The following is a 1153433-nucleotide window of genomic DNA, read 5'->3' as shown; positions in this document are numbered from 1 at the left end:
TCTTTATTTTTTACCTGCATAAATCAAGGTTATCTAGTAAAATTTATTTAAATATATTTGAAATTTATATTATGTAGGTATATTTACCATGTGTTCCAAGTGTTGTGCAACCAAAGGACATCAGAGCAGCAGGGAGGTAGGCCAGGCTGCCAGGAGAGATGGTGGTTGGCATATTCCTTGGATGCAGCAAGGTTAAAATGAAACCATTTTAGTTCAACACAATCCAGAGTTGTTGACAAAACTTGAAAAGAATAAATTGCAAGCTATTTTTTGGACTAACCATTGAAAGATTAGCTGTAATCTTTAAGTTTTAAGATTATCTGCACTATAACAAGCATTTGAGGACATCTAGTTGTTTGCTGAAATAATAACTTCTCTGATCTCTTATTCTGATTTTTTCTTCTGTTGATGACATTTTCTTTCCTGTTGATGACATTTTTCACCACCAAGCTTTGTCTTTGAGAGCAGTGGTTTCTTTCCTCCAAACAATTTTCTGGATGTATTTTACTTTCTGTTGGGTATTTTTGGCCAAAATTTCTGGGACTTGCTGAATTTTCCTCTCAGCTATATTTAGCAGCACATTTATGTCTTCTCATCCTCATTCTCTTTTACTCTAAATTTGGCTACAGAATTTAATTCTTCTTCCTTTAAATGTTTTTCATTTTGATTCCCTAATCCATTCCTCCATCAGCTGATCCAGGATTTCTTGGGATCTTTGAAGCTTTTGTTCTGTAGCAAATCTTTTGCTGAAGCTCATCGTCTTTGACCTGGTGATTAACTCACTTCTGGTGCCTGTGTCTTGTCCCTTTGTGCTGGATCAGCTCCTGTCTCTTCTTCTTTTCAGTTCCTTTCAAAGATCTTTTCTCAAAAGCCCATGAAGCCTTGCATCTGAGCAGATTATGGTTCAGGTCTGAAGTATCCTTCTCCATGATCTGCTTCTTTCTCAGATGTTTTTCATGGAAACATTTCCTATACTCATCTTAGAGCTTTGATCTTTTAAGCTTTGCCTTGTGCTTTTATTTTTTTTTTTTTTTTTTTTCTTTCTTTCTCCTGTGCCAGTCTTTGTCATCTTATCTCTCTTAAGGCCGTTTCTTTCAGCCTGACCTCCAGAAAGTCACTCCCTGTTCAGACTGTTGCCACTCGCCTGGGTTTTGCCTGTCCTTCCTTCCTTCCTTCCTTCCTTCCTTCCTTCCTTCCTTCCTTCCTTCCTTCCTTCCTTCCTTCCTTCCTTCCTTCCTTCCTTCCTTCCTTCCTTCCTTCCTTCCTTCCTTCCTTCCTTCCTTCCTTCCTTCCTTCCTTCCTTCCTTCCTTCCTTCCTTCCTTCCTTCCTTCCTTCCTTCCTTCCTTCCTTCCTTCCTTCCTTCCTTCCTTCCTTCCTTCCTTCCTTCCTTCCTTCCTTCCTTCCTTCCTTCCTTCCTTCCTTCCTTCCTTCCTTCCTTCCTTCCTTCCTTCCTTCCTTCCTTCCTTCCCTCCCTCCCTCCCTCCCTCCCATCCATCCCTCCCTTCCATCCATCCCTCCCTTCCATCCATCCATCCATTCATCCATCCATGGGGCTTTTTGGGCTCAGACCTAGTGTTAGCCACAGCTGTGAGTGCTGCTGCAACTTAATTCCAACAACTTAAGCACCTGAGGAGGAATTTTCAGCCTTAAATTCCTTTGTGAGTATAGCCTCCAGTTATGGTTAACATCTCTTCCAGGAAGGAGCTCTTGGACCATCAGCTGAGAAAGCTCACCCTGGAGCTCAGCACTGTGCCACAGAAGGCTGATTGGCTTCTTTGCTTTGTGCTAGGGAGCAAAGTGCTGGGGGATCATGTTCTTCAAGGCTGCCATCACAAGAGATTGCTGGGATTTACACCAGCAGAAGCACTTTTAATCTCAGCATGTGCATTAAGCAGTATGATGAGGAGTATTGATCCACCCTGGAAGTTATGGAGATGTAGGTTGCTGTGACTGTCTTTAATCAAAAATCAAGAGCCACAGTCTTCTCAGAGACGGTTTTCTCTTAAACCTCCACTGAAAAAAGCTGTGTTTTTGTTAGTCCTATATAGACTTATAGCTGATTTTAACAAGAAACATTTTATTTTAAATATTATTGAAATATCGCCAGTTTTAAATCTCTGAAAATCAAAGTATTGTATAAATTTTCTTAAAGTTTTAAACTTTATTTCCTTGCTTTTTCAATGTAAGTTCTGTTTTGTGGCTGAGGAGTCTCCATTGGACATGTTCTTAAACTTGTCTTCAACATTAAATAAATTCTGCATACTCTCTTGGATGCTTTGGTGTGAGTTTTCTTAGGAAATACTCCATTGTTTAAAATTCAACTCAGAAATCTTGACTATTTCAGTACTCTGGTACAATTTCTTTTCACATGCATATTTTTTTAAATATGAAAAAACTTCCTAAAACTGTGAGTGAACAATAATGGTGGCTTATCCTTCCATTTGATGTATATTTTTCTCTGTCCCGCAACAGATAGAATGTTTCATAATGAGAAGAGATCTTGTCCTCACGAGTAACAGAGATAATTCAGTCTTGGGACTGTGCATTAGGCAGCTGCTAAACTTAACCTCGGATCAGAGAGCACACGGAGAATGATGCAAATGAAAGCAGACTGCCTTCTCAAGCTATTTATGTCTGAATTCATACAGTTCTGTGTGGAAATGCCATGTATGGAGATGAATTACAGAGGGACCAGTTGTGTCTTATGTAAAAATCATGTTGATGGAAACAAGGGGAAGAAAATGCAGGGTTACTAATCCAAATGCTGTCAGTGTGTTGAAAATTCAAGCATCTTTATCCTGAAACAGCAACATTCCTTGTGGAAAAACAATTTCAATGAAAAGAAGATATTTATACCAATGCTTTTCATATTGTTCCTAAGGTCCTCATACATCTCTCTAATGTGTAAAAAAATGCATTCATCTCAGTTTTAGAGATGAGGAACAGAAGAGGATGAATGAACCCAGCAAACCTCTGCTGAGCAAAGAGAGATCCTGTGTTTTCTGACAGGTTAGCACTGATGTGCTCTTCCTCTCTGATGTGCTATCTGAACATGTGTATTTGTAACATAGCTTTGACACGTATAACAACATAACTGCACCCTGAGTTACTTGCCATACAAATGTTTACATCATCAGTGATGGCACTTATCCTGAGCTGAATTAGTCTCCTTTCTTCATGTTGTGACAGGTGGTGGAGAAATTTGGCTTCAGGTTGACCTAAGATATACATATTTCCTCTGCACAATATTTTTGTCTGAAGTGTTGAAGGATCAGCATTTTGCTGAAGATACACCTTTGAAAAAAAAGGTGTGAACATGAGTTCCTTGGTCCCTCACATCATTTAGAGGAGACAGCTTCAGAAGGGATGCTGGACTCACACACAGTGACTTGGCCATTTGTGAGAGAGCACAAAAGATCCCCTGCATCTCTTTCTTTAGCCATGGTATATACTTCACTGATGTCGATATTTTGGCCAGAGTTTGTGTGCCCTATTCTTTCAGTAAACTACAACAGTACATTAAATAGGCAAGAACATGTTATTTGAAGGTGATATTAATGGTTGGAATAATATAATTTACATAATAGTAGCATTTATTAAGGCATGCAAAAGTGCCACTGTGCTGCCTATTTAGTCTCTTAGACTATAAAAGGGAAATGGTCCTATGCTGATGCTCAGAATGCACTCCTAAAAGTTCATCAAATCACTGCCTTTTTACTCTTCTTTTCTGTGGGCATGGCACTGTATTATTGAGATGCAGAATAATTTGTGTAGTCGATCATACAACAATGTCTGTAGGTACTTGAATATCAAAATATCTGTACAGATAAAGTACCAGCCTAAGTAAGAGGCAAAGACAAATATTTTGTGATATTTCATTGCTTGTACCCAGGGTGGCTACATAAGTAGGGAGGTCAGGCTTCCTCCTTACCTGTTTGTGAGTTGCAGCCATTCAAACACATTTATCTCTGAACGGCATTAGTAATGTATAGCTATGAGAGCTAAAGGAGAAGTGGTTTATTGTTTCCTGCTGTCACTGTTTGCTACTCCTGCAGTTTGGCTACAACCTTTGGCTGCTGATGATCTGTGTTTGTTTTACAGGATCTGAAATAGAGGTGTGGGATTCATACTTTGGGTTAAAAATAGCTGGCCATCAAACTTCACTGTGAAACCAGGCCACAGTTAGAATGCACCTTTCATGATGCAGTCAGATATAGTCAGCGGGGCTGAAGGAGATAAGAGAATTAAAGACACTGATATACTTTTTTTTTTTTCATATCTTTTCCTGAGGAAATAAATTAAGTATATGAAACAATGGTTATCTGTTATGAGAAATGCTGGAGGTGAAGGATTTCCCACATTCAGACCCAGGCAGCAGTTCAGGGTGGATTGCTTGTGTGACATGTAGTAAACAGCAGATGGCTGCAAGCATAAGGGAAAAGAACATGTATTTGACAACCTTATATTAAAACTAAATAAGCCAGTTCTTCAGCTGGTATAGAAAGGTGTCTGTCTATTGATTCTGACAGAGATTTACTGGTGTACATGCAGCTTGCCCTGAGAAAATGTTTATCTGAATATCAATGGGGGGTACGAGATTTTACACAGAGAGAGAGAGCTGATCAATACAATAAATATTTAACCTTCAACAGAATATTTGCAGCCTAGATGTTGGTTCAACTGAGGCCAGAGAAGAAGCTAACTTTGACATTCAGATCCCAGTGTCTGAGGGGTTTGAATCTGCTGTTATAAAGGCAGTCATTTGAAAGCTGTCCTATGTTAGTCCATCTTCTGACAGAAAAGCCACCAACCAGAGCAAAATGAAAATTTTGCCCCTTGATGGTACACAGGTATGAACTGTGAAAGCAAATGCTTTCATTGCTGATGCTTACATTTGTTTTGACTGTCTCAAAGTTCCAAAAAAAAATCAAAGTTTTGGAAGACAAGGCTGAAGGGTTCATGGAGCAGGAATTCCTGTTTCCTAGTCCAAGCAGCTCAGCCCATGTGGGCTTTGCTACCATACCCACCTTTTTCCCTGAAAGCTGCTTGTGGAAGCAGGAGGCATTCTGGACGGACTCCAGTAGGGAGCACTAGGAGGCTATTGCACATGCAGCTGCTGGGGAATTGCACTGGGATCAAACAGCTTAAGGATTAATTTGTTTCTGCTGTTTTTTCTTTTAAAGGTGACTGTATTAATCTAGAAAACAACAGTACCTTTTATGAGTGATCAAAGCTGTCATGTAAGAAATTGCAGGGAATTTAACATATTCCGGTTATCACCATGCTGGGTCGGACTGCTTTCCTGAGAGAGGCACTTTAAATACAATTTCAGTTTGAGAGCACCCTATGATTGCAGCAGGATCGTTCCTAACGTGATTGGGGTCAGAGATTTTATCTCAAAATACGTCCCAGCAGTGACTGGGTTTCGTGTATTATTGCTTGTGAGGAAGACTCTAATTGCGTTTCTGCGCTGTGTGGGGACTGGTTAACACAAAGAAAGCTCGTCTCCTTTTGTGCTGTGCTCAGCCCAGCAGTTACTTTTGTTCTAAATTGGGTCTGGCAGCCTCTAGGGTGGATGATTGACATGTCAATGTGCTAACAGAAGCCAGAACCAATTCTCTTGTCTGACACCTCCTTTCCTCCTCCGAATATTAATGATGAGTGACCCAGCTGAATGAATGAAAAGTGCACACATCCCTTGTGGCTCCGTGCAGATGCTCAGAGATGACAGCAGGATTTGCCCAGGAGAGGACACAAGCCCATAAAGCCATCTGGTATTATGTAGTGAGCTTAATGTGTTCATTGACTTGGCCAAATGTTTGGTAAATCAAAAGTTGACAGGGAAGAATTCATAATATTTATGCTTAAAATGCAGTCAAAACATCACAGAATAAAATAGGAGTCCTAGATGAATTCCTAGAAAAACAGAAAGAAGTGCAGCTCAGATTTTGAGCTGGGAAGATGGGCAAGGAAAATATAAAAATATTTTAGTTAAATATGAGTCAGAAAGCAGTGATTTGCTCCAAAAGTGCCTTCAGTTACCCTGTGATTGATTTCAGATAACATGAGTTATTGATGATCACCACAGATTTTATAGCACAATTTCTCAAAATGTCTAAATGAGTCAGCCTTGGAAGACATTTTGCAGTCACTTGCTATTTATCAGTTCATTATTCTGATTTGGTTGAATCATATCTGCTCTTTCTTTGTCTGGATTATGTAATATTTATTGTTATATTACAGACTGACTCTATTAAATGTACAGTCAGACTGTTAAGACTAGGTGTTATAATGCAATGCCAAGGAACAGATTTCTTTATTTAATCATGTAAATTTTATTTATTTTTTCAATGAAATAGATTCCCTTTTGTAGTCTATGATTGAAGATTTTCCATGTAAATGTTTCTTTTATCTCTAGTATGTCATCCAGCAATTCTGCCCCAATAGGTGACCAGAAAAAATCCCTATTAACATGCAATAGACATTTTCCTCTTTGTGAGGTTTAGATCTGGTTCAAAGACAAAAAAATCTTTTCTCACTCAATTTGGCATATCATATTTTTTATCTCCACTGCAGTAAAAGTGCAACCCATTTTCACCTTCAGCGTCTTCCTCATCTTTTGAAGACACTGCAGTTGAATACCCTTTGTATTTTCACAATATCCCAAAGATTGGCAATTCTTTTGCATCCATACAGGAGACTCTTGTATCCATGCATTGAGCAGAGCAACTTTTGCAGCTATTATTGCAAACCTTTTCCCTAATCACTTTCTCTATTTTCTTTTATACTGGATGACAGCCCAGTCAGATTCACCTGGTTACTGCGAAACCGTTTTGTCTTGCTCTTCAAATCCTTTTGTGTGACCCCACTTGATTACCTAATTATGTTATTTCCCATCTTCCACATTTTTCCTATTACCCCAAAGGCCCTTCGCAGTTTCCTTTTATTTCTCAGCTGCTGATGTTGCTCCCATTTTTACTTTGCAAGCCATATATCTCACCTCACTTTGCTGTCAAAAACCTATATATCTAATTTAAACCATATCTTTCAGTTCCCCTATAGTTAATGGAGAGAAAGGATACTTTCAGAGCACATTTATTTTGTCTCAGTCTAAGATAAACTCCTAAGTAGATTGTGATGAATTGCCCTCTGGGTATTCTTTCCATACACAGGAAATCTAGACAACCAGTCTGGTTAGTACCTTAGGAAGTAGGGAAAATGAATCCCTGTTTTAATCTGTTTGCCCAGAGTTTTCTCAAGTGCCTTATTCCCTTCTGCCTCTGTACCTTAACCCCCTCCCTGGAATACATTTGATACCATTTTCTAAAAGTGTGCTATTGAAATTTAAGCCTTCAAGGAAATATGAAAACTGTTATTGTAAACATCCCCTTAGGAAAATTTAAAGAGTGTAATTTCAAAATAACTTTTTGTTGACTTCACAATGCTTCATACTGAAATTTTGTTTGTGAGGCATTGGGGTATTGCCATGTTTCTGTGAGAGGGTGCCTTTCTGCTCTTGTTGTACAAAGGCTTTATTGGCAGAAGGGTGATCAAGCTTACAAATTAAACAAGTAATTTGCAACAGGAGCCTGAGTAACAGCTGTTACAACAGTCCCCCAGAGATGGGGTACACTGATGGCCAGCACTGTCACATGCAGACTGATGATTCTGGCCTGAGTTATTTAAATACAGCATGGGAAATATTTTTTTTGTGTAAGTATCTGTTTAAACAGAACTCTTTCTCTTTCTACATTACAGTGGTAAAATCAATAACTTTAAAAAACTGCCTGTTACGTTTGGCTTAATATTATTTTAGAAGAAAAACCTGACAAAATATTTTAAGTTAAAAAAATTCTTTACTCTTACATCTTAAAAAAAGCCAAGTAGTTAATTTCTAAACAATTGCAAAGAGAATCACTCTGGGATTAGACCTTTGAATGACAAAATTCAGCTGCAAGGGGTTTTATTAATTTTTTCCTTTTATCTATGTAAATTAATAACTAAATAATTGTGCCACAGAAACGGTAGGTCCAAGGTTCATGAAGAAAGTAGAGCTGCACTTCACAGATTTATGACAACTCAATGATCAGTGTCACTGAAAAGCAAGGATGAACTTTTCATCTGTTGTTTGCAGTTATATGGGTTGTGCCCTCCAATCTGAAGCAAGACAAGATGATATCTTTAAATGACAAAATAATACAGAAATTCTTCTGTTAATATAGCTTCTTCTACTAGAATTAAAATATATATAATAATTACCTTATTCCAAAGGGCAGTAACTTCTTTCAATAGAAATTTTTAGTCTCTCTCGTGCATACCAGTTTCAGCTTTGAAACTCATAGAAAGGGCTTAATTCCATAGAATCACAGAATGGTTTGGCTTGGAATGGATGCTGGAGATCATCTGGTTCTAACCTCCACTGCCATGGGCAGGGACATCTACCAGACCAGACTGTTCAGAACCCTGTCCAACCTGACTCTAAACACTCCCAGAGATGGGGCATCCACAGCTTCTCTGGGCAACCTGTTCCAGTGCTTCACCACCCTCACAGCAAAGAACTTCTTTCTAGTGCCTAATCTAAATCTAATCTTTTTCAGTCTGAGGCCATTCCCCCTTGTCCCATTACTGCATGTCCCTGGGAAAAGTCGCTCCCCACCTCTCCTGCAGACCCCTTAGGTATTGGCAGGCTGCTCTAAGGGCTCCCTGGACAGTGAGCAAGTTCTCTGTAGGCTCTGCCTCCACAATGTTCAGCCAAAGTAGTTCTGGCGCTGGAAACTGAATAGAGATTGCTGGGTTTTCTCACACTCATGTGGACAAATTCTGACTGTGAAAGAGCGAATGGGTGTGTGTACATATCAATTCTTCTGGGTAAGCCACTCTCAAAAATGAAATACAAACAAAAAAATCTGGCAGGAGAACAAAGTTCAGTCTGGGAAAGTTTTTGTCACAACAGAAAGTCCAGACCCCTCCAACAAAGAGAGTTAGTATGAGATTAGTGCCAAATTATTGAAGACTCAGCTGCATTGTTCCCCTATTGAATGCTGAGAGAATTTGTCCTATAGGGTTAGATTTAGGGAGTGGTGGGAGTGGGGGCAGGCTGAGTTTCCAGCTGCCATGGCCCAAGCAGAGAACCTGTGCAGGTGGGGGAAGGTCTCAGCTGGATGGCAGCATGCTTGCTGATTGCTGATGCATTTACACTGTGGGAGGCACCCCTGCATCTCTGGGGTGTTTAGACTATGAATGATATTAGGTGTTTTACTGTCCACTGCCGGGGGAGACAAAGAATACCTGTTGTAGCAGAGAGAGAGGGATGGCCCCCAGAATGGAATTAAGACAGTTTCAAATGGTCTGAACCACCAGAGAAGGGGTTCCTCTTCTATAAAATGAGGTCTTAATTTTAAACTACTTTTTGTCTGCTAAATTTTCCCCTCAAACATATGACTGTGAGAGCAGGAGGAGCAGTGCAGGAATACAGCTTGGGGGCAGACAGGAATGTAGCTGCGGCCATGGCTCCGCATGTCTGCTCACAATGAACTTGGAGACCTGTGGGAAGCCTTCCCATGCCACTAGGATGCTCACTGCTCCCAGGAGAATGCCTTTCACAGGCTGCTGGGGGGAACAGGAGTCTGTATGTGCCATGCCTAAAGCCAAGGGAGTTTGAACAAATCCATTCAGGTATGGGTAAAGGACACAAATCCAGGAAAGGAAAAATGAGTAAGTATGTATTACACAGGCTAGAGAGAACTGCTTCTTCCATACAATTTTCTTCTGCTCAGTAAATGTTAATTAGGGTTTGATGTGGGGCCGTTTCAGGATATGAATGAGTATATTAGCCATTGACAGCTATGAACAGACTATTTGGAGTTATAAATGGAAATAATTTATTTACTGGCATGATGAAACCTGGAAACCTTTGGTGAAAGGAAGCAATTAAGGGACACAGCAATAAAGCTGGCAGAGGGAAGGAAAGAAGAAATATTACTTGAAAAAAGGGCTTTTTATTCTACATTTCAAAAGGAGTAAACATGAATGATAAAGCACGCAGCATGGATTGAAGGGAGATAAGGAGCTTAAGCCTGCTGCATCAGCACCAACCTGTGCTGCACATATGCTCCTGTGGCATCTGATGGGGCTGAGTTTGTGTGACTGCAGAGCAGACCCAGGCACCAGGCAGGGCAAGGAGAGCAATCCCTTCCTCAGCTGGGCACACCACAAACTCTGGCGTTCCAGTTTCTCCTGCAGGTTAAGTAAGAGTAATGAGAGCTTATCAGTGCCTTGATTAGACACAAGGCCAAGCAGGGTCCTCTCCCTGGCACAATTAACCTTTCTGGTGAAGAAGAAATTCTGCCTTAGCTTACCTTAGTGACTTGCTTTTATTTACAGCTAAAGTCAATACAAGAACCACTGTGAACATTTTTACTCAGGTGGAAAGCAGATTATTTCAAACATTTAATTTATGTTTATTTCTAAGTAGAAGAAATCCTACTTTAATCAAAAAAACTCTTAACTCCTCCATAAGCAACGAACAAAAATGCTTAAAAAAGCTTGGTTTTTTTTTTTTTTTTTGTTAAACTGGTGTAATTTTGGGAACAGAGAGGGTCTCATTCAAGGGAGCAATGTTTCAATTTAATGAGTGCCCTCATGCTAGCAAAATTCTTAACAATAAATTACTCAGAATATAAGTTCTGCTTGACTAATGTTTATAGAAGCAGGCTCTGGGTTTCTCTGCTGACTGTGCTAACAAGAGTGTCAGCTGTGATTTTGCTTCTTGTGATATGGATTAGATCCAAGCTGAATCTGACTTTTTTCCAAGTCAATTATGAATTATCTGAGAACCAAAGCAGCCAAATTAAATTGCCCTGAACTTGAAAAAGAAATTAAATTTCTTGTACGCTCCAGAAAAAAGAGAATTTTGCTATTTTTAAGAGGTAGGAAACAAATTTATTTTGTGGCTCAGACTGTTCATAAGAAGATGCTCGGACATTCTGTTGAAGAAGAGTCAGTTGAATAAAGAGAATAGAAGCAGAGAGGAAGAAAATGTGCAACCAAAAAATTTCATAGGCCAATTATTGTGTAGCATTTCAGGCCATGCACTACAAGCATGTTTCCTTTAGCAAATAAAAAGCCAAGCAACAAATCAGCAGTGCCCAGAGAATGGTGTCTTGAGGCCTGGCTGTATGAAACAGCTGTGAAGCTTGGGTTTACCACAGATGAGGAAACCAACTTCTGATTCCTTCCCAGCTCTAGTTTGCTCTGTGTCACACCACTTTCCTACCTCAGGTTTTACAATCAGTACAACTGGAATAAATAAAGTGTAAAACTTCATGTTAATACATTTGAAGAACATGCATCTCTGACTAAAATAATTTTAATCTAACCTAGCTACATGGGCAGAATGACATGAAACAACAACAGATGTCTTCATCCCACCCACAGTGCCATTTTCTTTGTCTGCTGCTCTGCCACTGCAAAGCAAGTGAAGCATTCTACAGTACTTTCTATTCTGAACATGGCTAAATGGCTGAAAACTTGTTCAGAGATGTGCTAGTGAATTGTATTGCATCAACAATTTTTTTATGTCCACAAAGATAAAGATCCAGTTGTAGCAAGAGCTGAGAATAATGATAGTCCATCCCAGCTGAAGGCAGTGATAAAATGCCCTTGGACTTTACTGGGTGAAATTTTTATTTTAAAATGTTTTTAATTAATTTGGTTTTGGTTTTGTTCTTTCAGTGGAATAAAAACTCAAGAGAAATAAAAAAAATATTCCTCCTGCAATTTAACTTATGAATCCACCAAATCTGGTTACCTTCATTGTATTTCTTTCATATGATACTTATAAGCAGAGTTTTATTGATCATCTTTTTACCATCCTCTCTGTATTTTCCTGGGAATAGATCTGCTTCTAAATCAGGCAGATATTGCAACTGTCATCAAATACTTAATGATTTTTCTTATCCTTGTGTCTTAAAATAATTCTGAAAAATATTTATGGGTCCATTAATATATTACTATTTGTTCAATGGCAAATGAAAGTTCAAATAATGCAAGTGAGGCAGAATATTGAGAAATTTTAAAAGCTGTAATTTTTCACAGGTTGAATTACTAAACTGCTATTTTATAAATCCGTATTTATTCAAATTCTCCCTCTCCTTGCGTGGTGGGCTATGATACCCATTTTTCTCCTCCTCTATTATGCACAAAATGTCATCAAAGTTTATTATGATTTAAATTTTGGTTTTATCTTGAAGAAATTACTGCTTTATTTCCCTTTTGGTCTTCATATAATCTTTTCTTCTTATTAGACTTACAATTATGAATGGAAAAACTTCCTAATATTGGAATAAATGGAATAATGGATCTATTGAGCAGTTTATGTCACATGAAATGTGACAGAAAATACAGTTCAGGAAGGCTGCATTAAATTACCTCTGTCCACTGATGCTTCCTAGTAATAGATATTAATTTCCAAATTCATTCTGTGCATTAAAAAAGAACTAATTATGCCATTAATATCCAGGTAAAATTGCCAAGATTATGGCAGTGATCCTATTACAAGACAGGGAGGCAATACAGACCAGCAGCAGTAGCAGCATTGATTTATGTGCAGATACCAACTTTCTTTTCAGCATAGTATATTGTGAAGTAAAGCCAGTTTTCACATTCCCAAACTCAGCCAATTCTATCATTGAAATGGATTTTATGTCTTGGTCATTCAAGACAGCCTTTTGATTTGCTGGGAGAGTGATAAGTATAAGAATAAAAGATTCTTTCACTTCAGAATACAAGAACTTTTGCCTGTTCCAAAAGGATGAGACACCTGTGTGAGGTGGGATCAAATCCTTATTTTTATTTTGAGTGAAAGAGGCGATAAATAAGGATGGATTCCTCTTGGGCTAAACTTCTTTTATTTATTATAGATATAGATCTAGATATCTAGATATCTATCTTTAATGTCATCAGTGTCTGAGTGAGGGAGTCTGCGAGACAGAAAAACACAGCATGAAGTCTCCTACATTCCTGTTCCATTTGGGGGTAATGAACATGGCATGACACCTTGTAGGTTTTCCTGTAAAGTCTCTCAGTCCCAGTAATGTGATGATCAATTTATAGAAGCAGAGAAGACCCCCTGCATGGGCTTGTGCTGTTTAGTCCTCATTCGGCTGAGATGTTTGTGTAATGATTTTTGGCTGAACTTGTTCAGTGAACAAATTTTACACACAGGCTCGCATTGCTTGTGCTCTCTCCTTCCAAACCAAAAGGCAGATGGTAACCAAAAAGATACCCAGAAGAAGCAGCCAAAGGCAGAGCCTGGCAACCTTGTCCAAGACTTATGGAGGATGTAGATAGTGATGCTATGAGATGAATGACCCCACAGCAGTAAAGGGAGCCTTAAAGGTGTGGACAAACCCCACCCTGTCATTGCTCTTCAAGAGGAAGGCAACGAACAGAGTGAGGACCCACAGTAGCTGTTCTTCCTTTCCCCCTGGGCTGCACACAAGAAATCCTGAACATACACCTTCCTCTGGACACATTCCTCTTGATTCTTGTGGGTGTTTCAGCTTGACAAGATGAGCAAGTGCCACCTGTGACAGATGTCACTTCTCCTCCATAAGGTCTTGCCCTGAGTCTTGTTACATTAGCTGTTGAGACAACCATGAGCATAACCTAGACAAACAGTCCATGGCAAGGCAAACATGAGGAGGTCTTGCTCCAAACACAACAAATTGCTTTAGAGCAGTTTTGTGCTATTTCTTTAACTCATTTTGGAACTGAACAGGGTGAAGTTTTTACTTGCATATTTCAAAAGCAGTCCTCAACAGAGAACTGCTGAGAATGTGAATGTGGAAAAGTAATGCTTGGGAAAGTCAAGAAGACACTGTAGCAGCTACTGAGCTTCATTAATGCTTCAAAAATGGCTGCTCCCATTACTGGGCAGTGACAGATACTTTTGAGTTCATTTGCATGTCTTTGTCTTTCAGCTTGATTCCAAAATTTTCCTGAAAGCTGCTGCTCTTGGTTTTTGGCAGCACAGTGCTAAACAAGATAACCCTTATAACTGATTAGAGTGTACATGGTCACTGAATGAACACTAATTGAATATTACAACCATATTTTTGGTTAGGTCAAAGTCAAAATTAAAGTTAGTCACAGGATGTTAGGAGCAAGGATGGATGGAGAGATGGATGGAAGGATGGACGGATGGATGGATGCTTTTTCATAATACAGCAGGAAAGAGTAAAGCACATAATAATCCTGTCTTTTGCTATTAGAATTTTCTGTGCTTTTTCCTTTCCAGTGCCCAATTTTTTTTCCAAACATGTTCAATCCTTTTTGCTTCATTGTTTTCCCCTGTAAGTATTCAAGTTTATGCATACAAAGGTAGTACAAGGGACCTAGAGAATTTCTGCATCTCTTGATTCAGGAGTTGCTGTCTGAAGCCCTATTTCTAAATCCAAGATTTACTTTCATTCTCTGCCAGACAGTGTTGATTACCAAGTTAGAGAAATTGATTCACGAGGAAAGGTTAAGGAGCTAAATACAAATAGCTTGGCTGCATGATGACTAAGACAGATGGGAACATCATAACAGGCTGCAGAGTACGATTGCACTGAGAAGGAAGGGCCTCTGGGGGAAGGCATAAAACATAATCTGGCTCATTTTGAGTCTTCCAATTGTCACCAGAACCATTATTGTGAAAAGGGAAGCAGGTGGCTACTTTACATACTGTTTTGAATTTAAACAAGTCTCAGCAGAAGCACTTAGTTAGTTATGGGTTATCACAAGAGTGTAATATTTACGCTGCTCCTTTAGATCAAAGCTCTGTCCAGCTTCAAATCCTGACTCCTTCAATAACAGGAATCTGATGCTCTGGAGCTGAGCAAATGTGCAGGGTTTCCCCTCTTGTTCTTCTCCCAGTTTTCAGCCTCTTGTGGCAGGTTTTTTTTCTTGAGGTTTTATTAAGAACATTACATTTAACAATTACAAATTAACCCAGCCCTCCATTATTCCTCTACTTTCAAGCCCATTATTATTTTTGACACTGAAAGTGATTTCCCTAGTTTAGTTATGCATGGAATGCAGCTGTTGTCTGATTAGTAGATTGTACATTCTTGGCTGTTATGTTGAAAGATTCAATGGTTGTTTTTTTCAGACTTAGAGAAAAAAAAAGCTTTATTTCACTTGCTTTTTTTCTAGACTGTGTGGTCATGGTCTTGTTTGTTTGTGGTTTGTTGCCTTTTATTGTCTCCTTTTAAAAATCAACTATGCATTTTATTATATTGTATATCTGGGGGGTGTACCCAGTGTTCAAGATGTGAGGCTGCCATAAACTGTGGTCCCCTTATTTGGGGATTTTTTGACTGCTGCTGAGCAGGGATGACATTCACAGTGCTATACTGTGACACAGCATCTCTTTCCTACACAGTGGTAATAAATCATATTGTGTTTGTGTCAGTGTGGTTGTTTTGTCCCAGGTGTTTTACCTTGAAGCACTGAATATTGAAAATGGGTTATTTTCTCTCACAGGCTAATATTTGGAGATGTGCAGCAGAGGGAGATAATTCTTTCACTTCTCTGTCACCAAGTATAAGAAAAAATAATTTTCTTTCCTTGTCCAAAGTTAAGCTTTCATGGAGATGGTGGATTTTAAAAGGGTAATTCTTGCCTTGGTCCAAGAGCCAGAGCCATGTCATTATTGGACAGGCAAGAATTCTTATTTTCAATGTTCTTTGTGTGCAACAGCTTGCTGCATTCAGGAATAGTTCTAATGTGAGAAAAACGAAGACTGGAGGATTTGTATAGGAGGAAAAGAGGGAGAAAAGGAACAGAGGGGAAGACAACAACAAAGAAAAGGCAAGTTCACTGCAGCCATGCTTTTGGTCAAATATCTACAGGTTATTTTTGACCATGTGGGATGCACAGAGCATTGATAGGGTCAGAAGCTATTCAGCACAGATATAAAAGCAAAGTTCAATTAAACCCATGTACAAGTTGCCAAAGTTTGCAAGGAGCTTTGTCAATCAGTGCGCAAACCTTTATTTTGTAATGAATGTAACTTTAATCTACAGAGTAGCATACATGACTTCTAAAATCTCTCTGATAAAACCTCTTTGAAACTGAAAGGACTCCAAGTGGCATTTACATCAATACCTTCCTGAACAAGCAGGACCTGTAGAAGAACATATTCTTGCTAAAAATAAACAGTTTCTGGTCAAAGATATTCACAAAATTGGAAGAATACAAGAATCTGAGAAAAAGTGCATTAGTATACATACGTAGTTTGTGCTATTCAGTAGCTGTCATATTATATGTAAAAAGTGATGTTCAAGCAATTAACATAATGCTAAGATCTCAAACTATAATTTAACTGAAGCTCTATGGCTGAGACACAATAAAGATAAGAAATTGTCAGGCACTTACTGTTCTTTACGAAATGTAAAAAAGAGAACATAACTTGAATATGTCATGGTACTCATTTCACTTTATAATCTTCAGGGGCTTTCCAGAAAAAAAACCCCAAATATCTGTATTTTGATCCTTACATATGTATAAGAATATCTCCTATTGTTATTATTGTGAGCTGGAAAGCTGTAGCTGGATGAAAAAGATTTCCCTAAGTAAAAACAAAACACTGCCCAGTGTACTACGATGTGAGATTGTTCATGAAAAGCACTTTTCATATGAAATCCTAAATAAAAATTATGATTTTCAACAAAATCATGACATGAATTTAAACACACAGTCAAAATAATTCAGTTTGAAAATATTACACACAATGTCCACTACGGTGGACATAGTGTGCAATATTTTCAAAACCACTGACAAGCAACACTCAGTGATTTAGTAAAAACTAATAGAATTGCACCTTCATATCCATGAAATATATTAAAAATATGGATTTTATCCAAGCATTTTGACATCCATTTTTAATGAACTCCCTCCCCCCCCACCCAAAGAAAAATCAACCTACCAAGCATTGAGTTGCAGGGTATCAACTGCCACTTATGACAAACTGCTTTCTCTACATCTCTGTTTTCCTGTAATCAAATTACAAATGGAGGTCATGGTTTTTTTCATAATATGCCATTGTAATTTGATATGCTCTAAATTTCTGTGCTTTTTTATCTAGCCTAGTGAGGAAAAAGACAAATGTTACATAATTTCCATTTTTTTTTCTTTATTTTAGAAGGAAATTTATCTCTACAGACCAGGATGTCTTTAACATTATGATTTTGATTTGGAATGGTGAATTAAGACACTGATGAATATGAACCCTTTTATACATGAAGGAAAAGATGCATGAGCTTTTTTTCTGGTTTGCTCTATGGGAACAATTCCAAGCTCTCCTGGTTCATATACAGCACTGTGAAATAAGGCAGTTTGAATTCTGAAGGCAATTGCTTTCCTTTTGCAGTATTTTTTTTGTGGTATTCCTCATTGTCAGGATTCATGGACTAAATGATAAAGAAAAAAGAAAAGCTAAATATTACTTTGTAACTTCCATTTTAAAACCACTTGTCCTTTTATACAATGCTTCAGAAGGAAGATTAATGGAGCTGCCTTCTAACTAATGTCTGTCATGTTCCTGGAACTACAAGAAATGCTGAAAGACGTGATATTGGGATACATTTGCGTATGCCATATGCATGACTGGCTTAACTGTTTAACTTATGATTTTTTTAATGTCCTTGCAAATTCTTTTTTGTTTGACAGAATATCAGCCAATAAATGAGGTCAAAGAAATCAATTATCCACTGTACCACCACAGTACTTTGCGCATTAAATTTTTGCTCCAGACAAAGTCATGTGCTGTTTTAATTCTTTTCTTGTGCATCAGGCTTACATTACACATTCTTGCAACCAGTCCCCTAAAAGTGTAGCTTGTTTGCCATCTCTCATTTGCACTGACAATGTCAACAACTGCTTTTGCTGAACCCACAGTCACAGCCTCCATTAACCTGTAATTTAAATTTACTGACAAGTATCTTGTGCTGCCCTCCTTCTTGGAATAATACAATTTTTAGATTACCTCTGGATTTTTAAAGATTATTTTTTCCAGATCTGTGTGCAAAGCATTTTCATTGCTCTTTTTCAGTCTTGCTTTTGCACCTGGTGGCTACCAAAGCCTACAGGAATATATAAGGCACTTCCAGCTTTTTCCATTGACCTTTGCTTTGAAATATTGAACGCCTTTGCAAGGCTCAAAACATCAGCCTGACTGACAATTGCAAACAAAAACCAGAGTCAGAGCAAAGTGACTTTCTTTATGAACAAAACACAAAATTGCAGTAAGAGCGAGTGCTGGTGAATGTATTGGATGAGACTGACAGAGCCAGGGGGAAGTACCTTGGAGCGTTGCTTTTAAAGCCAAGTTGTTGGTTAAGTTTTGAGTGAAATCTGGGGAATTCAAAGGAGAGCATGCTGCTGGCATATTGACCTGTGGGCTGGCCCAGCCAAACCTCCCTCGAGCTCTCAGGAACTCGTTTAATAACTGACAGGACAAAAAGCACGAGCTGGGACAAAAAAAGCACGTGTCTCTAAGTAAAGATGTTTGCTTGTAAGAAAAGATGTTTGTTTGTTCTTCCCAGGACGTTCTCACGCTTAAAAGACAAGCACTTAAAGGCTGAGCACTGTTTTCAGCGTCCAGCTTTACCGCAAGCAAGGCCAGACAGATCCACTTTGGCTCAGGGAACAGTAATTACTTTTTCTACCATAAAAGCAGCTCATTCAGCTCCCTTTTCCTGAGATACAGAGAAGCAGTTTTTCTCAAGTAAAGGGAACTTACTTGTCTGTGTGTAAATGCACCGTATTTTTCCCTGAAGCTTCTTTTCAAAGCAGCACTTGCTACAAACAAAAATCATTAGTGTTCACAATATCTAAAAGGATCATTAAGGATTTGGATTTTGAATATATTTTTCTGGCTGCTATTGAAGCTGCATGCAATGTTCATAACCTGAAGTAAAAGATCCTGACAGCTATTTTGGTAGTCATGCAAGACCCAAGGAAAAGAAGTGAGCCAGCATGGATGCACAATGGGAAAAACCTGAGGCTGCTGCTCTTAAGGGAGCTGAGTAATCAACAGAGCTACAGTGAGCGTGCTTTCAGAGTCAGTGGCCTCTTTTCCAATGGTTTTGATGGAAATCCCACTCAACCTCTGAGAGGAATCCCACGTAAGAAGTTGTTAGCATTTGGCCTTCCTATTGTACTTACGTACACAATGACTGTCACATGAACAACATGAAAACCCTGGGAAAGATGCAACTTTATTTTGAGGGGGCTTAATTTCACCTAATTGTATTCTAAAAAGTCAATATCTCACCCAAGCTCATTGTCTGGTCTCCTTCTAATCAGCAGGAAAAGCATCAAGATAGAATCTTCTCCAAAAGCTGACCTATCCTATATACCTTTGACATCCATCTCAGGACAGAGGGGGTGAACTGCCTGGAGGTGCCTCTTTTCCCCCCTGTGATTAGGCTGCTATTCCAGGCATGATTTACATTTCTGATTGGCTAAAGTTAAGTGGATGAACACCAGGGATATCTGTCTAAACAGCAGAACACGTTTTGCCGTGTTTCCTACCATAATAACTCTTTGCACCATGCATTTGTACCATTCACTCTTCTACAACTCCCTGAAAGGGGGATGTACCAGGGTGGGGGTTGGCCTCTTCTCCCCAGTAACAAAGGATGGGATGACTGCAAATAGCTTCAAGTTGTGCTTGGGAAGGTTTAGGTTGAGTATTAGGAAAAATTTCTTTACATGAAGGGTTCTCAAGCATTGGGACAAGCTGCTAAGGATAGTTGTTGAGCCACCAGCCCTAGGGGTATTTAAAAGTTGCATGGATTTGATGTTTAGGGACATGGTGTATTGGTGGCCTTGGCAGGACTGGGTTAATGGTTGGACTTGAGGATCTTAGAGGTCTTTTCTGATCTAAATGATTCTATGATTTTGGTCATATTATTGCTTATACAACATTTAAAAACTATTCTTGCACTTAGTCTATTTTTAAAAATTAAATTATAGGGAATAAAATATTGATTCTTTATTTAGCTTCTTAGATGGATTATATAGTGTGTTTTAATGCAGACAAAGGCTTAACAGGAAGCAAAAATTATTGTGATGTGTGGAACCAGGCAAATTATGCTTCCAGGTGTCAAAAATACAGAAGATTTATTTATAAAAGTAAAGAAAACATTCCTCTTTCTGAGCAACACATAAATATATCCTGTTGTCTACTCTAATAATTGCAAGATCTCTGGAAGCCTGGAGGCATTTTACAATAAATACAAAAGATACAAAGCATTACAGGAGCAGTATTCCCTTTTATTTCCCTAAAAAAATGTTTATCCGTTTCATTTTTAATGAAAAAAATCCTCTCTTAGGCTGACTGTGGTGGATTTTGCCATTCACTATGATAGGACAGAATGCCAGATAATCAGTCTCTTGTTGCAGGCAGTCCAATGTGGTAAGCAACCTTGGGAAACTGAATTTGCTTTCCATCGTCATGTGCCAGCAGATAGAGCCTGGTAAAGGGGCAAGTGATGGGACCATGGTTGGGAAGGATCACCAACAACTGGTAAGGCAAGGGAGCAAAGAAAAAATAAAAACTAAAGACCAGGAGAGACTGCGCAAGGGCTGATTAAACTTTTGTGGGTTTTATGCCTTCTAAAGGGTAAAGGTGTAAGCAGACAGTCTCCTGTGGAACGTATATTTGGGGAGTGAACAAGCAGCAGCTGGATTCCAACAAGCTACTGGCATTTTGGCTGGGGTTTTCCAGCTCTCAGAGGCCACAGGGGTAGGGTCTGTCCTGAGAAGCCACAGCCAGGTGCTCTGGCTGGTCCATGAAGTAGTGGTGTCCTGGGCCACCTGCCTGTGTATTTGGATCTCTTGGCAGAAGTGTTGTAAAGGACCTAGAGCTGATCCCAGCCATACCACCTTACACCATACAACTGGTGAAATATTTTATAGGTCAACCCCTCAATCCATGGCTTGATACTTCAAGGGGCATCTCTGATGACTTCAGTAGTACCATAGTCATGCTACAGGTTTGAAAAGGCAAATGATATAGTGTTGCTATTTTATTGCAAAGGTTCCATATTGCTAAAGTTTCATGCCTCATTGATATGTCTCATAGGCATCTCCTCTAGGCACTGATTCCCCCTCACAACAGCCAACTACTCCAACTCCCTACAACCAACCAACCAACCAACCAACCAACCAACCAACCAACCAACCCTTTTATAGCACTCTTCTTCTTATTGGCTACAGGTGTGGCCTGTTAAAGTCAGGCCTGCTCCTAATCTTTAATAATTAACCCAGATGCAACTCTTTAGGGGGGGTAATATTACTTTCTATACTACCTTTATTTACTTATATTCTGTCCCCCTTATAGTATGGAAGCTACATCTGAACTGGGAGCATCAATGCTCCATAGAAAACTGTGTATTGCTAGACTTCACAGCTTCCAGTTTGAGGGCCATGGCCACTACACACTTTTATCTCCAGTTCTCTCAGATGTAACTTTTTATAAGGATCCAACTTACTCAAGAATCCATATTCCACTCACTTTGAAGTGCCTGGAGTACCTGCCTGTGTCATTTCCTTGACAGCAGGAAGAACGGGGAGAGAAGGGGCAGCAGTAACTGTGACTCTCAGAGGGGGATTGTTATTACATTCTTTGAATGTTTAAGTAATGAAATAACCATTGCGATCAGTTTAAAAATGTATAAAAACCCTCTTGCCTCCAGGAAAGTAATGTTCAGCTTTTATTTCCTCCAGAGACAAATATCAATTCAGAGGAGCAGAAGATAGAATGGAATGAACCAGGTTATTGTAAGGCTGTGGGGCTTTCACCACGTAATTCTAGATATTGTTGCAAAAGCTGGAATATTAAATATCACTGGGTGTAGAGATGGATGCAGTCCAAGGGCAACCTAGAGGGAAATAAGACTGAGCTAATGAAAGTCTGCTCTCTCAGTAATATGTAAAGAATGTCTCCAATATTGTGCTCACTAAAATAGTGTCTCTGGTCAATGTGAGAATAATCATAGGTAGAAATTACACTTCCTTCCAAAAAAATCACATGAAGAAGAATGAAAATCATGTCTGAGAAAATGTGATCTGTAGAATTCAGCAAGCTGTCTCACTCTTAATGACATTTGAGTATCTTCTGAGATTTCCTGACATAATGAGATTTTAGACTGGGTTAGAGGATGTCTTTATTTCCTTGAATTCTGTGGAACTGTTGATTACCATCTGATTTTCTTCCCTGTTCATATTTGGTTTTGTGGAGGTTCTTTATTGAAGTTGTTAAAAGAATATATTTGACTACATCTCTTTTGACAGAGCTATGAAATATACTTTCTTTGAAAAATTTAACTGAAGTTTACTCAGGTGAAATAACTCCTGAGGATTATCCCTTCAATTTTCAAGATAAGACTAGAACAGTAAATTTTATGATTCTCCTTAGGAAGTAGGACTTGTGGGAATTAATATCATCCTAAAGCAAAGATCTGAGATTGGAAGGGACCTTTGGATGTCATCTTCCCCAGCCCCTCGGCTCGGAACAGGACTGGACAGACCACAAAGCTCAGGACCCCTTTATAAATACCTGCTGACTATGCCCAATCACCTTCAAATATATTTGGAAATGATTTCAGGATTAGTTGCTCCAGCACCTTCCCTGGGTGAGAGGTGATGCTAAAAAACCTTTCGTTCTCATAATCCTCCTTCTGGCTCCACTTGAAGACAGAAGTGACATTTTCTTTCTCCCACTTCTCGGGGAGCCTCTCCCAATTGATATGGCTTTCATAGTGGCTTCTTGATGTCATCTGCCACCTCCCTCAGTGTTCATGGGAGAATGGACTTGTGCATGTTCAGCATTGTCCAAATGTTCCCTATGCTGGTCCTCACACACCAAGAGCAGTTCTGCCTTTTTTTTTACCTCAGGAACAAGATAACTTTGATTCTGGCACTGTTCAGCTGTGTATGAACAGCAATACAGAGATATGTTTTGTTTGCATCTTAATAACTCCTATTGCAGTAGTGTGCACATTTAGCCCATTCTGACACAGGTTTTCAGCCTGTAGGCTGGCATGGCTTACAGATAACATCTATCTTCATATTCACATGTAGACTAGACTGATGAAAAGAAAGAAAGAAAAATACTGAAAACAGGAAAAATACAAGTTTTAGAAGTGAGTTAATAAGAGACTAGTTAGCATCTTTACATTTTTGATAAAGGAAATGGCCAAAAATGCTGTATCAAACTGGCACAGTTTGAGAAAAATAATTCAGGGTCTTGGTCTCAGCTAGAGGCAAATACTTATATGACAGGATCATGAGGCATCTAATTTCTTGGACATCTGAGCAGAACTAATAAGCTTAAATTAATTGTTCAATGTCATTTGGTGATTTCCTGGACCAATCTATAAAAATTTCTTGATTATTTGCCACTAGTCATATAAGTGTGTTTACTTATCTTACTGAAAATATCTGGTGAACTATACTTTGTCTTGAGTGCCACTGTTCACTACACCACTGTACTATGCTGTTGACTAAAAAAGAAACCTCAACCCCTCTTGAAAAAAACTTTTAGCATTGTCTTTCTCATATCTGTTTTATACACTTACCCATGCCACCTTATCCTTCCTCACTATATTACAGTTTATTTCCATAATGTATAGGTGAAATATACTGCTCCATTTATTTTTAGAGATCATAAGGCACCTTGGTAGCAGCCTTCTTATGTCTGCTAGAGCCGAGTTTTGGCCAGCAAAACTCTCACAAATGGAAGTTCCTTCCTAGAAATGACAAGTGTTTTAACATTAATTGCTTGCTGTGTAATACAATGAAATCTTTCCTGCCCTTTCCAAAGGAAGAGGCCACTAATGGCCTTTGTGCACCTCTCTTCCCAACATTTACAGGCATTCAAAATGGGACTGTAGACAGAAACACTGTTTAGTGGTTCATTTCCAGCAGGCACAATTTAAATTTAGCTCCTCCTCCTTGTCCTGCAGTGGTATTTCGGATATGTCGCTATCCTGATGTTTGCAAATTGACCAATATTGACAAGAAGTGAGAGTGGGGCTTCTGCCACCAGAAGGTTTTGATTCCAGATGAAATGCTAATTTGTCCTGATAAAAGCCCCACCTATATCTCCTTGCATAAAACTTATTTCCTCAATGTTCTTGGGCCGCACCAGGGTCTAGAATGGTATCCTTGAGCCACTTTGGGCATACAAAGTGTTACATATTATGTTACGTATCCACATAAAGGATATACATGTCCTAAATAGATCAAAATCATAGAAAGTGTTCCAAATATTGCCTGAAAAAGATTGAAGTAAATCCAATTTAAAGCTTCACTAACTAGTTTAGCACAAAAACTTGGAAGAACATGGGGAAACATTGCTGCAATCACTTTGACACTGTGCATTCATCTTCCTCTGATTGCATGAGAGCTCATTTACCTTGAAAAGAGAGTTAAGAATCTTGATTATGAGCTGTATCAGGCCCTTGTCCTTGCAAGAGGTACTGCCTTTAAATTACTGTGTGCTGAGAAAAATCCCAAGAATCCTATACAAATTAAGAATGTTAGAGTTGGTCCCTTCCAAATGTTCTGGAGCTTAGGGTACTCTTTGCCTACTGAGCACTGCAACAGTTCTAAAAGAGAAGGATTTCAAGCACATCATAGGACGTGAAATAGATATATAATCTAAAATTCTAGAAGTACTAAAAAAGAAAAAAAAACCCCACACATACACACACACACACACACAAAAAAAAAAAAAAAAAAAAAAAAAACAACCCACAAAAAAAAAAAAAAACCACCCAAAAAACAAAACCAAAAAATCCCAAACCATTTAGCTAGCTTGTATCCTGTCAGGGAAGATTTTCCAAGGAGAGTTAATTTCTCTGCACAGAGAAAGAGCCTAACTCCTCATGATGCCAAATAAATTCTCCTCCCTCAGTTTTCCCTCTACTTCGGTAATTTAGCTGTGCTAAAGGACACCTACAAGAGTCAAGTGTCAGCTTGAGACCAGCTAGCAGAAAAAACATTGAAATGGAAAAGTGCAGTTTCGCAATTAATCTTAAGTCTCTCCTTTTGCGTTGTCTCCTACATTTCTCTTTCTATAATTCTGCTGGTATTATTCTGACAAGGACTTCTGTAAACTCCCAAGATGCCAACCTGAAGCTGACAAGAATGGTGGCAAAAATACCTAAAGCACAAATTCTTTTGACAGACTAACAGGAGTCTGTTGTCTGCCAGAATCACCTTTCATTTCTTCTGCTCTGCCCTCTGCAGACACCTCAGCAACAGCCTGAGGGTGTCAGGCATAATTCTGCAAAGACACAGAGAAGAAAAAGAAAATGCCAAGTGTCAAGTCTATCCCATGACCTCCCACTACTATATACACTGAAAAGAGAAATAATGGGAAAGTGGCCAGTTGGCTCCTCAAGTCTTGACAAGTTTAATTGATTTCCAAGTACTTTCATAGCTATGCTGAGAGATATGTGTGTTTAGGATACGATAAAGTGCTCATTGAATCAGTCAGACTCTATTCTAACTTCAGTGGGCTGAAGGTTGACTCTGGTTTCTATCATCAGGGCTCTCTAATATGCGTTTTTAGAGGATTAATACAGAATCCATCATTCCACTAGCATGTAAAAAAGAGGCAACAAGGGACATTCTGAAGTTTTTGTATTAGAAACACAAGATCTGTAGAGCATGAAAGCTCATATATGTGCTCTTATATAATAATAAAATAAGATTTTTTTTTTGGCAGTTACTGATGAGGTAATTTCTACTGTTACTGATCCAAGTGCTTTATGTTGTTCTGAAGAAAATGTTCACTGGCATCACTAACCCTGATCATTCAGTTATATTGCCAATTATGTCCAAGCATAATGCTCAAAGGAACTACAGATCAGCACACTCTGAAAAAGGCTAACTATCCAAAGACAAACCACTGACTTTGATAGAAACTAAATCAAACCGCAGCATTTAGCTAACATATCCCTTTGAATTTTTGTCATTCTGAGTGGGTTTTATTTTAAAACAGAGACTCTCCACTTCAGAACTGGAAAGCTGACATTCTGTATCTATGTCCATGCCATTTGACATTCCTATCATGGCAACTTACCTTCACTGCCATTTGTCACAAATGCTGATGTGGATATGTCAGCTGTCTATGCAGATATGTCATAGAGAATAAAAACAACTGAAATAAAAGTAGATGTCAATAAAGAAACAATGATGCCTCTGTGAGCATTGTGTTAAATTAGTTGATGTTATCTGTGCTTACTCATCATCAGTAGCTGGAGCTTACATGGCAAGCAGTTGTAGTATGAAGTATGATGTTCCACAGGTTTGAAAGGTCAAGTTTAATTTTCCAAACATCTGTAAGTTTATTTTCAACACTTCAATGGCAAATCAAATTCACTTGAGCAAACCTGTCATATAAATAACTTGTAGTACTGAAGATATAAATTCAGAGTAAAATTGGGAAATTCATAGCCCCTGCTAGGTAAAAAGAGTTAGCACACCCTGGAAGTCAGAAGCAGCTGGCCTGAGTGGCCACAGCACTCTTAAATGGGATTTTTTCTAAGTAACCAAGAGAAGCACATATTTTTGTGGGAATAATGCTAATGTGCCTAATGTTATTTGTCAGTTTAATATTTATTATTACATAACATTTGTGGAAGGAGCTGCACAAGGGAGGAAAGAGTGCAGTAGCTCAGATTCCACGCAACAACTTTGGCACTGGGGTTCACTAAGTAACTGATCACTTTGAAAAGGAGAGGATCACTTGGAAAAGCACTCAGCTCTTGGGAAGTCTGAATGCAAATGGTGCCACCCACTCAGGATGACAATCAGGGGCTCTGGGACACTTCCTTGTGGCCACTGGCTTCAGTACAGCCATCACTAGGATGTCAATTGTCATCAACTGGGAGTCCTCTTACATGGGGTAGTGGGTTTGGAGAGGGATGTGCTGTCCAGAAGGAATGGCAGCACATCCCATGTAGCCCAGCCAGTGACAGGTGTGCTCTGTTTTCCTAACCCAGGACTTACTGCCTTTTGCTCCAGCACCTTATGATACTTACGATACTTATTATAGTGACTCACAGAACAGAGAAATTGAGGTTAAATGACCTCAGAAAATACAGCTGACAAATTTTTCAGGAGATTAGGCACTTTGTTTAAAAAGATCTTTTATTTTCCTAATTTAACTTGCACTATAACATTGACTCATGCATTATCTTTTTCTTTCTTCTCAATTTTCCTTTTCTCATTCTTTTAATTTTCCTCCACCTTCATTCCTTCTTTTCCTTTGCAAGCCACCAGTCTAACTGCAATAAATAAAAGTGGTGAATGGGGTGAGAGTTAGTGACACAGAAAAGAAAGGAGTACGGGATAAAATATATGAAATAATAAAAGAAAACATGCACATTTCAAAATCAACACTTTTCAATAAAAGGCACAGTAGAAACTATTGCAGCTATTACAAAGAAATAAAAAAATTGCCTAATTATACATCAACAGAATGCAAAGAACAGAAAAAAATAAGGCTCCTTTTTCAAGTTTCTCATCATGAGTACAAGGCTGCTGGAGAATGGACTCTGCCTTGTATTGAGGAAATTTTTTTCAGTATCCAAACTTTAACAAAAGGATCCATATAAGAATGCTAGTGGATAGAACAAGATTTCTTTCACTTGTGATTTGTATGGCTGATGAAGGAGCATTTTCAGCATTGTCCACCATTTATTACCTGAGACATTCAGTTAATGCAGCTCATCTTCTCTTGCGTCAATTTTGATCAAGAACATGTTCTGGTTTGTCTTTAATCTAGATTTATGCCCAAACAGAACATATCCAGTTTTATTACATTTAGTCTGAAATAGCCCCATGAAATAGATGGGACACATATCTAACTTAAAGAACCAATCTTTGTCTTGATTCTTATCTCTGGTTACTAAAAATCACAGATAATTCTTCTAAGGTTAGTGTAGTTACATGAATAAAAATTCAGATAACAGAAGAAAGTGCTTGCTCCTCTTAAGCATTTGTGACTTTTTCTAGGCTTTGATAATATAATCAGGAGCAGTGATAAACCCTTAACAGATACCTATTGTTTACAGTCAAATGCCCTTTTAGGTCAGCTGTTCAATTACCATGACTTACCAAACAGTGGTATCTCTTCCATTCAGTGCCTGGTGTTGAGTAGTAGGTTCCTGACAAGCAGAAGAAAATCCAATTATCTACTTTTCTTTCTTCCTTCTTCAGGCAACGTTAGCATTTTTAATATAGCATGTAGCCATACAATACAGATGATGGTAGGGAACCTTTAGGAGAATTATATTTTTGTAACTCTTTTTCATAAAGTTGTGAAAGACAGAACCAATTTTCTGCTGCAGCTATCTGAAGAAAACAGCTTTAAATCTGTGCCTGGACAGATTCTGTGGGATAATGTTGTGAAAAAGTAATAGAGAAGATGCTATTGCATTTCTTGTTCCAATCCTTTTGGACAGAGTGCTACTTCTTTGGAGGTTGCTGTGTATTAAATGGCAAGAAATGTGAGCTATCTGTCATATAGTAATTGTTTCTCTGAAGAGGAAACTATGGCATGTCTTTCACGACTCTTCTGAAACCCATTGCCAAAAATCCTACAGAACCAGATAAATGGCCATATTCAAATTATAGGACACATTCAGCTCCTGAGAGCAAAGAGACTTCTGTGACATCCTTTTCTCCACACAGTCTACTCTGGAGGTTTAAACAATGATTTTCATAAAACCCCACCCAAAAAATCTCAGAACCACTTAGGGGCTGTCCACTTTATTTTTTTTTGGCTTATATGTATGTAACAGCATTGCAGCGTAAATGAGTTTCTTGACATCTTTTTTTTTTGTTGGTTTTGCCATTGCTTCACAGTAGAAACAGACTTGGCAGGTAGAAACTTGTTCAAAACCACCCGTGTACCTCACCGAAATTTGCAGGCTTAGAAATGCTTCTGTATCACTCATTTTTCTACAGACTGTTTGCTTTTGTGGTTATTTCTGGAGTAAAGTGCAGGAGAATCTGGCTGGATTTCTGATATTTTAGCAACCAGTGTAGATTTCTGTTCTTTATAAACCATGAGAAATGCTACTGGGGTGAATTTTGAGTCTCAGCAACTTGATTTTCTGTGGCAGAATAAAGAGTGCCCTGGGAATATGTTTCATTGCCGTCAAATGTCATGGAAACCTTCTGACCTTTAAATGTAAACTTTCCAATTTGCAGGAAGAGGTTTAGTCAAAAGATTCTCATTAACATTTGTGGCAGCTAAGAAGCTGAATGCTTTTGTGCTAAACTGAAATCTACCTCTATGCCAAAGAGTATGAAACTGTATAAGGAAAGTCAGAAATGCTGCTTGTGCCAAATGCCCTTTCAGAATTAATTTTGAGAAGTTCTCTTACAACAGGCATGGGCATATCCTGGACTCATTTTGTGTAGTCCTGATAGTTTGAAATCTGATGGCATTCTGACTTGAGGTATTCAAAGATTTACTTAACACTTCTATGGTGCTAGAATATCAAATGCCTTTTGTCCAATAAACAAAGTTCCTTTTTTTATATGATACAATGCCCATTTTCTTGAAAGGCAATGAACCTGTGGAAGTACGCCTGCTGCTTCATCAGTACCACTTTCTATTAATTCAAATGCATTTTCTATGAACTTCTGACAAAATATTCAGACTCTGAGAAGATGCTCATTTAATCTGATGATTCAGGTTTTACCTTTCTCTGAATTTTGTCAATTCCTTAGCAGTAGATTTATTAGTTACCACTGTGGTATATACGTAATTGTTTTTGTTTCACTATCAACAGTAAGACAGTTAAACTTTTCATGAACATTATGCTTTAGACAACCAAGGTGATGGAGACTGCTGTGCTAGTCTAAGCTGTGTTGCAAGTATTCCTAGAGAAGTTTAGGAACTGAGTGAATTCCCTTACTTCTCAAAGGCAGTATGAAAAGTCCCTCTGACTTTGTGGACCAAGACTTCATGTGGGTATGGTGTTTTCATAGCACTCATGTGTGAAAACAAGTAAATTAGTTCCAGATTTGCTGCTACCACCTCACTAAGGTAATCCACTGAAACAAGCTGGGAACTAAAGGGCAGAAAAGAACACCTGTGTTCAAAAGAACTTAGAGAGGTGGAAAAGGGCTTGGGGGAGGTTTATGCCTATACAAAAGACTGGTAAAATGCAGATCGTATTTTATTTTTATTTACAGAACCTATTGAGTTAGGGCTCAGGTCCTCTCTAGGCTCTTTGGTAGACTTGGTGAGACTGAAAGAGAAGATAGCAAGGTACCTCACCTTGAGTATTGCTAGTGCAGAAAAGGCTTGGTGAGGGCAAAGCCTGCTGAGCCCTGGCAACACCATGGTGTTACCTCTTGACTCCATTTATTTTCCTGCACTTCCAACTGAAGACAGAGAAATGAGCTCACAATTTCTTCTCTCAGTCCTGAACATGCTCAGTCCTCTGATAATCTCAGCAGTTTGAAAGTGCATCTATTGTACCCAGTGGTCTCTCAGTCACCCAGAACAACTGTAGAAATGTTGGGGTTTCTCTCTGGGTGGGCTGAGTTCAACAAAAAGGGTTCCCTTTGTTGCTGCAGATATGTCTGTGTGCCTCAGTGCAGCCCCAGCTCTTTTTGCTCCTGGCTTCTGGGCAAAGTCACTGCAGAGAAGAAAGGTGAGCCGTGCAACCTATGAATGTTGTTTAGCCTCTAGCAGAAATCAGAGTGCCTGGAAAGATCTTGGGAGTTTATTAAAAGTGCTTGCCAGCCACTCTGCACTTGTCCTCCTTTGAATTTCTCAGTGATAAAGCACCTTAGACTTAGGCAAAACTAAAAGTAGTCACTTGTCTCATTAATTAACAGGTCAGGCGTAGGTGTCCTTTTCCCCTCCTACCATTCCATAGCTCCAAAGTCTGACAGCCAGAAGACAGCTAAGTGATTAAGCTGGACTGAAAGTAAACGTGCAAACCTACATTGTTGCTATTTAATAGCGCTTAGTTTGCTTTTCAAAAGGCAGGTGTCCACCACCAAGTGAGATTCCCTGAGATACAGATGGCACCTGCATAGGGCTGGGCTGAAGACCAAGTGCCATTACTGAAGCCATCTCAAAATACCTTAAATGCCTGTGCTTTGGCAAAAGAATTGAATCCTAAGTAGCATTTTTAAGGTACTAAAATCAAATCACCTGCGGCAGTAGCAGAATGAACTTAATTTCCAGAACTCAAAGTGTCTACATTTGTTAGCATTGAGCTGTTTCCATCAGTGTTTTCAAAGAAAACTGAATTTTTGTTGCTTGCTACCATTACTGTCTGTAAGATGCTGCGACAACAAGCTCTCCATGTGTGTAAGTTTACAAAACAAGGCCACCTTTCTTCCCCTTCTGGTTTAATGACTTTCAATGGCTCCATTTATTTTGAAACAAGTAACAGCAAAAGGCAATTTTCCCACTCGATAGCTTTTGGGTGCAATCTGTTTTTTTGACTCAGTAAATAGATGAAGCTCTCGAACAGTCTGAATTTTTTTAACCAAAGGAAAAAAGGCTAGAGACACATTTAAAAGGCAGAAAGCTTCTTCATCCTTCATGATATCTTCTAAAAATAAAATAGAAAATCACAAAATATATGGATGATGTACCAACTTTTCAAAGAAAGGAGAAAACTAGAAAATCCTAATGAAATTATATTACTAAAGAGAGCTTATGGTAGTTACATTATCTTATGACTGAAGTATTTGTGCTGTGATGGAGTGCAAGTACTTTTTGCTGAACAAGCTGAAAATGCTGCCACAGAACAGGCTGACTTCAGCTTTATTCAATTGCTTTGCTTTCAAGCAGTTTCTGATATTTCAAAGTAACTGACAGAATCAAGCCAAATTCACAAACTCAGTCATTCAAAAGGGTATAAATGATGACCTTTAAGATCAGAATGGATGTTTCTGTCCATACTGTATTGTTGTAGTAGATGAAAATAATCGACTTCTACAGAAAGGAGGTAGTTTAAAGCTGCTGTGTGTGAAAGGGTGACGTGAATGTTTACCAAGAGCTCACCTGCAGGTTGTACCAAGTAATCTCATCAGTGGCTGTAACCAATTCAACAATGACAGATTTGTTATTGCATCTAGATGTTGGGGATCAAACAGTGCCAGAAATGGTGTGGTGATACTGTAGGATTAATGTCAGAAATTGCATCCAGCTTGCAACTGGCAGAGTCACATATATCATTATTGCAGTGGGTGTGACTTGAATTAAGGTTACTCGAGAACACTAAGAATAATACTGTACCAATAAGTACCTATGGATCTGTTTATGAAACTATACACCATGGGAAAAGTGTCCTTCAGGAAGGTGCTATGTTAAAGAGAAAAAATTGCTGTGTGCCTTATGAAGAAGCATGATGGGGTACAAAGTGCCACCTCTAGAGATAAAATGTGTGATGCTGTGTGTGCCAGCAGGGATCCATGTCACACAGCAAGCAAAACAGACCTCCAGTGAGGAACTACAGAGTTACCTGACCATGTGGACAAAGCAGGAGCTAAAAATATTATAAAGAAATATCAGGAAATGAGAGCTTGAAGCCAGGATGTAATTGGAAATGCTTACTTGTTTGGTAGAAAATGAGCTCTAAACAATATAAATAGTTAGAAAAACACACAGACAGACAGAAAAGTAAGCCAGGAGAGTAATAAGCCAGTGACAACTTTTCAAAAGCTGTATTTTCAGGAACAGAAGACCATTTTTTTTGAAACAAAGCAAGGTAGTATTTCCAATCAGATGAAAGCTGTAACTTACTCTAAAAGAAAATTCAATGGAAGATTTTAAAGTTGGAGATACTGAAGTTATACAGAAGAAAACATGTCCCCAGATTTGGCAAAGGAATTTTCTGAGTAACTTCACAGCACTGAATCCATCCTACAGCATCTCTCCCATCAGGATTTGAAGAAAACAGCTGATACTAGCTGGGAAGGCACTCAGATTCCTGAGCTGTAAACTGAATGAGGCACATGGAAATCACAAACACATGCACTTTGTGCAGCCAAACCAAATATTACCTGGTTTTTCAATTACAAGGATTTGCAGTTATTCTGGCATAGGTGATGCCAGTTCAATGAAAGAACTGAGATTTGTCATTCTACATCTCATCTGAAGCTGTGCTTCTCATCCATCTGATGCATGTGCTGGGACTTGTTCAAGGACAAAACTGATCACCTTCTACTTTGGTATGCAAGCCTGAATATCGAATTCAAGAAACCCAAGGCACAGCTCATCACTGAAAGCTTTTCAGGCTTATATGTCGTTCTCATATCTGCATTAAAATGATTTAATGAATAATTTTGTTCCAGGACTGCATTCATACATTTTTAATAAAATGTACATTTATTCCAACCTTAGCATTCTTCAGCATTCTGTATTAATTAGGTACCAAAACTATGGAATGTTTATTGTCCTAACTCATCGTTTGACTAAGCTTACTGGAAGTATTGGCTCAGTTATGAATTCATTATCTTTTATCCCCTACATATCTCTGTGATGCAAATTTCTGTAGCAGTGAAATATGTCTAAGTGCTTTGCTCCCAGTTAATGTGGTATTAATATAACAATGAAGTTCATTACATTTCTAGGTACCTTTTTTACTAACACTAATTTGATGTTTGAACTTGCTTGACAGAATCCTGCAGTTACCTAAGTTTAGTTTGTTTTCAATTTTTTTTGCCCAGATTAATACAGCAGTTAAGATATTTGTGTTGGCAATATTGCCCAGTGAAACTTTTACTTTTGTGTATCATCTGTTTGTGAGATGCCAGATTTTCTAAATAACAGATTAATTATTGCTACTTACAACTACACCTCTGGAAGTCCATCTGCCCCAGCAGTTAGGATTGCATAAATAAAGACCTCTTGTAGATAGGAAAGGCAAGCCCATCCAAATGCTATTCCCAGGATGTTAACGCCCTCCTGATACCCATCTCCTCCCCATGTACATCTAAGGTGTTTTAAAAGTCAGAACAAAGGCTGTGCAACTAAAAAAAGGAGGATATTTTACCTTAGACTTTATACCAGTCTCCAAATAAAGAAATAAATTATTCTGTCAGTCTACAGTAGATAAGATTTAAAAAAAAGGGGCTAAATTGCAGCAATTGATAGATAGGCCCGACATTGGGAAAAATGTCCTGAATGGATAGTGAAACTCTGGGACAGACTGTCTAGAAAAGCTGTGGAGTGTCTGCTGCTGGAGGTTTTAAATGCCATTCAGACAAACATCCATCAGGATGGGGGATAGATAAACTAGGCAATCTCTTAAAATACCTTCCAGTTTTGGGTTTTTTTTATGATTCTGTGAGCAGGCTTGTCATACTGAAATATTTCTCTGATTAGGGTCTGATGCTATGCCTTGGCTCCTGTAAAGCTATTTATCCTTATGTTGTTAGACACCTATGATGATGAATAAAAGACAGATGCCTAGCATGTTCTCAGAAGCCAATTTTTCAGCCAGTTGGCATCTGGAGTTGCAGCCAGATTTCCTACAGAGCTCAGCTCTAGAATTTCCTTTGTTTCAGATATAATGGGACTTTCTAGGTCAAGCATCCTGACATTTTCTATGAATATGCTTAAGTAAAGAACTCCCATCATGCTCCAAGACAGGGCTGCATTCCTGTAACTCACCTAGTTACAGAATGGATCTGAGCTGATCCTCAGCTTCAAGTGGCTTCCACTGAGATTAGAACTGTGAAGATTTATTAGTTATTTGTAGTGAGACAAGGTCATGAATGAGATCATTAAGGTTCTGGGAAGACCTTACAGCAGCCTTCCAGTACTTAAAGTAAGAGCTGGAGAGGGACTTTTGGCAAGGGTTAAGGATTGCTTTTCACAAGTGATAGAACAAGGGGTAGTGGGGTTAGACTGAAAGAGGTGGGTTTGGATTAGGAAGAAATTCTCTCCTGTGAGGGTGATGAGACACTGGAACCATGTTGTTCAGAGATATCACGGATGCCTCATCCCTGGAAGTGTTCAAGGCCCATTGGTGAGGGCTTTGACCAACCTGATCTGGTGGGTGACATTCCTGCCCAAGACATGAGAGTTGGAACTAGAGGATCTTTAAGATACCTTCTGACCCAAGTCATTCTATGATTTTATAATCAGTTGCCAAGTCCCGGTGGTAGTACAGGAACTTGTTAAGTCACAGCAGACTTCAAAGATTAACTCACACCAAATTAAATATTTCAGGAGTCACAGAGCCTAACATTAGCTGGCACTGTTCCTGAGGCATCCACATTAAATCATTTTGGAGGCACACTATGAACTGAGAAAGATGATTGTTCAGACCACCTATAGTTGTTCTTATGCTCTTAAAATATTTGAATTAAGTTTCTAAATTGATTCTGCAAACGGGACCTAGGCTTTGAATTTAGCTGGTTTTGATTTAGGTGTCATTTAGGTGCTTTCGACAAAGTTGTATTTAGCACTTTTCAAAAGCTTCAAGGACACACAAATGTTCTTGTACCCACAAAACACTGCTGAAGAGGAGTGGATGCGAGAATTTACATTCCTGGCTATATGTACTTTCAAATATATTTCTCAGCTCTTTAGCTCTATCACAGCTATGTAGGACAAACTGTCTTGGAAATTTGATCTTAAGTGAACAACTGTCCTGAAGGAATGCCCAGAGCAGGATGCTAAGGACAATGTTACTCTAAATAAAAAACAACAGCAAGAATTGTCTAGGATCTTAAACCCGTTCAGAGAAAGCGTAGTACAAGCCTTGATCTTAATACAGTTATTTTCTTATCCAGCAACATTATTTTTTTCTAAGTTTTATTTCTGCGTTCTATTTTCGGTCCTGAACACACTGCTCTATTGCTGATTTTAAACAATGTAATTCTGAATGTGAGTTAAGATCTCTGATATCAAACACCTACACAAACACCTCTGTGCCTTATTTGTGTTTAAGTTTTATTTCAAATCAGGTACCTAACTACAGTGCTTGTAGAATTACAGAGCACTTGGATTTTAATTGTATCAAGTTCAGGCAAAAGTGACTATAAATGCCTCAAAGAAAAATAATAGTTTTTAAGTGCAAGTGAAAAGATGCTGAGATTTACATAATGGATTTAGTCAGACACTCCTACTGTTTTATAGAGGGAAAAGTGCATGTGCACAATAAATAAATTACAATCTGCCATCAGTCGGTTGCGTCTAATTGCACTGGTGGCTCCATTTTTTCCCTTATGACTTAGGTGGGGTAACATGTTGGAAAGCACATATTTTTTCATTATCCTATTTAATTGGTTTGATAAATCTGCTTACAGATGACAGTGTTTTTTATTCCTTCTACCAAGTTATTTAAACCAGATCTTTTGTGTGTTTACATGCAAGATCTCAAAATGTTGAAAAAAATTATTATTGTCTGTGGCTCAGATAGAACATGACCAATATCTTATTCTTTCACCTACTCTGCCTTCAAGCTGCCTTGCTATGTGTGCTTTTCATAGTGTCCACCTCCTAAATGCACTCACTTCAGGAAAGAGCTGGCTAAAGCACCTCCTTCCACCTCCATGAGGGTATTTTGATCTGTCTTTCAACAATTCATTGCCAAAATTAATTTCTTGAAATGCTGTTCAAATTCAGTGAATCTTATTTTAATACAGCAAAGTAAAATGTACAAATTGTTACATGATTAAATCAATTTTTATGGAGAATGAATCTGTCTTTAAAAAGGAAGTGTATAGAAAATGAAGAGGTTTTGATTAATTTAATTCATTTGGCTTCAACATTTCTTTATTCTCTTGCTTCATACTTTTTCCTGTGTTTTCTTGGACGTTTTTAAATTTTAAAAATTGTAAGATTGCCTTAAATATGGTCAAAATGGGGAAAACCAAAAAATGGAACAATAATGAAAGTTTCCAGATAAATTATCCTTTTTTGTTGTTGTTTGTTTGTTTGTATTTTAAATTAAGAACCTTTAGAAATAGCCTTTCCTGTCAAAATTTTTAACTTTTTAATTTTGGCTAGCTTGCTTCTTTTGTCTATTCAGTGCATTTGTGCTCTGGAGTAAAGGAGAAAATCTAATATAGGTGTTATATATTCATTTGCAAAAAAAACCTAAAGCAGATTAAGGATTGGCTTATAGAATTCTGAATTGGGTTTGTACAGCCAGGTTTTGGTAGCAGGGGAGCTACAGGGATGGCTTCTGTGAGAAGCTGCCAGAAGCTTCCTCCATGTCGAGCAGAGCCAATGCCAGCCAGCTCCAGGATGGACACGCTGCTGGCCAAGGCTGGGTCCATCAGAAATGGTGCTAACACCTCTGGGGTAACAGATTTAAACAAGAGAAAAAGAAGTTGTTGTGAAGATGTAATTGTGGCCAGAGAAGAGCAGAGCGAGGATGTGTGGGAGGAACAGCCCTGCAGACACCAAGGTCAGTGCAGAAGGAGGGGCAGGAGGTGCTCCAGGCACCAGAGCTGGGATTTCTCTGCAGCCCACGGTGCAGCCCATGGTGAGTCAGGCTGTGCCCCTGCAGCCCATGGAGCTCCACAGCAATGCAGAAACCCACCTGCAGCCCACGGAGGAGATCCATGCTGGGGCAGGTGGATGCCTGAGAGGAGGCTGTGACCCCGTGGGAGGCCTGTGCTGGAGCAGGCTCCTGGTAGGGACCTGCAGACCCGTGGAGAGAGGTGCCCACGCTGGAGCAGGTTTCCTGGCAGGACGTGTGATCCCATGGGGGACCCACACTGAAGAAGCGTGTCCTTGAAGGACTGCACCCTGTGGAAGAGTGACCCACGTTACTGCAGTTTGAGGAGACTGTGCCTGTGGGATGGGCTCACACTGGAGAAATTCATGGAAAACTGTCTCCTGTGGGAGGCACCCCACACTGGTGCGAGGAAAGGACTCCTTTCCTCAAGCAGTGGAAATAACAATGTGTGATGAACTGACCATAATCCCCATTCCGTTTCTCCCTGTGTCACTGGGGGAGGAGGCAAAGCTAACAAGGAAGGAAGGGTGCAGAGAAGGTCTTACTTTACTTCTCATCATCCTGCTCTGATTTTCTTAACAACAAATTCAATTAATATCTCTAATTCGAGCCTGTTTTGCCCATGACAGTATTTGATGAGTGATCTCTCCTGGTCCTTATCTCATCTCATGAACCCTTTGTTATATTTTCTCTTCCCTGTCCATCTGTGGGGGGGGAGGGAGAAGTGGCTTTGGTGGTTGTCTGGCATCCAGCCAGCGTGAACCCACTACAAGGTCACAGACAGGATACATCATGGACTCGATTTTGCCAGACACTGGGTGCCTGCGGCTTGCCTCGCACCGAGCGAATTTAAGGCACTTGTCACATGACCTGCTCTTTCATTGGCTTAGCTGCAATGGAAAAGGCAGAGGAGAAGCATCAGAAATGGAAAATGATAGCAGCAAAAGTCTGGCAGTTTGTTCCACAGGGGTGATGGGAACTGCTGTTCTGAAAGGCTCTCTGAGGAGGTAATGTAGAGGAAGATAGTAAGAGCAATGGGAAATGAAGATTTCAGAATAATAGAAAATAATAAAAAAAGCGCACAAACTATTTCAGGAGCAATAACTGCTCTAAGAAAAAGGTATCAACCCAGATGAATCACATCTACAAAAGGGGGGTAATTTAAAGTCATTTTATCAAAGAGAAATAAGCATTTTTAGAGAGTGATTCAGTCCTTAGATAGATAGCACATCTTTCTCTCTTGTGAGACATCTCAAATCACATAATGAAATTCAGATTGAACAGAGCTGGGGCACAATGACTGGGCATTATTAGACTGGTCCTTCCAAAAGTTTCTCCCTAAACTAGGACATGGGAAGTCTGATCCCAGCGCAGGAACTCATACAAAATCCAGTAAACCCCAAAAAAAACCTCTCTTTAGCCTCCAAAAGAATGCCAATTTGCTACTGAAGCATTGCTCACTGCTCGGACCTTGCTCACTGCAGAGGGCTCCCTCCTGCTGCCAGGCACCTGGTGCTGGCCTGCAGCCCACTCAGCCTATCTCTGAAATGTTTCTGTGAGCCCTGCTATTTGTCTGAGAACCCATCCTACACTTTGTTCTGGTGCATCCTCCATGTATACCGTCTGAACGGAGCAGGGGCCTCAGTGCCTTTTCAGTAATTCAGCCTGTGTGCTCTGGCTTTGTCACCTTGGGAAAGGAGCCCGATGCAGTACCAGAGAGCTGCCCTTCCCATAGGAAGGAGGAGGAGGAGGAGGTACATGTTGCAGCTTTCCCGGGTTTGCCATGTCTTTTGTGTAAGGTTGATTTTCACAGGCACATTTGCATCGGGAAGGTCCAGTCCTACAGACGAAGGTCAAACGCTTTTCAGTGGAAACTTTTCCCCAAAGAGACTGCAGCATCAAACTTTCCTGCATGAAAAAAGACGTCTTTCCTCAGGGAAATATTCTGCACACAGAAGTAAGATATTTTTGCCCTTCACACTATAAAGCAACTAAAGACATGCCGCCTCCAACACGAGGCCACAAAAGAGGCTGCTTTTTTTAGTCCCAGAGAGGACTGCTCAGAAAACCACCGCTTGATGAACAACATCTCGCTGTTGTCACGACCTCGACGCCGGACGCTCGGTCCGACTCCCGCGGGATGCTCCGTGGGGGCGCACGCGTGGCCCCACTGACCCCGCATCGCCCCGGCCACCGCCCCGCACCGGGCCACCACCACCGCCACCACCACCACCACCGCCGCCACCACCACGTCCTTCCGCGCAGCCCCGGCGCTGCAGGCGCGCCCCACTCCGCCGCCGGGAGCGCCGCGCCCCGCGGGCTGCGCTGCGCGGTGCGGAGAGCGGCGGAGCGGGGAGCGGAGCGGGGAGCGGGGAGCGCCCGCCCCGCGCTGCCTCCGCGGCCGGGGGCGCGGCGCGGCGGGAGCGCGCCCGGGCGGGAGCGGGCCCGAGCGGGGGCGCGCACAAGGCGGGGCCGCGCAGCGGGCAGCCCCGCGCCGGCTGGTGCCGTCTGCGAGCGGGGCGGGGAGCGGAGGAGGCGCGGGAGGGGGGCACGGGCATCCTCCAGGCCGAGGCTCCGTTCGGCTCTCCGGGCTCCGCCGGCGAGCGGCAGGCGCGCTTCGGCAGCAGTACCGGCGAAGTACCTGCGGATCGGCTTTCCTCCTCCTCCTCGCTGGCTTCTTTCAGTTTGGCGGTGGTGGAGCTTTTTTTTTTTTTTTTTTCCCTCCTTCCCAACCCTCCCTCAAATCCAGGGAGACGCTTCTGAAGCGGGGTGAGCGCTGATCTTACGTAAATGGTGCTGCTCCGGGGAGGGCATCTCCCCTGCCAGCCCCGGGCCAGGGGAGCATCCTCGGGCGCCGCTCGCCCTGCCTAGCGAGCGGGCTCCTCGCTGCCGCCCTGCCCGAGATCCGCACCGGCAGCGGCACCGGCGGGGGCGGGCGCTGAGCAGCAGCCGGCAGCCCCGCAGCCCCGCAGCCCCGCTCCCGGCGGGTTTCGGCGCCTCCGCGGAGCGGCCGCGGGGATGATGCGGCGCGTTGGACCCCGCGGCGGGGAGGGCGCTATGTCAGAGAGATAACGCGCCTCCGCCCGCAGCCCGGGGGCAGTGTCGGTGCCAGCCCCCCCGGACCCGGCTGCTTGGGAGCCGCTCGCAGCTCGGCGGACGGACTGGCCGCGGCGGCGGGGCCGGGCAGCGGCGGGGCGAGGCCCGGCGCGGCGGGGGAGCGGCGGGCGGCCGTGCCGGGGCAGCCCGCCTGCGGGGGGCGAGCGGCCGGGAGGCTGAGGAGCGCAGGCAGCGGAGCCGGGGAGAAGGAGGAGGAGGGCAGCGCCATGACTCATTTGCAGGCAGGTCTCTCCCCGGAGACTCTGGAGAAAGCCCGGCTGGAGCTGAACGAGAACCCCGACACTTTGCACCAGGACATCCAGGAGGTGCGGGACATGGTCATCACCCGGCCGGACATCGGCTTCCTCCGCACCGACGATGCCTTCATCCTGCGGTTTCTGCGGGCCAGGAAGTTTCAGCACTTCGAGGCGTTTCGCCTCCTGGCCCAATACTTTGAATATCGCCAGCAGAACCTGGACATGTTTAAGAGCTTCAAGGCCACAGACCCGGGCATCAAGCAAGCGCTGAAGGATGGTTTCCCCGGCGGGCTGGCCAACCTGGACCACTACGGCAGGAAGATCCTCGTTCTTTTTGCTGCCAACTGGGACCAGAGCAGGTAAAAGCAGAGCCACTCGCCCACCTCAACCCCTTCTCTCCCCGGGCAGTGCGTGGGGAAGCGGTGCCAGCGCAGAGGGAGAGAGGGTGGGCAGCAGGGACACACCCGGCGCTGCCCACTGGGGGCTGGGCAGCAGCCTGGAAGGCAGAGGGAGAGAATAAAGGAGAAACACGTTTTGTGGCTTAGGGCCCTTTCAAGCGTCTCATCCTTTGGGGTGTGAATTTTGGGAGGCAGGTAGACACTGCTGGAGTGCTCTTCTCAGCTGTCAGCTAGGAGGTTTACACCCTTCTGCCTCCCCTCGGTTTACACCCTTCTGCCTCCCCTCAGCCAGAGTGAGCTGGCACGTAGATGATGTGCTTATCCCCCAGACAAAGGCTGGTTGCACTTTCGGCTGGTCTTCCCGTTTCAGCACACACAGAGCTGCTCAGGTGCCATGGGAGAAAGTGGGAGATGCTGTGTGTAGAACAGGAGTATGGCTTTTAAGCTGAAAAGTTTGCCTGTGCAGGAAGCTGAAACTCTGAATCCTTTTCCTCAGCTGAAGAAAGCTCTTCCTGAGCCACCTAGAAATGCCAGGATGGAAGTTCCTGTAACCACTTCTTTTTCCACTCATGCTGCTCCCAATGTCAATTCTCTGCATAATAATCTGAGTACACAAAGCTTTGACCACAAATTGTAGACTGGTCTCTAGAAAATTTCTGATCTTTTTTTTTGGGACTACTCTAACCTGAAGATGATTTAGTAGGGTGACCCAAGAGCTGTGTCACATCAAGGCCCTTTTTAGCAGTTGGCTTGATATTATGTCACACTATTTGTTTATTCTAAATACATTGTGGGAGTGTCATGCTCAGTTTCTCCTGCAGTCTAAAATTATATCCACAAAAATGGCTTGATTTCAGTACATTTAAACTCTTAAAACCTGCTTCTGTGAGCACTGCACTGTTTTCTTCGGCTCCCAACCTGAGTAGAGGTGTAGGATCTGATTTCTCACTTTTTTAGTGAGAAAGCTTAGAATATTCTAAGTTGCCATCCTTATTGCCACCAACATAGTGCTGAGTGCTTGGTGCAGGTATCCTCAGCTCAGCTACTTTGAAACTCTGGGGGAGACTCAAGGTAACTGTCAGTGTGGATAGAAAGGACAGGATCTGGGGGAGAGGCATGTTTAAGTTTGCCCTTCAGGTGTTTGTTTAGCTGTCCTCTTGCAGGTTGTGTGGATTGCCATCACAGGGAGCATTCCCACAGCTCCCTGACCTGGCTGGTGTTACAGCTATGGACAGGTCTCTGTCCTGAGGGATGCTGGCCCACCTTGGCTTTCCTTTCCTTCAGGCATGTCAGCCACACCCACACTGTCTATGGGAGAAGTTTCCTGTCCCTTGCTAACCCATGAAATCGACTCTTTGGACTAGGAGAAAGCTGTCTGGCACTGCCCACAGCCAGGGTAGCGACTAGAAAGGGTGGATGAATGTATCCAGAGCTGGGGCCAGTGTCCTTTTTCTGCTTTGCTTATCTAGCAGATGAAGCATAAAAGCTGACTGAAGAGCAGTGGTGAGGAGGCTAAGGACTCACTGAGTATGTTTCCTTTCTCTGATAAGGACCTTCTTTGTTTCCCACAAAAGGACCAGTTCAACTTTTAATTTTAAAAACAACTTCACAAACTGTTAAAAATCCCTGAAGGAAGAATTAGCAAAGAAATACAGGTTTAGGACTTTTATTAAATTGTATGTCTATGATGAAGAAGTTCCCATGTTCAAGGTAGCATGACCTACTGTATACTGTTGTTTCTTATTAATAGAAAAATCCTAAAGCTTTGGGGGATACTTGTCATATTACTTGACTTGATCCTAGTGACTTGATCCTAGTCAAAAGAATACCAAGAATTCAAGTGCAGAGATAAAGTAGCATTTAAAATAATAATTGCCATGTAGAAAGAACAGGTTTATTTTCTGTTTAAAGTACATGGGCTCAGCTGACACAGCAATGAGTTTATTGTGCTTTTTTTCATGAAGTCCTATCTGTATGATGAATATTATTTATGCTATGGCACCGAAGTGGCTGGGGCACACTAGAGTACTTAATGGACGTGTTTGCAGTTGGGTGCCTGCTGCTTTTGAGCCCTGCATGCTCCCGGCACGCCTCTCCTCCCGAGCGAGGGGTTTGTTTTCACACAGACCACTCAGACAAAGCAGAGAGAGCTGGAGCCCAGCTGCGGGGAGTGGCTTGCTCCAAGGCACATGACAAGTCAGTGACACATCTGGGAATGGAGCTAGGTCACTTTCTTTTCTAATTAATGTAGTGCCTTCCATTATCTGATGCTCAGTGGCTGAACCTGGGGAGCACTGTGGAACTTAAGCCTGGCTGCTATGCAATATGTCTCAAGCTTATGCCTTAACTGACTTGAGATATTGCAGTATATAACCCAGTGCTCCTCTTACAGCAGCAATAGGAGGATTACTTATTGAAGCCTGTCTGGTTAGACTCTCTTTGTGTGCTTCATGAACTAAGTTAATAGAGCACAGCAAACCTCCACTTTTATCATATATGTGCAAATTGTTATGGCCAGGATGTAACAATTAGAAAAAAAACCTTCCAATTTGTTATTTAAATGAATAGCAGACATACTGGAGATGATTTATATAGCACTGTCAGCCTATGATTTACATAGCTCCAATTAGAAAGAAAAGTGTGGGAGGCAAAAAATTTCTGTGGTAAAACAAGCCTGTGTACTAGATGTTAAATCACTAAATTAAAGCAGGGCCTGAAAACGGTACCAGATGTCCTGCCATCTGAACAGCCCAATCAGACATGTTATTTAAAACAAACAAACAAAAAAGGAAAGGTGAAAGATGATGCACTCAGTAGCTCAGCAGCTTTCCAGTGTGACCCAGCCTAACTCTCTACCATGTCTGTTCTATGGGGAAAATGAAGGTCAGTGGCATTCCTGCCAGGAAGCTGGATAGCACTCAGGGAGGGATCAGCCTTCCCTATTAGCTTCCAGATTGTTGATTCTTAACTGCATTTGGCTTGTAGGTGTCTATGTGCATTTGAAGACTCCCTTTCTCCTAATGTGTCCAGCTGGTGAAGTTTTTTTCAATTAATAGTGCAATTAACTTCAGCTCTCAACTTCAAGGGATCTGTTGTCATGCATGGTGTTGTCTATTCTTCCTGGCACCTGGACACACATTCCCCAGGAACATCAGTCTGTTTTGATGCTATGTGTTTGAAACCTTTCTGGTATTAGTTATATCAGTTTTTTTCCCTAGAAAGTGCATTAGAAAAGTGAAATGGTGCCTAGTTCTGTGGGTGTCACAGCTCACACCATCCTCAGTGAACATGTAAATCCCCTGCACTCGTTTACTGCTGGTTTTGCTGTTGCATCAGACAGTTTACAGCAGGGCAAAGAGGAGTCCACAGGTTTGCTTTCTAAACTAGGCTTTCACGTGCACAAATGCTAGAAACTTTTCCCCCTGTTAAATGAAAATGTAACTTCTGTAGCTGTGAGGAGACTGGTCTGCTCCTCAGCTCACAATAAACAACAGGCAAGATGGCAGGGTATTTTTCAGACTCTGATGGAAGCAGTATGACAAATAAATAGCAATGCTAACCGTAGTAACATATTAACAGTAAAAAACCCAACTGTTTAGCAGAGCCAGTTTTTGTTTGGAAGTTATATCTTCCAAATGATAACTATTAACTATTGTAAACACTGTCATTTTTGCTACAGTTATTTCTGCTGACTGATGCTGTTTTATTGTTTCCTAGTTTTCTCCCAGGTATCCCTATCTGCCTATCATCACCTGTATTTAGACTGTAGGGGTTTTGGCTAGGGAGCTTTACGATCAATGTAAAATTTAGACCAGCTGAATCTTCATCTGTGGCTGTGACTGTTAGCCACTGGGCTAATATGTGGCGTAATTAATGGTATTAAATCTGAATCTAAAAGCTAATCTGGTAAAATACTTGAAATGATTTCTAGTTTTTCTTTGTATTTTTTCTAACAGTGGTGGTGCTTTTTGTATTTAGAATAAGATATCCTCAGGGCATGCTGCCACTATTTCAGCAGAATAGCCATAAGAGAACTTTCAATCCCCCATCTGCTCAGCATTCAAATCTATACCCAGACTGACAAACCAAGGCGATATGAGGCACCATTTCAAAGTACTCCTTTGTATATCTTCAGGGCTCTTGTTTTGGTGAAATTCTAAAAATATTGAGCCAGAGCAGTACCTTAGAGATGGCATGATGGCTCAGAGACTTGACCAGCTTTCTCTTTTAAATCACAGTGGCACAAGAGCTCATTTGACAGAAGCCTTTTCTTGTCCAAATGGTGAGGAGATTAAAATACAGACTGTGCATTCTTTATGTGTCTCAGACCTTCAAGAGACATATGGCTGAAATTCAAGCAAAGGAGACTTTCTATTTATCTCTTCTATTTCATGTCCTGAGAGGCAGATTGATGCCATTCAGTCCTAACTCTCAAAATTACTTCAAATTTCTTTCTTTTAGGGAGGACATGACAAGTAGCCATAGAGATAGTAGAGTAACTCTGCTGAATCAGATTATCTGTTATTCGGGGCAAAAGTGAATTGACTGGAACCAGAATCTGGTTAAACAGAGGATATGGCTGATGCCACTCATCATCAAGAGCATAAGGTATTGAAAACAGCTGACACAGCTGAGTTTGACATGAGACATCTGTACCCTGCACTCTCCCTGTCTCTTCTCTTCATGTTGGCCTGGTGGAGGTCACAGTGGATGCACACAAGAGGATGCTTAGACCACATAACTTAGAGGTAAAGGTGAAAGTTCCTGGTGAAGTATTACCAAGACTTGACAGCCATGTCTGCCAGACTGTTTTCCCCAGAAATCCTTGGAAATATGTTGAATCTGTTCATGTCCCACAAAAAAAAAATTCTCATAACTTTTCTTTTCTGCAGAAGGGAAATTGTTGCCACTGTTAAATTACAAGAGAGTGGGATGCTCAGTAAATTGTTTGAGGTCTTCTGTTTTTGACAAATGTAGACCCCAGTGAGGCATTTCCCTCGAAAGCTGTGTCACTGTTGGGGTAGAAATGGTAGCTGTCCCAAAGCATTTGAAAGAATCACTGTCAGTGTGGTTGTTCACTTGTCACACCTTCTCAGGCTCTATTATTTGCAAGTCAACCTAATGAAAAATTTCAAGAGGTAACAGAGTATGTCTTGCCCACCAGTCCCTGCTTCAGTCAGTCTCAAACTAGGACTCACATAAAAAAGGAACATTAAGAGTGCATTATATATGTGCTAACATATTTCCAGCATTTGTTACTCACATTAATAACAGGACTGAAAAACTTGACCAAGTTTTCTGTTGAATTAAGCATGGTTCTATAAATAGAAGGCCTTAAATACATTTAAATTAACTGTGAGTTTTTGATTATCCTAGCAATTAGTAATATCTTGCTAGCTACAATATGTCCCATAAGAGTCTGTTTAAACAAGTGAATGCAACTGAATTTAGCCATAAATATATTAGGATTTATTTATTCACAGAACTTCAGGCTGCTACAGAACATGCACTGCAGCCAGTTGGGCCCAGCACATCCTACATATCTGACAGCACTGGAGCAAGTCATTAGAAAACTGGTGCCAGGGCAAAATGTGTGGCTTGCTGTTCCTTAAGTACATGTTTTTACTTAGCACAGTAAGAATAAAACAGAACCATTTTCCCCTCAGACTGTACACCATAGTCTCTTCAAATTAAGGGCTAATATTTTCTTTTTTTTTTTTCTTTTTCTTTAAAGTAGAAAGGCAGTCAAAGCTGCCTTGGACCAAATATATTTCACACTTGTCCTGGTTTTCTCACTTTTGACTGGTCATATTTCTGTATTTGTCTGGAAAGTAATTTCAGTGTGGAACAGAAGTTTTGGCAACAAATTCCAGAGTAATTTTTTCCATCTTCTTTTTATATAGGATTTTGATTTCCCCAAAGTCCAGCCAGGGGTGGACTGGCAGAGCCTGTGCATCCTAGCGGTAGCAGTGAGGTGAAATGTCCGAAAAAATGGGGCTGGAATGGATTAAAGATGAGTCTTTACACAAATAACTCTGTTCTGTGTGAAAGCTTCTGTGCAGTTTCTTCAGCCATGGTTTTTTGCTTGAGCTGCTTAGCTGATACTTTCAATACTCAGCATTTTGCATCACCGGAGATTTCATCTACCACACCAGGTTGACATTTCTGGCGCCTTAGCATGTGTTCAGAGTAAAAGCTGCTTTAAATACTAATGGATTTGTCTCTGGTGCTCTGCACTGTACTTAAGTAAAGTATTGAAACCAAGAGAAGAGATCCAGTGCAGAAGGAAGAATAGCTCCTATCTTCACTAATTGCCCTGAAGGGTGTTTGAGGTGGGAAGCTTGATTGTTAGTGACATGTCCCTGTGTACTCCTGATGTAGCTTTTTAGACTTTAAGAATACTTCAGGTACCTCCCTCTGGCAGAAAGTATTCTTGATTGCTTTTAGCTGGACTGGTTTTATGCAGGGCTTCTCTCTTATTTTCACTGAGTAAACATAAATAGTATTGTTATTGTGCACTGTATTTCTTACACTTAGACCTACAGTAGGAGTTATGGTGGTGGTGAATATGGCACAGATTGGTGGAGACCCAGCCCTGTGACTCTTATTTAGTCTCTGTGGCAGGTGAAATCCTGTTCCCATTGGTGCCTGACAGTTTTCCCATTTACTTAAATGAATTAAACACATATTTCTGTTTACGTGTATACATCTTGTATTGGACTCTTAGGTATACATAAAAAAAGCATTTTTAGGTCAGTCTTAGAGAGCTGACTGGCCTCATAAACAAAGAATCTTTATGTCTGATGCTCCAGATTTCTAGCAATCTTGTGCCACTAGGAAGCTGTTAATCCAAGGCATGTGAAATCTCCTTAAACTCCTTAGGGAGGACAGTAGAGATGCACATCTGGAACTTGGGACCCTCATTCCAGGACAGAATGTAGGGTTCTGCACTGTGGAGCCCTTCTGGAGAATGAGATCTTTTGAACAGGATAACCTAAATGTCAGGTGGGGTTGAGGCAAATTTTAGAATTTGAACATTTTTAAATCTATTCCTTGTATGAGCTGTGGTCAAAACCGTCCTCAGACCAAGGCATTCCAAACTTCCTGTAAACCTTAGATCTCATAAAAGTAAAGCATTAGAAAAGAGTTAAATCTCAGAAAAGTTTAAAGGAGTGAATATGAAAAATTTTATCCCTGTCAATTGAACAAAAATAAAAAAACAAAGTATCTCTAAAATGAAAGGAAGAATTTTGTTTTTATAAAATTACTTTTAACGCTTCCCTTTTTGTTTTCTGGAGAAAACACACTTTCTCCTGTTCAGACATTAGGAGAGTCCTTTATTGATCCCTTTCCTATGAATGCATTATTGGAAGTTCACTGAGTTTTAGATGGCTAAATAAACAAAGATGGAAAGATGGGAGGAGTCAGCTACGACAGATAAATTTCACTGGTGTTATTTCCTTTTGCAGATATTTTCAAAATGTCCACAACAGAGCAGTATACTCATTGTATTAAAGCAAGTCAAATTCAGTATAATTTAATTTAATTTCTAAGTAGGCACACATGCTCTTTGCTACATACACAGAATGGTGAAGAATTCTCTAGGGGACTCACAATTTTGAGAACTTCTGTTTGATGTCATCATGGAAGGCATTTAAAGAGCTTTGCTTAAAAATATCTGTACACTGAATATTTAACTCTTTCATTTCTGGAATATTTGTATTTCTGATATTTTTCAGGTTTAACTTTCTAGTGCCTCATTTGATATTGTGGTGTGGACTGGCAAATTTATGTCTGTTTTGATTACTGTTTATAAAATCCCACAATCCTAGAATGTTTTAGGTTGGAAGATCGTCCAGTTCTAACTCTCCTGCCATGAACAGGGGCACCTTTAGTAGACAAACACCTCAAAGCCGTAGTGTGTGTTACCATCTGCTTTTAAGATCCTTGAGTAATCAGCCTTCTGCACTTGTGGATTTAAGAGAAAAAATTACACAGAGAGTGGGATAAGGAGAGCATGTGGAAATTCCCAATATCAGCTGATAATTTTTTAGGACCTATTATTTCATTTCCTTAGGAAAATATAGGAAGAGACTTTGGATCTACACTTCTAGTATTAGTCTCAGGTTTTTGTACCATTATGATTTTAGAAAAATACAATTTGTGTAGAAGTTCTTACACAGATAATGCAATTATTTTCATTAATGCAATTCCACATAAAGATACTAAGGCAGCTTAGGATACTACGGAGAAGTTCAAATGTGTTTTTGATGTGTTACATTCTTGTAGTTTGTTCTGGCTGGCTGATGATCTATAGGTACATAATTCTGCTCCAGAAGATGAGCTCCAGTAATGGAGCTTTTGAAGATTTCCCAGCTTTAGGCGCATCTGAGGGCACATTTGCAATCTTTGATGTAAACTTTTAACAAAGGGTAGAGACTGCTCAGAACTTCTCCACCTGTGTGGTTGTTGCTCCTTTCCTAACCAAATCTCCTCTTCCCATTCTCAGGTACACGCTGGTGGATATTCTGCGTGCCATACTTCTTTCTTTAGAAGCCATGATAGAAGACCCTGAGCTGCAAGTGAATGGATTTGTTTTGATTATAGACTGGAGCAACTTCACCTTCAAGCAGGCCTCCAAGCTCACACCAAGCATGCTTAGATTAGCCATAGAAGGCCTTCAGGTACCATTATTATTTTCTTTCTTTTCCCAATTCTTCTTCGTTTTGCAGTTCATTACAAATCTAGGTTGATAAAAAAGACCCAAGCAAAACAAAATTCCAACAACTTATGAATAGCAAGGCTATTAACACCTTAACGTGTGGGTGTACAGGCAAGCTGCTTGTGACAAAAGTGTGAACTCAGTCAGCTAACTGCAGTAACTCCTGATGTGTAGGCTCCTTCCTTGCTATAAATATGAGGTAATTTTTTTGTCTTTGTTCCAAAGTGCGTGTCTCTCTGTAAATTCAGATGGTAGCTTCTGCCACAGGAAGTTAGAAGCAATCAGTTTATGTTGTAGTTATGCACAGGGCTAATGACATTGGGGTTGCTGCTGCCATGCCAGGTTGCTTTTTTTTGTTCATTCTTTTGGGGACAAGCTCTACATCATTTGTCATGAAAGTGCATGGCCTGTGATTAGCTGTGACTATTTATTTACTCAAAGTTCAGCATGTGCTTGGCTCTTTTTCTGGGTCAGGATTAATCTGAGCAGCAGCCTCTGGGATTGAGTATGCAGTGATTTAAATTCTTTTCAGCTCATTGTAAATGCACTTTACATGGCACAGGCACATTGGTGAAAAGGATACTGTGTAACTCGCATCTGTTTCCCATGGTATTTTATTGTTGTTAAAATGAGAAACTAAGGTACTTGTTTTCTACACAAGCCTGAGTTGCCATTTTAAAAATATCTAATTCACTCCTGTGGCAGTGTGCCTTGCTTTTAGAAGGACATATATTCCTCTTCTGTAATGTTTCTATAATTTATACATTTTTGTTACTCATAAAGAAAAATAACAGCCTTACCTTTGAACTTTTTTTCACTGTGATAGTGAGATTTCTGAAGAAACTTGTATAGCAGTAATACGGAGTTTTGATCGAACTGATGAAATGGCTCAACTAGTATTCAGCCTGCTGTTGCACACAGAAGGGTAGTGACATGAGACAAAGATCTCAGGTCTCACTTTGTTGTGTTTCCTTATGCAACAGTGTGATTTCATCATCTTCACAACTACCTTAGAAGGCAGCAGAGAGACCTGTGCTCTAGAAATGCTGCATTTCCTTTTTTTGCTCTCAAAGTTGCTTTCTTTTTTGTGCTTTTTTTCAAAGTTAGCCATTGTTTTCTGGTTTAGAACATGAGCAAATGCATTAGTAGTCTTTGTTTTCAAATGGTGGTGTTTCTTCTTGGGCATTATTCAGAGATGGTCATTTTGCATCTGAAAATATGAGGGGTGACCTACCAAACTTCAGGTGGGGCCTGAGACTCAGCATTCTCCTGCCATCAATTGGTTCATGACTGAATTGAGGAGAAGTCCTTTGGCTTACTTAACTTACCCATGCCCCCAGCTTTGTATTTTCTAATATCCCAAGGCTGATGGTGGCCAGCACATATGGCACCATTTTGTGTAAAGAGTACTGCCTTCAATACTCTTTACTGCAGAGATGCAAAAGTGGGTGTGAAATACATCAGAAGAAAGAAGGAAAAGGCATTTTAATGACTGCCTTTTATTTTGGAGAAAAATGCATAGCGAAAACATCATTCATTTGATGATGTCAAAGTAAAAAGTGCTTAATCAGGTAGAATGAAAGAGAACAAGAAAAACTCAGACACATTATTTATTTATGATTTTTGTAAATACTTTCTATTTAATCAGAGAAATGAAATTTGCTTTGGCTTATAAGATTTAACAGGGCTCAAGATGCTGAACTTTACTATTTGAAGAATTTAAATATTTGGGTTGCTTAGGCACAAGAGGACAGTGAGAGTGGGATTAGTGACCACTGAATTTGATGTTAACCAAATCCCTTTGCCTCCTGAATGAAATCTACCGAATTTGCCTTATATTTGCTTAGCTTCCATAGTGAGCAGAATATTCAATATGATATGTACCAAAGGCTTTACAAGCTATGGCATTTTTTGGCTTTTCACAATGGCCTAATGTTTAAGAAATTGCTTTTGAAATAAGAGAAGTAAATATACACTTTTCTGCTGTATAGAAGAAGATGAGTTCTGGTACAAACTTTGTCTGCATATGTGTTAAACAGGAGTGTGGAAAGAATAATCATACCCCAAACTTACTTGTATAAATTAGAAAAACTTCCTTGGTAGCTGTTTCCAGGAAAAGAGGCTTTTGATCATGACACTTACAGGACAGTGATTGTCTGTAATCTGACGTGAAATTCTAGCATACCCATCACAACAGTGCTTGCCAAACAATTGGTGCAGTGTAGGTCAGGGCTGACTTGTAGGACAAATGGTTTTGCTAGACAAGGAAACTTTATGTGGAGGTGGGGGCACTCAGCTGGGACTCTTGATGCTCCACTCCCAGCTCATACACTGGCTGTGTGCTTTTGGAAAAAAGAAACAACACTTTCCTTGCAGATGCTTGTGCCCACAGCATTCCTGTTGCTCCTCATCATTGAGAAAAAGAATTTGCACTTAGAGCTCCTACACTTTCCCTAGTTTAAAGACAGAAGGAAATTATTTTTTGAGAGCTGGAACATGCCTCGACTTTAGGACTTTGTGTTGACTCTTCCTACTGCATTCAGTATGTGGATGTTTGTGTGTTCCAGTCTTTAGGTGCCCACTTTTCCCCATACATTGATTTCTGTAGCCAATCACTGATTTAGGGCTTGTGAAGATGCTCATGTTACTCAGCAGCTGTGCTCCTGAAAGCAGGTGTGGGGGGGTAGAATGTAAGAAAATAAAGGTAGTGCAGAAGGTAGTCTCACCCCTGAGGAGTTGCAGCTGTGCCAATCACCAAAGATTAGGAGCAGGCCTGCCCTTAACAGGCCACAGCTGTGTCCAATGAGGATGAGCGCTACAAAAGAGTGGGTTAGCTGGGTGGAGAGAGAGTTGGAGTTTGTTGGCTGGGCTGTGAAGAAGAAGAAGAAGAAGAAGGTGGTGGTGGTGGTGGTGGTGGTGGTGGTGGTGGTGGTGCTGCTGCTGCTGCTGCTGCTGCTGCTGCTGCTGCTGCTGCTGCTGCTGCTGCTGCTGCTGCTGTGAGGAGCCGACCATGAGAAATCAATGAGAAGGTGTGGAAGATGTGCAGTATGATGGCAACAAGTAGGGAATGTTACAGCATTGTGTGCATCAATATCTGAGTGCCTCTTAAGATTTCTTTCAAAAACTTTACAAAATTTTGCCTCCTTCACTAGTAATGGGCTGCAATCTGTGTGCTTCGGCTATTTTTCCCATAGAAGAGAGAACTTTTGAGAGCTCTGAAGAAAACCAGTCCTAAAGTTCTGTAGATGGTGATGAACTCTGAGCAAAAAGCCCAGAATGTATCAGATGGTTTCTGGGTAAGGAACAATTAAATTGGCTGGAATTCATCTGGATGGAAGAAGAAAAATTGTAGAGGGAAAGTACAGAAATCTGTGAAACCATAAAATCATTCAGCTTGGAAGAGACCTCAGAGGCTTGGCAAATCTAACCTCCTCCTTAAAGCAGGGTCCCTTATGGATAGGGATACAGAGGTCAGACCAGGATGCAAAAAAGATCATGGGTGGCTGGAGAGAGTGGACAAGCTGCAGTTGCTATTTGTTATTTACGTTTTAAGAAATGGGCACCATCAGGTGATACTAGGAGGAGGCCTGGCTCTTTGTAAAACACCTTTGTGCAACATCTGGGTAACTTGTGGAACTCTGTGCCATGAGGAATTCTGGAAGCTTAAATAGCTGTATTTAGGGAAAATGAAAAGAGAGATGAACTGAGGATTGGTAATATATAAAAGCCAAATCAAAGTTCAGAATTCCTTGGGCTGTACAAAGTTGTAAATGAGGTGGATGCTGACTGGAAATAATCACATATGTTGTCCAAGTTGTAGCTGCTCTAGCTCTCTGTTTTGGCCTCTGTTAAGGACAGGATATAAGGCTAGGTGGACTTTTGGTATGGCATGATGAAGTCAAGTTTTGTATATTCCACTCCCTTGCCCATTCTGAAAACCTGCCTTTTGTTTTTCTGTTTCTGGCACTGCCCTGACCACTACTACCAAAACATCTAGCTGAGAACCGCTTGGAAGAAGAGAGAGAGAGTTCTGGGTATGATTATTTTTTTTGGTGATAGTCCTTTTTTACGTAAATCCTTATATGGATTTTTAAAAATTTTTAATTTTAATTATCAAGACAGTAATGTTTTCATAAGGCAGGTGAAAACAGTTTCAAAGACTGAAAATTCAATTTGAAAATCATATTGAAAGTTGGAGTTATTAACTCGGACAGCTTTGGGGGTAATTATAATTGAGTTTTGCAAAATGGAACACTATATGTATGCATGAATCACATTAACTGATTAACTGGTATTTAGTATTCTAAAACCTGGGCCACTAATTCCTCCTTAAATATTGATTTCTATTTAGTGCATAATAGTAGTTGCATCATGACAGATTTTTTTCATGCATGTTTTCACTCAGGCAGGCTGTACATCTCAATGCTTTGTAAAAGTGTGTAGTTGGCTGAATGCGAATGCTTCTCCTCTAGTTAAAAAGCTGGTGGAAAAGAGATGATACACATTTAAATGGGGAGCTGAGCATATGTGGACAGTCAGCATTGTTGCAGAAGACAGAAGACTCTTACTTCTGGGACAAGGGTGTTTGGCAGAAACAGTGATGGTGTTATGGGGCACAAGGCAGGTCTTTTGACTGTGTCGTTTTTCTTTTTGTAACAGAGGAAGGCTTCATAAGCTGAAACAAACTCAGTCCTGTAAAAATGAAAGCAAACCAGAAAGTTAATGAAGGCAGCATCCTTGCAGCTAGAATTGTTTTCAAAAACGTCTTTCACACAGCTGTTCTTGTGAGCTGTAGGAACAATATCCCCAGCCAGATTTGCTGCAGCACTGCAAGGTGGAAGTACCAGACACAGACCCTGTACAGTTTGGGGATGACAGTGACAGGACTTGCTACTCCCATTTTCTTGAAGTGTGAGCTCTATCACAGGGTCCTGCAAGGAATCTGGCTGAACATTGGGGTTGGTTCAACAAGCACAGAGTGCTTAAACTTTGCCACCTGGTTCTGGGCTATGCCTATGCAACCAGCATGCTGCAGTGCCAAGGATTCCTAGGACAGGAACTTCCAGAACTAGGGATGCCTCTGGAAGCAGTATCATGACTTCATATAATTACATGGTCACATGCTCCATGCAGTGCATGAGATTGTTAATAATGAGCTGAAGGAACACTTTGTGCTAGCAGTGAGCTGCAAAGCACAAAATAGAGCTTTAAATGTTTTTACATCCAGACTTAAAACCGTTCACTCCTCTCATTCAGTGCTTGAATTGTCTACTATTTTTTGAGAACAGGGTCCTGACACATCACATACTGCTTGACAGAATATTAAAAAGTAGCAGACTCAAAATTTTAATGGGAGTATCTTCCATTTTTAGGAAGTCTAGTAAATAATTTAATTCAGGTTTGGTTTTTTTTTAAGCAAAGAATTAAATTATTTGTAAATGCTAGGGTCCCCTGAGCCCAGAACCTCCCAGAGAACAGAAGGATGTGCTTGCAAACAGCATAATTTCATACCAGTTCAACTCATGTTCTGCAGCAACAGCAGTTAAATGGGATATTTTTCCTAAGAGCTTGTTAATTTCAAGAGTTAGCATACACTTGGTCTTCCTTACTTGTAAAAAGACCATAAAAATGCTTAGCAGCAATTTCCTGTGGAAACTGGGTAGACTGGAAGTGATTGTTATTTCTAGCTCCTCGCCTGCTATCTGGATGAGCTTGACGAGCTGGGTGAGAAAGGACTTTATGACGATAGCTTGAGTTCAGCTGCAAACAGGCATGTCTGTGTAGACACAGACACCACAGATGGTGTGGTCCCAGTTTTTAACCTGTTATCTGAAGACAGAATAATTAACTCCCTTGCTAGATTCTTTTATGATGCTCATGAAAAATAGGGTTTAATGCCTTTGGACTGTTGATTTATGTATTCTCACAAATACACTCTTAAGATGAGGGGATACCATAATCATTTTTTCTTATTTTTCTATCCCAAATAATTCCACTGAAAAGTTACTGTTAAGTGTTTCCTAATTTGGGGTGCCTATTGTGACAGGCTATAGTGTGATTATCAGTCACAGTTTATGTATTTGGAGTCCAGCTGACATTTATTTTTGATCAGGAGGATTCAAGACTTTAGTCTTGATCTTGAGCGCCCAAGCCAGGAGTCTGAATTCTAGCATGGCTAAATTAAGAGCTTCTCATTAGATTCTCTTTGAATGCACATACTGCCACGTGGGCTGCCACCCCTGAAAGAAATGAGAAGCAGCAGCACACTAAAATCTCCTTTCCTCCCAAGAAACTCTGCTCTGTGGCATCTTACTGAAAGCTGCAAGGAAGCTTAATGGAGTTAAATATCCACCCTCCGAACACTGCTGCTGGAGCTAGTGGAGTATCTGCCTGCAGTAGGTTGTCATCCTCCATGTGAACCTGAGCAAAGACAGACAGAGGGCACTTTGCCAGTGGTTTGCAGATATTTGCTGTAAGCAAGGCGTGATTAGTTGTGGGGAGCTTGGCTTTTGTTCAGACACTTTGATCTAGCTGGCACAGACTCTTCTGCTGTTCCTCCTGCCCTTTCTCCTCTGAGCAGGCTTTGCCACAGTCCTACTGTTTCCCCAGTTCCTCAACCCACTCCTGCTGATATTGTCTTACTTTGTAGGAGTCTTTACTCATGTGAGTATTTTTGTCTCTATTCTGATGGCATCCTCCAAAACCTCAGTCACCACAGATGACTGCATGGCACATTAATTTCATCTTAGACTCCTTAGGAGATTTCAGCCTTTTGTAATCTCACTGGCCAAATGCTCTCCACATCTGGCTTCCAATCACCTTCAAACTCAAATGTTCCCATTGCTCTTCATAACAGTAATGAAAGTAGCACTGGAGAGCGATTCCTGATCTGTTCACATGCCAAGTGAGTCCTTTAGACACCAGGCTGTTAAGGAAACTCTCCTTTTAGTTCCTCAAGCCAGAGGAACTGGCCTGCTTGGTACATGTGACTCGCCCCTCATGGGGCCAGGCAGGAGACATTGGCAGCTTCTGAGGATGTTACTGGAATTACATGGCATGATCTAGAAAAAAAGAATTTTTGTTTTAATCTGATGTTCTCTTCTGCTCAGCAAAGTATATATGGTTAGTCTAGAAACCAATGAAAATGCTCATAGTTTACATTTTCCCATCAGTTTTGTCAATAGAGAAAAATATCCAAATAAAATTATTGCATCTTAGAAGAGAATCGTACCTGAAGGTTGCTTCTTTCTTGAGCTTTTGCTAAATACTGTCCACATTTCTGTTTTTCTTTTTATTAGGAAACTGAATCTATATGCATTAACTAAAGAGAGTGACTTAATTGCTCTGATTAGGCTGAAAAATGAATACAATACTAAGGTGACACAAACATGAAGGGCTTGTAGCACAAACTCAGTATAGGCAATTAATTCTTGTCACTGTGAATGACTTTCTGTTGTCTCTGGTAAACCACACTTCAACAACTATGTGGTTATAACCATTCCTCAGCTTCAGGATATCTATTTATTTTTGAAAGTGATTTTTCTCAGTCAAGGTCTAAATATTTCTCTTTTCTTCAGTATCTTAAGGCAATAAAGGGAATAAATAGTAGTCTTCCTTGTAAGGTCACTCAGAAATAAAAGTAATTTGTTGTAAGTTGTAATGTTAGAGACAGAAGACATGTTTTAAGATCATAGTTCACCTTCCTGCTAAGGCAAGATTATCCTGTGCATTATGTTTTCTAGTGCTTCCCACAGTTTAATTTAAAAGCTTGAAGGCAAGTCTGGCACTCACTTTGGAAACCCCTCTAAGACTTCTTGCTCTTCAGATTTTCTCTCGGCATTAGTTCTAATTTTTCTATTTCAAAATGTCAACTCCTATAAAACTCTTTGCTATTTCACTGTGTGCTGTTGGGTCCAAAGTAGGAATTGGTTTGTGACTCTCAGTAACCCATAGAAGGGAATTGTTCTGATGCAGTACCTATCTGCAGCAGCAGTGATTTGTAATCAGGACCTGGAGATGTTCCTCCTGACTTCTTTGGCGCTGGAGATGTTGAGATGTAAAAATCAGTGGGATCCTCTTTATGTGGAGAGCCTAAATATGTTTTTTTAAATAGTGTTCAATTTACCTGTGTTATCAATCCATTTTATATATGCATCTTTCACATTTACCTCAGAAGTACACACTAGATAATTTTGTAATTATTTTCTGAAACCAATCTAACCTTTATTTTCCATGATGCTAATAAATACTCCGTGATCTTATTTGGCTGTTCACAGTTGTCTTTATGTTAGTGTCTTCTGCACATACTGCCCATGCATGTGGTACCTCTGCCAGCAAAGTCATAGTGCTCCATCCACAAAACAATGCAATGTATTTTTTTTGGTGATTTTGGTTAATGTTCCTTAGCAAGTGTTCACCTCCTTTGACAATTATTTTTGATGAATCCAATTTGCCTTTGGTTATAAGCAAAATTTTGACTTTGTTTATAAGTGATTGCTGTGCAGGAAGAACGCTGCTGTCGTAATTCACTGATGTTTGAAAACAACTGTGGGAAACTTCTCTGGGGGAAGTACCGTAAAAAATTAGAAATTATATGGCTAGTAAAGGTTTCTCTCATCTCATGTTTCCTAATCATAAAACAATTTAGAAAATTCAATTTTTGAATGTTTTAATAGGCATAAATGTTTAAATTAGTGATACTTTGGTGGTGATTTAAAGCAGCTCAGGAGCTCTGAAACTTTGGATATATAACAAATGAAGAAAATTGTGTTTCTGAAGAAAAAAGTATTAATTCTTTCTAAAATATCATATTACAGTGTGGATAATATGCTTAAAAAAAAAAAGCTCCCTTCCCCAAAAAGCATTTCTATAGTCTTTTCCTGCATATTTTGCAAAAGTCAGAATATATTCTTAAAAAAATCTCTTCTTATTAAGTAGAAAATTAAAATACTGTTTTTAATCTTTCCCAGTGTTTTCTGTAATGAAAAGGATTGGGTAGTAGTGATTTGTTTTCGCATAATGAATATGCAAACATGGATATGGACTGAAATCTGAGGTGGCTGAACATATCATCCTTTTTGAGGAAAATAAATTTACATTCAATCAAAAAGAATGAATTTCACTCCAGCGCCTGACACTGAGTCAGCATCTCCCCCAGCACAGTTCTGGCTGTGCCGAGGTGCTTGCTTGTTCTTTTGGATCACGTTTTAAGTTGTCCCTCACAGTTTAGGTTTTGACTATGAAATAGTCCCTTATTTTATAGGACTCACTTAAACTTCACACAGTGCCATTGGAAAATGCAATCTTTAATCAGTGATTAAAGACTGTGTTTTCAAATGTATTTGTTATTTTCCTGCTCTTTTTAGTTGGTTCTCATGAATCCTTTATAGCTGTTAAAATCTTTTGGGGCAGAGCTTTCTTTCTGAGAATTGGATTTCAACCCTTGGCCATGTCCACCATTAAAAACACTTCCTGGAAGGAGAAGGTGTTTCTGCTGTGATTCAGGGGAGAGCCTCCCTAAAGGTGTGTTTCAACTGCAGCTTTCACTAATTCTTACCTGACCTTGCACTGGTTGTGCCTTATTACCTACAAAAGCTTCTGAGTTTGCTGGGACCTGCCTTCATCTCGTGCTAAGCTACTTGACTGAAAGTATAGATTAAATAGTATAATATAAATTTAGAATACTGCATCTTCTGGCTGAGGGCCACTGTGCAAAGTATACAGAACCCAGGGCGAATCATCAAGTACTGGTAGTCCTCCAGCATTCTCCTCAGAAAGTCTTCGCAAGGTACAGCCAGTCCTCTGAAATCTGCAGTGGATCTTTCTGGTCTTTACGCAGGAAACCCATGGAATATGCTCCAGGCACAGTGAGTCCATGCAGAAACACTGGATACATTCGCTAATTTAAGTGCAGTTATAAACCCAGCCTTTGCGATAGGGGTTTTCAACCTGCAGAAGAGTATATGGTGAAAATCTAGGTTCCTTCTGCAAGGAAGATGGAAAAGATTTTGAAGGATAGTGCTTAACAAAGGGAAAAAGAGGACACTAAGGATGTCAGGAGAAGACAGGATAATTATGAAGGGATAGAGCAAGGTGTTGGGCAGAAGACAGACCTAAAAACTGCCCTTCAGTTTAGATTTTGAAATGTTTCAAAGTAGATAATTATATTTCCTCTCTTTTGGTTTTATCAGTCTCATTGACTAAATTGTCATCTGTAAAACAATTTTTTTAAAAGCTGTGTAGACGTACCATTGGAAAATAAAGATTAACATTTTTGAAATCATAGCTGTCACACATCTGCTGCAGTAACTGAGCTTTACCACAGCACCAGATATTATCATTCCCTTCTGATTTTAGTCAGTGAGCACACCACCATAACGTGGTGACTTTGACAGGCACCAACCGTGCCTTGAGGCTATGTTCTTCCTCAAATTCTTAATTCATTTTACATGGGTTACATTGGTTAACTGCATACCCCCAGCAACATGTTTCCATTATGAGGGGATGCAGTTAAATAGTTGTGATTGATGAGGGATTATGTACCAGTGAGAAGCTGCCTGAGCCTCTTAACCACTTATTTCCTCATCCTTTATTTTTCAGGGGTTTGGGGATGCAGATCTGCAAGCAAGGTTTGACATATGTTTTGGGCATTAGCTGAGATCCATTGGGTCATGCTTTTCAAAGCATTTTGTTAGGAATATTGAGCAATTGATTTTCTCTGGAAAACGCTAGGACGTCTTCATACTATTGCTATCAGTATGATCCAATTCTGTTCTCCACAGAAATTCAGCAGGAGTGCAATTTAATGAGACCAGTGAAAGGAATCTGACTGCTCTATTTATAGCACACTAATTGATCAGGGTAGCCATGGTAGGAGGAAACTTCAGAGAAAATCAATGCAGTATCAAATGAAAGTAGCACACAAACCTTTAAAGACAGCTGTGTGAAAGCCAGTTAAGGATGAATTAGTTTGAAGATCCATGGGAACATGTTGGACCATGTGTGTTCTTGCTTTAAGTTGTAAGAATGAAGCCAAACTAAGCAGCATCTTACATGCGAGTTGAGCCTTACTGTGTATTTTTTTCTTTGTCCTCTTATACTTTGTCCCATTAAATCTTCTTGGTGGATTGTTTTAGTCTCTTATGGGGACTGGAAATGTCTTCTTTTAAGAGCTCTCCTTTGACAACCTTGCCCTGTTTTTGTAAGGAGGATGGCAGCCACGCTGGGTAGGAGAACTGCAGAGCCTCTTGGCTGTGTGTCCAGCACTCAGGCACAGTTCCAGGTCTCATGGCTTTCACTTAAATGCCGGGAGAAGATGGTCTGTCTCCCTCCATCCTCATTCCTGTCAACAAAATCCTAGTAAGTAGTAGATACATGAAGCGTAACTGTTTGTACTCATCGCTAGTGTTTCTTAAATCTGTGTAATCAGCCTTTGCTTGCTCCCCTAATTGCATTGTTTCCTCATGGAATCTGCTAAAGTCCTGAACTGTGGGATCTCAGCACCTCAGGATGGAGGTGCAGAGAGGCTGAGACCACCCTTGGGGGGCTCGGGAATCCTGGAATGTTGCCAGAAGTGTCTGGTGGCAGGATTTTGATCCTACACAGGAGATGAGACCTGTATGAGGACTGGGAGGATTCCACTGGGTGAATGGTGAAGGGATAAGTTAGTTAGAGTGTAAAACACAGGGTTTAGGATTTTGGTACAGGGGGGGTCTAAAGAAGTAAGATGGAGGAATTGGGGCGTGTCCTGTCCTTCTTCTTCTTGGCCTCCATCTTCTGTGGTGGTGGTGGCACTTGGGGATTGGTTGTTACTAGAAGTGCACAGGTTAATAAGAGTAGAAGGTATTGGAGAAAAATGATAAATATTGTACACGTAACTTAGGGTATAAAGATAAGTGACCGCCCAGGGGCTTCCGGAGTGTGCCCATGGCTGACTTGCTGTGCAGACCTCTGTCGGGCTGAAAGAAAATCTTTTAGATAAACAATTAATAAACACCAAGACCGAGACAAGATCAGAAGTCTCTCCTCGTCCTTTGAAGCGTCGGCTCTCCAAGGCCATCCCTGGGAATTCCCTGAGAATTCCAGAACACCTAAAACACCGCAGAAAACCTTACAAGCCTAAACAGCCGAGAAACAGAGCAAGCGGCGTCCCTGAAATATCTCTGGCCAGACATAAATCAGCCGAGCAAAGAGAAAATTTACACTGAACAGCCCGTTATTCGCCATCCCTGAAGGTTATGGGTATGTGGCAGATATTCTCCTTTACTGGGTGTATCTCCATGCTGTGGGCTGGCTGCCTATCAGTACATTGCGTTTGAGCTGCTGTAGAAGGATGAAATAAGCAACAAACTACCATGGAGGCATTTTAGCAGTAACTTGTTACAGAAAGAGTCAGAAGGGGAACATATGTACACTTCAGTTACTTTGAATGTGCTTTTTCTTCTTGTGTTCGTACATACACAAAGGTTTTACCTCTTCCCTAAAGGATGGCAAACATGGCAGTGATTACCAGCAAAGCTGTCCAGGCTGTCAGTGTGTCTCCTTTCCTTCAGTACTTGAATGTGCTTGCAATTAAATGAATAAAAAAAATCTTGCTTCATTTTACAGCGTGTAGGATGCAGCATTTAGAATGTACATACTTTTTTCACTAGGATTATTAAAGGCATGGCATCATGAAGTACATGTATGAATAATTCTGTTTTTCTGCTTCTTCATAAGAAAGGAGTAAATAATCTACACCTTCCATGAACACTTAATTTCTGTGGGCTAGTTTTATGTAGCACCAATAGCTAAGCATATGAATGGTGCTACATCTTCTGTTCATTCAGTTCTGAGCATATGTGGTGGCATGGAGTTGTGGCTTAATTAGGTAGATGAATAATGTCAGAAATATTGTCAATTATCAATATGGTCTTCATCTTTCTTTAAGCCCTGACTGTGAATCCAGTTCCCAATGACATCAGCAGTTGCCGTGGTGAACTTTCATAAGCTAGTCTTTAATCTTTCATTAAATTACAGCCTAGGAACCAGACCTGAGGATTGAGATGAAAGAAATGTGCATCTGCAGCACTGATGTCTTCCGTGAAAAACAGGAAAGCCACACTTCTGTGTTTTTGGAAAAAAAGATAATTTGCTGCATTGGTGAGCACACTTTCTCAGCCAGTTACGTTGTCTAAGCAACACCATGCAAGAAGAATTTGTAGAATGTAAACAGAGGTGGGATGTGTGGGGCTTGAGAGCAGCTGAAATCAAATATGACAGGGCCTGAATGTGATGAATGACTCAGCTCTGTCATGTGCAAGGCTTGAGAATGGTGGTAAGGCTGGCAGGTTTAGGATGTCTTTTTCTTGCTACATTGGGCTTTAGCTGGACATTTCTAAGAACAACACACTGCAGATTTAAATTATTTCTCAGAAGGGCACTGGGGATGTCTCCGTGTGAGCTGCCAGCACAGAGGTGATGTGTGAACTCACACTCAGACTGACACATGGGGAAAAAAAGAATGGGACAGAGGGCAGAGTACTTGAGGGCCCATGTGAAGCAGGGTGGGTATTGAGAAACAGTTCTTGAGCTGGGAGGGCAAATGGAAACTGAGTTGTTGCTGACAAGCCCCCAAGTGTTTGGTGTACTGAGCTGAGACTGGAAGAGTAGAAGTGTCTGTGTTGTAAGGGACATAAAGGTGCAATATAAAGCTTTTGTTGTGGAACAGCTCCCCAGAATAGCACTTTGGTCTAAGATGTAGCTGCCGCATTCTGTGCTGTTTTGTCTAATAGGAGAAAATTATTCTTCCCAATGAAGCTTAATGTGCTTATGTCATTACAGCACTGTGTCTCTAAGAATGCCATCATAGGAGCTGTTACTAGCACAGGTCTTCTCAGCAGCTCATTTGTGCCCAGGTCTTGGTCTACCAATACAAAGCTCTGTCCCTGTTCTGTTTGTCCTAAATTAGTCCTGCCTCCTGTACGTGACCAGATGTTGAGCTGGTGTTTCCCTGTGTTTATGCACTCAGTGCCTGCTTTTGGGGAAATAAGTGCAATAGCATTTTTTTCCCCACAGTAGAAATTGGAAGCCATTATTTTGCACTTTGCAAATGGAAAAAAAATTAAAGAGGCAGGAAAAAGACCTACAATTGCTTTGTTCTATTTTGCAAATACAGTAATTGAAAAAAAAAAGCCAGAAAAGAGAAGAGCAGAATCTGGAGGTTTGTTGGCAGTATTTTTACACGTTTTAAAGTTGGGATTGATTTCCTTTAAGGTTATGAAGTCTTGCTCACAAATCTTTTATGTTTTCCCCGAGGCTTTTTATTCCTGGATAGGTTTTTGACAATTTAAAGTTAGTCAGAAGAAGTACACTAAGCTGTAATTTATGTTGCCAGGCGTTATTACCCAAGGCCCTGCCTTCTCACACAGAGGAGCTCACAGGTGAAACTGCAGAATAGAATTATCTTTGCCTGGGCTGCAAAAAGAGAGGTTGTCTGTGAAAACACTCTGTCACGTTTTGCTACCAGCATCAAGTTCACACTTAAGTCCTTGAAAAATATCATTTGCTCGGATGACAGACTGTCACAGGGCCAGGACATAGGTCATTGCTGTGAGATGAGAGCCTTTTGGCATTCTTCTGAGTCACTGGCACCATCTGTCCCTCTTCCTGAGGTAAGGCCGGATGGAGGCCCTGGCAGGCTGTTCAGCTTTTTATTTGGCATTCCTGACCTTGCATCCATCGCAGTCTGATGGGGGGGCTGGTTTGGGATGACTTGCTTTGTTCCATGTTCTGCAGCAAAGCCTCGGCATAATCTGCTTTGACTCACATATTGTATTGCAGGAGGCATGCTCTGCTGCAAAGCAGATGGTTTCAAAAGGAATGTTTTTGGTATTTGTGCATCATATTGGGACAGGTGTTGCTTGCTTCTCTCACCCCTCCTTGTTCACAACCTTGATGTTCTTTTCAACACACAATAAAAACTTAGAAGGGAATTCAGTCAGGATTCACATAGATCACAATTTGGTCACTCAAATAGTGTCAGCCCAGTTTCCATTTTTTGCTTTTCTTAGGTGGGTGATGTTTCTTGTCCTTTCTCTTGGGTTTGATCCTTTCAAAATGGACTGAAATTCACAGCCCTGGGCTCATCAAGCACATATTGATTAAAAAAACCTCCACTCAGAATAACTTTTAGGCAGCACAAAATGTGGCAGTAGGATATTAAAGATAAAGGGTCAGGTTTCCCACAACATTGTATGTGGAAAGACTTGGTAATCCCTGTTGATCTTGCAGATACAGTGGTGTCAGAGGAGAACAGGACTTTACAGAGAAACCCAGGGCTGTGAGTTTGGCTGAGTTCATTATGAGGATTGCTGCAACACTAGAAAAAATAAAAACTGAGTGAATTTGAGCTTAGTGCTGTTAGTGAGCTTTCAGACAAGTAGTAATGATGGGTGAGGCTTGGCAGTGGAAGACATAGGGTTATATGTGTATTGACACAGGAATGACACTGAAATGCTCATAGGAAAAGGGAGTTCTCTAGGGATATGATGTTCAGTGTGAAGTGAGCAAGGAAAAAGCACTGAAGTCTGCGGGTGATGAGGTGAAAGGTAACCCACAGCACCCAAGGCACTGAAACCTGGGGAGGACAGTTGGCATGGATGAGGGAGACTGGGGAGAAGGCAGAGAGGATGGAAAATGGCAGTAACTGAGGGCATCCTGTTTCTTGAGCATTAACTGTAAAATAGAAATGGGATGAACAGCAAGTTCTTTTAGAATGAAATGTACTGTAATGCATTTATATGTTAATGAGAAGGAGCAGGAGGGGTGAAAATAGGAGCTGTCACTGCAAGAAAATGTCATCAGGCATAGAGTTAGATAAGTTGGTGCTAGAAAGTAAAATTTTCATGTTGTTTCCCAGGTAACAGGTGAGTGTGTTGAGGCTGGGAGATGTCCAGGCTGTGAAGTGAGACCTGGGGATAGAGGCTCATGTTTGTGTGTGCCATTTGTTTTGCGCTCATTTTTAGAGTCCTAAAATAGATCTAATTTCCCTTAGTGTTACATAATATTGATTCAAACCCAGATTTTCAATATCTTTAATTAGTTTTAGCAATTAAATTTCTAGTTAACACATTTAAAGTAATGAATGCAGCTCTTCATCCTTGCAGAAAAGGCTCAGTTGTTATCTGCAGTGAGTGTGCAGGTGACTTTCACCAAAACTGATCCAAACCCTATTTCCTCTTGAGCTAGACATGATGTTCCAGTGCAGGAGGTCCAAACTTTCCCATCCATGATGCTGGTGTCTTTCTGTGCCTTTGTGTTCTCTTTATTCTCTGTGCCCATCTTAATGGTCCTGCAAGCTCTGGTGCAGCCTCCTGTGCTCCCAAAGCCCTGCAGCTTTGGAGAGTTGGCAGCGGTCGCCTGTCCATGGAGATCATCAGAGTTGGTGTCAATTTGATGTGGATTTGAACAAAGCTAGGCCTGCCAGGTTGGACAGAGAGTTACTTGCTTGAATTTCAAAATTTTGACTTCTGATTTGATTCTTGCTTCAGGCATAATTTCAGATCTCTCATTTGAAGAGAAAATATCTTCCCTACCTGGCTGGAAGCCATGTCCAGGGCAGTGCAGTATGATCCTCGCTGGCAATACTTTTCATCTGCAGAAATTGTAGATGATGCATATACTTGTGCACATGCTTTGATAGTAAATAGCATCTCTACTTGTTATTGCTTTGTGTAGTACTGAAAAGCACATATCAGTATGATAGGTAGGGATCAGGGAATAATTATAGCTTGTGTGGACTATATAAAACTATATACAGCCTGCTGATCATGCAACAATGCATCTCTTTTATAAACTTTGTGCTCTATTGGAACAAATATTGTAATGTCTTTGCTCACATTCTGAACTATATTGATCTGTCAATGCTTGTTTAAAAATAGTGTTGTACAAAAGATAATAATTTTTTTGCAAACATATCTACAGCTATATTTTTGTTAGTGTCAAAGAAAACCAACACAATGATGGAGAGTTTTATTTCAAAAGTATAAAATGCTTGTAAATATTTTTTTCTCTTTGAAATGCAAAACCATGCAAGGTCTTGCTTACATTTTTTGTTTACTATGAATTCAGCTTGTCTGTTAATCTAGCTCCTGTTCCCACTGGTGTTGTGCTGTTCACCCAACTGATGATAGGGAATAAGTTGTTTTTATTACATGCATATGGAGCCTCTTACATAGAAAAAGCATTCAGTAGATACTTAGCAGAGGAGAACTGTTTTCAGACAGGTATGTTCTAGAAAAGGAGAATGACCTAGCCCAGATGAGTTATTCTTTAAGACTATCAGAAATAGTTATTACCATCAACATTTACAGCTCTGCATGTGGATTTTTTTTTTATATTGGATTTATCACTTTACCCAGAGTGGACTTGATTCTTACCTGATGCAGAGTCCAGCTCCTCACAGGCAGATGTGTTGCTGTGACTGAGGTTCTCCAAACCCCTGCATGCTCTCACTAGATCTGCTTATCTGTGAGTGAGTTCTGAGTCCTTCCCTTGTGACTGATATTTAGATCTGGGCTATTCTCCCTCACTTTCCCCCTTTACCAAATGTTGTTACTGATCCCAAGGTTCTTGGTTAAAACCTTTGAGTTGCCTGCTGAATTAATTGGAATATGGACAGAACTTATAATATATATTACTATTATAACTTATTATTATATAATTATAACTTACCTTAAATGTAAATGGCAATACATTTCTTAGTGATGTTGAAAAGGAACTCAGATGCTGAAGACCTGACATCTGAGAAAGTAATAATGATGCATATTTTGCATGGAGAATCGTTCATATCTTGCAGCCATTTCTAATCACCATTACACCAGTACAGAATATGGACAGTAAAAATTTCAACAGGGATGATAGGAACAGAAGCATTGGTGTAATACCAATTTTTGTAAAAAAGCGCTATTCAGTAGAGGTCACTGTAGTGAGCAAAAACATCTCTCAGGCATCCTTACTGTGTATTTACACAATAGACCTCATAGTGCTTGAGTAGCCACTCTGTTTAATTAATGGTATTTAAAAGGTTTAATCTGTGTGATTAATAGAATTTTAAAAATCCATAGCTAACTTTTGAAAGGGAATATGTTTATTTTTTATGAGGCATAATAATTTAAAATTGCTTTGTGTTTTCCTGAGTTCCTTGCTGAGTATAACTATGTACTAATAAAACAGACATGCCTAGGGCTTCTCCCTTCTGCTGTAGAGGCTGTGTCCTGACTATTATTATTTTTGTTAACCTACGCATATAGCTAGATTCAAAGGTCATTTTGGAAACAGTGTTTGATTTCTGTTTACCTTCCAAATTGTTTGGTAGAGGGACGGTGGCTATGACTTACTCTAACAGTTTCACAGTATAGATAAATGAGTTTCTCCTCCATGAATGTTTCTGGGCACTGTTAATTGTGGAGCATAGATGCTGCTTGGGATTTTGTAGAATGTTACTTTGTGTATCTTGGTGTTTCTTATGGTACATTTCATTAGGGAAAATGCCTGGCTCTGTAGGTAGAAATGATGGAGTACACCCGATACAATCATACTGCAAGTCCACAGTGAGTTGAAGCAAGTGAGCTGTATGTGAAGAACATTGCTTTGGAGATCTTTGATGAGCCTGCACTCACCCCTGCAGGCTGATGTGGCAGGATTGGAATGTCACAGAGTAAGTCAGGCTCATCAGACCCGCTTGCTATAAACTCTTATTCATAGTGATGACATGATCACATTTTACATTGGCTAAGTTGTCGTGTCTGGTGTTTTCTCATTCTTGATGACACTTTGAGGCAGTTAAATGCTGCTGTAAAATGCTGGAGTCAGCTGGAAGTACAGAGTGGATTTAGATATGTAGAATGAGATTTCTTGAGTTGTTACTTGATGAAGGCATTGATGGTACTGCTTCTCTGTCTACAATGGCACCATGAGACTTTATATACCCAGAAATGGTCAAGAACCTTCAGTACTTTTTTCCTGCTGTGAGCTGGCAGCTTCAATGAGCACACCAACTGTTCAGTTGTGCTGGAACTCTGGGGCAGAGTTGAGCCAGAGGAGAAGAACCAATTACTGAAGTGCCAACAACCATTGGGCATCACCCCTGGAGGTTGTTCTGCATGGCCTCACTTTGCAGGTGAGGTCTGTCACAGTCACAGGACTGGGTGATGAAATTTTGCAGCAGTGTGACAGCTTAAAATAACAGAGCAATCTGTTTGAATACTGAGGGTGTCTTGGGATACACAGGATTGTGCTTGTCTGTGATTTATTGCATCACATAACTTTCCATGTCAGATCTGCATGAAATTCAATTCCTTATTCTGGTGTAAGCTTGTGTTGTGTAAGATCCCAGCAAGAAACAGAATGATATCTGTTAGAATAGCTCCAAGATGCTGCATTCTTATCCACAGAAACATAGGCCATAGTTCTTCTAAAAATTTAAACAGAAACATTATAGCCTTTGACTCCAAAGCCTTTCTAAGAAGAATCCCAATCCATAACAACTAAAATTTTGCATAACAACTGTAAAGTATCTCCCTTCTAGAGATGTTTTTATTTGAAAAGTATCAAACAGGTCAAAATGGAAGTGTTTAATTTTGGGAAAGCTGCCAGCATTGAGTGGAGCATTCAGATCCTCATTTACCTCTAGGCTGTACCTGTTCCTGTCTCCAGGAGACACGGTTGTGCACTGTAGGAAAAAATATTTCAACCAAATAACATTGACTTTGTAAGGAAATGGAAGCTTAGAGCACTCAGACTACAGCTCCTGGGGGGCAGTAGCAATAGCTAGCAAGAATTCTGAGATAATTTCCCCCTTGCTTTTTTTTTTTTACTCCTTCCTTCCTTCCTTCCTTCCTTCCTTCCTTCCTTCCTTCCTTCCTTCCTTCCTTCCTTCCTTCCTTCCTTCCTTCCTTCCTTCCTTCCTTCCTTCCTTCCTTCCTTCCTTCCTTCCTTCCTTCCTTCCTTCCTTCCTTCCTTCCTTCCGACACTTCCTTCCTTCCGACACTTCCTTCCTTCCGACACTTCCTTCCTTCCGACACTTCCTTCCTTCCGACACTTCCTTCCTTCCGACACTTCCTTCCTTCCGACACTTCCTTCCTTCCGACACTTCCTTCCTTCCGACACTTCCTTCCTTCCGACACTTCCTTCCTTCCGACACTTCCTTCCTTCCGACACTTCCTTCCTTCCGACACTTCCTTCCTTCCGACACTTCCTTCCTTCCGACACTTCCTTCCTTCCGACACTTCCTTCCTTCCGACACTTCCTTCCTTCCGACACTTCCTTCCTTCCGACACTTCCTTCCTTCCGACACTTCCTTCCTTCCGACACTTCCTTCCTTCCGACACTTCCTTCCTTCCGACACTTCCTTCCTTCCGACACTTCCTTCCTTCCGACACTTCCTTCCTTCCGACACTTCCTTCCTTCCGACACTTCCTTCCTTCCTTCCTTCCGACACTTCCTTCCTTCCTTCCTTCCGACACTTCCTTCCTTCCTTCCTTCCGACACTTCCTTCCTTCCTTCCTTCCGACACTTCCTTCCTTCCTTCCGACACTTCCTTCCGACACTTCCTTCCTTCCGACACTTCCTTCCTTCCGACACTTCCTTCCGACACTTCCTTCCTTCCGACACGTCCTTCCTTCCCTCCCTCCCTCCTCCCCCCCTCCCTCCTCCCCTTCCGCCACGCCCTTCCGCCACTTCCTCCCTCCCTGCCTCCCATGAACTCAAATTCTAAGGTAGCCTTTGCATTTTGTATTCTGGCAGATTTAACTGCTGCATTCTTGTCACACAACATTTAAATATTCATGCTGACTTTAATTTTAGTGCTGAAAGATTGTAGTGCATACGATGATGTGGGAATTTGGGCTCAGAAAATGGAAGACTTTTAATGCTTCGGCTACATGTGAAGGTTTATCAGCCAGACTCCAAACTGAGCAGAGCTGTCTGAAGTACTGCTTTAAATTATCTATTTCAGTAAATATGCAGCCAGGATCTTCAAATGGCTAAGCATACAGCTGGTGTCTGATGTCCAGAATGTGGCTCAAAATGTAGTTTATTCAGGATGAGAACAGGTATTACAAATCTCTAGTGCTACACTGTACACATATATAGACGTCAGCAAATTTCTTTGTCTGAGTTGCCAAAAACTAAGGTTAACAAAGAAACGTGTTAAAAATCATCTTATGGTTTTTCCAGGTTGGATTTAATTACATTTAAGGAAATTTCAGTGATTTATCTGTGTTTCTTATTTCTCTGTGTGCTGGCAATAGGCAGCCTGTCCCCTCACTGCCAGCATCTGACTGATTAATTGGTCTCTTGCTTGATCTGTTTTCCTTTTTGTTTATGTATAACTTGTTCTAGTGCTTTCCCTTTTTAATATGGTAGCATCAAATTTGTTTAAGGTCTGTGAACTAATGTGGATTAAAAGTCAAGCAGCAGCAGCTCTAATACATAATTGATTTACCAGTAGGGCACAAGGAACTGATTCTCGTTCCTAGATAGGAAATGCCTTTTTTTCCTATGCTGATAGCCTGAGCTCTTAAATCTATGTTAAAGTGAATAGACTACTGGAAATTGCCCAATTATCCGTGTTAATATTTTTTTTAAGAGATTAATTTTATGTTTGAGGCATAATGATTTTTATACACATACACACATGCACTGTTTGACACGTTCCTTTTAGATTTCAATGCAGTTCTGTTCATCGGCAATTGAAGATGTCTTATCACTAGAAAATGTGGTGCATTTTGAGTCTGTATCTGCATCCTGCTGTGACCCCACACCTGGTAATATCTAACAAAAGATTTTGCTTGCTTAAACTATTTTTTCTGTACAGGTGCAAGAGCTTTGTGACACAGTCTCAACAACAGCATCCATTTGTGGATGGATAGGTTGGAAGAGACCGTGTCTGCTTATATTCACATTAGCTCTGATTTTATTTCAGCTCATCCTGTGTTGCTGAGGAATGACTCCTGTTCAGCTAGGCGGAGGTAGAGGCTTGTTTACGGTTTAATATTTAATGATACTCTCACTGAAGTGAGGAGCTGTGTATTCTCAGCCTCCCTCTGAGATACACACAGTGGTCACAGCAGGGGCCTTTACAGCTGCAGCCTGCACATCGTGGATGGCGGCTGCACGGCTGCGGCGCTAATAACGCGGGTGCGCCGGACAGCACGGCACAATGCCCTCTCTGGGGCGGATGGATGGGAAGCAAGAGACAGCCAGCAGGGCTCTCTGCCTCCCATTCAGTCCACTCACGCATGCCATATGCCATCATCCCTGTGCTGGGGATTTAATTCTCTGGGTAGCACCAACCACTAGCACTGGAGTGACAGGAGTAGAGGAAAGCAGAATATTTAAGCCATGCTGTAGAAGAGGGCTGCAAATCAGAATGTGGCTAAATCAGAAAAGTAGAGTGGAAGGTGAGGGAGTGTCACCGTCATATTTTCTGGGAAAAGTCCCTTTGCCCAGGATTCTTCTACTGAGAAGCTGAGAAGCCTCAGAGAAAAAGGAAAACAATAATTATCTGATTTGCTTCTCCTGTGTTTTGCTGCTTTGGAATGTGTTTGGACATTGTTTAGCAACAGGTGATTACTTCATTGGTTTCATGTGAATTGTTTTGACTTATTGGCCAATCAGTGCCAAGCTGTGTCAAGACTCTGGAAGGAGTCACGAGTTTTCATTATTATCTTTTTAGCCTTCTGTAAGTATCCTTTCTGTATTCTTTAGTATAGTTTAGTATAGGATTCTTGAATATAGTATCTTAAAATAATAAATTAATCTTCTAAGAACATGGAGGCAGATTCGTCATTCCTTCCTTCGTCTGGGAGCCCCACAAATACAATAAGGGAGGGAGGGAGGGAGGATCTTTTTTACATACATTCTTATGCTTCGTGGAAAAAGTAGGTTACTCTGGTCTAGTATATTGCATCGCACTTAAGATGCTACAATTTGAATAAGGTTTTAGCAGTAGAGCAATAAACATTTTGCGATCTCTAGTTATAAACATCTAAAGATGTTACATATGCAAAAGCAATATCTTTGTAAATAATGCTGTACTTAGAAAAAAGACATATTTTCAAATGCAACCACCCTTTGTTATGTTGCTAGAGCTAAGAGCAGAGCAGCAAATTGTCAGTTGCAAAAAGGAAATTGAACTTCTTTCCTCGAGGTGTGGTTAATGAATGGAATTAATTTGACTGTTGCTGACTTTCCCTGGTCTGTGAGCTGCCCATGTTGCCTTCTGACATTTCTGAAAAGGTGGGCTCACTGGTGGGTGCCAGAATTGGGGAGGCAGCTCATTCCCAGCCTTTGGAAACTGAACTTGTTCAGTGTTGAGCAGACAGCTTTGGTGGTGGCTATGTTTTGTAATCCTGTTTCAAAGAGTGTGATGCATGAAATGTCATGGTTTGCAGGTAAGGTAAGCCTTTGTTTAGGTGGAGAAAGCCAAGCACATTTTTGACAGTAACTTGTTAAGGTCAGTGACAATCAGCCAAGCCAAGTAGCTTGAGTAACTTGCATAGTGTAAATATTAACATCTACCAGCAAATATTTTTTTAATTGCCTTTGAGTCTGTCATCACACTGGTTATTTCTGCTGGTAAGGAATTTCAAAAATACCACAACTGTGATAAGTGGTTTGGAAAATACCTGGTAAAAAGACTATTTAACCTCAGTAATTTTATGTTTTTCATCAGTGTTGTTTAGAACTGTGTGCTCTTATATGGTTTCCTTATATTCAGAAGGACCCTTCTGTGTTTCAGTTTGTTCCTATGGCCTCTGATCCTGTCATTGGGCACCACTGAAAAGAGCCTGGCTCCAGCTTCTTGTACCCTCCCTTCAGGTGTTTATGTACATTGCTGGGATTCCCCAGAGTTTTCTCTCCTCCAGGCTGGACATTGCCAGCTCTCTCAGTCTCTGTCCATAGGAGAGATGCTCCAATCCCTGAGTCATCTTCCTGGCCCTTTTCTGGACTGTGTCCAGTGTGTCTCTGTCTGCTGTGTACTGGGAAGCCCAGCCCAGACCCCGCATTCCAGACAGTTTCAGAGTTGAGTTCTTTTCTCTGTGGGTATCCATGTGATGTAAGCTGAGGCTACTGTTGTTGTCTCTTGCTGGGAATACATTCACATGGGTTCCACTTTTATCTTAGCAGGAAGACATCTGCATTTCTGGTTTTGATCTCCCAATTCCTTGCACATGAATTTTCAAGAGTTTCCAAAGTGTGATTTTAAGAGAGATACAACCATCACATTTCTTCATTACTGGCATATCCTGATAGCTCAGCAAACACATTAGCCTTGTACTAGATATGTAAGGTAAAACATGTAACTATTTATTTTCCCAGTTGTTGTGAATCTCTGGTTTTACTGGAAGATTTCCTCCATAGAAAGGGTGTCTCTGTCCTCCAGAGACACCCATGTTTGTATGGCTTTACAAAGACAGGGGGCTGATGTTTGAAGTTAGAATTCAACAACAGTGAGTTATGGTCCTCTAGAGTAATAACTTGAATGACAGTTCTCCCTCAAACAATATTGAAACTCCCTGGACTCCCAGGCACACATTGCATGTGTGCACCACCAGCAGTCGTTCAGGAGTGCAGAAGAAGAGGGAAGCTGGAGTTAGTATGCAGGAAGTAATATTTTTTAAAGCACCTTTGTAAAGATAAAGTGTAGCTGAGCAGTTCAGACTAAGGCTTTCTTTAAAGCTGAAAGGCCGAAATAAATCTTCATTCTGTACTATGACGAAGGTATTGGAACTCTTTTTGGAACTCAAATTAGATTTGTCCTGTGGGGAACTGACCTCTTGAAACTATGTATGCTCCATAGTTCATGATACCTCTACTCTTAATAAAATATAATACTTATTAATGGATCTCAAGTCAGTTATTCAATTTCCTCAGTAATTTAAAGCTTAATTATGCTGAATTCTAGATCTCAGTGGCTGTCCTCAGCTGATTTTCCTCAAATCAGTATCACTCTAATTTTACGGTTCAGTTCAATTCTCAGGACTGTCATTTGCATGGAGTGACAGATTAAAATTGGATGGTTAAAATGATTATGGCTCTTAGTGCTTACTGCAGTGATGGAGATTGATTCCTCATAGTATGAGGAAACACATGGCTCATTAAGTAACTCTTGAAACACTATAGTTTTCAGTTTATTGTATTGTTGTAAATTGAAACTTACAAAGGGCTAATCCAATTTTAATGCATCTTGTCTGAAACTGAGAGTTGCATTTTTGGAGTAGCTTTGAATAATAAATTTGTAGGCACTAGTTCAGAAGTTCTCCATTTCTAGGGGAGAAAAAGTGAATATTATGGTAGGAGAAATGGTATCTTTTAACTCAGTAACTTACTGGCACTGGATAGCTATGCAGTGCTATTTGAAAACATGCATTTTTGCCTCTGTGCAGGATCTTTCTTCACCTTATCCATCAGCGGACCTGTGTGCCCCATTGCTTGGACAGGTTCAGATTAGCTTCTTGCAGATTTTGACAGAAGTCAATCCAGAACTGAAAATCCTTAGGCTGGGTCCGGTCCTAGGAAATTGTGAGCTGGAATGATACATGAAATTACATGCAAGATATAGGATTTGGTGTTTATTTACCCTGTTTGCGTTCAGGTTTGCACCTAAAATCAGTCTTGACATGTGACTGTAAAACATAGGTCCTCCATGCAGGAATACTTTCTATTTCTCTTTCCCTACCTTCCTGTGAAAATTTTGAAAAGGGGTAGAGAAGGAACGAGATGAATGGTTTTCTCTTGTGGATCATAGTAGTATCTTGATATCTCTCCCTGAATTGCTTTTTTATTTAATTTCTTCCGCTCCTCGCTTTTATCTTATTTGTATGGTTTCTGCCTTGCCTTGCTTCTTTCAGTCCCCATCTTAACATTATCCTAAAATATCCTTTTGTTTCCAGGTGCTGTTTAACCTGCTCATATTTGAAAGTGATCAGGTACAAGGAAGGGGGGTGGTATCTGATAGCTACTAATGCTCCTCTTTGAAGTGTCCTCAGGCCTGTGGGAAGCTTTCTGCTTGATGAAAAGCATCCTGACAGTAATCCTGTGGTCAGCAGTTTGGCAGAGACCAGGGGCTGTTTGGACAGTCTCACTGACAAAAAGAGGGCAACTTCGGGACGTGGGTGGTACAAGCTGAGATGCTGGTGTGGCATTTCAGCTCTTGCTATGCAGTCTCTGGCCAAAGAGTTCTGCCTTCAGGAGCTTGGAGTATGGAATCCTTTATGGACAGTAGTTTTCCACATTATTTTTATTCCACCAGTATTATGAAAGTATTGCTACTGTATTTATTCACAGCAATTTGCAGTATAGTGTTTTTTTCTCTTTGTCTGTAATCTTAATCTAATAAGACACTCACAAGCTGCCTGGAAAACAGGCTTTTTTTTTTCCCTATGGGAATTTGCATAGAAGAAATCACCATCTGATAATTGTCTATTGTAAAGAATAATTTTCATCACAGGGTAGAAAACAGAACAGAAGAACCTACTTCTACCCTCCTTCTTACTCTCTTTCTGGCTTTGCTTATTTGGAAAATAGCATCAGGCTGTGAAATTTTTTGAATTCCTTTCCCTGTTTTTAATATCTCACATTCCAAATTAAGTGTTAGAAAAGAGGCAGTCCTGATCGTTGAAAACGGTATTGTCCTTGAAAAACAGCATTTTTAATTTCTTCTTTAAAATTAAAGCCTTAATCTTCAAGGTTTATTTTAAAATAAACAAATAGGGCAAGGACCAATGTTTAAAACCCCAAGTCCCCTGTCAAAATGAAGAAACATTTCTAAAAGAATTTCCAATTTCTAATTAAAACTTAAATAAGGTCAAAACCTCTGGAAGGTAATTTGTAAAGAAATAAAGTAATTTCTAATTAAAGTGAAGGTTTTGCATAAAATACTTTCTTTATCAAGCCCACCTAATTAAAAGTTGGAGTGATATAATCCCTTTATCCAAACAGTGAAAGCACAAAATCTATGTAGGTTTTAAATTTTATTATATTTATATATAAGCATGCAGACACATATGTCAATGAATTTTAAATCCCACCTAATTAATTTAAACAATATATAATTTTTATGAGTAGCATGTTGAAATGAAAGGTGGAAGACTATTTGAAATTAAAACAGATACTTCAATAAAAAAAGCAATATTCTCACTGGATGGATACCACCCTTCTTCTCTTTTTATTCAGCTTAACATATTTCTATATGAGTTGTAAGATAAAATGATTAATAGAAATGAAAAGGACTGCCAAAAGTCAAATTGCTTCATTGGAAGCTTCTTAGCCAAATGACAGCATCCAGTTCTAGATAATTAAATCTTATTTTGTAGGAATATCACTGAATGATGCGATTTGCCTTTAGGTACTGTCCTTTTGGTTGAACACAGTAACAAAAACTTATTTGGGCACTTTTTGTTTGTCTTAGAAATGGCTCAACATTGTGTAATAAAAATGAAAAGCTCAGACTAGGAGAAAACAGCATGTTAGTCTTACAGAGGGAAATCACTAGGGCAGCTGTTCCCGGGTCAAGCAAAATTTCACCACCTGAGTCTTCTTTTTTGGATCTGAATCTTAAAAGCACCTTAACAGAGAGGTAAAGAAGGAATGTCTCCTGTTGTTAGACAAGTTGAAGCTTAGCTTCTTGAGAATTTACTAATTTTCTCAAAATGAGTTAGGGTGCCAGTCTTGTTACATGTTTGGTGATTCAAAGCTGTCTACCAGCTTCCAGTCTAGTTGTGTTCCTGGTCAGCTTTCTCTCCTTTGTTTTGAAAGGTTCTTTCCTCAACTGTTATTTATTCTTCCTGGTGTGTTTAGCATCTGTTTACTTAAAAAAATCCAACCCAAATTCTTTCAGATGTCAAATATTCACTTTCCAGTCTCCTAATCATCCAGTCTCACCACTGGTTCCAGTCATGTCTTAAGCATAGGTGATCAGTCTTGACAAAGTTTGTTTGTTTGAGGCATTGCAAGTCCTCATGTCATGCTGGCAGGATATTTGGTATTAGGAATGCCTTTTTCTTTTCTACCTTTGGTGGAATTTGCAGTTTGGTAGGAAGATGGGTGTCCTTTCCTGATGTAGATGGCTTGTCTCTTGGTTCCTTTGGTAGTTCACCTCTTGGATAAGGATGTGAACTGTTCCTTCTAGTCAGATTCTTTTCTTTCCATGAGTTTCCATAGTTTCCTCTTTAACATGCTAAAAATGAAGTTTAGTTGTGATGCATTTTGTAGAAGAGAGAATGTTTCAATTTCTTTCTAGTGGAGTTTTCCATTATGAAGATACTATTTTGGTAGTATTTTTTTTTCTCCCTGAAATGCTTGACTTGGCAGAAGAGCTAAAATAGGACTAATGTATTATCTTGAGGAGTAAGTCTTAAGTCACAGTGAAGATATTAGCAGTTTTGTATGCTTTCTTTGAACTTGCAATTTTTGTTATGAAGATACAGCTGTTGGAGTTTTGACTTTGTAACCTCTTGTTGTCTATAGATGCAACAGCCTGATTTCATCAGAGCGCTCAAGTGCAGCCTTAAGTAAAGGATGTGAGCATATTCATTATGCTTGTCTAGACTGTCCTTTGAAGGATGTCTCTAGACTGTCTGCAAAAACAGTTTCACTGCACAAAAGGACAGCAAACCCTCAAAAATAACCCCAGAGCACACATGCCCAAGCAGTCTCTTGGTGTTAATATGTGGCAAGGTGTGTCCAGACAGTCTGTTTGCTGTAGATGTGCAGCATACTTTTAAGGCTCTGATGACAATGGGCTGCCAAAGCACCTTTGGGCACACAGTGGACTCAGCAGTTTCTGAGACTACATTTCTAAAAGCTGTGCAAACAAATTTGGTTACAGTACGGGGTTCACCTAGGAGGGCTGCATCATTTAAACTAGACTTCAGAGATTTAAATGTCAACATTATGCTCAAGGAGTGAAGAATGTTAAGAAGTTCTTTGATCTTTTGCATTTGGTAAAGATGGGTCATTTTTATGATAACAGTCCTGATACCATTAAGACTCACATTGGTTTTCAGTAGAAATTTGGCATTGTATTCCCATAAGTACTGTTGAAAATGTCCTATACTAGTTTTGCTGTTACTGCCTGTGCTGTGAGAGTTCCTTAAAGCCAGAGCAGAGCAGGAGACCCTCGGTGAAACCCTGAGAGCTGGCTCAGGTGATGGCTGAGCCCAGCACAGGGTGGAATGTGGTGGCTTGCAAGTGGGAACTTGGCTTCTTTGTATGTGCCAAGGGTGGTAGCAGGCAATAGCAGCTGGGCCCTTGGAGAGAAAACTTGTAAAGATAGTTTGTATAAATTATGTTTGGCAGAGAGGGTAGAATTGGTGTGCTGCGAGTGCACAGAACCATTTCACAAGATTTGCAAACCCAGTGAGGGATGGTTTTGTGATGCTGCAAGTGCACTGGTAGTCCCCCAGTGCTGCAGAGAGTAGTGTAGGGGTGTGCCTCTTCCTTGGCTGTTAATTGTCACTTCTGATAATAACTGCCTGCTTGTCTGTGTCTATGGCATGGCCATGTCACAAGCTGTGCTCACCAGAGAAACGAAAAAGTTACGTTCTGCTGAAGCAAACGTTACAGTGAATGTGAAGAAAAATCCACCCACTGTGTAGATATAATTAGTTCTTTTTTGCAGTTTGGTAATACCCCATCAGATTTATTACTTTTCCAATCAGAAGCACAGCTCACTTTACAGCTGATCTCCATTTCTTACTGTTTTCTGGCAAGAGATTCCTTTTACTTAGAATTCATATGATTCATGGGTTACAGGCTCATCTGTTGAAGTACAGTGTGTCTGCAGAGGCAGTTGTGACTGCCACTGTGCTTGTAACCTAATCTACATAAATCCCCAGAAGAATCACTGATTTGAAAGAAATTCCTACCTGCTCTTTATGTAAGGATGACCATCTGTCTGGCAAATCCCCATGTGGAAATCAGGTACATCTGAGAAGAGCAAGACAACCTTCTGACACCTGTTTCTCCAGCAGATGTAGTTGCTTATTCTGCTTTTTTATTTTTCAGCAGGTGCTTTTGAGATTTGCTTTTGGATCTACTTTCAGTAGCTTTTGAATGCTAGTTTAAGCACTATGTACAAAGCAGGATCATTCTGACCAAATCACCCTTTCTGGTTTTTGGCACAAAGTTTTGGGGGTCCTAATTACACCTTAGGAACTGCTTCTGAATCTGGGCACCTTGGTTCAGTCACAGAGACTGATAAATACCCATCTTCTTTAGTTCCAGAAAATGCTTTCAGAATTTCTGAGAAACTGAAATAAACTGGCTTTTAAGATCAAGTGGCATCATCTGTTTGAGGATCATTCCACATATATTTGTGATCCTCCATGTAAATGGTTTCCAAGATGCAGAAAAAGATGGTAGATGTGTCAAAGTGGTAGTTTTTAAGGATAATCTTTTTGTCTGCTGGAAATTGTGTATCTTTAAAAAGATACAGAGCATTCTGAGGCCACATTAGAATACAAATGCCATTGGCAGTCTGCTCTGAATCTGTGTCTGTACATGCCAGTTTGCCCATTGAATGTTCTTCTTCACAAATTATCCTCGGTTTCTGTGTGACTCTCAGCTCTGCTGAGATTTCTGCAGCTCTAAGTGTGTGCTCTTTTGTGCATGGTATGCAGCATGGAGCACCTGTTTTCTTTACTGGAGAACCAGCTGTGATAATCCAAATAAACACAACCTTCTTTAGATGAATTTTATCACCTGTAACTAAAGGTTAAGGTGTCATCTGGTGATTTATCCTTCCCAAATGGATTTGTTGGATCACTATGATACAAACATAATTTACTGCCTTTTGCACATCATAGCTGTGTCCTCAGAATGGTGTCTGGGGATTTACAATACGGAACAGGGTGAATTATGTGTCAAATTACCAACCATCCTGTTTGACATTAAGTTAGTGCTGACAGGAATTGTGCATTTAGCAGAATGAGGCTTCTGCAGCAATCTTTTGATAGGATTGTTTTCTTTCAGAGCTGCTGTTAATCAAAAGTTTCAGGAGAAAAGCTGCAAAACAGACCATTGATTGTATTGACTTGTGCTCTGGCCAGCCAGATGTGAATAGTGTGTGTTGTGGTTGTCATCCTCCCTGTAAATTATTGTCAAGGTGCTGCCTCCTTGATGGAAAATCCAGCAAGCTGTTACAATTGGAAGGCAAGGTGTACCTTGCTGTAAAGAGCCCCTGGGTTAGGCATGCCTGACAGGATGTGGATGGATCCTTGGAGAGGAGTAAGTGACTCTTTACTTTGTTATTCCCACAGGGCTAAACACATTTGCAGAGCTAAAGATGTTCTGTGGATATGCAGACAGTTGCACTTTTTCAAAGTATATTCCTATCTGGAATATGGAAGATTTCCTTCCTGCAGTTTCTGCTTTTCTTTTGTGACAGTTCTTGATTGGCTGTAATAGTTTATAATTCTTTTCTTGGCCATTTTGTTGGTGTGTGCTCTATTGCCCTATGCTTCAAGTGGTGCTTTGCAGATTACATCAAGGCTGCTGGGTGCTTCTATAGGGCCTCCTCTCTTGTCTCCAGAGGAGGCAAAATAGGTCTGTTAGCACAAAGCACTATGTCAGACCATTTGATTGCCTCCTTTTGAGTCGTTCATCCCAGTGGCACAGACCTGAAGTTGTCTTTATTGCATCCACATAGGAGGAGGAAGAGGAGGAGGTGTAGCTGGAAAGGATGCCCTTGTTTGTTACCTGTATGGTCAAACAGGAGCTGCTACTGCTGCAGTGAGGAACCTGGTTGTGATCTAAGAGACTGCCATGGCTGCCTATGCTGTGTCTCCTGTTGAATTAAGCTTCAAATGAAAGCCATTAATTTAGGGAGTCTGTATAAGTGGGAGAAGGTTCTTCACTGAGAAGGTTCTGACCTTGAAAGCCATGAAAACAAAAGGGAGCATACATCAACGGCACCTGTTTGCACCTCTTTCCTCCTTCCTCAGTGGTGCAATTCTGGGAAACAGAGGAGCTGACTTATTGCGTGGTTTGTGCATATGATCAAGCAGGCAAAGACAAAATGAGGACAACACAAGGAACTTAGCAATTGTATTCCAGGACAGAGTGGCTGCCCTCCTGAAACTGCCAAACCCTGTGGCATATTCTCTCGACTTAGAAATTGAAAATGCATATCAGAATCTTTTCCTACTGAGTTATCTGCCCCGTGTGATTTTCAGCAAGTAAAAAAGAAAAGCCATTGCTTCAATACAAATATGCTATCCTTACATTTGAGTTCCCAGAAGGCCTCTGACTATGTGACAAGAATTACTGTCATGGATATTGCATAACGGTTTGTGCATAATGTTCAATGCAGCCTCAGTTTTATGAAATATGGAGAATATTGGAGACATTCTGAATAGTAGCTTAGATTTACACTTTCTTTTTAAGGAGGAGACAAGGGACATTTTTAGCACTCTTCAATGACATTGGAAGAGTTGAGATTGTTACTATTAAAAATGAATAAAATCCATAGAAGTGGAAAAGAGAAAAAAATGTTGTCTAGATGGATTATGGGCAAATCATAAATGTTTAAAGCATTTCTGGAGGTTAGAAATGCTGTGCCTTTATTTGAATAGCAAAACTGTCTCAGCACACTTCCTCCACACTTACCCTGTCCAAGGTGTGTTGCTCCTTGGTGTGGAAAGCTGGAACTCAACTGAGAGGATGCAGTTTTGAATAATCTTTCGTCTTGTTAAAGGCTTATTATTAAGATGAAGGCATTCAGAAAAAAAAATGGTATTAGATGCATGTGCTACATATGTTAAGAATCAGCTCACATTTTGTGTATTTGTTTTGTGGCACACAGGACAGCTTTCCAGCTCGGTTTGGAGGAATACATTTCGTCAATCAGCCGTGGTATATCCATGCCCTCTACACAGTTATCCGGCCCTTTCTGAAGGAGAAGACACGAAAAAGGGTATTCTTCTTTTTAATTGTCCATTTCCTGGCAGTCATCATCAGCAGATGCATCATACTCTAATAAAGTAGATTAACATGAGATATCAGCTTGCTATTGGTGGAAAATGTTTAAATATATCTGTGTTGTACAGGGTACCTTCAACTGTTTTAGAAACTTGTACAGCCTTATTCTTTAAGGACACAATCAAGCAACGCACTTAAATGTATTTTAAAATGTAAGCATATGCTTGCTCCTGGGGGTTATATAAAAAAATACTGCCAACATTACAATTTCTATTAAGATTGTACTCAATTCAGTTCTGTTCAATTTCTGTTAAAATTATTTGTCTTTCTTTTAAAAACAGAGTTAGTGACTACAAAGTCCTTTCCTAGTGTGTTTTGCTTGACATTAGCATGAGCTAAAATACCCAGCTGGCATCTAGTAGTATTAGATTGCAAATACTAATTTGAATGAAAACCAATAAAAGGGAATTTGTGTGCATGCATCTGTGCATAAGCATGAGCAGCCTCTGTGATGTTGCTGAATTTATACCATTTGCATCAGTGCAATTAAATTAGAGCTTGGTGGTGATAGCGTATAGAATGATATTATTTCTGTAACAGGAAATTTGTCATCCAGGCAAACACAATCAACATCGTGTACAATGGCACTACAAAGAACGTGATTATTTTTTTTTTCAATGGAATCAGCTCCTTAAGCAGCTCTGTATTTTTTCTCCTCAAACACACTCTGCAAGGCCACAATGATCCTTGGTGTTGAGCTGTTTTTTACTGACAGATTATGCTTGAGAGGCCTCTGGTATTTACAGATTTTGAACTATAGATCACAAAGCCTTTTATGTAATATCTGTTATAAATATGCAAACGAAGCCCCATTTTGCAGGATTCAGTTGCACTCAGTTGACTGCAGCTTCTGCAGAGAACATTGCCAGATATGTCTGAGGCCTTTTCAACTCAAGTGCTGCGTATGCATAACTAGCAAGTAAAGTGCAGCTCATGGGAGGGTTACAGCATTAAAAATAAGTGACAAGGCTGTTGAACAAGGAGGCTTACCAGTTAGCATCTAAATTTTTATTTAGACACCTGAATCAATGGCATATATTTTCAGAAATGCTGACCTTTTACAACAGTTTTTTGTCAATACCAAATACCTATAAAAAGTAGTCAGGTGGTTAAATATTGACTTACAGTTCTAAACTTAGTGTCAAAATGTGAAAGTTATGACCAGCACATAAAATTTAAAATCAGCCTTAAAAAAATTATTAGATGCAGAACAAATGATTGGGTAAAAAACCCTTCAAACCAGAAGAATTCTCTTTATAATTTTTTATCAGGCTTATTATTTATCTGTTGTTTTTATCCTGAATTATTATGTGCTTTTTTAATTTTTCATATAGATTTGCAAGTGATAGTTAAAGTCAGATAAATGCAGTACTAGGCATATATAAAAACAACTGCTAAGAAGTGAAACACTTAGCTGTAAAGGCACCATAAAGCAAATAACTTTCACCATTAATCAATGTTCTTTCACAAAAGGATAAATTCCTTTCTGAGATGGAAGAAAATCACTGGTTTTGCACAGTCATATTAACTTTCCTGGGTCCACAGCTGACTGGAAGGTGGTCTGAAGTAAGCAATAAAAGACAAGCATATATTTGGTCTTTGTCTTTCTGCCTTTTGAATTTAACTCTTATAAATCATGCTAAGGGTATACCTGCCCAGAGGAGTCCCTGCAAGGTGAAGTGGAACATGAAAGATCTCTGAGGGGAAACACTAAAGTTAAACATAAATACGAGTATTCATATCACACCATATTCATATACAGATATATAAGTGTAAAGTATATATGAATATCAGTCTACCAAAACGTTGATGGAAGATATCAAATAGTCCATCAGCTATTCCCTCAGTGTTGTCACACTGGTTGGCTATTATTACTTACTTCATGTATTGTCAAGTATAAATGGCAGCTACTGGTAAGACTAGGTTAAGGAGGAAAATATTTCCAGCACTGTTATCATTACACTGCACAATTTGTCTTATTTATAGAACTCATGGCTACATGCTGAAAGTCAATATATATTCCTTGTTGTATATGGTGAATATTATTTTTATTCATTTGTTATAATTTTAATTTATTCACTTAATTCACAGGATTAGGGAGAACAATTGGCAAGAGATTAACAAGGCAGTTTGTCTTGCTAATCTAATATTCTGTCCATCTACCTACCAGACACCAGTTCTTACCCTTTCTCTGCATACATTTTAAGTTATTTATGCTTTAATCACTTTGGAGATTTATGAACATAGTATGACCATGCTTAAGGCAGAGATGATGTGTGCCTTCCTCTGCTAGCCCAACACAACCAGAATGTTTAAATTGTACAGCATCCTTCAAATAATGATGATGTCATTTGGGCTTTGATGTTTCTTGGTGATACCCGTGTTTTTACCTGCCTGCCTACGTACAGATATTCCTGCATGGTAACAACCTCAACAGCCTGCATCAGCTCATACACCCTGAGATCCTGCCTTCAGAGTTTGGGGGAATGTTGCCCCCCTATGACATGGGCACGTGGGCACGAACACTGCTCGACCATGAATACGATGATGACAGTGAATGCAATGCAGACTCCTACAACACTCCTGCAAAGGACATAGAAAAGGACCTCTCTCCCAAATCCATGAAAAGGTGAGTTAAAGGTACTGTTGTCTTCTAGTATTGCCATAAGGTTAACATTTGCCTTCTTCATCCTTTATGAAGCTGTAGGTAGTTCAGTCTATCATATAGGATAACAATTCGGTTTTTTTTCTTTTTCCTAAAAAGATCTGTGTTGATGAGAGATCATGGCTGTGATTATTACACATGTGAGTTTTAACTCAGTGCAGCTGATTTTTTCTGTGGTGCCATATAGGTTGTGTACACAGCACTGTCTTTGGAATAAGCTGCTATCTCACCTCAGCCTACAGTACTTATTAGAGAAGTGCTAGCTGGAGTGAGCTTCTGTGCAGAGGGTAAATTTGGGTCAATTATCTTTCTGGGTGGTGATGTTAGCTCTTATCTTCCTCTATCTCATAGCCCACTGCCTGGTATCCTATCTACCAGCCTGTAGGTGCCAGGACATTTATGGCATCTGGACCTTCAGTCACAGCGACTGCATGCCTGAGAAAATATGAGGAGAACCAGGATCAAAATTAGTGCCAATTGTTATACTCAAGTCTGGTAAAGATTCTGGCATTCTGATATTCTTCTCTTTTGAGAAGGTGCAGTGTAATTTCTTGCTGCATTTTGCCATTCAAAGTAAAGTATAGGAAGAGCTTAGTTACCTCTCCAGTAGCTGTGGAAGCAGTGAGGTCATTAACTTGGAAGGAGTGAATCTTATCCAAGCTTGCCAGGGCAGTAGGAGAGAAAAGGGTAAAGATTACAACTGTGATAGAAAAGGTAGCAGAAAGGGCAGCAAAAGTCAGAGTGCAGCTTATAAGGGACAGGCCTAGCAATGGATCAGAAAATAACAAACAAGGCAGAAACCAACATATAAAGTCATTAAAATTAAGTTAGGATATGCTAGGCTGAGAACCCAGTTTCAGGAGACAGCATGGGATACAGAAGGGAAAGAAACTCTGGAAAAAGATCAAGCAGGATAAAATATTTTCAGATTTCTCAGCCAGGAAGATTATTTTGGCTGGAAAATATTTCCTAGACTGGGAAGGACAGTGTGGTTTAAAAGGGAGTTATTTTTGTGGAAACAGAGGAGAAAACATAAGATTGCTAGAGGAAATCTAAAAAAAAAAAAGAAAAAAACCCCCAATAAAGTTTAAGGATTTTGTGTTGAAAAAGCCTCCACTTTATTTAAAGTGGGAAATAGCAAGAAACTGGACAGGAATGAGCTAGGATAAGAAGTTAAAAAAGGTTCTGAAACTGTATGACAGGGCTGGTGGAACGGCTGCAAACCTGGTCTCAAATTCCCAGTGAGGGAGCTTTGGCCATAAATTCCCAGAGCCTCCAAAATCCCTAATGCCCAGATATAGGAAGCTAGAAATGTGTAACTAACACAATTAATGGAGAAAATGGGACAGAGAAAAAGAGCCAGGAGAGGGGAAAGGTGAACAATGCACTTACGCATGATTTGCACATAATACAAGAATTATGAGACAACAGAGAAGCTGTCTTAGACAGAAGGATGGAATTAAGGAACTGAAATGCAGAATCTTTCTGCTGTAAAATGATGTTGTGAGAGTAAATAACTTCATCCAAGGGTGCAACAAAATAAAATCTGAGAAGGCCTGTGACAAGTCCTTTTGAAGTATGCTGTTTGTAGTAGAGTTTTCCAGATTGTCCTGGGCAAGAATATTATTAAGTGGAAAAGCAGTGAGTTGACCAGTTTCTTCATTCTTTCTCAAATAATTTTTATTTTCATTTAACTTGTTCTTGAAAAATCTTTTCATACAGTATTACACTTCAGTGTAAGCTTCAAATTGATATTCTTTCATTCTGGTTGAACTAACACAGTAGGAGACCTAATGCAGAAAATAAACATGTTGAAATCTGTATCTATATAATGTGCTAAAATTTGTTCACCTTCTATGTATTCCTTCTCAGTTAGCATGCCTCCAGCATCTGCTGGAATCCTTGTTCCCTGCTGCTGGACATAAAAAGTACTAAGTAGACTTACTGTGCTAATACTAAGACTGATAGAAAGTCCCAAGACTTCAGTGTACTAAGTGCACAGACTCTGCTAAGGCAGGAATAGAAAAGTTACAATAAAACAGATAAGCTCTATTTCATTAAACATTAATTTTAACTTGTATTCAGCAACTGATGGGTTGTTTCTCTCAGTTTAAACCCACAATCAGTATATGTTAGTCCATAACATTTTTAACATGTTAAAAAATGCTAAGGCAATGAAAAGTGCTTAGCTTAGAACAAATTTCACAAGTGTCTAGCAGCTCTCCAACAATTATCTTGTTTAATTTGGCTTACCATTTTTAAAATTAGTTTACTTCCTGAAAGAATGTCTTTCTAAAACCAAACTGCTACTGAGAATTCATTTCTTTCTTACCCCTCATTTCTTTTTGCCCCCAATGTAAACCACTGACATTCCTCCAGACCTCCTTGAATTTTTGGTGAATTGGATGACCTCACCTTGAAAGGAAGGTTGACTGGGAGGAGGATGATGGATATAAGGAAGAATTAATGCCACCTCTAGCACAGACCTCTGAGGAGAACTTGTTTTTGTCACCTGGCACCATTGCAGCAGCCTCAGCAGTCAGGTTGAGCCTGTGGCCGTGTTCACCCATGGCTGTCATCCTGAGGCACCCAGCTGGAGACCTGCATCCTCCTCTCACCTAACGCAGCAGGGCAGGTGTCTGTGTTGATAAACTTTGCAGAGGAGCTGTGGTTTGGTTCCTCACCTCTGCAATGAGACTTCGTAGTATAACTCAGGCCCATTGTGTTTTCTCAGAATGTATTCAGTAATGTCTGCAAATTTATCTGGGAGATGTAGGCAGAAGAGAAGGAGCTACAGACTTAAACAAATGTTTTTCCTTTCACGTACCTTCATTTGTGAATTGCTGCTGATGAAGCATGACAGTAAATTTCTGTTTAAAACTGAGTGCAAACTATATCTCCTTCTTCTTCAAGGCTTTTGGGCATCTGAGTTTACAAACCATAGATCAGGATTTGTGCAGTTGGATTTTCACGCCTGCCTTGGCACTGGGGGCTTTGGAGGCCCTGGGAATTTATGGCCAAAGCTTCCTCACAGGGAACTGGAGGCCAGGTTTGCAGCCATTCCAGCTGCCCTTCAGCTCTCCCCAGATGAGAACTGGAAACCCTGTCTGCTCAGTCACTGGCAGGCAGGGAAAAGGCTCAGTTTCAGCACTTAGTTGGCAAACCTTTGAAGTTAATTTGCTTCCACAGCAATTTTTATCATGATGAACTGGATTTTCCATGAGTACATCTTTCCACCAGCAAATTTTCAATCAGCTTTGCATTGGCATGGTACCTTGTGAAGATTTTTAAAAAAGCATTTTTAATTCACTGGTTTAGATTTCTGCCTGAGGAATTGACTAGTGTTCAGGATAAGTATTATTGTACACTCCAATTTAAAAAGTTTAAAATATGCTTATCACAAGAGAGATGATAATATTTTTCAAGCTAATTTTCTTGATTTTAGTATTAGTATGAGAATGGGATAAATATAATTAGAAAATATTCTTGTGTCTAAAGTTTTCAGCTGAGCTTTAAGTCAGATGTTTTTCTTGTGTTTTTGCAACCTTTCTTTAAATTTTTTTGAGAAAGACCTCATCAGCCTCATTCATTGGTTTCACTGGAGGATGACAGTTTATAAGAGGGGGGAACTGAATCCATATGCTTATCTTCGGAAAGGTTAGAATTTTTAAAGGTTTTTCTCTGCACTGTAGCCCTCTAAATGAGCAAATCTGTGTCAATGCTGCAGGCTCAGTGTGCTTCCACTGATCAAAAATAAATGCCTGCGTTGTAGAGATGCACACATGCTCTTTAGTTATCTCAAATCTTTACAGAAGGAAAGAGAAGGAGGCATTTCCTGCTTGAGATTTTTCTCACTAAAGGAAAAATCTAACTAGGGTTGCAGTTACTGTAGCCCAGAAGTAGCTGTTTTTTGATGAGCTGAGAAATGGCTGATGTGACTTAATATTCCAGGCTTTGTTTTCAATGGAACATTTTGATTTTGTTGGAGACTCAGTTTTCCTCTTTGCCTCTCACATATGGCTGTTGCAGGGCACTGGTATCATGTTATGCTTCTGGGCTGAATCAGAGAATCTAGAGAAATTTTACAATTGTCAGTGAATTTGCTCTGCCCTGTTGAGTTGAGCTGAAAAGTGAGTTTGACACATTTGTGCTGCTTCAGAAATCCTGCTAACCATGGCACCATTCCTAGGTTTGACTTAGGATTTCGCGCTGTTGAATTAAGATGCTATTCAGAAAAGGAGCAACCTGTGCTTCCAGCTAACACATCCTGCTAATTGCAATGTGTGATTAGCCAGCTGGGTGGCTGAATTGTGCCTTCTTTGCCAGCCCACTGCTGTATAACCTTCTGGAGAGACAGTCAGTGCTTAAGTCACTACAGAGGACAGCTTAGTTTGCTCTTGTGGGCGGAGGATACTCCCTGCTTCACAATCCACTTTATTCCACCTTTTGCTCCCATATTTACAGATCAGCACTGAGCCCTGTTATCCCTCTATGAGGGTATTTCCTGATGATTTGCAATGATCAGATGCTTGGGTAATGCTGTATCCTTGTTTTTAAACCTTGACAGAAATTAAAATAAACAAAAGAAAGCTGAGGTTTACCCTCATTTGTCTTGATCTAGAAATGTCACATAAACATGTTGTCCCTCTGCAGGTCTCAGTCAGTTGTGGATCCTGGGGTGCTGAAACGCATGGATAAGAATGAGGAAGAAAACATGCAGCCCTTGCTTTCACTTGACTAACAGTTTTTGAGCATTGGACATGAACTGAGGTGGAAGGCACTGCCTCTCAGCAACAAGAAAATCACTGGGAAAGAGTGTAACAGCTGGAACCCTATTTACTCATGTTAATGTAGCATATTGGCAGCAGGTGTTACTATTCTGCCTGAATTCTGGAAGCCCTTTGGTGAAAAAGAAGTGGAGAACAAAAGAAAATTAAATAAAATTTAAAAAAAGGAATCAATAATTTATTCTGTAAGTGCCAACTTGTTGTAAATACAATATAATCCTCCAATTTTACTTTGTAAGTTATGATAAACAAGTGCTATGGAAATGAGTGACTATTAAATATGTCAGTGAAGTGCACCATAAAAAAGAGAAGAAAACGTGTGTATTCTCACATGCACACACACACATGCACAGCGAGAAACATACTGAGCAAAGAAAAACATCAGAGGCTATTAAGAGTTGTCCTTCCCATGGGAAGCCAACTAGTATATTGACTACTGGATTTCTTTCTGCAGTGATCACATAGTGTGCTAAGATAAAGAGAGACTATAAGTGCTTGGAAGATGCTGTAATCAGTGCAATGTTTCCTAACTGTGGGAATTCGTTTCTCAAATAACACTAGGGTCTGGGATTGGTATTTAGCATAAACAATGTGCATTGTGAGAAAGATCACAGGTGACTGGAACCAACTCTTGGATAGCTTTGTCATTTAGCTGTATGGGTCTCTGAGGTTTCATCACTAACTTTTCATTTACACAAGTAACCTGGATGGTGCCCTAATCTGGGTGTTGTCATGTGGGACACATTGGAGTTACTTCTCTTGCATTTTGGGTGCACATCAAGGATCTTTCCAGAACTCTATTCTCCCTTGGAGTGAGACATTAGTCCTCTAACTACAGTGGAATAACCAGTACCTGAAATTAAAGCCTGGCAGCAGAGGTTAGTCACTGAATCCTGTGCACTGGGAGACTGGATACATATATATATATTTTTACCAATCTCTGACAAGCATACAAGGTGACATCGTTAGATAAGTATATTTCATTGACGGTTTATACAAGAAATCATACCTATTCAATGTACTTAGATATATTATAGATTGTATATTGAGACACTGTCATTATTAATGTAGTAGAACTTTCCATAGATCAACAGCATCCCACTCCAAGCAAAGATTATTATGAATAAGTTTTAGTCAAACATCTCAGCCTATAGTTTGGGACACCTTTGTTTTGGTTGTAGTGTAACTGTATATACTGAACATGTGCCATAATAGAGAAATACATTTTACCTCAAAAGGGCAACAGCTTTCACTAGGGATTGGGTAAATCTGCTGAAACATAGGGGCTGTGTCATCTCTGTGTGCTGGCTGATGTGTGTGCAGGCAGTGGCATGCTGAGGCGAGAATGTAATTTCTTATTAGGACTTAGATTGACAGCCAGAGTGGGAAGACACACAGGGTGCCCAGCAAGGCATCTGAATAACTAAAGGCATTGTAAGAGCATGTTCAGGCAGTGCAGGGATTAGTTATGAAACCACTGACCACACTGGAGGTGATAGTTCACAGCAGCCCTGCCTCCCGAGTGCTAGAGTTTAAAACATTTCTTCCATCACTCCAGTGATAGGTGAAGTTTCCAAGTTACTGATTGTAGGTCACCTTTTCTCATCCAGGATGATTACAGCTGTAAGAATTGGTAGGCTGAGATGGGTTAAGAGCAGAGAGTGAGAACTTGAAAGTCTGTCGTCTCGAGTTGAGCTGTAACTCCTGTGGTGGCAGCTCCAGCGTTTCTCAGGGCTGGGACGTACCTGACTCTTCCAGCATCACCTTTGATTAGCCCAGGCCAATCACAGATAAAGCTTTCCTACTTCACAGGTCATTAGCAGCACTGATAAATAGTGCATGCCCTAATATGCCATCAGCCTGCAGGAACTTATCTGAACAACTCATTGCCTTTCTGCTTTCCTAATTCTGTTTTCATGGTATGTGTTAGGAAATGCAGAGAGGAAAGATGGAGCCTGAACTTCTTATCAGTCTGTTCTAAAGGTTGTCAGTAGTAAAACTGTCCTAATGCTACTTCTGTGGTTTGAGAGACTTGAAAAAAATGATCAGTTCTTTTGTACTCTTTTATTCAGTTTCATTTTTCACATTCCTTGTAAAATCATGCTGTAAAAGTGAGTTGTGTCTCCAGTATTCGCATAAGTGCCATTTTTGAATGTATGTTTTATATTTCCACACTTCTGGTTAGTAGACTATTATATTGCCATGGTTATGAGTTAAAAATTCTTATCAGATAAAACTAAAACATAAGTAGAAATGTTTTCCTTATAAGGGCTTCAGGATTTAGTCAATACTCCACATTTATACAAGCTGTGACACAGTGGTGATCAAAATCTTCACAGATCCTTTTACATACATGGGCCAGACTGGTATAAGAGAGCAGAATGCTGATTTCAGAGTACACCACCTGTGTAATCACAAAATGCAAAGCTGTTCCACTGTATGAAGCTTGAAATTTGTTTTGAAGCTTATAAATTTTTGTTTGAAAATCCTTTATTTGTGCACTTAACTGTAATTTATTTAATATTTTCTGATGTCTGATTTCAATTTAAGGTAATGAGTATGAATATATTTTTTCCAGAAAGTGAAAGTAGGATATATTATAATTTTGTGCAACTGGGACCTCATCTTTTAGTAAGAACAAAATTGCTTTTTCAATAAGATCCTCTCTCTTGAAGAGTTGGGCTACAGGTCATCTTGGCTGCAGCTTTTATTTCACTGAATCAAATTCTGACAGTGGTAATTGCGATTGTGACGTTGAAAAAGAATATGGAAATGGGTAAAAGAAATAAATATATTTTACCTGCTCTCACTATTCTTTGAAGGCATTTCTCTTTTACGTATCAGGGTACATAAAGGTTCCACCTTTCTTGTAGAAAATCTTTATAGGTAGTTCAATTTTTATTAGATGAATTTGGACTGAAAACTTTTTTCAATCTTTATTATCATAGGAATTGCTGTCTAATTTTTATAGCAGAATTGAAGTGCTAAAACCAGAATGCACATGCTTGGGAGGAACTCCTCTTAATTTCTTACCTTTCTTGTGTATTGGGTAGAATAAAAACTTGTTGTAATTATGCATGCTGATATGCATATAAAAATATCCTGCAATATAAGGAACTTAGTGGAGAAACTGGATATACCTGTCCAACTATGTAAGAAGAAAAGGAGAATTAAAAAAAAAAAAGTGTAAAAATTGATAGTTTGGGGCTTTTGATAAGATCTAAAAATATCCTCTTACATAATGACTTTTCCAAGACACAAATGTTTAAAAATATATGGAAAAATTATGGAAACTTCCATGACCAAAATCTACTTGTAATTGGAGATGTCAATAGACTCTTGGCTTTATAGAGACAGGTAATCAGACCCACTAAGCTCCAACAAATACACAGACACCCTCCCAATAGTTGTTAGTTTTAAAATAGTTTGAGATGTCTTTACAGTAATGTAAATTTGCTGTATAGCATATTTAAGAAGATGTTTTGCACTCTACAAAGATGCTATGCCTAGTCACAAACTGAAAACAGAATTAAAGACAAGAAGAATAAAAGGGACCTCAAGAGGTCACTGATGTGTGGAGGAGCAGATTCACTTTAATGTCGCTCTCAAATGTTTTGGCTCAGTACCTTGCATGGAATGCTCTTTGTATTATTTAATCACAGTCACAGCCAAGCCTAAGCACATTACCTGACAAAATTGTAACCTGACAGTATTTTGTTCATGTCTTTTATTATTTTCCTGTTCTGTTTGGGAAATTAAAGTTTGTCAAGCATCATAAGGACTACCATTTAGCATTACTTGGAAAACACTTTGCAATAAGCTTTGGTCATATCCCTGTTATTATATTGTTTCTGTTATGTTTATTGATGTATGTATTTGTCAAGTTTTTTGATTAAGTCATGTTTGAAAGAGCATGCAAGAGAAAAAAAACCAAAACCAATCAGGCTTCAGGATTTTATTTAGAATATTAAAATGGAATTTTAGGGGGAGTTTTGATTTTATAATCTTAAATTGTGTCTGGGGAATGTCCTGCTGAGCTATTAGCAGTGTTGGGTTCCAAGAAAAATTTGGAAGATAAATATCAATGTGAAAGACAACAGCAAAGGTGTCAAAGCATTGTACTGAAGAAAACACTTAATCACATTGCTAGCTGGATCAGGTCCCTCTAAAGAAAGGTATTTTGCAAGTGGCCTGTGAGTGTGTACTTCTGGTGGTGAGAATAGCTCTTTTGTCCACAAACTTCAAAACACTCTATGAAATTGAGAAAATAATCATCATCCCGTTTCTCAGGTAGTAAAACAAGGGCACAGCGAGTTAGAGACATCTCTCAATGGAAAACATTTTTCTGTGTGGAAAAGATTACACTGATCACTCAGTCTGATTTTAACAGGAGATGTGTCCGTGTTCTGTGTAAGGTCTTATTGATGATTCACTCATGTCTAGTTTCTTTAAACACTTTACCAAGACACCTTTGCAAACCAGGGGTGATCTGCTTTCCTGTGGAGTTAAATCTGAGTGTACATTTAACCATTACTGCTGAGGAAATGGCAAAGAGAGTGTATGTCCTCCAAATGAAATACCTTTCTTCGCTGTCTCATTCTTGGAAAAAAAGGTAGTTTAGTCCAAAGACTCACACAAAATGAAGTTTTCCTCACAAAGAAATCTGTCAGGGGCAAAACACGCTACTTATCTTCCATTAACTATACAAGGAACATTTTGTTTAGAGGCATGCTCTAGTGACCCCAAATGAAAGTGCAAGCTAGGTAGATAGAATCCCATGTCCTGTATTGCCTTGTAACTTTGAATGATCCTGTGTCAAAATCTGTATTTAGCAGATCACCTTTCAGTCTGCATTTCAGCTTTCAGTTGTGTGGGAATTTTTTTTCTATCAGCTTTTGGGATCTTAATTTATTTCCTTCCTAGGTGTCTGTTGGCACAAAACAGCATTGATCCCTGTTGGATTGCATAATTTGCAAAGTGTTTTTTTTTGTTGTTAAAAAATAACAACTTCTGCAGTGCTGGGCAGTGGTGAAGTTGAAACATGGGTGAGAAGTCCCCACTCTTTTGTCACTCCTCCTCCGGTGTTCTGTGTGTGTAAACTGCTTTGATTGATAAAAGACATGTTAACACTTGCATGGTATGAATTTAAAACTAGAGAAAAAAAGTTTCTGCAGTGAGTTCAAAATAAGAGTTGATCAGCTATTGCTGTGGAATCCAAAGCCAGGGGGAAGCACTGCACACAGGGGAAATAGAGAGACCTCCAAAGGAAGATGCTGACAATTCCTTATGGTGCATGTTTGTTAAAATGTGGCCAAAGGATTTTGTCTGCAGAGACTGTGGTCAGCCAGATCTGTTCTCTCTGAACCACTGGCTCACAGTAAGTCCTCTCAAATAAAGGTTTGACAAAGCTTCCTTTTGCAGAGAATTCACTTCCAGTGAATTGACATATCTGTCAATTTGCAGTAGACAAATGGCAGGAGTTAATTAGGATTTTTATTTGATATGCAAATGCGTATCAAAGCCTTAAAGAGGCTGTCGCATCATCAGCAACAAACAGCAGTGCCTAAAGGCAGGCATCTCAAATCAGGTCCCTTGGTTAATAAAAATTTAGGAGTAGAAAAAATCAAGGGGAGAGATAATAGAAGATGATAAAACACAATAATTAAAAAAACAAAACAAAAAGAAGCAAGCTTGCAGTGGAAAGCTGTATGAATGGCAAAAATGATGTGATAGAATTTGCATTAACACTTCCAAGTAATTAATCAGTAGCCTATTATGAGTCCCCCCTCTACATTATGAGCAGAGTTTCCATTTTTTGTATGGTCTACCATGTATGGCCACAATGGAGTTTCCCAAATCTTTAGAAAACGAGTTACCGTGTAAATTAGTAGGTGCTATAGTTGAGCTTGGGAATATAATTTTAAGGGTTCAGAACAAGACAGCAGAGACACCTGTAGATGGGTCCCAGGAATATGAAAAGTGCTGTGTCCTGCCTGAGTGAAGAAGTCATGGCAGGAGATAATGAAAAGACCCCTATGGCTGTAAGGAAAGGTGGCAGGCCTAGGGAGAAAACAACATTAGGTTTTGGAGTGAACTGGTTAAGCATTTTAATTATGAGGGAGGCTTTCACCTGCTCAGTAATATTAGAGAGGACTTACAAACCCCATGACGCATCTGTCATCAGGAAGGAGAGATAACATGTTTCTCACTTTCCCACACAAACTCAGTTTGGATATATTTAAAGCTGATGCATATGCTAAACCTGAAGTGCCTCTGGTGCTGCTGTTTCCACAGTAGCTCTCAGGATGTGGTTATCATGTAGCATGCAGGAGCTGGAAGTGCAGAGCCCCCCAACCTGTCCATAGGAAGAGAAGAGAGGGATGTATTCTGCAAAACCCTGCTGCAGAGAAAATTTTTGGGAGAATTCAGCACTTGCTCAAGTTGCAGCCTGCCTTGCCCTGACATCAGTATCAGCACCTGTTCTGTGGAAAGCTGTGAGTGGAAGTGGTGTGGGAATCTCCCCTGCAGACCTCTCTGTCTTGTGCTAATTATGCAGCCTTGGAGCTGTAGCTGGTGATCTGTGTCCTGTGTCTTTGAACAGTGCTGCTGGTGGTGTTAATTGTAGCCATTAGTCACTCAGAGCAGAGATGATGTAAAGGAAACTGACAACTTTAAGCATTACACTTAATGCCTAAGAATATTAAATTGGTGATTGTTACAAGTACTGCCTAAGATTATGATAACTTAAAGACTTCCAGGGTTTGGTTGCATTGTATCCTTGATAGGACTTAGTGTAAAATCACTTTCCTTTAAGTATGGTTGTCTCTTTCACATGCATTTTTGATGCAGCAGTGGTAAAAGGAATTAAACAGTAGAAAATGAAAATTTTCTAAAGCTATGAATATATTCAGAGTGACACATTTAGATTACCTGACAATAATAAGAAAAATTGTTTTGCAGTTTTCTAGTGTTCAAGTTGAGAATAATGGCTCTTTTAAATTATTTGCTTCTCTAGCTCTTTCACCGTAAGGATTGCTGTGTGAAATGTGCTCTGCAAAACATTCCCAGCTTTTCATCCCTTCTCCTAACCCTCTTGTGTTCAACAGCAACCTGTCTTCTGTGTGTGCTTTATTCTATGAATAACTGAAGAAAACTGTAAACAAACCCAAACATACTGATAATCTGCAGAGTAGATCTTGAGGATCAGCATTTGAAATATTTCCCTTCTATAAATCTCTAGTTAACAGGGTGAGATGGAAAATGAGACCAAAGCCAACCACATCATAAAGGAATACAAAACAAGAGAGTCTGGCTAGAAGTGTAGGTGAAACAACTCCTGTGATTTAAGATGTTACCTTCCCTGACTGTTAGTTGTCACTCTTCACATAGGAACTGCTGCCCCAACTTTTAATCAACAACATATTATGGAAGTACTCGTGTCCCAGTGAAGGCTGTGCACAAATCATGTTAACTCTGTTGATTCTGCAATCATGCAAATACAAAAGCACTCACATAATCTGTTAATACAGCTCTGTAATGAGAATAATGATTAACAGCTAGTCGTGGTGGTGTCTAAAATTGCAGATTGGCAATCTGTGCCTTAAGGCTCCTGTGATCCGTACTACTTGCATAGCAGTAACTACTGAATAATGTTCTTTTTGCATGCAGCAATCTACTTTGGAGCCTTATGGAAAATATTATAGCACCATATCAAAATTCAAAATTAAATTGCAGGAGTAATTTAAAAAAATAATATTTTTTAAAAAATTAAAAAAAAAATGCTTGTATCCTCAGGATAAAATTTGTTTGTTTCTCAGTTTAGTATTTTTAGGACTCAGGAGGTCTGAGATTTGTAAAGCCAGGACAAGTTTATTAATCATGTTCTTTCTCTGTAAAGTTTCAATAACTATTCTCTTTTCACAACTTGTTGTCAGTTTGAATTTTATTCTTGGACCTAGTGAAATGGTTAATTTTGGTCTGTTGTGTTCTAACCTAAAGTCTGAAGATAAAGCAACTTTGTGAACATCACTCTTTATATTGTATATTAAAGTATCATCAGTTCTCTGTGATCAATGGGCTGCTTTGGAGAGTGCTACTACTTTGAATCATCATTGGTTATTGAGGAAGAATGACATACTGTTAAATAAAATATGACCAAATGAAAATTAAAATACATATATATTTTCGTGTTTGTACACGGGAGTGTTTGTCTGGCTTCCTTGTGGTAAAACATATATGAAGACATACTTTAATTGTGTGAACTGAATTTTTTTACCAAGATATTGAAAGAAAAATACTGAGTGGTATGTCAGCATGAAAGTCTGGTAACACTGAATGTCTCTTTCCACCCATCAGTAAGTTTTAGAGAGTTAACATATTTCACATTTACAATACCATTTTGAACTGTCACTTGGAAGTCTCTCTTATCTCACAGGTGAAGATCACCAGGGGTGCCACACAAGAAAAGCTCATTTCCCCCTCCAAGATAATTCCTACTCTCCTGCCTCTGAGCTTTGTGTGTAGTGTGTTCCCTGGCATCATCTCGTGTTCATTGACTTTTCTTTTGATGCCACATCAGGGAGAAGTGGTCTTAGCTCTTCACAGAGATGTCCCTTTCTTCAGCAAATATTTCTGTTCTCAGGAGAGATTAACCAGGGTAGGGTAGAGCAGGCTGTGTGACATTTGAGCACTGCCTGCTGAATGACCATATTTCATTCTAGATTTTTATTTTCCCATGAGAGGCGAGGCCCAGTAAATTACAGTAATGTGTTTATGTGCTTCTTTAATGTCATTTTTGTAGTATGTCTTGCTTTAGACACAAGGACACTTATTCACCTCTTCTGTACATTTTCTGTATCTTTTCTTTGGTTTACAAAGATTGAAAAAAAAAATAGGCTGCAGTAGCTTCCTGTTTCACACACAATTTCAGTGCTGTATGCAGATGCATTCCTTACATCAACATGTTGAAAAAATGTTGATGGGTTCTCATCTCTGTGGGAATATAGTCCCTCAGCTCCCAGGTGCTGCATGGTTGTACACAGTATGTAAGCCATTGCTGCACAATGGTACATTTCATCATGACATAACTATACAAGCTACATGCCGATACAGCTCTCTGTTCCCTTGGAAATCCCTCACTTGCATCCCTCTGACAGCAGAGTTGAAGCCCCTATTATGGTGTGGTTTGCAATGCCAGTGTTCTGGGTTATAACCACTACCCCTTTGTGTGCTGCCAGGCTGCTTTTCCCTGCAAACAACATGATCTCAGTGTGTCACCTTTGGGGTCTGCTTGTCTCACCCCACCTTCCATGCTGGACCTCTTTCCCTAATGTTGGTTTTCTGTGGGAAAAAGAGGCCTCAAAGCTGGCATCTTGTGTTGCCACATGTCAGCATGTTGTGGCATGCTCAGGTTGCCTGGCTCTGATGTGCAGCTGGCTGGAGCATCCTGCAGTTCCTGTGCAGCTCCAGTACCTTCAGCTCCTGCCAGAAGAGACCACCAGCCTGTGGGGGAGGATGGGGGAAAGAGTGCCAGACCTGCCTTTGTCCTGAGGGAACTGGGAGGCAATGGGGACCTACACTAGGGCTACACAGACATTTTAGACATGTAGTGCCATAAAAGTAGGTAATTGGGCAGAGGAATGCTTTTGCTGCCTGTGGGCAGGAGTTCATAAACAACCTCCAGTCAGAAGGAGACTGGAGTCAGTGTAACTCCCATCAGTGTAGTGGCATGGCCAGGAGGATGTGCAGGAGTGTGGAAGCTTTGTCTGTGGAGTTAATTACCTATCATGCTACCACAGCTCTGGTGCAGCCCCCAGTAGTGCTGCAGTGATGAAGGGTAGAGGAGTGGATAGTGAAAGTGGGAGCTGTGCTAATAATTTCAATAGTACTGGCAGTTTTTACACACATCTCTGTCTGTTGAGCACAATATAAACAAAGTAAGTGTTCACAAAGCCAAAAATTCTTTTGTCAGTAGCACATCAAGTATTTTGTTGCATTGCCTGCATGATTCCTTGCAGTGCTGTTTTCATTCCCATGAGCTGAGTAGTGGGGAAAAACTTATCCCTTGGCCTTTCCAGACGTGTCCAGATGGTTGGCTAGTCAAAAGCCCTTCCAGTACCTGAACCCTGACCAACAGCATCCTTTCCCCTCTGGACAGATTACTGGGCTGTCAAGAAATCCTCTTCCCATCATCCATCAGCTTAACTGCTGAAACCCCTGAAGATTAGCAACTGAGAAAGTGCCTGTGTAGCAAAAATATGTCACACTGGTCAAAATGGAGATAATACTATTTTTAAGCTATCACTCTCTCCTATTCAGATATACAACTTTGCAACTTTCACCATTAAATTTATAGAAAAAATATTAATGAAGAAATGTTATTTAAACATGACTGTTTAAATTTTATCTCCAGAAGCAGTAATGCTGCACAAAACAGATAATCATATGGTTTGATAGCATTAATTTTTAGTTCAGTCTCTGAAAATAAAAATGTTTTTTTAACAGACATGCAATTTCTTCTTAATGGAGTAATGAAGTAAAAATGAGACTGATTTGAATTGTATCCCAATGCTACAATCACCAAATAAAGTCTAGCCCTGATGGAGAAGCAGTTGGGATGCTGATCTTAGTGAAATTTTTTTTTAGATTTTCATGCATAAACAAAATTTTATAAAATTTGAATGTGAAATATGAAGCCTCAAATTATTTCTAAATAAACACAGTAGTGGAAAATAACATATTCAAAGCTTTACAATTTTTTCTTTTTCTTTAATGCATGTACCCTTTTAAAGTTCAGATCAAGAGACCACAAACTGAGAATATACCCTGAAATCTGAAAGTGCTCAGAATAAAGTATGAGGTGCAACTGTGCATTATACAATCAACTGGATTTTTTCTATTAAGGCTCTATATTATCATTATTAATCCTTTTAATACTCATATAACAAAGACCTCAAGGAGAAACACATCATCTTGTTAGGAAACAGGGACCTGGCACATCGCATGTTATCTTTTTTGATTTAATTTCTTGTTCATGTGACTTTCTTTTCTTTAAGAAAACTGTAGCCATGGATCTCAGTACACGTGCTGCATCAAGTTGGTGCACCCCTGTGCAAGCAGGCTAAATCACTGTAGTCTCCTAAGTTGTTCTAGTGTCATTAAAACCCTTTGACATATAGTATCTTTTGAAAAAAAAATTACAGACTAAAGTTAATAATGGAATAATGATGCTGCTCTCAGGAGAGTGTTTGAAAAATGCTTGCAAACTTACCTTTCAGATACACAGTCTCTTAAAGAGATGTGGTTTGCAGTCGCTTTAGGGAATGATGGTCTTCAACCTCCAGAATGAAAGACAAGGGAAAAGGAATATGTCTTCTAGTAATACAACTTTCTACATGAGCAGATACTGATTGTACAAGAGTTTAAAACAAAAAAACGAGAGATTCAGGTTAGATGTAAGGAAGAAATTCTTTACTCAGATGGTGGTGAGGATGCTCCATCCCTGGAAGTGTTCAAGGCCAGGCTGGATGGGGCTCTGAACAACCAGGTCTAGTGGAAGGTGTCCCTGCCCATGGCAGGGGGCTTGGAACTGAATGATATTTAAGGTTCCTTCTGACCCACTAATCACCATTTTGTGATTCTAAGATTTAGCCTGCTGGTAATTTCTCACTATGATAAAACTGCTTCATTATAAGAATTTAGTAAAATACAGAGACAACTACAGTGCAGTGTGGATTAATTAAAATTCAGTCATTAACTGAGATTGACCTGAAGCCACAATTCCTGTGAGTAATATCCTCTGCCACTTGATGTTTGGTAGAAGATCTTGCAGGGGTTTTCAGGGAAGCTGGGAATGTGAGTTGGTATCTTTGCTTTTTTTCTCAAGTTCATTGCCTTTAAATTTCTCTGCTAATGTCCTGAATTATGAAAGGAAGCAGATGGATCTACTAGAGAAGAATTTATTTAATCTTCATTTGTTGCTATTTTCCTGTCTTCCAATTTTATTGATGAGGTGATTTTTGTGTGAGGGTTTTTCATTTTTTTGGTTGTTGTTTCTTTGGTGGTTTTTTTTTTTTTTGAAGGGGAGGTGATGAGTCCTTTCTTCTCTTACAAGGTAATTCATCAAATGATGTTTTCACAGTCCTGCACCTACAAAAATTCATTTTTGACTGTCTATTCCCACCAGTTCATTATTCAAATATTTGCTGGTTTTAATGATTAAATATTAGCACCTTAAAAATACATAATGATGCCAATTTCCTGTCTAGTCTTCCTTTCCTAGATGCACCTTAGCAGTGCAATATAAAGCCCAAGATGACAGCAATTTATACCTCTGCAGAGACAATAAAATGCAAATAATGCAGTTTGTCTTGAGTATTTTCTGTTGAGAAAAAAAAATTATCTTTATTCTCACACATGGAAAAAAAAAGCACTAATAGAATTTATCTACTAAAAAAGGCTGTCAGGGAAAGTTGTGTATTGGTTGGGCACCTGCCTTCTACCTTTTACTGCTGCTTGTTTGCAGAGTGATATTTGTGGGTTTCAGACTGGAGAAGTAAGTTTGTGTTTGGCTGAAGTCATTAAATAATGAGGGGCCATAGAGACCGGTTACAGCACAGCTCCTTGGTTTGCATTTCAGATATGGAAACCTCTTCTTTATAAGTGGTGCTTTATATGGGTTTTAGTTTCCATGGGATTTTTGTCACACAGCTTCACTGAACAGAACTGCTGCACCCTAGGGAGAAAAGTATCAGTGCCATCAGAGAACTAATTTGGGGTAGGCAGAGAATAAAACTGTCAGCTTTTTCAAGCTGAGAGAGTTTCCCAAGGGACATTTTATTTTGTGAGGAAAACTACCAGAGGCTAGTAGAAGTACTGGTATTGATTTTAATGTTCAAGTTTGCAGTCATTATTTGCAAGAGTATTTTGATTAAAATGACCTGATTTTGATTTTCCTTCTCAAAATGACTTTGATTTTGAAATTGATTTTCTGTCTGTTTATAACCTATAACTAAAACAATGTATTTTTTTATATCAAGCCTGCTATTCTGATTATTAAAGTGATATCATGAATCTGAATGATTAGCATTGCACTTTTTAAAGGAAGATGTGTTCTCATATCCTTTTTGATTTTGTGTCTTGTGCCAAACTACCACGGTTTTTCATGGAAGAGAAGATCTTAAATTGAATGTGCTTTGTTGCTTTACTTCTGTCATATAAAGTCATAAGTTGCAAATATATATTGGTTCCTTTACCAAATTAACTGAAATAAGATTAGATAGCCTAAGAGGACACTAAAAGTCACTTACTTCCTGATTTACTGAACTAGAAAATAATAATGTGATTAACTCCCATCTTAAAATGCAAGACTAGTCTTCTGAAAAGTTTAGTTAATGCTTGCACCTGCTCTATAAATCTATGCTACGCACTGCTCAGCTTTATTGCCTCCATCCTCAGATAGTGAGGTCCATAATTCCAGGGCACAGATGACTGATGCCACCCTGTTTGCATTCCTGCATCTGTGTGATGAGTCATGCTGCACAGGAAGGAACAGTTTTAGGCCTATGAATTTTTCCTATCTTTCTCTATTTTCCTGAGTGAGACTGGTCAGAATTTTTCCAAGGAGCTCTTTTCTACTGAAGATTTTGGATACAGCAAAGTTGAAACTGTAAAACATTTCAATATCATCTACATTTTTGAAGTAATTTTTAAAAACAGTTTAAATATATTTATTTTGACAAAATTATTCCTTTGATGATGTGTTTGCTAAAACATTGGCATAAAATACTTCTATTCAACTTGGATTTTTTTTTTTGTTAAAACCTTTGGGATTTTTACAATTAGTTATAATATGAGGCAAATATAATTTCAAAATCCATATATTTTTCTTATGAATTAAATTTCCTTTTTTATCTTTTGTTTGGATCAGCATCTTTTGCTTGCTCTAGGTGTCTTTCAGGAATGTCATGATTTGATCAGTATGTGCCTCCAGTCCTTCAGAACTGTCTTTATCCATTCAAAGGTTTGTTCTTTTATTTCCTTTTCTCTTCATCCATCCTCCCCAAAGCTTCAGCCTCATCCTCTGTCACCTGATGACAACCAAAGGCCCCAACCTCATATCTTTTGAGGTGCATGTGAAATAAATAAGTTTGTGGTTTTGCATCTTTCTCTTCAAAATCCTGCAATTCTGTTATGGGTGTCAGAATCACTTTCTAATTTTTCAATTTCACATGTGAAAACCAGCAAATTTCTCAATTTATAAGAGGAACTAAATCTACCAATCTACTTCTCCATCTATCACCTATGGAGGGGTAGATAAGAGAGAGGGAAAAGTGAAGATCTAGAGCAACAGTGATAGCAAGGAACTAAAGCATTAGGATAAATAATGCCATTCTCAAAGTACTATTCCAGCATGCAAAGGTTCCCTTTCCTTTCTGATCAGCTCTCAGCTAAAAATCAATTTACTTTAGCAGAGAGAACATCATGTTATTTTGTTATTTATTAAAAAAATTATATTCTCTTTGCAGCATTGTTGACTACCACCAATAGTCAGTCTAGAAAGTACAGTATTGAGCTTGCTTGCACAGAGAGGATATAATAAAGCTTAAAGTTTTTAATAGAGTGATAACAAAGATGGTGTAATGGTATTTGCACATGAAGAGTAAATGTGCTAAGACAGTTCAGCCCTGAAAATAGCCAGTGGGGTTTGAAGTATGATAAAAGCCTAAAAACTCATGAGTGGTTTTTAGTCTTATGGGTTTTCTTCTTTCCTTACATGAGAAAAGAATAACATGAGAGACATGAAATTATCAGGCTGCAAAGAGAGAAATGAAAGAGACATGAAATTATCAGGCTGCACATTCAGAGTGCATAAAAAAAAATGAGTCTTCCTTCACCCTGTAATTAATATATTTTCACCATTATGACAGAGCACTGTAGATGCTGAAAATATATATGACTTCCAAAAAAAATATTCATAAAAGCATTATTTATTTAGGGTCGTTAAACACAAAAGGAGTATGTCCACTGTCTCTTGAGGCACAGGGCTCCAAGTATTCTGACAGTTCACCAGGGGAACATCCATTCCTGCTTGCAGTATTCTCATATCTTTCCTGGGCAGGTGCCCACTGTCAGAGACAGGACTAGGCAGAGTTTTATTCTTCCCTAGTATGGCTTTTCCTACCTTCACTAAAATAGCTTGTGTGCTACAGGCTTTTTTAGTGTCCAACACTGCGATGGATTTGAGATTTGCTGGTTGCAAGAGCTGTCCTCTTTTGGGATTCTTCAAAGGCTGTTGTGCTGCAGGGGCTTGCTATCATTAAGATAGATGTGGGAAGTTCACATTACCTGACTTTAGACATCTATATGTGAGGTAATCACCTGAATCCCTGCTCTGACCAGTGGAGAAGAGAATTCATGGTTATTGTCATGTCCCCTAGGAGAAAAGCTGTGCACTATGAAACACAGAGCTCTCTGTAAGGGCAGCCAAGAGATTAACTCTCACTGCCCTTGACTGGCATCCACGCTGGAGAAAATGTGAGGGGAGAACTGGTAAGAAAGGGAAGTAAGCAGAAAGTTGTATTCTGGTTCTGCTTCCTCCCCCTTGGAGCACATTGCAAAAAAAAAGCAAGAAATGTGGCTTTTAAATTTTTTTTCAAGGAGAGAGTGGTGTATTTTCTAGAAAAAGAGTGCAAAGGCAAGTCAGCTGGAAAATCTCTCTGGCATACCGACTTCAACTAATTTTGGGGTCCACAAAGATGTTAAAGACATCTTTTGTTATCCAGAAAGATACTATTCTTCCTTTGTGAGTGTAACACATCCACAAAAGATAAATTTGACTAGAAAAAAAATATGTTAATTGCCTGATCATCATGGATTTTTCAAAAATCCCAGTTCTACAATTCAGCAGGCTAGCTAGGACTGAGGAAAATGCGTTTAAATCACTCCTAAATCTAAAAATCGGCATGATGGAAATGAAATTGCCTAAGAATCATATCAGACAGGAGGTGAACGCAGAGCGGAGCATCTGAAAGGTGGCACAGGGAAGAGTGGGCTGCTATCACTCAGGTTCAGAGGAACTGGACTGTAGCTCCTGGTGGTTGAATTCATTCACAATAGAATTGCATCAAATGTATGACACATTATTTTGGGTATTGTTTCTGTATTCAAGATAAAGTCGTCTGTCTTTCTGCCATATAGAAAAAGTTTGTTACATCAATGTTTTTCCTATCACCAGTGAAAAACAAGTTCCCAAATATCTGTGTCTATACTTACAATTATACCTACACCTTTAACTATCTGTATATTATTTTCAAAGCTGAAAATCATTCTCTTGTTGATCTGCATCTATAATAAGTCATTGTTTCTTCATGATGACACTTAAATTGCTCACCACTCCTTCTTCAGACAAATTAAATGTACCACAATGGAAGATACTCCATCTCCCTTGAGCCAGAGTTCTTCATATAATTTATGCTCCAAATGCTATGTTTTGCATAGTTAATCTGTGGGGAACTGCTTGCTGTTATGATGTTTTGATGCAAAATGAGAGCTGCTGGACACTTACATGAAGGAGAACATACAATAAGAGCAGCTGACAAATACCTACTTGAGTCAAAATGGGTGGCATTCATGTGACTAACCTTCATTTACATGTGACCTAACTCTATGCACCCTCACCAATAAAGAGGAAGAGTCATTTCTAAGGCACTACTCATCCTATCCCAAAGCAGAAACCTTGGCTGGGGAAGCCCCTGGTATGACTGGCCGGGGAGGCATAATGGGAACCTGAAACAGCTTGTGCACTGCACAGAGGCAGGAGAAGAGAATTGTTTCTTTACAAGTTATTAGCAAAGAAAGAAGCTGCTTTTGCACCTTTTATATGTAATTAAGAGGTAGGTCTCTAAAGGACAATACTTGCTTAATAAAATGCAGTTAATAAGGCTTGCATCACCCTGCTGCACACTCTGACCTCTCCTTCACCTCCTTCAGAAGATGTATCAGCTCATGCTGGAAGAACTGAAATGTGCTACTCTTCTGAGAGACAAAGCAAAATGAACGGACTGTGATATGACAGGAAACCTTTTTGCATTGATCTTCATTATGGTGAATATTCAAGTCCTCAGAAGTGCAAGTAATATGAGTTCAGGTTTCCTGAACAACTGGTCTGCATTGAGATGGATCAATAAAGGACACGGCAGAGTCTCTTAACAAAATGTGCCTCTTTACATTTAGAACATCAAACTAGCTTATGAGATGGGTGTATACAGTTTGACATTTTTCTCCTTCCCTTAATAATAAAAAAATCCAAAAATCATAGGGTCCTCTGCTGGATCCATGGACTCATTACCTATGAATCTGGAAAATACTGCTTGTGTGGTCATGTAAATCTCTTCCTTGACAAAATCAGCCTCTATTCAAACAGCAATGGAGACCCAAAGTCTTCTTTCAGGAGCTTCACTCTAAGGTCTCACCGCCCTTTTGCTGAGGGGTATCATAACCCAGAGATCCACAGCTATTTCAAGGGAGCAGTTGGAACTTACCACATGCTTAAATAAAAAATTACTCTATTTTTTCACAGAGTGAAGGAAATCTTCAGAACACTCATTTGGGATTGCAGTTACTTTTAACTTGGTTGGGAGATGTCAATAACTCAGACCCTTACTTTGAGCAATGAATTTTTGTGTTTGAGCACTAGCTGAACATTAACTCATATGGGAACAGGGAGTGGAGATGCAGCTTTGGTTCTCTTGACTTACCAGTCAGCAAAGGAAGGATTGTTATTTGCTGCTTGCTGCAGCCAGGAAAAAGTTATTTTGGTACTCACTTGGTCTGTAATTTAAAAAGACAACTGACTGCATGTGGAGGTTTTAAAGCAGGCAGAAGAGTAAAAGGGAAGTGAGAGAAGGGATGGCAGCAGTTTTTAATGTATTAGGATGTCTGTCTTGATGTGTCTTTTGGAGATTTACCATATGCAATGTTGGAAGCTGCTCTCAAATGTAGTAGTTCTTTAAGCAGCCATCTACAGTAAAATCAGGGTGCCCCGACGCAGGGAATGATTGGAATCTGATTCCATTGATTCAGAATTCTGAGCAATTGCTTTATAAACTGCATTATATTACATTATACTGTACTATAACTATACTACAAAGAATACTAAAGAATACTAAATAAAACTCATGACTATCTCCTGACAGTCAGGACACAGCTTTTTCTAACTGGCCAAGAAAACAAAACAATCCTCAGCAGAATCCAATTGACAAATCACTTCAGGTAAACAATCTTCATAACACATTCCACATGTGCAAAACAACAGGAGTAGGAAGTAGAGATAAGAATTGTTATTTTCTTCTTCTCTCTGTGCTTCTCTAGGAAAAAGTCTTGAGAGAGAGAGAATTATGTCTCTCTGTTCAGAGAATATGAAAGCCACAGCCACCCACCCTTTTCCATGGGGTATTGAAAGCAGCCAGAGGCACTGGTAGCTGTGCAGACACAGGAAGCTGCAGATGGACCAAAATGTGTATGGCTCTCCTTCAAAAATGACAGGATGCATGACCGGAGCATAAGTCTGTGTATTGCTGGTGTATCTGAGTCTGGCTATTCTTTCCTGAATGACTGAGGGCAGCGTCAGAAAATTTGAGAGCCTGAAAACCAAGTGTGGCCTGATAGTATCCATCTCAACAGGAATCAGAACGCTCTGTGGCCTGAGTTTATTTCAGAATAACAACATGCTTCTCTTAACAATTTAAAAACCCCCTTCTCTCTGTGTTCCCATGAACAGTCTGAGCTTGTAAGACGTGGAATAGCTCTTACCCTCTCTTCTTCTGGCTCTAGCCATGGAATTGTCTATACATTATATAGTCGATATATTGTTTCATTATACAGTCACATTTCTGTGAAGTGTTGGATGGTAACAATGTTGGTTATAAAGGTTTGAAGGATGTTTTCTTGTTTGTTTTGAGAATTCTGTGATAGGGCCACCTAAGACTAATGAATGAAAAAGAAATGCTATCAGTAGCAGTTAAAAGGTAATTTAAAGAATTAACAGCAGGAAAAGAGAATGCTATACACAAACTACTTTATACATTTCAGACCTTCTTTTTAAACAGAAGCTGCTGGTAGCTTTTCTATTGTGAATCCAATGCTTTTTACTGGAAATCAATCACTCCTTCTGTGGGAACCCATTAGAAACTTTAATAATAGCAATCTATTGCACCTCACTGATAGGTTTTCCAGCAGTCTAATCTTCTGGACTTGTGTTTAGCAATGATTTAGAACGGCTGGCTTCTCTAAAATACATTAATTGGTTGTAGTCCTACTGTGTTTAAAGTCTTGCAAAAAGACATTGTATATTGGTCATAGTCTTCCTCTGGGATTCTGTGGAATCAGCCTTGTGTGATTTGGAGCTAGCTTGATTTCATGCTAGAGGATTGGTGCATTATTCATGAAAAAAAAAAGAAAAGAAAGAAAAAAGAAAGCAACTGTAAATGTAAGAGAAGGAAGAATTTATGAGATATCAGATTTAGGTGATTTTGGCACTTCAGACTACAGCTTCAGGCCCTCCTTTGAGAAAGTCTGCTTTATTTTCCCCATCCCCTATGACATTGCAATCCTCTGCTTCAGACCACAGTCTCTTGTATTGTGTCTCCAAAAGGGATTAGTGAGAAGAGCAGGCTAGAGCTTGAGGCTTCAGTTTGGATGGCATGGAGCTCCTTGGAGAACTGGAAGGCTATAAAGGACAACTCAAAACATCTCTTTTAAGGAGTGATAGACATTCTATTCCCAGACATATCTTTAGTTTTCACCATGATTATAACTTGCATGCACTTGTCTCTGTCTTTGGACGTGAAGGCAAGGCACCCTTTCAGCTGGGTGGAGAGGGTCCTTCTCTTCTGCCTGCTTTAGGAAGAGAACAGGGTGTGTGCTCAGTGTGATGCATGTGTCTGCCCGCTCTCACATATGGTATGGGCTGATCAGGGGTCAGATATCTTTTCTGATATAGGGATGACCTGAAGGAACCCTCCTGTCAAATTCAAGTGTATGAAAGAGAGTATAAGGACTGACCATGCTAATTTATTTGTCAAATTTTGATATTTCAATATTTTAATAAGATATTTTTAAAGGGTGTTTCAAATATTACATATTCAAGCAGAAAGCAGGCATACTTTTGGATGGGTATCTAAAAGTTTTGAAGACAGTATTTGGGCATGGGGCACAAGTTCATTTGGTGGGGAAAAAAGTTCCAGTTAGTAGAGTAACGAGACTAATTTATCTAATAATGTATTTATGCATGAGTCTGAAATGTTACTGTGAGCAGTCTAAACTAGTTAATTGGGAAGTTTTAATATCAAAAACCTTATTAGACATTTCTGTGTTTTCTAAGCAGCTTGAATTTTAATCTTCAGTAGCGCTGTGACTCCAAGGGTGGTAGATTTGTTTTCAATAACTTGTTATATGCTTAATCAACAATAGTAGTTTCATATATGCCTATTTCGGCTATGTAATCTGATGAAAAGAAGATGTTGAGAATGGGTGAAGTTGTCTTTATAGCATAAATCTGTAATATGTTGTTTATGCTGTTTGTAGTAAGAAGACAATCCTTGTGAGTCTAGATTTGTTATTGTTAGAAAGCTTATTTGAAGATTTATAAAATTTTTATCTTATTGTTTTACTATATAAACATAAGTATTTTTTAAAATATCAAGAACGTGATGGGTGTGCAAAGATACATCTTACTGAAAAAAAATGCGTATCTGATTTATGCCACTCCAAATGTCCAAAAACATGCAGCCATACATCAGGCCTCATTGGTGAGATAAATACTCACATGTTTTTTGATAAGAACTAAGAGAGTTTTCAGGCTGTGGGGAACGTGGATATGGGGTTGAGTCTGCTGCTTCATCCTGCTGGGATGGGGTTCTGGGCAGAGCTGATAGCAAGAGCAAAGGAGCAGGGGCAGAGGGAAAGGGGCTACAGGCACAGCAATGCTCTGCTGCCCAGAGCCTACAGCACTCTCCTAGTCCTGAACCAGCTTGGAGGCTTTGTCCAAAGGATGTGACGCAGGAAAACAGGATGTGATGAGCAATAGACTGTGAGCAAGGTTGTTGCTTGTGTGTGAAGATAGTGGCAATTGTTGGAAATTTCTCCACCAGTACTCATGCTGTCACCAGTGTCACATAACAAAGTACGCTCCTGTCCCCAGCCTCAGCTCCCCTATTTGCATGCTGACAGTGTCTTCATTAGCCCCCTTTCACCTCATCATTACTCTGGAATCTCATGCTCAGTTGCTAATTCTGTCTGGTTCTCACAAAGTCCCTGGTTCATATGCAATATTTAGTTTCCCAGGCATGGTCTAGATGCTTTTATCTAGAGATACTTGGCATTTAAAAAGATCATTTGTTTGAGAGGGCCCAGACTGACAAGTTAGATGTCTACATCATTATTATCCACTATTCTGACAATCTATGTGTCATCCACACATTTTACCAACAGTGATATTGTGTATTATTAGAGAGCATTAACAAAACATTATTGAATTAATCCCTGTACAGGGATCATCCTGTTAGAATATTCCTCACCTCGGTATAACTCTCCATTGACAGCTGCATTTGGGTATCTGCCAATTAGTGCATTCGTAATCCATTTAACGTGTTCTCTACTGGTGTATAAGAGACTAATTTTGTAATAAGACTCATATGTGGCACTAAATCAAACACTTCATGAAAGGCAGACTTTACAAATTACTTTTGTCAAACAAGTTAGAAATCTCAGAAAAGGAAATCATAGCTGCAGTCATCTTGGAGAATTAAGTTACAGAATCAGAATCAAAATATCTTTTAAAGAGAAAAGTACTAAAATATTTCCTTAGGGCTAATGTCACTGAGGGAATTTAGAATCATGAGTGTGACCTCTAATCCAGGTACAGTCCACTTTCAGTTAAGTTCATGAAAAGTGAGTTAGTATAAGGTCTAGCATCTCCAGGAGAAGGGAAAAAAAAAACCTTTTGCTCCTTCCTTCCTTCCTTCCTTCCTTCCTTCCTTCCTTCCTTCCTTCCTTCCTTCCTTCCTTCCTTCCTTCCTTCCTTCCTTCCTTCCTTCCTTCCTTCCTTCCTTCCTTCCTTCCTTCCTTCCTTCCTTCCTTCCTTCCTTCCTTCCTCCCTCCCTCCCTCCCTCCCTCCCTCCCTCCCTCCCTCCCTCCCTCCCTCCCTCCCTCCCTCCCTCCCTCCCTCCCTCCCTCCCTCCCTCCCTTCCTCCCTTCCTCCCTTCCTCCCTTCCTTCCTTCCTTCCTTCCTTCCTTCCGACACTTCCTTCCTTCCTTCCTTCCTTCCGACACTTCCTTCCTTCCTCCCTTCCTTCCTTCCTTCCTTCCTTCCTTCCTTCCTTCCTTCCTTCCTTCCTTCCTTCCTTCCTTCCTTCCTTCCTTCCTTCCTTCCTTCCTTCCTTCCTTCCTTCCTTCCTTCCTTCCTTCCTTCCTTCCTTCCTTCCTTCCTTCCTTCCTTCCTTCCTTCCTTCCTTCCTTCCTTCCTTCCTTCCTTCCTTCCTTCCTTCCTTCCTTCCTTCCTTCCTTCCTTCCTTCCTTCCTTCCTTCCTTCCTTCCTTCCTTCCTTCCTTCCTTCCTTCCTTCCTTCCTTCCTTCCTTCCTTCCTTCCTTCCTTCCTTCCTTCCTTCCTTCCTTCCTTCCTTCCTTCCTTCCTTCCTTCCTTCCTTCCTTCCTTCCTTCCTTCCTTCCTTCCTTCCTTCCTTCCTTCCTTCCTTCCTTCCTTCCTTCCTTCCTTCCTTCCTTCCTTCCTTCCTTCCTTCCTTCCTTCCTTCCTTCCTTCCTTCCTTCCTTCCTTCCTTCCTTCCTTCCTTCCTTCCTTCCTTCCTTCCTTCCTTCCTTCCTTCCTTCCTTCCTTCCTTCCTTCCTTCCTTCCTTCCTTCCTTCCTCCCTCCCTCCCTCCCTCCCTCCCACCACTTCCTTCCTTCCTTCTCTGTTTCTGAATGATTACTTTAGGTGTCTCCCAAGTCTGCTTTTTTGCAATCCATTTTTGGACAGCTGAGAGGATATCTGCACAGGTTGCTGTCTGTCCCTGTGCATGTGCAGCCCCCTGGCTAAACCCAGCAAATTAAGTTTTCCACTGGTCAAGCTTTTATTTATCACAGAGCTTTGCTAGCATTAATATACTTTAATTCTTCAGAGGGAGCAACATTACGTTGCACATAGCAGCTCTTTGCCTTCCTGGCCCTACTGCCAGAAGTGAAAATAATGAGCTCTGGGGTCTTCAGCCTAAGGACAGGCTTTCAGTGTACTAAGGTTTTTGTGCCTCTAAGTATCACCATTTGGTAACAGAAGGAAAATCTACCTTGTGTAGTGTAATATGTGTAAAAAAGTGTAATATGAAATCATTCAAAATAACATCACGTTAGACATTTTTTTTTAACTTGTCTTAATTTAGCCTGTGCCTACAAATGGAGAACAGTAGCTGCACCAATCCTATAAATTTTAATTAGCCAGAAACAGCTCTTAGGATATTCCATACTAATAGTGATATTATGCAAAACAACCGCATAGAAGGAAAATCATATAGACTTTTGGGAACCATAACATTTCATCTTTCCAAATCTATCATGACATCTATATCACAATTTTAAAATGCTGTAATTCCCTTGTATATGGCATCAGTCAATTTTATGATCTTTAAGGTAATTTTATTGTGCAGGTCTTCAAAGGTTTAGTGTTACTGTGTTCAGTCATTTCTTTATGTAATCATTGATACTAGAGAAGATGAGAGGAAATTGATTTAAATATCATGATCTTGACAAGCTGGAGAAATGGTCAGAAAATCTAGGTTACAGTTCAGTAAGCCTGAGAAAAAACACTGTACTTGAAAAAAGAACAGATCACAAGACAGGGAAAAGGCAAATAGAAGTTCCCTAGGAAAGGATTGAGATATATTATGAATACAAACATATGGACCAAGGTCAACAGTCCAACAGTGTCTATGTCTGACAGTAAGCAACATTTCATGCTGAGGAAAAGGCTACAAGATGCAGGAAGGACAGAATGCCACCTCTCCTGACATGTTCTGTACTTCTGGCACTTGAGATTAGAAGCTTAGTGGATGGACATCTCCAGCATCATATTTTAGAATACCTTAGTGTAACTTCCAAGTTTTATTAAAAAATCTCTGGACCTGTTATTATTTGTGCTATCCAAATCATCCTGTGGCAAAAGGTTTCACAGTTTAATTGTATGCTTCATAAAACTTCCTTCCTTTTGTTAATGTTAAACCTGCTGCCTCTAATTTCATTTTATACCCTTTATCTTATATTCTATAAAAATAATATACCATACTTTTCTTATTCATGTTTTCCATGACTTTGTTGATTAAAAGATTTAATTTTTGAATTTAAAAATTAATTAATTTTTTAATTTAAAAAATAATCCATATGTTCTAATTGTTTTTGTAACTATTATTGAGTGCTGGATTTACATTCCCAAAGAATTGTTCACAGGATCTCCACAGTCTCATTTTTGAGTCATAAAATCTTATTGCAAGCTTCTGCTATACATACAGAATTACAATTACTTACCTTCATGAGACTTACTTTACATTTATTGTTTCCTCCTGAAATCTTTCGTGCTTTATTATGAGACTCTTCTTCAACTATTTTCAGCAAGATTAGCTGTGACTAACAGCAATGTGAGTGCCTGTACTGCACCCCAGGTATTAACCCCTGTCTGACTTAGGAGTGGATCTGTATGCCCCTATCACTTTGCCTATGAGCAGAGCCACTCAATGTAAGTAGGTATGTGTGCAGGTATCTGATTTGTAATGACCCAACTGACATTTATGCACATAAATCAGGCATCCACAAATATCTATATTTGCCTGTCACCAAAATTCTGGTCCCCAGTGAATTAAATGTCATCCTCATTAGAAGCATAATTTCCTGGTGAACAAGCATTAGGTGCATGTAGTTCAATCCTTAAATCTCAAAATTGAGAGAAAAGTCAGTTATAACCTCTGCATGTTGGTGCTATTGATATTGAATTGTTTTAAAAAAATTTAATAGATTTTTGTGGAATGGAGTCTGCAAAGGGATTAATGACAACATGAACATCATGGCCTGGACCTTGTATAGTTTTCAGACAAGACTGAACTGGAAAGAAAAGTAGAAAAAAGCTTACAGGCAGTGCTGCTGTGTGTTCTTTGAGGACAGCTGTGATTACCCTTTGCTCAATTCTGTAACTGTGAAAGAATTACTATAGAGCCTTCACCCAAAATGTTAAAGGTAAACACAAACCTGGGAAAATAATTTCAAAATGTAATGTGCCCAATTAGGCATGAGTCAGCTGAATGCCTGACTGCACACCCAATTGGCCCATTAAATTTGTCATGGTTTCTTGTTCAGTTTGGGTAATTGTGCATGCAAATGAACAGGTACGCATATAACCTGCAATTTCCATAAGTAATTGACATATTTGCATGTGTAATTACTTTCTTTGTAACTGAAACTCAAATTTTGACTATCTTAATGTTCATCAAGAGCATGAGCTTTGGTCCTTTCAGCAGGAAATGAAGTTCAGTGATCCACTGACAAATCGAATTCACCTCAGAAAAGTGGAAAGTTATCTCACCAACCTAGATAATCCTGAATTGTTCTCTTTCTGATTTAGGAAGGAGGGGTATCAGACTGCATCAGCAGTGATATGTGACAAGATCCTAGCTAAATACAAACAACAAGGTTCTAGATACAAAAATATTATTCCTAGTAGCCACTAAGTCCCTAAAGGTTTTTTTTAGAAAGAATAAAAATGGGAACAGTTGGTTAATCCATCAAAGCTTTCTAGACTACATACCATAGACACTATATAGGCATCTATGTATGGATGCAAAAACCTTATCATTGCTGTGAAATAAACAGCATAATAGAGATTAAATAACTCATTACTATAATATGAACAAAAATTGGTATACTAAGGTCAGGGAGGACAAATAAGGGAGAAGCAAAAAAGTATTGTCTTGCATAGACAAGATAATGTACTTGGGAAATGAAAGTGCAAAGTATAACCCAAAAGTCTCTGGTTAATAGCTAAAAAGAACAGGGATGTGACACTGCAGGTATGTAGACAGATCTTCCCAATGTAGTCTGAAATACAAAGTTGGAGCTTAATGGCAGATATGAAAAATGGTCAAAATAGAAACAGGTTGAAATACTTGTTCTTTGGGACAGAATGTGGTTTGTGGTGGACCACAAGCTAAACATGAATTAATGGGGTTGTGCAGCTCTGAACATCATGTCTGGGACATACTATCAGCAATGCAGCCCACAGGGTGTCTGCTCCTCTCAGGCCTCTCTTCCCTAGCTACATTGCTTTTTTTGTTACACTTTGAGAAAGGCATGAGAGAGTCCAGGAGAATCTCTAGAAAAGGCCACATTTGGGAAATATTTCAAAAAAAACCCAGGATCTGGGTAAGACAGAAGATGTTTGGGACAATGCAGTAGAATTTAGGCATATGAAAGTGTGCTGCAAAAAAAGAGAGGATAAATTGTTTTCTGAGCTTTTGGTAAATAAAGAAACAATGATAAGGTTTGTTTTCATTAGGAAATGATCAATTTGGATATTAGGAAACACTTCCTCCTTATAAAAGAAAGTGACACTGCTAGTCATAGATTTGCTCTGTATGAGCAGGCATCTGCAGTGGTTGTAAAATCTTAATTGCTGGAGATATTAAAAACAATTTAGCCATATGTCTTTCATGAGCGACACAGGGATAATTGATCCTGCCAGAGCTGGGCTAACTAATATTCTCAGGGTTGTTCCCAACTGTTCTTTATATAATGCTGCTATTTTATACTTGTATTTGGAATTATGATTCTTAGTAGTTGCATAGCCTTTTAAAAAAAGAAAAATCGAAAAATTTTAATGAGCCAGCAGGATATAGTTTCACACATATTTACAGTTCCTCTTTGTCCTCTGGCCTCTTTATTTAGTTTCTGTACCCAGAAAAACAGTGGCTTAGTGGCTTAATATGCTTGTCCCTTTGGAGGGTCCCTGAGGACAGTCTGCAGGTAATTTCAGTGTCCAAGAGAGAAACAATCATGAAGGCTTTAGCCCTCTGAAAGTTGGCTAATCCAAACAGTCAGGGCTGTCAGGGTTGGATAATCCTCAAGGTCTTTCAAGAACAAAATGACTCTGACTTTCAGTCTATTTTTTTGTCATTTCTCATCCTGACTTTAGGCTCTGAGTGTTTCTGGGAGGTGACTGTGGAAATGGTGCTAACCCCCAGACTCATATGCTGCACTTCTGATAGGAGCTCATTCTGGCTCTGCTCCAGACCCTGGGAGGCTGGAGCAGGTACTAGGGAGGGAACACAAGTCAGTACTCATAAAGGCAGAGTCTCCCATTTTCCCTGAAGTTGTATTCATAAAAGCCATGTGCTGTGTCAGGCAAAAAAGGCTGGAAGAACACCAAAAAGTCAAAATTTTAATAAAATGGGTGTGACACATTTTAATGATTTTAATCATTACTTGGTGTAATTATTTTTAATAATTTGGTTATTTTAATGAAGATTTAATAAAGAAAATAATGAAGATTTATGCTTCTGAATCCACTACCTCTGACTCAGATAAATAAGACTCAACTTTGTCTTACAGCAAAACCTGCCTGGTATTGGTGAGGGAAGAGAGACTGAGTGAAAGCAGGAAACAAAGGGGACTGGATGTAACAGAAGCAGCCAGTGAGCATGGGTTAAGGTGTGTTGGCAGCTTGGAGGCATCCATCTCCATCCAGTTCCTGGCAACTTGCTCAAGTGGCTGGCATCCAGGGACCAGGCTGCCAGACAGGGCAGGGAGTGGTGATGAAGTTTATATTAGCAAACATGTTTGTATTCTGAGTCTGCAGAAAGAGGTTTCTCTAGAAGTGATAAACAGAAACTCTGTCTGCTGGAGTTAGGCAGCAGTAAATACCTGTCAGCCTGGTACATCACCTGGGCTCCCAGAGCCATACCTGCTGACCACTGTGTACCTGCATGACACATGCTGGGAGCAGTGACCCTTGAGAATGATGTGAGTCAGTGGAAATTAGTGGTGCTCTGCAGAGGTTTGCCTCACTGAAGGCTGTGGTTCAGTCAGACCAAGTAGGTACCAGTGTGACTCCTAATTTCTCAGTGATGCCTGTACAGCAGAACCTGACACAAACCAGGTTCCTTCACTGGAAGGAACTGTGCTACTGCTTCCTTTGGGAGAGGGGAAGGGAGGTTGACACATTCACCATTTATATGGATAATAAAAAAGATCATTGATCTTTGCAAATTCAGATTCAAAGTCATAGCCATATTATTCTAGCTGTTTTTGCAAACTCTAAGGATCTTCACAGTGTTAAATGATGAGACATACATTCACACAACTGCTGTCTTCAAAATATGAAGCAAAACAAAATGGTGTTTAAAACTCAATTTTGCAATTTCTATGAGAGAAAGATCTTTTTATTTGGTATTTTGATATTTATTTGGTTTTATTTTAATGATGCTATAAGACCCGTTTACAGCAATCAGGAATTTTCCTTGTAAGTATCTCTCTTTCCTAGGCTAAAATAATTACCTTTAAATCATGTTTTTCCCTCCAGAATGCGCAGAAGGACAAATATTCACAATGCAGTGGTTTCATAGTAGTCACATTTTAGTTTTACTTGCAGCAATCTTGATTGTTTAAGAAAGAGCTGAGAACAAAATTGTTCTGTATCTTTAGAAAACACATGAAGATGCTGCTTTACTTCTAATATTTTAACAAGGAGTTATTGCTATGAATTAAATTTACTTTTATGTCTCAGTCTGTCATATGTATCTATATGCCCATGGTCAAATCCTGGGTCAGGTTTCTTGTCATTCAAAGAAGTGGTATAGTGTGAGACCTCTAAAATTTCTTAATAGTAGGCAGCAAAGTAGGCTGGGAGGCTGCAGGTAAAAGGCATCTTGAAGTTTTCTTTAAAGGAACCTTTACTTCGTTTTCTACAAAAAGATGTCAACAAGCGTCTGTCCAAAATACAAAGAAAGTAATATGACTGTCTTAAAATTTAGAGCTTTTTAAATGTAAATAATTCCCAGATTAAAGTGGTGTAAAGCAGATCTCCTGCTAAAGGAAGTATTTTACTTACAGGCAGCTGATAAGAATTTTTGTACATTACATTTGTAAAACTTGTGTGGCTCTAGATGTAATGGTAAGAACTTGAAGCAAAACTTTCTTTTCTGCCTTCATTTTGCTAGACTCATGTTTGTGTTAAAATGTTTCATTGATAGGATGGTTTTCTGAGGTCCTTTCTTCCCAATGTCATCAAAAGGTAAATGGAAAAGACCACTGACATTTGTATTATGGCTAAGGAACATATGTCCTCTCTTTCTCTAAATTTTTAGAATATTCCAGTTTTAAGGAGCCTAAAATGATCATCAGTTCCTTTATGGTAGGAGGTTTCCTGCTATTCTGAAGTACTGCATTAGCAATGGCAGTGACAGCTACTGGTGCGGGAGATGTTGGTAAGGTTGATGCAGAGATAGTGAAGACCTGGAACAGGAGACCCAGGAAAACTTACATCTCTGTCATTAGAGGGATTAAAAAATAAGACAGGCAAAAATCTCTTTGCAGTAATTTAGGCATAGTTTATCTTACCTACTCAAGATTCCTTCCAGTTTAATTTTCTGTTATTCATTGATTTTTACTACATATCTCAAACTGGATTGTGTTTTCTTTCTTTTTGTTTGTTTGGTCTTTTTTTTTCTTTTGGTTTTGGGTGGCTTTTTAAAATTTTAGTTTATTTCTTTCAAGTTCCATCCTCCAGAACTGTGAGAATGTTAGCGGTCAATGAGAAAACTTTAAAGTGACCTCCTGCCTTCAGAGAAAGGCTGGAATACTTGACTGCAAGATGGCCTGAGGACACAACAGAAGGAGGATTTAACAATAGAACTCCATTCTCTGTGAACAGCAGAACTGAGGAAACCCTACTTTCCCTTGAATTCTAGCACGGCATTTCATGCTCCTTCACCATCATAATTCCAACTTTCTGAAACTATTCCGTGTTCCCTACCATTACACCGCCCATTTTCCTACAAGCCCTCCTCAGTTGGTCAGAATAGGACCTTATTTTTTCCTGACAGACCAAAAGGTGCTGATCTTCCTCAGGGACCCCATTTGCTCACCCTGTTTCTTTATAAGGGTGCTTGGACAGGCACCAATTGATCCAAAGCTGTTGAGAAGATGACTGCTGGCTGCTGCTGCTGCTGTGGGGCAAGAAAGAGAAGTGTCAGTCACCCCCTGCCTTTCCACCACATGGTGCACCTCTGGCACTCCACCTGACTGGTGGTTTTCCCTGCACTTGCAGGAACTTGGTGAGACCCCAGTACATGTGTCAAAATGTGATTAATATTAGTGAATGTGCAGCAGTGAATTGTGGAGACTGATGGACAGATTGAATGATGAAGGCTCATTTAAATTAGATTAAATTAATCTGTAGAGTTTTAAAGATATTGAGATTTTGGAAACCTGGGTCATGGTTTTTGAACCAATTGAATTGTTAGATCTGAACAAAATGTGCCTTGTAATAGATGACTTTACAATCTAGTCTCTTGCAAGCCCTGTCACTGGCTGCTTTAAATTAGAGTCTTTCTTTGCCAGGAATGTAATACCTCTCTTTTATTTTAACCTCAGTGATGTTAAGTTAGTTAACCTCAGGAATTGTTCTGGTAAACTAATCTATCTTTCTCTGGAATCAAGAAAACTACAACTGGTTCCAAGTCACATAAAATAAATTTTCTCAGAGGTGATAAAATATGTCCTGAAGATCTGATTCAGAATTTAATCACCATAGAGCTTGATGTCCTTGTACCAGAGGATGTTTCGGAAATATGCATGTGTATTTATACCACCTGCTCACCGGAAAGGACAAAACAACCTGATACTGGTTCTTGTTAGAATTAATTTGTATTTTTCAGCTGATGTGGATTTTTTAAAACCATGCTTTCAATTATTTTGCCCCTGAACACAGTGATTTTGAACTTAAATATAATATTTGGAATTTAATAACCTGACTGTAGTTTAATAAGTGTAGAATCTTCTAAAATATTTTGTGTATATAATATTAGTTTTGATAACTGTACAGACCAAATACTGTATTATCACAAAAGACATACATGAAATATTCATTTCCAGCCTGATATTAAATAAATAATATGAAATGATGACTTTGAAGACTCAGAAACAATACTCAGAAAGTTATTCAAATGTAATATTGCCTGAAAGACACTCATTCACATGTCTTTTATTATTTCCTTGCCATGGTTTAATATGACAGCAAAGAAACCCCAAAGACTCCAAAACAGCATGAATCATGACTTTGCTGTGCTCGCCTAACCAAATCCCATTAGAAAAACAGGTCTGGAAATCAGAATTCTAAGGCTTAAAATTGGAGGATTTTTATACATTTGATGGTGATCTGTTCTTTTTTGATTGCAGGTATAAAGTAGGAAATGGGCATGAAACAGACCTGTTATCAAAGGCCAGCCTGAAAAAATCATATTTTTTGAAGGCTGAGGTTACCAAAAATAACATTTCTTCAATGCTCTGCTTTTTTCTGTAGTTAAACCAGCAGTAAGAGATAGTGGCCTTGACTGCTGTACACTAATCTCTAACCTTATCTTGACTTTATGTTCTCAGCAGTATTTGGTCACTTTCAGAACAGAAAAAAAGCTTAAATTCTTTTTCACAGTGAGGTGGGGATTTACTGCCACCACATTCTCTGTCACCTCCTGCTGGACAGGAGGAGTGGAATGAGTCCTGGCGTAGAGCACATGCCCTGGTGGAGCAGTGCTGCTGTACAGGTGCCTCAGCAGCTCTCCTAGCAAGTTTGGTAATGTGGAAAGACAAAGTCAGGTCTTTTTTATGCATTGTCTCCTCTCAGTTCTACAGCAGTTGAAAATGTATTTCTCCCCTGGGGCCAGGGGGGCAGAGGTGTGGGGTGCCCAGGGAAGCTGTGTCAGCTCTGGTCTGGGGGTTTCCAGCCCCAAGGGGGCACAGCCCTGAGCAGCCCCCTCTGACCTCCATGCTGAGCACACTGGAGCAGGGCTGGAGCAGGAATATCCAAAGGTCCCTTCCCAAAAATGCTGGCATCAGTTTCCTAAGCCATTGAACTGCAGTGTAAGGATATATGATACTCAGTAAAAAAAACCTGAAAAACTTTTATACAAGAAAATTTCAATTACAGTATTTACCAGAATCACTTTTGTACCAGTTCTATCAATAATGGAAAAATTTGTTCTGGGCAGAAACAGAGGTAAGGGGTCTGCCTGGGCTAGACAGTATAGACTTGTTTAGCAGACAATGGATGACTACAGTTCATCTCTTTCAGATGCTTGTTTTATAACTTATACCTTTGACAATGCAGACAAATTCTCCATTCATGAGAAACGAATCCTGTGGTGACTTGTAGCAAAGATAGCTGTTTAGTCAGGTGAATCTCCTCTTTTAGCCTCCTCCTCTGGGAGCCTTGTGAATGACTTTGCAAACTCAAATTTACCTGCACAGAACACAAATTGTCTTCAAAGCCTAACTGTTACTGCAAGTCATGGAGGTGTTCTTTGAAATATATTTGCATACCCTGCCAGCAATGATTTTCTCCTCTGCAGAAAACCTGTGCAGATTAAGGAATTTTCTCTCACAAAGGGAGATTTCTGGCATTTTATCTATCATTTTCATAAGGAAATGGGTCAAATAAAACTCATATATTTGAAAGAGAGGCAGGTTTTTAGGGACAGCTTGCACTTACTGATATTTGTGCGTTCAGCACTTCACATTTTAACAGACATAGGGAAAAGCAAAATGATGGGCATGGCTAACCTGATCTCAATGCAGAATTTTTAAAGCCTCTCTTCTCCTATCATATTTTTCTCTGAAGCTATAAAATGGTGGGTACTTTAGAAATAATTGTTGGCACCAGCCTTTTGATTTTTCTTCACATCAACATATTACATAGGAACAAGTGTGTCAATATTGTAAGGAATGTGGTTGATTACAGAAAAGGATTCTTGTATCTGTATGGATTTTTTTTCATCACAGTAACATAGGATTGCTATATCAGATCAAAACACTGGCTCATCACACCCTACAGCCTGCCTGTTGCCCTAGCTTATACCTAATGGTTTTTAAAAAACAATGAAAAATTCCGTAATGCACCAAGGCTGTGGAGGACTCTGGATCCAAGCTGGATATAGACAGGATTTCTGACTGATGTCTTTACAAGATGTGTTTCTACATCTATGATTTTTTTATCTGTTACTCAGAGGCATGATTGCGATGGTAATATAATTCACCCTTTTGTACAAATAAGTTGCATAATATTTGATGCAATATAAGGCACTTAAAAAAATCTGCAAATCAATGTGAAACTGCAAGAGTTTTAATTAGGCCCTAATGAGAGAGACCAGGAGTTATGATACTTTTGCATAAAGACAAAGACAGAAATAGAAAATGCTTTAATTATTATTATATTGCTCCTTTCCTTCTAAAACATCCCATCATTTTAATCTCTGTTTCTCTGACACTTGGTCAGGGTCTTTTTTTTACAGCTAAGATCATAGAAGTTTGCTGAATCAAAATAACATCTCTGCTGAAGGGGATATGAATGCATTATTGTTATGCTTCTGACCTTTTGCCAAGAACAAAAATACATACTCAAAGACAAAGAAGAACTGGACATAGCATCAGGGTTTCTTTTGTTAAGCTTCCAGTTTGCTGAAACTGAAGATTTACTTTTTAATGTAAAAAGTTTTGGTGTGCAGATGGAAGGTATCACTTCGACAGGCCTGTTTCTGTAGAAGCTGCTGCTACCATACTGTGAATGGATAGCTGATTAATCAGGGAGCTGGCTGGAAAGCTGTGTTTAGTTCTCTTTCCAGATCTCCTATAGACTTGCATGACCTTGGGTAAATCACCCTTGCTAGGTCCTTGAAGGAACATCTGCCATTTTATGTGTTTCACAACTCCTGTGCAGTGAGTAGGAAGACATATAGATCAGCTTTTATGACCTTGATAATGATTTACTATGGTAGCAACTTAATTCAGCACAGAGCAGGACCAGGGCTGGAATTTAGGCTGGGGGACTCCCAGGGCAGTTATGGTTAGGAGGAAGCTCTGTAGGTGGTCTGATACTGCCTCCTGCACAGAGCAGGACTGTTTCCCAAATTATATCATTTTACTCAGGAGCTTCCCAGTGAAATATTGAAAATCTCTGAGGATGGATTTTATGATGTATCTCTGGGCACCTGTTCTGGTGCTTACCATTCTGATGGTGGTTTTCTTGTTTTTCCTCGCTGGCAATTGTGGTAGTTGTGTCTGTGAGAAGATCCTGGTTTTGCCTTTCCTGTAATTGCACTTTAGGTTGTGAGAGAATGCAGTTAGTCTCTACTCTTAGTCTTCTCCAGGCTGAAAAAAAACCTCTTCCTTCAGCCTTTCCCCATGCAAGCCCTTAAGCATGTGACTGACCCTGCTCTGGCCTCTCTGCCAGTCACACCTCTTGTACTGGGATGGCAAAACAGGGGAACAGGCCAGCACATACCTCCACAAAAGTGTCAAGAAGAAGGGAATAACCATTTTCCCCAACTCCCTTACTGTACGCCTGTCAATACAGCACAGCATGCTGTTAGCCTTCCTCATTGCAGGGATGCACTTCTGCCTCATATTTAACTTGTTTTCTAACATGTTTTTTTCTGCAGAATCATTACCCAGTCAGCCACTTTACTAGCCTGTACTGTTGTACTTCCTTTTTCTGTTCCAAGGCATTAAAAATTATCTTTGTTGAAGTTTGAATATTTGATCCCAACCTTGAGCTAGTTTTTGGTCCACTAAGTTATTTATCCATCTTGTAGTCTGTTCATCCAGTCCATATCCCCAGATCTTACAGTGAATATTTTTAATTTGTTTTCTGTATTCCTAGTTCCATTGCTATAACTTAAAATTTTGCTCTCTGAGTGAAGGACAGCAAAAACACACAGGGAAAGCAAGTTTTTCATTTATCAGTGAAGAAGAGTGATTTTTGTGTCTGAATACACTATCAAGCAGAAGCTGTTCTGAAAAATGTCTATAGCATAAATATTGTAATGTTATTACAGGGAGAGAGAAATACTGAGTCAGGCTGACTGGGTAATAAATAATGCCCACCTCAGCTGGTGCCAGAAATCACTGCAAAGATGTTTGTGAAGATGAGAGAGGAGTGCTGTGCATCTGCACAGGAGGTCTAGTTCTGAGTACTCTAGCTATGAACATCCTGGCATGTCCTAAAGGCAGCAGAATGATTATTTCACAGGGTAAAGTGGATGCCAAAGATTAACTGTGTCAACCATCTCATTCACTGCTCATTTGCTGCCCTCCTTCCCTGTAGGACAGTTATAATTTTGTGCAGGTTACTGATTAAGCATTAAACTTCCAGAGGAATAATCTTAGCAGGAATCAGCAGACTCAATTTCCTTGAAGCAGGAATGATGAAAACTTTTACATGCAGTTTATTAAATTTTGTTCTCATTAAATTAGAATTCTATTAAGCATATTTGAGTCTTATTGCTATTTATCACACTTTTTCTGGAGCAAAGTATTTTCTGGAGTCAAACATTAATGTTATCAATCAAACCAATTAATGTTATTGATCAAATTTTCAGTGTTATTCCTACCATATATTTAATTCAGTAGGAGTTCTGACCTCGAGAACAAGTCAAACAAATTTAAGAGCAGTGGTCTGTTCACTCTAAATGAAAATTAAATATTTGATTTAAAGGAGTAACTTCAACGCTATATGCACAATTTTTGACCATATTTCTATTCCTCCATAATGGAAAAAGATTTTGTTTGGAGAGAACAATGAAGTACTTTTTCCCTTTTGAAGGGAAGAACTTTAAAGAATCATGTTAGCAGACAGAAATGGAATATACAAAAGCACAGCTGCCTGAAGGAAGAGGCCAAAGGAGACAACCATTAAGTAATTGGATTAACCTCTGTTTGGCCCTTTTCAGCTGAGTGAGATTTATTTTGATAACATGTTGTTTCCTTTCTTCCAGGTTTGCACACAATGTAGCAGCCATTCTCAAAGACTGAAAAAGGAATTGAAGCATGCATCTCAGTGAAAGTCCCTGTCTGCATAATAAAATAATACATCTTTCAGTAACTTGAAATCTGAAACAAGATTGTTCCAGTAGCCATAACCTGAATAATACACACATGGAGATATTTTTTACATAAAAATTTATAAATTGCAGATGCAGGGACAACCACAGGAGGAAATGAGAACTTCTCTCATTTTACTTGAAAATGGATTTAAGAATCAAAATAAATCTATTTTAAATTAGAATAAAGCATCACAAGAGTTTGCAAGCTGGAAGTCCAAAGCATCTTTGATTCAAATAAATTATGTTTTACATTAATTTATAAAAAAAATGTAAAGATCTAAAAAAAATGATTGTGCTTAGATCAACTATATTAAGTCTAATTTAAAGTTATTTCCAAGCAGAAAAATGTAAGGATTTTGTTAGGAAACATCAAAACAGTTAATTTGGACAATTTTTATAGTTAAAACCCAAATATTTTCTTCTAATGTCTTAGCTTCTCTATAGATACATAATTTAAATATTCTCTAACAAATATATTCATTTTATAGGAGCTGTAGGAATTGCTTATTTTTCTCAGAGCCTCCGTCCTAATTTATCTAGTTTCTGCATACGTTGCTTGAGGAGAATTTCAGCAAGGACATGGTGCATCTTCCATCTCTGTGGATGAGGTGTTATCAGCATTTCCTTTGTCTTCTCTGCCCATAGGTGTGGTGTGAGAGTGGTCCAGCCTGTGACCTTCAGCTGTGTCCATGCAAGGCACCCAACCCAGCCATAGCAACTGCATCTCTTATTGAGATAAGGTAGGGTTTGGGGCCAAGGGGAGGCTGGATGATGTTTGATTTGAAGTGGATCAAAGCCCTGCCTCTGGAACAGATGGCAAAGAGAATATTGGGACTTTTGACTCAAAGCAGCAAACAGGAATGAAGCTAGTTCTCTGCTAATACTAGAAAATCAGAGGGCTGCTATGGAGGATAGGATCTAGTTTTTCTCCCTGTCCTTCACTCTCATTTAATTGTGCCGTTGGGCTTATTTCTTTAGTCATACATTTAGTATCTATTACTTTGAGCTCAGACTGCAATCATTTTTACCAAGGACTTTACTTTGCAACCATCTGAAGACTGAAACTGTAACCGAATTCAAGTCTCTGCTCATTCAGAGCATATCTTTCTGGAGTGCACACACTCATGTTTCAGTAGGAACTAAATAGGATTTTGTTTAATTTGTTGGCATTGGACCAACTTTTCTAAAGCATCCTCTGTTTCCTCAGGCCAGACTGTTATTGTTGGGGTCAGAAGGACACATGTTCCACTCGTCTCTGAACAGCCCAGCTGCCCACAGAGGGCACTGCAGCCAGCAGCCTGCCTGGCAGCGTCCTGCCTTCCAGAGGTGAGCATGGTGATGGACAAGACCAACTGTGACAGTGTTCACAGGGGTCTTAGGATGAGGGAAGAGATGAGGATTGGACTCCATATTTCAGAAGGTTTGATTTATTATTTTATATATTACATTAAAACTATACTGAAAGAACGGAAGAAAGGATTTCATCAGAAGGCTAGCTAAGACTAGAAAAAGAAAGAATGATAACAAAGGCTTGTGGCTCGGACTCTCTGAGCCAGCTGACTGTGATTGGCCATTAATTAGAAACAACTAACATGGGCCAATCACAGATCCACCTGTTGCACTCCACAGCAGCAGATAACCATTGTTTACATTTTGCTCCTGAGGCCTCTCAGCTTCTCAGGAGGAAAAATCCTAAGGAAAGGATTTTTCATAAAAGACGTCTGTGACAACAAACAAAGCACAACCTCTCTTCCGTGCTGTATAGCCACCTGATCCACTTTCACATGTTTCTACAAACTGATAGTTTAAATCTCAAGATCTTTGAAATAGTGTAAGGACAAGGAGTTTGCCCAAATATTTTGTCCAAGCATTGAGAGTCAGAATTTATATGAAATTGTAACAGATAGTATAATGGTAATTACTGTCCCAATATCACGACTCCAGCAAAAAATCCTTTTCATAAACCTATCAAACTTCATCTTAAAACCAGATAGTTGTTTTTGGGTTTTTTTCCCTCCCTAACAATATAACATCTGGAATGGTTGGTTGAGAATCCTGATTCTACTGTTGTTTAAAGTTAATGACAGTGCCTTCTTTTGTTTTCCATAATGTACTGGAGGTTTTCTAGGCAGTTGTCCTCCTCCTCCAAGATTTCTTGAAGATTTTCTTCAAAAGCTTGAGTATTTAATACTGTTAGAAACTTTGTACATAACTGTTTATTTATATATTTTACAGTCCCGTCCCCTTCATTGAGAAAATAGTCATTTAATCACATACAATGCTTTGAATGAAACTGGTGTATTTTTCTCAGGTAAAAGCTTTCTGCTTGAGTTGCCTGGGATAGGTTTTCCATGAGAAGCTGTATTTCTGGAACTAAAAGATTATAAAATATCTAGAGACTTATGCTTCCTTTGTGTTCTCACAGGTTTAGGCATAACATTGAGCAAAGTCACTGAAATATGATAATATTTTTCCATTCTGCAGCTTTTTTGGTAACACTTTATCACCAGAAACTGTCACGCTTTCTGATTTTACGCTGATGATCCAATGCTGGACTAATTATAGAGTCTTCAAGGAACACAGAATGCAAACCAGAGAAAAAACATTGTTAGAAGCTAAGTTAAAGATTTACAATTCTTCTCCCTCAATTATTGTAGAATTTCAGCTCAGAAGAAGCAAGACAGTAAAAAATGTAATTAAAATGCCATAAATCTTACAAATAGTGCAGATTCAGTCAATAAGATTTCCTATTGCAAAGTCACTGATAAGCCTGAAGGAAATTACATGGACCTATACAAGCTCTGCCTGTCGTTAGAAATGTGGAGCAAGACCTGACCTTAACTTGTAGAAAAATTACTATCTATGTGCTTAGTTATGAAGCAAAATCAGATGTAGCTTCAATAGGAAAGACATGTAAAGACATCTTTGAAACAGCCTTTTTCTACTGTCCTTATGTTCTGCATGGAAGTGCTTTGATATAGGACCAACAACACAGAGATTTCCGCCTCTCCAGTGGTTTCTTGCCTTGAACCTGATGCATTAGGGAGTGAAAACATAGAATTTAAGACTAATATCAAGAAGAATTTTCTCAAGTTTGGGGACTTTAGCAGACCCTTTGGCCCGAAGGATCTTACTTATATTCTCACCATACCATTTTCGCCCATCAGAACCAAGAACTGGGGGTTCTTGTTTAGAGCCTCGTGCATCACCTTTTGCCTGGATGCCAATCCTATCATTTCACTGCCAATCCTCTCTCATGTTTTAATCTGGAATAGGAGTCACTGATGCGTGACGAGAGTGAACTGGTCACTTGGCAGGAATGAAACATTCTCTTTTTCACTCTTGCTTACCCTGTGCCTTAATTTTCCTTCCAGAATGCTGCTGCTGATATCCATCTATGCTTCTCTCCAGCTAAAGATATCTAATTTCCATCTAAATATGAAATATCTAGAAGGTGTAGAATAATCTGCAGTTCTGAGCCTTGCCAATAGAGGCAATGGGTCATTTCACCTGTTTCTGCCTTTGCTAGCTTTGCAGAACAAGTCTCCACTAGAAATTCAGGAACTGGAGGTTAAGAGTTGATACTTTGATGCCAGGAGGCAGCACTGAACTGTTTGACTGTGGAATGATTTATAGGGAATGCATGAGTTTTCATGAGGAAAGTAGAAAGAGTATTTTTTCCTGGTAATGTTGTGTGTATAACACATTTTGAGAGAGAATAAAGCAGAGCAAGGTCCTTACCAAAAATCTGAGAGTGTGTCACTGGAGAAAAATTTGAGGTTTTTTTATCTCCCTCATCAGAAAACCAAAAATGACTCTGTTCACCACTGTCTCTCCATTTCTCCACTGTTTCAGTGGATGCTTTCCACAATGTAGCCAGGTCATTACTTGTTGAATTATTTATTTTTCACCAGAGGATGTGAAGTCACAGTGACCCCAGATTTCTCTTGTGAAATGCTCTTCACAAATAACTACTTTGAAAGTCAGTGCAGTACATAGGTGAGATGGCCTAGGTATGTTTAATAATTTAAGTTAACTTTCATCCTGTTTTCTCAGCAGTCTTAGAAATTTTAATATGCACTTTTAAGAGAGACTGTTACAAATGTATCATCTCTCTTTGCTCTGAATAAAATACTGTTTTCCCTCATTTTGAATTTTTTTTCTGATTTCAGGAAGTGGAAAAGGACAGATTCATATCTTAGAGAACTCAAATTTGGCTTGGATTTAATTATACCTAATAACTGAATAATGCATTAGGAAAGATCTTGTGAAAACCCACTAAGGGGAAATTGACATGAAGTATGTGGCCACAGTAAATAAAACTGCTTTTTTAATGATTTATTCCAATGCCCAAATTGCTCTGCCCTCAGGAGCTGAAATCTAAACCACAGGAACAAATTTGGGTGACTTTTCAGCAAACAATATATAGGTTTTAATAGAGAAGATAATGGATTCTGGGACAATTGTTATTTATTGTCATAATTTTAAATCTGACTTAAAGACATATTTCATTTAGATCAGTTCATACTTCAGATGAACAGCAGATGTTGTTAGGAGAAACAATGTAGTCCAAATAAGAAGCTTGAAGTGTAATATTTGATTTATAATTTGCTTTTTCATCTACAGGGAACTGCTTCAGTATTTTTTGCCTAGATACATTCTTTTGTGTATCTGTGCACAGCTGCATCATATGGAGAACCATTCCCTCAAACATCAGTCCTCATTCTCATGCCTTTTCATTTCAGAATTATTAGCTATCAGATCACAGTCTCTCTGTGAACAACCTTCTACTTTGTAGTCCTCAGTAGTAGTCCTCAGCATTCCTTCCTGTTACTCCAGTCTTGAGGATCATCTAGTTCTTTCCTATCATCCCTGAATTGATAATGTTATTCTTTATTAGCCCTTATAAAAGTTTCATTATTACAGTCCTAGTTATTTTGTTCTCAACAATGTTCTTAGGAAATTAAATTAATTTTGTTGAAGAACTTTCTTCTGAACCATCATTTCTCTAAATGTTCTCCCCAGCCTGGCATATTGATTTCCAGTGGGTTACAAAAGGGATCTTTTTCACACATGAGAAGAAATTATAGTTTCATTTTATGTTTCATCAAAGTTCTTTCTACTAGAAAATTGAAGAAATTCAAGCTCCCCTAGCACAGAAGAGATCAGATATAAAATCAAGTAAGTATCTTTCCTGTTTGGATAAATTGTCTACATATTTTAAGACATTGTATGGTGAAACAATTACATGATCCTAGAAAAAACATTAACATTCAGTCACTGGGATCTAAGACTTAAAATTTAAATTACAGAGTGATTTGTTCTAACATGTAATAAGCAGAGATGTCAGTGAGGAACTGAGAAACCAGTCTGTCACAGTTAAAAGCAGCATAATATTTGAGAATTTTAAGAAGGCATCATGCTGCATAAACACTTTTCTATTATATAAAAAATATTATATACTACACAAGTTCTTTATAAAAGGTAGCAATTATATGTCACAGCTGGGAATCGTTTCACTGCATAAAAATTTAAGAAAAGTACTTTTTTGAGTGCACAGATTTTGTGCTTTAGCCCTTCATTTTGAAATTTATCCTGGGGAAAATTGCACAATGCTTTTGGATTGCAAAGAAAAAATTGTTTGGTTCCAGAAATTATAGTTAGATAGGGCATCTTTCCATTCCAAATGAAATAGCTGGAAAATTAATAAAATAAGAAATTGTGACTGTTTACCTGAATTTGACTGATAAGGACAAACCAATAAAGACATGAGAAAGGAGAATTGTGCTTTCTTAATATGTTACAAGAATATATCCAGGGACATTCTTAATTTCTTATTAATTAATAATTTTAAATTACTAATTATTAATTATTCATCCAAGCAGGCTATCTTGCTGTTTCCAGAGGCTTTAGAAAAAGGGATGAGGAATCAAAGAGAACTATTATTGTCCCAATGCTGATACTTTCAACCTAATAAAAATTACTATGGGACAAATATGCTTCATTAACTTGTTCAAATATTTCCATTCCCAGTCAAGAAATTACAATTTAAACACCAAATGATGTCTAATCAACAGCTTTTCTGATTTCCACCAAATAGCTCCCACAAAGCATGATGACAAATTACTTCTTCTAAAATCAATTTCTTCATACTTGTGAAGCTTCTGTTCTAGTGAAGATTGTACTTGGATAGGCAATAGTGCTACTTCCATTGTCATTATTTCTCTGACATTCCATAAATAGAAAAGAATTGCTTGTTCAGGCAAACACCACACCTCTGATGCTGATTGCACAGTACCAATATGATTCAGCATCTGTAAATGCTTTCTCTCATTTCACCTCTATATGGGGTTGTAAAAGTAATTAGTAATTGGACTAAAGTCTGTTGGATTTTTTATGGTCTAAAATGACTATAAGTATTTCTATTTGGAAACCATTGGTCTGTAAATTATGAGATAGAGAAACCTTGTTTCTCCAGTTAATTCAGTGGAGTTAGCCCACTTCCATGCTAGCATAATTCCACTTAACTAGCCTGTAGGAGTCATACCTAACATTTATATTATTAGAACAAGTATTTTGTTATTGAACAAATATTTTGTATGAACAAGTATTTTGAAATAGCAATATTTTTGTTATTTCAGAAAAATTGTCTTAAATTTAACTTGAAAGGTCCTTGTATTATTTTAGTTTAACCATTTATTTGGTTGCAGACCCCACAAATATTTTTTATTCAGCTGGATTTAAATTCAACCTTGGAGTACTTTCAAAATCAAAGTTACTTGAAGAGAAAGCGAAAGAAAGAGTCTCCTCCACAGAAGCTGTTCTTTTGCCATACTTTACTAAATAAGGTGCAGGAGAATCAGGAGAGGAAATAAGGAAAATTAAATATTATTAAAAAGCCCCCATTAACAGGAATTGTCGCAAGAAAATATTTGAGGTGAAAGGTTTCTTTGATAAGTATCAGAGTTGGTTTGGTTTTCATAAATTAAAGATTTTTAATTTATTTGTCATTAATTGACCAAATAAAAAGAAAGGGAAAGTAAAATTATTTAATGCAACTGGAAATTGGAAAATTACCAAATTCCTGAATTTTACCTGGTATTTCATTACCTTTTTAAAAAAAATATTATCATCCAAAGAGAGCTATACATTTGTGCATTTGGCTTAGTGTACATGTTGTAGTAGATAGCAATGTGAAAACAATGAGGTAATAGCAATATATTATGTCTTCAAAAATTCCCAGTTTGGTGCAGAAATATTACTAAACCACAAATCTGATTTTTATAGACAGAGCTTAAGTACTAGAAAGCCTTCCATAAAGCAGAGTTGTATGAGCACTTTTTTGAGATCAGTTTCTTAAAGGTCGTTGATCAGACTTTATGACTGCTCATGACTGTTTTCTTTATGCAGTTGTGAATGGTTAGGCCAATTTCAACAAAGTTTTTCAGAGGAGTTAATTCTGAGATTGACTTTCTTCCAGCAAATGTCGCATGAAGTAGTCTGTAAGTAGAAGAGATGGTGCTTGTCTTGGTGCAAAAACATGTGGAGATGGGAGCTGCACTAAGCCATCCAGGTGGTGGTGCTCTTCAGAACATCTTCAACAGGGAGTGTCTTGAGCTCCTCTTAATTTGGTGGAAAAATGCAGTGTGCCATGGAGTAGGGCTGAAGGGCTCATGACATTGTGGGAGCAGGCTATAAAGGTTTGGCAGACATCTGAGACAGGGAAAATTACAAGACTATGGAAGGGAACTACTGTCATGGAAGAAAATGGGGGTTACATTTATTCAGCTACTGCAGAGCAACACTAGTTTTTGTCTCCTTTATTTAATCTGTTCATTCTGCATTAATAATGCTGCTCTCCATTATGATCTCTAAAAAATACCTTTGCCTTTCTATTCCTTTGCTCTTATGTGTAATAATGCTTTCTTTCCATATTTTAGAGAAGCACACAGTTTAAAAAAAATGTTAATAATCTTCTGAAGAACATGACTCCAGGTGAGTCTATTTAAAGTAATAGGGCAATGTGCAAAGCCAGTTTTGGCAAAGATGTCTAATGAAAATTTTATATAGAGAGAATTAACTCCATTAATGTGTTGCTGAACTAGTGAAAAAGAAAGTCTGATGACAAAAGTGTTTTGGAAAGAATCTCGGAGATGGTGGAGAATGGTGGGCCCTTTTAAGAAATAAAAAAATCTACTACAGATACATTTAAGAATGGAGAAGAGTGGTACTGGAATGAGTGAATTAATTGCACAGTGTATATCATACATCAAATGTCAATGCAAGACCTAGGAAGTTCCAAAAAGCATGTAAATAATCACACTGATGAATCATTGGCATTACTTTTGAAAGGACTGGCTTAGACTTTTGAATGTTTTGACAGTGATTCTTCATTCATCTAGTTCAGTTTCACAAACCACAAGAATCACATTTCAGACCCTTATTTGCAGACCTTGTATTTATTATTCTTTGGGAATAAGTAAGGAACTTCATATAGGTAGCTAAATTTGCCTAGCTACCTCTCTAGTCCATGGGGAGTGATGAGCACTTTGAGAAGGTGATTCAGAGCAATCAGAATCAGTTTCTATCTTCACTGACTACATTAAATATTTGTACATGGATGGAATAGATATACCCCACTCAGGATGTATCTGGTGGGAGGCAATCATTGTAGTGTGGTAACTTAGTTGTTGATGCACCAGAATATATCAAGGAGAAAAGTGGTACAGCTGTCGGACCACTTCTTAATATACCTGTTCTCTAATGGAGAGAGGGTGAAGCTGTTGTGTTCTTGATAGAAAGGAGCCCAAGTGTTCCTGTGCCAGAGCCATATGAGAAAAAATGATGACTCAGGATCTCACTTCAGATTTTGTCAGGGATTTCCTAATAGCATCTCATGAGAAGTTTATTGAGATATATAGATCTTGATGAAAGCTGTTAGTCCAACACATTACATACACAGTATATGTTCAGATGATCAGTCTTTTTCTTCTTTATGAAATCTCTGGTTCTATGATACAATTCTCATTAGGCAGCTGATTCTAACATTAATTATGAACCAGATTCTAAGGGAGAGTCAACAAAACTATCTGATATGAATGAGCACAGCTGAACATTGACAGGCTCTTAAACATTTGGGATCTTTGCACTGGGATTTCCCAACAGAAGATGGACTTAGCTCTGCCTTCACAGCGCTAAACCTGAAGACACTTCCCTCTGGGAGCATCAAGATGAATCAAAATCTAAAGTCATTTCACCTTGGAGCCTGCTGAAAAGGTGCTTTTCTCATACAAATGAACATTCTTTTCCTGATAGCATGTCAGTGTTATCTGTCTTACAGAGGATACTGGATTTTGGCTTAGTGCATTTGGCTTAGTGTACATCTGTAGTACCAGGAATTGAAATATTACTGTTAGCTTCATTTTGGTATTTGTGTGGTCATTGGATGTATCACTTACAAGCACCTAATTAAGACAAATCAATTGTGTCAAGGATCACCACATTTGCTTTAGTCATAATTGCTTGCAATATAATGGGTGACAGACAACAAAACTTCAACAAAGGTCAGTGCACAGAATGGCCAATGGTGAATACAACTATATTCATCCAAATGTGCCCTCTAGATGGAAGTATTTTGCTAATAAATAACCCTGGGAGAAATGAGGATACACTCTGATGAGTCAGAAATTGTCCTTGACAAGCTCAAAGATCCAATAAGCTTTGAACACTGGGGGGAGGTGAACTTCTATAGAGTCAGCATGCACTTAATATTAGCAGATTGCTGCTAGTCCAAATATGTGACTTTTGATTTAAATCAGCCTTTATCATGTCAGTACACATTCCAGGGCCAAACTGAAGGGTCTGACGTAGTGCCTGCCCTGTAAAGCATGGTAGATGTTGAACTGTAAACCCCATGTGCTCAAGAATGGAGCAATTATAAATATTTGTAGGCTTTCCTCTGGAAGCTGAGAATTTGGCTATGCATAAAGATTTTTTAATCACAGAAGTACGTGTGAAGGGCTTACTCAGCTATCCCATCTCTGGAATGTGCTTATTATGTGAGCATTCAGACAGTCCCCCTGCAATCCTCACCTGGTGTTCTTTGTACAGACCATCTGCCCACCAGAGATGATGCAAAGGGAGATGGTGAGTACAGGTAATGTGTGTGTGTATGTGGATGCATGTGGAGACCTGAATATCTGGCATTGTCATACTCAGGAAGGCAAGTGTGACAAGGCAATCCTTATTTCATTCACTGAAAGAAGAGAGATGGAATTTATGCACAAAAAGTTTAAAAAGTACTGATGATCAAATCAAGAATGGCCAGCAGTGACTGGCTTATGTAATGCTGGCTTTTTTCTTCAGGAAGTGAATTGAGAAAGCAATTGCTGTCTCAGCTGTCTGCACTGTCATGTGGAAATAATGCTCAGCCAGTAGCAGACAGGTCTGGCTTGAAATCAGCTTCTAGCACCGAGTCCTGTTATCCCCCATTGCTATTCCCTTGATCTCTACAGCTGTTTCATTATAAAATTTAGTCATGTGGCAATAACAAGTTCTCTGAATATCATGGTGTGGAAAATGAATGGTTAAGTTCTCAACAGATGTCTGATGATGGATTATTTTTGTCAGGAGATGAATTGTTTTATTGGGTTCTGCTGTTCTGCTGTGCTCTTAGTCCTCATATCTCATTAATTCATACTATACTTTTTATTTTCACAGCCATTAATTCAGTACATTAATCTGCTAGATAGATACAAATATTTATCTAGATCTCCTGTGGTTCTCCAATTTGGTAGAGGGTTGTGCGTCTCCATTGCAGAATAGTTGGATGTTGTCAATCTGTATGTTTGCAATCTCTGTATTAGAAGTACTCAAGCATTTACTGAGGCTTCCAGGCCTGACATATGCAAAAGGCTACTCTATTTCAGTTTAATGGCCATATTAAAATTAAGCCACTTGGGCACAGCCAGATTTTTGCACAGAAGCTGTCTCTATGGAAAGAGCTTCTAAAAGGGAACCAGATGTTTAATTCTGAATTATTTCAGCACAGACCTTATTTGTAGTGTTTATTACTAGACCTGGTAACAAAGTACATGCTTTTTAAGAGTCAAGCAGCACTGCATATGTTCACTGGAGTCAACAGTCTGCAGCACATTAACCTTGCATTCTAAACCCCTGATATAAAGTGCGCCAGAGTTTTATTGAAAAGCCACTACCAAAGAGATCTTCCATTTTCTTGGGAACTGCAGATCTTCAGAGCTCAGACACCTGTTCTAAAATAAACACTTAAGCAAGAGTACCCTCACAGGAAATCTGCGTTTTAGATTGTTTGCGCAAGTACAAGTGGAAATTAACACATTCATTTCTTGCCAAACTTTGAAGATAAAAAAATTATATCAGGAAAAGATGTGAATGTTTAGTGCACTTTTGCTTTATTTCATTCCTCTATAAAGTGGCACAAATAAAGATAGTCCAGTTTTAATATTTCTTTTCTGATGAATGACAGTGTAGGCTTGGGCTCTTCAAGTTGTAAAATATTGTATGATTTGAGATTCAAGAAAAAGCCATGAAATCAGGAGTATCATAAAGAACAAAAGTAGGAAATAACTGTTCAATACCTTCTAGTGCACAAATGAGGTCAAGCAAATAAACCTAGCAAGTGGCAGGTGAAGACAAAATAAAGGCTATGATTCCTCTCACAGCATGCTACTAAACAGTGGAGCCCATTCACTCCTAAATGTTTTGGATGTTAGTATTTTACAGAGTTTAAAAATTGGTTAAACTAATGAAAGCAGAATTTGTTTAAGATTACTAATTAGAAAGAGAGCCTCAGTTCAGGAAAGTTATTTCTGATGTTTTTGATTTTCCAAGGAAAATATTATTATACATCTATTCTAGTCTTACTATTTCCTAGGCATCTTCTGCCACTGGTCAAAGCAAAGCAAAAATATGTATAATTTTCTATTTGGGTGGGAAAAGTTTCTAGTCTGGTTAACTGATGTGCTGTTTTATTACCCTAGAAGAGACTGTGCTTACTTTACCCATCTTTGGTGTGTACTGTGTGACTTTTTCATTTAGATTGTTAATTTTTCATGGAGTAGACTGGAGAATTGAAATCCTTCTGACTTCCCTTTCCAGGTTATATCTCTCAATCTAGTTGACCCTTCTGGTGTAGCTAATGCAATGCAGTGCACTGCAGAGTTACCCAAGCTATTTCTAAATGTACTTCCAGGATCCAAATCCTCTCATTCACCTAGCTTGCTCATAGACTTCAATACAGCTGTAAGCTAACAAGTATGCAAAATGAATTCTGCCAAGCAACTCCTTTGCTTTCAGTAATTTCATGACGTTATGTGATGCTTTTTTCCCCTTTTTCATGCATCATCTTTCCTGTGGGTTCATCCTAACTTCATATCTGGAGAGTATTTGCAATTGCCAGGGAAACAAACAGGTCTCACCACTTACCTCTCTTGACTGACCAGGCCACTCTTACAGCATTACAATATGTGATTCTAATTATATGCAAACACTAATAACTGTAATGGATAAGTGCTGTGATCTGAGAGTTCATCCCATTTATACTGTTTAAATCATTTACATGTATGTGGCTTTCAGTACTGTCAGAAGGCTGAACAGAAATTGCACAATAGATGTCAATTAACTCCAGAGAACAACCTTTGTAAAATAATACTCCTTATTTATGTAATAGTAGAAAAAAAAAAAAGACACATAAGAAGGTTATCTACGGGAAATAAATTATTCCAAATTTGAAAAAAGGCATTGCATGAAATATGATGTATTTGGTGCAAGAATTCACTAGGGACATCTGAAGAGGCATTCAGTGTGATCATGGTGGCATGGAAAGTGAATGGAGGTTACTTCAATCTGTTAAATAGCCAAGAGACTGAAGAAGAAGTTAGAATGTAGGAGTTAGTCCAGTTGGTGTGAGATGAAAGCCCACATATTTTAATAATATAGAAATAAAGACACATCTCATCATAGATGCCATGTTGGAAGGAGAATATGTGGTGGTTAAAATGCTCCTGTTGGCTAGATAGGACTTTAATTTCCCCATCACAGAAAAAGGAAAAAAGTAATTTCAATTTAATTATTTAAATTAATTTTATTTTTTTTGTCTTTTTTGTCTGTTGCACTCAGAGCAATTATAAATTTGGACATGTCCTTTGACTCACTGACTAGCTCTTTATTAAAACATACATAAAGAAAAGAAACAAGAGAAAGCCAAATTTTAGGGACAAGATGATGAGAAATTTAAGCCCTGAACTTCACCCAGTGATAGAAGCACTTGTATGTGATGTCACCCCTTTCAGTGGTGCTGCAATTCAGTAACTTGCAATGTGGTTCACTATTAACCCTTCACGTACATGGTTCTCTGAATGCACTCCATATGTGAAGTATTTATGAAGAATTTTAGCATGGCTATATGTGTTATCACAAAAATGAATAAGCATATTGGTATCTACACATAAAATTTTGCATAATAGAGTCTTTTATCAAATGCTAAATGAAGCAGACAGAGCATTCATAAATTATGTGTCACTTGCCTGCTTTTTATTAATAATTGCTGTTTCATTGGAACTCTTCCTTATCTACAGCACAAACATGCCAAATGAAGTTTATTTTGATTTATTAATGAAGTATTGCTAATTTCATTTTAGTTGCAATTTTTCATTTTAGTGAAGTTTTCACTCCTTTAATTAACAAATTCAGGCAATAAAAATAATTAGTAATAGAAATCCTTTAACAGTATTACCCTATATCTTTATTATACCTTAATCACTCAAAAAAGGTGTGTGCAAAAAAACATTGCAACCACAAATGCATTTATGATGAATAACTGAATCATATAGTTTTGACTGCATTTTCATTATGATATTTTTTGTAAGACAAAAATTGCCAACACATGGAATCTTAGTAAAAATCCAAGCTTATCTACAAAGTGTGAAAAATATTGAAAAGGATGAGGAAAAACCTGTAAATTAAGACAAAGATAAAACTTTTCAATTTTATTTTCCTATTTTCTCTTCATCAGTGGGTTTACAACCTTCTTTTTTTACTGCTTTTTCTTCTGAAATGTTTAGAAGGCTGTTATTCATACACAGTATTTCTGATATAAAAATCTTTTATAATAGAAAGGTGATTTCATCTGATAAAACCGTATATTTGGATAGCTTGTTAAAAAATAATTCAAGAGTATATTTAGTTACAGGCAAAACTGTGGGGATATGGTGTCCATGAATTCATGCTGTCACATTGCAGTATCTTGTGTTGGGATGGTTATTCAATTCCATAGACCCATTTAGAGTTTGTGTATAAATATAATGTGACCTGACAGCTAAATCTGTTTTTTAGAGGAAGCTGATTCCTTCAGACATATTCCAAACATGCTTAAGAAACATTGATAACAATGTCAACAGTATAGCAAAATTGAGAGGTATAATGCCTTACTCAGTACAATAATTAAAAAATCCAGAGTTTTTTTTATTTGGTTTTTTTTTGTGTGTGTGTTATTTATTAAAACTTAAACATGCTGTGAGTATGTGTGTTGGTTTTGGCTGGGGTAGAATTAACTTTTTTCACAGTGGTTGGTATGAGGCTGTGTTTTGGATTTGTGCTGGACACAGGGTTGATAATGTAGAAATGTTTTTGGTTTTGCTGACTAGGGCTCACACGGGGCCAAGGCTTTTTCTAGTTTTCATACTGACGCAGTGGAAAGGGAAGTTAGGGATACGTGGAAGATTGGGAGGAAACACAGGACAGATGACTCCAACTGATCGAAGAAATATTTCAGACATCATGCTTAATATATAAAGTGGGGGGAAGCAGTGAAGTAATTCCTTGTTTTGCTTTGATTGTATGGGCAGCTTTTGCTTTCCCTATTGAGCTGTTTCATCTCATCCCAAGAGTTTCCCAGCTTTTACACTTCTGGCTCCCTCCCTGATGCTGCTGGTGAGGGAGTGAGTGACTGGATTCATGGGGCTTGGTTGCTGGCTATGGTAAAACTGTGGCAGTATGTGTGAGACCTTGGGTCCTATAAGGGTCTTCTGTGTGCTGGAGCTTGATTGTTGCACAGTAAGCATGAAACATCAAAATGTTTTGACTGTTTTACACTTTGTCAGAAATAAACTTGTAGGTGTGTGAAAATATCAGATCAAAAAGAAAGGTATCTAATGAGTATACCATTTATAGCCCTAAGTTTTTCTTAAAGCAGTTTTCATGTATCTAGGTCCTTCTTTATGGTTCAACAACTAGAATAATTATCTTCATAGCATGTTGTATATAGAGAAATATATTATTTCTTTGTTCTCTACACATTCAGTATCAATTTAAGTGCTTCTGTTTTATCAGGATATTGAAGGATGGTCAAACAATTGTCTCCCTTTATAACAAAAAAAGGTGATATGTCTTCTGAGGTCCAGTTTTCAGACTTGCCTTCCTCATAACTTGTCCATGCTCTTGATCCCTCTTTGTCTATCTCAATATGATATATCTGAAGAAGTAGGCTTTTTTTTTTTTTTTTTTTTTTTGCAAGCTGAAGAGAAGAATTGGAGATCTACAGTGGGCATGGCACAGTTTTGTCTAAAAATAGATTTAGAAAAAAAATACAGTGTTGGCACTCTATGTGCTATCATAGGTAGGGGTAAAGTATGTTCACTTTCATTAAAGATGTAGGAAGCACAAGACAATCATGTACATGGTAGACCTGAAGGTCCTTTCTGTTGGGCCATAACTGAATCAACCATGCTGATGTACGAGGCAGCTGTACTGTACTAGAAGGTGTCATAAAACATCAAAGACTCTTCACTTGATGAGAAGAAAAATACAATTAGAAACTGTAGTGGAATCTCAGTTCACTAGGTGGCATGGAATTAAAAGGGTAGAGGGAGTGAGAAGAGAAATTACACTAATGTACCAAATCTGATATTAATACTTTTGTTTAGACATCTAAAATCAGACATAAATACACGATATTGCACTTTTTGTACATCAAGATTATTGCCATATACTAAAACCAAGTCCATTTCTAGCTTTACTTCTAGTCACACTGCATCACAGAATCATAGGTGAGTCTCACATGGCTTTAGTCTTGTGAAAGCTATTGAGATCTACTCTTAACAGCAAGTGAAGAAAGATTTGTTTCTCTCATGGGTGATTCATCCCACCCCTCAGATTTTTATTTTAGATTAGGTGAACTCATCAGCAGTTACCAGTCTCTTAAATTGACCAGACTTATCATTAAATGCCTTAGACTGGACACCTGACAAAACAGAGATAAAGTGAGACAAATCACATTCAGTGCCTTTTGAGTGATAAAGTTTTGTATTCACTCTGAGATTTAGCTTTTCTTCTATATAGTCACATATCTTCACTGTGACCCATTGGGAAATCAGAAATACAGCCTCAGAGCCTGCTCACAGTTTGTTTTATAGATTTATTCTCATAAAGACTAAAGTAACAGAAATATATAATACACATGGATTTTTTTTTTCATTCCTTTACAAATTAAAGCAGCTCCAGATGCAGAAGTTTGTCCATTTGCAGGAATCTTCAACAACAGGATTTAATTTCTTTATGTTGGTGCTGCTCAACATTCCTGAAAGAGCAGTTGTGCCAGTGGGATTTGCGAAGTTTTTAAGTGAGATCTGACTTATCAGAAAGAAGCTTAATGCATCCCACTGCTTTCAAAAATATCTGAAAATATGCCGTAGTGTTGACTGTCAGAATGCAATAGTTTCAATCCTCAAATGCTGCTTTAGAAGCTGGTTAAATTTAAAGGTGCATATAATTTCTTGTCACTTCAGGTATTCCTTGCTACAGCAAGGAAAAGAGTAAGGATATATACTAATTCAACCATAACACTTAGGGCTAGAATGGGGCTATGAAGTGATCATCCTTGTTGCTAGGCAGGATCAGCTATTACAGTGTCTCTCTTGACACGTTTACCAAACCTAAAAGTTATGAAAATTCTGTGGGGTCTAAAATTTTCCCACTTATTAACTGTTTGTACAACTAGACAGGGGTATCTGACATTTAACCAAAACCCTGAAGTATTTCTATTTTTTGTCTTGACAGTTGGAGCTAGGCAGGGAATCTAATCCCATTTTTATTTCTGCAGTGAGAGGAGTGTGTGCATTTTCTTCTTTTTGTCCTCACGCATCAGAATTTTATTCAGCAGCCACAATCACATTTCTGGAAGTAATACACCATTCAGATGAAAAGACTTGGAGCCTACTCTGCAGGAAAAAATATTATTAGATATGAATGTTTGTTTCACATAGAGAATTCCTAGTATTGTTATATGAGGTTATACTTTTTTTGCAACATAAAGGCAGAATTATTAAGCCCAGGGTTGCTGTTTGCAAGAACATGTAGCAGTTAAAAAGACTGAGTTAGTTTCTGTTCTGTCATGAGTGACTGGAAGATGCAGGCAATGGGACAAATGCTTCATAGAATCTTGTGGAAAGCTGAGGCAGGAGCTGTGGGAACAGGAAAAGTTTTTCTGGTGTAATATCACGCTCTGCACTTCTCTTCCTGAGCTTAGATACTCATCTCATGGGATAGTAGTATATTGAAGTGAAGGGAGACGACCCATCTTTGTTGATCAGCATCGAACTCCAGTTTATTGATCTCACTCACACACTTTTATAGTGGTGTTAATCAAGCTTATACATATTACAAAATCCGAGCTCATCATAGGTCACAGATTACACACCAACCCCTCCTTTTGTTTTCAATACCTGTGGTTTGTTATTGAATCCAAGATTTGTGTTCTCACCCTGATATGAACGGTTCTCAAGGCCTCCATGTTTGTCAACTTTTGCTTTCCCAAAACTTATCCAAGGATAAGATATTTACTTGTTATTAAAAACAACCTGAGAACTTCTGCTGTTTACATAAACATGCCTGAGAACTTTTGTTGTTTACAGAAACAGGCTGTGAGAATTTGCTCCTCACAGCTGCCTTTTACTTTTCCATCAGCTGTAAACGATTATGGCATGTCTGAACAAAACTCTATAAGCCATTTCTGAGCAAAATTGTCCAACAGTAGTATTTTTTTCTTTGACAAAGAAAGAACAGTTCCATAATCTTTTTTTCCAATATAAAAGAAATTAAACATATGAAGAAACCTTTGGACAGATTAAAAGAGCAAAATTCATTAATTTTGGTGAGGAGATAGTTTTCTGTCAGACCCAATGATGAGATGTGGGGCCTTCTGCTTTCCTTTCTGGTACCAATGAGAGTACAACAGAAATTATTTCCCATTGAAGTTGAGTTAGAGAATAGAATTCATTACATTTTTTTGTGTAATCCCACATATTTCTAAGTTTTAATATTAGATGAGTTTAGCTGTTACTGTTTTGTTTTTGTCAGTTTTCAGATTAAGAATTAACACAATATTATACATTGGAGTCCTGATAGCTAAAGATAAGATGATTTTTTAATTATCATAGTATATAATTAATAATAAATATATATATATTTTTTTTTAATTATATGGTTTTGAGATGTGTGCCAAAATCCATGCAAATATGTTGCAAATGATGGTTACCAATATAACAATTAACAGAGGAACCAGACCAGAGGAGTTCAGGAGCACCCTGCTTGGGTGTCCTGTTTGGGCTGGGCTCTGACAGATTCATGAAGCAAATAATTCTCAGTCCTCACACACATGATGAAACTCATCTCCATAAATTCTTTGAGGCCATATCTAGTGGGTGAGCTGGTTACTTGCCTGTGAGGTGACAGCAGTTCAGTGCCCATGAAGAGCCAAACTTTGCAGCACATCACAGATGCAAGCCTCCATAGTCTACTATCCCATGCATGGTCATCAGTTCTCCAAAGAGCACTGGGATCACACTGCACTGAGGCATTTTTTTCCCCAGAGGAACTAACAGTCAAAATTTAGGGTGATGTTTGTCCATCTACTGATGACAGAAATCTTGGTGTATTTGGGTGCTTGCCAGAAAACAGAGAAGGAAGGAAGAGAATGCTAATTTTTTAGAGGGTCAGCAGATTCAGCTGCAGAGCTTGCAGATTTATGCTGGCTAGGCCAGTTGATTTGATCAGGGATTGATATCCATCAAAGCTATTACAATAAGAAAAAAAATTAAACAAAAGCAGACACAACCTGCTTGTGGTTTGCAAAGGAAATGGCTTGAATTCCTGTTTTGAAAATCAGCACTTGACATCCAAAGATAGCCCCTCAGAAATACTTGAAAAATTGAATGCTACTGCCCCAGAGAGGAACAGAAAATGCTTGAGAGTAGTAAAGTCTAACTTTGTTGCAGTGACTTTATGGTTTCTTGGTTTCAATTACCTCCAAATCACCCAGAGCATCCTGTCCCTTGTGCCTTGACTTTGCTCTTATCTGCTTTCATTGTTCTCCTGCTTCTCATTTCCTCCGGGGGTGAAGAACTACTTGCAGACCTGATCTCTCAGAGAGAGGGGGAGGAAAGCAGTGGAAGAAGGACTTTCTCAGGAAAGAGAAATTCCACTAGCACTCACATTTGTGTCCTTAATCTCTCACTAATGTGTGCGAATTTCCACTCAGTAGTTTTTCTTTGGGCATTTTTTTCATAAGTTTAAAATTGGTTTCATAAACCAGTGCCTAGTTTGGCTATTTTGGAAGCTTTCTATTAAGAAAAAGTCAGTTTTCAAACTTTTAAATAATTTAAGTTGGTTAATTTTAATATACAAACCTTAATTTTTAATGTACAAATATGTGCATATTTAATATGATCTAAGTTGTTATCCTAGCTAAACATCTCAGTACTCCAAAATTAAAACTATTTACAGCTTTTCCACTTTTTCATCTCCTGGAGAATAACAGTGATGGGGTTTATTTGAATCTGTGTCTCTTGAAGATTTTCCCAGTAGGAAAAATCTGATTTTCAAAATGAAATACAATAATAATTAGCATAGATTCATCAATGCACTACATTGAAGTGATTTATTCAGATCTGTGAGCCTTCATCAAATTTCAAGAGTCACATCTAACAGTAAATTGGCATCGATTCATCAATGTTGATGGGAGAACAGTAACATAAACCATTACTAAAGTGACTCTAGTTGTGTTTGTGGGAAGAAGAGACAGGTCTCCATCACTGAAGACTGAAACCTCTTATAATTACAGACAGCATGGGAAAAAGAGAGTGCTTAATCTACAAAAATTTCTTTAGTTTGGCTGGAACAGATTTTAAAGAGCTGCACTATATTTGAGCTTGAGTTATTATACTCCATATAAAAGGTCACAGGTTAAAATGTAAGGGCGTATTTCAGCTCTAAATTCCAGGGATTTACAAATGTGTGCTGAAGGGTTTGCTTAGGTCTCTGCAAGGGCACATCCATAGGAGTCCAGGCGCTGTGCTGCATCCACACTCACAGACATTTCTTCTCACCAGTTGTCTGCTTTTTTTGCAATGACTGTCAAAGTGCTGGTAGCTAGTTAGGGTGTAGCTCCACTAAATGGATTTTTCAAGTGATACCTGTTTGAGCCGTCAACAGGTAAGAAGTCAGACACAGTGTGAAAATCATTCATGGCTGGCATCTCAGAAAATAGCACCTCTGTCGTGTATTTCTGGATTTAATTATTGTTTGCTATCTTTTAAAAACAACATTTAAAGTGTGTAAAATGATTGGAAAAGGTCTTCGTTTGATCTCATTAAAAGTATCAAACAATTTAATTTGAATAATTTTCAGTCATGTAAAAGTTTTGGTTAAGACATTTATATGACCAAAAAAAAAGAAGGGTCTGATCTAAATGTTTATACCAGAACTTCCTTAAACTGAGAGTTCCATTACAAGCCTAAAGTCCTCAGTTCCATCCTACAACTGAGTTCTTTGCATATTAGCTGATGACATTATTTATACAGTATACCAGTATTAGAGAAAAAGTGTTAGAGAATGACTTTAACACTCTAACATATGTATTTATCTGAATAAAAGCAGAGAATTACATATTTTTGGAAGAAAAAGAATGACAATGATTGCATGTGATAAAAGACCCCTTCATAGCAGAGGTCTCAATATGAAGGGTGATAGCTGTCAAATGGGATCATACCCAAACTTGTTAGCTGCTCTATTTCTGTGATATTTATTTTTAGGGAATTTATCAACTATGTTGCAGAAATCCTTTTCACTGTAGTCTACCAATCACTCCTGTCCATGACACAGCTGCCCACAAACAGATAAATCTGTAAAATATCCCCATGAATATGTGAATTTTTCTCCCATACCTGGATTAATTCTGAAGTATTCTTGCCCTTGATTTCATTAACTTGTCATTTTCACTAATTGAAATCCACTGAAACTGTAGGACATCAACAAAATTCCTATCAGCTGAAAATGCTAAACTATTTTCTCCTTTAGATCATTAACTTTTGAGCAAATTAGAGTCATGCTGCTGACTATATTTTCTGGAAGCTGAAGCACCCAGATGTTTCATTTTCATGACATTTAGCATTTAATAAACCCACTGTTACTGGTACTAATTTTTAAAATGCCTTTTCAGCTTTTGTTTTGAAAATAAATACATGACAAAATGCTTTGGTACTTTAATTTTCTCTTCTAGTCTTTGGGGAAGATTCCAAAATAATTAGCTAAATGATCAATCAGTTGAAAAAAAAGTGAATTTCGAGCTGGATCCAAATGTCCCTATAATGTATAGGAATCTATTAACTGCTATTACATCTGCCCAGAGATGATAAATCACTTGGCAAGGCATTAATAGGAAAAAACTCTCTTGACAATAAACTAAAAAGTGGGATGATTTGTATGATTTAAACAGTAAGGGGTTTAAAATCTTAGAAAATGGGTATTTTAGTTTTTACCTTTGACATTGTTTACATTTTTGTGAATTTAAAAGAACTCTTAATGCTATTTGACTCATCACTCCAACTCCTTGTTCTAGTTTACTAATTTTAAGAGAACATGTCATCATTTAAGTTGAAATGTAGGTATGCTAGTATATCTATGTAATCACGTCTATGTGTAAGACAGCAGAACACTGTATTGACTTTCACACTCAAAAAAAGCCATCAAGCAGTAGTGATTTATTCAGATTTTTTCAAGGCAGACTTATACATATTCACATCAAAGCAAAGGAGGCTCAGCTGTTTTGGGGAAGGCTGGCTGTATGACTTTGACAGGAAGAGGCAGATTAGAGAGGGGCAGGAAAGGTTCTCATCAAGTTGTCTTCATCAAGTTGCCTTTTCTTCACTGAAATGCTTCTTCTAAGCCCTAATTTAACAACATGGTACTCAGGACTTCTCCTTTTCATTGTTTCTTTTCTGAAGGAAAAGAAACTCCACAGGAGCTGGGTAGCACAATAAATGTGCATTTATATCTTTGTCATTCAGCCGGAAAGTATGCCTGGAGTATTGATAGGTAGCAGCTTTATTTTCCCATTTCTTTGGCAGGTTCAAAACCAAGAAGACCTCCATTTTCTAGTACCTCTCTTTAGAATTAAAAAAGCAGGTGAATTAAATGCTTCTGTTACCCTTTACCATAATTAAAATTTTTCAGTTTGGTGATTCAGTATCAAAAAAGATTGCTTTTTCTTCTAACTGGAGCTAAATGTGGGATTAATGGGAAAACAAATTAATTTCTGAGCAAAATTTAGCACAAAAAATGAAAAAAAAATAGAATTATGAAAGCAAATATCACACTGAACAGGAAGAAACTTCTTATTACCTCTGCTACTGCCCAAATACAGCCGTTTCCAGATTCAGCCACCAGCCATACTATCTAATACAATTTTGTTGGTGACTGGGACAAACCCCAAAGGCTTAAGACATGGGCATGCTTATTACCATTCAGCATTCTGAAAGAAAATTAATAGAACATTTCAGGTAAAATCAAATCTGAAGTTTACCTGTTGGCAGAGTATCTTTTAGAATTGCAGAATGATAAAATGGTTAGGGTTGGAAGGGACCTTAAAGATAATCTAGTTCCAACCCTCCTTCCATGGGCAGGGACACCTTCCACTAGACCAGGTATCTCAAAGTCCTGCCCAGCCTGGCCTTGAACACCTCCAGGGATGGAGAGTCCACAACCTCTCTGGGCAGCCTGTTCCAGAGCCTCACCACCCTCACGGTAAAAACTTTCTCTCTAATATCTAAACTAAACCCAACCTCCTTCAGCTTAAAGCCATTCTCTCTGTCACTACATGCTGTTGTGACAAGCCCCTCTTTAGCTCTCTTGCAGGCTCCCTGTAGGTACTGGAAGACTGCTATTAGGTATCCCCGAAGCCTTCTCTTCTCCAGGCTAAACTGCCCCATCTCTCTCAGCCTGTCTTCATAGGAGATGTGCTCCAGCCCTGGGCTCAACTTAATGACTCCCTCCTGGACTTGCTCCAACATGTCTACATCTTTCTTGTGCTCGGGTTCCCAGTCCTGAACACAGTACTCCAGCTGAGGTCTCACTAGAGCAGAGTACAGGGACAGAATCACCTCCTTCGATGTGCTGGCCACGCTGCTTTTGATGCAGCCCAGGATGCAGACAGCTTTTTTCACTTCTAGCACACACTGCTGAGTCATGTCAAGATTTTCATGTACCGGCAGCCCTAGGTCTGTCTCCCCAGCCCTAGTCTCTTTCCATTCTCTGCCCAGCCTAAAGCTGTTTTTGGGACTGCGCCAAACCAGGTGCAGGACCTCACACTTGGCATTGTTGAACTTCATCAGAATGACCTGGGCCCACCTCTCAAACCTGACAAGGTCCTTCTGGGTGTTATTCCTTCCCTCCAGCGTGTTGACCGCATCGCACATCTGGGTGTCATCAGTGTCATCAGAGTCATCAGTGAACTCACTGAGGGTGCACTGAAACCCACTTTCCATGTCAGCAATAAAGATGTTAAAAAGCACCAGTCCAAACACTGACCCCTGGGGAACACCCCTTGGCACTGCTTTCCATTTGGACATTGCACCACTGACTTCAGCACTTTGAGCATGATCATCCAGCCAATTCTTTATCCACCCAGTGGCCCACTCATCAGATCCACGTCTCTCCATTTTAGAGACATAGATGTCATGTGGGACAGTGCCCTTGTTCAAGTCCAGGGAGATGATGCCTGTTGCCCTTCCCTCATCCACCACTGCTGTAACCCTATCATAGGAGGCCAAGAAATTTGTCAGGCATGATTCGACTTTAGTCATGCCATATTGGCTGTCACCAGTCATCTCATTATTTTCCTTGTGCCTTAGCAGAGTTTCCAAGAGGAGCTTCTCCATGATCTTGCCAGACACTGGGGGGAGACTGACTGACCTGTCATTCCCTGGTTCTTCCTGATCTCCCTTTTTAAAAATGGGCATTATGTTTCCCTTTTTCAAGTCAGTGGGAACTCCACCAGATTGCCATGACTTCTCAAATATGTTGGATAGTGGCATAGCCGCTTCCTCAGCCAGTTCTTTCAGTACCCATGGTAGTATCTTGTCAGGTCCCATGGACTTGTACACCTTCAGGTTCCTTAAACGGGTTTGAACTTGGTCTTTTCCTGCAATGGGTGGAGAAGAAAAATGGAACAACTTAGTTTATTCTTAATACAGAGCAAGAATCAAGCCAAAGGGAACACAAGGGCCACAATTTGAGCAAGAACATATTTTTCCCTTTGAGAATAAGCAATTCAGCCAAAGAAAAAGGCTCAAAGTTGTAAAAAGATTTTATCTAGTGAGTATTGGTAAAAGAGCTGTGTAATAAAAGTGGTATCTGGAAAGTGCAATTTTTACAGTACTTTTCCCAAAGGAAGCATTACTGAACGAATTGCTAGGTTTTTGGACCAGGCAAAATAAAATGTATTCTAAAATTTTTACTAATATCTATCATAATAAAAGACAAAACTGAAAACTGAAGAAAACTCTGCTTCAGTATAAGTATTTACAACAATAACTAACCCAGTCCTTGAGATGTGAGGACTTCAGAACAAATGGTTGTGTGGAGTATGTATCACAAATGACATGTGTACACAAAAATCCATAAACCAAGAGAAAGCCCAAAAAATGTTATTTCATTGTTTAATCAAATGACTAAGAATTCAGCATTGGGAGGTATACTCAGTTTTGCTTACAGGTGAATAATATGACTCCTTATGTATTTGGCTAATTGGGAATTTCTGGAGAACTTCATTCAGGATAAAGGGATAGTATACAAGCTAGAGATCTAGTGATCTTTCAGGTGTATAAATAATACATGTTTCATATTTTCAATTTCCTTTGTATTTCTTCTTTCTGGAGAACTAAAAGGTGGCAGAAATATCCTTTAAGATGAATATTTAGCAAATACTACTTTTATATGTGGTTCCTGCCTAGAAACCCTCATAAAGCATTTTTAATTTCCTTTTATTTTGTCAATTACCAGCCCCTCACATCTTCAATTTTGACACTACTATTCATGTAATACTTTCAAATTTTTTATTGGCTTCCAAATCTTCAATCCCTGCAAAGAAGTGCTACCAATGGCATGTAACTGAGGGAAGTCAGATGCTGACTGTCTTAAGTTCAAAGCAGCTTAAATGACCAGAATTCTTCCTAAGGGGGCAAGTCTCTCATTTCTTACTATACTGAGAGGTGGAAGAAAAGTTTTAAGATAGGAAAGGGAAAAGTGCTTCAGCTGCTCTCCTGAGTCACTGTGTCTTAGCAGATAAAGGTATCTAAAACTGTGCTTACTGAACTTCTATTATGCTGTCCTAGAGTTTTTATCATGGAAAATTTGGCATCTAAACAAGACTACAATAAGCAGTCAGTTGTTGTGTATAAAAAAAATCTAGCTGTGAAGTTCTAGAGTTGGGGATTGGTGGGATAAATTTTTGTGGCAATGTACAATTCACATATATTCTGTCTTGTGTTCTAAATGGTGACCCCAAGCGTGGGACAAATAGCATTTTGTTGATTTTTAGTAGAACATGTATAGGATCTGTGTAACAACCAGCTGTGGTGGGTCAGCCTTGGTTAACAGCCAAATCTCCACCCAGCTGCTCACTCCTGCCCTCGGGAAGAGAAAATAGGAAGAACAAGAATGAGGAAGATCATGGGTCAAGCTAAGGACTGGCAGATTGTTTACTAATTACTGTTGTGAACAAAGAAGATTCAGGGAAAATAAGCTCATGAAAATGTACGGTTTCATGATTTGGATAGTGGGAAACAGAAAGGCAAACATTAAATTAACATCTTTCCTCCTTTTCTCAAGCCTAAAGTCACTCCTTCACACCAGTAATGGCTGGCCCATGGTGGTTCTCCTTCACTGTTTTGTCCTTCTCAGGTTCTCAGCCTGCTCTGGCATGGATGTTTCATAGACTGTAGAGGATCTCTGCCCTGGTGTGGAGCAGCTCCTCTTCCTCCTCGTCTTCTGGTCTTGGTGCTCCACCTTCTGCTTCTCACTCTTTTTGTTCCTCCCCTCTTTCTCTGTGGCATTTCCAAACCTTCCTTACAAATGCTTTCCCTGGGGCATCACCATCATGGCAGCAGGGCTCAGCTGTGCCCTGAGCTGGGTGTCTTGGAGCCATCTGGAACGGGCTGTGTTCCAGATGGCTCCAAGGTTCCAGGGCTGTGTTCCAGGGCTGCTCCTCACAGAGGTCACCCTGCAGCCCCCACCAGCACCTGGGCACCTGCAGTGCTGTACTCCAGCACAGATAATCACTAAAGAAGACCTAAGTCTTCTTACCCAGACTTTCTGAGCACCCCCTCACTCACTGCTGCGTTAGAAACAAGCCACTGAGAAAAGCTCCGTTTTGCTGGAAGTTTTTAAAATGGACAAAACTGGACTCCAGCTGTGACATAGGTAGAAGTGTGAAACTGAACAGGGACTGAGGGCTGTGGTGGGGTCTGGGGACTGCACCAGCAAGAGTGAACGGGTCAGGCAGCAGTGATCTGTGACCAAAACTTATCTCACTGGTCTTGCTGGAAATTCACCACTCCTGTAGACTTTATCAGGATTTTAGCACCTCAGAGAGAATTGTGCAGGCAAACTGCTGAGTGACACACTTCACATGGGATGGCTCACCAAACTCTGTGGGGCAAAGGACTCTTGAGGCCCAGTGCAGAGCTGAGCAACTGCAGCTGTATCACCTCCAGGCTGTAGTCTGTTTCCCACACCAGATCATCTGCCTTAACCGTTGCTGATACAGGCAAGCCATAGTTCCTGTGGGGTGTGGAAATTGGGGATCTCACCATTTTTTGCGCTCTCAGTTTCTTGGTGGCCATTTTCCTAATTGTCTGAACTATAAACTTGTCATTGGAGATCACAGCTTTGTCTGTACTTTTTGTACAGTTGTATTATACATAAATAAGCACTTTGATGAGCATAAATTATTTAGTGTAGATGAAGTCCAACCTTGAATGACTGCAGCAACCATTTGGCTTTCCATATGTCAGAGCGAAATCAATAAAGTGTGTGATAAAGATGGCTAAGTATTACTAAAAGCCCATTAGGACTAAATACAATGCTGGATTAGTAAGTTTCCCAGCCTAATTGCATCTTTATAATCAGAAGGTTTCTAAAGCTTGCATATGTAAACCCTTGTCCTGCACTTTTGAATTCACAGAACAACATATCACAGCCAATGAAGCAGGGTTTATATTTTTTATTTTCCAAAATATATAACAAACAGCATAAGTTTGTGCAATATTTCAGGCTAATTTTAGTAAAACCATGCAAACCAGGAAAATTTTTAAAGTTTCCAGGTGAATTTAAGGAGAAGAACGCTTGCCCCTCTGAGAGTGGATCTGTTTTTTTCTGTTTTTCTAGGCAATGACATAGATGAGGAAACAAAATTAAATTACTGATTTTACATCACTTATGCGATTGTATTTACTGTTTATATTTCCAAAGCTTTCAGATATCTAACACTGAAACATTCCTAATTGAAGCATTATGGAAATGAGATCCAGAACAAATTCTTGTTATCTCCCATCTCAAATGGGAAGGAAGGATTAAGGCTAACTATAATGACTATAATGAAAAAAAAGTTCCAAAAGACGATGACAAAAATAAAGGCTTATAGTATACATTTTTTTGTCCTGATTATTTGCATTAGATAAAATCTTGAATTAAATGATTTTTCAGAAAGTTAAAAACTCAGTTTTAAGACAGCTTTCACAGTTAAAACCTAGGGCAATAACACCCATCATAATATATACAAAATCACAAATTGGGAATAAGAAGTTGCTGGAAATATAAAAAGAGATACCAAAAGAAAATTGAAGATCATAATTCTACCATCAAAAATTCTCTGTTGGCAGTGCTATCTCCAGACCAGATCTTTCAGGGTCTGTGGGGACATTCACCATGAACACTCATGTTTATGGTGTGATTCTAAGTGGGAATAGCTGCTTCCAGAGCAGGACCTGCTCCTACCTCTTTCTGGTCACCACTGCTTAAACTTCTTGTTGCAATGACAGGTTTTGCAGCACATGACATGTGCAATATCAGAGCACATTAAGACCAAGAATCCAGTTCATGTAAGGCCATGACCAGTAATCAGAAAATACCAACTGGACCCAGCAGTGTAACAGCAAAGCTTTCTGAATTGCAGTAATCTGTCAAAGAATCAGCTGTCCAAAACTCACATGAGTCAATTATTTGAATAAAGTAAAATGGATGGGCAGGGAGAGTGCAAGAGGGAGGAGGCCAATGCTATCTCAGTCTATACTAAAAATAAAAAAAATAATATACAGTTTTTGGTGTGTTCAGACTCAACAAGTAGTGGGTTTGCACAAAGGGGATCATGTTGCTTCAGCAGGCAACTACATAACTAAGGTCACTGCTGTATATTTCCCAGATTAAATGCAAAAAAATATAGTAATGAAATGCAAACAAATAGCAGCTTGCAAAAAGGCATTATTTACATTGCCAGACATAGACTGGTGAGATACCAATTTTCATTCATGTGCCTTTAAATAGATCAAATGCCATCTTGTCTCCTTTTTAGGGCAACAAATTCTTCATTTCTTCATAAATGCACAAAAGAAGGTTGAGGACAAGCACATCTACTTTCAGTTCTACTGTAAGCCACTTACAGTAGTGTGCTGTGAGGAAGTTCTTTCATTTAATCTAGTAAAATGAGATACCTAGATTATTCAATGTGTTTAAGTTTCATTTTTTTTCTGATTCTTTGTTTGGGTTTGGTTTTGTTTTTGTTCACTGATCTGAGACAGCATCAAAATCACATAATTACTGCAAATTTGTGTTGCTTTAGTTTCATGAATGTCATCTCACATCCTAGCTTTTCATCTGGCTTAAGCTAATAGCAACTTGTTGGCTGTTGTATTGTCTCCATTTACGTGGCTTTTGCTGCAAAACAATCTGATTTAGCCATGGAAGAAAAGTGGAAACACTATAATTACTTCATTTGTTTCTCCGAACCTCCATGTTGGTAAAGCAGTGTTTTTCCTAACCTTTGCCATCTGGTTTCACTTTCTCTTCTCACTTAGGGCCTTAGGAAGAGAAGAGCTTGTATTTCACCAACAGGCAGGGCAAACAGTCCATTTAAGTTTCAGATTGAATAGAAATATTCATCATTAACATGACTTGTGGAGTCAACGTACTGATAGTGTATTGAGCTGCTCCGAATAAGAGTGAGCTTCAGGCTACACTGGTCAATGAGACATAAAAATAGCACCAGTCACAGAGCACATTTTCATGACTTAGTGAGGCATTTTCCTGTCAGCAATTTGATTGAACATTAAGAAGAAATGGTTTAGGATTGCAGCTAGTCTTGCAATCTTGCTGATATAAGAGCTACGTTCAACCTTTCACTCCTTAGATAAGATTAAATGGAATACAGACTCACTTCAATGCTGAGCATGTAGGTAAAGAAAAACAAGAGCGAAAGAGGCATGAAAACACACGCACATGCTCACACACACAATCACATCAATGCCTTGTTAGCATTGCAGCCTTTCCATGAGAAACTGGGCACTTTTACATTTCTGTCTTTGTTAAACACCGTTCATTACTGCTTGTTCTGCCGCTGCCCCATGGAAACAGTTCCAGGTACATGCGTGCAAGTGGATCGCGTTCCTGCAATGACAAGTACCACTGTAGCTACTGTGGACCTCAGCAGAAAAGATAAAGTGCAAAATGTCAGTGATCACAGGACTCAGTCTCTCTACTGCCCCGGTTTCCTTGTCTTTCTCTTGGAAGTCTTTGAGTGAGTCTTTTCTTCCTTGTTTGAAGGGGAATTAATTGGAAATTGCAGCCCAAATCCATTAGGTCCATTTAGGAAGACACATTGAAAGTAGCGGACAGGAGCTAGGAAAACAAGGAAGAGATGATTAATGTTTATGGTTTCCAAACTGGGGCCATGAGTCTATTCCATGTTCTTTTGAAAACATCTGCATGATTTCACTCCCATTAAGTCAGTTATAACATCACAAATCTCTAGTGTGATCACAAGCCAGGTTTCACATATCAACAAGATTTTAACTAAAAATCTCAATGAGACATCTTGTAGCACAAGATGAGAAATCATGGACAATTTCACATTTCAATACATAATTTTTCTCAGAGTTATACTACTCCTTTTCCCAGAATACTTGCATTTTGGGATAGCTGAGTGTAAGGCCCCAAAACTCAAACATATATTTTCTGGTTTTTATATTTCACAGTGACTTTCAGATACATTGAAGAGTTCCAGAAAGACTCATATTTAATTAGTATATAAATAATTTCTATTTTATTAGACTTCAGGTGAATTATCTTTTATTGTGAATAAAGGGATCACAAATGACTGTACCTATTTTCTGTCCTTTCACAGCCACAGATTTTTTCTCCCTTTTAATTTTTGAGTACTATGTATGTGGTCATACTTTCCATCATGTTTTAAAAGCTCTCAAGAGCACAGATGGAATTGATATAATTTGCTTGAAAAGCTGAGTTTTGCACTGTGAGATTAACATTGGCAAGATTTTAAAAGACAGGTATTAATCGATTAGGTGTTTGGGAAAATGGCTGGAGGAATGTTGGCATCGGAAACAAGTCAGTTTTTATTCAGATGGTTTTCTGATGACTTTTTCTTTCTCCTGCTGTTCATGCCATTTAAAAAAAATAAAAATAAATTGTTCCTTGTGACAATTCTAAACTGAGATGGACTCTATGGCTCCCTGCATTATAAACTGAAGTGCAGGCTTTATTTGTTGACTTCCAAGTCCCATTAAATGGTGGAAAACAGAGCAGTGTGTCAGAAATGCTGGTATATTCCACCCAGTGGAATTATCCTCTGTGGTTTTCTTGCCTGACTCATGCAAAGGTTGTCTTTTTTGTCTGAAAACCCACTTTAAAATAAAATTGGAAATTAGATCCTTCTGGATCTAATGACTTACTTTTTTTTACTAAGTCTTAGAATGTATTTTTTCCCCCCAAATTCTCAGTGTTTCTGTTTCTCCGTGAGATGGATCTCAGCTTTTTTTAGAAAACAGAGATAAAGCAACTCCCCTGATTAGAGTTCACAGCCCAAATGTGTAGGACCAAGGTTCTCCTGTGAGGCTTGACAAGCCACAGACTGGGTGAATGTGCTAAGTCCTCCACCACTGACCTTTCTATGTACACACTTGGGCAGAACTAGAAAGCTTCTGAGACATAATTTCAACAAATAGACTTACTCCATTCTTGAGCTAAGAAAACTTTTATGAATAAAATTAACTAAAAACAATGTATTGCCACAAAACCCACTATGATTAAAATCGGTATTGTCCTACCAAAATACTTAGTCAGAGATTTTCCAAGCAGATCTTTCAAAAAAATCCCACAAACACAAAATCCCCTAAAATTTAATCACAATGGATGCAAGATTGACAAAGAGAAATTCCTTAAAGGAAGAAAAATGCCAATTAAAAATTCACCTTTTACTGTGAAAAGGAAACTATTTCTGTGGATTTCTTTTATGGATACAAAAATGAAAATAAGAAAAGTCAATTACAATCTTCTTCATGAAGAAGGCAAGTAGGGCACCATGCACTTTCTAGCCCAAATAAATACAAATAAATATTTTGTGGGTAAAAAAGTTATTACCCCCTGTGTTTTACATGTTATCAGAATGCAAAAATGCACCTCTTTTTTCTTCACCTGTATTTGCAAAGTTCTGTAAAAGAGTAACATACACAGCTATATACTTGCAAGCATTTTTAACATGGTTAGGTTATTTATGTATTGCAATTATAGCATGCCTGACACCACAGTGTTTTCCAGAAGTGTTACTTGATAATTATTCTAAAACCACTAGTAGAAATAACTGCTGCAATCTTTCATTTGAAAACCTCATGTGCAATCTCTTGCCACTACATTCGTGAAGACGAAGGGAAAGGGCAAACTTAAGGATTTTTGCAACTCAGCCAGCAGCTACAAAATAATTATGTGGCCCAAAATTCTAAATTGGGAAAAAAAAAGAGATGGAAATGAATTAATTTGAAAAATATTGTCTAGGAATCATGTTTACTTGGAATGTGTAATGCAAATATCACTGTATATTTTTTTATTTGGAATGTTAATGCTTTGTTGAGTTATTTCTATCTGCAGTGGTTGTGAAGTGATACCAGAGTTTTTTGGCTGGTATGTACTCATGTTGATTTCAAAATGGTGAAGTGATATTCAAATGTTTATAGAGCCTATTACTTACCATCTATCTTTAGAAAACATCAGAAAAATGTTGCATAAAGAGGAACCGCAGGAGAAATAGGGATAGTAGTAATGAATTTTGTTAAATTTTCCCGTTATTTTCATAAGACTAACATAATTAGTTTCCAGTTTGTGAAACTTTCAGTGTTGAATTTGGCTGCAGGCTATATATATATATATTGGGGTTTTTTTCTGCATAGATCACCAAATACCCTCAAAAGGTATATATAAATAAAACCAAAACTCCCCAAAACCCTCACCAAACAACAGGGTGTTTTGTTTATTTCCCTGCCTGAAGAGTAAAACCAAGATAGGATAAAGAGTGCAAATGGGACAGGAACAAGAACAAGGAACTAGAAAAGGCAGGATATGTAAAACAGGTTTTAAGGTAAGGAGGAAAAAAACAGTCATGCTTCTTCCAGGATGTGCTGGTTTTGGCTGGGATAGGTTTTGTTTCCTCTGTAGTAGGTAGTATAGGACAATGTTTTGGATTCCTTCTGGAAAAAAGTGTTGATAATTCAGGAATGGTTTAGTTCCTGCTGAGCAGGATTAACTCAATCGAGGCCTTCCTGCCTTTCACCCCACCCCAACAGTGCAGGGATAATTCCAGAGGGATAATTCCACAGGGAAATTCCAGATCATATGGCATCCTGCTCAGCAGAAACAGCTGGGGGAGGAAAGAAGAGGAGGACATTTGGAGTAATGGTATTTGTTTTCCCAAGCAATAATCATGCATGATGGAGCTCTATTTTCCTTCAGATGGTTGAATGGAAAGGAGCTTGTCTGTGGAAAGGAGTGAATGAGTTCCTTGCTTTGCTTTGCTTTGCTTGAGCATGTGGCTTCTATTAAACTATCTTTATCTCAACCCAAGAGCTTTGGAAAAAACTTTTGTGTTTTTTTTCAACAATCTACAAATATAAAAAAAAAGTTTGTATTAATAATTTTTAATTGGATTTCCTTGGAATTAATCCAAAATATTTCATTCTGAAAAGTCCCCATTTTCTTCAAATGTTCTTGTGAGAGTTAGACAAACTAAAGGCACAATGTTTAAGGAGTTTATCCTGATACTAAGGCAATGTTTACATGTGTTTTAAAACTTAAACAGATTCACTTGGTAAAAGATTGAACTATTTTGATATGTTGTAGAGTATGTGGATCTAGTGGCTACACTTATAAGAGAATAAGGTTTGATAAGCAAGGTGTTATGCTTCCAAATGTAGGTAGAGAAAGATGTAATTTTCAGGTTTTGGAAATAGTCAAACTATTTAAAAAGTCTTTTTCCCATACTGTCTTTGTAGATTGTGTCTTATTAATTCTCCCAGTGCAAAACTACTCACTTAAAAAAGCAAATTTCATCATCATTCCATGATGGAATGGATCTTTTCTATTTTAGCTAATTAAACAATCAGAGCTTAGAAACAGACATACTGCAAGTTTCCATATTTTGTAGCAAGTATCTCATGTTTCTTTTATTTATGGCCAATGAATTCTATACATTTTAAAAATTGAACTGTTTTCTCTATCATATTCAAACTTTTAGGTAAAACAAAATCAGCTGTCCATATAGTAAATCTATACAGGATGAAACAGTTTCAGTATTACACTTTTTATTATGGCTTCTTTGCAATTTCTGTTTCATGTTACCCTTCTTAGGCTGCTTTATCTAGCAAACCTCAGCTACAAAACATGCAGATAAGAAATTCATTCAGAAAATAATGATATCTTTGCTACTGTGTCTGCAACAGTGTTATGATACAAACCATAGTCAAAAGAACTATTTGAATTTTGGCATGCAAATAAGAATACAAATACATCCCACACTGCTTTTGCAATTCCCACATTCAATATGAATGCAGAATGTGCCTTTTAAACTGCAGAGGGTTCTCACTTTGAATGTATTGTCTCATGTCTTCAGAGTAAATGTTACCAAAAAGAAAAAAGGAATAACAGTAGGAGAAAAATGTGGTTTAACAGTAGACATATTAAATAGATATTGTTATCAGCTTAAGCAGGAAGAAAAATAAAAAAGCCTTATATGTGGACTATAGTTTAGGATGTAGTTTATGAGAATTAATATAATTACTTAAATTCCCCTTGTGAGTGCTACTGAGGAAACAAAAATGTCAATACTGGAAAAGTGTCATAATGCTTTTTAAGACATTAGAACTGGTGCTCTTATATGAGGACATCTGGTACCTAAGATGAATTAATTTCTAAAAGGCTGGAGGAAGGGATATTCAGGAACTTTCTCAAAAGAAAAAAAAAAAAAAGAAAAAAGAAAAAAGAAAAAAGAAAAAAAGAAAAAAGAAAAAAGAAAAAAGAAAAAATAAAAAAGAAAAAAGAAAAAAGGAAAAAGAAAAAAGACACATTCCTTTAAGTAATTTTTGCCAGGATGGAAATCAGTCAGAGAGAGAACAGCCACAATGAGTTCTAGAAAGAAAAGAAACAAACAGAAACCCCCGGATTCAAGGAGTATGTGAAGTTGTTTAGGGTTTGTATAGTGGAATTACTAAGTACCTTCCACAGTTACCCAATGAAGTATACAAATGGAGCTTATTTCTGCTCTTGATCTCTAAATGATATGCATGTTACATAGAGGGCTGGGTTCAAGAAATGTGAGGGCTGGGTTAAAGAAATATTGCAAGCGCACTGTCCTGGTGTTTTCAGTTCTTTAGCAGAAAGGAGGAAAGCATCCTATAATAAAACTTAATAATCCTAAAGAGTATAAAGGTGTTCCTGTTTATGTATTACAGTGATTAAATTCTCCTTTCTATAAGGCGATAGCTGTTTTTAATGCAAGTCACCAAATTAAATATTCATTAAAAAGAAAACTCTCTTAGGCAATAGCAGTTTGGTTATTAAGGGAAAATTACAGAGAATGTGTGACAATTTTTTTCTAGTTTGAATCCAATTTCTTCACTCAGAGGCTGTCCTAATAGAAATAAACAATTCAAAAAACACAAAAATTCAGACAATCATAGCATTAGAAACTACTATTTGGTAAGTAATTGCAAATAAAAGAAAAACTTTAACAGCTACATTCATTTACTTGTGAGTGCTTCTCAGGAATGCACTTGAAGTGCAAACAAATTTCAGCAATCAAAACTGAACCACACAGAAGCAAAAAATTTTGTTGCAATGACTTGGTAACCAAAGATGTTTTTCGCTTACTAAAGGGTCAGGAATAGAAGCAAGGAGTTCCCCCTTTCTCCCCTTCTTTTCCTGTCTATTTCAGCCCTGTTATGTAATATTTCAGTAACATTACAGTATGACAAAGTGACCAGACAAAGCACAGGACAGATAGGAAAGGAAAATCATATGGAATCTTTTAAAATATCACAAATTTTTGCCTTCACACTTGTTAAAAAGAAGACTGTAAGTCTCTTTGCTTAGTGGGCCTGTGCAACTTTTAATTACGTCTTAGTTTAATCACATTTAATTGCATTTTATTTCTTCAATAGAAAAGCTGAATGCTGAGGGCCTCTGCAGGAGACTAAATACTGTTTTCTTAGGTTCACAACAAACATGGCCCATAGATACCTGCTATTCAACATATTTGGGTCAAAAATCATATTATTTATTTTTTAATAAATTTTTTTCCACTCCTTCCTTATTGATCATGCTATACAGTCATACTACTGTCATTCTCAGAAATTACAATGCTTAATGGGAAGAAGGATGGGAAAAAGAAGAGGAGAAAACATTTATATGTCCATTACAAATAAACAAGAAATATGACTACCACTTTAAGTCCATTCTATATATCTAAAAACATCCTCTTCAAATGACATTTTTCTAGCATTGTACAGAAAATATATAGACAGGAAACAAAAAGCAATTATACCATGAGGATACTTATCTTGCATCTAATTTTGTGTCTTGAATAACAAAAGAAAATGAAGAACATTTGGAAAGTAGCTCCCAAAGCTCCTTTCAAAGTGTCTGTGATGCAATGCAATTAATTGCATATCTTTGCAGAGACTGTCCAAGTTTTCATATCTGTTTTATCAAGGGGTTTGTCAGATAATAAGTTATTTAATGAAAAAGGGCTAAAGATGTTTGAGAAGCAGAATTAAATACTAGCAATAACATTGTTATTATAGCCATGAGAATTCATATTAGGGGACCGCTGCAGAAAGGTCTGGAGAAGGTAAAATAGATTTATTCTATAGGAGTTAATATGCCTTTTCTCACAAAAAATGCTCAAAAGTGAGAAAAAAACAACCCAGAAGATTGCTCCATAATGTGGAGTGTCTGTGGTCCCAGTTTGTCCCCAAATTTTGCTGAATACACAAAAGAAATCTGCCTTTATCAGTGCTTCAATGTGGAAAAAAAATAGTATAACTACAAAGTCAGTAGTACATGTCTCTAATAACACTATCTTAGTATAAAATATTATGAAAATGTATCTAATCAATTGCACTAGAAAGGCACTCTCATTATAGTTTATGTCATTAGAGGGGAAAATATCACCATATATAAAAATATATATAGGATTAAAGGAACAGAAATGGTTAAGAACAGTTATGATCTGTCACTTGTCAAAGTCAGTGCTCTTTTTGAAACATAACAACAAAGCTCAGTGAATGTGATCTTTGTTCTAAGAAAACCGATTTTGCAATAGGAGGTGAATTTATTATTTCTGTCTTTAACTTGAGTGTGATAGATTACATCTAACAACCATTTAAGGAAAAAAAAATTGTATTTTGTTAACTGGCTTTTGCCTTGTCTAGTAAGAAGGCTAAATGGATAAATGAGCTGTATATTTATGGACTATTGTTACATTCCATGTTACGGTCACTGCACGCAAACCACGTAATTCTCCCGTAAATGTGTGAACATCCCCAAAGTGACATTCCCCCAAGAGTCATTAAAAAAATTCTTTTTGTTAGACAGTAAAACCATGCAAGATGTAACAGTGCAACACGTATGTGACAATGCAGACATTTCCAACAAAGCATAGCAATAATCAGAGCACACAGGCTTGACAATTTTGCTAGCATTGAGTTTTCAAAGGAGTCCTGTGCTGGCGTGATTTGTTTTATTACTGAAACATAGGAGCAAATGGATGAATCATTCAAAAAATTATATATAAGAAGGACCAGAAGTTATTGAACTTTCACAGTGCAACAATAATAATAATAATAGTACAGTGGTTTTGGTGGGCAGCAAAATTGAATTGGATTCTCTTGCTATTGCTCAAAAAATACTGACAGTGTCATGGTAGGACATTGTGTACTGGACAGGAAATTTAGGCATGTTGACATGGCATTGTCTCTGTCAACTTATTCCTATGTCCAGTACATTCAACTAATGTAATTTCAACATATCACAAGTAAATAATTGTTTTTAAATAACTGTAATTCACATTTAAAGATTGGTTTAAATTTTATATACAAACAAATTTATGTGCACAAAAAAGGATAAAACCAAAGAAGAAGGAATAAACAGTCAGGGATCTTTTTATGTTAATAAGAATGTATACCAAGTAACTGGATGTTAATACCATATATTTATTTCACTGTAAAGACATGGGATAGAGAAAGGAGGGAAGGAGAGGAGAAGAGAAAGGAGAGGAGGGGAGGGAAACAGTGTATGATAAGGCAGTTAAGCAGCTAATGAAAGGGAAGTTGGTGTTTGAATGATGCAAGTGATTTCATTTCAGTTATCATTCTAACTGAAATCTTTATTAAATAAAGGTTTGGGGGATTTTAGGATTTTGTGTAGCATTATGTTTCCACACTTGTCTTCCTCAATAACAATTCCTCTGCTGGGAATAGCAGGACTTCTTTTATGACAATTAAAACCCAGTAAAGAGACAGTGTTGAACTATCTGATAAACTTGAACTGCTGGCAAACCCAGGTAGAACCAAATTCACTGTGCTTAACAACAGGCACTGGAGGCATTACCTTCTGGATTTAGCTCTAGCCATGTGACATAAAGCTGGGATGCAATTCAGATTCTGAAGGGATGAGTAACCCTTCAGATGAGAAGTTCCTCTCTGATTTACCATGGAGAAAATATGCTCTTTTCTAAGTGCTTAAGATTAGAAAAGATCAGATCTGTGCCTGCGTGCTACTCACAATGAAAAATGGAGCTAATTTAGAATATCTTCATCCTGAATTTGCACAGTTCTGGGAATAAGGAAAGACAGGAAGAAACTGTAGGCTGTCTTCTTAAAATATTTCAAAACATCTGCTGCCACTGATTTAAAAATTGTATCACATAATTGGGATTTTTCCACTGGATTTCACTATACTGATGATAGTCTGGAAATATGAACTCACTCCAATATCAGGAAGCCTGGTTTCAGCTGATAATTTTTTTAAAAACAAAACCTATGCTGATGAAAAAATATGACAGCAATTACTTTCCTAAAGCTGAAGAGGGATTTGAAGAAATGGCCATTTATCTGAAACAAAGATAAATAATCTCTGACTTGGAAAACTGCTGAAGAATTACATTTTGTATATAACTTTACTTCCACAAAGTATGTAATGGGAATACATAATATGTAATTTTTTCACTTTTCTTGCAATGTGATTTAAGAAGATATGCCAGTCAAACTAAAGGGCAAAATGAACATAACAATGTTCACTAAGATACTAAACATTTATATTCTGTTTGTGGCAAAATTGTTCAGAGACTTATATGGATATATTTTTGCTTCATTTGTCTTGAAATAAATTTTATATATATTTAGAAGTGTTTGGAGCCTTTTAGCTTAGTTTTAAAAAAATGTTTTGACCCAGTTAAAGCAAAAAGAATGAACTCATTGTTAAACAGGCATAAATAACATTACTAATTGGGTTCATTTTTCAAATCTAAGCAAAACAACTTCTCTCTACTGGACTTAAACCAGTGTGCAAAATAATAATTTTTTGCATAGTGGTTCTTCTTTTCCCATAGGCTTGTATGTTTAGTTTCACCAGTCTGGCCTGCATTTATAGAAAACACAGGTATTTCTTTAATAATTTGCTAGACAAATAAATTTTGGGATTAACATAAGAAGGAATCAATTAATGAGTTAATTGTAATAAAACACAGGTTTGATTACTTTGTGCATTTTAAAATTTTGCTTATCCTACAATTAACTTTTTTTCCAAATGTCCCTTATTTACAGGGTTGCTCTCTGTGAGTTTTCCCTTGGTGTATTCTCTGGTAGAACTTTTTTTCATAATATTTTAATATAGAAAAGCACTCCTAGCTCATGGGGCACATTATCAAGTGTAATGGGTGAGGTCTAATACTGTTTGTGCACCAAGACTTAGGGTGGACTTCAGCCACTTTGATCAAGATTTAGGTTGAGTACCAGTTCCCACATTTGAAGTCATGTTCACCAAGCAGATCCTCAAAGACACCAGGAAAAATTGTACACTGCAGAGCTCTCCAAATATTAAACTTAGTGCTGTGCATATGCATGAGCCACATGAGCCATCTCCATACACTACTGGGTGTGCCTGAGAGCACAAAAATTAATCTGGAAATTATTTCACCTGGTAATTATTCTGAAGTATTTTACATAAAGAGGTTTCTGAAACAGAAACAGACCTATCAAATAGATGTCTTTTCTATTAACCTCAGGTACCAATGACTCTTGTATTGATGGATCTGAAATTGTGCAAAATCGAGAGGAACAAGCAGCTTGCACTCCACCTACATTATTTTGTAACTCAGAGGCCCTAGTGCCCTCCTGGAAAATAGAAGCTGTAAAACTGAGGCTTTCCAGTTGAAGAGGGCTGTGAAAGAGTATCATCTTAACCCCTTAGAGGCTGCACAATGACTACAAAGGTATAAAGAAACTATCATTGTCTCTATCATTTTAAAAGCAAAGTACCTACAGCTGCATTTTGTCAAGGGTCTGATGAAGGGACTTGGTCGTACTCAAAACATGTCTGGCAGATAGGAATTGAGATTCAATCTCAGTAATTCCCAATTCTATAAATCTAGACAATAAATAAATTCTAGATAAGGTAATTAAATTACAAAATATAGTCAAAAGTAAAAAAGATTAATTCAGAGCAAGGGATGGATGTTGAAGAAGCTCCTGTGGGAAAAATAACATGAACCCAAAGTGCTTGTAGATTCTCACTGTGAAATTGTTTTGTTTTGAAAGCAAAAACTTAAACCTTTGGACATTTAAATAGAATTTCTGTAATTCATAATTTAATTTATAATCTCACTATGCTGAGAGGCTGTTTATAAATTCATTGTTAACATAAAACCCAATATTTAGTTCTCCTTTTGGCGCGTCTTTATAGATTTTGAGTTTCCAAACTTATTGCAATCTATTAGAAATTTTCCAGTGACATTTAGTTTCAGGACAGATCCTAAAGTTTTTATTTTAGCTAGTTACCAAAATATGGCTGAAATTTCCCCCTTGGATGTCTTTTCTGCATAGAAAAAATAAGCAAGATTATTTCAAGGTAAATTAAAAAGAGATTAATTAGTCCATATAAAATGTTGTGCAGATGCTCATTCAAAATTAAAGCAGCCTCAGTGAAAATTCCACAGTAGGTTAAATGAAATTAAATCAGGGTCACCTTAGTTCTTAATAAATGACCACTCCAGCATTTAGCACTGTTTAACTGTGCTCTCTAACCATATGCATCTTCTAAATGGGCAGTATTCCTCCATGTCTTCATTTAGACAAGTCTGATAAGATTTAGTCTCCAAGTATTTGCTTAAAAGCCAGCTTCAGGATAATGGAATGACTAATAGCAAGTTGCTGGAAGGCCTACATATACAGGCCCGGTCCTCACAATTCTGACCAACGTGAAATGTTGGGACATTCGTGTATATCCACAGAATGGAGGATGTTCTACATGGACTCTCCTGCAAGCAGGCCTAGTGCACAATTCATCCCGCTCTATTGCTGAATTCTTGTACTGGAGTGTGATGAAAATCTTAATAAGAATAATCTACAGAAATACAGGTCTTGTAAATAAATGAGAACAGAGTTTTTACAAGAAATTCTGAAACTTCTCAGAGTGTCAGTTCCTTCTAAGAATATTCTAGCAAACAGCAGACTTTCTTATGTCCAGAAAACAACATCATAAATATTAGTGATTTATTGCTGAATTCTGCTGATTAAATTCTAGTCAGTAGAGTACAAGTTCATGCTGCTGAATTTTTGGAAGAAACTCCTGAGAGTATATCAGAACCATCAAATATCTGAGACACAGAGACTGGGTGGCAAGGAGAGCAGAGAATATAGCATCTGCAGCTCATCACCTGTCTATAGGTGAGAGCTACCTGCGCTGCAAAGTTTTTGCCTTCTCTTTTGACCACTGCACATTGTTTTTTAAAGTCGTTCAATGCTTCTGTATTATAGAATATTACCAATGTTTGTGCCTAAGGAATTTGACAAAACTTGCTACTTCAGAATGATGAAAAAGATCATGTTTTACTCCAAGGTATTCAAATGCTCCAGAACAAAGGAAAAAAATGAAGCCATCTTACTCTCTTTCAAAATAATTATATATGGGAAAAATCTCACGCATTGCACTGCTGACAAGGTTACATTCTCTCTGCACTGAGGAAACCTCCTTCATAGTCTCCCAAATGGCTGTCATATCAAACCTCACACCAAATAAAACTTTCTGCTTTTCCAGACTTGGAAGTCATCTTAACTTTGGAAAATATATTACTGCACTGAATACATTCAGTGCAAAGGACTGAAACAACTTCAGTAATAAACCAATTCCCACATGGTTTTAAGGCATATAATGAATTTGCCCCCAGCAGTTCCTGAGGTTTTCATGTGGTGATTAATATGTAGCATTGAATATATATTGATAGTATGATGAAATGATTGCTCTTTATTCTAGAAACTATTTGAGAATATATATTGTATTTGAGAATCTCTATCATTGCAGAAATTAGTGAAAAATCTAGGTGAGGTGCTTTTCCTTCCATCTTTCCTTCTTGCATAGTGTGTTCATATAAACAGTGTTCCAACTCTGCTTAATGCTGATTTCAGTTTTCACAGAAGTACAAGTTCTTTAACTAAACAGTAAGTATAACAGTTCCCACATTAAGTTTCAAACCTCTAATAATGTATGAGGGTAGATGCACAAATTATGTAAGTCTATTTATGACACATCTACAAGGAAGTTATCATGACTGGTTTGGTTTCACTTGACCTTGAGAGTAATCCACACTCTATTCTAATTAAAATAAAAACCAAACCAAACATGTGGGAATAGTATCAGTTTAATGAATTCTCACTTTTCATGCTCTTGCAATGCAGCCTCTCTTTATTTCTGCCACATTTGCACATCTGTGGGCAGTAAAAACGTCAACCCCTTCAACTCACTGTATTATAAATGCAATATACATTAGTTCCACAGTTTTCATTCAAGAGAGCAGTTGGAAGGTAATTAGGATAAATATAATGAACTTTTGATCTATTTAGATTTTCTTTTTCTGATGTTAGCCTTGAAAAAAAATTCAACATGTAGAAGTGTACAGCTGTTCATATAAAGATTATGGTAGATAATCCTCACTAGAGAGCTGAATTTTTACTCTCCTTAAATTTCATTCCAAGAGTCAAAAAACCTGCTTGTGTGTGCTTTCAAACACATTTGTTATAAGATAGAAATAAAAATGAAGTTCCAAGAATTGTCTTTTTTTTTTGCTGTTGGTAAATTTCAGCCTCAGTACAGGTGTCAACTGTGACATTTAGGGGAGGAAAAAGAAGGGGAAAGCATTCTAATTAATTGCTTGCAGATCTACAGGAGAGTGAAATTTAGTGTCTACTGCACATTGCATCATTATTTATGACAGGTACAGTAGTGCTTAAAATTCTGTTCAAATGTGGCCCATTCTAAATTTGCACCTATATACAGCTTTTAAAATTGCTTAATCTTTATCTGATTGCTTTTTAATATCAGGGAAAGGTTGAAGAGTTCTGATCAAAATCTAAGAACATGGGAATCTCTTCAGCTTTTGAAGGCTGACTGAAGATTTACCATTTAAAGTTTTAGATTAGCTCAGAATATGTAAATCCTTTTCTACTTTCATTTATCAGAAAAATAAAATTAGTACTCAGTGAACTGGGGAAAAAGCACTGTCTTGATCTGCAAACAGAACAGGTGAAAGTCATCAAGTTCCAATTCAAGTATACATGACCTAGGACTTGGTCTAAACTTTTAAATTCTCAATTTGAGCAAATACCTAAAAGCAACATCCAAAAGAGTAACTTTGATGTTCTTCTGGAAACCTTTTATCCATGGTCAGAAAACTAAGTATTCTTTTTGGTGGAAAATTAATATTTTAAGAACACTTACATAGTAAGTTCTGTTTGCAAAGCCAGTTATGAAGAATTGATTTTTCAGAGCTGCTCATGATCTGAGAAACATCCAGCTGAGAAAAATTTCCCAGTGACAACATACAACTGAATTAAACAATCATCATAAGTAATGTAGATGAAAGTCACAGAAACACAGTTTTTGAATGATGAAAACTTTGTAGGAGGGTGGTGGGCAAGAGAAAGTCCAGTGAGAGAAAATTTGTAGTAAATTTTTGTTTTACACTAAATTTGAGATTTTGATGCATAAGAGAATTCTTTTCTCTCCTGGCAAAGTCTTTGGTTTGATGTAGTGGTTATATATTATGGTTAACATTTCCTGATCTATAAAAAATTCAGTGTTATTGTAAATAGCAATAAACTTTTGACAACATGGATTCTACCTTCTGTATCTGTCAGTTGATACCATAATAATCAAGAGCAATAAAAGTGTATATCTTATCGATGTCTATATCTTATCTATGTCTATATACAAATCTTATTTAGTCTATATCTATATCTATGGACTCCATATCTCTGTGTTTCTGATTAAAGAAAATAGGATGAAAAAAAAGTGAAGCTGTTCTTTTTTGTAGATGTAGTTATAAAACAAAGTGAGCCATGTGTGCAAACATTTTTGTATAATACACATGGTAACCAATCCAAGTTTTATTTAGCATGTAATTTGTACTCTCTCTTTCTTGAAAACAGATTGTTCTGCACTTGTTTTATACTTAGGTATCTTTTTTATTTTTCTATGATTTAAACTTTCTACATATGGATAAATAGATATTTCTAAATAAATATATACATATAACTGCACATATGTTACACATTTTATATCATGATTGTAGGACTCTAAATCATTCTACTTACAGTAAAGAAGTCAAAAAAGCATATACAACAAAATAATCTAGATAATTAGAAGTGAAACACTTTCCTCAGCAGGTTAAGACTACAAAGTTGCATTAAGAAGAACCATATTCATATGTAGCTCATATTTTCTGTGTCAGGTGAGATTAAAGACTTTGATCCCTGTCTGTCATGAATTAATGCAGTTCCACTGAAGTCACAGTTATTAATTTAATTTATACTAGTCAAGAATCTGGAATACATATTTCCTTTTGTGGTAAACTAGTAAAAACATGATTACACTATGGAGGGAGATTTTCTCCTGACATGCTGATCTTTATTCACCATTTTTGCTGGAGTGGAGTGGGGGCAGAATGTGATGGGAGACAATATTTATTAATGTGGGAGAAAAACTTTGAACATGTTTCTCCCTGTGTGACTTTGTTACAGAAAATATTTTCTATGAGGAGAAAATATTAATTTTTTACACTGCACTGCCATATTAATTACAGACCTCTTGTTTTATAAGGTAATCAGATAAATATATGTTTAAAAATTTAGAAAGGTGGTAAAGCAATACCATTTCAGCAATTCATTCTTCACAGGAACAAGATTTATGGATTTGATTTGCCTGATTTGCCTGGCTTGTCTCACATCTTGCTCCATAGACTTGAATTAGAAATGTGAAAATATTGCATGATCTCGCTTAAAAAAAAAAACTACCCAAAACCAACCAAACAAAACCAAACAACAAACCAACACTTTCCTGAATCCTTTACAATAAAGAAAAAATCATGTACCTGATGTCAGGTTTTGATGTCGTGGATCTTCTTTTACTGATGGGGCACATTAAAAAAACATAGATAATAAATTAATCTACAGTTTCAAGTGAAAATACTGAAATAAATTTCAATAAGAAATATGTTTGTTTCTTGGAATCATCTCTCAGATAAGAATTTCTATAAACCAGATTTTTTTAAAGCCTGACTCTCCTAGTAAGTAATTTAAACAGATACATTTTCTGTCCAGTATAACCATATAAGCAAACTGCTCCTAGATAGTAGTTTAGGGAACTGGCGCCAGTGCTATTGCTATCCTTTAAGGTTTGAGATTTAAACGTGCAAATTTTATGTGCAAGTCATTGCATTTAACCAATGTAGAGAGGATATTTATGCCTTCAATCACTTACCTAATAAGATACTGTCATGTATTGTTATTAATTATGTTTAGAGGTATAACAGGAAGCATTTCTCTATCTGCATATTACTGCGAGGAAACAATCAAGGCAGTGCTGTGACCAAGAGGTTAGCCAGAATATGGGTGGTCATGAAGTCGGTCTATTGTGTATCCCTGGAGTTATTTTGTGGAATGGATGGTGACCTAAGGCACCAGACAAGCTCTGCAGATGCACTTTGCAGTCCCTGATCAGGGAGCACAGGAGCAGACTGGGGGGGCCCTGCTGCTCCTGGGCTGAGTGCTGGGGGCTGCACAGGTCCCTGCTGTGCCAGCCAGGGCGGTCACGGGCAGGGCACCGCCGCAGCCACACTGCATGTGCTGAAGCAATCCTCGATATTCATACGCAAACGAGGCACCAGACATTCAATTACTGGCGATTTGTGTACAATTTCATCATTTTGGTTCACTTGTATGTATGTAGAAAGACTAAAAAAGATCCTCTTTCTAATCCCATAAAATCCCCCAAACCTGAATGTTTGCATTTTTATTGCTGTTTGCAGAGATTTTCATCCCTTTATTACCTTTAGGTTTTTCATCTTTCAGCTGTTTCTTCGTAGTTGTTTTTTCTACAAAGAAAAAGTAGAACAGTTAAAGTTTGGTAAACTGACTGTTGAATAGATTTTACCTAGAGTTTTCAAGTAAAATTCTTTGAGAATTAACCCAGATATTTTAGGCGTTGCCTCAAACATGCAAATTTGCAATCTCATACTATTTTTATTGTGATCTTCAATCTACATACGAACACACAGAATAAATTCCTACCTTCTTTTTCCTTAATTGTCTTTGGTTTTTTTGTGGCTAGAAAGATTTGAAAAGAAATAACATTAAGTGACAGGCATCAGAAATACAGGGCTTTTACAGTAAGTACGTTGTGCAAAGATTGTCTCACTGGTAATTTCCCCGGAAGAATTACTGTGGTAAATGTGTCTCATGGCATGTTTACAGTGTCTGTAATATTGCAACAGTGCCTGCTACTCTTAGTGGCACTAGCAGTTCTGGGCTTTGTGTAGAGTGGTTAGAAATTGTTTGAATATTGCTCGTTGCAGAGTAGTTTAGAAAATTCTGATAAGGACTTTAGCAATTGAATTCTGCAATTCCCTAACTACTGCCAGATTTACCTATTTGTTTGTTGCCAAAATACACTAGGGAAGGACTCTGCCTATTGCTTGCTTCTTACTCTTTTTCCCAGAGTGATCTCAAACATCTGAAAGAAATAAATAAACAAAAATCTCCACGATATGGAGCTAGATGGACCTTTTTAACTGCCAAATGTGATAATTTAAAAGTCTTGCAGCAATAGATTGTGATTTATTTTATTGGGGGGTGTTTTTCCTAGTCTAAATTCACTTTGAGCATGTGCTGTTTCCTTTTCTGCATCCTTTTTCCCCAGCTGCAAAAGCATTTGGTCTGTGACTCCATTCAACCAATCAAGGCAGATTGAAATTAAGCAAAGTATGTCACTTCAGGCACCTGAGCCCTTTTCAGTATTCCCTGTTGACTACAGCAGAAAAATAGCTGGCTGCCTTCAAATGGTTCATTTGCACTTTGCATCATCCAACCAGTTGTAATAACACTTTCTTCAGTGTCCTCTGGCACGTGTCACTTGATTCACACCAGCTCTTTCTTTCAGTGAGGACCACCTGGGTGTAGCTCACCAAAACATGCTGCAGAAGGTGAGCAGTGAAAATCACATAATCAGATGGAAAGAAGAGCCTATGGCAGAGCCTATGGTAGCTGCAGGGCTGTCACTTCACCCATGCTGCTTTACGTTGTCACTGCTCCTTGCTCATGAGCAAAGTGCATTAATCAACACTGGTGTGTTCATTAGTTCTTTCCATGAGGCATACTGGAAAAACGCAATATTTACCTGATGTTGGGATTTCAGCTGTTGGCTCTCCAGGAAAATAACCAGCAATGAAGAGAAAGGAGGCAGGGAAGGGAAGGAAAAGAAAAAGAATTTCAGTACCATGTTTTTTCAGGGCAAGCAACCATTTAAATAGATGATCTCTTTCATCTGCAACTTTTCTGCAGGGTATTAATTTACAAACAAATGTGCCTTAACAATGGCTGTGTATGTAGAATTTCACACTGAAAGCTAACAGTTTCACTCTTTGAAGTACAATAATCCAGCATACAACATACAATTCCTGCAAATGCAAACACTGCACCAACCAAAGCTTTCCAGCAAGCTAATATTTAAACAGATTCATTTTTAAGTGTGCCTTTAAGGTTATAGCTGACTATGCTATTTTCCAAAAAATGTATTCAGCTTAAGTGTTACCTCTCTTTTCTTATCATCCACACTTCCCATCTAAAGACTGACACTGACCTTGAATAGCTGACATTGACCCCTAAGTGTTTCTCCCACACTAGCAGTTTGACTTGCCTTTTACGAATAGAGTCTCTTGAGAGATTTTGACTAAATCTTTCCACACCACCTAGCACAAGAGAAGCATATATTCCTGTGCTATTATAATATCCAAAATAATTGATGAAAAGTGGTCAATCCAATAGAAATAGAAATTCTCTGGCATAAATCATCATCACTCATTTTAAATCAAAGAAATTAATTACATTGTCATTTCTAATCCAATAATTTTTTACCCATCGCTGCTTCTTTAGTCCCACTTTTATGTAAGAATACAATTTGAAAGAAAAAGAAAAGCCTCTTTTCTTAAAAGTTAGACCAGGACAAAAAATGAATAAGATCACAAAGCATTTAAGGGTATTCCTTTGACTGAGCTTTCTCTGTACTTTCTTCCTGCTGAGATTTGGCTTCAGATTAACATGAGCTCACATGAAGGTGAAAATGTTTCAGTCAATGCTTTTTCCACAGGAAGACTAAGCAATTAATCATCATTTTCCCTAATGCATCCCAGGAAACTTTCACTCAAATCTTGGCCCATAAGGAGACCTGTAAATGTCAGTGCTCAATGCTTAGGAACCACTGGCATTCAAAAAGGCCAGTTTTGCTGCTATTAAATGCTAACATGCCAAAGTCCTTTAATATTTACCTTTTTGCTTATGATCTTGCTCATAGCTTCCTAAAGATGACACATTACTGCATTATGACCCATGGAATAATTCATATGTTTTTTTCATTTTCAGAAGAAAAAAACTAAGGTTTTTTTCTGAGGTACTGAATCTAGGAAAGGGTTTCATGCTCTCACTTCTTAAGTGAGGGAGTGTCTCTCTGAGGAATCTGGATGGGCCCAGTTATGTGCATGTACCCTAATTTAGGATTAATTTATTTCCTTGGACAGTCATGCAAGACTGTTGACCTGAAGGGCAGTAGGTTTGACCCTCTGTTTTATGAAATGTAAGGGCCATTTCCTATTCTCAATGCATCAACAAACTCTGACTTACTCTGAGAACACTGGGACACATATTACTCCTATTATGGAGCTTTCATTTTAAACCTAAGTGGGAATATAATTTGGCAATTCTTAGGGTCTTTTTTAAGTATCAGCCTACATGTTCCTCTTGACTGCAAAGTACAGTTTGGCATTCCTGCATATGTAAGATTTGCCACCAGCTTTGTTTTCTGTTCAAGGTAATGTCTCACAATTTGTGAGACATTAGTCGGTATGCAGGGAGTAAATTCTGTTTCATTACACATTCAAGTTTGATGCATGGTCAATGGCTGCCAAAGACCCTCCTGCACACTAAAACAGAAAGAGTGGAAAATAAGATGATTTACTAATTGCTTTTAAAATTGAGTAAGTGACTGTGTGATGTATACCTGCCTACAGGTTAGACCATGGCAACAAGCTCCTACTCTGAAATTGTCTGTGTGATTAATTTGGGTTGTTCTCAAACTCAGCCTTGTCTTTCTGTTTATACCTGCATTCCCTAATGACCCAATTTCTTTAGCAACTAAAACCACATTTGCTTTTCCAATAAGACTGAGCAAGATTAAATGTGTGAATGAATTCAGCCCAGGACAAATATATTAATTTATTCTATATTCCACTGGACCTGAACTCCAAAATCAGTGGGTATTTTGTGTCTATTGCTCATACTGAATTACATGACAGCTACATTCATGTTATGGTAAGTACACTGCAGACCTGACTAAGAAATACATGAAGCAAAGCTATATAGACCTCTATAAATAAAGAAGGCAGTGATCCAACTAAGTGCTCTCCTTTAAGTGGAGAAAATCAAATTGAAATAGAGAGCTCTGGTGTTTAAAATCTTAATCTTGATCTATTCAAGGATGGTTTACTCAAAAAGGGGCAGTGTATAGAGGATTACTTTTGTAAATGACCATAGGTCTGCTTGTTTCTGCTTTTTTTCCTTCTTTTTCTTTTTTCTTCTTTTTTTTTTTTTCCATTTTTCTAAAGGTACTGTTAACCTTTATAATCATTTCAAGCAGCAGAATATAAGCTCAGGAGTGTGGTACAGACATCCTTCTGCAAAGGTCAAGGGAAAATATCCTGGCTATTCCTTATATCCACAATATACCAGGGTAATATAGCTCTCGATAAAAAAGCATTGTAGACAGTGATGTTTATGATGAAAGCATAAGGAATTAGTCACTTAAATATGTGATGAGCCTCTAACAGTAGTGAGTGCCATCACTGGGTCTCTCAGATAAATCACTGCAGAAGACATTATGTGTCAGTAAAAAGATCCAGAGAAACCAAGACTGAGCAAAAGTGGATAATAGAATCAAATAGAGCAAACTTTTCTTAAAATACTGGCAAAAATGGAAATAAGCCCATGGATAGCTTCCCAGAAAGTAATAATTTTGCAATAATAACTAAAAAATGGAACATTACAGTTCAGGGCTGAAGGAGATCCTTCAGTGTAAGCACATTTCAGATACCTTGTGCTCACACTTCCACTTTACATCTGGGTTTCAGAGTAATTCTGTTTTCCTAAAGGTAGTTCAGAGCAGGATTCATCCTCTCTAACTTTAAGCACCTAGCACAGGTGACTGGCATGGAAAGTTAAAGTGAATTTGCTTTGCCTTGTCGTCAGCTTACTTTCCACCAGAATAACATGTGGTTTGGTCTTGAAATGCCAGGCACAGCACCAAAAAGCCCCCACAGATCCTGTGCTAAATTCCTCTGTGAAGGTCCACACTTCAGCATTTTCACAATTCAAAGCACGCAGTAGAAACACTGTCCTTCTGATTCTTGTCTGATCATGCTTTTCAGTATGTAATGTGCCACAATAAGCATAGATCCCAGTCTTCATCTGTTCAGAAGCCTTCCTTAAAAGCAACCTTAAAAAGGACATTATCCCATGACTTCAGTGGAAGTTTTTGCAATGCGACAAGTTCCTCTTGAATCCTCCTTAAAACTAATCTAAATTGGAAATATTTCTTTCTCTTCTTTAATTTAATTTAGGTTTTTTTATTAAAAAAAGCTTTCATTGGGACAAGGCCAACAACGTGCTTAGTGAATTAATGATGTAAGTAATTTCCAAATGGTAAAAGAATTAAGGAAAAGGTTGTCTAATTCAGTTAGGCTACATGCTATTTTCTTGTTTTCAATAAACAGTATATTTGCATAGATATAAATTATACATCCACACTCATCTAAACCCACTAGAATATCAGTTTTGCTACCAGTGTAATTTACATTATTTTCTAGGGAGCAAAAATTACAAACACAGTTTGAATCTTGCATCTTCACAATATTGCATTATAAATGTGCTTGATTTTGTTGTGTTTGGCTGTCAGAAAGCAGACAGAATACAAGAGTATCTGTGAGAATAGGCAAGAAAATAGCATTATCTAACATGAGAAAATTGCAAAAATGCAAATTTAGAGAACATGCATCTGAAAAGAAGGTTTATATTCCATAAGAAATAAGTCATTACACATACTTGCAGTGTTTTTCGGTTTGACTGGGAAGTAAAAAGAGGAAAGAAAAATGGTCAAAACAGTCAGGTTTGGCATAATATTGTTATGGCAGAGAATGGCTTTATTTATTCTAGATGTTTCCATGTATCAAAACACATTTTTACTAATCTCACAGCAATTAACAACAATCTAATAATGAATTATATTAGTAGAGGTGTTCTCATTTATGGACCGAAATTGTTTTGCTAGAGTAAAGGATGACTAATATTAACAATAAAAATTTTAATTCTTCTTATTTCCTTTCATGAAGAAGCATGGAGCAGACATTTTTTAAAACCATGATGACAGTCCACAGTGAAACTGAACAGTGCTCCTTCCTGTACCAGCATCAATTTTGCTCTGTCATGTGCAAGTGCAATTGTGCGTGAGCTGTGATATCAGAGACATTTACCACAGATTATGGATGGTGCCAGATCAAGATCTAAATACTATATCATATAATACCTGCAATGGATGAAAATTTAAGTATTGCTTTTCCTGGGAGGTTAACTGTTTTCTGAAGTCCAAATGAAAGGCAGATCCCCCCAAATAATTAGAAAAATGGAACCATTTAAAGTAGGCAGTTTCAGACAGCAGTTCAAATTCTTTGCTGACATATGCCTTTGACATCAACGGAATTACGGAGGCAGAAATTTGACCTTTGATATGTACATATACATATATCTTAAAATGACAACCAGCATTACAAGTATGTACTGTGCTATTTAGTTTGTGGTATGGCATGTCAGGGCCATTCTATGTATCAAAATAGATCACAGGACAAGGGTTTTGACATTGGTCATATGCAATTGTATTTCCACTATTTCTTTAAATAACATTTTCAAAACAAATATGCAAAATAAAATGCAGGAGTGCTTACCTGGTTTTGTAAGGGGAACATCTTTTTCATGTCTGATTGCTTCATGCTCTAAACAAAAAACAACAGCATAACAAAATTGCCATAATGTTTCTCAGTTACATTTTGCACTTTTTTTTTTTTTTTGGTTAGAAGAATTGCATGTATTTTTTTCAGGATTAAACTTTCCCCTTCTCTTGCTTCATGCTGTTATTTTGAAAAAGAAACCCACAAATGAATGGTTATTAAACGATTATCCACTGAGGGATCTGCCACAAAATAGCAAAGTTCATTAGTACTGCACAAAGCTTCACAAATATTAGTATTAATCTACTAAGAGTCATGCATGTGTCTTAAGGAAGAAATATGTTAGTAGGGTCTTCTGTAATTTCTTAAATGTAATTTTTATCCATTTTTAATTTTTATTATTAGAAAGGAGAGTGCAGAGTAAACTCAGCAACCATTCACTCATCCTTTGTTCTTGATTCAGATATACTTGAGCAGAATTCCCAAAGTCTTGGACACATAAGATTACATATGAAGAAATTATATTTAGGCATGGAAAATGCATCTCATCTCCACATGCCTGTTTCCCTACCCCTCCTCCCATCCTTCAACTTCATAATTACTCCTGAAAAAATTACAATTTATGTTATGTTGCTGGAAATAGAAAAGTTGAAGCAGATTTTTTTTTTCAAATAGGTCTAACAAACAAAAGCCAGACTTAGGAAAAACCCCACCACACAGATCTCATAGCACAGTAGCAGCTATACAGTGGAAACTGCATTTTATGGCTGTGGAATCAATGGACAGCTCTCCTGGCCTTGTTTCCAGGTGAAGTTCCCGCAGCTCAAGGACTGTGCATCACTTTTCCTTTTGAGAAATGAGGACCCAAAAGCATGCTGTAAATTGGAAAGTGCTGAAAGTGTGAATGGCCTCTGAAAAAAGGGCAATATGCCTCAGCCTTTCTGCTACTCAGATGAATAATTGAACTCCTGGTAGCTGTGATTTCAGGTGGGCAAGTGGAGAAATGCTGAGATGAAGATATCATAAGGAATTTCAAATGGGAAACGCTTTTATGAAGCATGAATGAAAAATTGGTTCAGTGAAGAGTGATTCATTTCCCACATCTGGACTTTTTTGATCATTTAATTATTTGGGCCATTAATTGACAGTTTAAATTATTATTATTGTAGTTGAATCTGCATTCTGAAGGTGTGAAAGGTGTAGACAATCAATAAGCAGGCTGTGTGGTAAGTTAAGGTACTGACTCTCTTGAATCCTTTTAGACTGAGAAGAATTCAGGATGCAGTTATTATTAATTTCTCTTTTTTCTTTAACTTAGCAGGAGCATTCATTCAAGTCAGGTAAATTTTAATAGTGGTTTTTAAAAGACTTTAACTACTATATGAATTTTTGTTGATGGGACTTTTGATAGGGGAAGTGTGGAATGAATTCACTCCTGCACTGAAGCAATTGGTTATGTCAAATGGGCTTTTAAATAGTAATGACAAGACATTATATTAAATGAAAGGAATGGGAGACATGGTGATAAAGACACTATAATTTTAAGCAAAACTAGAAATTGCCAAGGGCATGCTTTCTTATGTAAAAGTAAAAAAAGATACATGTATCCAACAATTTTACAGGAATTTTTCTAATTAAGGTAAGAATAACATACTTGCTGGCTTTGCCTGGGCTACAGAAGATAAAAGAGATAAAGTTGTAATAGTTAGATACTTAAAGAAGAAAAAATAAACTCTTTCCCCCCCCCCTTTCTTTTTAACATTCAAGCATTTTATTGGAGTCAGTTCTCACTTGTTCTTAGCTTCCCCTACTTGTGCAGGCATGCACAGCATTCAAACCCCTAAAGTTCAGACAGCTTAGTGTTGACTGCCAGTGATGATGAGAATGTTCTAATTCCTTGTCTGACACTTCACAGCTTCTAGAACACTCATTGTTACTTGACTTTTTTTTCCTGCCGACATTGCATTAAAAAACTATACTCTCTTAATCACACATATGACCCAAAGATTTAGAGTTTAGTCCCAACAACATTTTCTCCATAGCACTGATCCAAAGTCCTAATCCATCTGGTGATTTATCCCTATATTTGGGATCCTTTCAGAGGTCTGATTTACAGCTAGACCTCACTTCATTAGCCCAGCTCTGGCTAATGACAGGCTGGAACAAGCAGCTAAGGAGCTGAAAGACCTTGACCTGTCTTCATCATTGGAAAGACAATTCTTAATAGAACAGAAGCTGCAATTTGCACTCTGCTGGTTTTTCTTTGTGATCAGTTACATATTTCAAAACACTGTGAAAAATATTGCAATGCAAATATACTACACTAGATGAGTGCTGAATAGTGTTTAGTACCCCCCTCCCCCTCCATCAGTCAGGGGAGAATCACTTATTCTTACCTGACTTCTCAGTGGGAGTTGTCTTTTGTTGTTTCATTTTCTCCTCTGTATCATGAAAGCAGCATTAAAATAACGATGTGTTAGCACAGGTTCATATAATTGGAAATATATTTCTATAGGTGATATTATGCATATTGTTCACAATGATAAAATAAATGCATGTCTTCACCATCACTATCCCATTATAGCACTGTAAAACAGCATGCAGGCATTATGAGTTCTGACTGCATGGTGAGATCATGTTCATGGAAAAAGTAAATTACTGGGCCTAATGTCTCAGCTGCCAGAAAGCAGCTGCATACCCTTCAGCATCTCTCAGGCAGGCACTCAGGCAGAAGCCATCCTATTCCTGCATCCATTGCACCTTTGCCAACAGCACCTTCCTGAACGTCTGAGTCCAACAGCTTGGTATTAAACAACACGAAGAACAACTAAATATCTTCCAGAACTTTAAAGACTAACTACAAACATGGGTGGAGGTATTCATGTGTCTACACTCTGAAGATGGAAAAAAGGTATGGGGATGTCCAAGCACATAACAGGTCACAGAGGGACACATGGGACAGTCTGAAATGCCAGTTCATACCACCCACTACTGGAGAAACCTACCTCAGCCTAGCTGGACATCTGTCACAGGAGCAGCCTTGAACTTCTCTAATCTCATGGGAAAAGTTGCCCAAGCCCACGTGCTCTTGAGCTGCCTGTGGATTTGCTCAGCACAATTCTCAGATGATGTAGACCCATGCCAACATTGGCCACTGGACCTGAACTTCCTCTTCTCCACATAACTTGGTGGGATTACACTTTCTGATCAAGTGGGGTTTGTTTTACCTTCCCAATGCCCCAGTCAGGTGGAAACTGAGATGTTTATGTTCAGATTTCTGCTCTGCCCCGTGTAGTTGATTTCAAATTCACCCTACCTCATCCTTTTATAACTTAACACCATTTTGTGTCTTTTTCCATAATTGAATTCAAGCTCCCCTCCTAAACTCTACCTTTCAACAATCATGTACATTCCTAAATTTTTCTTAAATATGCTTAAGACACAGTCAGACTATATTTGCCATTCCTCTTGCTGAAAGCAGTTTGCAGCCACTGCCTCTTTCCACTGCCTTCCTTTCCACTAAGACCTCTGGAAGGCATCAGATCAAGGATGACAATGACTGTGTGGAGGTCAGGTTGGGCAGACATCTCTTGGTCCCCTTCTCTTGCTTGTTTGGTCTATTTCTGGAAGAAAATCAGTACTGATGGGGTCAAATATAGGGAGGGATAAAGCTCTCTGGTTACTAATATTTTCTATTATTTGGTAAGTAAACATAGCTCTGCATTTCTATGCTTTTCATTTGTTTTCTAGTATGTGTCAATTTAATTTCTCTTGATTTGTATTAAATTTAGGGCACTATTATTGCCCTTACTCAGCTATTGTTACTGTCAGTTTCTTATGAAAGCCATGAATTAAAAATCTCACCTCCATATTATGATTGTCTGTAGAGCTAGAAATGTTTTATAGCACAACCAGCAGCTTGAAGATGCAACTTATTGAGAGAAAGTGTCCTTTTTTCTGCTGTTATAGGAGCTTTAATATATAACAATCTATTTCACTAATTTAGATTGGGACATTAAACTTTCTATGTGACAATACAGAAGAAAACCTGGTATGCTGCCTTTAAATAATGGCCCTGTAACATGCCCTGGATTAATGACAAGTAAAAATAAAAGGGGTTCTCTTTCTTTGGATTTTATCCTGACACTTTTGAGCATGAAATAATATATTTTTCCTTTCCTAATTCTGTTGAGAATGTATGGCAATGTTTGCTTTGTAACTCTGGGATAACAAGTCTGTGAGGAAATAAGTAAGGAAATAAGTTTGTGAGTGGATGGCACATCTGATTGATTTGAAAGTAGGGGCAGTGTTTCTTCTCAGAATGAATTTCTCTTGAAACATGGACAGGCCTGTGGATTTGCATTCATATGGGAATAAACACAGTAACTCTTGTGGCTGCTTGCTTTTTCTCTGAGTTTCCAGCCACTGGTTGTAGCCAGAAGGGAAACTGAAGGAGTAGAATATCCAGACTTAAGGAGAGCTATCTTAGAAGGGAATACACTTTAAGACATCAGGAAGCTTCATAAAATCGATCTGTTCGCCACATTCAGTATGAGGAAAAGCAGAGAAAAACATATGATGAGGACAATAGATATTATTTTGCCAAGAACAGAAGTAATAGTTCTAAATTTTCCTGTATTCTTTTTTTTACCATCTTATGGGGAGTCTCCCAAATAAAAAATTAAACAATTTTGAGGACTCCATAAAGCTGCAGAGAGTAAAAATATAAACGTTGTGAATATTAAAAAAATACTGATTTTGAGTGAGCCCAAAGTTTAAAGTTCTGAAATCTTTCATTGAAGAGAATTTATTTGCTCTGCAGGGCTCCAGTTTTGCAGCACTACAAGCATTAATATTAATTTTTTCCCTGATGTACCTAATTTAAATGGAAAAAATAAGGCTGTAAACATTTCTCTGCATATTGCAGGCAGTTTCAGCAGAATTACATCAGGAATGGATTCCCTTGCTTTACTTGCCTCCACTGATATACACAAAACACTCTAATTTAAACTTTTCCCTATGGGATCAATATATTTTCTGAAATTCTATAGTATTTCAGTCATGTGATACTTCTAAGTCTGATGGCAGGAGGCATAAGAGAAATGGCTTGAAGCTGCACTGAATCAAGGTGAAAAAGAAGGCCACTGTTTTGTTCAGAATGAAGCTTTTATAATTCAAGCTGTTAACCCAAGAGCACTCCTTGGCACACAGCAGGCAGAAGCACTATTACCACCAGTGCCTGCAGATTAATACTTCCAGTCATCAAGTGAAACTCAAAACAGCCACTGTTCTCCAAAGCAACCATTTATCATCTGAGAATAGAGATTTTATGCTAAAGGAAATTTAGCAAGCATTTTCCTATTTATTTTCCCTTCAAGCACCTAAATACCAAGGGCTTGGGGTCTGGAGTGTGCTGTAGCATGCGAGAGTAAAATCCTAATCAGTCCAATACACTGGTTTGTGACACAGGGCTCTGATGTTCGAGAATGCCCTACCAAGGAAATTTATTTTCCTGCAGCTATGTGGATGAGATTGGGCTAATTGTGCAGCAGGACTGATTTCATTTAGCAGGAAAGGTGAGTGGTCATGCCATCCCTCCAGGCAGCTCACTTTCTGGCCACCACTGTGGCCACCAAGCTTGGATTCCTTGTTCCTGCTTTGGCTGAATTCACCTAATGCCTGAAACATTCTACTAGCTCTTAATACACAAAAAGTGATCAATGAGTTAAATGAAAAGCTTGGCCTATGTGTCTTTGAAAGAAGGGGAAATATTTTTTCCCTATTGATTCAAAACCAATACACGTTCACTAAATCAGATCCTCAAGGCTTCCAGAAACCTGAAAATGTCTATGAAAATATTTAACTTACAACTTATTGTACACTAGAAAAATGAATGAGAAAAGTACTAAATACATAGGAGAAGTTTATTTCTTAAAAAATAGGGAAAAATTAATGAAATAAAGCCTCCTTACTTACCATTGAACACATAAGGTTTAAATGTTTTATTTGATCACTTATTCATGAGCACTTCATTTCAATGTGAAGTTCAAACAGCAGCACTTCCAGCAAAGGTCAATGGGATGTCGATACTTGCTTTCTAGTCCCCACTGCTTCTGCAGTGGGACTGGAAAACCACTCAGGAGTGATGTAAGCTAAGCATCAGTAGCTGAGTTTTCTGTGAGGTTACCCTCTTAGTCTTGTTAATTCACACCAGACCCAGCTGCGGGTCCTTTAGGGCCTTCCTCCTCAAAAAACATGATTAGAACAGAACCCTGGTTTGAAAGGGGGACGCTTTGTCCTGCTCACAGCAGCCAGGCATTACTAACAGTTTACCCAAGTGCACAATCAGCCCAGGATTAGTATTGCTATTCTTAGTTCAGCTCCTGTTACTTTTGAGATTCAGGAGCTGGAGACTGACTCTGCTGCAGAGTGTGTACTCAATGAGATTGTAGCTTCTCTTTTTTGGGGGGCCCACACTCACTTAATGTGATAACTAATTTACTGAAAGGGTTGAGAAGGGTTAATTCCCAGTGCACCTCTTTGATGTAGTGCAGGGCATTAAAGCACTCCTTCATCACACTCTGGGAAATGGGTTTTGCTAGTGCTTTTTGCTACACCAGTGAGAAAAACCACAAGAACAGTCAAAAACTGTGACAGATTAATCCTTTTAGTTAAATGTCACCCTCATATTTGTTCCTCTCCAAGACACTGAAAAAACCCAGTGGCACGAAGCAAAACATCTGTGCCCAGCTCAGGGAAGTGTCCGAGTTTTGCAGATCACACATATCCTGATTAAGTGGAGCTGGGTGTAAGGGGAGGTTCCTTCACCAAACCTACCTGGCTTGCTCTGAGAGACAGCTTTTTCACGTTTAGCACGTTCATGCTCTGAAAATAAGAACCCCTATATTAGAAGGCTTTTTAGTTTTTAGAAGATTTTAAAAAGAAAAGATTCCCATTATAGTTTAAAAAGATAACTTTGCACTACATATTCCTGCTAGACTTGAGAAGAATTGATAACTATATTTCTCAAGAAAAGATGTTGAGCTATTTTTTTCCTATAAAATTAAAATAATTAAAAGTATTTTTAAACTTTTTAATGTGGTTTAATTATTTTCTGTGGATTTTTAGAAATATAATAGAATTTATAAAATTATGAATTGCTTCTAGTACTAATTGTGATTGCTATCACTGATCTTCTGTATAGAAAATTCCTCCTTTATGTTTAATATAGAAACGATGGCAGATTTTATTAAAACAAAGTGGGATTTTCTTGTAAAGAATGACAAATAAGTGTTCAGTATTGTTCATAAAGGAAAAGACAAAAAAGCTTCTCATGTTTCTCTTTGTCCTGGATTTGGCTGGACTAGAGCTAATTTTCTTCACGTTAGCTAGTATGGGGATCCCGTAAATATACTATGAGTCACTAATAGTAAAGGATATTATTCTGTATCATCATAAACATGTATGCAATTTTGTGCTATTTAAAAACAGCGTGCTATCCAGATCCCAACATTATAATACAGAAAATATTTCAGAGGCACGTTAAAAGTATGTTTAATTCTGATTTGTAGCTCTGAAGTCTAAGCTGTGCAGCAGGTGAGCATTGCAGCATACCAAGAAATAAATCTCTAAAACTTGGGCCAGAGACTTGGCAAGAGAATTGCAGAGATCCTTCCCCATCTGTGGCCCCCTTGATTGTTTCCCAGTGCGAAGCTGCCATGGAGACAAAAGGCATAGGTGGGTCTCAGCTGAATTGGAAAAGGGTTTCCATGCAAACTGGAACCTGTGAAACACACCTGGTCCTGCATCAGCAGAGCGAGTCATTGAAAACCAGTGTCATAAGTCAAAATATTGTGTGAGTTTGCGTTGGTGAATTCCAGCTTAGGCTGCAAAAACTTTGTAAAAATAAGAAAATACCTTCCTTCTGAAAATTATAATAACATGTTCTATATTGCCTTGGTACTTACTGTGTTCATGCGTGTTCTCTGAGGTAGCTGGAAGTAAACAAAAAAGGCATATTTTAATAATTTTGTAGCTGTGATGCAGAATTTACTTCATTTCTTAGTGTCATTTTAGACATATAAAATTTCAGTGAAATCTATTGAAGTGTGCAGCACTTACTTTGTGTCTCCTACACTGTCCACCCCAGATGCATAAATGGGACACTTAGCTAAGGAACACAGGCATCGTGAATTCCTCATTTAGCCAAAATTTGGTACAAACATCCCTGGAAGGCTCTGCACCTCTTCTGAGGGCTGAGTCACCCTCTCTAAATGCTGACCATACACCAAACCTAGGGAAACTACCTGGCTAAGCAAGGTGCTTACCTTATTTAGTGCCCACTAAGAGACAGGGCAAATTCAGACCATAAGGTCTCCACCAGACAAAGACAGAAAATGAATTTTAGCTTGAGTGAGGAAACAACACCTAGGGCAGTCTAAAGATGACAGACCCTGACAATTGCACCTGCTCTATGAGGGCAATGAATTTCAGATGGCTTCAGTGATACTCCAAGAAGCAGAAAGACATTTGAAAATGTTCATTAACTTCATGAGACCACTTCTAATCCAAAGGATTTCAGTGCTGTGACTTCTAAACTTTGTGCCATTTCCTTTTCTGCATTTTTCCAGAAAAAAAAAATCCCAGAGGACATAAAACTGAAAACCAAATGAATACTTTCCATGGATGTTAAGACAATATTTCTCAGGTAAAGAAATGAGAGTTTGGCAGCTGTACCCAATGCCATTATTGGTTCTGCAGAAGGAAGCAAAATGTCAAGACCCAGCCCTCCAGCTGGATTTTTCTTCTTGACTTTTGCTACGCAGCTGTTGTTTTTGAGAGAAAAAAGGCTCTACCACCTGCATGTCTGCTGTGTGTGAGAGAGAGTAATCCCACAGAGAGATGCAGCAGGGCAGGGGATGAGCTGCCTTTGCAGCCCCAGCAGCACAAGCAATAAAATTGCTGCTGTGAGCTCCCAAGCTGTGATTCACTGAGCTCCTGAGCTCCCCAGCTCCCACTTGGGACAAAAACTGCTGTGCATGTGGGTTTCTGTTTCACTTGTTTCCCCTGCAGTATAAAATCCACTCCCATTTTATATCCAGTCTCTAATCCAAGTTGTTGGACATTTAAGGAGACAGCAACTGGAGATGGTATACAGAACAAAGTGAAAAAAAACCTACAACATTTTTCTGGGTAATAAAGAGTAAAGATACAAAGTAAGTGTATATGCTTGCTGCAAACTGAGGAATCAGAAACAGGAGTTCAAAAGAAAAAAACATATGGACAAAGCCACATTCATTATTTTTATATGTGTAAGTAAAATGTTTTGTAAATTTAAGCTCATTTAACATTGCAAAACCAACCAAAATGTAGTTCCCCAAGCATCATAAGCTGAGGCAAATTCTATTGCAATTGAGTTTCCATTAAATATGTCAGAAATTTGTAGAGGAAATTAATTTTTTATTGTGTCAAAAGACATAGTGAGATATGTTCAGGAAATATGAATTTAAATTTTAAAAAAGGAATTTCAAAGCAAATATTTAACCCAAATCTGAACATTATACCAGTAGCTAGTGTAATGACTTACATAACAAATACAGAATATTGTGCCATGTAACTCTTCCAGTAATCACCCATAATAATTAGAGCTAGGCCACATATGAACAGTGTTAATTTAAATACTCTCTACTGATGCTGCTTAGCAAATTTTACAAGCAAACTTTTGTAATAACATCCTTTTCTAATATCTGACTAAAATCAAAACAAAACCATTACTCCTTAACTTTCCAGTGAAGCCAATACAATTATTTCCCCTTTTATGCTGGTAAATATCAGCCACAGAGAATGTTTAAAACAATAGAAACTCAGCTAAAGTCTGGTCCTTGAAGTTTGTGAAAGTATCTCCATTGTCCTTTTCCATCTTTTCTGTGGAAGCATTAATTAGACTAATTTGTATAATGTGGGCATCAAGACAGACTGAAGACTGAGATTACTGCTATCTATGCTTTGCCTAAAACTCCAGCTTCCTTATTTCTGGCATAACACTCAGGGATATTTCTACCAGATATTTTGATGAAATAATGAAGATATTCTAAAGCTAAGTCTCTAGAGTGTTGGTTATTCTAAAAAATATCTATAGTTTTTCTATAAAAAAGCCAAAATGAAACATCGAGGCAAAATTTTGAAATGGTATTTGGGCCATAAAAATAAACCTTTCTGTTTTGCTAACTGTTATTTCAGTCAATTCAATATTAATATTATCCTTCTTGTGTGTCATGATCTCATTAAAAAATGCAACTCAAATGACATATAGACTAAGCAGAGAGTTGAAAAATGAAATCCCAACACCATTAGATTAAGTTTTATAGTATCGCAATTATCTATAGCATGGGTACCTTGATTTTTATTCTACTTAGTGAAAATGGCAAGATGATAGTCCAGGTCAGACTCTGCAAAGTGTGTAATAATATATGTAATTTCGCCTAAAGGGTGAGAAATTAAAGGTTGTGTTATGCACCTCTGGGAATCTCACCCACTTCATGTAGTATCTTGCACTGGAAGTGCAAACAAGCATTTTTTGTTTTGGCCGTTGATGGCGAGAGGGTTTTGGGCTAAATCAAATCTTTGTCTCATTTCAAACGGTTGTTCTGATGTCATTAGCTAACAGGACTACCTACTGGGTGAAAAAGTACTTATTGTTCACAATGGCAGAAAATTCAGTCCTAAGTAAGTGTTTTATCTTCATTTGTTTAACATTTAAATTGTACTAGAGGAGGTCAGATTTGAATCAAATGAAAACAGTTGGATTTTTGATGAAGTATTTGAAGCTACATAAGAATGGATCAATGAAATTATATGGTTCTACTCCCAGCAAAAATTTGCAATGTCTTGTCTGCCATTCTAAATTAAACTTGGAAAATAGACTTCATAGATATCTTGCTGTTTTTCACTTCAATTTTTTTTTTACTTGCCTGCAATTCTGAATGCCACAAGGGTATTAATTATATATGGCAAATTTTTGTAAATTAGATTCTGATACAGGTTCAGAAATGAAATCCTGCATTTCATTGAACCATAAATTGGTAAAGCTAAAAGCAGAATGTGCTTTTTGATTATAATGTCTATTTTCCATCTGGATAACAGGTATTTGCCATTCAGATAGCAAATACCTTTGTGAGTGTGCACATTCTGTAAGAAAAGAATATGTTGTGCAGGAAATAAAAGCAATGCCAGAAGTACTTTTTTTAGTTAAGAAAACCAGAATAATAACACATGCTGTAGCTGGGAAAAATTATTTCCAATTAGATAGTTACAGGTGTATTATAAATAAGGAATTTACTTTCCATTAGACAAAGTAAGAGCCTGGTTTATTTCCCTTTAAAGACGGCACAGAGATTGTTTATCATGTTTTGGACTGGACATTGCATGAATACACAGCACACCATGTTAATCTGTAATGACATTACAGGCCAAGAGAGAGATCAAGATCAACAGGAATCTTCTAATATAATTATCAAAATTTGAAATGCATACTTTCCAGTTTATGCATCATGACAAAGCCAAAATTTGTTTTCCCTACTTAATATGAGTTCATTCTCCCTGAAATACAGACCAATGAACTATTTGTCCTTTGGACAAATTAGTGGGCATTTTTCCTTCCAAATTTAAGTTTCAAGATCTAAAGAGACCACATCATTGTGCATAATTTAAATAAGACAGTTTTGGTCTAGTTAGGTCAAAGTTTTTCAAACTGTAGCGCAACTGTATTATAAAAAAGTCAAACAGAATAAAATACATTCCTTATATGTCTCAGAAAATAAATTCAGAAAAACAGGGATTATTAGGATTTACCACTCTGTTAAGGAGCAGTTCCCTACATTTGTGAAGTTGTTGTCTGTACTCTTTGCCATTCAAAGGAGAAGTCAAATGTTTGCATAAATTTTTTAGATCAGCAGACCTGATCTGTCATATCTGCCTGTGTCTTACTCAAGTTCTTCTGGCTAGATGAGGAGCAGGCAGACTGTGTTGCAAAGCCAGTCTACTGAGCATATGTCTAAAAATGTGGCTCAAAAACCAGATTAGCTGCAGCAGCATTCCTAAAACGAGAATGGCTTGTGCTCATCCTGATCTCTGCTCTACATTAAAAAATTGCCTTGACAGAGTATGACCAAGAGTTACCCTGTGGACGAGTCAAAATAAAGCAAGCAAGAAGTGTGTGGTGGTGACAGAAATAGGGGAAGCTGGTATATGATTAAAATACACTGCATGCTGCAAGAGCCTTGTCCTCACAGGATCTCTTAATTCCCTTCAACATCCATTTTTAATTTCTGGTTTGCTTTAAACCTAGTATTTTCCAGGATATTTTTCCAGGCTTCTAAACATTAAGGAAATATTATACCACATCAACATGACAAGTATGAAATGCTAAGTGATTAAGTCTGTCTGGAATATTTGTAGGGAAGTGGAGAGCTTGGTCTCTTGGTCTAGGAATGCTCCTCTGACTCTGTGCATCTCCACAGATTTCCATGGATCACTCTAACAGCAGCGGCTGAAGTATAGTAATAGGATAAGTTGTTGAGACAAACCCTCCTAAAATGCCATGGTTTTCCATTATCATGAATACTTAAGCATTGATATTAGACCCTATATGGTATTCACTTGCAACAAACTCATCTTCCTATTGCCACTTTCCATTAAAAAAAGCTGTAAGGCTGCTCTCACAGTTCTTTCTGCTTTGTTTTCTTTACCAGAGCAGCCTAGCCCAAGATATCTATCCGCTTTCCTAGAGCTGTCGTGTTTGTGTCCTTGCTGTTTGGTTTGTTTTATACCTCAGGGCTGCATATTGGAAAATGAGCTGACTTTTGGTTTTGGAGGATTTTGTTGACGTTGTCTAGAACAACTTGTTTTTTAAGACTTTGTCTTTAAATGGCAGTTCAAGAGTACATTATATAACAGGGAAAAACAAAAAGTAATAGGGAAGGGAGAAACTTTATCATAGTGTAAATATAATAGGAGTAGCAAAGAAGTAGAGACATTTCCAACATTTTTAAATGACTTTTAATAAGAGGAATTGCTTTAGCTTCAATCTGAGATGCATGCCTTTAGGAATCATTAGTAATGATCCCAATCTTTCTCTCTTTCCCAGTTTGTCACTTAAACAATAGAAATGCTCTGGGAAATGTAAGTTGTTGAAACAGCAATCTTGCATGATGGCACTGAAAACTAATATCTTTAAAGTAGTATAAGTCCTACTATCCCAGGAGGACAAATCTTCCATCAACAGAGCTGGAAAGAATAAAATTTCAGTCAAATGTAGATGAGGTACATCTGCTGCATTAATGCATTTCATCTTTAGGCACGTGTGCTGAAAGACCTGAAGAGCTTCCTCTCAATATCATCCTCAGCTTCTGACGTTTTCATGTGCTGTTCCCTGAAACTTGGAATGGGAACATAGAGATGAGGGAAAGTATGCTAACAAGCTTTCACTTTTAGAAATATCAGTTTTACATTTGCATATAGCTAAGGCAAAACACAGTGGAGCTTGGGATGTCTTTATTGCAACATGAATTATTGACTCTTAAAGGGCAACTGAGTGAAATCAGGCAGACTGAAGTTTATAGTATGTTAGAATGATTTTTCAGAATATAGACGTTAGTTTATGCAAAAAATGTTCACCACTCTATAAAAAATTGGAACCAAATGTAGCACCTCTTGCTGATGTTAATATTTGTTATAATTCAATCTTCAGTCATAATGCCTGTTATTGGTGAAAGCTGGCAAACTAACCCCCCTAGGTCCAGAGTCCATGTTACCACTTTGAAAAGGAACTTCTTAGCTGAGGTCCTTCTTATCTATGACTGGATTTTTAAGAGCCTAATAATGGCTGAAAATATATTTACATATGTTATTAAATAAATGTGAAACAATAATAAATTAGAAAAGAATAAGATGACCATGGAAATCTTGAAAAGAAGAATTTTGAAGGAAAGATTAGTTGATATAAGGGGTGGAGAACAATAAAAATTAATTGACTTTTGAAAAATGGACTTTTCCCAGGGTGCTACTAAAATCAACGTGGTGATTAAAGTACAGGGCTAATGAGTAACTTCTAGAGGCAGAATGTACTGAACCATCTTTGTTCCTCATGAAATGCTGCTGATCACAGCTTTTGCTTTAATTACGACGCTGTAAAAGTACATTTCTGCAAATGATGTCTGCATAGATAAGAAAAAGAAAGGTAGATTGACGGTAGAAGAACTATTCATTCTGGAATTGTATCTGAATAGAATACCTCTGAGCATTCATTTGCACACATCTTTGTGCAGAGCAATAAAGTAATAGTTTATCCCATGGGGAAATTTTTAGCCAATTAAACATGTGTTGTGTGGATATGCAGGTGTTCAAGCATATTACACTGATTGACAGATGTGTTTCTGAAATGATGCCAATATATATGTGTTATACCTAACTTACAGTAACAACCCAGGCCACCAATTACACAGAGCTACACTCTTTCTTCAGAAATCACAGCTGTTTCATAATCATTAAAACAGTAGTTTAACTGACTCCAGTTTTTAGTAGCAGGGGCTGAATAAATTACTGTTGTGCTTTAATGCAAGTAAGAGCAATTAACACAAGCTGTAATCATAACTGCAATTGAAATGTTATGCCAGATCTATCAATATGAATAATATTACAGATTTGTTATTTTATAAAATTTAAAAGTAATCTTAATTTGACTTGAATAGATTACAAAGTTGTAACCAATCAAGGTTACAATTGTAACCAATTGGTCAACTGTAACCAAGGTTACAACTGATTAGTTGTACGGTTTTTGTAAATCCTACTAAAAATTAAAGTATCGGCATTTTTTGTAAAAACATGGATGCAAGGTAACATCACTAGTTTTATGTGCTTCAACTGAGAGTACATAGAGGTGTTAGGTAGATAAACACGGAGATTTCACCTTATTGTTAAAATGCCTAGATTAAATATTTGCATTAGATTCTCCATCTAAGTACAGTGAGAGTGGATATTCAATCAGTTTTTAAGATCTACAAATAACTTGCTCCTTCTTCTCACTTCTCTTTCGATGTCAGATTTTAAGAGAGGGAAAGTTGTTAATTAGCAACAAACAATCCTAATATTCACTGATGTTTGTTCTCTATTCTTGTTACTAAACCTAAACTATGTTCCCTTTTATTAATGGGTGAGAAATATAAATATCTCCAGAGGGGCAAGTAATTGCATTCTGACACAGATACAAGACAGATTAAACACTCTTTGCAGATGCTTATTTCTCTCTATCAGCCTTAAACTGAGACTAGGGTGAACAGTTTCAATGCAGATTTACAACTTTAGACATAAAGTTTGCATGAGGTAAAGTTTCTTAATGATTACATTAATCTGAGTATCTAAAAAAGTTGTTAAAATTTATGAATTCAGTGAATCGTCATGAGCTTCAGATAGTCATTCCTCTACCTACTTATATTGAATGGGTCATATCTTATCCCACTGAAATATCTGCAACATGGGAACTTCTGTCCATCACTAACCAGAGATTGTGCAGATCATTAAGTCTCACATAACCCTGTAAAACTGACATAAATTATTTATATCCCTAAGAAAGTAGAGACAAGGCAAACAGTGGTCCAGCAAAATTCAGTTAACTGATTTAGTCTCCTCAGATATTTTCTTTATTTAATATAAATTACATGTTCATCAATATTCCTTGAAAATGCTGGGGACTTGATATTTTAGCATGGGAAATCAAAGCTTATTAGTGCATGGGCAGCCATCTATCAAATTGAAAACATCTTAAGTCAAGAGTGGATTTGCATTGAAAAATGTCTTGTTTGCAGTTCAAGATTCCTGTCGAGTGTTCTTCAGTAAAATCACTTTATTTAACTCTTAATCTGATGCAGGATGACAATATTATCTTCAGTTTGGAAGATCCTTTGGGCTCCATCTTGTGGCTATTTCAGTGACTGTTTCCTTTGAGAGAGCTGCCTGCTTTCAGCTGGTCAAAATATCACTAATAGTTTCAACAGCATACTAGCATATGGCTGTATTTATTATTTTCTAGAACATAATGCAGAATTTTTGACCCTAATTTAAGAAAATTATTTTAAAAGTATTTATAATGATTTGGGGTTTTTGATTCCTTTGTTCAGGACTAAAAGTTCTATTAAGAGTCTATGTAATACACTTTGCAGTTACAGAATCAGATACTTTACGTTCTTATCTTTTGACTCTTGTTAGGAAATGACATAGTGAGGCTGTGATTCATCTTGAACCAGTGGCATCTGCAGCTGAGCAGAAATCCCATGCTACCATGACCATTTGCTTTATGAATAAGATGGCTGACTTCCAGTTTTTCTGGTCAATTACAAAACTAAGCAGCTCTGAAATCCCCCTATTTTGTTTTGTTTTTTTTTTTTTTTTTTTTTTTTTTTTTTTTTTTTTTTTTTTTTTTTTTTTTTTTTTGTTTTGTTTTTTGCTTTTGTTTTTTTTTTTTTCAATTTGGAAAGCATCTTGATTTTTATATATATTGAAAAGGGATGCCACTGTGCCTTGGCCAGTTTATTGCATGCTCTGTATGCAGAGCAGCATCTTCCAAGCCATACAGTACCATTACAAGGAGTACTAGAAAGAAATTGTTCTGTACTGAATTGACAAAAAGGTATAGTTTGGAGCTTGAATGTTCATGGCGTGCCCATTTTCTCCTTTTGTTTGATTTTAGCTGCACTCAGATGTTATACATTTTTACACCACAATGCATTTATTGAGAAAAAGACTAAATGTAATCCTACATACTCTCCTGTCAATTTATTTTGATGAAACTTGTTACATGAATATGATTTTCATTTTGCTTTCTAAAAACTAGTAAATGAACTTAAGAGCAAGGTGTCAGAGTGTTAACGCTGAAAATCAGAGTGGGAGTGCTGCTACTGACAGGCAACCAGGACCTGCATCTCACTAACTTGCAAGTCTTCCTAATATCTGACTGTAGGCAGTCTACAGAGCAGGTGAGACTCACAGAGGTCTTGAATTGGATGTGCTCTCAGGAGCAAGGCAGAGTTTGCTCTCTGTCTCTTGCTCATTAGCTCCAAGGAGGATGGAGAAACCAACTCCCTGGCAGCTTAGGTTCACTTTCAGAAATGAGAGTGTTCTTACATGTGCTTGTGAGAATGAGCAACCACAGGGATTGGCTGAATCCTGTTTGGTCCACTAGAAACACAGATGTAAAGAATCTTTACAAAACAAGACTTTCTGACACTGACATCTGAGTTGTCTGAGAGACAACTCACTGCTCTTACTTGCTTGACGTCCCCAACTCAGTCCATGTCCACTATAGTCAGAAATAAATAGGATATGGGAGATATGAAATGAAATAAGAAATTCTACTTTATGCAGAACTAGGAAAACTTGACGTTTTCTTTGATCTGGCTCTATTCCAAACAAGGATTTTTGTAACCCTCTGTAGTTATAAAACATTTTTGAAATATGAAAATACTCTTTTCGTTTATAGAAAAAAAAAGTAATTTTTAATATTTATTTAATTTAAAAGTGACAATTAAATGTGAAAAAATGCTGAAATATTTCAGCATGTTGCATTTCTGTTTACTGTTTTCTGGAGATGCCCTGGAAATTATGGGATTTATATCACTTCACCAACCCCTGGGTCTATTTAAATTAGTTTGATTTCTTGCTCACATGCTTTGAATTATTAGCAAGAGTTAAAAATTTTTGTGTACTGGGAGCCAGATTTGCTCTTGGGAAATTTTGCAAGTGCCTTCCTCATGCTAAGGTTTTCTGCCTCTTGCCCTTTTAGAATTGACAACATTTACACATTTCTGTGACAGCTTCTCTATCCCACACATGTTGAAAGAAGGCATAACATGATGTTGGAAGGTAAAGCTGCCCATTTTCTAGGACTTTGGTCACAAAGTCCTAGAGACCTAACCTTTGAAAGAGAAATAGTGAATGCCTAAATTTCATGCATTAATTGTGCCTCAAGGTTCCTGTTAGTATTATCCATATTTGGAGAAATCAGCACAATATGTAATCTTTCTCCAACTTAATTTTGTTCTTTTTTGTCTCTTGCCAGCTCCTTCAAGTCTGATTTATGCTATGCACAGAATGTACCATTGACTGAAAGCATCATTCCATCTTCTTCTCTTTTATGATGGCTTGTCACTCTGTATGGCTCATTATTCTTGTTTTTCTAGATGAGGGATGTATTTGAATAGGACAAAATAATTGGAGAAATCTTCATGTAGAGTACAGTGTGTGTGCTGTATGATTCACAGGAGAAATGGTAAAGTGCTGTTTGAACTGTGCATGCTACCACCGCAATATATTTTGGATAATGAGCCAGTCAATTTAGAGCGCTGCCTGGCTACTTCTATTATTTTTGCAGCTGTGCAAAAAATACTGTGTCCTTAAGCAAAACCAGTGAACATTACCCTTTTTTATTGCCAGTCAGAGGAATACACATGCAGCCTAGAGCAATTTCTTGTGACAACAGAATAAGCAGAAATAAATAAAACCTTATCACATTTGGAGTTAGCTAGTAGCATGCAATATTTTCTGTATGAGGCCTGCAGAGACGGGGAAGCTAGATGAGAAAGCATGGCAACTAAAGCATGGCGTGTTCATTTTTTGGAAGAGGCCTTATTATTTCTCTCCAGTTTTTCAGTTTAGTGCATATTTACTAAAGGCATGAACATCACTGAACCAGTTCGCTTTAGTCACTGGAAGATATCATTTCTCTGGCATTTTTTTCACTAGAATCACTACCTTCCTTGCTGACAGTGTTGGTTATGATCTCAGAAAACCAGAGGGTGGTATAATCCAAAAAATAAATAAAGGGATGATAATCATAAGAATTTCTAAAACTGAATTTCAGTTCATACTTCCATGTTTCTGTGAAATACGTTGGTGGTAACCAGCAGGATGAGATACAGCCCGAGCCAGGTGCATGAAAGTAGCCTAGACATACTTGTTGCAAAATCCTTTCAACTAAGAAATCAAAGGAAAATTTTTTAAGCAAAAGAAATATAGAAAAGAAAATGAAATGGAAAAATCAATCTAACTTCAAAGATTGTTCATGAAAAATGCATTTTTCAATCAGTTTTGCTGGGGAAGATTTTGGTTAAGGGGGAAGAAAATCCTAGCTGATGGAAAATGAGCACTAGATGTTTTAAACAAATTCCCTTGGTGTTCTTCTGTAAAAGAATGGGCCCACAATCTGACAAGGGTGGGAGAAGTAGCGCCCTTAAAAATTACCTCATTCTTTTCTTTCCATCAAGGATGTAGCAGCTCATGTTTTTGAAAACTGCAGAAATTTTGATATCTGAAAACCAATGGCTCTATGAGTAGCTGCCAGTTTTCTGATTCTCCCTGCTTCATGTGCTACCTTTCACGCCTCAGTTGCTGCAAATTAATCTTTGAACAAAATATCCTGCTTAATACCTATTAAGCAAGGTTGTTTTTGATAACTGAAATTAATTTTATTGTTCTGTTAAAGACATGAAGTGAAATTTTGGCCTCAGTGGAGTGAATGGGAATTTTGCCGCTAACATCAACGCAGCCAAGATTTCACTCATGAGCTGATAAAACAGTTGAGACCGTAATTTTTTTTTTCCAGTTCAGTTAACAGCTCTATACAGGGATAACAGAAAAAACCAATAAATTAGTAGGATTGAAAATGTCTTCATGTATGGACAGTAAAGATTGGCTCCATTGTACTATTACAATGGAGTAATCATAGAATTTCCAACTGGCAAATGACACGCCCTAGGCCCCCTCTCCCCACACCAAATCTCCCATCAATAATAAAGAGCTATTTTTTTTCTCATTGAATAAAAAATCTTTCTCATAAAAAAAGAATCCTGAATAATCCTAAGAAATATATGGGTATGTTCTGAAAATGTTCCCATTGCTCTATTTAGTGAGAAAGACAAGATTTATAAGCCCAGTACTCAATAAAGTTGAACTGGTTAAAAAAATACCACCTCAGTGCAATTATTTCAAATTATTTTTGCTGTTTGAATAAATTAAGAAAATTAGGAAAAAAAAGTTTTAACTCAGCAAATCTTATTCAGAAAGACAACATATAAATAGAGATTTAGGTTCTGATAAATACATTATATTTATCTTTAAATAAAAGTAATATCTTTTGTTCTGATTTAGGGCAAATTTTTCCACTAATCTGTTAAAATATCAGAGAATGACTTCAGCAAAGGTTACATGCAAGCTCCATATATATGTGAAAAGAGGAAATTAAATGTGCCTAGAAAAGCAACTTCTGCAAAGAACAAGCAGCCAGGTCAGCATGCATGGTGAACTGCAAGTTTTCATCTCTTTGACAAATCCTAACGTGGTAACAAAGGCCTTTCATTTTCCTCCCAGCCAGAATGAGGAAGTGTCTGACACTGGTCTGTATTGGCCTGTTTTAAAAAGGAGCTACCAACAGTGGAAATGACAACAGTGTTATCCCGGCAGGAGCAGATAAAGTTGGCTGATGGTAGCACACGCGGTGCTGTATGTCATCACAATGCTGTAAATCATCACAATTGTATCACTGAACGAAAGAAACATTTCTCACAGCAGTCACAGCCTGAAAGATGTTTCAGTCAAGGGAAGAGATTGATTTACCTTTCTTCTCCCCCTCCTTTTTCACTGCAGCTGCAACAGAAACAAAAATACAGTGTTTCCAAAATTGAAGTTAATAGCAGTATCAGTAGAAATAATTCAAGCACCTATATGAACATTTGTGCACATATATCAAATCATACATATATTATGCCATAAAGGAAAACATTTCTTTGCCAGATGAAGAAACAGAAACATTTCCTCACAGACACCCAGCTCTGCTATTGATAAGAGCATATTCCAGCTTTCTGCATCCTCACACAAAATTTTAGTCATGGTCATCTTCCTCCCATACATTGAGAATGGGAGAGAGTCATAGAGCGAATATTTCAAAATCAACAATGAAGGAGGAGGATAGATTGAAATGTCAAGGGGTAAGAGGAGTATAGAGAAAGGTTATGAGACATCATCAGTTTAGGACAAATACGTACTTTTGTGCTATTAGAAATTGTAATGTTAAAAAAGAGCATAAAATAAGACATAAAAAACTGCCTGAAATTATGTTTCTGAGCCTCTGCCCAATATTGAGACTTTCAAGACCTGATTATCCAGCAATCCCACCTATAAACCCCATAGCATGAGTTTTGTGGGAAGGAAAATGGGAAAGAGACTGGAAGAAAACTTATACTTTAAAATTTAAACCAAATTTTAAAAACCTGGAATTAGTTCCTCACTGGAAGCTGTGATGTGTGCCCAAGATTCAGACTCTGGAGACAGAATAAAAGGTCCCTAAAACTCAGCCCAGTATTGCATTAAGACCTTGCATACATCTACAATGAGTGCTGTGAAACCATAACAAAATTTTACTAAAAGGGATGAGGTGGCTAAAATGAGTTACCTGCATTTACAGATAACTGCTGCAACTCTGATGGAGATCAGCCAAGCTTATCCTTAAAGCTCTTCAAAATCCATGCACTACCCATTCCCCAGCCCACATTTATAGGACCAAAACTTCTAAAAATGTAGTTACAGATGTCACCTTATTTTGAAATGTATGATAGAAGTGGTCTTAGTAAGCCTCTGCCTTAGGCTAGCATTTGCAGGCAAAAGAAGAGAGAGAAATTAGGATTCAGAGCCTGTACTTTCCCAGAAAAGGGTGTTCAGCACCTGGCTGCTGATATGAATGGGTCTGATATGGCATTGGAACTGGAAATGAAACAAGCATAAGTGTAATTCTGCAATTATTGGATAATGTGCCCTGGTATAGGACAGAAATCAAGGAACATGAAGTCAGAAGAGGGCAGACACTCCCTAGTGGTTTCAAATGTTTGCATTTTGTGTGCTGGTCTCCGTCTCTTCAGTGTTCTTAAAATGAGAAATCATTTTACTGCAAACTGTTTGTACATTTAGATATAAAGGGTCAAGAAGGAGCTGGTTAAACCTTGAATTACTAAAATGCTATTTATCAATGGCCTGTGACAAAAATATTCTGATTTCAAAATTTTTCATGTTTTGTACTACCTACCCTCTTTTAGAGAATTAGATAAATTTTAAGCATCTCAAGAATGTGCTCAAAAAAAAAGGTTTCGTGACTAGAATCAGTGAAAATCTGGCATAAGGCATCCAGGATCCAGTCCTCTTTGCAATCACTTCCCTTTTTTTAGGTAATGGGTGTATCAGAGCTGTGCTGTGCACATTTCCCAAACTGTGGTTACAGCAGAGTGAGTAGCTTTTACCCCCAGAGACCGCTACAGGAGCCTCAATGGCTTTTGAAAGGCATACTTATATTGCCACTTGTGGTGTTTTGAAGCGACTCCCAAATCAACAGAAACCCCAAATACTGAGACTCTGGGAAGGGCTTATAGGTGAATGTGCAGTGCACCTCTGTGCTCCTGCTGCCTTCTGTGCTGCCGTCTCATGGCATGTGGCTCAGTGCCCTTCTGCTCCCCAGGCAGAGCAGGGCCCCTCCACGCCTGCCGCTGCACTTAGGGCTGGCCAGCTTCTGCTAGCATGCTATTGTAGCCTGTTGGCGCATCTGCTGGAATTGTCACCTTGGCCACAGTCTTTCTGATGGGATGTACTGTAAATACTCAACAAATCTCATGAGGCAGAAGAGGCCTCATTTTGACCACTGTAGCCAGTAGCATTGCTCTGGTCAAATCCTGCTGCTCAAATGTAAAATGATAAGGAATGAATGAAAAGGGGCAGAACACTGTTCTTTACATTGCTCTTTCAGAAACTGAACAATGTGTCTGAGTCTGAAAAGTGGCAAAAAGATGGACAGTTTACCCAAGGAACTTGGTTTTCAGGTGATGAAAGGCCAGAGTACCTGCTGCATAATGCATGGTAGCTATTGAGGGAAGGGCATGAAACAGAGTGATGAGCTAGAAAATGTGATGCTCCAATGTAAGAGATTCCCTTGGCTGTGTGCTTTTTACCCTGATTATTTGGAGAAAGAGCTAATTCTTGAGTCAACTTGTTTTTCTCTCTGTACTGAAGAGACCTGTCTTGTTGTTCTTGAATTACGAATTTGTACACAGCGCTATTCAAGGAGGGCTCTATTAACAACCTTAAATCATAGTCTGTCTTTTCTAGGCCTATCCAAATCCAATCATACTTTTTCAGTTAATATAGATGGTATACAAAGCAAAATACATTTATTAAGAATATACACACCATGTTATGGAATTACAAATTTAGATTGACAACTATTGCAGAAACCAGAAATGAGCATTGTAATATTTTAGGTTTTGTGAATAGGTTAAAAAAATTATTACAAGCCATGGAGGACCCTGTGAAAATTTTTTTTTTTTTTTTTAGTGTAGAGTGGGAAAAGAAAGGTAAATTCCAGTGGTGGAAAGGTCAGAAAACTGTGATAATGCAGTAAGTATTTTCAAGGAGGAAAAATATTCAAGTTTAAGACTGCTCCATTGTTTAAGGCTTTTATCAGAAACTTGAACCTTTATCACCAGCAGTCCTTCAATCTCTTACATAGTGGTGTTTCCAAAGGACTTTTTTCTGAGCTGTTGAGCAAACACAAACCTTTTCAAAATCGTGAAGATACCTTGAAAGCAGCAATAAACTTCAAAACACTGGTTCCTACTCAAAACCAGTTTTTCTATGTAGCTTTATGACCCAGAAATAGCCAGAAACAGATGTTTAGTCTAAATACTGTCATAAAAGTGTCTTCTTCTACAAATATTCCCTTTATTTTCTTATAAGAAGCAGTTGGTTTCCATCCTGAAACAGGAAGTTTAACTTTATTTCTAAATGTGCAATTAATGATGAAAATTACATTTCCATACAGATATCCAGTTCCTCTGTGTCATTTCTAAAGAGCCCTTGACTTAGATTTGTGATTTTCAGTCTTATCATGATCATACTAATTAATCTCAGAGGAAATCTTGAATCTTTCCTATTTCACCTTGTATGAGACTTTTGTTGTTTTTCCTAGCCCACTCCAGTGCCACGTTATCATGTAAGGGTTTTGTACACAACACTCTAGATGAGTTGCAGCTTTGATTTATGCAATAGCTTTAGAACATTATATGTCTTTTTCCTAATGCATTTGCATATGGAAGAAACTTTTTCAGTGACTTGTCTGAAGCAATACTTTGGTACTTTCCTGGATTTACATGGTGAATTTAAGATAAATATTTCTTTAATATTTTCCCTCTACTTCATATTTCATTATATTTATGGACACTAAATTTACTTTAACATCGTGCTGTCTGTTCACCTCGTAAATTCAATGTATCACAGCCCCTTCTTATCCTGAATTCTTTAACTGATTTTGTCATCTGAAAATTTCATTACATTGCTATTTCTATCTTATCCTGTTAATTAAGGAATATAACATGAATCCAGACATGAAATCATAAGCAATTCTTCTGTAAACAAGATGCAAGATGAAAATTAATCAATTGCTCCCTGATTCCTAACCAGATATTTATTTTCTTTAATACTGTAGGTCTTAGGCAGCAGCTCCTTGGCTTCTGCAGTAATTTTTATAATGAGACTTTATGAGACTATATTTAAAACATTAAATAAGTGTTTGGTTTATTACTTTATTAATATATTGGAAAAAGTTATTGTTAAGACATAGTTTCAATTTCTAGATACAACACAGGCTGGAACACAGTGTTTTTCCAGTTATTTGACTTTGTTCTTAATTTAATTATGGATTCACCAGATTTCTGACAGATTTTTATTTTCTGAATAACTCTGCAATAATTTAAATCTATTTGCCCTCACACAAAGGGCAAATACATTTGAAAGTAATTGACATTTTGACTAAGTTCTAGTACTTATTTTGCTTATAAACATGTAAGCTGTGGTGAAACAAGATCAAATGCAAACTCATTCCATGTGTCAGGTACTCTGTGATAACTGTTCATGTGCGTGCTGTTATGCTGAAGTGAAAGCCACCTCATGTAGACAGTTACAGCAAAGCATCTGGCATTCACTGAGTTGATACTGTCTTTGCCCATCTCACCATAAATTGTCCATCTGTTCATAGCTTGAGAAGAAGATACTGTTTTAAAATATTTAAGAACAATTTACAGTGATATTTCTCTCTCAGACCTTCCTAGAAGGTATTTTCTCTCTCTCTTTCAGTCTTTTTGAATTCTGAATTTCTCTTATTCATGTCAAGTGAAATCTTACTCATGTTAAGAAACTGCAGTTAAAAGAACCAGTATAGTGAGTATCAGAGAGGAGAATTTAGCCTTTAAATTGGCTGAAGCATCTGTTATTTAGAATGATTCTCATTCAGTAGCAGGAAAAACCTTTCCTGCCCTTTTCCTCCTCTGGTCCAGATTTTAATGAACAGTTTCAGAGAAATAACCTCTTATTCAATTATATTCATGCATTTTATCACTAATGGGCAAGAATTATGTTACATTTGAACTCCCTCATAACCTGTCTATCCCTTTTGCCTTAATTTGTAAGACATGGCTGCTGACCTACTAAGAAAAAAATTATTTGCTAGATAACCCCCAAAAAGTTGACAGTATTTTTCTCTTTATTACCAGCAGTGCCTTAATAGAATACAGAAGGATATTGTCTAGAAGGAAAGTGTGCAAACTCAGTATAATTATTAGATTATTAACCACATGTGCTGGATCTGGCTACAATAGGCTTAAATTTTGCAGTAGTCAGAAGGGAGCATAGCCAGGACCCAGAGGTAATTCCATACCATGTCACATCATTTTGTGGGGATGGATTCCAGGTTGGGTAGGTGGTGGACAGAGAGGTCGGTTGTTAGTGTTTCCACAGGCAATATCATCATGTGAATCACTCGCTCTTCTTCTTGTACACTTTGCCATTAATATTGCTGCTGTTACTGGTCATTGTCTTGTTTCATTGCTGTTTCCAGACACCCTCATGAGGCACCTTTTGGGCCTCCAATTCTCCTCCCCACTTTGCCAAAGTGGGGGAGTGAGGGGAAAGTGACTGAGCAGTGCGTGGTTTGGAGTGTTTTAGTGGCAACACTAAATTGAGGAATAGCATTCCTAAATCCCCACAATCCTCTTCTGTAAAGTCACTTGGTAGAAGAGGCAAGGGTATGGTAATATTCCTGAGCAAGTTCCCTTTGACTGTGTGTGGAGCCTGGTCCAGTGCAATTGGGGCCATAAATCCAGAGGAATTGTGACACACTTGAGAACTTGTTTGAACCTCATGAAGTTCAACAAGGCCAAGCGCAAGATCCTGGCATGGACTGGGGCAATCCCAAGCACAAATACAGACTGGGTAGAGAATGGATCAAGAAAGCCCAAAGGAGAACTATTTGGGGTTGTTGGTGGACAAGAAGTTCAACATGACCCAGCAATGTGCATTCAGAGCCCACAAATCTAACCATATTCTGGGCTGCACCAAAAGCAGTTGGGCCAGCAGGGCGAGGGAGGAGATTCTGTCCTACTCTGGTGAGATCCCAGCTGCAGTACTACATTTAGCTCTGGGGACCACAACTTGAGAAGGATATGAAGAATTCCAGTGAATCTAAAGGAGACCATGAATATGATCAGAAGGCCAGAGCACCTGTGCTATATAGGCAAGCTGAGAGAGTTGAGTTTGTTTGGCCTGAAGAAGAGAATTTTTTGGGGACACCCTCTAGCATCCTCCAATAGCTGAAGTAGCATACAAGAAAGATGGAGAAACACTCTTCACAAGAATATATAGTGACTGAACAAGGGGAAAAGGCTTCTAACTGAAAGGGACTAAGTTTAGATTAGATATTAGGAAGAATATTTTACTGTGAGGGTGGTGGAATAAGTAGAGGGTCTGGAATAAATTGCTCAAAGATATTGTGGATGACCTATCCCTGGAAGTGTTCAAAGTCAGGTTTGATAGGGCTTTAAGAAACTTGGTCTTGTTTGATGTGTCCCTGCCCATGCCACGGTGAGTAAAACTAGATGATCCCTCCTAATTTAAACTGTTCTATAAGTCTATAAGAAAAATGGCAATAAAACAGATTAAGCCTGCTTCATCAGGCTTATGCTTGAGAAACAGATTATCCCAGTCAGAGAGAATCCTTGTTTCTGATTTGAAATAATATGTGAAAAAATAATATTATGCATCAAGAATTTTGATTTATTGCATAAACATGCAAAAAAAAAAATAGACTAATTTCTGGCCCCTCACTTCAAGGAGGACACTGAAGTTCTGGAGTGTGTCCAGAGAAGGGCAATGAAGCTGCTGAAGGATCTGCAGCACAAGTCTTAGGAGGAGCAGGTAAGGGGTGTTTAGCCTGGAGAAAAGGAGGCTCAGGAGAGACCTTATTGCTCCCTACAACTGCCTGGAAGGAGGCTCTAGGCAGGGGAGGGTCGATCTCTTCTCCCAGGCAACCAGTGCCACAACAAGAAGACACAGCCTCAAACTGCACCAGGGGAGGTTCAGGTTGGAAATCAGGAGGAATTCTTCACAGGAAGGGTTACTAAGCACTGGAATGGACTTCCCAGGTTGTTGGAGTCACCATTGCTGGAGGTATTCAAAAAACAACTGGAAATGACACTTAGTGCCATGGTCTAGTTGACAATGAAGTGTTTTGTCTAAGGTTGCATTCAATAATCCTGGCTCCTTTTCCAGCATAAATGAGTCTGTGAGTCTGTTATTTTGTGATTCAGAGGACTTTTCAGGATGCTATTATGGAGTTCTGGTTGTACCAGCATTTAGCATCCCTAAGTCCAGGAAATACCTGAAGTATCTGTAGATATACTTTCATTTACATACCAAAAATATGTTTCTACATATCTATGCAGGTAAATATTATTCAGCTTGAATATTTTCTTTAAGGAAAAGTAATAAAAAGATCAAGTATCAAGCCACGAGGACAACTTCATACTTTGTAGTTTGCCACGAAACATACCTTACCTTTATGTAACCTACTTTTTGGAATTAAAATTTCAATTCTCTTTTCTAATTTGGTGTTCATTCATATTATGCTACTTCTGTTCTTTTTTTCTTATTTTCTAGTGTCTATTGAAGAATATTTACAGAGAAATTCTGACTGAAAATGGGAATTTTATACCCGCCATTATGACTCAGTCTTGGTTAAAAATGTGTCATTATGTTAGTCTGACTTTTAAAGCTCTGGCATTTTCTTGAAGTATTTCTTACTGACAGTGTGAAGCAATGATGTTCTGTAACGGATGGGTCATTTGAACAGGCTGATATTGAGATTTTTGTATACCAAATCTATCTACCTTACATTTCAGTTCTCTATTATTAGTTCTCTATTAGTTCTCTATTTTATATTATAATTCTACACTGAACTTCTGTGAATTTGATTTTCACATTTCAGCAATGTACTTATCATAACAAAGGGGCCACTTCTGTTACTGTAATTTACATGGGATTTGACATATTTCTGTAAAGTAGCAAGTGCTAATCCAAACACTGTTATTTCTCAAGGCATTTTTGATTGGCTAGTTTAACCTGAGATGTCCTCTGAGGAAGCGCCCCATGAACTCTCAGTTGGCTAAAAAATACAGCACTCATAAAGGTGACCTCCTGCTCACACTTGGTTACAGGGCAATGGCCAAAAAATTTCTGGAATACTTTTTTCCAGAGAGGCTTTTCTCAAACTGTCTGCCTGATGTATGTGACATGTCACTTATCATTGTTAAGAAAGGGAGGGTTAGTGATGTGCAGCATCCCACATGAATGCTTAAAGCCACTGTACGCTTTGGGGTTGCACTCTTCTGACAAAATGTCAATGTCTTGTCATGCATATTCAGTGTCACTGAGTTAGTTGTATTTGCTGTTGGAAATGTTGTACTTGTTTGAATCCCAGAAACTAGGAAATAGCATATCTGTCGCATGAAACAGAGAAGACAGAAACAACTTTTAAAAACCTGCAGCCACTGAGCTGAACTGTCTCCAAAGGAAGATTGTATAAGATTTACTGTGTCATGAACTTTGAAGACTAGCAAATTACTGAATCCTATTGTTGACATATAGTGGTTTCATTATGTAAGAGCATGCAACCTGAGATGTTCCCACTCAAGCTCAACTTTCCTACTCAACTTTTCTGTTGCAGTCCTGCTTCAGGGCCCTGAAGGATCTATAGTCCTGCTCACTGGGCAGACCTAAGATACACAAGACTTAGCAGGCAGTTGGCCCAATTGTGTGTCTGACAGAATCTAATCCAAGTATTTTAAGTTCTTATAGAGTCAGCTAGAGTCAAAGAGAAATGCTGTCTCAGGTGTGAGACATCACTTTTTCTCAGCGCGCTGTGCAAGGCATCAGGTACATCCATAGATGACATACAAGGCTGTATGCAATGCAGTAGGAATAACTGAAGTGAGTAGTGCTCATCTCGCTTGGGAAGCTGGTAAAAGCTGTGTAAACCCAGGGCTATCACACTCCACTAGAGCTGATACACTGCTTTGACTACTACAAGGAATTTCAAACTATTTAAGCCCTAAGTTCATTTTCATAGAAATATAAAATGGTTTGGGTTGGAAGGAACCTTAAAGATAACCTCCCATGGCAGCAGGGACATCTTCGACTCAGCCACATAAATCAGAGTCCCATCTGACCTGGCCTTGAACACCTGAGGGGTAGATGCACTTCTCTAGGCAACCTATTCACCAACCTCACAGTAAAAATTTCTCCCATATCTAATCTAAACCTACTTTGCTTCTGTTTGAAGCCATCTCCCCTTGTCCTGTCACTACATGTTCTTGTAAATAGTCTCATTCCATCCACCTTGAAGACTCCTGTCTGGTACTGGAAGGCCACAATTAGGTCACACCAAAGCCTTCTCTGCTCCAGCCTGAAGAAACCGAATTTGCTCAGCTTTTCCTCATAGGAGAGGTGTTCTATCCCTCTAATTATGTTGGTGGCTTCCTCTGGATTTCAACAGGTCCATGTTCTTTCTGTGCTGGGGACCCAAGAGCTGGGTGCAGCACTACACCAGAGGGAAAGAATTACCTCCTGTGACCTGCTGGCCACACTGCTTTTGATGCAGCGCAGAAAACAATTGCCTCTCTTGCCTGCAAGAGCATATTGGTGGCTCATGTCCAGCCTCTTATTCAGCAGCACCCCCAAGTCCTCTTCACAGGGCTACTCTCAATAGCACTTTTTTTTTCTGGTAGCACTTAAGCCTTTACTTTAAATCAGTACTATACAACAATACAAAGTAATAGCTGATGTCTGCTAGTCTGCTATACTCTAGGTGAAATAGCTGCACTTAAAAACTTGTGAATGTTGTCTCTCATAACTTTGTCAGAGAAAATATTACCTCAATACTTCTAGCATTCCTTAGGGAAGCTCTAAAGATAGGAAGCAGTATTATTCAATTATCTGAAACAGTTTTCAAAACTGAGTGGAAGATTTTAAAATAGACTACTACATTTCCATGACTCAAATGACTGTTATTAGCTAACAAGTTTTTACATATTTTTATCCCTATTATCCATTATTTACACAGTTAACTTGAACAACTGTTTTATAATGAAAAAGTGCATTTAGTCCATATGCAAAAAGGATAAAAGTAAACTAAGTTTTGTTTGAATTTATTTGATATGAATAAATAAACCTAAACATAGTTGGTTAATTATAATTACAGTGTCTAAATATGCCTAGTATTTGAGATGTACTATAAATTGTTATTGATTTTTATTTGATAGTTAGTGCTGATATTTCAATATAAGAAAAGAGAGAAAAGTGCAATCAAATAATATGTAGAAGAAGTAAAATGCAATCTGAAATGACTAATTTAAAAAGAAAGAATAAGACAAAAATCAAGAAAAAGTAAACTAATTCCTTTTGACTTTAGAGACTATAAAATACCACAGCTACAACTTTGTATAGCCTCATATGCACCTGTCACTTGTTCAATCAGGTAAAAAAAATGTTCAGCAGCAAAGGATACCATTCAAGGACATTCAGGAATAACTAACCAAAGAAACAGGGACTTAATTTGTGACACCTTGAACAACAGATTTATTTTCTCAACTGAAACTTAGGTTAAGGTTCAGTTCAACTTGGGATTGTTACCTTTTTCCTTAGGATTATTTGAAGCCTTAATTTCTTTTCGTTTTGAAGAGTCTGAAAGAGAAATCAAACAAAAAAATGAAAGAAGAAAATTAGCAACATAAATATACACTGTGCTCATTGGTACTGTAACAAATGTGCATAACACCAGATCAGCCAAATGCATAAAAGAGATGCGTTAAGAATTAGAATTTCCATTTAATTCAATAAAAGGCACAAACTAACGTTGAAAGCAAACAAAAAATAAGTCCCATTAAATTTTCTGGCAAAGTTTCTGCAGGTCAAACCACACCCTCATTCCTGTGCAGCCTATCACTTCAGCATTTAGCAGCAGCTCTGTCATAATTCACTCAGAACAGACTAGCACTCCCACTGCAGCGTTGGCTGTGCAGGTCAGACAGCAGTTAAAGAACACCACAATAAGAAGTGGTATGACTTTATTATTTCTGAATCATGTCAGACACTGCTCCTTTCAATATATCAGATCTTTTAAATGAGAAGAATCTAAGCTTGGTCCCTTTTTGTCAACAGCCTGTAATTCAAAATATATCAAAACTGCACTGAGATACCAGCAGAAGACTTGTTATTTGCCAGCCACATAATTATAAGACATTACCTTTTTCCTTAAAGGCTGTTGGAGGCTTCACATCTTTTCTTTTTCCAGTCTCTAGAAAGAAACATTTAACATTTATCACAAGTCAGGTTAGGGAAATGAGATGACACTTGAATAGAAAACAAGTAAAAAAATTTGATATGTGGAGAGCAAAAGAGATGTGATAATTGAATGGATTTAACAGCATGGAAATAAAGAACAGGACAAAAAAAACAAGGTCATCCATTCATCTTTCTAGTCTTGAATATGCAAAATAATATGCCTTCAAAATGTCATTAGGTTCTCTGAATTCTAAGGAAACTGTGGAGCCCTCTCTCAAGCAGGCAATGAAGAATTGCTTAAAAAGAAGAAAGAAATTCTACAGAGCAGTTGGCATCAATGATTTCTTCTTTTGCTGAACCCAAATAAAAACTAATCCACATTGATATAATTGAAATATTAGGAATATTTCTCTTGAAAGCCAGAGGCTGCTGACAAAGGTAAGTGGGAGTTTTTTATTCAGGAGTGACAAAAGGACCAGCTACTCATTCAGGATGCCAATACTCTTTTAATATTGAAGAGGCCATATGGGTATTGCCTGTGAACAGAATTTCACTTCCTATGCATATATAGCCTTTTAAAATGACAGGCACACGGGCTATAAAAGAAGAGCAGTGCTCATCCTTCAAATGTACATTAACATATTTTATGTCAAAATGAATAGTCCAGGGACTTAATTGTATCTTTAATTTTTTTTTTCTTCAGTACATGACAAAGTGTTAAAGGAGATGAGAAAAAAAATCAAACCTGAAATTCTAGTTCTCCCTTTCTAGTAACTGGCAAGGCAGAACTCAGGGACAAAAGAAACCAAACCAAGCAACCAACCAAATTCCCCAAAAGCCCCCCAAAAATTCAGTAGTTAGGTAACCACAAATAAAGGAAAATTATGATCTTCTTTTGGTGTCCAGGTGAGACACAGGGACTGATAGCAGTGGCATAGAGGAGAATTCTCAGCCACAAGGGACATCCTGGCTTCATTTCCTACAATTTTTACAAGGAACAATACATTCCTTGCAGAAGTGTGTCATTTTGTTCTATATCGATTCAGCAGTCATAATCTGGACTGCATCCAGTATCTCAGGTTTCCAAAAAAAGGGGGACTTTGTAACAATTTGGACTTCAGATGTGCTGCTCCAGCTCAGGAACCAGGCACAGTACGGACAGCCTTTGCTGTTTCATTTAAATTTTTCAGCTGTTTTAGTACTCTACAGAAAGAGTGTTCCATACACATCACATTGCAACAAATAAGGTGTGCTCCAAATAGATGCTATCAAGCAACCCATGACCCCTGTGTGAACCGTTAGCAGTGGTCTTGCAACTGAAAGGATTAGACACAGAGATGTATGTGCCCACATTGCCAACAAATTAAGAAAAGAAATTTGTCCTATCAGTCACCCTCAAACACCTGGATGCATCAGTAGCCTCAGCCAGTTTAATTCTCAGACACCCACATTCCTGAGCTGTAGCCACATGGACCAGATTCAGTCTAGTTCCCTTCAGTAATGTTCTCACTGTGGAATTTAAACAACTCATTTTTGAACAACCAACATCCAAAAATGGTATAAAAGCAAATTTTAGTATTTTCCCCAAGACATTATTTCAAATATTCACATTTAAAAGAAGCCCAGATGATTTCTAGGGATCCTACTGGGGTCTGTACAGCACAAATATTATTAAAAACAATATCATGGTTAAAATAATCTAAACAGGATCAAGGATGGGTTTTGTTTTCCACACTTTTATATACCTACTCAAGAACTCTTTCTAGACTGACTAACTGTTGTGATATTCAGGTCTGGATTTCTTAATTTCTTCACTTACCTTTTTCTTTTATGCTCTCTGGATTCTTGAGATTTTTTACCTTCAGGGGATCTGTAGGAAGATAATTATGTTTCTGAGACTTAGGAGTACCCTTCTACATTTAAAAGACGAGTCAAGAAATATTTAGAAACCAAGACCAAAATTGTGAACATAAATAGATGCAAGCTTGATCTCTCTTTATATACTCTCTAGAGACTGTCTCATATTTTTAAGGTGAAATAAAGTTAGTAGCAAAAGCAAGAACAGAAATTGCTTTTGGTGACTGTTTGTAGAGACCACATAGAAGAGAAAAATTCGAAAGACGAGGAAAATGAGCAAGCAATGACACAGGATTAGGAATTCTTTGGGTCTTATCCAAAACTTAATGAAGACAGTTTATGCTTTCTTCCTCTGAAGAATATATCTTTACCTCAGTCCTTCAGGGAATATGCATTCAGGGTCAGCAAGCACAGGAAAAGCATATACTATGTTGTGTAAACAACTAATGTTTAAATATTCTTTTTTTCAAGCAACAGTTGCTTGACATCCTAAGTGTATTTATCAGGGAAATTAGGGGAAAATAGTTTTTTCCAAAGTGAAGAAATAATTTGATAGGCTTTTGAGTGTATGCTATTTGAGTGAGAGAACATCACAGCCTGCAGAATGCTAAATAGACTCAACTGCATTCCATCTGACAGGATATAGCACCTAAGCATATAGAAAAAACCCATGCCATTTATTCCAAATGAAAGTAAACTAAATCTTCAGCAAAACAGAAAAAGCTAAAAGAAGATTCTTTAAAAAATAATTTTAACTCTGAACATCCTCCTGGCTACCATGGTACCAGGAAGTGATCCCACTTATCCATCTGGATTTAAGTGTGAGTTGTAACAGAAAAAAACAGCTTTGGTTTCTCCACCAGCTTCAGCCCCCACTTCCAGGGTGGCTAAAGCTGGTAGAGAAACCACATTGCACAGGGATAGGTTATGAAATTAGGAGCCTGATCTTCACAGCAGCAGGTGGATTCTTCTTCAGGGGACTGAGAGAAAACTTCCAGTGTGAAGCCTGAAACCCTTTGAAATTGCCTCTATATTGAATATATGAAAAGGCTTGAGGGAACAGCTGCCTCACTCTGGGCACACTGGTGATCTCAGTGATCAGCAGCCACCCTTGCAGCCACAGCACAAATCTTTGGCCTTGTGGGTTTTGTGCCACATACCCATGGTGGGTTTTGTTGCCATCCATGTAGCAGATCTCCCTTAGATTTCCTATAATATGTAGCTCCTAAAGAAGGTTCAGCACTTTTGAGCCTTACAACTTTTGGATGCAACTCTCAGTGCAGGACACGTTACCTGCTGCACCAAGTTCCCCACCCTCTGAGCCGAGGATACTGAGATCACCAGTTCTGCTTTTCTTCCAGGGAGCAGGTTTTCATTTTCAGAAGTTTAAACATGTACTTACTGAGGACTTATCAAACTTCTGCTCTGAAATGACCACTTTATTGCTGATCCCAGCAGGGGAAAAACATAAAGCTGGCTTAAAGTCAGCTTTCACCATAATGCTTTCCTCCCACATTCTACTCCGGGGGTGAAGCTGGGTCAGGTTAGGAAGATGGTATAGAATGGTGAAGCAGCAGCAGTGTGTGATATCCTCAGGATAACGATATAGTTCTCATGCAAATGACAATGGCAGATAAATAAATAGAAATAGACAGAAATGTGAACTGCTACTGTTCATGATATAACTCCATTTTTAAGGGGAAAAAAATATTACAAGTTAAGAAAAAAAAAATGCCACAGGCAAGATAATATTTCATGTTACATTTGCTTTAAAGGAAGTGTAAGTATTGCATAGCAAGTACAAATCAGCTCATTTGTTTCTTTAATGACAGTATACTATAATATATATGGCATGAAAGAAATGCACACTATTGAATTATTTCCCCTATCAATCTGTGTATGAAAATAAATAGGTTTATTATCCACACATAGCTGACATAAGGAAATATTCAAAGATATCCCAAAACATGTCAAAAGCAAGGAAGAAGAAAAAAGGGTATTTGTTTGGAAAATAAATCACAGAACACAGGGTGAGAAGGAATTTTTGTTATCTATACAGGATAGATGCTGTCAATAACTCAGCACAATGCAAATATCTTAGAAAAAACCAACAAAGAGTTGTATATTAAATATTACAAACTTTTAGTGCCACTGTTACACCCTCTGAATGAATGAACTTCTACTCTGTTATCTGGTTAACATACCTACCAAAAACCATGTGGCAAATTATAACTTAGAGTTTCATTGGCCTCAAGTTATTTGAATATGCTTATGTCAACAGAAAATCAGTTTCTATATTTGTGAGTATAAATAGGCTTCTTTACTCTTTACTGCAGGGAAGAGCTGAAAAGCTAGTTATAAATTCAGACAGAGTCCTGAGGTGTCCTGTATCACTAAGAAGTGGAAAATGTACTATTCCACTGTTCTCTTTAACTACTCTCAATAAAATTGGGCTCCAGGACTGAAGACATTTTATTCACCTCATAAAATAGATAAAGCAACTTTGTAGGGTTATGATCTATAAAGTATCCCAGCAACAACTCCAAATTCAGGGATTTAATTTTCCTCTTTCTGCTTTAAATAAAACCACTATGCTTCAGTTTATGAAATATAGCCTGCTTTAGGATAAGATTTTTGGTCTGGACATCATCTGTGTTCATTCAAACTTAGCCCATCCTTCAAAGGGAATGAGGTGTGATGATAGTTCCTTTATTGCATAAGGTGCCAGACACACATTAATCACCACGAGTATTTAACACTTCACCTAGAAGTGTTCCTTTACTTTGTTTACATGAATAGTAACAAAATTCCAAGATACATAAATAGGAAGTATATGCAGTCTTAAAAATCCTTCATTTCCTGTGTCCTTTGATATATTTTTATTTTCCAGAAAGATCCACTTTAAGAAAAAAATTGTAAAACACCAAGTCCCAAAGGGTAAAAAAATGTCCCCAGTGACCTGGTCAATAACATTTATAGAGGCCCACTCATGAGGCTTGAAGAGGTGGTGGAGAGGGGAAGGAATGACAAGCAAATAGGCTTTGATTAATTTATGAACCACAGTTTGGGCAGATATGATTACTGAAATGGGGAACAAATAATGTGAAATATAGGTTTATGCAGTAGAGTGATCCGTAATGCAATAAGAAAATACACAACTAAGAAAGGCACCAAGGTTTCTAGAAGTTTCTCCCCACAGCTTTATAAGTTGTCCCTATAGTCTTTGATGTTGATATATTTTCAACTGAGCTCTACAGCTCACTAATCAGCATCCTTGTTTTTAGGCACAGGCACAGAATTTTGCCAGTTTGATGCCTATTATGGGAAACAGTGATGGCTGCATCAGCAAGAGCTCTCAGCATCTGAAGGACAGGCTCAGCTGGGCTGGATATCAGTGCTACTGCAGGGGGTCAGGAGCCTGTGATGTCTTTGCAGATACATTCAGCAGCAAGTTTTCAGCTGTATTGACATTTAAAAGAAATTCCTACCTGCTCTTTTCTGAAGGCTGGGCGGAGAAAATCTTGCCTCCTTTGTCACGTTAGAAGGACCTGTAATGACTAATTACTAATAACTTAGTAATTGAAGTTGCTGATAAGTTAAACAGGAGCATAGGAGACAAAAAAGCAGTGATGCGGCCACTCTCAACAAAGGACACACTATGGAAAATTTTTCAGTGCTGGCAAACCACTATCCATTTGCTCTAAAGAAACTCTTATCAAAGAGAAAAGAGTTTTGGGTCTTCTCTCTTTTTTTTTCTCCTCTCCCCGCCTCGCTGTAATCCTTTGAAAGGAGCAGCAGGCTGAATACACATGCTCCATGCAGGGATAGAGGGGGAAGGGTTGTCACTCAAGTGCTTCTTTAAATTTTCCATCACAACACCATCAGGCAGACACAGATTATAGGCAGTCTTTGGGGAGGGCCATAGGACTCCATAGAGTTTGGATATACAGTTCTGGTGCAGGTAACTAAGCCTGTTTAAATGGAGCATGTGTACATCAGGAGTAGAACACGCACAAATTAACAATATATGCACCAAGAGAATTTGCGGATTGCCATAATTTAATTCAAATTTTTGAACAAGGAATTAACTGAATGAACGTAGCTTCTAGGATTTTGAAAATATATCTAGCAATAAATTATTCCTCCTTTCCTGTATATGTTTTTGTCATCTTTTTGCTTGAATTGATCTCCTTCAGTTCCTTCTTTGAAATCACATGCAATGACTATAGCTTGAAATAGCTATAGATTAAAGTCTATATATTGCAGACCATATCTATCTATATATAGTTATAGGCTTATAATAGTTAGAGACTATAACTTAAAATAAATATTAACTCAACTAAAAATATGGTAAATCTTTTTATTCTGAAGATGTCAAATAAGACTTATCCCTAAGTAACTGCTTCCAAATAAAGTTACTTCTAGAAAGGAGGGAAGATATAAAATGTGTAAAAACCACCCAATAAAACAGTTGATGAAAGGAAATTTAACTGCATTAACCATCTACTCTGATCAAATTGCCAAAAAAAAAAAAAGATAAGGAATACAAGAAAGATTCAGACCAGCTCTCATGTTGCAGATGGTTGACTGGAAGAAGCTCTGGGGTTTTAGCTGTAACTTTTACAGAGTATAGAAGGCATGTTTCCCACTCATGTGCTCATAAATCTTACTTTCTTCTTACTTAGTTCACACATTTGTGATTCAGTTCAGAATTTCTTAACTGGCCCCTATTAAAGACTTAGCATTGTTCAGACCTTCTTTACAAGGTACTTAACTATTACACAGAGTTATTAATGATATTGATTTAATTAATTTTGAGAACTCTGAATTTTAATTGTCTTGATATATTCTATTTATATTCCCCCCACTTTTTTAATGCTGTAGATACTATAGAATATTTTAACTAATTAAATTATGATTGGTTAAGATTTATAATGAGAAAGACTGCTAATGATTGTTTAAAAAATTAGCATCTTCATTCTACTTTGTGTGGTTTTAGCACAGCCTATATTTTATTATGTGTTCTTACCTTTTTCTTTTAAAGATGTAGGATTCTTCCTTTCCTTTACTTTAGCATGTTCTGTAAAAAAAAATGTATTAATTTTCAAGCTAGAGTGTTAAATGGTTAACATCAAATGCCGCTAGGATAATGATTGATTGAATAATCAGCGGTTTCTAACTGACACAAGATATCAATTAAATGTATTAATTAAGTGTAGCACAAAATTAATATTCATCAGTTTTAACATGCTCACAAAGTGAAACCACAAATTTTCTTAAATTTGAAGAAAGAATGAAGATCACTCAAAACTTATTTCACTTTGCAGCTCATAATAACTGTTAACAAATGTTCCTAAATTCTGGGTTTAGCCTACTAAATTTTTTTCATAACTAGTGTAAACAGTGCACTCTTTGCACTTCTAATTCAGGTAATGCCAATTAAGTTTCATAGTAAATTTACTGAAATAGTATAATGGTTATAAATTCCTTACAAAACCATATTTTAAAAACTGAAATGGCAATGCATTCCAAGGCTTTTTTGTTTTGGATGCACATAGATCTTAGTTATATACAAATTCATCTTGCCATGTTACCTTTATTTTTCGTGGCAGCTGGAGATTTCAATTCTTTATCTTTTCCAGGATCTGTAAAAGAATTAGTCACACCAATAAAGTGAATAAAATTCACCAGGTATCATTCAGAAAGTTCAGTTCCACAAAATGTGTTTTATTGATCAACTATTATAGATTTAATAATAAAATTTGCAAACTTCAGCTTAGTATGAGACGAGGACAGTGCTCTTTTCAGTGCTCGTAACCAGAAAGGTCAAAACTGATGCTTTGTCAAATTTGTCTCATTGGAGCTGACTGGGATTGCCCATTTTTGCTGAGCAAGGCCAAGGGTCTTCTTTTTATAAAAAGATCGGAGACTTGGATTTTGACTTCCTGCATTTAAAGTAATGTAACTGATGGTTAAACTGTTTTATATATGTCATCTGAGAAATTCTGATAGGTGGTTTCTGGGAAAACTAAAAATACTAGGTTCTCCACCACATATGAAACAAAAATTCCTTCTATTGAAACACTCAGCAGCAATTCAGCGCCAGGATATATTAAACAAAACAGTTAGAAGACCTTCTTGTTTTCTACACATAGGATAAGAAGTCAAGACTCTTGATGAGGAGGAGTTTGTGTTTAGGAGGTGGAGGTTGTGTTTAGTAGACAGATATGAAAATTGTATAAGCTACAGTAGGTAGTTTTAGTGGAAATTGTTTACTGCCTTAATGACACACAGTTCACAAATTGTCTCTTTTATTATAAAAGCATAGACTGTGTAGCAGTCTAAATAGCAATTTATCATGATATCAATAAAGCTTCTTGTTCATGGCTTAATATTTGTCTCTGACTAAGACAAACTGAGGTGCTGGGGAATCTGAATTGAAGGAATCCATAAATAATAAGTTTTTATTTATGGTAGAAATAACCATCAAGTGGAAAAACCTAATTTGCTGTTAACATTGAAAGACCTCATCTGTTGGGACTGATGTCAAGAGATAAATTTTTCATTATTTTTCTCCTTCTACATTGTGTTTCTAAAAAGGAAATACTAGATACTTCCATACAACGTAATATTTAAAAGAGAAGACTTGGGAAAGAAATCTGTTGAACAAGGTCAAAAATGCAATTTTAGTGAAATAAAGTTGTCTCTTCTATTCCTCATTACACTTCAGACTGACTGCTTCAGAAACTACTCCTGCTCTCCTGCTTTGACCTTCATGTTTTGTGCTCACCAATTTATTATTCAGTCCCTTATTTTCAGAATGAAAAAATACACAATTTACTGCAGATATCTGTAGCCATATTTGGCAGACATATTCAGAAATATTCATAGTCCTAATAAAAAAATAATTCCAATTTTTAAATATTAAGTTAATCACAGAAGACTCTGCAAAGAGAAATAAAATTCAGTGGAAAGACTGAAAAATATTTTCTTCTATGCTTGTGCATAATGAAAAATTCCCACAAAGTTTCATGTTCAGTGCAATAGTGTCTGCAAAAAAAAGAAGACAGCTGAAGACAGAGCTCCAGCCAAAATAAGTAATTTAAAGCATAACATAAAGGCTCTACTTTCAGAAGCCCATCAGTGAGAAATTAAAGCTGTTGTACAGCTCCATTATTAAGAGCACAGTTACACAAACTCTTGTGGAAGATGTTAATTTCATAAGTGAAACTATAGCTTACTTCCTTGTTTCATCTTTGGTTTATCTGGAGAAAGAGAGGGGAAAGAAAAGTGAAAAGAAAAAGAAAAAGGAAATGTTAGAATACATGTTCATATGGGAAATTTTTAAAAATATAATCAACCAATGAAAATGTATTTAAATGCGTGTTGACCCTAAGTGCTTTAATATATCTTGAACCTCCACTGTGTCTTGACAGAATATGTGAATAAAGGTCATGATTCCCACCTATTGCCTTTCATACATGCGCAAAGAACATGACACCCCCTAGTCTGATATGATCTTTTTTAACTGATGGCAAGTCTCATTTCTTAGTTCTATTGGATACCACCAGAAAAAAAACCAAAAAAAACCAACCCTTTTTATCATCTCTTTTAAATATTAATTCTCAGTAGCAGGCATTAACTTGCTGGAAACCATCTGATATTGGTCATGACATTTTTCAAACAAATAGATCAAAGAATTAAAGTTAAGTGGCTTCTTGCTCATCTTCTACCAGTTAAAATATTACCTGTAGTTTGGCTTTAAAACTAACAGAGGACCATTGAACTGAGATGTTGCTACAAACTTTCAGCCCATTTCCAGATGTGGGAGTTTGAGGTCAAAGTTGCGATAATCACTAAAACCTTTTTTTGGAACAATGAAGTTATGTCCTGGTTGCCAAGTACATCCAGCCTACAACACTCCAGATTTTCCTGCAAGTCTTACACTCTTTTTTGTAGATTGCAAGTCCCAATTTTGACCAGGACTGAATCCCTCTACTTTCTGATGTGTTTTCTGATGCAAATTCTTTGAATAATAACAGTACATAGTAATATTAAAAAAGCATGCAGAAAAGTTTTTTGGTTTTTTTTTTTGGCTTGTTTGTCTTTGGGTGATCAATGTGTTGGCAGGAGCTCCATACATATAAGGTTCAGAAATGAGAAGCAGAGGGAATTGCTGTGTAAAAGTGTTTGTGCTCGCTTCTGTGCATCAGAGGAACCGAGCTGCTGCCAGCACTGGGAAGTTGTTGCAGTGGGGTGGAAGTAGCTGCAGAAATAGTTGTGACAGACATTATATTTTGCTCTTATTTCTTTGACTTGGAGACACCAGATAGTGCTGGCATGGGGAGACAGCGCTGCTGCTGCTGACTGCTGTCATGGGAAACAGTTTGCCCCCCTTTTGAGTTCCTTGGGTATCACAACCCGTGTTTTAGAAAACCCTGCTCCATGCCAGCCATGTGTATCTATAGCTTGTACTGTTTAGTCTGTGCTCTTTATGGCACAGTTAAAATGTTTGGCAGAAAAAATCCCAGCTAGTGGTGGTACATTGTAGAAAGGATAAATCTTACAGCAGCCGCACACCTCATTGCTGCCTGAGACAGACAAAAAGAGGGGAAGAAGCATAGATATCTGAAGAAGGTCTTGTGTGGCAATGGAAAATTATGTGAAGATACCCAGCCTAACAATGCCTGAAATCTAGGCCAAGGCCCACCTAATTATAACATTTTCCATGACAACTACCAAGCAGCTGACAGCTGCTGCAGGGTGTCTGTGCTGGCTTGAGTAATTCTGAGTAAAGCTAAAGCTGAGCAACTGAAGAAAAGGAAGGGATAATAGCTCAACTGACCAAAGCTACACCAGTAAACAAGTTTTACACCTTATATTAATGGTTACTGGCAAGTTCATCATCAGGGCTCTAGCTGCCAATTTGAGCATGACGAAGTATAAAAATCACCTCAATCACATAAAGGAAGCCTGAGCTGATGAGCTGATAAGCTTTGGGGATTTAGACATACTTTTTATTACTTTGCTTCTTACCATACTAACCTAAAAAAGAATGGATTGCGTTTAACAAGTGTACAAGAAGCAAGTATGCAGGATATAATGCTGAAGGTAATAATAACAAAAATAAATAATAGAAATGTAAATAATAGGAAAAGACACATCTTCAGATGGTTTAAGGTATCAATCCTTCTCTTTTTGGGTTCACTTGAGTTGGTGGCTTGAGTTTTGTTTTGGCCTTTGTGTAGACCATTCCTTGGTATTCCTGCTGTTGTTGGCTTGGGACACTGGATACAGACTTTGTGCCCCTCTGAACTATGTGCCATCCACACCTGGTACTTGCAGCCTTTCTTCTGGTGTTCCCACTCAGACATTCCCACTCATGCCTTATCCATACCAATCCTAAGATTTTTGTGAAAAATTTCTGCAAGGTCTGGTCTCAAAAGTTTTTGAGATTCTCTGCAGGGGACCTTTGTGACTCTTCATGGGGCTGATGTTTCATCTGGAACAAGAAGGGTGGCTCAGCTGACTTCGGAGAGCCTCTGCCATCTTGCATCATTGAAAGTTACTCTCTCAGACTGAGTAGCAAAGGCTGATCCCTGTCCAAGCTACAGGGGCAGGAAGATCTTGCAAGATCAGTGGGACACTAAGTGCCAGCACAGAACCTTTCATCTGAAGTGGGCAGCCATCTGAAGCTTTTGGCTGGGGTGGTAGTTTTGTGGGACAAAGCCAGTTTTATAATGGAAATTCCCTGTTGCTCTGACAAATGCAGCAGAACTCTGAAAAAATACTGGTGAACCAATGGATTTAAAGGTTGCTGTCATCCAGCTCTGAATCTGAGGTTACTGTTTCTGTGCCATTGTGTTTTAAGAGAGATAACGCCAACAAGTTTTGTTTTCTTTTTACCTTGCACTGCTGCCTTAGTTGCTTTTCCTTCTTTTTTCTCAAGTCCTGCTGCAAATAAAAGATACATTTTAAGTAAGATTTCTAATCAGAGCTGTTGCTACATCAGACAAAGCTCTTCTTAAATGCTTACGCATTATTTTGTGTCAAAGTATTTCAAAGATTTCCAATCATGAGATTCCCCCCAACGATATGAGCACATAATAGATATTTCTTATTTGTCTGAAAGAAGAGTGATTGTTTTTTAATTTTTTTTCCGAAAATAGTAGGTCTGATCAAGCAGAAGTTGTGGCTGCCCAGTGCAGGGGGCTTGGAACTAGATGGTCTTTAAGGTTGCTTCCAACCCAAACCATGACACGATTCTGTGATGTCAGGTGAAATAGGGGCGAAACTGCAGCACATATTTTGTAACAGAGAGGAGATCAAAGCACCTCCACCCCCAAGCAAGCATGGCTTTCTGTTTGCACCAGCAGAAACCTCCACTCTGCACCTCTGACACAGCAAAACATTGCCCCATATTCTCAGCTTTAAGCACGTGGTTGGATTCAGTGAAGGTGGCAGGCCACAGATGGGCTGTATGTTATAGCATCTGACTTGATCCTTCTGAATACTGAGATTTCTCTGGGCAAGCAAGAAGTGTGAACCAGACCACTTGTGCAGCAGCGCTGCTTAACCTTTACTGACACCAGGGGAAGCAGCTATAACAGCGCAGGTCAGGATGCATGGACATATCCAAATGCTTATTCACAAGCTTGGCAAGCACAGTTTTTAAATTCATTTACATATCTTGGGAGATGGGATATTAAGGATGAAACTATCTAAGAAAAGGTGGTGCAAGAAGAGGTACCGTTAGATTTTGTTCACAGAAATATGGGTATTTTTCATAGTTTCTGACAATTTACACTGCAGGTTTGGTGATATACAAGATTATATCTTTAGGACAACCTATATATTTCTCATTTCATTTAGTTATTTGGGGTTAAATATTGTAAATCTATAAATATACATGTTTAGCTCTAAATGGCACTTCCAATACTTCATTTCTGTGAAACTACGCTTATTTAGCCATAATTTATAACTATTATGCGAAATAAAAAACCTTGCTTTAATTTAAAAGGCAATCTTCCTACAATGGTTGAGACAAAAAATGTAGCATTAAGAAAATAAGATTCACTGTCATTGTTTGAAAGTACTCTAAAGAACAAACAATCAGCATAAGTGTCAGGATGTAAAATGGACAGTGAAAATTAAGTTACATGTGATGAGTATAGAAAATGTCTGCAGCTTTGGGGTCATGAGCACATATAACAACCTCTCAATTTGTTATGTCACCCTGTCATTTTATTAGAACCAATCACAGCTGAAAATTAAAAGTCTGGCTTTTAGAGTCAAAGTAAATTCTGAGGGTCATGTTCTGTTATCACCATTTATGCTGGGAAAGGCAGGGAATTCAAAGGACCTATGAAGTGCCTCCATGTGTGCTCACTGCTTCCCTGCTGCCTGGACTGCAAGTCTGGCCCCAGGGGAGCCACCAGGACATCCTTTCAAGAGCATTCTGGAGCTGCTGGGCATGATGGCTCATGCAGATCAGCTCAGTTAATAAGCTATGGCCTGTCTTCAATGTCTGCTGGTGGGCTGGGGGCCAAAGGAATGATCCTCTGATCCCAGATTCCCTGACCCTGAGATTCAGTGAAAAGTCAGGTATCGATAGATGAACTGTTTCATCTTGAGTGGGATGAACCCACTCACAGGCATCAAATATTCCCTTGTGATGTGAGCAGGTGTTTGTGAGCAAGCTCCATGTAAACAGTGCAATATTGCACTTCTGCACCTTGGTTACCTCAGGGAACTCATTTTATTAAAGCTAATCTTCCATTTTCCTGAAAATAAAATCTAGGTTTAAAATATGTCTGACTCAATACTCAAGAAAAAGGGGAGTATTCCATTTCTATCCAAGTACCTAATTTTTAATTGTTGCTATTATCATCCATAGTACCTGGGCCTTGATCAGCAGTATTACTTATACTAACCATGAACTAGACTCTGACAAGCCAAGATGAATCTAAAGAGTGAGCCCTGCCTTTGAGTAAATCAATATCACAGTGCCTCTAAAATTCTTACTGAAATGGTCAGTATCTTGAAGAATAAGCCTATTTGAATATGGAAAGAAACATATGAAAAGGGACATGAGAAACATGTCCCATACTCATTTCAAAATATATTTTTATCATTAAAACTGCAAAAGCAGCTATGACAAGAGTTCAATGAGCTATTGAGAACTGTTGTTTTCTTCAAAGCATTTTTATCCTTTTTAGCTGGAATGAAACAGTTTTGGTTTGTAAAACTTCTGTAAATTTTTTCACCTGCTCACATCACATCATTTTAATGGAATAAAAGTATTTTTTTTTCTGGATACTGAACTGCATGCAACTTTCTGAGAAAATCAGGTGTTTAGTCATCAAATGAAAGTGGTGACGGTAGACCACGAGTGTGGTGATCATGAAGGAACCATCCATCCTTGAGAAACATCAAGGCTGCTCTAACAACTAGTTATAGATATATTAACAGTATTCTGGTTAGCCATGCATTCAGTAAGGCAACACCACTTGCATGAGTGAGTGAGTGCTTGTAAAAGGAGAATTTGCTCAGACAGAACAGAGCTCCAGTAACTTTTGGGAACTGCCAAGTAACATCATCTAGACATGGCGGAGCAGTATCTAGGATGACAAACAGGACATTCTGTTATTCCCTTTGCTTTTTCAGAAGAGGGCAAGAGCTACTTTTGTGATGCTGAGAGGTCTTTTGTCATCAAGGTAAGAGTTGTCACTTTGAAGCCCATCCATGTAGAGTCAGTGTTTGGAATAAGATTCAGAAGGTCTGGTTTTCTTTGTTTCTATCAAAACAGAGACAAGTTTTCTGAGTAGGTCAAGATGCCATCCCTTCCACTGGGCATTTTTAAAGTTCTTGTCACTTCTGAATGGCAGCCTGAAAGATTATCTCTTTGTGAAAAAATGATTCTGTTCCAACTATTCTCTATTTGAAAAGCTGATCATTTAGCCATATGACTTAGGTAATGATTGTTGTAATGCATTATGATTTTCTCCTCTGTAGAATGGCAGACATTAAAAAAATCATGAAATACAACCCCCCCATCCCAAACCAAACCCACAAAAACTCCTGCATGAAAAAACACAAAATAAAATGAAGGTAAAATCAGGAATTCATCAGGGATCTATATTTTCAGTAAAACATAGTTTCAAAAAATAGATTAAATAGAGTAATACTCCCACATATATTTTGTCATTTCTCAGCAAAATTCTTGACAATTTGGCACAATATAGATCAAATGGGAAATTTGCTTTATAATTGTTTCTCTGATTAAATCATAAGCTCTTAGGAAACAAATGAGAGACAATTCAGCAAATATTGTTTTATGCTGAGAGTGGCCAGGAGAGCAATTCATCAGTCAAATATTTGTACAGTCTCAATAGTTGTAGGCTATAATCAAATTTGTCAGAATATTTTTATCCCAAAAGAGACAGGTTGCATAACTAGCATCCACATCAAAAATATGCATTCTAAAATGTCACTGATTTTAAAGCTATTTTGAGATATTTGCTCAGTGTGATGGAAGACTGAAAGAAATCATTCCCACTGGAAACAAAAAACATTTCACTCACTGAACCCCGAGGCCAGAGGCTCCTCATTGTGGCATCACAAAAATCAAGAAATCATTAACCTAAGAAGTGTATGTTATGGTTTAGGAACTGTTCTGTTACATGGAGAAATAAAAAAAAATCATGCTATAGTAGCTTGTGAAAAAATGCAAGAAATGTCCATGTGAGTTTGATAGTTCATAAAAGGTAAAAGTCGATGGGAATGGCCCAGAACTGCTTTTATGCCAGCAGATTAATTTTGTTTAATTAAAAAAGAAGAGAATTTCATCAAAAGCCTGGCTTTTTTTTCAGAACAGAATTGTTTGCTTTCCAAGAATATGCTTTAAAAAATTTACATTTGCCAAAACCTACTGAATATTGAAAACTACATTGTGTCCAGAGAGCTGCTAAGTCTCTAAGGACTAACAGCAGAAAAATGAGAAACAAACAAAGAAATAGCAACCATGTAGAACAAAGAAATATCAATTTGATATCTATGACTTCCTTCAGACTTAAAGAAAGGTTCAACACGACTAAATGATTACAATTAAACACTACCAGAATTTGTCTGCATCACAAAATAATATAGAAGAAAATAACAGCATTCCTTTGTGATTCATACTAAGTAGCAGAAGGAACAGCTGTAACATTTTCATATAAATATGATTTTCCCCCTGGAGTACAGGCTGTGTTTGAGTTTCAAAATTAGCAACATAAAGTTAAATTTAGATGACGTCCTAACAAGAAATTTTTAAGAAATCAACAATTTCCCCAGAGCTAAAATCAGCTCATTTTTATTTAATGCAGAATAAAACAAAGTTGTCTTAGACAACTTAGACACTGGGGAACAATTTCAGGTTCAGTATTAGGTTGATCCTATGGTAAAACTAAGACGGCTGAGGCCAACACTTCCAGTTGTGAGACTGTTCTTTTGACAACAGAAATAACAGAATTATTCCTATATTATATGATGGAAACCTACTGTTCCTACTGTCCTTAATTAAATGAACTTCCTAAAACTTTTTCTTTCCCCTCATTTGTCTGAAAGGGAATGCTTATAAAAGTATGGTGGTCATTGACATGAATAAACATGCACTAAGAGTGAAGGGCAGTTTGCAACCTGACGTTCCACTTTCTTGTTTTTGTTTAAGTTACAACTGAGATCATTAATGTTCTTGAGGGCAATTTGGAGCTAGTAACTTACACTGTACAAATGTAAAAACTAGACACTGATATAAAACAATTAAATGTTTGCTATATTTGCTCAGCTTGAGCTTACATCCTTGATGTTTCTCACCAGTCCCAGTTCCCTGTGCCTTGTGGAAAGGAGGAACCTTTGCAGCAAGCATGGATCTCTCACACCTCCTACCTCCTGCCACCAACAGTTCATGGATGAAAAGCAGGCAAAACCTGTTACACCAAACCTCCCTGCAAAATCCCCTAGACTCCTTAAAGACAGCAACTGTTCAGTCACTGGGTGTGTCCTGCAGTTAGAATTGCAAAAAGAGAACTATTACTTTGTGTCATGTCTCGGTAGAAGATTGGTTACTTCTCCTTTCTGCCTGTCACAAAAGCCTTATGGCTTGAGTTAGGGTTAGAAACTGAATTTCAGATTTTTGGAGAATTGTTGCATTGCTAGTCCATGAAAAATTTGAGGAAACAATGCCTGCTTTGAGACGCTACAATGAAGACACTATTATCATTTAAAAGGCTGTTTGCTTCAATTAAACCATACTGTTAAAAGTTTTTTTCACAAGCAGTTTTTTTTCATTACAGTTAAGTTAACAGCAGCATTCTTCCATTTAAATTTTCAAAACCAATCAAATTACTCACCTTTTGACTTTGGAGTTTCTACAGCTGCTATAAAATAAAACATTCACAGAAACAAATTGCATAAAATGAATAAAGGAATTAAAATTGTTCCTAACACCTCCTCTGTTTATCGATATGCTACTAATCTATGCAGAGCAGGAATTCCTTTTTTATGTAGACAAAAAATGACACACAAATGTGTTGCTTGTTTAGATAGTCTCATGGCAGATGACTAATGAACCTGCAGATTAAAAGCAGTGGAAAACAAGGCCAATAGATAAGTTATATATGGAGCTTCAACCACTCTGCTACTTTCAAGTGTAAGGATGAGCCAAGGAGTGAAATAGGCTCCAGAATGGGCAGATACTAAATATAGGTGGAAGGTATGCAATAGAAATTATTTTTTTTAACAATTTCAGAGATTTGCAGAAGCCAGGAATTTTTTCACATTTTTGTTTTGAGTTTATTGAAACTTCTAGAATTGATACAGAGGAGGATCCGGTTCCAAAACTCTTCCTTTATATAAGTTTTCTCAGATAATTTCTTTACTATTCTTCACAATTGCATTAATTAAATCCAAATTAATTGAACTATCACATTTCTCTTTTTTTTTCATTATTCGCACCTTCATTTGAAGTACGGTGACAAGTTTTTATGTTATAGAAAAGGACAGATTAATTTTTCTACAAATTGACTTTCTACTGTAGGTATTTCATGCTCAGAATTTCTATCTGAGAAAATAGAGTCATCTGATGAATGAGTCATCAAGCTTGGCTGTAAAAGGAGAAAATCTTGATGCTCTCCCAAATTTGAATAAACTGGAGAAGTGGGTTCCACTTGGGAACAAGAGCACCTTGCTACAACAATAAAATGCATGGGTACTTGGCATAAATAAAAATTAAACAGCCTACTTTTTTTACCTACCATCCACATTCTGAATCTTGTATTTTGTGTTTGTTTCTCTGTCCATTTACTGTAACTTCCTTTGGAAAGTGAAACCTTTTAAAAGATTAAATAAAGAATTCTTTCCCTCTTGTTCTTCTCAACATTTAACTAGATCTCAGTTCCAGAAGACCAAATGGTTGCTCCACATCCATTCAATTGCTTAAGTAACTTTAATTAAACCACCAAAATTATATTCATGGCTTCCTTTTTTTTTATCCCTCTACGTAATCCTGTCTCAACTGAAAACCAAATCAGATAAATGATACTCTAAAACTTACAGTCTTTTACAGGACTTACCATGTACTTTTGCTTCTTTCTTTGTTGTTTTGCCTGTAAAAGTAAATTTTAAAAAGTATCAAATATTAACTTCTGACAAGTATTAATTTAAAATATTAGGATTGTTTAAAAGTAAGATAAAAAGGAGAGAATATTCACCAGATTCCATTATTTTTTCTTTTTTATGTGGTTCTGGAAAAGAAAAAAAAAGTAAAATGTACATTTCTCTTCTTGTAATGCTTTGTTTGATTGCCTTGGACAATGATTTTTCATGTTACTATTGGCCATTGGATGTGACACATTCCTATGGACTCTCAGTTCAGTGATTCCTTCCCTGCTTTTCAGTAGGTCCTTTATGTTTGTGATCTATCTCTTCAGTGGTTTTTCACGCTGGATAAACAGGGTCAGATTAGCTGTTAATAAGGGAGAGCAAAGGATTCATCTTTTATAAGGTGCTAAAAAGAAACCATAAAAATAGTGTAGGTAAAAATCTGCAGTTTTGCTTCGGGGTGGTTTAAATGGAGGTCTGCAACCCAACTATATGTGCTTGAGGACAACTACATTTTAATGTTAGTTTCTGTAATATCTCTTTCCATGCTGCAAGAATGTGCTTTAACGCCCCCTCAGAGAAGGAACAGGGCAGCCTGCCACAGATAGAGACTGAACAACATCTACCAGCCAGTGCTGACATTCACAGTAGCAAAAAAAAAAAAAAAGTTAAGATTTTTCTGTCTGCAGATGCTTTTAAACAGCACATGGACAGGCTGTGCTGTGCAAGTTTGGATCTACACAGGAACATTTCCTAAATTCAAGAATATCTGGGCTGACTGATCACAAGATAGATGCCAGAATCATCAAATTCAAATCAATAGACTATCCTGAGGTGGAAGGGATATTACTGAGTTCTAACTCAGGATATTCTATGATTCTGTGATTCACAAGGATCATTGGATCCTTCTCCTGGCTCTCCACAGAATAACCCCAACAGTCACACCACATGCCTGAGAACATTGTCCACGTGCTTCTTGAGCTCTGTCAGGCTTGGTGCTGTGGCCACTTCCCTGGGGAGCCTGTTCCAGTGCCCAGCCACCCTCTGGGTGAAAAACCTTTTCCTGATATCCTACCTAAACTTCTCCTGATTCAGCTTCAGGCCATTTCCTCAGGTCCTGTCGCTGTCAGCACAAGGAAGAGATCAATGTCTGCTGCTCTGTTTACCCTCAAGAGGAAGTTGCAGACAGCAATGAGGTCTAACCCCAGTCCCAGTCTGCACAAACCAAGTAATTTCATCCACTCCTCATATGACTTCTCCACTAAAGTATCTTCACAGTCCTCCTCTGGATGCTCCCTAATAACTTTATATCTTTATATTGTGGTGGTCAAAACTGCACACAGGACTCAAAGTGAACGCTTTTAAATACAAGCTCATTGCTTACTGGTATCTGATGACTGTATTTTCTCCAGGCTTATTATAGGTTATATTTGTATTAAAGCTGTGATATAGAGTTTTAAACTAATGTTTAAACAGTTTCCATTCTAGAATCAAGATATAAAGTTCCATGTTCAAAGTGGTTCTGAATGTTGCACCCTCACTAAAAGCAACCTTATTCACAGATGTGACCTATCACTCAATTGAATAAGAAAAAGGAAACAAGACTTGCCAACATAAAATTACTTATCAACAACATTAATATAATATTTCCATTAAATATTAATTTCTAATCAATGTTTATACTGACTGCAAAGTGAGTAAATAAAAGCCATATTTCATGCAGAGCTATGAAAATAATTAATATTTGAAAGGACAGATTGATCTTAAATATGAAAGACCCCACAATTGTTAAGTTTTAAACAAAATTACTCCATATTCCCACCCCAATAAAAGCTTATACTGAACAACATTTCAAAGCAACAAGATTGACTGAAATCATGAACGAGTCTTAATATAGTTATGTAAAGAACAGTTTAGTGTATTGATTACATAACAAGTGTTCAAAATATTGTAGGCTCTTTAAAGACACATTTTATATGAGAAAAGAAATTTTTAGTAGAAATGATGATGGAGCAGTTTTGTGTCATCAAAAAAAAAAAAGTCATGACTGTGATTTTCCCTGCAATATGAAAAAGTCATGGAAATAGAGAGCAAGATGGTATTTTATTACCTGAATAAATGTACTTTCTTGATGGCATCCTACCCTGGGTTGCAATTTTACTAGGTCAAGGAGGAAAACTATAGATAAAACTGAGAGGACAAAAGTTTGGGACTCAGTGGTTTGGCCACTTCAATGCTCTTAATCATGACATCATCTGCAGCTTTGGTTTTGTGTAGCCTGAGTGCTCTTCAGACTCTCCACTTTCTTGCAGATATTTTAGGACTTGTTCTGGAAATTATAATTTTCACTGGTATTGTGGGGGTTTCTATTTGACTATTGCTCAGGACAGCTTCATGGAAACTAAAGAAAATGGAATTCTACCTTTAGTGGTTCTGAGGCAATTATTTTCCTCTCTCATTCTAAGATCTCTCAGCTCTCAGGAGATCAGGGAGCAGCATGATCCTAACGACACTCAAGCAAGTGTTTTCGCAAAGTATAAAATAATCCATTAATTTAGCTTTATTTCACAATTTTTGTTTCCCTAAACTGCAAACATTAAGGAAGACCTATAGAGCTTCTTTCATATTAGTTTTATTTTCAGAGGCATATGAAATAAAATCCCTTTCCATAAGAAAATTTATAAAAATGAATAACAGAGAATTTGACATGAAACATTTCTGGGAAATCTGATATGATATGAAATTTCAGGTGATTCACGTCCTGATATTTGAATGGATTGAACTGAAAACTTTTATTGCATGAGCCATAAACTGCAGGAAATTTCAGACCTAGATCTTTCCTGGTTGCTAAAAGTTATCATTCCTTGATGTCAATGTCTTATTCTTTATTTTTTTGTACTTTCAGTAGTTAATATGACACATGAAAGGATATTGCCAGCTGTAAACACATCAGACATTTACCATGGCATTTGTCATTATTTTTATATTTAATCATTTTTGCATGTATATGCGATCGTACAGCATATTTTTATTCAGGGAAGTTTTGCTGGTAATATAGTAGTTTTCTACCATGCATGGAATTGAGATTTGATTTAGTTTGACATTTTACCATCTTTATTTGCTCTGATGCTTTAAACAAATGGCTTTTATTTTTTATGAAAACTGGCAAAGTTTTTTATAAAATGCTCATAAAACCATACAAATGTGGTTTTTGCTTCATTACTAGTGACATACTCCTAGGCAATTCAGAGTAGGTGGAAGAGAGAAGAAAACCTGAACCTTCCTCTGTAGCCCTTCCCTAAGCCACATAATTCCCTAAAGGAAAAACAGTGCTGAAAAGCATCTAGGCTGGCAAATTTGCTGAGGTGTATTTTAATTTTTAGTTCCAGAATAGACAGTCACAAAGTGTGACCCTCTGCCACCTGACAGGAAATAACAGTTGATTTCCTGTCATAATTTATGTAGGAATGAGCGTGTGACATTGGTCACAGGGGTCTTAGGATGAGGGAAGAGACGAGGATTTGACTCCATATTTCAGAAGGCTTGATTTATTATTTTATGATATATATTACATTAAAACTATACTGAAAGAATAGAAGAAAAGGTTTCATCTCAGAAGGCTGGCTAAGCTAAGAATAGAAAGGAAAGAATGATAACAAAGGTTTGTGGCTCAGATACTGTGTCCAAGCCAGCTGGACTGTGACTGGCCATTAATTCCAAACATCCACATGAGACCAATCACAGATCCACCTGTTGCATTCCACAGCAGCAGATAACCATTGTTTACATTTTGTCCCTGAGGCCTCTCAGCTTCTCAGGAGGAAAAAAATCCCAAGGAAAGATTTCTTATAAAAAGATGTCTGCGACAATAAGTGTTTCTGTGAACCTGTTATTTCCTAATTCAGATAAAGCATTCATGTACAAGAATGGTTCAGGAAAACAAAAATTGTATTGGGAATGACACTGATTGGAAAAGTTTAAATAAATGGCATTCAAAGTGGATATGAAAAAAATATGCTGTTGTGTGGGATGCATCACATGTTAACTAAACAACACCATTTTGTTTGCACTCAGTAGCTGAATAAAAATGGTGCTTTCTGTAGTTTTGTTTATCTTTCACCACAAATATTTCAGTGAAGCCTGTTGTCATATTCCATGCAGTGTCTCAAATACTTAAATTCTTAGCAGAAAGTTAGCTTAGTCTTTTGGTTTTGTAGTCTTGGTTTTATAGACTAGGCATAAAACATCTCAGAACTTCATATCATGTTGGTTAATTAAAACCAAGTAAGATAGAGTGGTAAAGCTCTCCAAGTTACCCTGTCATTAAGAATATTACAAACATAACCATTTAGATAAAGAGAAGATCCCTTTAGTCCCTTCTGCTGATGGGAAATGTTGCAATATGTGTGCAACTGTGTTGTTAGACCTGAGCTAATCCACATGAGAAATTCTGGCATCAAACTAATATGCATGTGTCATATTAACTACTTGAAAGTACAAAAAAAAGTAAAAAATAAGACATTGACATCAAGGAATGGTAACTTTTTCCTGTTCTCCTGCTTCCAAGGAGTATGTGTTCTTCTATATTTCACTGCTATTCTTATTTTCTTGCTCACTGTAGAAAACCTCACCACTGTTTCATGCTTTGATTTATGAAGATCATGAGCTGTGCAAATACATTTCTTTCTGGAATAAGAACACACCAAGGAAACCTCTTACATCATGAAATCATGCCACACATATATTCACTCCTCTGTATCCTCTATATATAATCATCTTTTGAGGAAGGCAACAGTTTTTCCAATGGATTTTTGTGAAGAAAAGGAAAGCGGGTGACAGTTCGCTGTATCAGTATCTTTGTCAGAAATCTACTACCTTTTTGGGAAATATCTGACAAAAATTTTGTGCAAAGAAAAGTTTGGATGAAATGCAACTGCATTTAGTTCCATCTATTTAGTCTGAGGCTTTTCATCACAGGCAGAAAGCAATGGCATCAAAACTGTCCATCATAAATTGTTGGTGTAATATAAGCACATATATTACAGAAAAGTCTAATCCACACCACTGCTCCCCTGCAAATCAAGAGCCATTTTCATAATGATCACAGTGAACTGGATGAGGCCCTTTTATTCCCATTCTCGCAAAGTGAAGTTGGTACCACTTCAAAAACATTAATGCCTGGAAAGATAATTATATCTGTAGTGAAAGTGATAGCCTGGATTCAACAAAGCTTAAGCATGCCCTTGAATGCTTTGCTAGGTGACTCGCATGGTGGATGCAGGAAAGGCTGTGGATGTTGTCTATTTGGACTTCAGCAAGGCCTTTGACACTGCCTCCCACAGCACATTCCTGGAAAAACTGGGAGCCCACAGCTTGGACAGGAGCACTCTGTGCTGGGTTAGGAAGTGACTGGATGGTCGGGCCCAGAGGGTGGTGGGGAATGGTGCTGCATCCAGCTGGGGCCAGTCACCAGGGGTGTCCTCAAGGGTCTGTGCTGGGGCCAGCTCTGTTCAATATTTTTATTGATGGCACAAATGAGGGTTTAGAATCTTTTATTGGGAAATTTGCAGATGACACTAAGCTGTGAGGGTGTGCTGATTTGTTGGGAGGTAGGAGGGCTCTGCAAGGAGACCTGGAATGGTTGGATGGATGGGCAGAGTCCAAAAAGATTAAGTTTAATGAATCCAAGTGCTGAGTCCTGCATTTTGGCCACAATAACCCCCTGCTATGTTATAGGCTGGGGACAGTGTGGCTGGACAGTGCCCAGGCAGAAAGGGACCTGGGGATGCTGGTGACAGCAGCTGGACATGAGCCAGCAGTATGCCCTGGGGACCAAGATGGCCAACGGCTCCTGGCCTGTATCAGGAACAGTGTGGCCAACAGGAACACATTAGAGAATGGAAGGATTAGAGGGAGGTGATTCTCCCCCTGTACTTGGCACTGGTGAGGCCACAGCTTGAGTGCTGTGCCCAGTTCAGGGCCCTCAGTTTGGGAAGGACGTTGAGACGCTCGAGTGCATCCAGAGGAGGCAACGAGGCTGGAGAGGGGCTTGGAGTACTAGGCCTGTGGGGAACTGAGGGAGCTGGGGATGTTCAGCCTGGAGAAAAGGAGACTCAGGGGTGACCTTATCACTCTCTACAACTCCCTGAAAGGTGGCTGTAGTCAGGTGGAAGTTGGTCTCTTTCACCAGGCAACAACTGACAGAAGCAGAGGACATAGTCTTGAGCTGTGCCAAAGCAAATATAGGTTGGACATTATGAAAAAGTTTTTATGGAAAGAGTGATAAAGTACTTGAATGGCCTGCCAGGGGAGGAGGTAGAGTCACCATTCCTGGATGTGTTTAAAAAAGATTGGATGTGGTGCCATGGTCTAGTTGAGGTGCTAGGGGGTGGGTTGGATGTGATGATCTTGAAGGTCTCTTGCAACCTAGTAATTTCATTCTGTGAATTCTGTGATTCTGTGAACTCAAGATGGAGTTAAAGATATGTTAAATCCTTGTAAAAATTGGGCCCAATTCTAACCAAAAGTCTACTCAAATAATTGAATAAGTTCAGAGCTATGACAGTTTGCCAGCATTAGAACAAAGCACCTTAAAATGTCTTTTCTGTAAAGAGTGGACAGAATTCTAGAATCCTTTTAGCTCTGACTTTTTAATTGCACTTAATTTGACCCTCTTTTGGTGATATTATTGTTACTTTCATGTATGAATAAAAATAATTTTTGTAGTTAACTTGCTCCCCCTGCCTTGCTCTTAAAGTAGTGCTGTCTTGGTGTTAGCAATACAAAAGTACTTTGATACATAGCAAATATTTGGTGACAAAAAAAGAAACAAGACTGCATTTACAGTACATGTGTCTTCACACACACTGTGATCTGAAAGGAAATACTGAAAATTATATTAACTCTATAGTTTCCTGAAACAGAGAATACTCTAAGGAAAGCATAAGTGCAAAATAATGTGCCAAGCTATGAGACTGGGAATTTCAACATCCTAGCAAAAGCAGAAAAAAATATCATGAATTTTAGGCCATTTACTCCAAAACATTTAAAAAATTGGTGAATTAATACTGGATTTCAGATTAGAAAGCTTAGTGTAAAATGAGCTATTTCATGCTCTATTTAAATAAATCCTGTGCCTAAAGAATTCATGGTTGTAAAGTAAAATCTTCTAACGTCAGAAAATTCTTCCCCTTACAGGGCATCATCTATTGTGACTTAAGTAAAGAATTCATTTTTCCTTTCCCATTCAGAGTCGGATAATGGCTCAGTTTACATAATCCTGTGGACAATTTAAGACATCATGTTCTGTAATATTTCCTCAGACTTCAACTGGGATGAAAATGTCAGTGGGTTGAAATGATTTGTGGAATACATCTCCATCCACATAATGGAATCCTGCAGATATTAAGTGGCTGAGTGATGGACTACTGCAGCAGCAACAAGGTTTTAGCTGCTGAGGGTGCAGTGCATTCCTGGCAGACCAGGAGCAGAGGCTTCAATAAATTCCTGGCAGACCAGAGCTTCAATGAAGCCTAGTGGAAGCACCCTGGGATAAACAGTTGAGGACCAAGACTCAGTTTCTCCTGTCCTTTGGCATATTGCAGATAATCTCCAACTACTGTGCAAAAACAGGCATGCCTGGAACCATCCCTTTGAAAACAGAAAGAAAATTACTAAAATATATGATACTTACCTTCCCAAAAAGCTAAGGTGGGACAGAGGAAGAATTATGCTAAAATGGACTGAAAAGAAAGCTTTGGTCATTCAGAAGGACTGCAGAATGATCTTGGGTCTAAATCCAAACACCCTGACCAGCAGTATTAATACAGGTAGGGCTTCATTATTTTGTTTGCTACTGCATAAACACCTGCTATCTGAGTGAAGATTTATTTTGTACAGAAATAAACTGCAAAGCTTGTCCTTCTGCATTCAGTAAGTTACGTCTAACATTTTTCACCAAAATGATCGACTGTAAACCCAGAATATAAACCCTGAGAATGGCTGTGCTTATGTTCTGAAAAAATCTGAGAGGGTTAACTTCAAGAAACAGAAAATTGAACTGTCTAGTCCAGCTACCAGAATAATTTTCTTGGTAACATCAGTACGACAGAAATACATGCAGAGATGCTTTCACCCAGGCGCAGTGGCTGCTTATGAAGAGAAATTTCAGGGCACACAGAGGCTCTCAGACATAATATCCTGAAGAAAATGCAGGATGGAAAACTTGACTATGTCCCTACAGAGAGAGAGACAGGTGCCTTTTCCTTTCTCCAAAAGTACTTGCAGGGGTGTATAACATAAACTTGACCCTGATTTTCGAAGTCTCTCATCTTGGGCTGACTACACATATCTACACAAGATGGGAATACATAGTTTGATGGATGATGCAGGGGGTGTGGTGCTGTGAGTAAAATACCTCCCTTGCATGTGACTTGAATCTGAGAAACTTGACAAACAATCATGATTAAGTTTGGCTGTTCCACTCTGTTGCTAAATTATGCCATAGAATTGCTGAATTTTATTAATCTTCTGTAACATATGGGTTTAGCTTTCTATATACTTGTGTTCTACAGGTGATAATTAAAAGATAATCAATAATCCAGCTCCTTGATAAAATTTCTCTACGTTTCAGACATACCTACTGTGCCATAAACTCTTGGGTTCCCTTTTCATGTGGAATAAAAGCTGGTTATACTATATGGCAATAGTTTTCCTGCTGCCATTTTGATTACAATCATTTATCTTGAACCAGGAGTTAAAATAACTTCTCTGCTAAGGAGATAGCACCCGTTACCAATAAAACCAGTAGTTCTTCCTGCTTTGGACAGAGTGATCTCAACTATACAACTCATCCTCTAACCAAATTTTTCAGTATAGCCTGCATTTTAATATTCTGTACTTACCCCATGGACCCATTTCCTACATTATTTCATACAAAATGTCCTCTTTCTGCTTCATACAGTGAAAAGATTGGCCTAATAAAGTAGTAGTAGCTCTGGTACAACTGGCTGTCAGTCTGGGAGATTGGATGCAGCTGACATCTGAGCACTTAAAATTAGCTATTGTATGTCATATTTATTTTATTCTTTCTGCATCCAGACTAAATTTTATTGATTTTCAAGAGGGAAATTGTGCTTAAAAAGAGTTTCTGTTATGAACCCAAAGCAAGTGGTGAATAAGATATTTTTTGCATGTGTGTGGAGAGGAAGATGGGGAAAATTAGGCATTAAGAACCAGTAATTAGGCAGTTAAGTGACAGTACAAAATCTGTTAAACATACTGTAAAATTAATTAAAAATTTCAAGACCATTCCAGGGAAATTCTAAGGATTTAATTTTTGCAGGGTTGAAAAGAGTTAGAACTGGCTTTCAAATCAGGCAAATAATCAGGGGAAAGCACTGTCACTGGTGCTTAGGGAAGGTGCAGGAGTCTTGCCTATGAAGGAGGCCATCTCCTGAGAGGGACTCAGAGATGAGCTGCTCCCATCCCTCTCCCTAGCTATGGGAGTGCCACTAACCAGTGGCACTGAGGCTCCTCACTGCCTGCCAGGGAATAGTCAGCCTAAATCAGGAAATTTAGCTGGAAATGCTCTCTACATGGTTTGAGCCTGTGCTCCCTGCCCTGTCCTGCACCTCCATGCACTAGCTTTTCCCACAGTGTCAAAACAGACCCAGCAAATTTACTAAACCGAGGTGTGATGCCTCTGCCCCACCCAGCAGAATTAGCTGCAGCTGCGGGCCATGGTAAGGATTGAGGCGTGACCCTCCAGAGGGATGGGAATAAGAGGCAGATTTCCCTTCTAGCTGCTCACCACCTACATCCCTGGCTCTGAGAAACCCTTCAGAGAGAGTCTGCTGGGCCCAGCACATAAGGGGTGCCTCAGGAAATCCTGCGAAAGAAACCTGTGTCACTCCTCAGGGCAGAACGACAGACTGATGTTTTTTAAGGGTGGGTCACTCTCAGACCATTTCTGCTTGCACAGCTGGGGGGACAATGCACTGTGCAGAAAAAAAGGAGGGGGTGCTTGCAGGATTCAAAATGGGAACAACATAAAACAGGGTTACTGAGGAAGATGTGTAACAAAACATCTTCAACACCGATTTTTCCCATTAGAATATCATCAATTGCTTATATCTAAGAAACTGTCCTGCTTTACAGCCAAATACTGGGATCTCAAGCCCAGTTTCTGATGAACACCAGAGAGGTGATTTTTTTCAAGTTAGAGAAATCTGGAAATGCTTGAAAATACCCACTTGCAAAATTAAGGGATGGAAATGTATTGAGGCTGGATTCCTAGAGCAGCTGTCATCTTACAGATCCATAAGTTCTCATAGACTTCCAAACACCATATTAACTTTCTTTGTGTTCTCTGTATACGTGTAGGGAGATTAAAATAATGTATGTTGAATTAGGCAGGGATTTCTCAACCAGTGACATTAGGATCAGGAACATATGTGATGTAGATGCACTGTGAGATGACCAGCTGTGCTCTCAGTCTGTTCAATCTGTTAAGAGGAATAAACCTTGAGCTTTAGGCATTCTTGGGTACAGGTTGTGATGTAATAAGATATGTGGAAGAAAATGAAATATGAAATTGGATAATGTATTTAATTTACTGTGCTAATAGGAAGCAGTCTACTTACGATGTTGCCAAACAAGCATATTTCGTATTTTGCCATGGTGAGTTATTCTGGTGGTAAATTAATTTTCAGAGAACTAGAGGGGAAGCTAAAATGTAGACCTCAAAACCTACTGCCCTTTATAATTTTTAAGGCAAACTAGATATTTAGAAATGTGTCAGAACAGACAAATTTATTTTATTTTTCCATAAGAAGCCATGCCAGTTTTCCCCTTTTCTTTTTCTTAAGCAGATTACTGTCATCACCATTCTTGCCAACAAGCAGACTCATTGGAATATTTTTCAAACATGAACACAAATATTGGATGCAAGCAGGTGGAATGAATTAATTATAAGCATATGGTTCTAACATAACGATTTTTACAGAGTACTGTTGAGACTTCTAAGGGTCTGGCAATACAACACACTGTGGTAACAAAGCTGCTTTAAGAAATTATCAGTGACATGAATGTAAATGTTTGTGGAGCCAGCCTCACTGACAGGCTGAACAACCTGCCACACACACATTCCTAGCACAGCTTTCAGCTGTAAGCCATGGTGGTTTGCACTGTTGTGTTAGCAGAGGTGAACGTGGTGTCAAACACAGCAGGCAGGGATGGGGACCGCTGGTGGGGAAATGGTGCTTCCCAGGCTGGTGTCACACAGGGCATGGCACAGCCACACAGTATGTGCTGCAATAGCCCACATGCTCTGGCATTCCAGGCTATGAGTCCTTCTGCGGTAGAGACAACTGCAGGTCTTCCTGGCTTGTACTGATCCTTCACCAATTCCCAGTCACCCCTACTGATGCAAGACATTATTCCCTTTTTTGGTGGAGGAATGGAGGAGAGAGTCTTCGTCATCCACAAGAAGACATCTCTAACTACCATTACATGTGTTTCATATGATTAGATAGAATTTTTGTCAATATGTTTTGCTCTATGTGTGATTGGCTGAAACCTAGGCTGAGATGGCTTTATGCTACGCTGTAATGTAACGCCTCTTTGGCATTCCATTTGGATCAGAGAGCTGAGAACATGCTGTCTCCATTGTCCTAACAATGTACTGAGACTGATGTGTGAAATAAACAGCTCAGGACGCTGATTCGGATTGCCCCGTCTCCGTTCGTGATTGTATATAGCTGCCGCAGCAGAGAGCTCTGAGACAGACTACTGAAACAACCTGAACTAGACAAAGATAGCCAGAAAGCAATCTCAAAGGAAAAAAAGCAGCTATCTCAGATCCATACTGGGGGATCAGCTGGAGGCAAGAAGCAGCAGAGGAAGTGTGGGCTGGCCACTGCTGGGATGCCAGCACCAGGCACAGCTCAATGGCACAGTCTGGTGCAGCACCAGCTATCCTGCTTTAGACTAGAATAATATTATGGTTTTATACTCTCCGCATTTTCGTTTTGGAATTCCTGAGGGGGTTTTTGATAGTTAATATAAAATGTAGTCAAACTACAAATACAATGACTATTCAGGTTGTTATTCAATATATTGGGTTTTATTTAATTAAGAAGAAATGAGATAAGGCATTTTTAAAGATGAGTGTGAAGCAGATGGGATAATAAATAAATAAAAAATATTAGATTTTTACAATCAAATCTAAATTCAGATAGGAATTTCTGCCATTATTTGTTTAAAAAAGTTTGCTTGTCTTTTCAGTGCATATTTATGATTATCCAGGAGCTCCATTTTGACAACCTACTGTGAGATCAGTACTTTTAAATACCAGGTTCCCTTCTCAAAGGCTTTGAACACAGCTTCTCACACAGAAAATAGTTTCTATAAATACTGCTTTTAAAATCAGACTTTACATTCAGATTAATTTTTTTATCTCAGGCCCTATAGAATGGCCCAATGTAGCACCTCACAGCTGCCATGGGAGGACAAGAAGCAAACATAATGTTAGAAATGAGCGCTAAATACTTTTTTCTTAGCAAATATTTCACATACACATATTTGCTCTTTTCTTAGCAAATTTTCACAATGATTTAGAGCAAAACAGGCAAAAAAATCATCCCAAAAACTGACAAGAACCACTGGTTTATGTGCAATCCAGCAGATGGTGCTATGATGCAATAAACTGGTTCACGAGTACAAGAAATGACATGCAAACATTTTCCTTCTTTACCTGGTGCTGCTGCTTTTTTGATGGCTGGGTTGGCTGCAGGAGCTTTTGCTGGCTCTTAAAAAAAAAAAAATTAACCATTTAATACAAAGCATTGTATTTTAAAAACTCCACAGAAATCTGAGGAAAGGCTTCCAGGAACATATTTTTTAACTGAAGAGTTAAACAAAGAGATTACCAAAGCGAGAAGGGCTGAGTTGTTTTCAGTAAACTCAAAGGCAATGAAAGAATAACCCGCTGAAGGGCTAGTAAACTCTGGTTGTTAGGCATGGAATCCCTTCTTTCAGCTTTTTCTGCTCTCTAGTTGGCAAAGCAGAGGAAAGAAGGCATGCAGGGGTTCCAGCATGGCCTTGCCCCTCAGGCAGCAGCTGTGTGCTGGGAGCCTCTGCATCTGATCCTGCAGCGAGGAGAGCAGAAGGTCCTGAGCCAGCCCCTGGCAGCTGTTGAGGATTCACTCTTGTGCATCCAGTAGTGGCACCTCAGGGGATCCCACCGCTATTCACAGTGGCATCCTTCCCCCTAGTCTGAAACTGGCCCTGGTTAGAAGAGATGAAATTGGGCTGCTTCAGCAAAGCACATCCACTGAGTTGGCTACACCTGGAATATCCCTCCATCCTGAAGAATGAAGGAGCACTAGGAGAATGCCTTCATGTTTGATCCTGCAATTTGAAGAGCAATTTCTGTATTCTCCTAGCAGAGAAATGTGCCCTGTCTGGCCATTTAAACGCTCTTGGTCTTTTCATGAAGGATTTGCATTATACTGTCTTTGTAGAGTGTGTCCTTGGAGAATGAAGGTCCCGATGATATATGATGTGTGCATCCCCACGTGGATTTGGGGAATCTTCGCCCCATACAGAACATAAGTAACCTACTACCTAAATAACCTACTAGATTTAGTCACTCTTTATTAGTATTTTGTTAATTGCTTTTATCCTCAGGAACTACCAAAACAAACTACTTAAACCGCAATAGTTTAACAAATATTCATAAGCTAAACTTCACCAATGGTCATAAAAGATGTTTTCGTATCAACTAGAAGGTTCTTTAAAATTCACATTTTCACATCTCGAGAGGAAATAACTAATAATGTTAATCACAAGCTGAATTACAGAATGCCAAAAAATGTTAGTTAATCCTGCACATCTGTCACTGTATTATTACAATGAAAAAGAACATGGCTAAATCAGGAATGTAATTTTGAGTCCTTCCCCTCCAGTCTTTTGAGAAGTTCATAAAAGATGCATCAGATTGTCTTGTGAAACGGAATGAAAACAAAATATAGTTTGCATGTGCAATGTGGACTGCTTTATTTCCATCCACTTAAAAGCCCACAGCTGATAATTATATCCTAACTTAGTTATTATCACTGCATTGTAATTATTTGGGGTGCTCACCCCTCCTTCAGGCAAATTTGTAGAAGACCTTGAAGAAGAATTTACTCAATATCCCTTTTCTGAGTGCCTGTTTTTGCACAAGAGGTCCAACACACATGTTCTACAAGTGTCAAATGGACCTAACACAATATAGCAAGACTCTTTCCTTTATCCTCCTCTGAGTTCTCAGCTAGAGTATGCTTGACATTGAATTTTTAAACCTTTTTTTATAACATCTGTGGAAAAAAACCCTAAGGATTCTTTGTGTTATACAAATATTTTGATTTTAAATATTTAATATCTGAGAAATTAAAATAACTTTGAGAAAAAATAAAATTAAGGATATATTTGACTAAAAAATTCTGTAATGTATTTAATTTTTGTATAGTTTTTAAGAAGCATTAGAACAAAAGTACACCAAGTTTAAAATGGCTTTTGCAAGCATACTATTTCCAGTTTGCTATTCACAAATTATTTAAGTGCTAATGATTCTGCATCTTTACATGAGCTACCTTCAGCTGAAAATTTCACTCATGTGGCAGAGATAGGAAATTTTGCTATGAGAGCTGCTGTGGAATTCTCCCATGAAAGGAATCACAGAATGGTTTGGGTTGGAATGGACCTTAAATATTATCTCATTTCAAACCCCCTGCCAGGCAGGGACACCTTCCATGAGACCAGGTTGCTTAAACTCCATCCAGCCTGGCCTTGAGCACTTCCAGGGAGGGGACATCCACAGTTCTCTGTGGAACCTCACCACTGTCCCAGTGAAGAATTTCTCCCTAATATCCAATTTAAACCTACTTTCAGTTTAAAGCCATTACCTCTTTTCCTGTCACTACATACCCTTGTGAGAAGTCCCTCTCCAGCTCTCCTGCAGGTTCCATTTAGGCACTCAAAGGCTGCTCTGAGGAATTATGTCTCCAAATTAATAGGTAAGTGAAGACTGCTTGAAAACAGGTTCTTGTTTCACTAACAGGACATTACTTGTAGAGTAAGTGTATGAAATGTTTAGTTAAATATTTCTGCAAAATTTGCATAAGAATGCAAAGTATAAGCTTTTTTTTTTTTTCATTTCCAAAAGAAATCTTTTAATAAATTGCTGCAAAACTGAGGATGGCAGGAGATTGTTCTGCCACAGTGTCACCGACATCCTTGCATAAAAATCCTTTCTTTAGGATTTTTCCCCTTCTGGGAAGCTGAGGCCCCAGAAGAAGAATGTAAACAATTGTTCTCTGCTGCTGTGGAATGCAACAGGTGAAGCTGTGATTGGTCTTCTGTGAGTGTTTGGATTTGCTGACCACTCACAGGAGAGTTGTCCTTGCTTTCTGCTGGACACAGAACTTTGTTATTAGATTCCTATTCTATTCTTAGCTTAGCAGCTTCTGAACTTCTCTCTCTATTCCTTTTAGTATAGTCTTGACGTATTTTATATCATAATTAATAAATCCAGCCTTCTGATCATGAAGCAAGATTCTCGTCTATCTCTCTCACCGTGAGGAACCCTTGCAAACCCATGTAACACCATAGAAGTCATGAAAGTTCATACGTGGAAATGAGAGTCAGTGCACTCTTTAATTGTGAATTTGAATCAGATTTTGAAGCCCCATATTTTTCCTAATTTTTTTATATGCTGAACTTTAAGAACAGAATACTGAGCAGATGAAGTCTTACCAAAGATACTGTCTTACTGTCCCCACTGTGTTGAGGCATTGACACTTGAAATTTGCAGAAAAGGAAGATGTAGCTCTTCCCTTTTAAGTGATACCAAGTTCTCAGAGCATTTTTGGCTATTTTCTCAGAAGAGTATAATTCTCATCTCTCTTCAGATGTAGAAGCTTCTTAGTTGGAACCAGAGCCACCTAGACAGGCAGGACCCTTGTTTTGCATTTGTGAAGATAAACTTGGTCTTCCTTGGCATGTTCAACTCTGGGCCTTACCAGCCTTCTCATGAAAATTGCTGCCGCTGAGATCACATTCAGCTGAGACCTCAATTTGACATTTCCTCCCCTATGAAACCTTTGTTTTTAAAGACAGTGATAGGAAAGAGGGGAAGGCAAAACTGTCAGTCACAAAGAAGAGTGTGCAGTTAGAAGCAGGATAAGAATGGATTAAGAAAGTAGGAGGCCGCTGAAGTGTAAACATGTCATTTTTCAATTATAAATGGTGTAGCTACTTTCTTCTTTGTATTTTCAACAACTCAATAAATATTATTTTTGGAATAATGAAACGAACTTTTGAAACTGCATGGCATATAAAAGAGATAGTAGTTTCTTACTTTTGAGTTCTTTGGATACAGCAGCTTCTTTTTTATCTGTAAGAGAAAAAAATGCAAACACATAAGCATAAACACAGTAGAGAAAAGGTAGACAGAAAAGTGCAGCATGTGCTTTGGAGGTGAAACAACTTATTTGCTATAAAGTGCATTGCAATGATACAGTGATTCATTCCACCTCTGTTTGTTCCATGGAACAGTGGCACTAATTTAATCCTAAGGGTAAATACAGGAAAGCCTGTGTGACCCTAAACACTTTTGTTTAATTTTGGTGTGGTAATCTGTGGTGTTTGATACGTGGCTGAGTTACCATGGCTTACATGCAGCAGCTGAGCTATGGTTACTCACCATGAGCACGTGGTCAGGTTGCAGGAACACAAGGGAGGACGTGCTAGCAGCCTGAGAACAGAGATGTAATGAAAGGCACCCTCACTGCAGCTGTGGATCACACAACTGAGGCCTACTTTAGTAGATTTTCCACCTAACACCTTTTGAACTTAGAGGTACTCAGCCCTACATATGGTCCATGTGTAGCAGGCAAAATTCACCCCTGGTTGACTTGAATAAAATTGAAATTACTTAGCTGAATCAAAATGCAGCATGGCCAAGCAATCTACCAGAAATACTTAAATAGGCTGTTCAGTCTCACTTAAGGTAGGATTTTTGTGCAACCTTTTTGCAGGACTTTTTTTTCTGATTGCTGAGAGATTTGGCATCTTTACTGGGGTGATATAAGCATGCAGAAATATGCAGAGATAGCTTCACTCTCCATTATAATTTTTGGTGCTATTCTACCTCAGGGCTTTTAACTGGGTACAAAATTACCCATCTTTAGAAAAATTCTTGGTGTTTCACATAGCTTTTTCACTAGTCTCACCTGTACAACCAAGAAATTACTCGTGGGGATCTTGAGAGGCAGGAGCCAAGGCATGCATAGAGCAGTGGTAAAAGATGCTCCTCTGGATGGTTACAAGGAAACCAATTCCATCTCTAATTAACTACAGTGTTTCTGGAATATAGGCAGGATTATTCTTCTGTCCACAACATATCTGAATAATAAATGAATTGTGCTCTTAAACACTAATATGAGAAATACTTTGGGGCATAAGCTGTCAAGTTAAATTGCTTGCAAATCCAAGACTATCCCATTACTGCTAATAATACAAAGTTGCTTCTTTTTCTGCTGCTTTCTAAATTGCTGTGGAGAAGGTGATACGAGATAAGGTAATGCAAATGACTGCCAAGTAGTCTAATAATCTTGAAAAATTTGGAAGAAAATATGTTTCTACTTGGGTGATATGTTGCTCTGAACTGAAATATTTCTGGGTTAATCCTCTGCTTCCGCTAACTCTCTGTGAAAGCATGTTCTGCAGGCATTACTTCAAAGTATGATAATTACCACATTTGGATGAAATTAATCATGAAGCAGCTTCCAGCCACGTTATCTGGCTGAGGAGCCTATTGAAGTCTTCAAGAAGTGCCTATTAGTTGCCAGATATGGAAATTTTGAAAGGTATATATTGCAATGATATGAATCATTTATCACAATAATCTTCCATTGCTGGAGGTTATAAAAAAAAAAAAAATAAATTGACAGCACCATTTACAATAACAGACTGGATCTAAATAAAACCTTCAAGTTATTTATTTCCTTTTTTCATATAAGTTGCCATTTATTAGGGCAACATACTTTCGTATATTTTAAACCCATAATTTATTTTGAAAGAATCGATGTGTTTTCCCATCATCTGAAATATATAGCATATAGTAAATAGCTGGACAATTTTTCCAGTAAGAAAATCTTATAATTTTTGGGAGTTGTGTATTTTTGTTTGTTTGTTTTTAAAGTGCAGAAAAATTACCAATACCTGATTCCAACAGCACTTATTAATATGAAAATGTAAATAGTATCAGGATATTCTTTTCAAGCCAAGGTCTCACTTTTGACTTCTAAAGCTGTATTTATCCAGCTAGGCTGGAGTGGTTAACAGAAAATTGTCCAGAGGAAGCTGTGTAGGACCTTGAACCCTGGAAGTACCTTTGAAGGTGTATACAGCAATTGCATCTACACACTTCAATGAAATAAATCACCAAGTTGCAAAGAAAGAAACAACTGGTAGATCTTGCAGAAGGAAGGACAGCTGATCAGGACTTCTGAAGTCCCTAAATATGGTTACCTGCTATAAGGCACAATTGAGACATAGCTTATCAACTCAATGGAAAACAATACCAAAAATTAATTGGCCAAGAAGTTATACTGGTGCAGTTTGAGACAGTGAGAAATGGCTCTCATTCATTGTTACTTTGCACAGGTCTAGGGTTTAACTTTTAAGCTATGTGAGTGTGGAAGACACATGTGAAGACACATTTGATATTTAGGTCTTCTTAAAGGGCTCCAGTAAACCATGCAAATACTGTGCAGTTCAAAGATTTGGGTACCTCTGACATCCCTATCAATTTCCTTTCCTTGAAAAAGCCTGCAACAGACTTTAAAAGGCTAAGCTGATGAAATAATTGATCATCTGTGGAACACTGTAAAGCACCCTTTTTACAGTTGTTCTCTGGAGTTATTAGAAGACAATTGTATTCTGGTCTATATTCTTAAAAAGTAAACACACTTGTAAAAGCTCTCCTCAGGTGAATGAACAGGTTTTTCTTTTATTGACTCTTGTGAAGGACTAAAGTACAGTAATACTTAAAATATTATTTTATTAAAAACCACCAAATATTTAAACAAATATGGTCTTTGTTCTTATCTCTACAGGCTATAACAATCAGCTTTGAATTCAAACTAGGAACAAGCATTTGGCAGCCAGCACAGATGTATCTCAGTAGAACAGCAAAATTGTATTTTATTTTTTTTCCTCTTTTTAGCACACAGCTCGATTTTTTCCTCAGGCCTCGATCAGCATTCATTTGAAGTAAACTACCAGTACACATTAACTGCAAATGACATCTAAACTACACATGGGGCAAGGAAAAAAATCCCTCTAAGCTTATACAGTGCCTTTCATGGCAGTGAGTCCCTAGGAGGTTTGTAATAAGCTATTAGACAAGGATGCCCCAGTGCTCTGGTACAGAGTTTGGTTGTTTGAGTTTAAAAAACTTCCAAAATGGAATATTTCAAACACTGCTATGAAGTGAATTCCAGATATGGGGTTCACAAAACTTTTACAACTTTTTAACAATGGATTTATAATACAGTGTGCATTGTACATTTCAGAACAGATCTCCTCCATGCAACCTATAATTTTGATAACTAAAAGGAAGTTCTGGGAAATTAACGAGTCTCAAATTGTATTCTGATGAAAGACTTATCTGTGTCTTTTTTCCTAGAAATCTTTAACTCAAACATACCTAGGGGTATTAAGAAAACCTTAAAGTATTGTTCAGATAAATGAGTATATCACAGACAGTATATTGATAGCTCAGATAATGATGTACCATGCTAAAATAGTAGCTAAAACCCTCCTAATTAGAAAACTTCTTGTATATGTTGTATCTAAAGCAACCTTTCTATTTGGAAGCTTAGAAAAGAACATGTTGGTAATATCAAATTTGCAAACAGAAAATAATTTCAACATCAGTGGGCAACCACAGCGTCCAAGTTGAATGGTGGCTAATATCCTAACCAAATGTGCTGTTGCCCCATAGATTCTTCCTCTGCTGATCTGGACTAAGCACCAAGACCCCAGGGAATTACCAGATGCTTCTGGAAGATTTGATTCACGGAATCAAAAGAAAAAAATTAAGATGTTAAGCAGTTACTGAAGGAGTAATTCTCACCCAAAACCTTAGCTAACACTTTCAACTTCTGTTTTGTACCTGATGATCTCGTACTAGAATGGACTTACTCAAACCCTGCTGACTGGCTAGTGGTCTGCACATACCCACAGAAAATAGGTTGTGTGATGAAAATGCCTCACACAATGTGACCATAGCTCTCCAAGCAGAATGTTCCTAGTGAGACTCACACATATCTTGCCTCATTTCTTGGTTCTGTTGTTATTTTGACATAGGTATTCAATTAATCTAGTGATTAAAAGTCAGAATAAAAAGAGAAGATGGCAGAAAAATGAACAGAAACTTCAAGAATCAGAAATAATTGTGTTGAAAATAAAAATAATATTTTCCAGTGTTTTGAAGTCAAAACTCTGTTGGTTTTTCAAAAATAAAACCAAAAACTCCTGGCTGTTATTACCAACCAAAGCACAGTCAATCAAGTGCATGCTTTGGGAGCTTGGTTCTGGCTTTGCAAGTGCAATGCAATAGCAGAGTTTTCATGACATTGCATCTCACAAATATGACAGCTAAGGTTCCCTGTGCTGCCCTGATCAAGGGTTCACATGACTGGAAATAAAAATGATAGCAGGTGGCCTCTGATGGCTGAGAACTTCCATCATGTGAATGGAAAACATAATTAAAGTCGCCTAGAGACGAGTCTCACTACTGTCTGCTCCCAAGCTAGCAGATGTACCAGAATTTGGAAACAATTTATTAAGTGGCACAATTTGTAGCTAATGTGATTTACAGAGGTAAAAGAGGAACAGACACTGGATGGCTGAGCATTTTTCAAAATGAACTGCTGTTGAGCATATAGTAATTAAACAAGAATTTTCAAACCTTCTATTAAAATATACTGTGGTTTAATATTTTTTTTCATTTACTTGGAGTTCTTAAAACTATTTTCCACAATATAGTATTGATTTCATCTAATATTCCAAGAATTCTGGGAAGTGTTCTTTCCTGGGATGCCTTTAAGAATTTCTTATTAAGTTGCTTTTTAACTTATTTTTCATAATTTTTCCTTAATTACATGGCATTATTGAAGTGATTTTTACTTTACCACATCTAAAAACTTTTTAGAGTATTTTTAAATTTTGATTTCAGGCACTTCTGAAACAGCAGATGCCCACATGTAGGGGTGTTAGAGTAATTACACCTTTCTGGTGTAATGTGTCCATTTTACAATAAAGATTTTAAAAACTCCCTACAACATAGAAATAAAGAAATAATATTTCTTTCCTTATCAGACTTAAAAATCTATGAAGGTTCTATCAAAATTGCTCATGCTAATCTAGGATTAAAATTTTAGTATTTGACAATTTGACAGAATAAAAGAGCTATTTAGAGATATCAACATTTCTCCCACATGCAAAGTTCTGTGGTTCGACCAACACTTAATTTTGTTCTCTGTCTTAATCACTGAGCATGGCATTGCCATATGCTCTGTGACAACTTCTGACAAAATCTCTTGCCTTTCCAAAATTACATTTCTTGGTGGGCATGAGAAAGGTACCTCATTTCACCAGTGAGGCTGAAGTTGTGCGCAAGGGAAAGCAAGGTACAGTGCCACCTCTGCTTCAGAGCTGTTCCTGACCCATTACATGACAACAATAAACTCTCTGACCAAAGTTTAACTATCTTCCTTTGAGAATAATGGGAACGACAACGAAATTCATTGGCAGAGACCAGTAAGCCTTGAATCCCAGACTACAGGTTTTGCATTGCTATCTTTTGCCTGCAGAGATATCTTCATGTAAAAAAAAAAAGGGAAACTGCAGATAATGTTATTATAGCTGAGTAAAACGGGCAGATGCAGAGCTTCTGGGTGTTAAAATCAAATTTCCTGAAGCAACATGAGACTGGACTATAAGATAGAAATTTAAAAATGAACTGATAACTGATACGGTATGTAAAGGTTATGAATAATGTAGAAAAAGGAGTTAGCTAACTAAAATTCCTCTGTTGTTGATTACAATGGAAAATAAATTGGTGATAGCACTCTTAAAGGTGGACAGATCATTTTTCACTGAAGCAGGAAAAACACAAAACTTTCCATCCATTCTCTGAGAAGGGTGTCTTCTCACCTCAGCATTGTCCATATTTCCTCTCCACTCAGAGTAGCAGGCTTTTTGATAGTTTCTAAATTTCTTTCATGTCTCCAAGTCCCTTCTGATCACCAGCCCTTGGAGGTGCTGTTTTGTCTCTGCAGTGTCTCCTCACACCACCATTTCCAAGGCAGCTCTATATTCAGTGCAGCCAATGAGTGCCTGCAAGCCCTGGGCACCAGAGCATCAGAAGCAGATAGTAACCTAAAGCCCCAGAGCTTTTCAGAAAGTGTTTTGGCAATGCACATAGATGAAATACTAAATGTTATCTCAAACAGATTTCCCAAGATCATTAAAAGGGTTAGCTCAATAGAGCAAAAAATAAAGCAAGTAGAGGAAGGATGTGAGCAGACAAGTGATTCAGTTACAGTAAGGAAAATGCCTGCACTTTGGGAATGGCCAATTTCAAGTATAATAGTGGTTCGTGGTTCCACTAATTGGTGATTTCTCCTTTCTACTTTGTAATTCCTGGAATGAATTCAGTCTCGCACACTGCAGAGCAGGTAGAAACTTGTTCACGTTAAATACATCCTCATGCATGAACAGTATCCTTGCTTGTATCAGAATTCCTGCGGCCAGACAGACTATGGCAGGGATCATCTCCCCGTACTCAACACAGGTGAGGCTGCACCTCAAATCCTCTCTTCAATTTTGGGCTCCTCACTTAAAAATCATTGGAGGACTGGGATGAGTCCAAAGATGGGCAATACATCAGGTGAAGGGTCTGAACCACAAGCCCTGTGAGGAACAGCTGAGGGAGTTGGGCTGATTTAACCTTGAGAAAAGGAGCCTCTGGGGGTGCCTTATCGTTTTCTCTCCCAATTACCTGCAAAGAGATTGTAGCAAGATGGGGATTGGCCTTTCTCCCAAGTAATTAGCAGTAGGACAAGAGGAAATAACTTCAAGTTGTGCCAGAGGACATTTAGATTGGATACTAAGGAAAATTTCTTTGCAAAAAGGATGCTCAAGCATTGGAAGAGGCTGCCCAGGGAAATGGTTGAGTCATCAACCCTGGGGGTATTTCAAGTGTTCTTTTGGAGACTGGTTTAGTGGTGGACTTGGCAGTGATGAGTTCAAGGTTGGACTCAATAAGCTTAAAGGTCTTTTACAGCCTAAAAAGATCTTCATCAGGCATGGTTTAAAAAAGCAAAACTCAGGAGCATGATATGAGATTGCAGTCATCCACATACAGAAAACTGCAAGTGCAGCTAATTCCAGAAACTGCAGTACTTTCAAGAAAAGGTAGCGGTATTTTATGTAGCAAATGTGAGTAATAACATTACTTCCTAAAACTTAGGAATCAGATATTTTCCTGGAATAACATGTTGTTTGAATTAGCATACATATTATAAGAGATGAGAATTTTCTTTAGCATTTTTTTTGTTGCTTAAAACAGATGGAGGATGCACTCTAAACTTTTTGTAATAAAGCTCAGCACCAATACTGTTTGAATGATTCAGAAGAGAATTTTGGGTTAGAATAGGCTTTGTTAAGTGCATGCATGCTATGCATCCTTGTGATATCTCTTTCTGTACTCTTCAATACAAGTCCATTTCTTTCTGTCTGTTGGATAGATGTACAGATTGCATCTATAGGCATTATCACTAGGAGGAAGATATTTTCTTATGTCTGAACACAGATGCTGTTAACATTCTCAGTCTTTGAGAAGGTAAATCTTAAATAAAGAAATGTCCATCCATTAATCTTTACAGGTGACACAATAATCTAATTACACTCTCATAAATGAGACAATCTATGAGAAAGCAACTCCATGCAGAACATACTGCAATCGAGCTAAAAGTCAATGATTTTCTAACCACAGTTATGTATGGCTCTTCCGTTAAAGAACATTTGCCTATTCTATTTTCCTAATCATTCAATAATACTTTATCTGACTTAGGCTCTCAGAGTAACATAGCAAACCACAAAATTGGCTCTGCTTCTTGGAAAACAGGTCAGGAGAACAAGCATGGCCATTGGGAACATTTACTGAAAGGATCATAACCAAAAGTGAAGGGTAAAGGCTTATATTTTAAAAATACCTCTGATCTATGAACCTTTATAGGGGAAAGGCACACAAGAGACTGAAGTATGCTTCTAATTCAGTGACATGAATGTCTTTATCCAATATGTGCTCATCAAAACTTAGTAAAAGCTTTTAAAGCTTTATTTCAAGGTCAAGGGAAAGATATTTTTTCTTTTTAAGTGCAAAGCAAAAGAAAAGAAAAAATCCTCCTGATCTCAGACTCTGAAGATTCCTCCTGACTGCCTGTGAGCCAAGCCATGAACTTGTCTATTTAGCAACAGCAGAAAATAATACTGCATAGTTATGTCATTTCAACCTGGTAGATGTATCTGTGCCTGGACATTTAACATAGAATAATTATCCCAAATATCAGGCCTGTTTACTCAGATACACATCTTATTTTGAGGGCATAAAACAGTTTTCCTTCATTAAAGAGATTAACTTTGTATAGTTTGAGGCATAGGCATCTTCTAATCCTGTTGTTTCTGGATGTGACTGGAAAAATAAACATTACATTAATCCCCAGACCAGCACAGAGTTAAAGAAAAAAATTAGGTTCTTTAATTAAAGCTATGCCACCCAGCTGCTTGCACAGCACAGGTAGGTCTTTCTGCACACCTGAAAGTCTAAAGGCAAACTGTTTATTTTGTTGCCTGTGTGGGTTTTAGATTATTTGTCACATTCATGCTTGATTATTTCTAGTATCATATCTCCCCAAGAAGTTCTTTATGAGATTGACAGTACAGTGTCAAAAGAGGTTGCCTGTCAGACACTAAATTACTCTTCTCTGCTCAAGTTCTCTCGCCAACTCATGAAAAAGTGAGTGGTAGTGCAAACCCAAGCCCCCTCCCTTTTATCTATATTTATTAAAGGGTTGACATTTCTAATTCTTTGTCAACCAGGTCTTACCAACATCATTCACCATTTGCCTCTCTCACATCTCTCCCTACTTTGTATATTCCAAGATAGAAAAGAACAAACACAAAATGTCAGATCTGGATGGAACAATACTCAGTGTTGACTTGGAAGCATTCAGCTCCTAATACTCTACAAAAGAGCCACTGAAAAGTGCACTGCATTTATTCACCTGCTACTAACATTTCGTGGACAGGGCATCTGCAGCAGACAGTGAATGGTCACCTTTTTCTGTGCTGGAGATCTCTTTGCACAACATGGGGGGGGGGGGGGGCAGGAGGGGATGGGAAGTAAATAAAAATATTTCCAATCTGGAAATTACAGGGAAAAATACTGTTGCTACTTCCCAGATGGAATGTGGTCAATATACCCAACCTCTCTCACACAACACAATCTGAGGGGGACTAAACAGAGGGTGGAGTGGAGACTGCAGCCAGATTCTGTCAAAACCATTGCACAGGAGGGAACTCAGTGGTACTCTTATGTGGGTACTGGCTTACCCACATAAGAGCTGAAAACCAAGAGAGATTAGGGAAGAAGACCTGCTGTTAAGTCAGCAGCTCTGGTAAAATCACTTTCCTTGGACTGATGCATGTCCCAGTCCCAAGATTATCTCAGATATTATACTGAGATACCCACCACCAAGGTACCATCCACACCTCACTGAGTAAAGGCATAGATGCATGACTACACTCACTCAAGCTTTGCCTGAATGTACATAAATAATACAAAAGAAAATTAAGAATCACCAGAAATTAGGGAAGACTCCATCATAACTTCTGAGCTCAGTCAATGGCCTGAACCTTTCTTCTCCCCCACAGGGACACATATTGGGTAAGAGCTGTATTCAATGCATGCTGAATGATCATCTCCTTCATACACTGCTTTGAATACATTTTTGCAGTCAGACACTACCACTGGCAATCCTTCAACCTAAAACTGTCACAATTTTATTAATGGAGTGCTATTCTGTGAGCTGTTAATGAGAGTCCTTAATGGGTGCAAGCAGTCACTGGCAGAGTTAAGGATGTGGGGATCCAAGAGGGGGTCTCTCTGTTTGGCATGTGACCCTGAACAAGTCAGTCCAAGCACCCTCTGATCTGGAAATGAACAGTCCCCATAATGGGACACTTGTCAGCATTGGTGCTTGGCACCAGTTGACAGCGAATGGGAACTGACTATCTCCTTCAGTTTATCACCCTACTGTAAAGCTTTCATACCTTCTCTCTGTGAGTTCTCACAGGCAGATCCTCACAATACTGACTCCTTTTCTCTTTCTTCCACATGGCCAGCTGACTCCTTCCTGTCCCTTGCCCCTCACAACATGACCAGCTGATCCCAACTCTCCTCTCACACACCTAACCCACTCTTTTATAACACTCACCTTATTGGAAACAGCTGTGACCTATTACGGGCAAGGCTGTTGCTATTCTTTGGTAATTAGTACAGCTGCAACCCCTCAAGGGCAAGATTGCCTTCAGCACTATCTCTATTCTCTTACAATTCATCCCCCCACAGACACTGCCAGGCTGGTTGGGCACAAGGGTCTCAGTTTTCCTGGGACATGGACAGACTAATCAAACATTAATGGTTCAAGAAAATCTTCCTTTTTTACATGACAGTGAGCAAGAATGGGAAAGGATCAATTTCCACTAAAGTGATTCCTAGTAAAGTAAACTGGAGTTGAGTCTTCCACCTGAGAGTCACCTCATCAATTGCAATGGAGAGTCAATCTTAAGACTAAGTCAGTTCTTATTGTGAGGTGAAGGAGAAACAAGGGGAAGGTAGGAAAAACATTTTTCTAGCTTGTTCTCTCTTTCATCTAATTTCTTTCTTTTGAACATTGAAAGATACCCATGCCCTGGAATGACACAAGTGTTTGGTTTTGTTCTGGTATAGATTAATGTTACCATTCCCAGGTGAAAAACTCTTTCAATAGGTAATAGGGCACAGAAACACCATGGTGACTTTGCAGCCTCAGTCCTTGTTATAAAAGCAGAAGAGGTGTTTAGGAGCTCAGTTCTCACAGAAAATCAATGGGAGTTATGTGTCTGGCCTTCTGTGATGTGTTTGTATATCCACCAGGATATATATGCTGCATCTTTAGGCATACTTTAAAATCATGTTGTAAATCATTGGTGATGATGGAGCATAGAATTCAAAGTCCACCAAGTGCTTTGAAGGACATGTTTGAGCTGCCTTTTGTCTTAACAACAAGTTGTATGAAGACCACGGCAATTGCCTTCCTGCTGTGTTTGCATCTCTATTCTGCCAGAATTTTTTCTCTTCTCCCTCACAGTGAACCTATTTTTATTGTTATGTTTTTATCTGTTTGGGGAGATACAATTTGATTTTAACCAAATAGTCATATCTGTCTTGGGGATTTCTGGAAATGTCAATTAGGAAAGCAGGCTTTTCTATTTTCCATGGAAGACTAAATACTTAGAGGATGACTACCAGTCAGGTGCTCAGCTTATAAAAGTAATGCAGAAAGGAATTTCTGTTTTTCCTAAGAAACTGCAAGGCAGTTGTCTCCAGCTGCATTCCTGCATTGACTCTTCACTACATTCTCTTTTAGTTTATTATGTATATCTCTGAGGGTTTCCCTCTGTAATGCTCAGGGCTAGAACACACCATCAGGCTCTCTAGACTGACATTTTGTTGTCACAGACTCCTATATTTCAGCTAGGCACCTTTTCAGCTGGTGTGTATTTTTCATTAGGTAAACAATCATCTTCTGCAGACACCAGGGAAAGCAATATCCACCCTGTGCTGCGGTAGTTTATCACTCTTAGTGTTAAGAACCTGTACCTCATTTTCAGTTGAGATTCAGTTAGCTTCAGCTCCCAGTCATTCATTCTTGTTTAACTGTCCCTACTATGTTAAAGGGAGCTGTTGTAGCCAGAATATTTTTTCTTTTTTCTTATTTTTTCTGCAAAGGTACTTAGTATCCACAATAACCAAGTTACCTCTTTCTGAAGAGATGAATTGAATAATTTATTTTTCTATGTGGAAAAAAACTAAAAATCCTTACTTTGTAAATAACTCAAGTGACTTTTTTTGCTCTTCCTCCAATTTTACATGCAAATTCCTGTCTCTTCAGTGCTTTATAGACTGGTGATGTGTGGCCACGGTCAGTGTCCCCTATTACAAGGTTTATAATTTCATGTCTGTATGAAAAAGTATCAACCTCGATTTTCCATTCACCTTGTCCGTTATAAAGCTACCTTCCAGATGTAAATGTAAGTGTCAATAAAACATGAGACAGTAGGGAACTGGGCCCTAAGGTTAGAAAGACTATATTTGGGTGTCACAAGAGAACATAACTCTGAGTAATGGGATAAAATTAAGCAAGGGAAAATTTAGGCAGACTGGAATGAAATACTTTTAACTGTGAGGTCTATGAGGTTGTAGAATAATCTTCTGTGGGAATTGATGGAGGCCTAGTTACTTCAGACATTTAGAACTAAACTGGTTAAAGCACTTGAAGATATTCTGTAAGGAATTATCCTGCATTGCCAGAAGGAAGGATTAGATGACCTAGTAGGTCATTTCCATCTCCTCTTTCGGTGATTTTGTTGTACAAGGCCCCATGAACAGGAAATTGTTATCAAAGTTAAGAGATGCCCCTAAACCCCATTTGTGTAAGAGAAAAAAGAATAAATTACATTTCTTGCTGGTAACTGTGCAGGAATCCTAATCCAGCATTTCTGTGGGTTAGTAAATGCTACCAGTGCTGCTGGCCACATGCATAGTTTGTGAAAGCAGAAGCATCTGATAATGGAAAAATGTCAGGAAACTGCAAGTGAATTATGAATAGGATGCCAGAGAAGAGCAGTAGGAAGGGAAAAATAAGAATGGGCCTGACATGCAGAATAGGGTCATGAGCAAGTTATTAGTCAGGAATGGATTGGCCTGTAGTAGAGGAGATGAAACCTGAAGCTGTAGTCATCCATCTGGGAAAATGAGGTGGTTTTATAGGCTTTTGTGTATGGCCATTGATTCACATAATGATATTACCAATTGGAATCATAATTAACATGAAATCAGAGCCAGGGGCTTTGCTAAAGGTTGCATGGACTCACAACAAGCCAAACCTCTGCAGAAATGTATAGATGGATGAGCAGTCTAGGAGAGAAAACTGTCAGAAGAATATTGGTAAGAAACAACTTAGAGAAGGATCACACAGTTCTAAGGTCATTAAGTTCCTCCTTTGATTTGTGTGTGTGTCCTTTAATGTGGTTTGTTCCTAAAACAGGTCTCAACTCATAACAGATTGTGTTTCCTTAATTATTGCTCTTATACATTGATCTGCAAGAGGAATCACAAAACAACTCATTGCTTATTATTTCTGTTCCTTAACTTTTACATTTGTCTCTTCTCCTAATCTTTCTAAATTTAGCTGCAAATAAATGCAAACTGTAGCTTCCTGTTCTGGGTTCACCTGGGAGGGAGAAGGTAATTTCCTTCATAGCAGCCTGTATGATGCTGTAGTTTGGATTTTTTTACTCAGACATTGTTAGCAAACTTGAGTTTTGGCTATTGTCAAGCAGTGCTTGAACAGCATCAGAGCTTTTTCTTTTTCCCACTCTGTCTGTGCCTACTACTAGGAAAAGGTTGGGAGAGGACACAGCTGGAACATCTGAACCAAATTACAGGGAATATATGGTAGGGAATACACCAAATAGAGAGGTGTACTCCCTACCATATAATACTATGCTCAACAATAATAGTTGTGAATAGAGGAAGAAAAGGGAAAGGGTGTCCTCTGCTTCGACTGGTTGGGCATTGGTCTGCTTGGAAAGGTGGTGAGTGATTACAGAATTTGTATTTCTCCTCTTTATTTTATTTATTAATCTGTCTTTGTCTCAACCCATGAGTTTTCTAATTTTTGATCTTCCTGTTCTCCTCCCCTTCATGTTGATAAAGGGGAGTGAATGAGAGGCTGTTTGAGTGTTTAGCAGCTGGCCAGGGTCAAATCAATACACTGTCTTCTCATCATTAAAAATAAAAAGGTAAAAAAAGAGTCAGACAGGGTTCTACCACTTAAAACTCCTACCTTCTGCTTGCTGTAGCAGCCATTCTGAAAACACATTTGATCACTCCAAAATGCATCATAGCACTTACATGTGCGCCCCAGTTCCTAGGTGACTCAGTTTTTACCTTTTCCTCAGAATTTGTTTAATAAGAAAGAAAATTTGTGAATAAACATGTTTCATTTTCTTTATGTGATCAGCCACTTTCAAAATACCTTAGGTTCTCTTGTTCTAATTTCACAATTCCATTTTTTCCTTGTAAGCAACCTAAATTGTGACAGCCTCTACATCTCACTGGCTGTTGCAGACCTTACATTGTGGCCTCCTCTGAAACACACATCATCCTCCCATCTGCTGGCATCTCTCACACAAGGGAACGTGAGACACACCACAGTGTCCAAGCTGGGCTGCTTAACGTTGTCAGACACTCAGCTGGAAATACACTCCTGGCAGTGGGCAGGGTAGGGTGAGGAGTTTCAAACTCTGTTCTTGAGAGGCAACAGAGACATCTTCCTACAAATGTCTTCCTACAGCCCACTTGCTCATCAGGAAAAACCTAGGATCAACATTTGTATCCCCAATGAAACATTCAATTTATTACAGTTAGATCAGTCCAAAGCTTTTCAGGATGTGTGGTATGCATCTACTTCTCTAGATCAGTGGGTTAGCCAAGCATGGTTTTTTGCCTATTTATAGCTTCTGTTATATTATAATATGTATATAATATAATATGGTATATTTTAATTAATTTTTACTTCTCTGGCTGTACTGAAAGTATTTACGTTCCAAAATTATTCTTCTGAGAACAGTGTCACATTTAGATGACATTCTAACATTTTTCTAGCCATGAAAGCAGTAGGATAAGCAGCATGGGGAGGTAAGTAGTAGGTTCATCATTACTTCAGCAAACTCTTTTTAAATAGCCATATTTGAAAGCAAACAACGAAAAACCCCTTAGGCATATGGTTTGAAATAAAAAGATAATTTGCCACCAGGTGTCAGTAGCAGTTCTTTTATTGTAATGGAAGGTTTAATATCAAGATTGAAAAGGTAGAAGCTGAGACAAGGTAGTCACAAAATTAAAAGCATTTTTTAAATTGCTGTTCAGACCAGGAATTTAAAAATGATTGAGGGAATTTTTCTTCCTGCCAGAACAGGGCAATAACAAAGAAGATACTATTGGTGTATAAAATTGTCTTTGCCCTCCATTTCCTACTAAATCATTGTGGGTTTCTTTCCAAATTACAAGGACTATCCTTTAAAGAAAATGCATCTGTGATCAACCCATGCAAAAATTTGCTGGTACATGGTCAGTCATGTTTGCTTCTTGTCTGGTCACCTCCACTCTGCTCTACCTACTAATAACATTCTTCTTCCAAGAAGACAAACTTAAAGACAGACTTTCTTGCTGTCTTCATCTCACTGGGCAATAGAGTAGTGAGAATAACCTGGTTATCCCAGTTTTGCGGCAGTCATAAGGTACTGTTTTCAATTTTTATGTCCAAGATAAACTTTTAGTTTGCTTTTTTCATGACTGCAGGTAGACTTCCCTTGGTTGTTACAGTGCCATAATTAAAATGTAGCTTTGTGTCTCTAATTTTAATAGGCTTTACCTATTCAGGAGGCAAAGATTTACTGTGGTATCTAAAGAAGACATCACCACTCCCCAGCTCTGCTAACACAGCCTGGTGTGAAACATATGACACATTATCATGCGTCATAGATACATCTTTACCATATTAATATCTTTATCAGTGATCTGGATGAAAGGATCAGGTGCTCCTCAGTCACCTTTTTGGACAATACCAAGTTGGGCAGGAGTGCTGATCTGCTGGAGGGCAGGAAAATTCTGGAGAGGGATTTGGGCAGACTGAATTGATGGGCCGAGGCCAATTGTATGAGGTTCAATGAGGCCAGGTGACAGGTCCTGCACCTGGGTCACAACAACCCCATGCAGTGCTACAGGCTGTTGGAAGAATGGCTGGAAAACTGACTGGCACTAAAGTACATGGAGATGTTGGTTGACAGCCAGCTGAAAGTAAGCCAGTAGTGTGTCCAGCTGGCCAAGAGGGCTGATGGTATCCTGACCTGCATCGGCAATAGTGTGGCCAGCGGACTAGGGGAGAGATTGTCCCTCTCTTCTTAGCATTGCTGAGGCCGTACCTTGAAACCTCTGTTCAGTTTTGGGCCCCTCACTTCAAGAAAGTCATTGAGGTACTGGAGTGCATCCAGAGAAGAGAGACAGAGCTGGTGAAGGGTCTGGACCACAAACTTTATGAGGAGTGGCTGGGGGTTTTAATCTGGAGAAGAGGAGGCTCAAGGTAGGACCTTATTGCTCTCTACAACTGCCTAAAAGGAGGTTGCAGTGAGGTGGGTGTTGGTCTCTTCTCCCAGTCATCAAGCAATAGGACAGGAGGGAATGGATTCAAGCTGTTTAGGGGAGGCTTCAATTGGATGTTGTGAAAAATTTCTTCACCGAAAGGGTGGTCAAGCCCTGGAGCTGGCTGCCCAGGGAAATGGTTGAGTTGCCAGCTCTGAAGGTATTTAATGGATTTTCAAATGTGTAGGGATACAGTTTAGTGCTTAGACTTGGCAGTGCTATATTAGTAGTCGGACACAATAATCTTAAAGGTTCTTCCCAACCTATATAATTCTGTGATTGTGTGGGAGATGCATCCAAAAAATATATGTGCAACTGCTGCAAGCTAATTCCTTTATTTATGGAGTGATTCCAGTGCTCCTTTGTAGGGGCTTCTATGCTCTGTGGGGAGCATGCATACACCAACACAGCAAAATGGAAGTCAGATCATGCTCCCTGATCTGGGACAAGTAGATCTGCACACCAGAATTGCTCAGGGTGGTATTTAAGTGTGGTGGTCTTAAAATATATGTCCCTGAGGTCAGAACCAAGGGATTCTTGAACAGTAGTCCTGCTGATAAGGCTTTATGATTTTAGCAAAATAATTTTCTTCCTAGACATCAGTTGCATTGTCTGATGTCTCTGGGTTATCACAAGGGAATTTGTGAAAGTTTACCAAAATTTGGGCTCTTTAATCCATCTAGCACTGGTTTCTCTTTCAGAAGATATGTATAAACAGAAGATAAATATGTGGACAACAGGCCTGGATTGCATTCTGTACCTGAATTTCACCATATGGAAAGTGGAGAAAATGACACTGACTATCTTTCTAAAGTAGTCAGTTACAAGATCTGTTATCAAAATTTCAAGAATAACAGGAAGATCACTAATGACAGTTGAAGCAGAATTTTAGGTAGGAAATGATGTGATGCTCCTGGCCACCATATTTGCCTTATTTTTATTGCTCATTTTACATACGTGATTTGTTTTGAGAACCAAAATAAAGTGAGAAAGGAGTTTGCAACAAAGACAAAAGCTGGTGTGGATATAATTTCTAGGAAAGTTGATTCAAGAAAGAGAAGAGAAGCTTCGGACTCTGGGAAAGGGACCATCAGGAAAAAATCTGTGAGTAAACTATTAGTGCCTGAAAGCACCAGACTCTGTATATTCATTTTCATGTAGGGTTGGACACTAAGCTTTAACATAGAGGGTCCCTTTTCTCAGTCAGATTGCAGACTGGAGCCCCCTGGGCTGATGTGTCCCAAGCACCAGAACAAACTTTGGGAGAGCCTGGAAAAGGTTTATATGTGCTGAGGTGTAGCAAGCCCCTTAAAGTGGATTTGGGGATTTGGAGATGCAGCTCCTCCTCTATCCAGAGTAGCACTGGATAGATTTTTGTAAAAGGTTTTGGAGTCTGACTGTGCCAGACCCTTGTTTCTGATGGTTATGTTTGTTTAAGTTAGACCTCTGAGTTTGTAACAATGGAATTATCTATTTTTCAGGACAATTAACACAATGCTTTTGTCTGAGCTGAAGGTCAGAGGATTAATGTGGTTTTATCTATAAAGCATTTTTAAAAGCTAATTAAGAATCATCCAGTTTGCTCTGTACTAAAGACTGAGGACATTTCATATTAGACGACTCTTGATCCTCTGCAGCAGCAGAGGGGGCGGGGAGAGAGAGAGAGAAATACAGGGGAGAGAATTGGAGAAAGAGTGAGCTGGCATGCAAATAAATATATCACAGGGATGTAGTTAATGAAGTGCAATAAAAAAACCTCCATTCCGGTAGCAGTAGAGATAAAATTGTCTCTTGGACCAAAGGACCAATCTAAAATATTAATCTGAAAATATATTCAGTATTTGCAATTACAAGCATTCCTTGTTAGACCAGGAGAGATGGAGAGGAATATAGAGAAGTGCTTCTCTCAGAACATTATTTTAGAGACGTTTTTATCACTTAGTGCTTTCAGAGCACCTCTTCTCTCTCTCTCTTGAGCCTGACAGCCTGTCCATGCCACCATTCCTCCATAGGGAATGCCTGGTTAATGGGCCTCCAGCCAGACATGAGTCTTCTGGGAGAAAGTGTGCAAGGGTGTGGAGCAGCAGTGGGACTTGGGTGCAAGGAGGACCTCGGAGCAGAAGGAGCTGCCCACTGGTGTGGGGATGAGTGTGGGTGGCAGTGAGAAGGCAGCTTGCCCTGAAATACCTCAGCTTCATGGATTACAAAGGTCAGGGGACCCAAAATGCGACACAAACCAGAGACATTCAGAGGCAATGCAAGCGTTTGAAAACCAGGGTGAGGAGTTTGTGCTCAATGCAATGGCCTCTGCCTAGCCTTTTAAAGGGAAAAGGTAAGAAAACTGGAAGGTGTTTTTTGCTTTTGGATGCTTATGTACTCAGCTGATTCAAATGTTCTGAGGTTGATTTTCGGTGTCCAAATTATGTAAAGATATCGAGGTGCCTCATTTCAAAACTGGGCTATGCGCTACTATTCTGTTGATCAAATATGGCAATTATTTCAGGCTTAAAACATATTAGGGATAACAATGGGTGCTGCCAAAGGTAGAAAGTCCATATGCATTCAAAGAACAATCTGAAAGAGGAATAACAGCAACACGTGCAGCTAGAATACATTATGAATTACCATCCTCTTACACAAAGGCTAGTAAACTCCAAAAATGCAGAAACTTATAGAGCTAATAAAAGGGACAGAAATGTGCAGATATCTTGGTTTGTCTAATTTGTGTCTTTCTAGCATTAGGCTACAAAGGATGACTCACTGGATTTAGCAACTGCTTGTGAAGATGAACATATTAATAACTTCATGCTGCAGCTCTGCCATAAAATGTAATCTTTTACAATTCTGTATTCTCAAGTGAAAAACAAGCTTAGGACCAGAATAAAATGACAAAAGATTTTTGAATTGTTAGCTTATGTTCTTTTTAAACCTGTGTTTATGCATTAAAATATGCAACTTAACTAGTAAAAGATATTCTCTTTCATCCCTATCCCTTCCCCACTGTGTACAACTCCCTACTATAAAAGACATATTTAAATATGGGGCTACCAAGATAGTTGTCCCAGGTAATCTGTGCACTTTTATGTTTTCCCAAACATAAATTACTTATTTCTTCCCATCCATAATCACTTGAATAAGAAAACTTATGCAGTCCACATATGATTCAGTGGGAAAGAAACCAGTTGCTTACTGAAATTTGTATATGTAAATCACAATATTAGAAAAACAATGGGATATAGATACTTTCAACTTCTGATAACATTCAACAGATTTAAATAATTAGAAAACAGAATGCAAGGTTTGCCTTGAGGACATACTAAATATAGCCCTGAATATTTACATATTATTTTGAACCTTTCTCTGGGTAGGCATTGCACAAATCTACAGAAAGGTTAATCTGAGTACTTGAGGGCTTGTAGAATGTTATATAGAAAGTGACAGATAAAGCATCAATTGGAATCAGTGTTTCTAGATATTCAGATGGTGACCAACCACTGAACATTTTGTTTCTCCTTGATTTTAATGAGACAGTTTTGCAGGCTGTGTCATTTACTGAGACACTTTTGCATTTCCACATTAAATATACTTGCAGATTTACTGAAATAATGGGGAAGAAAAATAAAGCATTTTTAGTGCAGACAAGACCCAAATTGCTAATTTCTAATCTTACTGAAACATTTATATTTCCATGCATCAAACAATCAATTAGGTTTAGGATATTCACTAATTTAAACTTTTAAAAAATTCTTTTCTGGGCATGAGTAAAAATTCAGAAAATAACCATCTATTTTTACGTGGTAATATTTCCGTTTATGACTTAAAAAAAATCTGTATTTTTAAAATAATTCATGCAAAAATATTTACTCTCCTTTCAGTCTTTGCCATGTAGCTTTTCAAATTATGCTCTTGATAAATTTAGTGTATGAGTGAAAGCAGTGCTTGTAATTGATTTTAAAATGTATTTATATTTACACATTCTATTTGTAAAAGTCTCAAGATCATAGAACAGGAAATTGCATATATCATATATACAGATATATAATATAATATAATATAATATAATATAATATAATATAATATAATAATATAATATAATATAATATAATATAATATAATATAATATAATATAATATAATATAATATAATATAATATACACACTGTGATATCTATCTATCTATCTATCTATCTATCTATCTATCTATCTATCTATCTATCTCTCCACTCGGATTCTTGAATGATAATGAGCTACATACACCCTTATCTCAAATCCTTAAAACTTGAAAGTGATTACACTAAATAGTCAGATATCATTGCAGAGAAAGAGTTCAATTTCTTACCTGCTTTTTTAATTTCAGGGACAGATGTCTTCTCATGAGCTTTCTCCTTTTTTCCTGTTTTTTCTAAGATTTAATTAAAGAGAGTAATTTGATGTGCTAGAACTCTGAATCATACACTCAAATATGCAGTCATCCAAGTCCTGGTGGGCTCATACTGAAAAAAATATTACTTATTTGGGAGTTCAGATTATTCCCTTAAAACACTTGCACCCAACTAGCCACAGAGCAATCAGCTGAGAATGAAAATTAATCAGTATGCATCAACTATGGATGATTTGGACGCTCAATAATTCATCAAAAGTTAGGCAAAAATCATCAGTGCATGAATGTGGCAGCTTCTAGCTTAAGTTCCAGTGGCAATAAGATTATTAAAAAATAATGAATTACTTAAATATTTTGCATGAAGCAACACCTTAGTGGATTTTAGATTCTTTCTGAGAATGTATGAGTGGAACATTATTTAGATGGATATCATGACTTTGCAGTTTGGTCACTGTAAGTCTCAACTGTGATTGTATAAAATAAACAGATCTACCCCACCTTCAGAAACTGATGTGCAATCGAGTGATATCTTCCTTGAATTTTGTATATTGCAGTATAACTATGTCCTGTTAAATATGGACTCCATTAAATTGTTTAAAAAGCCCCTGGATGGCCACCAAACAGGACATTTCATTTGTCAGAAAATAAGTTTAGGTAATATTGGATGCTGAACGTATTGGACACATAAGACATTAGATACAGAAGAAGTAGAAACATGCAAATAATGACTGAGCAACCAAGAGAAGTACAATGCAGCCAGTAGCATAGGATTCACCTAACAGAAAACAATGGGAAATGAGCCAGAAGTGTGAGTAAAAGCTGAATGAGGCCAGTAAGAAATGTTTCCAAACCATACCTTTCACCTTAGTTTCAGTCATAGTCTTCTTTTCATCACTCTTTTTCTTCTCCTCTTTTCTCTCTAAAAATAGAAATAGAAGTTCAGCTGGTTACTTTTACACAGAAACACACAAACAACCATGTATATATGCATGTATGTATAAATGTGTTTGGGATGGGGCATCCACTAACTGCAATATGTTCAAGATTTGACAAGTTGGTCACTTATTGTCAGCAGCTCAGAAATACAGCTTGATACCCAGAGAGTGAATGTGGTGTTAAGGATAAAACTGGAACAAATATGCACACCAGATTATTACTTAAAAATTAATTGAAGAAACTATGCCCATTAACCTGGTCTAACTAAGAGTTTATTGTGGTGACTCAAGAGCCATTCACTTGCTGTGCTTCTTTTGTAAGACCTGACTGAACGACAGCAAAACTTGCACATGGTATTTGGGAACAAGTGTACAATGCCATGAAAAGCCCGCATATACAATATACCTTTATTACACTTTTTACTAATTGAATCTTTGAAACTGTCGTTACAGAACTTCTCTTATTCATGGAGAATTGTTGTTAAAGCACCATCTACAAAACAACATGACATTATTTCAGAAGAATCTGCCTCGATTTTGGCAGTTATTGGGGCAATTATAGAAATAAGGAGAATATTTTAAAAAAAAAAAAAGCTTAAACAATTTAATTACTTATTTCATGAATGTTTTGAATTATAAAATTGAGAGTTTGGTAAAGGATATGAGAAAGTTATAATTCTTATTTTTCCTTTGGGAAATGAATCCCCTTTTTGATGGGAAAGAATTTAAGAGTATAAAAATAGCTAATCTCAGTGCTTTTTTAATTGTTCATCCATGAAAAGACAAATTTGTTACCTTCAGTTTGTGCTGCATGCTTCAGATATTGATACCCAAATATAGTTAGTGAAACTATATTTTTCTTTTTGTGATCTTTTACTATTACAAATGTGGATAAGAAACCAAGATTTATTATCTTACAAAAGATAGAACCATAAGACTTTAAGCAAGAGACTTTTCTTTAATTGAAACTATTTAAAGAATAGGAATACTTTCAAATCCAAGAAAAAAATATATTCCTGTCCCTTGCAGAAAACTAACATGAAGATAAAGGAAGCAAAGCAAACCAAACCAAAAACAAAAAGCAACTTACTTTTCACTTCTCTGGGTACCACAACAGACTTTTCTTCTGCATGGAAAAAATACATACACACAGGGGAAAAAAATTAAAAATTGTAGAACATTTTACCTAAACTAAAAGATATCTGTGTGTTTGAATTTTGAAAAATTGAAAAATTGTTGTGTTTATAGAGTATACCTGAATTCCACAGTGTTTCTATGATGATTTCATGAATAAAGTTTTTTTGCCTATTGTGGAGGCAATGCATTTATCAATATTCAGGGTCTCCTCAAATGATACTTCTGCTGATTTTCTGACAATTGCTTTAAACATCAAGCATAATATAGATGTTTGCCACTTCTTTCTTGTTTTAAACTGATTTGTTCAATGCCTTTCTCTCGTTTTTGTCTTGAGAAAATTCTCACATACATTCTGCAGAATGTTTCCCTAAGTTTTATGTGCTTAATTCTTCCTCCTGAAAATCTGAGCACTACACTACACTTGAAGCTACAAATTCCTCTGTGTTCTGAGGTTTCTTAGGTATGTGTAGAGCATCAGAGTAGTGACCATCCTACACTAACTTAATTAGAACTTCATAGTCTTGTATACTTTAATATTCTTGTTATTGCCTATCTCTCTCTCTCTCGCTGACACACTTCTCCAGAGACTTGTGCTAGGGATTGTGCCTCTCTGGTTGAAATGGAAGTCTCTTCACCTTCAGATTTCACAAAAGCTCTTCCACAGCTCCACTTTCCTGTGCCACCTATGACCCTTCAGTGGATTATTTCCACATGTAATGTGGATCTCCTCTAATTTCTAAAATGTGGTTTAATTACTTGCATAGTCTGCCTGAATTAATCAAACTGTTAAACATACTAAGTGTGTGTCATTTACTGACAGAGAAGAGGTTCCTTCTGTCTTCCTTCCATGAGGCTTTATCAATAGTAATTAGATGTTGAAGTGCTGCTTGGACTTCTGTAATGTCCATTTTTTTTCTGAGTGCCTCAGTTCTGGCAAGTTAGATTTTTTTGGTTTTTTAAATTTCTGGTGCTAGGTGATGCATGAGAATAATTTGTAAGCCCAAGGTCCTTACAACAAGATTCTCTTTAATCCGAGACCATTTCTGCCTTAGAACTTGCAGCATTTTGCATGCCTCTGGGGCCCAGAAAAACCACATGAAATCTGCCTTAATTTGCACAGCAAGGTTTGGAGCCATATACATCTTGAAAAAGCTGAGGCATTGAGCTTTGAGAAGTGAAACTTTTTATAGAAGATATAAAAGAAGTGGAAGGAATGTCTACTGCCAATAACCCAAGCTAAGATGATGACATCCATGGCTGCAGAATCTTCATTGCCAAATCATTCTACCAATTAAACCCACTGACATAATTTTCTTCCATCAAGCTCTCAAGTTGTATTATTCAGCGTCCAGGAAACTTTGAGATGTCCATATTTGTTATGAAGTTTCTGGGAGATGATTATATGGAAATATTAAAGGACTGGGCCCCCTATTTTGCTGCCTAATGCAAGATAAGCACTCTTGCTCAAGTCTGAGGAAAACAGCCCCTGAGCTTCCATTCACATCTCAGCTGCATCTAGCCCCACTGGTGCCCCTCACAGCTGCCACTGAGAGAAATTTCTGTAAATAAGAGCCATGGTAAATGGGTATTATGGAAAGAGCCATTTCTGACTTAAGGAAATAATCCCATTTCTTGAATAAATATATTTCCTCCCAGTTTGAACAGCTCACATTTAGAATGTTGTATATTAAGTGTATATTTAACACCAGCAAAACTTGTAATTCTGAAGCAGTAAATGTAGTGGGCTCTATGCAGATATGTACACAGCTAAATTAAGAGGAAGAGCAAATAATTAAATAGGAATTTAGGCTGGTCTTTTGTGCTGTAAAATATGAACCCCATCTGTTAATTGAAAGAACTTACTTTTTTAGCACAGAACATTACAGAACTACAAAGGGCCAACTGCATAAAGAGGGATCCTCATATGCACAAATTAGGGGTTACACAAGGAAACACAATGTGCTTTGGAGGATTTGGCATTCACCACAATATGAAATTCAAGTGCAATTAAAAATTGAAAAAATCTATTGTTATTGCTACTGTTCCTTAGTTAACGGGATTTTTTCACCAGTAACATTAGTCCTGAGTCACACTTCATGGACAGTGTAAAACATACGAGTACAAAAAGACCTCACTTTCAAAAGCCTGCAATGCATTTACAAGAATGAAATAAGGATATATGCATCTGGAAGAGTACTTGACACAATCAGCCAGCAAGGCCAGCAAAGGACTTTTCATTTAGTCAAGTTTTTTTCTGTAGACTCTGTGCAGAAGCTGAGCTTCATGTAGCATAAGAAGGAGTCCAGTGAACATGAGTATTGTGAATTAAAGCAGTGATGTACTACTGAATGAGACATTCAGGTAAAAAACTTATTCCTGGGTGAAAAATAAAAAGAAGCCGCATAGAATAATTTTTTTTGTAAAGTGACTGGATTGAACAGAACAGACCTTGCAGCAAAGTAACCTCTGAGATGGAATTATTTACTTTTAATAAGGGATGAAGGACCAAGGCCAGTAGAAATCCAAGTAAGATTCAACAAAGACCAAGAAAGGGGTGTTTCAATCTGAATTTTCTCCACCCATCTTGTCAGCACCTTGTCTTTGTGTTATTCTCATAGGAGAGCAGCAAATTCTTGGACAATGGTGGGAAGGGAGATAACAGAAGCACGCTAAGAACGTGGCACTTGAAATCAGGCTTGGTAAGACCACTGTGCTACTCTGCCAGTGCTGAGTGGAATCTAAATTTAGAGATGCACATGAGTTACAGGACATAGTGTCACAGGAATGCTGCACAGGAGCTGGAAGAAGAAGGGGCTCTTCGAGCTTCTTTACCATACTGCTCCAGATGGTCCATGTTCTTATGGAAAGTCTCATTCTGGAAGGAACTGTCAGCTCATCCCAACGTGTCAGAGAAACTGAGGTAAGCAGGGAAGCAAAATATAGCCACAGGTTCCTTCTGCTGGAGAGGCATGCATATAGCAAACACTAGTGGGACTGAACGCCAGAAGTTTGGAGATGTTGGGGTTCACATTAGCTTTCTAAAGTTCAGATCCTTATATGAGGCTTATCTGCATTTATCTAAAATCCTCTTGTGAGGAAACCTCAGGAGGAAAGCTCCTGTGAGAGACTTGGGATATTTATTGCCTGACTGTGAAATGCTACAACAGCTTTTCTTGCCTACAGATTCCAGTCCTGGCAGAGCTCAAGATCAGCAGAGACACATGTATACTCACTGACATACAAAACAGAACAAAACAAACATTAATTCATCTTTTCCTGAGAAACCGTAATTCAGACTGAACACAGTGACTTCATTCAGGATAAGGCTTAGTTTCATTTTTGTCCAGGCAGCTCTGTACACCTTAAGCTATCATTGGCATAATTTTAAAGGACCATTCAAGCAAAACACAAGCTGCCTTTTAATTTTTTTTTCCTTATTAATTTTGAAGGGATTACAGTTCCTCTTTGTTTTACTTGGTGACTGAAATCCTTTCTCTGCTGGACTCAAAAAAAGTTTTATTGTTGATTTTAGTGTGAGTTGGATATCCTTTTAAATATTAGAATGACTCATTACATTTCAGTTTTTGATGATATTTCTTTTCTTTCCCCTTGGCCTGTTGCTTAGGGTAGAGACTGAAAATGACTGATCAGTTGCACTTTTGGCCCTAAACAATTTAACACCCATTGACAAAATAGGATCCCCTAAGAGTTACAAAGCTTTTGAAGAAATGAATAAAAAATGAAAGGAGGTATTTTTGCTTCGTTTAGGATGTCATGGAAACTCATACCTTTAAGGTTAAAACTAAATTTCAAGTAAAAATTGACCTTAGCTGTCTCTTTGAAAAAAAAAAATCTCTTTCTGGGGTAAGAGAGTCCTTGTTGGTCTGGTTACTTTCTCTATGAGAAGTAATTCTGTCTTTCAGCCAAACTACTGAAAGGCCAAGAAAGATCAAAGAAACCTAAATAGTATTATTCTAAAGTTCCTAAAGTTCTTAAAATTGCTTCTGTTCACATGTAAAAACAAAAAAGTGCACACACACATGCACAAATGTGCTCTCTCTAATTTACAGGTGAGTGTTTAGGCCAAAATGAAGTGCATAAGTGCATTTATTTACAAAGCTCTGTTTAAATGACACTACCTTTTCTTTTTATTTTTTTTCTGCAGAGTAAGGAAATAGAATTTCTTTTCATATTGGGCAAGTGAAAGACTCTTGGGGCACTCAGATCACTGGAGATATAGCACACCCTGAAGGCCTAGGCAATCTCTCCAGCTCGACTCTGTTTTTTTTTGAAACTGCTTCACTGTTTTCAAATCCCAGCCTGAAACACTGTTTGGCAGCTGTGAAGATTGCTTGTGGAGATAATTTTGAGGTCTGCAGAATCTATGGAATAGAAATATCATGCTTGAAATTCCTAATGCTTTCATGTGACCTACATAAATGTTTCTTATTTCTTCCTGTAGTGATTATAGACTTCTTTTTCATGGCTCTGTTGCATTAAGCACCAGAACTCTTAGTTAATAGCATGGCCCATATGTTGCCCTCACTAAACAGCACAGTGTGGAGCAAAGGAATAAAACCACAAGAGAGATGATGCCAGAGTAGGCCTGGCAAGTCAAAAAAGATGACAGAACAACTTCCATAACAAGATCAGCAAAAGAAACTCTACTGGACAATGGTCAATGGTAAATATGATGCAAATATGATTTTGATAATTACTTAAATTCCCAGGGGAGCACTGATGTTTTATGGTACAACCATTACTAGTGAGAGCCAAACCAACAAAGCTAAAGTAGTTTGGCTAGGCTCTCCCTCCCTGTGACTGAAATTCCTGCTGGACAACAGGAATCAATGTCAGGCTCAATTCTGTTACCAGAGCTGGGAAGAGTTTTGCTGATGCTCTTTATGCAGTGTGCTTTTGGGCAAGCGTGTCTGAGCCTTAAAAATGGGATGATGAGGTTATGTAGGACTTCTGTAAGAGTTTCATGTTTCTTTCCAAAGAAACATCAGAGTTCTTCCTGATTAACTTAATTCCAGTAAGTGTTTTCCATTTGCAGGTGCAACATATGCAAAAGACTATGGTTTTTCTATTACATTTAAAAAGCACTATGAAAAGTTAAATGAATCTTCTGAGGTATTTGTTTGTGTTTTATTGGGTAAACCTTGGGGAATATTTATTTTCAAATGCATACTCTAACATTTTAAATTGTGTTATTATAAAGGTTGAGAAAATTAATAGTATGTCTAATCAAAATATACATATCTTTATGCATTTTTTTTCTTACACTAATATGCTTTTTTCTCATGTCTGTTTAACTTTTTGTATTTTATGATAGAATATAAGAAGTACAGAAGAGCCTCATGTCATTAAGGAAAATGTCAAGGACTTTCTGAAACAGTGAAGATTTAGGGTTTTTTTCATCATTGCTAAATCATTAGAATTTACTGCTTAAATGTCTAACTTAAATCATTAAATAGTTCCCTTTGCAATGCTGTTCATATTATTTTAAAGATTTTATTGTCTTCAGTAGAGACTCATGGAGATATAAGGCCCATATTTCTCAAAAAACCTTTTTATGCTGTAAATACAGCAATGCATTAAAGCTAACTAAACTGTTCATCTATTAACCTAGATTAAACCTAACACATTGTATTACAACATTTCTAATATAAATATTTTTCTTTTTTCCTCTTTATATTCTCCCTTGGATTAAAATTTATCAGAAAAATGGATTTTCATCCACAACTCCTGTCAGTATTATTAAGAATATTCTAAATAGGGAGAAAATTTTCAAAATTATGTCTTTTTTTAAGGGTTCTGTTGTGTCTTGAATCACGATCTCTCACTGAAAGGATTTTTTAAAGGTAATTGATTCTATAGTATAAAAGGAAAACAGAGTTTTTTTATAGAACAATCCATGCACAGAAGAGAAGGCAGACATTGACAGAGTGTACAGAAGCAGATTGATTTGTAGAAGATTTATACACTCCTGTACATCAAGGGAGCTTTGTCAAAACCTGTATTGACTTCAGTAATTTAGATATTCTTGGTTATTATATTCATGAACAGAGATACAGACTAGAAATTCTTCTTAAGACAGTCTGATAGTGTACATTCTATATAGCAACACAGATGCAGTTGCCAATTAAGCCTCCACAGGGGTTTTGGGGGAAGTTAAACACATTTCACAGCAACTCACTTTACTGCATTCTGCTAAATTTGTAATTAGAGGATTCAATGACCTAGAGAAAATACTCTTTTTCCTCATAGATCCTCTGAAGATGTTATAGATTTTTTTTTCCTCCTCACTTAATATCACAGATACCATCAAGATGACAGGAATGGCCAGTATACTTCAGTCAAGGAAGGGAGATATTTCAGAACTTGTCATCATGCATTAACAGATCAGAATGGTTATGTTGATGACTCTTCCATGATAAATGCTCTCCCACTCAAAGATACAGGAACAGATTTTAGGACAATACAACTGGGAAAATCATACTCAGATACAATGCTGTTCAAATGTTTTTTGTCATGCCGTGCTCTTCAAAGTGGTAGAAAGCACAGGTCTGCTTGAGATCATGTACCACATGCATTAAGATTCTTTCCACCAGGAGAAGGATTTTGATACAGGCTTCTGACAAAGCTGCTGCGATCTTGCGAGAAGGCAAAGTCAGGATATTCTGCAACAATTAACATGAAGATTCACCAGTAACTAGCTAAGACTCTGATCTTAGTTTTTACACATGTCTAACTGCAGAGTCTTCCTGAGTGATTACCCTGCCATGTCAGAGAGGGAAACATGGGAGGACTATCAGAAAGGAAGGGCCTTTTCATGTGAATGTGGAAATGGAGGAAGGAAAAAGCTGTGTGAGCTGAGCAAAAATTCAAGACCTAAGAGAGAGAATCTCAGAGAAGCAGTATACACTGCAGAGAAGTTTTAGGTTGTCAGTGAATAACAAAATAAAAGAAATCTAGAGTTAAAAGTTGTGTGGAAGACTACCACCAAGTAAGAAGGAGGATATTACAGTCAAAGTTCAGATAACCATGGAGAACTGATCTGTCAAATTACTGGTGACACCAGTGTCCTGACATGGCAGCATCAGTGTCAGCTGAGAACACTGCTTCCAAGTACTTGTGAAAGCTCCATAAAAAGATAAGATAAAGAATTTAAAATTAGTTCTTTAGTTCCTAGTTTACCAAACAAGGTTTCCAAGCTTGAAATACAAGTAGATGTTATATATCAATGCCTTTATCTTCACAAATTCCTTTATCTTCTTTCTCTTGTTCACTGTTACAGGACAGGATCCTATCATTTGTTTTATTATTCTCTGCTGCTCGTGATGTGAAAATTCAAAATCTTCATTGAAGTTTTGTGGTAAGATCTTTGAAAAAGCCAATCAACCATGAAATAAGAAAGAAATTATTTTTTTCTTTCTGACCAGATTAATACAAAACATTTTGCTTTTTGACCAGGAGATATCTGAAAATTTCAACTCACACACTTCAATGCCATTTATTGCTTTGTACACTAGAATCTAGTGTACAAATTGAGATAGTCTTAAATAATTACCCCCTTTCCAAAAGATTTACTGTGGAGCTGAAGGAAGAGAAAAAGGCAATGACAATGGGAGGAAGTGTGAGATTTAATATATAATAATGATATGCTGTTTTTCTAAGGCCTCAAGAATTCAGCAGAGCATAATTTCTACAGGACATTGGATAGTATCCAGGAAAAGCATTCCATTTGAAGGTATCAAATAATCTAAAAATTTTAGACATATGTGGCACATACACATCACTATTTCTACTTTATCAGAAAACAAGAATGGTCCAAGATTACCTAAGGCAGCAGTGGGGAAATGGAATGATACTAAAAACATGTCACTCTAGAAAAAGAGTAAGATCCTTTCAGTCTTCACCAGCTCCATAATTACATATACAATGTCTGAATATCACTGAGTTGGAAAGCCTAAGGTGTAAGTTCATTGGTTTCATAAATTTTTTGTGTGACAAACGTTCTGTTACTTCCTACAGTTTTACCTTTTTTCAGAGCTGGTTTCTTCTGTCAAAGGCTAAACCAGGCTTTGATGTTATATAAAGTATATTTTTCAATTAAATAACACTTCTGTATGTTCTCTATTCTAACAACTTATGATACTACTTCCAACTATATTTATAAGAAGACTCTTTTGTTTCAATCTGTCCCTTCTACTGATAAATGATATTTAGTGATGTACCAGTCATAAAAGTATCTAAGCACTAAGAAGTCACATGCACATGTCTCTTCAGCTATTTTAAAGATTTAAATTTCCCTGCCTACTCCTCTTTTTTCCCTTCTGACATTTTGCCAAATATTCTCATAAATTACTTTTTTTTTCCTCTAGGGCTGAAATAAAGCTTCAGGGTTTAGGGCTCCTCAAGGCACTGTGGCATATTTTCTCATATATGGAAAACAGCATAAGAGCTTTTCATGATAACATTTTACAAGCAATTTTGCCTTCTTCATGTCTTCTAAATCTCATGCATGAAAAGTATGTATCCTAGTGACTGGCCTTGAGCCTTAAAGGGAATTTAGTTATATGGTTCTGAGCAGATAATCTCCCCCAAATTTGTTTGCCAAATGGGTGTCTAATTTACAGTGCCAATTACCTGAATTGCATGCATAAATGAGCTAATGAAAAACAAAAATGTGTAACTGGTCATAAATAGTAATTTCTATGTGCAATTGCAGTAATTGCATTCTCCTCATGATTTTGAAAATCAAGAATCTAATGTTAATTTGATGTTAGTTCATCTTGCGTAACAGTTATATTTAAAGATTAGGTTTATCATTCAGCAAATGTGTCAGCCTTGCTCTATTATGTCTTTTTCCATTATGGTTAATTGACGGATAACAGAGTTTAACATTGCAGGGAATTCTTTCTGCTGATAAGCAGGGTTTCGACATTTTCCTAAAGTAAGCAAGAGTGCAAATCTATTTCTATACTGTCTCAAAATAACCATAGTTTTATACTCCTTTAAACAGCATGTTTAAAAAGAAATAATCATTTGAGGTAATGATATTTTTGGGGAAAGACATAATAAGTCACATAACTATTTTTATCCAAATGTTCTGATTCACAATAATCACGTTACAGAAATATCTAATTAATGTAACACTTTGTTTCAGTCACGGGTCCTGGCAAAACCTAAGTCTCATTTACTGTTTTCAAATGCAGGAAATCTTGCAGCTCTTGTTACTTACTCTGCTGCCATCCCATCTGTTCCTCTCTAAGACTGAAATTGCTTTCTGGGTAACATAGAGCTAAGACCTCTATGAGAGAAATTAGCAAATTCCATGGCTTGACTGAAGGACTCAAGTATCATATGAAAACTGCTACATAATTACACTAACCGACTCAGATGTTTTGTACTATTAAATTGTATGGTATAAAGACCAAGTACATATATTGCAGTTGTAGTTCTAAGTCATCAGGCATTGTTCATTTTAAAATCAAAATGAGTATTTCAATCACTTTACTGTAATGATCAGACTATAAACAATATAATTCAATTGCAGGGATTATGTTTTAATCTTCTGAACGTAAGATCTGACTTTGTATTTCTCTTTCAGTGGTTTTAACAATAGCAATAGGGTTGATAAATGCAGAGCCAGAAATATTACATTCATTATTACAAACAAGGCACAGAAAAATTACTGAATAACAATAGCTGAAAGAATAATCCAAAGTATATTAAGAGGATAATGTTGATTATGTTTATAGTTAGATAGCAAGTTATGGCTGAATGCCATTCAAAGCATTTTACATATTAGGCCTAAATTCTGTAATCTGTTTCACTCAGGAAATCCCCCAAGCCATCTGTAAGGAAAATTTAAGTTTTGTCACGCCTATGTCACTGTGTCATTCTTGTCCCAGGCCTAGTAAGGTGATCACTTTTGTAATATAGACTACATTTACAAAAAAAATTTTAAAAAAAGAAAAAGCCCCATTAGAACAAACAGTCAAGTTAATAAGTAGAAGCCAATAAAGGTAGGAAAACTCGAACTTGCCTTCAATAGCTGCTGGTTTCTTTCTTGGACTGTGTTCTAGAAGAAGACGAGGTGGTGCAAATTCCTTATGTCCTGCACCTAAGACAGGTTATGAAGTATAGAAGACATATTCACCAACAGGCTGAGCAGTTTCACTGGGAGGATGAGCTCCCCTCAAAATGGTTCATGTTAAAAATGTTACATTGTGCATAAAAGCTAGTATTTTTCAGACACTATAACAAGGAAATTAATTTTTTAACAAATAGAGTAATTTATTTTTAAGAGTCACATTTGAGACCAATGAAGTCCACGTGACTCCAACATATGCTGAAATTCTACACTTCTGGTTTTCTTCCTTTGACTCAAAAGATAATAATAATACTATAATAATAAGGTTGCATACTCATGATGCCTGTTCTACAACAAAGCCTTATTTTCTCCTGTCAAACAAATGATCTTCAGTTGCTCCCTAAAGTCCACTTAATGAGCTCCTGGAAACACTAGTTAAAATTATGATGTTTCTCATCGTTAAGGCTCATTCTTAACTAGCCAATACCAACCAGGTCATGCATTATAAACACTGATGAGGTTCTGATTCCAGCTGCTGACTGAAACACCTCTACTCTCTCAAAGTGTTCAGCTGGGATTTTCTGTACTGTTTTAGCCTATGTGCAGATACCATGTTTTGTACAAAACACTTCTCACTTCACTTCTCCACAGATTCACAAACATATTTAATGTACACTTATATTACTTATGCTTATTTTCTAGTTTATGACTTATTTGAAGTCTCCTTATTTCTTTTTATTTCACTGGCATTTAGCCACAGTAGCTATCCTGTCACTGTCATTTGGAAAGTGCATTTTTTGTGACCTGAGAAATAAAATTAAATAGTTAGATATGATATTGATTCAGTAATATGCACCAGCATACATTCACTGTACCAGAGTTCACATGCAAACAGACTTAAAACTCAGCTCCAGCTTCACATCAGAAACTCAAAGCCATGCCTCATGCTTGATGGTAGACTCAGAAAAGGAATTAAGGCTTTAATGGGCCTTGGAAACAGCAGCATCTTACTTTCCCCTCTCACTTTGCAAAGGTGTGTATACTCATGGGGAATGCATGAGAAAAATATCATCTTGAAGACAGCAGTGGGATTTGAGCATCATGAACTAATTGTTATTGCATCTCATCAACACATGCACAATTGCAGACACAATTTGCGAGCACGTGATTCAGTTCATCCAGTAATTTGTATAAAATATCAAACATAAGCTGCTCAAACTTGACATGTCCCCGAGCCACTGACAAAATATTAACACATTGATAAAACCAATGTATTGAAGGTGTTTTGCCACAAATGGTAATAATCCTACATTTTCCATGTATTTCCTGTCTTGGCAATATACCAAAGTGCATATTTACTGATAATATCACAGAATAACTATAGCCTTGAATGTTAGGCAAACTTCAGGAATCCAGATATTTAGCCATGATTTTCCAAATGCTTTATGTCCGAAAAAAAATAAACTTGAAGTTGCAAACTGAGCTGAGGAGCTGCTGATTACCTTTGTTGACAACTGGAATAGAAAAATTACATTCATAACCATGTCAACACACAGAATCTGAAGCAATTGAATTTCCAGTTCAGAAGAAAACAACATAGCAATTAATGAACAATGGGTAATCTATTTTTTTCCTTCTACATTTCTTCAAAGTCCTAGAATAAACATTAGGCTTTTTTTCTCCATTTTTCCCCCTTTTTTTTTCCCTTTCCAGAACTAGACCACCTATTCCCCAGTTAGAGAAAGTGATAAGTTTTATTACTTGGGTGAATATTTTGTGTGAAAAGGGACAAAGGGCAGTGGCTCAGAACGTTGAGTAGATGAGTAATGATGAAGGAGAGTCGATAATTTGGACTGCAGAGTGGTATCTACAGTGTGGGGCAATGATCTAACTCCTCTAGGTCAAATTGTAGGCTGGCCCCATTATCTCCCTGTGCTTTGCTGTGGCAGCAGTTTTCTAATGATACCACCAGTGTGCGCATAATGCCAGTATGATACCACTTATTGCTAATGACTTGTCAAGTTCTATTTTATAGCTTTACAAGTTTTAAGCAAATCATTTATTTCATGCAAATTGACCACATGATCCAATATGAGAGTGTTTTAAGTTTAAGCTTCACAGATCAAAAACTTTCCCTTAGGCCAAAATGTTTGTTCTGAGCAGGTTCCCATCCACTCTGATAAAAGGCTTCTTTAATGTTTCCATGTCTTATTAAATGTCTCTCTATTCACTTTGATGGGAATGTAAAGGACCGTAAATGAATAAATATTTTATCCATTCTTTTGATGAAATATGTTAAAGGGGATAACCTAAGTCAAATTTCTTTTCTTTTCCTTCTTCTCTCTTCTTTAAGTTATAAAGCACAAGTGGTTTTCTGTAGTACAGACTGATAAATAGAACTGAGGAATTGGCTTCAACAGATCAGACCATTCGTATTAATGATGTCTACTATCTTGACTCTGGCAGTGGCCAGTTGGACACATATCCATGATGTAAATGAGAGGAAGGCAGGATGTATTTAATGCTCTCAGTGGACAATCAGATTAGTCCGTGAATTACGAGAAGTTGTTATCCAGATTACCACTATTATTGCTGGACATACACTTATCTCACGGCTTTTAAAATGCAGCCACAAAAAGCACTGCACAGTTATTTGCTTCTCATTTCCAACATAGCCTCCATTTTACTGCTAGGAGATAAGCCACTAAGGTTCATTTAAGCTGCTTAAAAAAAAATAAAGTAAGCTTTGATTTATCCAAAAGATGTAATTGCAACCACAAAAAAGTCCATGCATTTTTGCCAGTCTGTCCCTAGAGTTGATCCACAACATTTCCATGTGTCATCTGTCCATGCAGCTGTGCTTTAGGTATCTCTTTCATATTATGATATTGTAAAAAGCTGAAAATATATTACATCTGATGAAAAGAGAAAGAGTGAAATATTTTGGATTTAGGCTCATGGGAATGATCTCACCAGGAGAAAAAGTGTCACATTAAGACATGAGTACCTTCCTCCACAGCCTGAAAGGAAAGAAATAGGCTTCAAGGATGAATAGGTTTAGGACTCTAACTAAGTAACATGAACACTTCATTGAAAATCAGCTACAGTCCTCAAGCTCTGGGAAACTTCTGTCATCAGTGTTTATCAAATTGATTGAGATGTCTTGAATGAATTAATCCTGACTTGGTTTATTAATATTTTAGATTTTTTTATTGCATGATAAGGCATACAAGACAAACTTTAATTACCTTACTTTTCTCAATCTAGGAAATGTCTCTGTGTGTGTGTCAAAAATGTCATATTTAAATATTGTGTATAAACTGATTTATGATAATATCAAATTATATGAGTTTTCCTTCTTTCCTGATCTTCTGAGTTCAACTTGTCTGCAGCAACCTTAATAAAGTGTCTAAATATATCTTTCAGGATAAAAAAATTAAATTAAATTAAATTAAATTAAATTATTATTATTATTATTATTATTATTATTATTATTATTATTATTATTACTACTACTACTACTACTACTACTACTACTACTACTACTACTACTACTACTACTACTACTATTCCAGCATTCCAGACTGGTGAATATTCCAATTGGATATGGAGAGAAATAATGCCATCACAGGGTGCAATATGTGGAAATACCATTCCTATGACGGTTCATTTCCTCATATCCATATACCTGAACAGCAGGAATCCTATGGTCCAACAGCACAAATACTTTGTTATAGTTTCTCTGTTTCTACAGCAAAATGTCTTCAGCTAAATCTCATTCTGCTCAGATATGACATCATTCTCTAGTGATAGTAAAAATAATTCAAATAAAGTAATTGTCTTTGCAGAGTCATTTTTTATGAAAAGTAAATTCCAATCAAATGTTTAATGAATGTTGGAACAAGGCATGGATCAGCAGAATGAGGCAAGACTGCCAAATTTGCTTTTAGAGGACTGAAAACGTAATGAAATCCAACCTTTTGCCCAGGCTTCCTGTTTTGACGTGCCAGTTGCTACAAGTTAAAGGTGAGTCTCTCCCCAGCTTTCAATCATTAGGCTGTGACTGTTCTGGGGAAAGGTTTCTCCGCTTATTGTATGTGCATGAAAGGAGCAAACTGTTATTTCATTAAGAAAGAACAGCTGAGGATCAAGAGGTGAGATTATGTAACTGTACTGAACAATGCAAATGCTCATTTTCTGGAATGTATTACTTGAAATAAAATACTGATTCCCCACATAGGCATTCTTTCCTAAGGAACACACTGTGACACAAAGATTTCATGCACACTGGCAATTAAATGGGGCCTGGGAACATTACTGGGCTCTGGAATTCAGATTTACATATCCTGTAACATATTTTTGGATAGCCTCTGACAACTTTGACTTGTGCCAAGCAGCAGTGTCTCAAAAAATTCATTGGCTCAATTCAGGAATTGGCAGGGGCCAGGGACCACTCCCAATAGATAGCTGAGATAAATCCAACCCATTTTGACCTTGAGGAAGTGTACTGGATGTGGCTCTCTCTATGAGAGAAAAAATCACATTCAGAGAGAGAACAGTTGAGATGAGTTTGATTTAGTAATCTAGATGTGGCCACATAACAAAGTTATGTCAAATGGGAAAAAATACTAAACAGGATTTTAATGACCTATTTAAAACAAAATTTTTGGCAGGGGAGGATGGAATTAATGGATAATAAAATGAGACTTTTAAGAAAGTATATTTTAGTAGCCAACATATATTTCCGTTTTTCAATTGCACTCAGAAGGTGACTCTTTATTAAATGGTTAATTGCCCAACATAAAGTGAAACTCTGATTTGGCATAGGCTGATGATATTATTTAAGAAAAAACTACACTACAGTATATGCAGTGATTACCAGTAGCAATGCAATCTTTTAAATTTTAGTGTCGCCACACTATCAGCCAATTTCTTTTATGATGCATAAGAAAAGAAGAAAAGGGGAGATTACATGGGTAATGACAAATCTAGCTATGTTCCACTATATCTATGTATTTGAAATCCATTAAAAAAACACAAATAATTTTGTAACTCTACATAGAGTCTAACTTAGAGTGAAGCACATTATTGTGAGATACTTCCCCAACACACAGGCAATGAAACCAGGCCTGTACAAATAACCCAGCAACTTTGGGTGTCCATCCATCTATTAAGCTGAAAGCAAGGACCACTAGGTTAAAATTGAGGGTGTAGGAAGGAAGGAAGTAGACTGATATTTGAAATGCTCTTTTGAAAGGGAGTAAGGGGAAGGATTAAATTTCTCTTTTCAAGACACCAAACATAAGTAGCAGCAACTTGATATACTTCTATTTTTAATGAATAAATATTTGAGTTCATCCTTTGTTGTTGATAATGGATTCTTATATATGTTTCTATGTAGTAATAATATAATATATGCTATATACATGTATATGCATGAACATATAAAAACATAACAATATTTATTTAGAATGAATTAGAGAAAGATTAGGGTTCAAAGGGACCTTGAAGATCATCTATTTCCAAATTCCTACCATGGTTTAATGATGTTTCTGAACAGAAAATACTTGACTTGGCAATTAAACAGGTGTGAGAATCATTGTTGCAGACTCCTGGAGACTGTGTGAACATCAGTTGCTGTGTTTTCACTCAGACACCAAATCCAATTAAAGTCACAGCTGGGAATTTGTTTGATATATATATAATTTTTTTCCTGTGCATTTGTATCTCACACAATGCAAGTGTGCATAACAAGTGTGCAAATGAGGCAGGCAAGACAGGCATGGCTAGAGCTATTGGTGTTTTGGGGTTTTTTTCTGTTTTAACTTAAAGCAGATACTATGGGTCCAGAAACACATGCAATGTATTTTAGATGCATGACAGAGCTTTCAGTTTAATCTGTTTACAAAAGTATATCTGTGAGAACTCCCTTACACAGCTTTTTCACCACAAAATCCCTCTTCAGTTCAATCCATATTTGTGAAAACTGTTCTAATTTTTATGTTCAGAAGACTGAAGTCATTTAGGAGTTAAGAGCTAAGCATTAACAGTTTTGTCATTATACGTTAAGAAGTCACACAGACTTTCCTGACATTAAAATAAAATTGAATTGAAAATATTGAATATTGAATTTGCTGACTCCACTTCCTCGCATTATTTATCACAGGCAGTTAGCAGGTAAAAATAAACCTACATGTTGTGTCTAGAAATATCAAAAGATGGATCTCAAAGAACTAAGTACCAGGACAGTGGAAATTATGGGTTATTGTGTGGTAATGATGGGTTATTATAAGCACAATGTAGTACAAAAGGACTGTAGAGGCAGATTACAAAATGAAAAGACTTATTCAGTCTTTCTTTCTCTCCCCAAATAACCTTTAATAAATTGGTATCATATACAGTGACCCCTAGCATAATTAACATGAATATCAGGAGTTGGCATAGATGCTTTTTTTTCACAATATGAAATATCCAATTAAAACAGAAAACACTGCAACTAAATACTTGCAGCTAACAATTAAACAGAACAGAGGGACCTTATAAACTGTTATGATGAAAAGCAATAGACACTGACTATGCCATGTGAGCACTGCTTAGTAATTTCTGTTCTTTGCATTTGGTTTATCTGTACATATAATATTTTCAACCATCCTTAGTCCAACTACATGTAAGAAATATTCAGTGCCCAAGTCCGAAAAGCGATAAGTGATAGCTACAAGAATGATGATGCTTTATGTTGTCTTCAAAAAAGAATGCATATGCCAGTTTTTGCAAAACAAAAACAGCCTAACGTGGATAAAATCAAATTACAGATAAAATTCTGTAAAATTACAAATTTTGATAATCTCTCACAATTACAGATATTTGTAATTGATAATGAATATACTTATTAAATAAATCACTGGAAGTCAAACTAAATCCAAGTATCTCTGTCCTGGAGCCACAAAGGTTTTCATATCTCTGAGTCTTTTTGCTTGAAGGAGGAAAACAAGGATTTAATGATTATGTTACCTATCTTGTCTACACTTGAAAATCACTTAAGACAGTGAATCCATAGCCATTTTTCAGAAGTTAAAATTTCAATAATGCAGTCTGAAGTTAGAGGGAAAAGACCTGAGTGGTTTTATTAGACCAAATATCAGAGGAGGGCCCAAAGCAGCAGAGGTGTTGGCTCCTAACTCCTGTTTATTCACTCCCACTGAAATCACTGGGAGCTAAGTTCCATGGATGTAGATATGAGAAATACTGGAAGAAAAAACCTGCAATACTGGAGATCATGATTATTTTAAACCAATAATGCTTTGATAGCTACTGATTCTTTTTTCCCTTTGGTTTTGCCAGGAAAGATGCTCTATGCTTTAAAGAAGTTATTTTTAGAACAAAGGGTCCTGGGTTTCACTGTCATGAGTTTTAACCCTGGTGCTCAAGGCATCCTCCATGATTTTTGGGTAAATGACTTAACTTACCAAGTCTTTCCATTGAACATATAATTGGATCGCACAGAAATTAAAAAAAAAAAAATTAAAATTGTGAGCGTATGACAACTAAAATTCTAAATCTTAAATTCTATGAAAGTGGAAGCTCTAAAGGCTGAGTTTTTGTTCTGATGCAAAGATTGTTTAGGTTTCTTTTGTTTGAATCATTTGGATAGGGAATATCTTCCACATTTATTCAAGAAAATATTTCTCTCCATTTTTCTTTATCCCTTTCACTCACTCTCAAAACACTATAGCAACTGGAATGATTTTTTTTCCAAGTGGCACCACTATTTCCTTGATTACATCAAGAGCTGCTCCTGATAACATAATTTCAAATTTTATAGAAAACTTGTCATTTCAAGTCTTCATTTGAACAAAATTCTTGCTTGCACATTTGCAGCATATTTCTGGAATGTATGTAGGCTGTCTCACTACCAGACATTTAAAAGTTAACTTTCAGACAGTTATATCTTGATAAGTCACCCAAGGGATCCATTTGTAGTCAATGGAGAGAAATTGGTACCTTCAAAGGGTGATTCATCTTTTCTATCTTAGGCATCTTTCTTAGGATGAAATTGTCCTCTGGAGGCCTCTATTTCATACCACTGGCTATAAAGACAGTTAAAGGTTAAAGCTGGGCAATTAAATTTTGTGTATCTAAGTGAGGTGCAAAGAATTGCAAACATTTTATTTTGCAGTTGTCCATAAAGATGATGCTTCATGCCACCAAAATATTCCAGGACTAAAGAGCCATGCATGGTTTTTCACACTGTAGATACTGTTGGTAACACATTGCTCCCCAAACCACCAAAATTGTATGAATGAATCTCACATATAGGAAGAATTCTGTTTTTAAACCTAATTTTTAAAAAAATTTTAAAATTTGTTTAGGTATCATGTATGTGGGCATTGAACACCTTTTGAAATTTCTGTTATTTATTTTGTGAGACAATACTGGGGGTATTGAAGGGCAAAGTGAAACAATAGGAAGGAAGGTGAATTTTCAGAGGGAGGAATAGTGGTTCCTGATGAAGAAAGAATAAAGTCATTTTTGACTCACTATAGGTATATGTCATAAGTTAAACATCTTTTTGACTGGGCAGATACATGCAGGAAGAAAGCTGACATCAAAAGAAAGTTGCACCTGAAGAAAGAATGGTGAAAGGAATGGATCTGCCACAGCTTACAGTCCCAGTGGCTGCAGATGAGATGCATGAGTAGGTGGGCATAAAACAAGGTAGGGATGTGTTGTTTAGGCCAAAGCCAAACACTCCTCTGTCTACTGCATTTGATGTTCTCAGACCAGAAGAGGAGAGGAATTCTTGCTAAGCTGAAATGCTTCATGATGGAATGTATTTTGTCAAAGTACTTTTGGATCCTTTCTATGCTCTTTTTATCTATGTGATATGGTAAAGTAATACCATTACTGTTGTTGAAAGTGATCCTCCTCATTTTCCAGCAGAGACAGCATAGAATTCTATATTGGGATTAGAAGAGTAACTTCTAGTTTCATAATAGAGATACAGGTTTTTCATTTTTAACAAAAAATGCATGAGAAAAGTGGAAGGCCCTCAGAACACATTTTTTCCTTCTTCATAATATTTCAGTGTATTCAGCATCAGGAGGTGTTTAAAGGCACATTGTATAGATGTCAGGTATTTTCCTTCTTGTTAAAATTGAGAGATTCAATCTATGGTGGCTAACTTCCCTAAGATTTTTCAAAATTATATTTTAAAGATAACAGATTCATTAGCTCAGTTATAATTTTAATAACCTGGGCTTATAAAACTGTCTGAAGGAGAAGATAGTGGGTTATCATGTTTCATCAAAGACAAATGTTCGCTTGTAACCCATGTAGGATTCCTGCTTTACTGAAATGGTAGGCATTTTAGATGCTGTTGCCTGTCTTGTTTACTTTAAGGAACTCTATGATAGAGCCTTGCCTCCAACTTACTCTGATAAAAACTCCCTGTATTCATTCCAAGTGGCATGACCCTGCTTCCATCTCCTGCGTATTTCCTGCTTACACTTGAGTAATGACAGGAGTTCCTTGTTCATACATGCAAGTTTCTTGCCCTCTTTGTTTTCTTGCTCACTGGGGGTGCATCATTCTTGAGCCTGGAGGAAGTGATCCTTGAATATCAACCAGGTCTCTTGGACCCTTCTTCCCACAGGATCTGTTGCCGTGGGATTCTTCCAAGAAGATCCCTAAAGAGGCTAAAGTCATCTGTCCTGAAATCCATGGTTGCAATCTTCCCTGCTGCCCTGCTTCTCCCCTGCCCATTGCTGGACTCCACAGTCTCAGGGTCACTGTGGCCAAGGCAGCCCCCCAGCCTTCACATCTCTGACAAGGCCTTCCCTGCTTGTCACTATGGGGTAACCATGGTAACCACGAGGCCACCAGTCCTTGTGGGATCCTGCACTGCCTCTGTCAGGGAGCTGTCATCAATTTACAGGAGCTTCCTGGACTGTTTGTGCCTCATTGTGTTACTTCTCCAGTAGATATCAGGGTAGTTACATTCCCTTCCAAGAATCTGTGCCTGTGACTTTGAGGCTGCTTCAAGCTGCCTGTAGAATGCCTCCATTTTTAAACTTTTTGTAGCATCAGTATCTGCTGTAATGATTCTAACTGGAAATCAATGATGACAGTGAGTCATTAAATGCAATTACTATTTTACAAAGTCCCTTGCTAAACTTAGTTTTACATTTTAAAAAGGAAACTATTTGTTTACTATTAGCTGTTTAGGAGGGGTGTTTTGGCATAAAACTTTTACCTTTATTTTCTAAATTGCTTACTTTTCAAAACTAAAGTAGTTGAGTCTTTTGATGATCCTCCATTGAAATCACCCTTCATTTGAAACTTGCTTACTGAACTATGTGAAATATTTTTAATACTAAATTTTAGCAATAAACATAACGCAGTTGTGAGAATAATTTGGTTACTCAAATTTCTCTGCCTTCACAGCTTAAATTGGTTTGTTTCCATTAAAATTGAAGATTTAGACTCATTTCAGCATTTTTAGACTCATCAGCAAATGTTTGTGTCTTTCTCTTGTATCTCATAATTTTGATCCTCAGAAAGCTTGCAGTGAACTATCAAAGAAAGACATCCATTCCTTTCTGCAGAAGCAGAATACCTCACATTCCCTTTGTAGCTGTTTCCAAGAGAGTGAGTAGTTTGAAATTTTTTGGCCAAGTTACAATGAAGTGCCATAAGAGTGTTGACAGATGCAGCTTCATGTGCCAGCATCTGGCTCTGATTCACAGTGGGATGATACAAACTGGGAATAATGGGTAGTTGTTTTGCCTCTGTGGGATGGTGTCAGGATTGTGCTGATAACATCTCCTTTGAGAGACCAATGTCATTTCAGAGTTTGACAAAATAGACAGGTTTTGGGATGGGAAGAGGAGCAGTCATAGACAAGAGTCTTGTTAAAATGGGATCAGTGGATATCCTCTCATAGTTTCTTGAATAGAAGTTTAAGGAAGCAATATTTAACTCTAAATGACAGATAATGTTTATTTTAAGAATTGCACATTAATAAATTAGTTAGAAAACTGAAACTTAATTTTCAGTTTCTCATACATGTATTTAAAATTACTGCTCATTAATTCTTTCTTTTCAAACTCATTGAAAACTCTGCCAGGATATTACTAGAGAAATAAATAGTTCTTTCATTCAATCATCATCATTTATGCCATCCACAGAAACAAATGGGTTGGCAAGGGTTTCATCATGTGAACAGTTTTTTGTTTGATAAACTGATGGACAGTTAACTGCCATCTCTGAAGAAAACTCCAGATGAGTCTTTTCAAATTTTTAGGTTACAATATTTCCCTCAGCAGGTAGTAAAAAAGTAAAAAGTTTAAAACGTAAAACTGGAAACATCTCACTGCCTCCCATATTTTGCTTTAGTATTTCTCAAAAAAAAAATCTGGCTTGCTTGTTTTCTACCACTGGGGACAGGGCTATTGAGTAGCTTGCACCAGAAAGCATCTCTCCATAGAAAAAAAAAATATTCCTTTAGCATTTACTCTCAAATGTGAAAGCCCATAACTCAGTTGAAAGATTTTCATGCTGAATTTCTCCAAACAGCAAGCTAATAATATTATTTCTTATTTTTTATGACAGATTTTTATTTCTTTTTCTAATTGCACTTCATTAAATATATCCCCAGGGAAACTATATCAAAGTTGTCTCCATGTAAATGTAATGTAACAAGTTGAAATGTTACTCCCTGTCATTGAGATATCCATAACACATCCTAGTCTAATCAAGTAGGAGTGACACTTAAAAATAGTTCAAGAGCCTAAAGCGTTTTGCTATCTGAACAGCGGAGGGCAAGTATTTAGTTCCAGTGCTACAGCCCACCCACGGCAAATACAGGCATTTTACTTTCTAAAGTAGTCTTTATCGTTCTAGGTTGTGGGGTTTTTTTTCACAGTAATACTGTCCATGATCTTTCAATATTGATGTACATTTATACCAGTATCTCCATATTTTAAGGATATTAAATGGCAAGTATCATACTGATAGTCTTGAACTTCTCTTGTCATATTGTGTAATAACACTAGTCCCTCCTCTTTGACAGAATATTTCTTGGCAATGAGGAAGAGGTAAGCCTTGGAAGAATATTGTAGACATGATGGATTTTCACTCTACACTTTCCAGGACCAAGCAATCTGTAAGATTCCCCATGGATACTCATCACAATTTGCCTTAATTTCTTGACTTTTCATGTTTGCCAGAGGGGGCTGGGGTGGTTAGAGGTGCAGGGGGAGGGGGTGTTTATGAGCATGTGTGCAAAAGGTGAGGCTTCAATGATTATTTTAATGAGAAGGTGAGATGACTCTTTTACCCTATGGGATACTCTCTTGCAGCGTACACATGCCAGAAATCCTGGTGAATTTGTCCAAGTCATACATGTTTTTCAACAGTATAAGATAAGTAAAATTGTCTAGAACACATTGGCTTTCATATTGGCTTTGGGACTGGCTTTGAGACCCTGGAATGGAAATATACAATAAATATAAGTGTACATTGATGAAAGGAACTGATATGGCCACAGTCCTTTGCAATATAGCTGTTATTGGAAACAGCTATGTAGTGGTACAATCCCTATAGGGCAAACATGTTCTTCAGTGCTAAGGTTTTAGAAAGTCCAAATTGTGAATAATACCACATCTGTGTTCCCACTGTCTTTGTTGTGAATTAAGCAACTGTAAAGATCCTCCATTAATGAGTCGAGTATACCGTGAAATGCAAGTGGTTTAACCAAAACCAGAACAGAGTAAAGGTATGCATGCAAAATAAACGTCTAAGTGATTAAAAAGAAAAGAAAATCACATCACATCACAAGTAGATAACATGCCCATGAGGAAAAAAAAAAGTGCATTTCATTACTAAATACCCAAGACATGCTCATCACTCTTAATTCAGCATGCACAACAACATGCTGAGGCGCCATGCAGAAGATAGACATGCAAGAATCCAGTTTCAGCAGTCACAAAACAAAACAGGCATTTCATCAGAACAGCTCCTTGATCTGCCAGACTAGTGCCAGACTGGCAAGCATTGCAGGGAAGGCAGGGGAAGAGTAGGAAACAGGCTTATGGCACAGGGGGAAGAAAATAGAGTCGATCCAGTTAACTTAAAGTATCATGTGCTCCATGCTAAAAGAGTGACCAAAGAGTGCCCTTGAAATCCCTCCACATGGGTGAGGATTTCCAACTCTCTAACATAAAAAATAGTTATGAAAACAAGTTTTAAAATTTCCACTAAACTAGAACCCTTTCTCCTACCAATAAAAAATAAACTATAAATAAGAACATTAGAAATACTACTGAGAAAAAAAAATAGGAATATCAAACAAATTATCAAATACATGGAATAGAATATATCCATTAAACTATATGTTTGTGACCTTCTGCATTAAAAATGCTATCTTGGACTTAGGAAATGCCAGTAGAAAAATAAAGGTACCACAGTCAGAGCTAACGTTCTTAAATAATCAAGCTTTCTACCTAAGGTTTTAATCTTTATAAGGAAAACTTGGAAAACTAATCCTGAAAGAAATGCATATTAATTCTTTCTTTACAGGCAGACAGAAGGAGTACAAAGCAGTTTGGGCAGAGTAATTTGTTAATGATGCTGAGACAGCACTGCCTCGGCTGAGCAACTGTAGTCCAGGGACAAATAGGACCAGAAAAGCTATGAAAGGTGGTTCAGCAGTTCCTCTGAGAAATTGTCACTTATCATGATCATTTTAGACAGACGGTAAAAAAAATATTTTTAAGGCCAATTTCTCAAGAGATAAAATCAGAAAGCAGTTTTTTATACTGTGTGCAGTAGGCCGCAAGTGGTCTACCTCTAAATGTATCGGTAGAACCCAACTGGTCACTGTTGCAGTCATGATATTCAAGGGGAGGACTTCTGGATTAGGAAAAAACAGTTTATGGCTAAAACTCCACTATTATCATTGTAAAGTGCTGAGAACCTCAAATACTTCTCTTTCATAAAGAGAAATAAATAAATTAAAATTCAATTAAATAAATAATTTAAATAATAAATAAATTAAAATATTAGTCTTAGAACTTACTTGATATTCATACAATTATTGTGGATTAAAGGAGGACATCCATGAAATTTGTCAGTATCAAGGACAAATACTACCAATGAAACAAGAAAACCAGCTAATGCTGCATGAAGCATCTTGGCAAAAATTCTTCCTTATATGTCTTCCTTGAATTCCCTGTGTACATTTCATTCATTTTTTATAGCTAAGACTGCATTGTCATGATGAAACTTTGAGCAGGTGAAGAATATTTCAGCTTCATTTGTTAAAATCAACATAGGAGCATTAACTGACCTTCAACAGATTGATGTGACTGAAAAAATGCATTATTTGATGTATTTTAAGAAGTGTATTTATTAATGAAACCTAAAGAACTGAATTTTACTTTTAATGTTAATTGTTTGAGCACTATAAAATGCCATACAAAATTAACTACTTTTCTATAAATTCTTGCTTAATATTTATATAAAAAACCCTAATCTTATAGTAATTTATATGATTTTTTATAATAGTAACACTGCAAAAGTACTTTCTAAGAAAAAATGCTGAATGATATAACTAAAAATGATATTATAAATTTTGCCTAAGGAATCAGTTATTCATGTTTGTTGCAATCAATCACAGAAAACCCCAATATGTCTGTTCAAAGGAATTTTCTATGACAAAATTTTTTTCCCTTCACAAATGGTAATGTTGAGATTGATAGAAATTATTCCATGTTTGAAAGAACTGTAGAGTCAAGGTGACTGTAATTTAATTCCTCAGCTGATTTGCACTCAGAACTCTTTGTCTGGACAAAGTTCCTTACCATAAAATATATAGACAGATAAAAGGATAAAATATACCAGATTGTAACTCTAATTGGATATTAGGGTTATTAAAGGGTGTTTTCCCCACATTTATCTATTCAGTAAAATGAATTACAGTAATACTTCTGTTCACAAAAGGATGGTGTAAAATGAGCACTTTGTCTGAGAAAGTCAGTAACAAACTAATCGAGTAATGTTTGGTGGCACTCTTCTCAATGATTTCCATAAATCAAGGCTGATCATACCTGACCTCTACTTTGCTTCTCAGAAACACTGAGTAGTGTTTCTGGAGTCTGAATGTTCCAGCATTGCCTTTCACAGCTGGTGGGTTGAATAAAGCTTGTTTTCAAGGCAATGGTTTTTTTTCCCCTCCCACAAAAATGCATCTGGCTTCAGCACAACAACCATTTGCAGCATTTAACTTCAGGGCTCAACAAGTGACTTGAGAGGTCAAAAGGCAGTCAGTTTACAGATGGAACTCCAGGTGGACTTTGGGAGATGTTAAGGAGTAGTCCATTTCCACTTCACCTAAAAATTAGATTATTTAAGATACTTTAAGACTTATTTCTACTTTTTGGAGTCTAAACCTGTCACCCTAGTTTTTTATCCACTTGTAAGGCCATCTGATCACCCTATGTCCATTTAATGTCTTTCAGCTCTTTAACCTGTGGTTTCTTGCACTAGTCTGTCATAGCACACTGGTATGACACAAGGCAAACACTGGAAGAGTCATGTCTTTATCTTCTGAAATTCAAGTCACTACAGTCTTCATTCTCTATTTCACTGCTCCCCTTCATGGATTTCCCAGTTTCCTTGTAGCTGGAAAAGTCAAAACTGGAAAAACCCAAGCTGTTCCTTTCCTACCGCACATTTGCTCTGCCTCAGGAGAGGGTCAAACAGGCCAGGGAGCCTTCTGAGAAAAAAAGGGGTTTTTTGCTGCTGCTTGTAAATGTCAGAACACCTGTAAGAAAGATCCTGAAGATCTGCATGAAAGTATTTCTTATGTGAATTGTTGATGGTACAGTTGTGTAAATCCAGAAACTAGGTCATTCACATTGGTGCAGGGTGCTATTTTTTAACTCAAACCATGACTGAATCTCTGTAAGCTTTAGCTAATCATTTTCCTCCTCTGAGCCTAAAGCCGTCCCTCTGTCTATAACTGCTTGTCTTTATAAGTCCTAGAGCAGATGCAGTATTTTACTCTCTTTTGATGGAACCCTCTCCCTACTGAATCCCAAGTTTGTTCATTTTCTCTCTACAAAAATCTGTGTCCTCCCGCTCCCCTTTGTGAGAGTCTTTCTTTCTCAGCCACGTCCTTATGACTTCCCAGCTCTGTCTGAGCCTGGGCACGGCAAGAGAGGATGTAAGCCACAAGGCAGAGATAAGAAAAACAACAACTAGTTCAGAGGTGTGCCTGTGGAGAGCTTGTTGAGCAAATAACTGAACAAACAAAGCTGGTAAGGTTTAGAGTGTCCTTAAATATTCTCTCCTTAACTCTTTTCATGAATATTATTGCTTTTCACTCCTAGGGTTATGTCTCTTTACATTATGTCTAGATTTCAGCAGGAAGAGTATTTATTAAATAAGGTCAGGGTCGACTGGCTTAATATTATGAGATGATGCTCATTCATCATCAGTAGCTCTATCTTCTTTTTTTCAGTGAGGAATTAAGTGTCTGTGTTAGAACAGATTAGCATGGAGATGTGGGAAGAGAGAAGATAAAGCACAGAAGTGGTGGATCAGCTAAGGTATTTTATATACTAGCAACAATGGAAGTTCTATTTTTGAAGCATTCTGAAGTTAAGCCTTGCTATTTGTGGAGAAAAAAAGCCCCCAGTAAACCAAATAATCAGCTATTAACAGTAAGCTCCTTCCTCTTGCATCTCAGCCAAAAGAAGCATGGAAAATTTCAGCAATTTCTACAGCCTTCCATTGACTCTACTTTTAACATAACCTTGATTTTAATTCATGCATTGTAGACAGAAAATTAGAAGCTTTAAGAAAACAGCCATTAGCTCTTATGCTTTATTAAAACTATTTGCACACTCTTTGTTGCTCTTGTGAGACCTTTCAATAATAAAAAACCACACTTTTAATACATAAAGGAGCAAAAACTTGCAGGGAAACAGAATATTAGAACAGAATTCAATGATAGAGGAAAGTACCTGGATAAAAATCCCCTTGTGCAAACATGTCAATCACATAGCGACAGAATGCATATTGATCTAACAGAGCAAAAAAAAAAAAAAAGAGTAATGAAGAAAGTGAATTTAGAATGTCATTTTTATTTAACAGTGAAGATAAAGTTTGGCAGTGCAAAGTCATCTCAGTAGCCTTTTCATAGGTGGTCTTACTTATTATATATTTCTGGTTTTTCTCCTGACCTTTGAGTGGTTCAGGTGTTTAGAAAGTGACAATTTGTTCTCCAGATCTAACTCAAAACCTCTAGTCAAGAAGTGCAGAGCTTCCAGTGTCCCAGAGCTTCCACCTCTTTTGCTGGGCCAGCTTTGCTTGGCATATATCCTAACCCCATGCACAACTACAAGGCAAACAAGCACAGTGCTAGCCACAGGTCTCATAGACTTTTCATCATCCACGAATATCAATTTCACAGACAGCTGATAGAAAATTTAGAGAAAGGTTTTGTATCACTGTATTTTGTTAATATGTTTTTACCTGTATAATAAATATGTATATTTTGTGAATGGGAATATAAAGACAACTCTGTGTACTTAACACTCCTATGGCAACAAGATTTTCCACAGAATTCTACTGTTTCACTACAGAATCATTTTCCAAACACTGATCTTTAAAAATACATATTTATATATTACATTTGTATAATGCATCTATCAAATTTGCGTGTATATATATATATATATATATATATATATATACACACACACATTTTTTAAAAATAAAGGCTTCTGAATCTAAATAAAATCCTGATTTCAGAAGTGTTGATTGTGATTTCTCCTATACATAAACAGAGCTGGAGAGCTTAATAAAAATTTCTAACATTAGGAATGGTGAGGAAAAGTTATCAGCTTTAACTGAGCACAAAATAACTTCTATATTGCTGCATTCTTCAGTAGGTCAGAAAAAAAATCTTGTCATCCCAGTGGACTCTAATGGGCATTTGCTTTGAAAGCTAATGTTGATGTCTAAATACCAGTTGTGGTTAGCTAAGTCAGTTCTCAGTTTTTCTTGAGTGAAGCATATTAATCCCTGTGTCCAAGACCCTTCTAGCACAGTTCCTACACTGTAGAAGTTACATCTCTTCCTCTCTCCACCTCCTGTGGGATCTCTGTCCTACTCACAAATCCACTTTCTCTCCCCATTGACAACTCCAAAATAAAATTATGCTGCCTTTGGAATAATTAAAGTTTTTTAAAATAGCATTGCTGTTACATTTAAATGCAAATTGTAATTGCCAAATTTGTGACACTCGTTGCATCATTGACTTTCATACATAGGTCACTGCTACATCAGTATCACTTGATGCTGAGACATTTGTGTGACTGCTGCTTTGTTGACTGATACAACAGTCCTTGGATGAAGAGCTACTGCTTTCAAGTCATTATTTCCTATGCAGATGTAGAAATTAGGAAAAGGTTTACCAACTCAACAAATATCCAAACAGTTTTTCTAGTTGATAGAAGCCTAACCAGCTGTTTTGTGTTAGTGAGGTGGCAAGAGCCATACTAATAAGGATTGTAGAGCCTGGGGCAAAACTTGCAGCATGTACTCAGGGCTGTGGCTGTAAACATTGCCTTTAAAACCTCTGATGAATATTCATAATAATTTTTACTTTTATATTTGGGAATTCACATTTATCATTCTGGCTGACTCCAACTTTGCATTCCTTCCTTAAGGCTACAGTATCTGCCCTAAGTCTATATGATACTTCTAAAAAAACCCCCAAAAAACAGAGTGTGTGTGAGAAAACACATAGAGATTTGTTTCCTTAAGCTCACCAAAAGCTACTGAAGCCAGGAAAGTGTTTGCACTGACTTTGACACACTTGCAATAGGGTCTCAGTGAGTATTTATAAATAAAGTGGAGCAATGCCAACACTTTAGCCCAGAAAGCAAATTGCAGGGCACAGCTCTTGCACAAAACCCTGTTTCTCTTTAGCCAAAACAAGCCGCCCCTATCCTTGCTGCCTGTCAGGAAGATTTCCTGCACCACTTGGGCCATGGTGCCAAAGACTGCAAGGGGATACAGAACAAAACGATGGCAGGGGACACCACACTGCATGGACAGTGCCCGGGCAGAGCACAAGCCTGCCCTGGTTCTGTTTGAGTTGTGATATAGACATAGCCTAAGGCCCTAGAATCACACCATTGCATTGATATTAAAATAATTTATTCTTTAAACTTAGTAGTATGGACCAAAAATAAACCAGACTGTGTTGTTGATTTTGTTTATCTGTTTTTTGTTGTTGCTGCGGGGGCTTTTTTCTGGGTTTATTTTGTTTTGTGCAAATGTGATTTGAATAAACTTTTAAAAAAAGGCTTAATCTTGATTGTACCTCAGAAATAAGATTTTATATTATTTTCTCCTTATATAATATCTTTAGCAACTCTACTTAAAAAATTTGATTTAAAAAAGAAATTGGAGGCAGAATGTAAAACTCTCAATAACAAAAATATAACTTCTATATGGCATAGCAAGGTGCACTATAACATCCTATTTAAGTTTATAGGAATGATGCCAATCAGTAGAGATTGAAATCTAAGGAATTTTAAATGAATATGATTTTTCAAGTGCCTCTTCATGGCTAAAAATCCATTTTAATCTAAAGTCCTTTATTAAAAGGGGAATTTCACACTTTAGTTTTCACCCATAGCTCTGTAATGATGACACAAATATTCATATAAGTACTAAAAGATCATGTCAAAATTTGGGACTAGATTCTTAATGATAAAAATACTCATTTTTTTTGTCATTGGGCTTAATGTGATTTACCCAGGAAGATGACCTCTCTTTTTAAATTTTAATTTCAGTATGAAACTATGCAAAAACTCTTATGTGATCACTGCTGTATTTTTTACAGTTTCAGATAAGCTGGCAGAACTACTCCCTTGAGCAAGTAAAGATTGCAGGATCAGGAAATCTCTGAAAAACTGCATTGGTTTTAAATCTCTGAAAAACTGCATTGATTATGTTCACCTGGGGTCACAGTGGGACTGAAACATAAAGATGAATTTTTTAAAGCATCCAGCAGGGCAGCAGTGGTTTTTGGTGGGAAAAGGAAGCACAACAGTAGGAAATGCAGCTTCCACTAGATGTGGGGAGCCCTGTCTCCAGTAATAAAGGCAGTTGAAGAGGCTCCTTCCTTCCTCCACTCCATCTGCTTATTCTCATTTTCACCTGCTGGGATTCCATGCACAGTCACTGGGTAACACTCTAAAGCAGACTTGCAAAATTATCTGTTAATATTTGATGTCAAGATGGATCATTTTGCTAATATTTATCAGCTAAAGTTGTTGGGAATCCCACAGAAAAAAAACCCCAACAAACAAAAAACCACCACTATTCTATTGTAATCTTTGATCCCTACTTAAAATATTTTGTTGTCATCTGCACAGCACTTTTTTGAGAGCTTTATCCTGAACAGTATGGAGCACACCCCACTGTGCACTGAAACTCTTCCAGAGCAAACAAAAAATTGAAAGAGATTTTCACCTCCCAAGTGAACTGAACAATTTGCTGAACTTTTTCCTTGGTCACAGCAGTCAGTGTGATAGATGCTGCTTTGATTCCATGCCTCAAAGGTCCCAATATCTCAAGTGAAGGACAAAATTAACTGGAATACAAATAAATGTTAAAAAATACTAGTTCAGCACACTATGTATGTCAGAAAGTGGGCTATGTCTCAAACTCTCTCAGTTTTCTAGAAAAGTATAATTTAGGCAACTCCTAAGGGGTCCAGGGCAATGGTTATGAAATTCTGAGAGAATCTGATCAGGCAGACTCAGATATCCAGGCAGGGACAGCTTCTTTGATGTTCAGGCACAGCAATTTATCACTGGTTAACAGCTGAAAGGATCAGATAGGTGCTCTATGCAACACTGAGCTGCCTCTTTCAATGTCAGAATAATCCCGTGGCTGCAGTGTGGCACTTCATACAGAAAGCCAGGTCCTGCTGCCTTCATTCATACAAAATTGTACTCAGTGCCGTGGAAATGCCACAGGGAAATCAGTTCTGTGCAACCTGGGACTAGAAAAATGCAGCCTTGCTCTGACAAAGTGGAGCACACAGTTAACACCTTGTTAACCATCTGGTGTTGATGCATGTTGATTCTTTGTTTAATCACTTAATTTCTTCCTTACACTAGACCAACAGGATTTCTTTCCTTTTTGGAAGAAATTTGGAAGCTAATCACATTAAGTTATATGAGGCAGGTACATCACTATAATGCACAACACCTGACAACCTGACTGCCTCATACAATATGATGTTAAATAAATTATTACATTCCTTTTACACTGTTGTTACTTTCTTTATGGTTACAGAGGGCACATGCAGATGTAGAAAAAAACCTAAATTCCCAATAGGTTATTGGACAGTCTGAATTTTCAAAAATAACTCTGCTTGCAATCTACTACGTTAGATGCTACTGAGCAAATCCACAGTCTCAGATCTATCTGAAGAGAAATTGGTCCTTGGTAAAGAAGGATTTAAATGAAAATGAAACTTTAGCCATGAAAACCTTACTGAGCCTTCTGATTATATACCTTAAACTTATTTTATTTTCTGTAATCATGTCCTAGCAGTGTGAGGTTCAAGTGGAATTTATTTGTACTGTGCTTTTGTTTTTCATGGGTGCACTTTGGTCCTTGACAGATCTAACTCCATTCTCTCTCTTTCTTCCCTACTACCTTTTTAGGATCTTCATCTGTTTCCTCCTCATTTTGTTTACCTTTCTTGTCCGATTTAGTTACAGTCTGAAGAGCTTTCTCCTCCTTAACTTTCGTTTTGGCCTTTATTAGCCCAGTTTCTGTGGTTTTTGTCTCTGCCTGCTTGACCTTCTCTGCCATCTTTGCTTCTCCTTTTCCATCCTTCACTTCCTTTTTGACTTTTGCTTCCACTTTAGTGCTCTTTACTTTCTTCTCCTCTGCAGACAATAAAGAAAAAGCTTTCAGTGTCACTCTCTGTCCCCAACATAACATTCAGTGCCACTTTTATTCTCACTTTGAAATTCAACAGATTTTGAAAGGGATCAAGCATAGACTTAAACCCTGGATGTTCTAGAAACATTTTAATTCTGATTATATATTCATTTCATTTTAGTTTCATGCAGCTGATTTCTCACACACATTTAAAATCTCTGCTTTAATAAAATAAACTTTATGCATTTCAATGTCAATTCAGCTTAAAAACCTGTAGTATAGATAAATAAATACCTTTGGGAGGAGTTTTCTTTTCAGTCTTTTCATGTCTTTCGGGTGCATCTTTTTGAGTTACTAGAAATGAGAACAACTGTATATTAGTGAAAAATCTCACAAAGAACAAGAAAATATTGCCAAAACACATCATCACTGGAAATTTCACATTTCCTTACAATTCCTGTTTTCCAGTTTTCAAAATTGTTTTCAGTTTCATATAGCAGGGTAAAAAACCTTCAAAATATCTGTTGAGGCTCCCTTACAAGAAGACAAGTGAGTCACACAGATCTGAAGCTTCCTAGGGAATGTTTTTACGACATAGTCCAGATGAAACAAACTTGCTCATGTCAAGTGCTGAGCAGACACGGAATTGGCTTTGTGCTACAGCCAACAGGAACCCATGTGGCTGTATTTGTCTTACACAAAGGTGTTTTTCTTAGCTTGGGCTCATTGTCAACAAACACAGCCAAAAGTCTGGTGTTCACTTCAGAGCCCAGCTTGAGTGAGTTCATGTCTGCATAAGATACACTGTGTAAACACGCACACACACACACACACACACACACATGACTGTGTTCCAGAAAGCCTGCTAAAATTTTATGCAGACCTTGATCTTTGCCCTCCTGGTCACCATCCAGACAGAATACCAGTACAAACCAGCCTTGAGAGTTAATTACACTTCTTTCAACAGATAACTACATAATAACAATCCTCTCTAACTGAATTCCATCCTGGAACTCCATCCTGTGCGAGACATGATTGATACTTAGACTTGGTTTTATTTTTTTTAAGATTTTTTAGATGATGTGTTTAAAAACCACTCATATCATTGAGGCTTTCTGGAGCCTTTACCAGAGTCTCAAGAATTATCTTGAGCCTTTGTATTGAGCATAAAGAAAACCTGCTGACTGTGTGGGAAGTAGCCACACAGTTCTCAGTATGTCCATTCCCCCGAGCTGGCCAGAACCTGAACATTTTCATTTCCTAGGGACTGCAAGTGGTTTGAAGCAGCACCTCAGCACTGCTGGTAGCTAATCCAGTTTAGAGCAGATCCCTGAGAAAAGGGAGGTGGGCCTGGCAATGGAAAACTCAGCAACACAGTGCTGGCAGAAATGCACCTTTGGACATGCTGAGGAAAACTGACCTCAAGCCCTGATGCCATAGGGGCTCACGGCAGGGAAACTACCCAAGAGAGGGCAGCATGGCTATGTCACACTGCAGCCACAAAGATCTGCAGCTACAGTGTCCAAATCCTTCATAAAATTTTCCAGCCAGTGACTGGAGTCATGGCTGCTATTAAACACATTAAGGCTCTGAGTGATTATTTGGGTTAGCTAGAAGAAGATAAATGGGCAAAGAGGCCAGCTGCTTATTAGGACTATCTCAGTGATTCTTGGAAGTTATTTGCTTTCCAAATCAACACAGACACTATGGGCATTTATTTTCTCTGGCTTACTTCAGCATGATTTCATTTTATGAAAAAAAATCCCACACTTTCAAGCTATACACTCAAAGTAGACAAAAATGAACAATATCCCTGTAAAAGAGAGACTGGACGATGGCTACCCTTCAGAGTTTTTTTAAGGCTTTAAGTCTTCATTCTGCTTTCTTTCTTTCTTCACTTTTACTTTCTGTTTTACATTTCTCCTTAGACTATGATCAAGTAAAAAAAAGAGTGATTTGAACATTTGTACCGATATTGTCTGAACATATTCAAATTAAACCCAGATAATTCATGCATCTCAACATGGGATTAATCTCAATGCCATAACAAACTGATATGAATTTGGTTGTACACTATTTCTTCAAGAGTCAACTGAGTAAAATAAAAAGAGACAAAGACTGAAAATGAACTTCGTTATAGAAATATCTGCCATGGAGAAATATCTAACCTCAGAGAAAAACATTCAAATGCCAAGCGATAATAAATGTTAGTCTTTTAAAAATGGCATAATAGAGCAAGGCTATTGGATTTTTAAATTTCCCTGCCCAAAACATAGCCAAAGATGGAATTATCAGTCAAAAGAATAGAAAAAACCACCCCTCACACACCCACAATATTGCTTCATAATGTATATGATAATTATTAGATGTGTAAATCTTAACCAAAGCCACTGCTGCCATAGAAGACAGTGCAAATCATATACTGAAATTAAAATGTTTTTGAAAAAAATAAAGGCAAGAAAATGAAATTTTATTTTTGGATATGATGGAAGACCCAGATTGAGAGATAGTAAATACTCTTGCATTAGTCTGCATCCAGATGAAAACTAATAAACAAGAGAAAAAATTCTTTTCAGGCAAATTATTGAATCCTTTTGTGGAGAAAAAGGCATCAAGGAATGCAAAGAAAATAGTCATAGGTTTCATTCTGCAGGTGTGTAAGGATGATTTGTAATAAACTCTGTGCACCAGAACAGGAGAGTAAGGCACAAAAAAGTCTGCTGAGCAAGGTTTCACTCGGGCTGATCAATACCTCCTTAAGCAAAAGAGACAACACCCAAAAAGCATTCAACATGAACTAGAAGAGCTTTGTACTTTAAATACTTATCTCCACACTCTCCCAAGATTTCAAACACCTAAATTGTACAACTCTTAATAATGATCACCAATACCTTTAGGCGGTACTTTCTTTTCTTGTTTTTCTGGCTTTTCAGGTTTCTCTTTGTGAACAGCTAGAAATAAAGCCAATAATCTTAATGGTCATTATAAAAAAAAGTTGCATTTGAATGAGAAAAAGGGTCAAGAAACACCAGTAGGCGCAATGGTCATGCATGCAAAGAATGAGAAAGATTGATTCAGCTGCTGCTGTTTGTTGTTGATGCCAAAACATGGAACTGGAACTTTCAAAATCTCATCTGCCATCGCTGAGGTCTTTGCCATTGTCTGGAGGAGCAGCAGCCTTTCTAGCTCCAGTAATCCCATGAAAGAAAAGAGTCCAAAAGAGTCATACTTATTTCTATTGCTTTTTTTCTTTTTTAATATATTTATATCCTGTATTTTATTGGTTTATTTTGGTTTATTGTTATTTTTTGGCTTTCTTGTTTATTACTTTGGACACTTTCTGAAGGATTTCTGAACTCCACAGAACTAACAGTTTTTCCAGCTATGAATGATTAAACACTATAATTAATTACAAATATAATTGCAGTGACATTATAACTAATGTTCTTTGGGGCTTTTTGTTTGCTTTTAATTTCCACCTTACAAATTGAAATTAACTGCTCTCTAGGTCCCAGATTTCTGGCTCAGGTTTCAGAATACAGCCGAGTTATGCAGTAGTCACTGAGTAGTGGGTAATATGAAATAGTCTCCTGTGTGGGCTCTGATTTGCTAATTTTTGGGAATAAAGTGTGCACAGTAACTTCTCCATGGATGTGCAGAACTGATATATGCACGGGCTGATGTGCCCTGAGGTGACTTACAGGGATCATGTGTGTGAAAACACACAGTTCCCTATCTGAGTACAGGGTATGAGATTACCCTAGGAACAGAAAAATGTATGCATGAGCATGGAGCTGGTGTTTAAAAACAAAGTAAGACCTGGGGAAGATAAAACAGTGCTAGATATCTGTTCACTGCAAGTAACTACTGAAAGAACTGGTCCTGGCATACTCAGTGGCTATTCAGTGGCCCTTTGCAGTATTTTATTTAAAATGCATGTTTTTTCCACATGGCCTTCCTGATTACCTCTGTGAAAGGGCTGTCAGGTGCCTTTTTCTTGGGTGACCATAGTCTCTTAGCAACCATTCTTATTGCAAGTGTTGGAAATACTTAGTGATTATCATAAGATTACACTAATCCAGAGTACAAAATTTATTGTCTCCCTTCCCCAGGAAAAAACCAAACCAACAAAAAACATGCAGAAGGAATATTAAATGCTACTTAGTGTTTAAGACTGCAAATTTTTTATTATTTCATTATTTTTATTCATAATATTTCATAACTCTTTTTTTTCTGCAATTGAAGGGATACTTAAATGAAAATTGAGTAGAGAATAAGCTTTAGGGTACCTCCTAATATAAAATAAATTCTGACATTAAATAAATACCTGCATGCCTTTCCTTTTTTTCCGGTTTTTCTTGTCTTTCCAGTTTGTCTTTACTTGTCACTAAGAAAGAAAAAAAGTGTTATATATATACCCAAAAAGAAAAAGTGGGAAAAATTAAGAATTTAAAACAATTTCACCAAGGATGCCTTGGGATACTAAGTGGCAGAGTGTGTTACTGCTGAGCTGCCCCGTGCATATTTTCCCAGTGTACATCATACTACAGGGTGAGAGCAGCCAGCTCTGGCTAACGAGTTACTGCCATGGTAACATGCCTCAGCTGCTTGCTGCATAACATCAGCTCTTGCAATTGTCTGTCAATTCCAGAAGAATTCCAGAAAACTGTTGGTTACTAAGGCACAGCTCACAGTAAATGCTGCTGCCTGTGATAGGAAGAGGGCTTCACCTTGGCCACCCATACTCAGTCAGACACAGGTTGTAAAAACCCTGGAATCAGTCTCGGAGCAGGAGAGAATCACATGTGCAAATGATACATCTGTGGCTTGCCAGCTGGCTTGAAGTGGATAACCAGTAAGGGACAGGGATGGTAAGTAATGGATACAGACATGGACACTAGCTGAGATCAGTCCCTGCAATGATGATAACAGAACCATAATTAGGTACCCAGTATGTGCAAAGCAAAACTAACATTATGGCAGTGGAAACTGCATTATGCTATCCACTCTTTCACAGAACATTTTCCACTCACTTTTCTTAGGATTTTGCAATTACACTGTAATGTTCCAGAAAATGAAAGTAAGAGTGTGGGTTTTAGAGCACTTCTGAAAGAACAGCTGTGAAAATGCAAGCCTAGCTTAAGTCTAACTCCTGTGGAGATTTCATCCAAGTTTAGGGAAACTCGTTTTGTCTAACATGAGGAGATTAAAAACTTCTTTTACAGTACCATGGACTCCATATGTAACTGGATGCAAAAAGAAGAGTGGTAGGCAATATTCAGGCTTCCGCATTTTTAAGCAATACAGTGATTAAATGCTTGAGAATATGGCTGACATCTCTGACACAGTGCTAAGTGACTGAGACACTCCTAATTACTCTCTGTGTCATTAAATAACTTTCTTAAACTTCATCTCAGAAGCTGATTATAGATTAGAATAGGATGCTATTTATACACTCCATTATCTCAATCTTGAAAAGGCAATATATTTAATGCAGAAAATAAGCAGCAAAAATACAGGGATGCAGTCTCTAGAGTCTCCCAGTCACACTATAATGAAATGGACCTTAGAAAGACACACATTCATAGTCTTAGTTTTGAAATTTAATGTACAGTCTGAAAGTAATGTTTATTAGCACTGTGAATACAGAGAATCTCTATACACAGTAGTGTTTCCGTAGCAGTTTGGCAATAGTTCACTACATGAAACAAATAGTTCACTTCAAGAAAAAATACTACTAGGTATTCAGAATATTAATAGGATTTATGGCAAGCTAAGGCAGTATAATTATCATTTTCTTTCACTGACTATCTGAGTTTGGCTGTGATAATCTTTTTCTTGTTCTAAGAAACTTAATAAAACATTAAATATTGTTCTCCTGTGAGAAATCAGGTTGAAGAGTTCCACAGATTTTCCACATTATAACAGAAGTCTTAAAGATAAATTCATGTTTTAATATGGGACATTATTGCTTTTGCTTTGTAATTTTTCTAAACCCCATAAAAAATTTCCCATGTTATCATCATTCTGTTTTCTACCAATAAATATTCATTCTAAGAGACACGTCAATTTATATGCCTGCCATTAACTTCTAAAATCAGTCTTGTTAGCCCAAGGGACTTTGAATTGCTTACATGAAATGGAAAAGCTCCAGTCAGAGACTGTTAGAAAGGCCTTGTCAAGCACAGCTTTCAGGAAGTTCACCTTCACTTGAATTTTTGGCCTGAAGAAGTCTGCTGTGGCTGGATATTTGGTCTTCCCTTTTCTTGTTTTGGTAATTTATTATGATCATTGGCCTGTTTGCTTTTACAGAATATTTTCCTTCCTCCAGCCCAAGACTTCATTAGCCATAGGTTAGTGCAAAGGACATGTTCTCAGAAGAATTGTTTTGACAAGTGGTTGCACTCCACCAAAATTTCATTTCACTAAAATATCCTCACAAAAAGTAAAATAGACGGTGGCTATTGTAACCCAGAGATAACTCATGAGTTGTGGGTGGAGAGCAAGCAGTATCCTGATTCTGACTCCTACAACAGATCTGTAATTTGTTGTTGGCACACACCACTAGGAAATTATTAAATTCTCTCTAAAAACTCTCCCCGGTGTGTCTGAAATTAAGAGAGGAACTTATTCTTCCTCTTTTTTTCTTTTTTTCCCTTTTTCTCTCTATTTTAAGCAGATTTCCAAAGCAGAATGTCTAGATGCACCATTTCCAGTAAGTTATAATTTACTAATTACATTCTGGTGGAAAATATTCTCAAGGGCAAATAATATGCTTGGATTTATTCAAGAAAAATAAAAAGAACACCAATTTGAGCTCTAGGTACTTTTACCTAACTTACTAGTACAGTAAAGACTATCTGAATATAATTTCAACTATTCTGTAGAGTGATTAATTCAAATTGTTTTTAAAAACCTCATTCTCCTTCCAGCTGGCTTTCACAACACCTCCTCCATCCTGAAACATTATTGGGATTTACAAGAACAGTCTAAGAGTCAATAGATTAGACTACTTTGAATCACTGATAAAAAGGCAAGGAATATCAAAAGCTGAATACATACCCTTTGGGGGCTCCTTCCTCTCAGTTTTTTCTTGTTTTTCAGGTTTGTCTCTCTGTGTTGCTACAAATAATAAACAAATAAATAAACCCCAGCTCACAATAAATCTTTAATCTAGATGTATTAAACACACTTATTATCTCACGAAAATGATCAAGGAAAAGCATTCATAAACCCAAATAATGGATTTTAGCTCTGAGTCACAGGTACTTGATTATGTATAGACCTTCTGAATGTCAACATTTAATTCCAGGTCCAAGAGAAATATTTTCCTTGAATAAGTCTTCAAATATCAGACCATATTTTCCTGAAAGAAGTGATTATTCAGCAACCTCAATCTAATCTGTCCTTTCTGTTTTGGTCTCATTACACAACCACCCTGACTCTTAGATTTCTGGCAGAGGAAATTATTTTCAGCCCTTGACAGCATTGCCTTCTATTCTTAACAAAAAAACTGACCAGCATATTGCTTTCTATGCTACTTTTTTCTTTATTTTTAGCTGTCACTTCCGTCACAGGATGGATTAACAAGAAAACATCTCTTTTAATCAGAGTGTAACCTCAGGAAGAAGAGCAGCTGTTCAAAACACAACTGACTCCATGTCCTGCAAGAGGCAGGCAAACACGAGTCCTTCTAGACTCTCTTGCCCACCTAGCTCTTAGACCATGGTATGAAGGGGTTCAATCCCACCTACTCATGGTTTCATTCCTAGTAAACCCATACTGCTAAAAGACTAGAATTTCATAATTTCAGGGAAATATTGTTTTCTTTCCTGTACCTAGGTTTCTGGGAAAAAAGTAAAACAAATTCTGATTAGAAGACAGTGAGCTTTATAAACAAGCATATTATGCTTTTTTATCTATTCATTTCACCAGCTCTGCAGTGAATGCCATTTCACAAAAGGGCAAGCACTTTTTTGTTGGCTGAGTGTTTCCACATTAAAAAGCAAGTTGTAATGATTAAGAAAAATAATTCAGAACATTCAGTAAATTCATTATGTCTTACATGTGTTTGGATTATCCAAAATTCACTTTCAGTCATAACAAGTAAATTATTGTGATAACAAACAGCCGTACAGATGAAAAAGATTGAAGAGAGATATTTCAAAGTCTTTAAAGAATGTGGATAGCAAATTTACACTAAAAAAACAGGCTGTGAAGAAAACAGCAGCACCAGCAATGTATTATTGAATGAATTACAGACTGCAACTCATCCAAATGCTTTAGCAGACCTAGGAGCACACCAAGAAAATAAACATTCTCCAAACTGAGTATTTTTGCAGAAATTGTAGCATGCTTTTACATCTTGCATTTGTATTTGCAGATGCTGGCTCTATCCTAAGCACTTTTTTCAGTTTTGGCAGGACCAGCAGCAGAGTTTTGCAAACAATGTGATGGTCAATGTGAGTGAAACATGAGCTTCTGCACACTCAACAAAAGCTCTTGTAGTCTCTATGCCAAAAAATACAGCTGAACTATGCAGAACAGATTGATAATCAGAAAGCTTGTTTTTATCCACAGGGCATCTTTCTTGTGAAAGAGAGATTATTGTCGGTTTTTTAAAATTTGAAGTAGTTTTTCTATAACATTTCCTTATTTCATGATTTGAGAAAAAAAACCCACATAACAACAGGAAAACAAGCCAAAGAACCCAAAAGAAATCAAAACAAACAAAACCCATACCCACAGAGCAAACCCATAAAATGAGCCTTGAACAACACTAACTGAATTGAATGTCAGTAGAACTGAAAGTGGATAGAAAAATCTAATTTAAATTTGTTTCACATTCTCAAAATGATGTAAACAGCAAAAACGCAAGGAAATACTAATATTTTTTTGTGGACTACAGTTTAAAACATGGAGAAGGGATAAGTTGGCCCCTTCTTGAGAAAGAAAAGTAACTTGATGTATCTGGGCAGGGAGCCTGGAATGTGGATAAGCAGAGACCAGGCTGGCATAAGCATAAGCTATTTTTCTCTTCCCAATTATAGGCTGAAGGTGATCTCTGGTTAGTTTGAGAGCCTTATCCTGTGTGCTGATATCCCCATAGCCTCAGAGGTTGCTAATCTCAGATTGTAATGTTTATCATTACCTCTTATGGGCACTGTCAGAGCCATGGCTTCCCTTATTTGGGAAGGGCAGGTGCTGCCAAAAATTAAAGTGTTCATGTTTCAGGGCTGTGATCACTGGCCATTTTTGACGCTTCAGTCACAAGACCAACAAAACCCACTGAAGCTTTTGTTCTGAAAAATGTAAATCTGATGTTTCTTAACATATTAACTCTCCCCTGAAATATTTTCATGTTCAATTTCATATGTAGTTATAAAAGTTCTGTCATAGAAAATACATCACTGTCTACAGATCATTTCCATATTTTGTCATTTGGATATATTTTTCTTTGTCAAGAGCTTAATACTTGCTCTTTCTCAAGCCCAAAATTCCAGGTGCAATCATTCAATTTTAGAATTAGCCAGGCTGGCCATATTGCCATGTTTCTGTGAAAAAAATTAGAGTTGATTGGATATTTTTTTCCATAATAAAAAAGAGGAAAAGAAAGAGCACAAACATAAAAAAAGTTTTTAGGACTACTTACACACTCTTCAGCTGAAAAATGCTGAAACTAAAACTGTTCATTCAACTTGAATTCAACCATTTTATTAGCTTTATGACACACTTTGTAGTTAAAAGATCACCTCTTTTATTGCTTTTGCTACTAGGATGCTGGTGACATCCATAAGAAAAAATAGACTTAAAACCAAGTAGATTGATTGGCAATGGTGGAAGCTAAAATTTTTCCCCAAATTAAAAGGAATTTTCTTGGACTTCCTTGCGAATACCAAAAAGCCATGGGCTCAGACTGAAGTCTTATTAACATTGGAAAAAATATAACACCCCAACCTAATTTTCACTAACCTAGATTTTGGAAATTGTTGAAACATTTTTGCATGTCTTTGAATGAAAATTCAGCCTGAGGCAAAAAAATGAACATGGGAAATCTCATCCTAAGTGACTGGAATGCGATAAATATATAAATAATCTACAATAGAAGCTTATAATGGAAAATTTTAAGGTAATTTAACTATGTATTCCAAATTTAATATTGCTATCTACTTCACAGAAAAATAAAAATAAGAAGGGTTTCATATATGTAAGAGGATTTTCCTAATTTCAATCAGCATCACAGATTTTATTTGCATCAAATTGAAGATATAGTGAAGGGGGACGTGATTTAGTTTGTCTTGGATAAAGTTCTCCAACAAAGGCATTCCACCTTCCAAAACAGAAAGTGTGAAAAGAAGAGGTGTAGTAAGGCACTACTTCTGTACCTAAAAGAAGCAAAAATAGTTTCCAGCTGAGTAAGTCTTAAGTCTGCTGCTTAGCGCAAAGCCAGGTGCTGAGTGCAGTAAGCATGAAGCACAGATTGCTTGCTCCAGCTAACAGACTGAGTGCTTGTCTACAGAGCAGCACTCTCAGGAAAGTTAAGATAAATGAACTAATACAATGAAGTTGGAGTGCATTAGTCAGAGAGCATTAAATCTCTGCCTAGATGCTTTCATTCGGAAGCAAAGCAATTTTAGATGGCTACAACTTAATTCTTCCTGAAGGAATGCTGAAAAGAAAAAAAAAAAAAAAGGGTTTGGTCTGGAAAGGGGCACAGACTTCCAGATTCAAATACATAATTTAAGGAAACTACAGCTATGTTACCATCTGTACCATGTTCTCCAGGTTAAAGTTAATGCAGGCGTAGTTGTAGCTGTAATTTGAGAAATCGGGTGAGACAGATTTGTCTGTGCACGAAATATGCATTTTAATTTATTAACTTGGTGAGATTATGTGGGTTTCTAGAACACTAGGATTTGTATGATCTAGCTCTATTTATCTATTTAGCTGTCTCAAATACTTTGTCTTCAGCTACAGCAAATTAACCATCATTACATTGTTCTCTTCCATACCTCACCCCAACAGTAATGTATTAGTGAAGTGATTTTGGGAAAAGTCATACCATAAATAAACGTTTTCCCATTCCTTCTCAATGCCTGTTTCAATTAGAGCTATTTCCCAGAAATGCAGGGCAATTCATTTCACTGGTGAGATCAGTTTTCCATAAAAATCAGAAATTGTCATTGGACCTTCCATTAGACAGAAATTCTGTACTTACATATACTTTTATCTTGATATTTTTTACTATTGTTCTAACTTTTTGCCAAAATAATGTGTAATTAACTCTTATTGGTAGTAATAGTAATAACAATTATGTCACATATTTCTTAAACAGACTCCAGAAGCAGCTCATAATCTGCAAAATCTATCTGGAACACAATATCTAGATGCTCAGGAGAGTTTTGTAAAGAGAGATAATCAATCCCTTGTGCCTCTGCTGGATTATCAAGCTCCTGGTCATGCAGTCCAGGTGCCACTGCATTCGTGAAATTACTAATACCTCAAATACCAAATTGGAAAGACCCTAACTTGTATATGTTATCATGAAATAATTTGATTTCAGGGCTCTTAAGCATGACCAATGGCTTTGTGAAGTTATTTCTCAGAGTATTTCTTCTTTCCAAGATTAAATTGGTTACAATAATTGGAATAGACATTATTGCTAGTAGTTTATCAAAATATTTAATTAAAAGCAAATTTTAGGGCATCAGTTTGCCCAGCTCTCAATACTGCTTGAATCTTTTAATTTCAGTCACTTCCATCTGGGATTTTTATTCATTATAACTGTTCCTCATATTTCACTTCAATCTTTCAAAAATGAGGCTTATAGATTGAACTCCCTTGTAAATTGTGGGACTTGTACTCAGAGGATTTGACTATTCAAAAAAATACAATAAAATTACTTTTAAAACTCCAGTGTTCCCACATGTGGGGCAGAAGACAGAAATGCTTTTTCCATTTCTTGCTATTAAAAATATTAATTTTACTTCTAAATTTTTTTTCTGTTAAAAACAATAAAAGACTATTTGTGCATATTTCCTGAAGGTACTTTAGAAGGTAACAGTAAAATTCCTTAAGGATTCATGCCTTTATCACACTGTAGACAGGGGCCAGACAGAAGTTTTCTTGTTATTGTTCCTCCTATGTACAAGTTGCATTGTTAAGATAAAACATGAAAACAAATTAGAGGAAGAAAATTGTTTTGTACTTCAGCAACTGATTGTATAACTAGAGACTGCATTATCAGGCACATAAATAATGGGATTTAACTAATGACAGCTGAACACTTTTTTTTTTTTTTCTGGCATCTTATAATTTCTTTGCAATAATTTCTGCAATGTTAATATTTTGTGTAAAGAAATGCACTTTTGTATAGATTAAATGGTACACAAGAGGCTGTTTTGGCCAAGATTGCAATACCATTTGTGTTCTTAGATTACTTTGCCTGAAAAGACCTTAACTGGAATCCTTGCTTATGGATGTGGGTTCATTATTGTCTGGCTTGCCCACTGGTATCCTAAAAAATTCATTTTGATAAAACATGATTTATTAAGTAGTTGGGAAACCATTCCAGGCAGTTCAGATGACCCTGATTAGCACAGAACTGGAGCTGAAAAATACCATAAAAACATTTTACAGAGGTGTAAAATACTATAAAACCACACTAAGAATATGTGCAGAAATGAATCTAATTGCATGAGGGAAGGTGTATGTGTACACACAATATTTTTAATAAGCCTCCTTCTTGCTTCCTCCTGCCACTATCAAGCTGAGCACCAGTGTGTTAGAGGGATGCTCATGAAGTTTTATGTGGCCTAGCCTTTATGGAGGAGCTCTGTTAGGCCAAAAAGCCCCTTCAGATATCCCAGAAAACACCTTTGTTTGTATGATCTCTGAAAACCAGTCCAAACCAGTTCCTCTGTGCATTTTCGGAAAGTGCCAGTTATAGGAGATTAAACAGTTTGAAAAAGAGCAGGTTCTTAAAATGGAACTTTTCTTATCTCTGATACACACCTGGCTCACTCTTAGCTATGACTTCCTAACTTGGATGGCACCCACTGGCCTATAAATTTACTTTTTTCCTTGCCCAACTCACTTCATGCCTTTTGCACCAGAGGAAGTTCATCAACACTCAACTTTCTTGCACTTTTACTAGAAAAAAGATTTCTGGAAAAGTTTGGGCAGGAGAATCTTATTATGAATGTGCATTTTCAATCTAGCTACACAAGCATAAAATTACATTTTTTTTCTTGTTAATGCTTAGGTATACATGAATTTTTGATCCTTTGCAGTCTGTGCCAGCTGACGTTTGAATGTTTCTATGATACAACAGGAATAGTTAACCAAGCTAACAAAAATTATGTTTTTGTTAACAAAGATACTGTATGTTACACAAATATATGTGGACAAAGAGACAAAAAAAAACAGTTACCTTTTGCTGGTGTTCGTTTTTCAGGTCTCTCAGTTTTCTGTTTTTGAATTTCTGAAAAAAAAATGCAACGCAGATTCGTCAATATTAAAATAATTTTCACACACAAAAATATCAGATGCATTCTAATATTAAAAAAATTATTTAAAAGTGCTTAAAATATTATGGCTGCACCACAGCTTTATCACCTGCATAGTCAGTTACATACAATAGAGTTCAATTTTATATATATACATAGAAAATATATTTGGATAAAAATCACAATATTAAGTGTCTTTGATAATTTTGCTGTTTTTAATTGAGCCACACAACTACTTTTAAAAGCAAGAATAGGTTTTGTTCATCTGTAACAGTTATGCAGTAACATGTGTTGGTCATGATTCAGAAAAACATTATTTGCTAAACATTTTTCGTATTTATCTTGAGCTGTTTACCAAGATTAATATTTTATGTTTTCCAAACTACCTTTAGAAGGAAAAATGTTCTTTTCACTACACTTTCTAAAATTTTTAAAGCTCACATACTGAATCGTTCAGTCCAACACACAATAAAAGGTAGACTCAATGCTCTATACAAACTAAAAGATAAAAAGTTCCCAGGTTAGGGATTGTTGTCTTGGAGAATGACTCATTTTGATCATGCTACACCAAAATCTGAGAACTCTCTTCCTTAGAGGAGGAAGGGGCACAGTATTTGTCTGCCCTTGTTATGCCATTACTTTTGAACGAAATTTTTCAGTTGCAATATTGATATTAAATTGCTGCTATATACCTCCATGTAAATCTTTTTCCTACTGTCCTTATTGTGTCAAAACCAGGATAATATAAAAAAAGGTAAAATGCTGAATTTTTGAAAAAGCAAACCAAAATTAAATTAAATGTGTGTAGCTCTCTTTTCACACAGTTGTAGAAATTTAAAGAGCATTTATTTTAGCTCTGCAGTGAAGTCATTAAGACTATACAGAGTGCCTGGGTTATCATATTGTGCACATATTTCCTGCAGAAGGAAAGCACTCTAAAATACTGTATGAAATTTGTTTTTGACAAAACCAATTCCAAATCTCACTAGACTCTGTGGGAGATGACTTCTTGTATTTCAGTGTTACCTGTGGTCTGCAGGGTCTAAATAACAAGAACCCTGACCCCAAAATTAATACAACAGAGGGAAAGCTATGCATATTACATCTCAAGTCTAAGCTACTCTAATGCCTATTGAAGACAATTGAAATATTTCACTTACAACCTTAGTCATTTTCTCAGGATACACATTGCCAAAGCAATCCAGTAGGAAACAAAATTTCCCCATCCCAGATATTTACCTAAGCCCTTGAAAATAATGCAGAATGTTTTTATTGTACAGTATTTGATATCTGAAATAATTATTGTGTGGTTTGCAAAAACATAGCTATTCTATGACATCAGGCTATGTTGTCTTCAGATAGAGAGAATATTTTTTCTCTCTGAGATCAAGAGTAATAAAGGGTAAAAAACATCACTGCTAACCACTAATGTATGGAAACATAACTAAGCTAATTATATGATGTCATTAGGCTAAAAGAAGTTTTTATTCAGTTCTCCTCTTGCTGTTTTCAGCCGGGGTGGCAGTTCATTTAAAGTTCTATAAACCTCAAAGGGTGAGAATAGAATATACTCTACTGATTTACTGTGTTTCAGCTGAGCCTGGATTATTTTTATTTCAAACATTTGAGGATATTTTATTTCTGTTGACTGAGAGAATCCTGCTGCTGCATTTTCAAATGTTTCCCACTTGTTTTGCTGAAATGGCTACATGGTCCAGTTTAGGTACCATAAGTGGTAGGAATGGTGCAAGACAGTAAGAGATGGAAGATTGCTCCCTAATTCTGGGCACATCTGAGCAGTTCTCCATGCCACTGCCTTCAAACACTGACTCAGGGGACTTAAAGAAAGCTGAGTCACTTCCTCTGCACTGCAACATTCAGTGGAGACATATCTCACCCAGTTCAAGAGGTCACCTTACATACTGGGATGAATATGAATAAATCATATTCTTCAGGCAGAGTCACACAGACACATATTCCTTCCTTGCTTTAAAATGGCTCAGCTCTGCTGCATTTCTACCCTATATTATGTGTCTCACTACAGAAAACAGGCCTATTTTTCTTGAAAAAATAAGTATAAAATAAGAATAAATCCTTGTTATTTAAAAATAAAGTTTTAAAATTACTTTTGATTTAGGGAAATTACTGCTAGTTTGACTGGAAAATATGTATGGACCAATGGATCTAGAGCTGGTTATTTAAATCAGGCTCACACTGTATCAGTAGTGAAGCTTGCTTCCAAGAAATATTCCAGTAAATTCCACAAAAAATATACCTTTTTAGATGGCCACACTGAAAACCTCATCTAATTTTCTGCTACAATTAGGATACCACACATCACAAAGAAAGCATACACAAATTCCTTGAAGTGAAGTACATCTTAACACACAAGTGTGTGCATATATGCATTTACACACTTAAAGTCTCTTCACAAACTTCCCATTAAAGTCTGAACCATCATAAAAAATTGCAGTCTGGATCACATCAATTCTGACACATTACATCCCAAATTTTTCCAGTACAAATAAATCTAGTCTTAATATAAGCTAAACAAAATCAATTTACAAAACAGAAAATAACAACTATTTGTTAACTTCAAAGTATTTAAAATCAGGAAACATATTAGATTATTGGAGATTTTTTTTGTTGTTTTATGAGAGTTCTGATACTCTCTGCTTCATCTTTTATGACAAATAGCTTTAATTTTGTAGTAATCACATCATATCTTATTGCTGAGTTGACAAAGTGTTTATAATATCATAGAAGACTTACATGGCCAGTTAAAAGCATGTAATTCATCTCTATCAGTGTGACACATTGTTAATAAGTCCTAAATATTATGAATTCATGTTTAGAAAAATGACAGAATCAAGCAGCAGCAAGGATAATCTTTGTCACCACAGCAACCATTCGGATTTTTTATGAGATGACAGTGCAGTTTATTAAATTATTGTAAGGGAGTGTGTATTTTAAAAGCTGCATTTCATTGTTTGTTTTTTTAAATTATTAGGCAGACATGAAAAATTATCTTTCCCCTTGTGTTGCTTGGGTTTTGAATAGATAAGTATTTCCTTAAATATGGATACTGCTTGATGATAATTTCTCTAGACCTCAGGTCTTGTGCAGCTATACAGAACATACAGGGTGATTATTTTAAATAGGTCCAAGAAGGAAAACTAGGAATCTTCTCACTGACCCTTTCAAAATGCTGAAAGGAGACACACTCAACTATATTGCTGTCAGGCTGATTTATCTGTGTCCTGCTGACCCAAAACAGACCTTACCAGCCAGCTGAGGATCAGTATTGCAGGAAATCCCTGCTGAGCAAGAGAGCCTGGGCAGCAGCTTCCCCACCCCTCACCCAGCTAATTCTCATTAACAGCAGTTGACAGTGTCTAACGAGAGCAGAGCCCTGGCTGTGCACTCTAGCTCCAGGAAGATCAGGATGGGAGAAAATAATTTCAGTCCCTTGAATCTGCGTGAACTAAAGGGTCAGCACTGTGCACGTTTGCATCAGTGTGAATGAAGAGCACAGCCCCTCATGCTAGGGCATGAGGAGATTCTCCTGGCTCCTGGTTCCCTTCTTTGTCTGCCTTTGTGCTTCTGATTTTGATTTTTTGTTATGCCCTTTTTTATAACAGTAAAATGGATAGCATTATTCTCAGCTATTTCAATTTTACTGTGTTATAATAGCATCTATGAGCCTTAGCCTACATGAATTACTTTAGGTACCACATGGAGCTATGACATGATATAAATATCTCATCTCTGTAACACAGGAGTTCAAACTCAAGAGGGATGCATTTCTTCTCTTACTGGGAAAGCACAGCCTTGCATCTTGTTTCATTAGAGGACAAAATGATGAGTAGCATTCTGGTATTGTTGAAGTAGGACCTACACCTCACCCTCCGCTGAGTTTCCATCTTACAGATTAAATGTACCTTTAAAAAAAAAATCCCCAAAATCATATTAAAAATGTTCGTGATATAAGAGACATGTGAGGAAAAAAAAGAGTCTCCATTTGAAACACAAGAATGCTTTACCCAAGGTAACTCAGAGAGTCAGCAAAGGAACTGGGGATATACCTCTGAACCTGACATTCAACATCACCCTGCATGCTTAATGCCAACCTGTTTCTACTTAAATACTGCAGTGAAGAAAGAATGTAGTTCTAATATATCTAATGTTTTAAAGGTATAATTAAGCAGATGGAATTTTATATGAAATGAGAATAGATTTTTTTCCCTAACAAATTTTACCGGCTGGTCTTCTTTTTCATCAGCTGTTACAGGTAACACAGAGATTTACACCCTCAGTGCTTTGACATTCTCTCTCTTAAAAATATCTAAACGTGAAAAGGAAAATTAGTCCAACTCAGAGTCTGGTGAGCCAGAGGTTAATAATTTGCTTTTGAGCAGTTAAAATCCTTACAGCTATTGCCAGCAATTCAGTGGGGCTATATCCTTGCTAGTTTATCAGGATTAATTGATAGCAGGCAGCTGATTATCCTGAAGAGTTGGTGGAAACAGATACTGAGGGCAAGGCTAGAGTGAGTGGTGTTAAGAGCTTTAGAAGATGGGAGATGTAATTTCTAATGTGTTTTTAGAAGTTTTCTGTGTGAAGAATTGTAGTCTACTCTCTTGCTGTTTGTATCCTCAGGAGAAATTTGCAATTGTGCAGCTGATGTCTATTTTTAATCTAGATAGTACCAGCTGGTGAGGGTGACAGCTATCCTTGCGGGGCTAGGAGGAGAAGAAAGGAAGTTGTGCATGAGAGCAACTTCTCTCTGACTACTAATACATCAACTAGCTGTGCTCTACAGGCAAAAATACCCACAGCAAAACCAAAAATCACCTTGCAACAGGAAAAAAAGTGCAAGGAAAAGACAAGAATCCAAAAAACCCCAAAAATAAAAGGCAAAAAAAGAAAAAGCAAGCAGGAAATACTTGATTGGGGAATAAAATTGGTGTATTTTTTTATTGTGCCACTATCCAGGAACCAAAGGCAGTGTAACAGAAGGCCTTAAATACCAGCATTCAGTGTTGGAAAGTCTGAGTGACATATATGGCTTGTCCTGGTGATTTCCCTACCAGCTTGCCAGTAGCATAGTCTCATCCTCAGTATTTTCTTAGATCTGGCCCTGTTCTGGGGTCTCAAAGCAACTTCAGGCTGGGGTATATCATAAATTTTCCTGAAGCCATGTATTATAAGAGCTTTCTTGAAAATGCATCAGGGACACATTTCTCTTATCAATGAAAATGCTGAACAGTTTGTGTTCTCATCCACGACATAAGGAACCAGATCACAGCGCCTATTAAATATGATTTCAGAATTTTTTATCCAGCTCTTTGGAAATTACAACTACATGTTAGAGTGAGAATGAAGGTTTCTTCTTTCTTTTTGGCAAGGCAAGGCAAGGCAAGGCAAGGCAATGGCCATGTCAAATTCCATTTGTCTTGTTAAACTGAGAATTCTCTTCCCTTCATTTCCCTTCCCTTCCCAAATACTTTGTTGTTTTTGTTTGTTTACTATTATTAGTATCAGTATTAGTATTGCTATTATGTTGAGTCGTGTTTTTATTCTGGTAAGGTTTCCATTTGAAACAGAAAAGCAATATCTTATCAGAAAGGTTTTTGCAGGGAGCGAGGTACTTGCAATTATCTTTGACTAATTGTCCTGTAAGCATGACTGGCATTCTTCATGAAAACCATATGCAGACTTTTATGGTGGAATTTTAATGACTGAGATTTTGAAAGAACTGAAAGTGGAAGACATTACAAGTTTTCAATTCTATAGATTTTAATGTAAAGTTTTATTTTTAATATATATAAAGATGTTAAGGCTGTGTTTTTCCTTCCCAGACAGCAGTCCTGTACCTTTAGATTCTAAAATCAAAAAAAGAATGTTATTTGTACTTTGATTAAAATCAAGAGCCAAAAGACAGACAACCTCTTTACTCAAACAAATCAGAGATAGACCACATGATCAAAACCAGTGGAACATTAAATTGTCTTGACATGCTTCTCCTTGTGGATGCCAGTCTGCAAGGTGTTGCTGGTCCAGTGGTAAATTATGTTTTTCAGAGCCAATTTTATCAGTCTGCATTTAATTGAGTGCAATTTACTCAACAAAAAAAATGCAGGCAAGGCTTGTAGGCCTCTTAGAGCAAAATTATATATACAACTATACCTAAAATCTCTAATCTTGATTAGCACCAAGGAAATATTTTTCCATACAAATCTATTTAATTGTTGTTTAGTTGGGTCTTTTGGATTTGTCTCTTTGTTTTTGAAAGGTTAAAAATACAATAAAAAGAGATCACAGACTCAGTTACTCGACCAAGATTTCAAAAACATGAACTCTGCAGATTCTATGTGACTGCATTAGGCTGTAAATAGTAATTCCTTGGCAAATTCAATCACATTTGGATCCAATAGATTTTATTTCAGGGGTTTGGCATGGAGCGAGAGAAGTTTCTGTGGGTCATGAGCATGGGCTCCCTTTGCTACATCCTCTCCTTGGCACAGCAGTAGCAGTGCAGGGATCTGAGCTCACTCAGAAATACACAAGCCCCCCAGTTTTGATGCTGTGCCTTTAACTGAGTTTTGGAAAAGTTGCTCATTTTCCAGGTCAGGCACAGCAGACTCCAGCCAGTGGGGATCTGCTTAACACCCTCTCCTCTCAGAGTGAGAACTTCCCAAGAGCTCCATTCCTAGGGAACAAATTAAGATTTCCATAAAGATTGCATCATTATCTTCACTTAAGGTTTTCCCTGATTTAAGAGGATACCTTCAACAGCTGCAAACCTCTCTTTAACACTTCTGTCCAGGGTCCCTACCAGCCTTGCAGGCCAAAATTCTTTCTCTTTTAAAATATAGCTGGATTTGGATTGAAAAGTTTCAGCTCAAGCTGAAAACAAATCACTATTCTGCAAAAGGCAAGAGAACTACAATTGAATATCCCTGTACCCTTGTGGTACATTGCCTTTTTTCATCTGCATAATATGGAAAATATTTTCTTTCTTTTACAAAATGCTATTTTATGGTGGATATGCAATTGCTGTACTGATCAATGTAAGTAAAACCAGATGAAATTGTTAAAAGAACATTATAACAGAAATGGATGCCACAAAAATAAAAGTGCAAAAAAATCTCATATCTGGAAAAGCACTTTAACATCTGAGAATTGAACCAATCAATGATTTCCATCTTTTAACACAGAAAGTACTTTACACAAAAGTATGCAAAATGCTTTATAGTAAAGTGTAGCCTAGGGAAACAGCAAAAGCCTTTTAGTGAGATCTTTAATAGCAACTCATATTCAGAGAAGTGAACATTACTATACAGCAACATAAAAGAAACTGAATTCAGAAGGCATTATCAGTACAAACAGGTATATACTTTAGGGATGAATGGAACTGTCTAATTATTTTTAAGACACATATATGACAACTGCACTGGTAACAGTTTTCAGCTTGCATTTATAATATTCTGAATTTATTGTCTCTTGTTCATTTTAAAACTGCCTGTAGCCTTGGGTTCACAAGAAGTTGTAGATGGATTACAGCCATGCAAAGACTGTGTCCCTTCACTGGGAAAATGCTTGGAGTACGAGAAATTATAACTATATTTTTAATAGTTCTGATATATTTCCTGAGGCATTTGCACTGGCCACTCTAGGGCAGCATTAAGGACTTCTGTCCCATCCACTGAGTCACCTGGGCTTTTGGTCTAATCTGACATTCTTAGGTACTTTAATAGTTAAAAACAGTCTGACACACATGATAAATAGTAGGACTAATAATTAGTTTACTTAATCATAGCACCAAAAGCTATGCAGGAAATTGTCTGGTCTGAGAACCTTTCCTTTTGGGAGCACTTTGTTTGTTATCACAGATCAATAACCAGGTCTGAACAAGCCAATAGATTGTGCTGACTAAATTCTGACTGGCCTTAACCTTGTGGTGGAGAAGGGGTTAATAGGAGTGGGTGTCTGGCATCAGGTCTAGGGGAAGGACACCTTGCCCAGAGCTGCTGAGGGTGAGTCAGTGTAGCTGACAATCCCCTTAGAAGCTGACATGTCTTTTAAGAGCATGATGTGTCTTCAGCATATTAATAACCAGCCCAATACTCTGGCAATGATACTCTCATTTGAGCTGAAGACAGATGGATAAGGTGCCTTGCCAAAAAGTTTATTTGTCTTTTACAAAATTTCTTGAGACCTTTAGCAGAAATTTCTAGTCTGTGTTGGCTTCTTGTCGCAATTTATGATTTTTTTAAATCACATTTTCCTAAGAAAAAAGTAAAAAACATATTTTTCTGTCTCACATATAGACTAATTCACAGAAAAATTAAAGATCCATCACTACCTGAAGGAAATGTTTCTTTTGATTGTCGGTAAGAATAATCTTATGCCAATAATAGAATTTTTCGGTAATATTGAGATGGATAACTGTCAAAATGGTGCTTTATTTATTTCTCTGCTTTTTAATGGAATAGTATTTATTGAAACTAAAATTATTTTCAATTTAATAAAGACCTTTTTAGGCATGGTTCTCAATGTTGAAGTGTTTGTAGTTCTTTACTATTTGCACATCTTTATTTACAAATTTGTGTTTTGTCAACTCTTTTCCAAACTCACAACTGAGGCCAGTAATGCCTACAAAAACAAAGAAACAAACAAACAAAACACCCTCCACTTTCTTTTTTATAGCAATAATTTCTAGTAAAAGCATACAGGCATGCAGCTCTCAAATAATAGAATGTGTCTCTTAAGGTGAAACTAACCCTGAAAAAATTAACAAGATTATTAGTCATAACTATTATAGAAAAAAAAAAAAAAGATACTAAAAGCAAATTAAGCCTGAAATAATTAAACCTCTCTGCCATTTGTGAAAATGCCCTATAGTTTTTGTATGTCGAGAATATGCATTGTTAAAGACTGCAAAGTCCCCTCCAGCATAATCATTCTCTATGTCCACTGAAGAATACTGCTTTTCCAGACAATATTAAATGTTCATTCTTTTCCAATTATTGAAGATAAATATTAGTGATAAGGGTTGGACTGGCAAAAATAATTGCAATGAAAAAAAGGGGCTTGAGAGATATTTTCATATCTTCAAAGGATTCTGAAACTGATATTAATCCCATTGCCTGTGGAAGCCCATTGTCATTACTTGTACTTCTATTATCTTTGCTTTTAATTTACATCTCTAGGAAAGTGATCTTTGCTTTCTTTGGGATCATAATTATGATTAGACTTTTCCTCTTTCATGGCTAGACAATGTCCTTGCCACTTCCCTTGAATTTTTTCCAATATACAATTGTACTGTGATATCAGCAATCTTATTATTTCAGTTTCTATATTACATTATAAAGTAAATTTTGTGCAAACATTTTAGGATTCAAGAAAGCTGCTAGAAAAAGGCTTGTCCATTCACTAAAAATAGACATGGAGATTTTTCAAAATTCTCATTCTATTCATGAATACCACAATAACTTTGAGTTAAATCCAATACAAACACTTAAATATCAGCCACAGCAACCATATTGCACATTTCCAGAGTGAAATTTGAGAGAGGTTTGCCATAAAAATGTGAAAAAATGTCAATTTATTCATATTCTGGAGACAGTAGTAGTGTACTGCAAAATCTCACTGGTACTTTTCTTTTGTTTAGAAAGTTCAAATGCCAGTGTCACCTAAAGAAGGATCCTTCATAAAGCTATAGATTAAATTGCTGCTCAGACTTAAAGGGAATTTGATGCAGAAATGGCCCTTTACAAGTAGGCAGAGAAAATTCCATAACCAAAAACTTTGCTTCTAATTTCATGAATCAAACTAATGTTTTGACATCCAAAAACCCCCTGATCTATTTGTATAGATGGTTCTCTTTTGGGTCCAGCCCTGACAGCAGCAACATGGAAAGAATCGCCAATGGCATGTCTTGCTTTGTTTTGGAAAGCTTTTCTTCTGGAAGTCTTATTTATGGACCATGTAAATGACAGCACAAATTTGTTGAGAAAAGCTGCTTGGAGAGCTCTGCACCTTGTGCTCAGGGGAACAGATTGTGATGATTGTGAGAGTGCTACCTGCAGGAGCTCACCTCAGCCCTCAGCCCACCTCCCAGGGCTCTGCCTTCTGCGCTCGTGACCTTCAGCGCTGGGAGAGAATTTCACTGAGCCTAAGCAGTTCACTACACCACACCACAGAGCTCTCAGAAAGCTTCTGTTCAGCCTTAGACCCCAGAAATTGAGCTCCTTGATGTTTATACAGTTTTAAGAGGAGTCTGCAGACAGACAGGAACAACTCTGAGGGGCTGAGAGGTGTCGGTCTCTGAGGAGACACGTGCAGGACTCTGAACTGGCATTTGCAAGGGACTCGTGGCTTTAGGCCACATATGTTGTATTTCTGTAGCTCAGTAAAAGAGGTGACAAAATCAAGCATTAACAAGGTCAGATCCTGGCTGCCAGGATGAAATGGAGACCTCCAGTCACCTGGGGATGGTAAGTTATTTGAGGATGTTGCTATGTGAAAGCTTATGGCAATACTTATGACAGAAAGGGGCACTATCCTCAGCAGGCACAGTCAAGAAAAAGTGTTGTGCAGGGACACAATGCTTGCACTCTAAAAGACAGAGGGAGAATCTTGAGCACACACTCAGGAAGTGGAAAAGCCCACTCAAAATTTGTTTTACTGTTCTGGAAGGTGAAACCTGTTTGAATTTGGGCCTTTTCACATCTGTGTGGCTGCATTATCCTGTAAGGTACCAGATCAGGAGAAATCACCAGGTTCTTGTGCATTTCCTTTATACCAAAGATAGAAGACCTTCTCAGGATTCATGTCCAGGGCCAGAAGCTTTGAATAGTGAGGAAAACATTTCCAGCAGGCAGTTGGATACTCAGCTCCTGGGATGGAGCAATTTTAGGTCCAAACAACCATACAGTAACTTCCAATTGCTTACAATTTACACAGCCTTGAGCGTGTTTAGATGACTTCTCCGAATTCTGTTTCTACATCTTTCTGTCCCGATGCAACGGGTGAGGCCTATGTCACTGATTTCCAGAGAAGGATTGCAATGCTGAGCATGGTGCTATCCATGTGTTTTTATGGATTATGCCTTCCTAGCCATGAAGTAACAGCACTTTCAGCCTGGCCCCTATGCTGGAGAAGACACATTCCACCCATGGACATCCTTGCCAATAATGTGCTACACCTTCAGACTGTGCACCTTCTGTAAAATTAAAAATGCACCTGTCTCTATGGGAAAAGACACAAGGCTGAAGGTTTTACTGTTCTCACAGAATAAGTAAAGAGAGGGAATCTTTTCCTACACTGTCTGTAATTTTTCCTAACATGAGGAGTCGTCAATAAAAAGATAACTGCTCCTGGTCTCCAAGTCTATTAATCAATTGGATTACAGATTGAGATTGACACATTATTTCATTAAATAGAAGCCTGATCCAGTTCCATTTAACTTCAGAGAAAACTGAATTGTAATCCCAGAAGCAACTGGGGTGCTAGATTCATCAATATGGGGATTTACCCCTTGAGAAATTGATGGATTCCAAATTCAGTTCACATAGGGCTGCTTACACATCCTACTATTCTTGAGCTTTGCTAAATATGGAGAAAAAACACACCCTAGTTTTGAAAAGGTTTACATTCTATCATCAGTAATTCCAGCCTTCTAATACATTTGCATTTTGATTTAATAGAAGTTGAATATAAGTTTTATGTTTCAGCAAAACAATTTCAATATCCATAAAGATTATAATATAAATCCTACTTCCTTCACTTGTCTGCTTTAAAAATTCAACGATAACTAAGTAATTTTTTCAGGAGACTAGGATACAGTCCTTTCTTTAGGGGCCTGTGCTGGCTTCAGGTAAAATGCTTGACAGTACCTCATCATTATTTCTCAATAAATATACTTTCCATATTATTATTCCTGAACTTTATTTATATACAGACATACATATAACTCCTTTGCACTAAGAGAAGTCCCACAAGCATGGCAAGGACATAAATAACATTTCTCTAATTTTATTTTCATATTATTTTTTTCAGATTTTGTGTAATAATTAAATAATAAAGAATAATGAAATAGTAAGTTAATAATGAAATAGTAAATAATTCTTACAAATTCTTACAACAAACAGCTCAGTAAATATTATTAATTGTGTTTTGCATTTAAGAGGTTTGCTAGAGGACAACTGAAAAGGCTAGTACACTGCCATGCAACTATTGTCAGAATTTATATCACAGATATACAATTAATTCTTAAAAAGATCACTAAATATTTTCCCTTTATTATCAAGCAACTGACCAACCTTTTTTCAGGGAAGGTTCCACTTCACCTAAACCAAGAGAAAAAAACAGGTATCAGAGAAAAGATTAAAAAAACCCACAAACCAACAAAACCCAAAACAAAACAAAAACAATTCACAAAACAAAACCAAAAAACCAACACCTTTTTTCATGTTGGCTCATTTTATTTCAAAAAATATTAGTTCTTCTTTTTTGCTAAATGACAAGCATCAATTCTGAGATTTTGGATTTTTCACTAAAAATCTAAATTGCCATAGAGTTTTGGGTAGATAAATTCAAGGTGCAGTAGTAACTAAGGAAATATCCAAATCTCTATTCGTGCTTCTGAATATTAACTTGTGACTACAATTAAAAATGTACTTTATGCATGTTTCCACATTTTTAGGAAAGGCTCACTGGTTCTTTTTTAATTCCAAATAAAGTATGAATGAAATTAAGCAAGATTGTAAATCTATCAATGGCCAAGGCAAAAAAGAATCCATTTCAGTGTAACTATGAGCACTTGTAGGACATGGAATTTGAAGGAGTGATCTCGAATGGCTGGCCAGGGTGCAGCCTCAGCTGCACTGACTGCAGCACAGAGTGGGCAGGGTGCTTAATGCACTTAATTTTTATGATGTAGTGCACTAAGATGCCTTGCTGCTTATTCACACTCCTGGCTGGTGATGAAATTCCACTTGAGCAAAACACTTCCAGAGCTAAGGTTTCCAAATCTAGTGAACATCAGATCTCGAATTTTTGTCTGTCAGGTATTTCATGACTTTTCCTACTGCCATTAACACTTATACACTCGAGTGTTTGAAAGTTGGCACATACTTTGGGAGCTATTAAATCCTAAAAATACACACTGATCAAATTTTACAAAGCTGTCTATTTTTCATCTTTTCTGTTTGTCAGCCTGAGGAGAGACTGGCTTTCTGCTAGTTATAAATCATATCTCAGAATAGGATGCCCAATTCACAGACTCACGTATAGCAGCCTATCTATTAGCATTCATATACAAGTTAATATAAAAAGCTCATGCACACATTTAAAAGGTAAACACTTGGTAATATCTCAGATTTCTGAACAAATGGGTAGAAGTCAGTTTCAGTACATGTCACTTTTTAATTATATTCTGGTGTAGCCAAATGGAATGTAAAATAAAGTACCGTGAAATGAAGATGTCACTCCTACACTTATCGCTTGTCAGAATGACCAATGTGATGTGACATGATGATCCACTACTGACTGTGAGCAGTCTCTGCTCATACTGAGGAACTCAGTTTTCTTTTTTTGTTTTGGTTTAGTTTTTGTTTTTTATTAACAGAAAGAGAGTTATTTCCAAAATCAAAATATTAGTAATTTACTTTCTTTTATCTGATTATGTCATGAAGAATGGTACCATAATAGCAAAATAATTTCTAGTAAACTGAATTATTTGCAATATGCCATCCAAAATCCCGTAAGTTCAGTTGAAATGTTATATTCTTTTTTCCTTTCAATATATTGCTCCATTATCAATATGTCAGTTTGAAAAAAAGTTCTAAGTTTCTTGGTATGCCTTGAATATTTTCCAGGGTTCTTTAGATTCTTGCTGATTAAAAGAAAATAGTCATTTCCATTCTCCGAAGCAATATCCTGATGCATATTTTGGTTGTGGCTTTGAAGTCCTATATAAATTAGTGTTCTTTTCTTCAAGATGTACTAATGGTAATATTTAATTCTGACAACTTTTCTGTAATAGTACATTAAACATGAGATAAAAGCTAACAAAGAGACCAAGTTACTGATTAGAATAGCCAGTGGATGCTTTATTAGCAGTAATGTTCACTTTTCCCTTTTGTTTGACCTTCTTGTCTGTGATGTTAAAAGCTGAGTAAGCCATTTTAAAGCGTGTAAAAAAGCAGAGCAGTTACAGAAGTCTTTACATTACAAATACCTTCATCACTGTCATCATCATCACTCCATACGATGTCAGACAGTAAAGAAAAAAAGCCATAAATCCAATCAGAAGACTCTTCCAGTGTCTCATGAATGATTCTCAGTGGTTCTGTGCTGAGCTTGTGAACAGATCTTCCTGAGTGCAGAGTTTAAAACAAAAGCGATTTGAAAAAAGAAGCCAAACCAAACAATCCTTCAGTAGTAAAAGTTCATCTTCATTTTATACAGGGCTTATTATACTACCTCTTTCAGCAGAAACGAGGATTGTGAATGTTAATTTTTATTATTCAAGCATTTGAGGACAGCTCTCCTTCCTGTGGAAGGCTGGTATAAACTTCCTCTTATTGCACTTTTTGTTCACAGAGCGATTAAGGACCCAGTGTACAATTTGGTTTGATGTTGTACTCCAAGTTCTGGCTCTCCTTCTGGGGCTTGGCTGGGCAAAATATAAGTATGGATTTCATTCTAATATTCTCCATTTTAGATAATTGCTTCATTTCAGCCCAGTTTTTAATCTCAGATCCCCTGCCTCTTGATGCCCACCTAGGATTCAGTCCCAATTATGTTGTATCTCCCCACTGAGCTCCTTCCTTCCCACAAGTCCTGGCTGAAGAAATTCAAACATACAGGATGGGAAGAAGAAAGCTGTGCATACTCAGGCCAAAATTAACCTGATCTCAGACAATAATAAACAGGGATGCAAATCGTGGCACAGAGACCGCTGCTTTCAAACTCATACTCCTGTGACTCTGGTTCTTCTCTCATAACTTTTCTAGAATTTCTTTCACGTACACTTGTGCACGAGTGCATACCTAACTTGTTCTGTTCTTAGTGCCCTGTAGGCAAACAAATGGGAAACAAGGAAACCTTCCTGGAACCTCTGGTGGAAGCGAGACTTCTGCTCCCCACTGTATCCACACCCAGGCAGTGCAGCCATCAGTGGCTGATACTAGTACTCCCTTAAAGGCTTTTCCAATTGGGATTTCACCAGATTTCTCCACACCTGACACACTACTTCAGAGGGACTTCCCCAGCTCTGACAGAATTCTGACCATTCTGTGCAGCAATTTTCTATTTTCTTGAACTTTGTACCAAACATTGCTTAGGAAAAGGGAAAACCCCCATTCAGTCTATGTTACTGCTCACTGTACTTGAAACTGCAGACTGAGCAATTTCCTGGTCTGTGCAAAGTTTTTCCACAAATATAGACTACTGAAGGTAGACTTCAAATGTGATTTGAGCTTTTGGTCTAGTCTTGCTCCCAGGAGTTTTGATAGAGATATGTACCCTGAATTTAACATTATCAAGGTGGGAAACACACATCTCTTGTCTTTCTGTAGGTAAAGATTTTGGTAGGAAGCTAAAGACAAGTCTATTTAGAACTACTTCTGATTGCAGTGTTCTGACTCACAAGCCAAAATCAGAAGCAGTCTCACATGGACTTGCAGGCTAAAAATCATGCAAGGTGCAGGCTTAGAGGAACTTTTTCAGTGATAGCAGTAGGAAAAGTTATTTTCTTAAAGTGCTGTAACAAAACTTAGATGTAGCTTTATTTGAAATAAAAATGCATCACTATTCGTGTTCATTTTATTTCTAATTAATTCTTCTGATACACAAGAAACCAGGCTGACTTTCTATTGGTTTGCATCTGCTAGTTGTTAATGCAGACCAAAGAAACATTATAGCTAATATTTTGTCAATATTGTATTATATAGGTATGTGCTGCTGAACAATCAGACACATCAAAGAAATTAAAGGTATGACATGATTGCGATGACAGAGTTATAAAGAAATTAATTTAGTGCACTATTGTGCACACTATTTTATTCAGAAAGATTGAGTAGTAAGCCAGCAAATGTTTACTTTGTTTAGCATGACACTTATTTGCATTGTCTTCATGCACTGAGATGCATAAATTTAATTTTTTCAAGTGATTTGCCAGAAATTGTCTTCTCAAGCAGTAACCAGGAAAAAGAATACCTATACTTAGGTATTATATACTTTATATATATACTATATATACTTTACTCTTAAAAAGTAAATTTATGACCTGACCCCTGATGCCATTTATACTTTACTCTAATCTAGAGGTGCTAAGGAGTCAAAGTGGACTAATAGAATGGACATGGCCAGAGGTGTCTTAGCATAATCAAGATTTTGATTCACAAGCAGGGATGGTTTAACTTTGGACAGCTGCCTTTATTTTCAGTGTGGCTATCCACTCTCCTTTTACCCACTGGTGTCTTAGGGAGGGCTCAGTTACTTTTACAGCCACAGGTTTTTACAGCTGCAAGGACTACAGCTATAAACTAAACAAGAATTGGTATCAATTTATTTTAATTAACTGGTCTATCAACTAGCAGCTCAAAAACTGCTTCTGCTTCACAGGTAGCAGAGCTGTCCCCCCTGGGCAGGCAAGGGAAATGCTCAGAGAAGTGCAAGATCAAGAGCAGAGGAAATTATTCCAACCACCCCAAGGCAAGCCATCTTTGCTGATGAATCAGTCTTCAACATCATATCCTGGTCTTTAATTCATAACATCTTCATACCACACTATGAAAAGGGATTAGAAATTATAAGTGTCTAGAGGCAAAATTGTGTGTCCAGTCATGCCTGTGCTAACAGGTCCAAGTTGCAAATCCTGTTTAACATAGAAAGTTTTGAAAAATCAGTTTTTAGCTCTGTAGAGGATGTTTAATTGGTATTTGCAAAATGAAATTTTGTATTAAACAGATACTGTGAGCTCACTTATGGTCTGATGCAAGTGGCATGTACCTGGAAAATTATGTCTTTGTGCACTGATCTTCTGTTTAAATTGCATTTCCAACATTTTTAAGAGTAGTGCTAATAATAATGATGTGTTCTAGAATTCTTAAGAATACCACACCAAGTAATGCTGAAGTGAAAATTAAGACTGATTAAATCCATGCTTTTAGTTCTCCCAACAATTTTGACAATACCAGGTGCTACAAGGTCCCTAGTAGAATGAAATACAAAGGAAATTAAACGATTCTGGTGTTAACAAGTACAGAGAAAGATTCAATTTACCTCACACGCATGCAAAGAAAGACAATCTTTTCCAGAAGATTTGCATACTCTTACTTCAAGAGTGAAGCTGAAAGAATGCAGATTTTCATAACAAAGTTTGAGCTTCATATTTTTAAATTTAGAGATGTCCAGCAATTGAAAACTTGATGAGATTTTTGCAATCATATTGTAGTCAACACATTTGACTGGATTAGCAGTCTTCCATCCAAATTCTCATTTCTTAGGAGACTAATTATTTTAAAAGTAACTCACAATATATTTATTTTTCTAACATATAATGTGTAATATAGAATTTGTAACTAATCTATAGCTATAGCTAATACTATTTTAGATTAATATAATTGACTTAAACTGTAATTGAAACATCATATATCACATAAAATCCATTGCTCTGAAAGTAGAGGGGGCAGGATTTTGCATTTAAATTGTAAAGAGGTTATTTCTCAGAATATTTATCAGATAGATATAGACTTGTGAAGTTTAAACTTTTAAATAGAGATTGAACCAACTTTTAAGTCTTAGATAAAATAGTAAACAATTTATAAATGCCTGCTGAAGGAAGGGAAAGGAAGTAAATGGTTACTTAGGAGGTAAAGCTCGGAAAAATACAATTAATATTGAAGAATTTAGTTGACACTACATAATTACTTTTAATCACAGTTTAAGTTCAGATTATCCTATTTAGTGAAATATACCTGAAAGGATATTAATCCCTGGTGTTCCTAAACTCCCTGAAAAGCCAGTGCAGAAAGACATATTGCAACATTCAGAAGGCAAGTGTCTCTCTTTCCTCTGAAATCTGTCTTAGGGTTACATGAATCAATTTCCAAACATACCCACTCCTTTCCATTGACTAGAAAGGAAGCCTGAAAAATTAGGATGGATGTGTTATTTTCCTATTACTGAGATATGTGACATGGATCCTGCTAGTGATGTTGTTTCATATTTAAATCCTTCTTGTTATGGCACACTTTGGCTAAGCACTTAGATTTGTAACTTTACATTCACAATTAATGCCAGGACTATACAACTATTCCCCTTGATAAATTACTTACATTCCAGAACAGCACTGATTCCAAAAAAATGCATTGCTAGAATGTTTTGTTTGTCAAAGTATTTTATTACTTGCTGCAGTATAAGAGATGTTTTACAGATCAATAAAAATTCCTCTTTCTTGTGCTGACATGTTCACTGCTGTGAGCATAGTAACAGTTCTGGTGTTTTGTTTTCAGAGGAAACATCAGAATTCCAGAACCTTTCTGGAAAATGATGAAATTTGGAAGAGTGAAAGCTGACAGAGGAAGAATTCCGATCAAATAGAAGGAATTTGTGTACCACCTTTCAAAGAAATCTTATCCTAGGACAACTCAATTGAATTTGATTGGAGAATGTTTGTTAGCTATTGGAGATACCTGGAAGAATATTTGGATTTTCCATGCTAAACATACGCAAATATATTTAAACTAAATATCTAAGAAATTGTTTCAAATGTGTTGCAGATACTTCTAAAAAATTCCTATGTAATTTGAAGCAGCACATCAAGTGCCACAGTTCTTTGTAGCTCTCTAACATTAGTGGTACAGAAACAGTAACTTGATTAAAAATGTGAGAACAATAGTCCTGATCAATTAATTAGTTCATTTCTGAAGTGTCTCTGGCTCAAAATCTTAATTCCAAATTATTTTAAAATCAAATTTTTAACCTTAATGGTAATTAATAACCCACACTTAACACAGCTCCTTGAAACCAGGCACTGGCAAAGTTCTCAAGTCCTACAATTGGCATTAACAAGGAGATAGAAGGAAATTTTCATAAAGCAACAAAGTCTTTTTGAACAGAAAACCCCTTTTTTTAAAATCAGGGCGGTTAATGAGTACTTTAAAAGTGATGTTTGGATAGAGAATTGAGTAATCACATGGTATGATTTACTGTAGCCTCTCCAGCAAATTTGGTTATGTTTAATAGTCTGTGACATTTATTCCTGTGAAGTGCACAACAAAAAGTGACTAATTGATTATCTGTGCAAATCACTTTGGTCATTAGCTGAATCTTAGTAACTCTGCCAGAAATGTAGTTTCCTATCAATCTTTTTTTGCCTGTCAAATGGTTAAATGTATACTCAGAGTTCAACTTGTGCTAAGGTGGCCCTTTTTATTTTAAATGAATCACAGCAAATAAGTTAATAATTGTTAGATTTTCATCAATTACATATTTTGACTCCAGTGAATTGAATGCAATTAAGTTACAAATGATGGCAATTATCTGGTGCAAAGATTGATCTATGAGATATAAAGTGCTTCATTGACACTGACAAGGTACAGCTGATGAAGACAGAGAATTTCTGTTGTATTTGATGAAATACAGACGCCTAACACCAGCTTTTGGTAATAAAACATATTCTATTCTTAGTAAAATATTCTATTATATATAGAGACCTATATTTTAATTTAAAAGTTTATATATTTTTAACTTTCTTTCTTTCTATTCTGTGATCTTTTGAAAAGTAGCATCTAAGATTCTGAAGTCAACATACACATAGTCTCCTATTAGTAATGTCCCAGTTTATCAGCATAACTGTCCTTAGGTCTTACGTTTCTCTTTCATGGACTAACAGTTTTGCCAAGCTTATAGCTCTAAGCCATAAACAGGTAAAACTCTGGTTGGTACCACTGAATTATTAGTGTAAAAATACTGAATTTTTAATTATATTAGATATAAAAACTGTCCAAAAATGCAGAGTCAGCTTTCTCAGTAATTTCCATGTAATAAGTACATATATTGTAAATATTAAGACTACAGCCTGTAGGTGTCTCTTTCGAATATCAACCTTAGATAATAATATTGAGGTCAAGTTCATAGAGGAAACCTCACTTGAAAGTGAACAAAAAAGCAGTTATAACAAGAATTTACTTGCCAAAATTTAGAAAGAAATCCACTAACTCCCACAAAGTAATTGAGTAATTTAAGGTCCATTTGATATAGCCCTACATGGGGATAGGAGTGCATGTTTGGGATGGGCTTTAAGTGTAGTTTATGTGACATAATTTGATATCAACTGGAAGGTTTTGATTTGATAGTTCAGATCTTCATTAGATGGTGTTTTCTGAAACACATCGAAAATAATTTGAAGCTTTATTTTTTCTCATTCTATGGGTTCCGTTCTCTGACTAAGAACACAGATCTTCAGATCTGTCAGGGCATCTGTAATGCCCTTTAAAGGGCATTCAAAGTGTAAAATTAGTACCTCAGTTTGACACCATTTCCTGGCACTCTCCTGGCTGGGGGCATCTCTTAGCTGTCAGATCTACTTCAAGCATGACGAGAAAATGAGGAACAGGCTGCTGCAAGCCCCAGCCCGGCAAGAGTTGGGGTTAGCTGAGAAGCAGTGCTGCCCTGTGCTGGCCTCTGCTCGTGCCCGTGCTTTGTTATCAGCCACACACATCTTCAGAACACTGCAGGCAGAAGGTCTTTACCAGGTGGGAAACAGGGATCATCGCAATGTTGTGCTATACCTGGTGGCAACAGCATGAACCCAAGAAAGGTCAGCAAAAAAAAATGAAGAAACACCATTAGCAATAACAAATGTTCTCAGCTGTCTCTAGTTAAAGGAAGCACTTAAGGAGTGAAGTTTAATCTCTGTGGGGCTGCTGTCATGCGGCAGAAATTTGAGTTCATTAAATGGAGAAACAATATGCTGTAGGTGTGAGATAATACAGTGTGAATCATAGCAAGGTAAAAACGTGGTCAAACAAAGCACAGTATTTTCACAAATCACAAACAAACTCTATTGCTGAAAATAATATATTACATATAGGTGATTCTAGTTGAGTTACTTCAATTTCTTCAACGGGAAATAACCAAAGAATTGCATCACTGCAATTGTTACCGGAATGAATTACTCCTTTGATTTGTTTGTTTAAAGTTAGAAATTTCACAGATACCATTATGCACTGGAAATTCACTTTGTGTTTTGTGTCCCATGAAGCATATTTAACCATGAATTCTCCTCTTGGATCCTTCCCTATACAATGAGACAGTCTCTGGAATTTCATATTTTCAACTGCATAATGTCACAAAGTTTAATCTATCAAAATTTATCATCTTTTATACACTGGACCTTTTGGGATGAAAGCAGCACTTGCAATACTGCAATAGTTCATAGATTGTCACTCTTTTCAGTATAAACTCATTTTCTAGGGGTTTATAACTCAACTATGAAATCTGCTGCAGACTGAAACATGAGAAACCAGATGTCATCTGAGCAGCCCTTCTATAAACTGGAATTGGGCTTAAATCCCTTGAAAGGATTTTTTCATGGAAGAGAGAAAAAATGTTTTGTAGGTTTTAGGTACATTATTTGAAGTCTTATATAATTCAATTAAGAACTTCATTAAGAACTTTGAAACAGATAAGGTGTTCAATCATCCTTTGAATTTACATTTATAAATACGGTAAAAAAATATATTTCAGAAGACTATAGCGCTGTTTTGATACATTTCAGAGTAGGAGGTTTGTCTAAGGCTTTGCATGTTTGAAAAAGAGAAAAAATTATATGTTCCATTAAGTATGCTGGTGTTTTAAACTAATCCAGAAGTTAATTCTTTTTCCTGACTAAATGCAAATATATTTTCAGTTTAAAAACTGGTGTATATAAAGTCATAAAACACAGGAGCAAAAATAGCTACACTCTTCTTTTTGCAGTTCTTAAAAATTTCAAGTAAACATTAGCCCAACAGGGTGACTAAAGTGAGATGATATTGCAGAGAAAAATGTATGTGTATATTCCTTATAATGATTATATACTCCCCAAGGCCAGACAAAATCCATCTGTGATTGCAAGGCAATAATGAAAATGACCACAGATTCAGGCAAGGAAATGGTGACTTCAGACTTTGTTATTCAGAAGCTACTATAGGAAGCCTCAAAACATTTGGCCAGGTGTTTTGCATTAACTTAAAAAGATTGCAGATATATACTGAAAGAAATCATCTGCCTGGATGGGAGCTCCATGCACTGCTAACTCCTCATTGCCAGAGGAATTAGCTCCACAAAGGTCTGCCTTTGCTACAGGTCTCTAAAAAGCCTCTTTATTTGAGCAAAACAAATTAGCCCCAACAAAGAGTGTACTTATGTTTTGGGCTTTTTTACTTATCAAAACAACTTAGCAAGCTCATTCTGCCAAGTGTGTCTGTGTGTGTTTTCTATGTTTTCACATATATAATTCTGTAGGTAATTTTGGGTTTCATAGATTTGGTGAGGCTTCATTAGGTTTGATTTAATCTGGCCTTTAGGTAACTGGCTAAATTACTGTCAATTTACTCCTAATATTGAACACTCTGGATCTGAAATTAGGGGGATGTTAATTAGCTGTAATTGGTCACAGAGATGGCAGGGAATTTTGAATGCTCTATTAGCCCATTAGCAAATATAGATTCCTGGGCAATCAGTCTTAAGGACTAAAATAATCTTAAATTATTGAGTTGCATTTACCAATTAAAATGTATAATCCAGTTATGTGTACAAGAAATGCATGAAATACATTCATGAATTATGAAGCCTGTTAAAAAGGTGTGTTTTCTAACACAAAGGATGGAAGTAATGAACTGTTGCAAAGCCTACATAAAGCCAAAATTAATTTTTTTCTTCATTTCTGAAAATATTGAAAATAAATGAGGTTCTTCAATGTGGTATACTACTTATTTCATATTTGTATACACTGTGTACTGCATGAGATTTGTAGTTTCTTCTCTCAAGCTTTTGTAATGCATGTCACCTTCATACCACCTTTGAAATATTTCAGTCATGTTCACAGTTGTACAATACAGCATGATAGGAATGCAAGCTTTCATGTGATTCCTCAAAGGAATGAACATAATGCACTAAAGCACAACACTGCAAAATTTAATTTCCTTCTTCTGGGTAGATAGAACAGGAGTGAAACTTTCAGCACAGATCTAATTCTTGTCTCATACCTTCCTTGAAATCCATTGCTAAAGCTAAATCTGATTTGTAGATTCTATCCCCGTCCTAACTTCTGAACAAACTGACACATAACCACTCAGGAAACAAAGCTTTACACATGCAAACTGTGACACAGGACCACCCTGCCATAATTTATGTCACAACCAGCACCTCCTCTATAATACAGAGTGCTATAGAATTTACAGCCATCATGTACTGGATGTAAAATTACACCAAACTGTATATTAAATCTTGCTGCGAGCAGACCTTGAATTCATGTTATCCAACTTCACTTACAGAAACCCTAAGTTTTAACCTTCCTCAGCCTCCCTCAGTTCCAAAAACTACTTTACAAATGCTGAATAAAGAGGGCCAGCAAAAAGCAATTTACCACATCTACTTTAGGATGAAACTAAATATCTCTTTTTCATATCATTCCAGGACAAATGTCATCTTATATAAATTGTCAAAATTTCAAAACTTGATAGTTTACTGTTAAAAGGATGTGGAACCATAGCAATCAAGAAGCAAAACATAAGGGTTGGCACTCTAATCACAGAGGCTAGTGTGAAGTTCAAACCGATAAATTAAAAGAATATATAAGAGCTAAAATACATATACTGATAATTTATGTATTTTTGGAATTATTTGCCTTTCAGGTAATGAGAGTAAAATTGTTAATTATTGAAGGGAAAGAAAGCTCAGGTTCAAGTTTAAAGTACTTCCTTCTCAGGTCACGTGTAGTGTTTTTACTGAGCTCCGTGAATCTCTGTGTACTCTAGGCAACTCATAATCCAGGGCATTGCACTTCCTGTATTTCCCAGAGCTTAGCAGCTCTGTAGTGCAATCAGGGGGAAAAGAATCCATGTCTATTCCTCAGCCACACAGTTCCCTGACTGGTTTACCAGGTCAGCCTGCTCCTGCTTTGTGCTGCGCTCACTCCTGTGTGGCACAGCCGCTGCTACAGCTCTGCCATGGAGATGGTCATTTCTGGCACAGAAACATAGTGGGAGTCCCTGTGTAGGGAGCCCCCAGACCAGAATCCTCTGGCAGCTCTTTAACTGCCCTTCAAAATGTGCAGCCTGCTCCTCGGTCACCCTCCTGTCTCCTCTAGGCTGAGTTCATCTCCCCAGCCTGCCTCATTCATACGCCATGCATCATTTCTGAGCATGAACTTCATGGAACTTCAGGTAGAGAAACAGGAAAGAGATTGAAAGCACTGGCTTATGAAAGGCAAGTGTTCTTTGAGGAGAAATACACTGGTTTTTTCTGTGGTTTATGGATTTACAAAGCCCACAGGTGAATATAAGTTTTTGGGCATCTTTCATCTGCATTTGAAAACTAGGAAATTAATTTAAATCTTGCTTGCAAAACTAAATTCACAGCCCCGAATATAACTATTTATTCTCTTTATGTAGGTCTGTTTTTTCAAAGAGCAATATCCAACCTAAGACAAAAAATTTACTGGGTTTTAAATTTAAGGAGCCACTTAGAAATATGCCCTAAATTCTACTTTCTATATGAAAAAGAGGCATTATTTCAATTGTAGGCAAACTGTCTAAAAGTGAAAATAATTCTTGCATCAATAATGCCAGCTATGTGATATGTACAATCTTCAACTATTTCCATGTTTTTTTTACAAATCACTGGATTTAACTCAAAAAAAAAACAAACAAGAAATCAGGAGTGGAAACTTAAGGGTTATGATAACAGCTATGAAACTATTCTTATATGTATGTAAATACATAAAACAGTTTAAAAAATCCTTGCCTAACGAAGTACAGCAGTTCTGTCTCTTAATGTTTGACCATCAAGACCTGATTTGAATGCTGGCCTAATTAATCACTTAGGAACAAAAATATTGCTGGGAAGGAAAAGATACAAACTCATGAACTCTAAATACTGAACTATCTCTCAGAGATCTTCACAAAATAAAAACTCACCCTGTAGATTAAATTTAGCATTGCTTTATTTCTACATCCAAGTCTGAAAATGGCATTTTCCATCAACATTTGTAAGATTTAAGTTCATTTAACCAGTAGAATGTGAGCAGAATTCCATCTGCTTCAGAAGTTTCCTTCAGACTCTGGTACAGATACAAATTCTTATTGCTTAGCATTACCCTTGTTTATTGAGCAAGTGTGACCTGATAGCAAGTTCAGAAGTTTCTGAGTTTTAGAATTTAGTCTGAGCTATGCCCTGGTTCTTGACTGTTCATTGAAAACATATTAAGAACTTGATTAACTGTTTGACTGATTGATTGGCTGATTAATATTGAATATGGAAAACTAAAGTTGAATATGAGAGTTTCTTTCTTGGCTTGTCTCTCTGTTGTAGCATCAGCTGTTTGGTGTCCAAACTAAAATCTGATGCTTATTTTGGAAGGAGGTCTCAAAAATAACTTTATATTTTCCTGGTACTCCACAGATGTCCTTCTGAAAACAAAGACATGAAAAGAAATTTAAAGAAAGTTTTGTGGTACATTTTGTCCATATTTGAAGCTCTGTGACATCTATTGATCCATGATTTGTTGGTCTCTTTCAAGATCTATATTTGTTTCAAAAGCTTTCTAAGTAAATCCTGAAGTCGATATTGATATATAGCAGGACAAAAAAAATCTATTAATTTATCAATAAACGAATAAAGTCCAGGAAATTTACTCCAAAACATCAACTCAATTTCTTTTGAATTAAAAGTCTGAAGTCCGAATAATTCCTAGTTAATTATTGTGACAGATGCGATCACTTTAGAGCTGGAATTCCCATTTAAGGAGGACAAGGACACTAATAATTTGTTTTCTGGTTCACATACATGTTTCTCAAGTGTTAACTGCTGTTAGCCTCCCAAAGGTTTTACTACTGAAGACTTGCTAAAGTCTACATACCCTTTGCAAACATAGGTAGTTAATTTATTTCTATTTCATATCATATCCAGATAAAAGGCCTAAATATTCTATTTTTTTTATTTGCCCCTCTTTTTTTCTGTTCCTCAATTAGAATCACAGTCCTTGTACCACCCACTTCATTGTCATCTTTGTCCCCTGTAATCAATATATATGTCATCAATCATATTTATGTTTGTCCTAAATGTTTGATCTTGTTCATTTGTCTATCCAAGTCTTAAAACTAGGTTAGATTATCGACGACAAGGGTGTGTTTTAGCTAACATTAAGAATCTGGTCCTCTGTACTTATTGTTTTTGAAGATCGGTTTTAGGGTTAGCACATTCTTCAATATTTTTCTGATCATTGAACCGTGTAAGTAAATATCAGAATACTCAAGGCAACTATTAAAGACTATATTTCTGAAAATATTAATTATTACTAATTTCATTTTTCTAGAAAAAAAATTAAATAGAAATTGGAAAACAGGAATCTGACCTTACATGCTCATATATATTTTATGTTACTGTCAACATATTCATTTTCCAGGATGAGGATGGGCTGCAAAATGGAGAGACTTAAATTATAAAGGTGCATGTGGTATAAACTAACATGTTCTGACATTTCTCACAATATCTTCTCTCTTGGTAAACTCAGCAGAGACACTGTGCTGTCCCCAAGGAGGTGAGACACTGGCATATTTGTGTAATAGATGCTGCCTAATAAATTTTTAAATTTGAATATACAAAGTGTCAAATAGAATATGCTAACTTTTACCTGCTAAGTCTTTGTAATCCACCAAGTCAAACATTACAATAGCCACTGCTGACCAGGTGACAATCAGAGCAACAACAAGAAGCCATGCTGCTGGAGAGCTGAAGGTGTTCACAAAGTCTTCTGTCACTGACTTCTTGCCCACTCTCATGGATGACGAAGGAAGGGAGCCGTTCTTACCATCTATTATCGTCGTGGTTGTCGACATGTGTCCTGTACAGACAGACAAAGCAGAGGAAAACAGTGTAACAGCTGGGAGCCTTAAAGCCAAGAATATGAATGCTCTTTTAAAATTGTTTTGTCATCAGAATGTTTAAAATAAATATAAATATTTTATCACTGAAAAATGTTCTTGGATTTCTGGAAGAAATTGTCACAACCAGCCTTTTTTATTATATGACATTTTTGAGTCTGCCACAAATAGCTACAGGCCTAAGAGAGTGATTGATGAAAGCATAAAATATTATTACCCTCCAAAGGATTGTCTTGTTATGGGCTGTAGGCCAGATTCTCAGGTGATGTGATTAAGTGAACTTCCATTGACTTTAATGGAGCTAATGCATCTATGCCACCTGAGGTTTGGCTGGAATTCTGCTGTGAAGGACATGTATCAGTAGAAATAGAAATAAATATATTTAATTTCATGTAACAGAAAAACAAATGATTTCCATGTCCAGGATCCTTAAAAGTCATGAATAAGATTGTAGCTCATTTTTAAATACCTTTGTAGAATTTTTTACTTAATGAAATAATCTCCTAAATTATAATGGCAAAGCAAACTTTGCAGAAAGCATAGGTTTGGTAGTGAAAAGCTGGTAGGAAGTTGAATGTTCCTTAGCTAAGTGACCAACTGACACACATTAACTATGTAATGGACAGTCAGTAACAACAGTGACTTAACCTACTTCCCAAGGTACTAAAAATGTTAATTCTGGACATAAACGTTAATTCTTCACACAAACCAAAACTATGGTAACAGAAACCTAACTGTATTTGAAAGTTCTCAACTTAATCTGCTTCATAAAATACATTTTGATAAACTAAACAATCTAGGGACATACATTTTTTTCCATTATATACAATGTCAATAGTATAAATATTCTGAACACCACACTTCAAACTAGTAGAAGACCACAGTGTCTCCAGTTAGTTTGCAATATCTTGTATGTTAGAGTTAAAATCTTCAAAGATACATTACACGTGTTCTTGGTCTGACATCAACTTGCATAAATTAATTTCAATGATTTAAGAGACCCTTGTCCATACAGACATCTAAACTTTCAAGGAATCGGGTAGCACCTGTTTTGTGCAGATCTTTGCTTTTTGTTTGTCTTCCGTCACAGTTGATGCAATCTATAAAAATGATATTTTCTGTGTGTCAGAGTTGCTCTGCATGAAGGTAAGCACATTCAATTTCACTTTTGACATAGAAAATGACAAATAGGCACTGAGAAAATTTTGCTGGAGCTAAGGTACAGGCTGTTGAAGACTTTCCAATATTTACCATCACAATCTCTATTTAGACTCTTTGAGAATCACAACATTTATATTCCTAAAGAAATAAATGAATGAAGAAAGGATAAAATCATTAATACTACCATATATACATACATTTTTCCCTTCCTGTTTTGCCCAAACAATTCTGCTGATCCTTATGCTAATGAATAATGGTTCCTTTCCTGTAGAATGTTAAAACAATATCCTAATGTGGTACTGAAATGCCCCTTTATGCATCTGACAAAAACATAAAATTGGGAAGGATAATTTTGTTGGAAGAGATTCCCTAATTCTTAATCTGTCATACCTGTTGAGTTTTCAAATTAATGTCTTAATCAGTTCTAGAATTCCTTTTAAAATAATTTCTTATGCAGTGCATTGTATTAATGAGTAGTTGCCTTAGCTCTGCCTTTTAATTTTGCTTCTGCACAAGCATCTTGGTGCTGATCAGTGCCTTGCCTCAAGCCCTGAAAAACTGCTCTGCTACACAGCAGAGCTGTAAAATCAAAATTGCCATATTACATGTTTTGTGTTACTTATTTGAAATTTGTTCTTATTTATAGAATATTTATTCTGCTCATAAATAATATCAATCCCCTAGGATAGAATGTATACAATTAAAAAAATATTATAAAACCATCACTGCATCAATTTCTCCAAACAAAAATTTTAGATCAAACAATTCAGAGCAGGAGGAAAAATCTGCCAAGTGACAACTAAGAATAAAGATCAGCTTCCTAAGCTAAATTCAAAATCAATAGCATTTTATCATCTTACTGCATACACGATGGAAGTAATTTGTGCATGTAACAGGTCATAAATGACACATTATGCATTTTTTCCCCTTGCGGATATCAGTCAGAGTTTATGATGTGTAAGAGAGAATAGAAAGGTACTGTCTCATCTTGACAAATCTGATTAGTACCACAGCATGTCTTCAAGGACATCCTAGTGGCAGATATTCGCAGTTATAATACAAACAATTAAAACTCTATGTGTGTATACAGATATAGACTTATAATTACCAGTCAAAGGATCATTCCTCTAGGTTTGTTGTTATGTGAAAATAGTTCCTTACTATTTAGTGTACCTAACTTTTCAAACTCAGACCACTACACGTCTTTGGTGAAGAAAATAGTAACTGATGATTTATCAATCACAGCAATGCTGCAGAGACAGAGATCAAGTATGCTAGAAGGTTATCTATGACAAGCTTTTGGCTGTTGATGTAGTCAAGTCAGATTTCCCTCTAAAAACTCAGGATGTTGTACAATAAAATCGCTGTCGTTGCATTCATTAAAGTGTGAGTGAACAGTTATTGATTCAAATTTGACTGGAAATCAAGCTAAGAAAGTACTGTAATACTGCTGGAGGTTTCTGATACAGGTGCTTGCAGTGTGATTCAGGGGCCTAAGAAAGATTTCCAGTGTTGTTTTAAAGGCTTTACCTTATCAAAAATGTCCTCACAGGACTGGCAGGCAAAATCTAGAGGACAGTAACTTTGGAACTTCCCAAGAAAAAAAAATAGACAGGATGTCCTAAAGCAAATAGAAATTAGATTTTTATGTCCCTAGATACCTATATAAACAAAATTGACTGGAGGATTTTTATCTGATGACTCCTCAGAAAGACATTGTTTGCTGCTACGTAATCTCATGTAGGGTGGATTGTATATTGATACCATCACCATTTCATGACTCCAAAATGAAGAGGCAGTAGCACTGAGATGATCTCCCTCTCTCCACAAGCATTCCATTATTGTAGTACCCAATGTGTTTGCCGCGTGCCTTTCTCTGATTCTTTCTCGCTTTCAGGTGTCTTGGTGCTCTGTTCATTTCTATCCACCTTCCACCAGTTCTAACTTTCTCTGCAAACCTTCAGTGATAATATTTATGAAGCTAGACAACAGAGAAAAAGGGGATGTATATACAATGTTTTCATCAGTTCAGCCAGCAGTGACTCTCCTTTTTCTCAGAAAAGCGCCAAAGTTAGCAGAACTCCTGCCCAAGTGGTCGGTGGAGATTTGGGTGCCCAGTAGGGGACTGAGGCACCCAAACAGGCATTTTTGTTGCTTTGAAATCACCTGATGGAGCCTATTGAGTTCTACATTTACAATTAGCAGAGATCATTCAGCAGCAGGTTAAAATCAGATTGCGGAAATTTCCTAGGTATCCTTGCTGTCCCTATAATAAACATTTTCTCTCTCAAGACAAATTTCTGTGTCCGTGTTACAGCCAGCCTGAATCCAAGTCAGTTTACTTTTGATGAGCACTGCAGTGGATCAGGAGATTCATGAGCAGATCAGTTGTCCCTGCTCTGGGAGAGGCAACATCCATCACAGGATTGGAAGGTGCAGCTGAAGGCTGCTACAATTTCAGCCATCCAATTTTAATCCACCACCACATGTCTGCTAGAGCCTCTTGGCACTTTGGGTTGTGATTGGTATTGATTTTCAATGAGGATGGGAACTTAAAAAAGTTATATATATATATTTCCATAAAAAGATTACTCCAGGGATATATACCTCTGACTGCACATCACAATTTCTCATGCACACAGAACTGCCCCATCAGGTCGCAAATGTCACCTTTACATCAACAGATTGATTTGCTAAATTCCAAACAGCTAAAACTCTGAGATTCTTACTATTCCTCTGGTTTCAGAGTTGTCACTTAGAATACAATCTGAAGACCCATAAGGTCTCGTAAGTATAAATAAACCTTGACAATTGGTGACAACTTTGAGGAGAACACCGTGTGACTTTCAGAATCCAGAGTGAGGTTGTAGTCCTGGCAGCTTAGGTAAAATACTCTTTTTTAAGGCTTTATCTCCTTAAAACTTAGTAAGCATAGGAGTCCATGGTTAAGGATGGGGACTTGATTTTAGAGTTCAACAGCTACACCTTCTCCTACACTAGTAAAAAAATGAAACAAAACAAAGCTAAATATCCAAAATTAATAATTAAACCGATTCTGCTCAGACTCATTCAGGTAAAAAGAGTAATTTTCTCTATTTATATCACTTCATAACTATTTTATGTATAACAATCTTATTCTTCCAATAAGACAAAAAAAAGGTGAAATATTCAATGTGCAATGCCTTTTTAAGGCTAAGTATATTAAAAGCAAACGACTAGTTACAATACTAAAAAAAGCAAAGAGGTTGTTCACTTTTAAATAATAATATTGTTGCTAGGGCAATGCATTGGGATGTGAGAAACCTCAGTGCAGTGTGCTCTAAATGAGAGCTGGTAGATTTTGACATGTCTTTTGTACTCCCCAGATGAGCACTCCAGTAAATAGGCTACAGAGTATTCTGGATTCAGGTCATTAATGGCTTCTGTTTGACCTATTCCACTTCATTGGGAATATTTAAATACTAATTAAGGAAGCAGGGAAGAGAAAAAATGGCTGTAAAAATCGACACTGGATGTTAAGCACCAGCTCAAGCCTTGGGCTTTAACCTGGTGACCTTCTCAACCCAGCACTGCTGGGATCAGGCAGGCAGGAGTCTCAGCCCACAGTAAGTAGGGCACCACAGGGAGGAGAGGACAAGGGATTAGAACCCTCCAGTGAAAGAGTGGGCAATGGATATAAAATTATCTGCTGCATTTTTTTCAAGCTCAGTACATCACCCTTAGTGAGTCCACAGACCTGCAGGCATCACAATAATCACTCTTTCCCCACATGAGGAAAATGATTTCTACCACAAGAAAGGATTACACCTACAACTGTTGTTCAGGGGATGCTTATGCCTGGTTGTGACATCCTCCTGCTTCAATACCTCTGCTACGGTTTCTCCTTCCTTGGCTTATACAAACATAAAGGAAAAGACAGAATTATTTCTGTGGTCAATAATTAGTACCTTACAATAAAATATTAGTAATAATATTTTTTTCCTAAAGCAACCTAATGAGTTTTTTCATGCTTTTTGTCTTGTATATATATTTCTGTGGAAACAAAATGCTGAGCAAAGAGAAGAGAAACCTTCAAGACCTATTGTATGCACTGAACAGAGAGCCTCTATCATCTTATCTGACCAGCACCAGGGGACAAAAATGCAGATGCTGGACAACAACCAACAGAGTGCAGAATATTTCCGAGGAGCAAGAGCACTGCAGCTGGTCAAAACCTTTTGATCTCCTACAAGTATTGCTAAAGGATGCAATTAAAGTGGATTTAAAACCATTTTCTGTGGAAGATCTGTAGCCCTGGAAAACTTCAATAGGTTAGAAACTCAGCTAGATGCACTAACACAGACCATGACTTCAACTGGACATACGTGGAAATATAGATACAAGATCTTTTCTAACACAGAGAATGTGGGGGGATAGAATGTAAGAAAATAAAGATAGTGCAGAAGGTAATCTCACCCCTGAAGGTTGCAGCTGTACCAATCACCAAAGATTAGGAACAGGCCTGCCCTTAACAGGCCACAGCTGTGTCCAGTGAGGATGAGCGCTACAAAAGAGTGGGGTAGCTGGGTAGAGAGAGCTGCTATTTGTTGGCTCTGAAGTGAAGAAGAAGTTGGAGTCAGTGCTGGGAGGAGGTGCCTATGAGAAATCACTACGAAGGTGTGGAACTTTTGCAATAAGATGGTAACAAGAGAAGGAGCTAGAAACAGGGAAAGAAAACTTAAATAGGCAAACTGAACTTATCTTTGAAAGATCCTCACTCTCATGATTATCTGCAACAGATTGTGAGTAGGACAAGGATCCACAGTGCAGCCCAAAAATGGGTGATGGGCAACTAGTGTAGGTTTTCTGAGCATGAACAAGCTTCTACAAGTTTTTGAGCAGAAATGTGGAAATTTTAAGAAAAGCTAATTTATTTAGAGATAGAGAAATCATCTCTTGAAATTACTTATGTTCAGCAATTTCTTCTCTTTTGTATCAAATTATATCTTTGTACATATGAATGAACAAAGGCCGCTGGAATACCTAAATGGAAAAAAAAAATTAATGGAGTTTCACAACTGATACAAGAATTTACACACTTTTAAATTCATTATGCAACGTACTAAATTGTTGCTTTAGTGTTTGTGTAATTAAAGTGCAAAGAGAAAAAACCTCTCAACACCTATGTATATTCACAATTTCTCAGACTTTAAGGTAGTCCTGCTGCAGACTAGAGGCTTAGAAAGCTGTGTCTGGGAATTTATATGAGAGAACATATGCAGATTTATTGGTGACTGATAGTTATAGAAATGTAATAATCTTTATGAAATGCAGAAAACAGGGCTGGAGATTATGCAGCAACCAATTCTACATGACAAAAGAAATAGAATAGACGTTATGGAATATGGAGAAGATGGTGTATGAGAATTAGTTGAATGATTAGATTCAGAAAAGGCACTTATAATTACTATGGTGGTTGGTCTCTGTGCATTTTTAATTTCCTCTTCTGTTATTATATCTGTATTGGTTTTATTTTTGATCAATACAGAACATCTGATAATTTCAGGAAGTAGGTAGTATTAATCTTTCTATTCATTGTCCAAGAAATTATGTACACCAACCTTTTCATTTTGTCGATTTCAATAAGCAGCTTTTAAAAGAAAAGATGTATTCTCTCAAGCCATTTCATTATCAAGTCCAAAGAAACTGTGTACTTCATATAGCATCATTAAATAATACTAGTAGCACTACTGTGGGGTGAAAACTAGAAATTCTTAATGCTGTATGCATGTTAGTACTTGTGACTTACATTTTGGGATTGTAATAATTGCAGGTGCTTGTGATACTGTGGTAGGTTGACCCTGGCTGCATGCCAGGTACTCCCTAAAGCCCTAATACTCCTCTCCTTCCCTAGACAGGGGATAAAAAATATGAGAAAAGGCTCATGGGTTGAGATAGGAACAGGACAAAATCAGGCATCAGTTATTACCATGGGAAAAACAGACTGGACTTTGGGAAATTAGTTGAATCAATCACAATTTGTAATTAGAAATATAATCTAAATCTTTCAAAAACTCTCTTAATTTCACTTCAGGATTTCTCTGCATCCTCCCTGCAGAGGTGCAGGGGGAGAGGGAATGGGGGTTGCGGTCAGTCTGTTCATCACATGCTCTCTCTATCTGCTGCATTTTTTTCCTCGGAGGAGGATTCACCCTCTTCCCCTTCTCCAGCATGGATCTCTCCCATAGGAGACAATCCTCCAGGAACTTCTCCAACTCGAGGCCTTTCTGTGGGCTGTAGTTCTTCACAAACTGCTCTAGGATGGGTCCCTTCTCTGGGGTGCAGTCCTTCAGGAAAAGGCTGCTCCAACACTGATTCCCCAGAGGGTTGAATTCCTGCCAGGAGCTGCTCCAGCATAGGATTCCCATGGGCTCACAGCCTCCTGTGGGCACTCACCTGCTCTGGTGTGGAGTCCTCCAGGGGCTGCAGGTGAACATCTGCTCCCCTGTAGGACTGCAGGGAGCCAGTCTGCCTTACCTTGGGCTGCAGGTGTCTGGGGCACCTTCTCCATCATTGACCTTGCAGTCAGCAGAGCTGTTCCTCTCACTTGTTCTCTCTCCTCTCTCTGGCTGAAGTTTTGTTTTTTATTTCTCCCCTTCCTAAGTCTTTTCTCTCAGAGGTGACACTCTCATCATGATGGAATCAGTCTTTGCCAGTGGTGGGTCCATCTTGGGGCCACAAGATATTGGGTCTATCAAACATGGGGGAAGCTTCTGGCTACTTCATCCAGGAATCAACTCTGTATCCTCCCCCACTGCCAAAATCTTTCCATGAAAACCCAGCATGGATTCAGTATGCTACCATGGGTTATGTGGAAAAAAGTAAAGTATCTCAGTAGAAAATAACTAATACTAACTAGAAAACCTCCATAGGTGTATAATCAGAAAATTACTTTCCAGTGATGTACAACCAGGTTGCAGTAGGTGCTGGACAATTACATGCAAGAAATAAGGACTTTTGAATAAGAAGATATGATCTCTGACTCAGGAATTTTCTTTATTTAATTTCTCTGAATGCTGAGCAAGTACATTGGCAGGGCAGTGTCTAAACGTTTAAAAAAAACTTTTTCCTCAATAGTGGCTGCTGAAAACGACAAGATACTTTCAAACCTTCATTTTTTGTCTACTAAAATTATTTGAATGCATGTATCTGGTATTTTTTTCACTGAGGAAAGCTGCAAAGATTGCCTTAAAAAAACTTTTGTATATATAAAAGATTGGTTGCACCTCATGTAAGAAGTTGACATATGTGGTTAACTCCTTGCCATGCAGATTCAAATGATAGATTTGGACCTTTGCTGCACAAAAGCAGTCAGAATTCCCTGAAGGAAATCTGGACTTCACCTCCCTACTGATCAAGGAGAGAAATTCAAGCAGTAGCAATAGAGGATGGTTTGTCTAGAAAATCTGAGAGAACAGAATGGGTTAGAAAGGAGGAAATTCTGGGAAGCACAGCTGGAAAAATCAATTTGTTCTAGCAACCAGTGTAACAGATAAAAAAGATAATGGGAAGATTTTGGAAAGGTAAAAGTATACATAACTGCAAAAAGGTCTCTTTGCTCCAATCATATTTTCCCTGCAGGAGTGAAACTTGATTTTTCAGGAATGCATCACTGGGTCCTGTTGAAGAAATATTAATACTAGCTATTTCTTGTTCTGGAATAGAGCCAAGGTAGGAAATGTAGAATTAGATAAATTACATATAAAGGTCTACCTTTTTGTGCAGATGTCTTGAAACAATCCAAGAACTTCAAGTAGGAGAAGTGAAAACCAGTTTCAGCCAGACCGAAATTACACTGTGCTTTAAAATACGATCAGCAGTAAAATAAGGTAACTCCCTCTCAGCTGATGTACTTCTAAGCTGTGTTCTCAGAGCCTGGGTAGGTCAGCAGATAGCTGAAGGATTTAGGTGTCCTCATCCCGTTGAAACTTCATACAAAATGAACCCTAAATCACACTAAAAGTTGAACTTCAGAGACTTGGAGCTGAATTTTCATCTTTCCTTACATGTTTGAATTTCATACTCTAGTAGAGCATTGGTGACACTTCAAATTAAACAGAAGAAATCTTGTCTCATACTTAGCAAGGAAGTGTAAAATATTTTTCACTCCAAAATTGCTTCTAAAGAACATTAGGCTGATATGAGCTTTAACCTTCTGCTCTGTGGGGTTGTTTCCTGTGTGCATATGCATTTCAGCAGGCTTTTACAGCATTCTGATTATTCCAGTACCTCAGACAAAGAAGGCATTAGCAGTAATTAAAAGATCTTCTGTGCTGTTAGTCTTGTATGACTGATTGTATTGTGAACCTATCTGCAAATAATTCTTACCTGAAATTATTTTAGAAATAATAGTAAGGGGAGACCTGAGGACCAGGTTTAAAAGATGTTTTATTGGGAAACTTTACATATTTTAATTACAACTATATCACTTTTTGCAATCATTTCTTGAGACCTTAGCAGACCACAGGAATGAATAATAATAAAAAATAGGATAAATTACTTTATAAAATCAAAACTGAAGGATGTGCAGTTGATAATAACAAGAGAAATGTAATTTACTGCAGTTTAAAATCGATACTAAGATATGGAAAAGGGACACTGAGCCGCTTCCTTTCAAAAAGGCACCAGATTTCACCTTTTCATGATCTGAAAGTTGGAAATTTACATTTTTCTCTTTTAAGTATCACTTCAGTTTGATATGTTTTCTTATATTGTCTTAGAAATGTGATTCTTTAAAAAAATCAAATGTTTCATTTCTAGCTTCTCAGTATGCAGATGAGATAAGAATGCAACTGAATTCTGAATACTCAATCCTAAACTAGCAGCAGCCTGAAAAATCCATTATTTGTTTGATTCCACATCTGAATTTTTTTTATTGATTGGTAGAAATACCTTTCTTTCTTTGGAAATAAATTGGTGCTCTGAAACAGAAAAAGTTTTACCTTCCTGTTCATCTTAGCAACCTGACATTTCAGAAAGAGATGCCAAAGGGATATTTAGACACACTTCTGAGTTGATATAAGCTGAGAAGTACATCTTATCTTTTAAAATGTCAAAATGAAAGTTGGAGAAAAACGATTGCCATTTATCTCTAAATAGCAGTAGACCTTCTGAAGCAACAGCAATGTGTGCAGTCCCCTTGTTATTAGATTTTGGAAACTCAACTCTACACATCCTTGAAATATTCAGAAGGGATTAGAAAAAAAACCACTGACTTATTTTTTATTGTTGAAAAAAAATCTGTTCTCATCTGTAAAATGATGACAGTCCTAATAAATAATGAAACTTACTAGAATAAATAGTAGGTTCCACATATCTTCATTCTGAACAAGTCTACCAGTACAAAGAAACTCTATAAATACAATTGCAGATCTGTGCTTCCTCTGATGGAACTACTACTTTCTCAAATAAGTGTATTGAGGAATATTTAATATGATTATTCACTTGATATCTTTTCTTTCAAGCTAACATGACAGTAAAAGTTAGACCAATTTTATGTCTAAATGCAATGGCATTTACAGATTCTGAAAACAAAAGTAGTTCTAACAATAATTTACTATACTCTCTGCAAGTAATGGTGCAAGTCTGACAAGTCTTCCCTATGGAGCTACCCAGTCACCACTGCACTCAAATATGGACTTCAACACATGCATAGTTTAAATGTATATACTCATAAGACATACTGAAGAAATTTGGTTGCAGGTCATTTACCAGAGATAGAAGATAAAGGTATGTTTGGTAAACAACAGACATTGCAATGGTAAATTATATAGTACATGTATATACATAGGGAGAGAAAACTTTGTTCAAAATTGGAGCAAAAAATTCTCATCTGACAGAACGGGAAACCTAAAATAAATGCTTGTGGCAAGTTAGCCTTCTATGTTACTGTTGGATCTCACCTGTAGGTGGCAATTTGCAACAACATTATAGGTCATCCTGTCAGTGAGAGAGAAAACTGAAGGAGAGCAGCTGAAGAAAACTTGCTTAGTATAAGCAATTTCCCAAGAGACAGTAGTTAGCTACAGTAAACAGGTGAAGCAAGGTCTATCTTCTATCAGGCAGTTATTTTCAAATTAATACGGGAGTACTCCATCTGTACACTTACAGAACAGCTGAAGCCAAGTCCACTACCTAGGTACCTAAAATACTAGGGAAATTAGGTTTTCTGAAACTCGATTTTAGTTATTTTCCTATCCTATTTTATATCCTAAAATATAAACCCAAAATTATTTCTGATATGTTCTTTGTATTCAGTGTAAGGAAAGAATTCTAGGAAGCAGTGGCAATCATAGAAACGGTTCATCTGAAGGCTTTGGGTTGGTTTATTTTTTTTTTTTTTCTGCTTTTGGTCTGAAAAAATCCTTTAGAAAATATCCTTTCAATTTTAGGACACAAGAGAAATCTTAAATTGACACAGAGGAATAGAATCCAGCATTTAGATAAAAATTATTGGTGTGTTTCATAATTTTCTTTCTGCAATAACAATTCCTAAAATTGTAATTTAAAGTGGAAGTTTAACCTTGATAGACCAAATTAATAATATCGTTTATCTCCAATCTTTATTTGGAAAAAGGCATGATCTCTAAGGGCAGCTGAGACACGTAGGATATGCTGTCACACTGAGAACAGTTGATCTTTGTTGAGGGTTCATATTCAGAACACACCTGTTATCTAATGTGTATTCTGAAATCCTCAAGAGCTGAGAAATCCTTACACTATTTTAAAAAGATTTATTTAATAGAATCTTATGTCAGATGATCACATCTCAGAAGAAAAGTTTATTTCAAATCAATATCAAGTAATCTGGAAAAATGGGATATTTATGAGATGTTGAGACCCATTTCTGAACCAGCTACTGTAATTTAGCCATACTTTAATACATTTTACTCAGGATTATACTCTGAACAAGTTTTAGAATGTGTGAAAAACTTTTCAATGTAAGTTTAATGAGGAAAATCACTATATAGTATTCATATACAGGTACAGAGCCCTAGGCACCTTTTCTTTTCTCTTTTTCTCCCTATGCAGATGTTTTTGTGGAATCTCATGTACACACTGAAAAAAACCAAGAAAAATTACATTCCTTGAAGGCTACCTGAGGAAAAGACAAAGTCCAGAGACCATATAATATTGCTGATTTTCACACTGTTACATCCCAAAAAAAGAAAAAAAAGCAAAAGAGTTCCTTAGAAACATAATGAATATCCTGAAAGTTGGTTTAGGGACTCATGTATCTGTGACCTGGATATCAGGTCCCAAAACCATTTATTGTAATGGGAGAGAGATTTACAATTTGCATTTTCCTATCACACCACTTCAGACCTCAGAAGAGTAGGCAAGATGTTATAATAAAGACCTCAACAGACCACATAAATATGAAATTTGGGTCTCTAACTTATCCCACTGATTAATGCAAGAAGTGATTAGCTGCCTACGTTATCTGGCTTCAGAAACTGAGCCAGTATTTATAATAATTTATAAAAATATTCCCCATTAGTAAGTGACATAGTCATGTGGCATTTAAAATAAAATTTGAAATTACAGGAAAGTCTGGATTAAAATCTATGCACAAGTAAGTATTGTTCCACACCTCTCAACTCCTGCTTGGCAAAAGAAACTATGGAATGCAAATTCAGCTTTTGGGTGTCTGTTATGAAATTTTCTTGCAAAAATGAGTACTTGAAAAGGAACATTTTGATGTGTGCACCTAAAAAGGCTATTTGCTTTATTTCCAAACTGTGAGTTTAGAAGTTCCAATTGACTGAGGTTCCAATTTCTATGTCAATTCTAACTTGAACTGCCATCTAAATCGTATGATAACCATGGGAATATGCATGTAACATATCAAGAAATGCAAGTTGATTAGTTTATTAATTTTTTTTGGTGTATGTTATAGGGCAGGATATTATCTTTGCTTAGTCTTTTCTGGTGCATGATAATGGTTTTATACAACTTTTGTGATTCACAGAGAAAGAATTGGCAGAGTTATCAACTGATTATTACAGCTCAAGGTTTTCCTGTTTCCTACAAAAGATGCTAACTCGATTTTCCATCTGACAGAGTAGATACAAATCCCAAATTAATTTTTTTCAAGTATATATGGCATAACATTCAATATTATTAATTTTCATATAAAGAAATGAAAAAAAATAGTTTTATTCACTAAGTAAAAACTTGTGAATAGTACTACAGAACAAATTCCTAATGTTGTGAATATATCCATTTTTTCAGTATTAATTTGCTGAATTATAATATTTTAAAAAATAGCTTTTTCTCTATGTCTTTGAAAATGTAAAAATTTTATCTATATAAAAGATATAATCAAGGAGGATATTTTTAGTATAGGATTTAGGCCTCAGGAGAGGAAAAAAATTTAGATCAATGGTTTAGTTAAGTGTCTCAGAGGAGTGCCATCTTAATTTTGAAAATTGTTCACATGAAAGTTTTACTTGAAGGATAACGGTCCTTTAAACTTTATTAACAGTCCTTATTCAGTGATACATAATATAAAAATATTCTCTCAATGAAAAGATTCTACGGCAGAAGATGAGTTATTTTAAAAATCTATCCATATAGACTATGTCTGAAATATTTCTTTACCCTACTTACATTAAGCTTCTAAACATATAACCCAGACCAGGAAGAATACATTAATTATAAGCTTATGTGTAGTAAAAGTTGTCTACTGAGAGACATATTTGTGAAATTATCTTAGTATAAGGTTCCAAATTCTAGAAAAGAAATTCAAGCTACACATTCTTGGTCAGAGCATAGAATTAGAGAATCATTTAGGTTGGAAAAGACCTTTAAGATTACCCAGAGCCCAGCCATTAAGTCTGAGGGCTGCCAGGGCCATCACTAGAATGTGTCCCCCAGTGTCACACCTTTTAAAGATCTCCAGGAGTGGTGACTCCACCCTTTCTCTGGGCAACATGTTCCACTACTTAACGTCTCTTTCCATGAAGAAACTTTTTCCTAAAATCCAACCTAAATCTCATCTGGCAAAGCTTAGGACCATTTCCTCTCATCCCATTCCATGTTACTTGGGAGAAGAGACCAAACTCCACCTGGCTACAGGCTCCTTTCAGGTGGATGTCAAGAGCAATAAGGTCTCCTCTGAGACTTCTTTTCTGCAGGCTAAATAACCTTCAGTTCCCTCAGATGCTCCTCATAAGGCTTGTGCTCTAGAGTCTTCAACAGCATAGAATGTTGCAAATTTAGCAATAATTTTAATTGACTCTCATTGCACTTTTCTAGTCAACACTGGCATAAAAATGAAAAAAAGTGTTGCAACTCTCTGTCCTATGTATGGATAGGTAATCCATTTCCTTATATTTTTGGAATGTGAATTTTTCTGAAGTTCATAGCCCTCACAATTCCTGTGTCTGCTTTATAATGTTAGACATAGGGTTCAGCCTAATTTGGCAGTGGAAGACTAATTACCATGTAAGAAGGCTTCAACAGAGCAGTCCTCAGAACTCAGTGATACGAGAAGAAAAACTTTCCACTTGTTTTAATGATATGATCAGTCCTGAAAGGTTTTATAATGTTAAAGCATTGCCTCAGCGCAGTTCAAAAGATTTTATTTCAAGTTTAAAAAAAAAGCTACCATCTTGAGAAGGCCCCTCGATGTTATTATTGCTAACTGGAACTGAAAGTGAGCTGCATCAAGGAAAAATTTTGACCCGGTTGGAATGATAGTTTCCTTATTACCTCCCATGGATTCTAAATCAACTAATCTTTATCATCTGCTGTAAACATGCACAAAGTCATCACAAAGACATTCAGCCATGCTTCACGAGCTGTAACACCTCCCCACATTCTCTGTAGAGCAGATCCATATAGCTCCAGTATTCCTAGCCCACAGTAACAGCAGGTGCTGCAAAGTTTCCACCCAGCTTGAGAGCCTTGCATGAACATCAGACACTTGCAGGACCCCTATAATGTTCCTGGCATCTTGCCTTGACCTTCCTTATTTTGTGCTTTACTCTCTGACTCTTGGTGGGATAGGAGAAGACAAGAACAAAGTTGCATACCTATGCCTGAAGTTCAATCACGAAAAGGATATTTATGCATACTTGTCCTAATTTTGTCCCAGTGGTTTCCATCTGACAGAAAATTCCTTTTGTTTCATACAGATGGAATAGAGATGGTAGCTGGTATTGTTTCCCAAACAACCTGTCCTGTGTTTGCAAGTTTTCTAATTAGGCTCAAACTTGTCTATATAAACACAATGTTCTCTTTTTTACTAAATCTTCACATAGTCTCATGTCATATTCAAATTGTGGAATTGTATTTTGAGTATTTTTATAGATCATCAAATCTGGATGTAGTTGTCCCTAGTCTTCTAATATTTATCTCCCCTCCAGTTCCCACTCCTTGCAAAGCCATATTATTTTCCTTCTGAAAAAAAGAAGTAGTGGGAATCTCCTAACTTCTGGCTTTCTACTCCTCTACATTAAGCATAACACAGGCTTCCCATGAGTGTGGTTTTCTTCTTCAGTTTTTTTTAAGCTTTTTCTACTCTTTCAGCATATATGTATAAATTTCCTCAAACATCTCCTGCTTGGATTTTAATACCTAAGATACTGCTACTTCCTGATTTCAGGAAACTTTCAAGAAATCGTCTGATATTTCTTTGGTATTAGTCCAGCAGTTTCAACTCATAAATTTGCCAGTATAATGAAAAGACATAGAGATGTCCTCTGCAGCAGAAGTTGATTGTCTCCTTTCTAAATTTTTAATAAAGCTTTTGAGAGTGACTTGGTTATTCTGCCTACATGTTTGTGAGATTTTGCTGGCTGTTATATTCTAGTCAAAGGCCTATTCATCATCTAACCTCTCTTTATTAATTTCCTTTCGTATTATATCAATAGAGTGCAGCTTCAGCTGTAATAATGAAATAATCTAATAAATAAAAATGCATACTTTCACATCTATTGAAAATTAACACTTACTTTACAGTCAATATTTCAGCCTTACATCTTACATTTACTATATTCGTATGGTCATGCAACTGATAATCTTCCTCTCAGTAACACAATCCATGCCCCCAGAGCTACAATACATTCACAAAGCTATTAAACATTCACAAAGCTATTAAACTCTTACTGTGGAAGAAGACAAAAGAACAAGGGTGTCTAATATAATTGAATGAGTAATAATGAGTAGCATTCACAATATCAATAAAGAAGGCCTAAAGAGATTGCACTAATTGTTTTTCTGTGTTTGGTTTGTGGGTTTTGGGTTTGGTGGGTTTGTTGTGTTTTTTTTTTTTTTTTTGGTCAATTGGTTGGTTGGCTGGTTGGTTGGTTGGTTGGTTGTCTTGGGGTTTTTTTGTTTGTTTAAGATAGTGCTTTCGTTAGACCTTAGACCAAGCGTTATGTAGATGTAAGATCATCTATATGATGATCTTAAAGAACTTTACTTACATACTGCACAGTGTCCTGTGCACTCCTCAGGACCTGAACGGGTATTTCTGACAGGTAAGTGGAGAAAAGCTTAAGTGTTTTTATGGTTCTTACATAATTGGAAACTGTGACAATAAGGCATCAGTCTCAGATCCAGCTGAACCTGAACAACAGTCCAGATCAACACTTTGTTTTTACTTATCTTGCTGATCAGGGCAGGGGCAGTATTTGTTTTCAAGGGACATCCATGAGATATGTGTTATAAGAGAGAACTGTAACATTTTTCCTGACCACAAATAGGCATGCATAGTTTGGGTGGTCTTCACTCCATCTGCAAACGTTCAGACCTGGAGCATGACATCATGAGAAGTCTCTTTGGTATTTACTCTTCAGAGGGTGCTATTCCTCAGTAAACCACTACACAAATGGACATAAAGGACCATTAGGCATCAAGGACTTGTTAAAGTCACCATTCCCATGATCAAGTATTGAAAATGTTGATAACAAGTATGCATGTATAAAAAAAGTGTAAGATCTATTTGTCATGGAGAAATATTGGCATGATTTCTATAATTTCTGTATTTCTGTCCTAACTGATCCTTCAATTCACATCACCTTTAGTCAGGAGCCACTATTTTCAGAAAGAAATAAGTATAGATTAAAAAGAATTAGATTGCTGAAGCATTTGCAGATACATATAGTGGATATTTTGGCAGGTAACTTCTATACAGAATAAATTCTGATTATACCTTCAGAAGCATACAGACATTAAAATGATATTTGTACAAGAGATCCACAGAAAATTAATGGTCTATGTGTTTGGAAGTTCACATTATTAATATGTATGTTCAAAAAAAGGTCTTCATTAATCTCTGGTTATAAAATCACTGAGGAATAAAATAATTTACTATTTCTCTATCTTCCCTCTTTATAGCCCTGGCATTTAAGTAAGTCGTAAAGCTAAAACAAAAGTTATGTTTCTTCAACCAAAAGTAAATCAGAAAGGTACAAAATGTTAATAAAAGACTCAAAATATGTGCTTTTTCACATAGAATATGTACTGTTCTTTTTCAGCTGATGAGACATCACTACAGTTCTAGTTCTATTCAAAGTGATTCAATCATTGTGAGAATAAAAGGTAATATTTCTATATTTAATGTGGAAAGGATATCAAGGAAACCTTGATTCTTTCAATTAAAATAATGAAAGGCATGAAAGAAGTGGAAAGATTGAAAGCCAACATAGATAGTCCTGACTGAGGCTGAAAACAGGTGAATCTTTTCCAAAACCAAATTCAGAGTTTTAGAAAATTAATGCAGACAATATTCATTAAAGGCCTATGTAAGTGCATCTACTTTTTGAAGACATATAATTAGGCAAAGTGAAATTCTCTACAAAAACCTTAAAGACAACAAGGATTTTGTTATTAGTAATAGTAACAAAGGCTATTTTAAAGGCATTGACTGGAAATATTCAACGAGTTGGGAAATGTAAAAGAGTTTACAGTAAATACCAAAAGCGGAATAAAAATAGGACCAAGATAAGAAAAAAGCTTTGAATGTTGTCTTCAAGAATTGGAGTATAGAGAATGCACTCTGTGAAAGCTGAATACATTAGCTGAGTTTTCATTCCCACTAACTTGAACCAGTTCAGCCTATGGGGAGGTGGGTCTCACTTGTATATTCCTTAGAGACAACTGAAAAAAAGAAATTTTTTTCAGTGAGGAAACTACTGAGACAGCTATTATATTAAAATATGCTTTAAAAAAACTCTGAAGTTTCTGAATTTTGCAATATGCTTCTGAAACCTAAACTTTAAGACTGGGTGCAGTTCTTCAGTGAAGAGCATGAAGTCTGAAGATTTTAACACCTTCATTTCTCTGTCTGCAGAGAAACAGCTATTAAGATTTAAAGTTTGTTAATGGAGCTCATGCTTATTTCATATTTACTTAATTAAAGTATACCCTAAAAGAGAAGGAGCTTTGGTATTGCTTGGAAGAGAAGTGAAGAGAAGAACATCATGTACAACCAGGACTTCACAGGATTTTGTAAACACTCAATTTTTTAGCACATTTTATTTTTTTTTTTGTTTTGATACCTACTATTGTGCAAAAGAAGAAAATCTATTGGTGTTTTTGGGTTTGCTGCTTGGTTGGATTTTTTTGCAGGTCAGAGATTGATTTCCATTTTACAAAGCAAAATACAAGCTGTTCACCAGGCAGCTGAGAAAATGAGTAGTCACGGTGGGAAGGAAATCCAGAGAATTTTTTAAGGACTTACAAGCTTTTATTTCACTATTTCTTTCTAATCTTTAACACTGGGACCTAATATTAATCATAAATATTTTTATGTCCTGTATGCCCACAAGACCCAGAATTCAGACTTCTGCAGAATTTTTTTTTGCAGATGTTGTACAGGAGAAGAGGAAAAGTTTCCCTTCCAGTGTTTTTCCATAAACATAGAAAAACAGGGATATGTGGAACTGGCTAAAAATTAGATTTCTGTGCTAAAACAGACACATGTTATAAGGTGCTTTTTTGGTCTTAAATAGTTTCACCTGAAGAACAGCTGCTTCCTCCAGTGGGACCAGACTGACACTGGAATTGCTCCAATGCAACCAATGTACATCTGTTTTCAAAAGAAGATGTAATTCATATCTGCCTACCTGGGCATTTTCAGGGGAAGATGGAGCATCTGGAAATTAAAATTGTATTCACATTTGAGAAATGCCAAGAATATGTAAACAGCTTGATGAAAGAACAGAGGGGAAAATGGTAGAGTCTGCAGATACAAGGAATCGATGATTACAACTTCATGATATTTGCAAATAAATATTCTGCATTCACAGCTCCAAGTGTCTCAATGCCATAGAGAGAACAATGGAGAGGGTTAGTTAAAATTTAGTATAAATTTTGCAATATCTAAGACAAATTTCTCCTATGCTGAAAAACTATTTCAGAACATTAAAATTTCTAATATTTTATAATAAACTCAAAAACACTGTAACTACAAGAACTAAGTACTGTGCTGCCTGTTCTGCTTGAAGTAGCACTGATTTGAGGTGGCAGAAATAAGATTTATTAGACAGGATGATTAATGGGAGTACAAAAGTTGGGGAAAGAGAGGCATGAGTGTGGGTTGGAGAGGGGTGTGCCTGTGGGGAGCACCAGCTCAGCTTCCCCCTTCCTTGCACCTGGGGACGTGGGACCACCACGGCCATCCAGCTCTGGAAGGAGAGGCATCCCACTGCAAATGGCTCTGGCAGGGAGTAGTGAGGAATCTCATAGGTCCTGAAGCCTACCAGATGTGGTCATCTCCAGGAGAAAGAAGAGTGCAGTAATCACTTTTCTTTTTCTTTGTGTTAGTCATGTAAAAAACCCAGTCATCAAACAGAAAATGTAAAGCATGATTTAGATATCAGAACGGTACAACTAAGCACTAAAAATAAATATTCTCCAGAATTTAATCACAGAATAATTTAAGGTTAAGATCTCTGAGATGATCGAGTTCCAACTTTGATCACCACCTTGGCAACTAGACCGTGGCACTGGTTGTCATGTCCAGCTGTTTCTTGGACACCTCCAGGGTGACTCCACCACCTCCCTGCGCGGTCCATCCCAATGTATTACAATCCTTTCCATGAAGAAATTCTCCTGAGGTCCAGCTTGTACCTCCCCTGGTACAGTTAGAGGCTATCTCCTCTTGCCCTGTCACTTTTTGCCTGGGAGAAGAGGCAGAACCCCATCTCACTACAACTTCTTTTCAGGAAGAGAGAGATAAGATCTCTCCAGAACCTCCTTTTCTCTAGGCAAGGGAGGGTGCTTTTGGACAGTTGTGTAGTTTAATATTCACTTTAGTAGCATATTGAAGCTTAAAATCCTTACTAAAAGGATTTAATTCTGTAAAATATATCAGAAATCAAGGAATCTTTATATTATTTTAGGATTCTAGTGTAAAGACTGTTTCCAGCTGCATGAAGTAAAGTCATTAGACCACTGTAGCTCTGACCTGAGCACTAACACAGGGGAAAAAAATTAGGGATCCAGTGCCACTTTATAGTCCTGACATCCTCCACAGATGTGGCTTTATTTCTGATCCATACTTAGAACGACATACTGAAGAGTGGATAGCAACACTGTTGTAAAAGTTAGTTTTACAACTAACTTTCCCTTTTGTAAAATGCCCTTAGCATTCACAGTATGAAATGCATTTGCCTATCCTGATTGATGAATTAAACAATGGCAAATGTATGCCTAAAAGGAATTTTCTACTAATTAGTTTTTAAGACAAAATCCTACTTCACATCACTGTTTTCTCTCTATAGTTAAAATTATCTTAAGTCATTAACACTGGCAAAATTGCTGATTCCCCTTCCCAATGCACTAGTATCTGCATATGCACACTTTTATTCATATTTAATTTTAATTTTAAATGTATGCTGAAACCTCATCAATATTTGTGGCTAACCTTGCCAAGATTTCTCAAAATTGTGTTCTCATATATCTGTAGTGGTTTTCCATATCATTTCCAAATTTGCTTTCTTTCCAGAGTAACAGTGACCTAGTAAAATTTCCCTTGTGGTTGTTCTTACATGAGCTCTGTATAAAGAAAACAACACATCCCTGGACACTTCTGGTTCGATAGGAACTTACAGACAAAATACAATCAAGTTGTATTACAAAATCTATGGATATCTCCCTCATGACAAATGAAAGGAATAGGCATGGAGCTGTGTCTCTGAGCAGAGGGACACACTGCACTTATGTCTGGAAGGGGAAACAAGGGAGGGAGTAAGCTGGGAGCGTTTTCACTTCTACTCATCTGGAAATTCATCACTTCATCTGGTTTGCTACAGCAGAGTAGAGCATTACATTCTCCAGAGCATTTCATGTGGCTTCTATGTAATCAATGAATGAAAAATCACAATGTTACAACAAGAGATGCATTTTAGGGTAAATATCTCTCACATGGATTCTGCTTGAGCATCTGATAATAGGGCAGGTTTTGGGTTTATTTTTTTTTTTGCTGGAAAACAAAAAGCTTGTATTTAGTTTTAAGTTGTTGTGCCTCTTATTAAAGTTAAAAATTTATCAAGCATATTTACTGATTAAAAACAAAATGAAAAGGGTTTTGTGCCCTTCCATTTCTGAATCAGCAAAAAAATTATGTCCTCAGAATTCACTTTCTAGTGCAAAAGAACATCTTCATGGACTTTAAAAAGTGTGAGATAAATTTAGGGTAAAGCAGTAGTTGTTCTGCTCCAACTCATAGGATGCAGTCAGCCATCTAGTCATGGAGCTGGCCCAGAGAGGCAGGGTTCAAATTCAACATCTACCACAGATATTTTGCTATAAAAGTGTTATACTAACACTCCTGGTAAAAAAAAGCAAACAACCAAAAAAACTCCAACAAACCAAATCAACAATAAATATATAAAAGAATCAATCTAATTTTAGATGCCTCCCTGTAAAATGCTCACATTTTCTACTCCTATCATGAATGGTGATGCAAAGAACTTCCAGGAAAAAGAGAATTTTAACATTTTCCTTAGAAAAAGCCATTGAAATTATAGTAAATTTTTATGTTGTAGTTACAGTTTAAATATTGGGATTCTAAACTATTCAATATATATAACCTGAACTGTACCATATACATGGGTTGTCACCTCTTTGGGGAGTTAAGGTGTGTCCCACACCAGATGTGTTCAGGTACTAATACAGCTGACTTCAGTAAGAGTTGCACGGATAGACCTGAAGGCAAAATTGAAGTCCTACCTGCTACAGGAGGAAAAGGTCAGTGCAAAATAAGGACCTTAACATTTGAATAGCTGTATTAAATTATGCCTCTAGAAACAGTAAAATAGTTACCAGAAAACTATATTTATGGTAATTGTGTCAATTGTGATCAGCCTCTCAGCAAGGACTGAAACAAGATTTAGCCTTCCTGACATGCACAGAGAGCCACAACTTAAATCTACATAATGGAATATAGGAAAAAAATTGAGTTAATTTACATACCAAAGGAGGCTACAAAGGTTTAGATTCATTGTGCCTTTGACAATTTGACTCCAGGCAAAGGTACAGAGATACTTTTGAAGTTGTGAGAACATAAGCACGTAGAGGGAGTAGCAGATCTTTACTCATTACATATTTGTAAAGGATTTTTTAAAACTATCTTTGAAGATACAAAGAGGAGACTTCTCCAGTGAGAAAGTTTTTCTGTGCCTGACATTTAATAGTTTCCTTTCTTATGGTAAATGCCTTTGCATGGCACCAAGCAGAACTTCTAGACCAGATACAAGATCATACTGTGCTCTCAGACTTATTCCAAAAGAAGGTCAAATCTGCTCCTGGACTCAAGTGAGGCTTATTCAAGACTTAAAGGCACAGCTTTTTCATTCTGATTTGTAAGGAGAAAGCTCAGCACTGACTATGATTTTGAGCAACTGAACTGATTTGAGTGAAAGTATAACATAGGTAAGTTTTAGCACATGACCTATTTGTGATAAAAAAAAAAAAGGTAACGCCTATGGTTTTTTTCTCTTTAGCCTCCTCTACATTGCATGACCTGTTTTGTTAGCTCATCTCTTTTACTCAAAATATACTGAGTCTAAAGAATAATGCAGCTACTTACGGTGTGCTTTATGATTTTGTCTCATTATGTTTTGCATTTAGAGGAGGGGGACAGAAATGAATCAGAGACAATGAAGAAAAGGAAAGAACATGGGACAAAACAAGATCTGTCAGCAGCATCCTCTGGTATTTCTGCAACCTAGTGGTGTCACTATCTCTACCATTAGTCAAAGATTTGGTCGCCATGTACTTGCTTCACAATTCCCAAAATAGACTTTCTTACATAAATCAACTGTGCTGTAGGCACATATTAGGAAAAAAAACAGAAGCTAAATCTTGCTGGTCCCTTTTGACCACATGGAGCTTAAACACACTCCCACTCAGGAATCTAAAGTCTGAATGGCTTGTTCCAATGCACTGAAGGAAGACATACTATATAAAGGTACAGGGATATGAGTAAAATATTAAATATTTTTAAAAATGTTTTAAGTTGACAAGAGAACATGGTAGCAGGATCATATGAATAATAAGCATGGCTGGTTGTCCATAGCTTTAAGCTAAGTGTTTATATGTAATGACTTTATATCTTACTTCTTGCTGGTCTGCTTCATGTGCTGTGTGACCATCTGCTCTGTCAATGTAAAGCAGCAAGGATATGAAGCCTCTCTGTCTCTGCAACTTCTCTTTGACCATACCTTTGGTTTGCTTTTAAATCAGTAAAAAACTGTGTTCCTCTTTTACACATCTCTGAAGACATTTCAGTATTATTGCTCAACAATCCTCCTTTTTAAGATCCACTAAATTGAGGCTGCAGTGGGGGAATATAGGCAGGGAACAAAATTGCTGATGCTTTCTGAATCATAAAGTAAAGTTTTCTATAAATGTCATTTTAAAAAATGTCCTTTAAACTTTAAAATAAATTTAAGAAAACCCTGTGCTAAGGACCATACTTTCACAATATTACAGTTTTCCATTACTATTTATAGAAATCACACTTATTTAAACAACAAAAAAAAGCTATGATCAAGTGTAAGTACTTGCACATTATTGTTGTGGAAAGAGTTAAATCACTGAATTGTTGGAAATCACTGGCTAAGGAAATGCAGTCAAATTAGGGCAGCCTTTTTTTTTTGAGAGTATAGCCTGTTTGCAAATGCAAAGAATCTGTTCCTAATTTCAATTTATTTTACTATTTGTACTCAATTATTATCTTATTTATACCGAGGCCTAATGAGGATTTAAAAAAAAAAGTAGATTTTTTTCCCCTACCCTTGAATAAACATTACATGAAAGAAAATGAGCTCTCTCAGTTATATATTCTTACAGGATGCAGTGGCCAAGAACCTCATTTAGACATAGCACTATATTTGTTTAATAAATCATTTAACTTATCAAGAGAATTTATATTTAAAATACATTTTTCCTATTTAACCTATTTCTATTATCTAAGTATGTAAATATAAGCATATAAGCAATTTTTAACTGCTGGGTTTGTACCATTTTAATTGAATTAAAATTTCCATCCTAATGAAGCTTGACAGAACCCACAAGTAAAAATGAAACCATTATGTAGCAAAAGAGAAATGCACCATTTACCATTCTCCAGCATTAAAAAAAAAACAACTACAAAAAAAACCCAGTATGAAAAAGCTAAGAATCAAGATAAAGGACTCCCAAAATACAGAATGTTTTATTAGACAGATATTTAGGGTATATTTTTCTCTAAAAGGCACAAATTCAGTGAGAAGGGCTGTATTTGGTTGCCATATTGGTCACCTTTTGGAAAAAAAATGATAGATGACATTTGCAAAAATCTTGAAAATTGCTATTTTGAAATCCAGGTTTCTTGTTTGTTGATTTAAATCATGACTAAAATTAGCAATCTAAAAGTCCTTTCAATCATTTAGGTTTAAAGCAAATCATTAAAAGTAAGCCTCTACTACTGTAATATGGTTTACCTGGTAAAATTTGTAGTTTGCATTAGTTCAATCTTTTTAAACAGAGAAGAAACCAGTGACTGTCATCATCAGAAAGGAAAAAGCTTTTCATTTCTGTAAATGGATGAGCTGCTTCAAATGGGGTAACTCTGATTTGTTTCTCTCTCCTCAGTATGTCCTGAACTGAAACCAGACCTGTATTATGAAACATTTTAAAGTAAAACAGTTTCTGCTTTCCAGAACTGAGCAGTAAAAAGAGAGTAAATCTGCCTCTTACTCAGTATTTATATTGCAGTCAGTGGGTGAAAGTACTCAAAATATTTCTAGACTAGATTTTTTTCAATGTTTAGGTCTCTGAAGATATAGGTTGAGACTTCTGAGAATGTAAGTAGTTGCACAGATTTCATATTTAGGTCAGTGGTAACTGATTTTCCCAATTACTTGAAAACACTAGTAGGATTTTAAAAGCATTTCTCAATATATAAGTAACATTAAAATATGCTCCAAATACTTCAGATCACAAGGTTCTGTGTGATATTAAAAAAAAAAAATTGAATAAATATTCAAACCTACAGTCCAGCTGTTTGTCCACAACAGGAGCTAACTGAACACACACAGTTTTAGCCTGTCATGTACTAGCACGATGCATTAGCTTGGTTCTCTGGTTAACAGGTTTTCAGTCTTCCTGCTCTCCAGAGCTAAAATCCTGACTGGTGTATAGGTTTTTAGCCTTCCTGCTCTCCAGAGCTAAGCCCCTGACTCTTTAAGGGGCTACCTAAAGTAATGAATTGTGTGTAAGAGTTGCCTTGTACCAACTGAAGGTGCATAAATACTGTATCAGCTTTCAGTAGAGTTGTCCACAAATCCTTAAAGTCAAGCTAACCATGCTTGCCTCAACAGGCTATGTATGAGAAAACACCAAGGCTGAAGCCAAACCAGCATGGTTGTACAGGCCCACAGTCACAGGAGAATATGATTTTGAAGGAATTTCGGTAAGAATTTGGAGCTTCTGTTCTCCACAAAGATTTTTCACTGGCAGACCTGGGTTTTCTGACATTTTTTTTTTTTACTTAGTGTAATTAGGCTGTTGATTTTACCTGGTTGTTCTGAACTAGAACAGATAGATTCCTTCAAAAACCATAGCTAAAATTGTTGTATTTTCCTTACCCTGCTGTAATAGGTATACAATCTTCTTCTTCATCAACATTGAAAGGCATAGAAAGAAGGCATCTTTTCATTTTGAAAATTTGCTAGGTGCTAACGTATTCTATATAAACATCCTAGCTCCAAGCATAAACAGCAGTAAGAAAGGAGGGTAAGAAACACCTCTCATGCCTTTAGTCATCAAAATGAATCATCTAATCCAATTGATTCATCTAGGCCCCTGTTGCAGTCAGCACAACTGGCACATCTAGCAGCAACTCATGAATTATCATAAGTAGCTATCTGCCTCTTGCTTCTAGTGTGCCTTCATTAAACATTTTGCCAATTGATTACCTCTGTTAGCTTCTGACCATCACACTCATTAAATAATTGGGATTTTACCCTCTAGCTCTTATGTGTTATTTCTCATACCTTAGTAGTTTCATGTCTATTAATATTCAAGCATACACATCTTTTTGCCTTTTAAAATGGTTTATATTTTAAAACTTTTCATAGTTATCCAATAGCCTGAGAAAAGGGCTGAAATGCAGAAGCTAATTTTGATTTTGTCACTGACAAGCTGTGTGTAGCCTTGGGGCTAGCCTGTCTCCTTGCAGCCTGCTCCCAGACAGAGGAAATATGTAGTTGCACGGCTCTCAGCAGCAAAATAAGGACCAAACTGTGACTCATTGTCACATTTCTATTTGACTCCTGCTTCTCTCTTGCTCCACTGGGGAAATAAGTTGTGGCAGACAAACAGCTGGCACAGAAACCTTGTCTTTCTCCTCTCCTCACCTTCCTGGATTAGATCAGTGCACAGTCTCCAGAGCACTGCAGCAAGCAGAGCTGAGTCTCTGTTCATTCTTCCCTGCACGGGAGGATGAAGTGTCAGGGGACGCCCATCAACCTTGCACTGTGACCTGCAGGAGATTGGACTAGAAAGGACCAGCTATAGGGCTGGTGCTGGAGCTGCTGTGCACACACAGACTAAGCTGTACATTGGCAGAAGCCATTTCCCAGAGGTGTCAGCCTTTTGCTGTTCGGGTTTCAGTGGTGGCAGCTCCAACTACATCTGCCACTGAGTCCAGCCCAATCCCTGTGCTCACAGACACAGTGGAGTAGCATAGTTTGAGAGCCATGGCTTTTCAGACAAAGCCTTAAGTGGACTTCAGAAAGATCCTGGCTGCTACAAGAATACTCAGTAACTGCTTAAATGTAATAATAACGAGAGCAATAATTACTATTAATTTTAATAATATGACTAATACTAATAATAATATTAGATCCTGAGAGTATAGCAAATACATAGTACTTATTCCCTGTACTGAGTTTTTGTACTTTTTTTTATACAATTTTAAGGACTTCCATTTTTTAATAGTACATTTCTGTGATGGCAATGACATGTAATAGGAGAATGCTGAAGATAATCCTCTGGAATCTTCTCTTAAATACTTGACAGCTAGAGACATAGGTCCTGCCAACTTTCTACGGACATTTATGAATTGCTGTCTTCAGGGATCTCATTTTGTCTTTCACAGTGTACATTTCACCAGTATTTCCACAACTAACAATTTGTAGCTGTGTGAAGGAATAAGTAGCACATGTGGGTTTTGGTGCAAGTAGGCAGTGGAGGGCTTATTGGCTACATATTTAAATTACTTAATCTCACTGTCATTATCATGCTGTTGACCTGAAAGAGCTCCCCACTGCCTCTGTTCATCTCTAGGTAGATTGTTAGCCTGACACAGGCTGTCAGAAAGAGAGCCCTGAGATGTGCAGCAGCACACCCTGCCAGCCCTGGGCCAAATCTCTGAACCAGAAAACTCACTGTCCTGCATCTCTGTTGTGCCCTGCTCTCTGATGTGTCGGGATGGTACCCCCAAAGGCAAGGAGCCCAAGAGTCTGCCTCTGTGACTGACAGTGGAAAAAAAGTTATAAATACCTATTGCAAGGAGCAAGTGGTTTAGTCGTAGCAAAGTCATGAAGAGCCCAGCAAATCATGGGCTGGGAGGTGGTATGGAAAACAAAATAAATTGTGAAAACAAAATAAATTTTGTGAAGTAACAGGTAGTTAAATAGCTTTTTGTTTTTCCAAACTACATGTTGCTGAAGTTTATATCTAAACTTTCAGGTTGTGAGTGCCAGTACTACCCCCAGAGGAAAACAAACCGCAGTGAAACATTAGCTTCAGGCTGAATTCTTACTTTATGCCATAAATAAAATTTCCATCTTGTGGATACAGTGTCTAAAAATCAGTCAATCACTACAAGTGCATTCCAAGTACATGAAAACAAAATAAAACTAAGCCAAATATTACTAAATTAAACTAATTATATAGTTTATTTCCCTGTCACGTGGAAGGTCAGTTTACTGGGGAGCTGATGTCCCTTATCATCTAAGTCTATGCTTTGTACAAAAAGCCCCAGAGAAGACACATACTGTTACAGCTGTAAAAATACTCCTGTAAAAACACTACAAACTAAATTTTTAAAAATTCAGACCCTACTTTCCTTATTCAATGGTTTTTTGTTTAATTCTAGAGTCTATAATTTTCTTTCTTTAATAAGCTCAATGACTAAAAAGTCAGATTGGTTGTAAAGTTTTATATTTTTTTTCCATTTATTTTGGACAAAAAATCTCACTAATTTGGTTATTTCACAGATTTGCCTCATAACAGCCAGAAAATAACCAATGTTTCCAACAAACCTTGTTAAGAATATCTAAATAAACCAGTGTTAGTAGTTGGGTTAGGGCTGTCAGGCTGAGCCACCTGTTTTGGCAGTACATGCAGCCAGAAGTAAATTATAGATCAGTCCAACTGCTGATTAAAAATCACATTGCTTCCCTGATGTGGCTAACCAGACATCAAGCAAGGACTATACTACTTGACACAGTCCTAACAATAGCCCTTAAGAAGGAACAGGATCACTTTCTAATAGCACTTAATGCAGATCCTCTTACATGAGCATGAACAATAAAAAATGGAAGATGAAAACAACACCTTTCATGCACTGAAACACCACATAATCTTGAGAAGCAGAATAAAGTAAATCTCAGAAGACTGTTTAAAAGCATTTCTTGTATTTTTGTCATTATTAAATTCAGATAAAGAGTGGAAAAAAATTTGGAGTAAAATTCAACTAAAATATTCAGTATTAAAGAGGGTTGCATTTAAAATACATCCCCCCTTCTGACTTCAGCTGATAAAATATTGTTATGCATCTAAAATGTACTTTAAATATGAATGGTCAGGAAATGTTAAACTACATGAAACATTCACATTTTAGAATATGTATTTGTTGGTTAGTACAATTGCTTTTCATTTTTGCAGGCCGACATCTGGCATATTTATTTCAGCACCATTTTCACTGACTCCCTTAGAAGTCTACCTAAATAAGGATAGAAGAAGAGTTTTTTGCCTTTTACCATTCAGTAACTTCACATACACTTCAAAAATACTCTGTGCTCCCTATGGAAAAATCAGGGCAAATAAATTAAGCTGTTCTGACTCTGGTAAATCTCTGATTATAAGGGACTACCAAAGCTTTTTACTGAGCAAAGGCTTGAGAATAAAACTCTGAACTTCAGACATTCCCTGTTTGTATCACTCTGATGGAGGTGCCTAAATAATGGTGTTCTGCAAATGAAACTAAGGTTATTTTTAGAGGTGTACAGAGAACTTTTTTCAGTAACTCGTAAAAACTCAGGCTACAAGAGTGAAAAAGTAAAAGAGAGAAGAAAAACAGGAAAGAAAAATAGAAAGGAATGCAGAAAACAAAATTAAATGATCCTGGAGCGAAAACATAATTTGCTAAGAACAACAAATCATTTTGACAGGCCACTTCACTTATACTGTTAAATCACAAATCATTTTTTGTTAATTATATTTGAAAAGAGTTACTGTACCTTCTGCTGTAATCTCGGCCATGATGATGGTAAGAGATATTCTGTTTAAAAGGTCAAGATTTACTGTGGCACCTTAGATAGTACTTCTGGGCTGCTGACTCTCGCAGGACTTGCAGGATGAGAAGGAGGGAGGTCCTCTGCTTTTTCTAATTGTGTTCCTTCTTCTTTTATGCTCTCTGAAATGTCTGTTTCCTCTGCAGACCTGGCCTCCCAGAACAACCCAAGGCCTTCCAGAGGCAACACTTAAAGCTCAGTCTAAAGTATCAGCTTCTAACAAAAATAGCCATGCCTCAGAGTGAACCTTCAGCACGGTTTTCTAATATCCTCAGAACCATGCACACCAGAAATAAAATACAAAAACCACAGCTCTAAACAGGACAGGAATGCATAGAGAGGCAACAAAAATCACAAGAACTGGGAAAGAACTGTTCAACGCTCCTACAGCCTTGCTAGCATAATTGCAGTTCTTTGGGGGGTATGTCAGGAAACATGAAATATAGAGTTCAAAGTAACCTTATCCATCCCAGTACAACTTTATTCTTAGCACACTCAGTGCTTAGCACATTCTTCCTGGCCTTATATGGCTTGGGGAGGGTCCTATGAAGCTCACCGCTGACTAAGGGGGAGGGTAAATTTAGGTGATTTTCTCCACTTAGACTCTTAGTTGCAGTTCAGAACCAATTAAGATAGCAATTTGAACCAAGAAAATTGGCTTGGATTTTTTTTTGTCCTTTTCTGATTTGCTGTAATTATCACATATACCTGTGGAGTTCATCTAAGTATTACAGAACACTGTTAAAATTTTAATAGTAATATTTTATGTAGTCTAGATACAGGAAGGCAACATGTAAAAATATTAAGTAGACAAGACTTGATTTTATGGGTCTGATTAATGGAAATCTTTAAGTAGCTCAAAAATTCTATAATTTTTAAAAAGGTTTTATAAAACTGAAAGCAAGTAGATTCTTAAAAGCATTCAGAGAAAGTAAAATGTTAACAATTCAAATAAGAGCAATTAGTTGAAAACCTGAGCAATCTTTTCCTTGGACTGCTTGTGATTCCACAGCTGTAGAATTATCTATGGGGTCAATAGGTTGAAAATGAAATTAGCAGAAAAGCCAGCATACCTTTACGTAAATGTCATGGTCACATGAAACCAGAAACCACCTTTAACAGCTCTGGCTAGAGAACCTATAGTCACCTTGTCTCTGCTACACGAGCTGGCATTTACACTTCTCATCTTCCTCCCAGGAGATATTGGCACCTGGCTCTGTGGCAAAGTGTGGGGAAAGGAATCTATTTATCCAATGCACAAGATGCAGAAGCAAAGGTTCATTGAACAGCAAAATCACCACCAGGTTTTTCCTCTTTCCTCTACCACTAACACATTTCATACCTGCCACCTGTCTGAAAATGCTAGCTTTTTCTAGACAAAGCTTGCAATCAGTGCTTGAGCCTCTTTCTTCTTTAGCTCTACTAACCTAGTATTTTGCACTGACAAGGTTTGATTACTTGATGTTAAGTACACAGTGTTTTTCTGATCATCCCTCTAGCCCTCTGTTTGCTCCTTTAGCCTGTTCTTCAGTAGATCCTCCTTACTAAAGCTGATAAAGAGATTTTATGTAAAACCTTATTTTTTCAAAAATACTCTTTCATGAGTACCAGAATGGTCTGAGGAGTCACATTCACATATCAACAAAGCAGCTGCCCACAAAAGGTCAGTGGTTAGTAAAGGATGCTAAGGCAAATCCCTTGTTCTTATTCATTATATCTCTTCTGCTGAAGCAGTTCCATTTTTATGAACAGTTAAATATTTGGGGTCACCAATGTTTTGACAGCTTTACTACTTGCTTAAGATGTGAGATAGATCATCTGAATACCTGAAGCACAGAGCTAACCAATCCTGAGAAGTCAGGATTTTTTTTCACTTGCATTCCCATTCAAATTCAAAACATAATAAAGTCTTCATTTTGGAACATGGGGAGAGAGATAAATGGGGAAAAATTAATGTCTGAATCATTTCTTGTTTTATGTAGCAAGATCCTGAGATTGTGGACTATGCCCATGTCACTATAGGACACAAAAGAACACAAGCTCACACTGCTGTTCTTAAGGTGAAGAAAAAAGGGAGGTTTATTTTCTGACTCCAACATTTATAGTTTTCTAAAAGTGACAGTGGATTGGAGGGTGACGGTGACACCTCTCCAATGACACTGGTTAAACCAACAGTCTATCAACTCTCTCCTCCTCCATAAAGGAATGTAAAACAATGAGTTATTTACAGAAAGTGTGCGAGAAAGTTCACTAAAAGAATTTCAACATCAGAAGGCTTAGAAAATCTTAAAAAACCAGAGTGACATGGCGAGACATAGGTGTTTGTATAACTAACTATATGTGCATGATTGCCTGTCCCTCACCACTTTACATTGCAGCTCCTACCACCTGCCCTGCTTTCCCCTCCTTACTCCCTTGTTACTATTTATGCTTACCCTCAGTCATGGCCTGTTGTTCTGAAATCAAAATATAAGAGTAGAAGAAGTGAGAGAATCCAATTTGAAACCAATTTTCCACAACATCAGCCCAGCAGCCGAAAAGAGAAGTGGTTGGTACCCTCTCATACCCTCCCTTGTATGCACAAAATATTCATTCTGGGAAGCAGGCTAAAGATGACATATGCACCAATATCTTACATATATGTATATATATGTATGTATATCTTACACATATATATGTGCATATACTTATACACACATAAAGTGTGGCTTTAGGTAAATGTATTGGAAGTTATGCAGTTGCTCCCTTTAAGGGATCTGAGTGTCATATTTACTAGAAATAATCACAGCCTTCATGAAAATACACAGAAATAAATAAAAGAAGTTATGTGTATGTGCATGTATGTTGAAACTGAGAAACAAACATTGCCATCTGGAAATTATAAAGAATATGACATTTATTCTTTAGAAGTCTAAGCAACCGAAAAATCTGAAAATTTTTTAAGGGCAAGTTCAAAGTTTTTTTCAAAATCTAAAAACTTTAGCTCCTGATTCAATTTAGGAGTTTCTTTTAAACTAATCTGTGAAACTCACAGCATGCAGAAACTGAAAAATTTATACCAATCTTCTTGCAACAAAGTAAACATATTTTCCTGACCTAGTTTATATGTTGAAAATTTCATTTTAGTGGGAACCTTTTCTGCCTAACCTGACCAGAAATATTCTTTTGTAAGATGTCCTGTCTCTCTCCTTGCTCCTCAAACAACATGGAAATGAAAAATCTAAAACTACTTTGGTTCTTGCAAGTGATATCTAAACCTGGACACACACAAGTTTCTCATAGTTTCTTCTGATTAAGCCTTGGGCATAATGAGAAAATGCTCTTGCCTCAAGTTAGCAATAAATATCCTGCTGCTGCTCACAGGGGTTACATGGTAAATGAACTGTCCTGGGATCAGTTCTCACGTTCAGTGGTGGGAAGAGAGGGAGGGAAGTGTAGAAACAGCTACACCCTCGCACCAGATTTCTCAGATACACAAGTCTGTGTTAGACAAAATAAAATGACAGTTCTCTTTTCTCTATAGTTGCCTGATAGGGAAAAAAGTGACAATACTAGGAAGAGGGGAGAAGGACATACTATATACTGCTACTAATGTCTGCATGTAGCCACATGCCTTGATCTCAGATAATGCATATTTCACTAAGAACCCTGACTGATGGAACAAAGTGAAGCACTTATTTGAGCAATTTTTTTAGGAAAATGCCAGAGGTTTAGTATTTGTCAGACTCTAATGCAAACTCCTGCTTATTTGTGAAAAGTTTGCTTGTTCATATAATCAAAGTAGGAATGTACAAATACTTTATGAGGTCATTTTTGGGTTGCCTTGATGATAATACTAAAAAGGGAATTAGGAGAGACAATAGTCCACATGAAATTATGAGGTAAGAGAGGAGAGACTTTGATACTGATATAAGAAAGTATTGGAGGAATTGAGTACAACAGTCATTCAACAAGAAAATGCAGGACAATATTTGAGTTGTCTGCTAACATGTTACTGATGAATTCTCAGAGTTCAGTCCTACTGAGAATCAAACTATTCCTAAGAAAAGAGTTCTGTACCCCAGTGCATGCTCAGTAGCAGAGCTGGGTCAAGGAAAGGAAACTTAACTTTAACACTGATACATCCAATGATCTCCCCAGACCGCATGGGAGTATGTTGTTATCAGAAACACCCAGCAATCAACTGATAAGAACTAAATATAGGATGAAAGTATAATGCCAAGGAGAGGGTGAATGTTCCTGAATCTAGTGAGTAACAAAGACATATGCAGAAGCAAATATAGGATTAGAATGATGTCTGCCAACTGAGCTTTGATGTGCGTATGAAGCTGGTTTCCCCTGAAATAGACTTTTACTTTTTATGCTTTATTTTTGTTTAGGAATACTGTTACTTCTAGATGAGATTTTCATTCAGCCCCACTAGTAATACCGTGTTTTCCAGTGTGAATAGGAACACACATTCTGGTGCCTTTGTAGTCTTGATCAGTCAAAGATGTAGCTGTGACTTTCTATGGACCATTACACAACTCTCAAGTAATTTTTTTCCCTGTGTGATTGATATTTCATAATTAATGGTTGCAAGATTTTTTGAATCGACATGGCAAATATATAGGCATATTCTGAATATTCTGAAGCACACACAAAATACAGATCAAAGCAAGACCTTGGTATCACATCAGATCTAGGTTAAATCTTGGCACATATATGTTTGTCTCATAAATCAATGTTGTTGCACCATTTTTCAGAGAATTGCATACACAGTACCTTTAAAAAGTTTTTATTTAATATGTAGGAGACAGTAGGTTGAACTCCATAGTAGATCTGTCCTACATTTAGTGTGAACTACTGACAGACAGATAAGGAGCTCTGTCCCTGTAGGCTGACTGGTCTGAATGCAAATCAGCCTCTGCCTGGGGACAGCTGATAAGCACACTGGGGTCACATCACCTTGGCACTCTGAGCTCATTAAAGGACACTTCCAAAGCTATATGATAGAAACACAGCAGGTACAAAAGAAAATATCTATAACACTGGCTGTTCTGCTTTACTATGGTTGATATCACTCTTAGTCATTGTACTGCAAAACTGCTGAAGTAGCTTCAGTCAAGGTGTGTGAATAATGAACATTTTCTAACGTCCAAGAAGGCCAACTGATTATGAAACTACTTCCAGGAAACAAGAACATCCTACTTAATCTTCTTGCAAGCTGGCCAAGAAGGCAGTCTATGGCAGGCAATCAGACTAAAGCAGCCCCCTAGCTTAGGAGAGTTGGGTGTTTTAGTGTTCTCTGCTTTAACTATAAAAATTATATTATATTACTATATAATAAAAATTATATTATATTACTATATTATTTACATAACTTATATTACTGTAAGATAAGTTCAGGGAGGGCATTTATTGCAGTATGTCAAGGTAGACTGCATTTGGATGACCTTTAGCAGCTCCGTGTAACACGCTTTTCCTTTTCTTTTGATTATTGCTGTTCTTAATGAGTATTGTTTTTAGCACCTATGTGGCTTTACTTTCACATCTAGAAAATTACTCAGAAACTGTTTCACAGACAAGTTCTATGACACTGAAAAAGGTATATCTGGAGCTGACTCTTTTAAGAAACAATGACAAAAAATACACCATAATCATCTTTTTTTCAGGACAATCTCTATCCAAGCTTGACCATGGACAGAACATAGAAAGTTGCCCAAGGTTTATTAGAGATGGGGATTGGCTCTGACACAGAATATATAAATGCTCTGTCAAATACTGATTGAGAACTGTTCAAATATACCAAAGTATTTGGTGTTTGGTAAAAAATGTCCTTGCAAAGCAAGGTGACTTCAGTTCCCATAACCTTCCTTGAGAACAGGAATTTTCTGAAAAAAAATCACTGACTTTTAAAAAATTATTTGAAACCAAGTTTTTATGATGAAAAAACAGGGCTCAGAAATATATCACACAGAAATACCTAGACAAAGAGCAAAATTGCTCCTGAACTTCAAATTTCAAAGCCAGCTCCAAATTTCCAATAATACATTTTAAAATTTCTTCACATCTTAGACTTATGAAACATTTCAATAGAAATCTACATTTAGTGGGTTTTTTCCAGCTATGACCATAGTCAAGCCCATTGCCAAAAACAGATGGAGAGAAAGAAAATTTTGACCAGAAGTCTGCTGTGAAAAGACAAAGAAATATAAATGTTTTCATGCCAAGTACTTGAGAAAAAAAACATGGAGTAAAACTAAGCATCAAGTATCTTCAGTAATGTGAACCCTTTTTGGGATGCTTTAAACTATCTGCTCAGCCTGACCTTCACAGCCAAGGGGAAATCTCATCTTCTTTTCTATTTAATAGCTTACTCTTCTTCTTGATATGGTACATTATGTATCACATGTTCTTAGACACTCAGGCTAGACTGGACCTCCCCTAGTCACATTGGCAAAGTATTTACCTTGTAATAAACCCAGTCAAAGTGTCAGGAGGTCCATCTGGATTTTGGCACTTTCATACTTTGAGAGCTGACACTCAGTATCTAGGCACAGTGAATTAAGTCATTTTCAAACATTTTTTGTCCTGGACATCTCTGTGCAATACAGCTGCAGGTCTAAGAGGGGTTTTGCTGAGAGTTTGTGTCTCCTGCATTTTGTGTTTGTTTGGGTTTTTTTAACTTCATGTTTTTCTGCTATTCCCAGGATCCTGTTTGCCCAGGGATATCAGGACCTGCTTGAGCTATGCATTTCCACAGACACAATAGATATCAACTCCTGGCAGTGGAGAAACAATTTTCTAATGAAATAAAAGTCCTGCAGATGAATTAACTCTCTGTGTGCCACAGTCACCCATCTGGCACTACAGAAACGTATGACGCAAAATGCTGAAGAAGAAATTGAATCTGTTATTTGTCAAAAATATACGGAGAGACAGATAGAGAACAAAGGAGAAAAATATAAAGCACACAAAGTATTTCAGCAATTATTATTTCTAAGAAAGAAATTACATGAAAGAAACCAGATTTATAAAAAAACTTTGTTTCTACAACAGCCATAATTTTTCTTTGTGCTTCCTCTTTCTTTCTCCTACATTCTAGTCACAGTCTTGGAGAGATCAAAGCTGGAATTGCAGATGAAGAATCCACTTTATTATTATTACTATTATTATTATCATCATCATCATTACTATTTAAAAAGAAAATCTAATCTGGGAGCTTTTTCATTAGGCAGTTTAGCTTCTTTACAGAGTAGAAGTGGAAGACATGAATTAGTAAATTCAACCTTGTCAGTGCTGACAGCTGTGACTGCACTGAAAAAAGTATGTCTAAAAATTAAAGGACCTTTTAGAAGGAAATATAATTTTGAGCATTGATGTCTTTACAACTCATCAGAGCACATATATTTCAATTTTCCTTCAATAATACACCACCATTTGTCATTGTCAATCCATTTAGATTCCTGTCCAAGCTCCAACACAAGTCCACAGTCAACTTCCTAAGGCAAACCAAAAAGAATATTTCTCTGCAAAGCACTTACTGAAAAGAATTGCTAGGTCTTTCTTTCTCCTCTCCAGAAACCCTGAAAGAGCAGAACACAAATAGACCAAATGTAGAGGACTACAATGATCCTAAAAGGACAGCCACACCATTTCTTTTTCCAAATTCCCAGCTTAAATGAAAATAAAAGCATTACCCCAGAGGCACCAAGCAGAAGCTCCTCAGCTGCGTCCCCAGAGCTCAGAAGGCAAGGCAAGGGCACTGGGGACTTTTGGAAGCTGCCGGGTGCATTCCCAGGGCCTGAGGACAGCGTGCAGCGCTGGTACAGCTGGCACGGGGCACGGCTGCCAAGGAGCTGCTGGCAGGTGCTCCCTGCGGGTGCAGGGGCCAGCGCCGCCAGGGCAGCACGTCCGGCTCTTGTTGTGCGAGCCTGAAACAATCCAGGCCGGGACGCAAATCTTCTCTGGGGGATCTGGCCTCCGCTACAAGGGTTTGTGCTTGAGATCATTTTGTGGGTCTTTCAAGTAGTTATAACTGCACTTGTGGTTTTTTTTAATTCATAGGCAGTCTGTGAAGCGGACATTTGACTATAAAATCCTATTTTATGTGCCTTGTACCTTAAGGATTTTTCTCTCTGGTCACCCCTGCCTATTCCACTCTCCTCAGCTAACTGGAAAGTTCAGGCGTTTGTGCAAATTAATGTCAGGAGAAAGGTTTTGGGAAGGAAAAGTAACCTGAATATTTGGATTCCGCTTCACCTAACAATGTTGCCTTATGATGAGCAAGGAAAAACATGTTTCTTGTTACAGATAATTGAGAAAGGGGTTTTGGTTTTGTTATATTGTGGTTTTGTGCATTTTTCCTTAAGAGAGGGAAAGCAGATAGGTTTATAGTCAATCCCTCAAGAAGGCAGATATAACAATACTTCTATTTTCCCCATTTTCAGAGTAACAACAAAAAAAATGTTATTTGCTCTACAAATAAGAAGCAGAGCATGACAGCTGAATGGGGCAAACCTTGGGTTCAGCTGCAGAAATAACAAAGTTCACATAACATCAGATAAACAAACACAGGATTGAAAGTACAATCCACCAGAACATGCATTTTGCACAATCAACCAAAACATATACTTTCCACACATCACTGAACTTGAGCTAATGTTCAAAATCATGTTTGTGGCCTATATACAGCAAAGAGATGCCTGACAGAAATGTGGGTGTTACACAGCCCTGGGAAGGTTACGCAAAGGCAGAAGACTGCAAGAAGTGAGTGGTTCATGCCATAAGCAGAGTTATGGTCCCAATTCCCCTACGTAACCTGAATTGACAAACCTACTCTGTAAATAATGCCATCCCACTTCCTTTACAGCATTTGTCAAATGAGCCCTTCTTACCCCCATTCTGCCCACCAGTAAATTTTGGTTTTAGTAAAAACCCCACAACTTTTCATCTGTCACAGTAGTGCCCTGACAGCAACAGGAAAACGCTTCTGGCAGACTAAATCCTAATGGTCTTTTTAAACCACTTGACTAATATTTCCAGTTTTCCACTCCATACTAACACCAGTGGACTGGAACAGAAATTTACTCTTGCTCTTTTCCTCCTAAAAGACCAGTATCAGTGCATAACAGAAAGACAAAAAAATCCCCTCTTTTATATTGTCTGAGTATACAATATCTGTCAACCCTTTTATTGGAGTCAAAAAGTATGGAGAATCAGGCAGTTAAAGCTGGTGGTCCTGAAGCAAATTCATGTCTTGGATGGTCTGGGTGTTTTCTGAGGGGTTAAACACACCTGCCACTCTTAACTACAAGACAGTTGGAGTATATTAATATTCTGCTGAATTATTTAAAAGATATGACTAATGCTTCGTGTACCATAAGACTGTTATCTGCAAAAATAACATCTGTGTCAGTCATTGCTGAGGGGTTAGGATTTCATCACTGGCATTTATCAGTGTTTCTGAGTCCTCAGTGTGAAGGATTCTGCCAGGTTACCAACTCTCCTGCGCCTTCAGGTGTAAAACCCAACCTACAGACTCTTCCACATTTCCTGTTTTAATCAGGGATGAATAAGAATAAAATTTGGAGTCTCCTTCCTGAACAAAATCTAATAAACTTTCTGATAAATCAAAGACTGTGGAGTAGATATGTTAGACAGTCTGGTGTAATATAAGCATTCTTTCAAGAAGGTAGAAAATGATCCCACACTTTGTTTTTTCCTGAGTCCTGGGAAAGAGCAATATTATCTAATGAAATAGCTCAGGGACTGAACTGAATATAATCTACTAACTAAAAAAGACTTCTCACAGTCCTGTGGCAGTGACGTTGTGTCCTCATATGTATAAAACTTTTCTTCACCAGAAATCAACCACCACTGAAAAGAAAAAAGAGCAAACACAAAATCTAATTTATGGTACAACATATCTTTTCCCTATGGTATCTCTCTGATGTCAGATGAAGAATCTTTGGCTGTTCAAGTTATTTCTGATAATTATCTGGAAGAATCTTTCTGTTAGTTGTTGATCGTGCATTGCAGTAGAAGTTCTGTCACCAAAGAACCTCTTTCTCACCCAACTTGATCAATTAAAGGCCAATTTTCAGAGTTTTCAAAGATCTCAGCTAAAGCAAGTGAGAATTGTAGGAATTTTGAAAACCAAAATGTTGATTATGTACTTTATTGCTTGTGTATTTGCATTGCATCTGCAATCAATAATTGTAAATGTAATTATTTAATTGAAAATATGTATGTACCATGATTATACTGAAAGATAATTTTATTGATTTATTGAAAGTTTTTCAGTCCCTTGATCAGCTGTCCTTCATCAAATACACCACTTAGCTGGGAATTTGAGTCAGTTTATGGAAAGAATGTGTGAATGAATGAATACATGAATGAATGAATGAATGAATTGTAGCCACACATTTTATTCCTTTATTATTTGCTATTCTCAGTGTAAGAGGGCATATAATATCAGTTACATTTCTTTACAAACCTTGTGGCCTGCTTTTATTTATTTATTTATTTATAAAATAATCTTGCCATACGTTCCATAGAACTGAAACCTTATTTCCACAACCTTATTTCCATAACTCAATAACCGAGTATTAAGACATTGCCTCTCAGATTTTAGTTTAATTTTTTAAACTTTTCTAGTTTGCTTTGTTCTTCTTTGGAGTACTACAGATACACTGTACGAAATCCAGTAGTTCATTATTTGAGTGTTAGCCTCACACAGTGGTAGCAGCCTACCTCATCATTGTCAAAGGTTATGTAAATCCCAGGACAAAATACTGGAAGAGTCTGGGACTCAAAGCATTCCATCAGTTGTGCAGATGTAAAGCTGTAGAGAGCCCCTTCTTGAACGGTAGCAGTGGTGTGGTACCTGCGCCTAAATGTGCTTGAAAGCAAAGGTCTACTGCTAGAGCACCAGCTGTGGGAGGCGCAGGGAAGTGGTTATATCTTGCTTTTCAGGTGGTGCTACCCTTCACCAGAGGAAGTATTGGACATAAGAATGCCTTTGGGAAGCTAAAAATATATGGATACGTCAAATAATTTATGAACTAAACATTCTGATCCAGGTGCATACCAATGCCCTGGTCCTGAGCACTCTTTTCTGACAAATTTTCAGATTGGGCAGCAATTTATGTCCACAACTCTAAAGAAGAGGTCAAGAGTCTCACTTGAATATGTCTCTCTTAGTTGCTACAATTTTTGCATTTCCATTAGCATTATTTCAGTTGTGCCACAGGCACATAAATTGAAACATTAAGATGTGAAATGTAAATGATTATTTAAGAAATTTGTGCAAGAATCTGGAACCCATGTAACAATTTTGCACCTGTAATTGTCTCTTGTGTCAGTTGCTCAACATTAAAATAGTACAGAGAGAATTCATCTGTCACTATTAAAAAAGAAATAAATCAGAACTATTAAAATGTACACTCAGCATGAGAATTTTAAATACTTTGACACAATTTTGTAAAAAACCCCTGCACCTAGATGCTATTTTTCAAGTAATTAACATTATTAATTCACTGCTAAAAAGATTCTTTGCATAATTTTTAGGATATATAATTAACACAGTGATTTGTATGAACACTTTAGTCTCGAAAGGGTTTTAAAAGGTTCTCCTTTCAAACTGAGCTTCTATTATTACAGTCACAACCAACAGGGCAAAATTAAATACATATGCCTTGCTCTCTATACTGTTCATACTTCTGTTACACAGAGAATAAGAGTGTATTTTGAGGCTGTTTAGAAGGAACCACTGGTGAGAGAAATACTGTGCCTCAGCCCTCTGACAGCCACACAATGTAATGTCATTGAGGTGGAGGAATTCCAGTGGCAATTGAAATTTTACTCGTTGTTACAGCAGATAATGGCATCTCGCACCTTATGACTTCAGAGACAATTCCCACCATTTTGTACCAGCTAAATTCAGAAAAAAAGAACCAAACTTTGCTGCCTGAAAAGTATGTTTAGAAAGCATGAATGCCGAAATTCAAAATCTAAAGAACATTATATACCAGCACATGCAAGATAAGGGTGGCAGAAGTATTATTGTCTTATCCTTCCTGACTTGAAAATAGAAAAATAATCAGAATTTGAAGTTTTCTTTGTTATGCACACATCTATTTTAAGATAATACAGGGTTGGAGCCCTGGTGGTCTCAATGAGCCAAAGCAAGCTTGTAACAAAATTCCCCTCACTTTCTTTGATAATTGCATCTCTGGTTGCTGTGCAATTAATACACCAATTTGCAAAGAGAGAAATTTTTGAAGAATCTCCTAACATAAAAGGGAGCAAATCTAACACATGAATCGAGCACAGTATAGAAACATACTGTCTGGTCAATACCTGCCAATGAAATACCAAAAAACCCAGAAATAAAAAAATGGTACTTGATGTGAGCAGACTTGTATTTTTCTTCTGCTGTTAGAAAAAGCATTCTTCAGCCAAAATGTCATCTCATTGTTCAGATTGTGTCAATATACTGCAGCTGTTTTACAAATCAATATCTACTTTACATTCCCTTCCTATAGTGAGCAGTAGGATTTGTTTTGAAAGAACAGGTACAGTCAGAGGTTCTTACCTGATGTGTATTTGACAAAATGTACTAGAGAATAGTATAAGAGATCTTAAGATCTCTTGCCTCTGAAACTGGGCAGCTGTTTGTCTTCTGACACCAAAGAAAAACAAAATTTTAAAACCATCACCACGTTTTTGAGAGTCAGAAACTCTACTGTCACTGCACTTGATGACTTGTCAGCTGAAAGCTTGGCTTTTTATTGTGAAGCCAGGCACACACATACTTGATTGTAAAGAATTCCTTTAAAAGTTATTTATAAAATGACAGCCTCTTTTCTCTCTCATTTCCCTCTGGAAAACTTTGCATTCACAAATTGGATCTTTTGTCGTCCAGATTTTCAAACATTTCCAGAATCTTTGCAATGTCAGATTGATTCTGCCGCTGAGTTTGAGGTGAAGTTAGGCACTTATTGATAGCCTTGTTTCACTGTTCTATCCCAAAGCCCTTATTAAAAATAGCTTAAATTTATCATTTTTTACTTCAACTTTAGAGATCTTCTGCTGCAAAAGAAGCACTGAAACTAAATATTTTCCTGGTATTTTTCACACATCTACTGTCCTCTGGCAGTTTGCATACACTGCAAGGACACAGAGTCATCCTGCACTGCAGACCCGCTCCGTCTGCTCCCATCAGGTTTTGCCCTTACTCACCTTGGAGCACCAGTCCCACCAATGACAATCCAAACCAGTGAACACAATGAGACTTCTATCATTTTGAGACCCATTGCTCCAGTGGAAGATCCCTACCACCCCAATGATTCTATCCCTTAGCTGTATGGAGCTGAGGTGGATAAATGGGCTGATGAATAGCAATGGACCGCTTTGTGTTGCAAGGATCATCAGAAATAAGCTGCACAATTGCCATGTTGGAGTTGCTTAGACTGAAGATGATAAAAACACAACACAAAATATCTCCAAGTCTTTCAGTAGTCAGACTATGCTGACCATTTCTTGGTGCAGAAGAAATCAGTTATCCTAATGCAGTTCATTCAGTCTCTACCACCAAAAAATCCTGCTGTAGACATTAGCCAGATAAAGGCAGAAGTAGCCACAGGCCTTTTGTTCCCTTGTGAGTCTCCAGGTACTGTTTCTGACCACATGGAGCTGCGCCTGTCACTTGAGGCAGGGTTTTTTATTACTTTAATACATTATATCAGGGAACTTAGAAGCAGCTACTGACAAACAGCTTCCCTCTGGATGCACCCAGCACCAGGTAGAGAGCTGGCAGCTCGCCCTTTATGTTTATAATGGTCTCACATAATGCCAATAGCTTATTTGGTAATTGCAAAATCTCCAGTACCTGTTGCAGATGTAAGGTTGAATATAAGCCAAAATCAAAACCCACTAAGTATCTGCTGCCTTGATTTGAAGGTTTTTCCCATTTTGACAAACGAAATTATGGAGCTGATAATCACATCCATCCTTTGATGGATGTCTTTGCACACCTACCTGCTTCCAGCTGACTTGACAGCTTTCCTGATTTATGAGACAGTTGCATCAGCATTTCTGCTCTTTCCATTTTAGGGATTCAGCTCACTCATCTCAGTTATTCCTGCCAAATCTCCCTAAGGATCAAAATTCACGTGCAAGATATGGACATCTCTGTATTTCAAATTTGAGCCTAAAGCAGAGACTAAAAACTAAATAAAGGACAAAGCCAATGGTTAAAATTTACTGAAGAAGGAAAGACTTATTATTGTGAACAAAGTATTGGAGCACTGATAGTCAGTGGTGGGCTGTAGTGAAAAATTCCACGGAAAAGCTTTATTATAAAACCTCTAATTAAATGTACAGAGTTGTGCTCATTTTCCATTGCAAAGACGTAAATACAGTCTAGTTACAAAAAGTATAATGGTGCATATCAGGACCAAAGGGAGCTGTGAAACTACTTCTAAGTAGTAGAAGCTCTCACTCTAGAGGAGCTGAAATGTACCAGGTTTTAACTTGATTGTGAATTAGCAGTGATATCAATTTACTCATGTCACAGTGGTTTTAACAGTGTTTTGGAAAGAGAAAAAGCTTTTCATGAGAATTGTGATAAATAGAAATATTCCTTTCAGAAATAGTCCTGTGGTTTTGTCCTTCATTTAAGCCTTTTCTCAGGACTCCAGACTGTTACATGTAGTTTACAATTTACCACTGAGTGAAATTATCCTTGTGGCTCAGAACATAATGAAGGTACCTCTAATATTGGCAAAGTTCCTTTTATAAGTTTATTAATTATTTTGGTAGTTTGCCTATTACTGAAATCACTGAAGATTTCAACTTGACATGCATTTCTTTGCACCAAGATATAATGAGTTCATGAATTAATTTACTTCTGCTGTATTTCTTCCTAAAGTAAAAGTATATAATCTCTGTCTCTCTCCCCCTCTCTCTGTTTGCTTTAAATAAGGATGGTTCACTTGGCTGAAAACTGTCTTGGGTTTTCTGTGAACTGAATAAAAATAATTCTACTAATTTTCACTGACTAAAAACTAAATAATAAGATTCTCCTCCTACCTACTATTGAAATTTATATGATATATAAAATGATATGTATTATTTTTATTGTAACTATTACTGCAACTAAAACAAAATTTAAAAGTTACTTAGAATGAAAAGGAAAGTTTGAAAGCAAAGGATTAGTTTTTAGCAGTTTCTTCTCAGGCCTGTATTGAACAGCTCAGACCTAAACACCCTAAAAGGATTTTTAGAGTATAGTGACCTTTGTACTGCTCCTGACCTGAATTCAGAAAGGCAGTGTTTCAGTAAAAAGGCTGGTTTCAATACCCTGCAACTGAGCCCTTATTTCTATATTTGGCCTCTCAGGGAATATGAGAGACGTTGCAGAGGGAACAGAAAGTGGAAGCCCCCAGAAAAAAGCAAGAAACCAAATAAACACAATTTCTTAAGAATTATTGAAGTCGGATTGTCATAAAATGCAGTTTTAGAATGCAGTGCCAGATATCAACAGGAAATTTAATAACAGAGAACACAGGGAATTAATTTTGGAGGGAAGATGCTGTATCCTCCATCTGCATTGCCATTAGAGAAAACCATTTTGAAGGTTTTTTCCTACAGACACCCCACTCTCAGAGATACAGTGATATTCACTTTCTAGGAAAGAGCACTTGATAGGGTCAGTAAAAGGTGACAGCGCCAAAATACAGTAAGTGTCTGAATATCACTTTTAAAGCCAACCCTTTTGCATCCTGAATTAGACTCCTAATTTTTATTCCATTGGTGAATTCTTACATGTTTTTTTTTTCCTAGTAGCATAACAGCTTGAGTAATAAGAAATTAATTCCTCATGTGTTAGTGACAACCAGATGTTCAGCCCTAGACAGGCAGAAGAAAGAAAAGCAATGGCAGATATGAAAAAAGAGTTCTCCCTAGAACTTCAAGCACCCTGATCCTTCTTGTTCTGCATATGTTCTGTATACTTATTCCCTGTAGAGACTTTTATCATGTGTAAGGCACAAAAAAATAGGAAATACCTTATGTCACATTCACTAAAGTGTATTTTACATGTATTTGAAACTGGAAATTTTGAAAGAGTGATTGTTTTTTGAGTAGGTATAAAATACAGAATTTTTACCTTTTTCCCACAAATATTATCAGAACTGCATTTTTTGCACAGATAATGGCTGATTTATAATTTTTATTATAACTATAGCTTTAAGTCTGCAAGCACTTTCACCTTACAACACAAAGGAACAGTCTAAAAAAAAGGTAAAACATGAAAAACAAAAATTAATATTTTGCCATAAATAAACTAAATATCTATGTCTTTTCAGTGCTTCAAACAGAGAATATTTCAGTATTGAACATTTCTTCTATGATCAAAGTTGTAGACATGTTTCATTTGCTGCTCAAGACTACAGCATTGTAGATATGTTGGTATCTGAAGTGTCTGCATTCACTTACACTGGAAAAGGGATTGTATTGCTCACTATTTTTTCTCCCTGCCAACTCATTCCACAGTGCACTGGTACAAAGAGTTTGTTTGTGGAGATGGAGTTTTGCCAAAGTGGTCATTAATGGCCATCATCATGTGCTCTCTGTCCGATACACAGGCTGGAGAAAGAGAGGAAAGGATTCCCGCCCCCCTCTCACAGATGTGCAGTACAGTCAGTGACCAAACCCTTTTTAAGAAATCAGCCTATATTAGGCATTTTAAAGATCATCACTGAATGGGAAATCTGAGAAAAAAACAAGCATTAGTCACTTTATTTCTCATTTTTGAGCCATAATAGGACAAATTGTAACTTACTGTGGTAATTCCCAAGTAGGAGGGTTAATACTATGGAACAATGGGAGGCACGTTGGTATTAAGGAGTTTTTGTCAACCCTATAACAGAAAGAAGTTACTCAATTCTTATAAGATTGATGTTGTCTAATCTTCCATTTGGAATCAGGATCAGGGTCCAGGGAGTGCTACAGGAGCCTCAGAAGGGAAGATTTCTCTCCTCAACAATCCTACTATGCCTCATTAAAGAAGTAATATATATAAAGTCTTTCCAAATATGGAATTAATGATTGAATGGCAGGTTCTGAAGATGACTAAAAGTCCTTGTTGAGATGTCTAGCAACTCTATTTCCAGTTTCATACTAATTTGGAGATTTTTATAGCTAATAATAACACCCTGAATACCTTTGACACTGTTATAAGATACCCCAAAATTGTCCTTTTCTCACTTCCAGCGGACCCCACCATGGGCACTGAGATAGCCAAGATCAATCACATGCCTGCCATTCTCCATCTGCCTCTGTCCCCAAAATACCTCAGGACTGCTGCAAAGTTTGCAAAGAGCCTTCCTATTTCGGTTTTCCTCAGTTTCTGAGTCACAGCATCTGGAACTTTCATAGCCTTTTTGCATCACTAAACTCAGGTTTATCTCAAGATTGGGGAATAAAAGTGGAGGTTAGCTCATGTCAAATAGCCAAGATTTAATATTCTTCTCTTCAGTTTTTATTTTTTATCATTTTTTCATTTAATAAGTAAATGAAATTATATTCACAGTGGAATATGCCTTTTTTGTGAAAATTTCTTATATTTGATTAGCACAGTGTTATTTTCTATATATTCAATGATCAATTAAAATGGTATAAAACCAAATAAAATACCAGATGAAATAGATATAAATCTTGAAAAGATACAAAAATATCTAAATAACAATACATAAAAGAAATTGAAAAATAACTTCTAGAAAACTTCCTTAGATTCAAAAAAAGGGGAAAAAGGGGGAAAATTATTAATCAATGGCATGCAACAGGGTGTTTGATTATAACATGATGATAATTTTTCCAGGCCTTCCCAGCAGTGTTCAATCCAAGTTATAAATAACATCACAGTAAATGCTAATGGCTGAGTTACGCATTCACTTTCCATGTTATCACTGTGATCTTAAGGGATTCATTCTGGACAATGTCCATCATGCCTGTCTTACAAAATGAACAGAATTCCAGATAGGAAGCTAAACAAGCAATTTTAGAGAGGAAAAGCATTCCTAATTTTTTAACAAATCTTGAAATAAAAGGAATTATGGAAGAGCTCACACTTTCTTTCATATACAGAGTGTAAAAATGATTTTCACCTCTGAACCACGTCTGTGAGAATAACAGCACTCTAATAATAGTCATCATATTTCCATTAGTGTTTATATTTTCTATCTGAATTACAGAACATTGTGTGGCAGATGGAAAGGATGCAGATTAAAAATGTGTTAACAGTAACCCACCATGCTGTCAAAAAGCTTTGGGAATTCTTGAATCAAGAAAAAATCATGAGCTTTTAATCAATTTAAAAAAACTGATAGGAATAGGTTAAGGTTATTAATAGCTGAAGGAAATACGAAATTTGCAGTCAAATAAGCAGATTTCAAAGAGGGTTTTGTATACAAACTATATTTTAGTAGTTTTCACCAGTGTATATTTTCACCCTCAAATTCAAATTAATTTAGGTAACAAGGTAAGGCTGTTAAATACATAAATACATTCTGGGAAGGCATCATTACAAACTGAAACTCCTTAGAGATCCAGCATACCATGTGTGATCCAACTTGACATATTCTTGTTAATAAGCAGTTTCAGTAGATTTCAGAGGCAATGTTTGACAGGGTCCAGTGGTCCTGTTATAATCTTTCAACTGGCACCTTAAGCATGGACATGTGAAAGGTAGCCCTACTTACTTGTTTGAAGTTTCTTCTTTCAGCAAAGATGCCAGAAGAACTACTCCTTCCTGGTATAAAATTATAATTCTGGACCTAAATTATAATTTCATAATTATAATTTATAATTTTAATTATGAAATTATAATTTAGGTCCAGAATAAATGTCCACTCAGAACAAAAGTCCAGCCAAAAAAAAAATGCTTCTACATGGCTGTATATAACTGATGAAAGCACTTTTCAGGAGCTGATCTTTGATGATCCTTGTAGGTCACTTCTAACCAGGATATTCCATGACTTATGATTTTCATATTCCCTGTCAATATATAACATCCAATGCTCAGGATTAACAAAAAATAAAGTGTAGAAAGTATGCAAACCTTAGCCATGGCCTCTGTTATAGGTCGTTCTTTGTTTGTGGTTCTCTGTTTGTGGACAGCTCTGTGTGATGAAACAACCTTATTGCTGTTATTTCCAGGCATAAGAAACAAAATCACAGAGAGAAAAATATATTTCACAAGATCATCAATTACTCAACAACATAATTTGGAATATAAATCAGGTTTCTTACGTCTCAAGCCTCCACACTCTTTCTAATTATTATTTTTTTTATCACCTCTATCTCTTCAAGAAACACACAATACAAATACTTTGTCATCCATGGCTCAAATTATCTAATAAAAACTATGCACATTTGCTGTTTTGTTGTAGTGTAAAGCTTGTCATAGGATCAAATCTACTTTAAAATCATTTCCATTTCTCTTTTTTAGCAAAATACCTGCTTATATTCTGTAGTAAGTTTTAAAGAAAAGTAATTCAAAAATATTCAGAAAATAAATTGAAATAATCACAGGGAAAACATAATTTCCTGTTGCAAAGACATCTACTTCAGATATTCTTCTTCTATTCTTATGCCAGATGTGAATTTGGCTCACACGCCCTTGCATACAGCCCTATTGCAACATTAATCAAGTGATTAAGAGAGCTGTTATTTCTTTGTACATCCTTTTACTGATCATTGTGACACATTAGTCATAGATAAAAGGAATATCAGAGGCTTGCTTCAAAAATTGTGTATTGTCATTTCCACTGCAATGACAACTTCTGCCTTTCAGTCTGCAAGAATGGAATAGCACTAAATAACCTGGCCTAGAAACACTTCCATCTCTGTCTAAAGGGTGTTTATTCCAGAGCAATAGCATTTCTTTTTGAAAAGAGAGAAACAAAGAGGGGGAGAGAGAAAGAGAGAAAAAAAGAGAGAGAGAGAGAGGAAGGAAGTGTCGGAAGGAAGTGTCGGAAGGAAGTGTCGGAAGGAAGTGTCGGAAGGAAGTGTCGGAAGGAAGGAAGGAAGTGTCGGAAGGAAGTGTCGGAAGGAAGGAAGGAAGGAAGGAAGGAAGGAAGGAAGGAAGGAAGGAAGGAAGGAAGGAAGGAAGGAAGGAAGGAAGGAAGGAAGGAAGTGTCGGAAGGAAGTGTCGGAAGGGTCGGAAGGAAGTGTCGGAAGGAAGTGTCGGAAGGAAGGAAGGAAGGAAGGAAGGAAGGAAGGAAGGAAGGAAGGAAGGAAGGAAGGAAGGAAGGAAGGAAGGAAGGAAGGAAGGAAGGAAGGAAGTGTCGGAAGGAAGTGTCGGAAGGAAGTGTCGGAAGGAAGTGTCGGAAGGGTCGGAAGGAAGGAAGGAAGGAAGGAAGGAAGGAAGGAAGGAAGGAAGGAAGGAAGTGTCGGAAGGAAGTGTCGGAAGGAAGTGTCGGAAGGGTCGGAAGGAAGTGTCGGAAGGAAGTGACGGAAGGAAGTGTCGGAAGGAAGGAAGTGTCGGAAGGAAGTGTCGGAAGGAAGTGTCGGAAGGAAGGAAGTGTCGGAAGGAAGTGTCGGAAGGAAGGAAGGAAGGAAGGAAGGAAGGAAGGAAGGAAGGAAGGAAGGAAGGAAGTGTCGGAAGGAAGGAAGGAAGGAAGGAAGGAAGGAAGGAAGGAAGGAAGGAAGTGTCGGAAGGAAGTGTCAGAAGGAAGGAAGTGTCGGAAGGAAGTGTCGGAAGGAAGGAAGGAAGTGTCGGAAGGAAGGAAGTGTCGGAAGGAAGGAAGGAAGTGTCGGAAGGAAGTGTCGGAAGGAAGTGTCGGAAGGGTCGGAAGGAAGTGTCGGAAGGAAGTGTCGGAAGGAAGGAAGGAAGGAAGGAAGGAAGGAAGGAAGGAAGGAAGGAAGGAAGGAAGGAAGGAAGGAAGGAAGGAAGGAAGTGTCGGAAGGAAGTGTCGGAAGGAAGTGTCGGAAGGAAGGAAGGAAGTGTCGGAAGGAAGTGTCGGAAGGAAGTGTCGGAAGGAAGTGTCGGAAGGAAGGAAGGAAGGAAGGAAGGAAGGAAGGAAGGAAGGAAGGAAGGAAGGAAGGAAGGAAGGAAGGATAAAAAATTCAAATGGTTTTTTTTTTTTTTTAAGGGCCTCTTACATAGAGAGGGAAAGATTTGTTGTTAATAATTAGCCAGATACCTCCTCCATCACCGGTGGTAAAATTGATCTAACTACTTAAAAAAGCCCTGTGCTGCAGTTTTCCTTTTCCTACATTTGCTGACTAATCTACACAAATCACTGAGGACAATGGATATAAGGAACTGAGTATTTTTTGTAGTGGATTCCAGTAAGAAATGGACTTCATAGTGTGATTGTTGTTATTAATAGTCAGAAATAAAGCATTTGATTTACCAAACATCTATTTTTGAGCTGTAAGTGAAAAATACCAGCAGTTTCCAATAACACAAAGACAAATTATACAAAACCTAATCCTTTGGTGAATGACATATACATCAGATTTTTAAAATTCAGAAGTCTGTAAAATCCATACCCTCTTCCCAGACACCTTCAGCTTTATTCTACACCAACATAGTTCATCATATAATGACAGAAGCCACCTAGGTATTCACCTACAGCCACAATTTTGGCATTTTGGAGTATTTTGACCAAGAGTTTGGGGCTCAACAGCCCCACAGGCAACCTTTCTGTCCTTCCCAAGGGTCATGTCACAGCCAGTGACTCCCAGTTTCCCAGCATGGATCTGTGACTATTGCAGTGCTGACATCTACAGAAATCAATTCAATGTGACAGTGGAACAGTGGCCAATATTAATCCTTAAAAGGTGTATTCAAGGAAGAAATTTTAGTAGGTGAAAGCAAAAGCTTTTTTTTCTTCTTGTACAAGCAGCTACACAGCTCAGAGACCAGTGGGGAAAAAAAAAAAAAAGATTGAGTTTTTTTTCCAAAATTGGATATGATCTAATCTAAGGAGTATGTCATATTCCTTCAAGACAGACCTCTTAATTTTGAATCAGCATGGGGGCCTAATTGAACAGACTAATCTTTCCCCACAATATTTTCACCAACTCAAATTTGTAAGATAAATGGATTTGTAAATAGTTGTTCATTCCACCAAGAAAAGATAGCTTCTAAGACTGCTATGAAAGAAGTGTTTGACATCTATTATTACAGTCTAATTGCTGCACATTCACAATGCCATAAAAGTGTGAAAGGGTGTGCTGTTACTTTTTACTGGCAAGTGTTCTGTGATGAAAAATGTGTGGAAGTATAGGGCATGAAAGAGTTATAGTGAAATTCAACACCTGTAGCATTACATGTAAGCTTTGAGAAAAACAGAAACATGCAACTCTGTTAGTGACAGGTAATCAAAGCACAGGATACTTTTCACAATTTTTGTAAAAAGATTTTTAAACAAATCTTGGGGTTTTTTAAAAGCATAATATGTACTGCTTCTTTAAAGATGACACAAAAAAAAAAAAAAAAAAAAAAAAACAAGAAGAAGCCAGAAGAATGAAAAGTATTAACAAAAATCATATTTAGTCTCTTGTAAATCCTCCTGCCTCCAAAAATTGGAGGATAGCCCTGCATGTTATTATAGGTTTCATCAGTAGATTCAGATCCAGAGCTGTGATTAAGACCTGAAAATCTTAGGCTGAAACTGACAGATGCACTTCACCAACAAACATGTAGCAATAATCACAAAATTAAGTTCATTCCACGTTTTAGCTAATCACCATGGAAACCTATATTCATTGGTGCCTAATTGGAAATGTTCCTGACCTGGAAAACTCTGTAGGCTTAAGACTGTATAATTTCTTATTTAAGCAATTGTACTATTCTGTGTTTGTGACAGTACACCCTGACAACTTTGGCAATAATCCCAGAGAAAAATATTTTCCTGAGAAGCCTCCTTCTTGCAAGTATTTTTCACAATCTAGAGGGACTTCTGCCCCAAAAGGTGGCTTCATCAAGCCACTTCTACTGTTTGTGACATAAATACCTGAATACCCAGTCACAGGTGTTACAGAAAGCTGCTGTCCTAGTAACTCCAAACTGAAAAGCCACAAAAATAATAATGAAGGTTATGTCTTTCTGTCTGAAAGAAAACTGTGGTGCCGTGACAGCATTAGGAAAACTCCTGCAAAAAAATGTTCTTCAGGGATTATTTAGCTTGCCATAACAGAGTAGAGGGGAAAGAGTAACTACAGACTGGAAAAAACACTCTATGTAAAGGAAATTTTAGCTAAGAGTCATGCCTAGACTGAACTCCAGAGTACTGCTACATTACAGAGGTACTGGTGTCAGAACTAGCTGTTTATAAATCAGTTCTGGTTCGTCTGCAACCCACTGTTTGATTACCATGCAAATGCTCCCCCAGCTGCTAACAAAAGCATTTTTATATGCATTTCTTTCATCCATTACTGTCTTCAAGAAGTAAATAATTAATCCTTGTTAAGCAGTTAAGAAAAGGGCACAAAGGACTTAAAATTATTGGAGATAGTTCTGGGGTTTTTTTTCTTTCCATGAATAGAAGGATTTAGCAAACTAAACTGTTTACTGCTAGAAAATTAATTAAATGATGAGTCAAAAGAACATTTTCCTCAAAATTACAAATCAAAATTACAAATCTGAAATTAAATGTGATTGTTTATGAAAGCCATGATCTTCAGATGGAACATAATATCTTTATCTCTTTTTCAAACACATCTTCAAGTAAATAACTTAAGAAATACACAATTCTTTTTAATTTTCATGGGACTAAGACTTGGTCTTGCATATTGGCAGGATATTGTGTGATGAAGACATTGGTTTGGATTTTGTCTGTGTATAATCAACTTTCTCGATTTAGTAGCGAGTATGGAGAAGTAATGCAAATGTTTCAGCATTTTGTGAAGGCTTTTTTGGATCAGCTACAAGAAAGGTGTGGAAGCACAGAAAACACACCTTTACTCTTTCTATTCTCCAGTTCCTGGTTTGGGCTTTGTCTCTCTGGCTCTCATCACATATATCCTACTCACTGCCTTCTGTATTTCATGCTCATGAGCTGCTGAGTATGTACTCCTATTTTTGCTATGCACACTGCTTGCCACAAAGAGTCCCCTTATCATCAGGTTATTTGCAGTACCCATCTAATTCTCTCTTTTTCTTACAGTGAAATTTGCTCAGGTTCATGTTCAGTCTTTGCTGTTTTTGCCTACTGGTGGTGCTGCTGCCTCAGGTTAGACGTGGCTGAGTCCTGGATATCCAGGTCTCTGAAATGCAGTATCCAGGTCCATGAAATGCAGTGCAGCCTCTTCAGTATTAAATGCTGTTGCAAAAAGCTGCTCCCATCCCTGATCCCTTCCACTAATGAAAGCAACCTCCTGCTGTCACTCTTGGCTGTTTTTTCCCCTATCCCTTCCTCTTTCTCAGGGAATAATCAGCATATAATCCCATCTGACTGTGTGAGCATGAGATGATAAAATGGGGAGCCCATTTTCCTATCAAGACTGGGGTTTAGCATTGCCATATGAGAGGTTAATGCTCTTTTTCCAAGAAGTGCTCATTGCAATACTCATTGCACCACACTCTGTATCTTGTTTGCTAAATTTAAGTTTTCGTCGGGGTTTTGCCACCTTAATAGCTAAAACCCCAAATATTTCTTATTAGTTTTTTCAGGGAAGCAGCTTCTTGTTGGCTATTAAAACCTTACATTTGAGATGTGTTTAAACAACTTAAGTGCTTTATGTATCTATTACAGTGACTTTAAAACCTTCCAAGCCTTTGGAACCATTCCCATGAGATATCTTGGCCTGGGACATTAATTTATCTGCCATGTAGAAAACTTTCAAATTTTGTTTTAACAACCTTTGAAGTTTTGATACACCTGATAATTGAAGTTTGGGAGCATAATTGTTCCCTTGCTCTTCTCCCGAAAGCATTACGAATTTCCAGTCTTCAGATAACTAAATGTATTCATTCAATTTTTTAATGTATCTCTCTCTGAATAGAGTTCCTTTTCTCCTGAAAATGTTTGGCAAACTTTGAAGATTCCTGTTATCCTAACAGGAATCTTCATTTAAGGAATCTAACATTTAAGAGCATTCAGAGTAATGTTAGCTTTTGCCAAAGTATACTCCCCAAGTCTTACTATTGCCCTCAAATCAGCCATTTCACTCCTGCAAATACTTACATGATGAATAAATGCACATTTAAAGCAGTTGCATTACAAAATGAGCATTTTTTGAGTTCATGGTTTTAATTCTTGTTCTCTATCATCTATTCCCATAAATGGACCTCCAGAATATAAATTAGAGCACATATATTTTAATTCTGATGGCTCTCTTAATGTTTGCATGACTGCCAGCATCTTCCTTTCTATATGCTTACTGTACTGTTCTGTCAGAATGGCAAAGGGATAGCAAATCATAGCTGGGAAATAAGGATATTTTTTCACTTCAGCTGTGCAGAAAATGAATGCAAGAAATCAAAATTAGAATCCATCAAGCAAAAAGAAAAAAAAAAAAAAACAGGGTAAAAATAATGTTAAATATTTATTATTGATTATGTTAATTGTTAACAGCAGACTAATAGACTTTGTTTTCTTAATTTATATAGAAGACAAATAAATAAAGGGCCAGTATGTAAAAAGTATTTGTTGTTGTCAATTCTTTCCCAGAAAATAAATGGGTGAGAGATTCTCCTAAGAGGTATGAGAGCAAGATTTTCAGTGCTTTAAACAGTAAAGGACAGACTGGGAATACCAGGAATAATACACGAAGTTTTCAGTTTTCATGTCCTATATAATATGACCAAGTACTTTAATATTCATCTGACTGTGGACAAAATGACCAGACTTTGCCTTTCTTAATTTAAAAGCCATCAGAAATATTCAGATTACATCATTCACCATCTTGGAATTTTCTTCCCATTGGAATAAAATGATCAAGAACTAATTTTGAAGACCCTGTTTTTCTGCTGGGAGCAGCTTCCAGAGGTTATCTGCAGATGGGAAGACTTCTCATTGAAACTGAACTTGAAATTTAACATTTTGAGACTAAATATACCATTTAAAAAGGTAAAAAGTTAATTGAGTCAAAAATAATACTTATGAAAGGAAACAGCCCCATGTGCTCCAGAATATATCCTTCTTTGTACTTCCTTCTGGTGTTTAATCCTTCTGAGAGTTTTGGTTTAGGAATTGTGTTCCCAGTTCAGTATTCTGACTCAAACATTCCAAACCGTGTGCCATTCTCTCATCACTCCCTCAGTCTCCCCCTGAGGCTGCTGGAAAGAAGAATTGAAGACAAAAGATAGAAATTATGGGTTGAGATAAGAACAATTTCCTGGAAACAGTAGTGAAACAAAAATGAAACAGTAACAGCAACAATATTTATAAAAGGGTGTAGAAGAAAAGTACAGCATTCTCCTTACAAATAGTCTGTCACTTAATCAGAGTTTTGCAGTTGTTCAAGGGTGTACTTCCAAACCATTGGAGAGAGTAGCCCTTCAAAAGCTGGACTGTTTTCTTCCACCTTTCATGCTACTCATGATTATCCATCCTCAGGACAATCTCTGAATTACCTTTCTGGAAATCTCTGTCCAGAATCTAAACATGGAATTGACTGTACCGACTCCAAACCTGGTCCAGACCATACTGAGAATATGTAGCACGCTAGCAACAATAGGATGCTTTCCTTAACATCCAAAGAGAATTTGGAATTCTCAAAAGCTGAAGTCTGAAGGAGAAAAAGGGTGAGAAAAGCTGGGGAAAATCATCCTCCCTTGCTCTCTCCATAGGCTGAGTATGGCATCAATAGGTGTCAAAAGATAGCACCCGAAGTAAGAGTAGGAGAGCAACACTGCACATCCCAAATGACCCTCATTGGCCCTGATGTTCTCATGTCATACGTTTCTCATGTCATAAGCTGATATGATATAGTACAGCAACATAGGAATCCTGATCCTTTCCCCTGCTCTGAAAAATAGCACAGCTTTTGTCCCATGCTGCATATATGGAAACAGAATACAGTGTTGGGCACCACGTGAACAGTCCAAGCAACATTGTGAGCAATCTCTGGTCCTAACACAACAACAGCTTAGATCAGATACTTTCCAGCCCTCTCACTGGGTAAACCTGCCATTATCTTAACACTACATGCCACAGAATGGGTGCCAAATAAAGCTGTCATGGATTAGGAATGGTGTTCCCAATTTAGTGTTCTCATTAAACACTCCAAACCATGTGCTGGTTGCTCACTCCCCCCTCTCCCTCCTTGTCCCCCTGTGACGGGATGGAGAGGACAATTGAAGGCACAAAAGGTAAAGGTCGTGGGTTGAGATAAGAACAAATTACTGGAAAGAGAAATTAAATAAGAAACAAATGGTAACAGCAACAATATGAATAAAAGTGTGTACAAGAAAGGAGAACAACTCACACAGGGAAACAGCTCACTACGCGAGAACCTGGAGTTCCTGAACCCCTGACCTGAAGAGAGTAAGGACATGAGGTGACATACAATAACCTGTGTCCTGGCCATGCCCGCTCCTGCTACTGCAAAAAATTTACCCTGTCTTGTCTGGAACCAGGACACTGAGCATAACTGAGCTTGATTTATGATAGAAATGTGTCTTCAAATAATGAAGTTTTCCTAAAATCAGAATTTTAATTCCAGAAATTGGTTCTGGGGATAAAAAGTTGTTGTGTGAACAAAACACACCTGTATCCAGCTAGGGTAAATTGTATCTTCTATGGTGGACAAAGAAATGCTGACAGAAGGATTGAAATCACTGTATGCTTTAAAGAGAGGAATTAATTTTAAATCCTACAAGGAAGAGACAAAAGACATATTAATAGAATTCTGAAAACAGAGAGCAGATGGCAATTTAAAAATCTTAAAATACCCATTTTATAAGGTTAATTTATATCCATCCTGTTATTAAATTCATTTAATGGCTTTTTTTTTTTTCCTAAAAATGTGTTTAGGAGCTTGCACAGTACAATGAAAGGTGTTAATAGAAAACCTAGAAAAATATAGTGATGCTGCACTAATTTAGATGCAATAGGTTGACTGGACTTTACAAAGTTGTTCTTGTACCACTTGCTTTATAATACTGTGAACAGTTAAGTAAAGTTCAGAATATGAGTGTCATGATAATAAATACTATCCAAAATCTTTTTAACCTTTATTAAACATAGAGAAATAACCAGAGAAAACAGTTAAGCTTTATGGCATATAAGGAACTAAGCAAGGCTCATTTTAAACAACATTTTTCCTATTATTTTCTTCTTTTGCTCTACAGCTTTTAGAAATAGTCTTATATCATCGTGTCTGGATGGTAATAGCTGTCTATTTGCGATAGACAAAAAAAAAGGAAGAGCAGTTTAAAATGAGATTGTTGTTGAAGTCTGTGTCCTTCAGAACAAAAGAGGACAAACAGAAGCAAAGGCAAGATAAAAAAGAGCAGGGAAAAAAAAATAAAAGGAAAATTCAGATTCTGTTTCTGAGCTTCACTTTTGAATTATAGATTAGATTTAGATTATAACTACTTTTTAAACTATGATGAAAGGCGTGCTCTCCTTTAGCTGATCTGAAGAGGACACATTCCTGCATTGGACTTGCATAATCCAGGGCAAGACTCAAGTCCTGCACTGAGGCTTCCTTTCCCTATTTGTTTTTGGCAAGATGTCTGAGTAATCTGTAAGTTTATTTGCCCATAATGAGAAGAGGTGGTCCAGTGGCCTGGACAGAGGCCGTGCAGTTCTAATCCACACTTCAGAAAGTCGATGTGGACCCTCTGTAATAGGAAGGTTCCTCAAAATTATTAGCACACTTGGATAGACAGATAGCTGGGAGGTTGCCTTAGCTAATCCACAGTGTTCATCCCCCCACCAGACAGATGTCCTTTTCTGTTCACAGCTGTGCTGCCTGAAGATCCTTTTGTCAGCCAGAAAAGGATGATGTATTTGCTCACTAGAGAGTCTCTGTGTGGGGTTAATAAAACTGCCATCAGCAGCAGGATATTTCTTCAGCAGCATATATGAGATGAAGCTGTAGCTGGCAAAACCAGGCTCTTTTTAATACAGACCAAACGAGAAAGGAAGAAAAGAAGAAAAAAAGCAGAAAAGGAGAATGGAGATAAACATATGAGGGAAGGGATGGTGGTATTAATGCTTTAGCTCATACTGAGAAGATGGCATTTGCACTTAGTTGTCTTCATCTGACATGGTATGTTCAGGGAATTTTTCACAACTCATTCTGAAAGTTTTGGGTGTTACAATGGAACCCCAAGGAACTTGGGTGTGGGACCCTGGAGAGTGGATCTCACCTCTTTCAGTAAAGAAATTAGTACACTGATGGGATTATCCTGTCCTCTTAAATTTTATTTTTTTTAATCCACCAAATGCAGTAATATTTTGTCCCACACTTGTCATATGCCTATGTGTCAGACATGAATTTGACACACCTTGTGGATAGTGTTTGTATCTTTGTGTGTCTCTGGGTTTTGGTTGGGATTTGTTTGTTTGTTTTGAGGAAAAGAACAGCTTGACACAGTCAGTATAATACTGGTTTAAAAATCTCTGCATGAGGTGAATTTAGAGAACCACAGATTTTGCATAGTAAACCAATTGCAATAATTGCACTGACAAACCAAACCCATTAATTGAAGAACGTGTCAGAAGATAATTGTAATGAGGTTAAATACTTTTGACAAAAGTGAATCCTTTTGTCATATGACATGACTTGGGAAGGAAATGTCAATCCACATTATGTTCCACAGCTGTAACATTACTCTTCATAGACTCAAACATATGCAAGTGAGCTATATCAGAAGTTGCATAATACTGATCTTTTTACCCCTGAGACTATTGCAAATGTCTATCATTAAGGCAGCTACAGCTAGCCAGTCAATGTCAATCAAAGCCTGTGAGGCATTTTACAAATCAGTCCCTACTGATACATAATGATATATGAATTAAAAGCAGGAGATGGAGCCATTTTTCATTGTAACAGCTAAATTTCCAATTAGCCTATTTAAGTACTTTTATTGTATGTGCCATGTGTATGCCATGCAGATATTATTACTCAATACATTTTAATTAAATAACACAAATGCTAAAAGGAGCTAACACTAAATCAGAAATTTTGCTTAAGTATGCTATATGTATGGAGGTAGGAGGAAAATAACATTTCTTACTTTATTGTTTACTTCATTTGACCTTCATCATTTGCTTCCCATTTCTTCACACACACACACACAAACACACACACACACACACACACACACACACACACACACACACACAGAGATTAAGTTATAGCCAAAGCATTTCTGACAATACTTTAGGGCTAAATATGGAGATTTAAAGAAAATTCTTGGGTAGAGAAAATCCAGAACAGAAATATCTATCTCACTCCTGTAGGTTAGCTAAATCTCATTATGATAATTGACTTACTCCCACATTTTACCAGAGACGCTGAAATGAGAAGCGAATCCACACTTTTCAAACAATTCCTTGGGGTTACTACAACACTCCTGTAGTGAGCCTAGCTGAAAGTATGCTCCTTTTAGGTGTGTTTGTGTACCCCAAACAAAAACACATGGTCAATTTCCTCTTCAGGATATTTGACAGAGGACAATGGAGCAGAAGAGAAGTTGGTATGATATTCTTGCAACTGTACTGCAGCTTCTCTATTCTCTGTCTAGGCATCCCCCAAAGCATAAAGCATCAGCTCAGTAGCTGGCTTATAAACTACAAGAACAGCAGATTGATGCTGTGTGAGGAGCTGCTTTGCTCTAGTTAGATTAGAAAATTTTAATTATTTTAATTATTCTTTATTGCTGTAGATTTTAAGTAGGGAGGTATCTTAATTTATCTTAATTTCTAAAATGTATCTCTTTCTTAGGAGATCAGAACAGTAGTAGTATCCGTATCTGTTTCCATCAGAACAGTAATCTTACCAAGATTATTGTAGAGTTATTTTCATGCTACATGCTGATTTTTGCATATCAGATCTTAAGATTTTCAGACATTGATTTTTCATTTGTCATTTGTTTGACCTCTTGTACTCAGAGAATATGATAGTTCCATTAATTAACACTTAGATGTTTATTCATTTTAAAATTATATAATAACATGAAGAATAAGATGATTTTCAAGGAACAGGAATAAGGAAAACTTTAAAAAATAGACGGAAATACACATTTCACATAACTATGCCAAGTAGTTACACAAATCTGTGAGACTACAGAAAAATAATCCCAAGTAAAAAAAGGAATTGTTAGAAATACTCTTTTTTATAAGACTTCCATTCCAGAGTTTCTTGACACATATTGTGTTTTGAATCTTCAAAAACAGTCAAGGGATTTACACATTAAAGTCCCCCTGGAAGTGTCTTTGAAAGTCCTCCCCAGGAGAACAGCCTGGAAGGAATTTTGTGCAAGGCATAATTAGGGGCCACGGTGTACCTGCAAGCTGAGCAAATGCAGAATAACACCATCTGTGTAGCAACTCTCACTCTGCATTGGAGTTAGTCCCATAATGTCACCTTTCTTCTATTATTAATCTGATTGTCCTCATTCCACACTTTACCTACCTCTGTGTAGATTCTCCATCTACAGGGAGAAAACTTGGACTTAACTGATTGACTCAGGGTGTTTTTTTAATATTATATTTATTTTTAAATTTATTTTTTAATTTTAATTTTAATTTTATTTTTATTCATTTTTTATTTTTTTCTCTTTTTCTTCTTCATTAAAACCTATTTAATGAGAATTAAGCTATTTGCTAACTCTTCATGAAGTGACATTACTTGTTTAATTTTAACATCCTGCTACCAGTTCTTCACATAAAGCTGAATGTTATATGAATGTGATGGAACACAGGTGCTACAGTGTGCAAACTGACCAGAAAAGGTATAAATAAGGCAAGTAAGAGGATTCACAGGGATTTCTAAAGTCATGGGACAATATAGAGTAATAAGTAGAACAAAAGGAGGCAAAAGAATCAATGTGAGTCAAACTCTTTTGGGGAAGGTGATTTAAAATGTTTTACAGCTGTTATCTACATCACTCTAGAGAACTTTGTACTGTTAATAAAATAAGGGCAAAATTCCTGAAAGGCTTTACAGGAGATCTTTCTTTTCCAGATATAAATTAAGAATAAATGCCATTAAATTCAAGAGTCTGAGAAGAGAGTTAATTGTTCACTCACAGGGTAAATACAAGAAAGAAGTAAAAGTGATTTACAATGAAGGACAGAACTGACATAAAACAAATTAGTGTACATTGGTGAGGAATTAATTCAGGCTGGAAATTAGAAGCTATCTAACGATCCTGAGAGCTGGGTCCCAAAACGCTCAGCATGTGACCGGGGAAAATAATTCATTTTATTCTGGAATTTGAGAAATTTATGATGGCAGTTGCATGATATTTACATATTTCAAACTGGGGAAAAACGTACCAAATCAGGAGCAAACACCTCCTGTCAACTGTTTGGTTGACCTGCTACTTATTATTACATACTTAAACTTTAAGCAGCAATTATCTTCTCACTGTACTTTTGGGCACTGCAAAGGAGAATCCAAATCAAATGCAGCTCACATGGTAGAAATAATAAGAGAGTAACATTGAGGTTTAAAGAGGGCTATTTAGTGAAAAAATTAAATTATGATAGTGTCTGCCATAGAAAATTTCAGAATGTCAGAGCCAGGTGAGTTCAGCATTAGTGAGACGAGGCTCAATTATGACCAACTTATTATGCAGAAATGACCCAAGTGTGTAATTTCTGAAAGAAGGAAAACTAGGGAAAAAATGGGAAATAGCATTTTGAAAAAAAATGAGAACTTAGAGTTCACTCAAACCAAACATTTTCTCTTTTTATTTTTCCCTAAGCAAAATAGTGCAGTTTAACTCCTTACTTTTCAAGCATCAAATTATCCTAGGTGTTGTTTGAGATCAGAGTTACATAAAAACATTGGTGCAGTAGAATTTATTAGGGCCAAATAACAAGAACCATATAACGAGAAATATCTCTTTGAAAATTAATGGTATAGGGTGCCTTTAACATTGTTTTATTCAATCTAATGCCTTAGATTCATGTAGAGGTAAGGGATTATTATCATGTGACTGTCCTGTTTGATTCATATTATCTCTTAATTACATTAATCCATGCTGTAACACAGACACTTGTAAAAATAATTGTTTGGTAAAACAGGGCTATCATGGATATAAACATTCCAGTCATGTTGATGCAATTCAGAGATCTTTGCTACTGAATGACTTGAATAAAAGTCTGGATTTGGCTCACACTCTGTGATAATAACTTGGAAATTGGGCTGTGTTGTTATGCAACTTATTTAGTAGGCTTATAAACCTAGCTAAAACTATAAAATTAAAATTAAAAGGAATACCCTGCAAGCATAAGGTTTCCAGACTCAAGCATCTAGGCAAAGTTTCCATTTATACAAAGCAAATACAAGTAAATGAATAAGAACTGCCTCAGAACAAGATCCCACAGGTGGCTGGGGACAGGTTTTCTCTGGAGTCATGAACCTGAACCTCCATGGTTGACATTTGACTTAAATTCATCAATACCCTTGAAATATTCAGCATCTATGTTTGAGACACATGTACTTGATTAAGACTAACAGTAATGTACATTAACAGGACATCTTCCAAAACAATGACATGGAGAGTCACTTCTTTGAAAATTTTTATTCCTCTCTTCCCAAGGCATATTTGAACTGTCTGAAAATTAGTGTGCAAACTGTGCAATTACACCGAGAATCTAAGAGAAAACAAGTGTTCTTCTCTGTATGTAGAGGTTTCCTTCAATAAATGGTAATGTAATATTAGATGAAGAATTGTCATGACATGTTCTTTGACTGGTATTGAAAATTATATTATTGTTTTCAGCTTCAACTCAGACTTTTATTATAAATAGTGCTTAGGAATCAAAGGCGGCCTTTGATGGAACACTTTTCTTTTTCACTGAAGTGGATATTAATCATTTGGATTCCTGAGCCACTCTTGTCATCTGTAAGCTTTTCTGATGTCTTCTATGCAGCCTTGATAATCTTAACCAGACCCTATTTTCAGACTCTTGCAAGACTGGATCTAGAAACACTCCAAAAGACTATTACTGCTAAATTATACTATCAGTGATAGCCTTGAAATGAGAATAAAAACCCAATTTCCTTATAGACTGGTATAGTGACTTCAGTCATGTTGAAGATACAGAATTTCCTTTTCATATCAACTGCCTTAACACAACCAAATTCATATTTCTAAAGTTTAGGATTTTACTGGATGGCTCAACTGGCCTCATAATACTGGAAAAAAAAAAATCCATAGAATTACTTGTATATTGTGGAATTATCTCCCAATTCAGGAAGAGATTGGTTGATATGGCTGCTGCCTGTGAAAGCAGCTGGCTTCTTCATCATCTGATTATTGTAATATACTAAGTGGCAATATCCAGTAACCCGAATTAAAAAAAAAAATTAAATAAAAAATGCATAGGTAGCAATAAGGAAAGCAATGCTTGTTTGAATATTTCCTGTCTCTACATTCCTCTTTTTGTAATGTTTCAGCTTCTGGACTCAGCCAGACATACTTTATAGGACTTGATGGACAAATTGTCCCAATATTTTAAATTCTATGCTCCTACTTTAGATAAGCTCAGGTTGATGCCATGGCATTTTCTTTCACTTGTAAGCAGATGTAGCATGGTTCATTCATATCTATTTATCTCAGCAGTTGCTTTTTTTTTAAACTGTGAAACTGGAAGGTTAAAAAGGAAAATTAGGGATTGTCTGTATTCAGGGTTACTATATTTTTAATATGGAAACAAATTATTCACTGCTAGCATCAATCCATCTCTTAAGTAACTTTTGCATACTGTCCTAAGAGTATTCTCAATTTTTCTTCAGATAATTCTATGGATCAAAGAAGAAATTGCAAGTGAAAAATGCAACATTACAAAAAATGCATATAAGCATATCAGAAAATAAACTTTACTTCATAATGCACTTAGCCAAAACAATTGTCCCTTATTTTTCCCCTATTCCAGAACTAAAACAAACAGAAGAACCTTTCTTTCTTTGGTGCACAAGTCCTTATTTACACTTGTGTGATGTCAACTTGCTCTACTGTTGCAAGAATTTCCATGTTCAGCTACAAAGACTTTCAGGAGGAATCAGTTGTTCTCAAGGCTAAAGCTGCAGCTGAAGAAGTTCCAACTTTATCTATTTTTACATTCTATTCTGTCTGAAAATGTAGTTTTATAAATTTCCAGCCTTGCTGTGTTTCTTTTGAAGTCAAAAAGTTTTTGCAATTGACTTCATTGTGAAAAAAGCATCCTTGTAGTTTTTAAGGGATAACTTGAAGTCACAGGATCAGTGAATCACAGAATAGACCAGTCTAGAAGGGCTATTCAAAGACCATCAGATCCAGCCTTCCATGGGAAACAGAGAGGAAGCTTAAATGAGATCAATTCTTTTCCCCTGTTAACCTGCTTAGATATGCCTCATTGTCTATAAATTTTATTTTATTTTATTTTATTTTATTTTATTTTATTTTATTTTATTTTATTTTATTTTATTTTATTTTATTTTATTTTATTTCTAAACGTTTCACATGTAGAAAAGACCTGCAGTCTTGCAGTGGATGGATGGTTATGGACATAAGAGTGATGTTCTCTCAGAGAAAAATCTTTTATGCATTTATTCTGAGACTTACTTCTTACATTTGAAGGGCAATCCAGCAGCCAGTAAATGTATGTAGAAGCTCTTTTATAGGAAGACACAGAGTGAAATCCTGCTTCTCTTAATCATCAGGTAGAACCCTTCTGAACTAAAGCACCTGCCTATTAACTCTGCTTTGAAATGGAAAACTTGGTGGGCAGAATATTTCACCACTTAAAAGAACAAGGTATACTGATATCAGTTATCTTGGAATTCAGTTCGCTTTCTTGCTGCAAAGGTTGTACTAAATATAGAAACAGTTTTGAGCTGAGGACAAAAACCTAAAAAAAACTGCAGAAAACTGTGGTATAGAAAAGGCTTTTTGTTGTGAAATTTCTCACATATTAGAAATGAAACAGATGCCTAATTAAGGTGAAATTCCACTTATTTACAGAAATCCTTGTTCGACTTAAATCTCGTGATTTAGGAGAACAATAGTAGCCAGATTTGGCTGATTTGTACTGTGAGTCAGAAAGAACAAAAAAAGAAACACTATTCCTTTTTTTCCACAGTCATTCTCACACAATTTTTCTCTCCCAGCTTAAGAGCATTAGTTGAAGAAGCAGAGAAAGAAAAGGAAGCATTCATCTAAAACAAATTTCATTATGTTTTTTGGCCAAAAAGACAGGTTAATATTTTTGGCAACTTGCATTTTTCCTTCTGCAGCTGGAATTCAGCAGCTCATAGCTGTCTGCCAAAGCAGATGCATAATCTAGGCCACTGCTTCACAACAGCTTTTGTGAGTGTTGTTAAAAGAAGCACTTTCTAGATAAATACTGTGAGAATCTTAAAAGTAGAGAGTTTGAATAAAAATGAATAAGAATTCACTTGGGTTGGAGTAGAGGAAACAGCTTGTTGCAGAATTTAGGTCTGGAGATAGTTTTGCTCATTTCTAATAAATACATATTATTATTTCCTCACAAACTACCCATAAAATAAAGATCAGCCTGGTAGTTCTAACTCTGAGGAGGATCTATTGATGAAATCAAGCATTTTTTACCATATTCTATTAATATGAATGCAATCATCATGTTATCTTGAATATGAGAAAAATTAAATCAACATAAAGTTTTCTTATTCACATTCCTAAGTCTTTTTCAGTCAGAGTATTGATTTTGTAACTTTCTTTTTAAATAGATTTACAGTGTGAGCATGATACTTTCCACTTCCCTCTTTGATTTTCTATTTGCTTCCCTCTCTTTTTCTCTCTGTCTTCATGCACACATATGCATGCATATATCTATCTATTCAAGAAAATACTGAGAAATGTCCTTCTATTTTTGAACTGGGTGGAAATGAGTGATTTGTCTTGAGGATTTGGGATTGTCATTTACTCAGATGTCTCCTTTGAAAGCAGAAAGATTATTTATGGTAAACTGAAACTATTAAACTCATCAGTTTCAGTCATGTTCTATCCAAATCCACAAGTGTTATGGAGCTGATCAAAATCTCCTTCAAATCAGAAAAAAATTGTGAACTTGTAATCTTGTTACGTGCAATTAAAACAGTCCTGCATTTTGCTCTCCACCTCTGGAGGCCATCTTTTCTCTAAAGCAGCTTTAGAGAAGGTGGTTGAGGGCAATCCAGTGTTTGATTGCACTCACTCTAGTATTGTTCTTTCTTTTACCTTCTGAGAGTTTTCCCTGCTGTGACTTGGGACTTGTCCTTTCACCACTGTCTTCCAAGAACAGTCTGGCTCCTTTGTTTTCTGCACACTCTCATTAGATGTTGAAAGACTAAGAACCCCATTCAGAACACAGTTCTCTCAACCTCCTCTCATATGTCATGTGCTCCAGTCTTTAATCATCACCGTGGTTCCCAGCTGAATTTACTCCAATTAGTCAAGGTCTTTTTGGCAGCAGTGCTGTGTTGGAAAGCCCATCATAAAGAAAGCCCCTTGGGGCAGACATCACAAGTACTATTTCTTGCTCTTCCACAAGCCAGCCATTCTTCTTTTTGTTCCAGCATATTGGATGTATTTTTAAATAGAAATATTTCAGATCCAGAAGTAGTCTGCCCTCTGCATAGTGCAGTTCCCAAGCTGATACTTCTTCCTGGAATCAAAACAGCTAAGGATGTTGCTACAGATAGATCCAACTAGCAATTTATTAGTCTGAGTGTCTGCAAAATAGTGAAGCTGGTTAGAGCTTCTTAATTAGAGCTGGTTTCTTATGGAGTAGCTTTTTGTAGCTTTTTACATTTCCTTTCTTTTTTTTTTTTTTTTTCTCTATTAATTCCCAGGCCTCTGAAGAAAGAAGAAAGAAGCTGTATGAGGTGATCAGTCATGTCAAACTTCACTCATTCTTCATTAGGTCAGTTCAGGGGCATTTATACCATAGATAATCTCTGATTTCTGCGCTGTCCAATAGTCATTTTCTGCAGATATATGGATTCACATACTGTGTATTCATCCATCCATCCATCCATCCATCCATCCATCCATCCATCCATCCATCCATCGGTCTATATAGTACAGTTAATTTAGATGTAAAAATCCACCAACACAAAAAACTCCCAATCTAAACCACAGATTTATTTCTTTGTGGCCCTTAATGGTAAAATTAGCGGGACATTAGATGTGAATTAAACATGACTTCCGTGCCAGCTGATGCAAGGAAGAACTTGGCATCTGGTTTGTTGTGCTTTTCATGCTAAAATATTAATTCTGTTTAGACATGGTGCGTGGAATGACTCTGAGACTTTATTCTAAAACAGGCAGTATTGTCTAAAAGCTTCCCTAACTAATAACTATTTTTGACATCAGTTATGGAAAAGAATCAATAAGCTTTAATGCAACATCCTCTCAAAAAAATAATTAAACACACATACTCCTACATCATGAATAAAGGCATCAGGAGAGGAGAGGAGAGGAGAGGAGAGGAGAGGAGAGGAGAGGAGAGGAGAGGAGAGGAGAGGAGAGGAGAGGAGAGGAGAGGAGAGGAGAGGAGAGGAGAGGAGAGGAGAGGAGAGGAGAGGAGAGGAGAGGAGAGGAGAGGAGAGGAGAGGAGAGGAGAGGAGAGGAGAGGAGAGGAGAGGAGAGGAGAGGAGAGGAGAGGAGAGGAGAGGAGAGGAGAGGAGAGGCTTTTTGCTCACTAGTTAATACTCACCAAAGTTATCAGAGAAGAAATCAGAAAGTCTTGAACATGTGTTTGGTAAATCTTAACTATGTATAAGAGTTAGTTGGCCAAATTCGTGGCTGCATTCATCAAGCTCCTTTCTCAAGAAATACTTTATTGAATATATTGTAGTTTAAATTGTTTAAGACAAAAAGAAAAATAACTATAGTGAACACAGTGGACATTATTTAATGTTTTTATATTCCTGCCATGAAGAAATGTGTTCCTTTTGTACTGCCTGACACATGTATCCCTGAAGCAATAGCCACTTGAGGTCACTGTTGTTCATACATGAGTCATATGCTCAAATCACAAAATTTTCACTTGAGTGAAACTAAAATGTGTGACTGAAAAATAAAGTTGTCTGTTTTATACATTAACAAAAATCTATGTTTCACAGTCTGCAAAGAGATTTTATTAACGTGGAAAATACTAAATACAAACATCATATGCATAAAATGCAAAATATACATTAATAGTTTCTTTGCATTTGAAAAACAGCTAACATTATCCCACAATGGCTGAAAAAAGCATGGGCATTACCAACTATATCTTCTGGAACTTTCTCTGTAGTAGTTATTCAGCTGTGTTGGCATAATAGCATCAAAAATTTCAAGAGACTTAGAACTTTGTAATTATTTAATTGCTTATCTTTCATGAGATTTTTTTTTCTATTTGCTTTTATATGTAAAGTTTATTGTCTTCAGAAGCATAAAAAAGCAAGAAGTTTAAATATTACAAACCATGTGAGATGGTCTGGCATTAGGCAAACATTGTTACAGCAAACCTGTGCACAGAACTGCAGTGCAAAGCCATCCTAGCTCTGAATTTGCTTACAAGTTTTTTGTCAATTCTTAAAATATATTATACCTATTATGCTGATAGACCCTCTCTGAATGATTCACCCATTCATGTGATTATATCAGCATACATTATCATAACAACTTCTCTTAAAAGATTACATAGCATATATGATGAATTCAGTGTTATGAGATTTCAGAGAGAGTACATTTCTTTTTTGTCGAATTCTTCTCATAAAAGAATAAAGTGTCATATTCACCAGTGCTATATAGTCATGAAATTAAAAACCTTATCACGATCAAAATCATCAAGAGAATAGAACAGAAATAGCAATCAAAAATGTCAGCTGAATTTGAAGAACTGCATAATTAAAATCTTACTCCCCAAACTGAATCAAAGTCACATTTGTATGCTAAGATTCTTTCAGGGAGGTGGATTTTTTTATGCTGGTGTATTTATCAGCATTCATTTGGATGCAAAAGCACGATTTGTTATACTAATAAAATAAAAGATAACTTTAAAAGTTGATTAGTTCTTGCTACATCTTTTATCAAAATACCATGCATATTAATTTCTACATCTGAGCATTAAAACCCCTCACTACATAATGTAATAACACACTAATAGAACATTAACACAGTAAAAAAACCCATGTATGTGCTCAACAATTCTTGCATTTATTTTTTCATCTGTAAGCAGGTGAGTAAATAAAATTCCTCATATTATTCAATTACTTCATACCTTTGGATTCCCATATGGGATTTTAGAGATCATAGAGAAAACTTAAACATTAAAGGTAGCCTTCTTCAGCAAAAGAGCAACAAAACAATGAATTTTAAACTACAGAGACTGTATATAAAATGGATGGAAAAGTGGGTCAATACAGGACAGTATCCCCAGTTTCTATTGTCAGTGTGTAGCTTTAAAACTGAGAAAAAAAAGTTCTCATAATTAAATAATCATTAACTTAAACTCTACAGCTGATCTGACTACACATAATATGACCACCATATTTACAGAAACAAAAGAGGGTATAATTACAAAATATAATTAACTGCACTAATTAAGCTATAAAATAACAATAACTCTCAGTAAGTATATGACTACAATTTGCTGCTTAACTGAATTAATTCATGACTGTAAAGGAAAGCTAAAAGAACTGGATGCAGGAGTGACAGAGTTCATCCAGCCTCAGAAATCAACTAAATTTTGAAAATCTGTCAGAATAATTGGTGACTGACCAGTAGCAGCAGCAGCAGCATGTGCAGCAGATGGATGTTCAGCAGTGGGAATGGGTGTGAGTGTGCTCGGCTGCAAACACCATGCCAAGAGCTGGGGGCCCTTCTGTGATCTGAAAGGACAAGTAAAGTTTTATCTCAAAATTCGTTATCAGGACCCACAAAACAGCAGTTCAGCCAGCTCTTAAAGAGGAGTCAGATAATTACCCACTGAAATGTCTGATTGACAGAGAAGCAACAACGGGGTGTTTTCACTTGCAGAGCGCAGTACATAAAATTACTTAATAGTGCATGATAGTGCCATGATGCGGGAAGAAAGGAACCTGTTTCACTCCCTAGACTCAGATCACTACCATGGGACAAATGAATACTTCTATTTTGGCTCTTATGATCAAATAGATCTTGATACATTGTACTAAAAATTGTCTTAACCTATCCAGCCTTTTGAACCATACCATCTGTCAATTGTTGTACAAGATAAATATATGAGATATATTTTCAGGAACAAGTTATATGACAAAAAATTCAATTTAATGTTTATTAGTTGCTTATTAACTACTGTGTCCCTTCTATCTTTTGCTATTTTTTTCTAAGAAAGTATTTCTGTCTAAGCAAGCAAATGAAGATACCTCCTGCTACCTTGCCTTTACTCAGTAATCAAAATCCTTACTGAAATAATTCATCATAGTGTTAGGAGCATGTTTTTTGAGTGGAATCCCTTCAAGATATTGGCAACACACCACTGGGTTTCCCAGGAAAGAAAGTATTTTTTAGTAGAAATACATATTATTGCACCTACTACTACTCCACCTAAAAACTCAGCTATCCAGGGGATTACTTTTCATCACTGAATTTAAGTGTCCCATGTGACACTCCAGCAGATGATGACGGGGCAGTTGGAGGGCTCTTATATGCATTTATTTCAAGTGAGATTTAATTCATTCTCCACCTATTCTTTCAGCAAGAACTTCTCTCCCTTGCCTTTATAACCCACTCCATTAGGGTGCCTGGCAAGTCAGTGCAGAGGAGAGAGGGTAACAGAGTTTTGTGTGAGTCATATGCTGGTAACAGTCTCAGCTACTTTACTGTCTAAAGTAGCACAGCTCTTTCATCTCACAGGTAGCTTTATTACTGCTGGTTAAAGGTGTAAAGGAATGTATGGCCTGTCTTTTTTAGGGGCAGCTGACACACGGTCAGAAAATACATTGGGGAAATTTTTGTCCAGTGATGTTCAAATCTTATTTACAAGCAGCAAGCAAAAAAAAAAAAAAAAAAATCCTTTCACCACCACCCTGCGATTTCAAATGTAGCTTTAAAAAAAAAACCTAAAAACTCTATATCATGTGACTTCTAAGGTATATTTGGTAGCATTGTTTAAAAATCTTTTGGATTTCATAATTTTAGTTGTTGAAGATTACATTTATAAGATAAAAATAAACAGAGTTTCACCCATAACTCTTTTATATGAATCCACATAATTTAAACATATCTATTATATATTTTGCCTTCCAAATTCATCATCCATCCACAGAGATGTAAAGATCAGTGCTGACATACACAATCAGGATGCAAAATCATTCAGAAGTCTATCAGGAGGTAATAGCAATAATGACATAATAATACCATTATAATCATAATTAAGCTTGTGTGTATTAATACGAAGTAAAACTGTTTGTTCCAACTGTTGTGTAGATTTTTGAAGAGCTTACTCTCTGTACAGAAGATTTTCTTCCAAACTATGGAATACAAGGTTAAGAGCCACAAAAGGCAGGTGTGTCTGATGACCTATCATCACCATACGCACAACTTGTATGTATCTTTACTTGAGTTTTTAATCTCCATATTACCAAGATTCTGGAGACATGGAAATAGACAATTACACATCATCAAGGCATTTTTAAAATCCATTTTTACTTGGGAAATGTGTGTATGCACACACTTTTTGGGGTTTTTTTGTGGGTATAAATAAGGTCACAGAATAATTTAGATTGGGAGAGGTTTCTGGAGGTCAGGTTGTCCAGACCTCCTTGCTCAAGGCAGACATACATTCACTAATTAGGCTGGAAACAGCAAGTTATTTATTTCTATTAGCATGAGAACAGCTATGGAAAAGAAGCACTTTCATGAGAAAATAATCCAATACCATGCAATTTTATACTTTAAAGAACATCATATCTCAGTTACCTTTCTCATATCTAATATGCCTTTCTATATATCTAATTACTTTTCTATATATCTGATATATGCATTTCTCTTTACACAGATGTATATACACATACACATCCCTCCTATAAATATAGAAACAGGGAAGTTGGAAAGAGAAAGAAAAGAATGTATAAATATTCATATATATATTCATATATATATAAATATATGAATATATATATATGAATAGAAATTGCATTTATACAAATAATATTCTTATATTCTTATATTAAATGCTCTAAAATAATACTCTTTTCATCCTGAGAGAAGGGCAAATCCACAGATCCTACCAAGAGATATAAAAGGGGTCAGAAAACCTCTTGTCTTTTACTTAGACCAACCTTTTCAAACAGAAGTATCATGAAATGGAGCCTGGACACAAGATGTGACATTTTGAGGACACATCAGCTGCCCCTCAGTGATTTCTGTATCAGTTTAACAAGTCAAGGCTAACCTGGGTGACAACTAATTAAGACCCTACTAATGAGGCTGTAAAAATTGGTGTCCTTAGAGATTTCTGATTACTGACCTCTATTGCTCTTTGGTCATTTTACAGGGAGAAATGTCCCTGTGTGAAAGCTTGAATGTTTCAAGTAGATTTTACAGAGCACAGCTTTCTGTAATAAATAGAAAACAAATGTAGTTAATCAGGCAGATATCAGCAAAACATGGTACATTATGCCTTTGTGTTCATGCAGAAAGAAAATGTGTCTGATGTAGATGTTTAGATTTACAATAGTTTAATAGAACCAATATTTGGCATATTCAAATACCAGACTACAAACAAATGTGCTGTCACTCTGAAAGCTTTCATATGGTTGCAATTTTCAAATTAGCAAACTGAAAGTTATCTAAAAGGCAACATATTGTTATACTCTAATGGGCCACTATGGCATAACTTATTTAGTCATCTGTTCCAGCTTAAAATCAATTTCTCCAGATTTTGGATTCACAATCCCCATAGAGGTTTCACAATTTGGCTACTCCTTTCTCTTTCTTCCTGGCTATATTAGAGGAGCATGTATACCACAGGGCTTGGCAATGCATCTGAGTAAGTGTGACCTGTATAGGTGGTTTTTTACTGAACTCATCACCCCTGTGCAACAACAGTGTAATGCAAAGACTCCTTTGTCGCAGTTTGTCCTTGCACACAGGAGTGCAACAAGACTGATCTGAGCCTGTTCACAGAGAAAATATCTGATCTCAGCACACAGGGAGAAGCTGAGTGAGGCCAGATTGCAGCCAATTGACCTGAAAGGAAAACATCCAAGCTCCCATATTAGTTCCATTGATGCTCTACAGACTGAAAGGCATTTATATTCGTGATAATTTCCCTGTGTTTTTTCTCCAGACATTTTACTTTCCTAGTTAAAGCAGAGAACATGAAAAAGGTTGCCATCTTTATTCCATGTACATAACCCTGCCTCAGAAATGTTATTTTCCCAAATTCAGGCATCTTTCCCTGACCCAAACTTTAATTGCCCACAATGTAAATGTCTATATATGAAACTGTTGTTTTAATCAAACTGGCTTAACTGTCAAAGGAAACAAAGCTGTGCAGTCAATACAGAGTTTACTTGAGAAAGTAAATGTATCTATAGCTTCTCTTCGTTGTTATTACCAGATTTCTGTTGACTACAGAGATGCTGCATGATGATTTTTCAGATGATTTCTAGAATTACTTCAATTTTAATAATGACACCATCGCTCAGTGTAGTTACATCTGGAAAAAATAATTTGAAACCATGATGTTATTCCTCTGAATTTTCTCTGAAAAGTTGTTTCTTTCAAGCATCAGACCTTTTACTCTTACATACCCAAGTGACTCTCAGATTTCATTTTGATCTTCATTCACAAAATAAGAATACACATAAGTGAGGAGGTAAATTTCTCATTCATGAAACTGAGTGATAATCACAACTGGAATATTAGACTCAATTTCATCTTTGAGTTTTAGGCTGAGTCTACTGCTATCTGTTGAAAAATTGGCATTTGTGTGCACAATCATTGGATTAAGTTGCAGATTTAAACTCCTTTACAATTTTGAGGAGGAAAAAAAAGGAATTCTGAACTAAATTGGGCATTTATACTGGTCAGATTTTCAGTGCTGCTGAATGATATAGGTGTCTGTGCTTTGTACATGCATACTGCATTTGATCTGTCACTTTTCTTGGTGACTTTTTTTCAAAGCTGCTAAAAGACTTTTAAATTATTCTTTTCAGACCTGTCTTAACTTTTTTTCAATATAGTTCTAGTACAGAGATTTCTGGAATTAGTCATTTGAACTAATACCACAAGAGGAGGAGTAGTTATGTCCTATGTTAATGCATTCTCTTTACATATGTCAAGCAAATATTTGTTCCACTTCAAAATGCAGTGCACTGTCTCCTAGATCAAGAATATGACATTTATTACCCTTATTCTAAGATCTTATTTTAGAAACAAACCCAAAAATATTTATCACTGATTCAGTAAGAGCCATCTCAGTAATCTTAGCTGTGTATAGGTAACATTTTAATTTCATGGCTATGACTTTTATATAATCATCACATAATTTTATATCTCTCTTTGTTTTAAAACTAATTATATCATAACAAGTAAGAAAAAATAAAACACAGCTGTGATTATATTCAAGTTATTTTCACATTATTTAGGTAGGGTTCGTGGTTCCTTATGTAAAATTCTAGTTGAAATCCAGCACAGTGCTCACAATAGAGTCGAAGATTTAAACCTCTCTGCTTCCAAGACTGTATATTTAATAATGCTGATAATGACACAATGCACCAAAATTATTTGGAGCAGGAACCAGAAGGTGGAATCACTTCTCTCCCAAGTAAGGACTCTTGTCAGGGGTTTCTTACATGTGGTTTTCCCCTTTCTCCCATACCTTTGCAGAATGTCCCATTTTTACCATGAACATGAGAAACATCTTACTACTGTGGTTTAACTGGTGATTACGAGAGTTTCCTTGACAACAGAGCAGTGCATAGCTGCTTCTCCAGATTAGTCTCACAAGACCTAGCAGCTACCAGCAAAATACGAAATTATGTGATTAACAGAGGTGAAAAAGTTTATTTAGCCAGGCTATATACAAGAGACATGCAATCACATTTTCTTCATTGGCTCACACTTTATAAGACATCGATGACCAATTATATCTTCCTAAATGAAATTCATAAAAGACTAATTGCAGAAGGACATTTTTAATTGCTTGTTACCATTTTCTTATATCAACTGAAATGGTGAGGAAATGACTATTAGCAAGATTTCAGATAATCCACTCTTTATAGTATTTCCTGTTGATTTTTTTATTCGTATAAAAGCTCTAAGAAACTGTTGCTTATAACTGTATTGTGTGATCTGTACAGTAACTGCCTCTTTTATACATCTTATTGAGCCTCTTTTTGAGGCTATCAGTGCTCTGTTCTGGAGGTATGGCATTGAAAAGGAAAAATCTTGATCAGCAGCCCAGGTTATTCCCTCTGGTTACCAACATTTGCACAAAACAGACCTGTGAAATCTTCAGATAATAAGAGTGAAGCAAGACTTTTCAGTGTGCTGTCTCACACTGAACTTGTTGCTCCCTGAAGCACTCATAAATAAGCAGGCATGACCCAGTGACCTCTCTGGGGTGCTCCTCTGCTGTCCTCCGTTGTCACAGCGCGTGGAGCCCTGAGGCCTGCAGCGTGCTGGCTGGTATTGCTCGGAATGCATCAGAGATCCCATCTGGAAAGCGCACTCATTTCTTCTGCAGAGAAACTGGAGCACACGTGGAAGTGCGGGGAGAAGAAAAGTTTGGAGAAGAGGTGGTGCATGGCCTTCTCTGGTCTCATCACAATAACCTGATGCATTTATGCTTAGGCTTTTCTTTCCACAATGCAGGACTCCAAGCCTGAGTCATAATGCAGCATTCATGACTCATACCTCATCTCTCACTTCTTTCTGCAAATGGAAACCTTAAAGCTTTTAAATATGTACTTCAAGATTGACCTAAGAATTAAAAACTTGGAAGTCCCAGATGCATCCTTTGTTACATCTGCATTGTGTATTGTATCATGCTGTTTGCTACTGTTTTCCTTTCCCACATTAAATCTTTTAATCTTATCTAACTGTAAGCAATGCATCATACAAAATGCACTTTTATTCACTATGCCAACAAATACAATAAAAATACTTCCCTGTTTGGCACACTAAGCATGTGTCACATCTTGTGACCTATAACAGCAGCACTTACATATAAACAAGAAAATAAAATCCCTTGGCAATTTATCAGTCATCAAGTACAACCTTTCTCCCAAGACAGCGTAATATAAAATTGCTTACTAAGCACCTGCTTCTTCTTTTTGTTTTTTTTTTTTCTTCCAATTAATAAGCCATATTTAAAAGTTCTGTCTTAAGATATAATGTAATTCTCCAAAATTTTCTCATCATGACTCAAGGAAATATCTGAGAATTATGTGAAAAGAGGTTTTGGCCTATTTGAACAGAAGCAGGTTTCACTAGTACATCTCTTAGCAGCCACTGATGAAGGAAGTTTAGAAGCAACCAAAAGAAGATTTCAATGTCTGTATGTTCTTTGACCCAATCTGTAGGAAGCATAAAAATCCCTGTTCAAGACTGCAGCTTTTGGAAAATACAGGGTGTACTGTGGGGTAATTTTCTAAGATGTTAGAAATCTTCACATTGCCTGTATTACCATATGAATAGAGGGAACACTCTTAAAGATAAATATAATGTTTATAGACATTTATATGTCAGGTCAAATGGAAAAATTATTCTCTTTCATTGAGAGATAATGATTAGTTCTTATGACTAAATTTTATAGTGCTGCATTATTTACAAAGCTTTGAGCAGACATTAAAATAGTCATTACCAAGGGGAGGATTCTCCTTTCATTCTGTCTCTGTTCTTTCACATAAAAGAACATATTGCAAATGTAATCACACTTTGAGCTGAATATTTACAGTATTTTTAACACTCTTTCTGGCATCTTGCTGGCAGATGACTAGCTGTGATGTAAAAAAAATGTTTTTGTGACAATTGTTTTATGTGCTTTTTAGCAAGATTTTCTTCTGATACATGCGCTGTCAGAATGCACATGCACAACATATTTATGCTCTGTTGACCACCCAGATTTAAGATATACCAGCTAAATATAGGAAAATGGATGCAGTCAATCTCAAATGTCTATGAATCTCAGCTTGGACAACTGAAGAAATCCAGGTAGCTTTCTAATACTTACACCTTGACCCTTCTGTGTTTCTCTTCTCTCACCTGTATCTATTTACTCCATTTGCATGGACAAGAAGGAAAAATGAATCATACACAGGCTATTCATGCACAGGCTATTATTACAGGCAGGATTATTTTCTATACAGGTGATGTACACCCTTTGCAGCCCAGACATCCCTTGAAATGCTCCTAAAGACAGCTTCTCTGAGATCCAGTTTTATACTTGTTTCTCTCCGCAGCCCTAGAATCCATATGTGGAATAGGCTAACAGCAAATGTTAGCCTATACAACCAAGAAGGCACTTTTCCCCTCTGCTGGTTGCTCATCTGATCTAATAAAAAAGCCTGTGAACCAAGGAAAACCAGATGCTAGCTGCTATCTCTGTGCAGCTGCAGATGGGTTAGCCCAGAAACTGAGCTCACCAGTGCAGAGTTACTTTCTGCTTCCCAGCACATGAAGGCAAAACGCTTAATCAGAAGTTTCACTTGGATGCAATTTTGTTGGAAATTGTGTGGACCTGCATGAAAAGAATAATCAAGACTGAAAAGGGTTGTGAGGCTGAGCTCCACACATCTGTAAAATGTAAAAAAGAAGGCCTTACTCCTTTGCAAAAGCCACAGCCCACAGGGGAGCAGATTATTGCTGTGCAATTGATGTATCCATAAGCCGATTGCATGGTGTGTGGGGTGGATGTGCACAGATAGAAGGGAGGGAGGGAGGGAAGGGAAGCCTGTGGTCTTACAGGCTGACTGTGCCTCTGCCCCACAATGCTGACTGAGATGGCTACTGCCATATGTATGCCCTAAAAAGATCACTCTGAATGAATCACCCAAAATAAATGCATCAAGGAGAGATAAAGCAGACAAATGCATGGGAAAATAAATTCAACTCATACAGGCTGGTGTTATAAAAAAAAGAGGTAACACTGATCATATTCCTTTATTTGTGATGATTTGCATTATCCCAGTCAGCTCTATCCACTCCTAGAATCTTGTTTGATGAAATGAAAATCACTTTAGTAATATAGTTTGCAGAGGGCATGGAGAACAAGATTGTTTATTCCTATGTTATAACTTTATTACTCTGCATATTTACAGGAGAGGTTGCTTACTGTAAGAAGAAAAATGAAGGTTTATAGCTTGGGTATTCATTTCAGATATTTGGGGTTTTTTTCACTTAGATTTCATTTCCCATCTCATTCTTAGATAATTAAAAAAGAAAGCTACAAATAGAAGCAAGTTGAAGATACACATGTAATAGGGAACTTTGGCAATGTCAAAACCTGGATGACTGAAGTATTTTCAATATCTTTTGATCAAATTGATATAATTAACAAACAGCAGAAGTGGGAAGAATATCCAGTATCTCTGAGTCTTCCTCTCTTTCACCCTGTAGACAGATGTTGAATGTGCAGCTTATATAATTTTTCCCATCAGTGCTGTTCAAACAATAGTAAGTCTACCCTGACTAATGTTTTGAGAATCAAGAAAAACAAATAACTGGGGAAAAAAGCCCCAGGACTAGCAAAAAAGATCAATTTGAGAGTTTCCTGCTGGAATTATTTGCAAATGAACCTCAGAGTTCTTAAGAAACTTTGGGGTATGGAAGGGATTTTAGCAAGTGAAGAAAGAACTTCAGTGAAGCAAAGAAAGCTTAGTGACAGAAGCAAGACCTAGAGGCAGTGAGGCCAAAGAGAAAGTGAGTCAATATGTGAGCAAAGAACATGTTCAAGAGTATCAGGGAGTAAAACAACCAAAGGAAAAGTGATGCAGAAAGAAAGAAGAGGAACAGGAATACAATGTAATTGCAGACTACAGTTTTACTCTGGATGATTTATTTATGTGAAATCTTCCTAACATGTATTGAAAGATTACTCCAGGCTGGTTAAACCTTCTTAGGCAAAATAATCCTGAGAAATAGACTGAAGGGGAGATTTATTTTGGCCTTTTACTGAGTATAATGATAGAAATGGTGCTGAACTCTTGCCCTCAGAAATAAAGTCTTTTACATTATTTACCCTCTTATTCACTATCATCTACTGCTCTATTTCTTGGAGGTCAGTAAAAATGAGAATGTTTTTCCATTATGCCCAAAGAACTGTAGGAAAAAAGTTAGCAAAATTGGCATTTTCTCAGAAGTCATCAAGTCAAATTTAGTCTACCTTGTGTGCTTCTAGGATAGGTGCATGGGATAGTAAAGCCCGGTAGGTGGCTGGAAGGACGGATGGGAAACACATGGGAGGCATATGTGCATCGTTAGGTGAGAGCATAAATGGAAATGTAGCACATAAACTTCAATGCCAAAGAATAAACAATACACATATTTTCCTAAATGCAAAAATAGAGATGAGTCTTTTGCATCCACATAGCAAATAAAATAGGTCTCTCAAGCAGGAAGGCTTTGCCCAGAGATAAAGAAACACTCTGGACCATCAGTAAAAGACACGGAGAAGGGAACAACAGCAAATCTTAAATAAAAATATTCCAAACATAGAGAAAAGTATAGGAACAACAGCAATAAAACGCCAGATTTGGTGGCTGCAGGAATTGACAAACCCTTCTCGCTCAAATCTAACCTTAAGGCAGAACATGAAAAATTGGTAAGAGCATTAATTGGAAGAAAACTGAGAGCTGACATCTGCCACGGCTAAAGAAAAAAACAAAATTAAATCCCTTTGAAATACTCAGTGAATTTAAGAGCAACTGAAAAACTCTGCAATAAATCTTAACAGGATACACAAAATAGGAGCTTAAGGAACACAGTTTTTAATGGTCTAGCCTATTTAATGTCATTTCTTAAATGCCCAAATGTATTAAACATTTTATAATACAGTTAAAGGCCCAATCTCTATCCTGAAGAATTCAATTTATATTTAAAGCACAGCTTAGGAAAAAAAATTAGCATTTTATAAAAAGAATTGGAATTGGTAGTTTCAGGCTGCACTGTTCAGCCGCTTACTTGTTGAACTTACAGGTGTCTCAGTAGTGTGTGAAACCTATATTTCATGTTGGAAAAAACATATCAGAGATAAATTTTAAATTCAGATTTAAAGAAGGAGAAGATAATGAAATGTGTGAGAGAGAACAAAATAAACCCTAAATTTCTAAAAATAATCACATAATATTACTTCTAAATAATCAGATTGTGGGACACTTCAGGAATCTGTTAATGAAAAGAAAAAAAAAAAACAACCCAGAATTTTACCTGAGGCATGAATTAGCTTCACAGGCCTGTGAAGTTGGGTGACAGCAGGGAAGTTGTTCATTTCACAGTTTTTATGATATGATATGATGATAAGTTTGTTACAGCTTCTTCCACCAAAAGATCTAATTCTTGTCCTGAGGAGGTGTTTGACCTAAACTTCTTTTATGTTAAATGTTTCTTTTCAGCAGAAAAAGAAAATAAATGTGAAAAATCCAAACAAAAACCAAAACCAATCCCATCAAAACAAAACCAAAACCCCAAACTAAGCTGAAACTGTTTGGGAGTTATTATTATAACTAAACTAATATACATTATCTATAATTTTTCAACGTGTATCTCCTTCTAGCACAATAATATCTTGCACTATCATCTCCATATTTTAAATCTGTCTCAAATCTCTGTATCAGCTATATAGTTGAAGAAAATCACCATTCATGAAAAATAAATAGAAAGGATCACCTTCAAGTAAATATAAACCGGTTTGCTGTTATCTGAATGCTGAGACCCAAAATGTGACATTGCTATTTGATAAATATTTTAAGCTAGTCAGCACACTTTGATCCATTAAAGCCCTTTCCCAACTGTGTGAATTATGTCAACCACAGAGCTGGAAGCTGCTCCTGTGCTGTTTGTACCAGCTTTCCAGGCACAGATGATCACCATAAGAGAGACCTCTTTGCTTGTGTCTTCCCCATCAACAATGCTGAGGACTTCTGCCTAAGAGCCAGAAGGACCTGAAAATTCAGATGGCCACCCCTGTTTTCCCCCAGCACAGAAGGGAAGTGTGCAGAAGTAAAGGTATTTCTCCTGCCTCTGTGCCTCTGACCAGGGAACTTCCAGCAGCCAGCCCTGCCCCTGCCCTGGGGCAAGGACTATCAAGGGCCCCAGTCCCACCTGCAAGCTTGCTGTCTGGCTCTCCAACACACTTCCCCAACACCTCAGCCTGCACAGGGCAGGGCTTTTGGAAACCTTAATTTCTTCTCAGCTCTGATTTACAGCCTGATTCCATGCAGAATTGTTCAGTATCTCTAGGAAGATGGTCCACCATGGGGAATGCCTTATTGAGAGAGAAAAACAGGAACTCCTTTCACTGACCGTACTACTAGCAGAAACATAATGAGAAATTATATGCTAAGACTTGTGAATGAATGTGAATCATGGCCAAAGAAGATGCCAGACTCTGGAAAAATTCATACTGCCTATCTTTGGCAGCACTCTGGCACTTGCTGATGTAAATTCGCTTTTTGCCTCTTGACATACATTGCATTGGGAACTTCCACTGCACATTTCACCAAGCAGTAAGGCACCAGAGCCCTTTTGCAAGTAGTGTCTGAGGATGACAAACTAATAAGAGGGAATAATGAAGATATGAGGGGCAGAGAACCATCAAATTTAGCAAAAAATGAAAACACTTAGGACAAAATTAATCAAAAATCCAAAGGATATGAGGAAGAAAAAAACTTTAATTGCCTATATTGCAAAGCTAGGAGCCTTTTTAGTAAACAAGAGCTGAAATGGCTCATTTATGAACATGAATTTTTCCTTGAGACTTGATTGGGTAATCTGCATGACTGGAATACTGAAATCCCTGGCTGTAACCTATTTAGGAAAGAAGTTGGGAGAAGGAGTGCAAAAAGACACTTCATGTCAAAAATGGCTCTTACTAAGTGCTGACAGTGTAGAAGTGAAAAATATTGGAAGTTTGGGGGTGAATATTTAACTGGCAAAGTGCAAAGTACCAGCTGGGATTGGCTGGAAGTTACCATATCACAGTAGGAAGCCCCGGGCTCAGGTGAGCACCTGTCTACAGTGAAGGAGAACTAAATGCCTGTGTAATCACACGAACTTCAGCCTGAGTGACAGATGCTGAAGAAATTCTGATGCTAATGTTAACATTCTTCTAGAATTCAAAGTCATAGGGAAAAAAATCCAACACACTACTCGGTAAAAATCATGGTTACATTAGTAAAAATTCTTAGATTTGCTGTTTGCACAGAAAACAAAACCCAGTCTGCAGTAATCCTTTTAATAGGTTGATTTTAATGAATTGATAGCAATTAAGAACCAAATTAAATGGAAGGGGAGGGAAATAGTACCACAACATAATGAGCCTACATAGAAGTAGGAACCAGAGGAAATAGATAAAGGATACAAAAGTAAAAAAAATACACAATCATTTAATAATGGACCTCACCAGATTCAAGTAAATCACGATTAATCAATTACAAAATTGAAAAGTCAATAAGACCTGGCATGGCTGCTAAGGTCAATAAGAAGAGAGACTATTTGGCTTTTTAAAAAGGATATTAAAAGCAAATAAAAGAGAAGAACAATATTGGTTTTGCACTAGCAGATGGGAAATACAGAATAAAGAATAATAATGCAGACAAACCATGTGTGCTCAGTGCATAGCCCCATTCTCTGTTTAGGAGGGGAGAAAGTAGAAATTTTATCATAAGGTAAAGCTGAAGTACTTTCCATTCCAGGGGTCACTCCAGAAAATCAAAAGGTAGTTAATAACAGCACACGTTTCCACATAAAAAGATCCAAGTAATTTTCATTGAGAAGTTTTAGAAAAATCTGGTAAATAAATTCTCCGAACCATTAATGTTTATTTTCAGTAAGAACTGGAGCATCAAAAAGCCCCAGTGAAAAGGAGGAAAAAAACTAATGTTGTGCCAATATTTTAAGGGGTAAATGAGAAGACCTGCCAGTCTAACATTGATTAGAGGAAAAACTATATAAGACTGATATAACAGCTGATATAGACTCAATTAATAAAGAATTAAAGGTGGATAATGAATGATGGTCATTAATAATAATTAATGCTGATCCACATGAGTTTATGGAACACAGACCGTATCAAGCCAACTTGATGGCTTTTATTGATGAGATTACAAGTTTGGATGATGATGGTAACCATTTGGTTCAAAAACTTTATATTTTTTCAGCTCATATTGATGACCATTTAACGAGGAAAACTAGAAGGGTGAAAATTCAGCATAGAGCATAAGTTAAGCAAGTTAGCATAAGTTATTAACTTAGCAAAAAATGTAGCTAATGATACATCTCAAATTAGGAACTTTAAATGGAAAACAACTTCTGAACATGTCAATAGCACCTTGTACTATCTGCCATTTAAAATTTTTCTACAGAAAAGGAAAAACAAAGAAAATTGCTATCAACATAGTTTGAAGATGAAAAGATAGTTTCAGTGGCATGCTGTGAAGAGGACGGGTTGTTTTATGTAACTTGGGTAACTTGGCAAGCTGAACATAAAGAAACATTTATCTGAGCAGGGAATACTGCAAAGTCCTGTAGCCAGGAAAAGACAGGGCAATTCAGAGGGAATCCATGGAGAAGCCTATCTCAGGAAACAGAACCAGAGAAGGAGCTCTAGAGGGCATAGGAGATGAACAAGATGGACAGGACATTTCGTGAGGATGATGAAAGCAAATCTGATATGAGGCTTTTTGCATTTGAAAATGTTGCATTCCTGAATAACATACTGTGTTTACTTCCACAGTCCAAATTTCCAGGACATATTGAACTGTTAGGGAGGATTTAAAAAAATAAATCTGTGAGAGTGATTGAAGGACTGAAAAATCTACCTGGTAGTATAACGCACAGGGAGTCCAAGGTCTTTATCTTATCATAAAGAAGATTATATATTAAAATGGCAAGAGTCAAGACAAGTTTAGAGAGAGAAGAAAACAACCTTTTTGATTTCTAAAGGGAACTTTTCAGTGTTACTGTTAGAAGTTGAGTAACAATCAGTTCTTTAAAATTAAGTTTTAGACTAGAGATAAAATGTAATTTTTTGATATTATTTCTTCTACTGAGCCTCTAGGATTTATTACAGAATGCTTTATGCGGTCCTTGTTTTTAGAAAAGTCTAAATAATGTATCAAGCAGTATTTCCCAAATTTAGTTCAAACAGAAATCAGCCCAAGGAAGTCCTATCAGCTGTTGCAGAAGGCCAGTCTGGATAAATAAAGGCATTTCATTTCACCTAGAAATGTCCAGAAAACCATTTAAATGTTATAAACAAACATAACTCGGGTTATTCTTCTCTCATGTGTCCTGTGAGTTACAAGGCCACCCATGACCTTAGGAAAACAACCCTGTTGTTTTCCTAAGGTCATGGGTGGCCTTGTAACTCACAAGATCAGAGTTCAGAAGAGATCATTAGACCGGCTGCACTCCTTTGCCTTTTCCTTCTTGCAGTTCACTCTTCAGGAAGCCCATTGATTCCCTGTGTGCCAAAGGGAGACCGCGTTAGGCACGGCTGCCTCTTGTACCGTGGTATCCACACTGCGGATTCCTCCGTGCCTCGGCGGGCAGGGCAGGGCAGGGCAGGGCAGGGCAGGGCAGGGCAGGGCAGGGCAGGGCAGGGAAGGGAAGGGAAGGGAAGGGAAGGGAAGGGAAGGGAAGGGAAGGGAAGGGAAGGGAAGGGAAGGGAAGGGAAGGGAAGGGAAGGGAAGGGAAGGGAAGGGAAGGGAAGGGAAGGGAAGGGAAGGGAAGGGAAGGGAAGGGAAGGGAAGGGAAGGGAAGGGAAGGTACGGCAGGGCTGGCGGGAGCGGTGCGAGCGGGAATCTGCGCATCCACAGCAATCCGCAGGAGCGGCCGGCGACGCGCGCCGTGTGTGCATGAACGCAGTGCCCTCTCTTGACGGGTTTCAGTTCGCAAAGAATATCAAGGTTCAGCTGCAGCTGGGCGCTACCAGAGCTCTTCCAACTGCTCAGAGCTTCGGAGACTGGCAGTACGACGGTTCATTCCACTTCTTCTATTTGCCCGTAAAATCTCCTCCTTGAATACAAGCCATAATTTTACCCCTTTCTCCATTTTGAAGACCGTAGTCACACTTCTGTCACAGAAGAAAGCATCCTTCTGTTTGTCAAATGTCAGGATTGTAGTTTCACTAGCAATCAAAATATTTGCTGAAAACAGAGCCTGTTTATTTAAGAATTAAAATATGTTAAAATATTTTTAAATAGATCACATTAAATACAAATTTGATAAATGAAAATTAGATTTGACAGACTTAAGGAAAAAAGCAATGTTCAATAATATTAATAGCAGAATGCTTAAAAATATAGTTTTAATGGATATGCATCCATCATTTCATGTGATAAGGGAAACAAACAGTAAAAACAATGGTCACAAAGAAAAATCTGACCTCCTCATAGGCCAATTTTAAATGTGAGAAGAAATTTCAATGCTACGAAAATGATTTCTCCCTTGTGTTACCTTGCCCTAGGCAAAATGAGAACACATTTATTTTCCAGATGAGGTATATAAGAAGTAGAATGTTTAATCGACTTGCTAAAGGTTACACAAGTTTATAGGAGACAGATAAGAAAAATCTACTGTGTGGATGTCCAAAGTACCTAACATATGAAGTGTTTCAAATCTCTGTACGCAGATCTACTGAAATGCAGGATCAATAATATTAAATTACCTATACAATGCTTTAATGTCCACAAGTGAGAAAACATTGACTAAAAATAAAGCAGTGATAGCATAATTAGACTCTTTTTTTTTTTCCCCAGAAAGACTAATAAGTGCACAGAAAATTACAGTGTTAGTTAAGAAAAGCATTGTACAAACTGTGTCCACAGAGGGCAATGATAAGCCTTCAGGTTGACAATTTTCTTAACCATGCTCCTTTGTGAAGCAAGACAACATGGCAACGAATTCCTCCTCCCCTCCGATTCCTATTTTTCCCTTTCTCCCCACAGAAGGTGGAACAGTTTGAAAAATGCCAAAGCTGTTGCATCCTTAATGTCTCTCCAGCCTGGGTGGAAAACAGACTCAGCAGCAAGGATGCAGTGACAGCACTAGTCTGCCACTGATCTGTGGCCCCAGAGCAGGGTTTTTGCCACTTGTGGCGCTCTGCAGTTGGTGGCCCAGGAAGGTCACGCACCCTTGGACACTCCTGTGCTGATCCCCGGCCGCACCCTGTGCTGCAGCCCACTGCAGGAGGTCAGCTGAGCACCTGGGTGCAGCACCCCTCCAGAGAGGTTCAGCATTCATCCTCATGTATAATTCACTGTGATTTTCTACCAGCCTTTATAATGGCAGGTATGTGATGGCTCCATTGTCTCCAAAGTCAGTATATGACAGAGTGCCAGGGACACATCATTCTCTTCTTCAATCTAACAGCTTGCTGAGCTTCCCCATCCCATTCCCTTCTCATTTTGAAAACTGGCTTGTCCTTTGCCTGCACATGAGAAGGGAGATTGCTACTACCATTACTCCATCCACTCATTACTAGAAATAAAATGCCCAGAGAATTCCCTTACTGGTTAGTATTGCTAAGTAGAAATGACACATCACATTATTTCCAAAATCTAGTCACTTAGAATCAGTCAAGAAATTGAATACATTAAATGAATGGATTATCCTTATTACTGTTGTCACTTATATCTCATCTAAGGTATGCATATTGTTGAATAAGAAAGTAAAATCTTATTATTTTCTTCACACCAGGTCCAGAGACCCAATATTTCCCACCATAAGGGAAAGGGAGACTGTTTCTGTTTCCAGTAGCCAGAGTGCATGACATGGCCTCAGATCTTCAGCACAGGTTGGTAGGAATAACAGGTTTTGGAAACAGGAGCCAGGGACTTTTTCATCTTTGTAGAAGCTATGATGTATCACTAGGCTTTCAATTTCTATTTTTCATTTCATTCATGAAATGATGTCCCTCCTAATTTATCTCACCCTCTAGCTAGTTGTTGTCTGGTGACTTTTACAAGTCTTAAATTCATGCCTGAAAGGGATAACACTGCTCTTCTCATTCAGTTAAAACAAAGACTTACTTAGAAAATGTACACATTTAAACCCACTTAATGTTTCAAATATCATTATTTTCAGTAGTAACTGCTTCTTAGTTAAATGGTTTTTCAGGCATCAGACTATTATATGACAGATGATTTTGTCACTATGCAAAATGTGAAACCTGTAATCAACTTGTTATGGCATTTCACAAAAGTATTTGACAGTAAAATAAGTAAACTGTCATTTGGGCAATCAAGTCTTGAAATCCTGCAGGAGGTAAAAAAAGTACTTGACACTCAATCTTTATGGTAGAGATGATGTTAAAAAAAAAACGTTTAATACTGCTACAGTCTTAAAGGTTTGAATAGAAGTTTTATTGCAGTGTGCTTAAGCCTGCAATAATTTTGTATTATGTTTTAATCACTTATTTTTTCCCCCCTAATTGATTCTTTCCCCAGAAAGTCAACATGCACGTCACACAGCAACATCTGCTCTGTTAACAAGGTGTTGGTTGAATTGAAACAATATTTTCCCTTTACTATTGATGACAATATCATCAACTACAAAGCATTTTCAGACTGGTTTGATACAAGAATGGAGGCAGTAGGTAATGAATGAATGCAGCAGGTAAGAGCCCATGCTGATTTACTGGCACCTGGGACAGCCTGGGGAGGTGGTGCTGGGGGCAGCAAGCTCCTACATGGCTGGAACGCTTGGGATGATGTGCCACTGAACCCACACTGCTGGCTAAACAGATTTCACCTGAAAGGCTTATTAAAGGAAAGGGATACAGAAGCTACAGTCCACAAGCCATAGGTGGCCCTTCCTGCTGCTCTGTTTGGCCTGTGGCTTGCTCTCCCAGGTCCTTGTTCTCCTCTGTGGCTGCTGGTTTGAGGCAGCAGGCTGGCAGCTGCAGCCCTCCTTGGGCTGCCCTTTGGCCAGGCGCTCCCCCGGGCTCAGGGAAGGAGCAGGCTGGGGTTAGGCTTAAAATCAGTTCGTAAGCCCTGTTAAATCACAGGGAAGGCACTCAAGGGGAGTGAGCATTTCACCATTATGCTGCCAAAAAGCGTGTTCCCCTCTTGTCTCCAAAGAGAGAGGAACACCTGTACACACATCCTGGGTGTACAGGCACTGGCAATGAGCTCCTATAACTGGAAGTGTAAAATGAATCTGTAGCCTCCAGTTTCCAGTCATTAGTGACAGTCACAGATTTTGGAACTGATCTCCTCCCAGAAATAAGTTATAGAAATAGGAATAAAATTACACTTGATTGAGAAGACTGGAGGGAAACAGGGAAACCTATTTTTATCTGGCTTTTTTGTTTTGTTTGGTGTGAGAGTTTTTTTGGTTTGTTTTTTACCACTTTATGATTTCAAATCAACTGGTGAAACACTGTAACCTGCAAGTTAATGTTTTGCATGGAATAACCTTCAGTGAAGAGCACTGCACAGCCTGCCTTTGAAGAAAATTGGTTTTGTTTTGATGAAGTTATGAACATTTGGAAATTACTCACTGAGCACACATAACAGGCCTTTTGTTAAGTCTAACCAGGAACCAAAAAACCAGTATTGCTGTGTGTACACAGCTGATTTTGCTGCATGCTGAAGCTGCAGGGCCCCAAGAACAGGCTTAGACTGGACTCAAAAAGGCCCTGACCTGAGCATTTGACCCAATGAGAGCTCAATCCTGTGGCTCACTTCAAGTCCTCTTGATAAAAGAGATTAAACAGATAAAAGTGACATGGAGAAAGGAAGTTTGTGTGGACAGATAAGCCACAGACCAGGGGGAAGTGGATAACAGCACAGAAACAGAGACATTTTCTTTAAACATACTTAGGAGAAGGCAAACAAGTTGAGAATCTTTTTATAGTGGAAAGGTATAGGAGAAGGTGTTGAGAAGAAAAAGGAGCAGGGAGCTTTGGGAAACTGTTAAGAGAGTCCATGGAGATTGTAATTTTGGACTCTTCCACTACTGCCCATGTTTTCCTTAGGAAACCTCCCACTGTAATGAACAACCAGATCAGTTATGGGCACAGAGAGAGAACCCTTTGCTTCCTCACAAGGGTCCAAAAGAGTACAAACTGCCCTTTCTGCTAGCTTCCCAGCTCCCAGTCTCAGATGAGATACACTGTTCTTGCCACTGCCATGTGCTATAGGATGACCCTGTTTGAGCAGGGAAGTTGGACCAGATGACCCACTGTAGTCCCTTCCAACTCTACCCATTCTGTGATCCTGTAAGTGTAAGCATGACAGGCTGAAGAAGTCAAGAAAGACTTTGAGTTCAGAGGTACCTGAACTATTCTCTGCCACTTGCTGGACAGCTCTGCTTCCTAAGCCTCAGCTGTTCCACAGCTTTATTTGTCCTCAGCTATGGCTATCCCTAGTAGCTGCCTCCTTAGAGCCTCAAGTGATTATGTTCACTGTGTTTGGTGCCCAGAGATCTGACTGGTCCATACTGTGTCTGACAGCATGCAGGCTGACAATCAGAAGAATGTACTTTTGGAGCAGAGGACAAACACTGTCACTTTTGTGCATGTTTTGCTTCCCTGTGAAGTGCCCAATACATTATAAGAATTTTAGGAGTCATAACTGCTCATCTGACAATTTTCCAACGATTTTGACAAACTTGCTTATAGAGTGAGAGCAAACTACATGGGGTTATAAGCTCCCAGAGAGCTTCCAGTTTTACAGGGCATTTGTGCTGCAAACAAATATCCACATGTGCTCAGGAAACCCAGTGACATTCCTTCAGTTCATAATTGTTGACATCCCAGATAAATCTACTTCTGTTTACGGGCAGTGAAGTAAGAGTGACCCGGTCCAAATGCAATGTCAAGGTGGTTGGTGATGACACAGCAATTAACAACCTTTGGAGGCTGATTGACACAGCAGATCTTGACACACAATTTACCACCAACACAATGTATTCTGAATGCTTTTAACAGCGGAGGAATGCCGGATCAAGCCACTAAGTGCAAACGTTCCTCATCATTATGGTGGGCAGAACCAGTTCCCTGACAGCAATTTTTTTTTTTTTTTCTAAATAAGACCAGTCTTGTCCTTCTTTTCCTGCCCTCACACTCCTAGCCTCTGTCTCGGACCTCTCCCAGTGTTGCAGGTCAGACTCTTTAGATCAGCCTCCGCCTGTGAGCTCCGCTCAGGGTGGGAGTGACACGGGTGCGGCGGCAGGTGTTCCCGCCGTGTTCCCGGCGCTCCCGGGGAGCTCTCCCGGGTGCCGGCAGCAGCGGCGGGAGCGCGGCTGGGGCGGCTTCCCCTGCACCGCCGCCCGCGGCCCGCCAGGCGGCAGCAGCGCGCCCCACCGCGGGGCTGCGGCCGCGCTAGCACCGCTCCGCGCCCGCGGCCGGGCCCCGATCCGCTCCGCTGCCTTGCCCTGACCGCGGGCCGGGCCGGGCCGGGCCGTGCCGTGCCGTGCCGGAGGGGCTGTGCCTGTGCGGCGGCGGGGCTGCGGAGGGCGCCGTGCGGTGCGGGGGAGCTCCGCGCAGGGTGGGCGCGGAGAGGGGTCCCGCCGAGACAAAGGCGCCCAGGAAGGTGCAGCCGCGCTCGCCGCGCCCGCGCAGACCAAGCGGAGGCGCCCCCCGCCGCTGCGCCGCCTCTCCGCGCCCTCCCGCGGGGGAGCCCCCGGGAGAGGGGTTCCCACAGCTGGGGCTGCCTGAGCCCTACCGGGAGGAGGAGAAGGAGGAGGAAGGCGGGCGGGGGAGCAGATATGCCGTGGGCAGGAGGGAAGCCGCTCTGCGAGCGTGAACCGAGCTTAGCGCCACCGCCTGCCTCGCCTCCCCGTCCGTCCGTCCCTCCCTCCCTTCTCCCCTCCTCCCCCCGCCTCCCCCCCGCCGCAGACGGCTGCGAGCCCGGATGGTTTGCGAGCGGAGTTGAGGGGGCAAACTTTGAAGCCCAGATGCCTCTGGGGCTGCGCGGCAGAGCGCGGCTGCTCCTGCAGGCACCTGCCGCCGCCCTCCCCCCGGCGCTGCCGCCCTCCGCGGGGGCGGCCGGCCCCGCTGCCCGCGACCGCCGAGGCGGCGGGCGCTGCGGCCGCGGCTGAGGGCGGGCGGCGGGCGCGCCCCCATGCGGGTCCCGGGCTGGGGAGCGCCGGCGGCAGGCGGGAGCCGGGCGGCGGCCGGGCGGTGCTCTCCCGCCGCCTGAGTGGGCGCGGCGCGGGACGGCGGCGCGGGGTGCCGGGAGCCATGGGCTATTGCAGCGGCCGGTGCACGCTGGTGGCCGTGTGCGGCGCGCAGGTGGTGAGTGGCGGCGGGGGCGGCCCGCGGAGGAGGGGGGGACGAAGGCGGGAGGGAAGGAGGGGGCGGCGGGGCGGCTCCCCCGCCGCCCGGAGTGGGGGCTCGGGGAGGGGCAGGGTGCGAAGGCAGCGCCCGCGCTTTGGGCGAGGAGGGGCCGGGAGGGCCGGAGTGGGGATGCGAGCGGGGCGGCAGGGTGGGAAATTGGGGCTGTGTTACAGGTAGTTTGGCGGGGAGTCTGCGGTGGGCGCACGGCGGAGTTAATAAACTCGGGCAGTTCTCCCAAGCGTTGAGTCAAGTTGGTACCTGGCTGCCTTTGACTGGCCCTGTGTAAGGCTGAGACGCGTGTCGGGGTGGTGCGCAGCTTGCACACAGTTTGCCATACAGGTGTGTTTCTGTGTGAAGTTGTCACGCCTGAGCTGTTCTGCGGATGTGGGGTTTTTTTGTTTGTTTTCTTTCAGACTTGTTGTCCAGTGTATTTTAACACTGTGTCATTATGTTGCTACAGAACTCAGCCATATATTTATATTTACCTTTGGAGGAGACATGTGGCAGCACTTGTAAGCTCAGCTACCAGCGAAACTAGATTGAGTTTAAAAAGTCGGCACTGAGATACAATAACAAAGAAGCTGCCTAAAAATAGATGTGCTTAGCAAGATGGTTAGGCTGTGCAATTGTATTGTGGCGCTTTGAAAGAGACTGGGGTTAAAGTTAAGAAACTCATGTCCCTTTCTGTAATGTATACAATGGGTTATTTCATTGTCGTGGAATCAGATACATGATGTAAGAATTCCTGTGGATTTGGATGCAACGACATACAGATAAAGACTTATCAATGTAATATGCCCCATTTCTTATTCTCATTATGTTGAATGTTCATGTGCGGGCAGAACAGGTGCTGGAAGCACCTTTTTTAAGCAGTTAACCTTATGGCAGAAATGAAATATTTCATGTTACTCCATCCCTCTACCTCTTAGTGAATAGTTTTGCTGAGAAAGTGTAAGTCAGTGTCAATAGCAACCAGCATTGTTGCCAATTTCTTTCCTGGAGGCAGGTACTAAGAGAACTACAAAAGAAGAAAAATAATAGATTTCAGGAACCAAATCAGTAAAACAGTACATAAGAAAGAAAGATGTGTTAGCAGATCAGAAATTCGAAATGCCTGTGATCTTTTCATCAGTTGTCATCAGTCCTTAATAATTTTGTATTCTGGAACACATTTTATTTCTATATGCTGTTCCTTACCTCAGTTATTTAATTCTTTGTAACTGGATGTATCTTATCAGGCATGATTTATTCATGTGTATTGTCTAAAAAGAAATCTTGAATAGTAGGAATAGAGTGAATCTTGAGTGGAATGGTAGGAATGTAGCCTTTTCCAGCAATTTGGAAACAGTTCTTCAGATCCATTTAAGTTTAAGAAGCATACTTTTTTTTTTCTTTATTTCCTCCAAAGGGGACAAAATTTGTTTAAATTGTGCCTCTTGCAGAGCTTTTTTTTTTTTTAATGCGTTTTACAACCAGGAGGTAATGATGACTATAGAATGTGCTAAGATGTTAAATTGTTATTTTTTTGAAAGTCTGTGAAGGAAAGCATATTTGCTAACTCATGGTGACAAAAAATACATGCAGAACTCATAAAAACATCAACAGACAAGCCTGTAGGAATGTATCAGCAGGTGGACGAGCAGGTAAGCTAAGCAGAACTGTAGCATTACTTTCTACATGAAGCTTCCTACAACTGATTGTAAAACCAGAGGGTCAAATAAACATATTTTTTTAAAATAAATACTGTTTTCTGGAGTACCTTAAGGAAATTTTAAAGATAATTGTAAACTGAAAGCCAACTTGAAAATTTTTATTTGGTAAGAAAAGGATGTACTAACAGCAGTGAAAACTTCTGAATCACACTTGGCCTGTGTCATGACATTTAGATAGGTTAAAAACAGGAGCAATCATTTAAATGAGAAAAAGGAGACGGAATGGAAAAAAATACACATTTTATTAAAATCACGTGTCATATTCCTTCATGTGCCATATACCATCAGATGGGAATAGGTAATGAGTTTTAAGTCAAGGACATTTAACTCTCCTCAGTAGGCCCAAGGGTGATTAGTTGGTTGTCAGTACTTTTTTAGGTAAAGACTACTTAAAGGAGCAAATGCTGTCAAGATTCATCCTGGAATTATCTGCCACGTTAATGAAGATGCAAATCAAAAATAAAGGATCTAGTAGTTATCTGGCCTGAGGAGATGGGTGTGGGAAGCATTTCCACACTGATAACGACACTTCAAAAAAAAAAAGTGTAAAGCTTTAAGTGTGAAGACTATGTTTTACTGGTACCTGGAATTCAGTTTTAAAATGGTCATATTTAAGTAGAAAGTATACTTTTATTTTGAGAAAAAAGTTGGTAAGAAGAAAGGTTTCTTTGTTTTTTTAAATGTAAATATGTTCTTCCATCTCTACAAAGCTAGGGTGTGGTGATCTAATTGGTCTTTGTAGGCACTGCACAATAAACAGTATTGTGGAATACTGCAGTTCATTAGAGAAACTGTTGCATATTGTACATACAAAAATGATGTAGATGTCAAAATGGGTAAAAAAGGGGGTTGTTTCAGACACTGGTGCAGGAGTAGAGCTGCATTAGCTTGAGAGACCCTGCACAAGCAGAATTATTTTCATAAATGCATTTTAAGTGCTCATAGTTAAGGCAACATACTGTATACCATCAGATTATCAGAAACCTCAAGGAATGCTTCTGCTCTCAAGGGCATACTGATCATTGCTCTCTGCTTATTAACATACATATACCTCACTGTTTGTGCTCTCATTTGTACTATGGAAAACAACCTTTGACAGCTCATTTTCCTCTGCATTTGTAGCCAATGAGAAAAATTAGCAGCAAGCATTGCTCATGTTAGGAGCAAGGCATTGCTTTCTGTATACAAAATTTGTTATCTCTCTCTCTCTCCATATATATATATATACATATATATATGCATGTATATATAAAGATATTAGTTTTGGTCTCTTGCTCATTTCCCTTCTGAAGAGAACCTTCAACACAGGGGCTCTGGTGATTTTTGTTGTATGGTAACTGTACTGGTTGCAATAAAAGACTTCACCACTATTTCATTTTGTCCTTTAAACCTCTCTATTTTTGGGTGTTTCCTTTTCTATTAATAGCTTGCATCAGTAGCACTAATGTCTTGTTGCCTAGTCTTTTTAATAGAGCAGCAAAAGTGAAACTGCCAAGATTGTTTTGCTTTCTAGAAGTTTTCAAGAGCCCCACAGAAACCAGTTTGAAACTTTCTTCTTTCCCATTGTTGCTGCTTGGGAAAACTTGGAGCACGACAAAAACAAGAAAAAGTACAGCATGTTTTCTACTTAGAAGGTCTCCCCCCAAGTGCAGTGATGAGAAAGGACAGTACTTCATGAGGAAACTTTAAGTCCCTAGTAATCATTGCCTATTGTTTCTCACCATCTGACAAAGATTGCCATATTCCCTCAAAGCAAATTAGATAACAGATAATTCAGCTTTTACTCTCCCTTCTCTCAGTTTCCATCTGAATTTACTGAACTCATTTATATAAATATTTCTGTAAAATTTGCCTGTTCTGCCTGTCGTTTTTCTTTTCTTCCTCTTTCTTTTTAAAGTAAGCTATATTGCAGTTCAGATAATCCAACTAAGTATTAAAACAATACAAAATTTTTAAACAAGCCATATACATATATATATATGCGCAAAGGGTCAGTTAGTGGTTGTGAGGTACTCCATCTGATGCTCTAAATTATGTATTATAATGTAAATACATTATCTGAATCTCTAAAAACTGCTGTCTTTCACAAGCACCAGTATCTGATGCTTGTAAAGTCTCTCCTTCTTCTTGCTGACACTTTACATTTGGGGCTATGTGCACACCAGCTCGTGGTGACTTTCTGAACTCATCCTCTTCCAGGTCTGGCTGGAGCCACTGTTCAAGTCTGTCATGCTGGCCAAGCAGAATGAAAAAGATACCCAGATTTGGTTGGATTGCTAAGAGGCCAGCTCTTTTGAGCTAATGAAAAAAATTATCAAAATGCAAATGGTTTGTATAGAATGTCCTCGTTCTGTACTTTCCCACAAATGAATAATGCTAATTAAGAGAAAATTAAAATACTTTGTTTCAAAAACTGTTTCAGCTGAGGTAATTTCTATACTTAACTGTGATACTGGTGTCCATAAAGACATACTTAATTGCGTGTTGGACATGAGGATACATATTTGAGCTGCAGCAGGTAGAGTGGTGGAACCCAAGAAATGAATTACATAGATCTTAGTATGGAAAGAAGTATTTACCATATTTCTTCTATGACAAGAGTTGTCACAAGAGATGTCCATAATCAATATTGCACACTTAATATAAGACTGAAGAGTTGATTGTACTCTTCCAGTTCTCGCATTATTAAAAATCAGCATATGTAACTAAAGAGAACAGAGTGTGATACTTGGGAGAAAAGTCTGCCTTAGTGATCGGCCCTGTAAAGTTTAGGTTTGCCTTTTTAAAATATGAATAGCAAACATTCTTATGCTCATTCAGGAATGGTGATCATGACGGGCTCTAGTCTATATCACAAATCTAGCTACAAGATTTAATACAGTTTAATATAATGAATATTTTTACTTGGAGAAAACCTCATGTTTTAACAGTTTGGAGGTTTAATTCTCAGGACTTTCAGAGAGTGACGTTTGCTGGATTAGAGCTCAGTTCCCACTGAGGGCAAAGCAAAGGCAATCACAGTAGATATTCTTTAGAATTAGCTATCCTGGAGTATTATGCAATAAAGAACATATTTTTTGTTAATATAGGGTCTTACACCAAGCATGGTGTCAGGTACTTTGCCATAGCACACCAGAATACATAACTAGTGAATGTAGAATGTCTCTTTTTTTTCATTTTTGTTAAAGGGAAGCAGTAGTGAAATTTTGGGACTTTGCTTTTAATTGCTGCGTTTGGGGGAGAGGTTTTTTTCTTTTTGCATGTGTGTTTTGGTTGTGTTTCATTGTCACTACTGCCTATAGTTTTCTATAGCAGCTTTAGGAGAGAAGTGTCTGCAGTGGAAAATTCTGATGACATGTACATGTTCCTACATTTTCTGCTAGCAAAAGGGAAATGAAAAACGTGGGCTTTTCACGTGGAATGGGAAGTGATGTTACTGCACTAAGCCTGTGGATCTGTAGTTTTATCAATCTGCAAAGAATAGAAAGAACTGGTTTCAGTTTTGGGTAATACTTAGGTGCTAGTATTAAAATTGTGACTAAGTCAACAACTTGCATGTGTCCCTTCTTTAAAGTCCTGCTTTGTTTCCTCCTTTAAAGTTGCTTTGTTTCAGATTTGATAGGAAAGTGAAAGTTTCATTGTATGCAAAAACATGTGATCCTACTAGCAATGAAAAGGAAACAGTCTGTGAATAGCAGACTTTCAGCACATGTGTTTGAGAGCTATTGTATAACACTAAGGAGTAGAAGGAGTAAATTTTGAGGTGTTGCTGGAAATAGATACGCCAGAAATGTGGTTATGAATTCAGAGAGCTAACATCTCTTGTCATGAGAAAGCATGTAGTAATGTTTTTAAGTTTGTGAGACCTTTGTAGAAAAATGAGCACTTTTATGTCTAGTTTTGAGATAAAATACCTAGGATTCATAACCAAACTTTGTTTCTCATAACTTGAGCTCAAAAGGGGTGATGAGTGCAAAAAATGGATGCCTGAGGAAACAGTCCGTTATATAATTTAATTTTAGTGGCTTGACATTTGCTGAGAATGGGACAGTGTTATTTTTTGTAGAAGTGTAAATGAATAATAATGTGTAATTGGTTATGCACTTTAAGAAAAGTGGAGTGTGTTAAGTTACAGGGGTAAAAGATTTAAAACCAGCTGGATAAAAGTTTTGATTCACTGTGTTTTGAAGCTCCTTTAGAGTTCAGTTAGCAGACTCAACATTCTGATACTGTAGTGTTTGGTAGGAAGGAAAGGTTTAAATAGATAGAAGTTGATTGAACTACCTGGTTATAGGCACCTAGAATATCTAGCAAAGTTACTCTTTTTGTGTAGCCATGGGGAAAACTTGTGACAGTAAGAATTAATTTCATATTGACAGAGACTTGAGCTAGCACCTTGAGCAATGAGTGGTGGTGTGGTTTTAATTTTGGAGTTTCTCCTGTTTTGTTTTGTTTTTCTATTGCTTTACCAAAAGCACTAAGTAAGCATTTTAAAAATACTCCAGAGTTTCCTTCTAGTCACTCTGTGGTCAGTGAAGGGAAATATCTCATTTTGTAGTTAACAGAAAGGAACAGGTTCTCTGGTTGAAAACAAAAACATAATGTTTTAAGATGGTAGTGACTACTGTCCCAGGCTGGGCCATGAGAATGTACACTGCAGTGCAAAGTGCAGCAGATAAGGTGTGGAAACAAGTACTTGATGAGTTGTTCCAGAAATGCATCTAAATCCATATGAGATCTTCTCAATATTTTGCTGCATTTGATAACAGAGATGTCAACATCCAGTTTCATTTAGCATGACGTTTTTAGAAACTCCCCTGAGCTTAGGGACTGGTGAGATTCAGACAGTGTTTGCTCTGGAGGCTGATGTCAGTGAGCTATTTGTGTATCCCAGTACACTCCAGACTTCAGTTTTGGTCCCATTGTCCCACTGAGCTCAAGAGATTATCCTGGTGGAAAATGACAAAAGAGACAGCAGATTCCAGTGGTCTTTTGTAAAAGGTATGTCAGAAATTTTGAATTTTTACAGGATTTCATGTAAGGTTCTGAATTCAAATGACATTTTATAGAGAATAATAATAGTGAGTATTTTCAAATTTGGATGAGGACAAGACTATTGATGATATGACTAAATCAGAATAATCTCTCTAGGCATCCCCGCAATCAGAAGAGGGAGTGCATCAGGGATAGGTCAGATTGCCTAATGTTGTTTCTTGGCTTAAGGTGACCATTAGAATTGTGCCTTAAGTAAAGTGGTCTTTCAGCTAATGTAGGCTTTTTGGGAGTGGGAGAGAAAAGAAAAATCACAGACCCATTGTATGATGTTAGTAATTCACAGTACTTATTATTTATATTTTCCTTACTCTTGCATTTTCACTTGTTATTTTGGTGAGGAATGTTTGATTTTAAGGACAATTGTGATCTACAGATTGAGCAATGCTGTTTTGGGAAAGTATTTGTGTCTTCATTGACTATGAAGAAAAATTAAGGAGCCTGCTTCCACTAGAACAATGTCAGCCTTTGTGCATCCTCCCTTATGATCCCCTAAAATATGAGGCTAAAATCACATGGATAAAACCAATTTATGCTCACTTTGGGGTTTGGATGATTTTTCTGTAGCTTCCAACAGGAGTGAAGAAGACAGGGAGCATTGTAAATACTGTGTGATCAAAAAGAGTGTGCTGAAAATGTAATAACTTTAAAGAATCGGATAGTTTATTGTCATCCAGATTAGCCTTCATTCATTTGTTTTATCACAGAAGTGAGGGACTGTTAAGTGCCACCTGACTTGTAAAGTAGAATGGGTGCAATAGTTGAAATGACATTTTCTTGCCCCTGTGGCAAATAAACATTTCACAGTTCATTATTTTATGTCCTCTCCCCAGTTGTACATGTACCAGCTGGATGGCATCTGAGAATCGTTTAAGCATTTTATCATTCTATAACCCTCTGATGGAAATGACATTTAGAAGAAATATTACTTATTTCTGTGTTCACTAAAGAGTAAACATGCATAGCTAATGGTTCTATTCACCACAGATCATACTTATGCATTTTTAATAAAAACTTGATTTTAATTCATACATAACTTATGAGAAATGTTTATCAGTTTGGAGATCTGCTGATTCCTACTTAAATGTTTGCATGTATCTGGATACCCTGAAAATATCTCTCACTGATGCTTGGATTAAGGTGAATCTTTAGAGACAACTTGCTTCTCTGCTGCCTACGTGATGATGTAGCATACGTAGGAAATGCTGATTATTATACTGATTGCTGAAAACAGTAAAAACCCCCATTTATTTGACTTAAATGAATCTCATATTTTCCTATGCTGTTTCTAATATTAGGTTGCTAATATTAGAGTTTGGGGTGGCAGTGTGTGTGTGTATGGGGAGTATTCTTTTTCTTTTTTTTTGTATTTGGAATGTTAGGCAGTATCTCTGGTGGAAAGTCACCAGTTATGTGTAACTGGCAAGTTACCAGTTGTGTGAATGGGAATAAGAAAAGTCTGTCATATTCCGTATTCATACCATAACAGATTGAGTTCTGGTTTTCTCCTGACTCTTCTTTTCTTATGAAGGAATTGTCATTAGTGGAGTTTGTTACAGAAAGCAGCATGTGAGGTTAATTCTATTATTTCTAAGAGGTATGTTGAAATGGTGATGCCTGTCATGTTTATACATTACATCACCTTTCAGAAGGCAAAAAATGCAGCACCATTTGTAGGTAGTGGGAGAGAGACTCATGCTATCTCATTCAAACATGTAATGAATAGGCTCTGAACCAACTTCTGGAAGTGGCTGCCTCTTTTTATCGACTGCATAGGCCTCTCTTCTGCATGCACATTTATTAACCTCATTATACAGTTAAACCTGTTTATTTTTGATGATATATTTGTACTAAAGAAGATTAGATAGACTGTCAAACTCTTTTTTTAGAATTCAAGCAGAACATAATTCAGTGATGCATAACATTTCTTCTGGATGAATGGAAGTCATGCTAGAGGCCTAGAACAAGGGTCAGAGGGTTGCCCCTGTTCACCTTGAGTAGCATTTACTGTCATTCTGAGTGATGCTGCAGTAGTGAATTAAATTGGTGTACAAGAACAAGGTAGTATTAAGAGCTAGAGGGTCTTGAATCTAAGGTACTGACTCATATCTGTGTGAGAAAGTTTAACTGTCTGAGGAAATGATGTCCTTCTTCTCCAGGTGACTCATAATATGGGTCAATTTACCACTTAAAAATTCCTTTAAACTTCTTCATAGACAGACAAGTAATTGGCCCTCAACAAGTATATTCTTCTTGTTTGAAGATAAAAAGCTTTTGTGAGGAGAGGAAGATAGATGCTGCGATGCCTCTTTAGAACAATGCATGTCTCTTTGAAAAGCCATTCTTCAATAATTAAACAAAATGTAAAGTTTGCAAATTTTTGCCATGACTGGCAATGGCTTAGCATTTTTTATTATACTCTGGTCACAGTCTTTGTGGCAGGGTGTTCTGTTACAGAGCACAGAAACAAAAGGAGAAAAAACCCATTGTGTGTCATTGCTGCCTTCACAAAGCCACAAATACATTAAACTCAAGATACTGTTCATTGTGCTCTTGGGCCACCAGTGACAAAGGTGCTGTGAGTACCACTGGATATGAGGGAGTCATATGTCATTACATCACTGTTCAAATTGGCAGAGCAAATAGCATTAAAGCAAATTAAAACATTAGCGGCTAAAGGAATGCAAAACAGTAAGAGCCTTGACTGAATAAAATACAGTATAGAATTTGGATATAATTTTTGTCACGAGTTATAAAATTGATTTTACCTTTTCCCTGTCTTTTCTTTTTAATTTACATTTAAGTTATTGTCCATGCCCATTTCATGCCCTTGAGGCCAGTTTGCTTTTATTTTCTTTGACACTTGCAGCAGTTGCAGACAGTGACAGCAGCTTGGTAACAAGCCAGATGATGGCACTGGTTGTGTTAACATAAGATATGGGCTTCAGTGTATCCTGAAAACAGAGTTCACTGTCTTGGATTTTATCAGACGGGCTTTCCTGAGTGTGGAGCTGGCAGTAAATTTGGTACTTCTAGAAGGAAGCTCACAACAAATTGGAGTTGGATGCAGTGTTCAGCAATATTCCTGATAATGCCTATTTCTGGTCCTGACAACCGTTCAGACTGTTTAGAGGGCCTACTGTCTGGTACAATTTTTTTGTTTTTTCTTTCTTTTTTTTGTAAATGAAAGCCGTAACCCAGTGGTGGGGGTCAGAGTGGCAGGTACAGAAGTAAAGTTATTGGCTTCAACGACTGGAAGAAATGTCTGTTGTGCAACGAGCTAAACTGTGCTGTTTCAGATGCATAATAAAAGTTATTTATGGACACCAATAAAGTGGTATCTGTTGTATAATATCGCAGATAGGCATAAGGATAATAACAAAAGGCAGCTGGTTTAGTAAGCTCTATTTGCTGCAGAAATGTGCTGTTCTTTGTGAACTGAAATTAAAAAAACCATGAGAGAGTGTTGGGGTTTTTTCCTGCTTCCTGTCATTTGCCATCATTATTGCTTTGCAGTGTGCTTTTAAAGAAAATGATGTGGGTCCCATATCAGTATTATATTTGTCATGACTAGCACCTTATGAGAGGATAACTGCTCTTCTCTGCCCAGCACATGTATATAACTACCACTGATGATAAAAGAAGTTGTGAGTATAAACCCTCCTCTTCATCTTACCAAGAGGGGATGCTGGAGCTCTCGTTGTTTCAGTTAAATAACTTAGGTATGAAAACCAGGAATGAAATAGTTACAGATCTGCAACTATTCAGTTGCTTGTTCAGAGTTCATTGTCTGTAAGGAGGTTTTGAACTTCCAGCAATTATTAGCTGGCCTTTTTAACAAGGTGAGTAAGAAAGGCACTGTCAAAATGCACAACACCTGAGTTTTTCAGTGCATGCTGAGTGTCTACACTAGAAGGCCAGGTATTCAGGACCCCATCAGCCCAAGAGCAGTCCGAGGAAGCTTGGTGTGCAGGAGATATTTTCAACTTGTAAGCATTTTGTGGTAACATCAGGATTAAAAGAAAAGGAGTGACCAGCAGGTTTTTCCAAAGTTACTCAGATCCTGTAATGATGCTTTGGTTGCTGTCACTTCTACTGAGAAATGGACTGAATTGGAACAAAGAACATAGCAATGGCACAGTGCCATCATAATGCTGTTAAGAACTAATGTAAACTCAGCTGGAGGAAACCATTTGCAGTGAACAGCAAGGTTTATTGACCATGGCAAGCCCAAGAACATATTCTCAAGAACCACCTCTTGGCATTTTAGCTGTTGTACTGTGCTGCATATGCAAATCTGTAAGCACTTGCTTCTCTCGGCTCAGAGCTGCCTGGTAGGCAACCCAGACTGGCCTAGAGAATGTAAACACATGCCTCAATGTTCATTCAAGTTTCTCTTTTGTTTTTTGTTCGCTTTTCAAACTTTGAGTAAATTTAAAATTCTGCACTAATTGGGCTGACAAATTAGATTTCTTGGTGAGCACAAGCCCTGTTTTTGGAAGGTGAAAATTATTCATCTTGAAACTGCAGCATCTATTCCAGACAGTTTCCTTACTAATTTCAGACAAGATACAAAGCTACAGTGATGAATGGATTGAACAGGTAATATTTGACATTTCCTTTTATGCTTATGCCATTTAAAAATAGCTGACTTTTGACAAACTGCTAGTACGTTTTTATATGTATTAGAAAACCTAGACTTACAGTAAGTTCACTGCTACCTTTCATTTTGAGCTCTCTGGAAAATGGCTATGCTAAAGGTTCCCGCTGCTTTGATGTTCAGCATGAGCACAATGATACTGAATTGGGTGAAGCTGTTGACTCCCTTGAAAGCAAAGGCCCTGCAGAGAGACCTCGACGAATTAGAGGGCTGGGCACTCACCAGCCATATGAAGCTTAGCAAGTACAAGTGCCAGATTCTGAACCTGGGATGGGGCAACCCTGGGTATTTGTACAGGGTGGGGAACGAGACACTGAAGAGCAGCCCCACAGAAAGGGAACTGGGATCCTGGTCAGTGGCAAGTTGAGCATGAGTCAGCAGTGCCCTGGCATTCAGGAGGGCCAAGTGTGTCCTGGGGTGTATCAGGCACAGCATTGCCAGCCTGTCCAGGGAGCAAATTGTCCCACTCTGCTCTGCACTGGGGTGGCCTCGCCTTGAATATTGTATTTTTGGCACTAGAGTATAAGAAGGATATAAATCAATTAGGGAGCATCCAAAGGAGAGCATAAAATGGTGAAAGGCCTTGAGGTGAGGCCGTATGAAACACGGCTGAGGTCACTTGGTCTGTTCAACCTGGAGGAGACTGAGGGCAGACCTCACAGCAGCTTCCTTGTGAGGGCAGGAGGAGGAGCAGGCACTGATCTCTCCCCTGTGGTGATCAACGACAGGACCAAAGGGAAAGGCATGAAGCTGTGTGCTAGTAGTAAACTTCAAAAACCTTATTATCTTTTTTTTTTTTTGTTGTATGAGATATATTAAAGAGTGAAAGCTGGCGATACCAACAGGTGCCAGAGGAGCACTTCAGAACAGCCCTCTCTGAGGCAGTTTGGAAGGTATGTCTCTCATAACAAGTTGACAACCTCATTTTTTTGCCTCTACAGATTTCATGAGAGCATGACTCTAATCTCTGCACCCTAGGCCCACCTGCACAATTTAAGACAATTTTTTTCTGCTCTCATAGATGTCTCCCTGTGTTGATAGTGCCTTGTGGTGTGGACATACTCAATGTGCTCCATGTAACCTGTGAATGGTGGCATGCAGGGGACTGAGCCATGCTGGCACCCTTCATACCTCAGTGCAATGATAGCCACTAAATTGCATTCTTACGGTGTAAAATTATTTCACACTGAATGACGTCCATTTTGTACCCACATAATTCAGCAGGAAGGTGAAGGAGAAAGCTTGTACTTGCACAAAGACCTGAGACTCTTGCATTGCATTGTCTTTGGTCTTCTTTAGTGGTGTGTTGTAACCTACTTTTATCCCATTTATCTTGAAGATGTGAAATTTGTTAAGGAGTGTGCTGGGACATGCTTGCTGAGTGAAGGAATGATTAATCTTCCAGGAGTGTTTCCATATAAAGTGTCAAATTACATTTATGAGGAACCTCTACATCATAGCCATCCTAGGACTTATATAAGGTCACTATACAAACACAGCCACCAAAATCTCTTTAGAACATCAAATTTGATAGAGATAAAATGTGCTTAGTGATTTTTTTAAAAGGTCAAAAAGGTAAAGATCGTGTATTTACTTCAATTGAAATTCAGCAGGTCTTAGGTTAAAGTGAGGGATAAGGAAAATAAATCTCTAGAATTATGTTATACTTGACAGAATATTGATCAATAATTGTCTCAGCAGGAGCTGATGGTGAGCTGAAATTTTGTTTACGAATTTATATAGATATTTCTGGTTGGCACATCTTGTGCATAGTTGCACATAGCTTCACCCTATATTTTTGTTCCACACTTTGTCTCCACATTAATGCTTTAGCAATGTTAGACCATCCTTATTTTTGATTTAAAACATGTTAGAAAATTATGTATTTTGGATAATGTCCCTGTGGTGTAAGAAAATAAATATTTGCATGGACATTATTAGCTTACTAATTTCTTGAAGAAGAATGTTTCACACTGTAGTGGTTTTACTGGGTTTTACCCCGCAGACTGAGTGCTGCTACTGTAAGGAAGTTGGCCTTGGAAAGGGGAAGCATTTTCAAAATGATAGATAGGAAGATGCGTCTGTGAAGTCCTTCTAAGCAGAGTACTCATACTTGAAAAATTTAGGTACAGGTTTATAAAATAAAGGTATTTTCTAAAACCTTTCTTCTTGTATCTACACAGTCTCCCTATGCTTGCAGGAATAATGCAATGCACCCTTTCTCTTAAGGGTGGGTCATCACAGTCTTTCACTAGTCAGCTAGTATAATCTTAAAGTAAGTATTTCTAGTGCACCTTATTAGAGATCTGTGTCATTTTCTGCGCTGCTTGCTTTATTTGCTGCCATACTCTCCCATGCATGCAAGCACCTGAGAGGAATTCCCTCCAGGTACCCACCCCAATGCCTAGGCTGCCTTTCAGGGTGATGGAGGCAGGCAGGTGTCTCTAGGGGGGTAATTCACTACTCTTTGTTAGCATTTAGAAACTTTAGTTAGGTGCTTTGAATCACGCTCTGAAAGAACAAGTATTTCCATGAGCTTGGTATAGAATATTGAGTCATAAAGTAGGTGTCTGGAATCCACAGAATAATTGTGCTTTTTTGCTCCCCTGCACATTTGATGTAAGCTTGGTGCTGAATATAAAATAATTTAAAATATGGATAATTTTTTTTTTCTTCCCCCCCCCCCCCCTTCTCTTTACCCCCTTTTATATTTCACAGAATCACAGAATGGTTGGGGTTGAAGGGATCTCTGGAGATGATCTCTCCATCTGCATAGTCCAACCCTCCTGCTAAAGCAGCCTCACCTAGAGCAGCTGGCACAGGATCATATTTGGGCGGGGTTTCATAATCTCTCTGGGCTGCCTGTTCCAGAGCTCTGACAGCCTCAAAGTAAAGAAGTTTTTCTTCATGTTCAGGTGGAACTTCATATACTTCAGTTTCTTCATGCTGCCCCTTGTCCTGTCACTGGGCATCACTGAAAAGAGTCAGGCCCAGTGACAGGACAAGGGGCAACATGAACACACTGACAAGCACGTGCTTTGCCATAACTAGATTGTTTTAAAGTTATGTTATCTCCTTATGGATCTGCAGAATACATCAAGGAAAAAAACACACAAAAAAGAGGCTATTCACTGTTTCTTGAGGTTTACTCATGCAATAAGATGAATGTAAATTAATTGCAAACAGGAAAACTGTAAAATAGAGCTAATAAAGTTCATCTCCTCATAATGGTGTCTGAGTCTGTGCTTTCCAAGAGCTGACACGCACTAATGGAGTATGTGACTGTGGGTTTTTTTCATATGTTCTTTTTGTCACTGTTCATATCTTTTCACTACTCAAGTCCTACTTGTTTTACTTCCTTGAAATGTCTTAGAAGGAAGAAAAGTTACACGGAGCCACTTCTTAGTTGGTATTTTTTATATTAGCTTGCCTTCTGCTGCTGCCATGAGCTATAAGCTAAGCTATATAAACAGCAAGGATTGCTTACTTAGTAGCTACTAATAAACATGAAATATTTCTGGGTGGAATCACTCTTTCTGTTTCTTTCATAGGTTACTGAGTCTGCATGAATTTTCTTGGTTGCAGTCAATCAGTGAGTGGTCCATTTGGTGACAAGGCAATGCGTAGCCAAATACACTCATCTGTATTTCACTGGACTATCATCTTTACTCCCACAGGTATTCCCATTCCCAATGTGAGGGAATATCAGTTCTGTTGCAGCATGACAGGAGAAAAAGAGGCAGAGCTGTTTTCCCCAAATACTGCACATCTTAAAGAAATTCACCTTTAGTGAAAGAAAATCCCCTGATAATAAGTGAATGAAATGACAGTAAGGCTTATTGAGTTCAAGTGCAGGTAGGAAAATAAGAACTAGTCTCTGCTGTAGTAACAGCTTCCATGAGATGTGGGGGTAAAGGAATGGGGAGAAGAGATAGAGGGAAGAGAAAAGGAAGAAAATAACATCACTGATGGAACTAGTTTTTGAATTTGGGGAATTTATTCTCAGAAGGGTTTCTTTCCACTAGACTAACCTCTTTTTATACTGGTCTGAAATCAAAAAGGACCACAGTTTTCAGGGATTCATGGTTCAGATGACATGAAGAGGTTGAAGGAAGCAAATCAGTTTGAAATATTTGTTCAATGCATGTAAGTATATATACAGGAAATGTATGCTTATGTGTTTATCTAACAGGAAAAAATATGTATGTCTCAGTGATGTGGGAAGATGTCATACTTGACATTGAAATAATGTTTTAAGCAGTGATGTGTCAGGTACTGCAGGTGTACTGCAATGCATACATGATGACACTAAATGTGTCATAGAATTGGGGACTTACAAAGAAAAACATAAGTTTGCCACTTGAGCTGAGAAATTTGGCTTCTGGGGAAAAATAGATGAAGCTTAGGCACAGGCAGAGTCTTAATATGTTGAATAGAGGGTGCATATAAGCAATGGATTACATATCCATTTTCAGCTCAGTGTTGCAACAAAGGAGACAGCAGCTTAAGAAAATATGCCTGAATGAAGTCACAGCTCTGAATGTGTGTGCTGTGCGTTTTTAAAATAGAATCCTGTTGAATTGAATAGAATCATAATCTCCTACGCTGCATGGGTGGTACTCAAGACTTTAGGGGAATGGATGATAAGTCTGATACTAATGGAAGTCTATTAGAAAGAGATATGAATTTATCTTGCATGTGTCATGAGTGAATTTGTCTTTAGCAGACCTACAAGTTGAGTAAATGATAAATGTTTCGTATTTATGTCATTGAATTAATTGAGAAAAGTCCTTCATTCAGCTACTTCCTACGATTATTATCAGTGTTGGACTGCTAATTTGGAGGAAAAAGGGAGGAGAGCAGAAGAAAAAAAATGACCTGGGTGATGAGTGAAGGTGTCAAGACTCAGGGTCAGTCTGGGAACACAGAAATACAGAACTGCTCTTCAGAGGTGATATAATCTCCAGGAGCAAACACAGATGGAGGGCTTCTGCTGCTGGATCTTGCTGACCAGGGATCTCTGGACATTCTTTAGAGGCTTTAGGACTGCAGTCCAGGGAAAGGAGAGCTTTGTTGCTAGAGGGATGGACAAGATGTTGCATGCCCACAGAGATGGCTTTATTATGCTAGTAACCAGTATTGGTGTCCATCAGAAATTATGTTCCTTTTGGTGGAGAAATACCTTACCTTTCTGTTAATTCCAATCACCCATGGCTTATTCAACTAACACAGAAATCAGTTCAGGTGTTTGAGCAATGGGGGTATAAAAACCCCATACTTTTAACTTATGTGCCCTATCAGCAAGCAGACATATTTAAACTTCATTTTGGTAAAAGAAAAAAGACAACTTAAAAGTACTTAGCACAGTAGTATAAAAATTGTGATAAAGTCTATAGGTTATATTGAATATATTTAGAAACTTTTCTGAAATTTAAGCTTCAACTCAGATTTCACAATAAAGGAATCAACATAAGTTAGGCACCCTGATAAGGTCAATTAGACACTTTTATTCAAAAATTGTATAAATCTTGCATTTTAAAGCCCACACAAACAAGACATATGATAGAGGAAAGAATGCATTACAGTTGGACAACTATGGTATTTTTAAGACTACCCACAGTGAGGGAGCATTTGGCTAAGACAAGGTAATAGTTTGCAGGTTTCTTCTACTTAAGAAACCTGCTATTTTTTGCTTTTTTACTCACTTAGCTTACAAAAACATAAAATAAATGTCCTTTTCCATTTTTACTTTCACTTTTTGTCAAGCAGCACATGCTTTATAGTTGCTGAATGTATAATAATTAATGTTATTTTGATTTTGTGGGGGGTTAATTCTGGCTGACACGAGCTTTTAATGTTGCTTTTTCCTAACTTGGTTTCAGTAGTCCTTAAATATATTTGTGTTTGTTTCCTGGAGTTTATCAATCATCTCCAAAAAAATTTGATCAAAATTTAAGTATGTACTGAACTCCCTTGAAGCATTACTGATATCATACTGTATTTTGATGCATCTAAGCTAGATCATTCCCCCTTAATTCTCTTTCCTGCTCTTCTCCTTACTTATTTTAGCTGCTACTCAGACCTAAAGATTGGATACTTTCCTGCTTTACCTGCTTGGTAAGCTAAGAAATAGTCAGTAGTGGAAGCTGTTTAGATCAGTTCCATGGATGTGCCTTAGGTCCTAACATGGGCTGCTTGCTTTGTTTGTCGGCTGTGAGCAGGGCATGCAGAGCAGGCAGAAGTACCCCTGGGTCATTTTGAGGGTGTGGAAGGTTTCTCGTTCCCCTTCCTGGCTGGGTTCAATTGAGCACCCACTGCACACATTAGATACATGGGGTTGCATGGGGTTAAGATCCACCCTTGCAAGGTCTGCTTGAGTCAGGAACTGAGGTTGCTCTGTCATCCCTGACATGACACTTGGTCCTTTCTGTCATGGTGTGTCTGGAGAAGGAATAGTGGTGGCTGTAGCACTGCCCAGTTTTCATATAGTAAATGTTAGTTTGTGTGTGCAAGAAAAAAACATCTGTTTGTTTGCCCCCTTGAGAAGTCAGGAGCTGAAGCCTTCATTTCTCAGCCCTTTTCAGAGGGAGTACCCTTGCCAGCAGCCCAGCGCCAATGGGAACTATCCAGCTCTTACTCAGCCCAGACCAAGAACAAGACAGAGAAAGAAGATGCCTGAGCTCCCTCTATGTAAAATGGAAGAGTTCCCTAAAGAAATGTACCTGGACTCAGCTCTTTGGACCACTCTACTAATTTTCTGTGATGGAGTTATAAGATGCATAAACAGTATTAAAAGCAGCTCTCTTCTGGGAATTTAGTGTGGTTTAGAGTCAGGTAGAAGCAATCTTAGTAATTCACCCATTCACCATTCACAGTCATGACATCAAGGAGTGAGAACTGGATCTGAGTCCTTAACCCTTGATGCTTTTCATTTCACGACTGATCTTATTTAATTTTTTTCAGTAAAGTGGTTCAAAGATTAGCTACATTAATCATCTCTGTTACCAAAAGAGTAGATTCAAACTCAAGGACAAAAGCCTCTTTATGAAGCAAAAGGTCTTATTAAAATATCAGCTAAAGTCCCTGGAAGTTCCCTTATAAAGATTACAGTTGCTACAACACCAAGTTGCTTTGTCAGGGAAAGCAAGATTATGGTAAAAAGATCAAGCTTAACTTTTTTTTCTTTTTTTTTTTTTTTTTCCTTGCACTCTAAATTATGGTTTTTTCTATCATCATCAGTAGTTATCTAAAAAAAAGCTTCACAAGGGGAAAATGTCTTAAGCTTGCTTTCTTCTGCTCAGTTACTTATTGTGGTCTGATTTTATTCAGTGAGACATTAAGTCAGTTTCAACAATAATAACAAATAATTATACTTGGAGTTCTGTGTGCTTAGGAGAAATACTGAGTAAATTTTCATGTGGACAGGGTGATAATTGTCATAATATTTCTACTTTCTGCTCATGCTCTTAGCTTTGCACCCCCTGTGCAGGGCAGTGCCATGGGTGTGTCTCCTGCCATAGACTGTGTGAGATCCTTCAGGTGTGGAATGCCACACGGGAGCGGCTGGTGGCAGCGCCCAGAGCAGTGTCACTCCTTGCCAGAATGTGGCATTTGCCTTTGAGTATCCCTCCATGGCTGTTTGTTTCTCCTTACAGCAATGTCCAGACCTGATGAAAATACTCTGATGTTGGAGTTAAGATTTTTTTTTTTAGAGTCATCTTTCCTAGGTATTCTTTTAAACATAGCTAGACAATGTTTTGCACAAAATGGTGTTTTTCTTGATCATTGTCCCATATTTTACATGATTCTTGTGGGTTCCTTCCAACTTCAGGCATTCTGATTCTATCCATGGTATCCCACAGACAGAGCTGAGCAGTTCATTTGCTGACCCCTCCTACTCTTCAGCTGCACTTTTCTTTGAATCTGAGGTAGAAAAAGGATGTATTTTATTTCTTGCCTGCCCATCTGATTGCTTTGTTTTAATCTTACTGAACAGAGAAGGGAAAAACCCCAAACACCATTAACACCACAAGAGAAGCCCCAACCTCTAACAGTTGAAAGGTATCTCTTTATGACCTACAGTCTTCCTAAGTACAGTTCTGGTACTGTCAGGTGGGTGTTGTGCTTTCTGGTCTTATCAATGGTCAGTGATCTTCATGTTTCCTGTGTCTCAGTCCAGGCAAGTGTGCTTTCAGCAGACCAGTTCTGAGTTTGTGAAGGCAACACTCAAGTTTTTGAAAGCTGCCTCTGTTTTCAGTCACTCAAATTTGGTAAAATTTAAATGCAAAATGGACACCTGAATGCCTTTCTGACAGCTTTGAAAGTCATAGTTTATGGAGTCTCTATTGCAATTGCCAGTCCATGAAGCCTGACAAGTGATTAAAGGGAATTATTGGTAGCCACCATTATGGTTTTGTTTTCGTTGGCAAAAACATTAATGTAGTAGCTTTGCTGTCTTGCCTCAGTTTTTCATCCAAACTACCAGTAATAAAAAGTATGATTGCTTCATTGGAAATGTGCTACTTGCTATAATTCCTGTAATTACATCTGTTTTATTTTTTTTTCCTTGTCTTAGTTTTATTTCTCTTATTATACAAATAAAAATTAATCAGAAGATGATGTTTGCCAATTGTAAAACTTAGGCTGCTTATAACTTTGGCAAGCACCTCAATCAGGGATCTTTTCCAGTTTTGATTTTTTTTTTTTACTTCCCATTGCTCACCTATATTAGCATTTTTAAATATTGTCAAAAAAAAGAAGAAATGTGGCAGAAAACAGTTTCCTGGCGACTTTTAATTTCTTCCATTTTTTTTTCTATACCATCTCCCAATAAAATTTTGAAGCATACATACCTATCTGACTTACTTTTCTATATGAAGGGATTAAATATTATGTTAAATATAATTTGTAGTAACAGATGGGTAATTATATGCATGATAGGTGCTATCTCAGTATCTTTAAAATATATCCTTATAGGATTGTTTACTCATGTACAAGTTAGTCTCTCTTTAAGGAACGCTGATAAGTAATAATTTGTGGATGCCAGTTGCCCACCAAAGTATCTCTATCACTCTCCCTCCTTTCCTGGACAGGGGAGAGGAAATATAACAAAAGGCTTGTCAGATAAGATCAGGACAGGGTGAGATCACTCAACAGTTACTGTCATGAGCGAAATAGACTGGCTTGGGGAAATTAGATCAATTTATTACCAATCAAATCAGAGTAAGATAAGGAGAAATAAAAAGCAAATCCTAAAACCACTTCTTTTCCCCAGCCATTCCTTCTTCCAAGACCGACAAATTCTCTTCTACCTCCCTCACTGTAGAGGCACAGCAGGAGAAGGAATGGTGGCTGCATTTAGCTCATCGCACATTGTCTCTGCTGCTCCTTCCTCTACAGGGAGAGGATTCCTCACTCTTCCCCTGCTCCAGCCTGGGGTCCCTCCCATGGGAGGCAGTCCTTCACCAACTTCTCCAACATAAATCCTTCCCATGGGCTGCAGTTCTTTATAAGCTGTGCCAGTGGGTCCCTTCTGTGGGGTGTAGTCCTTCAGGGACTCAGCCCCCCTTATCCTCTGGGGATATTCCATGCGGCCACAAGTCCTTCCAGCAAGCCCGCTCTGTGGTGGGCTCCTCTCTCCATGGGTCCACAAGTTCTGCCAAGAGCCTCTTCCAGGGTTTCCACAGTCACAGCCTCCTCTGGGCACTGCTGGGGTCCTCCAGGGAGTGCTGCACTCCAGGGACTGCCCTGCTCTGCTGCCCCACGGACCTCCATGGGCTGCAGGGGCACAGCTGCTTCACCATAGTTTGCACCATGGGCTGCAGGGAATCTCTGCTCTGGTACTTGGAGCACCTCCTTCCTCTTCACAGATCTTGGGGTCTGCAGAGTTGTTGGTCTCACATATTCTCTCTCTCCTTCTAGTCAAAATTGCTCAGGTTTTGGGGTTTTTTTATTCTTTTTCCCCTTCTTAAGTATAGTAACCACCCCTGTTATTGATAACTGGTTGGAAAGCAAAAGTATCCTTTGCCCTTCATGTTGCCTTATCTTTTGCAGCCTACTACATGAAAGGTTTGTTGCAAACAATAAACTACAATAAACTATTAAGAACTTGCTCTTGTAGATTTGAAAATTTCCTTAAGCACTGTAGTTTGCTGCCAGTGATGCCTGCTGAGGGATGGAAGTTCAGATGATAGCAGTCTTGAAAACAGAGTTGAGAAGGTGACTTGGCTTTGAAGTGGTCATCCTTCAACTAAAGGTTGAGGGAACAAGTCACCATGCCTGTTCATTTTAGCAATCTCTTCACATGGGCCAGCTTGTTATCTCTAAGCTCAATGACAGTATAAAATGGCTTTGTTTTTCTACCATCTATGTGATGTTGTAACTGACATGTAGAGTTTAACTTCTCAGGGCCAGTCTAGAAAAGTGTGAGTTTCTGTTGCTCACAAACACTGTCGCTCTTGTTGTGTATGTATACTCTTACAGTGCATTGCATCCTCAGACTCTTTTGCAATGCTAATCTAACTCATTACAATATTTAAAGGACAGCCACCTCTCTGCATTTCATATGAACTGAAAATCTGAAGTTGCCACATTGATTAAGCTGTAACAAATAATTGTACTGAAGTACAGTGTCAATTGATTTCTAAATGCAAAATAGTTGTCTGAGAATTTTTTTCTTCAACATTATTTTCAAGGCACAGAAATAAATATTGTTGGAATGATCAAAGTGAATCACCCATGTTTTCCAATTGAAACAAGTATTTTGAAATTCTCATTGCTAAGCTATATGTGAATTTGGTCTGGTGTGTTAATTTTCAAAAAATATACAGACATCTTAATTTAGATCAACAGTGATCAAATTTATAGCTATTCTGGTAGTGAAACACAGTTTGGGTTAACACCTTTATTTTGGGCTAATCAATCGATCTATTTCAAGAAAACTCTCAGAGGGTAGTGTTCAGATTTTAATTAAAGATAAAAATTGCAATTGGTAGCATTAATTTTAATAGGTACTTTTTTTCCCACCACCTAATGCATATCTAAACGTATGCTTAGCTTCAAATATTTTCAGTGTTTCATTTATTCCTTGACTTTGACCTAGAAATTGTAGCACATACTATAAACGTTATAATTGATTAATATTGTATTCTTTTCAATTACAACTCTTCTTTAAATAGTACTCAGATATTCTTGCCAAATTGTTATATACTCTTCTTAAAATATTTACTTTTTCTCAATGATTGAAGTGATATTCAGGAAAAATTTACTTCTAAATTACATTTCTGACTTTAAAAATGGCAGAATACAGAGGACAAAAAGGAAAAAAAAAGTGAATCCTCAAGTTTGCTCTTCTATTGAAGGTAATGTCAAATTTATCATTAAAAAGTCCTCAATTATGAAAAAAAATTAAATTTTTAAAATTACTTTTATTTTTCCTAGCAAGATTCTGACTTGAAAAGGTAGCCAGAGCTTTTGATACACAGGGATACAAGAATAAAGAGACTTCTGAAGCAATAATCCAGAATTCTGTCCGATTATTTTGGCTCTCTTTTTTTTCTAAAGGTAATCCACCTACTTTTAGGATGTTTTAAATACATGCTAAGAACTGTGCAATCATGTTATTCAAGACAATATCATCATGCATGTCTTAATGATGTATCATAATCTCCATTATGACACATATCATAATCTCCACAACACTACATGTTGTGCACTGACCACTGACATGAAATTCCTCCATTTCAAGCCCTGTTAGCTGTTAGTGGGGTGTGCAGAGTCTGTTGTGTGCTGTTTGTCCTGCCTCATGTCACTCATTAGTCCTGTCCAATGCCTGCAGAGTGCTCTGTGGTTGGGTTCCACAGCCGTGTGCTGGCAGCTGAGGAGCACTGGAACATGCAAGATGTATGGTTTCATTGATTCTGGGTCATGCAGAGATGTCCATCCCAAGCCAAACGATGCTTCCTGTGAAACACGGAGCTTGACTGTGGAGCTGTAAGTCTTCACCATTTTACCTGCGCTCAGCAGGCACTTAAGAATCCTTTTGTCAAAATGTCCTTCCTCCAGAAATAGCTGCTAGAAACAGCAAGTTCTTGCCACTGATGACATGCTCTGTTCATTCTTCTGGCTGTCATATGATCTGCTATTAGTAACCTTATAACTTCTCATATGAGCCGAGGGGCTTAGTGGAGACTTGGGATGGGAAAGAAAGCTTCCATTTCCTGGATTGGCTTTAATATTAGTTATGATTTCAATTTCCTGAGTTTTCAGCCTCTTCAGGGTCTAGAATATTGCTCAGTGTATTGCAAACACACTGGAGGACAGCAGGACATCAACACCAGCATCCCAGCCATCTCCTGTGACATCATGAGACTTACAGCATCCATACCGTGTATCCTGCCTCATACTGCACCAAATGTCTCCCTCCTTCATCTCTCTGTGCTGCACAGAGTGTCATTTTCCCCTTCCCACTTCTGTACTAGGTTTGTCCACGTCCCATCTGTTGTATCCTTGCAACCCACCTACTCTTAACTCACTCACTTTCCTAATTTGGCCCCCTTAAAATAAAGAGGCAAAGAGCTCTGCTCCAGTATATGGTTCAGTATTAGAAGTGATAAACTATGATGTCTCTCTCTCTCCTGTTATCAATTTAGTCTATCTGGACACACCATCTGAGCCCTTTTTCATACCTTGCTGTATCTGTTCTTCGTTTTCTACTTTCCTCATTCTCACCCACCATGATCCTTCCCAATCTTCCAGGCCTCCTTCTTCATTTCAGTCCTGCCTCATTTTTCTTCTTACAGCCTTTTTTCTTCCCTGTTCCTTGTTCTGCTTTGTGGGTGTCAGGCTGCCTCTTCCTTCATTTGGTATCATTTGGCATGACTGAAAGCAAGTTAAAACAACATTTTATTGCATTGACACAGAAAAAAACCCAAGTGGATTGAAGTCAGGTGGTGCTGTCATCTGTCAGCCTCTTCTGGATATTGCTCTTCTACCTCAGAGACACATTTGAAGCAGCTCCTGATACTCATTGCACGTAGGCACATCAGGTGGGATGTGTGTTGGAAAGATTCTGGTACCATTTCAAGTGAGGTCTGACATCCTCCCTAGATTACCAGCTCATGTATGGAAGAAAGATGTGGCTAGTGGAGCAGAAACCATGTCAGGAGTCCAACTTTTCCTCATAAATCAACAGCCTTGGAGTGAAAAATGTCTGATGTCTAACCTGATAATGCTGTTGTAAATGAAGAAGGTTTGACTGGTGAGACCAGTGGTGATTTAGAAGCAAGAGTAATTTCTCATGTGTACTTGTAATCTCTGGCACATGATTTTGTTCAGTTTATGAGATGTGGTTCTTCAAAATGTGAAACAAACATGAACTTAAGCTGTTAAACTTCTAATTGCATAATTAATTTTTGGAGAAAAATGTAATTGTTGGAATGTATTTTCATCTGACTTTACAAACTGTTAGGCAACATTCCAGTCCACATTTTGAAATAAAGATTACTTTGTCACTTTCTAAATAAGACAAATGTAAATTTTTAAAGAGTGTATATCAAATTCTGGTAGTTCCTGCATTCCTGACAGAGTGATTAATAAAATCACTGTGTGATGTTACATCACACAGTCTTGGATAACATCTTTTGGAAGAGTACTTCATACTTACTCAAATTGAAAATACGTCTGTGTGCCTTAATGTACATTTTATTCAGAGAACTTTATACTGTTTGTTCTATTAATTCTTGACTGCAAAAACCTCTGGTTACACTAAAGAAATAGGAATAGCACTGGATTTTCTAAGATACTGGCAGTCAGGCCAACAGGATCTGTTAATGAATGAGAGTGATAGCCATAGCAAGTATTTGTCATGGTCCCTGGCAGTTTCCTGCTCAGAGAGGGGAAGTGCTTAAATGCTCCTGAGGCCAAGGGAAGTCACAAGGGAAGTGTCCATAGTGGGGGTGAGCCATGTGCTATGAGGTCCCCATCTGGCTGGTGCTTCTCTGATATTGGTGGAATTAAGGTTGATTCATGAAGCAGTTACTGAGTTCCTGAGGGTGCTGTTGCTGAAATGTTCCTGACATTGCCTGGGGTACCCCCCCAATAGCACAGCAGATACACAAAGGCAGTTCAGTCTCTGTTAAAGTGATTGGTTTGAATTCTGGGCGAAGAAAATCCTGAGTCCAGAATTTCATCAACAGGCCCAAAGTCTGTAGTCACGGTTCCTTCCATGAGCCACTCAGGGATTTAAGCAGCTATGGAATTACAGAGCAATGGCCACAGGCAATACTGCAGCTGTCATGCTACCTGAATATCATGAATTCATTAATCACAAAGTTTGTCATAATGTGATTGTCCCTGATCTGGGGATGTGTAGTTGCCTGCAAGATTGTCAGGACTGCACTTTGACTCCCCATGGAAATAGTTTTTATTTACTGTATGATTAATTGGTAGGTTAAACAGCTGAATAATACAAGGCCTGACATTAAGTTTGATGCTGGTTTTCTGGCAGCCCTTCAGGGCAATGCTCTTCCTCTGAGTCTTCCTAGAATAATTAAATATCATTAATCCTTTGAAGGACTTCCCAGGTAGGAAGGAAAGGAAAGAGAACAGTAGGAGCAGGGAAGATGCAGGAGAAACAGAGCAGAGTGAGAGTCCTTGTGTGGGGGAAAGGGGAAAGTGGGAACAGGATAGGGACAGTATTTGGGGCAGCTGGAGGTGGTTAACGCAGGTCTTTCACAAGTAGCTGAGAGCAGCTGAAGATTACAAGTGATTCAAAAGCACAAGCAAGTTCTGGTGTCAGCTGATGTATTATGATCATATACTCTGTATATTTAAGAACACAACCCTTTGTCTTTCTGGTACCCTTTTTTGGTAGATATAATTGTAATAATTAGAAAAGTGTTTTAGGAGGATGAATGACCATGTTTTCAGAAGTGGTCATTGCTTTCTAAAAGTTCAAATTTAAATGTATGACTTGAAATATACCAGGATGTAATTTCATTGTGATTTATAGCCACAATTCTGTTTCCTGTACATTTTGGATGCAACAGTTGATTTTAAACCACAGATTTACTTGGTAAGATCCATGAACTTGTTGCTCCCTTGCAAAAATACTGGCCTTCAAAAATGAACTTCCAGTCCCCATACGATAGAATTAGGAAAAACCATTAGTTTTTGAATGAATGCAGTATGTGGATTTTATTAAATTCTGAAAGAAAGTAAAAGAAATATACTGCAAGAAGAGCATATGATGGTAATTTGCATCACTGAAAGTTTGTTCTACCGGAATTTACAAGTTGATTATGAGACTGTAGTTTATAGAAATTAAAAAGCATTTTGTAGGTTACTGACAAAGTAAGTTAAGAAAAACAACTTTGCAGTTTTCATTGAGAGTCATTGATAATAACAAGAGTAGAAATTTACTCCTCACTGAATGTCTGTGTAATTCAGGCTTTTTTCCCTCCCAGCAGGGATGAAAAGGAAGGCAATGGGTGGTACAGGATGTGTTAAATTAAGAATTTAAAAATACAGAAGTGAGTGTAGAATGGACCTTAGGGCAACAATCAGAAAGCATTCAAAGAACAAGTCTGTTGATGAGTTTATATCTGAAAGGTTGGTATTTGTAGACAGATAGATTATATGAGGGATCTGATACTTGAGCTCATGGATTTACACTAGGTAATTTGTAGCACAGAGGGCTTGCTATTCCTTTGGGGGTCTGTTTTGCTGCTGTTCTCCAATGCTACCTCTGATCATTTACAGTGAATATTATTGGCAACATGTGGCAATCCTGACAAGGGTCTGGTTATAATTTTATGATAATGTGTGTTTTGTGTAGCTTGCTGTTGTCATCCTTCATATGTCTGTTTAAAGTGCCTGATTTTTGCTGCAAGCGTAAGTGCTCGGAGCTAAATTGGGGCTGACTGCTGCTGCTGCTGAGGGTGGGAGGGCCACAGAGCAGAATGTTGCTGCTTTTGACCTGAAAACGTGCTGAGCATGATCTCCTCAGGGAGCCACAGCTAGAGGTCTGTGGTGCCCCGAGCCCAGAATGCCACAGCTCTGGCATACATGTCTTTGTGCCTTGCTGGGTGTGATCCAGAGTAGGGGGCGGAAGAACCCTTTACTGCATCTTGCTTTTTTCACTTTGTTACCTTCTTTTCGCTGCTCTGATGGAACATCAGTGAAATGCTCTACCATTTATTTAAAATGCTGTATGTATTCATTAGATGTGCAGAATAATGTAGATATACAGTGAGTCTGCAGGGAAAAAAAAGTAATCAGGGAATCAATAGCTGGAGAAGCACTGCTATTAGGCTGTCAGCTGTTCTCAGCAGAGTATGGCAAAGCAAACTTCAGCCAAGTGACCTAGAAAGAGGGATGCTTTATCAAGGAGTCAGCCTGCTTCTTGGCGATAAAGTATTGCAAGTGAACGGTCACTGGCAGCGTTGCTGACCTGTGTGCTCGCTTGCCCTGTTTTTCTGCTCCTGCCTTGCCGCTGCTAAAAAAACCACACAAGCTCTTACTGCTCAGATGTACAGGAAAGAAGTTATTTCACTGGCACAATTTTTATTTAAGTTGGCCTTTTCCATATCTTTCTATACAACCATTGAGGCTGTTGCTAGTGTGCCAGCAGGTAGGCTGAGGCTGCAGTCTGCTGTGCTGACCAGGGTTGTAGCTGTCTGATTCACTGAGGTATCTTGACTGTCTGTACCCTTCTGCTACCTTCCTTACATGCTATATGCTCTTTGCTTCATTTACTATTATATACTGTGTTTTCATTGTGCTGAGTCCTGAGATCTAACATGGGTTTTACACACTGCAAAAACACTGCTACTGCCAGGCTCTTCCTTATATTGGAGTTGATGTGGTCATCTCTCTGTCTAAAACTAAATTTTCAAAGCAACACTGTAGTATTTAATGCTTTGAAATTAGGCTGCTTTCAAAGCTCTTATGTCATACATTATGTCACTAATAGTGAAACATTGCTGGCACTAAAAATGGGGAGGAAAATATTTCAGGTATCTTTTTCAGGATATGGATTCTCCTAATTCATCCCTTCTGTTGGTTTTCAAGCACAATAGCAATTCTTAGATCCTTCAGAAATTCAGACATGGGGCTAATTCTGGCAGGAGAACATGCTTTTCACAGAATAAGACATTACCAGTAAAAATGCTTTGATGATGTAAGAATTGGAGCCTGCTTTGTCCCCAGCCTACTGGCTGGTGCTCTCAGGATCTCAGTGGCACCTGCAGTCTTCTGAACACATGCATTCTTTTCCAAAATACATTATTGTGTTCAAAAACACACAAATGCTGCGTCACACTATTTTCTACTGACTTGCTTTGAGTAGTAGGCATGGTTTATCTTGAATGCTCCAGAAGCCTGCTTGAAGGATTAAAATGCAATTAATTAACTAAAAGGAGTATCATGATGAGTAAAGAACAAGATGTTGCATGTGCATCTCCTAGCTTTAATGTGGACAATCTGAGTATTCATTTAATGTATTTTTTTCCTTGGCATTTCATTTTCCCTATTTTTCACCTGCCTCCAGAAAGCTCATAATTTAGAAACATAATGAGGCCCACATGTTCATCACTACTACTGAAGATGCATGATTTACAGCAGGAGAAAGATGTTAAGCTAAGTGCAGAGCAACTGCTACTGGTCACCAGAGTTTTGGAGACGCATCATCAATGGTACAAAGGGACTCAGAGTTCACTTTAATGCTTTTCAAGTAGCACTTGAACAGTAAGAAAACCAACTGGTGAAACATTTTTGCTCTGTAAAAACAAGAGTGTAATCAATAGTGTAATGCACACATATTGATGTATAGGTGCATTGAAACATGTATCTGTGGGCACATGGGTTGGGGAAGTTCCAAATCAAAGCAAACCAAAAGGGACAGAATAAATTTTGACATGAAACCATTGCACATTGCTTTCTTTGGCTTTTCAGAGCCTGGCTTATTTCTGCTCTGACTGGTTAGTGATAACTCTTTGCCAGATTGCATATGTCAGACCTTCAACCCAGCTCTTTGATCAGCTTATGATGATATTTTCCTCCTCACCACCTACCCTTATGGTTCTGGATATCAGTGAGTCTGTAATATTTTCCTTTTAAATTTGACATTTGAGCATTTTCACATTGACAGTTTGTTTTTATGTTGCAAGAATGGATGGTTTTGCCCCCCTTTTTGGCTTTTTGGTTTTTTTAATTACCACCCCTGACTAGCCTAGCCAGCTTGTTTCCAGCAGATTAGTTCTTTATCTGCCAAGATAGCGGCAATCAAAAGTGTGCAGAACTTCTCTGTACAAACTGGATTATTATTACATCAAGATCTAGCTTTCTGTTTTATAAAAGATTTCCTTCCATAGCTGATTTACTTCCACAGCCTTTTGCTTCCTTCCCTCCCTCCCTCCCTCCCTCTGCATTCCCAATCTTGTTTGTGGGACGGACAAGCTTGCTGGGGAAAAAAAACAATCCTGTCCTTCATCGCCCTTTTAATTAATACTCTCTTGTCTGCAAATGACTGAAGCAAATAGTACTTATATTAAAATCTGTAGCCCTGTGGGTTCTGATGATTTTAGAATGTTCAATGCACAATCCTGGGAAACCATCATATCATCTTACTGGGAATCAACTTTTTACAGATTTGTTTAATGTTTTTCAGAGTGGAAACTTAAACAAGGATCAAGTAAAATCATCAGAAAGTTGATGATCTCTTCATTAATACACTTAAAGCCTTTGGGCTGGCCTACACATTTATTTGTTCTATTCATGTCTTTGCAATTTCAGAGACGTTTTGTGAAATTTCTAAACAAGGAGGCTGATATTACTAATATGTTGGGGTTTTATTCAATTTGGTTGCTTGGTTTGTTTGTTTATTTGTTTTTTATGGAAGCTTTTAGCTCCATAGTTGAATGTCACCTGTTTTATTAGCTTCTGGTAAAATAACTGCAAATATCTGTTTTTTCAGTCTCTCTTATTCTTTATATATTCTTCCTTTGGTTCGCGAATCTGGTGTGTAAATGTTTGATTTTCATGTAGTTGTCAGGCACTTGTCCTTTTAAATTATTTTAAAACTGTATTTCCATGTTGTCTTTTCCAGATATTTATTTAAACTCTTATTCCAGCAGAATTTCACATTGTCTTACCTGAAGCCAGATAGTATGTTTTGGGGTTGTTTAGGGGTTTTGTTGATTTGCTTGGTTTTGGGGGCAGGTCAGATTATTGGCTCTTGTGCTCTTACTGCTGTTTGTGATGATACTCCTATCACTGGACTAAAATAAAATCTTTAAGCAGGCTTACAGTGGAAGCGTTTTTTGTTGTCATCTGTCCTCATGTACTACAGACAGGAAGAGATGTTATGATTTGTTCTGTTTTCTCTTTGCAAAGAGACACCGGAATGAAGGATTACATTCAGGGTAATATCAATTTCCTGGTTGTTTTGTAATAAGATTAAGGGAAGGGGTGAGGGAAGGCCAATCTACCTACTCCAACTAATGACTATCTCATACCCACCATTAGTGAAAAAGAGCATAACATGGAGAGCAGTGATTGAGCAGAACAGCAAACTCTGGTGAACAGTATTGTTGTGAAATTTTTAAACTTTTGGAGAGTTCCCCCCTGAAGAAGACGAAAGGCAAATGATTTTTCCCATAATATGAAACTTATGGTGTAGGAAATTGTTCTGCCACTCAGTGTTTTGCTGAGTGGCAGAACAATTTTCATTTTGGTTGTTTACTCCTTCAGTGCCATGGCAGAGGATCATGTGCATGACTCCCATGGGTTGTGATTTGCAGGGGCTCAGAAGCTGCTGTGATGCTGTCCCCTGGTCCGGGCCCTTATGTGTGACCTGGTCACCCAGAAGCAGAGCTGCACAAAGAAGCTGACTTACCCCAGGGTGCCATTTGTACCTCACAGAAAAGCAGAGATGTGGTAGCAGCGATAAGGGTTATCCACATCTTACAAACTATTTCCTTTGGCTCCCTGAGGTGTAAGGTCTGACTGTTATCTCCTGCCTGGGTAACTATTTTGGTATGAGTCTTGGAGGCAGGGGGCTTGGGGCCCCTTCTTAAATGTGTATCATAGCTAGCCATTTGATTCTGTCATTTCCCCCAAGTGCAACTTTTCAAAAGGCATGACTTCTTGATCAGACCAGCCAATTGCCAGAAATAAACCAGATCAACACCTTAGTTTTCTGTCCTTAATTAAAATAAAATCCTCAGACCCTGAGTGATTTCAAACATCAATAACAGAGGAGTCAGAAAAATTAATTACCAAGAAGGGCATGCATAGAGTAAGATGGGAGACAGATTGTGTGCATATGTATTAGTTTTGGTTTGGTTTTTTTTTTTTTTCTCCCTAATGGAGGTAATAAAGAGGCTAAGATGAAGTTTAGTAGCTGATAGGATGAGTGAGGAAAAGGGAAGTTTGGATTTTGTCACAGGCATTTTTAGATTGAGATTTAGGGAAAAGGTATCTGACAAGTTACAAAATGGTAGCATCTCAGTGTAATATGGTTGATAATTTAAACATATACATTTAAAAGTTCTGATCCATAATAAAGTTGATATATGAAAATGGGAAGTTTGGCACTTTCTCCCTGTTAGATTTTCCTCTTGAGGGATTATGTTTTAGAAAGCAAAGGTGTAATTATAACATAAATTTATTATGCCAGTTTCCATACTTAAATTATTTGTCATTCCAAAGTAAATGGCTGTCACAGAGAATTCTGTATTGAATTAATATGTTTTAGGTTTAATTAAACTTTTGTTATGTTTTTCTTTCAGCTTTTGATTGTGGTAATTTATAATTTATCTGCTCTATGATAATCCAATAGGTAATCCACTTAGAATAATATTCTTAATTAAACATGGATGGATGGGTGGGTGGGTGGGTGGGTGGATGGATGGATGGATGGTGCTTTCTTACTTCTCAGTGACATCACCTATAGGATATGTCTGAAATGCAGATGTCTTTATCTAAAATACAGCTAAACATAATTTAACTGATGAAGTTACTAGTTACTCCTAACATCTGTGAAAATAATCTCCCTCCAGGCTGTTTTAATGTCAGCTTGCTATTTGGGATAATTGTGAACATGTGATTATCGTCATATATTATGTAGTATGAGAAAGCAAGGACAAGGTATACAAGGTCAATTGAGTTGATAGCCTGAAATGATTTGCTCTTCAATTTTGCTTTGTCACTTTCTTTATTCATATATTTTACAGTTTCTATAAATAACCCATGTCTGTGTTTCCTTTGGCTTGGTATTCCAGAGAGAAAAAGAGAACATAAAATCTTTGTATGAGAGGAATAATTTTCTTTTCCAGAGGAAAGTAACTTGATTAAAGTATATAACAGAGAAAAGCCAATTTTCTGAAAAGAATATAGTCTCTTGCAAATGGCCCATAGGTATTCTACTTCTGTTTAGTATGAAAAGTATAAATTCTTGGTCTGGTTTTGGATGTGTGCACATTAATGTGTTTGAGTCTACACTGAACTTTGGAAAGTTCAGTGGTGGAAACAGTCTGTGTTAGCCATCTGAAAGAATGATTGTTCATCTAATATGTGTGCAAATCTAGAGGAATGGTGTTACTGATGGTGGAAGAATGTACATTAAACTCGTTGCTTAATAGCATGAATTGCACTTGGAATGGGGCAGCCCTGGTTGTGTGTAAAGGCTGGGGAATGAGATGCTGGAAAGGGACCTGGGGGTCCTGGTCAATGGCAAGTTGAACATGAGTCAGCAGTGCCCTGGCAGCCAGGAAGATGTCCTGGGGTGCATCAGGCACAGCACTGCAGCTGGGCAAGGGAGGGGATTGTCCTGCTCTGCTCTGGTGTGGCCTCAGCTTGAATATTTTATTTTTGGCACCACAGTATAAGAAGCATATAAACCTATGAGAGAGCATCCAAAGGAGGGCAACAAAGGGGAATTGGGGGGGGGATAGAATGTAAGAAAATAAAGGTAGTGCAGAAGGTGGTCTCATCCCTGAGGAGCTGCAGCTGTACCAATCACCAAAGATAAGAAACAGGCCTGCCTTTAACAGGCCACAGCTGTGTCCAATGAGGATGAGTGCTACAAAAGAGTGGGTTAGCCGGGTAGAGAGAGAGCTGGCATGTGTTGGGTGTGCTGGGAATAAGGAGGCGGCAGTGCTGTGAGGAGCTGCCTATGGGAAATCACCAAGAAGGTATGGAACTTTTGCAGTAAGATGGCAACAGTTGAAGCTGTACGAGGGCTGGCAGAGGTCACTTGGTGTGTTCAGCCTGGGGAAGAGGAGGCTGAGGGGAGACCTCATTGCAGTTACAACATCCTTGTGACGGAAGGAGGTGAGGCAGGTACTGATCTCTCCTCTGTAGTGACTAGTGACAGCACCCAGGGAAATGGCTTGAAGATGTGTCAGGGAAGGTTTAGATTGAATATTTGAAAAATGTTTTTTTCCCAGAAGGTGGTTGAGCAGTGGAACGGGCTCTCCAGGGAAGTGCTTACAGCACAAAGCCTGACAGAGGTCAAGAGTTTGGACAACACTCTCAGGAACATGGTGTGATTATTGGGGATGGTGCTGTGCTGGGCTAAGAGTTGGATTTGATGATCCTTGTGGGTCCCTTCCAACTCAAAACATTTGAGGATTCTATGAATAAGAGCATCACCTTATTGATAGGCAAACTACTTTCTGAAATAACTATAATAAGCCAAAATATAAAATCTTTTTTGTGTGCTGCTTCCAGCTTTCCTGTGCTGTGAATGTTGAATTTTATGTAGTTCTGACTTGAAAAGCAATTCTCTGAAAATTACATAACAAAGTTCCCTTTTGTATTCTCTTTTTGCCTCTCATAAGTGTGCACTTTAAAGTAAAGCAGTATTATTTTTTTAATGCATCTTCAACTGTCTACCAGCATATCTGGGACTGAGGACTGAGATTCTGACCACTAGCTTATATTACTAGAAGGTTTTCCAGGTGAATCATGTTCAGGGCCTTTATATTTGCAACAGGTCAGAGCTAGCAAGCTGTCCTATTGACTCAAGAATGAAAAGCTCCAGTTTGTGCTGTGTGTATTAGCTTGGGAGGTTTCATGGGACCAAAGTGCCGTTTTCATTTTCATATTGGTTGACTACATACTGTGCTAGTGCATGTGATATGTAATACTGTGCTTCACCTTGGTTCTGCAGTGGTATTTCTTTGACAGTCCCCAGTGGAGAGCTGTGGCCTGCCTTATGGCCAGTTTGCTGCCACAAACTGGGCTGGGGTCATTGCAACTGATTCCCGCCTGAAAAAGGCGTCAGGGAACATGAGGCTATTGGTAGAATGATTGTGCTGGAGGAGCACAATCACGGTAAAGAGACTGCACTTTCTCATCATCCTACCATTTTCCACAAAGACAGATGTCTTTCCAGAATTCATGGGGCTGAACTGTGGTGCAGACTGCAGTTTGTTGCTAGAGAGAGTGGTCATGATGCTGGTTACTTAAGCAGAATGAACCTGTTGAGTAAGGACAACTTTCTCACAATCAGTTTTTAAAGGTAATTAAATGCTGACCTGCTACTGATTTCACTGAGTTAAATGCTTAAATAACACATCTCTGTTATTTAACACATGTTGATGTCTTTGCTATCTTGTGTGCTACTGTTATCTGCAAAGGCATCTAAATAGTGGGAAGAACTGTGCAAATAAGGATACACTGAAAGAGAATATCCTCATTCATTATAAAAATGACCTTTGGAAAATACATGATGCATTAAAAAATTGCTGTCAAGGTAATATGACCTACTACACCCATGCTAAAGACCAATTTAAGCAGAAATTCTGGTTAAATTCCATTTTAATACCAGGATGAATTTTATTCCTACCTTTCCTATGTATTTGTCAAGCAGGGATGTACGACTGACAGTACTACTCAATGCCAGAGAATTTTATTGTTAAGCATCAGTGTCCTGGCTAGAATTCTACGTTCTCCATCAATCTTTGTTTTCAGGTTATTATAGATTATCTGTGGTTGTTGCAGGGTTCTGTTATTTAATGGCATATGGTAATTATGACACAATATCTGATGTGACGGTAGGCACATGCATTTGTGTTGTGCATTAAACATTGCCACTGCCTGACATTTTAGGTCTCTCAGCATGTGGATTGCAAATGTTGCTATTCAATGTCTTAAATTAATGTGAAGCTATCCTAAATAGGTGTTCATTTGAATGTCATTACTTTAATTGGTCTGCCTAGACTTCTGTCAAAGTTATTAAGCCTATTGTAATGTTGCAGAGGAGCAGTAGGTTGAATGCAGCGCTTTTAACCTGTGACTGTAAATGTGTTCCTAAACAATTTCCAAAGATGTATCGTGTTGGAAGTTTAGGTAGAAGTATACTATGATCACCAAAGTACCTGAATTATTGTAATGCCAAATGATCCACAACTTAATCATGAACTGTTGGGAAGAAAAAAGTGGAGAAATCTGGTTTTTTAATCATATGAAGATTAAACTGAGCTCTCACCAGTATGTGTGATAGTCTTTGCAAGTTAAAAGGATGTCTTTGATCCCAAACCACAGTTGTTCTAGAAGCATTCACTCATGTTTTCTTCAGGATTTTTATGTGCCCTTACAAAACATGAAATGTTCTCTTAATCTGGCGAACAGGCTTTTGTTGTTGTTTTACAACTATGAAAAATGATTGCTTAATTAGAATACAAAATATGAAGAAAGGAACAGAAATGCTGTTTATTTATATTTAATATAGAAATTATTTTTAACTGAATAGTCTGTCACTTTTACACCATGCATTGTACAAGCATGTATAAGAAGCATTTTTTCTGATACAAATTGTTTGCAAATACTTTGAAGGCGTGTGAGTGATGAGTATCAACTCTAAATTGTTTATCTGCTCTATATATCTTCAACATATGAAAAATACATGGTCAGTCCCATTATTAATGGATGCTGTTGGTTTTTTTTACTCTGTGTTTTATCCATGGACCACTGTATCAAGCTAATACAATTTCAGTTTCAGGCCATATTCCATCTATATGATACAGTCTCCTAAGTCCTCAAATTCAAATTTGTACGCAAGGCAGGGATTGAGCAGGCTGGTTTTGCAGCCAAAGTTTCTGTTTGACCAAGGTAGAGCAGCTGTAGCTCTGGACATAGAAATGTGCTTCACAGACAGGGGAATGAGTCCAAGACACAGGTCTCCAAAAATACAAATATTGGGGTTCCCAGCTGACTTAGCTAAAAGCATCAAGCTATTTAATTCTTTACCATTTGGCACATCTGAAATGCAAAATGTATTTAACTTAAAATATTAGACTTTAATATTTAAAATATTCAACTGACATCTTAAAATGTCATCACTGCATATAAACACAGACTGTAACTGTGATTTTTTTTTAAGTCTGTTTGTTCTGTAGCTGGTAGTCCTTAGTGGCTGTAAAGGACTTATAATCATGTAAAAAATTTGATTAAGGATTTTTTTTTGAAAACTACATGCACTTTTTTAGATTGCCCATAATGGCTCCAGTGTGTAAACATGTAATTATGGAGTTTTCTTAAATGCTTACTATTTACTCAATAGGCCGTGAGGGCTACGGAAGAAGCTCTTTATTGCTTTGCAGATCATTGAACTTATAGACTGCATAATAGCTCCTTTGAAGCCAACATGTGCTGTTTTAATGTAGGTGCTGTGTGGCGTCCACATGCCCACATCTCATTTTAAAGAAAGAATAGTAAAATGATCTTTTCTTAATAGAAAAAGCAGTTGCTTCACACTATGGGAGACTTCAAATGTTGTTTTGGATTCAAGAAACCCTTACTGATTTAGGCAGATAGGATTTTGGTTTTTGTTAGGTATTTTATGATTTTTTTTTTTTTCCAGGCTGTATGATCCAGTTCAACATTTTGCAGCTAAATATGGCTAACTGAATATATAGCTTCATGAAAGAAAAGATTTACATGATTTAACGTTTGGAACATGAATAAAGCCTTGCAGAGAGACCTTGACAAAGTAGAGGGCTGGGCAATCACCAACCATGTGAAGTTGAACAAGGGCAAAGTGCTGGATTCTGCCCTTGGGATGGCACAACCTGAGTTGTGTGCACACAACCTGGGGAATGAGAGGCTGGAGAGCAGCCCCATGCAAAGGGACCTGGGCGTTCTGGCCAATGGCAAGTAGAACAGGAGTCAGCAGTGCCCTGGCATCCAGGAAGGCCAAGCATCTCATAGAGGGCATCAGGCACAGCATTGCCAGCCAGGCAAGGGAGGGGATTGTCCTGCTCTGCCCTGCCCTGGGGCAGCCTTCTCTAAATTTTTGTGTGCAATTTTGGGAGCCACAATATGAAAAAAAGACGTTAAGCTATTGGAGAGTGTCCAAGGGAGGGTCATGAAGCTGTTGAAGGCTCTGGAGGAGAAGCCTTATGAAGAGTGCCTGAGGACACTCTTCAGCTTGGAGGAGACTGAGGGGAGACCTCATTATGGTCTTCAACATTCTCATGAGGGGAAGCAGAGGGGCAGGTGCCAATTTCTTCAGTCCCATGACCAGTGACAGGACTTGAGGGAAGGGCGGGAGGCTGAGGTGGGGAGGTTTAGGTTGGATATCAAGAAAAGGTTCTTCACCCAGAGGGTGGCTGGGCACTGGAACAGAACCCCCAGGGAAGTAATCACAGCACCAAGCCTGACAGAGTTCAACAAGCTTTTGCACGGTGCTCTCAGGCCCTCTTGGAATGTCCTGTGCAGAGCCAGGAGTTGGACTGTGATGATCCTTGTGGGTCCCATCAATCTCAGCATATTCTATAATTTTATGATAAGCTTTAGGAATCTGGTGCTATTAGGCTTTCAAATGCTGGTAGGGAAAAGTTGCTGAGCTGCGGATCAGAAAGGACAGGAATGGTTTTGGGAGGGAGTCTCTTTTGTCTGCAGTTACTGATAATAGTCAACACTGTTTGTCTTCTGTGGAACTTCCCAGTTTCAGTCCTGGACCTGATCACTCAGGTGCCTGACGTGCAAACCACTAGGACTGTGTTCTTAATAAGCCTCTTTCACCTCTTTCTAGGCCAGAGGAGAACAGGGAGATGGCAGGTCCCATTTTCTGCATTAATAGGGGAGGGAAGTGCTGTGTAGATATGCAGAAAAAGCTGAGCATCAAGAAGAACCATGTTTGAGGCACTTGCTGAAGTGGAGGGTGAATCTAGCTGGCAGTCCATGGTGGGGAAGAAAATCATCTGGCAGATGGTGTGGAGACAAGAATGAAATGTTTTGTTAGGTCTTCAGTAGTCACAGTATGGTTTCTGTGTTCTAAAATCTGTCAGCAAATAGAAGTTAGTTTAAAGAAGTTATTTCTCCAGTAAAAAGGGGAGAAAATGCACAATATTCTGAAGATCTCAGTAGTGCTCCTGAGTAGTGTAGGAGCAGAAGATCAAAGCTTCCATTTTCATAGTTTCATTAGACATCTCTTATATTTAATTAGCTACATCCAGATGTACAAGAAATTATGTCTGAAGAGTAAAAGTAATAAAAATTCTGAGTCTTACAAGACTAATGAGCTAAAAAACAGTATCTATTCTGGCGACTGAGAAGAGGGTATTGTTCTGCTCTTTAATAAGAGCTTATGTCTACCAAGTACCTGAAAGCAAAATCAAACTCCATCACAAACCAAATCTTTTTGCAAGGGAAAAGAGAGAGGTAATTTCAATGAGGGTATTGCAAATATCTGAATTTCATGTGCAAGTTCAAAGAAAAATGTTTCTCACAAATGAAGAATGGATGAATTTGGAGAGTTACTGTGGCTAAATAAGAAAGCTAGCATTCAAGTAGGAGAATTTAATTAAGAGTTCTTGAACTGCAACAATCTGTTAAGATATTTGAGATGAGTGTGTTACATATGAAGAGTTTGTTGTAATTTCAGCATGGATGTCACAGTTATATACAGCACCATCAATTAGGAATAACAACACTGTCAGACTTTATGTATGCCTTTCATTTTGTTTTATGATGTAGTGTAATGATGTTTCGTTAGCTAATTTGTTGATGTTCTATCGTATACAAAAGGACCATTAGATGCACCAACATAAAAACCTTTTCTATCAGTCATTCACAGAAGAGTTTATTAAAAGGCAACATTGTAAATATCTGATTGGTTCCTGATCCAGTTTGTAGTTTGTTACTAGTGGCACTAATGGGCATTGACTTGGTAGAGATGAATAATGTTCTGTCTCTTCTCAGCCCTCGAACAGGTCTTTTCCAGAACCAACAAATCAGCCACAGGCTGTGCTGATTTTACCTTTATTGAAATTGTTGCATTACATCAGGCCCTTACAGTCTAGAATGTTACAGAATTGCCCTCTTTCCAAATATGTAACATGATCATCAATGCAAAAAATAAAAAGAAAAGAAATAAAAGAAGACAAATCCTCCTATATTCAGGTTTCCCCCCCTATAATGAAATGAAAGTCATTGAAAGTGAAAGAGGTAAACAAAAATGACATTTTAGTTATCAGAATTCTAACTCTATATCTCATAGGGACAGGTGGGTAGACAAATTCATATCTTTTAAGATGATACCTTCATTCAGAAGAGCATTGTTAAAAAGATTTTGTGAAGAGAGAATAGAGAAAAAAACCAAAATATCCCTTTCCCTAGGAAGTGGCATGTAAAATAGGGCTGCGTATTTTAAGATGACCCATCAAAATAAAATTGCTTTTAGGTGCAATGGAGGATGAAAAAGCAAGTTGTTCTTTGGAGGTGTCTGTCCAGTTTAGGCTTCTGTCTTACATTGAAATGAATTGTCCACAGGATAGACCTATTTGTTTCCACTCACCATAGGCAGCATGGAATTTCTAGTTCAGAAATTTCTAGTTCAGCTCAAATTATTTATAAGAGTTTTGAAGTCAGATGACACAGTTTTCACCATGACTTTGTTAACTGTGAAAGCCCTCGTGCGTCACTTTCATTCATTTTATATTGAATGTATTGCTCAGAAATCTCCGTAATCTTGTGCACAGCAACTTTTAGAAGTTAATTCTATTGCTCTTTGTAAGGCGAACAAAGAAAGTCATTGTATGTTCAGTATGAAGCCTACTGTGTCAAAGTAAGCAACATTTCAAAATGCCTCTCAGTTGAACACACATCAGTAGAAAGTGCATGGAAAAGCTTTCATCCTAGCAACGTACATTTTGCTAATCTGTTGTTCATTCCAACACTGATTCTTCTTTCAACTGCATGGATAAAATCATACTCTGTACCCCGTGTCTCAGCTCTGTTAATCCTCTATTATTTTGTAAACACCTCCAATAAAAGAGATGAAGTTGTATTTCCAGTGTCACTTAAATCAATCCTGCTTTAGAATGGCTGTTTGAGGATTCTCTTTTTGAAAAATAGAACAAAAAAAAAACCTTTGCAGGAAACTCACATTCAAAGTCCTCAGGCTGCACCTAGTTTCAAAATACTTTTGTTTGTGTACTCCTGTAGCATATGAAAACACCAAAACTACCTCTAAATTCTTCAGCTATGAAGTTTTGTGTCATTTTACAAAATGAATATTTTTTTTGCAGAGGGGAAAAAAAAACTTCTCTTAGACATAATCTTTGCTATCTATAGCTGTAGAAGTAGACAGATGAAACGCCCTTTGCAGTGCACATGGTAAAATAATGTCATGGGGAAGGTTCATTGATCAGGCAAGGCGTGTGGCCTGGAAAGTGCCAGGTCATTGGACAGCACTCCAGCTGGGGCTGGAGCTCTTCTTGGAGCAGGTGGTCATCCTGGGCCACAGGGAACTTTAGGAAATGCTGGAGATTTGTAGGTAGAGCTGCATATGCTGAGAGTGGGGTGATTCAGTGAGACAGACTGACATGGCGGGGAGAGGGACTGTCATTAAGCATACCAAATGGTCAGAGCTGTGTGAGCCAGAGACATTATTGACATTTGACATTTCTGCTTGCTATTCCTACATTCCCCTGTCTCTACTCTGTGTCTGTTCATCTGTTCCTTTCCTACTGTAGTCAAGTGGAGAATGGATGGGAAGAAGTAGTTGAGGAGGGTCAGTAATTTCACAGAATTGAGATTCAGCATCACAATGAGTCACTACATTTTATACAAGTGAAATCGGAAGAAATTTTTTCTTTGGGCTGTGCGCTAAGATTTCCTGAGATGATTGTTTCCATTCTGCCACAAGCCCAAACTTGTGGACTTAGTATAATGCAGAGTAGTTTGTGTTCATTCTTATTTTACTTTAAGAATTACTGATCATTACTTTATTCTTTCTCTGATTCATCCTTGCCTTTTCAGACCTATTGATTTTGAAAATGGCAGCCTGCTGCGGAGCTCCAGCCATACATCAGATTTGTTTCTCCCTGTTCATGAATTACAATCGTATGACTCACCCAGAACTGCCAAGGAGATAATTGAATCAAGTCACCATTAGCTTCTGGAGTATAATTCTCATCAGCACATATTGGCAGTTTTATGAACTTGCTTAAAATGCAAGACAAAGAAATCTGAACCTGTTCACAAAATACTGAGATTAAACCCAGTCCCCAGTAAATTAAAAAAAAAAAAAAATTAATCAGCATCTTCCCGTGCTTTGAGAGTCTTGAGGGAAAAGACATGAAGTATGAATTGGTTAAAAAGGAGAAAGAACTGGGAGAGATTTGCAAAGTGTTACTTTATAACCCAGACTACATGAGTGAATGGTTGTGAATTCCTGCAATGTGTCCAGCAGCAATGACTAGGTAATGAGGTGTGGCTTGGGAGTGTCAACAGTAAATTTGTAAAGGCCTTTTCTGTCAAAGTGGTTTTTCAGAAAAGAACTTTTCCTGACCAAAAAACTTTTTCATAATTACAGTTTTGGTGAAATTTGTGTAATGAACCATATATGAGTGCCCATACTGTTTTACCAAGATGCATCTTCCTGGGATAGTTTGTGCTGAAACACAGTTCACTGGAGATGGAACTCAGGTTAGTGTCTCTGCTGTGCTTAATTTAAAACTTGGACTCACAGGTGTCAAGAAGGTGTGCAGGTCTCAAGATTATTTTCTGCTCAGTATTTTTTCCTAAGTTTATTTTAAGATTTTAGGTTAGTTCCCATGCTGGTAAAAAGGTTTTGAAACCTTGGTATTTTTGTGGAGTAAAGCTCTGCTTCTCTCTCATTCTATATTTGCCAGCTGGTGTACAGCAGAGTGATCCCAAAGCTGTACATGCAATTTGCCAGTTGAAAAGACACATTTCGGCAGTCCTTCTCTTGTCCTGTGCCACTTGGAACCAAGGGACTGCACAGTATCTGCCAACACTTGTGTTAATGCTCTTGAAGAGGCATACAATTTTGTTAATTGTGTTTTGAGATTGTATGAGACTGAAAGAAGTTGTAAATACTACTGAAGTGAAGAAAATGATTATTAAAAAGAAGATCAAGGGGTGGTGATATAATTCAATTTGACAGTGGGACAGAAACTTGCTTTTGAGCAATGTACCTAGAATGGTTGTAGTGTTTTGGCTCAGGGAGGTGACAGTTCAGTTCTATACGTGGTGTACTGGGGTGTGGGCACATTTGAAAAGGTTGATTAATTTATTGGTATGCTTTAACAAGCTCGCCATGAAGCTCCAGAGCTTGGAGTAGGGAAGAGTTGCCATATAGTGAAAAAGAACTATATTTTGACAGAAAAGCTTGCACAATGTTGCTGAGCAGCACACAGAACCCTATCTTCATATTTTCCACCTGAAAAATTTTTAAATATTCTGGGGCAGCCACAATGTTTTTGTTGAGGTTTGTTTTTCAGTTCTTTTCTAAAAGTGATCTGTGAAAACAGGATAGAAAAGTTGAATGTTGTGGCCCTAAACTTCCATTAGCAATATGTAGAAATGGAACTATTACAATTAACAAGCCTCATAAATTTACCACTAATGTGCATTCTGATCTGCATTATCTTACCAATATTCCTGTCATTAAACTGGAATGAGTTTTGTCCTTACACTGTTTCAAGGAGGACTTGAGTGATTCATAAGCTTTGTAGTGATTCTCTGCAAGATTTGCTTTTTCCTCCAGCAGAGAACAGGTTAGATAGGTAAATAGATAACCTAAACAGGAACATGTTGAAATGCTATTTTGTAAGTTTTATGTTGGGTTCTTAGTCTTCAGGTTGGCAGAGAACAGATTATCATATGTGCAAGGCATCTAGCGAAGGAACTAGTTGACTTCTGACTGATTATGCCAGAATGTATTTTTTTAAGACCCTTTATTCAGTTTCATCTCATTAATTTCTCTATCTTTGTTATATCTACAATAGAATTTATGAAGAAGACAACAATTTTATTTTTTTTCCTCATTGTATATGTGGCACATTCAATCCTGAATCTTTTTAAAATAAAAACAAATGATATCATTCCAGTTAAGATTGAAAATTTCTATTCTCATCTTCAGTTTTAAAGTTTACATTCCTTTTGCTTTGTAGATCTCTTATCCTTTCAAATCTTTCGGAATTTGGCAGTAAAACATTTATGTACAGAGAAAGGAAAAAACCCAAGCTCCCAAAACTTCAACAGAACTTAACAGAAGGTTCAATTAACATCACCCAAGCTTCAGTTAATCCACCCTATACAAAAGACATTAGTGTGCCTAGTATCTGGAAAAACCATCTTCTGCTTTTGGGAATGTTGTTTTACCAATCATTAGACATTTTCTATTGAAAGAAAAGCATCATGTTTTAAAAACTCATAGACTGAACATGCTGCCAGTAGTCATAATAGGATTTCACCCTCTTCCTCAACTATCTTTCTCTGTAATTGGGACTGGATTTTAAAACTAAATTATTGGGTTTTGCATTTGTGTCAAATCACAGGAGCTATAAAGTCAAATAACTTTATCCTGCCAGGAAAACATCGTATCAAAACCAGTAGACAGCCATCCAAGTGCTAGTGAGACTGCTCACATGGATATTCAGGTGAAATTCTTGAGCCACATAAAATCACATCTGATGACTACTGTGGGAATTATGGCACAAACCTCAGCAAGAGGGTCAGATGGACACTAGTCTGGCAGCCCCTGGGTCAGAGGCGAAGAGGTGTGTTCAAAAAGGATCTCTGTGGAACAAATACAGACTTCTGAAAAAACACAGGATTCTGTATCCAAACAGATGATGGCTATTATAGAAGATACAGCTGGGACAAAACTTGTACCTTATTACTGATACTGAATATCCTATAAGAAAATGCTGCTCTGTTAAAAGATAATTAGGAGCAAACACTTTAAGCTGCTATATTACTCAGAGCTAAAATGATCTAGTGAGATATCATATTTATTATGCAAGGAGTTTAATAAAAATTTCATAAAAATTTGTGTAACTTGGCAAGAGAATTTTTCCCAAATGGAAGGAAAGATTATCCTCTAATCATTAGTTAAAAAATAAAATTGAAATAAATGTAGGATACATTCAGGAACTGTGCAGCATATCTTAATAGACTGTTACAAGGGAGAGGTTATATGTCATATACTTAGAACAGTTAACCTAAGAAAACAAAGGAATGCCTTTCTAGCTCACATTTCAGAGATTTTCATCTGTTCTGGGTACAACCTGACTAGTATTTGTGAATTGCTCTAAGCCTAAGAGGGACTAATGACTTTAAGCAGAAAGAGGGTAGATTTCAATTGGATTTTAGGAAGAAATTCTTGACTGTGAGTGGGGTGAGGCACTGGAAACGATTGCTCAGAGGAGTAGTGAATGCCCATCCTGGAAACGTTCAAGGCCAGGCTGGATGGGGCTCTCAGCATCCTGGACAAGTAGAAGGTTTCCCTGCCTGTGTCAGGGGGGTTGAAATTAGACTGTCTTTAAAAGTCCCTTCTAAACCAAACCTAACCTTTCTATGGTTCTGTGTATCTGTGATTCTAAGGGTCATTTCTGGGGAATACTAAAACCAGAATGAGTTATTAATCTGAAAACGGGCCACAATGGCATTTGCACTAGGAAAATAAGATGATGAAAAATCTCACCTCGTGAAGATGGCAGAGGTGAATTTGACATATAGAGTGAGCTGCTTCTGATTCCCAAAAATAGTGGTTCTTCTCTTAAGAGATTGCACCCTGCATTTTTAGAATGATTTTATACCACCAAGGAATTAAAAAAAGGTCAAATCCATGAACCATACAGAGAGTACTAAAATGACATTATTCTTTAAGACAGTGTTTTTTTTCTCTTTACATATTTCAAATAATTGCTTTGGATTTATTTTTTTAAGAGCTCAATAAATTAAATATAACCCACCTACACCTTAATGACATAAAAATATGACAGAAGCATAACATAATAACAATCTATCTTGTTAATGTATCTCATCATATTGTCTAAAAGCAGTAGCAGTATAAAAGATAAATTTAGGGAGTGTTAAACATTAAATGGTTCAACAGATATTGCATGCATATGCCAAAAGAACACATATTCTTCACTGTTTGTGATATATATATTTTAATGCATGCTGTTGAAATATTTGTAGGAGTTCCAATATACTTTTTTCAGATTGAAAATTTTACTGTGTGGACTTTTCCCTGGGAATTTTGTTACATTAAAAAAAAAAAAAATCAGGATATCCAGCTGGTATTTCAGCAGTAGCTAATGAAACAGGCATAAAGCATCAAGCATACAAACAAACTGTTAAAGAGCACCTGTGTAGTCAGTAACTCTTCTTGCTATCTTCTTGTCAGGAAAAAATAATAAAGAAATACTTTTTTTTTTCCAGTTTTGAAGTAATTTGTTTTGTTCAATTGTTCTGTCCATTACACTAACACAGGGTGTCAGTTATGTTTCTTGGTTAATTACTGCCTCAGAATGGGCAAGTGGTTAGCCCATGTGCTTGATCCAGAGAGGTGATGTAGCAATAAATGTGATTTTTTTTTTCCAGTGACAGAACAATAAGTATCTTTCAGAAGCTGCTGTGGTAAATACTTTCTATGGCCTTTCCAGAAATGCTGCTTCTCTGAATTTTTGGAAATCTTTCTCAGGACTGATTTAAACACAACTTTTAACTACCAAGGAGCTTGAAAGCTCCCAGAGCTGTCTGTATTTTCTCTTCAAAATACTGTGTTTGAAATCCCTACAGATTCTTTAACTTTTCTCCTTCTGAAGCAAACAGGAATTATATATTCTGGTTTTCAGGACAAGTCAGCAGAATATCTCTGCGGCTCCATACAGACACCTGAGATGATCTCACGGTTTTCTAACCATGCTGCATGGTTTGTAGCAGGAAAGAACTAATTTTTTGGTCACCATTACACTGGAAGTAGATAAATACAGATGTATAAACAGAAGTCACTCCACAGCAGTACACTGCTATAAGTATGTAATAAAGCTGCATTTTTGCCATGCCCATCTTGACCATTTTCACCGTTGTCACTATCTTCTTTTTCCTCCCTCAGTAACTTCCTTTAGATTAATGCTCAGAAATCAATCTCTAATGTTAATGTTCTCTCCACATCTATATTCAACTGTTTGTGCATATGTGAATTTCAGAGTCTGACTTTCATAAAATTCTGCTAGTAATGTGCATTAGCAATCCATTAGCCTTAATCATCTGTTTAGCCCAATATGGGTTTCCATTAGCACCCTTATGGAAACTAAAATGGAAAAATGGTTTGCTTATGAAAGACAGAAAAGGAAAGATTCAGAGAGATGAATTCTTTCATGATCTCTCTCTGATCAGCCAGCTGGAAAGGAGTGGTCATTGAAAAAGTTAGGATTGCAGACTGCTCACATTGTTTTCCCACAGGACTCTGTAGGGGTTTCATTCTCTGATTCCAAAATGATTTTTTGTAGATACTCATGACATGAGGGCATTATTAGTAACACATCAGCCACTAGTTAGTTCTCTAAATTCTTTCATAGTTAATCACCAATAAGTTATGATGGGTGAAGGTGAATCAGAAATTTCCTGTAAGAGAAGAATTTACCAGTCTTTCAAAGGGCTTGGATATTTTTGTCTTTTCATGCTCAAACAGTGCTTTTTCCCCTTTAATTTCTTAAGTATTTTTTCTTCTCTGTATTCTTATTACTGTTTTCTGTGCTAGTTATAACTCTCCATGAGATTGCAGGCTATTTGTGAGGAGAAAGATTGCAGGGTTGTAACATGAAATTGTCAAGGATCTACTGGTACTGGTGTTTTGCCCTCCTTCAAGACATTCTGTTTTCTCTCATTTGGCTTTCACTAGAGAACATCTCTACTGTAGGCTACAACTAAGAGTCAAGAAAATTGCACTTGAGGTTTGGGTGTACCATGGGCCTCACGATTGACCATATTATCTAATGTCCTGTGTGGCTGTTTATGAATCTCTGAGAGAAAGAAATAATTTTTGCCCAAATTTAGTTAATTTTGAGATGTGTAAATTAAAATGCAGACAAAACCTTGATGTTTTAACTAGTAATTTTCAGCCACTTTGTTGAATGTATTCTCTGTGTAAGAAGAAACGTGCCATATAAGAAGATGACGTTTTATAGAATACTGAGTAAATACAAAAGATTAAAAAAAAAAAAAACAGGAAACGTAGGCAGCTTACTACATGGTTTTATTTATCTCACTTCTCTAATTTTTAGTTTTTCCTCTTCAATGAGAATAGATTAGGGAAATTATGTAGTCAGTTCTGGTATGGCTTCAAAGAGTATTACCAAACATTAGCATCATGATAAAAATGTCTGGAAAGGGATTGCTACTTTGCTAGAAGAAATAAAAGTAGAATCTTCTTGGCCATTAGGCTTTAGTTCCAAGGGAAGGAGTACTTTGTAGGTTGCAATGATAGAAACTTTGTCATCTATCTGTGGGTTGCTCTGGGTGTATTTGCATTTGGATATCTTTCACTCCTTGGGGTTTTTTGATGCATACCTTATGAAATTAATAGCATTATCTAACATACATCAATTTAATATCATAATTTAACATACATCCTTGCCTTTATCTCTGTGGGGAAGTTGGAACTCACTGGAAATTTCACACAGACAATGCTGAAATAAAGCAGCTGATGCTGGTAGAAACAAAAGCAATCTTTTCTCATTTTTTATTTTTTTTTCCATGTGAAATTATGGGTACTGAAATAACATTTCAGCAATAAAACATAAAAGTGATACGCAGTGGGAGATCATTAAAAAGTATCCTGTCACTTGAATCAGACCACGTATTGTAATGCAGATTATATTGATTTGCTGCAAGTTTCACATTAAAACTAGACTTTCTGTCAACTGAGCACAAGTACTAAAACTCTTTGAATTACAGTGGTGAGCAGCAGGGTAGTTGGTACAACGTCTCTCTTACCAAAACTTGAGATCATAAGGATATTAGCAGGAGGTTTTCAGATTTTTTTCTGAAAGCTTGATAAATTATTAACCAAGTCTGTTTCTACTATTTGCACTATTGCTGCTGGATAGTTTTCTTAAAAGGAACAGTGAGGTGCTGTGCTTTTATTTTTGTTGTAAAGTAGAATATTATTCTTGTTGTTCTTTTCAAAGATTAAGAGATATTATCTCAGGTAGAGGCAAGATTCCCTTTCCCCAAGATCTAAATTCAAATCCATGTTATGGTTCCCTGCGATTACCAAGGCTGTAAGAACATTCCTTGTTGCTTTTTGAAAATGTCCTAACTTTATCAACTTTCCCTTTGGTAGATACTGAATCCCACAGCCTTGAAGGATATAAGCAAGAATATGGAAAGCCATTACATAAGGCTAGGGCTGTAGATGAGGCTGCTGGAAATATTCTCTCAAATCATCTGCTGTGACATTTGAAAGTACCAAATGCGATAATGAACTTTTCAAAGTTAGTCTGATTGGTCTGAGTCATGCAAAATAGAGATTTCCTCCCCTTTAGGTGCAGTGATTCTTCATTTATGAACTGAAACCCATGAAAGTACAGCCCATCCCTTTTTTTCATGAGTCAGAAAAGGTTTTGGGAACATCTGTGGTGGTTAATGTCCTGCTTTGGGGAGCTGAGGGACAAATAGCTAAATAAATCTACTTCTGAAAAAGGCAAGTGGCAAGAAGCCGTCTTGCTACTTTTCAGTTTGATTAAGGTTTCTTTAGGTTGCCCTGCTAGCATAAAGGAACCTGATGGTCACAGAAACAATCTCTGTGTGTGCAAGAAGTAGCCTTGAGCCAGAGCAGAGTGCAGTACTGTGTGAATCTGCTTACAGCCCCTGAAGTGTGAGCTACATCAAAGGCTTAGCTCAGGGAAGCAGAGACCATTAAAGAGAGAATGAATCAAGGGCTGTACTGGGCACCACTTTGGCAGCCTTTGGCAAGGAGAGGTCAGTTGCTGAGGACCACAGGAAGCAGAGCTTCAGGCAGAGCAGGCACAACCCCCACTGGCTTTTGCTGCTGAGGGCGTGATCTCAGCCTGTGTGAGAGTGCTGGAGTACAAAGTACTGGTGATTCAATGCTCGTCTTGTCAACTCTTCCTCTGTCACAAAAATCACATATCTGAGAGCTGGGACCAGGAAATTGAAAAAGACCTGAATTTCTCAGTAGCTGCTGGTGATACCTTTGAGGATCAACCACGACCACTAAAAATTACTGTACATTTTCATCAGTTTTCAAAGAAATTCCATTGAGTTTCTGCTTTGCCTTGATGTATCATTTCAGATCTGTCACATTCTGTTCCACATTAGATCTGGCTTTTAGATCAGTATTACTTTTCCTGAATTTTCAACTAAAGAAAAGGAATGTGTTGTGATTTCATTTTTTTTTTTGCTTGAGTTCATACTCTAGAGCAGGCTTGCTATGTATTTGTGTTCTTGCTGCTACTGAGTTTAACCCTAATAGAAGAGTAGCCTTTCAGGCTGCATGCCCCTATAGGAGAAGAGATACAGCATGAACAACTGCTTTCCTTCCCTAGCATTACTTTCTCAGCGTACTTAACTTCCATCTCAAGGAGCCCTATTTAATATGGTGAATGGCTCTTTCTCAAAGATGTGTTTCATCCTGGGCAACTTTGCTATGCCTGTTGTGACTGTTGTAGAGATGGGATTTTTTCTTATGGTATGTTCTTAACTGGGTTTTGGACCCTGTTGGCTATCTTCTGTCAAACAAATTTTATATGTAGGAAACGTGATGCAGGCAGTTCAAATCATCCTATGGCCTTAAGTACCAATTTCTGTCAGTTCCTGTCAAAATTCTACCTTTTGTGATTTTGGAAGGATTTTTTATACTAAAAATGTAACTGCGCTCTACCCCCAATATTGTGCCAAACCTTCAGCTGAATGTGTATTGCTTTATGCTTACATGGTGATTTTGCATAATTTTGTGGATTTCTAAAGAGAAGGAGGGGAGATTTCAATACAGGTTACTGAACACTAAAAAGTATTGAAATTGAAAGACAGTTCAAAAGGATTACAGAAAATGCATAATCTAAATTCCAGACCTTAATGTAAGAGGTTTGTTCTTTAGTGGTGTAGGTATTTGTGACTATAATGACATCCATGAGGTTAGGTGTTTTTTAAGTCGTTTCACCTGAAGAGCCTTTCCTTTTAGATAATGCAGTTTCCTGCAAACACAAAGAGAGGAGAATTAATACTGTTTAAAAATATTTTTTTTATTTCAACTTGTCTTCTCCTATGTGATATTCTGTGTCTCTTTCATATTGGTTTTATTTTCTCTGATATTCAAAATTGCTAAATAAATGTTGTAGCTCTTGCCTGGTTTTAGTATGTTGGTGCCTTTTCCAAATGTTAGATTTTCATCACACTATGCCAAAAGTAATCATTGCCTTTTTCAGTGTTAAGATTGTGGATTTGAATTAATTGCTGTTATGTTATTTATTACAACCCTTTAGAAGACTTAGTAATATATTTGTATCATGTCATAGCACTTCTGGAGTAGAGCTAAATTAATGGCAGATTTGTGGAAGAGAGCTAACTGGCAAGAGGTCTAGTTGGCAGGAGAAACCACTGAAGGTATCAGTCTGAGTTACAGCTTGGGGTGGACTGTTCAATATGGAGTTCATACACTGCAGACTTAGATGTGCCAGTAGCCCAAGTGATGTTAGGGGTTTTTGTTCAGTAATTCTTTGATGTTCAAAAAGAGCAGCTTGATCTGTACAGTTACAAGTTATAAATTATTTTTTCAATCAATGTAATCTATGTTTCAAGCTTTCACCCCTGATAGCCCTGAACATTATTGAGAAAGAAGCTCATATTTTAGATTCAGGTTTTCCTGCACCATATTTCTATCAGCTAGGTTCACACTTTCCATCTTTTCAGTAGTGTAAACAGAGATTCTTTTCACCTGCCAAGTTCTAGAAGCTAATCATCTCATCCCAAGAGACTCACTCACTTCTTTTACCCAATGGAGAGAAGCAGGTACATCAAGTAATGCCAAGCATCTCATGTCCTTGCGATGAAATGAACATATTTCATACGTGCCTGTTTCTCTCATAGAGTAAAGATTAATTAGACTAGAGCTCTGCTAGTCTTAGCTAACCTGTCACTGTTTAATTTAGGCACAATCATTGTATTCTTTATCCCTACTTCCAAGCTCATAATTTGTCACTGAAGGTTTTTAGAAGAGTTGAACCAAATTGCAGGAATTATTATTAAAAGCAGTGTTTGACCAATCTTGAAATTGCAAGAACGTCACCATATTATTATGAGATCATGTTACTAAAGTGAGAGAACTGAAAGGAAGGGTTAAAGGAAAACCAAAACACTTAATGTGGGTTAGCTGTTGGAACACCTTAGACTCAAAAGAGATGTAGGTATCCAGCATAGGCTGTAAACACACCCAATAAGAAAGAAGAATGAGAACCATCCTGCGTGATATGATGGTCAGTCATGCACGATGACCAATATCTTACTTATTAGTTATCCTTTAAGAAAAGATTCTGAAAGATTTTGTACTTCTTTTATTCTTTCAGCGAGCTAACTGTCAAAGCCTGTGAAGATAGAGAACTTTGTCAAAAGATTTGTCACCAAACAGTAATTTTGCTCATGTGATTGCCTCCAAAATGTTTCTCATTAATAAAGTGAAGTATACAACTTAACAGCTGAGGGTGGAAGCACTAAAGCTCTCTACAAATGAAACCTATACTGAGAAAAAAATTAAGCAGCTTGTTGTAGACTTGTACATATTTTTGAAAAGGTAGAGGTATAATAAGTGTGAAGGTCACAGTACCTTTCCTAAATTATTCTGACAGTTAAAAATGATGGAACCTAAGAAATCCAGGCTTGCTTATTTGTTGACTAGCTAAGCTGAGGATGTTCTTTTGCTTGGGAGTCATAAAACAAAGTGCACATTGATAAATGGGTAGTGCATTTTCACAGTTGCTTTCTATAAATAAACAAGCAAAGTCACGTTAAAATATGGCAACAGCAGCACCAAAGTTTTACAATGACTTTTTTTTCCGCGTTCCTTAGCTCTTTTCTTTCAGTAATTGCATACCACATTGCTTAGTTATATGGAGAGAAAAATCTTTGTTTCTTTTATATCTTGAGTAGACATAATTTCATTTGATATTCCACCTGTCCTGGAAGATTGCCTTTCTAGCAATAACCCAAGGAAGCTTTCCTACTTCTGTCATACTGGAGTTCCTTTTTCAGCTTTTTTCCATGTAGAAAATACTCTTAATATTGCCAGAAACCCAACTGCAAAAAATGCTCTCGCCTTGAATTCAGAAAAAGAAAACAACAAAAACCAAACCTGCACCCCATAACAAACAACACCCTAAGAACAAACCTAAAATATCAATTGAGCAAAACCGTAGAAAACCATTGATGTTTGAAAGATTTTCGTGTCATAATTTCTGGATTGCTTGTCAAGAGACTGGCATGTTCTACTGGGGATTTCAGTAGGCAGTTACAACCAAAAATTTCATTGACAGCCAGAGAATCAATCTTGTCAGCTTCATTTGTGTTTAGAAGGAATTGATGTAGAAGATGTCTGTGCAAGCTTGGGGAATTCTACAATTTCCCTTGTTTGTTATCTACCATGTAAATACTTTGTAGTTCACCTTCCCTGTCTTGCCAGCGTTGCATTGTTGGTGTCAGTAGCGAGGTCAACCCGAATTGAAAGTTCAACAGAAAAACGTGGGAACAAAAGCATAAGAATTCCTGCCTAGCAAAACAATCCAGCATAAGCATATCGGCAGGCTCTGCATGACATGAGTTGGGATGAAGCTTCATGCAAGGCTGAAGTATGTCTTGTTTGGTGAGTGGCAGTAGGGCTTTATCGTCTCAGTTGCTGAAAGTGTTTTGAAGTGCAGCCTTAATCATAAAAGCAATATTAATGTTTTGTGACAAATTTGGAGTTGATTAAATGTTTATTTACTTTTCAGGACACACAAAGAAGCTGTGTAAGTGGCTATTATTTATCCCAAAGGTCTCAAAAGGTACAGCAATCACAGGAAAGCAAAACACAAGAAAATGCTAGACGAAGAAGGCAGAGGCAGTTTCAGCCTTCCTCTAGTATTTCCTATCCTTCCTTTCGATCCTCTGTTGCTTTCTTTTTTTAGCCTCTTTTCAGCTTCACAGCGATATCTCTATACTCATACCTGGTAATTTCTAGCAGTATTTCCTCATTCTTTTGCTTTCAATAGCCCTGTTTCAGTTCAGACAGTACAGATTGCTTAGTTTTGGGATGGAGCTTCAAGCATGACAACTGGCAGAATTTAAACTCTATCATTGAACTGCCTTCTTTATGAAGTATATCACCTATAAAAGAGCTAAAGAATATATGAGAGGGTACTGATTATTATTATTATTTATTCACTTGGTTTATTATTTCATAGGCACCCTTCTGTGCCATTCAGAAAGCAGCTGTCAGACTAAATAAAAATACATGATAAGGAAGCCCTCATCTTTTTAATTGATATTAATCTAGTTGCATCCAGCCATAAAATGCTCACCATTGATGATATGGCAAATAATGTGACTGCAATTAGTTAGCAATTCAATGTGCCTTTCAGAAAACAGTCTCCAAACCTTCCTGAAAATAACTCCCTTCTGCCAAAATGATTTTTTTTTTGAGACATGTGCAACTACTAGAGTCTACTAGAGTCTACTACTTTTAGAGTCTCTTCAGATCTGAATTCTGAAAATTTTTTATGCTCTTGCTGAAGTTAATATAGAAGCCTTGGTGAGTGAGGCAACGGATGCTGTTTTCAAAGGGAAATAAATAAGAGTGAATATAGATAAATATGCTAGCTTATAGAAGCTCTTCTGAAAACATTACTTAGGGGAATGTTTGCACCCTTTGTTTTTAGCTTTTGCCAGTCTGACAAATGGATTGTCCTGTAGAGTGGTATTCACTGTAGAACTAAATAACTTGTTTCACATTATTTTAAATGTGCCCATGTATATTGTAACGTTCCCATAATTTTAATGTAGTCTTCTGTTTGTGTTTCTATATTTTTTTTAGTATTTTGTGATAAAAATGAACATTTTATTACAATTATTATTATTAAATTTTAAGCCACAAGTGGTAATCAGGCCACTACTGCACCACATGACTTACCTAAGTGATTTTGGAGCATCCTTTGGTAAAGTCTTCTTCTCTGCTTCTGGCTAAAGATGTCAGATTGACTGTTCAGGTTACTCTTCCAGCACTAGATCCATTACAGTCAGGATTTAAGTATCCTCAGCCACTTTGCAACCCTACAGAAGTTATTTGATCTGGATGATCACAGATTATTTGCTGCATGTTTTGCTATATTCAGGTGGAAAAAAAAAACCCTAAAATATAGCAACAAAGCTAAGATTAAAAGCTACAGCTGATAAGAGCACTGAGGTAAGTGGAGTGTGACTACCTCTAGTTAGCTTTCTTCTGTTTCCCCACCAACCCACCACCTACCTTTCTGTGGTGCAAACAGCCTTGTCATTGCTGTTGACATGATAAGCAACGGTTTATCATTTCCAACCTGGTGCATCTGGATTTAGATTGTTGGATGACTATCATTACCCTTATTCCTTTTTTTTTTTTTCACCCGAGTCACTTTGACTGGTGGGAACCATGGTGAAACATGAAGGCAAAGCTGCCATTCACCTTTTGTGGCAGCAGATGGGCCCCTCCCAAGCTCTTACTGAAGGGTCAAATGAAATTGTTCCCTTTGTAGCTTTTATTTTACTGTGCTTGAGGTACCAGTGGGAAAAGGCACATTCCACAAAATGACTCAGACACACAGTTCTGAGTGTGTGTAAAGATCAATCCCCATTTTTCAGCTGGTTCCCTGTCTCCCATCAGGTTCTAACAGACCAGCACCAGGCTGCAGCTGATTCACCTGGTGGGTAAGAGCCTGATACATTTTAGGCTGGTGTAGGAGCTTGGCTTCTGGTTATCTCATGGCTTTTGTGCATGTTCAAGGTACCTGCCTTGTCCAGTATGCTTCAGGGGCACTCTGGCGCTTGAAATAACCCCACTGCAGATATTTTTGTTGCTGCATTGACTGGGATACTTGAAAGTATGCTTAATTATTGATTTTGCCTTGACTGAAGACCATTTCTTCCCTGCTCTCATAAGGGGGAAATACCATTTGATTACTGCTTAATCTCAGTTAATTTATGTGGTGGTATATCTCTACTACAAAAGATTTGGAATTTTTACTGGGAAACTCTAGTCTTTTTTCATCAATAAGCTTTTGCAGCAGAGTGAATATATTTTCATATTCCCAGTGCCCTCTAAGATTTCTTGGGCTCCTGGTTTCTGGTACCTCTGGAATCATGTAATGTTGTTCTGTTGAATCAACTAAACATGGTTTAGTCTATGTATTTCTTCTAAGTTCTCATTAACTTAATTGTGGTTGTGCACATAAGAGAATATAAGGCTTCCCTTGATTTGCTAAATTTATTTTTATGAAGAAGTGAATGACCTTTATTAATGTGGTACTATTGCACATTTTTCCTTTTCAAGAAGTTTCTTTGAAAGTAAAGTTGCAGGTGCAATATGTTACTGTGACTAGGCATAATGACATATCACTTTAAGAAAAAATTATTTTTAGTTGTCACCTAATGATCCCTACCTTTACTGTAAGTACTCTCTATGGAATAACATGAGAATATTTTTGAGCAAAACCATAGAAATTTTTTAATATCTGCCTGAAGGCTATTTCTATTAGGTATATCAAAATTATGTGTAATTTATATAAGCTTGCTTCTCTCTTTAATAACTATTTTTACCTGTAGGATTTTCAGCACTTTTATGTACTTCTTAAATTTATTGATAGATTTAATCAATCCTGATCAATTCCTCTGAATCCTCTAGAAGTCAGAGATAATTGAAAATATTTGAAAGTGTTTGTTTACTTCAGCGATCTTTTGAACTGTAGGATGAATACAGTGCTTATGGAAGAAAAAAAAATCTGATTATGAATCTAATGAGGATTAAGTGCCTCTAAAAGGCAAGTAATGGATAACCACAGTATGACTTCTTAACAACAACGAATAAGTGTAACCAACTGCTTCATTTCTGTGAGTTTTCAACTGTTGAAAGCAATGAGAGATTTTCCATCTTTTGTGTGATACATTGTCCTTGGGTGGAAAAAAGAAAATATGGAAATGGAAGATATTTTAAATCTAAAAGCATGAGCTTTCACTAGGTCAGTGAAACTGTAGCACAAAATTGACTGTAGTGACTTCATATAGAGTGCATTTAAGGGCTCAAAAGTGTGAAATCTTACTGCTTTTATTTTTTACCCTTGAGATTTAAATAAAGCTGTTTGTTAATTCATTTGGGTGTTGTTTTTTCATTGGTTTCGAAACATTAGGGTGTTTTGTTTTCTATCTCTTGAGTATATTGGGGGAGTGGGGGTGGGGAGAGTTGGGTTTTTTCCCTCTGTAGGAATAGGTAATAGATGTAAAAGAGTATTGTTTATTTTGTAAAGCAGAGCTTCTTCCCTGTCCTGCATGGCCCTTAGTGTCCATTCAATGACCTATTTTGTGTTAACCAATTTGGATTAAGAATGTGACGAAAAAAGCTACAATGTAAGATTTACATTAGAATGTTTCCTTTTCTGCTAATTTCCCAAGTTTGCATAGATGAAAAAATCTCTTTCTGAGGACAAGTGAAAGGTCCTGAATGTTGATTTTATTGGAGTAACTGCTCTGGTTGAAGACAAATGTATTTTTTTTCTTTTTTTTTGATTCTAGTAATGTGTATTTATTTTAGATTTATTTGACACTTTAAAGACCACCCATCCAGGGTTAGAAATGCCTTTGACATTTGTGGAAAATACAACTGTATTCTAGGCAATTGTTAATTTTTTTTGCCATAATTATAGAGGCTAGGACTCAGCAAAGCATGTATATAACTAAAACCACACACTTAAATGCTCAGCTGTGTCATGGCAGTGAGGAAGAATGAAATGGAAAGGTCATGGTCTCTTCTCTGTTTGAGTCAATCTGCCTGGGCAAAGACACCAGAAATTGGATACATTTTGCTATGTTGATGTGGGGCTAGCAGAGCCAGATTTTCCTTAACTCTCTCAGAACTTCGTCAGAGAGATGTGAAAAGACACATGGCAGAAACACATCAGCCTGCAGCACGTCCTGGGACACTGTGGTGTCTGGGGAAAATGAGAGAACGGAATGAGGAAAAGACCTAATGTGATTTGTGAGAGCTGGGGAGCTGAGCCTGATCAGGGAGTGGCAAAGGCTACCCTTATCCTTACCTTAAGCATTGCTCAAACAAATGCAGAGTTAGAGTATTCAAAGGTAAGAAAATTTGTATCACTTTTTTTCCCCCCTGGCTGATTTATTGGGAAGAGACTCTGCGCTCCAGTTAAATTGATGGATTCTTGAGACCAGTTTACTGCTTTAAGAGCCTTTGTTCCAGTAGTCTTACTTAGATGAATGGCCCAATAAAAAAAGGGGAGGAAAAATTTTCCCAGTAATATTCCCTGTAGATCTTGGATTTTCTTAGTGACCTACATATCTTTTCCCACTACTTTATGCTTTTATTATATATATATAAACATGGGAACTCAGGCCTCCTCCTAAATAAGAAAAAAGAGTAAATGTGCTAAGTGTCATGTTGCAGCTCTGTGAGGGATTAAAGTGAGGTATAGGATCACCTAAATTATAATTTTTAAGGAGAAAAACACAAGTAGCATTGTTTTAAGTTGCAGCTTAAAACAGGGACCTGAAGTTCTTAAAACTAGCAGCTCTGTGTTCACTTCAGGCTGTGGATTATGAAAAGCACATGTCTGAATTGTCAGTAACGATCACTAAATAAAGCTTGTCATCTGAAAGTGAGGAATCCACAGATGTATCTCACACTTGTAAAGTAATGAAGCCTTCCAGCATATGCTGGCCAAGCAGGTGTTGGGTCCCAGCTCTGACCACTTTTAGTCTAGGGGAGGTCAGGGCTGAAGCAGATGGCTTCTGCTGAATAACTGAGCTGAGCACAGGATGTGTCGCAGTGACCCCAAGACTACAGATAAATATGCATCCATGTGGGAGGCTGACATTTGGTTTGGTGCCTCTAACCAGTCTCTGTAGAAAAATAAATAGCTTTGCAATTAAAGAAGGGAAAAGAAAAAGAGACTATAGGATTATGTTCTCATTTTGTTGAGAATTTTTTAGGTCACAGAATCATACAGTAGAGCTGTAGTCCTCCTTGACAGAAAGGAACCATTTTCAATTTTGTAACTTTTTGAAAGTATGTTTTTAGTACAAAGTTTTACAGGCTTTCAATAATATATTCAGCTTTAGCCCTTTTAAGGAGGAGGAAATAGTGCAGGCCATCCTCAGTTTATAACATTTTGCAAAAGAAAGAAGAGCCAAAAGAAAGGCATGCCTGTCAGGGATCCTTAATACTATTTTCTGTGTGAATTTCATGACTGAAGATTGCATCAGAGCTGATCAGTTCCTGTTGTGTAATTCTACCTACCCTACATGTGTGCAGAAGCATAAATGGATATTGAAATTCCAGCATGATTCCTAGAAGCTCATTAAAATGGAAATAACCAATACCTCTAAAATGGTAGTGCAAGTAGTTTGTGTTGTTCTGTCACATTGCCAGGAATGTTTCTTATAAATTAACATTGTGTGTTCCACTATGGACTGAAGCAGACAATAAGGATATATAGTCATGGTGGGAAAGAAAGATATATTACTAAGTATTGGAAACAATAAAATGAGAAATTAAAAGAATTGTATTGCCTTTAATGTTTTCTTAGAACAAAGATTTTGATAAGGGACAGCCACAGGTAATATTGAGGTTTGGTCATCATCTACTCATTCAACAAATGATATAAGAAAGGATTTGAGAAATGGGACTCGGAGCCCTTCAAAGATTCTATAGCTAGAGAAGAATATGAATGAAAAATAATTATTTGATCTTCTAAAAAACAGAAGTGCATTAAAAATAGTAATGTACAAAATTGGGATAAAAACTCAAAACTTTAGTCTTTTCCACAATATTGGAGTGTTCTTGGTTTGAAATAGAATGAAATAATTCTGTAATATTGTTTCCATTTAGTGTATTATTGCATTGCTATAGATAAATTCCCCCACCCGCCAAATGGTATTTTAAATCAAAAATTGAACTTTTCAGTCTAAGAAATTAGAAATGAGATTCTTAGCTACTTTCTGGAGTTTTGAATGTCAGAAGCTGTCTTCAAAAAAACAGCCCTTTTCTTTGAAATAAAATGTTTTATAAAGATATTGTGTAGCACCTAGCTAGATTTGCAAACTTTAGTGTTTTGGAATAAAGCTTTTCTATCTTCATCTTAAAGGACACAGTAGACTGGCTTTATCAGGAAACTCTGCCTCAGGTATTAGTACAACACTTTAATTTGTTAGAAAGCTTAAGGGAACAGGTAACAACTCAAGCAAAGAATCTGAGATGCAGAGAAGTAAATACTGTATACCAAGAAACAAATTCTGAAAATGAATTAGAGATAAGATTTCTTGTACTAGAAATTTTGTATCTCCAGGCTTTTTCAGTTCAATAAATATAGACAGAGGCAGCTTCAATAGTATTGGTATTAAAAAATGAAGACAACTGTATTCAAGTACACTGAAAGCCTGAAAGTCATTCCCCTCCTTAAAGAAGATATTGATAAGCAAGAAGAAAAGCCTGCAGTTTTTTAAATACCTTGAAATGTTGAGGAGACTCCAGGCACTGCACTTCCATTGTTCATTTAATGAAATAAGCTATTGCCTACACATCCATTAGAACATAAAATAGAAATAACATCTTAATTGTTAGGCAGAGTACTAAGTAGCATAGTAGAAGCTGGAACAAAGTGAGAGGTTGACTTAGAAGTTTCATGCTTATGTCAATGCTTATTGCCACATGGGGTATATTAACACAAAACTGTTTCTTAGAAGTGTTTCTGCTTGCATTATTTTTTACTCTTTTTCTTCATCTGGTTGGTTCTGGGTTTTTGTTGTTTTGTTTTTGTTTTTTTTTCTGGCAGTGGTGTAAGTACTCTTGTAATGCTGCATCACTTTCCTGCTGACATTATCTGCTGTTGGAAGTTCGTATGTTGGGAATTATGCATGTTTTCAAGGAGTCACATTATACACTCTTTAGATATAGATGTAAACTAATCCCTCCCTGAAAACCTAGCTCTTTAGGTCTCTAAAATAGTCTGTATAAGACAGCTGCAAGTCCTCCAGAGCGGTACCTATGTGGAAAAAGGAGAGTAGAATTATGCCATTCCATTATATAGAATTGACAGTGGCTACTACCTAACTTTTTGCAAGGAGTGTGTTTGTGAAAGTTGCTAAATGGGAAAGTAACTTAGCTCAAGCAGAGGAAGACATTTATAATGAACAGTCTGAAGTGATATGCACATTTTCTCTGTTTTCTGACAACGTAGTTGATTGTGTCATGGAGATCTGGCCACATCTGTTCTTTCAAGTGAACAACCCAAAACCACTAAAGGTAAAAAGCTCTTGAAACAGAGAAAATTCAAGGCTTATTGATCAAGATGAATTAAAATAAAAGGTCTGACAGCAGATATCTCTTACCCCTCGCAGCCTGCTGTGATTGTTGCGTGAATTCTGTCCTGCCGTGATTCCAGCAACTTTCATCACCTCTCTGAGGAGCAGTGAATTCTGCATTGCCTCTTCTGAACTTCTGTGAAACCTCTGTGCATCTTTTTTATCATCAGCTCTGAGGTTTGGATTTGAGCCTGTTCCCTTGTTTAAGGAGCCTCTTAATCGTTGATTTTGCTGGATGCTCCTAGCTTACTGTGTGTTCTGCCTGCCCTATGCTGCAGTCAAACACATCCACTTCAGGATGATCATCTACTCCCATCTGAGAGGCTCCACACCCCTTCTCAGCAGAAAACATGCAGTGTACATGCTGCAACTGGCAAATGCATAAATCAAGACGGGTGCCTTTAATCAGCCTCCCTTTGGCCACCTCAGCAATGGGTTAACACGACAGCACTGCAGGCAGCTGCACTGTGAGTTTGAGAAGCCAGGTGGTACCAGGAGTCAGAATGGTTGTGAATTCAGTGGAATTACAGCCTCTTGTTCAGCCCAGAATTTAAGAAGTGGAAAGATGGAGATAATAACAAAAAATTAAGGAGATAGATCTGACCTTATAAAAGTCTGTTTCCCCTTTGTAATAACGAATATAATTTGTTTTAAAGGGGTTTGGTAGTCATTCCTGTGGATTTACTGAGTGTGGGAGGCAAAGCCTGCTGTTTAAGGAAATGGTGGATGATGAATGGCTGCTTCCAGGTAAAATCTTCAGTCCTCAGATGACAGCAGAAAGGACCAGAATGATGTGCAGAATCTGTCACTTGGTGATTTGCTTCTACTAAATAAACAGAATAGTTCACCTCTCTTTTGAAACATAGCATCTAACAAATAAAAATAACTGAAAAGCATCTAAATATTCTAAGCTTGATTGCTCATTAACATTTATAAAATATTGGGATAAAAAAAAGAATAAAACACTGAATAAAAGTAGAACCAACCATTAGAATAAAGAAAAGTGTGATGAAAAAGTGATGTGGAGTGAAAAAATTTACGGTTGACCGAAGTATGGCTGCCACCTGTCCTTCAAATAAAGGCGAATACATCTTCTCAGTGATGTTACTTTAGACTACTGCACGAAGGACTACAAGACTAAATGATGACATCTGAGTCATGTGGCATATATAAAATAGACATTGAAATAAGTCACTGTCTTGGCAAAAATATATCTTTGAAAACAAATAATTGTGGCTCAGCATTTATTCTTGATTAGTTCCTTGTGCCCACCTCTGTTCTGTGGCTGTCATTCTATTGTTATAAAAAGGCATGAGTGTGTGTGCCCCACACATGGTGTGTAGATAAAGCAGAGGCACATGATTCACAAAAGAGCAAAGGGACTTAGTAAAAATCGATGTGAAAGTGAGTGGGTCACTTTTAGCCATTTGACAGTTCTGACTTTGTAAGTAGGTCACAGCATTGTAATATTCACGTATTACAGTGAACTTAATTACATGCAAGAGCAGGATTGTAAGGAAAGGATTTTAACTGTAGCTTCTGGATCTGCATTGAGTTCTATGAGCAGAAAAACAGATGATTGATTTCCTTTCTTATTTTCTTTTGTAAAGAAGCCAAAATCATTTTATCCAAAGTTGTTTTACTTGGATGTATAGACTACAGATACCATTTTATAATGCTAATCTTAATGGTTAAGTGGAGGGTATCTTGTTGAATTTATGTGTGTATAATTGGTTTTGCTTTCTGAAAAGCAAATGGAAGTAATTTGAGCGAAAGAAGATTACAGAGAGAACCTGACCTGGACTTCACTCAAAACCACAAACCTTGTGGAGAAGATAAAATCTGTGCTTTGAAAGATCTTGCTTTAAAATACAAATCTTTCTCCCACACTGATGTCAGCAATGAAGAGCTTATTTCACAGAGATTTCTGCTTTTAATTGTAGAGCACTACATCAAATTCCAGAAGATAAATGAACATGGAACAAATTTGTTCTGGCTCTGTCAATAACTAATCTGACATCAGCATTTTAGCTCGTGGACAAAGGCAGCTTTCAGATCAGGAGAAGACTGCGTAAGAGCCTTTTCTTGGTGTTTAATTTAAATGTTAAATTTTTATCAGCTCAAGCTCTGTTATTAGTTAAAAAAAAAAAAAAAAAGAAGAAGAAAGGAAGAAGAAAAGAAGCTGATGTTTGCTTCTTTTCCAGAATGTGCACACATGCTGTTTTACTGAGACCTTTACAAGCTGTTGTTGGCTAGCCATACACTCCTGAGGCTGTTTTATTATTGTTCACTCTTTCTACAGAAAACAAAATACAGCAACTTATGCCATGACATTTTGTGACATTTCCAGATATGAACATCTGGGAAGTTTAGTGTGACAGTGACAGCAAAGCTGACAGTGATTTTCCAGTGCCACATACAGCCTGGGCATCTGCAGTCATTGCCTTTTCATTTTATTTTCCTCTCCCTCCCTCCCTCCTTATCCCACCTAAATGCTTAATGCAGCCTTTCTCTGTTTTGGCCTTGAAGATAGGATAATATCCCACATTTATTTCAAAGCTGTACATAGAACATTGTACATCAAGTGCATCACAAATCGGTTCAGAGCAAAAGGGAAGAGCTTTCCAGCTAGCAAGAGGAAGCGCAGCTGCACAAGTTGCTCTAATTGCAGACATTGGGTGGATTTGATCATCAGATGTCTACTCTGCATAAAATCGAAGTTAAACAGCTAAACATTAATTACTTCTATTATTGCATTTAGATATTGAGATAAAAGGGGGGAAAAACACAACAACCTACACATCTTGGGTAGTAAGCCAAAGCAAGAGAAGGGGGGAAAAAAAAGGAAAAAAAATCACTGAATAGTTGTTGCATTTGAAATGAAAAATATCTTGTTTGTGTGACAAAAGGTGCACTGGAGGAAGGCAAAATTTTATAAATGACCCAAAATACAGCACTAATATGGTTAGTTAATAAAATAATACAAAACAAATAAAGGTACATTGTAGCTGTCTAAAGGGATTGCTGTGACCTAATGGTGTGAGGCACAAACACTTAGTCAACATGTTCTTATGTCAATTTCATTTTCAATTGATATTATTTATTTGCTTTTTTTCTAGTCTCTTAGACATCTACAGAAATTGTGTTTTTTAAGGGATATTCTCTCTGTTGCTTTGAGAGACAATACTGGGTAGCATTACTAAGAACAAGAATTGCATAATCTATCTGGTGTGTTGCAACATTTCCAGCCGCAAGACCCTATTAAAGCCTCAAAAAATTGTAACAAAAGGCCTTTAAAATTACATACTATGTTTTAAAGATAATATTAAGAAATAATAACTCAAATAACTCTCTATCTTAAAAAAAATATTCAACTGGAAGATTTAGTATCCACCAAAAGTCTTACGTTATACAAAGCTGTACTTCAGTATAGGGCAACAGCAAAATCATTTACCTGTAATTACTGGTAGTGGAATCACTGTTCCTAGAGGTGGATGTGGCACTTAGTGTCATGGTCTAGTGGTGTTGGGTCATAGGTTGGACTCAATGATCTCAAACATCTTTTCAAACCCAGCTGATTCTGTAATTTTTGTTTGGATTTACTGCAGTCAAACACTGTTCTGTGTTTGGCTGTGTTTAGATGCAACAACCTTACATTTTTTTCTGTAATTAGTAGCCTTGAAATATTCATAGTGTTACTTTAACAAAAAGGGCTAAGATGAAGAAAAATACAAGATAATAAGGGCAACAAGTAATTTTCTTCACTGAGCACTTTTTTCATATCCTCTAGGAAAATTTATACTCACTCTTTTACAGAATTGCTTTATTGGAAGAATAGAAACACCGTATCTAGTTCAGTCCACATCTCTGTCCCAGACTGGACAGTATTGCTAGAAAGAGTATCAGCTTTTTTAGATGGAAAATTGTCTTCTTAGCCTTTATTAACAGATACCCCCCAAAACACAAGGTTTTACTTTCCTTATCTTCCTTGGAAGATCCTTTTTTTGTAAAAATCTTCCTAATGAACTTATTTCCTGAAGGCAGATGCTGAAGTGCCAAGGCTATAACTTGTCAATTAAAAACCAGAGAATTGAGATATTGGACCCATGGAGCAATTCCTTACTCAGACCAGGGAAGCTGGGGCTCCTAGAGGATGTTTCCATGCTGCTGGCTGGTGAATGTTTGCCTGGCCAAGAGACAGCAATGACTTCCAATAGGTGGATGATTTTCTGCTTTCCCCTATAAATATATATAATGAGTCAGAGGGAACGTCTGGGTTTTATAGACTGCCATTAGCAGTTGTCATTTCAGCCCAAGACAATTCTGATTGAAATAAAGTAATTTCCTGAATATATTAAAATAAAGGAGATTGTTATAGCCTTAACAGGAAAATAGTGTGATGAATCAGATTCCACGAAAGGTTTCTTTTTCACCTCTTCCTCCTTTCCATCCTCTCCTCTTCTCCCAGGTTTCTCTTCATTGTAAACTCCCAGACATCTTCCATTTACTCTTCAGGATCTTTGTTTTATTGTACTTTGCCCCTTTTTGTCCTCCTGAAAACCTAAGCAAATTGATAGAGCAAAGCACAAATACAGTGCCAACGGCTTGCAGAGAGCTTTCCTTAGAAAACAGCAGGCAGTAGACTTGGATTTTCTGCTTCACAGTACGGGGATGCAGCAAACACGACCAGCTGTTCCATGGAGAGTTTTGGCTCAGTGAAACCATTTTGTACAATGATGCTCTGGCCTGGCCCCAAAGTTTCTGTCTCCTAAGCTCCCTTATGCAGCATACCGGAGAGGTCAGTTGGCTGAGGGATGCAGTGTCCCACTTCTCCCCACCCCAGCCCCAGGCATCTCCTCTGCAGTTTGAGCCACATGTGGAGAGAAATATTCTTTCTGTTGCTTTTGGCCCCCACGCATCAGTATCAGTAAACACAAGGTTCTTTGTGTCCTCTTCCTTGCCTAGTGGTTGGTTTGTAGTGTTGCATCATCCAAAACACCTACTCTGCATTTCTGGCTTGGTTAAGTGACCCCCTCTTCACCCTGACCTTTTCTTCCTTCTCTTGTGTCAGGAATAGCACGTTTAGTCCGGTCCACAACAGCTCTTTTTTCTCCATTCTTAAGCATTTCTCCTGAAATTTTCACCTTTTTGAACCAGCAACTTCCTTTTCAGCTTCTCCAATGATGTTACTGCTCGTACATCTTTTGTCATCTGCATTAATGGCAAAAATCTGTCCATAGATTTTTTTTAATTTAAACTCTGAATTAGTTCTCAAATTGTTTCTCAGGTTTTTCTGTGAATGTTGCTACGAATACTCAGCTTTTTTCCATGTGACTCCTGTGCTGTAGCCTGACTGCAGACTAGTTTGTGAATGTACATTGCTGGAAGTTTAAAAAATCCTAATGAATTATTTGTGCACTGAATATTACCATAGCCTTGTGTGGGTATTACTGATACCCATGGGTGACCAGGCTGTTGTGCCACTGGCACAGACAGAGTTTAAAATCACCTTAAATTGTGTAGGAAGTTGCCATCCAAGGAAGAGCCAGGGCTGATGATATACCAGAATTGAATCTGAAAGTAGGAAATCTTGTGAAATAGGAAATAGCTCAAGCATTCTGGTGATGGAATCCCAGCCAATCTGTTTCAGATGGACTATGGAAATTTTTGGGGTTAACCAAAATATAAAGCTTAGAGGATATTTTGGCATCTGATGTAGTCTGAACGAGAGAGGGTTCACTAGTCATCTTTTTGTTACCCTTTCAGGATGCTGGGCACAGTATTTTACATTACTTCAACTCTTCAACTCAACTCTGTGCCTTGCTTTTGAGGCTCCCATAGACTTTTGGATTTACCTTGATTCTCCCTCCCTACCTCAAATAATAAAACCCACACAGACTGGTACTAGAAGTGGGAATTGCATCCCAATGCTTATAAACCTACATAGATTGTGAAGGATATATTAAGATAGTTTAAAAATTAAGAACTTGAATGTTAATTTTGCAAACACTTTAACAAAATACACTATAAGAACACATGAATACTACAAAAATCAGGTAAAGTTAAGAAAAATAATCTGTGGTTTTTCAGGCCATAGCACAAGAGACAACATGTTAATTTTAGTTTGTGTGCCTGATCTGTCAATACATTTATTAGGGGTTTGAGCTGCCTTACAAAGCCCCCGCTTGGGACTGCACACATACTGTTACACTCTGATTTTTCCCTCTGACATGATGCTAGCTTTCACCCTGAAGCTCAGTATTATTTTATGCCATGTGTTAATTTCCTGCATGAATGCCTTATTTACCTTCATTTAGAGTATGCTGCAGGTGGAAACAGAACAGTACTTACTGGCAATATTTTTGGTGGCAAAACACTGAAGGACAGCTCAGGGTCTTGCATAGCTCCAGGGTATCACACTGTGAAAGCAATTTGGAGGTGTGATTTGTCATTAAGGAGGACTGGTTTCTTAAATACTGACTCTTTATAGGACTAACCATAAATATGAAGTTTTGCAGTCTCTTCAAAGAGAACAGATCTAATAATTCCTGTTCTCCATTCAACAGCTACTCGAGTCAATGGGGGTCTTTCCTGGAATTTCAGCCAGTGTTTGATATGGCTCTCAGGAACATTTTGTTTTGTTTGAAAGTGTCTGGTGAGAACAACTGAACTCTTGGGGATAAAGTTACAGATTTATGTAGTAATTGAGTAGGGTTCTCTTACTAAATTGTTATTAGGTATCAGTAGCTGTTCCAGCTATTTTTTTCTTTCCTTGTAAGATACAATAGTTACTGCACATTACTCTGTTTTATGAGCATGTTGCATGTATCTATACAACTTATATTGGTTTTCCTGTAAATTGGGTGCACTGATTTCAGTACTTGTATTTTTAGTGTATTCCACTTGGATTTTTAGTGTATTTATTGTGTATTCCACAAGGGCAGTTCAATAAGTAAATTCATTAACACAACTTTACCCAATGCATCAACCTTTGTAAAAGATCCATTCAGTACTGTACCATATAGAGGGATCATTCCTTTGCAGAGTTTCTGCTTTTTTTCCTTTGTTACTTGGGTAGGTTTTGATTTTTGATGTTGTCTTCTAGGGACTTGCACTGTATGTATGACTTTTTGATTGTCTTGGAGATTTTCTATTTGCTTTGCTCTGCAGTCAATGGATCCTCTGTTAGTGAGCTTCCAAACAATTGAGCTGGTGGTTTTGAAGTTGCAGGGTCCACATTTCTTCAGTTGCATTTAATGACTAAATACGTGGCTAAATTTGTTAGGCAGTTTCAGCAATGTACATTAAATTTTTTATTTTTTCCATTTTCTCCTTCACTGTTCTCTTCAAGGGCTAATGAAACTGCTTTTCTATGCTTTTCTAAAACTGAATTTAGCAATGGAGAAGACTTAACATTATGTGTGAGTTTATGCACTTGTGATATTGGCTTGTTATTAGAAATAAATATTCACATGTATATGAATGCATGTATACTATAATTGTGAGAGAGTAGAAAGGGGATGTAGCTAGATGTAAAGTTTTTTTTTTTTTTAAGATTTTATGTTATGTGCTTCTCTTCACTTCTCCTAGGAGCACAGAAACATGGTTTGTGTTTGCTTTGAGCACAAATACGGGAGCTGCTTAAATTGCAGCCACAAAAACTTCTTATTATCTTTTACATTTCCAGAGCAGAAGTGCAAGAAAATTAAAAGCAGAAGGAAATGCTGTTGAAATTAAGCGTATACAATAATAGTACAGTAATACATTTGAGCAGCCTAGAACTTGCTGCCATAAGAAGCAAAATGAGTCAGAAGTTTAGCACAATTTCTGTGGATGCTCAAACTTTGGGGCACTTCACATCTAAATTCAGATATAAGAAGCGACTTTACCTATTGAAAGATAATTCCATAATTGCCAATTTCATGGTTTCTTGCCCTTTTCTCTGATGCTGGTCGCTGTCAGAAAGGGTATTGGATGAGGTGAATTGGTCTGAATCACTATGACAATGGCTGTTATCGTGGGGAAAGGATGATTTCTGCTTGTGTCTTACCAATAAGAGCACTTCTAACACGTATGCACTAGACTGAGAAACATTCTGTGAAAGCTCACAAACATTGTGTTGATTTTAAAATGCACAATTTTAACATGCAAACTAATCAGTCTATTATTATTGAAGAAAATTAAATAATTCTTTGTGCCCTTTTAAAACAAACATGATTCACAGTTCCGCTCAAGCTAATGAAAGTTCAGGGTTAGTAAATAATGTAGAATACAGGATGGATGAGGCATTTTAGATGAGCAGCTTATGACCTTTGCAGTAAAACAAATGTGAAACTTCTCCCAAATTTCGAATTTTTCTCATGATGATTTTAGGTCTATAACTTGGGCTTCTAGGCCATATGGTAATATAAATAATAAACTGTAACAACACTGGTAAATATTTTCATGTTGTTTACTCTTTTCCTAGCTTCAGTAGTAGCAGCAGAACTTACAGTCCTTTTAAAGTAGTGACTGGTGCACCAGAGGTGAGTCAATATGCTCCATGGGAAACCTTTCTGCAGCAGGTTACACATAGGACTTTAGCTGCTTTTTTTTTTTCTCTATATTTTCTTCTTCTGTAAAAACATTCTCCATTAGGTGTCCCAAGTACAAGGAATTCAAGATTAATGTCTTCTAGTTTTAAACTTTGACTATTTTCCCCAAGTCAAGCATTCCTCATACTGTAACATTTTCTTATATTTTAAAGATTCCTGACTAAGTACTTCTAGAAAATTGATAGCAAAATATGAAAAGGTACTTTAAGTAATCTTCTTGATTCCTGCCTCATATCCACTTAAAATTGATCTCCAGGACATCACCGAGTTGTCTATAAACAGCTGCAGAAAGAATTTTGTTAGGGCTGTCCTTGAGACTTAAGAACAAAAAGCCATATAAACCTTATTTTAGAATACAAGCTGATCCCCCTAGTACACTTTAATCCAAGATAATTTTTGGTGTTTCTGGAAATTTCCGAGAAAGAGAACCAAATTTTTCAAAATTTTCCATAAGAATGTGCATCAAACCTGTAGATTGCTGAACATGCTGCACACTTCTCTGCTGTGGAGAAAAGAGCTTTCATTAATGAGGCCTCATTTTGGAATCTATAAAAATATCTGGCAACATCCTTGAATTGTCATTGCAGATTCAAAGGCAGGAAACAAGAAAATATATACATATACTGTGTGCCATTTGTAGGGACAGAACAGTCTGATGCAAACTCCTGCTGAGAGGGAGCCAAGATGATAAGATCTGCTTGGTCGTAACATTTATTCATTGGCAGGCTTGCAGTTTAGAATGTCAAATTATTAGGTCCTTCTGGCATGTTGTGATTTTCTTAATTATAATAAGTTTACAGATTTTGTTGATGAGGTCACCACAGGAGCATAGAAAAGAATTTGAATCCCTAATTGCTGAGGGACAGTGAGCAGCAAGAGCACCTTTAGAAACAGCTCTGGAAGCTGCAGTTACTCTGTTACAGCCAATGGAAATTTGAGTGGTAATGAGCCTCTGTCTTCTTGGCTCTGGAGTTCTGAGATCCCAGGAGCAGTGTAGTCATCAGAGAAGGATCTTCTGTTTGGATGATGCATATTAGTTCTGCATGAAAAAGGGCAACGTCCTTCACACTTTGGACGATTTATTTGCTATTTTTTTCCTTTCAATGTGTATATGACTGCAGAAAAAGAGAACAGAATTTTCTGAGAGCTGGTCCGTGTACAGGGTAGGAAAAAAACAGAGAAATTTCTTCTTTGGGATGGCAGAAGACCCTAGTACCTGCTAAAGGTATAATGAAATACTCCATTTCTTATTGATTTAATCTAGTAACAATCTTGAGAAGTCTGTTTTGAGTTACCATTTTGCCATGTTTGTGGATTTGAGTCACTTTTCCTTGCATTACAAACTACCTTTTCTCATTCTTGGTATTGACATACTCAAAAGCATACACTTCAAGGTCAGAGAACACTGTAGGTTGCCTCATACCTGTCCCCAACTGTTTTATCCTCCACTCAGAATTCTCTTTTCCCAGAATTTGTTTCTAAAGGAAGTAGATCTTTTCTGTAATCTTCAAGAGGGGAGGAAGTTACTCGTGAATAAGGTGGAGTTTCTGTTCACACAGTTTCATGATTTTCCCACCCAAAGGAGGGCTTGAGAGCTATCCCTACCTTCATTATGCTGTTCTAATTCAGAAAGACTTCCAACATTTTGTTTTATTTTCAGATGATAGTAAATACTTGACAACACCTACAGATCCATTTGCATTTTTTTTTTGTATGGCAGGTCTTCCTAACTGTGTCTTTGCTAGATAAGCAACATTACCTGAAAACATCTTACAGACAATTTAGAGAGTTGGCAGTTCTCTCCTTATTTACTTCTGATACAAAGGTCCTGGCAAAGTAAAGACAAAGAGAATACTTTTTTTTACAAAGACCATGATTACCTGTGTGGTTTATGAGATGTAAGCCTTTCTGATATTGTCTTTTTATATGATTGATATAAGAACATAATGTCTGTAGAAAGACAGATCTAAACTCTAAGTAGCCTATAATGCTCTTTCCAACACCTTAGCAGTGGGAACAGTGCAGTTAAAGGTCACCCATGTAGTGATACTTCCCCAGAGTATTCTCAGCCTCCAGGAGATGACCCTGAGACCACCTCAGTGGTTTAGAGCATGGTGGCAATAGCAGCAGGGTTGTGAGTTCAATTCTTGTATGGTTGGACTTGATGATCCTAGTGAGTCTCCTCCAGCTGAGAGTATTCTGTGGTCTCAGTTATAAATCAGAGACAGCATCTTTATAGTTAATATGTCTCCAAGGATTTCTTGAATTGGTAAAGGCTTTCCTGGAATTCCTGGAACTTTTGTCATTGATCCTATTTTTCTTATCCAGGTCTTGAGTTCTTGCTAAAAAATGCATCCCTATAGAGCTCATTTGTTTGCATAATTTCACTAATAATCTGTTTAGAGAGACCCTAATCTTAGTGTTTAGATGTTTCAGGTTTTTTTTTGTTAAAAAAAAAAAACAAATAACCCTTCTAGATTTCCCATCAGATCCATTTTTTTTTTTTTGTTATGAAGTTTATCTAAAGATTACCTATAAAGTTTTCAGAGATTATAAAGCTATGTGTTAAGGTAACTAGGATAGAGCCTCAGGGTGATATGGTTCCATCAAGTTGGAACAAGAGCTTTTCCTCTCTCTTTGAGAGGCATCTCACTCACCAGCAGATTTATTTAAAGTTTTATGGGCTATTAATTAGAAGAGTCTTCCATGATACATACTCATTCTGTAAGAGTAGTATTTTGCAGTCTATTTTTAGGGTAGCTCCAAATCCCCACAGTGTTTACCTGAAGTCTCTGCATTTAAGTCATTAAGCAAGCATTACAAACTGAATGAGAAAAAAAGCCTACTTGCTTATACAGCACCAAGAGTTCTTGTGCATTTGTTTTCTGAGGCTTTATAATAATGCATACCATATTGTGGCTGGCTTTTCTTTCCCTGTATTACAAAGCATGGTGAAGATTGTGTTCTGCAGTGGGGAAAGACCTGAATGTAGCTTTACCTTTCCTCTTCCAGGCACAGAGATCCCAATGCCACTTTTCCCAGTACTGTAGCATACTTTGAAACCTGGTAGTACTTCATGGACTATTTCATCTTTGAGATGAAGAGCAAACACGTCAAGAAGCTGTATTCATCTTTTCTATTAATCACTAAAATCTATTTTGCTTTCCATTCTGGGCATTTCTTTAGTGCGTACCAGTTCAGCCACTTTTGTGATTCTTTTGAATGTGTTTCACTTTGCTTGACTTGGAGAAAAGTGTAATTGTTTTCTCAGTCCTAGGATCACTTATAGCTTCACATACAGAGGAGTAAGCAAAACCAACGATATGTAAATTAACAGCTTGTTTTACCCCAAAGAAACCATATTTGGATGAAATATCATTCCAAGTATTCTAATTTCACTTAAAGCTCTGCTGCAGTGGTTAGGAGAGTTAAATGGTATAGTCTTCAGTTCTCATCAGAAGCTCCGGGCAAGGAATGAACATTTTATGGCTTATCAATCAGTGACTGCCACAGACCTTGCACAGAAAAACAAGTTTTGATTGGTTAATGCATGCAATTCTTGAGAATTCTAACCCTCTGAACATAATATATGGTACTGAACAGGTGAGCAAAGTACCAGCTACCACATTAAGACAAATCTGACACTGCACCCTCTACATTTTTTTGTAGAAAGTACTTACAGCTTTTCTTTCTAAATAGGCTGTATAGAATATCTGTATGAAGAATGGCTCTAAAGTACTCCTGTGCAAATATGTTTCTCTGTCTAGCTAGGTCCTGATTTCAGAATGACTGGGGTATGTAGAACTAGCTTCCCCATCATTAATAGCAAAATTTAAATATCTCCTTAAATCCTGTGGATGTGTGGAGGTAACTTTCCAAGCTAACTTCTGCAGCCAGTGCAATTCTTGCTAAGACATTGGTGTTTTTGGGGCTGGGTTCACTGGCACTCCCTTCAGCCTCCTATCAAAGCAGGATTTGATTTCTCTGGATCCAAACAGACCTGTCTTTACAGCTGTATCATTATAAGTTATAGGAGTAGAACTACCAAAATGACAGTGTGTGGACCAGCTGCACCAAGTATCTGCACAGTGTGGCAGGGAATGTCACGCGGCTCGTCCTTACAGGCAGCAGCATCTGCTCAAATTAGAGCAGTCAAGTGAAGTGTCTCTACAACTGAGGCTATTGTCCCTTTACTAGGAGGAGTGTCCTGAATTGGGGAGTACCTAGGAATGATACTCCCCAGTTCAAGGACCCCACACCACTCACTGGAAACAGCAGTGAGATAAGGAAACAAACAGTAACAGCAGCAATACTAATGACAGAGGGTAAAAGAAAACAATTATTCACATGGGGGGAAAAAACCCCAATAGTACACAATGATGGGCTAGGTAAATGCTACATGTACGAGATAACATTCTGCTTGCAGTTCATTAATATGAGAGGGATAATCAACTGGTAAGATTTAGATAGTCTCCAGTATCTTCACCCCACCAAAATGATAAAAAGTTTGTAAGAGAATATTTGATCCCATCGATCAAATCCAATACATCCAATATCTTAACTCATTTAAAAAACATTTAATAAAACATTTTTCTAAAGAAATGGTCAGCATGTGAGTGTTCTTTAAAACAAAAGTTTTAGAAGATTAGCCTGGTGATTGTAACAGCCATCGTCAAGGTATAAGGAGCTCTGACATGGAAGTACACTAGCTAGAATTTTTGAAAAATTAAACTATTGTATTGGATTTCAGCATAAAATACCATATAATAGAGTAAAACCTATTACTCAATTTCACCTATTAAGTTATTTACCTTATACAGATGAAGTATCACACTGGAAAAACATTCAGACACTTAAAAATATAATGAGAAGTTATGCCTCCCTAAATTATTGTGTTTGTATTTAATATCATAATTTTCCTATCTTATGCTGATGCATTTCAGAATTTATAGTCACACCAGGTAAGGTAAGCCAGAGGTCACTGGAGACAGAAAACTCTTCTGAGTGTGGACATAGGTAATTAGGAACTCCAGCTCATTCCAAGATTTTCCTTAGGAGGGAAGGATGGTGCAGCTGCGTATCACGTTCAGCAGCTGTTATTTTGGAACTAATCATCCAAGACAAGTGGGATAAAATACTTACTTCCACAGGGATATGAAGACAAGATCATTTCGAACAAAGATTTATCAACTTTCAAGGGAGATAAATATTTGAAAAACAAGGTGGGGAAAAAGGCTAGGTTGAGATAATCTTGTTGAAAATATTTGGAACAATGAAGTTGTATTAAAAGATTGAGTCTGATGTCTTAAGAAACCTAGAGCCAGATATATGCACATCTTCACTTTCACAGTTCTGTTTTCTTCGATTGCAGCTATCACTTTCCTCAATGGAAAATGCATTTTGGTAATTGTAAATCCATATGTGATATTATCGTGAAGAAAGACAAAGCTGGAAAAGCTTAGTGCCATAAATCCACTGATTTGCCTTCAGTCTTATTTTCAGCAACAAAAGGAAATAAGTCTTAAAACTTTACATAAAGCTCTCTTGCTGTATACTGCTATTGTTCCTGATTCATTAAACATTTTCTTGCTAAATCAAATTTCTGCTAAAATCAAACTTGGGGATTTGTGCTATGGTTGCTGTAGTATCTGGAGGGAGACATTATTCTTTGAGTCAGTAAGCCCGTAAATACAAACTGTAGCCTTATGGCTCTTCCATGAGAAGAATATCTGATTACAGTAGATGAAGGAAGTAAGTGATTAGAAGCTTTCCTTCCACTTTGATTTAGGATTAATTTTCCTTGATTGGTTTTGGTGTGTCTTCGCCCCATATTAGCCTAAGTAATTTGTAGCCAAATGTAAAGGTTTTAACTGACTTTTGTTCAGTGCCAGCAGGGGTTATAAAGGAGTTATTGTAGGTAGGTGAACTGCTTGTGTGGAGAGTTGTTGCTTGGGTTATTTTGTACAGCTGTTAGCTCAGGTGTTTTGAGGGGAATCACTTGATGATTTAAAGAAGAGTTAGTTCATGCTCCTGAATCTGGTGAAAAAAGAAGTGTTGTGGAGAGGTATTCAGGTATTTTCAATCTTTCAGTGATTTAGTTTCATCATCCCCACAGAACCTAGACTGGTTACCAATCTGAGTGAAAACAGAATCTAAAGGCTATGAGGTGCTTCCAGATGACCATGACTAAAAGCTTCAGCAAGCTCAGGTTAGTGATTTTCTATGAGGGAATGAGAAAGGTGAGATTCTGCTTGTATGGAAGGCTAGCAGTGCAATGGTTGTAATGTCATAACTTTATAAAGATATTACAGTGGCCAAAGGTTTACAAAAGTTCAGGTAGTTCTTCACCTCTGGTAAGGGTGAGTGGTTTGTGTGGGTGGGTGAATTAAATTGAATTCCATTGTGAGTTATTCTTCTATCCCTCTCTGGAAAGTCTCTCTTATTATCTCAGGTCTGTTACTCAGAGTGTGTGGGATGATGGCTGGAGTAAAATGACCTTTTTTTCATCTGGATGTAGGAGGTTTACCACTGGGTATGGTTATTTTATATGACTTTTTTAATGGTAGGTAGTTGATGCATGGGAATAAGGAGAAACCTGTTGAATCTTAAAGTTAATAGAGGGTTAAGGACTTTAGCAGGTGTTACTGTGCAGTGCCATCTCCCCCATAGACTTGTAGAGCTGATTTGCCACAGGGAGACTGTGTTAAATAGCCTGGGGCAACAAAACCAGGATATGAGTGAAAATCCAGAGTAGTAATGGTTACTGGGCTTTTATCTTGTTATGGAAGTTCCTCTTAGTGATAAAGACTAAACTAGAACTCTGATCCCCTGAGCTGAGCTAGTACTCTAATCTCTTGAGGCATGGAGATACAGCAACTCATAGCCCACGCTGTAGTGGGAAATCCTGAATAATGGTTCTTAGAGTCTTAATTGAAATAAATTTGTTTCTCAGTAGAGTGGTAGGAAACAGATTAATACAGGACAAGAGGAAGTGGCAGTGAAGTAGTATGTCCTAAAGAAAATGATAAATAATCTATGCAAATGTGCAAGATTAGTGATCTTTTCCTCTTTAAATGCAGTCTTTTTATGTATCTCTCTCTCTGTGTATGTATACATAGCATGAGGGTGGCTTGTTTGCTTATACAGGCTTAAAAACGGTCTCCCCTGAAGTCAAGGGAAGAAGTTTCTCTGACTAATAGAATTAAACCTTTTTCATGCTGCATGGTCTGTACACACTCAAATATTTAAGCACTTTTGCATGAAGGTTTCTGTGTGATTTTTAATATAGGGGTGATGTATTTTGAGGTTTGCTTTCAAATAGTCTGTTGAGTACTTAAAATTATACTGCATTGATGAATTAAGTTGTCAACTTGTTCTTGCAAGTGTTTTGACTCTTATGGTCAGCATTTACTTATTGTGAGAAGTCAGACTAGGCTTTGCATAAGCATAGACCAGGTTTTTTGGATGATGCAAGCAATTTCTGCATATAGAAAAATATGTAGGAAATCATAGAATGTCCTGAGTTGGAAGGGACCAGCTAGGATCATCATAGTCCAACTCCTGGCTCTTCAGAGATGACCCTGAGAGTCACACCATGTACCTGTGAATATTGTCCAAATGCTTCTTGAGCTCTGTCAGGCTTGGTGCTGTGACCACTTCCCTGGGGAGCCTGTTCCAGTTCCCAGCCACGCTCTGGGTGAAGAACTTTTTTCTAATGTCCAACCTAAATCTCTCCAGACACAGCTTCAGGCCATTCCCTCAGGTCACCACAGAGAAGAGTTTCTACATTTCCTCTCTCGAGAAGGTTGTGGACAGCTATGAGGCCTCCCCTCAGTGTCCTGTTCTCCACTTGAACAAACGAAGTGACTTCAGCTGCTCCTTGTATTTTTTTCCCTCTAGACTCTGCACCATCTTTGTAGCTGTCCTCTGGATGACCTCTAATAGTTGTACATAATTTTTTATGTTGTGGCACCCAGAACTGCCCCCAGCACTAGAGGTGAGGTTGCCCCAGTGCAGAGCAGAGCAGGACAATCCCCTCCCTTGCCCGGCTGCAATGCTGTGCCTGATGCCCCCCAAGACATGGTTGGCCCTCCTGGCTGCCAGGGCACTGCTGGATCATGCTCAACTTGCCATCGACCAGGACCCCTTCCAATGGGGCTACTCTCTGGTCTTTTGTTCCCCAGTCTGTATGTACATCCAGGGTTGCCCCCTCCCAGGTGCCAAATCCAGCACTTATATTAACATCTGCTAGTTTGAGTGTGCTTAAACAATGGAGTGTATTTTGTTGATTCTGCAGTAAAAAATTTCTTGCTTTCAATGTGCATTTGTGAATATGCTATACATCATCTTTGTTTTCTTGCAAATGAACTGGAGATGCAAATGAACTGAAATGCAACTTCTTTGCATCAGAAGAAATTTTGTTCTCTGTTACTGGTTGGTTGTACCTTCAAGTGAACCACAGAGTAGGTTTAGGTGGCAGCGAAGAAGGGAAGCATACATAGTTTGACCTGAGATTTCATAGTGAGAGCAAGAAGATATCAATATAGAATGCCAGCTTGGGAATTCTAACTTGTGAAGATGTACAACTTGTGACCATGATGTTAGTTACTTGATGAAAGATAGTAATTTTTTTCATTTTTAAGAAATTGCTCAATGGCTAGTGTATTAAAAGCTCTTCTTTTAATGAGGAATCACTGGGTGAAATTCCTTGGCCAGTGTTGTGGAGCAGGTAACTCAAGTTAATCACGCTTAGGGCCTACAAAACCAAAGACAATTTTTCTCCCTTAGGTCCAAGCTAGTAAAAATATCCTTGCTGAAGATTTAGCAAGTAAATAGTTGTGTACAGATTTATTGAAGCTATGATGATTTTTTCAGAAAGCAGAGAAATAGAAGCACCGGACTTTGCATTATTGAAGTCTATTGACCTAATACCTCCATTGCTGGTGGTCTAGAAGGTGATCTAAAGAAATAGTTATGTAGAAAGCTAAATAAAGTAAAAATTTCCAGCTTTATGACAAGCCTCTTTATGTTCAGGAGAAAAAAAGAAATGCTTCTGATCAGAGTTTTAGAAACAATAGATTTTCTTTCTTTGACAGCAGAAAAGATCACTTAAAATTTTTCATCCTGTACACTTAGTCCTTGACTTAACAGTCTCAATCAAGAAAAGCAGGGGTTTTTTTTTCCCCTAAATTAGCTCACTGATTAAAGGAAAATTATGATCTCTCCAAAATGCAAGCTAGTGTTAGAAAAAGCAGTCAGATACTGAAGGACAGCTGTGGAACAAAGAAAATGGGATCAATTGTGATTGGAAAGAGAGTCTTGGTTAAGAACTTCTTTCGGTCTTTCTTGCTTAGCTTTGTGAAATAGAGGCAGGTCTGCAAAATACAAATCTACAGCACAATCTATAGTAAATGGAGGGTGCTGCATTTTGAGAACTTGTTTTTGTGTGCTGGAAGACAAAATTAAAATATGAAGTGGCTCATCTGCTGATCAGTCATTGTAATGTGGCTCCACTAAAATCAACCAGTGAAAATCATTCTCCTGTTAATTTTTCCAACTGGGACATGACTGTTTTTTGTTTGTTTGTTTGTTTGTTATAATTTTGTTTTATGTATATTGCAATATTTTTGAGAATATACTGGTTACAGCTGCAGAACATTTTGCAGAACTCTGGAGTTAGTGTTCAATTTAAGAGATATACTACACATAAGAAACATTTTAGATTAAAAGGTTTTATTTTGGCCAACTAAATTACTATAGCACCATTTAAATCTGTAACAGTGTTTACAATATAAAATAAAAATCTTTAGGGTTTTTTGTGCTTCTGGAGGCCAAAGCTTCAGGAGGCTTTATAGCGATACATTTTCCAAGGTAAAACTACTTTTATAGCTGAATTCCCAGAGTGAGAGCTGCCTAACTCTCTGAATTAATACTGTCACTAAAGAACTATAAGAGATGGGAAGAATAAAGTTCTTGGAAAATGAGGATGATTAACAGAGCTACCCTTCTTCGAGTGTGTGCAGTTTCTAATCAGCCTTAGGATACATGCTCTTTACAGGGTTACTCAGCCTATAATCATATACATTAGTATTTATAATCTGACAATAATGCAAGATTAGCTGTAACTGAGAAGCATTAATTTTAATTGTGACTCCATTCAGATGAGGGGAAAAACATCTACCCTTGGATGTTTTTGGACCATGCTAGGTAGCAGTGTGGGCAGCTCCCCTAACACTGCGGGTGTTGTGGCTTTCTGCTTTCCACCTGATTGCTTCATCCTGCTCTTTGCTCCAATTTTGTACTTTGCTGTAGTCATAAAGTGATTGCACATAAAAAGAGGCAAACAGGTAACATATTCTCATGGGGCTTTTTTATTTCTTTTTTTATTTTTGTTTTACTCTTTGCTTTCTGAGTAGGACCAGTTGAATAACTGTTGTCAGTACTTTGGTGCAGGTTGGGAGGATGTGCTTTCTGATATCTGAGAAGAGAAAACCCTTGTGAGTTTTCGGGCTGATTGGAGGTGCCAGAAATACCAGAGAACTGATACTCAAATGTATTTAGGAAGCTAAAACCTAGTAAATATGATTACAAGTGCTTAAGCCCTTTGTGAAAATCTCAGCTTTGTGATTTGAGACATGTTCTTCTCTCCCAAACACTGTATGTGTGATGGAAGAGAAAGTATCCTGCTTGATATGAATAGGGAAATTGGCAGAATGGGATCCTCTCTGATAACAACATGGTGAATTGAAGAGGCCATCCATCAACAGATGGAAGTAGAATTAGGGAGAGGGCAAGAAAGCAAAGCTGCAGGCTCTAATACTTGATGTTTAAAGCTTGAATTCCAGCATCAGCTGGAATTCTACGTATTGTCTTGTTCCAACTCCCTCCTCTAGTTGATTGCTTGAGGGCAGGAGACACCCAAAAGCAAATTAGCTCTCAGGTCAAAAAATTTAGACAGTGCAGATTGTTTCATTCAAATCAGTGGAAGTGAAAAACAAAACAGAAAATTATGTCAGTTTCAGTGCTGCTGTATTTCCCATATCATCTAAAGTTCATACTGTTTTTAGAGTTCCTACTTCAGCTGTCTTTTCAGAGACAATTGTGAGAAGAACTGGCAGTTAGGATGAAATACGGGAACATCAGTGTTTGTGTGATAGAAGTTTTGGGGAACTAGAATTAATTTCAGCCATGATGTTTGTATTTGCTTGGACTATTTCTATTTACCAAACTATTAAATCTGTGATTTTATTGCTGTTTCTGCTTGGAGAGATGCTTGCAAAAGAATGCCTGAATGAGATCCCTCATAAATTTGTGCCCTGTTTTCTACTTGATACTTAAAACCACAAATACCCTTTTGTCTTCTGCTGCTATCACACTATACTCAGCCTATTGCCTGGCTATATGGGAATTTTCAGTTGCAGTTGGGAGGAAGTTATGGCCCATTGTGGGCACCAACAACATCAGATAGAACAGTTTGAAAGAACTGTGGAAAAAACATCATTGAAGTTTCCTCAACATCCCTGACATCAATCTTAATTTCTCATATTTGTTTCCTTCAAGCCTGGCTGAGAAAAAGAGAGTATTGTCTCTCACCAACAGAGGACTGTTTGCCAGCCCTTTGACTTGACAGGAATTTTGAGCTTTTACAAAATTTGCAGCTGAGCAGATGGACAGCACACAGGAGGCCAAAATGACACAAAGGGAGCCCTTAGTTTGTAGAGCACAGTCTGGATCTGTCTCTAGATTATCAGCTTTGTGCCCTCTGCAAACAAGACTGATACCAAAAAAAAAGCACAGGACTGAGACTGAAAGAAAATACTGTGATGTAGAAGAGCGCAAAATGTGGGTCAAGACTTTTAAACATCCTCCCTAGTTCTTCAAGCTGGATAGGGAATGTGAAAATTGGAAGACATACACAAGAAGCTTTACTGTGCTCTCTTACTCAGCACATGCCTTGCAGTTAGCAAACACACAGATCATTTTTGAATTATTTCCACCAAAAAATGTCGAGGCACACCACTATGACCTTGCAAGACACAGGGTTCCTTTCCAGTACAGCTTCACTTAGATTTTCTGAGCAGAAAGCACTAGCATGTGGAATCTGGCTCAGACTTCACAGTGACCCTGAAAAAGTGATTAATGCAAAAGGGTAGCCTTTCCTTTTCAGAATTAAGAATAGAGAAGAAGTTAATTCATGGGAAAGGGAGGGAGAAGGAAACAAAAAAAAGAAAAAAAAATTCAGAAGCACACTGAGGCTTAAGAACTCATTTGGTCATCTCCCTCCTCAAAGGCTTCTTCCTTTGTTGGAGGCTGAGGTATTGGCATTTGACCCACAGGACTTTAAAGGAGAAACTCATGACAGATTGTTCCCAAAGGACTTCTTTGATACTTTAGTCAAATAGTCATAAAAATTCCAGACCTGCTGCTGGAAAAGTCGGGGGTGGGGGGAAGGGTAGGAAATAGGCTGAAAAAGGAGAAAAGCTAATAGTAAAAAGGAGTCTGATTCTTTCCCCTTAGGACAAGACATGTAGATAAATTCAGAGGTCCTTGAAGGAAAACTTTGAAATGTCAATGATGTGGCATTGAAAAAAAAACCTCACCCAACCAAATCCACTGATTTTACTAAAGCATTGCTCTTTTGGTGTAATATGTTAAAAATAAATTTAAAAAGTAAGGATTCAATTGACAGTATATTTTATGTCTCCCTAGAAGCAACTCCCTATTCAATATTCTTCTGGAGATAAGACATTAGCAGTGGCCTTGGCAGTGAAGCATTAACCCTGACCCTCAGTGATCTGGCTTCTGCAGCTCTAGAAGGGCAAGGTCTGTGGGGAAATATATATGTCAGAAGAAAAACAAAAAGTTTTATGTAACAATAAAAGAATATCTAAAACATGATATTTTCTTTCTTTCAGCCAAATCATGTAAGGCATGATTACTGTAACACCAGGCAGATATTAGCCCCAAGGGGAAAGATACTAGGAAATTCAGTCATCATTTTTCCCCCTTTCTGTTTTATGGAGAGGCTCCCCAGGAATAGAAATTGGCCTGAGTTAAGTCAACAGGAGATGTCATTTTTACTCAGCAAAAGGAAAGCATGCCCAAAACTGGAATGAGATTGCCTACATAGAAATTAATGAGCTTTATTTTAACATGATGTGCACAGAAGACTTCACCAGTGAAATGAGTTACCATTATGACATCATAAATTGAATCAGATCTGGCAGAAAAATTTCTACATCACATATAGAGGGCGCCCAAGTCTCTGCCCAGAGGCCTCATAATAGGATTAATTTTAACTATTTCCAGATACCTACAGTGTGGAGATTTGTCTGCAACACCTGATTTATTAAAAGATTGCACAATAAAAATAATTAATTGGAATGCAATTTGATATAATTGATTATTGTATTTTTATTTGTATTTTATTATAATTTGACAAAATGAATTGTTACCAGATAGTACCTGTTTCTCTCTCTGATATCAAAAAACCCCAAACACAAAACAGCAAAACAACTCAAAACCTATGGTGAGCATCTTAAATGTAGTCAACTACAATAACCTACAAACAGACTTGTTAAATTTATGTGTTTCTGAGATTTAAATCAGTTATGTTCCATATTGATGCAGAGTAAAACCTGCTCCCAAGTTCGTTTTGAGGAACATAAACTTCCACTTTAGGCACCTCAAGGACAGGCATTCAAGGTTCAGCATGGGTAAAATTAAAAATCTGTGCCCTGAAGTACTTGCAGTGTTAGACAGCAGTCCTATCAATGCATCCCCATCTCGGTATTTTAGGGTTTTGGGATTTAGTGGATGTTTTACTAGTTTGGTCAGCAAAACTTTTCTTAAAATCTTCTTTCCAAGCTGAACTGAATCTCCATAAACATTTTCTGAGCCTGCTTCGTTCTGAGGAACATTCAGTAATGCTTTTGCTGGCCTCTTGATATCGTGGCCACATGTTTCTCAAGCAGGTGTTGGTATGCTGGAAATACTAATTAAAATTGATTATCAAATCACTTATCCTTCACAGAATATTGGGTACAACTGTGACTATTGCAGGAAATTAGTCAACATTTGTGTTGAAGAACCTGAAGCACTGTTTCAACACATGGTGTTAAATCCTCAGCAGCAGTAGTACTGCATTATTTGGCACTTGCAACCTTTGGGTCAGGGTCAATACCTGATTGTGATCTGTACAATACATCCTAGAAGTTATAGGAAGAAAAGTTACTGCATGATTCATAATTCTTCCTTAAAGTATTTGTAAAAGCTTAGTAAAGTGCTGCAGCAATTAAAATAGCCTCTAGGTTTACTAGTTGAAATTAAGTTTATGTGAGCTAGGGTTCCATTCGAAACTTCTGCTTTGTTGCTTATAAACTTCTGTAATATTTTCCTCCTTGTCCTGACTTTTTCCAGTGTGAATGTCCTGAATGTGGTTCTGGTGGTGTTTTATTGTGGATTTTTAGCCACATTGACAGTTCCACCATTTATAGTGAATGAAAGCTAAGGGAAATAGCCTTTCCTCTTCAGTGACTCTTTGGATTTGTGCTTAAATGTTCCTCACCTCTAGTGAGGTGAGGGATAGAAAGCTGAAATAGCTCCTACTGTGGAAAAGCAAATTCTTTTTTTTTCTGCTGAAAACTGGATTTAGTTGGAGCAAATGAGGAGGAAACTGCAAAAATACACACATGCAGTTTTTGTGTATTTTAAATAACCATTTAAATGTGATTTTTATCGCAGAATATACTCAAATAACTGTGGATATTAACCAAGGATTTTGCAATGGAAATGCTGTCAGTTTTATATCCCAAATAGCACACACAAATACTGAACAAGAGCTTTTTGCTTAGCGTTTCCACAGCTCTTATTTTATCAGTGTCAAATAGCTCGGTACATTTTCAATATGTAGCTGTCCCATGTTAACCCTGGATGTAATGAGGCAACTAAACTTTGTACAAGAGGGAAAGCTAATATCCATGACAACATATCTAATTTTCATGTGAGTTTACAAGCGTTTAGTCCTTCTTGTGCTAGAAAACAATCTTTATTTCATTTTTGTAAGCTTCAAATGCAACTTTTTGTTAGATTTTCCCCAGAAAAATATTGCAGGTTTCACAGCATCTCTAAATCATAGAGTGGCTTGGATTGGAGGGGACCTTGGAGATCATCCAGTACCACCCCTGTTCTATGGGCAGGCACTCCTTTCACTAGATCAGTTTGCTTGGAGCTCCATCCAACCTGGCCTTCAACACCCAGGGATGAGAAATCTCCAGCTTGTCTGGGCAACCTGTTCCAGTGTTTTACCACCCTCACAGTGAAGGATTTCTTCCCAACACCTAATCTAAACCTATGCTTAGTTTGAACCCATTCCTCCTTGTCCTGTCACTAAATGCTCTTGTAAATACTCTCTCTCCATCTTTATTTTAGCCTCCCTTCAGGTACTGGAAGGAATTAATTCACCCCATAGCCTTTTCTTTTCCAGACACAACAGCCCCAGCTCTTTCCTCATAGGAGACGTTCTCCATCCCTCTGATCAACTTGGTGGCCCCCTTCGGAAATCTCCAACAGGTCCATATCCCTCCTGTGCTGAGGACCCCAGATCTGGACGCAGCACTCTGGTTACAGCCTCATGAGAGCACAGTGGAGGGGCAGAATCACAAGCTGCTGGTCATGCTGCTCTTGATGCAGCCCAGGATGCTGATGTAAACAAGGTTGTAGAAATTCATATGATTGATGTGAATTCAGTCCTTGTGCCAATGTTCTTAAAATTTTAGCTCTTTGGTATCATGGGAATTGTAGTGGAAAGTTTAGTCAGTGTGTTGAAATTAATATAGTGCTATTAGAAGATACACACTGATGTTCTGACCGTTGATGTGTTTTCTTTCATGCAGTACATTGATAAAAGATTTATTTTTTATGTACTTAAAAATCTGTGTTCTGAAAAGTTAGAGTTTCAAAGTGAGCCTTGTACAACCATGGTTAAAGTTCTGTGTTTGAGATTCCTGGTCTATGATCAATGGTGTGTTTTTGAAAATGAGATATGAAAGCCAAATAAGTGAAAGAAGCATTGTTTAACATCTCTCTTTTGGGCTTCTGATTATGTCCTGAGGTTTCTGATAGGACCTATGACAGTAACATGATCGGTTCTTTTTAAAATGCAATATATTTCTATAAATCACAATGATAATTGTTTTCAGTGTAAAAATAACATGGTGAAATGCTTTTTTATCAATTACCCAGATCTTTTAATGATAAGTTTGGGTTTTTTTCAAGATTAGGAGGACAGAAGGCAATGGAAGTGGAGAAGGCCCAAAATATTCTGCAGAAAGAGATGGGTGTATCATATAGCAACATCCATCTTTATTGACCTACAACTGAATACCCCTTGTCTTTCATTAACTTCAAGAGGAAATTGAAAAATTTCCAAATGCCACCAGAAATAAAGAATATGAACTGGTTGATACAGTATTTTGAAGAATAGAGTGCAAAGCTGTTAATGAGCTGTTGTGGCTCCCTTCTGTAAGAAAGACAAGTTGCTTTAATCAGAAAGGTCATGCATGTCAGATAGCATTATTGTTTCCTGTGTTCGCTTGACTCTACTTCAGTCTGGGGGAATTAAGCTTTCAATGAACATTATTAATAGTTAAGACACATGTCTGGAGATGTGGACGCTTCTGCATTCAGCTCTGCTGAAATTTCACTTTTGATTTATTGTCATTGCTGTTAAGTACTGCTTAAATACAGCCAGCTTATAGGTGTCACCAAACCCCCTAGAGTCATGCAAGTGTTAAATTTATAGCACAGAAAATACCTTAGGGATCAGTGAAGCACAGCTAGTTCTACCTTGGACTTGAACTCTAGGAGCACTTTCATCATCCCTAAGGTTTAAGTGAGATAGTCATATTTCTTAGATGTGCTGGAAAGAGAATGGAAGAGTTGTGATTCACTTAGGTTGAGACTCAATTAGTTTGGGGATTGTCTGTAGATAGCAATTCCCTGCAGGTGGTCAGGCTGTCCCAGAGTTTATACTTGTTTGTTGATCCAAGCACCATTTTGGAGGGGGGCCTCCAAAGACACTCTAAATAAAGACTTTGCTCCTTTTCCTCTGCCCTTGTTACATTCATCATTTTTGTGGATCTGCATGCTGTGTTAGGGCTGACCATTATTGGTCACTGCATAAAAAAAAAAAATTATTAGAAATATTAAAGACATGAAATTTTTTTTAAAAAGTGTTATGAATAGTATTTCATAATATGATCCCCCAAATAACAGAAAGATGCACATAGGGTAATTTGAGAGAATATATTTATTTTTTTGTTGTATTTAGGAGGAGTTTTTTATGCTTGTAATTTTATTATATATGTGCATGCAGAAAAAAGGACATATTCATCCATTAGGAGCTCAGAAAACTGGTTTTGCACCCAAAATGGAAAAAAAAAAGTGAAGTGGGAGAAAAACCCCACCACTGTTCATTGATCCTGCAAATGTTTGGTGGATTGTATCCTGATGAGTGTTTCACCAGTGCAGACAGACCATCTTTCTGCAAACTCCTCCAGCCAGAGCAGGAAGATGTCTGTCAGGTTCCACAGGGATCCCTGCCCTAGCAGAAACAGTGGTGCTGCTGTCTGAGTTCTCTTGATCTGCAGTGAGCCTAGACTGGGTAAAAAGTCCTTTATCACAGCTTGAGTGGAAAGGAAGGAGAGTCATCTTGTGTCTGTTATTTCTATATAGGTACAGGGAAGAAAAAAGGAACAAAAAAATGAAGTGGAAATATATTTAGCTCATTGTTACTGTGTAAGCCTTTTTACTGGACTGAGGTCAAGATTCTGCTACAGGAAAGGTTGATAAAGGCTAACACAGGAAATGATTGCTTTCAGAAATTACATGGCAATCTTGCCATATTGTTTCTTTTAATTGTCTGGGAATTGTCTGGGAAAGGCTGTGTTTGGGTCTTTTTTTTTTTTTTTTTTTCTCTTAATGTTTACATTGGCTGTGTTTTGCCTCTTTGGTTCACTGCAGTGAAAACTGGAAGTTTCATTGCTTTTTTATTTATTTATTTTTAATCCTATAAAGTTTATTCTGCTCCCCCACATAAGCCCTTTCTTTAGGTGCAGTGAAAGTTGGGTTTTTTTGACTCACCTCTTGAAAGGCACATTATAGAATACAGTTTGGGGGTTTAGGAAATTAGCTGAAGGTCCATATATCCAAGTTTGGAGCATGGTCAGTGCAGCTGTGAAGGAGCTTAGAGCTTATAAGAATAGATAAAAATTATGAAATCTTTAGCTGTTGGAACTATTGTGCCAAAGTGAGGTGTGCATCTAGAAATCACTGAACTTCCATTCAACATCCCTTTTTAAATAAAAAAACGCACACATCAGTCAGCTCTTTTTTTTCTGACTTTTTTGCTGTAGCATTGCCTATGCAAAAGCTGTGGAGAATAAGAATGCTTTTCAGAGGTAGGGCTGTCCCAGCAAGATTAGTTGGGCAGGCCAGAAGTACAGCATCTTTTTCATCAAGGACTATGAGAGCCTAGAGGAAGGCCAGTAATCCTTTTTCTTAATGTGAACTCTTGTCCACATCCATTTTAAGGTATTCTCACAAATGTTTGAATACACAGTGAAGATGATTCTTCTTTTAAAATTCTCTTCTTATCTGAGCAGTTTGCAGCTCTAATGAAGATCTGTATTCTCTATACAAATTTTCATCTCTTTTCATCTTCCCCAGGAAGGATGGGGTAGTAGCTGTGCAGCAACTAATTACTGAGAGATTAAAACAGTCTCTGTGATAAGAAAGGAACCTCAGTACTATTTTTTCAAGCCAAAACTGATAAAGAAGCTAGAAAAAAATACTCATTTTTGGATGGCCAAGAGGTAGCACCATAATTGAATGTGCTACTATCTCAACACAAGGGCAGCTATAGGATGTGACAACTCTCATTATGGTGAAAAGCCAACAGGGTTTTAGCATCTGCCAGCTCATTCCTGTTTGTGATGTGACAAATATCATTCCCAAAGGAAAGCTGGAAATACCTACATTAACAGTACCCAATTCTCTCTCTAATTGATTTTTGATGCTGAAGAAGAGGAACCATACCAGCATGGATGCCTATAGGTTAACTTTTGGAAGGTGAAACTTAATATTATACTGGCAGAGTGGAAACTTGAAGTTTCCCAGTATAAATGCTTTAGATGAGGAAGGAAAAAGAAAAAGTCATAAACTTCTTCCTCATTATATCTTATGCAAGAGTGGCCTGGCATAAATGCTTAATGAAGGAGAAGACTGAAGATTAAAAATAGTAAAACTTTTCTTCTTTTTTTTTTTTTCCTTTTCCTTTACTTGCATAGTTTTTTACAGAGGTATGGTAGTTAAATGAGGGCATGCTATCCAATAGCATTTCAAACCTTTGGAAGAGAGATGCCAAAATGTCACTGTTAAATCTCTGTAGCCTTCTATTGTGGCAAGACAGATAGAAGGAAAAGCAGCATTTTACAAGTAGCCTAAGAACATCCCTCAGGGCACCTGAGGTGCTACACGCCAGATTAGACTTGTCCCAGAAATCAAAACTCTGAACTTGAATGGGTGTTAGCACAAGTATCAATCTTGTACCTGCAGAACAGGAGAAGGAATGTGATAATTTAAAATATAATTGTACTCTCATGTCCTTTGTCTTCAGTGCAGCTGTTATTAATAATACACAGGTGCTTATTGTATTCAACTATGTTCCACTAGATTCAAAGCTTAAATAGTTACCATTTTAGTTTTCCTCTGATGTCTGTAATTGTTTGTGTTGTACTTTATTACAGTAGAAAAGTGTTAATAATAATAACAACAATAATAATTCTGTAAACAAAAGCCTTAATAATATTTCCCACCCAATCAGCCTTAAGCTACATTTATCTCTGCCTTGTTGCTCTTATCCCTGTGACACGTCCAGATGAGCTTGAGTGCAGGTGAGGTGCCAAGGCTGCTGCTGGAGCCCTGAGCATCCCTCGGGAGCTCTCGGGGCTTTCTTGCCCTCCAGTGGCATTGGAGGGCTGGGGGTGGCCGAGGGGTTACCCTGCTGCCTGACATCCCCAATCCTGGGGGTGCTCGCCAAGGAAGAGGCAAACCCAAGCAGTTTTGTTAGCAGAGCGTCTTCCTTCTGCCTTGCGTTTGAAATTGCAATCTGTTGGGTACAGTAAATAGTTTTCATACAAAGAACTTTCTTCTCTTGCATGCATCCCAGAAAATTCTTTGACTGTAAGGGGGAAAGCTATTTTTCCATATGAAGTTACTATTTACAGGGATGCTCAGCACATGAGAGAAAGAAAATTGCAATTAAAAGAGGTATGAGCATTGTCTCATTCTTGTGTTATTTGAATGTGAATGTTACTTTAGTTTTATAAGTGACACAATTTTTTTTGACATTTTTGCTTCTGTGATTTCTGTAGAATAATGTCTATTACAATTCATTAGCTGTCTTTTAATTTAAAATCACGATGAAATTGCAATTGCATCTCAGGCCAATTTCCTTAGCTGAGTCACAGAGGAGATAAACATTTGTTGATTTGCCTTGACATAGTATCCTTTTTCTGTAAATTGTATTTTGATACATTTGATAGCTTTAAGTATCTTCTGCAACCCATAATTAAAATTTTCTGTCTACAGGAAGATGGTTACACTCTGATTTCTAGAAAAATGATGAAAATACCAATGTGATTATGCAGCAAAGTCAGCTGTAGAATGATGCCTTCCATTCATTACTCTTTGTCACTAGATGCAATTTGTCACAGCTACAGATACTGCTATTGTTATCCTTCACCTTCTTTTTTTTGTATTGTTTATTTTTCCTATTTTTTTTTAAAGTTCAGTCTTTATAAAATTGACTATGTGCAGGTTGTCATTTCTTGCACCAGCACAGGCTGTGGTCTGTGCACATGTAAGTCATACTCTTAAGGACCTTTTTTTTTAATAAATACGTCTAAATTCCAAGGTATTTTCAGCCCATTCTCTCTCTGCAAGTATAAAACCTCTAAGCTGTACAAAGCTTGTTTGTAGCCACTCAGGTTGTTTTTTTAGGATGGATGCTATGATTGTGTCTATATTAAAAATAATTTCTCGGTCTTTGCAATGAGACTATGTATTTCTTTAAAATGTTTACACAATTTCAGGTTCTCTTTTTGCCTGTAACAGCTAGAATTCTCAAGTATTTGTGTTTATGTGTATGAAGAGATCAGGAGATGAGGTGCTTGGATGAATATTCCCAGTAAAAAGTTTGCATGCAGTCACCTGTTCAAGTAACCCAGGAGTTTTTTTTTTGGGTAGGTTCCTCTGTGCCAGTAATTCCTTGAATATTTATAACCAGGATGGAAATTGACAGGAGCCTGTTTACATTTACCTAGCAAAGAATTGTTGTGCCTGTGTTTAACACCAACAACAGACTACCTGGTTCTCCTGAACCTTGAAATATTCAGTCACTTGTCAGCTTCTATCTCACCATGAGGCTATACAGGAGTAGCTCCTTTGGATAAATTGTTCTAGCTAGGGAAATTAATTTTTATCCTGAGTGAAGGCTGTGCTGTTCCTAGTGCATACACATTCAAAGCAGTACTCAACACTTTCTTTTTAGTTGTTTTCATCTAATCACCTCTCCTTCTGAGTATTAGGTGACATTTACCTGTGAAATCAAGTCCTGTGACCTGGGGAGCTAATATGGAAATGCAATGGATTTGCATGTTTTGTTTAGTTTTCCAAGTCTGTTGTATTCTTGATTCATTAATAAAAATTCATTTACATGCTACCCTGTTAAATTAGTTTTTGGAAAAAACAGAAATAAAAGTGTGGAAACATGCTTTATGGTATTGCATATCTTGAAGCTGTTTTGCCTCAGAAGTGTACTATTCCCTTTTGTCACTGCTTTTCAGAGAGTTTGCCTTTCTTTGTGTGAGATATAATGCTGAGTTAGACTTAATACTGAGAAGAGTGAAGAGATTGCTATGTAGAAACTGAAAAGCCAACTAGAATTCTTCATAATAGCTCTATTACTACTCCTATCATCATCTGAGGAATATTTTTCCTCAGGGAAAAAAAGTCTTTTGTCAGCTTAGTTAAAGGAAGATGCCTCTTGAAAAGTTTTATTACCAGCCCTGGTAGCCCTTTTCATTGCTGTGTTTGCACCTTTGGCAGCATCTGCTTGGCTGCATAAGAGTTGGCATGTCTGTATGAGCTGTAACTGCATATTCAATACTGTGTTGAAGTACTCTCAAACAGTTCATTGGAATTATTGGAAAATTACTTCTTCTTTTTGAAGCTACAGGTACAGAGCCTTCTCTGTCCTAGGCAAGTGTATGAAAAAGCATGGGTTTGCTATGTGTATAGAAGGTAAAAAACTTTTGTAAAAGTTTTTATACACTTTTGTACACTTTGTAAAAAGTGTATAGCAGAGCTCCTAACCCAGTTTACTAGCTTCAAGCAAGTAGTTTGCATGAAATGTTGAATATGGCATCCCAGCCTTTATCAAAAATTGTGTAGTCATCAGGACGGGAGGAGTGCCAGGGCTGGCACTGGTGAGGCTGCATCTTGAGTATTGTGCCCTGTTCTGGGCCCCTTAGTACAAGAAAGACATTGAGGTGCTGGAGTGAGTCCAGAGAAGGGCAACACAGCTGGTGAGGAGTCAGAGAGTGAGTTTTATGAGGAGCAGCTGAGGGAGCTGGAGTGATCTAGCCTGGAGAAAAGGAAGCTCAGGGGTGACCTTCTTGCTCTCTACAACTGCCTGAAAGCGGGTTGTAACCAGGTGGGGACTGGTCTCTTCTCCCAGACAACTTGACAGGACAAGATGTGGTGTTGAGGTATTCCAGGGAAGGTTCAGATTCAACACTGGGAAGAATTTCTTCACTGAAAGGGTTGTCAAGCATTGAAACAGGCTGCCCAGCAAAGTGGTGAAGTCACCATCCTTGAACGTGTTCAAGAAACAACTGGATGTGACACTTAGCACTTTTGTTGGTTGACGTGGCAGTGTTCACTCAAGGTTTGGACTCAATGGTCTTGGAGCTCTTTTCCAACCTTAATGATTCTATATAAACCCACTTTACTGGAAGATTTGAAGTTGGCATGTGATTCACTGGTATCCATGTATAATTTATGTGGGTTTTTATATGGAACAAATGTCATTCTCTTAGATTCATTTTTCTGCTTATGAATTGCCCTCTTTAATGTCAGTAATAGACATATGAATAGAAAAATGTTGATCCTTTGGTATGTACATCTTTTCATAGCAATTTTTCATAGCAAATCAATTCCAACTGGCAACAGAACCTCAAATCAAATGACAAGAGAAAGGTGACAATGGACCGAGTCTGCTTGGAATAGATCTTCCAGCCATAAAAATATGCACACAATTCTAGAAACTAATTGTGCTCTGTCAAAGGAGAGCCTTGGAAGGAGGGCATGGATGAGCATGGAGAGACTGCTTAGAATGCAGTAATGGTTTATGGGGAATGCCAAAGTGCACTTACCTGTCAGAGCTTATAATTTCATCCTGCAGTGGACAGTGCTACTAGAGTTTACACTTGTGGGGGGATAACAACAGTGCAATTTCCTTTGAAGAAATGTAGAAAAGCATCACATGCAGTGAAACTGAGCCTTACAGGATGCATGTAACTGTCATCCTGGTTATAAATAAAATACAACCTAGAAGAAGGTAACCTGTTATTAATGAAATACCAGTGTTGTGCTGGAGATGCTCAGGGGGATGGACAGTAGGAGTAAGTTCAGCCTAATGAGCTGAATCTCTCTGAATTGACCATTTGCTGTAATTTATATTAGTAGGCAAAAGGCAGCCTTCTGTGATTATCTTCCATCTTGTCTGAGAAGCCTTTAACAGATAACAGAGAAACCAAGAAAGGAGATAATGGTAAACTGCATTAACATGGACAGCTTCCAGTGCTGCTGCTTGGGCATCAAAACTCTTAAAGGATCTTCAGTCAGGTCCTCTGACAGACAATGGGTAATAAACACATTTTGTGCAGAAACAAATTATTTCTTCATGATGGCCTGGGAGCTGCCTTTCATACCTTCCTGGCATTACCATCATGCATTGCCACTGCAAAGCAGCAGCTTTGAAGGTAAATGGACAAGAGGTCAAGTTACCAAAAAAACCCAGAAAAACAAAGACAAAAAACCAAACCAAACAAACAAAAACCTCAAACAAAACAAAACACCAAAAACAAACAAAAACCCCAAACAAACCCAAAAAACCCTCAGGACTGTCATTGTAATATCTACTGAGTAGTGTGATTTGGTGGGAGGAAGGTCCTATTTGTGTTGTATCCAGTAGTCATTGTACAGAATTCAGATGCATAAAGAACACTTTGTTAAAATGAATATTAATGAATGCATATATTGATAGATGGAAAATTTTCTAAGTTAAATACTTATTTAAAGTATTTCAAGCAGACCATGAAATTAAGTACAGCATGTAGTCAGCCATGTGGGAAGTCCTCTTGACCCTTTAGGTAAAACTTAGAGTGTCTTTTATTTCTGTGTCAATTTATATGGCATGGCACCTGACCGCTTTACAAGTTTGAAATAATTTTAAATACTTCTGTGAACAGGTTTCTTTAGATTTTTATAGCTTTAGTCACAGTGTGTGTTCTGAGCACAATGAAGTAGAGAATAGAGAATTTTTTTTGTTTTTTTTTCATAAGTGGTCTCCACAAACTGTTTTTTAAAAATGCTTTACAGAATGGCTTTTAATATTTTTTTTCTTTACAGGGAAAAATAGATTTCATTTATGGCTATATATTTACATCACATCTTAAAATCTGCATAGTAAGATGAGTTTCTTGTTTATGTTTTACTGCTGGGATTGAAAGTTTAGTCACTTTTAAGACTTGAAAGCTTTTCAGTTTGTGAGATGTAAATCATGTTAGTGTTTTCACACCCGCTACATTTAAATAGATTTAACAGCCACACTATCGAAACTGCAGATACTTAATAATGAGGCTCCACATGAGTTTTTTTTTTCAGTCATCCGATAAAAAAAATTATCTTTGTCTATCATCTGATTCTACATTAACAGGGAAGTCTTGTTTTTTTCCCTTGAGACAGAAGATGTGGGGTTTGAGCATTTATTTTGATATGTTAAACTAAATTCCCTTGTCATCAGAGTTAGTGCAGGACTTGGTACCTCACAGGATTTATTTACATAAAACAAAGGCGAGAAGTGAAGATGAGTTGTCTTAGTTTGATCTTTTCTTTTAAAATAACAAATGAAGCGAAGCTTCAAAGAAGTGGAAAACCAGTGCTGAAGTAACTTGAGGCTGGACTGTTCACAGAAATTGCTAGCTGGTAGTCTGAGCCATTAAGAGTTAACAAGGTTGAAAATCTCCATCATGTAGAAATTCTATTTGAAGTGCATGCAAAAGCCTGTAGGTGCAAAGTTTGAGAGCCCACAAACTGAAACAACAACCTTTTCCATTTGGGACGTACTACTACATCTACATTTCCTTCACACTTATTTAGAAGGTAGCAGCTTCCTGGTTTGGTTTTTGTATTCTTATCCACGGTTGGGTAAGAATTGAAGAGTACTTCAATGTGCTTAAAAAAACCAAAATCAACAACAAAGACTTCCTAGGAAACAACAGTAGAATTGATGCTGGCATTTGTTGTTCTCCCCAAATGTCAAGATATTCAATAATACACTCCCTGAGAAATCAGAAAGTGTAAACTGGGGAAAATAGCAGAACAGACAGTTTCTACAAGGCATTGAGGATAGACCCACAGAAAGGGCCTAACTGAGGTGGGAACATAAATGTCCTCTGAACACAGTGTCTGCAACAGCTTTTGAAGCCAGCTAGTACATCTGAGCTCTAGCAAGCCATTAGCTGAAAGGACAACTGCATGCATTTTTAATGTGCCTCATTTGGATCCTTCACATCCTGACCAGTGTTTGTGACTCCTTGAAAACACTTGTAAACCTATTATGGTATTTTTGTTTAAAAACATTATTTCTGTTTGGAGAGAAGCCACTGAATAGAATGGGAATGTTGTTCAGATCTTTTTAACATGTTGCAGATAATAGAATTAGTCCAAACTGGCATTTTCAAAAAGTATGCAGATACCTCTGCTTGAATCTTACCTGGAAAATAATGTCTTTCATGATGCAGTTTGCAGATGTTTATGTGTATGCAGACGTAAACATTCTGGGGGTTTTTTTGCTGAATGCCTGTGTCATTGACATATTGCTATTTTATAAGACTTTACAGTGGTGGGGCTGGGCAGGGGTATAAGTGCAACCCAATTTTTACCATCTTTGCACATCATTAGAAATGAGAAAAGAGCAGTGTCCGAATATATTTACTGTAGTATGACAGAATCTCAACCCTGCTGAAGCAAATGGAAATTTATAAAGATTACAGTAGTATTAGGATTTGATTTTTAAGTATCAGTACTTACAGTTTGTTCACACAATGCTTTCCCTGTATAGATTAGTAATTGCTCACTGCCTCCAAAGCCTTTGTTCAATTATGTCTAGGAGAGAGGAGTTCCCTGGAGCAGCTAATATGTGATGAGCTCTTTTATAGAAGCTGACCAGTGCTGCCAAGGATTTCACTTATGCTGTCAGGTCTGATTTTTAAAAAGGATCAGAACCCAGTGTGATAATCATGTTAATATTTGGTGTTGAAATGAAGCTGAACATATCTGAAGATCTTGGCCCAAGTTTGAATTGCAAACTGTCCTGTGAATTGTTCAGGTGAGAAGACTGCCAAGTGAGAGGAATGATCTTTGGAAACTAATGAAATGAAACATTCAGTAAGAAGCAAAAATATCTCTACTGCCCAATTAAAAGGTTTTACTTAAAAGTAATCTTTTTCCGCTTGAAGTTAATCTTAAGAACATAGAAAAATTCTTCACAAGTGACAATATTTTCTATACCTAGCATTTAGTTTAATAATATTCTTATTTTCATAAAGGTGAGAGACGTGAAATCCCATCCTGGTGAAGTGAAAGGAAATCTCGTTAAGGTTTTGTAGGGTACTGGGGTGTTTGGATTTCTGTCTTCATCATGGATTTTGTTGAAAATCATAGGGAGGAGAGTGCTTGGTGAGTTTCTTTTTTTTTTTTTTTTTGGTTTGCTTTTTTTAAAGCTCTTATGTCCTGGAATGTGTAAGATAAGGAGAAAGCAAAGTTGTCTGAAAGAAAAAAAGACAAAATTGTTTTTGATCTATTCCAATAAGAGCTTTATTTTCCAGAAAATTACATGTTCTTGAATGTTGAATCAATGAAAACAAAGCATGTAAGGATAACTGTATATGCACTTAAATGACTCGAGTGGTTACTCAGGTACTAAATGGAAAGGGGAACATAAAATATTCCAGTCTGGAAAGTTAAAATATTAATGAATCGTGAGTTTCAACATCATGAGATGCCTAAAAATATCTTCTATATATATTTTATTCAGGTTCTGTTAACAAGATTTTTGGTAGGAAGTCAATTTCTCTCTAGCCTTTGGTGCTGTCAAAGTAACTATCAACATATGTATAATTTTATGCCGTCATCACAAAGTAGCATCATACTTAAACCAATAAAGAATCTTTGCATTAAGTTTCTGTTCCAAATATCAGAGTAATTATGGAAACTTCCACAGTATAAAGTGTACTTGGGTGTGATGAGTTGGACATGTAGTGTTGAAACTTCTCTTATTACTTAGAGTTTTGTTTTTCCAAGAAGCACAACTGTTGTGAGAGAACAGAGGAATAACACTAAGGATATGTCTTGGAAAGGGTTGACAGCCCCTGCAGTTTTATACTGAATATGAATTCACAAACCCACTACAGATGAGAAGGTGCGTTCAGTTGGATTATAAATAGACTGTAGTTAGCTTTGAAATGCATCCATTTTATTCTGAGCTTCCAGAAAAGTCCTACTGATATGTAGCTACAGTGAGAGCTCTAATGTTGGTAATAAAGAGAAAATGACAGGAGTTTTATTTGGAGTCTTCTGACAGCTGTAGAAGAAAAAGAAATCCATATGTTGTTGTGATGCCTTTTTTTTCCCCCTACAAACAGTGACGGAGTAGATTAAAAAACTTTCCATTCTCAGAAAACAGATCTTTGTTCCCAGAGAAATGTGCTTGGTGTGACTAGAAATGTATACAGTTCTTGGGTCGTTTTCTTCACTCTTCCTTTCTTGTGCTCAGATGCAGCAATCCCAATGTAATCCAGTAGAAACCAGGTGCTGTTCTCTCTTGTGGTCTAAGGCAGGTGGAATGGCAATCCTACGCTTTTGCTTTTGTCAGAAGAGCACTCAAGTACCTCAAGGTGATACTCACCTGAACACTCTGGTCGATGCAGCATTTTTGTGATGCCAGCAGTGAAGTCAGTGCTATGTGCTGCCCAGCCCGAATTAGTAAATTTTGTCTTGTAGGGGATGACTTGGATGACTTGGATCCAAGCGTCAGCGGAGTCTGTTTAGAGTACCTGTAGAGTTGCTATCAAAAGAATATCAAACAGTGTATCCCTGTTCTAGGGATGGATGTTCCTAGGTGGAACAGAAGTGCATCAAATTAAGTCATGTTACTCTTTGTGTATTAAATAATAATTCTGTGTAATCTCCCCTGATTGCCACCTGGAGCAGACAAACATTTTTTCTGCCTCCTTTTAAGTACATATTTTACTGACTGAATAAAGAGTCTGTTCTTCTAACACATATCTCAAATGTGGGAAGTTTTGAATTCAGGTGGTCATTTTTAGCTTTTTATGATGTGACTGAAACAGTCCCATCACCAAAGATGAGAAATGGTAATGTGTGTGTTTTGCTGCTAAACAAAATCAGAGCACAGCACTGCTAACTCCAAGTAATTTGATGTTGCATCAGAAGACAGATGGCAATGATAACCAGTGGAGAGCTAGGAGTCTTCAGCTTGTGTCAGCAGCATGCTGGTCTCCAGTTTTGGACTCTATCTAACCATGAACTATTTTTAGTGAGAGCATAAGGATGCAAGGCAGTGCAATTACTGCCTTTGCATGGAGTGCAGAGGTCTTCAGCATTTTCACAATTTATTTTCTACACAGCATGATGGGTTTCCTCAACATGGATACATGACTGCTTGCACACTCTGGGATTTGTCTTTGTAAAGTTAGGAGAGAAAAAATATATACAGTCTAGTCTTGCAGATAGTTTGTAGTGGAACAGAGAAAGGATCAGTATGCACCAATCTGGTGGTCAGCCAGATTCAGTGTGTGGAGGACTTTCAGGCAGCAGGTGCACTGGTGTATTCCTAGGTAGACACTGCCTGATAAACTCTGAATCTTGTAGGCTTTCTGCAGCACTGATACAACCACTTAGACATAAATAAAAACAGCTGAGTTAATCTGTAAAAAGGAGAGACTAGTGGTATTCTTTCTAAGAACATACGTACTGTTTAACTGATGCCATGAGAGCTATTCACCCCTTGACATGATCACAAAATACCACATCACTATATGAATCCAATTATCAACATTGTTAGAAAAAAAAACAATATGAAACATTACAAAACTAATACCAAACAAAACCTAGCAATAAGTGCCTGTGTTCTTTCACCTCACATTGCATTCTGAGCAATTTTTTACTCTTCCTCAAGTTTCCAGGCACTGTTTTTTTCTCCAAGTCAGATCTCCATTCTTTCTGGGTGTTTATCAGTCTCTGTTATGATGCCTGTCCCTCTGTCTTGTTCATAACAGATGCCAGAGCTGTGAATTTTTTAAGGCAACTGCAGCCATTGTAGTTGAGGAAATGTTTTGGGGCAATATCAGGTCTCACATACTAAAGCAAGAATGTGGTCTTCAGTTTTCTTATCTCAAAACACTGAAAACAAAAAGTTACTGTTATTGCAAAATATTATACCAGTCTGCACAAAGGTCATATTAGCTTGAGAGCATGTTTCTTGTGATTATTTTCCCAAATTAACATTTTCTTTTGCATACCCATCTTCCAGTGTGACTGTTCTAATGCCATTGTGCCACTGCTGAGTGTAGTGCACATTAATGTAACAGCCTCCCTTGTAGAGTCTACTTTGGAAGTTAGACAAAAAAAATTATATGTAAATCAAACACATTTGGTCATTGAGATACAATGAGCATAGACCTTAATGATACCACTTTTATGGCCACATTTCAAAGCACAAGTACACTTCATCTCTTTGATCCCTTTGTTCTAATGCTCAAAATAAATGTTAGCTACTGAATGAGATTTTATAATGCCACATGTAAAATTGGGGTTTTTTTTGTTTTTTTATAACCAAGGATCTAAGAATCTTTTTCCATTAAACAAAAAATATTAACAATTCGACAAAGAGGACTGGAGCTTTGAGATTTTTTTTTCCACTGTTGCAATAATTAATTGCAGTGGGGCATCAAAGAATTCTGTTGTGCAGTTTGCAAGGAGCACAGTTGTCATTCAAGACAAGTAATGAATTCATATATTTGCATTGCAATAGCTAACATGTCATGATGATACACATATTTTCTCTGTAAAAATGTTTGCTTAGCTTCAGAAAACCTTCTCTCCTTCTAGGAAAAAGATCCTCTATTTTGGTGGTCTTTCTTTGACAGCATGCACAGCAAGATATTTAAAAGAAAGTGGTTGTCCAGGGTGGAAATGAGAACCAGAGAGTTCCAGTAGTGAGATTTTTTTTACTGGGATCTTGAAGCTTGTACTAATGAACCGTAGACACTTTGTATAAATTATCCAAACACTGGATGGTGGGAACTCCAACTGCTTTGACTACTTGGAGTATTTCTCTTCTCAGTGTGTGACTTTTGGAGAATATTTTGTATTTCCTATAATTTCCTCTCCCCTGCATGAATTTCCTTTTTGCTTGTACAAGTTAAACTAAGCTGACTTGAGCCCACTCATGCACTTTTTTTTTGGCTTTTCCATGCAAACAATCTCTCATCACATCTGTAGGGAAACTTGACAAAGGAGTCTGTAAAACTGAGGAAAGCCAAACCAAAACTATAAGTGCAGAGTAACTTGTTTTAGTATGCTAATCAGAAATAGAATTTAAATTAGAGGCTGGCTTATAGATGCATTGACTCTACTTAGCATCTGTCGTGAGCTATTTGTCTATTATATGTGTATAGTTGCATATTTCTTACATAGGTCCTATACTTAGTTTTATTTTAGAGCTAATTCTCAAAATATCTCTAAAACTGAAAGACATCTCTTTGAAGAAGTTTCTGTCCTTTATTTTACACCTCTGCTCACACCTTTCCACCCAGTCCAGCCCCCAACCAAGCAAATCCAGCATATGCAAGCCTTGTGAATGTTTCTCCTAGATTAGGGATTCTTTTGTGTCCTGTTTCCCTTCTTTTAAATAAGGAAAACTGAGATGTGGAGAAAGGTTAAGCTGGTTAGTCAGCAGGGAAAAACACAGAGCAATGCTGCACTGAATTTTGCCTAGCAGTGTTGCATGATTTGGCAGTGTCGTTACCTATTGGGTAGTCAAGGCATCGTCAACAGCCTTTGATAAAAAGGCTGGAATCTGGTTGGGTTTTTTTCCATTCTCTCCATTAATTGACACAAACATGCCCTCCAGAATGTTGATCACCCTTTCTTTGAGTTAGGAAAAGTGAAACAGCTTCAGCAGAAACTGAAGCTCTCCTGAAGTACCTCTTGATAAAAACTTTTAAGTCTTCCTATGCTTATCTACTCCTGAGCATACTTATCTTTAAATGTGTAAGTTGCTTAAAGTGATGTTTGCTGTCAAGAAGGCAATTTCTGAAATTTGTCAATTTTATACTGTTTATTGTATCTCTGTCCTCTGCCTTTGCCTCATAACCTGTTGTGATTCCTATCATTACTATGACTGGCCCAGGAAGGTATGACTTCGTTGAATATTTTTACATGGTTTATGAGTTTGTAAAGACAGAGTTTTAACTTCCTTTGCTTACTTTGTATTTTATCTGGCAGAATTCATGTGTAAGGAAAAAAAACTAGGTGATCCAATCTGTTCACTGTCTCTACCTTGTACTCTGATATCAGACGACAATTTTATGCTATATTAATGTACAATTAATCCGAATGTACTTTCTCAAAAAAGAATTATAGTGTTTTTCACCCATATATTGGGTATTTGTAATTGTATATTGTAAACATAAACTTGTATTGTATACATAAGCTTTTATATTGCAAATATTGAGTTATCTGAGACTATGACAGAAACGCCTGATCAAAGCATTAAGGATATGTTCAGGAGTGTTCTTTTTATTTTCAAGTACTAGAAATGTTCTTTCTCTTTTTTAAGTAATAAGGATGCTTCTGCTAGAAAGAGCCCAGCCAGAACCTCCTTACACAGAAATGTCTGGTAGTTAGAAGCAGGATCTGATTTATGTTGGGGACCCAATTTTGTGTGGAGTCGCTAAAGAAGAGAAATGAAAAACCCTTCCCTTTCTCCCACCCCTGCTGTGCTTTCTGCGAAGTTAAGAGCAATTAAATATTTTAAAGCTGTCCTCAGACACCCTCATTTGCCTTGGAAAGCTTTTATTGGTAAGTGCCTGCTGGTGGATCCTGTAGCTGTGCAGGCTGAGTTCACTGCAGCACAGCAGGCTGAGCAGCGCCCTGCACGTGTGATATATCACCTTGATGCTAGTCAGCCTGTCTCATAAGCTGGAGCGTTTTACCGGTTGATTTCATAGTTCATTAAAAGACTTGCATTTTCCTCCAACAGCTGAGTGGCAAATAAAAATACCACTGGGTTGCAGAGACTGTGCTGCTAAGTAATTCTAGCCTAACTGGCCATGCCTCTAGTAAGCAGTAAAATTGTTAACTGTGACAGCACCATTATTAGTAACGTCTCATTCATCTTGTATCCACGTTCCTTGAATTGAACTCCTTTTTCCTTTGCCTATTATTTAACATTATTTTAAATTATTCCCTAAAAAAGAAAAAGGAATGGATTTAGTTCATTTCCTTATGAAAAGTTTGATGCTCTGTCTTCAAAGAATTATGTTCTCAAAATGTAGATGGAAAATAAAACTGAATAATTTACTTATTTCTGAAAGGGATTCTTATGCAAGGCTTGATTTACCTTGATTAACAGCAATTTACTACACATTTCAAAATGTGTTGCTAGTATTTGTAGCTCAAAATAGAGATACCTTAGAATTCCCTACTGTATTGAACACTGCATTGGAGGCTGCAGGAGCTGTTTATTTTTGAAGATACAATAAGATTTCATTTCAAATAGCTTTAGATAATAACCGGTGAGGTGATTTAGTGTAAAACCTGTATTTAGTCTTCTCATTTTTTATAATCCCTTCCTTGGCTAACAACTTCAAAGTGCATTTTTATCAAAGTAGTGTGAGACTTATGAAGTAAATATAATTTTCTTCTTTTTCCTGGAAAGGTTTAAGGTTAAACTCAAATGGTATAAGCAAAAAGTTGGCTTCATGATGTTGACTAAAAGCATTCAATACTTTTTCAAAAACCTACAAGCACAAGTAACAGTCTAAAGCAGGTCTTTTAGGTATGTTTTTCTATAACAATAGGAGGAATTTGGTTTTATTTTTGGTTGTCTTCCTTGGAAAAACACCTCCTAAAATGGCTTCCAGAAATCATAAATGCTGATATAAATTTGTAGAATTAAATAGCAGGTGTTTTCTTGTTTTTAATAATTCTACTTGTCCATCTAGCACTTATAAAAGATCAACCAGAAGAAGGGTCACAGTAAACCATGCCTATAGTAAATTATATTTCACCTTAAGGTTTTGAACTATTCTTCTGCAGATAGGAAGGATCTTTGTGCCTGTTGTCAAGAACAAGCCATTGACTATCCTTGGAGGTTGTGCAAGGCACACAAGCTATGGTGTAATTCTAAGTACAGCAAGGTTTGAATTTTTTACACATTTTCAGGGAATTAGTTAGTTATGTCCTAGGGCTACCCTCCTTACTGAACTTCTTCCATTTACACTAAGCAAAGTTTGGTGGAATCAGGTATACATGAACCGAGGAAAGCATTGCTAGCAGGTTTGGACATAATGGCAGGAAATGTGGTGATAATTCCTCTGCCTTCCTGCCCCAACAGCCACCCTCAACACAAAAAAGAAAAAAAAAAAAAAACAAACAAAAAAAACCCCAAAGCAAACAAAAAACCAAACAAAACACCAAACAAACAAGAAACGTAAACAAAAGCAAACCTCCCTCTCCCAAAAAAAGCCAAAACCCTTCTGAAAACAAACAAAAAACCTAAACAAAACAACCAAAAAACCCACAACCTGCTAACCAAACAAAAATCCACTTAACAGATAAAAATTAAGATATTTATTTTGAGGTCTGAAAGGAACAGAAGAAAGAAGCAGACACCCCTGAAACCTTTTTTCCCAATTTTTTTTTTTTTGGCTGTTGTTTTGTTTTCTGAGAGAGTACAGAAACATCTTGACTAGAACCACAATCTGTCATGACACTAGGTACATTTTAGTGGGTCATTCATTTTCAGAGGCACCAGCCCTTCCACTGTGTATGTGACTGCCATAGAAATAAGGTAGCCTGCTAAGCTGCCAGGTGCCAGGGAGATTTTGTGGCTGGGTGTGTTTTAGGACCCAGTTATCTGTACATGCATGGGCAGGAATAATGATCAGGAGCCAAAAAAATCTACTTGATCGCTTTCCTTTTACTTCCTTAGCATTGGTATGCTTAATAATTTCTACTCCACAAACTTCCATAGGATCAAAAAAAGTGAGATTGACACAACCACCTTGCTGTCTGTGGATAACAGATTTTTAAATGCAGCCCATTAGAAAGATTAGGGAAATATTGGGCAAATGCTTTACAACAGGTTGGTCTGTGAGCAGTGTGTCAGGTTTTTCTGGGTAAAACACAGTGACAACAAATGAAAAAGTTTCTGCAGGAATTAAAAATTGACTTAAGGTAGGAGTTGAAGCACATTTCCTAAATTAATATAAAAGCAGGTGCAAGACTGGCGCATGAGAAAGTTCTACAGGAGAATGAATTGTATGAGTAGCAGGGTAAGTTCAGCTGTTCTTTTTGGTTGGTTGGTTTTGTTTGTTTGGGTTTTTTTGGTTTTTTTTTCCCACAATTTTTACAATGTTGTGGACAGATTCTGTGAACCAAAGCTTTACTGTGTGAGTCAAGGCTGGATACAGAAGTGTCCATTTAGAGCCTGTAATTTTTTTTAAAGATTAAACAACTCTTTAAAATGTGTAATACCAAGCCTATCCAGGATTGCAGCTGGGTGCTTGGGGTAGTGGCAAGATCAGGGTGCTCTTGTGAGATCTGAAAGATAAGCCAGAAGGAAGCCATCATCCAACCAGGACATCATAGCAGAAAAATGAAATGGCAAACTGCCATAACTTTTATTGCTTAGAAAAGGTACCACAGCATAGAGATTCTGTAAGTAATTGGCACACATGCATGGTTATAATGGTTAAATACTTAAAAAAATATGGGTAATGCACTGTTTCTTAGATGTTCTTTGGCTGGTTTTTTTTTTTGTTTCTTTCTACTGTTGCATATAATGAGCTTGATTTTTTCAGATTAGATAAGAAAATACATTTTAAAAGTGTCCAGGAATAGCACTGCCACTGTTTCAAAAGTCCAGGTAGAATTAGAGATTTTGTATTCATGTTTCTCCTTAAAATGCTGTATAGAAATATGTGTATTTTGTGATAGAGGATAAAACATTGTATCATAACACCTTTTCATGGACTGCAATTGTCTTATGAAATTCCCTGTTGCTTCAGTGTATTCTGGATCAGGCTCACAGTAAATAAACTTGGAAAAAGATCTATAAAATCAGTCAAATGCATAATTTTTCCTTTTTAAAAAGAAAAAAATACTTTTAAAATCCAATATTATTTGTTTAAACCTCAGTTGTTTTGGTTTTTTTTTTTTTTTTTTTTTTTTTACTTCAATATCAAACAGGCATTAACATACATTCCTTTGAATGAAGAACTTAGGAAAAAAAATCCCTTCAAAAATGCTACCCTGTTCTATTTCTATAGTTTGTTACATCCACTTTAATTAATCTAATTTTATTAGTATATTGAATGTTAAAAGAAAAGTAGGTTTTTATGATTTCATCCTGATTCATTGAGCTGCATCTCATAGGTCACTGTCAATACAGAAAATGTAAAGCTGTTCCTGGGGTCATTCTGTCTTTTCATATCCTCTTAAAATTGTCTGTCTGCACTTAAGAGTTTTTCTTCTAGAGCTCAGTTGGAACCACCTGCCTGGGAGATAAAGTGCATTTCCTTAGGCTCAAAGTCAGCTTCCAATAGACTGCAGCCAGACCTCATTTCTTACAATTTTTTCAACTTAATTTTTCCTGATGTTTCTCCAGATCACAATTTTTCTTATTAACTCCTCTCCTAATGGTACCACACCACCTGGGGTGCTTCAACACTTCATTTCTACTTGGGCTGTGTATTCTGGTTCAGTGATGCAGGTTATTCCCATTCATCAGCTGCACAGTATAATGCCTTCCTGAACAAATCCCCTACTTTCCTAATGTACCAAATTACTGAAGCCAATTTTGGCCGCCTCTTCACATTTCTTAGGCTGATCAGTGACTCTTGAAACCTCTTTTTGGCTTTATGGAGCAGCAGACCTTCCTACCTGTCTTTTTTTTTTATACAGACAAACTAAACTGAAAAAAAGCAATCCTGGTGCCTAAGCAGGAGCAGCCCAGGTGCCTAAGCAGAGGAATACACAACCTATAATCTAAGACATAACAGAGGTTGGGCAGCTAGGCTCTGTGATTAATGGCAAACACTTCAGGACTGGCAGCTGGAGAACACTCGGGATACTTTAAAGCACTAGATACATGTTTTAGGCTCTCAAATGACTCTGCATAATTCCTGCTCTGAAAGAAAGTGTTATTGCAGTTAAATGAAACTAAAACCACTCAGTCCAAAATACACATTTGATTTTTTTTATTCAGTTATTTTAATGGTCATAGTTGCAATGTCTATTCTAATTGCAATCTATAAATGTGTCTGTGAATGGTTAGGTCTTCTGAAAAATCACAAGAAATATTTGAGGTATGGCAAAAGAATTTAAGGCACAGGATGTCAGAAAAGAGCCCATTGGTTCTAGTTAACATGGAAGAAAAACTTTTAACACAGTCATTTTTCCTGAATATGCTGTGGTCCTTCACTGGGGGGAGGTAAGGAAACATTATTAAAATATACACACTCATGCACTTTAAGCTTTACTTCTCTTTAGGCTCCCTTCAGCCAGAGGAGTTAAATAGCACTGTACTATTATTAGAGAATTTAATTTTCTGGTCTTTGTACTGCTAAGCCGTTTTAATTTCCTGATAGTACCAAAATACAGACACTTTGAAATTTCAGGTTTCACTTTCTTGAAATTGTGGAAGTATTTTTTTGTAGAAACCAGGCTTTCAGAGGATGTCCTTTTTTTCATAAAAGAAGATCCCAATCTTGAAGGGAGAGTGCTGGCGGAATGAATATTGACTTGTATTAATGTTGGAAATAAAGTAAGGCTGAAGCATAATTTTCTTTCAGTGAAGCAATGAAAACGAGAAGAGATGCTTAAAAAATGCTAATGAAGGACTCAATTATGAAGAAACTTCAAGACTCAAAGCACCCAGGAAATTGCCACTTATTCATATTGCAGTGAAACACATTTGGTCCTATTGGGTAATTTTTATTTATTTATTTATTTTTTTTTCATGAGCCAAAGACATCATTATTTCAGCTATTTCATAGCCTTGACTCCCACACACAGCTGCACTGGTATTTGGGGTTGAATGTGCAGGAATAAGCAGCACTGTGGCAAATATCTCATCTTTGCCAAACATGGTTAGAAAAAGAGAAGAACCTGGTGTATCTCAGGAGAACAAGGAAAATAAGTAGGAAAAGTTGGACACACAGTGACTTCTGCGCTCAAGGTTTTGTTTATGAGTGCTAGCTGCCCTTATATGTTGTTTCATCTGTTCTGCTTAATGGAGAGATTACACACACAAAAAAGTGAAGCATTATGCTCCTTGGAGTAAAATTTTTGTCTGTGAAGTGACATGTCTGTATTAGACAAAGCCCAGTAACAGAGGCAATTTGCTGATAACTTTATTCTGAGTATTTTCACATCCAAGTTTGAAATAAAACAGCATTTAAAAAGGATGAAGCTACTAATGATAACTCTAGGTATGTTCATGGCATATTCTTGATAAGAGCAGAGCTCTTGTCCTCTGTTTCACTGTGGTTCCAAGCAAAGACATCTGAAAAGTTTTGGCTAATTTAGTGACCGGTGTTGCCTCACACTTGTTCCATTTATAGACTAGATGAAGAACTCTTTGCTACTGGCTCTATCATTAATGACAAACACAAGCCCACAAAAGAAAGAAACTTGTAAATTATTAACTGCCTGATCAGCAACTCAGTGGGGAATTTCACTGGGTCATGAATGCTGACAGGTTGTCAGGGAAACAGGAATATCTTAAACAACTGCCTAGGTTGGAAGATGAAATCTTTTTACATAGTTTTGGTGTCTATTAGCTGAGCTGCGTCTGCAAATGGAAAACACGATAATGTGTTTTTCAATTCGATACAGGCAAATTGAAGAATCGCAGAATGGTTGAGGTTAGAAGTAACCTCTGGAAACCATCTAGTCCAAATCCTTGCACAAGCAGATTCACCTAGAGCAGGTTTTCACAGGATCACATCCAGGCAAGTTTTGAATATGTCCAGAGAAGGAGACTCCACAACCACTCTTTGCAGCTTTTAGCTTTTAATTTAGAATCTTGATCTGGTTTGATTAATGAGAAATTCCTTGGCTTTTCATCATTATCCCCCCTTCCTCATCTTTTTTCCTGTTCTAATCATTCATTAAAATATTCCTTTGGTATCCTGGCAATTTGCAAACAATTAATAGTGTTATGAAGCTCTCTTTAGCTTCCAAGTGTGGTGAGCCAAAATTCAAGTTGATTCAGGTGTCATCATTTCTGCTTGGACTTCTACTTAGTCTGCCTCCTTTTCTAGCCATGTGCCCTTCAGGACCAGTAATTGGTACTTCCAATGGCTGAGGCAGTTTCCTTTTGTTCTGGGTCATAAACAACCACCTGGAAGGGCAAATTGAGAATCATAGGCAGGAAATTAAAATGCTGTGTTTGATTGGAAGTAGGATTTAGTCTAGGATTTGGAGAGATGGGGTTATGAATGGCAGGTTAACATTCCTGCGTGCATTAGCGCTAAGGCTGTAGAAAGCTGTGAAATGGATTCTATGGCTCTGAAGCTCTCAAAACTCTCATTGACATGCTCATTTTTTATGCTCATTTCATCATTACAATGATTGCTGGTCCATAAAGCTTACCTGTTCTTCTGAGTGTTTGCTTATCTGGAAACCATCCTTCTGGAAGAGAGCTAAAACAACTGTTACAAAAGAATATTTGTATTTCAGAACTTTATTTGCTAGGATAACTGGTCACTCTTCATCTGTTTTTGTTTGTTTTGGTTTTTTTTTTCCCTGATTCTTAGTGTGTATGCCAGCACTAGTTAGGAAGATGAGGCAAAAGTTTTGCACTCACTGGTTTTTCACTCATTTTGGCCCATGACTGGACAGGGAGAGAGTAAGACAGTATATGACCATCAGTGACTATAAATCAGTATTCACTAAATATTAAAGGATCTGTTATTTAGCAACCAATCTCTTGAAGTGAATTTTTCTGTGTTAAATAAGAGCAATCATGCCATTGAACATTTATGAATACAGGTATAGTTCTCAAATCTCAAATAGAGTAATCTAGATTTTCTGTGACAGTTTGCAAGGAATACAACTGATGGGAAGCCTGGAATCAGAGGGCATGCAATAACCTCTGACTGGCACAATATCAAAGATGAGGTTTTAAAGTTTTAGCTGTCTTCAGATTTTTGGATTTAACCATGTTACATTTACACAGCAGGCCCTTATGGTACCTGAAGCCAGGTTTTCCTGAATTGTCATCATTGTAGATAGAACACTTATCAAAGTACTTTTTTATCTTCCTTATTATTTGTATAAAATTTTGTACCAGTCTGATATTTTTGGAGGGGACAGATTAAAATACATGGGAAAACTACGTCCTTAGAGCTGATCTTTACCACTCAAAGTACAACAGATAAAAGATTGCATTGCTGTTGGGACTATTCCAGGTCACTGCTTCTCTTTTCTCACGCCTTTATGTACTTCCTTTAAAGTGCTTGAATGGCTGAGCTTGCCATGAGCATGATTGTGCTGTATTTCTGTGTCTTAGTGTTGCCCTAACAATGGAGAATAACTTGATTTATTTCACTCAACTGGTTGTCTAGAGCCCCTCTGTACTTACTGGAAGGAAACAAGGCCAAGGAAGCAGTTTGTTCATTCCCACAATGTAAATACCTGCTTTTGGAGCAAGTCTACTGACTTCATGGAAATGCACATTTCCTTCTATCAATTCAGATAACTGAAGTGTTTAAATCTTTATCTGGGCAGATTAAATGCACCAAAATGGCAAAGCGTAGGTAAAATTATAGCTTTTTTTGGATAGGAAAATAAAGCATTGCTCAGTCAGACTTCCTCAAATCCCAAAGAATTTTCTTGTGGGTTAGAAAGCTTGAAGAAAATGAATATCCCAGATAGAAATCTACTATTGCACATAACATGAATCTCCTTTATAATATATTGTGATATGTACATTACTGGATCCTCCTTCAGCTGGTCTTCTTTACTGTTAATATTTTGGGGTTTTGTTTGTTTGCTTGTTTAAACAACCTTATCCCACCCATGGTCACTAGAAAAAAATTCACTTTCTTCCCTAGACTTCTCAAATCATCTTCTTCTAGAAAAAGTGTACTTCCTCATTATTCTTAAGTGTAGGAACAAATTCCCTTTTACATTTATTAGAAGATAAAAAAAAATCTGCAGCTCCTTTGGGTTATATTTTTTTTTATTCTTTTGCAAGCAAACCTTTTACAAATGTAGCACCAATAAAATAAACTCTCTATGTTGCCTGTTAGTAAAATGGGGAAGCAAAATTATACCCCATAGTATTCAAGATCTTCAAATTCATTTTTTCTCTATTTCAAAGTAGTGGTTTTTAACTGCTCATGAAAGCATTATAAAGATGGGTTTCTGAAGGGGGAAATAAAGCTTTCATTTTTTTCTGCTCATATTCTCTCTGCCATCAGTTTATGGTTCAGAAACACAACCATTTTGCTCTTCAGGACTAAATTAATTTGATGCACTATCACAGTGCATTCAAATTATCAAAGTCTCTTTCTTGCCCTAAAATATGGTATTGAAGTGAGAATACTGATCTGCTTGCATTTCATGGATAGCTTGAAAATACTAAACTACAAAACTGCAGATGAAATTACTCAGTTTCTTCTTGTCAGTGATTATCTTTTTTCCCTTCCTAACATGTATTAAAGCATTATTTCCCTGTAGGTTGATTATTTTCCCTCTTTCTATCTAGTCAAAAGCTTCACTTTTTTGTTCTCCATAGTGATCACTTAAACTTGGGGCACTGGAGCTTTCACAGCTGAAGAACTGCTTTAATATTTTATACATTTAGAGGAAGTTACAAAAGCCTTGCACACAATGGGGACTCAGGAGTAACTTGAGTGATAGAAAAACATGGTAATAGAAAAAGATCATTAAATAAAGGAAGTTTTTAAACAGTAATTTAAAGAGTCATTTTATATGCATTACTAGACCTTGGTGGATGATGATTAGGGAAGAATTTTCTCTTTTGTTTCTGTTTATATATTTGCTGCAAAAAAAGAAGGTACTGTGAAGTACAAACTGATGATTGTAGGTCTTGCAAGGTCTGCATGAAAAGCATGATGTGTAATTAGCACGAGAATGCTAGTCAAATGTCTGAATTTTGTATGGCAAAGACTAAGAAGTTGCACCGATGAAGAGAGATAACAAGAGGAAGGAATGTTTTCTGTACCAGCATTTAATAGTTAGGACTGCTTACAGTCCAGTGAACTCTAAGAACCAGCAGTATCACTTTTCTAATATACTGAAAAAGTGAATGGTGCTATTAGTTCATAGCTCAAAAGCTGAGTCATCAGCAGCTGGAAGATTTCAAGGGAAAGCAGTGGTGTCTGACAAATATTTGTATTAGAGGGACCATTGGTGCCTTGATCCATGTGTGCTTACTCCAAAAAAGGCTCCCAAGAGCTTTTCTTTTACTTTACAAAACTGCTGAAAGTACTTTTATTTCTATATTGTACTGCTTAGGCAAAATAGAGAAATAGGAGTTTTACCAGTTCAATATTTACAGATTGAACTCAATAATTATGTATTTATATCATCATCAGTAATTAATTTTTGTCTACCTAGCATAGTAAAATGATCAAGCTTGGCATGTTTAATGTCTTTTACTTATGACTAATTATCAAAGTGACAATATTCACTTATTTCAGTTTTATGCAGGGAAGTGGCATTATGGCAAAATGCTCATTTATCATTAATATGGGTAGTTGAGGAGGCTGTTTCTTTATTTTATAATCCTTTCAAATTACATATTACATCATATTAATAACATGTTACACTGCTATTCTTGCAGCTACTTTTGGGCAGTCAGGAGACATCCCAGTTTAGAGTCCATATACTCCTTTATTCTTGGCACTCACTGAATGACAGCTTCTCTTCCTGGAACTCATTTGGAGGGTTAAAAGGATCAGGATCTTTGCCATCATTTGTTCTACTATATTAAAGGATAAATAAATGAATAAAATTGTGCTCTGGTAGTTTTCAATTCAGACCCCTATGAAAGTGATGTGTTCCTTGCTTCTCTCAAAGTTTGGAAGTTTTTAACTGCTGGAGTTCCTTAACTGCACTACACATCTAGGCCAATAGTAAGAAGTTTATGGGCTGAGGCCTGTAACAAAATGTGCTGTTTATTTTACGCTTTTTTTCTCATTTTCTTGTATAGCAAGTAGTATTGTGTATTTATTGAAGACTTTGGGAAAACTTTGACAGTGAGGAAAAAGGATTTTTACTTTTGACTAAAGAGGCATTTTCTGGTGCTGTGTGTGTCTTTACTTTTTTTTTTTTATTTTCTTTTTGAACTTCTATGAGAGCTTAGCAACCATCAGACTGAGGATGTATCCTACTGAGCAGTTGTACTTGCTTTTAAATTTAAATTTTTGTTTATTTGTTTTCTTTTTCCCCTCAAGGGTGACAGTCATAGTTACATTCTGCTGTCTTTACAAAAGCTTCAGTTGGCCTTCAGTTTGGCTCTAGTCCATACAGCCAAGCTCTTTAGCATCTGAGAGGAACAGCCTCAGGATATCCAAGAACACCTCTTGCATGCAGTTTGCCTCCTAATCTCCCATTTCCTCTATAGATGCCCCTTCAGGAAGCTTCTTACATCTGTAATTACCTAAACAGAGATAAAGTGGGGTAAAAAAAATTAACATACTTGTTTTGTCATGCCAGAATGGCAATGCTGAAGGGCAATTTACAGAATGAAAATGCTCTCTTAGGGCCTAGAGCCATATTCCATGGACATACATTAAATGGTAAGGCTCTGGCCCATGTGCTTTCTCTGTTCAACAGAAAACCAGGCTTGGTTCATGGTGGTGGTTGGTAGCAGTGAGATATGGACCCATGGAAATGTACCACAGTGCTAATTGTTTATTTCAGTCTTGTCAGAAAAATTACATGATATTGGCAATGAAATTCATACTTTGGGTTGTATGTGTTTGGACAAAATGAATTAATTTCTACTTTGTGTTATCATATATGTTTGTTCTTGTCTGAACAACTACTGCAAACCTCAGGCATAAGAGCTTAATTCTTTACTGATAAAAAACATGGATGGTAACCTAGTAACTTTTGTCTCAGAGGCTTAAAAATGAGGCTAAGTGGTTCTTTTGTTGTGGTAGTGATTATAGTGTTCAGCTTATTCTTTTAAAATTGCATTTAACTCATTTTTAAGGAATCAGAATTTATATAATGCAATACTCAAAATAACTAAACTAAGATCAGGGTTGCTACACAAATTCGTTTCTTTTTTCACCTGTTTCTCCCCACCCAATATGTAAGTAGTATATAAAACATGTTAGCATTGCCATGAAAATCCACCATGTGCCTATGTTCTGTTTACCTCATTGCAAATGCAATAGAAGACAATGCTTAGCCAGTGAATGCTCTCCTTTCTATAGATGTCTATATATACTCAACGAATATGGAATTGTTTTGTTGCTAATTCCTCAGATATTTAATTCTCTTACTTGTATAAGTAATTAATGAATTTATTGGGGTTTTCTTTCTTTTTTCTTCTTTTTGCAAGAGTTGGAGACTTTAAAAATCTCATTCAAGACAACAGCATGACTTTAATGCATTTCAATAGCTACACAGTCTTTAATCTTGGAAGAAGCACCCAGATTTTATTGCTAACAAAATTTTCAGTACAAAAACTTGAACTACAGTTTCTGGTTGTGTCCTGTCTTTAAAAATGGTTTGCCAAGTGTGGTGTCCTACAGTAAGACAAAACTTTTCATTTAGAAAAAATGCATCTTAACATACTTTACTGAGAAAACAGCCATTTCTAGGAAAATATTTAAGTCTTCCAACAGTCGCCTTCACCTAACTATTTTGTTGTTATGTTGGAAGCACTTTTGGAGAGATGCAAGGATAAAGGAGAAGAGAAAAACCCTTTTGAATACTTGATTTTGGGTATTTTTCCCCTTTGCCCATTGCTTCTTAGACATCAAATTTTCTTCATAAATATTAATTATTTTTCTTATTTACATGACTAAATTAACATCATCTAGGAATTAATTAATAGTACTGAATAGAAGGACTGTTGAAGTACAGACACTCACCTGTGTTTTGGAGCTCATGCCTTGTTTTATTTATGAGTGATGACATACAAGTAGAGATCGTGTTGTACTTCCCAACTGATTGTCATGGTTTAGGAATGCTGCTCCCTAGTTTGGTGGTCCCATGAAGATTCTCCAAACCACCAGAGCATGCCACTTCCTTGCTCCCCCACATTCTCCTCCCTCTGCCGGGGATTGGAGATGAGAATTGGAGGCACAAAAGAAAGACATCATGGATTAAGAGAAGAATGATTTACTGGAACAGCAACAGTATTGATGAACTATACAAGAAAGGATCAATTTACACCAAAACCCCCCAAAAACCAACAACACGCAATGGCTTTGCCTGCCAGGCTCACTGGAGCAGAAGGAACTCCTTCTCTCCACACCTGACAGTGGCCTGAGGTGGGATAGAATAACATCCAAGCCACGTACCCTGGCTGCTGCAAAAACGAACCCAGACCTGGCCAGAGCCAGCACACAGATAAACCAAATAATTACTTCTTAAAGACAAGAAAATAACTTTTTAAAGGCATTTTGGCCACTCATTCATTATCTATCTTGTTTAGAAATGGTGAAAGGTTAATTCTCCACACCTTCCTGCCCTGATATATAAGTTACATTAGAAATGCTACTTTTGTAGTGTGTAAAGCACCATAAGAGTAATAAATTTTCATTGCAGTATATTTCTAAAAGTGATTAGAGAACTCTAAGGAAACTTCATTGCAGTATCAAAATAATAACTCTAATTTATATGTATGCTTATAAATGTGCTGGGAAAACTCTCTGCTTATAGGTAAATAGCTTGCCTTTCTAGACTTGAATGAATAATAGAAGCTGCTGTGACTGTGAATAAAATTAAACAAAGATGTTCATTAACAGATGAAAAATAGGGAGCAAAAGTAATTCATCTAGGTCATAAAGGAGATAACCATATGTGGAGAACAGTAAGAATGCTAAGACCAGTAGCCTGATTTTACTTGTGAGACAAGTAGTGTCATAAAAACTAGCAGAGCATTAAGTGCATAGACATGAGAAATATCGAGTTTAAAGCAGTGTGAGAGGTTTCATTTATGGAGGGAACAAACCCTTAAAAATCTAGTTGTTTTTTTCTCTTACTAGAGCAAGACTGTGAAATCTTGATGAAACAATATTTTGGTAAAATAATCCAACACTGAACAATGGTAATGTGAATTACTACAAGACAGACCTAGTGATGCAACAGCAGTTCTATAAGACTTATTTTTTTGTTCTATATGTGATACAAAGCTAATAAATTTTACAGTAACTTTAGATTTTACTGATATTATCCACATTTTGCCTACTGGTTTGATGATAGTCCAGACAACAGTAAAGGAAAATAGATGATGCCTATTATCCAGCCTTTGTATCCTTAAAAATAAAACAAAGACAGTTAAAAAACACCACAGAACAAAACCACAAACAAATCTAAAATAATCTAAAAATTATAATTTTGAGGTTTTCTTACTAGAAATTAGTATCTTCAATTCATTCTCCAATAAAAATTAGACATATCACTTCACTGTAGATTGAATGTCATTCTAGGCAGTAAAAATACTTTTGAATTAAGACCTACTGTAAAATTTTAATAAGTGAACCAGTAGCCTTACCTTCCAGGTCCTGCTGTGCTCTGAGTCCAAACCAAGTTCTGGCAAATAGCTGGCAATCATGGATACTTTAAAGGTTTTGGTAGGGGTTGAGATTTTAAATATATTTTTAATGATTCCGTAGTTCTGGCTATGGATTTTTGAATTTACTAATTCTTAGACATTTGGGACAATGAAGTGATTAACATGTTTGTGTAATTGTAATTTCTGTTTGGGTCTAGGAAAATGGAGCATACAGTATCTCTCTTTGAGAGGTACCTCTTCTGAGTACATGAGATTATTTCTGAGAAAGAATCTTAAATATTAATCAGCAAGAGGAGAACATAAGAAGTGTTTTCTGTCAAAGGTGTTAAAATTTTTTTTTGTCATATTTGAATTGTGTTCAGAAGGCATGATGCTGGTTAGTTTCATGAAAGTTCTAAAGCATAGAGATTTTTTTTTTTTTGGAATGTATATGTAGTGAAACTTTGGGGTTTTACTTTCTACTAATACACTAATTTATACTTATTGAATCTACTGGATGAAATGGAAAAACAGCAATGACTTCCAGGTCATTAAATAGAGAATACTAAGCAAATTAACAAGTATGTGCTATTCTGTCCTCATTTTCCAAGTAAATCACACCTTGACTGTTCCACAAGCATAGCAGCCATCAGGCTTTGGGCTCTGAACATTTGTAATATTCAGATGACAATGAACAACCAAAAATTATTTTTTTTTTTTACCCAATGAGTGTGGTAAAGGAGGTTTGTGTGCATATACCAAACAGCTGCTGAGGTGGGATTCTCAGGTACTAACACAGATAAGCAAATTTAAATATGACATATCTAGTGAGGGTGCAGGACCCCTGACTGTGTTGTATGAAGCAACGGGGCTGCTGAGATCAGAAATAAAAACAGGTAATTTCATACATTTTTTAAAAATCTGAAATCCAGAATATTTGAAAATTTCTATAAACTGCACAGGTGAAAGGATCTTTCTAAGGGCTAGATGTCAGTACTAATAGCAACACCAGCATATAGCTATTACTCTGTGTTTGTTGGGGAATTCTCTCTGAATCAGTGAGCTAATACATAACTGTACTTCATTCAATGGCTGTATTTCCACTGACTTTAGTGATTTCTGGATGCAGCCTTCTACATCTGCCTTAATCTCTGCATTGAATTAATTTCCAATTTTTCTAATTATCTTAACTTTCTTCATTTCAGAAGGGCAGTTCACCTTGGACCTCATGAAGTAATGATTTTGTTATGGATCAAATTAACATTTCCTGTCACATAGCTCGTTTGCTGAAAAAGAAAAAGTTCTTCTAGGATGAATGAGATCGAGTGTCCATCTGCCCTACTTTATGGGCAGAAATCTCCCATCCTTAGGCACATTCCAGCTCTTATAATATCTCTGGACCTTAATTTTTTCTCTTTGTATGGGTATGGTATATTTAAGCAACATGCCTTTAGCATTTCTCAATTTAAAATCGAATGTGCCACATAGAAATTGACATGTAAGTATTGAAAACCTTGCATAGCCACTCTTACATGAAGTTCAACTGGGTAGTCAGCAGATCCATATGGATCCCTATAAGGAGCTCTAATCATACTTCTTCATATAGAATAAGCTCAGTTTTTTTGTGCATTCAGAAAGTATATTTGGGTGAAGAGGTAGAGGATTGTAAATGTATATAAGCCATTTGTGCATGTCAGCAATTCATACAGAAAATATTTGTGGCCACTTTCTCAAACAGCTTTTGCTCCCAGGGTCTCATGGCTTCTCTCACTGTGTGAGGCTTGTCACACCCTACGGTCAGGGCTGGGTGACAGCACTGCTGACACCCCAGAAAAGCACATTTGTAGTCCTGGTGCCTTTATCTGAGGGAACTTGTCTTCTCCAGGTTATGTACAGTTAGGATCTGTCCCTGGGCGAAAGAAAGATCAGAAAATCCTGCTGCTTGCAAAATTTTAATCCATTAAAGACATAACACAGATTTTTTTTTTTTTTTCTTTCAGCTCAGAATGTGCTATATCTAACACAGGCAAATAATAACTGTATCATTAATCATTAATAGGCCAGTAGCAAAACACAAGATCAACTTAATCCTTTTGGACATTGATGAGTGCACACTGCCACTTTAAATAATGGCATAAAAGGCATCATTACTACCCAGTATGGATTTACCACAGTAAATGAGTTTGAGTTACTGTATATATTTTGCACTCCATACCCTGTTATCAATAATAGTCCTCATGCCTCACAAAGGGCAACATGAGCAGGAAAAGAATAATTGCCATTCTGCATGGAGGCAGTTTATTGATGAGGTGGACAGAAGTAATATTTTTAGCCTGCTGGGTGTCCATCTGTAAGCAGTTTCCTGGAGCTGCCACTTCTCCTTTCTCTGGAAACTGTTATGGCTTTTTCTGTCCAATGAAAATAATGAGATCCATCTATCAAACAGAGAACAAACAATAAACTCTATACCTTCCAATTAATTTGTTTTTCACCTCTGTTTACCAATGTGCATGCAGTTAACTATCCATCGTATTATATGCATGTAAAGACTACATTTCTCAAAAGGTTGAATCTATTAACTGTTTTGCTAGCAAAATATATCTGCATGCCCTCCAGCTAAACAGGAGACTTGAAAAAAAAATCAATCCTTTTGAAGTGCCAGAATGTAACAACATAGTGTGCTATAAAATCATACCATCCAATCTAAAGTCTGTATCCTCTGTTATGTTCATAACTTATAGTCCATAAAAAACCTTTTCATGGCAAAAAAATAATGCATTTAAGTCAAAATATGCAGTAGTGAGTCATTTCAGGATAGAGTATGTTTACATTAAATGTAGAGATTCCTCAAAAATGCATAGCTCTGGTTCTTGAAGTCGGAGTGGCTTTGTAGTAATTTACTTTGTCCTAGCTGTATTTCCCTCTCTTAGATGGCTTTCCACTGCACAGCAATTTTCAAAGGCTGTGAGATTGGCTATACCACATGATGAACAAGCTGTGTGCTCCTTTTGGCCACTGATGTGCTGATTGTGTTGTTTCTGTCAGTGTGTTTCTTGGTTTGGATTTTTTTTTCAGAACATTGCTCTGTTATGGGGCTTTGCTTTTGTGTCTACAGCGTTTCCATTTGTTTCATTAAGAGTTGCTTAAATCTGGGTGTTATTAATTTCCTTGAAGGAGTTTGTGTGCTATTTCCATGTGTAAAACATGTGAGTTCAGCTTATCAGGACACAGATGGCACATCAAAAAAACCTAAGAAGCCAACTAGACAGAAACACTGATTTGTCTACCACCACACAAGCATACACACACACACAAAACAACTGAGGAAATCAGCTCTAAGGTGCCAATTTTTTTGCGCCTAAAAGCCTGGAACAATGAAGATGACTCAGTACAGTACAGTCATCCTTCTGAGACTATGCCTAAGGAAATTCTTAGTGTTAGAAAAGCTAGGAAAGGAGTCATGCTTCAGATCTTGGAAACCTGGCTGGCTGATTATTAATAGTTTTGTATGAATGGCTTAAGTACTGTATCATTGCCATTAGCCACTTTCAAATACAGTAAAATTCCACTAGGGAAGGACTTTCTTCCTTTTTCAAAAAGAGAAGAATCTGTTGTGAAAGAAAGGGTTAAAAGGCTTCAGAACTCATGTAGCAAAAGAAAAAGAGAAAGCAAGAGAAAGAAAGCCAAGAAGAAAATCTTTCTATGTATTTCTGTCTAAATCAAAGCAATTTCTAGCTGCCCTAAGTTAAACAATTGGTGGATGACATTTTATGCAGATGAATCAATGTGTTCCCAATTATAGTTGTATATTCAATATCTAACATGCAGTCAGCATCTTAACTAGTGTTTTTTGTCAAGCTGCTCTGAGCTCACCCACAAATATATCATAGAAGTCTGTACTTTTTGAATAAGTGTGAATTAGAAAGGCAGATGTATAACCTGGGAAAACTTGTAGACTCACCTTTCTTAAAAAGAGATGTGTTCAGCTATGCTGATCAGGATTGTTCTTTGTGCCACAAGCCATCATCAGGATGATAATAATTCAGAAATGAGCCCAGGTTCACTAGGAGATTGTGTCTAACTGGTCCTGGCCTCTGCTGTTGGAATTGGTACATCTTTAAGGAAGGAATGTCTGATCTGGTGTTCTTCTGTTATTTCTGTCTTGATATTGGGCAGCTACACATACTCAGCTAGTATAAATTGGCACAGATCTGTTCAATTTAATGCTTTCTTAATGATCTACATTTAAAAAAAAAACTACAACCAAAAAATAAAAGAAAAAATTTTTTATGAAAACCAAAATATGAAACCAACAACCTTCTACAATACAGAATGTCTATTAGGCATGAATGTTATTGAACATCTGATTTATGAAAAGTTCTCCATTTCTATGCATTCTTGGTTTTTTTTTTTCTCCAATCTGGTTGAGGTTTTAACTTTTATCATTTACTAATGCATTGGTCACTACTGTCACTCTGTCTTTTTCTCAGGCAAGTATATATATTAATATATTACTATATATTAAGCTTTTACAACAGTCCTGGAACCCAGTGTAGTTCATTCAATCTGAATTTCAGCACAGTTCTTTTAAAGCCCACCTATACAAAATCCTTTCCAGTAAGATCACACTATTTCAGTAGGGCTGGAGGTGTTTAATGACATTGATAACATTACTAAACCCACCGTGCCATCTCCCATATGTAAATTGCAATGTATGTAATGTGCCACAGAGGGTTTTAACATTCTTTGCTGTTGTGTTTTTGTGATATCTCCCTGGGTAAAGGTTGCTAGTAACACAAAGTGCATGAATACTCTAGAGTGACAAAAGGCAATTAAGCTCACTAAGACTGCTGTGGAAAGGTGTTTTCAAGCAAGATGTTTGGAGCATCCAAGTACTTGGGTCCTAGCATTTCAGTGTCAAATGGGGGGGATGTAATTTACTGAATTTGCTTGTATAAATTTTATATAATGTGTGAGTTCTCACAAAATGAAAGCTAGAAAGTAAATGTTGATGGGGCTCTTTTGCTCATATAAAAAACTACAGCTGAATTAGGTGAATCTTACTGAAAATCTTGTTCAAAGGAAAAAGATTTTAGGACCTGATTCTTAGCTGAAATAACTGAAAGAACTTTACTGAAGCCTGCAGAAGATACATGAATTAATACTTTCCTGGAGTATGAATTACCTTTTGGAAAGACTTAAAATAGGACCTAGTGAAATAAGAATTTGGCTAAAAGATATTTCTATAAGATAAATCTGTTTCATATGGTCAGCCTCTTTAAAGCCAGAGTGTTTAACAATTCGATTCTCTTACTATTTATAGTTCACTTCAGACCATGAGCCATCAAGTAAGGACAAGCATTTTTTCTTGAGTTACTCTCATCTGACTGGTTGCCAAGATATGGAAGGGTTTATGGCACTTGATGAAATTTTACACAACATGTTTTATATCCACTGCTCAAGAGTCTGACTAAACTTGCATGCATCTACTGTTGGAATGTAAAATTATGAGCACTAGATATATATTACCACAAAGAAAAGAATATTTGGTGTGATTTGTTTGGGGTTTCTTTGTAATTCAAGATAACTTAAAGAAACAGTGCTTAATAGGACAGATGTGCTTCACTGCTGCCTAGAGACAGTATGTAAAAGCACAGTATTTGTATAAAGGTTCTCTAAAGAGAGAATTGCATAATTTGAGGAATCAATGCTTGTTTCTGTGAGATTATTATGGTAAAGGCTTTGCAGAGAATTTTAATACATGTCACAGGCTTTTCAAAAGAAGGCAAACTATGATCAACTGGAATAGCTTGGTATCTCCCCATACTGTAATGGCATGCTGTGGGTTTTTGTTTGTTGGCTTTTTTTTCCCCCCAAATGCTTCAAATGTTTTGTAATTGAATAATACGGCTGACAAACTTCAGCAAGGAAATGTGTAAAAGAAAGGTTTTCAAACAGAATGCAGACTCTTCAAACTGTGCATGAGATAAGCTGCCTGGACACAGACCACTAAGGCCCTTACACTGCTTCATACACCTAGCAGTTCCCTCACCTGGTGTTTTAGACATGAAAGCACTTGCATCAGGAACTTTTTAATTTAACATGCTTTTTTAATTTAACATGCATATATTTGTTACTAGATTGGGATAAGTTTTAGGATCCATGCCCAAAAAAGTGCTTTTTTTATCGAGAGAGTTCTCTGCTTTGGAAGTGGGATATGACCACATATTGATCATTTATCTTCAGAATGAAATAGAAATTTTCTGTGGATGCTACAGGAAGAATTTCTGTAGGAAAAACAGATCAACTGTTAAAAAATGGATTTATGGGTGTACCTGCTGTTTTTATTTTAGTTTGATCTTTTTAATTAGTAGCTCTAAAGGATACCTTAAAAATGTGTCATGAATGATCCTTAAGCAATATCTATCCACTGTTGCATGATTAATAGGAGATTAATCTAGAAGATTTAAACTAGAAGATTAGATGTGGTATTCAATGTGTGATGAACTGTGAATTGTCAAGAAAGAGTATTTTAGAATTAAAAGGGCAAAAAAGAGCATAATTTTGTTATGAATAATATTCAGATCTGTTTCAGATAATATCATAGTATATTAAGAAAAAATGAATTGACAAGCATCTTCAGTGACTGTTTCTTTCTTTTCAAGTTTGTTTCTTGGAAATGGAAAATATTAACCTGTTGGAAAAATGCTTTCATAGAAAAAATAGATTCTTCTATGAAAACGGAATCTGATTCTTATCTCCTTTTTAGTGATGGTAATTGTAGAATGCTTTACCTAAGGGTGGCCTGTCAAGAGACACTGGAGAGCCATGGTCCACAGCATATTTGCAGGAAACTGAGGAAATCTAGTGAAAAACACAACAATTAGATAAAAGTTTTGTTTAGTAAAGAAAATCCTTAAACATTTTGTAAAAATATTTATATATGTAGAAAGTATGACTTTTAGAAGATGGGAAAAAGTTCAGGCATCAGATAAGGTGGTAACAAGACAGGCATTGCAAGATGGAAGAAAATCCACGAAGAGCCACATCCTCGTGGTCCTTTGTAGTGCTTTGTGTTTCCATGTAGGTTGATACTCATACATCTGGAAAACAAAATCCAAAGTAGAGAGTAATTGTAAAGAAAAACAAAAAAATTACTTTAAAGGTAATAGTAATCCTGATACTATGACTTAATAAATCAGGTCAGTAATGGAATTAGGAGCTGTTGCATACCTACATACGTCTACTTTTGGGTTTAAATGTTAAACTGCTTTTCAAACCATATAAAAGTCATAAAGTGCAAGTGCTCACAAAAGGATATGTAGACATGTAATACAGAACCTGAAATTCACATTTTGCTGATACAACTTTGTCAGGTAGACAAGCCCTGGCTAACTTTTTAGTAGATGTTAAAAATGACATAGTGGGACAAGTTTTGTAGCTGTAATTCCATCACCATTTAGGCAACAGAGGTAGTTTTCAAATCAGTCCAAGCTGATGTAGAATGGTTAACTCACTTTAAGAAAAAGTCACAGGAGAAATGACAATGCTTAGCAGACAAGTGGAAAGTAAGATGTCATAAATGCACAGACAAGAGAACATGTATTTTGTTAAGGACATTAGAAGCAGGAGGGCAAGGCAAAGGGCTCTGGTTAACAGCTCTGCAGTGTCCTTACTTTTGTGCTTCATCATTATATCTTGGAGTAGCCAAGGCTGTACCTTACTGGTGATGATTCACCAGTATGTCAAAATAAATTGGTTACAAGGAATGAAGAAAATAAAGTGCTATAAAAATCGCCCTAATGACAGTTTTCTGCATTAGTTAAATGTTCAGAAGGAGCTACAAATTGCACATATCTTTTAATATTTTTTTTAGACATTAACACTTAACCTAGAAATTAGGCTATTTTGAAGTTTACTTCTGTGTTTCTGAAGGTGTTAGCAAAAAGAAAAAAAAAGCCAAAAGATTATTTAAATAAGAGGAGAGTAAAATTCTTGAGTAATGAAGTAATGGAACTATGATTTATAAAAATTATCCTGTTCAGATTAATTTAAGGCAAGTATATTTATCCAAGTTACAAAAAAAAGAAAAAAATTATGATGTGAGTATGATCAATACTCCCTGCAATAATTTTTGTTGAGAAATTCAGTAGCAAAACAATTCTGCACTTAAAGCTGGAAACACAAGTGCCTAACTTCCTGTGAGGGAGATCAGGTCTAGTCTCCACAGCTGTTGTCCAGAGATATTAAAATAAACAGAGCTTGGTTTGCAAGCACAATATTTGTATTTGTTAAAGAACATAGAAATCAAATTTTTCCTTTGGAGGTGTTAAACTTGGCTGCTTGGTTAACAAAAGTGAATGCCCCTGCTATTCCCACCAGGGCTCAGACTCCTTCTAGTCACCTCTTAAAGTAATTAGTTTCTCACACTTACAACTGAGACCTCATCTGAGTTGAATTTCTCCTTGCAACATCCCTGTTGAGATCTGGTGATCCAGACCTGAGTTTACCCCCAAATCATTTTAAATGTTGTTGATCTGCAGGAGCCCTGAGAGACTAATCCTCCCTTCCTGCCTAGAGGAATCACACTGCTTTTTTTGCCTGTTAGCTTTGATGCATGAGAAATACAGCAAATTTTACCCATAGGGTTTGCTTTTTTTACTGTGCAGAAAAGATGAAAACTTGTTACGGAGCATATTTTAAAGTCATTCTTGTATCCTTTTTCTAAGGTAGACTTTTCCTGTACAAAGCAAGGCGCAATAAACATTTTATTTTGAAAGAATGAATGCTATAAATTTGAAATAGTGCCAATAATGTCAGTATTGTGTTATAGAGTTTTGAAAAATTAAATAATATACTCAAAGCAATTAACAAACATCAAATTTTTATTCTAGATGCTGAATGTGATTAGAAACTGTAAATGAACAATTCTTCATTCCAGCTGTTCTGGGAGCAGATTTTCATGCACCATAGCCACCCTAAGCATAACTTTACTGCTATTTATTTGCACAGTCCATCAAAACAGCATTTTGATTAATAGGCTTTACTCTGTTAGAGAATCGCCATTATAAACTATAGATGTCTTTACTAAAACAGAGAAATCTAAATCTGTAATGTACAGTAAAAGCTGTAGTGATTCTGTTTGCACCAAGAAAGTCTTTGGACAAAATTCTTATCAAGCTTCTATTTAGAAATAATGTTTCAAGGTTCATTTTGGTACTTTCTTTCACAGAATAGACTAGTTTTTATGTGTATAGCTTGCAGTGGTAATTGCAAGGGGAGCTAAAGTTTATTGCCTTTCAATTCTCCAGTGCCGTGTGTTTTTACTCATTTAAAAGTGGTTTGTTTATTGTTGGGATTTTTTTTTTGTTTGGTTGGTTTTGGGGTTTTTTATATATCAGTTTCAAACCCTACTAAAAGAAAAAAGAACAGCTTCTGGCATATTTTTTTTTCATGGTGAAGAGTCTCTGCTCACAGTACACTGAAGAAACTGCTTTTAGTAGGAAATTGAGGAATGTAGCAGTCTTAACAAAAAATCATGGACAAGCTCTTGGCATTGTCTGAGATATTTCAGGTTTTAGTGCTAATCTACTGATTCTAGTAATTACTAGTCACACCCAAGTGATAAAGTCGTGGTAGTTTTTTTATGCTGTTTTCTTTCCTATTGATTAAGTGATAATTAAACTACCAAAAACTATATTCCTTTTTGAAGTAGTGCTATCAGTTTGGAGACAGGAATGAAAGGTTTTACTCAGAATTTTTCTGCATGTACTTTTTCTTCATGTTAACTCTATAAAAGAGCTTTGGTGTGAATGTGCTTCTAGGATTTTAATCATTCATGGGCTTGCTTGGAAGCAGCAGCATCTCACTTGATCACGTATTATCCAAGTGACATGAAGTAATTTCCATATTAGCTTTTCCATTTGCTTATGATATTTTTATGAATGGCTGTTGTGTTGATTCTCCCGTACTCCTTCTCTCCCTTCTCCCAACCCATCTTCTCTTTTTTTAACTGAGAACCTGGCTCCTAGCACAGTTGTGCTGCTCCAGAAAGAAAGCTAGGGCTTCCCTTGTCATGGAAGCTAAAGTTTTATGCCATTAACTGTTTCTGCTCATTGATAGATGGAATCAGTAGAGAATTGCAAATGTGTTGGGATGTCTGCACCCCTCTGTGCTTTGTACTAAGTCTTTATTCTTTTTTTCTCTTGTCATCTGTTATATCTATCACTACAAATAGAAAAGATGTACCTTACAGATGGAAAAAAAGACTTATTTAGACATGTAAAGTCATAGAAAAGGGCATGATTGACGCTCATCTAGTCAATCATTCTGTCCCTGGAAAGCATCATACCTTCATCCATCTTACTTGCAAGATCTTGAAAGCCTCTGTTGTTGGAGGCAATTATAACATTTCCATGTAATCTGTTACAGTACTTCAGTGTGTTTGTCAGCAGGACATATACATACATATCTATTTATGTCTGAATATGATAATTTATCCAGGCAACTTAAAACTCTTTCACAGGATTTACAAGACCCTTTGCTACTTGTCCACAGTGGATTGAGACAGCAGTTAACTCTCCTGAGTGATGCAGCCTTTACATGTTTAAAACTGTTATATTTCCTATTGACATCTTATGAAATGGCCAGCCCCTCTCCTTCATGTAATTTTATCACAAAGATGGAAACGCCAGGGCATATTAGGTTTCAAATTGTGGGGTTTGTTTATGTTTTAATCATTATTAGCACAAAGCTGGGGGGAGTGGCCAGTCCCCCAGGGGATATGCGGTCCTTCAGAAGAACTGCAACAGGCCAGACAGATGAGCAGAGAATAACTGTTTGAAATTCAGTAAAGGAAAATGCAGGGTCCTGCACCTTAGGATGAATAATCCCAGGCACCACTACAGGCTGGGGGCTGATCTGCTGGAAAGCAATTCAGCAGAGAAGGACCCGGGAGTCTTACGGCAACAGGTCCATTGCTGTCCATGTGGCAGTAGTGTGCTCGTGTGGCCATGAAGGTATCCTGGGCTGCACTAAAAAAGCATTCCCAGCAGGTTGAGGGAAGTGATCCTGCCCCTCTACTCAGCCCTGGAACAGGTTGCCCAGAGAGATTGTGGAGTCTCTGTCTCCACAACTGGAGATATTCAGGAGCAGCCTGGACACAGTCCTGTGCAGTGTGCTCTAGGATGACCCTGCCTGAGCAGGGAGGTTGAACCAGATGACCTACTGTGGTTCCTGACCCATTCTGTGATTATTTTCGTACTGCTTTAAAAACTGTGCTGTGTTATAATAATTTGTTTATTATTAAAGCTTTGACAAGCTATTTGTAAAATTTTACTTCATAAGTAACAATATAGAGGTTAATCTCACTGATCAAAGATCTTGAGGTTTCTTTAAGAGATTCTGCTTGACTCGGTTATACTAATTATATTTGCAAAAATTAGAGTTTTAGCACAGAGAATAATTATGTGCTTCCTGGCATTTATTTATGCATACACACATACATACAATATGGTTCACATTGCTTCATTTTCATATTGAGTTGGACAATTAGTGAGTCTGAAAAGAGAGAAGCATAACCTATGCGCTCCTTTCTCCAAAAGTAATTTATATCATTAAATGCTGGCTCCTTGTTCCAGTGGTGTCTTGGGCGAGTGCAGCAGATGAGGCACCAGGCACTTTATGGATGTGGGGTTTCTGAGCTCATTTAAAGCATCTGGTTTCCTCATCATTCCCCTTCTCCTCCTGGGCTTCCCAGCTCCGCTGTGTCTGGGAGCCATCAGCAGCAGAGTGAGGGGGTGTCAGTGGTGCTGGGGAGCCTTGTCTGGGAGGTGGAGGAACACAGCACAGGCACATCACTGCTGTGTTTGTACACCTCAGCACCCGCCTCTCCCCAGATGACAACCTTTCACTGTATGAAGAATTATTCTTTAGAGGCTTGCCTTTCTTATGCTAATCAATAGAGCTGATGTTATATTCTCCCCTTTTTGCTTTTATCATCATCTGCTTAGCTTATTTTCCTCTAGCATCAAACTCTCTCCAGCTTTAATTCTTCTCTCACACAGATAAATCGAAAGCTGCAATTATTTACTGAGTGAGAGGAGGAGGGAGGAAGCACATTAATTTATAAATAATTTTAAATTTACTATTCATTGAAGGAGGAGTATGAAGAGCTCTGGCCTCTATCCACTCAGCATGACCACAAAACAACAGACCTGTTTAGTCAGAAATAGTGCCAACTATTCCAATCTCTTACTGAAGCCTTGTTCTGCAGGGACCATCTGAAAGATGAGGTCTGCCTTTCCCTGACCCTGCACAGTTTGTGGCTTTGCTGCTGGAAAAGTCAATACCTCTTCTAGTTCTTACATTGATGCTTTTTTTCCTTCTAGGGGACTGGGTTATGACTGTCAGTCTGTTTTGCCTAGATCAGAGAATGCCCTCAGTGTTGCTTTTGGAGAGGAAGGCTGGGGAGTGGTGGCCAGCAGACAGACATTGGAATATTTTTTATAGGGTATTAAAACTGCCTGTGGGGTTGCTCAGTGGAGCTGAGAGGTGGGGGAAGAAATTAGCACATCTTCTTAAGACTGTGTACCATCAAATTATAGAAGACCAGATGAGTAATTTTCTGAGATAAGCAATATGTAATGAACATGTGTGGAAGGGAGAATATGTGAGTACTACCAAGGCTGTGGTTAAGGTATGAACCAAGGAGCACAGTGGTAGGAATGGTTACCGAAAGTATTTGTTAAGAGCAGGTAGAAGTACTTCAAAATTGCAAGCAAATTTCCTTGTATTTGGTTTGTGTGGCAAGGTTTTAGTACTGGGAGGGCTAGAGGGTTGGATTCTGTGAGAAGCTGCCAGAAGCTTCTCCAGTGATTGGCAGAGACAATACCAACAAGCTCCAAGATGGACCCACTGCTGGTCAAGGCTGAGCCTGTTACCAACAGCTAGAGTTCTTCAGGGTCAGGGAAGAAGGAGGGGAAGGAGCTGCTCCAGACTGGAGCCGAGAATTCCCTGCAGCCATGCGGACCATGGTGAGTCACCCGTTCCCCTGCAGCCCATAGAGGTCGATGGTGGAGCAGAGATCCACCTGCAGCCCATGAAGAACTCCATACCAGATCAAGGGGATGGTCAAAGAAGGCTGTGACCCAGGAGAAGTCTGTGGGTCAGGATCTGTGGGGCCATGGAGAGAGGACTACAACATGGGAGCAGGTTTGCTGGCAGGACTTGTGACCCCATGAGGAACCTATGCTGGAGCAGACTGTGAGAAACTGCAGCCTGTGGAAATGAATCACACTGAACAAGTTGGTGGAGGATTATCTCATCTATTAGGGGCCCCATGCTAGCATGAGAGAAGCATGTGAGGAGTCCTCCTGCTGAGGAGGAAAGAGCACCAGAGCCAACACGTGATAAACTGACTGCAACCCCCATTGCCATTGCTCTTCAAGGCTGGTGGAGAGGAGGTATTGAATCAGCAGTGAGGTTGAGCCTAGGAACAAGGAAGAGGTGGAGGCAAGGTGTTTCATTATTTATTTTTCATTTCTCATTTTCCTGCTCAGGTTTGATTGGTAATAAATTAATTTCCCCAAGCTGAGTCTGTTTTGCCCATGATGGTAACTGTTGGGTGGTCCTTCCCTGTTCTTACCTTGTCCTGTGAACCTTTCCTTATACTTTTCCTTTTCCAGCCAAAGAGAGAAGCTTTGGTGTTCACCTGGCATCCAGCTGAAGTCAACTCACCACGGTCCTGTAACATACGCAATAAAATTACAAATATAGAGCTTGCATGCATAAGGAGCAGAGGTGGATTGAAGTGAACAGCTGTTTTCCACCTGGGTTTCACACAAACCCCAGAAGACATTAAGAAAGATACAGCAGAAATAATCATTAGCCTTGGCACATGCAGTGTGCTTATATCTGGATAGTTGTGTGGCCTTGTGCAAAAGATCAAAGACTTGCATGCCACTTTTAGAGCATATGCCAGGAACCTGTGCCCCTTTGGCAGCTTTCTTAGACTGGGTTCTGGTTCTGGCAGCTGCTGGAGGCAGGGAGATGTCTGCCAGCCCCGCACCCCTGTGTCAGCACATGGTGTGTAGTGAAATTGGAACTTTGAAACATGAAAATGCATGATAACAGCTCTGGTGTTACTCATGCTGGTGATCACTGTGACAATCTGGTTCCTTCTTCCCACCTTTAGGTCTATGCCAAAATGAGTTTTAATTATTGTGTTTGCTTTGGGGTAGTCTCTTCGATGGCAATGCACCAGAATGCAGTGTACCAATGCCTATCCAGTTTTCCAAGCTGTATCCTAAATGATTTTTTTTCTGTCCCAGACTTATGTGGGTGATGGTGAGGGATGGCCAGGGCCCTGCTCTGTAGTAGTTAAAGCTAATTTTTTAATTACTTGGATTTGCAACATTTCATCTCTAAATAAGCTTAGAAATTAATACAGGGACAGGTGCAGTCTTCAAAATTCAGCTGTGTTCACTGCAGACAATACTCCCCAACTGCTGGTTGATATTGAGTGCCTAACTTTTACCACCCTTGGAGCTCTACAGTTTAAAATTAGCTGATCTGGTTCATTTGTGTCTGCTGATAGAGTAGATGAGGCATGCTGGTGAGATTTCTCCCTGCAGAATTGTGAGCCTCATAAAGGACCTCTAGAAATGAGATAAACATGAAAGAACATCTTCTCCCTCTTTAGTCCACATGCCCTTATGATCTCCCACTCAGATGTGGCTTTTAGTAAGCAAGGAATTCTTATTGTGTAACTGAGGGATGGTGCACATTTGTGTTATGTAGTTCTGAAACTGGTCTTTTTTGGACTGCCTAGAAGGTGTGCAGAAGCTTTTGGGAAAAGCAGGGTAAAATGGAGATCATCTTGATGCTGAGACTTACAGAATCAGTACTGTGAAAATGAATTTCTGTGTATATTCATTACAGGAGCCTACTTTGCAGCTGTGCCTTAATAACCATTCTCCTCTCTTCCCATCAACAAGCACAAAATACATAAGTAATGCTCTGGAAAATGGAGCAGTGGATTCTGTGGGAGTTTTAAGCCTAGACACCTAGTGCAGGAAGAGAGCTTTGCAACTCAAACAGTGCACTGGTCTTTTCTAGATGGGTCCCTGTAGTGTCATAATAGGAAAAGAATGACCTGCAGTGGACAGCAGGGGTTTTCCATGAGGTTTAAGTACTGCAACTTGTAACTCAGTAGTATTTTTTGAATGCTGTTGACCTCTGGACAACATTTTCATGCTTTAAGTACAGGACTTAAATATCTTGCAAGAAAAATAGGGATGTATGCTCAGCATGTATTAATTTCAAATCTTGGATCAGTACTAATATTAAACAAATCCTTTTGTTTGGTTGAGTATTTTGAGTTCCAGACTATTTCTTGGAGGATATGAAAGGGAAGTAGTTTTCAGCCTATATTTTGGGAACTGTGGATTTTTTTAACAACATGAGTGCTGGGGTGCAAAAGGACTCACTTGGAAATAGGTAAGTAGATTGATGGGGGAAGTCAGAGTATTTTTTTAATTAAAGTGTTGTTTTATGGTGCAAACATTTAGTTTAAAACCAGCTAATTCTCAGCTTACCAGATTAGAATTTCTATAGAAAAATGTGCCTTAGAGGGTGTATTAGACTCTAGTGTTGCAGCATCTTATTTTATAACTAAATTGCTAATACTGGTCATCTTATAAATGCTGTTAGAGAACTGGTGTAGAAGCATTATTATTACTATTTTTTCTTTTAGATGGAAATCTAAATAGAACAAATTATCAGCTGTAGTCTCCATTAGAGACTGTGAATGTGGGGGAGGCTACTATTTTCATGTACTGAATGGGCTTTAAAAGTTACTATATTAGTTTTCATTTTAGCTAGTTCACCTAGACCTGGAAGTTAATTATGCCAACACACAACTGATCTTGTAAGTATACAGTGATGCTTCCTGGCAGAAACCTCAGGACCAAAAGATGAAACATTCTTTTCCATTGTAAAGGGAAATACTTTCTATGGTTTTATATAAAATCTGATAAGATGACAAATTTTGTTTTATAACTAATTTTACTGGAAACATCAGTTGTACTGAAGTATATTGACAGAAATCACTAATTGTCTGTGCTGATAGAAAGCAAATTCTAACACTTTTAAATGTCATGAAATTCAAAACAGAAATCTAATTGACAGCCAACAGCAGAAATTTCAGTTGTAAAACACTGAACTATAAATTCTGAAGAAAAGTTAATATATATGGAAACAAAACTGTTTACTACAGGAACTAATATAGAGAGTATGTCTTGTTAGAGTTGCCCATTAATACCATTTTTTTAATCAGTTCTACATCCTGTTTCCACAAACTAATAATTGATAAAATTGTAATAGTCACCATCCAAAAGTATACAAGTTTAAAAAAAATATTGGAATGAAACTATATTTTTTAAAGTGCTTTTTAATCATAATCTCTAAAGGTTTTGTTAAATCAGAACTTTTAACTTACCATTTTGCTTATGTAGGCAAAACCAACAAATCTCCTCCAGAGTGAATACTAACTGTTAAAATGGATTTAATACAACAATTTAAATCTGCTTAAGGGACAGGCAAAGCTACTCTCTCCCACTGCCTCGGTCTTACACCTTGTGGACTTCCCCCTTGCTTGCTCTGGAACTTATCATTGGCTTTACTGGATGCAATTCAGCTCACTAACTTTTTTCAGTTTTTGTGTTCAATATTATTACTAGATGAGCTTTTAAGTTTTGTTTCAATGCAAACCATTCTGTGATCCTATGAAATCCTAACCTTTGAGAAGCTGTATCTTAGGGGGTTGCCCTTACTTGTTCCCTGTACCTTTATTCTTCTACCCTTTCTTTTCTACTACTGCATAGGCACCTAACTGTAAGTGCTGCTGCCTGCAGCATAACTCCTTGGTCTTCTGAAGCATCTCCGAATTTGAGGCACCAACCTATAATTCCTTCTGTAGGCTTCCTTGACCTACTGTGGCTGCTCTGTCACTTGAGCTGCTGTATTTGAATCTGATGAACATAAACAGCATTTGGAAGAGCATCTCTGAGTTTTGAGACTCCTTCCTGAGGAACATAGGCTCCGTGTAATACCCCTTTCATAGAAGGGTTTCATGAGACACTGATCTGGCACTAGCTTACACATTGCTCAGCTGACTGAATGACTGGCTGCCCGCAGAAGAAAGAAATTTCTCTTCCCACACCTGTCAGAGCTGTCCTACCCAGTGGGCTGTTCAAGTCCCAAAAGAGAAGCAGCAGAAATTCACCTGAGGGATTGTGGCAAATTTGAGGGTAGATGGATACATAAAATTCAAGCACTTTGTTAAATAAACATAGATAAAAGCAAGTGTCAGTAAATAAGCAAATTTGTTGAGGTACAAGGGTATAAGGAGTGGAGACGACAAGGGAAAACCAGGCAAGGTAGTTTCCTGTCATACAGAGCCATGAGCTCAACTTCAGGAGACACTACATCTGAAAACAATGTCCATGCTCTTGCATCTCCAAAGCAACATTTTGCAAGGTAGAGTGCTCACTATAGCAGGAGGCAAAGCAATCCAAGAAGCAGCAAAAAGAAAGAAAATCCTGCAAGTTAAATATTTCCTCTATGTTTACCACTCTGATGCATTCATAATATTTTTTCAGTGTTTTCAGATACTCACTCTCCAGTCTTCTTATTCATGCCTCATATGCCCTGTCTGTACAATGCTCTCTGTGTAGGACTTGTACTTCAAGTAGTAAAAATACATTCCTTTTGGTTACTGTCTTATCTGAATATCCCATTAGCTATAGGGACTTATTTTAGTGTAAGTATGAGGAAACAGCTGGGAGTATTTGTGTGCTCATTTTCCATTCCTCTCAACTCTCTCTTTTTCAAAAAAATTTTGGTGATCATCCACTGCTTTAACTCATTCACGGAGCCAAGATTTGTATGGATTGTGCTGTCCTACTGTTAGTATTTTTCTTGCTTGAAAGTGTGACCATCTGGTGAATCATGTCCATTGTTCTATCTTGGGAGACAGTGGAGCACAAGACATTTTGAAATTTAGGTAATACAATGCTGCCATCAGAGACCCTTGAAATAGAGGTGGCATTTAGAAATAAAAAGAGATTTGGCAATTTTATTTTGTATACATATGCATAAATTTCTGTGACCGTGTACGTGTGTGTTTACACATCTACACAGCTTTTTAAAAGTCATAGATGTGAGCACCATACGTGTAGACACAGGGCTGCTAATTTGTAACAAAACTTAATGAACTGGCATGGTCAGCAGCTCTGAAAATAACCTCCAAATCACACAGGCTTATTTTCTGACCTTGCTCTTTAACTAAAACAAAGAAAAGCATGTTTTGAATAGAAGGCTGGAGTTTTCAAAGGAGTTTTGGATGAGCAGTGCCTCTGAAATTCAGAGACTGGAATAACTTATGCTTTTCTAATGAAACATTTGAATTAGTTTAGTTTAGGTGTTTGAATTGGAATATTTGTCTTAGTCTTCCTTTATCTCTCCAAGATGTATACTAGCACATTTTTCAATTAAAAATAAAGACTCTTGGGCTGAGTTACGAAATTTCAGCATAAATTCTTATTCTGAAATTATAAACCCCCAAAAATAGCAAGGGGAAAGATTACAGCTCTCTGACACTACCTTATCTGTATAGCTGAGAACAGCATCACTACAATAAAAGAAGATAGCAGTGTCTCCCATTGATTGTTGTTTGATGAATGTAAAGCAATTTACTGGAATGCAATTAGCATTTGCAATCACATTACCATGGGGATTTTTTTATCCTGGCTTTGAATTGGAAAATCTATACATTTTCTGTCCATGAGTCACTTCTTAGGAAGCTTCCTTTCATTTGCTATGCTGTGCATTGCTGTGGAATTACTTTTTCAGAGTTTTTATAAGAAGAAATACATGTCTTGGAAAAAAAAAATAAAAGGCTTCTAAGTAGGAATATCTAAGAGTTTCTCTCTTATGTGTTTGACCTCAGAGGTCTTACAAGGTCCCATTGTCTTGTATACCTTAATTTCTGTCTAGAAAGAATTGCTACTGAATTCCTGGAGACTATATTAGCTTTACCAGTGGGACATTCTCTTCTGAGCTTTCTAAGGATTTTTATGTATTTTTAAATGAAAACCTTGAAAGAAAGGAGAAACTCCTTTGTTCCTGTTCCTGTTATGTCTTTATACATATAATAAAATGCTAGACCCAGTCAGTTCTTTTTTTCCACTGAAAACTTCCTTCAAGTTTAATGGGTACAATGGCATTTTTAACTGAGGTTGGCATTAATATTTTAGTAGAGTTGGAATTGTCTGTGTGCCCTGTCACTACTTTGTTTAAGAAAAAAAGTTGTTGTCCCCATTTATCCACATTCACTGCTGTGCTCATGCTGTGTACTGGCATGCACATTTAGGGAGAGGCTGAAGGTTTTGGGACACATTTTTGTGCTGGTAATAAGCAAAGCACTGCATTTCTACCCTTCACTGGGGTGGCAATGCAGTGTCCACTTCCTTCAGATTTTACTCTACTGCCCTTTTATTATCATCAATAATCAGTTAAATACTTCATAGTCTCACATTTTGTCCTTGAGGAAAAGAACTGGATACTTTTGCCACACTGATACAGCCTCCAGTTTTCTGTTATTTTTATGAAGACATAAATTGACCAATATGAAATGCAGGATGTAAGGAACGAGATAAAATTTTGACTGTATGAATAAAAAATTAGATTTTCTGTTTCTCTGGCTGAAGTACCAGAAACTTAGTATTGCTGAGTTTGAAGGCTGGATATGTTCCTAATACTATAATTATTATAGCTTTCCTGAGGAGGGAGATTTGTGTTCTTTCTATATTACCTTCTAAAATTAACCTCTTTATGCCTCTCCTCCTCTGTATTGCAGTTTTTTTTCAGGTTGCATTGCTGTACCCTTGGTTGCCTATCCAAAGAGTGCTAAGGCTAAAAGCAGATACTGGCTTTGTCCAGTATGGGGCAAAATGTTGTTCTTAAGTGCTGTTTTGTGTTTGTAAGGCTGCTCTGGCACTTTCAAATCCATTCATCTAAATTCTGTCAATCTTCATCTGCCGTTTTTTTGAAACACAAGTATTTCATGGGCTTTAGCAGCCTTCAGTGTCTGAGCAAGAAACTGCTGGGACTGCACTGTGTGTAATACTGGTAGTTTAGTGCTGGTGATATCTACCCAGTTTCCAGATGAGGGAAGATGCTGTGCCCCTGTTTTTTTCTATTCGATAAGCAGTGACATGTTGTGGCAAGTGTTCCAGGCAGCTGTTGAAGTTACTCTGCTCCTTTGGGATCAATGCCTCCTGGTTCCTGTTAACTGACTTCCCAGGAACCGGTGCACCGCAGGAGATAGGAGCCACTGCTTGTTGTGATATTGATTATTTGATTACTCTTGTCTTGTCTCTGTGAAGGCAACAGTTCGTGTTCCATGAAAGGATGGGACTTGTGGCTTCACACAGAGCCTTCTCACTGGGGCAGAGGCTGGTTTGTGGCACTGTATGCGAGCTTGCTGGCGTTTTGGGAGCTTCTAGCTGCCTTGAAAGAAGTCAGTAATCAGTGACTTCCTGCCCCTGCCATTGTTTCACATGGAGGCAAGAGTGTAAAGATCATATGGAAGGAATATGACAGGCAAGCAAGAAGCAGGAGATCTTCATGGTACAGTTTAAATTACTCCAGGAGCTTATAAAATGCCTTCCCACTTGCGTGTGAGGCAGCATCTTAACTTATGAGGTGTAGGGTCACTTTTCTTCCACCCACCTCATGCTCTTGAATCATTGTGTACAAGGATCATTTTGACTTTTTTGGGTTTTAATCCTTTTAGGGATGTTTACTGGAGGTTAAAGGGTGACAGCTTCTGGTGCCCTTGTAAGAAAGTAAGTCTGTGCTGAGACAAGGCAAGCTCTTTATAGTGTTTTAATTTCATTTTGACTCTGGTTTTAAAATCATTGGCAATTACTCAGAGGAAAGAATGCATTGGGTCTTGCACCTCACTGCCAAATGCTTCCTGCTGAAGCCAGGGAAGGATGTTGTACAAGGAGCTACCAGATCAGAGGTATTTAATGTGGAAGCTGGAAGATTTTCTTTCAGACTAAGTGCTCGAAACAGTTCAGTGAGTTGGGTGTTTTAAGAAAAGATTGCAGCTGGAAAAGTTGGATTTGGTTAAATATACATGCAAGACATTTATAACATAGTAAATAGAAGAATCCTAGTGGGTAAAGAATTGCTTTGTCTGTGACTTTGAAAGTATGTTTGGTTTGCACAGCCAGGCTTTGGTAGCCAGGGGGCTATAAGGGTGGCTTCTGTTAGAATCTCCCAGGGGCTACTTCTCTGTCTGACAGAGCCTGTGCCAGTTGGTTCCAAGGTGGACCTGCCAGTGCCAACCCCATCATCAGTGGTGGTTGTGCCTCAGGGAAAACACATTACAGAAGGAGGAAGAGTTATTATACTGCATTGACAGTAGGAGAGAGGATTGACAATACATGAGAGGAACAATCCCCCAGATCCTTCAGTCAGTGAAAAAGGATGAGAAGTGTGTACCAGGTACCGGGGCAGAGCCCTCTGCAGACCATGGTGAGGAGCTGTGTCCCTGCAGCCCAGGGAGGGCCATGGGGGAGCAGAGATCCACCCCAGCCCATGCAGGACCCCAGGGCAGAGCAGGTGGGTGCCCAGAGGAGGCTGTGACTCTGTGGGGAGCCCGTGCTGGATCAGGCTCCTGTAAGGATCTGTGGCCCCAAGGAGAGAGGAGCCCACACCAGAGCAGGGTTGCTGGCAGGACTTGTGACCCTGAGGGGGCACCCACTGGAGCAGGCTGTTCCTGAAGGACTGGGCCTGTGGAAGGGACCCAAGCTTGAGCAGTTCATGAATGAGTGGATGAAGCCTGTGGGAAGGACTCACATTTAAGAAGTTGGTGGGGGACTGTCTCCTGCGGAAGGAATACCATGCAGGAGCAAGGAAAGAGTCTGAAGAGTCCTCCTCCCTCTGTGGAGGAAGGCACAGCAAAGACAATGCATGATGAACTGACCACAACCCCCATTGCCCAAAAGAGAGGAACACACACCTGAATTGCCGTCTCCTAAAGGATCATGGAACAGGTGGAAATCTTTTAAGGAAAGTAAAGTATTTAACATTTAAAAATGTTAAAGTAAACAGAAATACTAGAACAATGTTACACAGACATGAAGGGGAGGCAGTGGCATAGCAGAATGCTGCGATATTAGTCTTCACAAATTAGGTGTCTGCAGAGGATGTGGAAGGAGACTCAAAGTGTGCTCCAAGAAACTGAGGAATTTTTTTAGGAAATCGGTTGCACTGAGACATCCTTGAATATTTTTATTTTGATATAAACAAATGAAATTTCTGTTAGCCAGTCCTTCTCTGCAAAAAAGCTGAATATTTGCTTGATTTTTCAATGAATTATCTGTGAGCATGGAAAGATGCAGTAGTATAAACATATGAAGGCTTTTGAACAGGATGTAATTTTAGAGGGTTTAGGATAGAGTGTCATTAAGAACAAAGGATGACAGATCCTCCTTGGCACAATACTGGTTTTCTTAAGGTTTCCAGGGTAAAAGTTCCCAATAAAAATAAAATAATGAATAGACCAATATAATAGAATTGTTGTATTTGAACTTGAAAATATGCTTAATTCTCAATTTGCATTGGGTTTGAGTTTTTGTTTGTTTTTGCTAGAGATTTTCTTATATATCAAATCTTTTCCCAGCTTCAAAGATTTTTGTGTTTATTTTTGTTTCTTGTAATGGTTACTGCTTTAATTCCAGGTTTAGCTGTATTTCATATCTTAATGACTGAAAAGACACATGCCTTAGTTGTTCTTGGTCTGAGTAATATGAATCATACAAATATGTAATATGAACATTACATGAATTCCAGTATTATGAAAATATCCATATCATTATCCAATATACAAAAAGACTGATCACTGTGTAGCTAAGAAATGCAAAACATGCTCTCAATTCCACATTCTTGAGCTTCTACATAGCTTAAAAAAATAATTTCTACCTTGATTACAAACTAGAAAATTCTGGTTCCTTTGGGATTTATACTTCATTAAACATAATCTTCTTCTTCAAGAGTATAAGCTCGCACCACTTGAATGGTGTTGGCTTTTGGTTTTGTTCAGGTTTTATTCTGCAATATCAAAATTGTGTTTGAGTGTTCTGGGGTTGTTTGGACGGTTTTTAAGTGTTTATTTTGTTTCCTTATTGGGTTTTGCTTTTGTTGTTTCGGGGTTTTTTTGTTGTTGGTAATATTTAAAAAAAATAAATCTTTGTTCCCAGGAGAAAGAATACGTGGGCTTTAAAAGAAAAGGTTTAACATGTGGAAACTTTTTTGCATGCAGAATATGTTATGAAGCTGTTTAGAGTGTTGAAATGTTAAAACATTTCTCATGGGAATGAGTGAATGAATGAGCAGTTGATTTTATCAGGCAGGTAGGAGACAAAAATTGTACAGATGTGGTTAATTGTTCTAAATGCACCCATATCCTCAAGCATAGACTATCTTATTATTGTCTCTTCTTGTAAATCTGCACTCTATTGTTTAAGAATATCTACATATTTTACTGAACACTCCTTCTGTAAGAGTAGTATGAGAAGTGTTCGCTCTGTCAGTATACAGGAAACAGCTGTTAAGAACTCCAATTTTATTCTCTTCCTTTTGGAAAAAGTGTAGGAAGTGATCAGGTTCTTCAGCAATCTGCTTTGTATTAAACATCAAATTGAGGAGTTCCCAGGGGTGCTGTTAGATGTACTGTGATAATGGCTGCTGTGCCACTGGAAATAGCAGTTGGTGGAGCTGCCGCGTGTACACGGCAAGGTGAATGTTCCTCTTGGTGTGACTGCTGAACATTCATACCCTTGCACGAGCATTTTTCAAATCTCTACTTGTCCTTTGGTCATATAGCTTTCACAGGTAGTTTGTGAACCTCACAAGATCATTTGTAGGAGCTGGAAAGGCTTAGTTTAGAAAGCACAAAAGAAAAAGGAACACCATCACCTGTGCCCCACTCTCATCCCCGCCCCAAAAAAATCAACTCAAATACAAACCAAAACAACCACCATGAAAGAAGTAAATTATTAACTAATGAAGCAAACAAAGATGTTTGCATGAATAAGTCATTGCTATGTCTATTTGTTAAACTGATTGACAGAGGAAATGAAAGTGATATACTAGAGCTGCTGCTTCCCTCCTACCTCTGATGTCTTACAGTGCTCTGCCTTGCATTAGATCATGATGGATTGTAATGTTGTCTTTGGAAACTCTCCAACCCTTTGCGAAGTTGTGGAGGTTGTTGTCTGGACTTAAACAAATTAGGATACAGAAAGTGATAAGCAACTGTGTAGCCCCCCCTGTCTGTTTTTACAATTAAAAAAAAATCCTGATGACTAGGAAAGCAGCTCATGGTACCATATATTCACAGCTATTTTTTAAATGGAAAATTACTTTATGCTAATTGTCCTGTTACAAGACAGGCCAAGCCAGTTGTTTGTTTTACTGCAGAACATTCTGTTTCTTTTTCTATGAACTTATGTGTACATTTTCTTTGGCATCCTTGATTGTACCATTGAATTAAGAAGAATGTCCCACCAGTGATACTTTTGCTCAACAATTCTTTGCGTTCCCAAACTGTTGCAAAAATAGCAAGTATTTAAGATCCATATAAACACTTTTTCTAAGTGGCATTGGGATGCTTTCTGACACGGATTTTCATCTTCAGATGCCCCCTTGAAGATAGGAGAAAATTGAGAAGAAAGTATAGGTGTAAAGCATAATTCTATTGGCCTGGATAAAGGACAGTTTTCCTACCCAGTTTCTATTGCATGTGTATTTTTTGCAGTTCTGTAAAGCCTTTCACTTAAGGAAAAAGTCTGACCTTTTAATAAGTGGATACTGACCAGCAGTGTGTGAAGTTTATAAAAGGCTTTGATGATAATCAGACATAAATTTTCCTACTTGTTAAGTATAAAATGAAAGGGCATCAATTTAAATCTGTCAGATATTTGTTGAAGTGTTCTGAGTGTTTAGAAAGACAAAGTTGTTTCTAGATAACTTTATCATGTCTCATTTCAAGACAACTTTGGCTAGGTATAAAGAATTCTTTTGGATTTTGCAAAAAATTCCTGAATTGGTCCCAAGCTGAGAATGGAAGAACCTGGCTTGGTTTCACAGAGAACAAGCTGGAAGATACCAAAAGGCTCCCAAGTCTTCAATACTGTTCCATAAAAGAGAAATAAACTTCGAGGTAGATCATAAGTAATTTGTCATACTGACTTGCTGTGTGCTGATTGAGACCTATTGAAAACAAAGCCTTGCAGATCCTTTCTGCTTCCAGCTCTTTTTCTAGTTGATCCAAGCTCCCTTGCTTTCTGTCTGTTCTCAGGGCCATCTCACTACTGCAGGAAACCTTTTACATCTCAGAGCAGTGTCCCAATGCTGACAAAACAGCACCTTGCCTGCCTCCTTTTCCCTTCTTATCAACAGCCCCATAGGTTTTACAGAAGTTTCTCCCAGTCCAACATGCTGTTTCCTTCAGAAAAGAGGCGTTTGCTTTCTCCCACTAGGAATATCAGCCTAGCAAAGAGAGATGAGAACAAGGTAAAAAAGACAGCTGGACTGCCTTGTTGCATTGTTTTAAATAATATATAGCTAATCAAGCACTTGTAAATTTTGTACTGGACATGAAGCAGATTTATATTGCACCAAATTTTAGCTAAATGTGGAGAACATATTATTGTTGATTATCTGGCTCTCTTTATCATTCATCTACTGTTTTTGGTGGTGGTGTTCAAAATCCTTTGACAACTTCCTTAGCCTGCTGTGCTCTGAGAACAGCATGCTTTATAGTGGTAGTGTGATCTTGATCCTTTTTTCTATGTTGTGCATATCTTCTTCAAATAGAGACCATCACAATCATTACAGTGTACTATTTGGTGCAGGGCTTCTGGAAAGAGTCAGCAGTTTTAGTCTTATTTCCTATTTAATGATCATTTTGTATGCCACGTAATTTGTCTATTTTTTTCCCATCTGCAGTTTAATTTGTTTACCTTTATATGCTTTGAAAACGTGTCATTATCTTATTGTAATCGTTAATTGAATAGTTAACCTGTAACTGATTTGTTTCTTCAGAGTATCTGAGGTTTTCATGCTGGTTTCTTCTAGATGTAATTCATAATCACAGGACCATTGAGCCTTGAAGATCATCTAATTCCAACCTTCCACTAGTCCAGTTTGCTCTAAGCCAATTACCTTGAATACTTCCAGGGTGGGACATCCACAACTGGAAAAGAAAGCTGATACATTTCTTAAAAAGTTATATCAACATGGTGCTTCTTCTCTTAATCTGCACCAGCTGCAGACAAGGTGTGGTATCGCTCCACAATGCATCCTCTGAGTTGTGCTGATTTGGTGTTCTCGTGCACCATCCTGGGATTGCACCAGCAGTGGCTGTACAGCAGAATCTGCAAGCAGCAGGCAAACCAAGTCTCAGCGCTGGTAACTCCAATTCTAGCATATATATTCTGTGCTGCACATCTTAGTCTCACTCATGTTTTCTTGGTATGGCAACTGTCTGATTAGTATAATTAGTGAACTGAATTTGAAATTATAAACATTGTATCATTGAAGGGAGTTTTCATTTTCAGGTAACAGGGCTGCCTTTGAGGTGTCTCTGGTGGTTGGAGTGGCTGTAACAGCCCCTGACAGCCTGCCTTGCTCGGTTCTTCCCCTGGAGCAGCAGCTGTGCTGCTGCTGTCATCCCCAATGAGGGGGCATGTTTTTTGTGCTGATTGAAGACCTGCTTTTGCAAAGAAAATGCTCTAAAAATCTGAAAGCTGTTTGTCTCTCTTCTGCACCTGGTGTTTTAGACTTCCACTGTGTAAATTGCAACCTGTTTTTGCAATGTCATTATTTTTTTCCTCCAAAGGCTTAGCCTTTTGAATTTGAATAATAAAAATCATAGAACCAATTTGCCAGCGTCAGAAAAAAATTGTAAACTCTACAGAATATCTGCATTCTGCATATGTCGCCTCTAATTGCATAAATTAAAATGAGCATAACTACTGGTAGTTGTACTCGTAAAACAGTCATTTTGCTATAGTTAAATTATTGTTTTGAATATTTGAGAGTTTTGTTGTCTTTCAAGTTCACTCTTTGGGGGGATATTAATGCTATACTTAAAGAGTAGTACCTATAATAATTACTATAGATTCACAGCCAGCTTCCCTGCAGTTCCAGAGATTAGGTTAGAAGAAGGCATCAGTGTACTTTCAAGTCTCAATGAAAATTGTATGCTCCTCCTGTTTCAAAAAGGAACCAAAATAATCTAAGGAACTGCAAACCTATATCTAATCCTTACATTATCCTTGAAGATTACAGTGAAATGCTAATTTTTAGCTGGCCTACACAATTTTTCCCAGATATCCTACATCCTTCATAAATAATACAGAAACACTCCCTGATTTCTCTGTAGAGTTGCTCTCTGCCTGTGATAGTTGTATTTTGATTATATTTTTTTTCATAGTACAAACCTATGATCCTTTTGAAGTAACAGAGATGCAGTGAAATCTGTGAGCAACAGGAAATTCTGAGTGAGCTCATTTGTACTTTCCAGGAACGACCTTACAACTAGACTAGTATTTTTATAACTTATTTAAATGATGATTTATAGTTTATTTGGGCAATGTTTTAGTGATGAGAAAGCTTTTCTGCCTGATCCAGAGATGGTACTGCACTAATATGATTTCATGGAACCTCTAACTGGATAAAGAAAATACAATCACTTAATTAGACCAGCAGAATTTGAGCTGTGATGAAGTTCTGAAAAAAAGGAAAAAAAGCGTCTCTCACCCAAAGCATTCAGGTAGTTGAAAATGTTGGTGTAAATAACTGCTAGAGGACAAAAAGCATTATATACTAGAGCCATCAAAGAATGGACATCTGAACAGATGAGGAGAAAGAGTAAATGTCACTGAAATAGAACAGATAATGGCTTTTTTCTGCTGCATAAAGGTTGAGGCCACTAGGTGAATCAGAAGAAATTTCAAAACAGGGAGCATTGATCCCGTGATAACAGTCCCATTACCATGATTTCATTTCTATGACACTGCTTGATAGATATAGATGCAATCATTTAATTTCCCATTTGCTGGTGCAACAGAAGGGTGTTTCCTTAATGTGTGCACAGTACCCCCTTCCTTGCACAGTCAAAGCTCCCACTCCTATCTCTGTACCAAGGATAACACAGCTGGACACAGCCTGATGAAAGAATTAATCTGTATTTTGCTTTGAGGCAACCATGTGTAATCGTGTGTTGTGTTTTTATTGCATATTTTTGCAGCCAACCTAGATGCTTCCTGAAGTTTCATAATCCTTAAGTTGTACTGTTAGTACATTATGGATGTTCATCTACCAGTATGACAAGTCATAAATACTGAAACTGCTAAGAAATATAATGCAGTATTTTTGTCAAAGCCAAACCCAAACAGTTTTCAAATGGAGGAAGCAAGTTAAACCAGAGAATTCACACCAAGCTATTATGCTTCATTAAAAAAAAAAAAAAAAGTTATATTTGGGGAATATTTTATTTTTATATTTTATCTTCAGAAGTCCAAAAGTAAATATTTTCTTTCTAAGAAATGTTGTTGTCCATCATGAAAGCAATAATTAAACATCAGACAAACATTTAAATGAAATATGGATTGGATTGTGTATGTGTTAATGTCTTTTTGTGGAGTGAATAATGATTGTATAGCTGTGATTGTTTGATGAAGTAAGTTGGGAAATGCCTGTAAGGAATCTATATTTTATTAGAACAGCTGATATAGTTGGAGGAGGGAGTCAGACAAGATTTCTGGCACACAAACCCTTTTTCCTGCATATGTTTCTTCTGTCACTCAGAAGTGTGGTTTGGAGACTAAAAAATATGCCATATATCTTTGCCAAAGTGATTATAGTTTTTCTTTAAATTTCATTTCTCTAGACTTTAAAAGCATTTTAACTTCTGAAGGCGTTCAAAATATAAAAGACCTTTTCGGTCTAAAAAGAATTTATTTAATATTTTGCCTTATCAAAATGACTAGTAAATATTATTTTTAAAAATTTATACTGTACTTGTGCAATTATTCTGGAGTTCCTGTTCATCTAATAGTATTTCTTGAATATGTTTCTCCAAACAGTTTTACTGGTACTGCTCTGGAACAGGACTAGGAGAAAGAGATCACTTTTTGTTCCTTAGTATAACTCAGATATATTTCTGATATCTCTCAATGGCATCTTAGAACCAATGAAATCACTACACAAGAGACTCCCAAGTAGCTTGATAGATAAAAAATCAGAATAAATAACAAAATAATATGAACCACTAACTTATAAGTGATAAGTGTACCTAGTTGTCCACATTTCCATTATTATAAATAAAAAAGGCATTAGACAATTAGAATTCTATGTTTTTTCTCTTTTTTCCCTTGCAGTGGGGAAAATGCTTAATTGATGCATCAAAAGCATTGTCTGGATTAATTAGTTAGTGATTATTCAGTTCTATAAAGACTATTATTGATAGTAGCCAAGCATGAGACTGAAGTTATTTAGCATTTCTGTTCACTAGAACATTTACAGAGAGAATTTATTGTGAGTACATATGGTCACTTTGAATTAGTTCTCATTCATTCTGGACAAACCAATCAATGAATGGAAGATTAAGGAATTTGGTGTGTCAGAAATTTTTTTGACGCTTTCACACAACAAAGTTGAAGTTAAATCAGTCTGGATTTTAAAGTCCATCTGTTCTGGATGTTTGTCATCTCAAGGACTATCTACATCTCACTATATTACTGGAATTCCTGTAAAACAGAAGGCATTTTTGCTGTTCAGGAAATGCATACACCATGGTTTTAATTTATGTGAGGCCTCACTTGCTCTTATCTTTTTGCGCATCCTTGACATCTAAACTTTATTTTTTATACAGATGCCAATCTGACCTCAAAAATAAATATATTTTGAAGATAATCTGCATTATTTTGTCACTGAATAAACCATCTCTGTTTACTTTATACATATGTATATAAACCACTGGCCAAACACTAAATTGCAAAGTCGTTTGCACCTTTGTGCTTTGTGCCACCATCTTCCCCACACGCTTTTTTTTCCTTTTTATTTTTTTCCTTTTCTCCTCTACATTTTTGTAGTTTATTAGGAAGAACATTTCCTTTAATTCTACCTTTCTCAAATCTTTTTTATTCCTTGAATAAGACTCCTTCCATCACTACAGGTCCTTAATAATTAGGGGCCATTTACAGATGCCCAAACCAAAGCAAAAAACAGTGAGTTTTTTTCCATAAGTTCTTCTGACTGCCCTCAGTTCTTCCAATTTTTCTTTTCCCTGCATCTGTGTCAAGTGCCCTAGTCCCATTCAAGACTGTGTATGGTCAAAGAAGTTTTACTCCCATTTAATTATCACCCCCCACAATCTCATTAATGGCAGTGTGAGTGAAGCGGGGACAAATTTCCTTGCCTTGCAGCTTTGCCCATTGCCTGTTGTGACTTGCATGGAAGAGCATTTGAGGTTTGGCCCTATCTGAGACAGCTGAATCACTAATACCTGCTGAAATTATCACTGGTGAAGTTTGTTTTTCTCCCTGTTCAGTAACAGACATTTTACTTAAAAGCTGGTTAAGATTCACCATATAATTACTAAAGACAGGCTCTAACAAGAAAATTAAATTAAAACAAAGCATCTCTTTTTTGCCCCCTATCATAGTCAAGAAACTTTCTTTTAGTTGAGCTAAAGATTATTATGGCCTTCTACAGTAAACATTCTACCTACAAAAAAACTATTCCAGATTCACTTTTCATTGAAACTGAATTCTTAGTGTTTTGTCGTATTCACTTTAGGGATTCAATTTAATAACAATCTCAAAACTAATTCATTGTCAGTTGTGGGAGGGAAAAACCTGAAATATTTTAGCGGAATCTACCACAACAAATTAATTAAAAAGACGGGTAGCATCAATTTTCCTTTAATTAGGTATAGTTAAAGATATAGTCAAACATTAATTTGAATACATGCTCTCCATTTTTCTTCTGGTGGAATCCTGAATTTATCTTTCATCTAACTGAAAATTTGAATAGATTCTGACGCATTTTTCTCAAGACCACCATGCCCTAAAATGCCTTTTGCATCATTGTTGCTATGGCATTTTTGGGGCTGACATTAAGTCCTTTTGCATAAAGTAACTAGAGCACATATTTAAAAGGCACTTTATACAGATAAGAACAGAGTATAGTGTTGAATTTGGTATACATTTTAAAAAACATTTTCCTGTTTTCTAAAAATAAAAAGCAATATTAATTATTAGAAGCATACTTATAAGGAAAATCACTGAATTCCCATAGAGTGTTCCAGAAAATTCCTGTTGCCGTTTTCATAAAAACATAGAAGTTGTGTACCTGTTGCTTTGAGGTTTGCATGAAATGTGTGATTATTTTCACTAATATTAATGGCAATTATAAAGAGCAAACACCTACATTACCTGGAGATAAGACTCTAAACATAAATCAGGACCTGCAGGCTTAGAGTTAATGAAGTATGTACATCTGTATGTTGCACAGCATAAGCTGAATGTGATAAAGAGCTTGCTGAGGTTTCATCTCATCAACAGAGGAATTTTTGGAAGGAGATGAAGCTTTGAACTAATATCAGAGTATGTTTTGCATGCTTTAATGGAGAGGGTTAAAGAAAAAAAAAACATGAAAAGAACTTAAAATATTTCTGAGGTACAGAAATAGAAATACACCAAAGGTATTTTAATGGCTTTCAGTACATTTTCTGCCTGATTTTTAAGACTGATGCTGTGTTTTAGCAAATGACAAGCAAAACAGATATTTTACAGAGCATTATTACAGAAAAGAATGAAAAATATGTTGCCAGGACTGCTATAATTTGAGATAACTCTTCTATATGAGATTTCAATTTTCCCCTGACCCCAGCCTCATATGCTGCTAAAATACATAATAAATGGAAGGAAGGAAAAATCACCAAATTCATGGTATCACAGTAGCAAAGCTGTTTCAACTTCCAGGCCATTGTTTCATGGAAACAAATATAGTGGGGCAATAGGCAATCATTTTCTCATAACTGCAATATTTCAGAGAACTGGTAATGCTTAATTTGTTTTGCCTGTTTTATGACAAAATCTGAGGACAAAGAAGTCACAGTCAAACCAGGAGAGAAATCAGTCTCAAGGCAGACACAGTGGCGAAGACTGCACATGGATGCTGAGGGTGAAAGTCATTGGAATAAACCTGCACCTCCTCAAGCTCACTGTGTTTTATTTGTAGCAGTCTCTGGGAAGAATTTGTAATGTTTTTCTGTTGTTTTAGTAGTGTTAATGAAATCATAAGTAGAATTAACTCATTTAAGTAAAGGATTAAATTTTCCCACAGTGCAAGAAATTTTTCCCACTAGTCACCATAGTACTGTATTTAACAAGAAAATATAAAATAATTTTTATGCTGAATGTGTTGTACTAGGACTTGATTAGGATGCAAAACAAGATCCCTGTTCTGCAGATGTTTTTCCTTTTATAATGTGACCTGTTGCACTGGTTAAGAGCTCAGGTTGACAGGTTCGTTTTTTTTTATTGATTCCAGGTTTTTAAGTTATTATTTATACAACATGTGCTAAATGGATGTAGATGAAAATCCAGCTAAGTAATGAGGCATGCATATATTCTTCTTAATAATCTATATTTAAGATCTCCTTCATGAAGGCAGGTTGCTGTATTGCTATTTATAGTGGGGTTGAAAACCTATGAATATTCATGATATCTAATATGTCTTGTATCTGATTATTGTGCAAGAAGTACAGTTCCCATAAATAAATATTTTAATAAGCAGATGAACTGCAGTAGAAGTATAATGCATATCTGTGTTCTCCAAATAACAGTGAAACAGGCACTTCTAGTGAAATATAAACCTCTGAACAAAACTTCTTCTTTTATACATCTCTTATTTTCTGAGCAGGATTATGACTGTGACCTGTCTAATTAAAAGGTGAATATAGAAAAGTTGTCTAGAAACCCATAAACAGAAAGAACACAGATATTTCCTGAAAAGCCCTAAACTTGTTTTTTTAAAAATCTATATTCTCCATGATCTCTATTATGCTTCAAGTTGTATCACAGTTTATATCATAAAGAGGAGTTACATGGATTTTTCATACCTTAATAGGCCCTAAATGCAAATATTCAAGACTCAGTGGGAGATGATGTCTGGGACCAAACTGAAAGCAGATGAATGTTTTGAAGAAGTGCAGTCACAAATAAAAATAAAAGAAACTTCTTGTATGGTTCTCCAAAATAGTATAGAAGGTCATTTAGGAACAATCTAAACTGTCAATTTGTAAACAAAAATTCAAACATTGCAAAGAAAAATGGATCTCAAAAAGCTGAATAAAGAAATTATGTTCTTGTGGGTGTTCTGACTACTTAGGGTTCTAGTAATGCACTACAAATTCAACTTAATTGTAGTTCCTATAGATGCTTTCAGATCAAACAAACCTGAACTAATGGAAAATGCAAGTTACTTTCAAAATCCTTTCAATGATTACCATTCACACCACACTTAAAATATAAAAATTTCTCTCCTTCTCAGTACTTACTTAAAAGAGGTATTTGGAAAAAAACTTATGGTTTGACTTTTTGCTTCCAGTGACCTAAGCACATTCCTTTTTGCTCTAATGACTGCAGAATGAAGCACTACAGTAACTTAAAGTGTTTGGAGTGTTTTGGTTTCTTTGGTAGTTTTTTTTTGGGTTTTTTTGTTGGTTTTTTTTTTTTTTTTTTTTTAAGGAAGAAGAACAGGTTTTTTGCTTTGTTTCTTGCCCATTGAATCTTGTGAATGAGATTATCACCAGGGATGCCCGTGTCACAAATGGTTTACTGAGGAGGAGCAATTTTATCGTTATTTGTGTTGAGTTTGGGCTGTAATGCTCCCTAACATTCTGTTGCCCATTTCTGGTGGCAGTGATGAGAGGAAACTAGAGAGTGTGGGGATAGGTGCCCACCAAACAGCTGGCTTGGCAGCCCCTGTGGTGACTGCACTCTTCCAGTATCCCTTTCCCTTGGGTAGCAAAGTGCTCCTTTCTCAGCTTGGTGCTTGTAGGACATTTCCTAAGAGTTCTCCTGTCTCTGTCCCATTCAACCCAGCACTTTGTGAACCTCAAGCAGAAACCTCTGCAACTACCAGTTCAGAGTGCTTAGGACACATCCTGAGCAAAAGCCCTGGATATGTACAAAAATAAATTTAATTAGTTAGTTTTTTGAAAAATCTCTGCTACTGCTGGCCAGATTGGGCTATTGGCTGATGTGACATCTACTTGAATCTTACTGTTAGCTTGACACAATTTACCTAGCATCAATTTAAATACTTCTGCCAAATATAATAAACAAACAAAAAAAAAAAATCAGAAAAACTAGTACAGTGGAATCCTATTTTAGGGAAACAACAATTTCTTTATATTTAGAGTATCTAAAGGACTTGTTAATCTGAGAGACAAAAATTTCTTATACAAGTTTCAGGCAGGTTTTATGAGAAAAGTATTATGCAATGGAAGAAACGATCACTGAACTTCTGATACCAATAAAAGCATTAGTTTGTGTTGATCTCCCCTGCTCTGTTGCTTCTTTCTGCATTGTATCAAGTTTTTTGCTAATATGAAAAGCAACATTTTTTAGATTTTATGTCTCTCTTTGTTTTGCTAATGTTCAAGTCTGGGTCCTTGATTTCTCCAAGGTGGTTCAGCAAACGTATTTTGGGATCATATGAAACAAGATTCACTGCCTTGTGTCTTCTCTGAAATTATTCCAAATAGGATTCACTCATCTGACCTTTGTCAAGTACCCCAACCTAGTCCTGTAGGCAGCAACATATTGTCCTTTTTGGGTACAGAGAGAGTCCAGAGGTCAGGATTAAAAGAGATGCCTCTCTAGGAGAGCTGAATTTAAGATCAATCTCTTATTTTTCTTCAGTACTCGCTCTTTCCTGATGGATCTGACTTGTAGTGTACAATACTGACATGTAGGGGTAAGGGCAGCTCATTTTTATCCGTGGAGGTGCTCTTAGGAATCGGGCTTCTCTCCCACATTTGAGCTCTCAGTAAGGCAACTGTTTGAAGAACCCCAACCTTCCCTGTAGGCTGTGTCTTTCACACTTACCTGTGTTGTCATTGTTAACAGCAGAAATCTAATTGTTCTTTTAACTGTGGTCCCCAAGTGCCACTACTGCTGTAACATCACTCCAGTTACATTTTAACATTCAATTGTTAATTACTTGCCTCTCTTATTCCTGCATCTCTTTTTTCTCAGCACAACTTGCCTTTTCTACTCCCTGTTTGCATACATCTGTTTTAAACATGGCCACAATATTTTGTCTTTTTTTTGGTCTTTTTTAATATACTTGCATTAAAAAAGTAACATTGAAGGGTCTTAAACATAAATGTAAAAAAAAAAAAAAAAAAGGGAACCAGTTATAGTATCTTTCTTCTCTTGCTTAGGATTTTTTTTATTTTCTACCACTTGATTCTGTGGTTCTTTTAATGTATTATTTTCTTCTTGCTTTTTAAAGATAAATGCAGCTGTCTAATAGACTACGTTGCCTTCTTTTAGTACTTTAATTGGCATTATACCTCCTTGACCCAGAAGAACAAGGGCACTTTTTCTAAAGCAAGCAAATTATATACTTCAGGTTGTGTAGCAACATGGTGCTGGTGAGCAACTCCTTTAAAGCAGTTCTGCAGAAAGCATTTTGAAACTACAATATACTGGGATAATAAAATCTACATTTTCTAGCATGTTTTTCTTATGTTGCTGTTAACAAAGCAAATCTAATCCCATTTTTAAAGTCCTTGTATACAATTTATTATTCTTAAATTTAGATCTATCACATTTCAAGTAATTTCCAAAATAATTTAACAAAAGTAATTATTATTAATCTTTTATTTCCATTATTTAAAATCTTTGGGCATATTAAGAAAGTGCAAGATAAAACAGGATGATAATAATAATAAAAAAAGACAATTAAGTACAGGGACAAAGATAGCTGCATAGAACATTTTATAGAAATTATCAAGCAAAAGCTCTAAACATGTGCAATTGGGAGTGGAAATTAATGTAAATTGATGCTTCTTATTTAAGGAACAAAAGCAATGTTGGTTAATCCCAAAATGTTGAGGTGGCTTAGCAGCAGCATGAGAGTTCAAACCATCTCCTAAATTCCATGGGGATCAGGGCAGTAATTAAAGTTGCCTTCCATCCCTCCGAGGTCTAACCATGAATTCCTCTTTCATTCTAGCAAAGGCACGATTCTCCTTCATGTTGCTCATAGGCAAAGACCAGCAGAGCTTATGGTCTCTGTAACCAGGGGACGGGGATGTGGGAAAACAAGGGCTTTGGCCACAGGAATAAATTGCCTGCCAGCATGGGACCGTAATTGAAGCACAAAGCCAGACAAAGCTCACCTTCCCTCTGCCCAGCAGAGAGTCATTTGCAGTGCTCTGTGTCAACTAGCAGGGGCGTGGAAGAAGATGTCAGCTTCCCCTTTGTTAATGAGGTGCTGAAGGCTAAAAATATTCCCCTTGTATGCGATGGAAAGACAAGGTACACATTCTGACTCCCATGTGCTGCAAAACTAGTAAGGCTGTATTTGCTGAATGGCAATTGAGTCAAAAGTGGGAAAATTTAGTCTCAATGCAAGCTTCAGAAAAGGAAGCCGGAAAGAACCGTACATTTTACTTGCATACAGAAAATTTCACCTCCCACACAATGAGCTTTAATGGCAGCAGCGGGTCCTGGTCCAAACCTACAGATGGGGTCATAGGGTTCTCTTTAGCTCTCTCCAACTGCAAACCATTGAGAGAGCTGAATAATACCACAAAGGAAAGAGAGCTATAGTTCTGTTAGCAAAGACTTTCTACCACCTTTTGAAACTATGTCTTCTTGTAGCAATTCAGAGACAATTGAAGCTGGGAAATGGTATGTGTATTTTGGAAGGAATTAAACTTTCTAAAGATGTATAGCATTAGGCAGCTAGCAGAAACTCCAGTATTTCAGATTTTTAGAAAAGACCAAAATAATTGTGCAGCGGAAAGTCACTTGGCAGAAACACATTTAGCACTTTCTATTCTTGCTGTTTTTTGTCTCGTTTAAAACCATCTCAGCTCTGTATTGAAGGCACTACTATGTTTGAAACTCGAATGTTGCTTTATTTGCATTCTGTTCAAAAATGGCCTAAATAAAAAGCAGATTAATTTTGAAAAAAGCAAAACCCAAGCCTCCTTCCCCCACCTCTCTCACATTATTGATTCCTGTGGGAGACTTAAGCAAAGTTATGAAAAATTTAATGTGTTGATGGTGATCTTTTCCCTTTTCTGACACTAGCTGTCTGGTGACATCAGTGTAGCTACTGTGTCAGAAGGATGCTGAAATGTGTGATCTTTCAGGTCAGCTTTCCAGCAGATAAGTGATGACATTAGCTTCAATGGTCCTTTTCTTTAATAGTATAAAACATTAATATTTTATTTACACACAAATGTCTGTGTTTGACCAGAGGTGGCCCATTAGGATGCAGGGCAATAGTGTCATCTAGTACACCCACGTTATATGAAATAGTCATGAACACTAAAGCTAATAATAAATTCTGTTTATATATATCTCTTTCATGCGGAACAGCATATAACCCAGCTAAAAACCAGGACATGCCTTCACTGGCATGTGGCAAGGAGGAAACCACTAAGCTATCAAGCAAATTAAACTAGTTATCTTCATATGGTGTCACATCCCAGATCAAATGTTATAGACCAGTGTGTGCAGCATGTATTTCTCATGGGAATGGCTGATACATTCAATCCTTGATGTATTTTCTACCTTTAACACTTAGTAAAGAAAAATCCCCTGAGAGAAATATGCTTTTCAGGCATAGAAGTGGAAGAGTTATTTGAAACTGGATTTATGCTGATGCCAATCCTGATGTTGGTTTTGTTTTGAACGGCTTTTTTTTCAAAGGTGTGGTAGGGTCCAGAGTTGGATGGATTAGCACAGGAAGTTCCGAAGTTTACAGCTAAATAGGAAATGAGAAGCAAATGTAATCAGATATCAAAGGTTTGAGATTAGAGGGAAATCTCTGTCTTAGGGCTCAGCATTGGTTTATTCGTATGAAATGCTGTTTCTGTCATCTGTTTTCATTAACATCTTGAGGACTTCCAAAAAAATCCCTATATTGTCCATGTACTTAACTAAGCAGATTTGGTTTTTTTCCTACATCACTGCAAGTTCAAACTGTAAAGTACCTGAATCTACCTGTGGTGACAAATTCTACATACATTCTAAACTCTTTTCCAATATTGATAGTTCCACCTACTTTGATTAAAAAATGCATTTGAAAGCATCTTTAGCTGATTTTGTTGTCAGTGATGGTCAGCCATATATATGATGGTAGGATTAAGCCCTTCAAAGTGCCTGTACAAGGTTTTCTGATTGTTTGGAACTTGCAGCATCCATTACAGATATAACCAGTTGCACAGTCAACATTTTTTGATACATCACCTACATGTCCTCTTGTCATGGAGACCTTCATACATAATAATGAAATCTTTTCATTGCTGGTAATCTAAATACTTGTTCTCTTTCCACTCAAACCTTCTTTGACTAGGTGATTTTTCGCAACAAAAATAAGAATGTGTTTAAAATTTTAAGAGATCTATAGTTATGATGAAGAAAGAAGCATTACAAAAAAATAAAAAACACCATGTTTTATGTAGAAGTTTTCTTTATATACAGATTAACAATAGTACTTAGGACTTAAAATGAGACATTCAAGAACAAGAGAAACTTAGTCTAAGTTATCTAAGAAGTGGAAGCAATATTAATAAAGGGGTTGCTGTCAGTAAAAGGCTAAAGTGAATATCTTCAATGCCATCTCATTTATTCAACACACAGAGAGATACAAAAAAAGGTGCTGGAAGGATTTAGAGATCTTTCAAGATGAACAATAGATTTTCCAGTAATTGGAGGTACATGAATTATAAAAAATTCATATACTTCCTAAGATGATGAATGAAAGATTGTAGTTGAAAAAAATGATGCATATCATAGGAAAAGAGTATAGATTTGCACTCAATAGCCAAAACAAAGCAGACAAAAGAGAAAGGAGCGGGAATCTGATGGAGAGGGAGAGTGTTCTATTCAGATTGAAAGACTGGTATATACGCTAAGTTATTACCCAATACAGTAAAGAAAGCCCTGGCAGGTTTATTAAGGAGTGTTCAACTTCAATGTAAAATTTATCTTTTGGAGTCAGAGTGCAGCACCACTAGAGTTTTTAAAAATTTAATTTTAATTTTTAATAGGCGCTTGAAACTAGGTCTTAAAGAGAATTTTTTAGAGGTGTATGGCCTCTGAGAAAGTCTATGACTGAATCAGTTTCATAAAGAGAATTGTGTGACAGAAAACTATCAACTAGAAGGCAAGTCAGTAAACTGAGATTTATGATGAGATGAAAAAGACAATCAGTCAAGGATACCTGGATGAAGAAGAGTACAAGTGCAAATGAAGAGGAGTTAATGAAATTGATCACCTGTCACTCAGAAAGAGTAGTGATAATTAAACTATTGTCCTGAGATATGATTTATTAAAGCAGCAAATCTCTGAGCAGTTATGTTTAGTGATCAAAATAATAGTTAACAAAAGTAATGTTTACCTTTAGGAAATGTTTGCCATAAATTATGCAATGTCCCTCTTGCTGCTTGGTGCAGCCTTGCGTGCCCTATATCCCATCGTGCCAACATCCTTACATTGTGTCGCTAATAGAGTCTGGCACAACCTGGAGAAAGAAGGACAGTGTTGATATATCATGTTCTGATACTGTTCTAGGACTGTATATCTATATTTTCTGTTTGCTGGTAATGAACGTGGTGCTAGTTGCTAGTCTTAGGTGCAGAAGATGAATCTGCATCCAGCAGATGAAGCAAAGTAGATTTTATGCAGCCCTCCCAGATGACTGTCCCCATTGCACTTGCTGTTACTAAGAGAAATCATGCAAATGGATTGAGTACACTGCTGGAAACCCTCTGAGAGGATGTGTTTTTCTCCTGAGGAAGGCATCATCTTGTTTCTTAGCCTGTGGGAATCACTCTGCCCTGGCATGTTACCTCAGCCTTGGTTGCACATCAGGAGAAAGCATTTCAAGTGCATTTCAAGATGCAGTTAAGTCCATACCACAGGACTGAAATCCAGCTATATTTCAATGCTTTCCTGTCATTGAATGAGTGAACAGGATGGTTCTAGTGCACTAAGTGGGTTATGTAGATGCACCCTGTGCATCCCTCCTGCACCACCACTTTCTTTGACTTTTTGCCAGACCTGCCCGACAGATTAGGCTCTGATTAAATTTTGGCTTTAGAAAATGTTATGGTTGCCTACAGAATGCAAGGTTTATTATTATTCTGACAGGCCAATTCCCAGTTTTACATAGTTTATCTGTAATGTGCTGTATTCTACTTTTTCTACATTTTACCATAAAAGTCCATCCAGTGAAGTGTCAACACAAGATGAAGGACAGATTTATTTTTGTTACACTAAACCAGATTGTATCTACGGATATGTGCATAAGGGGTGGATTCTCTTTGGCACATACAATATTTAGATCAGGATAGCTATGAATGGCAACTTGAGCATATAAACATCTTATCTATGATGATTTCCATCTATGGCATGACACAGTTTTCAGAAAAAGCAGTACATATTACCAAAGTCTTAAGTATGTAACTGTCCCCATTCATTTCTTGGATGAAATCTTTTAAAGTGTGTGTACTTATGGTGACTCTTCCACCTTTTCCAGGGCATCATTCATATTTTGAAAGTAGCACTGGGCAGAGGCAGAATCTCATAGGCGTAAGTATATTTAATCTGGGGAGCAAGTTCATTTGTGTCAGATTTATTTTTCCCCATGGTATCTATCTACCATCAGTGATTCGTTTAATGAATGCATTTTAGCTGTTGGTTACAAATCTCGCAGGATCAGAGTTCTTAAATATTTTAATGTCATTAGCTACCACTGGAAATCTCAGTGTAATTTGGAATAAGGTAGTTGTACCAAGGTGTTCAGTGTTCTTTTCAGTCATATATATTTTTCCTGAATATGCATTTTAAAGGGAGTTTGACTTCTCCTACATACGCATTAGAAGCTTGATGTCTTTCTCCTCAACTGAGTAACCTTCCTTAAGCCAATAGATAGTAAGTGCTGTTTGCAATCACCCCTCTATGGGTTATGCCTTATTTATGTGTCCTTTCTATCAGAGTCTTTGGGGTTTTTGCTCTGTGGAGCAAAACTATTCTTGATCTGATATTTTATGGTTTTTAATGTGAAGATTTATATTTTTTATACGTAGGCCTTTACTACATTTTTCTTAAACAGTACAACATAACACTGCCCATGATATTCCTATATTTGGCAGCAGAGAGGATCATGAGATTATTTGCTTCATTGAGGGATTCCAGTCAGTGTCCCTGAGAGCAGTTAAGAGTATCCACGCCAAAGAGATCTCTTCGACATGAAGAGATACTTGCTCTGACATCTGTGCAGGTTAATGCTGTTGATCATCTTCCCAGAGGCTTTATTTTCCAGTTCTAGTTGTCTTTCTTCAAATAAGTAGAATAAAAGGTTGAAAACAGCGATAGTTGCAAGAAGCAGGAATAATGTCTCTATTAATAAATCTTTAACCATGGGGATGATATTCTGTATCTCTACTTGAGAGGCTGAACCTGTCCAGGGGGTGATTTTTTGAGCTTCACAGATGCCACGATAGGGGCCATTGGGTATTCTGTCTTTGTCTTGGAGTTTTTTTGGAGGGGTTTTTGTTTGTTTTGTTTTGGTTTGTGTTTTTGGGGGGCTTTGTTTGTTGTTGTTATAATTTTGTTTGTTTGTTTGTTTGTTTTTGTTGTTGGGGGGTTTTTTGTGTTTGTTTTTTTTTTTCTTAGTTGATTTAGAAAATAATTTGTGGAGAAACAGAGTTCGCTTTTCTTGACTTTTACATACCAGATAAGTTTCCATGGCAAATTGTGCTCCTTTCACTTAAGAGACAGGACATTCTGCTAGAAATGCTCTTCATGTTCTTTTTGTATGATAGTGTAAGTTCTTCAGAGCTGTAAAGACTAGAAATCTAACTTTATTCATGACAGGAAGTAGAAAAAGGGAGAAAAAAAAATCAGTAACATTTTAAAAAACTGTTTGCTATGTACAATTTGACAGTTACCTGTAAACATAGTACTTGACTATATCATTCTATCTCTCTCTCTCTCTTTCAATTTATAATATATATAACAAAAGCAGGAATAACTTTCAGTTTGACTTTTATGAGTATAATTGCTCAGGACTGAATGCAATATTCATAGTTTAGTGCAGCCAGTGCGTTGTTGACTACCTTTAATATTTCTTTTACCAGAGCCAGAGTAAGGTTTAATTTCCAATCTTTGTGCCCACATTACATTTATTACTTATAATTTACTAATCCACCAAATTTTATCATCTTGTATTTTTCTTAGATTTTGGATTTGTCACATAAATTTTCTTGGCTATTAGTTTATCTTATTCAGATTGTCATTTCTATTACTTTTGCTTTTGGTTCAAATGATTCCTCTCATCTGATTCTGAAATTCTCCTCTGAATGTTGCTCCTGTTGTAATTTTTACCAAAACTGGAGTTCTGGGAAAGAAACACAAAACAAGCGCAAGAAAGCAAGTGACTCCAGATATTCTCTGTCCGTCTTCTCTGAACTGGTGTCCATATTTTGGTGAAGAGGGCTTGAGGAATGGTTTCTGCCATCTAGAGAGCTCTTTTGATAATGCACAATCAATATGGTAGTTGCTTAAACTGCTAAATCCTTTTTTTGCTACACGGCAAAAAAAATCAAGAGTGAAGAGAAAATTCTTGCTGTAGTCTTCTGAATTCTCATTTTAAAGTCTTAGTTGAAAAATTATACCGTTTTTTTAAACTGATCATGTTGTTGATGATGAAGATTGCTTGGCATCTGACAAAATCAATGTGCTTGTATGCACTTAATGTTTCATTTATGGATTAATTTGCTTTATTTAATTACCTATGCTCTTGTATTCATACCCCTGAATCGGTACAATGTAATGTTTATGGAAGTGCAAGTGACCTTGGAGATTTACTTCTAGCCATTGTCTTGTCTTCTGAGAATACAAAATCCATATGGTGCCATCCAAAAAGAAAAGTGTTTATGCTGCCTTAATGTCAAGTTAGCTGTCATTACATTTGAGTAAAAGGTGAACAGTTTGAGGCAAAACTAATTGTAATCTATTGCTGCTTATATTCTTTGTGCAAATTCAACATTTACATTTTTTAATAGTAATGCAGAAGATCAAAGTATGCCTTTGTTAATTTTGCTTATTACTGCCATCTATACTGATGTCATAAACCCTGGTACTGACAGACTAGCTGAAAAAATAGCTAGAGAGCTAACTGCTTGAAATAGGTTTCATGAAACTTATTAGGTGGTGTTGTAGTTACCACATACAAAAACATGAAGTGAGTGCTGTATTGGACAACTTTTTTTTTTTTTTTTTTTTTTTTTTATTGAAAACTGTTTCTTTTGAGCAATAAACACAACCTGACTGAAGTTATTTGCAAACTTTAATGAATTTTTAATTTAAAAAAATTCATTGAGACCGTGGATAGCTTATATACAATGAAGGAAATATTTTCAAAATGCACTTTTAAAATTATCAAATTTATTCTCAAAAATTTATTTCTAAACTGAATACAGTATTTGATTCCTAAGTAGGCAAATTTTGTTTGATACAAACTGGTTGCTTGAAAAAGCACAATTATTTCAAATTGATGAAAAAAAAATTCCTCTTCCTTTTAAACCTACTCAATCAAAACAATTACACTAGAATAGAATTATATTTAATATAATATGCTGTTCATGGAAGAAATGTTAACATTTAAGAATGCATTTGAACAGTAGTTATAAAATTAATATGAAAATTGGTAGGAATAGAAGGCTGTAGGAGATTGCTAAGGAGATCTTTACATTGAATACTCTACAACAGCAGACAGTCATCAAGCGACTACACAGATCATGATGGTCCATAAAACATCTGCCTCTACATAACTGGCCACAAAGCATTTTCCACTATCTTACATCAATTCCAGTACTTAAAGGGTTAAAGATAGAAATTAAACTAAAACCAAAAAAAAAAAAAACACCCACACAAACAAACAAACAAACAAACAGTCCCAACTAGTGTGCCCCAGAAGTAAAGAAGAGAATAAAGGGCATTGCTGGTGTCATAACCACCTCCCTGCATGCCTGCAAGTCTGCTGGCCTCATCATGCTTGGACTTTGGAGACAGCCACTGACATGACAAATTCCATCCCATCCTCAAATCTGGAGATCAAAGACCCTAATCAAGTGATCTATACATTGACCAGATAACTCTAAGAGCTGAAATTCTGGGCTCTTTATTTTGCTTTATCTGGTTGACAGTATCCTGGAGTGCCTGCTGCAGCTCTCCAATCCCACAATGTGTCATTGAAACAAAAAAAATCAGATTATGAGAATCCTTTCTGATAATTCTGGTAGCCTTAAATATTTTTGGAGAAGCAAAAGGTTCCAGTGGAGTTTAGTTTACTTCAACATTCAGACAGGTATTTGTGATTGTTTTTTCTGTTCTTGACTCCTGTCTGGCCAAAGAAAATTCTTTTCATTGACATTTGAAATTATGCATTCAAAAGGGTCCAGGGCCACATTTCTAGGCTCTCAAAGTCCATTTATGGGTCACAGAGCTTGAAAAAGTTAAATTCCTGTTTTCAGTTTATCAAAAGTGTGGCCCATGGTGACACTGATGACCAAGTTTTTTCAGAGGTCAGCAGCTGACATGCAGATTTTCCCTTGAAAATTCTCTCTTGAGTGTGGCAGTCAGAGAATTCTGGCGATGGTGCATTCTGCAGGATGTACATGCTGGAGCTTCCAAGCAGAATTCAGTCTGAGTGTTTTTTACTTCTAACTTGGCTCCATCAAAAGATTTCTAGAGTGTGTTGTGAGCACAGATGGTTTCATCAACAGCTGCGTTAGTGATGAGTGGACATGATAACCTGTTTATGTGTGCTTTCACATTAGAACAACATGTTTCTAGAGAAGACTATGGCTGGACCTCACTGTTTTCAAGGAGCTAAGAAAATTTTCAAGCTGAGCATATTTTGTGTGAACACCAAATAGTCAGCTGCCAAGTAATGACACTTTAGCTTGTAAAACATAAATAAGTCTGCAAATAAAAACAGAATATTCTTGGTAATATTAAATAGCTACTATCTTGCTTGAGCTCCTGAAAGCCACATTAATATCTTTTACTTGTAAAATATGTAATTGGATTCATTCTTAATATCTCAAATACAACCTTGTAATTTAAATGGATTTTTTAATATCTATTAATTTTAATGAATGACTGGGAAGTTTATTGGAGGGAGGTAAAGTAGTGTCTCTGAAGCCTCACTGGTTAATCAAATTGCTATAAATAACCTTTGATAGTCTAAGGCTATATTCCTAGATGATTTTCTCATCATTATCCAAGATGTTAAAGAACTGACACGTGCAGAGGTTTGCTTTCAGATGCTGGTAAAGGTCAGGAATGTAACTCTTCCTCCCACCCTGCTCCCCCCTCTCCCCGAAATTCCTCTCAGTAGAGGGTGTAACTACTGTGTAGTATGTCAGATCTTTGCTCTGTGTGCATTTGGCAGTGAAAAGTCATCTTATTTAGATTGCCATTCTTGGTACCACTTCAGTATCTCTTGGTCGTTGAAGGAAGATTGAGGGGAAAAAAGTGTGTGACCTTACTCAGAGGCCTGCTTTGTGCTTTCTCCATGAGCAAAAATAGAGAAACTTTCATACAACTATCACAAGGATTCAAAAGGAATGAAACAAAATATGAGATATTTCAAAAGCAAATCAGAAGTACGTGGACTAGGAGACTTATTTCTTCAAGTGAATGTTGCTGAAAATGGTTATGAGCCCCTTGACATCAACTCCAAACTCTTTTCTTCTTTAAACTTTATCAGTACTGTAGTTCAGTTTTTCTGCAAAAAACCTAGATAAATGTACTGCAAACAACTGCAATTGCAGTTTGTGTTTTGAAAGCATGGTTTTAATACCAAGAAGTTCATTCAGTTTTCCAAATTATTGAAAAAAAAAACCAAAACAAAACAGCATGAAAGCTCTGCAGGAGCAGGAATCACTCAATCCTATGTCCTACAGATTCTAAACAACCATCTAAATAATTTTGCTCCTAGTTTCTATATTCTTTATCTTGGATCATTCTGACAGGCTGCAGCCTGGTCCTGTTAGATTGTTCTTATCACATTTGTGGCAGTCCATGACTTACTCCTACTTTGTTTTATTTATACGTTCATGCTTTCCTGAAAATCTAACTAAGCATATTAAATGTGTGTGTGCATTTACATGTGCATGTGTGTACATTCACATTTCTGTGCAAGTACAGGCTATTGGGAACTTTGGATGGATTGCAGCAAATTTAGAGTAGGTCCAATTAAGTTGATCTTTTGTATTAGTATGACATTAGGGTATTTGATCTTTCGAATTTTGCTAGTTCAGGACCAGAGTCACAAAACTCACTCTCATTTTCCACCTTTTTTTGCTTGCTGTCTTGGCTGAGAAATTGCTTATCAAATAGGATGCAGAATAGAAATTACCTATGCCTACTAGAAATACCAATTTAAAGTTCAAGATATTTTGTACTGGTGGACAAATGTGAGTTGATTGGCAGCAAGAAGGCGTGTGAAGGCTGTTCTTCAGTTTGCACACCATCTTAGTATAAATTCAGCTCTTAATGGTCCACACTTAAAGTTAGAAAACAGTGTCATTGTGTATAGACCATTGTATCTGTCTGAATGAGAGAGGGAAAACGCAAACCTATTTTGTAGTTTTCTTTGTGACAGCCTTGGGGTTGCAACTTTGAAATCCACAGTTCCCTCTGGTCAATATGAACTCTGCATTTCCAAAAAAAAAAAGGTTTTGAGAGTAGGTTTTCCCTGGTGTACCTAGTTAAATACCTTCCTTCTCATCTTGCTTTGTTGTGCTCTGGGCTGCACACCAAATTGGCTGTATTTCAGTGCCACCAAATGTGTACAGTTTGATAAGCACATTGTAGCAAATCTTCAGGACCAAAGTCACTGTATAAACGTCAAATTATTTGCCCATTTTAAAGCATTTTATCCTCCAGAGCTATAAATCCAGCACCATTTGCTAACACAAAATTAGGTTTTTAATGCTGTGGGACCCTCTAACACTAACACATATAACAACATCCACATCCTTGCTAGGGGGGAGGAGGGGAAAGCGAAAGTTGATGTGTCTAGGTGAAGCTTCAGCAATTCAAGTGCTTTATTCACACTGGATTTAGAATCAGATTAACAGGCCATACTAGGTCTCAGTTCAGCAATTCTGTCATCCTGTCTTTTCTTATGAGCAGCAGAGACCAAATATTCTCATGTACTCACCACTCACAGAAATCAGCAGGAGCAGAAGGGAAGAATGGGGCACACGTGTGTGTATTACTGTATTTGCTTCATAGAAGATTTATGACTTCTTTTTTTGGCAATTAGTTGTGGTCACCTGAAAACTTGAAAGAATTGTGGAAAGCCTACTTGTGTATTTCCAGACTGGTGATGTATTACACACTTTGTGTTTTCACTTTGTTGGTGTTCCACTATGAATTACTCTTTTTTTCCCTTAGGTCAGACTATTTTCCTCAGCTCTCTGTTGCCTAATTTTTTCTTACTACTTTCACATCCTTTTCTTAGGAAAAAAAAAAATCAATAACTGCTTTTAGCACTGGCACAGCACAGTGGTTTGCTGCAGTGTAGAGGCTGGTGGTGCCAAGACTGCTGACCTATATATTGGGATTTTGGTTAAGCAGCAGATAATCATATGGTGTTCTTTTAATATGTATCTTTATCTGGACATGTTTGGAGTTGGGCTTTGTTAACACATTTGATTTAGGTTCTGAAAGAGGACCTAATAAAGAATTTTGTTAACCATTTCTCAAATGCTTCTCAGACACTATTTTTTTCACATATAAATTTCTATTAACAAGATAATGCTGTAAAACAGGGGACAGAGAAATATCAAGTATAAAAATATATTCTGTCTTAAATGGATTTTTACTTTTATTGATAGTAAGGTAGGATATTACTGCATGTTCCTCACTTTAGACCTGTAAATATACTTCATGTTTTGCCACAGGGTTCATTTCCCATTCAAGCAACATACATGAGATTTAAAATTTTAAGATGGAAATTCTAGAAAGAATTTAGGATGAATTCAGAACTCCCCACAAGTCATAGTCAAAAATGCAACCTTGCTTGTCTATAGCCCTACTATTCCTTTCCCAGATTAAGTGCAGTTTGGCAGAAAATAATGAGAGCCTCAGTCTCATTAGTGAGATAAGGGAGATTTCTGTCTCAGTTGGAAGACCTCAACTTTCTTCAGCCCTCATGGGCTTGAATTCTTGCCTCAGATCCCCTGGTGGCCATGCAGTTGCGGGCAGGACAGGAGTGAGGTCTGTCCCTGTTTGGAATTGGTAGCCATGCAGCTGGGGCTGTAGGGGCAATGGGCAGGGAAGGGAGGAGCAGCAGGGAGCCCGGATTCAGCAGTGTGCAAAGGCTCTGGCATCAGTGGGACCCTGGGCCAGTTTCTGAGCACAGCTCTACACTTTGCATAGCACTCACTGAGAATGAGGCAGCAAATTCTGTCTCCCTGCATCTTGTTAGTTGCTTCTCCACAGCAGAGTTAGACAGATTCTTGGCTTCCTTAGAGATGCCCAAGAGGTCTTCAGAGTGAGGAAGAATGTCTGCACTAACGTGATACTTAAGATCTGATTTTAATCTGGTTTGTTTGATTAATCTAATCATAGCTTTCATTACCTGCCTTGAAAAACGTTTAGGAATGTGGACTGCAGATGGAAGGAAAGGGTAGCCTTTGTTCAGCATTGAAACTCAAAGAGTCAGGCTGGGTTTTCCTGTGTGGTGAGAATCTCATTTTTTCTCTGCTCAGTTCATTCTCTGCTATTACACCTTTTTTTATTTATTTCTCTTTCATTATAATTATAGCAGCCAAATATCTTTTGTCTTCCTCTAGTGTTGTAATGTCTGACTGAAATTAGGAGATGTCAGTCTCCAGATGGTTTGAAATTTTCACAGGCTTGCGTTAAGTTGTAAGAGAAAGAAATTCTAAAAAATATTGTCGTAGAAAGACAAAATAGAGCGCAGTGTTACTACACCTGATAGAATTCTTGCTCTGTAAGGAAGATGTAGCTTGTCACAAAGCTCTGCGAAAAAGCCTCACAAATTCTAGAGCCTTCATGTTCAATCTTTTTAATTGCTGAAGTTCCCTGGGATTGATGGCTGCAAAGGCAAGCAGTAGAAACTGAAATGCTGAATGGTAACTGGGAGGTTTCAGGGAGGTTCCACGAGGAAATCTACAGTCTCTTTCTGGAAGAAAAGAAATCTCAGTAATTCAAGTAAAAATGGCTACCTGAAGTCATCTTTTGAATACATTTGATAGTGAATATAAAGTCATTTGAGAGATTACTTAATATTATAATTTTGCCTTTTTAATTTCCACCTAATGAAGATAGCTTGACTTCAGACGACTAATTTTAGTAAGTGCTTTCTATGCAGATATATGGGAATACAAACAATTTGAAGGCCTAAGAAAAAGCTACACTAATGAAATGCCTAATATAGATAAATGCAGAAAGCAGTTATTTGCATTTTGCCTGCTTATTTATTGTTCACAGAGACAAGTAAAGGTCATCTTTTGCTATGCCATTATAACCTTGGCCTCCTTGGTATCAAAATGTTAAATATCGTAAAGAAATTTTTCTGTGTGATGAGGATATTAATTATAATATCTCTTTATGTTTTCATTCTAGCATCAGTCCATTTTCTTTCCATGCTGAAGTTTTCTGTAATTTATTCATGACCTTTAACTGCTTTAAAGAAGCATAGATTGGGAATTATTGCTTTCCTTGCAATTGGAAGTGCCAAGGCAGAAATGCCTTGAGAACCTTCATGGGACTTTATTAATGAGATACACATCTCACATTAGAATAAAACATCTGAAGCTTCTGGGTTTGCTCATCCTGGTGCTATCTGGAGGATCAGGTTTAAAGTCACTTGGAGACTTTTGATCTAAGCTAAACAAGTGATCAGACCACATAAGGGTATGCAGTTTATGATGAATAATCTGGTTTCTTTAGGATTCATTTTTACCCTTGCAATTCTGACTTCCTTCCCCCTAAAAGGTGAGTTAATACAAAATAACAGCTGAGTTCAAAGCATGAGCAAGAGAAGGAAAAATTCTGCACATGTATGAATGTAGGATAGGATTATAAAGGATATCCACCCTTGTATATGTGATATATGTTCAGAAACACAGATTTTAAATTTATTTCTTCCCAAACTGCCTTTGTCATTGTGACCACTGCAAATACAAAGAAAGATTCTTTCTTCTTCAAAGAAAGATTTAGGAAGTCGATACTTAAGAACTGTTAAGACTTCTACATAATTCATTTTATCACTATGCAAAGCTGGACAACCTGGCGGCCTGACTCAAATGGAAAGGTCAGGAACAATGTCTCCTTTATGTTTGTATTACTTCCCATACCCTCATCTACTCTGGGTAGTTCCACAATCCTCCAGTGGAATAGACTTGGAGACAAGGGGAAAAAAGGGGCAGGGAGAAAGAGATGGATGCCCAGTGTGAAGATAGAGGCCATGAGAGGAGGGAGGGAGATTGAGAAGCACCTTCGTTCAGTTCATGGGCCAAGACTAGCAGAACAAGCACTCATCTCTTCAGAGACATGAATTTGTGTGTGTCAGATTCTTTGGCATTTCAACAGGTGTTGAAAGAACCTCACAAAAATCTGTCACAGCTGTGCACTCCCTACAACTGCAGCTCTTGTCATGTGCAGGAGTGCTAGGGGCACGGGAACTGAAACACTGGGATTCGTGTCCCTTAGTGTTCTCTGCAAGATTTCACTCTGCATACATCAGGAAACAACTTCAATAGGATATTGCAGGATGTACCAGATTATAGTTATAAACCTGCTTTGAAATGATGAATTCAGATTAGGAAGAAGCTAAATTTGCATCTGTGCCTCTGATCAAGAGAATGGCAATGGGAGGATTTCAAAGTTAGGGTCCCAGAGATATCAAAGTTGGGGTCCCAGAGAAGGATGCTGGAAATAAAAAGCGAGAAAGCGATCAGGAGGGCTAAACAAAGCACATGCTATCTCAAACCCTTTATGTTAGCAAATAACTGTGAAATACTGACAGTGTGCACATTTTTCAGAGAGAATGGCAGAAGATGGCAACCTCTTGGTTTACTTTGTTCCAGCAGAGCTTTCTCTTGTGAATGTGTACTAGATAACCTCTTTGGTGACCTGCACCTCATATGGATTGTTTGAGTTTGTGAAATTAATATTTTATCTTTGGAGATCATAGCAGCATTTAGTAAGTTCATCAAGTTCAACTGTTAACCCAGCACTGACAATTCCACCACTAAACCATGTCCCCAAGTGCCACATGTAAATATCTTTTAAATACCTGCAGGGATGGTTACACTACCAAATCCCTGAGCAGATGAAAGGAAGGAGTGATTTTAATTATTGCCAAGTGCAAGTTCAGATCTCTAGTGTTTAAAACATTCTGTAACTGTTAACTCTATTTAGTATGCTTATTTTAATAATAAATGCTTTTTAACATAATTTGGTGTCTGCATTTTGTATAGAAAAATGCAGTTAACCTGCCTTTTAAATTTATTCTATTTACTCTTTTTCTCTATCTACTTACTACTCTGCAGTAATGTTTCAGAAACCTCTTCAAGTCTCTGCAAGTTTTGTACAAAAATTTACTTAGGTACTAAATTCAATTTATTGCTGAAAGAATAATGTATTTTTAGGAAGGATTAATTTAGAGTTGTGATAAACTCAGTTGCAACCTTTTTCCGGGGAGTGGCAGTTATTGGCCTGTTGTGGTAGAGGTCATGAGAAATTCATGTCCTATTTCTTTTCTAATGGCTAGGGGATATGCTCCTTGCAAGCAGCAGAAATAATTTTTTTTCGGTGTAATGTCTTGTGGCTCAAGTAGAGATTTATTATTTTTTTAATGTAAGGTGTGATACAATGGAACTGAAGGATAAGATATTGATCTCAGCAGTATAAATTAATAAACGCACTGTAGAAAGTAATTTACTGTGATGTGCTGTATTCCTTAAATATTTGTATGGCTTCTCTCCCCTCATAGATTCTTTTCACAACAGGGTTACCTTAATATTGTAACAAGTAGTTGAACAGTACGAGGCCCATGTGATGCATGATATCACTAAGTTTTGATGTAGTTGCAAAATTTAGCTTGAACTTCCAGATTGTAACGCTTGACAGGCATGCCTAAATCCAAACATACATTGTTGAATTGGTTTTGCACAATCAGTTTTTACTGTATTAAATCCATGACCAGTAAGCATTTGCCATGAGATGCCTGGCACTTTTAGAGTTTACCTCAAAGAAAATCTCATAACAAGTCAATTGAACTTGACCCCTACCTGTCTACAGCCTCCTTGCAGGTAGTTATAGAGAATTCAGCCACTGCCAGCCAACATCCCCAGGTCCTTTTTTCTGAGCTGTTCTCCAACCACTCTGCACCCAGGCTGCAGTACCAAGGAGGGTTGTTGTGGCTGAGGTGCAGACCCCATCACTTGGTCTTGTTGCACCTCATGCTGTTCATCTCAGCCCATCCATCCAGCCTGTCCAGGTCCCTCTGCAGAGCTCCCCTACCCTTCATCAGACCAACACTCTCACCCAGCTTGCTGTAGTCTGCAAGTTTACCAAGGCCCCACTCAATCCCCTCATCCAGATTTTCAGTAAAGGTATTGAACAGCTCTGGCCCCACACAGATCCCTGGGGGACACCACTCCTGAGGAGACAACGAAATGTCTTCACCATTCACCACCTCTCTCTGGGCCTGGCCACCCAGCCAGTTCTTGACCCAGTGAACAGCACATCTGTCCAAGTCATGGGCTGACATCTTCTCCAGAAGCTGGAGAAGAGGCTGATTGTAAAAAGAATGGAAGGAAAGGTCAGGCCTGTGAAGATAAGGAAGAAGGATCTGTTCCCTAGATGGTCAGTGTCTTGGGATGGCCTACAGAGACTGAACACAGTTGTTCTGGTAGCTGTAAATGTTTCTAAAAATCTCCAGCAGATTCTGGACTGATGTTTCAGTTGGTAGTGACCAGCAGTCACCTGTCCAGTACTGCTGCTACTTGCTCTGCTACCTTAAGTAACAAAAACTATGTGGGAGATGTAAAAGTTCCCCAAACGGCTGATTCTGGAAATAAATTTGAGTTAAATATCAGGCAATGGGCTATTGTTTTGCACTCTGCTTCTGAAATCAAACTAGACAACTCAGAAGTCAGTTGCAGGAATCAGGTATAAGAATACAACTAAAGTGATGAAAGCAGAGCTTAGCATTTAGAAATTACAATGCTCCAGATGCTTCTGCAATGTCAGTGTCCTCCCCTTCTAATACACCTGTAAGGTTTTTTCTTGTTCACACTTCAGGCAAAGAGAAGGATGGGCCTACTCTGGGAATTCAGCAATACTGGGTAATGAAACCAAAGTATATTTTTTTAAACTGACTTCTGCATCACTTGTTGCAGAAGTCACTTTAAAAGTTGGAAAGCATAGGCTAAGTAGACAAAGGAATGCAGAAGAATGGGGTTCACTTCAGGATAGAAGGAGATGACACTTGCTCTAAGAAATTGTATTCTTAGCCTGCCACTAACACCAAGTTCGTATCTTATGCCTGACAAGAGATGAAAGCAGACTTTTCTTAGATATGATTGTATGTTCCTCATTTTAAGATTCCTAACCAATGATACAGATTTGAAGATTTGGAAAATGGGCTTCAATGTACGAAATGCTGTATATGCTGAGACCTTGAAAATCAAGTCTTAAGTATCTCATCCTGACCCTCAGCAAATAAGGGAAGCCTTGACCTTGACGTCTCTGTGCTACAATTGTAGTAGCCAGTAGTGTAAAGGCTACTATGAAAATTAATAAATTAATTTTTTAAAAATATCATGTGGAAAAAAGCACCAGAAAAATAGCTATAAGAAAATTAATAACTCTTAGGAGAAATTAAAAACTATGTCTTTAGAGCAGGATGTGAATAGTGTGCTGTAGGTAATGAATGGAGAATGAATGGAGAACGTGTGCTGAACACCAAAAAGAAAACAAAACATTGAATTATTACTTATTCAGGTGTGTAGTGTCCATGAGGAGCCCCAAATAAAGTGGAGGTTATGTGGAAAAAAGCCAGCATGCAGTCAAAGACATAATCATGTTGATATGCAGAAGGGTCTAACGGAAATTCAGCCTTTGGAATTGCCTTGCATTTGAGTACTCAACCTTGCAACTATTTTAATGTCCTTTGATTACAATTTTGTTTCATAAAAACTCATGTGCGCATAAATCTGTGTATATTTCTGCACAAACGTTTATTACACAGATTCTAATTGGGTGATTACATTCTATTTCAGTAACAAACTCGATATTTTCCTATTCAAGCTTTAGTTTTAGTAGACCCTTGGGGCTTAATCCAGGCTTGAATTTTACTAGTCAAGCATGATTATAACAGCCTTTTCACCACAAGTGTTAATACTGTTATAAATTATTTGGGGCTAACTTTCAATGCATTTTGTATTAAGTTTCTTAATGAACTAAGTTGGCTTTCTTAGTGTTTTGACTGTTAAGGTTTTGTCCTGCCACTGGAGATAACATTATGCATGCCCAATGACCTTTTTTGAACACGGTGAAGTCTCTAGTTTTCAGGTTAGTATTATTATTATTTCTCCCTTTGACATGTACACGTTTGAAAAACAAGCTGTGAATTGTCAAGGTAAGTGTAGATTCAATACTATTGCCATGTTTATCTGTGGGTTCTGCCCCAAAAGCAATTCACACAAAGTGCTGAATGGTTTTAAAAGCCACACTAAAAGCTCACACAGGATTTGAATACAGATTGGCTTGCAGCAGAACAGCAGCTCTCTGCAGTTTGAAATAGTGTCAAAGAAAGGAAACTGAAAGTTACTCTTCTCTCTCACTCTCTGTGTGTGTCTCCAGGGTGTTAGTCTGTCTTTTCTAAGTGCAGTAGAATTAGAAAGAGCTTAATTTGTGCAGATGATGCAGAAGAAGGTTTGGGCACCACTGTTACAAAAATTAATTCAGAGTTGGACAAAAATTTTAAATGGCTGCGCTAGACATGGGCTTTGCCAGAGGAAGGGCACATCCTGCCCTTTTTTTGAAAACATTGCAATCCTGTCTTTTGCCAAGTAGTCATAACTGCCATTTATTGCAGAGCCTGCCAGAAATGCATGAAGGCTTTTCATCTAAGTCAGAGAAAGGTTAGCAATCAGTATTTCCACCCATTTTTATTCCCAGTGTATGAGGACTCCCAACCAATACAGCTTATAAAAATGTATAATAGCAGTACCATGTTTTGATGCTTAGAAACTGACAAGATTGCTTGCAGTGACTGCTATTTCCTCTTGAAACAGGTACTGAAGAACCTGAAAATCTACTCTGACTGGAATTGTAGCAAACTAAAATTTCTATTTTGCATATTATTCAGCAAAGTCTAAATAGGCAAGATTCAAAGGCAGAAAATTGAAATTAAAATTGCAATAAAAAATTCAAAACATAATTAACCTTTAAAAAGACATTTTGCTGTTACATAGGAATATGCTGAAACAGGAAGCTTACTGTGAGCTTAAAAATAGGTGTTCCATTCCCAAAATGAAATTTGATCTGAAAGTGTGCAGTGGTGTAATAAGTTTCATTATTGACAGCACGCCTTTCTATGTAGTTTTTACGCAGTCATATTTATTTTCTGATGGGAAATTTTTCTGTCGAAAATTTTCTTAGCTGTTCAAGTTGCACCAGCCCTTTATCTAAGCCATAGAATAAAAGTATTTGTTTGATACAGAAATTAATTTATAACAAGGAATAAGATGTCTCTTTCTGAGCATATAAAGTTTCATCAAACGTTATGCAGGTTTAGCAGTTGTACTGATGATGTATTTGAGCACAGTTTTCTCAATCCTGTCAAATTGTATGACAAGATTATGAGATGAAAATGTAAAGGAAGTCCTGTTTTCATCAGAAATATTCAATTTTCCTGTGAAGTTGAAGTGAAGTAAAAATGTACAGTAAAGATTTTGGGTTTTAAAGATAGAGTTCATTCCAATATGGAATGAAATATTAAAAAATAATAAGTTCTGGATGCCTGAAAGCAGAATTACACATTTCAGATTCACAGGACATGGAAAATGCAAAACTGGTGGTTTCCAACTAGGTTTGAAGTCTTGAGCTTGTTCAGAAGCACATATCCAGAGCTGCTGCATTTGCCAAAACTCATCCTTGGATTTTACCTAGGCTATGGGATAAGTTAGCACTTTTGAGACAACTCTTAGTGTCTCAGCTCATGTCTTCTTTTCTGCCTAGTGTAAGACCTGGAAGATCAAGATATTCAGTTGAATATCAGAAACTGGCAGGTGGAATTGGGAAGCATGTGTTCCAGTAAATTGGCAAAAACTGAATAATCTCCATGAGGCAGTTTCAGTGAACCAGAATTCTTCTGCAGGAGAACACACAGTAGAACCTTTTTTGTGGCACGGATATTTTGACAAAGCTGTCTCCTGAAGCACTTTTACAGCAGGTGAGCTATAACCAGCCAAATGTCTCAGTGCTCTAACTGTATCTCTTTGGCTCTCTCAGATGTGGCTGACTAGGAAAAATAGGCCCAGTTTTATAACTCATAAGATTGCAAGCCAGTGCTGGCTAGAATAGACTATGGAGAGGCATGTCAGAGACAGCTGAATGATTATCTCAGTGTTTACATCCTCATAGTTGACAAGTGAATGTTAGGGCTCATTGAGAGGCATAATTTGAGCTAGCCACACACATTGCTGTGTTCTAACTGAGCAGCAAAGACTTGATGTTGTCAAAGATTGCTCAATGGCTATAGCAGGAAGTGAAAAAGCAAACAGGGTGCTCAAACAGACAGAAAATAGTGCTATGTTACATATGAATCAATTATAACTCAGCTGGAATAAGACAGTTCTGGTCAAAAAAGATAATTCAGAAAAGAGAGTGGTATATAATAGAATCATAGAATGGCTTGGATTTGAAGGGACATTAAAGACCATGTAGTTCCAACCCCTCTGCCATGGGCATGGATGCCTTCCACTAGATCAACTTGCTTAGAGCCCCATCCAACCTGGCTTTGAACATTTCCAGGGATGTGCCTGCACAACTTCTCTGGGCAATCTGTTCCAGTGCCTCACAGTAATTTTTTTTTCTTAATACCTAATCTAAATCTTTGCTCTCAATTTGAATCCATTCCCTCTTGTCTGTCACTACATGCTCTTGGAAATAGTCTCTCTCCATCTTTCTTGTAGGCTTCCTTTGGGTACTGTAGGGCCACAGTTGGGTCATACTGAAGCCTTCTCTTTTTCAGGTTGAACAATTTCAATTTTCTCAACCTTTCCTCATATGGGAGGTGCTCCATACCTCTAATCATCTTGGTGGCCCCCCTCTGGACTCTCTCCAGCACATCAATGTCCTTCATCTTCTGGGAACCCCAAAACTGAATGAAATACTCCAGGTGTGATCTCACCAGAGAGGAGCAGAAGGGAAAAATCACCTAGTTCAACCTGCTGGCCATTCTTCTTTTGATGCAGCCTGGGATATGGTTGGTTTTCTGAGCTGCAAGCACATATTGCCAGCCCATGTCCAATCTCTCATCCACCTCCACCAGCATCCCCAAGTGCTTCTGGGCAGTGCTGCTCTTCATCTATCCATCCCCAGCCTGTGTTGGTATGGAGTTGCCTTACACCAGGTTCAGCACACATGGTCTAGTCAAACCACGCAAGATTCCCATGGGCCCACTTCTTGGCCTTGCCCAGGTCCTTCTGGAGGGTACCCGATCCTTCAGGTGTGTCAGTGGCAACACTCTGCTTGTCATCATCTGCAAATTTGCTGAGTGCATTTTATCCCTTCATTTATGTTAATAATGGAGATAGTAAATAACAGTGGTCCCAGTACAGACCCCTGAGGGACAGCACTTGTCACTGATGTCCACTGTGACTCTGAGCCATTGACAACTAATCTCTGGATGCAACCATCCAACTGATTTCTTATGCATCTAACAGTCTGTCAGCTGAGCCCATTTGTCTCCAATTCAGAGAGAAAGATGTTGTTGCCCTTCCCTTGTCTACTGATGTAGTTACTCCATCAGAGAAGGCTGGTTGGTTTTTGAAGGGAGGCTGAGTATAAAGTCTTCCATACAAAGACTTAACATTATTTTTATTTAGAAAGGATTAAAGAAAACAAATGATATAATGTAGATACACACAAGGAAGATAAAGTCCTCTCTCATACCTAATTTTTTGTATGGTATAAAAAAGAATGGGTAACTAAAAGAAAATAAAGAACAAAAATGTGCTTTTCTAAAATACAAATTTGGTAAGCACAAACTATGTGTAAATGTCATATTCACAGGCCTAGTAGAATTGAGGCTAAGATCTTCATACAATTTGTAAATGAATTAGACATTTGCATGCTTCTTTTGACTTTGTATCAAATGAAATAAAGATTTTGCAAGCAAATGCCTCCAGGCTTAAGAGTTAAGAAGAAACATTCCCAATGGGCAGATTATTCTATAGCTGTTCATTACTTTCCATAAGGCATCTTGTTATGTTCTCTGTTTGAGACAGGTTTCTGCAATTAGCCAGTGTTACAACTTTTTAATAAAAGTACACTGTGCAGTGTTTTGAATGTAACATTTTAATGACATTAGGGCTGACTATGTTGAAGCACTTTTCAGACACTGTAACTTGAGCTTTGAGACAGGCATTCCTACAAATTCTTGCCTTGCCTCCTATCAAAAATGGAGCTCTGTTCTAGTTCACTTGCTGTATATCAGTGACACAGATAATGGAGAATAGAGGCAAGAAGCAATACAGAAAGCAAGAAAAAGGTTCAACAGCCAAAGGAAATACAACTCAATATACAACAAAAGGACTGGCTTGACTTCCCGTTTTTGAATATTCTTCAACTCAAAATATTTTGAATTTAAAAAAAAAACACTCAAATATTTCACAAATGAAAAGGTCATTTTTGAAATGTTGTCTTAGCACTTATTTTTCTTTAAAAATTGGCTGAGAGACTAAAAATATTGTTCACCTAAAACATGAAGGCAACCAAAATATTCAAAAACATAGTGAAGCATTTAAGACACTTGCAATTAATTAGCCAATCTATTGATGAGAGACTGAAGAGCAGTCAGAAATATTTGAAGTGTGTTTAATTAATTGTTTTTATGATCCCTTCTTTCTTCAGTGTTATTTCAGAATTTGAAATCAAAGCTTTACAAACTTGTTGTACTTTGCATATTGAATTCTGCAACTGTTCATGTGGGCTGCTCCCCAAGAGCAGAAACTCTGGTGGTCTGTGGCCCCTTACAGGAAATATTTCTCATGTGACTTCGGTACTCAGGAAAATAGGGTCTCAATTTTGTTCATGTTCCAATACTAGATATAACATAGAAAATTTGGAAGGTTATCCTGCCTGCCTGAATTCAGTTGAGTGTCAGGTTTTTTGGTTAGTTCCATGGAATCAAGATCAGATAAGAGGTACTTTAACTTATTAGAGTCCAACCTTTAGTGGTTATCAAATGTAAATGGACTGAGTCAGAATAAGCAGGCCAAAACAGTTCTTCAGAATAATATCAGCCATTATGTTTTAGGGGCTACCTTTCTATTTACTAGATCTGAAAGTTCTTTCTCTCTTAACTTGTATAGTCTCCCTTTATATTCATCTAACTAATTATCATCTATTTATTTCTAAAAAGTATTTCCATGGACTAACTACACATTTCATCAGAATTTCCCTTGCTTGCTACTTCTTAGGTTTCATTTGTTACTCCCTAGTTCCTGTATTTGAAAACAGGGTTAATGACATAATGCTACCTGCTATGGTGAGGCATAAAGCAAATTAACCACCTCTTGGTTTTTTTTCTGACAAAAAGGGGTAGTTCTTAGTGGAAAGATGCAAGTTACTTGACTAGTTTTAGTCTGAAATTATCACTGCAAGAGACTGTTAGTGATGTGATAGGACCTTGTAAGTTCCTTTTATTAAAAAAATTAGGTCTTAAAGTCTCCAAAGTACTTTATAATGCAGGGCTTTTCTTTAGGGGGAAATTATAAAATGGCAAGTACATTTATTGAATTGCATTTGAGCCTGTGCAGGAGTTCTGCTGCACCCTTAGCACTTGTTATTGGTTTACTGTGGGTAGCTCCTCTGTCACCCTACTGGTTCTTCCTAATTACTTACCTGGAAGCCTCCAGTTTTCCTTAAGTGTTGCAAAGGCCAAAGAAGCAGCTAATGCTGTCTTTAACATTTCATTTGGGTGGGTAAGGGAATAAATTTAAGTATTGAAGTACTTTAGATCAGCACGTTTAATGTCAAGGCAATTGTAGTCATTTGATATGTTCCACTGGCATAGTCAGATCACCAGCTGGGGGACCATGCAGAGGGTGATGGGACAGTAGAGGAGGGACAGGTTAGGGACAAAATGCAACTGCCTTGCCAGCTCTCCTGTGTGCGAGAAACAGCTAAAGGTGCAATGCCATAATATTATGGCTGACCAATAAGAATGGGATACAGGTGTCTATCGATGCATAATTCACAATGTGATGCGGGGTTTAAGACTTGGATGTTGTCAGAATTGAGTGGGAGTCCTTCCATCAACTTTAATGAAAAGTAAATGAGACTGCTATTCAGCAAGTAGTGAAGAACAAGCCTAGTTTTCAGGCACAAGTGGTTGATTTCAGAGGCACCTAGTACATGTGTAAGTACCTTAGAGAATTGAGATTATATTGAATCATACATTGTCAGGACTAAGTAGCAGGCAAGCACCATAAAATCTAATCAAAACAGTAATATGAAAGTAGCAGACATTAGTTTCATTACATTTTTTACTAACATGCTGTGTTTATTATCACCATTGCCATTCAGCTAAAGCTTCCTTAGAACTCTTTTCTAGTACCCAAACGCATTAAATGGTTAATATTATTTTGACAGAATTAAATATTCTCTAAGAGGCTCAAGAGGAAGCATGTTCCAAAACCAAAATCCAAAGATACAGAACCCAGTCTTTACTCCCCCAAAAAAGTATATGCTGGATTTTATGTCAGGTTTATTTTCACCTGGTGAGAGATGTCAGAGGAGATAAGCTTTGTAAAACTAAGTGGGGGGAGGTGTTGGATGTTGTTTAGTGCCTGTTTCTATGCTGCCTGCATTCATCTCTGTTGTAACTAAACAATGGAATACAGTATCTGTAATTATTCAAATAGGCACATTTGCAGTTATAATGTATTCTTTCACAAGCAAAGCTATTATTTAAAAATTAAAGGGAAGAAATGAGCTCTTTATGGCTTTAAATTAAAAATACCACATAATATGATAGAGCAATTTATAATTGTCAGAAAAATTAAAGGTTTTTCTTTGATTTTACTGGTCTTAAGTTGATCCAAAAGTATCAGCCAGCTAGCAGCATCTTAAGACAGTAATGGTGATTCTGTTATTCTGTCTTTTTTTTTTTTTAATAAGGATTTTGGAATTGAAATTAGCTTGCTAGTTGATTTGTAATGTTGGGACAAGATGTCTAGCTCGTACTGTGTTCAGCTCTTACTGGTCAAAGCTTTTAGACTTTTTGCCATATCTGTAAAGCCTTTAGCTGGCAGAACTGTACAGTTTCTATTCCATCATTTTTTCTGTCTGTCATGGCATGCTGTGTATTAGTTTAAATGCTCTGGTTGAACTTTTACTTGATCCTGTTTTAGAGAAGCTCTCAAGCTCTTCTAAAATGCAGAGCCTCATTCTATTTGTTAGAGAAATTCAAGTGCTAGAAGCTTAATAATTTCTAGTTTTACAATGGGGTAATTTTATGCAGTGACAGACACATAAACCTTGAAGAACACAGCAGTGGTTCACGTGTTCCTCATTGTTAAATTTGCAAGACATAGATTCTGAGTAAACAGGAGTTCATACATTGTTTATTCAGTTTAAAGTAATAATTTCCATTGAATTTAACTTTCCATAGGTAGTTATTAACTGTAGCTGGAATCAATTTGTAGAGTTATTTTTACCAAAAGCCTGAAATGGACACATTCATTCCTAGGTGCTGTTTAATTACAGTTGTATATTGTTTACTAACCATCTGGGCATCTGATTAGATGCTATGACCATAATTTGATTTGAGCTTCTTTACTTGCACTAACTGCTAGTTATAAAAGATAATTACTTGGAAGTGAAAATATGCAGCTCACATGGGTAGCTCAAGCAATTGTTTTAGCTAGCCTTGCTGTTCTTTGTATTTTAATCCTTTGTGTTCAGAAGAGGAATAAATCCTCAAAGTCTCATACCTCACAATGAACCTGGAGTATGTTTTGTGAAGGTTTACTGGGTTTTGTGCACTCTTTATGACCAAATCTGCAAGAGGAAAACAAAGATAAAAGCTTTACTTTCTCCTGAGCATTTTCTGTTCATAGAGACTAATAGCCAATTAAGATAAAAGGAAATATTTGATGGCTAAAATCCAATATTATTATCTGTCCCAGGTCAATTTGACATTTAATATGTTGTTTCCTCTTCAGCAATTTTGCTACAAGGGAAAATTCAAGCATTGAAAGCGAAGGACTCATCTGTTCTATCTATTCTATCTTGCATAGTTTTTTATTTTTTTTTTTTTTGCTTAGGTGAGGCTTTATCATTACAGTAGTTAGTTATTTATGTACATAGATGCTCCATAAAAAAAGATTCATCTGTACAGTAAGGGTTTTATTAAGATTGATAATGACTTCCTAAAGAATTATAATTAGTGTAAATATTTTAACACTATTGATCTGTTGGATTCTTCTTTCCAGAACTATCATTAAAATAAGAGGGCAAAGCAGATACACCTTTTTTGTATGTAAATATAGTTTGGTAGTTTAATGCAGGATTATTGAATAGCTTTTTAAATTAGCTAGAATACCTAAGGTGTCAGAAATAGATCTAAGTTGTCAGCACCAATAGTGATGTAGACTCATGAGCAATCCATAACTGCTCAAGGCTTTGATTTTTACTGAAATAGTTTCTCTGAATCAATGCCAATACTTGCATGGACCATAGTCACAAGTATTTTCTTGATGGACCCATGTACTAAAAAGGAAAAATAGATCTTAGTAATTAATGACTTTTTCCTCTTATGAACTGGTAAATAGAGAGTAAATGCAAAACTGACCTGAGGCATTTATCATGAACTTTTGCCAGCTGAAATAGTGATGTGCTTCTTTAAGTACTTTCATATCACAAGCCACTGCCATTTAAGGCATTCATTAGATTGTGATAAATAACTGGTTTATCTGTAGGGTATGGAAAATTGCTGCTTTTAAAATCTTTTTATAGCTCACTGAAAAATTGTTTGTGTCATGTATCTTGTTTTTTTAATATTTAAGAGAAGACTATGGAAGATTATGACATCGCTTTGGGTTTTTTTGGAGTTGTTTTCCTTTTTTTTTTTTCTTTTCGAGAGCACACTTTTCTTTGTTTCAGAAAACACTTGCAAGTTATCATGGTGAAGAAGAATTAGAATCACATTAGCTCCTTTGTTTTCCATTGCATGTCAAGTTCTCTGGTTTAATAGTTCAGGTCTGATTTGCAAAGGCACCTCTGCTTTTTCCTATTACAGACCGAAAACCAAGATGTATTCAGATATTTTTTTGTAAATATAACAAGTAAGTAATTCATATATATATAGAACCTATGAATTGGAAACTCTGGCTTCTATCCTATAAATCCAGGTGTCATTTCAGATGTCTGCCTTTTGTTTGTTACGCTTCAATAATTGCATTCCTGTTGCAAGACATTTTTTCATCCTGGGACAATGAAAGACTCAGTGCTTCTGTCTCATTTTCTAGCCAGTATAAATGAATTACTTTGGGCATATTCTTTCATTTCTATCACTTGTGCTTATTAATACTGACTTATGAGAGCAGAGATTACAAACAAGGTACTGGCAACATCTGTGTCTTGCCTACCTATTACAAAGGGATTTTTTCACATTGCCTTCTAAGTAACTTCTTTTGACAGAGCAGGACAGACAAATATTTTGTTCCTCTTCCAGTTTTGAAGTACAGATCCTCATGGAAACTTAGCGTACCTCTGTGTCAGAATGAACAAGGTCATTTTTCCCTCCTGTAGTAAGGAAAATCCTTTCCACAGTGGCAATGGAGTGAACACATTTCAGTTTGGTGCCAGAGGGCTCTTGTGGGTCCTGGTTGGCAACTCTTGAGGCAAGGAAAGCATATTAATGTACCACAGGTTAAGTCCTCTGCATTTTCTGTAGTCTGATGATAATGAGTTCTGTAAGCCCTACCTGAGAAAAATTCCTCTCTGTTTGCAGTTTTATACAGACTGTAACCACACTTTATGCAAAACCCACAGCCCTCAGAGAACAGTGACATTTTACAGCCAAACTTGCTTTCATTCACTCTGTGGTGCTGAACATTTTACTTTAATTAGGAAAGAGAAGTTTAACTCAAAACATCATCACTTTTTATTTATGCATATTTTTATGAATGTTCTGTCAGCGTTTGATCAAACTTACATTCTCACGCGTGCATCAGAATCCCATTGCACCAGGTTGTACATCAGCATGGCACGAGAATGTCATTCTTGCTCAGATAGGTTTATGAGACAGGAGATGGCAGGTTGGTGCAGACAGCGGGCAAGGATGCTGAAACAATGAGGTGGACCTGTTTAGATGGAGGGGTGGCATTACCAGCCTGCCAGCAACTTAATCACTCTGGCACCAGTGTGTTTCAAGGAAGAACTTAAGGTTTAAGAGAAGTCTTTGTGGATGCTTACAGTGAGCTCCTATTGGACATTAGAGAGAATTTTGAAGACTTTGAACGTTTGAAAATAGATATAGTGGGAATGCAGTGTCATAATTTAGTCAGGGATAGAAACTGTGACAAATTAAAACAATGCATAGGAAAAGAATTGTATAGGTAGGGCTTTGAAAATTGAATGAAGACAAGTCAAATAGAGTTTATGCTTGAATGGGCTGCATAGTGATCAACCCAGCAATGATCAATGCAGTGCCTTGGGAAAATAATCATAGCAAAAGCAGTAGATATTTGGAGGATGCAATTGACTTTCTTCAAGCAAGCCTTTAGTTCCCTGCTGGATAGCTCTTCATTGTTGTGAAAGGGGTCTCTGATAAATCATGGGTGAAATGTAGGAAAAAATCTGCATACCGTTTTTATTAAAAGTACCATTCAAATAATTGTTCTTATTTCTGTTTTCTGTCAAATCAAACATCAGTTATTTTCCTGTGTTATTTTAAAATGTCAAATTAATGTATTTATATTTTCCCCTCATAGTAGTACTACATTATGACTAAGGCCATAACAGAGACATTCTTATCATTCAGCTGTTCCTCTAAGATCAGCATGAATACTTTCATAAAGACCCTTTTGACATATTTTATAGAAGTAAATTTCTGACATAGCACTTTCCATTGAAGCTTGGTGCTCCAATTTATTGAGGTAAACAATTGTTATTGAGTTTAGCAAATTGGTTTCACAGGATTTGGAAAAATGAAAACATAAAAGCTCTTGAAAAAGGCTATTCCCATTTCTCATCTCAAAACACTTTTTTCTAAAAGAAGTCATTATTTCTCAAGTTTTTGACAAAAATAAGTGAGTTTCAGATTAAATAATATTAAATATTTTCTTGACCTTTTTTTAACTCTAATTTTCTTTTCCTAGTTTGTCTGTTAAGTTTTTTTTTATTTTCAAAATTTATTATAAAGTAGAGTATTGATCTGCCAAACAGTGCGGTCATGGTTGAAATTTACATTGCATGCAATATTGCTATGTCTATTATCTAGATTCCTACTGTATCAAATATCTTTGGATACTAAAACTTTAAGGAAGATGAGTATAATGCTTCTCTAATAATCATATGCTCCTTTTAGGTCTTTGTACTGTGTTTTGGGTGACCTAGAAGTTTTATAAGGAAATGAAAAGCACTTTTATATAAACTACTTATTTTTAACTTCTCGTACTTATTTTTATCTTCTTGTCTTTCTATCGTTAGAATTTCCTTGTTACTCCCAACAGTGAGAGTGCTTCATAGTTTTTAAACTTCATTCATCACCATATGGGATATATATTATCCTAAACTGTCAATAGAAAAAGTAGTAATTTATTACAGGACTGCTTTTTAAAGCATGAAATATATTTAAGAATATCTGACAAGGATCCACAAATCTATTTTTATAGAACTAAGGGTTTTTGTAAATGGTATGAAAAATTCTAAGCAGCGTAGACCTGAGTACTATTTCTCATGTTGTAGCCCACACAGTAATAATGTCTATGTTAAAAACTATTCACTCATTATAAAAGGCCACCTCAGAGTTCTTCGACAAGAAAATCAGAACTGGTCTCTTTGTTTGTTTTTAAAGCATCCACGTTAATTCCAAGATCTTCTCTTGTTCCAAATACTGTATTTTTGCAAAAGCTCTTTGAAGTAACATCATTGCCTTCTTTGCTATTTTTTGCTATCTGTGAAGATAGTTCTGCCTCTTCTAAGCTATGCACAGGAATAGACTTGATGCAGTGGGAATAAGGAATGCCATGTCTGATTCATTAGTTGCAATTACTTATGATTATTCATTATTTATTTTGATTTATAATGGGTAAAAAGAACCTACCCAGGGCCATTTTAACATGAATGATAAATGGAGTCTCATAAAACGATTAAACTGGCAACTGCTGCTTGTCTCTTAAGTGGACAATAATTGATGTAAGATTGAGAAATTCCAACCAATGCCTAGCCTCAGTCTTTTATTTTTCATACAGTTCTAATTACAAAAGCTGGCCAATCTTCCCCAAAGCCAGGAACATTTTCAGAAACTTTTAGCAAATGATGAAAAAGCAAATTAAAGCCTCATGTACAATCAGTCACTTTTCTCAACACCGACAACAAAACTTATTCTTAAAGATCAGCCGTAAATTTAGTTCGGAATCTGTAGAAGACTTAAAAAAGTCAAGGAAAGGTTTGAGAGAAAAACTCCTTTGTTCTTGTTCAGGATATTGATCAGAAGATCAAGAACTTCTTCTACAAGCTGGAAATCATCCTTCATGATAATAATGTATTACAGCTACTCTCTGAATAATTAAAATTCTCTACAAAGAACAGGAAAGTACATAAGCTATTAGGATGTCAGGAACATTGTTAAATACAATAAAATGGAATACCGATCATTTCAATGCTCCTAAAGCAGTTGTATTGGAAATAAAATAAATGTATATATATACACACTAGTATTTTTGAGCAATTCATATCAAATTTGTACTGGAAAGGGACAGCATGTTCATAGTTACATGTACTTTGGCTGATTCTACCTATTTGCTGTCTACCTACTAATGCTATTGACTTTGCTATCCTTTGTAAAAGGAAACCTTAGTGCCAAGGAAAGCCTTGCAAATTTAAACATAATCGAACATAATTAGTCTTGCAGTCACCAAGAAAACACTTCTAAATATTTTAGATTCCGAGATAAAAAAGTTTAATTTACCTATTATTATGCAAGTATTCTTTCTCTTTTAGGAAGAATATATTGAAAAGGGTTGCCCACCTGTCCTGTGGCAAGCATGACCTGCCTGAAGGAAGTAGCTAACTTCCTTGAGTTTATTGTTTGTTGCAGTGATTTGTGAGCACAGCAGTTACCTATATTGACTCCCAGTGCATCTAAATGTGAAGCACGAGTTATCCACGGCAGACAGTCTCCAATGAAGCCAGGCCTCAGTATTTTGTGCAGTTTTAAGACCTGGAGATCTTCATGTTTGCGCCTTGTAGAGAAATTAAGTTTAGTGACCAGTCATCATTCCCATAGGAGGATCTGGGCCATGGAGTCAGTCGAGCTGTAGATAACAGGAGTATAGATATTGTTGTTCAGTAAATCTTGCAGGGGACCACAAAGCCCCTTGTGCTTCTTTGAGTCTTTTCTGTTGTCCAATGTGGTCTTCAATGAGAACTGTAGGAATACCTCTCAGTTTGAGGGAGCACCATGTGCCCTTCTTCCATGGCAGCCACACAACAAGAAATACTGTGATTATCTGCCAATGTACACACATCACGGGCCATTAAAAGGTTTCTACTCAGACACCTAGGAAGGTGTCTTAAGCATGCCACTGAATATGCTGCTGAGTGTTGTTACTAGTTGTTGTATCAGCTGTAGGGCTAATGACAGTGCCTGGTTTCCTACTGGCTTTTGTCCTTTAATCGCTCAGATCTGTCTTCCATGGAAATAACATCTGTTCCTCCCTGAATCTGTCTGTGACACCCCTGCAGATAAAGCATTTTGTCATTAGTCTGCAACTAGATATGTCCAGATTGCCTGGCCCAGCTGCCTTCAGATGAGGAGTGTAGCTGTTACATTCCGCCTACCTTCCTCTCAGGATATTGTATCTCAGGATGTAGCTGTGTCCACAGTTATCTGTCTACCTCCTTGTTTTCTAGTTTCCAAATTTATAACATCTTTTAGACATTTTTTAGGAGGTCCAATTCTCTTTGAGCCTGTACCCATTTGCTAAATCTACCTAAAATTGGTCCACCCAAAATTTATTTGAGGGATGACAGGGAAGGAAAAGTAGTTAGCATAAGCATTCTGTCTTGAGACATTTTAAAATGAGAGCTATTTCTTAAAAGTCAAATTTCATATGTGTATTTGAAATATCTTAAATTTATTTGATAAAATGTGGTAATATTTCCCTAATGTCCAAAAAGAAACTTATTGGTATTCAGTACCTTAGCGAATGCATGTAAAATTCATTGTAATCTATGCAATCTTCATGATATTAATCACATAAGTAAATTTATGAAACTTGTTTTCTCAAAAGAAGTACCATAATATTTGAAACTTTTAAAGCAGCATTTTGGATGTTTTTACTAGCATTTATTGAACAAAATCCAGGATTTTGATTGTTAAACACTATGACAGGATTTGCACAGATTTTATATGAGTGACAGCAATGTGATAAATAATGTTCTAGAATAATTTTAGAATAGACACTCAGACCTCTGCATTTTTTATAGCTTCTTGTAATGTTTTCACACTTGCATACTCTAGGACTCCTCTGTGCAAAGGCTGGTGTTGTAGACTTCTCAGTCACTAATTTTTCTGTCCGGAGTATAAATTGAAAAGCTACTAGACTTTTATTGTACATACCTAACAGTGCAGATCATAGAGGAGGTAAAAAACCCTAATGCACATGAGAATAATTGGCTGTATTTACGCTTTTCCAGCTTCTGAATTAAGAGTTAAATTATGCTTAGACAACGTAAAAGATTACTCTCTGCCCTGACACTTCATCACTTAATGAATAGATAGGTGGAACTTCAGAAATGAATTATTACTATTAAATAAAATTTAAAAAGTGCAAGAACTTGATTACCCCCGCAAGACTTGTCCTGATAGTAAGTCTGTCTCATGTGCCACATAAAAATGCCAGGTCTGTGAGGTAAAGGGCAAGATGGACATCTCTGTGGCCATGTGCTTGCTAATTAACCAGCACTGAAAATAGCCTTGTCACGAGAGAAGAGTCATCTCCTGTACGACTAGGAACCAAATGATTTTGCTGCTTAGACCAGAAGATGAATACAGAAGCAGGCTGGATGCCACTGGAACAAAAGGAAAGCAACTCACAGAAGACTGTTAGGTACCAAAGATGCTTTTTCATTCCATATTGAGAAGTTGGGCACTATAAAATTACTAGACTTATAGGGTTTTTTTAACTAGTAGCCCTAAACTGAATGGACAATGAAAAAATGAAGCAGAAAAAAAAGAGAGACTAACCAGACAGTGCTGCCAAGGTTCATTAGCTTTATTCTATGTGATCAATTTTCTTCTATTCTTCCAGCACCTTATTTAATGCTTCCAACACTTGCAATAACTTTTGTTTCTGCCTTCTCTTAAAATGCATCTATTTATATGCAACAGTGAAAATAAGTTGGGGAATTGTTAGAAAATTAGGGGTTTATGATCAGTTGTGATAGTTCTCCCTTGTTTTACTTTATGAGAACATCCTTAGCTGAAAACCAGGCAAATCTAATGCAATTCTCTCAGACAGTCTCATTTTCTTTTCTGCCTCTAATAACACATTTGTGTGTGAACACCTGTTTTAATAAATAATTGAAGCTGCTGAACTTTTCCTTTTCAGAAGTGTCACACTAAGATAATTGATACTGGAAGTGTACTGTGAAGCAACCCTTAGATTTTAAAAAGCCAGCTATTATAATAGCTTTTAATAAGAACCATAGACGTTAAAGGAAATTAGCTATCTATTGTTGGTGGCATTAATTTTGGAGTGCTGCAGTTGTCTGTATTATAAGTCTCAGTACATACAACTCCATTTCCCAGTTTCTACCTCAAGCAACTGATAAGGCTTAATAATTGAAAATTAAATAATACAATACACTTCTACTTGTGGAAGATATAAATAATTATTCTGTTTTGAAAATTAAAAAGTATTAGAAATTACAGTAATTTACCCAGTGAGGAGGCAGATTGTAATGATAATTTCTAGAAAAATTGTTGGTTTTTATGTAAAGGGTATGGATGCCTCAAGCAATGAAATAAATAAGACTTCTTTTTTTTCAGGTTTTTCCATGACAAAAAAAACAAGTCTTTTTTTTGTAGAATTATAATTCAGTCATTGGCAGTGTAATGCCTGGGCTACCCAGTCAGAAACTCGAGGTTCCTTACAAAACAAATATACCACAATGCAGCTCTGCTCATGTTAGGGACATCTCCAGTAGCACTGGGATGTACTGTTGGGCAGCTCCTTCCAGCCTAGTGAGTTTGATTCAGGTGAATTTGTGTGTAGTATTCAATGGATGCTTAAAAAGAGTCTTTAATAAAGTGTAATATTTTAATAGGGAAATTATCAATGTGCTTAGATCTAGGATGATCTTTATTTTTATTTGTGTAGCAGTATGGGGAAGATTTTTGGCAGTAGGAAAATTACTCGCTATAACTACAGTGTAAAGTAGCATGTGCTCTTCCTGTGAACACTCTCTCTCTCTCTTTGCTGCCACAATTAAATATCACAATCTTTTATCTTTTACAATGGATTTCAATGCTTGTTGTATTGATATTTACTCCTGAGTTATTCCTGTTTTACCCCGCCCTGGCTTTGTACAGCTGGTATAAGAGTTAGTAAAGCTGTGTGTCCACAGCAAAAAGATCTGTGCAGTGTGTCCTTCTTGTAACTTGACTTCCAGCCATGGTTGCATCAACATGACTATCAGCCACAGACAGGAAATTTGGGTTCATCAGCCATAAAGGAACCATGATGTAGTTTACTGCTCCAACAATTAAGGGACCAGAGGAGAGAGTCAGTTTCGAATCATACATCTGAATCTTTAGATAGAGCCTTAGAGAATCTTCATCTGTTGCTGTTGTTGCATTCATTACCTTTTAAAATATTTCTCTGTTCAAAACAGAAATGATGGAATGGCCATAGACATTAACGTTAATCAGTGATTAAAATTCTCCAGCAATTTACAGTGGAAGCACAATGGCTCCATTATTATCTTTGAGCAAAGTTTATAATTGTTATGGAAATTTCAGCTAGTTAAGCTATAAAATGGTAAGCACAGAAGTGTTGCAGGTGCAGGTTGCATGTCATATAAATATTGTTTAACTCTTGAGAAATAGCCAAGAGAAGAAGGGAGAAAATAAACCACATGAGAACCCTGTGAGTTGAATCATAAAAATGTTTCTACTCCTGGAGACATGCAGTTCATGCAGTTCAGGCAATAGGAAGAGGCAGTCCAATCTTTTTTAAGTCAGGTGCCTATCTCAAATATAGAGAGCCAGGAGTCAGTGTTTGGTTCATGTCTCCTTGAGCTTTATTTGGCAGAACCTTCTACTATGAATGTACACCCGTTGGGTGTGGTACTACTTTACTGCTGCTACTTCTGACCACCTTCACTGTCTGGCAAGAGAAGCCCCACTTGTCTGGAGTAGCAACCTGGGCTCTTGGCACTATTCATTTCAAGAAAGATTGAACTCATGACCTTAGGTCCTAATCCCTATTCGGAATGAAGATGTGCTTCTCTTTCCACTTCATGCCACAGAAGCAGTGATTGACAGCTCATTGGAGAGGGGAGATTCTCTCCTTATGACCACAGACACTACTGGTTTCCTGGTCAGTCCCATGAACAGGAACATTCTCCACTGAAGAGTGCTTTAGACAGAGATAGTACTGCAGCAGCATCCAGGAGCCAGTTCAGTGCCATACACTTTTCTATAATTATGTTTTTGCTTGATACTTCTGATTGTCTGGCTCTTGACTTGTTCATGCCTGGCTGTCCACAGTCTGGCTCAAAGAGGGAGTGGAAAACACACTCATCCTAAGTCAGAAAGTGGAGTATATTGGTGTTGACCTAAGATGGATCTGAGGTACTTAAAGTGCAATTTAGATAGCAGATCTGGTTTGTTAAATGAGCAAGGGATGATGACTTCTCTCCTACACCTGGAAATGCATCTACCTTAATGGCATTACAGCAAATAGGTGCTGCCCACACTCTCTCCCACCACTGCCAATGATAAGGAATTTTTTAGGCCTGAGCAGATGGTATAGCACCTTGATGGATTGCTGAATTAATATTTACCTGAATATTTAACTGCTTTTTTAACATCATCAATGTTTTATAATATGTCCTGTATTAGAAACAAAATAAACATATTGGTTAAGATTAGATTAGTAGAAAAGGCATTTATTTATAGAAATTTATCAGGAATTCATAGTAACTGTAAGATACGATAAACAGTGTTAGTGATACACAGAAAAAATCTTAATATGAAGGAAATCAGAAAACACAATAGTTAGAAGAAATTTAATGCATGGATATATTTTGCATCCCTTTTTTTTATTTATTTGTATATATGAAACAACCTTTGTGTAATAGAAGACGCATAGTAAATATTGTAAATCACATATACTTTTATGTCTGTTCCTTCATTTTAATGCATTCTAGAAAATTATTGCACAATTTTAATTTTATTTCCTTAGACAGTTGCCAGAATAACATAATAGGGAATCAAACACGTGACTCCATGTGTGCCAGAAAAAGCCATCAGTAGCTAAAACCTGTCCAGTTTCTTTGACATTCTTAAATTTACAACAAGTAATATTAGCATTAGACTTTTATCACTTTCTTTGAAAAAGACCAGCATATGTCAGTTTTGGCCTAAATAATAAATAATATTTATTATTATTGCTGTCATTTCAAGCCATTGTTTCTAGAAATCTGAGCATTGTGTCTCCTTGGTGTATGTCTGATGGTTACAACTGAAAGGAAAATCTGAGTGAACTGACAGCTCAGTGAGTGCACTTGAGTATTGTACTGAAGCTTCACACCTGTTGAAAGAGATTGCTTACAAATCAATTTTTATATTATTCCCTGTGATTATCTTGGAAAGATAAAGAACAACATTCCCTTTAAATTAATTGGGATTTTTTTGTTTGTAAATTGTACTAAATTCCTTTCCTTTGAGCCAGTATGAAAGCTCCAGAAGATTAAGAAAAATATACAGATAAATCCCTTGTAACATACAGGTTAAATTACTTAGTAAAAAAGGTGTGAGTAAAGGTGCTTGCTAATTATGGTGACAGTTATCAGAATTATAGATTGGTGCAAAATAGAACAGAGGCACCTGGCAGAGATGAACACTAGTGGGTGAGAAAAAGTCACTCTGTTGGATTTTCTCGCAGGTTAGTCTGATAGTTACAAGAAATATTTTTCATATTAGTCAAGCTAAAATTCTGTGGGGTTTATTTTTGGAGTGTTCATGGTTTATTTAGAATTAAGATCTATGATTTCCAGCAGCTGTCATTCTTAGTATAAGGATGCCCATGCTTTTGCCCAAGTGGCAGTCTCATTAACAAATGCTCTGTTCATTTGCATATCAGCATAAATATACTATAAATCATTTTTTGGTGTAGTCTAGATAATATTTTTAAAAGACTGTTGCTATCTTGGGTGGAGGAGAAAATTCTTAAAGAATGGTCTGTTGGGACGTGTTACCATGGTAACTAGAGCTCCGACTCGCTATAATTTGTTGTAAGTTAAAAGATCTAACACTGATTTACTTTTTAGTTCATAAAACATAATGGATTCTCCAATAATGAATCCATACAAATAAGTGCTGTGCTTCCATGTACTGTTGAAATTCACCAAGAACATCTTTTGGGAAAATAATCTGCAATTTAAATAAGTCTTTGTTTTCAGTTGAAAGTCAAAAGATTGTAACATCTTGATACTACCTATGAAGTTAAGTTACAGTGCATAGGTCTTTCTCCTTCCTTATGATTATCTATGAAATATTTGTGTATGGCAATTTTTGTAATGCTTTTATGACAGTTCTGAGTGCATGTGCTTGTATGTTCTCCTTACACCATTGACAGTGCCCTATTCTTCCATGTCATCACTGTATTTCCACTTTATGTAGTTGTTTTGCACCAGTACCTGAAACCCACAGGTAGAAATCCAAGACAGCTAGAAAGGGTAAAAACTAAATTTAACACTCATGTAGTTCTACCTCCCTAAGCACCGTTAAAGGAGCTAAATCACAGGGAGGGATTCCTGCAAATCAAGTCTCTTTTGGAAGCAGGGAAAGAAAGGAAACAGAAATGTGAAGTCAATGCTTCCAGTCTGGAAGAATGAGTTGCTCCCTTTAATTACATTTTAGATTTGGGGGTCTTTGAAGTCAAGGATTAACAACCTTCCTACTTTGAGATTAAAATAAAATAGCTAATTAGCCCCTAAGAGAGAAAATAAGTCCCATGAAGTTGAGCTTTTGGCTTTGTTGTATGTTTATGTGACCTCTGAGGATTATCAAGGTTTTGTCTTTGGAAGGAAAGGCCCATTTTGTGGGAAACTGTAACTCAAGGGGGATTCCTGCATGAGCTGATTAGGACCTGTGGTGTCTTTGTACAGAGATTCTCTAAGTCCTATGTCTAAGAATTAAGGCCCAGATACTGAAATAAAATTACTTCTGTCAAATTATTTGGCTTTCAGTGCTTCCTGAACGAGACGCATATTTTCCATATACCTTTCAGCTATAGTAATTGCCGTGTTCAAGTAAAGACATGTTCGTATTTTGCTCATAATTCCAAGCTAAAATGACATTTACTGTTAATTCTTGAGGAAAATACAGATTACAGTCTCTTCATTTGCTATTCCTTTCTCTGACATTCTTTGTAAGATGTCTCTTCTATGACAGTTGTGAAACAATAGCCTTTTTAGGTGTTGAAAGCTGACGGGTGGGTTTAAACAGCATGTACACATCCCACAATTTGAATATTTGCAAATTTAACAGGAAAAGCTTTTAAATATGCTGAGTTTAAAAAGGGTGAACTTCATATCACTATTTGTCATGTCTGCACCAGTTATTGATGACAGTTTCAGAAAGCCACCATTAACTTAGAATATCACAAATGGACTGGAGTTTGCAATATCAATCAAAATTTGAATATAGAAATAGATTAAATAGTTTCTATTTTGAAGCCTATCCATTTGAAGAATTACCCAAAAAGCAAGCTGTCTTTTTATAGAATTTATGTGCTTTGAAGCATCTTTCTTTCTATCAAGAGTGAATACATGATGTAAACTCATGAAGATCCGTTTCTATAAAATGCATCTAAATTTTATGAAAGAGTCATAATGGAAGAAAACAAAGTGATGCAATTAGTGCAAATCAATTAGCCTGAAGCAAGAAGAGCTAAGAATATCTACCACCCATATTTCTACTCTTCAAAATTTAGCACTTTCTCCAACACAGTTTCATTTGGGATCTCCTTACAAATGATCTTTTAAGTGTAGCTCAATCTCATCTATGACATTTTGTCAATAAATATCTTTGAAAATCAGTATGTTTGTGAGGGGAAATGCTAGCAGGCTTTCTCCTGCAGGTGCATATCTACCATTTTACTAGGTATTGTCTCTTGGAGTTCCACTTGGAGTTTGTGTTTTATTATATTATTTCTAGGGAAAAAGCTTTCTTCTATGGGAATTATAATATTGAGACAGCTCAAAATATTGAATTGGTTTAAAAATAACATTCTTTTAATAAAGAGTGACCTGAGTCAAAGGGTAGTATATCATTATGTAATTAAAAGGTACATAAAATATTCATATGCTCAAGAGATAAGACTTCAGAAGTTCAAATTTAACTTTCGTATCTCTGATTTTTGATGAAGGAAAATTAATTTTGCATGAATGTAATCTCTTACTTGACCCTTAAAAAAGAAGAAAAATATTCCCCATTGTAATTTTACAATAATAGCTGTAGTTCCAGGTTTAGAGTGTCTTTGGAGGCTTTTGGGGGTGATTTTAGGGATTTTTTTTTTGTTTGTTTGCTTATTTTATTTTAACCATTATATTCTACTTTTATGCTGTTCTTATCTCCTCTCTGACTGCATAGTTAGAGTTAAATTGTTCTAATTTAAAGTCAAATCACCCTTCTTTTCTCTGTTATGATACAGCCTCTTTGCTGCACATAAGCTTTCTCTGGACAAAGTTTAACATTTCTGAGTGTGAATAATGGGTCTGGCTTCATACAAACACAACATTAGAAACAGCAACAACCAGAAGCTTCATAAACTGCTGAAAGTACTGATTTGTCTACAACTAAAGAGGGAAATCTAGACATATCTAGAATTGGACTTGGTCCTGACAGTATTGCATCTGAAACAAAATACAATTGGAGAATACAAGGTTTTACCATAATCAGTTTCATGAATTATTATCAATTCAATGTTCTGTCAACCAATTATCACTTTTTATCAAAGTCTGCATGAATGTATTATGTTTAAAAAGTTAATTGTGTCTCCACAGGGTGCTGTCTTTGCTCCTGTATATTTAAACCAAACCACCATCCTCTCTTTTTTCCCTCCCTCCCTCCCTCCCTCCCTCCCAATTTTCAGGTGCCAATACCCACACAAAATCTAGGATATGTTATGATGAGGTAAATATCAGAAATAATTCAGGTGAGATAAATAGGGATAGCATGAAAGAAAGGTTTTATAGCAACACCATTTTTTGTAGTTGTGGACAAGGTATATAGGAAAGGAAAGGTCAGATAGCATGGAACAAGTGAACTTGAGAAGAGGACTGGTGTCAGGAGAAATGTTGATTCCAGAGGGTGCAGAAAGATAGCATGTCTTCAAAAAAAAAAAAAAAGAGAGAAAAATTTTTTGTTTTTTTTTTCTTTTTATCAATTGTGATTGCTAGCTGTAACTCCATACATACAAAATTCCATATCTCTGTCAAGTGAGGTGTTAAAACTTTAGTCTTTGCACATGCTAAAAAGCAGTAATTGGAAAACCTAATTTGTTTTAGAAAGCTGCTATGGAAGAGCTGAAACTATTCTACATTTCTGTGATAATGTGTTTTAGTACTTCTTGCCTGAAGTATTTAGCTGTTGGAATTATACTTTGCCAAGGGCAGAGTTGCCATGCACAATAAATCCTGCTACTTGGCTGCATTGGCAATCTGGAACTCTGACACTGCACAGGTGGCACTGTGTTTCAGATAGGTATATCATGGACATCTCAATTTTTTGATGTACAAGAAATTTTCTTTAAAAAGTAATAATCTTTTTCTCTACTTTATAACATACTACACAAAAATATTTTAGAAAGGAACTTCCACCAGACAAGCAATGATGGTGTATCAGATTCTCATGTTGCTGTAGGATACACACATCACTGACTCTGACCACCTGAGAAGAGTGAGTTTGTTCATACTGTGGAGTATCTATAGTAAAATTATGACTTTTATTAAAACCAACTATTTCAGAATTTTATTTCTTTTTTAATATATGCTAAATTGTTGTTCATTTAGTACTGTGCAAGTACTTCTGATTTACTCACATTCTCAGTATGTACCATATTTGTTCTCTACTGAACCAAGCCATTACCTCCTTGGAGCAGGCAGTCATGCATGGGATCATGCAATAATAGAAATTTTGTGGTTAGGAGAGACCTGGAAGATCATCTAGTATCAACCACCCTGCCATGGGCAGGGACACCTTACACTAGACCTGGTTTGCTTACAGCTCCATCCAGCCCTTCAACAGGCCATCAAGGCCATCCAGGGATGGCCTTGAACATCTGCAGGGATGGGACATCTACAATTTCTCTGGGCAACCTGTTCCCCCTCACCACCCTCACAGTAAAAAATTTCTTCCTCATATCTAATGTTTTCCTTAGTCTTTGGTAGTCTGTTTTCCTAGAATGATGCCATTTGAATGGGAGCTATTAAGGTTTTATTATTCCTGGTCCAGGACACCCATGGCATTGCCTTGATATCATATACTCTAAGCCATTTAATGATGCAGCAACTTCATACCCTCAATTAGAATTCTACTTGAATATAGAGACATTCTCTGAATTGTTATATCCTCAAATCACATCTCCTGTGTTACATAAATGAAGTGTAAAAATGGCTTACAACTCCTGCAAGATGCACTGCTGTACAAAGAACTGCTCATAAAATTACCAGATAAAATGAACGGATTAAGAACATTCATGCTGTTATTTTCAGTGGATTAAATATCCATGCTTTTTATTTCAAGTTAATTAGTCCTTTGTACTGCGAGACAGAAAAAAAAAAAAATCCCAACCCTGTCCAGTAAGCCTCAGCAGCAAGAATCATTATAAAAACCTTCATTGCTGTAAAGGAATTGCTGAACTTTTTAATATCTCAAATTGCACTTCCTAAGTATGTACTACGCCAGTTCTTTTGAAACTGAACATAAAGGTTTATTAAATAATATATTCAAAAAGTTGAGTTGAAAAAGTTTCACAAATATTCTAAGTTGTGTTATTCATTCTGCCTAAATTGTAGCATGCACTCCATATAATACACCTTAAAATACTCCCACACATGATACTAATTTTTGCTGAAGGAGACTGGATGACATAAAGAGGGGTTTTTTTTTTTGAATTGCATGTCTTAATAAAGAGATTTTGCCATTGACTTACTGAATGCACAAAAATCCCACACTACTCTGTGATTTACCCTAGACCAGTTAAGAAGCAAGTAAGGCATAGTTTTCTTAAAGATAGAGCACACACAAATGTGAGCACATAATAGAAACCCTTGTGTGACATGAACTTGAACATTCTATATGAAGTGCCTCTTGTTACTCTTATATTTGCACAATCATAAATTTTCAATTGTAATCTATATTGATGAACTGTAGGCAGTTTTGAAAAATAGATACCTGCTAGTTCTTGCTAGCAGGAGGAAGTATAACTGTGATGGTGCCCTTTTAAAGAAAGCATAGTAAACCTCAATAATTATCTCTAATAAAGGTTCACCGATGTGCCACTTCAATAGGAAAATGTGAAAATTATAAACGGATGATGAATAGATGATTCTAAACAAATATCATGTGTCTAACACCAGTGGTATTAAACTCTGCCAGGACTTTTCAGGGTACTGCTTATTTTATCAAAATAATTTTTAAAAAGGGTTGAGGTCTTTTATAAACTTTAAGTCAACATATTTTTACAGCAGCTAACGTATTATAGAATTACTGTGGGAGTTGGCATCATTTTTGCCTCACCAGTGTGCCATATTCCCCTTGTCCTCTCATTTTTCTAGAAATAGTTTCCCTTGTCAGACATATTGTTGGGAAATCCCTGTTTGAGCACCCAAACAGATCATGTTTCTTCTGTCAGTCTGTACCTTAAGCCACAACATGAAAGAGACCAGGAAATTCTACAGCTCTTTCTCCTCATCATGCATAAGTAGTTATTTCAAGTTACCTTGAGCAAAGTTTGAGGAAATTGAACCATCCCAAAACTCTCATGCAGCTATTACTAGCTACTTTTCCCAGGTGAGTCTTTCCTTTTTGCTCTGTAAAGTGAAATATTGCTTGTCAAGGTTACCAGTTACCACAGTTGATTGTGTAGACTTAAACTAACTTTTTTTTTTACAGTTTCTAATATATTATATTTTATTTAGAATATTTTCTTAGCTTGAAAAATAACCTAGGCTGCAACAACAATTTTTTTAAAAGTCTACGAATCTGAACTATTTTATGTATAATCCAAAGAAAGCTGTGTACAAGTCCATAATTTAAAAGCTATTTATCATTGCAAGTTCCTGTCAGTCAAAGTAAGGGCTATGGCTATATTTCATAATAATGGCATAACTCCTAGCTAGCTAAGAAATAGTACCAAGTAGTCTAATAGAAACCCCATAACATCATACATTTGGTGTGTGAGGCACTGCATGAGACTGCTGGCTTGAGGTCACATTCAGCAGAGTTGAGAATTCTCTAAATTCTCAGTTTAGTTGGATATTAGTTTCCTCATGCAACACTGCAAGCTAGTACTAACGTGAGGCATTGGTGATCAGCCTTTTAGCCCCAGCTTACCCTCAACAAGCCTTTTCATAGAAGTATAAACAGCTTCCAGGAAAGTTAGGAAGAGAATGCATTCTTCAGTGTGCTTCCCCTAGGCTACAAGGAATTTGTTAGAAACATGTATCTGAAGGACACCAATTTTGTCCTGAGTAGCCAGACAATAGGCAGTGGGATTGACTGAAGACCTGATGCTTCAAATTGTGAAAGCCTTGATGTATGTTTTCCTTGAAATCTTTAAGTGCTTATGCTGCATTAAGCACAATTAAGCTTTTGAAACTTTTTTCTTTATCTGGGTTTGATGTAGTATCCTGCTAAACATTTCCATTGTGGATAGGAAATAAAGATCAATTCTTTCCCCTTTTTGCTTTATTTTATGCAAAGTATTTTTCTTCTATTGTTCTTTCCCTTTCACATCTCAAGGGATACAGTATAGCAAATTTTTCATGGTGAATTTTTATCTACTTGATTTTAACTTGTCTGTCTGAGTTTGTGATGTATCAGTAAAACTGTTGTTAAAGCCATGACAGAAAGGATCCATTATATTACCAAATCTGTGGAAGGTCAAAACTGCCTTGGAATTCTTTGTCACCCTATCACAAGCCATAGCATCAACCTCAATGAAAGGTGTTAGGTTAAAAAGTCAGTTTTGCTGTTCCTGATTTTAGCAGCTCTATCTGGATGTGGGATAATTCTTGACCCTCCATCATGCTGCTTTCCAGAAGCTTGCTTGCTTTTATATCTGACAGCATAACAACATAGGTTGCTGCTCTCTAACCCATTTCTATCAAGAAGAGCCGCATTGACCCTAGGGCCGCCCCGAACTCAGCCATCTCTCCAATTGAACAACAACCTACAGACTTAGATCCACAAATCCATGCTGTGCTGTGTTTGTGACAAAGGGCATTTTGGCCTGTATCTCTTTAACTCAGTTCAGCATGTAACATGGAGCACAGCTTGATAATCACAGCGTTTCTTTGCATGTGTGCTGGTTTTGGCTGGGGTAGAATTAATTTTCTTCACAGTGGCTGGTATGGGGCTGTGTACACAAGGTTGATAATATGGAGATTTTTTTGTTTTATTTCTGAGCAGAGCTTGCACAGAGCCACAGCCTTTTCTGTTTCTCATACTGCCGTGGCTGACAAGGGACGTTGGAGGTTCAGCAGCAGCTGGGAGGAGACACAGCCAGGGCAGGTGACCCCAGCTGCCCAAGGGGATATTCCAGACTACATGACATCATTCTCAGTATATTAAGTGTGGAGGAAAAGGGAGAAGGGGGGGGACATTTGGAGTGATGGCATTTGTCTTCCAAGTAATCATTACAGGTGATGGGACCCTGCTCTTCCGGGAGATGGATGAACCTCTACCTGACCATGGGAAGCAGTGAATCAAATCCTTGTTTTGCTTTGCTTGTATGTGCATCTTTCCCTTCCTCTATTAAACTACCTTTGTCTCAATTCACTTTTTTATTTTTCTTTTACCTTTCTAATTCTATTCCCAATCTTACTATTGGGTGAGTGAGTGAGTGGGTGGCTCTGTGTGGTTTGGTTGCTGGGTGGGGTTAAACTGTGGCAGCTTGTATGCTTAAAAGGTGACCTTGTACTTATGGTAAGTGTTACAATAGGTCAAGTAATGCTTAATTGTGTTGCTTTTGCATCAGTTCTTCTTCCATCACTTGAGAGATCTGGTGGTTCTTAACCAAAATACCCAAACATTTCTGTATTTGAGAACAGGAGCTCTAGGACATCTAAAAGCCATTAGGTCATGGAAGATCCTGTTTAATTCAAGCTTGAATAGGTCTCTAATAGGACATGTCATTTTAGTGCCATGGTGTTGATGAGATAGGGAAAGAAGCTGAGCTGTTGCAGATTAGTCAGGGCAGCTTATGGCCTTTATGCTTCAAAGCATGTGTCCAGTTGCCAAATCAGCAGGACAACTTTTTTTTTCCTTTCCTTGCCAGTGGTCAAGATGCCAGAAACAAATAGCACATAGTGATCTAAGTTGAGAATGAGAAAGTTGTTACCACAAATACTTTGAGGAATGAGCTAATACCCATCTGTCAAAAAAAAAATCATAAAAGAGCTATTTTCTGATACTTAATATCAAAAAGAAAGCTTGGTTATTGTTTGCAATAAATCTTTCCTTTTTAGTGCTAAATACCTGAGTGATTGCTTACTCTAATAAACATCGGACAAATACCAATGCAAGTATCCTCAACCAGATACCATCTAAACCTCATTCTCATTAGTTAGAAAATAGCAATATTTTCTTCCTGACATTTCCATACTGCTGAATGGGTAATTTATTTAAATTTTTGGTAAAATAGACTTCTCAGATGATAAAGAAATTCCTTGAAAATTATTGTCGTGAAGATAGTCCCTTTGTTTTAAAGTGTTCTTTTGCGTGCCACCCAGCAGAATTAGCACCTTGCATTCATCCACATTTCCCATGCTTTGCTGTTAAGGATGGCTCATGTGGCAGGAACTGATCAACCCGTGTGCTCCTTCCCCTATGCTGAACTCAGCAAATGCTCTGTGCAGAGCTCCAGCAGATGGACATATTATCTTCTGAGGACACATGTTTCTCTTATGGTCCATTTTATAGCTTGTGCTTGTTCAGTTTGTACTTTAATGGATACACTAATAAAGAGATTATCCGTGCAGTTCAGCTCTTCACTTCAAAAAGGTGAAAGGTGTAATGAAAAATAAATAATGAAGAAGAAGATGAGGAGAAATGCTTTATTTCAGTGAGACCATGAAACCATTTAGGCCTGCTGATGTACACCCTTTGTCTGTAGTAACCCCAAATAAAGAATGGCTTGTATTCTTTTAAAAATAAAACCCGCAGTTTTATATTCTACTTAAATAGGTTTTCTTGGTATGAGTTACAGTCCTAAGCTGTAGTCAAATCTCTTTCCTGGATAAACTGAATTCCATTCCAACAATCCTTTTCTGAGGAGTCTCTGAGATGAGGATTAAGCTCACCATGACACAAAGATCTTAATTAAAGGAAGTGTTACTTAAAAAACACTATGTATAAGACCTAGTCAGGATGGGATTTAAACTGTAGTTGGTGTGCTTGCTTCTGTGGTCAAATGTAAGTGCACTTTGCAAGGAAGGATGACAATGCTAGGGAAATTTGTACAGTAGATGTAAAACAAAGATTTAGAAGACAGTAGCTGATAAAGAATAGAACAGGAATATAAGAGAAAAGCATGCAGGCATGAACTTTAGAGAATCTGATCTCAGATATGCCAAGCAAAAAAGATTATTCAGCTTTGCATGTATCTTTGTCACTCAGAATATTTTGACATATTTAAAGCAATTTTCCCCTGTTTGAAAACAGAAAAAGCCCCATGTGAGTAAGTTCCTGAACAATCCAAACACTATTGTTTGAAATAATGTCTTTGAGAATTCAGCAAAAATAAAAGGATTAGACATTTCTTAATTAAAGGAAACTTTGGGTAAAATTATGTTTTGACTCTGGCTTTGTGGTAGTTGGGCTGTGTGCCAGAATATAGGTTTGGGAGCTTAGTAGCTGACAGCTCTCTAGTAGCTACTGTAAGCTCTGATTCATTCTGCTTTGCTAGTAGGGATGTACTTTCATTACTTTAACTTGATGTTAAAGAAGCAGTCCTATAATTGGCAGCATCAATTGTCTGGGGACTGAGAGGGAGGAATTTTAAATACATCTCTTCAGGCTAAAAGGATACTCTATGTTTATTCAGTTTTAACACAGATAAACTTACAGGCACCTTTATTCTGATGTTTTGGAAGATGCAATGTTTTTTAAAAGGCTTATTTTTGAAGATTCAGAACGTCCAAGCTCTGAGCTAATAGCTTACAGCCTGGATTGCCATCAGATATTCTGCTTCTGTGGAATGTGGGAATTTACAAGGCTGAGATTTACAAGTATGTCTCCTGTTTTGAAAGAGGGCAATAATTTTGCTCACATCTAACACCCAGAGTCATGCAGTCTGGTGTCTTCAAGTCAAGGAGTGGAAGGACACGCAGAGGGAAAAGCCTTTCAGGGTTTTTCACAGAAGCCCACTGAATATTGCATAGTTGAGAGAAACAGCATTTATTGCCAACCAGCTTCCTGGGTGCTCCTCACTGTGCTGGGTGGCTGCAGCAGCAGTAGGAGAGAGGACCTGGCATCCTCTTCCTTCCTCTCAGCTGTCAAAATCCTCCTACATCCTGATGTTTACACCAGAATTCTCTACTATATACTCACCCATCACCCGGCCTCTGCAGCATATGTCCTTCTGTGAATTATGGAGTTTTCTTGGCTTCCTTTTCATGTTTGAATCAGAAGTACCAGCTTTTCTGTCTTTCTAGAACAATTTCAACATCTGTAAAGTTCTATTGACTGCATAAATATGAAATATAATCTGACATGAATCAGTGAGAATCCCTGTGTGTACAGAGAAAGAAAAAATAGGCCTATTTAAATATCAAAATCTTTGCTAAAATGATGTGAAGGGACAGTTTAAAGAAAAAAATAACAGTTAAATAATTTAAGGCAAAAGGATTTCTGTATTTCAGATGACAGTATGACTATTACAGTGGTGTAATTCAAGAACCAAGGGATTTATTCAGAAATGTGGTAACTGATCTTTCAATTTCTTCTTTATGCTCTGAAGAAAAATAAAGAAATGAGAACATGTGAAGAAAAAAGTTTTCAAATCAACTTGGTTGCATATTTTAGAGTATTTTTTACTCTCTCATGATGAATTTAGTTCTGTATTTCTTCTAAATTTAAAATTATATCTAGAAAAAAATTGTATGAAGTGCAACTACATGCACTACAAGTTATGAAAATGATCATAAATTATTAGAAGACTTCAAATATAAGTGGTTCAGAAGTTTTTTGACAGGTTAAAAACCATGGAGGCCCTTTTTCTTCTTTTCCCAGAATCTGAAACTGACTTTACATTGAAATTCAATATTGATCAAATCAGGAGGTAAAGATAACAAGAGAGTAAGAAATGTCAGAAATTGTGATGGTTGGATTACTAGATTCCCTTGCACACCCCATGGAGAGGGATGTTTGCATTACACTCTTCAGACCACTAAACCAAATAACCAGTGAGGAGTTGTTCTTCTTATCATGGTTTATTGGCCAAGCTTCAGTGTGCCCATAATGGAAGGGGGCAGAAAAGATACAAAGGCGGAGAAGTTGACAGAATGATTTGGAAAATCTTTGCTTGGTTTCCTTACTCCTAGAAAATTGACTCTGTACCAGAAAAAGGTCAGTGTTAGTTTGAGACCATTACTGTCTATGAATTTGAACCAAACGTCACTTGGATGGGTTAGTTGGGGATAAATAGCAATCTTCTGGACCCAGTGTTGCCAGTTATTAATCCATGAGTTGCACAGGTATTTATGCTTTCAAGATACCCAACTTTGAATCACTGGCAGCATTGAAATTTATCTTGTTTATCTATTACTGGCTTAGCTAAATGCACCATGTAAAACTTATTTTTTTTAATACTATGTGTTTAATGTGATAGCTTTATAATCAGTTCCTTCAATAATTTCCTAGTGAAAATTGGACTGTAGACTTTGCATCATAGCAATCAATGCCACAAAACTTAAAATTTGTCAGGTTGCAATAGGATGCAGAGTTATTCCATTGTTTCACCTCAAACATGCACTCTCTAAACGTAAAAAGCGCTATTCACAGAAATACCATGAAAAATATTCTCATATAAGGAAGTTTACATGGTGAGGGAAAATTCCTCTTTCTGGCAAATTATTTACAGAAGCATCACTATTTATCAGTTTGTGATAAATACTGTGCCTCCAGTATTTGCTATTTGCAGTCCATGACTACCATGCTAAGTCATATGATAATTTCCTGTAATTTAGATTTTTGCGAAAGCAAAAGATTGGACACAGCATCTGTTCACTGGAAAAAACATATTGCAATGCTTCTTATTGGCTGGGAGAGGAATACTATTACTTAGGCTGGTTAACTACTAGCTATAAGACTTAAAAAATATAATGGCAATAAAAATGAGGGTGAAGGAAACTCTTGAGGTTTCTTGCATGTGTGTGTGTCTCTCTATTTTTCTAGGCTTATTTGTTTATTCTCTTTAATATTTTGTAGAAAACTCTGTCATGGATTAGGACTCTATGTGTGAATACCAAACAAAATGACATTTGGTGCCGTAAAGGTCTGGTCTTTAGGGCAGGAAACTGCCCTATCAGAGATGAAAGAGGAAAAAGATGATGAGTATGATAGGTAGGATGTCAACAATCTAACTTTGTGATGGCTTAAAGGAAAAGAAAAAGGAATTATGAAAGGGCATGAAGGAGAATAATGAGGTCGTTCTGCCTGTGTTTACAAGGAAATCTTCCAAAATCTGAAAAGCAAAACAGGGAGAAGAGAAACAGCTTTTTTTAAACATAGTAACTGGATGAAGGCTTGGGTCATGAGCTAATCAGTGGCAGAACTCAGTCTTCATGGCTGATGAGAGAGAAATGGCCTTGATAATTGAGGCTGGTACTTGAGTCAACAGTGAAGGAAAAGACAAGTGGGATGGAGTGAGCTGGATGCCCCTCAGCAGCTCACTGGATACTGTGATTGAAACTTCAGATGTCAGAGACTTTTATACTTTTTATATATGCAGGTGCAGATGAAAAGGTACAAAATATCTACGATACTTTGCAGTGAGAATCTGCAAGGTAAAAATAAATAAGTACAAAATATCTACGATACTTTGCAGTGAGAATCTGTAAGGTTAAAGATCAGTAAGTACTTAGGGTTTTGCAGGGCACTCTCTGATTTAACATCTAAATTAATGATTTCAAAGAACTTAATGACATGTAAGTGAAATTCATAGATAACTAAAATTGATAGGAAATGAAAACATATTTAGCAGAGAGAAGGCATCCAAAAACTGGAAGAACTGGTTAGTGAGAAAATATGTAAATGCAAATACACTAAAGCAGGACTATTTACAAAGTGCTGGGGTAATAAAGGCCAGTGATCATTAAAAATTGAATATCTGTAGGTCAAGATATGTGACAGAAGTGTGGAAAAGACTCAGAGGTCTAATTTGAGAGTTGTTACAGATTGCCAGTGTTAGGTTGTAAAAGGTTTGGTGCAATATTGTTAGTATTACAGGAATAAATTTCCTTTGGGATATTTGATGTTGCCTGATTAAGGAACAACTGCTCTAAATTATAGTAGGTTTTATGTAGTTTTACACCACATAATCAATTTCCCAACAAAAGAGTACTTTATATCTTACACTGACCAGTCATTCTGTAAAACCTGTTGCTTTAAAACAACCCTGCATGTGAGTGTTGCTAAAATGGAGCTATTTCCTGGATTATGTAAACAATATATACAGTATAGTTAATTTTAGAAGAGGAAATGTGAATAATGATGTAGACTGTCTAGTAAAACTAAGTGGACCAAACAGTTCCAAAATCTAAAAATTAAGAACAGTTAGAATTTCCTTAAGCATGAATGTAAAAAATACTTAAGGGAAAACATTTCATTAGGAATAGTTTAAGTTCACGACATATAAATAAAGAGCTCCTCATTGTTTATACTTCTTTTTTTTAAATTATTATAAGCAGACAGTTTTGGGTTTTTTTTAACTTTTCAGTATGAGAGCTACATATTAGAACTTGGCACACACTCGGAGTGTGAGAATTGTCAAAATTCAAGCCAAGCTACAGCATACAAAAGGTAATCAAAACAAACAATCTTTAGCCATGTAAAATTAAGAATAAAAAAGAAAAAATAAGGTTTTATTCTAGGATTAGACAGATGGAAAAATGGTTCTTTTTTCTCCAAATTCTGAACTAAAATCTTACCAAAGCTTTCTATAAAGACAAAGGTCCTTAATATTGAGAAAATTCTGAAAATGAGGGCATGGAAATGTGGCTTACTGTTTCACAGAAGAAAAAAAGCTTTAAAAAATCCATATGATCTAGATGGGGAAGATTAGAAAGTATTCATTTCAGAATTTTGAAAAAACGTGTTTAAAACCACAGATCTATTCAATTAACCTATTCTTAGTCAACCTTTCCCAGCAGATATATACTCAGAGAACAATGCTAAAGCCTACACTTTAAATTTAGTGAGGGTTTTGCATGGAATTCAGAGATTTGGGATACTGGATTTCAATGGCAATTATAATGAAATATATGAAGGCAATAAGAAGTAGGACAAAATAGGACATGTTTTTAACTGCAATTTTTCTTTGGTAAATAATTTTCTAGGCAAATGACATGCAGGAAAACTCATCTATTTGGACTTCTGTTAAATATTTGATTCAGTGCCAAAGAGTAAATTAAAAATAGGATTGTTATAGGAATTTTCATGTCTTGGAAGAAAATTACTAAACGGGAGAAAATCAGGTGTGATATTAAAACAGATAGGATACACTGAAGGGGAAGGGGGCTGTTGCAGGTGATTTTTAGCATTTTTGTTGCATTCTCATTTAGTATTTTCCTTAATGATCTTGGTCTAAATAGCAAAAGTATGTCATTGGTTTTGTCTACAGTACATATGGGTAATTTTAAAAATAACTACCATAGGGAAAAGAAATAATTTTAAAAACTTGAAGGCTTAAATAATAAAAATGGGTACATGGAATTAAATTCATCAGTGCAATGGATAGTAATATATTTGGGGACTCTTACAAATTTTTACAGTAGGAGATGTTCAGTAGGTGAAGGGGGAAATAATTGGATGTATTAGATGATTGAATCTTCAAAATCATTCAGACGAGAAGAAAGCAAATTTAGTTGAGGGGTTGGTTCTGAAAATTAAAAAATGCTAATGTCATTGTGTAAGGAAGTATTAAGGCCTCCTCTGAAAAGCTTTGTAAGATTGAGGTTACTAAATCGAAGAAAAAATGAGTTCACAGTGTGATCAATGAATGAAAGCATCCCAAAAGAATCAATATGGGGAAAAAGGCAACAAAGTAGAAGGTACCAAGAAGCTGGAGAAAACCTAAAGCTGAAAGCATACATGATTGTTTTCTATAAACTCACACAAAAGATATGTACAGGAAAGAAGAAAATTACAACATTAGAAATCAGTTTTACCGAGAGAGTTAGTTGAATACAAACTGTCAATTATTTCAACCTGGAAATTAATAGATTTCTAACCATGACAGGTTTGTGTTTAAAGCTTTCTATCAGAAATAGAAAAGCCAGAAACTAAGTGCTTTGAAGATAATAAAAATTATATATATTTACTTTACAAAATAAATTACCTGAACTAGCACTATATTAAAGTCAGTGAGCCATAAATTCTTACAATGTTCCTTTCATAACCAAAGGGAAAAATGGTATAAGTATCTGAAAGACATTTAATTTTTCTTTTCCATTATTGTTTTTAATGTGGTGCTTACTGATAACATTACTGTAAGAGTGCTGGTATACAATATCAAAAAGGATAAAATTAATTTCTTCCTTTTGACTTAGAGATAGCTCTTTAGAAAAAAAGGTGATAGCCTCAGATCTTGAGACATTTAAAAGCAGATACAATGTGCTACTGAAGAAAAATACTCTAGGGACCAAACTGACAGTGAAAGGATGAAACTTAATAAGCATTTTTCCCCTCTGTGCTTCTTGGAGTGCCAGCCCTTCTGCTGTTCTTCTATCTGGTATGGCATCTCCAGAACTACACACAGTGTGGCTGCCCTTCTGAATGCATGGATTAGCAAAGTAGCTAGTGAAAATGTTCAGTAGCTATTTTCAGATTTAAGTCACTTTCTATTTCACTTTTTTCTTTTAATTACAACAACTGCTCACCCGTAAATTGTGCATACCCTTTGATTGTTAATGGGATATTTAATTTTCTGGTTGAACATTCTGTTGAATATTCATTCTGATTGAATATTTGACTCTAAGAAATTAGCAGTTTCTGGAAACTAGTAGTATATATCCAAGAACTTTTGAGAAAGATATAGAACTAGAGAAGTATTTTCTTTTTTTGGTACAATCCCAAAAAATAGACAAACATCTCTGTGAAAAATGAGTGCATTCAATTTTCTGTGATAAACTTTACTTGCAAATAAAATCAAGGCATCTTCTGTGACTTTTCTGAATGTACCGAGTTAGTGTTGCTTTAGGGGTGGAGCAGAAAAATCTCCAGACTGTTGCATCAGGAATGTGTGCATTTGTTCTCATGGAGAAATCAGTATTTAAACAATAAAATATGCCAGGACTGTAGACTTTTGGATTTTTTGTCTTTTAGGTAAATATAGAATTTTGCAAGTGATAACTTGCAAGCAGACCATTCAACATTCACAGAACCTTTTAGATTTAACAGTGTTTCACAGAAGCCAAGCATTCCATAAGTACATTTTAGCTTTCAGAAACATGCATGCTGTTGGAAGCAATTCTGCACTGGGATGAAAAAGCAAGTATATGGTAACCTAATAATATTTCTTAGCATCACACTTTTTTTTGTGAATTTGCACCAAGCTTTTGGCTGAAAGTTTTACAATTGTTACTTAAAAATGTGTATATATATAAAGTGTGTGTGTGTGTCTGTCTGTCTGTATAGATTAACCAAGTTAACAGTTTGCACTAGGATGATTAAATTCTCACTTTGAAGGCCTAATTTTGAAAGAGGAAATAAATCAAATGTGAACTTTTGCTATTACGAGTTGGGGTAAGAAGAACATTTTGCTTCCTGTGTTCAGCACCAAACCACTGAAATTGCCTAGTTTAATTTAAATAATTTTAATAATTTACTAATCTGGCACAAAATTAGAGCAAAACTTAACTCTTGCCTTTACTGTACCTGTTGCAAAGGCAATATGACTTCCTAGCAAGAAGAGAGTGTTGCAGTTTTAAGACAATGCTTGCTCTAGACTTTTGTTTAAAGTGTATGTTTCTCTTTAGAGAAGTGCAGTAGCACAATGCTAAGTTTAACATTCTTTACAGAGCACTAAGGAGCTTGTTGAGGTCAACAGGAAATAGAGCTGCTGTTATTTAGTGACACCATTTTCAGAGAGACCAAGTTGCTAGGCAAAGTATTGTTAGGTGTACAATAAATTTAACAATAACATGTTATTACATGTGTAAATTGCCCAGAAATTCTCCATTTAATAAGTACATCTTGTTAGTTGACACACAATTATGTTAATGCAATGGAATTGGAGAGTAATTTAAATGTAATTATCATTTTAGGGCTTAAAAGATAAATCGTACTGAACATGGAACTTGTTCTTATAGACTATGTCTGAAATACCAAGTATGTCTGAAATACTGTCTTACTGTTTTACCTTTGAAATTCATTTTTATCCAATGGAATAGAATAAATGCAATTTGTAAATCAAAATACAATCGTGCTGCTCAGTGGTTCAGTTCCAAGTTTAGACTTGCACAATTAAGGCAATCAGAAAACATATCCTTAACTGAGGTTCAGTGTAATCACGTATGTTATCATGGCTTCAGTTTTTCTGTTTTACTAATGTATAGTCTAATCATAAATTATAAATAATTAATCTGCATTTGTAATACTACATTAAATTTCTTATCAAGCTTTCTTCAGTATTTAACTGTCTGTCTGTCTATGTATACATATTCATGTCCTATTTAAGGGATAAGATTAATTTTCTGCCATCAATATGTTCTAACATCAGTTTAGGAAAAAATAAACAATAATAATTGTTTGTTAATTTATTGATTTCACTAGGTCCTTATTTTTTTAATGTTAATATTTAGGATTTTTATGGATTTAATTATTATGAGATGTGTTTTTATTTTTTATATTTCATCTCTTGGTTTTTATTTAAAACTCCTCTGTTCCTATTAATGCCAGCTGCTTTCTGGAGCAGTGCTTAACCATCAAGCTGTTAAACAGGTGATAAGCTCAATTTTAATTGAATTTAAATACTGTCTAGTTGCTTGATTCTAGACCATGATGGAGTCTTTGGTAAGAAATGTCATCTCCCATACCTTCTGAGGCAGTTTTGAGCATGCAAAGATGAATAATCAGGATAAGCCAACCAACTTTAACCACCTCCAGAATTAGTCTGCTGGAAAAAGGAGTTGTTGGAACCTGGTTTGGCGACCACAATTGAGTTGAGGCAAAATAACCAAGCCTTTGCTTCCAAGGCAGCAAAGTATCATCCTAAACATTTTTTTCCTGGTAACTCCTCAAACATTTCTAAATCCACAGATTTTACTTTCTTCTACTACACATTGAGACAGTAAAAGAACAATGCAAGGACCACCCCACAGTTTTGAGAAAGCTGCATTTTCTCCTGCAGTCTTCAAACAACTGTGTAAACACAGTAAAAGAATACCAATATTATTGTTCTGAAATCCTTGGAATATTAAGCAAAGTCTTCTTAATTTAGAAAAAAAATATTTATAACTGTGTGAAGGTGTACTGTGACAAGTGTTTCAAAAATCTGGAAACATTGGTCAATATCCTCAGCCTGATGTTAAGGCTGCTCTGCTCTATTTTCTTTAGAAAGTCATTTGCATCACATGCTGTTTGGCAAATGGAGACATTGTTTTATGTGTTACATTCTTGTACAGTTTTTTAAGCAACAGGGATCTCTGGATGTCAGAATGGTCTATAAGCATAAGAGTTCTTCACTAAGGGCACTGGCATTATTCCAGCCATCTGTTGTAGAATAAATTCCATCCAGTATGATTTTCTAAAATCAGTATGCTTTTTGCTGTTTTGGTTATGTTTGACTGAATATTTTATTGAGAAGTGTATGTCACTAAGTATTGGTCAAAATAACCCAAGCTGCCATTCTTCTCAGCAAAGCTTGGTTTTATTCAGGTTTTGTGTTGGAGTAGATATAAAATGAAGTTTAAGACTGAACTTTTATAGAATCAGCAATTTTGTTACTGAGAACATAAGAGGAGGGAAAGTGCAAAACAAGAAATCTAAGAGTAATTTAATAATCCCAATTGTTTAGAACAAGCTCCTTCAAATGACAGAGCATCTTTTAAAGGATATAAATTAACATTGCACATGAAATTTTGAATTCTGTTTGAGGTGCATATCTTGATCTGCTAAGTATTGCTTCCTGCCTGGTTGGTGGCACTAATTCAGCAATACTCATGTGCACCTTTCAGTGCCAGTATAGCTCAGAACCACCACAGAACAATCTTGTCTTTTACTCAGGTCGTTGCTGGGAGCCCTGGAAGGGAGACACAGAGTGCTTTTGAAGACTCTGGGTTGACATTAGTACCTGGATTTATTGCTAGACAATCAGAAGGTCATAAAGGGCAGAACAAGGATCAAGGCTATTGTGGCAGTAGTGGTTTAAGGACAGTGATTTAGATGGGCTGCCCATCCCTACAGTTGGTCAGGTTTAATGTCTACATATCAATCCTTTTGATTCAGGTCAGAGAAGTCGTATTGAAACCGAGGTAGCAGTGTGTCACAAAGAAATCCGTGCTGTAAATGTCAATGCAGCAATGGTTTTAAGGATGTTTCAATTAATCTTCTGTGCTTGCTAAAGGTGTGAGTTAGGCCTGTTTGGAAAACTCTGAGATGGGCATGTTTTGGTTACCCTTTTTCAACCCTATGAAGTTAAAAAAAAAAGCAGAGAGAGAGAGATTTTATGGATTGAAAGACAATTTCTGAAATGCTTGGCTGAGGGCTTACCAAAGATTCCTTGACAGCAAACTATAATTACACAATGAACTTATTTAAACAAAGATTATTTAAAAGTTGCCATTTTTACTAATACAGAGTGCATACAAAAGAAAAACACAATTCTATATATGTTGATCTCAGGAAGAATTCAGAATTGAAAACTGTTTTCATGCTGTGTCACTCCAAGGTACTAGTACATTTTTGCTGTAAGGTATTTGCTTTCCCAGTGAAGGGAAAAAAGTCACAAAATCTCTTGTCTTCACAAGAAGAGCAAGACAACAGGATTTTTTTTGTTCCTATTTCAGATGTTAGGTTAATTTTTTGATCCGTTTTCAGCAATAGCAGAGACAATAATATCAGCTGTATGAGAATTACAAATATGATTATCCTCACTCTTGCAGTTCTGCAAGTTGTTAGAGTGATCTGTATCCAGAAAAGTAATCTGTAAAACCTATTCAGGGAATCTTTTTCCAAAAGAACTATTTCAAATCCACGGACTTCAGTCTGTCAAGAAAAGCACTGCAAAATTTTCTAATTGTTGTGCCACAGATTTCTTTTTATCTCAGCTCTTTCATCAGTTTGTGAGTTTGCTTTTTCTTTTGTTTTATAAAGTTACATTTTCAATCTTTTCTTGTCTTTTCTCCTTGAAGAATTATACTCATCTACTGTTTGACCTTTTGCCAAAGAGCTTTGTAGTCCATAAACCCTTTTCTCTCCTTCCTACTTTCTCCAGAGTGATGGATCTCTGGGAAACGCATTGCTTCCTTCCCAAGCTATCAGGACTAATCCAGTCTGAGACTCCCATCCTTGCTAGGACAAAGGGAAGGTGCTGCAGGCATTTAAAGTGGAGCATGCCTCACCCTATTGACAGTCTCTTGGTTTGGCATGTGGGAATGATCATTGATTTATCTCAAAGTTCTGCCTCTGGCACTGACTTATAAAACACAGTGCCAAAAAAGACATCATACACATGGCACCTGAACAATTGGGTTATTCTTAGTGAAGTAGGATAAATTGATTCTTTCAACTTGATTGTGAATATTTTTTTAAATTCTTTTTGCAACTGGTGCACCTATGACTGCAGCATGTCTGAGAGCCTGTTGTCTGGATTTCCTTTGTCTGAGGTAAGAAAGATGAAGAGCTGGTGTTATGTGGTAACAGTGTATTGTGGAGAAAGCCAGACACATGACAGGGGATTGATCCCATCAGAACCTGGCCTCCATGCAAGGTGCAGGGACTGCAGCATGCTTGATAGAGTGCTTTGCAATCACAGTATTGCCATAAAGAGCACTTTTGGCCAATCACATTGGAAAGATCTAGTATGTTGAAATTAGTAACAATAGGGAAGTTTAAATAAAGGGGGCATTCAGCTTCGTATTTCTTTTTGTTTAAAGATACAAGGTTTTATATGCAATAAAATATCTGACCAGAAAAAGATGCTGTTAGCTGTGTGTATTTAAAAACATTTCATCATTTCATACAGCTGCATTTAAAAATATATTCAAAACCAGACTAATAATTTGTGAGTGTCAACTGGAGTAATCACTTATGCTTTTTTCTGATTGCAAATTGAAGGTTTTATGTTTACATACAAGTCAGGTTTTGATTTTGGCTTTATTTTTCTCTTATTTAGTCTTGTCATTTGGGCCTTCAGGAAATAGCATGGCATCATGTTTCCAAATGTCAGAGTCAGAGGTATTTTATTTAAGTTGGAAATTTTTGGTTTGCTTTCTTTTGCTTTGTTTTTTCTGGGGGTGGGGAGAGATGGGCTTAGGACTTAAGTAATTAAAAGTTATTTGTTTTCATGATCTGGATGAAGTGTTTTTGCCAGATGCCTAACATACCTCTGAGATCCAGGCAGAAATTTGTCACATCAACCAGGAAATCCTTATCAAAACACAGCTTGGATCTCTGGTGGCACTGAGTGTATCGTTTGATAAGTGAGCCCTATTTTCTTGTCTGCACACCAGTCCTTTGTAGCAAAGGGCATTTATTAAGGAAACAGATGGGGAAACATCAGTTATCTTTTGTGCCTTCTGTTTTCTATAAAAGGCCAGCAAGACAAGGCAAGCTCAGCCAAAATAATTGAAGGCTTCATAGAGTAAGTCAGGTGAGTCAGGGTAGAATAGAATAGCTCCAGCAACATTGTAGTTCCTGATTTTAAAAATATGTTTGTCATGCAGATTGGTAAAACAGCTCAAATTTTGAAAAGCCACAGAAATTATCTTTCAAAGACATTTTGATCAATGATATTACTTTTACTAATACAAGCTGTTGTGCTATGTATACATGTAATTGGTATGAACCATTTCTGAAAAAAGATTTTTTTTTTTGATATTTGGGAGCTGCAGAGGTGCTGAACCACCAGCTGCAGTTTTTATGGGCTTCTGCAGAAATAGTGAACCACTATAAAAATCCTAAGATATCTTTAATCAAAATCATAGATATTAAGAGCAGGTTTTTTTTGTCCTGGTTTTAAGTTTGTCACAGCCATGTGGAGGGCTGACCTTGGCCAGCTGCCATGTGCTCACCCTGTTGTTCTCACTCCCCTCCTCAACAGAACCAGGACAAAAAAAATGAGATTAAAAAACTCATGGGCCAAGATAAAGGCAAGGAGATCACTCACCAATTATTGTCAAAGAGAAAAGAGATGCAATTTGGGAAAAAAATTATCTAAATTTATTGCCAATTAAAGTGGATTTGGATGGTTGGAAACAAAAACTAAACACCCATTGCCTGGCTTTATTTCCCAGCCTCAAATTCACTCTGTCATTCCCAACTCGTCTACCTCCCCACCCTGACTGGTGCATGGGCATTGGGAATGGGGATCAGCCCATGACAATCCTCTCCTGTCTCCTGCCTTGTGCTGTTTCCCTGCTCCAGCCTGGCCTCCCCAGGGACTGCAGGGCACTCTGTCCAGGCACATGGAGCACCTCATCCTCCCCACCTCCATCCTGGGCCCCAAAGGGCTGTTTCTCACACCTTTTTCCCCTCATTAATTGCTCGTGGGCTGTGTCCTGCCCATCCCTACACTCACTTCCCTAAGGCACTGCCATCTCGTCTGGGGGCCTCAGCCTTTCCCTAGGATGGGAGAGTGGGAGCCCACTTAAACTAGCCATGTCCAACACAGGGCAGGTCCCCCACTGCCTGGCACCCAGCACAGGATTGTGAGTAAAATGTGAGTTAATTAGCTATACTAGAATGAAAACAGTATGAGTTATAGACAGTTTCTTTCATCTGATTTTTTTTCATGGCTAGGCTTCATACTTCTCATAACTATGAGGCTTTTAATTGCGTTCACTAATGGGATATTTCTTAATTTATAGTAGGAAGTTAAATAAATTAAAAAGTAATCACCAAAACCTGAGGAATTACTCATAAAATTCTCCAGAAGAAAGTATGTAGAGAGTGAATAGTACCAGGTTCTGTTTTTTGCAACAATTTCTGTTTTTGTAACAATGGGATTACAATAGTTTAATCAGGTTTAGTGATGAAATGCTGCCCCAGCAGTATTGTAGAGTCACGCAAACTTGTGTTAGGCAATATCCCATAAAAGTTGGGCCTCCTCAACTCCACATAGTTTTGCCAGTGAAGGACAGAACGAGGAGCACAGTGACATGGTGGAACAGCACAAGTTAAGAAACATATTGGAAATGAAAAATATCATGTTAACATATAAAATAAGATCATAAATATCTCTGTGTCTTAATACTTTCTCAAGTATTCAGAAAAAAAAAAGTGACTTTTTTTTCTACAGTGTAGTATATTGCTTCATATTACTTTGATTCTGTTGAGGTATCTGATGATATTATCCCTCAGACAATATTAATAGCTTGCCTGTTATGGTAGTTATAATATCTAGATACAAGTGGAATTATGTTTCCCATTGCCTAGATTAATGAACTGAATGGGTAAAAAACTACAGTCATAAGCAGAGATTTGTAAGCCCATATTATACATGTACATAAATCACTTTTTTTGCAAATGCTAAGTGTCAGCCTGGTTCAGCTTAAATCCATGTTTGCTGCCTTTAAATTGCAGGAAAAGAAGTTTGATTCCCTACCTTAGTACTTTCAGTTTCCAGATTTGTGCTGTTATTAATCATTACCTGTTTGCCATTGATAACATTGCTGCTTCCCAAGGCAATGAAATTGTTGTATTATTGCCACAATAATGCAGTTTTTCTATAGACTTGTGATACCAACTGCGTTTTCTGTTATCTTTAATCACTTCTGTTAGTGGATTCACAAGATGAAAGAGCTGTTTTGGAGGTCTCTTAAAATAATCTTTTTTCATTTTAATGTTTTTGTTCTTCTAAGATATGTATTGTGTAGCATAACAAAATGTAATTTTACAAAGCCAGGGAGTCTAGACCTCTTAGCTACCTGCATCTCAAGGAAACTGTGCAAAGTCCTAGGAAACTCCCTTATCCAACCAACTTATGAGTTTGTGTTCATTCATTGAATGTTCATTCATTTTCTCAGGCCCAAAGCAAATGGATTGCCAGTTTAGGTATGAAAGCTTCAAGTTTAGGATTAGTTATATAGAAAGACTTAAAGGGATGGTTATCTGCAATGTCTTGTGTGCCTTGCCTCAAACTCATTATTTCAATTATGTCTGTCCTTTTCAAAGCAGAACTTGAATTTCTTTTGTTTAGAGGCAGCTATTCATAAGTAACCAAAATTATCGCACTTTCACACTAGTGCCAAATTCACCTTTCCCTTTACAATTGAATAAGGTGTAGCTTTTTTACTGGCCAACATTCAGTGGTTCGTGAGTGGCTCATGAAGCATGCAGTGGAGTTTTCCATCTGCCATTCTTTTCTTCCTATCGAGACTTAATAGAGTATATATTTTCTTTCCAAAATATTGCACTTTAAGCTTGAAAAAGACTTTTTCTGTCTTGTGCTCCAGCTTTCATGATGTGGCACTAATCTGCCATATCTGAGCAATATCTTTTCGTTTCAAAATACACTGACTGGTTTGTTCTTATTGCAGTGTCAGTATTGAGTGAGGGTGTGTCCTGTAGCAGATGTGTCACCTCTTGGTGCTATGCTGATATGAAGGGACTCATTAAAATAAGGAATTGTTCATATTTTGTATGCTTTTAAAGATTCTGGAACACCATCAATTTATTGTTAATATACCTGACAGTCTTGTATTTTTTCATGACATACATTATTAGAGCCAGATAATAATATTAGTAACAGATGTTTATTATAAATGGATAGATGGCTGTCTTCAGGTTCTTGATAACAAAAGAAAAGTGCCACTTAACAGCTGTCTTCAGTGCAAGTAGAGACTGCATACTTCACTGTCAGGTCCATGCTGGTGTATTCAGCTGGGTGATTTTTGGTGGATCTATAGCCTATTTGTTCTTCAAGTCCTTATTTTTAAAATTAAGATAGTGGTGTTTCTTGTCCTTTTATAAGAGTCTTCAGATAAAAGGCACAGTTGCTGAATTGCAAATTTATTTAATTATATATGTAGGCTTGCTAACAACCACAGAGGATGTGAACAATTGAAGAGAAATAGCTGAGAAGGATCAGCCCTGCAATACCTATCCCAGGATAGACAAGAGTTACCAATCACAAAGGATTACCAAATCCAACTTGAGGTAGATGTCTTGTAGCCTCATTTTCTCCACAAGTAAAATGAGTTGCTCCTTAGCTTTGTCCTCCCTCTTTGCCCCCCTGTATCTTGATGTGTAAGTAAATGGAGCCTTTTACAGTATTATTCAAAAATTTTGAAATAGTGCTGTTCAACATCATGGCGATGTACGGGTTCAATAAGCTGAAAATGAGAACAAATGAATAAGGATTTGTAAATAAAGGAAGTGATTTCATTTTATACTCTCCTAATTCTTGGTCTTTCCCATTAGCCACTAGAGAGCAGCTTTCCACAGGACCTAAAAGAGATGACTGTACTGCAGAGTTCCTAAAATGTAAACAGGGAATGTCTCCAAAATTGCCATGTTTGAAAGTCATTTTATAAATAAGTTCAGGCAGTATGATTGTAGATCATATTGAGTTTGTTCCTGACCCAATTTAAATCTTAGCACTTCATACTTCGTGTGTCTGAAGGCATAATGTTCTGTGACGTAAGCATAAGTATACATATTCTCATATGCCATCAATGGGCATAATTTTAATAAGGTTTGTGATTTTGCAGTCATGTCATTGCAGTTTAAATTGAAAAAAAAAACCCAAAAAAACCCAAAAAAACAAAAAAACCAAACAGTCAAGCCCCAAACTGTAAGCTATTTCAAATGGAAAATAAAAAAGCCATATTAGGTGAGAACAAAAGATCACCTAAGCACGGAAATCTGCCTCAAGCAGCAGCCGGTTGCAGTTGCCTAGTGAACAGTGCAGGACCCTGTAGAGCATGGTCATTCCTTCAATTTACCCTCTCAGTTTTCAGCAGTTGGTAATTATGAGACTTCTTAAACCAAAGGCTCTAGCAAGACCATCATTTTTATCTGATATCAATGGACTAATTTTCCATGAAATTATCTGCATTTTTTCTGTCTAAAACACAAAAGCCTGTGGAAATATATTTCCCAGGTTCATTATTAACCCTGTAAAAATATATTTCTTTTTTCTTTTCAACTTGTCTCACTTTATTGCAGCCAACTGCCTCTATGGCTAGTGCTAAAAACGTAATAAAACCTGCTCCTTACCTATTTACATTATGTAATCCTTGATTTTTAAGAGTTTTTCATATTCTCCTACAGCTCTCTCTTTTCTGACTTCAAGAGCCCTAATTGATTATGTCTGTCCTCAGTAGAAATCTTCCACTATTCTGATAATCCCTGTCACATTTCTTTGTACTTTTCCAGCTTTACTGTATCTATTGTTGCAAGTGTGGTGCTCTCTTCAATAGTACAGTTTTCTGTTTCATTGCCCACTCTTTCTTAATGATTTCTGAAATTTGGGGGTTGTTTATCTTCAAGATGACATTTTATGCTAATTTTCTGGAATAATTTTATAATTTCCTGAGTAGTGATTGTTAATTTAGAATCATCCACTGTGTACGGTAAATATTCTTTCCCGTGGAGGTACATAATTTTGCATTTATCAGGACTTTATTTCATTTGTCATTTTGATGCCTACTCATTCACTGTTGCAATATTCTGGAAATTTTACTATTGTCTACCTTGCAGATTTGGATAGACATAAAGTTTCTGCATCTTCCCACATAACTTCCCATTAAAACATACTTCCTTCAAGTGTTCAGTTTTTCTGAAGCTTTATGAAAGAAGTTATACTAGGAAGGTTCAGTCACTGATTCTTAACATCTTTTAGCAAAAATATTGTTAATTCTCCCTAACAAATTGCATTAATAATTTCCCCCCCCCAATCTAACCTGTAATCTTCCATACAGGAAGAGAACAAACTGGTCAAATAGTATTTGAGCAAATTTATATCCATCACACTGATTGTTGACAAGACATTTTTTATCTCACCTCTGACTCCTGACATACTTCTACAAGAGTGGAAGAGAAAGTCCAGTGTATAATAATGCTGAAAGTTAATACTTGCCTTTGAATAACTTTCACCTTACAGATTAAACAAAATAAAATATTCACAGTTGCTTAACTAACATAGTAACTTAATTATTAGAGAAACTTAGTGAAATCTACAGTGCCACATGGAGATTTTGAGATCAGGATTTAAATACTGCCTAACTGCATTATATTGAAGCTAAAAGATTTTGTCTGAATCCCATGGGGAATCTGTGGCAGTCCCTGGAACAGCATAGACCCCAGCAGTCTATTCCTGGTCTATCACACATATTGATTAATTTAGTAATAATTATGGTTCTTTTAGATTAAATGGATGGATCACATTATTTTTTTCTTGCTTAGGTGTCTGCACTTAGTCAGAATGGATTTGCCTCTGGAGGCTGACAGTGACACACACTTTTTAATTTAGTATACCAGAAATTTGGGGGGGATTCAATAACTAAAATGTGGATAGAAGCTGGAGTCCTACATTAGGTAGATTGGACTTCACCTCTGCTTTCTAAATAGAAGGTACGATTGGGGTGGGCCAGTGGCTTCTTTTCTAGGATAGTATCCTTACAGGAGGAAGGTCCATTTGTTTAGCTCAAAGGGTTTTACAGCCATATGTGGGGTGAAACCTGCTAGGCAGGGGATGAAGGAAGAGACTTGCAGTTTAGCAGCACGCCCCACAGCAGGGAAGACAGTTGTATCTAGAGGAGAGCACCTATGCATGAATCAATGGTTCCTACCTGAGCTTCTCACAAAGAAAAGACATGAACATCCCTAAAAATATTATTGGTGCTGACAACCATTGTCAGTTCTCAGCAGAAATCTGAGAAATCTTTGATTAGTTTCCCAGAATAAGTTGTCTTTACCCTAAAGTTTTATTTTTCACCATAATTTACTTTGTATCGTGAGATACGTTATTGGAAAATTTGATGACTCCCGTTTTTTCCTCCTATATTCTCAGATGTGCACAAGTTTTATCTATTCCTTCTTCTCTCCAATGTACAATTGCCTGTCAATATCAGGGCATCTTGAATGGGCATTGATCCTTTCTTTCCTTGGCTGAGGTAACAGATCAGCAGGGGTGAGAGAGGTTGATTCTGTTTCAGTTACTTTTTCCTGCTTGAAAGAAGGCAGCTCTCGCTAACCAAAGCTCCTTTTCCACATAACTGCATTGTTTGCCAGGGAAAGCAGCTTCCTGTATCTTCACTGTAAATGGAATTCCCGTCAGAATGTCATCAGGCTAGAGGCAAACCACTGGGTAAACCATTACCACAGTCAAAGCTGTGCCATGCAGCACAACGCAGGAGCCAGCAGGTGCTGCATTCATTGCATAAAGGTGTGCTGTTGCCTTAGCAGAGAAGCAGCAAGCACAATATTATCAGATTATCTTTTCCTTGAGTTAGAAATACTCTCTCTCCAGAGAGGTCACCTATACCACTAAGAAGCGCTCAAGCATTTGGCGTTATGTAAATGTTATTTTTTTCCTATTTTTCCATTAATAATAGGAATTTGCTTCAGACAAGATGCTGTAGTTAGCTTCAAATAATTGTATTAAAATCTGCTGTCTAGCAGGGATTAGAAAGTCATGGACATGCATCATTTCAAACATTGACTGATACATTTATAGGAAGAAAGGTTAACTGCCAGATTTTTTACAATTTTGTGTAAGGTACCATGCGATATGAAATTAAAGTGAACACTGTTAGCCTTCCTCTCCTAGTGTAATACACACAAAATTGGTCAAAACTAATTATAAACACCTCTTTTTTTTGACAGGTCATGACTAGATAGAACATTGGGTTTTTTTGTAAATTCAAGGCAGTAATTTACTGACAAGATGGGGAATTTAAAAGCCTAGATTTAAGCAGCTGATCCAAAATTGTCAGGTTCAGTTTTGCTTCTGGGATTTGCTGTTGTTGTTTTGGTTTTTTGGGGGTTTTGTTGGTTTGGGGTTTTTTTTTTTTTATTTTTGCTAGGCACTGTAGAAAGCTCTGGCTCAGGCAATGTAATCTGCCTTTCATAGTCTATCACAAGGCTCATGATTATTTCTTACAACAGAATATTCAGTGCAACAAATTAGTAGATTCTGCTGTGTTGGTTGGGCTGCATTCCAATTCCTGCCTTAGTGATGTTGGCTGCCTTCAGCACTGCCAGCACAATAATTATTGCTGCGTTTTCTAGACCTTATGAAACCAGCAAGGTGATCACCCCCTTGGAACAGCTGGGGATATGAGGGATGGAAAAGTGGAAAGAAATTGCTGCAACTCTGTGCTATCTTGCCAGCAAGTGCCACTTGAATGATGACAGCTATTGGCAGGGATAGGCCTCTGCTGGGGGAGAGCTTGCAGCAGTGCTAGATTATAGCTTTTCCTGCTTCCAAGAGGAGCTGCTGTGGGCACTGAATTAAAGAAAGCAAACTGGGAGGTGGGGAACACAAAGATTCGAAGGCATATGCAGAAGAGTAGAGAATAAAATCTGACAAGGAGCCAATTTTTGGTTTACTGTATGTGATTGACTCTCCTTATGAAGAAAAAACCTGCCACAAACACTGTCATGTCAGCCATGCAGGTTTGTTAGGCAGCCCTTTCCAGCCTTCCTCACAATGTTAACGTACCGACTGGTATCAGCAAATGGATGCTATTCTTTTTTCAATACAGAGAAGTATAATATTTTTGTCCGGTTTTTACCATATGAAGAACAGGAAGACAGTTTAAAAAGCCTTATTTTAGTTATTTAGCAAAATTTTCATCACTAACATATCTTCTGAGAATGTGCTACTGTGCTTGAGTGTATAATTTGAGTAAGCAAATGAATTTAATCCAGGACACAACACTAGCCTTCAGTACACAGAATAAACACCCAGTAAAAATCTGATTTTAGTCTCAAATTAGTAGATGTAAATTATTCTCAGATAAATGTTTTTGACTGCTTTGACTGGTTTTGACCTTCCCTTCTTTTGAAACTTTTAATTTTATTCCAAATACATTTTTTCTGGACAATCTACTTGCATGGAAGTGTATATTTTTTACACCATTCTCATCACTACTAACACCTAGTAGCTCTGTATAATATATCAAGCATTTATCTTGTGTGTTTATTCTTTTGTCAGAGTTTTGCATTTATCCTTTTCCGTGTCCCTCACATTTTAACTTCTCTGTATAACAGACTAGGAGGAGAGCTTTGCATCTCACCAAGTTGGAACTTTATTAAAGTTTTCCCTTTTCCTGTATTTGTTAGTTTTTAAGTTGATAAAGCTTGAAAGCAAATAAACAGTACTTCAGAAAGAATGTATTAAGAGAAGGAAATATTTGTATCCATACATGAATTGGCTACTAAAAAGGAGTTCAGCACACCTAATTAGTACATTACTCATTACCTACTAGCTTTATATTCATTGCATTTGTAATAGGGGCTAGGGAAAAGGACTGAACAGACTGCTTCTTAATTTTATTGAAGTGTTAATGTTGGAAAAGACTAGAGAATGAGACTATAATCTGTACTGTTTACTTATATTGCAGAGGCTGTGTTTCCAGGGGCAGGTGATAGCTTTTGTATTTTTTTTCAAAACAGAAAGCATAAAATCAAGGAAAACCCATCTCTTTGTGTTTTCCTTGAAATATTCAATGGGAGCAGTGTCTGACTGAGTCACTCTAGCTGTCCATGGGACCTGGAACGACCTAGAGTTTTCCTACAATGACAATGACAGCAGAGAATGCTTCATGTGCTGCCTTTTTTCCCCTTATAATCATGTTCCAAAAAAGATTGAATAAAAATTATTAAATATTGAAATATGATGCAAATTAACCAGTTCAAATCAAAAACTCTCAAGCTGAATTAAGTATTGAACTAGCCTATAAGAATACGACATTTTCTTTATTAACCAAAAAACCCCAAAACAACCAAAAAACCTTGATGCTTTGGATAGAAATGTATGTTCATAGAACTGGGTTGTAGACAGTAATCAGTGTTCCCCAGCTGCCATTGAATTTAAAGGTGCTGATCCTGGGAATTGGGAACGCTGGACATCTGGAAGGTGAGATCTGAGACCTTGTGCTTCTCCCTTGGACTCTGTGTAGAGACCAGATAACAAGTCTGACCCTAAGGCAGCCATGTTGCAGAAAAAATGCCTTCATTCCTTCCACAGTACTTGAAGCTCTCTGAGGATGGATGGCTTTATACACAGGTAATAGGCAAAGTTCAGCAGGTAGAAACTTTTCTGTCTATAACTGATGTCAATTATCTTTCTTCCATAAAGTGATCAGTATAGTTTATATATCAGTTTCCAGGTGATGCCAAGGCATGAAAATGTAGCAGGTGCTTCAAATATTCCATGTAGTAATAATGATTACTCCAGTAGAAGCATCTTGAGAGAGATTTCTGTAAGGACAGTAAAGTCAGCATTCTGCTTATCCAGGTTTAGTTGTGGAATGAGAGATTACAAAGGAGCCCTCTCTGCCTTATAGTTCTGACATGGGCTGCTTGACATTCTCTCACCATGTCATTCTCTCTCTTGCTTTGTGGACACTTATATACCTGCATACAAATAAAACCATCAGGACACAACAACTAATGACTCTAGATTGGCTATTTTCATTTGATTTTCACTCTGATACTAAACGCCTCGTTATTATTTTTATGATGAGACTCAGACCTGATGAGATAATGAGTGATCCCTGCCAACTCCACTCAAAATAATTTGGCTAATGAGGTTTCTTACAGATGTGCCTTTCCTGCTGAGAACTAGAGAATAATTTTTTGTTGTTGTTATAGGGTAATTTTTTTTCGGGTATTAAAACAGAGTTTGTCCTGGACTGAGAATCATACATAGAAGTTAGGTTCACTACCTGAACATACCTGAGATACTTCCTTCTGTAAATTCTATTACAGCATTATCACATCTTTCTTGAGTTTAAAAATGTAATATAGCATAATATGAACCATTGTGTAGAAGCTAGTTGTATTTTTTTTAATGAAACCAAGATCTATTTTATTGATAAATATCTCCATAAGGACAGAAACAATTTGAAAGTATTTGATCAGGCTAATCTTTCTGAATGATCTCTGCATGCTTGATTTTGCCTTCAGGCTTTACTGCAGGCCAATTCAGATTATTCAATCATTAATTATTATTAAATCTTAATTCAAAAGCATTTTTACATTTAGAATTTCTCAAGCTTTCTCAGCAGTGTCAGTAAAATTGAATTTTGCCACCTTAAAGTGTGGGTGCCGGTGCTTCGATGTTCTTGCTAGAAGGATGTGAACAGGGAAGAGAGAGAAAAAGACTAAGAGAGAGAGATGGAGGGAGAAATAAGGGTCAGCCAAAGAGGTGGAAGGAAACTCTTTGTTTGTTGACTGTATGTTGACAGTGTTTAAACCAATTCCCACTGGTGGTCACTAACCCATCTGTCCTTTGGCCACAGTCACAGCTAGCCTTCTTGTTACACCTTCTTCTTGGCATTCGGCAGCTGAGTATTTAGTGCTACAGCATTATCTTGGTTTTAAGGTAAAACAGAATCTCATACCTTGACCTAATTATCAGTTTGAGAGCAAACCACTTTTATGCACCTCTCCCTGTGTTTGGTGGCATGCAAATATGTCATATTAAATAATTTGCGAATCGTTAATTCAAGTGTTCATGAGCAGGAAATAAAATATGCTACAGGGATTAAAACTTAGCACCTGTTGCTAAAGGTCATCCTGTAGCTGAACTACTATTTATTGATAGTCTCATGGGTAGAAGAGTTTCCATTAGATGGATTTTTTAAATTTTCTTTCAGACACACAAAAAGAATGTGTTCTGACAAATCTCTAATTCTTGCTACTGGTGGCCAGCCAGAAACAAGAAACTCTGTTCTCTAAAAGCATACACATATGCACACACACACACAAAATTTGCTGTACCCTGATTTTAATATTTGTGCTCTAAATTGTGTCATGAACTTAAGACTCTTACCCATCTAAGCAAGTCTTTGGGATCGAGTGTGCAATTGTATACAAAATTTAGAAACAAATGAATTAACTGAAATGTTCTGCTGGTTTCAAGAGCTTTGAAATGTAATATGCCTCACAAATTCTGGATTTTTGTTGTTGTTTTAAATATTAGTAAAAGCGAATTTGGTCTTGTACAGTAAAAACTATAGCCATTTCAGGCACAATTATCTCTACAATGCTGTGTAGATATGCTTCTCACTACTCCGTAACAGCAAACCTACTGTACAAAACTTGTACTTGCCATTTTTTTATTATTGCCATGCTCAGTTAGGGAAGGCAGCAACTGAGACTAAGAATGCACTCTGTACCTGAGGAGAGGTTTGTTGTCCTCAGTAAGTCACAGCAGAATCCACTTATACAAAATATGATGCAGGAATGTGGTTCTACACAGGATTTTTAAAAACTATGATTAGCTTCTTATCAAGAGTGGTGAAGGCCTATTCCTTTTCTCAGAAACATCAAATGGATTAAGGATGGTGGCTTAGTATTATATATGTGATTCCTTTGAGGAACGAATGGACAAGTGGAAACTAATTCCTTCTTGATTTTAACTTGAATTACCTGTTCTTGCTATGGTCTTGATGGTTTATATTAGATGCACCAAGAACACCATTGTGTCCACAGCTCTTCACAGCATTTAATTTCAGTGTTGCCTTTTTTACCTTTCTTCTTACAAAAAAAAAAAAGGTTTTTATCTACCCTGCTGTCTTACAGTAAAAGACTTGACTCACATGCGCATGCACGCTTGCAGACATGTATGTGTATTTCACATAGATTTGACTTTCAAAATATTAATCTGTTTTTCTGCTGGGTGACTGTGGAGAATTTTCTGAGTAACTGGGCTCTCTATCTCAGGATACTATCTGAAATTTTGATGAAAAATTAAATGAACCTCTCTAAGGAATGGCACAAATAAATGCATTCTGCCTCAAAATGATGGAAGTGCTGGGGGAGTGTTAGCTGGGGATATTGTACTCATGCAGGCAGGCTTTAGCATTAGAAATCCTTCATAAGCTAAAGGCCCAAAAATACTTGTGTTTATTTGACTCTTTTAAATTTTCTATGCCATAGAGCATAGAACTGAAAGTATTTTTAAAACTTAAAAGCTAACATAAACAAGAAGGGAATTATTAGATGGTGTGGGCATCTGATACAACACAGTTTTGCTGAGGGGACTTAATGACTTAGTGATTAGAGCTTAATTTCCTTAGCTCATTCTTAGTGTGAGCCATTCAATGATAGAAACCGTGGTTGTTTGATTCTCCTGCACTGTAATTTAAGCTAATACTCTTCTTCCTTTGGATTTTGCTGAGAGCCTGTTACCACCATTCAGCCAGTTGTGTGACCCTGCCCCAGCCCTGGCGTGCTGAGCGCCTGTGTGCTGTGTTTGCTGTCCAAGGACCTTGGCTGGCAGGGGCTGTACAGATCCTCTTGTGTGTCTCTGCCTATGTGAACTTTAATTTATATCAGTGCAAAGTTTAGATTCTGTATCATTGTAAAGTAGTCGTGGTTGAGTTTCTTCTCAAGGAGATTTCTGAGCAAAGGCACTTAGTCATTTTCTATTTTGGAGTTTGTGTTATAAATCATCTTTTGACTGGTTTCTTCTTTGTGGCTCCTTTCTGAAATTCTAGTCCAATCATATAATTTAAGAATCATCTCCAGATGTTTTTCATTTTCCTCTGGAAATTCAGCTCATAGATCCCTCAAGGTCAGTAACACTGTTCATCTATTAACAACAACCAGCCTCTGTGAAGAACATGGAAATAGTTTTTGAGCTATACCAATTTGGCACTATATGGGTTCATTTTATTTTCTGTTTATTTTTACAACAGTTTGCCAGAGTCTGGAAAAAAATAATGTGTTAGTAAAATAGTCCCCTTTAAATAAGGTCTTCTGTAATTTTATCAGTGAATACATCAAATCTGCCTAAGAAGACAATGTGGTGAGTGATTATTTTCTAACATTAGAACCCGATTGTCCATAATCCTACATTCTGAGTTCACTGCATTATTAGCGTGGAATTGAATTAAAACATATTTTTCTTTTTCAACCACATTATACTTTTTCATCCAAAGCAACCTTTTCTCCTTTTTGCTTTTCTCAATTTAAACTCTTTCTCTGAATCATAGAATCACAGGATGGTTTAGGTTGGAAAGGACTTTAAAGATTATCTAGTTCCAGCACCCCTGTCATGGATAGGGACAATTTTCACTAGACCACATTTCTCAAAGCCCCATCCAACCCGGTCTTGAACACCTCCAGAGACTGAGGAGTCCACAGCTGCTCTGGGCAACTTGTTCCAATACCTTGCCACTCTCACAAGAAAGGGTTTCTTAGAGTTCCTAATATCTAATCTAAATCTACCGTCTTTCAGCTTAATGCCATTTCCCCTTGTCATGTCATTACGTGCCCTCGTTAAAAAAATCCCTCTCCAGGTTTCTTGTAAGCCCCTCTTTGCAAGTGGGAGGCTGCTCTAAGGCCTCCCTGAAGCCTTCTCTTCTCCAGGCTGAAGAGTCCCAGCTCTCTCAGCCTGTCTTCACAGCAGAGGTGTCCAGCCCCGTGACCAACTTAGTCAGTGAACTCAGTGGACTTGTTCCTACCAGTTTACACATTTCTTGTATTGAGGACCCCAGAGCTGGATGCAGCACTTCAGCTGGAGTCTCACCAGAGCAGAGTAGGAGAACAGAATCCCTTCCTTCACCCTGCAGGCCATACTGTTTTTTGATGCAGCCTAGGATGGGGTTGGCTTTCTGGGCTGCAAGTGCACTTTGCCAGTTTGTGTTTTGCTTCTTGTCCACAAACAACCCCAAGTCTGTCTACCCAGGGCTGCTCGCAATGCACTCTCTGCACAGCCTGGATTTGGGCTTGGAATTGCCCGAATCCAGATGGAGGACCTTGTACTTGGCCTTGTTGAAATTTATGAGGTTCACACAAATAGACCTCTGAAGCCTGTCCAGGTCCCTCTGGATGACATCCCTTCCCTCCAGTGTGTCACCTGCACCACACAGCTTGGTGGCATCAGCAAATTCACTAAAGGTGCATGAAACCCCAGTGCCCATGTCAATAACAGAAATGTTAAAAGTGCCAGTACCAATCCCTGAGGAGGAAGAAAGAAAATTCCTTGACTTTAAAGATGAATATTTCTTTGTTAGTTCTTTCCTTTATCTCCATAATATCCTTGAAACATCATTAAACATTGAAGCTAGTAGGTATGATTTGAAGAAGTGCAGTTGTTTAACCAAAAATTTTGCAGCAAAGGGATAAAATGCTTTCAAAATCACATCTATATTTTCTCTTGCTATGTAAGGAAATCCCTTATGATTCTGACATCTGTGGAAGAGGAGGAAGCTACATAATACTATTTTTAATAGTCTTTGTTACTACTTTGTCCTACTTTCTACTTTTCTCCTTTTGGAAACACAGTGAGATTTTTTTAGAAAGTAACTCATGTAGAAAGTCTGTATTATATTTTCATTTGTTTGTGGATAAGTTTTAGTGTCTCTTCACCTTCATCTCTTCAGGAGTTAGTAATAAAGATCTAGTTCTGTCCTATAATTTCCATTTCATAAATCCACAATGCACCTTGCCATGTTAGTGTGATCTTCTAAGGAAGACTTGCATTTCCACAGCATTTCATCTGTACATACCTGACAGAGTGCTGCCATTTCACATATCCAGCGGCTCCTGCACACAGCTGATTCCTTGAAGTGACGTGAGAAAATTTAATAGCAATTCTGCCCATGGCAAATGAGAGGTAGATATACATGGACAGAAGTGGTGCAGACTTGTCCTTTTCTTCTGTATTTACCCCCTGCCTTGTGTGCCCTGCTGTCTGGTATTTACTCAACTCAACTTCAACATGACCACAAAATCTGAGTGGTTGCTTGGTACTGAAGGAATTACTAGCAATGGGAAAAAACAAAGAGTACACTGATTTATGAAAAGGAAAGATTCTCACAGAATAGCCATTCATCCAATGCAGTCCCGCAAGAAGTTTTGGTGGAACTGCATCTTTCACCAAGACAAGCAAACAAAACGTGTTGATGCATGGTAGCACAGTTTCATTTTTGACTAAAAGTCATGTCAGGAATATGAGGTTTTCTACTTTTTATACAATTAACTAGCATGCTGCAATTTTCCTCTGTAATTGGCATACTTAACTGGATGATCTCCTGCTGTTTGAATGATTTACATCTTCCCATGCATTGTTTTTTGCTCGCTGAATCTCTACTGTTACTAAACTAAAAACAGTCTAGTGTACAGTCTACACTCTTTTTGCTACTGCTTTGCTCCTCTCATTTACTCTTTGTTTATCTGATGAAAATAAGAGCTCTGTCCTCAGAGGGATAATTTTCCCTTTGTTATCTGTTTAACAGCACTTAGATGTAACAGGTCTTTTGCTGATACACCTAACAGACTTCACACTGACCTATGTAATACTGCTTCATGCCACATGTTGGCATTTTTTAATATAAATTACTGTCTGTAATCAAGGAAATATTTCTTAATGATAAACTTAAAAGCACAGGCAATCTGAGTTTTCATGAAGTTCCTAATACAGTTTGATCTTCCTTTTGCTTCTTCCCAATTCCATTGTCACCATTAGACATGTCTTGGAATTCTGGGAACTCTTCTGTGACTTTCCTCTGCTAGGGAGAGTTGTAGGATAGCACAAATAGTTCAGAAACATTTTGGATCCTGTAGGAACATAATTTCTTTCAATAAATATGTAAAATAAAATGGTAGTCACAATACTAAGACTGGTTATAAGAAGGATGAATTGTGTGAAAGAAGTCTTTGTTGAAAAGAGAAATTCAGTGTTTGACCTGAAATCTGAACACTCAAATTTGAAATTACATGGCTGGCAAACTTTCCCAGGATTATTTTGGCAGTCTCCATCTCAAAGTTCAACAAATGTCAGTACATAGCATGTAATTAACAGCCTTTTTACATTTGCAATGCTGATGTGAATGTAGGCTGTCTTTTAATGAAAAGTTTTCTTATTTAATTTCAAAAAGAAAATGTTCATATGATAGTGGACTGTGGCATAAAAATTGAAAAATTCTCCCATAGCTGTAGCATACAAAAGCAGTAGTTAATTACTCATTTAGTACTTGATCTAAAAGGTGTTATTTTTTAAATGAACAAAGTGGTTGGCACATAAACCTACTTCAGTTCATACACAGCATAATATAAACTCAGTAAAAAGTTATTTGTTGTTTAATGAAATGTAATCAAGAAACAACCACCTGTTCTTTTTTTCTTTCTCTTCCTTTCTCTCTTTCTCTTCTCTTTCTCTTGCTCTTTCTTCTTTTTTTTTTTTTTTTTTGAGTGTGTGGTGTCTACATTGCTGTTATTTTAATTATTAATAATAATAATTTAATTTTAAAATTTTATTTTCATTATTCCCAATTTTGTGAAATTCATCAATTTACCATTCAAGTTAGTGAAATTGTTGGAATGCTGTCAAAGAAACTTCCTGATCTTTCTGTCTAAATTTACTTCACCATTACATTGCCTTCTAATATTAACATAAATATTATTTTTGTCAAAACATGTCATTCTACCTATGGGTTGGGCTACAGTGCTGTATTTTTACATAATGTTAGAATACCATTTAAGGGACATCTGCTATTGGAATTGTGAAATTATTTCTACTGGTACTGTTAGGGAGGCATTTTTTTCTAATATCTGATCTGTCTGTTTGGAATGATATTAAACATCAGACTGGGATTGTTCCCCAATTGATTTTTAATAATACTTTATATTATTTATCTAGAGTCTTGGAGAAGTTTATACTTCAGCTGATGTTTCTGACAGTGGAAGAATGTAAACTAGAGTCATTATCAGTAGAACCTGGTGAAAAAGTTGCATGTATTTGGTTACAGGTAAAAGCCCAGTGACAGAATAGCTAGGGTAGAGAGAAGAGATAAAAATCAAAATGCAGTGAAATTGTGGAAGAGACAGGACCAGGCTAAAGGATGGTGTTGTAAATGGAAACAGTGTAGATGAGAAGAAGTCATAAACCTATCACAGGTATTCAGCACTGATACCCTAAAACATTGTAATAAAACACTGATAAAAACACTGATACCCTAAAACATTTGCTGTTGTATGTAAGAGTGATTTGTGTTTCTCCTCCTGCAAACATACCGTTCTAGGTGAACAGTTTTGTATCTTGGTAGAATATAACTCAGTAACCAGTGAGAAGTGCAGCTTTCATTGAAACTAGAAGTTGAAGCATTTCAAAGTCATCCTATTTTACTGCTGACAAGTATTTTTTTTTAACTAGAGTAATTGTCTTGGATATGGGAAGGGGAAATACCTCTATATATGATTTCTGGTTTGTTCTAATCTATTTATGCTTTTGCTTTTTAATCATAGGTTTCTGTGCTCGAGAGGCAGATATTTGACTTCCTTGGTTATCAGTGGGCACCCATCCTCGCAAATTTTATACACATTATTATAGTCATTCTTGGCTTATTTGGAACCATCCAGTATAGACCTCGTTACATAACAGGAGTGAGTATTTCATTTCATTTACTTACTTTGATGTGCATGTGGGAAAAAAAAAAAAAAACCAAACAGAAAAACACTCCAAACTGCATCATTCTTAAAGCAAATAGAAATCTTATTTGAGTTTAATTTTCTTCTGTAGCATTTTGACATTTACTTACTGCCATTTTGGGACACCTGCAATAATCAACTGGTAACAGTCTCCAAAATTTAAAAGTCAATATGGTCATTAAGTGCATGACAATATGAACTTTCAAGTGGAGTCAGCTTAAGGAATTACAATGTCTTCAGTATTAGGGGAATTTAGAGCTAGTCTAAATGTTAGCTGTAACTTTCCTAGATACACTGGACCTCCCCAACAGAGGCGTGATTCATTATAGTTACTCATTATTGTTATTAACTTCTATTGCTAGAGTGCTTATCTGCTATGTACATGCCTCCTAGAATTTATAATCCAACCTGAAGTATGATGTTATTGTAAGAAATAATGGACTGAGGGCTCCAGTATGAAAATAAGGATTTGGACCTCAATTAATATTTTTAGTCCATTTCTTTCCTTATTCAGCTACCCCTTATACACAGACTTAGTATGTCTGTACTCTCTGGCACAATGCAGTAATAATTAAATTCTCTTTTCATACTCTTGATTTTTGGGGTTTTTGCCGTTTGTACTTCTAAAAAGAGAAAATAACAGTAACTCTGAAAATCATCATTCAGAATACCTTTTGTTAGATTTTCATAAGATTTTTTAATTACTGTCAAAATTGTCTATTAATTCATGGAAAGCTTGTATACATTTGAGAGACAGGAGTTGAAAAATTTGCCCATACACAACCATATTTTCATGTCAGATGAAAACAAGGGGATCTTAAAATGATAGAATGGTTTGCATTGGAAGCAAGCTTAAAGATCACCTTGTTCCAGACTGGCAGGGGCACCTTTCAGTAGGCCAGATTGTTTTAAACTCAACTCCAACCTGCTCTTGAGCCCCTTCTGAGAATGGGGAATCCACAACTTCTCTGGAAAACTTTTTCTAGTGTCTCACCAGCCTCACAGTGGCGTGGATTTCCTAATATCTAATCTAAACCTATTCTCAGTTTTCTCTTTCATTTTAAAGTCTTTACCCCTTGTCTCTGTTAACTCCACTGAATCTGTACCCTCTTCTGCAAAGTGTCTCTTTTAAATGTTCCCTCATACACCAGTAGTCACTCAGAATACAGAAAAATTTTGCTTTTACCCCTGTGCTACCATCCATATTACATTACTGTGATGCTGGGAAAAATACATTAACATTTGTGTCTGTGTTTCTGTCTCTGTGATCTCCTGTATGCAGAAAATTTGTATCCTCATATGCGATGCCTTTATGCATGCACACAATTTAATATGCTCCGAAAAATTTACTATCAACATTGAAGAGTATGTTGAAAGCCTTAAATATTTAGTTTTCCTTCAAGTTACAAAACTGGCAGTCATTTGAACTAGAGTTTCCTTTCTTTTCTGGTACTTTGACCAGTACAAGAAACTTGAAAATAAAAATGCAAAATTCAAGCATCTCTTAAACAAAAAGGGTTAAATGTTCCATCCCAAGACTCTTCTGTGGCATAAAACGAAGCATGGACATAAATTGGATAACTGAGCTAAACAAAAAATTGTATATAAATGGCCTGCTACTATGATAAGTGAATTGTGAATGGGGAAGAACACCAGCTTTATAAAGTGAGTGCGTTCACATGAGTTTCTGAATGATGTGGTTGTGCAACACTGTTCTAACTAATTTTCACACACATCTTTCTTAGAGCTCACCCCAACTTTGGAGCCCATCTGGCTTTGTGAGTTTGCCTCTCTGCATCATCTCATTGATTTGGATAGAACCAATCTAAGATCCAACTGTCTTGTTTGGAGTTTATAAGACACCTGAATGTGCCAGTTATCACAGACTGTTTGAATAAGAAGACCATGATAAAAATTTCATCCTTTATTTAGTTGAATCAACAGAGGAGCTCTGTGGCCCACAGTAAAAGAAAGACATAAACCTGTTAGAGCAAGTCCAGAGGAGGACCATGAAAACAGTCAGTGGGGTAGAGCATCTGTCCTCAGGAGGCAGGCTGAGAGAGTTTGAATTGTTCAGTCTGGAGAAGGGAAAGCTCTGGGCAAACATTATTGTAGCCTTTCAATATATAACGAGGACTTATAAGATAGACAGAGGAGGTCTTTTCTCCAGTGCCTGTAGTGACAGAAAAGGGAACAATAGGCCCAAGCTGAAAGAAGGCAGGGTTAGATTGAACATAAGGAAGAAAATATTTACAATGAGGCTGGCTAGACACTGGAACAGATCAGAAAATTTTTATATGTCCCATCCTTGGAAGTGTTCAAGGCCATGTTGGATAGGACTTTGAAAAACCGAATCTAGAGAAAAATATCCATGCCAATGGCAGGGGACTAAAGGGTTTTTAAAGGTCCCTTCCAAGCTTGTACCTGGTCACATTAAGTCTGTGAGAAAAGAATAGATTATTAGTAGTACATTACTTAACATGTAATTGCTACTATACATGTGGAAAAAAAAAAAAAGAGAAAGAGGCAATTACCTTTTGTCTGTGCTTCTTGCAGCATCATCAGTCTGCCAAACCATTAGGGCCCAGAGAGTACGGTTGAGCTAATCTATGTCTTTTTAAAGACTAGATATGTTCAATTGCTCAGCACACCTGGTGAGATCTACTTAATGTCTTATATGACAAGTATCCCTGACTCTACCAATTCAGGTTTGGAATGTTTCTGTTTTAAATTGAAATTTATTAGCTTCCTTTCTTAAAAAATGTTTAAAGTAGCACATGAAAATGTGCAGCAGATCATCTCCCATATGTACATACCAGGATACTATCTAATGACTGTAATCATGCCATGGGAAATTGTGAAGCCTCTGAGTTACCTTTCTGAATTTTAAAGACAGTAAGTCTCCATATGGTGAATGATTTGGCCAGGATTTTTGGGGAGAAAACATTTCAGACAACTGTTTTGCTAAATCTTGTTAAGAGAACCAATTTTCAGATGAAACAGTTATAATAAAAGGATTCTTAAGCTTAACATTTTTAATAAGTGAGTTCTGGCATTAATACACCTTATTGACATAATTTGATTTATCTTCCAGATAAAGGTTTTATTTATAATAAGAAAATGTGTGTACTCAAGCTCAGCACAGAAATTGTAAAAAAATATATTTTCACAGAATCCCATAATGGGTGAGGTTGGAAGGGACCACAGTGGATCATCTGATCCAACTTCCCTGCCCAAGAAGGGTCATCCTAGAACTCATGGCGCAGGATTGCATCCAGATGATTTTTTAATATCTCCAGTAAGGGAGACTCTGCAACCCCTCTGAGCAACTTGTTCTACTGCTCATTCATCTGCACAGTAAACAAGTTTTTCCTCATGTTTTACTTCTGCTTTCTTTATAATGGTTAGGGGAAAAATTATGTGTAAAAACATTTAACAAAAAGGACAATGAAATTAAATAGAATGGTCATTTTGCATTCTTGTCAGCCTGCAAGACACAAAATTTTGAAGTCTGTGAAGTCAGACTCCTACCTGAATCTGCTCTCTGTAAAAGGTTTTCTTAGGAAGTACTTTTCCATTCTGAGAGAAAACATTCAGTGCTTCTGCTTAATTGTACTTGCTGTGTTGCAACTGAGATGTAGACATTTATTTACAGAAGGAGGCACACAGACATTACTTCTCCGCTCTACAAAAGTTTTCAGAGCAAATGATAATTTGGGAACGTAAGCAATAATTTTCTGCATAATCATTTTGAGCTAATGCCCAATAATATTATAAGTACAATTAAGTAAATGACCTTGAACATTTTAGTAGTAACTCTGTCTGGTGGCTGTCACAGGAGGCTGTGAATCAAGATTCTGCTTCTGTTTCAAGCTGTGCCATTGGAAAGATGACTTGTTTGTTCAAGTTTGTTCAAGCACACATAATAATATTCTTCACTTTCTTCCTTGATTCAGTAGTTTGTCATGGATAAAAATGAATGGGAAAATTTTTTCTGTTGTTTTTAGAATCATAGAACCATAGAATGTGCTGAGTTGGAATGAGCTCATCAGGATCATTGAGTTCAATTTCTGGCCCTGCACAAGACACTCCAAGATTCACACCCTGAGCCTGAGAGCATTGTACAAATGCTTCCTGAACTCAGACAGGCTGGTGCTGTGACCACTTCCCTGGGGAGCCTGTTCCAGTGTTCAACCACCCTGTGGGTGAAAAACCTTTTTCTGATATCCAGCCTGAACTTCCCCTGTCTCAGCTGTGTGCCATTTCACTTAGTCCTGTCACAGATCACCAGAGAGAAGAGATCAGTGCCTATTCCTCTACTTCCCCTTGTGAGGATGCTGAAAATCAAAATGAGGTCTCCCCTCAGGTTCCTCTTTTCTAGGCTGAACAAACCAAGTGACCTCAGCTCCTCTTTAGAAGGCACTCCAGATGCTTCCCCATCCTTCTATCACTTTTTTGGATTTTCTTTAATAACTCAATGTCTCTTATATATTGTGGTGCCCAAAACTGCACATAAGGTTCAAGGTGAGGCCTCCCCAGTGCAAAGCAGAGCAGGACAATCTCCTCCCTTGCCCAGCTGGCAATGCTGTGCCTGATGCCCCCAGGACATGCTTGGCCCTCCTGGATGCCAGATTACTGCTGACTCATGTTCAACTTGCCATTGACCAGGACCCCCATGTCCCTTTCCATGGGGCTGCTCTCCAGCCTCTCCTTCTCCAGTCTGTGCACACGACCCCATCCCAGGGTTGCCCCATGCCAAGTGCAGGATCTGGCATTTGCCCTTGTTAAATTTCATATGGCTGGTGATTCCCCATCTCTCTAATTTGTCAAAGTCTCTCTGCAGGACCTCTCTGCCCTTGAGTTGATGGCTCCTCCCAGTTTGGTGTCCTTGCCAAAATTAGTATTCCATTGTCTCCTTCATCCAAGTCATAAATGAAGATATTGAGGAGCACAGAGGTGAGGATGGAGCCTTTTGGAACCCCAGTAGGGACAGGACACCAGCCTGATGTCACCCCATTCACTATAATCCATTGTGCCCAACCCATGAGGGTGTTGCTCACCCATCACATAACACAATCATCTAGCTGTGAACTTGATGCTTTGTCCAGAAGGTTGCTGTGGGAGACAGTATCAAAATCTTTGCTCAAGTCCGAATTTCCTTGCATTTCTAGATCAATGAGATGGATTACCCTGTTGTAGAAGGAAATCAGGTTTGATAAGCAGGATTTTCCCTTCATGAAGCCATGATGGCTGTGACTGATGACTGTGTTGTTCTCCAAGCATTTTTCAATATCTCCCAGAATAATATTTTCCATTATTTTAACAGACACCAAAGTGAGACTGACAGACATTTCCAGGGTCCTCCTTGCCATTTTGAAAACTGGGACTATATTGGCTAGCTTCCAGTCAACTGGAAGTCAACCTCTATGGATTCCCAAGACCACTCAAAAATCATCCAGAGAGGCTCTGAGGTGTCATCAGCTATCTCTTGGAGGAATCTGGATTAATCTCATCAGGCCCCAAAGATTTGTAGGGATCCAGCTGGAGCAGCAGATCCCACAAAAGTTCAGGATCAACTGGGAGCTAATCATTCTCACAGTCGTGGTCCTCCAGCTCAGAGCACTGAGACCCTCTTGGCCCATCATCCATGTTGAAGACAGAGGAAATTAATGCATTAAACACCCCTGTCTTGTCTCTGTCCCTTTGTTGTTCATACCTATATATTAATTTCTGTATTTCAATGTATTTAATGGATAAATTATCTCTATTACTCACATAGATTTCTGATAATTTTATTTTAATGTAAGTAACGAAACAGTTAGCTATTATATCTACTATATTTCAGAGAAGACCGGCCCCTTAGACTTCTATTTCTGGCACAAATGGGCTTGAAAAAACAATTTCCTGCACCTATCACCAATTCCAGCAACCAAATTATTAAATTTTAGGATATTCTGTCACTCTATTTACTAAAATCTTTGCTGAATGTGAGCTAGAAGGCAAACTGAACAGGACTGAAGTAAATCCACCTAAAGCTGGAAATGTTACTTGTATGAAACATCTTTCATTATCCATGCTGTTCTCAGTATAAAAAATTTCAGGATTTATTTGTTTCACTCTGGTAGAAAATAGTGTGATGCAGGTGATTTATATTTTAGTACTTACAAGCCAGATCAACCAGGAGGTGTGTGACCACAGTTATATTTCCATCTTAGTAAGAAAATCTGTGTCAGTGAAAAGTAATTACTAAAATGTCAGGAGTAATCCAAATATACACCTACCCAATGAAAAAGTTAAATCCAAACAAACAAGAGAGGTATCTCAGGGATAAGCAATGAAAGATAATGATGACAGAATAGTAATTTCCCCAGATTTCATAGAATTCCAGGAATTAAACTTCACATGTGCCTTAAATAGGGAGGACAGAACAGCTTTTTATTTGAGAACTGCATGTTTATTATGCTCTTACACTTGGGAAGGAAAAGAGAAGGTCATCATCCATTAGTTTCAAGTGGCTGTATCATAAGCACACTACCATTACATTTTCAATCAGAAAAATCAAAGAGATTCAGAAAACACAAATGATGCAAGATTGAGGAGATGACAGCAACCCCCAAAGTGGCCATTATGGAAAGCTCTGCCTACATCTAAACAGAACAAATGTTAAGGTGAAATTTTAACAAACTAGTTCCTCAATGCTTATTCATTTTATTCTTGAGGCTGTTGATTAAAAATTAGGTATGTAAGTAGTTTTTCTTCAGCTGAAAGAAAACCAGATAGGTTTTTAAAAACAGAAATATAGCTAGTCATCAACTAAAAGTGTCTAAAACATTAGTGGTCACTGTGCCTCAGGAACTATCAAGAAACAAAACATTTTTTGTTAATCCTCATCTTCATGAAAAACCAATGAATGAGAGAATCACTAAGATTGGAAATGACCTGCATTATCATTGAGTTCAACAATTAACCTAGCATGGCCAAACCCACCACTGAACCGTCTCCCCAGGCACCATATTTACATGTTATCTTTGAACACTTTCATGGATGAAGGAAGAAAATATTGCTTTAAGATCCCTATAAACTCCCAAATTAAAGAGTAGAAAAAGCAAGGGAGAAGCAGAACACTTGTATAGCTAGTTGGTAGATATAATTAACTATAATAAACATTTCTGTGAAAGATTGTGTCTGATGAAGTAAATGGAGATATAAAGTTGCTAAAACTATAATGCAGCACAGAATTTGAAGTGCAAAATGTGTGACCAAGAGGATAAGGACAAAGAAAAAATACAAACTTAATTAGAAAACTTAAAAGAGCACTAGTAAACCTTGCAGAAACATGCTTGGGATGCTGGTAAAACTCCATAACATGAATTAAGACTCTAATGGTGCTGGAGAATCAGCCCTGAATTAGCTTTGGTTCATTCATGATTTAATTTTTGTTATGCCAGATAAATTGATGCTAATGAAGTACTGATATTTTATGATGTACTTGTTTCTGCATTGGGGCATTTTCTTGAAATGCTTTCCATACCGTGAATAGCAGCATAAATTCTCCTTGGCATTTTCCATGATGAGTATTCAATATGTTAGCATTCTTTTCATTCCAGAATTCATACTTAATATTTTGGTTGAGGAATGCTTTCTCATTAATATGTTTGTTCAATAAAAATGTTTGTCAAAACTCTTCTTCTTAAAAATGTCCTTTATTCTGGTCACCTTTTCAGTAGTCCTTCCTCAAGTCTTGTCAGTGTTTTCTGAAATATTTCTATGTTCAGAAATACCAGGAACAAGAGCACATTATTGCAACTTTTTTCTCCTAAAAATTCTCATAAAAGATTAGTGATAATTTGGATGCCAAGGAAGAGTAGAGTTTGGGATTCTTTTTATAGTCTGTCCTTTTACTACTGATGCTGCCTCTATACAAATGACCTTTGTAAACTTGGCTGACTGTTATTTTATTGGAGGATTTCGCTCACGTCTGGGAAATGCTGTGAAAAATCAGTAGGGATGTAAGTAGAAGATTGCCCTTTGGACTTTGAACAACATATGCTGAAAGGGATTTGATTCACAGGGAGGTATGCTGTTTAATAGAGTGCTTTTGCTGCTGTTGTGTTAAAAGACTAGATTTTAGTATGCTGTGGATTCAAATATACTTTAATTTATACTTAAAAGGACAAGCTCAGCAGTTTACTTTTGTAACTGAATCTAGCCTGCTTTAGGGTAGGGATGAGAATGTGAAGGGAATAGAAGTTTTAAATAGCTGGCTGGTCGGTGTCATTGCACTAATCCAAATTTTGAGTCTAATGGCTAACACGTACAGAACTTGATCAAACAAAAGCTTAACTATTCCAGTGATCAAAAATTAATTCTTCCTGAATGCTTATCCATTAGCTTTTTGGTGGAGTATTAAATACATGTTTTAAAAAAATGATCTTGTTTTTTACCTGATAATCAGTCCAGAAAATTGATCTAAGATTTGATGACCCTGGGCTTTTGACCTCTCCTTTTAGATGTATTTTGATACCTTGCAAGAAAGCTCTATGGATTTCAAATTCTTAAGTCCTGGAGATTCAGCTAAGCCTTGAATAAATATGTTCAAGAATCACTTCCAGTATAATATTATACAGAGTGCATCTGTCTTGACTGTATGGAAGTTGATGAAAGAAGATAGTCTACAGTAAATTTCTCTGCATTTTCTGTCATTTTTTGGCCCTTGATTTTAAACTTCTCTTATTATTTAGGATAGAGTATTTTTTCCTGTAATTGTCTGGGTGAAGTTTGACTACTTTCATCTGCTCTCTTCACTGGGACTTATTTAGGTGTGAAGTATTGAGGGTACAAATAATTAATCTAAAGGAAATTATGTAAAGGATGGCTCTTCTTTAAAAAGTGTAAAATAGTCTTTGAAGATTAAAGAGTACTCAGACAGTAAATCTGCCAGCCCTAGGAAAGCACAATGGAAAAAAAAAAAAACCACAACCCCCTGCTGATCAGAGAACTAGTCAAGACATAAAAAGGAAGTGATCCCCATATAAGAGCTCTTTAGTCTCTGATTTCTCTAAGTTTTGTGTAGGACATTACTTTCTCAGAAGTTCCCTGCTGTCAGAAAACAGTTCTAAAGAGCAAAAGAGAAATGGCCAGACTCCAAGAGGCTTTTTAAAAGTCCGGCATTTTAAAAACCACAATATACTCTTTTCCCTTATTTGAACATGAAATCTATTTGATTCTTAGAGACACTGATTCCTGAAAATTAATTGGATATATTTTCAGAAAGTATGATTAAAGACACTCTGGACAAGACTCCAGTACAGAATTTACTTGAACAGTTCTGCATGGAGTTTTGTTTTCCTTCAGACTGAGATGGATTTTCACTAATTTTCAGACTGTTTTTTAAGTTTTCAATTTAAAAAAAATCCTTTTAAAGACACTTAGCTAATACTGTTTTTTAAAGTGATTAAAATGCTGATTATTAGAAGATGAAAGATTATAATTTGCATCATATAATTAAGTGCAGCTTTGGTTCCCAGGAAATTTAATGCAGAACCTGTTCAGTGACTGATACTTTTAATTTAAATCCACACTTATTAGTCTCATGACAGGTTTGACTGGTCCAGAATTCACCTATTTTCATCCTTTCCTAGAACTGTTATTCTCTTACAATGAATTGTATTCACATTTAAAAAGCAGACATTCAAAGTGGCTCTCCCTCTCCCATTCCACAGAAAAGGAAGAGGTTTTCCAGGGAGTCACTACTGAGAAGTAAAGTTCCATGTAGAACTGAAAACAGTGTATAATGAATATTGTACTTTATTTGCATTCAAACCAGAGACATCACCATGGCAAGCTGAAAACATGAAGTTCCTCTGCATTTAGTTTTTTTTCTTTAGAATAGATCCTCTGTTATGTCACTGTAATAACAAAAGGATTTTTTTCTACAGTGGGGTCTGTGCTTCGGTTTCTTCTTTTTTTTCTCTCTTTCGAAGAACTAGCAAACCTTTCTGTTAAAATAATATCTAATAGGCTGAAATAATGTCTAATAGATTGAAATAATATAAAGAGCATGGAGAATGAATGATTTAGCTGATGAAGTCTTTAAACAGATAGGTAAAGGAAGAGATTAGAGATGAAATCCATGGGGTTTGCAACCTCTACCTAAACTGCAGTGGAAAACTTTAAAATTCTCTTAAGTACCCAATAGCCCTGGCCAGTTAGACATAATTAAAAATAAAGCAAGGATAAAGTAATGTTTTCACTGCTCTGAGATGACCTCTGTAATTCAGTGCTGAATATTTCTCTTTTTCTAGCGTAATCAGATTTCCTTGTATTTCCCAGACTTATACCTGTATTTGTCACTGTGTGGATTTTCACATTGTTTATTTAGTATTTTTTTCTACTTGCTGTATATCAATTATGCTGACATTTGATTGTCTAAAAGGTTATAGCTCTATCTTGTTATCTTTTATGTGTTCATAGCATGCATTCATGGAGATATCTGTCCACCTCAGAGCTTTTAATGTCTCTGCCCTTGTGTCACACTGCTGGAGTAGGGAAGTATTCCCCCACAGTGCTTTAAAACGTGGCAGCTGAAATACTAAAGGTCTGAGACATTTTCTCACTATCAGATGAAAGGCTGTGACAGATAATCATGTGAATCCATTTTTCTCAAGTTACAAGTCTGTGTTTTACCCAAGGCATCCAGCAAGCATAGGGGTGCTGCAAACTGTCTATAAAGTCTTGGAATAAAGACTGGAATCACAGCTACCTAACAGTGTGGAATACTTCTGTGAGGATAAAAAAAACCCAAAAAAAAGAAAAAAAACCCAGTCTTTGGACAGTATCTCTCTGTCCCAGCTGTTAGCTGTGCCCCATTAAATCACTCCCCTCTGCTGAGATGTGGAAGAGAATTGAAAGGGTAAAAGTGAGAAAACACATGGGTTGTGGTGAAGATAGTTTAAGAGATTAAACAAAATCTGCACATGCAAGCAAAGCCAGCTAATTCATTTGCTGGTTCCCACGGACAGGGAGGAGCTCAGCCATTCCCAGAGAAGCAAGGGTCCATCATGCCTAAAAATTATTTGGGAAGACAAATGCCATCACTCCAAACATGCCCCTCTTCCCCCACTTTATATACTGAGCATGATGTCATATGGCATGGAGTGTTGCCAGGGTCACTTGGGGTTGGCTGTCCTGGCTGTGTCCCCTCCCAGCTTGCTGTGCACTCCCAGCTTCCCTGCTGATGGGCTGGGGTGAGAGGCAGAAAAGGCCTTGAGGGGCTGCAAGCTCTGCTCAGCAGCAACAAAAACATCTTTATATTAACAACAATGTTTTCAGCACCAACCCAAAAAATAGCTTCATACCAGCTACTCTGAAGAAAGCTGTCCCAGACAAAGCTGGTACCTTCTTTCAGCAAGGGAAAAGATGCTGATGCCTGAACCTGGTTTTGTGATAACTTTTGTAAGACTCCGTGGCTGTTGCAATGGCTACTGGTATCCCTTGTTTTGCTTCTTCCAAGGGATTAATATATTTTAACTAACATCTTATAGCACAGTGAAATATACATTAGAAAAAACAGGAAACATTGCCTTTAGTCCAAACTATCTGCTCAAATCTCACATTCCTGTGTTGTGCTGCCTCTCCTCTTTAACTGGCTCTGGGCTTGTTGTGAAATACCACCACAGAACAAAAACTCTGCTCCTGCTCTTCTTTCTATTCCAGCTCCTTCCCTACTTCTATGTCTCCCCCTAATCTCTTCACCTTGATTCAGTTGCTCATCTCTACATGTATATTTAAAAAGGCATTTTACTGCATGTAGCTAAAACGGAGATTTAGCTTTAAATTAAATGAAGTCTGAGCAGCCCTGCTTACCAGTACTGTACTGAAATCAAGTTCTTCTGGCCAACTGATTAAGATTTATGCAATCTTAGTAATTTGGATGAAGCTGACTTTAGTGATAGTTGTCTTATATCTCTGCACAGGATGACCTGACAGTACCTGGAGTCCACCCTCATATTTTTTCCAAGAGGTTTTTTTTCTAAGAAATGTGGCTTATTCATTTTGTGAGCTTCATTGTCACCCTGAGGTTATGCTACAAGAAAGATGCATTGAGAATCACACAAAGCTATACTACCCTATTCATTTACAAATCCTCATTTTCAATTCTGAGAGAAGATGGAGATGCTTTTCTTCAGTTATGTTCGAAATGTGGCCTTTTTTTTCCCATCTGAACAAGAACCTACTTAAAAATCATTTGTAAATCTTGTCACAAATCTTCCTTTCAGAACTTCAGAGATGTTTTTCTCTTTCATCTGTACTTCCCTTTTAAAATTTTTGCTGTTTTCATTGTTGTTTTCAGCTCCCAAAGCTCCACAAGAAACAGGGCATGGTACTTTTTTCAAGTTTTGCCTGTTGCTGTGAGAACATTACCAATAGAGATGCATTTTCTGAATGACGCTGAAAGGCAGGATAAACAATGAGTAGAGTTGTAAAATGCACTATTAAGCATGTTCCAAAATTTCCAATGCTCCCTACCTCTATAATTTAGCTGTCAAGGGCGCTATTTATTTGCATTTTGTTTTATGGGTTATTATGTATATTAGGCATAGAAGTTAATGCTACATACAGTCATATTGGTTAGATCATAGTGAAGCAACATTTTATGTGCTATGAACTCAGCAGGTAAGATTTGAATTATAAATGCCTCTAAGGACAGAATTTTGCATATCAATATAAATTTTTCTTCCATACAAGTCTAGTAAAGTAACATTTTAGTTCTACAATTAAATGGTATGATTCCCCCTACACCAGTTCAAGCAACCAATAGTGCTGCTGCTCAGTTTGATTCCTAGCTGTAATTTCTTAACCATTTTCAATCATCCTGTTTGTTAGATTTCTATTTATTTTTTTATTATATTAAGCTCTGCAGCTGTTTTCATTGATTTCAGTATCAATTTTGGGTGAACAAGACATAAATAATTTTGGGTTTCATGTTGTTTTTTTATCAGCTAGTAGGCCAGTTAAAGATTCTGTGCTGATTGTACTCTGAAACTAGTGAATGTTTTTCCTTTCATTTATGGCTCACAAAATCAAACATTTAGCTGGTGGGTTTACTGTCCAACTAGAAAAAAGGCAGAACTCATTAGAAATATCTACAGAAGTTTTTAAGTTTATTAAATCACCATCTTTTGGAAGAGCATATATGTTGTTCCTTGGATAAAAATTTTGTTAAAGGATAGCATAACGTAAGTAATGCATAAACAAGCATGTGTCCTTTGCTAAATTGTTTGAATAGGTGATAAATTTCATAACAAAATAATGAATTTTAAATTGGCATAATTTATTTTATCAGCTCAGTGTTAATCAGTTTGACTTTTTTAGTTTAGATCTAAAGTAATCTTCAAAATGTTTCTGTTGTGAGTAAAAACAAAAAAGTTATTCATAGCCTATGGCTCTGAGCACTCTACATATTTAATTTTGCATCTCCCTGAATAGCAAATTCCTGCTTGAAATTTAATGTTGAAACAAGCCCGTCACTGACTTTATTTATGAGTTTTGTTTTACCTAGGTACTGCTTCTACTTTCTGTGAAACAAGAAGCATTCTCCTGTCTTTAGTCTTTTTGAAATACCTATTCATAGATTTGAAATATTTTTAGTGACATAAATGGTACAAAGGTTTTGGGTCCTACACCTCTTAGTTGTCTTATTAAGCCAATTTTTTATTTCTTACCGATACTCTGAATTCTGTGGCAAAATTAGATCCTATTTCTGTCTTGAGAGACTTACCCTTATAATAAATTTAATTACTACCAATATTAATGCATTTGTCTGAATGTCTTAGGGTGATTGACAAAGCTTTTCTCTCATAAAGATGTCATTGTTAAATTCACATAGATGTAGACACGGTGTGAATAAGCAGCCTTTTGTGATGTGTCTGTTTCTAAAATGCATTGCTGTTTCTGTGTGAGTAGTCTCTTTGACGACTTTATTGACACTGATTTTTTACCATTTGATATTTGAGTTCTAGGATAACAGATTCTAAAAATGGCCAGCTTTATTTATGGTCACAAAAAGCCTGGAAACAGGCACTGGCCATGGAATGAGATAAAAAAGTTTTGATCCTTGTATGCTGTGATTTGCACTCAATTGTACTGTAAAAGATGTGCATAGTAGGAGGATTCCTGCACAAACCACATCACAGAGAGTCTCTAGAAACTCAAAAGCTCTGGTTAAGTCAGGGAAGTGTTGTGAATGTTCATGCATGACAATGTCTGGGAATTTTAAATACAATGTTGCCTTTCTCATAAAACTAGTCTTCATTCCACTAGTAGGAGAGGTGATGAGACTCAGATTTGTCCTTTTCTGTCATCTGGGAAACAGAACTGCCAAGTTCTGGCATTAAAAATCATGAGGATTTTTCTTTTTTTTTATTGCCTTAAAGGAGTGTGTATCACCAGAGTGATCCTGAGAGTAAAATCAAATAAATAGAATATGCACATGGTTACACTTATTATTCCTGGCCCTGTTTCTCTATAGAAAACCTTCATTTAGTAGTTGCAAAATTTAATGGATGTTCTCTCCTCACTGTTGAATAGCTTAGGTCACTGTATTAGATCTTGTGCTCCTTAATGTAGGCAATAATGAGATATTCTGTCATCTCTGCTCTCCTGGACTTTGCTGTGGTGCAAATTCTCCATTCACTTCCCATTCTCAAAAATGGAGTCTACACTGTACTGCTGCCTATGGACCCATGCTGTAGTTAACATATCTGTAAATATTATTATTTCAAAGTTCAACTCTGGGAAATTTTTGTGCATTCTCTTTTTTCATTTCTTTTAATCCTCTTATCGGCCTTTGTGTCTCTGTTGAACTTTTCTTACAAGTTCCCATGATAAAGTATCGTCATTTTTCATCATCTTTCAGCATCAGTTGTGTTTTGGAAATTCAAGTTTTCCTTCCTATCTCTACAAACCAAATGGGATAGCAATTTTTCTGTTTGATTGGTTTGGGGTTCTTTTTTGTTTGGTTTGGTTTTTGTTTGTTTGACTGCCTCCCTGGCATAATTACTACTTCTTATGACTGGCTTATTCCCCACTAATTTCCTCTGAGTCTGGTTCAAATATATATTGTACATGTTGAACATAACTGACTTCAGTTCCACTTTTGACTTATATATTCTGGACAAAGTGTTAGACTCCTTGAGTTTCACATTGTTTTAATCCTCAGGTCATTAAAAGAATTCTGATGAGATGAGCTGCAAAATATTGTCTTATGATCAGAAATCTAGAGTGCTCCAGTCACATATTCCCAGGGAGCTTGGGGTACATTAGAGAATAGTATGTTGGACAGACAGTATTTTTAATTTAGTTGCCTAATAGTACCTAAGTATTTTGACACTATTTGAATGGCAAATTATTTCAGTATGTGTATGTGCTTTGTGCTGTTTCAGTATGTGTATGTGCTTTTCAGATATCCCATATCAGCTTTGACATCTAGCAAATATACAGGTTTAGCCCAACAAATGCTGCAATTGGCTTTTATTACCTGTAGCAGATACATTTTCACAGAAAATGGCACGTATTGGTGTTAATGGTTAGGATTTGCTTTCATCAGTCTCTCTCTGAAATCTGGTTGGAGATAGGAATGCTTCAAGCTGCATTTGTTTGCTAATTGAACCATGAGTTTACCTCATGACAGAGGCAAAATAGTTCTCATTCACCAGCATTTTTAATTTGGTTTTGTTATTGCTTGAAGCCTACTTTTATTACAATTCAAATTTGGCATGGTAACATATTTGTTTTGACAATTAATTACTTTCTACCAAGATAATTCAACTCTACCTATGTGGGGAGGCTAGTAGGGGAAAGTAGAATTAATCAATACAATAATAACCGTTCAGCTGAGATATGAGGGGAAAAGGTCTAAGGCTCTGTAGGCTTTGAATTGCTCCTACACATCCTGGGCTGGTGCTGTATTATAAGGCAAATTTCTTGATGACTTCTGTTTAGTTACTTTTTACACTTTTTGGATTTAGTTTGTTGGGTTGGTTTTTCTTTTCTTCAATACATTTTGAAAACAAACCTCAAATGTGAGATCTCATTTTGCCTAATTGGAAAGGGTTGTTTTTGTTCTTTTTCTTTTTCTGGGCGCCGCAGGGCAGTTTTGGTGTTAAGTATCCTGTGGGGAATTGTTTGCAAGTTTGAGTGGATTTTTGAGTGAGGTTTTAGACTAAGTAACTGTAACATTTGTAGCTTCTTATTTCATTTAAATCTATCAAGTTGGTCGCAGTTGGATCCTGCTGTTACTTGAATGGGAGGACAGTTTCCATTTCTTCACAGTGTAACCTTTATCCTGAGGGAGTACAAAAATCAGAGAAATGTTAACCCTCTTTCTGTAGGGCTTGACTCTCAATAAATAATCTATCATCTGTCTCTCCATCATTTTTATGTAATCTATTTGAAGCTGCATGGTGAGTGCTGAGTGCTGAATGTCAATGACAACTGTGTTAAGACAGCCGGAAATATTCATTAATATGCTTGTGCATAGTTTGCTATTTCATTTCACTGATACTTGGAACTATTTCTTCTCACTTATTAGAAAGCATTTACACTTATCAATGGATTCTTTTTTGAGAACTTATATGTGAAAATTAATGACTTAGTGGAATATATTTATTTATATTCTTCAAAGATCTACTGCCTGTTAGGACTTGTTAGCTGATCAGTATAGCATAGACAGGAAATCACATTACTTTTTTATTTTTCTTTTATACCAAAAGTAAAAATGCTTTTCAAATTATTCAAAGTGGTTGAGGTTTGCACCAATTCTTGTGAAAAGAGGATTATTCCCATATTTTTAAGGACAGGATTGTGGCAGGATGAGTAAAGACCTTGATAAGATCTGGATAAGAGATTTGCCAAGAAGACCAGTGACATCCTGGCTTGTTTCAAGAAAGGTGTGGCCAGCAGCACCAGGGAAGTGATTGATTCTCTGCACTCAGCACGGGAGAGGCCACACCTCCAGTATCATGTCCAGTTTGAGGCCCATACTTCAGGGAAGACATTGACGTGTCCAAGTGTGTCCAGAGAAGGGCAATGGAGCTGATGAAGGGTCTGGATCACAAGTTTTATGAGGAGCAGCTGGGAGAACTGGGGTTGTTCATCCTGGAGAAAAGGAAACTCAGGGGTGACCTTGTTGCTCTCTACAGCTGCCTAAAGGAGGTTGTAGCAAGGTGGGCGTTGATATTTTCTTCCAGAAAATTAGTGACATGACAAGAGGACGTGGCCACAAGCTGCACCAGGGGGAGGTTAAAGTAGGATGTCAGGAGGGATTCCTTCACTGAAAGGGCTGTTAAACATTGGAATAGACTGCCCAGGGAGGTCGTGGAGTCACTATCCCTGGAGGCATTCTAGAAACAACTGAGAGTGGTACGTTGTACTATGGTCTAGTTGACAAAATGGTGGCCAGTCGAAGGTTGTACTCAGTGATCTTGGAGGTTTTGTCCCACATGATTCCGTGTGTCTCTGATACGAGAGCCATGCTGAGTTCTGTCTTACTATATCTCCCTTTGAAGCTAGAGTGCACTGCTTCCAGTTATACTTCTAATTACCAAACCCAAGAAAACCACATGACAAGGGGACATTTGGAAAAGCATTTAATGAGTGTGCTGTGTTGCAGCGAAATCTGATTCTCACCTGTCTAAGGCTTCCCTGCTGTAAAGCTTCTGTGAGAAGCAGCATGGTAAGAGAATGGAGAATGACATTGTTAACAGTTTAACTATTTGAAGTCTTCCTGAGCTACAGATGAAATATTTATACCTACAAGAAGGAGAAATGCTATTAATCCACTCCTTATGAAAGGCTTTTAGTCAATATTTTTGTGTATACTGTGGTTGTCACCAGTGAAAATGGAAAACTTTTAATGTACATAACAGATAACACTTGTAATTGAAATTCTCTTTATTTCCTTTCACTAATCCAGGGAACAACATCTTTAGTGATAAATAGCTGCAGTTTGGCTAGCTACTTATATTAAAATGCTTCTCCAATTTTAAGTTTTCTGTCTCTGCATGTCCTTCCAGAATAAACACTTATCCAAAATTTGGCCTCTGCTTTTACCAAATGAGGAGAGTTTTGCTGTAACTAAATTATATGTGACCTCACATATTATTTGATTCTAGTAAAAATTGCAGTCCTCAAAATGCCAGGCATTACTTGAATATTAACTTCTACCTTTTTATTTAAAAGTTCCTTTCTTTTATTTGGAAGAATAAAATGTGTACAGAATATCACTATTTTACTAGTTTCCACAGCCTTTAGCAAGTATCACGAGTATTGTAACAAGCTACTAAGAATGTTAAAAGTAAAAAAAGGTTAGTGTTGATGCTAATACAAGATCTAACTAGAAGTTTTTAATTTCACTTCTACCTGCAGTAGAACTACCTGTTCTTTAATTTTCTATGAATAGACAGCTGTGTAGAGTCATGAGATGCTTGCTGAACTGAACAAAGATATTCAGACAACTAAGTAATCAATCCTACATACACCTACATGCACCTTTTAACTTTCTGTTTATCAGCAAAACACTGAACTTAGCAGAATTACTTAGGTATGAAGATAAGTGTTAGGATGTTTGGATAATTGTGGTTATAAATTCTGATCCACAATATGATTGACTGAAAAGAGAATTTCTGCTGGAATTTATTATAAAACTAACACAGAACAGAAAAAACAACTTCTCTTTTTAAATAAAATCAAATTTAAATGCAAATCTACAATGTGACAGGATTTTTTGCCTACTGAGTTTTCTAACCCTCATAAACAGAATGATAACTTTGCATTTCAGATATATGGAGGATGTGCACTTGTAGCAGGAATTCTGAAGATATCTTACCAAACAAATATATCTGGTCAATCTTGCAAAACCCCTTTTGATAATATTTATGCAACATATGAAATAATTTATGTTGCTCTGCATGCCTTTCCTTCCTGGGAATATTCCTTTAGATTACTTTAATAAGCATGAAATTTCAAAACTGAGGGACAAAACAATCTGATTATTATAATCCTGTACAATTCAATATTAATTGAAGTTGAAAGCAAATCCTACATTCATGTGGAATATTCTTAATTCACTGTATTGATTGTTCCTATGAGTTCTGAAACAATCTGTACAACAGAACTAGGTACTATCTTCACCAAAACTACAGAGAGAAATAAAGTATTACTGTTAAGTTTGGTATCTAGCAGCCAACATATCAAGAAATTGTCTTATATGAGTATGTTGAATATATTTACAAAAGTACCTTTTGATTAATTGTGATGTAAAAATGTCCAGCATACAAAATTTTGTTTCTGAGCATTTTCAGTTTTGAAAAGGCATTTCTGAGCATTATCACCTACTTATATGAGTAATAAATTATACATTCTATGGAAAATTGCAGACTAATTTCACACCTTTTAGTTTAACTAAGCCTTCTTGTCAGAATGCTGGGATTTGAATTATCACACAGTAAAATGCACAGTCTGTAAAGTTGCTCCTGTTAATGTCATTATTAATCACTTTTGTTGCAGTAAATTCTAAGCACTAACCAAGAAGGTGCTCTGTTGTGCTAAGCAGTGTATAAATGTAGCAATGGAGGGATAAGACAGTCACTGGGAGAGAGAAGTTAAAAGTGAGAGAACATAGCAGTCACAGAGAGAAAGGCAAGAGTAAACCTGAATGAGGAGGCACCTGTGTTTTATGGCAGCTGTATACCAGGCTGCCATTTTGCAAAGGGATCCCCCATTTAGATCCTAACACCTAATGACCATGCGCTAGGTGAGACTGGATTTTTGTTATGGTTTCCTGTGACTGTCTAATTCCCTGGGGACTCTGGAAGGGGGATCATCACCCCATGCACACTCTCAGCATGCTGAAAGATGCTGCTGGAACAGAAGAGAAAAGCATTGGCACGCAGAGGCTCAGCACAGGGGATTCTAGTCATAACTGTAGAAAGGTCTGAGAGTCTGATATTCCCTGTCTGGCTTCTTTCCGTGATTGTAAAGGCAGGAGAGTCCCTCTGAAGTTTTACCTCATTTGCCTGGGGAACAGAGAGGGATCACTGTGACTCTGTCCAGTGTCTGCTGTTTGAAGCCTGCAGGGGTACAATTATTATGGAAGAGTTTATTGATTATCTTAAAAATAAAAGCTTGCAGATAAGCGTCTTTACAGCTTTGTCTCCTTTTCTAACAAGATGCCATGTTAGATGCCACACACATTATTAAATGTCTAGCCTCTATCATACAGGATGTCACAAAGAGATGACACAGTTATCACAGGCCAGCAGACACGAGGATTTAAAATCCTTGTCTGGATTATAGCCCTGGTGTAAATACATGGGAAGCTATTGCTTTCAGTGAAACTTAACTGAATGTACTAGCTAGGAATTTGTTGTTAAGGACTAAAAGTAATGCTGATAAGAAGGGATTTTTTTCCCCATGGTAAATGAAAAGAAATAACAACACCACCACCAAATTAGCAGCATAACTGGAGGAGTACTTGTTTTAGAGCCTGAAAATAACCAGTATCTATTTTGTCAACACCTTCCTCCCTTTCAAAAATCTCATGGTATTTCAGGTGCAAAATTTAGTTCAGGACTTGATTTTTATTTTTGTTACATGAATTTAATTATCATGGAAAGAGGCAACTTGATAGCATTAAAAATTAAGTCATGTTTTTTTATACTCTGAACAGCCACGAGAATACTGTAATTGACATCTGTGTTAGCATCTGCATTATAACCTGACAGGTAGCTCATCCTGGGCCAATAGGTGGAAGAGTGGATTAGTTCCGATAGTAATGTATGTAAATTTTCCATGACAGAATCTTTGGCCTGTCTGCCACATATAATCTGATCAAAACAGGTATTTTTACGGCACTCCATACTGTAGTTGCTAAGTGCTTCACAAATATTTCACATTATCAGCATTTTAAAACTGAGAAAATTAGGTCATATTTCTGAAAAAAAAATATATAGATAGAAGCATAACATCTTTCTTCCAGCATAATCTGCTACTTTAGGAAGGTTTTTAATATATATTTTTCTTTGTCCTTGTTTTTTCTTTTCTGTTTGCTTCTTATTCTATTTTTTTTTAGTAGAGGAGGTTTCATAACATCATTACAAACACTGGTAAAATAATTAAGTTTTGGTATGTAGTGTCTGTTAGACAGCCACTGAATTTAATAAAACCAAAACCCAAAGTTCCTTATTCAATAGCATAACATTTATCATTGCATTTTGTTCTGCCAGCTATCGCATGCTTAGTGAGTACTTAAGTTTCAATGATTCCAATGGACTTTGCTTGAAGTTAATAATTTATATTTACATGTATTTTCAAGTGAGGATTAAATTTATCATGCTAGTTTAAAGCATTCGATAACAAAAAGTATAGAGGATCTTTGCCCATGCAATAGATATTACCTGATGATGACTCCAGAATTCCTACATTTATTGCTGTTAACTGAAGCTGTTTGATCCTGTCATAGAAGAGAAATGTTTAGGAAATCTTTGATTTGTCCTCTTTAAATCTGTTAAGGCTTGGACCTACATTTTGGATCCAGTGTGAAATTCCTGAGCATGCTGTGTAAATCTTTTCTAACAGTACATAGAAAAATGTACTGTTAAATTTTGCACTGTGTGGAGTTTGCTGAAGGGTAAACACAAATGGACATTCAGCAGTGATGTATGGCACAGAGAGAGAGTGTGTGTAAACACAAGTAAACAGTTCCACAGCAAGCCCACTATGGGTCATTAAGAAATGAGAACTTTGCAGAGAAGTCACCATAAATTGCAGCATTGTGTCTCTGATTTTTAGCCCTTGAAACCAGTGAACTGTGAGTCAGGCTTTATCATTAATGCATTTGGGTGGCAAAAGGCAAAATACTGGGTGACAAGAAATTAAACAAAACAAATGAATGCTTGTGTGGGTGGTGAGAAACACAAGGGTTCTGCTATGAAGGTAGAAGCCATCATCATCATTTGAACCTTCGCTGTCTTTAGAAAAGGCTTGAAGAATTCCTGCCAAGAATCATAATAAGATGATGCTGAGGTTGTTGTTTGGTTGCTTGTTTTGTTTTGTTTTGTTTTGTTCTGTTTTAATTTATGGAGGCTCTTTAAAAATACGGCAACATTTTTTTTTTCTGGTTCTTGTGCTTGAAAATGAGACAAAGCTTCTCACATACTTTGTCACAAAGAAACAGAAGTTTTAAGGTAGAACTGTACGCTTTTGGGGGAGGCAATTGTTGGGATTTTTGATAAGGAAATTACAAGAAGAAAGTAAGAAGGCATCATTCTGGGAATAAAAAAAAAAATAAAAATGAAAATAAGCAGTTACTAAGACAGTGAGAACATTGAAGACTGCTTACCTGATCTTTCTTAGGAAGCAACACAAAGCAGGAAATTTCATGCTGCTGGGAAATCTCTAAATATGCCAGAAGCAATTGACAAGTGTAAAATTATTCTTGGAGTACAGCAAAGCTAAAAACAAACTAAAAAATATTTCAACATCATGTCTGACAACAGAATAAAAAAAAATTAAAAACCAGTTGTAAACTCAGTGTTGGAAGGAAAAGGTGTTAGGCTGATATTTGAATGTCATGTCTGCACAGGTGATGTTTGGAGTCCTTGCTCTTTATATTTGCACTGTTTTTGTCATATCATTTAAAATGAAACTGAACTAAACCAAAAATATCCTTATAAATAACAATGAACTAGGAGCTTTGTATGTATAATTTTTTAATACTTTTTTCTTAACTCACAATAATGGAAAGGAGGATAGCATTGTAATGAAACAGCATTTATATATATATATATTTATATAATCAAGGTTGGTCTTCATAAAGCTGTTCTTTAATAAGTGTTAATCTATGAAAATGCCACAACCCTTGTGATAAAGTTTTCAAAATATAACTATGTAGCTTATAGTCTTGGTGTCTTCCAGTTGTGGAACTAAATGAACCCAAGCCTTGTCTTCTGTTTAGAATTAATATGAAATGAGAAAATTAGCCATAATTCTATACTTTACCTATCCACTTTAGCATCCATTTCTTAATTGCTTTCTAACATGTGAAAAAAAAAGGTAGCAAACTAATTATATAAAAATTTTCAGAATTGCTGGACAATATATTTTCTCTTTCCATTTAATTCCTGCAATTTATTTATTGCTACATTTTATCCACAAGGTTGGGTGTCAAAAAACATATGGAAAGGAGCTCGCCACACCAAACAGATCTTCTCACTTGATCTGTCATATCAGTGATTTATACATGCTGGCTACATATTATTTTGAGGAAGAATTCATAGCACTGCAATTCATGCCAGAAACAAGAATTTAGAGGACTAACATGCTTCTTTAAGTTAAAGATTCAGGACTTTTCTCTGTTTAGGTAAATGTTCCCATGTCTCTGTTTCATCAATAGAAATGTTGCACTGGAGGCTTTACAAGGCCTAATTTCTGCAGATTTATATATATAGCAGTCATTTATTTTCCACAGCAAAATAAGATATTAAGACAGAAATCCCTGCTGAATCAAAACAATTGTACAGACCAGTAGTCTTTTCATTGAAAGTTAGGGGATCACATCTGCAATCTGCACTTGACACCTTCTCTAAGACTTGCCATCTATTAGTTTGAATGTTCTGCAAGTATATCCCATGGGATGACTAGGAAAAGATCCACTTCATTGCTTCCTAATACATGTTCAGTAGGCAAAATCTTCAACACACTTAGAGCAGTGCAGGGGAAAATAGGGAATGTAAGTTAGAATTTGAGGCTACATAGCAGCCTCTTATGCTGCTTCATCTGCTTTCTGCGGAGTTTTGTTCCAAAATGAGTGCCATGGGAATGTCACCACTTATGGCAGCAGGTTCTCACTTAAACTGGGAGTAGACAAAGTGGCTACAGAATTAATTCAGCCAAAGACACTGCAAGTGTGAGAGCTCAGAGAGTACCAGGGTGCTCTAATTATCCTTTTCTCCCCGTCTGTGCTCCTGCAGGCAAGTGCGATCTGAGGTTGGGTGAGACAAGAAAGTGTTTAGTAACGGGAAAGGACAGAGATTTCTAAGTATTTTCCTCTTTCTAGGTCTACATCTGCTAAAAGTATCAGTTAATACAATGAGCATTTACGTAAGTTTCCAGATGAGTCCATATTTATACTGCTCAGCCAAGACTTTCTGATTCCTTTAGACCAATTCTGTCTGGTAGGGGAGAGGTTTCTAATTTTATAACTAGATGTATGTGACAAGTCTATGGTTGTTCTAGATTTCTTTCTTTTCATTTTAATGCCAAACTTCTTTGCTGATGATTTCACTACATTTCTACTGGAAAGGTAGTCCTGCAGAGATTGTAAACATAACCTCTCTGTTCTTTTAGATTTCTTGCCATTTCATTAGTGTTCTGGGACAGAATCCAGCTGCTATGGAAGTTTTCTTAATCCTTTTGGTCTAATTTTGAGCTGATCACTACTGACCTGATAGTGGTACTCTAACAATTCTTTTTCACTTGTTTTTTCTTTCTTTTTACCCCTTAGAGTTTTGTAGTTTTATAGTTATCTTTCTGGCTTTTGTTCCCCAGTGCTTACGTGAGACATAGATCCTGTCTACATTTTAGAATTATCTTTTTCTTCTGACAGTAAAATTACATTTTTTATGCTTTTATTCTTTAAAATGCAATCATATTCTCCAATAACCTCTTGTGGCTTATATATTTGAACATTATCTTATTTACTTAACCTTTCACATGCTTCTTTCTGTTTTGAGACATTATATCCCTTTGCAGTATTAATACTTCTATCTGCCTTACCCTCTTTGCTTTGGAAGTTCTCCTGTTTGTTCTCTCTATGACTAATACTACGGGATACATTTAAAGTAGAAATAAGGGCAAAGGAATATTTAACAATGTGGAGAGATGAACAGAAAAGAGCGGCAAGATTTGGTCAACTTATTGAAATTTCTTGTAGAAAAGGACAGCAGATCTTTTTGATGAGACTGTTTCTTTTAAGTATCATCAATGAAAGGGGACATATCACCTAAATATTACTGAAGTCCCAGCAGTGCATTTGTTCATCATGTTCTGAACAAGGCTGGGGAAAAATAAATTACTGTATCTATTTAATGATTTCCAGAGTGATAGTCAGGTTTAGCAATAAGTGTTTATATGTAAAGTTGTCCAGTGGTTTCCATTACAGAACGTTGATATTTAACCACTTTTATAAACAGGCTACATTTAAACACTTCAAACTAAAGTTTTTCCCAAATCTATTTATTATTTTTACCATTAAAGCTACTCAGTCTTTCTGATCATCTAGATCTATAGAACTAAAAGCAAACAAAACAAAAAAAAAAAAAAGAGGTTTATTTTTGTTTTGAACATAAATATGTTCTAGTACTTCTTTCTTGCAAAGTCAGTGTGACATTTAACATAGAAAGAAAGAGGGAGGAGATGCCACAGGGCATCATTTCAGGCTGTCTCTTGTCCACATTACAAATTCAGCTGGATTTGTTAGAATGGGCAGTGATTTCAAATCAGGGGATGGCAACAAACTCTAGGCAGGAGAGCCAGAATGCAGCCATCCACCCTGCAACTGAGCCACAGTGCTGAGGGAGCAGGCTTTGCTTCTGCTGAACAAAGGGATGAACCCTGGGGGCTGCTCAGGCCCTTACTCAACCCATGCCTCTCCTGGCTCAGGCAACTGGCACCTTTGCAGAAGGGAGAACAAAGAGGAGCATTTTTCTTCGTGCCAATGGTGAGGGCAAGAGGCAGGAAACCATCATTCAGTTTGGGGAAAGAGGGGAGGGCAGAGCACAGAAGCCTCTAGTCCATATAATCATGGGTTATGGCAACAGAAGGCTGTTGCCTTCTGTCGTTTTGTTGCCTTGATTGGCACAGTTTTGTTTTGAGAGGCTGAGAGTCTCTAATGGCTCACATGTTGATCAACAGCTCTGTGTAACAGTGGTTTTGGGACTCTTTTTGTTTTCAATGTGTCCTTTAAAAAGCATAGAAGTATTTATACCTATGTATTAACAGCAAACTCACCTGGGAGCTATTATCAGCTCATGTGGAAGACACTGCTCATCACACATTATTAACTGTGGCTACTTGACTGCATAACACCCACTATCCACAGTGCAAGTTCAGCTGAGAATATGCTTACACATACACTTTTTCAAGCACTGGAACAAGAATCTATTACAGCTGCAAATGGGGCATCCGAGACCGAGAAACTCCCAAAACTGATGCTGCCTCTGTGACCTTTATTTAGCCACCTGTGTTTTTGAGTTATGCCACAGTCCTTAATTGCGTGATCAAAGTGAGCATCTCCTTATTAGTGCACAACATGGTTTTCTGGCACTGGTAATGAATAACATGCTTGCCTTCAGCACCCCAGACTCATTTGTGGCGGAAATTTCTCATCTCTAACATGGGACTAATAACTATTATCCTGCCCAGCCAGTGCTTTAGGAAGGTAATCCATGCTTAAGATGCACTCAGAAGCTACAGTAAGTCAGCTAGCCTAAGAAAATCCAACAAACAGCTGAATTTGGATGATATTCAATAATAAAGCACAAGTATGGGCTGGGTGATGAAGGCAAAAAGAAATGTTGAACAGCAACATCCAGTGAACCTCTACTGTGATACATGAAAAAAAAAATTGGATGTTGCTGTAAATTACCATGGGTAACTTTTCATTCTTTTATAATTTTTCCAGGACTTGGCCTTGGCTTGTTTTTATTCTTCGAAATATCTTCTTGTTTTCCTTTTTCTTTAATTTTTTCTTTGCATAGAATACATTTGTGCTTGGACAGAAATAAAATGTTGAAATACCCAAGCAATTAGGCCAGCAGAATATTCTAATTTAATTCAAGCATGCAATATAAGCCTGAACTTTACCTTACATAGATACAAGATTTTTCAATGGCCACAAAATCATCTTGCTGATTTTCAAACAGCAGCAATTAGAAAATGACATTATTTTCCTACTGGATGTTTTAGTACTTATTTCCATGTACCTGGTGGAGTATGCACTCTTTCTGGCACTTTGAAATGAAATTGGAGAGCAGGAGAAACCCATTCAATTTTCATTATAACTTCCAGAATTTGGAATAATTCAGTCTGGTCGCTTAAAAACCCAAAGCTTTTCCAAGCACATTTATCAGTTTGTCATGCTGTTGTCTCCTGTCATAAAACTGTCATCACAGTCTCTCTGATGTGGCAGCGCTGGGGGCACTGGCAAGGGTTCTTGGCTCAGCCGTGCTCAGATTTTCATGGCAAGTTGGGCTGCTCCAGTGAAAGTCACATGGCTCTTCTGCCTCAGTGTGGAAGCTACCGTGCCTTTCATTGCTAGTGCCATGGACTGCCATCTTGACTTCTGGATATATTCCCACCCCATTCGAAGTATCAGCTCTTTATTCCCCCTCACTGTTGACCTTTCTTACCTTCTTATAGTTTTTTGAGCTGTCATCCTTTCAAACAACCTGCTATTTTTACTTTTTCTGAAAAGTGCTGGGAAAGGATCTGTGTAGCACTGAGTGTTTATCAAAATAATGTGTATACTTTCCTATCTGAGCTGTGCATAGGTCATAATGCCAAGAAAGATACGAAAGAATCAAAGAAACTGAAGAAAAGCTGGGTTGGGAAAAAAACATTTTACCAAATATCCCTCTAAAAGTGAAGCAAAGTTCAGGGATCTGATGTTTCAAGGCAACCCACAGTTGCACTGTTAGTTTACTTGACTACATTTGCTGTATCTCCTAATGTTCTTATATCAGAAATTTTGCTGCAATTGATTGTATTTATGATACATGACAAGCTCATATGCATCTTGTACACTGAAAGTCAATTTAATTTCCTCATCATGTTTTTCTCAAGAATTTTTTTTAAGACTTGTTTAATTTAAAGCTTAAATAATATTCTTAGATTCCAATTTGCTGAGTTAGAAGTGTTATAAGAAAAATATGAGGTCTAGCCTTAGATTGAAATAATATCTCCTCTGAACAATGGTCCCGAAAACAAAATCAACAAATGATGTTTAAATTTCTTTTGGAATTGTGTGCCATATCTTTAGGATGAACTAAGTTTATTCTTCTATCTCAGCTCGATGATTTCATATAATAATTTGTATGCTTTCCTCTCAATCTAATCCAGTTCCATTTGCAAAGCTTTCCTTGTTTCAAATTTTGTAAAATGGGATGAGTATGTATTTTTGCCTTATTTTTTTCCTTAGAATTAGAGGCATATGGTACACAATACTTAAACTATACTCACTACCTGCCCTACTCTCATTTTATTTCATAGTGGCTTTGTTCATCAGTGTCTTATCTGCTTTTATTCTGTTTCACTCCCAGTACCACATTTTTGTTTGTAAAAGAGGTACAAAAATGATGATGACAAGACCCATTTTCAGTGAGTGAAAAATGAAGGGAAAAAAAGCACAAAGACAGTTTGTTAGTATCTCAGCTCTAGCATTTCTTCCTACAAAAGAAATGGCACTTTTGTGGCTATACAGGCTACCCATGTATAACCTTTTTTTGGCACCTCTGTGTACTGAAACCGTCCAACTAGCTGATAAGCAGGCACCATGCCACCAAAGCAGATGGGCATAGCTGCAGAGAGCCAAAAGACAATGTATGTGCATCAAGTGTGGATGTTGGTGGCAGGCTTCCCAGTCAGTGATGTCTTAACGATTAAATGTCTCGAGTTTTTTGCATCTGTAGTTACAGAGATGCCAGCCTTACTTCTGAATGGCGTTTGAGATTTTTCTCCTGGTTTGTTTATAAATTATAGGGAATTTTTTGTGAATGCTTGACCTAGAAGATACATGGAACAAGAGGGTTACCAGTAAAGGAAATAGTACCAATAACTTTCCCCAACCCTAAACAGCTGCATGTTCTCTCCCAAAACTAAGCAAACAAAAATTCCAGAAAGTGAGAGTGTTTTTGGGTATGTAATAGGGTAGTGATAGGGTATTTTAGATATGCAGAGGAGAGAAGTAACAGGTACTTTAAAAGAAAGAAAATCAAATACAATCAGAGATACACATTTACCATAATATTACTAATAAAAGGATTTGGAGGTGATGCCATGAAAGAAACACTCTCAAAGGCATGAATAAAGAGCAATATGCTATTCTTTGATCATATCACATTTAGGGAAACAGAATTTGACCAGTCTATGTATATTAAGAGGGCTGGACCACAACATTATCTGATTTCATTTCTAGTTTCTTCTCAGAATTGCAAAAACCTAGGGCATGGAAAATTTTTAGCTAAAGTTTTTTTCATGCCAGTTGAAAGAAAAGGGAAAGGCAGTTTCCCTAATATCATCTAAGACAAGGAACTTTCTTTGTTTCCTGAGTGATACAGAGCAAACTTGCACACAGAGTCAGGTATAAACCTCCTTGAGGAAGGCCCTAATGCATTCAATGAGCAAAAAAAGTGTAATGTGTTTTGGTGATTTGAGAAAAAAATCAGAGATTGATTGATTGATAAAGAAAATGCTTTTAAAATAGTACTTTGTTTGAATACATGCAGTCTGCTTTCAACACAAAATGATTTTTTTTAGACAAACATAGTCCTAAATCTCCCTGAAGAAACTATAAAATTAAATCCATTTTGTATTTTATCTCCTTTTTGGAAGTGATGTTTGTGTATCAACATTCATTGTTAAAACTTCAGATTCCTCTTTTGTTTAATTCAATAAATTCAGGATTGAAAAAGACTGAAAAAAACCCATGTTGTATTAAAACATACTGATCTTGTCGATCAGGCAGTCTTGCCCATCAGATTTACTAGAAGGGAATAAGGGAAGATCATTCTTTGTCTTCTCTCCCTTGGCTGTGGCTCATTAGACTCACTCCGAGTCCGTCCCACAGAAGTGGGAGCAGTGATGCTCTCGCAGGTAGGCGCCCCCTACACAAGGAAAATGTGTCTGTTCCATGAGGCTGGGTTTTCTGCCTCCTGAATTTGGCTCCCTCTCCTCCAGCTACCTTAACTCCTGAACAAAATTCAGTCTGGCTCCATGGCATGGCTGGCTGGAAACACTCTGCAGATCCAGTTCCTGTGTGTTATCTCCAAAGAATGGGAAGTGACCTTTGCCATTGGCTGCTACTCTCAAAGCAGCTACTGACCTCCCAAAACAGAGTTGCCAGCCAATGACTTTGAAGGTCTGTGTGCTCCATTCTGCAACTCAGAAACACAAAGTTTCCTAGTATCTTAGCCACGTCCCAATTTTTTTCCAAAATTTTGGAGTGGCCAAAGAATTTCTTAAAAGTTGTGCTACAAAAAACAGTTTGGAGAGAGGCAAGAAAGAATTTGATGGTCCTCATTTTTTTTTCCTGTGGTAAATCTTTAGTTAAAATTATATCTGCTTTGGAATGTGAGCATTAAAGACCACACTCAAAGCTCTATGGACTCAACCACCAGAATCCTCATGACTTTGTCTGCTAAGGCATTAAGACAAAGAAAACTGAAGGAGGAAAACAATACCTGGGAAGCTGAATAAAACCATCTCAATTTATCAAAAAGATGTTATTATAAATGGCTTTGTTTTAGTTTTAGGAAGCATTTCAGTATATTCTCTGAGGAGGATGGATTCCCTTTATAAATAGTTGTAGTTGGCACTCAAATACTGAGGCATCAATAAAAGAATCTAAATAAATGTCAGTAGACTTCTGTTCCTAGCAACAGTAGCTATTGATTTTATTTTTTGCACTCTGTTAAAAATGAACATTGAAAGAATTCTGATTGTCCTGATTTGTATTTTTAATCGAGAATTCAAACGGGAACAGCTGCTAAATGTTCCATTAAAATAAACTGTTCAATGACTGAATTATAATCAAGATTTTTCTTTTTGGGTGTTTCTGAAAAGCCCAGAGACACCAAGGAAACAGTCAATACATGTCTAGCTCCATCAATTGCTAATGTCTGAAGCAAATTACTGCTTCCCACTTTTCCAGTGAGAAACCCTTCTCGTTAGATTACAGTGAAGTTATGTGTCTTAGGTTTATTTTAGCTGACAAGAACACCTTTCCTTCCTCACTGCACATTGTCCAGCTCAAACTGGAGGAAGCGAAAGTATTCCTGCCAAGGGCTGGCCACTCAGCAGAATGGGCAGATTCCACCTGGGACTGCCTCAGGCTGGAAAGGGCTGGGAGAAGGGGTCCCAGCTGGTGAGCCTGGCTTACCCTGGGTGCAATGCAGGCATGGGGTAAGGTGAGCACGGCTCAGAGCCCACGTGGAGGAGCACTGCTGCCCTGCCGGGGACTGGGCCATCAGCGTGGCCTCCTGAACTGGCACCATCAGCAGAGCCTCTCAGTAGAGTGGTCCTTGTCCTGGACTGGGCAATGGCAAGTAACAGGCAACCTCATTTCTTGGCAAGGGAGTATTCACATATTCTGCAGAAAAGCAGTTACATAATCCTCTTGAGCACATTTTCAAATATTTCGTAACAACTGAGGCAAACTTGTATATGTAAAACCATTCTGCCACCTATCCCTTTTCATGCTAAATTTGTGGAAATTTTTTAATTAATTTTTTTTTCCATTTTGCAATGTGGTAATTCCATAGCAGTATTGACTCTTAGATTAAGCCTTTGATAAAGCAGTTTATAATATCCAATGATCTTATTCATGTTTCTTTTTCATTGGTAATTAATTGGTAAAATGTTCCAGAGAGCCACAAGATACAGTGGAATTTTACCATTACAATTTCTACAACTTTCCCCTAAGATTTCTTAAAACAAATATATCCATCAGAGAGAGTTTGGATTCATTTGAATGCAATTTCTACACTGATAACTATGTATTACCTCTAAGGAAATCCAGGACTTGAAATTCTAGGAGTGTTCTAGAAGGTAGGGTTTGAAAAAATTATTTCAAAATATTTATAGCAGTAATTGAAGAACCAAATTACAAAATCACATCATTTTGGTTTCTATTTTTTTTTCCTATGTCAACTTTCATATAAATTTAACAGCTGATTAGAACTGGTCAAAAAATAATGTCATTTCAAAGCCATTATTTCAGGTTTTTATTTCTTGAACAGCATTGATTTCTACTGCTAGTAGCTCTTGAAGTAGATCCTGGTAGATTATTATTGGAATTGAAGCAGAAAGGTTAAAAAAGGTTCAATGCACTGCTATTTTAAGGTTGACTGTTGTGTAACCAGCTCAAGTTATGTCTTGAAATACAGAGATATAACAAGAATTCTGTTATAAAGGAAGTGTTTTGAGTTCTATTTAAATGAGAAGTATCATTTTCCTGTTACTTACATTTAATTAGTAATTTCTATCTTTGAGAGACTTTATAATCTGTTCTACAAACAAAAGAAATCGTACTGAAAAAGTATGGAAATAATAAGAGGAAAAAATATCAATCCATCTGTGAATGTATGTATGTATATTCATGTGTCTGCAGCTGGTTGGATATGTACTGTGTTGCAGTATACTGAGTATTCAGATATTTGAAGTTATTTCCTGCTGATAAATGTTTCACAGTTAAGATGTGATCAAAAGATTTACAGGAATTGATAGATGAGTGAAGCCAAACCAATTAAATTTCTACTGCTATGTCAAAAGATAAAATAAATATGTCCTGTTAAAATTTCTGCCGAACCTTACTTTCTTTATACATTAGGTACACTTTTGTTAAAAAGCACAACAATTGTAACATACTGATGCAAAAGAAGCCTAAATCCGCATCAAACTGCCCCCCAAAACAAAACAAAGAAACAAACTAAAAACAAAACCAAACCAAAACCAAAACAACAAACAACAACAAAAACCAAAAAAACCCTCTGACCAAGACAATAAGAAAATATTTGAGATGAAACGAAGAAAATTTCTTTGCTCCTCTCTTGGAAGAAGAATGAGTTTTTAAAGAAAACTTATTTTTAAAAGTAACTTCTTAGTTCCAGAGTACTTTCATCTGGGGAGCCAGACTATTTGTAACTCCCTATTGTAACTGACTGAACAGTGCTACAGTGCTAGAATGTAAACAAAGTTCTTCTGCATTTTGTCCATTTTTGTCACCCTTCTAGCATAATATTGAAATAAATTATTATTATTATTATTATTATTATTATTATTAATAATAATAATAATAATAATAATAATAATAATAATAATAATATTATAAAATTGTTATAAATTATTATTATTATAATTTGTAAGAACAGAGTGACTACACTGAGAAATGTTATGTATCTTCCTTAGGAAAGCTGTATGACTGGGCTGATGTATCTCGAGAGTTGTTTGTAGTTTCTTGGAATGGAAGTTTGTAATTTAGTGTTGTGGGTTATATCTTCAGTGGTGTAGTTGGACACTGATTTAGAAGCTGAAGGACAAACGAATGTGATGCAGTACCAAAAACCACTTTTCTCAATCTTTTGCACTAAAACCTAAAGAGCTATGAATCCAAGAATCAGGAAATTAACAAATTAACAGGAAATTAACAAATTAATTATTCAAACGTAAGCATTAATGGACCATCAGGAAGTGTAGGATATAAACAACAGTAGTTCTCAGAACATTCCTCTTCAGCAGTCCATCAGTGATATTTTACCCTCGTGATGTTTAAATTACTTTGGTATTTTTGTTGTGGGGAAAAAGAAGGAGCATATATCTGCATAGTGCAGTGTTACTATCTTATTCTTTATGTCACCAGTACAAGATTTTTAATGGGCTCTGTGACACTGGGAATTTCACTTCTGAAAAGTTTGATTTTCCAAACAGCAAGGGTAGAGTGATCTGTGTCAGACACTGGGAAATGAACTGAGCCCTCAAAGTGCCTTTCCTCTGAGTTGAACGTAATGGAATCTAGATGCTGCTCAGAGGAGGACATTGCATTGCAGACATCTAAATATGGACAGATGGATAGTACTCTGACAGTAATGTGCTCTGTAGAAATTCAACTTATTTTATGCAAAAGGAGTTGGAGCCATGTCTTCAGAACAAAAAGCAAATCTCTGCTGTGCTCTCTGGTCCCACCATAATTCTGGCACAAAGAAGAGGGAACAAAACAGAAGCAGCCAAAAGAAAGAAGAAACCCAGTGAGTCCCACTCAAGGTAGAATCCCTTGGCTATGAGTAGATTGAGGTCTGACTGCACCTCAAATCAATATACTGGGCCCTGGGCTGTGCCTCTATCCATTTATGACCTGACCAGAACGTGCCTCAACTTTCCTCTGTTATGTTCCAATAAGCATAACTGTCTTTTATGCTTATGAATCCTTCTCATGCACATCAAGGGGGAAATAGAGTTAATAAATAACATAAAATCATAGTTTATAACTGAGTTCAAGGAACTTGAAAGTTTCTACATAGCCATGGGGTGCATGGAAGCCTTTGGAAAGAAATTTTAAGCAGCATTTGCTTTGTATCTGCAAGCACTGATTGCTCAAGAGGAAAAAAAGCATTCCAACAGCAACTTTCTGTTTGGTAGTGACCAGTTCTGATACACATGACAGTTCAGTGTCCTTCAGTCAGTCTTGGCAGAGGACACTAATTATTAAAGTATAATGACAAGGAAATAAAATATCAGGCAGATTTTTTTATCTGAGGGAACAAAGGAAAATAGAAAAAAATGTGTGACTGAGAAAAGACTGAAGAGTCAAGGAATCACAATGCCAGTGGGTTAAAATATTCCCTGATAAACACAACTAGACTGTCATTGCAATTTGAGACAGAAAACTGCAGCAACTCAAAATGGATGCTACAGAATCAATTCATATTTGCTTAGAAGAAGATGCTCACAAGGATGGACAGTACTCTGATACTCTAGCCATGATTAAAAATAAATTTAAAAAACCTAGCAAGAAATATCTAAGTCTTAATGATAGGAAGAATTCAGCCAAGCAAAACTAGTGGAAGCTGCATGCTGTGACAAGCAACGAGCAATGAAAAAAAATCCAGAGAATTATGTCATTCTGCAAGAGCTTCCCAGTACATTCAGGAATGTCAATGAACATTTATTGGAGTTGAACTGGTTGCACAAAGTCCTCTGCTGCCAGGAATATTATTTATTATCAAGACTACTGGTTTTGGCCCTGAGCTCTCTTCAAGTGGGGCCTGTAGATAACTGCTGGGCAGGGAAGACTTTCATGTGAATTATTAGTAGGCAACATCTCTGGTTTCTACTTCAGATGGACTTCTCACAGGGGAATTGAAGGGATTCTATCAGTTCCAGCCATATGGAAACAACAGGCAGAGGTAGCATATGGATGCCAAGTATTCAGAATTTCACTTTTTGTCATATTTGCTGGGGAAGAGATAGGTTTGAAAATTGTATTTCTAAGTGATATTATCTTCATAGACTGGGGAAATTAGGGGAAAATAATTTTAGAAACAAAGATAATTACATCGTAAACAGTTCTTACTGCATTACTGAAAAATCATGTTCTTCCCAGATATGCTGGACTCTAAGTAATCTTTGAACAACTCAAGTATTGTTGTCCAGATAGCATAAATAATCACATATTTAATGACTGTGGTAAATTTGCTAATTATAATTTTAGAAATTCCTTCAGTTTCTTTTTCCTGAATGTAGCATAGAAGGATCTTGGGGAATATTTTCAGATTTGGAAGAATCTGAAATTAAATTGTGTAGATTTCTAAAAATAAAATAAAATAAATAGCAAATTGTTAATGACAAGGACAATTCAATTGCTTTGAATTTCCACCATGTAGGTCTCAGCCCTTGTATGCCCCAGACAAATGTGTTTGTAACTGATTCACATATCACAAAAGAATTTGGAAGCAAGAGAAATGCCTTGTAAAGTTCTTTGGGAAAAAAAAAATATTTAATTTAAAATACTTATAGCTATCGGAGTTCATGGCTATTTATGCTCGAAAGGTAGGGGACATATTTCTCCTTCAGGCAAAGAGTGACAAGAGTATTAGATGTGAGTTCTGCTGACTGTGTTTATATCAAAGGCAGTTGGCCTACCTGAACATTTGCTTCTTGTGCCCTTGTGATCATTTTTCCATTTGGCTTAGGTATTAAGTGAAGTGATTTGATTTCTTTGACTTCCAGTTTCCCTGTTAGTAAATTGGAGATAATGTGACTTAGCCAACTTTGACAGAAGTGTGAGGAGAAATGTATGGGTTCTGAGTAGTGGTACAAGTATTTTAATATCTTAGTTTTCCATTCTCCAAGAAAAAAATACATCCTATATTCATTTGTGATGGTTCACAGGGAATGTAACTACACAGCATCAATGAATCATGAAATACCTGATTCTTCTGAAAATTCTTTGCAGAGGGTTATAAATTCATGTTTACCATTCAAGTCTTCAGCCTTAACCTAGTTATACCTCTTTCCAGTGTGGATCTCCATAAAAATAATAAGCTACATTGTCACTGCTGTGCCCCTTCTTAGTATCTCCTGCTTGGTCAAGTGTGTATTCATCAAAGTTCTTGTCTTGCTGTTATGTGATTGCTGTAGCCTCTATCAGATAATGCAGCTGTCGAACTCCCACATATAAAAAAAAAAAAATAAAAATACAGCTATAGCCCTTTGAAGAACTCTTATAAAATGTGCTTCTAATTAGATACATATAATAGAGAGTGTCAGAGGGATTTGTTCACTGTCACAGACCTTCAGTGCTGAATTTCTTCAATAATTTGCGGAAGCACATAGAAAAAAAGAGGCATTTATGACTGAACGTGATGCAGAGATAAGGGATGAGCTACATCTGAAGCCTCTGAAATAAGAAGCAATGGGGAGCAGAAACATCCTTTTATTTAAAGACAACTAAACTCAGTGTTTATCTGTCAAATTCAGGTAACAAGCACTTAATACAGCATTTCAAAAGGAAGAAGTTTAAAACATACTTTTAAAAGACACTTTTAGCCTTATCTGTAGTCCAATAATGAGACATTCTTGTTAAATGAGTTTCTCTAAATGGCAGAAAAATGTGTCCATTTTTTGGTGATAAATTAGCAGTAAAAAAAAAAGTTTTGTTTCTTCATATAATAAGGTTGTCTGCTGGCACAAGCAGTTGCAAAGTTCCTTGGAGTGTTCTGTTAATTGTCCTGTGCACGTTGAGCTTTTTAATTACTATTGCTTACATCCAATGGTAGATGTTGTGCTATGAACAGCTGACCTAATGAAACCTGGTTTCCAGTGTCTCTCTCCCATATTTTCCCCCTTCTCGTTGACTGATAAATGATGATTTTTTAAGTCCTTCTCTGTATAAAGATTTAATAGACTTAATAGTTTCTATTGCCATTTGTATGCCCATTTTCCTGAAACCTTTGTGGGAAAAGTATCTTCCAATCTTCTTTTATTCTTTAGTCCAATTTGCTTAAAAATGTTCTGGAGCACAAAAATTTTTCAAGGAAACAGAAATTGCACATTTTGTTTCTTTAAGAAACCAATCTAAGTGCAGTGTTTAGAATTTTCACTATAAGGAATCCAGTTATCTTCACATGTCAGAGGGAGTGTTTTTATGATCTACATAAGAATATATAACACTACAGTTTTACAATAATTGGCAAAACCCAACAAGTTAAAATGCTGCAAAGTTGGTTAACAAAGACAAATTAGGGATTTTGAATCTAAATTTATATTTTCTTCTCCTTTTTGTAATTATAAATCTTCATGTTATGTGTGAAGAGGGGTGTATTGTGAGAATGTTACAGGAAAATGAAATGCTTGATATGTTCAATGTCTCAAAGTTTTGTTTAAAAAAATGAGTTTTTTAAGACTCTCCAGTTGAACAAGGTTCCTATTTTCCAAAGTTTTACTAGCAGCCTGCATTCAAAGGGTAGATGTGGATTAGCTGGGTCATGTCTGGAGATATTCTGACCTCAACTGGATAAATCCCTGCAAAACTTGATCCATGCTGGTTGTGCTTTAAGCAGAGATTGGACCAGGTGACCTCCAGAGAGGCCTCCTGACCTAAATAAATCTGTCATCTTTGACCAGAAAGAGCTGACCTATAAAGTATATGTAATCTGTATGCTTTAAATTACCTGAAATTACTTCTGTAAAAAGCAATTCAAGCATTTATAGCTGTATTAGCTTCCATTAAAGCAAAACTATTTTTATCATAACTATTTAAAATCTGACCATGGTCCAGCTAATAGCTAGGCTGGCTGGAAATTACTTTGTTATCTATAAAAGAAAGAAACTTAAATAGGTCTAAATTTTGGTGGTATTGGGTATAGTCTCACTTCAAATTCTGGGAAATGGCAGAATTGTTTTATTTTCACAGTAGCTCATAGATTAGGTTGAAAATGGCATGTTGAATAATAGACAGTGTAATGCAGAACATCACTTGCAAGGGGAATACATGAAGAATCCTGCATATGTTGTTAGTAAAAGAAGAGAAAGAGATTGTCATTCATGACAAACAGCTGTTTATCATGGTTTTTTGGGTTTTTTGGGGTTTTTTTCTAATGGAATGGATAGTATTTAGTCCAAAATATAGTCTTATTGCTTATTCAGAATGTGAACTCTTGGAGGTGTGCAGAAAATAGTCCTTCCTGATTTGGAAAAGGAGCTATTGACATATAGTCAGTAGGGTTTGTAGAAAAGGCTGCAAAACATGAAAAGTAAGTCTGTAGATACCTGTGAGAAGTGGGGTGGTGATATAGCAGGAGAAAGCAGCTCTCAGCTATAGCAGGTAGGGAATGGTGTCCTATCGCTGTTATACTTCGCATGTATGCAAGGCCTTGTGGAAAGAAATAAACAAACATGCAGAATTGATTTGTGGACCTAGAGGATGGCTACAACAGTCAGCAGAAAAACATTTGAAGATCCTGATGTTTATTAGGTGACGGAATAATTTGTCAAGGGAAATTCTTAAATACAATCATCAGAGAAGATTAGCAACTGCAGGTCAGCCTTTATTGTACAGGATCCTCCAGAATTACAGCAGGGGAATTTATTTTCCAGTCCTAGCACATAAGGTTTTATGAGTACAAAACAGAAGCAGAATAGTGGACAGAAGGAGAGAAAAAGTGTACTCCATTACTCACGTCAGATACATGAATAAGACATTTGGCAACTACCAATAAAAGAATATTGCTTAAATAAGAATGCTTCTCCTATACATTCTGAGACAAAAAATATAGAACCCCAAAGAAAGTGGCAATTTAAAATGCAGTCTGTCTTCTGAAGGTGTTGAATAATTATGAACCTTGCTTTGGAAGGTCACAGAATTCTCCCATATTTTGTAGAAATACTGCAAAAGATAGGTAGGTAGGTAGGTAGGTAGATAGATAGATAGATAGATAGATAGATAGATAGATAGATAGACAGATAGATTTTATTTAGGTTATATATGCTTGGTTTCTTGAGACTAAATCTGAAGTCTTGAAAAAATCCAGGGCTAGTTCAATTAGGCTGTTATTTCGTAAGTTATAGTTGAATGATCAGGTCTGCACTTCTAATATAATTAATACAATTACATAATAACTACTACTAATAACTACTATAATTGATATTACACGCCTCTCTATTGCAGCATTACCCATTTGAACAATGAAAGAGATAGAGATTAGTCTCAAATTTAAGTGTCAGATTTATCAACTGTTTGCTGAGATGCAGGTTTTCTGCTGGGACTGACTACTCACTAGGTCACTAGACCCTGTCAGGGAAAGGGAAGAATTTATTTGTAATTCTCTCTTATGTGTAACATTTTTGTTCATAGGCACCATACTTATAATCTGGTTTTGTCTCAGATTGAGCTAATGAACTAAGTTTACTTCAGCTGAGAGTGGAATTGTTAATTCTGTGTTTCTCTCTTCCTCCCTACAGTATGCTGTCTGGCTGGTCCTTTGGGTTACATGGAACGTGTTTGTTATCTGCTTCTATTTGGAGGCTGGAGACCTTTCAAAGGTAGCTGGATATGTTTAAGCCATCAACTCTTTGTTAACATGCCCCAGACTGTGCTCTGTTTTACTCATTCTTTTAGTGTTACCTAAATGAATGTCGTAGTATGATGTAAATTTGGAATATTCTGGATATGTTGGAAACTTTTAAACCAGACAGTAATGAGTGTATACACTCTGATGCCCACAGCAATAATTGCATATATTCTTTAAAAGAAAATTACCTTTCTTTGTCCCCCTCAGTAGCCCTGCAATGCAAATTCCACCCATGTGAGAGACATTAATTAATGGTTTCATGAATAAAAAACATTGCCATCTCAGGAGCAAACAAGTATTTATTGTACCTTTTAGCTTGCAGTTACTTAGCTGGATTCCTTTCAGGGGTCTTATACATTTTATAGTAGTTGTAAAACAAGGAGTTTTTCATTAAATTAAAGATGTAAATTAGGTGCCAGAACAGGTTGCCGTTTGGCTTCATCAGTGTTTTTAAAGTTTAGGCTTCTGGTATGAAATTTTCCTTGAACACTTATACATAGTAAAAATCTATAGCAAAAATATATTTTCCTAAGAATTACATGTTTATAGAGTTTTATTGACAGTGGGATAATGCATAAAGTGGCAGTTGCTAATGGCCTCATACCAGCACTCCTACTTTCCAAGGTGTTCCCAGAAAGCTGGGAATTTGTGAGATAAAAGATTAGCAGTGGCAACAAATTTTTTTAGGGTAATATGCTCCAATTGAGTCTAGTTATTGCTGAATTATGCTCACAGTACCATGAACTGACCATCAGGGAGAATCCCTCGTGTCGAACACATCACGTTGTCTTCTTGACTCAGATCTTCATTTTTTTTCCTGATTATAGGGAGTTTAGCCCAACGGTGAGTTACAGATGTAATCCTCTGATCCTTTGTGAGTTACTGATACCTTTTTATGCAGAAGGTTAAACACAATTATAGGAAGAATAAATGAGGCAGAGATACATCCTTGCATGTTGTTTCTTTCAAATCACCCCCAAAGTACAAAAACTACTAGAGACAAGGTGTGTCATCCCCATGTATTCTGTTTCTTCAAAGATGCTGACTTCAAAAGGATGAAAATTTCATTTCCTGAGGGTGTAAAGTAATTTTCTGCAGGTAAAACGTTACCCTTTCCTGGTTTTATACTTTCAGACAGGCCAAATCTCATTAAAAGCTTGGCAAAAACATAGCAAATAAAAGGACTTGCATATATTATCCTTTATTTGGTCAAAATTCTTTCTTTGTTGCCAGGATAACTAAGATGTATAACAAACCTGACACATGTACATGTTGTACAATCATGCTCTACCCAATCCACTCTCTTTCCATCTGCTTGTTTCAGCCACCTGCATTCCTAAACTTGTAAATGTTGGGATGCTTATCCTGCCTCAGGAAGTGAATGGGGGTGGGAAAAATGGAGGAAGGAGAAGTAGCTGTTTGAGCAGTGGGTGTAAAAACAGGGTAAGGACACAGGTAAGTGCTAGTTGGAAATAAAATAGGCCACAAATAGTACCTAAACCTTGAAATCATTTTTTTCTGAAGTCATCATCTAGAATGTTTCCCAAACAGTCATAGAGTTCAGGTCTATATTTGAATGCAGTTTAATCTTTTATTTGGTCTCTAGAGGTATTATTTGCTCCAGTGATATGGTCTGCCTTGAAATACCCAGTAGAGTATATTCTTTCCACTTCAACTGGCTTTCAGAGCACCAGAATTGGTAAAGAGAGGGAGAAAAGGAAAAGTTCAGAGAAAAATGGATTTTAAAAAATGGTACAGATCCACTCATTATCTACAAAATATCTAATTCACATGTGGGGTATCATTCTCCTCTCCTTTTCAACTCAAATGCTGCGTCAAGATTTCCCCACATGGGAAATATTCTAGAAGATCTAATGCTTGGAAATATACATCTAATGCAAAGATACCCCACTGTTCAGGTTGATACAACATATCCCCTCATTCTAGATCCTTCAGAGGCTCTGGCTGTTTTACACATGTAGGCATCTTACAGAATAGATCATTTCAAGTGTAATGTTTCTCAGGCCTACTCATAAATCTTGCACTGAATCTTCTTTATTATTTATATTTTCATCTGGGAATAACTGCAATTTTAAATCTGTGGTGATAAACCTGGGTATTTTCTTTGTTTGAAATGGTATGTAGAATCTTGAGAAAAGCTCTGGGCCTGAACTAGTTCTAAATAGAGAATAAAAACCAACCTTTAAGCAAGTACCATAGGGATGCCTCTGAGATTATAAAACATGTTCCCACTATTGCAGTACAGGGCAATATAGGAAAGGAAGTAACATGATTTGAATGCATTTTTTTTTTTTTTTTTGCTGCCTGTGCAGCATGGCTTTAAGAATTAATAGGTTAAAATTACAGCCTAATAACAGTTCAGATTGGTATAGTTTATTTTTATATGTATTATTTATAGCTTGCTACAAAATAAAATAAAGAGAAGGCAAGGGGTTTTTTTCCAAAGTTTTAAGAAAGCTTTTATTGTATGTGTACAACAATTTTTCCATCATCACCTGCTGAGAAAATGGAGAGGACATATTTCAATTGTTAATATACTTATTTTACTTGTGGGGGTGGAGGTCATGACATTTTTACAGCTCCTCCTTATTATGCTGAAACAGGTCTGTAAAGGCTCAGAAATTTTCAGAACAATGGGATAAGCATCTCTAAAGAGACTGAGGAGATTCAAGGACTATTTGTGAACATCCATGTAAATCTGTTTGCATTATACACCTTTACAATCACAGATATCTTGTGAAAAATGGTGTCACACCAAGTATTTTCTGTCCTTGAGGCACAGTTATTTTTGCTGAAACTCTATCACAGCAAGATGGAATATTTATGGCTTTGTAAGTATGGTTTGTAACAAAGAGGAAGTACAATCACTTGTTCTTAACCTTGATTTTTATGTGATCTGTGAATAAATGCTTAGAAAACCCACTTCACAGACTTCCTTTTCAGTATTATTCTTCAAAAATATTTAATTAGTTTGTGTGTTGCTTTGCTTACTGACGACTGCCACACTTTCTATAAATAGGACTTAAGGGTGTCAGGACTGGTAGTATTTATTTTGGCCTGTGGCTAACCAAATGTAGCACATGAAAAGCATAACCTCTTATCTTGAATGAGGTGCATCTGAAGTACACTATGAAACAAAAAATAAACCAAAAAAGGAAAACATAATAGAAAGCATTTCTGAGAAAATGTAATATTCCTGTGATTTTTTTTAACCCAGGAAAGTAGACAAGGAGATAAATTCATCTATCTCAGAACAGCAGAAAATACTCATGTGATTAAGAACAGCACTCTTGATTGAAGGCATTTGGAAGCTTCCCCTAATGATGTCTAATGATACCACAAGCAGAAAATAAGCAGAAATAGGAACTATCGTACTCCCATTTTTAGTTTTGAAATGAGTAAACAGTTTTTGCTGCAAGAAACCCTTTCCTGAAGTTGCACTGGTGCCATCACAAGCATGGGAGTGGAGACTGTTGCTGTCAGCTGATGGAACTCAAGGCAGAGGCTGAGTTTGGGGTGCTGGACAAGGGGGACCTGCTGGGCCTCAGGGTCCAAAGCAGCCCTTGCTGCACAGGGCCCCATCCTTGAGTCAGAACTTCTGGTTCTCTTTGCATTCAGCCCTATTTGTCTGACCAGATCCAAGAATTCTCCTCTCACTGTTGCCCAGCTGAGCTCTGTTATCACTTCACCGTAGTCCCCACAGTACTGTGTGAATATGACCAAAAGTTCACATCTGAAAAGCTCCTTTGAACTGTCAAAATTTACTTAGTTTCTATTTTTAAGGCATTCCTGATGTCTTCCTTACTTATGAAAAAAAAATTATGTTTACTCTATTAAATCATTAGGTTGTACTTACATATTTTTTACACAAAAATTAGATGTTTGAAAGTCAAACAGTCTGATATCAAGAAATGCCAGAATTAAGATTGCTTGACTTAGCATGATTTAGCTCTCTTCTACATTCATTTTTACATACCTTTTAATGATGAAGTCACAACTGTGTATTTTTCTTTAATCTCTGTAGCACATAGCCTGTTTCAGAGATGAAGTTTAGGCAGTTGAGTGAGGCTGCCATACTGCATCTTACTCCATATACTGCAGCTGTCAAAAGAAGCTTAATAACAATAGAAATGTAAATCCTGCAGTTCAGTTCTGATCTGAAAACATGTAGAATAAGAATATAAAACGTTAGGTACAGAACTTTGGCACCTAAATTGTCTAAGCAGAGAAGTGATATTGTGTATGTAGCTACATAGATCACTGGGTGTAGTCAAACTGTGGTTCCTCATTATTCATTATACAGGTCCAAGCAACTGTTCTTAACAAAAAAAAACCAAAAAAATTGCATTCAAATCATGTTACTTCCTTTCCTACATTGCCCTGTACTGCAACAGTGGGAACATGAAAGACTAAGTTTAAAATATGCACTTACTTAAAATTGAAATTTTTAAATATAATGCAAAGAACTGAATTTTCTGTAGTTATTAAAATGTAAACATAAAGGAAAATGTGTAATCAGGTTGTTTACTGCCAGAAGTTTTAAGGGAAATGAAAGGTTTCTGAACACTTTCTCTCCTACCCACCACAAATAACTGGAAATATAAGATAACTTAGATTTACAAAATCACAGACTTATTTATGCTGGAAGAGCCTCTCAAGGTCACTTAATCCGGTCTCCCACTCAAAGCAGCACCAACTTAAAAGTTCTATCATGTTGCCCAGAGTTTTAGCCAGTCGAGTTTTGGAAGTCTTCAAGGATGGAAGTTTCACAACTTCTCTATTTCTTAACCATTCTCATTGTAATACATTTTTTCCTGACATGCAGCTGAAATTGCCACGGCTGCAGTTTGTGGCATTGTCTCTTGTTCTTTCACTGTGTGCCTCTAGAAGAGTCATGTTCTACCTTTTCTAACATTCCTTTTAGGCTTTTAAGTGAAGCTGAGTACTTCAGTTTTCTATTTGTTTTTTCTGTAGTTGACTTCCTATTTTCTAACCACAGATAGTTTGCTGCACTTCATAAGAAACATGCTAGTTATCTTGTAATAAATAATCAGTTCACTTTTCACACTTTTGCCTTACTATGGGAGAAAAATTAAGGGTCTTTGCACATATGTAAAGCTATATAGTATCTTATGTATATAGGTTGTCCATGTTTGGAAAAAGTAGTAACACATTCAAAAAGAATTAGGGTCCTTTAGTTCAAAGACAATTCAACTTATGCTAATATTTAAGTTTCCTTATATTGTATTTAACAAACTACTGACAATATTGTGTATAAACCCTGCAGTCTAGTAAAATGCTGCAAGTATGTAACTCTTCCCTATTCCTGCTGAGGTAAGCAAATCAGGAGGATTAACCAAAACTTGGTGAAGGCTCCCAAGTAACTGCTAGGGAGCAGTAGGAAGTCAGTATCATGGCATTTTTGGGGAATAGACTTGGGGGGAGAGTCAGCTCTGCAAAGCTGGAGGAATGAAGATTTAGTGAGAGAGTTTGCTGCTATTTCATTATCAGCAGCAAACTCTGTAGCTGGAGTGCAAGCTAGTCTGTTTTCCATATCATGAAATCACAGGAATAAAGACAAATGTAAGAAATCTTGTCCAGCTGCCAATGAGCATTCTGTTTAAAGTCAGTGTTTGCATGCTCATGGCCATGGTTCACAGTAAAGCCAGAAGGGACTTTGGGATACGACCATCAGTTCTCCTGCCTCCAGCCAGAGCCAGCCAGCAACCTGCACTGTGAGAGAGCAGCTGATGCAAATGATCTCAAGGAGGAAATGAGCAGTGTAGAGATCCACCTACAAATGATGCTCATCCATTTGCAAATTTTCATCACTGAGAAATCCTCCTTTGCCTTGTTGATCTGAGATGTTAGTCCAGGATTAGACAGATACAGCTGACATTTAGTCGCTGTAGGGCAGCCCATTCTTTTTCTTATCCTTTCCCATTGGGTTACTCTAATGAGAAGAGGAAGAGGCAGCAATGGTCATAGCACCTCCTGTCTACAAATTAGCACCAGTAGAGATTGCTGGTGGGAATAAAATGAGAGGATGGGAGGAAATATGGGAGGGTGGGAGGAAATATGGAAACTATTTTCCCTCCAACTGTTCCCATTTGTCCCTTCCATCTTATTGCCCAAAATTATAAGAACCAGCCAGAAATACACCTTGTAGTAAGTAGTATTTTTCCATTTGAATATCCCAACCTTGGCAAGCACACATCCACCTATGTGTCTGACTTTCACATACCACTGCTTGGATTGATACCTAGTTGCTCTGAAATCCAGTTTATATCCATATGCAAATTAACTGCAATAATGCAAATTACTTCAGGATATGATTTGCATAGCTTGTCACTCATGCTGCTTAAAAAACATGCTGGCTATGAGTGCTGAACACTTTATGCAGCTAATATGCTCTGATTTTAAAGGGAGGGCTTCATTCATAGATGAAGCTGAGGAAAGAACGAAACAAAAGAAATGGGTAATTCATCTGCAACATAACTCAGTTGTAACAAAGCAATGAACTTGGCAAAAAAAGATTGAGCTTACACCAGTTATGCATTCATTCTACATTATTTTGTGTCCATTGGTATTATTGTTATACTTCTTTAATTCCATATTTGCTAATTATTTTTGTAAAGCAGTGGTCATTAGCAGTTAAATGTCAATGTCATACATACTCTAATAAAACAACCTGCAGGATGGTTAATTTTGAACATATTACCTTCCTTGGATGTTGTTTTAACAGATGTCCTGTTAAGATAACAGAGAAATTAAATTAGTTTTCAACTCAAAGCATCTGGTTAACTTTGTAGGTAAATGCCTTTGAGCAGTAAATCTGACCAGGGTTTTCCGATAAATAGCTATCAGAATGTTTAAAGTAAATGACTTTATTTTTTCACTTCTATTACTTAGGGCACATTTGACATGCTTGATCATATATCTAACAGATGAAAATTGAAAATAGTGCTGGCAACCAGCAGTGTTAGGTTATTCAGGGAGTAGTTTCATGGGTAGATACTATTAAGCATGCTTATAGTTTCAGAAAATTTAGTTCTGCAGCAATTTTTAAACCTCAAGATCTTTACCAGCTGGAAAATAACTGATTATAAAATGTAATCTCTTTAATACTGTAGACATAGCATATGGTGGAATGCATTTAGATAAAAGTGGAGTTTTTCATCTTTTTAATGGTGAAGTAAATTGTGATAGCAAATCATTCAAAATATAGAAAAATATGAAATATGATAGTATATATTTTGCTAATTGTAACAGTTTTATCTTTTAAAATCCTGGGACATATTTTACATTGAGTTTATGAATAAACATACATCTTCCTGTTGATTTATTTATGTTCATTTTTCCCACAATTCAATAGCTTTGCACCGAATACAGGAACACATCAAAATAACCACAGTGACTGGTTAGATCATAATTCCATGATGATTTCCTTATGTGTGTGTTTACATATATATTGAGTACCTTAGTTATACTATTAAGATTGGGAAGCATGCACTTTAGCCTGTACCTTAAAGCTGCATATATTATAGTTACATGAAGGCTTTCCTGTACATCTAAAGGCAGTGCCATGAATATTTCTGCAAGTCTTTCAGACGTTATAGCCAAGACATTGCAGAAAAATATCCAAATAAATATTTATGAGATTACTTTTTAATATTTATTAATTATATTGCAGTACCATCTAGTGGCCCCATTTTGATATCAGGGTTCCATAATATTGTGAACCTTAAACACTCAGAATATAAATAAACCTTGTCCTAAATGGTACATACTCTTACTATGTGATTCTACAAGAATGGGAGATGGAAACCAAAATAGAGTAGATTGCAGTGAAAATCCAAAACAAAGTTATATCTTTGGAATTCCTCATGAAGTCTGGATTTTCACAACTTTCTTGTCCTATTTTTCCCCATGTTTCTCATCTCTGTGAGGACTGATAGTTGAGTGACACAAAGCCCTACTCTTAGAGCATTTTATGGTCCACTTCAGTGAGGAAAACACTTTTGTATGCTGCAGTGCACCATTGCTAGCACTTCACCAGTTGTGTAAGGCACTGGGGGAAAAAACTGTAGATTTTGCTTAAAATGAAAGATCAGAACTAAATTTATTTCTAGTCAGGCAGATGCTCAGAAGATCACAGCTGCAGAATGCCTGTTTTCTGTGACAGTTCATCTGGGCATTGTCCATGCCTCTCATACACAGTACCTTTACTATGGCTATGTGAGTCAGCTGTGGACAAGGGCTGAAGGGGATTTACCATACTTAAAAGCAGAGAAACCATTCATCTTTTGTGAAAGTATAAAATAATGCAAAAATATGCTCTGCTTTTTAATATTCATTGTCTCATGTTGTCAGCCTTGTGACATTATTTATTTTTGTGGTACGGGTGCAATACTTTAATATAGACACTAGCAATTTTTTTCTAAATATGCAATGGCTAGAATATACTTTTCCCACATCTACTATTCCTCTAAATATAAGATAGATTCTAATTAGAATCTACCAAATAAACTCCATCTTGTGAATCAGGGGTCCACCAAAAATTTCAAGGCAGCACTAAACCCACGCATTTTCTGAGGAGCTTTGTGTTATTTGGAATTTCTGAAGGAAGCCATTCTGATCCTTATGCCACTAAAAATTATGCCAGCGTTAATCCAATAGGAAAATGAAATTCTGAATTGCCTCCAGCATCTTTTTTCATATGGATAAGCGTTTTTTGAACCTGGGAAAGCAGTGTGAGCTGTGAAGTGCTCTACATTTTTGATCCTGTTCAGTATAGAAACCCCATACTCCTTTCTCACCACTGCAATGGTAGCAATGGGCTCACAGGCCACACACTGAACATGGCTATGGTGGCTAATCATTTGTTACAGCAGTTCATCATCTTGTAGAACTCTATCTTTGCTGTTTCCCTTCTGCTGGCAGCCCCCACTCCCCACTCCCTGCCCCTTGAACACTCATGATCTCTCTCTGGGCTGAAAACACAAGTGTGCCTTAAGGCACTTCGGGCAGCCACATAAAATTTGTTCTTACACAAATTTCACACTTTACACAAAGACACAACTTTGCACTGGAGCATGTGAGTAGCTCCTACAAAAGGCTCTACTAGAAAGCTAAGGAGACAGTAATGTGTTTAAACTGTCACAGATATTTCAAAGTGAATGTTTACCCTAGTCACAGAGCCATGCTACGCTTTCTGCACCGTGAGAGAATTTATAGTCACTAGATAAATTTCCTCGAACATTTAAACAGGTATTTCAAATTTCAAGAAGCATGTTAGAATGTAGCTATTCAAGGCAGAACAGAAATTAATTTTTCCTCTTGCAAAACTGTGGAAATATTTTAAATATTATTAATCTTTTTCATGTCATTTTCTTCCTTTCTCATTCCCATGAAAAGAATGTCTCCAAAACTGGTACTGAAAAGCAGTGATCTGTGGTATATGGATAAGTGAATTAACTGATGTCAACTTCAATAATGGCGTGGGGTTCGCTGATGATTTTTTGATAATTTTCAGTAATAAACAGAAAAAATATTTTCTCCCATTGACTTCAGCTGTCACACTGCAGTTGACAGTAGTCACAATTGGTTTTATTTTGCTGATTCCCTACGCTCAGAATGAAGCACTATATATGAAAATATTTGATGTCCTTTTCTAATAACCCACTAAACTCAATGATTACCTTAGTGAATTTATCCCCAGAGGATAAATTTACTCTAGTGTTATTTTCAAAACTTGCTGCCACTACTTCAATTACAGTCATTTTAAGGGGCATCCTATCTGTTCAGGAGTGCTGCAGTATGGTGCCACATCCCTCTTATCAAACTACCACAAATACCTGTTTGTTTAGAAATTGGATTCCCTGCTTTGAGGGCAGGATTTGATTGATTGAGTAACCTTAGGAATTGAACTGAAGTGTGGTTTATTGTGGGTTTCACACTAAGAGCCTGTTCTTCAGCAGGCCACAGTGTAACTCAGGCTATTTTTCTTCCACCCTACAACAGGTGGGTAATTCAGCAATAATGAGGAGATCAGTAATGTGCTGTGTCTAAGTATCTCACTGGTATCTTTAAACTGCCAATGAATCCTTTTATAGAAAAACTGCTGTTTGCAATGCAGAAGGATAATAAGATCAGAGTGTTAAAAAATATCTGAAGAACCTCATCTATGAATAATTCGAGATGTACCTCACTACTCAAATGGAAAAATAAAAGTGCTTAGATTTGTCAAGCTTTTTATCATATCAAAAAAGTGAAGGGCTCTCCTTTCTTAGGGCAGCCTCATAGAAGGGGTCCTTCTGTGACTTCCAGTCAGATGCACAGAGCACACCCTCTCTTTCTCTCTTTTCTTGGCAATTTATACTTGTCACTTCTCTCTTTTCCTCTGTCAGTTAATTAAAGCTGATCACTTTTTATCTTGCCTTTTCTCACCTCTGGCACATTCCTCTGACACTTAGCACATCCAGAGGTATTCTATCTTGATTTGGCTAAACTGGCCAGGGTTTTTCTTATTTAGGAGCACGAGGAAACACTGTATTTGAGTGCAAGTTCATTTAGGTATTTCTTATAACCTCTATTTACAGAACACACTAACTGTTGTTGTTCTTGACTGCCCATTGTAACCAAATGCACTGATTCAAAGTGTCCTACAAATGCTCTTAAATCACAAGTACAAGACATTAATCCTGCAACTGCAATGATGGAGATTGATTTTCATTGGGTGGAGAAGTTAAGCAGTTGCAACATATTTATCTTAAAGTTTGACTTAAAGACATCTTTTTTTCCTCATTGGAATGCCAATATGAGGTTTATGTCTTCATAAACTGTGTATGACATAATAATAGAAATTGTAATGAAACATTGTTAAATATATTGCTGATATAATTGAAGTAATATACAGTATAAAAACTACTTGCACAAGTATTCACATAAAAATTATGTAAAAATTGATACTGAGGGTTGTGCAAAGCTTATCCATTATTATCATCTACCCAATTGTATGCAATCCTAGGTGTTCAAATGGCCATGTAGGAAACACTGCCAAGAGCAAAACTGAGAGGTTCCTCCACTGGAAAGCTTCTTCTTAAGCCTTGAGATCTAACTACTCACTTTGATTGAAAAACAGACTTATATATGCATGCATACATACATACATACATACATACATATTAGATCAGTGTTTTCCAATTCCTTTAAAATATTTCAATCACAAAACTACATCCAACTCAGCACAAGGATATTCAACGCAGCATAATTTGCACAGAATTAGAAATCTTTGCAGCTTCCAAATGTGCATTTCTCATGGTTGACAAACTATGACAGGGTTAAAAGCATGAGATGTTTCCTAAAACTACAACTTCTGGCGTTTGTGTTTTCCTTCATGAATTCTGTGGTTTTAATTTTTAATAAAGGAAAAAGCCATGAGCTCAGACAGCTGTTTGGAAGAAGAGGCTACAGGAGAGCTCAGTAACAACAGACTTTGATACTATATAATTATATTTTTTTCTCTTCATTAGCATATACAACCTGCTACAGGAATGAGGATATAATGATAATTGCCACTCTTGGGTTTTCACACTTGGAAATAGTGGAAAGTACAAATTTAAAGTAATAGGGATTACTTCAAGAAATGTCTCTGTCTGCATAGTGAAAGCAGGAGCTTGTAGCAGACTGGAGATTTAATTTTGATCCTAAATTTCGGGCAAAACATCTCCAGGTGATAATAGCATTTATTCTCATTCTGGTCTCAAAGTGAAGATGAGTGTAGCACTCATTCTTTAACTTCCCATTAAAGGATGTTTGTCTGTGTCACAGCATGTAGCATTAATGATAGATTCTGCAGAGAAAAGTTGCTGCTATATGAAAAATCACTGGAGACTAAAGTTTATTGAAAAAGCTTACATGGGAAATTTCTTTGATTCCTGTACACATTTTGTTTAGCTTTAGGCAATGTTTTCATTTTTTCATTAGCGCAGTAATGTGTCTGTTAAAAAGAATTTATAAAAGTAATATCTTTTTTACACTGAGATCTCTGTGTGCTGTACAAGACAATACTCCTTTGTTTCCTTTCATAAACAGTCATGCTTTCAAAGTTGGTAAGTGTCAAGTACCATCTCATAGAGGCAGTGCAGAATACTAAGAGAACTTGTGGCAAATTGATAATAAGCAGAGTGTTGTTTCACATAGAACTTAGGTCTTTGATAATCCTAAATCTAAAAATTATTTTTAAATACTCAAATAATCTTCCTTCTCAGCAGGACATGTCCTGGTGTCTTGCTAAGCTCCCATACCCATAGGATGTGCCCCTTTCCTGTGTGCAATCCTTCACTCTCTCTTACTCCTTCTTTTTACATTTCCCCTGTTTTCCTGGACACCTGCCTGATGCAGTTGGTGAAAGGCTGAAACATTCTTTGGAGATCCCAGCTTCTCTGCCTGGACTTCCACCATAGCTCAGAGGGCATCCCTGACTTCTAGGCAGCTGAAGTTAAGTCGGCTGAGTCCAACCCTAAGTGCTTATCACCCACTGAATTCGTGGTAGTTAGGCACCAACAGGATGCCTTTCTTTAACAATTAGCTCCTAATATATTTAAATCTGGTGGCATGAAGCCTAAATTGCGTTTAAGTAGAAATTTAAGTATTTAGTCTGTTAGTAATTTCTGAAAATTGGGCTTGAGTTCTAGCAAAAAAATCCTTATCCTTTCTTGATAATCATGCATTTGTTGATTTGCCTTCAAGAATAGAAGAAAGAATGGCAATGGTGGAGATTCCATTTATAGACATTCTGAAAAACTGCTTCTTGTTTTCAGTTCATATTATTTGATTCTCTTCCTTCATTGATTATAATTTTGTTTCAGAGTAAGGCAGTGATGCTGCACGTAAAATAAATTAAAAACCTGCCTACCATACCCATGAAACAGTGGGAGTCGGTTTTGAATACTGATAAAAAACATCACTCTGACATGCATATGAATAATAAGCTTTTGGTTCAGAACATGGAATAGCTGAATTTCAAAACCTGAAATCCTTAAAAAGGCAAATGAAGTAAAGTACATGCTTCAAAGCAAAGAGCAGTGTCAAGAATTTGTGGCTCTGTATTGATTGGTACTATAGAAGACACTTATAACAAGAAAAATTGAAAGACTGCATGAAAAATTCAAAGCAAAAGATATGATATGAAGATTCCCAATACTGAGGAAGGGGCATATATTCAGCATACTGAAAAATTTAAGACTAAATTTTTATTAATGGCTGTTCTTTTTCTGTAGTATTTCTTTTGTGATGAGCTGCATGGTATATGTTAGATCAGGTAAAAAGGAGAAAGAGGCAAACTTTTAAATATGTAAGTCATTGACTGAATAAATATTTTATTTTGCTTTTTTAGAATTAAATATCGAATGTCAGAAATGTAGAACTCCTGTATTTTATACATGGAAATTCACGTGGAATTATGTTAAGCATAAACTCCTTTAGGATTATTTACTTTATCATTTTTTTACCACCTGCATGTTAAAATATATTATGTTGATTCATTTTTCTTCGCTGCTGTTGACAAGGTGTTTTTTTTTCATATTTTCCTATTACTCATATTTTCTATGTATTTTATTTTTATTGTAGTCCTCTGTATTCTTCCCATATACTCTGCAGTCTTTTTAGTATGGAGTATTTTTTTTAAAAAAAAGCTATTTCATTTAAGACTTCCCCAGAACCAAATAAAGCTGACCCATAGGACCTTTAGTGTTTTATTGTAAAACTTCCATTAAGTGTTACTGAATGAGATTCTTGATTTTGCCCAATGCTACAGTGTTGGTTTTCATTTCTGTCTCACTATTACAATCTCCTTCAGTTCTCTGCAATATTTTACTACCTTGCCAAATGTTACTTGCTCGCATTCTGTCTGATTTCTCCTGCCTACTGGAAGCATTTTGCTCCTTATTTAATTCACCTTGTTGTTCTTCATTTGCTGAGATCTGCCCTCTGCAGTATTTGCTATCCTTTTTCTGCACTACATAAACAGTGTTAAATCCTATAATCCAATAATTACTGAAAAAATAAATTGAGTTGAATTGAGTGGATGTCCACCTTCCTCTTCAAACGTTTTCTCAGCTTAACACCCAAACACTGATGAATTCTTTTTTGTGAATAGTTTTTAAACCAGCTGTGGAAGTTGTTCTGGTGATTTACATGCATCTATGCAATTTCTTTGTATATAAGGGACATCATAGAGCCCAGTATCATAAAATGGAATAAATTAGATCCTCTCTACTGTTCTGCCTCTCCAAAACCACCACATCCAAATTACCTGTCACAGAGGAAGGACAGTGATTTTTAGGAAGAAGTGCTCTTGATAATTCATATTTATTTTACTATTTCATCGGTGCATGGATTAAAAGTTTTGTTACAGAACCTCAAGATCAATTACTAATTCACTTTTCTATAACTGTGAAAAAGTGGCTTTCTTTCTGATACTCTACGGTTGCTTCATCAGCTTTTTTTTTTGTTCTGCTTTTTTTTCCTTTTTTTCAGTCAGAAACTTCAGGTGAGATCATGTCCCTGTTGAAATCAATACATGGGGTTTTTTTTTATTCCATTTATTACAATGAGGCCAGTAGCTAACACAGACTTTTCAAGGGCTTCTCAAAGTGCCAAGTTTGAACCCTAAAAGCATAATGATATCTCAAGAATTCTGCAAATCAAAAACAATTTCATAATGGAAGAGAATATTTTAGTTTCATTGATATGGAAATTATGTTATGGAGCACACATCATGAAAGCATTCATTGTCTAAACTGACACTGTGTAAGTCATTCACAGATAATTTCCATCCTCACCAAAATGTTGTTAATTTAGATTTAGTGAAAAAGATGTACTTGTACTTATCATCACAAAACACAGATAGACATATGAGTAATAGGATGAGTTCTGTTTTTGTTTTTTGCTTTCATATTTCTATGCAACTGGAATATAAAAGATGTGCAAATCTTAGAGGATCTGAATATGTACATGAAGAAGCGAACATTTATTAAGCTATTAAATGTAATCTGCTCACCAAATAAGCCAGTTATTTAACTGTGGAACAGGAGCATGACTTTGTAGTTCAAATCACTTTACTGAACCTTGAGAGATTTAAGTCCACTTTTCAGCTCTAACTCAATTTCCTGCAAATCACAGCTTTTACCTCAGCTTTTGCTGTCAGCTCCTGCTACTGTAAAACAAGATGCTTGCAGCTGCCTGTGTGAAAAGGAAACCGCCATAGTGAGGTTAAATCAGTATTGCTCAAGTGCCTCACAGTATTAGTGGAGACACCCCGCTCTGCTGGTTCCCCATGTCTAGGCCTGTTCATGAAAGTGGAATTACTTAAAGCCTTCTTCATAGAAACAGGTCCCTTTAAGTTTTCTCATGTGTGAATTTTTCCCTTCCTCAGTACATCTTCAGCCTACTGCTAATAAGACAACTAGTCCACAATATAATTAATCTATCCTGTGCTAATGTTTGTGATGACTTTATCATACTTGTATATTCAAATTATTTTTTGAACTTTATGGGGAAAAAAAAAACTTTTTTTAGAAACTGTTCACCAAATGACTGATAGTTTGGAGTTTGTTCCAAAATATTTTTTGGTTTTAGTGATTTGATTACTATAACTGGATTACATGAGTCTATTTGGCACATAGGGTTTACAAGAATGACAGTCAATGAAACAATACAGGCAGTAAATATGTGGCAGGGTCCTTGTAATGGTCTTTCATCTTTTGCCTGGGCAAAAGTTTTGGGTGATCAGTTCTGGAAAAGAGAACTGATCAACACTGACTCAGAGAACAGACCAACATTTCAGTCTTTTTATATTAAGTACATGCATCTGTAACTGCACCTTTTCTTGTTACAATTGTGTTTTATGTTATAGAGTGATATGAAAAATATTTTTCTGGAAACAGTATACTTACTTAAGTAAAGATAAGAAACTGGTTCATGATGCAGTCTTCTGGGTTAAATGAATCCTTATATCTAGGATTTCATTTATTTTTTTGTGGCACAAAGGAAAAAAGAGGATGATGAACTGAACAAGATTCTTTTAGAATTTCAGTGACAGTTGCATAAAGCTATTAAATTATATTTACTTTAGGGATTATGCAAGCTGAACATTTGTACAATATTCTAAGTTCTTAAAACAAATATTCTGTCTTAAATCATGAAGATCAAAAGCAATCAATTTAAATGAATATTGATTCATTGAAAGTTTCTGCTTGTCATTTTTTAAGGCATCGTATTTTCCTATGGAAAAGTGATTTCCCCTGATAAATAATATGGAAAATAATTTTGAGAAAAGGAAGTTTAATAGTCATTCCTCTGGCATGAAATGAAGTACAGCTGACTTTTTAAACAAGAATCTCAGGGGGAAAAAGAAAATCTGATTTATGCTTAGGCATAACTTTTTATTTTGAAGTATTGTAAACAGATATAGAAATCACACAATCTGTATCTGAACCATAGCAGTATCTGAAGGCAGAGGTATGAACAATCCTTTTTAGATTAGAGAAGAAGAGGGATATCATCAGAAAAAGAAATTAGATATGCAGATTATGATCTGGCCATATTAGATATGATTAAATGTTTCTGGTCATCTGCCTTTCTACAGAGGCCAATACCTCTCTACAAAAATATGATGGGATCTTTAGCAATCAGAAATGCTTAAGCATGAGTCAATTTATCACAACCATCAGTAAAGGGAAAATCTATCAGAAAATGGATTATTTTTCAGCCCAGTCTGGTCTCCACCTACAGTTACCCCTCCAGGAGACCCGAGGGTTTTCCATGGGAAGGACCACCTAGAGAGTAATGTCATTTCAGTGGTGCAAATGTTATCTATCAGAGAGAAAGCCAGGGACTTTGCTGCATAATTCTGTTTATTTCCCTTTTTACTTATTTTTTAATTAAAATATTAATTGGTAATCAAATATCAGATAGGACACAAAAAATAGAAAACAAAGAGAGAATTACCACCAGGGTAGAATTGGCCAATGTATTCTAGCAAGATCTGTGCTAACCTTTTCTCCAGCAGAATATTCAGCACTGCTCAAGCAAAAATGATGAATAAAATAAAGTTACAGAAATAGCTGATCATATCAAGAACTTCAGGCTTGCCAAAGTTGAGTCTGGTAGAATTACAGAACAATCTCACAATCTTTGTATTTTGCAAAGTAGCTGATAGGACAAGTTGGCCCTGATAATAAATGCCTCTCAATACAACAATCTATCATGTGACTAGTTCTTTGAAATCATCAATTCAACACTGAAAAAACAATCTTAAAACTTGATAGGAAAGGAACAGATCACCAGGCAAGTAATGTTGAAATACTGACAAACCACAGTGAACTCCAGTGTTCGGTAATGCAACCAATTCTGCTCGTTTGTAACAGAAATAATGTGTGAAATTGTCCAAGAAGGAACAGGGATGCTAGATTGGTTTCATGGTGGATGAGTGACTGTCACAGCTTCTGGAGTAAGGAATATTTTCCTGGAGTATCTCCGAGTACATTCTCAGGGCTATCATTTCAGTTTAGGCTATGGTTCTCATGTGTTTTGATTTTCAGGAAAGAGAATGTGTTCTGATTTGTTGCTTCTAAATATTGTCCTCTTAAAATAGCAATAAAAAATACATTATAAAAAAAAAAAAAAGGAGGATAAAGACAACTGAACCAAATTATTTAGGAATTTACTAGTAATTGGATTTTTGTTTGTAGCTGATGAATCACTCTGCCTGCCTACCCTCCCTCTCCTCTTCTGCTCCAGTAAAGCAGAGAGGAAGACAGTGGTGATAATCCTTCTGGATGGAAATATTTTACACTTGTTTGGTAGGTGATAAATGCTTCATTCCAAGGGGATTAGCACAGTGAAGATTCACTGAAGGAGTGAGTGTTTCTGCATGCACACTAAACAATCAGAGCCTTGTTGTTGAATCAACAGTAATAATACTTTTTCTGTAGGAACAGCTAATACAGGAGCAACAACGACTTTAAGTTAATTTTTTAAAAATTTTAATATTCTCCTACAGCCTCTGTGTTGTGAACTAGTTTAATTGTTGTGAGGATTTTTCTTTCACTAGTTCACATTAATCTTTATAGTTAAATCTTAATGAAGTAAATAACAAATATTTCATTTTCTCAGGAAACTAAGGCAATTTTAGGCAACTTAATGTTTTAAGCCAGATGAAGCATTTGTAATGATCAGCATTACAGCCACCATAAAATGTTAATAAATATATATCCTAATGCATGCAAAGGGTATAATATTGCCAGTGAAACATGTCTACTTTTTGTGGATTCCCATAATTTCTAAATTATTACAGTTTCATTTAAGCCTGTCACTGAAAGAACATGCTTAATTTTCAAGAAAGGCAACTGTACGAGGATTCTATATTTCTTATCTAAATCAACGCACATTCTAAAATACTTTTGAGAACGTTCAGACTTTTTCTTACATTAATGAAAATAATGGAAAAAGAACTGCAAGCATAAAATGAGAAACTGATTTGATGATTATAAGCTGTTTAAACTCCCCTCTTCCAGATATGACAAATTTATGCTTAAAAATTCTGTTGCTTGGAATTTCTTCAGTCTCCACAGAATAAGAAGGCAAATAACTTATACTAACATTGAATCCAAACAATATGAGATTTAAAGGATGGTATTAAAAGAGTAAAGTAGAATTGTTTTCTGATTCTTGATTTTTAAGCAGAGATTGTAATAAAAATCCTTATAAAAATGTTAGTTTATGGACATTTTATATTTTACTTTGTTTTTCCTATTCTGTCATGTACTATCCATAGTTATGTCCTAATGTGCAATCAGAAGGATGCAGTGGAACACCAGGAAAAAAAGAACCCATTAACCTATCTAATGCTAGATATTTCTGCTACCAGATGGTATCACAAGGATGTTTTTACATTGTGAGCTTTCTGCTAGAGCTGAGTGCTCCATCTGTGACAGATTAGCTCCCCAAGTTGGAAATACTGCTTTCAGTCCATTTCCCTACTAGAGACTGAATTCATTACATTTTAAAAGGCCGTGCTTTGAGCATAATTATCTTTGAAGCACCATTGCAAGACAGGGTCCAGTGAATTCATGCCAACAGACTGAGCCATGCTTACTCCTGCTTGAAGGTTCTTTGTCTTGGTAGTCTTTATACAGGTTATTGCCATTCATGTTCTCAGTATTGAAAGTGTTGGGGAAGGGGGGATTTAAACAATTGTTTTTTATTTCCCTCCCTTTAGTTTATGCAGTTCTGCCTTCAACAACATAGGATTGCAGGCTAAGGAAATGGAGCCACCTTGCTGATATGTGGTGTAGAAGAGAAGATGAAGGAATGCTAGGCCAGAGTGATAGAGAGCTTGGATGTGAACTGATTGCTGGGGATCTTAATATATCTCCCCTTCAATATTAAGATACCTTCCCTTCACCAGTTCCTTCTGCAGGTTTTGTGCCTAATAACTCCAAGCATACAAAGCACTCAGACTATCAATAAACTGTAGCCTGGTTCAGGAGGAATCTCAATTTATTTTTATAATTTCATGGAAATGTTAAAAATATTCCAAACAAACTAATGAAGGTAGAATTCTGAAAACATTGAATTAAGAGTCTTTTCTGTTTTCCGTACCTTGATATTAACTGCACAGCTTAAATGATAGGCAATGCATTTAAAATAACTATTAGCTAAGAGAAGAAAATCCTAATAAGTCACACTATGGTATTTTTCTGAATAAAATGTCATTTTTGCTATTTGAAAAAAGGTACCAGTGATGACTACTTAGATATTGAATTTAATGCTGAAATATTGTAATTTTTGAAGTCATCATATATAAAAAGCCATCAAAAACTGCATTTTCAGTGCTTGGCTTATAATAGATAATTTTATGGCTTTGTTTAGTCTTTCCAATATGCAATGCACTTATGATGGCAGAAGATAAAATGATGCCTCCTCTGCTGATTTAGGCTATAACATTTAAATGCCGCAGTAACTGGAAAAGCTATCTGCATCTTAGTGGCAATTTTTAGTAATTTTTTGGACTGCTAAGAATCTTTGTGTCATATGCAAAATAGAAGAATAAAATTTTTCTATGCTAATGGTGCAACACTAAAAATATCTAAATATTTTCAGAGAACTGATTTGGTGGTTAACACCAAAATTTTTCTTTTTCATGGAATGTAAGGTTTTAGCACTTTAGACATAAATAACACTTGTGGCAATAAAAATGCACAGCATTGGCAAGTCCATTGAATATATTTTCATGTAGATTAAATATTTTGTGAATTTTTACTTTCAGATTTCTGCTTCTAAAATTGAAATATTTTTTTTAACATTGGATGATATCTCACAGCCAAAAGTAGAACTTCATCATCAGCCTCAAGACGGGGGGGGATCGTTTGGTTGAATTTGTCAAAATCTTCTTGAGCAAGTCATGTAATAAAGAAGTTTACATTTTTCATCTTTGCTTAAGACACATTTCCAAGTAGTTCAAATGATGGATTCTGGTTATGCGTTGTTTGTGTGAGGATGATGGCGGTTGTGCGTGGGGTGACTTGGGTGGTGTACATACTAGCCCAAGAAGTATGTAGAGGGCAGGTGTAAAATAATAAAAAACTGGTGTATAAAATATTATATGCAGAAAAATAAAAAATATTTTTCTTCAATAGGTTTGATATTTTAGGGTATTCCTGTTTTATTGACAAGATTTGTGTATGTTCCTCTTTTGTTGCCTCATTACAGTGTTGGTACAAATAGACGAACGGGTTGAGGGGTAAGTCTTTTCCTTGTCTAATCATTGGCATTATTTAGTGAATTATACTTTTAAAATTCTGGAACATTATTAGATACCACTTTGGAGACACCTTTACTGACAGGTCTGAGATTTAAAGGGCATAAATTTTCTCAACAAATCTTTGCATGGGTAATGGCATGATAAAAGAAGGTACTGGTTCTGTTCAGATTCTATACTGAATTTTGTGTTCTTTTATTCTTTTATCTAGAAAACATTTAGAAAAATTATAATTCGAGCCATGTATTTTGTCTTTTGTAATTCTAGTATTAAATCTTGAGAGTTGTAGTAGATATGTACAGATCTGTTGTAGCACATCTTTTTGTTGAAATACATTATGGTTCTCTTTTTAACTTAAAGCACATAGAAAACGATGTTTTGTCAGAATATGAGGAAAAGTTTTACTTACGAGGACATAAATTGTGATTATTGAGAAAGTTCATTAAGAAACACCTTGTTTTTCTTGCTCTTTTCAAAGGTTGCAGACATAAATTGAAATTTAGAATATTCTCAGTAATTATAATGTAATAATTGTAAAAATACTGCGAGCAGTCACCTGCTTTTGAAAATTTTAGTATATGAAATGAAAGGAAGTTAAGGAAAAAAGAGAGTTGGAAAGTATTACAAGAGATCTTTGATGCTGCACAAGAAGAGCTATAAAATTATCTTACTTGAGAGGGAAATACATTTTTACTGTTACTGTAAAGATAACATATTTAAGTAACCCAGTTTAAAAATAATGGGACTTGTCTTAAAAAAATATTATATTCATGGATTTGTGGGGCTTTTTAATGGGAAAAATCTTTTAATTTGGCCCTGCTTTGCCTCAACATATATACTGTCTGTCAGAAAAAGTCATTAGAATGATTACTTGTACTGAGGAAGAAAACAGACTCATATTTTGTGGGGAAAGAGTAAAAGGGTCAAGGGTATTTCTTGAAATGTTAGGGCAATTTTGCTTTTACAATTGCTACATACTCTTCTGTTTAAAATTGCATACTTGTAAGCAGAGATGTAAGTAATCCGTTTTAAGACTCTGAGAGCCTGTTATGATCCTCTAGTTTGATCTCTTGAATAACACAGTCCTTTGAATTTCACGGAGTAATTTTTCAGATTCTGATGGAGCTTCTTTTTTCTTATGGAAAGAAACTCATTGTAGTCTAAAAAGATTTAAAATGATGGAAAATCCATTGTTCTCTGTTTTACTGAGTAGGTGTCTCTGGGACTAAAACAGTGCTCCTATCTCATCTGAATTTATTTAGCTTCTACTTTCATCCTGTGCATCTTGTTATACCTTTGTCTGCTATACTCAGTGTCTTGTCAGAAATGTTCTGTTCATATTTGTATTGTCTTCCTTCTTGTACCACTTGTCCTGTATCATCTTTACCAAGTTTCAACTATAAAATTACTGCTATTAAATGACTAAGTGATATGGATTAAAATTCTTAAATTTCTCTCCGTGATTCAGATCCAGAATAACTTTTTGAACTCTTCACAGAACTATTTTCTTTTTCAATTTCCATTCTAAAAAGTCCAGTTCAAACATACACATACTACATATATTTTCAGGGATTTGCATTTTATTCTTCGAGATTTGATTCTGTAAATTCTAGTTCATTGATCACTATAGATCTCAAAATCCTTCCTGAGAATGATTTTCCTACTCTCTATGTTGGAAAAAGATTTTGTAAATGGACTCTTAAATGGATAAAGAAATGGTTGTATGGTTGCATCCAGGGAGTAGTGATCAATGGCTCAGAATACTGATGGACATCACTGACAATTGCTGTCCCTCAGGGGCCTATAATGGGACCTGTGCTAATTAATATCTTCATTAATGATGTAGATGAAGGTGTTGAGTGCCGATGACACCAACAAATTTGCAGATGACACCAAGCAGAGCAGTGTTGTCAACACACCTGAAGAACGCGATGCCATCCAGAGGGACCTGGGCACTCTGGAGGATTGGGTCCATGGGAATCTCAGGGTTTAACAAGACCAAGTTCAAGGTGATGTACCTGGGTTGAGGCAACCCCAGGTATCAACACGGGCTCGGGGATGAACAGATGATGAACAGATTGAGAGCAGTCCTGCTGAGGATTTGGGAGTGGTGGTGGATGCGAAGCTGGACATGACCCAGCCATGTGCACTCACAGCCCAGAAAGCCAAACTTTTCCTGGGCAGCAGGGCCAGGAAGGGGATTCTGCCCCTCTGCCCTGCTGAGACCCCCCCTGCTGTGCTGCATCCAGCTCTGGGGTCCCAGCACAGAGAAGAAGGACATGGACCTGCTGGAGTAAGTCCCGAGGAGGCCACCAAAATGATTAGAGGGAATGGAACACCTCTCCTAAGAGGAAAGCTAAGAGAATTGTGTTTGTTCATCCTGGAGAACAGACGGCTTTGTTGTGACCTAATTGCAGCCTTACAGTACCTGAAGGGAGCCTACAAGAAAGATGGGATAGACTTTACAAGAATAGGTAGTGACAGAAAAGTAGGGAATGGTTTCAAAGTGAAAGAGATGGGGTTAAATCAAATTTTAGGAAGAAATTCTTTTGTGTGATGGTGACAAGACACTGGAACAGGTTGTCCAGAGAGGTTGTGGATGCCTCCTCCCTGGAAGTGTTCAAGGTCACATTGTATGGAGCTCTGAGCAATCAGGTCACCCATGCTGCCCATGGGAGAGGTACTGGAACTGGATCATCTTTTAGATTCTTCCAACTCCAGCCATTCGATGATTTATGGTTCTATGATTCCAAACTTCAGGCATCCATCAGAAAATTTGTGATGTGTGTTCCTTCTTCCTCATTCTAAAATATTTCAAAATGTATTGTTTTGAAAATTTGCCTTAGACTGTAAAGTAGGTATATGTATAAAAATGTCTGCTACTCATGTGTGTTCATCATTCCACCATGTTTTTGTCAACTGCAAATTTTTGCTACCATAAATGTGCAAATTCTGGAATAATGAATATTATATAGATCAAAATCTTTGAACTAGCCTACTAAAAATTTCTTTTTGCATAATGGTTCCCAATTAGCAGCTGTTTTCTGAGATTAGCCAGTGAACAAGTTTTTCAAAGGATTATTATGTGCTACAGGGAATTTTGTGTAGTACTAATTTTTAATCTGAATGTTGTGCAGACAAGTGCCCTTACAGAAGCCATATTATGTCAACACCCTTTCCTCTGTGAACTGAACTTGTAGCCTCATCAAAAGTTCTGATGCGATCTGTTTTCCATAAAACTGTGCTGATTGGCACTAATTATGCCACCATCCTTTATTTCTTTAGTACTTTTATGTTGCATCAGCTTTTCTGCGACTTTGCCGAGAACGGAAGTTCATCTAAAGCAGACCATAATTATTTGGGTCATCTCATCTACCCTTTACAAAATACTCTACAATAGACAATTACAGCTCTTTTTACTTTCCATTATGTTTTACAAATATAGCCTGAGATCTCCATACAGAATGGAAAGTAGAATTTTGTGTAGTACGTCCTTGGAAAGGACTTGGGTTGCAGGCTGTGGGACAGCTTGTCTGACACAGGGCAGAGTATTGGCAATCTGTATGCAGAGGCTGAAGATTGCTTACTTTTCTCATGACAGAGTGCATACTGACAATGCTGCTGGAAAGGTTACAACCTGCTTTAACTCTTCTCTGCTCCATTAAGTTGTTCCATATCTCAAATAGTATCTTTCAGTGGTACATTTTGAAAGCCTTTGTCACAGCTCAGTATCACTGCCTTGTCTGTTATGGCAGGACATCACAGAGCACACGTCCCAGAGACACCATGAAGATGGATGAAGGTCACTACACAGCATGTGTTGCTTTCAGTGATGACGGTTGAGACAGACTTAAATGTACTTAGAAAATAGAATATTTATCCATTATGGATCTGTAGTTCTCAATCTCATGATCTTTTTGTAGTTATAATCTCAGGGCCAGATGCTCAGCCAGGGTAAAGCAGTGCCAACAGGCAATGCCCTTTTAAATTACATGATGCCATTATGATTTCTCCAGCAACCGAGCAGCCATGATCATTCTGAAATGCCATTCACACAATATTTTGCTTTTACTCCTGAAGAAGAGTTACCAGAGTTGCATGGTATTGCCAAAACCTTTCTGAGATCTTTCAATATTTAGTATACATTTGGACTATTTCCAGTGTTTTTCAGATTAATACATCAAAAGGTTCTCTCTGAACGAACCCTCTTTCATACCAAAGAATAAAACCCAGAAAAGTAGCACAATCAGAAAAAGAACATTTTGGGAAAAAAAAATCTAATATTTTCATGCCTGCTCTTGCCCTTTCAGAGGAGCACTTTTAGGAAAAGAAAGCTTAATTTTTCCACTTTACAAACCCAGTCTTCTCTTGTGCAATAAATGAGGTTGGTGTATACAAAGGAAATAGCTATGATTTGTAACATAATTTTACTAGCAAATCAGATACACATTTTGTTGCCATTTTGATCTTGGAAAATAATTGGAGGACTGAATATTTTTGAAATGTGCCAGCAAAAAATAGTATGCTGGGACTCCTTTTATTTTGAGGTGGCACTTCAATACATCAAGCATCAGCAAAACTCTAGAGGGATTGAAAATACAGTGCAATAACCCTGGTTTCTGTATGAAAGAAAAAAGTGTAAACAAAATCTATTTGATTATGCATATTTATAAAAAGTGTATTAAAATGTATAAGAACCATAAATAAATTTTAGAGAAAGTAAAATATGATCTGCATACTATGCCACAGTTGAGGATTCATAGCAGATGTCACCTTGAGCAACTGCTATCAAATGTTCATGCACATGTACATGTATGAAGCTTAATCAAGATATTTTTGCAGACAAAAATACTGCTAACTAAAATTTTTCTTTGGAATTATAGGAAATAGTAGGGAATTTTTTTTTTCTAGTTTAGTTCACATTGCTCTGCAAGAAGTCTACAAAAGGTCTCTGATCCAGAATTCTCCTAAGGAGATTTCGTCTTAGGAAATTTCTAATGCCAATTGATTTTAGGAATCAAACAAGTTACTTTCTTTGGATGTTTATGTAAGTTTGCTTCCAAGAAGTGAAAAAAACCCAAAAACAAGCAAACTAAACTTCTCACTTATTCTGGAGGCAATATATTCAAGTTTGATTCCATGACCTGGGAAAGGCTCAGATATTGTACTTTCAAAAATGGTACCTGAATTGATTTGCATATTCCTCAAAATAGATTTGAGGTGTTTTCTTTTTAAATGATTTCACTAAATATTAATTTATAATAGATAAATATATATATTTATATATATATGGTTTTAGTAAGAACATAGATATTATCAGTGTGTTAAAGTAGTATCTGTGAAATGTGTATGTGTTATCTGTGATCTGGGCCAAAGCAACTTGAAGATTAATTAAGACTGATAAATTTGAATCATAATGACTCTCCTTCCAAGGTATTAAAATTTGGTTTTGAAGAATCCTGCTCAGCTTCGTAAATCTGAGACACAAATTTTCTTTAGCCTATTCAAAACAACATAACACATATGACTGAGAAATTCAGTTGCTAAATTATAAAATGCCAAAAAGTCCTTCAATTTTAACTTTTTTTAAAGTAAGTGTATTATACTGATCAATCTTTAGAGAAGTTCTAATTAACTCCCAGCCTTAGCTGAGACCTAATTGCAGTTACTCTGTTTATAGGTTATGTTTGCCTACTTCCACCTAGAATTGGTCTGGTCTATACTTAGTAGTGCTTATTTGTGGCCAGAGGCTGTTGTGAGTCCTTAGTAGTAGACCTCAGTGTGGTGTCTGACTTCCTGTAGGTGTGCTTTGCATTTCAGTGGACAGTTTCACGTTTTGAAGACAACTATTTAATCTGGAAAGACAAATACAGTCTCATCCTTGTTTCATCACCTGAAACTGTAGCTCTGTGTTCTCCATGGAAACTGTATGCCACAAAAATCTGATTTTTTTTATCAGAACTATTAGCATACTTTCTTTTAATTATTATCTTATGATAATAATTATCTTATGATGATAGAGATTTATCTGCAAATAGCACCAAAAAAACATGTGTTCATATGGTGATAAGGTGATATGTGAATTTTGTGAGGCGCTTTTTTTTTTAACATTACTTTTACTCAGCTTTCTTTTATTATTTTCTTCATTTGATTATACTGCAAACTTTGAAGGTTATTTTCCTGATTTTGGCTAGGATATAGTTAATTTTCTTCTTAGTAGCTGACACAGTGCTGTTTCTTGGATTTATCATGAGAATAATGTTAATAACACACTGATGTTGTGATTGTTACTGTGCAGTCCTTACTCTAAATTGAGGCCTTTTTAGTTTCTCAAGCTCTGCCAGAGAACAGCCAGGCAGCTGACCCAAACTGCACAAAGGGTTATTCTATATCACAGAGTATCATGTCCAGGATATAAAATGAGGGTATGGCAGGTAGGGCTGTTGTGGCTTGACCTCAGGTGGCAGCCAAGTACCAGGCAGTCACTTACTCTCCCCAGGAGAATGAGGAGGAGAGTCAGAAAAAACGTAAAATTATTGTTTAACATAAGGACAATTTTAATAATTGAAACAAAAATGCAGTACGAACATGGCTACTACTATTAGTAATAATAGTAATAGTAATAGTAATAGTAATAGTAATAGTAATAGTAATAGTAATAGTAATAGTAATAGTAATAAAGAGGAAGAAGATAATAAAACCCCCAAAAGATGAGTGATGCACAATGCAATTTCTCATCACCTGATGTCCCGCCAACACCCAAGCAGCAGCTCCTCTCAGTTAACTTCCCCCAGTGCTATGGAAAATTCGCCATGGGGTAAGTATTGCATCTCAATGCAGAAAAGAGACAGAAAACTATTGTATATTTTCCATTCTTTTCTGTAAGACTAGTTTCTCTTAAGTAGACTAGTTTTTCTTGTCTCATTTATTTTCATTAATGATAGTTGGAAAAACTGATGAAAAGCTTCATTAACAAAACTAATGGTATAAAAATTGCCCACAAAAGATTAAAAAGAAGTCCTAAAAGTGGACTAGCTTCCATAAGCTACTGTGGTCATATATTTTTAAATTATTAGTCTAGTTTTTATAGTTATACTTTTTGAAGAGAAAAAATATTTGTGTTTGCTTTTTTACTGATAAAAATTAGGAAAGCTTTTCCTCCCTATTTTCCTTTATGTAGAAATCCAGTGTTTAGAAGGTATTTTAGAGAATTGACAGCATTATGACATACTAGGTGTGGAGAAAACTTAATTAGTTAATATAATATGGGTTTTTTCTTATTCAGATTTCAGTCATATCTGCTTATAAATTTCAGAGGAAAGGTGAAGACTTATCATGTCTCTTGGCTTCATATCTAAGGATAGGAAAACAGAGTTTTGAGGGAAGAGAAGGGTAAAAACACTGATAAATGAAATGAAATGAAATAAAATAAAATAAAATAAAATAAAATAAAATAAAATAAAATAAAATAAAATAAAATAAAATAAAATAAACAAACAGATTGCAAATAGTTGAGGAAAGTGGTAGATGAACAGACAATTTTTTCACTGATAAAAATTTGATTAATTATTTACTTTTATTCCTTCCCACATTTTATTGTTTGGGGTCAGTTTCTAGCTGTTGGAATGTGGTTTATCATGTTTCTCTATATTTTTGTGTCATAGACTCAATTAATTTCATTTTTGGGAGGTAGATAGGGGAAGTGCAAGGAAAGCAGGAGAAACAGCCTCTGTGCTCATTTTCAGTGAGGCCTTTATTCCTGTGCTCATCTGGGATCCAGTTTCTGAAGAAAATTTCCAGGGGTAGGTGGAGACTTGTTACTTTTACTGAGTCTTGTGTAGAATACAGAGAAGAACTTCAGCTGCGTTAAATTTTTTATCTTCACTGGAAAACAGAGGCAGAGAAAAGACATTAATGTCAGGGCAGAACTCTTCTTTTACAGGGCATCTTACCTTTTTTTAGCTTTTGAGATGTAGTTGCTCAAATATGAAATTCCATTGTGCATATGCAACTTTATGACTTGAAAATGTTACAGTTCCAAATAGTTTTTCCAGAAGCACGTAATTTTTTTCTCTGCCTTTTTTCTTTTATTTTAATAAGATGACAAACCTTAATTTTGATTTCTTTTTCTGAGAGACAAGAATATTGCTTTTTTAATGAGAAAAAATTGAAGGATTAGGATGAGCTTTTTGAGGAACAGTCACAAACTTCAGCAACTCTTTCTATGACTGTACATCTCACATTGTTCTTTCTTAACATCAATACAGAGGATATGCACATATAACAATAAGTTTCAAATATAACAGCGATAATACTGCCAAAAAATGATACTCCATTGCACATTTATCTCTCATTTCCCTCTTCCTTTGATCAAGGTGATTAGAGAAACACATGGGGTAGCTGTTAGTTGCATCGCTTAGAGAATACGCACAGAAAGAATCAAAAAGCATGGAAAGGCTAAAATTGTGTTTCATTTTCTTCCCCCTGAACATTTATTTCTATAATACATGCATATAATTTTCTCTTAAGAAAATAAAATCCAGAGAAGTGTTGAAATTATGAGGCTAATGATAATTCATATTTTAAATACCTGTCTTTTCTATGGATCACCTTTTCATGCAGAAAACATGTACTCTTTGTTTTCAGTCCTTAAGAGTTATGCTCGCTGTGCTGCTATCAAGTAAATGGTCTACTAAATGTTAAATCCAGGCTAGATTATAATCCACAATTGCATTCAAAATTTTCAATTCCATGTAGTTTTCGGTATATCCAGAAAAAATATATGGCCAGCCCTACCATATTGCAATTCATGTTATTGAATTATGACGACTATTATTCAGGCATTTGAAAAGGGAAGCCCTCAGATATTGTCCTTTTGTGAAGGCAGTACTACACAGAATGTGATTCAATGTTTATACACAACATTTACATCAGGATCATAATTACATTAAGTGTAAAAAGTGCACTTTGCTGTCTAAAATAGAAGCATGTTATTTCTGTTTGTGACATAATTATTTGTCACATATTTTGCACTGGATACAGATTTAATATGCATTTGCATATTACACACTTGACATTGCAATGGGCTGACCAAGGGAGGTGGTGGAGTCACCATTCCCAGAAGTTTCCCAAGAAATGACTGGACGTGGTGTTATGGTTTGGTTGGCATGGTAATGCTGTCAGTCAAAGATTGGACTTGATGATCTTGGAGATCTCTTCTAACCTAACTGATTCTGTGGTTTTCCAGTCTCTACATAGAGTAATAGCAATGTCCTCTTGAAGACTGCCTTTAAAAACACAAACTTTTCTTACAGAATAGTCAGCCCTTTGATAGGAAGAGTATGTATAGTGCTTAGCCATAATAAGGACACCTTTTTTTCCATGATAGACTTTTATTTGCAAGCAATATAGTAACTATTAATTAAAGCTAATTGTATGTCAGAAATTAATGCAAAGGTACCCACTGAAACATCACATGAATAGATTAAAAAAGCATCCTGATAAGGCAGTCCAGTTTTCTTTGCAAATGGTTTGCCACAGGCACAGTATTAACAGAACAGGAAGACAAATCAGGCATTTCAGCTCCCTGGCTACTCCTTGATCTGATGGGAACTGGTTTTTTTATCTAAATTAATTATTTTAAGGGTGCCTAATAATCCAATTACACTGAATCTAAAAACTCTGGCCTATCTTTCTAGGAAGAGTGCCAGGAGTAGTAACTAGGAATTAATGCCAACAATAGTCCAAAGCAGTTTTCACAAATTGTCCACAAATATTTCATGGAAGTTTGTGTGTTAATGTTGTTCATTCAGTGCACTAAAACGGGTTTTGCAATGGCACGTACCAAATCCTCCCTGCCAGTTTAGCACTTTACTGCACAAGCAAATCTTTGGTATATATCCAAAAATGCTATTTTGTCTGCTCATATTGCAAGAAATATCCTAGATATTTTCTAACTGCAAGTCTCGTCTGCACTGATTGTATCCCCTCCTGGAAGGTGGCACACAGAGTTACCAAATGGTTTCTCTGTTTTATGCTGAGACAATGGTCTGCTACTGAACAGGGGGAGGAGTGCCAAATATCCAATCATCGGTGCTATTTTCCTTAGCACCTGGGATTTTCTTTGGAAAGGTCCCAACCAATTATAATGCAGGTCAGAATATGCTTACCTTATGAGATCTGACGAGATCACAACCTGAGGAGACACAGATGGTGAGACATTCCTGTCATTACCAGCATTACCAGCATCCACAAGCAAATGAACTTTTCGTTTAGATCTGCTTCCAAGGAAACTTAATATTTGATGGATATAATTAGGTTAAGTGAGCCAGAATCCAAGACTAGATATGGAACTAGTGCATGGATAATAAATCTCAGTTATGAACACATGGCAGTCCTAATATCTAAAATTGGTGTAAACAGCAGAGGGATGTATAAGAACACTATAACTCATTATATGGTTGGCCACTGATAATAGGGGAGAAAAAAGAGCAAACCACATAAAGAAAAAAACCAACAAAACACCACAATCGTACCAAATGAAAATACAAAACAAAACAACTGTTCTTTGTGAGAGAGTTTCCATACTTTCAGAAATATGGAAATAAGAGCATATATCTATGTGTGTGTGTATATATATATATATATATATATATGCATATAAAATGTATGAAATCGAAGGCTGCAGACCTAAAAGAATCATGGGAGAGATGGAGATCTCACTATGAGAAAAAAACAAAACCCTAAATCTCCCCTCTGAGACAACTGAACTAACAGTGAAGCCCACAGGAGTTATTCCACTCAAAAGGCAGAGGAGAAATAAGAGTAGATACACCCTAGGATAACAGGAGAAACCTAATCACAGGGTCATAGCAGTTATTCCCACTTTCTGACTCTGTGAATTCCATTTTACAAACTGGAATAGCTCCCAACTGGAATAGTTTCCAGCTATGAACTTACAAGGAGATATTGCTATTAGATCTACCTGATATTTCAGCCATCAAGTCTGACACTTGTGTTTTAGCCCACATCATATCTGATAAAAGTCTGTATCTATCTGGGTGATGGGAGAGTCTAAAACAGGTCAAGGGGATTTTGCATTCATTTTAAGTCTTCTAATCATTATACTATGAAATACAGACAAAGAGGCAAAAACAATATTTTCAATTTTGTAAGTGATATATCATAAGACTACTACTTGTTAGGCAATGCTGGAATCAGTTGTTTAAACATGCTTCTCATTTGATGTCCCACAAACATGGATTCTTGGGTTCTGCAGCAAAGATAAAATGCAACAATAAAAAAAGTGAATTAACAAATCTGAAGAAATAAAACATGCTACAAGTGAAATGTTTCTGTCCAAACTGCATATACATGAAGTCAAGGATTTGTATCATCTGCCTCCTCTGTTTTTTTGAACTTCAGAAATTCCCATCTTTTCTGCCAGTTGTTGCTTTGCAGTCTTATAATCTTTCCAAAATCTCTCTTGATTTTTCTTTTTTTGAAAGATCTATTTTTTCTTTCACAGGCAGTCATTTTGTGATTCTTGTCTCCCTCCATATCCAAATGCTTTTCTCTTACAGTTGAATTGCAGTGCTTTGGCTCAGAAATGTTACAATGCTTTTCACTGATCACAACCCATGACCCTCATGGAACACCTGCAATTCATCTACAGCAATAAAAATGAGTCTGCCTTGATACCATTTACCTGCCTCCTTTTTTCAGTAGCTTTGTTGTGTTTCAGGGCTATCATTTCAGCAGCAGTGCAGCTTTGCTTGTAATATGCATATTTCTGTCTGGAATGTAGATGAAAGAATATCAGTCTGATTAATATGCTAAGAAATGTTATCTTTCTGACTCACTTTAGGGTGGGAGCAGACAAATGTCTGAAGAAAGATGGTTTTTGTTTCTCCTGCGTGTTCTCCAATCCATAAATAAATATAGAAGAGAATATAAGCAAACCAAAGGAAGAAAACACTCCCATAAAATGCTAAGACAGGCTTGCTTGCATACCATTGTATGATAGCCAGCATCTCAATCCTGTCTGCAATTATGATAACATTTTGCTTTACAAAGCTGCTGCAATTAGCATATTTAAACATAGTCATTTCAAAGTACGCTGTTCAGCTCAAATTTATCAGCATTTTCATTGCATAAAATTTCATCTTAATAATCCATGAAGGTCAAGCTATTAGCAAGACACACACACAAGCTCACAAAAAACATGCCTGAAGCACAGTGGAAAATTCATGGCACTTAAGTGACTTGGCTATAATTCCTTTTCATCTCAACAGCCTTTAAAACTCTCCACATGAAAACAGCAATAGCCTTATGACATTTGCAGGGCAGTGTGTTTTCTGAACATTTTACTTTCTTGACTTTTTTTAACCTAAGGGTAATGTTCAATGTCAGCATATTTGTAGAAGTTAAAGACAGAAACAGAATCCAAAACTGTAATAATTTCTCATAAGAGATTTACAATATTTATTAAAAAGATACACCTACATAAATGCACTAAATTTGCATTTGCACAGTATTTTCTGTGGATAGCCTGGATTTTTATGAACAGAAAATTGATTTCAGTTTTTAGGTCCTTTTTTATGCCCCACAACATTATTTCTCATACATATTTGTTCTGTTGACTTTCTGAAGTTCTTTCTGTGAAGTCTACATGAGGCTATGAACTTTAGAAGTTAATTTATCTAAGAAGAGAAGTTGTATCAGGATTATTTTGACAATTTGCGCCTCAATAGTAAAGTCAGAAAATTAAAGCATTTGACCACTAGGGCTCCTCGTGTTTTGATTTTTGTAATGTAAACAAACAACACCCCCAAATACTCAACAATTTTTTATCTACTCTTCTTCTCCTACAACTGCACCATTGAGGACCCAATTGCATTCAAATTTCACTCACTCTTGGTTTAGCTTCATATCATGGATATAAATTGCCTTCTCAATGCCTTTGGCATTGGATTTAATGAGAAACTTTTGAAACATTTCATGATGTTCTATTTATGGTCCTAATGTTGATCTCACAGGGACCCCCCATGCTTTATTTTTAGTTTACATTTAATTCAGATTCATCTCAGATGTTTTGCTGAATACTGTGTGCACATTTTTTCTACCTTACTGATCCATCAGCTGTGCAAAATTCCATGTCATTAGTGGAGTTAATGGGGCAAGCAAGTGTTCATTGTCTAATGATAAATGTAACCTGATACAAAAACAAATGAAATAACATTTAGTGGAGTTTAATAAAGAAAGGTGGGGGGGGGATTCTGCTGCACAAGTGAGTGTCAAGAATGACAGTAGTCAGTGCTAAGGGAGTAGGAAACAGGCAGCTGATGTCAATATTCAACCATTTGTAATAATTAAGACACATGCTCATTACCTGCTGTGTTACAAGTATTTAGAATCAGAGAATCATTTAGGTCAGAGAAGACCCCTAAGATCATTGAGTCCAGCCATTAACCTGACACTGTCAAGTCCATCAAATTAAAATACCTTTTCCCTTGTAACTTACTGGTATTAACATGCCTTCTAAGGGGAAAGGGTTGGTGTTGCATGAGGTTTTTGCTCTTGTTGAACCAATTTTAAGCTCAGCTTAGGAATGCATTACGCTGTGGCCTAATCATTAATGACAAAATGGTTTCAATTTTGAGCCATGTCCTGTACTGCAGTGGCTTTTGCTTATTATTTAGTATAATGTGTTCTGCTGTGAATTTTTCCACAGTAAGTATAGTTGGTAAGCAGGAAGAGCTGCATTTTGACAAAATAAATGCAGAGAACAGGGAACATGTTTGATTGCTTAGCTTCATTATGTCACCCACCTGAAGAAATTATTGCCTCCTGTCCTGTCACTTTTATAGAACAGTTTACATTCTAAAATACCTACCCACAGGGATCAAGAAAGTAAAATAAAATTTAATTTATTACGTCTAAAGCTAAAAATAATCAGTTGGAGGAATTTGCTTGTCCTAGAGCCCAAAAGAACCCAAAATTCAGTTATTTCAGCTTCGATCATCATCTGTGCACTAATTCCAGGGGTGCAAAGAAACAAGTTTTAGTTCAATGTAATCAAAAAAAAAAAAAAATCTGACTCCAAATAATTGCTTGTGTTCATAGACATTATTTATGATTATGATTTTTCTTCCTTTGGGCATCAAATCCAAGTTTCCTTGAAGTTATAATGACCAAGGTCATAAGTTTAAGTCATTGTATTTCACATGCTTATATATGTTTCTAAGTGTCTTCATCTTTTGTTGCTTCATGCAGAGGGTCTGTGGGCCTAGCTTGATGTTGTTTAACCTTTTTAACAGAAATAACTATTTGTTTAAGTACAGCAAATTTTTTAGTGCTAGAATTAATCAATAATATTTACACAGTAGTCTTGGTTTGGGTCACCTCAGGACAATAGTACATATCAACTCAGAGGATTTTTGAAAGAAGAGAAATCATTCACTTAACTGTTTTTCTTGTGCTAACTAATATCTTTGACTTTATGTAATTCTGATCTATGGTGATCAACTTTAATTTTTTCTAAATAAAAAATTCCTAAAAATAGTTTCTAGATTAAAGGAACTATCTACATTTATCTTCAGTATACCCATCCTATTCTTCTATTTTGTACCTTACTAAGAATGAAAGCAAACTAGAAGAGAAGGTTTCTTTTCCAGTGAAGTAGTATTGTGTTGAGAAGGATTTTATTATTTTGTTGGTTACAGAATCTATTAAGAGACTTACAAGTCAAAATAAGGAATTAACATACTAAGAACTGAAAGTGATTGTAAATTTGAAGTTCACATGAGTCATAAGCTTAGGTTATTTGCCCAGTAGAAGTGAGCCTGATTAGCTTTCCCTTTCTGTTGCATGTCAAGTGTGTGTGTGTGTATGTGTATGCATGTGTATGCTTAGTGGAAGTCAAATTGCAATTTTTCGTAGGATTGTTAAATCTTGCAAGATGCAATGCCCTCCAACAGCAAGATTGATTGTAAGTCTTATTTCTACCACCAGCCTCTATGACTTCATATAAAACTCCAGAATTCTGATAAACTGTCATGGGGAAAAATGATAAAGTGATTTATACTCAATTTCGCTGGAAGGGCGAAATGCAGAGGCTGTCAGTCTGGGTCTTCAGAACAAATGAGTTACAGTTCATGAGGCAGCTCAATAAGGCTATCATTTCCCATCAGCTCCTATCACTGACAGCCACAGATTTACTGGATGGGGAAAGAGAAAATGGCTGAGTTTTTGTGCAAGGTGAGTCGACACTATTACTCCATCAACCAGACTTGTGTAGACAAGAAGCTACCATGAATATTTGATAGTAGCTTCTTCCTATAAGTGCCTGTAGAAAGTAGTAAAGCCGTTCTTTCTTTTATATAAAAACAGCCCTTCATCTCTCTGTTTGGATCCAGTTGAAAATGTCCATTTGTAAACTGCTAAGGTTTTTTGTGATTTATTTTGTGGGTGTGCATTTGTTTCACTCAGCAGTCTGTTTTGTGCCACATGCCTTATTTATGGCCCTTGCTGAAAAAACAAAAGAATCCTCAATCTGCTGGGATTTTGTATACAATGCATTTGTCACTATCCATCTCACAAGACTGCAATACAAACACAGCCTCAGAGCCACCTGTGCATGCCCAGAGGAAAGAGGATTTTCCTCTGCCACAATTGCAAATTGTTAGAAATATCTATGTTCCAGTTTCAGTAAGAAAAATATTCAGGGCAAAGCTGAAGTACTTGCTCTGTATGTGCTCATGTTAAAATAGATCAGCATAAATGACTTCTGGACTCTGCCAGGTTTCTCTTGCACAGAACTTTCCTGTCAATTGTTGGTGTCTGTACAAAAAGCTGCTATGAGGATGTTTGCACAGCCAAATTTCTTAACAGAAATACAGATTTGCTTTACTGATTCATGCTAAAATATTTACTTTTTCTTTAAGCTTTATTTTCAGTAATGAATTTGGTCCCTAGATGTCAGCATTAAACATTCTCTTAGGCTGGACTGTTGTGTTACAAGGGTGAGATAATAGAATTATAGAATCATAAAATATCCTGAGTTGGAAGGGACCAATCAGGATCACTGAATACAGCTCTTAGCTCTGCACATAACATCCCCAACAGTCACACCGTGTGCCTGAGAGCATTGCCCAAATGCTTCTTGAGCTCTGTCAGGCTTGGTGCTGTGACCACTTCCCTGGGGAGGCTGTTCCAGTGCCCAAACACCCTCTGGGGGAGGAACCTTTTCATGATATTCAACCATAACCTCCCCTGACACAACTTCTGGGGAAGTTCCTGTCCTTTGGTCCCTTTGGTCCTGTCACTGGTCAGCACAGAGAAGAGATCAGTGTCTGCCCCTCCTCTTCCCCTCACAAGAAGTTGCAGACGGGAATGAGTTCTCCCTAAGTCTCCTCCAGGCTGAACAGACCTCAGCTTCTCCTCACACAACCTCACCTCAAGGCCCTTCCCCATCCTCCTGGCCCTCCTTTGGATACTTTCTAATAGTTTAATGTCTTCTTTATGTTGTGGTGCCCAAAGCTCACAGGTGTTATTGTTAGGCTGCTTTTTGAGATAGAGATATACTCCCAAAGGAGAATTTTATATGACAGTCAGAAAGAAGGCTGTGATGTTCTCACTCTCCCTGATATGTCTTGTTTATCTGATTGTCTTTGCAAATCTATGTTGTGAATCAAACACTACTGCACCTGTATGAGTCAACAGAATTATATCTCTGTCCCTTATTTGTCTGCAGAAATGAGACAGACTCCAAGTCTTTGCTTGTGTCCACAGATTAGACAAAACAAATTTAAATACCTATTCAGTTACATAAACTCCTTCCATCATATGCCCACTGACAATAAAATTTAAAGAGTTCACACAGAAAAAAAAAAAGAATTTAAAAGATTATCAAATATGTCTTTCATTATGTATTGGGTCTGGCTGAGATGGTGTTTCATTTTACAATCTAAGAAGAACAAGGCTATGCAGGCATTGCAGGTATGACTAACCTAGTGCCAAAAGAGTTAATGATGACAGATTTTATTTCATTTCTTTTTATCTTGCTATGAAGATTTAGAATAACAATAACATTCTACATTTGTGGAAAAGTACAGATAAGAACAAATATTACTAATATTAAAATGATGGTTTCTTACCTGAATTTTTAAACCGCTGCTAGCTGTTTGTTTTGCCTAGGTTATTTTCCCATGTGCTTGAGCCATTCCTGTCATTACTAATAGGTACCATTTATTTTTTCAAATATTGCTCTGCTTTCATTTGCTTAAATGACTGAAAGCTGTGTACCAGTTCTATCTTTAATCTTTTTCTCTTAAGCTTTGAGAATCTCAGTAAATACACTTTCAAAAATAGAAAAAAAATTTCAAAGTCAGATCAGATTAACAGGTTTGTCATTTAATAGACCATTTTCCATCTAGGAATAATAAATATAAAGGAACAATTTCTGATTTATATTCCTCTCTCCTGGAGCAGAGAGGGCTGAAAAGCAGAGTGTGTCATAAATGGATCAAACTCTGTGTAGACAGAGTAAGGAAAGTACAGAACAATTACAATCATAGAGTCCTTGTGTTTCATATCAGTCATCTGTCCTCTTAAACGCTAAAGAACATAAGGAACTACACATTAATCTAGTCTTGAGAAATCCTAAAAACCTATCACCACGTGTTTTTCCACTCCTTTTGGTTTTTCATTTAGCTGAACACACAGGATAGTGATCCTGTGGGAGAGACTTAAAATTCTCTATGCAAGGAGCAGGAACTCATAGGGATTCCTGCATCTCTTCTGTTTTTGTCTTTTTAAGTTCACATAACTGACCATAAAAAGGGGTAGCAAACTAGCATACCAAGGCTCCATGAGTATTATCTCACTGCAACTGTTTCCTGCTCTCTCCAGGGGCTAAAGCATGGAGCATGAACTGGAACTGCATTTTTTCAGAATATCAAATGGTTTTTCACATTCTTGATGATCCTGTATCTCTGTGTGGGAATATTATGGCAGAAAGGCAAGGCAAGGAAATGGAGAAGGGGATGAGGAAAGAAGACTAAAATGGAAAAAGCAGGAGGGAAGAACTGGAAGAGGAAAGGTGGAAAGAGAAGGGGAAATGGAAAGAGAAAACAATGCATGTCAGGTTTCTCATCTAGCAGATATTCCAGGAAGTTAAATATTACTGGAGTTGAGGTTATTGTTCAGAAGTGATTGCTCTTTGAATTTAATTCAAATTTAAAGTTGATTTGTGTTTCCTGTACCCTCAGCTGTGAAGCATGAACTACAAGTCATGGGTTTATAAAGACTTCCAAAATTTGAGGTGGCAATAATTTCTCATTTGAGCCAAGATTTTGTCTAATTTTATCCTGTTTTCCACTTCACTAAATACATGTCCATCTTGACTGAGAGTGCTAGGAAAGTATTTTCCTATCTTGCCCAGCTATAACTGACTATCAGACACATTGGTCTGAAATGTTGTGAATAAGCATTTGAATTTGAAGAATGTTCTGGAATATTCTTTATAAAGCTCTGATGGTAGCTGGTACACCTTTAGTCTTTTGTCATATTTCCCAACTGAATCTCCAGTTTCAGTCCACGTTTCACATTTGAAGGACTTTTGTGTCACAGAACCGCTATGAAAGCTGGCAAGACCAGCAGCAGAAGCAAACCAGAACTGAGGTAATCAGACAGGATGAATGCATAGCTGAAGAGTATCACATGGGCATTTCCACATTGCCTGCCTGAGCGCCTTCCCGCGATTTCTAGCACTGGTTCTAGTATTTTATTAACATCCTGTTGAAGGAGAGTCTTATTCTTTGCCTCTAATTTTGTACTTGCAAGGATAAAAACCCACAAATGTGTGGGGTTTTAACCAAAATCTTTGATGAGAACCAAAGGATTTGAAGTCAGTGCAACAATGCCCTGACATCTGTACTTGAATCAGCCCTTCTGTACATATGTTACATATTAAAATTATCTTCAGAAAGAAGAAAGTGTTTTGTGAGTCTCTCACTTACAGAATTTCAGGTGAATATGTGCATGATTATGTAACATTATCACCATTTTATTTTCTAGTAAAACTTTAGGAGCTGTTACAGGTTGAGAGCCTGTGTAAAAAAAATAAGAACTTACTAGAAGGTATTAATAGCTGTCACAGTTATTCATGGATTAATTATATAAATTCTGCTGTAAAACTGAGCTTGTAAGAATGCAGCTGAGCCATTTTCAATCTCTGTGCAGTTGTACAGCTAGTAATAGGTGAATCTGTCACCACATTGCATCACTCCACTTTTCTCACATGGGCTAACATGAAAGTCCTTTACAGGGTGAGGAATTGTGTACCTTGCTCAGGGATCAAATAATTTAGTTTCTAGTAGTTGAATCACTGCTCAAATTTCTTATTATATTCTCTGTTTTTCAGTAATGGAGTGCTGTTTCTGTACAGCAATTCAAGGTGTAACGTGACAACTTTTCCATTTCTTGAAGTAAAATCGTAATGGATAATATCTAAAGAAGAAAATTGGACTCAATACATGATCCAGCTAGATGAGAACCACAGTAGGGATGCTGTTGCTTTATTTATTTGAGCCTTAATCTAGATTTTCCAACAGTGTTCAAGAATTAGAGTAGAATCAACAGTGAGGAAAAACTGAAATGTTTATAATAAAGTTGAGGAAGTCTTTACATCATACCATCCTGGTACCAACAGAAACTTTGAATGTTAACAATCTAATGATACTATCTTTCTTTTCTTAAAAGGAGCCTGTCAAAGTTACTTTCTTTTAATCCATAATTAAGAAAAAAAATGAGGCCACAATTAACAACAGATAAACATTAAAGGCAAAAACATGTCTTGACATGGAAGATTTCTTTAAGGCTGCCATCATGCTTATGGCAGAGAAAACTCCAGAGAAATGATAACTTTTGTTTTTTCTTTTCCATATCACCTGATCAATAAGCTAAGGAAATTGCAGAGGGCTAGATTTATTGAATTGTACATATATTGAATTGTACATATATTGAATTGAGATTGAGTTGTACATATGCACATCTCCTCAGACACAGCTCTGGCAATAACTGGATGGTGCAAACCATTATGAAGCAGCTCTCTGTGAGTGTAATCCACTTGAGCATTGCAATGCCATACATGCTGCACAGCCTAATGAATAAGAGTCAGGGCCAAAGTGGAGTCCACACCTCTCAGCCACATTTGCTGCTTAGGCTAACATGTTTCTGGAGATGAAATGAAGGATGCTGACCATCAGCAGGAGGCAAGGGACAGTTCCAGCCGTGGGTTTGTTTTAGCTAGTTTCAGAGATGCAGGTACAACAGGTGCAGAGGTAACAGCACTGCCTCCCTCCCTCTCTGTCTCCAAACCCACAGCCCAGAGTACCCTGTGGAACTGGCTCATGGTCCCTGTTGCATGGCTCCACCATGTCTGCTGCTTTCTTGTCCACAAGAACTTCTGCTCATTCAAACATTTGGGTTGACTCAATGAACGTCCATAGTCTGCTTGGGGAAAAGATGTGAAATGCCTGGCAGTCCTCTGAAATTCCTATCAGTAGGGTTCTCAAAGCATGATCCAGGCTCCATCAAGGGCAGAAGGGAGGAGGATAACTCCTGTATTACTGATGATATATTAGAGGGGAGGCAATATGTCACTACAGCTTTGATGTAATTTGCTGATTTAAAGCATATGCCACCCTGGGCAGTTCTCACTGGGTCAGGCAGAGAGCCAGTCCACAGGAACATTGGCTCTTCATTTAGCACAGTAGCACTGGGGTTACAGGGTGATATGGCAGTCACCTGCCTTAGGGAGTATTTCAGATTTTCCTTCTCTCTTGGGAAAGTCAACCCTAAACCTCCAGCCATACTAGAAAGTGGTTTGGCAGAAATATTCTCTTTTGAAGTAATAATACTCTTTATCCTTCAAGCATAACCTGTTATACGCCATAAGATTCTTGATCATTTATACTTAAGGTAAAGATATGGCCCAATAAAGATATGGCCCTGTGATTCAGAGCGTGGATACCAAGAGTGTCAGATGCCCACAGGGATCTGAGGAGCATTGTCTCCTTCCTTATCTTCAAAAGTTTTAGAAAAAAATGGTGGTTTTGTATGAAATATCTTGATTTCTTCAAATTGATGTTTGCCAGTGGCAAACTTTTCATTTGGAGAATTTGCATCCAGCTCCCTTTTGCAAGATGCTGAGAAAAATTTGACAAGAGACCAAATTCATGTCAAACTTCTTTTGTAAATGAAAATCTGTCACTTCTGTTGGCAACAAGAACTAATGATTTGATTGTCACATAGAATTTGTAGCAATCCAGTTCCAAAAAGCTGGAAAATTCACTGACATGCAAGAATTCTTTCTCTGCCTAAACATACAGATACATCTAGAAATCATTGATGCATATTATATTCCATTATCTTGATTTGTCCAAAATATGTATTTAAAAAAAGAGAGATTGAGGGTCCCTCTTGTTCCACAAAATGACAGTCTCCAGCCACATCTTTTAATTATTCACTGACTGGTTGGTATTTAGCATGACTGATTTCCTTCCCACTTGTATCAAGAAATAAGTCTTTACCCTAACCAAACTGTTCCTTTTTAGGAGTAGGCTGTCTTAATAATTTTGATTTCACCAGTACCATAGTGCCTCTGCACGTGCTTGGCCATATTGATATAAACTACCAAGTTTATTGAAGGTCTTACCTGAAACACTCATAACTGTTCTTGCTTATAGCTCTTAACTACTAAAAAAAACAAAACAAAACAAAACCCTTTTGGTCTTTATTAATGGGATCATGGGTTCTTTAGTAGTTATGTCTGTTCTTTCTCAGAAAGCTTGCTACACATTGCGTATATTCCCAGATCTATGAAGGACACAGATTTTCACTGCTTTCATAAATACTATACTATTAATGGTTTGTTTCACTGGACACTGAATAAGAACACTAACAATCTTTTTTTCAGTTGAAAATTTTGTTTCCTAATTCAATAATTTATTTTAAATGTTTATTTAAAAAAAAAATTATTTTAAATTTTGTGTTAATGATTTCTAGTAGAAAACATCAGCTGCATTTCAAATCAACTAAAAATAAAGATATTTTTATTTCTGTCTAAAGCAAGCTTTCCTAAGTCTGCCAATGTTTGTGTGGAACACTTATATCATAGCAAATTAGTATATTTGTAACACAAAATGTTTCCAAAATCTTGGTATATTTTAATTGCCTTTGTGTATTTCTGACTGTGTTACAGAATTTTGTGAAGCTTCTCCACCTTTCTCTGAGTTTTTGATGATCCCTTTATATTCTGCTTAGACTTTATTATCCTACACTGTGTACAAATGAGTAAGGTAGAATTATACTCTTACTTATGCTGAGTTAATTGTGTGCACTTTCTACTGATATTTACCTGCTGAGTTTGCAGAGGATAATTTGTGTCATTATACTAAAATTATGTAGCTTCTTTGTGATATGTCTTTTGCTTTTGTATTTTTATTTTCATAATGGCTTTACTATGCTTTGCTACTTTTACTAGTTTCTCTTTCTTTAACTTTGTTTTTCTATCTCAAATCATCATACTTTTAAGAGAATGGTACAAATCCTTTCATTCATTCATTTTCTTTAACTTTATGATTATTATTCTAGTCATTTCACTTTTCTTAATTCATGACACTTTCCTCATTAAGGGATAAAACTTGACTACTAATACTTGACAAGACAATTAATGCAGTGTTTTTGGGAAGATAAACTTTACTTCTTTAATATGCTTGGCTTGTAGTAGTTGGAATTTTATTTCTCTGATTACATTGGCAGTGGAAAAAAGTGAGTATTAAGTCTTCAGTGCAATGTCAAGTTTTACTTATCTTTTTATGATCTGTATCTTGCTTTGCTCCTTATATAAGAAAAAAATAAACCTCAGTGAAGTGCACATTTATTGGACTGTACTAAATTTTGAAGGTTTACACTTTTTCCTTTTAGTGTGATTTAAGCTATCAACATAGATGGTCTAGTTGCTCAGCTTACCGTTCTCTGACTCACATAGCAGGTGATTGACTGAAATGTTATGAATTTTCATCCCAGTACTTATAGACTACTTCAACAGTGGTATAAAATGGCTTGTCTGCTCAGAGGAGACCCAAGAGTTATTTTTTCCACACAAGAATCAAACAGAAGTTCAGATAAAGCTTGTCGTTTTTTATTTTCTTGATTCACGTTACTTTCTTCCCAATGGGATGGAATAATTAATTTTATTCCTTTCTTTAAAGGAGAAAATTGTTTTGATTTCCCAGTTGGAAATGAAGATCTCCATGAATGTCCAAGCTTGTATGGGGCTGTGAATCTTGTTCTAAGAAACCTATTTCCCTGTTTTGATTTGACTTCAGGGAAAGGCATCAGATTTCCTAAGATTTACTTCAGTACCCTTGAAATCAGAATCATGCTGTTTTTTAGAACTAGGAGACTTCAGCTCATAGAACCACAGTATCTCAGAAGAGGTGAAGCTGGGAGGGAACTCTGGAAATCATCTAGTCCACACATCCCAAGCACCACACCCACCCTCCCCATTCAGGCAGGGTCAGCTGTAGCAGGATGCCCAGGATGAAGCTGTTCCTGATGTGCCCCAGGACATGGATGGCCCTCCTGGCTACCAGAACCCTACTGACACATATCCAACTTTGCATCAACCAGGACCCCCAAATCCCTTTCTGTGGCACTGCTTCCCAGCATCTCACTCCCCAGTCTGTCCGTACATCCAGGGTTAGTCCTTCCCAGGTGCAGAATCTGGCACTTCCCATTGTTGAAAATTGTCATTCAGGTCCATTACCTCTTGGTCTTTCACTTGGTCCTACAGAAAAGACTCTGGCTCTCTCATCTTCCTTCCTTTCCATCAGGTAATTTCCTTTCCTTGCTTCTTTGATGAGAAGTCTTTTCCTCATCTCTCCTTTCTTGGGGCTATTATGGAGAGGATAGGTCTCCACAAGTGCCTGAGCTCATCTGGCACCATGAATCAGATTTTTGGCAATTGTTAATGCATTGTGGGTAATTAGGAAGCTCCAGTCTTGTAACAAAGGCAGTGCCCTTTTGGAAAGAAGCTAAAAGGGAAAACATAGCACATGAATCCCTTTTTTTCTGAAATATAAGCAGGTTATAAATATTCTTAGTGTGCCACTGCTCTGTAACTCAGAAATTATAAACATTAGTAGAAAGTAGATTTAAAGCCATGATATTGCCTGCTTGTACTTGACTCATTCTAAACTGCCAGTATTAAGTTCCTGTTCTTTAAATTTAGTTTCAAATCACAAACTCAAAAACATGCCCTGAGCTTAAGAGACTGGAACTTCTCCTAAAAGTAGGTCACAGAAAAAAGGATCTGAATCATTAAATGATGCTATCCATATCAGAAGAGGAAAGTCAGAATCCTATTATGTACTGTTCCAGACTTTTAAGCGCTGAAAGCTGAATTTTAGTTAACTGAAAATACCTTTCAAATTTGGAGTAAACAATAAAAAAAATAAATCTGTCAGCAAAAATATATGAATCTTTGATAAACTCATCTCTCAATCCCAATCATATTCTACATTCAATGCATACATAGACTTATAGAACTGTCACACAAATATTAAAGGAGAATAGAAGTATCAATTTATTTTATGTCACTGAGTCCAATACTGAATATTCTGATGCATTTTTAGGATGAAGCATTTTATCAGAAAATATTCATCTGGTCGGTAAAATAAGCTGAGGGATATATTAATACAGAAAGAACACAGGTTTCATGATGCAAAATTCTTTGGAGAAAATATTGGAGGTTAGTTAACAGGTAAGAATGGAATGGAGAATGCATAGTGGGATGAAGAAATAATTAAAATTTGTTTTTATAGAACAGATTGTTAGAGAAAATAAAATATGTATGCTATTTATTTGATAATTTGCTAATTTCAAGAATTTCATTCAGCTTTTTCCATAATGCAAAAGTATTTATAGCAAAAGGGTTTTTTTATTTAATCTTCTTGAACATTTTAGCAAAGTCACTGGACTTTCTAAATTGCTTTATGGTGTTTGAGAACTTCAGGTGTGTATGTTTCAAATTGCTTAAGGGTTGGAAATCTACCACTTAAGAGCACAATGTAGGAGTTGGTAGTGATGCATGAAAAATAGATGTAGCCCAGCTGTGAAGCAATAGAAAAGGCCTCTCAAACACGTCAGCAAAACTGTCAGTGAAAAAGCCAGTTAAAACCATGATAACCACAATGCAACCTGAATTGTTCTGTGTAGTAGTTTTACTGGGATTTTTCACGTTCCCTCTCCGCATGTATAAGCATTGAAATATGATCCAGGTATGTCCAAAATTAGAACATATAGAGTTCTCCACAAATTATGGTATATATCTTCCTTTATGTAGACAAATTCTTTTCATTAGCACCTAGGCCATCTAAAGATGTTGGGGAACAAGTCTCTCTTACTGTTATTATTATTCTTTTTATTATTTTGCTGCGGCTTGATTTTGGGAAAATCAGCTAACACTTTGGATGAAAATTTTGAGGAAAAGTTCTCTGAAGTTTGGCTCCTGCACATTTAAGTGGTGGTGACATGTTTTTTGAGCTACTGAATGCATCTGGTTATTGTACCATCATTTTTATCTCAATTGATTATTTTCACATAAACAATCTATTTTCTAAAATTCATAGAGGAATGTTTCATCTTCACAGTGAAAGACAGGAAATACAACTTTTACTTGGTTGAAAATTGGGAAGTATTTCCAAAGAGTAATTTTATGGATACACTTAATGTATATGTTTGCCTAAATATTGGTTTTCCAACTAGAAGGGTTTGAGGCTTTTTTTTTTTTTTTGCCATGTCTGTGTATTGATCAGTCCAGGAAAGATTGGTCTTTCTTGGCTAGATTTTTCTCTCATATGGGGGAAAGTTTATACTTGCATTTTTTCAAACTTCTTGCATATTTCAGAATGCTGTTTGCTACAGGGGCTGATTTATGGCAAGAAAAGGAGAATATAATGCAGAGATGCAAAAGCATTTCTTGTCTGTCTTTCTTAACACTGATTCAGATAGAGTTCAAAAGAAAAGAGAGTTCAAATGAAAACTCAGTCGTAGAAAGTCTAGTCAGCCATACTTATGGCAAATAATGTCTAACACTGTGCCAAAATTAATTGTGTATGTAAATGAGAATACTGTAATAATAGTCTAGTACATGGAGCACTGGCATGTTACATCTATGGTCATTTAAATCTAACCTGAGGTTTTAACCACAATTAGAAGAGTGGTTTAGGGTTATTACCTGTTAGGCAGTAGTCCCCCATTATCCTCAATAAAGAGAATATAATTTATCACAATTAAGCTTAATTGGCAATTCTCACTCTGTGTTCAGCAGAGTATCAGGACTAAGACAGCATGGACAATTACTTTATTCCTTTCATACTTGAAGGTGATTTTCCTCAGCTGAGTGATAAACAGTATGACCATCTAATTTTAAAAAAATAAAAATTATAAATTCAGAATCTGTCACACATTTCATTCTTCTTCAAGTTAGACATTCTAGGCATTTCAGTTAGGAGAATGACACTTAGAAGATACCTCAAATTATATTACATTATATATGCAGAAATTGAAAAAACATGCTTTACATTACCAGCACTCATTATATTGGCAAGTGCTGCTGAATACTATGATGACAAATCTTTATATGTTTAGAGAGAATGAATAAAACCTAACACCTCTGCAAGCTCACCTGTCCCCCACTCAAATTACATATTTTGAAAAGCTGTACCCCCATTCAGGCTTTTTCCTCTCTTCTTTAAGGTTTGATATCCCATTCTACTGTTGCTAAGTGTTACAAAACTGCAACTTATGCTTAAATTTGATTTTTTCATGGGACATCCTTCCTTATCAGCTTGTTTTGGTTTTGTTTGGTATTGGTTTTGTTTTGATTTTTTTGTTGGTATTTTTTTTTTTTTTGCAACAATCTCTATGACCAGCACTGCCAAATGCAAAATGTACATAGGCAAAAAAAAAATTCTGGCACACATCTGCTCTTTGTGCAGTGGTTTTATGGGAATAAGGAGAAATATGGGAAAATTAATAAATTTAGGTTTTCTTCTTTTTATATATGTAGCTTTTCTTTTCCAAAATCCTACCAAGTGTTGTAGTTCAAGATCATTGTTAGGGTGAAGTATGCAAGGATGGCTCTATTTCAGCAGTAATTAAATAAAAAAATAAACTCCCAGCCTAGCCTGTGATTTGTTCAGGTCAAACTGATCTAAAAGTAAATTATATTCCTAAGAATATGACACTAAATGTAGACAATTACCTTTCTCTTACTGGAAATATGGGAATTACTCTCTTCTGGGAAAACTGATGTGAAGTGACTCCGAGGTATACAGGGCTTCCTTACTGAATTTGGTGTTTAAGATACCATAGTGATAATATGGTAGGAAGAAAAAGAAAATCTGATAGCCTTCCCTCATAGTATTTAGCAAGGGCAATATTAAATCTCAGGAGGTTTTTTGTTCAAATTGTGTGGTGTTGGTTTGTTGGGTTTTCTTTTCAAAAACAATGAATGAACAGAACAGAGCTGAAGTGTTCATGGGGCATTTTGTTCTTTAAGGAGAGAGAAGTACACGTAGAGAAGTAATAATTTCTTCTCAGGGTTAAGCACAGTATTCACTTGCAGATGCTGTTCTCACCAACAATCCCTTTCCATTACACCAGCATCACCTCTTCAGCCTCTGTAAGGACTCTTGTTCAGCATCAGAAGCTTATACTCAGTCTCTAGGAAAAGTGAAAATAGATGCAGATGTGGTGAATGTAGCCACATATTTTGATAAGCATTATTTATGCCAGAATGTATTGTTTTGTAAATTTATGGAATGGGAAAGGAATAATGTCCCTCAAAGCAACATAGTGCAATATCTCAACAAATGTATGTAATGGAGAATCAAGACTTTGCTCTTTCAATTGAGATATACGATCTGCGTCTCAAAATAGGCTGGTTTTGACCTAGGAGCAATGGAGAATTTAAACAGTCTCTTCAGTGCAGTAACAATGTAATACATTTGTACAACATCTTTCCTGAGTCACAAGGGGCCTATCTGTGATCTTTCAACATGTCAGGCATACTGGATCTAAAAAATTTCTTATGTGCTGAAAGGAAAAATGGATGTTGTTTAGGTCTCCTAGACAACAGACTATGCTTCAAAGGCAAACTATGTAATAGGTATTTATCTGACTCAAATCTAAAATTCAATTTAAGAGTGAAATAACATGACCATCTGGCATTGTTTTACTGGGCTGCTTCAGATGGACAAATAAAACTCAGCCAGGCTTCAGTACTGTTCAGTTCAAATGTTGTTCAGTTTGTGGGGGTTTTGGTCATTTGTTTTTTCTGTTTATAGTTTTTGTTTTGTTTTGTTTTCTTTAATAGATATCTAGACAGAAATATTTCTCCTCCATTTTCCTTATAGAAAGCATAATTCCATTGATTTGAGTGTATTGATCTTTCTTCTGACAGTGATTTTGCTTGGTGTAAATTATATTTTCCAAATGGACAAAATCTTACTATAAACCAACAACTAGTAATGTATTTATTTGTGGCTCCTTAAATTATTATTTTCCTAATTAATTAAATTATTAGTTTAATTATTAAATTAATTAATAATTAATTTAATTATTATTTTCTAAAAAATATTATTCCACTTTCAGACCTATATTTCCCCTTATGAATAGTTTACCTTTACCAATAAATGTCTGCTATCCTCAATTGCCAACTCAGGCACCAAAGTAAAATGAATTAGACTGAAATTTGTGTGGCTGGCTGGAGAAAGAGGAATATTCTTTACAGAATTTTTTTAAAAAGTAATTAAATCAGCAGTTCTTTCATATCTACTCATGATATCTTTAAAATCACAACCAATTATGAAAAAAAATCTCAGTGATTTCTCACATATATATTATCATATATAAACTTGGTTTGCGGTGTTGAGTAAAGCCACATGGATTAAACAACAAAATGAACTCATTTTCAGCTACATCAGATTTCAGGTGGAAATCAAATTAGCTGAGGCAAATTTAGCTTAACTTTTTTCTAGGGATACTTCTTGAAGAAAGAGGGGAAAAAATGAATTAAAATGCTTTGAATTATAAAAAATGAGAACAACCTTTTAACAGTATTTTATCCTAAAGACATAAATTTTCTACATGAATTGTTGAATTTTGGCATTGGAAACTCATTCAGAGTCTCCATTCCACCTATTAAACAATGCTAAACTAACATTAAAAAATTTAGTTTCTCTTCAAATTAATATTTGAAGTCCCATAGATTAAGGAAAACATTTTATTATTTGCCTCCCAAGTAATATTGCTTTTTTCTGTATCAGGAAAAATAATGAGTTTGCTTCTTAATTCATTCATTGCTCTTAAAATTTGTCATAGCCACAACCTTGAAAGTTTAGGAATATTAATTGATGATTCCATAAAATTTAAATTATACCTTTATAAAATTAGATGGGCCTGCCAAGTTATCTTTAATTTAAGCACCATATGTGAATATATAAGTAGATATGCTGTTTTGTAAATTAAAATGTAACACAAATAGACATTTTAGCAAGTAATCTGAATAGAAAACAGACTTTTTACAGCCAGTTCTTATTTTCAGAAGCCAATACTTGCCATATTTACATGTCTGAGACAATCCTGATACAAAATAATAAGATAATTGTAATTAACAGGTATCTTTTTTCTCTCATTAAAAGACTTGATATATCTTTCTAGAGCAGCTGTTTGGCTGTCAAAATCAGCCATGTAGCTTTCTGCTGTTAAGAAGTGTTTGCAAGAATCTTTTCACTGCTGAAAATAGTTTGAAAGTTTTTTCAGCTGTTTCATCTCAGTGTTAACTGCACTGCAGTTATCCATAGGAAATAAATGTAAATTATTTGGTTTGTATAATTTTAATTGAAAAGTATGTGCACTTTAAGATGAGAAATTAAAAGATAAAGTCAGAATAAGAGATAAAATTTAAGTTCTGTGATCTTGCGACTATAAATTGCTAGTAATTTTTTTAGATGATATTGCTTTGGGATGTATATATAAAAGGAACATTTTTTCTTCCATCGTGCTGGTTTACATAGTAGTGTAATTCTGTGGTATTTTAAGGATTTTTATAAAAGCATATCTCAAGCTTCTGCACCATAAACCCCTGACATGATGAAAAGAAAACACAGATAACTTCAGTGGGACTCTCTCCTGCTATTCTGATATGGGACTGCATCTTTGCAGGAAGGGGTGGGGAAGGGCAGGATATGGGATCAGTGTCTGGGTAAGGAGATCCCAGTGAGTTAAGGATTGCGAGGGGTGACAGACTGTCAAGTCACACCGTTGCTCCCAGCTGTCATGATCCAATTATTAAAAGATGCCTCTGCCTGAATTAAGGTGCAAACAAGATCATAGGCTGAAGTCAATAGTATGGATTTTATTTAACAGCAAATTTGAGGCAGAGACATAGAAAGAAATAGGAAAAAGAAGGGGGCTAGAGGGGTGGGGGAGGGAGAGAGAGAGAAATGGAGAGATCAAGCAGAAGATAATTACCTCCCATGGATGCAGTGGCATCCTGCTGGTCCTCCTCCACCCCGGTCTTCTCAGTGATGGGGGTCTCAGACTCATTCTTCTGGCAGTACTACCTGTATACAGTTCAAGTTCTGGGTCTCCTCAGGGTGGTCTGTCACAGTTGTTCCAAAAACATGGGCTCACATGGGTGTAAGCATTGGTTTCCTTTCCCACAGTCTGCACAGTGGGAATTTTTGTCAAATGTGCTAACCAAATCTTCACCTCCATTAGGCCAGGAATTAGAACCTTCCTGATGCTGCTATCTTGCTTATCTCAAGTTTCTGCTATTGTGGTTTATCTTGTAGCTCCTTCTGTGGCCTTGACTATTCTTTGAGACAGGAAATGCATGCTTTAAATCCTCACACTATCCCATGGTGTTGCATGACCTGGACTGTAAAAATGCTCTGCATTCTTCCCCGGTTTTCAGGTTTCACAGTTGGGTGACAGAGGGTCTTGATGCCCAGGAGCAGATCAGTCTGTACTATACTCAGTGTTCAAAGCTGGAAGAATGCACTAAAGGATGACTGTATATATATATATGTGTGCACATGTTCTCTTCTGAAGCTCCTCTATGTCATAAAAAGAGACACCAGACGTTGTTATGCTTGAGTGTTGTATGGATGGAAAGAATTTTGTTTTACTCTCTGGAAACGGAGAGCACAGAGCTATAATGTATATTTAGTTGCCCAAATGCCATTAAAGGCTTTTTCAAGGTAAAAGGCTTTGCAGTAGCACAGTCTTCATCTCATATTGGCATGACTAAAATTTTTTCAGGTTATACTTAATGCCAGACTGTTGGAAAAACTTCAGAGTACACATGGTTTAAGTACTGACATTTGGCCACAGATGCTACTGTGAGATCTCAAATTGCCATTGCAAATAGCCAGAATATTAATGGAGAATTTAATCTCTATACCAGTAAAAGATGGAGAGAGCGTCTTCTTTTATGCCTCCTTGCCCTGTCTGAACTACTTCTCTTATAATGGCTGCATTTCTGCCAAGTGCCTCTTCTTTCCAGCAAAGAACTATAAAAGCAGACTGCCCTTGCCATTTAGGAAAGATGTTGACAGGAGGCAGATGCAGTGATCCTCTGCATACTTACGACATCAATTCTCTCCCATCAGCATCACACATGAATAAGTGACTAACTGCCAAATGCCATTCTCCAGAATGGAGACATTTAGACGGTGCTGGAGAGTATAGTCTGGATCTCTAAAACAACAAAACTCAAGGTCTCATCTCTGCAGAAGAATGAGCTTAAATAGTATCAAACCCGAGTTTATTACTAAAGGAAGTAAATGGATTTAAATAAGGCAGTAAAATGAATGAACTTTTATCACAGGTGTTCCTGTCTCTAAGTAAAAAAGGTCATAATCTGTAGACCTCATAAATACCATCTACCAAGTGAAAGCTATCTTTTCTCAGTGCTAAATTTGGGTGTGACATGTGTATGTAACTGTAATGCTTGGCACACCAAGCAGGTGCCCCAAGAAAGCTCTGCAGGTGTCAGTATATGAAAAATACCATGGTGGTGGGTCTAAAGAGCCGAGAGCTCCTGCAACACACAGGCAGTGAAGCAGCACCTGAGTTCTTCAGGCCACTGTGCTTTACATGCTCTAGTATGTTTTCAGATTAATAATGAGCTGCTTTGCATGAATGAGAGTAATGTGAATGATAATAGCTGAAAAGTTCTAATGTAATGTAGGTACAGTTTCCATGGGAGTCCTTGAAGCTGGCATGCTGTCTGCTAGGACTTATTGGATAGCACGTGCCAGGCGGTGCTGTGTAGCCATGAGGCACTTCAAATGACTCTGCAGAGACAGCTGTTGCAGAAAAAATATGATGGTATCCTTAGGCTCCCCCAAAGTGAAATGATGGTTGTCCACTGGAAGCAAAATCACTCTCCTTACAGGAATTTGTGTAGCTTCTGTTTCTGCATAGTGTTTTACAGTGTCAAAGCTAAAACTCCTCCCTTTTCTCACTTTCTATGTAGCCTGTGTTGCCTCTTAAACAACTGTAACTTTTCAGTGAAGAGAGAAACAACTCCTTAGAAGATGAGTTTTAGAAATAAAAATGGCAAACATTTCACACTGTATAGAGGTGTGATATGTTACAAGTAATCTTGGAAGAAATGCAGTAGTGGGCAGAGTGCAGGTGGAGTGTTCAGAGCTGCATGTGTAATTCACACTTAGTGTGGTGGGTGCTATAAAAAAATCAATACATAAACTGGAAGGCGGATGGGATTCATCACATATCTCTGCTGTTTGTCACCTGAATATCCCCAGTATGTATAGAATGCATCTGTATAATTTAATCCTGTTTTACTTCCAAAAATACATGTTAGATGCATATTAATTTCTATACACAGAACTAGAAGTGTTTAGTGTAAAATATGCCTAGGATGCTTGGAAGTTTTAATTGGAGATAACTCACACTGTGCCAGAACAAAATGCATCTTTTACAGTATCACACTCACTCCTCATCAAGAGATCTGTCATATCAGTGCTTCATTTTGGGTAGCTTGTTCCGTTGAAATGTACAATATTACTTAACCTGTGACCAAAAAAAATTACATGAAAACAAAACCTATTAATAGTAGTAATCATTATCCCATCCTTATTAAATATATTATCCTTCATTTTCATAGCTATGCCAAATGCTAATTTCTGACAAGTAAATATTCTGGTTTTGCCATTTGATTGACATCTGCAGTGGAGTCCTAAAAGAAGGAGAAATGATTGAGGTATCTTTGTATGCTCTTGCTATGGTAAATAAAAAGTGGCCTTCAGGCCTTTGATATGATATTGAGAAATGATTTATTAAAGGGAACAGTAGGAATTTGAATTGCAATATAGAATTTTCAGTTTTCTGAGAGGTACCTTCCTGCTAGTTTAAATTGTAAACATCTGAAAATCCAGTGTAAATTGATGTTATATTTACTGTGTAGCAGTCACTTCAATATGCTTGCCTTGAAGCCTCAAAAGGAAAATCCTGTGTATTAATCCTATGGCTTCAGAAAAGCAGGGAGAAAAATAACCATTGATGCTTATAAATATGAAGCCTGCAGAGTATAAGTAAAAGAAATTTATACAGAAAACCTTGAACAATTCCTACTGCAACATCAGCCGAGTTTCATTCTGAGCTGTTGAGCCAGAAATGTGAGAAAATGAAGTGACTGAAGCCTGTCAGAAAAGAAAAACAGCTAGTGGAGTGATGATATGAATCCACAGACGAAAGCATTGAATCCACTATCTTCACTGCATTGATTAAAGACTGTTACTGGTCAGGTGAATTGAAACCTTCACAGAAGCCATGGTGGAGATGAGCACAATAAAAAGTTGTTTTTCATCTGTAATTCAGTAGGACTCTGAAGTAAGGAACTGATTTTTTTTTTTTTTCTTGAATTGGGTTATACTATATGGTTTACAGGAAGAAATATATATCATGTATGTTTCTCCCAGTAAATACCTTGGTTTGTAGAACATGTTAGCGATCAGATTAGGCAAAACCTGCAACTCAGCTAAACTTTCCAAATATAGCTCTACCTTACTGGTATAATTTATATCTTGAGTTCCACCCAGTTTGCATAAAACATGCATCACATTTAGCAGCTTTGTTTGAAGATGAAGCTGAGCTTTGAAAATACCACAGATTTCAACACACTTTGGTCTCTCCAGATCCAAATGGATACTAGTATTTCATCCCAATTGTGACACAAAACCATCCTTTTTCATGACAAAAAAAAAAAAAAAGAGATTTCAAAATTTTTCAGGATTTTGCACTGTTGTTTATGTTGTGGCTTTTGGGCTTGATTATTTAGAGTTCTTTGGAATTTGTTTTTTGGGGTGTTTTGTTATATTTTGTTTTGTTTTGTGAGAAGATGGCAATTTTTTTTAAACCTTCATCTTTACAGCATTTCATTACAGCTTGTGGACAAATTAACTCATCAAAGCCAGAGACATCACCCCTGCAATACTCCTGAGGCACAGATGACTGCCAAGGAGGAGGCATTTACATGGAGCTTTTGTCCTGACTCAGAGCTGAGTACTTAATCTGGGTCTCCCACACCTCCTACAGACACAGTCACTAGGTGCTTGTCAGCAGGTCTTCCCAGCAGCTTGAGTAGGAACTTCTCAATTTCAAATAGATAATTCAGGGAAGTTATTTCAAAAGTTAGATTTCCTGGTCTGCTTACATTACAATGAAGATAGTATTTTTGCCATTAAAAATCCTGTAATAACATTATTAAATACATTAGTTGTGGCGGGCCAGGACTTGTAAATATCAGGTATGTGGAAAATGATCAAACAGACTAAAAGAATTATCTAAAATTGGGGGCTTGTCAGGAATTTGACACACTTTTAAGTGAGATTCAGCAAAACACTATAATAAATCTTTCTACTTCCTTAATATGAAAAGAGGTCTGCATTTTACAGCATTCCACAAGGAATGACTTGGCTGTACTCTCTGGAAAACGTCAGAGCAAACCTTTGCTCTGTCACTCATGTATGCGTAGTAGCAGGAATCACTCATTAATCAGTTTAAGTTTAAAATAGTTATTTCTTCCAACAGTTCTTAAATTGACTTGACGCTATTTGAAACCCATGAAGTTAAATTAATTCAGAATCCTTTCTGTTTCTCAGTCAGTTATAAAACAAAATATGGATTTTATTCCTTATGCCTCAAAAAATATGAAAATGTACAAAAACCACCTTCTAATTTATGTGAAACTGATTTGTTACTTGTAGTTGTAGCATTCAACAAAGTATCCTTAGCCTGACAAAATCAAAAAAACCACTGTATTCTGCTATGTTGCTTCTTGTTTCTACTGAAAAGCTTTCAAAAATCAGGGGAGAAATCCCTGGTGGTTTTAACAGTAGAGAACTCAGCTTTTTCTGTATGCTTTATCCTCTCTCAGTACTCTTTTGGCATACTCTTTTGCAGAGGAGAAAAATATTTCAGGAGATATTTCTTAAATTATTAGAACATAAACTGTGTTTTGAGTTCACAATATGAAGATATAAAAGTCAATAATTGTTCTGGGCTTTGGATGGAAGGAGGTTTTATTTCAAATGGCATCAATTAACAATACCATGTGATTTCAGTAAGTAATCTTTATGGAATAAGACTGTAACTCAGCATTCTCTGATATATGTTAATTTAATTAAACATGATTATTTAAAATTTATTAACTCTTTGATTAAGAAAGGTCTCTCTAGCATTTTTAGGTTGTTGATAGTTCCTTTATTTTACTGCTTAAAATTGTTTGCATCGTTGCAGTTAACTCTATCCACCCTTACACAAGATGCTGCTGCTCTTTTCAAGAACAGCAGAAAAAAGTCAATCCTACTAAAGCAAATTCATATATCAGGCATAAAGCCAAAACAAACTAGCTGTTGCATATTTGCAGCTTATATCTGCTGCACTGGAACATAATGAAATACAAACTGTTAGTTAAAACAAAAGTACTGATAAAAGAATATCCCTTCAATGTAGTTTCCTCAGTCACAAAATTTGGCAGGTTTTTGCAAGACCTTAAAGATGAAAAATAGCCAAAAAGAATGCCTGATTAGGAACTTTAATCCTGTTGATTCTCTCCTCATGGGCTGACCTTGCTTCAGGAATTTAAGAAACTCATTACCACAATGAGTTATTCCCATGGTAGCAACAGATAACACAGATTGCTGGCCTTCACAGGCTCTGGAATGTCAGCCATGTACTTCAGTGGTGCTGCTTCTTTTCTTTTCCAACAAGTACCAGTTAAATTGAGGGGAAATTCAAGGTGTTTGTACATAGCCCTTACTGTTTAACATCTCATTTCCTGCCATCTCTAACTGCTCATACAACGTACTGACATCTATAGGTACTAAAAACTATTTGTCTGGTGAGCTCTTCTAATGAATCAAGGGAAAAAAAGGCTTTTTCAGACTTTAATGCCTTTACAAAGTACTCCCTCACACTTTCTTTTAGGCCTGCGTTGTCATGCTTTTGCATTTATGTTCTCAGATATTATATTATTTTTCTGTTCTTCTAGTCTGAATACAAATTACAATTTCTTAATTGTAAGATATCTTTCATTGAAGATAGCTTCTTTTTTTGTTGGTTTTTTTTTTCTTTATTCTGTTAAAAATCTTAATGATGAGTGTCCATTCTACAATAATAGTCTTTGACAGCAGAGAGCAAGCCAAGAATAAATCACTCCACAGGCCCTGGATTGATGCACCACACCACAGTTTTATGGCTAATATAGACATATCCATTGCTTACTTTGAATCTCCTTCCTATGATTTGAACACTTCCCATGATAACAGCAAGCATTTTGTGTCTTAGGTTTTACCTTTTTATTTGCTCTTATAAAACATCCTTGCTTTCTCTTTTAGAAATTCTTACCGGGTTGGTTGTATGTTTTTAATGTGTTCCTTCAAGGATGCAGATAATGAATATTTTACCATGTCTATTATGAAATGGCTCTTATGGCCATTATGCCTTAAATCAGATTCTTCACAGCTGTACCATTTACCACAAAAAGCTAAATAGAATATTTATGTATATGTAGTCTTATATATATAATAAGAATATAATTAATTGGAAAAAAAACATTTACCTAGCAATGGAATATATCAAAGACTGAGGATTCCACATTAAAAATTGGGTATAAAGACTCCTAAAATGGTAGAACATCTTCAAAGCAAAACATTTTTAATAAAATCAGTTTCACATTGATCTACTACAGGCAAAATTCTAAACCCATCATAAATATAACTGCTATTATTGTATGATGGAACAGTGAAAAGCAGATGGACCTTATTTGCAATAATGTAGTTGGGCTGAAGGTATTTTTCCACCTCTCTTCCTGCATTAATAATGACAGGTGGTGTTGAAGATAATTTTAACCAGATTATGATGAGCTGTAGTTCAAATTCAAAGACTTTTCTTTTCGGCTTCTCATGCTTGGTGTATGAATGAACATACTTTTAAATGCAATTCTTCAAAAACAACATTTGAAGATTTATGTGTGTGGGAGCTGATGAGGTTCTTGGCTTTTCTGAAAAGAATTCTTTGAAAACATAAAAAGGACATATTTCAAAAAAAGGCTCTTCTGACTTTCATGTGAAGATATCTATTTTGATATGAAAATGCTTGTAAATGGAATTTCCAACTAGCAGATTCCCTCCTTCTGAAAAAAGGATCACAAACTAGGTGGAGAACAAAAAAGGATTCTGTGCTTAGTTTAGACCTTGCAAGCTGACAAGGTAGTGTGTTAATTGCAATCTGCTTGCAAGGCAGCTTCTCTTTTTAAGAAGAGAGTTAGTGTATACATTTATGTGGTACTTGGTTTTCCTCACAGGTCGGTGAGTTACCTTCAAAGTTAGCACAGCCCTTGAAGAGAATTTCAGTTTCTTACTCGCATTCTTTGAGTTTCACCTTCTGTGTTATCTGTATTTATGCATATGGATGTATGCAGATATATGCAAATGACTGCATAAGTTGGAAGTTTCTAGAGTTAACTCTATGTAGTGGGAAAGCAAAGCACTATGGTGTTTAGTTTATAACTTAAGTGGGCAAAGAAATGCTTTGGGAATGGGTTGATACTTGTAGCAGCCTTATCCAGCTGAATGAAAATACATATTAGTGAAATATTAAATAGAGAACTCATGTTTTCTGTCATTTCTTTGTGATGAAAAGTTTCATTTTATGAAAAGCTGAGTATGTTTTCAAACTGCAAATATAAATACCGCAAAACATGCATTGAGTCTAGCCACAAATTTGTTTTGAATGACATCTGAATTACAGGGCTTCAGTAGTTGAAAAAATGCTAGCTACAGGTATTATTTGATCATTTAAAAAGACTGCTTGGGAGAAACACTATAAAGAATAGTGGCAATTGACCATGTAACCACTCATAGAGTTTGAATAATTATCATTTCTGTGAATGTTTATTTTTTCTGCCTGGTAAAGCTAAATTTTTATGCAGTTTGATTCTGGTATCTGATGTCCCTCTGCAAAAGTTTGTATCTCTGAAAATACATTGGAGTAATAACAAGGTGCTGCCTCAGCATGTGCTTGAATTCATTTTGGTCATCAAGAACCCGAGGGAAAGCTGGAGGCAGATTCCATGGGAGCCCAGATTCCAGGGAGCCCTAACATCAGGGGCTTCTTTCTCCTGTTTGTAATCATCTGACTTTTTTTGCTGACTGTTTTGCTCAGCTGAATCCTCACCCATACTTTCAGTAAGCTTTAAATCTGGTTAAAAATGCAGTTTAAGCACCAATGAGTCACATCAGTAGTGAATTTTTATCACCTGGGCTAGGGTTATACATAACCATAACTTCAGAAAATCCTTAGAAAGCTCAAAGTAATGCTCGCCCTTTTCAGTGTGAGCTCACTGAGACCAATGAAAAAATTATTCAGAAAACAAAGATGTATTTACCAGATCAATTCCTTATCATAAAGACAATCTACATAAGACTCAGTTTTTTCTTTAAAACACCTCATTTCAGGACTGTTGAGTATTTCAACTTGATATGATATATTTCGTAGATTTTTGTAACATGCTGTTAGGTCTCACATGCATAGTACAATTGCTTTGCACAGTAATTATTTTCAGACTCGGGCTTTGTTACTTACTGCCCAAAGCAGCCAGGCAATTAGCAATACTGGCAGATATCTGCTGCTGAAATTGCAAAATTTGTCAGATGACATGGTGCATGTTAGCCTAAAATTTCAGCCTTAATTCTACCATACTGTTGTCTTGGTTCAATCAAATGCAATAAATCCAACTAGTCTAGCTAAACCACTAAATGAAGTTGTGCAGCTACTTTTATTGCAGTTTAAATGGGGCATTTTTCAATGTAATATAAATTAGGATCTGTTTAAACTAAACAGAAACAAACTACTTTTAAACTGAGTTATACATACACACTGGAGTTTAACTAATTCACTTTATGAAAAAAACTTAATAACCCACAAATCTCTTGTGTGAACAAAAATTTATTCTTCCTATACAAAACTGATAAAAGATTATTAAATATGGTTTCCACATCTTGGTAGAAAAATACAGAACAAGTCACATTTGACACATCTGCCCTTCCCTGATCTATATCAGATAGAAAGTTATGAAAAAAAAATTTGGTTTTGCTAGAATACAAGAGCAAGTGTAAACACTGAAAATCTATTTTGTTAGAAAATGTAAATAAATTCATCAAGTCTCTGAAAAGCAAGTCCTTCTATCATTAGGGAGATGTAAGAATAAAATGTACAAAGTATCTTGGTTCAGGTGATAGGTTCTTCACTATAATGAAGACGGTGGAACTGCAATGATATATTTATATTATCTAATGATCTACATTCTTCTAACACACTACTGAAATGTGATTATTTCATACACAAATGTGAATGCAGACCAAGAAAGTTTTAAAGAAAAACATTAAAGATAAATCATTAATATTCTTCAAGCATGTGCCGTGCTTCTATCAAACTCCTGAGTAAAGAGAGACTTAAACACAAACTTATGGACTTCCTCCCACTGGGACTCTGCACCATGATTATCTCTAACCACGTAAGCACAGGTTCTCCTGTGTTCTAGTGGTGTATGACTGAAAAAAGAAATTGCTTTTGACTTCAGAATAACAGAGTACCTTGGAAATATTTTTATTTCAGCAATTGAGGCCTCTTTGTGGACAAGAGGCATTTGGAGTAGTATAACTCTGCTGCAAAAGAAGAATATCTTCTACTGGTATAGATAACATTCATGAATCAGACTTAATAGGAAATTTTATTGAAGACCACTTTCATCAGGCTTTGATATATTTTTTTATATCTGACTTCACTGAATTCTTTCCCAGCAAACAGTAAACACGTTTATTGTAGGCAGCTCAACAGCACTCTCACATGTGCCAAATGCAGCAGGATAGGTGTCCTCAATGTGACACCAGGAAATGATAAAGGAAAAAGAGGTGCTTCACAAAAATATCACAAATACTTCATGTCTGGGGCCAGGGAATTGTTCAGGCACCATTCATGACTTAGATTTATATTGAAGCCTTCACTTGAGAAGCCCTGTCTCTGATATTGACTTGCCAAGCAATCCAGATCTTCTGGACTTGTTTACACGAGAAAATACTGGAGCAGAAAGTGGTGGACAACTTCTCAGCAAGATGAGAGTCTCCCCTTCTAAAAGGGGAGGCTGCCCTTGAAGAATCATGGAGCTGGAGACTATACCAGGGCAGAGGAAGGCAGGACTGTAGTTGTATGTTATGATTGCCCTGTAAGACTGTATCAGACATTAGGGAGGAAAGGGCCTGAGGCCATAAGTTAGATCATCGAGAAATTTTGGTTGATTAGTGATGAGAAAACATTCGAAAAAAAGGGGTCAAGATCCATCTTAAATAGGCACTGTGTTTTCATAGCAGAGGGCTGACATGGAATGTCTAACTCTTTTTTAACTGTGTGTTTTATTCAGGATAGAATGTTGCCAGAATTCAGTTATTTAAAAATAAATAAGCAGCAGCTTGAATGCAGATAAAGGTACCCAACTCCATTAGGAAGGATTTTTTTTCTGCAAGTCTGAAAGCAGGCATTATCCTTCTTTGATAGAAAAACACAGCTGTGCAGTGCTGAGATACTAATGTGTTCTGCATTCAGCAGATTGTAGGGAAAACAGACATTCTTATTTTGGATACAATTCAAACTTTTGGCAGTGTCTTCCAGCTTCTGAGGTCATTTGCATCACTTCATTACAATGCAAACACATTGTTCGTACCTTGTTATATGCCAATTGAGTATAAGTAAGTATTTGCATATTATTGCTCCACAGCTTATTGAGAGGCACTTCATTTCAGAATTTTAAATATTTAGTGACCAGGTGTTTAACTGCCAAATAAAAATAATCATGTCTGTTTCTTATGAGGAAGAAGTATAACCAATCCAGTAAGACATTCTCAGTACCAAGCCATTGAAGTGTATAAAAATGTAGTGAGCTAAATTCTTTTCTCATTTAAAACAGCATAAATGTGTAATTATTCCTCTGAAGCAAAATGTACACCACCAGATATATTTGATTTTAATTAAAATTAGAATGTGGACTCTAGCAATCAGTATGTTAGTGATGTTTTGTGTTAAAACACAAATACAATGGAAAAAATCATCAGTCATGCAAAGAATAAAGAAAACAGAAGAGAAAGCTTAATTTAAGCTTCTTCTCCATTTTTATTTTACCCTTTCTCCAATTATTCACATTTCATATTTTTTCTGCATTGTTGTCAGTGGTTTTGTTTGTTTGTTTTTAATTGATGGCTGACTGTTAGACTCGTTAACATGTACCTAAATGAAAATAGATTGATTTTTCAAAGTCATAAAGCATCTTCTGTGCTCCTTGATTCAGTAGCTTTCATTATTTGACCATAGAATGACTATTAAGAATGTAATGGGATCATAAAAAAGACAGATGTTGCACTGGGTTATGTCAGGTAAGGTATCTCCACTAGAACTAGAGAGGTATTGAAGCTGTTTTATAAGACATGGCTGAATTTTCATACAAAATGCAGAGTATAGTCCCAGTGTTTGCAGCCAAGAACCAAGTATTTGAAAACAAAAGATGTAAACAGAAGCTTTTGGGATGATCAGAGGTTTGGAGAACTTGCAAGAAATGACTACGAGGATCCAAATTATTCAGTTGAACACAGAAAATTGTAAGAAAGATGGCTAGAGGAGGGTGTAATTTTCCTGATATCTCTTTGTGCCTCTGTGACTTAAAGTATTAGAAACCTCCTAAGATATACAAAGCTATTCCATACTACCAGCCATCCTTGCCACTTTATGTGTACTGTGAGTAGTATCATAACCTCATGTCTGAGATAAGGGGCCTGAAGTGTGCACACAGCAATTGAGATTTCCATGCATTATGTATTTGTATAGTAGCATAATTTTTTTTTAATTTGTCCTTTTTTTTTGGCTTCCTACACTCTCTATAGAAAATAATCAATATCTTCTGTCTGTCTTTCCATTGTTTTTGACTTTTTTAGGTCTACAATCATTCCAAAGGCTCTTTTCTGACTAGTTACACCTAACTCAGTCATCAAAGAGTTTATATAAGCAGAGATTTATATTTTTCTTTGTATGCTTTACTTTTCAGCAGTTAACCCTGGATTTCACTCCCATATTATTTATTCAAAGATGTAACTGGTTCTGGTTCTGGTATGCAGCCTATGTCTATATTACTAAACCTAAAAGAACTCAGACAGAGACTGAATTCCTGGTTCAAGTCCATATTCTTGCATTGTTTAGCCAGGTCCCCAACATATTTTTGGCCTATGCCATCAAATCATTGCCTAGACAATTTACAGGCACCATTTTGGTCCTCAAAACTGGGCTTTTTAAATGCAGCTAAAAGGTAGGAAATAATGTTTATTGTTCAAAGTTTATTAAATAAAGTTTATTGTTCAAATCATGACTGTATAGCTTACCTCTACATTTAGAAGATATTTATTATATTAAAGGGAAATATTCTACTTAAATCTGCTAGGTTTGTCCTGTTTTTACATAGAGGCAATAGGCCAATTGCTTAGCAGCAAATTTTGCTATGCCCCCACTCAGATTTGCCTTTATGTTTCCGAAAACCTTGAACTTTCTCCTCAGATTCAGATTTTCATGATTGCAGCTCTTCATCTCTGCTCTGTCATGGGCATCTCTGCCAGCCCACAAATTTTTGGGGACCTGGTGCTCAGAACAAGTGTTTGGAATGCACCAGTTCTGTCATTTCCAGTGCTGGGGTGAGAAAAGGATCACCTTGCATGTCTTTCAGAAACTCTTTTTGCTTCTTAATATGGTATTTGCTACTTCTACAGCTGTTTAGGGAAAATCTTTTCTATTGGTCTTATGGTTCTGAGACCTCCAGCAAAGGTAATGTATATTTTGTTTGTGTCCTTTAAATATCCCAACCATTTAAAGGAGATTTTCTAGGTGCCAAGACTATAATTTATTTTGAGTATCTTATCAGATGCCAGTATTTCTTTGCAGTGTATAGATATTCCTTCTTTATTCATGGACTTTGAAAGAGAATGATTGATGAATGGAGTTGCTCCATCAGAGGTAGTGATTAAAGCTTCAGCTTTTAATACTCACTCTAGATTATTTCTTTTACCATTTTAGCTTAAAGCACTGAAGTCATAAATGTTTCATTAGACAAGTTTAGAGCCTTCAAACTAGAAAAGTATTCCGTTAAGTCAGACGACAGATAAAAGTTTGAAAAGTTTCTGATCGAAGTGCTGAGGACAGGTATATGAGCCTTCTGCATTGTGATACCTTATTTTCAGCCTAAATTTCACCTAAATAAAAAAAAAGGCGGGTTTTGTTCTGAGAGACTTCTGCACATTTTCTTTCCTTTTGTCTAAATCTTTGAGAAAAATAGAGAGGAGAGTTTGTGCATAACAGAGGAATTGAATTCTTTGTAAAATAAGCAACCCCTCTATGAATTCACAGCCTTATAACTATGACCCCTAATGTTCTCCTAAATATTGCAAACATAAGTGAGTAGAGATTTGGTTATTATTAAAATAACTTTTCTACAGTGTTTTAATCTTTCTTTTCTGCATTTGATGTTCTCCTGCTTGAAAAAATAAATATGTTTAAATCTTCATCTGCTAACAAGGCATGACCTGGTCTGATATATAGGCTCTAGCCTGCATAGAGAGGATTGCCAGTTGTTTCTTTTTGGTTTATTTATATCTGGGTTGTTGTTTTTTGGTTTTTTTTTGCTATCAGTATCACATTTCACTCTAAGTGTTCTATGCTTTTACATATCTGCAGTGCCGAAACATTTTAACACTTAATATTTTTTAAAATATTTTTTTAAATTTAGAATTTGTCTTAAGAGCTAATATCTTGATCATTGTTTAAGAGCAAAACAAACCTAAATCAGTCCAGATGCAGGCAATTAAAATCAGATTTTAAGACAAGCTAGATAAAGGATCCATAAGAAAGGCTGTAAAAGCTATTTGAGCACCAACATGCTATAACTAAATAGGTACTGAGAGTTACTATTTTCAACATTTTTTCTGTTTCCTGTAGAAAGTAATTTTTAAAATACATTTTACTTTTCCAATTTTCTTTATTTTTCAAATGCAGAGTAAAATATTTTAAAAATATATGCAACTGGATTCATCTTCATGCATCCTGTTTTCCATACATTTAGAAGTGTACACTGTTACATACAGCACAGAGAGAGCAGCTCACTGGCCAAAGGCAGGTTATTTGAACTTCCATAAAATTTTCACCTCTTCTATAAAAAGTCATTTAGAAATTAAAATTAAAATGCTGCCTAAAGCTTGCTTCCTACCTTTTAATTTTAAAAATACAAGATCCCAGCATTCTTTGGGCTCAGGCAAAATTAGGGTTCCGTTTTGAACTAAAACAACAAGGGTGCAGTGTTGTAAATATCAGACTGCCAAAAGCACGACTATTTCCATGCTCAGCCTTTACCCTATCTTGATTAAAATTATAACTCCTGTAAAACTATAATTTCTGTATATTGTGTTATAGTATCTAAACTACTGTATAGTATCCCATCTTCTAGCAGAGTTATTAAAAGCACCCAGAAATTTTCCCTGTGACAACAAATACTGCTCTTAAATGTTGGAATTAATATGAGTCCTGCTTTGAAATGTTTGAAGTTTGATGGCTTCAGCAACAATTCATGGCCACAGAATGCTAGAATATTGATTTGAAGAAACAGAAATAGATGTTCACATTAGCTATTTGTCTACTTCTCTGTCTAGAATGGAAAAAATACAAGGGAAAATAGAAATGTCAGCAGGTGTGCCTAGGTCTCTGGTAATTAATTTGCCATGTTGTGCTATCATTTATGCCTATTTGATTGCCAAAATAAAGAGGATGCCCAAGTTAGGTTATGCTTTATTTTTATTTTATTAACTCCAACCTTGGTCTCTTGTTCCCTTTTTCTTGCTTAGTGCCATTACAGACATTTCATTTATGAGTACTATCAGCAGTTATGAAAGAGCAATAAAAATGATTGAGGGTCTGGAAGAGACTGATTTATGAGGAAAGGAGAAGAGCTAAATATGGAGTGCCTGCCTAAATAATGATTCATGAACGGCATGCTAAATATCTGTAAGTGTTTTAGGGGGCTAAATGAGAGAGGAATCAGGTAGGGTGGCTCAAAGAGAAGTGACCAGGAGTAACTGAATGGAAGTAAGAGAAGGATTTAGGCACATTTTCTTTTATAGCCATATTTTTCTAACAGTAAAACTGCATGCAACAAGAAACAATCTCCTGGGGGTGCTTAAAGCAGTGCTGCCACTTGACTGGATCAAGTGCTCCATCAGGACACTTTAAAAAAACACTCTCTGAATTGTCCATAGCTATAGGAATTCCTCTTTTACACATATTTCAAGGGTTTCTGCAGCCAGTAATTAACACCTTGGGGCACCTTTTTTGGTGATGAGCATTAGGGAGCAAAATCAATATAGACACAGGTCTTTACAAATTATGATGTAAATCACAACTTTAATCTCCAATGCTTCAGTTTGTATCACAAAGCTAAGAAAGAAATGCTTTGCCTTGCAGTATAGTTACAGGGATCAGGAAATCCCAGTCCTTGGTTCCATCCTTCATTTATGGATATTTGAAAGAATGTACCTAGTCACCCACACTGAGACGTAATGACTATGAACTTTTTGAGGTGCATGATTCCATAGCTGGACTTGACATGTATGTCAAATTTCCCTGAGTAGAGCAGGAAGGGAAACTTCCTGCTGATAAGTCATCTGATACTGGCAATTCTGGTCATATCCCATGGATATTCTTAAGTGTAAAAGGAGCAGAGAGAAATAAAAAGTTTCATTCGTTCCCAATGACATTTTATTTTCTGTTTTGCACAAAAAATTATATTCACTTTCATTTGAAATGTCATTAAATTTGTCAGTTCAGCTCCTAAAAAAAAATCTGACTGACAGCTTCCAATCATGTGAAAAAATGCGTCCATTCGTTTTGAATCCAAATATCCATCTACCTGCAAAGTTAGATGACTTAAAAACATTCACAGCACTAAGATTAGGGAGAGAAAGACAACCACAAAATATCTCACAAGAATAATAGTGAGACAAGCAGGAGAGGAGGACTTTGAATGGCAGGGAAGTTGTTCTTCTCTTTTTAGAAGATCCAGCATTCTTTTGTTATTACTATGTGGAGTTAGAAAGACAAGGATTACTGACTGTGTTTCCCCTACTCTGACATTTTATAACTGATTTCTCTATTAGAACACCCTGCTGGATTTGTAATGATTCAAAAATGTAGTTCCATTTCAGCTCCTTCATAAGATGCATTCCTCAGGAGGTGAAGGAATGGTAGAGTGCATCTATAAAAGGATATGAAGCAGAATTGCGGAAACACAGAGTAGCTAAGGTTGAAAGAAGACATTAAAGGTCACCTGATCTGTCAACCCTGCTCAAGCAGGTCCACCCACAGCCAGTTGCCCAGGACTCCATCTAGACAGCTTAAGAATATCTACAGGGATGGAGTCTCCACAACCTTCCTAGGCAACCTTTGCCAGTGCTTGGTCAACCTCTTAGTGAAAAAGTGCTTCCTGATGCTCAGAAAGAATCTCCTGCGTTTTGGTGTGGGCCCATTGCTTCTGGTCCTGTCACTGGGCATCACTGAAATGTCCCTGACTTTTTGTACCCTCCGTTTATGTATTTATATACCCTGATAAGACCTTCCTGAGTCTTCTCTTCCCTAGGCTGAAGAGTCACAGTTTCTTAGACTCTCCTAATTTGATAGCTCACTCTTGATCAACTTTGTGGCCCTTCTCTAGAAGCTCTCCAATATGTCCACATTTGCCTTGATCAGGGAAACTGAAAACTGGACTCCACACCCCAGGAGTGATCTCACCAGTGCTGAGCAGAGTGCTGAGTGCAGGAGTTCCTTCAACTGCTGACAGTGCTCTTCCTAATGTAGTCTAATCCTGTTACTTACTGTCAGCCAGCTTTGCCATGAGTGTCGTGCTGCTTCATATTCAGCTTGATGTCCACCATGGTCCTTCTTTTCTTATAAGAGGCCTTCCAGGTAGTCATCGTCCAGCATATACACTGGTGCCTGGAGTTGATCTTCCCCAGGTTTAACTATGAAGAGGTCAGAGCAACAATGCTCGATTTCTAAAGGACAGATGCTTTTGCTCCTTTTTCAGACATCCTTTCGTCAGTTTACACTTGAAGTTTGGTCATGCACTATTAATAAAGTTGTATTTTTGCAATTGGTCTCCTAGCATACACCCATTCAAATCTTGCCATGGAACCTGCCAATTTGGACTAGAAGATATACAGCAAACATCTGTGAGCCAATCAGGAATCACTTCATTTGGTGTGATTTTTGATTTCTTCAGAGAAAGATGATAGCCAAAGGTTTTTGGATTCTTAGCATGCTAAGACTATTAACTTTCTTTATGACTGCTAATTTTGTGTCTTGCAGAAGAGACTCTCCATTAGCTTTCATATTTTTCTTCTTTTACATCACACTTCTTACAAGAACTAGAGGAATTGTTATTACCATAATAAATTATGTCTAATAGTATCCATGAAACAACTTTGAAGAGAAGAATTTTTTTTTAATCATCCATCCTGAATCCTAAAAGCTATTTTGGACTTGCTTGGGTTTATGTACTAGTGTTAATTACAGAACCAAGTAAAATATTAATATTTCCTTTCGAGAATACCGCAGTAGGTGTAGAGGTTGCACCATATATAATCTGTGTTCATAGATAAGTATGACTAATGCAGCGTACATCAAAAAGAAATCTGTCCTAAGGCACTATGCATGAGTCACAAAAACCATAGTATTATGTTCAGACTAATAATCACACGAGAAATAACAGACTCCTAAAATTTAATGAGGTCATTTAGTCAAAAAGTGTATTCTTGCTTTCTGTTAAGCTACAGACCAGGGCTGTATGTGCTTGGTTCTTTTTCTTTCTTTTAAATTCTGTTAAACAACCACATGCAATGGAGCTATAGATTACCATAACATTAGTCCATAACCTCAATGAGGTAATACAACGTATCTGCAGTCTCTGTTTTGTAGTCATGTTGCCTGCATATTATGGGAATCATTGTGATGAAAACAAACATCTCTGTAATAGATTGCCTTATAGGTGAATAATCCTTATTGTATCACTGTAGGTGATAGGGACAACATAAAAACCCCCAAAAAACACTGCTTCAGACATGGCTGAGTCCAGATACTCAAATAGAAATAGGTAGGAGATTTACCTTTTAAGAAAGGTTAGGAGTCAGCAAACCTGCACTACTTTTTTCTTCTGCTTGTAAGGGAAGGAATAATACAGGAACTGCTGTCATAGGTTCCTCACAAATCACACAAGTTTCTTTTTCCTTTTCTTTCTGGAGTAGTATGGCTTCTAAAGAATGAGTGTTTTGAATTAGCTGATTCTTTTTCATGCTGTCCTTTATATATATATCTGAAAGAAATATCTCTCTATTTTTCCTTTTTTAAATTTATTTTTTTCTTTTTTCCTAATGTGGTGGACTACCAATAAGTGGCTATAATTTTTTACTATAGTCTGCAGTGACATGTTCTTTCAGTTTGGTTTGTACCTACCTCTAGTGTGAAGGAAAAGCAACTACTGCAAAACCCTGATATTTTGAACTGTTGGTAAAATTTTATATGGAGAGGAAATGAGGGTTTATTCAAGAACATGTTTGCTCAAACCCAAACAATCTACTCTAAAAGTAAAGGATCAGTAAATTTTAATGACAGAATTTCTTTATACATTCCATAAATTTGAGAACTGTCAGGCAAGAGTTTCTTCTGTACAAAGATAAATATATTTCAACAAAGGTTTTGAAGTAATAATGGGGCATATTTCTTCCATTTGTCATTTGTGTCTTGTTTTTTGTTTTTCTGAGATGTCTTTCATCTATTGATAGCATAACCATACACACAGGGCAACATAAATTAATGATCCTAATATTTCAGTTGCAAATTACATTCTTTTCTGCTCCAGTCCTGGACCTAGCAGCCAGTCCTGAGTTAGTTGAAATTGTTAGCTATTATATAACACTACAGAGCTGGAAAAATTGCTTTAAAATCAATTAAGTTTTGCAATTGCAAAATTTCTAAGTTAAGCAAAACAAACAACCCAAAAGTGGAGGGTGGAAAAAAAGCAGTTTTTTTTTCTAGAAAGGTTGTCTATTTAGGCCATTAATTACCTCATAAAATAAATTGTAAGAAGTCACCTTTGTGTTGCGGTGTTTGGCTATCCTTGACACTGGAGATGCAAAACAGGAGGCTAATTTGAAGATATTTTGTTTAGTATGCTCTGTATTTTGCATAGTGTACTAGATATACAGAATATGACTTTATCCTGTAAGAGAAAATAAAATGCATTAACATTAACAAAGTACTTTGTTGATACTTATCTTATTGAAGAAGAGGACTTTGGACTGATGCCAGCAGGTTTGGTGATTAACTGTGGTCAAAAAACACAATGCTGTCAAAGACTCGACTTCTTTATAGTGCTGGTGTCTTTTTACACCCCACAGAGATAATGACTGGGTTGCTAGGAAACTTACTTGAGTTTAACAAAGGGTAATGTAGGCATCTTTTCTATGGAAATGATGCATGAATCAAAAGCTGTGCTCCTTAAGGAACTACTTACCCTAAAATGCCTTTATTTTGTTTTACAATGAGTGGACAGGTGCACTTGTCTCTTCACAGAAACATTTTAATGTATTCTACTGCTGCTAGAGTGTATAAAGGTGCCTTAATCAAACTCCAAGGAGGATATTTCCCTAAGACTTGATGGGATCAGTCTGTTTTCAGAAACACATAAATGTTCAAACTATATCAGTGAAAGAACCAAGGCACCTTACCTTTCTTTCCTGAGTCTGTCTCTAACAAAGCAATTCTGCAAATCCAACGTCATGCAAGCAGGAAGTTGGAGGGGAAAGAGTTATTCTTTGGTTTTGTTTTTATGAAGGAGAGCCTTGGTTCTGAATTCCTTTTCCTTAAGACAAGCCTGCTTTTGTGAGTTTTTTGGTGCTGTCCCTTCACCTCTACAGCTTCGAAATAGAATAGGCAGCTGCAAAAATATTCTTGTGCCTTCCTCCTCTGAGCTACCCAATGCCCAGAATCACTCAGGCAGCTCCAGGGGTAGGGGGCTCACCTCCGTTTGGGGTCTCTTAGATGCTGCCCTTGTTTCAGCACCATCCTCTACACAGGGTTTAGAAAGAGTTTCTATCCTGGGATTAACCTATATGAAGCCAGTGAAGACACTAATACACCTCTTTTCTTATTTTTAGGGGCATTTCCCACCAGGCCACAACTTTACTCTGATTCATATCTATTGCCCACAAATTTAGGCAGACTTTGCAATGTTTTCGTGAAAATGTTCTACACAGACATTCTATGTGTTGGTTGAATGCTATTGGTTTTATCCTTTTTGAATTTTATTAAAATTTGCTGTGAGCTTTCTCTTCTCAAAGTAACCATGGCAGCATAATTACATTACCTGCTATTTCTTTCTTCCCCTGTTATCAATATTTTTTTCTAGGGTATCATAAGTATATACAAAAATAAACCCCCACATTGAAATAATATTAGGAGACTTTGCTGACATTTTTACCCTCACAATTTCATAACCACTGAGAGTAGATTTGCTTTTCTCTTTAGGAGTATGGTAGCTATCGCATCCACTGTGCAGGCCACTTTAACATTGTTGAGATCATAGAAATATCATCAAAACTGATGCCTGATGCTCTGCAGCAGAACAATTTATTTCTTGCTGTCAAAAGAATAATGATATAAGTTTAAAATAACAAGTCAAAAAGAAAATAAAAATAGATCTTTTGGACTTCAACCTATAATCATGGTTCCTGATTACAGTGAGTATCTGAAATTGTAGATATTCAAAATACTGAGCATGGGTTCCAAGTTTTTTAGTTTTAAATTTCATCTCATAAGCAAAATTATTTATTTTAATGTCAGTCAACAGTTCTCACTTTACCTATGAAACAGGTTATCCTAAAGACCCCAGAAATTCCTTTGTAGAACTCAAATCACATTATTATTTATGGCTTTTTGGTTTGGGGTGGTTTTTTGTGTGTTGTTTTGTTTTATTTTGATTCAGTTTGGGTTTTTTGCTTTTCTTTTTTTGTCTGTGTGTCTGTGTGTAATTGCTGGCATTAAACGCATGTTAAAGTCAGGAATAGCTCTTTTTAGAACACATATTTCTATTGTGAGCAAGTTAATCTAAAACAGTGATAAGAAAGAAGTATTCTAGCCCTTGGGCATCCCAGAAAAGGTAAATATAAGACTAAATCAGTTTTTTATCTATAAAAGAAATTCACCAATTAAAACTATGAAAGTAATGAGAGCAGCATTTTAATGTTATAAAAGCAATTGTAAAACTGGGATTTGATTAAGAAAATAAATGTAACTGTCCTGACTATAAGAGAAGGAAATTAAAAAGTGAGAGAGGGGAGACCTGTAAAATTTTGGGGAATTAAGTCTAGTGAACTCAGAAAGGTCATCTGAAAAATAAGCAGTTTATATCACACCACCTGTCTCTATATAATTCATGCTATGCTATTTTTCAAATTTTATATGTAGGTATGTAACAGTTCTAACTGTAAAAGCAATAATCAATATTATAAATGGGATTTTTTTCAGTGATTACATAAAAAATCATCTTTGAATTTAATCAATTCTGCATTACTGAGTTTGAAAGAAGGAGAAAGAATCAAGGGGCTATTTTGAAGAAGAACTGAACTAAGAAACATGGATCCTTCATGAGACTTACTGAATTTGTGTTGAACTCAAAAAGCCCAGAAAATTGGTTTCTTTGAATTCCTCAAGATCAAATATGCTGCTGACTGAAATTTTGTCTAGTGATGAGCAGAAAATTAATGGGTCTGATGATCCTGCAAGACACTTTTATTTCATTGTCTTTATTGAAACATAGTCACATGTTAATAAATGTTTTTTCTCAGACCTTTCAGCAGCAGTTTCACATCTGCTGTATTCAGTAGTAGTTTTTATTCAATTCTGCATCTAAAACACTGCAGAGATCAATCTGTGGTGTATGATATAAAAACAACTAGAAGGCAAAAGCTTCAACTTGATCAAAAAGTTAAAATTTCCTTTTATATTAATGAAATTGTCTTCAAGTGAACAAAATCAACTTTAAAAATAGTGACTGCAAGGCTTACATTCACAGATTTGCTAACAAATTTGGCAAACAGAAAAAATATAGGCAGTGATAACAGAAGAGCTGCAGCTTAGGTCATGTGAAGATTGTGTTGATCCACAATGTCTATTGAGCAACAAAAGTGAAAATTATGGCTTTAAAGAAAATAATTATTATTCATGTTCATCTGACCACAAAGATATCATCAGACACATCACTGACTTAAAAACTCTTTGGTACTCAGCGATCCTGCAAATATCCAGAACTGCTGTTTTTTGAGGATCCTGCTTCATACCTGAGCTCTGTTTTGTGTGCCTGTATTCTACATAGAAAGTAGGGCATCTGGATTCAGTTCTTTCCTTCCTGTAACAGCATTCAAAACCAAAATGTCTCCCAACTCCCAGATGGTGCCCTAGTCAACAAGCTAAAAAAATCTCCACCATTTTGAAGGATGGATTCTACAATGAAGAACTCAACAAAGGAAATTTGTAGAGGAAGATGCACAAAACTACAGCCTTGCAAATGATGCATTCCTTTTATAAGAAAAATATACTAATTATGTTCTGTTTGTGCATTTTGTGTTTCAAAGTCACTGCTAAAATAGTGAATAATATCTTTCAGAGAACATATCCAAACCCTGATCGCTCTGGATGGTCATCTTATTAATGAACTTCACAAAGCCCTGTGAATCCATACACTTTCCTGCAGTGATACAACTTCAGAAAGAAAGAAGGAACTTATTTCTAGCATAAATAGCATAACACCTGGTGCTTTTTATGGAAATGCAAATTTTAGGTTGGACTCCCTCTCACTTTTACATTGAAGACCTGACAGAAGGAGGTGGATATCAAAGGGGGAAGAATGCTTAACATAGGAGTGAATATAAGATTAACACAAGGTGTTTTTTTATATACAGCCTTTTTTTTAACATATGACCTAACTATGCTTGTTCATTGTGTGAGAGTTTTAGGTTACACTTCTAGTACTGAACCCAGTAAGGCCAGCTTTTATTTGTGATAAACATGCTTAAAATTTAAACACTTCCAACAACCTGTAGTTAGCCAAGTTGTTCATTAGACCTATCACCACATAACTCAACAACTAAAGCAATGCCACATGATTAATCAGGCATGACATCTGAACTAAAAATCCATACTGTGATCCATAGAGTTAGCTGTTCTCACTCCTGAAATACCCCATGCAAAACTCAGTGTCCAGGTTTCCTAGGACCTATTTTGTAACACAGGGGCAGCAAAATGAGCTCATTCCTAATTTGGCCCTACAGCTCCATTAGCCACAAATGCAGCCCAGTAGGAAATTTTCAGAGTAAAGTTTTTGGTGCTGGAGATCTGACTCATGCAGTATGGAGGGCTCAGGGTCAGACTCTGTGTCTTCAATGCCTGCAACAGTGAGAACTCATTGGAATGCTTCTAGAGTACATCTGGGTTTTTTTGCCCAAAAGGGTTCCCTTGCAGTATTTCTGGGCCTGCTCTGCAGTGTAAACTGAGGCCAAAAGTGAGGTGACCTGCCGTTATGTCCCAAAAAAATTCCCTAAATTAGTGTCACCCTCATGATGTGAAAAACCTAGGAAATTGGGGGATTTCAAATCTAAAAGGATTCTTGGATTTTGAGCAAGCTACATGAAATCACATGCCCTTAGAAATTCCCTGGGGCATCTGGTTACCCTGTGCTGGCTTGGCAGCTCTGACACAAGCAGCACAACCCCAGCTAGGTCAGGGGAGCCCTGCCACCCCCTGGACAAGGCCTTTAGCTCAATATCATGGCACCAGAATTTGAACACCTTTTATAAAGAGGTGTCTTGTGTGCCATGTTATGCAACTATGCTGGTGATATTGTCAACAATGTGGAGGCCACTGTGGGATCAGAGCAAGGCTTTTCCTCCAAAAGCAGACCTCCATCACTTAGTCATCTAAATCACTCCTTGGGCTCCACTGACTCTGTCTCCATCCGCTGTAGCAGAGCCTTATAGGCCCATACAGTGGGACTGTAGATATTTATCACACAAGCAGACACATACATGAGACACAACATTAGATGTCTTAATCTTGCACTGGATTTGTGTCTTGAAACCAGAACCTGGCCATGATGAATCTCTCAAAGGGCTTTAGAAGTACCAGCAGAGTATTCTTGTTCAAATCATTCACGTTAGGATTATTCAGATCAATGTAAATCTTTATAAACTGATCTTTTAAGAGGGAGTATATTTTGAAAGGGCAAGTGACTTCAGCAAGAGAATGTCAGGGTCTCAGAATAGACTCAAAAAGCTGGCATCCCTTTGCAGGGAAACCAGATTACTTAACACTGGCATTACTGGCAGAGTGGCAAGTTTTAATTTACAACATGAATTTATTTTTGGTTTTGGAATAAATATGTTTATGGAGTAAATTTAGGATTTTGAGTTCTACAGGAACTATCCAGTAATATAGTAAATTTTAGAAAATATCAATTTGCAGGGAAATCTTGCAGCCAATGAATAATTCTCCTCTCTCTTGGCCTGTTGTTATTAATTCCTCTCTTGCAGAAGAGCAGCAACTCATTTCTCCATGTGCTTGAGGGACAGATTTTTCCTCTTCTCATGCACAGACACAGACAGTGCCTCACAGCTGAGGGCTGGGGTCATCTTGCTATACTTAAATCACTTCTGTTAGCTTTACAGCCCTCATTTTACTCCATCCACTTTCTTTTACTTCTTTCTGCATCACTTATGGAAACTGAAGGACAAGATCTACCTGCTTTTCAGTGACAAGAGTCCCTCTGTGACAGGCAAAGAAAAAATTTAAAGATACAGATGGGAAAAGGCAGAAAGGCTGGACGATCATTAGCAGGCACATCTGTGTTTTAAAAAGAAATTAAATTTAGGAGATTTGAACATCAACATAAATGTACTCAGCCCTCTGAGCCAGAAAGCAGGGATGGGGAGCAGAATGAAGCTCCCATAATCCAAGGGAAAATGGTCAGTGGTCTGCAACACCACTTAGACACACACATAAGTCTGTGGGGCTGGATGGGATTCATCCAAGAGTACTGAGGGATCTAGCAGAAGTGCTCCCTGAACCACTTTCAAAACAAGAAGTAAAACTATTTTGAAGAATAAATTTTACCTGAATTACTACCTTAACACTTGAAGACAGTCTGAATATCTTTCAGAAGTTTTGGTTGTCCTCTCCTCAAGCCTTGATATAATTCTATGATCTGATACTCAGAAATCACTTCTACTTTGTATGGAAAATCTGTATTGCTGGAATGATGAGAACTCGTTGCAGTGCCATTGGGGTCTTTGCATTTTTAACACAAAGAGTAATGTTGCAACTAAAAAGTCGATTTGTCATTTTTTTCTCTGCTGTTTTTATAAATTATGCAAACCATAACCCATGACAGGTCACAGCACAAGATTTAGAGAGTAAGGGTCTTCTCTGTTTTCCGTTCCTGATGATCCAGACTTTGATTTCTAGCAAATTTAAAACTAGAAATCTGAGATAATTTTAGGTTCAAATTGTTCTGATAACTGAACTACATTCACTTTAATACTGAGACTGTAGCTGACTAATTTGGTGCGTATCATTAATTTATATAATTTAGTTAAAAACTGCATTCTATGTCCATATTAAGAGGTAGATCAAAAAAGCAAATTGTTTTCATCAAATCAACACTTCTGAATTTATATTTTTAAGGGTTTTTTCCATTTTTACTTTTTGTTTTGAAAAAAAAGATTCTAAAGTATCTTTTCAGAAGTTTTAATCAACTATTCAATATGAAACAAATTCTTTCGATTTGAATCCCATTAGTAAGTAAAATACTAACTAGGATTTGATTCTTAATTCCATTTTTGGTGATGAAAATCAGATACATTACTTTTGTACAATTTCAACTACTTTTACACACTTCTTGGATGTCAACGCTTTGCCACTGATTTGAGAAGTACTTTTCAATTTATTTTTCCAACTGATACCTATGTAGAAAATTCACATCTTCATTTCTCCAGATAAATATAGACAAAATATAATAGAAAAGAAAAAAGTTTCTTTTCCAGAGTGGAATTACTTCAAGGTATCATTTTTGCACTTTGCATACGTAATAGGGATGGCTAATACCATTCCTTGCTTTCAAACACTTCATCTGTGCTTGACATGGAGAAAATGTCATTCATTATGTGGCTGCTAACACAGTTTCTGTTCATTGACCCCAATTATAGAAGCTATCACTTCTCAGGCTTAAGAAAGCACTTAGGCACACACTTGAGTTCCATTAGAGGGACTTGTTGAGTGGGCAAAGGCAGACAGAGGCTGGAGTGCCTGCCTGAGCAGGGCCCATCTCACCACTGGCCCTGCCAGCGCTGATGTCCCGTAGCACACCAGTCTCTCATTGACTCCAGCAGGGCAGCTCGTGCAAAGAAAAGGTCAAAATTAAGTACAACTCTGAAAATTAGCAGGACCAGAAGATGGATGTCTTTGTAGTTACCTACAGGTGACTGAAAGCAAGCCTCATCCACAATGCAAACTGGCCTCACGCCTGCTGTCTCAAAGCCTGGGTGTTGTGTCAGAGCTGGAGGAAGGTGTTAGACTATTCCTTGGGCAGCCACTGTGGCTGCTGCTGTGGGCCGTGGTACCCTATTGCACAGCTGTGGTGATAGATTTGGGATGCAGGACAAAGAGAAGCCCTGGCAACAGAGATGTCCATGTACCTGCATTTAGCAGCTGTATCTCAGTCACAAGGAAAGCACAGTGGTTAAAACATCGTTCACTACTGCACAGTTCACACGGAGCTGTCAGAGCAAAGACATTGGAAACAACTCCCCAGCTTCCCTCACCTACCACTCACTGACAGGAAGGATGCAGGGACATCAAGGTGCTTCCTTATGAAACAGAGAAATGGTGTCCATGTGTGATGTGGGAAATTAAATTATTTTATTCACTTCTTTTTCCTCCAGAGAAGGGAGCATCTACGGTAAAAGAAAACCAGCTTGTGTCTGCACAGAGCACAAAGTTTTCATACGGGTGAGGGATTTAAAGAGAGATGGTACCTGTAATTCTACATCAAACCATGAGCCAAATTTACAGTATGTCATTCACTTCTCTTTGATTATTCTATGGTTTGGTCTTGTTCGTTTGTTTTTTTTTTTTTTTTTTTGCTGAAGTGGGTTTTAGTCTCACATGACACTCCATTGAATTTAATAGAAACATCCAACTCCTGTCATTCTTGACAGACTTACATGTCCTTGTAGATCAGATTATGAAAACAACCTTTCTGTCTATTATGTCACTAACAAATCAATGCACTGATGCTTCAGGTGAATAACTTCTTGTTAAAAATACAGCCTGCCAACAAGGAAACAAATGTATAAATTACCTTTGGGCCAGCCATTACATGTATTTTTTTTCCTAAACTGTATTACCTTCTAGGCACTTGCTGCAACACTCTTGTATCAGAACAGACAATGCAACATCACGATTTTTCAGGATGGAGAAAGGAAATGTAATGAAAATGCCACTTTTAATAAGAAAGCTCAATAATATTCAGTCTTGGTTGTTCCAGCTGAGATATTAATGTCTTTTATGTCTTTCTGGAATTCAATAACAGAGAGAAAAAGGTAGGGATCGGGGCAGGGGCGTTAAAAAATACTTGGCTGTGCTAAGCATATAAGGTCACTGGAATTATTGCTAGAACTGATCTAATAACAGTTGCTCTTTTGACATTTTCTTGCAAGATTGTTCAAGGCAGCCGGAAGGGAACTCCTTATCTGGCTAAAGCATAAAAATGATAACTCATTTTTTTCTGCAAGATTGAAGCTTTATCACACGGAGACCAAAAAAGTTCTGAAATATTTGGAGTGAAACATTTTTGTAAGACCATTACCTGTACACAGGCACAATGATTGAATGCAACCACACCTCTAAGTCATGGACTAGTATTGGGAAGGACCTCATAGTCAGATATTGAAAGATGCAGTTTTTGCATCCACAAGCCATTTTCTGCTTTAAGATCCTCTATTGGCCTAAAAAACCACTGTAGAGATGTTGTCATTATAGTGCAAGGGTTCCATTGTCATTACATTGCAAGGGTTCCATATTGCTAGAGCTTCAAACCTCCTTGATATTTCCTGTAGGCAGCTCCTCTGGGCACTGACTCTTCCTTGTCCTCACAGCAGCCAACTGACTCCAGCTCCCCTTCAACCAACCAATCCACTCTTTTATAACACTCTTCTGATTAGCCACAGGTGTGGCCTGAAAAACTTGAATTTTTCCTTTTGAGATTTTTTTTCACATTATACCCTTCGATTATAAAAGGAAAATTAAACAAACAGTAAAAGAAAGCCTGAATGTTTTGAGTTATTTTAAAATACAAAGGACCAAGCAAAATCTTATACCAAAAATCATGATAGCAAGTAAAAAAAAAAAATTAGTTGGAATGTAAGTTTCTTATTCAGGCCCAAAACATTTGTTAAAGCTAAATTATACAGAATTTAGGTAAATGCCCAACAGACCATGTTTCATTGATTTAAAAAAGTCAACTGCTGGAAAAGGATATTTGGGTAATGGTGATTGTCCTTATCTTTTACAAATAGTGTAATAATGAAGATATTTTCCTTGTTGAATCTGAGTAAAAGGTCTCTAATCCGATTTCAGTTTCAAATCCTCATTTGCTACTTTCATTGAAGATGTCTTTAGTAGATGGGATACAGACCAGCTGAGAAATAAATGGGTAAACCAAGGCAGGGAAAGAGAGCAGCAAAATATACATGAGTCAAAAAAGAAACAAAAAAGCATCAAACTCTTCAGTCAAAAGGTTAGCTTACTCTCCTTGAGGGAAAAGACCAATTCCAGCCCTTGTCCCCAGGCTGGTTTATATATTCTCACTAGAGAATTATTGCATGGAGAAAAAACCCAAAATCACCACAAGATAGATAAGGTACTTTGAAAAAACCCTGCTATGTTCAGTTTTATTTTGCTTTGGTTTTTTGGAGATTTTTTAATGAAGGGAAAATATATGATTGTTCATTAGATTGGCATTGCAGGATGGCACAACCTCAGTGTTGATGATGCACTTGATCTCCATCCGTACTGTATTTCAAAGACAGTTGTCCTTTGAAAAAGCGTTGTTTGGGGTTTACCTAAAAGTTACAGAAGTAGAAAGTCTGAATGGCCTAAGAACAGAATAACTTAGTCTGAAAGGGACTTTTGGGGGATGATCTAGTCCATCCCTCTGGCTCAAAGTAGAATCAGCTAGCACATTGCCCAAGACCATGCCTAATGAGTTTTGAATATCTCCAAGGATGGAGGTTCTACAAACTCTGGATGGTCTGTGACAGTACTCTGTAAACACAGTAAAAAGTGTTTCCTGATATTCAGAGGGAACCTCCACATTTCAGTTTGTACTCATTGCCTCTGCTCTTGTAAGTAAGCACCACTGAATAGCCAGTGAAGCCAGTCTCAATCCCATTGCACCTTCCCTGCAGGTATTTGTGCACCCTCTTCCCCTTGAGCCTATTCTTATCCATCCTGACCAATCCCAGCTCTCTCGGTCTCTCCTCATATGACAGATGCTCCAATCCCTCATCTTCATAATATCTGCATGTCCATGCCTGTCTTGTGTAAGGGAGCCCAAAACTGAGCCCAGAGCTCCAGGTGTGACTCCAGCACTGCTGAGTAGCTGGGAAAGGATCACCTTCCTGGAACGGCTGGCAGTGCCCTGCCTAATGCAGCCCAGGATTCCACTGGCCTTCTTTGGTGGGAGAGTGCACATGGCAGGGCCTCAGGTCCTCTTCTGCAAAGGTTCCTTCCACATGGTCATCCTCCAGCCTGCACTGGTGCTTTGGTTTGTTCCTCCAGAGGTGTGGGGCTTTGCCCTTCGCTTTGTTGAACTTCATCAGGTTTCTCATCATCCCTTTTCTTTACCATATATACAAAATATAATTATTCTCGAGTTACAGCACTCAATCTTATATGATTGCAGCTTTCCAAATGTGTGAAATAACAAGTGCTCTGGTGAATACCATTGAACCCTTGTTGCAAAGTACAAACTGATGTTTTATTTTTCATATTCTGATCTCATTTGTCAAAATACAGAAAATTGAACCACTGAAAGTTTTTGAGCTTTTCAAGTACAGTATGGTTTTATGGATGACTCCTGTTGGCTGATTTAGAATTCAGAGAAGCAAAGAATATCTGCTGCTGCTTTTTTATTGTTATTTTTAACTGTCTCTTTTATCAAATGCAATAATAAATTGACTTGTCTGTAGCAGTGAAAATCAAGGATCAAACTGAAGTTCTTGTAATGATGACAAACAGGGTAGTCATTGAAGCAGAAAGGCTCCCCTGCCCCTATGGAAGTGTTTATACCTAAATAGAACTGTCATCCTCCTCAGGATTTCATATTCTAGTGCAAGTAGTGATCCAGTTATGGTGGCTTAATCAATCCCATTCTGACATCAGTCTAGTTTTATGAGCTCCAATAAATGTATTTCAAAAACAGATTCATCAGCTGTAGGATTCCTCAGCTGTAAGGTTCCTCAGCTTCTTATTCCCAACATCTAGGCCAGTGTCAGAAATGTACATGAGCAGTATGCTTGAAATCTGGGTGAAGAAACAGCAATTGCAAAAAAAGAAAGAGGTTTGGAAAAAGAGGCAGGACACCAGTCTGTGTGCTCAGGGTTGGAATTCTTAATCTAATTTTACCACTTTTGTAAAAAGCTCTTATAAATAAAGAAACAATTCAGACTTATAAAGAATAGGTCCTCTAATATAATTACATAGTGCACAATGCATGAAGAAAAGTAGAACTTCTCACAGCAAGGAAGAGAGGGTGATTAATAGGAAAAGAAAGCAACAGATTGGAACAGAGCAGGAGGCATTCAGGAAAGACTCAAGCTACCTGTAATCCTTATTTCCAGGAAAATAAAGCAATCTTGCATCAACAGGAAAGTGATGGTAACAAAAATTAAATTTGAGTTTGTAGCAATTATGGGGGGTGAGGGTAAAAATGGAGAATATGAAGTTCATTACTACCCTTTTTAAAGGACAAATTAGAAAGTCAATGAGACAGTGTGGCTAGACATAACTTTCTATCAAATGGCTGGCAAACACTGGAGTGTTGCCACACAGGAGAGAATAAATTGGATGTGAGCTGTTTTCTAAGAAAAATTGGTCTGCTACTGATATCGGGTGCCCCGTCTAAATGTAAATCCCTGCAGACTCCCTCTGTAGTGACTAGTGAGAAACCTCTTCAGAAGCAATTTATCATATTTAAAAAAAAAAAAAAAAATCAAATATTATTTATTTCTTATAGAAGTCTTCAATTAGTTCAATGCTAGTGAAACTAAAAGGCTGGGTGGAAGAGATTTTATCAATAAAGGCCAAATTGATGACATTTAAAAAGAAAAACCAAACTGTCCTTCTTTAGAACCAGAAATGGATCTCAGGAAGTTACTGATCCCTACAGCTGCCACAAGGCTGTACCTAGGAGGTTTCTAACGTGTTTGTCAAAGCTGTTTATTAGTTTTTCAAGTACCTCAACAGCTCTAGATTTTTTCTCCTAATTTTCATTACTTTGAATGCAAAGAAATTATTTTCATGGAGAATAAATTCTGTAAGGATTATTGAACAAATATAATCTACTGTGCTGTAAGAGCATTTTAGACATTAAAGGCAATATGCTCACCCCTTCTTATCTGCCTCCCAAGGCACCTGATTCTGGCCATTGACAGAGACAGGACACAAGTCAGGATGCATTTTTCGTCTGACTCATTACAGCCATTCTATCTTTCTAATATTGCTTCTTAATATTATTTTCTTAGTTAGGATACACTGCACCAGTTGCTGCAGAAGAATAAAAAGTTTTCAAAAAGTCAGAATCAGATGTGAGATTTGTAACACCAATTTCTAAGAGGCCTTTTTTCAAAGCAACGAGTTTAGCTACACTAAAGTGACTCCCAAACAAGACTGACCAAGCTGCAAAGGGTAAAAGTTAAAAGGTGATGATCCCTGTTGGAGAACAAGAACTTCTGGCTAAGCTTCAAGAGCTCTAGCAGCAGGACAGAAACACTGAGTGTTTAGTCATACAGTGTCCACTACAGTTATCACTAAGATCAGCATGTCTGGAAGGAAAACAGTCACTTGATATCCAGTGGTGGGAAGAGAGTGAGAAATAATCCTAGCCATCTCTTCAAGGCTTCCTGTATTCTGATTATCCCAGCAGAGCTGTGTGAGACCAGCACCAACAGCAGTGCTCCTTCCAGGCAGTGTCAAAGTTGGTCAGGCTCTTAGAGCACAGCATATATTTTTCAGAATGAAAGAAGAGAGGAAATAGATCACAGAGCAATGAGCAGCTTACAGTCACACCTTGCCTTCCTAACACTGGCTATTGCACCTCTAGGAAGTAATTTTCTTTAGTCTGTGATTTATTTGTTCTGATTTAATGTCTCCTATCCTATCCTATCCTATCCTATCCTATCCTATCCTATCCTATCCTATCCTATCCTATCCTATCCTATCCCATCCTATCCCATCCTATCCCATCCTATCCTATCCTCCCCTTTATGGAAGTTATAGGAGCAGGTAACACCCATGTGCTGTAGTACATGTATCTGCACAGAAATACATATAACTCTTGTAGTACATTGATGCAATAGTTTTTGGATGTTTCATCATGTTCCCTGCATCTATGCAAATAGAATATTTATTATTGCATTCTTCCAAAACATCTCATCTGTTACAAAGGATGAAATCCTTTCAACTGCTGCATTTTGCATCTATGCTATTAGATCAGTGAAAAATTGCATTCCAGCTGATTTGTGGAGGCAGATGCATTGTACCCCCTGCCACACTGAAAAGCAGAAGTCCTATGTGAAGGAGTCACAGTGTTTTAGAATACGAAAACCTTATGATGCCAGTGGCAACATGCAGTAATTTGATAAGAAATTCCTGAAAAAGTCAAGGTTTATAGATGTTTGCAAACATCAGTGGCACCAAGCACTAAGGAGCTGGACAAAGAAATCCATTTATTTAATTTCAATGCAGCACCAAGATATTGTCAAACTGAAACAGAGTTATAAGGGCCTTGTAGAATTTGCAAAAAGAAAACAAAGGAATAGTGCTAGGAAATAACCACTAGGACAGTAAGAAAAATATGAAGTAGATCCCACAGTGCAGCATAAGATACTACAATATGCAGTACTTTATTGTTTTTAATGCACCTCAGAGGAAAAAAAATGGTAAATCAGTGAAGAAAAGGCAATGCTGGCCATGCTGGAACTTCTAATACCTTCTAGAAACAGTAAAGGACTCACATGAAGTGAGGTTCTGCCCAGCCCATGAGCAGTTTCTCAAAATGTGCAGAAGATTTCAATGGGAGTCCAGTGATCCTCTTCACAGCTGTCAGCCCCTTCAGGAGAAAGTGGTTTCTCTATGTGAACAAACAAGCTCAGCTGGGTAGGTAGAGTGCTCCAAGAAGGAGGAGAGCACCCCATACTGAAAAAGGAATATGGGGAAAGTTCTACAATGGCTGTCAGGAGTGAACAAACAGGCAAAACATTTTCTCATGCCAAAGAGTATTACGCAATGTCTATTGGAGGAATCACACACACTGCAAAGAAGCTGTTGAGATAATGTCAGGCTAAGCAGGCACCCTTTAATGACAAAGGAGCTGAGGTTCTGAGACTGAGGGATCCTGATTGGTTCAGTCACATTTGAGCTAAAACAAGTGAAAGACAACAGGCTCAGCCTCAAAGGCTCCTGATTGTGTTATACCACTACACACTCCAACATTAAAATTGGAAAAGCTGTCCTAGACTGGGAGCTGTCTCTCCTCAGTGGCAATAGCACAAGAAAAAGGATATTATTTTGATCAATGCAGCAGAAGAATGGTTTTGGTTATTAAAGGAAAAAAAATTGAGGATGAAGGTAATTTTGCTGACTTTCCCCTATGGTTGTATATCTGGTACCAGCAGGTTAGTCCAGACATTTCAGAGCAGAACTCATTTTCAGGAGGGCAGAGAAGCAGAAGGTAGGAAAAAGGATTGAAACTGGTACTTGGAAAACAGATTACATGTGTAAACAGCTGTAATGATAGGCAACTGCAGTATCTCTGTAGATAGGTTTTATTTTATGAAACTTGTATTTTAGTCTTGTACATTCTTCTACAATGCAAACAAGAAACATCGAGATGGAGCTGAAAGCTTTCAAAACATGAACATGGAAACATTCAGAACTTCTGTCAATCCCTTGCTATGCCTTAGGCAGGCTGTGCTGACCAAACTGTCCTCTGGTACAGGCTGGAGAAGGGGGTAGCACAAGCAGGGCTGCCCTGGCATGGGAGGATGAGCTGGGGGAAGGATGATCTGGGTCACCAGAATACAAGCAGTGCCCTCAAGGACCCGGGCACAGCTCCAAGCAAGGCCCACATGGCACCAGTGAAAGGTCTTGTTGACAGACAAGAGGTAATGGATAATGTCCAAGGTCCCTCCAGGTGAGCAGCAGAACTTGGCCGCAGTCAGGGTTGAAGGCAAGGATATCCAGTTCATAACCCTGCAAGCCAAAGATTTAGATGTGGTCTGCCCTGCACCTGTGTGTGGATCCAGTTTCTTGCAACTTAGGGTATTTTGATGCAGGGTTATGTTCATTACTCCAGAAATGTTTTGGTAAATGCTAGCAGTGCTCAGTTTTCTAAATGTACAGGACCACACATTTCAGATTCAAGCTAGTGGCAGATGGCTCTACCATGCTTTACTGAGTTTCTTGAACTGATGAAGATACATTATTTAGAAAAATGTAGTCAATAATTTATCACAAGTCATATGGTATTAAAAGGCCAGTGTTGCAATAGTGCACCAGAAAGCTTTGCTTTCCCTGGGTTAAAGTACACGAAAAGTGTGTTTTATCAATATTTAAGACTGTTCTCTAATTGGCTAGACCGAGTTTTTATTCATAAAGTGTAACAGTATCAGACATAAGGGGTAAGGATCCTCAATGTATTCTGCAGTTTGTAATGTTAAAACAATGGCTTTTCAGTTCTGTGACACTTTAATTCAACAAAATGAATAATTTGAAAACTGTGTAAAAGCACAGATTTTATAGCTTTTTATGGTTGGTACAGATTAGTGAAGTGAAAATCAGATAGGTTTCCACTTCATAAACTTATTCATTTGTGTAGGCAGAAAACACAGCCAAAGAGCCCTCCTGGGGGTTTGTGGCACTTCTGTTGAGTCAGTGGAAACCTCAGACTTTCCCAGAAGAGGGAAGGATTGTGGCCTGGGGTGGTTCAGTTGCCATCCCTGGAACAAGTGAATAGGAAGCTGAGTGTTATGCAAAGATGGATGTAAGGATTTGCCACTATAAAGCTTTACATTTATCACACAAAATTTTATTTCTAGCTTGTTGTATAGCAGCCCTGAAAGCTATCTAAAAAACCCTTTACATTTGGCTACAAAAATATGTCTCAAAAAATTTATTTTTCTGTTGCTGCAAACTGGAGCAGCAGCAGAGCAGCGGTGTAAACTTACCAAAGTTTACACAGAAGCTGATAATATCTTCTTAAGACTTTTATTTCTTCTTTCTAAAGCACATTCTGAATTATGCTTGAAGGCTGTATTTAACATCTCATTGAAAATTAAGAGCACCTCGCAGCAGTTTCTTACTTTGAAAGCAAGATTCTCTGTCTGCATTAGATTCTTTTCAAAGAAATTACTGGTGATTGTATAAATTACTCTAGATGAAACATACTTGCAGTCACTAAAAATAGGAATAGATTCCAGAGATGCACCTTAGCATCCCAGTGGGACTTAAAAATGGAATTCAAAATTAGCACCAAGCTGGTAATTTATTAAAGAATCATTTGGTTTCTTACCTTACTGAGCCTCACCTGCCTTCCCTTCACCACTAGAAATGTTTGTTGTCTCTCTCTTACCTCCCCTGCCAGTTGAAAGTAGAATTATACTTATGTGCTTAGAAGTTGAAACCACCATGTGCTGCAGCACTAGGGAAAACATTTATGATGTTAAAATATTTATACAGCTGGATTCAGTGAGATGCAGCATCTCCTTTTAGGTTAACAAGCTTGTCAACTGCTAGTTAGAGAAAAAATATAAAAGATGTCTTCAGAGCCAAAACTCCTCATACAATTTTTGTCACAATCTTATGAACCATGTAATTCACAACATCATTTAAAACTTTTTGCAGCACCACATCCCAAATACAGACCATGACATGCACAGAAATGCATGTAGAATACACATATATTATTCTTAAGTCTCTGGGCCTGGAAAGATTTTCCTTTAATTCTAACTCTGGGAAGAGAAAACAATTTCAAGAGAACAGGAAAACTGGGTTCTTGTGAAGGTAAAACCAACATTACCCATTTGTTGCTCTTTATAATCTGGTAAGATTGGAGAAAGCATTTTCCTTATAGTAGCAGTCAAAGCTGGATTGCTTTGATATGTCTTAGATAAAGCTGTTATCCCAGGAGTAAATTAAAGGTTAATATACAGTATTAATTCCAGTCAGTCATACCATTATTTTTGAATTGACAATAACATCTGAAATTACTGATTTCAAATCACTAATTTAGAAAACAGAAAAAAAAATCTACATGCATGACCTTGTTACTGCATAATATTGCTGGAAAACATGGTCACTGGAAGCTGGCAAACCCCCTATGATGTGTGCCTGTCTGTCAGACAGGTGCACATACAGAAATCTCATGGTTTAGGGAACTTAATATCCTGTTTGAGCAGCTGGGAGGAGACAGCCTTGCTAGACAGACCCCAGGCAAGCCACTGCCCTACTCTGGTTCAACAGCAGCCAGTGGTTGAGTTCCCTTCCATTCCCTCTCTGCATACTCTAAGACAGAGTCTAAACATCATAGTCTGTGCCTGATCATTGCTGCAAGCACCTGGGAACACTTGATGCCCCAAGTTAGCTTCCTAAAAATAATTAGCACAAGATTCTCAAGATTAGCTTTTCATTTTTAACTCCATTTTTAACTTTTCTGGAGTTAAAAGTGGTTCTGGAGTTATCAGTGGTTCTGGAGTTACCAGTGGTTTTGATAATGGGGTCTGGCCAGTGTTTAGTGCCCATGAATTTGTTTTCAGGGAGGTTTACCTATTCCACAGACAGCCAAGGGCAAGTACTTATGCAAGCTTTCTTCTCTGTGGATTTGGACATTGCTTCTTATTTTAAATGCTGAAAGGTTGTATAAATTTTGACTTTGGGATTTAGATATTATTTCACAAAAATGTAATATTGTTAAACCTTCCCTGAAGTTAATAGACCAACTATTTCTATATTTTAAAATTGTAAGGGTGACAAATAGGTGTACACTCAAAAAACTGACACTCCTGACATTTCTACTGCAAACAAAGGTATGAAAAATGTCTGTTTTATTTAAAAGCCATAAGAGGTCACTTGTGGGATCAGTGCCCTGGAGCAGACCTTCCAGTTCCATGTCTAATTTGGGCACAAATTGGGATCTGATTAGGACTGAAACCAAATTATAAGCAAACAAATAAATTTCCCAGAGTCAAGTGAGCTTTATGGGTTAATGTGGATTGCTTGGTGAAGATTCATCTGAAAAATGCAAACAATACAAAATCCAAGATCATGCATCCAAGAGAAAAAGATGTAAGTTGTTCCCGTGAGGTGAGAGGATATTTTGGATTGCATTGATGGTAGACACATTTTGGGGGTACAAGAGATAAAGGAAGAGATAAAGTCTCAGATACTGTAGCTCTGAGGATAAAGACAACCTGTGGGTATGGAACACTGCAGCTGTAAATGGCTGCTGCTCTCCTGGATGCGATTCTGCTGTTGACATTTTTAGAAGGGTAGCAAACAACAGGAGAGCAGTGGGAAAAGAGTGATTAATAAAACATAGCAAGAAGTATAGGAAACTCAATTTATTCAGTATGTTCACTCCAGTATAATGACCAGAAAAGAACTAGGAGATAATTTTTAATCTAGGAGAAACCAAAGTTGCAGTAAAAACTATGATTGAAAATTTTAGGTAAATAAATTCAAAAGGCTTGTTTATGAAACAGAAATAATTAACCTTCCCTAAAGAACTGGAGGAGCCTTCATCACTTGAAGTGGTTAAACACTTGTATGCTATTTTGAATTCTGTGCAGAATGTCACTGAGCAGTGTCTTTCTACTTGGTGGAACAGTCTGAAGTTCTTTGTCCTGTTATGCATAAAATCCCATTAACACTCCCCTCTGACTTTAAAAACTACATTTCTGGTAAATTAAGATATTTCTCCAAGGAGCAAACACTCTGCAACTTCCTGAAATCCTGGTGGCATTTGGCATCTCCTTTTTCCCTTATATTCTGTTGCCTAGTGAATAGAAGAGTAACCAAGTTCCAAAGGAGAGACGTTGATTGTCTGTACATATAGGGGGGCTTGTCTACGGATGTGTATGACAAATGAGGATGTACAACTGTTTTGATATCTTACCTAAACCCCTGAATCATTGTTCATTCTGCATATTGAGGTTTGGTCTGCAGCTATCTGCATTCAGACAGGAATAATTACATTTACATATGCAAACAAAATCATCTTCACTAACCTAGGTCTTAGAAGCAAGGTCATTGTATTAAACTGATTACTTTTATCAAACTATCCTTACAGAAAGAAAAAAAGAAAGAGAGAAAGAGAACAGACTCATACAAACTTATCTGGGATCTGGGCTTCCATAGCCCTTCAATAAGTGCTATATTTAGAAGCAGGGATCAAAAAGTTTGGGTGTGTATTACATACTTGGTTGTGGAGTCTGATTCTAATTGCTTTTACTGTCTTTGGGGAATATTTTCATGAAGTGAGACATCATCTATCATAAATAACAGTGCCACAATCAAGCCTTTCAACAGCAGAGTCAGCAAGAAGAATTATCCATAGCCCAGTGCCCAGCATGGAAAAAACTGCCTTTTTTAAACAGTTATATAGATATTTAAAAAAAAAAAAAAAGGCCTGAATTTCAGGCAATAATTTTGATTATAAAAGGGATCATAAAAATATTTTTGCCAGATTTTACTATGACTCAGGAGCAGGAAAAAAAAGAGCAAAATATACTCAATTTTAAAATACTTCACAGATTAGCCAGATTTGTTTATTTATTTTTTTTAGGAAAAAAAATAACAGGCTTTGTTTGATATTCTTGAACACAGAGACCCTTGACTTTGTATCCTTAACTAAGATGTTGGGCACAGCAGTGGTCTCAGGCATGTGACATTTTAACTTGTGTTCATTGAATAAAGCATCAGACTTCAAAAATGTAATTCTTCAGACACGTTAATAACTGATTTAATGTTAATGAAATGTTACAGTTTTCATGTCCTTTTTATAAAGTTATAACATCCTGTCATGCTGTCCTCTGTGTGTTAGAAGTTCAGAACTGAAAGCCACACTTACATTAAGCAGTCAGGCTCACAGCAAGGTGTTCAACTTGACATTTTGAGGAGCATGGATATTTCTATCCCCTGTTTTTTCAGCTTAATGCATAATAATTGTGCATTTTAAAGCATTTTTATTCTAATTTTTTGCTCTCTTTCCAAACAGTATTCCTCCTGAGTCTCATAGAGCACATATTTCATGACAAGTATAATATTTTTTTCAAATTGAATCCTTTTTGTACACTCTGGTGTACCCACTGTTATTGCTCAGAATTTAATATAGACCAATTTTTTTTTTTTAAGTGCCTCTCAGATTCTTGTTTATCTCGTGCTTTATGCAGACAATAGGAACAGAAAACTCTAACAAGTAGCCTCATACACGCTACACATTTTTCAAATGCAACGTGTACTATAAGATACTCTCACACTGTGTGCTAATGAACAATGCAGGGCTGGGCTTCCTGTGTAACTTCAGCTGTGAAAAATTCCAATTCTCTCTGTCCTCTAGGGCTATACAATGGTTCTGCTTTCCTACTTTTAGGAACTTTAGTTTGTTTAAAATAGCCAGCAGGATTGATCTCCCACTGTGTTCGAACTGGAGGTGCACCAAGTAACAAGATATTTGCCTGTGTTTTGTGACTATATATGCTGATTTATTTCAGTCATACTCACAGAGTTTTTATTCACAAATGGGAAGACCTTATTCATGTGAATAGTCCAAGAAAGGGAATGAATTGTGAATATTAGAAAGAATAGATTTATAGAGTATTCACAGCTAGTGAAAAGCATCATAGCCTTTTTTTAAAGCCTCTTTTTTTGTCTTTATCACAAGAGCCATCAAAACCAGTGGATATTCATGTATAATTCATTAACAAACAAGGCAATTTTCCTGCTTGTAATGCATAGGTCACTCATTCTTGGAACAGAAATAATACCATCTGATTTGGTGATTAATCAAAGTATGCAGACTAAACAGAAAATAATCATACTGACCAGTTATGAATAAATTCTACAGGAGGTTTAAAACTGTGCATATAAACTACGACAAATACACAAATACAGAAATTTAATTAACAGCCTGTTCAGGCATAGTTGGCAGAATGACTGTATTCATCGAGAAAAGTTGTTCTCCATAGTTAGTAACCACAATAAATATCCACTTTTTATTGCATTGCTTGGACAAGAAAAATATGTTCATACAGTCTCAGTCCTCCATGAAGTTGGGAAAGCTTTTTTTTCTGCTGATAGCTAAAAAGGGGAACAGGTTAGTTTGACCGTTTAGAATTTAATCTTATATGTAGAACAACAAAGCACAAATGCAGAATCCAAAAAAGACAGAATATAGATGAGAAAATGCAAAAGAAATTGTTAACATAGGCAGAGTAATTAGTAAGATTTTACTTCCTCTGATTTTGGCTCCCTTACAGTTATTACTGTGCCTGCCCTCTGCCCAGAAGACTTATTTTTCCACAATACTCTCATTTTTTTCCTTTAGTGGCCTCCAGGAATAATTCTGGCTCTTCCCCACACCATCTCTACCCTCACTTCTCTACTGCAGTAATACTTTATTTGCCAACAAAAACAAACAAAATAAAAATGAAAACCACACAACAACAACAACACCCTCCAAAAAAAGCACTTACACAATGCCTAGCATCTTTTCACATTTGCTACCTACCTGGCCAGACAAGAAAAGCTGGTTCTGCTGAGTTGCAAGCTCTGTTTGTGCTGCTTCTCTGGTCCAGGTACATGGGCTGCTTGGTGGACCACCAAGCCAGCCCACAGATAGAGCTTCAGACACATTTTAACCTTCCCTCTGTGGATGTAGTAATAGGCTGTTTCTCCTCTTCTCTGTTTTCTCTCTTCGTTAAATTTGCATGATTTTAATATCTAGATGTTTCTGTTAAATTTGATTAAAATCTGCCAGCAGGCTCAAAAATTGCATAGGAGAAGGAAAAAAGGAGTTATGCAGAAAGAGAATATATCAAGTCAGGTGGTAGAATGCTGCAAGCCTTTCTTTTTCCTTATAAAACTAATCTAAAGTTCCTGTAGCACATAGTTAAGTACAGAGCTTTAAATATTTATTTACTGGCTAATTGATACACAAAATATGGGATTCAGAACACCCTCAGAGTTTCTGTAAAACATTAGCTGTAATTGAAAATAGCAGTTTTTCAAAGACAGATAATGCTGTGTAGGATCCTGGCAGACACAGCAGGAAGGTTGTAGGCATGTAGCATGAAAAGCCTGCAGAAAAGTTACTACTAGTGGCCTAAGGAACTCATGTAATCTTCAGAGTGGTGGGAACTCAAAGGGACATTTAACACATTTAGCTCTGGTGGTTTTTCATTGCTTGGCAGCCAAGAAGCCCAGGAAGACCTGAGGAGCCCTGGCTATTGAAAGCAAACGTGGGCACAATCTATCATGTTCTCCATCTCTGTACTAAGATGTCCTTTGTACCAGTCAGTGAGGTGTCTGTCTGTCTCTGTGTTATAAATTTATGTGCATTTTCTGAAGGTAAAAAAAAAAAGGCAGAACCAAAAAAATAAAAAAAAAAACCAACACAACAATATATTCTATTACTGGAACTGCAGGTAAACTGTTATAATTCTTAAAAGCAATCACCTTCTGTGTGATGAAAATGCCTCCCAGTGTTCTCACCTAGCATGCTGAGAACTCAGAGATTTTTTTTCCACCTGTGATAACACTTTTCAAGTTTCTTACTGTTAGAAGAACAAAAATACAAAACAAGTTCCTTTTTGGTTCCCTCCAAAATACCCAAGAACTCCACTTCTTATAAATAATAAACTAGCCAGATGCTTTCTTATTAATGGCACCTCTTCTATGTGTGAGCAGATTAGCCAGGAGTATCAGCCACCAGCCAAGTCTTTCTCTGCCAAGTGCTCTACAGAAAGATAGTACCATGTAGTAGTGTTCACAATTTCAAGTATAAGACAAAACAAAAAGTCAAGGAAGCATTAGATAACAGTAATGCTGGAGATGTGGAGCATTTATTTCATATACTTTAACTCTGCAACTCTGTGCTACCTGTACTCCACTTTGGCTGGTTGCTTTTTTCTACTTTTGCCAACGTTTGTGGGTTTAAGGCCAGTACTGTATTTGATGCCTCTTGCTTTATAGATATGTATTTGCTATCACACTCAATTTTAACAAAGATTAGAGAGACAGAAGTGGTCCAAAAGTAATACTTCCTTCTGGTTCATGATTTGTATTTCTTACCCACTCCCAGCCCAAGACAATTTTCTCCTCGGGCAACAATCCTTAATATCTTCTATGCAAAAATGCTGCACACCTGCAAGAGAACAGCATATCTAAGAATTACTATCCTGCACACAGGATTAAGTATAAAACCCCTTTACCTTCTTGCAGCATGTCTTTAAAGTACAGAAGCCCATTAACTTCAAATTGTGATTCTGTTGCCTTTTTTGCTCCAGCAAGGACTGCAGTAAACACAGCACTGCTAAAGCTTCTACTCAGCCCAACTTTAGATTTCCATACTTGTGTCTTTTAAGCTAGTTTCTCTGCAACATACAAGGTGTTAACAACTCTTTGTGTGTTCCAGTTTTTTCTACAGAGCTGGAAGAAAGCGTGGATGCACTTTAATTGTCATACAGTCTATTCTGCATTTGGTTCCCAGTGCAAGCAGTTACATTTGCTGATAACAAAATGCATTTATCTTCAGTGACATTTTAGATAGCTCCACAACCTGCTGCGTATTCTAATGAAACCAGTATCACTACCAATTAGACACCTGCAGAAGAAGTGGGCCATGCAAATGCCTTGCCCCACAAATGCTATTTTCCCTCTCTCATTAAGTTTTCAGACTAAATTATATCACAGCTAATGGCTAAAGACCTGCCCCTCAAATTTCAGTGTTGTGTGGAATTTTGCTAAATACCTCACACAGACTTTAAGGAGTTGTGTGCCTGCAAGTCTTTCAATATGTATTTTCCTTGCTTCACATATGCTTAACCTAGCCCTGCACTTGTCCACCTTCCTTTTCTTTCACTGACACACAGGCAGAAATGTCCTCCCTCCCACCCTCCATCACTGTGACAAGGTATTCTGGTGGGCTTGGAAAACTGTAGATTATTGCTTTGTTTTTCATCTCTGGAGGTCCTTGAGTTCAAATGTATTAGATGTAAGTCAGACTTGCTGTAAACAAATATTTGTTGATTGGATATACAAGATAGAGATTAAATAGAGGAAATCTTGTATATGAGGTTATATATCCATCAAGGGTTTTCAATGACATCATAAACCATGACAGAAAAGCAAACATGATTTACAGAGTTGCCACAAATCCCAAGATAGAACGGTATCTTGGTAATTCACAATTGCCAGTTTGTTTCATGCCAATCTTAGGACCTGTTCTAAACCCCGTCGGGGATATAGTCCCCATCTTGTTCCCAGGAATGTTGCATTAACTTTTCATTTGCTCTGGGCTCCTGCTGTTGCTGCCCCATATTCCAATTTGTCTGGCTGCTGCTCTGGTTGCTTTCATCTCCTTCTCCAGGGTTCTCTCTGGTGAGTGCTTTGGCAGGAGCTGTAAGCATTGTCCCATATCTATTAATTACACATGCAAGCACGTTTCTGAAAGCATGCAGTGTGTTCATAAGTCAAAATTGGATTATGAGATGCCTAAACTGTTTGTAGCCATGAGTGAGTAAAAATATGTGATCATCTCTGAAAATGCAGACTGCACAGATTTGGTAGCAGGCTTTAGATTTTCCCTTTGAAATTTTGGCCATAGCATGTCTAGAAGAAAAATGTGTCAAGAACAGGAACACAGAAACATTAAAATCTTAAAACACATAAGGAGGGTAGTGATTAAGTATTTTTTTGAATCTTCATATGCTATCATTTAAACAGGATCCTCTGCACATGTCAGTTGTTGTAACTTGCCTAAAAAGTAAGTTGTACAACTTAAAAGTAAGTTGCGACTTACTTTTTTATTGGGCAATTTCAGTGAGACCGATTGTAAGAATATCCTTGGTTTGTATAAATCACAATGGAAATCAATACCATTTCATCTGCATGCATATTCTTGTTTCTATAATCAGAAGGTAGAGGACAGGCTGGATCTGCTGTTGAGTTTCACTTCATATGAACTTTATATTTTAAGTAATAGTCAAAGCTGGAATGAATTTAAGGCATTGTACTTCACTTTGGCTGACCATAAAAAAATAATGTTGTGGATTGACCCCAGTGAGCAGCTCAGGTCCACACAGACACTTACTCATCTCCTCCTCACAGGGGCATGGGGATAATTAAGACACAAAGTGAGAAAATTCCTGGGATAAAGACAATTTAATAGGTAAAGTGAAAGCTTTGTCTTCAAGCAAAGGAAAATCAGCAAAAAGGAAGAAAAATAATTTTAAAAATTCCAATTCCACTAGCTTTGAAAAATATAGGCAAAAGTTTGGAGAGAATTCTTACTCTGATAGAAAGATCAGCAGCATTGTCTTTCTTTCTAGCTCAAAAACAGCAAGAAATTTGCACAGTAATGTTAGCTACAAATATTGCCTTTAGCACAGCTCAATATAGCTGGCTATAAAGTAGCATTTACATTGTGAGTTATCCTTATCACAGAGATCTTTGCTCAAGGGGCAGACTCTGTGAAAAGGGGTGTCAAATGACTATTTAGTGAGCAAGGCCTGTGTTTATTCTCTGGATGGCTTTTTTGGTATTTCTTTTGTTAGCTTACAGTAACACCTGTCTAGGTGACAGAAAACATTTGAGTTTGCTTTATTGCTATTGCTCACAAAACCTCAGAGAACAGAAGTATGTAATTATCCCAATCTCAAGAAAATGAAGGTTTTAGATATTGCAAGACACCCCATTGCTAACCTGCTTACCTGAAATATTTTTTCTGATAGCACACAAGAATTTCTTGTATCACAAATAGGCACTCTTTTCTGTTTCAGAATTAAATATTAATTGGTTTTGGTCAAAATATATTTCTGTTGTTAATTCCTAGTTAAGGAAGATATTTTCCTTTTGTTTTCTATATAGTGTAAGACGGTGAGAGAAGTTTAAGGCATTAGTCTGAGTGCACTGTTTTTTCTGTCATGGTCCTGGCCAAAAACACAGGGCAATGCCTGGAAAGATTGACTGAGACAGGGCAAGGGAGTTCAGGACCCAGAACCCATGGAAAGAAGTCAAGTGTGCTGCTTCATAGCAACACCTTCAGCCTCTTTCAAATATCAGTGTACAGTTGCTCAAATTCCTAAAAACTGCAAAAAGTTTGTAGTTTTAGCAGTTATGTCTGTAATATTTTGTGTTTTGCTTGAATTCCTGTTCCTGTAGACAAAATTCACCATGCAAATACCTTTCTATCACAGGAATATTCAAATGAAGGATCTAAGAAAAATTAAATAAAAATGTTTTAATTGCAACCCTCACATTCATCAAGAAATATTTGAAGTCTTGGCACAGTACTCAAAAATGTTCAGAAACCAACAAAGGGAAAAAATTTTTTTTAAATGCTCACATTTTTAAACTTAATGTCAGGATTCTGAGGGACAGGTTCAAGATTTCTATATGTTTGAGGTTCTAAACCAAACCAAATAGATGGGGAGAAATTTGAATTGGACTCCTCTCATAAATATTCTGTATTAGAGTCCATGAGCACTAGCAAGCCTTTCCATCCTCTTCCACAAAAAATCTAGTCGTACACAGGTTAATAGCTCTGTCTCATTTTGGGCTATCTGGGACACTATAAGCTGGTAGCAGTCATCAAAGCAATGACTTCTATAGTTATTGAAGAGATATTTTGGCATCTGTTAAAAACATTAAAGGAAGTTGTAGTGAGGAGGGTATGGTCTCCTTTTTTTTCACTGAAAGAATGGTTAGGCATTGGGATAAGATGCCCAGGGAGGTGATGGAGTCACCTGTCTGAAAATGCTCAAGATGTGGCACTTGGGGATGTGGTTTGGAGTTGTTGCACTGATGCTGGCTGATGGTTACACTAAGTGCCCTTGAAGGTCTCTTCCAACCTTGATTTTGCTGTGATTTTGTGGTCTTCAGAAAGTTTTTCATTTCATCTTACACTCTGGATAAGAAAGTTTAGATGATGGACTGAAATCTGTCCTTTGAATGACTAAAATTAGGTGGACTACACTCCAGTCTTTTTTGATAACATTACATAATGATGGCATAATTAAGAAGCATTTGATGCTATTTCTGTACAGCAAATACTGCTTTATAATTTTTTGTTTTATGGAACAACTAAAGGATTGTTTTGAAAATATGTTATTGAACTGGAAGAATCACAATCAATAAGTATTATAGCTACTCAGTGACTAGATTGTTAGAAAAATAAATTAGGAACTATCCTGCTCACAAATAACCATTATTTCACATGATGGGTAGAAAAAAAATTGTACACATGTCATGGCATATTGTTCATTTGCAAACACAGAGAGACCTTTTCTAATCATATAAATTTCATTTATTGATTAGAGATCATGATAAAGTGGTTTCTTTCAGAGTGCTCTTTGTCTAAGCTCTCTCTTTTAAATTAAGAATCTATTTTACATTACCACAACCCAACATAAAAGCTATGTACCCATGTGTGTACAAACAAGTAACTTCTTTCTCTCCTGTTTCAACATAACTGTTAGTTTTCTTATTAAGAAAAACAAAAATCAGTTTTCTTCTTTCTCCATCTGATTTTTTGTTCAGGTAGAGCAAACATGCTGCTACCTATTGTGATTTATGCTACAGAAAAATCTGACTTTTGCATTTGCACATCGTGTGCATTTTGAAATAAAGAAGTGACAGCTGATCTGCATATTGAAAGCACTGTGTTACTATTGCTCTAAAGTTTGTTGGTTTGCTTTGTTTTGCTTTGTTTTGTTCTGCTTTGTTTCCTCTGGAAGATCTCACAATCTGCTGTGAAGAAGTTGTGTGTTAAGAAAGGGAAAAGAAGTATAAATCTCACAGAGGTTGGTGCAGAGAAAAATTGTCACAAAGCACCAGACCACAGAGATTTAAGCCTTTGTGCCCTCAACAATAAAAATACACCAAGGTAGCCATAGATTCCCTATATGGGAATTTGCCCCTCCAGAGCACACCTTGCACTTTTTTGTTGACCAAGCAATGACAAGGTATGAAAATACACCTGCCCATCTTTAAGCAAAATAAAAAGGGATTGTGGTGGAGAAATACACAGAATTCAGTATTACCTCAGGAAAGAGGTTTCTAAACTGTGATATGCACAGCTCTGGTCTCTTTTGTAAATAGCAATAATCAAAAACATCTGGCTGCCTGTTTATGTGCCTTTGCCTTAGTTGGTAAATGCCAACTCACAGATAATCACATGAAAACAGCTGGGAGAGTTGAAAGAAAGTGGATAAAGGCAGAGAAATGAGGATGACTTTGTGGGAAAAGGAGAAAGTACAGAGGCTGCCACTGTGGTAAAAAGGAAAGAGATGTTAGGGAAAAGACCTCAAGGACAAAATAATCCTTATGCTAATATTTTCATGAGACCATTTTTAATGCAAAACTGTCTAGAAATTCAATTTCTATAAGGTACATTTTGGAAGCCAAATCAATGCAAATCACTGCTGCTCAGGTCTGTCTCAGATTCTCACTGTAAGATGAGTTAAAATGTATCAGCTGCTTAAACATATTTACGAGAAAATGCCAGGGCGGAGAATGAATCAATAAACGACCACAAAGCTTAAGAGAAAAAGGGTTAAAAATATTAGGCTAATCAATTCCAAAATTTATGATAATGCAGCCTTAAAAGTCAAATGGTACATGGGTAGTATGGAAAGGAGTTGAGGACTGAACAGGGGTATGGAGAAGCACGGGGCCTGTACTGTTGTCAGCCTGTATAGCTCATCCTGTGTTGAGCAGAGGAGTTCAGAGCTGGCAGCATGTGAAGCATTGACCATTCTTTCCTGTAAGTGGAACACATGGAGCTCAAGGGCTGCAATGTGCTGACAGGAGACCCTTTTATTTCCTTTCCCTCACAGTGGGTGCAGCTGATCCCTGATATTTCCAGCCCCACCAATTCAAAGGCATGATATCTCAAAAGCTGATCTGTGTACGTTGCCTTCCTCCTCTTCTCCAACTTCTTCTTCATCTAGGAAAACACCTTGATGAGAGCCAGTATGCTCCTGGTCCTCTTAAGTGAATAAGACAAATATTTCACCTTCAAAGGCACACTAAGCTTTTAGTTCCTCTTTTCAGCTTGCTCATGTCTAGATAGATTTGTCCATTCCACCAGTTTCTGTACCTCTAGTAGGAAAACTGTGGAGAAATGAGGAATTATTCTGCCTCCAGCAACAAATAGTCTTCATTGCACCTTTAATATTTGTTCTCAAACTTTATGGGTTGTTTCTCCTGTTATGTTAATTACTTTTTAATGACATGGGATAAATTTTCTTCTACTTTTTAAGTATGCATTCATTTTCTCTGAGAACTCAGTGCCCTGAAACACAGGTTCAGTTACCTTACACACTGTTTTAATTTTTCCTCCAGTTAGAGAATTGCCTCATACCAGTGCCTGGAGGAGCCTTGTGAAGCATCAAGCTCATTTTTTAAAAGATATTTGCAGATACTCTTTGAGGTAACAGAGATGACCTTGAGGCACTGACAAAACCACCCCATTGCACAGTTCCAGGGATGATCCTAGGGTGAGCCAGGGGAGCTATGTTGTCAAGGGGCCTGAGGGCAGCATTCACACAAAACAAGAGCCAGCCCGCTGCAGTGATTGACGGCAGCCTGATTATGACATCAGGTTCAACAATCCCCACAGCATATATATCTATACATTTATTTATTCATTTATTTATATCACAAAAGCTTTTCTTTTTCTTCCGGTTGTTTTCATTGCATAAATGCAGGATTTGCTCTTTTTCTCTCTTTATTACCTTAAATCCTAATGTATTAGTCTGCGGCACTAATGTATGTTGCAAAATATGCAATATGGCTGATGTAATAATCCCATTAGCGATTGATTGATGATTTTTGAATCCCTAAATCCTGAAATTTCACACTACTTTAGTTCTCATTTTTACATTTAAAAGATAAGACCTTGTTGTACAATATTTTGCTTGAAAATAATTGAATGTTTGGCTCTTGCAGTGGAATCAATACCACATTTTAATCTTTTTTAGGTTTTCCTACTGTATCATTCTTTATGAATTAAAATGAGTGTAGTGCTCAGAAAATGTCCCATGTTCCTAATCCATAGAATAATGCAGGTAGTATCTACTCTTCAGCATAATGCAGGTAGTATCTCTTCTCCAGTCTACAAATTTCCTCCTCTGGTTTTTATGAAGGTACAGATTCTGGAGACCAGGGAAGTAATTCATTCCTTGTACTGATCCAGTCTCTGACCTTGCATCAGCTGTTTAAAGCACAAAATATTTCTTCCTTCCTCTTATCTCTGAGAGATTCCATAAAACAAGTCTGTGTGTAGTGGTAAAAAATATTCATAAGGGACTAAAGAAAGAAATCATCTTCCTTTCTGTAGTAAATGTAAGCGAAGAATGAAGCACCATAATAGGAAAACATAAGGATACTTTGAGAAAGGCTGTTGTCTAATGCAGAAATGTATATGATGTCCTGTAACTTTGAGACGTTCAACATTTGTGTCTAAACATTTTGTACAGATCAAGAAGTGAGAAACAAGCAAACGTGTCTTCATGGAAATCTGAATTTTAGGGTATAGCAATAAAAATGGTACATTCTAATGAGTAGATGCCTTAAATTACCACCTTCCTATCTCACCCTAATAGTCTTATCTTAAAAATAAAAACAAACACAAAAACAAACTAACCAAACAAACAAACAAACCCCCACCAGAATCCTAACCAGACCTTCCAGAAAATAGCATCTGCTTTCTAGATAATTTTGCTTAATTTAGAAATAAGATTTGCAGGTACCCTACATAAGCATAAAATTAATTTTTCCTCTGTTCCTGTGTTTATTCCTACATTTCCCACTACTCTCTGAAGGAGGACAGATCAGGAAATTATTCCTGCTACCCACCTGCAGCCTACTCTCTGGAACACTGCATCCTTAAAAAAACCCTTATCTTTCCCGTGTTGCTGTGAAATATGAAAGTAGTACTATCTCCTGTTCAGAAAGTGCAAGAAAGAGAACTGATTTAGAGTCTTTCTTCCCCAATTATAATATTCTTTTTCCAAGTCTTGGAAATCTGCCCAGATGGATCTTGGTGCGAGTGCTGTACCAAAATCCAGGTAATGTCATGTTTGCTTGCTTAGTTCTTCTTGCCTCCTTGTACTCCAGTAAAGGAGAATATACTCTTAAAAAATTTTAAAGAACTTTAATACTCTTTCCTAATGACTGAGTATTACAGAGACCATCAACAGTGAGAGTCTCTATGCCAAGAGAGAACAGCATGTTGGATGTTGTACAAAATCCTATATAAAGACATGTCCAAAAGTGTATTGGATAAAGCTGGTTTTATAAATGAAATACCCTGCCAGAGGAGTTAAGCCAAGTCACCTTTTGTCTGTTTTGATGACTGCCTTGAGAATCCTGTGAAAATTTCTTTGAATTTCCCCAAAATGCAGAGCTTGCCAACTGAACACATGGACTACAGTTCTGCAATATTTATTTATAGAAGCAGAGCTCAGTCTATAAACAAGCACAACACCCCATGTCATTTATTATGCTATCTGTATTTTCCTGTGATTAGAACAAATGGCCAGATCAGTCCTACTTCTGTATTTACAAAGTAGCCCGATAGACAGTCAATACAGCACTCTTTTCTGTGAGGGATGAGAACAAACTGTGCAAAGCAGGCTTCTCCCAGCCCCTTTTCTCTTTTTGATCATTACTCTTTTTCTAATGTTCTCAGCCAAAAAAAAAGCACTGTATGACCTCTGAGAAATGTCAGGAAAACATTCTTTTCTCTGTGCCACTCCAGTTTGTGGACATTGGGTGCATCCTGACTGCAGGCCCAGCTCAGAGCAGTGTATCTGAGACAAGTCATGCTAAAATGCCTCTTGCTGCATTCTCGGGGTGCCACACACCCCCCTGACCTTCTCTGACTGCTAAATGTGGCTGTGGGAGTCTCACTAATGAACAGCACTGCACCATCTGTTTGGCTCCCACTGCTGGACCTCCTTGGGGTGAGGGAGGAGCAGCAAGCAAATGCCGGTCCAATACCTCTGTCTGACTCACAGAGCAGTACAGCTGCCGCTTCTGTGATTTCTGCTCTTTTTTTTCCTTTCCAGAATGACTCAGATGCAGGATTTTTCAGGCATAATTCAGAAGTGTAGGAAACTTAAATGTATAGAATAGAAATAAATTCATCGCAGTATATGTGATAGAAATGAACAAAGGAAAATTCAGTTAAAATTGTACCTGTTCTGCATGCATGACTATGTGTACAGGTGTCTGTTACTTAAGAATATGAATTTCAAACTAGATAAAAGCTATATGTGAATATTTGCAGAAGTACATGTTTTGGTGTTTTTATGATCCCACAAGTTTTGACAGCTGAATCTAAAAAAAGAAAAAAAATCTTGGGCATAAATTTTGTATCAAGGTTTTTACATTGCACTCATTCAGTAAAAAAATGTTTTAAAGGGAGACATATTCCTTTATTTTAATTGCACTTCCTTCATTTTAAAATCTTTGGGACAAATATTCTCTTCTTTCTTTTCTGCATTGTTTCTAGTACCTTTTTACTCAACTGTGGAATGTGGATTTTACATTGTATGATAGAAGGACAGAAAGTGATTTACTATGATATGTAGACTGGTGTACTCAAGTTTTATGTATAGTAAGGTGTTGTCATTCTGCAGCTATTTTAGTTGGTCCTTGGGCAAACAAAGGAAAATGTTCCCTTCCATCTCTTTCAAAGCCTAGCAGAGGACTGGGCTGGGTGTCCTGGTGTTTCTGATGGACAGCAGAGTGTTGCTGCACTCCTGGTTGAGCAGCCTGGAGGTCGCATCACTCAGATGGGATTGCCTGATATATGATCCAATTTTGTGGCTACAGCAAGTCTTCAGAGCTGGGTTAGGGCAGTCTTATTTGAAACTCCTGCCTCTCCTCCACAGTTTCCTTGTTCACTGTCAGCAGCACCTGTGTTGGCTTCATGAGGTATTTGTGCAAAATCACATTGGGCTTGGATCAAGGACAATCCACGTTGGTGCCAGTCCTGATGTCCCAATGGACAAAGCTCCCTCTCTTCTCCACTGGTCAGGGAAAGTCCTGGGCCAGTTCTCTGCTGGCATCTATGTTCTTCATCCAGCTACCCTTCTCCTGTCTTTGCTCTGGGAGCCCTGCAGTCCTATTGCAGGCTGCAGTCTTGCTCTGTCAGTCTGGATGCTCTTCCTGTATTGCCATAATCCCTGAGAAAGAAAAAAGAGCTGAGTTTTATCCCTCCTCAGAGCAGCAGGACTGCTCCTGCAGAGCAGCATGGTGCAAGGAGACATGACGAAGAGCAGCAGAAATAAGTCTTTCTCATCCCAGTCTCTTCATGTCCCTTCTGTTCACAGTACACAGATAAATGCAAAATAGCAGCTATGTGGAGAGGTTTCCCAGATCTCTGGAGAAAAGCAGGAGGCTGACAGTAATGAGAAAGCAATTTTTTGCCTTTTTAGTTGGACCAGAGTCTGAACTGGATTAAATGCTATAGGAGTGTATTTTTCTTCTCTTTCTGCAGGTGTGTGCAGTTTAAAACCAGCAGAGCCATGGCCATAGTAAAAGAAAATACAAAATGAAAACAAACCACAGTACTAAAACCAAATAAAAATTGTGTTGTTGTTGTGCCAGATACAGTCAGAGACATAAAAGAGATGTTAATTAGTTATGTTACTTGCTTTCTGCTCTGCATTTTGCAGCTCTTTATAGGGTTGAGTGTGGTGCAACAGAGTGGGAGCAGATGCTATGCTTCCTTTGTGAGCACCTATGCCAGTGACAGGATTTGAGCATATCCGGCATATGTTTTATTCATTAAGGCTCTAAGAAGCCATTTTCTGTAAGGTTGAATATTGAATGATGGAAGAGATATCTTGCATTAATTTTATACTTTTTTTGGGGGGATGCCAAAAACCAGATCAAATATGTTTAGAACATGAGATACGAGAACAGCTGCATTTTGATAATAATGCAGAGAAAGAGATGACCTTATTAAATTGTGTCTCCCCAAATCTTCCAAAGCAAGAAGCACAATTACATTAGAACCCTCCAGAAACTCAGTAGATTTTCCTGGATTTTTATTCAGTTGTTTATTCAGTATTAAACTCCTGTCCAATGAACATGACATTGTATGATATACTTCAAAGCCTAGGCTTTAGGTGCTATCATAAAATTATCTATTTGGGAAAACAGTAAAGGTAAAACACTGTTTCCAGACTGTCCACATGTGGGCCTTTGGGCTTGATTGGAGAACCATGAAAAACTTATTATATTATTCAGGTTTTGTGTGAAGAGAACTGACTACAGGGAGGAACAAAGCAAGAGGGGTAGATAAAATTAAAAATTAAAAAAAGGAATTAACTCACTGCTTTCAGACCAAGTCAGTATTTCATATAAAAAGGCAAAAATATTTCATTTGTGGCCCTTATTTGGATTTTTGAGGTTAAGGGGTTTTTTAATTAATTAAAAGCTGTTCAGTGTTTTCTGGATTCATCGACTACCCATGGGAAAAAAAAGGATATGGTTTTGGCACTTACTGCACTCAAGACAGGTAATTTAATCAATGCCCCTGTCACCTGTATTTGTCTATCTACAGGAAAAACACAGTGATACCATCAGCAATTTGAAATAGCTGTCATTTAAGTATGAGTATGATTCACCAAGGGGAAACCAGGCCTGACAAGCCTGATCACCCTCTCTGACAAAGTAACGTGCTCAGCTCACATAGGGCGAGTGCTGGTCATGGTCTACCTGGATTTCTTCAAAGCTTTCATTATGGTTTCCCACAGCCTCCTCCTGGAGAAACTGGTGGTTTATGGTCTGGCAAGTGGCCTGTGCAGTGGGTGGGGAAGAGGCTGACCAGCTCACCCAGAACACCAGACATGCTGGTAAATAACTCTGTAACTGGAATAATACTGAAATAACTGGAAACCTGGTCCAAGTGTGAATCCCAAGGGAGAGATATTGGGCTCAATGCTGCTTGCTGCATTCATAAATGACATGGAAGACAGGATCAAGTGTACTCTGATGACATTTGCCATTGAGACCAAACTGAAGGCTTTGAAAGGGAGGCCACTCTGCAGGAAAACCTGGACAGGCTGAAAGAGTGGGATAAAATCTTATCAAGCCCAACAAGATCTTGCACCTGGGAAGATATAGTCCAGGAGCATAGCACAGGCTGGGATCTACCCAGCTGGGGAGTACCTCTGTGGAAAGGGAACTGAAGGAATTGGCATAATCACCCTGGGGGAGTGGTGGATTGCCCAGTCTCGGACACTTTTGAAATTCAGCTGTACAGGGTGCTGAGCCATTTTGTCTAGACCACTTTTTGCCAAAAAAGGTTGGACCAGATGATCTGTAAGATTCCCTTCCATCCTGGTGTTCTGTGACTCTGGGATGACAACCCATTTTATTGATTATGGATGCCTAGTGTCTTACTGTTGCATTGATGGCAATCTTAAATTTTGTTGTTGTTGCTTGGATTAAAATAAGGAGTAGGAGCAGGTGTAAAAAAACAAGATCCTGGGACTCAGGGTGCTCTCTTTTCTCTGCCTGCACCATACCTGAGTAACTTTGGCTTCCCCAGGACATGAATCAATGGCCTCAGACAGAAGATAGCAATGCATCTTTCTAACTATGAAACCTAAAAGACCTGATCTATAGGACACCCTTTTAAATTGCTATGGTAAAATCCTCTTTGTTCTTTCCAACTATAATAAAAAATCAGACCTCTAAGAACTCTGGCCCTGCAGTGGGGAGCTGAGCAGCAACTAAAATGAAGCACAAGCTTTCTCAATTGGGTGGGATTTACTGAGTCACCAGTAACTCAACAACAAGCTCTTTAAATTCCACTTTTTGCTCAAACATGGTTTTTAAACATGCTGTGGTGTGGCATTAATAGGAGAAGAGACCACAAAAATTACTTAAATAGATATATCAGATTTATGTAGCAAACAAGATGTACTAAATTCTCTTAGCTGAGCAAAGACTTTTTGTAAAAAGTTCTTTATATGACAAATAAGATACAGAGCCAAAAATTACATTAAATCTTTATAAATTGTGGAGTCCTGTTTAAATAAAAGGATTTATGCAGGTAATTCTATTAATGGTATTGATAGCTATATGCATAGGCCTTTCAAACAGGAAAATATGTTTTTGCATTCAAAATGCATCTGACAAAATGCATTATGTAGCACTGTAATCCTTGCTCTCAGTTAGAAAGATGAGGATGGTGTTCTGTATGTAATTATCATATACATTAACAAATAATGCAAGAAGATATTTTCAAGGGATTTTTTAATAGAGTGAAAAATAAGACGTTTGGTTATCTTTCAGAAAGAGCAAATATGGCCTATGAGGTCTCCTTTATTTTCTGTTCATCTGCAACACTTGGAAATTTAAAAGTCTTTTTGAGATGAGTTAATTTATTTTTATCAAACAAGAACAAGTTTGTATAGAAGAGGTATTAAAAAATTTTCAGGTACATTTCTTAAAGCACCCAACAGCTGAAATAACTGTGTGGATTTTGATAATTCCTGATGAGTGTACTAGAGCTCTGGCCAAATAGGCAGTAGAGAATAGGATCAAATGCTAATATTTGATTAAGTTCTTCTAGAAGTTTGTCTTTAGATTAGGTCAGAATCCTACCCAGTTAAACCTGGATAAGGAACAGGTTTTCAGAAAATTTGTGGGGTGAGGGAGAAGGGGCAGGGGAAGTAACATCCATTATTTTGTCCAAACATCCTACCAAACATAAAAGGTTTGTAATTTGCAGGTTGAAGATCTGAACACAAAATTAGAAGGAGCGTGTGGGTCTTCACAAACCTTAATCCTGACGCTTATAATTTAAACAATGTTTGTACTTCCAGAAAAAAGGGATGGATGTGTCCACAGCAGCACAGCTGTACTGGGAAGGGCGTATGCCTCCCCCACAGCTTCATTTGGCTAAATGACCCCACCAAGTAGTGTGAGCTGCAGCTCAGTAGTCAGCCAAGCTAGCTGGGACCTGCCCAAATCTGTGCAGGCGTTGCAGTTGTCACTCTGATGGAGCCTTGGAGGGCCTAGGAGAGCATCCAATAGCACTGCATCCCATGGAAAATCCCATGGTGATGTCCTTGCAGAGACACTCATGCCCACCCAGCCTGCTTTTCTCTGGGTGTCCCACGCTTGTGTCCTGCACAGATTGCATTTTGCCTTTTACCCAGTAACGCTAAAATGTTTATGTGTGGTGTCAGGAGGCCTAAAGATGCCCTCCTCAGCATGACACATTTCTCAGTGGTGGATGTCAGGTCTCTGCTGGGAAGCAGAGCAAGAAGCAGGAGCATCCACTGAGGAGCCAAGCACTGGCTAAGGCTCTCAGTGTGAGGTGGAACCCAGTGTCCCAAGAAATGCAACACACCACAGAGCTCCTCACTGCCCAGGTGGGCATCTACACCTACGTTGCTATGCAGGTTTTTTTCCTTTTGACTTCCAATCACCTAAATAAAGTCTCTTCAATACTCCTGCACATATTTAGCCAGGATTTGCAGCATTGTTTCAAGGTGCATTTGAATCTTATTTCTGCTACATTTGTTGCTTGAGTATCTTGTGTTATGTGTTCAAATAATATTTATTATGTTCAGTGTGACCAGAAAAACTTTATTGCCCTCTACTGCATGTTAACTTAGAGATAGTAATCCCACAGTGTTGCAAATTACTCTTTGCTGAGAGAGTGGAAACTCTGGCTGTCTAATAGTAGAAGTAGGAAAAAGAAGCCTATAGGTACAGTGTTTAGGACAAAGTACTCTGGAAATGCTTATAGGCACACTGAGAATCTTCTGGAAAGACTGATTGAGCTGAAAAAGAACAAGCAGAATGGGAAAAAAGAGGATGCTTTTATTGTTTGCCTCTTACAACTGACAGGAAAGATCTTTAGAAAGTAGTCTTTGAAGTGTTGTCTGGTTCTGATTATTTTATTGCAAGTCCATGCCACTTCTGTGTGTTTTGGTATATGTTCCTTCTCTTAATCAGTTCAACCTGTTCCGAAGTAATCAATGCATCCGTTTTTGTATTCCTCAGGCTTACATACAGTGTGCAGTCATTAGTGAAGTCTGTGGCTGATATTTTACACTTCTCCGCACCTAAAAGTAGCGAGATTTTATAGCCAGACATATCTTCTGACTGCTTACTTTATAAAAAGAAAAAAATTTAAGAGGCTGACAAGCTCAATCAGAAAAAGTACTGGAACTACTGTTAATATTTTTTCCCATAGGATTATTTTTGAATGGTCATTTATTTCCAAGGATTTTTAAAGTAATATGAAGTACCTAAACAGAAGAGAAATGTTGAAATGACAAACATCCATGTCTGCAGCAGCAAAGGGTTTTCAAGACTACTTCTAAGACATGTTTTATTTTCCACTGAGGAGATTGTTGACTTCTTCTGAAGAAATGGTGTGCCTTCTCCACTAAGACCAATCTGTAGAGCCATAGCCACAGAAAAAGAGGATTCTGAATTCCAGATGCTGGATTTCCAGGGATTCAATCATGACAGGGCTGATTTGTTGTTTTCAGGATGGATGGAATTTATTCCTTCAGGCACCCTGTATACAAAAGTCACTCTCCAATCTATTTTAATCTATCTTAAACTCCTAAATATAGATTGTTACTGATATGCTAAGTAACATGGAGGGAGAATTTTTGTTTCATTTACGTCCAAATGGTTGTCTTTACAATACTCCATGGAAAACTTTTGGAAAAGTGAAATATCAGACACAACCTTCAGAGGATGAAAACATTGTACCCTACCTCCCATGAAGACCACTTGCAGAATAACAACTGTGCTGAACTGCACCCACTGCTGAGCGAACACATTTCAAAGCTTCACTTTCTTCACTCAGAATTACTTTGGGACTGTTTGTTTGGGGCTATTTTTTGTTTCTTTTTCAATTGTTTTGCACTCCCAAATTACATCAGGATACCTGAAAACCAACCCCAACCAAGACTTTGCATCAAATTTCACATCAGGGTTTTATATTATGTTGCAACAAAGGGAATAATTTCTGATGTGCTTTAATGTATGCTGCTGTACCTGCTCAGAAAATGAGGTAGTTCATATGAAATTTCACACAAAAATTATATATAATTATCTCCCCTCTACAAGGGAACGTACTAGGCTGAATAGCTGTAAAAAGTATTTAATGCTATTTTAAAAGATAAAAATGTAGGCAGACAGATTTACATTTAAATCATATTTCAATCAACCTTAAAGGTTCAGTTTACACAGTAAAGGTATAAAAAGTTAGCTTATTAAATATGCACAATGTTTTGCATTGCATGAAGGATGTGGATTGTACTTTCAATTTCCAAGCAAATTAAACCTGCTGTCAGTAAGTACACTGTAGCAGGATACAGTGGGCTCTGTGGAAACCAATTTAAACAATTTATGCTACTGCATGTCAGTTGGGTGAATTGGATTTCAGATAAATCCTCTGTGACAAGCTGAGGTTCTTCTTGCAAGAGTAGGAAGAGTCCTCATCTCTCTTTCTGATCACAGGTTTAGGACAATACTTTTACACTCCATGCAAAGGAGTTGAAAGGGTTGTGGTGGCTGCATAGAAGGCACAAAAAATAATTATTATGCAGTGAGAGACAGTCTCTATGACTTAGCAGCATCTGTCTACATCTTGCCATGTACACATTAGGGATTGATCAGGGAATTGTGTGCTTGAGACCAGCCCACTCATCCCTAGCCTTCTTCTGTGTGAGCGTAGTCAGTGACCCTACAGTCATGGACATTTAAGGATGCTTTTTTCTCAGCCTTTGAAGGCTGCATAAGGAGACAGATTGTGGATTAATTCATACCAGTCAATCTACCTCATCATATGGTTTTCCTTAATCCCGGTGTTACAAAAGAGAGGAGGAAAAATCCTGCCTATCCAGTGCCTCATGGCTTGGAGATTTTTTATAAGGTGTAATTACTGAAGTACACTTGATATCAAGTTTTTAAACACCAACTTTACCCTCCTTCCAAGTGCTCTAATGAACAGCCAGGGACACATCATCATGTATAACTTCTTGTGGTACTTACTGTGCTTAAAAAAAATATTCTAAGAACATTCCAAACATTGATTCATCATCCAGCTGAGAATTCTGAGAAGTCATCTTTTGAGAAAAAATGCTTATGATAAAGATGAGGCTATAAAGTAACTGCCTGCATTTAATTGGAAAGTATTTCAAATAACTGAATGTGTAACATAAACAAACACAGGTTTGAAGAGAACCAAATGTCTAAGGCAAGATAATTTTATTGAAAAAGTACAATTCCCTAGTAATAATGCATTTACATCTTTAGGTTAGAGGGTTCTAAAGCCCTTTACAGACTGCATGCACTGTTTTCAGTGTATTCATAAAAATAAGCAGAAATTTCTAGATGGTACTTGTAAAAATTAAATGACTCAGCAATTGATTCTTTCTCAAAAAGACTTTGGGAGGCTTTACATTGTCATTATATCCTCCCAGTCAACATATTGTTAAATTTCTGCCACTACTGAAGAAATTGGATTCTGTTTGTAGAACATCCAACCATATTTTCAGCCATCTTATCACTGGACAACAATCCCAGCAAATCCAATTTCCAGCCATAAAGTCTGTTTTTCCAAAAGTGGCATCCATCTCCCAAAAGATTTCCATCAGACACATCTGTAAGCATCTTTCAAGTTTCCTCTGGATGAATCTGTCATGCAGTTAGGTTATGGATGAGCTGCCGTGACAAATAGGTTGCCATTTGCCTTTTGATGTACTTTTGATTTTGATGTTTCAAGTATTTCCGTCTTTTAAATGCTGTCTTCTGGGAGCTGTACCCACTCTATTTTATGTTTTGGATAAAACACTTGCAGCAGCATCTTTTCTTTGGGAATCTAAAGAGCATGTTATAATGTGTCATACTTTTCCCAGGAGTGAATATTATTTTGAATACTTACTGTATTGTGGAATAGCCCGCAGACTAAGGAGTGTATTTACTTACTGGTTTTCTCTGCCCTGAGAAATCTCTCAGTTGGTAAAATAGAATCATAGAATCATAAAAGGGCTTGGTTTGGAAGGGACCTTAAAGATCATCTAGTTCCAAGTCCTCTGAAATGGGCAGAGACAGCTCCCACTAGAACAGGTGTCTCAGGGCCCCATCCAACCTGGCCTTGAAGACTTCCAGGGATGGGGCATCCACAGCTTCTCTGGGCAACCTGTGCCAGTGCCTCACCACCCTCACAGAAATTAATTACTTCATTCTTCCAAAATATCTAAATAGCAATGTTTTCTGTTAAGTCTTTATTTGCCTCTGTTGCCTGCGGCTTATGATATCATCTTTAATTATATTTTGATTCACTATTTTTCCTCAATATCTCTGCCTTGTTCATTGCAGAGTGGAATAGATAAATCACCTGCAAGGAATGAAAGAGACTGCTGTCTGAGGGAATTCCTTTGCTGAGCTGGAATAGTAAGGCAAGAACCTGAAAGAGAGAGAAATACTAAAACAGCTATTGCTGCTCTGGAGGAATAGGTTCTACTCCTCAGAAACTCTGTCTGGGTTTCTGAGTGGTGCTACTGTCCACTGCTAGAATAACTTGTCTAATAACTGGGTTTTTCTTGCTCATTTTTCTTTCTTTTTCTTTTTCTTTTTTTTTTTTTTTTTTGCATTAAGTTTGCACTGAGATATCTTTCTAAGAAAAAGAACAAATTGAATACTATTTTAAAAATTTAGAAGATGCGAGATAAAATCTATCTTTTTATTGTTTAATTAATTCTATTATTAAATCCAGAAGCTGGTCCATACTTCTTTACTCCCAACTTCTCACTGATAAAATTTTCCAGTTTTTTCACATCTTATTTTTGCTCATCTTTCCCTATGGAAGTATGGAATATTTCAGTTCAAAGAGACTTAATTAATTGTTAAAATTATTTATTTAAATTCCAATCAGCATGATCTTTTATAAAAAAATTACTTCAAAACCTTGTGCATTCCTGCGTTCCATTGCTGTGTTTAATGAAGAAATTATGAATGCAGATTTTAATGTCATCAATGTGAGGACATTGCTTTTGAATTTTGCAGCACATCTAGAGGCAAAGAAATAAAATGGGCCTTTAAAAGCAATGTGTGTTTCTGCAAGTAGTTAGGCAACTCCTTAGTTCCTCTGCACACAAGCAGTGACTAGACCTGTGTTTCAATTTGTGCAAACGTATAACACAATTCAGAATCTGCCCCTACACCAGGCAACTGATCTGCAAATAAATTTGAATTAGGAAGTGAAAAATATTGTTTTCTGAGGGCTCCAATTCCAGTTTCGTTGTATTTTTTTCTCTAAGTTGTCTAATGTCCTTGTAGCTTAAAATCCAAATTGCCTGGCAGTTAATGAGGCATAATTACTTCCACTTTCTAAACACTAAGTATTTTCTTTCTTTTCACAAATTTTTAGGTCAAAACACTTAGAAATAAACTACATTCATACTTTTCATTTGGAATAGACTACATCCATACTTTTCATTTGGCTGTTAAAGGATGGGTTTTCTCAAAGCAGTTAAGCAATTCAGGAAGGTATGTGCTACTAGTTTTATGCACTGGTCAGCATAAGATAGCATAAATTATTTAGAGTTCTTGATAAACTAGCTGCCAAATGTATCAGAAGATGTCTAAGGGCTAGAAACACTTTCTCAATATCCAGGTTATAAAATAAGAAGAGATAAAAAACTGAAAGTGAAAAAAACCCCAATCCCCAAAAAAAACCCATAAAATAAAATTAAAAACCTTATCCAGGTTGCCTATATTTCAAATTCCTCCTACAAGTCTTTCTTAATTGTCTACTTCATTGTTATGCTGCCATCCTTCTATTGCAGGTAAGTAATTAACTTTCCAAAAGATGAGTTTAACTTAAAGGAGAAAATACTTTAATTTAGGGGAGAAGAACCCAAAGGTTTTCATACAAAAAAAATCAACTTCCCCATGAATTGCCTCTAATGCTGAAATTGATGCCTATTTCATCACAATGTTTCAATGTCTTCTGTTCAATTTATGTTGTCACAATACTATTACTTTTATGAGATAAGGAGGCATAGGTAATTATGCAATATACTACATAAATTTTTTTTTCCTCTCCAAGTAGTTGCAGGCTTTGTGCATTAAGGATGTTGCCTTTGTACTGCATGCTAAGAAAAAGTACTAGAAATTGTACTGACTAGAAATATAACTACTTGTTCAAATATTAATATACTCCCCATATAGTCATTAAAACTAAAAGGGAAAAATTGCTTTTGAGCATTTCACATTCATCAATAGTTCATGAAAATACGTAACAAGTTATGACACATCTAATAAAGATGAAAGGGATGAAAATCCTTGTGAATTTTTAATATGGATAATAAAGGGCATTAATACAGCTTAATTATATTGATAAATAATTTAAATTACTTTTTAAACTATTTTATTTTTATTTGAAATAACTTTATGTGTTATTCTTGGAGGAGGTATAAACATGGCATTATACTGCCAGCCACTATACAAGGGGAAGTAAATGCTGTTGTATTGATGATCTGAATAAATATAGCCATTTAAAACATTCTTAGAACATTTCCTCTAAAATGCCATATCTTTTAAAGTATCCTTTTAAATCCAAAGTTTAGATCAATGTTAAATAACAATAAAAGCATCCAAAGATCTGTCATGAGATTAGATGTCTGATTGATCTGCCCTCTTAAGGCAAATCAGTTTCTGTACACATTATCATACAAAGGAATTATGTTGCTGTCTTTGCAGGGGACACTTTTGGTTTTCAGTCAGCTTGGGTACAGCTAAGTTAAAGGAAATGTAGGTATTTCATTTAAAACCAGAGGCTTAAACCGAAGTTCAAGATTAAGTCCCTAGCTTTATTTCAGTGAAATATTCTGACTTTATTTTCTCAGCAAAGTAAGCTAATACTGCATGGGAGCCTTTAACTACTCAGCAGTTCAGGGTTGACACACTTTTAGCAAGATCTGTGTGCCCAGACTGAAATTTGTCTTTTTCCACCTTTGTTGGTCTTTCACAGAGGAGTGCCTCCCTTTCTCTCCTTCTTCATCTCTCTCTGTGTTCCATGGCTGCAGCTTGCTGACATTTACCTAGAATCACAGAATTATAGAATATTGTGGCATGGGATGGACTGTGTGCCGAGGAGGCGGAGGAGGAGGAGGGGTTTGGTTACAGAGAGCCAGTCTCTGATATGAACACAAGCAGGTGACTATTGGTTCATGGGCTGGGTTGTGACCAATCAGGGTTGAATGTGGAGTCTTTTATATAGCCTATAAAAAAAGCTGGGTACCCAAATAGTTTCTCTGCGGCTTGAAAACCTCAATGTGCGTCATCTCTCCACCTCCCATGCACCTTGAGAGTAGAATATCTTAAATTCTAGGGGATCCATAAAAATTACTGAGTCCAATTCCCTTCTTCACACAGGACTACCTAAAACTAAACCATATGACTACAAATATTGTCCAGACATTCCTTGAAGTGTATCAGGTTTGATCCCATGACCAATTCCTTACAAAGCCGGTTCCAGTGACCAGTCACCCTCTCAGTGAAGAGCTTTTTTCCTGATATCCATCAGAACTTACTGAGCACAGTGTATTTTCATTCATTTCCTCATGTCCTATCACTGGTCACCAGAGACAGACATAGCACCTCCCTCTGTCTCCCTTGAGAAAACAAGGACGGCAAACCCTCTGCCTTCTCCAAGCTCAGCAAACCAAATGACCTCAGCCTTTCCTCATAAATCTTGTCCTTGAGTCCTTCCACCATCTTCTCACTCTCACCTGCATGCACTCTAATAACTTTATAGCCTCCTTATATTGGGGCACCCGAAACTGCCCCGAGCACCTAAGGTGAGGCTGCCCCAGTGCAGAGCAGAGCAGGACAATCCCCTCCCTTGCCCTGCTGCAATGCTGTGCCTGATGCCCCCCAGGACACACGACCCCTGGCTGCTGCACTGGGAAGACACGCTGGGCACACTACAGGGCACACTGTTCAACTTGCCATCCACCCAAGCCCCAAGATCTCTTTCCACAGGGCCTCTCTACAGCCTCTTGTCCCACAGTTTGGCTAGATAACCTGTACAACATCATGCTGTAACAACTGGTTTTACCTGAGTTATTATATATACCAGCTACCTGCGTTTCTCCTGTTCTGGTGCAGAGAGCCAGGGAAGCAGTTATCACAGCCACCTGAATCAGCCAGTGCAGCAAAATTTATACAGGGAAATATATATTTAATTTTTTTCAGAAAGACACAGATACATAGCTTGGCAGTCCTGCCGCCTGAGGACAGGTGCTTCCACAAGTCCAAAGGAATTTTGTGTCCTAAACACAGCTGAGTCTGATTTCTGCCTTCTCCATCTAAAGATTTTCATGAAAATCTGTCAAGGCAGTTTCTTAACAGCTCTAGAGACCTTTATTCCTTCTCTTCAAAGTACATTTCTGGTCTCAGCAGGGATCAGACCAAAGACCCAGAGTTACTAGTTATATGCTGTCCCACGCACAAAGGAATTGCAAATGTTCACTGCCAGGTGACTGTACTGAACATTCCCCATCCTCCTGTTTGAAAGATCCCTACAGAGAAATACTTAAACCCCAACACCATGCCAATAAGCAAACCAACATCTACATTAATAAAGCATTAAAATCTCTGCATATTTATCACAACCTCCACATATTCAACTTCTGAAATATTTATAATATTTATATTTATTTATGAAGTTGTCTGTATTTTATATTAGAAAATAAAAATAAAAATTAAAGCGAAAAAATTCTCTGTCCCCTCCAAAAGTGGACACTAACAGGAACTTTTGGTAGGAGCCAAACTGCATCTTTGCAACAGCTCAGCAAAACCCCTGCTTCCCAGAGGTAGAGTGTGACAGGTGCACTTCTGGCACCCAGGGAAACACCACCTCCATTGCCTCCCAGCAGAGTAAAATTAAGATTTTTTTTCTTCCTCTCTCTCTACTTAAAGCTGAGGGTAATCAAGTGTGTTGCAAAGATTGTACAGAAGGAAAATCCCACACTGTCCGATGATATTACAGGTTAAAATAATCAAAACAAAAAAAACCAAAAAATCCAACCATACAGTTGCCTAGAAAATAACAGCTTCATAGAGATCTATGAACTATCCTCTCATGTAAACATTCAAGGAGAGTATTTAGTCATGCATTAGAATAAAATAAGCCACTGCAGCTGAGGTAAATATTTAGGGGGAAAATTTAGTGATTTTATTTCACAAAATATTTTTAAGTTTAAAAAAATGCTTGCCTTCCAATTAAGATGAAAAATCAATAAAAAATGTCCTTAGGAATCATACAAGAAGAGAAGTGGAGCAAAACGTGTCCTAGCTTTTAGAAAATTGAAATCTTTCATCCAGAAAACACTCAAATTTGAAAGGAAGAAAGGTGACAGAGTGTGTCCACTTCAGTGAAAGTGGATCATGCTATTTCAGTTTCTCTGCTGTCTCCCTCTGCAGCAGTTGACATCCAGAGGTCCCTTGATCAGATGTGTCCCCTTGAACCAAGGACACCTCTTGCCAGTCATTGGAAAGCAAGATGCCCTGTGGGCCAGACCACCTACAGAATTTGTCCTGGGGACATGGCTCATGAATCCCTCATAAAACAAGGTGCATGCCCATGTTGTGCTTCATCAGCACCTTGCTTGTACCACATCTGGGCTGAGGGTGAGCCCAGGACTGCCTATAAAACCTTGTGTCAAAACATTTTCATTTTGATGCATTTTGATTCATTTCCATCTTAAAATGACATTTGTCTAAGATTCAAAATTCTTAACAGTTTTCCCAGTGTCTTGAGTATTTAAATGATAAATAAATTCTTTCTTTTGATGAATTAGGTCAAAACAAAACTGCACGGTCATCACAACAGGGCATCTCCATCTCAGGCATGTTTGGGGTTTGCTCACCTGCTGAAGAATTCAGCTAGATGACAGTAATGCTACTGCTTATGGGAAAAGAACAAAATGACAACAGTATATGAAGGGGTACTGCCAAAGCAATAGAGGAAATCAATTTTAATAAGAGTTATATGAAGTTAGGACTGAAATTAAATTTTGGTTCTTCAGCAGTGATATTCAGCACTACCACACCTTAAATAAAAATTTATTTCTTGGTGCACTAAAATTGAATACTGTTCTTTAACAAAAAATGCTTGATCTTATAAATAGCTACATAGAATAGTATTAAAATACATCTGTTGACAGAGTGACCTTTGTTATCTCTCCTTTCTTCTTCTGTATTGGTTTCCTTTTCGAGCCTGTCTGTAAGAACTGCATATCAGACCACGGATAAAGCAAAGAATTTCATGAGTTGTTCTCAATAATTTAGTTCATTACAGAGATCCAGATTTGAAGGAAATGTAATTTCTTTACTTCCTCTTGCTGGATTTTAGGCTGAAGTGGGGGTACCCAAAACTCTGGGAGAATAATGTCTTTTCAAAATTAAATGTCACAAGGGACATTTAGGTGACTTCAGACTATTCAGACATGCTGGTGATTAGATGTATGTCAGCTAAAACCAATGCTTCTGAAACCAACGAGCAGCTATGTCTTACATGTAGATTTGAAACATCTAATAATAAACATCCACTGCAAAATATAAAAACCTTGCCTTTCTCTGCTCAAGATTACTAAAGCTGTGTTAACACTGCATAGGTGATCTGGGGTCAGAACTCCAGGCTCTCACCTGCCAAGTCAGCTGTCATGGTCAATTTATGTCCATAGCTTCATTCCCAGCTTGGTCTTGCCATACAAGCAGCACAATTTAGGGCCAATTCCACTTAACAACTTGTTGCTATTAAGGGATTTTGCAGAGTGCAAGCATGGTTGTTGTGAGACAGGAGCTTGTTTTTCAAAAGAAAAAGAGTTCAAGGTGAAGGCTCATTGTTTAACTTGCAACTGGTGCTGCTTGGTCAGATGTGAACTTCGGGGGAGGGTTAACATTACTGATTGTTTTCACTGTTCCTATCACTTCATAGTAGTTGGCTAAAGTTTTACTTCATCGTGGTCTTTACACAGTCTATTGCTTTCATTTACCTGTTTAAATAATGTTTGTGGAAGAATATCATATTTGGTTTTGAAACCTGGTTTACTTTTTGTGTAACAAAATTTTCATATGTGCAGTTTGACATCCTGGGATCTGAAGGATTTTTTCAGCCTTTCTTTAAATTGAATAGTTTAAAGACAAGTGAAAATAGTCCGTTGACATACACCAAAACTCGGGGGATGCATAGTCAAAATAAGTAAACTGGCAAACTCAGCTGACCCACTTATGCAACACATGCCCACAGAAATGAACCCAGGCTTTAATAGTCAACTTAAACAAAATATAAAATAAAATATGCATCTTTAAAGAGGAAGGACTTTGAAAACTCCACATAATGAAAAAGAATGTACCATATTTAGTGTGCAGTTGCTTGAAGGTGTTGGTTGAATGGGAAGTTCTTGATGGGACAGACAAACCATTTTGAGTAGTGCCTTATGCAATGCAATTACACTCCCTAAGAGAAATTTTGAGGAAGCTCTTCTTTAGATTCTGGTAAAAAGAAACATTTAATCAGTGGTGGACATATTTTGGCTTAGCTCTGACTAGAGAAAATGGTTATAGTTCAAAGCCTTTTATTATTGGTTTTCATATCAAGGATGCCTTCTCTGTTTGTTCAATTAGTGTAGGCAAGAAGAAAATCAAAATTACCTTTTGAACAATTTGTGGGAAAATAAGAGGAATTCCTCTCTTCAACTTAAGAGAGGAAATACGAAAGAAAGTCGATGAGCAGTTATACTCACCAGCAGAGTGTCTTTTTCTAATATAGAAGATAAAAAGCATTGAGATCTGAAAGTGAGAAGGATTCTGGATCTCCCTGAAGAAAAGTGGAAAATTCTCAGAAAAAACAAATGTAAACACCTAGGATGAGCTACAATTAGAAATTAGAGTACATGAAAATCATCAACTTTATATAATTCTGACTCTGCAAGGCAAATTGTTTTTTCTCAGTAAAATATTATATCACTGTTCAAGCCTTTCAAACACCTTCCACAATCCAGGGAAAAAATCTAAATTTTGAACCTCCCTGGTATCTGGGAGATTTTGAATTGTGATATCAGTTCTAAGCACTGATGTCAGCTATTTGCCAGATATGAACTGGATTCATGGGCCTGACTTATACTTTCCTTGAAGGTTTTAGGCTCAGTCCACTGCAGTTTCATGTATGAGCATTGTCTGTGTGGTTGGGTATGTGTGTTTAAAATAAGTGACCAAAACCTACAAGGAAGGGAATGCATCTTACAGTAAGGTATCTCAACCTGTAATGATTGTCTCTGTTTGGTGCTGCTACTAGCTACTTTTTGTGAAAATTAAAATTAGAGTTTAGATTTTATTGTTTCTTGAGCATATTTGTTTCCGTTTAACATGATGATCCCTTTTTTGTGAGAAAAGCTTAACCTAAGAGAAATTTGTTCAAATATACTAGTTCTGTAATTTTACTGAAGATAGAAGAGTGAAGTTTGCAGAAAATCCAGGCCTTTATTAGATAAAACAGAAAAGATGCTGTCAGGATTAAAGCAGCAAAATAATCAGAACTCTCGGCTTCTCTTCCCTCTATTTTTATCAGTTTAGGTGTTTTTCTAAGTCTCAGAACACTTTTTCAAAAGCAATATTACCGTCCTTTTTATTATTTATTTTTTTCTTTTGAGGAGTCTGTAATCACTTTTCAAGTACTGCACTCCCAAATCCCTTTTTGAGACAGGCACACCTTCTTCTCTGTAGTTCTCGAGAGTTGAGCCCTCTTCCTCTCTTCACATGTATTATTTATGTGAGTAGGCAGAAAGCTGAAAATAATAAATTGGCAGATCCACAATTGCACACCACTCAGTAGAAAGCTTAGGGAGCACAGCACCACAAAAAATGCACCATAACTTTCCAGATTCCATTGGACACTTTGAAACATTATACCTCTTGGGCAAGATAGCTTCTGCCAATAAAAGTGGAAATTCATCATGGAAACAAGTCCTTGTAAGACTTGTACCTGCAATAAATGAACGCAAACAATAGTAGTAATTAAAATTTCACAAGATTCTCCTTTACTACTCTTAAGTAAGTCTAGTAAAGAAAATGCAAAGGTAGATTGTCTATCAATCAAGGCATTTTACATATGTCATTAATTTCTTATGTCTTCCCTAAGCAGAATTTTCTCTCTGTCTAGCCACTAGGTAAAAAGAAAAAGGAATCACTTTTTTGGGAGTTTTGCCTACCCCTGTTAACTTGGTGACAGGAACAGTGGGGACAGTAAACTTCTGCAAATGGAGGCCTGTAGTAAGGTTCTAGCTTCTACAGAGAAAAATGAGAATATTAGTATAATCTTTACTGTGGAATGCCCTTGGAGAAGAAGAGCACCATACCATCTACTGGAGCAGACAATCTCACATGTCTAAAGAGTTGTTTAAGAAACACATTCATTAGCAGTACAAAGAATTCCTAGACTTAGTCTAACCCTAGGCAAGTACAACTCAAGCCTGTGACACAGTGTGATGTGCAGCAAGGCAGAAAGGCCTGAGCTGAACTACCTGATGAAGGTGCAGCAGGTTTGTATGTACAACTGTGAAGTCCCTGAGTCAAGGCACAGAGTGGCCACTATCTGAAAGAAGCATCCTAAAATATAACAGTCATTGAAAATATAAAATTCAAATGAAATTGTAATGGCATAAAAAGTGTAAACCTCTGAACAACATTTCTAAGAGGAATCATGCACAAACAGGTATGCTGTAGGAACCATAGTTCTTCACAAGTGTTTATGGTTTCTTTCACTGTGTTTTTATACTTAACTGTTACTGATAAGAGAACAATACAACACTGAAATTTTATGAAGGAGAGAGAAAGCTTTATTTACCACAGATGAACATTTAAAACCAGAAAGTTAGAAGATATATGAGGAAACTTTTCCTATGAGCCTCTCTGTTAAAGAGTTTCTCATCTTTAATGATTGCCTTCTGTATTCATAGTCTACTTCAGAGATTTGCATGCCGTTTTATTCAAGACTACTTCTGCTAGACTGTTGTTTGCTGATAATCCTTTACTACTATTCATGTCCCAAGTGTTGTAGTAATATCCTATCAATCTCTATCAACATGAAGGCTGCATTTTTCCTCTGTGCTTTACAAACACACATAAAATGCAAATCCACACAAATATATCATGACTTTATCTCACTGCTTAAAATAAAACAAACCTTTAAAAATGTTTTATTTTTAATTATAGCTTTAGTCACTGTGAGCTTCCCATGTTTTTCCTTAGAGTCTATTCAAATATTTTCAAGTAATAAATTAGAGAGAACAAAACCTAAAATATAATGCTTATGCTCTGGTAGGTAAACAAAACTGCACAGTATATTTCAGCTAAGGTTTTTTTTTTTTTTTTCTCTAGTTTCTATTTTCTCTTGAAGCTGAGGACAGAGTAAAACTAGGGAATGGAAATTCATGTTTTTACACCATAATACGTACTCTAGAAAAGCAATTTTCTAGATTACTGAATGCAGACAACAAAGATGGGGGAAAGATGAGATTATGATATTTTACTGCTGTGTCTAAAGTTATTTGTGATGGATTAAACTACAAAGGGAAGTTAAAATTCAAATACACTTTTCACATCATATGGTTCTTGTTTACTGATTTAATGAGTCTATAGAATTTAAATTTGAAGAGTTGTCCTTAATTTTAAAAGCCCTGGTCTTGTAAATATTTGCAAACTCTTTGTGTAAAGGATGCAGGTTTGTGCACTATTTTTTTCTACTGATTTTGAACTTTTGCTGCCTGTAATGTCTTTTTACTCTGCACAGTCAGTTATTCATTTGACTTTATCTGTTACTAGTTTGCTGTTACTTTTCCTGTAATTTGTAGCTGGATGTAGTAGAAAGATTTGTTGACCAGGGCAAGAAGCTCACCAGATTTAACAGGGCATGATTTAACAGGTCAGTGTGGTGTGCCTGTAGCAGGGGGGTCAAGAGAAGGTTCCTGGCCGGGCACAAGAAGGTTTCAGTGATTTGTGGATGATTATGATTAGCTTTGTTGCTAATAAAGTATCTAAATATTACCAATACAGTATCTAAACAGCTCATCATCTGCTACAATGGATCTTAGTATAATCCAGTCATGGTCCCTCCTCTTGCATCATGAGCTTTAGTGAGATCCACATCCTCCCTAAGCTTCTCGGAGAAGTCTAGGTGTGGCTTAGTCCACTGAGTTTCAGATGTGGGCAACAGGCTGTGTCTAAAGGCTAATAATATAAGCGGGTTCAGCCAGAAATGTACGCATTTACAGCCTCTGGCTTTGCAGAATTTGCAATTACAAAGCAACAAAGCACTTAGGTGGCTACAACTTTATGTCTGTATTTGACTGGACCTTAGTGCTTTATACTGTCCCATCCAAAAGTGAGTGTTTCCCATCTTCAAACTGGACATAGGAAGGGGATCTACCTGGAAGCTGCCTGAAACCTTGTTAGACTAGATGACCTAATCTCTAGCAGCATTTTACACCCTTTTGCAAGTTGATGTGCATCAAAGTCAATCACAGACATCTCAGCTCCCCCTTTCCGGAATGCATTGATTGTGCGAACATCCAGACAGTTCCTCCTGAAATGCCCACCTGGCATTCTTGCATTAGGACAAGCCACATCACCCATCAGAGAGCTGGAAAAGAAAAGAGGTTGTTGGGAGAAGAGGCACACAAAGATCTATTTTCAGTCACCAACACAGTAGCATGTTTGATCACTACAATTACAATTATCCTGACCTGAAAAAATTTTGCTAACTGTATGCACTTTCTCATTTTTACACGGAATGAGAAAATATTATGGTCCTCCACTCAGCCTGTGGAGAGAGAAAAATCTGCGTGAGAGAAGAGGAAAAGACAGGACACAAAAGTGGAGTGTGTTTCTCCTCAGTTACCTCATGCTTGAATATTCGTCTTCCTTAGTGTCTCCATCTGACACTATTATCCAGGTTAACATTATAAGTAAATGTAAAAAAGTTACCTCTAGAATATGATACCCTGCATTATATAGGAAAGAGAATGAAATATGTATATTATATAAATATACATATTTATATGCATGCAGGAACAACATTTTTTTACTTCTACAAGGGACTTTTCCCCCTTTATTCTAAGGAGATTCCACACACCTTGCTTAGCTTGTCTTTGCTAGTAATTACATTTTACATATTTAAAACTAGGTACCACAAATACCACCTTCCGTGCCCAGAAAAAAGATCAAAGCAGACCTGCTCCTTACTTCAGTCTCAGTTACTACATTGAGTAAATAAAGTCTGCTTATATGAGACTAAGGTGGGATTCAACAAGTGGCAATGCACAACTCTGTGGTTAAATCAGTCAGCTTTCTCTCCTTTGACAGTTACCAGAATTATATTTAACAGAGTTAATATGCTCTAGGATGCAATTCACCTCATCTAAAAAATCATCTAATAATACAGGTCATATAAATCACACTTAAAAGTGGATGCTTGCCTCCCCTGGCTGTAAAATGGGAGCCTGTAATGTGGTGATGGGGGAGCCTGGTGTCAGGATGAGAGCAACAGGCTTGTAAAAGCTGGCTCTGGCTCTCCGAGTGCAGTTCACAGATTTTGGTTGCAGACCAAAGCTGCACCTTAAGGTCAAGCACTAAATAGCCTAGAAAGTTATTTGTCCTCATGTCTTCTGTCGTCTTCGCCCTCATTCATTCATTTAAGCTAAGTTATACTCTCTCATAATTAATTGGACAATAAACATGCTCCTGGATCCTTGCAGCTGCTCAGCTGACAGGAGGCAGCTTGTTAAGTCACTGCAATTCAATTGTGTTTGATTGTACTGCTGTAACCTGAAGCTTTGGCTTTCCTCTGCTGGGGGTTTAAATCACAAGTAACTTCCCTAAAGACATTAGATTTATTTCACAGAATAAAAACAACATGAGAAAAGAATCAGGGCCTGAGGCCACCCAGCTTATGCAACAATAAAAGGAGAAAGGGAATTTATGGATGACATCATCAAAGCAGGTCATAAAACCAAACTTACGGCTTGAAAGTGCTATACTAATTAAGAAAGTGTGTTGCCAGAGTTGGAGACTGTAATGCAGATACATTGTACGATGTAGATACATTGTACATTTGTACAATGTACGACATTGTACAAAAACATTAAGAATTTAATAGAAATTTAGCTGCTAAACAATTGCTAAAACCTACAGAAGTCTTGAATCATGAGTACTTTAATCTGATCAGAGGCATAGAAGTTATGTACTGCGCAATGGACATAGGCAAATCACTAAAGTGAATATTAATCTTTAGATACTCAGAGTGAGTATTTCCTATCACATTGCAGGTATGTGAGGCATGAACATTATTTGTTTATTCAGTTAAATACATCAAAAAGCAGAAGCAAAACCAACACACCATACAGTTCAACATTACAAAACAATTATTCTATTCAGTCAGTGCTTTAAAAACAAATCCATTCCAGAACAGCTGGAAGCCTGCAAGTGACATTTATAACAATTGCAAGTGGTAGTTAACATAATGTAGCAAAAGAAAAGCTTGACTCTTTTGGTCTTTTTTTTCCACATATTTTATTTCTAAATTTACATTTGGTTTATGAATTTCATGTAATCTCTTGCCTATTCTTTTATCTCTCCTGAAAAGTTCTAATTAGCAATTCTCACTAGCTTTGGTGCATCTGTCACTGGAATCCTTCCTAATGCATTTTAACATGCCCAAAGTCTGCTCCAGAGTGCTTTTTTAACAATATGCATATTTTGCTTGTTTGTTTGTTTCAAATACAGATACATCCTGTAAGCCCAGGTTTATCTGCCAAAATGAATAATGCCAAGTGTATTGGTATAATGGTACTCATAGCTGATTAATTACTTCTAAATATAGTAGAAATAAAGAAGTAATTTTATGGGTATTATTTAAGTATTTTAATTTAATCTTGACCATGGGTTTGTGTCATTTAGGGCAAATATCAGTACAAAGCATGTTAAACCACACCAAGGAGATAGACTGTGATGGCTCATTCTTGAAGAAAGAGAAAGTTAACTGGAAGCAGAATGTAAAAGCTCAGTTTGAAAGTGCTAGCCTGTTTTGTTTTTTTTTATCTCAGTGGAAATGAATCATTACACTGACTAATGCCAAGGCAGATCAACTCAGACTTGGATTCCCAAATCCAGAAATGACCCACTAAACTGGATTTATTGTGCTAATACAGCAAGTCATGGTGCTGACTATGAATGCTTCTGTTAGTGGTGTGAGTATGAATGGATATTTCAATTAAATGACCAATCAGGAGCTGTAAAGTTAGTCCAATAAATGAAAACCATTCATTGATGAAAGACAAAAACACATCATAGACACCTCATGTGTCTTTAGGCAAAATAAATCAGAAATCGATTAAGCATCCAATGGACTTGAGTAATGGAGGAGGACTGAAGATGCTCTGCTGCACAGAAACAGCTCCACAGCCATAGTTTGTGACCAGATTCAGCTACTGCAGAAGCAGTCCTGTAAATGCTGTGGCACACCTGGGGAAAACTGAGGTAATGCTAGATGCCTTACAAGACACCTCATGTTGTATTTACCTGCCGTGTGGGTCAGCACCAGACCTCATCCATCTCATCTGCTCTTACAGGGCTTTTATGCATCCAATATCAAATGGCCCAAAGGTGCCAGACCTTGTCCTCTGCTGTTGTTTATTGCGGAAACACAGCCTTCTCCAAGGCTGCCTGCACAAAAACATAGGTGCAAACTCTCTGGTCTCGTGAGTGCCCAGGATTTCAGCCACTCAGACAGCTCACTTGGCTGCCTTGTAAACACCTCCATAAACTTTTCCATAGTGTAGTTGTATCACTTAAGTTAATCTCCTTCTCTGGGTGTGCATTTAGAGGTTTCATCCACACTTGAATAACTGCAGAAGTAGTGTGCAATTGAATTATGAATTAAATTCTATGAATTAAATTCTATGAATTAAATTCTTCAGCCTGATTTTCTGGTGCTGGGCAATGGGATTCTTTACCACCATACTCATGCTGTCAGAATCCAAGCACCATAGAGCTGCACAGGGCAGTGAATGAGCCCCACAATAGTTTAAAAAAAGGATTTTAGCCGTTACACACATACACAAAGTATTTGGGGGTTTTCTGAGCTTCATATTTGAGAGGGAGGGCATGTTGGGGTTTTGTTCATTTTCCACCAATTCCTTGCAAACCCTTGAAGGAGTCGGAGGAAAATGAGCAAAAGACATACCAGACTTCTAATTTTAAGACAGCAAAAGAGCAGTTTGGACAGCTCTGAAGTACCATGTAATACTGCTTTTATTCTTCCCAGACCCACTTGTATTTCTGCATGCAGTTCAGCTCTTCTGAACAAGAGTTGATTAGAGTTTATGGTGCTCCATCTACATTCTATATGCAGGAATTTTCAGATGGAAAAACTGCCAATGGCATAATATTGGAGAGATCAATAAGCAGATGTTTTTTAGAAATGTTCATCCTTAAGTAGATTAATACAAGCCTAATCTACTATTAAAAGAAATTCTGGTATTTTAACAGATTCTTACTTCTCAAGTTGTCAAACCAAGAGGTTTTAATTGCTGTGGATTCCCTGTTGTAGAATTTTATTTTGCTGATGGATCTGGTCTAATTCCTCTAGCAGTCAGGAGAAATCCAACCACTAGCAGTGATTGAACAGTTCTTATACTGGAAAAAGTGAAGTCATTATTATAGCTGTTAATCAAGCATAGCCTGTATTTTAACATATGATTTTCTGTCATGTAATGCCAACTAATGCCATCCAAAGCCCTCCAACACAGAGACAGTTACAAATAATTTTGTACATTTATATCAATGGAAAATATGATATTTAACTGGTGATACAACTCCAGTTATTTAACAGTAGGGATAGGCACGTCTACATCTTCATATTGGCTTTTTTGCAACAGAAAGGCCCCCAAAGACCATTTTTCAACAGAGTTTAGACAAAAGAGAGAATAAATCTTCTATTTGACCTTCTGGCTTTGTTTTCTTTTTCTTGTGGCCTCTGCTAGGAGGAAGAGCATGGCACAGCTTTTGATAAATCTTTGGGGGTCAATTTTAACCACAGAAATAATTCAGAATATTTTTCTTTGACTTTTTATTTTTAAAGAGATTAATAACAGAAGGAATAAAATAAAAACTAAACTTTTTCTCCCTTGGATTTCAGGATGGTATCCTTTAAAACACGTTGGATTTTTTTTTCTCTGCTTCATGGTTAGAGTTGGGAAGCTGTTTCTCCACTTCTCTTATATACTTGGCAGAACAAATTATAGAAACTGCTACCAGTTCAGATTTTACTGTGGCTTAAACCTTGTCTGAGAGTGTACATCCAGAGCACAACTTTGTCTTATGACAGCTTCTGAATCTGTGTTGCCTGGGTTTTAATTCAGACATTTTGGTCTGTAAACCTCTCACTTCTCACTGAACCTTATCAAATTAGTGTTGATGTCTGTAGTATTCAGAAAATGAAGGAAAGGTCAATACCATTAATTCAGCTTCAACTGAGGTCATGCCATCCTCCAGGACAGATCCTCATGTAAGATATGATGACTCATCTCCTTGAAGGAAGCTGCAGCATGGTTCTTTTCTTGGTTATTATAGAACAATGTATTTAGTCATCAAAGTCTGCTGCTGCCAAAGAAAGGAAAATAAAGACTTGTCTAGCTCTCAAATTCAGGGAAAAAACTGGTTTATTTCTTCATCATCAGGCATCTATATACCTGTCTGGCCACAAAGCAAGTGTTGTTTATTCAGGTCTTACTGAACACAAAGGCATTGTGCATTTTATAAGTATAGTCTTGCTCAGAGACAGTGCTATATACAATAAAATAGGGGAGGAGTACACAATCCCTCACCAACACAGTCTATAATCTGAAAGATAATAAACATCCAGAGAATGCAAAAGTGAAAAAGAAGAAAAAAGTCAATACCAGTTTTTCATTTGATATATGGCGTTCTTTTCCATTTTATCTTTTGCTCTTTTAGTAAAAGCTTCTGGGTAAAGCTGCTGACTGCAGAAGCTATGACCCAGGGCATACAAAGCCCATCTTCACAGAGAATAACCTGTACAGCAGGCTGTTCCAAAGAGTGACAAGCCTGAAAGCTGTAGGAAGGAAGAAAATGTCTGAAGGAAGCTTCAAATTCTAGGAATCAAAAGATCTGCTTTCAAAAAATGTCTCAAAAAGTTTCAGTGTTACTGCTGATTACCTCTTATGCCTATAATTAAGTAACCAGGTTCAGAATGTCCCTTTATTCCAGGTTCTGTACAGATTTAAACAAAAATCTGTAAAGATTTAAAAGATTTAAACAAAAATCTTTTATTTTTGACTGAATTTGCAGGGCAGAGTCAGATACTTAATAGGGAAGATATATAGTTTAATGTAACAGTACAATGTGTAAGGAAACTAAATACTGTTTTATCCATACTGAATTAATTATATTCAAAACTATGACATGAAAACAACTTCTTACCAATAAAATGAAACTTTTTCAAGGACAGGTAAGGTCTAATAATTGAACATGTTTGGATTGTGTTTAAACAACACCATAAGGCATTAGAAGCCTGGAGAGGCACATAGATAATGAAATTGGTGAGGAAGCAGCTGTGGAGTACTGAGGAAGCTCCATTGATGGTGGCTGGTATTGTAACATTTACCAACTTTCTTTTTTCACAGTCTGGAAAAGCTGTTCCTAAAATAAGTTTTCCCTTTTGGAGGTTTCTGATTATTCTGGAAGGATGAGAATGAGGCAGCACGGACAGGGGAGCTGGCCCCAATATTGGCAGTGGGATCCCCAAATGGAGTCTGATCACTTATGGTACAGGGACATCAAACAGGTGGCAAAGAGGGAAACCTCTTGTTTCCTTGAACATCTCTCTTTAGGGCTTTCCCAGGTGTGTAATTATTGCCTCAAATCCATGTAATCTCAACTTCTACTGCAGCCTAAAGGTATGAAAACCTGGCTTTACTTTGAGCAGGAGTGACCTACTCAAAGGTCAGTGTCTGTCACAGATAGCTGTTTGACAGTGAGTTGTCCAAAGAGAAAATAATCACCTGGATATCCTAATGACCTAATCCCAGATGAGGTACTCATCTCAATAGGTGGGATGATTCATCCACTGCAGGTGGCCAGTGGCTTTGTCTACAAACTTGATTGAGTTTCATTAGTCAGCCAAGGATAAGTGAGATGAACCTTAACCTCTGCACATAAAATTGCTTCTATCTATTAGGAAGTTGTCCTTAGTCAGAGAGTGCCTTAAGATGACAGATGCCAGCAGATACCTTTCACTGAAGTAGGTGTGAGAGTACTTCAGAGCAATAGCGGTTCAAAGTGGTGCCAGGGAAGGGTTAGATTTGGACATTGAGGGAGCATTTCTTTCCAAGAGGATGGCTAACCATTGGAATAGGCTTCCTAGAGAGGAAGGTGGTGCTCCAAGCCTATCAGTGTCAAGATATTTGGACAATGCCTTTAATATTATGCTTAAACTTTTTGTCAGCCCTAAACTGGTCAGGCAGCAGGACTAGTATGTTCCTTCAGAGTATGTCCCCTCCATCCAAAATATTCTATTCTATTCTATTCTATTCTATTCTATTCTATTCTATTCTATTCTATTCTTTCTATGGGGCATTTTAGTATTTTGCTGCTGAAGAACAGCAAGTTCAGGGTCTTCTTAGATGAACATTTTTACAATCTCTAAATTGGACTATCAGCGATCATCCTTAAAAGAGTTATAAATTAGGCTCCTGACAGTCAAAGTTTTCCCTATAAGCTGCTCCTCTTCTGGTTTGGGAGAAAGCCCTTGAGCAGATTGTGCTGGGGAGCCCAGACAAAGTTTGTAAATCCATAAATTTTTGTCTTTTGAGCATTGATCTTAAAATATAGATATATAGTAGTGATTTCTCTGCTCAATTTTGTACTTAATATCCCCCCAGGAATGAAAAATAAAATGCATGCAAGATAGGTTTTTTTATCTATTATCAGTCTTTGACACCAGCTCTGCCTTACTTCTTTGCTCTGGAATTTTCCCTCACATGTGTCACACACCATGTTGAAAAATTAACAGCAAAATTAAATGAGCTTTTATCCTGCTCTCTCCTGCTATATGGACTACATTGCCTGGCAAGATTTGGAGCAAAAAGTTGAGCTTTGCCATTAATTACAGTGTGTTGATAAGAGTAAATTCCATTTGTATCATTTGTCTTGGAAGTGCAGGTGAATAAATTAACTGGTGTAAATTTCCAAGGTTCATGGGTAGTTTTACATTTCAAATAGACTTTTCTCAAATGATCCCTAGGAAAAATATTGGCTTTGGATAGAGATCTGAATCAAATCTCCTAAGATTTTCAATCTATTTTCATTACACTTCTTTCCCTCCCTTGCTTTCCATGATCCAGAAAGGTGTGAGAACATGAACCAAATTGTAAAATAAATTCTGTAATTCATTCTGAAAACTCAAATTTGTTTTCAAGCAGGTGTAAAAAAAATTACATTTTTTAATTAAATTAAAAAATATCTAGCATAAAAGTGGATATTTTAAATTTTGAAATTATTTTTGATTGTTTTTATTAATACTGATGTTTTGCAGCTTTTCTAAATCAGTCAAATGGTAAGAATTTTCAATTATGAAAATTGCAGATAAAGGAGTACATATTCTATTAGCAATACGAGTTGATGTTCTTGCTATTGGTAGTTGATAAGTTTTTCTGTCTGTTCTTCACCAAGAATCTGTCCATGTGATTTCTTTTCCACAAATTTAAAAGTTGCTGTGAATGCAGGCAGGTCAGAACAACACTCTCTTTTATTTTTCACATTATTATGAAGGTTGCACAATTCAACTGTTTGAATATTTGCAACACTAACACTCCAACGTCAAGGTTAAAAAAAGCTGATTTCAGAACAAAGGGAAGCATTAATAATTTCCAGGAAGTATTCATTTCTCTCAGTATATTGGGCAGGAGCTAGATGAAAATAAGCTTTCCCCTTATAGAGGATTTAGTTTTTTATGACTGTGAGCATCTACATGTACTATGAAATTTCTGTGAATGCTGAAGGCGTCTGTATGGGAAAGGGTAAGAAGGAGCACTGGAATGGAGCTCAACTCTCTGCTTAAAGAAACCTCTTATGTCTTCCTACATTGATTTGTGGAGCTGCAGAGCACTGCTGAGCTTCCACTGAGGTACCCAGGAAGACCTTCTTTATTACAGCTCAAGGCAACTGAATGCAATTCAGCGTGTTTCCTTTTAGAGCATAAACTCTCCTGCACTTGAAGTTGTGAAGAAATATTGCAGCAGGAATAGTCAAATCTGCTTATATGTGAAGAAGCTATATATGTAACAGAGCTGTGTCATTTCCCTTTATTTTCCTAAGTAATATACCACCTATATTAGCTACCAGATAGAGCTACAGGTAACAGCTGTTTTCAGAGGTCAGCTTATTGGTCTTTTGAAAGTTACAAAGCCATTAAATCTAGACCTCATGCTAGAAGTGTGAGCTTGGAGATAAACAGGGATCCTCCCAGTCTGGAATTGTATTGGAGCTCTCCGATTCTATTACATGCATCACAGACTCAGTGGTGTAGCCTTGCAGAAATCTGTTATGAAATGAGCCTCAAGGACCATGAAGAGATTGATCACTTATATAAAATAATGTTCTTTTTCTGGTTTATTCTGTTTGTGCAGCCACTGGAAAAACATTTCATTTCTTGACAAAAGTGTTGTTCAACATCCAGCCACTCTTATGAAGCTAAAAGAAATAATTTATTTTGCAGCAATACAAAGAATTTTTATTAAATACTTTGCCATCATGTTAAGCAATGTTCTGCATGCCTTTTGACTTCTTTTTGGTTTTTCTTCTTACAAAGGTATAGCAATTGTACCATTCTTTTCTGTATTTCAGATACAACTTGATAGGAGGATTTATAAAAACTGATTCTTTTGAATTCTATTGAACAGGGTTTGACCACTTAAGTTTACTAAAAAAATAAAGCAAAAGTAAAAAATAGACAGAATTTCAGATGGATTGACTTCTGAAATGTATAAGACCTTTGAGAAAATCCCAAGAACTAATTCTCTAAGGACAGGAAAACTGCCTCCTGTATCACCTCATCCTCCTCGTTGTTGCTCTTGCTTTTGTCTGCAGTTTCAGAAACAAAAATATCACACTGGGAAGAAAAAATATCAGTGTGTTTCAAAAAAAGAAAAACATGGAGAATGTCATTCTTCTGACACGTATTCAGGATGTTTGGGCTTATGCCTGGCTTTTGCCATTTAAAAGCATTAGGCTACAGGCCAAGCTGAGGTTTGTTGGAATCCTGAGTACCTTGCTTATCTGAACCCCTGAACAGCAGAGGCTGTTATTTTACAACATATTAGTTTTTATAATAGATTTCAAGGTAGGCCAGGTCCTCTTTTATGGTTTTAATCTCCATTTCTGTGGAATCACCACTGACCATTGGCAAAGATGCTGGAGAAAGTTGCCAGAGAGCTCCTTAAAACATTTAATATGTCAGCAAAATCACTGACAAATTAGTATTGTTTTTCTGATGCAGCTAATCCTTTTTTCTCCAGTGATACAGTTCCTTTTGATCTTTAGGTGAAGCATTTGCACAGTCACAAAAAACACAAAGCAGGATGAATATCTGCCTGGGATAGCAGATGTGATTTGCACTATACCTTCTCTCATGGGTGATAATATTCTCACAAAAATAGTCTCTAACTCTTTAATAATTTGACTTTAAAAAATAATCTTATCATATTACGAGGCAAAGCTGTAAATGACTGCAAGTCCAATAAACAAATTAATGTCATTTTTTACTCTCATAGCTCTGATGCTTTCATGAAAAAGAATATCTTGATTCTAAAAAGGTCATTTCTCTTCGGCTGTAGGAGGACTAACAAGCTAATTATAAATCCAGCTGAAGGGAAGAATTATGGACTCAGTCCATAATTATGTCTGGAATTGGTTTATTCTGAAAGTATAGTGAACTCAGTGGAATCTTCTGGGATTTCAGGCACTCTGCATGGACCATTGAAATAAATCCTTAACACAGTTTTAATTTCTTTTTCTATATAGACCAAGTTATCCCTCATGTAGAGGTTTTGTTCTAATTATTCCATTGTATCAAAGAGTCATACAGTTTTGCAATACAATTTATTCTAAGGGTTATATATATTTCAGTATATAAATGTATACAAAATTTGACCTACATTGAAGAGAGGATGTGAAAATATTTTGAGCCCAATAGGAAAAAAGGATGCATTCAGCTATTTCCTGGAGTAGGGCTCCAGTTGAAACATAAATGAAGAATAATGGGAGTTGCAAAGGGGAATATTTCTCCCCTACTGCCAAGTGACTGGGAAAATTAAAGGAGAAAAAAAAATGAGGTCTCAGAGGGTTTTATAACAAACCTTAGGACCAAGATGGGAGATGGATGTGAAAGACTGCATTTTTAAAACTGTTTTACAAGTTCAAAAAAGAATCTCTTTTCTCTCTTCATTTTAAGGAGAATTTTAGCATCAAATGAATGACCTTTTTATGTACAATCAATAGTCCTGAATATGGAAATGGTGCATTGTAATCAATATATAGGAATAAACACTAAGGCAGAAATATTATCACTGACAAAAACATCTTCATATAGCTGAGAAAAAGCGGAGATGAAAATTTATTTTTCCAAATATAATCTCATAGCAATTTTTTCCCCTCAATGTGAACTAGTGATTGGTACTGAAGGGCAAACAGAAAAATAGATTTGAGATATAGTTATAATAATAATACCAAAATTAATATCAATATCAATATGACAGGTACTAAAATATATTGAAAAAAGCCACTTTTTTTGAACCCTTGAGCTGCAATTCAAGGAACCTGCCATGTTTATTGATTGATATGAGAGTACTGCAGCAAATGCTTTAAAGAACGAAAAACTCCCAAGTAATATTGTGTCATTGCCAGTAAACAGATTTTAATGTTATAACTTCATCCTCAACAACACTACCTTTTGAAAGAAGTTTGTGCAATGTGACCCATTTGTCAAGCTGCTCAAGACTGAGCTCTCCAATAACATATGATAAAAAAAGAACTCATGTAAAGAATCAGACATGTTGACAAAAGTGGGTGAAAATGTGCTTTATTATATTATTGAATATGTAGGAATACCAAATAAAAAAAATGGAATTTGAAATAATTTTAAATTGTCCCCAAATTTTGTAATAAATATAAATGTGAGAGAAAGCTTTGAGATATTATTGAAATTCATGACTCTGATTATTTTGCAAAGTCTAAAATTTCCATTAAAAAAGCTTTTGTCCAAGGACAATATCCCTAGATAATCAAGAAAAAAGCTTTGCCTTTGCTCACACAGCTATGCAATGCACTTTCAGTATGTAAACTGACAAAGGCATTGAAAAGAACATCAAATTTGTTCTAGTTTCCCTGACCGAGCAGGACAGTTCAGAGGGTTTGTGATTAAAATACATGTTTAACCTTGGATTATTAAGTAGGGGGGAAAAAAGAATATATATTTAAAAATGGTTTATTTTGATAGTCTTTCTGTTCTTCAGTCTGTCATCCAATAAAGCTGAAAATTTAAATCTGACTATAAAACAGCTTTAACTATTCTGTCAAGTGTGACTTTTTAAACCTGTCAAGCAGTCATTCCTGTCCTACTGCAAAACATCTTACTGCAAGCTTAATAGTCTTATTACTAAACAAAAGTTTCAGAATAAACCCCCACTTTATAAAAGCCTTTTTACAAACTTCCTGACTTCTGGAAGATGCTCCAATTTCTGTTTCCTATCAGGAGCTAAGTTAACTGATATTTTGTTAGTATCAGTTAACTTAGCTCCTGATGGAGGCACTGAGGTCAAAGAAATTTCTATAAACAATAGTTAAGTGGGGAACTTTGTGAAGCAATTAATCTTTTTGCCCATTGGTTGTCAACAATAACAGTGCTATGGAATTTTGCTATCAAACTATCAACATTAGATTAAAAGTTGTATTTATCTGTTGTAGCACAGGTTGTATAATAAAGTGCTGTCTTTCTGTACTGCCAGCTGAGCAGGAAATTCTAATAAAAAATTTGTATCATTAATAAACTACTAAAAGTAAATTAAAGTCTTCCTCTGGCACTGGATAGTATAAAAAATCTGTATTTGAGGCTGCATAATACTTTCTACTAAGAAATCCCAGTTTTCAGTAACTTATGACTTTGCTTTAGGTCAACTTTTCACGCTGAAATTTTCCATGCTTGCTCCATACTTCAGACTTTTTCTTTTAGGGAGATGGGTGTTAAATTTCAGCAGAGGTTCAAGTACTTCAAAGAATGAGAGTAGATAGCAGCTTTACCAAAACAAATTCTCAGGTATTTGATGCATTCTTTAGAACAGCAGTCTGGCAATAGTAGTGAAGACTGCTGTTAGAGATTCACATCTCTGCCCCAAATCAAAGTCACATTTGGCCAAATTAGCAGTCTTAAAATCTCCTGGTGCACCTCTTGAGTCAGTTCTGGCAGGGTTTGCCACAGATCCCCTGTGCTTAATCCAGGCACTTTACACCTGCTCTGGTCTCCCAGTGTGCGAGCTGCACTGAACCCGCTAGAACTCCCTCAGGAGCAGAAAACACATCCCAGAAGTAGAGAAACTTAGGATCAGCAGATCCCTCCCATGTGGCTTGGGGCAAGAATGAGTTGAGACAGAACTCTCATTTGAATGATAATCTAGTTTTTCCAGGAATAATTGATTAGAGATCTATACCTTCCGCTATCTTCACAATTTTATATTAATTTCTGTCAACTACTACATTGTAAGCAGACAGCTAACATTTTTTCTATATCTCACCAAAAACCCCTGACAAATTTCTCAAACTGTCTCCTGGATGATCCAAGGCTGTGACTCCAGCATCCCATGCCAAATTTTCTTTCTATTTAGCCAACGAACTGTAAGAAAAAGTACACCCTTTTAAGATCCTTTCAAGAAAAAAATGCATTTTGAATGTGTTCTGTACTGGCCTAAATTATTGGAAAACTCCCCAAGTTTTTGTAAAACCACCATTCTCAGGGAAACAAGTAGAATATCAGCAATAATATGTATAAGTGTGCTGTAAAAAGTTTATGCCTGCAATTTCAGAACTGCTGACAGTGAGTTTGAGTAGGGATGCAGTTTTCTGTATCCACTATAAAGCTGGACAAAGCCTTCTGCTTTGTCCTGCTTGTCCATAACATATTTTTAAGGTTTGGTTTTTTTTAGCAGAGTTACTCTGAGTAATTAATAGAGCAGGATTGTCACCATTGCACAGAACAGAACCTAGGAAAAAAATTACAGGTAATTTCAAAATATGTGAAATCAGGACTGTTTTCCCTTGGAAAAAGCAATATATAGTGCATTTTAAATGCCAAGGTCAAAAAAGTTTTACAACTTCAGACAGGCATCCTAAAAGCAGTAAATAGACATTATGCCTTGTAATATGCAATTAAAGTGATTTACGTACACAAATAGAAATCAAAAACTTACTTTCACCCACCCCTTCCCCCCTCCAAACAATAGGAAAAGAAACAACACATCACAGACATGGGTGATTTTGTTTTAGTCACTACTGGAAAGCAGCTGGAGATTACAATGATGAGATCAGTATAAGGCTGCTATATCAAATGAAATGGAATTGCTTAGTGACAGCAGAGAGGCTGGATTTGTGACAGCAGTTCTGGAGCACAGAGCAAGGTAGAACAAAATGGTCACAAAAGCACCCACAGTCATGTTTTAGCTCCATAGCTTATATCAGTGGCTAATGGCTTTGTTTTGTTTTGGGTTAAACACATCATGATTCTTAAAAACTTCATGAAGTTGAGTGAAAGCATCAATCTATAAATGCAGGACTTAGCAGAAGTCTATTAAAGCAAAGCTCCTGTTTTTAGAAAAGGAAAACATCTTTTTTTTACTCGGTACTGAATTCAAGACACAGACAGATTCCCTAATGTTATAGAACATGTTACAGAGAGAAGAAAGAAGCTGTTAAAACACCAGGACAGTCTCACCAGGTCTCCTGGGCTTGTATGAAATTATTTACTGGCTTTACAATGCTTGATAGATTTTCATGCACAGTCAATGTCTGAATTTGCATATAATGGTTAATTCTTTGAATTCTCTTTGCAGCTTGTTTTTCTTCTCTAATCCTCTACCTTTCTAAGAAATGACAGTGGTCTTTGGTAAACCATTTCCATGAGAGAGTTGCCTTTGCAGATATCTAGACTTTTTTGGTAGGTGCATAATGCTAGACTCGTACAGAATCAAGCATCTCCAGAATTATAAAAGACAATAGTAAACCATGTGCATAGAATATATTCCTACTGGGTTTCAAACCACTTCTGTGTAGGATAGTATTGAAAATTTCATATTATTCATTAAGCTGACTGTGGAGGGATAGAATGTTAGAGAATAGTGCAGAAGGGAGTCTCACCCCTGAGGAGTTGCAGCTGTGCCAATCACCAAAGATTAGGAACAGGCCTGCCCTTAACCGGCCACAGCTGTGTATAACAATAAGAAGATGAGTGCTACAAAAGAGTGGGTCAGCTGGGTGAGGAGAGAGTTGGAGTTTGTTGGCTGTGCTGTGAAGGAGTCAGTGCTGGGAGGAGCTGCCCTGAGAAATCACTGAGGAGGTATGGGAGATCTACAGTGAGCTGACAACAGCTGAGCGCACAGTGCCATTGAAACTTATGTGGTTCATTCTTTTAATTTCTGTGTGAGGCAAAGTCAGCTGAGGTAAAAAAATCCCAGTACTCTACTCAGAAATCAGACACAAATGAAATATGGAGCAACTGTTGTAATTAATTGCTGACAAGACAAGGTCCAGTTCATTACTTTTAAAGACATTCTAATAGCATCATTTATGAAGTACTCCTGTATCAAATAATCAAGTGGTGCATTTTATATTTGGCTTTGGGTAGAAAAAAGGAGGGCTATGAATGGAAAAACACCTCACTATGCAAAATGTCATACAAATATAGAGCATATTTTAATACTGAAAATTTTAAGATAATAGTTTAATTATTTTAAGATGCTTTATCCTGGAAAGGAAAAAGTTAACATTGCATTTAGGTTAATTTAGATGCAGATTGTATACTAAAGGATTGACCTAATTAATTTTGAATTTACACCAATAAGCTGAAGCTGTAAAAAGTGGCTTATATCCTTGTGGTAGAACATGTCTTCAGGCAGTTCTCAGGTGATGAGAAACTGTCGCACATTTTGGAGAAGGTTCTGTGTTACTGTATCTTATTAATATATTGATATACTTCATGGAGATACCAGGCATCTGGGATCTAGAAATTATTATTCATTTTTGAGATCTGAAAAAATCAAGAACTTTTAATTGTTAGGTTTTGTTAAACTCAAAAAAATGTGAGGTAGACTTGAAAAAAAAGTCACTTTACAAATTCAGTGACTAAAGAGTAAAATAAGGTTACATTCTAGGCATTTCTTTGGAAGTAATCAATATTGTGTGACAAATTTTCAAGTTACAAATCCTGGGGAATTTTTTTTTCTCCCTCAACTCATTTGTGCCTGATTTCTCCCCAGCTTTAAGCAACAATTGATAGGCTTTTGAAAATTTTCTGTAGTACTCACAGTCTTAACTTCATCCTTATTTCCCCACGACTATTCAATATCTGCAAATCTCTCCTAAGGAGAGATGCTTCTTAAATTATGTAGAAGTGCTACTTCCTTTTTACACAGAAGGATGATATGTGGGGGTTTTATTATTTCATTACTCCAGTCTTTTCTGCTTTCATTCCTGTAGAAGGCTTATAATTAAGCTTGATATAATGTCAGAGTTTTTTTCCTTACTAATGCATTGGCATCAAATGAGTTATATGGTGGAAAAAATTGCAGATACAATCAGTTAAACATTTTAATAATATAACCTGGTAACTGTTGTGGTTTGTTTCAATGAGTGGTATGGCAGAAGAGCAATTAATTTCAGCTCTCTGAAGAATAATCCAGAAAGTATGTTAATGAGCATAATAATTTTTCTCTGTATTTAGTGTACTTATGCCACATTGCTGTTTGTCCTCATATTAAGGGTACAGACAACCTTCAGCTCAGAAGGTGAGTTTGGAATCTTGAACCTCTTGTAAAATAGACTGTGAAGGCTGAGTCTATTATCTGAATGCACACAACTGTATTGACAAAAAAATGAGTATGAGAAAAGCAACAATTAAATTAGAACTAAGGGACCACTGGGTCACTTAAACATAATTGTTACATCAGACCACCTACAAATGTGCTATGAAGCATTTTATTGCACCTCACATCCTGGTTCTGCCTGTGAGGTTTGTGCAGAAAGCACCATTCCAGCAGGTTTTGTCACACAAGTGCGCTTTTGTGTCAGTCATTTGCTAATGCTGTCACCTTGCAGAATGGAGCAGCATTAATCTTAGGAGAGCACAGTAGCATTCCCCAAATGATCACAGACGTTGAAGCACCTGCATCTGGTCTCTGCCTGCTGCTAGTGCTAAACCCTCATCTCACAAAGATGATCTGCCATTTTATTATCTTAGGTTTGGTCAGAGAGAGGTAATGTTCAGTTGCAGGGTGAGTCCAGCACAAGGCTTCTGGCTCCAACAGAACAAAACTTCCTTAGTGAACAAAACATAACGGCAAATACTTAAAATGTCAGATCTCTTGTGTCCTTACAAATGCACTTATGTTCCTTGTTTTATAATGTGTTGACACTTTAGGGAGCCTAAAGAGTGGTACTTAACAAGAGGAAACATCATTAGCTCCAGCAGATTTCATGCATATTCCCATCAGATGCAAAGTCTTTGTTCCCATGCACATCCTGGGCTACAGATAACCCTCATAAACACTTACTTAAAATCTGATTCTTAAAGATCTCCAATCAATCATCAAGAGAGTATAAGATCTATAGAAAATGAATTTTATAGTCCCTTTCCTTTTAGAGGTGAAGAGAAAAACTCCATATCTAAACATATTCTTTAGGCAAGGTTGCCAGATGTTCTTCTTTGGTGGTGGAAGGGCAATTAGAATGGAAAGAAACATTGAAAAAAATCTAAATTGTCTCTCTTGCTAAAGTTTGCAACAGAAAGTTCATAAGTTTTGCTCGTGTTTTACTGATGATGTGCCTCGCTGCCATACAGCAAAAGTCTGGGCCCCACAAGGATGTTCAGAAGGGAGCTGGGACCAACAAGGGGTGGAGCCATGGAAAGAAGGAAGTTGTGCCTAGGTGGGAAACAACTTCCTGGATTGGGCAACACAAGTCTTCCTCAATTCCTATAAATTCTGGAAAAGGTGGCATGTAACCATGATTCCATTAATACCTTCCTAAGTCTGGGATTTTATAGCAAACAAAAAAAATCTACAGACAAACGAAAGCAGATTTCTGATTCATTGCAGAACATATCCTGTAAAATATCAAAACAAAAGCATCCAGCTTTATGAGTTTGGAACTTTTCCCTTAGATCTCATTAATTCATCTCTGTAACTTGGAAAAAGGATGAAAGTTGTCAGAATCTGCATTTCATTTAATTTTTTTCTCTTTACATTTGTCACCAAAATTCATATAATTCTGAGAAATGCATAAGATTTTTTTTTTTTTAGCAGATGAAAATTCAGCAGCAGATGTCTGGCAATATCAATGCACACCAAAACAAGAACTGTGAGGTGTATTTCCATCAAAAACAAAAAAAAAAGAAAAGAAAAAAAATTCCATGTCTTTGTAGGGAATTATCTAATAATAGAGAAAAATAGAGGAAATTTTTAGGTTGCTGTGGTGGTGTGCAATTGAGAAAACTTTGCCACATGGAGGTTACTTTAATAGTTTACATCTTGAGTGGGTTGTTAAATTTGCCTTGTAAATATAGCTAGTAATTGATCCAGAATGAGAAAACACTGTTTATCCTCCTCATTTCCTCCATATCAAGAGTTTTCATACATCCAGTTAGAAGTGGAAACAAACACAATTCATTTGGTGTTTGGTGCTATAGGTGGAGCTGAACTGCTCACCAGGAAGGAGGGGTGGGAATTGCTTCTGGGGGTGATGCTACCACCAAACAAGGAGGTTTTTATAAGCTCTGAGTATCATCTATCTCTTTGTAGCCTTCAGTGTTGTGGTTTACTTGGAGGAAGATGAATCTGGGGTCTAGAAGCCTGTGGGCTGACTACTGGAATTCATAGTCACAGGCTGATAATATATTAAGTTGACTAAAAGCAACATGGAGTATAAAATAGGCTTGATGTAGCAGATCTTCTCTTCTTCTGAACTATGGGCTCTATTGAAGGAACATCCTTCTGCATATTGTACAGAAGAGTTTACAAAATCTGTGTGTAGTTGCAATTATATGTTTGTCAAGTAATTTGACAGCTTAAAATGCAATGTGGTTGTCTGACATGGATCTAAATGTGGTAACTCACAAATATATAAATGTTAGTAAATTAGGCTGTGGTTTGAGGCTTTGTGGGATTTTGTTAAGGATGTTCTCTGGAAAATATTTTGTCCAAAAATATTTTAATAAATTCTAACAGTGTTTTCCTTTTTGGAGCGAAGTTAATTCCTCTATGATTAGCAGAGAGAACAATTTATTTACTTTTATGCCCATCTACTCATTAGTAACAATAATCTAGAAATGTTCAATATTAAGTAATTATGCATTCACTGAAATTTTTGGAGGTGAGAATTTAAAAATAGATCAAAACATCTTGTACAAAATGTACTTTTCTAAAAGCATTTCACTTACAGCACCACAAAAAGTGATTGAAATTGCATTAAGAGTTTAATTCCCAACTCAATCAGACTCATGGGAAAAAAGGCTTCTAATTGTCTAAAATACATTTTGGATCTGCTCCTTTTCCATTTGTATCCATTGTTAATATATGGAATGAATAAGTTATTCTCATCTTTGTCTTTTGAAGGGAACTTCTAGACTACTGTTAACTAAAGCAAATTGTAATCTTGAATCCTCATTATGCAAAATAAGGAAGATAGGATTTGGTCTAATGGCCCAAAAACAAAGTTGGAAAAGAATAACTCTCCAGTCCTAATTTGTCAGAATCAAGTCACTTTCCTGTCTGGATTTCTCCACTTATTATGCTTTTCTAACACCCACTATATATCCCATGCTATTCATTAATTCTAAAGTTCTTTGAAAATATAAGGAGTCAAATGTTGTTATTAAATCAATGAACAAAATAATTAAACTGTCTAAACAGAATTGCAAAGAATAATTAGCAATTAAACAGGATGCTATTATCTGTGCAGTGTGATGATGAGAGCAAAACTAAGACAATCAGAATCTATCTCAATATGGAGGAAATAAGCAACAGTGAAAATTTATTTAAGTTTCAGTTCATTAAAATGCACCTAAATGGCTTCCAAATATTTTAGTCTATTAAATGATCAGATCTAAGACTTTGAAAATAATTTTCCCTTCTATTTACAAATTAATTTTGTTATTCAACTTTAGCTCTACACAATCTAGCAGAATCTCCTTTCTGAAAGTATCAATGAAATGCAAGCCTCCAGCAATCTCATCAATGTCAACTATAGCTAGTTTAAAAAATAGAGGTAGTACCAAATCTGTAACATATCCTTAATCTGTGTGTTCTTAAACCCAAATATTCCCTTTAGCTACATGTGTTCAGATCTCAGTGGAAGTCACTGGTAATTGTATGTGGCATCTCTGGCCCTAACATGATTTTATTTTAGAAATATCTCCTTTGAAATTCTGTAAGTGGCAGGTAGACTGTCAAAGACCATGTCATTGCAATGGTTGTATTGGCAGAGGAATAAAAACCTCAAATGTTTGGCCTGCACTCTGAAAGAAAACCCAGCAACTGTCCTGGTTATTTTTCCATTAAAATGAAAAAATTAATTCTCTTTCAATAAACAATGTGCATGATTTTCTGCACAGGTGTGGTGACCTATTTAAATCTAAAGGTAGTCGTAAAGCAATTACATATCAATTTGTAGAATCTGAGATTATTCCTGGGAAGTCCCATTTGAGAGTAAAACCTATCAAATGGTTAAATCAGCAAGCTGGATTCTGGGAGGCTGGTTCAGACCTATTCTTTGTCACAAACCTAACCACTCAAAGTCTTTTTGATACAGATTTTTTATAGCATTTAAATACCCATCAAAATAGAATAGTCTTTTATATGTCATGGAAATCCTGCACAGTTCTCACTTCCCCGCAAAGAAAAAATTTGAAAGTAATGCCATTCTACTGAAACAGGAGACCATGAACATAAGTACAATATCTTGATTTATTCAGACAAAACAGCACTACCTAACTTAGGTGAAGTTTCAGAATCACAAGCTCTTCTCTGCAGTTAATGTGAAAACAACACTATTTCTTGTGCTGCCCCAAACTCTAGACATATCAGAGAGCTGCAGTATCAATAAAGAGATGCAAATACTGCATCATTTGCATGTAGAATCAGGCCACAGGTAATTCAAATTAGACACTTTATACAGGCACCAATCTGCTGACTTCTCACCAAAAATTAGGAAAGTGGAGAAGGCATTCAATTTGCAATGTGTTTTCATTTTCAGAAGGTTTTCCCGATGGTTGTATCATCATTAAGTACATGAAAACAGCGAACAGAAAAAAATTTTCTTCCCCTGAGTACAGTAGGAAACGGAGGCAATACAACAGGAAATTTATTTACCATGTTTTCATATAGGTCAGCTTTAAAAATATTGAAAAGGAAAATATTTGGTGAATAATCACCAAATGTGATTGATCACCAGCATGAGATTTAAATATTTTACAAAACAAAACTTGATGTAATTTTTAAAGCATAACATTTTAATTTATCATAGTTGCCATCATAGGACTAACCAGCTGAAGGCCTGTAAAGAAATGGGGTAATTTCACAAAAACACTTGTGTCATCTGCTGACAGGACTCCAATTTCACAAGCTGTGTAAATTGTCTAAACACTTTCTCTGAGTTGCTCTAATAAAAGTTTTCTTGATCATTTAATTTAGCAACCCACAGAATCTAAGAGAAGAATGTTTAGATATTAGCACAAATGTGCTAATTTCCCATGAATTCCAGAAAGCAAACAAGGAATGTTAGTGGTTTTTAATCAGAAAAGCACCTGATTTAATAAGAAATCTTAGCTGAATAACTGTCATATGAAGTGTCAATTTTGAGCAATTCACCAGTTGCTCTAGAGACTAGAGGACAACACACACAGATGGGTTCCCCCACTCTTTCAGAGTGTTTAACACCGTGCAGACATCAGATGGCACCAGCTTGGCTGCTGAGGACCAGTGAGCACACCAGTGAAGTGAGGAGGAGAGAGCTCCAGCCAGTGGAGCAAATCTCAACACACTGCCCAAGGGAGATAATCAAAAGTAGGTGCAGGGCAGGCCTAAAAGTGTAAATGCTGGGCTGGCATCCAGGTGGAAAGGTTGCACAGCAGACCTCTGAAGAGCTGAGATCTGTCTAAGAGGATGGCATGCAGTCCTGAGTGAGGTAGCACAAGGAAAAGCAAGAACTGCAAGTAGGAATAGACTGTTGGAAGCCACTACAATTATCAGTGAGAGGCAAAAAAAACCCATGCTAAATAAAGTCTCAATGGTCAAGCCAGGTCTCCAGGAAACTGATTGTTACTGCTGGTTGGTAGAAGCTGGTAACTGGTCACACCACTCCAGACATGCTTATTTCCTGTACAATTAAAAGACAGATACTGCTCAAGGCTGCATCCTTTTATTATTTGACTGCCAGGCTTAATGCTGTTGACCAGCTTTGCTTAACCACACTTTTCAGATATGATTGTACCACATGGATCTCAGCTGCCCAAATATGTTCCATCATCCAAGCATCTGCCAAAGTTTATCATATCCGTGTGAAGCACCTCATCTCTTTGTTGTTCAAGAGAGGCAGATGGGTTTAAATAATGTAACTAGCTATTCTTTGTTAAACTGGCTGATAATGGTAGCATTGGTTTTGACTAAATGACTCATCCAAGAAAGTGGTAACTTCTAATACACTGTGGAAGTGAGGAGGTCTTCATCTAGTCCAGAAACAGTGGGGAAAAGGTGTTTCTGAAAGCTATGATTTTCTCGTCTGTTTTATTACTAGACTTGATACAACCGACTGAATTCAATTGATTGAATTCTATTATATTTTTTAAGGTTTTTCAGGTGCATGAAGATAAACATTTTTAATTTTCATCTGGTAAAAAAAATTTAAAAAACCCAAAAAAGAACAAACCAAACCTCCAAAAAAATCCTGCCTCAAAACAAAAAATGTTAATGCATGTAGAATTAAAATTCTTTATTAGGTTTCCATCTTGACAGGCAACTCCTGAAAAGCATTAGGACAAATTACAGTACAGTTTCAAGAAGCACAATGACATAAAAAAAACTAAAGCTACACAAATGAATGATCAAACTGGCTGAAAGCATAAAGTCATGGTAATCCATGCCAGCTCAGTCCTCTTGCACTGCATCATTCTGTCTCAAATGTGCACCCTCTGTAAAATACAAAAGGATGGACAGAAAAAAAATAATTCATTTTGTCCCTTTTATTAGTCACATCCTGGTTTTCTGGATACTGCTAAATAATAAGGGGATATTCTCACCTGCTATTGTGAGTTACATTATCTCAGAATAATTTCATATGTTTCATATAATTGTGCCCAAAGAAAGAAGTATTAAATGCAATTCTGAACTGAATGTTGCTGTGCCATTAACAATAAAGCTTAGGGGTTTAGATGACAAAGTATGTGAGGTCAAGACTCTGCAAACTAAGCCTTTTAGCATGTGTATGTTCAAGTTAAATTTATTATTATCTAGTACAAATAGCTCAGAGGCTTGGAGGGTTTTCAAGCAAGTAAAAATAAATGAACACAGCATTTAAAGCCAGAAAGATCTAGTTGAAAATAAAAGAGCACTCAATCTGTCAGAGGGATCAAAAAATGTTTAAAAATAACAACGAAAAATGCATTTTAAGATCTTCATATACCAGAGAAGGCAAGTTTGGAATCCATACCTGTAAACAAATTGGAAAAAAATAGTTGACCTGTGTGAAACTGCACAGGCCTGCAAAGGACTTTTCTGCAACATTATCTGTAGCATCACTTTAATCCCTGTAGCTCACAATCAACCCAGAAAGTCTAGGTTATGTTTGCAGAATCTATATGGTAAACATATAAGACTATTCACAACCTCTGTCCATTGCAAAAATACCTGGGAAGTTGAAGTGTTCCATACTTGAAAACCCTGAAATCTGTTTCTTACGCACCTGCAATTCATGCCTTGTTGCATGTAAGCATTGTCATGACAACTTAGTGTTCTCTCTTTCTTCCTTTTTAATTTTCCCTCTTTGTTCATTGGTTAATGAGGCTACTTCATACTATTCAAAATCTGCTACTTCTGCCTCAATGGATGGCTATCAAAAAGAAGCACAATTAAAGAGAAATGACAAAACATGAGGCCTCTTGTTTTCTCCCTGCCAAACATATTGGCTCAAATAAGTAAATTTGTTTAGATACCCTTTCTGCCAGGAAAAGAATAGTGTGATACTACACACCAGAGCAAAGGAAGTAGAAAATTAACTATGACCTAAAAATATCATTTTAATTGCAAGTAACATATGAGATGGCATTTTATGTAATTTGATATAGTCAGAACCATGACAGCGTTTTTTTTTTTTTAGGTTAAATCTAGATAGCCATATCCTATACTCACAGCAATTTGGATCTTATTGTCAAAAGCCCATCTAGGGTCTCTAAGCAAGTGGCTGAATTATTCTGTGCATCTTCTTAATGAATATTGCGAAGAAAAATTAGTTAAATTAAAGCAAACCAAGAGATATACATCTAAGCTGCAAATGCACACTGAATTTCAATGTCACAAGATAAATTTTTCCTCTTTGGGTAGTTTAGTTAATATGAGCCAACATGCTGGAATAACTCACATGTCAGTTTGCAACGTAATTATCATAATGACTAGAAGATAGATGGAATTTCAGTAGCTATTATAAAACTAAATATTCATTGCAGCAACTCCAGTATGGTTATATAGGAACTTTCAGGGTCTGGATCAGTTAAAATAGAATTAGAATTTTCTTGGTCTTAATATACAATTTCCTATTTACAGAGGGATCTAAAAGTTTTACTGTAGCTTTCTGACAAAATATTGCATACTCAGTATGAAGCTAATGGTGTTGGAAGGAGGGTTGAAAGGTAGAGGTTCTGCTCTGAATTTAGATGGGCTAAAGGAGACTGACTTTATATATCAATGTTGGGTTGTATTTTTGTATAGACATGGCTGCTCCTTCTACTCTTTGTTTCCAGTGTACATATTGCATATGCAAGTTACTTATCCATATGATCTGTAGTCTTCCTCTTCTCTGAGTTGTGCCAGCTCAGTTGTTTAGAACACAGTGCTAATAATGCCAGAGTCCATCCCTATGGGGCCCATTCCCCTAAGAGCTGGACTCGGTGATCCTTGTGTGTCCCCTCTTCCTCAGAACATTCTGTGATTGCGAAGTTTCCCAAGTGTCAGATTGCAATTTTACCAGACCTGTAGTTTCCAGGCACACATATATACCTCCTATACTCAAATGTTACTAAAGTGAGTGAAGCAAAATCAGAAATCCCATTTTAAAGAGATTTCCCATTAAAATGTAGTTTTCTTTTTAGTGATCCAATAGTAATGATTTGAACAGCACATAAACATCAGGGAGTTTGCTAATAAGTATATGTAGTAAGCTTTATACGTTTCCTGCATCCTAAACTAAGGAAACAGGTTCATTATCTTGATAAATTAATTAAAGGTAGGTTTCTAACTCTGAGATCAGCTAAATAAAGATAGCTTTGACTGTGGTTCGCCAGCAATAATACAATAAGGAACACTTTTTGTAGATTCCGTACTGTTTTTATTTTTCTATCAATTTTTTTAAAAACCTTTATATAATGAATGAAAATGTTTCAGATATACTCTTGATGAAGAAAAATATTGTTAAATTTTTACTAATGCAAATGAATATACATTGCTCTGTATTAATCAGATGAATAATACACTTCTAAGGAAGTAATAGCTGAATTTCACTAGAAAATACAAAGTGTGATTGTTCAATTCATCATTCAGTGACAATATCAGAAAGTCCATTACACAGAATTATGTCCAGAGATCCCATGAAAGTGTTCATGACTACTGAGCAAACACTGCCTCTAAAGACCAATTTAGAGAGTTGCATTATTGAACAGAACATGACACTTGCTCACAGAACAGGAATCATAAACTTTAATCTGCTTGTTGTCAGGGGGACATATTGCATGTGAGTCTAATGATTAATATCTAATTTGAACTGAGAAATAGCTGATGTTTCAAAAGCATATTAATTCTGTGCAGGGATCAAGAACCACTGGATCTCATGCAATCATTGGTATGTTACACGAATAGAGGCTGGTAATGACAGATGGTAGTGAAGGAATTTGAAATTGGAATTATTCAAAATAAAGGAAACAAGTGGTGTGACAGCAGATAAAAAGTGAACTAATACCAAGTAGGAAATCAGGAGGATTTGGAAATTTTCATCTGAAATTTGAAAATAGGAAAATAACTTTCAGGTTTGTACAAAGAAAGCTGAACTTCTACATGTGGTTGCCTGTCTTACTTAGCACAGACTAAATTAATTACAGGTTAGCTCACCTTTGCAAAATCTATACTGCATCAAGGGCCATTTTATTTGTAGACCATTTTATTTTTTTAATTTAAAGATCCAAAATCAAGTGACATCATATTTTAATATTCTGAATAATGCATGAACCAAATATGCTCCATGATACTGCAAGCTATTTCTGATCCCAGCTTTTCATTTGTGTTACCTTTTTTCTATTCCTGAGACTTTTAATAACAGATAATTCATGACTTCACTTTCTCTGTGGCAATTTAACATTTATGTTCAAGATAATTTTGTCAAAAAAGAAAACCCAACAAAAATCAAGTGCACTAAATTTCCATATTGTCTCCTTTTGTCCAGTCTGTACTTTCAGTTTGCAAACAAATTCCTCCTTAAAAAATTAGGTAAAAGGTAGCTAATTTTTTTTTTTTTTTTGGCTTTTTGGCTTCCATTTATGAACTCTGTGGTGCCAAACAAAAATTCCATAGAATGCTTTGATATTATTACACACACAGTATCTCTTGTCTTCTTTCCAGTATTTCTTGTCTTCCTTCCTTTTTTGGGGTGGGATATACAATATCTATCAGAGAGCTTGGTGTTCCAATGGGGAAGTTTTGAAGTTTAGATATTGGATCCAAAGCAGTACATTCATGGCAAACTGATGACAGAATCCTAGGAACTGCCTGCAGCACTGCCACAGTTCCTGGAGCTCACAGACACCCATAAATCAACTATTTAGTTGATTAATTCAGAAATGAATTTTCTAGTATTGCAGAAATACTAGAACTTTGTCTCAGAGTCCTCAAATTTTTCATGCTGCATGAGTTCACAGCCATTTAAGGTTAAGTTCCCAAAAACCTTCCGGAGTTTTGGAATCATACGTAAGTGTCAAAGTGAACAATCTTCTTAATTTTCAAGCAGAACTTCAGTATTCTTCCAAAGGAAATGCCACATTATATATTTAACTAAAAAAAGTTTTTTTATTATTCATGAGGGAATTTCCAGCTTATCAAATATTTGCTGTAATACCACATATTTCTAGTTGAAGTGCCTTTTTAGCACATGTATCTACAGAAAACATGCATCTGGCTAACAGATTTTATATATATGTATATATATGTGTATATATATATATATATATATATATATATATATATATATATATATATACTCACACACACACACACATATATAATTATTTGTTTTTAATCTGATTTCTTTTTACTCCAAAATAGCCATACTTCTGGTTTTACTTCTTAAGTACATGGAGTTGAAATGAATGCAGATATGTTCCTTTGGATTAGTATCTTGAGCTGCTCTAAAGCCAAAGGGCTGTAAGGCATGATTCACCCCATGCTGAAGAAAACCTCCACACCTTTTGAGATTACTCATACCCTCATAATGCTTTTTCTGCTCCTTTGCTCCATAGGCAACTAGCTCAGAAGTAGACAGCCAAAGCTAGGGAAATGCATTCCAGCTTTTACAGATCATATTCTGTTTCAAGAGTGCCACTGCATGGACTGTGCAATATTGTATTGTACTGTAGCCTATCAAAAGCTGGGAACCTAAGAAAGAAGACAATTTTTATAGTTATTCCCTTAAAATTACTTCTATAAACAAGGTTCCTTTTCTTGCATTAAAACTGCTCATATCTCTTAGAAAGCTCCAGGGAAAAGTCTTATATTTAAATTCAGTTATGTTTATGCATTACATGTTGGGTACTTCCAATTATTACATTAAATATATCAAATCTCAGTGGGATGAGTGGTGATAAGTGTTGCATATTTATAAATATTATGTATTCCCAGAACCATGTTTTGGGTTATTAGAATCATAGATTCACGCTGATGAATGGCTCAGTAGGTCAATTAGTACATGTCATCAGCCTGAATATGCATGAATACATGATCGAACTTAGTCTATTTTGTTCTTAAAAGCCAGTAACAGTATATCAGACAAATTCCCAAGTCAGGTCTCTCCAGTCTCAGGTCTCTCTTTTCCTCTCCCTTGGCTTCAGAAACTTTCTCCCCCAAGATCTAATTTGTATTTTCTTTGCAATGTCTTTGCCACGCAGTCGAGTTCCTGGGCCAGTGACGATGTACCCCCATTACAGGCGGGGAAAGAGGTTACTCACTCCATTCCAACAGCCAGGCATGCTCCCAGGCTTCTGAGCCAGGAAACCCCAATTCCTCCAATCTTTCTTCCCAGGTCTTGTTTTCAAAAAACTGCTCATTCTAGTCCACAGTTTTTCTTGAAGTTCTTTGAGTTGAAACCCTGCCAATACTAGGGAGAGTTTGTGCTGTGATAATTTTCCCCTTCCTTGTAAGAGACTGACATCCAGAATTTTGTTACCCATACTGTCTTTGTATGTTTAGTCATTTCAACACAAATGTACTTTTCAACTTGTCCTTGCTGAGTAGCACTTTACAGGAAAAATCTAAAGTTTCTCAAGATGATTTTGAATGCCAGTCCTTTCCTCAAATGTTCTTGCAGTCTCTCAGTATCATATAGTAACAAGCCTTTCCTCTTTTCAGTCATTCACATAATTAATTAAAATATATCATCATTGGGCCAAGAACAGATCACAGTATAGCATAATTTCATATTTCTTTCCAATATGACTGTTAACTACTGAAGTTTCCTTCTGGACATAGTTTCCCCTTTTTTTGCAGAATATCTAATGGGTAAGTCAGAATAAAAATTGTTTTGCCATTATTGAATTGTTTGAATTGTTAGTCTCATATGACATTCACTTCAGTATGCTAAGGAATCACAGCATATTTATCAAAATCAGAAGGAATGCCATACCCAGAATGAAAAAATACCCATATCACCATCTGTAAGAAGAGGTATATTAATGGGTTCAAATATATATAAAATGACAGTAATGCCTTGGGAAATGCTTATCTGAATATCTGGTCTCAGTTTAACAAATTTAATCTCACATTCTGTGAAAGTTCCATTAATTTAATAGAATTATTTCCAGTACAAAAAAAAATTTATAAATTCTGAGGTGATCTTGGATTAAGCTGTTAGTCTCTGCAGGTTAAACAACTAAAAAATACATGAGGGCTTAATGATGAAGTTTTACAGGATGCTGTGTGCTCAGCCCAGGCAATAAAAAATTGTATGTATTTAATACTCTATTGTAGTGCTGAGGTGCACCAAGGCAGAACCAAGGAGTTTGTCATTTTCTAACCTTTGAGGACTTTAGCATGTAATTTTTATTTTCATTCTTTACTCTGCCATTTGTTTTTGATATTAGGCTCTTTCTTTTTGATTTAAGAGATGCATGCCTTTATTGTAATAATACTTTATAGATTCACCTTTCAGATTAAATTAAAGCATTTATTTTAGATTGGAAGCATATAGAGCTTTACTGCTGCATTCTCTGGGCAAATTCAACTCCCAGTGAAGTCAGAATTGCACTAACACACATGGTAGAAAACTGCTGTAATCCTGGGAATTCAGACAAGCATTAATACTTCCAATGCTTTTCTTCAGGAAAGAAAAAGTCAGTAATGTTGATGTAAAAATTATGTGTCTTTGTGTAAACAAAAGACACCTCTCATAGTTATTTTATGAGAGTTTTACTCCAAAGAAAAAGACAAAGCACATGTTCCGTATTACTGGCATTTCACAGTGAAGTGATTCTATAGATTCTGAAAAAATGAATTATTTATTGAATTTTATATATTTTTCCATTGGGCAGATATACAGTTCTTTGAAAATATTTTTACCCAGTCTAAATTTAATAAATCAGATATGATATGTTTCTTCCTTGACTAAAAAAAATGAGCTCTGCTTCTTTGAATTCACAGCATTTTTCAATATTCCTAAGCACCAGGAAATCAAACAGCCCTTTGTATCACTCTTCTCCCTGTGACTGTTCTATTGTTGTACCAACTTTCCAATTCCAAGTAATAAAAGCATTGATCTTCTAACATCTTGGCAGTGGAGTTCATCTAATTCTGCATTAGCACTAAACACAAACAAAAAATTTAGTATAAGCAGCCCCAAGAGATGCTTCAACCAGATTTCTCCATTTCCCTGGGCTAAATCAGCTCCTCAAAACTCAATTTAGAAAACTGACACAGACACTACAGTTAGAATGGTAAATCGACTCCCCATCAGTTTCTTAAATAAAGTTTTCAATCACTGATTTGGTCTACAGAGATAGAGCTCTGTTTTAGGTACTCCTCTCAATCTGTGCTCATTAAAGGTCATTGCTCCCAGTGTTTCATCTTAATCCTAGCTGGAAGTTGGAGGGTCTTTGAGTACAGAGCTGGATATTGAAGAAATTTTCTATAGTAAATTTTAGCTAGCCAGTAGGAAATGCTTGCAAGTAAAATATGAACCCCGAAGAACTGTGATATGATTCAAAAGGAATGGAGGCAAGAGAGAGAAAATACCTTGAAATAAACTTCCTGAATTTTTGCATGCTTACATTTTTTATTCCCAAATACTGTGCTTTCACTACTACCATGGTCCCCAGCATGTTACAGTAGGATTTTTAGAGATACCCCATAGATATTCATGCTTCAGGGAAACAATCCATTCTATAACCAGGGGGGTTGGGAATTTTTGTTGATTTGGTTGGTTGGTTGATGCATTGATTGCCTGAGTTTTTATTTGTTTTTTGAAGAACTGCAAAAACCCTTCTAAAACCTTCAAGGAAAGAGACATTGAATCACAAAATTATTTAGGTTGGAAAGTCAACCTCTTCTCAAAGGAGGGCTAATTAAATGACATTGTTCAGGTGCTTTTTTGGTCATATTTTGGATATTGACAAGGACAAAGCTTTTACCTCATTTCTGGGCACTCATTCTAGCCTTTGGCAATTCTCATGGTTTAAAAAAATATTTAAAAATAATTAGAATTTTCTGTGTTCCAGCTCATGTTCGTTGTCTGCTGTCCTTCTGCTGTGGACCTGTGAGAGGAGGCTGCCTCTGCCTTCCCTAAACTCTCCCTTTCAGTGGTTATGGGCAGGAGTAGCATCCTCACAAGCCTTCAGCTATAAATCCTGAAATGGCCTCACTCCTTCCCCCTCCCCTCAAATGTCCTGTGCTCTAGTCCATAACCAGCTTAGAAGCCTTTGCTGGACTGGTTCCACTCTGTGTATGTCTCTCTCATACTGGGAAGCCCAGAACTGGACCAGCCCTCCAGGTGTTTTCTCACCAGTGCTGAGCAGAGATGAAGAACCACATTCCTCAGCCTGCTGGTGACATTGCCACAGCACAGCCCAGAAGTTTGTACTCACCAGCACTCCCAGGTTTCTTTCTGCAGAGCTGCTCCCCTGCCAGTCAGTGTTCAGACGCAGAGAAAGCTCCATTCTCTCTGAAAATTGAGCAAACTACTGATGGTCCTGTCTGAGAGCAGAGACCCCTCACAGTTATTCAAACACTCCTGGGCACTCAATGTTATGTTAACTAAAAGCCAATCTTCCCTTTTCCACAGCCCTGGGAGAGGGTGCAAAGCATCCAAACATTAGCAAAGCATCCGAACATAACTTCAGTAACAGTGCAGCTGACAGCTGACATGAACACTCAGTGAACTGTCATTAAAACATAGCTGATCTAGGAATTACTATTTAAGGATGCCTGCCAGGTACTAGATCCTACTCTTCAATTAACAGGGTTTGCTGTGTTGTCTTTTCTAAAATATTTCTTATCTGAAATATCTCTTATCTTATACCTTTGTTTAACATGTGAAAAAACTGCAAAAAGCAGTTTAATTAGATTTTAATCAGTCCATATAATTTCTCTTTGTATAAATTTAAATTTCTCTCTTAAAAATAAAGTTTCTGCAAGACCATCCTGGAAAATACAAGACCAAACAGCATTTGCTATGTCATTAAATAACATATCTTCTACTCACTATCTTCTATATCTTCTACAAAGTATCATGAAAATATTTGAATCTAAGAGAAAAGAGTCTTAAATTATGGGAAACAAAAGCAGATGTAAAGAGTAGAAAGAAAGTGTGTGATACTTGGAAAACTACTTTTTTTACCACCTAATAACACCATCAGTTCAAAACTGTAGCCCCACACACTTAATCTGCTTATTTTTTCTACATCTTATATATACTATATATATATTGTTATATACAGTGTGCAAATTGTTGCTAAGTATAAGATTAGCAAAATAATGGATCTTTTTATTGAGGTGATTAGCCATCTTAATTTAGGTGTTCTTGCATTATATGTAAGAACACATATATTCTAATATATGCAGGTAGTCCTCTTAGGCTTTAGCAGCATTACATGCCTCACAGAAAACAGGCAAAAGAGAGACATGCTGTCCATCTGTGGATTAGTACTTAACTGGCTTAAATTGCTGCAGTTTCTTTTGCAGTACATGAGATGCTTTCCTGCATACTAGCAAAAATATCTAGCATGGCATCATAAGATTATTCCTCAGGGGGTGCTTTTGAAAATGTAATAAAACCCATACATTTATCCAGAGTTATGCACTGAGTCATTTTAAATGGCTTTGAATTGTCCTTGGGAGGCTGTGGTTTACTGCAGTGGTGGAATTGTCATGTCATAGCAGCAGGTCACTAGAGGAAAGGACACCCACCTGAAAAGTTTTGCTAACATCAGCTTGTTGGAGATTATAGTTTGTTTATTAATGTAGGTGATTAATTTTATTTTCTTCTGTTTCCGGGAGACTTTTGATGTCAGAATAGAAGTTTATGAATTATTTTTAATTTCTGATTCAAGGATTTGAACCATATCCCCTCCACTGGGTATGTGGGACTGCTAACATTATCCAGTTTGCAAATGCAGCCTAAGCGCCTCAAGTTTGGAAAACTGTAACATTTTACAATGAAAATGCTGAAACACATTTTCCACAGTGTAGTTCGTTTTCTTGGTCTTTTCATTTTGAAAGCAAAAACTAGCTAAAAATGGATTTCATCATAGTAGTCTCATTATTCAAAACTTTTTCTAGCACACAGATTAATAACAAAACAAAAAAATCCACAACAACAACAAAAACCCTGAAAATAATTATCAGCTTCAGGACAGAAGCAATTGTCTACATTGTTTCTTAAAATTAGTTAAAATAATTTTCAAACACAGGAAGCAGCCAATGTATGAAACATCCATAATTCTCTCTGTGTTCAAGATAATTTAGATCTTCTTATTTCTGTGCTTAAATGACAGTATTGGATAGTTAAATTAGTTTTAATAAAACTAATCTGTGGTCCATATTGAGTGACATGATATCACACCACAAAAACAGAGAGCAATTTCACCTACTGCTAAATTAATTAGTTCATGTAAATTGAAAAGAGGTTGATTTATCAAATTTGATATAGCCTTAGGTATTCTAATAATAACCATCATCACCTACAAGGACATGAATAAACACTTTATGAACTGAAGTTTATCAGAGCCATGTAGCATGTTCCTGTGACAGATATCTTTTCATTTAAAAAATCAAATAGGATCTTTCAGAAAGGAGCTGAAAGTGGTTTTTTAAAGTCTATAGAGTAGGTATAGCTTGGGCAAAAGGAGCTCTTGCCATGCATGGAAAGCACTGAAAACTGTGGCACAGGTTTTTCCATGTCATGTGATGGATTGTAGCTGTGCAATTCCTTAAAATTGGTGAGTTGTACTGAGGAGTAAAATGTGCTAAACTAATGGTCAGAAACCTTAGATATTCAGCAGTATTGCAGTAGAGACTGTTAGATGCAGGCTTTGTGCACATCATCCTGGGCATGCATCAGTGTTTCTGCAGAGATCTGACTTTTCTTTTACTGGCCCAAGTTTGCGAGGTACGTGAATGTTGCACAGCTTCAGATCTGAATCTAATACTGTGGGTGATGACATCTGTCAGCCTGGTCAGTGGTGGAATAAGTTATAGTGAAAGAGCCTGAAGTAGTTGGTGCTGTGCAGTTATTCCACATTATTTCTTGAACAGCACCCAAGGGCCATGTGGAGAGAGCCCACACTTCTCCTTCTGTGCTTCCTGCTAATCACTCTGTGCTGCTCAGCATCTAGGTTTCAAAACAAGCTTTCCAGAGCCCTTCAGGAATATTTACCACTCTGTTACAGCTGGGTCCTTTCTACTGACTTCAGAGGAATTCAAACCATTTAAATCTGGATATTTTATTTTCCACTGAGAATGCAAATGGGTTGTGAGAACAAGCTATGCTTTTTAAATTGATGCTTTATCTCGTTGCAACCTCCCCACAGAAGTAAATCCTTTAGAAAATACTAGTTTTGGAATAGATATGAATCGAACTGAGAAAGATTACTCCACATTCTTTTTTAGAACTTTTCTGACTTATTTTGGCTTCATTTTAATCACTCTGAGTTCGTAATGCTTATAAAATCACCACTGACTAGAAATGTTTGAGCTTTAGAGCACACGTATTTCTCCTCAGCCTGGTACTTCATGAACCCCACCTGTGTTACAATAATTCCAGGTTTCCTAACACTGCTTTTGGTATAGCAATAACATTTTTGGGATAGCAACACCATTTTTGTGGTTTTAGAGCTCTATCCAAAGTCTTCTTACTGTTTTCTGCACACACGACTAGATAATTATTTACATTTTAAAAGATAATTTTAAAAAATAGGAAACAGAAAACATAAATTTATCACTGCACACATGCATTTTGTTCTACAGTACCTAGCACTAAATAATAACCAACACCAGGGAACACTGAACAAACTGCATCATCTGGAATGTCTTTCTGCATACATTCTATCAATTTTCTGATGTTTAAGTTCTACATCATACACTTCTGCATCCTTCCCTACTAAACGTTGGGCCATACTAAAATTTTTTCTGTGGACAGAGATGATCAAGCAAAGTATTTCGGGGATGGTTTGGTAACTTGGTAAACCATTTATTCTAAAAAATAAAAGAATTTTAAAGATATTAATTTCATGCTGCAATTTTAATCAAGGCTTAGACCTTTCTTTATTCAGCCTTCAGAATGGTGATTCCAGCTCAGTGGAAGCTTTGCATAGTCTTTTGGATGCAATTCAAGTATAAGATGTCCTTGCAATTCCTAAAGACTTTTGCTTTTTATATATTTTTTCATATACTTAATAGCTTTGTAGACTGTTAATACATGGTTATATAGCTTGCAGTACTTTTCCTGCCCTTTCTCTCACATCTAGAACAATAAGTTCACCCTTTCTAAGGCATTCCTGAAATTCTGTTTAATCTTATTCTCAAGAAGACAAATTCTAACAAGAACACTCTGTTTTGCACTAGAACTCAGAAGACATAGCAAGAAATAGGGCAAAAAAGCCCCTGGAACCACTCCAAGGGACAGACTCAAGGGTGGGTTGCTGGGGCAACTACTCTGTTATTGGATGCACTAATTAACCTTATAAAATTTGTATTAAATCAAATGTATGCATGTGCAGAGCCATACTTGTGCACCTGAAATCTTGCATTGAAGATCTGCTTTTCACATTATCACTCTTAATATTGTTTGGAAAGTTTTTGTCTTTTATAGGCAACACTTGTGCTTAGAGGGGTTTTATTTAGAATTAAGAGATTATGGATATTTGTGTCTGAAAATTCTAAGCACTATTGATCTGTGTATTTGCCTGGGTAAACCAAGAGAGAGACATACTTCCTTTACTGTTTAAAAACAAAGAGGGGGGGGGGGAAAAACAGTCCCAACAGAATAATGAACTGAGCATTTTTAGAAGCATTATGCCTTACTTTTAAAAAACTGATACTAATATATTGTGAAAGTGGTAAAATCATTCATTTTCAGCTCAGTGTTAATAACCAGGGTTTAAACCTATCAGAACATTCACTTCACTTCTGAAAGAGACCCAGAACCATTCTGATTTTAGTTCAAACATAAAATTCTGTGCCAGTTTTGTTTCATGGGACACAGATGAGATCTGGTAATCCCAAGGACAGAACCATGTAGATCACCTGGAAAACTGTCCCCTGTACACTCACATTATCCGGGCTTGGGTATGAGATGTCTTTGTCAGAGAATTGCAATTTGTAAAAACAATGTATTATATTTAACTCAATTTCCTTAAACAAAATTTCTCAATTCCAGAATTATATCCTTGATTACTGCACAGTGTGACAAATAAGATTCGAAAGAGTTAGCTACTACTGTGAGATGTGAATGCCTATAGTTAGCTTTCCATTTCAGTGTGTTTTATCACTGCACAAGCTTACATCCTCCACAAAATAATTTTCCAAGAAATTACAAAAATAATGCTTCTCAGGATCTTCAGTAAATATGTATAATAACTAAATTAAAATTTATATTTGACTGCAACTTCCTAGTCCTCGTGATAAATGACATTGGGCTGCTGTGAAGGGCTAAATTTGCATGTTCTGCACAAGGAAAAAAAATCAATGGATCTTAGTCCAGAACATTCTAAAAATATTCAGTTTAAATACGAAAAAAAATTCATGAAAGAGTAATATTCATGGAGCGGAATAATCATGTTAACCTAGCAATATAAACTGAACTTTCTACTTCCTTTTTCATTGTATTTTAATTGAAGAACTAAATGGATATAAATTTTTTGAAGAATGATGTTAATAAAAAGTCTTGATACCACTGATCTAATTAAATTAATATTCTGGAGCCTAGCAGGTGGTTTGTCTTTTTTAAATGAGTAGAAACAGAGCAGATTAAATTTTTTTAGATTTTTCAATGTACATATTAAACTACTAGAAAAATATAGAGATCTAAATTAATATAACATTAATTGTAGCTTTATTAATTTCAGAAGATAATTGACATGTATTATACAACAGAATAATAATTGACGATGTCAAGCTCTGTATAGCAGTGCATATGCTTTTTGAGGATTATTTATAGTATTTTATAATATAATATTCTAGTTTCATTTTAGAGAAGAAAATCAGGACATCTGAGTCATCTCCTTCATACTGGGAACTTTATAATTAAATCCTTGGGAAGTAGGTTGGCACACCGGAAGTCACTTAAAATACATTTGTAGCATTTTTAACTGAGAAACAGAATACTGAGAAAAGCTATCAGGGGGGCAATTTTTGCCATTTTTCATTGATGAGCTTCAGAAGTATATCAGTCAGGTATATTCAAACTGGTTAAACCTTATCTGATTAATGACATAGGTACATCAGATTCTGTAAACAATTTTCCATTATACTAGTAAAAAAATGGTATTACAAGAGGAAATTAAAGAAGGGAATTCCAGGTTACTGAAAAAAAAATCAAATTAAAGGGAAAACATCACATATATACAAAAATTAGGGAGGAAAACACCCAAATCAGATGCAACGAAATAGAAAAAATAATCTTTAAATATCCATTTTCCCTACAGATTTAGACAATAATTATTTTCTATATATAAACTTTGCATTTAAAAGGAAAAAAAGAAAACAAACCACACAGCTGACAAGCTCTATTTTGGTTCTTCAGTGAGGAAAGTTTTTCTTTAGACAGGAAAAAGTCTGCTTGCATGAGAAAATGGTACTGCCTGGTGGGAGTTAGTTTTAGTGGAAAAGTGAGATAACAGAAGAAAAAAAAGCCTGTAGAAGCCTTGGTGCATCCTAGGCATCCAGAACTACAAATGCTTTCAGACCCTGATCTTTTATCACTGAAACCTTGTGTGATTGTTCACTCTCCAAGCAGTCTGTTCCTGCTAGTTTGAGTTTGATAAATGGAACAAGTGGTTACACGGTTGTATTCGACAAAAGATGTACAGAAGCTTGGCAGGTTTGCACAGATTTCAGCAATTCCTAATTAGAAAAATAGAGGAAATCATTTCCCATGACACAGCAAGCCACTACCATTGAAATCAGTACAATTCAACTTTCCCGAGTCGGGGAGATCTCCTGGACTTTCAAGGAGAATCACCCTGAACCACTCCTGCCTCTTTTCTCTCATGGCACTGTTTGGAATTAGCTTCTCTGAGGTGCAACCAACAAAAATCATTGAAATAGGAATATATTGTGATTTCTGCAAAGAGACGGCACACTTACTAATATGTGCTAGTACTAATACAATACACAAAGAGATGTCTTCCTTTTAAGCACTGCTCTCCTCCTGCTGTGTCTGATTACAAAGAAGCTTTTATTCTTTTTCGGGCAGCTTTTACAAAGCTTTATGTTGCCATGTTCTGTTATCAGCTCTCCTCAGCCAGAAAATGCTATGCACTGTGCAGTTGACCCCCGAAAATGTTGCCATCTACTGTATTAAACATAGGCACACAACCATCAGAGCTCAGATTTTACCAGCTAAGCTGAAATAAAATTACAGATGCAATTTGAAGATGTCTCATGTCTCAATCTCAGAAATCTGAGTCTCTGAGACCTCCAAACTTCAAGATTTGTCTAATCTAGCAGTACTTTTCCTGACCACTACAACTATCATTACATCTCCAGAATGTCAGCAAAGACGTCCTACAAAATGTTTTCCTTTGGGCTTTTTTCTTGATGAGTATAAAAATCTACTTTAATGCACCAATTTTCACTAAAAAGCTTTACAAATACCAGCAGAATTTACAAAAGCAGCACAGTGATCAGCAATAAAGCCCTTACAGATGTATTTCTGTGTCCACAAAGGAAGCAGCTGTTTGTTGAATTTAGGATAATGAAATCTTCCTTGACATACAGACTTTGAACAACAACATTTTGGCTTGCCCAACGTGTATCAACAATTCTTGTTCGTTTTCATAGTTTCAAGGCTTATCAGACCATTTCTCTGCATTTCCCTGAACAAAGTTGGAGCCACAGATGTTGGAAAGGAAACACGGCAAATACACTAGAGTGCATAATAAATCCCCAGCTTCCATTGTAGACTTTGTCTATGTCCACTAAAGCTGTATTCAAACAGTGAACAAAGTAAATAGCAAGCAGAGTTTGTCCAAAAATAGTTCTAAATGCTGTCAGTAGAAGAGATGTTAATGATAGATACATCATCCCCTTCTTGGATTCCACAGTTCTAAAAGGGGATTCAATTCCTTAAGTGTTTTCTTACTAAGGGAAACTTTTTCATAAGCTGGGTGACATTTACTACTGAGCAACAGGAACTGCTCTGCTAATATGGTTGCATGAAAGGGACATGTCTTGAAGGTTATAGGCAAGTTCAAAGCATAACGTAACAATTTATACCTGCGATTTAGCTGTGCAGCAGCTTTGTAGTTAATAGGCTCCTTCTATGCTTATTCTGATCCCAGATATTTTGGGGATAGGAATTTGCAAGGTCTGCCTTACATGTTGACTTCTCAAGATTTTATTTCACTGCCATTCTTAATCCATCCAAGCTGGACCTGAGACATGAATGGTGTCTAATCTTACACAACCAGATTTCATGTTTTATTGGTTTGCTTTCTGAAGTTTACCTTTATTCTTAACAGACTCAGTACATAACAAAAGTAACAACTGCTTTTCAAAAGCCTTCTCAATAACATGATTCAAAGTTCTTTAAGATTTGAAGCTGTGACTTGCAGTAGAAATATTATTAGTAGTATTTATGAATATGAGTATGAGTATGAGTATGAGTATGAGTATGAGTATGAGTATGAATATGAGTATGAGTATTACTTAACTTCCAAAAGATTATTTGAATGAAAAGGAATAGTGTAAGTATTTCAAAAAATCATCTGAGGATAAATTCAGGGATGGGAAAAAGCTAGATTTTGTGAAGTTTCTATTTACATATGTAATCTTAAATATTTTAATGTGTAATTATATTTCCCATGTAACTTGGAAATTTAGTTATGCTTTAACTAATATTTTTTTTTTATTATTGAATCTGTGGTAAGCAAAAATAGCTACCCCTAGAGAAAAGATATTCTACACACAGAGCCCAGTTTTGATCCATTTTCACTTCATCTGGCAGATGCATAACATACTCAGTTCCTGCACGCCAGTTTATCCCTTTCTTTTTCAAGGAATACATTTTTCATTCCTAGTCTGCACTTTGTAAAATATATTTAGTCCATAATGATTCTTCTCAAGGTATTGCAAATGCTAAAATAGAAATAGACAATGAGTCCTATTCATTTGTGCTGCATCTCCAATAAGAGACTAGAGGTTTCAAATTTTCCATGGTAACTAGAATGGCTGAATTTTTCTCTTGACAATAACATGATGAATTCCAGTTTCAGTCATTTAGGAATAAATCTATTACTTTAAGCAAAGTTACTCCAAAGATGTCCATTCTACAACTTCTTACACCAAGTGAGAAGACCAGTGTTCTACTTGAGGGGATGTAGCAGCCTTCAGAAAGAAAATTAATCTTTTGGCTTGGGTGAAAGGTAAAAATTCCCATTTCCAAGAAACACATGGCAGACACTTTCCAGTGTCTATGGCATTAGTAGGGAAGGATCCAGAGAAAAGAGATGGTTTTTGGGGGTGAAGACATATAGCCATATATCAATATATATATTTGGGCACAATTTGCATTGTTTATAGAAATGTTTTCTGTAGTTTTGATCGAAACTAAAAAATGCTTTAAGTTAGTTGTACAATTAAATTCGTATGAAGTATTTTAAATTTTGTCATACAGCTCATTATTTGCTGGATTGGACTGTTGTGGGAATGAAGGGTAATTATTCATTGCAAACATATTTAGGTCCTTCCTGCCATCTAAAAGCTGTGTCTGCTTATGCAGGGTAGTGATTATTTTTTTTTTTTTTTAAATCATACTTTTGGTACAAACTGTAAATCAGAGAAGACAAATTAAGCTACACTGCAGTGTCAAGTGCAATCACAGATCAATTGACATGTGATGTTATCCAAAACCTCTCTGGATGGAGTTACCTCTTCATAAGTTAGTGCTAAAAGGTGAAATAAGTGAGACTGAAAAAATGGCTCTTTTGAAGGGAGAGAAATGTGAATACAACTTATCTGCTACAGAATAGCATTCTATTATTTTTGGCACGGTAAGCCTAATTAAATAGTTGCATTTTAAAATCTTTATGAGAATCTTAATTATTAATGACATTAACAGGCTGGAAAAAATGTAGGTTAGGTGTGGGGAGAGTTTAGCTCTGCAAAGACATTACTTAAAAGCAATTTTTTTTTGCATGACTGAGCACATGTGCACACAGACTAGATAGTCACACTTTACAATGAGGTTACAGTCATAAATTATTTATAAAATGTTAGTAAACACTGTAGGCTATTACAGAATCCACAGAGTCCATAGTTTTGTTATAGCTATGTGTAACACTATCAAGTAATGTGCAACCACATATAATTTATGAAAGTAATATCCGTAGTATTGTTTATGATGTGCATTAATAATTTATTAATCCTTTATGAACCATTTATAAATGCAATCCTAATGGAAGGCATGGCTGACTAGTTACTCCATCACCCAAGCTGTATGGGAGTCAAAGGTTATACACCTCTGCCCCTCCTTTTTACCTTGCCCAGTAGTCTTTAGACAAGGCAACACTCACTCTTTCCTTACAGAATCCTAGGAAATTAGAAATCAGAGAGAGGCATTGTAAAGAGATTTGCCTGAAAGCAAATGCACAGGATTCTTCAATCTTCTCCAATATTTTAGCAGAGCTACCATAGGTCTCCTTCGCTGGGTCCATGAGAAAAAACTCCTTGCAGATGATGTGTGTATATTAAATTGTACAAAGTTTTGATTCTAGGGGATTTTTGTATAGTTTGGTACGTCAGACCAACAAAACATGGGCCATCAATCCTTATGGTATCCACTGGAAAATGGGCAATCAGTAGAAATGAGTGCTGTAGTCTAGGCTGCCATGATCTCTAGGAACAGATCCCGGCTTGCAGGATTATTTTTCTGCTCCAAAGCATTTCTGCCTGACAAGGTACAGCCACTTCTGCTTGCAGCAGGCAAGCTCCACTAACTTTCATGTGCCAGCACAGTTTTATTGCAGCTCTTTGCTTCCTTATGCATGCTGTGAAATCCCTTGCTGAGGCATTGGATACCAGATTACCATCCCCACGCATTAATTCTTCTCTTGCTCTCCTGCAGGAAACAGATCTCATTCTGACCTTTAACATCTCAATGCACCGTTCCTGGTGGATGGAGAATGGGCCAGGCTGCACCGTGACCTCAGTAACCCCAGCACCAGACTGGGCACCGGAGGATCATCGTTACATCACTGTCTCGGGGTGTTTCCTTGAATACCAGTACATAGAAGTGGCTCACAGCTCTCTTCAGATCTTCCTTGCAGTAAGTGTTTACAAATAACTTCAATTCCACCGCCTTTTCAGGATTTCTTCTTGTCTTTACTGGAATAGTGGATGGTTGTGGCATTCACTCACAAACCTTGGCTTTAGGTCTTTGTTTACATATGAAACTCAGTTGTCATTCAGCCAGTTCAAGATAGCTGCATGCAAAAATTTCCAACATCATATTTATTACTGCACTAAGAACTACTGACATGGCACACTCTGTTTTCCTGATACTATAATATATTAATATATAAGTTTTGACATAATAGCAAGTTAAAGCTATTGTTGTGAAAGCCAAATTAAATATGAAATTGAATACAAAAGACAAACCAACAGTAAAAATAGATTCCCTGATCAGTTCACAGGACTCAAACTCATCAATTTGTTTTCAACTGTATTAACTGACATTAGACTACAATGGGAGGGGTTTTCCCTCCTCTCCCCTCCCCTCCTGAAAAAGTTACACTTATGTGAAAATCAAAACCCAAGATCTTAAATCTTTTATAGGAGTATAAGAATCCATTGTTGCACTGCAGAAAATTTATAAGGGATGAAAACTGTTTGCTTGGGGGAAATAATGGAGCTCACAGTTATCCAAAAAGTGGGTGACTTTTCCATTTATCCCCCAGCATTTTTTATCACTCAGACTTGACTCATGGAATTATAGCTTCATAGAATAATTTTGGCTGGAAAAGACCCCTAAGATCATCAAGCCCAACCCTTAACACAGGACTGCCAACACTAAAGCCTGCACTTAAGCGTTTCATCTACACATATTTTAATACCTCCAGGGAAGACAACTACACCATTGCCCTGGGCAGCCTGTTCAAGTGCTCAACAAACCTTTGGTGAATAATTTTTTCTTAATATTCAACATAAAGTTTCCCTGGTACAAGCTTGATTTCCTTTCATCCAGACCAGGATGCCAATGGCCTTCTTAGCCACGTGGGCACACGCTGGCTCCTGTTGAGTCAGTGTTGACCAGCACCCCCAGGTCCTTTTCCAACAGACAGCTTTCCAGACACACTGCCCCCAGCCTGTGGCAGTGCCTACAGTTGTGACCCAAGTGCAGGACCTGGCACTTGGCCTTGCTGAACTTCATATAATTGGCTTTGGCCCATTGATTCAGCCTGCCCTCTCCTCTGCAGAGCTCTCCTACCCTCAAGCCTTCAAAAACAGATAACCAGACTATTTTTTCTGCCTTTATTTTTTAATTTAATGAACAGTGAACAAGAAACTCGAGGTATATATAGTTCAAGCCCAGTTCTGTTCCTGATTCAACAAGGTTTTTTGTGTGTCTGTGTTTAAATAGAGCTGTGGTTTTGGATAATCTCATTCTTTTCAAGTTGGAGTAATGGTTCAAAATAACCAGCCATTAGTAATCTGCTAGCTGTAGCTAACTACATCTGTGTTATATTCCCATTCATGTTACTCCAAATGTGGTTATCACAGGTAAAGGGCTGCACAGCATAAGTATGGGTCAATTTTACAAACCATGTGCTCGACTACTGTTGACATCACTTTCACATTTCCCATTGTGGCTATTTTTTCCTATTAGAAATGCTAGTGTAAATTCACTCCCATATTAAATGTGATTAAATGGGAAACAGAGGAATTAACTGGTAAAGCTCAGTGACATATAACACAAAGTAAGAAGAGAAGATACTGTTTGTGTCAGGAAAATGAATCCACAAATACCAGAGGTTTATATCCAAATAGGAGACAGTCCTGTTACTTTATTTGAATAAAGGGACAGGTCATAGGCATTTCCCATGGGGTCCCTCAAATTGCTAGAGGACTCAACCTCCTTTTTATCTTAATTTCCCTGCCATATTTCCCTCTATCTTTCCCTATTGGCTGAAGTACTTGAGAGGTACAGACTTTCCAAATCACCTAAGACCCCCTTCTAATATATACCTTCTCCCTTTTCTTTTCTTTGTGTCAGTCTGTGGAATTCCTACGGAATTGCATTGTCAGTGGAGTTGGACTAAATAATTTCCAGAGGTCCCTTCCTACTCTAACAATTCTGTGAATCTGTGATTCGGTATTTCTGTGGAATAACTCCCTTATTTCCTGCCCTCCCCAATTCTTGATCAATATCATAGTTGAATCTAAGGTGAGATCTTAGCTTCATCACACTTTGACAGCAACAGCTATTTAAAGGTTTGCTGATAAATGCAGAAAAAATTGCATAATTTTGGCCACAACTAATTGAATATTCTTGTTGGAAAGAGCTAACCCTTAATGTAGCCTGTGCTCACATCCTCTCCAGTAGGCACTTCTCTCCCAGGGAAGTCTCATTTACAGAGCTCCCAAGTCTTGAGCATCTGATCCATCCAATATGCTCTGCAAGGACCACAACTCTGCCTGTCCTTATGTCTACAAATTACCAAAATGAACTGGTCTAGTGATGGCATGACTCATATACTCATATGCTTCAGGCAATAAAGTGTCCTTGTGTGTTTAAAGGCTATTGATTCTTGTTGCCTGCATTAGAGAAGCTATTTCATTTTCAGGCCTACTGGGTTATCAAGGATAGATATACTTAAATGACTGATCTCTGGAGAGAATTATTCCAGGTAAAGAATGAGGTCAGTGGTACTAATGGGGATTTGATTTGCAGCTATTTGAGCTGCATTCTGTATGGTGTCTGCAGAGTGGAGTCTGACTGAAACTTCCTAGCTGTAAACAATAGGAGGTATAGCTGCCACTTCTCCATGGGGAGGGCAGTGCTTGGGAGGGACACAGGGCAGGTCATACACCACTGGTAATCTTGGCATGTCGTGTCAGGGCTTAAGGTGGTCATTGGCTCTGCATGTAAATAGCATTTGCATCCCAGCCTTTTGTCACACAGCTGAAAGTTTCTCATAAGCTGGCAGTTTCTCAGCACTCACACATATCAGTGTCTAATTCTACCTTCAGAGCCTATGTACAATTTTCTTCATTTCCACAGTTCGTTGAACTCTTGTCTTTTAAGAGAAGGTGAAAGGCTTTTCAGTTCAGGCCCTGAGCTGCAGTTCAGGTCAGAGGGTTCTGCTTCCAGATCTATCACAATATTCTTCTGAAACCATTTAATCTCTCTGTGCCTCTTTCCAAGTGCACAAGAGATACAGAGAAGCATGCCTAAATTTTTCATGTTCATTTCATAAGACTCTGTACCATTTGCCTAGATAGAGATCTCTTGAATCTTTCAAAAAGCCCCTAAATATGCGAGACACCCAGTACAGGAAGGTCTTTGTGTGGTACAAGGAAATTATAATGTTAATTGCATTTCATACAGAAATTGAGCTCAGATTCTCTGCATCCTCCTTTTGTCTTTGTTTTACTCTTTGATATGCATGACCTGCCCTCATTCCCACAAGTCTGTTCTTGCAAAAGTCAACAAATTAAAACCCATTTGTAGATCAAAACTCTGAAAAGATGCAAATTAGAGATCAGCCTTGGAGATAAGTGTAACAGAATTACAAATCTATTTGCCAACACAGGATTAAAAGTATTTAGTATGCTTATCTTTTACTTCTCACACACTCAAAAATCTATTGATTTTAGTGGAGATAAGTGCCTGAGTTATGGGAATATGACTAATGTGAAGGCATCACCTTAGCCAGTTTGGGTTTTAGTTATATAGCCCTCGAAAAGATGAACTGTGTAATATTATTCCAGTAAAACAAGTGGAAGAAAGGCATTTCTTATGTATTGCATCTGCATTATTGATGGTAATTTACATACCAAATAAATAAAACCATAAGTAAACTCTTACATAAAAGTATTGACCATTTTCAAAGTGATCCTGTCCACTGACTTTTATGTGCTATATATTAGTCTGAATTTCTTTTGTTCCTTCCTGTATTTGTGCTTGAGTATATGCTTCATGCAATCATTAAAATTATTATTTCATGCTTCAAACTCTGTAATTTGTAATTACCCATCCATAGTATTTACAGTAAATGTATATTGTTTGGATTTCTGCAAAGTCTGCATCAAGCACAATACCTTTCAAGCCCTGATGCTGTCAGATTGATTTAAAACATCGTGAAGCATAACTGTGCTATTAAGATGCAATAGTACAGCTATGAAGTTAGGATGCCAGCATCAAAATCTCTGCTCTGTTGCAGGCTTCCCATAAGACCTCTGGCCTGGGTGCTTAATTCATGCCAATTATTGTCTGTACTATACAAACAGTGGTTCTTAAATATTTCAGAAAGATGCTGCCAGGACAATTCCATTAAACATTGCAGGTAATCCAATATTATGGAAAGGTGGTCTGTGTATGTATTTAAGCACTTGGAACAGTAGAATAGCATTAATGTTCCCTGCTTCTCTTAAGGATTAATAATTAGAATAGGATAGTCTTAAAATCTTTAATATTTGCATAGCACAGGTGGCAATAAATACTTTCATGCCTGGGTGGAGAGATAGGACTACTCAATAAAAGCGTGCTTTTCCGAGAATATATTTACTGAACTATCTACCTGTGTTTTAGACCTCCATGCTCAAATACGTTACTCAGAGTCTAACACTTAAAGGCCCTCAACATTGCTGAGGAGATATGATTGGAAAAAAAAGCAGTGGTTCCCATCCAAAAGAACTAAACTTTGAAGTATAAAACAAGCCCCCCCCCATATGGAAAGGAAAGGAGGAAAAGACAGGGAGACAGAGAGAGAATATTAGTTTGAAGTTTCATTGGATCTCCTGTTTGACCATTGTCAGTTTTCCTGTAGACATGATAAAAATGTCCTCTGTTTCAGAATGAATAAACTTCTGATAAATTTTATCTGCTGGAAAATTATCCTAAGAAGCAGACAAAGACAGAAGTGTGTGAAAGTTTAAAATTTAGGAATTCACTGACAAGAAGCTAGTGTCTCATTAGCAGTGCACTCTCATAGTGGCAGGAGGGGACAAGCCAGGTGGGACAGGCCACAGAGAGACTTGCAATAGATTGAAGTAGGTGAATTTCACTGGAAAAAACTAAGGAGAAGAAATGGAGGTTTTAAAGCAAGAGGTGGAAAATAATCTCAGCAGTGGGCAATTTCAGGAGCAAGGAGAAGACATGGCACAGGAGGAGAGGCAGGATGCTTCTCAGAAACTGAGACTCACAGAGTGAGACATCAAGAGGGTATAAGCAGGACACCAAAGGTTAAAGAGAGAGCTTGTAAAGGTCTGGCATTTAGATCAGAAAGAGAACAAAAGCCTTCTGCTAGGGAAGATCTCTTTTTTTTTTTTTTCTTGTGGTTTTACTTTTATTTTTATTTGAGAAGATATTGGTAACAGCTGAGCAGAGAAAAAAGCCAGAAGTTCCTCCAGATACACCAGCAAATTATAGAACAAGACTGAAAGACTCAAGGCAGCATTTATATCAGCAGGACAGACTGCATGATACAAGGAAAGGCAAAACAGCAAAGGCAGGGGAGTTGTGGAAAGTAGTCACAGGAATGCATGAAAAATGAAAGCTGCCTATCAAATAATATCATTAAGAATGAGGCAAACAGTAAAAGAGTGTTTCTGTGTGTCCCAAAATATTCATGAGTAGAAACAACACATGGGTTTGCCCTGGATAATCCAAATTGAAATTCTATAATTAAACATGCAGTTCCCTTTGACAGAGCTGCAAAGGAGTATTCTGAAAACTTGTACTGTAGTAACAGCCTTCAATGTGCTCACATGGATAATATTAATCTTTTAGGAAGAGTAACTATTGATGTAGCCCTTGTGTTCTGCCAATAAACCAACATATTCCGTTCCTCTGCTCAAAATACATACAGTGTGATATGCTGGGAAAAAACAAAATGCAGCAAAGCTCTTGCAAAACATCAAATGCAGCAGTAAACCTAATGCTGTGTTCTTAATTTTCCAGCCCTTTTTACCCAATATAAAGGTCATGAATTGTGCAGGAAGTACATATTGCACATAAAAGCCTGTTCTTAGATTTGTCCTTGATGACTTTTTTCCTGCACCTCCCTTCTGTCAACAGCCTCCACCTCTTCTACATGCTAATATTCATTCATGTACTTTGCACATCAGCTGTCTCTTCCTGTGCTTTTAGAGTGGTGAGAATATTTATATGTGAGTAAGGAGACAAGAGCTCATGTAATTAAGTTGTGACTCTTTGAACCTAATGGAGAAAAATAACATTATTTAATTAAGGCAAAGTTCTTTTCTAGGGCAATACAACAGTTGAAAGAAAATTGATTCTTAATGATATAGATTGGTACTTTAGAAAGTCTTTTTTTCACTGTGGAATTGGGCAAAATCAGCACAATGTGAAGAGGGTATGAATCATTGTAAAGTGTTAATAACTCTGACTTGCCATGTTAGCAGGCAGGCATCAGGTTCAGGCACCTTTGACATTGGCTCAGAGCACAGTATATTGCTGTTTCTGTGTTTGACAATAATGCTACAACATATGTCATTAGTATTTTGAAGGATTTCTGTAAGAGATTTTTTTTATGTCTGTATGTATTATCTGTTATTGCTTCTATCAAATTTTACCTGCATTTCTTCACTACTTCTTGCAGAAAACTGAATTTTACACATCAAAGCATAAATGTTTTTCATAATGAGTAGGTTGCTTTGTCAGTAGAATTGTACTCATTCATTTCCCTAAAAACTTCCCTTCTTAATGAGCTGTGTTTGTATAAAGCTAAGCTATGTAATTGTCTGAAAACAAGTTTTCTCCAACTCAGAAGAGAGAAGTCAGCTTTAAACAGTCTTCCCTGACCAAGGCAAACAGGATTGTCTCTGAAATGTTTATTTCCCTGGTGGAGAGAAAGACAACAGCACCAGCATGAGCTGAGACTGAAAGAAGCAATTCTGCTTCTCACAGATGTTCTTGAGCTACCAAAGGCAAATAGCATATGTGATTTTTTTTTTTTGTTTGTTTGTTTGAGTGGGATTGGAATTATGAAAACAAAGAGCTGAACATTGGACTCATTACTTTGTGGCTGGAGGGAATTTTCCTGAGAATTTGTTTTGATCACCTCATATGTGTTCCTTGACACAGGGGACTCTGAATTCTGGCTGACCCTGATCTGACAGAGCAATGGGATTAAGGATCCCCAGGTTCAGTGTCCAGGGGCTGTGTAATCTGGGTGTTGCTGTGCTGACTGGTGATGCTTTCTTTCTGACTTGCTGCCTCCCACAGCTGGCATTTAAATTATTCCTCTGTTCTGGTACTGGCATAGGTCTGTTTTTATTTCTCTGTCATAGCATGAGAGCTGCACGTGAACATGTTCCAGCTATACACAGGTATATGAATTGGACTGGGGTCTATTTAACCTAGTCTTGGTGAGCCTCTCTTTGAAGAGATTCTGGATAAATAGCCTAATCCATTTGATTTTTCTCTCTATACAAAGAGATTTACAAGGTAGAAAAAGCTTATTACACTTGTTTGAGATGTAAAAATAGTACTGAGAAGAACAGCAATAATAATAAGTAGCACAAGCTTTTATAATCATAAGTATTCCTCTACAATATGTAGTTAAACAAAAAGCAATACCTCTTCATACTGAAAACTCATAGTCAAGTGCCAGGTTCACCAACCTCATTCCTGAGCTGCTTCTGAAGGTACAATAAAAATGAGGGCTGCTGCTTGGAAATATTGAAAACCCCATCCACAGTACAGCTATACCTCAGTGTCTCCATGCTTGGTGTTCCTGCTGATATTACAGTACTGTCTTGTTCTGCTTGATACAAAAGTGGCATTTGCCATTTTGCTTCATATCCCAGAAGAAGCCCCTCTAGTTCTGGAAGTAAAAGGACTCAGTTCATGAGTTAAGGTGATTTTTTCCTGACTACAATATAGAGAGTCATAAAACATACAGTCAACTTCCTCACTTCATTGTAGAGACAAACACATTAAAAAAAAAAAAAAAAAGCTACCAGAAAAAGAACTATGATTGTTTCTCAAATTTGTGGTGAACCTTCAATGGTATACTTTAGGTAGTATGCTTCATATTACATTTTTGTGTGCTGTTAGCACAGCTTCCTGAGCAGAAAATGAACTGAGCACATAAAAGTATAGTGTTACGAAAACATAGAATGAACTGTTTTGCAGCTTTAGTCGTGACTATTCTGGTCACAATACCATGGTTCTGAAAATCTGATCTGTAAAATTCAGCAAGATAAACAATGTCAGCAACTGTAACTGAACCTGTATTGAAGGCACTGAGCAATGATAGATTCCTGAAATTCTATAATACAACTTGAGTGCTTCTGGTAGAGCTAACTACCCCACTAAAAAGAATAACTGTGTCTAAGGAATATGAAAATGTAGAAAGTATTTAGATGTCCCTATTCTTTAGTGTGTGTACAATAAAAACAATTATATGACATTATGAATTCTGCAATTTTTTTTCCCCGTTTTCTAGCACAGACAGTATAACAAGGCTTTTGGCTTCCAGAAAAAAAAAAAAAAAAAAAAAAAAACAAAGTAAAAATACCTTGCTTTCATGCAACTGTGTACCCTAGAACCCTTGGAATAAATTTCTGAATCAGGCCAAGGTATTGGGGTCAGAAAACTGCTCACAGTATTTTTGATAACTTAAGTTTCTCTTGCAATCTCAGGATCAGAGCTAATTGGGAATTTTCTGAAGGAACATGATTCTTTTGAAAAATGCATCAGCTCTGAAATGTTTTGTCTTAACAGTGTCATAATGGTGATTTAAAGTGCAGGCAAGTGATCTTTAACATAGCACCTGATTTTTTGGTAGATGTTTTTGGCTGGCTGCTTGGGCTCTGGAATTTCATAGTACATTTGTACTTGGACAAGGCTCATCCTAAAAAATGCAGCATGATTATTCAGAATGTTTGACTTTTGCTAAAAGCCCTGTAATGCATTCATCAGACAGTATCATGGTCCCAGACTCTGTTGGGCCATGGGTACAGAGGTAGCACAAACCAGGGAGCATCTCTGATAGCCAGTTTGGATCTGCTCATCTTGTTCTGAGGCAGAAAAAGAGCTTATTTGTGTGAACTTAAGCTGTGCTATACCATTTGGCCTCTAGGTCAGAAGGCAGTCTGTAGGTTATTGCAGTTGACATGTCTATATACACTTCTGTGTGTTCACAATGTCATGGCAATCGCACACTTAGAGTTGATGTTCCCTGGACATTTAGCAATATTAATGATATCTAGATCTCCAGCTAGTGTTTGAGTCCTGCTGTGGACTCTGACCTTGCAGTTCAGGAAGGAAACATGAATTGGAATCCTAGTACTGGGAGAGAAAAGTTTATCATGTGTCTTAGTTTTTTAGTGCTTATGTAGCACACAAAACAATGCATGCAATAAAGATCCTCTGTTGACATGCCTTAAGGATTCTTGGCTCTCTGACTTCTGCAGTTCTAAGGAAACTAGAGTCTGAGATTGAAAATTGAGTCTTTTTGTTGTAAATTTTCTGAAATTTCCAGCTGAAGCCTAGATTTTTATTGGCAGGTAATATTCATTAGTGAAAAAGTCATTGTTCCATCTAACTGAGGAAAATTACTTTCCCTTGAAATCAGAGGTTATCTTTTCTTTGCTCGTATTCTCAGTAGCCATCAGCCAATTCTCACCACTTCTTTAACAGATGTTATCTTCAGCACCAGCTGGGCAGGTACAGAGCACATACATGCACTTCTGATATGTTTGGGGGCTTTCAAGGTGTGCCCCTGAGCAGCACCTTTCACCTAATCTGCAGCACTATTGAGACATCAGTTTTGCAGTACTCAACTGCTTGAAAGAGACTGACATAAGCGATTCATGTTTTCAAAACCATTGGAGCAGGTTTTTTCCCAGCAGGCATTCCCAGCATTCTTTCAACTCTACCTTTGAGCTTTGTCAGCCTCTATTCTGGTCTGAGCACAGTAGAGGAAATAGCTATTTCTTAATGTATAAAATTTAATAATGAAATGTTGTCTTTGCTTCATTTTCCTTCTGTATGTCCATGTTTTCTGCAGACAGATCAGTTGTGTGTGCATAATCACAACCAGAGGAAAAAAAGGCATCTACAAAGCCACAGGAGCATTTGTCTTCTGGTAACAATTGTTTCCATAGATGGGAATTCAACATCACCATGACAGAATTTATTTTTCTTTATATGTTCACAATGATCAAGTCGTGACATCTGGAATCTACCCCAGAGGTTCAAGTCAATAAAATATTAATATGTGCCATTTCCAGCGAGGAGGTTGTAACAAGAACACCGCAGAGAAATCTCTGACATTTGTGCACGATTGTTTTGCACCTAATTATTTAACTGTTTCCTTTTCCACATACTCTTTTCCTAAAGATTAGGAAAAATAGATCTGGAACTAGGATGTGATTCCCTACCTTCCATTTAGGTGAACTGTTCAGATGGCCCTATTTCCTGGGAATGCTCTGGGAAGCAGCTGCTGACAAGGGGCTGGATCCTCAGCACATCCTCCCCACTCCCTCGGAAGAGCAGCTCTGGGAGGAGCTGGACTGACTGCACACATCTGATTCATGATTGAAACCAGGCACAGAAATTGAGGCAATGCTGGGCAGCCTCACCTGAAGACCTCACCATTTTCCCAAGAGATTATCAAGGCTTTCCTTAGTAATTCAATTCAATTAAATTCAATTCAATTCAGTCACAATGAGCAGAGAGAGCTGGAGGAAGAGAAGGACTGTCAAGCCTTGCTTTAGACAACTCCATTATTCCCATTCCTCTCATTCAGTGAATAAGTATTAACAGTCACTTATGCATAAGAAAAAATAATGAGGTTTAATGAATCTCCAAAGATCAGCTACTTCATAAAAGCAAATGCCACCCTTTTATCAGTAAAAGTCCTCCAAGTCCAACATCAGCAGCAGAGGGAATTTCTATTTTAAAACAAATTGCACCCAGTTTCAGTAAATTATCACAGAATGATTACTCAACTTTTATCCAGTCAATGTTATGCCTCCCCAGTGAACCAGTTTATTGTCAGTATGTCTGTTTCAAAACATGTCTTCCCTGGAAAGCACTCCTTCATTCAGCTTCTTCTGCTGGAAGCAGGCAACAGCTTGAAGCTAGCAGCTGCTCTTGAACAAAACAGGTAGAGAGGCAGAAAGGCTGCTGAATCCATAACAATAAGCACATCATGGCATAATTACAGTAAATCTCCAGAATGGTCTGTACACGCAAAATGGCATATGTTTTGAACAGAGGAAGTGTGCACTAACAAAACCATAGTATAACATAAGCATTTTCCACAGAAGTCCTGTTAGCTTGAAATTGATTTTTTATCTTGAAAATTATCATTGACAGAACCGAAGATAATATTTGAATGGTCAGCTAGTTAGCCTGAAGGGAATATAATTAATATCCTGAAGGGCAGGAGCATGTGATAGAAGGGTTTGGGGGAATTTTACAGTTGTAACTGCATAATCTAATACTGGTGCAGCCATTTAACCTTTCTTTGATATGCTCTTCTTTCACCACTGCATGTAATTTGCTGTTCTGTTTTCTAAATGTCTTCATTTGACTTTGAACAGGTTAATAGGATTTATTGCTTCTGCAGCCTGCCTACACAAAACAGATTGTCAATATGGGCAATCCTTTGTGGTCTGCCAGAGAATAATAGACTGCTTTCTCCATCCCTGCTTTTAGGAAGTGATTTAGTTTCCTGAAGATTTAGGTACAAAAGGGAGAAGGGGGGGCAGGTAGTTTTTCTGTGTGAGTCTATCATGAGCTGGCACTGCTAAATGGCCACTTGGCATTTGCTGTATCAGCTGGTGGTGCTTGCCTCATTTTCAGATGGCAGCCCCCTGATTCTCCCTTAGAGATGCCTGCAGAAAATTTTCTATGTCTAGGTACCAATGGTACAAAATACATAACCCAGATACATTTCAAAGGTTGTGGCAGACTTTCACAAACATTTTCAGTTACAAACTGCATGAATTGATCTCATCTTCAAAAACGTTAATCTGCTAAATCATTGTTTTGTACTCTGGCTGAACCTACATTTTAGGTTTCAGTGGCTTTGTGGTTTGTAAAGATCACTCTAAAATCACTGTGTATCATAAGAAAAGGATTTTTCCCTGGGCTGTTAGCTCTTTTTGCCATGATTATTGCTTCCTGCTTTAACCATCAGAATATAATGATGCAGCAAATTTTACAGAAATGTGAATTACATGAAAGGAACAAATTGTCATTTTTAAAGCATCAAGTCTTTCAAAATGTCTTCTGCACATGAGTTATGAAGCTCCGACTCAGTGGAAGAGGTTAGTCAAAATAAAAATTATTATACTGATTACATCTGAGGCATAGGTAAGCAATACATGCTGCATTTCCAGTCTCTTTTTGATTCTGGAAATAATACTGCTATGAGATGTTCATGATGAAGATCCTAAAAATTACCAGAAGTAGTAGTCATTTTAATTCTATGATTTTTAAATGTGTGGATGAACCAAATCCCTCTGCAGCACATTGTATTTTCTATCCTGAAATACCCCTTTTGTGCAGCCGTTTAGCTTCCTTAAACTCTGATTTATTTTCATTGAAGCAGTCAAAAAGAACCTGAGAAAGAAAAAGGAATGAGGGTGGGGTTTTTGTTTGTTTGGTTGGTTTTTTGTTTGTTTCCTGGTTAGTTTCCTATAATTTTATGTAAACCAAATCAAACCAAACAAAAAAACAAGCAAACAAACACAATTAAAAAAAGGCCACAAAGTAAAAAGTCCAACTGGTCCAACGGGTTTGTTTCCAAAGTCATATGAAGGTATTATCCTTCTATGCACTTACTGGGAATTGCCTTGGAAAGTGAGATCCATAACTAACAAGAATTCATAAACTTCCAGAAAAACAAAATTATTCCCATCTATTTCCAGACAAGGGATTTCTAGATAAGGACAGCCACAGATGGCAGCTGACTTCAGTGGACTGAACAAGCACCATACACTCGATTTGGAGGTTTTGATCTTGGAACAGGTCGGGACTTGGAGCTGAACTTTGCACAGATGCCTTCCTCAGCTCTAGCACACTTAGGAGCAACAGGCTCCATTTGATCCATAGCTCCTTAGAGAGCTCGACTCAGCGCACAGAGCTCTGTACAAGTCTCAGGGGGAACTTTGAAGGCAGTGTGAAGAGCATTAGTGCCATTAGCTGCCTCATGGAGGGATTTGGTGGCATTTTGGAGTCAGCATATGCAGATGCATAGACCATTCAGGAGGTTTATAATTCTTCCTCTAACTTCAGGTGTTTAAACAAAACTTCCCTGAAATTAAAAAGTTACTTTTTCATTTGTCTGAAAGACTGTTTGAAGGTTTTTATCTCCCAAAGAGACTGTCAACTGGAAAAGTGCAAGGAATTTTCAACTGCTGAGGGATTACAAGTTAACTCCCGGTTAATGCACATAAACACAAAAGTGTGTTTGTCATCCCTTCTGGAAAGCTAACTGTTTTTAAAATTTCATTTTTAATATCTTAAGGTGTGTACAAGAACCTACCGCTCTTTTCCAATATCTACAATTACCTTCAATACCCATTCTTCTGATGCTCTTCAAAATGGTTTCTAAGAGTCTCTTTGATTCTAGATGTAGAATTTTTATATGAATCCTAGGATCTAATAGTTTTCTATGCAAAGCATTTAGCAAATCAGAAACTCACATGGTAATATTCAGCTTTTTCAAAGGAATGTCTGAGAGATTAAGTTTCACATGAAAAAGACCCATTAGCTGGAAATGGTGAACATCTCAATTGTTTAACTATCCAACATTCCTCCCTATAGCTTGCCTAGCAAAATTTGAAAATATACCCTTGCTTCAGTTAGCATTTTCTTATTCTAAACTAAAAGTTACTACTTGTTGTTGCAGTTGGTTCTGCTTGATTGTTGATGCTGTTGTTGTAATTTGATTTTATCATGTAGAATTCTTGTCACTCAGTTTGATCACTTACACTATCAAACATCATTCAGGATGAAATAAAAAACTAAGTATATTATCATGTCAGATTGTTTTTGCAGAATTGCCATCATACTCTACAAATTTATGTTTGTTTACCAAAGCTACCTTAGTGTTCCAGAGACGTGACGTGGCATCTATTGAGCGTTACTGAGCTTTACCGGAGTTGTTAGAATTCAGTACATTTGTTTGACTTTTTTTCCCCTTCATTTAACAGAAATGGCACTTGTCAAAATTGCAATCTGCTAACTTAAATTTGGGCATCATTCAGCCAGCCTCCACACACAAAGGTACTTTGGCTTTACTTCATGCAATCTGCAACCTTTGTTTGCTCTCCTTCTTGACAAATGGCCTCGCTAAAGCGACAGACACAGACAGACTGACGTGGAAGAGCATAGAGCAATTTGGAACCTGCATGCCTTGGATTTTTTAATGCCATCTCAATAATAATACACCAGCGACTAAAGCAGGTGATTGGAAGTGGAGCGGATGCATACAGACAGATGGATTAAGACAGCAGTAATTGTGCTTTCACTTGATTATGATATTAACAGGCTCCAGGTGATTTCTATTTTTCACAGCGTCACTCATCTCAACAAATCCCAGCAGGCTTGGAAGCAGAGTAGAGATGCATCCTGCTTTTCACATGAACCTGTTTCCAGTGTGAGCACTTAAGAGAGTTCTTCAGTCAAAAAGCAATTAGCTTCTGCAGTCTAGGGTGCCACTTAGAATATCCAGGCTCATGGGTTTCATCATAAAATTGACCTTTTAAATTTTTTATGCCTGAGATTCCCCACTAAAAGAGTTAGCATTGAAAAATACAACCCTAGAGAAAATACTGAAGGCACATGTAGAATTTATTAAAGGATGTCTGGCCCTGAAGTGCTGCAGATAGGAACTCCATCTGAATATAATAAAATGAAGTATGCATTGTTGTGTTCTTAATTTTTAAGTAATTGGTGTCATTATGTAGCATAATGATACCGAGTACATAAAAAGCATAGGAAAGCAATATGTGCTACATTTACAGGCTTGCATTTTTCCTGTAATAATTGCTTTTCCATACAAATAGTGTCTGCTTGCTGATACCTTTGAATAACTGTGCACAAATTATCCCAATGTTTCAGAGTTTGTTCTGCTTTTTTAGTAGCAGTGCCTGTCTTGGTACTGGTTGACAGAATTTTGACATTGACAGAATTTTGCACCATTTTCTTGTAATGGAGCCTTTCAATTGCCATTGACATTGAGGATAGGCAAAGAAATATCTCTTTTACCCAGGCAAATTGAGTAAAACTATTGCCAGCAACAGTAACATCTTCCCTCCACCTCTGGGATCCATCAAGTCAGAGAGTTTCAATAGCACAAGAGTACTCAAGATTTAAGGTACAAATAGATGTTAAGCTTTAGGAATATCTGGCAGAAGCTGACATAGTTTTAGTACTTCAGTATTTTGCTCTAAAATTTAGCAGCAAGTTCCACTCACATCTCTACTCTTTAGACAGAAAGAGGACATGACAGCACCTTTAGCCCTGCTTGGAAGTAGCATGAGGTCAGCTAAGATTCTTGAAGCTGACATCTATTCCTACTTACGAACTAGTATGCAAGACCCCTACAAAAATGATCCTCTGTTGTAGCAAGGTAAACACAGTGCAGAGAAGAGCAATTGTAGGAAATAAGAATATGCATCTATGCAACACACATACACATCTCTGTGTGTCTGTGTATGAAATGAATGAAACAGAACTCACTGCAGTCCATACAGAGGAGATCTTTAACCAATGTGCAGTAGAACATTATTATAACATGCAAAGAAATTGTCAAGATTTATGCCTCCTGTCACTCATTTGTCTGCATTCAGCTTCAGACCCAGTGTCTGCTGTCTGGATAAGAAGTTGTAGAAAATCAGCAAAGACAATGTTCTATAGACATGGCATAGACATCAGAATAATTCAGGGGTCCGTCAACTTCAGAACCCAATCTCTGACACTGCCAATGAACAATGTGTCAGAATAAGCTGGAAGTTAACTCAGTTCCCTAATGAATTCATTGGGTCAATTCTGTACTCTGGTCTGAATGATGACACATGAGAAATTTTTGCTAGAGGATGGGCCATCCTTTAAGAAAGGATCAAATTTCTTCATTTTTCAGGAGAAAGGAAACAAAACAAAAAGAAGAAAAACAATGGAAAGCTGCAAGAAAATCCACCCATCCTGTACCCTTTAATCACTTGAAAGTCCTCTTCTCACCTCTGAAACTTTTCCGTGCACACTAGGCTGCTTCTCTTTTTCCTTTTAGTCACTGGGGATGCTCTAGCTCATTAAATTGTGTGTCCTCTTTCTATCATTTCCCAAGAGTTCAGTTTTGCACTTCCCTAACTTTATTTCTTTAGCCTTTCCCTTGTCTTCCTTGTCCTTTATGCAAAATGGTGCAGGTTTTCTTTCACCTTTCATCATCTTTGCTGAACCACCCTAAAACCTTATGTTATATCTTAAAGCTTTTGAAAAATTCAAATTTATGTAAAGGATTCTGACTACGACCACCTTAATCTTTTTCCTTGTCACACAACTTCCATTTGTTGTCTAACCATTCCACTCCATTTAGAAACTACTCTGTGTTCCAAAATCCGCTCTGAAACTCTCTGCTGTCTCGTTCTCATGGCAAATACTTTTTCTCAGATTTTGCTCCATGCTGTCTTTGCTTGTTATTTATGATGCTAAGCCCTTTGGGGTACATGATGTAGTTTGTTTATGTTTAGAATACTCCATGTAATATTATTGCCCTCTGTAAAGCAGTAGTGAAGGCACATTAAGACTGATAAGCCAATTTGAAGGAAAGCCTCCAATGATTAATGAACTTGTTGAATCAACTAGGACACCTGCTAATCATTTTTGAAGTACTGACAAATGTAACAGCTGTTAATTATACCAGCTGTAGCCTGATTAGTGCTCAGGCAGTTTTACTACCATTAAAATAGCAAGACTTTTCTGAAAGTTACTTTGCCATTGTTTCCTTCCCTTCACAATACCTGCTGGAATAAGAAATATAGTGTACTGGATTTTGCTTGTTAATGAGTTAGTTAGGTTTAAGCTCCCACAAGCCACAGTGTGAGGAGAAGAAGCACAGGAAGACACAGAGGGCTGAAGCAGTCAACAGAAGAAAGCACTGTACTTAGAAAACTAATTTTCCTTTAAGTATGGTAGATTGCAGCTCTCTGAAGCAGAGTCCTTGCTTTCAAAAAACCAATTTCTGGCAGATTGCAGAGGTTATTCCCCTTTGGTTTTCCAGCATCAGACAGGAGATTAGAATGGTGGACCCTCTCTCAGGGGGCTGGCAGCTTCACAAAAACAGATGGGACCTGACAGGCTATTTCCCAGAGATGGAGTCTCTGAAGCAGGAAGCAGGTACGCCTGAAAGACTGTGGGGAAAGCTGCTTTAAAATGGGTGAATCAAGGACTCTTTTGACAGGAGGCAGCATCCGTTCACAGGCTACCAACTGTACTCTTTGTTATGTGACAGTCTTACCAGTCAGAGGTTGTGCTATGAGCTGCAAATGATTTGGTTAGGGTAATGTTGACCTGTGCAACACAAGCTGTCTCTCCATGATTTTGATAAGAACCATTTGTTCTGCCTTGTCAGTGGGTGCACCTCCCTCAGTCTCCAGCCCCACCTCACTGATCGCATCGTAACCTCCTCATTCTGAGCTGCCAGTTAAGCTTCACCCACAAAGGACTTGAAACATCCCGCTTTTTCTTATTTCCTACAAATCCTTTAAATGAAAAAGAAATTATTTTCTGAAAATACTTTAAATTTAAACAGTTGGAGATTGACTTGTGAGAACCTTTGAAATTCAAATCTCTCGTCCTAAAAATGTAATTGAGTGTTAGCAGAAGATGCACATTGCATCTGTCAGAGAAAGCCTGTCCCTGAGGAGCTAGTTCTGTGCATTGCAGGCATGCAAGCAGGTACCTCTCTTCACCAGCTGCAGGAAAGTGTGCCAGCTTTTTAGCAACTGATAAGAGTAATCTTATCAGTTAAAAATAAAAAAAAATTTAAAAAATTAAAAAACCCAAGAAGGTTGGATGAAAAGAATCAATATGCAGGTCCTGATCTAGGTTGCTGAACAATGATGTTAAGTTACTGGAGAAAGATAGAAAGAAGGATACACCAGAGGGTCTCTCAGTTTTTATATACTCCTACTTAAAACAGAAATGTACTGAAAATGCAGATATAGATGGGTTTGGGTGATGGCTCACCTGCAAGACAATGTGTTTGGGCTCTTTCTTATTGCAGGAAGGGACCTGCAGAGATTGAGGTCTTGTCTACAAGGGAGGTGTGAAAATCCACATTGGAACAAGTGGTCATTTCAAACCAATGTCTTGGAGTAGGCTCTTTCCATCCTTGAAAAAAGGGAGATGGAATTAAAACTTCACCAACTGAGGTAGATCTAAACATGGCCTGATCCCAAGAAGTGAAAGTTATAGCAGAGGCCATGAGGTGATTCTGCAGCTTTAAGTGTCCTCCTGTCTTCATGTTCCTGGGTGGTGGGAGGGTCTGATGTGAGCCCCATGGAAACACTGCAGATGCCATAGATGCCTCTGAGAACTGGTCTATGGGTGCAGCACTTAGAATTCTGTGACCCATCCTCTCTTCAGGATTCTTAAAAAGCAACTTTATCCTTGAGCTATTCCTGACACAACCAAAAGCTGTAATTAGGGTCAGACAGCTTTATATCTTATCAGACAACATTATATCTTGTACAGATCCTCACTATGTTTTTAAGCAGCTTTCTGTCTTCCAGGAAAGGCACTTCATCCTAATACAGTTAATAGAGTTATTTCTTGTTGCAATATTAGTAGCAGATTTTTAATATTTCCTGTCATCATTAACAAGTATTTAACTGGATTTCAGATATGTAGGAAATTAAACTCAATGTAATGTAAACATTATGTCAAGTTGGATTTTTGATGCAAATCAATGTATTTATAGCTGTGCACCCATTCACGTAAGGGTATGCATTTGTTCATTGAGTTTTAATTAATAGAATCCTTGCCAATTCCTCTTTAGACCTTTATTATCCCTTTCTTTTAATGCACTCCATTCATCACCTTTAAAAATTAGACCAATTTAGTTGCATAATTTGAATCCATAATTGAATCTGCTAGCTACTCTCAGACTTTACAAGTTAATCAAATGACATCATTTTAAACACATTTTCAGTGCATGGGAAAAACTGTGTTAGTGACTAACCCCCAGCCCATTTAAAATGGGAAACTTATTCTAAGCCAGGCTCTGTGCTGATTAAACTTCTTCTCCAGACTGAATTTTTCCAATCCCTGATAAAAATTAATAACATAAGACTATGTAGAAGGATGAATAAAGTATAATTCTAGTTAAGAACGGGAAATGACAAATGAATGAAAAATCCTATCTAGGGGTGGAAAATAAATGTGTAATTGAACAGCACAGAACCATATGTCAAATGCCTTCACGGAAAGAGGCAGGAAAAGAAAATCCCAACAGTATCTCAGTGAAAACACCAGCACAACTGCTTCTCCTTACTAGAGTGCTGTGGACTCACCAGGGACATCTTACCTGGTCTAGCATTTGACAAGTCTCTGTTTATGTGTGCTGTCACCCAGACAATATTTTATATTCCCCCATTCTGTCTCCCTCTCAGGCTAAAAAAGCTGTGCATAAGCTACCAGAAAGGAACACAAGTAAATTAGGCAGGACTGACAGCTATCAGAACTAGTGACTTAATCAGAAAGTTGCTTTGTTTTAAGCCCTGATGTGTTTGAATTCCATTAGACTTGCATGGATTTGTGCCAGAAATTATTTTAAAAGTATGGCGAGCAAATAATGTTTCATCTATGTAGGTGAAACCTTTGCAAGGATGGGGGGATGTGAAGTGGGAGAAAAAAATATGTGGATTTTCATGGAATAAGGATATGAAAATTCATGGAATGCCATTATGAATGTCCATGGTATTAATTTATTTTCCTGCCCCCTGCTGTATAACTTTACCAGCAAAAACATAGATGTTTATGGTACTGTATTAAAATAAATCTGAAATCCAGTAGTGGAAATTACTTAAGCTACAGCAGCAGAAACTAGTCTTGCCAATATATTCTACATCTCTTTTAGAAACCTTTGCTTGTGTGGCTGTATTGATTCTCAGTGCAGATCTATGTTTCCATTTTAATGTTATACCTCTGGTTTTTACCTTACTTCATTGACTTGCAGGCAAAAAATGTTGAGTAAATGCTTCAGTGCAAGTAACATAATCCTTTGCCTTTCCACTCAACAAAAGAAACATTATTTTTAGAGCACAAAGTAAATAAATTTTAGCAGCACTAGAATGTCCTGCAAATTACATTTTTTGGCTTCTTTTAACTCTCTGAATTCCTTTCTTAGAAGCTTTTCTGGATGGCCAATAAAGCCATAATGACCTGGCAGCAGGGGTGTTACTTAAGACAATGTGCAGTGAGCCCTAGATGTCAGGGAAAAAGAACTGGAAGAGGAAAGGTCAAGTACTGGCAGTGAAATGAGCAAAATTTCTTTCCACTACTCTTAGCTCACTTTCTTTGTTTTATCCCTTTGCTGTTAGCATCACCCAAATCTCACAGTTCTCTTCACTTTCCTCTTGTTGCCAGTTTAACAGAAGAATACAACAGCTGCCTAACACGTGCAGTCAAATCATCACTACATCTATGTGAAAAAGCATTCAACCTTTCATCAACTTCTGAGCTGTAGGATTACCTCCCAGAGCATGAACCTCTCTCAGGTCTCCAATACACATTTGATTCCAGAGCACATCGCCTGTATTGTATTGACAAGCAGTTCCTGGTCAAGGCTGTCTCCTCTGGGCTTGTGGTTGTGTTTGTGGGGTTCCTCACCTGACTCAGAATTGTCATGAACTCAGGAACTCGCATGCTGCTTCCTATATAGAAAAGGAAGTTATTACTGCATCACTGCACAGTGATGCTATACATTTCATTTCAACACTTTTTTCATTAGTAAAAGCCTAGAATAGTTCCAAATCACTGTACTGCTAATTTGATGGTTTGTGTATATTTTTATCCGAAATAGAATATACAATGAGTGTATTAGATATAATAAAGGGTCTGAGAGCATTTGGTTGTTCTAAAAAAGACCATTTTTTTCTTACAGTTTCAATTAATATTTGGCTAAAAACCAAAGAAAAATAACCAAAGATCTAAAATATACTTCTCAGATTGATTTTTTTTTCTGATAGATTTATACTTTTAAAAGTAAGTTTGACTAGACTCTAACTCCCCAAAACCTGGGCTCATTTCCAGATTTAAGCTTGAAGATTTATTGCATTTCCACCCTCTATTCTGCTTCCCAGGCACTATCTGCTTTTGGCAATTAATACAAACGTTATGGGGTTTGATTTGCTTCACTGCAGCATGTGAACTCAATTTCTCTTCATTTGTAGCTTTGAAATAGCATAAGCCTGTTTGTGACAGTCTTTCACATTGCACTGGTACTGCTTACTGAGCTGTGGGTGCAGAGCAGCAGGACCAGCTGTACAGAATGCATCCCTTTTGTTTTAGCTCAGATATGCTCACTTTGTGCCACATCAAGGCAGGAATTTAGACAAGCAAGTGTACAGCTGGGGTGGAAATGGGTTTATCAGCCGTCTTACTGATAACACACATAGCTTTACATGAGCTAAAAGGGCAGTGGAGGGAGCCCCACAGCTGCATGGGGTTCTGCACCCGATACTAAAGTTTAATTTATTTTTATTATGCAGAATTACATGTCACAAATATCAAGTTGTTCCCACATTCATTTGCCCACAGACCTTCACTAACAGAGCAGTGTATTAGTACAGGCTAATGTCTCCAAACAAACCAAACTGCATAATGAACATCTCCAACCAAACTTCCACCACTGCCGACTGCCTCTGGGAAACAGCTGGTATCTCTAACTGTGGCTGGAGCAGATATCAGCTTCAAATTTTAGCTGGTATCAGTAAACCTTGTACACCACTGAACATTTCAATGAACATTTGAACATTTCAAAGTTGTTCCCATGTCAGAATATCTGCTGAGGAAGAAAAATATTCATTGGACTCAGAAAAGAAAAATGACTGATTAAATGAATTTGAGAGTAAAGTCATCCCATGTACACAAGTATCTGTGGAACTCTTCTGCGGTCCAGAACCAGTAAAGTCATCCCATGTACACAAGTATCTGTGGAACTCTTCTGCGGTCCAGAACCAGAGTGTTCCCAGCTCTAACTGAGGCTGGAGAGCCTGGCCACCAATGTAGCTGTAGCAGCATGCGAGCACAGGGTCAGCTGGCTGTCCCACAACCAAAGGATGAATCCCCCTGGATGGGCTGATAGGGTTTGACAGCCATTCCACCCTGCTCCAGCAGTCCCAATACATGCACCAGATATGAAAAAATGAATATTGCACCCATTGTCCTTAAAATCATTATTTCATTTCTCTCTGTGGCACTTTTGGGGGGAGAGGGAGGGGGCAGGGGGTGGGCAGGCACTGATCTCATCTCTGTGTGACCAGTGACAGGACCTGAGGGAATGGCCTGAAGTTGTGTCAGGGGAGATTTAGGCTGGACATCAGGAAAAGGCTCTTCACCCAGAGGGTGTCTGGGCACTGGAACAGCTTCCCCAGAGAAGTGGTTCCTGACAGAGTTCAAGTATCTGTACAGTACTTTCAGGCTCATGGTGTAACTCTTGGGGATGGTCCTATGCAAGGCCAGGGATTGGACTTGATGATCCTTGAGGACCCCTTCTACCTCAGCTTATTCTGTGATTCTCTGACTCCTGTTATATTGCAGCATCTGTTGAGAATTTGGAAGACTACGATGATTTTTTCTTCATCATCAGAGTATTTCTTATTTGTATTGAACCTCAAAGACTTTTTAACAGGGTGAACAAGAAACAACTACTGTTGCTTATGTTAGATTAATGTACCTGCATTTATTTTTATTCTCCTTTATAATGATACAGTGGTCATCCGACCAGTGTTAAGGGAGCTGTAAGGAAATTAGGAAGTTCAGAGAAAAGGTACATCTACCTCACACAAAAGAAACCACCCCAAAATACCCAGAAAACACCCTGAGCAGCTGGTTTATAGGCTAGAAACACTGTGCTCTGTCTGAATTTTTCTGCCTGTAAGACAACCCTTGTTTTAGCTCAGTTAAAATGCACTTAAAATTGCACAGTTGTCAAACTCAAAGTATTACATGCTTGAAATGTGCAGCTAAGAGTTTATTGAGACCAATTAAAGATTTAACAATCTTATCAAAACAAAACAATTGTTACTAGTCAAATTACAATGATACTAATAGTCTAGTCTGTCCAATTATCAGAGGAATGTCTGAACAACCATGCAGTTAAAACTGTTATGCAAAAACTTTCCAGTATGTACCCCTTTCTCTGGTGTTACATTTATCCCTTCAGTCTTCTTCTAGTCTTATGGCTGTGATGTCAGTTTTACTTGTATGGTGTCACAGTCTGAAAGACAGGTAACTGAAATGCATCATGCTTTCTCCTAGGACATCCTGCTGTTGGAAAGACAGGCTTTATAATTAAATACCTTGGAAATACTGAAAAATTATAGAAAGAGTTATGCTAATTCCCAATATGCTTCCTTTTTTTTCAGAGATACCCATTTCTCACAGCCTTTTTCACAGCCCACTAGAGGGAAAAAGATTTCCTCTAATCCTATTTTCCTCTGACGAATGAAAAGGTAGAAAAGGCAAGAATGAAGAAAGCTGAGGAAAAAAGCTCATGACTAAAATATGTTATTTATGTGAAAATATATATGAAGAAAATTTTACATTCTTTAAAATTAAACAAAGATGTTTTCACTCCCATTCATCTCTACCATCAGCAAATACAGGTCTGGTACTAGGAAAGACATCCAAACTTGTAAACTGTATCAAAGCACAGTAATCAAATACCACAGAGAGTTATAAAAGATGCAGGTTGTTCACATATCTAACCTCTCCTTAGGTTTGCTCACACTAAAACATCTGCATTACAGGCTTCCTCTCAGTCCTGTACTCTGGTTGTCCCCACTGACACCACCTGATGGGTGCACATCTTCAGATCATGGTAAAGCTCTCTGCACTCACCTCAGCCAGTGCTGCTGCTTACAAGACTTGTCCCCACACTGCAGGACTGGGAGCTCCTTTGGATGCACCATTTTCAAACCATCCCACACCTAGTTAGAAAATTTGCCACCTGATTTGCTTGCTGAATAAGTAAACACCTGCACACTCAAAGGCCATAGGCATCACTGCAAGCATGGGTGTGAGGTGTAGAGCCAGAAATATGGTCTTGTCCATGGAAGAGCCAGAACTGAAACTTGAGTTACAAGATACTTACATTCTAGTCTTCATTAAAAAAAAAAATAATAATAACCAGGTGTTTATGTTCATTGAGTTGTACAGGCAACACCTAAATGCAATTTCTATAGAAGCAATGTAAATGTGCACTTTTCAGGACTGCAAGATGGATCTCAATTTGTGTCTAAACTTGTTGCATAAGACTGACTTAGAAGGACTCTCTCCTCTCTGTAGATTTTCAGAGTTCTCAGGCTGCTAGAAAAAATGAGTCTCAATGTCCAAAGTGTGAGTAGGAGCCCTGCTGTGAAAATTTTGTTATCATAGGTTGGAACTGACATTTATAACAGCAGTAAAGCAATTGTAGGAGCTTAATAGCATGATGCTATTCTCGATTACTGCTGTGTACACGTCATCTGAGATAGCCTCCACTGTCAGCTGGTATCATCCAATCTAGGTTAGCAATCAAGAGACAATGATGTGTCATCTTGTCATGGTTAAAAATAATTCTGTAAAACTTAGAGTATCACACAGCTTGTCAAGTATACTTAATTGAGTTAAAGCAGCTCAGTCACTGATCAAATCCTTATGGTATCACAGTGACATGATAGGCTACAACACATGACAGTATGAATTATGGACAGTCTTAAATGATAGGTAAATAATTGGAATTACAAGAATGGAAGTGCATCAGGGGATGCTGGGAATGCTACAATAAGCCCCACATGCAATAGGGCTTATTGTAAAAGCTCTGATGGGATCACATCTACTTCCATTCTTGATGTTCACAGTTCCTTTTATGCAGTGATGAGGTGTGCATGGAATTACAGTTCCAAATGAGCAAATTTGCTTTGTTCTTTTAAAATCTGCATCCACAATGGTGTGATTTCTGTCTGATGCAAATTTTCACTTTACCACAGGTAATTTATTGTGTCTTATTTCTGTGTTTCCTTTTTAATGAGACATATACCACATAGTGGTAAGCTGTGTATTGGCATTGTTTTCCAGGTTTTATTCAGGTTTTGAAAAAAACCTCTGGTCTGATTTGCCCTGACTTGCTTTTGTATTGCCACTGTTTACTAATTCTCCATAGGGCTGACTAGAATATAATAACTTGTCACATCATACAGTACAGGAGGTTCCTCCTGGGTTGCATCTAATCTGGAAGGCACTTGCAAGACCAGACCAGAAAATAAGTGCCATTCCTGTGAGTTGATGTTTTTCTGTAAGTTAGGAAGGAAAAAGAAAATAGTCTGAAAAATTATACTGAAATCCATATGAGTACAAAGGATGCCAGGCACACATCTGGTGGGAGCAAACAGTTCCTGAAAGAATTTTATTATTGGCTTATGCAATTAATTTTTTTTAAGTCAAAGTCATTCATTTTTTGACAACTTTGTCCAGCCCATGTGGAGACATTACCTGGTGTAGGTCATTAGTGTCTGCATATCCAGTCACGTGGCTTGGATATTTAAACCTTTAAAGAAGTTAGAGACTCTTCCTAATACCAAGGCCCTTGGCAAAACAGCTTCAAGAAGCTGCCATTTTTGGGGAGTTTTTTATCCCTGGATTTAAAATGCTTTTCTAACCATGAGAAATTGAGCCTTGAAAAATTGCACTCTTTAAGGAGGGCTGTCTTTTGGAGCACAGAAAAATAATGCAGGAAAATTTCCCTATCACCAATGCCTGCTCTTATTTCAAGAAAACGAATGGTAACTAATGTGTTCTGTAAGCTTGCCACCTTTCAGTAATATCAAATAAAATCATATCTTCTTTCTAGTTGCCAATAAAGCACTTAGTTGCTCCCATTTCACCTACAGTGGAAAAAACAAACAAACAAACAAAAATCAAAAGAAAAAACAACACCAAAAAACACTACAACCAACAAAACCAAAAAACAGAAGAGTCTGAATTATATTAAAGAATTTCTCAAAGAGCTGATAAATGATCTGGGCAATATGTAAGAGCCTTCTGTTGGAGGCCTTGTAATTCCTCATGATCTTCAAAAAAAGTTTTACTTCTTTCATTTACTCCTAGTTTACAAAGTACAAAGCTGAAATCTTATTTTCTGGTATAAGAGGGGATTTTTAATAGCACACACACACCATAGGTTGTGATTCTCTCTACTTCTGTAGCTGGGCTCAGTTTAAAGTAGTAGTTCTTTTGATCTTTGAACAAGCTATCCTCCTGGAACAGCTGCATTTTTCTGTTTCTAGACTATCAAGTAGAATCAGGATGTACATCAATTGCACTTATTCCCAGGTTTGCTGTCCTCTAGCATAATTTAAAAAAAAAAGGGGGAAAAAGGAAGCAGAGTAAGTAGCATAAAGGTAAGAGGATTTTTCTACTCGGTTTTTGTCTTGAGTATGCATACAGTCACCTTTTGTAATGGCTGGAAAGAACAAAGAATATTTATCTGGTCCAGCAAGTGGCCTCATGGCATCATAGTTTATATTTTTCACTTATTCCTCTAAGAAAGGTTTTTGTGACATGAATAAATTGCTTAGCATCCAACAGCTTAGAAATCCAACAGCTTTGTGAGATACTCTTTAATGTTTCTCTATCATTTGCACTTTGCTTTGTTTTTCATTAACTCATAAGGAAATTTATCTTAAAATTGAAAAATAATTGCACAAAAGTTTGCTATCCCTGATTTTAGTCTAGTTTCTTGTGTTTTTAAATATAGTATGATTATCATGGCTAAAAAATTCCTTCTCTCACATTTTCTAATAGGCTTTCAGTAGTGGTGCCTGCCACAATTTTTCATTTACAGCCTGCAAATCTAACACTCAGAAAAATCGCTGTCAGACTTCACACCTCTTTCTTCAGTGTGTTAGAATGGCACAGTCTCAGAGATAAATGAATATGAATCATGTGGATAAATTATTATTTTTAACATTCCAAGCAGAAAGGTCTAAGGCACTTTAGACCCTCAGTAGAAGTTCAGAGAGGAAATAATGTGCAATAACTAATTGTGAACAGCTGTTGATCAAGGAAACAAGTCATATCAGCACTTAAATCAGTGATAGCTGGTTTATAGTGGAGGAAAACAGGAGAAGACATGCCAAATATTGGGGCATAAAGGCATATTGCCTTTGTAAAATCTTGTGTTCACAAGGGTTCTTGAGTACTCTTTAAATGTAATTCAATGTCTTAGATGATACTGTAGTGTGATATCAATATCTGCTACATTTTTCTATTCGCAGTTTCTTCCCTCTGAGCTTAACTTGGTGTCTTCATCCTCAGTTGTTTAACTTTGTTTAATTTTCTTTTTTATATGTTTATCATGTATAGCTAAGAACAGAAAAAAGGCATTTCCACTATCTAATTACAGATACAATGAAAAAATTAGATGATCACATCTAGATGATTAGATGATATTTAAGAAAAAAATATAAAAGTTGAAATCAAAAAGATAGTAAAGTTCAGTTGAGTCCATTATCATTCAAGCCTAAATGAAGCCTTTTGTGTACTTCCCAGAGACAGGACAACTGCTTCTCACAATTAAGTTAGATTTTCAACACATTCAAGAAATGTTAAGAACCAGAACATTGATTTGAGCCTTAACCAAATTACAACTGCTGAAGCATATCAGGATGATTGCAGGCTCCCTCATCTACAATTTAATTGACACCAGTTCTTGGGCACCACTGGCAAGCAATAAAAGAAAAAAAAAAAGAATTGCATGCTCTTGAGGCACATATTATGGAATACTGTTTTTCAGTAAACAGATTCAAATGCTGATGTTCTGTTGTGCCAGGCTCAAATCCTGCTGGTAATGCTGTACATACTTAGCTGTGCTGGGGAACAGTATGCATTAGAGATGAAGCATTTCAGTAAGTCTATAAAAACCTCTAAACCAATCAGTTTTCTCTTTGCCTAATAGAGTAGATTTGTAGTTGCCATCAGCAAGTCTTCAACAATCTTCTACTCAATTAGTTATTATGAAACATATTCCATGAAACCATTTTGAAATACAAATATGAATTCTGCCATCAACAGCAAGCAAACAACAACAAAAAGAAACATGAATTTCTGTTTTGCTGCTTTCACTAATACTGCTATTTTCATAGGACCAGCTCTGGCTGTTATATCTACAAATAGCCTAATCATCTAAAAGAGGGCTCTGGCAGAGTAGGGCTATTCATGTTTGATTAGTGAGATTCAGGCTATGTCAAATAAAATGTAAAATCCTTTCTGTATTGCAGAGAAGGCTCAGAGGTGATTCAGAGCATCACTCAGATGTCCATTGCTAGACAGCACTTTTAACTATTTGCTGCCTTTGCTCTGCTGAGGTGCAAAGACATCTCACCCTGTCAGTGCCTGGAGCCTACTGAGTTTTCACCAGTAGACTTCCTTTAACATCTAATGTTTTGGATGGACTCAGAAGTATGAGTCTTCCTTGTCACTGAGCATTAGGTATTTAGTCTGTGCCCTTGCTCTCTGATTTTGCACTTGCTCTGATTTTACAGTTAACTGCAGGTGATGCCTGGATGTGAAACATGGCTCTGATGATCTACTGACCCCACAGTGCCCACGATGGGCACTTTAGAGCCACTCAGCTAAGAAACACAGACAAAGGTTGAAAACTGAACCTACAAAGAGAAAATAGCAGCGTGTTTTTTTCTGACTTCACAATTTCAGTGCTTGCTAAAGCTGGAGGCGAGAAGGCTACAACAAGTTTGATGGCAGTCATGTTAGAGGCGGAGGATATGAGCCCAGACCCAGCTAGAGGCCAGGACCAGACCCTGCACTAGGGTCCTTCATAGCAGCTGCTTGAAGAGATCAGAACCCTGGACTTTTCCCCTCTCCCACCAGCTTAGACAATTCTTGTTTCAGAAATGAACACTAGGAATGAAAACAGGAATACACTTCTCATCATCTAGATTTACTAGGGCAGCAAACCTTGGGTTTAAATTGCAATGAAGAAAATTCAGAAGCATCATAGTTCTGTGCTGAGCATACATGTGGGGAGTTACTGATATGGATCAAGTGAGCTAATCAAAGAATTTTTTTCCAGGAGAGTTTTCTGAAGCATTTTTCACTCACCCAGCAAAACATCTGTCAGGAACAGTATAGGTAGAGCTAACTCTGCCTTGAGGTTGGAAAAGTCAGATATGTGTAGATGTGCTTTTCTCCCTTCTTTCATACGATCCCAAGTGTTCTTTAAAAATAGATTATAATCTTGAGAAGTGTGATCCAGGAAGTAATTCTGCACACACACACACACACACACACACATGTGAAAGAGAAGGAAATGTATATGATTAGACAAGGAAAAATCTTATATCACCCCATCAGAGGGGACAGGAAAGGGTTTAACACAGTGGCTTCCATCCTTTTTCTAAGACAGGCCCTGAGTTCCTATTGTTGCTTCACTGGAAACTTTCTCCAAGCTTATGATGTTGTGCATCCCTTCTGCAGCATTTTTGGACACAGCATGTTACCTTCAGGACAGTCAGCACTGGGATCTGGGCAGTGCATGGTGAAGACACACAGTAGAGCATAATTGTTCTGAGTCTTTTTTGCCTGGTTTCTGTCCCCCATTAATTCACTATTAAGCAGGGTTGGGATGTGGGATAACAGACCAAGGGAGACTAAGACAACAGAGGGGATTCACGGGGTGGATTTGGACAGAGGCTGCCTGCAAGACAGATTGTGCACCATGGCTGTACTCATTTCGTGAACAGAATCTAACTTGAGTTGAAGAGACAGAAGTAGCACTGAAAGGCTGCAGAATGGAGCTTAATCCACTTTGCAGCATTCCCCTTTGACCTACAGTGTTGACTTGCATTAAAGAAAACATAAAGAAAAGAATTGGAAGTCACAAAAGAGACAGATTTGCTACTAACACCTCTCCGTACTTCCATGTTGCCAAACCTCATGAGTTGACAAACCTGTTCTAGAAAAAAAATACTGCCTTTCTGCTGAGGACAATGTAGAGTAAGGAGCAGAAATGTTTAGAGCTGTTAAGGGAAAATGAGATAAGTATCTAGGCTGGAACTAAAGAAGGGGAGTCCTCACCTTTCAATGGAATATGTTGTCATACACCAGGATCTTCACAGAGCAGCCTGCCTATTTCCACAAGGATGGAGTAGCCTCACATATATTAAAAGGAGGGCTGAAGCTTCCTACAATTTAAATTGCACTGAATTAATCTAGAGCAAATCCTACATGAAAGCAGTTCCTATGGTGAAAACCTAGGACCTCAAACTCTTTCTACATGCTCCAACCACCAACTCCAGTCCTGACAAGTTCCAAACCAGATAAAAGGAAATAAGGCACCATGACATCTTTCTGTCCTTTCCCTCCTCAGGGCTAGTGAATTCCTACCTGAGAGCTAGAAAATATATGAGAAAAATTATATTATTATATTCCAGCATAAATTAGTTTTGGTGTGTTGAGGGTACTTTCTGAAGGGAAAATTTAATCTTTTCCATTATTCAAAATTAGGGGCTTGAAAGGGTAGAATTGCTTGCTGTGATACTTTTGAGGGAAGTTCTAGGAAAAAAATCTTTCAAGAGTATGGATGTGGGACACATCCCATGCTAAAGAGAAAAGATGGTGGTGCTGCAGTGTTGCTAGTATAGGAAATGGCATTTGGCAATTGGATTCAGTGTGGAGCATATGCACTTGGAGATGTCATGACCTTCTTCCTCCGTGTTCACACATACGCACAAGAACTGCACCATGGCCCATTTATTTCAAAACACTGCTGCAGCTGGCACTGATTCCAACTGCAGGGAAGCAATGTTAAGTAATAGAGTGTTGGGTTGGGGTGTACTACACATAAAATATGTCCACGGGATTTATGTAGAGAACTCCTCTGTACTCCTTTAAATGCTCTTCTCTAAAGGCTCTTATTCTCTGAACTGCTTGTTTGGGGTTTGTGCAGCACAGACATTCCAAAAACCCCAACACTGCTAGCATATTTATCAAGTAGGGTGGCCAGATGTTCAAAAATGCCAGCAAAGACTGAGGTTAAATACCTCCCTCAGGGGTTCCTTTTCTGAAAATGTTTTATGACTGTAAGTTATTCTGAAAACTATTGAATCGCCTTTTTCTGTTGCCTTCTCACAGCTTCACACAGAGCACAGGGAAGCAGGCAGAATGACAAACACAGTAACAGAAATATGGAGAAAGTGCAGTTCTTCACATTTCATAAACACCATTTCATTTCTATTAATATAAAAGACTAGAATCTGAAAGAGAAAGTAAAGATTAGTTTAACACACAATATTGAATTATAATGTAAACTGTCTCTTAAGCTCGATGTCTCAGTTATGAGGTTCAGCTTAATGAGGTTTAGCATAAGTTAAAAAGAATCAAGAAAGCTAATGTGAATAAATAAAAATTATTTCAGATGTCCTGTTATAAATTCAGGGAAAAAAAAAAACAGTAAATTTTTGAAGAATTAGAAGTTTTGTTTAGTTTTGGAGGTTTTTTGGTAGATTGATGGCTAGTTATGTATTTTCTGTCTTCATGTATTTCCCTTATATGCATCTTACTCTCTCTTTCTCTGTGATTATTTATGGGATTATTTCATTTTTGCAGTCAGGCATAGGGTGATAGTTTTGGAGTGGAATAAACTTTCTGGCTGAAAGCAGTTTCAACCATGGTGAAATAGCCATCCCTTAGGAAACTTCCTTCCTGGTGTTTTACCTCTAAAATATTTCCAAAATTATCTTACTAGAAATGAGGTTGGTGTCTTTTTCATTATTATTTTTTTAACTCCCATGCTTTGGGGTTTCCTCCAAGAAGGTAGTTGCTGTCATAATGAAGAAATATGTTAAGCCTTCTGTCAATTAGCCTAATTGATGTAAAACCCTGATTGGGTCCTCAGAGAGACGAGTTTTTCCAGTTGAACCTTATCAAGAAACAGCTTAGCACAAAATAAGGAAGAAACCAAAACATGCAAGACTGCCAAGAAAAAAAGCAACCTGTGATGCTTTGAGACAAGGTGAAAGAAAAATTTAGGTGTATCAGTAGGCTGCTGTGTAGGTGTTATGAAAATAGGTCGTTTTCTAAATGCTTTCCTTTTAGTGCATAGATCTGATGTAAAACTATTAAAGTAAGAGTAAAAGTGAGGAAGAGATAAAAGATTTATCAGGAAATAATATCAGAACGTGGAAAGGATAGGGACTGTAAAAGCAGTGGCTAACAGGCCAGAGAAGTGACTTGCTTTAACATTCCTTGTTCCTTCTGGAAATGGCCATTACAGAATACAGTGAACACAGAGTCACAGGAGGTGTGATGCCTTATGATGCCATGGGCAGATCTGGGTGTTAAAGGTGGTAAAACACAGGTAGTGGTGGTAAGCACATGAAGCTCAAACTAGAACGAGAAAAAGCTTCTGCAAACTCTGTGTGCACATGTGCGGTGGAAAACTTGGCCATGTAGTGGCATCAGCTGCCAGATTATTTCTAAAATATTCCAAGTTTTCCCTAGGAAAACCTTCTTTTCCTTAAGGTCTGATGAATTAAATATTGGCCAGGAGTCAAGTACTAAGGAGTTCCAATTCTGCTTGTAGAGAAGTTTTATCTATACCTGAAATTGCACAGAAGTTCAGCCTTTGAGTCAAGATTGAAGCCTGTGTTCTTCAGTTCTGCTCAGAGTATAAATACACAGTGACCTCCTGGTAAACCATTTCATTGTTATCTCCTGTTCTGCACTTGAAAACGGAGGTAATAAGTTGCCTGGTACTTTGTTATAACATTGTAAATTCCTTGACTTATGTGGAGGGGCAAAAAAGAACTTTATTGGAATTACTTGTTTTTGCTGGCTTTAAGATGTATGTAGGAAAGACTATTTAGATTCATCAATTCTGGTGAAGGGATAGACAAGTGGTGCTACATGCTGAAAGCTTCTGCTGGGCAGGTTTTACTGTATTTGATCTAAATCTGAAAAATCGCTCAAGAAGCTGCAGTATTATTTTGAGTGTTCTGATTTTTGCTGGTGCACTCTTTCACTGTCATAAAATACCATGTCACATCCATATGCATTTTTCTCATAGTAAGGACAGAAAGGTTAAGCAGACATGGCAGAATATATTATTTTTTAGGCTATTGTCAACTCTGAGCTTTTCTTGACCCTGTGCTTTAATATTTACTTAAGCAGTTACTAAACTAAAGCTGGACTTAAGGCCTAGATGACATTAATACTCAGTCTCAATGTGCTATGATATTCAAGCCTTTGAAGAGTGGTGTTGGGAGGTTGCCAGACTGTGTTTCACATGACATCTTTTTCACTATGGTTAGTCTGAGGAACAAGATATATTCCCTGCATTTAGAAACTCATAGAATTTAATGTGTATCTAGAATAGAGCAACAAGTACAGCCTGTCACTTTGCACCAAAATCTTTCCTCTCTCTTTGTCATGCATGTCCTCACATGCATGTGTGCACAGAAGCAGAAGCACATACACGTTGCAGAAAAACATTTTAAATTAGCTGGTGTCTAGCAATTACTTTCATCATTTTTATATCCTTTATTAAAAGATGTCAGAGGGGAGAAAGGGAAGTCATGTCTGAAAGTAAATCTAAGCATCCCAGAAAAAAAAACCAAAGTTAATAAGGTGCACCATTTTATGCATTGTACAAATGAACAAACGACTCACAGAGTAGAGTGAATGCAAATGCTGGAGACCTAATTTCCAACTGAGAGATGTACATCCCCACACAGATACAAAGAAGATCCCAGATGTGGTCAGTGGAAAAATATGAAGGGAAACTTGATTCGTAATCAGTCTGACTGGTTCCAGTTGTGCAGCTATTTCTTGCACTAGTTTGCATTAATATTAAGGAGACCATTAATCTCAGAAAGGCTGTCTGAGGGAAGTAAATACTACTGTGACTATGGAGATTTACAGAATAGTAATAATCACATTAACAATGTGTGTTTCAAGCATTTTGGCAACCCTTTGGATCATAGATGTTGAAATGCTTAAAATGAGAGTGTTCTCAAAGGGAATATCTGTGTTGATTGTGAGACAGGGCCAGAGAGAGAACCCAAGCACTGGCCTCCTGATAAATGACATTACTTATTTTCCAACTTACACCCTGCCTCTGTTTGGAGTACTCCCATGAATATTTTCTATGACAGTACATGAATACATTTCTGGAGATAGCTCCTTTCAGAGAACTCTCCCAGAAGGCAGGATGGATAAGACAGCACCCTCCTTTGTTCATTCAAGCTTACACATTTGCTCAGTATTATTCCAGATGCTTTGAATCCCCAAGCACCCCTACGTTCTCTCCTGTTACATCCAAGAGGCATGACAAAATCCTCAGTCTTGCATCCAAGAGTAGTTTACAGAGTTAAAGACAAAATTGAGGAACCATCTCAATATAGACATCAATATCAAACAAGAATAATTTCTGCTGTCTCTCCTCTGCCTTTCCACTTTCACTATGAGAAAAATGTGGATGGACTGATATGAGATAGCCATTTTTCAGTACAGCAGCAGTAAACTGAGTGCAAAACCTCGCTCTGCTGGGCAGTGACACAGCCCTCATTGTTTCAGACACTTTGAATGGGAAAAGTAACACCTCAGAGAAGATGGCATTGCCTCAGAGCTGTAAGTCCCTACCACTCTGGACTCACAGGAGTCTCAGTTAAGTGCTGTGCAGTCTGTGCATGGCCCCTGTGCTTTAGCTGGAGCTGTACCAAAGCAGAGTTGTCAAAAGCCGGTCTACAAAATTTGGCCTGGAAGCCAGAGATTGGCTCTTGGCCCTTTCCTATTTAGCAACACAGCCATACCCAGAGTATCTTTCCCTGCATCATTAATTGTCCAGATCCCACTCTGCTTTATGAAGATAAAATGTTCCCAATTCTGCAATGTCTCTGTGTCATGAGTGCGGCCCTATTCCATGATACACTTGATTTATGCAACTGTACAGCTTCCTGTCATTGCTGGCTCTACAGTTCACTTCTTTTAATATGTTCCATGAGGGCTACTTGCTGACAAGGGAGGGCTCCACCAGCCGTGGGCTGCCCCAGTGCTCTCATAGCCTTGAAGTTTCTGCACCTGATCATTTCAAACGAGGAAATGTCTGACACTGTAGTTGTGTGGTGATCAGCAGAGAGGAGCTGTGTTTGCCTCAGGCAACCTCCTGCCAGTGGTACAATGTCTATTTTGAAATTTTGTCCCTCTGCACATTTCATGCTAATCCACGGTCCTCTGTAGAATAGACTAGTCAGAAATAATACGCTCCATAAAAAATGAAAAATTAAAAAAAAGGAACTGAAAGAGTGAGTCAAGGTGACATATTTCTTCAGTTTTCTCTTTGGCATATTCCCAAGTGCTCCTTACCTTCTTTAAATCCTCTGCATTTTGTTTTGGATGTATATTTTAAGATACTACTTTTTTCCTTTCTGGAAAATCACATGCAGTTCCTGACATAAGAATTGAAGCTTTTGAGGTGTTCCTTCTTTCCCCATATTTCCATATTAAATATTAAGCTGAGATCTGGAACAAGCTGGTTACCCCTCTCCTGAGATTCTTTGGATTTAATTCAGCACTTACATAAATAGCAATGTAAATTACATATCTAATGAATTAGGTGTTGTAATAATAGTGTAATATGCACTGTGCTACTTATTACTGAGTCTGCAAATTGAAGTTAATTTACTCAAGAAGAAAAAAGTAAAAGAAATCATAATACAGTTGAGGGTAATTGTACTCCACTGTACCAGAGCGAGCTAGATACTAATTACAAATATTTTACTATCACTACAAGTTCCTCTGCTATTCTTCCACTAAAGCAGAGCTCATTTTTCCCAATTTTCAGAATTAATTTCTTTCACAAAGACTCCTATATACTAAAATCCTTACATACCTCAATATTACCTGCACCATATTATAGTAGAAGACCATGAAGACAAAGGAAAATGCTGCAATTTTCTAGTCTGATGTCCTACATAAGACAGGGCATAGAGACTCCCTCAATTAATTCCTGTCTCAAGTCATAAAACATTTAACATTGATCTTAAAGTGTCCCACAATTGAAAGTTCACCACAATTCTTGTTAAAATTTACCTTTAACTTGTCTAAATATCTAGCTTTCTGTCCCAGTGCTTAAAATGCAGTTATCTGCAAAAGTACATCATCCTGTCTTTGGGAATATTTCACTAGCTGTTTTTATGATAACAGTTAATTTCCTTTGAGTAGCCAAACTGCTTTATCTCCTCCTTCTAGCCCTCTAACCACTCACAGAACTCTTTTCTGAACCTTCTCCATTGTTTCAAAATCCTTCCGCAAGTGTGGACTTAAAGTAATAATTTGAAAATTAGCATGTATAGTACCACTGTTAAGAACAGACAAGAGTCTAAACAACTCTCGTTTAGACTCAGAGTTCCCTTTTAAAGAACCACACAATCTGTTTAGCCACTTTGCTAAGGGAACATTCCTGTCTGACTGTCCAGGAGCCACTCTGTGGTCTCTTGCCTCAGACTCCAGCCCCACGGAGCTTAACCTGCAGCTTACACTGCAGCTCCACACCAAGCAAAAGGCCCTAAATATACTCCTCAACGGCTGTGTTAAAGTGGGAATCCACATTCTAATTATAGTGCTAATTATGCATTATGAACCACAGGTCTGGAGTCACTGCTCCACAGACAACCCATCTGTGAGACAGGCTTTCCTGCCTCTATGTGTTCACACACTTTATTTGCTTGTACTTGCAGTATCAAGATGTCCAGATTGTTCTGAAGGAGTGTCAGTTCTCCAGTCTGCATATTCTAAATTCAGTTGATTTTTAAGATTGTTGTAGGCATATAGAAACTCTGAACCTCTTGCTTTGTTCTGCTAGAATAGGTGTAATTCAAATCATCAGGCTTCAGTCTCCTAAAAGCTGAAGGTAGACAGCAATGACGCTTCTTTCCCAGGCATGAAACAAAACAGACATCTCTGTAGAGATTCATCCAAACCTATTTTGGAGAATTTAGATACCTGAAACAGGTGACAACTTTTGTTCATTCTATAGCTGCCTGACTCTAGGAAGGGGTCACTACAAAGGAAAGCTAGTTGGCATTTGTTTTCATATTTATGGGGAAAAATTGAGATAATTATATTTGTCACCAAGTATTTTTGAGGTGAAAACTTTGGAAGCTGCAGGGCAAGTAACAATTGAAGGCAAAACACTAGTTCTGACATTTTTATCATGGCCATTCTCCTATGTCACAAGGAGTGAAGCACCAAGCAAGAGTTTTTGGCTCTTAGAAGAAATATCAGTGTATCGGTATTCCATTAATCTCTCACTAAGCACAGGGACTGCCTTGGTATTACCTTGTTCATTTTGGAAAAGTGAATAATTCATGACAAAGATAGTCTAACTGGAAAATATTTTAAAGTTGATATGCATACCCCAGTCATTGCATTCAAACAATGTTACTCTAAGGCTGGCTGTAAATGCTGTTGCTAATTCAACATTCCAGTGTACTTGGGACACCTTTCCATCCTTATTAGTATACCTCCATACAAGTGAACTTGTTTACATCTTTTCATGTGTGATATAGTGGCTGACTAGGGGAAAAACAGAGTTGATGGAAATAGCACAAGAAGTCACTAGATGGTTAATAGAAACTATAAGGCCACAATTTTTGTTTCTTGACAGCAGGAAACAGACTAGTTGATGTATGGAAGACAAAAGACATTTTATTAGAATATAAAATCTCCCCATGATACACACAGTATCAATGTGAAGAAGCCATAAATAATGAAAGCATGCAAAAGGGTGCATGTGAAAGATGCAAAAGATGACTAAATTGATTGAAAAAATATTGTTATCACAAATAAAAGTCTGTCTGACTGAAGCAGCAGTGAGGACAATGAAGACAACTGCAGTACTTAGTGGGCTCAGTAAGCGCTCAAGAACAAGTAAATCAATATAAGAATGATGAAAAAAATATGCCATTATCAGGACCTTTATATTTGGTACAAAAATGCAATGACCTGAAAAGAATTTGGAAGGATTTCTCCAAAGGAACGCAGAAGAGTTTTAGGATGACTCTGTCAGATTCAAGTCAGATGGATGAGGGATCATTATCCAGATTTTGTGTTGAAGTTGAATGAGATGGCTTGGCTGAATGATCAGCATGAGAAGCTAAAGGATCCCAAGGCAGGCTTTTGTGCTACATGCCATCCTCCAGATAAAATAGCCATCTTCATGAATTATGCAACTAACGTGTCTCTGAATACCAGTACGGCTTCACATCTGTTTGCTGCCCAATTCTAAAAAGTCTTCCTTCGTGTCTACATTGCTGCATGCTGGAGACCACTGTGAAATTCAGAAAAAAGCACCTACTAATTAGGCACATATTAAGCATGAAGTCTAACACCTTGTTGTGGAGTTATGTCTTCACTGACAACTTTGCAGAGTTTTCAGAAAAAAAACTTGTGAGCACACAGACTTTCTGGGCACATAAGCAGCCTCCTGCCTCTGCAAATTTCATTTCCATTGCAGAGGAACAGCAGGCCTCTGCAAATCTGAACAAAGGACTGTGAAGTCTGTAAAAGAAAGATCTCCACTCTCACAAGCCCAGACTGAGCTCACTTATCTCCTCCTTCCTGATCCCAAAGTTTCCACAGGAAAAAATATCTGAATACACATGCTAAGCAGGAGCTGTGCCTGTCCCAACCAGGCCCCCAGTAATTCAAGCAAAGGAACCAAGACCATCAAATTGGAGCTCTTTAGCTGAAGTTGTGATTTAGGCACTGCTTGCAACACTTTTGGAAATTGGAATTTTTCTGCACTAATGAATTTTGTGTGTGAAGGCTTTTGGCATTTTCAACTTAATTTTAACCTATTTCTTTAGTATTATTAATGCGTTTGATATGTTTCAGGTTTTTGGGAAACAGAGACCTGCTTTTTGGGCCTGTTTCTACTCTGGTTCATAGACAACCAAGCAAATGATCTATTTTATTTGAGTAGCCCATTCATATGTCAAACCTTGGAAATCTTTTATCTCTAATAACTGCTGTCGCTCCAGTTCCTGTTCACTGAACTATTGGCTGCTGTTTCTTTTGTCTTGGCATAAAATATCTGGGGGGTTTTCAGACTGTTTTTCCTCCATTTTCTATAGCTCTGAATTTATTCTGCAATGTCTCTGGCCTTCCACTGGACTTTCATACCTAATGTGTTATACCTGTACATTTCTGGGTTCATGCTGCAATCTCATATTCCTACAGATTCACGATTTCTTGCCCACTAATACTGTTATTCATTTTCCAAGAACTTCCAAGTATCTTCTATTCAAAAGATAGTACTAGTATTTTACTAGTGAGAATGTGAGAAACCAAATAAATCTGAGTTGATGAAATTTATTAAGGCATCAGGGAAAAATACCAGTAAAAGGTAGGTCAGCATGCCTGTGTGCACTTGAGTACCTGGTACCTCTTTCCCTCTGTGCTGGCACTCTTCTTTCCCCTCTGACAACGCATTCGAAGCAGCTCTCCAGCCCATTATACTTCAAATAATATTTTTCTTCTTCCTTTGCAACATTCTCCTGATGTTTCCTAGTAGATTCAACTTTGCTGCTGACTAGCATCATGTACTGCTATTTGAAAATAGGCTAGATCATACAAAACATCTCAGATTGAAGCTCTTGAATTGGAAACATGACTAGAACTGACCTCTGACAACAGATATTTTTTTCTTCTTTTGAGAAGTCTAACTCAATTTTATTCACATTTTCCTTAAACTCTTCTAAAGATTTCAATTGAAACTAACTTCTAAAGATTTCAGTTGAAAATTTTTCACTGATTTCGGTTATATAAGAAACCAGGGGGCAGAAAACCCCTCACTAAAACTTTACCCTATATGTATTGCTGCTATGCAGCTACACAGCTCAGTGGTCTGCAAAGATGGCCGTGGATCTCATTGCACAGTGCTGTGCTGTGTTCTCTCATGGCTCTTCAATTAAATTATCTTTCTAACCTTTATTCTGCCAAGTCAATACAGCCAGATGAAATATTTTTCCATTCTGGCAATGAACTGGTGAAGTAGAGCAAACAAACATCTAAAAATATTTTTTTCTCTAACCTTCAGTAGGAAATAACATCATCTTTCATTTTTCAAACACTTGGTGCATCTGTTCAAGTCAACACCAAATTTCTGTCTACTAAATATATATTTTTGACAGAAAATTGCAACAGAAGTGATGCTATAAACATTTGGAATACACAAATTAAATAAAAACAACATTAAAAATAAAGCATTAACACATTGCTGATATTCCACACAGAGTATTATTATAGATAAATAACAGTGTAGAATAATATATGTAGCTGTAGCACTTTTCATGCCTTCCATGCAAGTCATAACATTTACTGGAACTTTGCAGTGCCCTGGAAAATAAGGTACTTTTATCTCTGTGTTACAGATCTTGTGAGGAAAAAAAGAAAAAAAAAACCTAAAATATGATTGACTGTGTTATTTATATTCATGTTAGTGGTCTGCATCACAAAGTGGGACTTTCTGTAGGCAAGAAGAGCAGAGTATTTTCAGGGACAAAGAGGAAACACAGCTGCTGTACCAGCATGGTGGCTGCTTGTGTGCAGTGGTCAGAGCAGAAGGAAAAGGTCCATGGCTTTTGCTCTCACGTCATGTGGTCCATTGCCAGTGTGCAGGCTCGATGGAGACTGCCCTTCTCTGTCAGTGCAGAAGCTTTCCCTCACCTCTCCTGCTGGGGCCAAGGCCACCTAATCTGCCACTAGACGGGCTGCCCCGAGTGACCCATGCCTGGAACAGGTGACAGAGCTGCAGCCTGCACCACGTGTGGGTTAAAGAAAACACAAACCCCACATTTTTCATAAAGACTAACATGTCAAAGTACTCCTGCCTCTTGTGCTTTTCCTGCCAAGCAGCTTCTGCATCAGCACGTTAAACAGCCTGTTACTGAAACCTGGGGGAGAGATGTGTGCTTTGTTACACAGGTCCTCAGAGCTTCAAGCTGGTGATCACTGCTTTAGAGAGAAACGTGCCCAGTTCAGACAAAACATTTATTTTTAAATGGGCATCTGATGTCTGTTGATGGCAGAGGTCTAATTCAGACTTCCTTGATCACCGTGGCTGGCACGGTCCCAGGTACTGCATTATATTAACAAGGTTCATAAGCTGTCAGAGATATAACTCATCCACTTAACTCTCTGCAATGAGGCACAGACTCTGAGGACGTGGCCTTTCCGAGAATGTTCTCTCTCTGCAATTCGTCATTCCCCCGAAATGCCTCATGTGATATGATGTTACTGGAATCTTCAGCTAAAAGGCTCAATTTTTTTTTTTTTTTGGTCACACGTATTGCAGAATGTATCCTTATGTATTCTACCACCCCAGGTGGTGACTGGGGTGTCTGCCATCAAGCTATTTCCATTTGGAGCAAGAAGATCACTATTTTTCATGCTGAATACACAAGAGTGATCCCCTGCCCTTAAGCAGAAGGTCTGTCAGGGGAAAGGTGCCTTTGACCATGGAATTCAATCTGTTGTTCTGCTTGGATCTCTAGAGCGTAATGTCTCTTTGTACCAGCCTAGGCTGCATGGTGTGATATTCATTTAAACTCTCCAGTGGTTCTCCTTTTGCAGAAAGGGTTTTCACAAAGCACTTTGGCATTTGCTTTTTGAAGCCTGCTTAACTGATTTTGCTGAATGGAAAAGGTAGCCCTAAAACATATCTTTTTTCAAAGGTGGAAAAAAGCCTGCAGTAGGCTAATGCTGAGAGGAAAAATAGCATTGAAATATTAGCTGAGTTCAGTTACTTTAAACATTAGACACCACAGGGAGAGGTTTTATTGACTTTGAAACCCCTCCCGACACTTGATGCTGTTATATTGTGCACCTGGAGCAAAATGTTTGTGCTAAGCAGTGCATTTGCTAGATGTATGGACTCTAAGGAGATGGAATGATGTGGAGCACCCTATGCACGCTGCTTTGTGCTTTCCTGAGATACCTCTATTTCTCTATTTCTATACCTCATACCTCAGAGCATGAGGCTTAAGGGAGTTATTCAGTTAAGGTAAGTTCATTCATCCTCATCTTCCTGATATGCATTGCCAGAGACAGAGGCTGTCCTGTCAGGTATTCCACTTCTCCATATTGTGCACAGGCATGAACAGCCAGGGGGCTCAGGCAGAGCCTCCACCTGACAGTCACCTTCCTGGCAGCTCTGCTGCTGCTGGCACTGTCAAAGAGATCTGTCAATTCCTCTGCTGTTAGCCCACAATTCCCACTGAGCTGCTGAATAACTATTACTCTATTTTGATAATCTATCAGCATTCAGGTTTCATAAGTTCAAGCTCTATTCATCCTGATCACACTCTTTCGAGCTGTTCCTGTGAAAGCCTTATTTGTTTTTCTTTCTGTATGCTAAAGCAATGAGCCTGACTGCCGTTCAGGCTGCTGAAGAGCTGCTTCAGCTGAGCTGTGCACTTTGCATACCCTGCATCCGCCTGCCTTGTCAGCACCACCATCCCCAGCTGTTGTGGGAACACTTTGATCAGAGCATTATTAGGCTGCTACAACACAACCACCACCATGGAGTCAGTGCAGTGCAAAAGCTGTCACGTTCCATGGAGTTTCCTGACCCTGGGACCATCATCAGAGCCTTCAAATAAACAGCAATTCATCACAGGGAAAATAAGTATCATTGCAGAGAAAGAGTTGGCTGTTACTGAAAAGTCTCTTACCTCTGATGAAATGTTCTGGCTCTTGTCATTTGTGTGACAGCAATGATCTAATTTAATCTAACATGTGATGTTGGAGAAGAGAAAATTACCTGTGCTTTCTTTCTGAACTTTTACTCTATACAGTGTTCATTGTTGGCCACAGTCCTGAGAAACTGGCAGACACAACATATTATTCTCCTTCTCATCTTTTACTCACTGTCTTCTGAATGTTTCTGTTTCCTGGATCCAAAGGCCTGGTGTTCACACTCAAAGCATTGAAGTTTATTTGCCATATGGGTGCCTCAACATGGAGGGATGAATTTTCACTGAACAGAAACTCTCATATGTGTTTGTTTATCAGAAATTCAAAGCTCTCTTGTACCTTCAAAATATTTTCCCTTACACAATCTGCACAATTTTTATTTTTTTTCCTACAGCTCCTCAAAAGAGTGAGCAGCATTGATAATCAACTGTCTCTTCTAACAGAGTTCAATTTAAAATGCTAGACATTCATTTAGTGGGCTGCAAGGAGTCTGTGGCTTTGTTAGATCTGCAGCATAAAGAACCAATTTTTCTTATCCTAATCCTATGGCTGTCTGAAAAAGGTGACACACAGTTACACATAATGATAAGAAAAGCTACTGCTGCCAAAGGCAGTAAGATACCAAAGCCAGATGATTAAACCATTCCAAATCTTTCCCAGAAGACAAGAGGAAGCAAAGGTCCAAAGTTTTTTTCATAGAAGTTATCTTGCTATAAAACCTTCAGAACAAAACCCACATAAAGACACATATACACTTTTGCTTTAATAAACCATTCTTACTATTTACAGAAAAAATGGGGTGATGCATATTTTAAAACCTTTAACTTTGTTTTTTAATTTGTTTAATTCATTCTTTGTTGGTTTTTTTTTTTGTTGTTGTTGTCAAGAGGAAAGAGGCAGTTTTGTTTAAAAAAAATGGGACTTTTTGTGCAATCTACACAGCTCTAATGGCTAAATAATTTTATTTAACCTGAAAAGCAGGTACCACACACACTTGACCCTCGTACAATCAAAATGTTTGTTCTGTTCTTGTTTGTTCTGTTCTGTTCTCACAATGACAAGTTGGGCTACAGAGCTACAGCGTAAGAGGAAACAGAGCAATAGACTTTTCCATCTTCAGGACTTCCCATACACTTGGATTGGATGGAATTAACAAAAATATGTAACCAAAAATCTCCTCTGACCTTAATAAAGTCAAAAAATGTAAAGCGGAAACAATTAAAAAAAATCAGAAAATGTAAAATTAAAATTGCTCCAGGTTTAACTTATTTTTGGCATCACTAATGCCTTTATCCTGCACTGAGCAATGCACATTTGAGCTGCACCTAGTGCCTGCTGAATGCAGGTGGGGAATTTGTTCCTGGCCTCTCAGCCCCATCCTTGCTCCAAGCTGTCCCCTGGGGATCTGCACAGGTTAGCCCACCAATGAGATGTGCCTGCCTCAGCTTCTTGAGGGGGTACAGAGAATCCTGGCTGGGCCATTTCACCTGTGGGAGCAGGAATGTGAAGTTCAGTGTTGAGCCTGGATCTACAAGATGCTCCACAGTTCAGCTAACACAGAGGTCAGCAGTAAGTGATCCCCATGTCTACCTTGTGTGAGCTGGTAACCCTTGTATTTGAGGTTACCTTTCAAGTCTGAGGCAGGAAAAAAAGGACAAGGTACTCTTTAGCTGTGAGGTGAAATCATGGAAAAGCGCCAAATATCATGTGGTTATCAAAAGCATAAATCACTCTGAAATCCCTAGGAAGAGTGAAGACTTGTAGAAAGTTCTAGGTCAAAATTTCAGAAAACTCTTGCTAAAGTTTAAACTTTCTGGAAATTTGTCAGTTTCTGCCAAATGTCTGTAATACAGCTACAAAACAGGTAAGTATCTCTTGCTTTCTACTGGTGTTAAAGGTTTGCACTGCTCTTTTGTGACAAGCCACAGTGCTGTGGTTTCAGTGCCCCTGTAGTCTCTTCAATTCATCAGGTGCAGCAGCTTGCCAGGAAAGATGCTCAGGGAATCCTGAACAAGATACAACTGCTCTCAAGCACCCAGCAGCATTTCAAACAGAAGCTTTCTAGCAGGTCTCCACAGGGATCTTCAAATGCTTATACAAAAGGAAATCTCCAGAAAACTGAAGAGTCCACTGAGAAATAAAGGAAGATTTTATGTTAAGCAATTTCTAGACAGCTAATATATAAAAAAAAAAAAAGGTTATGATGCACTAGTTGAAATAAATGCAATTTTTATCACACTTGTCTTTTCCAATGTGCCTAGACTTATCTGAATTTATGATTCATGGTTTCACTGTATCTGCTAAAAAGAAAAAAACAAAAACCTTTGGAGCTGAGTTTTCAGCTCAAGAGAGGAAAGAAAAATAATTTGATGACTACATAGGCTAAGAAATTATCATTTTGGCTTGCTTTTAAATTTCGTAAGTACCCACTAGATATTATTGTGGATATGTCAGTCTGACATTAGCTCTTTTAAGTAATTATTTTGTTGTACAGAATAAAGCTACTTGACCATCGTAATGAAATCTTCCTTCTGGACAGCACATAGTTAATTCTGTAAAAGAATGACAGCAAGGCCACACAGTCTACCTTCCCCATCAGGAATCTGTCCTTATACCAATAGTTTGCCTGTTCTCTCCTTTTATGATGAAAGAGATTTAAACTTGGAGGAATGACAGGGTTCTCATAATGGTAAATGTAAGCACAAATAAAAGCATACCTCAACAGAGTAGTTTCCATGGAACACAGCTTGAGTTTTGTATTAAACTCCAGCAATGATGTTCACTCACTGATGCAGCACTGCTGAAGGCAGTGAAATCAAGCTTGAAAGGGTTTTTGCAGGGGGCAGCTTTAGAACCCCCATGACACTGACTTAAATCTACAGATATTGAGAGAAAGGTCTCTGCCTCACTTTTCCTGCTAAATAATGAGTATGATTCTTCTGAGAATCAATACACTGGAAGCTTTCTAGACAGTAATTCTCCAGTTCTTCAGTTGCTCATAATGTGTGTGTGTGTGTGTGTGTGTGTGTGTGTATATATATATATATATATATATATAGCAATATATCTCCAGACTCCAAAAATCCATTTTAAAGAAACATTTCCCCTTAAATGCACATCACTGCAAAGGTTTTATGTGTGCAGACCAGTGCAAGCTTAAGAAATATGATTAATTTGCACATGGCTGGGCATGTAACATCCCAGCTTTGCAATATAGCATTCCCAGGGCCAGAGTTACATCCATGCATTTCTGCTGTATCATTGCTTGAACTAGTCCATATACTGCTTAGGTCTTAAAAGCAGAGTGTTTATGGACACCTGCAAAAATTTAATAATGAAAAGTAAATGCACAAACCTTAGCTGTTTCAGACATACTGAAACATTTTTTGATAGAAAAACACAATAGGTTTGTGGGGTTTAAATCTAAGGTCCATTTCACTAGACCAAGTATGGTTATAGAATAAAAACATATTCATTCAATGAAACCAAGACTATGTGCTATTTCCACAACCCTTAACTCATTAATCCGCATCTCAAGCCTGCTCCTCACCACCCTATCCCAATTAGATCTCCTTTTAGTTTTTGTTTCCTCCTTGCCATCACTCTTTTGTTTCAATTTCCCAGCTTAATAAACATAACTTGTAGTAATTACCTATATAGATATTGCTTTAAAAGAGGGAAGTGTGGGAACCTTGGTCAGAAATTATGGGGTTTTATATGATAGCCTTTTTTCCAAATCTGGTGCTCTTTGCAGTGCATAAAAACAATCATCTCCATGAAAGAAGTAAGAAAAAATATCAAGACAGGATTTTAATCAATACTGATCCTGATTGAGTTTGATCACTGCACTTGACATTTTGAGCAAGTCTGGAAGTACACTCACAGTGACTTCTGTGACTTCTGCCAAGAGTCTTTAGAGGTGCAATGGGACATCATTGACTTAGGTGGGAATATTCTGCTTTTTTTGTTTTCCTTATACAGCTATGATAAGGCAATAAAATGCAATACCTTCATTTTGTAGTTAATCTTCTTACCAAAGCTTCAGTAATGATGTTTTATTGGTGATTTATTTTAGGCTTTGCTTGTCTTCTTTTTTTTTTTTTTTCTTGATAGAAGGAAAATGGTTTTATCAACATGCTTATATATTAAAAAACAAACAAACAAACAAACCCCCCAAAAATTAACCCCCCCACACAAAATTATTAAGTGTTTGAGGTCATTGTTTCTGAAATTAAGGTCATCAGATGCCATCAAAATATACCCAGGGAGCTGGTGCAGGCATGGATAATGTGTCACTTTTAGAAAGAGCAGTATCCATTTATGCTCTCATATGGACATATCAGGGAAAGTTGCACAGAGCAGATTTTTTCAAGGTGCAGAAAATGAGGTTCATAAAAACATGCATTCACTAATCACTCTGTGTATAAATGAGCAGGAATGTTGCTAATGGCTCCTTCTCCTCTATAGGCCCATACGACAGCATTAAAATGTGAGTGGGACAGATGTAGACACCTAAGCTTGATGGGTCTGGGATCCAGAAATGATCTTCTGCTCATTGCACCTATTTCTTTTTATCACTGCATGGTTTATAAAAAAACAAAGCTCAGTTAATTAAAAAAAATAGGTAGAGATGCAAAGCAATCAGATTTTTCAAGCTAACTTTCCCAGTTTTAAACTGATTTTCTGAGACAGTCAGGCTCCTTCTCTTTATCTCTGAGGACTCATTTCCTTCCTTCTCATGTATGACAAAAATCTTTTGGAGCTACTGAATCAGGAAGACTCTACTCTGTGTAATCCTCATACAGCACTGAGCACTGCTGTGTTTGAGGACTTCCCAGGAATATAAGTGATGTGACTAACTTCTATCATTTGCTTTGGTTTCTTCTCTCATATTCTTCTCCAGGATGAGGAGTTATTCGCTGTTTTGTTTGGATTTGTTGGGGGTTTTGGGGTATTTTTTGTGATACAAAGGTATATTGTGGTGTGCTTTTGGTAGAGAGAAAAGGTTAAAGTCTTGCACTATAACAAAGGTAGTAAATTTTGGGAGACCTATCAATCCATGTGGGAATTCATTAAAAATTTTAGTTGACCAAAGTTGCCAAGAAATCTCTGCTATCTGCAGAGATGAGCTGGATGAGCTGTACCCTTCTTATAGAAGTCCTAATCTACAGGGAAGGAAACATGCTCCTGATCTCTGTCTTGGGGATCTCTGCAGCTACCATGGGCTCAGGTCATTGAGTATCATCAAAGTGAAAATTGCCACTTTTGGTTCTCAGCCTCAGCTCACAGTGTGTGCCCACTGCTGCTGATGCAATTAGAAGGTAAACTTGAATGACTGTCACTGTATGAGAACTGATAAATTACTTGGTTAAAAAAAAGGGACATAAGGAAAAACTAATGTGGGATTCAAGTAAGAACAAAATGATTATGTTTACCAAGCAAAGGGTTGGATAAATGTGGGAGAAGGGGAGGTTTCTTTTATGAACTCTGATTATCTCATGGGAAAAAACCCTGACATTCGTACTTAGATCAGAACAATTTGAGCTTTAAGGCATTCTTTTAATCAACAAGCTCATCTGATGAAATGCTGTAGGATTTGCTTATATATCAAAGGAGTTCCCTAGAGATTTAAGCAATGTAACTGAATGCAATTAAAAGATCAGTTGTAAACACCATTTCTGATACAGTTTGTTTGCTGTCCTTTGTAAGATAAGTTTGGTTAATAACACATGAACCTGTGGTGGTTGACAAGACAGTAAAGTATTGAACTGTAGTGCAAGAAAAGGATTACCTTAGGAGCCTGCTAGAGATGCGACTATTCAGCTATCTTGGATCTGATGGTTTGTAAAAAGAGAACAGAGAAACTATTAAGCCAAGGTTCACATCCAAGAATGGAATCATTTATGAACAACCTTTCTGGGCCTAATTCGTTGCTGAATTAAACCTCAAGTAACGTCATTGAAGTCAATGGGGTTATGCAGGGCATAAGTCAGTGGAGCAAATTAGCTCTCTGTCTTGAAGCCAAGAAAAAAAGGGAAGAGGGATCCAATAAAGGAGAGATGAAATGCTGATATTAGCTGAATGCCACTTCTTGGAACAGTGTGTTCTTTGTGTCCAGTAGTGAATATTTCATCCTTCCCAGGTGTAAAATCTTCCCAGCAGCACTGTAAGGCAGATTTATAATAAATGACAAAATTAATGGTTTATTTCCATTGTAATGCAACTTCTGGGCTTCCAACGGGAATTTAAACTGTGAGCAGACAACACATATGCTGCCTTCAGTGTGATCTCCAAATCCAGTCTTGATTTTTTAGGAAAACCTTCAGGCTGACCTTTTTTTTTCCCCTTTTGCCATCTCCTACCCATACAGATATTAGAAGGTAGCATTTGTAGGTATAGGTAGCTTTCTGCATAGAAAACTGACAGAAATTCCAGGAATATCTGTGTTAGAGCTGGAAAAAACCAGGCATGGTCATTGCCTCAGATATGAAGGCACTACAAAATATAATGGATTTTTTTGCATTTAATTTATATATGGGTAATATTAAGGGCTCTAAGAACCCACAATATTGCAGTGATTGTACAAATGCCTTGGATTAACAAAAAAAAATCCATTTTGACTAACCAGCATTCATAATACATGGTCTCTCAAATTTCACTTCTTCTACTGTCCAACCACTAATTACTCAAACTGAAGTCAAGATCATCATCTCCCTCAGCTGGAGATTATGGGCTTTGCACCATTCACAGAGAGCTCAGTCCTGGCTGAAGCCTCTAGGCATCTTTATTATCCATATAAAGAGCAAATTCCCAAAGTGTACAGATGGTTTTGCAGCTCATGAAATATCTCAGTGAGGTGTCCTGTGCAGAATGACACATTTTGGCAGCACGGCTCACTTTTCACCACACAGAGATCAAATAACTGGAATTCTTTAGACATCCTACCATGCAAACTTCAGTGATGAGCTAAAGGATGAAAAATTTCTTATAATGGAGTAGAGAAAACTCTTCAGATGTACATGAAAGGAAGTTGGTTAAAGCAGGCAACATGTGACACGTGTTGCTGTTCCAGTATTTGTTCTTTTACTTCTGTCTAACTTAGCAACAACAGAACTTGCTGGAAGGACCAGCAGCTGACTCACATGACACTTGGCCTGTTGCATGTATGATATTGGCCATTTATTCCTTTTTTTATTATCCTTTTTTTTCAGGTGGTACTTCAATAACTACTCCAGATTTTCATTTTCTTTAAATCCCCTTGCTCCTGTTTATAATTCAATTCTGGGCATGCTCTGCAGAGAGGATTGAAAGGAACAAGATACAAATTTGCCAGCTGCTATGTGAGATGGTGATGTAAACACATTCAGGACTATCCAAAGTGACTTGTTACAAGGCTTGGAGACTATTGCAGATATGGGAACAAGTTCTATTAATTCACAGCCCTAATTTCAACTGATAAAATATCATTATAAAGCTGGTTTACAAGTGCACTGAATTTGTCCTTGACTTAGTTGGCACAGTTCTGATTTTTAAAAAAATTCTGCTAGAGGGCCAGGTTTTGTTGGGTAGCAAATCTGATTTTGACAGAAATATTTACATTTTCAGTAGCTAAAAGCTCATCCATCCAAATACTCATCCATTTTTGTATTTTTTTTCAATGATTTAAAAGATGTTAACTAGGTATTGGAAAAATTTTGATCAATTTTTGGAAGTTTTATTGAAGGATGTGTTTTTCAAGAAAGATGCAGAATTCCCCTATTTCTAATTAAAATTATTAAACTATTGTGGAGAATTATCTTTACCTCCTCAAAGGAAGTCTGTTGAATTTTGTTGTTTCTATTTCTATAGTCACTTTTCTAAAGCCATCTCTTGTTTCTCTATGGTATCAGTCTTACATCTAACACTATTACATTTTGTTTCAGCTGGCAGGCTTCATCTATGCCTGTTATGTTGTGAAGTGTATTACTGAAGAAGAGGACAGCTGTAAGTACTAAAGCTTTATTACATACAAAATGAATTCTTTTTTTCTTTTTTTTAATCACCTCTCCACTATGCTGGCTCTTGCTGACTTCAACCTAAATGCCTTATTATACTGTAGCCAGATCATGTTTTCTGTCCATCTTTCTTGGTCTAAAATCCAGAAATTCTGAGACAAAGGAGGAATGAAATACTGATTTAAACTTACTTACACCTCTCTCCTGAAAAGATCATTGCAACTCTTTATCTCATTACTTAGCTTAAGACATAAAACAAGGGGGTTTTTGGTTTCTGGTTTTTTTTGTTTGTTTGTTTGGTTTTGGGGCTTTTTTTTTTTTTTTAATAAAAAGAAAGAAAGAAATCTCAATTAGTAAATAGAAGTTACTTTTTTTCCTTGCACCAGGCTTTTATTAACTATTTTCAGAGTAATTGGTTACAACTGAAGTTATAGCTCTTTTGTGTTGACATTTATGTTGTCCTCTAAAAGCAATTCTGGCAAAAAATTGCTTTAGATCATTGCAGGACTTTAATTTATGAGAGGTTAAACAGTAGAGCTCCTCTTTGTTCCTCTTTGTTCCTACTCCTCCCAGGGTGCACTTACATGAAGTGCAATGATTTCATATAGATGTAGATTTGTGTTTCTTCTGCTTATTTATATCAATAGAATCCTGTTGAGCAAAATTTTCTCTTATTGCATTCTGTAGAGTCTACCCATTTCATTTTTTTCTCTACTCTAACCCAGATTTTTTTAAAGAGGTCCACTGCAGCATTTCACTACATCTTGGGATTCATACTAAAGCACTTTAGAAACAAGTATCAGAACTGCATGTAACTTTGATAAAATATACATGAATCCTAGGGAGAGCTCTGCAACAGGAAGCTAAAGGGTTTTTATTTGATTGAGAGCACTGCTAGGGCTGGCGGGGGTTCCTTTGTGTGTTCTCCTGCGTGGAAAATAGCTACAACCCTGTAATCTATTGGCAATACAGTGTCACTGTGAACCATCAAGGGGAGATTTAATGCTGAAATCAAACCACCACGCTCTGGAGGTCGTTTCGACTATGCTCATTTCAGTTGTCTTTGTGTTTCTGTGGAAGCAAGGAAGGTATAAAGAGTACAAAGGGGTTGGGAAGCTGTGTTGAGCAGGGCCATGTCACAAATAGAATTTTCTGTTTAGAGAAGTACCCTGTCAAATGTATTTTCTCCTGCTTTCCCATTAAGTGCATTCATTATCCACAGAGTTGAAGGAGAGTTATTCCTTGTCCCCCAAAAATGGAATCCCATTCAATACTGTTCTGCCCTCTCCTCTAAGGGCTTAAATATCTTTTTCACTATTCTGTAATGCTTTGGGGCACTATGAAATAAGTAAAAAGCAAGGAAGGGACTTGAGACTTGGCTCACCAATCAAGCGCAGAAGTCAGAGCACATTTGGGAGATCTCTCCCATGGTTCATAAAGCAGCATTCCTGGCAGGAATGCCACAGCCATTATGGTATTGTTTTCTTCTCTCTGCACCAAGAGCTCCCTGTTGTTCAGCAGCCACAGATTGTCATGCTTCTTTGAACATTTTCTTGCCATCACCTTGACTATTGTGTCATTACTTTTGTCATTTAGATTTCATTATTACTTTGTACACCCCAGCCATGTCTCCTCATCCAGTCAAAGAGCACCTCACCCATCTGCCAGCACCTCTCTGAGGCGCCAGGGTGAATCCCCACCCAGTGCAATGATGCCAGCACAAGCTCAGGCGCTGCATCTTCCCCTCTGCTGAGGTTTGGAAGCTTGGCTGGCCAAAAGGGGAAAGGGAACGTCTGTGGCTGAGTTGTGCCAACAGTGTAATAATCCTCAGATTGGATCTGGCGCCTCGAGGTATCATAAAATTAAGACAGCTTCAGTTTCTATGGAGAGGCCTCATGAAGTAGCAAGTAAGAATGATTCTAGTTCTCTCTCTGCTCAGACATCCACTGACAGCCAGAGCCTGCAGTCTATACAAATACTCTCTGCTCAGGTTTATTTAAAATTATTTTGTTTTCTTAGATACATTTTGATGCTTTTTCCATCCCTTTTGGCAACACATGCATCTATCGTGCTCTTCTGAGAAGTGTATCCCTTATGGATGTCATGTCATTTAGTATTTGTAAGGATAAGCGTGTTGGGTCATACCAAACTCTCATTTAGCCACGAGTCCTTTCTGATGAGACAGAACCAACAGAAAAAGCCTTTTGCTTTTCACGATGGACAAAGTGAGCACCCATACACTCAATTCCATTTCTTCTGCTTTGCTAATGGGCCATGGGAACAACAGCAGTCCAAAAGAGAAGCAAAAGAGGCAGAAACACTGAACTTGGCAGAACTGAGCAGCAAGGCATAAGACTGGAGAAAAAGCCATGCAATGTCCAAGAGCCAAACCCAGGCATGTTCCAGATTTTAACCAGATGAAGATATTGACACTGCTCTGGAGTATGGAAAGTGTCTCATCTCCTGTTGGCACAGAGCCTCAACTGTAAAAACACAGTCAAGTTGCTCTTAAGCTGCTTCAGCTGAATTAGCTTTGCTCTCAAAGTAATTGGAACAAGCTGAAAGAATTACTATTTCCCCATTCGTTATTTATTACAGGGACCTGTTGAAGGTCTCCATGGTGAGAGAGAGACGAGAATCTTGTTTCTTGATCAGAAGGCTGGATTTATTGATATATGATATATAATACATTATAACTATACTAAATAGAATAAAGAGAGAAGTTGCAGAGCTGCTAGCTAAGCTAAGAATAGAAAAAAAGAATCTATAACAAAGTTGTGTCCAGGGACTCTGTCCCTAGCTTGTTCCTGTGATTGGCCCTTAATTATAAACATGGGAACATGAACCAATGACAGGTCAAAATAGGTGCATCCTATTGCATTCCACAGCAGCTGATAACAATTGTTTACATTCTCTTTCTGAGGCCCTTGCTTCCCAGAAAATGCAGAAATCTGAAAGAAAGGATTTCTGTGAAAAAATGTCTGCGACATCTCACCTTTCTAAATTGTATAAATTAAAAGAAAAATGCTGATGTGAAATGAACACATCAGCATTTTTGTAAATGTAAAATGTAAAATATACAATACTAACAAATCACTAAAACAATCCTACAATCTAAGAAAATGCAAAAAACAATGCAAAGAAAATTCAAGTCCAGCAGCTGAGTTTCAGGAACAGTCCATCAGCTGAAGTTGTTTCTTTTGGACATCTGAGAATCCTTTTTGGTCCTGAAAACAGCATAACACAATTTAAAACAATTTCAAACAATTTGAACAATTTTGGAATGTCCTTTTCTGGCCCTTCAATGCTTCAGTGCTTCAGAGCTGCTGCCCGCTATTTTCAATCTTTTTTATTTAATTTTAATTTTTTTTTTTTTTTATCGAAAAGCAAAAGAGCAGCAGCTGAGCAGAGCAGTGCAGAGCAGTGCCAGAGAAGGAAAGGCCCTGGGGGCCCTGGCCCATGCTGGACCAGGAACCCCAAAACTGGCCCACAAAGGGGGACCAGGACTGGTAGGAGGAACCAGAATTCCCAGAAACATCAGGAGGCCACATGATGGCCCTGACCCAGGAACTTCCTGAGCCCAATGGCCCAGGCCAAACCCATGAAGCAGGCTCTGCATTCCCACAGGCCTGCACCCTACTGCCAGTACAAGGGCAGCACAGGTAGTGAGATGCTTCCTTTCCCCAATACCACTGAGGCATGCCAGCAGCAGGGAAATAGAAGCCTTCCCCAGCAATCCCATCTGGGTTCTGGAGATGTTTGTTCCCCACAGCAAACCAGCTATGGTCTCCTCCAACTGTGCCCTCTCCCTCTGCAATGCATCAGGTTTGTCTCTCATCCGCCCCGCAGCATCATCCACACCCCCTCTGGGCTGGGGATCAAAGGCAGGGCTCTTGGGATGCACCTGCCCCCCCATGCCACTAGGATGCAGGAGAGGCGGCAGCCTCCATGGGACCATCCCCGAAAAACCACCCCCCAAACCACCGAGAATGCTGATCTTCAAAACCAGCAAATGCAGTGCCCCCAGAGTCAGATGGCGGGCAGCCCCTGCTCCACGGAAAGAGAGACCCCCCGCCGGGGCGGCTGCTACAGCAGCCAGTCCGGGATGGTCTGAGTTCGAACAAGCCGCCGGTTCCAGGGCAGTCTCTGACGCCAACATGGAGGGCAGAGCCTCCGACAATGGCAGAGCCGCTGGGACGGCCAGTGGAAGCAGCGGGGGGGAAGCCGGAACCGGGGAGGGAATCACGCTGAGTGTGATATCAGCCACGGGTGCCCCGAGGTTCCCGCGGATTCGGGACCGTCTCCAACACCGTCCTGAACAGGGACCGTCTCGGCTTGAGGCAGTGAGGAGGCCGATGGAAGCGGTGGAGAGGCTGAAGGAATCTCCTCCTCCGCTGAGCCGGAAGCTGGAGACGCATCCTCGTTGCCTAGCAACTCAGCAGGTACCAGGAGTGCTGTCTCTGCAGTCTCCGACGCAGGCACTGGCAGGGGCGGGGAGGCCGGTGAAGCTGTGGGCGGGACCGCCTGGAGAGGCGGAGACGGGATCGCCTAGAGTGACGGAGCTGGCAGAGGCGGGGAAGCCTCAGAGACCGGTACCACCCCCATGTCTGAACGAGGCGGAGTCTGAGAGACCCGCTGTGGCAGCACCGTCCACTCCCATCCCCCCTGCGGGGGAGAAGGGGGGGGAGGAGAAGGCTCGAGAGAAAGAGTAAAAAAAACTTCTTCACGCGGCGAAGTTTCAGCCCCCCCCGCCGCGAAGCAAGGGGGGCTGGGAAGCAGAAACTCACCCCCCACGGGGTCTTCTCCCAGGGACGGTGGAAACGGAGCCTGCCCATAGCAGTTAGAAATCCATTGAAAGGTAGCTGCTCTTCGTTTCAGAACTGGGAAGAGCTTTATAAATGCTGGGTAGATAGAAGGCAAAAGACCTCCCTGACTGTAGACGAACTGGAGAATAGAGTCCAGGCATTCCCAGACAAAAACATCCAAAGCATATAGGACATCAGTAAAGAACCCAAAAAGCTTTGCCCATCGAAAGAACTCATAGAGATCTGTTTTTTCAAAAAAAAACTGTCTTCTCTACACCAGTGTTGCCAGAGGGCAATAAGTGCCTCCTCTGAAGGAGTAAAATGAACCACGTTCTTCAAGGGGTATGCCTCCCATATAAACAGCCATAATTTTCTCGTGGCTGAACCCTCAGGGATAAAAAAGTGAACAGTACCTTTTGAAAAAGTCCAGCTTGCTCTGGCCAGCTCTGCAGGTATGCTGCTCTTGTCTACCATGTTTCCTGAAGGTTTTCCAGAAGAAGGTTCTCTTTGTGGTCAGCCTTGGCTGTGAACTCTGTCCAAATCAGGATCTTCAGTTCTTCAGCTCCTGGCTTGAATCCATTTCTGTGGTCACTTCAAAGCAACCATCAAATGCTACACATACAGGATTTTTACCCAGTGCAGCAATTTGCTCCTCTGGTCTTATCAAATTAATTTCTGCTCTGACACGAGGGGTCACCAGATATTACAGCATCCTGAGTGGGTCGCTGGAGGTGAGAGAGAGACGAGAATCTTGTTTCTTGATCAGAAGGCTGGATTTATTGATATATGATATATAATACATTATAACTATACTAAATAGAATAAAGAGAGAAGTTGCAGAGCTGCTAGCTAAGCTAAGTATAGAAAAAAAGAATCTATAACAAAGTTGTGTCCAGGGACTCTGTCCCTAGCTTGTTCCTGTGATTGGCCCTTAATTATAAACATGGGAACATGAACCAATGACAGGTCAAAATAGGTGCATCCTATTGCATTCCACAGCAGCTGATAACAATTGTTTACATTCTCTTTCTGAGGCCCTTGCTTCCCAGAAAATGCAGAAATCTGAAAGAAAGGATTTCTGTGAAAAAATGTCTGTGACACTTATGCAGATTTTATTAAGAGAAAAAATGAAGTAGGGTAGAATTAAGCAAACATTTTACTAAGATTAACCTGCTCTAACCTCACTAAAGGATTAAGAATGGAACAATACAGTGATAAAATCATGGTCATAACTAGGACTGAATCAGCAAGCCTAGAGGTTTTAATTACTCATACACTAAATAAATCCAGCCGCATGGCCCCTAAATCAAAGCTCAAGCCTGTGCTACCTTTCATGAGAACAATCTGATTTGGATTAATTCTGCACCAAGGATTAAAGAGGAAGTTGCTTTGTCTCCTGATATGACCCCAGAAGTGCTCTGGTGCACACCAGAGTCCAACTGCAGCACACATGTCTTCCCAAGGGGCAGACAAGAGCAGCTTTTCCATGGCTGCTTCTCTCAGTGGAGGTTTACCACTCCCAAACATTTTCCCTTTGGATGCATAAGAAGGAGGAACTCTGAAGGCTAGAGTGCCTCTGGCCTTTTTCTGGGAAAGACAAGGGAGTGCAGATGCCCAGCAACATTGCTGCCAGCTCCACACTCTCTTCTGTCACATTCACATTTTCTGAAAAATCCCTTCACCCAGGATTTTTCTCCTGGGAAGCTGAGAAGCCCCAGAGAAAAATGGAAACAATAATCATCTCATTTGCTTCTCCTCTGTTTTGCTCATGTGGAATGTATTTGGAGATTGTTTACCCACAGGTGATGGTTTCATTGGTTTCTGGTGTGAGTGTTTTCACTCATTGGCCAATCAATGCCAAGTTGTGTTGGGACTCTGGAGAGAGTCGCAAGTTTTCATTATTATCTTTTTAGCATTCTGTAAGTATCCTTTCTGTATTCTTTAGTATAATTTAATATTCTTTAATATAATATAGTATCGTAAAATAATAAATTAGCCTTCTGAGAAAATGGAGTCAGATTCATCATTCCTTCCTGCCATGGGGGTCCCAGCAAATACAATAACTCCTCTTCACTACTGCCATTGGAATGCCTAAGCCATTGCCATTCTTAGCTCATTAGCATTATTAGCTGCAGCAATTAAAAATAAAACATGAAAATGTCAGCAACAGCCATTACTTGGAGGCATTCAATGACTGTGAACTTGTTGGAGCTCCTAGTTTTTCTCCCAAAATCATGTTAGGCCTGCATTTTTCAAAGGCTGCACATTATTTTTAATAACATCCAAACGTTCCTTTAATGTGCATTTGCTCGCTAGCAATTTGGCTCCCTGCTATAAGCTGCTACTGCCTTGCTAAAAGAAAATTCAACATATTTCTGAAAACTTCATTAACTGTATAGACATTTTGTGGGGAACACTGGAATATAAGCAGTCAAGCAGCATCCTCCCAGGGCTTTTTGTCTCTAGCAATTAAGAAAGAAACCTAGGTTACTGAAATGAGAATTCTGCACTCACAGGTTCTGTTGAGAGTAAGGAGATTTGCTTGTTACTAGAGGAACAGCTTTGGCTAGGAATGAACCTCAGCTAAGAGAAAATCTCTAATTTAGTCTGTGTCTCAGTGTAAAATCCTAACCTAGAAAGCTCTCTTGCTGACCCAGAGAGGGAGCAGAAATAGCATTTACCTACTATTAGGCAATGGCAAGGCAATCAGAGAACAAATATGGCCCCTCTGAATGTTCCCTTGTGTACCATGAGGTACAACCTTTGCACCACCTGATGCTAGCAGGGATCCAGCCTGCACATACACTTTCGTCTTTTCTCCTGGCATTGTTTCCAGTTAAACTGCAAAGCAAAAGAAATTGCAACTTTGTGTAGAAGATTTTTGCTGCATATTCCCTGGAACCCTGCTATTGGGGATGTCTTGGTCCAGAAGTGAAGCTCTGTATAACCCTTTAAAATTCTTTCACTCCTCCCCCTCCAATAAAAATTCTGATTAAAGGCCGCATTTGAATTACTGAAAATGTTCAGCAAGACAGTAATACCCTAGATAGGAAATATCTTTTGATAAACAATAAAACATTATGTGCCAATCAACTTGGTGCCAAACAATATTCCACTCTGGGATCCACTCTGACCTGGGAAGTACAAAAAGTTATGACAAAGATTTTCTTTTAAAAGACAGTATTAAATTCATTATATGTGAGAGATGTGAAATTTTGGCATGCACATGGGATAGACAGAAAAACATTTTCTTTTTATCTCTGTTATAGGCAACCTTCCACATTTGGGCAGGTTGTTTAACCTCTCCATACTTCTGTTTCCTATATTTAAAATGGGAAATAATTGCAGGGACAAACTCACAGGCGTGTTGCTTCGTAACTTTGAGCGTCTGGGATGAAAGGCACTATTGAAGTGCAGAATATGCTCAGGTATCGCTTTTTTTCTGTGCCAAATGCTTGTTACAATCTGCTTAGTGAGACATTACAGAGAAATAATACCTCAGCTTCCATTCCTACTTTAAAAAAATCTCTAAAACAAAGAGAAAGAGAAACTGGTAGCAAACATTTGAGTATTAATTCTGCTTCTTTGTTTCCCATCCCGAGTTTGTGGTTCCCAGAAATTCTTGACGGTAATTTGCTGTTCATGGACTTCCTTAGCCACAAGAGGTCTAGCTGTATTTAGTTTCCCATAGTGGTCTTTTCTTCTTGAAAGTTCCAACTATGTATGAAACAAGAAAGGTTTTCTAGAACAGCCTCCTGACAAAAGGAGATCTCATACCTCAGCTATACACTTCCTTTGTTTTGCACCTACCATTTGTGTAGTGTGTCCTGAGTCTGGTGTTTTCTCTGGAAAAAAACAGGGATTCCATCTTCACCTTTTCCATGCTGGCACAGTTGGCATCCATCTCACACTCCTACAGCCACATTAAGTAGGCCTGCAGCTTAAATTAACAATCAAGATTTCCAGCACAGTCAGTGGAGGCAGGGATGCAACCCCAAAGAGCAACCTGCCCTATCTGTGGTAGACACCTCTCTCATGACAGGGGGAATAAGTGGTCTGACTTGTTTTGTTGAGACAGCCTGCAGAGACAGCACAGCAACAAATAATAATAATAGGAACAAATAAAAGCCTATATTTAAAACACAGTTGTTCTCCAAACTGCTGAACAGGTCATTGTGAATGGGAATGCAAGGAATACACTACAATTTTGAAGCTTCAGCTTGTTTTTGCTCAGCTGTGCTCTTCAATTTACAGCCTGCAGCTCAATTAGAAGCTTTTTCCATTTACTTGTTTCATTTAGTGTGGTGACTGCTACATGATCTAAGTAAACCAGAGGGAGGAAAATTGAATGCCTTTGGCTGTCAGGATGCTGATAGAAGTGTGGAGGGAGAGAAGCCTTTGAAATCCCAAGGTGCTACTTCATGTTTGTCACCCTAAGGACAGCTGCCTTGGAGAGCCGCGATGCCACCAGGAACATTTAGGAAATTCCCTGACACGCCTGTACAACATCAATCTTTTGCACATATCAATAGCTGGTTCCTGTGTTGTTATTTCCAGTCATGTCCTGTCTGGGAGGGGGCCCCTCACGAAGCAGAAGGCTGGTGTTGATCATCTCGTTCTCCTCGGCACAGAGCACAGGCAATCTTTGTCCCCTAAGGTGTGTGTGCTCGCTGCTTGCGAGGCACAGGCTGAAAACGTCTGAGCTGCAGAGTGCAGGCTGAAGCACAGGGGAACAAGTTTATGGCAGGAAGATATGACAAGTGAAACCAGCTGCATTTGAGATGCAAATGGAGCTGAGCAGTCCAAGGTGTCACAGGGCTTGGCAGACATTACACAGCCTGCTCTGCGATCATTTGGCACAGCACTGCAGAGAGAAACAAACTTAAAAGCTCTGAGGAGGTGCAGTTTGTTTAAATAATGGCAAGTAATTAGTCTGAAGACAAAATCAGTGATGGCATTTTATAATTACAATTAATTTAAAGGTTAATTTCCTTTGGTGCTAAAGTCTTATTTAAAACATTTACCAGGAAGGGAAATTAGGACGTTACTATCTAGATGCATAGAATGCTTCTGGGAATCCATGCCTATTATCACTAGAAAATTAGGTTAGACTCAAAGTGGGAATTTCAATTCATTTTAGTGTATAATAGATGGTGGTCAGGGCCTTGAGTCAGAAGGGTTGCTTAGGGTAGACTGTATGATTTGCATTTTCTTTGTTTGTGGGATTAATTGCAAATGTTTCTAACAAAAGGGCTGGGTTTATACATGAACAAGCTTGACATGAAAAGAAAATTGGTTATGGATTGCTGCCTTCGTAACTAATGAAGTTGATGTTCAAGGAATCCCTAGGAGACGGGGTTGTGGCATGAGACAAATATATAAATAAAATCACACAAGGGAAAAGTGTGGCATTGCTGGCTTCATCTCTGATGATTTCTTTTCTCCCTCTCCTGTCTTCCCTGCCACTCCCCCTGCATCCATCACCACCTCCTGTGGGGATTGTCAACCCCCAGTTTAAAAATGTCTAAATAACATAACTTAAAGCTTGAAGGAAGTAACATTTCCATTCCAGCAGCTGATCACAATGCAATACTGCTTAATAAGATCATTGCATTGTAACAGCCAGGGAAATATACTTACCTTACAATTTTTTTTAACTATAGATCACACAATTTTTACCTATTCAAGAATGACATTGCAGAAAATATCTGCCCATGTCAATAGTGAATGAACTGATAACATCTGTTTTTTTGAAGAAAGATACATTTCATACCAAACCATTGGGAAAATATTACTCGTCATAAATTATTTATTTCAGGAGAGGAGCACAAAGGCATTCAGACCATGAAACAATGTCCCAGGCAGTTGTGTCAAGCCAGTGGCAAAAATTAGGTAGTAACTAGTGATGGTTCTGATAACAAAGGCTACAGATCATTTGAAGCAATGCTCAGGTTGTTGATGCAGCTGAATAGGGTGTGGCCTTCCTGGGCATAGAAATGTTTTGACATTGCAAAAAAAAAAAGCTCATATTCAAAATCAGGAAAAGATTAGCAAAATCTGAAGCTCTCCACAAGCTGAAAATTGCTTGCAAAATACTTTCAGGCATGTTTTGTTCTGGTGCTGGTGAAAGACTTCATTTCAACATCAGTACTTTCCTGCCACTTTGCACTGGACATGGAGGGCTGTCTTTGAAAGGAGACTCTCCAATGGGGAGCATCTCCCCCTTCATCCCCTGAGGAGGAAGAGAGACAGTTTTTGGATTCTGAAGAGGAGCAGCCTGCAAGTGGCCATGTGGGGCTGCTGGCCCCCTTCCCCACTCTGGTGTCCCACCCTTTGAGGGCCGCTGGTTGCCTTCTTAGGGTTTCAGCCAAGATTAGTGGGTGAACGGCAGGTCCTGGCTATCCAAGCTCACTCCAGCCTGACAGGTAGCAGTCTTGGAGAGGAATGGTGATGAGCTGCTGTGGGTGGGCCAGACTAATTAATTATTTCCAGTGGCCCTATGAAGGACACCTGCCCACAGCCTCAGTGTCCTTTCCTGCTGAGACAGTCAGTGTGAGCTCCTTGCAGTTTCCTACATGCCATGAACATAGCTTTGTATTAAATTATTTTTATCAGCATGACTCCTGTTAAAGTTTTCCTTATTGCTTTTCCTTTCAAATATCTAGATAGGTCTTCATTAGCATTGGATTGTTAACTTTCATAGATTTGGGCCTTAATTCCCCCCTTTGTTGCACCTACTAATGACCCTTTTTCTAATTTATTAGTGTGGCAGTCACACTTGGAGGCCACTGCCCCAGGCATTTTCTTTTTCCTTCTTTTCTTCTCTTTATTGCTCACCCTGAGCAGTGATCTGGCTAAGAACAATTTTTCCTAATGACTATTTGATAACTTCTACAAAAATTCAGTCTACCACACATTTAATTCTTAGAATGGTTTTTCAGTCAAAATCTATATTGCAGGGCTATATTTTTTTGCTCAGCACTTAGGGATGAAAATTTGAACGCAAATGGCCATTATCCAGCAATGCTCAGGTCTATCCAGTTTAGAAAAATAATATATTGTTCAGACTATTATTGTTCTCTTTGCTTATTATTGTTCTCTTGCTCTTTTAGCTGAGTGCAGGTCTTTTACTCTTTCTTTCTTTACTAAGCATCAGACAAGCCCCACTGCAAGTTTAGAGACAATCCTTGCAAAGCCTTGCAGAGGTCAGGCAACAACCCTATTTCCAGGTGTACAGGTTGACAGGTGGCTTGCTGTCTTTTCTAAGGGAGTGCTGGCCATTTCAGTCCAGTACTTTTCATTGCTGCAGCTATGCTCCAGATGTTTCCACCTGCCCTTTGGTCCTTGTTCCTGCCTGCCTTATCCCTGGTCCCAGTTTCTGCCTTCAGCCACCTCGGGCTCATGCCTCCCAGTCTTGCTTGGTTAGTCCTGACTACTTTCATCCCGGCTCCTTTCTGCTCAGCAAGCGCCTTGGTTCCCATCCTCTCAACATGGTTCCCACAATTGGCCAGCCACGCCTTGCAGAGGCCTTGCTCCAGAGCATGGTCTTCCTCATGTCATGGTCCAAGAATCAGCCACTGACCAGACACCTTCTCCACCTGCAAATCTGAGACAAATTGTGACTTGTCTAATTTCTGGACCCACAGGACCATTCATCTTGGTATTTTCTGCTGGGTACAATCATGAGCTGGAGTCACCTGCAAAGCAATATCTGCATGCCTGTTGCTCCCTAATTATAGACAGAGATCTCTGCCTGTATTTCTGTGAGGGCAGAAACACCAGATCATATTTATTAGACTTCACAAACCTGAGTACCTCCCCACTCCTACATCTTATCTCAGAAGAGCTGATAAAAGACTCAGCCAGGGGATCAGCAGAAACAGAGACAGATGAAGATGGTGCCTTACATCAACAAGAAGCACAATAAAAGGAGAAAAAATTGGAGGACAAGACCCTGTGAAGCAAAAAATTACTGAATAATTTTGATTATGATACAAGTAAACAGCATGAAAATAGTGGCAGTGGAGCTAATCTGAGCTGAGAAAATCCATCAAAATTTGTGTAAGGGCTTCCCTTTGCAGCTCCAGTGGCCATTGTAGAGCTCACAAATGCCATGAGGTTACAGTTTCAAAATCTGAGGTTTTATATTCACCTTGCAAATGGCTGAGCTGAGAGCACTCACAGGCCCTTCATTACTGACTGCTTGGCAGAAATGCTGCTCATTGCACCACAAGAACTGGACCTCATGTCCAAGTCCTTATGCCATTTCTGAATCCTCCTGTGACAGCAGAAAGGGCACAGCCTCATGTGCTGGCAGACGTCTCCTTCCCCATGTTTCCCTGGTGTTTGGCTCTGCTGTGGTTTGAGAGCCTAAATCACTGTGTACTCAGCACAAAGACCAATAATGTTTGATTACCACTGTAAACAAACTTTATGGAGATCACATTCAAGCAAATCTCCTCCTGTGTGCTATTTTGTGGAACAGCCACCAGACCATGCTCACAGCATAAAAAGGCAGCAGCACTGAATTGTTTGGAAGTGTCTTCACCAAACAGAGAGCTGGGTAGCAGGATACTGGCAAAACTGAAAGAGCAAAGGTGTCCCCATATGTTTTTTAATATTTTTGCCCCATATGTCATTTCCAAGGTATTAAAATGAAACTTAATTTTACTTCCCCCCATTTATTTTTTTTCTCAATTTGGCATGTTTTTAGCTACCGCTATTTATGCACAGCTCTCTCTTGCCTCACATACTTCTGCACCAGCACTGCTCTCAGTAATGTTTTTAGATGTAGTTTGTTTGCCATCTCTCCTTCCTTCCAGCTACACCTGCAGTGATGTGGCTTGCTGTGGCAGTGAAGCTCAATTGCAGCACTTGAAAAACCTTAGTCCAGGGAGCCAAGTCTTCGGCTCTGAGAGGTTGCAGATAAATTTAAGATCTCACAGGTCAGATGTAGGATATGAACACCACGTGTTGTCTCTCTGCTATACCACACAGGACATATGTCCAGTCATGGCATGCACATGCACCTCCATGGTCATTAAGTCTTTTTTTAAAAAGGTATCATCTTTATCATGGGTAATTCTAGGTTTTTTTATATTATTTTAGTAGATGCATGAATATGGTTAAGGACCATTGTAATGCCAAGCACTGGGTGGTTTTTTTTCTGCATCGCATTTTAGTGGTCCTTCTATATACTGTAGACTTCCAGAAATGGAAAATGAGAAACCCATTTATGCCTCTCATCCTTCCTGAAGTACAGCAGAAACAGTGGGGACTCTGACTGTGAGCAAAGGTTGAAATTTCACATTCCTGTGGGTAATTATTGATAGAAAGTATGTCCCTACTTTGAGCCATATGTCCTGTGTTACACTTGTAACAGTCATATGTATGACAAGACCCTTAACACAAGCAAAAGAAAATAATCTGAGTTTTTTATAATGCATATTTCAGATAAGTAGTACTGCTATTATCCTATTCAAGTGCAGCAAGGAAAATAAAAATTTCAGCACACAATATGTCAAAGATGGGTTTGCATGGCCAGGTTTTGAGGGGGCCACAGGGGTGTGTTCTGTGAAGAGCTACTAGAAGTTTCTCCTGTGGCTTCTGATAGAGCCAGTGTCACACAGCTCCAAGATGGACCTACTGCTGGCATGTCAGTGACAGGGGTAGTGCCTGTGGGATAACAGATTGAAAAAAGGGGAAAAAATTTGCATAATAACTCCAGTTGAAGAGTGGAATGGAGTGAGAGCAGCAACCCTGCAGCCCAGGGAGGGCCATGGGGGAGCAGAGATCCACCCCAGCCCATGCAGGACCCCAGGGCAGAGCAGGTGGGTGCCCAGAGGAGGCTGTGACCTGTGGGGAGCCTGTGCTGGATCAGGCTCCTGTAAGGATCTGTGGCCCCAAGGAGAGAGGAGCCCACAACACCAGGGCAGGGTTGCTGGCAGGACTTGTGACCCTGAGGGGGCACCCACTGGAGCAGGCTGCTCCTGAAGGACTTCACCCCAAGGAAGGGACCTATTGGAGCAGTTCATGAAGAATTACAGCCTATGGGAGGAATTCACATTGGAGAAGTTTTTGGAGGACTCTCTCCCATAGGAGGGACCCCACATTGGAGCAGAGGAAGCATATAAGGAGATGTCCCCCAGAGGAGGAAGGAGCAGCAGAGAGACTTGTGATGAACTGACCACAACCCCCATTCCTCATTCCCCAATGTCACTGGGGTGGAGAAGGCAGAGAATCAGGAGTTAAACCTGGGAATAAAGTTTAATATTTGGCTTTATTTCTCATGATATTGCTCTTCTTTGGTAATAATTCAAGGTTATCTGGCCTGTGGTGGTAACTGCTGAGTGATCTCTCTCTGTGTCTATCCGGACCCATGAACCTTTTGTTACATTTTCTCTCTCCTATTCATCTGAGGAGGGAATCAACAGAGTGACTTTGGTGGACAACTGGTGTTCATCCAGGGTCAAACCACCACAAAAGCAATTGTATTATGTTTGTAAGTTCATGTGTGCTTTTACTAAAGTGAAACACAACATGAGCCTCTTGTGATATCAGAGACATGTAAGATGAATGTACGATAGAGTAGTCAAAAAAAGTGTTTGATGTATGAAGCTAGGGATGGACACCTCTGTACTGATTCAGATAATGAGACTTGTTTTATTCATCTGATGTTATGGCTGCCAGGAATGTATCAGTTGTATGACATTTCGGTGACCTTTCAGGCACAGCCAGGATGAAATGCCTGCAGAAAGGGCAGCCTGCTGCATGCTTTAAGAAACCGTCTCAGAGTCCACAGGGAGCTTTTAGCACAGTCTGGACACCACGGGGTTTGCAGTGCTGAGAAGCAGCTGCCATGAAGAAACCTTGCTGCAAACAAATTGATGAAACCCTTTTGTGCTGGAGTTCACTTTCTATTACCTCCTTTCACCTACCTTGCAAAGCTTGTTGTTGCCTGCAAGAAGCCATTGTATGTCTCCAGCGAGGTCATGGTCGGACTCGCTGCCCTGCCATCGTTTGGTTACACACATGGCAGCTTCTATAGTGAGCTGAACACAGAAATGTCTCTACGACCTTGCTTTGTTTGTAACTTGGCAATCTGGCTTACTAACACTCTGAGCCTGCTCTGGACAGCAGGGCAAAGCCACCATGCACGAAGAGGTATTCAGCACGAGCACGCATCTTTCCCTCATGCTCACACAAAATCATTTTTCTCAAAGAAATCTTTTTCTCAACACATTGGTTTAGCTTTCTGAAAAAAGCCCTTAAGACAAGCTTTTGCCCCACATCTGCAAAGCAGAGTGTCTATGCGTGCAGCCTACTAATAATGTTTTACAGGTTGCTTGAAATAAAATGTTCTAGGAAAGTACAAGAAGAAATGCAAAGCTGGACAAATGAGTATAAACAATATCCCTAAAGTGACATGAGTTGACAACGGTGAGGCACTGATCCAACACAGGCATTTTCTGACTTGTGTTGTCAGGAATCAAGAGTAACAAAAAGAGAAGAAAATTGGGCAAGCAAACAACAAACCATACCTTCAGCAAAACATACATCCATTCTTTTTTCTGCAATCTTTGTATTTGAATTGAGGGGGGTTTTTTTCTCCCAGCCTAGCACTTCACTAAACAATATTCTTCATTTTCTGCCTGTAAACTTAGTACGTTCCCAAAGACATGATAACATTTTGATAAAGGTATTTTGATGGTTGCAGACATTGATTAAGTGGAATGCAACAAATAGCGTTTGTCTTTATTTTAGCAAGATTTTGACATTATAAAAGGTTTTGTAAGAAGTTCAAGAAAGTACTGTCCAGATGCAGTCAGCATAGGTGGAGTGCAGAACTGTTTAAAATTCTATTTGAAATGTAGTTATAAAGCAGATGGGACATTTCCGATGGGATCCCACTGGAACCTCAGCTAGGGAAATAATTCTCTTCATTATTTTTATTAAAAACAATGAGGATAGAAGAGAGAACATGTGTAAAAATTTTAAGATTAAACTAGACTTTGAAGGGTACAAGCACTTGTGAATATAGGATTAGAAGTCAAAATAATCTTGAGAAGTAGCTTGAAATCAAGAAGGTGAAATTTAGTACAGACAAGTGCAAAAGAACTCCTGTGGGAAAGAATCAATCATCTTCAAATAAAATATAGACTAGGCTAAGCTACAGTTAGTGTCAAAACAAAAAATAAAGAGCTGATTATTAGGCATTTGTGTGATGCTGTTGAAAAAAGAAATTGGAAACCAAACCCAAATGATGCAAAACACAAACAACAAAAACAAGAAAAAAATCCCAACCAAACATACAAAACCCCAAAACCTACTGAATTATTTCAGGTAATGAACAGAAAACTGTATGGCAGTTGTCCCCGTTAGTCCTGATTTGTGCACCTCACTGTAAGAAAAACATAAGTAAACTGAGGAAGAATCTTCAGGATTCAAAATGTAGAGGCTTGCACAACATGAGCTGTGAAAAAAATTTGAAATAACTAGGTTTTCTTAAACCTGAAAACAATGGATGGCATGAAATGCTTCTTTTAAAGGTTTAAAAAGCTATAAGAGAAAAAAAATGGCTCATTTTTCTTCATATTCATAGGGAGAAAAGGCCAAAATATAGATAAGTAGTTAATTTGCAGGAAATTACATTTAAATTAGACATTAGGAAATTAGGCACAGTGAAAAGCAACATGGAAAGGCTACAGAACCTCCTTCATTAGAGATGTCAGGGATTAATTTAGTAACACATCTTTCTGGGATAGGAATACACATAATGCTGCTACAGGGCACAGAAATGGCTAAATTATTTCTGCAGGGGCCATTCTTGCCAGCAAAGAATGACTTTATGACAGATTCAACATGTGTGCAGTTGCAATGGAGACATACTGTACCCAGGCAGTCCAGTGTTTTGGTAGCTCTTTGCTTGCAGATTGGTAAAAGAAGGCGTACAAGAATTTGATATTTTGGTAAATGTCTGGAATGGCTGAAACTGTATTGATAAGTGTGACTAAGTGTGGCACAAATTGGGGGCTACCTTAGTATTAAAACAACTTTATAAATGCAAGTGTTAAGGAGTCCTAACCACTGTGGAAGTTTTCAAACCATGTAAATTTACTTTTTTGTTGTTTGTGATTGTAACTGCATTTTAGATTTACAAGAAGTTGTTTTCTATCAAATGGCCTTTTCTTTTTCTTTTTCTTTTTTTCTCTTTTCTTTTAATGTACACAGAGCCAGTCTGTCAGTAGCATTGACCAGACATGTGAAAAATGCACTTCCATACCTGAACTCTTTGTCCCTTTTCTATCAAAGTAAAGTCCAATTCAGATCTGTGATGTAAGAGACAATACTTCAGGGACGAGAACTGCCCCCAGATAACCTCTATAAGCCGATAGTTGAGTCTCCTGGGACAAAGGAAGCAAATGGCACCCTTTTACCTGTGCAAAGAAAGTGTTTTAGCAGAGATATAGGGGTCTTGGGCTCAGTTGAGATTGAATTTTCCTGGAAATTGTTTAAAACAAACATGAGAAGGCCATCAGAAGCTGGCAGTTGTGTGAATTAATAAATAACTCCCACCCTACAACCTTCTTGCAGACCTTCAGTATCTTGAGAGAAATGCAGGTTTCCTTACATCTGTGAAGTTTCGTCTCTGAAGCTCAGATAAATTGTTCCAACTCTCTGTTCATGCATTTCAACCCAAATGTCAAAACAGGGAATCAGAGAAACTTCTGTCTCTGAGACGGAGTTGGATCAATGTACTCCCCTCTCTACATCCTCTGCTGAGCCATGGTATGACAGCAAGCCAGCCACAGTAATCACAGTCAGAAGCAATGCATTCATGCCCATAAATAAATGGTTTTCAGCAGTTGTAATGTCTAAATAGCGTGTTGTGTTGTATTAGTGAGGTGGTCTACTTGAAAAAGAGGGATGTGTGGTTATTTCTGGTGGGAAGATGGTTGTTATAAATGTTTTACTGTTTTTATGTGGTTTTGAAATTGAATGGATTTTAAAAGTAAAGGGGAAAAAAGGGATGCTTTGCCTTTCTTTACTTTTTACTGTTTCTCTGTATCTTCCCAATTATCTGGTCTAATATTAACAGATTATTAGAGGACCCGTCAAAAATAATCTGTGTACTGGGTGGTTCTTGAATGATAGTGCCTATCAGTTCTGAAAAGACGTTGCTAATGAAAGCAATTTCTCCCCTTTCAGTTGATTTCATAGGTGGATTTGACTCTTATGGCTATCAAGGTCCACAGAAGACATCTCATTTACAGCTGCAGCCCATGTATATGTAAGTACTTAACTTCTAGGATATTCAGCAGAGTGGCAGCCTGATATTAAAGGATCATTAAACTGAAAGATGGCATGACTTAAAAATTAAGAATAGCCAGAAGCCTTTTTTGATGGACTGAATTCAAGTTACACTTAGGAACCAACATTACTCTTGTGTTGAATTAGAATGATTTCTTAGGGTAGGATATCATGTGTCACAGTTGTTCAAACAGCATCCAACTCTCACCTGATTTTTCCTTATTTTCATTCAAGCAGGTTCCACTCAGAGACAGCGACAATTTGGTGTAGAAAAAACACTAATCATATGTGACAAACCTTGGCTGTGAAAAAAAGTGGATTTTTATGAAGTTTTATCAAAAGTCCAGAAACTTGCTAATTTAGTGGATGCATTTAGCATTTGTCTTACCAGAGCATCTGTTCACCAAGGCACCTCTGCAACTCATTTCCAGTTTCCACATTTAAAAAAGCCGAAACAAATGTAACAACATATGGCTTTTAAAACTAGTTTGAATAGAAGACAGTATTTTACCTAACCATTGAGTGACAACTCCATGGTAGAGTGCAATCTGATATGTTTGGGAGTTAAATGAACAAACAAATCTCAGCTCATACACACAGCTGGAGTATATTCACACTAGAGCTGATGCACAACCATAGACCAGCCCAGGAACAATCGTCTCCAAATATTTCTTGTACTGATATCAACTGAAATGCAGAACAGTCCTGACTGCCCAGATAAATCTTACCTCACTGCTGCAGCCTTTGGAAATATTTTTTATTTGCTATCAATGCCCTACACACTAAAAGCACAGCACCACACAACTCATAAAGGGGCAACAGTTACGTTTTTTTCCTTTGTTTCTCATCTGAGCATTTCTTTTGTGGAAAAGAACTAAGTTCAAGCAAACAGTAGCCATCCCAACACACAATTCCACTCACCTTTGAATGCAATTTCATTTCTTCGGATTAGTGGAAGCAAGTCTACTAATGGATTAGTGTATTTTTGAATGGAATCTCACATTTACTCCTTTATCAGTTGCACAATCTGTTCTGTGTTGGTGTTTGGAACTGGGCCCTTCAGGAGCTTTGCTAGGAGCTTTTTAATAATCTCAAATTACAATGGTGCATATCTCCAATGTCGTCTCAGCTTCAGCTTCCCATCTGTCTGTGCCCAAGTAAATATTTTTCACCTGCACTTTTGGCACAGTGCTGCACATTTAGAAAATGTTATTTCCTTCATAGTTTTATATGAGGTACATAGGTACTTAGAACAATTCTAATCCTATCTCTTTCTCAGTATACCATACCTTGTCATCAACATATGGAGCCCTCTAGCTATTATCCCATTCTCTTTATGCTCTCAGTGTTTCTTCCAGAACAGCAGATTGCATTTACTATGCATCTTCATACTGACTGGAAAGAAAACTAGACCTGTGGAAAAAAAAAAAAAAGAAGGCAATAGTTTTCAGCCTGTAGCTTAGATGAAGAGATAGATGATTAATCCATGTAAACGGTGTTTTCTCTTATTCCAATGCTGCATGCTCACTGGAGTACAGGGGATTTAGCTGTCTTTAACAAGAGACAGAAAACAGAATGTGAGCGGACATTTTGTTCAATCAACCCGCAAAAATATTGCCATGTCCCAGCCACAGTCAAATAAAGACACTTCATGTTTCCCTCTGACTGTATAATGTTTGACAGGGCTCTCTAGGATTGCTACAATCTGTCCTTAAGAAGCTTTTATGGCATTTAGGAATACCTTTCTTTATTTACAGCTGACGCACACTAGTAACACATGCATATGTATTCACATTGCAGTTGCTCTGTAAATGTAGGCAGTCCATTAGGTAATGGAGTGACAAATTCGAATGTCAAGTTACTCAAGTCAAGGTTTGATCTGCTTGTAGCACTATTTACAGCAATATTATGTATTAGAAATCAAAACATGCTGATATAACAAGAAGCCTTTAAAATACCAAGTATTTTAAAGCTTTATTTGTTGGGAGGAAAGATTTGGTTCCCTGCGGAGTTTGCTCCCCAAATATCATCAATGTAAACCTTCACAGTATGCAAGGAAAGAAAGAAAGAGGAGAGGAGAGGAGAGGAGAGGAGAGGAGAGGAGAGGAGAGGAGAGGAGAGGAGAGGAGAGGAGAGGAGAGGAGAGGAGAGGAGAGGAGAGGAGAGGAGAGGAGAGGAGAGGAGAGGAGAGGAGAGGAGAGGAGAGGAGAGGAGAGGAGAGGAGAGGAGAGGAGAGGAGAGGAGAGGAGAGGAGAGGAGAGGAGAGGAGAGGAGAGGAGAGGAGAGGAGAGGAGAGGAGAGGAGAGGAGAGGAGAGGAGAGGAGAGGAGAGGAGAGGAGAGGAGAGGAGAGGAGAGGAGAGGAGAGGAGAGGAGAGGAGAGGAGAGGAGAGGAGAGGAGAGGAGAGGAGAGGAGAGGAGAGGAGAGGAGAGGAGAGGAGAGGAGAGGAGAGGAGAGGAGAGGAGAGGAGAGGAGAGGAGAGGAGAGGAGAGGAGAGGAGAGGCATAATCATGGCTTTCCAAGCCATAATCATGTCCATCCAGGACACAGCTATACCCATGTATGTCCATATATGTGTATTCATATAAATATTTCCATAATTTTATCAGTTGCTACACAATGTCTTTGGATTCATAGGCAACAGAAGATATATTAAGCATAATATATGGAAGATATATTATCATCCCATCTAATTCCGGCAGAAGATCAAGAAAATACAGGGATCACTTTTTGCCAGCACTGTATCCTGTCCTATTCAGACTCACACTGGGCACATCTCATATGGAGCTCTGGATTTATTAGAGAAATTGAACAGGAGACAGGTGCCTTTAAATCATCTGATGGCTAACTATATGCGGAGGCACAACAGCAGTTTTTTCTCTGTGCTGTGGTGTGCCGGGCATGCTGCAAAATGGAAGGAGAGCATGTGGCCTCCTCTTTGAAGAGCTCACCAAAACAATATCAGCTTCTAACGGTTGTTCAGATTCTTTCAAAATACAAATTTCAACATGTAGCTCAATAATACAGAACAGAGAAGCCCCTATATATTTACCAGATTGATTCATACACAGAACTAGTACAAATCTTAAAGACATACAGAATTTTGTGTTAGGTCTCAGTCATTATCCACTGCTTGCTGATATGAATTGACTTAATGGATTGCAATGACAGAAGTCCATCAACATAAACTTATTTCTTTGGAAAGTCAGACAGTTTTTCATCTAAGTGATTGAAATCAATTTTAAGTCCTTTATACATGCACTATTTACCTATTCTTCTGAAGGAAGGCTGGGTTTACTAATTGCTAACTGTTAAGACATACTGTTTTGTGACCAGTTCTTCCTGTGTGCTAAAGTTAGGACTTCATTTTGTTAATGTGGAGGTTATATTGAACCAACTTACATGTGCAAATTTTATTAATTTATTCAGGCTTCTCATATTTACATTTTTATTCTGTCATCAGGACTATTTCATCTAAAGATTTATTACTTTTTATTTGTGATTTTCATCAATCAAGCTCTACTTTTAAGAACATTCTAATTCAGTTTAAACACACATAGTTGCTTTCTGTGGTGTTTCATCAGTTATGCAAAACTACCCCAAATGAACAGGATATCTAAGGAAAAGAAAAACCTTGGTCTCTGAAAAAGAAATATTATCTTTAGATAGTTAATTAAAGTGACTATCTCTGGCTACTGTTACCTTTAATAGTCTAGAATTATTAGATTCAGACTCACATTGAAGTTTTTTTCCTCTATGTTTTAGGCTTTAAATTCCAATCAAAGTTTTCCTTATCACCGCTTCCAATTTAATATTTAATTTAAATCAGTTTACTTTTTAAAGTGAAAAATATATGCAATTTAAAACTATGCTTGGGGAAGAATTCTTATGGTGACATTTCTCTACCTGTTATAAATGGGATTTTTTTATTATTTAAGTGCCAACAGTGTGCTCTATGCTGTACAAGCCAAGAAGCCTAGACAGTCCCTTCAAAACGAATACGCTTTTTGAACAGAACGGGATGCTCATGTACCTCCTTGCAGTGTGGCCACACCTGATGTACTCAAAAGCAGCTTCCTGGCATTCTGTGCCGGAGATGCCAGTGCTCATTTCCAGACCATGGGAGAAGGACACAATAAGATGGCGGAAATCAATTGTCAAGACAAAATTCTCCTCATGGGAGGTGACGGAGGAAGGTGACTAAACACTCCCTGACACTGATTCTGCTGCACATGAAAAAAAACAGTGGTAGTTGTGGAACAAGACTGCACTGCATGATCACTGTTCTAAAAACAGGAGGAAGGAGGGAGGGGAGAGAGATCTTTCTTTATGTTCTTCACACTGAACTTGTTTGTTCGAGGAAAGAAGAAGTGAAGCAAAAAAACCCCATGCATGTCTGATGTTGATGCCTAATGCACTGGAGAAATTTCTCAAAAGCAGTGCAGCCCTGAAGTGAAGCATGCTTTCCTCCTATTGTGAAGCCTAAGAATATTTGCAGTATCTGTATTCCTGTGCACACACACACACACACACACACACACACACAGACACACATATAGGCATTTGTCTAGATAGTTGCACAGACTGAAAGCGCTACCTACTTCACCATTCACTGAAAGTATAAATGAAACACAAAAAAAAAAGACACTAAAGCTAGCACCTTGAGTATAACCACCATGACACTCCACATGTTCATGCAGTACAAATCTTCTGTGTAATTATCACCTCATGTTTTGGGATTCAGACACATTTAAATAACCTACGACCTGAGCTTTCACTATCAACAAACAACATCTTGTCCATTTTAGACTGAAAGCTTTAGTTACAAAACATGGGTTTGGGACAACACTGTTAAGGTGGCCGGGCTGTGGCACTTGCGCAGGGTCTCTGCTTTGTGAGTGAGCTGTGGGGCAGCTTTCCCCTGCACCTGCAGTCCAGCCCTTCTGCCCTCACACCATGTCACTTCTTGGTTTTACAAAGACAGCTACGTATCTGATGGATTATATAAATCAGGTCATATTCCAGTTGACCCATGGACATACAGTAAAGATTATAATTAAATATAACTCCTGCCTAAGATTGTTTAGAAAACCTGTGCTGACTTCTCTAACAATGTTCCAGAGAGAGCCAAGGCAGTTACTTGAGTAAACACTTTGTCTTTCCGTCCTCTTCATCCCACGTGTATCTGAACTGGTTTGTGGATTACACTTGCTTGCAAAAGGGCACCAGAGCAGCAGGGCAGGGATCAGAAAAGTATATGCTGGATTATAAGTATTGTTCTTTCTCTGTCTTTCTTCTAGGTCAAAGTAAACATGGGGACTATTCAAGGTGGGCTAGAGGACCTGTTCAAAAATCTCTTTCAGGATGGCCTCCTGGTTCTTCAAAGAGAAAAGAAATTCAATTTTTGTGCTAAAAATATTGTATAAAAGCTGATTGAACAATAAGACAGAAAACAACAGAGACCTGCAGCCTCTCTTTCTAACAGGTACTAAAGGAGACGCCCCAGAACCCCTCCTTGAACCTCCTGCCTCTCAGCACCAGAGGGACGCAGCAGAGGCATTGGTGCCACCTTTTGTCCCTTTTTTCCCTTGGCCACTGCCAGCATGGCCCATGTGGATTAAGACATGAACCCAGCCCACTCAGTGCGGTGGGAGCCTCCTCCACACTCCAGGCCGCGCTGAGTCTCCTCAGTCAACAACACTGAAACACCAGGATGACCTTGCAGCAGAAGTCAATAGACAGCGCATTGTTTGCCCTGAAGGCTGTACAGTTCATACTTGCCTTAACCCAACTGCATTGCACATTAGAGAAACTACGTGCAAGTTTTCTGAAGTTAACATGCTGCTGTTAATTCTGAACGATTTCTAAGTCAGTGGTTTTCTTCTGTTTGGTTTTGCTTTGTTTTCATGTCAGGGAATAAGGCTCTGTTGCTCCATGGCTCCAGAGCAACCAAGTAGAAAACTGCCAGCTGTCTGATAAGTGCTTTACTTTTGGGGCTCCACAGTGGTCAAGAAATAGTTTATAATGATTGAAAAGAAAAATAAATAAAGAAATAACTGAGAACCTTTTGGGGTCAAGATGGGGAAAGGGGTAACAGAAACTAATAATTGAACCTACTGGAAATAAGCAGCAGAAACAGTGCTTCTTAATCCCACTGGTTTTATTTATCGCACTGTAGGTGCTTTTATAGCTATCTCTAAACATCTTTTACTAACTACAGAGACATCTGCAGATTTCTATGAACAAAGGCCAACTGAATATGTACTAGCTATGTTTACTCTTTTATATCTGATTTCAACTAAAAATTCTCTGTAAGTGAGCTTTTTTTTTCTAATTGCACCATAAGGGATCCACATATTTTATTTCTTGATTTTGGTTGGAGAGGGCAGGGAGGGACTAGTTGAGTTGAAGAAATACTGAAGACCTTTTTGTGGTATATTTGGGGGATCTGTTGTGTGTTAGAACGTGTATTTTATCTTCCTGTATTATTGTGGCTGAAAAAAACCCTCTGTGCTGTTACGTAGTTGGCAACAAGATGCCTTTGGGAATTTTGCTAGTAGGTCAATGTGTATATGAAATACTCTGAACTCCTAGGAACATATGTTTTATTCTACATCTGATCTGTATTTTCAAGAACGTAGATGGCTTTCACTAGGAAAACCCAATATTTTGCTCAGGTTTTTCAGAAACTTGGATTGTCATTGTTTCTTTGCTCAGACCTTGCATAGACAAATGCACGCACCTACCACACCTGAGGTGGCCACATAGCTTTTGAGGGCAAGAGGGAAGGTCAGCGCTTGGAAATGCTCAAGGCACCCCTGAGCAAGTCCCTTTTCCCTGCTGGCCAAACCCTTGCTCCAGCGGCCTCACACCACTCACCCATCCCTGTACAAGCCAGTGCCCTTTGCTGTGTCTGCATGGATGTACAGTGTCACAAGCAGCAACTCTGGACAATGACAGAGGAACAGGCATTCACCAGTGAAAACAACATACGGGACATGTTCAGGAACTATACCTACATTGATTCAGTGAGATTTATATAGATATAGATAGATATATATATATGTAAGTGTGTGGAGGTGTGTGTATGTCTATGTATATAAAATACACAGGACTAACTATTTTGGGGGCTGCATCACCCAGGAAGATTCTGATGCAGTGGACCAAGGGTTCCCATCTCAGATACTGCTGGGAATTTCATGCATGAAACATGAATGTCCCCTAGGCCTGATCCTGTAAAGCAGTCATTGCTGATTTGGATCTCAAATTTAAATTTTCATACTTGAGTACCTGAAAATATGAGTTCCTACTGGGTAGAGATGCTTTTCACCCCCTGGAAACCCCATGCAACTTCCAAGTGACAGGCTGAAATTTCCCATAACTTGCAAAACTAAAAAAGTTTCTACTTTTCTGTAGTCTTAAATATAGCAGATGTACAGTATAAAACACAATGAAGAGGTTTAAATGGGATGAAAATGTCATAACAGGTTATTTTATCTTTCCCTGTATACCAGTTAATCAAAATGATATTTCTATAAAAATCATTTTTTAACATGAAAAGAAACCAGTTTAGGCACCTAAGCAGCAATCCAATTTTCAGAAGATAATTTTTCATACCTTTCAGTGATTTCCCATGGAACAGCGGCTACTGGTAGTTAGCAATTTTAGAAGTCAGACGATTTAATGAAGTGTCTACACGTAGCTTATAGGCCTGATTTTAAATTAGAAAATTTTGGCCTTAATTTCTCTGTGTCTTAGTCTTCCCATCCATAATACGGGAATAATATGTGCCTCACAGGCTTTTTGTGAGGTCTGAATTGTTAATGTTTGTAAAATGCTTAGGAAATAGGAAGCACATCTAACTACTATGGATTGCAATATAAATGTGTATTCATATATTACATATAGAGTAGATACACACACTCACATACACACAGTATATATATATATATATACACACATACATACCTATATGAAGTTGGTATTCATAACCTTGCTTAAGTTGCAGTTAGAGCACCACCATTAAAAACATTAGGACTGTTGACTACTCAACTAAATGATTAGTGGACAGATCTCTTCTGCAAGCAGTTTCGAGCACAGTAATGTGAGAATATCTGGATGGCATTTTTGATTTGTACAGCTGTATCCTCCTCAAAATCCAGTAAAGAATGTTATTTTTCTAGGCTGGGCTTTTGTTATAAACTAAAATATTCAGAAGGCAAGAGATACAATCCAAATGTGTCTTTTTTTCCTTTCTTTTTGGCATTTGTTAATTCTGAATGTATTTTTAACAAAAGTGATTTTTTTGACTTACTAGTGTAATTTGCATTTTAAAAAAAATAAATGGAAAAATATAGGTTTCCAAGCTATTCATGGCCCCCTGCTGCTATTCAGACCTTACAGGAAACTCAGAATTACTCTTCCCAGCTGAGCAACAATGCAGGATAAAGAATCCTATTACATTTACATGATGACAATCCCGATCTGTGCAGTGCATGGATGTGACAGCCCTGAAGAGAAATTGCCAGGTCATGACACCATTTTAACGCTGTCATATGTACCAGGTATTTTCGTTATCACTGACACTAAAAAGGTTTCTTTTACAAGGCTGACTGCAACAGACTCTACTTAGAAAACAGGACTGGTTTTTGCCCACTCATCAGGAATTTTAAGCCCATGATAGGTATAGAGTTGCCAACAGTGTTAAGTATTGCAAAAATAATACTTGTTAAGAATGAGCTGTGTAACATGGATATTTCCTCTGCATTCATATTCTTTTATATGCTATTTATTGTCCCTACACTGGAATGATGGAATCCTGTTTCAGGAAAAATGTTTATAGAGCTCACATATATTGACAGCTTGCCTGAGGTCATTTAATAAAGGTGGAGCAGAATTATAGAAATTTTGAAATACTCGGTCATGGTCTCTTAGGATGACTCCTTAGAAAGAGAGTTCTTTCGTTAGGACTTTTTAGGTCTTCATAACAGTGCAAGTGATACTTTTCAGTCAGGTAAGGAGAAATGGTTTGTGCTCCACCTGCTAAATCTAAGTACTATTGACAATATTCCACTGCTGCACAGCATTTTGATAAACTGTGGCACAGTTATGTATTGATTGCTGGATGTCTCCAGATAGGAATGACCATTAACTCAGTGTCTGAGGCCTTTCATCACTGTCATGCTCACCTTCCATTTGAGCACATTGATAGTAGACAAAGCAAAACTCCACACTGTGAATCACTCCACCTTGCAATATTTTCATTTCCAGTCCTCTGTTTTAGTTTTAAAGGCAAATACTATAGCCCCATTAATAGTCTATTTGTATGTATTGCTTGCTGACTGTCTACTGATGAGTAGCTGAGATGAAAGTGATGGACTTCTTGAGTTTGTTCCCTAGCTATTCTGAATCTGGCTTTTTCCCAGCACGTGTGGATTGACAGCAGACACTAAAGGTAAGCCAGGTGTTGTTGAAGAACCAATGCACAGCAGTACTGCAGACTGTGTCCACTGCTCCTTGGAGAAAGATGAAGACAGTTGTTAAGCTAATTGGTCTGCTTCAAGCTATGTGCAGTATTAAATGCAATTACAATGCATAAAAGAAGCTGCCCTTTAGACTGCAATTACTCATTCACATACAGAAGTGGCACAGCACAGAATCAGTAAAAGAGATTTTCCTCCTGTAGTCACCAATATGCTTCATCTCCTGACATGGATTGGAGAAATCAGCTCTGTTTGATCTCATGTCCTGACAAGTCCCTCTGTTCAGACCTTCAACAAGAGAAGCAATTACAGCTAGTTAAAGTTGAGACCTTGGCATAGCTGAGTGGTTTAGGAAAATACTGTACCAAATGTGAAGTTCTAAGTAGCACCATGCATACATTTGTTGCACATCTCTCTCCATGCGTACAAAAGAAGGGTCTTTTAAAAATGCACTTTTCCTTTATCTCTCAGAAACCAATTGAAACAGATTATGTCTTTTACAAGTGTCTTCCAAAATCCTGCCAAGATCACAAAAGACATTTTTCAATAAAAAGGCTGATAAAAACACCGATTTTTCTGCTCTCTGTTGAGTAGAAGACGTAGGTTTTGGGACTTCCAACTGCCTTGAGATTATTATTGTGGATAGATAGAAGCACTATGAAACATGAGAAACATGAGAATTAAAGAATAAATAATGCTTGTGGTCATCTCTGATTCAAAATTAAATCTCTACAAAAGCCAAGCTTCTCCATCCATCAATGGAAAAGGGTCTTTATTGCCATCTGGTACCTTATCATTTTCCCAGCTTTGCCTTTGTCCTGATGGGAAATAGGTTATGGGGAGCTTAAGGTGAAGAAGCATGTTCACATCCAGTATGTGCTCTCGAAAAGCCCCCAGTTCTGCCACACAGACATTTCACACCTAGTTAATTTCTGTCTCTCTGTCACCATCTTCTTGTGCCATTCTCACTGTCTCTCTTCCTGAACACAGCCCCAAATACCCTCCCAAAATTACGTACTGCTCTTTGTCACACCCATTGCTTCCAACTCACATAAAGGTGGCGATGGCAGCCATGGAGGAGTGTCGCTGAGGATGGGTGCAAAACGACAAGAAGAGGAAGCACAAGGTTACATACATTCTCAAAAAGCCCCAGACAGGGAGACATTTAGCCAAATGTAAAGGCTGGCAGCATTACAGAAGCCAGGAGACACAGCAAGCCCTGGTAGGAATCATAATTCCATTTGCTAAAGCTATAGCTCACTGAGTACACAGAAAGTCATAAATATCCAGAGCTACATAAGGCACAGGTGAATTAGGAGAAATCAATAAAAAATGTTTGTGAACACATTTACTGGATTAGATTCACATTTCATTTTCTTCAAGAATTTTTCCAGGATTGTGTTTTTCCCCCTTGCAAACATTTAGATAGTTGATTTCTATGCATGCAGGTGAATATTTTGTTCCTAGGAGAGCACACAAGTATGTGCAATTGCTTTAATTTGCATAGGATTCTCCATATTGATGCATCTGTGTGCATTTGTGCTAAATGTTGGCTCAGTTCACTCAGTTCACACATACATGCACACCTACACACATCTGTTATGTGGCTATATTTTATGGTGGAGATACATAACCACACACAGTCTCTCACCTTTTCTGCTTAGCTTTTCCTATCCCTCCTCTCAAGACATTAAAAGTCCTAAGTGTTTATTTTCTAGACAGGAATTTGGTACACAAAAATTATTATTTCAGAAAATTACTGGATGTACAAGCATGGTGCAATCTATGAATAGAGTAAATAAGACAGTCATTTCTACAAAGGATTTATGTGATAAATAAAGTAAGTTAATGAGAACATTTCAAGCAGGAAAAAAAAGAAAAATATGATCTCACATTCCCCCCTGCTGTTAAACTTCAGTTAGTCCAAGAAGTGGGTGACCAAAAAAATTCAGAAAAAGGAGAAGGTGATACAGTTATTTACAGCATTACATATAAGAATTAAGTCAAAGAATCAGCCAGCTATATCTTACTAGGATATCTAATTAATTTATGGTACCTCCATATGGACATATTATATCTTATCTTACATTTTAAAGGCATTTAAAACAGTAGCTATGGAAGAAGTACAAACATCAAAGGGATTGCATATTGATGTAATCACAAAAGGTTGATGGATTGATTCAATTAATCAGTGACTCATTTCTAAGAGTTCTGCAGGGATTTATTTACCAAACACTTACATTGTTTATTTTGCTCTCTGGACGGTTTGTATAGTGTCATTTTTCTTCATTATTCTTCTTGTTTCATTCATCAGTTTCTGACAAATGTTTTCATGCTGATATGTGGCATGTTAGGCATGTAAATTTTCTACACTTACTGACTTAAAGCAGTACACTCCAAACTCTCAGGAGCTAAGAACTTTTGTTCATTTCCCTCAGGTCCTGAGAAACACTAGCCATCTATAATTAATATAAAGATGTGTTTTCCATTTAATCTTTGCTGTTAGTGTCTGCTCAACATGGCAAAGATGTAAGGTCTTTTCTAGTGTAACCTCCTGCTTAAACTTTAGACAGAAACTTACTGGGAAAAACATTTTGAACACTCTTGACAGTAAATAGAATAACTGTTCCCTCTTTGGTTTTCCTTATGTTTTGTAGTTCAAATCCAGGAAAACAATGCAAGAATGTTTTAAGGAGGTCAGTACTTTCACGATGGTTTCCATAAATTTAGGTAAGATTTTACAAGGGCAAGAAGTGATAGGACAAGGGGGAATGGCTTTAAAACTGAAAGAGGAAAGCTTAGGTTAGACATTAGGAAAAAATGCTTTCCTTTGAGGATGGTGAGGCACTGGAACAAGTTGCCTGGAGAAGTGATGGATTCCCCATTCCTGAGAGTGTTCAAGGCCAGGTTGAATGGTGAGCGAATTGGCACAGACAGGAAACCAAAGGCAACCATCAAACCACAGCTGAAATGCAAAGACCTCCTTTATTTTATTACCTGGCTTACAATGCCAAGCAGCAGAGACACAGGGACACAGGCTCCATCCTGCTTAGTTCATCCCAGCAGGCAGCAGCAATCCAGTCTAGTGAAAAGTCTCTCTATTCATGGCTGGGGTTTTGGAACTAGATGGTCTTTAAGGTTCCTTCCAACTCAAATCATTCCATGATTCTATGATTTTCTGTTTTAATGCTGTCACAGTATGTCCTTCAAAGTCAATACATAGAAATGGCCAAATTAGGACAAGTCGCAGATTTCAAAATGGCAGATATTGGGCATAATAGAAGGCTGTGAAAGATGAAGAACTGAAACCAAAAGGAAACCATTCTTTGAAAGTCTCATTTGGGCTATATTAAACTCTCAGGAACACTGAACAGCTTTTTTTTTTTTTTTTTTTTTGTAATTAACATATTAATTGCATGCATACATGCAGCATGGGTGTGATTTTCAGGCATCTTCAGCAGTAGTCAAATTCTTCACTTTTAGGTGGCTAGGAACAACTTCTCAGGAAAAGTGAAAGACCACAGACCCAGTGACAGGAGCCCTGGCAGTCTGCATCATGGATCAGCCCTTCCCCAATGGATTTAGAAAACTCCACCCTACCTGTTAAACCAACTGTAACAGACAGATGGAGACAGACACTTCTCAGTGATACCGGGCGACACACACAGAAACACAGGACGTTCCCTCTGAACATCAGCAAACTCTTTCTTACTGTCAGAGTCACCGAGCACTGGCACAGATTGCCCAGGGAGGTGGTGGGGTCTCCAAATCTTGACTGGACTTGGTCCTGGGCAATGTTCTGTAGGTGGCCCTGCATGAGCAGGGTTGTTGGAGACAACAGTCACCAGATGCACCTTCCAGCCTCAACCTGAAATCTCTGATCCTGTCATTTGCCTCTCATTCAAGCTATATTTTTGTCCATTGGAAATACTCCTAGCATCTCAAAAGGACACAAAAATCATCCTTTTTGGTCTGAGGTAGTCTTGGAATTAAGCATTGGGGTGAAAAAAACAGGTCTCCATATTAAGAGAGAAAAAAACCCCATCAGTTTCTACAATGCATTGGTTATTGCTTTTCCCTTATTTGAGTCTCCTGTAGTTGGCCAATTAGATGAAATCCCAGCTCCATTAAGGCCAGTGGGAATCTTGCTGATTGTTTCAATGAGATTTCAAGATCTCATACTTTGTGATTAAGGTGCCTGAATATTTGCTATCCTTGAAAAACAAAAACCCACAGCCATTATCCTCAATAATTTTTAAATGCTCTACAAAAATTGAGATTGTTTTTTTCCCTTTTCATGGCCAGCATTTGTGAAATACATAATCTGGTGATATAAAAATTTTATCTGTACTCATTTGTGCTGACCCATATAACTTGCTCATTGCCATATTTTTGCCAGTAAAATCTTTCCATCATTCCCACTCCTCTGTGTATTTCATTTCATGTGACTGAAAACCATCCTGGGTTTTAACACCCTGGGGAGGCTTTCTGCAAAACATGAGCATTAGGGAGAAATCAAGACATTTGCATAGCTATTTGGCCAATGTGATAGTAGGAATCTGCTACATAACCTCTTTTGCCTTTATAAATACGTGTTAAATTTTAGTTGTAACCCAGAATTCTCAGTGTAAGTATTTCACATCCTTCTAGCTTCTTGCTCAGTTGCACAGAGCTCCTCAGCTTGATAAGATTTCCATTGAGCAAACTAATTCAGCAGCAGGGAAATTTTTGCACATAAACAGAAAGATAAAGCACCACCTCAAAACACAGTCTAATAATATCCAGTGCTTCTAGAAATCCAGTACTTTTGCCAAAGGCATGTCTCAGTCTGGAGTTTCTCCTGTGCAAAAATGCTTCTTGTTCATTAACTTACAGCCTGAAATGCAGCTTCTGACAAAACTCTGTCTGGGTGAGACTCCCACCCTGACAGTCACTGATGTCTACAACCCATGTTCTGCGCTGTGAAAGGATATAGATGAGAAGCTAGCAGTACTCTTTCAGGGCTGTTCCCTTGAGCTTGTCCTTCTCACACCTGATCATTGAGACTGTTGCCCCCCAACAGTCTCAGTTTTCATGGGCACGTTGAGTTATTGAGCTGAACCACTGCTGAGTGCCAATTAAAATTAAGCAGGGTCTCTACATCCTCGGTGGAAAAGCATCCAGCGCTCCAGTGGTGCTGTGCCACCTGAGCAGGGACAGATCTAGGCAAAAATGGAGTAGAGAATCTTTCCAGCAGGGACAACCAGGAAGGGCAGCAACATCTATGTCCCTGCTCCCAGCTTCTGTCAGAGCCCCAAAAACTCCCCCTCCCTGTGTTGGCTCCATCACCAGTAGCACCCAGAGCTGACCAATGGTATCATCCAAGAGGTCCCATCCTCCTGGCACCAGCAAGAAGAGCAAGTCTGCATCTGGAGGAATCACTTCCAAAGTCTCTGTTTTAACTCAGATCATGTCTTTCTTGTAAGAGAAGAAATCAGACTTTTGTCTGGCTACAGCTTTTTATAATTGAGTGGCAAAGTCCTACCTTGCTTCACTTTGCACTTGGTAAAAAGCAAGTTCAATTAGAGGAGGTAGTTTTGGCAAGCAGGGACAATGCTCCAATTTTTTTGCATTAGGAAAGCTATAGTTTAGGTATACTTCTGAAAAATAAACTATAGGTAAAAAAAGATAATTCACTGTTTGAACTTGAACATATTCAAGCCTCCTTTATCAATGTGAAGACACCCTGAGTCATGTGCATGATTATTTAGTGTCATTACTTCTATGAATGCTTATTGATTATATTAAAATTAATACATATTACATGTAGAAAAATCAAAGGAAATAGCAGGAAAAATTAACATGAAGGTATTCTACTGTTAAGTTAACATCAGGATCAATCTCAAAAACTATCCCCAAGTTCAGGCCTATAAACCACTTACACTACTAAAAAAAAAGCTACTCAGTCCTGGAAGTCATACAGTTATGGCCAGAAGCTCTGTTAATCTCAGGCTGTTAAAATATACTTAAATGACTGACTGGTCACTGTCCCAGATCATCTCCCGGTCCTATTGCCTTTACTCTCATTTGAACTCCTAAGGGCCCCGGGTTTGTGAATTGGAAGTTTATAGTTCAATTTTTGTCCCTGAATTATTTACTTTTCATTTGTACAGTCCATAACACAACCAGGAGTAAGAGACCAGGCAGATTCCTAGAAGGACTTGCAGGCATGTATAACAAAGAGAATTTCAGAGGAAATAATGATGGCAAAGAGCTCCTCGGGCTGGGCCTTCTCAAACATTTTGGGTTGGCTTGCATTTGTAAAGAACTGGAGCCCAAGCCATTCCTTCAGCCTCTTCATTTCCATGGTGGTTTTGAGGAGAGTTATCCTCAAACCAGACCCCCAGTTTCACTGAAAGTTAGCAGATCTTAAATTCTTCCTGGGCATTTAGCTTCTTGGGCCTTTTTGAATGTTCACTAATGTTTATTTTTATTTTCAAACTCCTCTGAAGTGGAACAAAAGGACCTTTGAAAATCAGTGCCTTGTGATTAGACTCTGTGGACAGGTACACTTTGCTCATCAGGCTAAATGAATTCAGTAATTTGATTCAGCCCTTGAGTTTCAGGTCTCCACATGTACTACACTCTGCTAATTTTCCTGTGATTTTTCACAGCTTTTATGAACAAAGAAATATAAACTTCATCCACATCTGCCCTGATGCTGAGTTCCTGACATAACAGATGCGTGTCAGTAATAACAAAAATAGCTGATCTGTGAAAGCCCACGCTCTGTGACAGTTTGTACAATAATTTTTTTACCCTCAAACTCCATCACTTCAGAATCCCTTCCTCTCCCATCTGTCCTAAACAAGTGGGAGAGGCTTTTTGCTAGAAAATGTACTTTTTTAAGTACCTCTCTGGAGGAGAGCATAACAACTCTGCCTTAAGAAAAACGCTGCTAGTCCTTCCCGTGTGTCAGAATGGAAGCTGCTACTAATTATAACTAAGATCCTGTCAGTTGTCTGAATTCACTGGCAATTCTCATAAGATCCTGAAGAAAGTGAGTAAACACATTAACAGGAATGTGCCAGCAGCAAGTCACCATAATTCCCTTCCCAGCTCTCTAAAACCTACTGCGGGCTCACAGCAGCAGCAGCAGCAGCAGCAGCTCTGTGCCGCAGCCCACGGAACACCCGGGGCCAGTGCAGGCTGCCTGACCCAGGCTAGCAGCTGTCTCCAAACAGGCACATCCATAGCAGGACTGCAATGCAATAGCTGACAATCTTCTTGACAGGTCTGGAATATGCTGGAGATTTGGACAACAGTGGGGAAAATCTGTCACTCAGGCTCTTTTACCTGAGGAGCTAAGGGAGAAGAAAATCCCACAAGTAAAAAAGGGTGTGCATTAAAATGTGGCACCAGCCTCCCTGGCAGTTTGGGCATACAGGGTTATGCCATGTTCTTTGTTGAATCCAAAAGAACAGAAATCTTTCTGCTGAAGACCCAGATGCTGTTAATATTTCTATAAGTCTTCCCCAGGGACTATTCCTGCAGCCCTGGGCACACAGGACACATGCACAAACCAGAAAGGACTGGCTCTCGTTAAATAATAACCACCTTTGCTACCAGGACCCCCTTGTGCCTCTCTGGAATGTAAATAGCCCTTCACAGGAGCAACTGTAAAACACACCCCCATCCAAAGATTCCTGCATTTGCTAAAGGAGCACAAAGGCGGCTTGGGGAAAACAAGAACCGATCCAGTTCTCAGTAGCAGAGCAGGTTAAGTATCCTCCTTCTTCAGGGCTTTTTATCATTATTCATAAGTAACAACAGGTGCAGTAACTGATTTCTTTTTTCCAAAATACACAGCAATGCCTTTTTGGAGAGGGTTTGAAAGATGGGATTTTTCAAGCCAAATGCAACCATGGAACCACTCTGCTGGGTGACAGAGCACAGCAGCTCCCTTACCCTTTCTGGGGTTTGATATAATTCACATTCCCACACAGAGGGCAAGAGAAGAGGAGGAGAGGGAGAAGAATAGAAAAGATTACCAGACATTGAAGAATGCAGTATATTCAGCAAAAGCTTAATGAGATAATCCCATGGTAACCGTCAGGTTTTGGCTTTTGTGCACAGCTATCTGCAGAAATGCTAACAGCACACGGCTTGTTTGCTGCTGACACTTTCTGTTAAAGAGGGAAAAATCCATGAGGAGGTCTGGATTACCCACAGGCTTGGCAAGAGGACCTAAATCTAGGGGCATGGTGTGTGCATGGTGCTCTGGTGGCCTGGAGAAGATGGTTTCAAGGTATCTGGCAGTATCTACTGCAGCTGTAGCATGGTATGGGGAGTTAAAATTTAAGATAGGGAGCCTAAACTGATTTTACAAAAATAGAATTTTTTTCTTTCTCAAAGAAGACCTGACAGCTTTTGCAGAGTCAAAATTTAAATAAGCAACTTCAGAATCCTTCAACATATTTTTACAGCATTTATAGTATTTTTTTTCCCAAGTAGCAGGTACCATTTAATATCAGGTGCCAAGTCATTTAATAGCTGTCTCAGTAAAAATTCCAGAGTCTTTTCTGGTTTATTTCTCATCTTGAACAGCCTAACTTCATTTTAACTTCTATCCAGATTAGTGTCAGGCTTTGGTCTTAACTGCTCTGAATGTAATGAAAATCAACAGTGTTGCATAGGAACAAATTACTCACCCATGCAATGACAGACTCAGAACAAAGGTCCTCTTCCTATTTCTCTTGGCTGTGACAGCTGACAGTGCTGTCCTACTGCACTGGCATCTGGAACAAGCAATCTAGGATCAGATTAGCCTGAAAGAAGTGTAACAGGATTTCAAATTAATGAAAACTTAAGAACGCTTCTTTTAGTAGGAACGCAGGCTTGGCACATGCTGATAGTGACCAAGAAGCATTATTTAAGGGTTACTCCCAGTTCTTCTCTTGAAAAAAATAGTGTTACAGATATGTAATGTCTGGCATTGCTGCAATACAACTGCATTCTGTCACATGAGGTCTGCAGATGCCAGCCCTCACATTGCTGTAGGTGAACTCCAGTGGCACACTGAGCTCGGGACTTGGAGCCTTAATGCAGCACACGGGAGATTGGGGCATTCTCTCCCTGAGGAATTTGCAGTCTTCACACATCCATGAGGGGTTTGCAGGTCTGAGTCACAGCAGTGAGTCATGCTGTCAGCTGGTAATCAGGTGCCAGAGTCAGTACAGGCTCAGCTTCCAGGCCATCCATGCCTGTCCCCACTGCCTGGTCCCTGTGTCTGGCTGAGAGCAGGGGCTATTTCCAGCCACCAGCTTGGTCGCCCTTGTTACCTGTTTTGATTGGTCAGCAGAGAAATGTCCTAGCTACAATCAGCATCTTCCAGGAACCTTTCAAATCCTGAAGAGGAAAATGATTAATATTTATGAGGCCAGCCTGAAATAGCTTCTGAAATGGAAGAAAACTTCACGAGGAGACATCTTCCTTATGGGATGGGAAAAAGTCAGAGAACTACTTATTGGCTTTGAAACTCAGTACAAAGGAATGAAATGATAGCACACCTTAAAACTACTTCATGTGCTGCCTGAGTCTGGGCTGTGTTGTTTGGTTTGCTCAGCTGGCAAAGCTGACATGACAGTTTCACACTCATCAGAATTGGGGCCTAATTCCTCAGGCAGATCACCTCTCTTGGGTGTTGTCTTTCCAAACAAGACTGTAAGGTGATGTAAAAAAATCTGCTACTGTGTTTTTTATTTGCAAAGGATCCATTGGACTGGAAGTGAATCATTCTTTCATCCCATCATTTGCAATTTTGGTACTTAATCTAAAATAGGGATAGCAGCCCTGAAGTTTCTTGTCAGTGAAAGGCTGTTTGTCACAATGTTGGCCTCTGATATGTAAAGGCATTTCAGGAACCAAATGAGAAACAGCCCTGGGCAACCTGCTCAGTGTCCCTGCTCAGCCATTCGTTGGAGTAGCCCATCTCCAGAGGTGCCTTCCTACCTCAGCCATTCTCTAACTCAGGCAAATGTGGCTTCTTGCTGAGCTGCAGCAGCCATCCTTGTCAGCCAGTAATCAGAACTTTTCACATAAGACAAGCACGGCCCGTCTTACAAACTCAGCGTCTCTATACTTCTCTGTTACATAAGATTAAGCATACAAAATTGAAAAAACATGCTGTTCCAGAATCACAGCTTGTAGAATACTTAAATCAGCATGCAGCTCAGTACCTGCCTTGAATGCATAAATGGTGATAGGAAACAATTCAAGATGTAGGACAGTAAGGTGTCTGGAATAGAGAGTACCCCAAACACTGCCTGTGAGATTTCGAAGACCTTATCATAGAGAATTGCTAGATGTTGAGCTCCTGTGTAGGATGAATTCTCCTAGACACCCTGAGGAGGTGGTTGGTGCTGTTCTGTGACAGTGGTCACAGGGGTTCTGGATGAGGGGAGAGACGAGAATGTTGACTCCATGTTCAGAAGGCTTGATTTATTATTTTATGATATATATATTACATTATAACTAACTAAAAAGAATAGAAGGAAAGGTTTCCTCTCAGAAGGCTAGCTAAGAATAGAATAGAAAGGAATGATAACAAAAGGCAGCTCTCTCAGACTCTGTCCAAGATAGCTCGGCCTTGATCGGCCATTAATTATAAACATCCACGATGGGCCAATAAAAATCACCTGTTGCATTCAGCAGCAGATAACCATTGTTTACATTTTGTTTCTGAGGCCTCAGCTTCTCAGAAGGGAAAAAATCCCAAGAAAGGATTTTTAGTGAAAAGATGTCTGCGACACTGTTCTACTTCTTTCTTATGAAGGGTACCACAAGGGTACCTTAGGCAGGAAGGCAAGTACCAGAACAAGATGTATGCATGGCAGAGGAAGAGCCCTAAAGAGTGAGGGAGCTTTAGATCAGGTGGAGACACAGGTGAGAATATTTCATATCAAGAAAAATCCTGGTCAGTTTTTACATGATCAAACCACAAGTTAGATGCCCTCCTTCTTAAGTGGACAGGTGGACACAGCTTCCATTTGAGTCTGTGTAACAATGCAGTTCACTCCTTCCATGGGGAATCCAAGCCCAGGCATGGGACATGCATTTAGGAAGCTTGCTGTGTAGAGTAAATGTCTCATGTTGTGAGTGAATGCATCTTTGGGGCCTCTGACCAGAAGCTCTGTTTACACATTTCCATAGGGAAGATGAAGCTCAAGGAAACCACAGGATCTGAATCAGGATAAGGATGCTAGGAATTACTATGGTTAAGCCAAGGGGGTAGATGCCTCAGCAGATGCTGTAAAAGATCCCTAATTTTTAAGTCTGGATTTTTCCCACACCTGTATCATGGTCTGTTCTGCACATTCTTATATATAGTCACTAAGTTAAACAAGGCTGTGAGCTGTGTTGCTTGTTTTCTCCCAGAGGCTTGATGGGAATCACCTTCCACACTTATCAGAGTTTGTGTGGTCAACACTCACCATACTCATAGAGCCACAAACGGGTCTTAACCATCTGTGTGATTTCACACAGGGAGGAGCCCCTCCTTTGGTTCAGAAACACCCAGCCCATCGTGTTCATTTATCTCACAGGAGTGGCACTGTTTCTTATAATCCTCTTTTGGAAGGAAGTTTGTATACTGGCACTTTTATCACTAGTAGTATTCCTATTTTTTTCCCTCTGTTCACTCAGCTGTTTTATTTCACCCTGGTGTGAGGTTTTGAGAAGGAAAACACAGGCTTTTCACAGGGGTTACAGCTTTGCACTTTCTGCTTGCCTGTGAAGATGAAATGTTTGACTCCAGAAGCGTGTTTTAGCAGCTTAATAAAACAAAAGAGGTAGCACTCCTGACCACCTTGAACAGTATCAGAATCTGCTGGCAGAGTTGTGTGCCCTTCAGCCAGCCCCAGGAAGGGTGAGCAGAGCCAGTGGCTGCCTCTGCCCTTCTTGCCTGCATGTAAACCAAACACTAATGCTTGGAAATTTTTCAAATACACCCTGTGGCTCATTGTGTGAAGTGAGGTTGTTATTCCTGCTTTAGCTCATTAACATCGCCTTTGTGTCACCCAGTCCAGAGATCATCAGTATATTGTCTACTGGAGCTGCCTCAAACATATTTTTGTCATAATAATCAGGCTAAGGATATCCTCTAAGTCAGTTATCCATTGCTCCTGGGCTCTCTAAAGTACATCATCTGTTAGTATAAGAGCCTCTGCTTCTGCCTCTAGCAGTTTTCATAATGGAAGTATCTATTAATTCACTAATGCATATCAACTTATTCAAATGTTTCAGATGCTGTTATACACATATTATTGCCATATGAAAAAAAAATCTACAAATCATCAGCAGTCCTAACCATGTCTTGTCTTTCATGCACATTTGAAACTGCTGAAGTATGTCTGATCCTCAGACTTTCCATAACATCATTGTCTGATCCATAAATCTTTGCCAATGCCTGGAAGGAGCTTTCTTCATTGTCACTGTTTTCTTTACATTCATTTTCAAGCTTAACTTTGTTTTTTCTCACTCCTGAGGTCCTCATAGGACAGGAGAACTTGGTGTTGGACAAGCCATTCTGACCTATTCCTTTAAAAGATTCATCATATTAGTGTTCTCTATTTTTCTTTAGCATTTCTGCAGCTTTTTTTTTTTTTTTTTTTTTTTTTTTTCAGACACCAGCACATGTTGCTACAGGAATTTCTCTTCTGGGCTTGTGCTTCACTTTGAAGTCACGCCTTTGTAGGTTTATGATCATGTGTGAAGTCTAGATGGTTCAGAAGCTTAAGATTTGTCAAAAATATCCCCTAAGGTTTGTAATCTATTTCAGCTATACTGCACAGTATGTACTGACATCCAGTGACAGTGGTAAATTCTTTTCTATTTGAGTATAATTTTCCTGTGATAGTTCTATGCTCTCAATCCTTATGCCCCCAAAGTGTCTCCTGTAAAATACTGTTTTGTCCATTATTTATGGCTTATCTACCTTTTCAGTGCTGTGACCTGAATTTCTAGGAACATACCCGGGAACACATCCAGTGAGTTTGTTCTGCCATTTTTTGTAGTTTAAAAATGATACAGCTTTGTGTTCTCAAAGCTCTCATCAGATCTTCCCAATAAGATGCGCTTTCTATTTTGGGCATCATAAAAAGGATCTGTATAAATCTGTTAATGGGTAAACCATCATGTTTATAATGGATTCTAATTTTCAAGCAAGAAGTTAGAGATTTGAAAATGCTTTATTTTCTTCATGTTGTTTGAACAGGTCCAGAGATATTTTTTCCTTAGTTTTGGCCAAAGTAACTCACACAACACCTACTTTTATTCTGCTTCAATTCAGTTTTAGATGGCACTCCTTCTTATGAGTTGGGCCATTAGGTTTTTGTTGAGTGTCTCAATATACTAGGTTGTCAACAGCAAGGACTTGTATTCCACTTAATATTTCACTGTAGCTTTTCTGAACTTGTGAGCATAGGACAAGGTATACTCTGGGAAAGTTGTCTTCCAGACAGACAAAAGTGTGTGTTTCAATCCCTTCTTCTTCAGATTGTCCAACCTGACATGGCATCCCAAAGCAGATTTTAAATGATGAAGCGGGAACGTAAGTGATGTCCTTTAGGCTGGTTAGACTGTAGCTGGGCTGTAAGGAAGAAGAAAGGAGAAGTGCGACATTTGCCCCAAGGATGAGATCCTGTATAATCACATAATCTAGCAGAAAAAGGGAGAAGTCTGGGGGCTGCACTGTAGCTCAGGCTCATCAGAGACCCTTAGTCCTGATACTTGGTTTTGGTAGCTACAGAAGGCTCATATTCCCTTATCTCACACCAGTGTTGGATATCCCAGCTGCTAAGGTTCCCTCTTTTTCACTTATGCTCAGCCAAACGCTGCTGTCCCCTGTCACACTGCATTTAGAAGTATTTGAATCCCTGGAGTTGGGGAGGCATCAGGCATCCCTTAAACACACCAAGAAAAGGTTCCTCACTCTTTTCTGCTGGAAGGCAAATTTTCAGGCATCCCATAGACTATAAAATTGTTATCATTCCTCCTGAAGCTAAGACAAATATTCTTAGGAATGGCTCTGTTGTCACAGCTACCACACAGGCATCAAGACTTGTCCAGATGCTTACATCTAAACCTGCATTCCCCAATAGGTCTTTATGACATTATCAGCCTTGCTGACAAAAGCTACGTGGATGTTGTGGCTTAGATTCAACATTCTGAGTTATTCTGCCCATTCTGGCAGGGCAGTTCAAGTAATAACCATGAGGCTTATGTACATTTTCTCATACTGCATTGCAGCAAAAGTGAAAGTGGCTGCACTGCTGCTATATCTTCCATCCCCTCCTGCAAGGACCTGAACTGTGTTTTTCTCTCTGCCTATTCCGTGCAGAAGCCCTTGCTCCTGCTATATTCATTAATACCTTATCCAACACCAGGCACTACATGCTTCCTGTGATTGTGTTCTGCCACATGCTTTCCTTCAACTGCTTTTTGTACCTTGCTGTTTTTGTACCATGCTTTTTTTTTTTTTTATTTATTTCTGCCTGTATGGCTTTCCATCACATATATATCATGAATGATTCTTTTGACCCAGGAAGTATTTTTGGCTCCTTTCCTGTCTTTGTTCACCCTTGTTGGTTCTCCCCTGTCTGAAATTGCTCTCATTTTTCTCTTAGAGAGGTTTCATCTGACTACTGCAGCTGCTGTCATTTTGTTCCTCCTATTTATATTTCTCGATTTAAATTCATCTGATGCCCAAGAACCATTTATTTTGCATATCTCTTTGTGTCTGTCTCTAAAATTGTTCTATTAAGTCCCTTTGCGTCACTTTCAGATTGTTTCCTATTTCCTATAGAAAATATCACCTTGCCTGTGTCTGACAAACATTTTGTCTCTTTTCCCACAGTTCAATTCTGCTCATCTTGATGAACTCTAATTAGACTTTTCTCTAAGTAGCACCTTTCTACTTTCTTCCATACTAACCTTCAAGCTGTGCATGGACAGCTGCAAACTTGGCATCAAGTAATTTATTTTCTTCTACCAAATCCTGAAATACTTTTGTCCTAATCCTGAAGGACTAGTCATGCATCACTAATTGGTTTCTTCTTCCTATTTTGGGGGAAAGAATTCTCCTTGGCTGTACTGCTTTTCATTTGTGCCAAGTTTAGTGTTTGCACTCTTTCAAAACGTTCCTGTAAGGAAGCAGTATGGTTTGAATTGGCGAATTATGAAAAAATAAAAACAACCTACTTGGGTGCACATTTCCAAAAGAACACAATTTAGTAAAATGAAGATGTAGTTTAAGCAGCATTAAGCAAATCAGTTCTCTTTTAACAGGACTCTTGGTTCCTTGAAAATTTCAGTTCTTAAAATAGGTGTAAATGCAGCTCAAACTTAATCTCAAAACCAGTTGTCCCCAGTAAACTTATCACAGCTACATCAACAATCTATCACTAGTTCAAACAGTGATTAAGGAGCAGGTTTTTTTCCAGAGAGACGGATGAGACAAATTCCAAATCCTCTCAATGTAGCTTATTTAGGAAACATGAAAATGTGAGCTGAGAAACTTCATTTTGTAGTATATGATGCTTGCTGTTAAGATGATGTAATGGCAGGAAAATAGCTTAGATTTCCCTGTAGCTGTAGTAGTACAGTCTGTACAGATGATTTCCAGGTTGTCAATTTTAATGAAGTTGAAAACATGCTGACAATTCAGCAATGTTTTCTTTTCAGCTGTGCAAATGCTGTGGCAACAGATTACAGCAGGATTGTAAGTACTTAACAATAGCATTACAAAAGAAAATAATAATTGGGATGAGAGATGAAAAGAGAAAAAACATGGAAATAAATTAATGTAATGAAAAAAATAACTTTCATTACTCTAAGATTTATAAGTACAATAGCAGAAAAAGTAGCCCATGATGTATTCCCCTTAGTGTTTTATGTACCAGTTTTAAAGCTATATTTCTGCATTTTTTTCATTAGGAAATAAAAAGAAGCAAACAAATGGAGTTCTGCTAATTGTAACTGTTAAACAGAATGGCATACCAAACATTTCACTGAATGCATTTTGAATAAATGTCATTATTCTGAGCTCCAGCACAGCCCATATGCTGGAATGATATGCTAATTTTGTGGGAATGATGTATGCCTTGGAGATCTACAAAGTCTGTCTTGAGGTCAGAAATTGTCAGCATCCAAGCACAAACCTCAGCACTGATTTGCAGTAGAAATTTCAAAGCAAAATTTAGTCAAATCTGTTTCTGCTTTCATGAAAGTATTTTCATCTCAGAAGGCTGAATAAAGTTCAGTGCAGGATTCAAAGAATAAAATTTATACACAAAGATTTTGGAAATAGCCACAGAAATTGAGTGAATGTGTGTTTGTCTGTTTGTGCAAGTGTATGTATATTGTGGGAGAGAGTTAATTCATGAAAGTATTGCAGATGACCTGTCCATCAAGAGTACAACTCATGCCTCACCTCAGTGCTGTCCAATACCATTCAAGTGTATTGACCATCCTTTGAAGGTTGGCAAAATTAAAAAACTTATCCCGAGCATGGATGTAGATTCACTGTCTCTCTTGTAGCTCCTGGAATAATAAATAAAGTAGATTTTGTCTATAGGAAAGCTTAGGATATCTACACCAGTTTATCCACACCTGCTTTCTTGGTCCCTTGATGATGCCACTGACCAGGCAGCAGGGACAGATACCTTCTCTCAGACCTTCCTAGACTACCTCTACCATTGCAGATCTGATTGTAAGACAGAAAGCATTCTTGGAAGCAGCTGAGTAGTTCTACAAAGAATATGTGGCATTATTTTCCACGTGCAGAAGACATCTTTCATTCCAATTGGTAAAATAAATGGCCTACAAAAAATTAGTTTTGCCTTTTTTTAAACTGCTCAAAAGAGCTGCCACCCTGTGCCTAAGCAGTTTCTATAAGGACCCAAAAAAAATAAGAGCAGCTGTCCAGCCATGTATGCATCACATTATCAGGTTTAATCAGGTTCTATATCAACTCTACAATGGCAAGTACAGGAGAATTCTCCATTCATTTCTAGGCAGTTACAGTGTCATGAATAATGAAGCAACTGGTTGTACATATTTCAAAATGTTCCAGATGTCTATCAGTGTCATCAAAATGGAATTCAAACATTTTTTTTAAAATTCAAACCTATTTTAAAAAATAGGAAATATGTCGTAACAGAAAACATTTTCTGAGATGAAAAGAACAGTCAATTTGGAACATAAATGCAAGAAGAATACAATACAGAAAGCTCTTGATAAATGGTGTTTATATGGATGTTAACAGAGCTTGCTATGCTGCATTTCCCATTTTCCATTTTAAGAGTGCTAATTGTAAAGTATATTTACAGCAGAAAGCTAAATATTCCCTTTCCATCCAACCAAGGTACCAGGCAAGTCACCATGCAAGGAGAGTTTAAATTCTGGTGTGCGTTCATTTGCCATGAATCATACACAGCCATACTATTTCACACCCTGTAAACAACTATTTATAAAACAACATCAACAGTAAATACATTTAATTCCTAGAAGACCCACTACAATTACTCTGCTTAGTGTCAAGGAGTTTGATTTGCTAAGGAAATGGTTGGTACTTATCTGTAAATCTGGTTAGCGGGAGAAGGCAGGCTGCCATTTCAAGACTCACTCAATGGTTTGATATCAGATTTATTTAACCACTTGGGATATTGTTGCAGGCAGAAGAGAGCTTTCTTGGGCTTTTCTGAATCATCCATCCACATGGCAAGCACAGGTGAATGCAGGACATGTTGGATTAATGCCACCATGCCATCAGCCTCTGGAGGAGCAGCTCCCATAATCTCTGCTCTCCCATAATCTCTGCAGTAGCCCATGGTCCAGAGCTCAGCTCCAGCGAGGAACATCTACAGCTTCCATTGTGCCCAGTGTCACCTCACAACCATCCTTAATCACCCAGTCTCCCCTCTCCCCTTGGTGAAAGGGAAGATACTTTGGGCAAGAGTACAGAGGAAAGTTCAGACAGTCTGCTGGACTTACAGTGCAAAGCTCACATTTACTCTGTGCATCTGCAAGTTGCAATATAATTGGAAGAAAAGAATTGTTCTTTTAGGAGTAATCTATGAGCCTGCTTACAAATGCATCATGTTCAGATGTACTGAAATTAGTACCTCCTAATACTCTGCCCTTTTACACATTTTCAAGCAATAGCTCCTCACTAGTTTGTACAAGATTATTCTACAGTCTATAGAGCCTTTAGAGAACTCAGTTTTTAAAGGGTTTAGACATACCTCTGTAGGAAAGAGCTGCCATGTCATGTTGCAGCTCAGGTTAAGTAACACAAATCAGTCAGGTCTCTGACCAAGCAGACCTCTGTCATACTCCTTGGCTCTTCATGAGTTCTGAATTTTTGGTGCATTTTGAAGGTATTCACAAACAAACTCTGTCCATACTGCAAACTGAACAAAGATTAGATAGTTGTGATCTACTTGTACTTCTGCCTTCACAAGAAAACTTCTGAATTTGTTTGAAATAAACTGGCCAGTGGGAAGAGATCACAGTTCTACTTGATTCCTGTCAAGTAGATAGGTGGAGTTCGGGCAGGAGGCATTTCTAGATAGACAGCTGAGTTTGAAAAGAAATTGAGGGAGTGGCTAACACCACCGTTCAATTTGGCCTCTGCAGTGAAGACAGACACTAAAACCAGGTTTCATCATTGCTCAGAGAGCACTGATCAACCCCCTGGGTGCCTGAGACGCTAGACATTATGTAGTGCCTGAAAGATACAGCTGGAGGCTCTGGCAGATCTCTGTCTCTGGACACTGCATCGTGATAAGCACAAGAGTGGTAAGCACTTGCTGCAAAATACATTACATAAGCTTTTTATATTTCCAAAGTTTGTGTGTTTATTTCAATAAAATATTATTGAGGACATTGTTTCCCAGTGATGATTTGATTCCTCACAGCAATAGCATGACAAAATGCTTACAGAAGCCCTCAGATCAGCACAGTTTTGCTGTCTGCCATCATTCATTGTTCTCTTTCAGCTGTAGCATTTCTACATTCCTCTGTTCCACTGAACATGCTTTTTTAATGGCACCCAGCCGCTTCCTCAGCGTCTTATTCTGAATGCTATTCTGTTGTTTGCCTAACCTGATCCAACAAAGGATATTAGAAAAAAGAAAAAGAAAAAGCCTAAACAAATGTACATGCTCCCCATGGGTATCTCCTTTATTTTTCTGAGATCTGAGGTCAGGTTGTTATTATTGTTTGTCATTTTCCTTTGTCTTTCTAGGTATTTACATTTATTCCCAGTACCTACATATCTCAACAGTATTTATATTATCAATGTTACCCATTGCTGCATGGAAGATAAAAAACTCCCCTGGTGCTTCAATTTGTGGAGCACAAAAGTTGTTTTCCAGTCCCAATCAACAGTTCAAGCTGTATATCAACCTCATGTTTCAGGGACTCTGTTCCAGTCCTGAGTTTCAGCCAAGAGACAATTACAACCTTCACTTCTCACTTGAGATTATTCACTAAGTTGTTAAATTATATCAGTCTGCAGAATCACCAGGAGCATTTGGGTCTGAATGAGGTACATCCATATTTACTATCACCCTTTGATTATGGCATTGCAGTCAGCTTTCAATCTGCATGACAAGTTTCCCTTTCCAACTCAATTTGAATTAATTTTGAGATTACAATTTTGTGCGACACTGTAATTAAAGGTGTGAGTGCAATCCAAACACAGACATCTACAGATTTTCCTTCGCTTATGAATGTTGCAATTCTATTTTTAAAAGCAGTTAATGACTGTGGCAGAGTGTATTCCTTCCAAACTAAGGTTACTTGCAGTTTATCTCTTTTTTATAAAAGAAGGGAGGAGCCAGACCCAGCAAGTATAAGCGAAAGACATTAAGAGTGCACTGCAAAATAGTCTAATCGGCCCTTTGTACCTTGTATATTGGGCACAAATAGAAGGCTCTGCTCCTGTTGGTCTTCGTGTACCTTCTTTGGGGGTTTTGATGTATTTTATCTTGACTCCATCAAACAATCTTAATCCTGGTCCCTAACTTTTTTTTTTTTTTTTTACAAGAGCTAAAAGTACCTTATCAGCTCTCCCCTTGCTTTTCTCTAACAATCACACAGTTACAAAGGGAAATGAGACATGCAGCAGAGGGATTAACTACTTTGACCTGAGGGAAAAAGCTGTAGCATTACAGGTGAGATTGTAATACCTGTCTCTTCTCAAAAGAGATATCATGTCTGCTCACCTTCCTGATTGCATGTGATAGCTTCACATTATTCATGGGATCAGTAACTCCTGGGATTCTCCCACTGTCACCTATTCCTTTCCCCATCTCATTCTTCATAAGATATATTCCCATATACACTATTAAACTAGAAAATGTATTCTGTCAATAGCTCAATCAAGGTGTCCTTTTCAGCTCAGAATAGTGCTAAAGAGCTTGATCTGAAATTATGGTTATAAACAAAATCAAGGCAAATCATGATTGGATCAGAGTTTTCACAGAGAAAATTGACATTCAGGCCATATTTCTAATTTTAATTAAAGAATCTTAATGCCTACTATTACTGAGGCTCTTTGTCAGATCTGCCAGCTTCTTATATCATTCATTTTTTATAACAAAGAAAATTTTGAAAGAGTGGTAGAATCTTCAAAAATGTGATCTTAAGACATAAAAAGTGCATAGCACTGAGCACAGAAACAGACTACTTACTGATCAAAAATGCCATAAACAGCCGTGGCTCTTGCTGACTGCTGAGTGCCATCTACTGCCGAGACAGTAGAAGCTGAAGGCATTTCTTGCAAAATGTGCGCTTGCAATGACCTTCAGCTGGCCAGCACAGGAGAGAGAAACCACTGCAGAGCCTCTGTGGTACTTCTGCTGAGCTTGGGCTTTATGTCTGTCCCTCTTCCTGGACTCTGAAGGTTTCTTGGGAGCTGCAAGAGGCAGGACCTGTCCTTGTGCTCACAAAGTGCCTTTCTTTAGGCTCATTCTCCACTTGATTCCTGGTAGCAGTTCTCCCTTATACTCAATATCAATAGGGAATGGAGGGGCTCCCCAGGATCCACATCAGATGGCAGGAGGCTTTCCTCACCACACACTGGAAAGACCTGTAGCCATTTAGCTATGCCTAATTTCTCACCCAGTATTCTCATCGCCAGGAAAGCCACTTACAGGTATGAATCAGTTCCTGAAAACAGGAAACCCATTTAAACCCCTGCATGTGAGCTGGCTTTCAGTGGAATTTAAGGGTTCAGTACTTTTGTTGAAATGCTCAGGCACAAGAGTCAAGGAATACAACCAGAAATGTCCCACTGGCCTCCAGTTTTTCTTCCAGAAGGGCATGGGCCTCTGCAGCTATGTCATATTTGCCAAACCATTGAGGGCATCTCAAGTGACATTAGATTCCTGTGATCAGACAGCTGAATCAAGGCACTAGACAATATCACGCATGGAGATTTTGGCTGACTTTTTTCCCCAAACAAGACACCTGTCTTTGTTCTGTTCAATAACATGCAAAATAACTCTAACAACAGTGAAAGTCTAGGCACCAAGCTCATGTGGCCTCCTTCAGGAGCTGAGCCTTAGCTCACATCTCTGAATACCATCCAGTCTCTCAATATGATGCCACCTGTTCAACACCTGCATTTAATTCTTTCCTTGACATGTCCATGTGATTGCTGACCTGTCTCTGATCAGAAACAATGAAAATCTCCATGAAATTGTTAAAGCTTCCTATCTGAAAGGTTTTATTTACCTAGTAAAAAGAGAGAAAATAAAAGGTTTGCAAAAATAAACATAAAGGCTGTGGGATTTCTGGTTTACATTCGTAAAACAGTGTTAGGAGCTACTCAATTCACAGCTCTTCTATTCTCTCTGCATCAAACTGCAGGACCAGTTTACTGTTGCTGGAGGTAGTCATTGCCATCAGAAGGCTATAGACAGGTAAGCCACTTTGGTTTGATCTAAGTGCGGGGATCAAGGAACTGGTCTGGGTTTTAAATTATAAATTTCAGAGCAAAGAGACAGTTTTGCCATTATGTACGGCAGCATTCAGGGACTCAGTGCTTTGGAAAGTGTAAGTTGTAAACTGGGAGGGAATGTACATGGCTCTGTTGCTCTAATGTCTGTGCTTTTGTGCATAACTTTTCTTTCTGAAGCAAAGCTATTGCTCCCAGAGTGTTGTAGGCATGCCAAATAAGTTAGACCTCTCAGGTAACCACAGAGGCACAGGAGGCAGCAGTTCAGGGCAGGATCTGAGAGAGAAGTGCAAGTCTCCTGTGAGAGAAAGTTAGTGATAGACATTGAACAGGGAATGCAGTCTGAGAGACCAAGAAAGATCAGAAGATCAGCTTAACCTTCCCACTGCAGTATCTAAATCCATGTAGAAAATCAGCATGGAGGCAGGAGAAACAAGGCAAGGGCACAGTCAGCTAAAACTCTGCAGCAGCTAAACCAAGCATCCTCAGAGCAGGAACAGCATAGCAGATGAGCTCTCCTCGTCCTTCAATAACCCCAGTGATTAAAAAAAAACCTGGTCAGATTGTGTTGCTGCCAAAACATGCTATCTCTGAACCTTTTCTCTCACACAGATAGACCTTTTCTACTAATTGAAAACTGTAATCTATTCATGACTGCCTCATTCCCACACAATCTGATTGTGTGCAGCAATAAAATACAACTGATACTTCTTTTCTGAGCTTTTAACCCTGCTCCTGTCTTTGAATCACATTAGAGACTCTCAGCAGGTATGAGAGTCCCGTTGAGACAGACACCCCACTGGGACCATACTTAACAAAACCCTGTCTCCAAGGAATAGTGATGTGCTGCACACAACATTATACATTTGCTCAGGCCAGGGTCAAAATGAGCAGTTGCCAAAGCAGAATTAGTTTTGCTAATGAGGCTTTCATTCTAGGAAAATAAGTGAAAGTGATTCCTCATTTCTCCTTTCCCATATAATAGCTACTTTTGTGTAATGATCGGAGTAGGGTAAAATATTGTTAGTGATTCAGAAAAACAAAGTAATAAAAGGACTTGAGTAGCTTGGAGGGTAGAGAATACATTGAACTTTGAAAAATACTTAATGCATCCATAAATTAGCTAAGAGAATGTGTAGAGTCTTGTGGACTCTCATAAGGAGCACTAAGAAGAAGAGACTAATGACTCATAAGAAAATAAAAAACAAGAAAAAAAATACATATTTGCTCTACCCTTCCCTCTCATCCCAATCTCATAAATATCAGGAAGAGATACTAGAATTTTTACCCTCCACAAAAACCCTTAAGTACTTATTTGGCAAATGAAATAGTCTTTAAGATGTTCCTACTGCTACATTTCATTTTTATGCACTTATTTAAATATGATGATTATAAAAATATAATTTTCTTTATATACCTGAATTATTAGTTAAAATGGTTAGAAACATTTAAATGGTACTGCAATTTTTGAGTTTACAATGGTTTTTCTCCCAATAAGGGATATTTAAAAGCAATATTTGAACAACTCCAGCCTCCCAAATTCCTGCATCTTCACTAAAACTCAAATTTGTCTCCTGTCTACTTTCTCTTCAGTTACAGCATAGAAAATGAGAAGAGAATATTGGGGAAAGAGGGGAAGGAAAACCATAAGAAATATCATAGGAATTGATATTGGCAGAGGAATCCCTGAGTTCCTATCCTTCCTCTGAGCCATCTCTATTCATGTCATTCATGCCTGTATGTTACAAGTATGAAGTCAGTGAGCAGCCCTTGGAGCCAAGAAGGGAAAACATAGGGTTATCACAGCTGTTCAGCTACAAGAGTGCTCTCTTTATTTTCTGATTCTTGTGAAGCACTTTTTATTTCATGGGAAACAGAGCAATTTGAGCAGGAGGTATTTAGATTGTTACCACCATTATGCTACCACTCCACAACCTGGGCCAGATGTTGATAGATGAGATGGGAAATTAAAAACTCCACTGCAGGAAACTCAAGAGTTCATGCCGAGTTTTTGCTTAAAAACTATTCATTTAATTCACGTTCTCCAAAACAGCTTTTACTCCAAATACTAACCAGAACATCTCCGAGCTCCAGCCAGGATTCTCAGGGTGCATGGTAGAGAATAGAGATAGGTCCTGGCAGGGAGCAGTAGGAGGATCCCCTGTCTGCGAGCCTTGTGGCTGGCACACTGTCCAGCTACTCAGCAAAACTGAGTTTGGGGACACTTCCTCTGTGGCAAGTGGGCAGCAGAAGTGTCAGGTCACCTATCACAGCAACAGCTTCCAGTCACAGCAGCTTGCTCCTGGCTGCCAGCACTGGCTATTAGGATCAAATTAGCTTTCATTTCAAATCAACCATTGGATTTGATTGTCACCATTGGCATTCGGGACAACGTATGGGTCAGTAGCAGTGATAAACCAGTTACCAGCAACAGGCAGTACATGACAACTTCCTTCTGACCTCTACATCAGGGCTTCCTGAGAGGTCCCTTTGCAGCTTTTTATACAGATCCACATGTGCTAATCTTGGAGTCAGTGTTGGGGTGTCCTACGCTCAGGCTTGATGTAGGTTAAGACGTCCCTCATTCAAAGCATGACATTCCCTTCTTTGCAGTCACACGTGACACTGCAGCCTCAGCAGAACGGCACTGCTCTACTCCAGGAACAGAAAAAAAGAAGGGGAACTGTGACAGCAGGGGCAGACAAGGTGCTGATTCTGGATGGAGTTCATTTGCCTCATAGTGGCTTCTATGGGGCTATGATTTGGACTTGTGCTGGAACAGTGTTAATAACACATGATGCTCTAATTACTGCTGAGCAGGGCTCTCCCAGAGACAAGGTCTTTTCTGCCCCTCACCCCATCCCACCATGAAGGAGGTGGACAAGATGGGAAGGAACACAGCCAGGATAGCTGACATCAGCTGACCAAAGGGATAGTCCACCTATCTGGAATCATGCTCAGCAAAAAGCTACCGGGAAGGTTGGGCAGGGGGTCACTCCCTGGGGACTTGCTGGATATTAGCTGGTTGGTGATGAGAAATTGGTTTTGTTTGGACCACTTATCTTTCTTGGGTTTTACTTTCTTTTTATTATTATTTTGCCATTATTAACCTCATTTTAGCTAAACTCACACATTTTCTCCCTTTTACCTTTTCTTTCCCCCCCAGTGTGTTGTGGGCTGGGGCAGGGGAGTGTGTGAGCAGCTTTGTGGTGGCTGAAATTAAACCATGACAGTTCTTTTGGTGTCCAACATAAGGCTCAAAGAGTTTGAGATAACAGCAGATTACCAGAGTGTATTAGAAAGGATTTCTATCTATTAGCAATTGCAGGTCACAACATTGATTCATATGTTCTCAATATTAGTTTATCAGATTCGTGCCATGCAATTTTTTGCTGTAGATATTAAAGCTTGGAGCTGGCTTTTTCAGTTTGCTGTGCTCTGTAGTGAGCAGTGATATTTTGACTGGGAGGTTTCTTTTATTAAAGCACTGACCTTGAGCTTAATCTGTTATTTTGGGCCCTATAATGAAGTCATTACTGTACTTTGGGTACCATCTCCTGGAGACAATTAACAATTATATTTCTTCCTCTATGAGGCTTTTGTGAAGGAAATACAGAGTGGCCCCTGCCCTACCTTCATCTGTGGTGTTTTTCACCTTCATTACAACAAATTTCCAATGTCTTGAACATCATTGGATAGTTAAAATAGTTCTACTGGTATTTCCTGGGAATATTGCTTTGGTTTTGTCTAAGATTAATGAGCAGTTTAGGAGTATGACTCAGTCTCCATGAGAGAATGATCATGGGGAGCAGAGCATGTTGAAGAATATGGGCAGGTATCTAGAGAACTTCTTACCCCCAAGGGTCTGGAACTTCACTCCCAAACAATGACAGGATGACGATGAATTGATAGAATTTTGAAAAACAACTGTTGTGGCTATTCCATAGTGGCACAATTGATGACACCATGCTGGGCCCTGGCCAGGATCTGCAAAACTCTGCTTGATATCTGCAGCATCCTCAGGAAGAAGAAAAGAAAAACAAACAAACAAATAAACATTATAGCAAGCAGTTGGTAGTGACAATTTGTTTATGGGTATTAAAAATGTCTTTATAACTAAGACAGTAATGATGCTTACAGCTCAGGTGAAGACAGGTCTCAACATAGTATCTTTGATAAGTTGTGTGAAAAATTCCTTCAAACTTGGTCAAATTATAAGACCATCACAAACTCACAAGTACAGCAAAGACTATTTTTAACAAAATAATTTGAATATTCTACCTGCAGCAGTTATGTCATATCTTCTTGTGGCTTTTCCCTGCTTACCATATTTTATACGCTATGTCCTCAGAATGGAAAACCTTTTTTTCCAGTTTGGGCTATGGCAATGGAATTACATTTTCTTTTCAGTTTCTTTGCAGTACCTCTGCAAGGATTTTGTGATGCATTAGAAAAATAAAAGACGTTATCTCACCGTTTTCTATATACTTTCTTACACATTTGTTTTTCTTCCACTCTTTTGTTTCCTCAGAGTTCAGTGTAAGGGACGGTGCTGTGAAGGGTAGTGGCCCTCTTGCTATGAGGACTATGTGTAACAATAGGCTAGAAGCCTATCAGTCTCTTTTGGGCTGAGTAGTACTGAACAGTGCTAAGCAAAGCTGATGCTACCAAGCTAAGAGTTAAGGCAGAGCTGTATTAGCAGCAAATATTGTTAGTTCTTACAGTTGTTTGCAAGCTGAGACAGCTTCAGACCTGAGAAGGCACATGGCACCAGCTCTGGTGCATGTATCTGTATGTCACACACACATATCTCATAAAAACAATGGAACAATCAGTAGTGTGGCACACTGGGATGAAATATGCATATAAGAAAAGCTTCATTCAGGGAACAGAAGACTCCACTGGTTTTTGGCTGGCCAGGTGTTTGCCATGGTTGTGCTGCTTATTGAACTGGGTGAAGGAAGCCACAGTCTCCACATGTGACAGAGAGGGCAGAGGTAGCTTTTGAGGAAAAGCCATCAGTACAGTAAATGAAACCATTTCAGTTTCAGTTTTTACCTAATGAATGATAGCTTCATTATTAAATCCCTGGTTTAATTTCTAGTTCTACTAGGAAAGTTCCAAATAACCTTGGAGTGACACTGAGAAATTAAACCCTGATCTCAGCTATTTTAATGTTGCCATCACAGCCTAGACATTCAGCTCTTCTCCAAGCAGACTTTCAAAGGTGTTTAGAAGCCCCAGGGCGAATGCTGGCATTTGGTAGACAGACAAACAAGCATAAACAGGTTCTAATAAACTCCCTTTGAAAATTAAATACTTAGCTTGCTCAGACATTTCTGAATAACACAGCAGGTCATGATCTATATCTTCCTAAGTAATTTAATAAATGTAGCTACTTCTGCCTCCTTTTTAGCTGCTCTCTTTAATAGTGCTCTCCTAACACACTGAAGTGCAACAACTATAAATTCACTACTAGCTACTAATTGTTCTAACTTTAAATATTGAGGAAACTTTTAAGTCCCTACATACGTTTGCAAAAAACAAATGTTCTAGAGCTGACCAAATTGCTGAATTTCTTGCACTGATGATAAATGCACAGGAGAGGGGGCTGTAGGACTAGACTGATTTTCACTAAAGGAGACTTGCAAAGCTGAGCACAGGATGATAACTAAAGGATTATAGGAATTATGAGAAAATAGCTTTAATGTCAGCTTTTTTAAAAATATCTCTAAATAGTTTTGTAGCTAGCCCTATAGCCCTCCAAAATCAATAGATGCTCTTAATCTTACCTGCATATTCCAACTGCATAAATATGTCTTACAATGTTTCTTGACTGCTTTGTGTAACATAAACACCCTCTAGGATTATGAGATCAGAGTGGCATAAATGTTGGTCCATGCAGAAGAAGAAGCCAGGTGGAAAACAGGCTCCTGGAACTGCTGAGATAGGTCAGCTTGAAAGATGGGAATTGGAGAGCAATCGGGATAATTTTACGTTTGTTCAGGACAAGCATGGAGTTTAGAGATAAAAAAGAAAAATAGACTTCCTGCCTTAATATGTCCTTGTCCCTTTATTGTGTACACAAGGTCTGTTCCAGGTTGCTTCTCTTCAGACTTTTTACAACTTTATTTGCAAGTGGGGTAGCAGTAATGGCTGCATCCCCCAGAAATTATCACTTTTTAAACATTGCCCCCATCTGATTACAGTGGCTCAAACATTGCACCATGAGATAATTTTCTGAAAGATATTCTAAAAACTGAACCAAAAAGCTTATTTCAGCAGATTCAAACACAAGAATCCACTATGAAGTCCTCCTTGAGTATAAAAAGAAAGTTCCCAACAATGTTTACCTGGAGTACTTATCATGTCTTTAGAGTTTTCCAAAACTGTAACATATGTGCTGATGTTTTGTTTCCCACATGCAGGGTACTTCATCTAGCTCAGTTTGTTTTCATAAACTGAGCTTTGGGAGCCTATGTCTTCTGCAGTGCATGACTTAGAGACTAATGCAGCTATGGCAGAGCATTTCAGATGTCTCTGATGCCATTACCAGAGTTAAAACCCATGCTACAGATCCCTTTTGTCAATACTTATGATGTATTTGGACCAGAAACAGCAAAGACACTCTGTCTTTTAAATCAGAAAAGAAAGAAATGTGTATGTCTTTTTTCCCAGGAAACCAACTCCACAGAATTGTAATTTTTGCAGGTTTTATTGCTTTATCTTATATGGTAATGAGAAACTGGTGCTTTAGATTGAAGCTGCTGGACAACAGCTAATTCATGGAGGTATTTTAGATTTTTGTTCTACCTCAGAGGGAATACCTGATGGGGTTTTTTTTACCTTTTTTCTTAGAGAATAGTCATGACTCATGGTTGCGTTTCAGCTGACCAATACATTTTTCAGCCTGTGCATACTTATAACACACAATGCATAATTGTGAGAGTGTGAGTTATGGATATTTAGCACCAGTAAAATTCTGTGCATAGCAAGGTAAACCTGGACTTGCTGTAGAGACCCACAGAAGTGAAGAAAAGTGTGCTCCTCCTATCCCATCTCTAAAAATGGACTTATATGAGATGGAATGACTTGCCTTTCTGTTGCAAGGTACTTTCTCCATTGCTTGAAAGAAAGTTAGAACCAGACCAGATGCCTCTCTTTTAGGTGACCTATGCTAGATGAAATTAAATCACTGGTCAAGGCTAAATCAAACCTTGTTTGGATTGAAAAATTCCCCACTTATTGTTTCAGTAACCTAGGTACATTTTGGCTCTTATTTTCTTCCCAGGCACCATTATGAGATGAGACAAGCTATGTCCCTGAAAGCCTGTCTAAAGTAGATGTCACGGTTATTTTCATTAAAAATACAGTGGGAGGAGGAACTATATCCAGGTTTTACACAGTAGGTGACTTATTAGATAGCTCACTCAGGATGTGGGAGATCCACATCAAAGCAATTCAGTAGAAAAGCAGGCAGCCAAAGCTGCCACCCCTGACAGTGTGATGACTGTGAGTACAGCTCTCTTATGCTGCAGTTTCAATGATCACAGAGCATGATTGAGACAATCGATCACAGCACAATAGGATAGACACACAAAGATACAGATCTTGTATCATTATTTGCTCTTGGACATAACTGAGGACATTGGTGCCATCGTGAGCTGTGCCTTTCTACATCAGGGTAAGTGAATCCCTTGATTCTTCACTGTCTGCATTCCTCGGTCTGCAAAGTGGTTTTGCAAATATGGCACCATCCTGGCTACACTTACACCACTTGAAAGAGCAAACTTCAGACAACTGAAGACATGACAAGCTGTGGCTCTTGCCACATTTCATCCTCACTTCCCAAGACAGCCAGCAGCACTGCTCATCCCAAGGGTCTCCTAAAGGCACATCCTAGCTGTCCTGAGCCTGAGCTGGACAGGTGTCACTCTGAAGGGAAGTCTTCATAATCTATGACCAGCTACTGTATGTACCAGCATTTGTTGTTGTCAGTTACTCATCTTGGGTTCCCTATTCTTTATTTTAATGAAGTCTCTATCAAAAAGTCCCAATGTAAACTGTGCACAGAAGCCTTGCAGTATCCAAAAATGGTGCAGAAATCTCTGGCACCTCATCTGTGAGATCCCTAACAGCAGCAAGTAAAGTGAGGCAAGAGCTCCTGTATCAGGCCAGCTGGTAGTGCTACAGAAAACAAGGAGCACAGAAGTCTTTCTTCCCATCTCAGAGGACAGCTCCCTATTCAGGGTAAAGAAAGGCCTGGTGTCCCAGACAGAGGCATCTGTCCCTGCCCGAGGGAAGGGCTGTGTGCCCAAGCCCACAGCGCCTGTGCTCCAGCACTGCCCGATGGCTTTGGCTGATGTCTCAGCCAGCCTAATACAGCCATTACTTCTTCTTCAAATATTGCTGCATCTACATCCTTAAACTATCACAATTACATCAGTGTTTCCATTTGTATAGAATAAAACCTTAAATCATTCCACTAACAGGGAGCAATTTGTTCTCTGTCTTGGGCATCTTTTGTCTCTCAGTGAAGGCAGCCCTGTTCCTTGCCTGCATCTGCATCCAATGGATGCTAAGAGAGCATCATGAGAAATTAGAAAGTTTCCTTTTGGAAACACTTGGGTTTGTTTTCCTCTGCCCTGGAAAGAGCAGCTGCTGAAAATTTTAAAGGTCTGTTTAACCATCAGCACTTTTACATAATTCCTGCATTAGGGAGAGGAGGATAGTAGGGAGGTAGGAAGGCAGGAAAGAACAGTAAGCACTATGCTACACATGCTCATGGTTTATTTTGTATAATGTATGCTGTGTAAGAGTCCATCTAGCTCATTGTGCTCTTGCCAAAAGTAGCCATAAAAAATGGCTCAGCAAAGAGTAAGGACAGAACAAGTGTATGCAATGCACACATTTAAAGCTCTTCCAAATATCAATTATTTCCAGCTTGGGGACTTTCAGGGCTAGATATACTTTCTTTGCAATCTTCTATTAACTTGCTCCAGCTTCTCTTTGAACATCTACTTCCTTTGATTGAGAAGTTAGGTTCATGTCTCACAATGGAAAGAATCACTTTCTTACTTTACACATATCTAGTCTGAATTTCATCTGCCTTTTTGCTGCCAGCTCAGCTGCCCCTATGGATTCTTCCTGCAACCCACAATTAGCCCTACTTCCTTAAACAAATTAGGGTCATCTTCACTCTTGACGTTGTCTTAATTATGATTGTTTATGAATATGTTAAACAGAATAGATATCTGGATGGATCTGAACTACATTAGTCAAGTCTTTTTGCCTTCAAGGACTGACTTGAAATTTATGTTTCCTACTCCTAAACAAGGTTTTTACATCTTCATTTCTACGGTCACTACTTAATTACTGCATTTTAGATGTTTGGTCTGCTGCTAAACCAGAATATATATGGTGGTCAAAGTAAAAGAAAATAGTATGCAACCAGGTTTGGAAGTATGAGAGCAAGGTTAACATGATTTCTTAGGCTGTCTCTCCCACTGCTTTCTGCAGAAGAGTAACTTCTGCAACTTCTGACTTCATCAGAGTCAGAGGAAGAACATTCTACCATGATTACTGGGAGAAAAAAACCCCATGGGGCACTTAGATGTCCACCTACTGAGGTACTCGGCACTCTCTAGGCTTAAGGAGATGTAGAAAGCCCAGGTCTGTTGAAGGATCCATAAAGCAGCACACACGCTCTGCTCACACACATGCAGAGCTGCTGACGCTCTCAGTGCACCCAGCAGAGTCCCAGCTCCCTGCCACATGCAGCTGCAGGAGAGCAGCTGTGCAGAGATGCCCCACTGAGCCAACACGCTCTTCTCACCAGGGATGGGCTATGGCCAGAATCAAAAGGTGCCTCTTTCACAGCACCCTGGCAGTGACCTTCCTGGGTAGTGTGGTTGCAATGGCTGGACTCTCCCACAGCTTCTTGCATCACACTTACAGCATCTCCCCTCCATTCTCCATCCAAGCTCTTCTCTGTTACTGGTGATTATCAGCTGACAAAACCTCTTGGGCAGCCACTTTTAGCAGAACTGGAAAAGCTCTAGATAATAACATCATGCCTCACTGGCTGGCATCCCACAAGTGTGTGCATCTGACTCTAATTTTGTTCCCAGGCAGCTCCTTGTTTTCCTTTCCTTCCCACCCCCAGTCTGAAAGAAAACAAAAGTCATTGAAACTTATTCTAGGCCAGCTGGTCACTGTAAACAGACACCAGCTCTGCTCATAGCCCAGATGCATGAATACTAACACATGGACAAGCCTAACATCCTTGTATTTTCTCTGGATAGAAAATACTGTGTTCTATCTGCCCCATTGATCCACTCTACTGCAACCAGGGATAAGTGCCACCCACTATCAAATGCTCTCTCCTCATCCTCACCACCTTCCTCTACCTCCACTGGGCTTTCGCATGGATCCTAGTCATGGTAAAGTCCTCTTTTTCTGGGTCAATCATTGGACTGGAGAAGGAAGTCCTCTCAGGAAATCTTCTGGAGTGCAAGGATGTAAAGAAGATATATAGAGAATGTGGGGCATGCAGGGGAGAATTTGGAATATGCTGAGTCGGAAGGGACCTATCAGGATCATCAAGTCCAACTCCTGGCCCTGCACAGGACACCTCAAAAATCACACCATGTGCTGGAGATCATTGTTCAAGCACTTCTTGAACTCTGTCAGGCTTGGTGCTGGAGGGCTCTGGAGGGCCTGTTCCAGTGCAAAACCTTCTCCTGATATCCAGTCTAAGCCTCCCCTAACTCAGATTCATGCCATTTCCTCAAGCCCTGTCACTGATCATGAGAGTGAAGAGATTGGCACCTGCCTGTCTGCTTCCCCTCATGAGAAAGTTGAAGATCATAATGAGTCACCCCTCAGTCTCCTGTTCTCCAAGATGAACAAACAAAGTTCAGTCCTCATAAGGCTTCCCCTCATGGCCCTTCACCATCCTCATGGCTCTCCTTTGGACACTCTCTAATAGCTTAATGTCTTTTTTATGTTGTGCCACCCAGAACTGCACACAATCCTCAAGGTGAGGCTGCCCCAGTGCAGAGCAGAGCAGGACAATCCCCTCCCTTGCCCGGCTGCAATGCTGTGCCTGATGCCTCCCAGGACAAGTTTGGCCCCTGGCTTCCAGGGCACTGCTGACTCATGTTTAACTTGCCATCAACCAGGACCAACAGTTCCCTTTCCCTGGGGCTGCTTGGCAGCCTCTCATTCCCCAGTCTGTAAACACAACCAGGGCTGCCCTGTACAGAATCCAGCACTAGCCCTTGTTAAACTTCAGGCAGTTGGTGACTGTCCATCTCTCTAATTTGTTGGGATCTCTCCACAGAGCCACTCTGCCCTTAAGGAAGTCAACAGCTCCTTCCAATTTCAAATTATGTCATCAGCAAACTAACTTAGCTTTTTTTTTTCTTTTGCTTCCATAACCACTGCTGAAACGGAGAGCAGAACCCTTGCCTTAGTATCCTGCAAACATTCTGCGCAACTGAGGGTTTAAAACTCCTTCTGGATCAGAATAAGACACAGCAGGTTGAGGAGGTCCTTAAGGAGGCGTAACTGGTGCTGGTTTTCTCAGCAGACCCTGTGGTGCTGCTGGAGGCAGCTGAGGGGGGTGGATGCCAAGGCAGAGCTCACCCATACCTTGGTGTGGCTGGATGAGCTGGAGAAGAGGATCACAGTGTCCCTGCAGCTGAATGAGGCCTCTTCAGGAGCCCAACCCCAGAAACAGTGGTAAGTCTAAGGCCTGCTCTATTTTCTTGTGAAATGACCTGCTTCAGGCTATTCAAGAGTTACTCAGGAGCTCTTTGGTCAAAAGCAGCTGCTATGACTTCACTGCTCTGGGGCACAGAGCCTGCAGGGAAGCCCCTCTCTGCAGCATCAGGGGCATCTTCTTCACCTCAGCCTCTGTGGGAGAAAAGAAAAAGCTCATTTTGGGAATTGAGTAACAACAACAGAGAGAGAGTGAGTGGCTGTGTAGTGCTTAGTTGCTGGCTGGGGTTAAACCACGACAGTCTCTTGCCAGAAATAGTGCACAGCATTTGTTCCCTCACTGGCTTCTCGAGGACTTGTGCTCAGAATCCCAGGCATCCTATGCTTACCCTGCCCATAAACCCAAGGGAGGTGTTCACAGCCACGTTCCTGGCTCTGATCAGTTCTGCTGGTCCAGGAGTTTATATACTTTTAGGTGTGGTACAAGGTGGGTCCCTGGGAAACAAGAGAGGGACACTTCTCTGGTCCTTGGGTTTGATGGGGACAGCTTGGTGTGCAAAGCAAGCATTCACCATGTGGGAGCACACACAAGTCCTGAGAAAAATTCTGAGACCCCAGATTTCTTCTACCAATGCCAAGACAGGTGATACTGAGAGAGGACAAGCAGAGCCAGTTCTCTAAGTGGCACATTGAGGTATGGGCTGTTTTCAGTGCAGACAAGTGTCTCCTGGTGCCAACAGGGATATTTTAACCAGGTAGCCACAATAGCCCTGCCATTGGACATTTTAATGCAGCATAAAGATTGTAGGACAGACACGGATGCTTGTGCCCAGACAGACATGGGACATGGATGACTCCATTTGCCTAAGTTCATAAAACAATTTGGGATTTATTGAGAGTGATTACATTCAAAGTCTTGGCAAAACTTTGAATTATAAAACCAATTTTTATTAATTTCTAAATAAAATAGCAGCTTAGCAAAAATTATTTGGGGCATTAGAACTAGTGTCCTTTGGTTATCTGTATTACTGGTACAAATTGAAACGGGGCACAACTAAGTCTTGGACTCAATTAGTAAGTTAAGCTCTTTCAAATGCTTAAGTAATATGATAATTAAGAACTGTACAATTATATCTCTTCCTTTCCAGGTTTTAAGACAACAAATCAGTATATAAATACTGGCTAGCAAAGAAAAATGAAATTAAACTATGTTCTTTCCTTCCAGGGATGTAGTGATAAATTAAAAATTAATTTAAAAGACACATGAGTTATTTGGTAAATAAAAACTTAGTCAAACATTCTTGTTTGATGGATAGCAGGAAAGAAATAATTTCTCTATTGTTCTGCAGAGTAGATAAAATCCATTTACCCATGTTTCTCCTTGACAACCCCATGGGTCTCTATCTTGGCCTTATATTCAAAATATATTCAGGCATATTTACTATTAACATTTTTTTTTCTTATTTTGTGGGTAGAACTACACCATGCCTGAATTTAACAGTTTCACTGAATTTCACAAGGAATGGAAAAACTGACAGAACACACAGATTATTCACTGCTAAGTCTCTTCCAAATAATTCTGCAAAAGGGTTCAACAATTCTGTCACCAAATGAACACAGAAGCCAAATGTTTTGAAGTATCAGCCACTCAGGGCCTCCACTGATGTTAATGTTCCTCGAAAGTCATTTGACAAGCTCTGTTAAACTGTTTGTTTTCTTTGTCCCTGAAAGGAGCTTCTCCTTTAAATAAAACAATAAACAATAATCATCATTATGGTTCTGTATAAAATCTTCTAAAATGAAATATTAAGGTTTTACGCTCTTGTGTACTTTTGGGGATGCTTTGCTGGATGTATGAAGTGGGAAATTCCCCACCGAGCAGCAAACATATCAGGGCTAAAGGAATCTTGAGGATAAATGTCTGAAAATCATCCACCTAACTTCATGGTAAAATGCACTTAAAAAATGGAAACCACTCCCCTCTACCCAAATCTTTAGAAACTCAGGGAAAACCCTCTTTAATTTTACCCGCAGTAGGAAAAATAAGGTGCAGTACTTGTTGCCTGTGCCACATAAGCAGGAATTCAGGAGTGGATTTACCAGGGAGGCTTGAGACCATCCACTATACAGGCACACACCAGAGCCTGTGGTGCCCATATAGAATATCTTGAATTACATGTTAGAGGGAGCCGGAAAAGCCTTGCCCTGCTTCCCATCTAGATCCTGGCTCTCTCTGCCCCTCCCTGTACCGGGGAGGCTGGTGCCTGCCAAGAGGAATGACCTAGAGGCTGACTCTTCAAAGCAGCAAGATGGAAAAGTCCCCAATTAAGAAAAATATTAAAGGGAATCTGGAGTTAAAGAAAATGTTGAAGTTACATTGAAAGCAAAAGGAAAGGAATGAAGAACATTTTTAAACCCCGCTAGCTTCAATAAGACTTAAATATGTGATTAAAGGTAAGTGCATACTTTTATGAATAAGAATTCTTTAATGACCCTTAAATCTACAGCTGTCTCATTGACATTATCTAGAGTGGAACCAGAAATTGTTTCCGGTAATCTGAGGCTAAATTACTTGAAAATGAAATTTTATGATGAGCAAGGAACAATGATTCATGTTAGAAACCTAAGTTCCCTCCCCTTCTGTCAGTCAAAACCAAATCTAAATCTTCACCTCACGCAAAATCCTTAAGGGTTTTTATTATTGCTAAACTACTTGAAAATTAAACTTTAGGAAGAACAAGGCACAATGATTCATCTTAGAAATTTACTGTTCCCTTTCTTTCTGTCAGTCAACTTCAAACCTAAATCTTCACCTCACATACACAAAATTCTTACAGGCTTTTATTCTTGCCCATTCTCGGGACTCTATCTGGTCAGTGATCCCGAGATACGTTAGAAAGTCTCTTTTCCCAGCCCAGCGGTAGAAGAAGGAGTCAGAGCCCTTCAATTCTCGGTCTCAAGGTTGTTTATTGTATCTTATCTATAAAATTCTTTCTCCTGACCAGCTGAGGTCTGCTCAGCAGGACAGACAGAGGCACTCTGGCCACCCCCGGGGCGGTGTTATCTTTTTATACTAAAAACTACATGTACAATATTTACAATTACTTTCCAATACCTATTACCTATGTTAGACAGTGAACTTCTACTCTAAACCAATCTAAAAGTGCCAACATCACAGCAGAAGACGGAGGCCAAGAAGAAGAAGGAGGAGAAAGGCTGGACATGCCCAGATTCCTCCATCTTGGCCCCTGAACCCCCATTCTAAAAACTTCAAAAATCTATTTTTTCACCCAGTGACAAATTCACTATCATTCTACTTAAACTTTCATGGCTTGTAATTCTTCATATAAGGTTGGTAATTATCTTTTCCAAGGGCTAAATCAAAGGCACAGGGGTCTTGGGCTCTGTGCCAAGGTCTCTGAGCCCCCCAGGCAGGGTTTCGAGCTCTCAAGGGCAGCCAGAGGAATTTCCTGGGTTCTGACAGCCCATCTTTATTATTTTATTTGTAGTCTTTATTTTCTTCTTAAAACTAGAGAGGAGCTATCTAAAAACTATGTTTGCCCAGATCAAGACTTCACAAAACTCTCTTAAAAATGGATGGCCTCATAAAGTAGCAGTCAAACATGCTGAAGTTGCATTTGAGCAAATCTGTACAAGAAATCCTACTTCACTTTAAAACATCAGAGCTGTCAGCTCTCATCCCACTGCGTGCAGGTGATGTATCCTGCAGTGTCCTGTGCACACAGCAGGGCCAGTGCAGACACTGCTGTCCCACAGCATTGCTGAGACAGCTGAGGGCCACATGTGGGGCAGGTGCCACACAGACAATGTGGCTGCTCAGCCCTGGTCCTGTGTCCCAGGGGCATGTGAAAAACCTCTCCAAATCACAGGCCCAATAGCTGAGGTACTTTTGGTCTTTATGAGCAGCACTGGTGAACTTTTTCATAGCGCCACCCTCTCATTTGACTCAGGCCTTTTAGGGGGTGGTCACCATTCCCTACACATTTGTTGAAAGAAAATTTCAAGGGGGAAAACCCTGATCTTATAAAAGTTGAAACTCAATATTCCATCATTATACTGGTGTTTTATCCCCTTTAAAAATCCAAGGCAGCACTAGAACTATATCTCTTGTCTTTTTAAATTGTCTCTTCATCTCCAGGGTTCCTTCACCTTCTGAGATAAAGAGATCTGTTAATAAAAAATTGCAACAGGAATTTCAACTTATTGAATGTTTTGTTGTGTTTTTTTCCCAGTAAAGTAGGGAAAGCCCAAAGAATATTTATACGTTTAATATTTCTTGCCTTCTTCCTTGTACTCCACTTCTACATTTTTTTACATTGCACTCCGAAGAAGAGAGGTGAAAGAGCTGGACTTCAGAATGAGAGGTCTTTATATTTTTGCTCTTCCTAATCTGAGTAGTGCAATGTTTTTATTATTTTTATGGAAAATATAGCTTTTCCTCCTAAAGTGTTTATTGTATTCTACAGCTTTCTAATACAAGAGTTGTACACTTCTGTCTGTGGAAGTCTGACTTGGTTGTTGCCTGCAGTATTGTCCTAGTAGTTCTTCCCTTAAACACAAGATGTCAGGTTTTCAACCCAAATATCTCTAAGCAAGTAAAAAATGTTCTTGGCACTGGATAAATTCCAGTATCACTGGAAAGAAGAAAATCACTAAAAAAATAAGCAATGGTTGCACAGTCGCTTTAACTGGTATGACAAGACCATTAGTTCTTTGTGTATCTAAATTAGTGCCATTTTGGAGATGCCAGAGTAGGAAATTGGATCTCACACTCCATATTATGAGACTGGCAAAAGGCAAAACATAGTACTATCATTTGATCTTGGTAAATTTTATTTGAACACTGAAGGCCTACTCTTCTATGTCCTTCTGAAAGACAGGAGACAGAGCAAAATAAGTATGCAGAATTATGGGGTTGGAATAAAACATAAAAGTCTTTCTGTTTAGAAAAATCTCCTCTCTGAAATCTGATATTTTTTTAAATAGTCTATGGTCTGTTGAACAAAAGTAGCAGTCGTTCTGAGGCATGAAACAGGGAACATTTGGGTCCAGATTCAAATGTTCCCAAAGTGTTTTTGTTGTTTTTTTTTAAGTTCCATTAAAGCTTTTAATGGACAGCACTGTGGATCAAAACTAATGCTACCATGGGAAAGTGTTTTTGTTCTTAATCTCTGATCAGATCCAGCACACACACATGGCCTGGCTGCCAGCTGAAGGCATGGTTAGCCCTTGAAGGAGCATGTTCCTGGTCTGAAATGGCAGAATGACACTCACATCCATCATGTGCTCTTAACAATCACTTTTTAGCCTTTAGTGACTCATGCATTTAATAAAATTACTTTTTTGCATACGCCCCATGTTGATTTTACACCAGGTTCTACATTCATGAAAGGTTTATTTTCTAGTCAACTGATGCATTTCACTGGTTTTTTGATTGCAGGTCTCAAAGTCAGTACAAAATGGAATTCAGCTTGGTGAATTTAGCTTAGGTGAAGGAAAGCTCTCACACCAAGTTTCCATATATTTGTTTATAATATGATCCAGAAATTATTAGCTATAGAAATCCATATGTACTAAATGCATTTTAAAATAAAAACCCTTAATGTTTGATTTCCTCTAGGATACAGCTAAAGCTGCTTGAATGCTTTAGGATTTGAAATTCCAATATCCTCCTGTACGTAGTGAAGCCTTTTTTCCCCTAACCCAGAAGAGACCAGAATTAAAACACTTACAGTGGTTCCTTACTTTTTGCAGAGCTTTAGAGATAATTAATGGAGGAACAATAAAAATTCAAGTACTAAAAGCAAAATCTGCAAAGCAATAATCCATAGCAGATAACACCACAATCACTTAATATAGGGCAAGGTATCAGGCAGGAGAATAATGTCCTGGAAACATCCATGTACAAAAATGGAGAAAGCAGACTGACAAAACAAAGAGATCTGTACTGATAAAGTCACAGAAGAGGCTTTTCAGGAAGTAAACCTGTAGAGGAGTGGAGGCAGGACTTAAAAAAAAAAAAAAAAAAAAAAAAAAAAAAAAAAACCACAAACAAAAAAACCTGGCAACCTACTTGTTTCCCCTCCTGAATTCTCTGCAACAGGATTTCCTCCTCACATCATGTGGAGCCATGTAAATATGCCCCCTTTGGCTACGTGACAGGAATCATTTCCTCCACCCTGCTTGCAGGGAAGGAAAGCAAAAAAGAAAGGTCAGGATCTTGGGGATTTGTATTAGCAGAAAGCACTTAGTCAGGAAAAGGATAAAGATTACAGGGGAAGTAGTGCTATTCATCTGTAATCCTTTTCTGTTGCACACACTTTATATATTAATAAAAAAAATATGTGGAAAAAATTAAGCTTTACTATTCTGCACTTTAAATTTTTCATTGGCATTTAATGAAGGTATAAAGATTTCAAAATGTCCTAGAAGAAACTCATAAGCTGAAATTTTACTAGCATCCACAAATGTGAAAGCCAACATTTTTCCCTGGTATAACTTCCAGGGGAAAAATAATTGCACTGCAAGTGAAGTTATTAACCAGAAAAAAGCTTCCTTAATTGTTTGTTTGCAGGAATTGTTGTGATTGTTCCCAGTCAGCCTTCTGTGTGTTCAGTGCTCCAGCAGAACTGGGACCCCAACTCATGCTTAACACAGCTGCACAGAAAAAGCCCAGACTCCTGCAGTAGCACTGCCTAAACACTCAGGTGACAACAGACACCTGCTTTTGCCAGCTCTGGTCAATGTGCAGGAGTTTTGCTATCAACACACAGATTCATAAAAACCAGTAAAAAAAGCACTTTTCTAGTAGATTTTAGTCTCATTTCCTACTTATTCAATATATACAGAGTACAGTTAATATATCTTTGATGGAAAGATAATTTCTAGAAAAGCATCTATTCTTGAAGACTTCAGGTGCTATAAAGTCTGTTACAAACTAGATTTGTATGTTGAAACATAGTTAACTAGTTTTTTATTATATTAAGACATTTTATTGAAACAAGACTAATACAGTCAAGTCAAACTCCTTTGTAAAACTGTGATTTTTTTTTTTACTGTTACTCACTAGCTTTTAATCACTCTATATATTTTCTCTCTGCTCATGAAATAATTGAGCAATGCCAGGACTCACACAAGTCCCCATTGAACTCTACTGGATACAGCCCTACCTGATAATCCTTCCCTACTGATAGTTACCTCTTGAATTAGTTTACCCATTTTTTCATCTATATTTTACATGTGTACTACTTCCATTGCAATGTAATGTGCTTTAAACAATAATATTATGCAGCATTAAGATAAATGCTTTACCCATTTTAAAATATGTGTATTCTTAGTCAATTTTCGACATTTTAGACCAATTTATTGTACTGAGACTAAAGAAACTGAGAAGACAATATCTAGAAGTACATTATGTTTACATACACTGCTAACTGATTTATTTAAATAAACACGTTGTTTTGGATATTTTTTCATTGGCATTGGTGCAAGCTAAACCAGTTTACCTTGACTAGCTCTGAATTGCATCAATTTAACTTCACTGATCTAAAATCATGCCATTAGTGCTATGTTCAGATCAATTCTTAGCTAAAAAAAAATATTCCATTTACTTTATAGTTGCATCTCAAAGGAACAACAGATAAATGTTTTCACTGGAAAATAAGAAGTAGTCAATAGATGCACTTCATTAGTATCCACAGAATAAAGCAAGCCTACAGCTGTTTCACATATTATTGCTTAACTAGTAGTCTTCTAGCATTAGACTTTTTCATATGCCAAGAAGTTTACAGGCAACAAAAACTTAAAAGACAAATCTGATTGCAAGTCCACAATTGCCCTCCTCTTTATTCTTATGCTGTCTCTTATAAGCAGATCAAATCACTCCAACTGGCAGGTGAGATCACACTAAATCGAGCAATCATAAGTAGCCAGATACCTCCTGATCTAATTAATAGAAAGAGCACTGTTGCAATTCTATTTGCTATTTCTTTATAAAATCTGCCAGTGTTCATATGAAAGTGAAACTTATGACTGGCACTGAAGAACATGACGGTGAGAATTTTCTCCACTAATCTGCTTCAAGTTTGTCTGAGGTTTAAAGTGAAATCGACACTTTTTAAGTTAGTGCTCCACAGCTGCATCGAATAAGTTGGCTTGTTTCTTCCTCACAAACTCATGTAACAAGAAGCCATCACAGCAGCTGATTTCCCAGCAGACTGCCAGGTGAGTGGCTCCTTGGGAAGGCTCCTGTGATAGCTTGGCATTTCTGATTTTTAATGTTGCTGATAAGCATACCAGAACCACAAAACAAAGTGCAAGGCTTTCACTGCAGCTTTGGCTTGCCAGCAGTCTCAGATTCCACTCTGACAACATAAGGATTTTGTTTTCTGCCCAGACAGTACCTTCAAATGCTACATTTTTTCCCCCAAGTCAGGCTTCCCTAGGATAAGAAGTTTAGTGATGCCCTTTTATTACACCAGGGATTGTTCTGACATTTCCATGCAGGACTTAATCTGCAAACCACACAGCTGACCTTGTTGTTAGGGCATGATGTACCAACGTTGTGTCTAAAAGCGCTACTAAGAAACAACTTCTGAAGGGAGAGTACAAACCATTTTTTACCTCTATTTATCAGGTTCCTAGCTGAACTTTTCTTTCAAAACAGCTTTCCATTGCAGTATGTAGATTGTTCTAGCTGCCCAGAACTTTCTAATAGTATTGCTGGTGCCTGTTTTAAAACAAGACATGTTAGATAAGAGAATATAGGAAAAGACTTCTAGGAACAGTTTTTTCAATGTTGCTGAGTACTAAGTGCAAAAAGATTCATGAGGTTCATTACTCATGCAGGTACAAGAGTGTGGTCTTCAGCTGTATACAGCAATTCCTAAGGTAAAACACATGCCTTTTACCAACAACTTTTTCAGCATATGCAATGAAGGCTTTAAGAATCAACCTTTACATTAAAGTGTGGACAAGCCAAGAATGCTCCATGAAAACAAACAGTCCATAGCAAAAGTATTGAAATTACCTTTCAAGGAAATAATTTAACTGATTCCCTATTAATTGCTGTGTCTGAGCAGCAATTCAGAAAAGACATGGCTCCTGACATTGTGTTGTGTCACACACTGGATCTGTGTAGCAGCAAGTTCAGTATTAAGTTTTGTTAAGGCAATTGCTGTCTTGCATGTTTCCATTTTTGATGCTTCTCAATCCCCACTGCAGTCAAGCTATCTATAGAATAATCAATTGAGCGTATAATCAATATATCACCACTTGAATTTTGCAGAGTCATAATTCAGACTCCTATTTTCCATCTAGCTGAGAAGATTTTCTTATCATGGTACCTCCACAGTGAAGCCAGCTTTACAGGCTGGAAAGCACAGGGATTTGCAAATTAGGGACAAAGCCATAAAATATATCTGTATTTTTACCTGTGATGTTATGAAAACAGCATCATCTCACTCTGCAGAATGACTTACTGAGTGTAGTCAGACATTACTTCTTGTGGCAGTAACAAAAATGAATTTGTGGAGAGAAATTACAGTATTTTGATCCTGCTAGTGAATTAGGTTTTATTCTGGCCTTTCTTTCCTTGGTGTAATTGTCACACATACCCTACTAAATACCTGTTTTGGTATACTAGATAAAATCCCACTGGAAATCTGGACACATGATCTGAGCAAGGGAAAATGTTTAGATCCCTGCATTCTTACACAAAGAGAGCATGAGGCTGAAAGTGGGTTAAGTTCCTGGTGTTAGCTTATGCAAATAAAACCCTCACAGCATGTACAGTGCTGTTCAGTAATCACTACAGCCCAGCAGAAAAATTCTTGTGAACGTAGTGTTCTGCAGTCAAATTAATTAAAAATAGAGAGAAGTATCTGAACATGTGTAATTTTACTTTTAACTATAAAACGTGCTATTAATGAGCTGATTTCACGTGAATGAGGAAATGACAGTGTTTTGTCTGTGATACAGTGGTGGTACCTCGAGCATCAGGCAGGACCAGGGGATTCACTGGGTCATGCAGTGCTGCAGCTGCCAACACTCCTTGCCACACACGGCTTACAGTGTAAATAATGGAGACAAGCAAAGGGTAAAAGGGGAAACAGAGATACAGGAGTATCTCATCCAAGGTCACACAACTGGTCAGTAACAGAGCTGAGATTAGAAAAGGGGCCCCCCAGGTCCCCACCCCAGTGCCCTGATCACAAGCCCTCACTGCCATCCGTGCCTGGCTGGCGAAAGCAGCTCCACTTGTTAGAGCAGCTTCCTGTGCAGACGTGGTGAGTCTCCGTGGAGTCACAAAGCGTGTAATGGGAGTCTCTGCTGATAACAGTGGGGGTTGCTGAATTACAGAGATGAACTTAAGGAAGTCTTCAAAAACATTCTGAAATTTGGCTTTAAGAAGCAAAGCAGCATAATTTAAAAATAGCTAATTTGAATAGCTTTATGTATCCCCAATGTCTGATCAGGTTAATGACTTAATTTCACCTTTTTTTTCTGAAATCCTTTTAAATTATTTGCATAGCAAAAACCCCCTCTAGTACAAAATGAGAAAAGCACAATTTGATAATCCAGTAATAAGGGTAGACAATTGTTTTAACAAATGTTCAACTGCTTTTCAGGCCTGAAGCTAAGAAGGAAAAGATAGCAATTTGCACATCAGAGAATGACTCACAATATTTTCAAAAACGTGGCTGCTAAGTCTTTATTTTACAAAACATTCTATTTGTGTGTCATTCTGCATAGTTAATGAAGCAATAATAGCTATAAAATATACTAGCCCTTCAGCAGAATTTACTCTCACTGTGGTGTTGTCAGGTAATCCTGTAGCCAACTATTACTACAAAACTAAATTCAAAGAAATACTAATAAAAATAAAGCAGTGATGAAGAATTCTTTCTTTGGGAGAGTCTTAAAATGCTGATGTAATTTAGCATGGTCTCATGGCTGTAATGCTGCTGATGGTGGTAAATAACTCCTGCTTCCCCAAAATGATTGCATTGCACCCAGGCTGTGCATCAAGGCATTTCATTCCGGATTAATGCTGATAAATGATCTGGGTGTTGTCTGTTGTTAAGGAAAAAAAAGTGATTGTGGGATACATGGAATGTAACTTGAATCTGGTGTGCTTCTGGGACTGACCGTCAATAAGATCACCTGGGGAAGCAAGCCATGGTCACGAGATTCCTAGCTCAGTTTCTCAGTTTTAACCTCAATAACTTGAAAATATATACTCTTGTTCTATGAAAAGCAAGTTTCCTGCTTCACTCAAGTGGTTCTTTGCATTTGTTGAAGATGAAAGTGATTCCTGATTTATGAACCCGGGTGACATAATGGACATAATGTGGTCAGAAAATCTTGGAAGAATAAAAGATTTGAGTGATGAGGAGAGGGAAGTAATTTCCATCAGTTTAAGTTTCTGGTTGGTCTGGCCTTCAGTGGGAAACTGGATTCAGCAATATCTAGAACACAAAGGCAGGCATGAGTCTCTCTACAAAGCTGTAGGCTAAATACAGATCTTTGTGACAATTTTAAGAAGTGAAGATGTGATAGGAAAAAGGATAAAAATACTAAAAATTAGTGATGCAGGCAGAAAAACAAGAAAATAAAAACAGTGTTGCAAGTGTAAAAAAGGACTTTGAAGAAGTGTGTAGAATTAATAATTCCAAAACAAGAGAAGCAATTAAGGTTCTAAGTGCCCTTTAAAATATGACTTGAGACATTGATAAGATCTGTTTGGAAAGATCCAGAAATTCTAGAAAGGCATTTTCTCTCCTTAGCCCAGATGTGGGCAGTAAGTACCATAGGTAGTACAATGGGTTTGATCTGTTTAAGTAAGTGTGTAAGATACACAGTTATGTTTTGAAGGTTGTTTCCATAGTGCCAGATAAAAATAATGGCACAGACTGTTTTCCAAATAAATACTGTAACAATTAAACTAGGCACACAGTCATTCTTCCTGATCTAATTAGGATGCTCATAGGAAATTATTCTAGTGCATGCATTTTTCTAACCTACACTTTCTGTAACATATATGCAAAACTTCCACCTCACATGATGAACAGAAGCCCAAGGATCCCCCTCAAAAAGTAAGTTCTGCACCCAATGACCCAGTACCATACTTCCAGATAATTACTTACTACATAGAAAAAGAAGGCTTCACATTTCCTCAGAGGCTATCAGCATAAGCCCAGAAGAATGAATGTTAATTACTTATTCTAAAAACATTAATTATTTTTAGTAAAAGTAATTTTCCAGAAGTCTCAGGAATCACAGCCCTGGGAAATTAAATCCTCCTTTCACATATAAGTATACACACAGATAGATATATGACACAAACAGCACAGTTGTTTAGCTCTGTTGCTGAAAGTATCTAATCAGTTTTGTAATTCATTACAGGACTGCTTTCATGACTGTGTGCAACAATGAGTTCTGCAGTTTGCCTATATGCTGCATAGCCCAGTAGTTTCTATTGCTGAAATTTTACATAAGCTTGTGCTCTTTGATTAAAGGAAAGCAAGGAAGGTAGGGAAGAAGGAAAGAAAACAGAGAGAAAACAAAGGTGGAGATTCTCAGGCATTACTCTGGAAAATCTTACAAATTTGGAAAAATGCAATTAATTGATGCAATAGCCATCACAATCTCCTTGTTCAGTGTGAATAATTAATAACAATAATAATAAAAAACGCAAAACAATCCCAAATTTGGGCATTACTAGAACCTTGGTTCTAAGCTGTGGAACTTTAAAATCAGGCATGAGTAAAAGGACCAGCCATAAACATAGCTATTCAAGCCAAACCCTCCAATTTTATTCAACAGAGAAGAAAAGTATTATGGAATTTGCTATGTTCCCAAAGATAAGCAAATCTAGGTTCTGGTGGACAGAGCTTTCCAAAACCAGGGATGTCTCACAAATAATTAATGCCCTGCCAGCTGCTTCTTCATACTTCATTTGCAGAGTTCAAATGTGTGAATCTCTGTGGAGTTTGACTTGGCAGTACATCACAGGGAGAAAAGTGATTTTTCAAGCAACTAGGCTCAGTTCTACACAACTGTGCTCAAACATAATGAAGTTCTTGTAAACCAAACAGTTTGGCAATAAAAAGGTTTATCTCTGTAGGATAATTTATTTTAATCTGTTATCTCATGCAAATCCAGCAGTGCTGCTATCTTTGTAATACCTTCTGTAAGGCTAGACATGCTCTACAGAGAGTGTAAAATGTGTCAATCTAAAATCACGTTTTAAACCAAGAAAGTTTTAGCAACAGACTCATTCTGGATGCAAATCTGACTCGTGGTTTCTCAAAATCTGGGCAACAGCCAGCCTAAGACACTTTATGCAGCCTGTCAGCAGCAGTGCAGCCTCTTTGGGATCCACACATTCATCCCTGTACAGACTCGTGCTTCGTGCACCCAGGCACCCACCAGCAGTGCAACAGAACCAGCACCCCTCAATGACTGCTCCGTCTCTCACCAGCTCTCTTGCAGAATAAGCAAGGGCCATGCAACACAAAATCCTGTTTTGTCGGATTACTGGGGGCTGATGGAAGGCTGGGGTGGTCTTTTTGTGAAAATTCTCCCTTAATGTCATTCAAATATGAGTCTGTGTAAAGGCACAGGGGAAAGGCCATCAGTACATACTAGAAGGTCATGTTATGTTTTCCTCAAGCCTGTTTTTTTTGTCTGTCTACTACTGTATAATTTCATACTTTTTCAATATACCTGAGAGAATACATACAGAATATGGCAAAGACTTGTTGCAAAGACTTGGTTGATATGTTTGTCAAAGAGTGGGAGAGTCCCCTTGGGGGCTGCTCACCAGCCAAGGCCAGGGCAAATCCCACAATCTCAGACAGAATGGGGACCCTGGGAACAGCTGGGCTGGCACATCTGCTCACTCTTCACAGCCAGGACCAGCAGGACCCATGGCTGGGCACAGGCCACTGAATTACCCATCCTTAGACCACAGGCTAGTAGGGCACAGATAATTCTGTAACTCCTATGTGCTTCATGCTTCCCCTCAGATAAGCATGATTATCATTGCCATCCTGAATTCCTGAAGGACCCTTTTCCCTGCTGTGGTTTAGACACACACTTCCAAATTAACAGTGGAGCAACATTCTGGCTTTTACAATGATGCTAACTATCTTTCTAGTTTTTACTTGAAGTTCCAAGTTCTTAAGTGGTAGGCCTGTAGGAAATGATAATGTTTATTCAATCATTAGTAGTTCTACACTTGGTATTTTCAAAGTAAGCTTTGGGATCATAATCTCAAAGCACAAGTAAGAAAATTTACACATATTGTTTAAAAGAAATAATTCCTCTACATTGTTTTCCTGGAAGAGTAACTATAGCTGGACATTGCACAAATTCATACTCACTGACTCTCACATCTAATTGGGTCTGCAAGAAATACAGTATTTTCAAGACAAAGAGCCCCTCCAAGCCAGCAGCTGTTGTCAGTTGCTCCACAGAGCCTGCTGTGCCTCCAGTGCCAGCCTTCAGCAGCCACCCTGTGTGACTTTCTGAGAGGCTCAGCTCCATCCCAGAGTGCACATGTACTTCAGTGCCACACAGGAGCCAAAAGCTGGACTGGCTGCATGCAGCGTCCTCAATGCCCTGACTGTGGGACACTGCAGCTGAGCAGCTGCACTGCTGAGCTCAAACGCAGAGCCAGGCAAACACACGGAGCTGCTCCCTGCGTGAGCCTGAGATCATGAGCTCACTGGGCTTGAGGGTACAACATGCAGACAGCCATGATGTCCCTGATTGCCATCTCCCGACCTGCAGACCTCCTCCTCTCACTCTAGTTAAGCCAAACGCCATGTCCTCTCAAGCAGAGCATCTAATTAACCTCTGAGGAACACAAAGTTCGGGATGGAAACTGCACAATCCCTGTTAAGGTTGCTGCAGCATCAGTTCCATGACATCTTCCCTATGTGATGATGTAAATGATGACATCAAGGCCTGGAGATACCATCTTCAAGCAGAGGCACTGGCATACTGACCAGCTCTGGAGCAGAATGTCCATGCATCCCCCTAATCCTTGTCAGTACCTGAAGAAGTAAATATCGTTTTGGACCTGGGTGGATACTCGTGTTGCTAACAGTTTGAATTATTTTTTCTCTATTGCCTTGATGTTAGTGCGTGGCTCTCACAGCGGAGTCGATGATGCTCACCACAATTTTTTCCTTCGGGGCTGATTTTTAATAGGACGCTCACCATGTACTCAGAGGACATTACTCTGCGGCCGGGCCGCAGGTACCGGCACACGTCGGAGGGAACCTGGGGCCCAGGACAACGCCTGGCGGTGCCGATGCCGGGCGCTGCCGTGCGGGCAGCCACGCAGTGTTTACGGCGGAACGAGGGGCGCAGCCGAGCAGCTGCGTCAGCGCGGGAGGGGACGGGCCGGCCCGGGGAGGCGGGCGCGCCCGGCGGGGCGGCCGCCGCGGGCGGGGGACGGTGACGCGCGGGGCGGGCCGGGGCGGCTGCGGGGCGCGGCCGGGCGCGCTGCCCCGCGGCACCAGGGGAGGCTGCCGGCGTCCTCCCCGGCATGGGGGTCGGGCTCGGGCCGGCACCCCGCGGGCGGCGCTGACCGGAGCGGCGCCCGCCGCTGCCGCCGCTCCCTCCCCCGCGCCCGCAGCCCCTCGGCGGGGAGACCGGGCGGCGGCGGCCAGCTCCCGCGGGCGGGCAGCGCGGGGTTCGGCGCAGCGGGGCTCGGGACCCGGAAGCAGAAGCGGGGCCGGGAGGCGGCTGGATGGGAAGGAGCGGCGGCGGGCTGCGATGGGGGAGCAGCAGAGCTCGCTGAGCACCCCGCGGGCGGCCGCCGCGCCGCCGAGCCCGGTCGGGGACCCGCGGGAGCCCGGCCCGGACGAGCCGCCTTCGCCGCGAGAGGCGGTCCCGGGCGGCGGGGCGGCCGGGCCGGGGCGAGGCGGAGACCTGCCGCCGGCCGCCGCCGGCCCGGAGCGGCGAGGAGCCGAAGAGGAGGCGGAGGCGGCGGCCGGGCCGGAGCAGCCGCCGGGCTCGGGGGAGCCGGCGGCCCCGGCGGAGGAGGGGCCGGAGGGAGGCAGCGGCCGCCGCCGCCCCCCCCGGCGGCACGTGTACTGCACCGTCTACTGCGTGGAGAATGACCGGCCGGCGGCGGCCCCCGGCTCCCCCCGCGGCGGCCCGGGCGTGGGGCAGCCCCCCGCGCGGCGCGGGGTGGTGTCGGGCGACGACCCGCTGTCGTCCGGCGGTAGCATCGAGGTGGTGGACTTGTACCTGCTGCCCGAGCCCTTCTCCGGGCTGATCGCGGGCGAGTTCGGGCCGCTGCTGGTGCTGAGCTGCCGCGTGTGCCTGGAGGAGAAGCCCATCAAGCCCCTGTCCTGCTGCAAGAAGGCGGTGTGCGAGGAGTGCCTCCGGCGGTACCTCAGCTCCCAGGTACTTCCCAGCGGGAGCAGCCGGGGTGTGCTGGGGGGGCTGTGGCCGCAGCATGCTCGGGCAGCCCGGCGAGCGGGGCTGGGCCGTGAGGTGCGGAGGGAGAGCGAGCCTTTCCTGTCCCGTACGGAACGCGTTCGGCCGCCACGTGCGTGCGGGCTGCGGAGTCAGCGACCGCCCGTTCCCGAAGCGCTGCTCCGCGCGTTCGTACGCGGCTGGTCGGGCTGGTCGCTAATGCGTTTTTAGGCTCTGGCCGTCTTTATAAGAATTTCCGCTTTGAAATCTCAAACTCCTGCTGTTACCTGATCGGCGGCACCAGTTTTCTTGTAAGAGGCGGCCAAGGAGTGATAAGGAGCGGAGTTCGGGAGCGCTGGCAGCCGCCTCCGAAGCGGCTCCTGGAGCCGGGGGCTTTGCCCGCTGCCGCTCCATGGTCGGGCTCTCGGTGCAGCCGCTCGGCCTGCTCCTTGCAGGACACTGCGTTTGGTGTTGCACCAGTTGTGCTAGCTTACAATAGTGTGTGTGTGACTGTTGGTGAACAATTGCAGTTAACAACAGTATACAGTAACTTCTTTGGAGGAAAAAAATTGAGAACAACTTTTCTGTCCTGAGCAGGCAACTGGTCATCCTGGTAGATAGCTGGCATATAGGGTGTTTACATGTTCATCACTGTTTTGTCAGTCAGAACTGCTATTTTAAGCCCAAATCAACTTGATAACTAAGCTCTGTCTTTGCTCTGTCTTTCTGTAGTTAGTTTAGCTCACTGAATATTTGTTTGTGTGTTTCTGCTGCTAGTGTTGTCATTCCCTAAACACGAAGAACAAGGGGAGAAGTATGGTGTGTGTGTGTGGGAAAAACAAAATCAACTAAACCTGTTGCGTACCACCTTTATGCTTTTATTCAGCAGAAGCTTTTAGAATGTGCCTGGTGGAAATGTGCTAGTTTGTTGGTGGAATGAATTTTTTCACCTGTTTGGGGCTTGGTGCTGTGCTGGGGCAGTTTGTGCTCCTGCTGGGCTGTATGTGTAGGGAAGGAATGCATGATTACAGCTATTCCTGCACTCCATAAATAGTTGACAGGCCTCTTCTGACCAGAGTACATTTCACTGCTTGGAAATTGTACGTGAAATGCAAGTTGCTCCTCTCTGGGCCCTGGTAGCCTATGTAGCATTTGCTGGTGCTGGTAGTATTTGTTTTGGCTAATAGTAAACTCAGTAGCATTTTTATGATCTTGTTTGGATATGTTTAGATAATAGCAAAGGGCTTTACTTGGGAACTGATGGATTGGATGGTCAGAGTTAATGTTTTGTGTGTTTCCTGTAACACTGAAACTCAGGAACACTTAATAAGCCTTCTTGAGACTTCATGCACAGAATGATTTGATTTGTAGATAAATGGTAGACTGCAAACTCTCACTAAGTTTTTAGATTATATTGTCAGTGCACATTTGTGGCTTTGATATCTGCCACTGAGGTCATATGTCAGTATTGCCTTTCATTTAAGCTGGAAATTGACAAGTGTTGTGATGTCAGGGTGATCTTCCCCATGTCCTGCAGGTGCCTGCAGCTTACAGCGATGTAATGGAACTTATATGATCTGGTATCTAAAGCCATACGGAAGAACTCTTCTGCCTGGTTCAGGCTGAGCTCTGGGAGGAGGAAGCAGCAGCTTGGTGGCTGAAATAGCTGGCTGGCTTAAGAAGTGGGTGTATGTGCTATGGAGTGGGTTTAGCACTGGCCAGGTGTTGGATGTGTATGCAGGGATGCCCTCCAAGGAGGCCACTACGATTGCTCAGCAGCTGGGGAAAGGAAGGCACACATATGGCACATGGCCATATGGGTACTTAACTGCTGTGCTTTAAAGGTGGGGCAGGGATGCTGATCCTGAGGAGTGAGAGTCACAGAGCACTCCTGTGGACATGTTGTTACAGATGCTTTTATGACCAGGCAGAATTTTAGCTGCTTGATAAATTTGTTAGGGAAAAGTGAAACAAAATGCAACAAATAACAGTCCAATGTGTTCTTCCCTTATCTTCCTTTTTGAAAAGGACAAGAAAGCGATATTTCTTCAAGAAGAACAAGAAGTGATCTCTCCTTCCTTTGTGCAGTGGAAGGACCCTGTGAGTCATTCTGGAGAGAGAGAAAGACATCTCTGTGTCAGTTATGTTAGAAGAATTTCTGGGAAGGATGAATGAAAAGCTAGTATAGGTTAGAAATCAAGTTACCTTTCATCTTTGAGACTTTGCATTTTTTGTGAGAAATTAAAAAAAATTATGAGATGTTCAAAAGGTATAAATGCTGAAAAACTGGTTTTGTTTGAAAATATTAAAAGGTCTTACTTTAGGATATGATTAGCCTGATTTAAGAATGTACGTAAAATTGAAAACAAACAAAAAACAATTGAAAAAAAAAAGCCAAGCAGCATTGTGAATAGTTTAGATCTGGTTTTCTTGTCAGAGAAATAGTAATCTCTGCCCGGACTTACTCCACATCTCTGGAGGAGTGGTTTCTCATGCTGAAAATGTGGAATATATTGGCAGAAGTCTAGCATTTAAAATAATTTGTGTAGTCTTTGATGTCTGTGTGTGTTCTCTCACTGGAGAAAGCTGTATTCTTCATGATAGCTTCATTGTGATTCCTGAAATGACGTTTAATGAAGTAGCAAAGTAAAAACTCTGTTAATGCACCATGCTTTCTTCTATGCAAATATATAAGAGCATCAGAACTTCTGCCTTCAAGCCCTTTATAGATAAGAAAAATCAACTGAAGTTTTAAGCATTCTTAAAAGGAATGCCAGATGAAAATACTCCAACTGCAGAGTAGTTGATCATCGTGCTGGAAAATGAGGGTAATGTCTGAAGGTCCTTAGAGGTCAAGTCCAGTCTTATCACTGGCACCTTGCTGCATAATCCCTTTCAAAGATTTAGTGACTGGAGCAGAAGCTTAGCAGGCGAGCCTGGAATGCCCAGGCTGATCTGGAGCCTGACTTTGGGAAATCATGTGACATTACTTCTGCCTCAGTTTAGCTATTCTGTCTCACATCCTGATAGTCACAGAGTACTTGGAGCTCTTTGGGGTCTGAGTATGACCAGTTGATCTACAATTCACAAAAAAGTTCTGTGACCATTTGTTTGGACTCAAACAAATTGATGATGTAATTGATGGGTATGGGTTGTTGTGGAAGAGGTTGTGTGGAGCTCAGGATCTGTTGTGGATCCCACAGAGCCTGAGTCAGGTCCCAGCAAGCCGTCCCCAGGAATTGATGCAGCCCAGAGCTGTTGATTTGTTATGCTAAATGGGTGAGGTTCAAGAGTGTGATTGTCTGAAGGGCCAGTGTTCTCCCTCCATGGACTCTCAGGTAGATGTTGAGTGAGGTTGGGATCAAAAGTGTGGAAGAACCATTTCCCATTCAGCTGGAAGCTGTGGGTTTCTGCCCTCTGTCATCCAGGATACAAACCTGGGACAGGGAAGCAAGAACCAGGACACTTAATCTCACAGGTGTAATATTACATCTGTATCTCCTTCACCTCCTTCACTTCCCATCTTTCTGTTCATTAAACATGGCACCAAACCCAAATTATTTCAGAAACTGAGCATATCAAGGTTTGCTAAAAAAGTGGTTCACTGCCTAACCACTCTGGGCTGCTTGTATTTTTATGTAAGAGGGAGCATTTCACTTTTCCTATAAAATGGCTTCAAAAGTTTTATAGAAACCTCAGTGCCTGCTTTTTCTACATGCAAATAGGGAAACTTGATAATCCAGTTTTGATGCTGTGCTCATTAGTGAAGCTTTATTTTGCAAATCTTGTAATACCGTTGGAGTAGTCATTCTTATAGTAAAAGACTTTGGGTGAGTTAATTTAAACACCATACTGTATTCTTCATCAGATTTTATGGTGCTTTAATTATAGGAACTCTAATGAGATTAGTAGCCATGAGTAAATCAGAAGGAATGGTTGGGGGTGGGGAAGGACTGCATCTGACAGCGTTTTGTGCATGTTTAGCTTTGGTGGGACAAAAATCCTTCTTTCTTCTGATCATGAAATGTGGAGATCATCCTTCCTCTGCTCAGGACCTCAGTCTTTCTCTGTCTGTGACCTGAGATCTTTTTTTTGACCCCTCTCTTTTCTGTGCATCATTTCTTTCTGAAAGAGCTGGAGAAAAAAATCTGCTGACTGTTACATCAGGATTTTTGTGGGGAATGTGAAGAGTAAAATTGGAGAGCAGTTTGCATCACATAAAACTAGTACTGGCTTGGAGCTGGAGGGCCTTGACACCTGTGTCTCGTCAGGTGTCTGATGGTATCATATAAATGATACATCTTCAAAGCTGTAGTCTGCTGATGAAAACCAGCCAGCAGAAATGTAGGCACCAAGTGCTGAATCATCTGATGGTTAATGAGCTGCTTGTGCCCTGAATCAAACCAGAGCTCAGAAGGGCCACTGTCATTCAGTGCAGAAGCAGCTCTCTGTTTGCAAGAGTAATTAATCTAAAACCTTGCTCTAACACCAGCTTCCGAGTTGCTGGGACGGCTGCACAGTGCCTGCCAGGAGGTCATGGCAGGGTGAGCGACCACCCCTCCAGCTGACATTGCAAGAATGCAGAAGTTTCCAAAGGAGGAAGAGAGGTGCAGGAGGAGAAAAGAACCTGCTGGTTTGCAGGCTTTCTAAACCAAATCAGCAGCCTCAGCCACTGTAAGCTGGCTGTGCTCCCGAGGAGAAGGCGGCAGATAGACTTGGTCCATCAGATGCAAGCAGCCTATAGGCTGCAGGAGCACCTAAAATACCGTGACATTTTCAGCAAGCAGCTTCTGAAAGTCTGTAGTGCTCTCCTCATGTGTTGTATACAGTACCAGTATGAAAATGCTGCTGCATAGGCAGATGTCGCAGTTCAGGATGTTACCCAGGTCCCTCTAAGATTGAGTTACTTCTCTCAACTCTTTCAAGTTGACAAGATACATGGCAGAATTTAAGTCCATCTTGAATGCTTCTTGGTGAATCCAATTTGTGCCAAAACTTAAGTTTGGAACAGTTTACAAAATCTAGCATTGATGAATATGGTTTGAAATTAATTTTAAAGAAAACTAGTTTTGAGCAATGTTCTTGAATGATAATGCAGCCTAGTTCCCATTGTGTGTAGGCCTAGGTACTCTGTCAGCATATGGGCACTGCATGTGGTATGTTTGTTCCCTGTGCAGGAGTAGCTTCAAGCTTACTCTTTGTGGCTAGCTATCACTTCCTCTTGTTTGGGTAAGTCTTTGGCAGGTGTAGAGCTGGAGTTGTGGCTGTCCTTTCTTAGCCATGCTGTTCTGAAGTGAAGTGGAAGAGAGTGGCTGTTCTTACAGCAAAGAACATTTTTAGTAAAACTCTGGGATCTAAGATACTGAGAATAGAATAGATGGTGTCATGTTTGAACAGTTGCAGGAAGGGTTTTGCTGATGGAGAAAGGCCTCAGTTCCTGAGGGGTGGATGAGTGGCATCATGAAATTGTTGATGTTGGTACCAAGTGGTAAGGGTAAATGGTGGGTGCTGTGGTGATACCATGAGTTGGCTGATACTGATAGTAAAGTTGGTTGAGGTGTAGGGTTTTCCTATGAATGGGAAATTGCAGTGGGAGATGGAGAACCAGTTTTGCTTTAGTTGGGACTGAGACCTAATATGAAAATGTGTTATTTCTGTGAAGCAGAAGCCCTCCTTGTCAGCTGTGTCTCACAGCCAGTGTGTTGCACCTCACTGGTCTGTGGGTGGTGTTGGCTTTGGGGACCACAGACAGGCTGAGCCATCAGGAGATGATCTGCTGCCAGCCCTCCCTCCCACTGCCCCCACCAGCTGTTCACAGGAGCCACCAGGCACAGGTATGAAATCAGTCCAGGAAATGTAAAACTAAATGAATTGAAAAGGGGACTGTTGGTGTTCAGTTGCCCAAACAAAAAGAAGTGAAGGAGTTAAATGAGGATTGGGAAGGCCTTCAGCTCACCTCTGCCCCATAACTGCTTCTCCACCCAGAGCAACTGTTCTTCCAACTGCTCTGGGGCCTCTTGGCCCTTCATTCCTCTTTTCTTCTTGTACAAATATCTTGCTTCCTGCTGTCTAAACCAGCCAGGCTCGAGGAAAGTGTGTATTTTAAATGGCCAGGATGTCAGTACATTGTCAAAATGATTAAGAGGTGTAAGGGATGTAATTTCTTTAAAAGAACTCAAACTGGAGGCTTCCCCCTGAAGAAGTACATTACTTAGCCACACAGGTTTATCTGCCTTTCTGTATGCTTTATCTGCTTGTGCTTATGTTTCTCTTGCTCCTTTTTTTAAAGTATTTTCTTGATTAATTATATTTTAAAAGTAAAAAAGTCCTTGTCTATAGGGTTTTGTTAGCCAAATACTACTTTTTCTGTACTGGAAAAAGTGACAAATTTGCCTTGTCATGAAAAGGCTATTTAATTTTTTAGTCCCTTTTTAAGTACTTGAAAAATTTTTGGTAAGGCAAAGAAATTAATTTTACTTGGAAGTTAAAATTAGGGTGAAAAATTCAAGGCTTTACTCAGAAGAAAATTTTATGGATTTCAGTGTGGAAGGTCAGAAGTTTAACAGTAGTTTAGGCCAGATTTTGAATTAAACCTGAAATGGCTTAGGTTCCATGTTCAAGTCCTTAGAACATCCAATTATTTACCTTAGATGCTGCCTCACTGCTTTGATTTGAGATTGATGTATATTTTCATTTACAGCCTTGTTGAGATGTGCTGTTGCTCTCATTTACTTATTTAATTGTGAGAAAGGCTGTGCAGTTTCTAGATTAGAAGTCCATGAAAAGGCAAAGAAATTTCCAAGTCTGTCACACTTCCATTTCCTTACAAGCGTGCTAAGTAGACCGCAGAGCACTAATTTTCCACAGTGATATTTTTATTAAGTACAGCACGAACAATATAAGATTTTGTACTGGAAAATAGAAAGGGCAAAGTTTTATTTTCTCAAGCTTAGTCATCCTGATGCCATTGTGTATTGTTTTCTACCACTAACATGATATGGATGGCAGCAAAGGCAGGTGCCTCTCTGATTTACTTGGTTTGGCTTCCTGATCTTGTAGGAATGATGGTGTATCAGCTTGGGGCGTGGGATGGGGATCTGAGTGACTCTGTCCCTTTAGCTTGTAGGAAAGGGAAGTCCCATCCAAACTGTTTCATCTGTGACGTGGCTCTGTGGGGTGGCTCACACAATACAAGGAAGGAAGAAAAGGGAGAAGAAGATTGCTGGGATGGGAAGGGCATGATGATCATGTAGGAATTGGATTGCTCCAGAAGGTGGACTTGCTCAGGGTGAGCTTTCATAAAACAAAAGGGAATTGTGAAGGTTGGTGGACTCCAAGTAGGGTGGATCCTTGGCCTCTATTTAAAGCTGCAGCTGAGTACTGGCCAGCTATTCTGGTAAATGGTGGCCAGAAAGTGAAATGGGACTTGCTCTTTTTCTGGTTTCCTGTTGGATGGAGGTAGGCAGGAAATAAATCTAGCTTTAAAAAAGAAAAAAAAAATAGTAAGGATTCTAAACTCAGTTTAAAGTATAGAACTTCCATGAAAATAATGGGTTAGTGTTCTACTGAGCTGCTGGAAGACTTCTATACCCCATTGGCAGCAGGGTGGGTGGAGTAGGTAGGTAAAACATCCCATCTGTGACACGATTACAGAGTGCCTGTGAGGTGCCATTTCCCTGCAGAGGCAAAAAGAATATAATGTCCTTCACTGCAGTCAGTACTATTGCTGCTGTAGGGATGCAAGGAAATGTGGGGAGGGGCTCCTTAACCTTTCAGCCATTTTAATGTTGCTCACTATGGGAATGTTAGCTGGGGAAAGGACATCTTATGCCTCTCCATTCCAGTGCACTTGTGCAGTGTAAAATTTGTCCCCTTAGAAGCCTCACAGGAGCAAGCAAATAAATTGCTCAGTGCTTTTTTACATGCATGTGCAGTTCAGTTGTGCAGTAGCTTGGAAACTGTTTAGTAAGTTTATGGCATTAGCATGCAGGTTAAAAATGGGAAAGAATGTGCAACTTTTGACTTCTTTGGAATGGATGGATCTGCAAAAGAGTGATGATAGCTCACAGTATTTAGATGCCTAGTGTTGCATACCAACTATGGAATGTACATGTTGGTATGTTTTTCTGTGATGAACGGATCTATATGGAGGTTAGAAAAGGAGCTGTGAAACACTGGAGTTCAGTCTAAGTGTTGTTTTTGTTAGACATTTATGCATATTGACATATACAGGTGCACCTAGGCCTCAAAGTGGCCAAAAGTGCAATACAGTGTTAAAATCTGGATATTTCAATGTATGCATTTATCTGGTGGTCCCCATTTGTCTTACATAGGGAAGAGGAAATCAAGCAGACTCAGAAATTTTCACTCATTTGTACAATGGAAAGTAAATTCAGCCTTGCTTTTGTTGTATTTTTCAGTAACATTTAGAGAGTAATTTTCAAGCTTCTGAAGATATCAATTCTTTCAAGACATTATTTGGAATTCTTACTGTATTTTAAATTACTAGCATCTTCCCAGTCAGTAAGATAGAAATCTTCCTTGCAGTGAGGTGCAGCTGTTACTGATGGACATCACTGAGTGCTTTTGTCTCAGCAAAGTAGGTATTTCATGTCAAGGCTTGATTTGTTCTTTCAGTGAAAGCCACTCATCAAATCCTACCTGAATTATCCCGGAGTGTAATGCTTCATGAGAACCTCACCCAAGCCATGACAGGTTGTCAGACAAGGCCAGACTATCTCTTCTGGTAAATTAAGGATCTAAAATGAGTTCTGGATCTTATTCTATTTTCTCTCCATGTCAAGAAAAGGAAACTTGTCTAAAGGTGATGGTATACAGTGATTTTAGCTAGCAGTGCTGCTTACCCCAGTCTGCTACTTGTTCCCTTCTATTTGTGCATCATTCGATCCATCATCAGAAAAAAAGATCTGGTTTAAAAAGTAACCTTTCACAGTCATTTTTGCTTCTTTTATTCATACCCAGCTTCTAATTGTGTTATGCACAATATACAAATGTTTATTTCACCGCAAGGTGGTACTGAATAAAGTGCTAAGTCGAGCAGTTTATTTTGGCAACTGTGGCCGTCTGTCAAACCAAAACGTTTGAAATTGACATGTTCACAAAGGTGGTAGATGGGGGTTTTCATTTGAGCTCAGTGGAATCAAAACTGCAGTTTGGTCCTTTTGCTGCATCATTTCCTCTTTCACAATCCAGACGGAAGTTACAGCTTATCCAGTGCCTAAGGTGCATCTGTACCCACAGCTCTTGGACAGACAGGGTCCAGGGAGTGACTCAAGCTGCTCCCAGCTCTGAGGTGCCCAGTCAAGCCCAGGCTGGTATCCACTGGTCCTGTCTCCACTGCCTGTGGCATCATTACATATGAGCTTTCAACTAGCTGGATTCTAAAGCATCCTCATGTGTTTTGTAACATAGATTATGCTGAAGATAGTCTTACAAGTGAAATTTTTCATGTGAATATTGTTGCAAATGAGGAACCTCTCTCTTGATCTTGCTTGTTTCAACGGCTTTAGTTTGCTGCAGCCAAGCAATGCCAAGTATGGTTGTTATTTTCTGGAGAGAAATTTTTTCTGCACCACAGAGCTCTCAAAGGAAGTCTCTTGTTGTTCCTGATCTGTTTGAATCACAAGTGAAAAGATGCAGAACTTAAAATTATAGAAAAATTTGGCAGTTTTGTTGTGTGAGTTGTGTTTTGTTGGGGGTTTTTTTGTGCATGGGGATAGGAGTGTTAAGCTTTTTGGTGTTTTGTTTTGTTTGGGATTTTTTTTTCTGCAAAACCACAAAATGCACATTGGTATTGAATATGACATTTAAAAGCATACAACAGAGCAAGGTATGGCACTGTCATGGAAGAACTGGTATGCATAATTAAATTTTGATAGTGAAGGTTCTTTTGAGCTTGGTCATACGGTGTAAGTATAAGCTCATACTTAAACCAAGTAAAGTATGACCTTACTTGGTGTAAGTAAAAGACCTAATGTTTCTGTTGGAGAAGACAATCAAAATAATGACTATTCCAGCATATTCTTTTCCACTCTAATTGATTTTTTTGTTTCTGTAGGTGTACTGCTTTTGACCCATAAAAATTTTAAGCCTCTTTTTAAAATTAATCTAGATTTTTAGAAAAGTTCTAGCACGTGCACTGGGCTGTGACTACAGCTTTCACAGGCTAGAAGCATGTTTTTTAGTGAGCAGCTTTGAGATGTTTGGAGAAAGGAGAGGAGAGCAGGAGTCCCATTTAATTGCATCAGTAATGAACTGGCACCAGACAATAAGTTTTATGATACTAGCTTATCATTGTGCTTCTGTATTGAGTTTCCACGTAGGAGAATTTTATCTATCCCTACGGTGAAAACAAGGAGCAAGGAAGAGGTCTTTGATTATTTTTATTTTTCAAGTATGAGCTTGTCCAGCTGTTGGAATGTTAGGAGGAGACAGCAGATCTCGGTGAATGATGGCAGATGATGTAAATGGTTGATAATGATGAAACCACTAAAAATCTGAATGCAATTTGAGGCTCTAGTACAGAGAGGAGAGCAGTGGGGGCACTTGTATGTGGTAAGTCCCTCTGGACAGGAGAGAGAAAATACTTGGGGTTCATGGGTTGAGATAAGGACAGAGAGAGATCATTCACCAAATACCATCAAAAAAAACTGAATCAAATTAGAGATATTAATTAATTTTATTGCTTACAAAATCAGAGCAGGATAATAGCAAAATAAAACCCTTAAAACATCATCTTCCCACCCCTCCCTCCTTCCCAGCTCCACCTCCTACCCAAGGGAACTAGGAGACTGGAAGTGGGGATTTTGGTTAGTTCATCACATCAGGAGTTTCTACCCCTACTCAGGGAGAGGAACCCTTCCCCTGCTGCATTGTAGGATCACTCCCACAGGAGACAGTTCTCTGCTAATTTCTTCAGCCTGAGTCCATCTCACAGACAACAATCCTCCTCAGACTGCTGCAGAATGGGTCGCACTTCCACAGGGTGCAGTGCCCCAAGGACAAGCTGCTGCAGCAGGGGCCCCTCTCTCCATGGGTCTCCCACGGGGTCACAGCCTCCTCTCAGGCATCCACCTGCCCCAGCATGGATCTCCTCCGTGGGCTGCAGGTGGGTTTCTGCATTGCTGTGGAGCTCCATGGGCTGCAGGGGCACAGCCTGACTCACCATGGGCTGCACCGTGGGCTGCAGAGAAATCCCAGCTCTGGTGCCTGGAGCACCTCCTGCCCCTCCTTCTGCACTGACCTTGGTGTCTGCAGGGCTGTTCCTCCCACACATCCTCGCTCTGCTCTTCTCTGGCCACAATTACATCTTCACAACAACTTCTTTTTCTCTTGTTTAAATCTGTTACCCCAGAGGTGTTAGCACCATTTCTGATGGGCCCAGCCTTGGCAAGCGGCACATCCATCTTGAGAGCCACCAGGGACTGGCTCTGCCGGACATGGAGGAAGCTTCTGGCAGCTTCTTACAGAGGCCACCCTTGTAATCCCTCCCCCCCACAAACCAGGTGCTATAACGCCAATAAATCAGGTTTAAGAAAAAGGGCACTAAGGAGGACTGCAAGGAGGAAAGAGCTGTTGTGCAGATGCAGAATTCTCCACTTGAGCATAAGCAGAACTGGGAGAAGAAATAACTGTTCTGTCTAAATGCAAGAGGTTGAGGTAGGCGCTTGTAAAGAATTTTTGGCACAACACAAAACTCTAAAAATTGCAATGAATTGCTGGAAATCAGTATGAGCCTCTATCAGAGGGATTTGGGAGCATCTTTCCAGTCTCTGAAATCATGAAGAAAGGTGTGGTATCAGAGCAGTTCGCAAAGCCAGCACCCTCAGTACTCTCAAAAGCAGGGGTTTTCCTTGTGGCCCCACTGTGTGCTGAATTTGGCTCAGTTAGATGGTAAGGCTGCCTGGGCTTCTCAGTGCACTTTGTTGAGAAGCTGGAGTCCAGTGAGGAAATGGTAGAAGAGTTTTATTGTCTGGGGTTGCTTTTTTCTTGACCATTGCAAACAGTAAAATACTTTGTAATGCCCAATGGGTACCTGCTTGCAGCACGCTTCAAACAGTGCTCTGTATCTGGCATTGGTTGGTTTGTATGGAAGGTGAAGTCAAGCATCTTACACTGGTTTTAGGGGAAATAGCTCTCAAATAAATTTCAAACCCGAGTTTTTGAGACAGTTTCTGATTAGACTGTTCTGGCTGAATCAGAGCAATTTTCACGCAGTTCCTTCCCTCTGATGGCAGAGGAGAGACTGCATTGGTGTTACCCGAGTTGACCTAGGCTATAGAGGATGCCTTTGTGAAATAACTCTCCAAGGGAATGCATGCAGGCTGTTGTATAAAGAAACTTGTGAGAGAGAGCATTTAGCAAAGACCAGTGATTGTTTTAGTTTCCACTGATTGCTTCTACATTGAAACAATGAACAGAACAGATGGTTAAGGTGGAGGAGCTATGTAACAGTGAAAAACAATCTCCGAAATCATGTGATTTGGGCGTGGGGTCTGTTTTGAAAAAGACTTTTTTTTGTGAAACTATTACCACCTGGGCAAATTTGCTGTAAATTACTGGAAGGAAGTTGCTGGATGTTGAATGTCCTTGTCTGTTTGTTAGCTGTGTGCTTCAGTTGACAAGCTGCAGCATTATCATTCTGGATTTATCTCCTGGTATCTCACTCTTAAGTTGTTGCTTTCTCTTTTTCTTTTTTTTCCCTTCTAGTTTTATATACCAGTATATGTCAAGTTTGGTGGAAAGATTTTGGCATTCTTAGAGTACTTATCTTGGCTGCCAGGTAGTTCTTTGGAATCTCAGGGTACTTGCAAGGTGGTTTATTGGGGGTTGTTGTGACATCTGTCCTGGCTGCATGCCTGACCTGGTGTACATAGGGAGGGCTTTGCTGCTGAGATGCAGTAAACATTGAGTTTCTGTACTTGTCATGAAATACATCTGCAAACTGTCTAGATGAGCTTGTTGAAGCTGTTGTGCTCTTTTTTATAGCTGCTTTATGTAGGAGCTAGATCCACAGGGAAAAATCAATAAATACTGCATAGAATTAGAGGCTTGGTAGCCGTGCATACATGCCTTATTTTTTTAATGTTCTGTATATGTTTGCACCTTTGAAGACTGTGCAACATGAAATAATTGTTTTTATTCAGTTCTTGTTAAGTTAGGTTTACACGAGACTAAACTGGTGTCCTGCAGGGTTATATCACTTCATGTCTCCAAGTTCACCACTGAAGTCTGTCTGGAAAGACAAATTTATGGAAGCACTGATAGATGCAGATTTTGGCTCTGTAATCAGTATGAGCACCAGTTGGATCACAGCAAGCCTACTTCTGGATTTGAACAAACCTTGCACAAACATGAAAACTAACATATGCTGACACCAATAGCAGGTGTTGAAACATTGAAAATATTTCTGACAGTTTTAATGGATTTCTTCATATATGTAAACCATGGTGGAAAAAACTGATGGAAGCTCTCTCTGGAATATATCAGATAGTAGTATGATGTGTAATGATCTGTTGAAACATCTGAAAAATGCAATGCTACTGCCCAAGTAATAAGATGGGTGAAAAGAAGTAAATGGCTGGCTGGTACATATTGAGTGGATTATAAAACCTTTATTTATGGCAGGAAGTTGAGCTTCTTCAAAAGATATATGCTTATCTAGTGAGTGCTGTCAAGATCCTGGAGAGTGACCTCTGTCCTCACCAGCTTCCAACTTTTGCTCTCTTTCCTCTTCCCTTTCCTGGATAAGTTTCCTTTCCCCTGCCAGGAGCTTTTTGAAATGCAGTTTCCTTTTCACAGCAGCCCTTTTGCATACAGTGTGTTTGTAGTAGCACTCTGAAAAGGTTTATAGAATTGAGGACAAACTTGGTTACATTATAGATAGTTCATCAGTGCCATTCAAGTGAAAATTACTCAATTGTGAACTTTTCTTATTTCTGTGGTCTTGAACTGTTTGTCTTGTTTTTCTTCCTGGCAATGTTTAATTGCCCAGGAGAGAGACTTCCTTGCAGGAGGATCTTTGTAATTCTATGTCACACCCTTTTGTCTGATGAAAGCTTTAGAGAAGGTGGTGGATTTCCTTGAGAGCTGTCCATGCTTTGCACTGCTGTTGTCACTCTGTTGTGTTCAGCTAAGACACTTGGTTGAACCTTCATGACACATCATGTACAGCTGGCTTCTCTGTTCCTTGCTGCGGTGTACGCTGCTGGAGAGGGGACTGAACTGTGTTCAAAGCAGTCATGGTCATGGGAAGTGTTGTTCCTTGTGGCTTGCAGAAGTTCTGGGCTAGCCTGTGTTACTCTGTTATTCAGCTGTGATTCCAGCACGCTGGTTTTGAAGACAGAGCTCAGTAGCTTTGTGCTTCTATTATACAAATAATTTTGTTTGCAAAGTGGAACGATTGTGAAATTTGGAAGTATGTAAGTATGTAGTGTTATCTTACTGTTGCACTGGTGTTTACCAAAGGTTTTGTAAGACAGCCTCCATCTCCTTGAAGTAGCAGAAGAGATGGATTTTGTTCTCCCTTTTCTTACCTCTCAAGCTCGATTCCATTCTATAGGAGTATGGAATAACTGTGAGATTAAGACTTAATTTATCTGCTTTTCCTTCCTTTTTTCCTCCTCCTGTCTTTGAACAGAATTGTTGGTTGGGGTAGGAGGGCATTGGGACAAAGATCTAATCTTTCCAAAGCAGTAGAGTTCCTGTGTGTGATATCACAAGAGACAGGTTTACTCCAATTGCAGCTTTAATGTTCCAGTTAAACCTCTATTATACTGTGTTAGATGGACTAAGAGGTGTTTTGATGCCATCTAGGTGTCCAAATGTCCTTGGTCAGGAAGTGACTAATACAGCTGGGCAGGTAGGGCTGCGCTAATGAGACCAGAAAAAAAAAAGGGGGCTTTTTTTAATAACAGAGAAGCTCTCACTGTCCAACTTACAGAACACATCACATGGCATCAAGAAATTTAGTGTTGTTTTGGCATACTGTTGTTTTCATAACTTATTCACATTTTAGAAATTTTTTGGGGGGGGTGTAGGTTTTTGAGAAATTATCTGCATATATTATGTCTTGGGTTGTATAACATATAAATTAGCTGTGCTAAGACTACATGGTGCAGACCCAAGCAAACAAGTAATGGCTCCTAGATTTCTGGGTTTTGTTTAAACTGGAAAAACAGAATTAGGAGAGCAGTTCAGTCATACTTGTCCTATGGTGACCACAGTGAAAAATCCTTGGAATCATGCCTAATTGTGGATCCAGTTCAAACTACTTTAAAAACCAGTTTTACTGTAACTCTTTGGGAAAAACCTGTTGCTTTGGTATTGTTTCATGTGAAACTAGCTGCAAACTTGCAAAATTCCAGATTTTTTTTTTCCCCCACAGAAACTGTAAATTTGGGGAACTGGTACCTGATTGCTGAAATTTCCTTGAACCTATAAACAGTTGAATTACACTGTTTATGGTAATAATATGAATATGATGATAATTAAAGTTAAGTTACAGCTCATCTAAGGAAAGTAGAAATATATACATTTTGCATTACTTCCTTTCTCCTTTCATGTTCTTTTTTGGATTTCTGTGTTTGAACTCCTGCTGTTAGGTACTCTCTGCTCTCTGAATTTGCACACATGAGTAAATGTAAAGTTCCTGGAATACAGGCAGAATTGGGGTGCCCCCATCTTTAGACCCCATCTTTGGGGTCTGAATAAAAGTCCTAGTCTACTCTTGTGGACTTTTTTTCTCGTTATAGCTCAAGCAATTCCTGCAGGTTGGCCAGATTTTCTTTGCTGTATTGCATTCAGATTTGCTATTGAATGGGTCTTTCCAAGGGTCTCTTAAAAGTAGTTCTGTAGTGTGGTATTCAGAGCTGCATGTATGCAGTATGTCTAGTGTCATGTAGGATGTGAATCCAAGATCTTCCATCCTAAGATATTTGCCTGCTGTCATAGCTAAGGAGGAAAATAATGTCAAGTCCCTTGAGAATTCAGCAAGTATATTTTTAAGTTTCTAAAATAATCATTTTTGCATCACAGATGCAATTTATTGTCTGCTGTTAGAATTGAAGAGTCCTAACACAGACTTCTAGGTTTTCTTGGTTTCTTCCAGATAGAAATGTTCCATCCTACTTGAATCTATGGGGGAGATGCGAGTGAACAGTTAGTTTGAAGAATTCTGAGTGTGAGCTTTGGAGAAACTCACTTACTTGGTTGCTCCTGTGGTTGAAAAAACAAACCAACAAAATAAACAAAAAACCCAACCCAAAAAAAAAAACCAAAAAAAGAAAAAAGCCCTGCTCAACCCCCACCCCAACAAGTCACATTTAGGCTATTTCACTGAAAATCTTTGGTGTTTCAGTGACTGAGTGAGAAACTCAGTATTGCAGGATGTTTGTCTTCATATTTGCAAATGCTGTACACAGGGAATGAAATATTTAACTGCACTTTTTCACCATATATTAGCTGCAGATATTTTCATTAGGTGGCTTAACTCCCTAATTCTTACAGCATTGAGGTGTCCCAGTCCTATGGGACTTGAAACTAGATGCACTTTTTGTCCATGCTGGCAATTTTGTACCCATGTAATATGCTGTGGTGGATTAAATTGCATGGAACAGGGCTCCTTGTTTCTGGATGCTGTGCCACAGCGGGGTCCTGAGGGCACCCTGCATTCCAGTGGACATCCAATGGATATCCAGTAAGGCTTCTGATGCAGGGGATGAAGGCTGACTGTCTGTCTTGGTGAGGAGTGAGACCAGAGTGGTGTGTGGGAATCCTGGTGCAGGGAGCAGAAGAGATGCAGGGCAGGATGAGGAGGGGCTGGGTGCTTGCAGGCTGCAGCTGAGGCTGCAGGGCTGTGCCTGGCATGTGCTCTCTCCTGGCACATACCTTCCTAGCAGCTGATCAGCATGGGGTAACTGCCCGCTACTCGCAGTAGCGATTCCCTTTGATCAAGGGTTATGTTTTCTTCCTCTGTATGTGATGGATTCATTTCCACCTTGCTGACAAAAGTGTGTAGAAGCTGATAGTCTCACATAGAAATGTTCTTGAGGAGTAGAGGATTATTACAACTTTCATGAGTATGAGATGAGAGAGAATAATGTAATAGTGAAGTAGAAGAACTGTGTTGTCAGTTTTTCCCCTTTCTGGCACTATTAGAGCCCTCCAGGGTGATCCCAGCTGAGTCCCTGGGGACTTCTCACAGATGACCACTTAGTGCAGTGACTCAGTTTGTGAACTCACCTTTGACACTCAAAATCACTAGGAGCTGTGCTTTGAGGTCAGTCAGGCTCGTGTTAGGAAAAATACATTCTTACTTGCAAGACATTTATATTCTGTTATGAGAAATGAATAATTTTCTTTGGAGGCTTGGTGTGCAGAAATTGCTGAAGGGGCACATTAAAAAATGCTTTCACGATTTGTTTTATCTTTCTTTGTGTAGACTTGCTATCCTGTTCTTTCTTACTGATTACAATTTTGCAAATGAGAAATCAAACAGAAATGTAACTTTGCACTTTTAAGCATAACAGTTTGTACTTTAGAGACACAAAATGTTGCAAGTGTATGGAAATTAGCACTGGTATGGGGTTTCATTTTTTTCATAGTTTTAATAATGTTTATTGCTTTCTTGAATTGCATAGTTTTGTCGGACTTTCTCATATGTATTAAGTTGTTTATTGTGCAAAATTTGCATAATTATTCTGCATATGAAAACTTGATATGTAAGTGGTCATTTAGGGGAATCATTGATCAGTTGAAGGGCTCAGGTACTTTTCTATTCCCCTTGAACTATATGTGAGTGTTTTCTTTGGTTTTACTGTATAGTTCTTATAATTCTTACCATAGTTACATTAAAATATTTTACTAGACAGATATTTCAGCACAGATTGAAAGAAGAGTCCAAAGACCTCATTATTTAAAATGGCTTTATAATTAGGTTACTCTATGCATAAGAATACAGCTGATTATTACTTTAGTCACAAATACAAATATTCCTGCCTTTATTTTGAAAGAAACTGACAAAAAGTCAGTGTGCTTTGGGGCAGCAGTTTCCTGCATAGCAACAGCAGCAGCTTTTAGTGGCAGCTTCTGCTGTTTGATGCTGGCTAAGAAGAGACTTGACAAGTGCAGAGTCATCACTGGATGATGAAAATGTGGAGCAGCTGGAACAGTTCAGAGGTGAGCCAGCCTGTGTGTGTATTATTAAATTCAGTAAAAGTAGGTGGATTCAGAAAATTTTGAAAACTAGACCTATATCCCCCATGAATGTCAGGCAAGAGGATGTTATTTTCAAGGGGAAAACTGCAGGAGAGAAAAGATGCAGGTTATGGGAAAGGCAGGATTTCCTGGGAAAGCCTGATATGGGTCCCTCTTCTTCCTGAATTTTCTGTTCTTCTCTTCTTCCTCTCCCCAAACAAGCTATCAAAGCTGCAACTTCTTTCCCCTTTCTGACATGAATCACTGCAGCTTCCCAGGCCTCTAGAGAAGCTTGTTTGGTGGAAGTGGTGGTCAACGATTGCTTAACCATAGGGAATAATCACAGTGGGAGGATGTAGAAGAACTATTGGGTTGTTTTTCTAGAAAACAATAGTTCTTATCCCATTAAAAATCTGAAACAAAACTAATATTTTGGCTAGACAGGTCAGTGTTTGACATCATGTGGGATGTTTCCATTTCAATGAAAATATCAAGGAAATGTAAATCAGATAGTTTTGAAAAGTTTTCTCCTCCTTGCTAACAATCATTCTGTTTATCTGCTTGTCTCTTTGTCACGAAATCTGTTGGTCCATCTTTTTTGGTCTGGCAAAATCTGGAATTGGAGGTCTATGTTCTTGTGTACAAACCCTCTTGTGTTCTGTTACTGTGCTTTGTAACTCCTACTCCTGTGCTGCTTCAGTTCCTACTTAATAGCTTTTCTCCCACTGAGGACTATATGAATTCTTTGGAAATAATTAATGAAACTGGAATTTCCTCAACTGGTATTGGATTCAATTACTGCTAGAGTCTGTGGCTTCAGAAGTGGAGATGCATGTAGTTAGTTGGCTTGATACCTTCTTCACCTCACTTCACCTGTCCATCTTCTGGTCCCCAGTCCTTTCTGGTGATTTGAAAATCTTACCTTCTGGTACTGCAAAAATGCTTCTATAAAAATTCAGTATGACAAACCAGTTTCTGCAGCCCCCCAAAAGTTTAATGCTGGCAGAAGTGGAGTATCCAGGTGTCTAATGACCTGTTCATCATTTTTTAAACCTTTGTACTCAATAATCCATTTTGGGTTTTGGTTTATTGCAGAGGGTGATGTTGAGACAAGTTTGAATTTTATTTTTGTTTGCAAAGAGGTAGGCAGTACCTTCAGAAATAAAAAGTAGTGGTTTTCTTCTAATTGTAAGGAGTTTCTCCTACTATAACCATTTTTAACTTGGATTCTCCAAAGGTAACATATTTACTGTTGGAATATAAAAATGAAACATATTTAATAAAAACATTTTGCAATGTATGTCAAGTTAATGAGATGTTCTGTTAATAGTATATCTTTTAGTAATCGTTGTTTTTCTCTTGTAGTCAGCTGCTTCACAGTGTTTTGTAGCATATGTGACAGCTGTTGGTAGAGTTCCTTCCTGCTTCTTGGCCCTAAGTTTCTGAGGTTACCTATTAACTTTAGCTGTTTTATTACAAGTCATGTATTTCTTCATCTTGAAAAACCTACTTACTTCATAACATTTCCTCTTGCTCTGGCCTTACAGATGAGACTCTTGTATCCTTCAGGGAGACAGTTGAGAGGAGAGCAGGGGTTGTGCCTACAGAAGTGGAAGCATGAAGACCATCTGGAGGGCTTTGGGATGGGCGTTAGGGCAGATGCTGGGCTGAGACCTGAAGCTCAGTGACGAATTTTCGTGCGTGGTGCTGAGCACGAATTTTAAGTATTCGTGCAAAATGGGAAAATATACTTTAGTACTCACAAACCTAGCAATCACCTAGCTATGACAAAATACAGGCTGCTTTCTGGAGAACAGGAATTCTGGCACCTGCTGCTTAGACTCACATGGAGGCAGTGATCAAGTGCACTCCTCCAGCCTGGTCCTCTGGTTGCCATTAAGCTTTTCTTTTTTACTGATAGGAGCTGCTGAGCATGTTTTGGGCTTGTAGCTTCCTAAAAGTAAACACAGTTAACATGAGATGTGCTTGGTACTTGATCTGAAGGTGTTGATTGACATGACAGGTAAGACAACTGGTGGCCTGCTACCTCTGCAAGAGTCTCTCCTTGTCTTTGTGCTTCCCGTTTTTCTCTTGGGTTGTGAACTAGTGATCATGTGTCACAGGGGGAATAAATTCAGCTGCTTCATCAATTAAAAAACTCAATTTAAAAACACTTGAGTCTCCTGTGTTGGCTAACTGAAACTTCTCTCCTTGCAGCCTTGCAATTGCTCTCTAAAGGAGAGAGTAAGTAGGGAAGGCTACATTGACTTCTTCCATTAATTTTTATCCATTTGTCATGGTGGAGTCTGAGATAATGTCAGTCTTGGCTGACTGTGACCTGATGAAGTGGCTGAAGGGGTGTGAGACCAGGGGAGGGATACTGGGAACAGCTGCTATGCGAGAGGTCTCTCTGGACCTGCACCCCAAACCTTTCAGGTCCAAATAGGTGTGTTTGATCACTTAACTGGAGCCATTGGGTTAAACTGGTGTTACGGGGTAAGCCTGGCATGCCATCCAGAAAGAGAAGTCTGTGTTGGTAGGAGTCCTCTTTTTCTTTTCTGTTCTAGGTCATTCTCTCTAACCAGCCAAAAAGGATGACTGCAGGGACCCGAATTCAGTGTTAACAACAGTTATCCATCTTTCCATATTAATCCTCTATCTGGGCCTGCTGCTATTCTCAAAGTGATTAAAAACTTAAGGCATGGAAAGGAACCTTCTTTTTGTAGTGTTTCTGTTGTTTTGTTGTTGTTTTTTTTTTTTTTCCTGCATACAAGAATTACACAGCCTTATCTGATCACAATGCACAAATCAAATGTCCTCCTCACTGTTAAGACTGAGATTTTAGCCCTGAGTCTCCCAAGTAAGCACTTGACTTACTCTACCTTTGTTCATTTTTGCCTCGTTATAAAAGCAGGCTGTCAGAACACAACTCTTACCTTGCAACATCTTTGTCAAATACATATCAATGTTTTGAAATAGAGAAAGGTTTGTAGTAAAGGTTATGTTATGTTATGTTATGTTATACTTTTCTGTTAAATATAGATTTACATATATAAAGAGCACATGAGATAACTAGTAGTGGGTTTGGTTTGTTTTGTCTTTATAAAGAGAATTTGTTAAAAATAGGAAGTTGTAGTTTCTCCTCTTGCTGATGCAGAAATGAGTATGTTAATTGCCTTGTCAGCAGGTAGTACTGCCCTTAGGAATTCAAATGAACTTGCTTCATGTTTTCTCTGCTTTAGGAGAGAGTGTGAGTTTAATATATTGTTCCAAACACAGTTACAGTTTGATTTTCCTAGTATACAAGACCTGTATTGTCTGCTTCCCCCCTTGTTTTGCTGTTTCTAATGAGTTTATTGTATAAAGATTCTAGCTGCTTTTGACAAACAAGGTTTGCAGCAATCAATACACAAACTGTCCTTTAATCAATCTGAAGTTCCGGCTTCAGTGGGGACCCTATTCTGTCAGATTCTTGGGTAGACTGACCTGACACAGTAACAACCCTAGAATTACAGCCAGAGTTTGATCATCAGGAGAATTAACTCTCACAGCTTGGCTGGTTTTTTAAGCTGTTTAAAAGTTACTGTGCACCAGATGAGTGCAGCACTCTACAGGATTAGATCAATTGTGGGACAGAATTGTACTTTCAACTTTCATAAGATGATTTTTTTTCTTCTGTGCTATAGGTTTCTGCTGAGGTATTTAGGTAGGAGTTTAACTCTTTGGTGATTTGGGTAATTTGCTCCCAGCAGGGGTGACACTTCAGTTCTGCTTCTCCAAGTATGGATCAGAATCACTGTTTAAGCTTTTGCCTCAGCTCCCTGGAGAAGGCTGTGCTGCTTGCACTTGTTTATCTTGCGTGTTTGCTGCCTGTGGTGGCTGTATCCGTCATTGCACTGAATGTGAATTGAAATGTGGTTTCAACATAAAATGCACTGTGAGAAATAACTTGTGACACTGGAGTTACAGCACAGTATCTACAGTTTATCCAAGTGATGGCATATGGGGAGAAGCTTGGAAGTTTGTTCTGCATTAGCCTTTCCTGGATTTATTCCTGAAAATGGGTCAGCATGCGCATCCATCAGTGAAGCCATGTAAAAGTTACCAATTTCTGTCACTTCATTGTACCTTTTATTAGCACTGCTTTTCACCAAAACCAGCTGTGTTGTGGATTGGTACTGCTACAATGAGATGGGTACCTTTCAACAGGGCAGAGCAAAGTAATTATTTATAAATCAAAACTTAGCTCTTTTGTAACAACTTGATCACATAAAGAAATTTATGCAGGTTACCTTGTTTGTAGGGGAAGACAACTGATGGTATTTTAACGTCATACATTATACCTTGAATCTAAGAAGTGTCTACTATTTCTCCTGACAATGACCTGCCAGTTAGAAAATACTTTTCAGATTTTCTTCTCCTTTTGCTTGTACCTATGAACTCTCCTGTTTCTTTATTAAATTCATCATGTAAAGAGGGCTCAATTTGGCTTCATGTCTTATAGTCAAGCGTGAAAATACTGATTATTAATACATGCACAAGGAAACTCAAAAACTCAAAACTAGCAAAGGCATGGAAACTAGTTGTAGGTATCTTTCTGAAGGAAAGCAGGACAGTTTAGGAACAGCTATAAAATGTGTGTCCTTTTTTCTATGGGCAGAGGAATGTAGACAATCAGGTTGATGAAGAGAATAGTTGAGACATTTGTGTTAGAAGTTCTTGTTATTTTTAATTATTCACCCACATCCATGCCAACTCTGTCGGATTTTGTAGTTGTCTTTGGGGATGTAATAGTGAGATAAGCAAGAGTATTCTTCTCTTACCTCCTTTGCTTGATTATGAGAGCTTTTCTTATTTTATGCTAAGTACCACTTTCTATTGGAAAAATATCAAGCATCATGAAGTGTTTCTGTGGGTACAACAGTAAAACATAACAGCAGCTGTTGTTGGAGAAACCAAGGCTTGATTGATTATTGCTGATGATATCTGTTTGGCTTATCTGTGTTAGAGGTTCAGTAATACAGGTTAGTGAATTCATTGTGCAAATATACAGTGATTTGCCCAATTTTATTTGAAATAAATAAAATACTGCTTGGCAAATGGGAGCTCAGGAGCCTATTTCAGGTTTCATGTCTGGGGGGAACCTGACTACTACATAGCAGAATAGCAGAAGAATGGACTTTTGATCTTGTCTTTTTCAACATAAATAACTGTAGGATAAATTTTCACCATTTATGGATTTTTCTTGTCTCCAGATGAAGACCAAAGTGGTGATTCCAAGTGAAGGTTGAGACCATGTTTTTTCACTGTAGGATGGTTTGGATTGAGAGGGACATTAAAGATCATCCAATTCCCTCTGCTGTGAGCAAGGATGCTACCCACTAGATCAGTTTGCCCAGCACCTGGTCCAACTTGGCCTTCAACACTTCCTGGGATGGAGCATCAAAAACTTCTCTGGGCAAGCTGGGCCAGTATCTCCCCACCCTCTCAGTAAAGAATTTCCTCCTAATATCTGATCTAAACCTACCTTCTTTCTGTTTTAAGGCAAATTACCCCTTGTTCTGTAACTCCATGCAGTTTAGAACATCTCCAGCTCTCTTAGAGGCCCTTTTTAGGAACTGTAAGGCTGCCCTAGGGTTTCCCTGGAGCCTTCTTTTCTGCAGGCTGAACAACTTTCTCAGCCTGTCTTTATCAGAGAGGTGCTCCAGCCTTCTGATCATCTTACAGATGTTAACTTTCTGTCCATCTTTAAGAAAGGCATGGGAAATGTTTTTACAGCCATGCTGAAAGCCTAACAAACCACCACCATTACAACGAAGGTGTTGCTTCTTTGCTACTTTTTAGTACTATTTGCTTCTTTGCTACTTTGCAGTAGTATTTCTTAATGCTACGGAGACCCTCCAAGCAGGGCTCACTCCTGAGATACCCAGGTTATTTAAATTTATCATGGTACATGGATGGTCTCCTGGGCCTTGCTTCTTTTCTGAATTCCCTCCCTGCGCTTGCTCAGTTTTAATATGGGGTCTTTTGTTCTCCCATACAGGAGCAACTGCCTCTCTTTTCCAGCTGAGAAAGGGCAGGTATCTGGTTTGTTCTGCTGTCCTCAAAGCTCTTCTTTCAAGAGCATCTTTGGATCTTTTAATAAAAGTGAATTTGTGTTCTAAGGAATAGAAAAATCAGCATAAGCATACTTACATTAGTAATATGCACACCTGGGCAAAATCAGAAAGCTTTTGTGCTTTTCATTCTTCCCTTAATGAATGAGAGAGCTGTGGGTTTGGGTTAGATTCCTCCAAGGTTTGCAGTTTCTGACATTATTGTTCCCAGGTTAACTTGCTCCACTGGGATTTCCCCTTCCCTCTGCCCTCACACATGTGTGGGGAGGAAAGGTGAAAGGTAACTCTGACAACCTTTGGGAGCCCTGGAGAGTGCAAGATGAAGCATTCTGCTAGTCAGTCTCTAACTAGTCAGTTGGTGTAACTCTGGCATACATCTTTGCCAGGGAGTGACCCAGCTCAATGGGCAGCCATTCCAGCTGTACCAGCCCTGGTTTTGTCCAGGCATGGGACTGAGCTTTACCTCTGCTCTGGGTTTCAGCTCATTGTGGATTTCAGAACACCAGAACAGAGAGCAGATAACCTCCATGCTTGCTGGTGATGTGCACTCGGATTGATGAGTAGTAGCAGGCAGAGGCATGATTTAATGCAATGCACTTTTTCTAAATGCAATGCTGAGATAAAATTGTTTCCTTTTTTAATTCACTCAGTGAAGTAACAGAAGATGAAAAGACAAAAAGGGAGAGCTCTCCATGTTGATAATTGTTCACTTTTTGCAAAGGAGAATTTCAGTATTAGTTTGTCTTTCTATAAGTAATTTTCTGAAACCCTGTTTCTGTGTGGTGAGAACAAGAAAATCTAAATGTTTCTGTTGATATCAGATCCATGTGAGCAGGTAATGTCTAGTTCTGTGGAAGAAAAAAGGCGTAGAATTGTGTCACCATGTCATCAAATGAGAAAGCAAATTGAGAGGCATTTAAGAAATAGGTGTGTTTTAGGTGCATTCTGAAGAATATTTTTCTAGTTTATCCTCAGAGTTTTTTTAGAAGAGTTGTAGATGTGACTGTGGAGTCAAAGAGAAGTTTCAATGGGAAACAAACAAAATAATGTGGGGTTTTGCTCCAGGCAGCCAGGGACAGTTTTGCCAGTTAAAGTTTTGGGTTGTTTCTGGGGCTAAAGCCACTCTGGTCTCTTCCCACACAGGTGGTGCTGGCTGTGACCCTCGCTGGTGTGTAGCTGCACCATTCCACAGTGCTCCTGGGGACATGGATGTGTGTAAGTGTGCTCCTGACAGTGGTCCTCAGAGTTATGAATGAAGCTGCAGTCTTGGCCTGTGGCTAAAGTTGTAAAAACTAGATGACCTTTGAGAATTAAAGTTGATGCTGTGTTTAAATATGCTTTGTAAAGCATTCAGAAGACTTGCTTTTGGAGCAGAAAGGTGCTTTGATGGTGCTGGTGGTGGTTGGATGCAGTTCTGTACACTTAGATTCTCTCCCAGCTTCTTGCTTGTAAGTGCCTTTCACCTGAAGGATGAGGGACTGACAAGTACTTCAGAGGTCCTGAGACTTTGCTTCTTTTTGTGTCTTTTTTTGTGCTGACAGTATAGTAACTAATGCAAAACTCATTGAGACCAAATTGTTGTCAAGACTAGAAGAGGTGGTGTCTGCTACAGCCTGCAGTATTTGTGCCTTAGTCACTCTCTCTGAATGTTACGTGGAGCAGGAGTCACGGTGTCATTGTCATGGCTGCATCCACAGGCATGGTGCTTGTGAAAGGAGAGCAAAGACCCAGAGGACATGTGAAGGGGAGCATCCTCACGAGCCCAAGCTAGTGCCACAATAGAAAAGACTCTGGTTCAACCTTTGTTAATAGTAAATAGCCTTTAGATGATCTTAATGACAGATCAAATGTTTTATTTTGAATGCCTTCTGGATCCTTTTGAGGACAGTGATACATGCACTGATAAAGGCTAGTGAAGCCTTTCCCTCCTGAGGAGAGGAGTGATGACTCTTAGTGATGTTACAGATGGTTGTCAGAGAAGATGGGAGACCAACTGAATGAGACAGGCATTCAGGAATTAACTTATTGCAAGTTTGTTGAGAAATGAATTAAAGAGGGAGTAAAAGTGAAACACCCTATGGAGTATGGTTTGTGATGAACAACAGGCAAGAAGTTGTGTGAAAATGTTCTGTGGAGGAGGTGACACACACAAAACAGAAGATGTTTTTACTCTTTGGTAGTGACACAACCTAAGTAGTTGCTGATCTAATTACTATAAGTTCTAGCTGTTTATTCTTGCTTGTCTTGCAGCACCCCTGGGGATCTGTATCATTTGAGAGCAAGGAGGGAGGAGGAATGAACTGAAAAAAGAGAATGTATTTCACAGGATTTTTTTTTTAAGAATTTTGATGGAGAATGCCAGGATATTGCTGGCACAAATCAGGGATCCAAACTGATGAAGTTAATGTGAAAACCAGAAATGTCTTAAAGGCAGGTGCAAAATGTGTAGTAAAAGTTTGAACTGGCTTTGGTTTGCACTTCTTGAATCATGTCTACTTTGATTTCATTTGGTTATTACCTGCCATTGTGGAGTTCTGAATCGTGGTGATTCCTTCAAGTATTTTCCACAAACTAGTACTGTTTTTTGAAAGAAAATAAATTGATAATGACACACTTTCCAAATGTACAAGAAAAGTAATTCTTCACTGCTTTGTAACTTACCAGTGAAAATGGAAGAAATGTTTCTAGTGAACTAGAAAGGAATAGGAGAAAGGAATAGGATTTTGCTTATAAGTAAAGGGAATTTTAATCCAGTTGTCTCTTTACCTAGAGTATGAAAGTCCTCTAGACTATACTGTCCCTTCCCTTGCATCTGCACATTTCCAGAATATTTTTTTTAATGCATAACTTCCTTGGTCATTTACAGGGAACAATGTGGCACACTGGTAGAAGTTAAATTTCTCTACAGAAGTGTGTATTTGGCATGGCTGCGTTCACTTTCAGCTTTAAGAACTAAGAGTAAATGTGCATCTCTGAACTAAGAGAGAAGTTTCAGTTAGAAAATGCTTGTTTGTAGATATGTGTTATAAAATAGAATGGCCCCTTACTTAAGGAATATAGCTGCAATACAGCAGCACAAGTACAGCCTGCAAATGTCACATTACATCCAGCCTGGGGCAGGCCAGATGACAGGTATAAATCTGGTCTAGTTTGAACTTTGCTTTCTGTGCAAAATCTGAAACAAAGATTTCCTTTGAAAGAAGACTCAGGGTGTGGAAATGATTTTCTGACTTAAAGTATCTTGCCTTCTGTTTTCTGTTGGTGGTATCACTGCTTTCTTGGGCAGTAAGTAAATCAGGGTAGAGTCCATGTATGTGTCCTGTCTCTGTTCCCCCCACTCTTTCTCCTCCCTACCACCCGCTAATAAAAACACTTTTCAAATGAAATGTCAGGAATTGGCAGGAGGAGGCACATACTGTTCTCCTGATAATTTAAATGTTGCCTTTCTGTAGGATGAAAGGAGCTGGAGCCTGCTTTCTCCTTCTGAATTGTAAGCAGAGTGTCCCCTCCTGAGATGCTTTACAGAAGTGAAGCACAACTGAGTAAAAGAGCTGGATGCTGCCTGACATTTAACACTGCTGCAGCTCAGCTGCTCTTAGACATATGAGCCCTTCCTCATGCTGTGAAAGTACACCATGCTGTTCTGTATACTGAGGGTTCTAAAGTTCTTAATGCACAGTGGTTTTCTTAAAACTTGGGGGTTTGACATTGTGAGTAGCTGATATTGAAGGGATAAGACTCTGCAAAACAAAAAGAAAATGAAGGAAAATAATAAAACTAGTTATTTGTACCAGTGTCATAACAGATTTTTTTACTTTGTTTTTCCTTTCTGATTCTGTAGCATGTCCTGAGTTCATGGCAGCAGGTAGCCTGACAGGCTACCTCTAAAGCTATACTTCCATCAATTGCTGATGTTCGTGCACAAAGATGGACTGTTTTGGTAGGACAAGGCTCCTTTGAAGTTACTGCTAATAAGCAAGCCAGCTCTGTTCACTTCAATCCCATTCAAAATACAGGAAAAGGCTCAGTCTTTGCCAAATTTGAAAAGCTGAAACTATTACAGAGGTTAAAATTATTTATTTCAAGTGGGTGTAAAACATATTTTCAAAATAAACACTGAAACCACACCTGACTCTTACCACATATATTAATCATATTCTGTGTGCGCATGAAGTACAGAAAATGTTGAGCTTTGTATTCCTTGGTTTTATAAATGCAGGTTTGTTCTAACTAGCATTTAATATAAGCAATGCCTTAGTACTGTCAGATACAATGCATCTTCTCATTAAGTAGTGCTGCTCCATTGTAGCTTAGTTTACTCCTGGCAAAAAGATATGGCTCTTTTAATACCTCCCTAATGCTTAACTTTGTTTTTTTTTAATGATGTAGTCATAGGTGGGATTAATTTTACTCTTCGATTCTAAAGTGTACCTATACTTGCGTAAACAAAAGCTGATGCTAATCCTAGTGCAACAGCTTTTTGTGTTTCTGTAACAAATTATTCTCTTAGTTGAGCATGCTTGTGTTCTGTGGTGCTGTACTGATTGTTGTCTGCTTTTTAAGTACATACTTGGTTTCAATTTTACATGCTGCTGCAGGTGAGTCAGTGTCTTACAGGTATAAAATGCTGGCATTCCCCAGCATGTAGTATGTGAGGTTTGGGGGATTTTTTTGTTGGTTTTTTTATGTCAGTGAGTACATACTCCTCCTGTACCCGTCTGTGTAAAAGCCAAACTGAGCCTGGCACTGTTTGCATGTGGCAGAGCTCTGCGCACCTTTTAGAGCTGTAAATTAAATGTGAGGAATTTCCCTCCTAAGAATGGGTGTATTACTGGGGAGTTGCCTCTCCTCCGTACTGCAGACAGATTTGCCTCCATCCTGACCTGCCTGTGCCATGAGCCAAGGCTTCTCAGGGCACCAAGGCTTGCTGAGGTGTTCTCCGCTTTGGTCTGAGACTCACTGCCACCATCCACACCCTGCATTTCTGTCTCTAACATATACCTAATCTCTTTTCTCTCCTAAGTTTTAGCTACGTTGCTGAGAGAACAGAAGTGGTACAGTAGGATTTTTTTTTTAATCAGTATAAACCTTGCATTTGATACCATGTTGTAATGACTCTTCTAATCCTCTGATTCCTGACTGAGCTATCATTCAGTAGAGTTCATGTGGCGCAGTTGCTGAAGCAACAATGACAGGGTTGTGTTGTGTTGCTTTTTAGGGTTTTGACCTCCTTTTTTAGTTTAAATACTGCATTAGTGGAGTCCTTGTGTCTTCTGGTACCACTATGCAGCAACGAGATCTGTATCCAGATCTGAGGTGTTTCTGTCTTATTTACTGTGTTGTTCAGCAGGTTTCTCTAATTGAGGATGTTAAAGAATAAGCAGTGTGGGGAAATCAAACTTGCCAACCTTCAAATAGTAATTCCTGGAAAGAGATGCTGGTTGCACCCTTTATCTCTTCGTGGAGATACTCTATAAGGAAGGAATTGAATTGGTGGTCAGCTGCACTTGTGCAGTGAAAGCTCACTCATTCAAAATCACTTGGGGCGGACACAAACATGGTCTAGCTGGGTCATTGCAGACTCTCAGGATCCAGCAGGGTTTATTAACTTGGGCTCACTGCCAAGCAAATGCAACTGTGGTGCTCCCAGAGCAAGTAGGATCTGCTGTTTTGGCATGGAGTCCAAGCAATCAAAGCCTGCCAAGTGTGAAGGGTGCAGGGCTGGGTCCAGTGTGGTTCTTGGATCCAGGAGCTCTAGAAACACATTGCGGATTTCTGACCATATGGATCAGCTTGGGACCATCAGGACTCATTAGATCAGCAACAGTTTCTGCCCTGTTAACCTCAAACTTGTTTGTTTGTCTGATTTTAGTTTGGTTTTTATTAAGGTTTTTTAATGTTGTTAGGGTGCATGTTTTTTAAAACCTTCAACTCATGCGTTCTGGGGAAATGTATTAGCTTGATCAGCCCCAAATTCAATTAAAACTTTCTGCATGTGCAGTATGGCATGTAAGGAGCTTCTTGAAAGCAGACTGCAGAGGCACTGAGTGTACTGAACAGGAACCAGCTCAAGGTTCTGGAGTCAGAGCTGCTGATCTTAAATTGACTTTTTTTCCCTGTGTTGTGATTCCCAGGTCTTTTTGCAGTGAATCAGTATGCCAATGTTTCTGTTGTCTGCTTTCTCACAGCCTTTGTGAGCCACGACTGGTGCACTCACCATTACACCCAAAGTATGAAATGGACATAGTTAGTTAGGACTTGTGTTTGGTTTTGTGGTGTATGTAGCAATGGTACATACACTGAGAGAGTATGTTTAATAATTGCACTTGCCAGGGTAATTAACTTTTCTGTTTGGATTTGAAAATGCTCTCTGGAAAAATTGCAGTGTGCTCGGAGTAGCTCCATCAAGCACAAATGAAATAATCTGAAGATAGAATGCTGAGTAGTCCCTGAATTGTTACAGTATTTGAAGTTAATTTTCCTCACAAAATTCACCAATGCTCCCTTAACTTTTCCAGGCAAAAGGTCATACAGCTCTTTTTTTTTTTTTGTTCCTATGTAGGTGCAGCTGGGACAAGCGGATATAAAATGCCCCATCACAGAGTGCAGCGAACACCTGGATGAAACAACTGTGCTCTATAACCTGCCCCATGACGACATCATCAAGTATAAATACTTCCTGGAACTCAGCCGCATTGACTCCAGCACCAAGCCATGCCCTCAGTGCAAGCACTTTACAACCTTCCGGAGGAGAGGCCACATTCCTACCCCTGCCAAATTGGAGAACAAATACAAAGTGAGCATGCTTGCCGGGGCTGTGGGTTAGATGGCACTGCAAAAGTAGGACAGCATTTGGTGAGCATTAAATGAACTTTTTTGTTTCACTGGAGCTGTGTGCAAGCTGTGGTTAGGAATTTGAACCCATAGTAGTACATCACTGATTAAGTATTAATTGACTTTTAACAGTTCAAGCAGCTGAGCTTTTCAGCCTGTATTTTTTTTTTGGTAGGTGGCATAATTTTGTCCTGATATACATTTTAATTTAAGGGGTGTTTTCTTTCTGACATGCAAACAATATGGTCACAGTCAGAAGAGGCTGGAAATGGGGAGTTACCACTACAACTGATAATTTTAGACACACAACTTATAAGTTTTCCCTGAAACTCTGGGTGAGTGAATTCTGGGCATCTATGATGTTAGGCTGTTGGCTTTGCTTCTTCCTTAGTAACAGAGCTGTTGGCTGTCCTGCTTGTTGGTTCTGATTTCTTCACTCCCTTACCAGAGATTATACATTACTGTAGTCTCATCATTCACAATGCAGAATTTGGAGAAATAGAGGGGGCGGGAAAAGCCATTTCTGCAGCATTTCTTTTCATAGAAGAGTTGCTTATACTGTGACTTTAATCAAAGATAAAAAGGAAGAATTTGGAATAAGCTTTGAGCTGCTTAAAGTCCATCTGAGTTCCAGAAGGCAACCGTGGTCTGCAGCACCATGTTCTGTGATAGTTTTCTATCCGGTTATTAGATTTGTTGTGGTTAATTTCATGATTGAGCTGGCCTTTCCTGGACAAACCAGTTCTCCTCAGAAGGAATTTAGATGACTGTTTAGATAGCCCTAATTACGCAGCATAAGATTCAGCCCAGTATGAAGATTAAAAGGTGGAAGGTTGTGTATTCATTGGAGTTGAAAAGTTGGTAAAGCTAATTCTAAGTTATGAGCTACTTGTTTATATCTGTATAGGGCATGAATTGCATGCCATGCTCTGTTGGACTCTGTTTTCAAATTTTTGTCATCTTACATTGAGGTGAAAAAAATCTGAAACTGCAAGTAAAATTCCTTCTGCCCGAAGCTATTCTCCTTCACCCTTCTGCTTCATCATCAGCACCCATCAGATGTAACCCAGGGTAGATCAGAGCTTGTAATGCTTTGGCAGGCTCTTCTCTTAAGGTGTCAGGGGCTGTTAGTGTCCCACAAGTGTGGGTCATTGGTGGTGCAGCTGTTGTATCACAGGCCTGCCAGATCTGAGAACATTCCTTTTATGAGTTAAAATGCTACAGTTAAAATGTTCCCAACTGCCCTACAAACCACAATGGGAAAGAATGGGAGACTGTGTGATGCATAGTGCAAGCCAGGAGCAGTTCACTGGTCATGCGGTGGTTCAGTGTGTATAGAGCTGTGATCTGCAGAGCTGAAATCTCCTGGCAACAGACTCAGGCAAAATGTGTCCTTTGAGCTGAGCCCAGGTGTTGTGTGCAAGAATGTCTGGTTGATGCTAGTCAGAAATATAATTGGGAAAATGCTGGCAAGCAATATGGATGATCGTGGTCCACTGATCTTCAGCATGCTCTTTGAACCTCAACTGTTTTCTAATGTAGGTACAGTTTTAGTGCTTTGTTTTAAGCTGAGCACAAGAAGTTTTGCAGGGAGAAGGTTTAAAAACTGTGATGACTATAGAGACTGTTGCAGGGAGGAGGTTTAAATGACTGTGTATGACATGGAGTGTATGTGAGTAATTTACATACACACATAGCTGTGGGCCAACATTACCTGTTTTCTTGGGTTCTCAAGTGATTACATGTACACATTGTGCCTTGTATTTTTGGCTGTTGGGAGGCGAAGACACATTTTCTTTTGTGTATAGCATAGGAGACATCTGACTGGAGGCTTTTGAGGCTGCCCTGTTCATATGCAAATAATATAAACACCAGTTGCACCAGATAAATTCTGCACCAGCACTGCAAGTGTTGGCTTCAAGAGAACTGACTCATGTGGGGAGCACGTATGCACAAGCCTACTTGTAGGGTCATAGCACAGCCACTACACTCGCTCTTTTATATACTGCAAAGGGAAAGCACTCTAAAATCCAAGACTTTATTTGAACTGATGCTTTAAAAATGTTAATGCCATTTCTAAAATTTTATACAGTATTTAAAATTTTAAGTAACATGAAAATTTAAAGAGGCAGCAAAGTTGAAATTATTTTTTTTCTTATTACTGATTTGTGTCAGCTAAGCTGATCTAGGTCCAGCAGTTCAATTGGCTGAGAGTACTAAGCCTTGGAAGTTAACATGTATGTTGAGGAAGGAGGAGGAGAAGAAGAAAAGGAGAACTTGCTTATCCAAACCTTTCTCTTACTATTAGTGCCACTTAGGGCCACACAGAACAGCAAGAGAACTATTGAATTTTCTATATAAAATATTTTTATCATAAATGGATCCAGTATTAACTCTGAAAATTTCCTTGCTCCCTCTCATGTGTTCTGAATTGAGAGTGTAATGTGGTTGCAGACAAGACCCTAACAAACATTTGTTCAGAGCTGTTATGCAAAAGAGCAGTGGAAATGGGCAAAAATTAAAAAATTGCTGCTTTACCTGTTCCATTGTGCATGTTTTTTGACCTGCCACTTGCCATGGAGAAGCAATACTCTCTGCTCTGTGAGATTGATCATGAGGTTTTCTTGTTCACTTCTGTCAAGAGATACACGTCACATAAAAGGAGGACTTGAGTGCTTGGGTTTGCAAATGTATATATTTTTTCAATGTGGTTGTTACACAAACTGTCTTTTTTTTTGAACTACTAAAGAGTTTCTGAAAGTTGTTCTAGAAATAGCAGGAATTTGTTCAGATGCTTTGATCTGTTAGCTCCCTGCTTTTGAGTCAGATTTTGTCTTTAAGTGGCAGATATCTTCATGGCTATACATCTCATCAGTCTGCCTTGAGCCTCAGCTGCTGCAGGTGTGGTGATTTTGCTGTGCTCTCCCTCTTTCTCTCAGCAGTTCATTCCTGCCAGCCTGCTTTTGCTTATGTTGATGTTTTAGTGTCACACTGGGAGTTGGATCAAAGATGAGCCCTAATGGGGTACAAAATTTGTTTTGTTGTTAATTATTTTCAGCTGTTTCAAGAGAGGGGATGGGTTGATGGTGAGGAGAAGGAAGATGTTTTGGCTGGAGCTCATATTTATTTTCAAATAAAGTGATAGTGACTGCAGCTAGAGACTGTAATTCATGTAATCAGTTAATTGCATGATTAATTTGACCATCCTGTTATATAACTACTGTTCCACCAAGCAGCAGAAAATCCCACTAAGCTTTTTGTACCTTCAGGTTATAGGGATATTTTTATGAGCAGTCAATTTTGCTGTCATCTGGTCAGTTGTGTTTTGTGTTGAAATTATCTATAAGTTTTGAAAAGTCTTTTCCTGTGAGGTGAGGAAACTGTTAGATAAAGTAGCTTGCAGTAAAGAGGCTTGCTAAGAAAATGGAAGATGTTAGCCTCAAAGATAAGTGTTTCAGAAAGCTGAGAACCAAGAGAGTTAGAACAAAAAATTGTGTAATCGTTTCTATTTCAAGGGAGGCTGATCTCCAGGTGGCATAGAAGTTTGTGTATATGTCCATTCTCTCAATTTTAATCAACAGAAATAGAAATCATAAAATAAGTGGGAAAATGTTTGTGTGAGAAAAAACATATTTGAGAAAACACAAGGTTAATGTTTTGTTTTGCAGATATAGTTTGTCTGTGTTGCTGGACTATAATATATTTTACTGGTTTAAAATCATATGTAGATAGCTTTTCTGTGTCCTTGCTATGGTGATTTCATGTGTAAGTACTGAAGCATGAATCAAATAACATTTGACTTTCCTTTCAGAAAAGCAGAGAAAAAGTGGAATAAGAACGTGAAAGACTGCTTTAATTGCCCTGTTCTGTTTGTTTCTTAAGCACAGGGGCATCGCATTGCATCCAAGTTTGAATGGTTTTAGGGTGTGTTTGTTTTTTTTTTTGCAGCTACTAGTTCCAAGAAAAATAAGATTCATAAGTATACTTAAGGTACATAGTTTTCTCTGTGCTTCAGTTATGCTCAGGAAGCATTGAACCCACAGAGAAGTGAAATAGCCCATTCAAAATATAAAAACTATTTACAAGTTCAGTTTTGAGGAAGGTGCTGTCAGGGTGACAGGTGGAAGAGGAAACTGGTAATGAAACATAGAGTTCTTACTAGTTCAGTTAGGGCCATTTGTGGTAAGAAATGGTATTTTGAGTTCCTGTGGTTATAGCCTCATCCTGTATTTCAGTACTTTCTGATTAATGTATTTGGAAACACCTGATGTCAGTGTGCGTGTGTAAGTTTAAATACATATCCTGGTGGCTGCTGCGTTGCTTTTGCTTATGTACATGCTATAATAGAAAGATAGTAGAAAGAGTATGCAATTAATTTGTCACATATTCATCAAAAAACAAACAAACAAATCCAACCCACAGAACTTGTGGTTTAAATTATGTTGCCTTTTTTTTTAAGGAAGCAGCTTTAACTTCCTGACCTTGTTGATTTGGATTTGTACTTGTTAACAACTATGTTATCTCTCAAATGTCTGAATACTGCAACTGATAAAAGTTTTCAGGTTTTAGAACATTGACTTGTGGCTACAAGCTCCATCTTTGGCTGAGGCATAACAAATACTGAGCCCTTCAATATGATGCTTGCTATAATCTGTCTTCCCAGCAGTAGGACACTGACTTGTGTTGTTGAAAGACATAAATTCAATGCAGGGAGGGAGTGGGGGACAAAAAGGAAAAAAGAAAGAGAGATAGGGGTTAGGATAGGTTAGATTACTTTCTTGTGCATATTAGATTTTAATGTATTGTGTAAACATTTATCAGTGCTCTGTGTCAGTTTGGTTTGTAGACATATAAATGTATCATTCTTTAGGTTCCTCAGAGCAGGAAATTTCCTTTTTGTTAAGCTGGTTTTATTAGGAGAATTCATCTGGGAAGCTGAGATGCAAGTTCATGTATTTTTGTTGATTCAGCATATTGGCCACTGGTTCATTAGATTTTGAGAAAGGGCACTGCTTTTTGTTGCTTTTGTTTAATACTTCATAATGGCCTTGGATGAGTTTTCAGGTAAAAACTAACAATGTTTGTAATCCACATGTTTCAGTCCTAATGCGTTGTTTCTCTTTAAACAAGATGTAGTGATTGCATGTGTAAACAATTTTGGCTATCCCCAGCAAAATATGTAAGGGAGATCAGAGCACCTACTTTGGACTCTTAATTGTAGTCAAGGAAGCATAACACCAGTTGTCAGGACTCAACAGGAGGGCACAGCAGCTGTGGGAATGAGAACTTGAGAAATATGTTTTGAGGACATGTGACTGCACTCTGGGATGAAGTTTCCTGAGAAGCACCCCCATCCATACATGGTCAGCACAAATGTTTCTGTGGTTTGGTGGTGAACCAAGTCTGGACACAGATATAACCAAAACTGCTTGGTTTGCCTGGTCTGGTTGAATTCCTCAGTCCCATCCATTAGCTGGGTACAAAGCCAGGGCAGTGCCAGACATAGACTGCAGCTGGAGATGGTGGACAGGGCTCAGCAGTCGCTTAAGCCTGAGATGTTTTGCTGCTGAACAAAGTGAACATGTTGCAGGAGCCTGGATGTCTTTGAGTCTTAAGGTGTCTTCTAGTTCGTGCTGTCCTTAGTCTGATCCAGGTTGGAGGCCTGTCTTTTGTCATATATGCAGCTGCAATGTGCCTCTGTTTATTACTCCTGCAAACACAGCAGCTGCCTTAGCTTTTCATGAAAAAATAAAATTAGCCGGCTGTGGAAGAAGACGTGATGACGATGGTACCTGTTTGACACAATGATTTAAAACTGAGGGAGCGGGAAGAATAGATCCTTTCTCAGTTTGAGGATGGCTTGTGGGTTCTGCCATTAGGTGTGGTCTGTAGCAAGTGGGCTGTTTGGCACAGGCTCAGCTTGCCTTGACGCAATCAAGAGCAAAAGGAGGTGCCTGACTTCCCGTTGGTAGTTGTGGCTCTTGGATGAGAGCCTTGCTCATGGCTCCTTTTCCCAGGACCATTTCTAATATAAGCTTCAGAACTCATATGAAGCCAAGCTCTGTAGCACCTCTTCAGAAGACCAAGTGCTTTCTGTGATAGCCTTGGCAGTGCAGTTTATTCCTAGAGAAGGACAGATCCACTGCACTGAAAACTGTCAAGCTAATTTCCAGGTGTTCTCACAGATGTATTGGAGGCAATTGTGTAAGCTTTCTGGATTCTGCCCTTTGTCTGTTGACCCACACAATCACTTTGGGAAGTAGTGCCTGTGATTAAGCCAAGCTGCTTGTGCTTCATTCGAGTGAGGCCTTTCCCAGCTTTAGCAATTACTTTTGTGTTTTCTCTTTTTTGAAAAGGAAAAGAACAAGCTAGCTTCCACAACTTCTTGTATTTTTAAATCAGAGCCTCCAAAAGATGTTAGGTCTTTGCTGGACAGCTGCTCTTGTAATGAGGAGCAGTGGTTTTAAAACAGGCTTTCTAGTTGTATCAGCACCCAGCTTGCAAACATGTGGTGTTTTCTCATTTATACAGATCCAGTGTCCATCTTGCCAATTTGTCTGGTGTTTCAAGTGCCACTCTCCCTGGCATGAAGGCGTTAACTGCAAAGAATACAAGAAGGGAGACAAGCTGTTACGTCACTGGGCCAACGAAATCGAACACGGGCAGAGGAATGCCCAGAAGTGTCCAAAATGCAAGGTGAGCTGCTCTCCCTTGGCTTGCAGGTAGTGGCTTCAAACTGTTCAAATACACATTTAAAATAAATACTTGTAGCTTCTGCTCAGCATTGGAAATGAAATTCACACTTGCTGTGCAGTTTCTTGTTAATGACCCATTGATTATTGAATATTTTGCTGGTTCCTGCACTGATTCTGTAGAGTGTCTGCATGTAAAGAAACATTATGGAAATTATTAAGAGGGGGTTTTGATGAATCCTAGAAATCTTTGGGTCAATTAATTACAAAATAAATTAATCCTAAAATAAAGCTTTAAAGAAATGGAAGGCTTTAGGGAAATTCAGTGCCTTTGTCAGGTTTTCCAGAGAGTCTGAGTGTATTCAGTGTCTGAGTATGGCTGGAAATATTCTGTCAATAAGTTAACTAAAAGAAACTAAGACTTGGTAAAACTGTAAGATTTGTAGGATTGAATGTTACTACTTCACAAGCTTCACACTTCAAGTGCTGTGTCCAGTTCTGGGTCCTTCACTTCAAGAAGGGCATTGGAGGTTCTGGAGTGAGTCCAGAGAAGGGCAGCAGAGCTGGTGAAGGGTCTGGAGCACAAGTCCTGTGAGGTGAGGTCCCCCTGAGCCTCCTTTTTAACCTATTCATTCTCTACAACCACCTGGAAGGAGGATGTAGGCAGGTGGGACTTGGCTTCTTCTCCCAGGCAGCCAGTGACAGGACAATAGGGCATAGCATCAAACTGCAGGGGAGGTTCAGACTGCACATCAGGAGGAATTTCCTTGCAGGAGTTGTTGTTAAACATTGGAATGGGCTGCCAGAGAGGTGATGGAGTCACCAGCCCTCGAGGTGTTCAAGATATTACTGCATGTGACAGTGCCATGGTCAGGTGACAAGGTGGTGGTTGAAGGTTGGAGTTGATGATCTCAGAAGTGTTTCTCATTCCAATGTGGATGCTTCTCTTAAGTCTTTCTCATTATTAATTTTCAACACTGAAATGCTGTTGCGCACCCTAAAAATGTCATCAATCCCTTCAGAGATGAGAAGTATTTCCTACTACTCAGAGGAGATGCAACAGCCCTGCACATGTCTGTCCCAGTTGCCCTTAATGAAGGCCACTCTTAAATTTGTTCAGTTTTTTTCACAGCTACCAACAGAGTAGTAAGTCAAAGCTGGACTGTTTCACAGAAAATTAATATTGAATTTTTACTTATGAGATTTACTTATAAGCATACAAAGTATATGTAACACTTTGAGCCTTACACTGTGCAAATAAGAAAATGCTCATCAGTTTACTAAGTATCATATTTTGGTCTTTGAGAAAGAAATGCCTGTGATGCTATAGCTTGAAATTGAAAGATTTCAAAACACTGAGCAAAATTGTAAAGCTCTGAAATCAGCAGCTGGTTGTTTACCCTTCCTCCTGTACACGTGTGACCTTTTAACAGAGTTTTTGCAGCTTGCTTTTCGGTAAGAGTTCATAGATTTGAGTCAGTTCCAAAAATGTTCACTTTCTGGGAAGTCTTAAAGTAAAATACTTCGTTCCTTTCAGAGTGGGAAGAAGTGTCTGTTTTGATTTTAATTGTTTAACTTGTGTCAGATTTTATGACAATGGGAATGATGCAACTTAAATAAATTGTCCAAAAGATTAAGAAAGTGGACCAAGCAAAAAAAACAATGTGGAAAACCAGGAGTGGTAGCTGATAGCTGGAAAGAAAAAGGAACCAAAACTGCTAAGTCTAACATTCAGCATGAATAAGTTAAAATTTAAAATGTTGTGTTTAAATATTCAACTCTTTTCACCAGCTTCAAAAGGAAAGGTTGGACACTTTAAACTTACATGGCTTGTTACTAATTCTGAAGCATGAAGTTGCATGAGTTTGGCTGCTAATTTAATAAATACTTGAGGTTTCTTTTCTTAATCAAAGGAAAATAAAACCTCCTACATGGTGGAAGGCAGTATGGAAACTTATAAAACTAGCACAGAAAAAGAACTCATGTTAAGTCCTTCCTGGTAACGTGGCACTGTAAGTGAATACTGAAGAGGGAATTCAACCTTTTATTAAACTGTGTTGCTACCTCACTTCTTGATACTTTCTTCTTCAGAAAAAAAGTTCTTCCTCCCTACAATGTCCAGAATGTTTCTCAACATACTGTTTATCTTTAAATCAAATCTATGACCTGCAGGTAATCAAAAGTAACACTTAGCTGGCAGTTAGTTCAAAAAATACACCTTTGGATAGTTTAAAAAATACATCTTTAGCAGTATTCTTCATCAAATCTTTAGCAGGTGTTTGGGCACATAGGGATAAGCATTCTGACAGTTAGCATTTGAAGTCAGGGGGATTACATCTAATACTTCTCTGCCTCTCTCTCCCATCCCTCCCTCCCTCCAAAACCTGTTTATAAAATCACATTGAATCAGACGAGAATCTTATTTCCAAATAAAATAAAGAGTGACAAAGAAAATAATTTGTAACACACTATTTGATTTATCTATGGTCTAGATCCACAGAGGCCATGTTTCTGCTGAAAACATACTTTATTTTTAACCTCTTTCATATTGTGGTTGAAAATTTGCAGCAGCCAAAATTGGCAAACAGGTTGAGGGAAAGTCAATGTTAAATTGTGTCTAAGGATACTAGTATTTCACCTCTACACTAAAACTGAAATTAATGGAAATTTAAGATAGAAACTTAAGTAGAGGTAGTTTCTTTACTCAAGTAATGTGTAAAATTACTGGTAGCTTCCAAAGTGTGTTACTGATGACAGTGTTAACTGTGACCATATTTTGCAGATAGCTTCTGGAGATAATTATTTATACCTACAGATACATACACACACTGACTCTTTTTAGGCTGTACCATGGAGAAATCAAATGCATTATCTTCTCTGGGCATGCAGGTGAGAAAATCAAAACACACTTGGGGGTATGTGCATACAGAAGCAGATCCTCAGGCAAATATGAGTATTTCAGTGGTTTGGGTAAGTGATTTGAAAGAACATAATCCTTTGTAATGTCAATATAGCAGGCACTGTTAGATAAGCTTAAACTTGATTACTTTTTCCTGTAGTAGGATACAGCTTTTAGCACATCTAATAGGAATGGCTTATATTTACCTGGTCTCTCCAAGATGTGTTTACATAAGATAATAAAAATGTCACACACAGTCCAAATGTTTATTTGTAGATTGATGTTGACATTGTGTCAGTATGGAAATATGAAAAAAATGCTACTTTTTTTAGCTGTATCTTAAATTTATTTTGACTTTTTTTTCTTAATACAGCCTTTTCCAAATTTACTATACACTATTTTGAGAGTCAGTATAGACCTTTTTTCTCAATAAGACTTGTCCAAAAAGGGCTGGTCTTGTTCTAGAGTAAGTTGGCTAATAAGTGCAAATTTGCTACATTATTGGATGTCATTTGCCAAAATTTATAATATTTTTTGTCTTTCCCCAGTACTGTTTTAAGGGTTTTTTTTACAATTTCTTGGTATGATTGCAACAAAATGCTTTTGTTTACACAAGTGTTTTTACAGTAGAGCAAACCAAGGAAATACTCCCTGTTGGTGTTATCTTACCACAGATTTCAAAAGCAGCACTGAGGAAACACCACATAGCAGCTCTGGCTTAGAAGGCTTTGGACAGCAGCAGAAATTTAAGAACAAGCATGTCAATGCAAATAAAAGAGCGTGTGCTTCTTATCTTTCTGATTCATATAAGCGTTACCAAACAATTCAAGGCATAGTTTTTGGAAGCACTCTGCAAATTAATTCTCATCTTGTGGAGGGAGGAGAGTCCTTATTTGTGTACAAAATTAAAAGCTGTGGAGGTTTTCTTCAGAGGTGGGGGAGACATGGCCACTCATCCTCAGAACTCTTGGAAGTGATTTCCATAGAAGATCTCTTTGAAAGGGCATGTAACATGCAGAGGGGGTAAAATGAGGGTCTGAAATAGCCACTGTGCTACTTCCAGTTCAGAGTCTTAAGTAGACAACTGATGTGTTTGCCCCTGGTGCGTAGTTTCCACCTCTGCTGTTCTGGAAGCCATTCCTGTGTTTCTGAATGGCTCACCTTCCCCTGTAAGGTGAGTGTACGTGTTTGGTTTTGAGCAGGCCGTGGGTGCAGGGTGAGGCCTGAATGCATGGAGGCAGAAGCTGGGCTTGCAGTGGCCATGCTGCAGGGCAGCCTGCAGTCACACAGCACTGGGCCCCACAGGGCTGCAGCTTCCCACAGCCAGCGGCATTCCCGGCCCCACGCGTTCCCCGGCTGCCTCTTGTGCCGTGGTGCTGCCGCTGGGGCAGGAGCACTTGGATACCCGAGCCATCGGCCATGGCTTTCCCAGCCTATAGGTTTGTAATCCATCCCTGTCACTGGATTATCCGGAGGGTGCAGAGGCATGCCCGTGTGAACCGGAGGTGAAGTTGATCTGGTGGGATGTCATGTCTTAGGTTTGAAAGCAGCCTGACCAAATGATCCAGAGTTCACCTGGCATTGTCAGTCTGCAAAGCATGTGGCTGGGAGTTCAAGCCCTGCATCTGAGGTTTGTGGGGCTTTTTACTTTGTTTTTTCTAATCAAGTCTTTACTCACTGTACTTGCCTACACCGTTTTTTTTTTTACAATAAAAAGGTGTAGGCGAGTACAGCTGGTTGTTCCAGATTAGCAGCATTTGAAGACAGTTACATGTGCAGATGAGTATTGACTAAAATATTTTTATGGTTTGCTTTGTGAAGAAGCAAATATGAAGTGCATGTGGTTGCAATATTTGTCTTTATTTGATTTATTTGATAATAAATCCTTATCAACTTCTTTCGTGTTTCAAGAGGACAGCATGTCTGGAGAATTTAGGGCAGGACCAAGTAGATGGACAAATGATTCAGGAGCAGTGCATGAATAACTGGAGCTGGGAGGATTCTAGGAAAGCATGGGTAGAAGGATGGCAGGCAGTTTCTAAGAGGTGGATATTTCTGATATGAATGGTAGAACATAAAAGGCTATTGCTAGCATCTCCTTGAAGTTCTTACCGCCAATAAAAATTACCTTATTTTTGGAATGTGAAGTAATTTTGGTTTGCATCTAGGATTTTTATAGGTTCCATGATTCTACAGAATTACAGTGAGGATGAATGATAACTTAATTGGGTTGGTAAATTGGAGAAGAGAGAGGAGAATTCAACAGTCTTGATTCAAAATGAAAATTAAGCAACCAGTTAATTCTCATTAGTCACAAAATCTAGTTCCCCCATTTACATTTTTAAGATAGAATTAACAGATGGGGAAAATTACCCTTTAAATTACAAAAGTCTCTATAGTTGCTGTTTGAGTTGGTCCCCTGAAAATTTAATTTGAATTAAATTTTAATTTGTCAAGATACTTTAAGTCAGTATTAAAATACCTTCGTTTCAGTTCATGCTAATCTGAGGAATTGCAGTAACTCCAGAACTGGAGTCAACATCTTTTTTTCACATGTAACCTGAGAAGTAAGAATTTGAACTGGCAATGTAATGTCCCTTTAAGGAAAAAAAAAAGTGTATCTCTTCTTAAGTTATGCTTAAGTTGATACAGTATTGGGTAGAGTTCTCTTTCCGCTCTGTCTGCCATCAGTGCTTAACTGTTAAAGTTTTGAAGTCAAGTGGCTTATAAAGCTCATCAGCAATGGTGTTTTTTTAGATGCTTCTGCAAAACAGGAAACCTGTAATACAGCAGAATTCCTTGGGGTAAAGGGAAATGATTGCTTGGTCTGACAAATTTTAAGTGTACTAGAATACTTGCCCACTAGAAAGCTTATTTTTTTAATAGCCCAGTTCTCTCTTTTGTGAACATTTTCCCCTCTTTTGTATAAAAGTAGCGTTTGAAAGTATAGAAAAGCAAATCCTGCGATCACTACTGTGGCACAGGGAAGCTGGCAGGGGTATCTGGAGCTACTGTTACCCTTGTAACTCTTTTACCACGAGTGTTGCAGGTGGAAAGCATCACTTTCTTATATGGATAGAGTGCCAGTTTCAGTGGATGTTTGGGTGAGCACAGTGAGAGCCCAGATCACCCCTGAACACCAAAGAACAAATTGACCCTCCCAAGAATGTTGGATACCCCAGGAGTCACGAGCCTCTCTGGAGCTCACTGAGCTTTCAGTGTCTCTGGTGCTTGCAGAGCCACTGGGTGGTCATGCCATGTCTTTGCCTGTACTTCCCTGCAAAAAAATACATGAAGGTAAGTACAGGAGGTTTCAGGAGGCATTGATGGATCTGTTGCAAGTTTCAACAGGTGAAATTCAAATTGGATGTAATGGAAGAAAGTATTCCAGGGAGGATGGTGAAGCATGATATAGATTGCTCAAAGAGGCTGTGACATACCCATGCTTGGAAATTTTTTAAATCTAATGGGATGAGATCTGGAGCAATGTGATCTCTCTGGAGATATCCCAGCTTGGAGTTGGGGGTTAAAATAGATGACCCCTGAGCAGCGCTTTCAACCTCAATTATTAGGCTATCTACAATTCCAGTGTGGAACGTGGTCTTGGAATGCAGGATGGAGAGCTATTTAGCAGGCAATCGGTAGAAAGATGGTTGTAGAACGAGGGCAGCCCTGTTTCATGCTGGGCTGTGGGTATCATTAAAGCTTGGTGTAAGTTTTTATTCCACATATAGTTTGTGGAATTTTTTTGTTTGTTTTTTTTAAGAAGGAGAAGGCATCCATACTTCTCAAATCATGTACTGTAACAGCAGTGTCTTTCTGGTGTTTATTACAAAATGCCAAATCAATTTGTGATGGAAAAGGGAGTGGAGCCACAGGTGGCCTGAGAGGGAAACCCATCTGGGGAGGGGTCAAACAGAGTTCATAACTATATTCACTATGTTGCTTTTATTTTTAATAAAGTTTGGTGCTAACATATCTACTTCAGCAATAAAACCAAAATTTCAGTAAGGTCAAGAATTCTCATCTGGTCTGAAAAGCATTTAAACAAAAAAGGAGGATTATGTAGGAAGTGGGAATCTGGAAACAATAGAACTCACATTTAATGCTCTGAAACATGCCTCAGAAAACCATTATTGTCTTAAGCCAACTGCAGTATTAATTAATGCAAATACTGACTTTGCATGGGGTGCTTGCAGCTTCTTTCCATCTGGCACGTGAACTGCCCCAGGTTCCTCTTCCTCCTCTTCGCTTCCACATGAAGCACCTGCTTTCCTGTGCTTAGGAAGGGGGGAAAAATAATATTTCATCTTTCCTTCTGCTCATCCAGATCCACATCCAGAGAACCGAAGGGTGTGACCATATGACCTGTTCACAGTGTAACACTAATTTCTGTTACCGTTGTGGGGAGAGATACCGCCAGCTGCGCTTCTTCGGAGACCACACGTCAAACCTCAGTATCTTTGGATGCAAATACCGCTACCTCCCCGAGAGACCACATCTGAGGAGATTAGTGAGAGGCTCTGTCTGTGGTGAGTTCATTAGAGCTCCTTGTGGAGAGCTGCACAATGAAGGGATGGGGGGATAGGGCAATTATAGTTAAATTAAAACTAGTGGTTTAAAGGATTGGATGGACAACTTGCTTTTCAGTTATTGAAAAGGTGGCTTATTAATTATATTTAAATGTATGGTACTTGCCTGCCTTTTTTAGATGGACTGTGTATGATTAAGTATTGTGTCCTCTTCTGATAGCTTGTTTTCTAATTGCTTTTTATAATACATAAGCAAACTGTAAAAGTGCTTTCAATATGCGTGTCTCTGGCTGTGTTCGTTATTCTCAAAGTATATTGGAGAAATGGGTCAGAGGAGAAACCTTATTTAAATTAACCTTGGTGTAAGTGTTTGAATAAAGTGCTCTTTGGATTTGAACCTGATCTTAGTAGCAAAACTCAGGGTTTTCCCATATAAATAGGAGGACGCTATTTTAACTGTTAGCTTTAGTTCAGATAAAATCAGCTTGAAACAAAAATACAACTTATGTACATTAATTTTGCTCACAAAAGTATGAGGCTGGAAATGTCTTTTTATTAAACCAAAAGGCACTCATAATATGCTCTTGAGCCAGATAGATATCTGTTTCAACCTATAGAAGCACAAGATAATAAAGTAGACTCATATATTATGTGTTGTCCTTCATATATGTGAAGTTCAGTCATTGTAGGGAGTTTACAGCATGTAAGGCGACCTATAATGTTACAAGATATGGATGTATTAACTGCCAAGACCAGGGTACTGTCAAGGAAAATATACCTTTCCATACTTTGAATTAAGGCATAAAATTTGGAGATGACTTGTAGTTCACCTAGGATGAGGAAATGCTTTGAGCTTGATTGTAGAGGTAAAGGCAAGAGACAGAACAGGTGGGAAAAAGCAAACCTGGGGTGAATGCATTACTGCTGAGCCAGACATGTTCCAGTAAGAAAACTAGGTGGTTTTTCAGAGCAACATAGGAATTGACACACAAACTCCCAGACCTGGTAATGAAAATGCCAGTCTTGCTGCTCTGCATTGTGGGGGATTTGCAAACCTGGAATGCTTGTTTTAAAAAACTGGCAATATGGCATCCAAGCTCATTAGTTGGACCTTAGGAGCTTGCAAGGCTTTGGTAACAAACTTTGAGAGAAGGGATTTAAAAATATAGAAATAACTAGAAAAGAGATAAAAATTGAAGATGATTGGAGGTGCCTACTCTGAAACATTTTGTAGAGATGAATTGCAACACACCAGAAGATCTAGTCTAGGTGAAAGACAGCGCTGGCATTAGGGCACATGAATATGTTGTTCATTAAAAATTTAGGCTTAAACTTCAAGAACTGTTTCAAAGCACTTAGTAAGATTTCAGAGGAGCTTTCAGTAATAGCCACAATGGAAGACAATGTAAGCTTTTTTTAAATAGATCTTGTTATTTTGGTGTAATTAGAGTCTGCTGTAGCAATAGGTTGTACTCAGAGACATTACCAAGTCAGTGCTGCTCACATGCAGAATCATGGGTAATCTTATTAGATTCATAGAATAGTTTGGGCTGAGAGGGACCTTTAAAGGCCACCTGCAATGAGCAGGGGCATCTTCAACTAAATCAGGTTGCTCAGAGCCCTATTCAGTCTGGTCTTGGATATTAAAGCTCCATGGTAATTATGTGTATACTCATATTTACAGGATCATACAGATAAGTATAAGATACTTTTATTTTCATCTCCTATTTGCCAGTGTACTTGTGGTTTGCATTAATTAATAAACCAAGAAAGATTAGCAAAGCTCAAAGCCTCAGATTACATTTCTCATAGGGCTTTCTGTTAAAAATTTCTCTCCAAAACTCCCTCTGTCATATGATATGATTTCTCACAAGAATAGTCATCATCTGAACAAATGTACCTGAATCTGTCAGCACATGGTAGTAAGTGCCCACATTTTTACAATAGCTTCTTAACACTCAAGTTGACAAGAATTCAGCAGATTCTTCATTGGTACTTATGACCTTAAATCTCTGTCATTTCTACAGCTCTAGATTTGAATATTGATCCTGGTACACTTTATTAATAACTACCAAAATACTCCAGAGACCCAACAGAACTCATACATGAAAATAAAAAATTAAAATCTTCAGAAATTTGCATCTGATTTGAATTTGGGAATTGAGCTCACAGCTCTTCTCCATTGCAGTAGATTTTGGCTGTGACTTGTATGTGTGAGCCAGTCTAGGTTTTTGTACTCTTTTCCACACCAGTGTACGTGTGGGTTTTCACACTGATTTTTAAAAATGTGTTATATTGGTAAGATTGTACCTCCTGACCTTTTGAAGACGGTACAATACCAAACTTTGATACAGTTTGTGGATTATGCCGTTTCCAATGCTGGAAATTTGCTAGGATCATCCATCTTTGTAAAACAGAATTCAACAGAATCGATCTGAGGCTGTTGATTGGGCTTGTATAAAGTTCTGCCTAATGAGTCTGTCCTCAGCAGTGGTCAATTAGAAATAAGATTTCATTCCCTGTTTGTTTCCAGTAATCGTTGCTTTAGACACTTTATTAGTTAAGGTTTGTATCTGAACTTTTGCTTTATAACCCTCAGTGGGTGGATGGATCCTTCACTAGTTTTAACAGTTCTTAAATTTTGCCTTCCACAACATTTCTGGTAGAGCCTCTAGGATTTCACATTGTGTCAGGTGGAGAAAGTCCTGGGGTTTTTTCTTTGATTCTGATAATTTCATTGGCTAGTTTTATTATCATGAAATTGAGTAAATAATAATAGCTTGCTGGCCTTTTCATATCATTCTTTTATGGACCTTCCATCAGATTCTACTTTGTCATGATATTGGATTTATTTTTTCGTTTTGCTTGTGTTTTATGTGTTGAGCTGAAGCTTACTAGTCTTAATCACTTAAAATCAAATTTAAAACCCAAAAATGTTGAATTCCAGTTACGGATCACCCCCAGGCTCAGGGAGAAGCCAGTAGCTAGAACTGAAAATATAAATATGTAAGTATTTTATCAGGCAAAAAAAGGAGCATTATCATCAGGAGGTGTTATTGCACAAGCCTGGGTTTTAGTTCTGTTCTGAAAGTTGGCAGAAGAAGAGATGGTAGCAGAGATGCCATTAAAAGCATAGACTCTACATTTTAGTAACATGTACTGAGAAACAGAGGTTGGATTTCCTGTAGAAAAATGCCTCTGCTAGTTAGCTAAGTAGTGGAAACTAAAGGAATGTTATCTTGGCTATTGGGAGACTGGTGAGGTGTTGCTAGATATGTGGGGGTTTTGTATGACTTTTTACTTTATTGCTATGGAGATGAAATACTTTAATAAATGTGATTTTGTAGCCATGTGGAGCGAAGGTTTTTGGGCTGTCTCTAAAATCTGGCTAGGTGGAGTGTGTAGAAAGATCACCACAAGGCAGGCTGGCATGCTGGCGTGATTTCTGTTGAGGAGCAAGTGCACACAGTCACAAACTGCTCTGCAGTAAAAATAAGGGAAAAGAATTCATGGCAGCATAATTTTAAACATAATTTTCTTCATCAACCAGCTGTTATGTAAAGGTGATAGTAATCACAGGGAGAAGAAAACCTCAGAAGTGATCTCTGACATTTCTTTCCCTTCTTTAGCCAGCATGGTTTTTAGAGAAACTGTCCTGTGACAGTACAGTGGATATATTACCCTAAAACCTGTAACTAAACCCAAAGTTGCGCAAGGGAAAAGTATTCCCTCATGTTTCCTGAAATACTTTGTTATTTTGCAGAAGAATGTGGTTCTCTGTATCACAAATAAGGCAACCCTTCTGAGACACCTGCAAATACAGTTGTTGTATTACCACAAATGTCTTCATCTTCATGCTGGGCCACCCAGTAGAGAAATTGTTTACGATTAATTTGAGTGCAATTGTAAAAAGGTTCTGTTTCAATTGCTTTTTGTGAAGTTACCCTTAAAAACTAACTTTGGACAACAGCAAACTGGCTGTCATAGCCTGCTGCTGAGATGACCACATGGGCTAATGACCCAAGATTTTATTCAGCTCTGAGACAGGCATTACATTTTCTCTCTGTGCTCTGTGTCTGAGCTAACAGACACAGGATAGTTTAGTGCCTGCAGCAAACAGCCTTTGTCTCAGTGACATTTCTTGGTGTGTCATGATTCCCTCATAATCTTTTGCATTATGAAAAATTATGTCTATTAAGCTGGAATTGGATATAAAGTAGTTTTCAATTCTGACGTGTAAAACTGAGCATTTTTTAATTGTTTCATAGAATGCAAATAAAATCCATTGGAGCAAATAGTACATACCCACTGCTTTGCCAGTGATTGCTGCTGTTTGTACTCTTCCTGATGGCAGCACTTGCAAGCCTTGTTCACCTCGTGTTGTTTGTTAATTCTAGTTTACAAAGGTAGAGATTTGAATGTGACAGATATATAAGTAGAAATAGTATTTGTTTTGAAATTTGGTCTTTGGAAATAATGCATTGCTAACCAAAAGGTTAAAATGACTTTATCATTGTGGTCTCACAATGATAAAGTAATTTTATTCTATAAGGTAAATTTTAAAAGATAACTACACAGTACTCATAACTTCATATTCACAGGCAGAAGGAAAGACACTATTCATGCTTTATTTCAGCTCTGAGTTTGTCAAATATAAGTGAACAAGTTCTTGAATTAGCTCAGGAACTGTTCTTCGTGTCTGAAAAGAAGTTACTCCAATTGAAGGCTAGCTTAGCCCTTCCCATAGACTCTGTTTCTGCATACTTAGTCACCAGCTCAGTGATTTAAGTTTTTAATAATTTTTAATAATTTTGATACCAAACATCATAATTTTCTAGCATTATAATTACACGGCTATTAATGAAGTAAGGAGTTCATATCATAAGCCTCTAATCTTTTACAAGCTTAACTTGAAATTGTTGAAGACTCTGATGTTTTAAAATGCTTTTCATTTCTTTTGGACCTTTCTCGAGGTTTTTCATCACTTTACATTCATTCTTCTGTCTACACTTGAATAATGTACTTGACAAGTTCTGTGTGTATAGAACACAGCTCAGTGGAGTCCCAGGAAGGTATGCCATTAGGATGCCTAGCAACTAGAGTAATACAAATATTTGCCAATTTTTTTTCTTCTAGGAATTAATGTTTCCCACCCACTGCACTCCCATGAAATTTAAAAGCTATCAAAACAGAGCAAGAAAAGGACTAGTTCATTTAACTGCTGTAAATATTTCCAAAATATCTTTTTTCCTTCAGACTGCTCAAATTAGTGTCTCAGGTTATGGAAAGGTTTACATCATTATTAAATGTAGTAATCCATTTACTGAAATCTGATATGAGTGACTTGAGGGAGGGAAGAAAGAGGTAAGAAACTCAATTTTTCTCCCATTCTAAAGGTGACCTTTCAAACACATACCTAATGGAGAATTGCAGAATTTCAAGTCCCTGCCAGACTGCTGGTGTATCAGTACAAATGCCTGCCCTCCTGCATTTTCAGACAGCTCAGTTAAGGGATGTCTTTGAGCCAGCTGCTCAGCCAGCAGAGCCAGGGAGATTGTTCCATTGAAAGCATGCAGTGCAAGGAAGATAGTTTGGGTTCTGGCTCAGTTTCAAATTCACATTTTCAGCAAGACCTGCCTTCACTGTGTGAACTTCTACAAATTGTGAATTCATCAGAAAGTAAAGAATGTGAACATGCTTAATTTGTTCTTAGTTTTATGCTCTAGCAAGTATGCTGCTCAACATCACTGCCCTACTCATGTGAGAGCCACAACATATCCTTATAAATGTAGATCCAAAATAGACTTGGCTGTGGTTTGACTTAGACCTAAATCACAGCTGTACATGAGCACTTCGCTGTAACCTTTTAAAGCGAGCAGAAATGTATTTAAAGGTGATGGTCTCATCACCTTGAGCTAACCTAAACTTTCCAAGATGCTAGTTTGTTTGGCATCTCTCCAGGCTGGTTGCTATGCAGTAGGATTCCAGAGAAGCCAAATTATAGTAGCCTTATAGCTATCACGTTCCTGTCGATGCTTGAGGGACTTCAGTATGGAAACAGAAATAAATGCAAGCTGTTAATGTATGAAATAAGCTGTGCTCAGAGAGTTGTAGTGGGTGAAGAGGGCAAAGAGAAATGTGTATAGGGAACTGACTGTGTGGTGATAGTTCCTGGCTGAATTTCTAGGATGAAATTACAAATAGGAATCCTATTTTTAGAGGTAAAGAATATTAATTTTAAAATAATAGCTTAAAATATTTTCTGATATTGAAATATTTATGAATTGTTGGAAAAGAAAAAGTAAAACCTTCTTTGAACTGTTTAATGAATTTTGCATTTCAGCTGGAAAACTACTCATTACACCCCTAATATTGGTTCTGGGACTGGCACTGGGAGCCGTAGCTGTTGTAATAGGTAAGAGTTACATATGCGAATGAAACTAATCCTGATTATGCAGTGACTTTCTCTATATGACATCTCAAAAACATGGAGACAAAGTACAGATTTCACAGATGCTGTTCTAGTATTAAGCACATTACTTTTTTCTAGAAAAATGAGGTTTTTAAATTTATGCTTACTAGCTTTATTTTTGTTCCCATTTATTTCATTTTCCAAATAAACATCTTTAACTGCTCTAGATAAACTAGCAGAAAGTTCAGAGTCATTTAAATATAATCCTGGGGGCTGACTGACTTGGACCCAGCCTTATAATCACTCCATTGAATCACTATTTCAAATCTTAGTCATGTGTATAACAATATTTTTAGGGAACTAAGGCTTAGTCCCAAGAGCTCACCAGCTTGAAGATACAACAGCAACAAAGCAGCAAATTGGGATGAGTCAGTCTCAAAACATGATCCAGTGAGAACACTGCCAAATTGTATTCCATCACAAAAACTGGTACTCTGAACTCACTTGATTACAGTATCAAAGCTCTGTAAATGTGGTTGCATTAATGTGGACAGATATTTTAGCAAAGCTGCTCTTTGCCTGAGTTTTCCCACAGAAAAGAGATTAGCTGTGACAACAAGGTATAATTTTGCTCATGTGAGTGCATATCCACTCTTTATATTGGCAGCAATATGTCATTGAGGGATCATGCTGCTTCACAGCTTTTCATCAAACTGCTTTTTCCACTGAGAATTTGCAGTGCATGCCCAGCCCTGAGGTATAATGGGGTGTGGCTCCTTTATTTTGATATAATAAAGCCAAAATACACCAGGATAGCTATATTAATAAGGCTGGAAGTAACCAGTCAACCTATAACCAAAATACTATTACAGCTTTTCTAGACTACATCTGGACAAATAAGGACTATTGCTGTAATTTCTTTATTTAGACCAACCATCTTCACTGAAGAGAGTGAGCAGTGCTTATCTTAAGTATTTATTCTATTCAATAGCATTTTTATGCCAAAATTTTAAACAATAAAGGCTTCTTAGTGCCAGTAAATCTTATTTTGGTCTGCAATCTGGTATAATCTATGGTGAGGGAAAAAAAATCCACTTTTTTATATACTAAAAATCAAGAAGGTTTTGCAGTAATATAGTAACAATATTTGCAATAATAATCAGAATGCCATTGAAGTCTTATCCTAGGCTTGGCTGAATAAGATAGGATCAAGGCCAGCAGTATGAGCAGTTCCAAAAACATTGATTATTTATAGAAGAGTTCTGGTTTTGAGGTAATTAGAGCAATATTTGCTGCCAACCACTAGTAGAATAATTTCAGTTACATAGCTGAAAATCATACTGCACCGTTTACAAGGCTATTGAGCAAAGCAACAGCCCTGTGATTGTAGTAGTCTTTTGTTCTATGTTGTTACTGTAGTGGTGTTTGAAAAGAAAATCTTTGGCCATTTCAGTCAGCTGGTAGCAAGAGAAAGAGGAAAATCCTTCTCATTTGGGTTTGAAAGAGTACAGACTATTTGAAAAATTTTTCACCTGAATGATTGTGATGTGTGGGGTTTTTTTGTTTTTACAGCTTTCTTTCTCTCAAAAGACTTAAGAATAAATAGTTCCCTGTCCAGGCAAGCATAAACACTTGATATTATTAAAGATAAGCATTTGGTATTAGTTCACAGTAGATGAGGACGCTTGTAAAAATAAATAAAAAGTAAAACTATAATGTGCTGTCTCTATTGCATGTGAATCTAATTGAAAACTAGCTTTGAATTTAGATCTAAGAATTTCCAGACTGCTTTTAAAAGTTTTGATTGTACCATATACCAGACAGCACGATTCAGAAGTTAATTTGTCAGAGGTGAGTGCAGGGTTAGCAGGAATTTGTTGTAACAGAAAAGAGTAAGTATAGTTTAATTCATTATCAAAGACAGTGGTTGTTGCAGGCTAGTATTTTTTTCTGCTTGTCTAAATGCCTGGTCTAAATTCTCCTGAGACATGAAAAGCTCCATCTGAATACATATATCTAAAGAACATAGAACACGCACGAAGGATTGCATTTACTTACGTGCTTTTTTCATGTTTCCTTCTTTTGGCAGGTTTATTTGTGTTTCCTATCTATTGCCTTTGTAAAAAGCAGAGGAAAAGGTCACGGACAGGTATGCCCTGGTGAGGACGGACGTTACTGCCTGAACTGAGCTGGTCCTGCAAGGGCTATCCGTGTTTTGTGCAACAGAGCAATACAGTGCTGGTTACAGCATCAAAGCCACCGCCCTGGAAGAAGGATGGGGGCTCTCCTGCCATCTTCCCTCAGCTGAAAACACTACTGCAGACCAGAAAGCCTCTTTGCTCTGGTGCACTCTCAACAAGATGGGCCCCCTGACTGCTGCTTTTTAAATGTTTTTTGGTTTGTTTTTTTTTGGGTTTTTTTTTTTTAGTTATTACTTCGGAGGGGTTTTTTTGAGTCTAAGTTTCTGAACCAGACAATCCAAGTCTGTATTGTAGCCACAACTCTACTACCGATTTGGCCTGTGAAGAAAGCATTTAACTGCTAACATGTGCTCGTTTTAACTTCAGTCTCGGCCTTTAAGGTGGAAATGCTTAGAAGTGTTTGGACTCTTACTGTGTACTGAGCATACTACTTTTGGTATTAAAAACTTCTTCTGTAAATAACTTCCATCACACAGCATTCTGTTGAGCATACCAAAACCCCATCACATGCCAGAGCACGACAGCTGGTTGTCTTCTGAGCCCTGCTCCTGCCAGTGGAGTGCACATTGCCCCCGCCAAACTGCAGTGCCTCAGAGGGAAACACCCCTACTGCTGGAGCGCCGTGATACTTAAGAGTCTGGTGACTGGTTTCACTTCAGTAATTTATTTATGACAGTCTGTTAATATTAATGGCAGAGGGTGTGACAAGATTTCTTACAACAGGACTTCATTTTTAAATTCTCACAGTACAGAAAGAATCTGAAGGGTTTAGATAATAAGATGTGTCAGTGGCCTAATCTGTCCCAAGATATCCCTGAAATGTGTCTTCAGGGAAGCTGGAGACCTGCTCTTTTTATTCTGACTTGGAATATGATATACATGCTAGGCACTACCTGTGTGAGGATTGACTTGATGAAATTTTATAGCCTAAATAGCACATTTTGTTTGTTTCTTCCCTTGAGTAGGCTACTACTACATAAGTCTTGGAGTATCCACTGATGTCTTAGGAGGAAAATCTGTGAATCCAGGGTAAGGGAAGCAATCATAAATTCTTAGGAGACCACTTGATTCTTACTTTCTGCTTCCAGTGTTTCTCTTCCTGGCACATGACAGTTCTGAAGAGAACAGCTATCTTTGCTCTTTTTTCCTTAAGTTCTACTGTTTGCTACCAAACCTCTTTCTCAGCGCATCACAACAAAAGCAGTTTAATTCAGCATAAGGAGTCAATTACTGAGAATTTTTACACTTTTAATTTTGATCCAAATCTATCATGCAAATATAACTTAAAAAGCTAGAATAAATTTGTTTAGACAGAACACTGAAACAATAAAGAAAGGAACTGAATTAAAAAAATATCTACTTCATACTGTAAAAATACAAGCTAATTTTAAAGAAAACAAGATTGGATTTGTACTGTGAAGGTACTTCTTTTCAGTTTGTGTGTTTGAAGATACACACATATTTATATATCTGTGTTTGTGTATATATGGGGAAAGGGGAAGCAGGAAGATGGGAAATGTCCTTAAGAGTCTACTGACTTCAAAATTTAGGCTTGCAAAAAGATATCATTTAAGAGGATATACTCTGTACCACTTTCTTTGAAAATTGTTGTTAAATCTGAATCCAGTTGTAATTTTTAAGCAAATGGTGTTCTGCCCCACCAACATAATACTGTTACAAGATACTTTGACTTTGAAGCCTCAGTGGAAGAAGCTGATAACTTTTGTTTACCTGGAAACACAAATATCAGTTTACCATATTTGGCTAGTATGCTTGTTTTCTGTCAGCTGCTAGTTTTGTTTTCTTGTGTTTTTTTTTTTTTTTTTCTTTAAGCACACCATAGTAGTGAATACCTATTTAATAACTTCCATTTGAATTTAAGGGCATGTTTACCCTGTTATCCTAACAGTAGAAATAGTACCTTTCGAAGATTTGCAAATTAAGAAGGGAAGCAATGATGTTTAGAAATAAAATTCAAAGCCTATTATCAATGCAAATTCACCTGTTATTTAGACTTACTTTCTTCTGAGACACATCAGTTTTCTATTTGTGTTCTGTCTGAAGCTGGAAGCTGCCTTAAAATTGGTCTTGGTTTTGAGTGTGTTTTCTGAGGCTATACATATCAGTTGTCTTTGGCTTACTCAGGGATTTTTATTCCTCTCTTTAAATGTCAAATAATGAAGATATTTTTGTATTATTTAGAAAAACCTTCAGACCTCAGAGAGTGAGATATATATAGATAGATTTGGGTTTGCAATGCAGTCTATAACTTGGTGTCAAACTATTCCACTTGAGAATATTTTAGTACTTGAGATTATCTGTACTTAACTACACAGTGTATTAATTTCCTTTCTTTTCCTGGTTCTATGTAAATGTGAGAGATATTCTTACAGTCTTTGTAGCTGTTTTCACTCTGCCATGTTTGCCTTTTTCAGTTTTTAACTAGAGTTCAGTAAGATCTGAAACGAAGAGAATAAAGAACATAAAAGGGAAGATAATAGATCTGCACTAATAGATCTGCACTTAGTTCTATTCAGAAAGTATGTCCTTGTGGATGGAGAAAAGGAACATAAAACTCAGCTCCTATATTATCATTTCATCTAGGCCATTTTGATTTTATCAGAACAGATCAAATCAAGGGGAAATGGTTCTTAATTTTCTATACAGAGCAGAAAGAGACATCTTTGACCTTGTAAAGATGAGTGAGTCTGATTGTGCTTTTCCTGCAAAGAAAAAAAAGGAATTGCAATAATTTTTGCAGTTAATAATTTTGCAGTTGCAAGAAATTAAGATAATTTGTTTTGTAGAACAGGATAAATGTTCAAGAACGTGGAAGAATAGGGATGGGGAACTCTTCTTCCATCTGTATAAAAACACTCCCACTTGAAAAGTACATAAATACAATTTTTATCAATATTATATAATATAACCAACTAAAGCATGAGAAGTAGCTCAGTACAAATCTTCATTTGGTTAAACATTAGCTTTTAAGCAACTCATCACAGCAAACCTTGTATGCATCGAAGCCATGTCATTTGTTTTAAAAACATTAATTTATTCTTTTGAAAGAAACTGAATGAACTTTATAAGGAAATTATGTAAGTGTATTGGTTTTTTGTAACTACTCTAGAGAAACCGTCGGCCTGTTCTGCTCCATGTTTATTAGCAGAAAACTTCATCAGGCAGCTACATTAACCTGCTAAGGCAGATTCCACACTACTGTATGCTGATCATCATGGTCGTTGTGTTTGCTTTGGCGACAGTTATTTAAGATTATTTATCTTTGTTGCTCATCAGTGCCTGTGTTCCGACTAGGAAATGCTTAAATCCATTCTACACTAGCCTTCTGTTCCAAGCTTGCTGGGGCTGGCTTTGCCTGTGCACTCAGTTCTGCGTGCAGGCGCGCAGTCAGAGCTGGGGCTCTCCCCATCCTGTGCCATGGCTGGGTGTTCCCCATCCTGCTCCTGCTGGCAGGGCTGGCTGGCCACACCTCTCCCGGGAGCTGCTCTCCCCCTCTCCACTATGCAGAATTTAGTTGAATTTCAGTAGTGGGGTCAAGTCCCAGGGCATCTCAGAGCATAGTTAGGTCTATGTAGAGAGTTTACACAGGAGCTTGTGACTAGAAAAAAAATTGTGCTTTTCCTTTCCTATTAGCCAATGAGAGTAATAAGCTGAGTAGGAATACAGGCAAGAAGCAGAAAAACAATTCTGAGTAGCTTTGTGCTGAGCTGACCTATCAGGCGTAGTTCTGTACAAAAACGTCAGTGAGTCTTCATTTCTCACCACCTCTATAATAAACAGCATATTCCTACCTGTTCAGTGTCATTAAAGTACAGTGCACTTTGAGTGATCTATTATCTTCCTTTGAGGCAGTGCAAATGCATAAGGGAAGATTTTGTGTTTGGTTTTGATGCTCCTAATGCTGACTTGGTAATTCTTCCTGGTGTGTTAAGGGTTTTTGTAATTTACACCTATTTATTCATTACAAAAGTTTTACTTTATTAAAAATATTAATTTGCAGGGACTACTGCCAATTTTAACTAGAAGGCATTTTGGATCACTGTAAGGTATTTTTTTTAGCCAAGAGGCTTTTTGCTCTTCCAAAGACTGTCACAGTTTGTGTGATGTTAAATGGTGTGTAGGTGGGGCAGTAATTCTCCCAGAGGATATAAATTCACCAGTGATGGAATGGCTTCTTATGCCAGTTAAGTTTGAGAAACTGTTTAATATTCAGTGGCCAAATAGATTGCCATGCAAATTATTGGTTGGTTTGTTAGTTTTTTTGGGGTTTTTTTAAATTCAGTTATGTTATTTTGTTTCTTGAGCAAACCTTACATCATAATTTTTGGTATGCTCATTGTGCAGGTTCAAGTTGTGGGTAAGAACCACAGATTGCTGTTACTGTTATAATCTATATTAGATCTCTGCTAATGGAAAGAATCCTACATGAGGAGACTATTAGATAATTTCTTACTTTCTTTTCATTTTTAAGCCTTATAGTTGCAGTGAGTCAGCTTCATTCCTGACATCAGTCACAGCCCCATTAAACCAGAGAAAATTATTTTTGTGCCAGTGTGGAATTTGGTTTACAAATACTTTTATAAAAACATCTAGAAGCGTGTTGATAGCCATGGAAAACCTGGTTCACTTCTTAAGAAGTGTGAACTACTATGGAGCCACTCCTCTCATTGCAGAATGATGCCAGTGTGTTGAGTAAGTACAGGAGAGGGAAGGAGTTGGGAAGAATTTCCAAACAACATTCTCATTAGAGCAGATTGTCAGGAGAGGAATTTAATTTATTTCTTTATTATTTAATAGAATAAAGAAATTTTAATGCTTTGAATCACTAAAAACGTTAGAAACGATACCCAAAGACATTGTTAAGTAACATTTCTTCAAATTCTGCTTTCTTCAATGTAACAAATAGCAGCACATTGTAAGAGATGGAATTGCAGCTGTTCAGTATTTTTAGGACTTAACACACAAACTTGAGGGTGCACAACATCTAAAAAGTTATGTTGCTGATCTGTTTGGTAGTTTATCTTTCTACTGTTACATGAAAAACCAGCTGAGCCTTGATTCGATTGAAAGACAGTGTTTTCACTGTTGTTACAGCTTGAGTACTTAATACTCCAAAACATTTTTGTAATAAAACTAACAAATGCAGTTGCTTGCAGACTGAAGCTTCCATGCTAATTCTTCCTTACCTTTCTGTGCATAAGAGTTCAGGAGCTGTATGTTCTCTCTGCAGTAAGGAACAGGCTGCACATATTAGGCAATTAATCACTGATGCTTCTCTTCTCTTGGCCTAATAGTGAAATGCCATAAGGTAGGGAAATGAAAACTGATCTTAGAGTGCATGCTCTGATTTCACAGGTAAAAATGTGTAATAAGTTTTAATTACTCCATAGCAAGAAATAAATACATACATTTTGAACCATAATTCCAGCTGTTAATTTATAAATCTGTCGGTATAACACAATAGTTATACAGTGATGCATTTATTAAAATATGTATATTGTGCAAAAGAAAACCTTTTTTGGTGCTTATTTGGCTTATCAAAACATTAAAAATTAATCTGAAGTGTTTGGATAGATTAAAGGCAGAAGAGAAGCCTATTGTGTAAAAATATTTGTTTAGCATTAATGTGAACTTTGCACATACCTTAAACATAATTGCATGCCCACCCCATTCAGTGTTCACCTTGTTGAAAATTTGTCACACTGAAAACCGTATTTTTGAAATTTTTAACTTACTGTCACAGAGCATGATGTTACTAACACAATGCCACATTTACCTCATTTTTAGAAGGAAATATATTTACAGAATTCAGAGAAGCTGTTCAGGTGTTTTGAACCCGTCCTGTTAAACTATGAAGCAGTCAGAAAACATCTTCGTGCCTTTTGCAAGCTCTAGGTGAGCAGATGGCTTCAGTCTTTAGTCATGGACTATGTTTTTGCATAAAAAATGCACTCTTAAGAGTTTTTCATATCAATTTGCATCCTGCTGATTTGTGTCCTGAAATTGCAAGGACAGGGATAGATTTACATTTCACCGTTTACCATCTCATAATAAATTGTTTACCATGTTTCCATTCTTACACACTTTGTTTGTATGCTCTCCTTCTCATTCTAAATCTCATCATTTGAAGCTGACTCGTAAAAATGGCTGATGATCAAATTGCACCTGTAAAATGTGATCTCATAAGAAGTTGCTTCATTAATGCTTTGCTGAGATATAAACAAAATATTAATTTTGTTGTATTTACATTACTTAAAAGCAAGATGCTGAAATCTGTTTTTCTTCAGGGCTTTTAATTTTGAATTTTTTAAAAGTTACTTAAACAGTATAGTCATCTTTGTTACATAACTAACCATATGAGTACAAAATAACATTTTTGGGTATTTGTTAATTCTTGTCGCTATGGTAGAGATGAGAATAGTGTTGAAAAAAAGAAAAAATACCTCTGAGGAGTACAAGCTGAATTTAATTCCATGACAGTTCAATGAGAAGTCTTCCCTTGCCCCCATCCCTTGTTTTGTGTATCTTAGGGTGAAGGGTTCCCTTTAAAATAGGTTTAATTTGACTGGCAAGGAGTGAGGGTAGTGAGATAATAGATCACACCGTTTTTCGTGTACAGGTTTCTGGCACAACTAGGGTGCTGGCCAAACATTGTGGATTCATTAAGAAAGCAATTTCTAGTTCTGCATTTGGGCAGCATAAAAGCTAGATGTATCAGTGATGGGAACTTTTTGTAGTATATTTATGGGATGACTAAGAAATTGTAAAAACTGGAGGAAGGCAATGCCCGTGAAAGCAATGCTTGAATTCCAGTATTTAGTGTTTTGTATAATGAGAGATTTTAAATGTGTAAGTGCCTTATTGCATGAAACAAATGTAAGGTGTTTATGCCCCTCAGCAGAGCAATTGGGAATTGGGAATTCCTGTTCTGTGGTCTCCTACAGTTACATTAACCCGAAGTAATGAGTTTGGTTTGCTGAGAAAGTTGACAAATGTTATATTAGGGAAGAAGTTAGCCTATCATAAAAGTAATCTGGCATGCTTATGTTAATTCCGATGATCTCATTTCTGTGGGTTTTTTAACTTGCTCTTTGCCCCCATCCCTCCCATCTTCCTTCAGACTTCTGCAGAAATGCATCTTAAGTTGTTAAGAGTAAGCCTGGCTCCTCCAACATAAGAAGCCCTGAGTTTTAACCACTGAAAGAGATGCAGCCTATTGGAGAGGAGAATTGAGCACAGCCTGTTGTGCCAGCTCACAGGCTCACTGGTGCCTTGTTCACCCTAATTGTTGGAGGTGGAAGCACCAAGGCACATGGAGGTGCACTGCAGCCAGGCTGGGACTTAAAGCGGGTTGGGAGCATTTCAGTGTTCTCCAGCTGGAGCTGTCCTGTTAATACAAGTTGGTAACTCCTGTGGAGTGGGAATCTAGGTGGACGAAACCATCGATCAAGATGGTGGCGCAGCTCTAGGAGCTCTGCCCAGCCCTTCACTGCAGGGTGGGAGGTGTGATCTGGAAAAGTATTACTCATTTTGCCATCTTCTGATAGCTTCAAAATGGGTGTTGTGGGGTTTATTTCTTCTTGTTTCATTTTCCAGAAGACAGTGGAATTTTACCCTTTAGGTTCTAAACTTACTAAAGGACCTGTTGGTTCTTACTAACATTGATGCCACTGTTGTCCATCTATTACTGAGGTCAGGAATGAGCTACTTTTCTAAAACTACCTTGAATTTCATGAGCTTATGGAAGCAATTATCTGCCAAAAAAATTGAAGTATAAAAGGTAATTATCAGGAGAAAATTGAGTTAATGGGGGGTAAGAAGAAAAATTAAGCTTAGAAGGTCTTATTTTTTATAGATTCATGATCACAAGATGGTTTTAATATGTTCAATTTCCTCCACTGAGAATTTGTGAAAAAAAGCAGGAGAAATTAAGATGAGTATTCCTTTGAACCTTTTATTTTCCTGAAACTCTTGAGTTTTTCAGAACTGTAGGAGGGGCTTTTTTTTCCACCCTGGACTTATTAATTGGTGATATAGCTGTGACATACTGTGAACACTACTGTGACTGTTTAGTCAGGATTCACCTTGCATATCTAAAGGTTTTGGTGTTAGGGAATTTGATTTAGAGCCATACTGCAATAAAATTATAAGTGAATTATTATGTATCTTAATGACTTCTATTTCAGCATTAGCTCGGAATTTTAAAATTTGATCCTTCTATAATCTATTAAATAGAAGATGCCATATGTCAAAATACTCCTTCAACCTTATGAGTTTGTTTGTTTATTTTTACTAGTTATTTCCTTAAATGATTTTTTTTTCTCTCCTAGAACCAGCATTCACTCAACCAAAATGCTGATATGATTTCCCCATTATCTTTGTCTTGCATTTAGCCAAAACTATGTTTTCTGTTGCCAAGTATTGCAACAATGGTCTTCATGCTGTAATAACTTGATAAAATATTCAGTAGTCTTGGGCAATATTTTACAAATAATTCATCTTCAAGTTGGTATTTTAAATGTATACCAGTAATCACTGTTGAGTGTGCTACCTATGTGGCTGCTTCAGTTCATGTCAATGTTTTGTAAGGATTATTTCTTGCTATCCTCTTCAGAGTGCCTTTTCATTTAGGAGGTCTAGAAAGATGGTTCATTGAAGTCTTTTGTTGAATCTACCATAGTAATGTCTGATCTGTAAACTTGTCCTGATGAATGTATAACTAAAATCTTGTTCTTTAAAAAGCTATAGTAGACACAGGTTGTATATGCACATGTACATGCATGGATACAAGGGAAGGTATTCTGCCAATGTTTGTCCTGCTGGACAGGACCTTTCGAAAGTAAGTGAATTTTTTAACAGTTTTATTTTCAAAATGTTACCTCACTAGTATTCAGTAGTAGATATGTCTCTGTATTGCTTCACTTTGCTAAATACAATCGCGGTAGGCAGTTTAATTTTTAAAAGACTCTGTGATGAATCTGGTGTTCATATGAGACTGAATTTCGTAAGACTAAACTTACGGTACTTTATTTCCTTTAAAGGCATTCCTTTCATTTACACTGACATCCCAAGCCCCTCTTAGCAACAGACTGAAAAAGTGCTTCCCCATGATGAAACGGAAGAATGTCAAGTAGCATTTGAATGCACTCCACCCATCTTAGAATCAGTATTCAGAAATGGGGGTGGGGGGCAGTGGATTTGATTAATTGTGGGGAGACATACATTGTAGAGTTCATTCACTTGCACACAAGGGGTTTTACAATGTCATCTAGTAATGTCCACCTAATAAAGTTTTGAAAAAGAAAAATTAAATTGCCTGAATGTTTAACTCTTTCTTTAAGCAATTCTGTGTGTGAAGGATAGTTGACAATCTCCAAGGAGTCTTGCTTAAATTTGTAATACTTTTTATGATATTTATATGATCTTTTTAAAAAATCACACTAAATAATTTAAACTTCAGAATCTTTGTGTTCTCAATCCCTGTATTAGTCACTTCACTCTTAGCTGCTGTAACACTGAAAATGAAAGCAGAGGTAAAAAGCCAGTTTACTGTGGTGAATATTTTAATACAAAATACTCCCTGTCATGTGGTGTCATCTCTGGCTACTGCTTTCACTTTTAAAAGCATCCTAAAATACAACATAGAATTTTACCTTCTCATGAAATGTTAAAATCTTAGCTTAAAATAACCGAACACAAAATGAGGAGAAAATGGCTGGAATCCAATATTCCCATTCCCTTTTTATGACTACTTTGTAAAGCTTTATCACTTTCAGAGGGTTTCAGAGAAAGCAAACCGTAGCTGTAAATTTGAAATTGGTAACCCATCAATTGATGCAGTTGCCTCTTCTCTCTGGAAAGGAACTGTGTTCAGTTTCCTTACTAGGTGAGCTGTCAGTATTGATGGAATGTTTTCTGATGTGTTGGGGATTTTTGCACATTCATGAACTGGCACACAAGGTACCACCATTACCTACACTTTGTTTCTGTAGGAAATAAAGCTGAAAACTAATTCCCTGCTGAGAAATACTCAGGAAAAATCTTGAGGCCTATGCTTTGTCCCACTGGTGGAGAAAAAGCTTTTCAGCCCTCTCCCCAGGCCCCTCTAAAACAGGATTTGCAACAAAATGCCAAGGACATCATAGCAGAGGCTCCTTATCTGCAGGAATTGTAGCGTGCAGTGTGCAGCAATGGAAGGGTAATCCACAGGCCAAAGAAATCAATAGCCCTAGAGCTGAAACTGAAGCTAAACTTCTCACTTGCAATCTCAAACTGTTTGACAAAAGACAGACAGCAGACTTTGATTATAAGCATGGTATTTCCCCAAGTAAATAGGAGTAATGTGCTCCACAGAGATCACAGATACAGAATTGTAATCTCTAGATGCTCCTCTTCAATCAGCTGATTGACATTTGGTGCTTTTGAGGGTTTTCATGATTTGCTTAGTAGTTTGGCTTGAGCAGTGAAATGAATCACTGTGGGGTATGTGAAATACTGAATTAGAATTAGCAACCATGTAAACATGTTATGCTTCTGAAAGGTCAATACAGCTTTTATGAAGGGAGTCCTATCTTATCAACCACAAAGTTTATTGGCAGGTCAGCAAGTTCTGTAATTCCTTGCAACAGTCTCAAATTAAACCTAGACATGGGCTGAGAAGGAAGATCTCACATGGACAAGGTGGGCGTAGTATGGTCAGAACCTACAAATTGATTGTAGTAAATAGCTTGTGCCATGAAGGGAGAATGCTACTTGAATTCTGCAGAGATTTTTATTTGGCTTTGCTCTTGACCATATTTGCAAATTACCTAAAGAAAAAGGTAAGCAATTATGTAATAAACAATTTTGAGTTACCTGGGAGTGAAGAGATGAGAGTTAGTTACAGTAATCAAATGAATGGGGTTTGGACAACAACAAAATAGAGGTAGATAGGTTCTTTGCAAGAAATTATATGACTGATGGATATTGGTTATTGGGCTTGTACCAAAGATCTGTAAGTGATATAGGAAAGACAAAACAGTCATCAGATGGGATCTGTAGCAAAAAAAAAGGGTGAATTTTAATGAAACCATGAAAGACTGGTGAAGTCTCCTGCCAAAGGATATTGTAAATGCTAAGAGCATTTACAGGAAAACTGGAGCAATTACAGGAGAGAAAGTGGTGGCAAGTCACTTAATGTATAGAATACCAAGTTTGGCTCAGAAAGTCTTTTGAGTCAAAAATCTTTGGAAGCCTGAACAGTAGTAGATGGTAGTACTTGTTTGCAGTGTTTTGCATTCTCCCCCAGATCCCTGGTTTTATTTACTGTCAGAGAGACTATTGGGTTCCCTGAAGCATTGCTCTGTCCCAGTATTTTTAGGTAATTTTCTTTTAATTAGAATTCCCTAGGTAGGGATAATGTCATAGTGGATCCCAGCAGTGATCCAATGAGAATGGGAGGGATATGGCCTCTTCCATCCTACTTGACCACAGAAAACATTCTACCATGGATGAGATGCTGGTAGGTAAGACAGGGGTATGCAAAGTTGTGAAGTGCTGCAAATGAGTCCCCTTTGTGTACTGTTCTCACCACCAGCTGATTTTTTTCTACCTGTTCTGAGCAATGTTCTTGCCACAGCTTAATTTCCACCTAGCTTGTCCTCTTACTTTCTGGGATGTTTTCATGATTATCTCATCCTTTCCCAGGCTGTTTTCCTCTTCCTTAATACCTCCCATACTGGAATATTGAAATAATCTGAATCTAACACATGTTTTTGTGATCTTCTAAGAGTGTTGTATGCATCCAAATCTGTGTTCTATGCTGACCCAGACCTTGACTCCTTGACCAATTTGCACATAAATAAATAGCACTACTTCTCTAGAAATTTTTATTTCTAAATGACATGCCATACTAGGTGTCCTTTACCCACTTTTGTCTGCCTTCTATTTTATCAATCCCATTTTATTTTGTAAATTATGTTTCCTGTTTTGCTCTCTTTTATGCTAAAGAACTGTTGGGTAGTCTCTCAAAACTCCAAGCAGGTAAGAGAAAAAGTGCAGCAAATCAAAATAAAATTACAATGGCAGGAAAGCAGCACTCTGTGATTAAATGGGACTCTAAAGATTCCCCTGCCTGATAATTGTACACTCCTCATTTTGATTTTTTTTTTTTTATTAGCATGTGCATGATGCATCTAAAATGTTACCTGTGAGCCTGTTTTGGGTGACTGGTTTTGGTTTGGTTTTTTTTCTGTTGGGGTTTTTGGGGGGATGAGGGGACTGTGGGGCTGGGGTGGTTTTTTGTTTGGTTTTTGTGAAGGAATCTGTATGCACCTTCTGGCTGATGGGCATCGCCATTCCCTGAGGCTGAAGCCAGCTGAGAGAGAGTTTTGATGATCCCAGTGATGCAGGGATTCCCAAGTCACACCCCCAACAGCAGAGTCTGATGGGTAAAGCATCATTCCAATGCTCAGGCCTGGCACCCTTTGCTGCCTTCACCCCCTGGGGCAGGAGCGTGGCCAGCTCATGTCCCTGACCTCCAGCCCTTTCCTCCTAAGAACTGCCTTGTAGATTCTCTTATTTTAACTCATACCTTGTCGAGTAGCAGCAATGGCAGGCTCCAGTCATTGGTACATCACCCCAGAACACTTCATGGAGCAGGAAATGGTGTCTGGGAGTGGTGGGAAGGACACATGTCTGCAGCAGCAGTATGGTGTGACACCTGTCTCCCTCTGCCCCAGCCTGCTCCATGCCTCTCTCCACAGCTCTCCCTGCTTCTTACTTTTAACTTTTTTATTTTCAAACCATGTCTATTTTTACCTTTAATGTGATCATATATTTGTTATTTATTAAAAATACTTTCAAATACATGGCTTCATTTTGATTTCATTTGACTTTTATGAGGTGATGGACAAGTCAGAGCTAATAATAAATGGCTTAGTGACAAACCTTTGCCAAATCAAACAAATTTTAATTCAACAGAGCTTTTCAATAATGCCTTCAGTGTTTCAGACCTTCTATGTCTGTTGTTGCCTTTTTTTCAAATTCCTTTACAACAAGCACTCTATGTCACCACTCCCCTTGTGATGCTATTTTTAATAAACAGATTACTTAGATTTCAGGCAACATTGAGCCTCCATTTAGCAATCATTTTTTTATGTATTGTAATCTTGAGTTAGCTCTTTTTATGGCTTTGAACCTTAGAGATTATTGTAGTGGTGTTATCTCTCCTGTAGCAGTAAAAGGAGACAAGATAGACAAAGGCTGACTTTTCCTCTCCCACAAAAGAGCATTCAAGGACTAAGCATGGCTGTCAGAATTGTACTTCATAAAAATCAACCTTTGTGGGGTCCCCTTGTGAGCCTGATGGTGGATATGTGGAGCAGCTGCCTCTGTTCATTCACCTGACAGCCTGTCAGATGAGTTCTCCTCAGGAAAAAGTGGCCGAATGGGAGCTGTGGTTGTTGCTTTGGTGGCAGCCTGTCCTGAGCTGCCATTTTCTCCAGCTCTTTGAGGGGTAAGTGTGGGGTGTGTGCATGGGAACTTCAGCAGGTCCTGGGGCCCTGGATTTGGTGTGCAGGGTGCTGGCTCTCCTGAGCCACAGGTCCAGCCAGGTCAAAACAGAGCCCTGCACATCCCAGTCCTGCTACTGGAAGACATTGCAGGAGCCAGTCCTGTCAATGTGCATAAAGGTAACGTTACTAAGTATAATTTTTTTAACTATCATCTTTTCATAGACTTATCAACATCCTTTGGCACAGAGTTTCTCTGCCTACTGTAAATTCAGGCAACAAATATTTCCCATGTTAAGACGCAGAATTTAGAAAAATACATTTACATATTTCAGTTTATTATGTGTATGCATATGGTATGAAAGCTTTTGTGCTCATCTTTAAAGTATGTAATATGTAACAATTTATGTTATAATGTAATAATATGTAAAATTATATATATTATAACAGAAATTGTTATAATAAAACATATATATGTATGTATATATATGTGTATATATGTGTGTGTATATATATATATATATAAAATGTGTGTGTGTGTTTATATATATATATTTTTTTTAACCATCTGAAATTCAACAAAGGTGAATGCAGGGTGCTGCACCTGGGGAGAAAGAAGCCCAGACACCTGTTCAGGCTGGGGACTGATCTGGTGAGAAAGCAGCTCTGCAAAGAAGGACCTGGTGGACAACAAGCTGCCCATGAGCCAGCACTGTTCCCATGTGGTCAATGCTATCCTGGGGTGCATTGAGCAGAGCATTCCCAGCAGGTTGAGGGAGATGATCCTCCCCCTCTATTCAGCCCTGGTGAGGCCACTTGGATCAGTTCTGGCCGCCTCAGCAGAAGCTGAGGAGCTGGAGCTCCTGCAGCAGGCCACACAGAGGGCTACAAAGGGGATTAAGGGACTGGAGCATATCTCTTAGAAGGACAGGCTGAGGGAACTGGGCCTGTTCAGCCTCAAGAAGGGACAACTGAGAGGAGAGGACCTCATCAGTGTCTGTCAGTATCTGAAGGGAGCATGCCAAGAGAATGGAACCAAGCTCTTGGTGGTGCCAAGCAATGGGACAAGAGGTAACGGGCAAAAACAGATTCATAGGAACTTGCACTTGAATATGAGGAACAATTTCTTCACTGTGCAGGTGGCCGTGCACTGGAACAGGTTGGCCAGAAGTGAAGTTGGTTGTGAAGTCTCCTCCACTGGAGATGTTCAAGAACCATCAGAACACAATCCTGCTTTAGCAGAGAGGTTGGACCAGATGATCCATTGTGGTCCCTTCCAATCTGACCCACTCTGTTATTCTGATGTTATTCTCATCTGTGTGTCGATAATAACAGCAAGCCAACAGCATTATTCATTCCTTGCTGGTTTGTCATGCTGCATAACAAAAGAACTGCAGTAAAATAATTTACCTACCTCTTTTATTGTTCATGTACACCTCTAGGGCTTTTTTATTATTACTCTTTTGCTAATTTGCTTATCTCAATGGCATTCTTTGGCACTGGATTGTCTGCATTCCGATGTGCAAATGTATTTCTTTGCTTTAGTAATTGCCTTTTTATATAATGATTGTCTACCTCCTTTAAGATAAGAACAAGGTCCTGGAAGATGGTTGTTGATTTGAACTTGTGTATATTAAAAAGTGAAACAAGAACTAAAAAAAGTAGTTTTCTCAGTTATAAAAAGGATAGCAAAAAAGGATTAGCAGATAAAGGAAAACTGCTGACATGAAGGCACATCTGATGAGAAATGTCCATTGTTTAGGTTAGAGACTGACCATATTAGACTGATGTACCGAAAAACTTTTATACAACTCAGGGATTAAAAGCAGAGTCCTGTCATTGTTTCTGCTGGCTACTGAGCTTGTTAAGCATACCATACTTAAAATTAGCTGTTCCATGAATGGGAAAACTAAAAGTCAGTTTCCTTGTGAATTTATTTTCTGTGCTCCTCTATTATAACCTTTCTTCACCTGGTACAGCCTATATGAACCTACCTCTCCCTGTTAAGTGTCACTGGTTCTGCCCAGTGTTCCCTAAAATCTCACACAGTGCCTTCTCCCCATCTCTATCTAAGCAGGAATTATCACATGCTCTACCTTTTTCCAAAGCACATAGGTGCCAGTTGATCATCTACTGGAACTGTGATGGTTGCCAGACCAATTTTCAGGAGCTGTCGGGCAGGCTGGCTGCCCATCAGGAAGTGGTGACTGGGTGCTTCACTCTTTTTCCCAACTGAAGCACTCCTACTTCAATTACCTTTGTCCAGGTACTGATTTCCAGAAATCCTATTTGAGCATGGTTACTGTAGGCCAACACACAATGTGGTGTTCTAAGCCTCATTTCTTTAGAATCCCAGGAAAAAAATGGAGATTTCCATACATGCAGACATAAGGTTTTCCCTTTAATTTCAATGTGAGGTTTCATTGTTTGAACATTAGTTTTAAAGCACAACAAAAGTAATTAGATCATGGAAAGTGAGAGAGCTGTATGTTGGACAACGCTACTTGCAGTGGGTATGAAAGAGTATAAAGATGAGAAGAGGTACATGGACAAACAGAACAAATTCTGGAGCTAGGAATAGAAATGAAAAAGTACTGATAGAAGTACTGATGCTGATATTATGACCAGATATTTCCTGGCTATGGAGACTATTTATTTCTTCATGTTTTGAGTCTGAATCTACAATGAATCTCCAGCAAAAATTTCCTGCAACTGCAATTTTCGAATCTCCTGGTGCTGTGTGTGCCACCAGCCAAACAATTGCTAGGGAAGGATATCAAAAACTGCTAATAAAAATAAATAATATTTGTTTTCATTTTTTATTCAATGAAATAAATTTTCTTTCTTTTTACATTTTAAAAAATGTGGCATTTATATAACAAGTGAAAATTTACTTAGCAAACTTAACTTTCAATCATCACAGCTGTACAGAATAAAAAAGCCATGGATCTACTGTTTTGTTGGTTAGATTTATTCTGTAAATGGTCTGGCCTAAAACATTTCAGGGTTGTGATGTTTTGAATATTTTTTAATAGTAAAAAAAGCTGCTTTAAAAGGGTCTTGAATTCTAAGAACTTGTTAAAATAGTTTCAAGTTACTGCACGTCTGCTAAGTTTAACTGTGTGATTTTATCATTCACTTTATCATTTTGTTTAGGCCATGCAGTTCACCAAAGTCTGTCTCCTTACCTAGATAGATAAAGCTACTCAGGGAAGAGTTCATTTTCAAAGCCTTTTTTCTGCACAAAGCCTAGGATCAGCCTTATGTCTTTCAAGAATGCTGCCCAAACTTCTGTATCAAAGGGCAAGGAACTGCTTGAAAGTGGATGGTAGAAGCACACATCTTTGAAAGATTTTTTGCAAAATAATTGGCTATACTTACATTTTCAAAGACAGAGTTTAGCCTCATGCATACTCTCAATTTTATTGTTAACGAGTTCAAAAGTAGTTGACGTTAGCCTTACCTGCCATAGAATGTAAATGAGTCCCAATCCAATTCACCCTGAATAATCAGGATCTTTCTAGAGGGACTACTAGGAGCCAGGAAAGGTTTTAAGATAGGAATTGTGTAGCAGCAACTAGGAATAAACAAGCATAACAGTCAAAGCCAGCTGAAAATGGCCTAGCATTTCTAAAAGGTAAGAAAGCAAATTACGTAGCAATCTATTCTAAAAAATTGTCTTGGCAGACAGGTTTTTTTTTTTAGACTGATATGTTCAGATGTTATGTCTAAAATTATATTTTTAGGTAAATGATACTCCTCACAAAGAGCAATATTTGTGTGTCATGCTTTATCAATCTATCTAGTTAGAACTAATTTAGTTGAAACATTACTGCAGGTATTACAGAGGCTGAGACCAATGTTCCATACTCACAATTTGAAGTTTTAGCATTTCTGGACATACTGCTTTCAGCAAGAAGGAGACAGCAGTTTGATGTTGACTTTGTGGAATGCTATCAGACACCAAGTGTGCAAATTTATATCTGAATGCATTTTTAATCACTTTTACATAATTTTTAAGATTATTGTTAGATTACCTGAGAGACAATAAGGCAGACAGCTGACTTCTTGCATGGAAACATTCAGTTAATGAGGTGAATGAAACTTTCTTCATAAAACACTAAATATTTTCTTCTAGGCACTACGATCTCAAGCTGACAACTTCCATTTGGAGCTAAAGCAAAAGAAGTGTGGTTTTCAGCAGAAAAGTATTCAGCAGAAAAAAAAAAAAAGAGTGTGTTAATAGCTAGACTGAGATTGTAGATGATAAATACTTTTATTCAGCCTCACAAATGCATTTTTTCATTACCTCTCTCTCTCCCACACTCACAGTTTGACAGACCACTTACCTTTTAGTCAACTGATCTCTCCACTGATCATAAATATCCTCTGTTTTGCTACCACAGGGCAACATCTTTGCTTCCAATTCTTGGTCTCTAGCATGTCATTTCTCTAAGAGATTTTCAGTCCCTTTCTACCTTTCAGTTGGAAGTGTCACATATTTCACAGCAGACTGTGAACGTTAGGACAGCACAAAGAGAACAGTGTGGGAACAGCCACTCTGAAGCAGATTTCTGATCCCCCAGGCACTGTAATGTTCTCCTAGTAGCTCACAACAGTTTTCCTGAATCAATACCTGGTCCTTGGGAACTTGTGACAGCAGCTGTACTGGATCAGCCAAAATCTGATAACACACAGCTTGAATAGTGTCAGGACTTTTTAAGCACTCTTGGAGGCTCTGCAGGATCTGCTGGGGAAGAAGTGGTAATTTTTGTGTTTTGTTGGCCTTACAGGTATTTTTTAATGAAATTTCCCAATAACTTTTAAACAAGTGCAGATTTTTATTAATCACAATATTCCACAGCAAGGGAGGTGCTAAGTTAGCACACATTATCTGAATCAATATTTTATTAAATTTGGAATTGCCACTAGAATCCAATATGCACTGTATAGGAAGAGACAGTGAACTGTCAGCCCATGCCCACTGCCTCCATGTTGTGATACCTGTGTGCCCCTGCTCTATATAACATTATGTAAAATTCTCCCTGTTCTCCATCACCCAACATCTCTCTTCCAAGCTAAAGAGCCTTAGCCTGTGAGCTGCTCACACAGCAGAAATGCTCCCAATACTTTGGATGTTCTTATTGCTGTTCTCTGCTCCTTTTCCAGTTCTACGTTTTTTTTTTTTTTTTTTGAGACAGGTAGTACAGTACAGAATGTAGATGAGACACACACACAAGGTCCTGAATAGCTGGGAAATTATGGACTCTTATAATAGTTTTCTCATTTTTCATTCATGATTGGCTTTTTGACTGCTACTGAGTAAGGAAGTGAAGGTTCTGTAAAAGTCCCTCTCAAACACCAAGGTCTCATTCCTGAGTCCTAGTTAGTCTGTTCTGACTTGAGATCTGGGTAGGTTGCGAGACAGGGTGAAGAGACTCTAGAACCTAGGAGATTATTTCAATTTCTTCCTGATTAACTTTTTTATTCCTTCTGGAAAATAAATTTAGTTCTGATGCAATTTTCCATCTTTTTTTCAAGATTATTTATTACTCCATGTTTCCTCAAATATAAACTTTCTTTCACTTTGTAAGCCTATATATAGATATGTCCTGTATCCTCAATGTAATAATCTGAGGAATAGCTCTAATTATAGCAGTTACTTTCTATTTTAGTCTACCATCTCCAGCAGCAAGAGCCCTCTTGATTATTGCTTCCAAAAGAGTTGCAAGAAACTATGCACCAGGCAGAAGCTAAATATTCTGGTAGGAGAAAAGAATCTTCCCTCTAAATGCCAAGAAGTAAATTGCTTATATATGCCCCACTGGGAAAGGGATTGGGTCCTTCCCAGGCCTCTTTCACAGTTCTGGTATTCTTCTCTATTTAACCAGTTTTCAAACCCCACTTGTTAATTGATCAAAATGTTCCCCTTTCACCCATCCACTGACTTCTTATGCACCTTGAGAACTAAAGGGCAGACTTTTTTCCAGAAGGAAAATTCCTTGCCTGTCATTTTCTCCACCCACACTAGTAAGTTAACTCATCAGAAAAAAATTCATCCTGCTTACTGACATTGAGGACATATATGTATACCCAAGATTTTAGATTGAGGGGTTTGTTTCACTTGGATGGTTATGTAAAACAGTACCATAATCAAATACTATTCTTTTTCCCACTAGCTTTTATTTATATATATGTACATATACAGAAACACATATTCATTATTACAAATTGCAGTTTTAGTTACCATATTAAAGTATATGTTGCTATGTACATTTTATATATGTATCTGTATAATTTGAATCCTGTTAAGTACTACCAACTTTTAATCATGTTCATCTGATTGCAGTAGGCTCATGCATTAATTCTCACACACATTTAAGCAGCAGCACTGGCAGCAATGCTGTATTGAACTGTATGTGCAACTGTGGCATGGCAATGCATGCTAATAAATCCTTCCCACCACAGGTGACCTAAGATTAGGACATATCTGTTTATTAGCTGGGAATGCACGTTTACATGTCGGGGCAAGTCAGGAGTGCTAGGCTGAAACCAGGAGCCCATCCCAGCTAAACGGGTGGGTGCTAAAAGTGAGAATTGGAAAGAGGAGCAGAAACAGCTGAGGTCTTGCCACAGAACAGACAGAAACTTTCAATAGAATAGTGTGAATTGAACTTTTAATTACTATGTGCTCTTTTCAGCACAACAGATGAAGAGCTGGAACTGAGCAGCTGGAAGCATGAACTGTTTTCCAGGAAAAACCTGCCTTGAAAAGTGCTTTGTGAGCATGTTGGCGCTGGAGAGGCAGATGTGTGATTTCACAATTTGATTGTAATTGTGCTCTAATAAGCTTGTGCATTCAAGTTCTTAGGTTGGAGCACTGGCTGAGGACAGGTGCTGTTTAATGTGATTCAATTGGCCTTTTGTGAATCAATTTAAAAATACAAAAGTAGCAGATAGATGCCATGCACAATAGTAATGACATTATACAAACGCCTTCTGCAAATACTCTAGAAATTGTATAAGTTTTTGGCATTTTTGAACATCGCTTCTGACACCAGCATCTCACTCTGATCAGAAGCTGATCAGGAGGTCAGAAATTAAGCAGGAGTGAAGATGATTGCAGAGACACTTCTACTATAGCACAGATGTCAGAAAGTGCAGCTAAATCCCTTTGCCCGACTGCAGTAAGTTACACAGCATCTTTCACAGGACTGGTAGTGATTGCCTAAGCGCACAGAATGGCACGCACTCAACACCTCAGCTTGCACCTGGGTGTAACTCTCTTGCAGCTAAATGGCTTCCTAATATCTTCAAGGTGTCCTTGAGACAGCTGCCTTCTGCTGTTTCCCTCCTTACACTTTTTCATTCTGCATTTATCATTATTTTCAGTTTCCCTTTGCAAATCTATCTTAATGCACAATTTTCTCCCTCTTTCATACTCTCAGAAGGAGTCCACAGATCTTGTTAAGCATACAGCCCATCCCTGTGGGCTGTAAAGGACATCTGCACAGAATGCTTGCTGCAACTTCATAATTAACTTCATTTCCCTTAGGGAAATTAGTATTCAAGAGTTTGTAAATGTACCGCATGTTGTTCATGTCCATCCTGAAGCAGAGCAAGCCAGTGGAGATCTTCCCTCTATGCCCTAAAAAATGCTATGTGCAAAAGGTTAGAAGTATCAGCACCTGGGCAGTCTCCTTCCTGTAACTTCTCCAAAGTCAGCCACACTACACCAAAATGTCAACTGCCTGTAAATTCTGCCTGCAGCCTCCTTGGCACAAGTACGTGCAAGTGCCTTCTCTCACCCCACTGTTTTTCACTACACCCAAGTCCTAAGGAGCAAGCACAAATCTCCACCCATATCCCTTCTAATTATTTTTCCTCTTCTGATGCTGAATTGCTGCTAAGCATTATCATAGCTCACTGTCCTAAATATCAAATCAATCCTACCTAAATTCTCTGTGTTAACCAAAGCTAAGAGTTCCCTGAACAATCTTGTGCTTGCTCTTGCCAAATTCTGCTCATGGTGATGCTTTGCCAAGCACTATGAGTCAGTCACATTTCACTGCTGAGTCAACCTGCTTTGCTAATTTTATCCTGAACTCAAATATAAATGATAGTGTTGCAAATGGTGAGGACATGAGGGTGATTTGCAAAAGGAGGTGACTGTGGAGCAGACACACTGCCAGGGATGTGCATGGGAAAAAGGAGCACGCTGGAGATCTGTACATGCCTGGTTGTCCTCACCTGGAGGATATAAACACCAACTAGCTTGACATCACAGAGAGAGGCCAGAGGAATCACTGGCAGATTGTGCTGGTATTTAAGATACACACAAGATATCCACATTTAAAAACAATTTTCAGTGCTGAAGTTACAGTAAGTGAATGATAATGCCTAACCTTCAAATAGCCCTGATACCAAATGATAAATGTATGTTTCCCATGATCAGCAAATACAATTCAATCTTCTACTTAAACGCCTTTTCAGAAGATGAGTTGGTTTTAAAGTGTTTTTAGCTTTGATTGTGTAAAACACTTGGCACCACCAAGTGGTAAAACGGTGGACTGCTCCTGCATAGCAGTCTCAGTAATAAAAAAGGGAACAATGATGTAATTGCGTAATAGAAAGGAGCCTAAAGAAACTTTTGAATATATTTAATCAAGGTTATTTGAAAAAGTTTACAAAGTTTTCTCAGGAAAAGTGCTGGATTAAATGTTTTTGTTTCCAGCAAATCAAGCTGGATCTGTCATTGCTTCTGCTTGGATATATCATGGCAATGAGTTTCAGTATTTTTCAATCTAAATTACTGAAGTTGACGCTATTTATATGTGATCAGTATAGAAAAAAATGTTCACTTTATAATAGAAGCTAATGTGAACTTTTTTGTTACTCTCCTTGGTGATGTCTTAAAACAATAGTTCTATAAAATGGAAGCAGAAGTAGTAATCTGCATTGTTATGAGATTTGCTTCACTTTTCCTTACTGGCCATTGAATAGGCTGGAATGGGGCCAGCCAGTGGAAAAGGCAGTCTGCAAAAGAGGCATGTGTAGGCAGATAAAATGAGTAGAAATCAAATACAGAATTCAAAAGAGCTCAATTAATTTGGTTCTAAAATAATAACAGCAACAAAGTCTTTTGCTAGGCCAAACCCAATTCTGAAATCTGAAGAGATTTTAAATTATGCTGTAATCACGCATCATTTCAATTAGTACCAGCTTTGGGACAGATAACACTTAATACATGCATAACTTGATCAAAGAAATTATAGACCTACCTGTGGGGTAAAATGATCTATAATTATATTGGTTGATTATTACATAAATGTTTTTAATTTTGCCAGTGTGTGCTTATCAAATAGGGATTAAAAGACCTTCTTTAAAAAAAACCCAAACCAAACAACCAATCAAAGAGCCCACAAACCAACCAAAAACCCAAACCTACTCCCATGAAAATAACCTTCTTTATTACTTAAAAATTCATTTTAATAAGATGCAAACTCCAGTCAATGAGCTCACACAACTGAAGAGATAGAAGAGACAGGGAGATGAGCTGACCTCTGAAAAGGAAAAGCAGGTAAATTCTGCCAGGCAGCAAACCAACCAGAATAACAGTGAACAGAAAATCCTTCTCTTACAGTCAAAGCTATTTTTCCTGACATCACTGAATACACAAAGCATTTATATGGATTGAATCCTCATGTTTATTGGAGGAGAAATATCTGATGCAGAAAATATTTCTCCATTTTACTATGGATACAGAAGATGGAATTCAGCTCATCAGAAAAAGAAATTATTAATGTTAGTTTAAATTATTTTCTTTTAATCTACTCTTCAGACACAGTTGCTCAATATTTTAGTAAGAAGTGAAGACTTCATTCTCTACTGTTAGTTGAAATCAGTGTTAACTGAACCTGGGATTCTCATAATGTGAAGAAGAGAGATTTGCACACTGCAGCAGGCTCCTTGAAAATCAGGATGCCCAGCATCTTCCTGCATCCATAGCTTGTAGCATTATGATTTTTATATATGTCTTAGACTTCCAAGTAAAGGGAAACATGAAGGGCCTTTTGTGACATATTGACCAAATTTTAGGGCATTACATGTTGTCATTATATTGCAAGGATTTTATATTGTTGTCTCCTTATTGCAAGAGTTTCACACCTCCTTGATGTTTCTTGTAGGCAGCTCCTCTGGGCACTGACTCTTCCTTCTTCTCACAGCAACCAACTGATTCCAGTTCCCCTCAACCACCCAATCCACTCTTTTATAACACTCTTCTTATTGGCTACAGCTGTGGCCTGGTAAAGTCAGGCCTGCTCCTAATCTTTAATAACTAACTCAGCTGCAACTCTTTAGGGGGTAAGATTACTTTCTATACTACCTTTATTTACTTATATTCCATCCCCCTACAGTTACATGCAGAAAAAAGTTTTTAAAATTGTCTTTTTTATTTTTAAGTGCTGATTGTAGTAGCTTGTCGAGCTTCAGGAAATAATGTGCTCAAAGAGAAATAGGGCAGTGATGCCAGCAGTATGCAGAAGTACACAAAACCAACAAATATTTTGGTAAGGCCTCTACAAGGGAATTACACCAAAAAATATTTTGGTGTAATTCCCTTGTAGAGGCCTTACCACTACTCGTAAGAGAGTGATTGACAGCAGCATCCTTCCAAACCCTATTGTAGCAGCTGATTGTAGTAGCTTGTCGAGCTTTAGGAAATAATGAGCTCAAAGAGAAATAGGACAGTGATTCCAGCAGTGTGCAGAAGAGCACAAAACCCTCTCACTGTTTGTCCCAGTGCTAGGTCCTAGAATCCCAAGTACAAATGCAGAGAAATGTGCAGTAGTTAACAAAATGTTACTCCTTAATAATTAGTCAGGACCAAAATACATGAGTGCTGTGTCAAAGTATCATAGAAGAAAAAAACACATTTATGAGGGAACAATGGGGAGAGGGACAAGGGAGATGCGTTGTTTCATGAAGTCTTCAATAATATTTTGGTGTAATTCCCTTGTAGAGGCCTTACCACTACTCGTAAGAGAGTGATTGACAGCAGCATCCTCCCAAACCCCACGTCTGCCAGGGAAGAGGAAGGGTTGCTGCAGGCTTTGTTATCAGCAGGGGAGATGATCTGGGGCATGCCAGCGCTGCTCTGCCAACACTGTGTCTCAGCTCCACCCAAATGCCAGACAACTCCCAGGCAGGAGCCACGGATCCCCAGGCTGGCACAGCCCTGAACCCAAGCTAATGTACCTTGCCTCCAGCTCAGATGTCTGGCTGGGGCTCAGGGCAGGACTGGCTTGAGTCCCCCTGAGCTGGAGCACAGGCAGGCTGCACTGAAAACTGCTATTCGTGTGAGCCTCGGGGAGCTTTTGTAGGCACAGTCTGAGTAACAGGGTGTTTCATTTCACACCTTTGAGAGGAATCTGTTCTACAGATCACACATCCTTCAGCTCAATCCTCACGTCATCTTGACTCACCCTCAATTCAGAATTTGCCAAACCAAAAGAGCATGCAGTGATGTCACTTTATCACATGGATAAAGCCATGGCTTAACAAGGGCTTTAAAAAAACCTTGCAAATTACAAAGACACAACAAAAAAGAATATTCAGTCTGTGATTTAACTGTTTTAATAAATCAGGTAAAAATGAGGAACTATTCAGTATTTGCTCTGTTTCCCACCACTCATTACTTAGCAAAAAATGAAGTCAGAATGTGTTGCAGATTTTCAATAAGCAAGCTACCTCTTATCCCAGAATACTGGCATCCCAAATTAATGGTATGGCTTACAGGTAAGCTGTCAGTTAACCAAAATTTGAATCTTCATGTTGATGTTGTTCTGCTTTCTTATATGTATATGTTTACCAAGCTCAAGCAAAATGCAGAACAACAAACAGCTGTAGAACAGCCACTTTCTAAAAAGAGGATAGAGATTCTGAAATTGCAATGGCTGTATATAACATGGAGGAGGAAATTTTTTTAAAATAGTGATGGCACAAGAGTAGATAACTTGCAATATCAAGTTATTCATCTTATGGTAGTTGGGATTTTAAAAGCACAGGACTCAATCTTAAATACATTCTAGTTTTGGGAATCAGTTGTGTTCTTACAGAGGCTGAAGTCACGCTAACTGGGCATCCAATCCCCTGAATACACTTTGCTCGTTGTGATAGATTGCTGGCAGTTCTTCCCTATTTACTTTTCTTTTTTAAGAGAAAAGGAAATGAAAGGTTATTCTCATGTTTGCCAATTCTATTATTGATCTTAAGAGGCATCCTTTTTACTATGAATTCCTTTTAAAGAAATCTTAGGGGGTTTTTTTACATTTTTGGAAGGATACATCTCAAGGGTTTTGTATAAATTGGAAATTTTTTAAAAAGCTAACTTTTCAGTGAAGTGTGATTCATATCTTTGCATCATGATGCTAAATGGATACCTATGTATCCATGTATCAGGACGTTACAATAGAGAACTTAGCTGTTTCTTTCTGCTATGTTTTAAAGAATTGTTACGTCTTTCCCTTGGTGATATGGATAATAGTCAGGTTGGTTCAGTCACTCCCAGTCACATGGCAGGATGCACTTCCACTTCAGTCTGGAGATGTAGGATTTAAACCCCAGAAATGGGTATTGCATCCAGCAATGCAGCAATATTCCATCTGCTAGACATTCCGTCAGTATCAGCAGCACTTCAAAGAAGAAGCTCCTTTAAGAACTTGAATTAAATGCCTTTCATCAACAGCTTTTGTACCAGATTCCCAATGCACATATACAGAAATGAATGCTTTCTAACCAATAAAGAAATCTACTTCTGAGCTACATGTGAAAAATAAATTCTGTCCTTGCTTTTAGAATAGCTTCTTATCTTTTGGGTATAAAGAAATCATTCTAAGAAGACAGAAGAAACCACATCAGTTCTGCTAAGTGAAAACTGAATCGTATCTATCATGATTATTTTACATGTATCAAAGATTGATTTTAACCCATTAAAAATATAGTTGTCATGGATTCACCAAGTCAACTTTCTTCAAACAGCATCATTTTGCAGCATGTGCCAAACCTGGAATATTGTTCTACAGTTTATTGTACAGTAGGATTGGCACATCACTAGATCAATGGACAGAGAGGTGGATCCAAAACTGACTGAAAGAAAGGGTTCAAAGAGAGTAGCCCAAGCCCAGCTGGGGGCCAATTACTTGGGGTGCACTGGTCTGCACCAGGTAGAGTGGTGCCAGCAAGCCAAATGGGTTGATCCTTCCCTCTGCTTAGCACAGGTGAGGTCATGTGCGGAGTGCTGAGTCCAGTTCTGAGCAAACGTGGACATATGTTGGACATGCAAGTCCAGCAATGGATGAGGAAGATGACTGAGAGATTGTTATTTGAGGAAAGGCTGAGAAGGCTGGGATTGCTCAGCTTGAAGGCTGAGGAGGAATATCATCACTGGGTACAAGTACTTGATGTTTGCAGTATCACTGGGGCAGCCCCTGGGCTTTGTGTTGTGCTGGGGAGCACACACAATGCTGTCTGAAAAAATAGAAAACCTGAACAAAATTTCACCAAAGGACATGTGCATGGGTACAATAAAGAGGACCCCCAAAACTATTCCAAAACCAGACTATATGAACCAGAAGAATGAGGTGATGGGCCTCTGAATCAGAAACTGCACTCCAAGTTTCACAGTGGGAGACTGGGGGAAGGACCTCCCGCTCCCACAGCCATGGGGGAACTTGCAGCTGTCTGTGAGTCTATTCCAGGGTGCAGGCTGGGGTAATGTGGGTTTCCTTTTCCTCAGGTTAATGGCACTGAAAGGTTTCACCTGTGTGAGTTAAACTGATTGCCCAGTGTTTAGTTTCTGATGTGTGTAATAGCAATGTCCATGCCCTACTTCTGAAGCAGAGCTAGTGACTATGTTCTTGAGGAGGTGGGAGAGGTCAGCTATTTTACAATTATTATTTTACAATTTATTTTACAATTAAATTGCTTTAGGAGTATAAAACCAGCAAGTTTTTCACTCCATACACCACCAACGAAGTTGTTCAAGGTTAACGACTGATCTGAACAAAAGCCTAGTGGCAACCTGAATTACAAACCAGGATGCTTAGAGCTTACATAAAGTGACAAGGATGTTCTTTGAAAGGGATGAGGTGATTCTGGCAGGGGTGGATGCACATTGTCAGGCAGACTTGCTGAACATGCAACAGTTCTACAAACACAACATGACATTAAGTACATCTTAACAGGGACTCAACCTACAGACGTTTAGCCCACACCTGGCTGCACAAAGCAGGATTCAGTTTTATGAAAAACCCTTCAGATATCTCAAGGAGTCTCACCTGGTCTGGATCTGCTGCTGCTCCAGAGAGTTCAGGGCTCACACTGGGGTTGGGCTGCACATGTCTGCTCTCTCAAGGCATCCTATACTCTCCAGGAACTCCCAAGTGGCATTGGATGTTTGTCTGTAGGTAACTGAGTGCCTTCTGTACTGAATATTTCAAGTGCTTCAAGTTAAATATCCACTAGCATTTTAGAAAACCTAGGGTATCCTGCCTGTCCCCATATGACATTTCACAGAACTCCCACAGATCTTGTGTGATACATGCCAGCTCATGTGGATATCTCAGGTCTTTTGTACATCTGAAATGGTTCTCTGTATGTATGTTTAGATATTTAATTGCCTTCCTTTTTTCAGGCAGCTAAATTTAGTCGTGTGCCATCTGGTGTTGAAAGATGCCATGAGGAAATCAGCTCTGAGCTCTTGCAGTTGCAGTTCATCTGAATCACTCTAAAGCTGTGTGTCAAGGTGGCATGAACCCATGCCTAGAAATGCTGGGTTTCCTTTGTATTTTAACATGAGGGATGAGCCTTTACATCGACAAGTAGCGTATTTAATCTCACAAGCTTTAGGAATGAATGCTGAATTTTTTATGGCAGAATAAATATATTTTAGAATGTCCTGAAAACCTAATGACAACACATGTTCACACTCTGGTATCCACAAGCCTCAGGATATATGTCAGCAGTTTGTAATCACTTCACGTACAATTTCTAGTCTGAACCAACCTTCATTTTCAGTCTCTCTCTCTCTCTCTCTCTCTCTCTCTGTTTTATTGGTGAAGAGTTTGATGTGCCTTCCCACTTGCTCATCCTTTATTTTTAACCTCACAGTATCCATTTTCATCCCAGGAAAACTGGAAAAACATTTGAGAGAAAGGGGAAAAGACTCAATTGATAGGATAGCCAGAAATCTGTTAAGTAATGGGGGGAAAAAGTATTTCACTTCTCAAAAATATTCTAAATAATCTCTGTGAATTGTAAAAATATAGAGTGACACTGTCACTAGTAGTCCTGTTATATACAAAGACAGCTGCACTGAGTTATCAGAACTTTATTATTTTAATAGAGATGTTGACATCAGAAAAGGATCTAAGAATCAGGCAGATATTTTTAATTCATATCAATAATAATAAAATAATTTTCTGTTCCTGATTCTATCACAGAGCATGTTTCATACAAAGTTAAGCACACACAAAAGTACCACAAAAGGCTTGTTTGTTCATTCTTACATTCTGCTAGTTACAGCTGGAGAAAAAAAAACATTTCATGATAGGAAAAGAAAAAATGAAACTACTTTATCATTAGACCATTAAGATAATTGGGAAATTAGTTTCAGAACCATTAGGACAATCATGAAAATCTGCTGATAAAAATGTAAATTTAAAATTTCAAGTTCAGATTAAATCACTAAAGAGGAACCTGTTCAGCCTTTTTTTTGGTTAGAATTGTCTTCTGCTGCAGGCCTGGCCTGACACCCAGCTACAGGTAATATGAAATATATGATTGTAAAATAAATACATGCTTAGATTGTATTCCAAATAATTCCATGTTCCTAGTATATGCATCCTTACAGCCTTTAAGAAAACTTCAGAATATCTCCTAAACCTATTTCAAAATTCTGTTTTGCTGAACTATCTCTTCATATACAGATCAGATACATGTGTAAAGGAAAACATTGTCCTATGGTAGCCACATATGTGATAAAATCAATGTAATGCCTCTTATTTCCATTATGTCTTCAGACCCAGCTCTGTCCTCTGCTACACATTATTTTTTTTACCAAGGTTTACCAAAGAAGGTAAAGGAGAGAGATTTTGGAAGAGATTCCAGGAGTGGTTTCATCTTGCTATTAGAAAGACATTTTTTACAATGAGAGTAATTAATCACTGGAACAATCTCCTGAGGAATGTGGTTGAGTCCCCATCAGAGTTCACCCTCATGAGCTTATGGGATGCTTCAGGCACATTCCCTCTTACTCTAGCACCAGTGGAAAATGGAGTTAAAATTTTAGTTACTGTTAAGAGGTAAGGTCTAGTGTGTGTAATATTGTTCTCTCATAATGTATTTGTATAATTTAGCTCAGTGTTATTTTTTATAGTGTTCATAGTATCTTTCTGGTATTGTTCTAGTACCTTTTGACCCATGTAGCCAGAACCCCACTCTATGAAACTGCAGGCTAAACTGCAATCCCTGTCTGTAAAATACACAAAGCAAGTAGCATCTCACTGTTGTACACTGTAGTAACACCTCATTTCACACTTCATGTTCTAAATTGCAGCATTGCCCTAGGCATTAAGTATACAAAGAATAAGAGATGAAAATCAAAAGAACTTACTAAAGGTTGAAGAAAAACTCTGAAAGAAGATTAAGCATATTCTATTTTAATTTTCAGTATTTCTTTCAAATATCAGAACCCACAATATTCTGAGAACTAAACATTTAGCATAGTGCATTTGGCAAAGAACTCAGTGACATCTGAATGGAAGGAAATAAATTGTAAAGTCTTGTGTGAACACATGGGTTTTGAACCTTGTACAAGAAGGCATGGAGCATATCCTTGGCTTTTCCATCCATGGCATATTCCTATGAAGATTTAACCTGCTGCTGGAATCTAGCTTTGTATCACAATTGCAATGCTGTGCTTCACTGCAGCCTGCCATCTTTTCTCCAAAGTACATGGATGCCCATGCCTTAGTCCATCCTGCTAAACAATCACTGGCCTTTAGGACCAACAAATTCCACTGGATTTCACAGTCTTTAGATGGTTTGCACTTGTGGAAATTATTCAGTAGTTTTTCCCCATTACTTTCCATGGAAAATAGGTAAGAGTTTAGGATACTGATTATCATGCAGAATCCTGCCTTAATCCCCAACTTCAAAATGCTGCAGTTGCTCCCTCCAAGAAGAGAGACACCCACTGAAGGCTGGCACGAGACTGGATGTTGTCACTTTTGTGTTAGAGGACAAGAACCAGTCAGTGCAATGACATAAACACGATACATTTATTTGAAGCCTATTGCTGCTTTATTGTGAAAATGGTGTCATCTGAAGTGTGTGGTGATACATAATTGTTTCACAAATAAAATAATGACTTGTTTTATTCTGTCTGACCTCTTAAAAACCAAAGAAAACCCAACTGTTTTTAATTTCAGCATGATGGGAGAGACAATGACCTTTCTCAAGCAACAACTAAGCTCCTACAACTTGATTGGGCCCTTTCAAAACAGAAAACAAAGTCTCATTATGCCAGTCTCTTCAGACATTGAAGTGAAACAAAATCTCTTGCAAGGCAGATTTGATGAGGAATCTCACTAAATCAGTGATATATGTGGGACAATATGAAAATGCATCCTGTTGTACTGTAGGCAGAAAATTAATCAGCTATTTTACAATTAAATTGTGTCATTTCAATGGGATAGTAACTTTCTAATAAAATCCACATTTAAAATGCTGACTTCCTAGCTGCATGTTGCAGGAGGATAATGTTATGACTGGATTCTTTTTCCTGTCAAACATACCACAAGATGAACATAATACTGTGGAACTCAAGACTTACAGGTTTGTTTCCCTATTTATAGCTCTCTTAAAAGCAGAACTAGTTTTGTTGTTCACCATAACTTGTTAGGTAAAACACTGGTTGGCTTTTCCTTACAGTAGAGGGCATTCCTGCTGTGGAAAAAGAAGTAATGTATCTAAATGTAGAGGATAAATCAAACTCAGCATATAAGCATCTGGTAAAATTTCCTGTTGTTCAGTAATTTGAATAGCAAATGCTGCTGTAAGATTTGTAATTAGGTTTGTACATAAACAGTATTGTTAATACTGTTGTAGGCCTGTAAGCAGATTGGGTGCTGATTTTTCATCATGCTTCACAGGAACTGCATAGGCTACTTTAGAAAACCCTGCCTGCATTTGCAGAAAAGTACATTTTCTAATTATGCTGATAATTTCACGTGTTGAGAGAAATTTCTCAGGGATTTCATGCATTCGTGGCTGGACCCAGCTTTGTGGTTTTTTTCACGTAAAAGTCGCTAGCATTTCTGAGCTCAAATCTTGTCACGGTAAGATGTCTCTGCATGTGAAATGACATGAGTGCAGGAATTCATTCTTCTGACAACCTCTGTTCTGCTTTTGTCAGTGGTAAATTCCAGCTCAAGGAGATGTCAAATCACAATGAAGAGAGGTTTGCCTAGGAAAAAATAATGATAATTCACGCCTTACGGAAATTAAAATTCAAACCCACAAACATGTGTGTATTAAAGGAAAAGCTCATTAGATATGTACAAATTAAAGCTGCTTTGGCCTTAGTTTTCTAATTTTTTTAGTAAAAAAAGGTGAGAAATTAGTCATTTTGATGCTTTGCTGCAGAATTTTAAGGAAAAAAGGAACTCTTATTTCTTAGCTATACATGGTCTTTTTTCTTTGACCAAACCACATCATAATTTTCTTTCAGATAATTTTCTTCAAAGTATGACCCATTTATATAATTTCACAAACAAATGCCCAGTATTTCTTTCATCTGCCCTTACTGTCTAGCTTTGTAATTTTCAGTAGCACAGGCCTTGAGAAGCTATGCGTCCTCAGTGCGTCCTGGAGGCACTAAGTAGTATCATACACTCAAATTAGATACAGTGTCTGACTGATAAATATGTGGATAATCAGCCGTGGACAAGGCAGCCTTACTAAAACAATATTCTGGACCCTTCCAGGAGTGAACTTAACGTGGACTGGTAACAAAGTGTGGAAGTTATGTTGGCACGAGCAAACTTAGAATAAATTAGTGCTGCAGTGTGAACTGTGTGTGGTCACGCCACGCAGTAATAGCAGGACACAGACCTATGTGCTGGGAAAAAACACAATTTTTACTTAAGCTGCTAAGTATAGTGTAAGCTCTGTCATTATTTTGCATGTGCTCCCATGCTTCTGCCGTAGAGGTAGCAGAACTTGACATGCACAGGTACTCAGATAAGCCCGGAACTCGTTCACGTCAGGCCCTGACCGCTGCACCGTGCCGCTGGTACACCAGGCACGCCTTTGCTCGGGGGGCCGCCGTCCCGCCGGTGCCTTGCGGCTAGCCTGGGGGCAGTGCCGGGTGCCTGCCCTCAGCGGGGCACAGCCGTGACGGCCGGAGGCGCTGTGCGCTGGCGAGGAACAGCGGGGGCGCCGCGGGCCGGCCCGGGACGGGGCCTGTGCGGGGCCAGGGGGACGCTGGGCCGGGAGCGGCGCCGCCCGGGCCTGGCCGCCAGGGGGCGCCGCGGGGCGGTGGCGGCGCGGGGGCGGGAGCGGCGGGGGCGGGGGGCGGCGGCGGCGCGGCCCCGGCTGTCAGCGCCGCCCGAGCCGGGCTCCGAGCGGGCTCCGCGCCTCAGCACGCACGGCCGAGCCCCGCGCTGCCATGGAGCCGCAGGCACGCGGTGAGTCTCGTCGGGACAGAGCCCTCCGGGGCGGCGCGGGGTCCCGTCCCTGCGGCCCGGAGCTGCGCTCACCCCGCGGGAGGGCCGAGGCGGCGCGGGGACAGCGCGAACTGGGGCGGGCGGCGCCCGGGGCGGGGAGAGCCCGACGGGAGCGGCGGGCCGGGGCACGGCCGGTGAGGGGAGCGCGGTGAGCGGTGCCCGGCAGCGCTGCCCGGTGCCCGCCGCCTGTGGCAGCCCCAGGCTCGGCCGAGGAGCGCGGCATGACCGGCCCGGCCCGCGAGGCGTCCTCGCCCTGCGCCCCGTCCCCCATCCCGAGCCGGCATCCCCTTGGCTTTCCTTACGGTTGGGATGTTGGCGGCCGCTTTCTCCTCCTGCTGGCTTTAGGCTTGTCGCGGTCAGTCAGGTAGCTGGCTGGCAGCTGTGTTAAGTTAGTGCCATCGAGGTTTGTTGTGGTTGAGGTATTTCTGTGTGTCGTGCTCCGCTGGCGTCCCCCTTGCCCGATGGGGCTGCAGGCGCTGCCTCCCGGGCACAAGCGGGACGGTGCGAGCCGGAGCCGGCATCGCCACCCCTGCCCTGGAGAGCTGCATCATCCAGATCCACCGAGAGCCGCTTAAAATCGGATCCTCTAAAATATTTCTGCAGCTTTGCAAACACGGCATTCATTCACTTAAAGTGAGCATTTTCTATTGCAACAGTTACGTCTTACTTAGCTGTTCACACCTCTCTCTTGATAAAGTTAATTGGCGTCCAAAGAAGAGAAGAAACTTTTCGTGCGAGTTACGAATGATGTTTGGGTGAGCCAAAGAGATTTAGCGCAGACAGGTCTTGCTCACCTTTATAATCTTCCTTCTGTTTTCTAAAGAACCTCATGGCTTTGTGACACAGGACTAAGCAGGTGGTACAAATATTTCTGCAAACTCAGAATGTTTAGGAAACATTTTATGTCATTTATAAACCATGGAGATGAAATAAGCAGGAGACATATGCTCATTGAAACTAGCTGAAAAAATAGGCTTCCTAAGTCCTAATAAAACAGTTAAAATCTGCCTTAAACAAATACACTTAAAAGAGGCAATGTTGGCTGCAAATGCATTTGTATGTAAAGGAATACAGTGGGAAATTTGAGTTCATGATGTTTGTGAATGAGAGCCTTTCTGGTAAGTGTTGTGCAAGTGCTGTCCCAATGGATGCATGGCTGAAACAAATAGATCTGTGGCTCAGTTCTTGGGAGTTTTAGAAGTCAGTATTAAGTCTACAGCATAAGACTGTTATTTAAAGTCATTTTCTTTCTTCATTTGTATAGCTACTATGATGGGAGCTCCTGTTCACTAAACAGGACCTCCATGTGATACAAAATTTGGATAATTTCTTGTTTTGTAGAGCTGATGGAAAACAGTATCAGATTCTGGTTAGCTGGATAGTAATGTATGTACATGTGAATCTTTTGCCTTCTCTGACTAGTAAGATGAGTAAACACACATGCTCTCAGTGTGTATTAAAAATTTAGGTCAATAAATGTGTTTTGCTAATGTATATTTGTATATAGCAGCTCTGTTACTTCCCCAGGTCTTGAATGAATTTTGAATGAATTCTTCCTCTGGATGACTATTGGCTAGTGAGAGAATTTGAAATTCTACCTGTATTCAATTCTCAAGTCACTTTTTTCTTTGGTTTCTCACTTGCATGTTTTATTTCTACAGTCTCTCAGAACAGTCTCCCATTACTAAGAAAGAAAAAAAAAGAGTATTGCTTTGATAAACTAGCAGTAAAATCCAAGATTTTTGTGGTAGGTATTTGCATGCCAGCAAACCTTTGTTTTTACCTTCCCTTTCCTTCTAGACTTAATTTAGTGCATGCTACTGCAGATATGGAGCCTTGCTGGCAAAAAGAATTCAACCTGTATGTGTCTAATGCTGTCAGATTCAGTTAGGTACATCTAAGCACTGGCCAGAAAACTGAATTTTTCAACCCCAGTTACACATTTTGCAGAGAACAGTTACAGCACTTTACTAACAAAACAGTAACAATTTCCTTGAAAGAGTGCTTTACTCCCAATATCTCCTTAAGCAGCAGGAGAAATGTGTATACATTTGAATGAGTTTATTAATTGCTTCTAAAGGACTTTCAGATGCCTACAGAGAAATGAATCCTGAATGGTTTGTTCCAGTGTGCTCTGCTGGGGTATTATATTCCAACTGAAAAGATAAAGAAAAAGCCATGTATTTAAAAGCATAATTATGTTATTTGTGCCATTTTATATTGTCCTTCAGGCAGGCTATGTCTGAGTAGAGCAATTTTATGTTCAAGAAATGCATGCAAGTATAAAAAACAAATTTCTTCAGAGCAGAAAAATAATTTTTGTCAGCATTTTTACATAGCAGCATGAGTTAACTTCATGAGTCTTAATGCAACTGTGGACAAAAGAAAAGTATTATGTGTAAATGTATCAAGGTACTCAGCAGAGGTTACAGCTGCATTCCATGAGTTTTTGGGTGGTTCAAGGCACAATGTAGTATCTGTCCATGCCCTGAGGACTGTGAATATTAACTCCTCTGACACTTACTTTAAAGTAGTAGAGAGAGTTCATGGAGTGAAACTGAATTACTGTTATATTAAACATTTTGAATGTGTCTGGCACCATTCATGTGGATGAACTAGATAAGACAGTCAATCAGACAGAGGGTAATAGTAATTAATGTTAAAACTATTTTCAAAAGAAATAGACACATGTTCCATGTAAACAAATTAATATGTGTAATTAAAAAAAATTACTTTATCTAAACTTCATCTTTAAGCCTCTGGGTGTTTTTCTCTTTGATTGCATTTTTTCTTAATGGAAGAGCTGATCCAGGAACACACCAGCCAGACTTGTACTAGGTGCTAAAATTTCATATGAGCATATTTGTTTTCCTTCCTGTGACTGCCAGTCATTTCTCAAGTGAAAAGTTGGGAAATCTGAAGAACAGTGTTTCTCTTTGAAAGGGAGGAAGATCCAAGCTGTGTATTTGCCTCTCATCATGCTCATTCTACTCCAGATCCAGATTAACTGACAATCCCATGTAGTCCTGCTTTCCCATTTAAAACTGTGAATGTCCTGTAATAATGACATGTCTTATTCATGGATGTTACTCTGTCTCTCATCTGAGAGTCCCATGTGACTTTTTAACACTGGAGCTTTTCTTATTACGCATTTCTCTCCTTTTGCAATAATTCTCCACTTCTTCATGCATCCAGACACAGTTGTACCCTCTTTCCCTGTCACATCTTCTCTTGATTCTTACTCTGATAAAAAGCTTTGATGTGCAGCTTTCTGCTCCCTTTTTACCTTCACAGGTAGCTCAGCCAGCTGCTCGCACTCTGGTCTCTGAAGGGGTTTTTGACTCTGTCCTGGCAATTCTCCTTAGAGCTGTTCCTGAAAGATGTTCTGCACCTCAGTCAGTTATTTGTTGTGGCCATAATAGCTTGCAGTGGTTGCACTCACTCCTGTCAGGTATTGTGGAGAGAGCTGTGCTTAGTTCAGATGTTGGATGACTCCTTCTCCAGGCCCTGTCTTGTAGGCTTGCAGCACCTCTTCTTCCCTCTGCTGTGTGCAGCTGGCACGCTCCTCTGGGATCCTCAAGCCAGCTGCATCTGTCCTGTGTAACAGAGCAGAGCGGCAGCACCTTGGCATGTGCATTTGAGTGGAGCTTGTGATCAGAGGAATATCATTGGAAGTCACAGGAATAGCCCTGTGCCCTCTCCCTGCCACAGTGGCACCTCCATCTGTGGCACCTGCCGCTCAGGTGGTCTGAAATCTCCGTGGTGGGAGGCAGTGGTGAGGAGGACTTGTGTTACCTTGATACAAAATGGCATTGGCAGCTTGGTCAGCATTCTCTCTCCTTGCTAGCTACTCATGTGGTTACTAATCCAGACAGGAATCCAGATAGAGTCAGTCTTGCAGTGGGAAGGTGGGGATCGAGAGCACACGGTGATGCTGCCTCATGGTAGCAGCAGTGCTGTAGCCATCAACAAAAGCAGTGTCATGCTGGAGAGGGCAGCATCTTCCCTATCCTCATGTTTGAGTCTGGTGCTCTACCAAGGAGCACTGACTGTTTTGATCTGTGTTGTTCACCTTCTCCCTAAGAGTACAACTACTGGTTTGGAGCTGATTTAGTGTGTTTTATGAGAAATGCCTGTCCACCTGTGCTTTTTGAGGCATCAGGATTCACTCTAGATATCCACAGTTTGTGCTGTCTCTGTACTGCCTTCTAGAGCTCAGCAGTGCCCACTATGGAGAGCAGGAGAGTGGACTTTGCAAAGGGGCAGGAGGATATCAGCCAGTGATAACCTGCTTATTTCACTGCACGATGGAAGTTTCAGTTGCTGTGTTTGTAAGGGCACATGTAGAGGAGGTCAAGTGAAAAAGGCAGGGTTGTAATTTATGATTGGATTCTTAAATATTTAACAACTGTGCACAAAGCTCAGAATAATAGCTCTTTCATGCTTTTTATACTACAAGTAGAGAAAATGCATGTGTGGAATGAGTTATGTGGTATATCAGGTTTTAAGTAAGTAAATGTCTGAAATCAAATGCAATGCTTCTCTTACATTTTTGTACCTGTATTGTTTTCAGCTTCATGACTCGTCACAGGTTGAAATTCAGTTTGCTGAGGCTGAGAAAATTTGAGTGGCTTCATGCTACACCTGAGAACTGAAAATAGTGTACTGTGGGATTCAGAAATGAGGTATAAAAGGGAGACCTCATCTAAAATCTAGGGCCAATCTTACAAGTGTTTTTTCACAGTTTTGCAGTCATGAGGACATAAAATGTAGAACTTGCTAAAACAAAGACGTCTAACCCAAAATCATGTTTTAAAATTCTTGCTCTATTTTTTATTCCTGTATCTTATTTTCACAGGTCTGATGGTATGAGCCCTAGAAAGCAGCACAAGTATAATCTGAGTCTGCTCTCTGTACTAAAGTGCACTAGTGGAAAGATGAGTATGCTGGTGCTGTCCTGACGTGTCTCACTGACTAGTACAGTAGAGAAATGCATGAAACTTTTGAGGTGCTTTGCTGAAGCCATGTGCTGCTTGAAGAATGTGGCACAACCTTGACTGAAGATTTCAGAGGGTTGGAAGGAATGTTGCCATATTTAAAAATTGATTTATCAATTGGTAGCTTATTTTAGCGCAATCCTGGAACTTCGATTTAGAAAGAATGTACTCAACCCTTGACTCAGAAAGTGTTTTCAGGGTAGAATCAATTATTGCTTTCTAATTATAAAATACCTCTTGAGGTAATAAATAAAAATGCGATGTGGGCAGGCTAGTTTTATCTGGTTTTATTTGTACCTCATAGAAATGCACAGTTGCAATGCCAAATTTTATATATGTAGTATGCTATAGTCATATCATTGCTGTCTAAACTGGGCCTTTTGTCTGCTGCATGCTCTAAACCCGTCTTGTATGAGAAATGGTGAGAAGGGACTGACAAATATGGATTTTAGTATCATGTCACACTGACCTTCTTCAAAACCCTTCAAAATTATATAAGTGGATTTGTTTCATTGTTTAGGACAGAGGTGATATTACTTAGCCATCTTTGAGGTCCATGGATCAAAATCATATCTGTCATGATTATACTTCTGCATCCATGATGTGGTTAAGTGTTGCAGGTGAGTAATTGCAAACCACATATTTAGCAAGTGCTTGTATTGTACTTTAGCAGTGAATCTCCCTTTTCTTTCTCTTGTGCTGTCTCTCAGTCCCTCTTTCACTCTGTACAAAGGAATAGCATGGCAGCACTGAGGATCTTGTTCCAAATGTTTTTATTGAAAAGCGTAAAACAATTGCAAGAATGCAACAACTACAAAGTGATACTTCCTGAAGTGCCATCCTACCGCAATGAAAAGGTCTTGCAGTGTCTTCAATTTTCCCTCTCCTGCTTGGCTACATTTTACCTTTTCTGCACTTTTAGGATTTAAAATGGCTGGATGATTAAAAGGTCTCCAAAAAGGCTGCTCTGGTTAATTAATTACTTCTGTATAAGATTTCTTGAACTTTTTGGTCCTTTGTTAGTTATTCCAGCAAAATGTCATTGTGCATATATTAATGGCATGTGGTTAATGGCATGATGAAGTGAAAGACCCACTATTGGATCCCCAAGCAGACAAGAAAGATTCCACTGCAAATAGTTGCGTAAAACACTAGGAATTTCTGTATTCTCTTCACATTACCTGTCATGTTTTCTTATGTAAGCTGATTGTTGAAAAATATCTCATGATTGTAGGTAAAGCCCCTACAATCTTTAGCAACCAAAGTCTTTAGCAACCAAATAATAATACAGCAGTAAAATTTATAAAGATATATTTACAGAGAAGAGGAAAAGTCATGGTTATGTGTGTGTATCCTGATAAAATAGCTTCTCTCATTTAATCTGCTCTCCAACTAATGGGCTTTCAGATGCTTAGGAGCTATGTAGTCAGGGATCCAGTTCTTGGATTTTTGTTTTACATCTTTGCATTTGTAGTCACTGAAAGAGAATCCAGGGAGCTCAGAGAACTGGGTGGGGGTATAAAGAAGAGAAGGAGGTCTAGTGACTTGTGTAATTTCCAAAAATGGAAGGCAATTATATGTCTTGAGCTGTCAGTTCCTTCTGAGCAAGAAGGGCTGTCAGGAAGAATGCATACTTCTGGGGTTTTTTTTGTTGGTCTTCTAGGGTTTGGTTTCTGTAAAGTTGTCCTGCTTTCACCACTAATGTACTTTAACCAGCAATTATCCTTGCTGTCCACCAAGAACATAATAAAAGTACACAGAAACTAGAACACCAATGGTGCTTTAGGCAGAGAGAGACCTAAATAAAGCTACATTTGGAAAATACATTTGATATTCATACAAGTGTGAAGTGCCTACAGATATGGTGTTGATTTTCTCAGTGAAAAGTGTTTGCACAAAGTGTTTACATAACAGGCAGTGCAGTTTATTTTCATGTGCTTTCTTGCTGAAAGGGCTACTTTTGTTTGCTGATCAATGAAGTTGCTAGGACCAGATCCTCTCCAATCTATTTCTTTCTCTATTGCAAATCATTCTTTCTGGGATTTTTTTTTTTTTGCATTTATACTCTCTATTTTTCTCTGAGTTTTCCATTAATTTGTGAAACACCCTTCCTTCTTAGTCATTCAAATACATAAGTTGTCTTTTTTTTGTACTGAACCATGCTTTCAAATTGCATTTAATAATTGCCTAATAATTAAAGTTACTAACATAGAAATCATAAATAAAGCATAATTTAAAACTACATATGATATGAATTTAAAAGGCTGTATGATTTATGTTCTGGAAATATTTATAAATGGTAGCTGAAGGGAGGTAATGCTTTCTGTGTTTGCTTCTTCAGTAAAGAGTTAGGTTTTTCTCTGCTTGCCTGTTTGTTCAACTGTCTTTTCACCAGTTTCCTCACCAGGAAATTGCCTTGCCACCTGGGTGGGACTAAGGTGATGCAGGTTTGTGGTTACAAAAAGTGGCTTATCACCCCCTAAAAGTTTTAAAATACTTCTGCATAGTTGCCTCGGAATAACAGTTTTCATTGTGCTTTAGGTGAATTGAGTAATAACGTGTCATGCTGATATTGGCTAAGGCATTTTAGGTGCTTATCTAATTCCTCTTTCTATGTTTCTCACTTGAATTAAAATGTTCTTAATTGCACAGGGTAGACTTCAGGTTATTCTAAGGTTTTTAGAGGATGATATGGAGAAAATGTGTCTGGTTAGAAGGTCTTCTGAAGGCCTTAGATACTTTATATTCTTTCTCTGGTGCACACTGGGCTGTTGCAGGCTAAAATTTCATTTTAAAGTGATCAGAGATCGTTGTATTTAAACACGTCCAGATTTTTCTTAGAGACGAGTAAAATATATGTACATTACAGAGTTAGAAGGGCAATTATGGCAGGAACAGAATATTACCTTGTGCTCAAAGTATTTTAGGTAGATGGCAGCTATTAACTTATTATTGTGGGAGGAAGGAATCAAAGTCATAATCAGGGAGAATGATGTTTGCCATGTCATTACCTAACCAGTGCTGTGCACTGTTATGTGCATATGAAGAACCAGTTAAGCCATGTGCTCTTGCTAGAGAAAATCCTTTAGTCATGTAGTGAGATAGGTGGTTCAGAACTCCTGATAGCAAAGAAAAGATGACGGTGAAGAAGGAGCAATTACTTGAATAGCCTGACTGATAAAAAAAAAAAAAGGCTGCTGAATAATGTCATTCAGACATTGATATAAACTGAATCACAATGCAGACTTGAAGATTTAAATAAAGTCTTTGCAGAGCTAAATAACAGATTTTATCAGGAAACTGGAAGTCAAATACTACAGGTGGAGGAAAAATGTGTTCTCCTGGTTTTAAATTGCTTCAGAAAACAGAGAAGCATAATTAGCAATATAGATGAAGCCTGCAGTAAGCACAAGGAATAAAGAAGAGTATGTAATAATAATAGTTTTTACCTATTTAGGAGAGCCTCAAAGATAGGAACGAGATTTAGACCTGGATCCAGAATTAGAAGGTTTCTCATTTGTGTCCAATTCTGCACAGAAATATGGAGCACGAACATGTCCTGAAAAGGAAGCAGCAATATTTTGGTCATGGTTATGTGCTGTGCATGGGAGTCAAGGATTGGGAGGGTAAGAAGAGACGAAAAATTTAACAGGTTGAATAGGGATGAAGATGTGAATGAAAGCTATTAGCAGAGATGCAAGTATTGGAGTTCTGGTGTATTTCAGAAAAGCACGTTGTATTATGTCCCTCTTGCAAGAAGTTCCTCAGTAAAATATTACTACTTAAGGTGGTAGAAGAGTGAGGAGAAGACAAGGACTGTCTTGTGCTCATTTTCTAGATTTTTTTAAGGTACTGAAGTTAAAATAGGCATTATTTCACACTATGTGATCTGTAAAAATTCTAGATTGGAGGTTTGAATTATATTCTTGTCGCTTTAGTGTGGTCAAATGCAACCTCAGCAGCATGGCAACTCATGCCATGCACTTAGCTAAACCCCATCCTTCTCTTGCCCATTGGCTTGCCATTGCCTGTGCCCACAGCAGCTGTCATAGAAGCTCACCCTCTTTGGTTCAGGGCTTATTTTGCCAGCTGATCTTCAAGGAAAAAAGAAAAAAAAGCCCAAATTTTGCCAGTGTCAGCTGCCATTTTCTGTTGGTATTTGAGGGTGAACTGGAGACCTCAAAGATTGAGGCTGTATGGTGCGGCTGGATGTGCAGTCTCTGTCTCCTGGTCCAATAAATCTCCCCTCTTCCTGAAGCACGGTCTTTGTGTCACTAGGATGGCTGCATGGGGCATGTCACCTGTTTCTACACAGATAGCCAGGGCCCTAAACCCCTGGGGCCTCCACTCAGTGCCCCACTAAACCAGCACCTTTCTTTGTAATGGCGTTTTAGGTAACACTGAGAAGGCAAAGCCACAACCAAAAACTCTGAAGGCCTTAACATGGAGCTTAACACCAGGAGCAGAATAGTAAGTGCTTCATTTCACACCTCAAAATGCTGGCAAAAAAGCTTGTGGGAAAAATAAGTAAAACTTGGTGGTGGACAGGCCCAGATGGATGGTGCTATTCTGACTGAGAAGTGTTTTTTGTGGCCTGTGTGCAGAGAATTACTGTTAAACTAATTCCAGATTCCAGGTTTATCAGAGCAAACCACTGCAACAAGTCATCCTGGCTGAAAAGCAGAGTATCTGCAGGAGGTGGTGTGGCACTCAAGTGAGCTGTTTGTCAATATATTTAGAGTATATCCTTTAAAGAATAAAAAATTTTCTCATCTTGAATAGAGGGCCTGTGCAACAAACATGGCCATTGTCTCTATTAGAATGTGTTGTTTTCAAATAATATTCATATAAATGAGCCTTGTTTTTATTTGTTTTAAATAAATTGTGTTGCATGTAGATGCATCCAAGAGTAGGTCAAGTTTATTTAGGGAAGACTAGGGGAAGTTTCCACTGTCATTTACCCCCTCCCACTCCCTCCACCCTGTTAGGAAGGCAAAAGTGCACTGGTGCAAAGTAGCTAGTCTTAATTACAAAAGGATTAAGGGGTGAAGCAGGTGGTCCTTAAAAAAGGGGGGCTGGGAGGGAGACATGACATGTTTGCTCTGAGAAATGTTTGATTTTGGTGTCCATGAGCTTTTACATAATTTAACATAAAAAATTAAGAAAAACTCTGTGAAAAGGAAGTGTACCTTTCTCCCAACTTAGGGAGTGGTGTCAGCTCTGGGACCTCCAACTTAAGAAAGGTATGGAGGGCCATAGCAATAATGAGAGAGCTGGAGAACCTAAGAGAACTGGTTGAAAGAGTTAGTGTTGTTCAGCTTGGAGAAGAAAAGGCTTTGAGGAGACCTTACAACACCTTCCAATACCTGAAGGGGTCTACAAGAGAACTGGAGGGACTTCTTTCAAGGGTGTGTAGTGGCAGGACAAGGGGAAATGGCTTTAAACTGTCAGAGTAGGTTTAGATTTAATACCGAAGAAATTATTTACAGTGAGGGTGGTGAGATAAAAGAACCTGCTGCCCAGAGAAGGTGAGACAAAAAGCTGCCCAGAGAAGTTGTGGATGGCCCATCCTTGGAAGTGCTCATGGCCTGCTTTGAGCAGCCTGGTCTAATGGAGGGTGTCCCTGCCCATGGCAGGTGGTTGGAACTTTCAGGTCCCTTCCAACTCAAACTATTCTGTGATTTATTGTTGCTAATTTGTAATTATGCTGCCTGCAAAGCTTAGTCACAAATCATGGATATTTTGTGCCAAACAGTATGCAATAAGGCAGTCCTGGTCCTTTAAAACTGTGATCTTTACTTTCCCAGTATGAGAGATTGATCACGGAGGGGAAAGATCATTTGCCCCTTTTCTCCCAGCATTCCTAAATGTGGACTTTAGTATATGTAACAATGTAGAGACATTTATTCTGTATTAAAACTAATTTGGAAGTAACTAATTTGAGCCTGAAGACCATACAGAATCTGTCACGTACCCAAGTATAATTGTTTCCTGTGTATTTTCCCTAGTACATTTACAGGACCAAAAGTGACACATCTGTCTTACATGTTGAAATAGCTGAAAGGGGGTGTGAGAAAAGCAGGCAACCTGCTGGCTGCAGCATGATTTTGCTCATTTTTAAATTACACTTTTAAAGATCTTGTTAGTTATGTGTTTTGTGATCTAAAGGACACAAAATATGACTACATGAAGAATTTATTTTGCAATTAAAAAATATAATTTTAGTACTTCTTGCAGTACAGATACATTGTTAGAAGTTAATTGAGGAGGCTTTTGAGTTTAATTATACTGCAGTTAGATTGCTATCTAATTATATTCTTTTGCACCTGGCTTTAGAAAAGTACAATAAACTGATTCATTCTTAGGAGGGAAAGGTTATTAAATCCTGCCATTAAGTTTCAGTGATTTTGATTCAGTGAAGCAGATGCATGATCTTAATTATAGAATTGATGGTATTGCCGTCACTTCTGCCAGCTGAGGATGGGACCCCAGGTGCCTCTCTATTCAGAGATGAGAAAAATGTACTGTCATGTATTTTTAGTATGAAAGGGTGGGTTTAAGAAGTGTGACTGATAACTTCCACCTCTGACTGCCAGCATTTCCATGTCATAGTTCTTATCTTCCCCTACACTGCTTCTTCTCCAGTTTGATTATATATGCATTATTCCTTCATTTGCTTTGTGCTGTGTGTTACAGTTTCTAGAGTACCTTATTTGTAGAGAACAATTCCCTTTTGTGATGCAGTGCTATCCACTTTCTCATTCCCTATTATTCCACTGTGACTTCATCTTTTTCCTTCTTTTTCCCTGTTCTTCCTAAAGAAAAAGAGATGACAACTCTTCTACTTGAGGCATTTTTTCTTACCATTGACTTCACAGAAAGTTGTGCAGCATCATCAATAGAAAGCACAGAAAGTGATACAGTGCTGTCATTACTTTCAGTTTGACACAACAGAAGGAACCTTCTACTGCCTTTAAACTGTTACATTTCACAACAATTGTTTTGTTTTTCCATAGCTACAGCTTGAAAATGTTACCCTTGTCTTGTCCAGGCATTCAGGATTATTATTCTATACAAAGAGATCTTGCTATAGGGTAAAATGTGCAAGATCATCTTTGCATTCCTGGACATTTCAGGAAGGAAGATCATATATTTTGCTTGGAAGATCAGTTCCCAGGTTGAAACCTTAGGTTGAAGTAAGTGATATGTGTTTTTTTAACCATTATTGCTATTCTCACTTTTATCCATTTTGTTTCCATGTTTGGCATGATTATCAAACTCCTTATCAGTGTATATGGTTTCTTGGTGCAGTGGTCAAGCTGTTGAGTCTCTTTTCTGCCAGTTTTTTGTGTGTAGATTGTCTCTTTTCACTGGCATAGATTAGCAGCTGTGTCAGTGGTTTCTGGGGGAAAAAGAAGGTAGAGACATCCTCAAGGTATGATTAATTTAGTTTTTTGTACTAAAACAAAGAAAAGGATCAGCACAGTAGAACTGGCTGTTTATCCAGGGGTTCCAAATAAAAGTTTTCCTTTGTTTGGAAATCTGCCAATCTATCTCATCGCTATGGATAGATTTTCTTAATGCTCAGGTTTGCAAGGGTTAAGAGATAGAAGGCAAAGTTTTAACAAAGTCAGTAATAAGCTGCTCCAGGAGGACCAGGGACACCTACTCTGAGATTTTGGACTACATCCTAGAACTCTTGCATACCCAAAAGCTGTACTCTCTCCCTATCCTTGACACTACTGCCAGCCTAAAGCTCAGGGAGAGAGGGAATGAAGACACTTGCACATCCATCTCTCTCTTTGAAGGAACATACTCAGAGCAAACAGACTGAGCCCACATGGTTGCAGAAAGTAGAACTACATATTTCTGTTATGTTTACATTTTTAGTCTACATCACCTGTGCATCTTGAGTATTTCCCTCTCTTAGCCAAGATGAATCCAGCCTCTGAGTTTGTTTCTGAATCATGACTTCAAAATCAACCTTATATTTTTATTTCTAAGTCTTTTAGGAGAGTGGCAGGCTGTATGTAATTGTTAGGCTCAAGCCTAAGCAAGTTCAAGACAAATTTGGACTTCTGGTCCACAGTTAGAACCAGACACAGAAGGGAAGATCTTCCTTCAGTAGTTTGTTTTCTAGATGAATTAAATGATAACATATTTTCCTATTTTGATCTTCCAATAATAACTTTGTAGTGGAAAAAATGGTGTGGAAATCCTTGCAACTTCTGATAGCTTTTTCTGATCAATTTAGTTGTTTAGTACATGCTTCTAGTCCCCCTTGTCTCCCCCTTAATCTCTATATCTGGCATTAGGAGTACATTATAAAGAAGATCAAAGACACTAATGCAGTGTCTGGATAGTTCCTTTGTTCTACTTACCATTTCATCCCTTTGAAGACTTAATTGCAATTTAAATTTGTGAACAAGTGTTTTCCAAATTTAAATAAGGAACTCGACATGGCAGAAGAAGCTGTAGCAAGTCATTTTGCTTACTAGAAGGGTTATGTAATTTGTTTTCTCACTATTTGATGTGAATGCTAGATAACAAGGTAGATATGGTATTTTTAATTGGTTGGAAAACAAAAAAGCAGAGCAGTAAAAGCACTTAAATTCTTAATGCTTTGTTAACACAAAGTATCATCTATATATTTCCTTGAATGAATGTTAAAAAATGTACACAAACAGAACTTTGATGGTTTTTACCTTAATTTTGCTGTCATTATGGTTAATTCAACAAACATCAGTGCCTATAGTGTGAGTTTTTCCTTTTGTTGGTTTTTGTGGGTTGGGGGTTGTTTTTCTTTTTTAAACAGCCAACATGCAAGAAATAGTCTGATATGTACTACTCTAGAACATGGGTCTGAGATGAATACTAAGAAAATACATAAAAAGCACTAACTAAACCATCTTTATGTCGTTAATCTTTAGATACCTGAGTAAGTAAAAAAAAATCTGTTATGGATTTTATCATTGTATTATTTGGTTATTTTAAATTTTGTAGAATAGTTACAGATCTTCTAGATTCTAAGTGGCATATTAAATTTGTCATCCCTACAATCCTACTGGCAAACATATGCACAGGTATTGATCAATGCTGAAACAGTTTCTTGCATTAAATCAGATTTAACAGCAGACTGTAGAATTAGGGTCACTAGTCTTAGCCACAGCTACCATGAGCTTTGGGAGAAAATCAAAAATGCCCATTTCAGCTGGTTGTTGTATTGTTTTGTCGTAGGAATCTTGCAAAAGAACACAATAAATGGGCTTCCCCAGCTATTCACCTCCTCCTACTTCTTTCTATATAAGTCTCCTAATAGAAAGGGTTTTCTGCTCATTTGTTTCAACTTGGGTCCTTCTGTATGATTTCAGTTCCTATTTGCTGATAATCCCATACTTTTAATGTTTCATTCATATTTTATCTAATGATATATGTGACAGTGAGTACTAAAACCTTCTTTAAACTAGAAGCCAAACAGTGTTTTGCATTGATTAGAACCTATTTTATGATTTTATGGGGGTGGGGTTTTTTGTTATTTTGAAGTAACATATGTCCAGAAAATCACTAGTTTGCGTGTTGTGGAGGATAAATGAGTTACACACAAGTATATTATTAGTGTAATTTGCTGTAGCAACCGCAGGTTGTATGAGACTATAGAAACCTGTAGTTTTGTCTCCAGCAATCCTACACCACAAGACAATTCTGTCTGGAAGAGATAATGAGGGAGGTGGGCTGGGTCTTGCATCTGTCTCTGGGCAGAGTCTTGTGACAGCAAATCCCAGAGCTTATTGTTGATTAATTGATTAAGCTCTGGATTGAGTTTTATTGCAAATGGAGAAGTGGAGAGAAGGGGATAGGTAATGAGAACTCCTTAGCTGACCATGGAGAATGAGGGAGGGGAAGTTCAAAGAACAGGTTCTAAGACAGCTTCTGTTCCATTGATGCCTCTTTTGTGATTTTTTTTTTAGTATAATAGAGCTGCTTATAATAATATAATAATATAATAGTATAATAGGGCAGGCACAGCAGCTGAATTTAAATTCAGTTAAGTTAATCTGTATAAGACATAGTAGGAGAAGAAAACAGATGTTAGTTAGTGGTAGTGTCTAGGCTCTGTCCTCGTGCCTTACCTGTTAGTGGCCTGCTTGAATGAAACTTGGAAAACCTGTACTTTAGATCAATATGTGGAGGTCAATGCCTAAAATACTGTGCTGTTAGTAAGGGACATAAGAGATACAGGACATCACCAAAGCCACAGGTTCTTGTAAATGGCTGGTAAAGTACTGGATGAGTTCCTAATTCATTCAAGGAAGCTTATAACACCTATACTACAAAGTAAAGCAGAAGTTATTCAATCACCCAACAACTGAATTGTTCTTCTAAAAGGATGGAAAGTTAATTTCCAATTCCACACCTGGATATTAGTGCAATTCTGAATTAACAGCAGCTCTGCGTCTGAACAATTAATGACAATTTAGTCACAATTCCAGATTTTCCAGATCTGACAACAACTGGGAGCAAGGCATGATCTTCAGTATTTCTGGGAGGAGTAGGTAAGAGGAAAGGAAATGCAACTTGAAGGCAATTTTTTTTTCCTGCTACCAATGACCTTATGTTAATCTTGAAAACAACTCAGCTACTTGTACAACTCCCTTCCCAGAGTGATCAAGCTTTCATGGCTCGTAACTAATACCTATGCATCTTTAAGCAAAAGTACTGTCTTTCCCCAGAGCAGTTCCTGTGTGTTGTCAGGTTATGTAGCTGGGCAGGAGAGGAAAAAGCCTCAGTCTTCTTCAATTCTGAGAGGAGACCTCATAGCAGTCTATGAGGGAAGTGTAGAGGCTGACACTGATCTCTTCTCTCATGACCAGTGGGCAGGACCTGAGAGAACAGCCTGAAGCTGTTTCCAGGGAGGAGAGTTTTAACTTGGATATTAAGGAAATGTTTTTCACCCAGAGGATGGTTGGACACTGAAGAGGTTTCCCAGGAAAGTGGTCACAGCTCCAAGCCTGGCAGAGTTCATGAAGTGCTTGGGCACTCTGAAACACATGGTATGACTCTAGGGCTTGGTCTGTGCAGGGTCAGAAGCTGGGCTTTGATGATCCCTGTGGGTCTCTTCTAACTCAGAATATTCTATGATTCGATGCTTCTAATCCATGGCCACCCAGACTTTGAGGCTGTATGAGATGAGAACTTGTAGGTGGGCTTACATCCCTTGAGTTGTACTGGAGGGTGCTGGGCTGCTCCATCTCCTGCGTGGTCAGGGAATCACAGAACTTCCTTCAGTCTGGAGACCAAAGTGTGAGACATGACAGTATCTAGAGAGAGAAACCAGTGACTGGAAGAAATGTTCTGCTGGCCTTGCAGTGTCACACAGTGCAGAGACACCCACAAATCCTGAACAATAGGTACACACCTGTGATCCAAAACATCCTTGAGTCCTAACTCAAGGCTCCAAAGCACTGTGTTAGGTTATCAGCACACCTGGGCTGATGAGCTCTGTAACTTCTGTGGAGAATTCATACAGTATGAGTCTGAGCTGGTGGATGCTGACCTCTGCTGTGCTCCATTAGAACTGTAATGTCCTAATTGTAACCCCTCTGCTATTGTTGCTGCTAGAAATCTAAGTGTTCTCACATGAGGAAGTTTCAGAACTCAGACTGGTCTAAAGAAGGCTGTGACCCACAGTATGCTAAAGAGATGTTCAGACTGTAGCTGACCAAAGTGAAACATTTGCAGAGGGACAGTGACCATTATGGAGGACTCTCATAGCTTGAACAAGAAAGTAGATACTGAAGGATCAGACTAGATTTTAGAGGACTTAAACAAGAAGCAAAGGACAAAAATTGGGAGATAAACTGGATGAGTTTGCAAAGTATCATAGAGAAGATTGATATGTATTTGTTGTTTTGGAATGGATTGTAATTTCAGTCCAGTCTTGAAGTTTAAATTTGACCATTGGGCCAAGTGTTAAGTGTTATTCAACTGTTTCTGGTGATTTTGTCCATGCTGGCTTCCATCTCTTCCCTAGCTGTTCCAAAACTATTGTTGTCCCTTGAGCATGGATCTGCCTTCTTTTTAGCTTAAGGATCAGTTGGTCTGAGATCACCTCATCTCAACATCTATCCCAAGGCCTCCCTTAACGGTTTTCAACACTGTTGCCCCTCAGATCCTTCCCAGCATTTCCAACAGCTGCCCTGTATCACTGCTCCTCCATCCATGAAAAAATAGACTGCTTTCAAGATTGTGCAGACTAAGTTTAGCTTGAGTCCCATAGCAACACTATTAATCCTCAAACAAATGCCAAATAACAATTATGTTTAGAGATGTAGGGGTGTTAATACAGGTGATTTGGGAGTGTTCCTACTGAATAAATATGCTTTCCTTTGTCCTGACTTCAGCAATCTAGGTTTTCCTGGCAAGCTGCTTTTTGGGTAATAACTAAGATTTCAACTACCTCTATATGCCATCATGTTTTTAAAACATTTTGTGCTTAAGGGTGGTGATCTATTTCTGCATATGGTGCCAAGCAGGGGTTCAGCACCCGTGTTGCTGCTCTTTATCTTCCCACTCAGGGAAGATTGTAATTAACAAGGCTGAATTCACTCCATCATGTTCTGTGGGAAGTTGACAGTATGAATCGAATCAGTTCTGCTCTGTGAAACAGAAGGAAATCCAGGTACACTGGGGGACTCTAGGTGAAGGAAATGGCAGAAGGCTGGAGGGAATTTAGTTTTCTGCATGAAAATGTAAAGTACTCAATCTCAACAGACTTGTTCCTTGTAACCTCTGTTCTTTAACATCCAAACTTAACTAAGCTGTATTTTAATCTCTGTATAATAGAGTATACAGGCCTCTGTGGAGCTAGGAAAGAAATTGTTCTCTTCCATATTAAGCAGTGTACAGGTCCCAGGAGTCAGCAGAGATGGCTCATTACCCTGCTGGGGAGCTGAAATAAAGGGGAAAGTGCTGTCCCAGGTGTAACCTGGAGGAGATTTTTGTTCCACAACAGAAGATGATCTAGAATTTAAAACAAGTTCCAAAGTGACTAAAATGTTTTCTGTTATCTCATGGTTCGCATTGTTTTCTCTGCGGACCGTAAGGAATGAGTGGCTCCTAGTGGCTGGAGCCCCAGCAGTCTTCTTCACAGAATGATTGGGAGATAGGAAGTATTCTGTTTCATCAGTACCTATTATGTCAGGCAGGCCCTGGTCTTGCAAGCATTTGTGTATGCACTTACCTTGCTTATTATAGATACTGACCCTGATCTGGGGCATGCAGAAGAAAGTAACAAAGTCCAGTGTATTTGTCTCCCCTTCACAGGCTTAGATTGAGCAAGCGAGGAATGCTTCTCATTAATATTCAGAAAATTTAAACAATAGGTGTGGCATTTACTTCTGCAAACTGTGTGCATCTGTAAGGTTTCAAGTTGCTCCACTCAGAGGTACTTTTAGAGAAAACTTGGCTCTGTAATATACTTCCTTTATTATTCACTGTACTATTGCTGCTCTTCGCATCAGTGATCCACATTAGCCAGCTTTCTTATTTTGAGGAAAAAGCCTTCTTTTTTTCTTCTGTATTGTTAGAAGCAAGAAAGTGCTTTATCAGGGATTAGTAGGGTCCAAGGTGATTAATTTCTGGGAATGAGTGGTGTTTATACATATTAAATGCTCCTGTGCAGACACTACTCTCTGAAACTTCCAATAGCTTTTCAAAAGCGAAGAGAAGCTGAATGCAAATGATTATAGCAGGAAAAAAGTTGTTTTTTCCTTGTTTGGTTCTTTTTTTCCCTAGGGGGTAAATACTATATCATTCTTAGATTTTAGGGCAGGCCAATACAATAGCTGAAATAAGGAATAATGGTTGTCTTGACCTTTTAACTTTTTAAGGCCTGTTGGAAACTCAGCCGTTCCATGAAGCAGATGAAGATGTGGTCACTGATGTTGATTTCACCAATATGATTTCTGAAGAAGAAAAAGAAGAGTTAAAGACTGAGCTAACCAAGGTAATGAATTTGAATTTCTGTGAGTGTTAGTGTTTCTACTTCCTTAAACTGGAAATATTAATTTTAGGATGAAGTATACATCATAAAGGCATGCCTTTCCTTTTTGGTAAAATTATTCTAGGCAACAATAACGTAGCTTATAATTTTCTTATATACCTATTTTTCGAAGATTAAATATCTTCTACTTGATGATTGTACTGTAAAAGTCAAAATGCACATTCCCATTGTAGTCAAGACGTGTCTTTATTTATAAACGTTCCTTGAAAAAGAATGAAAGGTGTTCTCATTAGATCTGGTATTGTTGTTACAGTGGTTGAGCCACCTGACAGAAAAATTTCTTTTTGTGGTGCTCAGAGGAAAAGATAATAATGATGGTTACAGAAGAGGCTGATGATAAAAAGCACAGTAATTTTATCACATTTTGTTTCCTTTAGTACTGATGTGTTTTGAGAAGGTAGTATCCTTTTTCAGGAGTCTGGAACTCAGGACACTATGAAGAGGCTTAAAAATAATAAGGAGATGGGAGGAAAAAGGTGTGAACCACATGATCTCTTTATTACAAAGACTAAAGAAATTGTCTAAATTTGGTCTACCATGGAAGGATGGATTCAATTTTAATTATTACTGCTGAATACTGCAGTAAATTGAAATTCTGAAATGAAAAATGAGAGACTGGGGAAAGCTGTAGGTTTAATTTTTTTGAAATACAAGTCAAATAACAGAAATCACAGCCATATGAATGTGAGGAGTTGGTTTTGCCTTAAATGGAATACTTAAATTGATATTAAGTTGTAGTACTTAGAATACTTATAAAGTACTTACAAGTACTCTAAGAGGTAACATCTGTAATGACTTTCAAGTAATTTACCTGCAGTGCCGATTCAGGATTTTCAAGTGAAACAGAAGACTGTTTTTTCTCTTAAATATTTTATCAATCTTTGTGTTTCTGAATTAATAGTTAACTTTTACTTCTTTGCTGATCCTGTTACGTCTGTAAATAATCAGAAGGAAGCTGAAAGTTTACATACTCAGTTTATCAAATGAGTTAGGAGTTGGCGTATTCAATACTGGCTTTTTATGAGGACTAGAGGCAGTGGGCACACTGAAACACAGTTGGTTCCCCCTGAACATCAGGAAGCATGTTTTTATTGTGTGTGTGACTGAGCAGTGTACCCAAAGACGTTTTGGAGTTTCCATCCTTGAAGATATTTAAAAACTGTCTGGGTACAGTCCTGGGAAACATGCTCTAGGTAGGGCTTGAACCAGATGTGCTACAGTGCTCCCTTCCAGCCTCAGCCATTCTGTGATTCTCTTCTCTGGTGAAGGGACTTCACAGGCAGGTAGAAACAAGGAAGGAAAAAAGGCCAGAACTTCCTGCAATCATCTGAGAATGATATGCCTCTCTCAACAGAATTAATCTCAAGTGTTTCTGGGTATTCCTTCTGCTTACTGATCGCCATAGGAGAGAGAATTCTCGTTAGCCTGTGCTGGAAATGCTTTAATTCCTGTACTAACATACAAGTGAGAGATTGCCTGTCAAATATTATGATCTTGACTGACCTCAGAATTATTTTCTGAATTCCTCACAGCAGTTTACTGACATGCAGCTGATGCTTAAAAGCAAAATAAAACTGATAATTATGCTAAGAAAGGTTTGAGAAACTTCAATGTAGAGTGAACAAAGTCTGAACAAAGTCTAAAGTTAAATGAGGTTTATGACTTATAAAAGGCTGCAAAAAAATGTGTGACATTGCCTCCTTCACAAAGAAAAATTTGCTAATGTGGGAATTGGGTAATGTTTCCTTTTGCAAATCTATAAGTCTTTGCTTGCAAGCCCTTTCTGCTCCACCAATGATAGTTTTGTTTTCTTCAATGTTCTTATGTGCTAAGTAATACCTCTTTGAGCCTGTAGGAACAAGCACCTACTGTTTGATCCTACAGGCTCAAACAGTCCTGTTAGAGGGGTTCTGAGGGGTAAAAATCTTACTGTTCTGAAGGGTAAAAATCATCCTTAATTCTTCTATCAATAGTTGATAAAATGGGGACCTGTTTGTGAGCACTTGTTGTGCATTTATTTAAGCAGAAAATATGTGCTTCATATCTGTGTTGTGTATCTAATGTGTATATTCTTTGTTTTCTTCCTCCTTCTCACTCTGACAATAGGAGAGGAACAAGCACTACTGTTTTTCTGGCAGGATTTTTTTTGTGTCCTCTATTCCTATTCTCCTGCTAATAATCTCTTTTTACTGGAAACTTCTCAGAACATGGACTTGCTCTGTTCTTTTATTTGTAGCCTAGCTAACACAGCAGGGCTCTGACTCTAATCAAGCCTTAGGATTTCTACAATGAAACTAAAATGAGTAACTCTTACAGAAACTTCTAACAGTAATTTGAATTTACAGAGGTCAGCCTGACTTTTCAGAATAACAGCAGAAAATTGTAGCCCAAAAGCTTTACATAAGGCCAGGAGATTGTCTGCAGAGCAGATTCCCCCCGCCCCCCTCGCTGTGAGGAGCATTGTACAATGACTCTTGAGTCATGCTGGGGGCTGAGATTTTGAGCTACCTTGCTCACTGCTGTCAGTTGTCCTTCCATTACACTCATCAAAGTACTCATTTACTCTTTGGTGTCTTCCCCCTCCCACACCTTCCCAGAAGGAGCTATCTGGTTTCATCTAGCTGATGCACGGCATCAGCAGTGTGTGTTACTGCATGTTTGTTCCCAGTTTGAGGAAAGATTATAATGATACCTTTTTCTGCAAACTTATGGGAGATGTACTGTATGATGTGCCGATACTCTTCTGACTCTGTTGCATTTTGAAAGAAGGGAACCATGATAATTAGAAGCTTGTATTTCTGTTGACTGAAGCACTAGTTTTATAATAGAGTTATAAGCATTTACAAAAGTGGACTTAAAAAATTCCTTAACAAGTGATGCCTGACTTCCATGAGAATTAGGTTTGTTACATGCTTAAATGCTTTTCAAGATCCTACTGTAAGTCCCTAATCCTTTCTACCTACTTCAGAGTCATCACTGATATTTGAGCACTTGAGGGCGGCTTTGTATCTGTCATTATTTCAAAATGATGGAAGTTGAGGAGGATTTTGTCAATTCAAAACTGATTGCTGTGTTATAAATAATAAATTACTTTTCTTTAATCAAAAATGTTGCTCATACTTCTGCCATTGAGCACAAGGCTAATGCTTGTTCAGATTATCACAGCTTTAAAATGTCTATTCAATGGAACAGATGGAAAGTAATTTTAATAGAAGACCCGAAATGTTTATATATCCAAGTACCTGATGATCAACCTAGTGCTGGCCCATAAGTGTCCTGGTATCAGTTTAAGTAAAGCTCTTTAGCAGTGTTGCACAGGTAGTCATGCACTAAGGGGTTTCCTCTTGGTGAGAAAGAACCAAAAGGAGCTCTGAACTGCTGCCTGAGGAATGCTGACATTTGTGCTTTCTTTCTATAAGCGTATAACCAGTTATTTTCTCAGAAGAGAGCCTCTTGACACCTGCCTCTTGACAGTATTCTATTTGCAGGTTAGGAATATAATGGAGCGCACAGGACATGGGGAGGAACAAAGCAATTTGGATTGCTGTGTATCTAACAACAGTACTGGTGAGGTGTTGGCATCACAGGCATTGGTCAATATTAACATCTACTTCACTCAGGTCATGATTTTGCTCTGTGTTCATAGCCTTGCTGCTTAATTCCTGAGCTGCTTGTATATTGAAATAGCAGGTAATGACAAAAGAAACTGATAGCTGGGGGATTCAAGGATGTGACTTTACCAAGAACAGTGAGCTTGCAGCCAGTTTTACAGTGAGGCAGAATGCTTGAATGTGTAAAATAAAATAATGCTGGTGCTGATATCCTAAATATAGCCTTGGAGGTCAGTACTGCTTCAGCTGGTGCTTGCATCATTCGCTGCAGCCAATGGAATTAAATCAGAGGGAGACTGTGGCTCCAGGGAACTTAGCATATGGTAATCAGATAAGTTGCCATATGTTACCTTACTAACATATGGAGGAAGGAACACAGTTGGTAGGGGAATTTCTAAACCTGAAGTGAAAGGCAGCTGCTCTGGTGTCACTTGCCCTTGTTAGCTTCAATATCTTAGTGTGCTGCTTGTGTAGATAAGCTTGGGAGGCTTCCAGGTGAAGAACACAAACCCCTGCTCACTTGCAGGAGTGCTGCCCAAGGAGCAGGATTCTGAGCCAGTGGGCACGACCATTCTGGAGTCCCTCTTCTTACAGTCCTGTTTTCTGGTTCTCGCCTTGGAAAACACTGGCTTTGATTAAATGTTTCAAAAAATGTTTACAGCAGAGAGAATTATATTGCTCTGTTTGGGCTGGATGGATCCTTTACAGCTTGAAATTGCAGTTTGGTTAAATACTAGGATCTTTGAAAAAACTAATCTGCTCTGTCTTCTGAGTGCTTTTATGCTTTAGGTACTGATCACTCATATTAATAGTTCAACTATAAATTTTTATGTTACAATTTTGAAATATGTAGGGCCTAAAATACATAAATAAAACTCATATGACAAGGATATTACATTTGATGGTACTCTCAAGTCATATATTATCATGCAGCTTTTTCTTTTTTTTTATCTCCTCCTAAGAATTTGCATATGTTTTTTTCAGGACCAGAAGACAAAAAACCTGCAAGTATGAAGTTAAAAGCCTGTGCATTCAAATAAATGTATTTGATTGAATTTCCCAGTCTTCTCTTGTCCTGTCCATTCCCATTTTACCAGTGAATGAAAAGCTGGTATTTGAGACTCCTAATGCTCCAAGGCAGATTTGGGTGAAGTTGCTTCCTTACTGGACAATTCTCTCCCTTATCAGATGCATGTGTGTGATGGTGAGCATAGGTGACACAGAGGCATTAATTTAACAGTGTCAGCTCTGTTCTGGGCATGCCTTTGTGACCTCCACAAGCTCTTGACTCAGTCTCTCTAGGTACCTATGAAAAGCACAAGTTTGTGAGATTCATTTAGCCTCTTAACACTGCATGTGTTTATCATTCTGTGGGAACAGGCTAACTCCTTTCTCCTTGTTTCCCTCAGCTAGAGGATGAAATTTCAACTTTGCGGCAAGTGCTAGCAGCCAAAGAGAAGCACCTGGTTGAAATTAAACAAAAACTTGGCATAAGCCTGATGAATGAACTGAAGCAGAACTTTAGCAAAAGCTGGCATGATATGCAGACAACTTCTGCGTGAGTACTGATCTTTATACTTACACATATGAACATACCATGTTTTTCTAAAACTCTTTGGGCTGAATTAATAGCAACATTGGTAGAAAGAACCACCCACCTTCATCAAGTGCTGTCTGAGAAGTCATTTGCTATTTTTTTTACTCTTCATTTGACAACTGAATTTGACACTTAAGGAGAAGGAAAAGTGAGCTTCTCCACAAGTGAGCTGAGCTGGGAGTTGACAGCAAGTAAGGCAGGGGGCAGTGGCATGCATCATCCATGAAGGAGCAGTCTCACAATACCTGACCAAAGAGACCAGAGCAGTCCAATGACAGCAAAGAGGGTCAAGCCAAGAGTTCAGACCTCCAAGTGCCTCTGTACTGATGAGCCAAGTCCTAGATCAAGCCAGGGAGTCAAATCTGTGAGTTCAAGATCTGTGAGGTACCTGGACAGATACAGGCATATCATTAATATGACTTGACATTAAATTCAGTCTAGGCTTTGGTATAGGTCCCAAATGAAGGGAAAAGTTGCTTAACAAGCATTCTCCCAACTCTTGCACAACATTTTCATCACAGTCTTACCCAAGGTTTCACAGCTGTGCAGTGCCAGATCTCGCCTTGAGCTGCCAAGTTCAGGGGATGGGGGGAAAGCATTAACAGTTCCTCTCGGTGCATTCAAGATGCTGACAGAGACTTGGTAAAATATGTTAAAATGTACACTTTGACATCAAAAGAACTATTCTTTGTATTTTCATGAGAAGTCAAATAAGGCTTAAAACCCTTAATAAAAATACAGTTTGTATGTCTCCTGTCTTTCACTGTTGGGCAGTTTCTCATCTAGGTCCTGCTTCTCATGACGTGTCATTAGCAGGGGTATCACTGTTGCCTTGGTGAGGATGTCTGGCATGTGCTAGGAGAGAACAGTCTAGAGACACTAAGCTTTAGAAGAGAGGAGGGGCACAAGACATCTGAACTAGGATTACTGGGAGAGACTAGCAAAATTTTGAAGCAAAACCTTTCATTTTTACTTGAAATTTGCTAGCAAGTTCCCAGATAGGTTTTTATTTTTCCTCCACATTGACATTTTCCACAAAGATAGACTTAGGGGACTTTTTCAGTGTGGTAGCTGCTACTTTTTATTTGAGATGAGTTTCAGAACTACAGTCCATTAGGTGGTAAGTGTCCAGAAATTGTTATGTGGAACTAACAGCAAGAGTCCCATTTTTGCCCCAGAAAATTCTCATGTTTATGGTCCAACTGCTGTATAATTCTGCTAGACACTCATGCCAGAACACCAGTGCTGATACAAATCATGGTAATCCAGCATTCTTAAGAATGGATGCGTTGAGTAATAGAGGTGATTCATTGTTGCTGTACCAAAATAGCAGTGGGGCAGCATTATTCACCAAGATTCTCTGATTTAGGAAGGATGAAAAGCTTGGGGTTTTTTTTAAAAAACAAGTTCTAAATATTTACATGCCTGTGGTTTAGGTTTTAAATCCACAGTTACTCATTTTAAATTTTAAAATGATCTGGTTTTAAGAGGTGAAATTTTGTTTCACCTAGCTGGTGTGCTTTCCTGTAAGTTAAAACTTCTTTTCTTTAGCAGGGAGCTTTTCAAAGCCACTGAGCACCAAGGGTTTTTTTCCACCTATTGTAATGTTTTTAAGCTCTCCATTTAGGGATGCATTCTTAGATTTAGAGTGGACTTAGAGGAAGAGGGGTGGACTTCTCTCAGTAACTGTCCTGTAAAGTGTGCTTGACCATTAGTTAAGAGTCATGACCTTACTTACAGGATGCATGCCACCTCTACTGACTAAATTTAAACTTGAGATTTTGACTATAATAATATAATAAATAATAAAACCTATAATAAAACCTATTTTAAAGCATTTACATTTTAAATGGTTGGCCACAAGTTCCTTGTTAATTCCTTATACTATTCAGTGCACTGCTGTTTAGTATAATCTATTATATTGTAATAGAATGTGTTGGGGGAGGCAAAGGGTTCTGCTGTGGAGCACATCAGTAACTACAGAGCAAATGATTGCCTTGGGTTTGGTTTGGTTTCATGGTGGTAAGGCATTCAACTGGAATGACTTCCCACACACACCTTTTTAATGATTGGGTTTTCAGTGAATAGAGGTGGGTGGATATTCAACTTCTAGCAATGCAAGTTTTTTACATTTTAAAAATAGATAATTCATTCTTATTTAGATGCCAAAAGCAGGGTCATGTTGGTGGATTTTGAGGTTATTTATTTTAGCTTCAGAAATAATTACAAATGTCTTTACATGGATATTTGTAAAGACCATAATTCAGTTTTTCTAATTATTGTTCTGCTACAAAAGCAAGGTTTATATAACCTGAATGCATTGTATTCAGTTGAAGCTTCTAGGTAGTGCTTCTGTAAAGTTCCCCCAGGTCTCCTTACCTTCCATACTTCAGATTTTCACCATACAGTGGATTAAGGTAGAATATAGTATTTATGACAATTAACCCGGTTTTATACAGAATCACAGAATATTTGAGGTGTTAACAGCAATGTGAGAAGACTCTCTGGTCCAACTGACTCTTTCAGTCAGGACCAGCTAGAGCAGAGTGCTCAGGACTGTGTTCAGTCAGGTTTTGAATATCTCCAAGGATGGAGATTCTACAGCCTCTCTGGGCAACCTGTTCCATCTTCGATTGCCCTCACTGTGAAAAACATTTTTCTTAAATACTAAAATATCAATATATTTTAATATTTCTTGCATTGAATTTGTGCTGACTGCCTCTTGCACTTCCACTAAACACCACTCAAAAGGGCTTGCCTCTGTCTTCTTTCCTCCTTTCACTAGGCTGTTTATACACATTGATGAGATCCTTCCACGAGCCTTCTCTAAGGTGACCAGCCCCAGCTTTCCCAGCCTCCTCATATGAGAGGTGCTCCAGTTCTTTACCATCTTTATGCACCTTTGCTGGATTGCTGGACTTGTTCCAGTTTGTCCATGTCTGCCTTGTACTGGGAAGCACAGACCAGGACCCAGGTGTGGCCATAGCCAGGGGTGACGGGGAAGGATCACTTCACACAACCTTTGCTGCAAAGGCACATTGCAGACTCATGTCCAGTTTGTTCTCTACCAGGATTCCAGGCCTTTTTCTGCAAGGCTGCTTTCAGCTGGTTGATCCCCAGCCTCTACTGGGTTATTAATCCCAGCCTGCAGGACTCTGCATTGCCCTTTGTTGAACTTACTGAGACTCCTGTTGCCTCTTTTTTTCGGACAAAATCCCAAGTCATTGTATTCTTCAATGTGATTACAGAATTGCATTTCATTATATATGGAGAAGGTTACAAGGGTTACTTTAGCCTTTCACTACTCCTTCATATTAAGCACTAAACACTATAGATCCACAAGATATCTTGCCCTTTGCTGAGCAGTAATGTTGTAACCACACTCAGCCTTGTCCCTCAGCTTTTCATTTGGTGCTTTTCTGTAGTTTTTTGGAAAAAAAAACCACATAGGACATTGTAGTCCTGTCTTCTTGTGAGATATTTCAATTCTGCTGAGTTTCTAAGCAGCAATTTTATCTGTAAAATTACCCACCAATAAACTCACTCCAGCCTAATAGTTCCCACAAACTTCTTAGCCATCCTTTCGTAAAATGTTATCAACTTCTATAAAACATAAACCTCCTATTTTAAATGGTTAACCTTTCAACCCATGGATGGAATAATAGCTGTGGACAGAGCTTCTAGGGAGATGAAAATGCTTGGTTTGCTACTAAAGCTGTTTTCAGAATGACTTTTCAACTTTTGACCTTAGACAGAAATTTTCACTTGTAGAAAGGGAAAAGCTCATGAATTATAGGCCAAAACAAGAGAACTGTAAGTGCTGGCTCCCAATAATATGTTTCCTAGACATGGCCCTGGGCTATTTTTAGATGGTGACTCTCTTTTCAAGCTTTTTTAAGAAGGCTTCAGTGTTGCTCTGTTCTTGCATGTGATATTTAATTAAGATTTGGGACAAGAATATTCAACATGGACTTGGCCTTTTCCTCCAGAGGTGGAATAAAGATCAGTTCATTGAATATTGACTGGGCTATGTGAGCAAGCTTAGTTCTGCTGAGAGGAAACTTGAGGACAACTGCATAGGTTTCAACAACCATTGGGAACTTACTGTTTTATAGTTCAAATTTCTGCCAGGACACAGGAAAATAGAAGGTAATAGTTGCACTGCATGTGTTTTAGCCTTACAATCTATGGTACAGGCAGTCTTTGTTAATATAGCTTTAAATGCATAGTAATGCGTTCCAAAGTTTCAGAACTTTTTTCAGTAAGTCAGATATAATTTGTGGACAGCCACAGGCCTACTGTGACTTCTAGGAATTAAGTAAACTGTGTTCCCACACACATACTTCTTGTGAGAGGTAGTAAAAGAAATGTGGGTGTTTCTGTTCATTGCAATGTGTAATCACCTTTTGACATTTTCTTCTCTAAATTTGCAAGTAAATGTAGCAGTTGTGTAAGTGAAGAAATTGTGTGTTGGCTTTAGCAAGTACATTACCTGTGAGTGGGTCTGTGCTATATAGAACTAAAAGGAGCCTTTCCCTTCCACTTCCTTTGCTTCCATTGGGTCAGACCAGGCAACCTTCATACTGTCTTCAAAGAGAATTATTTTGCTGCTTTTCAACATGTGTCTCTGGCCTTGAATTTTAAAGGGTAGAGTAATAAGGAGAAAGAACTTTAAGAAGTTAATTTACTCTGTTCTCATTGTTCCTTGTCCAAAAGGTGTATGCCCATTTGTTTGCACAAGAACCTTCAGCTAATGGAAATTCCACAGCAAGGTCAGGGGATCTGTTCCAGATCTTCATTTCTCGGGGAAAAACCCACTGTAATTTTCATGAGGCACCAGAAAATATAAACATGTATATTATAGTGATCTTTATGTGTGTATATCTAACTGTAAGGATGGGAAGGGAGGCCTGAATGTAAATTGAGATCTCTGAAATTACAAGGATTAAAAATATCCAGGAAAGAGTTAGTCAAAAAATAGGGGAAGGGGAAAGAGAAGGGAAAGGAAATGAAAGGGTAGAAAGGGAGAGGAAGAAAGAAAAAGAGAGACTGGGATGTGTTTAGTCTTGCATAATTTTTTTAATCTAATGTGCAGTACATAGCCCACAGACAGTGTTACTGATACAGTTTAAAGTGGGATGAACTGCCTCTAATGTCTTAAGATCATCTGTGCTTTAGCAAAGATATTTTGGCTTTTTGGCTGTTCTGTCTGGAGTGTAACCGTAGCACACTTTTCTCCCCCACATTCTATGCTGCACTGCACAAATAATGCATTTCAAACAACTGTATCCCATATTTTTCCCATGTGTTTGAAGTTTACAGAGCAGTACAGCCCAGAATATTTGTCACCTTTGTCTGGCACTGACCTGTGACTCTCTCCAGCCTATTGAACAGCCAAGTCACCTTCCAAGTGCTGCACAGATTGCTGCTGCAGCCTGCAGAGGTTCAGTTCCCTCAGTTCTCTCCTTCCTCTCCCTGTGGGAGAGGAACTACCTGGGGCTTACTTCCTTAGATTTAGGTGTATGTACCTCTCCAAATGCCAGCACTGTTTCAGTTCATTCTTAACATTCCTGGCAATGGGAAGGATGACAAAAAATACATCTGTCACTTGGTTTTGAAGTTGGAATGAATTTCAGGAGAGTACTAAAAAAACCTTCCAAAACAAAAACCTAAAGTAATGCACAACAGCTTAGAGTTAATTTGTGGCAAAAAATGACAATACGAATGCTCATAGAGAATGTTTTATGTACCTTTTATCTGTCATATATGCATTTGTCTCACTGGACTATTAGCATAATTTAGTTAATGCTGAGCCATGTTTCTCCCAGAAAATCAACAGAAAAAGAGTTTTGTAGCTGAGAGTTTCTCAGGGATCCAGATGCTTTAGATCAATTGCAGAAAAGTCATTCTTAAGATGACTAATGGTTTGAAAACTGAAAAGAAGTAAGCTCCACAGGGCACAGCTTGTGCTACCAGGCTCTGCTCTGCTGTATGGTTTTGTTGTTAATTGTTTGCATTCTGTTACATCCTCTGTGAGCCTTATCACAGGCAAGGCTTGCTCAAATGGATTAATTTTGCCAGCAAACATTGATGGAGAGGCATAATGCTGAATGAAGATGAACTAATTAGCAAATGTACTAATTTTAGAGAAGCTGAATTAAAATTCTTTATCATTTACTGCAGTACATCAAATGTGCAGCTTGAGATGCAAAATATAAATATTATATGTGTAGCCTACTTCTGTCAGCACAGTCTGTATTGCACCTGTGAATGAAGGGTACATTTAACTCTGCCATGTGAAGGGCAATTCTGTACTGAGATGAGATCAGTATGATTGTCCTGTCATATCCTGCAGATGATGTTGGCCATTTAAATGTCTAGTTCTGTCTATATGGCTGCTGCTTGGCTGTACTCTCTATAAAGCACTGGTTCCTTCACATGTTTTATGAAACAGTATCTCCTCATATTTCCTTTCACTGTCTGTAAAAACCACAGTGAGATATATATAGTGAGATCTGGTTGTCACAGGATAGCATAACCTAAATGTAGTATATGACACTGTCAAGTGAAAGTGCAGTCAGAATATGCAAATCTACTTTGTCTAAATAGTATGTTACAGCACTGGAGACATGAGTTATCTTTAAAGCTCCTTTTAATTATGTTGGGCGTGTTATTGGAATATAACTGCAATATCAGCATGTTTTGTGATAACCTCTGATAATCACTTTTATAAATAATTGCTTCTGTTAAAGAAATACCCTATTTTAAAAACAAAATTATCATCAGAAGAAGGATGAAATTCTTAGGTTAATGTCATATATAAAGATAATGTTCAAATGTTCACAGGTGAGTGTTATTTACAAGTTTAAAATTGAGACAGCAGTTGATATAACTTATTTGTTTAATCCCTCATGTCTATGAAATACATTATAAATATTTATTGTTAAGTGCTGAGTGAAAGCACAGAATATGAGCCTTGTTAACCATTACCAGCAATTCTTCTGTGCTACAGAGTATTTTCAGATGGCACAAAATCAGAGCAGGATTTCCTACTCTAACTGAATAAATCAAGTAGGCTGTTTCTACTTTTGTTGATGCTACTTGGTGTACTGCTGATGGTGCCTTTGTATGGGTGTAATGATGTATTTGTGTAAAAATGCACTCAATGGTTTGGATGAAAGGTGGTCTTTCTTGAATCCCTGTATCCTAAATTATCTGAGTTTGTTTTTGCTGGAGTATTTCTGCCCATAAGTTTTGGGGTCACTGGTTGACCTGAGCTGCTGGCTGGCTGATTCCTAAGATGCTGTTAGGTGTCTCCATGAGCTGGTGGTCAGCACTCACCCAAGGATTGCCAGCAGTGGCTGCTGAAAGGAGGAGAGTGCCCAGGTATTGTAGATGACTTAGCATGCAGAGCATTTGGTGGTGCAAGGAGGACTTAAACCATACCCAGAGCACTTTTTCCAGGTAATAAGTGTTTGTAGTTCTTACCTGGAATATCCAACTTTATTTCTGCAGGTAAAGGTTTCTGAAAATTATGTAAGCTTCTCAGTGCATTAAAACAAAAGTACAAACTGCTGTGAGTTACATGACGTGATGAAAACTGCTTGGTCAGGTGATTAGTGTGCAATACAACTGAGCAGATTGCCAGATGACAGAGAGAATATGTTGAAGAGATCATTGTTACCAGAGTGCTTGGCAAAGATATCAAATGGATGCTGTAAATATGAAATAACTATGAAGATAAATATATCTGAGCTAAAATACAGTGCATCATACATGCAAATATCAACACAGCACATACTAACTACAGGGAGGCAATGTGCTCTGTGGAAAGATTATTTTTGAAGAAGGCATAGTGATATATGTAATGGTGGAGAGATGGTAATGGGCAGGAGGGTTAATTTTTAAGCTATCAGAGAGCTCTGCTGAGATGCAAATTATTTTTTCTTGTTTCTGCTGACAGGTATTGCATGTTATGCTCCATTTTCACCTTTTTTATTTTGTTGTTCCTTAAGGCTCTTCTTCAGCATTGCTGAAGGGAGGAGGGGACATGTCATAGGTCATTTTTGCTGAAGTTGGTGCTGAAAAAAGACTAGTTGTGTAACAGTTTTAGCTGGATTTGTGCTCTTATGTAATGTCAAAAGTATTAGGAACACAAATGCAGTCTCCATGTCTTCCTCACTAGTGGAAATACTGGAGAATGTTTGGTTTATGGGATTTACAGAGAAAACACCATATTGCTGGAATGCCAAAATCAGTGTCATTCCAGCTACTTCCCTGAAGATATGTTCTGACCAATGTAATGTTCAGAAATATGTAGGGGACTCTAATGTTTCTCAGTGAAATTTGGGTCTCTCCTGTATGGTGCATTTTGGACTGTTCTCCAAATAGTTTTAGATGGTGTGAAGAACTTGCAGTGAAAAGGTAAGACATAGAGATATTTTATCATAAAGTTAAATGTGCCTATAAATAAAATTAACTCCAAGGTGTCATTTCAAAAAATCAGTTTAGGGGGATATCTGAAAAGTATTTTTATTATGTACATTCAACCTGTACATAAATAGGTTGCACTACAAAGGACCTTTTAGACTTGGAAGTCAAATCTTGGTCTTCATGTTGTCATCAGCAAAATTCCACTTGTGCTGAATGGTTTAGGAAGCTTTTCTGTTAGCAAATTCTTTAAGACTTGTATGCCAGAGGCAAGAGAATATTTGATTTTTTTCTTTTTCATGGGCAACTCTTACCAATAAGCTATGTGCTTATAGTTTGCCAGTAGAACCCTTATTTTAGGGTCTCATCCCATTCTAGTTTATGAGAGTATATCTACTGTCAGCAAAAGAATGACATAGCTATTGAACTAGTTAAGCTAGAGAATGAGGCCTCAGTGAAATAAGAGTATTGCATTCTTGCCATGTCCAAGGATGACTGGCTGAGAAGAAAGGAGATTCGGTAAAAGACAATCTTTTCCATCTTCTCTCTACTGTGCTAGAATAAATAAAGCAAGCATAACCATTGCTTCTTCCTTTCTAATTATAATTTGTGTTCCTTCTGTCAGTGTTGCAGTGTTTTAGCCCTTGTTATTCAACAGTGTCAATGTGTTTGGTTCGGCTTATCCAACTGGAGACCCCTAGAAATTCCGTACCCTAGTCTTCAGTTGCTCCCTGTGGATTGCCTTGCTAGTGAAAACAGAGACAAGCACCTTCATAGAAGGAGCCCTTTCACTTGGTGGTTTAAGAACTTGTTAGATCAGTAGGATGTTGTGGCTTAGGAACATAAAATTCTAATATATTATCTGAAAGGACAGAGCATTATGTGGCCTCTGCCATCGAAGCGGTGGTTTGTAAAACACAGTCCTGAACAGAGCACTTTCAGCAATACGTCCTGCTGGGGCTAAAGCTATGTGACAAAATGTGGTGTGCCATACTGCAAATGTTACTCTTATTCCCCTCCTTCCTCCACAAAGTTATTACTTTCATAATATAATATTTTATGTATATAATATTACTTTTATAATATAATAATTATATACATGATAATAAGGAGAAAATCCCCTGTTGTAAGGACTTAGGCAGTAGGATTTTTTTTTCTTTATCAATTGCCAGTATATTTTGGTACATGCTCACAATTCCATAGTTTTTGTTCAAAGGAGAACGAGAACCAGTGGAGTTTTATTTCTGAATTTTTTATGATCATTTCTTGTCTGCCAACACACACCACAGGATAGAAGGCTGATTATATTGTGCTCTCCTTTTGTTACTAGGTCAGTACTTCTAATTCTGAGCTTGTCTGCGTCACTGGGAGTATCAGATAATTTACTCAGAAGGAAGCCTCTGACATGCTCAGAATTAGTTTAGTCAGCAGAAAGTCGTCTGTGCAGAAAAGCTTACTGATTACTCTGAGAGTGCAAGTTACCTGTACTGAAGGGTCTGTATGGGTCAGAGCATTTATTCTGAATCAGTAAATTAAGATGATTCTGTGTTTGAATCTGCATGCTATTAGTGAAATTAGTGACATATTTTAAAATAATTCAGTCTGACTAAGAATATGCATTCACTCTCTAGGTTTCTTCATCTTTCTTTCTCTGTCCTTCCCCAAATCTTCCTGTAAAGAAATTTTTAAAAGTTAAAAGAAAAGAAAATTGTGGAATGTGGAAACGGATTTGATGATTTTTTTCCATTTTAAATATCACTGAATCATTTTGAAGTGTATCTCTTAAATTTACCTAATATGTATATGCTTGAAAGAGCAGAGTTGTATTTGTCCTGATTCTTTTCTGTGCTTCAGACAGCAGATTTTGCCAGAAGATCAGTGTCTGCTGAAAGAATTCTTACTTGATGTAAATATGATTTTCTGTAAACAAAGTTGTATCAAGCAGGTATTCCACAAATCACTGCATTCTGGTCTTAACCAGCATGCACTGTCCCGTCTGGGGGATGTTATCTGCAAGGGGGAAAGAGAGGATTGCTGAGATAAGGATTGCTCTGGAGAATCCTGCACTTAGGAAGCTGTGCAGAAATGGGCATCCTCACCCATGCTTGTTTTGAGCCACAGTTACTATGTTTATCAACATTTCAGTGGATGGGACTCAGAGAGAAATTAGTTGCAGGGATTCTAGTCTCTCTTTGTTAATACTTAACACTATTTCTGTTCTATTTTTTGTTTCCAGCTACAAGAAAACACATGAGACCCTGAGCCATGCGGGGCAAAAAGCAACAGCAGCTATCAGCAATGTAGGAACAGCTATCAGCAAGAAGTTTGGAGATATGAGGTATCAGCATCTGCTGCTTCTTTGGTCTTATTTAGAGGACTAAATGTATAAATCATTTGTCAGCTCTTCATTTCCTTCTACGTTAGTGTTTTAAAGGTTCAAGTAGTTTGTAGTTAGAGTATTTAATAACATTCATGTTTTTAAGTGGAAAGAAGGTATAATGATGACCAAAGATAGAATTTTTATATAAGTCTTATTTTTGTTTTAAAAAGTACAGTCATAAATCCTTTTGTAATGACTTTGAAAACTCAAGGAAACATCTAAGTTTTCTTCATTAACCCAGTTTATTCTTATGGGGATGCTAGAGAATAATATCATCTGAAGAAAAGAAGCCTACCTAGGAGCTGCTTGTGATAATACAAAAAATATTTCAGGCTATTTTTATTCGGTTTTTATTCAAGACATACTGCAAAGTTTTGTTCTGCAGTTGTATAAAAATAGATATGATAGAAGTAACAGGAGTTGAGGTCAGTAGAACTGCCACTTAAAGGCAACTTCAGTGTCAGGCTTTATATGTTGATATATCTTTTAAAGTGTTGGTTTTAAAGTTCCTCAGTATGAGAGCAAAAATTGTATACTGTAAACCAGCATTCCAATTTTCATTAGGCAGTAGAATTACAGAACCTCCTGAGTAATTGAAGGAGTTGATTTTTTTGTTATAAGTGGACATGGATAACTCTAAAATTGTGTAATTAGGGTCTCATTTATTAATAGTGCATATTATCCCATTATTATGTACTCATTTTTTTGTTATTTTGTAATGTATGAGGTAACCATATCCTAAAATCTGTGCGTGCTGCAAATGACTGAAGCTTAGTTCATGGCCATAAAACCTTTTTTCCCCTTTTTTATTTTTATTCTGGATCTTAAATCTTTAGAGTCCCCCCCCTTAATACCTACCTTTTACATACAGCTCAATAAATCCTCTAAAGTACTTAAGTTTTTCTAGGTGAAACTGAAAAAGGAAAATCTTCATTACTGTATCATCTGCTTTACAGTGTCTTTTTCCACACTGCAGTTCAAAATGGAAATGTAGTGAATGACTTGCAACCTTCATACATAACTTAGTTATGTATGAAGAACTAAGAATTTTTTACTTGATACAGTTAACATTCATGAGTAGTATATGCCTATCAAATGCTAGAAGATTAAGCAGGCATGCAATTATTTTTTTAGTGTATATTTTTTAGTGTTCAGAAATCTAAGAGCTGAAAACTTTCTAAAACATAAATTTGAGCCTTCATTTAAAAGAAGAAGGTTTTCCTTCATAAATTTATCATTATTTAGAATTTATTTTAACTTTTATGAGCTTTTGAAATTCATAACACCTCACGTCTCCCCAGAGGAATAGAAATTTATGTGGTAAAGTCTGTGGTTTATTTGTTCATTCATTCATTCATTCCCTATTTGGAGTCTCCCTGGTCTTTCCTTTGGTGCCTTCTGGCTCTTCCATTATGAGAAACAGTGAGTGAGTTCTTCTGACCTTCATTTCACTCATTATTTCTTGTGGGTTTATTGTGTTTCACTTCAGTTCCCTCTTTCCAGGCTCCAGTTGGATGAGTCACTTTCACAAGCCTTTTTGTTACCTTTGTTAATTCTTTCTGCCTTCCCTGCATTTATAGTTGTATTCTGTATTTTTGAGAAATGTATAAGATATGTGTGATGCATGTGGCACCAACATATTCCCTGTTTCATTTTATGTTTTCTTAACACTTTTCCTTGCAAAAAAGACAAGCCCACAGCTCAGCAAACAGGTCCTGTTGCTGCTTCCATGCTTTAGATCCTGCAGCAGTGACCAAAGAGTTTCTGTGTGAATACTTTGAGCACTGGCTCTGGATTATAGAGGGAAGGATGACTTAGCGCTTCAGGATTTCTCAGGTCCTGTTACTTGTGCCTTGCACATGGTGTGAGATTAACTGCAAAGGCAGAAATGTCTTCACTGAAATACAGCATGTTCAGCCTTTAATATTTCCCTTAATTAATCACCGTTACCAAATGCCTTTGTCTTACCTCTCAGTATGAGCCCCCCTGCCCATGGCAGTCATGCTTCTGACATGGCAGATGGGAGGTGTTTATCCCATTAGCTCTTTGGCTCAAAGCAGAGGCTGAGTCCAAAAGCATTTTGATTAGTCAAAAAGAGGATTTCTAGTAGCTTTCTTTTATTGGAATTATTACTTTGAATCTGGTTGGGAATTTTTCAGGACAATATTAAGTACCAGCACTGCCTTTTTAGTGGATACTTGCTGCTTTCAGTTCTCAGTTAGGAGAGTTTTCTTGATGCTTGATGATGAATCAGCAAGTGGTCTAGCCAGGTTCCCATAGTCATAGAGAGAGTGGCGTGACTGGGACCTTCTGCATCTGCTGCACATCCCAAATCTGGAGTGATGGTCAGTATGCTTCCCTTAGCAACAAAGCTGGCCTAAATTCTTGGCTCAGCTTGGCCAGGTATAGTTCTGTGTGGGGTCCCATTACAAACCTTATCACTTAAATAACCTGATTATTAAAAATCTTCCCCCTCCCTTTCCAATCTCACTTGTGTTTGGACATAAAACTGTAAAGAGGCAAGAATTTTCTGTGTCATTGTTGGCTTGCTGTTTTTGCTAATCCAAATAATTTTATTTCAGTGATCTAGTGTATGGATTATCACCACCCCCTCCCATCCTGCTGTTTTAAACAAACATCAGACTATAGCTTAATTCTCTTGGTTAGGCATTAAGGCTGATAGTCACCAATGACATCCAGATGCAAATCCCTGTTCTGTTTTCACTCAGAGCAGACATTTGAAACTGATTTCTAAAATCCAGATGTCATCATAATTCCCAGTATGTTCAGCAGCCTTACCTCCTGGTGATGGTGATTTTGAAAGGGTTTGTAGACAGACTGACTAAATACTGAAACCTGCCTTCTTTATGAAACAAAATTCTGTTTTCTATATTACCTGCTACATCAACTGTACAGAGCACTACATGAAAAACATATTTCTGTTCTGAAGTTATTGGATCTTAATTTTCATTTTGTTTTATCTCTAAAAGTATTACTAAAATATAATATAAAAATAGGCCAGATAGACTCCCCCAAATGTGCTATTTTGTTATGTTAGTGTTCAAGAAGATAAAATCTGTAAGAAAAATCACAAAATTCTGTGTGTCTGAAAGAACAGATGCCACCCTTTAGGGACCAAGTGCTTTTCCTGCAGCTGCTGTGCTTCTCTTTCATCCCCACCCCATCTTCCCAGTGTCACTACTCTGTAATTCATTTTGTGCATGAGTAATCACTAGTGTTTTACATTTTCTGAATTTTGTATTAATAGGCTTGTAAGAGATCTTTACAGTCATAATGTATCCTATTTAATATTGTGTTTCTAGAAATACATAGAAATGCATATAAAACCAATGTACAGATACCTCTGCTTTAGGATACAAATCAGACACTAGCAATATAGCTAAGATAATAGATTCTTTATTAATAGGCCTTGTGATTTATTATATGCCATGAAGAATTTTTTTTTGCTCCTCCATCTCCAGCTCACATTGTCTCTTTTAATATTTATCTGGTATGGAAAGTTAAGAGGAAGGGGGTAGTCCCAGGTCACTCACAGGGCATTGATCAGAGGCTCAGATCTCTAGGTATTAGGGACTGCACTGACATTTTAACATGGCTCTTGCTAAGAAAAGCACAGATCTGATAGAGTTGGGGGTCTTTATCCTTTTCTCCTTTTCTGCTAAAGTTTGAATATTTTCATGCTATACTGCTGAACTACTCTGCAGTTGTCTGTATGAATCTATGTCTCATCCCTGCTGATGACCTTTTTAGAAACAAGTTGTGATACCAAGTGAGAGATTTTCTGGGTTTTGGGTTGCTTAAAAAAAAAAAAAGAAAGAAAGAAAAAATAAACTATGTGCACTACACTACTATATGCACACTCCACATACATTGCTGCTACTCAAGTAAAGGTATTTAAAGATTAGGCTAACAAAGGCATGCATGCAAATGAGGATGTCAGCAGTTACATTTTGTATAGCTCCTTCATTCAGCTGCCTGGTACGTTTTCTTTAATTACATGATCACACAGACCCCTTTCAAATTCAGTGCCTGGGATGAGCCAGCTCTCAAGATGAATGAAGGTAATATAATGCCTCACTCCTGCCAGGAGTTGGAAGGCACAGGTGGAAAGACACAAAAGGCTGCAGGGAGGGACAGCCTGGGGCCATGACTGTGGCAGTTGAATGTGCCCCGAGAACAGGAGGCACCAGAGGGGTGGAGGAAGGCAAAATTAATTCCTCTCCAGAGGTGCAAGGGGGATTCTGGGAACTACAAAGCAGATACTGGAGGAATGCATTAACCTGTTATTTTCTAAGCATCTAGAAGATAGCATGATAGGAAAAACATAAAAGGGTTTGTCAAGAACAATTACCTTGAACTGACAGCACCTGTCATAGAGGATAGATGGAAGGTAGGAGATGTGATAGAGCTTGACTTTGATAAGCCTGTCTGTATTTTTCTTGCAGAAGTAGAGAAATACAGATTAGGTGTTATTGCTTTAGCAGGAAGAGAGCATAGGGAATTGAAAATTGTATCCAAAGAATAGGTCTCAGTAGCTGACCATAATGTAGGATTTTGCAGGCATCTGTCCTGAGTCTGTTACCCATCAGCATTTTCTTTGCTGGGTTAGATGAAAGTGCCACGATGGCATTGCTTAGAATTCCCACTGATTGCAGTGGCAGGGTATGCAAGCACTTTAGGCACCAGGATTAGAAATCCACATTATTTTAAATGATAAAATAAAATTCAGTGTAGGAAAGTGTAACATGCTTTATTGCCAAATGGGGAAAAAGTTCAAAAGCAGAGATGGGGAGCACTGCCCATGCAGCTCTGCAGAGAAGGACTACAAGCCTAGCCTTGTGGTTCACAAGTGCAGCTGAACAAAAGTTATTTCTGAAGGCTGCGAAATCTCTGTAATTTAAAGTTTTTAGAAGCAGATGGGGACAAAATCTTTTGGTGATGGCTCAGGTATGATTAATCTGCTTTACCACTTTGGGAGTTGACTTTGGGGGTTTTTGTTGTTGTTGTTTTTTGTTGTGGTGACAGAGTTTTTGCACAGCCTTTTAGAATTTCTGTGATGTAAGCATGTTCTGGGCATTTAAAATTGCTGTCAGATGTGAATTCCTTCAAATGCTGTAGCTGTCATGCCTGCAACTACCATTCTCAAACTTTTTGTCTTTTGGTACCCCTATAAAGGAAATAGCAATATTTCCTTTATATAAAACTTTCTTGCTTCAGAAAATTATTTCATAAACGTTTCTTTTGCTGATGGATGAGGAAGTTGTTTTCTCCCACTTCCATGGACATTTGTCCCTTAATTTATGCTGGTTTTTATAGGTCTGCAGTAACAGAGATTTCATTATGTCTGTGCAAGTATCTGTACTGGCATGGAGAAGGGGGTGGCTGGCTCTGTAGTGGGAGCCAGCAGGTAGTAAAAGGAGGGCAACAGTATTACTGAAACAGGTCTGAGCAGAAATGTGTTGTGAAGACAAACCCTTGACTGTTTGAGAAGCAGCAGTATACATGATGATGTGTATAACCTTGTAAATAAACCGGAAGAAATCAATGCTTTTCTTTGGAGCAAAGTATGAACATTGCACAGTAAATAATGCATCACACTACACATTGAGAAAGGATGTGAAAAATGAGTATTTGAAGGGATGTTCATTAAGTGTGCACCACCTCTCTGGCTCACTGCGTGAGGCAGGTGTTCCCTTGAAGTGGTCTGTAATTAAAGACTACATCAGTAACACAGATGAAGGAGAGGCTTGTCTGCCTCATCATTTCTCAACTTTGGAACATTAATGACATCCTTTGAATATTGTATATCAGTATGTCTCTCCCAGTTCCGCCTTAATTAAGTTTCCTGAGAGGTGAAACACAGTGTCAAAGTGTTTCAAGTATTATTTTCAACAAAGAACAAGTATTTTAGAAAATGTTGTTTTAGGAATTAAAAACTCCTTATTTTTTGCATACCCTTTTTAAACTGAGAGATGATTAAGGGATTCAGAGGGAGAAAAACATCATTTGCTCTTATGTACTTGTAGAATTCCAGTTCATCTCTACTTTCTCTTTAATGATACTAAAGGAGGCTATGAGAAGAGAAAGCAGCATTGTTTAAATCTGTTCTAATGAAGAGAACACAAAATGTAGTTTTTAAAGATAAAACTTCTGTTTTTCAATGCATACAGAATAGGTGACTGCATAGTGAAGGACTGAATGAAAATTTTTGCTTTGGGGGGATATGAACTGATCCACATTCTACTGTGAATTCCAGCATCAAGATTTGAATGTAAATTATTTTTTTTTTTCTCCTTGGGCAGTTTGACATGCTACAGATGTGTGTGTCTATTTTTGTTACCTTTTCCTAATACTTTTAACTCTTGCTTTTCTTTCCTTGTGCATCCACCCCAGATCGCATTCAATTAGGTAAGACACATTACTCTCCATGAACACTGCCTCTGTATTTGACAAGATTTGTTTTATGGGCTGTAATGCAGTAACCTCTTTCCTTTCAGCGTCATTATATGCTACTTAAACTGTTATGCCTCATTCTTACAGCATGGTGAATGTAACAAGAAAAGGATTGGACTAACTTTTTGCCTTGAGTAGATTAATCTTAAATTCAAATAATGGACACATTCAAAAGATGTTGGTCTTGAGAAAACCTGCTTATATATAATCCCATTCTCTCAACCATATTCTTTCTGTCAGAGGTTTAACATGAACAACAAACAGTAAAAAGTTCTATTCAGCTGAGCTTTGTAAAGATTTTATGAAGTATTTAATTACCTCATCTTCAATAGAGCAAAAGTATCTTGGTCATGATTCTTTAAAAGTCTTGAGTCTTGGGGAAATTTCCAAGTTCTGAAGATGATAAAGGAATTCTTTATAATTAGAGTTTGAGTTTATTAATTCTGTAAAGCACTTGAATATATGATTTAAAAAAAAAGTTAGAAAACAATTTTTTGTGTTCTCAAAGATTCTCTAAGCAGTCTGGCTTTAGGTCTGATCACCCTGAGGAGAGGCTGAACAGCCCTGAAGGCCTTGCACTCCCTCTGGCCTTCAGTGTATCTTCAGTGCACTGAAAAGCTCAAAAGTATTTCTTCCATTCAGCTAAGTTATCCTAACAAGGACTTTAATTCATGAGTAAATTACAAAGTACAGCATAGATTGACCTTCTAAACTCACTCTGACATGAAACTAAAATGTAATAAGTGACAGATTCCTCTGTCATGAAAGATCCCTGTTCTCTGCAATGATCACTATCACAATCATGCATGTCTTCAAAGAAAGCTTAATATTTTAGGCTTGTACTAAAAGAAGATTTTTGCACTGTTTCTATAACTTGAATTATTACCTCTTTAGAGAAATTAAAATATGAACTCAAAAAATAAGCATTTAATATTTTGATTGTCTGTCATGTGCCATCTCTTAGCTGTGTGAATTTAATCTTCTGGTTTAAACCTTTATATTTGGAATGTTTTGCTATTAAAAGAGGAGCAGTCTATGCTGAAATACTTCCAAACTCTATTTTTGCCTATTTGTTGTGGGTTGCAAAATTAAAATGGCGAGGATGCTTGTTTAATTTAATGAGGACTCTTAAAGATTTGCTGCACTTGTGAAATGTTTGGGCTAATCTTTCATAAGTCTTAAAAATTGTGTGAAAAATTGAACATGAAACATTAGCATTGTCTGCTGTCAGTTCTTGTCTATCTGATCTTAGAAGAAGCCTTAAAATATATACAACAGCAAACAGTTTGTATTACAACTCATTATTCCACCTGCTTGCCAAATATCTCTTCCCTCCCTTCCCCACCCCCATTTGTGAATCTTTAATCTCTAAAAGCAAATCTGTATGTAGACTCAGTGCTGCTCTGATTTTGTGTCGTTTATAACAAACACGTGTGCTGTTTGTATGAGAGCTTTCATTTTTTAATGCTATAATCATGCTTTGCTTGCAGCCAAGTTCTGGTGATGCTTACAGTAAAGGTCTCCCTGTTCTCAGTCAGACCAGGCTGCAGCTGTCAGCCAACACTGAAAGTAGCAATGCAGGGGTTTTTGGAAAAAGACACACTCTTGCATCACACACTTTACCTAAACTGCTCAGATCTTAATGTCCTTATGGGAAGTTCTTAAGCTTCAAGTAAAGATTCTTATTTTCGACCAGGCATGATGTTTCCCAGCAGCAGGGAACAGGTGATGCTGTGGGAACAGAGTTGGTGTCTCAAATGGGCGAATTTGGCTCTTTTAAGTCAAGCAGTCAGCGTGGGTGGCATCTAGAGGTCTAAAGGTGTGCAGCATGATTTGGAGATCTTTGAGTGATGCAGAGGCACCATCCTCTGCTTACAACTTTCCAATACTCCTGCTGCTGGGAAGTCTGAGGAGGGAAGTGTCAAAAAGAGAGCTGGATGAGAGCTGTGGAAAATAGTTCCATACTTTTGGTAAAGTTGAGGAGTGAAAGAGGAAGTGAAATGTCCTGGAGAGGTGCAGATATGTGAGAGTGCTGCCTCTCTGGCTGAAGAAACCTCTTTACCTGTTTAGGTAAGCAGCTGTGCAGGAACCTTTTGAGATTAGGAGTCAGCTGAACCAGCTCTGCTGGTGTGCACAAACCTGGGGTGTATCCCTCCTGCCCAACACAGAGCTCGTCCTCTGTCACTGCGGGACATGGAGGTGGCTCTCTGTGCCCTTTCACGTGTCTCTGTAGATAGCCAGGGTCTGCACCATTTAAATGGATTTTGCCAGGAGCTGTTTTGCATCATTCTTTTGAGCCCCACTGCTGGTCAGTTGACGTGAGAATGTGGCAGTAAGATCTTTAGTGCTGAGAGTTTCACAAGCCCCTGCCATCAGAAGAGGAAGAGTACCAGCTGTCTTGACTATATGTATATGTACATTTAAAGCTAAGTTAAAAAAATACATTATAATCATATTGGAAATGAGATTTTACAGCATTTTTTTTCTTATGTTTTTCTTTCATCCCACAGCTATTCTATTCGCCATTCCATAAGCATGCCTGCAATGAGGTAATGTGCTACCCACATTCTATTTGCTATGGTGATGTTCAACAGAGTAATGAGGGGGGATTTGCATACTTTGATCCTGATCCTGCAGTTTTTAGTTGGATGAAAAGTCTCACTTCAATCAATTAATGTTATTCATGTAGATGAGTGCTGCAGGACAGGCTAGCTGTGGTTTTGTTGTTTTGGTTTTTTTTTCATTTTAATTGTATTAACTGCTTAATCTGTTCTACAAGCCTTTGAGTAAATGAAGCAGTTCTGAGATGTATTTGGGTAGCTGATTGTTATCAGGTTTGTATTACTGAATCTGAAATTCAGTTGTTTTGCTGTCTCTAGAACATCATCCAAAGCCCATTAACGTCAGAGATGCTTTCCACTCCAACAGAATTTGGATCATGCTCCTATGGAGGGATTTTACATGAGTGCTTTCATATTTTAATGGCTATAATCACACTTTACTTGGCTGCAGCCAAATATTGACGTCTGTTCAAGTAAAGCTCTGACTGTTTTCAATAAAATTAGTATCCAGCTTTCTTTTTACTCCCTTGGCCTCTAAATACATGACTGTCCCTACTCTGTGCCAAGCATGCATGAAAAACAAACTCACAACTAAATGATGGATGCTAATTCATTCAACTTCAGCAGGTGGATAGTTTAAGGCAGCATTCACCAATGTGACCTATGGATCACATATAAGTTGTAAAACTGAGTTTCTCTCTCCTTTTGACCCTTCTTGCCCTATGAAAAAATCTGTCATCTAAATAACAGAAACTAAATTTGCATTATTGTTTCAACTGGCTTCTGTTTGTCCTTCCCTTAAATTGGGGTCATTTTAAATCAGCCTGATGAGGGATATGATATAAATGTATTTGCAGAGCGAGGAACTGTGCTGGACAACAGGGCCTGAGCTTCAGAGTATTCACTAATAATGAAACACAATGTATGTTTTAAATGAGCTCTCAGGTGCCAAGCAAGGAGCAGAGAACAAGAAGATCCCCTTTACCCACGGCAGACTTGTCCAAGTCTCCACTATGTTGGGTGAGCACAGAGGAAAGCTTAGCTTAGTCAGAAAGGCACCTTAGGAACACAGTCTCTCTCTAAAGTCTTTGTCTTTGAAAACAGCAGTGACAAAATCAGAGGGAAGGGTGGGGGGGCAGGGCAGGATTCCTCAATGACATTTGGGACCCCTTCCCATGTGGTTCTAATCTCCTTCTTGACCTTAGGACATTAAACTTGGCATCTTTTTAATAGTGTAGGTTATGAATTTGCTCATCAGCTGAAAAGAATGTTTCTTTCTTTACAGCAACAATACAAATGGATAAAGCCATAGAAAAGCAGCATTACAGGCATCGTTGTCTGGCTGTTCTTCTGAGAACATGACAAATGTATCATAGAATAGGCAGGCCAGATATAATTTGGTTTCAATTACTATGCAGGTTCTACTTTTGAAAATTTGTAACTAAAAAGTACTCATCCGATTACCATAATTGGATTTGACTGACAGAGCACAAGTGAGTGTTCATAGCCTTGTGCTGCCAGTCAGCCTTCATTCTGTGCTGGCAGTGTTGCCTGGCAAGAACTGATCAAATTGTGGAATTATCCCATGATGTTGGCAACTGACTCTTTTTCCTCCATTCAACTTTTTTTCTCCTAGGAATTCTCCAACTTTCAAATCATTTGAGGAGAAGGTTGAAACCACTGTCACAAGCCTTAAGGTAAATGTTAGGGGCAGAGTTTGCATTCCTGTGTGTGTTAAAGTGTGACAGCTTAGTTGGCCTTATCATTTGTACAGGAGACTGATTTAGTTTGTTGTTCCATCAAGAATGTCATTGAGCACTAATGGAAAATGAAGGCAATATGCAAAGAAATTGTTTTCCTTTGCTTTGTTGCTAAGCAATTATTTCTGATGCCTGCCAAAGTAAGCAAGTGGTCTCAGAAATGCCAAAAATAGTGATGGTAAGGAGTGTCTGTTCCCAGTCATCTCAATGTGTCATTCAGAAATAGAAAAAGGTAATTCAAACTGCACAGCTCTGAAGACCATTTCCGCTCACAGTGATCTGCTTGAGAAGCCTGATCTTATTTTGTTGATGAAGCAAAGGTGTTCTAGAGGAGAGTATTTGTCATGCCTGTTGTGTTCAGAGTGCTCTTAGATCATCCTTTAGGAAATCTGTAATTAAGCAGGACAATACAGTAAGTTCTGAGTCTGAAATAATCCTCCATATCTCATGAAACCTTAATTGTCTGTCTTTATTGACAAACTCACATTTTCTTAAATATTTTCTTTCTGTATTTTTTCTTTTTCTTTTGCTTTTGCTTTTCTTTTTCTTTTCTTTCCTCATGCCAGTGGGGAAGGGTAGCTGGAGTCATGGATCTAGGGTGCCACCAGGGTAGACTGCAGACAAGTAGGAATGTTTCAGCATTGCTCCTCCTTTTTCCTACCTCTGTTCCAAGGCTTTCAAGATTAGAAAGACCTAGGAATAGGGGAGAAATCATGGAGTTACCCTTCAATTCTAGGGTTTTGTTGTGGTCTCAAAATGTGAAGAACTACCCAGAGAGGCTCCTGAAAAAAAAGAACAGCAGTAGTGTTATCATCTTTCCAACCCCTGTATCAGCTACAAATCTTCAGTGATCCTACAGTGTTCTACAGTTTGCCAAAACTGATGTTCGGGTTTCATAACATTTAGAAGTCAAATTTCAAATTAGATTTTATTTTCTCTTGGAGTCTGGACTTTGGGTTGTACCTTTCTTGGGAGAGTATACTCGTTCATTGTCCCCTGGAAATCAAACAGGACAAGGGTGCCTCATTTTGCTGAAAATCTGAACTCTGATGAATTAAATGTTTTATTGGACTTTCAAGCTAGGTAAGCTGCTGTGCTAGCTAAAGAAACAGGATTACGTAGGATTAACCCTTTGGAAACTTAGAACACAAGGTTCATTTAATTAAAATAATCTTCCTAAGCATTCAGTGGCTGAGAGGTGAAAAAAAATGTCAGCTTGTCTTTGAGTTCTGCTGTGATTCTAGGATGGAGTAAGAGGTTTTGCCCTATTTTCAGGTTTGAATCAACTTGGAGCAGATATATCAGTAAGCAGAGCCACAAAAGAATGTTTTCTTACCAAGACAACCTAGTTACAACAGCTTTGTGTCTTCATCACTTAGTTTTGATAATTTCCAAATCTTTAGATACAGCTCTATCTTTGTTAGAGAACTTCTTTTTCAAAGATTTAGTCTTACTGATTTTTATTTTTAATACTTATTACAAATTCAGTGACCTGAAGCATTCTGGAAGTAGATGTGCAAGCACATTGGATAGGTTTGATCAATGTACTTTGGTAACTCTTCTCTGCCTCCTCCCATGAAAATGCCACTGGCAGTTTTATATTGCAGTGTCTAGGCAGCTACAAGTGCCTGAAGGGATTTAGGTCCTTTGGTTACTACATTCCTTCTGCTGTCCAAAATCCCAGCGTGGTTTATGAATTTTGCAAGCAGCTGTGTTGCTATAGCTGGCATGTGGGCCACTCAGCAAATGAACCAGTTCATTTTAGTATCCATCTCTTTTCCAGCTTGCATAGAATTGGAAAAAAAGCAGTGAAACCAGTGTGAGCTACTCAGGTAAACAACCCCAATGGGTTTACTGCTAGGGTCTAGGATCCTGCCTGGGATCTACTTAGGGACTGACTCCTTTAAGCATATGAGACATACCACTGTCGAATCTTATGATGGCAGCCTAGTTTAGAAATTGTGGAGTAAAGAAGTTGCTTTATTTGACTGGTTTTATGGCTGTTGTTCTAAGGAACCATCCCTATGCATTCTCTGCCTGAACAGTTCCCTGCTCTCCTTGGCCATGAGGTTGATTGGAAAATGGGATTTGCTTCAGTGTGGGCAGAGGATCTTGCTGTTCTCTGTTTGCTTATTTCAGACCAAGGTTGGTGGGACAAGCCACACGGGAGGCAGTTTTGAAGAAGTTCTCAGCTCTACAGCCCATGCTAGTGCTCAGAGCTCCCTTGCTGGTACCCGGCTCCCTGAAAGTGAAGAAGAGCTTCAGTGTTAAACAGCAGGCCCTCCTGAGCCCCACATGCCTCTCTTCAGAGACTTGCCCAGACAATGGTTTTCAGCTCACCCTCACCACACAACTTGCCCAACAAGGTTTTGTCAGCTTTGGAAAATTGCCATCCTGGCCTTGTGTTGGAGAAATCTTTCCCTGTTTCTATTTTAGATGGGCCATTTTATCACCAGGTACTTTGTACATCATCAAAACCACACACAAGTCATTGGCTATAATGCACTAAATTCTGTGTTAAGTGGCTAAATAGTTTTCAGTGTGACTTCCCTCTAACAATCTCCCAGTCTCTGTTTCTTATTTATATTGGTTTACCTTTTTTTCTATCTGTTGGTTTCTGGCTTCCCTCTCAGTGCCACATCAGACAGATGGACCTAGAGCTGTGCAAAGCATTCAGCTGCCAGCAGTAGCCCATACACCAGCTGTCTACCATCCATACCAGGTGCCCTTTGCTCAGGAGTGAGTGTCTGTACATCATCTATTTCCTAACAGAATTAAAATCACTTACTGTCACAAAAAGCTGTTTCTCCTTCGGTGGTACGGTCTGGCATTGCCCTACATCCATTGGGCAGCAGAGTTAAGGAGGGCAGGAAGAGACACCTGGTTATTCATACAGAAACAACCTATCACAGCTGCTGATTTGAGGTAATCATTCTGGCCAGAAAGGTTTCAGTTTCAAAATGTGCACCATTGCTTGCTCTCTTTGGTTTGGTAAGACTTGGCAGTGAACTTAATTAGAAAACCAAGTGGAGTAGAGGGAACCTCTAATATTTCTGCCTCTGTATCTTCCCCTCAAAACCAAGGGAAAATATGTTTATGAGCTTCTGTCAAGATACAGCCTTAAGTGAATGAATACAAACCAAACATTTGGCTTCAGACGTGCCATAGGTTAGAGAGCCCATGCCTTCAGAGCTGCTAGCGTAGATCCCATCACCTGACAATGAACAGAATGAATAAAAACTTCACTTTTGATGTCAAATTTTGCTGTGCTTCGCTCCAGGATGTTAGTTCCACCAACCGCATTATCCCTGCTCAGTCACCAAGAGCCAGACGTCTCTCAGCTTTCATTCAGCATGTTTTCTGAGCTGCAGTCTTTTCACGTTTTCTAAGAAAAGAGCAGCACATTTGTGACACTATCTTGCTGTGTAGTGAGCACGTGTCAGTCCGCATGTTGCGTTGCTCAGCTCACCACACACTGAGGTGGGCACAGTTATCAGTAAACAGGATGGAAAGGAGCCTGGCTACTTTGAGAATGGATGCGTTTTTTGAGCATACGCCAAAGCTTTAAATCAGTGTTAGTGAGTTTGACATTACAGACTGCTTAAAATTTTGTGAGAAAATGTGGCTTTAAGTGATTTTTGTTTTTTTCTTGTGTGGCTTTTGTTAGTTTTTACAAAGTTGAAAGTCCTTTTGTATTGTTCTACTGGATATAGGCTGACTTTGGACATTTATATCACATGCCTCTTTAGTGTGATTTTTAGCATGGAAGCAAACCTAATTGTTTTTCTAGCATTCTTGTGACAATTTTCTAGCTTATTTTACGTGGTTTTGTGCATAAATGTGAATTTATTTAAAATGGAAGATACTGACAACTTAGTTTGTGTAAATGAAGTTCTTGATATTCTTATTAAAAATAAATTTCTCTTTTACCCTTTGTGATGTTTTAATTCTGTTTACCAGTAGTACTGAGCAATCTAGCGGAAGGTGTCCCTGCCACTGGCAAGGGAGCTGGAACTTGATCTCTAAGGTCCTTTCCAACTCAAACCACTCTGTGATTACTGTGCATGGGGTTCCACGCTGTCCCCTCGGTCCCCTGCAGAATGGGGAAGCCTCCTGCTATGCCACACAAATGGACTGTTCCTGCTTAGGGTAGTGTTTGTGCTGGGTGTGTTTCTACCAAACATCCCTTCAGGCCACTTTGCTGGTTTGTCAAGAATGTTCTCAATTCTGCCTTTCCATGTATCTGTAGCTTTCTCAGCATTCAACGCAAACTAACGGGCACTGTGATTTGTGTGCATCTACGTGGAACAAAAATGCTGACAAAAGCTCAGTGGGCCCCACTCCATCCCCCTCTGCAGTATGGCAATCTGTTGCCAAGAACCACTAATCAGCTCAGCAAAGCGCAACCTGTTCTTCCAGGCTTGCCACAGGGCATGACTGCGGCCCCAGGGCGTTCCTGAGCAGAGCAGGCACCTCGCATCTCCTCTGAACCAGACCAATTCACTCTGCAGATTCTGAGCTCTGTGCCAGCCATTGAGGCAAGAAGCTCCCAGCAACCCTGCACAGCACTCTGTGCTCCAGGAAAGGCACCAGCCACAGAACACTTGGGGAGCTTCAGTCAGGCCCCTGAGGTTTGTGTCAAGAAGGCATTTCCTGAGTCATGGTGCCTGACAATGGGTGCTCAAATACACTACCTACCTTTAAAGGATATGACAACTGAATTTAGTTTTATGCTGCTTCATTGGACATGAGGTGGAAGACAGAGAAGAGAACTCCAAGTCTCTACCAGGTTAAGTTTTACCGGTGCAAATTTTGCTTATTTGGCAATCATGGCATTGTCCTCATCTCCAGCTGCACGCAATTCAGCAGTTGGGTGTGCAGACACTGGCCTCATTATGGCATTTACCACCACTGCAGCTTTACTTCACAATCACTCTGTACTTCTACATTAGCGTCTACTTCTGCCAGAAACTCATTTATGGCAGAACTGCTACCAGCGTGCCACAGCCTGGAGAAGGGAGCCAGCTCCACATGGACAGACTTCTGCATTAGATTGCACAAACTCCAAGGGTCCCTCCCAACCTCAGGTATTCTGCGATTATTAATTACCTGTGAAGGAGTCTGTAAAACTGCCAGTCTGGGGTGAGGGGGAGTGAGGAATATAGACATGGAAATACTGGCGCCATTCCCTGATACAACACATGAACAGGGGAAAAGTTGTATGAAACAAAGAAGATACTGAGAAAATATAATTAATGAGATTACCAGTTTTAGGCACCATTATTTAAGGCTGATGCACTCCAAAGAAATCTCATCTCTACGCTCAGTCAAGAGCTTCTACAGACACATGCTCATTAGTCTCGTTTCTGTGTAGCACTGAGTGGATATTAACCCATTTTGAAGGTACTTAAATCCATACATACTTAGAAATTCACAGAACAAGACCACTTGCCCCACACAGTGCATTACATGACCAGATTAGATTGCAATCAACTAATTTTTAAATGTACATGGACTTCCCCAGTGGAGAATCTATTTGTAACTGAGATTGCATGAATCAGAGGCTGATTAAAAAGAAGGAGAACCCCAAATACACTTAATTCTTTGTTCCCTGACACAGCCTCTGATCTGGAAGGCAACTACATTACCTGCTCCCCTCTAAGTGGTCCTGGGATTCTCAGCAGTGAATGCACAGGAAAAAAAATCTGCTGGCAGAAATAGTGATGTTAGAAGACAAAAAATAATAACCAGAATATAAACCAAAGTATTTATTATGGCTACAGCATTTAGGAACACCTCAGGAACGTGGATGAGATGTGGCAGCTATTCTTTTTTTCCTTTCTATGTAAATCAGAGATACAAGCTGGAGTATTTCTGGGTGAACAAACTTCCCTGCAAAACAAAAGAAAGGAAAGGTTAATGAAAAATGCTCTCATTTTGCCACATGTGAAAGGCTGGAATTGGAACAATAGCAGAGATGTCACTTTAGGCTCAGAATAAATGTCAAATTATTCTTTTAAGAAAGTGAATGCTCCCAGTTCAATCCAACTATAGATTAAGTGTAGCTACACCCCTTCTTCACAAAAAGCTTGTATTTTGTGCTCTATTAAGACATTTAAGAGCTGAAGAAGGGATGCACCCTGACCAAGATAATCTATACTATGTATCATGCTACAGGAAACCACTCCAGTTCAGGTGCGCTTCGGGTACATGCTGCAGGCTCTACTCACGCACCAGCCCAATTCAAGTTGTTAAATTCTGGTAGGGGAGCAAAGACATCTGTTAGAAAATAGAGCATTATCAGCTTCGTTCACGTTGTCCTTTTTTCTCCTTTGCTATCAAAGTCTTACAGAGAGATTATTACTTCCCTGGGGAATCACCAAAGTATAAATGGGACTTGTCAGGGACTCTGTTGGGTGACTGCTGGTTCTCCTATCCCTAGAGTTTATCTATCTTTAGTTTTTTTCCCAGGACAGGATGAGTTACTTACAGTCCTCCTCTGGTGTTCAACTATCTTGCCAAAATGATAAAGATTATTATTTTACCTATCTCTGCTTTAAACTACCAGTATATTCTGCAAAGGATGAAAAGCAGTGGATAGAATAAAAAGTAACACAGTTGGAACGTAATAATTTCTCTGAGGTGGTTCTCACAGGAAGTGAGAAGTTCACTCAGCTCACTTAGGGATAACAAATCCTACTTCACTGGTTCCTGAAACACTGACAGAGTACCAACAAACTGCTCTCAGAGCATGGCTGAACACTGAAGACTCCTTTATGACGACTCTGATGTTTCAGGGAGATCCTTACACAAATGCAAGTGTAATGAAAGCTGAGCCTCTCTCTAAGGTGAAAAGTGATGTAAAAGAATTTGGCATAAACTAAATTCAGGTTTAATACCTACAGATAAATGTCAGGTATGTTCACAATGCATCAAGTTTCTCCAGGAATATTAGGGGACTTGAGCAATGAGCAAAATAACTAGTTCTCACTTGCTCTGAATGTCTGTCAGGAAAAAAAAAGGGAATTATATATTTCATTTATGAAAGAGGAAGAAAAAAAGCCCAAATGTCTTACCAGCAGTTGAATCAAAAAAATCCTGCAGTCTGCCAGGTGTCTTTTCCAACTCTTCATACTCAAATGCCTGCAGTATCATCTCACACTGATCCAACTGCTTTACAAACTTGGCCTCTGCAGTAGACTGGTTTTCATATTCCTGAAAAGATTCGCAGTTGTAAGAAAATAATTCTGTTACTCTGAAACAGAACACTAAAATCTCTCTATATATCTAGAACTTTCTTCATTAGTACAAGCCAATCCAGAAATATTCAGCACAATTACATCTTCCTCTTTGTTTTTACAAACACATAGTGGTCAGCAAAACACTTAAAATACGCGCCAATTTTATATTAAATGCAGTGGGATGTAAAATACAACCTTTTGTGTAATATAAAACTCAATACACCAGTTGTTTTGGGTGAATCAGGGATGATATGGAGGCAACTCTGCATGACACACAAGTTAAAAAATAGGTTTGATTTAACTGTATTTTATGTCAAAAGATAATTTCAGGCCTGGCTAAGGCTATTAATTACCACAGTGTGTACTATGCACTGTCACCACCTATCTTTAAGACCTATTTTGCACTTTTCTCACCACTTACTGTTTCTATATGGAGTTGTTCTTTATATTTCTCCTGACATTGCTGCCTAATCTTTTTGCTCTAATCTGTCTGAGCTGCTTATGTCCTTATGTCTCTCCTAGGAGATAGGGAGTGGTTAAGGGGTTTCCTCCCCTTCAGAATTCAAGTCCTTTAATCTCTCTGCTATCTTTTCCCTCTCTACAGTCATCATCAGTATGTATTTATGAGTGATTCAAATTTCTACTCAACTTGAACAATTTTGCTGTCATTTGCTTCCAGTGATGGCTGCAGACAGGTTTGGCATTGCATTTTCTCTTTTCCAAATCTACTGCATTTTATGAGATGCCTCATGAGCAGATTGTCCTGACTCTCCTGATTTCCAAAACCAAAGGAGAAAGGGCTTTTCTTCTGTGCAGGTTACCTTGATGCCATTGGCAGGTCTGACCCGATTCATCATCCCCACCACCATTAATCACACACCAAAGTGCACACTGGGACCATCTAAGCTCCCAGATCCACAGCACCTGTGGATCACAGCACTTCCACAGAGCAGCATGAGTGCAGGAAAAGGTTTGCCTTTTGACCACAGAACCTGGCAATCCTTTCTGCATCTTATGATAACAAATGTGGTGTGAGTGTCATTCACAGTGGAAAGACACTGGCTTTGTAATTCCAGCACACTGATGCTCAGTGTGACAGTCATTTCCTTGTCTTGCATACTATTTGTGACCTGTTCTTAGGCTTATTACTTTACCTTTGAAGTCAGAAATCCAGACTTCAATAGCCATAATTGATTGGTTTACTATTCTATATAGATTTCAATGGTACTTTGAATTTTCAGTTACATCTTCATCATTATTTGAATAATAAATTTCATTTCAGTGTTTTTATCTTGTTTTTCTCTTTTCAACCTGAGCTTTGCCTCATTTTTAAATTCTTTAAGTACTACTAATTTTCTTAAACCTATTTATTTCTACTCTATTTTTTATAATCTCTTTGCGGGGGGGGAGGGTCCCTCAAAGACAACAAACTCTTGGCAGCATTACAAAGAAGAACTTCAAGAAAAGAAGAAGTAGGGTTGTTCACCTGTAAAAGTCAGTTTCACCTCCAACAATCAGGTGGGAGTATCAATCTGCTGCCAACCTCTGTGCTATACACCTGATGTTATTCACACCTCAGCTCACACTGTCCTCAGGAAACATCAGCTATTACATGTGCAACTGTGCACAGTGCTGAAACAAACACCTACTGTTTCCTCCCCACAGGTGGCTAAGACTCTGAAATAACAGTGTACTTTGGAAAAACCCTAACTGTACTTTGGAAAAACACTCCAGCACCACAGGCCATCTTTTAAAAATCATTCCTGTGCTTTTGCACTTGAGAATAAAAAAGCAGGACAGAGCTGAAACGTGCTGACTCATTTACTTTACTGTTTTTTCAAATATATTTGGGATTAAGTTATAAAGTGAAGATATGTCTGAAGCATCTTTGTGCTGCCTCTCCCCTATATGACACTCGCCAGGTACCCACCAAGACCACCCAAAGCAGCAGTCCTTGTAAAGCTAAAAGCGAAGAGAGACAGAGACAAGGGCAGGGCAGAGCAGGAAGGATTTCTTCACTTGCTAAGAGTGTGAAGAAATCTTGTATTGCTCAGCACTGTTCAGCTCTGGGCCATGACCACCTTCACTCACCAAAACAAAAAATCATAGGGAAATGTCTCTGGCTAGCTGAGAGAAGAACAGCACACCAGGTTATCAGAGGCTTATTTTCTTTATTTCTTTTTTTTTTCTTCTTAAAGAACAACTAGTTGTTCCACTTAACACTAGAGGGACTACATGTGAATAGTGGACTTCTAGGGTACCCTCTCTGCCAGGTGGGTTGCACTCATGCTAATGAATTGCAGACACAGTGCCAATAAATAATCCTGAAGGTAAAAACAAAGACCAAACTATCAAAAGTGTGCACATATTAAATAATGGTTAATGAGAATGATGAAAAGCTAACATGCTAAAGAACTGACTCCATACTGAACAAGCTCTTACAATGTCACTGGAAAAGACTGAGACCAACAAAGGAAAACACCCAATTACACAGAACTAGCCTTATCTATCAAAACCTCATTTTCCTCAATTATAACAGTTTCTCAAGGGAGAAGGAACCAGTACTCCCTAAAAAAATACATACATATTATTTCCTGTATCTGATGATGTTGGTTAACCCCCTTTACCTTAAAATATAGCTCTGAGTGTCCATTCCCACTGCCTGTTCAACCAAAAAACTACCCAACTACAACAGGGAAAAAAAACCAAAAACAACCCTAAACCTAAAACAAAACCACAAACAGGGTGTGGTAGCAAAAGGCAGAAACTGGATGCCAATATTTGGAATTTAAATTCCCTCTAAGTAGAAAAGATTGTGAATGTAAGATGCAGATTCCGAGCATACAGTCCAAGAAACACAGAATGCTTGGACAAGAGGTTGTGGATTCAAATTCCTCCATGCGACTGTATGTCAGGAGGAGATAAAGCACAGTAATTATAAACTTGAATTGTGTGGAAATAATCTAATCATCCCTCATTTGCAAGTATAAGAGATCTTATCAATTAACAGCATGGGTTTGCATAAAAATGGTTAAATCACCTTCAAACGCAAAAGATACTTTCTAATACAAACTTTTAAAGAATCCAAGATCAGAAATCTCCGGTGTTTGTAGAAAAGTGAATTATTTTGGGTCACATTTAAGTTGTTTAAACATTAGTTTACTTAATAATTTTAAGTTACTACTAAGTATCTTGGTCTAATGGACTTTATTAGAAAGAAATGAAAGCCACAGATATTACTTGCATAAAAGGCAGAAGATAAACCACAGCACCATCACCCACCATTATTTTTTTCCTGTATTAAAAGCTGCATATGGCAGCACAAATGCAAGTGATAATGTAATAAAAATAATATATAATTTATATTCATAGGGCTGGTTGTAGAGGACAAACCTTTCCTTTAGCTGTACAAACCAAGCCCTGGACAAGTTGATCGGGAACTCAGAGAGGCTAGGGGCAGAAGATGGAAATTTCATCACAGTCCAGGCTTTCTGTTTGAAAATGATCCAAAATTGACTTTGACTCATACTGTTAGGCTTTATCTTCTAAGCAAATAAATCTCACTTTCTTGAGGTCAAAATAAGAGATGGCACAATTTCACAGGTAAATGGGAAGAAGGGAATGGGTCACCCTGAATTTTAACATAGGATTAAAAGAATGCAAACTTACTTCCCAGAGTTCATAGATTTCTTTTCTGAGGTCCTCTGATAGAAGGTGGGTCAGCTGCTGCATAGCTGTCTGAAAAAAAGAAGCCATTTCCATTTATGTATTCTGTGAGCAACATTTGTATCATTAAATTTTCTGAATAATTATCTACATGTTACCAAGCTAGCAGAAACACCCACTACACAGCAAATTCCTGTATTGTTTTGGCATGGCAATGTTTGGCTACAGCTCTGGCCAAGAGCAAGGTGGTAGCATCTCTGGGATAACATATTTAATGGGAGGGGAAAGCCCTGTGCAACTTCACCCAGGAGGAGTGAGAAGTGAGAGGAAGAACTCTGCAGATACCAGGGTCAGAGAAGGAGGAGAGGGAAAAGGTGCTTTAGATGCCACAGCAGATTCCCCTGCAGGCTGTGAGGAAGATCATGTGAGGCAGCCGTGCCCCTGCAGCCCTACAGAGGAGCAGAGATCCACCTGCAGCCCCTGGAGGACCATGGTGGAGCCAATATCCACCTGGGGCCCATGGAGGATTCGAAGCAGGGGATACTCAAAGGAAGCTGTGACCCTGTAGGAAGCCTGCACTGGAGGAGGCTCCCGGCAGAACTTGTGACCCCAGAAATTGTTCTGCATGTTCTTTGTGCTCCCCAGTTGATCAGTCTCATTTCTGTGCCATCTCTACTCTTTGGTCAGTAACATGAAGGGCTGCTTCTAAAACAACCAACATCACAAGCAAGACAAAGGCTTCATGCCATGATTGTTTCTCCACTTCATATACAGGATATAGTGCCACAATATGGTTCCAAATTGCTTGCCACCACTGAAGCATCAAGGTCTCATTCCTTCTCACCTCTTTCCAGCTCTGGAACTCACCAGATTTCAAGGTTAGGTGGCTAAAATGACTTACCTGTCAAAAAGCCCTACTCCAAACAACAACCTCTCTCCTCCAAAAAAAACCCAAAACTTCTTTTATTAATCAGGTTCATTTTCTGCTGCCTTAGTGCTGGCGAGACTCACTGGTTAAAGTTACTGCACAAGCAGCAAACTCTGGAGCCAGCTCAATGTTGGCTGTAGAGCAAGCAGAAGAAAGGAGAACTCTGCAGTGGAAGCAGAGTACTGATAACTCACCTCAAGACACCTCCTGAAGTGGCTACCCATGGTCTATTTTTACAACAAAGTATTTCAGAGTCATCCCAAATATTTAATGCTTTACTCTTCTTCTCACAAAATCCTCACCGACTGAAATGGGAGCAGAAGAAGCTGCAAATACTTAAGAAAATTTCTTAAACGTACCTAGGCATCAAAATCTCTTTTCTTGCCTAAATTCAAATGAGACTAAAGTTGAAGGCTGATCCTCAGTGACACAACAACCTTTAGAGGTTTCCAGTAAAGAGGTTTTCTCTGTCCAGTGTTTTGAAGCTCTTTGAAGAGTGTAACAAACACTCCAGTGATTTTTCATCATCCATAAAAGGCGGCCCCTTTTATGCTTATCTGGTTAAAACTAGGGCCTGGGGGCTATGACTAACTCTAGGAGTAAGTTCTTTGCTAAGAAAGTGGAAATTAAAGATCTAAGGTGCATTTAGCATCCCTGAAGTACTATCTTTACTGACTGTAATTTTGGTGTTTCTTTTTTTAATATACTTCCTTGTGTGTTCTTACACTGAATGAAAAAAGCCTCTAAAGAGTTTTCTAAGGCATGACATTGCCCTCTAGCTGTGGCTACAGAAATGGTTTACACTTTCTTCAAATAATGCCACATACCAGAAACAACAACCCAGCAGTATGGATAAGTGCAAGGTCAGCAATAAAGTGACTCTAGGCATGCTCACTCAAAGAATCACAACAGTAACAGAAGAGACACCTGCATCTGAGGTTCTGTGCAGGTTTAAATGAATTCTCTGTCAACCTCATGATCTGGCACCACACACAAGATCTGACATGAACTGTCATCCATCCTACTCAGTGCACCTACTCCCTGCTCCTCACCTCTCGGGAAGGAGGCTGAACGTGACTCATTCAGGCTTACCAAAACTGCAGCTAGTTCAGGAATAAACAAAGGTAGAAACAAAGACCAAATTATCAAAAGGTCCAAGGTGAAGATTACTTCCAAGATTCTTCCATAACCTTGGTCATGTTACAGGTACAAAAATCTCAATGAGCTGCAAACTCTACTTGGTTGTGGCAGGCTTGTCCAATGCCAATGCCAGTGACTGCTTGGGGTGTTCCTTCATCACCACCAGAACACAAAAACACACAGAATGCTCTGCAGCTGTGGCTTCACACCTTATGTTCATACCTCTTCTCTCCTGTGTTTCTCCTCTTTTGGGATATTATCTGCAGGAGCAATATCTCCAACAATGCATTCAGCCATATCATGAACCAAAGCTAACCGTATGCATCTGACAAGAAGGAGGGACAGAATAATTAGTTTTTCAGCATTTTAAGTTGAAAACTTATCCATAAGGCTAAAAGACTGCAGAATTTAACCCCCTTCATATACTCTAAAGGTTGGTTCGAGCCTTTCTTAAACTTTATATAACATTTTTCACTTTTTTGTGAAGGGAATTATTTTCCACCTTGACATGATTTTGATTTTTGATTTCTAGTTTCTACTGCTTGTAAATGTAGATTGAAGTATAAATACACTGTGTACCAGAGCATAATATTCAAAAGTAATGTACTTAGCTTTAGTATACTTGACTTTTGGAGATGTTGTGGTAATTAACTACATTATACACTTCACATTATTCCTGCAACTGGTAGAAGGTAATCTGATTGGAGCAATCCCAAATTCAGCATATAATCTGTCACTCACAGCTCTGCAGCTATGCCAGTCTGCAGCAGAATAGTCAAAGAAGCCTTCATGTTAGCTCTTAGAGCATTCTCTGCTATCCTAGAAGCTTTCTGTGGCTCCTTACTGCTGCTGAGTGCTCCTCCAGTCTGTCAAAATCGACATAGTCCAAGGCTCTGACACAGCTGTTTGTTGCTTGACATTGTTTTTTAACAAGGGTCTTCAGCCTGTTTATTTACTACTTGAAAGAAGACCAGCTTTGAGCCTCTGCACTAAGGACTTGCCTCAACACTCACAGTTAAGCAATAAAGTTTTTACCCCCTTTCAAACGACCAGGTAAACAGGACCCTGTCCAAAGGATAGAGGGAAAAGAGGGGAAAGGATTTCAAATTCCTTCAGTGTGATTTAAAAGCTCTTACATGGGACGACAGCTTCTTTAGCCTTTTGTTTGCAGCTCTCCCACAACAATAACATATGGTCGTGATAAGGAGAGGCAGTCTCACCTGTCCTTGTTAAGGTTTTTGTCTTCAGTCACCAAAGCCATCATCGCCATCCTGTACATGTGGTCGGAGACGCTCTCTGGCTTTGCCACGTTCCTGTACACCCATCCCGTGCGCGGTACTCTCTGCTCGTGTCACAGAACCACAGAATCAGTTAGGCTGGAAAAGGCCGCAGACAGCATCGAGCCCAACTTAGCCAAAAGGCTAAGAGACTGCAGAATTTATCCCCCTTCGTATACTCTAAAGGCTGGCTGCAGCCTTTCTTAAACTTTATATAACATTTTTCACTTTTTTGTTAAGAGAATTATTGGGCGGATACGACCGTATCAGTGGCACTGTAAAGGTTAAACCCCTCGGTTTTGCAGGCCGTCGTTTCAGAGACACCAGCAGAAAATCCGCCCCACCACGGCCTCCACGCTCCGGAGAGCTCTGATGCTCGCAGCGAACGCCTGCCCCAAGGCCCAGCCCGGCCCACCAAGGCTGTCCCCGGCCAGGAGCTCGGCCCAGCCGGGACACGGCGGCACCCACGAGTCCCCGCCGCGGCCGCGGCTCGGCCGGGCCTGCCGCGCTGGCACAACGCGGGCCGTAGCTCCGGCTCACGGCGGCCTCCGCCAGCCCCGGCCCCGCTGGCAGCCCGGGCACTGCCGAGGGAATCCGGCCCCGGTCCCAGCCCCCGCGCCTGGCCCTTGCCCTGCGCCCACCTTGAGCTGCCCCAGCAGCCGCAGGAAGGGCAGCAGCCCGACCCCGCCGCCCGCCGCCATCGGCCGCCGGCAGCACGGGCTCGACCGCGGCTCCTCCTCCTCCTCCTGCCAGGACGCGTCCGCAGGGGGGCCCGGGCGCAGGCGTGTGGGGGAACCCCGTCCCCCAAGCTCCGGCTGCTCGGGGTTCATTCACCACAAAAAAGAACGACACGGACTGCGACTGCAAAAGAAGCCGGGCTGCTCACGGGCAGGAGCGGATCGGGAAAGGGAAGGTGGCAGGCGTGTCCTGTCCTCTCTTCCGCTGAGGTCCAGCAGGGAGGAGGAGGGAAAGGCAGGAATAGCTCTGTCAAAACGGAGCATCTCGGTGACCTTTGCCGTGATTAAAAAAAACCCAAAACTTAAAAAAAAAAGAGAAAAAAAGGAGCAGCGCAAACTCATTTCTTGTTCCGAGAAGAATGAATAGTTATCAATAATAGTCATGCTGATAAGTTTTAAATTATTCTGTGGACTCTTGCTGCAAGCCCATCCGTCACTTTTATTAGTTGAATAGATAACACGGCGGCTTACCTGACAATTGATAGATTTTCAAAATACATCGCATTTCTTTAATACTTTTATCTTTTCAGCTGAAATAGCGGATAGTGGTTTGAACGTGGTGATGATACAGTCTGTTTCAGGAAAGAACATCTGCAGTTTTGCCAGCTATCAACAGATGGCAGAGTATTTTACTTTCGTTTGTGTAAATATTTAAACGCCTAAATTAATAATAAAGCCCAGACAACATTTTAGTGACCATTTCAAGGCTGTTTTCCCACAATAAGGGTCAGGAAAGTTATCCCCTTTACACCTGTGTACACAATCATAGATGCCTTGGGTGTCGCAGTACAGCTTTTCTGGTAGAAATGAATCACACACCTGTTGCAGATTTGTCTTGACAGCTCTTGAAACCATCCATAATAAGAATTTCATGCTTTGTCCGGGCTGTCTGCCTTCTATGTGAGTAATTTGTTTCACAATGTCCTCTTTGGACCTCCTTTAGAATGAACACCTGAGCGATGATCACGAGGCTGGACTCACAGGCATTGGCCTCAGTGTAATTTTTGTAATATTTGTCAAATTTGTAGCATTTATATGTACATAATTCCTCTGCATGCACTCTATGTGCTGGTTTTGCAAATTGCTTATTGACACTGGTTTTCCACCCAGTCGTTCTTTGACAGTACTTATATATATAGTTTATGTGCTTTTCCAAGTACCTATCAAATGCATCTCGTGTAGTGTTAAATGGATGGACTCTCAGTAGGCTGGAGGACCCTGGCATAGTACAACTATTAGCTCTGTCAGGATTTTACTCTTCAGTAAGTAGCCTGAAAACAGAAACAAATCAGCTCCATGCAATTTTAAGCAGCTTTTTTACGTAATTCAGAAACTTCAGCAAGGATTAGCAAAGTCTCCCTACAGGATATTAAGGTAGTGCTAAGGCTTAAGTCTCAATCTTTCATCAGTCTCAGCTGGTTTTCTTCTCCATCTTTTGCCAGAACAGATGGCAATTTCAAAAAAGAAATCCCGAATAAGCTGGTTACCGCAGAGTAATTATGATTTATAAGCTGGAGGTGGCGCTCTCTGCCCACAGATTTCCGCTTCAACCGCAGTTGCTGCTACCCAATGCCAGACTGAAATTGTGCTTCCATTTCTTTAAGAAATAGCTCTGGGGGAGAGGAGTTGCTTTGCACACTTGGTGCAGTAATGTGAAAATCATCTCCCCAAATGCCAGGTGGCTGGGAGGAGACCCGGTAATTACTCCTATGGTGGATCATAATCAGTTTGGGGTTTATATAATGCAGCACCAATGATAACGCACTGGGTTTTGAAAACCCTTATGTGTTCTGCCAGCATGGTCACAGTAAACCTTGTATTGGCAAAATATCTTCAGGAAAAGTAATTAATTGATGGGATTCATTCAGTACCATCTGGGAGGGAAAAAAAAAAAAGAAAAGAAAATGTTGTGTAGTTCAGTGGACAGGGCAAAATGATTGTGTATCACAGATCCATCAGGAAGGAATAGCAGCCTTGATGCCCTTCCTAATAGCCACACAATTGATGAGCACCTGCCAGACACTATAAATGGTCATTTTAGTTCTCCAGACTATAATATCTTCCTTTGTCTGAGGCAATCTTAGCAACTGTATAGTTAGCTTGTGAAAATCTGTTGCAAGAAGTCTTCTTTAAAGGTACAGAAGTGCAAACCTCAAGAGTGAGAGCACATGTGTGCCTTGTGGCTCCCTTCACTCTGCCATGCACCTCACAATGCTCTACTGTGTGTCCTTGTGCCCAGGGAGCCCCACTCTCCCTTGTGTGGGCTGTCAAAGCTGGTGAGAGGCACCTGAGAGAGGCGCCGTGCACTGATATCTGTGCCAAGGGCTGGACATCTCCTGCTGAGACTGCACAGAATCACAGAATGCTTTGGGTTGGAAAATACCTTAAATATCATCTACTTCCACCCCCATTGCCATGGGTGGGGACTCCTTCCATTTTAGCAGTTTGCTCAAAGTCCCATCCAACCTGGCCTGGAACATTTTCAGGGATGGAACATCCCCAGCTTCTCTGGGCACCGTGTTTCCATGTCTCACCACACTCACAGGAGAGCATTTCTTCCTAATATCTAACATAAACTTAATTCTTTCAGGTTAAAGCTATTCCATCTTGTCCCATCACTACATGCCCTTGTAAAGCATTCCTCTCCATATCAGAAGGCTGAGGAGAACATACACTTATGGTAGGAGTCCAGTAGTCAGCAATAACTGTCCCTGTTCAGTGTAGCTAACCAGTGGCATCACTACCCAAAAGAAAAATGTTCTTGCTGCTGTTGAATAACATCTTGGGCTTTCTGTGATTAGCAAGAGATTTTCTATCAGAACCCTTAGGATTAGCCTATCTAAACCTTCACAATTAAGAAAAAGTTGTTTTATCTTATATGTGTAATGGATCTACAGGGCCAAGAGTAGAACTTTAGACAGGCACATTTTGGGGAATAAAAAGTCAATTTAAGAGCAAATCAATCTTACATGAGCAGAACATTTTTTAATGTAAAAAGGCAGCTGAATTAGAGGATTAGGTCACACTGCCTGATTAACATCATTTGATCTTTTGCTATTGAAAAGCCACTGGTCTTCTCACAGAATGGAAGCATTCAAACTTTAAATGACACCATAAGCATGGCTTAGAAAAAAACCTGCTAAACTGAAAACAACTTGCCTTGCTTCAGTAAGTGTTGATTTGTCTCTGCTCTGGGGGGATGCATCCAAATCAGGATTTAAAAATCCCTCACATTTTGCTATAACAAAGAAGGACTGGAAAATTGAATCAGGGCATCTTGGGCACTATGTGGGAGAGGCTCACGGCATGTGAATCTTGCCTCGCTTTGCCATATCATATTTCTTTCTTGTTTAAAGGTGGAAGATAGATACTCAAATATCTGTTTGATGTTCGTTTTCTTTATTGCATATTCCCTGTTGGTTTTGCCTTGTTAATTTTGCTGGGGTAGAAGGCAACAAAAAAAAAAAAAAAAAAAAGAAGCTCACCTTGGCCCAAAGAGCCTCCTCAGAATCTGAGAGGTACCTGCTGATGACATTTGGTAAGACAGCAAGAGAGGGAGTTCTAGTTACAGTTTTTATTGTTTTTAAAACTGAATTTGTTTTGACTAAGGAACACGTTTAAACAAAGAAGCTTTCCTTAAAATTATATCTCTTTCTTGTGAGCCTGTGAAATTGTAACAGATCAGCCTTGGTCATCTGAAATTTTCTAAGGTAAAGCAAAAATGAGAGAACCATTCTATGATATAATTAAGCCTTTTGTCACAGGAAACACCAACAGCAAGAATAAATTTCACGTAAAAAAAAAATCCTCTGCTACTTCTGATATCTTTTCTGTTAAAAAGCTTATACTGTTTTCACTTAATTGTACTTAAATGAGTTTTGAAGGGATTTTAACAATCACCTGCCACAACGTGCCACTGTAGTAAACAGCACTTAGTAAACAGCATGCAGACAGAAACCAAAGAATTTATTTCCTGTCTCTAATGATCTGATGATCAGTTTGCTCAAAGGATTTTTCTGTGCTTTTTCTGAAGTACTAACCAGTATTCACAAGCAGTGTATTTTTATTATTTTAAAAAATTCTTGTTTAATATTTATTATATTATTTTCTGTCCTAGAGTTATTTCAGTTGCTAGAGATGAAGAAAATTGGTATTTAAGATACAGAAAAGCTGTGAATGTCCTTGTTATTCCTGCAGTCATGCTTTTAAGCATTGCACATTCATATAATGAGCACACAGATCCTGCTCAGACTCTTGCTTTTCAGCCATCTCCCAAATGTCAGCCAAGTCAGACCCTGCTTAGCTTCCAAAATCAGATGTGATCAGGCATGTAACAATGTAAAGAAAAATAAACCCTGAAAGGCACTGTGAATTATAATGTACTTTTTTTCCCCCTGACATGCAAGAAAGAACAAAATGGAAGTTTTATCACAACTTTGCTTCCTTTTGGGTGCCCCCACCCTCCCTTATTACTGTGAGCACCGTTTTCTCAAAATAAAGGCACACTGATTTGTTTGTTATTTTAGGCT

General features: G+C 37.9%; 6 protein-coding genes and 1 long non-coding RNA gene across 31 annotated transcripts; 5 read left to right on the top strand and 2 right to left on the bottom strand.

Moving 5' to 3' along the window:
• The first annotated feature begins 40850 nt into the window (after positions 1–40850).
• CLVS2 (clavesin 2) lies at positions 40851–98576 on the top strand. The gene is made up of 5 exons (XM_058802255.1): positions 40851–41239; positions 49788–49962; positions 82849–82959; positions 85433–85653; positions 90343–98576. Exons 1-5 carry the CDS (start codon positions 40851–40853, stop codon positions 90428–90430), a joined length of 984 nt encoding a protein of 327 aa, XP_058658238.1. The 3' UTR covers positions 90431–98576.
• Positions 98577–148711: 50135 nt separating this feature from the next.
• TRDN (triadin) lies at positions 148712–372117 on the bottom strand. Of its 23 annotated transcripts, none has more exons than XM_058801368.1 (41): positions 371673–372117; positions 341253–341462; positions 335107–335145; positions 328584–328721; positions 326665–326691; positions 314260–314310; positions 307890–307949; positions 305155–305214; positions 303719–303778; positions 301122–301181; positions 300638–300832; positions 295874–295933; positions 278799–278876; positions 268698–268733; positions 267529–267591; positions 266631–266693; positions 246048–246083; positions 242400–242453; positions 229756–229788; positions 229618–229650; positions 228397–228423; positions 222911–222958; positions 220246–220269; positions 218599–218649; positions 218034–218084; positions 216493–216561; positions 212967–213017; positions 211110–211160; positions 210497–210547; positions 200057–200086; positions 187363–187389; positions 186233–186280; positions 181792–181836; positions 181050–181067; positions 179393–179440; positions 178497–178517; positions 174526–174552; positions 173421–173456; positions 173180–173224; positions 172223–172258; positions 148712–151168 (listed from the first exon to the last, which is right to left on the bottom strand). In XM_058801368.1, the coding sequence occupies exons 1-41, from the start codon at positions 371692–371694 to the stop codon at positions 149664–149666; spliced, it is 3687 nt and encodes a 1228-aa protein (XP_058657351.1). In that variant the 5' UTR covers positions 371695–372117; the 3' UTR covers positions 148712–149663. The 23 variants fall into 23 exon arrangements, with proteins under 23 accessions (XP_058657351.1, XP_058657355.1, XP_058657352.1 ...); XM_058801372.1 differs by having other exon boundaries at positions 216493–216552; XM_058801369.1 differs by having other exon boundaries at positions 222911–222955.
• A 62128-nt stretch (positions 372118–434245) lies between these two features.
• On the top strand, positions 434246–950437 carry NKAIN2 (sodium/potassium transporting ATPase interacting 2). Its single transcript, XM_058801777.1, has 8 exons — positions 434246–434299; positions 664919–665056; positions 704891–704971; positions 870947–871147; positions 921988–922048; positions 941073–941154; positions 945112–945369; positions 946474–950437. Exons 1-7 carry the CDS (start codon positions 434246–434248, stop codon positions 945182–945184), a joined length of 690 nt encoding a protein of 229 aa, XP_058657760.1. The 3' UTR covers positions 945185–945369; positions 946474–950437.
• LOC131555631 (uncharacterized) lies at positions 467904–496667 on the top strand. Its single transcript, XR_009274546.1, has 3 exons — positions 467904–467958; positions 495523–495587; positions 495683–496667. It is a non-coding gene; the product is annotated as an uncharacterized LOC131555631 (long non-coding RNA).
• Positions 950438–1000192: 49755 nt separating the features above from the next.
• On the top strand, positions 1000193–1056408 carry RNF217 (ring finger protein 217). Its single transcript, XM_058802541.1, has 6 exons — positions 1000193–1000828; positions 1031735–1031968; positions 1038538–1038702; positions 1045928–1046129; positions 1052473–1052544; positions 1054631–1056408. Exons 1-6 carry the CDS (start codon positions 1000193–1000195, stop codon positions 1054702–1054704), a joined length of 1383 nt encoding a protein of 460 aa, XP_058658524.1. The 3' UTR covers positions 1054705–1056408.
• Positions 1056409–1106934: 50526 nt separating this feature from the next.
• Positions 1106935–1137760, top strand: TPD52L1 (TPD52 like 1). Of its 3 annotated transcripts, XM_058802188.1 has the most exons (7): positions 1106935–1107045; positions 1112123–1112271; positions 1122977–1123078; positions 1129535–1129549; positions 1132105–1132143; positions 1133792–1133852; positions 1136055–1137760. In XM_058802188.1, exons 1-7 carry the CDS (start codon positions 1106998–1107000, stop codon positions 1136184–1136186), a joined length of 546 nt encoding a protein of 181 aa, XP_058658171.1. In that variant the 5' UTR covers positions 1106935–1106997; the 3' UTR covers positions 1136187–1137760. The 3 variants fall into 3 exon arrangements, with proteins under 3 accessions (XP_058658171.1, XP_058658172.1, XP_058658173.1); XM_058802189.1 differs by lacking the exon at positions 1129535–1129549; XM_058802190.1 differs by lacking the exons at positions 1129535–1129549; positions 1132105–1132143.
• A 1908-nt stretch (positions 1137761–1139668) lies between these two features.
• Positions 1139669–1149063, bottom strand: HDDC2 (HD domain containing 2). The gene is made up of 6 exons (XM_058802516.1): positions 1148809–1149063; positions 1148111–1148232; positions 1147113–1147215; positions 1144826–1144894; positions 1140992–1141130; positions 1139669–1139807 (listed from the first exon to the last, which is right to left on the bottom strand). Exons 1-6 carry the CDS (start codon positions 1148995–1148997, stop codon positions 1139713–1139715), a joined length of 717 nt encoding a protein of 238 aa, XP_058658499.1. The 5' UTR covers positions 1148998–1149063; the 3' UTR covers positions 1139669–1139712.
• Between the last annotated feature and the right edge of the window lie 4370 nt (positions 1149064–1153433).

This window comes from Ammospiza caudacuta, chromosome 3 (genome assembly GCF_027887145.1).
Source record: "Ammospiza caudacuta isolate bAmmCau1 chromosome 3, bAmmCau1.pri, whole genome shotgun sequence".
Classification (NCBI taxonomy): domain Eukaryota; kingdom Metazoa; phylum Chordata; class Aves; order Passeriformes; family Passerellidae; genus Ammospiza; species Ammospiza caudacuta.
This window is presented reverse-complemented; position numbering and strand designations above follow the sequence as displayed.

Coding starts and splice junctions, on each gene's coding strand:
- CLVS2 (XM_058802255.1), top strand. CDS start 40,851: ATGACTCATTTGCAGGCAGGTCTCTCCCCGGAGACTCTGGAGAAAGCC. Junction 82,960..85,432: donor AGGAGAAGACACGAAAAAGG/GTATTCTTCTTT, acceptor GCCTACGTACAG/ATATTCCTGCATGGTAACAA. Junction 85,654..90,342: donor TCTCCCAAATCCATGAAAAG/GTGAGTTAAAGG, acceptor GTCCCTCTGCAG/GTCTCAGTCAGTTGTGGATC.
- TRDN (XM_058801368.1), bottom strand. CDS start 371,694: ATGGCCGAGATTACAGCAGAAG. Junction 314,311..326,664: donor GGAACCTTCCCTGAAAAAAG/GTTGGTCAGTTG, acceptor TTTTTTTTTCAG/AAATTCAAAAACAGAAAACT. Junction 267,592..268,697: donor GGTACCCAGAGAAGTGAAAA/GTAAGTTGCTTT, acceptor TTCTATTTTTAG/AGAGAAAAGAGGAGAAGAAA.
- NKAIN2 (XM_058801777.1), top strand. CDS start 434,246: ATGGGCTATTGCAGCGGCCGGTGCACGCTGGTGGCCGTGTGCGGCGCG. Junction 434,300..664,918: donor CCGTGTGCGGCGCGCAGGTG/GTGAGTGGCGGC, acceptor TTTTAATCATAG/GTTTCTGTGCTCGAGAGGCA. Junction 704,972..870,946: donor AGGCTGGAGACCTTTCAAAG/GTAGCTGGATAT, acceptor GCTCTCCTGCAG/GAAACAGATCTCATTCTGAC.
- RNF217 (XM_058802541.1), top strand. CDS start 1,000,193: ATGGGGGAGCAGCAGAGCTCGCTGAGCACCCCGCGGGCGGCCGCCGCG. Junction 1,038,703..1,045,927: donor AGAAGTGTCCAAAATGCAAG/GTGAGCTGCTCT, acceptor CTGCTCATCCAG/ATCCACATCCAGAGAACCGA. Junction 1,046,130..1,052,472: donor AGTGAGAGGCTCTGTCTGTG/GTGAGTTCATTA, acceptor TTTGCATTTCAG/CTGGAAAACTACTCATTACA.
- TPD52L1 (XM_058802188.1), top strand. CDS start 1,106,998: ATGATTTCTGAAGAAGAAAAAGAAGAGTTAAAGACTGAGCTAACCAAG. Junction 1,107,046..1,112,122: donor TAAAGACTGAGCTAACCAAG/GTAATGAATTTG, acceptor TGTTTCCCTCAG/CTAGAGGATGAAATTTCAAC. Junction 1,112,272..1,122,976: donor GATATGCAGACAACTTCTGC/GTGAGTACTGAT, acceptor TTTTGTTTCCAG/CTACAAGAAAACACATGAGA.
- HDDC2 (XM_058802516.1), bottom strand. CDS start 1,148,997: ATGAACCCCGAGCAGCCGGAGCTTGGGGGACGGGGTTCCCCCACACGC. Junction 1,144,895..1,147,112: donor AGAAACACAGGAGAGAAGAG/GTATGAACATAA, acceptor TCTTTTTTTCAG/ACAGCTATGCAGCAGCTGAC. Junction 1,139,808..1,140,991: donor TTTTTTTGATTCAACTGCTG/GTAAGACATTTG, acceptor TTTGTTTTGCAG/GGAAGTTTGTTCACCCAGAA.